Source organism: Balaenoptera physalus (assembly GCF_965194825.1).
Source record: "Balaenoptera physalus genome assembly, chromosome: 3".
Classification (NCBI taxonomy): Eukaryota; Metazoa; Chordata; class Mammalia; order Artiodactyla; family Balaenopteridae; genus Balaenoptera; species Balaenoptera physalus.
The window spans coordinates 2,873,232-3,986,178 of NC_138890.1; the positions used below are offsets into that span (position 1 = coordinate 2,873,232).

Sequence of the window (1,112,947 nt, forward strand, 5' to 3'; positions counted from 1 at the left end):
TCAAAAGTTTCAGTACACACACTGGGGAAAACCCAGAGACAGAGAAACACTACAGTCATCCATGCACTGAGATGCACAGACATCGGCGCTCCTGTCAGGACACAGGAACCACCACTCAAACACCTTAACCTTCCCAGACAAATGCATGTGGTGGCGTGACAAAATCACACAAACTTTGTCACTGAGACATACACGTGGACACACTCAGACACAGACACACAAATTCAGACACACTGGCAAAGATGACGTCTCCAGAGAAACTAATACACTCCCAGAGGTACACAGCCTACGGCCTCTGCGACTCCCCCACTCCCCAACAGCTCTCTTTACTTAGGACTAACCAACATCTGATACGTCATCTATTTCACTTGTTATCTCTCCTCCTGGTACAGGGACTACACGCTTCCTGAACCTGCACAGTACAAAACGCCTCTCTCCCTAAGAACCACAAGAACCCAACCTGTGGGAGAAGTGTCAGGGGCCCGATGTGGCTTGGGTTATGATGTTCCAGCCCCCCACACTGCTGAGGATTCTACCAGCAACACACTCATCACTACCTTTACCCTTTGTCGCTTTGCTTTCCAACTGGAAACTCAATGCGGGCAGCAATGGTGTCTATCTTGTCGACTGGCAGCCATGTGTCCTGCACTGTCGTCCCCTCGGCAGTGCTCTCTGCTGGTCTCATGTGCCCGAAGACTCCACTCTGTCCGCCCTGGGTGGCCCCAATGTCCTCCCGGAGACTCCGAGGATGGGCGCTTAGGGAGCGCGGACTACACATCTCCAGGCCACAGAGATAAGTCTTGCTGATGCGCAAGAGGTGGTGACCCGACTTCCATCTTTCCCTGGGCGGCCTCTCAGTTGCCCCACCCACGAGCACCTGCGCACTTCTGCGAAGTCTGCGATCCCGGGTGTCTCCAGCAGCGTTTAAGAGGCGGTCGCGTTGCATGCGGGGAGGAGTCTGGGAGTGGGGCTCTGGGCGTCTGCGGCGTCTTTTTCTGAGATCTCCATTTCCCACAGGCCACAGAGGCTGAGACTACGCTGAGCGCAGGCATTGGTAGAAGTGCGCATGCGACGCGGCGGGGCGCGACCCAGAGGGGAGGTGGGGGGAGGCGCGACCGGAAGTAAGAAGTTTGAGCGGGATTGGCGCACCTGCAACCTAAATCCTCCGGTGGTGGATGATCATGGGGCAGTGGGTGTATGCGCGTGCGCGCCGACGGGCAGGCCATGGCTGGAGGTCCCTTTGACGTCCCTGGAGGTTTTGAGATTGGTGTGCGCCTTGGAGCTTGTGGGCGCTGAGCTGATGCTCCTGAGGAAGCGGGGGTTGCTGTGGCCACAGGCCATCTGTCGCTTGTCGCAGGTTCTGCTACTGCTGTGTTTCTGTCATCTCCCAGCCCCATGCGGCTGCCGCAACGTTCCACGAGCGGGAGTGTAGAACCCTCATGATGTTTCCCAGTAAGAAGTCACAGGACCCGGCCTGATGCAACTTTAGAGCTGGATGGCCTCCAGACAGGCCCAGGAAAGACATGACGCTGATGCCCAAGGATTAAGAGGCCCCCAGGCGGGTCTGTTGGGGAGAACTGTAGGGGCACTTTTATGGTTCAGACCAGAGCATTCCCAGAGATCTCACTGGAGGAACCTGGCATAAACTCGGAGAAAGATTCCAGGAGCCCTTTCACTTCTCTCCTGTTGTGCAAGGCTAAGGACAGACGTGGTCCTTGCGGGTGTTTCCTAACTTTAGACCGAGTTCCAAGAATCTGTTTGGCCCCAAGTCCTTCTCCCCGCCCCTTCCAGGTCCTTCAGCATTTACTGAGGATTCCAAGATGGGGGTGAGGTGGGTGTCAAGGTTCAGGAGTTTTAAAATTCCCTTAGCAAATGAAGGCTTTTTTTTTTTCTATTATTTTTAATATACATGCAGTAAAATTCACTATTTTAAGTGAAGTGCCATGAGTTCTTATAAGTGCAGAGATACACCAACACAGTCAAAATGAACACGCCATCACCCTGAAAAGAACACAGGTGCCCATCTGTTTTCAAATGCCCCACCCATAATCACTAACCTGTTTGTTTCCTGTACTCTTGTCCTATCCACATCTCATAAAAGGAAAGCCTTCCTTTGTTAGGAGTCTTTTTGTAAAACTTGATGCCATTTTTCTAAAATTCAGAAATCACACTTGCCTTCCAGTGTTCTAAATGTCCAACACTTCCCAATAAAGATTAAGCAGAACTAAAACCTTCAAACCTGACATTCCATTTTGAAGAGCTACATGAGTTTGGGCAACTCTGTGCTCCCCGTGCTTGTCATCATCTGAATGATAGGAGGGAAGGAGGTACAGATGATTGTCAAATCACATCAAACTATGGAGTGCTATGAAAACCTAAGTTAGCATGGAAAAAAAATTAGAGGTTAGACATCAACTGCTCTTTAATAAAAATAACTGACTGCTTCTGTTCTACCAATTAGTTTTAGCCAACCTCAATTACTTACGCTTTCTACACTCACCAAACACCAGCCCAAATCGGAAAATATATTCTTTCAAACAACCTCTGACTGGTACATCCCACTGTCTATGCATTCATTCAAATTGCTTTAACTCAATACATTCAGTTTTCTTTGATCAAACCAATGTGGTCCTGGTGGCTTTTGGCTAGAGACCATTGACAAAACCATTATTTAAGCTTTTATTATTAACAATGAATAAGCAGTCCATTTAATGACAGATGTTGAAGTATGTAACAATAAAAATGTTTATATGACAAAACACCTTAACTTGTATATGCCAGCTAATACTGTCTGACTGTATAATGCTTAAATTAACAATATTAGTTGATTTAAAATCCATAATTGCAATGGAATACTTTAACATATTCTCAGTACATGAAAAATAATAACATTTGTTAGTATTACGGGTTGAACTGTGTTCCCCCCAAAATTCGTATGTTAAAAGTTCCAGTATCTCAGAACATGACCTTATTTGAAAATATGGTTGTTGCAGATATAATTAGTTAAGATGAGGTCATACTAGAATAGGATGGGCCCTAACCCAATATGTATGGTGTCCTTATAAAAAGAATGCCAGATGAAGAGACAGGCATGCACAAGTAGAATGCCATAAGAAGATTTTTTTTTGGGGGGGGTGCTGCATTGGGTCTTCGTTGCTGAGCGTGGGCTCTTTGTTGCAGTGTGCGGGCTTCTCTTGTTGCGGAGCACGGACTCTAGGCACGCAGGCTCCAGTAGCTCTGGCATGTGGGCTCAGTAGTTGTGGCACACAGGCTTAGTTGCTCCGCGGCATGGGGGATCTTCCTGGACCAGGGCTCGAACCCGTGTCCCCTCCATTAGCAGGCGGATTCTTAACCACTGCACCACCAGGGAAGCCCCCATGAGAAAACTTGTTACGTTTGTTGCAAGCCAATGAGCTAACAGAAGCTAGGAGAGTGCTGGAACACATCCTTCCTTAGCACTTTCAGAGGAAGCATGGTCCTCCCAACATCTTAACTTTGGACTTCTGCTTCCAGAACCGTGAGACAAAAATTTCTGTTGCCCTAGCCACCCAGCTGTGTGGTGCTTTGTTACAGAAGCCCTAGGAAACTAATACAGTTAGTATACAAATGATTTGGAAACATAGTAAACAAGATATTTCTAAGACATACCTACAAAAGATTTTTCTTGAAAATAAAAGTTTTTAGTGACTTAGAATCAAACATAATAATTAAACCCATATCAAGGAACTGCATTCAGCTCTAACAGACATCTCCCCAAACTTACGAGGAAGATGTTTGTTCTCACGTAGGACTGAGTCAGTGCATTTAAAAATACAGTAAGGCTTCCCTGGTGGTACAGTGGTTAAGACTCTGCACTTCCACTGCAGAGGGCACAGGTTTGATCCCTGGTCGGGGAAGTTCTGCGTGCCACATGGTGCAGCCGGGAAAAAAACAAAAACAAAAAAGAAAAAAATACAATATCTTAACAAAGTCCCATGCATTGTTTTGTTTTCCTGCAACACTGTAGCTTTTGTGGTAGAATCACGATCAGAGAGTCACTAAAAGTTTTGAGAACAAAGAGTTTGCTATACAAATTAGACCTTGTAAAATATGTTAACATCTAGAGAAGAGTGGAATCACAGCATCAGAGATCACTAAACATGAGTCTGAATTAGTGGTCTGCAGGACATGTTAGGGTTTGTAGGAAAATCCAAATTGTGAGTGCCTGACCACATGACTGAATCCCTGACACCAAGCTCTTGGAGGTATTTATGGAAGCCTATAACTCTGAGAAAAATAGAAATCAAGTACTTGGCATTTCTTTTGATGATACTCTTGATTGGTAAGGCCAACAATCAGGAAAACAGGCTGAAAGCTGGTTTCCAAGTAGCCCCTATGCATCTCTCTCTGATACTTTAATGTGGCTGCAAAAACTTAGTAATGGCTTCATTTCTGCCTTCCAAATCTCATGCCAATAGGCTACTGGTAAATTCGAACACAGAATCATAAAGGGAAGGGATTCTGGGAACTGTAGCTCCTAACATTACCCATGCTGACATAACACAATCCAGAACTCTGTAGCTCATGGTCACATCACAAGCGTCTCTTAAGTAAAAACCCACTGTTTAATTCGCTATCACAAGCAAGGACAAAGCAAAGGGCAAAAGCTGAAAGTAACAATTCACATGAGACTGTACACTTGGAAGAACTCTGCATAATTACAAATTTCTGCCAACTATTTAGAAGAAAAACAGAATAAGGCTCCACTGGCCTACATAAACAAAGATTCTCTCAATCCATGGTGGAAAACATATAATGGTTGACAATCCAGAATCTGCCACACTAAGCCAGTAGGAAAATCCAAACAAATACCACAGTGTCATGGTTCCAATAACCTCTTAAAAGACAATTTAAAGAACTAACATATTAAAACTACTTATATATTAAAAATACACTTCAAATCACCCATGAGTCCTACAAACTGTAAAGATAAATGTTTTATTTCCTAAAACATAAGAAAAAACACTTCCTGCAAAATTTACGTACTGTAGCCAAAAGAGTACTTCAACAGTTAATTTTCATCTAAATGTTTATTTGCAAAAGAACTGGAAATACACTCTCTATGGGTCCACTTTAGTGATGAAGGACTCATAAAGGCAATACCAGGTTTACAACTTTTGTAAGATTTCTCTCCTGATGTGAATTTTCTGAAGCACTGTGCATGAATTCATTTGCAGGAGGATTTCCCGAGTTACATACATAGTGTTTCTTGGTAGTATGTATCCTCACATGTCTTCTTAAGGATGAGGAACAACTGAAGGCCTTTCCACACTGCTTACATTCATATGGTTTCTCTCCAGTGTGCATTCTCATATGTACTGGTAAAGATGAGGGCCATTTGAAGACTTTACCACATTCCTTACATTCGTAAGGTTTCTCTGCAGTGTGTGTCCTCACGTGCTGTTGCAAAAGTTCAGGCCAGCTGAAGGCTTTCCCACATTGCTTGCATTCATAAAGCTTCTCGGCAGTGTGCCTTCTCATGTGTCTTTGTAAGGAGATGTGGCAACTGAAAGCTTTCCCACAGAGCTTGCATTCATATGATTTGTCTCCAGGATGCATTCTCACGTGCTCTCGACAGCAAGCAGACAAACTGAAGGCTTTCCCACATTGCTTACATTCGTAGGGTTTCTCTTTAGTGTGTGTTCTCGTATGTTTTCGCAAGGATATGGGCCAGTTGAAAGTTTTTCCACACTGCCTGCACTCGTAAGGTTTCTCTCCAGTGTGCACTCTCATGTGTCCTCGAAAGGATGAGGGGTGGCTGAATGCCTTACCACACTGGTTACATTCATAGGGTTTTTCTCCACCATGCGTCCTTTCATGCCTTCGAAATGACTGGGGATAAATGAAGGCTTTTCCACATTGCTTGCATTCATAGGGTTTCTCTCCAGTGTGAATCCTTTCATGCCTTCGAAAGGATTGGAGATAAATGAAGGTTTTCCCACACTGTTTACATTCATAGGGCTTCGCCCCCGTGTGTGTTATCATGTGCCTTCGAAAAGCCGAGGAATAACTGAAGGCTTCCCCACATTCCTTACATTTATGTGGTGTCTCCCCAGTGTGCGATATCATGTGTCTTCGAAAAGTTGAGGAATAACTGAAGGCTTCCCCACATTCCATACATTTATAGGGCTTCTCTCCAGTGTGTGTTATCATGTGTCTTCGAAAAGTTGAGGAATAACTGAAAGCTTTCCCACATTCCTTACATTTATATGGCTTCTCTCCAGTGTGAGTTCTCACATGACTAGTAAGACTTGAAAAATCAATGAAGGCTTTCCCACATTGCTGACATTCATAGCTTTTCTCCGCAGTATGAATCCTTATATGCCGGTTGAGGGAAGAAGTACGAGGAAAAGTTTTTCCACATAATTTACACACATAGGGTCTCTCTCCACTGTGGGTTCTCACATGCGTCCTTAGGTGTGAACGACAACTGTAGGCCTGCCCACATTCCTGACATTGATACGGTTTGTGTCCAGTGCAAACAACGATGTGACTCTTGAGGGATGAATGATGCGTGAAGACTTTTCCATCTGTACTGCATTCATACCTTTTTACTCCAGTAAGAGTTTTCTGGTACAGGTTAAGATTTGGAGTCTGACTGAAGCCTTCCCCACATTGATCATTACTTTCATGGAGTCTCTCCACCACATGATTTCTGTTAAAAATGAGAAGCGTGTTATCAATGATTTGATTAATAATGATTTATTAGTAAGTAAGAGAATTACGTTTTCACCAATTTCAGTGGATGTATAGATTTTCTCCCTGACTTCTTTTTTTAAAAATAAATTTATTTATTTATTTTTGGCTGGGTTGGGTCTTCATTGCTGCGCGAGGGCTTTTCTCTAGTTGCGGTGAGCGGGGGCTACTCTTCGTTGCGGTGCGCGGGCTTCTCATTGCGGTGGCTTCTCTTGCTGCAGAGCACAGGCTCTAGGCGCACGGGCTTCAGTAGTTGTGGCACACGGGCTCAGTAGTTGTGGCTCGCAGGCTCTAGAGCACAGGCTCAGTAGTTGTGGTGCACGGGCTTAGTTGCTCCACAGCATATGGGATCTTCCCCGACCAGGGCTCGAACCCATGTCCCCTGCACTGGCAGGCGGATTCCCAACCGCTGGGCCACCAGGGAAGCCCTATCTGAATTCTTTTAAAGTGGAATGAACTCAATGCCACAGAAGGGGGCTCAACCACAACTATTACAAAAACAATGTTTCTTAAACATGGGCTCTTCTGTTGATTGTTTCCAGCTGTTTCTATCATTCAACATCAATGTCGCATTTAAGAAAAAAAATCATCGTGAAAATCTCTATGAATAAACAAATTTGATCTAGGCTTACATGTGTTTTGTTTGTTTGCTTTTTAAACTTTATGACATACTAAGATTCCCTCCTGGAATACTGCTTTCTCTCATGAGTACGACTCACCTCAGATGTCTCCCTTGATCTGTGTGCTGATCTTCAAGGCTGAGTTCTTCCCAAATTTTTCCTAAGACGGAGGCCAAGGAATTATTTCCAGTGAACTTTGATATTTTATGCTCCTTGGATATTTTATTCCCATAAATATCCTGCTGAGAAACTGAACCATTGGCCTTAAATTGAGTCTCATCATCTGAAAGCAAAAAGGGAACAAATCTTACAAGAAAGGAGGTACCTGTTAGCCAAAAAGGACACTGAGGAGTTTAGCTATGTCAAGACTTCATCAATAACAAGTATGAGGGGTCAAAATGGTAAGCACTTTAATAAACACAGTAAAATTCTCATAAGGTTCAAAAACAGACCTCACTGGGCCCCCGAAGGCCCCATGAAATCTATATCCACCAGTGATGCTAAAGGAGCTTTCTTAACAGAAAGAAAAACTCAGTTTAATACATAGATTCTCAGTCTCATGGGGAGAAACTATTAGATTCTAGCTCTATGATGGTTATGACCATGTCTGTCTTATTAGTTAACGTATTCCCTTTCCACAGTCCAATTCTTGGAACAGTGATGTGCCAGAAATGCTTGTCTCTAAATGACTAAGTGAAGGAATGATGTCATTCTTACCCACTGAGGCCAGGTTTCTGAAGTTTTCCAGCATCACATCTCTGTAGAGCTCCCTCTGAGCAGAATCCAGCAAAGCCCACTCCTCCAGAGTGAAGTCCACGGCCACATCCTCAAAGACCACCGAGTTCTGAAACACCCAAGGTATGTGCAGGAGCATGGGTGAGACTCACAGCATTGAGCAACTGGACGCAAGTCACAGGAAGTTCAAACAAGATTCCATGGTCACCTAACATCTACTCTGTGATCCAGTCATCACACCTCCTACTTTATGTCCACACTCATAGATTATCCTCATAGATTTAACAGCACTAACACACTGAACTTATCTCTACACTTTTACTGTGACCATTCAAGTCTTATTCTTCTCTAACCAAAGGGTTTAGACCACATTGGAGAAACGAAAAAAATGCTATACAAATGAAATAATATTTGCATTTTAAGACCCATCAATCCCTTGTGACACAAGCGACTTTAGCTCCTTCTTACTGTACAACATCCATAAGCACGTGAAGCCCAAGGTCAACCTGCATGAGGTTTAAGGAATACAAACACAATGAAGGACTGGGAACTTTTCCTTCTCTTTCCACCACCAAATATGAGAGGCCCATGGGTCTGTGGGAACCCAACTTGCTGCAAGGGCCTGCTAGCCATATTGCCTTTTTTTTTTTTTTTTTAACATCTTTATTGGAGTATAATTGCTTTACAATGGTGTGTTAGTTTCTGCTGTATAACAAAGTGAATCGGCTATACGTATACATATATCCCCATATCTCCTCCCTCTTGCGTCTCCCTCTTACCCTCCCTAACCCACCCCTCTAGGTGGTCACAAAGCACCGAGCTGATCTCCCTGTGCTATGCAGCTGCTTCCCACTAGCTATCTATTTTACATTCAATAGTGTATATAAGTCCATGCTACTCTCTCACTTCGTCCCAGCTTACCATTCCCCCTCCCCGTATCCTCAAGTCCATTCTCTACATCTGTGTCTTTATTCCTGTCCTGCCCCTAGGTTCTTCAGAACCTTTTTTTTTTTCAGATTCCATATATATATGTGTCAGCGTATGGTATTTGTTTTTCTCTTTCTGACCTACTTCACTATGTATGACAGACTCTAGGTCCATCCAAGCCATACTGTCTTAAAGAACTCCAGGCCATCAGGACAATCCAACTGGCTGAATGAAATACTTCTTTTGAAGAAGTATTAATTTTAACATTTTTGTGTAATAGTTATCACCAGCTCAGTTTCTACTCTTTTCCTCTGTGTATTTTCATGAAAATAGGAAGTTAGAACTGCATACGTTCCCTACACTCCTGAGCCAGTGCTGCTGCCCACCAGTTCTGAGGACACACACACACACACACACACACACACACACACACACAGTTACATGATGCCAAAACAGCTCTTCTACCAGACCCATAAAAGAGTACTCTTGCTGACCTTGAGGATAAGATTAAGAGTCCTACTTTGCAAAGGACCTTAACATCAAAAACATCTGACAGTGGGCTTCCCTGGTGGCGCAGTGGTTGAGAATCTGCCTGCCAATGCAAGGGACACGGGTTCGAGCCCTGGTCCAGGAAGATCCCACATGCTGCAGAGCAACTAAGCCCATGCGCCACAACTACTGAGCCCATGCGCCTAGAGCCCGTAAGCCACAACTACTGAGGCGTGCGTGCCTAGAGCCCGTGCTCCACAACAAGAGAAGCCACTGCAATGAGAAGCCCGCGCACCGCAACAAACAGTAGCCCCCACTCGCCGCAGCCAGAGAAATCCCGTGCGCATCAACGAAGACCAAATGCAGACAAAAAGAAATTAATTAATTAATTTAAAAAAGAAAACATCTGACAGCAAATTAAGCCTTGAGTATAAAATACATAGAGCATTCAGCAGTGCTTTCCTACGAAGGAAACACTCCCTTGCCTCGAATTCCAGGAGACAGTGATTCCACACAAACCATCCTAGAGGCTGCACTCTCAATTTCTCTCACGTCCACGTCCCTCCCCTGGTGGGCACATAAGCGTGTCAGGCCAACCCCTAAGCACAGGGACCACTGAGCTGCATGCCTCCCTTAAGCCATGGTTTTTTAAAAAGTTCATCAACCCACTGACATCCATGAGCGGGGGAAAGAAAACACTCTCATGTAATAATCCTGATGCCAGTACTTAGTACATATTCAACAGAGTAGCAGCATAACAGGAATATCCCTACTGTACAAGGAACAACAGGAGCTTCTGGAGCTTCTGGAGGTGAGATGCTCTCCGTAGAGTTATCTGTAGTGTTTCCTCTACCTAGTGTGCAGGAAAGGAGTTGACATTGCAAACCTTAACTTTATCCTTGGCAATGACTGCTGGCAAGGTTGGCCTTGGCCAGTGTGTGGGAACTTTAATTTCTGAAGGTTTCACATCACCCTTATTATTACTCCCTGTCTCTGACTGTGCAGACAACACTGTTAGTGCTGAGCAACTGCTTTTTGCCTGGGAGTCTGGGCTTTGGGTCCATGTTGGGCAGAGGATGCTCACATGATCAGCTGTGAGCTGATAAAAACCCCCGGGGAACTGAGTCCCCAATAAGCCTCGGGTAGACGGTATTTCACATGCTGTCACAACTCATCGCTGGGGCTATCAGGTGTGTTATGTGTGACTCCACTGGGAAAGGACTCTTAAAAGCCTGCATCTGGTTTCCTTCAGATTTCTCCTCATGTGCCTTTTCCCTTTCCTGATTTTGCTGTGTTCTTTTGCTCTAACAAATCATAGTCATGACTCCAACTATATGCTGTCACATGAGTCTTATCTGCAGGACCTAGGGGTGGCCTTGGGGACACCAGACACATTAGAACTGGGATTTGCTAGAGCAACCCCGATTCACTAAAATATGACAAAAGCACTGTCTGGGAAGTGGGAGGGTGAAGGGGGAGGGGATGGCAAACCTTTGGGGCAGGGTGGCTATGGAGTCATCCGGGGTATGAAAGGGCAGCTGAACTGTCTGGTGTGAGGCTAAAAGTTGATTGAGGTATGGGAATTCCCTGGCTGTCCAGTGGTTAGGACTCGGCGCTTTCACTGCTGGGGCCTGGGTTCCATCCCTGGTCGGGGAACTAAAATACCACAAGCCGTGCCGGGGCCCCCCAAAAAAAAAAATGTTGACTGAGGTAAAAATAAGCAATCCAACTCCAGGAGGGCTGGCTCACTGGATATACCAGCTGCCTGTGGACATGCAGGCCAAGTGAGAAGAAAATCAAAGTTCAGCACAGGTAACACCTTTGATTTTTGCTCTCTCTTCCAGTCAGGAGGAGAAAGGGCCCCCAAGTTCCCAAAAGTGAGCTTTGGATAGGCAAGAAATGTTAAAAGATTGTACTGCATCAGGAGAAAAAAAGTTAAATCAGTTCCTAGAGCTGAAGCAAAATTTTAGACAAACCAAAGGGGAGGGGATAGCCAGCCTTTCTTCAGCCTAGCTGCTGGGCCTCCTGGCCCACCCACATGTGCCAGCCAGGATCTTCCCAGCTATAACGCTATCCCTGTAAACGCTAAATACGTTTATAGGGATAGGCTGAAATCCTAACCCCTGATACCTATAAATGTGACCTTACTTGGAAATAAGGTCTTTGCAGAGCAGATGTAATCAAACTAAGATGAGGTCATTAGGATGTGCCCTAATCCAATGACTGGTGTCCATAGGAGACGGGGAAAATGCCATGTGAAGACAGAGCCACACAGAGAAGGCAGCAGAGGAACAAGATGGACGCAGAGACTGGAATCATGCTGCCACAAGCAAAGGAACACCTGGGGATACAGAAGCTATAAGAGACAGGAAATGACCCCAGGACCCTAGAGAATTCTGAGGGAGCATGATCCCGCCAACACCTTCGTTTCGGACTTCAGCCTCCAGAAATGTGAGAGAACACCCACACTGTGGTAATTTGTTATGGCAGCCCTCGGAAATGAACACAAGGTTTGACTGCAATGAGGGAAAAAAAGGGGGGGAGGGATTTTTTTTTTTTCTTTACTTAAAATGGTTTTGTTTTGTGGCTACTGCACCTGCTTGGATGGTAAAAAATGGATACTAATGGTATCTGCTTGTAATTTTATAAATGCTAGAGAGATCAGCCTCATCAGTGCAAAGAAAAATAAGACACAGCTTCCTTGCTGTTTCCAACTGGTGCCTGGGTTGGAATTTGAACCCTAAGTATCAGAAACAAGATCAGGTCTCCATAAATGATTTTTTACTATGACTTACCCACTGGAGGTTCAAAAAGAGGTAAACAGGGACTTCCCCGGTGGCACAGCGGTTAAGAATCTGCCTGCCAATGCAGGGGATACGGGTTCAAGCCCTGATCCAGGAAAGTCCCACATGCCATGGAGCAAATAAGCCCATGCGCCACAACTACCAAGCCTGCACTCTAGAGCTCACGAGCCACAACTACTGAGCCCACATGCATAGAGCCTGTGCTCTGCAACAAGAGAAGCCACCGCAATGAGAAGCCCGCGCACCGCTACGAAGAGCAGCCCCTGCTCGCCGCAACTAGAGAAAACTCGCGCGAAGTGACGAAGACCCAACGCAGCCAAAAATAAATAGATAAATAAATAAATAAATAAATTTATTTTTTTAAAAAAGTGGTAAACAAAATGAAAAGACAGGCAATCTTTAAGTAAAGATACACTTTTGGAATTTTAGGTAGAAGTTTTCAGTTTGCTAAAAAGCTCTTTTGAAAACCTATTTCAGATGACCTTCAGAGGCTGATTGCCCAGCAGGGACTTAGCTGGGACTCTAAGGCAGACAAGACAAAAAGGGCTTAGGACAGTCTCAATGCAGGGAGAAAGGTACCCAGTCCTGTTGACTTTGCTTTATTCTTGCAGTCAGAAATCACAGCCATGAGCAGACTATACACCAAAGCCTGGGAGGCCTCCTAGTGTATCTCTGAACCTAGGGTGGTCATGGGGACTGCTACAGACTGAAGGTTTGTGTCCCCCCAAAATTCAGGTCAAAACCTAATCCCCAATGTGATGGTGTTTGGAGGTGGGCCTTTTGGAGGTGGCCAGAAATGGGATTCGCCCTTATAAAAAGGACCCCAGAGAGCTCCCTGGACCCTTCTGCCGTGTGAGGACACAGTGAGAAGACGGCCACCTACGGACCAGGAAGCACTCACCAGACACCGAATCTGCTGGTGCCTTGATCTTGGACTTCCAGCCTCCAGAACTGTGAGAAACAAAGGTCTGCTGTGTATAAGCCACCCAGCTTACAGGTGCCCCAGCTGACTAAGACAGGGACTCCCAACACACCTAGCTTGAAACCATCAAATATTTAACACTTTACAATATTAATTTTTTATCTTATTTTTTTGTTTTTGTGGGATTTTTTTCATTCCTTTTGTAAAAATTTTTTGTTATATTACAATATTAATTTTTTAAATGTGCCATTGAGCACACATTATATGAGAAAGACAAAGAGCTTTGCACACATTAGCTCATATATACTTATAATAACTCTGTAAAGCAGACATGATTAAAACGAGTTCACAGCAGAGGAAACGCAGAACAATGAATTAATAACATCGTGCCAGCTTGGCACACTTGTCCTTCTTTCACACACATCTCACAGTTGTTTTGCTAGTGTGACTGTTACTTCCCACTGTGATGAGGAGATAAGCTAGCTTCTGCCGGGCGCTGTGGAGAGCAGCCAACAGAAACATCCTATTCCATCCTTACATCTCACACTGCTTCTCCTGCCAAAGCCCCGTGCCCATGCAAAAACGCTTTGTTTGAAGACCTGACCTCTGGCTCTTTCATTTAGTAAAATTTATTTAGGTTACAGTACTTGCAGGCACTAGGGCTACAGCACTAACAAAACAAAAATTCTGAACCACGTGAATCTTAAATTCTTTTGGAGGAAAGCAGTAAATAAGCAAATCAAATATAATTACTAAGGAAAATGTGGCAGAGCAAGGGGATTTGGAGGGGTAGATAGATAGATAGATAGATAGATAGATAGATAGATAGATAGATATAGATATAGATATATATATATAGAGAGAGAAAGAGGGGGCAGAGATTTTCACGTGTGTGTATATACACGTTGATATCGATATACATATATATGAATGAATGGCTGTAGGGCAGAGTAAGGGAGAACAGTAAAATAACCATTTGAGATAAGACTGCAAACTGGCACCTAAAAATCAAAAACACAAATATATACATATACATACACACATAATTATATATAATTATATATATCTTCACGTAATTCAACATACTCAACATGTTGGTCATATTTGGAGAGTGGCAGAGGGGCCTGCCACTGGGGTTCATTTCAAGTCTTTTAAGAAAGCTTGTTCTATCTACATTTAGGGCTGAGTTTCATTTAACAAAGGATTACTTTTTTTTACATATTTCTGTCAACTGTACGTATGTCACATGCATTTTCCTGCACTGATGTTATATGATACAACAGAAAACTCTAAAATCAATTCACGGGATTTACCTGTAATCATCTTAGAGTTGCTGAAAGCCATTTGATAATATTCAACAGTCATACATAAAAAAACACTCTTACCAGTGGGGAATAGATGGTAATGCGGACGACTGGATAAAGGAAAATGGACAAAAGAATATTCAAACGAGACCAAAGAACATATAAATGGTATGAAGTTCACTGTTTTCTCCAAGACAATTAGGTACAAATGAAGTGTTGGCAGCTGACCTGACTCTTAGTCAACATTACATTAGCAATCCAATCTGGAAAATGCGCAAATGTGCAATGCCAGGAGACACTTGTCTTAATGCCTAACTCAACAGCTGCACATGTATGACACTAACAGAACACAAAGATAATCGTACAATAAGATTCTGAACAAGATCTCAGGATAAAAATTCAACATAAAAATAAATTTCATTACCTTTCTAATTAATAGCAACAGCAAGTTGGAAACTTCACTTTAAAAAGATAACACATACATAAACAAATGGGACGTAATGAAACTTAAAAGCTTTTGCACAGCAAAGGAACCCATAAACAAGATGAAAAGACAATCCTCAGAATGGGAGAAAATATTTGCAAATGAAGCAACGGACAAAAGATTAATCTCCAAAATATACAAACAGCTCATGCAGCTCAATATCAAAAAAACAAACATCGCAATCAAAAAACAAACATCGTAATCAAAAAATGGGCAGAAGACCTAAACAGACATTTCTCCAAAGAAGACATACAGATGGCCAACAAACACATGAAAAGATGCTCAACATCACTAATTATCAGAGAAATGCAAATCAAAACTACAATGAGGTATCACTTGACACCGGTCAGAATGGCCATCATCAAAAAATCTACAAACAGGGTTTCCCTGGTGGCGCAGGGGTTAAGAATCCGCCTGCCAATGCAGGGGACACAGATTTGAACCCTGGTCTGGGAAGATCCCACATGCCGCGGAGCAACTAAGCCCATGTGCCACAACTACTGAGCCTGTGCTCTAGGGCCCGCGAGCCACAACTACTGAGCCTGCAAGCCACAACTACTGAAGCCCATGCGCCTAGAGCCCGTGCTATGCAACAAGAGAAGCAACCACAATGAGAAGCCCGCACACCGCAACGAAGAGTAGCCCCCGCTCACCGCAACTAAAGAAAGTCTGTGCGCAGCAACGAAGATCCAGTGCAGCCAAAAATAAATTAATTAATTAAAAAAATAAATCTACAAACAGGACTTACCTGGTGGCGCAGTGGTTAAGAATCGCCTGCCAATGCAGGGGACACAGATTCGAACCCTGGTCTGTGAAGATCCCACATGCCGTGGACCAACTAAGCCCATGCGCCACAACTACTGAGCCTGCCCTCTAGAGCCTGCGAGCCACAACTACTGAAGCCCACATGCCTAGAGCCTGCGCTCTGCAACAAGAGAAGCCACCGCAATGAGAAGCATGCACCGCAACGAAGAGTAGCCCCTGCTCGCCACAACTAGAGAAAGCCCACGCACAGCAACGAAGACCCAACGCAGCCAAAAAAAAAATTAATTAATTAATTTTAAAAACACTTAACTTAAAAAAAATCTACAAACAATAAATGTGGAGAAAAGGGAACCCTCATGCACTGTTGGTGGGAATGTAAATTGATACAGCCACTATTCAGAACAGTATGGAGGTTCCTTAGAAAACTAAAAACAGAAGTACCATATGACCCAGCAATCCCATTACTGGGCATATACCCAGAGAAAATCATAATTCAAAAACACACATGCACCCCAATGTTCATTGCAGCACTATTTACAATAGCCGGGACATGGAAGCAACCTAAATGTAGAACATGTGGTACATATATACAATGGAATATTACTCAGCCACAAAAAGGAACAAAATTGGGTCATTTGTAGAGATGTGGATGGACCTAGAGACTGTCATACAAAGTGAAGTTAAGTCAGAAAGAGAAAAATAAATATTGTATATTAACGCATATATACTTGGAATCTAGAAAAATGGTATAGATGATCTTATTTGCAAAGCAGAAGTAGAGACACAGACAAAGAGAAAAAACATATGGATACCAAGGGAGAGGTGGGGGTAAGGAACTGGGAGAATGGGATTGACATATATACACTATTGATACTATGTATAAAATAGATAACTAATGAGAACCTACTGTATAGCACAGGGAACTCTACTCAGTGCTCTGTGGTGACCTAAATGGGAAGGAAATCCAAAAAAGAGGGGATATATGTATATGTATAACTGATTCACTTTGCTGTACAGTAGAAACTAACACAACATTGTAAAGCAACTATACTCCAATAAAAATTAATTTTAAAAAAAGGAAAAGATAACACATACAGCAGAAACTAACACAACATTGTTAATCAACTATACTCCAATAAAAATTATTACTCAAAAAAAAAAGATAACACATACCATGGTAAAAACCAAATTGAAGTAGTACAAAATCAGTTTAATGAAGGCTATAAAAAGAACCTAACAAAAATTTTAAAACATGAAGGATAATAACACAGCAAAATGAAATAAATGACAAGATGGCACATGTTCCTAAAAAGAAATCAGTGTTACCAAGATATCAACCCTCCCAAGACAGTCTTTATAAAATTCCATAAAATTGCCAAACCAGATGTTTTTTAGGATTTGACAAATACCAACTTTACACACAAATGCCCCCAAACAGGCAAAATACTCTGAAGAACCAGGCAGGAATCCGTCTATCACACTGCAAGGGTTATAAAGCAGCAGGAACTCCTGACAGGACGGAATTGGCAAAGGAATGGACGACTAAATCTACAGAAAGGAACAGAGCCCGAAGCAGGCCTGTGTCTACGGGGCGGAGGAGACCTGATTCACCACAGGGTACCCACGGGGAGCCAAGCAGAAATGATAGACACTTCCACACATGGGACAGGACAAACTGGTATCTAAGTAACATTCGTGTATTCCCACCTCTTCCATGGACAATACCCAATTTACTGCAGATTTAAGCAAAGTGTATCGCAGATAATAAAAAACAACAGTATCATCTACTGTCACAAATTAAATAACTGGTATTTTTGGTGAATCTTTAAAATTCACCAATTTCACCTACCATGCTATGTGGTACTGTATTCACTTCTCTGCAGCTGTACAGGAAGGGACAGGCCTGAGAAACTTACTACAGACTGGAGGAGATTTTAAAAGAATGTTTAACAAACGTAATGTATGACATTTTTTTTTTTCCCTGAAACTCACTCCTTTGAAAATACTTTATCTTATGTTTCCTGCTGTACTAATTCAATGTATTTTACACTTGCTGAAAATCTGAGGTTCCAGTAAGTGAATACATCTTTTCAAGGTGAAAAACCCAGGGAGGGGCTGTGTTGAACTGGTACCCAGACACAGATGACTCAGGGTCAAGTGCAGCCACGCTACCACGAGGGGCACCCCTCCCCCACTGCTCACTAACGTGCTCCCTGAACAAAGGACACTGGCTGTGTCCCCGCTGTGTCGCCAGTGCATTTGGCTTGGGGGGTGGGAGGGGGTGAGGGGTGCTGCCCCACCTCACGGTGGGCTTTCCTTGACCTTTGCGTTAGTTTTTCTCCCTTCACTTGTGAGAACCCAGGGAGCAGGAATCATTTCCGTCTTTTCCCCTCAGGCGTCCGGTCAGCTGACAAGTAGTGTCCCTCCAAGGAATGAGAACTGGGGCTGGGGTCATTTAGGACGGAGGACCTACCAGGAGACGCCCTCCCAGCCCCGGGCCCCCAAGCAGGTCTCCCCAGGCTCCCCGCCCGCCCCCGCAGGCTGTCGGCTGGGAGGAGACGACCAGGGGCTGATGTTCCCGGACCCCCGGGAGGAGGGCAGCTGTGCACATCTAGGTCACCCAGATAGTCCTGAGACACCGGTCCCACAAGCGGGGACCGGACAGGACGCCGGGACCCCACCCCGCGACCGCTTCCAGCCGGTTCCGGACGGTTCGTAAAAGCCCCTCCTGGTCTCGGGCCCCGGTCCCGCGGACTCACCATCTCCGCCGGGCTCCCGGCTCTCCCGGGCGTCCTTGCCGCGGCCCGCGCAGGTGAGAGGTACGGGGACCGGACACATGGGCCCGCGCGGCGCAGGTGCGCAGGAGTGCCACGACTGGCCAAGAACTACCCGCTCACGGGCTGGGAGCGTGCTCTGACTGGACGGTGCTCCTGGCACTCTCTTCCACCTGGCTCTTGATTGGGAGATGCTTCGCGCCTCACCGTTCTGATTGGGCAGTGCTTCGGGCATTGCTACTGCCCGGGCCCCTGAATGGACGGTTTCCCGAGACCCGCCCCTGGAGCCCCTGATTGGACAGTTCTCTGGGCCCCGCCTGTGAGCGCCTGATTGTTCCCCGGGCACCGCCCCGTCGCATCTGATTGGACATTCCTCCCAGGCCCGCCCTCTGGTTATTGAGTGACAGGCCTTCGTGACACATTGCGGACCGACCCGCCCCCGCGGGACGTGGGCTCCGAGCAGAACCCGCTCTCGGGCGGTCGAACCCGGCGTCCTCCCACAGTTCGGCGGCCCCTCCTTGTCCTCCTCCTGGACCGGGAAGTCCTGATTCAGTTTCCACGCCCCTTGTCCGGAGCCGGGACTGGACAGGATGGGACGGGGGAAGGAGCGGGTCTAGTGACCTCCAGGATCAGGAGTCGGCCCGGCAGCGAGGTCACCGTGGAAACATATATTTGTTTGAGAACGAAGACGCTCAGTGACGTCACATTCTGCCTGTCAGCGTTTGGCTTGATTTTAATGTGTGACCCTTGACACGGGGAGGCCCCGCCCTTCGTCCCCGCCCCCACCACTGGGGCTTGAGATCAGCAACCGAAGGCCCCAGGGACCTTTCCCCCGTGGGAAGTCAGACCCGGAGGCCACAGCCCCGCGCAGGACTGGTATCAGCACATCCACAGGTGTGAGATGCCACAGTTCTCAGGTGTACGTTTTACACTACAAGGAAGTTTATGTCTGATCAGGTTTTTAGTGCATCCCCAGGGAATTTTGAAAACGACAAGGGTCTGGTATTTCATAACGGTACGAAGGTACTTAATACCATTTTTTTTTTTTTTTAATAATTAGAAACACTTTAAATTCCTAGCCTCTTGGCGACCCTTAAGTATCAGAGCCATCCAAGCACGTTGGCCTTCGAATCTTCTCAGCAAGAGTGGATGATCACACAACTCTTAAGTAGTTCAAAATTAGATGAAGGTTATTTTTGGTGCAACTTTTTCTGTCGTGAGCTTCCTTTACACAGCAATGGTGTAAATAGCATCAAATTGAATGAAAAGTTTGTTAAATGCAGCCATAAATAATTATAATAAATATATATCAAGTAACTTTACAGCACACATTTTTTAGGGCCAAGGTTTGTATCTGTCTGGACCTCAGTGTGCTCTCTGGGAGAAGCAGTCCTGTTACAAGCTGTACATTTAAAAATGGGTAAGATGGGGGAATTACCTGGTGGTCCAGTGGTTAGGATTCAGGGCTTCCAAAGCAGGGGGCACCGGTTCTATCCCTGGTTGGGGAGCTAAGATCCCTAAAGCTGTGCGGTGCGGCCAAAATTAAAATAGTTAAGATGGTAAAAATATAAATAAATAAGTACGTGGTAAATTTCATGTTATGTGTATTTTGCCACAGTATTTTTTTTAAACGGTTTTGTTTGTTTTTTTAAGGCTGTGATATCCTTGAGACAACTGAATTCCTACTTTTTTTTTTTTTGGCTGCGTTGGGTCTTTGTTGCTGCGTGCAGGCTTTCTCTAGTTGCGGCGAGCAGGGGCTACTCTTCGTTGCGGTGCGTGGGCTTCTCATTGCAGTGGCTTCTCTTGTTGGGGAGCACGGGCTCTAGAGCACATGCTCAGTAGTTGTGGTGCGTGGGCTTAGTTGCTCCGCGGCCTGTGGGATCTCCCCCCTGCAGTGATGGAACCCGTGTCCCCTGCATTGGCAGGGGGATTCTCAACCACTGCGCCACCAGGAAAGTCCCTGAATTCCTACTTTAACTTATATAAAACAACAACAAAAAAAGCTTATATAAATTTAGGATGGACCTAAGAACTCTTAATACACTTACTAGATGGGGGCTAAACACCTACTGCATTTAATATGCCTGCTTCTTTTAGAAAACATTCTCTCATTTGACATTAAGTGGATGCCCAAACTCTGATATCGTTTGTCATTTTATTTACAGACAGAACTTTAAAAATTCCTTTTTTAGGAATTCCCTGGCAGTCCAGTGGTTAGGACTCTGAGCTCTCACTGCCGAGGGCCCGGGTTCAATCCCCGGTCGGAGAACAAAAATCCCACAAACCGTGGGGCATGGCCAAAAAAATAAATAAATAAAATAAAAATTTCTTTTTTACGGTTTTCAAAAAGGTTTTAGATGCTTTCATAAAAACGAGTGTTTAGAGAATTAACATATAAAAAAGCTTCAAGGCAAAAATTAGTTACTCATTGGATTTATAAACTATTAAAAATGAAATATATACTTTTAAAAATATGGGTTAATAATGCATACCGAGTTTCAATAAATCAGCATGGAATTTAGAAGTCTGCCTTAAGATCGGGTCCTGGCATGGCCCTCAAGCACTCCTGTCTGTTTGCCATAATGTGTTCAGAGATCTAGCCTGTGAGCCTCACACATAAAGAACACGTCATTTCATGTATTAAGGTGAAAAATGAGGCTGGTTTCTGAATTCTTCACCAAACACCCATTGCCACAAGAGAGCAGAGTAACACGTGTGGCCATCTGAGGGAAAGGAGGGGTGATGTAAGATATTTAGGCCACGCTGGGATATTATTCATGCACAGAGGTAACAAAGACATCCTAAACCACGCAAGCAATGAGGGGCCAATCCCTCTCCCTCCTCCAGATTCCATCCCCCCTCCAGTTGGCAGAAGCTTCTGGCAAAGCAGAAATGCGGTTTGCAGTGTTTTCACCCACATCACAAAGCAAAGGGTTTGTGGGTTGGTTCAGCCCATAGAATTAAAGGTCCCCAAAGATGTCCACATCCTAATCACTGGAACTTGTGACTGTCACCTTAGGTGGCAAAAGGGGCATTGCAGGTGGGATTAAGGCCCCCGAGACAGGGATGACCCTGGATTCCCTGGGGGGCCCAGTGCCATCACAGGGTTCTTATAAGAGGGAGGCGGGAGGGTCAGAGGCAGAGACGGGAGATGCTGCGCTGCTGGCTGTGAGGATGCAGGAGGGGCCGCGAGCCAGGGATGCAGCGCCTCTAGAAGCTGGAAAAGGCGGGAACCGCTGCTGCCCTGGAGCCTCCGGAAGGACCCGCCCTGCCCACACCTTGAATTTGGACTTCTGCCCTGCAGAGCTGTGATAAGAATAAACTGGCTACGGGCGTTCCCTGGTGGCGCAGTGGTTGGGACTCAGCGCTTTCACTGCCAAGGGCCTGGGTTCGATCCCTGGTCAGGGAACTGAGATCCCGCATGGCCAAAAGGAAAAAAAGGGGGGGTTGCCCAACCAACGTCCAGAGGAGGGAGTTCAGATGGAGCAGAACCCAGAAGTCAGACTCCACTAGTGCCTGGTGGGCACCTGTCTCTGGCTTACAGCCCAGGGACAGACAGACGCCGGGCCCGCAGTAAATGCAGCACGGACCACTAGCACGTGGGTCGGCCGGGAATGCTTTCCCCATTTCTTGTTGAACTAGTGATTCTAACTTCTGGATCCGTGAGTATGACCTTCCCACTTGAGAAGCTCCTGCTGCTTCTTCTTGATTGTGCTGCTCCAGGGTCATGCGATGGAGGGTCTATTACTGACTTTTCCTGGACAACCTCACAGGGTGGTCATGAGGGCTCATGAGTTCACGTGGGTCGTGGCCTCTGCTGCCCGCAGAGCCAGAGAGCCTAGAAGCCACACTGAGCAATCTGTCTGACCAGGGAGACCCTCATCCAAAACCTGAGGTCCGTAGATACTGGTTCTTTGGTGCCATGAGTTGGAGTTCCACGTCACAAAGCACAGAGGGGTAAGGAGTGGGGTTTGCTACCTGCCCCAGACTCACCTGCTCCCTGAAATACTCGGGGAGAGCCGAGTTTGGGGAAGGGAGGAGGATGAAGGGGTGGGGGATGACAGATGCATGGTACCTGGCTGGCTGGGCTGCTGGCTGTCCTGAGAAGGAAAAGCTACCTGTGGAATTTGACAGGGACAGACCCGACCTCAGGAAGGTGGGTGTGCTGGAGTGCTGGATCCCCTGGCAGGTTTGGGCCATTCGGGCTAAAATGAGGGGATTTAAAAAAAAAAAAAAAAAAGCAAGTACTGGTGATGCCTTTGGTCTTTCCCCTCTTCCAGGAGGAGCAAGGGCTCAGACATTCCCAAAGGGGGCGGCGTGGAAGTGGACAAAACATATTCAATGTCCCTGTTGCCTGTTCCTCCTATCAGAAAAAAACAGCCTTTTTCTCCCAGTGGCTGCAGCTGCTACAACCTCCCCAGGCCCCCTGCATTCCAGCTGGTGGCTTTAATGTTAACCCTGCAATTGCTGAATCACTGCAAGGGTTGAGTGAATTTGCAAGGAAAAAAATGTCAATGGCTCTGTATTGTATGGCTCTTAACATAGGATGCGTAATAAAAAATTAGTGTGAAATATTATTGGTTTGCATTTATTAAATACAATAATATATTTATATTATAATAATTATAAGCATTATAGTATTATTATAATACATTATTCTGATTATTATAATAAATGATATAAATATATTATTATAATTTCATAACAGAGAGATCATTCCAATCAGGGAAAGATGGGAAAAAAAGTCTTAGTGGGACACAACTTCTTTGCTTTTTGCAAAGCTCCGGGCTGAAACCTGACCGTGTCCATGTGGGCTGTTTCAGCCAGGCTGACCTGAGAGCGGGTCCAGGCGCAAAAACCAGGACTTCGACTCAAGGACCAGAGCAGATCCAGGACACCTGACCAAGGTTTCTAACTATGAGAATCTCACGGATGCTGCGGGGACCATCTGGGAGACTTGCAAACGTCCACGAGAAAGGGCTTGTTTCCCTAGGGGACCTGAAACCGAACTGTGGATCAGCCCTGTTTTTCTGATGTGGAGAATAATTATGCTCAGGGAAATAAGCCAGACACAGAAGGACAAATACTGTCTGATTCTACTCACAGGAGGTCCCTAGAGGAGTCACATCCACAGAGACAGGAAGTAGATGGTGGGTTCCAGGGGATGGAGAGGGGCTGGGAAGTCAGTGTTTCCTGGGGACAGAGTTTCAGTTTGGGAAGATGAGAAAGTTCTGGAGATGATGGTGGGGATGGCTGCACAACAGTGTGAATGTATTTAAAGCCACTGAGCTGTGCGCTTAAAAATGGTTAAAATGGTAAACTTTATACGTATTTAACCACAATAAAATTTTTTTTGAAAGAGGAAAAATGGTTAAGATGATAAATTTAATGTTATGTGTATTTCACCGAAATTTTAAAAAACATGAATGTTTTAAAGAGGATGGCACCTGGCGGGGGGCCCTCCCTGCCCTATGGGAGAAACTGCAGGGTCTTCAGGTGGTGCAGAGATGCTCCAGGCCCTGGGAAGGAAGCACAGCCCTCCTCTGGGGATACAGTGCACCTCTCCCTACACTTAGGAGGAGCCCGAGCGCCTGGACCCAGACACTCATGGTGAATTCTCCCGTCTTTCCCACAAAGCAAGGGCACTCCGCTTCTGACAGGTGTGTTCCCTCTGGACATACTGGGTGCCTTTCGGGGGAAGAGGAAGCCCCACTGGGGCCAGGGGAGCAGGCACCCTGCAGCCATCCTCTCCACCCTCCTGGGCAAAAGCAGCTTCCCGGGCAGGAAGGGCTGCGGGAGAGGAAAGGCAGAGTGAAGACCAGACCCAGCCTGTCCCCAGACCCCAGAATCCCTTCCACCACTTGAGATGACCCCCGCCACAGAGGATGGTCATGGAAGCCAGGACAGGCCAGGGGCCTTAATGGCTCCATTTTCTGGATGAAGATACAGAAGGTCTTGGAAGCACACAAGTTCTACTGTGAAGTGCCCTGTATTAGCGTCCCGGGGCGGCTGTAACAAATGACCACACACTGGGGGGCTTAAAACATCAGAAATTTATTTTCTCTCAGTTCTGGAGGCCGGAAGCCTGAGATTCAGGTGTGGCAGAACCACGCCCCCTCTGAAGGCTCCAGGGCAGGGTCCTTCCTGCCTCTTCCAGCTCCTGGGGGCTCCAGGCATCCTTGACTTGTGGCCCCATCACTCCAGTCTCTCCCTCCCCTTCTTCTGTTTCTGTGCGTCTCTCTCCTCTTCTTATAAGGACACCAGCCATTGGCTTAGGGAGCCCCCCCTCCACCCACCCCACTCCAGGATGACCTCATCTTAACTAATGACACCTACAAAGACTGTTTCCAAAAAAGGTCACATTCTGAGTTTCTGGGTGTACGTGAATTTGGGGGCGCGGGACACAATTCAACCCAGTGGGACTTCCCAGGCCCACGTTTTGGAAGGCTCAGTTCAGAACCCCCATCCCCAGGCTCTGCATCAATCAGATTCACCTCTCCCTCCCCACAGCCGAATCCCTCTCCGCCCTCCTCTCTCCTCTCCGATTCTTGGCCAAACTGCCCAAACTGCTCTGTGCTGTAGCAGGAAGGATCTAGATGGGCCTGCCCCACCTTATGAGAAGCAGGAGCACGGGGCCCTGAATGCCCGTGGGGAATTCTGAGCTCCCCACATACCCAGGGGACCCCCTGCCTTCCAGCGGGAGAGCTCCAGGTGGATCTGGGCTGTGCTGATTCTGGAATTCTGCACAGTGACAGGACTCCGTCCTTGACCAAACGTTAGGCCCCTCTGATCCCTCGTCCCAACTAGGCTTCGATCTTTGGGCTCCCGAGTTTGTCTCTGCATGGCACAGTTTTGGCAAAAACCCTGCTAAGTGACTTCAGCGAGAACCCCTGCCCTCTGTTTCTATAGTTATACGAGCTGCCACCGAGGGGGAGGCTGGACGGTGGCTACATGGGACTCTGCCCTGTCTTTGCAACTTCTTATGAGTCCGTAATTTGTTAAAAATTTAAAGTTTTAAAAAATAGTAGTCTCCCCCCCACCAAAAAAGAATTTCATGGGAAAGGTTGATTAGGGAAAAAATGCCTAAAAAGGGGGTGATAAATTTTTTAAAAGGCTAAGAACACTGCCCAAGGGGAAGCTGTGTGAAGGTACATGGGAACTCTCCGTACCACCCTGGCAATAGACACTTCCAAAAAAAAAAAGAAGGGAATTCCCTGGCGATCCAGTGGTTAGGACTCCACGCTCTCACTGCGAGGGCCTGAGTTTGATCCCTGGTCAGGGAACTAGGATCCCACAAGCCATAGGGCGAGGCCAAAAAAAAATAAATAAAAGAATTGACACTTCTCTAAAGACAACATACAGATGGCTAATAAGCACATGAAAAGATGCTCATGGTCACCAGTCATCAGGGAAATGCAAATCAAACCCACATTGAGATAGCATCTCATCTCCCCACCAGGATGGTTAGGATCAAAAAGACAGACAAGTAAAGCAACTAGACTCCAATAAAAATAAATAAATAAATAAATAAATAAATAAAAAGAGAGGTGTAATAAGAAAATGTAAAGAGCTCACCCACAAAGAAATAAAACTGCACTATAATAAAATTTTAATAGCACATTGCCCCTTTGTCTAAAACAACAACAACAAAAAAACCCCAAAAGACAGACAATAATGAGTGTTGCCAAGGATGGGGCACCCTCACCCATTGCTAGTGAGAATGTAAAATGGCGCAGCCACTGTGAAAAACAGTCTGGCAGTTCCTCAAATGGTTACAGTTGCCATAAGACCCAGCTCCACTCCCAGGTATCTACTCAAAAGAAAAGAAAAAAAACCACATCCACACAAAAACCTGTACACCCATGTTCACAGCAGCATAACCCACAACAGGTGAAAGGTGGAAACAACCCAAATGTCCATCAAGTGAGGAATGGATAATCGCCATAAGGCACATCCACACAATGAAAGATTATTCGGCCATAAGAAGGAGTGAAGCACTGACACTCGCTACAACGTGGATGGACCCTGAGAACACGATGCTCAGTGAGAGAAGCCAGACACAGAAGGACACACAGTGTGCGATTCCATTGATGGGAAACATGCAAAACAGGCCGATCCACAGACACAGAGAGTGGGTTCCTGGTTGTCAGGGGCTGGGGAGGGGGAGGGGAGTGACTGTTGATGGGGACGGGGTTTCTTTTTGGGGTGATGGAATGCTCCAGAGTTAGACATAATCTAACTATACAGACACACACACACACACACGTGTAAATATACAGCAAAAAGCCAGCAAGGATAGACACCAAACGATATCACGGTTACCTCCAGCAAAGACCTGGAATTATGAAAAGTATCAAGGAAAACTTGATGTGCAGTCAGCTTCTCGAAATACAATCGAGATAAAATAGAAAAGTTTAAAAATCTAAAAATGACGGCAGCTTTCGCTGAGCTTCCGAGATGAGGGACCAGAGGAGATTTGATGCAAATTCTCTTCCTGAGAGCTGGCTCTGACTCATTCCACGTGGGTGGTGGGAATTGTGGGTGCACAATGCTGTGCCGAGCCATGCCCCCAAACTGCATCAGATGCCCCTCGAGGACACACAATACTTTACCCAGGGGGAACATCTGCTGCTAAGACTGTCATGGGCTGAATCACGTCCCCTAAAAGATACGCTCCAGTCCTGACCCCCAGTAGCTGTGAATGGGAACTTATTTGCAAACAGGCTCTTTGCAGATGTAATTAGTTAAGATGAGGTCATACTGGGGCAGAGAGTGTCCTAATGCGATATGACTGGTGTCCTTAAAAGAGAGACAGACACACAGGGAGAAGGCCATGTGACTACAGAGGCAGAGATTGGAGTGATGCATGACGGCCACCACCAGAGGCTGGAAGAGGCAGGAAGGACCCTCCCCTGGAGCCTTCAGAGGGAGCAGAGCCCGGTGACACCCTGATCTCTCTGCTCTTGGGACTTTAAATTGCAGCTGATGCAATGGGTCCAGGACCCCCTGTCCTTTCCTAGGTCTTCCAGACCAATCCTCTCCCACCCTTGGGAGGTTCGCAGGACCCTCCCTCCCTCGTGGTTGATGTCAGTGATCCCGTTAGACCCTCATTCACCCAGGCCTGTGGCACCTGGTTCAGGGTCTTCCCTTTCAGTTTTCAAACCACTGAAACTCATCCTTTCTCCACAAGAAAGGGCTGATGAGGACTTCCTGGCAGGGAAAAGTGCAATGAACCCCAGGGAAGGGGAGAGGTCGGTGAGCTTGTTGCTGGGACACTGGCAGAATGGTCAGCTCATTCCTGAGCAGGTGTGTCAGGAATCAATGGAGTGGACTCTTGATACCTTATCGCTAGAATCACAATGCTAAGGTGTAAGACCCCTTGGCACGGGCGACACTGGGTCTGGATCGTTCTCTGAGGGTCCATCCTGGGCGCTGTAGGGTGTTGAGCAGCATCCCTGGCCCCCACCCACTCAATGTCAGGAGGCCCCCCAGTCATGATAACCACAGATGTCCCCAGACACCGCCCCGTGTCCGCCGGGGGGCAGAACCACCCCAGGTGAGAACCCCGCCCAAGTGCGCAATGAGTCTACACTCTGGATTCTGGGCGTTCGGTTTACCTCGTTTCCCTGTAACGTCCGGCCTCTGGAAACTCCATTTACTTCAAGACAGAGTTTGCCTCACGGACCTGTCATCCAGGGGCACTTTCACAGGGCAGGGCTCGGACTTTTCCATTCTGGGTGCTGGGCGGCCTCGGGCAAGCTGCTCGACCTCTCTGCCTCTCCTTTGCCGCCTGCAGAGCGACGGGTGGAGCAAACCCAAGGGGAACACCCCAGGCCACCCCTCCCTCCCGGGACCCCGCCCCAGACCCCGTCCCAACCCCCGCCCGCCTAACTACCCGCACAGGAGCGGGGACCAGGCTCGGGGTCTGCATCCCAGCGCGGCTGCGCGGCCCGGACAAGCGCTTCCCGGGTGCTGCGGCCCCAGGTGTGGGGCAGCGCTCCGGCGCCGCCGGGTCCTGCCCCGGTCCCGCCGTGGCGGAAGCGCTCGGTGCAGCGCGTCCCGGGGACCCGTCAGCACCCCGCCTGCCCACGCCCCCCGTTGGCGCCCCAGTTAACTCACGCCGCTGTCGCCGCCCCCGGACGCGCGCCCAGGACGGACCCGGCAGTGCGCCTGCGCGCCTGCGCGCCACGAGGCCCTGAACTACAAGTCCCAGAAGGTTCCGGGCGCGACCCAGGGTCCCCGTCCCTCCGGGGGCAGCGAGTTGAGTCACAGTGCTCTCTGCGGGCGGGCGGTGTCTCCGCAGGACTGAGATGCCTCCTGCAGCTGAGCACTTCCTCCGGCCCCAGGCGCACACGCGCGCTCCCTGAGAAGCTCGGGCGCATGAGCTGCCTTTTCTTAAATAAGGGAGGGAATGCGGTATATTCAGCGCCACGCCCAAGACGTAGCTTTGCCAATAAAACAATAATAATAACCAGTATTATTTATTAACACATTAATAAGTGTATAATCCATTATATACCTAGTAAAATTGTTTTAATGATAAAGTGTATTTATTAGTAATATTAATATATTGATGTATGTTAATAATATTCTGTTAAATAATAAAACTACCATAATTAATATAGTATAGGTTGGTAATATATTCTTAAAACAATATAATATATAATTAAATTATATATTATATAATATAGTAAATGTTATCCACTGATAAAACAATAGCTATTTATTAATAAATTATATAAATATTTTTATATATTTAAATGATTATTATTGTTACTATTGGACCAAGCCATAATGTGTTATCTCTCTTCCCTGATACTACTTCTCTCACTCTTTTTCTCTCTATATAACGCTGTCTCTGCAATATCCCAAGTCCTCTCCTCTACAGCATGTTTTTGTTGTTTTTTTTGGCTGCATCGATTCTTCGTTGCTGCACGCGGGCTTTCTCTAGTTGAGGTGAGCGGGGGCTACTCTTCGTTGCAGTCCGTGAGCTTCTCATTGCGGTGGCTTCTCTTGTTGCAGAGCACGGGCCCTAGAGCGCGCGGGCTTCAGTAGTTGTGGCTCGCGGGCTTTAGAGCGCAGGCTCAGTAGTTGTGGCACACGGGCTTAGTTGCTCCACAGCATGTGGGATCTTCCCAGACCAGGGCTCGAACCCGTGTGCCCTGCATTGGTAGGTGGATTCTTAACCACTGCGCCACCAGGGAAGTCCCTACAGCATGTTTTATGTTAGAGAAGAAATGAAGTCCCCAGATAATGGAGAGAAGTTGACAATGCTTCCTCCGCTACAACTGATGACCACTGGCACTTGATGGTGTTTATGTGCTATATAATTATAAATGTTCTGATTGTGACTTTGCCATATGATCAACAGGTTCTTGGGGAAAATGGATTAGGATCCTTTCTCTAAAGTTACATTTTACTTGTTTCAAGCCTAGACTGGAATCTAGTCTTCCAGTGGCTTTGGTTTAGATAGAATAAACATCAGGTTAGAAGACTCTGATGTTTGTATGAATTTGTGTGATATATGGCCCAAGCCAACTCAATAATAAACGTGATGTGTGTTATGGACTGAATGTTTGTGCTCCCACAAAATTTGTAAGTTGGAATCAAATCCCCAATGGGATAGGATTAGGAGGCAGGGCCTTTGGGAGGTGATTAGGTCATGAGGGTAGAGCCCTCATTAGTGAGAATAATACCTTTATAAAGGGACCCCAGAAAGCTCCCTCTCCCCTTCTACCACGTGAGGACACAGGAGAAGTCAGCTGTTTGAAACCTGGAGGAGGTTCCTCATCAGAACTTGACCATGGTGGCACCCTGACCTCAGACTTCCAGCCTCCAGAACTGTGAAAAGCAAATGGGTGGTTAAGCCACCCCGTCTATGGTAATTGTTCGAGCATCCCCAATGGTCTAAGACGATGTGTTGAACAATTTTCCAACCCAGCTTTTTCAGACTGACTTTCCCAGTCTTAGTCCATGACGCAGAAGATATGCTGCTCAGATCCCTCCTTCAGGACTGAAGGACCTGTTCCTCTTGCAGCTGGGAATGCTGCTGACCAATGGTCCTCAGCTCTCAGCCTTGCTTAATCAAAAATCATAGCAGTGTATTGAGGGGGTTATAACACACAGAAAAGTAAAATCATGACAAAAATAGCCTAAAGGTAGGAAGGGGAGAAATGGAAATGTATAACGCAATTGTGAGGTTCTTATACTACACATAAAGTCCTATAATATCAAGTGAAGATAGACTGTAACAAGTTAGACATGTACTCTAAGTCCTAAAGTAGCTAACAAACAAAATGTCAAAACACAGTTACAGGGACTTCCCTGGTGGCGCAGTGGTTAAGAATCCACCTGCCAAAAAAAAAAGAATCTGCCTGCCAATGCAGGGGACATGGGTTCAATCCCTGGTCAGGGAACTGACCCACATGCATGCTACTACTAAGAGTTCGCATGCCACAACTAAGGAGACAGCAAGCCACAACTAAGACCAGGCATAACCAAATAAATAAATAAATAAATAAAATACTCAATTACTCCAAAAGAAGGCAGGAAAAGAGAGAAAAGGGTAAGATGGAGTGAGTAGCATATAAATAGCAAGATGATAGACTCAAATATAACCATATTAAAAATAACATTAAATAAAAAATAAATAAAATAAAAATTTAGAAAGAAAAGAAAAGTAAAACTCACATTAAATGTTACTGGTATAAATACCTCAATTAAAAGTCAGAGATTGTTGGGATTCCTTGGCGGTCCAGTGGTTACGACTCTGTGCTCTCACTGCCAAGGACCTGGGTTTGATAACTGGTTGGTGGGAACTAAGATCCTGCTTACTGTGTGGTGGCACAGCCAAAAAAAAAAAAAAAAGCCACAGATTGTTAGAGAAAAAAGTTGACCCAAGAATATGCTGGCTTCAAGAAATGTGCTTTAAGTATGAAGACCAAATACAGGAAATGGAAAGATATAGCATGTCAATACTAGTCAAAAGAAGGTAGACTTGGGGACTTCCCTGGTGGTTCAGTGGTTAGGATTCCATGCTCTCACTGCTGAGGGTCCGGGTTCAATCCCCGGTCGGGGAACTAAGATTCCCACAAGCCAAGGGGTGTGGCCCCCCAAAAAAAATTGCAAAAAAAAAAAAGAAGGTAGAATTGGCTATATTATTATCAAAGGCAATTTAAGAGCAAGGAATGTTATGAGGGATAAAGGTCACTTCATAATGATAAAAGGTTCAAATTAATCAAGAAGACATAACAATCCAAAACATTTATGCACCTAATAACAGAGCTTCAAAATACATGAAGCAAAAATGGATAGAACTGCAAGGAGAAATTGATAAATCCACAATTACAGTTGGAGAATATTTCAGTACTCCTTGCAGCAGTCAAGGTTTCCAGAGATATAGAGAGGGATTGATTTTAAGGAATTGGCTCACGTGATTGTGGGAGCTGGCAAGTCTTCAGGGCAGGCAGGCAGCATGGAGACCCAGGGAAGAGTTGATGTTGCAGATGAAGACCCAAAGGCAGTCTGGAGGCAGAGTTCCTTCTTCCTTCAAGGACCTCAGCCTGTATTCTCCTCAAGTCCTTTAGCTGATTGGATGAGGCCCGCCCACATTATGGAGGACAATCAGCTTCACTCAAAGTCAACTTACTTAAATGTTAATCACATCGAAAAATGACCTCAGCAACATCTAGACTGATGTTTGACCTAGCAACTGGGTACCATAACCTAGCCAAGGAGACACAAAAAAGTAACCAGCACACCCTTCTCTCAATAATTAATAGGACAAGTAGGCAGAACATCAGCAAAGATATAGACTTGGAAAACACTACCAACAACTTTGGCCTGACTGATATTTATAGAACACTAGACCCAACAACAGAGGAATACACATTCTTCCTGATTGTGCACAGAACAGAGATAGACTATTCTGGACCATGAAACAAATCTCAATACCTTCAGAAGGATCCAAGTTATACAAGATGTTTTCTGATCACAAAGGAATTAAGTTTAAAATCAATAACAAAAAGATCTCTGGAAAACCCACAAATATTTGGAAACTAAATAACATACATCCAAATAAACCATGAGCCAAAGAAGACACAAAAACGGAAATTAGAAAGTACTTTGAACTCAATGAAATATCATTCTAGGTGCAAAGATTAAGAGCCACTATCATTATCTTTGTGATCCATGGATACTTCACTGGCTGCTAGTAAGACATTTTTATTGTCAGAACTTCTCTTGTTCTGATTCCCCACTCTGTGTGCAGCTAGGGCTGTGGTCCTGGGTTCATGAAAACCCCTCAGGAGGGGAAGCCTGTCTGCTGTTTTGATTGCACCACTCAGCCACATGGGAAGATTTCCAGTCAGACTGGCTTTGTAAGATTTGACCTTCTCCAAACATAGGAAGGTTAATCCCAAATTTATGCCCAGCCATCAATATAACGTATCCAATACACTTTCACTCACTGAGAATCTCCTCAGTCACGTGAGTTATTTTAAAGAAACTTTTGCTGTCTAGTCCTCACAACAGCCCCATGGGGTGAGTATCATCATGACCAGCATTTTACTCGAAGAATTGGAAGTACGTCTAAAAGCAAAGCCTTTGTAAGTGGCAGAGTGCAGAATTAATTCTGAGTCTATAGAATTCAAAACCTCCTCTTTCAACTACATCACACGGTCTTTGAAATTTTGTAGTCTAATGAATGGAGCATGGCAAATAAACAAACTCTTTCACCACCGTGCAAAAGGCTGGATGAGAAGAAGCTTGCACAAGAAACTTGAACTTGACAGTCTTGAAAGATCTGGGAATGATTCCCAAAGGAGATGTAGTTTGAGCTGAGTTTTTGAAGCCAAGTAGAAAACTTTTGCCCCGCCAGACCCACTGTACACATGTTTCTGCCCCACTCTCTACCCTGGGAAACTGACTTCTCTGGATCACACCAACCAAGGTCATTTGCCTCCTGACTTCCATCTGGCTTTGAACAACGGGGAGCCGCAGCACAAGATCAGCAGGGAGGGGAAATAATTAAGAGATATGTCTTCCCGTCTCCCTCCATGCTGGGTCATGGTTTGGCCATGGCTCTTGGTCTAGTGAAAGCTTCAGCTGCTGTCATGTTGAGCTCTTGCTGGGTTCCATGATTGAGTCCCTCTTTTTCCCCTTCAGGTCAAAGGTGGTAACCGCTCCCACTCTTGCCCACTGCAGAATGCGGCAGAATCCTTTGTTGGCTTTCTTTAAATGTATCCACGTATTTGCACATAGTCCTCTCAGGGAACGTTCGTTCTTCCATCACTCTCTTGAAGGGTGCCATCTGTTTTCTAGTGACACCCTTATGAACAGAGAGGGAGACTCGAGTCAGAGAAAAACATGTGCCAGGGCACAGGGGAGTGAATGAGCCGGGAGCATTTCAAGCTTGGAGGATTTCAAGTAGATAAAATGCATTTCCTGCTAGGCTAAAGAGTGTGAACTCTACCCAGAAGCACATAGGATCAATTTTAAACAATTGCATCATCAGATTTGCATGCTTAAGCAGTCATTTCATGAGTGGTGCACTTGTAGGAGGGAATTAGAACTGAAGACCGGAAATTCATTGCAAGTGAAGGGAAGGGATACAGTGACTATCCCTGTATATGCATTTTTGCACACTTGGGCTAATAGTGTAGAAACCACATTTTGGAAAGACAAATATATGATATCACTTATATGTGGAATCTTAAAAGAAGGGTACAAATGAACTTATCTACAAAACAGAAATAGAGTTACAGATGTAGAAAACAAACTTATGGTTACCAGGGGGTAAGGGGGGGGGATAAATTGAGAGATTGGGATTGACATATACACACTACTATGTATGAAATAGATAACTAATAAGGACCTACTGTATAGCACAGGGAAGTCTGCTCAGTATCTTGTAATAACCTATAAGGGAAAAGAATCTAAAAAAGAGTGGATATATGTATATGTAGAACTGATTCACTTTGCTGTACACCTGAAACTAACGCAATATTGTAAATCAACTATACGCCAATAAAAATTTTTTAAAAAACCACATTTTGATTTTCTGTAGGATAAATGCCTAGAAATGCAACTGCTGAGTCATTTGCATATGTACCTACTCATCATTTTAAGGCCTTATGATACATTTTACCAAATTGCTTTCTCAAATGCTTGTACCTGTTTACCAAAATCCTTATCCCTTTACCACTAGGGTTTGCAATTGTAAACAGCTTTTGCTAATAAAATGGTATGCCGTCATTTTATTGCACATTCCTGGATTATTAGTGAGGCTGAATATCTTTTCCTATATGTGTTAGCTAAATTCCCCAACCGATGCTTCATATTTTATCAGAGTATTGGCATCTTCTTGTTGATTTTAACAACTCTTTATAAATATCATCCTCCCTACTATATAAGCTGGAAATATTGTTTCATTTTGTTCTTTTACCTGTGTATGGTGACGTTTGCCAAATTAAAGTTTTGAATTTTTATGTAGTTGGCAATGAAAATTCAATTAACAATCAAGTTAAGAAGAAAAAAGAATTTAATTCGAGCCAAACTAAGGATTATAACCCAGGAGACAGACTCTCAGAAGCTCTGAGGATTGTTCCACCTGTTAAAGTTGAAGGCACGGTCACATACGTTTTCAAGACAAAAGATCGTACATCAAAATGACATACTGACATTTTATACAAAGTTCACCAAAGACACATAGTCTAGGTAAGCACATACAAAGCGAGTAGTAAGTCATCACGACCTTCTACAGAGTTGGGAAAGAACACTATTCTTTTAAGAAGTTACATTGATAGTGTCAGAAGCAAGAAAAAAATTGATCTTTAAGACTGAGCAGGCGTTTCCTTCTTTGAGGAGGTCTGGTTCATGTGTAATGCAGATGGAAGGGAGGGAGGAGGCCCAAATGGACACAGAGAGAATTTTATAAGTTTTCTCATCCTGCCTTAAAATATAAATTTTATTTCATCATACTTAAAGAACAAAGTTGTGATTCCAAATTTGGGCAAATGTAAAATTATGCAGTGATTCAAAGTTAAATGAATATGTTGAATTTTTAAATTAAAGTTGATGTGCAGAGATTCACTGAAGGAATCCAATGCCCTCTGCCTAAGAAACGTATTGTTTTGGTAATGACCATATCAATTGTCTTTTCATCCTTTCATTCAGCAGATAAATAGGGTTCTGAGCAGCTTTTATCAAACCTGATTTCTTCTAACCCTCCCTGGATGCATTATTCTGGGTCAATTCCTTTTGGTGACCGATAAAATATTCAATAGTGTTGGGTTGTAGTTTGCAGCTACGAGAAACACAATGCCCAACTCAAACTACCCTTTTAAGGAGGAAATTTGTTATATCCCTTAACAGGACATGGAGAGAGCCATGGTCCTGGGGTTAATTATTTCAAGCGCTCATTGGGACTTCCCTGGCTGTCCGGTGGTTAGGACTCTGCCCTTCCACTTCAGGGGGCAAGGGTTTGATCCCTGGTCTGGGAACTAAGATCCCATAGGACACGCAGCGCGGCCAAAAAAAAAAAAAAAATTAAGTGCTCATCAACATCATCCATGAGACAAGTTCACCCTATCGTCCATTTCAGTGACTTGGTGACTTGGTGAGGTCACCCATGGGGAACCCACCACCCACCAAAGTGGGTCATATCATCAGGCACCTCTTCAACACATTGGGTTTGAGACACAGGCATTACAGGCAGATCCACATTACAACACAGGGGAAGAAGGGCACAGGGAGAGACAAAGCAGCTTTCCCTCCGAGCCCTGGCTCGGCCCAGTACCTGCAGAGACAGCCTTCAAGCCTGAGGTTTCATCTGCCATCTTTTTTTCCAGTAATGCGCTGTCCACTACAGCCGGCGCTATTGAGTCTTGAAATGTGGCTATTCCAGGGACTTCCTTGGCAGTCTGGTGGTTAAGACTCTGCACTCCCAACGCAGGAGGTGTGGGTTCGACCTTGGTCAGGGAACTAAGATCCCCGCAATGACGCAAGGTGCAGCCAAAGAAAAACAATGTGGCTATTCCGTGCTGAGCTATGCTGTGAGTGTTATAAAATAGGTACCAGATTCTGAGGCCTTTGTTCAGGAACAAAAAAGAATACAAAATATCTCATTACCACAAGTAAGGAGCCCACCTGCTGCAAACTAAGACCCGGCACAACTAAATAACTAAGTAACTAAATAAATATTTTTAAAAATCTCATTAGTAGCTTTTTAATATGATTTTTATTTATTTATTTATTATTTATTTTTGGTTGCATTGGGTCTTTGTTGCTGGTACACAGGCTTTCTCTAGTTGCGGTGAGCAGGGGCTACTCTTTTTTTTTTTTTTTTTTATTTTTGGCTGCGTTGGGTCTTCGTTGCTGCGCATGGGCTTTCTGTAGTTGTGGTGAGCTGGGGCTACTCTTCATTGTGGAGCATGGGCTTCTCATTGCAGTGGCTTCTCTTGTTGTGGAGCACGGGCTCTAGGCGCGCGGGCTCAGTAGTTGTGGCTCTCGGGCTTAGTTGCTCCATGGCATGTGGGATCTTCCTGGACCAGGGCTCGAACCTGCGTCCCCTGCATTGGCAGGTGGATTCTTAACCACTGCGCCACCAGGGAAGCCTGGGGGCTACTCTTCATTGCGGTGAGCGGGCTTCTCATTGCGGTGGCTTCTCTTGTTGCGGAGCACGGGCTCTAGGCGCGTGGGCTTCAGTAGTTGTGGCACGTGGGCTCAGTAGTTGTGGCTCGTGGGCTCTAGAGTGCAGGCTCAGTAGTTGTGGTGCACGGGCTTAGCTGCTCCGCGGCATGTGGGATCTTCCCGGACCAGGGCTCGAACCCGTGTCCCCTGCATTGGCAGGTGGGTTCTTAACCACTGCACCACCCGGGAAGCCCCCAATAGCTTTTTATAGTGATGACACATTGAAATGATGTTTGGGATATGCTGGGTTCAATAAAATACATTGTTAACGTTGATGTCACCTGTTTCCATCCACTTGGCTACCAGATTTAAACTGACACATAGTTCATGTTGTATTTCTCTGGCACTGGTCCAGGAGATCAAGACACCTGTCCTACATCTTAGGATGGCTTTCATCCAGGTACCTTCTGGATGAGCCTAGAAGGGCGACCTGTGGTGAGGCCTTGCCACCTGCTGGACACATCCAGTACCACAGCCTGCCTCCTCAGTTCACTGATTTTGCAAATATTCATTGAGTAACCCCTACACATTGACAACAGACTCAGTGCCGGGGGGGATGTAGCACTGAACCCACTAAGACCACATATGAGGTGAGGCAGGTGGGGCTGGAGGTTCACAGAATACAGGTAAATGCATGAGTGAATATGTCATAGGCTCAGGGGTGATACGTGTGTGGAGGGATAGAAAGGAGAATACGGGACCTACAGAGACAAGAGCTGCACCTGTAGCCAGGGATGTCTGGGAAGATCTATCTGAGGATTTGACATCTGAACGGGGGCATGAACAAAGGGAGGGAGGGGGCCATGTACACGCATGTGCAAAGGAAAGCAGGTGCAAATGTTCCCTGGGGTATTTCCAAACGCTTTCCTCTTCACTTTCCTGCTGGGGCCAGACAGCTGCTGCAGCCGCATTTGACAGTTGAGGAAACTGAAGCCCAGGAAGGTGGCAGCCGAGGTTACTCATCCCTCATCCCCTCCCCTTCCTTGTCTTGAGCTAACCCTGCTTCCCACTGCAAACAGGCTTCCCTATGTCTGGGGACAACCCTGTCACTGAATCATCCTCATGGACACACCCCACAGCTGAGGAGCCAACGCTGAGTTAGCAGATGCCCCATGGGTGGTGCTTCTGGGAAAGCAATTGTTTTCCACATTAAAAAAAAAAAAGACAAAGCTGGCACATGCATTTTGCGCCTGTCCTTCCGTCTTTCCCCTCTCTGGAATACGGCTGCAATATCTGAATGAGCAGAAGGCACCTTGCAACCGTGAGGACAAATGCCACCAAGAACAGGGGCACCGGCACCCACAGCCCTGAATTGCCCATCTCGAGATTTCTTGTTGTTTGAGGGGGAAAATGCTTTCAGTTCTTTGGAGTGTATATTTGGATGTGGAGTTGCTAGGTCGTATGGGAATTCTACGTTTAGCTTTGTGAAGAGCCTACAGGTGAGGTCTTTGCCTGTTCTTGAATTTCACAGACGTCTAAGCTTACGGTACATCCTCTTTTTGTTCTGGTTTCACTCGCTTAGCAACGTTGGTGAGATTCGTCCCTGTTGGCAGCCCAGCTCTGTATATGGTCCTTGTCTGTCCTTGTCGTGTAGTCTTCTGTTGTACAAACAGAACAACATCTTGGGTGGATGCGGCCGAAGTTTTGTGAAGTGTAAATTGTTCCATTAGCACAAAATACTGTCTAATTTTAGACCTTCTGATGGGCATATAGGGCATATTCTGTTGTGGTTTTAATTTGCATTTCTCTAATGACAATTGACATTGAATACCATTTCATAAGGTTGTGACTATTTGGATTGACTCTTTACCGAAGTGTCTTTTGCCCATTAAACCAAAAAATGGTTGTCTTTTTCTTATTGGTGTGTCTGTCCTTTTTCTAATTGTCAAGGCTATGGGTCTTTTGCTGGTCAATATTTCAAATATCTTCTCTCCCTCTGTGGTTTGCCTATGCTCTCTCTTAATGGTATATTTTGATGTACATAAGTTCTTAACTTTTACAAAGTCCGGTCTTTCTGCTGATGTTTAATGTTCCTTACTTCCCATTTATAATATCTTTGCCAAGTGCCAAGGTCTTGAAGACATTCCCCTACAGTGTTTTTCTAAAAGCTTTAGTGTTCTGCCTTTCACACTTAAATTGATAATCCATTTAACGTTTGTGTATGGTGTGGGGCAGGGATCAAGGTTCAGTATTTTCCATATACAGGTCCCTTTGCTGGAGAGGTAATCCTTCTCCAATGTGCAGGGATGCCTTTGGTGTGAATCAAGCAACCGTTCACATGTGGGTCTGTTTCTTTGGTTCCATCAGTCAACTTGCCTGTCCATCCTTGGGCCAAAACCACACTTCCTTAATTACTGCGGCTTTCCAAAAGTCTCGCTATCTCATAGTGTAAGTCCTCCAAATGTATCGTTCTTCTTCTAGATTGCCTTGGCTATTCTAGGTTCTTTGTATTTTAATATACATTTTAGAATCATTTAGTCAGTTTCTACCAAAAAAAAAAAAAAAAAGATCTGTTGGGATTTTAATTGGGATTGCGTTGACTCTGTAGATCCATTTGGGGAAGATCTGACATCTTGTGAACCTTCCAACTCCATGGGTATATCATATCCCTTCATTCACTCACGTTTTCTTTTGTTTCCCTCAACAATATTTTGAGTTTCCGTGTCAAGCAGCTGTACGTCTTTTGTCCAACTTATTCCGAGGTGTTTGATGGTTTTGATACTATTTTAAAGGGTATCTTAAACATGTAAATATTTCCTTTTCCAAGTGCTTACTGTTAGTATATAGAAATGGATAAGAGATTCGGACATTTCACCAAAGATGCACAGATGGCAAATGAGCACATGGAAAGATGCTCAGCACCATGTGTCATGAGGGAAAAGCAAAGTAAACCCACAGCGAGATGCCGTGTCACACCTGAGAACGGCTAAAATCCATATACAAGTATTTACCCAAGAAAGATGAAGGTGTAGGTCATGTACACAAACGTCCACAGCGGTTTAATTCATAATCATCCCACACTGGAACCAACCCCAGAGCAAACCAGAGGAATGAATAAACAGACGTGTATCCCCTACTACGGAATAGGGCTCACCAAAAAAAGGGGGTCCGCCTGGACGCCTCTCAAAATAATTGTCCTCGGCGTAAGAAACCAGACGAAACCTAATAAAGAAGACATCCTGTGTGGTTTCATTTCTATAGAACCTTAGAAGACTCAAGTGAATGTCCAGTGACAGAAGCAGATGAATGGTCATGTGGGGAGGGGTGGGGGTGGGGGGTGGGAGAGGACTGAGGAGGCACGAGGCAGCTGAAGGGGTGTGCACGTCACGTGACCGTGGCGAGGCTTCCAGGAGTGTACACAGACGTCAAGGCTTACCAAGTGGTATGCTTTAAGCACGTGTAATTAACTTTATGGAAATCTTACCTCAGTAAAGCTGTTACTATATATACACACACACTGTAACCCCTTCCAGACGTGGTGGTTGTTCTGAGATTCTTCAACAGAGGCCTGGGTGAGGGATCAGGAGCCCGCTTCTCAGCCCAGTCCGGACCCGGACAGTCTTGGGTGGGTCCTGCCCTGTATCCCCTGGCTGAAGGGAGGTGAGGACCGCCACGTGGGAGACATGGGTTGGACAGAACAAATGCTGGCCTTGTCACCAGGGCCCCGACCGCCCCCCCACCACCCCAGTGGGCTGGGAGACATGATGGGGGCTGTGGCCAGTGGGGACATAAGCCACACCGTGGTAAGTGGGAGGAGCAGGGACAGACAGTATTCGCCCAGCCTCAGCAAAGAGTCCCCTGTTAGCGCCCAGCCTGGGTCCAGCATGGGGCCTGGGGTGATGGAGTCAGGCAATGAGTTTAAAAAGAGCTCCGCCCCCTACTGGCTGTGTGGCCTCAAGAAACTGGCTTCCCCTCTCTGGGCCTCAGTTTCCTCCCCTGAAAAATGGGGCTGGTGGCCATGCCCACCTTGTGGGGTAAAGCAATGGGCACACTGGGAGCACACGGTGAAAGGGGGCGGGTTGAACATGAGCTGCTACTGCTGTTACTTGTTATTTCTTAGAGAGAGGGCAGCAGGCGGAGGGATTTAGACTCATCAACTCAGAATTCACATCCCAGTGGTTCCTGATTGCAGTCCAAGAACCTCAGAATCCAGCCCACCCACGCCCACTTGACAGATGGGGAGACTGAGGCCCCACGAGGGCACAGACTCCCTTGATACCGGGCCAGGGACCCATTCCCCTGGCCAGGGATCCTCTGGCCACCTCCTTCTTGAAACTGGGTGCCAGTTACCCTGCAAGGCAGGGTAAGGAGGTGGTGGTCGGGTGGGGGACCCGGCGTGGGTGGCCACAGACAGGCTGAGGCGGGAGAGCTGGGCAGGCACCACGTTCAGGCCGATGGCCAGGCCCTGTCCAGAGCCTGCACGTGCTCCTTGGCCAGCAGTCGCAAGGACGCCTCCTCCAGGGTGAAACCGTCCGTGAAGGCTGGACCAAAGGCGTGGGGCCCAAAGGACCCCTGCAGCCCTGGACCTGGGCCCAGGAGGCGCGGGAGTCCTGGCACGGCTGGGGGCCCAGGGCCCAGCCAGGGCTCCAGGGGCAGTGGCATGGCGGGAGGGCGGGCAAAGGGCAGTGCTGGGGCCTCGGGGAGCCTCGGGGCTGCCACGGCCCCGGAGCCTGACTCCAGACGCTCCTGGCGGCGCCACTTAGCCCGGCGGTTCTGGAACCACACCTGGAAGCAGCAAGAGAGGTGCTCCTGGGTCAGGGCTGGTGGGGTGAGGCGAGGCCACTCTTTCCTGCTCTGGGCCTCCCAGCCTCTCGGGGTTCTGCCTGCTGTCTAACCTGACCCCCACCTGTTGCAGTGCCAACATATTGTGTTACCTGCCCCAAGGAGACGGCTGTTTTGAGAGCAGGATCTCTGCCTCTTGGCCCCCATCAAATCAGCCCCAAAGTCATCTGAATCCAGGCTCTCCTTGCCTTTCCCTTTGCCCAGGCCCCCTCAGGCTCCCTGGCCTCCCTCCTGGTCTCTCTTGGCCCTTGGCATGAAGTTCCGGCCACTGAGCTCGGCATTTGAGGCCCTTCCCAAGCTCCTTCTCTGCCTCTGCTTCCGCCTGCCTCAACACCCAGCTCTGTGGAAATGCCTCCTATTTCACCCCTCCACACCTTCGCACACATTGCTCTGGAGGGCTAGAAAAATGCCCTTTCTCCTTTCTAGCTGGCAAATTCCTAGTCAAACATCAAGGCCCCAGGCCCACGTCCCCTCCTCCGGGAAGCCTTCCCATGCACTGGGAGGGTTCATACCTGGCACCGGCTCCCTCCTCGGGTTGTCAGGGGGCCCCCTCACCTGCACGCGCACCTCGGGCAGGTGCACCTTGGCGGCCAGCTCCTCGCGGCTGTAAACGTCCGGGTAGTGGGAGGTCTCGAACGCCCGCTCCAGCTGGTGCAGCTGGTACGTGGTGAAGGTCGTGCGGTTCCTCCGGTGCTTCTTCTTGGGGGCCTCCTCGCCAGGCCCTGGCCGCCCACCCTCAGCCGCTGGCCCCTCGCCCGGGCTCAGGAACATGGCTCCTCCTCACCCCCACCTGGCGGGGCGGCGGCAGGACAGATGGCGGTGAGACACGGGAGGGACTGAGGCTGGGGAGGGCGGGGGAGCCCCCGGCCCCTGCTGGGTCTGGGGTAAGATATGGAGGGGCTTCTCCCTCCAGTGGGTCCTGCATTCCTTCTGCCTCCCCAGCCTCTCTGTCCATGTCCCATCATCTGACCCTGTCTCCACTTCCTTCTCTCTGATCATTTTTCTCTGCGTCTCTGTCTCCCCGCCTCTCTTTCTCTTTCCCTCTGGAGCTCTCCCTGACTGCCTCTGTCTCCCTTTATCTCTCTGTCTCTGTGTCTAGGACCCCCAGGAAGGCAGGAACTGGGACACTGCCCTAAGAACACTTCCTTACCCCCCAGTCTTCTGCCCTGGGGGGCTCTCTGTGCCCCCAACTCCCACCCAGGCCCACCTGTGCCCACCTGCCCAGTGCTCACCGCTCCCAGCAGGTCCTCTGACAGCCCCTGCCGGCCCAGCTCCGTCTGCTGCTGGCCTGGCCCAGCCAGACTCGAGGGGGTTGGGATCGGGTGGGAAGGAGGATTAACGAGGTGATTAATTGAGGGGGCCCCTCCCGCCCAGGTGCTGGTTGCTCTGAGCCACAGAGGGAGGGCCGGGCTCCAGGGGTTGAAGGGACACCATTAGCCTGGGTCTGCCACCCCTCGCTGTAGGATATAAACAAGAGCCTCCCCCTCTCTGGGCCTCAGTTTCCCTAGCTGTAAAACGGCGATAACAGGACTTACCCCATGGGGCTCTCACAGGGATTCAATGAACTGATGAAAGGAAAGAGCATCGTACAGTGACTGGCATACAGCGAGTGCTTAATGAATGTCCACTGTTAAGGCTCTTTTTTTTTTAATCATCTGGTGTGAGAAAAAGAACCTCTCAGATTCACAGATGTCAACGGGGGTTAGGGAAGCTGAGGTCCCCAGAGGTGAAGGCAATTCCAGTTGGCCCCCTGGGCACTGTGCAGGGCAAACAAGTATGGGGCATTTTAGCTGGGTTTTGAGGTATGAAGAGAAGTTCACTTTTCAGTCACTCAGTAAACACTCATTGAGCTTACTGTATACCAGGTACTGTTCACAGCAGTGAACAAAACAGACACAAATCTTGGAACTGGCATCCTAGTGGAGGAGACAGACAGACAGATAATCTGTAACTATATAAGTAAAATATAGCATGTCAGGTGGTCAGAAGCCTGGTGAGAAAACTCAAGCAGGGGAGGGAAGGTTGCTCTTTCAATGAAGGTGATCAGAGTGGGAGATGGAGTACAAGGCTGTAAATTCTGGACAAGACTGGGTGTGAAGGGGTGGGTACTGGGGAGCCATGGGAGGTTGTGGAGCATGGGAGGGGCACAGATGGCATTTTGCATGAGTAGCTACTGTGTGCAAGATGGGAGGCCAGGAGGATGCTAGAGGCCTGGTCAGAGCAAGGTCAGGGGAGAGGCAGGAGAGAGATCTGGAGGGAGAAAGTCTGAGGAGGAGGGAAGAGGACCGGTATACCCAGGTCCTGTTTTTGGGACAGGTGGATGATGGGACTGTCCCTCAGGCGGTGGCCTGAGAGCCGGAGCAGGATCTTGGGAAGCCCCTGAGACTGGTTTGCCAACCCCCCTCCCCAGTCCAAGGAGCCTGAGGGCTCAGGCGGGGGGGAGGGGTGCCCTGAAAACAGAGAGGAGGGGCACCGGGGTTGAGAGGGGGCAGGATGAGGCCCAGGAGGAGGACAGAGGGAGTTTGTCCCAGCGGCGGAGGAAGGCGGGAGACCCAGGCCCGTGGATGGACTAGGGAGTGAGTGCAGAGGAAGCAGAGATAAGTCCTTATGTCATCTCTGCTGGCTTTGTAGAGATAAGGGAATGTAGCGAATGTTGGCTTTGTAGGGGAAAGGCACACACGGAGAAAGAGATGGAGACAGGCACTCACACACGGCATGAGTGCACACGCTCAGACACACTCACATGCAGCAAAGGGGTGCAGGCCCTGGAGAAGTCGGGGGCAGGGGCGAGCGGCCTTGGACGAGGAGGGACGGCCCGGTGGGCAGGGGGCTTGATACCCAAGGGGTCGGCCAGGCAGGGAGGCCCCAGAAGCCCTGAGCCCAGGCCGGAGGGCCGGCGAGTGTTTCCAGAGGCTCCTTGGGCCTCTCCAGGCCTCAGCTGCCCCGCCTGTACGGTGGGCTGGGGCCCTGTGGAGTGGGGGCAGGTAATTCCCCTAACCGCTTCATCACTTGGAAACGCTAAAGAGCTGCTCTGTTCACAGGCCCCAATTAGCTAATTGGCCCCGGGTGGGTTAAGAGGCGCAGGAGGGATTTGGGTGTTAGGCGCAGGGGGCTTTGGCGATTTAGCAGGATGCGGCTGAAGGTCCAGACGCTGTGTCAGCTTAGAGCGCCGGATTAGGGGCAGGCCAGGGCGGTGCGGGGCCACGGTGACAGGCGGCCCCTTCCATCTGGATTAGGCGGGGGCCAGGCCACTCTCAGCCCCTCCGGCCTCCCACCCTTCATTTTCTCCCCCAGGAAGAATCGCTAAACCCCTTCGGGTGCTGGTGGGGAAACTGAGGCCAGAGGGTGGGCGGGGCTCAGGGGGGGAACTGCAGGAGGTCACTGTGACCTTGAGACATTTCTCAGGCTCTGCTCAGGCAGGGGTGGGGCAGTCAAGGTGGGAGGCCGTGCTGTGGCCTGGTGTCCCCTCACCCGCTCAGGGGGTCCTGGGGAGGGGCCCACACCGAGCTGGCCAGAGACCCCCTCTCCAGGCAGCCTAGAGGCTGGCTGTCTGGGAGCGTCATCAGAGAGCGGATGGCTGACAGCCACAGTAATAGCTGAGCACCAGCTGTGTGCTCTCAGTCCTTCACTGGTGTGAGCCCTCAGGGTCCTCACGTCTCCCCGGAAAAGACGCCTGATCATAGAGGAGGCTTTGGGGGCCCAGGGAGGGGGGCTGCCCCTCTAGTTTGCCCAGGACACCCCGAGTTTAGCACTAACATCCCCCATCCCAGACATGCCCTCAGTTTGACGCAGTGGCTCACGGCAAGCCCGGGCCACACAGCTACGGGTCGAGTCAGGATTCGAACCTGGGGGTGCAAGCCTGGAGCCCCCAGCCCCCGCTCGAGAGTGGACGGGAGGGGCAGGGCCTTGGGACAGGCCGTGTGGCTGGCTTTTTTCAGCGAGTGTTCCCTGGAGTCACCGGGTGAGGCTGTTGGGTCGTGACAGGTGGAGGACGTAGCCACACCGGAGTGCCCCAGGAGGGGACGAGGGTCAAGGCTGGGGAGGATGCCAGGACAGGGGACTTGGATGTCCGCAGCCGCTGGCACTCTCCCACTGTCCTTTGCACCTGGGACCCTGAGGGCTACGGTGGGGTCCTTGCCACCAAAGGAAGTGGCGGACCCGTGGGTGATGGCAAGTGGCTCCACGGGTGGCTATGATCCCTGGCCTGGGGGTCTCCTGGCCCCATCCCAGGGGAAATATATGCCCCTCTGGGCTGCAAGGTCCTAGCGGGTGAACCCCTCAGTGGGCAGACAACTGCGCAGGCAGATCACCCCCGGTGAGTGACGGGGCCCCCAGAGTGGTAGCAGAGAGAGACTCAGACACCCAGTCCTTGGAACCAGTCTTTATCCAGGCGCTAATCCTTCACTTCCCTGGGGCCGTGGTGCCCAAGGGCTGCCCAGAGACCACCCCAACGCAGCCTGACCCTGTGATGTGAGCCGGGCAGGCAGCTCGCTGGCCCTGCCCCTCCTCAGGCCTGGCCCGAGTCCCCACCCTGTGCCCCCCACTGTCTCAGTCCTCTGGGGCCCGAGGCCCCGCAGGCAGGGTCAGGGCTCCTGGCTGCGGGGCAAGGTGGGACCGTCTGCATCCTGCCCCCCGTTGGGGGCCGAGGCGCCCGCGCTGCGCAGCTCCCGGGCCAGCTTCTCAGCCAGTTTGCGGAAGGGCGGCCGGCGAGCGGGCTCAGCCTCCCAGCAGCTGCCCATGAGGGCGTGGATGGGACCCGGGCAGCCCTCGGGGGGCTCCATGCGGTACCCCTTCTCCACGGCCTCTGACACCTCCTTCAGCGACTACGGGCAGAGGGCACGCCGGTGCGGGCTGGGGGTCAGGATCACGACTCCTAGACCTGCGGGGGACCCAGCGCCGCCCCCCCGCCCCTGCTCACCATCTTGGGGTACGGAGCCCGGCCATATGAGAAGACCTCCCACAGCAGCACCCCGAAACTCCAGACGTCCGACTTGCTGGAGAACTTCTGTGGGGCCGGAGATCAGGGGGACAGGGACCCCTCAGGGCTTCTGCCCCAGCCCCTGCTTCCTCCAGGAAGTCCCCCTGGGTTGACCTTTAGTCCCAGGTCTCCTCCCAATAGGCTCCTGCCTCTGAATCCGCCCCACCCCCCAACCCAGACTCAGTGCAAGAACGAGGTTATTCTTGCTCTCACTTGCTGAGCCCAAGACTGTTTCAGAAATGAGGAGACCAAGGCCCAGACTGGGGCTGAAAGGAACAATTATGGGCCAAGGGCTTACCAGGGAGGCGGAGCCATTCCCTTGGAGGTTCAGAGAGGCAAGAGACAGGCCCAGGGTCGCACAGTGGAGCTAGGGCCCGGGGGGTAAGGGGGGCTCACCCCGTGTTTGAGAGCCTCGGGTGCCGTCCACTTGACTGGAAGCCGACTGGAGTCCAGCCCCTTCCGCTCGGCTTTGGCCAGGCCAAAGTCGCTGACCTTGGCCACCAGGTCCTCGGACACGAGGATGTTCCGGGCGGCCAGGTCTCGGTGCACCAGCTTCTTGCTCTCCAGGTATTCCATGCCCTCGGCCACGTGCCTGGAGTGGAGGGGTGGTGGGCACGGGGCTCGGGTGCCTGGACCACAGACTTCCAAGGCCAGGCTCCTCCCTGCTCCGTGCCTCGGTCTCCCTGCCCCCGGGAGCCCCACTCACAGGGAAAACTGCAGGAGCTGGGGGGTGTTCACAAGGGCCCGGCCCCGCGTCCGTAGAAAATTCACCAAGTTACCCTGTGTGGGAGACACGGGTGGGGTGAGGGCTGCTGGAGGCTGCTCGGCCGCCGCACCCCGCCCGACCCTCGGGCCCTGCCCCCACCTTGCTCACGTGCTCCATGACGATGTAGAGGCCCTGGTGCAGGATGACACCCAGCAGACGCACCAGGTTCTTATGCTGCATCTTCCTGGGGGCAGGCGGGCGTGGGGTGAAGGTGGCTTGGACCCCCGCCCCAGGGTGCCCTCCCCTCACCAGGACTCACGTCATGACCGCCGTCTCGTCCAGGAAGGCCTGGGCTGTCACGTCGCACTTGATGTTCTTCACGGCCACCTTCTGTCCCAGGTACTCACCCTGCAGGACGGCTGGGGGCCGGTGGGGGAGGAGATCAGGACCCCACAGAGACTGGACAGACACAGGGACATACCCACTCACACTGACCCCCAAGGATGCCGATGCAGCGGTGGGTCCCCAGGCCTGGAAACCCCTCCCCTACAAGCTCCAGATCCCTGAGCAAAGAGAATCACCTAAACCAGTCTGCAAACTCCAGCCCTCGGGCCCAATCCAGTCCCATCGTGGGTTTTTGCAAGGCCCGCAAGCTCAGAATGGGTTTTTACATTTTTAAATGGTTGAAAAAAGATCAAGAGAAGAATATTTTTTGACATGAAAATTACACAGAATTCAATTTCAGGGTCCATAAATAAAGTTTTATTGGCACACGGCCATGCCTGTTCATCTCCCTGTGGCCTGTGGCTGCTTTCCTGTTACAAGGACAGAGCTCAGCAGATGTGACAGATGGAAAATACACACTCCAGCCCTTCCCAGAGAAGGTCTGTGAGCTCTGATCTAGGCCCCGGGGCCTTCCAGGATAATAACTTCAGGCAACGGCATCAAAACAGAGGGACCAGGGACTTCCCTGGCAATCTGGTGGTTAAGAATCAGCGCCTCCACTGCAGGGGGCGGGGGTTCCATCCCGGTTGGGGACTAAGATCCCTCATGCCGTGCAGTCTGGTCCGGAAGAAAAAAACAACAACAAAACAAAAGAGGGACCAGAGGGACCAGCGTGCGCAAGAGCCCGGGGTTGTGAAGGACTCACACCCGCTGGGTGCCTGCCTGAACTGCCTTTCTCCTGGCCCCAGCTGTCGTGAACCTCCTTTCACAGAGAGGAGCCCTTGGGTCCTCAGCCGCACAGCAAGTAGGTATCAAATGAGGATGTGAATTCATCTCTGGGACCCCCCCCACCCTCCTTCAGCCCCTGCCAGGCCCCCCGCTCACCTCCAAACTCTCCTTCTCCGATCTGCGCTCCCAACGTCAAATGCTGCAGGTTCAGTAACCAGCCGGCTGTCGGGGGGAGACCCGGTCAGAGGGCTGCCAGGTGCCAGCCCCTCCCACGGCAGCTCCACCTGGCGGGAGACCAGGCCGTGTCTCCCACGGCACACGTCCCCAGCAGTGGCCCAAGGGCGTGTCTGAGGCTCTGCACTCCTGGTACCAGTTATCGGGCGGCCAAAAGCAACAGAGCACTTCTCTGTTCCATCTGGAGACTGTGTCCTTCCAAGGACCCTGTGGGCTCTTTCTTTACAATCCTTTATCCCCGACCACCCAGGGACACCCACACGGGCCAAAAAATACAACAGAGACTGGTAAAGCTTCCAGAACCTTCTGGTAAAGGTTCTGGAACCTTCCAGAATCTTCCAGCGCTCTAAGTCATCATCTGTGTTCCAGCTTCCCTGATCTTTCTCTCAAGCACCCCTGTGTTCTTCCCCCCCGCCCCCAGCTGGTTCTGTAGGTCTCCTCCTCTTCCTCCCCAAAGCCCCTCTCCAAATCACGAGCCCTTGAGTACAATCAGGCACGGTGACACCAGCCTCCACCCAGGTGCCATCCCCAAGACGCTTCCAAGGAGACAGCCACGATCACCAGGTTCAAAAGGGGTGGCCACGGTAGGGCACATTGGCTCTGAGCATGGAGGATTTCACTACTCAAGGGCTGGAAAAGCATTTCAGGTGAGGGGAATAGAAGGCACAACAGTACAGAGGCATGAGAGGAAACGAGGAGTCACACAACCCCAGGGGCTTGTGGAACAGAGGAAGGGCCTTGTAGATGAAGCAGGAAAGATAGCTCAGCCACAGGGGAAGGTTCTGGAAGGCAGTGGAGCTGCCTGAACTCCCTCCTTTAGGCAGGGGAGTGATACGGGTGATTTTCACGGTAGACAGCTGCCTCTGAGGCCACAGGGTTTGGGAGGAAGGGGGGGACTCCCCCCTCAGGAAAGAGGCGGTCCGACTGGACGGTCTGAGGCTGGGCTAGAGCAGGGGCAGCCGAGCAGGGAGGGGCCGGGTTTTTTTTTTTTTTGGCGGCGCCGGGCGTCTTGTGGGATCTTAGTTCCCGGAAGGACCAGGGAGTGAACCCTTGCCCCCTGCAGTGGAAGCGCAGAGTCCTAACCACTGGAAGTCCTGGGGAGGGGCCAGGTTTAACAGGTGTTAGAACTTGCCCATGGAGAGGATGTGGGAGGGTGGGGGGCGTCGAGGATCTGCCCAGGGTTTCTGGCTCAGGGATGATGGGAACAGGGGCAGGGGTCGGGGTGGGAGGAAGCAGCAGGTGTGAGAACCAGATCAATATTGTGCCCCGCCCGGCCCAAGGGCAGCCCAGGTCTTCTGCCTGCAGAGCCAGGCACAGCGACCTGCTCAGGTGATGTGGCCTTGGCCGTGTGCCCAGGCCCCAGGGCCCTGCCTCCCCAGGCCAGGCTAACACTGAGAGGAAGGGCGGGGCCCCCTACCCTTGGCCAGCTCCTCCTCCGCTGACTTGGTGCCCTGCTTTCTCTTGGGTTTCACCAGCTTCGTGCAGATGGCCCCCTTGTCCTTGCTGTAATGCTGCAGGGTGGGGCAGGGCAGAGGCAGGCATGAGCCCACCCCGTGGGTGAGGGAACCTCTGCATCCCATCCCCTTCCTAGGGAGGGATCTCTGGATGGGGTGGGTGGGAGCTGGGGAGGAGGAGAGGGGGTTCGTTCCCACAGGACTCTTTAGGCTGGTTTCCATGGGAACAGGAAAGGATGCAGACTAGCAGGAAACAGGAGGATGGGGAGTGTCTTGGCATTGGCGTCAAATTGGAGGTTCCTAGGTGTCCCCAGAGGAGTCACCCCAGTCTCTGGAGGTGGGACCTGGAGGACTCAGACCAACTGTATGGTTTGGTGGCCCATGGAGACCAGCCCCTCCTTCTCCCCATTGGGGAGCAGACACCTCTGGGGTCCCATGTCCAGCCAGCCGTTGGGGTAGGGCGGAGCCTGGCATCCCTCCATCTCCGCAATGGGGGGGCATGGGCTCTGGGGTCCCGGGCCTGTGGCGGCCACACCTCCACCATATCCATGAGGTTGCAGAAGCAGACCGCCTCGTCGATGGTGAGGTGGCCGTCGCGGTGCAGCACACGGTAGTGGATGACGTCACGGCCGAAGCTCACGCACAGCACGTAGTCGCCCGGGTGCCGCGCGGACTCTCGCACCAGGAACAGCCCGTCCTCTGGCGGCTGCAGTTGCTGCACAGCCTCCTGGCCTGAGATCTTCCCGTGGAACCACCTGCGGCCGGCGGGAAGGCGGGCTGGGCATGGCTGGCCGGGCCCCGCTGACCCCGCCCTGGTCCCGGTCTCTTCCCCACGACTCACGGCATGAGGCTGAGCTTGGGATCCGCCGAGAGGGCCTCGCGCTCCCGCAGTGCGCCCGCCGCCAGCAACCCCTCCTGCCCGCTGGCGTGGTGCTTGGCGCGGTACCAGCTCTTGTTCTGCGGGAAGGGAGCCAGGTGGGGTCGGTGGGGTGGTTTCCTGGCGGAGTCGCCTCTCCCCAAGCACACCTCCCCACCCCACTCACCTCGCAGGCCTCCAGGATGGTGACCACGTCACCCTTGCGGAAGGCCAGCTCCCCGGGCTTGGGGCGCGTGTGCTCACACTTGGTGATGCATTGGGTGCCTGGGGCCCAGCGCCTCTAGCGGGGGGGGGGTGCCGAGAGGGGGAAAGGGGTCATGAGAGAGATGCGGGGGTGAGGGGAGAGAGAGGTCCAGAGGAGAGAGAAAGACTGGATTCAGGCAGAGACCACAAACAGCACACAGTGAGAGAGGAGAGGAGAGAGGGTGAGGGAGCAGCAAGCAGAGGACATATCAGAGTGACAGAGCCGGGGCCCAGGGCAGGAGGGCAGGAGGAAAGGGTGAAAGAAGAGCAACACCAAGTGATAGAGGAAGATTGGCAGACACCGCCAAGGGGCCACGGGTCAGAGAGTAAACCTCCCACTCCCCATGGAGCAGAGCTCCTGTGGACTGAGCAGAGGAAGGCCCGGGGCACAGGCACCCAAGTTGGGGGTACTCACCGTTGGCATCCTGGCTGAGATGGGTGAGGGGTGCCAGGCGTGGAGGAAGCGAGGGCTCCCCTGGGGAGGGGGCAGAGACCAGCTGGAGAGCCCAGATTCAAGCGAGGCTGGGGACCCAGGGGCCATGACTACCACTTCCAGCCCAGGCCAGGTGGAGGTGACAGCCAGCCGGCCTCCCCAGGCTTGTAGGGGCTCCCCAAGCCCCTCTGGGGAGGTGGTCTTTCCCTGGGAGAATTCCTTAGCATGGAGCCTGGCCCCGCCATCATCCCCAAAGGGAAACTGAGGCACAAGGCAGGCACAGAGCAAGTGGCCAGGGGCTGACTCAGGCCCCAGCAGCCCACACAGTGCGTGGGGAGCTTGGAGCCACCTAATGGAGCCTGGTTCTTCCTCTTTTCTGGTAAGTAGGCAGGGACAGGACAAGGAAATACAGGATGATTCAAGGTCATTCCTAAGAATCTCTGACCCTGGAGGGGGTGGGGGCCAGAGCAGTGCAGCCCTGCTGGGCTCCTGTGGCCGCCAGCTGAGCCTCTCTCCTCTCCCACCCCACGCCGACCCAGGACGGACACACAAAGTCCCTCACTGCTGCTGGGGCCCGGGCATTTCCTCCCCCTGCTTCCCCCATGGACCCCACCAGGTGGCTGGGGAGTGGGACAGGTTGGGAGGAGTGAGTCTCTGCTCCTCGAATATATGCCCCCAGAAATCCCCAGCCCTACGTGTACTCACACGCATACTGATCCACGTACACACGAGAACACACAGAAACACACAGGTGGACACAGGTACCCACAGGCACGCGGGTATGCAAGCAAAAGCAGGTTCTCCTAGAGACAGTTATGCACACACGTCTACACGTGTGAACACACGCACAGACCCTCGGACATTCGGAAACGTGTGTACCGGCCCCCCCACCACCACCACACACAAACCCACACTTGAACACCTGGGCGCCAGACGCTGGGCCACTCGGGCACGCAGAGCTACACGCAGGGCCGCGCACACGCAGCTCGGAGACACGCGCACATCCCTCCACGTGGACCCGCGGATACACACACCCAGGGGCTTGCAGACGCGCACACCCGCACCCACAAAAATACCACCCCACCCCACCCCGCTCCTGGTCGCATCTAACCACCCCCACCCCAGCCGCGTACCGGCCGCGCGCCCCGGACGCGCACGCTCGCGCTCGCACACCGGCCCCTCCCGCGCTCGCCCGGCATAACCCCACCCGCGAGCCCTTGGGGTCCCTCCACTGTCCCACCGTCTCTCCCCACCATCCCCACCGGCGCGCTCACCTGTTCAGGGGTCGCCCCTGGGCCGCACCCCGCGCCCGCCCCCAGGAGGGCCCCCGCGCCCCGGCTGCGCACCCCGAGGCGGCCCCGGGTGCACAACTTGGAGCAAGTTGCTCCGCTTCCTCATTTTCGGGGGGAAGGCTGGGATTGAGGAGCGGGGGATCGGGAGGCGCGGCGGCCTGGGAGGCCCCCGCGGGTCCTAGCGCCGGTCTTACTGCGGTCTGCTTAGCGCGCCGCCGCCGCCGGCGGCCCCTCCCCGCCCCGCCTCCGAGGCCCCAGGCGCCTCCCGCACGGCCCGGGCGGGGGCCGGCGGCGTTCTCGGGCTGCACGCCGCTCCCCGGCCTGGCGCTGCGGGGCGCGCACCCCTGCCCATTCCGGGAACCCACACCTTGGAGCGTGGAGCTAGTGCCGCGCGGTCACAGGGAGGGGAAGGAGAGTGAGCTTCCCGTCCGGGGAGGTAAGCAAGCCACAGAGCCCAGACAACACTGTGGACCCTTCTGACTGGGATTCCAACGCCCTCAGTCAACTCCTCTAACAACAAGGATCTCATTTCAGTACCTGGCCCCTGGAGAGGGCTGCTGGTGCCTGGAGCAAAGAAAGCCCTCAAAATGTCAACCACTATGAATATCCTTATCATCATCAACGACATTAAGGGAAAATTGGGGCCACAGGAAAAAAATCATCTGGAATTGGAGGCCTCCTGGCAGAGCAGCCATCCTTGGACGGTAAGAGTGGGGCCTCCACAGCGCCAACCCAGCTGTGCCAGAGGCAGGTGCTGCCCCCTCCCAGCCTCAGTTTCCTCCTCTGTAGGGCCAGGCAGCACCAGCTTCCAGCTCAGAGGACAACTTGATGAGCATTTGGTGGCCTGGGGGCCTGGCTCTCAGCTGTCGCTCTGCGATCTCCCTTACAACTCTTTCTATGAGTGGAGGACTCCGCTTGGACAAGGATGAAGCTGATCTCAGCAGGGTGATGAAGCAAGATGCCCAGAATTTAATTTTCTGGTACCCCAGAAGGCTGTCTGTGCCTCTAAGATGTCATGTGACTTCTGGCAATAGACGCCCAGTTACAAGAATTACAGATATTCAATATCATGCAATATTATGCAACAAAAACTAGGAAACTATGTGTATTAAAATGCTAAAGTCTCTGGTTGTCAAAAACAACCACCACTTACCTGGAATGTGATACAATACAAACTGCACAATCCCATTCACGTTACACAGGAGACAGTAAGTCCAAGGGGAACATTCCAGAAGGGGACCCTCCAACCGGCAAAGGGTTATTCCCAGTGAAGGAAGCAGGTAGGAGGCGAGCAAGGGGGAGGACGTCTTTCTCTGTGGTGGTGTAATTTACTGATGCTGGCAGCGTTTGCAGGGAGCTTTCCTGCTCGTCAGGCTCCCTGTGCTCCATGGATCTGGCTGTGGGATCATCCCAGGGTGTGCCCCAGCCCCCCCTTCCCAGCCACGGGCGCTGCTTTGGACCAAGGGGCTGGGGACCCTGCAGCCAGCATTCAGCAGGGTCACTGGGGGCCAACCATATATGGCAAACCATCATCACTTGCCCAAAATAGAAATGCAGCGTCAAAGTAGCCACAGCGGAAACCCAGCAGCACCACTAGCGTCACACCAGCCACTTCAGCGGCCCCAGGCCCACGATGGAAGTCTGCCTGCTCTGCTCAGCAAGGCCATGAGCCTGTGCTTAAGACACCCCAACACCCCATGGAGACTTTCTCCTTGATGCAGCCAGAGAGATGGGAGGAGGTCGAAGGGGTCTGCTTTCTCTCTCTGCAACACCATGATACTTGGTGTCTGAGAAACATCGACATCCTCCCCCGGACCCCCAGGGGTCCTTGTCTCACACTCTGGGAGGCCCTTCCCTGGAATGAATAACCAGAGAAACCAGAGGTGTTGAGACTGGAGGACAGTCTTTTTTTTTTAATTTAGTTTTATTTATTTATTTTTGGCTGTGTTGGGTCTTCGTTGCTGTGCACGGGCTTTCTTTAGTTGCGGCGAGCGGGGGCTACTCTTCATTGTGGTACGCGGGCTTCTCACTGCAGTGGCTTCTCTTGCTGCGGAGCACAGGCTCTAGGCGCGCTGGCTTCAGTAGTTGTGGCATGCGGGCTCAGTAGTAGTGGCTTGCGGGCTCTAGAGCGCAGGCTCAGTAGTTGTGGCGCATGGGCTTAGTTGCTCCGTGGCACGTGGGATCTTCCCGGACCAGGGCTCGAACCCATGTCCCCTGCATTGGCAGGTGGATTCTTAACCACTGTGCCACCAGGGAAGCCCTGGACGACAGTCTTAAAAGGAGACAGCGTCAGGTGCCCAAAGCAACAAGGGCTGGCCTGGGTGAGGGAGGCCCCCATGGTGTGGGCATGGAGCATGGAGCTGTGCCTGACTCTAGGGGGATAGATTTGAGTCCAGGGTTTACTTGGGTTATAAGGGGTGAGCTCCCCATCTCTGGAGGCAACCAAGAATCAGCCACTTTGAATCACAAAGACGCTATGGCTCTTCCAGTCCCTGGAGGTGACAATACCAGTTTCTCCTGTCTCTTGCCTTCTACCAGCCTGAAGCCAGTTGGTAGCCACATCACGGATCGGTCTCCCAGACTTCCCCAGTGCCAGGCTCCTCACCCTCCACATTTCAGTCCTGTTGACTTGATTCCAGAACTTCTCTGACCCCACCCCGCCCCAGGCAAGCCATGTGGTGCAGGCTGGTGACACAGAAGCCCCCTCCCTGCTCTCCCGGTTGCCTCCAGTTTTCCGCCTTGCTATCATACACCTTCCACTGCACCAACAAGGGATGAAAACGTGGTCGTGCCTCCCCCCCACTCCACACTCTATACCCTTGCATAGCTCCCCACTGCCCAAGGACAGAGCCTCAAATGCTCAGTCCGGCACTCAGGGCTCTTTGTGTTCAGCCTCCAGCTGACCCCCCGGGCCTCTTCTCCTGCTCCTACCAAGTATCTCCCAGTCTGGCAGCGCTGAACTGCAGGAGCTTGCCTGGCTGTCCCCTCCGCCTGGGATGTCCTACCCCCTTGTCCAGCGGGCATCCCCAGCTCTCGCCATCTTTATCAAGCCTTCTCCCATGCCCCCACCCTTCTCAGAGTAAGACCTCACTTCTATGCCCTGAAAGGACACAACACTAGCCCTCTCATCTTGCTGTGTGACGGGCATGGACCTGGACTTGGTGACTAAGCCCATCAGCCTGCCTGAGAAGGAACCAGCCCAGAGGAAGCAGAGAGACTGAACCCCTCGGGGAGAATTCAAATGCTTGGATCCAGCCATGCCTGGAGTTCATGCTCTGCCTAGTGTTGGAAGCTGGTCTTTGCTTTTTGGTGGCTTCGGGAGGGGGTTTCTGCCACTTGCAACCAAAGGGATTCCTAATACTGAAAATGGGACCAGAAGTTGGGTGTTGAAATGAACGGAATCGGGGCTTCCCTGGCGGTCCAGTGGTTAAGACTCCGCGATTCCAATGCAGGAGGTGTGGGTTCGATTCCTGGTAGGGGAACTAAGATCCCACATGCCGAGTGGCCAAAAAAAAAAAAAAAGAAAAGAAAAGAAATGAACGGACTCTATGATGTGGAACTGGTGAGTCAGATTAGGTTGCCCTAAACCTAGCTAGGAAGAGGGAACTCCTGGGTGTCCCCTTCCACAAGCTGATAAATCCGCCGTCCACCCACCGGGTCAGGTGGCGCTGGCAACAGAGGAGCCCTGATGGACCTACCCCATCCCCCTCCCAAAGGCCTTTCTTTTGCTCGTCCAAATCTCACTGTTCCTCACCTTTCTCATCTTTCTCCTGTTTTCACTGTTGCAGTTTGCCCAACCCTCCCTTCTCCAAACTCCTGGAGATTATTGAGGCCAATCCTCTCTCTTTGGAATTGGAGCAGCTGAGACAGAGAGGCGAGGCTGCTTGCCCTTGGTCACACAGGTGGCTGGGGCTGAGAGTCAGGCCCGCGGACTCCCCCACTGGGGTTCTAAACTTCTCAAGGGCAGGGCACATTTCTTATTCTCCTTTACTAATACAGAGGAAAATCATAGTAGGCATGAACAAAGGGCATCATGTGACAGGCACTTTACGTAATGCATCAGTTGGAATTAGGATTGGTTACACGGGGTGGAAGACCCCCAGTGCTACAGGTTTGAATTAGATAGGAATTAATCCTCTGTGAGGGAGGCAATCCAGGGCTGTGACAGGGACCCAGGCTCCTGCCATCTTCTGGCTCTGCCTTTCTCAGCACTTGAATTTCCACCTCTTGATCCAAGATGACTGCTCAAGCTCCATCCATCCCATCTGCATTCCAGCCAACAGGAAGCAGGAAGTTTCAGAGGACAATGGTGCACCTCTTCCCTTTAAGGACTTTTCCTGCAAGATGCACATGACACTTTCCCTTCTTCCCATTGGGTAGAATTTAGCTACAAGGCCAAACCCAGGAGCAGGGGAAGCTGGGAAATATGGACTTTACACTAGGGGTCAAGGAAGAGGGGGAGGGGGGAGCATTGGCCTCCTCTTCCTCAAAGCTCCCAGGCTCACTCCCACCTCAGGGCCTTTGCATTCCTGTTCCTCCTGCCTGGGACACTTCCCCAGACATACTCAACATTCCAGAAACCCCACAGAATATTTCAACCCACTGACACTTCACACCCCCTTCCTTTGAAGCTCTGTAGAACTACCACGTTCAGACCGAACATATATTTTACTTTATCTTGTTTACTGGCTGCGTCTTCTCTAGAACGTCAGCTCCCTGAAGGCAGGGATTTTGGATGGTGTCATTCACTGCTGTGGCCTCAGTACCTGGCACACAGCAGGTGCTCAGAACATACTTTTTAAGCCAGTGAATGTTGGGGAGAGAAGAGGTAATGAGCAGTGCCTGTCACTTGTGAGGTGAGCGCTCTCATTGGACCCATTTTGCAGATGAGAAAGCTGAGGCTCAGAGGGTGCCATGCTCCGGGACATGGGAAGTGGTGGGCTGGGCTTTAAGCTCAGGCCCATCTGGCTCCAGGGCCCACATACCGGCTGCCCAGCAAGGTGTGGGGCACACGGTAGACCTCCCAAAGAAAATGAGCCAGTAACAGCTTTCTGGATGTGGAGGGGCAGGTGAGGCAGGGCAGCTGCTGCCAGGTGTGGGGACAGCTGAGCTGTGGGGACCCAGTGGATCCTCGGCTGGAGCACGCCGGATCAGACTGCCCCAGTTAACACACCTTTAAATTTAGCTTTCTCTCCCTGCCAGGGGACGCAGGGGATTCAGTGCAGGAATACTCCCCTCTTTCGAGGAAAAATGCTTTGCAACCAGAGTGCGGTCTGCTGGGCCATTCTTGACTTGTCCAAGGAAGGGCCTCTTGGACGACCCGCTTTGGGTGCCAAGGGTGAGCTTCAGGCAGATCTGCCTTTGATGGGAGAGGGTGCCTGCTCTTCCCCCATGTCCCTTGGTCCCGTCTTCCTTGTACCAAAGGTGGAGCTGGGCACCTCACTTCCCAGGCATGCTCAAGGGTTCAATATATGTAACCTGGGTCTGTGTCGCCTCCTGGCTTGGAACTTTCCCCTGGTGCCTGCTGTGCTCGTGAAACCCAGCTCCCCGCTGTGGCTTGGCAGGCCGCTGTCACCTCTCTGCTCCCAGGTCTCTCCTATTCCTCAAATGCTCCAGGCACCGTCCAGCCTCAGGACCTTTGCATGTGCTGTTTTTGCCTCCTAGTGTGTGCTCCTCTCAGCTCTTCACAAGGCAGGCTCCTTCTTATCATTTCCAACTCCTCCGAGAGACCGTGCCTGACCACTCAGAGGGGCCACCCACCATCAAAGCCCAAATCACTGCCAGTTACCCTGTCTTACTCGCTCCTGTTGATTGCCTTTGACTCGCCTTGCTCCCCTTGACAGAGTGTAGGCTCCATGAGCGAGGGCAGGGACTGGCTCTGGCCTGGGCAAGCATTTATCTCTGGAGCCTGGCACGCGGTAGGCCCTCCCAGAACAAATGAATGCAGAGTTGTGTGAGAGGGTAAAGTTAGAGGGACAGCAGGCGATCCACAAGGTACCGGAAGACTTGCCCCTGTGCCCCTGCTCCAGGATCCCACCTTGATCCTCCCCATCCTGTCCCCGACACCCTCATCCTCTAACGTAGGAGTCAGCAAACTCTGTCAAGGGCCACATGTCTTGACTACTCAGCTCTGCAGTTGTAGCTCGAAAGCCACCATAGAGAGAGAACACAAGGGAAAGAGAACAGGTATGGCTGCATTCCAATAAAACGTTACTTATGGATGCTGAAATTTCAACTTCATGTACTGTTCACATGTCATGCAATATTGTGACTCTTTTTTCCCCGCCGTTTAAAAATGTAAAGAACCGGGCTTCCCTGGTGGCGCAGTGGTTAAGAATCCGCCTGCCAATGCAGGGGACACAGGTTCGAGCCCTGTTCCGGGAAGATCTGACATGCCGCAGAGCAACTAAGCCCGTGCGCCACAACTACTAAGCCTGTGCTCTAGAGCCCTCGAGCCACAACTACTGAGCCCGAGTGCCACAACTACTGAAGCCCACAGGCCAAGAGCCCATGCTCCGTGACAAGAGAAGCCACCGCAATGAGAAGCCTGCGCACCTCAACAAAGAGTAGCCCCCGCTCACCGCAGCTACAGAAAGCCCACACACAGCAACGAAGACCCAACACAGCGAAAAATAAATAAATTAATTAATTAAATAAATTTTAAAAATATTTTTTAAAAAATGTAAAGAACCATTTTTAGCTCACTGGATGCACAAAATCAGATGGTGTGCGCTAGATGGTGGGTAAGTGGGCTGTAGTTTGCTGACCTCTGGTCTCTCTCTGTCTTTATTTTCTTATAAGTAGGCACATTTTCTAATCTATTTGATCCTGTAAGTGCACTTCTCATCTATTAAATTAAATGTGTCGCTATTCATGGCACATAGTAAGCTCTCAAGTGCTCTCCAAACTACATAAAGCTCCCCGACTCAGCAATGAGCCCCTCGAAGGTATGGATGTTTTCTTCTTGTCAAAATTAATAGTAGCAATACTTGTAGAGTGTTTGGCTGTGTGCTGAAGACTGTGCGAAGCTTAAAAAAAACTGTTTTAAACAAAGCGCTGTGTGTCTCACTCCCCAAGGGCTGCCACTGCAGTTTCTATTGGCTGTTTCTCTGGCATTTGCTTCCACCTTCCCAAATAATGGTTTACACATCTCTGGATTTACCAGTTGAACACTGTCCATTGATTTCCTACTCCTGAAAGTATAGATTTACCTCTATTAGGCATATTGCTCTCCCAAAAGTTATATCACAACTTTTGTTTAAATGAATATTCAGTGCTTATGTTATTAAATGAAAATATTGTTCACAGTGCAACAGTGTGCACTAAGGAACACTTTTATTTTCTAGGACTTGTTTTTTGATTTTCCTGGAGTTAGTGATTGCCTTTGTTTTTTGTGTGTCTGTGACTCTCTCCCCAAGCCCCTCAGGTGGAACTAACTTCTCCACACAGGGGCAGTTGTTGCCCGGCTGTGCTTCTGGCTCCTCTTCTTCAGCGCCTGGGATTCCTGGGATGTAGCTCCAGTTTCTTGGGGTAAGGTCTCCTGTTTCTTGGTTTGTGCCCTTGTTTGGGAAGGTATGCTCCCTGGGCATTTCCAGAGAAAGTGTTTTCCTTCAGCTCTCCTGTGTGATTGGTGTTTTGGCTGAGGACAAGTGTTCTGAGTAGTGGATATATTCCCTTGCCTTAGGTCTTCCAGCTTCCAGTCTTGGGCAGTTGAACAGTCTGAACTGTTCTGCTTCCTCATTTTCTGCTTGTCACTCCCTTTCTCTCTGGAAGCTTGTAGAATCTGCTCCATCTTCTCTTTATTCTCCACATCCTGCATTTTCACAGTGTGGGTTTGGTGTGGGTCTATTTTTCACCTGTGGTGCTGTACATTCAGTGGGCTCTATCATGTCTTCCATTCCTGGCAAACTTTCTTGGATGATGTCACTGGTGATTTTTCCATTTTTAATTTCTCTGGTCTCTCTCTGTGGAACTCTTCTTTGTCATATATTGGGCTTCCTGGATTGATCTATTTTTCTTGTCTACATTTTTTTCTTTTTATCTTCTCATTCTGTTTTTTTTTCTTCCAACGCTTCTGTTGCCATTTGAATTTTGATCCTCAGGTTTTTCATTTCCAAGAGCTTTTTCTGGTTCTTTGAATGTTCCTTTTCAAAAGGCAAATTTAAATTTGTTTCCTGGCTAGTGAACTTTCTATTCGCTCTCTGAGGATAATACATATGCATAAGGTTTTTTTCTAGAATTGCTTTCTTCTGTTCTCATTCTCTCTTTCCTCCAAGTTACTTTTCCCCCCTCTCTTTGGGTTTTGGCCACTTCGCTGGCTAACATGAGGGGAGGGCTACAGAGCTGACAGGAAGCCCCTCGCCATGGGAGTGGCTTCACTCTGGGGGTGATTGTGGAGGGACTGGCCACTGTTGGGGAGTCCCCGAACATCAGCAGCACCTTTAGGGCTTTTCTCACACATGGAACATGGCGTGACTTCCATTTTAATCACCGGTTTTCACTCTCACCCCTGCCCTCCATCATGCCCGTGTCCCTGAGACTAAACCTTTCTGGGCAGCAAGTGTTTAAAAAAATGCATTTTATTACTGAGTTCTCCCCACAGCTCTACAAGTTTGCTGCTATGAGTTTTAATCCGATTTTATAAGAGGCTCAGGAGGTGAAGTGAGCACCTGACACCCCATGGCTAATATGATAAAGGGCCACGGAGTCACCCTCACTGCAGGAAGTGACAACTCTGGTTCATCTTTGGGTTCTCCCAAGAAAGTGGTGTTTGCTGATTGAAACTGAATAAATTTCAACCTTCTCAATGGGAGACACAGGGAGGCCCTATGAGTGATGGCCCATGGCACATAATAGGTGTTCAATCAACATGTGTTGAATGAATGAGATAATGAAAGAACAGCATAATGAGGATGTAAGACGTGGCAGAATGAAACCTGTTAAACGTATGTGCAGAAAAGAATCTTGGAAAATAAGAGGGCACAGTCCTGACCTGGGGACGGTGAATGAGGCTCCTTTGTCTACAGTGTGGGGGGAGGTGTGCGGGGGAACTCGCAAACCTCTGGTGGAATGCGGTCTTCCACATGGAAGTTTCAAATGTCTTAAAATGTTCATGCCTTTCGATCTTGGGCATCTGTGGAAGGGAGAGAATCCCAAATGTTCAGGAACGTGTTTGCAGAGGTATAATTTATAATCTGAAAACAATCTAAATGTCCAACAGTAGGGGAACAGTTAAGCAAATTAGGGTATGTTCATTTGGTGGAATGTTAGGCAGCTATTAAAAATTACATCTCTTGGGCCTCCTTGGTGGTGCAGTGGTTAAGAATCTGCCTGCCAATGCAGGGGACACGGGTTCGAGCCCTGGTCTGGGAAGATCCCACATGCCGCGGAGCAACAAAGCCCGTGAGCCACAACTACTGAGCCTGTGCATCTGGAGCCTGTGCTCCGCAACGGGAGAGGCCGCGACAGTGAGAGGCCCGCGCACCGCGATGAAGAGTGGCCCCGACTCGCCGCAACTGGAGAAAGCCCTCGCACAGAAACGAAGACCCAACACAGCCAAAAATAAATAAATAAATTTTAAAAAATTTTTAAAAAAATTACATCTCTTCATAGTAGCCAAAAAGTGGAAATGACCCACATGTCCATCAACTGGTGAATGGATAAAATGTGGTCCACCCACACACTGGAATATTATCATCCATAAAAAAAGAGTGAAACACTGACATACACTGCAGCGTGGATGGACCTTGAGAACATGATGCTCAGTGAGAGAAGCCAGACACAGAAGGACACCCAGTGTATGATTCCATTGACGGGAAACGTCCAGAACAGGCAAATCCACAGAGACAGAAAGTGGATTCATGATTGCCAGGGGCTGGGGAGGGGGATTAGCAGGGAGTGACTGCTAATGGGGATGGGGCTTCTTTGGGGGATGATGGAATGTTCTGGAAATAAATATTGGTGATGGTTACACAACGCTGTGAAAATACCAAAAACCACTTAGTCATACACTTTGAAATAGAGTGGTGAATTTTATATTATGTGTATATTAGCACCATAATAATAATGAAAAAGATTTGTCTCCAAAGGTCTCCAGAAGAATTAAGTTAGAAAAGTATATCTAAGCACCTTGAAAACACAGTTGAGAAATCAAAGTTGTTATAATGTCAACTGAAGAAAAGGAGGAATCAAAGTCGTATAAACAGCCCATCTGTAACCAAGAGTGTAGAAAATGAGAAAACTGGAAGGAAACACAGAGTATTAACAGTAGTTGACTTTGTTTCCCTTCTTCCATTCTTCTGAAACTTCCAAGATTTTTGTAACTGGAAAAACCCAATGCATTAAAAAATTTTTTTATTGTGTTAAAATAGACATAAAATTCACCATTGTAACCATTTTTAAGTGCACAGTTCAGTGGCATTAAGTACCTTCGCATTGTTGGGCAACCATCCCCACCATCATCTCCAGAACTTTCCCATCTCCCCAAACTGAAACTCTGTCCCCATGAAACACTGACTCCCCCTCCCCCTCCCCCAGCCCCTGGCCCCCACCATCTACTTCCTGTCTCTGTGGATTTGACTCCTCTAGGGACCTGCTATGAGTGGAATCAGACAGTATTTGTCCTTTTGTGTCTGGTTTCTCTCACTGAGCATCATGTCCTCAAGGTTCATCTACGTTATTTGTAGCAGGTGTCAGAATCTCTTTCCTTTTTAAGGCTGAGTAATATTCCACTGTATGGATGGACTACATTTGTTTATCATCTGTTAATGGATACTTGGCTTTTGGCTTTTTCCCACATTTTGGCTGCTGTGAATCATGCTGCAGTGAACATGGGTGTGCAAATATGTTTCCCAGTACACTTATTTTTCAGAACTTGGGCAGATATAAACAGGGTGATACCCACCCACACACACCCCTTACCCCGGGCGGCCCTCTCCACCTTAAGGAGAAACATGGGTCCTCTGGCTTGTCCACTCAGCAGAGCCTTAATCCGCTTACCTGAAACATCTTCTCATTCCGGAAGCCAAACTAACGGGTGACCAGGGAGAAGATGGAGCCAACATTTCCCCAAACAAGCCTCGGACTGGCTGAGCCTTGGAGATGCTCCCTCTGCCACCGAGTGCAACTTATTTGGACCAGGAGACGCAGTGCATTTTCGTGGCTCTCTGTTTTATTGGTGACTTTGCAGGTGGGGTTGGCAGATCTGCACTTTCACGTGTGTCTCTCCTGGACTGCCTGCCAGGTCTGGCTCCAGCCCTGCCCACACGGCCCCGCGTCATCCCTCCTACACTCACCACTGTCTCCTAGCAACCAGGCTGGCCCACCGGCATCCCGAAGCCTGAGGTCCTGCGTCGCTGTCTTGGGCTGCTTGTCCCCGCTCAGCGGTCCGAATTCTCAAGTGCCTGGTCCCACGTCTCCCCGCCAGCTGCCAGCCTGCTCTGGGGTCCTCTGCCCGGTGGGGAGAGGGCTGGAAAGACGAGAAGCAACCGCTCTTCAGGCCTGCAGCGAGCACCATAGCCCAGGTGTCCCATCCATCTGGACCGAGTACATCGCTAACCAGCTGTCTTGATTTTGTGGCTGCATTGCCTAAACTCGGTGTTCTGGAGTTGCTGGTGGGTGGGGGGTGTGTGTGTGTGTGCAGATTTAACTCTCTGTCAACAGGATTGGTCTTACACCACCTGATGGAGAAGATCACATCCATCTTCCCTAGGAGGCAGGGATGGGATGGTGAGCAGTGGGTCGTGAGATTTCCCGGAGCTGCTACTGCCTCCGGGAATGTGAGGATGTGAGGAAGGCTCATGGTAGCGGGACAGGGGCTTTCCACAAAAGTGCAGCGGTGATGGCCACCCCTGAATGCCAATCCATTCTCCCTTCCCTTCATCCTCTCGCCGCCTTAGCCAAAGGCTCTCATCCTGATCGGTACAGTAATCTCCTGGGATGACACCGAAACAAATGGTGTCTTCTTATCTGTTCGGAGGTGAATCCCTCCAACACAGACACCCATCCTTGAGGGTCAGAGCATGGTTTCAAGCATTAACATATTTACTGAACTTGGTCTATTCTAGACCTGGGGTGCCATGGTGAGTTAGGCAGATACACTTGCTGCCCGCAGACAGTTCACAGCGTGGGAGCAAGGCAGATAACAAATGATTTTAATCAGTGGCGTGTGGCATAAGGAAATGAATAGGGTTATGTGACAGGTTGAGGTGGTCAAGGAGGCCTCTCTGAGACCCAAAGGAAGAGAGGAGCAGCTGGCCATACAGGCCAGGGAAAGAGCTTAACAGGCAGTGGGAAAAGCACGTGCAAAGTCCCTGGGGTAGGAAGAAGTTTGGCTGGTTCCCTGAGGACCAGCAGAGACTAGTAGGTCTGAAGTGGAGTTACTGAGGCAGAGGGTGGCAGTTGGGTTCTTTGGAGGGGCTTTGTCGGGATTTGGGGTTTTATCTTGAGTGTAATCCTGAGTTTTATCCTGAGGCCCCAGCTGCTGGAGGGTTGAAGCTGCAGAGTGCCAGAAGCTGTGAATGGAGAGCAACGGAAGTGGGACCAACAGGACTTCCAGATGGCTCGGCCCCAAGCACAAAGGAACCCAGAAGGACTCCTCGGTGGTGGTGGTGGTCAGCCTGGGCAGCTGGGTGAATAGCAGAGCTGTCAACAGAGATGCAGAGGGAGAGGGTGTCTGCGGGTGAAGCTCCCCGGCGTGAGGTGGAGAATGTCCCCCGTGCCCGGTCTGCGGCTGTAGCCGAAGGGCTGCTCTGCCTTCACTCGTGCTGTTGGGGTGCTGCTCCCTCAGGAGGGGCCCAGAAGCAGAGGAGAGCGGCCTGCCCTTCCGGGGAGGTCGGAGTGGTCAGGCACCAGCTGGCTGCTTCCTGTTTCCCGTAGATAATGTGTCTGGTAGAACCAGGCTAAGCTTTGCCTGCACGGCGGGCCGACACTCCCTTGGCCCAGCTCTGAGAAGGGGGTCCTGGCCATCTCCCTGCCCTGGTCTGTGCCCATGGGCATGTGCCACTTCTGCTACAGGCCACTGCAACCTCACCCGCCTCCTCCCCTCTCTGCCCTCCAACCTGCTCTCTCCCTGTCTGGACCCCCGCCGCCCCCTGAGGTTTGCAATGAGGATTTGGGGAAACTGCAGGGGAACTCTTGGTAAGGGGCCTGCAGGCAGAGAGCCACCCCTCCCAACTCAGCTTGGCTGCCCCCTCCTCCAGGAAGCCTTCCGGGTCCCCGACCCTCCCGCTGATGGTACCGCTGTGTATCTCCTGGACCAGGCCAGGGTGGGTTCCTTGAGTGGCTGTGGGATGTGTGTGAGATGAGTACTTCTTGGGCTGGATCCCCGGGATTGGGGGTGGGGTCTGCAGAGCCTGGCTCCTCTGCATTCCCAGGGGACCTCAGTGTGGAGATGGCCTGAGAGGCCCACACCTGGACAGCACCAGCCCCTTGGACCTCCTCCCCATCCACACTCCCAGCCTCAGAGCCTCGGGGAGAAGTTCTGGCTGGTCAGGGCCCCTGCCTGGGGCCCTGAGAGGCTGCGGGAGCCCAGCAGGGTACTGCACCCCGAGGAAGGACTGCGCGGTCCACACCAAGAGACAGGCATATCTCATTTATTCCCCACCCCCCAAACTTCCAGGTAGTTCTATGAAGACATTAGATGTGAACACAGGCTGTCCCTTAAACACAGAAATGAGCTGGAAACAATCAAGTGACCAGAAAAGATCGTGTCAGCCCAAAGATGGACTTATCTCCTTCAGCGCCACGGGGCAGCCAGGCAAGAGAGGTTGTCGCAAAGAGGGAAGTTTGGACGGATCGGGGAGGGAGCTGGGCAAGGGTGCCCTCATGTCCACCAGTGCCAGGAGGCGCCTGATTCTGTGCCCCGCACCAGGCAGAGCCCCCAGACTCCGCTTTCAAGGGGTGGGCCCTGGACCCACATTGGCTGCACCTATGCGAGGAGGACGGGAGAAAGACAAGGCAAACCCAGCCCCGAATGAGGCATACAGAGCTGCTCCTCGTAGTGCAGAAGGCACGGAGTGGCACGGGGTGCAGTGCCGTGGGGGTCACAGATGTTCCGGGGGTCAGGGGCGTGCCCAGCCTGCATCCTCACCACCCTTCGGCTCTGTGGCCCTCCCATGGCGGGCTGGGGGACAAGCCCAGCTCAGGCCCTGCAGACCTCTGGCCGCGGGGCCATCTCCAGGCTGGGGAGCTGGAGGGGGCAGCGTGTTTGGAGCAGACTGGGCTTGGGGACTGAGGACCCCAGCCTGGGCACACTCTCAGGCTTGGCCACCACCCCAGATCCTCCCGACCAGCCTTCCGGGGCCAGGCTTCCTGATGCGGGACCCCCAGTGGGCTTGCCCGTGAGATTTCAAATCCACGCACGGCTGGTGTCCTCACGAAGCCATTTAAAAACCCACACCCTTAGTAGGCTACAGGGTGAGTTTAAAGCTAGCAAGAAATGCCAGGGTTTAAAATTGTGCTGCACCTTCTCGCCCGGGTGAGGGCAGGCCTTGGGGCGCTGTGCCCCAACCACCGCAGCTCAAATCGCCAGATGAAGAGATTTTGCTAATGATTTAAGCACAAGTGTCTTTAAAGAAATCTACGGAACATTACTGCAAAGGAAAACAGGACTGCCCAGCGTCAGGGGTGAAGCAGCCATTTGGTGGGGCGTCAGGTCCCGTTGGGGAGGCGAGGCCGCTCACACGGGCCCCTCTCCGCCCCACCAGCCCGCTTCCTCTGGCCGGCGCCCTCCTCGGCCTCGGCCTCGCTCACCTCCCGTGGCCTTTTCCGGAAGCGCGCCCCAGGCCTGCTTTTGGGGGGCGGCAGAGGGTCGATGCCCAGGATCTTGTGGATCTGCCGGAATGCCAACATGCGCAGGGCGTGCTGGGGGCAGACGACCCATCAGGACCCTCCTGCCCGCAGCCTGCCGGCCCGCCTCTCATGGCCCCGTGCGGACTCGGGGGCTTGCTGGGCATCCTCAACACCCTTCTAGCAACTGCAGAGCTCACATCACCCTTGGGCGTGAAGAACTGTACTGGGAGTTGCTTGTGCCAGCTGGTGGTGAGTACTGTGCCAGAAAGCCCCTCAGAATTTCAGTTCTTTCTCTCCTCACTACAGGGACCTTAGATCCTGCCTCTCCGGGTTCGGCTCTGATCAAGAGCAATTTGACTCTTTCCACTGAAGGCCATTCATAAATGTCAGGCCCAGTGCAATTTCTGTACTGCTGGGAGACTTGTTTATAAATAAAAATTTGCAAACAAAAGGGAAGCCACAGACGGGGTCTCTGCTTTGGGGCCTGAAGCTGTTTAGGCCCAGCTGGAGGCCTTGGCTGGGTGTTTGCAGACCACAGGGCAGGGTTGGGGAGGACAGTACCGGCCAAGGAGGCCCCAAGTCTGCGCCTCATCACGGGAGTAGCTTTGGTTCTGGGCCAGGCTGGCCCTGCCCCCGGAAGCAGTCCTGTCACCCACAAGCCACCTGTCTCTGTAAGGGAGGGGGTGGGAAGGGGAGTCCCAGACCATTTCCTGGGATGCAGCGCAGATGTGAATGGGGGCTGGGAACTGGGCCGCCCGCAGCCAGGTCGAGCTGGCCCGAGTCGGGGAGCCCCGTGGGCTGGCCTCCTACCTGGGCACTGGCCGTGATGTCCTCCCGCTCCTGGAGAGTCATGGACCCGAGGGCGTCCATCTGGTCTCTCTCGCAGGGATCCTGGAGCCCTGGCCCATCTTTGAGAGGGGAGGTGGGAGTGGCAGAGAAGGAGAGGGCACCCTATGAAGGCTGCCACTGCGGCTCTGCAGTGCTGGGGGGTCTGCACCTGGCCCCCTCGTGCCCACGGGCCACACCGGGCCTCTCCCCTGCCAGTCCTCCCTCCAGCCCCACACGCGTTCAGCAGACCTCTGCACCGCCTGCGTGTGTGTGTGTGCACACGTGGGCGAGCGTGTAGTTACAGAAAAGGCTCACACCACGGGTCAGTGTATCATCCTCTTCTTCCACTTAAAACGCTATCGCCCCATGTCACTGAAATGACTGGAAAACACCGTTTTGCATCTAACATGTCACGCAGGCCGCACGCGTGCTCTCCTCCTTCTGCTACTGTGAAGGGCATCGTGGTGAACATCTTTGTACACAGCCCATCATGGAATCCCTGTTGTTTCCTTCGGAAATGTCCCCCGGGCTGTCCCTGGCTCCCCAGAGAGGGTGGGTGTGCCATCAGAGGAGCGTGAGAGAAGGCACGGACCCCTCCCCTCCAGCCTCCACCCCGCCTCTCCTTCCGGCTGGTCCACAGCTCCGCGCGGCTCCCTTGAGTGGTGACGTGTGTGTGCACGTCTGTGTCCGCTGTCCTGCCTGTGCTGGACGTGGTTCTCAAGTGTTCTTTAGAGGCTCCTCTGCGCTCCCCCGTCCCCCCACCCCCGCCATGGCCCTTGGTCTCTGCCACGTGCTCCAGGGTCTGGGCTCCCGGCTGACGGGGACTGACCTGTCAGGAGTGTCCCCGAGGCCACGCACTCCAGGACTCGTCTCACGGCGTCCCCGGGGCTCAGGGGCCCCTTCGTGCTGCTGAGAGCCTTCTCCACCAGCAGCTCCATGGCCTGGGCCGGGTGGGGGCAGAGAAGGAGACCCGGGCCTTTGAGGACGGCGCAGCTGTGCAGCCTCGGCCAGGTCTCCAGGGGCCCGGGGACGTGAGGCTCCCCTCCCAGCTCTTCCCCTCACGCCCACCCACCCCTGAACTTCTACAAGGAGGGGTTCACCGGGGCCTTGCCACCCTGGCGTGGCCATGGGCGGGTTTCTTCCCTCTCTCGCCTAGTTTCGACATCAGTAAAATCCCATAAACGGTAACATTGCAAACCAGTGTCATGAGGGTTAAAAGAAACTCATTCTCCATGACCCGAGGTTCAGACAGTGAGGGCCATGAGGGTCACAAGGACTTGGGGACTCACGCAGGCGTGTCCCCACCTCCAAGGAGCCACCTGCCCAGGTTCCAGGGCAGGGCCGGAGCTGTGACCATCATGGGGGTTGCGTCTATACTTACAGGGAAACGGGCTCCGGGGAATGCGGGGCCCTCCCAGCGTCTGAGTGAACCCCTCTCGTCACTCAGCACGGGGCCGCCGCTGTGCCATCCACCAGGGGTGGTGCCGAGAGTGGGCGTCTCCCCGGTCCACGGGCAGGAAGCCGAGGTCCGGGTGGGCACCAGAGCCCTCATGAGCAAGGCCAAGGGTAGCCTGGGCTCAGGTGGGAAGGGTCCAAGAACCCGCCTGTGGGCGTGGGAGCCGACAAACTGGCAGCAGAAGGCTGCACGTAAGATGCACGCGTCCCCCCAAGTTCAGGGCACTCGGCCGCCTTCCCAAGGATAATGTCGAAGGTGAAAGGCTTAAAAACCTACACATCTGCGCTCGCTGGGGGATCAGTGGGTGTGTGATGGGAGAGGGACACTCAGAGACAGACCTGCCGAGGGGCGCACAGACGAGATGAGATCCTGAAAGACGGGGCAGGGGGGCCCACGGAGGGCAGGAGCTAGGGGTCTCACAACATGGCAGCTTGGGGATTTGGGGGACAGGGGGCCTTCGCATCCTCTCCCCCAAGAAGGGCTCGGGGCCTGCTGACCGGGGGTGTCAGGGCCGCAGGGGACCTCCCCTTCAGAGGAGGTGGGTCTGCACCAGGCTGCCTGCCCTCACGGGGGCCTCTGCACTGACACCTGCAGGTCTAGGCAAACACCCCACCTCTTGCTGGGGCGCCCTTGTATTTGCATGCTTCCTGATTCTGCGCGCAAGGTTGTAGGTTTCAGATAATGCAGTCAAATGAGACTGTGTCTGTAGCAAGCCTCACCCTGGGGCCAAGGGACCCTGATATGCCCCACCGCGATCCACCTCTCCTGGCGCTCAGATGGACACCAGCCCTTTGTTGGGAAGCTGAGCGCTGAACCAGGAAATGAGGCTCGGCCTCCCAGGGCTGTGGTCTGTCAGGGGTTGGGGGCTTCCTAAAGCAGGGCCAGCCCCCTGGCACTGCCTTACCCAGTCTGGCAGGGCCCCCCAGGTGGGCACGCGCTGGCAGAGGTCCCGAAGGACCCTGATGACGATCACACAGGGCTGCAGGCCGCTGGCTCTCGCCTTCGGGGAAAGAAGCACATGGTTAGCTCCAGGGAGCTGTAAGCATGTGGCCAAGGGGGGGACGTGCACCAGGCCGAGGGAACAAGTGCTGATCCAGGGGCAGCGAGCCCAGCCAGGGGTCCTGTCCTGGCAGTGAGGGACTCCGGGAGGCATGGGCCAGCTGGCCTCATGGCTGGCGACCGGAAGCAGACTCCACTCCCAAACGGCCCAGGGCTGAGCCCTAGTGCCGGCTGTCACGGCCCCCCACCCCCAGAGTGGTGGTCACTCCTTTCAAGTTCCCGACCCAATCAGCCAGGATGTAACCTCCATCAGGTTAGCGCTGGGAGTGGACACATGGGTCGAGCAGCCGGCCAAGGAGCCGCCCCACCCACGTCTGTCCCTCATTTGTACTGGGAGCCCGCTCTGAGCCCGACCCCTGACCTGGAACCACTTGGCGTGGCGGAGAGCAGCCAGCGACTGGAGGCACTTCTCTGAGCTCAGGACATCTCCCGGGTCAGGCGGAGGCGCCTCTGTTCCTTCTAGAAGAGAAGGGCACATGGGCCAGGCACCCCTCTCCCTGCTCCCGCTGCCCGGGCCACGTGGCCGGGCCCTCAGGTCCCTAGGCCTCTTTGCATTTATCCAGAAGACATGGTTCCGCTCACTGGCCCATTCTCTGGGACGCTGCAAGGACCACAGACATCCTGTCCACGAAGATCCCATCTCCTCCGGGTTCTGCGCTCTCACGAGGAAAGAGCTCCACGCTTGTCACTCGGTGCCATCAGCGCTGACTCCCTTGGTTAGCAAATCACGGTTCAGATGGAAAACTATGAAGCTGGATTTCCAGAAACTTCCGCATGCATAATTAAGAGGGAGACAGCAGGTCAGGTTTGAGCACATGCCATCACAGGTGACCAGGGCTCTGTGTCTGGGGGAAATTCCAGCCTGTTTTTGATTCCTTCTTCTTCTTGCTTCAGGAAAATTCTTCTCCCCTTATTCTGCGAGGTTCTGGTGTTTTAGGTCACAGGAGGGAGCAGAGGTTTCTCTTTCGCCCATAAACCCCCCAACCCCCAGGCCTGGGTCTGCTCCTCTGGGGCTGAGAGCAAGCAACAGAGGAAGCTGAAAGCTCCCCTCCCCGCAGCAGCCAGCAGGGCGGGGATATCGCAGCTCTTGGGGGCCTGGGGCTCCCTCGGAGGAGTTTCCGGTTCTCTAGCCCCCTCCAGTCCACCTCTTTCCGAGGCCTCGGACCTTGAACCCTTTCCGACATTCCCAATCCCCACCTCGGAGCAAGCCCGAGCAGGGCCTCCACCTGGAACTGAAGGGCATCACTTTTTCTTCCCACTGTATTTATTTTCAGATGACACTCTTTATGACAACTGGTAACGGCTTTCCACTTACGGTTCAAAGGCTCTCCTCTTTAAAAATTTCAGAGTCAAAAAGGAATTGATTCAGAGGAAAGCATCAGTGGTTCGTGGCCCTCAGATCTGACAATAATGAAGGGGGTCCAAGAAAGACTGGAGTTTGGGAAACAGTCTCCAGGGCTGTTCCAGGAGGTTCCGTGGCTGGATGAGACTCGGGTGCATCCCCATCGGCTTGGCCTGCACCCTCCCTGTTGGCTGCCCTCTGGCCTCGCCCCGCACCCCCTCCCACTGGCTCAGGCAATGCGCATCTGTCTCAGGTCCCGGGGCCCCTGCCTTGCTGGGGGACGCAGCACAGCTGGTCTCCTCTGGGCGGGGAGCAGGTGCCCGCATGGCCAGGAGGGATGGGAGGAAGTGCTCCCCACGCACGTGCCCCACAGCTGGGTACTGAGCCACTTGACACTCCGCCCCAGCTCTCTACCTCCCTTCCTCTGCAGCCCCAAGGCCCAGCTCTTATCTCACCGGGACATCCGGGCTGACGGAAGTGCCGGAAACTGGCCGTGGCAACCCCCCCCCCCACCTCCCGCCCAGAGCAGAGGCGGATGCTGCCCTAGGCCACCGGGTGTGTGGAGAGGAGGGCTAGACGGAAGGGCCCTGCCACACCTCGGTCTGCAGAGGGGTCCTCCCGCATCAGGGGCGAGGTGATGGACACAGTGACCTGTATCCTGGGCTCCTCGCAGGAGGAGATGATGATGTTGGCTTCAGGGTCGGAGGAGACCTCGTACTTGTCCTCTGTCACCATCTACGAGGTGCAAATACAACACAAGGCCTCATTACTCCAGCTGACAGGCAGGATGTGGTCGTGTACCAGGCCCCATGCCGGGTGTTCTGGAACCTCCTAGGGACACAGACACAGCCCCAGCCTCCGGAAGTGCACACGTAGAAATGCATATAGACAGCAGACCCAGCATCAAGGTGCCTTCATATGTAAAAACACCCAAAGCTCAATAACAGCAAGATCAGCAACCCAACAGCAAAACCGGCAAGTGGGGACTTCCCTGGTGGTCCAGTGGTAAAGAATCTGCCTTCCAGTGCAGGGGACTCAGGTTCAATCCCTGGTCGGGGAACTAAGATCTCACATGCCGCGTGCCACAACTACTGAGCTTGTGCGCCTCAACTGGAGAGCGCACGTGCCCTGGAGCCTGCCTGCCACAACTAGTGAAGAGAAAACCCGCATGCCACAACTAGAGAGAAGCCCGCGTGCTGCAACAAAGATCCCACATGCCTCAATGAAGATACCGTGTGCTGCAACTAAGATGCAATGCAGCCAAAAAAAATAAATAATACAAATAAATAAATAAATAAATAATAAATCTTAAAAAAAAAAACTGGCAAGTGATAGATAGTTTGCAGAAAGAGAAACCAAAGTGACCCTTTCTACACAATGACAAAAAAAGACTCCCATGGCAAGAGAGAATCACATTAAAACTAGAATGGGGTGCCATCGTCAGCTGTAGGAAGGACAAAACTCAAAGAGTCTGAGGAGGCGCTGGGCTGGCAAATCCATGCGTCTCTAAACTGCTGCTGGAGGCTGACCTAGTCACACTCAGCAGAAGCCTCCAGGCTCATGCCTCTGACCCAGCGACTCTGTCCCGGGACGCGCTCCCACGTGTGTGGAGCAGTGTGTGTACAAGGTTCTTCATCTGCTGCAGCCTCACTGGTAACACAGAACACGGGACACAACCTAAACGTCCAACTACATGGAAGGACCCAGCTAGTTATGGACAAGTGGCAACAGGATACTCTTGGGCCACAAAAAAGAATGAAGCTCCCTAAATACGAATATGGAATGTGACCCAAGAGATGCTATTCAGTGAAAAATGCAAAATCCTTCAGTTGGTCCAGCAGGCTACTGTTTGGGTAATGAGGGCAGAACGACGGTTTCTCAGGACACTGGACAGGGGCTGCCTCCAGGCAAGATCTGAGGCCCCTCGGCTCCGTGACCCACCCCATGCCTGTCCAGGGTTCAGCCCTGCCCCAGCACACACGTCCTTAGGACCCCGCCTGCCCCGGCTGCATCACTGGGGAATACCCTGAGGGTCAGCCCCCCTGCAAGCAGAGCCTCCAGACAAGCCCCGCCCTCTCAGCGGATCTCCCTCCCCTCCATTTACACCCTCTCCGGCTCTCTCAGGGGCACAGGGAGAAGGGACCCCTTGCACACAGTCATCAGAACTCCAACTGCCGTCCCCGATTACCAGCCTCCCGGGGAGACTGCAAAACGAAGGCGGGCTTGGTGCAGTGACCCGGTGCCTGCATAGAAAAGCTTTACTGTGTCCCTCATCTTGCTTTGGGTTCCCCCGAGACACTCGGCCAGGTAACGGCTAGGAGGGTCTGTCTACATGGCTGGGAGTGGGGGGCACTGCCAGCTCTCCCGTGGCCTTCGCCATCTTCCCCATGGCCTCACCCATCTTCATGGGGCTTAGGGATTTGTCTTAGCCACTGGGCTGCAAGGTTCCAGAGGACAGGGCTTGCATCTGAGCCATCTTTGCAACCCCTATGGTATTGAGCAGAAAACTGTCATGTCATGGGTGTTCAGGAAACGAGTGATTAAATTGGTGAAGTCGGAGCATGTCACTCCCCTGCTTAAAACCCTCCAGTCTCCCCATTTCCCTGAGGAGGCAATCTTACCTCCCCACATGGCCTTCAGGTCCAGCTCGATCTAGGCCCCTGTCCATTCGGGTACACATCTCCCTGGGCCTCCTGCCTCTTGGCCTCTGCAGGTGCAGGTCCTTCTATGTGGAATACTGCCCACCCCCACATCTTTCAAGGCCTCTCCTCATCTCTCAGCTCTCACCTCACCTGTTCCATCTTCTGTCAGGACACACACCTCCCACGGTCCTGTCTGAAGTGGCCCCCGCTCTCCCCAGGTGCTCACTACTTGACATCAGGTTTTAATTTCTCTACAGAAGATAAACTGGAAGTTAGCTTGCTCTGTGTTTGTTTATTGTGTCTCCTGACCAGACTGGGAGCCCCAGAGGCGAGCCTGGGTCTACCCGGCCCCCAGTGCTCACGACACGAGTCGGAGGAATGATGCTGAATTGTCTCGGGAAGGGCAGCAGACACATCAGGAAGAAGAAACCGCCCTGGGAATTGAGTATTTTAATGGAAGATGATCAATTTAAATCATGACATGATTTCACTCTTCTCCCGGTTACCATCTTGCTTGAGAAAAGCTCTATGACAGGGATTTCCCTGGTGGCGCAGTGGTTAAGAATCTGCCTGCCACTGCAGGGGACATGGGTTCGAGCCCTGGTCGGGGAAGATCCCACATGCCGCAGAGCAACTAAGCCCGTGCGCCACAACTACTGAGCCTGCGCTCTAGAGCCCGTGAGCCACAACTACTGAAGCCCACGCGCCTAGAGCCCGTGCTCCGCAACAAGAGAAGCCACCGCAATGAGAAGCCCATGCACCGCAACGAAGAGTAGCCCCCGCTCGCCGCAACTAGAGAAAGCCCATGCGCAGCAACGAAGACCCAACTCAGCCAAAAATAAATAAATAAATAAATAGATTAATTAAAAAAAAAAAAAGCTCTATGACAACAACAGGAACTGCTCCGGAGGAGAAAGTCCAGCCGACCCCCAGCCCTGCGCCTCTCTAGTCTCATGAGCCTGAGTGTTTGCCCTGTGGATTTCGTCCCATCTGTGCTCCGTGCCAACTGGCTGGGCTCTGCTGTGGATGTGACGGAAGTAACCGTCCTCAGTGGCCGGACGTTTAGACTGTTTCCAAGCTCTACCCTGAACCCCCTTTGTAAAGGAACCCTCAAGTTCCACCACTCTCTCCTTGCGCCTGTTTCTAAAAACAAACCGGTTTGTGTCCAAGCCAAGTAGAAGCCACGCAATGCGCGGCCGGGCGCCTCACCGGGAGCTGGAGGGGCAGCTGCTCCGTGACTCTGCGCAGCAGGGCGCGGGTGGGCTTCTGGGAGCAGAGCAGGATCAGCTGCACGGCCCTGTCTCCCCGCAGGAGGAGGCCCTTCGCCAGGAGGCCGACCCGCATCACGCCTTTCAGGATCCGAGCAGAGGGGCCTGGGCGGCTGCCGAGACAAACCCGCAAACGTGTGGGCAGAGGGTGGGGAGGAAGGGTCCCCACTCCTGCATGCGGGGCCGCTTCCTCATCTGTAAAACGGGAGCACAGCCCTTGCCAGGGGGCACCTGATCAAAGAGCCACGAGGAGACAGATCTGGGAGAAGCGCTTGGAACCGCCGCTAGGAAGCTGTGCTGCTCAGCAGGGCTGGCGGCCGTCACCGTTTCCCAATAAACTGCATTCTGGAAGAGGCCACCCGCGGCCACCCCCAGCGGCGCCCTGGTCCTCAGCCAGCAGGGCCCCCTCGTCGGTCCTTGGCTTCGTGCTGCTGAGCCGCCTCTGCGGCCACTTCGCCCCCAGCTGGACTCCCCCGAGGCTGCCGGCCAGGTGCTCCCTGCCTCCCCCCGAGTCGTGTCCCCACCTGCACCGCACCGGCCTGGTCACTTTCCGCAGGTGACTGCCACCACCGCGTCCGCCCGGCAGCCACCCTCCCAGTGCCGCCCCTCTGCAGGCTGGGGACACCCGAGCTTCTTCCCGGGGCCTGAGGCCCCCAGCCTGACCCCTGGGTCGCCTCGCCACCGCCCTCTCCTTCCACTCCCTCCCCACGAGGCTCATCCCACCCGGACCGCTGCGTGGGGTGCCCTCACGTGGCGGCCCTCCCCACGGCTGTCACAACACAAATGTCCGCCCCTTGGCTCTCGAAGCTGCCGCCTGCTCCTGCCACTCCCTGATCCCCACTTTGTTGTTTTCTTTGTGACACTTCTCAGGATACGAGATAACCTAATTCTGTAATGCATTTGTGTTATTTCTCTGTGGTCTGTCTCGGGACCACAAGTGCTGGAGCCCGGGATGGTCCGAGGGGATCTGGCCGCACCTGGGATGTCTACAGGACCAGGACCAGATCCTTCAGGGGAAGACAAAGCAGAGAGGCGGGGAACCTGCAGATAAAGAGACTGACAGGTTGTCAATCAATTTGGACCCTGATTCAACAACAACTGCAAAACAAAAAAAACCCCTAAACAAAAAGACCACGTTATGCTATGCAAAAAGACAACTGGAAATTTCAGCACTGACTGGATATTTGATGGGGTTGAAGAATTATTGTTCATTTTTTTCAAGTATGATAATGGTGTGCCGGTTTTGTTAAATGAAAGAGTCTTGTTTAGAGACACGTACTCCACCCTCGGGCTGATGCCTGATGTCGTGTCTGATAGGGTTTCCTTTAACCGCAGTGGTCTGTCGAGGAGGGGGGTGGGTAGAAAGCAAGTGAGTCATCCCTGGTTTAGGGATGGTCACTTGGGCCTTGTCACCTTTTGTGTGTGTTAGAGAATTTCCATAATAAAATAGACAAAAAACCAAAACCCAAACACTAACACACTCTTTGTGATAGTTAAGTAAATAATGGAACATCCACAACTTCCCTGGAGGTCCAGTGGTTAAGACTTTGCGCTTCCACTGCAGGGGGCGCCGGTTCAATCTCTGGTCGGGGAACTAATATCCCACATGCCACAGGGCTACTGAGCCCACGCACCACAACTAGAGAGTCCTCGCGCCACAACTAATGAGCCTGCACACCATGACTAGAGAGAAGCCCGCGCACGGCAACGAACAGCCCACACGCCGCAACGAAAGATCCCGCATGCCGCAACTAAGACCCCGTATACCTCAACTAAGACCCGACGCAGCCATAAATAAATAAATAAATAAATAAATAAATAAATAAATAAAATATTTTCAAACAAACAACAACAAAAAAAACAAAACACGAGCACGGGGAGAAAACGGGAGTAAAACTGCAAAGCACTAAGTGACGGGCCTTTTCCTTCAGAAGACATCGGGGTGGAGGTTAAGGGAGGGCCCCCCTTTCTGCCCAAGGGGTCGCGCCTGCTTCCCCTTCCAGGCGGTGAGGAAGGCCCACTGTCCCGGGGAGGCAGCTGCGTTCACACTGAGGGGCGAGTGCATTTCGTTATGACACCTGGTGACCCACGAGTGGCTCTCATGTTCTTGTCGGGGAGCAAACACTGTGGCAGGAAGAAGCTACTGATTGGAATCAGCCAGACACAGAAGGACAGATGCTGCATGATTTCACTGGCGTGAAACTTCCAGAACAGGCCAAGCCGTGGAGACAGGGAGTGGAAAGGTGGGTGCCAGGGGCGGGGGTAGCGAGCAGCCTGGGGAATTTCACGGGACGGATTTCTGTTTTGGATCATGAAAAAGTTCTGGAAATGGACAGCGGTGATGGTTGCACAACGTTGTGAATGTACTTAGTGCTGCCATATTGTACACGTAAAAATGGTCACGATGGCAAATTTCGTGTTATGAGTATTTTACCACCACCAAAAAAAAGAAAACCTTAAAAAAGTAAATGATGGCGTTCCCTGGTGGTCCAGTGGTTAGGACTCCGTGCTGTCACTGCTGAGGGCCTGGGCTCAATCCCTGGTCGGGGGACTAAGATCCCACAAGCTGTGTGGTGCCCCCCCAAAAAAAAAAGTAAATGGAAAAGAAGCCCCACAGAGAGAAGGGACTTGGAAAAGCTAACTCCCTCTCATGATTCACTACAAGGCATCGGGACTTTCCATCTTGCGACACTCCCGGCAGCGGGAAAGATGATTCATGCGGACGCTCAGCGGCACCTCCTGCTCCAGGAGAATCACACTTACCTCCGCGTTACAGGTGAGGAAACAGAGGGGCTAATCCTCTGTGAACTACATTTCTACACGCACCTTCGACAGGAAAAGTAACTTCTGGTGTTAAAACAACGGTTCTCACCGGTTGGGACTACCACTCCCTTTGAGCCTCGGGGCTCCGGCTCTGAGCCTCTCTTGGGGAGTTTTCTGGAAAGCCCTGGGCGTCCAAGGGCTCGAAGCCACCCGGCAATGGAGCCGCCTCTGTCACCCCGGGCCCCCGGACAGGAGGGCGATGCCCATTACCTGCACTCCCCGCCCTCTGGCTCCGGGCGCGCGGAATCCTCCTCGGCCATTGTGTCGGACACCAGCTTGAGGGCGCGCTCCGAGTGGGAGACGGCCTTCTGGACGGCCAGGAGCTCCTCCTCTGTGGGGTAGATGGCGGCGTGCTTGCACATGACATGCCGGTCATCGCTGGACTCCGGCCGCCTCATGGGCTTCGGGGAAAGGCACACGTGTCACGTCACGGGCAGGCTGAGAGGCCACGGTGACCCGGGGGACGCGGGGGGCCCGGAGTCAGGCTGGCTTTGACAGGCAAGCGGTGGCTGGAGAGCCAGGCAGAGGAATGACAGGGTCCACAGGGGAGGTGGACCAGTGAGGACCCCAGGGCCCCGATGGCTGTGGGGAGCTTGGGCTGACTGGGGGTCCAGTGGGCTCCCTGGGCAACGTTCTCGAACTTCCGAGCCAGAGGCCCCGAGGCAGCTGGTGACCCCCTCTGTCCGCAGGGTGCAATCCACAGTTCCCATCCGACCCAGCCCGGCCCCCTCGGACGGACAGACACCCACAGGCTCCCGAGGGATATGACCACTGGGGCCTCAGGAAGCTTTAAGGGATCACTGTGGCTGGAGGTGAGGCCCTCAGCCCCCTCCAGTTCCCAGCCCCTGGGGCATTCGGACATCAGGACGAGACCACCACCCACCAGAGGCTTGGCCGTGGACAGCCCCGGCCTGCTCCCGAGGGGAGGTGGATGCTGGTCGGCCGGCGAGCGTCCCGAGCGCGCCTCCGGCGCCTGTGGCTCCTCTTCCAGCCGCCTCTTGCACAAGCCGTAGCGCCTGCTGGGGTGGCAGGCACGAGGAGCCGTAAGCAGCGGCGGGACCCTGGGCCGGTCACGCGGGAGACCGTGGGGAGCCCCAGAAGCGGCTCCTCGTGCCGCCTGGTCCAGCCCGGGCTGAGCGCGGCTGGCGGGCGGAGGGCCCTGAGGCCCCGCACCTCATCTCGTCGTGCCGGCGCCGCAGCTCCCCCAGACGCTGCTTGCTCAGCTGCCGCTGCTTCCTCAGCCTCTCCTCCAGGAGCTTCCGAACCCTCGTGCTGGGCTTGTCCGCAATCGGAAGATCGGGGTTCACTTTTTTCTGGGAAGATCGGGGACCTTCGGTCAGACGAGAATGCTGGGGGTGCCACCTCCTGACAGGTTTATTTTTTAATTTTGTTTATTGTTTGGCCACGCCCCACGGCATGCAGGATCTTAGTTCCCCGACCAGGGATCGAACCCGCGCCCCCTGCAGTGGAAGCACGGAGTCTTACCCGCTGGACCGCCAGGGAAGTCCCTCCTGCCAGGTTTAGACAACAGTGAGTTTCAATCCCCAAAGGGTCAACACTCCTCATCCCCAAAGGCCATGGCAGGAAAGGGAACCACAGCGGGGAACAAAACTATGACTGACTTGCAGAGCGGCAGACGTGACGTCCGCCACTGCGCAAGCCAACCATCCGCACATCTGCCAGAGGAGCCAGAGGGAGAAGGCGCCGCAACACGGAGGAGCAACCGCGGTCAGTGGTCACGCATGTTGACGGAGGACTGAACGGAAATGCTCGTCCCGATCAGAGTAACCCAGGGAAACCCCGTTTGTGTGGGATCCAGCTCTATATATTCTAAATAGCATTGCTAATTCGCTCACTGGGCTTTGTCCTTAGTACTTAATTTCATCACTCAAAGAGTGTAGTGTTGTCTAAGGACTGGTCACTGGTGGAAACAACACAAGTGTGCTTCAGCGGGTGAAACACACACAACGTGTCCCTCCACACACAGGAGCATCACTCAGCTGTGAAAAGGGGTGAAGCCCTGACACTCCTACAACGTGGACGGACCCTGAGAACGCGATGCTCAGTGAGAGAAGCCAGACACAGAAGGACACACAGAGTGTGATTCCATTGATGGGAAACGTCCAGAACAGGCCAGTCCACAGAGACGGAGAGTGGGTTCCTGGTTGTCAGGGCCTGGGGTAGGGGTAGGGGGTGGCTGCCAATGGGAACGGGGCTCCTGATGGACTGCTCTGGAACTAGATGGAGCTGCTGGTTGCACACTCTATGAATGTAGTAAAAGCCACTTTACATGGGTGAGCGTCGTGGTGTGTGAATGATATCTCAACAAGGCTGCTGAAAAGAGAGGAAATATCCAGAAGCCATTGTCTGTCACGAGGAGAGTCACAGTGCGTGCTGTGCACAAGTGTACACGGGGCCCGACAGTCAAGTGTGTCTAAACACACGTGTGCATGCATGCCCCCGGCAAACCCGTGACAAGGAGGCCTCGTGAAAGCAGCCGAGGGTCCCTCTGGCTGAGCCCGGGGTGCTGAAGGGCCCAGGGGCTCCGACTCATGGGGGCAAAAGGTGTGTTTTGAGACGTGAGCCAAGGTGTCAAGAGCACAGACGCTCACCCCCAGCCAGGCCCACCAGACGCCCCCTGCAGGCACACCTTATACTGCAGCCGGTGCCGCCGCCCCCTCACGTGCATGTCCCGGGCGTTGGGGTCATTGAAGCTGCACTCGCACAGCTTGCAGTGGAACCGGATCACTCTGCCCTCCTCGTTGCACACCTGAGACACAAGGCACGGCTGAGCGCCGCCCATGGCCCCCACGCGGCGGGTCTGGGCTCCAGCAGGGCGCCTCCATCCCCCAGGGCCGTCCAGGCCGGGCGCTGGCTTCCTGTCTGCCCAGCGGTTTATGCTTTCAGAGGAGTGGCTCTTCACCAGCGCGCCCTCCCAGGCCCGGCTCCCCTCTGCCACCACCGTCCCGTCCTCCCTTCCCCTGTCCCCCCATCCCGGGGCTGCTACCAGCCTGGCAGGAAGCCTGCCTGGTGTGCCTATTTTGCAGGGGACCAAACAGAAGGTGCTGAGTTGGGTGAAGAAAAGCACGAACTCGAGCACGGAAGAAATGCCCACATGCACAGCCCGGGAGGCTGGGACTGTGGGCCCGGGGTGAGGGGCTCAGAACCTGAGCTCCACAAAGCCCCGGGCGTGCAGGTGGTGCTGTGTGGGGCGCACGCTGGCTGCTGTGCCCGAGGATCACGTGCCCGTGGGTTTCCAGGACACAGATCCCTCCTGCCACCTTCCTTGCCGCAGGAAGAGGGGCTGCCCGGCGGCAGGAAACACCTCCGCCTGTCTCGGGCCTTCCTTCTAAGATCTGAAGCCCAGCATCCGGGCCTTCCAGTGAGATCCAAAGGATGCTGGCTCACTGAGGTCTGCCTGGGGTGGGTGTGCAAGTCTCAGGGGGAGAACTGGGACGAGGCCTCGAGGCCTGGCCCCACAAGGTCCTTCTCCACAGGAGCCCGGGGCGGAGCAGGGTGAGCCGATGTCCGGACGCCCAGCACTTACCTCCTCCACGTAGCCTGGGCCCACCGGCTGTGCGTCACAGCACCTTCCAGAAGCTTCCGCAGAGCCTCCTTGGGCGGGCGGTTCTCCGGGCCGCTCTGATCTGGGGTGTGCCGGTTTCCCCTGGGGGGGCCTGCTGTCTGCTGCTGGCAGCGCAGGAGGCCCTGGAAGGAAGAATCGCGTGACTTATAATCTGCTCCAGCCGGCAACCAGGGTCGGCTTCTGGTCTGCCAGCATGAAGTGTACAACTCGATGCCACCGGGTCTCCCGCTGCCCCCCTCCCCCTTCCGTGACGTCAGCCAGTGGGATCCACAGTCCCGCGAGACCCCTTCCCACCAGCCTGGGTCCCACGACTGGGAGAGCGAGACCCTCATGGCGTTTGGTGCCAAGGTGGACGGGTCCACAGGGAGGCCCAGGTCGTAGGCCCCTCTCTGAGGACAACCGCCACTGCTGCACAAAGTCTGCAGCCCTTAGTTAACCGACAGTGGAACATCAGGCAGACCAGGGTTTACCGAGCCTCAGAAGGGAGACATTTCTTTGTCACCAAAACCGCTTTACAATTTGATCTTCAACATCACGTGACGGTTCAAATCTCAGGCCTGCTGAGGCTCAAAATAAAATAGGCCCCGCCTCCCACACGAAGCGTGGTGGTGGAGAGCAGAGACTGGGTTGGAATCCCACCTCCACCGCTCACCGGGTGGTCCAGAGCCAGGTGCTTTTCCTCCCCTCCCCTCGGTTCTTCCATCTGTAAAGTGGGACTAATGACAAACCTAGAGCCGTGGAGGGTGAATCAGGCACCTGGAGTGAGTGCCTGACATGTAAGCCTATTTACCCTTGAAATGCATGTCCCTCGGCAGCCGTGACTGCCCAGGGGTCATAGCAGGTGCGGGTGACACACGCTCGAGGGAAGGCAGGGCTGGAGGTGGGGCTGCGAGGAACCTGCCTGGATTTCCCGGGGCCCACCTCACTTATCAGAGCGCCCGGTGTGAAGGGGGCTGCTTCCAGCACGGGGAAGGCGGCAGCCCAGGGGATTCTCCAGGCCTAGGGCCGGCTTCCCGAGTGTGGACAGCATGTGGCTCAGTCCCAAGCTCCACGGGAAGAAATGGAAGCTGCACTGGTTCTGCCCACGCTTCCCCAGGGTGGGCCAAAGGCGGCAGAAGGCACCCCGCCGGCAGGGATCTGGCAGAGAACCACCCCTTTCATAGGTCCTGCCTCCCCAGAAGTGATGGCTGCACGTACACCGTTGACCGGACCATCCCGTCTCTGAGGCTCGAGCTCGTTGAGGCAGGGCAGGGGCTGTGAAATGCAGAGACACGTACCCACGTGCGAGGCCTTCGAGGCGGCCAGTCTCCTGGCTGGCGCTGGCCTGCTTGGGGCACACATGCTGGGGCTGGCAGGGGCTGCGGGGGGGCTCTCTGCGGTGAGGGGGGTGGAGGCCGGCTGGCTGGTGCTGGTGGCCTGGGCCGAGTTCGCTGGTGCCGGGTCCGTGCTGGGAATGGGCTTCCCCAATTTGATGTGCAGCTTGAAGACCTGGAACAGACCCAGCCCCCTGTCAGGGCCGCTCAGGCCTGGCCAACCTTCCTCAGGGGTGGGAAGAGCACTTCACCGGGCATGGGGGAGCTGGCAGCCTGTGGAAGTGAGGGCGGTGGTCCATCCCGTCCCCGGGGACCCTGCCCCTTCCCCTGCTCCCACTTAAATGCCTTGGGAAGGGCCTTCCTAAGCTGTCTCCTGCTTCTAGGCCCCCACTACTCCTGCACATGGGGGACCTATAATACTTTGACACCCCTGCTGGCTTACACAGACCCCCTTCCTCCAAACTCCACCGCCTGCGCTAAGAAGCACGGCTGTTTTCTGCATGCCAAGCACCAGCCCGGTGCCAGCCCCAGGTAGAGACACAGTGTGTGTAGACCGCCTGCTAAGATGTACACGTGTACACGTCCACGACACAGATCCATGTTCGGTATACGTGGGTGTACACGTCCATAGACACACCTCCACATTCTGCAGGAACTCATATACACGTCCAGGGACACAGATCCACCTAGGATACAGTTACCCCCGTGTCCTCGGCATGCCCCCCCCGACAAAGGCACTTAATTGCAAAAGTTCCAGTTGGAAAGGACTGTTCCACCACCCCCCAGAGTCTGCACTGACGACCGTCTCAGACACATTCTCGGCTCTAAGTCTCTGACACTCACGACTCAAACCTGCCCCCCACCCCGGGGCTGGCTGCAGGTCCTCCTGACCCCAGAATGAGTCCCAGCCTGCGAGCTGTGACACCCGCAGCCCACCCCGCCTGGGCCCAGCTCTCCCGCCTGCACCCCTGCTACCACCAGGCCAGCGCGTCCCCTTCTCCACGCCTCACTGCTCCCTCCTTGGTGGGTTTTGTGGGTTCACGCAGGCATTCGAGAGCCTGTCCCAGCTGGGCTGGGGAACAAGGCCCTTGACGAGCAGGGGGAGAAGACAGATCCTCAGGCAGGCGCTCGGGGCGGCCCAGCCTGCAGCGGGGGCTGGAAGGGGGCTGCCAAGGGCAGGGTGTGAGCAAAGGCCCGGGGGCAGGAGGGAGCATGGCCGGTGAGCTGGGGCAGCTGGAGGGGTTCTGTGGACGGGGCAGAGAGAGGCAGCCATGGGACAGGGGCCTTCCTAACCCTCTCGCTCTAAACCGCGCGGTGCAGCTCAAAGCAGGCATCCAGCCAGGAATTCCCCCTCCTCCTGTCCTCAGCACACACCCGGAAGGTGAGCAGCACCTTGCAGGTTCGTGATGCCATTTGGGGAAGGTTTGCTGATTTCCAAAAAGCACCTCTGGACCATAGAAAGAGGGCACAGGGAGAGGGGCCCTACCTTCTCTCGGGTGAAGGAGCCCATTCATTTCCTCATAAGATGACATACTACAGGCATTTTTAAGCCCACAGGAAAACGTTGATATTAAAATAGTAATAAATATGACAAATGCTGAAATTAAATAATTTAGTATCAATGAAAACTTTGATATTAAAATATTAAACCTTACTACTTTGATTTTTAATAAATAAGGACCCCGAATGGAATATACCATTTGATCTCATCAACATACAAACTCTGGTTCATACATACATGCAGACACACCCAAGGCCAAGAACAGTTTCCTCTGGGGTCCGGGTATGAGCTGCCCTGCTCCATGCTTCTGTCCAGGGGCAGGTGGGACTTTTATAACCGGGAGAAGGGGTTTGGCTTCTGAGGAAGGAGGACGCGTGGGCCTGCAGGGAAAGCTACTTCTCGTGGGTGGCTGCCCACCCCCCGTGTCATCGGACGCCCCTCTGGGTCCCGAGTGGGCCGGGGCCTGTGAGGGGCTCCTACCTTCTGGTGCTTGGAGCCCCGGATGTGGGCAGCATATGCCTCCGCCCCGGTGCAGGACACGGCACACAGGTCGCAGCGCAGCTGCGCCTGCACCCCTCGTGGGCTGCCGTTGGGCTGGATGCCCATATTCTGAGCCGCCTCTTTCTTTTTGTGCTTCTGCCCTTCCAGGTGCTCGCGGTAGGTCTGCCGGCAGAGAGCGAGGGCGGCCTGAAGGGGCTGTGTGCCCACCTGGCACCGCGCCTTCCCCGTCGCCGCAGTTCATGGGAGGCCTGATGTCCCCACCCCTCTGTTCACGGGCCTCCTTTTAAAGCCCCGTCAACAGATAGAAGACTCAGAAGCTCGGACGGAAAGACATAAGGTTTCCTTCTCTTTTGTTTTTTCTAAAAATCAATGAGTTTCTTAAGCAAGCATCCTCAAAGGAGCACACATTTAGTTTCAGGGGCTGCTTGAAAGAATATTCTGGCTTTTCAGAATCTGACCTCAGAAGCCAAGCAAGGATGCGTGCTACCGGAACGACGCGGGACACACTTCACTGTTAGAACACTGCTCCCAGACCGCGGGGTCCACCTGGGGGAGGTGGCTGCGAGGCACAGACCCACGCTTCCCGCACCGCGTGCCCGAGATGTCTGACAGCGTCTGGCACACGACTGAGCTCCCACGGGGCAGCCCTGGCTTGTCTCTGGGAAGCCTTAAGATGAGGCAAAGTGGGCCTGCTAATCCAATGCCCTGTAACCACGCCAAGAGTCAACATCCGCGGAATAGAAATGCCTCTGGAAAACACCAAAGGCACTGGTGACGTCGGCTGGCTCCGGGGGCAGGGACAGGAGTGGGAAGGGTGTTCTCGGAATGTAGACATCTGTGGGGGTTTTTTTGGCTGTGCCTCGTGGCGTGTGGGATCTTAGTTCCCTGACCAGGGATTGAACCCGCGCCCTCTGCAGTGGAAGTGCAGAGTCTTAACCACTGGACCGCCAGGGAAGTCCCAGGAATCTGTGTTTTTACCTAAGCCACAGAACACACACACACACACACACACACACACACGCACACGGACATGACGTAAAAGCCCGTGGGACGGAGACAAGCCTGGAAGGATATACACCAAGGTGCCAACAGTAAACTACTTCAGAACACGCTTCGCAGAGTCTGAGCCCGTAGAAAGAACAAATGTTCGCAGTTTATGCCATCCGGATGCCTGACTCTCTATCACAGACACGGATCAGATGTGGAATGAGAAAAAACCCAGAGGAGCTTTAGAAAGAGGCCTGCCTGGCCCCTCGCTCGGCTGGGACGGAGACCGCACAGCCAACTGTGCTGTCCTGGACTCAGAGACAGGCGCCCGGAAAAGAGGCAGAAGTGCTGCCCCCGCTGCGGGGAGGCCACACCAACCAAGTCCTTCCGATGCACATGGAGGCCATGCGCGGCTGCTTCCACGTTAACCGTGTCTCAAGCGGCGCTGGGTGGGCGCGGGAGGGGCGAGCAGGAAAGGGCAGCACAGGGACTCTGCAGAAGCACCCGGCATCTCGGTGGTGGAGGCGGATGCGCGAGCCTGGGCAGGTGATGAGCTCGCACGGAGCAGACCACACGCATGCACGCGCACGTGCGCACAGGCATACACAGGTGCAAGTGAGACCGGTAAAACCTGGGACCTCTGACTCAGCGGACGGGTTCAAGGCCAACATCCCAGCTGTGACAGTGACTGTAGTTTGGCAAAACGTCAGCACTCGGGGCGCTGGGTGAGGGCACGTGGGCCTCTCCGCGGTGTTTCTTACAACCACCTATGAAACCACCACTATCTCAATGAAAAGTCCAACGAACAGGCACTGTTAACATTAACAAAAAGCTGGGAACAACTGGAGCTGACATGTCTGCGTGCCAGATGCTATGCCGAGTGGTGACGCGCTTGGGCAAACCCGGTCCCACGGGGAGACGAGGCTCAGAGAGGCCTCGACACCCACTCGGGGGATGCTCACGTGCCCATGCTCCGTCCCACCCCACGGCCGTGGGGAGCGTCACACCCTTGCTCAACGTGATGCCACGAAGGGTCTAGAATCACAGGAGCAGACCTTGTATTTGATTGGTGAGAGGAACCAAGAATCCTCACGATGCAGCCCTGAGTGCAGGCCGCCTGGCCCTCGTCCCTTTGCCAGGGAAGTCGGGGCGGGATGAGGGGTTCTGGGCTCCTCCCACACCTCTATAGCCTGCGATTTGGAGTCTCTGCATGCCTCCACGGTGCCAGCTTTCTCTCAGAGTACTAAGAACAAGACAAAATCCACACGGGGTGTTTTGTGAGGACCAGCCCTAGCGTCTGATGATCTTTGCAGGGAGCGAGGTGGGTCACCACCTGCGAGCGTGGTTGGGGAGGTCCTTTGCTTAGACAGCAGTGCACTCGCCCGCACACGCGCACGAACATGCTGCTTTTACCCACCTGCGGCCTTGCCTACACGGCTCTGCCTGCACGGCCCTGCCTGCACGGCCCTGTCTGCACGGCCCTGCCTGCACGGCCCTGTCTGCGCGGCCCTGCCTGCACGGCCCTGTCTGCGCGGCCCTGCCTGCACGGCCCTGCCTGCGCGGCCCTGCCTGCACGGCCCTGTCTGCACGGCCCTGCCTGCACGGCCCTGCAGCAAAGGCGCACTGTGACCAGCCGCGCCTGCCGGCCCTCGCGTCCAGGACGGTGCACTGAGGGCCTCCCTGCTGCAGATGGCCTCAGGGTGCAAGACCACGCTTCTGCGGCCAACGACCAGCGCTGGGCCCGCTCTCGTGTCTTTCACAAGAACACCAGGCAGTTTTAAGGTTATGCTGATGGGCACTTGGCGTTGCAAATTAATAACAGATCTCTTTTGAGCAGGCAACGACCCTGACCTCTGGCCGGTCGCAGGGGGCAAGGGAGGGCTCTCCCACCCGCGGGGGCAGGAAGGTCCAGGGCCTGCCTAGCGTGGGGTGGGGCGGGGCGGCTGACCTGGGGACCAGCACAGCTGATCTTGCAGATGTCACAATAGTGAAGTGGGAGCTGCTTGGGGCCACCCCTGGGTTTTGGCAGCTTGGTGGCAACTGGTAGCTTCTTGGCGAAGCTGTCGGCGCAACAGGCACTGGGATTGCTTCCCGAGCCGCCCCACAGGGACGAGTCCACGGGCTTTGGGAGTGGGGGCGGCCGCATCTGCGGGAGGAGCAGCGGGGGATAGTAAGGACTGACCGCTGAGTACGTGGATGCGTCATAGCTCGGGTAGCTTGGTCCTATGAAGCGGAGAGAAAAATGAGAGGGGGAGATGGGTTGGTTTTGAGGAAAGGACCACATTTATTTCGGCAGCAAATAAAAGAAACAGCCTGCACTTGCATGCCTGCGGGGGAAACCACCATCTTACCGGTGTACGGGGCGGAGGCTGGGCCGAACGAGGATGAGGAAGGCAGGGTGGAGAGGGAGGAGGCCGCGGGCTGAGCGCTGCTCGCCGGGGGGTAGGTGGAGGCGGAGGGCGAAGCGCTGGCCGGCTGCCCCGCCTCGGCGGTGGGCACCTGTGGCAGGGGCTGCACTTGGTTGTACCCAATGCCACCGTAGGCTCCTTGGGGCCCTGGAGAGCAAGCACAGCCTCTGCAGGACCACCCCTGTGACACCGGGCCCAGGGAGCAGAGAAAGTGTGACCAACACAACTGCCCCCCGGCTGCCAGGAGCTGGCATGGCCTGGGCACAACTGGCTGTGAAGGCTGGGTGTCTGAGCCGCGCTGGAGGCCGGAGCCCCGGGCTCTTCCATCTCGGATTCCAAGTCCTCAGCAGGACCCACCTCCTTGGAAAACACTTCCAGCCCCACCTTCGTCTCTCCCCTATCTCTCTGTCTGGGTTTCCCCACCCCTCTCTCTCGCACACACGGGCCCACTGACTAGTGCAGACTTTGGGGCGTATCTGAGGAGACAGCCCTGAGACCCACGCTACTGCTGCACTTCCTGTGAACCTGAAGCGCTTGAAACCTGACTTTCCTGGGGTCCCTCCCATGTAAGCGAGGCCCCCTTGCCCCCATCCTGACCCTGCAGAGACCCACCCACCTGGTGGGCAGAGCGTGGCCGTGGCCATGGCTGGGAGCTGAGGCAGGCCAGCAGCAGGTGGCGGGTCCCGTTTGTTCTCGTAGCCACCAGCGGCTGTCGATGGTCCATAGCTGTAACTGTCCTGCGAGAGGGTTTCCATGGGGAACACAGAGCAGGACAAAGGTGCTCAGGGTGGGGCAAGGCCCCCTCCTCGCCCCCTGCAAGGCCTGCATCCATGTGGTTCCCGAGCTCCTGCTCCGTACCAGCCTCTGTTCTGGGACCTGGGGACGCAGCGAGCAGGGAGAGGGGTGTGGCCTGCTCCCTCAGAACTGATGCTAATGTCTGAGAGCAAACGTGCTCTGAGGAACATGCAACGGGACAAGGGCTGCCGGGGACGGCTCGGAGGAGGAGGCAGGCGTGCGGAGACCGGGGACAGGGCTCCTGGCCAGGTTGGCAGGGAGCGGAGGCCCTGGTGGGGGTCAGCGGGTGGGCTGGCAGGAGACCCAGAAGCTGGTCAGAGCAGAGGACTGTGAGCGCCAGGAGAGGGGCTGGGTGGGCAGGCGGGGCCGGGGTGCCGGAAGGGCCTGGGGCAGCAGGAAGCACGGCTGGTTCACAGGGAGATAGGAGCTGTTGAGTGGAGCAGGGACTAACTGCATGGAGGTGAAGACGGATCCAAGAGGCCGGGAGGAGGCCCTGGGAGCAGGGCAGGAGCTCAGGATGGTAGGTTGGGAGAAGTCCCAGAGGTCCTGGGGAAGCAAAGGGGAGTAAAGGAGGGAGGGGACGTAGCCAAGTGGGTACGAGCTTGGCCAAGCAAATCAGGAACAAGCTGTGGGTGACAGAGGCTCAGGGGGCTGGGCCACATGGAGCGTGGGACGCCTTGGCGATTCCACGTGGAAACACAACTGCCAGATCTGCGGTCCTAGAGCTCGGGGTCAGGAAGGGGGCATCGTCAGCACCGGAAAGGCCCGGGAAGGACAAGCCCAGCCCCCATCCCCTCTAAGGGCAGGGATGGGAGCATCAGGAGGGTGATGGCCCGTCTGGATTGTGTTTTCAAGGAAGGACTGGTGCTGGGCAGAGAAAAGTCGGGCTGATACCTGGTAGGAGGGAGCCGTGGTGGCCGCCGGCACAGGCTCCTGGGGCTGGCCGCCGTAACCAAGGTCCTGGCTGGGGTGGGGCTGGTACCCGCCGTACCCCGCTGGAGTGATGGGCCTGGGTGGCTGGGCGGCCTTGGGAAACGGGATCAGGGCAGGGCCAAGTCCAGGAGCGGGCTGCATGGCCAAGCTGGTTCCAGCAGCTGGGAGGGGAAAAGCCATCGGAGGCTGGGCACTAGAACCACAGATAAACACAGAACCCGGCAGCGTTAGATCCCGGCATTCGAGAACCTGCATTGAGCACAAAAATGCCATCTGACACTAGACATCAGCCACTTGGATGCCTCCAGTCCAAGACCTTTCTTCTGTGAGCGCAGGCGCCATTGGAAGCGCTTTTCATGAATTAACACAATCTCACAGCAACCCTGAGTGCTCGGAGCCAGCCTCGTCCCCATTTTCACAGTTGAGAAAAATCATGGAAGGTCGATTAACGCTAAACTAAGAACTCTTTACCTATAAGAACCAGCTCTTGCTTGTGGTTCGTTCTGAAGGAAGCCCAGGGCTGAGGCCTTTTGTCTGCCTCACCTCATCCCTACCTTCCTGCCCTTAGAGAAGGCACTGCCAGCTGTCTGTAGGTCCATCTGTTGGTCTGTCCCCAGTGTCTGGAAGACGAAACTCTGAGGATAGGTGACAAGTGCCTGATTCAGACTCAGATCTTTCTGATCCCCACGCTCCTCACCATGCTGAATATCAGTCACCAGTAGACAGTCCTCAAATGTAAAAGCCCGTTTGTCGGGGAAGGGTATCGGCAAAGATTTTAGCCCAATACCAATAAGAATCATATAAGAAAGTTCCTACAACCCTCCTACACTGTTGGTGGGAATGTACATTGGTGTAGCCGCTATGGAAAACAGTGTGGAAGTTCCTTAAAAAATAAAAATAGATGGGAATTCCCTGGTGGTCCAGTGGTAGATGGGAATTCCCTGGTGGTCCAGTGGTTAGGACTCAGCACTTTCACTGCTGAGGGCCGGGGTTCAATCCCTGGTCGGGGAACTAAGATCTCACAAGCTGCATGGAACAGCCAAAAACTTCAAAAATTAAAATAAATAAATAAATAAATAAAAATAGAGCAACCGTATGATCCAGCAATCCCAATCCTGGATACATATCCAGAAAAGATGAAAACTCTAATTCAGAAAGACACATGCACCCCGATGTTCACTGCAACACTATTTACAATAGCCAAGACATGGAAGCAACCTAAGCGTCCATCGACAGAGGAATGGATAAAGAAGAGGTGGTACATATATACAATGGAATATTACTCAGCCATAAAAAAGAATGAAATATTGCCACTTGCAGCAACATGGATGGACCTAGAGATTCTCATACTAAGTGAAGTAAGTTAAAGACAAATATTATATGATATCACTTATATGTCAAATCTGAAAATAATACAAATGAACTTATTTACAAAACAGAAACAGACACACAGACATAGAAAACAATCTTACGGTTACCAAAGGGGAGGGGAGGGAGGAATAAATTAGGAATATGGGATTAACAGATACACACTACTATATGGAAAATAGATGAACAACAAGGACCTACTGTATAGCATAGGGAATTATATTTAGTATCTTATAATAACCTATAACAGAAAAGATCTTTAAAGAAAATACTGAATCACTTTGCTGTACACCTGAAACGAATACAATATTGTAAATCAACTCTACTTCAATTTTTAAAAGAAGGAAGTTCCCGCAAACCCTGTAGGGCAGGGGTCCCCAACCCCCGGGCCACAGCCCGGTACTGGTCCGTGGCCTGTTAGGAACTGGGCCGCATGGCAGGGGGTGCAGAGCGGGCAGGAGAGCGAGTGAAGCTTCATCTGCCGCTCCCCGTCGCTTGCATTATTGCCTGAACCATCCCCTTCCCCCTGGCCATGGAAAGTTTGTCTTCCACGAAACCGATCCCTGGTGCCAAAAAGGTTGGGGACCGCTGCCGTAGGGGATGAGGCAAGGCGTGTGCACAGCTCAGAGGCAGGCAGACCTGAGTATAGAGGGACGACGGCTGGCAGCACTTGTCCACTGGCACCTTCGCACACATTCTGGGCCAATGCTAGACTCACATGTGATGCTTGCAGTGTCACTCCTGCCCCCCAAAGTGGCTCACTGCCCAGTGGGGAGGGCCATGGAGAAATGGGGACAACATGGGGGGGGGGTGTTATCCAGGCCGTCCTGGGGGCTGAGGGACCTGCCAGGGAGAGGGAAGCGCGGTGCTGAAGGTCAAGCGGAGCCCGCTGCATCACCCCTGCCCATCTCCTAGCCAGCATCTCTTCGTCCTCCTGGCAGCCAGAGGGGTCCTCTCAAAGCACAGACCTGACCACGTCACCCTCCTGCTCAGAACCCTCCCAAGGCCCTCCGCTCCCATCCCCTCCCACACCTGCTCGCTCCCTTCCTCACCTCCTTCTCCAGCCCTTCCTGAGCCCCTGTTGGAGAGCAGCAGGGCCCTGTAACCCATCATCCTGCCCCCTCACCCTGCTTGATTTTCCCTCCCAGCACCGCCTGATGCAATCCTTCCACCAACATGAAGCCACAGGAACTGCGGTGGGTCCCAAGCTATTTGCCGGCAAGACAGTGGCGCTTGGCACATAGCAGGTGCTCAGGAAATATTAGTATGGCCTACAGTCAGGCGTTTGGGAAATGGTGGGTGGGAGCAGCCCAATCGCAGGTGGGGTCCTGGCCCGCCGGGGTCCCAGGGATCTTTTCCCCGCATCTTCACGTGGTCTCCCTCTATGTGTGTCTATGTCCTAATCTCTTCTTCTTATAAGGACACCAGTCATATTGAATCAGGGCCACCTAATACCTCATTTTACCTTAATTATCTCTTTAAAGACCCCATCTCCTACAGTCACATTCTTTAGTTAGCAATGAAGTCCTAACCCCCAATACCTAACACCCAAATATGAATTTTAGGAGGACACAAGTCAGCCCATGACAGGGTCATTATTGTAACAAAACTCAAATGACATGAAAATCTTGATTACACAAACATCATTCACGCTGAAATGAAAGCACCTAAAACACATTTTACAGAATATATAATCATTCATGAATTAGTATGTTTTTATTTTATTTAAGACACCCAAACATCATCAGCCCATCACCAGAATGCCCAGACACGCACAGTAATGATAACCTTTGATGTTTTGACAACTGTAAACCTAGCATCACTCTTTTTTTTTCTTCTTGGTCATTAGAAAGGTATATTTGTTAAGGTAGGTGGGACAGAACGTACTGTATTTAACTTTTGCCAGCTTGGTCTATAATGTTGAAATATTTAGACATGGCATGCTGGCTTCCATTTGTACTCTTGCCCTGGGCCTCTCAAACTGCGAAGGCTATTCATTTGTTTGACTATATTTCATTTGCCTATTTTACTATTGGTAAGTATTTATATTATGTATCAGTTTCTATTGCAGAGTTAAAAATTAACCCTAATAAATGTCAGTTGGTACAGCCACTATGGAAAACAGTATGAAGCTTCCTCAAAAAATTAAAAATAGAACTACCATATGATCCAGCAATTCCACTTCTGTGGATTTTTCTGAAGAAAACAAAAACACTAATTCAAAAAGATTATGCACCCCTATGTTCATTGCAGTATTATTTACAAGAGCCAAGATATGGAATCAACCTAAGTGTCCCTTGATAGATAGATGGATAAAGGAGATATATATATCTTTATCCATTCGTCTAACGACGGATACTTAGGTATACACACACATATGTGTGCACGCACGTGTACTCGTGCACGATAAAATATTACTCAGCTGTAAAAAAAGAATGATATCTTGCCATTTGTGACATGGATAGACCTACAGGGTATTATGCTGAGTGAAATAAGTCAGACAGAGAAAGACAAATACCACATGATCCCACTATGTGAAGAATCTAAAAAATAAAACAAATGAATAAACATAACAAAACAGAAACAGACTCATAGATACAGAGAATAAACTGGTGGTAGCCAGAAGGGAGGGGGTTGGGAGGATGAGTTAAATAGGTGAGGGAGATTAAGAGGTGCAAACTTCCAGTCCTTAAATAAGTAAGTCTGAGGAATGTGATATACAGCATGGGGAATATAGTCAATAATATTGCAATAAATTTGCATGGTAGCAGACGATAACTGGACTTATCGTGGTGATCATTTTGTAATGTATAAAAATATCAAGTCACTATGTTACATACCTGAAACTAATAGAATATTGTAAGTGATTATACAATTTAAAAAATTACCCCCAACGATGTGGCTGCAAACAATAATAAATATTTATTATCTTCACAGATTCTGTCGGTCAGAATTTGAGAGTGGTGCGGATGGGCTCTGACTCAGAGTCTTTAAGACGTTGCCAATAAGAAGTCGGCTGGGGGAATTCCCTGGCAGTCCAGTGGTTAAGACTCCGCACTCCCAATGCAGGGGCACAAATTCGGTCCCTGGTCGGGGAACTAAGATTCCCCATGCCGCACAGCACGGCCAAAAAAAAAAAAGAAGTCGGCTAGGACAGCATCATCTGAAGGCTCGACTGGGGTAGTGAGATCTGCTTCCAGGATGGCTCCTTAACATGGTTGGTGCTTTCCCAATGCTGCTTGAGTGTTCTTACAACATGGCGACCAGCTTCCCCCAGAATGAGAGATGACAGAGAGAGACAGGAAGGACCAGGTGGAAGCTATCCTTGTTATGAGCCACAGACATCACATGGCATAACTTCTGCCACATTCAGCATTAGAAGTGAACCACTAAATACACCCCACCCTCAAGGGGAGAGGATTAAGCGCCATCTTTTGAAGGGAGGAGTGAATTTATTTATGGGAATATGGAATATGAATTCTCTTAATGAATACTGAATATGAGAATTTATGGCAATATTTTTAAACCACCACATGCTATTTCCCATTTTCTACTGTTACACATGTTCTACGTATGTTCTGTGTATGCTTTCTTGTGCCAGCTTCCCCTCATGGCTTCTTTTCCAGCCTGGGTCCCACACGACCTGCTCCAAACAGGGCACAGCTAAGGAGAATGGGGCGAGGATGGCTGCCTCAGATCCATCAGGATTTAACCTGGAGCTGGGGCCACATTCTCCTGAGTCACATGGGAGAGGTGTGGACCAACCCAAACCGGCAAGGAAAACGGATGGGATGGGTTTTGGGAGGACGATTAAAAGCCATGCCGTTGAAGCCACTCAGAAGGCTTGACAAAGGCGTCTGAGCTGCCCAAGCTGCAAGGGCGGGAGTGCTGGAGTCCAAGTGTGAGCGCAGACCTGGAGCTCTCTGGACTGAGCCGTGCTGCCTCTGCTGGGTAAGAGGCCAGCAGCACTGCAGTGATGCTTTCCTTCTTGCCTGGCTTCCCAGCGTGCCAATGGCCTCCACCTCCAGAAGGGTCTCTGCCCCCAGTCCTGAAGACCCAGCACACCAAGTGGTACCAACTGAGGGTGCAGAGGCAAAGTGTCTCCCGCAGTGGAGGGCAAGTCTTGTCCTTTAGCCGAGGGCCCGAGGGAGTAGAGACAAGCTTGGGGCTTTCTTCCCCTGCTCCCGCAGCGACCCAGCTCAGGTCAAAAGCTGTGTCTCCATCTGGTGGGGGCCCCACCTAGGGAACCAGTGAGGCGGGCGGTTGTTGACCTTGTTCCAGGCCAGGAGATCAAACAGCCTGTTCTGTCTAGGGCAGGGTTTCGCGATCCAGGCAATGCTGACACTGCAGCCCCATCACTCTCTGTAGGGGGCCGCCCTGGGCACTCTGGGCTGTGGAGCAGCATCCCTGGTCTCCACCCGCTCAATGCCAGAGGTGCCCCCAGCTCGAACAACCACAGATGTCCCCAGACACTGTCCGGGTGAGAACCGCTGGTCTAGGACAAGCCCAATCCCAGGGCGCCAGCTTTGAGACCCCAGCTGCAGATGGGCAGCGGCATGCGTTGGTTTACGGCTGGTCCAGACCCTACTCCAGAAGGATCACCGGGACACTGCGGCCCGCCCTGTGACTCAGGATCAGGCTCAAGACAGCACGTTTGCGGGTGTAAACTAAGAATTCAGGACATGTTTTGGTTGTACACGACCCTGAGTAGTGATGCTTATGCACCCTGAGGTTTGAAGACCACTGAGCTAGACCAAAGTCAAGGACAAAAGGAGAGTCTGCCCACAGATGGCTGGGCGTCCAAGCCGTTTGGTCTTGACGTAACTCAGTGGTGGGAGGTCTCAGGTGTTCCCGTGCCCTGCAGGGTGACTCCTGTCAGTTTTATTACGAGGGCCTGCAAACGTCACAGCTGTGAGCAGACTGATTGGCTGTGAGGCGTACAGGGGCAGGGTAGATATCAGCTTTGAGTTTTATGTGGGATGGTGAAACGCCCTTGATCTCACCGGAGGTCACCCCCGCCCCCATCTCCTCAGATGACAGGATGAAGCACCTCTCCTGTGCAAACAGCTGAGACGCGGGCGGAGGGGCAGGGGAGACAGAGACACACCGTCTGGAGGAAGTATGGATGTGCTGACAGCCCAGCAGGCAGCAGGAGCCTCCCCCTCCAACCCAGAGCCTGAAAAGGCCTCACCTATGAAGAATACTGGGATTCCAGAGAGGGGCTCAGATGCAGCCCCCTGGGCTGAGAGAAGGGCCTGGCACGCACGTGGGAAAGGGAGAAGAGCACAGGGGCTGACAGGGAAACGGCCCTGTGTGCTGAAGGACAGAGGAGGGGTGGGTGACAGGAGGCTGGATGGTGGGCTCGGGGCTCCGGGATGCCAGGCAGAATCCGAGTTTTATCCAGAAAGCAATCCGGAGTCACCACGGTATCTCAGGACAAGATCTGTCCTGTTTTAGGATGCTACGGTGGTGCTGTGGACTGAGTTGTGCCCGCCCCCCCCTCAAATTCACATGAAGCCCTAACCCCAATATGACTGGGTTTGGAGACAGAGGCTTTAAAGAATTAAATGAGGCCATAAGGGTGGGGTCCTAATCCTATAGGACTGGTATCCTTATGAGAAGAGACACCAGGGACGCCCACACAGAGGGAAGACCACACAGGGACACAGGAAGAAGGCAGCCATCTGCAGGCCAAGGAGAGAGGCCTCAGGAGAAACCAACCCTGCCGGCACCTTGATCTTGAATGTCCAGCTTCCAGACTGTGACAAATACATGCATTGTTTAGGCCAGTCTGTGGTGTTTTGTTACGGCAGCTCAAGTAGACTAGACAGGTGGTGATGGCTGTAGAGGGGAGAAGCTGAGGGCAAAGCTGATAGGAGACACACAGAGGCCACTTCAGGTCACCTATGCAAATTTCGGCCGGGCCAGCTCCCGGTGGTCGAGGGCTTTGCAGACACCCAAAACGGGGCTTGCAAAGCAGTCAAGTAAACGTTTCGTGACTATGGTCAAAGTGGTAGCTGTGACCCCAAAGGGAACACTAGGCCCACCTGAGTAACGGCTCAGGGCAACACAAAGCTGTTTATGGTCTGGGTGGGAGGATGACGTGTTGCCTGGCTTTTACTTAGCTAAGCAAGCTCTGCGGAAGTGGTGCACGGATGCCCTCAAGCTGGGGAGGGTGCACGTGCCATGGGACTGTGCCCTTCTCACGAAAGGCCTCGGCATGGTAGAGCCCAGACGGAAGGGATAAAGGGAGAAATGGAAGGGATTTAAAAGAGGGCTAGGCCAAGTATGGCCACATCTGCCCACTGCCTGTTTTTTGCACAGCTCATGAGCAAAAAATGATTTCTGCATTTTTAAGTGGTTGGAGAAAGTTAGGAGAGTACTATTTCATGACACGTGATAATTATACAAAACTCACATTTCAGTGTCAAAATATAAAGTTTTGATGGCACATAGCCATGCCCACCTGTTTATGTACTGCTTTCAGCCACTTCTGCCCTATAGTGGCCGAGCTCTGTAGCTGCAACAGACCCGGTGTAGCCCGCTGTTGTGGACTGAATGTTTGTGTCTCCCCAAAATTGTTATATTGAACCCCTACCCCTCAATGTGATGGCGTTAGGAGGTGGGGCCTTTGGGAGGTAACTAGGATTAGATGAGGTCGTGAGGGTGGGGCCCCCGTGATGGGATGAGTACCCTTATAAAAGTCACAGGAGAGCTTGCCTCCCCCTCCGCTCTCCTGCAGGTGAGGACACAGTGAGAAGTCAGCATCTGCAACCCAAAGAGGGTCTCAGCAGAGCCCAACCCCGCCTGCACCCTGATCGCAGACCTCCAGCCTCCAGAACTCCGAGGAATAAACTCCTGTTGCTTACAAGCCACCCAGTCTGTGGTACTTTCTCACAGCAGCCTGAACTAAGACACCCATGGAGTGGAAAATATTTACTCTCTGAGCCTTTAGGAAAAGGCTTGCTGATCCCCAGCTTAAAACAGCCATCGTTTATTTTGTTCCTAACTGTGTAGGCTGGGCTGGGCTGCATCTGAGGTCAGCAGCAGGCAGCTCCACTTCTGGAGGGCAGCTGGCTGTCCAACGGGCACTGAAGCCCTCCTCCCTGTAGTATCTTCTCCTCCAGTGGTCCAGCCAGGGGCCCTTCATGTGGCAGGGTCCCCCAAGATGGACAGGACGTGGGCAAAGGCTCTGGAGGTCTAGGCTTAGAACAGGCATGAACAGGATTGGCAGCTCGAACAGATGCTACACCAGAATACCATAGATTGGGTGGCTTATAAACAACAGAAATTTCTCAGTTCTGGAGACTGGGAAGTCCAAGATGAAGGAACCAGCAGACAAGTATCTGGTGAGAGCCCACATCCCGGTTCATAGATAGCCATCTTCTCGCTGTGTCCTCAAATGGCACAAGGGGTGAGGGAGCTCTGAGGTCCCTTTAAAATCCAAAATCCCTCCAATCCAAAAATGGGCAGAAGACCTAAATAGACATTTCTCCAAAGAAGACATACAGATGGCCAAGAAGCACATGAAAAGATGTCAACATCACTAATTATTAGAGAAATGCAAATCAAAACTACAATGAGGTATCACCTCACACCAGTTAGAATGGGCATCATCAGAAAATCTACAAACAACAAATGCTGGAGAGGGTGTGGAGAAAAGGGAACCCTCTTGCACTGTTGGTGGGAATGCAAATTGATACAGCCACTACGGAGAACAATATGGAGGTTCCTTAAAAAACTAAAAACAGAATTACCATATGATCCAGCAATCCCACTACTGGGCATATACCCAGAGAAAACCATAATTCAAAAAGACCCATGCACCCCAATGTTCACTGCAGCACTAATTACAATAGCCAGGTCATGGAAGCAACCTAAATGCCCATCAAAAGACAAATGGATAAAGAAGTTGTGGTACATATATACAATGGAATACTACTCAGCCATAAAAAGGAACAAAATTGAGTCATTTGTTGAGACATGGATGGATCTAGAGACTGTCATACAGAGTGAAATAAGTCAGAAAGAGAAAAACAAATATCGTATATTAATGCATGTATGTGGAACCTAGAAAAATGGTACAGATGAACTGGTTTGCAGGGCAGAAGTTGAGACACAGATGTAGAGAACAAACGTATGGACACCAAGGAGAGAAAACCGCGGTGGGGTGGGGATGGTGGTGTGCTGAATTGGGCGATTGGGATTGACATGTATACACTGATGTGTATAAAATTGATGACTGATTAAAAAAAAAAAAAGAAAAAAAGAAACTAAGCAATAGGAATTCATGTCAATGGTAAAAAAAAAAAAAAAAAAAAAGGTTACTAATCCCATTCATGAGGGACCCCACCCTCATGACCTAATCACCTCTGAAGGGCCCCACCTCCTAATGCCATCAACTTGGGGGTTAGGTTTCAACATATGAATGGGGGGCGGGGGGTGTATAAACCTTCAGTCTGTGGCAGTATCACTTCTGCTGCAATCTACCGGCCAAGGAGGAGCACAAGGAAGCCCAGGCTCGAGGGCCAGGGAAATCGATGTATTGATAATTTCTAGATGGGAAGAGCTGCATGGTCACAGTGGAAAGGGCGTGGATATAAGAAGGAACAACATAAAGGACAGGGGTGTTTTGGCAACCAATCTACCACATCGAGGTTTTAGGAGTTGAGCTAGCCAAAAAACAGCTCATGGGAGAGACTCCTCGGGCATGGCCCATATGGTTGTCAAAACCTAGGTAATCTAGAGCAGGGGTTCCCACCTGGGGTGATCCTGCCCCCAGGGGAAACGGGGTGACACTGAGGACATCTGTGGTTGTCACTCTGGGGGGCTCCTGGCCTCGAGTAGGTGGGGGCCAGGGATGCTGCTCCACACCCCACAGCGCCCAGGACGGCCTCACAGAGAACAATCTGAGAAACTCAGACCTGCAAAGTCGGGGTGCCCAGGGCTGGGGATCGGGGATTAGAGCCTAACATGTGAAGGTCGGGGGCAGGAAGGTGAGGCAGCAGCGGAGGCTGTCACTCCCGCCCGGGCTCCCTGCCCCAAGTCTGAAGGCAGAGTCCCCACACCTCTTCTCCAGCTCCCTTTGGTGAGAGGTCAATTTCTAATAGCCTTTTTCTGGGTCCTTTTACGAATGAAATGAAAGCTATGACTTCCGGCCCTCTGTGATTCCCTGGAAATGGCACGGCTTTGCCGGTAATCACCTGGGGCTTCACAGGCCCCAGCTTAAGAATCTCTCCTTGAATGGGAGAGCAAAAAGCATTTGCTGAGATTAAAGGCAAAGTTTACGTGCCCCTGTGTGGCGTGGCGTGTTCCCTTCTCTCGGAAAATGTAATAAATCCTCATTCAATGGCAAGAGGGCCCCTGTCGTCAGTCACCTCCATGGATGAAAATCCTGCAGGCACAGATGAGACACTGCCTTAGAGCAAGGTGAAGAGAACAGGTTGAGGATGCGAGGGTTCTGCGTGAGGACCGAGGACCAAGATCAAGATCAAGGAAGAGCTCACAGGGGTTTCAAGCTTAGGAAAAGGGAGGAGAGCCACAGTCCAGCGGCTGGCATGGGAACGGGAGCCACACCACCTGGCTTCCAATCCTGGCTCTGCTCACCGCGGGGCCTTGAGCGAGTCACTTCTTCTTTCCTTGCCTCAGTTTACTCACCTGTAAAATGGGAACACCTACCTCTCAGGATGGCGTGACAAACAAGAACTCATGTGCTACAGTGCCTCGCACAGGAGCCCACAACGCAGCCCAGAGTGGCCAGATCTTCCCATTTTAAACAATACCAGAAATCTTTGGAAAGTCTCCCAATTTTAAAATACTGGCACCTAACTCAAATATAGCAAGTAAAAAACCCACTGTGCGGGCCGAAGAGAGCTGGTGTGAGAATCCAACATGGTCTGCAGGCTACCAATTCTCAACCCCGACCAAGAGCAAGGAGTTGGGAGTGGTTGTTGAAGAACAGAGAGTCACACATTTACTCTCGGTGAAGCCTCCCCTCAAGCAAGGGGCCTAAACTTGGGCTGCTGCTGTCTGAAGTCGCCTGCTGCTCACAGGGAGAGGGTGCCGCTGCACCACAAGGCCCAGGGCCCCTGTCCCCATGACAACAAGGGCACGGTGGGTGCCGCCTGCCTGGCAGGGAGAAGAGCTGAGGCGGGAAGCTGGGGAGAAAGCACCGGCACCTGTTGGCTCAGGAAGAGCGGGACTGAAGCACGTCTGTGTGACGCAGACTCACAAGTCCTGGCTGCCATCCTTGTCTTTGGGTCGCAGGCTTTTTGGTCTGAATTTTGTTTTGGGGAGTCAGGCTTCTTTGGGTGCATCGTCTAGATAAGATTTGAGAATGCAAGGCTGGCAAGACCCATGGATATGAGCTTGTTCAGTGAGTCACCTAACTGATGGGGACACGGAGGCCTGGAGATGGAAGGGACTCATCTGGGGAGGCCACGTTTCCCGACCCAGGGACTCTCTGGTACACGCTCTGCTTGCTCCTAAAAGGCCAATCGTAAGGACACACTGCACCTTGAGTGTAAACCTCACTTCAGAAGGGCGCATCTCAGGAATCTACAGGCAGGTGATGAAATGTCACAGGGATGGTCAGGAGGAAAGACAGGTCACTCTGGGTTTGCTGTAACAATGATCTCTGTCGCAGACTGCTTTCAAAGAATCATTCAGTGAGCAAACAAACAATCAAAACATTTAGAGTATGAGAAAAAAAAAATCAAGTGGAAGAAAGATTTTTGTGGAATCACAGTGCTGAGAAACCTTACATAGTGCTTTCTTTTTAAATCATGGACTCTTCCTTCCAGGGCATAGCTCTTCACCCACTTATCTATCATCCCTCCTCCTAAGGACCCCCACCCCCACCCCAATGGCAGAAACTAAACCAGAATGAGGGGTTAAACCTGAGTGTCTAGCACTTGGAAATCACAACCTCAACTATCACCTACTTCGCAGTGCTATGGGGAGAAAACCTCGGCTCTGGCATCCTGACCTAGCTCAGTTTCCCAGGTGCGTCTGCGACTACTCACAGGGTTGAGGAACATTCAGAGCTTAGACGGTGCACTGTGAAGGGCAATACCCAAGGCTAACATGCGCACTCAAGACATTCATCAGGGAGGATATTTTCAAACCTGTTTTATTGGCAATAAGATCACATTTGTTATTTTGTGTGTACACGCATACATATACACCCAGAGAGATGACTTCATTTGGCACTTCAGTTCACAAGGGTTTTACATTCAAAACATATAACATACCATACATTCATTCCCGTAACAATTCTGATTTTTCTAACAGAAGTTTTTTTTTTCCACGGAAGCCTTATATGCACTCTCCATGTTAAAGGCCCATTTCAGACCCAGGTACTCCCGGAAGACATCCTGGAAAGGGATCTGATGAACTAAATCCTTGGGCTCTTGGGAAGATGATGGAGAATTTCATTCCCCTACGCCCATCTTCAACCTTCTTTAAAATGTAGTCAGGCGTCTCCAGCTCCCAGTCAGGGCCAGCCTAGCTCCTCAAGACAGAGCCACTGGGCTGCTTGGTGTTCCCGAGGCAGGGATTCCAGAGACTGGTGACGGGAGTTTCCTGAGCGTTGAGGGTGAGCCATGTTCTGTTTGGCAGCGGAACTCCCGGAATTCTCTTCCGTCCTTCTGAAAAGGAACGTGGTGCTCACAGGGAAGGTGGCTGCATAGTTAGCCCTGCCGGTCAGATGCTTAAGAATGCCATCTTGCTGATACATGCTGCTTAAGCTAAAGAGAAAGCACTATGTACACCCGCCCTCCCCAGAAGCAGTGCAAGTGAGGGGACGCCCAACCAGGATCAGTACGGACGTGCCTTTTTGCTGCCATGAACGAAATAGATGAAATGCTGTTCTGGGCACAGCGAGGGCTCATCCGTGGTTCCAGCCCTCTCCTGCTGCTTTAAGGGGCAGAAAAACCTCCAGAGCAACATCTATGCTGGTCTAGCACATGGGCCTCTCGTGTCAACAGAGGGAGGTGGGACTGGACAGCCAATCTGAGTTTCTCATGAGCAAGTACAAGAGACATCGAACCACCAACCCTGATTCAACCAATGACATTCAAAATTTAAAAGAAGCCACTGGCTTTTTAAAAACATTCATTCCAAGAGTCTTAGGCATTACAGTTCATTCTGTTCCCAGAGAGCAAAACTCACAAGGAGTTAACCTCAGTCAACAAAACTGACTTTCCAAACTACAAAGTGCTACAGAACCAAAGTGAAGCAATTCTCAATTCTTAGTCAACAGTTAATTTAAATATGCAAGAGGACAGTGATGCGCCGCAAATGCAACTTACCTCTGGGGGGAAACAAAACTGCCCAAAGCAAAATACGTACCAAAAAAAGAAGTCCCGTTCCCCCAAATACTTACAAATGAAGTTTCTAGCTAAAAAAGTCTGGCAAGCTTAGAATTACCCTCTAACGCAAGTATAAGAGAAAAGGACAGGCAGAGAATGTCAGTTCCCAGCTGGTGGCGGATACCTCAGTACAAGGGACAGAACAAGGGAACAATTACCAACCAGTTAGACCTTGGGTGGTACCACAAGCTTTTCCTACCAAGATTCTAGAATACCCAATGAGTAAAGAGCACACTTCAGATTTAAGGTGTCACAGACATACAAAAAAACAAATGAAACAAGCAAAAAATCTCTGCGCTTTGTCAAAGCTTCCTAATTTTGTTTTGATTTAGACAGCATTTCTCACCTTAGATGAATAAGCTATCTGAACAGCTCAGAGCCGTGATGAAGACAAAAACTGGTATCATCTTAACATACATGCAAAACCCCACAACCTTCTTAATCGACTAAAACCAGTCGAAAAGGAGGGCTCCTCCTCCTAGCTGGAATACGTACTATTCCTTTTAATTATCAAATGTATCTATAATGTCTTCTACGTTATCCTTCTGTGATTAAACTTTTAAGAACAGAAAGCAAGGTCATAAAGTGGAAGCAGATGTCAATTGTCTCACACAGTCTGACTTTGGTTCTGGTATTTAAAACTTGGGGGATTTCACATAGGACAGGGAATTGTGGGTTCCCTGGGAAACGGGGAAGACTTGCCACTCTGGGTTCAGTGCCACGTGTCAATGACAGGTGGGAGGGTGGGGTGTGCAGGCTGTTTTGATCCTCCCCGACAGACCCTCTATCCTCTATCTTAGATGGTATTCACACATGTATGTGTCTGCCCCTTACAAGACCATCTGCAATCCCTGATCTGGAGGTTCACAAACTTTTGATCTACTAATATAAAATAAAGAATGAATACGAGGTTTATAAATACCCTTTCTACACGTTTCCCTTACTTTTTAGGACTGCTCAGTTATTCATCCAGATCAATGGTCTTTGTCTCCTTATCTCCATAACCACATAAGAGAACATCAATTACACTCACGTGAAAAAAGAATTTTAAAGGATCATTTGAAAATGCTTTTAAATTTGATGTATTTGTTCTGATCATTCTAAATACACACATTGGTAGATCTAGACAAAAGACAAAATATAAAATAAAACTAAAAAATTCAGAAACAGAATATGTTGAGGAAAAAAATCTCTATTAGGAATTAACTTATGCTCTGATGTTGGTGAGTTGACTTTTGGTTCTAAAATGGATAAAATGAAAATTCAAAATCCACACTTCAAAAATTTTAAATGTACCTAATGTACTTGTGGCAGGAACACAGATAGTATAGTTCTGTCATTTGAAAGATTTTCCTTAAAATATACTGAAATCAGGTCTCGCCTGCAGTTGTAAGCCTTTCTGAGATGGGTCTTTAGAAAACAACAGCAGGCACACTGAAAAAGGAGAACTCCTGTGCCTTGCTTTCCCAGGGTCCGCCTCCAGTCAATCCCATGGGGAGTACACGGGAAGCGCTGCTGAGGTGCAATCACTGTCAGGACTGCGTCAAACTCGACTGCAGTTTCCCACAAGCCCCACTCTCCTGCTTTTGGGTGTGGTGGCAGGTGCACCCCAGTCCCTGAGGCAATGACACCAGATTCTCTCTGGCAGCCTGTGTTTCTGGGCCCTAAGCTCAGGGGATAGACAGGCCTTGGAGGGTAAGGTTCACTCTGGAAGGGCCTGGAAACCAGGGGGGCAGAGATGGGGTGCAGGCAACAGAGGCTGGCCTGGGTATGACCAGGACCATTCTGAATCTGGTGGTAGCCGTACCTGACAGGGCAGGGGGCTCCTACCTGGGGGCTGTTAACGGGTGATTTTCCGTCTGGCAGCACTGGGGCTGCCTATGTTGCCCCCCATGGCTGACGTGGGCTCTGGTGCCTTTCCCAAGCTATCTGTTGCCTCTGGAAGAGATTATTGAGAGACATGGGTTGGGTTATCATTACCATCCCCATGACACTGGACCAGATACTTCCTCGGCTTCCCCACTCGAGGGCAAGTAATTTTGCAAGGTCTGAAGAATGTAGCCCTAAACCACAATCTGGCCAGGACCCAAACTAAAGGGGCAGGATCCAGGTGACAGCGTAAAGAATGGCGGAACCCAGTCTCCTCCAGCAGGCCCCACTGCTAAGCGGCTGCATCAGGCTAGGTCTGTCACCACGAGCACCTCCCCAGGCTCGGGCATGCCCTACCATGGGGCAAAGGCACAGCCTGGGAGCCAGGCAGCCCTCATTCCTAGCCAGACACCACCACTCACCACCCTGGGGATCCTACACCAGTTACTGCACCCCGAGCTTCGTTTCCTTATCAGCAAAATGGGTATGATTAATACCTAGCTCATAGGATTACTGGGAGGACTGGACGAGATATCAAGTGCTTGGGACTTATTCAATACAGAGGATCAGTAACCAGCACTTCGTATTGTTACCCATCACTAACAGAGTTCAATGGGGTTCCAATCAGGCTTCCAACTTCCTGACATTCTCCAGATGAAGGAATTCAGCTATTAACATTTATGCCAAAAGCTTATTAAAATAGAACTTCTCCTGATGGGAAATCAAGTATTACACCGAAATCCAGTAGCTGTCTTATTTAGGTTTAACAAGAACGCAAAGGTAGAGGTAGCCAGCTACACTAGATGGGTGGTATTTTGACAAAACTGCTAGAAAAGGGAAATATCACAGTAGATCTGGCCCGCCTGTCATGTTCCACCCCTGTGGACATCCACCGTACAGCTCTGAGCTCTCAATGCTTTCATTACCAACTCGACTTAACTCACACAGAATTCTGCTGGATTTCCTGAGCAGCTCTCAGCCTCACAACTGAAAACTGCATTCAGTGCTAATTAAACACACTGTAAGATTCAATTTTCCACATGGGATTAATCCTTAATTCTAAACACATGCAGCACTAACTCTAAGTCTAAAAAAGCTTTATGAGATTTAAAAGACCACCTAAAGTAAAATAAATGAAAATCATCATTATTTACAAGTAATTACAAACTTTTCTTATAACTTCAAGAATAAGTGTGCATCCGATTCTTACTGAACAACAATTTAAGAACAGTTCCGATTCCAACCCTATTTATGGATGACAATGTAAGGAATATTACTATCCAAGGCTATGGTTACCAATTTTAAAAGCCAAAAAAACCTATGCAAAATTCCTCTAAGAAATAAACTGTCGTCTTTGCTTTGGCAATCCATGAAATGGGCTTTGTAAATACTGTTGTCCAGTATTTGTCCATAAAGTTGGTACCCACAAAATCTGTTACCTGATCAGTTTTTCCATGGCACATTATGTAAGAAATATATACTTTAAAAGCAGCTGAAGGTTTCAAGCAAAAGTCGTTTCCCCCAAGAGAATGTCTAGTTAACTTAAAACTATTCAGACAACGCAGATTATCTTGTTTCAAGGTTTTCTGAGACTAAAATTGATTTTGCTATGATTCCTATTGTTTTTGATTTAGTTAAATCTACTCCTTTCTCAAGGAATAACACACATCCTTGGGGACAATGCTAAAGACACAGACTAATTTGACATTCAGTTCGTGGTAGTTTAACATCCTTAGTTACATGTGTGTTTACTGTATCACCTAAGTCATCAGGATCCAGACAAGAGCTGTGCCAAAGTGTTTAAATACCTTAATTCAGGTAAATGACAAAAACATCTGCTGAAGGCCCGCAATTACCTGTTTTACCAGTGTAAGTGCTCATACTTCTCCTCTGGAAGGTAATCTTAATAGAAAGCGTAACATTCAAGTGATTATCCGCGTCTCACTAAATAATGCACCGGAGGAAGAGAGAAAAAAAGAGAAACAGAAAGGAGAGAGAGAAAGGAAAGAAAGAAGTGGCAGCAAGCAGGCAGAGGGGCAGAACATTTCCAAAAGGGCGCGGTCTCTGGCAGCCTAGCCTACTCCTGCTGCTGTAACTAAGCACGGGCAATAAGAATGCTGTACCACCAAGGATGACGGAAACAGGGAAGGATAACATAAAAATGTAACACGCTGTATGTAACACTCTGTAGCCATTCTTTCCCTGACAGAAACCCCATGACCAGCCAACACTACACCTTTCAGACCACTCTGGATACAGAAAGCAGGAAGAGCGCTCCCAGTTTCCACAACCCCTGGTTCCAAGGCCTGACCTAATTCCTCCTGATCCCACAGGAGAGAACACAGCAGCATCACAACAACTGGGCTGAGGGAGGGATGGGCACTAACTTTCCACTAGCCTTACCTATTTTCAACGTGCTGAAAGAGAGCATGAAACAACCCTAACAGGCCCGTGGTGCAGCAGGCACCTGTCGCTCAGTTATCTAAGGGGCAGTTTGAATCCAGTCTGTGAGAAACTGGCCCAGGAGGTTCTGCCAGGCTACCAGCTGGCAAGTGACACCAGGGCGACAAAGGAAAGTGGGTAGGGGGGCACTTTCCCCCAGGGATGCCCGCTCTGCCTGCATCCCCGCCTGGGACCTGGTCTGGAGTGCCAGGCTGAAGGACTGAGACCGCAGACAGGCTCCAGGGAGAAGCCCTGGAGAATGATGTGCGTGTGTACATCTGGGGTACAGACACACCCCATGTGTCTCTACCCACAGAGCCCTCCTTCCCCTGGCTGCTTCCCATCCCTGCCCACCCCCACCCCCGGCTCTTCCCTCGGCCCCTGTCTGCCAGGAGGTCTTAAAATATCCAGTCACCTCCTCCACTGAGTTTCCAGGTCCCTCTACCCTTCCTTACTGTTCTCCCTCCCCCGGAAGCCCCAGGTGCCCACTCTCCTATTGGGCCTCAGGACTTCGCTCAGGTCAAGACCGCTACCCTCTCAAGTCTCTGCCCGCTCCCCCAGTCAGGACTCTATCCCCCTCCCTCATGCCTCTGCCTCTCCCCCCCCCGTCACCCTCCCAGGTCTCCGTGTTCTCTCACACCCCCTCCCCCCATCAGGGTTCATACCTCCAAACCCCACATCCCCCTGCCTGGCCAGGAACCCCTCCAGGGCTGTCTTCCCTCCCACCTCCACTCCGCTCTCCCTCGCCGAGGGCTCTGCTCCACCCTCTGCCCCGCCAGGTGCACTCCCAGATCTCCGTCTTCTCCCCACCTCCACCCCAAGTCCGGAGGCTTGACCTCCCCGCCCTCCGTCCTTGGCCCTTGCCCCTCCCCCAGTCCGGCCAGGTACACTCCCAGGCAGTCCCACCCCTCGTCAGATCTCGGCGCCCCCTCAGGTCCATCCCCGCGACAAGCCCAGAGCCCTCTCGCACGTCAGGAGCCCCTCTGCTCTCCCCGACAGTTACAACTCGGGGCCGCGGCCTCCCCGGGGCCGAGGCCGGGGCCGGGGCAGCGCGGGCGGCGCGGGGGCCATTACCTGTACTGCGAGCCGGCGCCCTGCGCGAAGCCGTAATAGTTACTCGCCGCCATCTTGGCTCCTCCACAGCGCGCCCGCTGACCCGGAGGCGCGAAGGGGCGGGGCCGTCGGCGCGTGACGTCATCCGGCCCGCGCCCAGGCCTCGTGCCGCTCGCGCCCCGCCACGCGCCCCAGGCCCCGCCCCCCGTGCGAAGCTCGCGCCTTCTCCCTTCCTAGTCTGCGCCTGGGGGCGTGTCTTTGCCTCGAGCCCGCCCTGCCGCAAGCCCCGCCCCTTGCTCGGAGCCCCCACCTTCCCTCTGAGCGCTCAGTATCCGGGGTCTTTGGCTCGACCCCCTCCTTCCTGCGGAGCCCCAGATCCGGCCCTCTCTGTTTCAGTTCAAGCTCCGCCCCTCGCCGCAAGCCCCGCCCCTTACCGGATTCCCCTCCTTCCCTTTAACCTCTCAGCTTGGGGGTTTTGAGGCTGGAAGTGATTTTCCTTTTCGTGCCCTTGGGTGGATTTGGTTGCCCCGCTGACCGTTTCTGGCTGGGTGAACGTGGTCCTACTGATACGGCCAAGTCCTGCTTGTCCCTTCAGCAGCCCCCTGGGTGCCAGTCTTTTCGAGGAGCTTTCTAAGGCTCCAGTACCTAAAATTCAGTGACTCTAAATTAGTGGTTCTCAACTGGAGTGTTTTGCCCCCAGAGGACTGTGGGCAGTGTCTGGGGACATCTGTGGTTGTCACGACTGGGGGTGCTCCTGGCATCACGTGGATGGGGACCAGGGATGCTGCTCAATGCCCCACAGTTCCCAGGAGGGCCCCCACGACAGAGAATGACCTGGCACCAACGTCAGCAGTGCCAAGGTGGAGAAACCCTATTCTAAGGGTAATTCATTTTGAGGGCTATTTCTTGACCCACTTACTATAGGCAGGGCCATCTTGGGGGGTGCAACAGTAAGCTGCATGGCACCAGTCCTCAAGAACTTAGATTCAGGGAAGCAGATCATAACCAAACTATTACAATTAAGGTAGTCTTTGGTTAAGAACAGATTTATTGAGATATGATTCACGTCCCATACAATTCGCCCAACTAAGATGTGCAATTCAATGGTTTTTAGTATATTCACAAAGTTGTGCAACCATCACGACTAATTCCAGAACACTTTCATCACCCAAGAATAAACCATGAACTCCTTAACAGTCACTTCCCCACCCCCACCCCAGCCCCTGGCCACCATTAGTTTGCTTTCTGTCTCTATGGATTTGCCAGTTCTGGGCATTTCCTATAAATGGAATATTACTCAGCAATAAAAAGGCATAAACTCTTGATACATACCACAACTTGGATAAAGCTCTAGAGAATTATGCTGAGTGGGAAAAGTTCCATTTACATAAAATTCTTGAAAGGTCAAAAATCATAGAAATGGAGAACATATTTGTGATTTCCAGGGGTTAAGGACATGGGGAGGGGGTAATGGGTAGTGGGAGTAGCTATAAAAGGGCAACATGAGAGATCCTGTGGTGATTGAAATGTTCCGTACCTTGACTGTATCAAAAGCAATAGTGCTATTGCATTATACTATAATTTTGCAAGATGTTACCATTGGGTAACATGGTGGAAAAGGGTACATGGGATCTCTCTGTGTGATTTTTTACAACCCCATGTGAATCTACAATTATTTCAATTTTTTAAATTAATTTTTTAAAGGCAAAAAAAAAAGAGTACATTTACCAACCGTGGTGGGGTGCTGTTCTTTTGCCACCCTTTTAAGCAGGCACAGGGCTAGTTAATTCTTGGATGGAAACCATGGCAAGCCCAGGGTGCCAAGGAAAGCCGTATGGGTGATTTAGTGGATGGCATTCTTCCATTTGTGTCTTAATGACCATGTGTGGCCACAAGGAACAATCTAGTGCGTCTGGCAAACACAGCTCTCCTGCCATGCCCTGGCTGAAGTCCAGCATGGTAATTACACATGGCCTCCCTCCAATTCCCTGAAGCTCTAACTAGATAACCCAGGCTGCATGCCTTTTACAAAAGCAGGTCTGTTTTGATGTTTTCTCTGGATTGCATAATATCTTTTTTTCCTGTTATTTGCTATAAGCATTGTGCTAAATGCTTCACATGCATAATCTTATCTAGTCCTCACAATAGCCCTCAGAAGTAGGTATAGTTGATTCTCGTTATTGGCAGCAGCTCTGTTCTGTAAAGTTGCTGCAAACACTGAAATAGCAAAATACTGACCCATTACTCCTAGGGGAAATACAGGGTTAGGTTCCTGCGAGCCTCTGGTCACAACATTTTCATCAACTGATCAATACATAACCTTGTGTTATGTGTGTTGTTTTGTTTAAAGGCTTCTTATTTAATATACATTGTAGATTCCTTAATATTGAGCTCACATTCCAGAGCACTATAACTCACACCTCAATGAAGATTATCTAACATGCTTATTTTCTCCATAAGGGCACAGCACAGCCTTCTTGTGCTAACAAACACTAGACAGCACTTCAGCACCATGTGTGGGGGCCATTGTAAATAGCCAAGTCACCAAAAAATGCACAAAAATGTTTAAAGCACGGCACTAAATAGACCCAAAAAAGGACAGTTGTTTACAGCCTAGGCTGGAATAAACATCATCTGGTTCAACCTCAGCTGACAGCACATGCACAACCAGCACTCAGATTTTTTCACTTCTCTGTGTTGTCTACAAATGACCCTGGAAGCACCATGAGTATTGATTTTGGGGGTTACAAATAAATTTCAGCCAGTAGGCAAATTTACAAATACCGTGAATAATGAGGATCAAATGTATTTGTATGAATCCCCTTTGCAAATCAGGAAAAGGAGATTCAAGGAGGTTTAGTAATTTCATTGCCTCAACAAACTTCACTGAGAACTAACTTCGTTTCAGGTATTCTTCTAGGGCAGGGTTTCTCAACGCCCGCACCGTTGATATTTCAGACCAGATAATTCTCTTGGGGAAGGGGCTGTCCTGTGCATTGTAGGGTTTTGAGCAGTATCTCTGGTCTTTACCCACTCAATGCCAGAATCACCTCCATCCCCCAAGTCATGATAACCAAAAATGTCCCCAGACATTACCAAATGTCCCATGGGGGGTAAAATCGCCCACAGGTGAGAACCACTGGTCTAGAGATTAAAGATATAGCAATGACAAAATGAATTGATCTCAAGAAACTTACATTCTGGGGGAATGGGGATGGGGAGTTAGTGTTTAATGGGGACAGTTTCGGTTTGGGAAGATGAGAAAGTTCTGGAGATGGATGGTGGGGATGGTTACACATTGTGAATGGAATTAATGCCACTGAACTTTACATTTAAAAATGATTAGAATGGCAAACTTTATGTTATGCATATATATTAATATATATAACCACCATTAACGATAAACCAGACGAGAGCCAATCTTGGTTCACGCAGCGGCTCGGTGGCGGGCTGCAGCACCACGGACAGCTCCCAGCGCGCTCTCAGGGAGGAAGAGCTGCTGCTTTACAAATGTCCTTCGGTTCCAAATGCTTTTCTCCCCCTTCTTCATCCATCCAACTCCTACTCACTCCTCAGCGCCCAACCCACACGGTCACCACCCCTGCCCCACTCTGAGAAATCTCCCCATGTGCCTCCCAAGCCACTCTGCTCCAAAGATGTCAGTGCAGACTCCCTTGCCCATATCTGCTTCTCCGAGTGGGAGTTCTACGAAAGCAAAGTCTTACTCACGTTTCGGACCCCAGTGCCCAGTACTAGAACGAACCTGGATTTCCCGCTCAGTGTCTCTTCCCAGAGCTCCACGTCCTCCAGCCAAGAGGTGCAAAGTCCAGATCTTGTGCTGGAGTCTCTGGGCTCTCTTTCCCTGCTGTGGGGAGGTTGCCTTTATGCCTTTGGCTTGGAGGGGCACCGACCCTGATGCAGTGAGTGGGGTAGCTACGTGAATAGATTGTTGTCTGAGACCCACATGGGGAGCCATCGTCTGTGCAATCTACCTGCATTTCCCGAACATCTCCTTTGTGCTGCGTGCTACTGCCCTGGCACATTACAGTGTACAAAACCAACCAAGTCTCTTTTGAAATTTCTATTCCAATAAGGGAGGGGGGGGGTCCTAGAATAAACAAAGAAACAAGTAAATAATCTCAAATAGTGGTAAGTGTTATGAAAAAAGACTCATCAGCCTCCTCAATACCATAAACATAGAATTAGTGTATGACCCAGCATCGCCACTCCCAGGTATATACCCCAAAGAACTGAAAACAGGGATTCAAGTAAATCCATGTACACCCATGTTCATAGCAGCACTATTCACAAAACAGCCAAAATGTAGAAACACTTTTTGTTTATCCACTGGTGAATGAATAAACAAAAAGTGGCACACGCATACAATGAAATATATGATTCAGCCATAAAAATGAACGAAGCACTGACACACACCACAATGTGGATGATGCTTGAAAAATGATGCTCAGTGAGAGAAGCCAGACACAAAAGATGGCATAGTAGATTATTCCATGTATATGAAATATCCAGAACAGGCAAATCCACAGAGACAGAAACTGGATTAGTGGTTGCCAGGGGGCTGGGAAGGGAGAAGTAAGAGACTGCTTAATTGGTCGGGGTTTCCATTTGGGGTGATGAAAAAGTTCAGGAACTAGACAGTGGTGATGGTGGCACAACACTGAATGTACTTAACGTCACTGAACGATACACTTTCAAATGGTTAAAATGGTAAATTTTACATTATGCATATTTTACCACAGTAAAAAAGAAAAAAAAATAACACTGAAAAACAAATCAGACTAGATAATGGGATGGAAGATGATGGAGTGAGAGGCAAGGTAGGTGGTGAGATTAGGAAAGGCCTCTCTGAGGAGATTACTTGTGAGCTGACACCTGAATCATGCAAACATCTGGGGGAAGAGCATACCTGGCAGAGGGAGCAGCTTGTGCAAAGGCCCTGTGGTGGGAATGAGCCTGATGTGTTCACGGAACAGATGAAAACCATCACAGTGATTAAGAGGGACAGGAGGTAACAACAGGCATCCGTTCCTACTTAGGATCATGTATTGATACTAGTTTCCTGTGGCTGCCATAACAAAGTACCACGGACTAGGTGGCTCAAAACGATAGCTTTTTTTTTCTCTCTCTCTTACAGTTCTGGAGGCCAGAAGTCTGAAATCAAGGTATTGGCAGGGTTGGCTCCTTCTGGGGGCTGTGAGGGAGAATCCATTTGGTGCCTCTCCAGCTTCCGGTGGTCACTGGCAACCTTCCATATTCCTTGGCTTGTCGATGCATCATCCTGATCTCACATGATGTGCCCCCCCCCCTTCTCTTCTCTTATGAAGTCACTTATCATGGGATTTAGGGCACATCTTAAATCCAGGATGATCTCATCTGGAGATCCTTAACTTAATTCCATCTGCAAAGACCCCTTTTTCCAAATAAGGTCACATTCACAAGTTCCAGGGGTTAGGACATGGACATATCTTGGGGTGGGGGGGGCACCATTCAACCTGCTACCAGTCTAAAAATAAAAATAGCAACAGCAAGAAACACGCATAGAACTTTTCTCATGCTGCGGCACTGTGCCAAGCACCCTCCCTGCATCACCTCATTAAATGCCGAAAGGCCAGTACCCTGATGTTTCCATTTCACAGATGAGGAAACTGAGGTCCAGGAAGTATGATCACTTACCCAACCAAGTCCCCAGCTAGTGGCTGAGCCAGTGTCCCAATCCACTTATGGTTTGATTTCAGAGGGTGCATTCTTAACTCTATACCATTCTATGGTCTTCCAGGGAGGGGTTAACGCACGCACACCTGCAGGGGGCGCCTTTCCCTCGGAGGCCCCGAGCGAATGTGTCTGAGAAGGTTCTGTCTCCCCAGCACCCAGCCCCGTCTTCGGCACATGGCTCATCGTAAGTGGTCGGCTGAGGGACCCATGAAACGGGTCCATGAGGATATTATTTCCTCCCTCTCTCTTAATCTAAGGAATGAGGCCATCGCTGCCACTTATTTATTTGATCCTTGTTTTGTTTTTAAATCTGTGATGCGCCATCAGGAAATCATTTCCGCTTCTGCCCCTGGTGAGGCTCTTGCAAATGCTCCCCTCTCAGCCAATGGAGAGCACCGATTCTGGCAGGGGGCTGTGCTTTTTGGTCAGCCCTGCCCCCATCCACCCACCCTGCACACAAAAGCAGCATAATTAACTGTCTTAAGGAAGCCGAGCCTCCGCCAGCTGCAAGCTGGCAAGAAGAAAATACCTCGGAGGCACGAGGACCAGGGACGCAGCCGCAGCCGAGCGAGGGGGAGCCGACCGCTGACTGCAAGCTGTTTCCCACCCGTGGACAAAAGCGCCCATCCGCGCCCGTCGCGTTGCCCTGGGTGACCTTCCTTGGATGCGGAGTCCGCGCCTGAGCGCATCTTCCTCGGACGCTCCGAAGGCGAGGGATGCCCGGCTGCATCCGCCCAAGGCTCTTCTTTGTTTGCGCGTAACCGGGAGAGGCCGCGGAGGTAGCCGGGACTCACGCGGAGGTGAATCCACTTTCTTTCTCCCCGCCCTGCCGAGGAAGACTGTCCGCAGGTATCTGCTGCTACAAACCCCCTTCTGGCAGATGGGGCGGGTGGGAGCAGAGAACCAGGGTCTTGTGATTCTTGGGATGCTACCACCTCCATTTTACCCCACGCTGAGAAAAGCATCCGCCCCACACACACACCCACAGTTCACCTCCCATGCCCACCGTTCACCTGGATGGCAGAGGATTGCACCATTTCCGGGACGTGCTTAGAGATTAGGCGGCTGAAACGCTCAGCCCCTCTCTGGGACGCTTCCTGAGAGACCGAAATGTACACGTCCCACCTCTGTGCATTTCCTATTTATAACACCGTGAGCGGATTTGGAATAGGATTTGATAGATGTGTATGTAAAAGCTTGCCTATGGGGTGGGGAGGAAGGGAAACGGTTGAAGACAGAGATTCCTCCTCCTCTGTCTGAACTTGTATGTGCTGATAATTCAGCACCATAGCGGGAAGGAACGCTTCTCAGCTTCCCGTCGCTGCCTTATTTGCCGTCCTCGAACGTGAAGTCGGGATCAGAGGGCGGGAGCGTCCAGGGCCCTGAGGTCACCCACACACACCCCTCATTTAGAGGATCGTTGGGCCAACATGTGTGGCCCCAGTCTCAGCTGTGGGTGGGGTGGAGGTGGGTGGTCCTTTCTGGGGGCTGAGGTCACACCCAGCTCAGGATAAGGAAAACAGACGCAAAGACCACTCCCTTCAGAAAGGAAATGAATTTCCATCGATGGGAACTTTCCCTTGCAGTAAGTTCCTGGGCAGTTGTTGCCCACAGCATCAGGAAGACATCTCTCTCTCTCTCTGTTTTCCGTACTGCGTCTTACTGTCCCTCCTCCATGAATGAATGACGACATTCAGGGCAGTGACAAGAATGGAGTGAGAAACTCTCACTGAAGTGGGGGAGGGTCGAATTTCAGACATCCCGTCCCCCCTGCCTAGCCCTCACCTGTCTCCGGCTCCCTCTGAGCCCCAATCCCAAATGCAGACCCTCCATCCACAGGGGCTTAGGTCCAGCGAGGGGCTCTGGAAGACACACCCAAACTGAGAGCCACCCACCAGCTCTAGAGGGGCAGCCGCATTGAGTGGGGAGGGGGGAGGGGCTGGAGGCGGGACCTGAGGTGCTGGCAAGTGAGGATGACAACTTCTCAATCTCGGATCTATGGACATTTGGGGCCGGATCATTCTTGGTCATGGGGTACCATCTGGGGCACTGGAAAGCACTGAGCAACATCCCTGGTCTCCACCCACTTGATGTCAGTAGCACACCGCCCCCTCCCCCCCACCCCCCCGCACTTGTGACAGCCAAAAATGCCTCCAAACATTGCCAAATATCTGGTGGGGGAAGGCAGAATCACCGCCAGTTGAGAACCACTGGCTTAAAAGCTCAGAACCTGTACTATTAGTTGAGTCATAAGATCCTGGGGTTTATGCCCAAAGGGATCATAGAGATCCTTTCTAGACCAATTCTTCCATTTACAGGCAGGGAAACTGAGACAGGGGAAGTCTGCCATGCCCCAGGGTAGACCCAAATTCAGTCCCACTCGGCAGTTCTCACCACACTCCCAGACAGCCCAGCACTTAAGCCCCACCTAGAGTGCTGCCTCCCACCCCATCCTTTCCCCCAGCTGGTTCCTCGAGACTATAAAAACAAAACTGGCATTTTGTGGTTGGTAAAAATGATGATCCTGATTTCCAGCCCCAGGCACTTTCCGCACTTCCTTTTTCAGTCCTAGGGTCAGGTTGTCAGGACTTGCTTCTTCATTGGGGGAGGGGAGGGGAGGGGACAGGACAGGTGGGCTGGAGCAGATAGAGGTGGGTTGGCGTTAACCAGGTCTTGTCTGAATGTCAGTCCCAGCAAGGAAGCTTAATTATATCAGTCACTTAGTGTAAATGACTTTAACTGGATTTATTGCTTCCTAGTTGAAGTCCAAGGTAAGGGAGGGATGGTGAACCATGCAGAGGATGGATTTCAGAGCTTCAAGGGGGGAGGGGTGCTTTTAGCTGGAGGCTCAGCCCCTCCTTTGGTTTCAAACTCCAGACCCACATGTGTTCAGCTTTCTATGCCTCCGTTTTCTCACTGGTGAAATGGAGAAGCCTCATGGGGCTGGAAAATGATTCGATAAGACAATGGACACAAGAGCTCTTTGCAGATCCATCTCTGAAGTTCTGTGTGTGAGTGGGGAGTTGTCGTTATGATGATTGTCCAGTAAAACCTCCATCCACTGCCCTCCTTCAGGATTCATCCTTGCTTCAAGTCGGTGCCTCTTCCCAGCTCCCATGGGGACCACTGAAGCCACGCTCCGGATGGAAAACGTGGATGTGAAGGAAGAATGGCAGGACGAGACTCTGCCCAGGTACAGCTCCCTAGGTGTGCGTGTCAGACGTGGAAGGGCTGGCCCAGACGCTGCTCCCAGGTGTGAGGCAGAGACACCCCAGCTGACCGGGCCAAGCGCATAATTGATATTTGCTGAATTATTTAAGACTGATTTCCCACCTCCCTCCCCCGCCCATCCCTGCCCAAAGTGCCTAAATAGCTCCCATTCCCACACTATCACAAGAATTCTAAACATTCTTCTAAAACCATCTCATGGGCTGTTACAATATTCTTACCTGGGTTCCCATGAATTCAGGTAACAGCGTGTTTTTACCTGCAGCAGCCAGAGGGACCCTGTCATACCCCTTAAAAGCCCTGGGGCAGGGACTTCTCTGGCGGTTCAGTGGTTAAGACTCTGTGCTCCTAATGCAGGGGGCCCGGGTTCGATCCCTGTTCAGGGAGCTAGATCCCTCATGCCACAGCTAAAGATCCCGCACGTGGCAATGAAGATCCCACGTGCCGCAACTAAGACCCGGCGCAGCCAAAACAAAACAAAACAAAACAAAACAAAACAAAACAAAAGGCACGGAAACAGATTCTCCCCCAGAGCCTCCAGGAGGAACCAGCCCTGCCAGTGAAACTGATTTCAGACTTACCTCTTTGTCTAGATTCGTAAGAAAATACATATGTGTCGTGTTGTTGTTGTTTTTATTTTTAATTAATTAATTTATTTTTGGCTGCATTGGGTCTTCATTGCTGCGCGCGGGCTTTCTCTAGTTGCGGCGAGCAGGGGTTACTCTTCATTGTGATGCGCGGGCTTCTCATTGCGGTGGCTTCTCTTGTTGCGGAGCAGGGGCTCTAGGCGCCCGGGCTTCATACGATCGAATATGCTGAGTATTTCACATACTTGTTTACAGTCTGTTCCCCGCCATGGAACCCACGAGAGCAGGGGCCTTTGGTTTGATCACAGGCATACAGTTGATGCTCAGTGGACATTGGGTGAATGGATGACGGTCATTGGTACGAATTCAAAATTGTAGGAAGCAAGCTGTGCGTGCCCACTGCTGAGATACTTGTCTCTCTGTATTCTCCTCTGGCGAGGCGTTGGGTAAGAGAAAATATAGTCAGCACAGGCTCCCCTTAATTCGTTGGCTGGATGCAACTGCTCATCTCCCTCCCACTTTTTTTTTGGCCAGTTTGCAGGATCTTAGGATCTTAGTTCCCCAACTGGGGATCGAATCCGTGCCCATGGCAGTGCAAGTGTGGAGTCCTAACCACTGGATCACCAGGGAATTCCCTCTCCCTCCCACTTTAATGCAAGGAGTTTAGCCACAGGAGATGATGTCCAAGAGTTAGTTGCATAACCATCTAGGAAGGAAGAGTCAAAGGGACTGGGCATATTCACCCTGGAAAAGAGAATTTGGAAAGGATCTCCAGCTCCAGATAATCTCAGTCGGTGAGGGTGCCCAGGGCAGAACAAGGATGATGGACAGGCATGAAAGGGATGCAGGTTTGAGTCTAAAGTAGACTCTTTGGACTCAAATGGTCCAATCTGTGCATGCTTTGTACGGCCAGCCGGCCCATTCAAAAACAAAATGGGCTGATGGGAGGAGATCTGGAGCTTCCTGCCGACCTGTCCCAGGAGAAGCTGTGATGTCAAGGGCATCACCCCCTCATTTGAGAATCTTTAGCCCTCTCTCCTGTCTAGTCATTTTCAGTGTCGATGTTTCACACACATCCTTATGATTCTTAAAGCGATAGATGGGGACTTCCCTGGTGGTGCAGTGGTTAAGAATTGCCTACCAATGCCAGGGACACAGGTTCAATGCCTGGTCCGGGAAGATCCCACATGCCATGGAGCAACTAAACCCATGCGCCACAACTACTGAGCCAGTGCTCTAGAGCCCACGAGCCCCAACTACTGAGCCTGTGCACCATAACTACTGAAGCCCACGTGCTCTAGGGCCTATGTGCCACAACTACTGAGCCCGCGTACTGCAACTACTGAAGCCCATGTGCCTAGAGCCCATGCTCCACAACAAGAGAAGCCACCTCAATGAGAAGCCCGTGCACCGCAACGAAGAGTAGCCCCCGCTCGCCACAACTAGAGAAAGCCCGCACACAGCAACGCAGCCAAAAATAAATAAAATTTAAAAAAATAAATAAAGCGATAGATGCCCCACCTCAGAATAGACGAGAATCTCTTGTCTGCACAGTACCGTTGTCTTCAGAAAGGCAAGTATTTCGGGAAAGAGACGGCGACTTCATTGGAGCCGACCTCCTGTTCTCTCACTGTTAAAATGTTCTTCGTTCTACACTCCCTCTTATAAGTCTTTCTCTTTAACTCAATACAAGGAGTGCTGATGCCTGGATTTGTAGAAAGGGGTCTCATGACACCCGGACCTGGCAGTTTGGGCAAATTAAGGACTGTTTTTGTCAGGGGCTCCTGATGTGGCTAGGAATGCTCCAGAATGGGCAAGAGCCGCCTTGGGGAGCTGTCCCTCGTTCCCGGCATGGGAGATATGTTTCCTCCCATGGAAAGGGTGGAAACAGATGGGATGATCTCTGTGGGTTCCTTCCAGCACCAAACACTCGGGGTTTGGGGGCGTCTCCAACCAGTGTCAGCATCACTTACCCTGTGGTCCCGTGAACTCTGGCCCCTGTCCGAGACCAAAGCGTCCCTCGGTCTGGACTTTGAGAACCTTCTGACACAACCCTGCCTGCCCGGGGGGCAAACCCCAACCCTTCCTGGATATAAAAAAATTCTCTGATGACAGCACAGGACTCACCTTGCTCACTCTAATTTTACTTCAAGCAACACAGCGGAACCAAGAGGGCACGAGCTGTGGAACCGGACAGCCGTGGGTTCAGATTCCAATTCTCCAGTGGGCTCGCTTGCCCACCTTGGGCAGCTCTTCGAGCATCTTTGTGCCTCAGTTTTCCTATCTGTAAAATAGGGACAGTCATTCCTGGCTCCCGAAGTTGTCACAAGAATTCGATGAGGGGGCTTCCCTGGTGGTGCAGTGGTTGAGAGTCTGCCTGCCGATGCAGGGGACATAGGTTCGAGCCCTGGTCTGGGAGGATCCCACATGCCGCGGAGCGACTGGGCCCGTGAGCCACGGCTGCTGAGCCTGCGCGTCTGGAGCCTGTGCTCTGCAACGAGAGAGGCCGCAATAGTGAGAGGCCCGCGCACCGCGATGAAGAGTGGCCCCCGCTTGCCGCAGCTGGAGAAAGCCCTCGCACAGAAACGAAGACCCGACACAACCAAAAATAAATAAATAAATAAATTTTAAAAAAAGAATTAAAAAAAAAAAAAAAAGAATTCGATGAGGTATGAGTTGCGAGGCAGCTGAGCCGGGCTGTCTAGATGCGGAGGGCTGCCCACGGGACTTGCTGCCCTCAGCATCATTCTTATCAGCTTGTACCTTGTTCACTCTGGTTCCTTTTTCCCATCCCCCCACAAAAGAGACCCTCCTCTCCCAAGCCTTGTTGAGACAAAGTGGAGCTGACTGCAGCTGCCAGTGTGAATTTCAAGTGAGTTTCCCCAGCTGCAGAGGGCTCTTCTCCCTTTTCAGTAGTTCAGTGTTTGCAGGATAGTGGCCTGGCTGTGCAGCCCTGGGGTCGGGAACATGCCTTCATCAAGGCTCTGTCCTCCTCGTTCTGGGAGAAATGAGTACAGCTCCTTATACAGCGTCCAGCTGCAGCTCAACATAAGCACCTCTGTCTGATGCCAGACAACCCCCAATTCCATCCTTCGAGCTCAGTGATCCCTTCCCGGGTGGGATCCTCGAGCTGCCCTGGGTGTGTCCGAGTGCTCCCCCTGTGCCCACAGCCCCTTCCTGCTGCCATTGCCTTGCGGCGTCTTCCTGCACCTCCTGCTCTTCTGCAGGTACCTGTGGACCCTAGCTGAGAAAGGGCAGCCTGGAGACACGATCCATCTACCTGCCTTGCTTCCACATTCATTCCTTCTAGTGATATGCACGGACTGTATGCCAGGCCCTGGGTGAGACGCTGGGGACACGTGGAGAACAGGAGAGCCGCCCTTGTGGGGTGTTTACAGTCTGGCGCAGAGACAGGCGGTCCCTTATAACCTCACAGACCAATGAAAAATTGCAGCTGGGTTCTTGGCACCTGGAGAGCACCAGGTGGGGTCTGACTGGGTTGGGGACATTGGGGGAGGCGCTGACCCTGAGCTCTGAAGGATGAAGAGGTATGAACAGGGGAAAGAGGCTGGGGGTAGGGGTCAAGCATTCCAAGCAGAGAGAGCAGCACGTGCAAAGGCCCTGAAGCCAGCGGAAGCAGATTGAGGGACTGAAGAAAGGTTGGGTGGGGAAACTGAGGACCAGGGTGGGAAAGGGCTTGGCCCGGGTCTCACAGCTAAGGAGAGGCAGGTACAGGGTTAGATGTCTGAATGGTGTCTCAGCCTGCTCTGCCTTCTATAACCGAGTGGTCGTGGGTTTTGCTTGTAACTTTTTTTTTCTTTCCTTTTTTTTTTTTAATTGGAGTGTAGGTGATTTAGAATGTTGTGTTTCTACTGTACAGCAAAGTGAGTCAGTTATATAGATACATATATCCACTCTTTTTTATTTATTTTATTTTTGGCTGCATTGGGTCTTTGTTGCGGTGCATGGGCTTCTCATTGCGGTGGCTTCTCTCGTTGCGGAGCACGGGCTCTAGGCGCACGGGCTTCAGTAGTTGCAGCACGCGGGCTCAGTAGTCGTGGCACATGGGCTTAATTGCTCCACGGCATGTGGGATCTTCTCGGACCAGGGATGGAACCCGTGTCCCCTGCATTGGCAGGAGGATTCTTAACCACTGTGCCACCAGGGAAATCCCTTCCACTCTTTTTTAGATTCTGTTCCCATATAGATCATTACAGAGTATTGAATAGAGTTCCCTATGCTATACAGTAGGTTCTTATTATTTCTCTATTTTATATATAGTAGTGTGTATGTGCCCATCCCAATCTCTCAATTTATCTCTCCCCCTGTAACTTTTTATTCTGACATGGTCCCAAGCTTAGAAAAAAAACTATAAGAATGGTATAAGGAATATCTGTAAACTCTTACCCAGATTTGCTGATTGTTAAGATTTTACTTCCTTTGCTTTATCATTCTCTCCCCCAACCCCTGTCTCTCTCTTCTGCCCCTGTCTCTCCCTGTGTCTGTCTGTCTGCTGTCTGTCTCTCTATCTACCTATGCTCAGTCTCTCTTTGTATCTGCCCGCCGCTGCACAGGGCAGGCCAGGCAACGTCCCTCCCCCAGCCCAACACACGCACAGAGGTGATTTCCTGTTGCCCAGCTCAGCAGTCCCTCATGCAGGAGCCGTGGGTTTGGGCCAGGAAGTGATGGCAGGCTCTGAGCAACCTCAGCATCTTCTGCCCTCCTCAACTGCGCCGTTCTCTTTCCTGTGCTCTAGCGATGCTGGGCTATCATAGCAGGATACCACACCCCAGGCAGCTTCAACAGCAGACATTTATTCTCTCACAGCTCCAGAGGCTGGATGTCTGAGATCAAGGTGCCAGCAGGGTTGGCTTCTGGTGAGGGCTCTCTTCCTGGCCTTCTCACTGCATCCTCACGTGGTCTTGCCTCTGCGCTTGCATGTGCAGGGGGAGCTTTCTCGTGGCTCTCCCTCTTCTTGTAAAGTCACAGTCCTAGGGGATCAGGGCCCCGCGCTTTTTTGTTGTTTTTTTTGGCCATGCCGCGCGTGTACACAAAACGGGCATGTAAGTTGTCTTCAGTCTCAATCTGAAAAAAAGATGCCTCTTTAAAACCTTCTGACTTAATCTGAAGCTTGCTTTTTTTCTTTTTTAAATGGAGGTGAAATTTACATAACAGAAAAATAACCATTTTATTTTATTTTATTCTGTGCCATGAGCATGTGGGATCTTAGTTCCCCAACCAAGAGGTGATGGAGCTGGGGGAGACCAGAGCAAGATGAATGGACAGAGGTGTTGGAAACTGCAGAGAAGGAAAAAGGGCAGATTTATCTGAGTATCTGAAACCACCAAAGTTGCCAATGGATAATTCTTGAATGCCTTTCAGCAGTTCCCTCTCTGGTTCTCCCAACGTAGCTCTGCAGGAGTCCTGTGATAAGCCCCAGTGTTGCTGGCCCATCATTGAGCCTTGGAAAAGCCTACTTATGCCCAGAAAGAGTTTTTGCTGTTACCCTGCACCAGAGGTGGCCGCCGTCAAACAGAAACAGAGGCTGGAAAACCCTGGAGGGGAGACCGAGGCAGCACAGCCGGTCTTAATGCCGTCAAAGCCCTGGGGCACCAGTTGGGAAGCAGGAGGCATGTTCAAAGGTCCTGAGGCCCACAGTTTATTCCCAATTCCCTTCTTTCACACTGTGAGTAACATTAAGCCAGAGGCTAGGATCTGAGGGTAGAACTCGGTCCAGGAGCCACCTCTGAAGCCAGAACTATTGCAATAACAGCTGATTCCGGGTGACAGGTGTTTCTAGATTTTGGCCTTTCCCCACCACTTACATAATGTGCCCTCACTCGCTCCTTCCTTCAAAACCCTTGCTGAGGGCTGCTTCTCCCAGGTCCAGGCCCGTGACTCACCAAAGCAAGAGAGGAAGAGGCACTTCCTCCCCTTCAAGGGCTCACAGTCTGCCCAGGAAACAAGCAATTAGCACACAGTACCACAGATTCTGTGCTAAAGAAGTCTTCTGAGGCAGAATGCAGGGGCGGGGTGGATGTCAGATTCAGATGGGGCCTCCTGGAGGACGCTGACCTAGCCTGAAAGGCTGAGCAAGTTCACCAGTCAAAGAAAGCAGGAAGTGGCTCTCTAGGCAGAGGGGGTGGGATGTGCAAACACACTGGGGCAGAGAGGACCTTGGCATGGTAGGGGATGCAGTAGGAGAGAAGTTTGGATTTCATGCTGAGAGGGCGTGTGAGTTTCCCAGAGCTGCCATAACAAAGTACCAGGAACTTGCTTAAAACAGAAGAAATGTTTTCTCTCACAGTTCTGGAGGCTAAAAATTCCAAAATCAAGGTGTCAGCAGGGCCATACGCCCTCTGAAGGCTCTAGGGAAGGATGCTTCCAGCCTCTTTCAGCTTCGGGTGGTGGCCGGCAATCCTCTGCCTGCCTTGGCTTGTAGATGCATCACTCCAATCTCTGCCTTCCCCCATCTTTTTTTTTTTTAAGCTTGTGTTTTATTTTTTATTTTTACTTTTTAAAATTTTTATTGGAGCACAGTTGATTTACAGTGTGTGTTAGTTTCAGGTGTACAGCAGAGTGAATCTGTTATACATATACATATATCCACTTTTTTTCTTTTTTTTTTTGGCTGCGTTGGGTCTTCATTGCTGTGCACAGGCTTTCTCTAGTTGCAGCAAGTGGGGGCTACTCTCCGTTGTGGTGTGCGGGCTTCTCATTGTGGTGGCTCCTCGTGTTGTGGAACACGGGCTCTAGGCACACGGGCTTCAGTAGTTGCAGCACGCAGTCTCAGTAGTTGCGGTGCATGAGCTCAGTAGTTGTGGCGCACGGGCTTAGTTGCTCCGTGGCATGTGGGCTTCCCAGACCAGAGCTCGAGCCCGTGTCCCCTGCATTGGCAGGCAGATTCTTAACCTCTGCGCCACCAGGGAGGTCCTGCATTCGTTTTTAGATTCTTTTCCCATATAGGCCATTAAAGGGTATTGAGTAGAGTTCCCTATGCTGTATAGTAGGTCCTTATTAGCTATCTCTTTTGTATATGGTAGTGTGTATATGTCAATCCCAATCTCCCAGTTTATCCCTCCCCCCGACCCCCTGGTAACCATAAGTTTACTTTCTACATCTGTAACTCTATTTCTGTTTTGTAGATAAGTTCATTTGTACACTTTTTGTGGATTCCACATATAAGCGATATCATGTGTTTGTCTTTCTCTGCCTGACTTACTTCCCTCAGTATGACAATCTCTAGGTCCATCCATGTTGCTGCTAATGGCATTATTTCGTTCTTTTTTATTGCTGAGTAGTATTCCATTATATATATGAGATATACATTTATTTATTTATTTATTTATTTATCCATTCCTCTGTTGATGGACATTTAGGTTGCTTCCATGTCCTGGCTATTGTAAATAGTGCTGCAGTGAACACTGGGGTGCATGTATCTTTTCGAATTATGGTTTTCTCTAGATATACACCCAGGAGTGGTATTGCTGGATCATATGGTAGCTCTATTTTTAGTTTTTTGAGGAACCTCCATTCTGTTCTCCATAGTGGCTGTACAAATTTACATTCCCACCAACAGTGTAGGAGGGTTCCCTTTTCTCCACACTCTCTCCAGCATTTATTGTTTGTAGATTTTTTGATGATGGCCATTCTGCCCGATATGAGGTGATACCTCATTGTAGTTTTTTTTTTTTAATAAATTTATTTATTTGTTTGTTTTTATTTTTGGCTGAGTTGGGTCTTCGTTGCTGTGTGCGGGCTTTCTCTAGTTGCAGTGAGCTGGGGCTACTCTTCGTTGCGGTGCACGGGCTTCTTATTGTGGTGGCTTCTCTTGTTGCAGAACACGGGCTCTAGGTGCGCGTGCTTCAGTAGTTGTGGCACGTGGTCTCAGTAGTTGTGGCACATGGGCTCTAGAGTGCAGGCTCAGTAGCTGTGGTACACGGGCTTGGTTGCTCCGCGGCATGTGGGATCTTCCCGGGCCAGGGCTCGAACCCGTGTGTCCTGCGTTGGCAGGCGGCTTCTTAACCACTGCGCCCCAGGGAAGCCCCTCATTGTAGTTTTGATCTGAATCTGCCTCCATCTTCACACAGCCTTCTCCTCTGTGTCTCTGTGTCCAAACTTGCCTCTTCTTACAAGCATACCACTGATTGGCTGTAGGGCCCACCTTGCTCCAGTATGATGTCATCTCAACTTAATGCTGTCTGCAACAACCCTATTTCCAAACAGGTCACATTCCCAGGTTCTGGGAGTTAAGACCTGAATTATGTTTTGGGAGGGATGCAAGTCAGCCCACACCAGAAGAATAAAGCCACACTGTACACCTGGTGGATTAGGGGGAACCCCACTTTTTACATGGGTTTCCCAGCACAGACTGAAAGCAAGTGCTGCAGGGAGCCCTCTGGATCCACTTTGAGTTCGTGAAGGGGCTTCAGCTCTGCATTAGCTGAGGTCTTCCTGGGGCTTGTGGAAATAACCAGGTCTCACCTGACCTTGAAAGCTGCAGCCCTGTGGACCTGTGGGGTTTGTTCACATGAGCAGACTGGACACAAGGGGACAGTAGAGGGCAATGACCGGATTCAGCTCTACCTCTGTGAGTGGTTCGTTCTGCCTTTGGGCATCTTCTGGTTTAGCCTCCGTTTCCTCCTCTGTGAAATGGGCTGCTACCTGCCTCACAGGGATACTGTGAGGAGCAAACAAGATGATGATGCCGTCAACATTCCGACAGAGTGAGTGCCCTGTCCGTGGGGGTAAATTACGGTTCTAGCTGATTCTAGAACAACAGGGATTACAGCCTCAGGCTGATGGAAACAGGGAAGGCAGAGTAAATGAGGGGAAGGAGCCGGAAGGAAATCCCGACACCCAGGTGAGCAGGGGTGACGGACAGTCAGCTCCTGGTGGCGGTTACCATGCACGGAGGGCAGATCTGATTCAAGAAAAGACTGCTATCTAGACTTTTTGTGTCGTATCTCTGATTTGACAGCAAATTTAAAATGTTGTGAAATGCTGTGTGGGCAGGATAAAACTAGGGGTGGTGCATCAGCTGTCAGCCTGCAATTTCAGAGCATGATTTTGGGTAACCTTGCAAGTAGGTGGTGTGCCTCCTGTACTTCCGGATCCCGGACTTATTGGTGAGTTACCAGCTGCCCTCCCCGTGTTGAGAGCAGGGGTGTCAGCTACAGACAGAGGGACCAGAGCAATGTGTACACGAAATGGGCGTGTGAGTTGTCTTCAGTCTCAATCTGAAAAAAAGATCCCTCTTTAAAACCTTCTGACTTAATCTGAAGCTTGCTTTTTTTCTTTTTTAAATGGAGGTGAAATTTACATAACATAAAAATAACCATTTTATTTTATTTTATTTTTGGCCGTGCGGTGGGCATGTGAGATCTTAGTTCCCCAACCAGAGATCGAACCTGCGCCCCCTGCATTGGAAGCGTGGAGTCTTAACCACTGGACTGCCAGGGAAGTCCCCAAAATAACCATTTTTGGGGTGGGCCCTAATTTTTAAAAATATTTACTTATTTATTTATTTGGCTGCACCGGGTCTTAGTTGTGGCATGTGGGATCTTTAGCTGCGGCATGTGGGATCTAGTTCCCTGACCAAGGATCGAACCCAGGCCCCCTGCATCGGGAACGTGGAGTCTTAGCCACTGGACCACCAGGGAAGTCCCAAAATAACCATTTTAAATGAACAACTCACATGTTGTACAGCCATCACCTCTATCTAGTAGTAAAACGTTCCATCACCCCAAAATGAAACCCCATCCCCCTGGCAACCACAAATGTACCACCTGTCTCTGTGGATTTGCCTGTTTTGGACGTTTCATATAAATGGAATCACACATGATGTGGCCTTTTGTGTCTGGCTTCTCTCACTGAGCATCGTGTTCTCGAGGTCCATCCACATGGTAGCAGGTGTCAGCGCTTCACTCCTTTTCATGGCTGCATAATATTCCACTGTATGGATGGACCATGTTTTGCTTATCCGTTCATCACTTGGTAGACATTTGGGTGGTTTCCAATGTGATCACGCTGCAGTGAGCATTCAGGTATGAGTTTTTGCGTGGATATGTGTCCTCATTTCCTTTGTCATTTTTTTTTAAAATAAATTTATTTATTTATTTATGTCTGCGTTGGGTCTTCGTTGCTACGTGCGGGCTTTTTCTAGTTGCGGCGAGCGGGGGCTACTCTTCGTTGTGGTGTGTGGGCTTCTCACTGTGGTGGCTTCTCTTGTTGCAGAGCATGGGCTCTAGGCGCCCGGGCTTCAGTAGTTGTGGCGCACGGGTTTAGTTGCTCCGCGGCATGTAGGATCTTCCCGGACCAGGGCTCGAACCCGTGTCCCCTACATTGGCAGGAGGATTCTTAACCACTGCACCACCAGGGAAGCCCTTCATTTCCTTTGGACCTCTGCTCTATTTTGACTTTTGACCCCTATGAGAGCAGGGCGACATCTGATTCATCCTTTACCTCCAAGACCCTCCAAGACCGCCAATGCACTTGGAAGGGTAGTGGTTACTCAAAGAACATTCAAAGCATGGTGAATGGGAGAAAGGTGGGCGGGGTGGCAGGTGCGGAGGAAGAAGCATGGATAGATCCCACCCGACAGAGGGTGCCAGCTCATGCCCTACAAGGAACAGAGGTGATGGAATAAATGGTTTTGTTAAAGGAAAAGAAAAAGCATTCTACTGTCCTTCCCCATCTAACCAGCTCCCATTCCAGCTGAGCTGGGACTGCTGAGTTGCAGAGATGAATTAACGCTGCAGTGCTTCCCTGAGCCAGCACACTCTGCAGCTAGAGCCTCTGACAGCCCCATGCACTCTGCAAAACCCTCTGCCTGGAACTATTTCCCTAGGGAGCAAAGGAGCCAGAGCACGTGGGTCAAAGTCAGGCGGCATGAGCTGTGGTCCAAAAAAAAAAAAAACAGTCTGGGCATTGCCAGAGAAACAGGTCTTATTTTGCAAATTCGTGCTCCACCAAGCATTAAAGGGGCACAAATGTATAGCTGGCTGCCTTTCTTTTTTAAAAAAAATTTACTTTTTAGAAGATTTAGGTTTACAGAAAAGTCGCAAGAATATTACAGAAAATTTCCATACCCTCCCCCACACACTCAGCTTCTCCTAAATTAACATCTTACATTAGGCTGATACATTTGTTACAATTAATAGACTGATATTGATACACTGTTATTAACTGAAGTCCAGAATTTATTCAGATTTCCATAGTCCTTTTCTCCTGATATCCTTTTTCTTTCCTAGGATCCCACCCAAGTTCCCACGTAACATTCAGGCATCATGTCTCCTCGGGCTCCTCTGGGCTGTGACAGTTTCTCAGACTTCCCTTGTTCTCGATGCCCTTGACGGGTTTGAGGACTGTGGCCAGAGATTTTGTAGACTCTCCCTCAGTGGGAACTTGTCGGGTGTTTTCCTCACGGTTACCCTGGGGCGCTGGGCGCTGGGAGGAGGACCACCTGTGAAGGGCCGTCTCACCCTTCATCTCGGGGTGCCTGCCGTCAACATGACTCATCACTGCTGGTGTCGGCCTCGGTCCCCTGGCTGAGGTCGTGCTGCTCAGGTGTCTCCACTGGAAGGTCACACCTCCCCCCTTCCCATACTGTCCTCTTTGGAAGGAAGTCACTGTGCACAGCCCACACTTACAGAGAAGGGGGTTACTTTCCATCTCCTTGAGGGCAGAATATCTACAGACATTATATGAAATTCTTCTCTGCAGGAAAAATTTGTCTCTTCTCCCTGTATTTATTTATTCAATCATTTATTTATATCTGTATGGACTCACGGACATTTTATTTTAAACACTGGCTCACAATCCAATACTTCATGATATATTTTGTTGGTCAGACCAGTCCAGCATTGGCCACAGAGAGCTCTTTCAGTTGTCTGCTATGTCCATCGGATAACTTCTGGCTGCGTTAATAGCAGCAATTCATCGGAGACCAAACCCTGCGGGATCAGCCCATGAAGAATGCTGCTTATATTCCAAATATAATATAGATGAGACTCTTCTTCTCACTGGGCCTCAGCTTTCCCCGTCCCCACCCCCCCAAAAAAAAGGCTTAATATTTATTAGATGATCCAATGGGAGCCCTCCAGCACTGATTGTTTATGATTTTCTGTGCTCGCGAGCAGATGTATTTTGTCCCAAAGATTTCTCAAAGCTAAACAGATTTTGTTGGTGTCATTTTGTCTGAACTCCACGCTCCTGTGGCTGGACTTGTGGGGCCTGGTGGCTGATGTCCGCTCCCGGCTGGGTCTGCAGGCCACTCTCGGAAGAGACGGGGATGGACTTGCTTGGCAGTGCCACAGAAGACACATCCTGTAAGTTTCCATGCATGCAGAAATGGGCACACGGTCTGGGCTGTGCCCAGCACTGTAACTGTAGAAATGTCAGAGGTCATGCCTCCTGGGTGGAATGTCAGGGAAGGGGGTTGCTCTGCTCCAAGTCCTGCAGGGAAAGCAGTGTGGTTGTGGGCCAGAGACGTGTGTGGGAGCCATCATGAAGTCAGTTGCTGTGTGTCCTTGAACTAGTTGCTTAGCCTCTCTGTGCCTCCAATGCCTCATCTACTAAATACAGGTAGTGAGCCTCCCACAGAAGGGGCATGCAAGGATTAAATGAGATGATTTGTGTAAAGTGCCCAGGGGATGCCAGGCACAAAGTCAGCCCTGGGAGGGCTTTGCTGCCCTGAGCACTCAGGAGGGCTCATAGCTCTAAGGATCCAAAGCCCCAGACTTTGAGGACAGGGGGTCTGGGGCAGCCAGAGAAGCTGCCTCAAACATGTGTTCTCTTCAATGACATCTCCTGGCAGAGTCCTGCTGAGGGTCCCCGCTCTGCCTGCATTTCCCCCATGCAGCCCATCACAGAGCCCACCCTACAGGGGAAAGACTGCCCAGAGAGGGACAGCCACATCCCTGAGGTCACACAGCAGTGAGAGCCAGCTCTGCCTACCCCTGTACCACACTATGCCCATGAGCCAGGTAGGGGGACCAATTTGTTCCAGGTTTCTGGGGCCGATCTGGATGGTTGGTCACCCTGGAGTACCAGCCCTTCTTCCTGCCTGAGCACACGGGCTCTGCCCGGTGTTGTCACATCCCCACAGGGTGACCTTGGGCAAATCCTTTCACCCCTCTGGGCCTCCATTTCCTACCTCTGTAAAACGAGGAGTGTGTAGTAACAGTACCCCACTTCCTAGGTGTGACTGACTGAACGATGACCCCCAAAGATATCCAGATTCTAATTCCAGGAACCCCTGAACGTTCCCTCACATGGCAAAAGGGATTTTGCAGATAGGATTAAGTTAAGGAACTTGAGATGGGGAGATGTGATCATTAATTTTATGTATTCACTTGCCTGGCCCATGGTACCCAGCTATGTGGTCAAACATAATTCTAGATGTTTCTGTTGAGGGTGTTTTTTTAGATGTGATTTACATTTAAATTCATGGACTTTGAGTAAGGCAGATTGCCTTCCATTGTGTGGGTGGGCCGTGTCTAATCAGTCGAAGGGCTCAAGAGGAGGGAGGAAAAAAAAAAACTCAGGTGTGATTCATCCCGGGGCAAAATTCCTCTCCAGCTGTGGACCTATGAAATCAGGCAATGTCTCTGCTTCCAAAACACGATGGCGGGATGGACATAGAATAGATATTCTCATTCCAAGTGGGAGAAATTGGAAGGAAGAAAGGGGTCACGGGACCCAGCAAGTCTGAAACTTGGCAGGGCAAATTCCATTAGGTTTTAGGCCTGGAGAATCATCTTGTTTGGCTCATTGCCCTATCCTCCAGGTCCATGTGGTGGCATACTGCCACCGTGCTTCCTTGCACCTTTAGTCTTACTGCCACCATGCTGTGACCCACAGCTTGACCCCATCAGGAAGAGTAACAGTATTTTAAATCAAGCACTCCTGATTCACTGCTCCTAACACACTTCCCGTGAAAAAGGCAGAGTGAGTTGAGAAGTCTGGGGTCTGATCCTTGGGCAAGTCCCCGCCTCAATGTTCGCATCTGTAAAATGGGTGACATTTCCCACCACACAAGGTCATGGTGAGAGCTGGAAATCATGCCAGTGCCCCACACACAGCAGGCACTTGATAAATGTGAATGCTGTGTTTTTATCATTTTCTGCCAAAGCGAATGTTTCTATCCCAGTGTCTCCTGAAGCAGTTACCTCTGACCTCCTGCTTAGGGACCGAGAGATTCAAAGTGAAAAAAAAAAGTGAGATTCAAAGTGAAAAAAAAAAATGTGGTCCATTTAATTACGGATCAGTGGGGGCTTCCCTGGTGGTGCAGTGGTTAAGAATCCGCCTGCCAGTGCAGGGGACACGGGTTCGAGCCCTGATTCGGGAAGATCCCACATGCCACGGAGCAACTAAGCCCGAGTGCCACAACTACTGAGCCTGCGCTCTAGAGCCCGCAAGCCACAACTACTGAGCCCACATGCCACAACTACTGAAGCCCGCGTGCCTACAGCCCATGCTCTGCAACAAAAGAAGCCACCGCAATGAGAAGCCCGCACACCACAACGAAGAGTAGCCCCCGCTCGCCGCAACTAGAGAAAGCCCGCGCGCAGCAACAAAGACCCAACGCAGCCAAAAATATAAATTAATTAATTAATTAATTTTAAAAAATTATGGATCAATGAATGTCTTCATCCAATAAAAGAGGGGTAGGAGTCTCCTACTAGTTTACTTATTTTGTCCTCAAAGGCTGTGTAATGAAACAGGGTAAACCTGAGGGGCTGGCTCTGCTCCGGGGGCTGTCAGATGGGAGGCAGCCCAGGAAGAGAAACCACCTTTTACAAGGAGACCAGAGTCCAGGCTAAGAGTCTTTAGGAGGAAGCGGTCCAAACCATGGGGAATATCCATCCTGACAGGCTTCAGAGTGAAATGGGAGGATCCTGCCCTTCTGTGCCTCAGTTTGCTCATCTGTTAAAGGGGGCAATAGCAAAGTTGGAACGTGAAAACGCAGGGGAGAGCTTTGCAGAGTGTCTGGCTTACGTTACACAATCGCTAAAAGTTAGTTGTTAGAGTTGAGCATCACAGAGAGGCCAAAAGCAGAACGTGAACATTCTCTGCCAGCCTTAGCCAGAAGGAACAAGACTCGCAGATATTGGTAGGTCCAGAGCACACCATCTGGAGCGCAGGCTGCCCGGGGTCTAATCCCCACATCATTGTTCAACCTTGACTCGACTCACCTGTGAGTCCCATTTTGCAGATGGTAAAAGTGAGTCAAGCTCAGAGCAACATGGCACTGCAGGGTCACGGAGCTGGTGAATAGCGAGGTCAGGCTCTGAACCCAGGTCTGCCCTACGTCCAAGTGTCCGCCCTTGACCTCCGCACTAGATGGTTACATTAACCGCTGCCATGAAAGGATGTCCTTTGACTTCTAACCACTCCCCTCAACGGGGCGGAGTGGATCTCCACCGGGTTGGGAACGGGAGAGGGGGAAGAAGAAAGAAAACAGCAAAAGTGACTGATCTTGTTTTGCTTTTGTTTTTTTCTGTTTTCCTGTTCCCCCACAGCCCCTCCCAACACTCTGAATTTCAACACGGCTCACCGTAAGCGGAAGACGCTGGTGGCCCCCGAGATCAACATTTCCCTGGACCAGAGCGAGGGCTCCCTGCTGTCCGATGACTTCCTGGACACCCCCGATGACCTGGATATCAACGTGGATGACATCGAGACCCCAGATGAGACCGACTCGCTGGAATTCCTGGGGAACGGCAATGAATTGGAGTGGGAAGGTGAGGTCGCTCATCGCACCTGCCCAGCCCCCAAATCGGACCCCAGCGCTCCCTTTGACTTGGGGACCAGCTGACCGGAGCCTCCCTCCTCCATCCCCATAGGCTCAAGGGGGACAGGTCTTCCAACCCGGGGCTCCCAGGACAGCTCCTGGGACTCCGTGCACATTTTCTCGTGGACTTGTGGACTTTGCTGGGAGATGTGTCTTTCACCCGATTCTCAAAGGGGACCGAGACCAGAGGAAGGGCCTCCCCCTGATTCCACAGGTGTTTGTGGAGCAGGTCTTGATTGCTGTGTAGGGGGCGGCAGGTAGATCAGACGGGGGCATGTCAGGAATAGACATCGCCTGCCTGCTCGCGTGGCCATCGGAAAGCCAGGCTCTGGGTAACGGTAAAAATGTACACAAGATAATTGCACCTGGTCGTCGGTGCTGTGAGGGAGATGAGGTGATGGGAGAGGGAAGGGGGGGGTCTCACTGTGGCAATTCAGCCCCCCGCCCCCAGGGGACACTGGGCCATGTTTGGGGACATCTGTGGTTGTCATGACTGGGGGAATCCTGGCATCAAGTAGGTGGGGTCAGGGAGGTGGCTCCACACCCCACAGTGCCTGGGATGGAGGAGGGGGCTCCACAGAGAATGACCGGCCCCCAAATGTCAAAAGCGCCCAGGCCGAGACTCCTTGAACCAGGCTACCTGGGGGTGGGGAGGACTCTTTGCAGGGTTGCTGGGACAGGCCTCCCTGGATGGGTGTTATTTGAGCTGACATGCCGAGGCAAGAGCACAGGTCAGAAAGGTGGCAATGGCGGTGGCCATGGGGACAGAAGCAGAGCCACAGCACTTGCTGGGTGGATGTGGAGTATGAAGGGGAAGAGGGGGTTGACGGTGACACCTGGGTGTGGGGTCTGAGTAGCTGAGAAAACGGCCAGGCTATTTTCTGAGGCGGGAAGATTGCAGGATGACAGGTGGGAAAGAGGCAGATATTTCAAGCGTGGTTAAGAATCCTGAGAAGCCCAGAGAGGGCAAGAATGTGTGCAAGGTCACACAGCAAGAAACGGGCTCTACCCAGGCCAACCGCCTGACTGAGCACTTTCCTGTGTTCCACGGCTTGGGGAAAGAAAAATTATTATTTAGGCGTGACTTCTGGACTCCCAGGTCCTCCATCTCACCCAGCAGCCCCAATCTAACACCACCTGTTAGCAAAGGGTAGGATGAGCGGTTTCGCCTCTGGCCTGGGGAGAGAGGAGAGGGCTCCGGGGCCACAGGCGGCGAAGGTAGCCCAGAGAGGGAAGCTGGGATGAGGTGTCCGGACTCGGGTGTCCCTTCCGCTCACCTTCCCCCCCCCGCCCCCCGCTTCCAGATGACACCCCCGTGGCCGCCGCCAAGAATATGCCTGGGGATAGTGCGGACCTGTTCGGGGATGGCTCGGCAGAGGACGGCAGTGCCGCCAACGGGCGTCTGTGGCGGACAGTTATCATTGGGGAGCAGGAACACCGGATTGACCTGCACATGATCCGGCCCTACATGAGGGTGGTGACCCACGGAGGTGAGGCCACGCCCCTCGGGCCCCCTCCCGGCTCCAGCGACTGGAGGCCCATCAGTGGCCCTCTCTGGACCTCAGTCTCTTCTTCTGAGCCAGGGGGATGTTAAATTAAGCCCTAGTGTCCGGGTGTGCAGGGGTGAAACCCGCAGCGGGGCAAGGCGTAGACGTGCCGGATGCACACCGGAGGTGTCTACGAGGGTGGCTGGCGTCCCCTGCCAAAGGCAGAGACAGGTCAAGCGTTGGCTGGCTTCTCCAGCCAGGCTGCTGTGACTCAGAGCTGTACCCTCTGGGTGTGCGCAGTGGGTGGGAAGGGGCTGGCCAGAAATGAGGCTGCTGCACGGGGCAGAGCAGGGGGTGGCTCAGAGCTGGGAGACGGCTCTACCCATCTCTGCCTGGGGCTGCTCACACACTGGCCGCCTCTCCCCAGGGTACTACGGGGAAGGTCTCAACGCCATCATCGTCTTTGCCGCCTGCTTCCTCCCAGACAGCAGCTCCCCCGACTACCACTACATCATGGAGAACCTCTTCCTGTAAGTGGCCCACCCCCTCTGTCCCAGCTGCCCGACCCTGCATCTGAGTCCCCTGCTCACCCGCTGGGCCTCATGGGTGCAACTGTCATCATCCCTAGCAATTACAGAGCATTTACTATGTGGCAGCCACGAAGTGAAGGGCTTGGTATGTGATGACGCATTCCACCCTTGACACGACTGTGGGTTAGTTACTGTTGCCTCCCATTCTGTGGCTGCAGAGCCTGAGGCACAGAGAGGTTAAGTCACTTGCCCAAGGACACACAGGTACAGTTTTATTATGATGGAGACAGATACTATGGATAAAGCGCCTGGCAGATGACAGTAGGAACTCAGCAAATCGTTATCGCTCCTATTATCATTATTATGAAGATTGCCTTCTTACACAGCGGGGCTTGGATGCCAGGTGGGCCAGAGGACAAGAAGGTAGCCATGGAAGGTCAGATCGGAAAGTGGCCTGAGATACCAGGGAGCCCAGTCTCCCCAATCTACAGATGGGGAATTAGAGGCTGAAAGAGAGGAAAGGATTCTTCTGGGACTTCCCTGGTGACGCAGCGGGTGAGACTCGCGCTCCCAATGCAGGGGGCCTGGGTTCGATCCCTGGTCAGGGAACTACATCCCACATGCATGCTGCAACTAAGAGTTTGCATGCCACAACTAAGGAGCCGGCGAGCTGCAACTAAGGAGCCCGCCTGCCACAACTAAGACCTGGTGCAACCAAATAAATAACTAAATATTAAAAAAAAAGAAAAAGGAACTTCCCTGGTGGCACAGGGTTAAGAATCCGCCTGCCAATTGAGGGGACACGGGTTCGAGCCCTGGTCCAAGAAGATCCCACGTGCCGCGGAGCAGCTAAGCCCGTGCGCCACAACTACTGAGCCTGCGCTCTAGAGCCCACGAGCCACAACTACTGAGCCCACGCACCACAACTACTGAAGCCCGCACACCTAGAGCCTGTGCTCTGCAACAAGAGAAATCACCACAACGAGAAGCCCGCGCACCGCAACGAAGAATAGCCCCGACTCGCCATAGCTAGAGAAAGCCCGTGCACAGCAACGAAGACCCAACGCAGCCAAAAATAAATAAATAAATAATTTTTTAAAAAAATGTTGTTTGAAAAAAAAAGAAAGAAAGGATTCTTCTGAAATCACTTAGGGGGAGACAGGGCTGGGACAGACCCCAGGTCCCTAATGTCCGGTGCAGTGGACTGTTGGCTGTGGGTGCCTGTTCCCCAGGTGTATCTGGGGCTGTTGAAGCCCACCTCCCAGGATTAATGGAGACCATGCATATAAATCACTTGGCATCTAGTAAGTGCTCAATAAAATAGTAACTACTACAATCACTGTGCCCACTGACACAAATTTGGGGTGGGCTGGGGTCATCCCCCGCCCCCCGCCCCGAGCCGAGTATGCCAGGACAGCCAACAACACCTGAACAGGTGTGGCTGGCAGAGCCAGGGCAGGCAGAGGCAGAAAGGGCAGGTGCCCCAGGGGTTCAGTCCCGGGAACTGGGCTTCCTGACTCTGAGCCCCTCCGTCGGGTCCCCTGTCGTCTGTGTCCCGTGACCAGGTACGTCATCAGCAGTCTGGAACTCCTTGTGGCCGAGGATTACATGATCGTGTACCTGAATGGTGCCACGCCTCGGCGAAGGATGCCCGGCATCGGCTGGCTGAAGAAGTGTTACCAGATGATTGATAGGAGGTGAGTGGGTGGGGCTGGGGGACCTCCTCGGGGTGCAAGGGGCCCTGAAGTCCCTCTGAAAGGTGTGTCGTGGTCAGCTGGGGCGGCCGTAACAAAGCACCAGACTGGGTGGCTTAAACAATAGATATATGTTGTCTCCTAGTTCTGGGGGCTAGAAGTCCGAGATCAAGGTGTCTGCAGGGTTGGTTCTTTCTGGGGCCATGAGGGAGAATCTCCCCTGTGGACACCTGTGTGCAAATGTCCCCTTTTTAGAAGGACACCAGTCATAGTGGATTAGGGGCCCACCCTACTCCTATATGACCTCACTTTAACTAATTTCTCCTACAATGACCCTCTTCCCAAATAAGGGGGCTGCAATTCAACATGCCCATAATAGGTGCTCAGAACCAGGGGGCCCCAGAAAATCTTTCAGAAATGGGAGACGCTGTGGCCACAAAGTCAAATGCTCAGACTCTAAATTAAGAGAGGTTGGAGACCAGACATCAGCTCTGCCACCTGCACACTCTGCGAGGGGGCTTAGCTTTACCGAGATTCCACCTCTTCCCTGCCAATGGAGATAATCATAGCACCTCTTGGGCACAGAGAGAAGGTAACACCGGTTAGCTGCTCCCTCCCCGGGGCTTTCCCAAGGAGCCCATCTTGCTTCCTCTGTCTCCCCACGCAGACTGCGCAAAAACCTGAAGTCCTTAATCATCGTCCATCCATCCTGGTTCATCCGCACCGTGTTGGCCATCTCCCGCCCTTTCATCAGGTAAGATCATGACCTGTGCCCAGATAGCCACCTGGGTTTTTGTGTGTCTTATTTTTTAATCTGCATTTTCCAGCTCCTCTCTGATGAATCTATATTGTTGCGTTAAACAGTTTAAAATCATATGTATTGTTATTTAGTGACGAACATCACATCACGGGGTGGGGGGGTGGGAATAGTAACAACCAGCTCTCCCATATTGAATGTTGGATACCTTTTAAAGTTTACAAGCCACAGCCCTGAAAGGTTGACTTGGTGGCGCCCATTTCATGGATGAGGAAACTGAGGCTCAGACTATTCCAGGGAATCACCCAGAGTCACACAGCAAGGTCACCAGCCCACCACACGCCCTCAGAAGGAAGGCCGGCTCCATCCACTCTGGAATCTGTGAGGGAGGGGCATTAGGATGCCAGGAGGGTCTGACCCACTCCTGGACAATGATGTGGTGAACTGATACATGTGTGTTTTGGGGGTGCCCGAGACTACCCTCAGGTTTGATGATTTACCAAGAGGACTCACAGAACCCAGAAAAGCTGTTGTGCTCAGGGTTACAGTTGATTACAGAGAAAGGACGAAGACGGAAATCAGCAAAGGAAAAAGGTATGTCTGGGATTCCAGGAGAAGCCAGAAGGGAGCTTCTGATTGCCCTGTCCCAGTGGAGTTGTACCCAAAGCCCTTCGTTCTCCCTGCAATGACGTGTGACCACGTGTAGGAAGTACTGCCAATGGAGAAGCTGATCTTGGTGTCCAGGGTTTCCACCAAGGCTTGGCCACACGGGGATGGAGTGCCCACGCAGCCCCCTTAGTTCCTCAGTAACTGATATGATGGCCCAAGACCCCACCAGGAAGCACATCTTTAGCACAGACTATGGGCCCCGGGTAAATGAAGACGCTTACCAGATGGGACATCCCTAGGGCTTACAGGTGACCTCCTGTGAGTCTCAGAAGCTGGTTCTTTCTTTGGAATGTGCACGAGATAGAAGCACCTGGACACACAGAGCAAGTGAAACAAAATTAGTCATGTTAAACGCCCTCGTCCATCACATAAAACTAAACGTACATTTAATGTAATATAATTCAAAACATCGAATTAAATGAAGACCCTTCATTTCCACGTTCCCAGTGAAGAATCTGTGATGAGTTTAATAGACGGGGTCAAACTTTGCCTTGAGAGCATCACAGCGCTGAGGCAAGGAGGCAACTTCAGACGCTCTGTTCAGTGACTCCCAAGCACCCTCAGACATTTGCACATTAGTGAAATCAGGCCTTTAATACACTAATTACGGGTCATTTGTGCTAATGATGACAATTACCGGGCAAAACGGTAGACACACACTTCAGCCTCACAGAATTGCCTTCTGTCCTCGACATCCCGTAATTCGGGAACCGAAATTTGCCTTGAATGCAGATAATTCTCTCACTTTGGGTTGCTTTTCCTACTTTTATTTTATTTTATTATTTTTTTGGCCATGCTGCACAGCTTGTGGGATCTTAGTTCCCCGAGCGGGGATCAAACCCGCGCCCTCGGCAGTGAAAGCGTGGAGTCCTAACCACAGGACCCTCTGGGAATTCCCTGGGTTGCTTTTCCTGTGGTGAATTTCAAAGGTCTCATTTTGAGCTTTCAGAGAAATAGGAGGGGACAGTGGGGTAAAGTAAGCTTCCCTGTTTAAAAGCCAAGGGAAGCGGAGACAGATTCTGAGCTGCCACCCGGCCCTAGCCCTGAGGGTCTGTGATTGTATCTCAAAAAGAACTCCTGTTTATTCCACGATGATCTAAACATGGGCACGTGCCTCGCCCTGGGCTGGAATTCTCCCTCCCGAGAGCCCTGCTTCCCAAGACAGAGCTCAGCTCACAGGCAGACAGCATCCCGGGTACCCGTTTCCAACAACAGACATGCCAGCTTTACCATGGCATCCTCACGTTGGGATCTCGCCTGTATTTATAACCCACTGCTCAGACCACAGGTGTCGCCTCTGTGCCCCCTAAAAACACCTTTGCAACCCATCAGCTCATCCACCCTCAGAGCCCCCCAGACCCGGGGTATTCAGGTAGAGTCGGTCTGAGACTCACTCCCTGTCCCTGGGCCCTTTACTTTTCTGTCACACCAACTGGAGGAAGAACTCATGTTCCAAGAATAATTTTTTTTAATTAAGGAAATAAATTTCAGGGGCTTCCCTGGCGGTCCAACGATTAGGACTCTGCGCTTTCACTGCTGAGGGCGCGGCTTCAATCCCTGGTGGGGGAAATAAGATCCTGCAAGCTTTGTAGCTCAGCGAAAGAAAGGAAGAAAGGAAGGAAGGAAGGAAGGAAGGAAGGAAGGAAGGAAGGAAGGAAGGAAGGAAGGAAGGAAGAAAGAAAGAAAGAAAGAAAGAAAGAAAGAAAGAAAGAAAGAAAGAAAGAAAGAAAGAAAGAAAGAAAGAAAGAGGAAAGAAAGAAAGAAAAGAAATTTCAACTGCACGAAAGCGGTGGGGTTTATTTATTCCAGTACACATGGCCGCTTTGTGACTTTCTGTGGGAAAACCGTCTATCATTCCCTGATCGGTTTCCAGTGGCCTCTGCTGATTAACCTGTGTATTTTTCTCTTATGGACACTGCAAACTGTAACATTCCTCATGGGTCTCCATTTTCTCCGGGTGCTGGAAAGTTTGAGCCGAATTCTTATCTAATCTCTAAAAATAGATGTAAAACTTCTTGACACAGTTTTGTAACTATGTGACTCTATCTTACTTTTTTTCTTTTCTTTATTGTTATTTGATTATTTTATGACTTAGTGTCCTGTTACGTTCTCTTGGCCTTATATTTCTCATCCTTAGAAAAACTGATGTGAGGGACTTCCCTGGTCGTGCAGAGGATAAGACTGCACTCCCAGCACAGGGGGCCCGGGTTCCATCCCTGGTCAGGGAACTAGATCCCACGTGCATGCCACAACTAAGAGTTTGCATGCCACAACTAAGGAGCTTGTGTGCTGCAACTAAGGGGCCCACCTGCCGCAACTAACAGCCGGCGCAACTAAATAAATAATTTTTAAAAAAAAAAAAAAAACTGATTTGACCTTGAAAAAAGTTTATTGGACATTTTACCAAAATTAGGTTTAAGGTAATTTTTTTAAAAAATAATCACGAGTTCAAAGCAACGCGCTGGTGACAAAGCACCTCAGTGGGTAGCAGACGGCCAGAGCTGGGGTTTGGACCGGAACAAACCATTCATCCGAAAGAATGTGGAATGAATCAGCAGTCCCCATGTGCACCTGTCTCGTGACCAAATGACTACTGGTGCCATCCGGGCAGTGGCGATTGTTCCAGAAAAGCATTCTTGGGAAGATTCACACAGAGGAGCAACCCCTGGGGAGGATGGAGCCTGGAGTCTAGCAGCGTCTCTTTCCTCTCTGCTTCCTTCAAGGAATTTCCTCAGCTCAGCAAGGACTGGTGTCCAACACGTGGTCCAGGACGCTTCTCTTCTTGCAAGGGGAGACCCCGGGTTCTGCTCTGTTCCCCCACTAGGGGCCGGGGTGGAGGCTGGCACGGGTGGGGAGGGAAGCTTGGGCGAAGGTGCTTGGGGCATCCCGGAATAGTGTTGCGTGTGCATCCCTGCCTGCCATCGCTCCTTCTGGCCCTGAGGAGCCACTCTGAGGGCTGGCTTTCAGATGTCTCCCTGCTTCTTCTCCCACCAGCGTCAAGTTCATCAACAAGATCCAGTATGTGCACAGCTTGGAAGATCTGGAGCAGCTCATCCCCATGGAGCACGTGCAGATCCCAGAATGCGTGCTACAGTGAGTGTCCCTGGGCCATGGGAACACCCCCGCCACCTCCATCCCCATTGCCCCCGGGCTGCTCGCCTCTCAGCCCCCTCTGCTCAGCCCAACCGAGCTGCCAGGGAACCAGACCTGTGTGGGAAAGCAGAAAAGAAGGAAATACAGTGAAACAAGCTCCTGTGAAATTACAGAACACAGCGGGCCTGGCTATCTAGTGCAGGCCGGGGGCCAGTGAGCCCTGGTCCCCTGGCTTGTCTTTATAAATAAAGTTTTATTGGCACACGGCTACACCCATCCATTTACAAACCATCCACGGCTGCTGTCGAGCTACAACAGAATTGAGAGGTTGCCACAGAGACTGGCCTGCAAAGCCAAAAATACTGATTCTCTGGCCCTTTACAGAAAAACTTTGCCCTGATGGAGGGGCCTGTAGACCAAACCCACGTCAATGAGGGGGTCGCTTTATACTGGCTGTGTTCGGGGCTGATGCAAAAAATGTCCGCTGAGCCGCATCTACTCCAGATGCTGGAATATACCAACCAAACAGATATCCCCTGCCCTGGGGTGGGGTGGGCGTGGGCAGGCTTGTAAAGCAACTGCAGGAAACATAAAAAAGACCAGTAGACCCATCAACTCCGGCTGTCCTTTCTGCTCTAAGACCTGGCGTGTATTCAGATGTGACAGTGAGATTGCTTCCCTGTTCCCAGAGGGAAGGGGAGTCCCAGGCTGCAACTCATGTGCTTTCCTTTCTCTCTCTTCCAGGTACGAAGAGGAAAGGCTCAAGGCCAGGAGAGAAAGGTCTGTGCGGAGTGGCCTGTGCCCGGGCCAGGTTAGGGCTGGCGCTGAGCCGGGCCCACAGCTGGGGGGAAATTGGTGGTTTCCGCTCAGTGGGGACCTATGTCATGCACACACGTAGCTCAAGGCCCTGTCCTTCTCTCAAGGGCTTGGAGTCAGGTCCAGGCTCAAATCCAGGCTCCCTCACTTAGTCACAGTGACATTAGGCAAGTGAAAAGTTCACAGCCACCCTGGGTTGGCTGTGAGGGTTACTGTGAGAAATCAGGACCAATGTAACCCACCGGACAAAAATAGTGGACTCCATAGAGAGTTCTCCTAGTAATCCTGATGACAGTGGGGGTAACACAACCTGCTCCATGCTCGCCCCTGCCAGACTTAGCCCAGAATCGCCCCTTCACTGACTTACTGGCTAATTTTCGAGAGTAGCAGTGCTCACAGAACTTCAGGACTATTTCGGTCCCACCCAGTTATGGAGCCCTTATACCATTCCTGTATCCTTTCTCATCCCCCCCCATCCCCACCCCTCTGCCCCAAGAGGAGGGCAGGGCCAGGATTCCTAAAAGCGTCTGATAGACCGGGAATCCGAGGCTCAGAGAGGGCAAGGCACCTGCTCAAGGCCACACAGCAAGTCTGAGAAAGAGTTGGGGCTTTCAGTGAGTTGAAAGCATGCCAGGCCCTGTGCCAGCCTGGGGGAGACTGAGGCCATTAAGACTGAGTCCTGGTCCAGAAGTTTCCTCGAAGGGCAAAGGGGAGGGTTGCCTCACCGAGTGAGGAAAGCAGATCCTGGGGCAGGACAGGTGATGTTGGCAGATGAGACACATAATGAGAAAAATTACGGCGGCTTCACACAGCGTCGTTTAATAGTGATGAGTGTAAGTGGAGTGGAAGGGGGCGTGGAGGGCAGCAGGACCCGCCATCCCACGCCTTCCAGGGAGTTTTCTTCCTTCCCCTCCTCTCTCTTCTCTACTCCCTCCCTCCCTCCCCTTCCTCTTTCCTTCCTGCCCGTCTTGTTTTTTTTTTTTTTTTTTTAATATGTTTAGTTGCGGTAAAATACACAGGACATAAAATTCACCATTTTAACCATTTTTAAGTGCACAGCCCGGTGGCATTAAGCACATTCACATTGTTGTACAACCATCCCCACCAGACACCTCCAGAACTTTCTCATCTTCCCAAACTGAAGCTCTGTCCCCGTGAAACACTGACTCCCCAGCCCCTGGCCCCCACCATCTACTTCCTGTCTCTGTGGATCTGACTCTCTAGGACCTCGTATACGTGCAATCAGACAGTATTTGTCCTTCTGCGTCTGGTTTATCTCACTGAGCATCATGTTCCCAAGGTTCATCCACATTGTAGCAGGTGTCAGAATCTCCTTCCTTTTTAAGGCTGAGTAATATTCCAGTGTGCAGATAGACCACATTTTGTTCATCCATCACCTCTCGATGGACACCGGGGTGGTTTCCACCTCTTGGCTGTTGTGAATTGTGCTGCTGTGAACACGGGTGTACAGTTGTCTATTCAAGTGCTTGCTTTCACTTCTTTGGGGTGTATATAGACCCAGGAGTGGAGTTGCTGGATCTTATGGTAACTCGATGTTTCATCTTTCGAGGAGCAGCTAGAATCTTTGCCACAGCGGCTGCCCCATTTGACATCCTCACCCCACCAGCCATGCGCAGTTCCAATTTCTCCACATCCTCGCCAACATAGTAACAAATGTTCTACGTTTAAGGTAGTGGCCATCCTGCGAACTTCCCTGGCGGTCCAGTGGTTAAGACTCTGTGCTTCCACTGCGGGGGCTGTGCGTTCGATCCCTGGTTGGGGAAAGGAGATCCCGCACACCACGTGGTGTGGCCAAAAAAAATTTTTTTTTTAATTTTAAAGGTAGTAGCCATCCTGATGGGCGTGAGGTAGTCACGTCTGTCGGTCTGGCTTCTTTCTTTTCCTCCCTTTCTCCCCACCCCCAGGTCCCCCTCTCCTCTGTCTCTCTGTCTGAGTTACACTCCTCCTGCCTCCTGAGGCTTAGCTATGGATGGGAGTAGAGAGATGACAGGACAAGCAGGGCGCCCACCTTCCAGAATCACAGCACACGGGCAGCAGCGTCCAGGGAGCAAGTGCATGAGGCCCCTGCGGCGGCGATAAGCTGAGATAAGCGCACCTAAGGAATGGCCCACAGCCCCTCCCCCCCCCCCCGCCAACCATCTGCGTCCACCTTCATGAACCCCTGCCCATCCCATCACGCAGTCCACCCTCTGGGCCCCTGCGTTTCCCCGGGGGCAGCCAAACCCTCTCCTGATCGCTGTCGGGACATGGTGGGTCCAGACAGAGGGGCCAGTGGGAGCCGAGAGCCCCTGGGCCCACTTGGCTAGCTGGTCATCCCTTGTCACCTCTTTCTGTCCCCAGCGCAAGGCCGCAGCCAGAGTGCGTCCTGCCCAGGTCTGAAGAGAAGGCAGAGGCGGGGCTGGCGGAGGACAGGTAAGTGTGTGCAGGTGGCCACAGGGCCAGGGCCCACACCCGCGGGGGGCTGCTGAGCCCAGGGAACCTCAGATGAAGGTGATCTGACATTACCATGGTGCTGAAGTAAGACCACCACTGTGAATCGGCCAGCATGAGGCCCATTCCATCGAGCCATTTTAATGTAAATTTAGTGCATCTGTAGTTTTGGGCAACCAGCACCTTCTCCAGTTCCAGAACATTCCACAGCACAGAGGGAGACCCTGTACCCTGTTAAGCAGTTGTTCCCATTCCTATCCTCCTTCTTTTTCTCCTTTTTTTTTTCCCGGCTGGGCCGCAGCATGCGAGATCTTAGTTCCCCAACCAGGGATAGAACCTGTACCCCCTGCAGTGGAAGCATGGAGCCCTAACAACTGGACCACCAGGGAATCCCTCCTTTCTTTTTAAATCCAGCAACTCTCTACTGACAGTCCTTTAGTGCCTCACCCTGGGATGTGTAGACAGACGGCACGACCCCCTCCCTGGCCTCTAGAGGCCTCTCACACCTTTCCTGTCTCTTTCTTCAGGTCTGCCTCCCTTGTCGTATCCTCCTTCTCCTGTCCTTGAGCTCCTTGAGGGCAGCGGTTGCATCTTGGGACCACTGCCCCCTCCTCCTCCCACCCTTCATCCAGCACAGGCCAAGCACGGGGACCAGGGGCAGCTGATGTGGCCGAGAGACCAAGATCTGCTCTCAGATGAAGGTTCCAGCTGGTGACCTTTGTGCAGGTCCCGGTGGATGGGTTCAGCCTTCCCAATGGGTGGACCTGGAGCAGCAATAGTGATTTCATTTTGTGGCAGCGAAGGAGCTCAGCCATTCTCACGACTGCCTGTCCTGGCTCATTTGTTACACAGCTGACACGTGCTGACACTTGCTTTGTGCCAGATCAGGGTGAAGCCATATTGGCCCTCATGGGTCTCATGGCCAAATGCCAAGGGTCCCCAAACAGGCAACTAATGCTGAGACTCCTTCCTTTTCCCACAGGTCTGCTCTGGCCACAGAAGATCAGGAAACAAGGTGGGTGGGAAGCGGGGCGATCTTGACACCTTTTTTGGAAACATTCTAAGTGGAACCTACCCTGGGATGAGTGCCTCATGACTTATTGTTGATGGAGGGAGGATGCTGCACCAGGGAGGCAGGGAGACCGTGGTTACCATGACAACGGGGCCTCCTCTGGGGCCAGGCAGCCGGTCCCTGCTCCACTCCAGCGGGGCGTCATTAACGGGAGGCCCCAGAGCTGAGCCACACGGCGGCCCTGACTGAGATGTCCACCCAGAGCCAGGCCCCCTGAAGCCCAGGATTTTACTCAGCCAGAGGGTGCACTGTCTGCCCACAACCTATCTCAGTGTGTCTGCCTGGCTCTGCATGCCAGGAAAAGCCTCCCTGTGTGTCACGGGTCCTGGAGACCACCCTCGGGGGCAGTGGTTTGCTAGAAGGACTCACAGGACTCAGCAAAGCTGATCTGCTCACAGTTATGGTTTATTAAAGTGGAAGTGTGGGTACAGCTCAAAGTCAGCAATAGGAAAAAGAGCGTGGGGTGGGGTGAGGGGAGACAGGTGCACGCTCCCAATTGTTGTCTCCCAGGGGAGTTGTTTTGGGACAGCCCTTAATTCTCCCAGCAGCCAGGTGTGGTGATGCACACCAAGTGTCACCAACCAGGTGTGCTCATTTGAGCCCTGGTGTCCAGGGTATTTACTGGGGGTCAGTCATATGCATGGTGGACCGCCCACGTGGCTGACCTTAGTCTCTCGCCCCTCCAGAGGTTGAGCTGATACCACATGGTCCATGGCTCCTGCCTTAAATCACATTGTCAGCATAGACTATCCAGGGTGACCCCAGGTCCCAGGCAAACAAAGATACTCTTTATCAGGAAGGACGTTCCAAGGGCTTAGAGGTGACCTCCCAGAAGCCAGGCAAGGGCCAAACCTTTCTTTGGAACCTGCAGGGTTAGTCCTTGACCACACACTCTGCTACCAATATGTTACATGGCCCGGCCACATGCCTTCATACTACCCATGTGACCCAAGAAGCCCCAAGCTGAGAAATAAACATCAAAAATCATCTTAGACCAGTACTGCCCTGGGGACACTGAATAGAAGCTAGTTCTCGATGCATTTCTGACAAGACCATCTCAGTCCTTCTGGAGCTGAGTTCCCATCCACAGACACAAAACACGCAAGGAAATCATTCACCATGAGAAAAAGTCGGCGGGTATGACAAATAGCAGCATTAGACCTCCTCCTGGGAATCCTCAGGTAGAGATGATAAAAACAAGCATGTTTAAAATGATTAAATACATAAAAGAAGGAATGGTTGGGAGCAATGGATGGATGGACAGATGGACAGACAGATGGACAGGTGGGTAGGTGGGAGGGTGGATAGATGGATGGATGGATGGATAGGTAGATGGACAGGTATATGGGTGGATGGGTGGATAAACGGATAGATAGATAGGTGGATGGGTGATGGATAAGTGAATGAATAATGGATGGATGGATAGGTGGATGGACGGATGGATGGATGGATGGGTGGATGGATGGATAGGTGGATGGGTGATGGATAAGTGAATGAATAATGGATGGATGGATAGGTGGATGGACGGATGGATGGATGGATGGATGGATGGGTGGGTGGGTGGATGGATGGATGGATGGATGGATGGATGGATGGATAGGTGGATGGGTGATGGATAAGTGAATGAATAATGGATGGATGGATAAGTGGATGGACGGATGGATGGATGGATGGGTGGATGGACGGATGGATGGATGGGTGGGTGGATGGATGGATGGATAGGTGGATGGGTGATGGATAAGTGAATGAATAATGGATGGATGGATAGGTGGATGGACAGATGGATGGATGGATGGGTGGATGGATGGATGGATGGGTGGGTGGATGGACGGATGGATGGATGGATGGATAGGTGGATGGACGGATGGATGGATGGATGGGTGGATGGACGGATGGATGGATGGATGGGTGGATGGATGGATGGATGGTGGATGGATGGGTGGATGGGTGGGTGGGTGGATGGATGGACAGATGGGCTGGTGAGTAGATGGTTGAGATGAAGCCTCCCTCCAGTCTGACTGAGGGCACCAGCCCTGGGGCCTTGTTCTTTGGCTGGGGCACCAAGAGAGAAGTCCCCTTCAGGACCACACCTAGAAGGTGGGTGACAGGTGGCGGACCTTGAAAGGCAGGTGCCACTCTTGCTGCTGAGGGCACACCGAAGCCGATCAGATCATTCTTTTGGATTCCCCACGCATGGAACATTTTCCACTTTCTTTAAATACAATAATAATCACTTGACTGTGTTTCTGCCTCTCCAGCATGTCCTGAGGTGACGTGAGCACAGAGGAGGACACGAAAGAAGATCCCAGATGCCAGGAAACCTCTGTCGGACGCCCTCTGACCCTGGATCTTGTCCCCACCTCATCCTGAGTCACAGTCTCCGGGGGGTGTCCATCTCCTCCATCCACGTCTGAAACCCAACATCCTTTCCAGCTGCTTGAAAACTTTTTTTTTTAATGATGCAGTATTAGTGAGTTTTGGAAAAGGACCCAGTTCTCCACCCTCTCACACTCATGAGCTCATGGCCAAGAAGAGCAAGAAGCGTTGAGCATGGCCTGTGCATCCTTGGTGGCCTCAGAGACCCCCCACCACCACCACCACACCACTGCACAGAATCCTGGTCAGGACCCTTCTCTTGCTTGTCACCTGGTTCAGGTTGGAGCCACAGATGCCCATCGACTCCCTGGCCGGGTCTGGATTCCTTCTTGTGCCTTTCCTGCCAGAACAGCCCCCGCAGCCCTGGGCATCTGGCCTGGAAACTCAGCCCCCACCCCCAGCAGCACCGTGCCCCCCGGGCACTGCCCAGCCTTTGAACTCACAGCTTTTCCTTTGACCAGCCCTCCCCTTGCCTCCTATAACTTCCACCTTCTTAGGGAGCATCAGAGCCCACAGCACCAGTGAGGGCCGCTGATAATCATCCTTGTTCTACAGTTGCGAAACCACATCCCCCTCAATCTAGAACATTCTCAAGCCCCTTGAACGCGGAGGCCACGCCACAGGGCAATCCCAATCAATACCTCCTACCGAGGGAATGAGCCTCCCCACTTCCCTAATCCCCCCGACAACACGGGGTTGGGATGCGCCCCTTGGGCTCCCACCAGGAACAGAGGCCGAGAAACCAGTGCTGAAATAAGCTCATCCCAGAAACGCAGATCGAGAAAAAGGAAGATACAGGGTACTGAACGTTCGAGTATTACAAAGGTCACTGGGGAGAATAAAAACCAGCGGCCTGGATGCTACGACCACCTGCATTCAAAGGAAGCAGATATCCTTAGGACAAAAAAAACGTTTTTCTAATGTGGTCGAAACGCCAGTCAGGTGGGCGCTAAAGGGAGTGAGTTCCCCATCTCTAGAGGCATTCAAGAAAAGGCTGGACGGTACTTGCACAAAGTGGTCCTCTGCGGTCCCCTCCAACCCTGAGAGTCTCTGTTTCTATGAATCTGAGCAAAACTCGAGCAGGTGCATCGTCCGGCCCCTCTTGGCTCTGTAGCTGGCTTCTTAGCGGGTGTCATCCAGGTTTGGTTGACCCTCCCTCCCCCAATAATTTCCCAGTAGGAGATTCTTGGCCTCAAAGGAGATGTTGAATGCTTCTCCACCTGGGACATCAAGGGGGTGTGTTTGGGGTTATCCCAATGGCAGGAGGGAGCCAGTGGCGTTCAGTGCTGAGCGAAAGGGACAGCAGTGCTTCCTGCATGTCAAGGAATTGTCCCACCCCAAATGCCAGTGGCTCCCGCCTTGGAAAATTCGGGGTTTCTAAGCAGCCTCGGGCCTGCATCTTCTGGAACCCAGCACTGCTCCTGTGAGGCCAGGGCATTTGGGCGTCTGGTGGGGTTTTTTAATTTGTGTTTCTGCTCTGTTTCCCAAATGTCAAGTAAAGGACAGGGACCTTGTTCCAGGCGCAGATGAGTTACATGGAGCCTGAGGCAGGAGAGGCTGGTGGATGGGCCTCTGCAGGCTGCCCTCCGAAAGGCCGCTCCATCCTGGGCCCGCTTGTCCCCCACCCCTGCCCAGAGCGCCTCCTTTTCTAAAAGGTGCCTGGGCACCTGCCAGGTCACCCCCAACTCCAGGTTCAGGTGGCTGGCTCTGCTCAGCTGAGAGGGACACGTGACCCGCGAGACCCGCAAGTCCACAGTAAATGCAATAACTCCTGGAAAGCCGGTGCTCCACTGGAAGAGAAGAAGGAGCCCGGGATAGGAACAGATGCATTCCACCTAACCCGACAATTACTGAGCGGCTGCAGAGGCGACAGAAGGACGAAAGAGGCAGACCCATCCCGCCCTCAAGGAGCCTGCAGCATAACAAGAAATTCCAGCACGGACCCCCTGGTTCACCGTGGCCCACCGACCACCCCTCCGGACCACCAGCAGCCATAGACAACGGGCAAGTGGAACCAAGGACCCCAACCCAACTTCACAGCCCCTGCAGAATAGAGAGAGACCCCCGGGGTAGCTGTCTCTAGGTCGGCCACCTGTCCACAAGTGTGTGAAGTTCTGAGGCACAGCTCCGTCCATACGGGGCCACTGTGTCCTCGGTAGCACCTAGGGCTGCTACCCACACCCTCTGAAATCGGCTTTGCGAAAGATTTGTATCTGCGGGGCAGTTTTTGGCTGAGATGCAACGGATGTCGAGCCCTCCTTGTAAAGGAACATTGCGTTTTCCTCTTGTGACACACGGGATGCATCATAAGTCCCTCCCCAAGTCGTAGTTCACACACCCATCCCTCCGACGGCGAGTTTTGTGGTTTTTAAAAACAAAAACAATTCATTCTGATTACTGTCGTGATATGAAGGCATCATTTCCATGAGCTTTGGGGGATTTTTATGTGAAATGAATAAACTATCACTGAGAAGGGAGGTTTGTGACTTTTGTCCACGTCCAAGGGATGTGGCACTGGTCTTGGTCGCGGTGCAGAGGGAGGAGCTTTCACGGGATGGGAGGGGGCACAGCTCAATGCCAAGCGACCTCAGGCAACCTTGGGTGACTTTGGGCCATGGCCTATATTTCCTCTCGCTTCTATCTCCCATCTGCAGAATGGGAGCCCCGGCTGGGTTCTTCCCGAGGCCCCTTTTGGCTCTGCCTGTCTGTGATTCAGGTTCCTTTCCTGTCCCCAGTCTTCTCTGGAATCAAACTTAGTCAACAGTTAATAATATTAATTACTAGTATTAGGCAATTCTCCAATCCCGGGCAGACACCAGCTGGATATCCTACAAATTTATCTCAATCCTGACACTACCGGTTCGGGCAGACCTTACAGGCTAAGGGTTCAGCCCCACAAGACGGCCCTGACTTCAGACACCAGTCAATCTCAGGTCCTAGAATAGGGTACAATTCAGCAATAGTCAGATGGAAGAGATGCAAAAGGTGATGTGTGGGGAAGGGGGCGGAGCTTCCATGCCCCCTCTGGGCACCACCCTCCCAGCACCTCCCTGTGTCCACCCACCGGAAGCTCTACAAAAATTGTTTGGGGATTTTCATAGAGGCATGATGGATTACACCACTGGCCGTTGACGAAAGTTCCGTCCCTCTAATCCCAGGGTCAGTGGGGTCCCCTGGCCACCAGCCCCGATCCTGTGGTTATAGGGCATTTCCAAAAGTCACCTCGTAGCATAAACTCAGGTGTGGTTGAAAGGGCTTGTTATGAAAGCAAAGGATGCTTCCTTCATCTTTATTATCTGGAGCCATTTCAGGCACAGAGGACATAAGACCAAATATTATCATAAAAGGGACTTCCCTGGTGGGCCAGTGGTTAGAACTCCACGCTTCCACGGCAGGGGACACGGGTTAGATCCCTGGTCGGGGAAGTTCCACATGCTGTGCGGTGTGACCAAGAAAAAAAAAATTTCCAAAAAAAAAAAAAAGTATATATCAAAAGATGTTCCCTCTTCTGACGTAGGAAATTACAAGGGTTTTAAGGGCTGTGTGCCGGGAACTGGGAACTAAGTCCAACTATGTTTCTTATTATAAATCATAATATCACAATAATAATAACAGTAGCAGTAATAATAATAGTCTGAGTGCAACCTAGCACAGGCCCCATGTTACTGAGAGGGGGGTCTGAGGCAGAGAGAGGGTATGTGGCTCACCTGGGGTCACCCGGACCCTGAGTGATTGGTCTGAGGTCTGATTCTGGGCCACCCCCGGCCACCCCATCGCTTGGCTGGAGACCCACGACCCTCTGCCAGCTGCAGGACGTAGGGGGCTGTGCCCCTCAAAGGGTCAGACTGGACCCTCCCATGTCAGGTACAAGAGGACTCCTCCCGTTGTCCCCGCCCAGGATTTTGGGACCTGCTGGTGGCAGGGATGCCAGGACAGGTGTGAGGTCCACACAAAGTCACCATCAGGTTGATGGCGGGAGCTGGCAGGTGCCAGCCCACCTGCCTCTGCCCTCCTGCTCCTCTGATGTCCAGTGAGGTGCCCTTCACCCAGCGAGATGGTCACTTCACGGGGGCTGGGAGGGGGCCTCAAGTGGAGGGGGCGAGCTGGCATGGAGGCGGCGAGGAAGAGGTGTTGAAGATGGCAGAGCTGGTGCTGGGATCAGGGGGTGCCCTCTTTGGAGGGGATGGACCCGCCCCTTTTTCCCACCCCACCGAGTCTCTGATTATCCTAAGGGGGTTCTTGCGAACCTCATTCATCCATTCGTTCATCCATTTGCTGAGCACTGGGGATCCCGCAGGGCCCAAGCACCCCTTATTATGTTGCTCCCAGTCCAGTGGGGGAGCTTGACACAGGGGACCAGGGCCTCACTGGGGACCAGGAGGAAAGTCCAGGAAGGGTCCCTAGAGGGAGGGTCCTCGGTGACTGGAGACCAGAGAGAGAAGTAGCAGTTAGCTAGGCCAACGGGCGGGCGGAGAGGTGTCCCCGGCGGAGGGCTCAGCAAGGGCAAAGTCCTGGAGGCCAGACAGAGCTGGGTGAACCAGGAGCAGGAAAATGAAGGGCGGCTGGAGTGCAGGGTGGGTGCTGGGGGGAGATTTTTACTATTAGCGGCATTCAGCACATTCACAATGTTGTGCAGCCATTACCTCCGGTCCAGAGCTTTTCCATCCCCCCAAAAGGAGACCCCGTCCCCATTAGCAATCACCCCCCACCACCCCTCCCCTAGCCCCTGACAACCAGGAATCCAGTCTCTGTGGATTTGCCTGTTCTGGACGTTTCACACTATGGGACAGGATGGTCACTTTTAATAACCTTGGACCAGTGGGCTGTTTGAGGATCGGCAGGTCTGCCCTGGGAGCCCATGTGCCAGGGTGAGCCGACCATGAGGCCTCCCAGCAGTGCCCTGCCAGGGCCTCTATCTGGGCATGTCACCATGTGGCTTGGGCCACATGCCCCACAAGGAGGCTCCCAGGAAATTCTTGCCACTGAAACTGAGCCAGAGGTCACACCCAGAGCTGGCTTTCCCCCTGCCTACGGGGCAGCTGATGGAGCTCAGTGTCACAGGTCCGGCCACGCTGAGCTGCCAAGAGAGGCAACTGAGACCCAGAAGGGGCTGGACGGGGGAGAAGGGGGTGGGAGCCAGTAGACAAGAACCCTGTCTTGGCCATTTGCTCACTCTGCCCCTGGTGGCCACCTTTGAAGTGAAGGTCACTGCTCCCAGTGACCTCTCCTGACCTCTGTGCCAGGCGAGTCCTGCCTGAGGCCACTAGGTGAGTCCATTAACCAGTTACCAACAAGATCCATCACTTTCTGTCTCCACCACTGGTTGGCCCTCAGCAGCTGTCTTGGCCACAGCGGGTCCTGCCGGTGGAATCGGTGGGGGTGAGGGAGGTCATGGGGGTCCAGACAGGGCAGGGCCTGGGCGTGAGGACAGTGGCCTTCTTTTCTTTTCTTTATTTATTTTTAGTTGTGGCATGCAGGATCTTTGTCTTTAGTTGAGGCATGCAGGATCTAGTTCCCTGACCAGGGATCGAACCCGGGCCCCCTGCATTGGGAGCGTGGAGTCTTAACCACTGGACCACCAGGGAAGTCCCTGTGCTTCTTTTAAATGCAAATAAGAATGGGGAGGCGTGTGGCAAAGGAGAGTTGAAACAGAGGAAAGACAGCCCCTGGTCTGGGTTTTTACAAAGCTCCTCCCTCTGGCCGTCATACAGAGGTAGCTGGTTTAAAGAAAAACCAGTGCCAGACAGTTCAAGCTGTAAAACCGGATTGTACTCAGGAGCCATTGCAATGGCTCCACTCCTAACGCAGCACAGGCAAGAAGGTTCACAGCCAAGGAGCCGGTGGGGTCAGTGGACAGAGAATCACTAGGAGGAGACGTGAGGGGTAAGGGGGGGATTCTGGCTACATTGACTTAGCAGATTCTTGCTGAAATCCCCTCGTGCCGGTGGCTGGATTCAAAGATCTCCTGCCCCTCCCTGTTTCATTCATTCCCTCTGCTACCATTTAGGGAGCCTCTGCCTTTTGTGGACCCACCCTTGTTAGGCACCCGGGACACATCAGAGAACAAGACACATCTGGCCCTGCCTGCCCAGGAGGGAATGGGGATCCAGAAAGGCTTCCTGGAGGAGGGGACGGACGTCCAAGCTGACACAGGATGGCTTAGTCAAAGTTAGCCCAGGGGAGGAGGATTGGGTAAGAGGAGAGGGGTTCCTGGAAGAGAGAACAGCATGTACGAAGGCCCTGTGGCAGCAGCTCTGGGTGCTGAGGGACAGGTAAGTGATGGGTAGGGCAGGGCATCCTCCCTTCATAAAGCCTCCTGGAGGTGGAAGCCCAAGGCCAAAGAGAGCCTCCCTCCCTTGGTTGGGGCCAGCAGCCTCCCTTTATAAAGATGAGAACAGGTGAGGCACAGAGAGGCAAGGGTGGGGCCTGAGCTCCCCCAGGTGGCAAGTGGCAGAACCAAGATTCAAATGCAGGATTCTTAACCAGGGGTTCTTAAAAGTGTGTCCAGTGTGGGTGAGGGTGGTGGTTGCTGAGACCCTTTCAGGGGGTCTTCAAGGTCAAAATCACACATGAGCAAAAGATCCATTCAAAGTGCAAAGACAGGGACTTCCCTGGCGGACCAGTGGTTAAGACTCTGTGCTCCCCTAAGATCCCACATGCCGCACAGTGTGGCCAAAAATAAAAATTAAAAATTAAAATAAAATGAAAAATAAAACAAAGTGCAAAGATAGACCAATGGCCTTTAATGGAGCAGAGAATGAAAGGGAACAGGTCACCTTCATAAACCTCTACCTGCCCAGTTCGGGTGTAGGACAAAGAAGACTACCCACGATGACCTAAAAAGGCGAAAAATCCTCCTCTCTCTGTGTGAAGCTGGGTTTTCTTCCTATACATCAACCGAGACAACTACGGAAATGGGCTGAACGACAAGCACATGTGAGAATCCTTCTAAACCAGATACTAAAGAGATTTGCAAAAATGTAGAATATCACTCTTTTACCTAAAAAAATTTTTTTAAATTTCAACAAGATGAATTTATTCTCTGACAGTTCTGGAGGTGAGGAGACTGACACGGGTCTCACGGGGCTAAGATCAAGATGTGGGCGGGGCTGGTTCCTTCCGGAGGCTGCACGGGAGCATCAGTTCCCGCCTTTTCCAGCTTCTAGAGGTGCCGCATCCTTGGCTCACAGCCCCGTCCTCCATCCTCACAGGCAGCAGCGGGGTATCTTTCTGAACCTTCTGCTGTAGCTACATGTCCCTTCCCTGTGATTGTAGCTGGAAAGGTTCTCAGTTTTTTTTGTTGTTAATTGAGGTGAAATTCACATAATATACAACTAGCCATTATTGTAAAGTATACGATTCAGTGACATTTAGTGCGTTCACAATGCTGTGCAACCATCACCTCTAATTCCAGAACATTCTCATCACCCTAGAAGAACACCATATAAGTAATCACTCCCTATTTTCCCTCTCCCAGCCCCTGACAACCAGGAACCCACTCTCTGTCTGTGGCTCTGCCTATTCTGAACATTTCCTGTCAATGGAACCACACACTGTGTGTCCTTCTGTGTCTGGCTTCTCTCTCTGAGCACTGTGTTCTCAAGGTCCATCCATGTTGTAGCAAGTGTCAGTGTTTCACCCCTTTTCATGGCCGAATAATATTCCATGTGTGGATGGAACACAGTTTGTGAATCCATCATCTGTGGATGGACACTTGAGTTGTTTCCACCTTTTGGCTCCTGTGAATTATGCTGCTATAAACATTCATGTACAAGCTTCTGTGGGGACATATGTTTTCATTTCTCTTGGGTAGACACTTTGAAGTGAAATTGGGTCATAAAACCGCCAACTGTTTTCCACAGTGACTGTCCCATTTTCCATCCCCACCAGCAACACACAGGGTCGCCGTTTCTCCCCATTCTCACCAACACTCTTTATCGTCCATCTCTTTGACTATGGCCATCCTAGTAGGCGTGAGTTGTGTCTCATTGTGGCTTTGATTTGCATTTCCCTGATAATCAGCGATGCTGAGCATCTTTTCATGTGTTTGTTGGCCATGAGTATATCTTCTTTGAAGAAACGTCGATTCAGATTCTTTGCCCATTTTTAAATTGGTCGTTTGTCTTTTGTTGTTGACTTGTAAGAGTTCTTTATATATTCTGGCTAGTAATCCCTTACCATATATCAATATATGACTTGTAAAAATTTTCTCCCACACCCTGCTTTGTCTTTTCACTTTCTTAATAATGTCGTTCAATGCACAAGAAATTTTTAATTTGATCAAACCCACTCCCTTAATTTTTTATTTTTAAAAAATGTTATTATTTTTCATTAAAAATATTATATTTGGGACTTCCCTGGTGGCGCAGTGGCTAAGAATCCGCCTGCCAATGCAGGGGACACAGGTTCGGTCCCTGGTCCGGGAAGATCCCACATGCCGTGGAGCAACTAAGCCCATGCACCACAACTACTGAGCCCTCATGCCACAACTACTGAAGTCTGTGCGCCTACAGCCCATGCTCTGCAACAAGAGAAGCCACCGCAATAAGAAGCACGCGCACCGCAACGAAGAGTAGCTCCCGCTACGCGCAACTAGAGAAAGCCTGTGTGCAGCAACAAAGACCCAACACAGCCGAACATAAATAAATTAAATAAATAAATTTAAAATATATGTATTATGTTTATGTGACCATGTAGTGATCAGTTGTCTTTTTTTTTTTTTTTTTTTTTTTAGTTGCAGCATGTGGACTCTTAGTTCCAGCATGCGGGATCTAGTTCCCCCACCAGGGATCGAACCCAGGCCCCCTGCATTGGGAATGTGGAGTCTTACCCACTGGACCACAAGGGAAGACCCTGGTTGCCATTTTTTAAAGTTAACAAACCTTTAATTTTTCTCAGTTTTAATGTATAACGTGGTAAATATTATCCATGATGATAATCCATTTAAACAAAAGCTCCCCGGGGCCTCAGTCCTTTTCAAGAGTGGAAAAGGGGTCGTGAAACCAAAAGGTCTCCTCTGGTGGGGAGGCGGGGTGGGGCATGTGGTCCCATCTGGTCAGTAAGGGGGCGGGGATCAGCAGGGCCCTGCCTACCCCACCCCCTAGCTGCTGAGAGGCCTGAGGCCAAACGCAGTGACGCCAGCCCTCACATGGGCGCCCGCTGAACAGCCCCTGGTGTCACGCTGAGATTTCCTGGCGGCCAGGGTCACCAGAACGAACTTAAGCTCATCTTGGCATCAGCCCCCTTGGAAAAGGAAGTCCCCTGCCGTGTGGAACCTCTGGGGCTGGCCCGCTGCTGTCGCTGGAGACGGGGGAGGGGGGTGAGTTCCTTTTCTCAGCCCCCAGAACCGGCCTTAATGTCAGGGTCAGGCGAGGGGACACACCGGGCTGGATATTTTTAGGGAGGGAAGAGGTGTGGCTGGTTATCTGCCCCGTGGGCAGTCTGGCTAGGAGGGGGCAGGCGGGGAGGAGGAGGAGGGGGGAAGAGGCAGCGGGGTGACTTCCACCCTCACCCCCCTGCCCGGCCGACCCGTGACTAATTTAGGCAAAAGACAGCGTGGAGCTATTTCCATCCAGTGGGAACAGGTGCGGCGCCCCCAGCGCTCTACCCCCCCACTTCACCGCGCCGCCTGCGCTCCCCATAGGCCATGGGCCGCCTCCCTGGAGGCGGCCTCCGGGCTGCCCCAACCTATAAAGTCGCAGGGTTTTCTCAATGAAGCCGGGACGCACTGCGGAGTCGGGCCCAGCCAGGTACCAGGGAGTCGGGAGTTGGCCTGCCAACCGCGGTCCCCGCCGTTCCTCCGCGCAGAGATGAAGTACATTGTGGGCATCGGAGGGTGAGCGTCCAGGGTCCCAGGCGGACCGCCCCGCGGGGGCAAAGGCGCGGAGCTCGCGGGAGAGGCCGGCCGGGCGCTCTCCTGTGCGGGCCGAGGTGGCCTGGGCAGGAGGCCGGGGAATGAATGGAGGGCTGCCTGGCGACTGGTGTCGCAGGGACCCGATGCCCAAGGTCGGAGTGCGGGGAGGGGTCTCTGCCCTCTGTTCGGCGCAGGGCCGGGCGCGGGGCCCAATTTAAAATTTCCAAATGGAAGTCACTTCCCCATGCCGCACCCCTGACTAGATTCAGGGGGGGAATAGAAGACTTTATAAAGCCCAGGCCGACCTTCCTTAAGGCGCGCGGGCGGGGAAGGTGGGTGGGAAACTCCGACCCCAGGGAGGCACGTGGGCAGGTGCTGCGGGGTCCCCAGAATGGCACTTCCCTGACTGTGTGGCACCTGCCTTTGCAGCCACTTCTGCTGACCCCAGGCAGGGGCCTTGCCTTCCCGGAGATTTATTACCAGTAACCAGGCCTTTTTAAGATGATGCCTTGGAAGCATTTCGCATAAGCAGGGCTGGCTTGGAGCTCCCACCTAGGAGGTCGCCCTGGATCCTACCCCTCTTGGTTTGATGCTCCATCACCCTCTTGAAATTCCTAATAGAGTGAGACCAGGGCCCTCCATTTCTGCACGTTCTGTAGCCGGCCCTGAGGGCACGGTGTATCTTTCAGCAACAAGTCAAATTAACATCAGGTATGTTCTAACCTGCTCTCCTTAATGTATGGGGGTCACCTTTCCCACTGGCCCTTTTAAATGGCTGCAGGTCCCCCCCTTCCACACCCAGCTTTCCACCCCTGATTCCTAGGCGAGGGACAACCAGGTCAAGGGGACACTTATTTCCAGAAAGGCCTGACAGTTAGCCTTCTCTGTCCTTCAGCGGCCCCAGTCCAGAGTCCTTAGGGTGACCATCTGTCCTGCTTTTCCTGGGACTGAAGGGTCCCCAGGATTTGGGACTTTGAGCACTAAAACCAGAGACGTCCCGGGCACACCAGGATGAGGTGGTCACCCGGCTTTGCCCATTCCTTTTTTTAATAATCCTTTCCCTTTGTCATAAGGTGATTATCTCTTCCCGGTTTTGCAGTGAACTGCCGGTTTTCCTATCACAAATATTTTTTTCTCCCCCAGTTTGCACTTGCTTTAACAATTTGGCTTTTCTTAAAGCCCTGCTGAGGCTAAGTCACACGTGGGCCTCAGTTTCCTCGAGCTCCGGGCACCACCTCCTGGGTTTGCAGTAACACTGGACGAGTCTGAACACAGAAAGCAGTGCTTCCATGACCCCAGCCAAGACTGTGTTCGCTTTTTTGTTTGTTTTCATACCCTCTGCCCCCTTTCTCTGTTTCATCAGGCAGGTGAGCACAGGCCCTTGCCTGGCCCTAGTGGGCAGTGGGCAGTAGTGGGCCAGGCAGCCCAGATCGGCTGATTAGAAAGCCTCCTCTGACCTAACATGAATAGAAATACCCTCTTAGCTCTACTGTTTTACAGGCCTGTGTTTGTTTTGCTTTGTTTTGTTTTTGGCCACGCAGCTTGGCTTGCGGGATCTTAGTTCCCAACCAGGGATCGAATCGCGCCCCCTGCAGTGGAAGCGCAGCGTCCTAACCACTGGACCACAAGGAAAGTCCCTACAGGCCTGTGTTTTAGATTTGAGTCTGATCCTGGGGGTCCCTCAGACCCGGACAGGTCCAGAGAGGGGACCCAGGCATCCTCACGTGTATGCTCTCCCCACAGCATGACCAACGGCGGCAAGACCACACTGACCAACAGCCTCCTTAAGTCACTGCCCAACTGCTGTGTGATCCACCAGGATGACTTCTTCAAGGTGGCTGCCCTGGCCGGGCCGGGGGCGGGGGGTGGCAGCCCCGAGAAGGAGACTCAGGGGAGCAGACCCCTCCCGGGGCACCCTGGGCTAACCCGAGTTGGGAGATCGAGGGACCGGCGATCTCGGTTACTGAGCACCTACTGCGTGCCTGGCACGTTCTCACAGCACACCGGTTCCCCATGGGACAGATGGGGAAACTGCGGTTCCCAGAGGGGGCGTGCCACCTGGATGGTACCCTTTATCCTCTGCAACTCCACTTTCCCATCTGCAAAATGGGCTCTGAGCCCGCCCTTGATGCTTTGTGGAGGGTGAGGGAGTAACTAGATCATAGATGCAAAATCCCCCCGCTCCTGGTCCCAACAGTCACAAAGTTGGGGAGGGGTTCTGAATGCCAGCCTGGAGCCCCCACCCCCCACCCCCGCCTGGGACCTCGGAGCCTATGACTATCAGCTGCAGGGGGCCGAGGCAGACAGGGGCACCCAGACCCTCACTGGGGGCTCTCCAGGTGCTGTCACCCCAGGGTGGGGTAAGGTGGGAAGGCGGGCACTGAGCCCGCGGCTTGGGCTCCTCTGTTTCAGCCCCAAGACCAAATAGCAGTTGGGGAGGACGGCTTCAAACAGTGGGACGGTAAGGACGGACGGCAGCCCCGCGCCCCCTGCCCTCGCTGCCCCATGGCCCCCACCCCACCAACACTCGCTTTCCCGCCCCCAGTGCTGGAGTCCCTGGACATGGAGGCCATGCTGAGCACCGTGCAGGCCTGGGTGAGCAGCCCCCGGAAGTTCGCCCGTGCCCACGGGGTCAGTGTCCAGCTGGACGCCTCAGACACCCACATCCTCATCCTGGAAGGCTTCCTTCTCTACAGCTACAAGTGAGCATCTCCAGGTCTGGGCCCCGGACAATCCGGGCCCTCCTAGGTCACCAAGTCTCTATTTTGACAGACAACCTTGCTGGGTGACCCTGGGCAGGACATCGTACCTCTCTGGGACCATCCAAATTGGGAGAGAGGGAGGATTCCATCCTCAGGGTGGGGGGCTAATGTGGGCATAGTAGGAGGCTGGCCGATGCTGGTCCCCTCACTCATCCCTAACCTAATCAGCCCAGACAAACCGCCACACCTCCCCCAACCAGCCCTCATCACCCAGGAATGTCCCTGGAGGCCAAGGCCATGGGGGGTTGTGTACTTTGACCCACGGGCGCTGACCGGGTCCCCTACCCCTGCCAGGCCCCTGGTGGACTTGTATAGCCGACGGTACTTCCTGACCGTCCCGTACGAAGAGTGCAAGTGGAGGAGAAGGTGAGCCTGGGGGCCCTGTCTGCATTCCCAGGTGGGACCAGGAAACTGGGTAATGCCTGCTGGACACACGGCCACCCTGAAGCTGCAGGCTGACGGGCAGCAGGCACCTGGGTGGCCAGTGCTGGGTTCCAGAGGCCCATAGCCTGGGGCCTGGAGAGTGTGGCCCACCCATGCCCTACCCTGGGCATCTCCCAGGCCCACCGGGGAAAATGCTGGAAGTTGGGGCACCCAGGCCCCACCACGGGGCCCCTGAATCAGTAGGGTCCCCGTTCTCAGTGGTGCCGCCCCGACCTAGTTCCCGCACCCCAGGCTCTGCTCATGGCACCACCCTTGGGTGACATGGGTGTTGCTCATTCTCGCCCATCTCCCTCCCCAGTACTCGACGCTACATGGTCCCCGACCCCCCCGGCCTCTTCGACGGCCACGTGTGGCCTATGTACCAGAAGTATAAGCGGGAGATGGAGGCCAATGGCGTGGAAGTGGGTAAGTCCCTGAGTAAGATGAGGCCAGCTCCTCCCCATTGGGACCATTTGGGAAACCTGAAAGTCCCTCCTCGAGTCTCACCACCAGTCTCTCTCGCTCTGGGCCCCAGAGGCTGGTCTGTTCCCACAGGCTGACTCTGCAGGCCAGCTTCCTCCTGACCAGCAGTCCTCCAGTCCTCTGTGCGCTGGCCGCCCGCCTCCTGGCGGCAGCCCCAGTAACCCGGGCCGCGGTTGGGCTCCCAGGGCCCCTGACTGTGGCCTTTCTGATTTCAGTGTACCTGGACGGCACGAAGTCCCGCGAGGAGCTCTTCCACCAAGTCCTGGAAGACATTCAGAACTCGCTTCTGAACCGCTCCTAGGTGTGGCTGGAGAGGAGGGGCCCAGCCCCCAATGCAGGGACCCAGACACAATTCCGGCCACAGTACGGCCAGGCTGGCGGCATCCCAGCCAGACACTGCGTGACCATTTCCCTTTGGGGAAGTCTGTACATATGAGAGTGGAGGCCCCACTCACAGCCCAGCATCTCAGGGCCCGGGCATTCTGTCCCGAGATGCTTCTGTAACCTCGATGGCGGCTTACATATTAAACCTGATCCTGTTTTTTAATCGTTGGGGTCCAGCCTGTTGTGTTCGAGGTGCTGAGAGGGACCCTCCTGCCCCGTCTCCTTGGTGCATTGGTGGCATCGGGGGGGCGACACCAAGGGCTCTGGGCAGTTACAGTCTCCACCTGTTGGACCCATGGCAATGTGACCCTGGGTGGCTGCTTGAGGGTCTTTGGGCCTAGCTTCCTCAAAAGGGAAATTTCCTGCCAGCTTTCAAAAAACAGCACAGCACGGCCCAGAGCAGGGGCTGGGAGGTCAGCCAAACCTGAGGGTGCCCCTGGCTCTTAGCTGAGCCCTGCTGTCACTGCACCCCGGCGCCTCCTCTGTGACTGGAGCTGACACCTACTTCTCATGACCCAGGATGCTCGTAAGGACACACTCTCTGTCCCAGGAACCACATCTCCCTGAACCTTCCCTAAAATGTTGGTGAGGCAGTTTATCGTATACACTCATTTCACAGATGGGAAGACTGAGGCTCAGAGATGGTCAGTGGCTTGGGAGCTGGGATTTGAACTCAGGTCTCCTCAGACCCTGTTCTTTTTGCCCAAGGGAGGTTGGAAGGCTCCCGTGGAGACTGAAGACAGGGTGGGGAGGGGGAGGGTGGACGGAGCAGGGGTAGACAGGAGGAGGACAGGGTACCCCTTGACCTGAGGGTGATACCCCAGGGCCAGCCGTGGAACTGTAGCAACTCACCCCACTCAGTCCAGAAGGGCAGGAAAAAGCTGAAGTGTAGACAGTTTTGGACAAAGCCATTGAACATTTGGAAATTATGGGGAAAAAAAAAAAACCAATTACCATATGACCTAGCAATTCCACTCCTAGAGAAGATTAACCAAAAGGATTGAAAACAGGTGTTCAAACAAAAACTTGTACATGAATGATTCAAAGTAGCACTATTCACAGTAGCCAAAAGGTGAGAGCAACCTAAAAAGTCCATCAAATGATGGATGGATAAACAAAACATGGTCCATCCACAAACAGCCTTAGGAAGAAGGAAAGTCTGACACTCAGTACAACATGGATGAACCTTGAGGACATGATGCTCAGTGAAATAAGCCAGACACACAAGGACAAACACTGTATGATTCCACGTATATGAAATGTCCAGAACCAGCAAATCCACAGAGATAGAAAGTAGACTCATGGTTGCCAGGGGCTGGGCTTGGGGGGGAAGGGGGGGTGCGGGAGTGACGGATGGTAGGGACAAGGTTTCTTTTTGGGATGATGGAATGTTCTGGAATTAGAGGTGATGGATGGTTGCACAACATTGTGAATGCACCAACTGTCACTGAATTGTTCACTTAAAACGATTAATTGTATGTTATGGAAATTTCACCTCAATAAAAAGAAAAGGAAGGGATGCAGGGAGGGAGGATCAGGGCACAGGGGCAGTGAGGGTTCCGTGTGCTTTCATGCTGTACTTGCAGTCGGTGGCAAGAAGGCTGTGGGGCGAGGAGTGTGGGTGTCCAGAGCCCTGCCCCTCACTTGCCACACAACACTCCCACTGTCCTATGAGCTTCCTGCAGTGGCATCCATGGAGTGGGGTCTCCATGTCCCCCAAGGCTCCCTGCCCTTCACCACAGAATGGGCTGGGCAGCAGGTCAGCCCTACAAGTCCTGTCCTGCCCTGGATTCAGGGTCCCAGGCTCCTGGGAAACCACTCACTTCCTGTGCCCCAGCTGGGGGGAGCCTCCCACTCAGCTGCTGCCCCTTCTAAACGCAGCCTTCCTGCCAACAGAAATCACCTAGCGGTGCAATCACCACTGCCCTTTGCCCCTGTGGCCTCACAACCCAGCACAGTGCAAAACACAAAGGAGAGAGTGGTAAGCAGATGGACAGATGGACGGCAGCAGAGCCGGGAGGCCCCGCTGGGCCTGGGGCTCATCCCTGGCACTAGCTTCAGCTAAGGCCTCATGCAGCCCTTTCCCCACCAACCTGAAGACCCAGTGCAGATCAGCAGTAGGGTGACCAACTGTGCCTATTTTCCAAATACTTTCCCTTTACTTTTTTTTTTTTTAAATATGTTGTGTGCCTTGCGGTATCTTAGTTCCCCGACCAGGAATTTGAACCTGCGCCCTCGGCAGGGGAAGCGCGGAGTTCTAACCACTGGACTGCCAGGGAGTTCCCATCCCTTTACTTTAGCATGGAAAGTCCTGCTTCCCCAGAAATCCCTCAGAACCAACCAACCGAGATGGTTGGTCACCGTATCTGCTGGTCTGCTGGGGGCTGCAGAAGAGAGGTGAAAGGGCCCACAGGCCGAGAGTCAGGAGGGGCTGGGTTCCCGTCCCTGCCAGGCCATTGACAAGCTGTGTACCTAATGGCTCAGAACACCATGTCCTGGTATGTTTGAGGAGGATTTGAATCTGTTAAGACTCTCCTTGCTTCAAACAAACAAAACCAAAAAAGCAAACGACACTATTATGGGCTGAACTGTGTACACTTAAATTCGTATGTTGAAGCCCCTGACCCTCAGGACCCCAGAGTATGACTGCATTTGGAGGTCACTAAGTTAAAATGGGGTCGTGAGGGGTGGGCCTCAATCCAGTATGACTGGTGTCCATATAAGAAGAAGTTGGGACACACCAAGGGGAAACCATGTGAGGACACAGGGAGAAGATGCCCATCTGTAAGCCAGGGGGAAAAGAGGCCTCGGGAGGACCAACCCTGCAAATCCAGAGACAGAAAGCAGACTCGTGGTTGCCAAGGGGCTGGGGAGGGGTGGGGAGTGGCTCCTAGTGGGGATAAAACTTTCTCAAGTTTTTTTTTCTTTTTTCGGCCGTGCCACGCAGCTTGTGGGATCTTAGTTCCCGGACCAGGGGTTGAACCTGCGCCCTCGGCAGTGAAAGTGCAGAGACCTAACCACTGGACCGCCAGGGAATTCCCAAAATATTCTCAAGCTGATCCTAGTTGATGGTTGTACAACCCTGTGAATATACCCCAAAAACTGAAGTTTACACATTAAATGGATAAATTGAATGGTATGTTAATTCTATGTCAATAAAGCTGTTTTTTAAAGTCCTCTGGGTCTTGATGAGAAAAAAAAAAAAAAGGGAATTCCCTGGTAGTCCAGAAGGACTCAGTGCTTTCACTGCCGAGGGCCTGGGTTCAATCCCTGGTTGGGGAACTAAGATCCCACAAGCCTCGCAGCCCAAAAAAAAAAAAAAAAAATCACCCAATGTGACTTTTATTTTATTCGGTAGCATTTCCAACACTTGTGACTTTAATCAAAAATGCACAAATGCCCATATACTCGCTAACAGCACGTAACTGTCACGCTAATAAATTAGTGCCTGCTTTAATGGGGCACTAAACATTATTCACTCAACAAATGTTTATTGGGTGTGTAGTACTTGGGGCAGCAAAGTATGGCCCATGGGCTAAACCCAGCCCACTGCATGTTTTTGTATAGCCCTCGAGCTAAGAATGGCTTCACATTTTTAAATGGTCATGGAAAAAAATAAGAATTAAATTTCATGACACATGCAAGTTACATGGAATTCAAATTTCAGCATCTATAAATAAAGTTGTCTTGGCTGGCAGCCACGCCTACTCGAGTATGTGTCAGCTGTGGCTGCTTTCAAGCTACACGGCTGAGGTGGGGGGCTGGGGTAGAGACCCTCAAGTCCGCACGGCCAAAATCACTCATTTCCTGCAGCATCTGCTGACGGCTGCAGTGTATGCAAGGTCTGGGGTGGAGGGTGGCGGGAAGAGCCCACTGTGTCCTGGAGGGCAGGTGGGAGCTGGTGCAGGGCGTGGAGGGAGCCTCGGAGAGCCTGCCAAGGCCTGCCCTTTGTCACAGTCACGGAGCACAGTGAGGCTATCCTCTGGTCACCAGGCCCGAAATAGTCCAGGATGGGACAGGGACACGGGAGAGGTGGCTCCGGGGCAGCCAGAGCCCTGCCTGGCCACCAGACACCTCGGTCACTATGAGAACAGTAGCGGGATGGGGGACCACCTCATCCTGATTGCACGGCACTTTCCCAGTTTCAGCACTGAAAGCTCCCCATCCTGGGAAAGGCCGGGCCCAGGCAAACTGAGACAGTTTGTCACCCTGATCGGGGCCGACCACCTTGAGTGGTCGGATTATTCTATGACCCGCCTCTCTAGGGCTCAGAGAGGAAAGGGACCTGCCCAAGGTCACTCAGCGGAGCTGAGATTTGAACACATCTGTCAAATGCTGACCCAGGACCGTCTCCAGCCAAGGAGGCATGCCAGGCGGCTCACCCTCGCCCCATCCGCCTTCCGTCTTCCTACCCGTATCTCGGGAAGATTCTCTCACTCCTCTCACAGCCACCTGATGGGCCCAGTGAATCCCACCCCACCTGCCCCTGGCTGGGCAGCTCTGGGCACAGTGTGGACTCCAGCTGGGCTAACCTGTGCCTTTCCTGCAGCCCCTGCCCTCCCCAGACAGAACCCCAAGACTAACCTGATGTGCCCCTGTCACGTCCACCAAGCACCCCCTAGGTCAGTGCCCGGCGGTCTCCCCAGGCCCCAGAATGGGACGCCCTAAGACCGGGCAGCCCAGAGCGTGAGAGGGTGGCTCCAGAACCCGGCCGCCTCAGCCCCTTCCTAGAGAGAGATCCCCGGGGCAGGTAACGTGCCACCTGCGCCTCAGCATCCTCCCCTGGGCTTCAGATGCCCGTTGCTGCTGGGGTTTTGTGGCAGGTGTTGCCACTCACTGGGACGAGGAGCCCAAGGCCTGCCCCCCCAGCCCCAGGCCGGCCCCCAACCCCGGGGAGGGCACTCACACCTGCTGGACCCCTGTCCGGTGTTCGGGGGTGGGGGGGGGCGCTGGGAATTGTCTCCCATGCTCCTGTGACCAGTAACCTACTCCTTTTCCGCAGATGAGGAAACTGAGGCTCCTGGAGGTGGAGTCCCTTAGCCACAGGCCACAGACAAAGGAAGGAGACAGGGTTCCAGGCCAGGCTGGTGCGCCTGGGACGCAGCTGTGCCCACTGTCCTGCCTGGGCTGGCGGCAAGACCAGTCACCGCCAGGCTCCCCTGCGACCCCGGGCCCGGAGGAGGCCCCCCAGCTCCCGATGCCCCCAGTGCCTCCCTCCGAGGTCCCTTCTGAGGCCGTTCGTTCTCCTCCCACCCTCGTGACAGGGCTGGGGCCGCAGACTCCCCTATAGTTACTATGGTATTTATTAGTTTTCTTTATGAGTCTCGCTCATTTTATTGATTTTAACTAAATTCGTTGGAAGAGGAAACTTCATGGCCTTGCTGTGGATGGGAAACCTTGAATTTCCTGAAAGCATGTCGCTACAAACACTAAGAAGGCCTGCCCCCGATCCCTCCCCTAAAATCATCCCGGGGAGGCCCAGGGATAAGCACTCCACCTTCCCGGAACGCTCAAGGCCAAGAACAACCTCAGGTCAGTGCTTCTCAACTGGGGGGGGGATTCTGCCCCCGATCCCTCCCCTAAAATCATCCCGGGGAGGCCCAGGGATAAGCACTCCACCTTCCCGGAACGCTCAAGGCCAAGAACAACCTCAGGTCAGTGCTTCTCAACTGGGGGGTGATTCTGCCCCCGATCCCTCCCCTAAAATCATCCCGGGGAGGCCCAGGGATAAGCACTCCACCTTCCCAGAACGCTCAAGGCCAAGAACAACCTCAGGTCAGTGCTTCTCAACTGGGGGGTGATTCTGCCCCCGATCCCTCCCCTAAAATCATCCCGGGGAGGCCCAGGGATAAGCACTCCACCTTCCCGGAACGCTCAAGGCCAAGAACAACCTCAGGTCAGTGCTTCTCAACTGGGGGGCGATTCTGCCCCCTGCCCAGGGGACACTGGGCAACGTCTGGGGACTTCTGTGGTTGTCACACTGGGGGACTCCTGGCACCGAGGGGGTGGGGGCCAGGGATGCTGCTCCACACCCCACAGCGCCCAGGACAGGCCCACAGCCAAGAACAATCCAGCCCGAAGGTCAGCGGTGCCGAGGGGAGACACCCTGGACTAAGGGCAGAGAATTGGCTCAAACCCCCATCCCCCCGGGACTCCCCTGGTGGCGCAGTGGTTAAGAATCTTGCAGGGGACACGGGTTCAAGCCCTGGTCTGGGAAGATCCCACATGCTGCAGAGCAACTAAGCCTGTGAGCCACAACTATTGAGCCCTCGTACCACAACTACTGAAGCCCGCGTGCCTAGAGCCCGTGCTCTGCAACAAGAGAAGTCACCGCAATCAGAAGCCCGTGCACCGCAACAAAGAGGAGCCCCCGCTCGCCGCAACTAGAGAAAGCCCGCGCGCAACAATGAGGACCCAAGGCAGACAAAAACAAATTAAAAAATAAATTAAAAAAAAAAAAACAAAAAACCACCCCCTGGAGGCGCCCCAAGTGGGACTCGATGTGCAGAGAAGGCTGAGAGCCCAGGATGGGACAGACCCTGACACACACACCCACGTGACACACACACACTCACGTGCCAGTCATCCCGCGGCTGACACCCTCCTGGGCCAAGTCATCCCCCACCCCCGGGAACTCGGCCTGGCCTGCCCGCAACCCTGATCTTCAATCGAGGCACCAGGGAGCGCACTCCGTGGGGGAGGAGGTGTGGCCTTGGGATTGCTGGGGGTCCAGGCCGGTGGGTGGGACCCCACGGGTCTCTCGCTGGAACCTGGCTCCTCTGAGGCCACCCCAATTCGGAAGCCCTGCCAGAGAGACCCTACCCCACCCCAGCTCACCACAGACATACAGACAGGCGACCTTCCATGTGAAGCGTCCTCACGCGGGCCCCTGGACAGTCCCCCGACCAGAGCTCTGCCCTGGGGCCCTTCCCCAAATGTCCTAACAGCCATCGGGGAAGAAAGATGGAGGGAGAGGCTCCAGGCGGTGGGGCAAGGCTGCAGAGCCAGCTCCCGGGCCCCTCCTTTCCTCATTCTATTTCAGGACCCCCCCCCCCAACCCCAAGCACTTGCCACTCACGTCAAGTAGCACTCAGCGGCCATCTTAATCAGCAGTTACTCTGCCTGCCCTACCCACGTCCCAACAGGGCCAGGGCGGTCACCTCCAAAGGCTGCCTCCACCTCAGGTGCCCTGTCTGCCAGGCCCCTGAGGGGGCATCCTTGGGGCAGACTAGGGGGCCAGCCAGTGCCTGGGGGAGGAGCAGGCTGACCGGCACAGACAGGGGCAGCCATATGCCCTCCGCTGCCGCTCAGGAGCGCCCCCAAGTCCTCCCAGCACATTCTGGAGGGAGCCTGGGTCGCCCAAGAAATGTCCTCATCACCTCCCCGTTCCCTTTAAGCTTCTCTTCAACAAGCCCCGGAGGGGAGGGGGCGGCAGGGGGGTGCAGAGGCAACTTTCAATCATGCAATCAGGGCTCACTTCCACAGGGGTCTGGAAGTCCTGCCATACAGGGACCCTCAAAAATGCAAAACCCCGGGGGGTGGGGTGGAGGACACCAGGGGAGTCGGGGTGGCAGGCGGTGGGAGGGAGGGAGGAAGCCGCGCACTCCCCGAGGGAAGCCGACACCACGGCCATCACTGCAAGACACACATGCATCCTGGGGTCACCTGGCCAGGGCAGGGGTCCCCGGCTCTCTCCCCTCCAGGACAAGGAGAATCAGGGAGGAGAAGCCCCAGCCCCATCCTCCTCCTCCTCCTCCCCCCTCACTGCCCTCTTCCCACCTGGGCCGGTTAATTGCCCCCAAGGCTGTGTTTCAGACGTCCTTTGCATGGGGTATGTCTTTCACCACTGTTCTGTGTCTCACTTTTCAGGCCACCGAGTGGGGCCGGGCAGAGGGACAAGGGGATGGTTTCGGTACTTACTTTTCTTTTTCTCTCTGTACAACAGGGGGGCTAAAGGTCTCGGGGGCTGAAGGAGCCTCTCAGGGCTGGTGGGTCTGGCTTTATAGACCACCCCGGGCCCTGGCGGCCCCGCTGGTTATTAATAGCGGCCGCCGCCTCTTGCCCAAATATGGTCAGGAGCACAGCAGCTGTGAGCGCGCAGCCCCTGGGCAGGACAGGTGGCACGAGGACAGCCCTCTGCCCTACGAGAGGCAGGCAGTGCTGCAGGGGACCCAGCATGGCCTGGTGACTCCTGCACCCAAGCCCCCGAATTTAACAAGACACGCTTAGTGAGGGGGCGCCCAGGGTGTGCTGGACCCTGACACACCCTTGCCTCTAACCCTCGCTGCCACCCTAGGAACCACTGTCCCTAAGGACAAAGCTGGCACACACACAGAGGTGCCGTGTCTGCCGAGAGCCAGGAGCCCAACTGGGCTGCATCAAACCCAGGCCTGTCTGACTCATTTTGCAGACGGCGCATGACTAACGCGAGCCGTGGTGAAGGCCTCGATTGAGGGCGAATCTCACGCGCTAGGAAAACACGGAGGGTCCCTCACAGCTGCCGCCGATGAGGTCGGATAGCCCAAGGCCCTCCTTCTCGAGGGACCGAGGGACCGGCTGGGCTCCTGCTGTCACGGCCCTGCCAGCCCACGGAATGATTCAAGCAAGTCAGTGACATCCTCCCACAGAACTGGAGGCCACCTCATCCTCTCGTCACTAAAGGCTGCCCGCACACTCTGCTCCTGACTGCGCCCCAAGTGCCCTGCAGGGCCTGCGGCGTCCTTCTCCCCGGGGCTGTCAGTCCTTGTGCCTAATGAAGAGCCGTCTACTCATCTGTCCGTGTCAGACGTCCTGCATCCAGCCACCCCTTACCATGCAGTGGGACTTGGTCGGGGAACTAAGATCCCGCATGCCATGCAGTATGGCCAAAAAAAAAAAAAAATACGGCCTTCCCTGGTGGTGCAAGTGGTTAATAATCTGCCTGCCAATGCAGGGGACACAGGTTTCGATCCCTGGTCTGGGAGGTTCCCACATGCCAAAGAGCAACTAAGCCCGTGTGCCACAACTACAGAGCCTGTGCTCTAGAGCCCGTGGGCCACAACTACTGAGCCTGGGTGCCACAACTACTGAAGCCCGTGCACCTAGAGCCTGTGCTCCGCAACAAGCCACCACAATGAAGCCCGCACACTGCAATGAAGAGTAGCCCCCACTTGCCACAACTAGAGAAAGCCCACGCGCAGTAACGAAGATCCAGCACAGTCAAAAATAAATAAATTAAAAAAAAAAAAAAATACAAGTCACTGACCCAAGAGCCTCTGGCTCAGCAGCCCAACCACGACCAGCAGGTCTGTCCCTGCCCAGCCCGGGAGGGCATTTTGCCACAGCCCCACGCTGCCTCACCAGTGACGCATCCTGGCCTGAGGGAGCTGATGTAAGCAGATACGGTAGGGGTCCCAGAGAACCAGAATCAGACACGGCTTTCTTGACATTAGAGAAGCCATTTTTTTGCCTAAGCCATTTTGGGATCTAAGCCTGGCCACAGTGTTTGTCCTTGAACAGGTCTCAATAATTAATGAGCTTAAGGAAACAAAAGAATGCAGGGATGAAAGACTGTTATCAGACAAGAGAAGTAACAATAGCAAAGATAATAAGTCAGTTGTAAAGACTCACTGGAAGCACTTGCTTGAGCTGTTCTGCCAAATTTATTTGTTTACTTACTGCCGGGCATGCGGGATCTTAGTTCCCTGACCAGGGATGGAACCCGTGCCCGCTGCATTGACAGCATGAAGTCTTAACCACTGGACCGCCAGGGAAGTCCCTGTTTTGCCAAATTTAAGCTCCCTTCAAGAGCTCAGCCACCAGATCAAGCTGGAACCTAAGCGATAATGATGTTGACCTTCTCTGACCCTCGTGACTTCAATCTAATAAAGCTTGGACTCTGTTGACCGCCCAAAATCTGAGCCCTCCCAGACCCTCTCCCCTCCCCAGTGGCGGGGGTGTAGGGCCGAGTGGCTCTAGAGGCACCATCATGACCCCTGTGCCTGCTGCCGTCTCTCTCTGCAGCTGGTGTCCTAAGCGATAATGATGTTGACCTTCTCTGACCCTCGTGACTTCAATCTAATAAAGCTTGGACTCTGTTGACCGCCCAAAATCTGAGCCCTCCCAGACCCTCTCCCCTCCCCAGTGGCGGGGGTGTAGGGCCGAGTGGCTCTAGAGGCACCATCATGACCCCTGTGCCTGCTGCCGTCTCTCTCTGCAGCTGGTGTCACGACGTCCACTTGGAGAACCTGACCTGCCCGGGGACACGAGCTCTGCTGGTCTGAGGTCTCATCCCTCTGACCTGATCAGCTTCCGCAGTGCTCTCCAGGTTCCCGGTGACTCCTCATAGCGTCTCGGGGTGGGGGTGGGGGGGCACCACCACTGTGCGGCAGGCAGGGAGGGGGATTGCTGCAGTTTCGGGGCGGAGCCGGCAGTGGAAGCCCAGCCTCCCTCACTCGCCATCTTCTGCGCAAGCTTTGCTCTGAGATAAACACGGGCTTTCAACGCCTTCCTTGCAACGAGCTTCACGCACATGGCAGCCAAACCCTAAGCGAACCTCAGGGCAGGTCCAGCCTGACTCTCGCCAGCTGGAGGGACAGGATTCACGGCTCCCACGGTTCATTCCCCCCCACCCCACCCCCCGTCTCAAGGAGCAGGCAAGAAGACACTCCCATTTTGCGTAAGAGCAAAACCAGATGCAGGGGGGACTTCCCTGGTGGTGCAGTGGATAGGACTCCGTCCTCCCAACCCAGGGGGCCCGGGTTCAACCCTGGTCAGGGAACTAGATCCCACGTGCATGCTGCAACTAAGAGTTCGCATGCCACAACTAAGGAGCCCACATGCTGCAACAAAGACCTGGTGCAACCAAATAAATATTTTTTTTAAAAACAGACGTGGGGAGTCCTCGCTCTGCAGACCTGCTGGGAGGCCCACTCTCCTCAGAGCAGAAGGTGCTAACACGCACCCCCCCCAATCACACCCCTGAAAGAAAAGGGGCTGAGGGCGTGGCAGAGGGACAGGGTGCCAAAAGAGGGGCAGCGAGAGTTGAATTACTCGGTGAACCTGTAAGTGGATGCAGCACACCTTCATCAGCGTGAGTCAGCTACTGCTGTGTAACAAACCTAGTGCCTTAAAGCAATACGCATCATCATCTCACAGTTGTGGGTCAGGAGTCTTGATTGGCTTACCTGGGTCCTGTGCTCAGGGTCCCTCAGGAAGCTGCAATCCAGATGTCAGTCCAGGCTGGGTTTTATCCGAAGGCTCGACTAGGGAGGGGCCCACTGTTAGGACCCCTCACGTGGTCAGTGGGCTTCGCTGCTTGCTGGCTGTTCCTTGCCACATGGGCCTGTCCAACATGACGGCTCACTGCATCAAAGCCAGCAAGGGAGTCAGCTGGCAAGACGGAAATCATAGGCTGCGCAGCCTAACCACGGAAGTGACTCCATCACCTTCCCAGTGTTCTGTTGGTCAGAACCTGCCACGAGGCCAGCCTGCTCTCCAGGGGGTGGGGAGCAGGAGGCGGGGCTACGTGGGGGCCACTCTGGGGCCTGTCTGTCACAGACAAGACTAATAACAGCACGTCAGTCCCAGGGGCTCTACAAAGGGACAGCACTATTTGTAAGTGCTTGCATGGGCCAGATACACTGGGAGGTGCTTTATGACCACAAAGTGGTTCCCTGTGCCCTTAACTGACAGATTGAGGACGCCGAGGCTGCACTGAGCAAGATAACCCGGGTCAGGGGGCAGAGGTCATCTCCAAAGCAAGGACACCTGCTCACGTTACCCACTGAAGACGCTGGGGAATTTGCCCTCAGCACAGAGGTACTTTGGATACGGAAAGGGCAGGTGTGAGTCCAAAGGGAATTGTGGTTTCTACCTGGAAGTCTCCATCAGAAAGGCTGGATGGGTGAGGGCCCCGCCCCTGCCCTTATCAAGACAGACCATTGCGTCCAACTCCTACCGCCATCTCCCAGGGCCTGACGTGGGGCCCACAGTGCGGCATGACTGGGGAAATGACGGCTGGATGAATGCTATTCACTGGTCCCCTGAGGCCTTCAGGGACCTCCGGCTCACCCCTCTCGGGGTCTGGAGACTCTCTAGCACTGCACGGAAGCTCCTCCCTTTCCGTGGGAGGCACCCAGACCACGGCCTCCTGATGTTATACAATTATCCACACTTGGTGCCCCTTTCCTGCCGCGGGCCGACCGCGCTTTGCAACGTACCATCGGGGGATCTGCTGCTCAGGGTCCTGCCTTGAAGGCCTAATAACCAGGCGACAGCTGTGGAGCAATCACACACCAACTGGAGAAACCTGAGTGGGTCCAACCATTCGACAAACTGAAATTTACTGAGACTTTAAAAGTGGAAGTTGTTGATCAAAAACAGACAAATGAAAAGGGATGAATTGTACAGTGAGCCTTATCTCAATTTTTCTAAAATTAGTTTTAAAAAACCGGTAGGGGGAGGGATGCATGGAACGAGGCAACAGAAGGCTGAGCAGGCCGCTGGGAAGGAGGAAGAGGGTCAGAAAGGCCTTCTTTGGAACCACGTTCCAGACCCAGAGGCTGAGGCGAGTGGGAGCAGGAGCAGCAAGGACATCTCCTCCCGGAGGGCCCAAAGCAGGGCCGGGGAGCCCACATGTGACCCGGCAGCATCTCAGGAGGAGCAAAGGGACAGGAAACCCCTCCAAGGCCACTCCAGCTGCCTGGACGCCACCACCTCCTAGCAACGACAAGAAGCCCAGTCCACCTGAGCCCCAAGATCGGAGCAGCCTCCAAGGCCCCCAGGGCTGTGGGAGCAGGCAGTGACAGAGACAGGGAGATACAAGAGGCCGGAGAGGCCGTGGCACCAGATGACTGCCAAGGCTGGCCGCCCCTGCTTGGGCCCAAGCAGAGACGAGCAGGACGCCAGGGAAGCCACGCTTCACTTCCTCTAGGCTGACACACACGCCTCCGAGCAGCACGCATACGCTTAGAGGCATGTGTGTCACGCAGTGGAGCTCGTGAGGGGCGTACAGCAGGCCGACCCCCACCCGTGCCAGCCCCACATCCAGGTCCCAAGGCCTCCTCGGCCCCGCAGGGTCCTGGGCCTGAGCCCCAGGCAGGGCCACAGGTGGAGTACCCGCCCACCTGCCCAGCTCCTCGCTGCACTCGGCCCGGGCTGGCCTCTGTCCCGAGGACTCCTCTCAGGCCAAGGGGGTGCTGCACAGGGGTCCCTCGATTAACACAACCAGCAGCAGAGAATTCCGAGCTCAGAGGGGCCACCAGCCGGGGACTCACGTTCCACTGAAGCCTGGCTCTCAGGGCACTCTCTCTGGGGCGCAAGACCCCACTCCAGGGCAGCACCTAGTGGCACACAGCGGCACTGCCCGCTGAAACCCTCTCAACCCTGTGGTTCAGGCCAGCACTCGCCAAGGCTCCACCTCCACCGGAGAGGGGGTCCCTGGAAACACCAGGCCAGCAAAGGCAGTCAAATGGGCGGCACAGAACATGGGGTGGGGCGTGTGTAAGGGGCCCTGCGGCTCTCCAGGAGGGGACGCTGGGAACACGGGCCTCCAGCAGCTACTCCGGGGGGCCCAGCCGAGAGGTGCTGTCCTGAAGGCAGCACTGGGGGAGGGAGAGGGACAGGGCAAGGCAGCAGGTGGGACCCGTGCCGATGGCTCTCAGAGTCAGCGCTGTGCGTTGACAGGGAGCTGGAGAGCAGGGGATGGTTCCACAGCCTGCCCGCGGGAGGCTCCATGCGGCCACAGCTCTTCACCCCCTTCCCCGCCCCCAGTGGGCCTGCCTCAGGGAGGGAGTGGAGACTCAGCTTTACAGATGTTTCCTTTACTGCATCCGGGCGCTGTGCCCTGCCACACACTGCCCCCAATACAACCCCCAGACCCACACCTCCTCGAGGGCTGCGTCATCTCCTCAGCTCTGGCCCTGGTGCCCAGCCCCAGGCTGGGGGCCCTGCGAGAGGCTGGGGGGTCTGAAGAGCTGGGCTCAGAGGCCACCTCCACCACAGACCCTGGAGGAGCAGCCATCCGTCTCCACAACAGGAGGAGCCGGGCTGTCGAGCAGAGGCCCCTCCAATTCTGAGCCCTGGGGCGAGCCCGGGGCACTCAAGACACCCCCGTCCCCACACCAAGGCTCCATGCACTCAGACCACATGGAGGGCCTGCAGCCGCTGACCCAGGCCCTGCACATGGAGGCTGCCACCCCTACACCCTGCCACGTGTGAGGCATCGGTGTCCACCATGGCCAGAGCTGTCTTGGCGGTGCCAACCCCTTGCAGAGTTCCTGAGGTGATGCTGCCCCGGAAGCCCCCAGAGTCGAGTTGCAGGAGGGAGGGGCTGAGCCGGGGCCCGGGGACGACGACTTGGGTTGCGCAGAGAAGGCCCAGGTCAGCCACGTCCTCCCGGCGCAGAGCCGGGCCAAAGCCCTCCCCTCAGCCGTGGACATCCAGGGCCACAGCAGGGCGACGGGGGGCTCCCCCGGGGTGCAGGACACCGCGCCCCGAGCGGCCCTAGCGGAGGCTGCACTCCCCGCCCTGCAGCTTCTCCTGCTCCATGGCACGCACCAGATCCTGCACGAACAGCATCTCGGAGGCCACCTGCTTGGCCAGCGCCTCGTAGCGGTTCTCGAGGCGGCTGAAGCGGCGCCTGAGCCCGCTGGCCCCCAGCAGGGCACCCTTGGCCTCCTCCTGGGCCTGCCGCTGGAGCGCCTCGGTCTTGTGCAGCTCCTGGCGCAGCCGCCGCAGGTCCTGGCCGATGCTCTCGTTCTCCTCGCGGTACCAGGCCTCTTTCTCCTCGTAGATTGCCGTCAGCGCCTCGATGTCCTCGTGGAACAGGCGCCGGCTGTGCTCGAGCCCACGCAGGCCCTCCTCGGCCGCCGCCACCTCCTCCAGCACCTTGGAGAAGCGCTCAAAGTTGACGTAGGTGTTGTTGGGGGGCATGCTCGAGTGCGACTTGATGGTGTACTCCTTGAGGCGGGCCGTCTTCAGGCGCCGCCGCTCCGGCTTGCGGCCACTGTCCTCTCGCCGCACGTTCCGCCGCCGGATCGCCTGCAGCAGGAGGGGAGGGCGCCTTGGACCAGGGGCCGGCAGGGAGAGCATTCCCCCCCGGCCCACACCCGGCCCTCCGCTCGCTTTTCATTGGCACGCAGCCCCGCCCATTCACGTACACGTGCTCCTGGAGCTTCCACACTCTGATGGCCGAGCCGAAAATAGATGGCAGACTACGTGGTCGTGCCACAGACCACAGACCCAAAGGCATTTACTCTCTGGCTCTTTACAGAGGTTGCCAACCCTAACCCGGCCCTGGAGGTGACCCCTTTCTGGGAAGTTCTGGGGAGGGAGCCCTGCTACGTGCAGAGGGGCCATGGACTCCAGCCGGCGTCTCCGTGAGATGGCTCTGACACCACGTCCACGCACACCCCGTGCCCCACACCGTCCGGGCCCGCTCCCCTGGGGACCCTCCCCCATGCCAGAGGCTGCTCACACCTGCCATGCCTACGTGGGGGCAGCCCCACTGCCTCACCTTGATCCAGGAATGCTCCAGGCTCTGGGCGATGGTCATTCTCCTCCTGGAAGAGCCCCCAACCCTAGTTAGTTGCACGTGGGCCACTTTACCATCCTCCCCGACGCAGAGAGCAGGAAGGGGTGAGCCATGCTCTCCCTGCTGCAACTCTGGCTCTCAGCCCCACCTGTGGCTGACTCAGGCACCCGCCCCTGGGGACCCCCCCCCCAAGTCCCTAAAGTCACCCTCCAGCCCAGCAGCAAGTCCCTGAAATGACCGTGAAAGTACAGGCACCATGAAGAGCTTCCACTCTGCTTGGCCAACCACAAGGAGCCCGTCAAGGGGCCTGGGGATGTGGACTCCAGGGTCTCCATGTTTTCTGAGGGGTTTCGTTCACAGTGTTGACACTTAACACTGGGGTCTCACAACTCAGGTGCCTAGAGGAGGAGGCTGGGGAGGACTGTGGCCCATGGGAGCACCTCTGTGTGAATACAGGCTCCATGCTGCCAGCACAGTTAGATTTTTTTCTAAGAAAAAACAAATAGTAATCTGGAATCTTATAGGAAACCTCCTATCTTAAACGTTGGCCACAAATTAAAAGCTTAAGAGACAGCTTCTTAAGAGGGCCGACTTAACTTCTCTGTGCTATCTCCAGCCCAAAGCAGAAGCCACGCCCGATTCCCAGTAACAGGAAGGTGGCGCCTCGGACGGACACGGACATGTTACTTGTCCTCGGCCACAGCGCCCATCCTGGGGGCCTCGCCAGGCCCTCCCTGCCCGGCCCAGCGCTCCTACTTGGGGTCTTTGACGAGCAGCCGGCGGATGAAGTCCTTGGCCAGCTCGCTGGTGTTGCTGAAGTACTCCTCGTCAAAGTCGTAGTTCACGGCCGAGATGTTGGTCAGGGTCTCCTGCTTGGTCTCTCCCAGGAATGGGGACGCGCCACTCAAACTGGAAGATGGACACCAGGCTCAGTGGGGCCGGACAGCCCAGCGGTCACCCCACAACCAGGCCGCTGTCCACGCCACCACCCGACTCCGCCATGCCCATGCAGGGGGCAGACGTGGAAGAAGGGCGATGCCAGGCCCATGGCCACCAACCACAACTGCGCCCAGCCTCCAACCAGAAGCAGTGAAAACCCACTGCCCAGCCAGTGAGGGGTGCTGAAATGGGTGGGCAAAATCTCTGCAGAATCTCAAAGTAGCTACGCAGACGCACAACCTTGAGGCACTTCCCTGAAGCGTGTAGTAGTTAGAGAGAAAACGGCTAACTTTGGGGGCAGGTCGGGGGGAGTCCTGGCCAACACCGTAGACATCGTGTGTCTTCCAGACATGCTGCACTGAGGCCACAGCACCATACTGTGGGGTTCTGGGTACGTGATGCTGTGACTTAGGGTGACAAATGTATATGTGGTCTTCACTCCAATCCTCAGGCACACACATCCGAAAACCCTCGTCATTTCCTAAAACCCAAGGTGGGAGCATCTTCTGTTATAATATTTGGTCTTTGTTCCCTTTCCTAAAACAGCTCAAGGTTCGAGATGAAAGGAGTGTTTTTGTTGTTCACAAGAAGCCCCCTCCAACCACACCTGAGTTGATGCCACTGAGGTGACTTTGGAAAGGCCCTAAGGAGGGGGCTGGTGGCCGGGGAACCAGCAAGTGGGGTTACAGGGATGGAACTTTCATCCTCACCCCTGACCTCCAGGAAGGGGAGGGGCTGGAGGCTGAGTTACTCTCCAACGGGCCCGTGTCTGAATCCACCACGCCTAGGAGCTGCCAGCCAGAGGACGAGGGGGACATGCCATCCCGGCCCAGGGCCTTGCACGGTTGTTTCACACGATCAGGCCCTGCCTTCTGAACTCTCCTGAACACACCTCTCTCTCCTGCACAAATTCATTCATTCACTCATGCATTCGTCCACCCATCCAGAGTTCCCGAGCGCCGCGACACATCAGAGCACTGAGGGTGCTGCCTTCCACTCTCCGTCCCCGCACAGAAGCCTCCCTACCCTCCTCTTGACCCAGCAGGGCCCCGGGAGGGAGCAGGAAGCGCCGAGCAGGTACTCACAGGATGTAGGTGATGACACCAATGCTCCTGGAAGAGAACATACAGAAGAGACAGGGGTCAGCTCAGCCGGGCACAGCACCCCAACCCCAGAGCCCGGTCGGCAGCAGGCCCGTCAGCCCCAGGGACCCTCTCCCTCCAGGGGCTGCATAGCCCCCACCAAGGCCCTCGCTCTGCTCAGAGGGTCTCAGGACTGGACGCTGAAGTGCCTCTGGCCACACCTGCCTGTCCAGGCTCAAACTGGCCAGGGTCGGGGCGGCGTGGACAGAGTCCAAAGGCACCACAGACATGCAGACGTGGGGCCCTCGACGGGGCTGCTGTGGCCAAGGGCAGGGCTGGCAAACTCCTTCTCTAAAGGGCGAGACGCTGAGCGGGGCTTTGGGGGACACAGATGGTCTCTGCCACACGTGCGTGTGTTTTTAACAACCCTCCAGAAACGTGAGAACCATTCCGAGCTCATGGGCCTGGGTCATTGGCCAACCCTGTTCTAAGGCAGCAGTCTGTCCTGCCCCTGCCCCACAGCTCCAAGACCAGGAGAAGAGGCTACACTCCGGCCTGCGGCTGTGACCGGCAGCTCCTGGGGACAGATGGGGGATGCCCTGAGGAGAAGCGATGAGGGCAGCCCCGGGCCCGCCGCCCCCCACTCACCACATGTCCGCCTCCAGACCCAGGGGCTCGTAGTTGACGATCTCGGGAGCTGCAGAGATAGGCAGACAGGGTCAGGTGCCGGGTGTGGCTAAGGGGGCACCAGCGGACAGAGCCCACTCAGACAAGGCCGGCTCTCGGCAGGGAAGGCCAGGACGGTGACAGCACCAACGCCAGGCCTTGAGTCCCCGTGTCCAGCGCCGGGGCCAGGAAGGGAAACCTGAGGCCAGTGGGCCTGCCTCACCCCATGCCAGCTGGAAGTCCTCCAGTACCCCCCAAGGCCCACACCGGGCCTTACCCACGAACTCCGGAGTGCCAAAGATGTTCTTGAACTCGTTCCCTGCTTCGATTTTGTGGGCGATGCCGAAGTCGATGAGCTTGATCCGCGGGTTGGGCACATTTTTGTCCAGGAGCATGATGTTCTCTGGCTGGGGGCGGGGTGGGAAGGCAGGGCGCTGGGCGGGAGGCAGTGCTGCTGCCGGCCCGGCACCTCAGGGAACAGCGCCAGGTTGTCCCTGAGCACCTCCCAATCCCAGCGTGCGGGGTTTGTGCGGGCTGACCCCCGCACAGGTCCAGGCCTGAGCCAGTCTGTCTCCCCAACGCCCCGGGCAAGGACATCCTGTGCCGAGGGGAGGTGGACCCTCTCGGCCCCCATCCTCACCCTCCCCAGTCAGGCTGGTCCCCAGCTTTGTCCTGAGGGCCCAGCGGGGCTACCTTGAGGTCGAAGTGGGCGATGCGTTTGGAGTGCAGGTAATGGACACCGTCCAGGATCTGCTTGAGGAACTGGGTGGCCTCGTCCTCTGTCAGCGACTCCTTCTCCGCCAGGAAGTCGAAGAGCTCCCCGCCCGAGACCAGTTCCAGGATGAGCACCACGTCAGTCTTGTTCTCAAAGATGTCGTGCAGCGTGATGATGTTGGGGTGCCGGATCTCCCGCAGGATGTTCACCTCCCGCTCGATCTCCTCCCGGCTGACCCCCCGGCGGCTGGACGACAAGCGGCGCTTCTTGATGAACTTGGCCGCGTACTCCTTCCCAGTGCCCTTCTGCCGGCATTTCCGCACAATCGCAAACTGGCCGCTGCAGGGACAGAGCGGGAGGGGAGAGTGGGGAGTGGGCGCCGAGAGGGTCACAGGACTCTTGGGACCGGGCCGCGCTCGGATGATGCAACCTCCTGGGACAGCTCGTCCCAGCTCCTGGCACCATGCTGAGGTGCACCCCACCAGCTGAAGAATGCACCCCACCTGGCAGGGGTACTCCCACGTGAGTGCAAATTGGTGAATACAGTGGCTACCTGGCGTTTCTGCAGCAGTGAAAGAACAGAAACGGCTCCACGTTTATCAAAAGGGAGCTGGACTCCCATCATGGTAAGTCAGGCAGAATTTTCACAGTCTTGGAAAAGAATGACTCTCCTTGTGCTGACTGGAAAGACACCCGTGGGCTTCCCGGGTGGTGCAGTGGTTAAGAATCTGCCTGCCAATGCAGGGGGCACGGGTTCAAGCCCTGGTCCGGGAAGATCCCACATGCCACACAGCAACTAAGCCCGTGCGCCACAACTACTAAGCCTGCGCTCTAGAGCCCGCGAGCCACAACTACTGAGCCCATGCACCACAACTACTGAAGCCCGCATGCCTAGAGCCCGTGCTCCGCAACAAGAAGAGCCACGGCAATGAGAAGCCCGCACACCGCAACGAAGAGTAGCCCCCTCTCGCTGCAACTAGAGAAAGCCCATGCGCAGCAACGAAGACCCAACGCAGCCAAAGATAAATAGTTAAAATAATAAAAAAATTAAAAAAAAAAAAAAGAAAAGACAGATACCCGTGAAGACCGGCTCAGTGAAGACAGCTGCAGGATAACACAAGGAACAAGATTTTTCTGGGTAAAAAAGGTACATGCTGTACCCACCTATGCAGGTATGTTTATGTGTGTAGATGCAGGAAAAGAGGTCTGAAGGACACACACCAAGCTGTGAGCAAGAGACATCTCTGAGGAGTGCGACTGAGGGCAGTGAAAAGGGGTTTTTACTTTTCATTTGATATGACTCTATACGATTCAACTTCTCACAGCGTATTTCATCATTGTTTAAAATCTAAGATAAAAAACCACTGAGTTCAAAAGAGCTTCTTATTCAGGGACTTCCCTGGAGTGGAAGTGTTTAAGACTCCATGCTCCCAGTGCAGGGGGCACGGGTTCAATCCCTAGTCGGGGAACTAAGATCCCACATGCCGTGTGGCTGAGCCAAAAAATAAATAAATAAAAGGATGTCTATCACCTTTAAAAAAAAAAAAGAGCTTGTTATTCAATAGGCAGAGTGAAAGAAGTACATACATTTTCACAACAAGAGAGAAGAGTGAGGATGTGGAGAAACCGGAACCCAGGCGCATGGCTGGTAGGAGTGTGAGACGGGGCAGCCGCGGTGGAAAATAGTCTGGCGGTTCCTCAAAAGGTGAAACATGGAGTTACCATCGGACCCAGGAATATCACTCCACAAAAATTTGCACACAAATGTGCACAGCACCATTATTCACAGTAGCCATAAGATGGAAATAACCCAAATGTCCCTCAACAGATGATGGATACACAAAATGTGGTCCCTCCACAGACGGGCACATCACTCAGCCATCAAAAGGAGAGAAGCATTGACACTCGCTACAACGTGCATGGACCCTGAGAATACGATGCTCAGAGAGAGAAGCCAGACACAGAAGGACACCCAGTGTGTGATTCCACTGATGGGAAACGTCCAGAACAGGCAGATCCACCGACACAGAGAGTGGGCTCCTGGTTGTTGGGCTGGGGGAGGGGATGGGGGTTTGCCTGCTCATGGGGATGAGGTTTCCTTTTGGAGTGATGGAAACGTTCTGAAAGTAGTTAATGGTGAAGGTTGTAAAACCCTGTGAATGTATGAAAGATCATTAAATTGTACACTTTAAATGAGTAAACTGTATGGTGTGTGACTTGTATCTCAAGACCCCTGGTATCTGAAGAGAAAGAGAGAGAAACTCTCTTTACTGCACTCCAGGGAGCTGTCCAATGTCCGTATTCTTTTGCTATCTAGGAACTTACGTTAACTTGCTTTCACTCAGGAGTTGAATGAAAAAGGCCAGAGGGTAAATATTTTAAGCTTTACGGGCCATGTGGTCTCTGTCACAATTCTTGTGTGTTTTTATAACCCTTTAAACAAGGAAAAAACCATCCTACGTTCGTAGGCGGGCCATACTGAACTAGGTGAGGGCCGGATGTGGCCCAAAGGCCATGGGTCGTGCACCCCAGCCTCCAGAGGATATATGAACACACACGTGAGCAGAGAAACTAATTCTAAGACAGAAGGCACACATTCCAGACAAGAAACTTCAACCAGGCACTACTGGGGGTCAAGGGAAAGGAGACTAGGTGACTATGTGACATCTCGTGGAAATGGGGGACGAGCACGCAGAGGAAGGAATTGTGCAGACGGGCCTTGGGGACAGGAGGGGTCTCTTAAGTTGGTGACAGCACAGGGAGGACAGGCCAGACAGAACGAGAAACGAGTGAGGGGCGCCTCTGCCAAGCCAGCAGGGCCCTCAGAAAAGCCGAGGGACCCAACTGGGTGTGTCCCAGTAAGTGGACCTCACTGGGACGCCCAGAACCACCTGCAGCCAGCAAACACCTGAAGCGCTGCCCTCGTGAGCACTGAGACACAAAGGCGCCCACGGCAGGCCACTGCAGACACGCTCCGAGCACACTCAGGCAGGTGAGGATCAAGGTGGGGAGTGCAAATTATTACCAACCAGGGTAGGCTAAATAAGGGTCCACATCCGAATCCCCAGAACCTGTGGACACGTCATCTCATGGGGCAGAGGGCCTTTGCAGACAGAATTAAGTTAAGGCCCCTGAGATGGGGATGACCCTGGATTCCCTGGGGGGCCCAGTGTCATCACAGGGTCCTTGTAAGACGGAGGTGGGAGGGTCAGAGGCAGAGCGAGATGGGAGATGCTGCGCTGCTGGCTGTGAGGATGGAGGAGGGGCCGCGAGCCAGGGATGCGGTGCCTCTAGAAGCTGGAAAAGGCGGGAACCGATGCTCCCCTGGAGTCTCCAGAAGGACCAACCCTGCAGATCCATTTTAGACTTCTGACTCCCAGACCTTTATGATAATAAATGGGTGTTGTTCTAAGCCACTAAATTCTGGTAATTTGTTACAGCAGCAACAGGACACTCATACACTAGTCTAAAAGCCAAGAGCACAGGTCAGACGAGAAATGTCAAGTGTCCCTGATCAGGCCTCGCCCCCCGCACGGAAATCCACGCTGTGCTCCTGCCCCCACCTCCACATCTTAGCTAACATTCCCCACACCTGAAAGGCCTTTCCCCCTCCCCTCTGCCGACATCAACCAAGCAAGTTCTTCCAGGTCCACCTTCCATCCCACAATGACGCCTAACGGTAATAACTTCGAGGGCCGAGTGTTCGCCGCGTGCCCGGAACACTGCTAAGCACTGGACATGTGGCCTAATTCTCAAATACAAGGATTTTTTTCCCCTCTAGCTTTATTCCAAGCTGAACTAACAAAAAAACTAACAAAGAAAGAGTTCATGGGAAGAGGGACAAAGACACTGTTGAATTGTGTCCCCCAAAATCCTAACCCCCAGAACCTCAAAATGTGAGGTAATTAAGTACAAGATGAGATCACTGATGTGGGTCCTAATCCAGTATGACTGGTGTCCTTATAAGGAGATTATAATAAGAACAGGAGTTTAGGACACAGATATGCACAGAGGGAGAAAACGTGAGGACATGGGGAGAAGGCAGCCATCTACACACCAAGGAGAGAGGCCTCAGAGGGAACCAAGCCTGCTGACACCTCGACCTTGGATGTCCAGCCTTCAGCACCGTGAGAGAATCAACCTCCACTGTTCATGCCCTCCAGTCTGAGGCACTTTACTACAGCAGCCCGAGCTGACGAATACAGACACACACAGCTCTCCGTGACGTGGAAGCCAGGCTGGAGGTCTACAATGACCAACCGCAGATTCATTTATTTCCCAAGACTGTCCAGGTGACTTGAATTAGGAGGAAAGAACCCTCCATACACATCTGCACAGGCGCACAAAGAAACTCACTCCCAGTTCATTTAGCCCGTGACTCTTGGGACAAGGAAACACGACCATGCTTTACTCGAGACAGGCAGAAGAAGCTGGATGCCCACCTCTGGTTCCAGCACTGGTTCCAGCATGCCTGGGCTTTGCAGCCGGCAGGGCGTGGCCTCAAGGTCTGAATCCTGCCTGGCCACTTTTAGTCTGTATAGCCTTGGGCAAGCCGCTTTCCTGCTCTCAGCCTCAGTTTCTTTATCTATAAAATGAGGATAATAACAGTATCTGCCTGGTAGGGCCTTTCACAGATGAATGGAAATGTAACAAAAAAACAGCCCAGGACTCAGATGTCCAAACAACATCTGCAATTTATACAAATTGCAGCACAGTATGCACAGTGTTCTGTGGCATTAATCCTTCACCTCATGTGTCTCCAAGAATGTTCTGGATCATTACATAGGGCAGCGCTGTCCAAGATGGCAGCTACTGGCCACATGGAAGCTGTCCAGCCCATTCGAATTAACACGTGCTGTGAGTGTACAAGACACACCAGATTTCAAAGGTGCACATCAATAAAAGGCAGTAAACTATTTCATTAGTAATTTCTATAATGATCACAAGCAAAATGATAACAGTTTGACATATTGGGTTAAGTAGAATACATTACTAAAATCATTAAAATTGGGACTTCCCTGGTGGTCCAGTGGCTAAGACTCCACGCTCCCAATGCAGGGGGCCTGGGTTCGATCTCCAGTCAGGGAACTAGATCCCTCATGCATGCCACAACTAAGAAGTCCGCAAGCCACAACTAAAGACCCCGCATGCCGCAACTAAAGACCACGCATGCGGCAACAAAGATCCTGAGTGCCGCAACCAAGACCTGGCGCAGCCAAATAAATAAATTTTTAAAAATCAATTAATTAAAAAAAAGGTTAATTATAAAAAAAATTATTAAAATTGACATAGCTACTAGAAAATTTCAATAAACTCTCTACGAGGCTTGCATTATACAAGTTGCCAGGCTCTTTTTTTTTATTTAACATTTTCATTGGAGTATAATTGCTTTACAATGGTGTGTTAGTTCCTACTGTATAACAAAGTGAATCAGCTATACATATACATATATCCCCATATCCCCTCCCTCTTGCGTCTCTCTCCCACCCTCCCTATCCCACCCCTCTAGGTGGTCACAAAGCACCGAGCTGATCTCCCTGTGCTATGCGGCTGCTTCCCACTAGCTATCTATTTTACATTCAGTAGTATACATAAGTCCATGCTACTCTCTCACTTCGTCCCAGCTTACCCTTCGCCCTCCCCGTGTCCTCAAGTCCATTCTCTATGTCTGCGACTTTATTCCTGTCCTGCCCCTAGGCTCTTCAGAACCATTTTTCTTTTTTTTTTTAGATTCCATATATCTGTGTTAGCAGACAGCATTTGTTTTTCTCTTTCTGACTTACTTCACTCTGTATGACAGACTCTCGGTCCATCCACCTCACTACAGATAACTCAATTTTGTTTCTTTTCAGGCTCTTTTTATGGCTGCGTAATAGTCCATCAACGAGGCTATGGTGCTGTGACGGGCACTGAAGAGGCTTCCCATCTTTTGCTCACAGAAAGTCCTTACAGCAACTCTCCCTGTCCCTAGATCCTTAGGTCCATGTATGTACTACTCCCACGGAATTAACTCCTAGCAGCAGAATCAGTGGGTTAAAGGGAACATACATGGTATTTTTGCTGACTTTTGCCAAACTACTCTCAGCAGCAGGTCCTAATACATTTTCAACAACAGAGTCTGAGACTTCTTTGGGGGTGGGGAGACGGCCTGCATTCTCTACCACTCTACCGGAGGAAATTCCTAAAGGAGGGACTTCAGAATCCCAAATGAGCCCCATACACTCTCTCAGCAAAGGCCTGATGAACAGCTCAGTTTATGGCTCAGTTATTTACATTCCATTCTGGTGACATCATGGGGCCGGCCAGCAACAAACTCACCAAATAAGGTCTGAGGCTCTGTGGGGGGGGAGGATGGTGCCTGGCAGGTCTGAGGGGAGGCGGGCGCTCCCAGGGGACGCTCCAAGGCCCAGCCCAGCAGGAAATCAGCTGCTGGCTGGATTGGGAAACCTCCGCTCTTTCCCACAAGGGTGTGTGCCCAGACAGGAGGCCTTCCCTGGAAACGTACGAGACCCGGGGAGACTCAACTGCCCTCCCACAAGAGAGGATTAAAGAGAGGGACAGACCCTCACCAACAAAACCTGCCAACATCTACTGCTCTCACGCCAATGCCAGGCACCGTATTAGGTGCCATTTGTGCTCAGTTATGTTTCTCCCCAAAGGAAATGCACAGAGGATGTCAGAGCAAGAATTCCAGGCCCAGACTGGCTGACTCCAAAGCCCAAACTCGTTCCACAGCACATGATACCGACTCATCCCTTCTTGGAGAGTAGGATAAAGGACAGGAGAGGAGATACACCCAGAAAACCCCACAGCGGGTCTCTCCCCTCCTTGGAGCCCCATCAGAGGGGAGAGCTCACCTGCCCAGCTCCTCCCCCATCTCATAGTGGTCTTCCACATCTTCCTGCCTGAATGTGGACATAGCGGCCGGTCTGCCTTCCAGCGCCTTCCACTCCAGTGCAAACGCAGTCACAGTGGCCCGGGGGACAGGACCTCAGGGAGTCCTCTTGCTGTGACCCTGTTGGAGGAGACAGGGAAATAAGAAAGGAGTGAGATGCCAGCCATTACTTCTAGGTCAATGGAGTGACCTGCTCCCCCAAAATAGGTTTCACATTACACCATGCTGAAATTCCACGGTCCTTGTAGAAAGCACTTGCACTTGGTGGGCGGGGCACTTCCATATGTCGGCTCATTTAGATACCACACCAACCCCCAAGGTCAGTGTTAGCCCCGCTGTGCCACCTCCACCCCCATAGCTCCCACCAGCCACAGACCTCTGCTTCCAGACACAGCACCCCTGTCTTCTTCCACCTCTCCCTCCTAGGCTTCTCCCAACCTGCTCGTCCAGAGCCCCACACACTCCTGCAAGTTCCCCACACTCTCCACACCCCCAAACCCTGGGGCTCCCTGATTCCCTGCCAGACCTCCAACACGCTTCCATCTCCCTACCCATCAGCGGCCTCAACCCCTCTTTCCCTTACCCACTAACCCCTCCCCCTCGGCTGGTCTCTTAAGACCCTCTGCAGCGCTGTGCTCACCCCATCTCTTGCTCCCCCCAATCCTGAATTCCCCAGTAACTGGACAATGGCTTCCAAGCTCCTCCAAAGGCCCGACCCGCTCTTGCTTCCCCTGACCTCCACCGTCCTAGCAAATATAACTTCTTCCTCCCCCCGTCCCCGAAGGCCCCCCCACCCCGGTCTCCACACTCCCAACAGGCCTCCTCAAAGGGCCACAGCTGAGAGTCTCCTCCATCGTCCTTCTCCCCCGACCGTCTCCCAAGCTCCAAGGCAGACCCCGACGGCTTCCTTCAGAGACGCCTCCAAGGTCTTCCCAGCCCCTGACGTCCCTGCTCCAGCGTCCCAGAGACCGCCACACCCCTCACAGGCCCCGGCCCAGCTTCTTCTCCCGCCCAGTCATCCCTTGGGTCCCCAAACGTGACCCCCGCTAAGTCCCCCAAGGGCCCCCCAACCCGCCAGCCTCGGACCGAGCCCGCTCCGCACCCTCCTCGGCCCCGCGCCGCGAACCGGACCCTCAGCCGCGCTGGCCGCCGCCGCGTCCTCAGGGCCCGCAGCCTTGGCGGCCTCGACGCGCTGACCCGTGCGACGTCACCGCGCCCCCAGGGCCCGCCCCCAAGAGGTGGAGCCCACCACCCATTGGCCAGTGCGCACGCCGCTCGTGAAGCCCGCCCACCGCCGCCTTCCAGGCTCAGGCCCTCGCGCTTCCCGCCCTCCTCACCAGAATGCTGCCTCGTCTTTGGCACAGGCTAGGCTTCCCGCAGGTGATTGGCTGCAAAGAACGCCGGTCAAGCTTACGGAAGTCGGCCTTCCGACTTCCGGCCCCTGGACCGCCCCGCCCATTCTCCTCTGACCGGGGTCCTGAAGCTGGGAGGCGGGATGCTGAAATTCTGCATCCCTATTCCTGCCTACCTTGGGCATGAGAGAGCGCGAATCCAAGGCCCAGCTCCGGCATGACAGACCCTGAGGTGAACCCTTGGGCTGCTTTAGTTCCTGAGTGGCAGTTTCCTTCTCTGTAAAATGCTAACCATATTCCAAATACATAAAGATGCAAATTAGGAGATTGTCAGATGGTATCTGAGCTAGTTCAGTGTGGGCTTTGGGTTAGGAGATTGGTCTGGTGTTGCCATTAATGCTTGAGGATTTTTTTTTTAATTTTATTTATGTACTTATCTTTGGCTGTGTTGGGTCTTCGTCGCTAAGTGCGGACTTTCTCTAGTTGTGGCAAGCAAGGGCTACTCTTCGTTGCAGTGCGCGGGCTTCTCATTGCATGACTTCTCCTGTGGAGCACGGGCTCTAAACGCGTGGGCTTCAATAGTTGTGGCACGCAAGCTCAGTAGTTGTGGCGCAAGGGCTTAGTTGCTCCACGGCATGAGATCTTCCCAGACCAGGGCTCGAACCCGTGTCCTCTGCACTGGCAGACGGATTCTTAACCACTGCGCCAACCACGGAAGCTCCTTGAGGATTGTTTTGTGACTCCTTTTAAGCTCAAGATACATGGTAACAGCTAGCATTGATTGAGCCTTAGTGCGTACCAATCAACAACCCGAAGAGGTAAAGTACATTAATATTTTACCCTTTCTATAGTTGGGGAAACAGACCCCAGAGAGATTAGGTAACCCACCCGGAGTCACACAGCCTGCAAAGGCATAACTGAGATTCGCTCCCAGAGAGGCCCAAACCCAAAGCCCATGCTGAACTAGCTCAGATACCATCTGACACAGACTTGTGTCTTTTGGTCCTTGCTGGCCACCCTAACCTCGTGCAATTCCCCCCCTTTTTCACTCCACCACCATTTGCCTTCTCGCCTCAAGCATCTCATTGAGATGGCATCAGCTCTTTCTTCCTCCTGCCTGGGGACCACGTTCCTCCACTCTTAACTCCTAAGCACACTTCAGTTCACAGCTAAAGCACTTTCTCCCATATCCAGTTTCCCCTATTACATCTTGCATTTGTCACCATTAATGAACCAAGAGTGATACATTTATTAACCAGTCCATACTTTATTCAGAGTTCTTGTTTTTCCCTAATGTCCTTTTCCTGTGCGAGGATCCCACGTCACATTTAGTTATGTCTCCTTAGGTTCCTCTGGGCTTTGAGCTTCTCTCACTTTCCAGTTTTTGATAACTTAGACAGTTTTGAGGATTGGTCTACTCCCTCAATTGGGATTTGTCTTCCTCATCGTTAAAGAGGGGTGACGGGTTTTAGAGAGGAAGCCCATACAGTGCCATTTTCATCACTCCTTACCAAGGGTCCATACTATCATCCTGACTTATCACTGATGTTGACCTTGGTCATCTGGCTCTAGGCAAAGTTCATCAGGTTTCTACAACTCCTTTCCTCCCCTTTCCATACCTTAACAAGACACATATTAGTGGAGGTATAGGCCTGGGCAGCCTGGGAGCACAATGGCCACCCTCCTGGCCTGGAACCCCACACCAGCACCTCAGTGTCCCCATCCGCCTTCCTGAGGACAGGCATGTAGAGTGATAACCCACGCATAATGGTACAAATCTTGGGTAAAGTTTGAATGGACAAATCCGGAGAATCCTACAAAGGAATCCTTGCTGTTTGTTCAAAGAGCTGCTCCTAGCATGAAAGTTAGACTGAGGCTCCTCCCACATCCCAGGCACAAATCAGCCCCCAGGGTGCTAGTCAGAACTGCAGTAACCACAGGGAAGTTTTGATTGGACAAAGCTGAGCACAAGGGCAATTTTCCCAGCCTGCACTGCTATGACAGCACCAGCGCCATCAGACTATGGAAATATATTTACAGCTAAAAGTAACGGTCCTGGGCTGCACTGCCCCCATTTCAAACGCTCAGCAGACACGAGGCCAGTGGCTGCCCCTGTGGACAGCACAGATGTAGGACAGTTCCACCGGCTGGCCCCACATGACAGATGGACAACTGGACTCGCCTGGATCACATGAAGTCTCATGGACCTCTGCCTCGGCCCTGGACGACATTTGGAGGTGATACTGAACACTGTGTATCGGAGCGTCACCAATGGCCTCGCTCACCGGCACAGGGAGTCCATTCTAGCCTGAGCGGATGGAGAAAGACCATGGACACGCATGCACGATCACCACCATATCAAATTTATTATTCCAATGGCACTAATACAGCTGGAGGTGCTCATGGTGACACTGCACAGGATTTCCTGCCTTCTAGCTTCTGTCCAAAGAGAACATCTACCCGCTTGTTCCTTCCCCCTTTCCGGAGAAGAATCCACTACGGGCCATTTACCCAAATAAACCTCTTAATGCGTTTATTTTTAACTTTTTTTGGACATGTGAATTTCCCTCTTAACAAAAAAGCTTTGGGTGTCCCATCTCCTCCCCCATCCCCACCGGCCAGATAAGTCCCTGCTGTGAGGGCATTTCTGTTGCCTCTGAAATCTAGAAATAAATATCGAAAGAAACGGCATCAAGTGTTCATGTTGAGCGATGGCACGGAGTGGGCCCCAGAAACTTGTCAGGCAGAGCGTTACTGGGTCTGGACAGCCTCAAGGTGTCGTGGATAATGTGGGGCTGTTGCTGTGGTCACCTGTCCCTGGGCGCAGGGGCTGCACCGAGTCCCACCAGGCAGCAGGCTGTGGGGAGGCCACCTACAACTTGTCCAGGAAGTTGTCCAGAGCCGGGATGCCTTCCTTCAGGCCTTTGCGCTTGCGCGTCTCTGCCACCACCTGGCTGGGGCGGCTGGTGCTGTCGAAGGGGTCACCGGGCAGGATCTGCCAGTGGTCGAACACACACTGGGGAAAGGCCTGGCCGCCCGTGTTGGACCTCAGGTCAGCGGTGAAGCCTGTAGAAGGCAAAGAGACGGCACTCACCGGGCAGCCCAGGTGTGGTGCCTCACGGCTCCCTGGCGGAGGCCAGGAGGGGAAGGTGGGAACACAGGCCCACACCAGAGGATCACTGAGTCTGGACTACCTGGCTCATGTCAGATGTCAGGCCCATTATCCTATCCCTCACCCAAAGGCTCCCTCAAAGGCTACTGATTAATAAGTGAGGCAGGGCTGGCCCTTCCTGGGCCTCTGGTCTCCACCTGCTCCTTCTCAGGATGAACCAGAGCTCCAGCACAGCTGCTCTGCAGGCTTTGCTCTTAGATTTACAGGCCCAAGGACCTTCCCCCTAATTCAACAGTCCAGAGGCCCATGTGAGAAACAGGGCACCTCCTCCTCCACAACTGCGATGCAGAAAGCAACAGCTCCCATCAGACCCACCCTGTGCCATCACTACGAGAAAGAACTGGGCCCCTGGGACTTCCCTGGTGGCACAGTGGTTAAGACTCCACGCTCCCAATGCAGGGGGCCCGGGTTCAATCCCTGGTCAGGGAACTACAGCCCACATGAATGCCGCAACTACGAGTTTGCATGCCGCAACTAAGGAGCAACCCTACCGCAACCAAGACCCAGCACGACCAAATAAATATTAAAAAAGATAAAAGAAAAGAACTGGGTCCCGTCCTAGACCAGATGGGCTGAATGTCTGCTGGGCTCCACCCCAAAGGCAGCGGGCATCTGAGGACCACACCAGACTGGCACTTACCAAAGGACTCATTGACAGGCAGGTAGGCCTTCACAACAAACATGGGGGTGCCGGCCACCTGGGTCTCCTCAAAGACGTGGCCCCGCTTCCTGTTTAGGACACCGTAGATACCACCAACCACTTGTTCCGGACACTGTCAGGCAAAGAAAGGCTATTAGCAGCTGTTGGGCAGGCTGGGACTGGGAGCAGCAGCTGACGCGGCCGGGCCTCCCCACCTGGATCTCCACAAGGTAGATGGGCTCCATGAGCCGGGGCTGGGCGGTCAGCACGCTGGCGTACAGGCAGCGCCGGGCCGTGGGGATGATCTGGCCGCCCCCGCGGTGAATGGCGTCCGCGTGCAGTGTCACGTCATGGACGTCAAAGCGCACGCCACGCATGTTCTCCTCACACAGTGCCCCCTATGGAGGAAGGGGAACACCATCAAGAAACCGCCTCTACTGCAGCTCCTGAGAACAGGTCAGCCAAAACTGTCTGTGCCAGCTCCTCCAGGTCTCACCGACAGGGACCATCTTGGCCTCCCTAGGGTCCCTTTCCCAGAAGACAGGACCACAGCCCCACCTTGCCAACAGGGAAACAAGGACAGGAGGACCCCCCAGTGACAAACCCACTAGAGTCGTGCCTGAGCGGCCCCTCACCTCCTTGGTGGCCCACTGAAAGCCGGCCACCACGCTGTCCTTGATCTCGTTGAGGTACTGCACGCCCTTGGTGATGTCAGTGAGGATGTTGGGGCCGGTGCCATCAGGGCCAAAGCACCAGATCTTGCGGGCCTCGGCCACGTCCCACTCGTACTTCTCGGCTAGGTAGCGGGCCCGCTGCTTGAGCTCCTGGCGGGAAGACACCTCGCCCTTGTCGATGTCCTCGGCCAGGCCGTCGGGGAAGGGCCGTGCCTTCATGTACAGCCTGTTGTGCTTGTTGGGGGACTTGGACAGGCAGAGCACGTTAGACTCCTCACTGACAGTCTCTCGGTACGAGACGACTGGGTCGGATTTCTGCAAAAGGAGCACGCAGGTCAGGTCAGGTCTGCCACAGGAACCAGACACCTGAGAGGCATCTTAACAGAAGGTCTTCCTAATAACGAGACCCACTTAACAGTGGCAGTGGCACAGAAAGCAGAGCGCATTTGATCTGACGGCACAGAGCCATGCACATCTTCTGTGTAAACATGAGGTGTGCAGCTACTCCCTTGTAGGAGGAAGCCCACTGCCAAGAGAGCCAGTGAAACTCCACATATGCGGTATTAACTGGGAAAAAAATCTCAAAAGATACAAGTGCTAGGCCTAACCCCACACCCCAGTATATTAGTTTTCTAACGTAGAAAACAATGGGGAAAAGCTGTCACCATACCTGAAAAAAAAAATTTCATTCCTATAGGTAGAGAGAAACGAAAAAACAGAAGCTTAACAAGGAGAACCACACGTAAAGAAACCCAAATCCAGGTCTGAGGACAGACACAGATCTGCACTCAGTTCTGTGGGGGAAAAAAAGGAGAGAATGGAAACCAGAACACACCAGCTGGGCATGGGGCCGGCTATGTAAGCCTCAGTGTCTGCACTTCCCAAGAGTTTTTTTAAAAATTTGTTAAGAAGCAGACCACTCACACTCCAGCCTTGCCAACGCATCTAGGCCGCTGGTGTCAGCACATATCAGCTGGCAGTAACGGATGGAAGGATGGAGAAGCGAGTGCCCCAGTCAATGGGCCCCTCAGAGCCCAGCCTGGACCCAGGTCCGTGCTCTCCACCAGCCCCTCCATCCTGGGGACAGTGGGCCTCCGGCCACCAGAGCAGTGCCAGGCCTCACCTTGATGGGAATGCAGGCGTGGTCCTCCTCCAGGTCCTTGAGGCAGATCTCCAGGTGCAGCTCCCCGGCACCCGCGATAATGTGCTCCCCGGACTCCTCAATGATGCACTGAAAAGGGCCACGTGTCAGCCTGAGCACAGACCCCGGGACAAATGCGTGAAACCCAAGGGATTCTAGGGACAGGTGGAAAGCGGGCTCCAAGCTTCCCTCCAGCTGGAAAAGGCAGACTCCCAAAATGGGGTTTTGGGGGGAAGGTAGCAGGGTCCTCTTTACTCGTTTTCAACATTAACCTTCTAAAAGGACCCTCTGTGCACAACCAGCCTGTAAAGACCCAAACAGCCTAAGAAAGAGATCGGGTTCCTGGGTGGAAAACCACCATTTAAATTAAGGGCAGCACCTCTGCCAGGACAGGTGTACCCAGCACAGCTGGTTTTCTCAACACGGAACCTCTACTCGTGTGAGAAGCCAGCGGAATCTTTCCGGCTCAGCCACACCACATAAGCCAACAAACCACCGCCACAGGTGTCGCCTCCGGCTGGGGCCCACCCACCTGCACCATGGGGTCCGACTTGGCCAGCCGCTTCAGGCCTTCCACCAGCTTGGGCAGGTCGGCCGGGTTCTTGGCCTCCACAGCCACCCTGACGACAGGGCTCACGCTGAACTTCATCACCCGCATGTTGTGGGCATGCTCGAAGGTGGTGATGGTGCCTGTCTTCACCAGGAACTGGTCCACGCCCACCAGGCCCACGATGTTGCCACAAGGCACGTCCTCAATGGGCTCGACGTAGCGGCCCATCATCAGGATTGTCCTGGGGGAGACACAAAAGGCCACAATGCATCGGCACTGGGGAGACAGATCCCCAAACGACCAAAGACAAGCCTCCTTTGTCTTGGAGCCTGCGGCTGTCTTCCTGTCTGGAGGGGCAGTGCCACCCCACCCTGGGCCAAGCCCTGAATGTATCTTGCGACCCAGGTCTCAGTGACAGTTCTGGCTCCTGCACACCAGGACAGAGCCACCTGCTCATTAACACGTGCCCTGTGCAGGACTCTGCACCCTGACCCAGGCCAGACATGCGTGCCACAGGGAAACCGGCGGCACTCTCAGGTCGCAGTACAGTCAGGGCCCTGAGGAACTAGCAGGAATGGAGGCTGTCTTCCCACTACCCACACCTGGAGCAGCGACTGGGTGGCCACCCGCCACATGACATCTCTGGGATCAGAGCCTGCCCTCTGGGTATTTTAAAAATGTATGCTGCCCCCATAATTTCTGCCCAACTGCTTCCCACTCCAGGCTGTGTCTCACTGTGAATCCCTAGCGGGGAGGAGGAGACACTATTTCCTGGTGGGCCTCCCCTGGCCAAGTCTCCTACATTCAGATAACCCTCCCCCTTCCCCCTTCACTGGCTTGAAGGGCGGAAGGGAGGCTGCTGGGCACCCTCTGCCTCATGGAGCACCTCACCTCTGGATTGGCTTCAGGTATAGGTCTTCCTTCTTCCCGGGCGTGTAGTTGGGCCCCATGATCCTGACCTTCAGGCCGGTGGACACCAGCCCTGAGAAGACCCGGCCGAAGGCATAGAACCGACCTTTGTCAGAGGTCGGCACCATTTTGGAAATGTACATCATAAGAGGGCCTTTGGGGTCACAGCTTTTAATGCCTGAGGAGAGAGAAAGGAACCCCCCACAGGGGAAACTGATTCCCTGGCAGCTCAGCTCTCCAGAATTCTGCAGCTCTGCCCAGCGTTCTAACCCCGGGTGCAGGCACGCCCCACGTACCCATGGCGGCCTCGTCGTCTGGGGGCCCCTCGTATAGGAGCTCACAGCGGTACTTCTGGGCCGTCACAGGAGAGGGCAGGTGGATGGTAATCATCTGCAGCAGGGCATCCCCAGCAGGTAGCCAGCGGCGCATCACTGCCTGAAGGAGTGGATTTGAGAGAGGAAGAAAAAATATGACTTGAGAAAGAATCTAGAAGAGCGGTGTAAAACACCTGATGTCTCATACCCACCCCTGCTGGTGACAGCGCTCCTGCTGGTGATACTTCTAATGTAAGCCTGGGCCCAGCGTGGAGCCCTGGGACCCTCACAGCCAGCTGTCTGATTACCTGAGAAAATGGCACTCAAGCTGGGATGGGGACTCACAGGATGGCCGCTCCACTCACCTTCAGAAGTGGTTTGCCTTCTTTGTCCTTATCTTCACTGTCCAACTTGATGTCTAGTTTTTCAATTAGTTTTGCCGTCTCCTCTTTCTTGAAATTCATGATTGCATCAAACACCTGACACCCAGGAGACATGACAAAGTGGGTTTGGGAACATGCTGGAAGCCTGAAGCTACCTGCTTCCTGCTCTGGAGCTTTAAAGGCCATCCTCACTTACTGCCAAAGGCCTGACCCGATTAAGCAAATCACGGGGACACTTCTCGACAGATTGTTAAAAGAAAAAAACCCGTTTCTATTTTCAGACATTGAGCATACACTAACTAAACTCACAGGCTTGCAAACCCCAGACCCTCCTACCTCATCTCACCTGCTGCCCGACCAGGGAGGCTGATGGTCCCCCTGATGATGAAGCCCAGGGGTCGGGGTGACTTCCTTGTCAGGGTGGAACCCTGAGGGCGTTCTGACCTCATGCTGCCTCATCCTGTCCCAGAAGCTGCCTCTGCAGCCTGGCCCTGTCTTGCCCCAGGGCATCTTGCTACTGGCTGCAGCAGGTTGGGTACCAGATTCTCAGGGAGCTCAAGGACAGCCCTGGGGACACCTACCTATCAAGCACATGCCAGCTCACCTTGAAGATGGGGTCCAGGATGAGCTGGCAGAATGTCCGCGGAAGCTTCTTGCCATCTGGGCTGTTGGCTGACTTGCTGAATTTGCCGTTGGCTGGATCAAAGTACCTGTCAGAGAAGGCTCAACCCAAGTTAGGGGAATCTGGGGGGACGCGGGTGTGAAGGACCCCACAGACACTTGAGCTGTGTCTCCAGCACTCACCGGTCTCCCCACAGCTTCTTCATCATGTCCTCCACCTTCTTGGCCCGCTCGGCAGGCCCCAGCTGGCCCTCGCCCTTGGCGGCAAACTTGGCCACATACATCTCCGCAAACTGCTTCAGAGTGAAGGCCCAGCCGTGGAGACCAGACCCGAAGCCAACAGTACCGAGAACAGGGTCGATCTGAGAGAGCAGGAGAAAGCTGTGAGTTGGGACAGTTGGACACAAGCCACATCTACGAAGTCCCCAAGCACCCCGGCCCTCAGACACTAGATTTCTTCAACAGCCGTCAGGTCAAAGTGAAGAAATTTTAGTCATCACGTACAGGGTGCCCAGCTCTGCCCCCATCACGAGGGGGTGCGCGATGATGCCACAAGCACTGCCCCATGCCCCTCTGTTAGCAGGCTGAGCCTCTACCCCCCAGCCTCCACCGAAGTCCAGCCTTCTTGCCATTCCAAGGTTCCTGGCAACCTCACCTTCCAACCTCCCAAGAATCCCCAGGAGGCCATGGCTTCACAACAGTGGTTTCCCAAGGGCAGCCCCCAAGGAGAAGACCACAACCCTTCCAGTCTGCATGAGGAACGCTGCCCACCCGGCGGGAGAAGCGGGAGGGGGTACTAGGAACGCAGCAGGAGACGGCGATCTGCCAAGGGACCCCGACTTCAGCAGTCAGGCAATCCTACCATGATGTTGCCCATGGGGCCGCTCTCGCCCTCCCCGTAGGTGGAGATGATGACGTTGACATTCTCCACGATGCGCTGGAAGGTCTGGTAGAGCTCCTCGGGCTCCAGCTGCAGCTCAAGCAGCGCCCGGTCCATCTTGTTCATCATCAGCACAGGCTTGATGCGCTCGGCAATGGCCTGGCGCAGCACCGTCTCTGTCTGCACGCATACGCCTGTGGGCCAGCACGGGATGAGGCGTCTCCGTCAGCCAAAGAGGGGACAGCCCCAGCGTCCCCGCCATCCGTGGGGAGGCCTGCTGCTTACCCGACACGCAGTCCACCACCACCAAGGCACCATCAGTGACACGGAGGGCAGCTGTCACCTCTGAGGAGAAGTCCACGTGCCCAGGGGAGTCAATGAGGTTGATGAGGAAGCCAGAGCCATCCTTGCTCTGCTTGATGAAGTTCAAGTCATTCTCTGAGAGCTCGTAGAAGAGGGAAATGGCCCTGAGAGATTGGGACATATCACCCAGATGAAGGCACACCTCAGCCTGGCTCCTAACCTGCTCCCACTAGCCCTGTGGTCCATCAGGTTCCTGCCCATGGGAGTCGGGGTGGATGCTCTTGATTCTGAAGTGAGGCTGTAATCCAGTAAAAAGCCAGACAGATGCTGCAACCTGTCTCCTCCCCCAGCATTACTCATCCCTAGAGATGAACTGCAGACTTCCCACGCAAGAGCTATCCTATCCAGGGACATTTACCTCTGCGGCACCCTCTGCCGGGAACCACCACCTCCCTGGTACAGGTGCAATGGTAGCAGTCCACCTGGTTCCTCTCAGGCTCAACACACCTGATTTCAAAGAGCAACTACACAATCAGGCAAGATCCAGAAACCCCAAAGACTACCTTTCACCCGTCCCTCCCCAGCTGAAACGAGTCTGAGAGCCAATGGCCAAGGAGATGTTACCAGATGACGACAACTGTTGTTACAGCCTCTTTTTTTTGTGGGGGAGGGGGGTTTTCTCACCCTCAACATCTGGGGCCAGAAAACTCACAGGGGGCCACCACAGGCAAGGCAATACCTTTAGCAGTATCCTTAGATGCCAGCAGCACCCACCCAGACTTCTCCAGACAATGCCAAGAGCGCCTCGGCCCCCCTCCTCTCCAAATCCCCTTAATACCACCCATCACTGTGCCTCCCCCACAGGAGACAAAGGTTCCCATCTCACTAGCTTAAGCCCCATTGCCCCTCACAGTCCAAAAGCCCAGCCCCAAGCTGCTCATCTCCCCAGAAACCTGTCAGGAAAGGGCTGGTTACTGTCTGCCTTCCCTACCCACCACCCAGGGACTCAAAAGCAAGCACCTCCCCCCCTTCCCTGTCCAGAGGGCACCAAGGCTTGCTCACGTCGACTTGATGGTGATGCAACGCTCCTGCTCGTCCTTCCGGGTGTCAGTGAAGCGGGTCTCCCCAGCCCGGGCGGAGGCGATGATACCCGCCTTGCACACCAGGGAGTCCGTCAGAGTGGACTTGCCATGGTCCACGTGGGCGATGACGGACATATTTCGGATGTTGGCCTTCTTGTCCATGATGGCCCGGATCTGGTCTACTGTGAAGTTCACCTGGGCGGGGGGCCGGGGGAGGATCAGGATGGCCCGGCACTCCAGGAATGAGGCTTGGCACTGAGACCTTGATCAATACAGAATACTAGGCCATGGCCAGAGGGAGCTGGTCCTGGCGCTGCCTCAATTCCCACCCAGATGCCCCTTTCTTTGTTGACACCCCTTTAAAAGTGCAATTCACCCCGTCCCTGAAAAGCCAGACGCTGGTTGTCACAACCCAGAATGAGTACTGGGGACTAAGTCTCAAAGAGTGACAACAGTTTCCCTTTATAGTATATTGGCGTATCTGGGGTCCAGCTTAAGTTCCCCCCACCGTGTTGCCACTGGTTATACCCCCAGCCTTCCCACAACCAAAGGGCCTCTTTAAAATCCAAGGTCACCTCTCGCTGTGCAGGGTGGGGGGGAGTCAATCACGCAGAGCCACGCACCCCGCCCCCGATTCTTAAATATGCCACCCCCGGTCGGGTGGGAGGTCTACGCAGCCCTAAAAGGCAGGGGCCTCCACCTCGTGGTTCTGGAATCAGATGTTCACAATTGGGAGGTACAGGAAGGACCACGATTACACAACGTCAGAAGACAGGACGCTTCTAAAGGTCTTACTCTTCTCTCCTTTTGCCATTTCCTTGCCGCCCCCGGCTCCCGACAGAAAATCGAACTCAAACTCCAAGCCCACGGGTTACATAAGGCGGCTCCCCTCTCCCCGCTCGCACCGCGGCGCCCGCCATTACAGCGTCTGCCACATCATCATACCCCCCGCCCCGCCTCCGCCCCAGCTTCAGCCGGGCCCGGGGTCCTGGAGGCGGCGGCGCCCCCCGGAAGCGGAGCTCGGCGAACAGTGCAGCGCGCAGACATGGCGGCAGTCGCTTCCCCAGCCCCGGGCCCGCCGGCCCCGCCGCCGCCATGTCTCCTCTCAGTCAGGGAGGCCACAGCTCTCCAGGCCTGGTACGGCCGGCCCTACGGAGGTCCCGCCGCCGATTCAGGCCACCCGCTGAACAGCGCTGCTCACCATGGTGGCGGATGGCGGTGGATTCTCCCAGGCAGATCCGAGTGTAGCTAGCCGCGCCGAGGATGGCGGCGACGACGGCGGAAGAGAACGCTGACGTCAACACTCAAGCTTTTATAGGCCGACGCCGGTTGGGCGGGTCATCTGACCCCGCTTCTGGGGCGGGGGCGAAGCGACGCCCCGCGCAGGCGCATGGACGGCCTCCCACAGGGTAACCCTTAGGCGTCGGCGCCGCTGCACTAATACAGAGGGTCTGCGTTCCACACTTGGATTTTCCCTGGGGCGTGGTCCGCCCGGTGCAGGGTGCACGCCTCCGGGATGCAACACTTAGGTGCAAAAAGCGAAGAGCCGTTTTAGCCGAGAATATTAACCATATCATAACAACTATATCAGTCTGCAAAGTGCCAAGCACTCCTATTAAAAGCAGATTACAATATTAATAGGGTCTGTGGATTGTACCAAGGTTAATTTCCTCGGTTTGATGTTATGTAAGATGACAGGACAGGGGTAAGAGTACTAGGGACCTCTCAGTACCGTTTTTGCAACTACCTGTCTATTTACAAGAAAAAGAAAGCCTTTTTAAAGGCAGGTATTAATCACTCATTTATTCCACAAAGAGAGATTGAGCGTCTACTATACCAGGCACTGCTATAGGTGTTGGGGATATAGCAGTGAACAAAACACGTTATTAGCTCCACCACTTTAAGTGTTCTTACAGTAGATACTCGTATTTTTCTATTCTTCAGTTTTCTTATCTGCGCAATGGGGTCATCAGTACGACCTCACTGGGGGAGAGTAAAATTCACTAAATATATGTACAGGGATTAGCGCCGTGCCTGACACAGTTCTCAATACACGTCAGCTATTTTTAATTAGCTATCATTACTATTAATAAAACACATTTCAGGTACTGGTTTGCCCTGTCGCAAGCACGGGGGCTAAGCGCTTTTCTACATGCGCAATCGCATTTTCTACTTCATTTTCTCTCCAGGGGGAGGCGCAGGAAGACTATTTTGCATTTGTGTCCTAATATGACCCTCAGAAACAGCTGTATTTCAGATCTTTGGCTCAAGAGAACGAATTGGCACTCAATTCAGTATTTTTATTCTTGGTAAAGAGCCCAGCTCAATGCCTGGTACACAGTAGGCGCTCCTAAGTATTTCTTGCATCAATTAATGATATTCTCATTAGCGTAAATAAACCCCTTTCAGTAAATCTTCCCCTAAATTCACTCTGTCAAAAAGAGGGGGACTGCAGTGCTTTCCCTGCGCTGGGAGAAGGGGAGATGTGCGTCTGTAAAAAGCCAAGCAAGTTCGGGTCTGGACTCTAAAATAAGCCTATGCACTCCTCTCTCCGCAAAGGCTTTGCGCGTTTTGCTTTGTAAAGCGCTATCACAGCCCTGATTTCGTTTAATCGAAGACTGCCATCACTATCCCGCGTTTAACCCAGGGGGAAACTGAGGCAGGAAGGAGCTGCTCCAGAAATATCTACCGAACGACCGAGGATCGGAGCCGCAGAGTGCCAGGCAGCAGACGTCAATGCCCGAGCTCAATCCCGTATCTTTAACACCTGCGCCTGTGTTCCTGACACGTTAATTTTACAAGGCAAGCGCATGCGCCGTTCGGGGGGCGCGATTTCAGCAGATGGATATCCAGTTTCCCATTCTTAATAAATGATTTATCTTAATTTTTAAAACATGTTTAAGTGAACTCAGCACTCACTGTGTGCTGGGCTCCGTCTTAGGCACTTCACAGCACTTCCTTGCAAATTGGAACATTTCAGAGATGAAAAGCAAAGGTTTTCTCGTTAAGAGGGTTGAATTTGCTCCCAAGTGAATAGATTGCTTATTGAGAAATTTTAACTTAATGTAAATTAAAGAAGCCGGGGAGAGTTTAAGGGGAATGGGGAAATGTGACATTCCCTCCCCTCTGTAACCCTCCATGCAGAGGTGTTCCACCCCACAGCTGCAGGGATGGAGCCAGATGTTGGCAGGGGACAACTCCCCACCGCCATCCCCAGACCCAGAAGCCTGGGGGAGGGGCAGGCCTTCAGCACAGAGCAAAAGCAGACAGGCAGGCTCAGGGTGTGCAGTAATAAATACAGGCGAGGGTAAAGGGCGGGGAAGAAGCACGAAAAAAAGCAACCGCTGCAGGAAGGCTCTGCTGCGCGTGCGCTTGCTCCGGCGCGGGGCGGACACGGAGGTCCCGGCAGCGGCTCCTGCTGACCAGAGGCCGCCACTGCACACCCCTTGCATCTGTCTTTTGATGCCGTTGAGCGCGTATTGGATACCCATCACCACCCTTTAAATCAATTAATTCACGGGACTTCCTTGCTGGCCCAGTGGGTTGGACTCCGTGCTCCCAATGCAGGGGGCCCAGGTTCGATCCCTGGTCGTGGAGCCGGATCCCGCATGCATGCCGCAACTAAGAGTCCACATGCTGCAACTAAAGATCCTGCATGTCGCAATGAAGATCCCATGGGCCGCAACTAAGACCCGGTGCAGCCTAAATATTAAAATATAATAATAATAAACCAATTAATTCACGTAATCCTCCCCACACCCTGGGCTTTCTGTGGGCTTATTTATGCAGGAGCAAACTGAGGCTCAGAGAAGTTAAGTGATTTCCCCAAGGTCACACAGCTAATAAGGGCAGAACCAAGTGACTTAAAAAGGCATGGTTTAGTGGTCCATTCATACGCTGGAATATTAGCCTTAAAAAGGAAGGAAATTCTTCTCTCTTTTTTTTGGCACTTTTATTATTTTTTTTTAATTTTATTTTTTTATACAGCAGGTTCTTATTAGTTATCCATTTTATACATATTAGTGTATATATGTCAATCCCAATCTCCCAATTCATCACACCACCACCACCCCCCCGCCACTTTCCCCCCTTGGTGTCCATATGTTTGTTCTCTACATCTGTGTCTCTATTTCTGCCCTGCAAACCGGTTCATCTGTACCATTTTTCTAGGTTCCACATATATGCGTTAATATACGATATTTGTTTTTCTCTTTCTGACTTACTTCACTCTGTATGACAGTCTCTAGATCCATCCACGTCTCTACAAATGACCCAATTTCGTTCCAAAAAGGAAGGAAATTCTGACACAGGCTACAACATGGATAAAATGGTATGCTCAGTGAAATAAGCTGGACACAGAAGCACAAATATTGGAGAATTCCCTTGCGGTCCAGTGGTTAGGACTCTGCGCTTTCACCACTGAGGGCCCAGGTTTCATCCCTGGTCAGGGAACTAAGATTCCACAAGCTGCATGGTGTGGCCAAAAGAAAAGGACAAATATTGTATAATTCTACCTATATAAGGTCCCTAAAGGAGTCAAATCCAAGGGACAGAAAGTAAAGTGGTGGAGGCCAGGGTCTGGGGGAGGGGGAGTCAGTGTTTAATGGGGACAGAGTTTCCATTTGGAAAAGTCCTGGAGATAGATGGTGGGGATGGCTGCACAACAATGTGAGTGTACTTAATACACTTAACTGTACACTCAAAAATGATTAAAAAGGGCAATTTTATGTTATGTATATTTTACCACAATTTAAAAAAAAAAACCAAAAACATGGTTTAGTCAGGGAGCAACTCTGCTCCACTACTACTTCCTAGATGGATTGCAGATTTGGTTGATCTGAAGCCAGAAATCATGAGTTTAGATTCTGCCCTCACTGCCTGTGTGAACTTGGGCAAGCTACATAATCTCTCTGAGCCTCAGGATTCTTCATGTAAAATGTTGAATAATAACAGAACCTATTCTATTATGGGGCTCTTGTGAGACTTAAAGAAGTTAATATAAAGTACCTAGCACAGTGCCTGGCATACATTAAGCCCCGTTGAAGAGTTTGCTCCTGTTATGGGCTAAATTGTGCCCCTCCCCCAAACATATATATTAAAGTCTTAACCCCCCAGTACCTCAGAATGTGACTTTATTTAGAGACAGGGTTTGAAAGAAGCAATTAAGTTAAAGGGAAGCCCAGTATCACTTTTTAAACTTCAAATAAATGCAAAAAAAGTCCATGATGAGCAAAGCATCCAAATTTTAAAGAAAGATAGGACCAAGGACTTCCCTGGTGGCGCAGCGGTTAAGAATCTGCCTGCCAATGCAGGGGACACAGGTTCGAGCCCTGGTCCGGGAAGATCCCACATGCCATGGAGCAACTAAGCCTGCGCGCTTAGAGCCCATGCACCGTAACAAGAGAAGCCACTGCAATGAGAAGCCCATGCACCACGTTCGCGGCAACTAGAGAAAGCCCGCGCGCAGCTATAAGGACCCAAAGCAGCCAAAAATAATTAATTAATTTAAAAAAGAAAGATAGGACCAGTATTATTGATTTCTCTTTTTCTCTCAGGGTCCAGGATAACTGCACACAGCTCAGGGTTAGGTAGTCCCACTACATGCCCTAGGGATGTTCTGTAGCATGGAATGTTCTGGAATAGCCTTAGGAAGGGGTGTACTGCTTCTCTGGATGGTTGAACAGCTGAGTTTAGGGAGGTCTGGTGGGGCTGCATGGTGGGAATGGGTGGTCCAGTGTTGGTTCCTAAGATCACTGAACTGTGCAGAGGTCTCACGGAGGAGACGGATTTGCTGGCCCTTTCAGAAGGTTCTCACTGTTCAGATCCAGTTTACAGAAGCTAAAACTGAGACTCTTAGACGGTAAGTGAAGGTGGGTCTGTTCCGGACTCCGCCTCCTGTGAGGGCTCCCAGCAGGTCCACAGGGACTCACTGAGAGCCCTAGGCAAATTGTTTTGCATTTCTTTGTAATCTGCCCCTGGGACCTCCAGGCTGAGGGACTTTCCACCCGCCCTGCCCTTCCCCGCCTGCAAACACACCCATCAGCTTTGCAGCCCAGCTCAACCTTTTTGCTTGGAATTCCTCACATCCCTCCAGTCTCGGCACTCATTGGTCTAGCAAATGTTTTCCTGGGAGCCTGTCAGAGGAAAAAAAGAATCCCTGCCTTCCAGGAGCCGACCCTCTGGTGAAGGAAATAGTCAATCAAATATCTGCACAAATGGAAGCTTTCAAATTGTGCCAGGAAGGAGAGAGAGAAGGAGCAAAGGAGAGGATAGAACAGGGAGGGCTATGATCTAGCCTGGGGATCCCAGAGGGCTGCCTGGAGGAGGTGATTCCTTAACTGTTACCTGAAAGATGACCAAAAGTGGAGATGGCATTCCAGGGAGAGGGAGCAGCAGATACAAAGACCCTGAGGTGGGAGGCACAGTGAAGAAACAGTGTGACTCTGAGTGTAAAAAGAGCAGAGGGGGTACTTCCCTGATGGTCCAGTGGTTAAGACTCCGTGCTTCCACTACAGGGGGTGCGGGTTCGATCCCTGATCAGGGAACTAAGATCCGGCTTGCCGCGCAGCACCGTCAGAAAAAAAAAAAAAAAAAAAAAAAGCAGAGCGGGCTGCTTTAGATGGACCAGTCAAGGCATGACTGAGACAAATGTTGGCTCATTTTTTCTAAAAGGGCCAAGTAGAAAACATTTTGGCTTTTCCGGCCACACGGTTTCGATCACAGCTACACAACTCTGCAGTAAGCAGCCACAGATGACACATACTCAAATGCGCATAGCTGTGCTCCAATAAAACTTTATTTATGGGCTCTAAAATTTGAATTTCATACAATTTTCACGTGACATGAACTATGATTCTTCTTTTGATTCCCCTCCGGGACTTCCCTGGTGGCGCAGTGGTTAAGAATCTGCCTGCCAATGCAGGGGAGAGGGGTTCGATCCCTGCTCCGGGAAGGTCCCACATGCCGCGGAGCAACTAAGCCCATGTGCCACAACTACTGAGCCTGCGCTCTAGAGCCCGCGAGCCACAACTACTGAAGCCTGCGCGCCTAGAGCCCGTGCTCCGCAACAAGAGAAGCCACTGCAATGAGAAGCCCGCGCACCGCCACGAAGAGTAACCCCTGCTCGCTGCAACTAGAGAAAGCCTGCGCGCAGCAATGAAGACCCAACGCAGCCAAAAAAATAAATAAAAAATAAATGAATAATTTTTTTTAAATGTAAAAACCATTCTCAGCTCACTGGGGCATACAAACAGGCAGTAGAGGGGGATACGGCCCCTGGGCCTTAGTTTGAGACCACCCCACCACCCTGCCCGGCTCTAGGAGAAGGGTGTCCCTATAATTTATCATCTAAATAAGAACACTTTGGGGCTTCCCTGGTGGCGCAGTGGTTGAGAATCAGCCTGCCAATGCAGGGGACACGGGTTCGAGCCCTGGTCTGGGAGGATCCCACATGCCGCGGAGCAACTGGGCCCGTGAGCCACAATTACTGAGCCTGCGCGTCTGGAGCCTGTGCTTCGCAACAAGAGAGGCCGCGATAGTGAGAGGCCCGCGCACCGCGATGAAGAGTGGCCCCCGCTTGCCGCAACTACAGAAAGCCCTCGCACAGAAACCAAGACCCAACACAGCCATAAATAAATAAATAAATAAAATTTAAAAAAAAAAAAAAAAAAAAGAACACTTTACATTTGCAAAGTTGCGATTGAATTTTTTCAATTGAAGTATAGTTAATTTACAATGTGTTTGTTTCAGGTGTACAGCAAAGTGATTCAGTTACACATATATGTGTGTGTGTGTATATATATATATATATATATATATATATATATATGTATGTATTCTTTTTCAGATTCTTTTCCACTACAGGTTATTATAAGATATTGCATACAGTTCCCTGTGCTCTACAATAGGTCCTTATTGTTCATCTCTTTCGTATATAGTACTGTGTAACTGTTAATCCCAAACTCCTAATTTATCCCTCCCCTCCCCCTTTCCCCTTTGGTAACCATAAGTTTGTTTTCTCAGTCTGAAGCTGTGACTGAAGTTTAACCAAAATAAGAAACGGCATAAATCAAACGTATAAAATCTGATGCCTTTCACAAAGTAAACACATGCCAGTAGCCAATATGAAAATCAAGATACAGAATGACCAGCTCTCAGAAACCCCAGAAATCGCCTGTGTCTCTTCCAGTCACTACCTCCCAAAGATACCCAGCATCCTGTCTTCCAACAACACAAACTGGGGGGGGGGGGGAGGGCTATTTTTGAATTTCATACACCTTGAATCATGCAGCATGGCCTTTTTTTGTTTTTAACTCTTATTCCTTATTTTTTTATTTTTATTTACTTTTTGGCTGCGTTGGGTCTTAGCTGCGGCATGCGGGATCTTTCACTGCAGCATGTGGGCTTCTCTCTAGTTGTGGTGTGTGGGCTCAGTAGTTACCGCGCACGGGCTTAGTTGCTCTGCGGCATGTGGGATCTTAGTCCCCCGACCAGGGATCGAACCCGTGTCCCCTGCATTGCAAGATGGATTCTTAACCACTGGACCACCAGGGAAGTCACAGCAGCATGGTCTCTTTTCAATCCAGCTTCTTGCACTCAACATTCATACGAAGGTTTACCCATGTTGGGGATGACTGAATTTCACCTGTTCTCACTGCTCCATTCTCTTTCTGAGACCCTGGCACAATTTACTTATCCGTTTCACTGTTGGTGGGCATTTGGGTTGTTTCCAGCTGGGGCCGGTTATGACTAATGCGGCTATGGAACATTCTAGCACGTGTCCTGGCAGCATTTCTATTGGGTACATACACAGGAGTGGGAATGCTGAGTCATACACTGTGCCTGATTCCAGCTTGAGTGGATGTAGGCATTCACCAAAGTGCAAATCAGGACGGGTCTGAAAGCAAAAGGGACACTAATTGATTTACACCAGAATGATGGTTGTAAACCAGGCTTATCCCAGGCCCCTGGGATGTGTGGTCCCCCAGGGTATAGGGGAGCATATGAGTGAAGAACCCCAATGAGCAGAACTCTGATACCTCCTGTGCCTGATGTAAGCCTCATTTGTAAAATGGAACGGGTAATCCTCACCCTCCAGCACAGGGTCACACCCAGGAGTGATTTTGCCCTCAGGGGACGCTGGGCCATGTCTGGGGACCTTGGTAATTATCACAGCTGGAGGGGGGGCTCCTGGCATCAAGTGGGTGGGGGCCAGGGAGGCTGCTTCATACCCCACAGTGCCCAGGACGGCCCCCCAGACAATGATCTGGCCACAATGTCCACAGTGCCAAGGTTGAGAAAAACCCTATATTTGATTATTTACAACATGGTCTAAATTTTTCGAGTGCAGATAGTATTCATTCATCCAACACATACTTAGTGAGCACCTCCTGTCTTCCCGACATTGAGTGAGGTTCTGGGGACACAGAACAAGCATCCCTGTCCTGGGGGGCTTATAGTTTAGTGAGAGATGGCAGGGAAGACAGTAAATAAATATGTGATATGTCAGATGGTGAGAAGTGCCATGGAAAGAAGTGAAATAGCATTAGGGAACGCCGTACTGGGGGCGGATGGTAGCAAACACTTAATATGTATAAGGAGATATCCGAGCAGAGCCCTGAAGAAGATCAGGGAGGGGGCAATTGTGGGTGTCTGGGGGAAGGGCATTCCAGGTGGGAGAAACAGCTTGGGCAAAGGCCCTGGGGCAGCACCATGCTTGGCATATTGAAGGAACAGCTAGGAGTTGACTGAAGCAGAGTGAGTGAAGAGGAGAGAGAGAGGAAGGAGGTGAAGATGGGGGGTGGGCGGGGCCTTATAGTTCACAGGGAAGATCTGGGCTTTTACCCTGAGGGAAGTAGGATCCCAGGAGGGCTGGAGGGCTGTGGGCAGAGGAGGGGCAGGACCTGACTCAGGTACTCAGGTACTGGGGACGGGATGCTCTCTAGTGGCTTCTGTGGGGAGGACAGACCATGGTGGGGGAGGGGCTGCAGGGGGGAGGCATGGCCTTGAGGATTGCGCTGGTCCAGGAGAAAGATGGTGGGGGCTGAGGAATGGAAAAATAAAATGTGGTCCATTCACACAGTGGAATATTATTAAGCCATAAAAAGGCGTGAAGCACTGACACATGCTACAACGTGGATGACCCCTGAATACACGACACTCAGTGAGAGAAGCCAGACACAAAAAGCCACATAGTGTGTGATTCCATTTATATGAAATGTCCAGAACAGGCCAATCCACAGAGACAGAAAGTGGGTTAGTGGTTGTCAGGGCCTAGGGGACAGAGGAGTGACTGCTAATGGGGACGGGATTTCTTTTTGGGGTGACAGAAACGCTTTACAATTAGAGCACAGTGATATTAAAACTCATTAAATTGTACATTTAAAACAAACCTGGTGGACTTCCCCGGTGGCGCAGTAGTTAAGAATCCGCCTGCCAATGCAGGAGACACGGGTTTGAGCCCTGGTCCAGGAAGATCCCACATGGTGCGGAGCAACTAAGCCCGTGCACCACAACTACTGAGCCTGTGCGCCACAACTACTGAAGCCCGCGCGCCCTAGAGCCCGTGCTCTGCAACAAGAGAAGCCACCGCAATGAGAAGCCTGCGCACCACAACAAAGAGTAGCCCTCACTCGCCACAACTAGAGAAAGCCTGCGCGCAGCAACGAAGACCCAACGCAGCCAAAAATAAATAAATAAATTTATTAAATAAATAAATTTTATTTATTTAAATAAATAAAATAAAACAAACCTGTTGACTCTGTCCATTTCACCCCATCCCCCCTGGCCCCCACCCTGGTCCAGGACCCCATCATCAGTTGCCTGGGTGACTGCACCAGCCTCCTCCCTGGCCTCCTGCCTCTGCTATTATTCCCCACCAGCCATTTTCCACTGCTGCCAGCGGGATCTTTGTAAATACAAATCCTATCCTACCCTGGGTTAATTAATTTTAATTGGGTTAATTTTAATTTTTTTTTTTTTTGGCCGTGTCGCATGGCATGTGGGATCTTAGTTCCCCAACCACGGATTTAACCTGTGCCCCCTGTGGTGGAAGCATGGAGTCTTAACCACTGGACCACCAGGGAAGTCCCGCTGGTTAATTTTATGTGTCCGCTTGGTTGAGCCACGGTGCCCAGTATTTGGTCAAACATTATTCTGGCTGTTTCTGTGAGGTGTTTTCAGATGACATTGATATTTTAAATCAGTGGACTATTAAGTAAAGCAGATTCCCCTCCCTAATGTGGGTAGGCCTTATCCAATCAGTTGAAGGCCTGACTAGCACAAAAAGACTGATCTTACTAAGCAGGAATTCTGCCAGGAGACAGCCTTCAGACTTGAGCTGTGACTTCAGCTCTTCCCTGGGTCTGAATATTCAAGGGCAATTTCAATGTACTTGTTTTCCTAGGTGACATTGGCAAGTCACGTAACCACTCAAGACCTCAGTTTTCTCATCTGTAAATTGGACCTAATAATGGTCCCTATTTCATGGGGTTGGTTACCTCAGTTTTCTCATCTGTAAATTGGACCTAATAATGGTACCCATTTCATGGGGTTTCAATGGTACCTATTTCATGAGGATGAAATGGTAGCACATGTTAAATGCTTAAAACAAGGCTTGGGATTCCTCTGGCAGTCCAGTGGTTAAGACCCATGCTTCCAATGCAAGGGATCAAACCCTGGTCGGGGAACTAAGATCCTACATGCCCTGCAGCGCGGCCAAGAAAACACAACAACAATAACAACAAAAAACACGAGGCTTGACAGTAAGTATTAGCTGGTATTGTTACCATCAGCAGATTACAGTGATTTCCGTGGAAAGTGGAATTGGTGGGTCAAAGGTTAATTGACCTCCTTTTTCTGAAAGGCAGTCAACCCAGCCATTTTCCACACTGGCTCTTTTAAATATTCTCAGCTTCTCTTTCTCCTCATTTTTTGAAAAATAAAATACTAATCACCTGGTAGAAAGGCCTCAGGTAAAGCAATCAAAAATATCAATTTGGGAAGCAGTGGGTTTGGGGAAGAGGGGATTGGGGCTTTGTAGCTAACATTTTGTCCCTGATAAGAAAAGGCTGCCAAAGACAATTTTTTTTCTATTTTTCTTTCTTTCTTTTTTTTGGCTGCGCGGCTTGTGGGATCTTAGTTCCCTGACCAACGATTGAACCCGCGCCCTCGGCAGTGAAAGCACAGAGTCCTAACCACTGGACCTCCAGACAATTCCCTCTTTTTTTATACTTAAAAAAAACTGTGGTTAACATACACATAAAATTTGCTCTCAAGTCTACTCCATTGGTCTATGCTTCTGTGTGGATGCCAGTATCACACTGTTTTATTTAGGTAGCTTTATGGTAAAATTTGAAATCAGGGAATGTGAGTCCTTAAGTTTATTCTTCTTTTTCAGGATGGTAATGGCGATGTGGGATCCCTTGAGATTCCATATGATTTTTTTTTTTTGTCTGCACTGCAGGGCATTCACGATCTTAGTTCCCCAACCAGGGATGGAACCGGCGCTCCCTGCAGTGGAAACACGGAGTCCTAACCGCTGGACCGCCACAAAAGCCCCGAGATTCCATATGAATTTTAATTTTTTTTCTTTAACTTTTTAAATTTTATTTATTTATTTTTGGTTGTGCCGAGTCTTAGTTGCAGCACACAGGTTCCTTAGTTGCGGCACGTGACCTCTTAGTTGTGGCATGCATGTGGGGATCTAGTTCCCTGACCAGGGACCAAACCCGAGTCCCCTGCATTGGAGGTGGATTCTTAACCACTGCGCCACCAGCAGTCCCCTCTATGAATTTTAGAAGGGACATTTCTATCTCTGAAAACGTTGTTGGGATTTTAACAGGAATTGCATTGAATCTGTAGATCAATTTGGGTAGTGTTGACATCTTAATAATATTGAGTCAGACAACCTAGGGAATAGAAGAAAATAGTTGCAAATCATATATCTGATGAGGGATTGATGTCCAGAATATAGAAGGAACTCTTACACCTCAGCAACACAAAAACAAACCCTGATTTTTAAAAGTAGGTAAAAGACTTGAATAAACATTTTTTCACAGAATATATACAAATGGGCAATAAGCACATGAAAAACTGAGAATCCTAATCACTAACCCTTAGGGAGTTAAAATCAAACCCCCATGAGATACCACCATACACCTATCAGGATGGCTATTATTAAAAACTAACAAACAAAAAGAAAGAAACAAAAACAAAGAAAACAAGTAACAAGTGATGTAGAGAACCTGGAACCCTTGTGCTCGATTGGTGGGAATGGTAAACGGTATGGAGGTTCCTCAAAAAATTAAAAGTAGAACTACCATATGATCCAGCAATTCCACTTCAGGGTATACACCCAGGAGAGTTGAAAGTGGGTCTCAAAGAGCTATTTGTAGGGTTTCCCTGGTGGTCCAGTGGTTAAAAATCCACCTGCCAATGCAGGGGACACAGGTTCAAGCCCTGGTCAGGGAAGATCCCACATGCTGCAGAGCAACTAAGCCCATGCACCACAACTACTGAGCCTGCGCTCTAGAGCCCGTGAGCCACAACTACTGAAGCCCGCACACCTAGAGCCCGTGCTCTGCAACAAGAGAAGCCACCGCAATGAGAAGCCTGCGCTTCAACAGTCTTCATTTGGCTACAACAAAGAGTAGCCCCCGCTCGTCACAACTAGAGAAAGCCCGCGCACAGCAACGAAGACCCAACGCAGCCAAAAATAAATTAAATAAATTAATTTTTTTTAAATCCTTAAAAAAAAGAATCTTTAAAAAAAAAAAGATCTATTTGTACACCCATATTCATAGCAGCACTGTTTACAATAGCCAAAAGATGGAAACAACCCATGTGTCCATCGACAGATGAATGGATAAACAAATTGTCCATCCACACAGTGGAACATTACCGAGCCTTAAAAAGGAAGGAGATTCTGACACCTGCTACAACATGGATGAACCTTGAGGACATGATGCTCAGTGAAATAAGCCAGACACAAAAGGACAAATTCTGTCTGATTCCACTCACAGGAGGTCCCTAGAGGAGTCACATCCACAGAGACAGGAAGTAGATGGTGGGGGCCAGGGACTGGGGGAGGGGCTGGGGAGTCAGTGTTTCCTGGGGACAGAGTTTCAGTTTGGGAAGATGAGAAAGTTCTGGAGGTGGATGGTGGGGATGATCACAAGACACTATGAATGTACTTAACGCCACTGAGCTGTGCACTTAAAAATGGTTAAAATGATAAATTTTATGTTATGTGTATTTTATCAGAATTAAATTTTTTTTTTTAAAAAGCAGGATGGAAGGAAAGAGGAAAGGGAGGGAGGAAGGAAGGAAGGGCCAAATCTAGCCAGACAACTGCTTCTGTACAGCCTTTGAGCTAAAAATGTTTCTTTTTCTCTTTTCAGTGTTTGAACCAAAGAATAATATTTCATAACATGTAAAAATTATATAAAACTCAAATTCAGTGTTTAGAAATGAAGTTTTACTGGCACACAGCCATGCCCATTGAGTTAAGCCGTTGCTACAGATGCTGTAGCCCGCAAAGCTGAAAATATTTATTATCTGGACCTTCACAGAAAATGTTTTCCCACCTCTAATTCAAAACAGTGTCTAGCATGTAATAAGTGTTTGATATTTGAAGAAATTATTACTGAATATCTGATGGAAAAATCTGATGCAGTTTACCACTTGACTCTGCTCTTTGGAGAGGGTCAGGCCTGGATTAAGATTCTGGCTCTGGGGGACTTCCCTGGTGGTCCAGGGGTAAAGAATCTGGCTTACAATGCAGGGGACGTGGGTTTGATCCCTGGTTAGGGAACTAAGATCCCACATGCCGCGGGGCAACTAAGCCAGTACGCCTCAACTAGAGCCCAACTCCTGCAATCTACAGAGCCCAAGCGCCCTGGAGCCTGCGCACCGCAACTAGAGAAGATAAAACCCGCATGCCACAACCAAGAGCCTGCGTGCCACAGCGAAAGATCCTGCATGCCTCAACAAAAGATCACCCATGCGGCATCTAAGACCCGATGCAGCCAAAAATAAATTAAATAAATAAATAAATAATAAAATAAATCTTAAAAAACAAAGATTCTGGCTCTGCCTATGTCTGGGCAGGTTGCTTCCCATGTCTGAGCCCGGGTAAAAAACAGGGGTCAACAAGAATGCTGATCACACAGAAAGAGCTTGATCTGGCAGTTCTGTGAGAGCTCAGCAGCCTTAGCTACTTGAATATCATGACTCCCTCATAAGTCCATATCCCTGGCCTCAACGATAAACAACTTACAGTCCATTTTGTTTCGTCCACCTTTCCCCATGCCCTCCTCATTCTTTTTTTTTTTTTTTTTTCCTGGCCAGGCCACACAGCTTGTGGCTTGTGGGATCTTAGTTCCCCGACCCGGGCCCTCAGCAGTGAAAGCAGAGTCCTAAACACTGGACTGCCAGGGAATTCCCTCCTCATTAGTTTAAAGCAAATCCTATATCATTTCTTCTATACATATGCCCTCATGTATTCTTCACAAAGACTCTTTTTATTTTTTTCTCTTGTATTTTATTTATTTATTTTATTTTGTACTGAAGTATAGTTGATTTAGTGTTGTGTTAATTTCTGGTGTACAGCAAAGTGACTCAGTTACAGATATATACATACATATATTCTTTTTCAGATTATTTTCCATTACGGTTTATTATAGGATATTGAATATAGTTCCCTGTGTTATACAGCAGGACCTTGTTCTGTATCTATTTTACATATGGTAGTGTGTACCCGTTCATCCCAAACTCCTAATTTATCCTCCCCACCCTCCCCACCAGTGCCTTTCCCCTTTGGTAACCATAAATTTGTTTCTATGTCTGTGAATCTATTTGTTTTGCAAATAAGTTCATTTGTATCATATTTTAGATTCCACATATAAGTGATATCATAGGTATTTCCCTTTCTCTTTGTGACTTACTTCACTTAGTGTGATAACCTCTAGATCCAACCATGTTGCTGCAAATGGCATTATTTCATTCTTTTTTTATAGCTGAGTAATACTCCATTGCATGTATAAACCACATCTTCTTTATCCATTCATCTGACAAATACTCTTTCCATAACATAGCCATAGCACCATTATCACACCTTCAGCTGTTCCAATCGTGATGATTGCAAGAATCTGTAAGTGATCAAAGTTCATAAAACTATACATCACCACCACCACCAGCAACAAAAGCATGCATGTAAAAACCGGTGAAATCAGGCTTCCCTGGTGGCGCAGTGGTTAAGAATCCGCCTGCCAATGCAGGGGACACAGGTTCGAGCCCTGGTCCAGGATGATCCCACATGCCGCGGAGCAACTAAGCCCGTGCGCCATAACTACTGAGCCTGCGCTCTAGAGCCCGTGAGATGCAACTACTGAAGACCGCGTGCCTAGAGCCCGTGCTCCGCTACAAGAGGAGCCACGGCAATGAGAAGCCCGCACACCGCAACGAAGAGTAGCCCCCTCTCGCTGCAACTAGAGAAAGCTCGCGTAAAGCAACGAAGACCCAACACAGCCAAAAAATAAATAAATAAAATAAAAATTAAAAAAAAAAACAAAAAAAATCCCCCAAAACCGGTGAAATCCAAATATCTGTACCTGAGTTGATTGTATGGTACCAACATCAATTTCCTGGTTTTGACAACACACTGTGGGAATGTGAGATATCATTGGGGGAAGCTGGGTGAAGGGTACATAAGGGTGAAGGGTGCTAGTTCTGCACCCTTTTCAAAATAAAAAAAGTGTAGGAAAAGTAAAACAAAACCCTGCAGAGTCAGAGTTTGGATGAGGTGAGGGAAGTCCCTGTACAATTGCAGAGCTGGATTCCTTCTTTACTTAAATTTTAGTATTTTCTTCATCATGGATTTTTTTGCATTAATTTTATTTTAAAAAATACCGCACAAACATACTTATCTTGATAACTGAGTCATTTGGGGCGCTGTTTTAAATTTCGCCTAATTCTTGCCCTGAGATTTATCATCTCAAGGGATGGGCCCTGGAATATGTTTTTGTCCTCTTGCTTCCAGGTTTTGGCACACGAAAGTTTGAGTACAGCGGCCCGCGGGCACTGGGGAGCCACGGAGAGCTCTTGAGCAGGGGAGTTTCCGGTTAGTGCAGATTCCGAAGGTTTACTGTGGGTGGGGAGGCGGAACTAGGGGGGCGGGGTGGGGAGGGACGGTTCGCCGGCATCCCGGGAATTGGGCAGGGGGTCCGGCATTTCTCCTCCGGGGGCCAACCAAGGAGGTGTAGCGCCCGCGCTCCTTCGGCCGCGCTGGGACCCGGATGTACAGCGCGCGGGTCGCCCGGCCAGCCGAGGCTGTCCCGCGCTGCGCTCCAAGGCGCCTCACTGCACGCACTGGCGGCCGCTGCGCGGGCCAACCGTCTCCTCCCCCCACGCCGCCGGGCGCCCAGTCACGCACCTGGAGGCCTCCTCGCGCCGGGGGCCGCGGCACCTGGCTGCATTGTTGTCGCCTCTGGTGTCTACTCCCTCCCCAGACAGGACTCAGCACCCACCCCCACCTGTGCCGGGCTCGTGCCACTTTAAGAAGCCAGACGCGGCCAGGGGTGGGCGTGGTCGCCGCGAGCGAAGGGGGGGCGGTGTCGGGCCGCCCTGATTGGCCCGAGGCCCGGGCGGTGGCCGCGCGCGCCTGCGCAGTGCGCAGTCGCGCGCGCCCCGAGGAGGAGGGCGCGCGGGTGCTAATTGGCCGCGGCGGCGGCCCCGCCCGCGAGTGGAGGGTGATCACGTGACGCGACGGCTGGGGGCTCCCGGCGCGGGGGACGCTGGTGGCCAAGATGGCGGCGGAGCTGGTGGAGGCCAAAGTGAGTGAGCGGCGGCAGCGCCGGCCAGGGCGGGCGGGGGGGCGGGGGCCGGGCGGCCGGCCGAGGTCTGCGCCTTCCGCTCGGGGCCCCACAGTGCGGCCCGCCCGCGGCTCGGCGTCCGGCTCCCTCGCCAGCCTCTGGCCCCGGGGCTCCGGTTGCGGGCGGGGCGCGGGGAGGCCGGGGGCGGGGCCCCCCAAACCTCACCCCAGTTTTCGCGCCAGGGGTTCGGCCCCCAGGTGGGAGGTTGGGTTCTCCTCCCTCCAGCTCAAGCGGTTGGGGTCTGGATCTCCCTAAGCATGGGCACAGGGCCGCGCCTCCCAGTTTGAGGCACGGTCCCCCCAGACAGCATGACTGGCTGGACTGCTCGTTCCCTCCTCGAGTTCGGCGCTCTTTGGCCTGGGGGAGTGTCTGCGCCTCCCCGCCCCCCATGGTACAGTAGGCTGGCAGCTGGGTCTCAGCCTCCTCGCCTAGCTGACCAGGCTGGGGTTGGCGACTCCTGCTCAGAAGGGTCCCCTGACTTTTCTGCCACCGTTTCCACCATCCGGGGTGATGAGCTGGGGTCCTGAACCGCCCCCAAACACAGTGTGTCTCTTGGGGTCTCTACCCTAGGCTGGGGTTTGGAGCCAATATTCAGCTCCCGCTCTGGTCCCAGAGCCCCGCCCCCCTCCCGACACCCTCTTCACCCCGGAGTGCGCGCGGCGATAACTGAGCTTGCCCTCCCCGATGGGATGGAGCCCTGGCCCCTGTGTCGGTGCCTTCCTAATAACTCTCTCCTCTCAGTCTTGGGTCTTGGGCTCTGCCTTCCTCCTCCCTCTCTACCCTCAGGACAGCGTCTGTGCTGCTTTGGACTCTGTTCCTGGGGTCTCTGGACCCCACACTCACAGGATCAGACTCCATTTCCAAACCTTGTCTGCTTCCCTTATACTCTACCCCATCGTGAGTCTACTGCTCAGATCACACTCCCTTCCCACACAGCCCCCAGAACCCCTGCTTTAGATCTGTTTATGCACCCCAGCTCTGGCATCTGAGGCACCCTTCTCTTTTTGCCGGTCTCTTACGTCGATCCTTGGAGAGTCCCTGGCTGGTTGCAGGGTAGGGTAGTTAGGAGGGCGATCACGTGACGGGACAGCTGGGGGCTCCCGGCGCTGGGGAACGCTGGTGGTTAGTTTCTAGTCTTTCTCCCCCGTATTCCTGTTTGGGATCCACATTCCACATCTCATAGATGCCACCTCTTCTCCAAGCTTGGGGCCCCTTTTAACCCTCTTGGGACTAAGCTGGGAGCATCCCTCTCCTGGGGATGTATCTTCCCCCAGATGCCTCCCCGAGGTGAGGCTCCAGAACCCTTGCCCCTGACTAGGCTAGGGTTCTTCCCGGAGAAGTTTACTCAAGGCCACTGATCCCAGGGAGGTGGGGGACCCGACCTTGCAGGACCGAGGCACCGCCCCCTCCCCCTGCTGCTCTCCCCTCCCCAGGGTCCTGACCTGTAAATATTTTCTTTCTCTTGCTCCTCCCTCTCCTTACATCTCCCTTCCCTTCCCACTGGGATCTGAAATGCAGCCCTCAAGGTTCTGTGATTATAGGGTATTAGTCTCCATTCACCCCTGAGTGCCCGCTCCGTATACCTGCATCACACACATGGCTGCCCCTCTCCGGAGTTTTGAGAAATTGAGACTTGCCCTAGAGATGCAGAGGTGTGAACTCTGCCAGCCCAAGGCAGCAACCTGCGGCCTGAAGTCCCCTGGAGCCCTGAAATTTAACCTCCTCGGGCTGCTGTGGGGCTGTGGCTCTGGGCGCCTGTCCCCACTCCAGCCAGAGAGTAGGATCTGAACTCTTATATCATCCAGGGCCTTGAAATATGATCTGATGAACTCTACTTGACCCTCCAGTGGCTGGGGCCCCCCTCCCCAATTAGATCAAGTTGACCCTTTTTCAAGTGCTCTAGAACACGAGCCTCGTGAGCCCAGCCTGCTCCCATCCTAGGGAGCCTTCCTTCTCCTTCAGTCCCTTGCTGTCACTGTGGAGTGCCTACATGTCATTGAAATGTCCCCCTCTTTTAGGCGCTTTCCCAGCCTTTTGTAGCGCGAGCCGGAGACTTTGTCTTTTGGGGTGCAGAATGGGCTGGTCTGAGGGGAGAGCGAGGGGCTTGTTGATAAGCTTGGAAATCTGAGACTCTTAACCTGAGGCCCCTGAGAGGGGCTTGGGGGTGTGGGGGGGGGAGTGGTCTGGGAACTCCCTGAGAGGGTGTGTAGCATTCTGCACAGAGCTCTTAGTTCCTGGAGAGAGGCGCCCCTGTTAAGTTCAGCGCAGCTGCTGTTTCTCCACACGGCTCCGAAGGAGCCCAGAGTTGAGGCTCTGGAAGCCGTTGGGGCCTGGCGCTGTTTATAAACACAGATCTGAGGGGCAGGCGGGTCAGGATGAAGCCACGGCAGGAAGTGGTCTGCGCAGCACTTGGGGCTTCTTCCTGAACGTTTGCACCCTGCTTGTGCGGCCCCCCCTCCCTCCCAGTGTCAAGGGCAGGCTCCTCGGTGGTGGCAGCTGCTGAGAAATCCGAGTCATGAACATATGGCAGCTCGAGGGGTGTGCCCCGGGATGCGCGTGCATGAGGCGGCTCCGGATGGCCCCAACCTGGTGGAAGGGGTAGGTAGGGGCAGGGGCTCCCAGGGGCAGGAAGATGTGCTGTGGTCAGACTCCAAAAGGCCAGGCCCACCTGCCTTTGGCTCCATGGTGGGCGGTCAGCTTCCATATGACATTGCCTCTCCCCTGGAGCGCCTTGGGGCTCTTCCAGAAGAAACATCTTGTCTGCAAGCCTTTCTTCTCCGTTCAAGGTAGGAAGTCAGGCCTAGGGAGGCAAAGCCTCTTTGTTTTCAAAAGTGTTCAGACTCTCGGAGGGCCAGCAGACTGCTAGGCCCCCAAGCAGTGGGTGTGCTGGGGAGTGAGGGGCTCCTAGGCAGCTGGGTGTGAGTGGAAGTAAGCAGCTTCAGGAGCCCGATGGCCCCGAGTCCAAATACCGCCCGCCCTGCCGCGGATCCACGGGGAGGCCTTGGGCCAGCTGCTTGCCTCTCAGAGCCTCAGTTTTCTCACCTGTGTAATGGGCACCAGTCCTTGTGAGATTAGTGACCATGAAGGCCCTTGTGCTTGGCATTGGTGGGCGCTCCCCGTCTGCAGTGCAGGAGTAGGAGAAAGACCCTGCAGCAGGAAAAGCCTCCCCCTCGAGGCTTTGCAGGCAGGATGGGGCCTCCCCGCACCTTTATCTGTGTCGTGTTGGGCCCAGCAGACCTCTCTGCCATCAACAGGAGCCTGGCGCCGTACAGCTGGAAAGAACGTTAGAGTTCCCACCTTGTCCGAAGTGCAGAGAAGCCTGACAGCAGACCCAGGGTCATCTGGGAACCTAGGGCAGGGTCTGGGCTTGAACCTCGGGCTCCTGAGTCCTGGAGCCACCATCAGATTCCACAGCTCACTCTTTGACAGCCCGAAAACAGCAGCGCCTTCTGGCACGTAACCAGCCTGGCAGGGGTCCCGCCCACCTCTGACCATCAGACTTTTTTTAGTTGAGTTTAAGTGATTTATTGGTTTCTTTGGGTGCTGTCCTGCCCCAGGCTCGCCAGCTTTCCATGTCCACTGTCATCGCTTGTAGTTTCTCTTTCTCCATCCCCCCCCGGAAGTGTCTTTTTCCCACCACGTTTCACTCATCACAGGTCAGCTTCAGGGCTTGGCATGGGTGGCCCCCATACCCCGCTGGCCCATCCCTCCAGGATACTTTGCTTATGTAGCTTATCGGGGAGCCCAGAGGGTCACGGAGGGCAGGCCACTGCCGGCCAGTCCCACAGAAAACACTGGGCTCCACTGCTCTCTTGTATTTGGTCTGATTTCGTTGGAGGGGCCCTGCCAGGTAATAATGGCCAGTCATCACTTTGCCACGGGTCAGTTCATAGCCTCTGTGGCTGCTGGATCTCCGCACTCCTCTGTTGGGGCTGATCCTACCCCCCAGGGGACATTTGGTGATGTCTGTGGGACATTTGTGGTTGTCACGACTGGGGTTTGGGGGAGCTCTGGCATCGAGTGCGCGGGGCTAGGGATGCTGCTTCACACCCCACCATGCCCGGAACGGCCCCAGTGTCCACAGTGCCAAGGGGAGGAAGCCTGCGGGGGGGGACCAGCAGACGCTTTGACGGCCTCGGCAGTGCTCAGCTGAAATAAGTCGGTGCTGGGGCAGCCTGGTAGAGAGGAGCCACCCTGGCTTCAGAGTCGGGTTTGGATCTTGTCTGTAACTGGAGCTCACCCCAACCTGGTAGGGGTGTTTGAAGGATCAGAGTTAAGTGCATAATCACACGCGCAGCTCAGTCCCCGGCAGGTGACTCAGTACTAAGCAAGCGGTGGCTACCGTGCTCCAGACCAAAGGGAGAATGTGTTTGTGGCCGACGCTGGTTGAGCGCTCACTCTGCTTTACGTGCATCGCCTCATCTGGTCCTTCCCACATCCCGATGAGGTGGACCCGCCATCCTCCCTTACGAAGAGGCCTAGGGTCAGAGAGGCCATCAGAGTTCTCGGCTGGAGAGCAGCTGAGGCTGTTTATGGAGAAGCAAGATTCCCAGTTCCTGCCCTGGGGATGCTTTCAGGCTTGAAGATGGGAAAAGAGGACCTAAAATAGAAGCAGTTGGTGGGGAGGGGTCAGTCAGAGGAGCTTTTGCTGCGTTGGTGATGCTGAGGAAGGTTGGAGGGGGAGGAGGGGAGCAGGGCTGAGCGGGGAGGGGGCCTCTCAGGGGAGGGGGAGGCGGCAGCCTGAGCACAGGCGTGGAGGTGGGACCGAGCCCGGGCCGGTGGGACTGGGGCAGAAGCTGCCGCCTCCTCCTCCTGGGGGCCCCGGGCCGGCCAGCTGCTAGCAGGGTATCACTTCACTTTCCCCCCAGCTGGCCCAGGCAGTCCCTCACCCTGGCAGCGTGTCCCTCTGAACCTGTGTGTTTGTGGTTGCTCTTCCCCAGAACATGGTGATGAGTTTCCGAGTCTCTGATCTTCAGATGCTCCTGGGTTTTGTCGGCCGGAGTAAGAGCGGACTTAAACACGAACTTGTCACCCGGGCCCTCCAGCTGGTCCAGTTTGACTGTAGCCCCGAGCTGTTCAAGAAGATCAAGGAGCTCTACGAGACACGCTACTCCAAGAAAAGCTCGGAGCCCGTGCCACAGCCCCACCGGCCCTTGGACCCCCTGACCATGCACTCCACCTACGAGCGGGCCAGCTCGGTGCCCAGGACTCCCCTCACGGGCCCCAACATTGACTACCCCGTGCTCTACGGGAAGTACTTAAACGGACTCGGACGGTTGCCTGCCAAGACCCTCAAGCCAGAAGTGCGCCTGGTGAAGTTGCCCTTCTTTAACATGTTGGATGAATTGCTGAAGCCCACCGAGCTGGGTGAGTCCCCGCCGCCCCTGGGGCGGCCCCACCTTCTGAGTTCTCCCAGCGCCCAAGGCCAGCCAAGCAGCCAACCCAGAGCATTTTCTGGGGAGCAGCAAGGGCCGAGGGGCTGAGGGGGGCTTGTCCCTCCCAGGAAGCACAGGGGCCACCTTGGGGTCCTTGAATTAGTGACTTGTTGCCATGTAACAAGTTGCCCCAAATTCCAGTGGCTTGAAACAGCCGACACTTCAGTTTCTGAAGGTCAGAACTTGGGAGCGGCCTGGCTGGGTGGTTCTGGCTTGGGGTCGCTCAGGGGGGTCACAGTCCACCTGTCAGCTGGGGGCTGCCTAATCAGTAGGCTCGACTGGGGCTAGGGGCAGGGCGCTTACTCACGTGGTTGCCAGCTGCTGGCTGGAAACCCCAGTTCTTGCCGCCTGGGCCTCTGGGGGCTGATTGAGCATCCTCCCAGCATGGTGTGGTGGCTCGCTTCCCCCGGAGCCATGATCGGGGCGGGGGTGCTGCGGTGGACAGAGGGAGAGAGAAAACGTGTGCACCTGTGTGAGTGCATGACCCCACTGGAAGCTGAGGGCTCTCTCACAGCCTCAGCTTGGAAGTGGCATATTTTCACTTTTGCCACATTCCACTGGTCAGAGGAACCAACTCTGGTGCACCGTGGGCGAGGGCTCCACCATGCTGGACCACCAGGAGGCGGGGGCACTGGGGGCCACCTGCAAGGCTGGCTTCTGTGGTCTTACTCCTGGTGGCGAAGGGGGCTGGAGGTTCGACCTTCCCTCCCGCCCCCCCGCGGAAGGCTGTTTCCTAGTAGGCAGCCTGCGGGAGTGACCTCGGTCAGCGGGTTCAGGCCTGTCAACAAGGGCCGACCCGTGAGGACATGGTCAGGTGTGCCTCTGAGCGGTGGGGTGCAGCGCGGGTAGAGAGATGATGCCGGGGAACCTCGTCCTCTTTTCTCTGTCCTTACGTTGACTGAGGGACAGGCCTGCTGTGTATCAGGCCTGTAGCAGCCCCCCCATCCCCGACTCCGGACAGCCTGATGACAGGGCTGGGAGTGGGTGTCAGCCTGGACTCAGCCTCAGGCGCTGCGCTGAGCTCTGGGACCCGGACACCGACCAGCCACAGCTTGCTGGGCCTCCAGGGCCCCCGAGAGCGGGTGGGACACGGTGGGGCTCCTGTCACCCCTCAGGTTTTACCAGGTGCCTGAGTGTTCCTGGAGACCCCTCCTGCCACTCGTCACCCACCCAGTCACCCAGCATATACCTGAGCACCTGCTGGGTGGGCACCCATCAGGGGGTGCAGCGGGGAGCAGACAGAGCCCCCCACCCTTGTGGAGGTTCCCTTCTAGCACCCCTTGTTCGGAGCCTCGGGGTGCCCCCAGCCTACCCACGCTGTGGGTCCTGCCGTCCGTCACAGTGGGCCCTGGTCGTGAGTCGGTCCCTGTGTGCTGTGGCCGAGGTCACAGTCCCTCCACGCCCCCACCCGCCGTGCCCTTGGCCATGCAGCTCAGTCCCTCCCAACCCTGCTGACCCAGCGGCCTGCCTTGCTTGGCCAGGGGGCCCTTGTCTGCACACAGGCTTTAGCTCCAGCCCCGCCTGCCAGCCCCCTCCGTCCTGCCCTGGGTGGGGGGAGGGGGAGGGACGGCGGCTCTCTCAGAGGGCCTGTGGCTCCAGGTGAGGCTGTAGGAGGTGGAGGAAAGTGCTTCAGGTGCTCCTGGCCCTGGGGTCTGAGGCCCCGAACTCTGGCCCGGGGCTCCTCCCTCCCCTGCCTTCTCTCTGGAGTCAGGAGGGGTTTCTCGCCAGCCCCCAGGTGGGGGGCAGGTTGGCTCACCAGCACCTATCGTGGGGGTGACATGGCAGCACTGGGGACCCAGGGCCCCTTCCTGAGTTTCTCCAGGATGACCTTCCCTGTCTCTGCTCCCCGCAACCTCTCTCTAGATGCCAGGACCCATCCCCCTCCCCCAACCCCACCCCCACCCCCAACCCGCAGGCTTTGGAGTCTCAGGCCTGGCTGGCTGGCTGGTTCTGGAGGTCGAGCTGAAGATTCAGATTCCTTCCTAAGGACTCGAGCACGATCTTTATATCAAGGAGGCTGGGTTTTTACAGGGAGGCTGCAAGGCGGGCTTGGGAGGCTGCAAGGCGGGCTTGGCGCTGGGCGGGGGCCTGGGACTGGAGGTGACTTTGAACTCAGGGCCGGCAGTCTCCCTCCCCTGCCCAGACCATGGGCTTCCTTCCTGCCCACGAACATGCAACCATTCCCGCCCCACAATGCATCACTTTTCCCTGAGCCCCCAGGGACCCCAGTCACCTGATCTCCGGGAGAGTCTGCTCCCCTGTCTACACCAGGAATCACTCTGCTCTCGGCTCAGAACAAAGAGGCCGACCCCACCCTGCCTTTGCTCCCACCCACTCCCCTGCCCCTCTCCCAAGATGTACCCTCTTCCCGAGACTCCCCTCTCCTCAGGGACTCCCCGGGGGCTGCTCGGGTTCCTGGGGGAGGCCTCATCGAGCACTGATGGTGGCCCTGAAGCCATCTGGTCCCTGCTGTTCCAGCACCAGCAGTTCTGTCCGCCTACCCCTCACCCTGGGCGCCTCCCCACGGGGAGTTCTGCAGCACTGGTATTGCCCAGGAGCCACCTCAGGAGGCTCTAGCCAGCTTCCCCTTCCCCCTCACCCCTGGTCATGACCTGCCAACCAAAACGAGGCCCAAACAGTCTGGTCCTATTTCCCCGGAAGAGCTGCCGGCAGGCTCCGGGATGGAGACCGCGCCAGGCAGACAGGAGACATAAATCACGTGGAGGGGAATGTTCTGGTTGGGGGAGGGAAGGGGAATAATAGAGCCACAGACTGGGAGCTGGAAGGACTTTAGGAGAAAGATGATCCACTCCAGCGGGGACTGGGGGTTGGCACCCAGAAAGGTCAGGAGACTAGCCCAAGGTCACACGGCATCCTGAGGGAAGGGACTCCGGGGCCGCGTGCTCAGCCATCTTCCCTCCTCTGACCCCCTCCCCGCGCCATTGGCACTGTGCTTCCCTGTGGGAAAGCCCTGGTTCTGAACCACACGAAGGTTCTGGACCTCAGACCTCTTCTCAGGACAGGGAGCCCAGCCATCTGGGCCAGGCACCCCGGGGGCAGAGGCGCTCGCTGCTCACCCACAGCAGAACTCAGAGGGACTGGGAATGCAGTCTCAGGTCCAACACTGCTGCTTGGGGCTCAACCCTCTTATGGCCGGAGGGTCCCCTAAGCCTGGCCACTTGGGGTGTCAGCAGGCAGAGGCTGAGTGTCCGCTCTGGGAGGCCCAGACCTCAGGGCCAGGGAGCGTGGGGGAGACGAGGTACCATCATGAGACTCGCCATGGGCAGAAGGAAGGAAACGCGACCTGGCCCACCGCTGCTCCTCGAGGCTCCCGGCATCCTGTGGCCAGCGCCTTGTGGGCTGGGACCACTCCCGTGGCCCAGCAGGGTGAGCAGGCTGCCCCCCAGTTCTCCTCATGCCCCAGGACGTGGTCGGCGCTGACTCTGGTGGAGAGCCACTGGTCTAGCCCTGTCCCCACTGGGCAGGGCCAATGTATCAATACGTCCCTCATTCAGGCTCCGAGCCCTTTGGCTGGTATTGCCCAAGCAAGGTAGTGGGGTCCCTGACCTGGCGAGTTTTGCCAGGAAGGTGCCCTAGAGGTGATTAAACGGTGACGGGCGAGGAATGCTCTGGTCAGGGAGTGCAGGGTTCTCCAGGGGCGGGGGTGGGGGGAGGGCACTGTCAGTACCAGGAGCCCCTTATTGTGCATTTGTGGGGAGGTGGCAGTCAGGAAGCCTTCCTGGAGGAGGTCACAATCCCATCCAGACCCAAGGGATAAGTAGCAATTAAGCCAGACAAAGGGGGTGGGTGGGTGAGCGTGTTCCAGGCAGAGGCCCGGTGGTGAGAGAGCTCATGAATGGAGGCCATTGTGACCAGAGTGTGGTGTGCCGCAGGCTGGGGGAGGGAGAGTGGCCTGGACGTGGGTGGCAGAGGCCAGAAAAACCAAGATCGGTGGGGCACGGGGAACGGTGGGGCACGGGGAACGGTGGGGACCAACTGGGCTGTCCTGAGGGCTTCCCAGGTCTTGTTCTTTCGCGTCCTTTCTGAGGTGGATAATACCCCTGCGGCAGGCCTGCCTGCCGCCCCACAGCCCAGCGTGGTACCCACCAGGCCCATGGGCTGTCTGTGGCGTCAGGGGCAGGTGGCCTGACCCACGGGGCTGGCTGGGCCTCCCCTGCCCGTGGTGGTGGGAGGGGCTCCGTCAGCTCTGCAGCAGGTGGGTGCCGTGGGGAGCACCCAGCATTACCTGTGAGGCCTCAGGTGGGCGTGCAGGTTGTCCCAGGCAAGGCCTCCAGCCCACCCCAAGTCCTGCCAGAGGTGGCTCACCTCCGCCTGCTGCGATCCCCCTGACTTTCTGCCCGCCCCTGGCTTTAATCTGCCCAACCTCCTTTCTGGTGTCTTCCCCACACACTCTACCCCCAGCAGCCAGAGGAAGCTTTTATTTTTCTTAATTTTTTAAATTTTTTATTATTTTTTTTTAAGATGATTACTTTTTTTTCAGTATTTAATTTTTTATTTGGCTGTGTTGGGTCTTAGTTGCGGCATGCGGGCTCTTAGTTGTGGCATGTGGGATCTAGTTCCCTGAACAGGGATCAAACTCGGACCCCCTGCGTTGCGAGCCTGGAGTCTTAGCCACTGGACCACCAGGGAAGTCCCCAGGGGAAGCTTTTAGAATAGCAGGCTGGTCACGTTCCTCCTCCCTCCCCTCACCTCCTCTCTCTCACCTGGCCTAACCCTAACCCTAACCCTCACCCTCACTCACTCTGCTCCAGCCTCCTCCAGCACTCCAGGCTTGGTCCTGCCCCAGGGCCTTTGCATGTGCTGTTCCTTCTGTCTGTCACACTCTTCCCCAGACACCCCCATGGCCCTCCCTGCCCCATCGCCTGATCTACAGCTCATCCCTCTCTCCTTACCACTCTCTCCTCCTCCGGGGCCTTGCTCCCAACCCTGGCATTGTTGATCGCCTGGGACTGGCTTGTTCCCCACTGCATCCAGAGGACAGAGTGAGGTGGGGGTAGGTGAGCAAAGGCTTGGAGATGAGGAGCAGCCTGAAGGCTGCAGTGAGAAAGACTTTGAGTCATTCCTTCAGTGCTTGTTCCTCCCGTAACCCCACGAGCAGGAAGTCCGGGTTCCTCGCCCCGTGAATGGAGGAGCTGGGATTCGAACCCAGAGCCCTTAGTTGGGGCTTGTACCCGCCCACCCCTTGCTGTTGTGAGGCCCCTGCGCCCAGCCTGGGGGACCTGTTTTCCCGCCTCCTCCAGGACGCCCCCGCCATCACCACTGGGGCCAGGCCTCAGCCTGGAGCAGGGGGCCTCGGGGGCCCAGGGGCAGGGGCTGCCCGCCGAAGGGCTTCAGGCCAGTGGAGGAAGTCCCAGCTGATCAAATTCTCTTATTTTTTTAAATTTTAAAAAAATTTTATTATTTATTTATTGATTTGGTTGCGCCGGGTCTCAGTTGCGGCAGGCAGGGGCTCCTGAGTTGCAGCATGCGCACTCTTAGTTGCAGCATGCATGTGGGATCTAATTCCCTGACCAGGGATTGAACCCAGGCCCCCTGCATTGGGAACACGGAATCTTAACCACTGCGCCACCAGAAGTCCCCCGATCAAATTCTTAAAATCTCCTTTTCTTTCTATTTAAACTTTTGTAAAAATACGTGTTCATCATAGAAAACACTGGTTAACAGCGAAGAAGTCACGCTCTTGTCCTTGCCGCTGCTGCCTTCTGTCTGCGTGTGCAACCTCGAATGTGTGGTGTGTCCTGACTGTTGGTTTGTCAAAACACCCCCCCCACCCCGCCCCAGTATGTGGTGAGCACCTGCTGAGGTCATTAAATACTCTTCCCTGGTGACAGTTTGCAAGGCTGCCTGGCAGCCGCCTGCGTGTGCCAGGCCCTCTGTCGGGGTCTTGGATTGAGCCCAGGGTCTGAGTCCCTGGTCCACTGGCTCCTCCTGGGATTGCAGCTCCCCGAGGACCTTGGGGCAGGGGTTCTCCCTTTAGTCCCGGAGAAGCATTGAGGCTGAGACCTTTGGGTGTGCTTGGGGCTCGGAGGGCGTGTACCTCATCCCAGCCCCCAAGCTGCCTGGCAGGGGGCCCCCATGGCCACCCTGCTGTGCAGCACGGGTGACAGTAGAGGTAGTTTTGGTTCTGTGTCCACGACAAACCAAAGACACGGGAAAATTGCGTTAATTCTTAGGAGGTGAGGGTTTGGGAGAAAAATGGAGCCTGGAAGGAGGTGGGGAGTGCCAGCGTCGCTGGTGGGTTGGGGTGGAGGGTGCAGTTTTTAGATACAAGCACTCGGGGAAGGCTTCATTCCAGTGGCATTTGCACAGGCTTAAAACACCAGGGCTGTGTAGATGGTTGGGGGAGGAATGTTCTGGAAGAGGGGATGGCGAGTGCAAAGGCCCCGAGGTATGTTCTTGGCAGGTGGGGAGCACAAGGAGGCGCCCAGGGTGGCTGCGGTGGAATCAAGGCTACCAGGGCTGGGGACAGAGTTTCCCCCGAAGCCCAGAGTCGGGGGGAGCCAGGAGACCGGCAAGGGGTCTTCATACTGATCAGATGAGCACTGGGGGTGAAGGGACCGCCCTGGGCGCGTTCGGAAGTCCTCAACAACAGGATTGGCCAAGGGAGCTGATAGTGGGGGTGAGGGTGAGGGTCACGGACGCCGCCAGAATCTCAGTCCTGAGAAGCTGGAAGGGTGAGGCTGCTCCTGGTGGTGGATGGCCCAGGTCCGGGTTTGGGGGACCCCTGCCCACTGTGTCCCAGCTGAGCTGGCAGCTGGCCTCCCACCGGCCACTTGGCTTCCTGGGGGAACAGTCGGCCACCCCAGGCTGATGGCACAGCAGAAGATCGGGATTCGGAATGCATCCCCTGCCTCCGCAGCAGGCTCACCTAGAAATAGGAGTCCTTCCGGGGAAGGGACTCCGGAGCTAGTTCTTCGGCAACGCTTCTCGCGGTTTCTGCAGGAAGAGCTCCTTGGCTGGCGGGTGGGTCGTCCCCTCCCCTGCCTCCCAGGGGACTCTGTGGGGTGGGGGAGTATTTTTGACACGCCCCCCCCCAGCCTTGGTGGCCCAGCTCAGATGTTGTGAGACCCCCTCCCCCCATAAATAATTGCCCGGGGCTCTTCGGGCAGGTCTGGGCGCATCTGCAGGTAGCCTATGTGCACCCCAGCCCTCCAATTAAGCGGCCCTTTTCACGGGCCCCAACCGGGACTCCGGAGGGACCAGCCCTCCCTCCACAACGAGCAGGAACTGGCGGCAGCAGCGTGGCGGTTTCAGCAGCCACCTCTTCCTGAGCACCAGCTCCGGCCCCGGCACTATGAACCCCGAGAAACTGGTCCCTTGCGTGGAGGGCGCACAGGCTTGGGTGGGGATGGGGGCGTGGCTGAGCAGAGCTGGGGTACGAACCCCAGCCCAGGAGCTCTGGCTTCTGAGCCCGAGCTGCTTTTAAATTCAAATTGTGTTTGCTTTTTAAATAGCCTACCCGAGGCGGCGCTTTGGAATTCAGAAGGTTCTGAAGCAGGGGTGGGCCGACCAGGGCCGCGTGCTCCCTATTGGCAGCCCCACACCCCGGCCGCACTGGGCGGGCGCTTGCTCGCCCTCATCGGCAGCTTTCATGGTACAAGGCAGAGTGGGGACGTAGAGGCAGAAACAGTGTGGCTTGCCGAGCTGAAAATACACTCCAGCCCTTTGTAGGGACAGTTTGCCCACCGCTGTCCTAAAGGGTTTGCAGTATAAAAAGAGCAGACGCCTTACCTCCCCTGGCTCCAGGGCTGCGGTAGTGGCCAGTTCTGGCACCCACCCTCCCCAGAGGCGGCTCTTGCACAGACCCCCTCCTTGGTTTTGGTTACACGAATAGCAGCCTGAGGTACACACTGCTCTGCACCTGCTCTTTCCACTTAAAACCATCTTAGGGATTAGTCTCTGTCGGAGCATAAAGAGCTGCTTGATTCGTGACTCCCTGTGTTCACGGGAGTGTAGTATTCCTCCACGTGGGGCCTGGAGCCCATCTTCCTTTTTTGGCTGCGCCGGGTCTTAGTTGCAGCACACGGGATCTTTGTTGTGTCATGTGGACTCTTTAGTTGCTGCATCCGGGGTCTAGTTCCCTGACCAGGGATCGAACCCGGGCCCCCTGCATTGGGAGCATGGAGTCTTAACCACTGGACTGCCAGGGAAGTCCCTTGTTTAGTTTTGGTAGGTTTTTTTTTTTGGTTTTGGTTTTTTTTTGGCTTCATCAAATTTATTTTTAAATTGAAGTATGATTGCTTACAATCCAATATTAATTCCGGGTGTACAACACAGTGACTTGATATTTTTATTCATTACAGAATGATCACTACTTCTCAGTGTAGTTTTAAAATTTTAAACATTGAGGTATAGTTTACATACAACGAAATCCACAGATATTTAGTGCGTAACTTGAGTTTTAGCGAATGCATGTGACTGAGTAACCCCAATGCCACCAAATACAGAACATTTCCATCACTGTTAAGTTCCCGAGGGACCCCCCTCCCAGGCAGTCCTTGCCTTCCCCCGACCCCCAGAGGCCGCCTCTGTTCTGAGTTCTATCACGATAGATTAGTTTTGCCTGTTCAGGAAGCTGACATAACGCACACGCAGCACGTACTTCTCTGCGTCTGCCTTCTTTGGCTCAGCTTTGGGGCTTCAGATTCGTCTGTGTCGATGCGTGGACTGCAAGTTTTACTGTATGAATGTACCACAGCTTGTCCATTTGTTCTTCCGTTGTGGGGCACTTGGGTTGTTTCCAGTTTAGAGCTGCCAGGAATAAATTAGCCAGGCGTTCTTGCACAGGTCTTTTTGTAGACGTACTTCCATTTATTTGGGAAATAGCTAACAGCAGATTGCTGGTTACAGGGTAAGCGTATGTTTAACTTTACTAGTCATTGCCCAACGGTTTTCCAAAGTGTCTGTAGCATGTTACAACCACCCCTACCCCCAGGAGAGAGTCCTGGTTGCTCCAGGTCCTTGTCAACACTTGGAATTGTTGGTCTTGTCATTTTAGCCACTTCAAGTGGATGTGTGGAGGTTTTCAACCAATCTTGCATTCCAGGGCCAGATCCCAGGGGCCCTGGCTGTTTGCTAATATTTTGTTAAGGATTTTTTACATCCACGTTCATGAGGGATATTCGGCTGTGTTTTTCCTTTCTTGATGCATTTTTGTCAGGTTTTGGAAGCAGGGTTATGCTGGCCTAGTTAAAATGAGTTGAGAAGTGTCCTTCCTCCTCTAGTTTCTGGAAGAGTTTATTTATTTATTTGTTTTTGGCCGTGCCGCACGTCTTGCAGGATCTCAGTTCCCTGACCGGGGATTGAACCTGGGCCCCAGCAGTGAAAGCCCAGGATCCTAACCACTAGGCCACCAGGGGACTCCCTGGAAGAGTTTATATAAAGTTTATATGGTTTATTCCTTAAACGTCTGATTGAATCCACCAACCTGGACCTGCAGTTTTCTTTGTGGAAAGGTTTTTAATTATGAGTTCAGTTTTTTTAACTGATAAAAAGCTTTTCAAACTTTCTATATGTTTTGGTGCCAGTTTTGATAGTTGGCATCTTTGGAAGAGTTTGTTCATTTCATCTAAATTGTCAAATTCATTGGCATGAAGTTACAGCCCCCTATTGAAGGCTATAGGATCTGTACTGATGTCCACCTTTCATTCATGATAGTTTGTGTTCTCACGATCTTATCGTTCAGTCTAGCTAGGTATGTATCAAAGAACTTTGGCTTTGTTGGTTTTCTCTGTTGTTGGCTTTTTGGTTTATTGACGTCCATCTTTATCTTTAATTTTCTCCCTTCTAATGGCTTTGGCTTTTAGTTTGGGCTTCTTTTTCTAGCTTCTTGTGGAGGAAGCATACATCATTCATTTCAAACCCTTTTCATTCTTTTTTAATAGAAGCATTTAAAGCTATAGCTTTCCCTCTCACAACTGCTTTAGCTGCCTCCCACAAGTTTTGGAGTATTGTATTTTCTCGTTCAGTTCAGAGTGCTTTCTGATCTCGCCTGGGGTTCTCAGTACAGTTATGACTGAGAGTGAAGAGCCGGCTCTTCACTACCAAGGTCTCCGTCCCCGGCAGACTCTCTCCCGACTTCTGCACCCAGTGCTCCATGATGGCGAGCAGGGCTCTGTGTGTGCTGTCCTTGCTGCCCTCCTCACACCTCCTGCTGTGAGCCAGGCCAGGCTGCTCTGTGACTCTTATTTTGTGCACTTGGAGGTTCACTGCCGGTTCACTTCCGTATCTCCTTGGCCATCCCGTGAGTGCCAGAGGCGGGACCTTGTTCAACTTGTCCCCATTCCCTCTGGCAGTGCCGTGCTGAGCCCGTGCGGGGCCTGGGCCGAGTGCTGCATGGTTGGGCACATGGCTCACCAGATGCCCAGAACAGCCCTGGGAGTTGGGGACAGAGTTGTTGCTGGCGTCTCACAGACCTGGAGAAAGTGGCTGGCCCGAGGGCACGCGGCCTGGTGTGCTGCATCCTGCCGGCCCAGCAAAGCTCTTCTGCCCCCGCCGAGCAGTTCTCGGTACTCTTGAGTAGATGCCTGAGCCCCGGGGGGCTGAAGAGGCTGCTGCTCCCTTAGTGGCCCTCAGTGGGGGACATGGGGGGGCGTGAGTGCTCCCTGAACCATGGGCTGTGGTTCTCCTTACCCAGGAAGGGGCAGGACCCCCCAAATCCATCCCACCTGGGTAGGGCTCAGCCTCCCGTTTCCTACTTCCCAGTCTGAAGAGGGCCAGGCCTGTGGGAATGACCGTGGTCGGCACCCTCGCCAGGGAACAGACGTGACCCTGACCCCAAATTTGTCTCCAGTTCCGCAGAATAACGAGAAGCTTCAGGAGAGCCCGTGCATCTTTGCCTTGACGCCCAGACAGGTGGAGCTGATCCGGAACTCCAGGTGCACTGTGCCCACCCCCTGCCCGCCGCTGTGGCAGCCCAGGGCAGCCTTCGCCAGGCCCGCAGCAGACCCTGGGCTTGGCGTGGCGGGGAAGGGTGGCCCCCACCCCGTGCTCAGGGCCCGCACGCTCTCACCACCTTTGACCCACAGCCCTGAGGTGGGCCAATCGTCCCCCTTTTACAGGGTCGCCCCCTCACTGGTCCGGACATCAGGGTCGGGGCGTTCTCTGTGGGGTGTGGAGCAGCATCCCCGCCCCCACCCCCTTGATGCCAGGAGCCCCCCAGTCGTGACCACCACAAATGTCCCCAGACATCCCCAGTGTCCCCTGGGGGCAGAGCCGCCCCGCTGAGCAGATGAGGGATGCAGGCTGGTCCCAGGGCTCTTGACTCTGCTCTCTGAGGCCTTCAATCTCCAGCTGAGACAGAAGTCACCGTTAGGGCCGCCGCTTCTCGGGCACAAGGCCCACACCCACCAACCCTCTTACTACCCGTACCAGCCCCGCATTTTCCAGAGAGAGGCGGTCATTTGCCCAAATCACCCGTGAGTAAATGGCAGGAGAGAACGCTCTAGGCAGTACCCTTGGCCTTCGGTCGCCTTGGGAAGTAGTGGGTTAGTCCGTCTGGCTGGTCCCCCCAGTGAAGGGTCAGAGGCGGCTGCTGGGCGCTCTCCTGCCATTGACCCTCCCCTCCTCCCCCCGCACAGAGAACTGCAGCCCGGGGTCAAGGCCGTGCAGGTCGTCCTAAGGTAAGCCCAGGTGTGCCCGGGCCCCGGGGTGGGTGGGGACATGACCCTTGCCCACCTTCCCCTCCCCCACTCTGGGAGGCCCCAGGACCCTCTCAGACACACACACACACCCCCCCACTATCTGGCCTTGTCCGTGGGTACGCCAGCATGCAGCCCCACTCAGGCCAGATACGGGTCCTGTCACCTCCACCCTCGCCCCCCATCTGTCCTCCCCGCCCCTCCCAGCGGGCCCTCCCCTGCCCGAGGTGCCCGTGGCCCTATGGTCCCCGGTGTCCTTGCAGAATCTGCTATTCAGACACCAGCAGCCCTCAGGAAGACCAGTACCCACCCAACATCGCCGTGAAGGTCAACCACAGCTACTGCTCGGTCCCGGTGAGTGGGCCACCCTGGCAGCCCTGGATCTGCTGCGGGGGGCGAGGCAGAGAGTACAGAGTGGGGCGGTGGGGGGGGGGCACATGGAACACCTTGTGATGGTCACAGCCGTGGTGTCTGCTTCCAGGGCTACTACCCCTCGAACAAGCCTGGAGTGGAGCCCAAGAGGCCGTGCCGCCCCATTAACCTCACCCACCTCATGTACCTGTCCTCGGCCACCAACCGCATCACCGTCACCTGGGGGAACTACGGCAAGGTGAGCAGGCCCCGGAACTCCCTCCCTCTGCCCTCCCTCCCCTGCCTACCCCGCCTCCATTGGCGCAGTCCTGACTCCCCTCCCCTCCCCCACCCCCAGAGTTACTCCGTGGCCTTGTACTTGGTGCGGCAACTGACCTCCTCAGAGCTGCTGCAGAGGTTGAAGACCATCGGGGTCAAGCACCCGGAGCTGTGCAAGGCACTGGGTGAGCCCCGGGGCTTTCTGCACTGCTGGGTGGGGCTCCCCACGGTCCCTGGGGGTGGCCATGGCTCCATCACTGCTGACCCAGTTTGCTGGGCACAAGGCACAGGCCTGGTCCTCAGGAGCTTGTTGCCTGTGGGGGACCTGGACCTCCCCAGTCTGGCCATCACCCTGGTGGTTGGGGAGCTCTGGGAGGTCTCTGGAGGATGCGGAAGGAGGAGGGGGAGCCAGGCAGCGAACCATCAGTGCAAAGGCCCTGAGGCAGGGACGAGCTGGGTGTGCCGAAAGCCCCCAGCGAGCTCCGTGAATGCGGCGAGGAGAGCCGGGGTTGGTGGGCGAGGAGCCTTGGAGGGCTTGCGGGGAGGGGAAGACCCCAGGTGATCAGTGTTCCAGGCGGGTGCTTCTGGCGGCTGTGCAGTACCGGGAGGGGGCGGGGGCCAGCGCTCAGCAGGAGCAGAGGATGGATTCCCAGTTGGAGGCACACGTGATGATGAGGGTCTGGCCGGGAATGCTGAGACCATTGTTTTTTTTTTCTTTTTTGTACTTTTAAGAACCAGAAAAAAGGGGGTGGGGATACACAGAGCATTAAAAAACCCCAGAAGAGCCACTCAGACGGGCAGATCAAACCTTCCTGTGTCCTGCCCTGGGGGGCTGCCCACCACACAGCGGGGGCTCAGGAGTTCCCTCTCTGGTCACCTGGAGGCCCTTGCAGGGTGCCTTCTGACTCCATCCTCACTGCAGATCCAGGCAGTGGGGCCTGGCCACGTCCCAGTCTGACCAGTGGGGACACTGAGGCCAGCGTGGCAGAGTTAGGGCTCTGTGACCCCAGGACCTCAGCCTAGGCACCCTGCCCTGCCGCCTGCCTGTTTCCTCAAATGGCCCTTTCTTCGATCCCCCCCCCCCACTTGCCCGCTTGGCAGGTTCAGGCATTGGCGCAGGGTTGGGCAGGGCTCATCCAGGCACCCGTGGGCCCCAGGGTGGGGACGGACATGGGGAGGCCTGGCTTAACTCCTCCGTGACCGGCCTGGAGCCAAGGCCTGGGGCAGTGCAGGGGCCACGGCAGCATATGTCGCGGCTCACGGGACAGCCTGGGCCCCTGCTGGGGCGGGCAGGGCCTCCCCTCTGAAGCAAGCCCCCAGCTTCCTTCCCACAGCCAGCTCAGGCTGGGCATCGTGCCTGCTGGGTTGCTGTCTGATTGCAGCCTGGAAGTCCTGTTCTCTGTCTCACTTGAACCCTTCCTGCTGCACGTACCCTCCCTCTATTAGGTAGAGGAGGACCGAGGCCTTGCTTTGAAGTATGATAACGCACTGCACCCATCCTCAGCTGCCCAGGGTCTTTTTGAGGGGCCAGGGTCTCTGGGTCTACCATTTATCTGCACCTGTTAGCCAGAGATGGGAGCCACAGGGTGGCTGAGGACAGTAGGGGTGATGAGGGGGTGGGAGGCCAAGCTGGCAGGTCACCCTCAACCCCTTGTGGGAGGGGGAGGAAGGCTCTCTGGAGGAGGGGGCGCAGGCGTTGTATCAAGGAGGGAAGGGCAGTCCCATTGTCCAAGCCGAGTGCCATCCACTCTGCAGGGCCCAGGCATGGTCCCGAGCCATCTGGGGATGGAGCTGAACCGCTGCCCCTCTCAGGTTGGTCGGCCAGCCTCCCTGCGCCCCCTGCAGGCCCATCCCCAGGGCTGCAGTGGGCCAGTTTCCTTCCAGGCTTTTTTCCTCCACCTCGTGGGCTCACCGTGCGGTGGCTTTATGGTGGGCGCCCGCTGTCTTCTGATCTGTTAGAGAAGCAGACTCAGACGGTGCAAGGGAGCTGTGCTCGTGGGCTCACTCCGCCCTCGGAGGGTCCCTGCCTGGTGGGGCTCTCCTGGCCTTGGGGCTTCCCAGCCCTTGGAGTGGTGCGGGAGGTCCTGGCGGTTTTCATCAGAGCTAACGGTCACAGCAGGTGGCCTACAGCAGCTCTTTGTTGCCTGGATCTTTCCAGAGAAGGGCGGTCTTGTTGGGGGGCTGGCCCCCCTCATTGTGCACCCAGGTTATCGTCAAAAATAAAATGGCTACCGCCGAGGGCTTTTTTTCTGTTTTTGGCTGCTTCGGATCTTCGTTGCTGCTCGCAGGCTTTCTCTAGTTGCGGCGAGCGGGGGCTACTCTTCGTTGCGGTGTGCGGGCTTCTCATTGCGGTGGCTTCTCTTGTTGCGGAGCAGGGGCTCTAGGCGCGCAGGCTTCAGTAGTTGTGGCACGCGGGCTTCAATACTTGTGGCTCACGGCTCTAGAGGGCAGGCTCAGTAGTTGTGGCGCGTGGGCTTAGTTGCTCCGCGGCATGTGGGATCTTCCCGGACCAGGGCTCGAACCCGTGTCCCCTGCACTGGCAGGCGGATTCTTAACCAGTGCGCCACCAGGGGAAGGCCCTGCCCAGGGCTTTTTTAACATAGATTCTCCTCGTAGTCCTGGGTCCCGGCGCTAAAGCGTGTGTCTCATCGTCCTGGGAGGTGAACGTGGGGCGCTCCCCGCGTTTGGCTGAGGCGAGGGGTGCTGAGGGTGTTCGCTGCTGCCCTCCCGAGCATCTCTGGCTGCTGGGAAAACCTGCCCCTCGGCCCCGCTGACACCGGCCGCCCCTTCCCCACAGTCAAAGAGAAGCTGCGCCTGGACCCCGACAGCGAGATTGCCACCACCGGCGTGCGGGTCTCCCTCATCTGCCCGGTGAGTCGGGGCGCGCGGCTTTGTGGGAGCGGCTGGGTGGACAGTGCTCGCCGGGCGGCCGCTCACACCCGTCACCTCCCACCCGCGCAGCTGGTGAAGATGCGGCTGTCAGTGCCCTGCCGCGCGGAGACCTGTGCACACCTGCAGTGCTTCGACGCCGTCTTCTACCTCCAGATGAACGAGAAGAAGCCCACCTGGATGTGCCCGGTGTGCGACAAGCCAGCCCCCTACGACCAGCTCATCATCGATGGGTGAGTCGCTGGGGTGCACGGGGGCCCCGCCACCTGCCAGGCTGTGCTGGGCTTGGCCCCTTGCCTGTCTGGGCCTCTGGAAGGAGGAGCGGGGCCATGCAGCTTCTGAGGCCTCCTGGGGCCTCCAGGCTGCCCAGCAGCACCCTGTGGCAGCTCTGCAAGCCCTGGGCTACAGAGAGAGGCGGGTGTCAGCCCTGCGGGACTTGTCAGGGCCTTTGCTGTGTGGGTGGCAATGGCGTAGCTTAGGGTTCAGAAGTGGGGCTCCAGATCCACGAGGTCCTCTGTTGCTCCCCACGTCACCTTGCGTTTTGTGAGTCTGTTCCTCCCCCGTGTAAAACGGGGACCCGAGAACCCCTAGCTTCCATCCCATTGCACGACTCGGGGAGCTGCTTCTCAAGTGGCGTTCAGCAAAGGCTTGGTCACATCCTCCACATAGGAAGGTGAAGGGGACGCACGTCTTCCCAAAACTCTGACCACCTTCTGTTGGGCCCTTTCCGAGGTGACACCAGCGTGCGGCCAGGCTGTCCCCTGAGCCTAACCAGCAGGCCCTCCCCATGCCGCAGGGGGGACAAGGGGAAGAAGGCCATTCTCCCTAAAAGGGAAACTTTGCTCTGGTCTTAAGTTTCCAGAAACTGAGCCCAGCACCTGACTGACTGGCTCCTGCCAGGCGCCAGCCACACCCACTTCTGTCCCCAGAGCCGGGGCTGGGGAAGGGAACCTGGTGGCCCAGGCAGGAGCGGACCATGGGGCAGCCCTGGACCGCCAACTGCATGGCCTCCGCCCGCACACGATGACTGAGGCACGGCTGGGGTGTGTGCCACGGGGAAGGGGGTAGCCCTGACCTGCAGTGGCCGCGTGTGAACTGTCCCCACGGTCGGGCACTCGTCTCCCTCTGGTCACTGCGCTCGAGGTCTCAGAAGCCCTCCCTCCCAGCCGTCCAGGGAGGTGGACCTTGATCATCCTCACCTTACAGATGAGGAGACAGATTCAGAAGGGGTGGCCACTAGCCCAGGCCCCCAGCTCACAGGTAGCCGGGCAAGGACTTCAAACCCAGTCTGACCAGCTCTGGGCCTGGGTGCCCTCCCCGGAGGAGCCGAGAAGCCACCCCAACGCTGTCCAGCCTCGGGGTGGAGTGAGGAGGCCCCTGGGGCCGGGCACAAGGGCTGGGCCTGAATGGCAGCTCTGTTCCCAGCCTGGCAGCTGTGCAGCCCGGGGCCCGCCTTCCCCCGCACAGGCCTAGAGCAGGTCACTCAGGCCCGGGTGGTGGTAACTGACAGCTCTAGGGACAGACGGGGCTGGGGCTGGGTAGTGTGACTGTGCTGCACACGGACTGCCATTCCATCAGCCCATGCGGCCTGGGTATAGCCAGGGAGGCTTCCTGGGGGAAGGGTCCTTGAGTCGTGCATTTATTCCACAAGGCTCTGCCACTTGGTTTCTGGCCCTTAGCTGGGTGATTTACGGGTCCCCAAAAGGACTCCATCCCAGACCCTGCCTTCAGGGAACTCCCAGCTGGACGTGTGGGATGGGAGGACCGAGCCAGAGACAGACATTCCTATTGCTTGTGCTCTGCTTGGAGAAGAGGAGCCGTAGAGTAGGGCTTTGGAGGGTGAGTAGGAGTTTTCCAAGTGCAAAGTATGTTTCAGGCAGAGCTGTAGTCATACTGTGGTGACCCTCTGCCGTACTATGGCAGAGCTGTATTCATACTATGGTGATGGGGCTGGGAGGGGCCCCATCTGCCACAGAGGGTGTCCTGGACAAGGCCTCCTTCCTGTGTGATCGTGACTGAGGCGGTCAGAGTCACCTGGAGGCAGGTGCAGTGTTGATGTTGAACGAACGCTGGGGGCTCTGGTGTGTCCCTGCTCCCGGCCTGGTATGGGCCCCCGCCCCGAACCTCAGGTCAGCAGGTGCGGCCAGTGCTGTCCTGAAGCCACTTTTGGAGAGCAGGAAGTGGCTCGGCGAGCATCCCACCCCCGGCCAGGGGAGCAGGGTGGGGCCCAGGAGTCAGCACACCCTCCTCCCGCCTCCAGGCTCCTCTCCAAGATCCTGAGCGAGTGCGAGGATGCCGACGAGATCGAGTATCTGGTGGACGGCTCGTGGTGCCCGATCCGCGCCGAGAAGGAGCGCAGCTGCAGCCCCCAGTGCCCCATCCTTGTGCTTGGTGAGGCCTCAGCCGGGCTTTGCCCGAGTTTCTGTTCCCGGAGTTTGCCGATTGCTGAGTTTGACTCTATCCCACCGCGTGGCCTTTTTATCTGAAACGCGACCGTCCTGGTGGAGTCGATCCCCCTGGAGCGGGGCGTCTGAGGCGGTTAGTGAGCGCCTGCTGTGTGCCGGGCCCCATCCAGAGCGCGGGGGAGCCGGTGGCCTCAGGTCACCTCGCCCCGTCCTCCGAGGTGTGCTGCTGCACAAGGCTGCCCCCGCCCCTCGCCGGCCTCGATTTCCTTGCTCTGCGGGTCACCTGCCATCCTGAACATCTGTCCCTGTCTCTCTTCCGCAGGCACCTCGGATGCTAATGGGCTCCCATCCACCCCCAACGTCAACGGCGGGGGTGGCGGCGCGCTCGGGGGCTCGGGCGGCGGGGGCGGCACGGCGGGAGGCGTAGAGAACGGGAAGCCGGGAGCTGACGTGGTGGACCTCACGCTGGACAGCTCGTCGTCCTCGGAGGAGGAGGAGGACGAGGACGAGGAGGACGAGGACGAGGACGAGGAGGGCCCCCGGCCCAAGCGCCGCTGCCCCTTCCAGAAGGGCCTGGTGTCGGCCTGCTGACCGCTGGCCACTGCCGCGACCAGCCGGACACTCGACTTTCCTGGTGCTCACCACGCAGAGGGGCGCAGGCGGGCCTCGGGCACAGCGGGAGGAGTGATTTTTTTTTTTATTTTTTCTTTTTATTGTTGTTCATTTTGTTTTTCCACCCCTTTCCCTGCCTGGCTCCTGGCACCTGTACCTCTGGACTCTCCTATTGGAGGATTAAAAAAAAAAAAAAGTAAAACGACAAAAAAAAGTCCAAAAAAAAAAAAGAAAAACAAAAATCAAACTTAAAAACAAGGCAAGCCACCCACACAGCCGCCTCCCCGGCCGGAGTCGGAGCCCGAAGTCAGAGCCAACCCTGGGAAGGGCGGGTGGGCCCAGGACGCTGCGCCCCCCGGACGACCATTCCAGCTGGTGCGAGGGACCGGGCGGTGGGGACGCGGGGAGGACAGCCTCTGCCCCGGCAGCAGCCCCCGACTCTGACGTTCGTCTGTTCCTTTGCTTTCTCTCTGCAAGCGTGTCCTCTCCTGAGAGCCGGGAGCAGGGAGCGTTTTTTTTTTTTTTTTTTTTTAGCCAAGAAGCCATGGAGTGGGGGGGGTGGGGGGGTGGCGGGGGGCGGGACCGGGCAGTGGGGGGCGGGGTGGGGCGGGGCGTGGGGGGCCGGGGAGGGTTTAGCCACAGATGTGTTGTATTTTTTGAAAGTGCAATAACTTGGTATTTTGAAGACCCGGCGTGTGGCCAGGACCCCCGGCGGAAGGCGGGGGCCCCAGAGCGCGGCACCGTGTGGCGTGGGGGGGGGGGTCTCAGTTTTCTAGCCAGCTACCTCGGTAACTCCAATTCAGGTTAACTTCCCTACGGAACAGCGCAGGTGTCCAAGGACGCCGCCGTCGCCAGCCCCCTCCTCAGTGGGGCAGGGGGGCGTGGCCACTTCCGAGGGGTCGGCCAGGACCTGCCCCGGCCTCTCCATTTGGGGCGGTTCCTTCCCCCTCTCCTTGCTCTTGGGTTTTCCGACGGGTACGAGGCCTGCCCGGCACCCGCTCCCCCGGGAGCCTCACTCTTGTCTTCCAACAGGACTGGGCCTCAGCTCCCTGCCCAGCCCCAGGTGGCTCCCGGCCGGGGGACGGGCATCCAGCGACCACGGGGGCCCACAGCGGCCCCAGACGCCTCCAGGGACCCGCAGCTGGGTGCCCGGACCCCCGCCCAGCACCCTTGTCCCCCGGAGGCCACACCTGGTTCTCCAGCTCTCCTGTGCCCGACATTCTTTTTGCTTTTTCTTTTCTTCCCCGCACCCCTCACCCCCAAGCCCCAGAATATTTTTTCTTTGTATAAACAGAACTCTCCTAGTCAGGAAGCAATATCATTTCAGGTCTAAAGAAGAAAGGGACATGAATCTGGTCGAGGGCAAATTCAGTTTTACTGTATAAACTCGGTTGTGCAGTTCAGCCCCCCCCTCCGTCTGCGCTGGCAGCCGAGGGCCGCTGTTTTCTAATATTTGTATTCTAATTTAATTGTTTTTTAAAAACGCAAATAAAAAAGTCAAGGTGAAGCTACCACAGCGTCCACTTCTCTGTGCGTCGGGGCCATGGCTGGGAGCAAAGGACAAAACCTGTGCCCTATCCCATGCTTCTCCTGGCCTTGTGCTGCATGGCCTTCCGGATTCAGAAGTCACAGCATTTGGTCAAATGAGAAAGATTCCACCTTGAACTGCCAGGTCCAGTGTGTGTCTGCTGGACCGGGCAAGGAATTCAGACAGAGCCATTGAATCCCAGGATGGCCCCTGCTCCCCTGGGTGGCCAAGTTACACAAATGGCCAATAAGCTCCTTAGAAGGATGCTCGACATCATCAGTCAACAGGGAAATGCACATCACAACTGCCACCTCACCCCTCACCCCGACTAGGACGGCTAGATGGCGAGGACGGGGATTAAGTGGGGACCTCGAGCTTGCCGGCGGGAATGTGAGATGGGGCAGCTGTGGTGGGAGAGTCCTGGGCTGGAGTTGCCGTCTGACCCAGCAACTCCACTCTTAGGTGTCTACCCCAAGGTCAATGAAAACAGGCTCACGTAAACACTCGTACACACCTGTTCACAGCAGCATGATTCACAACAGCGAAAGGGTTGTTGTGAAACAATAACCCTTTCATCTGGGAAAAACCCAGATGTCCACCGACAGGTGAATGGACACACCACGTGCTCCGTCCACCCAGTGGAATACGATTCAGCCTTAAAAAGGGGCGGAGCGCTGACGCTCGCTAGTGTGGATGAACCTTGAGGACATGATGGTCAGTGAGAGCAACCATACAGAAGACCACATAGCGTGTGATTCCATTGATATGAAATGTCCGTAACAGGCCAATCCACAGAGACAGGGGTTAGAGGTCACCAGGGGCTGGGAGAGGGGGATATGGAGTGACTGCTAGTGGGGGAGGGGTTTCTTTGCGGGGTGATGAGTGTTCTAGAACCAGGTGGAGGTGATGGTTGCACAGTTCTCCGAATATGCAAGAATTCTCTTAGCGGGGGAGGCATGGGAGCCTAACCGAAGATGCCCTCCTGGGCCAAGTGGCTGCAGAACCATCCTTCACCATCATCCGAGGCCTCCAGTCTCCCTGTCGGCTGGCTCAGGTCCCCTCGGGGTCTGGCTGTGGAAGCCCTGGTCCCCCACCCACCCTGGCCCGAGTTGGACACCTGGGTCCACGTGAGCACAGTGACCTTGCTGCTGATGGAGGACCCCCGGAGCCGCCACTCTGCATCCTCCCCAAGCTCCTGGCAAGGGCTGGCTGGCCCTCCTCTCCCAGGCCGCGGCGTGGCCATTGTGTCCCCTCGGGGCTCCTCCATCACCCCACCCCTACCCCAACCCGCTGGCTCCAGTCTGACTGGGAGACAGACGGGAGGAGGGCTCTTCCAGGGCCCTGGAAGTGGCTGTGTGTGGTGACCCCAAACCAGAGGTGGGGCTGCAGCCTACGACCCCTGTCCCCGGTGAGGGGGCCCCGGCCTGACTTCCCCCGGGAAACGTGGGTGGAAGAAGCCAGCTCGGATCCGGGGTCATGTCAGTGGGGCCCAGCGTGGGGTGGCACCTTGGGGCCCTCTGGCAGACTTGAGGTTCCCGGGCTGAGGCCACCCCAACCCAGGGCCTCCAGAAACCCTGCAGTCGGAGGTGACCGAGGAGGCCGCCCAGCCGGTTCTCCCTGCCCACCCCATCCTCGCCCTCACCGGCCCTCGGGCCCCTTCCTGGTGCCACCCGCCCATGCCCCGGGGTGTGGGTCACCTCCTCTGTAGGGGCCCCAGGCCTGGCACTGCTGGCGACACCCACCCCACCCTGGAAGCCCAGAGGCAGGGTCACTGCATCCAGGCCCCTGCCTCCCAGGCCTGGTAGGAAGGGTCAGACTGAGTTTGAAGTCCTCTCCCTGGAACCCGAGTAGGGGGGCCCGGAGTGGTGTGGACAAGGGGCCCAGCCCACAGGGAAGGGGCCCCCCAAACCCTCCATCCCCGCTCCCCAGCCACCCCCCGCCCCCGACAAAACACAAAGAACATCAAAATCAGGCAAATGAGGCAGCAGCGGTCGTAACAGGCTGCGTTTAGTGGTTTTTTTATGTACAAGAAAAATGATTTTTTTTTTGTCTGGTTTTTCATCATCTTTTGTCTTTTTGTTTTTGTTTTTTTTGCTTCTTTTATTACTTTTAAAGCTTCTCCCTCCCCACCCCCAAAAAGTGCATTTTTATCAATTTTTTTTTTTAATCTCCCACACTTTTATAAAGACTCTCAAATACAGTCTATGGAATGTCTGCTCTGTGCTCTGTGCCCCCGGTGGGCACCACCCCTGCCCCCCTCCACCAGGCCTGGCCCCCCAAAGTCCAAGGCACCTCATATCTGGGCCCGGGTGGGGCAGGGGGGACCCTGGGCATTGGGACCCCTGGCCACAGCCTTCAGGCAGCCCCAGCCAGGGGATGGAGGTCTCCCCAGCCCCCTCCATCTCCTGCCCTGCCCCCCACCCCCCGTGTAAATCTATATATTTAGTGCGAGCTAGTCTGACTCTGAGGTTATGGCTCCTGGGGTGCCCGAGCCCCAGGCCCTGACCCGTCCTGCGCCAGCCAACATCCCCACTCCAGGAAGGCTGCTTCCTCAGCTTAAATAACTTTTTTAAAATAAAACTGCAAATATAAATATCTTTCTTTCTCAAAAAATAGGATTTTTGCTTTTTTTTGTTGATTTTTACTTTTTTTCTCCTGCTTTTCCTTTCACTCTCTCGTTTCTCGCCGCCTACAATCCTGGCTGCCTGGACTGCCTTGGTCCTGGAGGAGCCCCTGCCTCTTCTGTCCCATCACATGCCACGAGGCCGTTCCCTCCACGGACAATGGGTCTCAGTAGTGCAAAGACTCCCCAGAAGACTCTTGAAGGGGCTGGGGGACCCCTCCCCCTACCCAAGACCCCCTCCCCCTTGGAAGGAAGCAAAGGGACAGCCACGTACAAACAGGGTGACAAGACAGGATAGCCATGAGGGGTCTCCTGGGCGAGCCGCCCATGGGGGGCAGACTTTGGTATGGCCCAGGGGAGCCCGGCTGGGCACAGGTCGAGACCCATACCCTTGTCAGGCTGGGCCTGGTCCGGCACTTTACATTCACTGGTTTTTAAGGTTTGTTTTTTTTTTTTTGCCTTTTTCTTTTTTTTTCTCCTAATCTCAAAAGGCGGGGTGGGGATCAAGGTGGGGGGCTAGCCAGGGGGCAGCAGCAAGGGTGCTAATCTCTCTCTCCCAGGTCCTGCAGGCTGGTGACCGCTCCAGGTGAGGGCTCCGGCCCCCACCATCCTGCTGGCCCACCGCCGCCGTCCCAGGATGCCCTCCCACCCCCCGCCGGAGCCCCCTCCTGGAGCTCCCCCCGCCTGGACCTCACTCACACACAAGCGCACACACACATTCACGCAGCTTCACCAAGATGATGGAAATAACAATTTCGCTATTTTTCTTTTTTTCTTTTTTTTTTTCTTTTGTACCAGGCAGTTAAAAAAAAAAAAAAAAACACCCCAAAAAAAGAAACCACAAAAAAAAAACCCAAACAACCAAACAAAAAAACTTTTTGCTGTGTCCTTTCTGACCAGTCAGCACGTTCCCCCTCAAATTTTTTTCTTTTTTTTTTTTTGTTTGTTTGTTTCCTGAAACGCGAGAATTCAGCAGTATCTTTGGCAACACTTTATCACGACCTTAATTTAAAGAATAAAAATAAAATTGATCCACGTCTATATACAGTATGTGATTGCGCGGAGTTGGGGGCAGGGGCTGGGCTGGGAGGGCGGGGGTCCCGGCTCTGGGCCCATGCAGATGCTGCGGCCCCCCGGGGATGGGCTGGTGGGCAGCAGGAGAGGGGTTAAGGCGGAGTGGGTGGGCAAGGCTGGCGGAAGCTGAGCGCAGAGCTAGGGGTAGGGGTTTAGTGCAATTCCCGAGGAGGTTTGTGTTAAAGTGTGCTCGGCGGGGGTTCAGCCCTTGCCCCCGCTGTAGTCCCAGAGGCCTTAATCCCCCAAGTCTGGTCTCCCCCCACCCGGCCAGGACGACAGCTGTGATTTTTCAGTTGGTTTTATTGCGAGGGGGTGTGTGGGTAGTGGGGGAGAGGGCTGTCCCCTCAGGGAACCTCTCTGGGAGCTGGGGTGGGGTAGGGGTGCAGGTCCCTAGCCTGGGCACTCGAGCTCCCTGTTCGGCTTCCACGGGTGGTTCTCCGAGAGAGCTCGCCCCACGATGCTGGGGTGTGGGCGGGGCCACCCGGCCCTGGGCTCCCCTGCCACCCCCCTCAGGAGGGGGGGTCCTGAGACATCTGGGGGGCTGACGGGCTCAGGGGTGGGGGGAGCAGGAGGAAACAAAAAACTGTCCTGTAGAAACAATGATGAAAGTTGCCTTCTTTAAAAGCTTCCCTTTAAAAACAAGAAAGAGATGGGGTCTGTCACAGAACCAAGGGGCACGGGGTGACGGGCCAGCAGCTAGAGGCGGGGAGTGGGGACACCCCCCGCACCTCCGGCTTTTGATGAGGAAGGGTCTCCGCTCAGCAGAGCGTCTATTTACAGGGCCCCACGCTAGGGTTGCATATGCGACAGGGGATGGGGGGGGGGGGAGGAGGGTGCCCCGGCCTCTGGCGACACGGCCTCCCCAGCCCTGGCCCCAGTCCGTGGCCTGTGGCTCGGTCAACGCCGGGCCTTTGGGGAGCCAGAGGCTGGGGGGAGGCAGGTGCCAGCCCCCAGGTTACAGTCAGTGCCTTTGAGTAAAAAGAAGGGTGCAGTGGGGGGTGGAGTAAGGCCCTGGAGGTGGGGCCCCCTGTCACCCACCTCAGTGGGGATGGCGAATCCAAGATGGCAGCTCCTCGGTGGCCACAAGGAAGGGCGGCCATGTTGGAGGGTGGGGGGACAGCAAGGGTTGGGGGACAAGGGCAGGGAGACAGGATTGCTCTGGCTGGTTGGAAGGCCAGCCCTCTCTCGGGCCCATCCCTGAGCTGGGGAGTCGGTAAGGAGGGTCCCCGCGGACACGGGTGGCCACTGTATGGCTAGCAGGTGACGAGACGTCTCCAAATCAGAACCCAAAAAAAGGACAGAATCGGGGGGGGGGGGGGACACGGCAGAAACACAAAAACCCCGCAGTCCTGCCTGCAAGGCGAGCCCCCGTGGTAAAGCACAAATACCTCAGAAGGCTTCGCCCTCACCCGTGACTTCCTGACCCCCTTCTCACCTCGGGGAACAGAAGTGGATTCTACGTCTGTGGTGGGTTTCTTTTTTTATTATTTTGTACAAAAATAAATCGACTTTTAGGAATTTCTGTTTGCTCTCTCTCGCTCTCTCTCTCGCTCTCTCTCTCGCTCTCTCTCTTATTTTTTTTTTTGTCTTTTTGACTTTTCATAGAAGTTGGTTGCAACTTGTAAACATGTTTTTAAATTAAGAATTAAGATAAAGTGTAGTACCCGTTCTGTTACAAAGTGCCAAGACTTCTATTTGTGGTTGGTTGTCTTGTTGTTGTTTTTTTCCTTTCTTTTTTGTAAAATCTTGTTTTTATTGCTTTTGTGACATTGGAACTTCTGGACACTCTCGCTCCCCACATCCCTGCCACCGTGAGACCCTGCGTTCCCTCTGCTCTTGGCTCTTTCACCCCACACTGTCGCCTGCTCCTCTGAGGAAAAGTATATTTTATATATATATATATCTATATATAAATTTTGTTTTTAAGGAGGAAAAGAGAAAAAAAAAATCTAAAAAGTGCTTTTAAAAATCGGGAGAGGGCTAGGGGAAGGGGAGAGGGTGAAGACAAAAAGTTTCGCTCCAAATGTCTCATGGGGTCTGGGGTGGGCCTGGGTCGGGGGACCAAGACGGGGGTGGCAGGGGCGCCCTGAGTGGCGGCCCGCGGGTCCCGCCGGGTTGTAAGTGCCGTGAAGGAAGGCGGCGGGGGCCCTTGGGGAGTCACCCTGGCGCCCTCCCTCCCCCCCTTCCCCGTCTTCTCCCCTTTCTCCACGCCTGGAAATAAATAGATTTGTGTCGCGGTGGCCAGGAGATCCGGGGGACCACAGGCAGGGACGGGAGGCGGGGAGGCAGTCGGGGAGACGGAGGGGGAAACCCCCACTTCGGAAGTGCCCTGAGGAAGGAGGGTGGGGGTGCGGATGGGGCCGTTTTAACGTCCGCTCACAGCGGACACAAATCATTTTTAAGGTCTTATCTCAAAAGACTCTAGAAACCAGCGGGGGCGGGGAAGGGCGAGGAAAAGAAAAGCCCCCCCCCGTCCCCGCCCCCTCCCCCCCCCCCCGTGACCACCCTCACCCCTGCCGGGACCTGGGGCCCTAATCGGGCCTCCGATGGGACCCCAGACCCCGAACCGCGGGGCGCCCGGGGAGCTCAGAATCCTCGTGTCCCACAAAAACCCCAAGCTGAGCCCCGAAAGCCATCGACGGGGTAGGGGGCAAGCGGGGCTGGGGGTGGGGTGGGGCGAGGGTCCCCATGGAGGGAGAGAACATCATGAAGGAGAAAAATCTGAGAAAAGCACTACCCTAGATTCTGTGACGCTTCATATATATATATCTGTATATATATATATATAGATATAGATATCTGTATATAGATAGATTTTCTTTTTTTGTGTTTTTGGGGGGTGGTGGGTGATTTGCTCTCTCTCTCTCTTTCTCGGGTTTCTGTTTTCTCTTTTTTGGTTTTCAAGCGAGTCCGGCCGCGAAGCTGCCATCGGCGGTGGCCCCGGCGCCCCCGTCGCCTCCCCCAGCGGCGCCCGCTACATTCAACCTGCCCAGGCCGTCGGGGCTGGCCTCGTCCTCATCCTCGTCCTCGTCCTTAAAGTGCTTCTCCTGGCCGTTGCGCCGCGCGTCTGGCGAGCCGGGCGGCGCAGGGGCACCGGGCGGCGCAGGGGCCCCTGGGGCGGGGGCGGGGTCGGGCCCCCCAAGCCCGCCACCCCGCACCCGGGGCTTGCGGCCGCGGCGCGAGGGCACGCCGTTGCAGCCGTCCTTCTTGAGGTGTCTGTGCAGGTGGTCGGAGCGCACGAACGTCTTGCAGCAGCTGTCGCACTGGTAGGGGCGCAGGCCAGTGTGGACGCGCATGTGGTTCTTCAGGTCGTAGTTGTGCGCGAACGCCGCACCGCACTGCTGGCACAGGTACGGCTTCTCGCCCGTGTGCTTCCTCATGTGCACCTTGAGCTTGTCCTGCCTGTGGACGGGCCGAGGGTCAGCCGGCGCCCGGCCGGGCCCCTGCCCGGGATGGAAGCCCCTCCGCCCCCGCCAGCCTCGTCGCGGGGAAACCGGGACCCTCGCGGAAAGGTGGGCTGCAGCAGGGGGCGCCCCCGTTTTGCGGGGAAAGGGGGTGCGGGTCCCCATTCTGAGAACAGCACCAAGGAACCCGCGAAGGTGTGAAAAGGGCCTTGGACCCCGCTCGCTGTGTGGCCACGGGGAAATGGCTGAACCTCTCTGAAACCCAATATTTTTGTTTTTTTGTTTTTTGGCCGCACTGCGGGATCTTAGTTCCCCCACCAGGGAATCAAATCCATGCCCTCTGCAGTGGAAGCGCAGAGTCTTAACCACTGGACCACCAGGGAAGTCCCACTGAAACCCTTTTCTTATGCATAGGAGGAGGAAGATAACAGGCCTCCCTCCCACCTGGGGCTCTGCCCAGTGGCAGGTGCATGGCTTCACACTACAGGCGTTTACTGAGCACCTGCTGCATACCAGACCCTGTTCCAGGTGCTGAAAATGCTACAGGGAACAAGGAGGAATGCTGGAGTATTTGGTAACAGAGAGGGTTAAGCTGTCCTGGTTTTAGCACTGAAAGTTCTGTGTCCTGGGAAACCCCTCAGTCACTGAAAATCCAGGGCAGCTGGTCACAGTAGTAACCAAGCCCCCACCCCAGGGACCCCACCCCCTACCCCCAGTTCCTGCCAGATCTCCCCTCACCTCTGCCTCACTCTGCTCTGGCCACACTGGCTTCCTGGCTGTCACCCCAACATGCTGATAACTATGAGCCTACCTCAGGGCCTTTACACATGCTGTTCTGGCTACCTGGAGCACTTTTTTCCCTCCCAGATCTTCACAGTTGAATTTCAGCCCAAACGTGATCTCCTCAGAGAGGCCCTCCCAGACTCCCTCACCCCCAGTCCCTCATGCCACTGCCTTTGTTTCTCATCTGTCTCCCTGACTGGACTGTGAGCCCTGAAAACAGGGACTGGGTGTGATTCCAGGGCCCCTCCATGCCCATCTCACCCCACAGGGAACTGTGTGGACCTGGCTCAGCCTGGGGCCTTTGGCCCACAAAGCTGGTCACCATTATCAGTTCTGGGGTGACTATGACCCAGGTGTTGCTCTGTCCCCTTGAGCCCTTGAAATGTGGCTGGTCCAAGGTGAGATGCGCAAGAAGTGCAAAAGGCACCCCAGATTCTGAAGACTTCATTTGCTCAATGTACTGTAAAAGATCTCATTTATAATTCTGCTTATTGATCACATATTGAAATGGAACTAATGGATTATGTAAAATATGATTAAAATTACTTTCACCTGTTTCTTTTACTTTTTAAAAATGTGGCTGCCAGAAAATGTAGAGTCACGGAGGTGGCTCACATGATATTTCTATTGTACTATGCTGGTCCATAGTGATGGGGGTGGATTCCTGCCTGGAATCCACAAGGCAGGGGCAGGGACCTCGGTCTCCAGAGCTCTGGCTAGACTCTGACCTGCTCCTTGCTGCAGACTCTTATGCTCCACTGAGTCACTCGGGGTCTCTCCCTTCTGATGCCCACCAGACTGAGAGCTTCTTCAGTGCCAGGACTAATAAACTCCTACTCATCCTTCAAAGCCCCACCTGAAATGCCCCTCCTCCTCCAGGAAGTCTTTCCCAACCCCAAGACAAAGGCCTGCACCCCCCTCCCCCGCGGCTTTCAGTCCCAAGTCCCTCCCTCTGGTACCGCCCACAGAGATGGTGTCCCTGCTTGGCCTAACTTTTCTATGGCTTCTTACTATTCTGAGGATCAAGACCTGGCCCTTTGCAACCAGACCCCCTGCCTATTCTCTGGCCTCGTTACACCCCCACGTGAGCCAGCAGAACCTGGGCCACAACAAACTCATCGCTCCCTGGATTAACTTGGGCTGTTACCAGAAAGGATGGCAATGGCCAGGTGCTTCCCGCCATCCCCAACCCTGCCTCCTCGGAGCCGGCTAACATGGTCTCCCAGTTGCCCCGCTCAGACCCTGGGGCCAGGTCACGGAGGGAACAGGAGGGACTCGGATTGTTCTAGCACTGTACAGAGATGTCCCTAGCTGAGGCTTGGAGGCTCAGAGAGGGGAAGTGACTTGCCCTGAGTTGCACAGAGGGTTGGGGGCTGTCCCAATGTGGGGTGGGGGTGGAGGAAGCCCCAGTTTCATCACCTCAAGCCCCGGCCTGGGTAATTATAGCCCCGGCCGCCACAGGCCCTGCTTACTCAACTCTTTAGTGTGACTCAGAGGGGCCCCTGGGCTCCCCAGCCTGGAGGGAGGGGCGGGGGCTGGGGCCCTGGGGGGCAGAGAGGAGCCAGGTGGGCGCCTGGGAGGAAGAGGCCTGGCCTGGTGGCCCTCTCTATGCCTCAGTTTCCCAGAACGGCAAACAGGATCAGCCCCGGGTTGAGGGTGGGGTGGCCAAGAGAGCTCCAGGCCAGAAGGTGAAACTGAGCCTGGCTGAGGGTGGGGGCGTGGGGGAAGGTGTCACCTCTCCAGGCTCTGGCTTGCTGGGCCTCCACCAGGCTGCTCCTCCCAGGCCCCAAGACCCCTGAGCACAGGGCCCACAGCCAGCCCAGTCCACCATCCCCACAACTGGAGCAAGAGGGAGGCCCCTAAGACCACCGGCACCCCGATCTCACCAAAGGGGGGGAGCCAGGCCACCTACCAGGCTGCCTGCCTCCCGGCCAGTGCCCTTTGCCCCTGCCTGGCACTCCTGGGCCCTGGAGTCCCAGCCACACCCTCCTCTCCTGGCTTGCTGGGGAGGGGGCCCAGGTGCTGGTCCGGGGGTCAGCTCCCAGATCCTGTCCCCACAGGGCAGGGCCGGGAAGCTGGGACAATGGCCTCTTTCTTCGGCCTGGGTGGGTGTGGCTGGGGGAACCCCGGGGCTGGTGAGGGTAGGGGGTGATGCTGAGTCACCCAGCCTGGCTAGGCCCCCGCACACCAGCCCCCTGCCCCCACCGGGCTGGCCCACAAGGCCCAGCCTGCCACCTCTGGACTCTTAAGACCAGATCGCAAAATCCCCCCAGCCTGGCCTCAAACTCCTCCTGTCCAGGGACCAAGCCCAACGGCTCCCGTGCCCTTTTCCCTCCACTGGCTGTGGCTATTCCCTAAGCTGAACTGGCCTCAGGGCCTTTGCACTGGCTCTTCCCTCTGCCTCTCCCTTTCCCTCTCCCCACGGCTCCCTCCTTCTCCTCCTTCAGCTCTCAGTCCTCGGGGAAGCCTCCCTGTTTAAGGCAGCACCTACAGCCGCACCCCGACCCTGTTCTCTGCTCTTTTCCTCCCTGGCACTTTCCACCAACTAGTGTTATCAGTTCTGCGGTTTTATCTCGCACATGCTCCGTCGCCCCCACGGGGATTTTGGCTTGTCCCTCCACTTCTAGAACAGGGCCTGGCACCCAGCAGGCACTCCATAAACGTTGGCTGAATGAAGCAAGTCCCCCGGGCTCACGGAAGACTTCAAAGTTACCTAACGACCAGAACTCCCTGCTCCAAGTGGGGCTGTCGCCCTCTCCCAAGGCCCACATGCTCCAGTCGGGATGAGAAGAACCACCCAGGGAAAAAGAAGAAAAGCGACTCCTTGGGCCCTTCCTTCCAGCCTCACGCAGGTTGGCACCGCCTGGCACGCTTTATGTTCTTGTGGTCACCTTGTTTAGGGCCTGTGCGGCACCACCCACCCAGGCTCTCTCGACAGGCGCATGGGGGTCGGGGGTGCCCCGATAGACAAGGCACCCTTGCAGGGCAGGGCGCGGTGTTGTTTTCACACGCGGAGGCAGGGTGTGAGCGTGCTCGCGCAGGGCGGGACAGGGGGTCCCCGTGTGGCTGCTTTTGGGGCAAAGGGCCCCCAGGAAGCACCCCCCACGCCCCCCCGACCCCCGCCCCACGCCACGGTGGCGCCGGCTCACCTGGTGAATCGGACCTTGCAGATGTTACACTCGTAGGGCTTCTCGCCCGTGTGGGTCCGGATGTGCCGCGGCAGCTTGCCGGCGCCCTGGATGACCTTCTCGCAGATGGGGCACTTCTGGAAGGCCTTAGCCCGGATCTTCTTCTCCACCTTCTGCGACCAGGCCGGGTAGACGTCGCCGTCGTGGGCGCCGCTGAAGTACTTCAGGTAGTAGTCCACGACGCCCTTGTCATCCGCCCGTGACTCCTCGTCGCTGTCCCCCGCCGTCGCCGCCCCCGCCCGGCCCACCGACGACATCATCTGCTGCAGAAGCGTGCTGGCCGCCAGCCCGTCCGCGTCGGCCCCGTCCCCGTCCTCGCCCTCGGCCGTGCCTGACAGGAAGCCCGGAGAGTCGCCCGGCTCCGGGGCCGCCTCTGACAGCGAGGCTGCCTCCTCCTCCCCGCCCCGGCCGTAGTGGCCGTTCTGTGTGGCGGTGGACGGCTGGGCCACGGGGGTCGGGAAGAGGCCCCCAGCAGCGGCGTCGTCATCCCGCTCCGGCCACAGACCTGGGTTGCTATCTCCCTCATCCCCGTCCCCGGCCGGGGGCCGCTCGGCTGGGGGGCCGGGCCCGTAGAAGTCCAAGCCATTGCAGTCGCCGGCGGCCACAGCGGCCACGGCAGCGGCCACGGCCTCCTTGGTGGCGTCCAGGTCATCGTCGGATGCGCCAAAGGCGGACCATGGAAATGAGGCGGCGGCGGCGGCGGGCAGGCTGTTCATGGGGTTGCTCTGGAAGAACTCGAGGTACTCCTTGGCGCGAAGGAGGTTTCGCTGATCAATTTGATCTACGAGGTCCAGCTGGCCGGCATCGGCACCCGCATCGGCCGCCAGGATCTGCCGGTCGAGGAGGTCGGCACAGACGTGGCTCACGGCGGGGATCTCGAGCAGGCGGGCGGCGCTGAGGATGTCACCCACGTTGGCTGTGCTGACGGTGAGCGTGGCCGTGTAGGCGAAATCCATGAGGGCCGTGAGCGCCTCGGCGCTGACGAAGTCGATCTCGTACACGTTCTGCTGGTCCACCACGGCGCCCGATGTGAACAGCTTCTTGAAGTACTGGCTGCAGGCAGCCAGCACCGAGCGGTGCGTGGGGAACTCGCGGCCCTCCACCAGGATCACCACGTCGCACAGCAGGCCCTGCGTCCGCTGCTCGTTGAGTCCGCTCAGAATGTCGCTGCTGTGGTCGGGGAACGGGATCCCGATGGGGCCGTCCACGCCGCCGGCCATCTTCCGCGCCGAGACCTGCAGCACCGGGGAGGAAGGGGTGGTCGTGAGGGACAGGGAGGGCCGGGCCAACTGGCCGGGCTGCGAGGCCCTCAGAAAGTAGTGCCCCCACATCCCCGCCCCACCTCCCCCGCCAGCCTCGGTTTCCCCAGCTCTGCACCAGGATGGTCCACGGCTGGTTCTGCATCATCAAAGTGAGAGGACGTTGGTGAAACCCAACTGGGTGCTTCAGAGATGAACACCGGCCCCCCTCCCTGCTTTACGAGAGAGGGGAGTGCCCGTCCAAAGGACAATTTGAAGTGGCGTGGGAGCACACAGAAGGTGCTCAATAAATGCCCGACACAAGTTGTTTCCTAATGAATCTGAGCACGGGATTCTGCCCATGCCCTCTCTAGGAGGCCACAGCGGTGACATAAGGCACCCACCGTGCGCTGCCCTGGCCGAGCGCCCAGCAGTCCCAGAGGCAGCACTGTCTCCACCGCAGAGGTGAGAAAACGAGGCTCAGGCTCAGGGAGTCCCAGGGCTCCATGGCTGCACCTCAACTCAAACCCAGGGCAACTGACCCAGGACCCAGTATCCAACCAGCATGGCCATCCATCCCTGCCTAGCCCCTCAGCCTCCCTAACCTTCTCTCCTGCCTCCTGGTCGGTCCCAGTTCTCCTGGGGGACTCTGAGTCAGCAGGAAGGGGTAAGGCCAAGACCCGGGGACCTGGCCAGGGTCATCAGGGCCGAGGGTGTGCCCTGGTGGGGTGGGGTGGTGACTCTGCAGGACAGACCCCTTCCTGCCCTGTGGAACCCCTAGGACATGGCTCGGCCCTCGCAGTGAGTAACTGGGGGAAACCAGGCCACTGCCTGACGCTCCTCCCTGCCCACTCAAGCTGACCCCCCTCCCTGCCCACTCAAGCTGACCCCGTCAAGGAGGAGTGGGGGGCCAGGGGCCTCCTGCCCACCTCCTGCCTGGCCAGCCCCTCTCCTTTTGGCCACCCTGTTTGCACTGTTCAGCCCGGGACAAGGCCCTGCCACTCTCCGGGCCTCAGTCTCCCCATCTGTCAAATGGGCAGAAGCCTTTGGAAAAGCAGGGCCATGGGGGGGACTCTGTCCCGCCCCTCTCCCCCCCCTCCTATTTTCCGCCTTCCCCTGGGCTGTGACTCATCCACCCACTCGGGCGCTTGTGCAACCCTCTGGCTCTGTCCCCACCCCTCCACCCTCTCCGGGGAGCCCCCGGCTGCCCCAAGCCACCCAACAAAACCCACATTCCTCTGGGCCCAGCCAGCCTGCTTTCAGGCCAGAGCCTCTGCGTGTCTCTGGGGAGAGGGCCTGAACCGGGCCTTCCTCAGCCTCCTAAAGACCCCAGGACCCCCAGCTGGGTGACCCAGCTCAGCTCTAACACAGATCCCTCCCACTGTGCCTCTAGTGGGATACAGGCGGCTGGCCCGGCAAGGGAGCTGGGCTTGGTCTGGTCAGCCCTAAGGCCAGGGTAGGCCTGTCCCGACCCAGGGCCGCCCTGCGAATGGGGTCCAGGCCTTGGGGCCGACACAGAGGCCTTTGTGTGGCGTGCAGGCGGCCAGTACACTTCCCGGGACGCCTCTCTCCGCCGCCCGCCCTCTTTCCCGCCGACCGCACCAGCTGCTTAGCTCCCGCCTCTGTTCCGCCAGCCCGCGGTGGGTGGCGGGGCAGGCTCAGATGTGGCTGCTGGGAGCAGGAGGATGGGGATGGGGGCGCGACGACCACCCCCCCCCCACGAGGCTCGGCCACGGGAAGCCTCGGCAGAGCCCCCTGTGGCGGCTTCCACCCCCTGCCACCATCTGCCGTCTGGCCCCGGGCCCCAGGGAGCAAGCGGGCAGATGGGACTCCGGATCAGACCGGCCTCGGCCCCTCCTCGCCCCTCCTCTGATCCGGGCCACCAACATGCCAAGATGGCCACCCTGGCCCTGCTTGCCAGTGTCCCCTCAGGGGTCCTCCTGGGGCCTCTAGGTCGAGACCTGAATTGGTCCGGGTGACTCACCCCTCGCCAAGGCCCCTCCACCCCCGCCTTCCCACCAGCACCGAGCCCACCGGGCCAGATGCTGGCACATCCTTACTTCAGGCGTGAAGCTGCCCAGGCTCCCCCACTTGCTGGAAGCCACCCGGCTGGGAAGGAGCAAGCTCTGGCCTTGAACCTGGCCTGGGGCAATGTACCCAGCCCTGGGCCTGGGTCTCCACCAGCTGGAGGAGCCGGGCCACATGCTAAGAGCCTGTTGCGTGGGGCAGCCCTTGGGTCTGGGCTGGGTCTGAGGGTCTGCGTCCCTGTCCTTTCCCAGCTGGGGCCTCTATTTCCCCCAGATGATCATCTGAGACCCTCCCCCAAAGGGCAGGGCCTGGGGCAATACCAACCAAGGAAAGCCCCAGGGAAGTAGCATGACCCCCATTTACAGATGAGAACACCAAGGCCCAGAGACAGCTAGAATCCAGGCCAAGGGCACCCAGCAAGGCTGATCCAGGAGCGGACAGAGGCGAGAGGCTGGGGGTCCCCCAACCCTCCCCCCGCCGACACCTCCCAGCCAGCCACAGCCCCTTCCCTGGCCCTGGAAACTAAACTGACCCAGCCCTCTCTCCAGGAACACACGCCACCTGCCTGCCACGCCCGGGGCCACTGCCCTCCCCACCCCCACCCGGGCCTCTCAGGGCCCTCCCTCTAAGAAAGCAGAGGAAGACCCTGCCAGGTGGGAGAAGGAAGTCACGTGGGGTCCAGGCAGCAAAAAGCACCTATCGCTGAGCACCCACCGTGCGCCACGGCACCATCTCACCAGGAGAGCCCCGTGGCTGCCTTCCTGGCTCCGAGAGGCCCTGCTGGCACCTGACACCTACTAGGTGCCCCGACACGTGACGGTTTCCTCGGTAATGATGAGCCAACGAAAAATTCTCTCCTCCAGGAAGCCTCACCCCCTCAACGGCCAGGGTCCCCTGAGCCCAGGCCCGCACCCACCCAGGGCCCCGTGTTTCATCACAGCTCCACCCCGACACTCGCCCCCATGGGATTTCCGGGGCCGTTCGATGCTGACTCGGCGGCCGGCTGAGGGGCAGGCCTCGGCAGGCTCTTCCTGGGCTGGAGGTGGGGCGCCCTCCTCCCTCTGGGCTGCTCCCAGGCCACCCTCCACCCCCCGCCCCCGGCCCAGGCCTCCCCTGGGCAGTGCACGTTAGGGGCGCAGCAAACGACAGGAGGAACCAAAGACCAAAGAGCTATGCGCTGGAGAGCCCACACCCAGCCCCGCCCACCTGGCTGGCAGGCACACCCAGTACCAGGGGACCGTGCCAGTCCCACCTCCAATCTAACCTAGGGTCACTTGCTGCAGCAGGCAGCAAGGACCCGGGCCTGCTTTTTGCCCTCCGAGGGGGCCTCCTCTGTGCCCTGGAACCTTCAAGAACTAACTGGACCCTGGGCTTTAGAGATGAGGACAGGCTCAGGGAGGTGATAAGACCAGGGCAAGGTCACACAACAGACCGGCAGCCAGGCTGGGACTCAGATGCTCTCACTTGAGCCGGCCTGAGCTGACACCTCTCAACTACTGGGGATGCAGGGAGAGCTCAGGAGCATCCTGACCTGGTCCCAGGAACAGCAGGTGTCACCCAGGAAGGACCCTAGGATTGTGGGAAAGGTGTCCCAAGCATGGGAAACAGCAGGGGCAAAGGCCCGGCGGTGGGCACCTGGGAGAGGGGCAGGAGAAGGAGGCTGGAGAGTCCCCAAGGTCAGGTGCAAGGTGAGGGTTGGGGCCGGGCCTCCTCCTCCCCCCCACACTCCTCAGGGGGTGGCCAGCAGTGGATAGGTAGGTAATTGCCACCTGACGCCTTCCTGGAGGAGTGTCCAGGGATGCGGGCAGCTTAACAGGGGGTTAAGGCCTCCCTCCCTACAACTCAGGGAGAGAATGAAAGGAAACTATATAAGGGACCTCTAACACCTACTACCTGCCACAGCAGCCCGCGTCCATATCCTGGCTCCTCCATTTCCAAGCTGGGTGAACCTGGGCCAAGAAAAGCACCTCTCTGTGCCTCATTTTCCTTGGGGGTTGTGACAGTGGCAAAGAGTTCCACTCCCATCCTCTTAGCAAACTTTGGCCTAGGACCTACTATGTGCCATGGACAATCCCCAAAGGCCCAATGAGGCTGTTTACCCCCTCCCTTGTGGATTGGGGGCTTTGAACTTCACCTCTGAACGTCATTCCAGGAATCCAGCCCCCTCCCCAACTACTGTGTACCAAGGAAGTGTGTGGTGAGCCCCAGGAGGAAGCTGAGCCATCATGTGTGTGTGGGGGAAACCAGGCCCAGAGAGGGTGGGCGGCCGGCCCAAGGTCACACAGCAAGTCTGGCGCCCAGGTGCGGCTGCCAGGCCAGTGCCCGGCCGCCCCCGCCCCCTCCCAGCCTGGCAGCCTGTGTTGCAAGGTTGGTCCTGACGGGTTACCCCGCCCCGACCTGGTGCCAATCCCCGCCTGGCCCAGTACCGAGGCCGGGGTTTAATGGGACAGGAATGCAGCATCCTGATCAGGAGGTGGGGGGCGCCAACAGCTCAGGGTGACTGCTGGCTGCCAGCTGTCAGCCTGCCCCCTGCCCGCCTGTCCTCGCAGGCCTCCCTCCAGGCCAGACACCAGCAAACAGGCCCTCGGCCATTTTATGTGTCCATTTATTGCCCTAAATGGGGAGGGGCTTCCTGCCCGGGCCTTAAAGGGCCAGAGGCAGGAAGGTTGCGGGCCCAGTGGGAAGTGTGTGTGTGGAGGCTGGTGGGGGTGGGGATTAGGAGGTCATGGGGATCCCATCTGAGCCCCAACTCATGGGTGGGGCTGAGGCCCACCCTGTTCCCACGCTCTGAGTGCTGTCGTGGGCCAGGAAGTACAGCCCCGACACCAAGACCAGCTTCCAAGAGGAAGCCCTGCGAAGACAGAGCCATTCTCAGTGGAGGTGGAAGGAATAAGCTTCCTGTCACCAGGGGTAACCAAAGCCAGGCCTCACAGAATCCCATCCGTGTCTACACTGCCCTCAACTCAGGCTGCACCTGCTTATCCAAGATGCCCAGGAGAGGCCTGGGTGACTTCCATCCAGACTGCTCCCTCCCTCCCCTGAGGCCGGCTTGTCACCTGGAGGTGCCTGTACCACCCCCAGCCCCACCCACAGCCTGAGCAGGCGGACAGCTCGGCCTGGAAACCCCAAAGGGGTGCTTGGCCCACTGGGGCCCCAGTGTCCTGTGCCTACAAATCCAGCCAGTTCCCTCCTATCAAACACATCCTGATGGGAGGTGGGACCGAGCCTTGTTTTCCAGTCAAACCAGAAAGGCGTGGGTGGGGACGCTTCCACCGAGTGGCCGTCCACAGCCTGCTGGGGGGACAGATGGAGGGGCTGGTCCTTTGGCCAGATTCTCCACAGGGCACCTTCCGCGCTTTGGTGCTCCAAAGACTCGGGACTCAGGCCGCAAGGGCAGGGGCTGTTCCTCAACGGGGCTGATGGGGGCCTGGTCTGGATCAACTCAGCATCAATCCTCATAGCTCTGGTAGGCAGGGTCTGTAACCACTGCCCCACTTCACAGGCCAGGAAACTGAGGCAACGTGCCCAGGGTCACACAGTAGAGCTGGATTTGAACACAGGTCATCTGTCTGGCTCCATCTGGCCAAACTAACTAGTCCTCCCAGGGCTCCACCCTCCTCCCCCACCACACACACTGCCCCCAGGTACCAGCAGGGGACTAAATCCCCCCACCCTGGGGGCCTGGGGGGGAGGACAGCTTATTCTCACACCCCCTCAGAGCTGCCTTGTGATAGCCCAGAAAAGGGAGAGGTTTGCCTGAGGTCACACAGGGAGCCTGGGGCAGGGCTGGAGTCCAGCTGACACCTGTGAACTCAGGGCATCAGAACAGAGATGCAGGAGAGGCTCCCCCAGGCCCTGACACCACACAGCAGTCACTCAACAAACATTCCTGGGGAATCACTGAGTAAATCCTCACTTCTGGCCTAAAGGTAATCACCCCATTGTACCAATGGCAAAACTGAGGCTGGCAGAAGGGAGGTGACCTCCCCAGGTGGACCTCAGCTGGAGCGGAGGGCCGGGCTGAGATTGGACCACAGTGGCCCCCACCCAAGCCTGTTCCTCTGGTCTCCACTGCCCAGGGCTGTTGCAGGGTGGTTTATGGTCTATCAGGTGCCTGGAGCACAAGATGACAGGTGGGGGGGTGTCTCAGACACACACACACACACACACACACACACACACACACACACTCTAGCAGAATCCCTGCTGTGTCCTGAGCTGACCCAGGTGCTTCCTCCATGAGGGAGGGAAGGAAAGGGAACACAGGTGGATCTGCAGGCAGTACCTGGGGGGAACCCACAACCACCTCATTTTACAGAGAAGGATGCTCAGGCTCCAAAAGGCCATGGGGCTTGTCCAAGGTCACAAAGCAAGTGGGCCAGCATTTGAAACCCCTGTGGACCCCCTCCTCAGGCCAGCTCTGCTTCAGAGGGGCTGGCCCTGACTCTTGGCTCTGGGAGGTGACCTGGGTCTCCTCGGAAATAATGGGTTGTAAAAACACAGAGCCCTGCCGGTCTCCAGGGGCCAAGGTGCCAAGGGGCGGGGCTGCAGCTCAGATGGGGTGGGAAGGGCCTGCCTCGGAAGGCTGGGACGCAGGGAGGCTAAGGCCCCTGCTGTGTGACCTTGGACACCTTGCTGCCCCTCTCTGAGCCTCACTGTCCTCTTGGGGCAAAGGCTCCATTTGGCAGACAGGTGCCTGCTGTCAACCTCCAGGCCCTCTGGAAGAAAGGTGGGCCGGCGCCCCTCGGCTGTGACACACAAAGGACTTTGGACGCGTCCTAAACTAGGAGGCAGGACCACAAGGGTCAGACCCAGCTCTGGCTGGGTGACCTTGGGCTGCTCTCTGCTTCCCCCAGGGCCTCAGTCTTCCCTGCCCCATAGGGCACCACTCTGAGCCTTGCTCTAAGCCCCTGAGGCCCCATGCTTGCGTCTGGCCTCCCCTCCTGGTCTCAGTTTCCTCGCATGGCATCGGGGACCTCCACCAGCCCAACCAGCTTATGGGTCAGAGGATTCCAAGGAAAAGAAGGGAAGGAAAAACGCCAACACAAGGGCTAGCTACTGCCTCGAGAACCTTCCCCACTGGACGAAGGCTGAGCACTGCCGGGCCTCAGTCTCCCACACGGAGAAAAGGGTGCATGGGCTCCCCGCAGCCACCCGCTGCCGAGGGCCTCTGCTGAGAGTTGCGTGGCTCCCCGCCCGGGCCAGGGTGCTGACTGGCCACCACGCAGCCAGTCAGCCAATCAGAACTGAATAATAAATACCCCCCCAAAGTGACCCACGAATTAAAATTTCAGTGTCCCCGTTGGCTCTTCTTTCCTTCATTAGGCATGCGGATCCCAGGGCTTCGCTCTTCCAGCCACTGGCTCCTGCCCCCCCTTCTCCCCCAGGCTCCCGTCTCCACAGCGATGGCTGGCGGTAAACAGAGCCCCGAGCCCAGCCGATAAGTGCCAGGCCCCACCCGGGGTGGCCCTCGGGGGAGAATGCCCCCCTACCTGGAGCCTCGGGGGCCTGGGCAGCAGCAGGGCCTAGCCTGGACTCCCCGGACCTCTCCCAAGACCAGCTCTGCCAGTAGGAAGTGATCGGCTGGTCCTGGGGAGGGCCCCCCAGTGTGGGAGCGGCACACTCAGGGTTACGCCCTGGCCCTGTTGGGGTGGGGGTGGGGGGCTGACATGGAATCCTGGACGCCCTCTCCGGCCGGGCCTGCTCCGGCCCTGGTCCGGGAGGCAGCTGGCAGGGAGGGGGGGGGGGTGGGGGAAGCCAAGCAAGCCCGCCACCCATGGGTGAGCCAGGTGGGCACACCCGGTGGAGGGGCACCAACACCTCTCTCACTTCCGCCGCCTGGCTAGGGGGAGAGAGGAGTTGCCTACCTCCCCCTGCCACCCCGCCAACTGCTGGCTACATTCCCCAAACATTTAGTGGGTGCCCACAGGGTGCCCGGGCCTGGTTGGACAGCAGTCTCTTGCCGCGGTCCACCGGACTCCCTCGCCGCCGGCCAGCCAGCGCGGACAGTGCCTCCCAGGACCCGCAAAGGCCTGGGCCCCGGGGGGTGCACCGGCCCCAGCTCAGGCCCCTGCCTGGTTCCCAGGCCCGGGGCTGGGGGAGGGGGCCGGTTCCTAGGCCGGGGAGGGAGGCAAAGCGAGGGAGGGGGCCGGATCCCACCAGCTCACCCCCTCCTCTGCCCGGGCTCAGGGTTCGCACGTGGTGGTGGCGTCAAGGGGAAGGAGGGGTGTCCGGGCCAGAGGAGACGGGGTCACGCGCTTTGGGGGCGCGGACGGGGGAGAGGGGTGCTCTCTGCTCCCTCCCCCGGGGCCGGGGCCGGACAGCCGCGCGGGCAGGGCGAGGGGCCAGGCCGGTCCCCCCGCCCAGGGCTGAGTCAGGCCCGGGCGGGGGCAGGAAGCGGCCCCCTCCCCCGCCCCGGCCGCAGCGCGCGGCCCCCGCCCCGGCCCGCGGGCCCCCACAGCGCCGCCCGCGCGGGGGGCTCCTACCTCCTTCCCGGGGCAGCGGCGAGGGGGCCCGGCCCCGGCGGCGGCGGTGGCGGCGGCTGCGGCTGGGCTGGCTCCCTCCGAGGGGCCGGGAGGCGGCAGTGAGCCTGGCCCCGCGCCACCCCCCGCCGCCGGCGGCCAATCCCCACCCGGGCTGGGGGGAGGGCGATGCAAATTACCCCGGATCTGGGTCCGCCCGCCCGCCTCCCCCACGCCCCGGCCCAGTCTGCACTAGGCCGCGCATCCCCGGGCTCGCCTGCGCTGCGCGGCCGCCCGGGCCGCCGCCCTCCCCGGGGAGCGCCGGGTGGGTGACCCCCCCCCCGGGGCGGGGGGCTGAGGGGAGGGGGGCTGGGGACGGTTACACAACCAGGCGGGGAGGGGCCCCGGGGCGGGGAGGGGGCCGGCCCGCGGGCCGCGCAGCCGGAAGCCGGGGACCGCCACCGGCCCCCGGCAAGGGGAGCCCGGCTCCAGGCCCCGCCCCCTGGCCGGCAGGGCCCGCCCCCAAGCCGCGCCGCGCGATCGGCCCGCTCCCATTGGCTCGCCAGCCCGCCGCTCACCGCCCCTCCTCCGCACCGCCCCTACCCGCGGGCCGCGGCGGGCCGCCGGCGCAGGGCACCCTGGGACTAGTAGTCCTAGCTGCCTGCCACCTGCCAGCCGCAAGCGCGGGGGAACTACGATACCCAGAGGCCCGAGCGGCCGCGCCCGCCCACCCGGACACCCCACCCCTTCCCCCTCCTTTGCAAAGCCCCCCTCCCTGTTTTTTCAGCCCCCTCCCCCCCATCCCCCATGGAGCTCAATCCTGGCCAACTCCAACGTATGCACGCAGCACCGAATAGGCCCCCGGGGGGCGAGAGCGCCCCCAGTACCCAGATGCAAACTTAGCACGCGACGCGCCCCCCTATCTCCCCACGCCGGCTCCCCCCACCCTCAATGCAGCCCCGCTTCCCCTCCCCCTCTCCCCGCGCGCCTGGGAGCCCCGAAAAACCATGCACGAAGGGGGGGGCTGGCGCACAAGCCCATGCACTTCGCCCCCAATACCCACTCCCGGGCGGCGCCCCCTCCCCGCCCTCGGGATCCAGGGCGCCTCCCGCCTCCGGGCAGCTGCCAACCACCCCCTCCTCTGAAACTTGCGGAACGTCCCCGGATCCCAGGATCGCCCCTTCCCGAGAGGGCAGGGGTGGGCGCAGCGCCCCCGGCCCGTCCCCGCCCTGCACCCCGCGCTGGGGGCTACGCCGGGCGCTGACTTACCTCGCGGGGCCGGGCCGGGGCCGGGCCGGGCCGGGGCGCGCGGGGCCGGGGCCCGGAGTTGGGACTGGGCTCCTCGGCCGCTCGCCTCTGGGGTCCGCGTCTCGCTCTCCCCTCGCTGGCTCTCCCCTCGTCGCTCCCTCGCTCCGGCGGCGGCGTCACTGCCCCTACAGTAACTGTACAGTACAGCCAAAGCCCCGTATGATGCTCGCGACTCCCTTCCTGGTTTCTCCGAGGGCAAGAGGGGTCCTCCCTTGTCTTAAAGGTGCCGCAGCCGCCGGCCCCCCCACGCCCAGCCCGCCCCCCCCACCCCGGCCTCAGAGGCCAGAACAGGCTCGGCAGGTCCCCTCTTGCCACGTCTCTGCCCTCCCGTGGGGCTTCGCCCGCTGCGCCGGGGAGACCGGGCTGTTATTAGGTTTTGTCAAGTTGTTGGGGGGGTCCAGCCCGCCCCCGGCGCGCCCCCCCCTCCTCTGACCTCTCCGCCCCGCTGTGCGGCGCCGTGCCAGCCTGCCAGCTTATCTGGCCCCAGAGCTCCCCGGGGCGCGGGGGGAGCGGGCCCCCCGGGGTGGAGGGGGTGGGGGCCTCCAGATAAACAGGCCCCCAGCCTCTGCGCAGAGGCGGGTGCGGGGGGGCGCGGGCTTTGCCCCCGACGCCTGGGGCGTGGCAGGATGGCAGCGGGGGCGGGGAGGGCTGTGCGCACTGCGAGGAGAGACGCGGGCGTGGGTCGCGGCTGCCCGGGCTGCTGGGGGTGGGGGGGGCGCGAGGGGGTGGGGGCCGCGGGCCTGGCGCCGGCCCTCCCCGGGCCTCAGTTTGCCCAGCCGCGGAAGGGACCCGGGGGCAGGCTTTCAGCTGACTGCTTGGGTCCGCTGGGCTCCCGGGTCCCTCAATGAAACAGCCAACCTGCCCGCCCGAGATTATATAAAGGAGTCGCCTCCGCCCGCTGCGCCAGGGGCGTAGCGGGGGAAGGGGTTGGCGAGGGGCGGGCTGGGCTGTTGTTTTCCCGGCTTTCCAAGTTCCCCCACCCATCTGCGGGCCACTGGGCGGGACGGGGTCCCGGCCCCGGACGCCTGGGTTCTGCGGTCCGCTCCCGCAAGGGTCTGCGTGGCTCGGGAGGGGCGGAGGTGGGGAGTGGGGAGGCGTTGGCTCAGCCCAACTTTTTTTGCCTGTCCATTTCTCCCACTTCCTCCCCGGTCGTGGGAGAGGTCCGGCGGGGGACGGGGGAGGGGGAGGAGGGGACGAGGGGTGAGAACAGCCTGACCCGGCCCGGCCGGCTGCCCGCTGCACACAGTAGGCGCCCGGAGAGGGCTGGCTGGTGCAATCAGCCGCCTGGGGAGCTCTGAGCCTCAGTTTCCCCTTCCTCATTCCCTTGGTCGGAGAGGGCTGGCACCTGCTTCGTAGCTGTCGTTTACTGAACGCTTCTCTGGTGGCTGTCTCTGTCCGGGGTCCTGTTTACCTTCATTCTAACATCTAATGCCATTATCATGATCATTATTTATTGTTATTATCATTTTTACCACCATTACCTTACAGGCAGGAAACTTCCACTGCCGTGGGTGAAATGCACCCCGTCTGTCCTTCTCCGACTTCAAAGCTTTCCTCCCCCCCCCCCCCAACCTCCTGCACTTTACTGCCTCTTCACACACGTATTAAAAGTGCCTTTCAACGCCCAAATGGGTTGAATTGGCTTTTGTAATAATAATTGGGCTTCAAGGGGAAACCCGGGAGGGCCCCAGAAGGGAAGCGACAGCCCCAGGACTTGCAGCCTGAAACCAGCCCCGGGGTAGGTGGAAAGGGACTGAGGGAGGGGCCGCATGCGTCCAGCGTGAGGGCGGAGCCCAGGGACTTTGTTCTAACGACCCTGCCTGGGATATAAGCCCTCTTCCTTCCAACGTGCAGGTCCCAGGGCAGTGCTTGGTCTCTGTAGATACCTGAAGCTCAAGGCTTAGTCCTCAATGGTCTCATTTGCCATCCCGCCTAAGCTCCACCCACTCAGCCAGAGCAGGGGTGACTCAGGGTCCCCTCTGTACCACCCAGCCTCAGATATCTGGCACCCTTCTCTGCAGTTAATAACCTGACTCAGAAGGGGCAGGGAACTCGTATGTAGGATTGGCGTTGAATCTAATCCTTATCAGGCCCTGGGAAAAAACAGGGATCATATGATTTCCATCTTACATTTGAGGAAATTGAGACCCAGAGAGGGACAGTGGCCAAGGATGTTGAACCCAGCTTCACCTGGCTCTGGACCCTGCCAGAAGGGCTGTGGGCAGGTCCTTCAGAAAATAAATGCTGGGATGGCGTACCCCTACCCTGTGCCCACTCCTGTCCCTGCAGTGAAAAGAGAGGGAAGGGAGCAAAGCTTTGTCCTGACCCCCACTCCTCAGTCCCACCCCCTCCCCTCTGACCCTCAGAGTCCTCTGTAAAGAATAATGGTAGAGGGACTTCCCTGACGGTCCAGTGGTTAAGACGCTGCGCTTCCACTGCAGGGGGCACGGGTTCCATCCCCGGTCCTGCAACTAAGATCCCCACATGCCGCAGCGTGGCCAAAAAATAAAAATTAAAAAAAAATTTTTTAATTAAAAAATTTAAAAAGAATTATGGTAGAGACTTCCTAGGGTTGTGACAAAGGAGAAACAAGATGGTACATGTAACATACTTAAACAGCACAGTGCCTGCTGGTGGGAAGTCCTCAACACAGGATAGATGTGACCATGCTGTTATTGCTGTCATTATTATTATTACTTGGGCCATACCCTTCCCCCCATCCTGTTCCTGGCCAGGGTAGAGTTGAAACCCACATCTCCAAAGGTGAAAAATTCACGCACACACTCAAGGCATTTTTTTTTACCTCATTGGCAGACCCCCCACCCCTGCCAATGTGCTTGGCTAAAGGGTTCTTGGAATGTATCAGAACCAACTCCATCATAGCCATAAAACAATACAAAAATTGATGAAACTTGCCTCAGAACAGATTTGTTCTAGGGTGAGTAGTAACACCAGCTCTCATTTTCTGAGTTCCACCTTTGTGTGTTATTTTAGTTTATCTGTGGAGCAGGGATTATCATCCTTGATGTACGTGATAAAGACACAGAGACCCAGAGAGGGTAAGAAATTTGCCAAAGTCACACAGCATTCGAGCAGGGTGACTTGAATTCGAGTTATATGGGCTAGGCTGCAAAGTTGTATAATATTTTGAACCGATAATTCTTGTCACCATAAACAGGTGTTGCTTCTGGGAGCAGAGAAAGAGAGAGCTTCTGTTCACTCTCTTTGATCTTTTGAATTTTGTATCATGCATTTATTACTTATAATAAAATAAAAAATACTTCTAAAGTAACACATTACTTAACCTATGTGCTTCAAAGAACACCATCAAGAAAGTGAAAGAAAAACCTACAGAATGGGAGAAAATATTTGCAAATCATAGATCTGATAAGGGTCTACTACCCAGGATATATAAAGAAATCTTTAACTGAACAATAAAAACACTACCAATTTTTTTTTAAGGGGCGAAGGATTTGAATAGACATTTCTCAAAAAAGATATATAAATAACCAATCAAGCTCATGAAAAGTTACCCAACATCATTAGTCATCAGGGAAATGCAAATCAAAACCACGAGGAAACACCACTTCACCCCTGCTAGGGTGGCTAGAATCAAAAAGACAGACTGTAACAAGTGTTGATGAGGATGGGGAGAAACTGGAATCCTCATACGTGGCTGGTGGGAATGCAAAATGTTATAGCTGCTGTGGAAAACAGTTTGGCACTTTCTCAAATGGTGAAACAGAAAGTAACCATATGATCCATCAATTCCACTCCTAGGTGTCTCTACCCAAGTGAAATGACAACACGAATATCCATAACAGTATTATTCCTAAGAGCCAAAAGTAGAAACAGTCCAGGTGTCCATCGACTGATTAATGGATAAATAAAATGTGGTCCATCCATACAATAGAATATTATTCAGCCTTAAAAAGGAGTGAAGCACATACACGCTACAATGTGAATGAACCTTGAAAACATGATGCTCAGTGAAACAAACCAGACACAAAAGGCCACATAGTGTATGATTCCATTTACATGGAATGTCCAGAACAGGCAAATCCAGAGACAGAAAGTGGGTTAGTGGATGCCTGGAGCTGGGAGGTGTTGGAGAGAATGGGGTGGGGGGAGTGCACCAATAGACGTGAAGTTTCTTTTTAGGGTGATGAAAATGTTCTGGGATTAGGTAGTGGCCATGGTTGCACAACTCTATTACTAGGCTAGAAACCACTGAATTACACACTTTAAAGGGTGAATTGTATAGCATGTGAATTATATCTCAATAGAAATTATATAGAGAGAGTTACTTTTTTTAAAAATAAATTTATTTATTTATTTATTTTTGGCTGCATTGGGTCTTCGTTGCTGCGCGCGGGCTTTCTCTAGTTGCGGCGAGCAGGGGCAACTCTTTGTTGCAGTGTGCAGGCTTCTCATTGCAGTGGCTTCTCTTTGTTGCAGAGCACGGGCTCTAGGCACACAGGCTTCAGTAGTTGTGGCACGCGGGCTCAGTAGTTGTGGCTCACGGGCTCTAGAGCGCAGGCTCAGTAGTTGTGGCGCACGGGCTTAGTCGCTCTGCGGCATGTAGGATCTTCCCGGACCAGGGCTCGAACCCGTGTCCCCTGCATTGGCAGGCGGATTCTTAACCACTGCGCCACTAGGGAAGTCCCTAGAGTTACTTTTTTATTGAAGTATAGTTGGTTTACAATAGCTTTACTTTTTGGTTGAGGAACATTTTGCAGCTGACAAAATTCTTACATCTTTGTTATCTCATTTAAGCTTCCAAATACCTGAGATATTTTAAAAGAGGGTATCTCAGTTACTACAGAAGGTCATACGGATGCTGAGCTTGGAAGGGGGACTGGAGTTCAGGTTTCCTGAGTCATAAAGGTTTTCAAGTGGGGATGTTAGCTGTCATCTAGGGAACTTCTTGGATGAGACAGGTTGAGTTCCTGAGAGCTCGCTCCCTCCTGGGCGAAGACGTGGAGGAGAATCTCAGGACCAAGTGAGCTCTGGGCAAGAGGGAGCCCGCCATCTCTCCATCCCAGACCCCAGCTCCTCCACAGCCTAGGGGGGTGGCTGTCTGAACCCCTAAGGCTCCCATGCATGAAGCTGGCGTTTCTTGAGACCAATCTTCTTGTTCTGATTCTGCGGCCCAAGTGACCCTCCCACTCTGGGCCTCAGCTTACCAATGGCAGCGAGTGCCATACTTCTTTCACAGGCTTACAAAGCAGCCACCAAACAAGGCAAGGTGCCTTTGGGAACTTGGATCAGATGTCTTTAGGTTTTGTTTGTTTGTTTGTTTTGTTTTTTTTTTAAATTTTATATTGGAGCACAGTTGATGAACAATGTTGGACTAGTTTCAGGTGTACAGCAAAGTGATTCCATTATACATATACATGTATCTATTCTTTTTCAAATTCTTTTCACATTTAGGTTATGTCTTTAGGTTTTTCAACAGGTATTGACTGTTCTCTCAACCACGACCCAAGAGGGAGTGGATGAGGGGCCTTCCCTGACTGCTGTGGGTGAATTAGGGGTTGTAGCTGGACCCAGGGGCCTCACAGCTCGAGGTGTTAAAACAGTTTCTGCCGCGGACCCGGGTTCGATCCCTGTTTGGGGAACTAAGATCCCACAAGCCGCGTGGTGCAGTCGAAACAAAACAAAACAAACAAAAACACAGTTTGCACATGGGCCTTGGGAATCCTAGCTGATATTCCTGGAGGAACTTCTGGGAAAGGGAGCTGCGGGGTAAGTGTTCCACTTTTGAAAAAGACAGGGACATAGGTAGGTTCTAAAACCTGGGGTGGGGAGGTGGGAGGAACTGGGAGACTGGGATTGACATATATACACTATTGATACTATGTATAAAATAGATAACTAACGAGAACCTACTGTATAGTACAGGGAACTCTACTCAGAGCTCTGTGGTGAACTAAATGGGAAGGAAATCCAAAAAAGAGGGGATATATGTGTACGTATACCTGATTCACTTTGCCATACAGCAGAAACTAATACAATATTGTAAAGAGCTACACTCCAATAAAAAATTTTTTAAAAATCTGCCTATAATTTGCATAATGTAGTTTATGAAATAGAGACACTGCAACCATCTTGAAAAAATTAATAAATAAAACCCAGGGGGTCACTGAGCTTGATGTTGACCCCATGACGATTTTATTATTTATTTTTGGCTGTGTTGGGTCTTCGTTTCTGTGCGAGGGCTTTTTCTCTAGTTGTGGCAAGCGGGGGCCACTCTTCATCGCGGTGCGCGGGCCTCTCACTATCGCGGCCTCTCTTGTTGCAGAGCACAGGCTCCAGATGCGCAGGCTCAGTAGTTGTGGCTCATGGGCCCAGTTGCTCTGCGGCATGTGGGATCCTCCCAGACCAGGGCTCGAACCTGTGCCCCCTGCATTGGCAGGCGGATTCTTAACCACTGCGCCACCAGGGAAGCCCCCCATGACGAATTTAGAACATGCTGCTCAGAGTTTGGTCTGCCTGGAAGCCCACTTAGCCAGTCCTTAGTGCCTCCCATGGACCAAGTCCCTGATCTCCAGCTTACATTTTAGTGGCAAATACTGACAATAAGCAAAGAGACAGATAAAATCATTTCAGACAATTAGCGGTGAGTAACTGAATAGACAGTGATGGGGGCCTGGGGGCTATTTTTTTTAAATGAACACATGTCAGAAGATTTTATTTCGTTCATTAATTAATGAGGGAACCAGCAAGATGTTACAACGGGTTCAAAGGAAAAATCCGAAGAACGTTCCTATAGAGACAGGTGAGCAATGCTGGAATGAATTACAGACAGAGGAAAACAGGACTGTGTATGATTCATTTGTATTTGTCTGGACAAGAATCATTGCCAGCGAGTTCCCTGGAGGTCCACTGGTTAGAACTCAGCGCTTTCACTGCCATGGTCCCAGGTTCAATACCTGGTCGGGGAGCTAAGATCCCGCAAGCAGCGCCGCATGGCCTAAATAAGTAAACAAATAAACAAAAGACAACAAAAAAAGGATCATTGCCATAAGTGTCCGTTTTCTACACGTACACAGTTGTAGAATAGCCCAAAGATGGCAAAAGGTGAGAGACCCCATAGAATCAGACCATGGCTAGGTTTGTCTAGGGGCTAGTTCTGTTATTGAAATGATCATCAGGGAGAATTCTTCAAAGGAAGTGATACTGAGCAGAGATCTGAATGAGGATATGGGGGCAGGTTCCCAGGCCTGAGGGTAAGGGGTACAGTGTGGGACTGCCCCTCATGATGCAGGCTCAGCCAGGAGACCAGTATGGCCAGAGCAGCAGATTCAGAGGGCAGTAAACGGGCACCTGCAGGCCAGGCAAGTGCTTTGGACTTTATTTAAAGTGTCATGGATTCAGTCATAAAAAGGAGTGAAGCACTGACACTCGCTACAACATGAATGCGTCTTGAGACCATGTTGCTCAATGAGAGAAGCCAGACACAGAAGGACACAGTGTGTAATTCCGTTTGTGTGAAATGTCCAGAACAGGCAAATCCACGGAAACAGAGACGGGGTTTGTGGTTGCCAGGGCCTGGGGGAGGGGGAGGGGAGTGACTGCTAAGGGGGATGGGGTAGTTTTTGGGGGTAATGGAAATGTTCAAAAATTAGATAGTAGTGATGGTTGCACAATTCTGTGAAAACCACTGAATTATCCACATTAAAGAGTGAATATTCTGGTAGTGAATAACATCTCAATTTTTAAAAAGCAAAGAAACACCCATGTTTAATAACAGCCGTATTCACAATAGCTAAAATATGGAAACAACCCAAATGTACATTGACCGATGAATGAAAAAGCAAAATGTAGTCCATCTACACAATGGAATATTACTCAGTCTTAAAAAGGAAGGAGATTCTGACACCTGCTACAACATGGATGAAACTTGAGGACATGATCCTCAGTGAAATTAGCCAGACACAAAAGACAAATACTGTCTGCTCCCACTCACAGGAGGTCCCTAGAGGAGTCACATCCACAGAGACAAGAAGTATATGGTGGGGGCCAGGGGCTGGGGGAGGGGCTGGGGAGTCAGTGTTTCCTGGAGACAGAGTTTCAGTTTGGGGAGATAGGAAAGTTCTGGAGATGGATAGTGGTAATTTTTGCACAACAATGTGAGTATACTTAAATGTCACTGAATTGTACATTTAAAAATGGTTAAATTGGTAAATTTTATGTCATATGTATGTTGCCAAAAAATTTTGTTTTAAGTTCAAAAGGAAAGTCAGCCTGGAACAGGATGTGAGGGTGGCCAGGCGCCATCTCATTACAAAGTCTGGGAACTCCTGCGGTGCCTAATGGATTCGCACATCCCATTAGTATGAAGCGTGGTCATTTTAAAATTAAATGTTATTTAATTTTAAATGTTAAAATTAAATGTTTTAATTTTTTAAAAAAGTAAAATTAAATGTTTTTCCTTTCCAAAAAATTAAAATTAAAAAATTGAAAGCTACCCCCCAAAAAGTATTGATGGAAAGACATCAGTAAGAATAGAATTACCGTATGACCCAGCATTCCCACTCCTGGGCATAAACCCAAAGAAAACCATAATTCAAAAAGACACATGCACCCCAATGTTCATTGCAGCTCTATTTACAATAGCCAGGACATGGAAGCAACCTAAATGTCCTTCGACAGACGAATGGATAAAGAAGATGTGGTACATATATACAATGGAATATTACTCAGCCATAAAAAGGAACGAAATTGGGTCATTTGTAGAGACGTGGATGGATCTAGAGACTGTCATACAGAGTGAAGTAAGTCAGAAAGAGAAAAACAAATACTGTATATTAACGCATATATGTGGAACCTAGAAAAATGGTACAGATGAACCAGTTTGCAGGGCAGAAATAGAGACACAGATGTAGAGAACAAACGTATGGACACCAAGGGGGGAAAGTGGCAGGGGAGTGGTGGTGGTGTGATGAATTGGGAGATTGGGATTGACATATATACACTAATATGTATAAAATGGATAATTAATAAGAACCTGCTGTATAAAAAAATAAACAAAATATAATTCAAAAATTCAAAAAAAAAAAAAAAAAGAAAGACATCAGCCTGGGTTTGAGCAGACACGTGCCCTGCTTTATGTTTTGTTAATCTTTCCAATAACTGTGTAAGAGCCCTGAGCGGGGCAAGACCAGTTCGGACGCTGGTGTGGGCAGCCCGGTCAGCATAGATGGAGACAATAGTGAAGGAAGGTGGACAGGGTCCTTTTTTTTTTTGGCTGCACAGCACCCGGGATCTTAGTTCCCCAACCAGGGATCGAACCTGTTACGGAAGCGCTCAGGCCCAAACACTGGACCGCCAGGGAAGTCCCTCCTTACACTTATTTTTATTTATTTATTTATTTTTTAAAGTCTTTATTGAATTTGTTACAATATTGCTTCTGTCTTATGTTTTGGTTTTTTGGTCCCCGAGGCATGTGGGAGCTTAGCTCCCTGACCAGGGATCGAACCCACACCCCCTGCATTGGAAGGCAAAGTCTTAACCACTGGACCGCCAGGGAAGTCCCTCCCTACATTTATTTTTAAAAGGCTCATGATCTGCTTTGCCATCTTCAAAACCTGCAGCTTGACATCCTCCCATTTCTCTCTAACTCTGACCCTCCTAACTCCCTCTTATAAGGACCCTATGATATATGTATATAAATTAGTTTCCTAGGGCCTCTGTAACAAAGTACCACAAAATGGGTGCCTGGGGACAGCAGAAATGTATTCCCTTTCAGTTCGGGAAGCCAGAAGTCCATAGTCAAGGTATTGGCAGGGCCATTCTCCTTCCAAAGGCTCTGGGGAAGGGTCTGTCCCAGGCCTTTCGCCTGGCTTCCTTCCAGTAGCTTCAGGCCTCCCTTGGCTTGCAGGTGGCCAGCTTCCCCAGGTCCCTTTAGGTCATCTTCCCTCTGTGCTCATCTGTCTCTGCGTCCAAATGTCCCCTTCTTATAAGGACAGCAGTCACATTGGATTAGGGGCCCACTCTGCTCCAGCATGACCTCGTTTTAACTAATTACATCTTCAACAACCCTATTCACAGATAAAGTCACCTTCTAGGGTACTGGAGGTTAGGACTTCAACAAGTCATACATACATATGTGTATATGTTTATCTATCTATCTATCTATCTATCTATCTATCTAATCTTTTTCACCAGTGACTTTGAATAAAAATGCCAAGATGCTGAAGGCTGGCTTATCAGTTCTGGGAGACAAATTTGGATTCAAGGCATATCACAACAAACACACAAAGAAACACTAACCTTCCTGGGAGAGCTGTAAAGTTCTATGCACACTCTCAAAAGCCAACTGAGGGGACTTCCCTGGCGGTCCAACAGTTAAGACCCTGTGCTTCCACTGCAGGGGGCAAGGTTTGGATCCCTAGTCGGGGCAACAAAGATCCCGAAAGCCACGTGGTGTGGCCAAAAAGAAAAAAAAAAAAAAAGCAAGCCACTGAGTAAAAGGTGACAGAGTTTCAGTTTGGGAAGATAAGACAGTTCTGGAGGTGGATGGTGGGGATGGCTACCCAACAGTGTGAATGTGCTTAATGCCACTGAACTGCACACTTAGAAAGGGTTAAAATGCTCAATGGGATGTAGGTATATTTTACTACAATTATTATTTTTTTTAAGGTGGGGAGTCAGTTGATTCAGCGCAGTATGGGCTCCAGGATGGGATCCTGAAACAGAAAAAGGGCATTTGTGGAAAAACTGGTGAAATGTAAAGACACTGTGGAGTTTTGTTCGTGGTGATTTACGGGTGTTCGTTCCTAAGTTGTGACAAAGATACCATGGTGATATGTGACAGCATTAGGGGAAGATGGGTGAAGGGTATATGGGAAGCCTTTCTGGAATCTTTGCAAGTTTTCTGTAAATCTAAAATATTTCTGAAATAAAACATTTAACAACAAAAAAAAAGCAAAAATTGAGTCTACATGGGTGTATATATTTGTCAGATTCATCCAACTCTATACGTAATATCTGTCCATTTTATTGTATATAGCCTATACCTTAATTTTATAAAAACACACAGAAATTAAAACACCCGTAAAAAAGTTGCTTGACCAAAAATGCCTAAAAATATGCAGAGCCTTTGGCCCAGAGATTCTGTATCTAGAAATTTATCCAAAGGAAATATTTTGAGATGGTCAAGCTATAGTAACTAGAAAAGTGGGTTACAAACCAGGACATTTAAAAGGCCCCATTATTCTGGGGTAGGGACTTCCCTGGCGGTCCAGTGGTTAGGACTCTGCACTTCCACTGTGGTTTTGATCCCTGTCTGGGGAACTAATATCCCACATGCTGTGCTGCATGGCCCCCCAAAAAGTTTTTTAAATAAATGAAAAGAAAAGGTCCCATTATTCTTAAAAATATACACATGTATACTCTTTGTACACACACTGAGGTATCAACAGTGCTTATCTCTAGGTGATGGGATAAGGGTGACTTTTTTGCTTCTCTGAATATTTGAGTTTTTCTTCAATTAATATATATTGCTTTTCTAAAATAAAAAAAAAAATTTTTTTAAAGAGGTAATTGCACCAGATAGAATATCCTGTGAGGGTTTTGTATGAGTTTCCTTGGGCAACTGTAACAGATTACCACAAATGTAGTGACTGAAAACAACACAGATGGGCTTCCCTGGTGGCGCAGTGGTTGAGAATCTGCCTGCCAATGCAGGGGACACGGGTTCGAGCCCTGGTCTGGGAGGATCCCACATGCCATGGAGCAACTAGGCCCGTGAGCCACAACTACTGAGCCTGTGCATCTGGAGCCTGTGCTCCGTGACAAGAGAGGCCACGATAGTGAGAGGCCGGCGCACCGCGATGAAGAGTGGCCCCCGCTTGCCGCAACTAGAGAAAGCCCTCGCACAGAAACGAAGACCCAACACAGCCATAAATAAAAATAAATAAATAAATAAAAACAAAAAAAACTGATGTCTTACATTTCTAGAGGTCAGAAGTCCAAAATGGGTCTTGGGCCGATCCTTCCGGAGGCTCCAGGGGAGCCTCGGTTCCCGCCTTTTCTAGCTTCTAGTGGCGCCGCATCCCTGGCTCGTGGCCCCGTCCTCCATCCTCACAGACAACAGTGCAGCATCTCCCATCTCTCTCTGTCTCTGACCCTCCCATCACAGGGTCTTATAAGGACCCTGTGATGATGCTGGGCCCCTAGAGAATCCAGGATAATCTCCTTTGTCAAGAGCCTCAACTTAATACCATCTGCAGAGTCCCTCTGACCACGTAAGGGAGCATCTTCGTAGGTTCCAGGGATTAGGACACAGACGTCTCTGGGAGACCATTATTCTGCCCATCACAGGTTTGTATGGACAAACCAGGCAATTAATAGTACAGCTGAGATTCTGAAAAAACTAATGTGATTTCAGGCCACATTAATAGAGGTCTAGCGCTCAGCTCGAGGGAGATGGTGTTCTTACCAAACCATTCTGGGGACGAGACCAGCATGCTGAAAGGAGACAAGGAGACATGTCCCGCGAAGAAAAGACAGACAGACAGACTGATAGCTGGGCCTGGCTCCCAGGAGTTCTCTGTAGGGCTTACGGGTGGAAGGTGGAAATGATTCTGGGATGTTCCCGAGGGAAGGAGGGATGTCAGACCTGGTCCCAGTCCTATCTGAGTCTCCTCTTACTGCCTGGCACCCAGCACTGGGCTCAGTCAATGGGTGGTCCACTCTACTCTTGGGGGGTGGACCAGCCTAATATCAGGAGAAACTCCTGGAAGCCTTGTCGGGGGCGGGGGGGGTCTTTCCACCAGACTCATTAGGTCAAAGTGCTGACAGGGCTGCCGAGGCCTAAGTCAGAGAATCCAGAGCAAAGTTCAATTCCTAAAACCGTGCAGGTGTTTGCACACCTGTATTCATAAGAGCATTATTCACAGAAGCCAAATCGACAGATGATGGATAAACAAATTGCGGTCCATCCACACAGTGGAATATTATTCATCTTTAAAAAGGAAGGAGATTCTGACACACACTACAACATGGATGGATCTTGGGGACATGATGCTCAGTGAGAGAAGCCAGACGCAGAAGGACAAATACTGTCGGATTCCGCTCACAGGAGGCCCCTAGAGGACTCAAATCCATAGAGACAAGAAGTAGATGGTTGGGGCCAGGGCCTGGGGGAGGGGCTGGGGAGTCAGTGTTTAATGCGGACAGAGTTTCAGTTTGGGAAGATGAGAAAGTTCTGGAGATGTTTGCACAACAATGTGAATGTACTTAAAACCGCTGAGCTATGCACTTAAAAATGATCAAGATGGTAACTTTTGTGTATATTTTACTACAGTAAAAAAAATCAGGGTCTGTTTTTAAAAAAAGGACTAAAGAAAAACCCAAAAGAAACTATTTTGGGGTCCAACTTAACAGAGCGCAGTCTTTTTATTTTCACAAGTGACGACATTGGAAAGAAAAGAACGTGAGAGCCACCAGCCGCAAGTACAGAGTCAAATGGCTCCCAGCTCGGCTTCTGGACGCTTCAAGCCCTGCCGTGACCACTCACAGGCACGTTGCTGGTTCTGTGGGCAGGGACTTTGTCTGCTCTGGGTGCCCCATAAACCCGGAACTGGTGCCCGGGTGCAAGGAAAGCCAGGTGAGGCGCCGGAAGCCCCTGGTTCCCCAGTGGGTGGATGTCTCCTCCCATCCATGCTCCTCCCAGGTCCCCAGAGCCCCACCCAGACGAGCTAACATTTAACCAGTACAACCCGGGGTGGCCAAACCAGGTGTGCAAGTATCGAAATACTTCAGCAGCTTCACGGAGGGCCCCCAGCATCACGGAGAAACATTTTCTAAGCAGCAGAGGGTGGGGCAATGGCTGGTCCATGGGTACCTGGGGGGCTAGGGAGCCTCACTTAAGAGGTGGCTTAGACTGCTCCAGAGGCGGAAAAGGCAGGACTGATCTGGTGCTGCCGTCCCTCCCTCCTTCCACCCACCCCCAGGATTGCCGTCTGTGCAATGGGCCCTGCCAGCCGGAAGCTCCCAGTCTCCGCCCGGCCCCGGCTCCTCTCTACCTGAGCGCCAGTTTCCTGGATGCCCCCTCACATTCAGGCTGGATGACAGCTCCCAGGGGCCTCTCAGAACCTCGAAGGAGTGCTCCAAAGCCGGGGGGGCCAGCCTGTCTGCCTTTGGGGTCCAGCCCAGAGTTCTGTCTTTGTCATTCTTTCTGCAGCCGGGTTCCCCCCCGACAGGAGTTAGCTTAGTGCAGGGGGTCACACTGGGGGGGGGGAAGGGGGGTGATTCCCCTACCTCCTGGGGACAACTATGGCTGTCATATTGGGGGAGCTCCAGACATGGAGCTGGTGGAGGCCAGGGATGCCGCTCAACACCCCACAGTGCCCAGGACAGCCCCACCCCAGGGAATGACCCGTCCCAAATGTCCACAGTGCCCAGGGGGAGAAACTCTGGCCTGGATCTAACGCGCCTGCTTGCTTCTTCCTCTCCGGGCTCTGCAGAGAAGGAAAACCACTACGCGGTGGCCTCTGCTTGACCGGTGGCCAGGTCCCAGCCCTTGAGCCATCCCGCTGCCCTTCCCCCCTCCCCCAGCAAAGCCTCCTCCCCACCCACACCCCTACACTGCCCCAGGCAGCCTGTCTCCATGCTGGGGGGGTCCTTGGCTTTTTATCTGTGTGAGGGGCCTGAGGCTGGTCCCTCAGTAGAAACAGCCTCCGTGGGTCAGCTTCACCTGAGGGACCCCGGGGGAACCAGGCCAGTCCTGTCCTCCCCCACCCCAGCCCCTGCCCACCCAGGGCCTTCTACAAGATGGCACCCCTGGGGGAGCCTGCAGAGCGGAGGGGACCACAGCCAGGGGAGGCAGTGGAGGAGCAGAAGAGGAGAACGTGGCAGCCTTTCGGGTCGGCCAGACCTCCCCTTCGGATCTTTCTTTTTTTAAAATCACCGCAATTTAAGGAGGGACTCCTCCCTCCATCCCGCCGCCTGCCACGTGGGCCAGCCAGGGGAGTGACCCGCTGGCCCTCTCGCTCCCTTGGCTGGTTTGGCTGCGAGGCAGTAGCTTCAGTTTCACTTTGGTGTCACCGGTTTCACTTTCCGGGAGAGAAAGAAGAGAGACAGAGAGAGACAGGGAAGAGAATAGGGACAGAGAGGGAGGGCAGCTGTGTCAGGTGCAAGGTCAGCCGCCGCCCCGTCCTGCGGGGCCACCGTCTGCCCACTGCTCCCTCTCCTGACCTTCCTCTGGCCTGTGGATTCTCAGAGTCAAGGTCAAGAGGTCAAAGGGCAAGTTCTCTCTGCATGACCTTGGGCAAGGCAAGCCATCTTCTTACCCTGGGCTCCTTCCCCACACCTCCCGACCTCCTGTAAAAGTGGGGCAGGGGATCAGGTCCACCCCATGGGGTGCTGGGAAGATCAAAGCTCTGCTGACCGCTGACTCGGGCCAACGAACGTCAAGAGCAGTCCCACAACATCCCCTTTGGGAGGGGGCGGAGCTAGGTCCAAGGCAGAACAGGATGTCGGCTGCCTTTACCCAGCAGGGACCCTTGGCCCAGAAACCACCAGATCCTACAGAAGGAGGATCTATGTGGCCTGAGTCGGGGCTGGGTGGGAAGTGGGGGGCGGGGGGGACAGTGTCCCCTGAGGCCACCTGCTGTGGCTTGGGGCTCATGGTCTGGCAGATGGGGCTGCAGGCCCAGGTGCCCCACTTGCTTACTGGCAGGCCTGCCTGTTGCCGGGCAATGGCGTGGCCTTGTCCCCCTCACCCCTGCTGTTCTTCCTGCAGGGTGTGGGTCCACAGCCTGGGGCATGGATTCACTGCCTTCTGGGCCTGGTTGAGAGTCACCTGATGTCAGGAGATGGGCCCATTCTCCAGGACTCCCCAGACTGGACGGGAAGCGGGGGGTGGGTGGGGAGAGTCACCTGGGGATGTCAAGAACATAGCTCAGGGAATTCCCTGGTGGTCCAGTGGTCAGGACGTGGGCTTTCACTGCCGTGGGCCCGGGTTCAATCCCCGGTCGGGGAACAGAAGCTGCGTGGCGTGGCCAAAAAACAAAAAAGCCTCACAGCTCAGCAAGATAGGAAGTGTGGGAGCCAATGGGAGAGGCTGGTTTGTTATTTATTTATGTATTTCTAATTTTAAAAAAAATTTTTTGAATTTTATTTATTTTTTATACAGCAGGTTCTTATTAGTTATTTTACATATATTACATTTTAGTGTGTATATGTCAATCCCAATCTCCCAATTCATCCCACCACCATCCCCCCACCCCGCCACTTTCCCCCCTTGGTGTCCATACGTTTGTTCTCTACATCTGTCGTTTTTTAGTATAACAGCTTCATTGAGATATAATTCACATACCATACAGTTCACACACTTAAAGTGTGCGATTCACTGGTTTTCAGGACATTCACAGTGTTGTGCAACCATCACCACTATCTAATCTTAGAACATTCCATCCCCCCAAAAGGAAACCCCGTACCCATTAGCATCACCCCCAGCCCCTGACAACCAGGAACCCACTCTCTGTGTCTGTGGATCTGCCTGTTCCGGACGTTTCCCATCAGTGGAATCACACACTGTGTGTCCTTCTGTGTCTGGCTTCTCTCACTGAGCGTCCTGTTCTCAGGGTCCGTCCACGGTGTAGCGAGTGTCGGGGCTTCACCCCTTTTCACGGCTGAGTGATGCTCCCGGGTGTGGATGTGCCTTATCCCGCTTATGCATTCCTCAGCCGATGGACGTTTGGGGCGTCTCCAGTTTGGGCTGCTGTGAATGAGGGCAGGTGTTAACCGAAGTAGGTGTTGATTGGTGCATGTCCACCCACCATAAGTGATGTCTGGGGACCCCACGTTTTCTGGGGGGTAAGAAGCACACCCTAAAAGGCACAGAGAGAAGGAGCACCCCCAGGGGCGGCCCAGTCTCCCTGGATCTTTGCCGGATGCTGGGGCAACACCTTCCCCATCCCCACCCCCACCCAGGTTGGCTCCAATTGTGAACCCAGAACTTCAAAAGGGAGAGTTTGAGAAGCTCCCAGAACCTCAGGGGCCAGCACGAAGCAGCAGGGCAGGCAGGCTGGGAGCAAGGCCCCGGAAGATGGCCCCTCCCTTTTAATGAGGAGTAGAGCCGGGCTGGGGGTGGGCCGGCCGAGGCGGGGGAGGGGAGAGCAGAGGAGAGGCAGGAAGGGGAGGAGGGCAGGGGCGGCGCTTCCTCAGAGGGCAGGTAGGCAGGCGGCTTCTTCGCACCTGTGCCGGGCTTTGCGCCGCCCCTTTGGCGGGGAGCCCCCGGGCAGGGGAGGAGGAGGAGGAGAGGGAGTCACACAGGATTCCGTTCCCGTCACTCCGGAGCCACTTCCTGCTCTTTAATGTGGGGTGAAAGCAGGAGACAGCGCACCTCCGGGTTCACGCATGCCGGGGAGACCCCACCCCTCTGCGTAGAAGCTGATCCCACTCGCCCCGCCCCCTCCTCCAGCCCAAGTCCAGGTGTGGAGAGACCCCGTCCAGCAGCTCCTCACGTGTACTGGGCACCTGTACAACGTCTCTGGGGAAATACCCGCCTTTTTAATTGGGGCGACTCTTTTGGTTTGCTAAGTTTTAAGGATTTTTTCTTTTTCTTTGTTGTAAGAATTCTTTATATCTTCTGGGTACTAGGCCCGTCTCCCCTACAGGATTTGCAAATACTTTCTTCCCACTCCGTGGGCTTTCTCTTCACTCTCCTGAGGGCGTCCTTTGATGCACCCAAATTTTCAATTTTGATCGAAGTCCAAGTTCATCTATATTTTCTTTTGCTGCTTGTGCCTGTGTGTCATGTTGAAGAATCCACTGCCAAGTTCAAGGCCATGAAGATGGATGATGGGAAAGTCAAAGGAGCAATTTTGCTGAGGGTTTTACATGGGTGGGGGTCTGGCGGCCCTCGGCGGGGGGGAAGGGAAAGGCTGCCTGAAGTTTGAGCAGGAGCTGAGGGTGGGGAATGGGGGGAATGGAAGAGGAATTCCAGAACAGGGAACAGCAGGTGCAAAGACAGGGAGCCAAGAGTGAGTGAAAGGCTTGCACTGCCCCCCCTCTCCCCCCTCCCCCTTCTCTTCCCCTCCCCCTCCCCTCCCTCTTCTCTCTCCCCTCCCCACTCCTCCTCCCTGACACTCTGACCCCTGGGCAGTCCCTACCGCTGTACACTGGGTTCCCCCACAGACATCAGGGGTTGGGGGGTGACGTGTCTGTGCTTAGAAACCTCACTGGTCCCCACCTCAAAATCCAAGGCCGTTATAGAAGAAAGGAGATGGGTGGCCCGGCAGGGGAGCTGGTGGCAGGCTGACCCTGTGTGTGAACTTGCAGGTGAGTGTAGTGGGGGGGGGCATCTCATCCACACGGGAAGGGGGAGGGTTATGGGGGCTCGGAGAGCCCTCCCCAAGAGACACCCACAAGTGAAGGAGCAGGAGCTAGGCAGGTGCAGACGGAAGGGAGTGAAAAGGCTCACAGGTGAGCAGAGTAGGAAGTGTGACAGAATAGACAGCAATGCCAGTGCTGGGGACAGGTGGGCTTGGTCTTCTGGGAGGAAGAGGGGACATGGGGGCAGGAGGTAAGGGGCCAGCCTTTACCTCCACCCAGGGCAGGCCAGCAGGATGAGGGTATTTGTGGAGCGATAGGTCTAAGGGCAAGGTATAGGGGGGTCTCCAGTCCAAGGCCTTGCCCTGCCCCACGGCCTGGCTCTCTCTGTGACTTTTTTCTTTTTATATTTATTATTATGATCATTATTATTTTATTTATTTTGGCTGCACCGGGTCTTAGTTGCGGCACATGGGATCTTCGTTGCGGCATGCGGGATCTTTGGTTGCAGCATGTGGACTTTTTTTTTTTTTAATAAATTTATCTATTTTTATTTATTTATTTTTGGCTGCGTTGGGTCTTTGTTGCTGCACGCGGGCTTTCTCTAGGTGCAGCGAGCGGGGGCTACTCTTCGTTGCGGTGCGCGGGATTGTCATTGCAGTGGCTTCTCTTGTTGTGGAGCGTGGGCTCTAGGTGTGCGGGCTTCAGGAGTTGTGTCATGCGGGCTCAGTAGTTGCGGCTCGTGGGCTCTGGAGTGCAGGCTCAGTAGTTGTGGCGCACGGGCTTAGTTGCTCCGCAGCATGTGGGATCTTCCTGGACCAGGGCTCGAACCCGTGTCCCCTGCATTGGCAGGCAAATTCCTAACCACTGCGCCACCAGGAGAGCCCAGCATGTGGACTTCTTAGTTGCAGCATGCATGCAGGATCTAGTTCCCCGACCAGGGATTGAACCCGGGCCCCCTGCATTGGGAGCGTGGAGTCTTACCCGCTGGACCACCAGGGAAGTCCCTCTCTGTGACTTTTTGCAGGAGAATCTGTAACCTGAGGCCAGCTTCCCTGGATGTCCATGCCCTCCTAGCTGGTGTGACCCCCAAGAGGACAGCCACAGTGGGGACTGGCCTGGACCCCTATGGTGGTATTTCCGAGCATCCTGTTCCTTTGCTAATTCATTTTCCCAAACCTGCTTGTCTGAGTTCACTGCCCAGCTTGCAGTCGGCCATCGTCCCGACCATAAAGTTCCGGTTTCTTAGCCAGACATCCAAGTGACCTGGCTCCCCACTCAGCCACCATGTTGTCCTGCACCCGAGGCCAGTGGGGGCTGAAATGTCGACAGGCTTCCGTTCGTTCACCTGGTAGGCACCCAACACCCCAGCCCCTATGTCCCCCCCACCCCCCCCAGAAATTAAACAGTCAACACGAGGTCCAGTAGAGGACCCCTTTCTGAGTCCAGGCACCCTCGCGGGCCCATCAGGAATGGGCACTGCTCTGCTGGATGGTTGTTAAAGATCTTGCACCCTGGCCCCGCTGCCACGCCCTTGCTCACGCGGGTTCCCCTGCCCCGGACGCCCTCTCCGGTCCAAGGGTTCTCAGCGTGGACACCCAGCCCACGGCCTTCTGCCTGGTGCTGCTGCTAGGGCTATGAACTCTCCAGCACACAGGGTGTGGAGATGGGGGGCGCCCGGCATCTGTCGGGGGAGCTCGGAGCCTCTGGACGGGTCCCGTGTCGCCAGGGCTCAGGGGGGGACGATGGGGTTAGCTGTTCTGGCCAATTCACGGGGTGTAGCCAGGGTGAAGGGAAAAGGGATTCAGGATGCTCAGGAGGAGAGGGTCTGCTCCTTCCTTGGGGGTCAGCAGTAGCCATCTCATTTAGTCCGGGATGACCCCCTTGCAGGGGGCGTGGCCTCCCCCAGGGGTGGGGGTCAGGCGAGGGATGGGGGTGAGGAGGAGACTCAGCTGCGGGCCTCGGTCCCTCCCTCACCTGAGGCTTCTCTCTGATTCTCCAGGTGCTTCTCTGCGGGCCTCCCTCGGTCCCCAGGGAAGCCTGGGCAGAAACCCGAGCCTCGGTTCAGGCTGCCATGGGGCCTGGCCTCCCCCTCCGCCCTTCTTCCTCCTCCAGAGCCTCCCTGCCGTTGCCACGGGGACTGCAGACCGGGCAGGTCCTCCAGCCACTGGCCTGAAGTTCAAGGTGTGGCCTCCAGCCTCGGGTGGGCGGCCTGGGGACCGCACACCTGGTCAACCGGGAGCCCCAGCCCCGGGAGGCGGGGCGAGACCCGCAGGGCCCCGGCTGGTTTCATTTTGAGGCCGTACCTTCCCCTTCCTCACTCCCACTCCGCCCGCCCGATCCCCACTTTCTGGGAAACGCTGTGGCAGCTTCTTCTGAACTGAACTCGGTTAACCCGGAGTCCACTGAGTTCCGCCTCCCGGACCTGAGGCTTCCTGCCCAGCACACACCTCCACCCCCGGGGCTGGCTGAGCGCCCTTCTCCAGACTCCCTGCCTTCCGGAAGGTTCTGGGCCGCCCCTGCCCACACGCCCCCTGCCACACCGTGTCCCAGGCTCTGGACACAGGAAACCTGGTGGCTTCAGGCAGGGCTGCCTTGGACATAGAAGACCCAGGGTCTGATTTCTGCTACTGGGGTACTGTGGCCTCCTACCCTGTCGGATCCCGGGAGGGGCGTGGGCTAAACCGGCTTCCTCCCTTCACTGCTGACAGGGGGCCGGGTTACTCTCTAGGGGGGCCACTGCGGGCTTGGTGGGCGGAGCAGCATCCCCGGCCCCACCCGCTGGATGCCAGGAGCCCCCCAGTCGTGATGACCACAGATGTCCCCAGACATCAGTGTCCCCTGGGTTGAAAGGGGCAAGACTGTCCCCACTGAGACCCAGTGGGCATGATGACAGCTGGGAGAGGACAGAGCAGCCTCTGGCCACGTGGGGCATCGAGCACTGGAGATGTGGGCCGTCCAAATTGAGATGCACCGTGAGGGCAAAACACACGGTATCACAACTCCGTACCAAAAGAAAAAAAAAGGAAAAGACCAGACTGATTCTCATATTGATTGCAAAGTGCAAGGGTAATATTTTGGCTACACTGGGTTAAATAAAACATACCATCCAATTACCTTCACCAGGGACTTCCCTGGCGGTTAAGACTCCGCGCTTCCACCGCAGGGGGCACAGGTTTGATCCCTGATTGGGGAACTAAAGATACCGCCTGTCGCGTGCCATGCGGTGAGGCCAAAACAAAAAATAAACAAAAACAAGAAACCAGAAGGGTTAACTCTTTTTCCTATTTTAAACGTGGCCACGAGGAAATTTAAGTTGCGCCTGCAGCTGAAAGATGCGCATGCGTCCCAGTGGCATCTGAGGGCGCAGGGGGCCGAGACCCGCCTGGAATCTGCCTGCCACTTCTGGGTTCTGTACACCTTCTTTCCTTCCATTTTCCCTCTGCCCCATCCCCGGAACGTCTGCTACACTCAGAGAAGGGAATGCGACGGTCCCGGGGCCGGGGCTGGTCCAACCTGAGAATTCCACTGGATCAGGCGGGCAGCATTTGCCCGCCCGTGACCCCGAGCTTTTAGATGGCTCTGGCCCATGGCCAGGGTTGGGGGTAAAAGCCTGTGGCACCCTGATTGAGCTGGGCCACCTTTCCCGGCTCATCACTTGTTCCAAGGTCACTTGTGAGCTGCTCAGAACAAGGCAGGGAGAGTCTGCTCTCTGCGGACACAGGGGTCAGCACACGTGGTGTTGTAAAGTGCTGTTTAATATGATGAAGACTTGGACCTGAGCAGAAACTTGCATCGACAAGACGCTGGATACCTTCTTCTTCCAAACCAGGCGCAAAAGAAACCAAAAAAACAAAAAAAACCCCAAAACCCCAGAAGCGAAGAAAACTCAAAACCCAAGTAAGAAAACACCCAACAGGCGAGATTCTGAAGCTCTTGGATTCATTTCCTGATTGATTTGTTTTTGGACAAAGAGGTTAGACAGAGGGGCGCTGGGGGTCCCAGGGGCCCCGAACAGGGCGGCTGCATCATCTCACGTACTTGGCCGTCTCGGGGTTTAAGGAAGAGCCACGGGGAACCTTGACACAGAACACAGTCTCTCACAAGAAGCTCGGGAGGGTCCAGCAGTCTGGCTGCCTGACCCCCCCTTCTGCGTGTAGGGACACGTCAGGAGACCCCAAAACCAACAGATGTTACATGTTTCAGGGAGAAGAGCCTGCCCCCTTGCAAGAGAGGACCTCGACAGGACAGGCAGCAGCGTCCCCAGGCCTGCCTGTGGTCACCTTTGGCCAGATCGCTGGGAGCAGCCAGGCCTGGACCACTGTGAACCGGGGAGAGACGGGGTGTCGGGGTGTGGGAGCAGAGGGGCCCAAGTCTAGGGACGTTTGCAGGGAGCGGGAGCGAGGAAGAGGGCGGGGGGGGGGGCGGGGGAGGGAGGGAGACCCCTGGCTGTTAAAGTCGGACACTTTCATCACGGTCTCCAAGGCTCTGGCGTGTTCCTGGCTGACTCGGAGTGGGAAGGGTAAGCGCCAAGTGTCTCTCTGGTCCTTTCCTGAGGCGCCTCGGGGTCCTGGCAAAGCAACACAGCAGACGGTGGGCGGCTGGAGCCGATGGGCTGGGGGAGGCGCCTGCTTTCGATCCGTGCTCCCCCAGCAACCCTGGAGGCCTTACCCCACCGACCCGATTCACCCGCACCCCTAGGAACCCCGTCAATGTGGTCTCACTCCTTGCAAACGGCAGTCGGCTCTGTTAACAGACGTTGGTCAGGCCCACAGCCTGACGTGTACAGGACTGGCCCGACGATGGGGCTGTGACTGCCAGCGCCGGGCGCCCACGGGCCAAGACGCTGAGTCACAGTCACCCGTTAGGCCCCCTTCCCCCTCTGAAGCTCTGGAGGGAGCTGGGGTACCCACAGAGCGACACCTCCATCACTTTTAGTTATCTTTTTTATTCTTTTCTAAATCAGGAAAGATTTTGGGGGCAACTACGAGGTGGCAGAAATCTGGAAAGCTGGTTGGAACAGCTACCAACTTGTCTTCTCTTTGGTGACCACAGGAAAAAACAGAGGAGACTTGAAGGGTCTCCCTAGTAAGAAAAGGACCCAGCAGTTCCCAGAGGGCCACAATCCCCCACCTTCAGCTGTACCTTCTCCAGAAACGCGGGGCCGGTGTGGCTTGCACCAGGACCGCTGCTCTACGAGAACCCTTCCTCTGCGATTTATCACAGATAAATATCGGCTCGTTTCAAGCCTTCAGGAAGTATTGGGGTTGTGGGGAGACTCACAGCTTCATCTTCAGAGAGCCTGCAGGAGGGGAAGCCTTAGAAGCAGCCCTGCCCTCCACCACTTCCTACTGCCCGATGGCCCAGAGGCGGCCTTCTCCGTTGGAGGTGGTACGGCCCTGAAGGCGGAAAGGCTGGGTCTCGGGCCTCAGACCTCATGCAGACCCCTGCAGGGGGCCTGGCGGGACACCTCAATGGCCACCAGGAGTAAGGACAGCCTCACCCCCACCATCTCATTTCCGATCCGCTGCGGTCGAACGGTTCAAGGCCCGAGACAGTGACGTGCCTTGGGTGGTCACTTCTGATTTGCTGGGTGAGCGGAGGTGACACAGAGCCACCCGCCCACATCTGTCGGCCTGCAGGCATAGGGGAGCGGGCCTTATCTGCAGGATCTGCTGGGGCTTCAACCACAGGACAGCTTGGAAACCCAAGGCTTCCTTTCTGCGGAGCGAGTGTCAGCTCAGGCTGCTGTGAGCTGTCAGAAGTCTCTGTTCCCCGAAGCACAGGAGAGGACCTGGAGGTCCCTCCCAGGGGGCAGGTCACGCACTGCTGAGGACAGGCTGCATGGCCCGAGGCTGGAGCCGCCGGGGCGGGGGGGCGGGGAGGGGACCCCACGAGAGCCACTGGGCCCGATGGCTCTTGCGGGCCGGGAGGGCCACCTCCAAGGGGCAGATGCCAGGCTGGGGGCACAGACGCACCCCAAGGCGGCAGCCCCCTTCTCTTCTGGTGAAAGTCACCCACGGCTGGGGGTCCCCCCGAGGCTTCAGCCCTGGGAAAGGAGCAAAGCCAGTGCCCGACGCCAGACCCGTCTCTCGGGGGTGGGGCCGCCCTCGCAGAGGTGCCCACCCCGGGCTGGACCAAGGCTGACACCCCAAGGACGAGGCACAAGAAGCACAACCGGCACGTTTGCGTTTTCTTTCCCTGTTTTGTTTCGGTTTTTTTCTTTAAACCTAAGGAAGCAGGTTCTGAGAAGACAGCACAGCGGCGTCGGCCTCCCCAGGCCCGAGGGCCACGCGCGCATCCCCGCGGAGGGTGCAGCGGGAGGGGCGGGGGGGGGGGAGCGGGTCTGTCGGTGGTGGTGGGACCGTCAGACGGCGGTGCGCGTGGGCGTGCTGGGCTGGTTCAGCCGCAGCGTTTTACACAACCAGCCGGCAAAATCCACTTCTTCCACCTCAGACCGCTTGATGAAGGCGTGGTTCTGAAAGGGAAGGAATGACGTGAGTGGCCCGGCCCTGGCCGGCCGGCCGGGTCCCCACCCCAGAGCAGGGAGGCCCGGGCCCGAGGCCACGCGGCCTGGGACGGGGTCTCAGGCGACAGGGGAGGCCACTCTATGCCCCCTGGAGCCCAGGGTGACGTGGGGTCGGCTCACCCTCTGTGGGGCGTCCCGGGCGCTGCGGGGTGTGAAGCAGCATCCCTGCCCCGACCCGCTCGACGCCAGGAGTCCCCCCAGGTGTGACAACCACAGACGTCCCCAGATGTGGCCCAGGGATCCATGGGGGCAGAGTCGCCTGGGTGAGAACATCTGATCTGGAAGCACGGAACTCTGTGAGGATAGCAAGTGCCCTACGTGTCCTGTCCCAGCGGCAGCCACCAGCCGCTTGAGGCTCCTGAGCCCTTGAAACAGGGCCCGTGTGGCTGCAGAGCAGGATCGCGCCTCATCCGGCAGTTTAAGTAACTTTAACAGTCACCCTGACAGCGGTTCCCGTTCGGAAGGGCGGGGGTCTAGGCCTCCCACGTGACATCTGCCTGTTATGCCAGCTGGGGAGGCGAGACCACCCCCACCTCCCTAAAGGTGGGCGCAGGCTTGGGTGAAACACCAAACCAAGGGAACAGGACTCGTGGTCGGGGAGACAGTCAGCCCCACACGGCCCGCGGTGTCACGCAGGCAGAGACCTGGACGTCGTCCCGCTCCGTGTGAACTGCGCGGAGCTGGGCGGGGTGGGGGGGGGGTGGGGAAGACGATGGCAGGTGTCAAAGTTCACTCCCCTGTTCCGTGGGTCTGCATGTTCCACAGTGAACACGTGCTTCTTATGTCATGCGTGCCCTGAACACACGTCACTGGACTCAGTAAGGAGCTTCTAGAAAGAAGCAGACGGACGCAGACCCCCTCCCACAAGGCGCTCCAGGCCAGCTCACTCTTGGGGCCACAGCAAACTGACTACAGCCGCGACACACAGGCTGTAGCCACAGCTAACAGAGGGGTGGGCTTAGACAGGGCGCCTTCCTGGAGGCGGTGCCGAAGCAGAGGCCCACAGCTGGGGAGAGAGCAACAGGACACGTCCCAGAAGGAGAAGGGCCATCCTGTGCAAAGGTCCTGAGGTGGAAAGCGGGAGGGAGGCTCGGTGGAGGACATGGTGGGGAGGGGGGAGCGTGGTCCTGCAGGCGGGGGCAGGGGCACAGGAGCCCACCGGAGGGCGTGGCTCGGTCATTCAAACTACCACATCGTGACCACCCTAAGAGGCTCCTTCTCTCCCGTGTGGACACCTGAGGTTGACAACCAACGTCTCACGCCTGTAGCTGGCAGTGTCTTCTCTCTTCGAGACACAAGACGCATAAACAAGGGGCTGACTCAGCATCGGGGGTGACTCAGGGGGTCAGGCCTGGTGATGGAGGAAGAAGGCCTAACGTCCACAGCGGACGTAGGTGGAAGGCACTGTGACGGTCACCCTGAGGCTGGCAGGCAGCCCTGCCGGAGGAAGGCCAATGCCGGAGACCACCTTGGTTTTCAAGGACGTTGGACAGTACGGGTTTAGAGGAAGGCAAACACCCCAGTGGTGCCCCCAACGCCTTGGAGGCTGGCCATTCTGAGACACAGCCCTAGCCCCGGGCACACGGGCCCTTCTGTCCCCCGGGGAGCTAAGAGGACCACAGCCGCTCTGCATGGCCCCCTCCAGCAAGCCAGGGAGACCCACAGGGGTTCTCCAGCTTGGCCGAGAGACATCGGAGCCAGCTCAGTGTTCACTCAGGGCGAGGAGGGCCTGCCAGGGACCTCCGGAAGTCCAAAATCTGTGGGTATCACTCACCATGAGCATCTTCAGATCTGCTCGCTCTGCTGGGTTCTTAATTAGGCTGTGGGTTCCAGGGGGTGGGAGAGAGAAGACAGGAGGGCAGTCAGTGGCCTTGGGGGAAGAGGCCTGCATCCTGCTGCCCTTTCCTGCCTGGCCCCCGTGGGTGAGGGGCTCCACCACCACCCTTGGGTGTGAGAGCAGGATGCCCCGGGAGGGCAGGGCAGGAATCTGAGACCAGGACAGGAGGGAAAGGGGAAGAGGGTGGGAAACCCCCCCACGCTGCTCCATCAGAGGCCCAGCAGCAACCGCAGCTAAGATTCTAATAAAAACCCCAAGTCTGGGAGTCCAAGGGTCAAAGTGGAAGTCTTCCCTTCACGAAAGCAGAACTGTCTAAAAGGCAGCTGCTCAAAGCAGTTCAGGGCTGAGTGGCAGTTCTTCAAACTGGCAACCTCACGGGGCACAGAGAGGTTTACGGGAGCACTGGACGCACAGTCAACAGGCTGGCTGCGAGGTACGCAACCCTGGGCCGCAGTGTCGCGTCCTGACATGCAGGGCGCTCGACGGGCCGGCCCTCCGGGTCCACAGCCCGCTCCCCCGAGGCCGCATCACCCAGACGCTTCAGAGGGTGGGAGGGCCACCCCCCGGAAACCAGCTCTGAAGGCCTGCCTAGGAGCCGCGGGTTAGGGGCTTGAGGGGTTAGGACACTGGGCTGCCTGCTGGCAGAAGGCAAGGCGGGAGTAGCGTTATTTCCAGAGAGCCTGCCATCCTGGCTCACGCGGGGTTTTGGGGACAAGCTAGGGGTGGCAGCTGGACGCCGTGACTCAGCAGCCTCGGTGGGGGGTTGGCGGGGGGATCTGGGTTCTCAGGTGAGCTCTGGTCCCGCCAGACGCCGCCACTGCCCGGCATCCCCGAGGCCCCGGTCGCCCCAGGAAGCAGACGGCCTGGCCCCTGCCCCACCCGACCCGAGCTGGCAGCCGTGGCATCTTACCATTTATTTACAAACTCCTGGAAGTCCTGGGTGAAGACGCCGTTGGGCAGCTTGGGAGGAGGCTGTGGGGCAGGACAGACAGGCGGGGGTGAGAGCTCAAGGATGCTTCTGGAATCAGGGAGAAAAGGCGCTTCCCAGCCTGTGCCTCTGAGGACAGCTCGGCACTTGTCAGGGACCCTCAGGACGCACCCTCCCTGGAGGCAGAGCGCGCCCACCCCCCCCTTCCAGCAGCTTCCCCAGGCAGCCCTGCCAACTGGGTCGGCCTTTTCCCAGAGTTTCCTCCAAAAGCTCTTCTTGTCTGGGGCCCACGACTGGCTCTGGAGTGAAGGAGAACAGGGCTCATCCTCATTTTATGGACGAGGGTGGTTACTCTTGACCACGTGCTACACGGTCTGGGCCACTACCCTCCGGAGGTGCTTGGAGAGAGCTGGGGGTCTGCCTGAAAAGAGGGGGAGCCCGAGGGGCCTGGCCGCGCACAGGTCCCGGGGTGGGGACAGCCGTGCGCAGGCTCTAGGCCCCGTCCAGGAGGGCGGTGGGCCTTCTTCCTGTGCAGGGGTGGGAGGTGCCGGTGGCCTCCCTGGAAGGACGTGCTCGCTGGGCCTGGGTGTCGCTGCCAGGTGCAGGGATAGCTGTGTCACCGGAACCACCCCGCCCTGTTCTGTCACCACTGACCCTGCTCTGAGCTGCTCACCTCAAGACCCAACCCTGGGCCAAGCTCGGCCACCCCAACTCCAAAGGGCCACTGGAAACACACTTGATCAGAGAAGGGCCAGGAGGGTGACCCGGCCACGCCGAAGGGGAGGGCTGTAGGGTCAGGTCCTGCTCGGTCCCGTCCCAGCTGCGGGCCTGAGGAGGCCACTCCCATCCTTATGCCTGGATTTACCCGTCTGTACAATGGGAGTATCCACGCTGCCCTCTCACGGGGCGGGGAGAAGGATTGGGTGGGCGCCCTGTGCCCCCTTCCCAGAGAGGAAGGTGATGCCTCAACTTTCCCTGAGGAAGTGGGATGATTTATGACGTCACCCACAGGGCCCCAGCGCTCGGCCATTGGGCTCAGAGTGAGAATTCTGGGTTCATCCCCGTGAAAAGATAAAAAAGAGTCCCCTGGGGAGGGGAGGTGTGCGCATCCTACTGGACTCAGTGGTCTCCACGGCTCCCTGCGGCCCCTCCCCGACACAACCCACAGTCTACACGTCGAACGCTCTTCTTTCTGGGGGACGCTTTCCAACGCGAACGGCTTGATGCCGCCGCTGTGGAGACCTGCCTGTCAGCAGGGCTCCGGGCACGCACCTCGTTCACGATGTAGTCCAGCAGCTCAAAGATTGCCATGGCCGGCCGGCTGTCCATCCCATGACCTGCCCGGGGCAGAAACAAAGACGGGTGAGACGGGCAGGTGGGCATCGTGCTTCCGTCGGGCGGCGGGGCCTGAGCGCGCTGCGTGCAGCCGAGTGCCCTCCTCCGCACCCGGCCCGACCCAGAGGGCAGGCTCCCGGGCCCAGCTGCCTTCCCGGGAGAGGAACGTCCCTCCTGAGCCTCTGGTGAATTAAAAAAACAAAACACCAGAACGAACAGGAACGTTTGTTGAGAAGGCACACATCTGGCAGGGGGCTGCGTCTGGGCTGTGCTAAAGCCGACCCCCTGCCCCCTGGCGTTGGGGGAGGGGGCACGGGGGGTCGAGCAGGCAAGGGCAGCAGTGTGACCTGGCACGGACCTGCGGGCTCAGGATGGTGGCTGGCTGGGATGGCTGACCCCTGTCCTAGACCCAGCTGGCCAGGCCCGCGTTTGGCAGCTGGACTTTTGCCTTCTGTCCCCTGTCCTGAAATGGGCACGTGGGCCGGGGCCGGGGCTGGGGGAGGTGCTGGCAGGCCGAGCGGCCTGGCACAGCGCCCCGCTCCTCCCCACCTGGAAGGCCTGGGCACCGTCTGGGAGTTGGGCTGGAAAGGGAGGGGCAGGGCCGGGGCCTGAGGACACAGATGCGGGCGGGGGGGTTCTCCCCTCGGAGGAAATCAAGACACCTCAGCAGTCTGGGTGCGGCACCAGGAAAGGGGACGGTCTGGGCTTGAGAATACTGTGAAAACCACCATCTGACAACCCAAGTGTCCGTCAGTGGTAAACAGATACCACACGGTGGAATATTATGTGACCATAAAAAAGGAGCGAGGCACCGATACTTGCCACGGTGTGGACAGATCTCAAGAACACAATGCTCAGTGAGAGAAGCCAGACACAGAAGGACACACAGTGTGTGATTCCATTGATGGGAAACGTCCAGGACAGGCAAATCCACAGACACAGGGAGTGGGTTCGTGGTTGTCAGGGGCTGGGGAGGGGACAGGGTTTCCTTTTGGGGTGATGAAATGTTCTGAAGTGAGATAAAGGTGATGGTTGGACAACCTTGTGAAGGTATAGAAATCCAGTGAGTTATAAGCCGGAATCGTGTGGACCATATGGTATGTGAATGCTATCTCAATAAAGCTGTTAGAAAGCAACCAACTGCAGTCCACTGCATGGTCCTTTGGGCTCTCACTCAATTCAACTCTCTTCCGGTCACTTGACTTTAAAAAAAAAAAAAAAAATCACAGAGCCCTACGCGCCGCTTCCTAATTACACCACCTGAGCCATGACCCTGACCCCTCGCCAGCCCCCAACGTGGTGGAAGCATCAGCCTGAACCTCGCAAGCGGCTGCTTGAGGTACCAGGAGGTTCCTGGGAGCCCCGCTGCCCTCCCGTACCCGTGCTGTGTGTTGGGGCTGAATCTAACCAGCCGCCCGAGACCCGAGTCGAGTTCCTTTCACTTTGGACACCCTGAAAGGTCTGGCCCAACACAGCAGGACGGCCACTGCAGAGTCCAGGTGGGGGGCAGAGGACTGCCTGCTGGGCAACCCTCTCGGCTTTTCTGTACACTTGAACGTTCTCGTGATGAAATGCTGGAGAAACCACCCGCCACCCCACGGCTTGGCTGAGGGGCGAGTGTCCTGACCCCGCCAGCTGGCAGCGACAGGTGCAGCTGCCCCAGATGGGACAGTTCGGGGCGTTGCTTGCCGCGTTGTCCCCAGAAGCCTCAGGACCATCTGAGGACTGCTGACCGCAGTGAGCGCGGCCCAGGGGGACAGGTGGCGCTAAGAGGGGCCAGAGGGGAGGCAGCTGCCGTCCCCAGGCGCCGTATGCCCCGTCCAAACCGGAAGTCCCAGCCTCGGGCCATACCGCTGATGGGGCGTCCGGGGGGTCTCGGCCGCGGCGAGATGCTGTGAGGCTCTCCTTCCGCGCCGTCGATCATGGGCCGGCCAAATATGGCCTCCAGCTCCTTGGCGTCCGGCGGGGGGATGGGGTACCTTCCAATGGACAGCTCCACCAGGGACAGGCCCATGCTCCAGATGTCTGACTGCACCGAGTAGTGAGTGCCTTGCAGCCGCTCCGGCTGGGGGGGAGATGGGCAGAGACGGCCTGAGGGAGATGGAGGGGCGCTGGCACCCTAGAGTGTCCCTGTGAGCCCCCTGCAGCCCCATCCCGCTTAGGGACCCAGCAGCAGAAAGAAAGCCATTCCGCCCCCTCCCTCCACCTGCTTCCAGCCGTGCTGACAGCAGCCCCTTAAAGCCCCGCAACCCAAAGTGCTTCTGGAGAGCGACCGGCCCAGGAAAGACGCCGGAACGTCTCCTTCTCCCAACAATCCCAACACGGACTTCTCAGAATCTGCTCTTAAAATCACCCAGATGGGGACTTCCCTGGCGGTCCAGTGGTTAAGACTCCACGCTGCCAATGCAGGGGGCGCGGGTTCGATCCTTGGTCGGGGAACTAAGATCCCGCATGCCACGCGGTGTGGCCAAAAAAAATTAAAGAGATAAAAATGAAAATAAAAAAATAAAATCACCCAGATAGTTCCTAAAATAACGGAGGGCTAGTCGACTGGCTCAGAAATTAACTGACTACTCTCCCCGAGCGGACAGACACCAGGCCGGTGTCTCCAGAGAGACAAAAACCCAGATGAGAAGATGATGGAAACTAGAAATTCGAAGGAGAGAAGAAAGCCCGCAAAAGAAACTATACTACAGGGAAGGGCAGGCTTTTGGAAAAGCTTCTGGAAAACGGGGAAGAGCTGATGAGGGTCGGGGTGGGGGGGGGGGTGGAGGACGCTGGAAGGACTCACAGACATGTAGGACCGCGTCCCCACGAAGGAGTTGGCCATGGAGTCGATGAGCTGCCCGCTCACCCCAAAGTCGCACAGCTTGATCTCCCCTCGGGAGTTGACGAGGATGTTGGATGGCTTCACATCTGGGAGCAGAGCCGGCAGTGTGGACGCTGCGGGTCGCCGCCAGCCCCTCCCGGCCCCGGGGCGCCCGTCCCCTTACCTCGGTGCATGATCTGGTGCTTCTCCCGGAGATACGCCAGGCCCCGCAGAACCTGCAGGGAAGCCGCAGGGCGGTGCCGTGAGGGGGCCTGTCCTCTGGACAGGCCCGAGGCCCAGGCCGAAGTGGCCATGTGACAGTGACGACATTCTTCGGGCGGGTACAGTCACCCACCTCCCCAACTCTCACACGGCCCCCCACCTTGAGGAGGACACCGCCCTCCCCTTGTCTGAGGAGGGCCCCAGGCCCTGTCAGCAGGGCTGTAAGCGTCCAGCCGACCGCCCCGCCTCAGGGGTCACCCCCGCCCGAGAGGCGCCCTCTGTTGAGCCCTTTGGTGCCGGGACTGTGCTCAGGGCCCCCAGGTCGACGGCGTGAAGGATACAGTGGCTGTTTCACCGAGTTAGACAGGCAACACTCGACGACGACAGCACCGTGGGACAGTGAGTGCCTGGCGCCACGCCACGGCTCCTCCTGCCACCCCCATGCCTGTATGGGGCAGGGAAGTATCACCCCCACGTCACAGGCAAAGGGACGCCACCCGCTCAGTCCCACAGCCGGTGGAGGCTGGCACTGGCACCTCTGCCTCTTTGCCCGGAGGCGGATGCCCACCACTGGCTTCCGGAGGCTCCTCGAGCCTGGCCGCGTGGAAGGGGGCAGAAGTAAGCAGAAACCCATGAGGACGCGGGGCCGGGAGGGCGCGCCCGCACGCACTTACCGCGATGCTGACCTTCCCCAGGATCTCTTCGGGGATTCTCTTGGCTTCTTTCAACACCTGGTCCAGGGAGCCACCATCCTAGGGGCAGCACAGGAGAGAGAGGCAGAGCTGCCCTGAGCCGTCGCCAAGCAGGGCTCCCCAGAGGGACGCCAGAGTGGCAGGGAGGAAAACGAAGCATCTCCCTGGTTCCCAGCGAGCTGGTGCTCAATTTCCTCCATGGAAAACAGAGGCCAGACCACAGCCAAAGGCAGCCCACTGGCTCAGAGCAGGGACTCCCGCGGCCCCGGCCACCTCTGGGGCCTCAGGAAACGGAAAGGGTGCCAGTGTGCTCGCCAGGCGGTCCATCCTTCCCGGAACTGAGGCCCGTGGCTGGACGGCGTGACTCAGCCTTCCTGAGGTTGCCACGGCAGCGGCAGGCGGCCAGTGCTCCACGAGGCCTGCGGCTGAGCCGCCCAGCTTGCAGCCGGAGCACCAGAGAGCATACCTGAGCCAGACCCACAGCTCTGGGCCTGCGTCCCCTCCCAGCAAGTCAGCCACGGCCTCGGGAAGGGGAGCGCGCGCACAGGGGCGCCGCCCGCAAGTGCCCAGCACAGACGGGAGGCCAAGCCAGCTCCGCCAGGAAGGCCTGATGGCCAAGGGGCATGGGGGAGGGGAAACGATGGCTCGGCCCCCCGTCCTGCCGGTGTAGCCACTGCTCGCCACCCTGAACCTGGGATGTCCAGCAAAGGACGTGACACAGGACACCCTAGTTGATCCCCTGACCAGGGCATGGCCCCAAATCCACACGATAACGAGGAAGTGACAGAAACCAAGTGTCTTGCGCAAGGTCACCCGGCAGCAAACCTGGAGACTAAAACCCCGGATGTCGCCGACCGGCCCAAGGCGCCTCTTCAGAGATGGGCTCCAAGGACACACCAAGGCCCCCCCAGGATGCTAGGCAGACCAGAGCTGAGGCTCGGGGCATGCAGTGGGAGGTGGTCAGCATCTGAACGCGCAGCCGGGGGGAGAGCCTGTTTTCTCTCCATGCTGCTCTAGGGCTCCTGTGGCCACCGGCTGTCCCAGGAGGCCTCTTATTCCGCTTGAGGGAGGGTGAGAAGCCTGCAGCCTCGGAGATGCCTGGTCCCCCCTCCCTGGCACTCTGCTCCAGCTGTGCTTGGGGAGAAGGGCCATGGTGGGAGTTGTGGAAAGCCCCAGGCCCTCCAACGCTTTGGGAACCCATGAGGGACTCTGTAGGCTAGCCCCAGCCTGAGGACGAGGGGGCTGTGCGTGCAGCGATGGCGGGTGTGGCCGCGGAGGAACCCACGGGACCAGGCGGTCCAGTGCACTTGGTCGGCAGGCTGCCCGGCCCAGCCCCGTTCTGCGTGCAGGGCGAGATAGGAATTCCACTTTTTTCTCATTTTTTGTTTCATCAACTTTAAAAGGATTTTTTTAAAAAAAGCGTTCGTGATCCCTGCTCCCTGACTTGGCTCCTTATACTCTTAACTTTCCGTAGGATTGCGGTATGTTTGCTGGATGACATTCAGGGAGGACGTCTCCGCAGCGACTACGGTGGGCCAGGCCCCAGACTGGGGTCTCAAGGCGACTCAGGACACAGCGCGGGTCTTCTCCACGCAGCCCCACTGCCACCCACCCACTGACGTCAGCATGCATCCTCTGCGGGGGGGCCGAGCTGATACGGAGTTTTAAGTATACCTATCTGTCTATCTATCTGCGGGCTCATATTATGCATACTTTCCTCTCGGGGGATTTTCTCATCCGGTGCATATATGCTGCTTTCACTTCTCCCCTGGAAAGAGGCCTGGTGTCATTCTTCACCTCCCCTTTGCTGACGGACGTGTCTGATTTTTCATTATTGTAGAACAAGGGAGTGCATTCTTCAGTAGATTTGACCAGGACCCAAGAAAATACCAAGAGGTGCCTCTGAGTGGTCAGTCGGCTGCTCCTTGGCCGCTCCGGCCCTGAGACACCCGCTGTCCGCTGGTCCAGGCCCCAAGTCTCCCCAGGAATAGGAATAGGTCTGGGCACCGGGGAGCCGCCAGCCCCGCTGTTTCCCGTGCCCACAGGTGAGTTTCTCCTTCTGTGCTGAATCGGGGCTGCTTGTCACAGCCAGCGGGCCTTTCTCACAAGCTGGAGCTGGAATCTACCCGGTGGGAGACGAGAGTCAATTCGTGCACGACCCTGCGTAGAGACGAATGTGCGCCCTCGACAGGGAGAGAAATGGAGGTGATGCGGGAATCTGGGGAAATGGTGGCGGCGGTGACAACGTCACAGCTGACGCTCCATCAACGTTCACGGACCAGCTCGCCCCGTCCTCACACCCTTGGCCTGACAGACAAGATGTGAGACTCGTCCAGTCCCGCGTGAGAGGTGGGGGGACTGCAAGCGTCCTCTCACCGCCATGTGCGAGACCCTGCAGGGGACCATCGGGCACGAGGACGCCGGGGTGGGTGGCACAGGCCCTCTCAGCGCTTCCTGTCGTCTTGTCCTCCTCACGCCCTCCCCGCCCAGCAGCCGCCCACCACTTAAGGCTCACCTCCACGGATGTAACCCGTCAGCAGAAAGAGGGGCACACGGGCCACACCCGGGCCCGTGTCTTTGCGTTTGTGTGCCATCTACCCGTTCCACTGTCGTCATACGCTCGCTATGAAAGCGAACAAGAAAAGCCCAACCGTGAAGCTCTGAAGGACAAACACGGCAAACAGAGAGAATCCAGCATCTCCCCTGCATCCCAGCGGTTCCGTCTGTGCGCTGCCGGGGTGCAGGCGTCTCACCTGGAACTGGTGCTTTACACCCACCAAGAACGGAGGGGGAGGGGGTGGGGCTGTGATGCTGCCTCTTTTCTTTTTTTGTTTTGTTTTGTTTTGTTTTAATTAATTAATTTATTTATGGCTGTGTTGGGTCTTCATTTCTGTGCGAGGGCTTTCTCTAGTTGTGGCAAGCGGGGGCCACTCTTCATCGCGGTGCGCGGGCCTCTCACTATCGCGGCCTCTCTTGTTGCGGAGCACAGGCTCCAGCCGCGCAGGCTCAGTAATTGTGGCTCACGGGCCTAGTTGCTCCGCGGCATGTGGGATCTTCCCAGGCCAGGGCTCAAACCCGTGTCCCCTGCACTGGCAGGCAGATTTTCAACCACTGCGCCACCAGGGAAGCCCTGCCTCTTTTCTTTTTTATTTTATTTTATTTTTTTAGACCGTGCTGTGTAGCACGTGGGTCTTAGTTCCCCAACCAGAGATGGAACCCGTGCCCCCTGCAGTGGGAGCACAGAGTCTTAACTACTGGACCGCCAGGGAAGTCCCATGCTGCCTCTTTTGTACAAGGCAAAGAGGGGCTTCCAAACTCTCAGGGCATTCAGGGAGCAGGGATGGGGGTAGCTGAATGGGGGGGCGAGCAGGGGAGGAGGGGGGAAGGGGAGAGGGAGGGAGGAGGTGGGGAGAGACAGCACACAAGAGGCTCCCCTCACACCACAGCGATGTCACATCCTTTTCTTGCCCTGATACTCGTCTGTGCAGTGTCGACCAGGTGGGTGGGCAGATACGACTGCCCTCTCCCAGGTGGGGAAGGGGCTCCCACGGGGCAGTGCCAGGCGGGAATCAGGCAGCCAGGTCGGCGCAAGGCAGCTGGGGGAGCCCTCCCTCCGGCCCACATGCATTCCTCGCGGGCTCTTGCTCAAATTCGTTTCCTGCCTCCGTTACAAAACCATCAGAGGGGACGGCACGCTGGAGGCGAGGCGTAATCGAAGCCACCCGCCCAAAGCCACGCGGCATCCTGGTTTTGCAAGGGCCCTGAGGGCCGGGGCCTGGACAGCCGGGCACGGGCAGGGCCCTACCTGACAAAGGAGGCACGGCAGAGGGCCGGCGGCATTTCCTCTGGGGGCCTTCGGCTCTGATCACTTCTGCTTTCGTTACACCTGATCCCACCCACTTCTGAGCCTCGAGACCAGAGTTCCTTAATGAGGGGGCACATCAGAATCAACCATGGTTTAAAAGAGATGGGCGGCCGCCCTCCATGGCAGAGGCCTGGTCCCATGGGTCTGAGCTGGGGTGCAGAGCCGGGTCCCCAGACCACGCACTCTGGTTAGAGGGCACTTGGGAAGGAGAGATCAAGTGTTTAGTCGCGTAGCCCACCGGCGGGCCTCAGCCCTCAGGCGTGCCTGCTTAGGTGCAAGGACTTTCAACGCTGCATTACTCAGAAGGCCGCGGGGACCGGAAACAACCTCAGTGTCCACCAAGAGCGTTTCATAAATTACCCAACAGGTCCATGTGGACGCCAGGGCGCTAGACGGAGGGGAAAAAGACGGAGCCGGCTCTGTGCCGACAGAGAGCAACGTCTACCATGGATCCGGGGAAAAAGCAACATCGGGAGGAGGGTGTCTGGTGCTTAAGAAACAAAGGAGCCTACGTGCACACACGGCTGCACCGCCTCGCCCACCTCCAAGAGGGCCCCCCGGGAACAGGACGGGGACTCCGGGGTGGGAGGGGAGGTGACCCGGGCCCCGCCGCGCTCACCATGTGCTCCATGCAGATGCTGATCTCGCCGTCGCTGTAGAAGGCCCCGTAGAAGCCCACGATGTACGGGGAGTTACACTCATGGAGCACCTGCAGCTCACGGATGATCTGGTTCCGGATGGCTGGCTTGATCTCCAGGTGGATCAGCTGCAAGGGAGAGGGAGGCGGGGTCAGGATCGGGCCACTGAGGGGGGCCGGGAAGGGGGGGTGTCTATGTACCTGAGAACGGGGAACACACACCCACACACAGACTGGAGCGGGAATGTTCGCAGCAACCGGCTTCACAGCAACTGAAAGGTGGAAGCAACCCAAATGCCCTGAATCAACGGAGGAAGGGACAGAAGAATCTCTCTACGCCCTGAACATCACTCAGCCGTGAAAAGGGGTGATGCGCGGACACTCGCTGCAATGTGGATGGACCTTGAGAACATCATGCTCACTGAGAAAAGCCAGACACAGAAGGACACACGGTGGGTGACTCCACTGATGGGAAAGGTCCAGAACAGGCAAATCCACAGAGAGTGCATTCCTGGCTGTCAGGGGCTGGGGGACAGGGGAGTGACTGCTAATGGGGATGGGGCATATTTTTGGGGTGATGAAAATGTTCTAAAATTGATGATGGTGATGGATGCACAGCTCTGTGAATATACTAAAAATCAGTGAATTAAATACTCTAAAAGGATCGTTTGTATGGTAGGTGAAGTACATCTCAATAACGCTGTTTAAACAAAATATATCATCAGAGGCAACATTATTCACTTGGTTACAGGGGGAAACTCTGTTAATCAAATCATACAAAGGGCCAGCCTTTCCCAGGAGCAGACCAGGTAATGCCCTGTCCGATGCGGCAATTACTTCACCTCTGCCCCCCTCCGCCCCTTGGGTTTTCTGAACCCCTTCCCACCCCCAGCCTAGAGAGAACAGATAGCCTTCCACTGCCACCCTAGGATCCTAGCTCCCCTTCCCCTTGAGTTTGTCAGCAGAGAGGACAGTCACCAAATTCATCGCAATATCTGGAAAGGTTAGAAAAGAAAGGATCATCCAGAGAGATGCAGAAAAGACAGCTGACAAACAGCCAAGAGCAACGCCAAGCTACAAACCCCAAATAAGCCAAGATCCCCCGTACAGCGGGGGAGAGTCAGGCTGCGGGTCCACGCCCTGGTTACTTCCGAGTCCTAGATGCTACAGCCATGGTGATAAGACAAGAAAAGGGTGTGATTTCCACCTGTCCATCAGAGAGGCGGAACCAGATCCCCGGTACCTGAAAATGACCACTATCAATTCAACAGACATTTCTGTAGAGTCAGTTACACTCGGGGCTGGTGACAGGGAGAGACAGCACAGATGGTCCCGCTTGGAGGAGACGCACCACCAGGAGGGGAAGAGACGCAGGCAAAACAACCCCGCTGTGGTGGAGATGCTGACGGAGGAATCACAGAGGGGGGTCCAGGGCTCAGGCGACACTCAGGCCGGGCCTTGAAGCACAGGCGGGACTCTGCCAGACGGACCAGGTGGGGTGGGCATGCCGGGCGGAAGGACAGAGAGCTGCCTGTTGGCGGGCTGTGTGCCGAGTTCAGGGGGGCACAGGGCGTGTGTGGGGCACCCACCAACGACCTTCAAAACCTTGAGAACTGCGGCAGCTCCCGGCGAAACGGTGCCTGGTGCCTACGCCGCCCCCAGGCAGAGCCTCACGCCTCCACGTGAAGGTTCCCCACCTGACCCAGCCTGCAGAGCAGAGCTCTGGCTGTGGGCCCTGGGACACCGCACCTGCCCCATGGCCACCACCAGCGGGACGGCGGAACACACCAGAACCCCAGGTGCTCTCTCCTCCATCGGCCGCCCCCGTGAGCACGTGCACACAGACCCGCTTGGAAAGGGCGAGATGAGGGTCTGAAAGCCAAGTGCTGCCGTCCGCGTGCAGCGCGGCAGGTTCATCCTGCAAGCCAGGCGGGAGGGCACGGCGAGGCTGACAGTGGGCAATGCCGGCGTCAGGACCATCAAGGCCCAAGAGAAATACAGCGCGGGCCACCAATTTAATTTTGAATCCTCTAGCTGCTGTGTTCAGAGTACAGAGAGACAGGTGACATGAATTTTTCATGTGTTTTGTTGAAACTCGGTGTAATGTATCAAAAATTGACTGTTTCGACGTGAGGGCGATGTAAAAATATTAATGAGTTTTTTCACACGGAGCCCTTGAAACCTGGTTTGTGTTTCTGCACATACGGTGAGCCCTGGCTGACATCGACCGTGTTTCACGGGCTTGGCCACCGTGTCTGACCAGGGGCAGCCATCGTGGACAGAGCTGCTCTCGACCAAGAACTTCAAAGGAGCCGCAGATGAATCACTGGGGGGGTGGGTAGAGAAGCAGAAGTGGGGGAGTTGGACAAAACTGGGCAGATCTGGACAAATCCCAGGGGTCCTGGAAGCCTGGAGTCAGGGCCTTAATGTGAACAAGGCCAAAAGAAGTCAGAGGCTTTCCAGAAAAATATGGTAAAGAGAGCATGCAGGGGCGGCTGCCATGTGAAGTGAGCCTCGTGGATCACCCAGGAACCACCGCTGAGGGGGTGTGGAGAAAAAGCAGGAATGGGACGAGGGCCACGTTCCTGAGCACTGGTGCTTGCGACTCGCCCTGACGATGCCCACCCATAGGGGTTGGAGAGTGGTGGTGAGAACCGCCCCCGCTGGGCTGGCCAGCAAGTTCAGGTTCAGAGACTTAAATGACACCCCCAGGGGCACACAGCTGGCGAGCAGTCAGGAAGGGTTGGGGCCTGGCTCATGGAATGCCAAACAAAACCCGTGCTCTTTCCACGGCAGCACCTGGGCCGTGCGAGCTCCAACAGCTGATTAAATAAGTATGGTGCTAGGAGTTCAAACCCCATCTAGGAGTCTAAGGCTGTTCCTACTGCAGAATGGGGGATTCGAGTTAGGGATGGGGGCAGGGGGCACAAACTATGTAAAGAGGGAAATGGATTGCGGAGGCGAGGCCTTGACAGCTTCCTCTGGGTCAGGGTCAACTGCAAAGGGAGGACCCGAGAGGGTTCAAGCCCAATTCAGACACCGACCCAGCTAAGCCTCAGTTTCTCAGTAAAACAGAGCTGTTGGTCCATGCAAATGAGAACGTGCGCACCGGCTTTGACCCAGGGCCATCACTAGAAAGAAGGCAGCTAGTGTTAGGACGTGGCCTTGGGCAGGTCTGTAACCTCCATTCTGGAAGCATGCAGATGCCGAGGGGAGACAGACAGACAGACAGACAGACAGACAGACAGACACACACACACACACACACACACACACACACACACACGCACGCACACACACCTGAAAACATCCCTCCGCTCGGAGCACAGGGAAGTTGGGAGAGCCCCACAGGTGCAACACGGTCACCGAATTCCTCTGCCGGTCCCAGTGACGCAGAGGTTGTGTGCCCAGGGCTCCCGCAAGGATGCAGGAGGAATCGTGACACCAGGCATGAGTTCAGAGAACATTTACGAACGGACGTAACAGTGGAAATGGAGACCGGTTCTCGCGGGTCTTAGGGAACTGGTGTCACTGGTGTCACTGCTCATGTCAGAGTGGTCAGGATAATCCCCTGCCCATCACAAGGGCTGGAGGGACGCCGGCCCACAGCAGGATCTGTGCAGGCCTTCCAGAATGCATGGAATTCCTACTCGGCTTCCCAGGAATTCGGAATTCCACCCAGGGTAGTGGAGCAAGGACGGAGGCCACTGTTCCTCAAAAACCACTTTGACACGTCAATTTTCCCACCTGTGTCCTCTGCTGAATACAGGCAAACAGAGCTCCTGGGAGAACTGTCACTCTGGGAGCCCTTGACCTCCGCAGACCGGCCGAGGGCTCCGGGGCCACCAGGAAGTGAATTCACGCCCTGAATTGCATGACTCTGGGTGCGGCCTGCACAGGCCACAGGCAACTGGAAGGGGTTACGACTGATGGGGAACAAAATCTGAGGTTCACCTCCCCCAGTTTTTAGAACTTTTTTTTTTTGGCCATACCACACGGCATACAGGATCTTAGTTCCCTGACCAGGGATCGAACCGGGGCCCTTGTCAGTGAAAGTGCTGAGTCCTAACCACTGGACCTCCAGGGAATTCCCTTTCTTAAAAAAATTTTTATTCTATTATTATTTTTTTTTTGGCCAAACCGCGCAGCATATGGGATCAGTTCCCCGACCAAGGATCGAACCTACGACCCCTGCAGTGGAAGCTCAGAGTCTTAACCGCTGGACCACCAGGGAAGTCCTCCCTTTTTTTTTTAAACCTTTTATTTTGAAAGGATTATGCAAGCACAGGAAAGCTGCAAAAACAGCAGAGAGAGTCCCGTGTGCCCTTCACCCAGCTTCCCCTGGCAGTGACGCTGTCTGTGACCGAGGCCGGTATCACAGCCGGAACACAGACATCGGGGCAGCACCACTAACTAGACTACACCTGGGCCCCCCAGCTTTAAACCCGGAAGCCTTACTTCGCAGGCTTTCAGAAAGCCGTAGACAAACTCTCGGATTTCATGGTTATACAAGGCACGTCGGCAGCCACCTGGAAGAGTCCTGGCTGGCGTGAGAACCCTCCGACCCTGACGAGCACTCTGACCCGTGCACTCTGTCCCCAAGTCCCCACCTTCCGTCACCGTCTGAATTTCACGTCTGCCCTTCCACTCCCTGTGCTTTGGGCGATGGCAGACCAGGGATTTCGGGGGCTGCTCTGGTTTTGAAAAGGCTGCCTGTGGTAAGCAGACAGAAATAGAAAGCATGTGGCTGTAGGTTTCAGGAGGGAGGGCGGGGCTCTGGAGGCAGGAGGAATAGCTGCTGCGCTAACCTCCCCCCCCCCCCCAGTGGAAACCGAGTGCATGGTTCCCAGGAAAGGCGGGCCCTGCGCAGATACCCCCGGGGAACGGGGTGGTCAGGTTTCCAAGAACGCAATTCGGAAACTACGGGACGATGGGCTTCCAGAAAGAGGGGGCTTTCTATGTCTGCAGGAACATGCCTGTGGTAAGCTGAATCATGTGTCAACTCAACGTATCCCAGTCACGGGTGCAGAAGCCACCATCCCCAGGTGGTGACCTCCTCCTCTTCCCCACTCCCGATGCCTCTCAGGGACCCTCCCCTACGTGTAGCAGGGAGGCTGCACTGTGGCACAGGAGCCCCGATGAGGGACTTCTCAGCACCAGGGTTTGCACTGAACAGGGAGGTGATGGTTGATTTTGTGTGTCCGCTTGGCTAGGCCACGGTACCCAGCTGTCGGGTCAGACGCCAATCTAGACGTCACCGTGAAGGTATTTTTTAGATGTGATCTAACATGGAAATCATCAGACTTTGAGGAAAGCAGGTGACCCTCCATAAGTGGGTGGGCCTTATCTAATCAGTTGAAGGCCTTAAGAGAAAAGACTGAGGTCATGCCCCCCTGCCCCCAAAAAGAGAGGATTCTGCCTCCGGACTCCCTCTCTCTCTTTTTTCTTCTTTTTAAATTTTTTGGCCACGCCGCGCAGCATGCGGGATCCTAGTTCCCTGACCAGGCATCGAACCAGCGTTCCCTGCAGTGGAAGCATGGAGTCTTAACCACTGGATCGCCAGGGAAGCCCCCAGACTCTCTTTGGACTCAAGCTGCACCAGCTCTTTCCTGGGTCTGCGCCCACCGGCCCGCCCTACAGATTTCAGACCTGCCAGCCACCACGATCACCTGAGCCAATGCCTTAAAGTACCTCTACCTACCCCACCCCCTACACACCCCTAGTGCTTCTGTTTCTCTGGAGAACCCTGGCTACTACAGGTGGCTCGGGAACCCCGTTGCCAAGGGACCGCCCTCCCCCACCCCACCGATGTGACCGTCGCTACCAGCAGCCAGTCCTGGTCGGCAGGGCCTTCTCCTGGTTGTGAAGTCAGGGGAAGGCCGGCTCTAAGGGGACTCGATGCTTCTCCCTTCCGTCTGCTACCCTTCTCAAGCCAGTCCGTTCCCGGCGACCTGAATTTCAGACATCCCGCAAGGCAGGGGGTGGCCTCCAAGGGAAGAGCTGCGTGGGACCAGGCTGCATCACCGCATTCTAACGAGAGCCCACGTTGGCAGGAGTGGCCTCTGAGCCTGGGAGCCTGTCAGAAGGCAGAGGCCGGCGCCCTTGAGGCCCCTCTCTCCCGCTGCCAGGGCGCCTGTCGCCACCGCTCGCACCCGCAGAGCACGGGGACAGAGCCGTCGCCCTGCCGTCAGCTGCCTCTCACCTTTCTTGCCATGATGAGGCCCGAGGGTCTGTGCTGGACCTTGGTGACCACCCCACCGTTCCCGGCTCCCAGCTCCGAGATCCTTTCAAAGTCATCGTCCTTGAGCTCCCCGACCTTGGCCTTCTGGGTGAGGAAGGCTTCCAGCCGCTTCTTCTGCTGCTCGTCAAGTTCTAGCTCCTCTAGCTTCTTCTGCAGGTCCACCAAGTTTGCTCTGCGGAGACCCCAAGGGCGAGGGTTAGCCAAGACTGCACGCGCTACCAAGAGATGACTCAGCCCGAGCCGAGGTCACCGCGTGGCCACTGCACACTCCAGGCCTGGGGTTTGTAGCTGGGAGGTGAATCAGACCTGATTCTGGTGCTTGAAGGGCCTACGATCTCATGGGAAAGAAAGACCACCCGCAGACACACAGCTGAGGTCCCTGAGAACTGGGGATGCCGTCCCTCCCCCCCGCTCATAAAGGTTAGGAGACCTCAGGACCTTGAGGACCAGCTCTAGCTCAGTGGCCCTAGTATCAGACCCGGGAGCCCTTCCTCCTGACACAAGAGCTCTGGACCACATGGGAAGGAGACAAGGGAACCGGAGAGACAAGCCTGGGGCTCGGGGAGTGAAGGCCCAGGTCAGGACACCTGTTTTTCACAGGGATGGAGGAGCAAACTCATTTTGAGTGGACTCAGAGCAAAGAACTAGAACCAAGAGGCAGATGACAGAAGCCGTAGCATCTGTGCCTCTAATTTACACGAATTACCCAGAGGTACGGGCAGGGGAAAGGAGAGGGGCATAATTTAAACAGTGCAGACAATTCCAGGGCATTCCGTTCCAGCAGCACGCTCTTATTATATCTTGAGCGTTACTGTAAACGTTAGGCATTTATACGTACACGCATTCCTAGAGCCGGTTATTAAAAACCAACCATGTGGGACTTCCCTGGTGGCGCAGTGGTTAAAAATCCACCTGCCAATGCAGGAGACAGATTCGAGCCCTGGTCCGGGAAGATCCCACATGCTGCGGAACAACTAAGCCCGTGCACCACAACTACTGAGCCTGCGCTCTAGAGCCCGCGAGCCACAACTACTGAGCCCGCATGCCACAACTACTGAAGCCCGTGCACCTAGAGCCTGTGCTCCACAACAAGAGAAGCCACCGCAATGAGAAGCCTGCGTACCTCAATGAAGAGTAGCCCCCACTCGCCGCAACTAGAGAAAGCCTGCGCGCAGTAACGAAGACCCAACACAGCCAAAAATAAGTAAACAAATAAATAAATAAATGTATATAAAAACCATGTATACTGCACTTTATTGGGTGATTCAATGAACTTTCAAAGGAAAGGTTGACAGTTAGCTATTTTCACTAGTGCCTTCACTTTGAACCAAATCCTGGAGTAAAAAGCAGCTCACTATAACAGGCAGGTAGACGCCAGCTCAATGCTCAATGCACACAAGGACTAACCCGAGGCTGCCCAAAAGAAAAAGAACATGAGCTATGTATGCAATTCTAAAAATTTCTAGCCACGTTAGAAAATGTTTATCTGGTGAAATTAGTTACTCTGGAATACGTATTATACTTACAGCTTCCCTGAATTTGGACAAGCCACATTTCAAGCGCTGGCTGTGGCCAAGGGCTCTACCCAAACAGTGAGTGCAGCTCTAAGAAAAGTCACCAGAGGAGAATGGGCCACCTCCAGAGGTCCCCACTCACCATTCTCCATGGCATTTAAGCCAAGGTTTACCGCCCACCTAGGGGAGACCCCCCCCCCGGGGGAATTCAAGCAGGAGATGAAGGGGGACACTGGAGTTCTGGCAGGAACCTTCCAAGCCCCAAGTTCAACCATGACTTGCCTACAACTTAAAGAGATGTGAGCAAAAGGGCACACAGGAGCAAGATGACCTGCCGCTGGGTGATGTCACCTGAGCTGGTACCTCGAAGAGGTCGCTGGGAGGTAGGGGGCTAGGTGCCCCTTCCTGAGCAGGTACAAGAGCTTTAACTCCCACAATCCTCCTGGGAGGCACCTCTCTTGTAGACCCAGCCCACCCAGGAGGGACAAGGCTCAGAGGTTCAGTAACCTGCCTGAGGGTCACAAGGCAAGGAAGTGGCAGAGGCTGGAGCGACACCTATGTCCTTCCAGCCTGCACAGCCTGTGCTCATGGTAGTGGTCCCCTGAGCCAGGACCTGGATAAAGGGGAACAAGAAGGACGCTGACAGACAGAGAAAGAAAGGCAAAGGGAAGGAGTGAATGTGCCACGACCCCTTCACCATAGGGCTGAAGAGGCAGCTTTTGCAGCCAGACCCTCAGAGCCTGGAATGTGTCCAGTCTGGCCTATGACATCTAAAACGCATCCTGGAGTCAGCTGATTAAGCCATTTTACATTTCATGGCAACTCCACCGTGGTTATTTAAAAAAAACCCTGGAATTCCAACGGCTGGCTTCTTCTACTGGGGGAATTCTTGAAGGGATGGAAATCACAAATCACATTAAAAAAAAAAAAAAAAAAAACGAGAAGAGAATATGATGAAGGAGCTGTCTTGTAAGAATAAGTGGAGTTTTTGAGAATCAGGAACACGTCCCCACACTGAGCTGCGCCCTCGGGGACAGAGAAAGATGTGAACTCACACACATATGCATCAAGGCGCTCCTCCTTCATCTGGTTGCAGGAGGCTAAGTCCCCCGAGAGGCACCAAACATGCCATTCGCCCATCACACCTGGTTCTCATGGGTCACACCACAGGCAAGGCACACGGCACACGGATCCCGGCCACGGACCTCTGAGACCAGCCCGGCCGCTCCAGCATGAAGAACGGGAGTAGGGAGGTCATAGGGACATGCTCTGGGGCCAAGTGGCGTGACCTCACACAATGCGACTCTACCATCGGGTAACCCCAATGCCCCGTGCTTCTTCTTCTGTCCCCTTCCTTCCTCTCAAGTCCTCCTGTCCCCCTCAGTTGCCTCAAACCCACCCACACTTCTCCAGCCCCTCAAGGCTTTGCTAATCCATTCGATCCAGAATCTCTGTTCATCTGCTTTCAGGGGTCCCAGCAGGCCCCCGACTTCTTTCCTGCTGGGTGCCCAGGTCCCCCCACCCCCGCCCCTTCAAATCCCCCTCGCTCCTTGCTCCCCCCCAGCCTCTGTGCCTCCTCCAGGCCTCCTCACCACTCTCCCCAGGTTCAGCTCCACCCCCCACCAGCAGGGTCTTCTCAGGCTCCCTTCCCCTCAATTCCCTGAGGACACCCCCACCCCTCAGGGATCCCTCCCCACCCTGAAATCTCTCAAGCACCCCCTTCCCCTTTTCCTGGACCTCCTTATCCCATGCTCACTCCCAGGAACCCCGCTTGCCCCATCCCCTCCTCTCAGGAACCCCACGCGCCACCGTTCTTGGAACGCAAGGACCCCCACCCCCCACCTTTCCCTCCACATCACTACTCAGGGACTCCTCCTCCTTCCTCCGATTTCACTATTGCGGACCCCTGACCCATCCTCTCCCCTCAGAAACCCTCCCATCATCATCCTGGCTTCACTATTTAGGGCGCCACATTCCGGTCTTCTCCCCGCAAGGACCGATTCACTATTCTGAGACCCTCCATCCCATCTTCTCCCAGCAAGAACCCTCCCCCAGCCCGATTTCACCATTCAGGGACCTCCCTCCCGCCGACAGCGATACTCTGAGCCCCTCACCTCTCCTCTCCTCTCAGGGCCCCCTCCCCGACCTTGCTACCCAGGGCCCCCTCCCCTCCTTTCAGGGACCCCCTTCCCCGATCTCGCAACTCAGGGACCCCTCCCCCCGTCCTTCCCACCCAGGGTCCACTCCCCCGTCCTCTCATCTCCTCGACCCCCTCCCCCGACCTCGGTACTCTGGGACCCCCATCCCGTCCTCTCCCCGGCGCTGGCCCGGCCCACTCACTCGGAGGCGCCCTCGCTGGTGGGGGACGGGCCCTCGGCGATGGCGGGGTTGATGGTGAGCGCCGGCAGCACCGGCTTCCTCCGGGCCAGCATCGGGGATCCGAGGGCCGGCGGCGGCGGCGCCTCTAGCCGGGGCCCATAGGGGGCGGGCCGGGAGCGGGCGGCGCCGACGCGAGCGCGGGGCTGAGGCCGCGGCCTAGGCCGGCGCCGGGGGGGCGAGGATTGGCGGCGCTGCGGATCGGGGCCGAGAGGCGCCAAGGGACGCAGGGGCTGAAGCCGAGGGATCGGGGCCGCGGCAGCCACAGAGGCCGGACCGAGGCTGACTCTGCAGCCGGAGCCCGGGAGGCAGAGGGAAGGGAGGGGGAGCTACGAGATCGCGGGCCTCTCGCGAGAACCAGCGCCGGTGAACCGAGCCGGGCCCCGCCCCTCACCCCGACGCGTGCGCACCAGCCTGAGGCCGCCTCCTCGAAGGGAAAAGGGGAGGATACCGACTCTAGGCTGCGCCTGGAGCATGCGCACTCGCTCGTCTCCCGCCAAGCGTGTGCGCATGTGCCTGGGGCGCCTGGAGGGGGTTCGGAGGATGCAGGGCGACAGGGAGGACGCGGTGACCAGGTGCGCGTGGGGAGACGTCAGACCCTTAGAGCCTGGCAGGTGCCGGACTGCGAATACATCACCCGGTAAAATCCTCAAAAGTTGTGGGCAACTTAAATTGACCTCAGAGTCAAAGGCTTTTTGCCAATTATGGACACACACACACACACACCCCCCACTCATAATATCAATTACCATCATTCTTTCACGAAAGAGAGGTAATTTAAAAACTTTTGTTGTTGTTGTAAGTATATGTAACATAAAATTTACCATTTTACCATTTGTAAGTGCACAGCTCAGTGGCATTAAGTATATTCACACGGTTTGGCAACCATCCCCACTATCCATCTCCAGAACTTTCTCATCCTCCCAAACTGAAACTCTGTCCCCATGAACCACTGACTCCCCATTCTACTCCCCCAGACTACCACTACTTTCTGCCTCTATGAATTGGAAATCATACAATAAATACATACATATGATTGTAATCATACAATCATACATATGATTCCATAAAGTGGAATCATACAATATTTGTCCTTTTGTGACTGTCTTATTTCACTCAACATAGTGTCCTCAAGGTTCATCCATGTTGTGGCGCGTGTCAGAATTTCCTTCCTTTTTAAGGCTGAATAATATTCCTCTGTATGGTTGGACCATGTTTTGTTTATCCCTTTACCCAGTGATGGACATTTGGGTGTTTCCACCTTTTGGCTGTGATGAATAGTGCTGCTATGAATATGGGTGTACCAATATCTGTTCATATCCCTGCTTGCAATTCTTTTGGATATCTACTTAGAAGCGGAATTGCTGGATCATATGGTGTTTCTATGTTTAATTTTGAGGGATCATACTGTTTTCTACAGCGGCTACACCATTTTATGAGAAAGGTCATTTTTAACACAAACTAAAAAAAAAAAAAAAAAAGGAGGCAGTATATGGCGCAGAATAAAGGCACAGCCATTTAAATGGGAAAATGTTGGCTTCATGAAAAACTCACCACATTGCTTTTTTTGGCTCACATCTATGAGCACCTGTGTGCATTTCATGGTAGGGTGCATCCTCACGTGGGAAGAAACAGAGAGAGGAAGGTTCAGTCCACCTCTTCTAGGTCCAGCCCAGGTCCCCTGGTCCCCCTGGCTCAGCCCTGCCCACTTCCTGTCCAGCAGCCCTGCAGTCATTCTTTTAACAGTTAATTTGCAAGCCTTTTAGGTGCTAGACCCGCGCTGGGCACTGAGAGATACAATGTTTTAAAAAATAGCTACATAATCTAAATATACATAATTGCAAAATGTGACAATGGTCTAAAAATGCAAAGATGTAACCATAGCTCCCCCCTGATGAAAACTGCTCTCAGACACTGCCTGTCCCTCCGCTTTTACAATCCGAGCCGTGTTTGTTTTGCCTCTCACCGCTCCCAGTCGGTCATCCAAAATTCAGAAGAATGCTCATCTAGCCTCAAATAATGCCATGACCTTTCCCAGATCTGGGCGTTTCCAATGTCCTTCTGTTCTGCAAAATGATTTCTCTATGATTTTATTTTATTTTAGGCTATATATACGTATAGTCTTTTTTATTGAGCTGTAACTTACATGTAATAAATGCACAGTTCTTGAATGTTCAGTTCCTTAATCTTTTATAACTGTATACACCCATGAAACCATTCCCGGAAACAAGATGCAGAACGTTTCCATCACTCCAGAAAGTTTTCTCGGTGTCCTATTCAGTTAATCCCCCTTGCCCCAAGCAGCAGTGGTGTGCTGGTAAATGTTTAACGATGGGCTTGTGAAACGAGAGACTGAGAGAGAGAGAGAGAGAGAGAGAGAGGCTGCTTTGTAATCTGTAGTACTTGTCCTTTTCTGTGGTGTATATATTCCCACCGAGACTTATCTCCATCTACCATGAAGTTGGAAAGGATGGTAACGATAGGCACCTATGAGCCAGGACAAGCTGGCTGCAGCCCCCTACTCCCCTACAGGCACCTTAGATTCTGATTTCTATCCCCAGAGATTAGTTTTGCATGTTCTAGAGCTTCGTGGAAATGGAATTGTACAGTATGTACTCTTGTGCCCAACTTCTTTTGCTCAGCAAAATATTTTGGCCGTTCATCCATGTGATTGCATCGTGTGTATTTGGGGGACTGCCCTTCATGTAGACCAATCAATTAGTTCTTTTTTTTTTTAATTGAAGTATAATCAATTTACAATGTTTCAGGTGTACAACAAAGTGATTCAGTTGTGTATATATTATAATATATATTTTTTCAGATTCTTTTCCATTATAGGTTATTAAACAATATTGAATATAGGTCCCTGTACTATACAATAGGTCCTTGTTGTTTATTTTATGTATAGTGGTGTGTATCTGTCAATCCCAAATTCCTAATTTATCTCCCCCCCCTTCCCCTTTGGTAACCATAAGTTTGTTTTCTATGTCTGTGAGCCTGTTTCTGTTTTGTAAAGAGGTTCATTTGTATCATTATTTTTAGATTTCACATATATGTGACATATGATATTTGTCTTTGTCTGACTTAGTATAATAATCTCTAGGTCCATCCATGTTGCTGTAAATGGCATTATTTCATTCTTTTTTTTTTTTTTTTTTTTTTAATGGCTGAGTTAAATTAGTTCTTGAGGAGGATCAAGGGATCAAATCTTTTCTAATGAGCAGAATTTTCTCCTCAGTTCCTAGTTGGGGGCTCAGCGTACATTAAATCTGATTCTCCCTGTTCCTTTCAGTTCCCTATTTCTTGGAATTCCCAATACACCCTGCTTGTTTCTGGCGTATGGCTCTCGCTGCATTCTGATTCCCTTCCCTGCTCTCTTATTCTATCTTCCCTTCTAGTTATGAACATTTTGAAGGCAAGGAAGATGTTGGATTTGTCTCTTCCTCTAACAGTCCAGCTCCTTGGATAGTGGAACCCTCCGAATATATGCTACTTGAATTAATGAAGTAGGTGCTCCTGTCCTTGGGAGGCGAACTTCCTGCTAATCACCTAATGCTCAGCCCTTGTTATAGAACATGAGCTTTTATTGTTGCGATTACAGCAGACTTGCCCTCCACCCCCTTCTCTATCTTGACCACGGAGTACATTTTGCTCTGTAACCTCACCCTGTTACCTATCTCTCTGCTTATCCTTGGTTCCAATCACATCTTTCTTGATACACCTGTTCCCTGGTCCCAGAGACTTGGATCTCTCTGAAATCTCCCCCTCCCCATGGAAATTAATTTCTAATAGCTTTGTTGATAGATTCAATCCAAAGTGACGTTTATCTCACTCAGGAACAATTTAGCATTAATATCACATGTGTACACTCTGCCTATCTCGGAATGCACCCTGAACTTTATCTCTCTCACCTGGGCAATGGATTAACTGAAGAACGGCTGACCTGACCCCTTTGCATACTGCAGTTGAGCTCTATCTAGACTACCTACAACCCAGCAATTCTACCCCTAGGCATATGCCCTTGTATAACCAGGAGACACATACACTAATGTTCTCTGTGGCAAAAATCTGGAAACAACACGAATATCCATTGATGGAAAAATGGAAAATTATGTTCCAGTATAGTCCCCAAAGAAATATTAGGGAGCAGTAAACTCACAAATGACAACAACAACGTAAAAAAGTCTTAGAAACAGAAAGTTACAGAAGACTTTTTACGACACCATTTTTTTTTTTTTTAAGATTTTATTTAATTTTGGCTGCATTGGGTCTTTGTTGCTGTGTGCGGGCTTTCTCTAGTTGTGGTGAGCGGGGGCTACTCTTCGTTGCAGTGCGCAGGCTTCTCATTGTGGTGGCTTCCCTTGTTGCAGAGCATGGGCTCTAGGCGCGCGGGCTTCAGTAGTTGTGGCTCATGGGCTCTAGAGCGCAGGCTCAGTAGTTGTGGTGCACGGGCTTAGTTGCTCCGCGGCATGTGGGATCTTCCCGGACCAGGGCTCAAACCTGTGTCCCCTGCATTGGCAGGCAGATTCTTAACCACTGCGCCACCAGGGAAGTCCCCATCACCTCAGTTTTTTTTAAAGGTAAAAAGTATTTATACTCAAAACATCACATCCTAATTATATTTTGCTATTACATACGCTTTTTAATTTGCTTTGATTTTCACCTATTTTCATTGTTTTTGTTATTGTATCTGTTTGGTGGAAATATGATGGGGAGGTACTTTCTGTATCTTTTTAACTTTGTGTCATTGACATCACATTGGTAGATTGAAATGGTCCCTAGTGAGAGTATTTACACCCTGGAATTGGCAAATGATACAAATGAGGGCTTGATTTATTGTGTTTTTGATTGCACAGAATGAGTCAGAAAATATTTTGGTAAAGGATCAGTCAATATTTTCTGCTTTGTGGGCCCTACATCTCTATTGCATGTCTGTACGGCGGAGAGAGCAGCCACAGACCACACTAACCAAGTGGGCATGGCCACGTGCCAATAAAACTTTATTTACATAAACAGGCAGAAGATCATAGCATGCCAACTCCTGGTTTAGGCTTTAAAAAGTGGTGGAGAAAAGTTAATAATGCAGATTAAATGTCAAAATGTGTGTGTCTACCATTGTTAGGTTGTGACTAGCACACACACACACACACAGAAATGGAAAGATATTTTCCAGTATTCAAAAACCGTTATATGATTCACCAAAGAAAACATTCACATTATTGATGAACAAGTGAAATTCCAACATACATCTTCACTTTCATGTTACTTATTAACATAAATGAAAAATATTGCCAACGTTCATGTCAGAACTACACTTGTTCCATTATTTGCCACCAGTGGGTGGCTATGGATACAAGAGTTTGGCAAAAATCAACCAAAACCTATTCTGAGATTCAAGTGGCTATAGAGAATTTATAATACGATATTGTATATGTGATTATTATCTGTAAATTGTGTCCTACACCTCCTTTATATCGTTAACATTTAAAAATATATATTAGGGACTTCCCTGGTGGTGCAGTGGTTGGGAATCCACCTGCCAATGCAGGGGACACGGGTTTGAGCCCTGGTCTGGGAAGCTCCCACATGCCGCGGAGCACCTAAGCCCGTGCACCACAACTACTGAGTCTGCACTCTAGAGCCCATGAGCCACAACTCCTGAGCCCACATGCCACAGCTACTGAAGCCCGCACGCCTAGAGCCCGTGCTCTGCAACAAGAGAAGCCACCACAATGAGAAGCCCATGCACCATAACAAAGAGTAGCCCCCGCTCGCCGCAACTAGAGAAAGCCCACGTGCAGCAACGAAGACCCAAGGCAGCCAAAAAATATAAAATTAATAATAATAATAATAAATATATATATTATATAATGCATGTATATTATACACATGTAATGTATATTTGACATATAGAGATGTCTGCAATGTATGTATATTATACACGTGTAATGTATATTCAACATATAGCGATGTCTGCAATGCATGTATGTTACACATGTATAATATATATTAGATATACAGAGATATTTAAATTCCCTTCCAAGAGAGACGGTTGTTAAACACAGACCAGCACACCACTACTTTTACACATTGGGGAGCTGAGATAGTCCTCCACCAAAACCGTGTGCATTCATTCAACTAACATTTATTGAGTGTCTACTCCCTGCCGGGCAGAAAGACCTACCCCAGGGGATATGGATATTCACTAATTACTTCAACAGAAATGTCTGTGATCGTTCCCTGCATCAGCTTCGATCCAGATACTTAGCTATTCAGAGAGAGAAAGGGATATGGGGTTGAGCAAAAACTCAGGAAGTAGCAAATAAGTGGACAAAATCACAGAGGGCCCATCTCTGTGATGCCATCCCTAGAGGGTTTTTTGTGTGTTTTTTGCTTGTTTTTTTGGTTTGTTTTTCATTTCGTTTTCTTGGTGGCCGCACCACCGTGGCTTGAGGGATCTTTGTTCCCCAGCCAGGGATGGAACCTCAGACCTGGGCAGTGAAAGTGCAGAGTCCTAACCACTGGACTGCCAGGGAATTCCCATCTATTTCTTTCTTTCTTTCCTTCTTTCTTTCTTCCTTCTTTTCTTCCTTTCTTTTCTTTCTTTCTCTTTTCTTTCCTTCCTTCCTTTCTTTCTTTCTACTTTCTTTCTTTCTCCCTTCCTTTCTTTTTTTCTTTTTTCTTTCCCTTCCTTTCTTTCTTTCTTTCTTTCTTTCTTTCTTTCTTTCTTTCTTTCTTTTCTTTCTTTCTTTCTTTCCCCTTCCTTCCCTCCTTCCTTCCTTTTTACCTCCTTTTATTATTTGATTATTTTTCTTGAGATATAATTGACATGTAACATTATATTAGTTTCAGGTGTACGACCTAATGATTTGGCTTATGTATATATTGAGAAACGATCACCACAACAAGACTAGTTAACATCCGTCACCACACATAGTTAACAAACACCTTTTTTTTTCTTGTGATGAGAACTTTTAAGACCTCCTCTCTTTGCAACCTTCAAATATACAACACGGTACTATTACCTATAGTCACCATGCTGTACATTATGTCCTCAGGACTCATTTTATAATTGGAAGTTTGTACCTTTTGACACCTTTCACCCATTTCTTGCCCCTCCTATCCCCGCCCCTAGAGTTGTTTTTCTTTTTTAATGATGTTGTATCATGTCCTGACCAATGGATGGGCAAGATGATATCTATTTTACAGCTGTGCAAAAAGGGTCCATGCAGATGAATAAGAATTAGGAGGAATGTGGAAAAGGAGTTTGACTTGAGGCAGGGGTGTTTAATAGGTGAAATTTACTTTTTGCCTTCCCTTTATTTATTTATTTCATAGCACTATTATTTAGTAAGAAACAGATAAGCATTGTCTTTTAAAATTTATTATTATTTTTTTAAATTGAGGCATCATGTATGTAATGCAAAATCCACCCTTTTAAAGTGTATGGGGACTTCCCTGGCGGTCCAGTGGTAAAGACTCCGTGCTTCCACTGCAGGGGACACGGGTTCGATCCCTGGCTGGGGAATTAAGATCCTGCATGCTGCGTGGCGAGGCCAAAAAATTATAAAAAAATAAAATACAGTGTACGAATCAGTGGTTTTTAGTATATTCACTGTGTTGTGCAACCCTCACCGCTATCTAGTTCCAGAACATTCCATCACCCCCAAAAGAAACCCTGTTCCCATTAGCCGTCGCTCCCCAGCCCCCGGAAACTTGCTTTTCTGCCTCCAGTTTGCCATCAGCTTCTGACTGTGCCCATAAATGTCTGTGGAAGGGATGAAGTCAAATGGAGTTTTGATGGGATGTTGTAATCACTCCGATCAAAGTCTCAAACTCAAGGTTTCTAGAGTGAGCGATGACTTTATTTTTTCTTTTTTTACAGGGGCAATTAAAAATCTCCGGGGCTTGGCAAGATCAGATGGTTGGGTGCAGATTTCTCTCTCAAGGTCGGTACCTCAGGTGACCTTCAGTTTATGAAGGTGTTTCTTCATCAGTCTGATTTCTTTCTTCCTTCCTTTTTTTTTTTTTTTTATAAATTTATTTATTTTTATTTTTGGCTGCGTTGGGTCTTTGTTGCTGCACGCAGGCTTTCTCTAGTTGCGCTGAGCGGGGGCTACACTTTGTTGTGGTGCGCGGGCTTCTCATAGCAGTGGCTTCTCTTGTTGCAGAGCACGGGCTTCAGGCGCGCGGGCTTCAGTAGTTGTGGCACGCGGGCTCAGTAGTTGTGGCTCGCAGCCTCTAGAGCACAGGCTCAGTAGTTGTGGCACACGGGCTTAGCTGCTCCACAGCATGGGGGATCCTCCCAGACCAGGGCTCGAACCCGTGTCTCCTGCGTTGGCAGGCGGATTCTTAACCACTGCACCACCAGGGAAGCCCCTTCCTTTCTTTTTTAATATTTGTTTATTTATTTAGGCTGCGCCGGATCTTAGTTGCAGCACGCCGGATCTTCATTGCAGAACGCAGGATCCTTTAGTTGTGGCATGCAGACTCTTAGGTGCAGCATACATGCGGGATCTAGTTCCCGACCAGGGATCAAACCTGGGACCCCTGCATTGGGAGCGCGGAGTCTTACCCGCTGGACCACCAGGGAAGTCCCCAGCAGTCTGACTTCTGTTTCCTGTAAAGCATCAGAAACATTGTTCAGATAATTCAGCAAAGGAGGAGTCCCTCAGAAACATGGGGCCTTGGAAAACTCATCTCACCCCTCTGGGTCTCAGTTTCCCCTTTGGCAACACCATTTCCTCCTTTGACACGAGAGCAGGGCTCTGCAAACTTTTTCTGTAAAGGACCAGATAATAAATATTTTCAGTTCTGAGGGCCAGTCTCTGTCGCAAAAATATAGAGACAAATGGGTGTGGCCAGGTGACACTGACATTTGCATTTCATATCATTTTCAGTAACAGAAAATATTCTTAAAACTTTTTCTCAACCGTTAAAGAGTGTAAAATGCATTCTTGAAGACAATACAGCAGCAGGTGGTGAGCTGGCTTTGGCCCGTGGGCTGTGGTTTGCCAACTCCTGATCTAGGGCATCAGGACATTGGTTACATTCGAGGCATTTGGGGTATAAGATGTGGCATGTTCCTCATAACTAAGTTAAGGCAAATCATTCATTCATTCAACAGCTATAGCAGTTCGTTCAAATTTTTATTGAACCCCTACTCTGTACCAAGCTCTCATGGAGCTCACAGTCTGATAGGGAGAAATAGGCCACAAACAAATAAAAAACAGTATGTCCCATTTCAGCAAGTGCCGCGGAAGAAAAATAGCGAATGCAAGAGAAGAGGAAACACAGAAGTTGGGAATAGGGCAAAAGTCACAGTTTTAAATAGGATGTCAGGGACTTCCCTGGGGGTGCAGTGGTTAAGAATCCACGCTCCCAATGCAGGGGGCCTGGGTTTGATCCCTGGTCAGGGAACTACGTCCCACATGCATGCCGCGACTAAGGAGCCCGTGAGCCTCAACTAAGACCCGGCACAACCAAATAAATAAATAGGATGCCAGGGAAGGTCTCATTGAGAAGGTGACAGTTGGCAAAAGCAGGAAAAGTTGGGAGTGTGCTCCATCGAGATCTGGAAGAAGAGTTTTGAGGCAGACGACACAGCCCGTGCAAAGGTCCTGGGGCAGGACTGCACCTGGCGTGTTGGAGGGACAGCCAGGAGGCCCGGGTGGCTGGAGCAGAGTGAGGCAGACTGGATAAGACTGCTGATGGATGGATGTGGGGTGTGAGGGAAAGAGGAAACTCAAGGACAACCCAACGTTTTGACCTTGAGCACTGGAAGGCTGGAGCTTCCGTTTAGTGAGACAGGAAGGGCAGCAGGAGGAGCAGGTTTGGGGGAATGGCAGGTGCTCAGTCAGCCACGTTGAATTTGGGAGGCTTGTGAGACGCCCTCATGGAGATGGCAAAAGGCAGTTGGATATGCAGGCCATTTGCCAACCTTCAGCAGTTAACCCTGTAAACAAGGTCAGACTTCTAGAAATGACAGGCGTAGCAGAAGCACTTGCTGCATTTGCGGTAGGGACTAAGCTAGTTTTTGTTTGTTTCCTTGTTTTGTTTTTGGCCATGCCCCACTGGCATGTTGTATCTTAGTTCCTGGAGGAGGGATCGAACCCGGACCCCCTGCAGTGGAAATGCGGAGTCTTAACCACTGGACCGCCAGGGAAGTCCCTAAGCTAGTTCATTTTGAATCTAATAACTCACATCTGATATCTTGGAGAGGTGGTACTGGACTTTATAAATAATCACAGCTTTTTGGGGGGAGAAAGGTCCAAGCATTATTCTAATATTTGAGAAGGAATGGGTAACATCTTATTACATCAGGTAAATATTTGATAAATATTTGATGGGGAAAATGAATGAATAAATGAGTGATGAAGGAAGGAAGGCTCTGAAAAAGAGTGATTTGTCTTCCCAAAAGTCCCTGGCACAGCTGGCATGTTTGCCCTCTCCCGGGAGGACTGTCTTCCTTGCTGACTGCCATGCTGGTGATGCTCTGCTCACATCCCAAAACGCAGTGGTTACACCCTCCCTCTCGTGAGCCACACAGAAAATCCCTAATTTGTAGCATCTGCCGATTTCTGAGGTGTAAATACCCCAACCTTGGCCAATTTCAATCTACCTGTGTGATGTCATTGAATCTCACCAGCCAGAGGAAGCCAGCTCCAGCTCACCACTGTACCTGAGTCTTTTCGGGCCTTGGCCCCAACATCATCTCTTAGCCTGAGTGTATATATTACCTATCTCCTCTGTCCTTCTATGTCTTCAGTGTGAAATACTAGCCAGTTCCTGCAGATGTTGGATGAAATGATGTGGATCAAAATACTTCGGGAGAGGGACTTCCCTGGTGGTCCAGCAGTTAAGACTCTGGCTCCCAATGCAGGGGGGCGAGGGTTCGATCCCTGGTCAGGGAACTAGATCCCTCATGCCACAACTAAAGATCCCTCATGCTGAAATTAAATATCCGGCACGCCACAACCAAGATCCTGCATGCCCCAACTAAGACCCGGCTTAGCCCAATAAATAAATAAATATTTTTAAACAACACTTTGGAGGGGCAAAGAATGGCATGCTACACAAATGCAAGGCGTACGTACAGATAAAAAACACAAATTAAGAGGTGGTGTGTATACACACCAAGGGGCTTTGGAAAGTAACGAAGCTATTCAAATTTGTCGACATCTTTGACACCGACTGAATGGGATTTAATTCATTGAGAGTCCTAGTATGTAAAATAGGGTGGGAGAGTAGGAGCATGGCCCCAGGAGGGGGGAGTCCTGGAGACCTTGGCAGGGGGCAGGGGGAGGAATCAGGACAAGGAGGAGGCACAAAAATAACCTCCCACTCCTCCCCACTTCCCAGGAGACCTGGGGGGGTGGGGAGCGGAGAGTGTGGGCGGGGCCGCCAGGGAAGGAGGTTGAGAAGGCAGTTGCTCGCGGGGTCCACTAGAGGGCGCCAGGGACTGAGAAGTTGACCGGTCTGCCCCAGCCTCAGACCTGGCCTGGGTGGGAAGGGGAGGGGTCCACTGGGTGACGCTGGGCAGCTGTCTATAGAAGAGGACCTGGGGGCCTAAGTCTCTGAACATGGACTTCCAGAGTTGGGGGTTTGGAGGAGAGGGGTTGAAAAATTAGAGCAGCAGTCTGCAAAATTTTAAAGGGCCGCGTAGCAAATAGCTTAAACACAGCCTGTCACAATTAGTCAACTCTGCCCTTCTAGTCCCAAAACAGCCACAGACCATACAGTCCCTAAATGGGCGTGCTGTGCGCCAACGAAATTTTATTTTTGGAGGCTGAAATTTGCATTTCATGTAATTTTCCTGTATCGCGAAATAATTTTTTCCTATATTTTTAAAACGAAATAATTATTCTACATTTTAAAATTATTTGAAAATGCAAAAGCTGGTCTTTGCTCTCAGTCTTTACAAAGACAGACGGGGTATAGTTTGTCAGTGGACTATGGATGATAATAAATATTTGTCTGACACTAGGAACCAGGTATTAAGTGCCTAAATGCAGTGGCTTACATAGCACGTTTAAAAGCTGGAGGAAATCTTGTTTTAACACTCACTCCTCTATAAGCCAGAAAGTTTCAGTAACAATTATGCAAAGCAACCAATAATTGTAATAGCCATAAGAGAAATATAAAGTGAAATATTTTTCTTTCATTGAACACCAGCTATATAATCACACCAGTAACATACGTAAAATAAATATCCCAGTCCAATATATACACTACCAAACGTTAGATAGCTAGCTAGTGGGAAGCAGCCGCATAGCACAGGGAGATCAGCTCGGTGCTTTGCATCCACCTAGAAGGGTGGGATAGGGAGGGTGGGAGGGAGATGCAAGAGGGAAGAGATATGGGGATATATGTATATGTATAGCTGCTTCACTTTGTTATACAGCAGAAACTAACACACCATTGTAAAGCAATTATACTCCAGTAAAGATGTTAAAAAATTAAATAAATAAATAAATATCCCAGTCCAATAAAGGGAAAAAGGTGATGAATGGATACATTTTAATTCCATTAATGAATTTTTTTTTAAAGAAAAACTTCTCTTTACATGTAGATACATATCTCTACTGATCTGTTGCAGCAATGAATAATAGCTTTACAGTTTAATAAGTTTAAATCATCAAACAAGAATAATAATTTAAAGGAGGAAATTATTGATATTTCCATTTTAAAGATACGGCTCAAATCCAGTAAAAATGAATTAAAATTTGAGCTTGCCAAACAAAAATATTATAATTTGCAATTGGTGCACTGTCTAAACTTTTAAACAGAAATAGAAGGTCCAAGTGGTCAGATAGGGAAAAAAAAAAAAAAAGTGAAGTAGCTCAAACTCTGTTTCTTTGCATTTAAAATCACTGGCCCATCACTGTTTATTTCAAATCTACTGTTTAAACACAAGATCGTGTAATACCACAAGGGTTGGAAATATGAACTGTGTCCAAAGAGAACCCAAAAGAATTAGAATCGTTAAGAACTAACTCTTCAAATGAATGTGTGTAGCTGAGTCTGTGTGTGTCTGGAGCCAAATGCATTGCATGAAGTTCTCCAAATTCACTTCCATGTACAATACAATGTTTATTAAAGGATAAGTAATAAAATGTGCTAATTCAAAACTTCCAGTGGTTAAACCACAGCAATTGTTCAGACCAAGAGTGGACAGACCATGACTTGCCAGCCAAATCCAGCTTATTTTTGTAGGAGCTAAAGAGGGTTTTTGTTTTTGTTTTTTTTAACTAGTTGGGAAAAAAATCAAAAGTAGAGGGACTTCCCTGGCGATCCAGTGGTTAAGACTTCGCCTTCCAATGCAGGGGGTGTGGGTTCGATCCCTGGTTGGGGAGCTAAGATCCCACATGCCTCATGGCCAAAAAAACCAAAGCATAAAACAGAAGCAGTATTATAACAAATTCAAGGAAGACTTTAAAAATGGTCCACATCAAAAAAAAAAATCTTAAAAAAAAAAATCAAAAAGAGAATAATATTTCACATGTGCAAAATATAGAGGATTTGAATATCAGTGTCCATAAAAAGAGCTTTCCTGGCACTGGGCCATATTCATTGATGAATTGTCTGCAGTGGTTTTCTTGCTGGGATCACAAGCTGAGTAGTTGCCATCTGGCCCAAGGAGCTGAAAATATTTACTATCTGGCCCTTTATGGAAAAACTTTGCTCACTCCCTGGTTTAGACCAATAAAAGATTTCTTAAGGGGAGATTATTTTGACACTGACATTGTTCAGAATTGTCTATGCACGTTGATTAAAAAATAATAATAAAATCAGGTGTATTATCAGTTTTTGAATTCTCTGCAGACAATGGACTCCCCTTTTTTTACTTCAGATTTTCTTTTTTATAAATTGAAGTGTAGTTGATTTACAATGTGTGTTAGTTTCTGGTGTACAGCAAAGTGTATCAGATAGATACACTTCTCAGATTCTTTTCAGATTCTTTTCCATTATGGTTTATTAAAAGATATTGAATATAGTTTCCTGTGCTATACAGTAGGACCTTGTTGTTTATCTATTTCATATATAGTAGTTTGTATCTGCTAATCCCAAACTCCTAATTTATCCCTCCCCCACTTCCTTACCCCTTTGGTAACCATACGTTTGTTTTCTGTTTTGTAAATAAGTTCATTTGTATCATATTTTAGATTCCACATATAAGTGAAATAATATGATATTTGTCTTTCTCTGCTTGACTTACTTCACTTAGTATGATAATCTCTAGGTCCATCCATGTTGCTGCAAATGGCATTATTTCATTCTTTTTTATGGCTGAGTAGTATTCCATTGCATATATACCACATCTTCTTTATCCATTCATCTGGTGATGGACATTTAGGTTGCTTCCATGTCTTGGCTATTGTAAATAGTGCTGCTGTGAACATTGGGGTGCACGCATATTTTAGAATTAGAGTTTTCTCTGGATATATGCCCAGGAGTGGGATTGCTGGATCATACGGCAACTCTAGTTTTAGTTTCTTAAGGAATCTCCATACTGTTCTCCGTAGTGGCTGCACCAGTTTACATTCCCACCAACAGTGTAGGAGGAGGGTTCTCTTTTCTCCACACCATCACCAGCATTTTTTAATCTGTGGACTTTTTGATGATGGCCGTTCTGAACAGTGTGAGGTGATGCCTCATAGTAGTTTTGATTTGCATTTCTCTAATAATTAGTGATGTTGAGCATCTTTCCATGTGCCTATTGGACATCTATATATGTCTTCTGTGGAGAAATGTTGATTTAGGTCTTCCGCTCATTTTTTGTTTGGGTTGTTTGGTTTTTTTTTTATTATTGAGTTATACGAGCTGTTTGTATATTTTGGAAATTAATGGGCCTCTTTTTTGATAGCACCTGGGGTGGGCTGCTCCCCTCGCCCCAGCCGTGGTATGCCACCGCTCACGTGTAAGAGCTCATTGGATCTTTACTATTATCCCCATTTTGGGAGGAGTAGAGGCACAGAGAGGCCAAATAACTTGCCCAGGGTCACGCGGCTTGCAAGAGGAGGGGCTGGAATTGAATCCAGAGAGCCGTAACCATGACATTCGCTCTGTGCTAGATGACATGACAAAGCCCCGGCCTGTTGTTGCCATGAGCACTGCTACCTGGGGTTGACTCTGGCTCACCCCGGGGGCAACTCTGACTTAGCGTTGCTGCCTTGAATTTCAGTGTCACTGCTTACAAGCTGCTTGGGCGAGAGCATCCCCTCCCCGAGCCTCAGTTTACTTATCTGCAAAATGGGTATTTACAAAGTTCCCAACTCATTTGGGGTTTTTGGAGGATCAAGTTTATTTGTGTACTTTGCACGGTGCCTGGCACAGTGAGTGATCAATAAATTTTAGCTGTGGTTTTGATGAGACTGGGCGCCCAGGCCCAGAAGCTGCGCCTAGGAGAAATGGCATTGTTTTTCGTGGAGGAGGGAAGTCCAAGAGACTCGGGGGGTGGTGGGGGCGGTTTGCGAGAATTCAATGCACAGAGTGAGTTCTCCATGCATGTTTGTTTGCTTGTTTGTTTGTTTCAGAGGCCCCGCTGGGATTCTCCATGCATGTTTGCATGCAAATTGCATATACAAAATAAACCTAATGAAAGGTAAGAGATGACTTCCTTTTCAATCCTTTTTTAAACTGTTTGATTCTATAAAGAAGCACTCAAATTGGGTGCTGTTGTGTCCTTAACACCTTTTTGCTGAGTTCTCAACAGAGTCACCTAATCCAGAACCTTCCACAGGCAACAGTAGCTGTCTAGAATATAATAACATTATTTATTTTCTTTTGCATCTGTTTTAGGCACCTGATACTTAAAAAAAAAAACAAAACCCTGGTGTTATAATGTTTCCTTTTTTTTTTTTTTTTTTTTAAATTTTATTTATTTATTTATTTATGGCTGTGTTGGGTCTTCGTTTCTGCGCTAGGGCTTTCTCCAGTTGCGGCAAGTGGGGGCCACTCTTCATCGCGGTGCGCGGGCCTCTCACTGTCGCGGCCTCTCTTGCTGCGGAGCACAGGCTCCAGATGCGCAGGCTCAGTAATTGTGGCTCACGGGCCCAGCTGCTCCGCGGCATGTGGGATCTTCCAGGACCAGGGCTCGAACCCGTGTCCCCTGCATTGGCAGGCAGATTCTCAACCACTGCGCCACCAGGGAAGCCCTATAATGTTTCCTTTTAAGATACATTTGTTGAAGAAAGTTTAGTACCGTCTTCAGCATTATTATGTATTTGGCTTTTTTTCTTCAATAAATTTATTTTTGAAAGACACTTAGTAACGCGCTGGTAAATCAGATGCCCCAATTGGAAGGTAATTGTAAAAGCAACGTAACATGAAAATAAATGTTACTAGGGACTTCCTTGGCGGTCCAGTGGTTAAGACTCAGCGCTTCCACTGCAGGGGGCACGGGTTCAATCCCTGGTCCTTCCGGGAACTAAGATCCCACATGCTACACTGTGCTGCCAAAAAAAAAAAAAAAAAAAGTTACTAAATTCTGTTGAGGGTTTTGGTGATCTCTTAAGTATACTCTAACCTGGAGATTCTATTGGTGATCTGAGATTTCTACAGTGTTCTTCCTGCAGCAGGGAGGACACTTGGGGATTAACCACGCTCCCAGCGAGAAGAATCAGGGCGCGGTTCTTTCTTAACACTTTCTCAGCCCGTTCCACCTCGCTCATGCGTGGGCGGGATTGTCCCCTACCTGGTGGGCTTCTCCATATATACGTACACAACGTGGCCCACGACTCTTATCAAACTCCACTCCTGGTCAGATTTTCCCTGGGATTAAACATTAACCCTAATGTTTAACCTGGCAGGGGCTTCATTTTATATAATCTTTAGATCCATCGTCCCATTTTGCAGATGGGGAACCAGAGTCTCAGAGGGGAGGAGTGACTCTGTGATGTCACAGCCAAGTCGATTGCTGAGCTGGGGCTAGGACTTCGACCTCCTGGCACCCAGTCCAGAAAGCAATTGCGCACAAAATGGGAAAGTTTTGAATTGATTAGAGATGACACAGATATCCCAGCTCGGCCGAGAGCAGGTGCATTTCTCTTGAGATCCGTGGCACACACTGAGTTGTGGGGTTCACTCCACAGATGGGTTTGGAGCCACTTCAGTGGTGGTGGGGGATTGATTTCGTGGCTGAAGGTATATCAGTGATCAAAATACACAGGTCCCTGCTCCCTGGTGTAAACAGATAACGTAGATAGATAAACAGAATTCCTTCCCATCAAAGGGGTTGTACTGGGTGTGACTGGGATGGCGGGGGTGACTTTGGCTGGGGTGGTCAGGGCAGCTACTTGGGGAGGTGACCACCAGGCTTCAGTTTCATCACAGCTCTGAGGGGTGTTAGGGGTTGAATTGTATCCCCCAGGCCCAAATTCATATGTTGGAATCCTAACCCCCAGGGCCTCAGAATGTGACTGTATTTGGAGTTGGGGGTTTTCAAAGAGGTAATCGAGTTAAATGAGGTCACTAGGGTGAGCTCTAATCCATAAGACTGAGATCCTTGTAAAAAGGGGACATTTGGACACAGAGATACAGGGACAAGATGGCATCTAAAAGGCAAGGAGAGGGGCTTCCCTGGTGGCGCAGTGGTTAAGAATCCGCCTGCCAATGCAGAGGACACGGGTTCGAGCCCTGGTCCGGGAAGATCCCACATGCCACGGAGCAACTAAGCCTGTGCGCCAAAACTACTGAGCCTGCGCTCTAGAGCCCATGAGCCACAACTACTGAACCTGCGTTCTAGAGCCCGCGAGCCACAACTACTGAGCCCGCGAGCCACAACTACTGAAGCCCGCATGCCTAGAGCCCGTGCTCCGCAACAAGAGAAGCCACTGCAATGAGAAGCCCGCGCACCGCAACAAAGAGTAGCCCCTGCTCGCCACAACTAGAGAAAGCCTGTGCGCAGCAACGAAGACCCAACGCAGCCGATAAATAAATAAATAGATAATAAATTCTTTAAAAAATAAAATAAAATAATACAAAAGGCAAGGAGAGAGGCCTCAGAAGGAACCAGCCCTGCTGACACCTTGATCTTGGACTACCAGCCTCCTGGGACTGGGAGAGAATACATTTCTGTTGTTCCAGCCCCCCAGTCTGTGGGACTTTGTTTCAGCAGCTAACACATTCAGAAGGTGAGGGATGGAGGGCCAGGACGAATTCAGGCTCTGGGGACCCCGACTTGCTTCCCCCACCTGCAGCTTAAGGGCTCCCTCCCAGAAGCCCCAGGGGTGGAGCCAGGGGAGACAAGGTCTCCTCGCCCACAGGGGGAAGGAAGCTGAGTTGACCACATCCACAGCCGTAGGAGGCCTCCTTTTCCTGGTGAGAGGGTCAGCTCTGACCCTTGGACCCACCAGCCATAAAACAATCACCGAGATGAGGTGAGATGAGATGGTGGTGAGACATGGTGGGGGGGGGACTGGGCAAAGGGGTGTGGATTGCGAGATGGCAGGGACGCTGACCCCGTTTGCTGGTCTAGACTCAGGACCCTCACGGGGTACTGTCCCAGAGGCCACCTGGTCTCCTGAAGCTGGGGGACCCCCTTCCTATGGTTGACTAAGGGCTAGACCCCGACACCAAGCTTGGAGAACCAGATCCCTGACCCAAGGGACCTCCCAGCTCTGTCCACAAACACATCCCATCCAGCCCCACACAGAAACTTCTAGAACCATCACAGGACTGACATCAGCCTTCTCATCCTGGAGCAAGGCACCACCCTGCCCTCAACTCCCCAGGATCTTTCTGCTGAGGCCTCCCTGACCCAACCCCTCCCATCTCTCTTTCCTGCTTTATTCTTCTATACCTGGTCTCTCCCAATTTATTTTTTAAATTTCTAATTGAAGTATAATTGATTTACAATGTTGTGTTTCTCTTCAATTTATTTATTTCCTTGCTTATGCACAACTGATTTTACTTAGCCTCTTCCCCACCTCAGAACATCAGCTCCACGGGAATAATTGGTTATGTTCTCTGCTGGGTCCCCAATGCCTGGCACACAGCAGGCACTCAAGAAGTAGTGGTCAAGGGCTTCCCTGGTGGCACAGTGGTTGAGAGTCTGCCTGCCAATGCAGGGGACATGGGTTCGAGCCCTGGTCTGGGAAGATCCCACATGCCGCGGAGCAACTGGGCCCGTGAGCCACAATTACTGAGCCTGCGCGTCTGGAGCCTGTGCTCCGCAACAAGAGAGGCCGCGACAGTGAGAGGCCCGCGCACCGCGATGAAGAGTGGCCCCTGCTTGCTGCAACTAGAGAAAGCCCTCGCACAGAAACGAAGACCCGACACAGCCAAAAATAAATAAATAAATAAATAAATAATAAAAATAAAGGAATTCCTTTAAAAAAAAAAAAAAAGATGTAATGGTCACAAGAATGAATGAATGAATTCCCGGACATAATATCCTTCATGCTTTAGGAAGGGCAGAGGGAGCCTCCCACCCCCTGACAAAGTCTCGCCTCTCATTGTCTTGGGAGACCCTGGTTCAAGCTTCCTGTCTTCACTCACCCCTGAGAGCCAGGAGCCCCTTGGACTGGGAAGCCTGGCGGATTCGGTGCTAATCAGTTGGCGTTGCCCAAGAGGCGGATCAGAGTCCCCCTGTCCCCAGCCCCTGGCCTGCCTCAGCCACACCCATGTCACAAGGGTTTTACTCACTGCCTGGCCTGGCCGTACCCCAGGGGAGAGTCCCGGAGAAGGAGGAGGAGAAAGAGGGGGAGGAGGGGGAAGGAAGGGGGGGGAGCACCTGCTCCCAGACCCCCTCACCTCTTTCCCCCAAAACTGACCTAAAGGGAGAAGTAGAAAGGACCCTCCGGCAAGCAGTCAAAAGAATGTGGAGGCGACATGGTGACGAGGGGCCTGTCCCCATCTGGGGCAGGGGACCTGGGCGTTGTCTCAATGGTGGCTGACTCATGGAGTGGCCATGGTGAATCATAACCCCTTATTAGCCCCTCTGTCCTCCTGTGCAGAATGGGGACTGTCATTAGGGCCAGACTTGTGCTGAGGCCAAAGGGCTGAGGCGGCCGGAAAATGACAAGCGGACGTCTGCCCTTCAAGCGCCTCGGAACCGGAGCCTGGCGTGTTTCTTACAGATTCATATACTAGTAATAATAGCAATAACCCTAAAAATGACCGGAGTTTGAGACCTGGCTGTGTGGGCGTCCCTTCTGAGCACTCCACATGTTATAATGGATCGAACCCCCAAGAACCCGGTGAAGCAGTGTCTTTATCCCCCATTTTACAGATAAAGAGAATGAGGCAAGAGGAGCACAGTTATTTGCCCACAGTTACAAGTGGCAGAGGCAGGATTCGAACCCAGGCCCTGCTCTACCCCAGCCGGTTCCATGGAAATATCATTCTCACTTTAAAGTTTTTAGCAGTTACATCAGAAAAGTACAAAGCAAAATGGAGTTTCGTATTAATAATAAATTTTTGTCAACCTAAATGATTGAATTCATAAACCCAAACTGTTATCATTTCAACGTGCAGTCAGTGTCACAGTTATGAACGCGGTATTTCACTTTTTTTCATGCTAAGTCTTGGATATCCAATGTGTATTTCACACGTACAACCCATCTCAATGTGGATGCTCAGTTTTCATCAGAAATCCTCGATCTGTATTTATAGAGTTCAGAAAATTTACAGTAAAAATGTAGATTCACATACGCAACTTGTTCCATATATACTCAGAAGTTGTCTGTTAACTGAATTAAGTATCAATTTTTAAAATTCAAATGAATAGAAATTAAAAGTTAAAATCCAGTTCCTCAGTCACACTTTTTATACTTCAAGTGCTCAGTAACCACATGCGAACTTAATCCTGCTATTGGGCTGAGCAAGTCTAATCCACAGAACCTGTGGATTACAGAAAACGTTTTCTGAAAAGGGCCAGACAGTAAATATTTTCAGCTTTGCGGGCCACAGTGTCTCTGTCAAGACTATGCAACTGTGTGACAGCAACTGTAAACAATATGTAAACTAGTGGGAGTGACCATGTGCCAACAAAGTTTTATTTATAAAAACAAGCCAGGGGCCAGAATTGGCCCACAGACTGTAGTTTGTCAGCCACGCACTAAACTGCATGATTATATTTATACATGTTCAGTTGTTCCTTCTATAAGTATTGATTGGGCAGCTACTGCGTACCAGGCACAGTTCCAGGCACTAGGGATACTGCACACGGTAGGTCTTGTCCTAATGATTGTCCCTATTTTGCAGGTGAATCCTAGCTAGAGACTTTATGGTACTCCCCCGCAACAACCTTTCCTCTCTCTGACTTGTTAAGCACCTGGATCAGTGTTGATGTACGGAAGGAGTAAAAGACACTTTCGTAGAGTGAAATAATGAATGAATATTGACATTCCCTAGGATGTGTCCCTCTGCCTGGCACAGAATAGACACTCCATAAATGTTTGTTGAATGAATGTACGCTGTGATAAATGAACAAAATATATAGTGTCGGGTGACAGTAAGTTTCTATGAAGAAACATAAATCGAGATGGGGATGGAGACTGGTTTTAAAGAAGGTGGTCATGGAGAGCTTCATGGAGGAGGTGAATTTGAGCAGCCATTTAAAGGTGAAAGGAGCCAGCCACAGGGAGATCTAGGAAAGGGGATAGGACAGCAAGTGCAGAGGCCCTGGGGGAGGGCCGTGCCTGGTGACGTGAGTCCAGTGTGGAGGGAGAGAGAGGAAAGGCAGTGGAAGACCTTGCAAAGGTAACGAGGGAGAGGGCTTTTTGAGTCCTAATAAGGAAAGCGGACTATGAGGGCGAGCATGGAAGCCAGGAGGAGGAGGAGAAGGGGGAGAGTGCACTGGTCCAGCTCAGTGAGGGCTGGACCAGGACAGTAGAAATGGAGCGGGCAAAGAATGAACGTATTTTGAAGGCAGAGCTGTCAAGACTTGCTGATGGATTGTAATAAACATGTGCAAGGCCCACTGGAAGATAAACAGAAGCACAAGAGTGTGGGAGCTGAGGGAAGGAGGAGGGTGACAGATACACAGGAAGTAGTGAGAGCCAAAAAAAATGCCACGGAATTCAGAACAGTGGTTACCTCCATGGGGGGAGGGGTAACTCCTGAAAAGGGATTTCTGGAGTTCTGGAATATTCTTTCTCCTTTTTTTTTTTTGGCCGTGCCATGCGGCATGTGGGATCTTAGTTCCCCGACCAGCGGTCGAACCTGTGCCCCCTGCAGTGGAAGCCCAGAGTCTTAACCACTGGACTGCCAGGGAAGTCCAAAAATTATATATATTTTTAATTTAAAAAATTTACACAGGATCTTGGTGCAAACCAATGCTAATAGCATGCCATCAGATTAGAGTATAAGAGATTCAGTTATGAGCATTTCACAGCCAAAAATTAAGGGGGAAGAAAAGCAATGATATGTGAATAGGGGAGGACCACTTTGGCAAATTCAGAACTGGCCAGACATTCTTGAGTATCCACCATGCCCTGAGTAGTGTCAAGGGAGATGAACAGACCTGCCTTCAACCTTCAAGGGACTCAGTCTAGTTTTGAAAAGACAATACAGACAGGCAGGACCAATCAACAAATACCTAAGGAGAGTGTGTTAAGTGCTAATCTCTATAATCTACATTCAAATGTGAAGTTTGGGGCAGGGGGAGAGGGCTCTGTGGACAGGATTAATCAAGGAAAGTAAATAGTTTTTTTGTTTGTTTGTTTTGTTGTTTGTTCAGTGCAAGGGTCAGAAACTCCAGCTCAAAAATTTTAAACCGAAAAGGGAAGTCACTGGCTCACATCACTGCCATGTTTCTGAAGCCAAGGAGTGGATTTCAGGTATGGCTGGGTCCAGGACTTCAGACCATGTTGTCAGGGATTGATTGCTCTCTGTCTGCTCTGCTGTATTCTGGGTGGGCTTCATTCTCAGATAGCTTCTCCCATCATGGGGTAATGATGGCCAACAGCCCCAAATCTACACTCCTACAGCTCAGCACCCCTAGAGTGCTATAGAGTGGAAAGGGGAGTTTTGGAGTGAAGTGACTTACCAGGGTCTAACGTAATATCTGTGAGGAGTGAAGGTAGAGTTCACACACACATCCATCTGTCTCCAAACCCTGAGTTATTCTTAACCACAGAATCATACTACCTCCTATAGAACTGTCCCCAAGCTGCAGAGGAAATGGTTAGCATTTTCTCAATTTTTAGTTTTCTCATTTGATTTTTTTTCAGTCTTTTCTGACCTTTAACTACCACTTGTCTGAGCTAGAATCTGGTACAGTATGCAATCTCCAGTCAGTAAAGATTCAGGAAGCAGTTCCTATGTGCCCTAAACTAAATGCTGGGATTTTATAGATAGGAAACTTGTATGTTTAAGGGTGTGAGACTGAATATCGTAATTTCATGGTGTTTCACATAGAACCCAGTGGCTTTTGAACATCTTACCACTTGAGTACATCTGAAACCCACAGAGGGAAGTTATTTGCCCTGGGCAAAAAGATAAGAGCTAATATAGATCTGGGCTACAGTTCCTTCAGGCTCCATGAAGAAATGTAAATGTTCCCAAGAAAAATAATATATTCACCTAAAATCAGTCATTCACATTTTACCTAGGTCTAGTTATATCTAAGTAACATCTGAGAGGGGTGATTTTTGCCCTGGGGAAAAATGCTAAGAACTAATCTTTGAGTTATAATGCCTTAAGGCTCCATAAGGAAATGTAAATGCTCCCAAGAAAAGGAATATATGTGCCTGTTATCAGCCATTCACACTTTAGTTGGAATTAGCTCAAAGTGCTTTGAGCACATTTTCCCTGAGGTAATTTTAGAGATGGAAAGGAAGAGGGATCTGTGAGAAAAGCATGGGTATAGGGAAACTGCCTCCTGGCAGGACTTGGCTGGCAATTATTGATATGGTAGTGTTCACATCAGAATAAAGCAATACTGATGAAAGGGAGGCATCACCTTATTTAAGGAATGTTACAGGCAAGGCAGTGGGAATGCTGGACTTTGGGGACCCAGGTGGATCAATTTACTTTTGTAGAGGGGGCAGCTCCTAAACACTAACTCTAATACAAGGTGAGCTTGTATTAGAAAACTTGGGAAACTATGGAAAAGGTATGCTTTGCATTTTATTTGTATTGTTTTATTTCCTTTTTAAAAAAGTTAAATTGTATTTCTTTGTTTGGAATATGTACATTGGGCACATGGCTGAAAATTCCCAAATAAATGATTATGCAGGGAAAAGCCCTCCTTCTTCTCTATCCCACCTCCCAGCTCCCAGCCCTGAAGGTTACCACCGTTACCAGATTCTTGTGTCTCATTCCAGAGATATTCTATAAATATATAAGAAACGTATATACACATTTCATTTTTCCTTTTGTCACACACAGACAGTATCTTGTGTTGTGCACCTTAATTTTTACTTAACCAGTGCATTTTCAATGGGAAAGATATTACCTTCAAGGGGGTTGTGAAAACTAGTTCTTAGGGGGTGAAAAAAAATCTTACTCTTTTACTGTATAAAGCACAGATATACATATGGTACACAAGCATGTATATAGAATACATGTGGATTTACAGTTTCATGGGAGAGCAGTTAGGAAAATGTCTTCAAAGACTCCTTGTGGGAGGGCCAGAATAAAAAAATGTTGAGAAACACTGAAATAACCATATATTTTCAATAAAGATAACCCTCATTCATTTTCACAGCTACATAATATTCCATTGTGTTAACACATCAGACTCTATTAATCAATCCCCTATTGACAGATATTTTGGTTGTTTCTAATGTTTTCCTAAACACATTATGTACGTGGTTGTTCATTATGTATTTAGTATGCTTTTTATTGAGGTAGAATTAATTTACAATAATGATGCACAGGTCTCAGGTGTGTTCAATTGGCTGAGTTTTGACAATTCTAGACAATTATGTAACCACCATTAAAAATAAGATATGGAATATTTTCTCCACCCTAGAAAGTTCCTTCATGCCCCTGTCCAATCAATTGCCCATTCTACTTCAGGCAACCACTTTCTTTCACCAAGAATTACTTTTGCCTCTTCTCTGGGTGTCATATAAATGGAATCCTACAGTATTATTTTATGTCTGGCTTCTTTTATCACAATGCATTTGAGATTCATCCATGTTGTTGAATGTATCAGTAATTTATTCCTTTTTATGGCTGAGTATTATTGTGTTGTATGGATATACCAGTTTGTTTATCCACTCCCCTATTGCTGGGTATTTGAGTTGTTTACAGTTCAGGACAATTATGAATCAGGCTGCTGTGAACATTCACGTACAAATCTTTCTGTGAACATATATTTACATTTCTCTTAGGTAAATACCCAGGAATAAAATTGCTAAGTCATATGGTGAATGCATGTTTAACTTTATAAGAGATTTCCCAATTGTCCAAAGTTTCCCCAAGTGGTTGGACCCTTTTGGTTCCCACAAACAATGGGTGAGAGTTCCAGTTGCCCCAGATTTTCCGCCAACACCTGATGTTGTCTTTTGTATTGCAGTCAGTCTAGTGGGTATCTTTTTTTTTTTTTTTTACTTTTTTTTTAACATTAATTAATTAATTTATTTATTTTTGGCTGTGTTGGGTCTTCGTTTCTGTGCCAGGGCTTTCTCTAGTTGCGGCGAGCGGGGGCCACTCTTCATCGCGGTGCGCGGGCCTCTCACTATCGCAGCCTCTCTTGTTGCGGAGCATAGGCTCCAGACGCGCAGGCTCAGTAATTGTGGTTCACGGGCCCAGTTGTTCCGCGGCATGTGGGATCTTCCCAGGACCAGGGCTCGAACCTGTGTCCCCTGCATTGGCAGGCAGATTCTCAACCACTGCACCACCAGGGAAGCCCCTAGTGGGTATCTTTAAACGTTTTCATATATCAGAAATGGTTCAGTATGAATCAAGTGCAACTTAAAAATAAAACTCACACCTACGCAATTATGTTTAAGAAATGCTACAAACTCTGTCCCTTCCAAGGGTGTTACAGGGTGTTGTAAAGGCTCTGACAAGTTCCGCAAAGCTGTTTATTAACACAGTATTCCTCAATCAACACGGCACCCTCTTGTGTTATGTTTCATACTTTTTAAATAATTAATTAATTAACTAATTAATTTTTGGCTGCATTGGGTCTTCATTGCTGCGCGTGGGCTTTCTCTAGTTGCGGCGAGCGGGGACTGCTCTTCGTTGCGGTGCGCGGGCTTCTCATTGCGGTGGCTTCTCTTCTTGCGTAGCACGGGCTCTAGGTGCGTGGGCTTTAGTAGGTGTGGTGCAGGCTCAGTAGTTGTGGTGCACGGGCTTAGTTGCTCCACGACATGTGGGATCTTCCCGGACCAGGGCTCGAACCCATGTCCCCTGCATTGGCAGGCGGATTCTTAACCACCGCGCCACCAGGGAAGTCCCATGTTTCGTGCTTAAACACATCGGTGGAATCTATTGTGGGACTTTTACTTTAGATTCCCACTTAGCATCGCTTTGAAGCGTGTGGTCATGTCCAGTAAATTAGGTCATATGATGCCAAGGGCATCAGAAAGTCCTCTTTTCCCTCAAATGCTTATCTTTATCCGACCTTTCAGACATCTCTTCATTAGGACATATAAAAGCCTTCCAAAGCCCATGATTATAAAATTACAAAAAAAGTACAAATATCCTGGGGAGGTGGACTATGGGGTCTAAATCTACAGGAAGGTGTAAATGAGTAATACCAGATCCATGATTCTGGCAGGTCTTGATAAGAAGAGGAGGAAGAGTTCTATGTCAAGGGCACCGGGGCTCCTGAGAGTCATAAATGGGAGTGAGGGGGAGGCAGAGACAAGCCCAGAAGTCAAACTTCACCTACTTTCTACACCTGCTGAGACTGCCCTGGAAAGGAGCCTCCATAGCAAAGGCTGAATAAATATTATGACTGGGATCACTAAAGCCAAACCAAACAAAACAAACCCCTCAAAAAATCCAACACACACACACACACATCCAACACAGAGTGGTTAAAAAGGAAATAAGAGATGCAGAAGTCAAGAGTGAGATCATGTCCCCCACCCATAGGGGGACACTTACCGTAATGCAGGGGTTCTCCCGCCAGGCACTGCTGACATCCGGGCCAGGCTCTCTCTGTGTGGGGCCATTCCAGGCATTGTGGGGTGTGGAGCAGCGTTCCTGACCCTCGCTCATTCCACGCTTGGAGCACCCCCAGTTGTGACAACCACAGATGTTATTGTCAGATAAGAGAACCACTCTGGCGCAGCACATAGTAGGTCGTCCTTAAATTTTTGATGCATGAATAAATAATGGCTGGTCCAGGGAGAAACGTACACCAGGATGTGAACTTCTTGAGAGCAAGGAGGGTGTCTGAGTTACTGTGTAAACCTAGCACCTACCATCGTGCCCGGCACACAGAAGGTTCGTCATCCATTCACTAATCTCCAACAGCTTCCTGCTGTATTTGGTATAAACCAAACTCCTTGCCACAGACTGCAAGGCCCTGCACGACCTGCCCCATTCCCTCCCTGCCCTCCCCTCCTCCCTCTCTCTCCCTCGCTCACTCTGCTCCATCCACACGGGCCTCCTGGCTGTTCCTCCAACACGCCAGGCCCCATCCTGCCCCAGGACCTTTGCACATGCTGTTCCTTGGCCTGAAACACCCTTCCACTAGATCTCCCAGTGGCTGGCTCTTTCTCATCACTCAGGACTGTACTTAAATGTCACCTTCTTTTTTTTTTTTATTTTTATTTTTTAAATTTTTTGGCCATGCCACATGGCATGTGGGATCTTAGTTCCCCGACCAGGAATTGAACCCGCATCCCCTGCATTGGAAGCGTGGAGTCTTAACCGCTGGACCACCAGCAAAGTCCCTAAATGTCACCTTCTAAAAAGAAGACTTTGCCAGCCCTCTGTTGCCCTTTACATGATGACATTTAGTTTCTTGGTAGCATTTGCCCATTTGTCAGTTTTCTGGTGTGTTTATGCATTTATGGTCTAGCTCATCCGCTGCCTTATCCCCAGGGCCTTAAATAGTGCTTGGCACACAGGAGGTGCCCAATGAATAAGAGTTGACTGATCACCTCCTGTGTGCCGGGCACTTCCTAGACACTGGGGACCCAGCTGAGAACAAAAGAGCCTCTATCTTAGCCCCGAAGTCACTCACATGAAGAGGCAGGGGAGGAATGAGGGAAGAATACAGGCAAGTAAACAAGAAAATTTCAAATAGTGAGGATTTCAGTGAAACCAGTGATGTGATAAAGAGGTACAGGGTGAGGGCTCCTCTCTGGTGAGGGGTCAGAGACGGCCTCTCACCTGTTTGGGCTGAGATCCACAGATAGAAAACATTCCCGAATATGTGAACGCAGTGATAGATTCGGGGTGGAGGGGATAGGAGTTCCAGGCAGAGGGAACAGCTAGTGCAAAGGCCCTGAGGAGGGAATAAGTTTGGCTCAATGAATATTTGTTGAGAATAAATGAATGATAGAAGATTCTAGAAGGAATCGATTGTTCTGGTTTGGCCATGGAGAGCTTGCTTGTGGGCAGGGGGTTGGGGGTTGCCAGCTCCAATGAGGGAAGGGGGCTCCTGGCAGAGGGAAGGGCTCTAGCGGAGGCCTGGGCAGTTCTTCTTGGTTCTGTTCTGAGAGTGGACAGGACCCGGCCAGGGGCCCTGGGCTCTCCTGGAGCCAACATCCAGGGATTATGATGAGAAACAGTCCCTGAAAGTAGGGGAGAGGTCATGCGAGAGCCGCGGCTCCCCAGACTTTGGCCTTTGCCCACTGCCGGCTGGAAAAGCACGAAACATCTGAGATAACGGTCTTCCCTCCCCTCCCCCTAGCCTGCCCCCGTGTCACTGGCCCTTAACCCTGTCTGTCTTGCCTGTTCCCCAATCAGCACCTGGGGGTGGGCTAGGAGCTCCCCAGGACTATTTCAGCATCTTTTAGGGGTGGTGACAGAGCCACAGAGAAGAGCCGGTGGAGCCTGGGAGCCCTGGTGGTGGGGTGAGCCCCCAGCCCGCAGCAGACGCAGAAGTGGCTGGAGAAAGAGCTGGCCTGGCTCATGAATGGGGATTCAGCAGTTGGAAAGGTGAGCCCTGCACGGGTCTCCAGGTGAGGGAGGGTTTATGCCAGGAACCTTCCCCAAGCTCCCAGGGTTGGCAGGAACCTCACATCCCATTTTACAGATGAGAAGACTGGGGCCCAGAGGGAGAATGCAACGACCAAAATTGTGTCTCCATTCCGGGGCTGCTCCTGGTCTTTCTTCCTGGTTCCCCCGCCTTCCAGAAGGGGGGAATTTGGGCAGCATGGGAGTGCCAGAGAGGGCTATCTCCATCGGCTGATCATCCCCACGGGGGCATCTGTCTACCACTTCTTAAAGAAATTGGCTGTCAGGCCCCGGGAGTCTCTGGGTTGGCCCCAAAACACAGATTTGGAGACAGAAGTCCAGCAAGCAGGAGCAACAGGCCCGACCTTGGGGCTGGAGCCGGGATAGAACTGGAGCAGGATGGACCTCAGGGTGGTGTGCAGATGGGTGGTGGGGAGGAGAAGGGCTGCGTGACCCTCACAAATGTCCCCTCCTTGCCCCAGATGGCTTCCTCCACCAGTCTCACGTGCCCTATCGACAGCCTGGAACTCTTGGATCTCCTGTTTGACCGGCAGGACGGCATCCTGAGACACGTAGAGCTGGGCGAGGACTGGGGCCACGTTGAGGACCAGGTGATAACCCACTGCATTTACCCCAGGGCCAGAGCCCGCACCCCACTCAGCTGTGTGCATTTACTGCTCATGTGTGAGATTTTAGCAAAGCACGTTATTGTATGGAACCTCTCAGCGACCCTAAGGGACAGATGACATCACCTCCTTCTTATAGGTGGGGAAAGCGAGGCCCAGAGAGGGGTGGTAACACACACAGCAGTTTGGAGTTGGGTCCAGACTTAAACTTGGGGCCTGTGCCTCGACACGGTTGGATGTTGTTCCCGTGCTACCTGACTGTGTTCAGGCTCCAACAACACTGGGGGCAAGGAGCGTTAGCTCTTTCCGTCTTACAGAAAGGACACGTGAGGCCCAGAGAGGGTCAGTGGCTTGCCCAGAGACACACAGCTATCCAAACCAAAACATAGGCCTCCTAATTCCCACCGTCCCTCTCCGTCCCAACAGGTCCTGCCAGGCCCGAACTCTGATGATTTCCTCAACTCCATCCTGCGTTCTGGAGAATCAGTGCCCAGCTCCCCGACCTGGTCTCCTGCGGCCAGTGACAGTGGCATCTCAGAAGATCTGCCCTCCGACCCCCAGGACACCCCTCCACACAGCGGGGTGGCTGCCACCCCGGCCAGCTGCCACAGCGCGGAGCCTGGCAAGGGGCCCTGCCCTTCCTACCATCCTGGCCCTGCCTGCCCCACCAGGAACCTTGGGCCAGTGGCCCAAGGGCTTGAGGCTTCCGTGGCCATAGACCTGGGTGAGCCCTATGTCTTTGCCAACTACCCTCCCCTTCTCCCAGGCACTGTACACGCAAACCCACCTTTTGAGATGGGTATTGGGATGCTGTCATGGGCCCGTTTTCCAGGTGGTTAAGAAATGAGTCAGAGCCGCAAAGGTGGGATGCGCCCCTGGCAGGCTGGTTCCTGCCCCAAGCATCATTCTGGCAACCTCATTTTTGTACCTGCTGTGCCTGAATCATAGTAGACGCTCAATGAAAGTGTGTGAGGTCGTGGGATCCCGGGCCTTGGGGTTCTCCCCCGGACCTGGAGGAAGGCCTGATGCAGAAGCCACCGCCAACAGGGTATCCTTTGTCTCTTGAGCATTGCGATGGTATGGGAACGCTTATTAGTCCCTTTGGAGACTTGACAAAACTAAGGCTCAGAGAGGTTTAGTCCCTTACTCAAGGTCACACAGCTCCCCCTAGTCGGGATTAGAACAAAGGGCTATTTGACTCTGAAGTCTGTGCTCTCCAGAGCAGCTCACCTACAGTGTGCCAGGTACCTGGTACCTGGAGGAAACCACAGGTGAATCAGACCTGGTCCTTTCCCCGAGGGAGAGATAAGGCCAGGCCAGCTGCAGATCTAGCCTATAATCCTGGGCAATAACAGCTGCTCCCTCCTGGGTTGACAGTGGGTCCCTGACAATGTCCTGATGAATCTGGGTTCCCATCTTATGGTGGAGGGGTGACTGAGGCACCAGATCTTGGGGCCCCAAGCTGTGCCACAATTCCCTAGCACATTGGGGTCAATGCTGGGAGCTTTGCTGGAGGAGGGAAGTAGAAGCTGGGAGCCCAGGGGACCCCTGCCTGACTCCCTCCCTGTCTCTGTCCCCATCTGCCCTGTCAGAAATGTGGAGCCCAGGCCTCTACGCCGGGGAGCAGGCTGAGCTGGCCAGCTCACCCCCGCACTGCAACCTCACAGTGAAAGACCTCCTCCTCTCTGGCAGTGGCGGGGACCTGGTGAGCAGTCCCCACCCGCCCCCTGGAGCATCAGAGGTGGGAGGGCGCTGGGGTTCATGGGGCCCCAATACCCCCATTTTGGAGATTGGAAGACAGTCACAGACAAGAGCTGATTGTTGTCCAAGGTAAGTCCAAGTCACTTACTCTGACTTACACCCAGAGTAAGTCAGTGGGTCCCAGTCCTGAGTTCTCTGTCTCCTGGGCTGGGATACTTTCTACTATAGTAGTAGTATTAAAAAAAAAAAAAAAAAGGCTAAAACTTACCAAGCATCTACTATAGGCCAGGCACTCTTCTAAATGCTCTTAATGTATCATCTTTTAATTCACAGCAACCCTGAAAACTGGGACTCTTATCTTAATTTTACGTTTGAGGAAATGGGCACAGAGAGGTCCAGTAATTTGACCTAAGTCACACAGCTGCTGCAGGCTCAATCCCTGGGCTGGCCCATTGGGCCTATTGTGCCCATTGCACGCTGACCAAGGGCTGTCTATCTTGCCCTGGGGTTCTACTACAGGTAAACCAGACCTGAGAACCCAATTAGTACCTCCATTTCGCAGATGAGAAAGCCAACGCCCAGAGAGGTTAAGCCACAAAGCCAAAGTCACACAGCAAGCAAGTGGCCGAGTCAGGATTTGAACTCTAGTTTGCCTGATGCCCAAAGTTGTCCTGACAACCTCTAAGAAAGAGCAGAACATCCCTCTTGACTTGAGAGATGCGCGGTGAGCACCAGCTGTGTGCTCAGCCTCTGGGGACCTCATGGTCAAAAGGGGACAACTGACTGCTCATGGAAGTGTACCCGTAAGGGAGAGAGGCTGGAGGGGCATTGCAGGTCCAGGAAGGCTTCCTGGAGGAGGCAGAACTTCAGCAGGTCTTGAAAGATAGGAAAGGCGAATGACTGCTCTGGAAATACTAACTGGCTTTTGTAAATGTGTCAGGTTTAATACTGTTGTTCTGTGTGTGAACAACGTTGAGAAGTGGAAGACCTTATCCCCATTTTGCAGATGAACATGCTGAGGCTGGGATCCTGGAGAGAAAATGGTTGGGCTGATCCATGGCCTGGAATTCTAGGGAGTGGAGTTTGATCCAACGAATGTCAGGCTGCCCCAATCTCCACCTTTATTCCTGAGCCTCCCATTCCATGGTGTGACATTCCTAAGACTTGGCTCTCTGAAGACACGATTCTTTCATTTTCAGTGTTTCTATTTCATAATTTAAATTTAATTAAAAATTTTTTTGAATAGGCAAATGCATTCACATAGTCCAAGTTCCAAAGGTACAAACAAGTAGACAGGGAGAAACACCCCTCACCCCCATTTCCCGTAGGCTCACTTAACCTGTGCCCTGTGTGTTGGATTTTCCCTTTGCTGTTGCAGACTGCACTGCAAGGAATGTTCAGAGCCCAGAGAAGTGTCTGGCATGTAGTAGGTGCTAAATACATAGCTGTCTAATGACTACTTGTGAAACAAATGAAAAACTTTTATCTAAAGAGCAATTCCTGGAAGTGGAATTGCTGGGTCAGAGGGCTGTGTGCTGGTTCTTTGGAGCCCTAGTGCCCGTGGGGACTCTACAGCAGATGGATCGATTGTTTCTCAGACCTGATGCCTCTTTCATTTCCCAGAGGCGGTCACTCTCCCTGCCCTCAAAGCAATTCTCCTGGTTTCCCCACAGCAACATCACCTGGCAGCCCCCAACCTGTTGCGCCTTGGGACCGGGCACAGCCAGGAGCTGGTGCTGACGGAGGACGAGAAGAAGCTGCTGGCCAAAGAAGGCATCACCCTGCCCACCCAGCTGCCCCTCACCAAGGTGAGTCAGTGGGACCCCTGGCTCTGGAGCTCGCCCCCTTCCCTGCAGCTACTTGCCCATGAGTCTCACCTTTGGGTCTCCCCCACTAAAATGTTAGGACGTGTCTGTCACCAGAGCCAGAAAAATCATCCTCAGAGCCAACGCAGTAGGGGCTCTCTAGCTGGCCGCAGTCCCCACCCAGCCTATTCACTCAATATCAGTATCTGAGTTTGCTTTTCCAACTGGAAGACCTCTCTTAGTCTTGATAACTGGCCCCGGGAAAGGCGCTGTTCCCACAGATGGCCAGAAGATGGCGGGATTGCACCAGTGCACAAAATCCAGTTGCCAATACGAGACTGGGTTTGGGAGCTGGGAAGACCTTCAGGACCCAGGACCCCCCCTAGAGATTCTGCAAGAATTTCGGGGCAGAAAATCTGGTCTTCAAGTCATCATGGGTCTGCCCTCAAGTCCCTGAGTCTGGGATGGCTCCCTTGGGAGGATAATGGGGTGAAGTTGTGGGGTCTGGACAAGAGAGCAGACCCTCCAGACCGCCTCAGTCTGCCCCCCTTGTCACTCTGCAGTATGAGGAGCGAGTGCTGAAAAAAATCCGCCGGAAAATTCGGAACAAACAGTCAGCCCAAGAAAGCCGGAAAAAGAAGAAGGAATATATTGATGGCCTGGAAACTCGGTAAGGCTGGGGTCCCAGGACACCACACTTAAGGGGGAAACTGAGGCCTGAGAGAGGGACGCAACGGAGCTAAGGTCACAGTTTTCAGGATCTGACAAAATTAGAGTTGTTTCCTTCTCTGGGAGAGACGATTTTTCACGTGAATTGCAAGGATGGAAAAAATGCCTAGTAAGGTGGTACAGGGCTCAGGTTTGAGGCCCCTTAATCCCCTAGAAGATGCTATGCCAAGAAGGGAGAAGGTATCATCCATCTTGTCCTGGCTCTTTGCCTGAAGATGGGACATTTACTTCCCTTGCTGAGCATCACTGGTCCTCAGAGCTGTCATGGCTTCCTTCGGTGGGGGAGAAGAAAGGCAGAATTTCCTCAGCTTAACTGTGCACCTGGGACTTCCCTGTTGGCGCAGTGGTTAAGAATCCACCTGCCAATGCAGGAGACACAGGTTCGAGCCTTGGTCCGGGAAGATCCCACATGCCGCAGAGCAACTAAGCCTGTGCGCCACAACTACTGAGCCTGCGCTCTAGAGCTCGTGAGCCACAACTATGGAGCCCGCGTGCCACAACTACTGAAGCCCGCACGCCTAGATCCCGTGCTCCGCAACAAAAGAAGCCACCACAATGAGAAGCCCGCACACCGCAACAAAGAGTAGCCCCCACTTGACACAACTCGAGAAAGCCCGTGTGCAGCAACAAAGACACAATGCAACCAAAAATAAATAAATAAATAATAATAAAAAAAAAGAACTCTGCACCCCAGGACTTCCCTGGTAGTCCAGTGGTTAAGACTCCACGTTCCCAATGCAGGGGCCCAGGTTCGATCCCTGGCCAGGGAACTAGATCCCACATGCCACAACTAAGATCCACGTGCTGCAACTAAGACCTGGTGCAGCCAAATAAATAAATACATAAATATTAAAAAAAAAGAAAAAGAAAAAGAACTGTGCACCCCAGTCTCATCCAATCACCTCTCTCAACTCATTTAGGCTACTGAGGGACATCCTCTTTATTCTTTAATAGAAACATAAAAACTTAGCTTGCTCACTTTTTAAACTAAAAGTGATTTAATTAAATGTTACCGATTTGGGTTTTCTATTTCTTTTCTAGTCAATTCTGAGATGCCATATTCTTCTGGAAAGTTGTCCATTTCAAATTTACTGACATAAAATTGTTCATAGTTCTCTCCTGCTATTTTTTTAAGTTCTGAATAATTTATAGTTGTGCCCTTTTTAATTACTCATGTTGTGTATTTGTGCCTTCTCTTGTTTTTTATCTTGGTCAATCTTGCCAGAAGTTTGTCTGTTTTATTATTCTTTTCAAAGAATGAATTTCTGGCTTTTCCTCCCACCCGGTTGTCTTTTTGTATTCTAGTTCCTTTATTTCTACTCTTAGCTTTCTTGTGTCTTAGTTGTGTTTTGTTTTGCTTTTGGTGGGGAAGATCTATTCTGTTGTTCTTTTGCTAATTGTTAAATGTGTATGTTCAGCTGGTTGAGCTGTAATAAGGTTATACATTTTGGGGGACTTCCCTGGCAGTCCAGTGGTTAAGACTCCATGCTTCCACTGCAGCAGGGCACAGGTTTGATCCCTGGTCAGAGAACTAAGATCCCGCATGCTGAGGGGCCAAAAAGAAAAAGAAAAAGAAAAAAGGTTATACATTTTCCTCTCAGCACTGCTTTAGCTGCATCTCACACATTTTGGTTTGCACCATTGTCCTTACCATTTGGTCCCTAGGTCTTTCTTAATTTACACAGTGGATTCTTCTTTATCCCATGATTTATTTAGAAGGAGGGCCTTTTAGTGGGAGAATTTATTCTCTTCCCTGGTTGTGATATGAGGACTAGCATATCCTCATGCCATGATTTGAGTGTTTTGGTTTTTTTAAAGATTTTTTGATGTAGACCATTTTTTAAGTTTTTATTGAAATTACTACAATATTGCTTCTATTTTATGTTTTGGTTGTTTTCTTGTTTGTTTGTTTGTTTTTTGGCCGCAAGGCATGTGGGATCCTAGCTCCCAACCAGGGATTGAACCCACATCCCCTGCACTGGAAGGTGAAGTCTTAACCACTGGACCACCAGGGAAGTCCCATGATTTGAGTGTTTTAATTCTACATCTGAGTTGTCTGGGCCAAGACAGCATTAACAGATGGATGCAGATGGGAAAGGTGGGGTTCCCGGCCCGGACTGGACCCCATAACCCTAGATGGAATGATCACATTGTCTTGTTCCTCAAATGTGCTCTGCTAAGCCCCTAATCAACTTTACTTCATGTCAGTCCCCAACTGCTCTATGAACTAGGTAACTGTATCTCCACTTTACAGATGAGGGGACTGAGGCCAGACAGCAGAGCGCCTCAAGGTCACAGGGAGGGTGAGGATTGTAACTCGGGTCTCCTTGGACTCAGTTGCCATGCTACTGCATCTTCTCAAAGCATCACTGCCTGAGTTTGGTGGTCCACTTCCAATCCTGGGGGCTGAGACCGGAATAAAGCCCCACACCAATGCGAAGATGGTACCTAGGAGCCAGGCAGAACTGGGTTCAAATTCTGGCCTTGCTACAGACTTGCCAGGGTGACTTTGGATGAATGACTTCCCCTCTCTGGGCTTCGGTTCCCTGCCTGTACAGTGGGGCCTCACAAAGAGATGTTAGTTTGACCTGTTGGTGACAGGCATATTCTGAATGTCACTGTGATGTTGCCCCTGCAGGATGTCAGCCTGCACTGCCCAGAACCAGGAACTTCAGAGGAAGGTCTTGCATCTTGAGAAGCAGAACCTGTGAGTATTGGTCAAACCGGGGCAGGGAACAGGGCGAGCTGACCCCAGAGTCCCTTGCAGGAGAGGTGGACATGGGCGGACAGGCTGTGTGACGGCAGGGCAGAGCAGGGGGTAAGGGCTCCACCTAGAAAGGGGGAAGGCTGCAGAGAGAAAGGGTTTTGGACTTGGGCCCTTGAAGGATGTGTAAGAGTTCACTAAAGGGAAGATGCTGCCGGTAGAGGAAATGGCATATGAATGTCTAAAGGCTAGGAGTATGGTGTGCTGGATAACTGCAGGTGATTCCATCTGTGGGTGCATTTACTTGGTCAATTTTTTGGGGGGTGTCATGGATGATGCCATTACAGGTGTTTGTGAAATAGCTTGTGATAACACTTTAGTTGTGATGGGAGGAGGTGGTATTTCCTCCCCCCGTCGTGGTCAACCTCCTGATTCACATTTTGAACTGTTGGATGTCTGCTCTGGTGGCAGAGAGGACTTTGTTGCATTCATTCAGCTTTGGGGAAGAAATGTATGCCTCTGTCAAGTTGTTGGGTGTTTTTTAAACCTTAAATCTTTTATCTCCCTGCATATATACATTCATCTTGTCACATGGTTGGTGTTGCCTCCATAATTGAGTTAATACAGGCTAAATTTCCATCTTCTGTGATGTCCTGTTTGAAGTTTAAACAGCTTGATCTATTTTTTAAAAGCCTATCAGCATATTCTTCTTGTGTGGACAGTGCTTGGTGCCTTATTCTTTCATAGAATCGTCTGTTTGCAAATAGTGAGGGATTGATTCTTTTTTTTTTTCCTAATAAATTTATTTATTTATTTGTTTATTTATTTATTTTTGGCTGAGCTGGGTCTTCGTTGCTGCGCATGGGCTTTCTCTAGTTGCGGTGAGCGGAGGCTACTCTTCGTTGCGGTGCACGGGCTTCTCATTGCAGTGGCTTCTCTTGTTGTGGAGCATGGGCTCTAGGTGCACGGGCTTCAGTAGTTGTGGCACGTGGGCTCAGTAGTTTTTGCTTGCGGGCTCTAGAGTGCAGGCTCAGTAGTTGTGGTGCACGGGCTTAGTTACTCCATGGCATGTGGGATCTTCCCGGACCAGGGCTCGAACTCGTGTCCCCTGCATTGGCAGGCGGATTCTTAACCACTGAGCCACCAGGGAATTGATTGATTCTTATGGTGGTATTTAGAAGGGAATTTTAGTTCTTTTTTTTCTGTGCTATAATGTAGCTATGTTTAAACTTTCCAACCAGGTGGTATATTTTCTACTAACCTGTTTTTAACCTGAGGAAAATTCTTGAGCCATTGTTTCCAAATAGCTTCCACTGAGTATTTGCTACATTGGCATACTTCTAGATCAAACTGTATGGCCCTACTTACTCAATTTTTATTTAGCATCTACTCTGTGCCAGGCATAGTTCTGGACACTGGGGCCCAAACAGTGAACAAAACAGACCCAGCCCCTCCACTTAAAGACTCACAGTCTACTGAGAAACAGACTCCAGACAAACAAAAATATATGAAAGATCATTCAAATAGTGATAGCCACTGGGAAGGAAAATAAACTAGAGGGAAGGGGCTAGGGAGTGAGGGGGGTGCCATTTTAGGCAGGGAGGTCAGATAAAGTGACATTTGAGATGAGACCCAACAGATAAGAAAGAAGCAGCTACAAAAAGACCTGTGGGGGGTGGAGTGGGGGAACAGTGTCCTTGGTACAGAGAGAACAGCCTGTGCAAAGGCCCTGGGGCAGGAATGCTTGTGTGTAGGAGGAACAGTGAGGGGCTGTGTGTCTGGAGCAGAGTGAGCGAGGGGGAGAGAGGGAGGAGGGGAGGGCAGGGAGGGGACGGGACTGGCTGTGCCAGGCCTTGTGGGCCTCGGGGAGGACTTGGGCTTTTACCTCCGAGGGAGATGGGAACTCTGGGAGGGTTGGGAGAAGTTGACTCACATTTGAAAAAGTGTGGAGCATGAACTCTAGAGGAAGCAGGAGAAGCTTAGGGGGACCAGAGGCTGGGACAGGTGTCCAGGCGAGCAGTAATGGCAACCTGGATGGAGAAGGTGGGGTGGCAGAGAAGTGGGTGAGATGTTCAGTGGAGGTTTATTGAGGGAGCTTCTGGGACTTTTAAGAGCAGTGGGGTCTTCAGGGATGGACGGGATTCAGACTTCAGCCAGGCTGGGGGACCCCAGGAATCACAGGGAGGCAGGTCAAGGCTATGTAGGGATCAACCAAGTCTTCCCGTTTCCACTAAGGTCCCTCTTGGAGCAGCTGAAGAAACTCCAGGCCATCGTGGTCCAGTCCACCAGCAAGTCGGCTCAGACGGGCACCTGCATAGCGGTGAGTCCTGACCCCCAGCTCCAAGGGGCTTGTCAGCCTTGGCAGAGGGTCCTGTGGGGGAGGTGAGTGTGAGTAGGAGCACGGACGGCCCTGAGCCCCAGCTCAGGCGCGCTCCAGTCTTCTGGGCCTCAGTTTCCCTGCCTATGAGACGAGTGTGCTCAGGGGAGGGGGAGGGATGGGGTGACCCTGCCCCCATCTCCACCAGGTCCTGCTCTTCTCCTTCGCCCTCATCATCCTCCCCTCCATCAGCCCTTTCGCCTCCAACAAAGCCGAGAGCCCCGGAGACTTCGTGCCTGTACGAGGTAGGTGGACGGGGGGTTGCTCCTCCCTCAAAACCCCTCTGGGCTGCCCCGTGGGCGCACTCCCCTTGGCTCCCCAGCCCCCATACTGGGCCACTGGGGGAGGGGGAGGAGGCCCCCTTGCAACTGCTTCCTGAGGCTGGGGGCTAAAAGAAAGAAGGGAACCAGGCCCCCAGGCCATCCCTCACGACCCCCCAACCCTTGCTCAGTTTTCTCCAGAACTTTGCACAACGATGCTGCATCCCGCGTGGCTCCCAAAACCGTGCCAGGCTCCGAAACCCCAGGACATGGGCCCAAGGCTGCCACACTTCAGGAAGGGTCTCCAAGCAGCCCTCAGGAGGAATGGGGATCCCGGGACCCGCCAGCTCCGGACAACTCGACGGAGGATCTGGACAACGGGACCCTGGTCCAGGGCAACTCCATGAAGGAGCTGGACCGGACCACCCTCCTAGACTGTGCCCAGCCTGAACAAGCACTCGGCCCAGGGCGCGTGGGGCTGGAGGCGGCAGGGGGTGAGCTGTGAGCACCACGGGTACATGTCCCCAGGCCCCTCTAGTCAGGGGTGCTGCAGTGGAGACAGGCACAGGGATCCGGGGTGAGGGAGAGACCCCGGCGACGGTGTCAGGATGGAGACGCACAGACTCACAGCTACAGACCCAGGGACCCAGGCCCATGCACAAACTGATTCTCAGACATAGACCATAAGGCCACAAAGCCTGAGAAATACACATACAGACCCAGGTGCAGAAGGAAACAGGAAGACACACACAGACTGATCCACAGACCCAGAGAGATAGGCATACACCAGGCCTCGGTAACTCCCCGCTCGGGGACTCCTTCCTGCCCCCTGGAACACAGGGAGGAGGAAGCGGCCAAGTCCGCTGGGACCCTGGCCCTGGAGCACGGGCTGAGCTCTGAACTTCGGGGCCGCCATGGCTCACAGCCATTCCCTTTTTCTAAGACTGCTATGGTCCTTAATAAAGTATTTTGAGAGAACACGGCTGGCATGGAGGTGGAGTGGGGTGGGGGCTGAATTAGAGTCTGGGGCTCCCCAACCCACAGAAGGAGGGACCGGGCCAGCCTAGGATAGAGGAGTGAGGCAGGGGGCCCCTTGACCCCCAGGCTGGAGCGGTGACCAGAGAGGTGCCGGGGCGTCTTCAGCACCTTGGAGAGCGGCGGCGGGCGGAGAACAGGGCGCACCAGGAGTGCGAGGTAGCTCTGGCCCGCCCCCCCACCCCCACCCCCACCCCGACCCCAACCCTTCCAGGGTATTCGCGGAAGGCCTGCGGCAGTTGCCTTCCTGGGGGGCCGGGATCCCCACCCTGCTCGTTTTATGGATGAGGAGACTGAGGCATCGGGAATGAAGGGACCTGCCCAAGGTCACAGCTGGGGAGGACTGACCCCAGCTGCACCTGCGCTCTTCCTTTAACGCGTCACCCTGGCCCTCCCCAAGCACAGGTGCCTGGGGGTTGCAACTGCGATCAAAAAACGCAGCCTCTCTTAAGGGGCTCACAGCCTAGTAGCAGAGGACACATAATAAAGAATCCCGCAAGTCAGAATTACAAACTCAGGACTCAGCAAATGTCAGCAGCTGGTAAGGCCCTCCTTCGCCTCCAGGCCTGGATTGCATGCCCAGGCACACATCCCAGGGGCTGAGGGGACCACACAGCCCTGCCCCCAGGGACTAGGACCCAGGGCAAGGTTGTGGATGGCAAACACAGACTCAGATGCAAGAAATTATTTTATTGCATTGAAGGCTTTTCTGGAAGCCTGGAGGAAGCCAGGTGGACCCACCCTTCTTCCTCCAGCCCCAAAGGCAGTGTGAGCTTCTATTGTCTGTCCTGCCATGAAGTTTGGCTCCTAAATGATGGCCCTGCCTCCCTTCCCTCCTGGAGGGACTGTGAAGGCTGTCCGGGGGTAAGCAGGGGCTGGAGAGTGTGAAGGCCCAGGGGTCAGAGGAAACCACAGAGGGCCTGGCCACACCTCCCAGGAACATCCTGAGTCAGAGGCTGGAGCCTGGGGTTGGAGCAGGTACGGGGTGGGGGGGTGTCAGCTCCAAGGTCAGGGTCCAGGGGGGATGCTCCTGCCCAGGCCCCCTCCAGAGGCCCCAAGCTAAAGGGAGGTGCAGTGGAGGGCAAGTCTGCCCCGGGGCCTGGAGCCCAGCTCTCGGCACCCTGAGGCCTCCCCGAAGGACAGAGACAAGTAACAAAGTGAAACCAGTAAGAAAAAAAAAAGAATCCATGGTTTCTACAAAGAGCCCCGCCCTCCCCAGGCCCCCTGGTCAGCTGGGAACCACCTCGGTCTTCACTCTTTTGGGGGGCCTGCAGGGAGCAGGACTGTCCAGCAGCTCCCTTTTGGGGCTGGCGGGCCCGGAGCCGTTGTGCTGGGCGCCAGGCTCAGCTGTGGGCTCCTGCTTGGGGCTGGCGGGCGCTGGGCTGTGGAGCTGGGCGGGGGCCTCCTCCTTGGGCTCCAGCTTGGGGGTGGGTGGGCGGGGCAGGGGTGGCAGCGCCCTCTCCAGCACGCGGGGGCCGTCCCAGGCCGGGATCTCCAGGCCCAGATGCTTCATGAGTCGGGTCATGACCTCATCTACATAGCCGTGGATACGCAGGTCTGCGTGGCGGTCCTGCGGGGGGCGGGGACCGGTCAGGCGGAGGGAGAAGGCTTGGGGGGCGTGGGGTGTCAGGGGTCAGGGGTGGGCTCCAGCACGTACGTGCTTGGTGGGCTGAAGGTTGACGATGACCAGCCGGCCTCCGCGGCGTTTGGTGGCGAGGGGCAGGTTCCCGCTGGGCCGGATTTGCAGGGAGGTGCCCAGCGTGATGGACAGGTCCGCGTTCCTGGGGCCAGGAGGCGGGATTAGCCTTAGCCCCTCGACAAGGGTCTCTGCAGCCCTCCTCCTGCCCCATGAGGCTGGGAGCGGGCGGTCTCCGACACACACACCACCCCACCCTTGCTCAAATGCCATGGCTTCACTGCTCTGCTGACACGCCGGGGCCAGCCCTGGGAGGCCGGCTCACACAGCGCCCATCTCTGCCTGGGGGCCGGCTTGCCCCAGCTTCCAAGCTGCCCTGAATCCTGCCCGCCGCTTCCCTTCCGCCGGAGCCACCCCACCCCGTCGGCAGAAGTGGAGTTGCTGATGTGGGTGGGACCTTCCCCACTTGGATTCCTGGGTTCCAGACCTGGCTCAGTCATTCCTGGCTGGGCAGTGTGGACGGAGGTGTCAGCTTGCTCCTGCCTCGGTATCCTCGTCTGTAAAATGGGCCCCGAGCAGCACCCACCCTGGGCTGTGGTGAGGATGGTGTGTGAGGCCTCTGGCCGGGGCCAGGGGTATGAGGGCTCAGTACACAGGAGCTGCCATTGTTACGGGGGAAGCGAAGCCCAGAGAGGGTGTGGGCCACCTCTTTCCTGATGTCTCCGGGGTTGCAGCTGGCTGTGTTTCTGCCCCTCCCCTGCCCACCCCACCCTGGGCTCGGCGGGGGTCAGACCTGCTGGCCTCATCGGCCAGAGTGAGGTCCCGGTCAGGCAGGGAGTCTTCCCAGTCCAGGATAGTGTCTCTCAGCTCCCCCCTGTATGGAGAGCGGGGAGTCAGCAGGGACACTGGCCACCTCCCCTGGGGACCAGGGCGTGGGGAGGGGCCGCTTACCTGCAGGCCCGCAGCCCCCTTGACTTGGCCACGGTGCAGAGCCGGCCGGTGGCCTTCAGGCCCATGCTGCCCACGACGGTGTCCCGGACGTACTGCCTGTGTCGGGAGGGGAAGGGGTCAGCTCCCTGCCCGCTCCCAGGTGCCTACCCTGCGGCCCCACCTGGGTGGCTCTTGCTTTTTGCAGGCAGCTGTTCTCCCAGGAAAGCGGGGGCCACATGACCAGAATCTAAGCATGAGGGGACATCTGGCAAACCCAGCACGGGGGGGCAGAGGGGGCCTCCCACAAAACAGCTGGCCTGGCTGCTTCAAAAGGTCCACAGCTCGGAAAACAGAGAAAGGTCGGGAACTGCTCCAGGTAAAGGAGACTAAAGAGATGGGACACTGGCATGCAGAGTGCCACCCTGGGTTGGACCCTGCACCAGGGGAAAAACAGCAACAACGGGAGGGAACACTGGGAACACAGATTGGGGATCGAACAGTCGCGTTTGTGGTTTTTACATTTCCTGACTTCAGAAACTGCACCGCGGCTGTGGAAGAGAATACCGTGGCTCGTGGGAGATGTCTAAAGGGTTTAAGGGGCAAAGGATAAGGAAATCTGCCCCTTGAACAGTAGAGCAAATCCGAACACAGAGAGAAGAGGAGAAACAAATTGTGGCGAAATGGTAACATTGATGAATCTAGGTCAGGGTCAGCAAACCATAGCCCTGAGGATCAAATCCGGCCCTCTGCTTCCCATTTTCATAAATAAAGTTTTATTGGCACATGGCCATGCCCATCCCTTTAAGTGCTGTCTATAGCAGCTTTCACGCTACAGAGCTGATAGTCACGACAGAGACAGTCTGGCCCACAAAGCTGAAGGTATTTACCATCTGGCCCTGTACAGGAAAAAGTTGGGGATCCCCGGTCTAGGTGAAGTATGAGTTCATTGTATGGTTCTTGTGAGTTTTCCACCAGACAGAAGTTTTTCGAAATAAATTTAGAGAGAAAAAAAATTTGTTTTTAAAGTTGGGGCCCCACCTGTGGTCTGGTCTCGAGATTCCACCCGCAGGGGAGCCACACGCACCCACCACACCTGAGTTATTCACACCCGTAAGGCTGCTTGCCCAGCAGAGGGAGACACGCCCAGAGCCCTCCTGTTCCAGGAAGGCTCAGCCTTCCCAGAGCCAGAAGAATGCCCAGTCACACCCTGTTATGGGCTGAGTGGTGCCTCCCAAGTATTTTGGAATAAGACCTTATTTGGAAGTAGGGTTGTTGCAGATGTCCTGGGTGGGTTCAGATGAGGTCACATTTGAGTAGGGTGGCCCCTCACCCATATGACTGGTGTCCTTATAAGAAGAGGGGACACAGGGACTTCCCTGGTGGTCCAGGGGGTAAGACTCTGTGCTCCCGATGCAGGGGGCCCGGGTTCGATCCCTGGTCGGGGAACTAGATCCTACACGCTGCAACTGCAACTAAGAGCTCGCATAAAAGATCCCGCATGCCACAACGAAGATCCTGCGTGCTGCAACTAAAGCCATAAATAAATATTAAAAAAAAAAAAAGAGTAGGGGACACAGACACACAGGGACACGGAAACGTGACAAAAGAGTCAGAGGTTGGAGTGATGAGTCTATAGCCAAGGATGGTTGGAAACCACGAGGAGCTGGAAGAGGCAGGAAGGATCCTCCGCAACAGGGTTCAGAGGGAGCACGGCCCTGCCAACACCTTGATTGTGGACTTCGAGCTTTCAGACCCATGAGACTATCAGTTTCTGTTGTTTTAAGTTACTCAGGTTGTGGCAGTTTGTTACAGCAGCTGCAGGAAATGAATACACCTCCTGGGAGGAAGATACGCCCCCAAGTCCCACCCTGGGAGGGTCACACCCTCGTCTCTGGAAACATCAGGTTCAACTCACAAGGCCCTCCTGCAGAGCCCGACCTGGGTCATCCATGCCTTGGGCCCCCGCCCCTACCCTCCGTGGCACTCACGTCTTACACTTGACACATTCTTCTACAAACATGTTTCCGTGAAGCTCTGCCAGCTTGTCCCTGTGGGAGGAGGAGGAAGAGGCTTAGTGGAGGAGATCCAGAGGGCTCAGGGCTGGAATCCCCCCCAGGACCAGGAAGAGGGGATCTCGATTCTCCAGACGTGCCCGCCTAGCAGACACTGACAGCGGCAGCTGAGCACCAAGCATTTCTCCTGGCTGAATCGCCACAGTGGCCTTGAGAGGGAGGGGCTGCCATCAACACCCGTCTTCCAGATGAGGAAACTGAGGCTCGGAGAGAGGGGCAGCCTGGCCAAGGCTGAACGGGGCTGGACGCGGGGTGCACCTGGGGAAGCCGGAGCGCACGTGCAGCCCGTCCACGTTCTGGCTGACCAGGAAGCGGAGGAGGCCCACGCGCTCCAGCTGCACCAGTGCCATGTGAGTCTTCGTGGGCCGCGCGTTCTCAAAGGTGGTGTCGAACTTGGGGGCCAGGCCCTGCTCCTCCATCGTCCAGACGCCATGGGGGCCCCTGAGGTGGCAGGCGGGAGAGACAGAGAGAGCTTAGGGATCAGGAAGAGAGGGGACAGAAAAGGAGACAGAGAAGAGGAGACAGAGAAACAGAGGCAGAGAAAGAGAATCAGAGAGAGACAGAGTGACACAGTCAAAGGAGGGGGTGGAGGAGGAAGGAGGGAGAACGTGGTACACAAGGGCAGAAATTAACTATTCAATTCCACCAACACTTACTGCTGCTGCACTGAGCCTGGCCCTGCGCTGGGTGATGCTGGGGCCCTAGGGGACCCAGGCCCTGCCCTCAAGGAGTCCTCCATCTTGTGGGGAGAGACATAGGTGGACACAGACCCTCCAGCTCTGTAGGGCTGGGGCAGAGGGAGGAACCCGGGGCTGGGCTGGCCCAGTAGAAGCGGTGAGGGCTCTTTGTGGAACTGTGGGAAGGCTTCCTGGAGGAGGCTGAGCTGTCTCTTGAACAGACAGGAAAGGGCCGGGCAGCTCAGACAGAAGAGGTAAGCAAAGGCCAGGGGGCTGGCAACAGCCTGTGAGTGGTCTGGGGGCTGCAGGGGCTGAGGTTGGAGAGCTGATCCAGGGCTAGGTTGGGAAGAGCTTTGATTTCCAGCCTGAAGTGCTTAGAACTCTCCTGTGTGGCAATGGGGATCCATGGCAGGTTATGGAAGGGGGGTGAGATTCACACCTTAAAATTCTAACATTCCTCCAAGAACAAGGAATCTGCTCTTCTGCTGTTAGGAGTCTGCTCCGGGGGCCTGAGAGGCCTTAGAAAGAGAGTACAATTGTGATAGGCCTGCCCTACGGGGTAGGGTTGCAAACTCAGCACCTACAGGGGCCACTCGGAGGCCATCAGTTAGAGACCCCTGCTTTTCAGCAATGAGACTCTTGTCTAACACAGCCTGCCTAAAGTTAGACATTATCTGTCCTCACACCCTCACTTACAGGTGAGGAAACTGAGGTCCAGGTGGTTAAGCCACTTGTCCCACCAGAGGTCTGACAGAAAAATATTTGCAAGTGAATATGGAGCTAATTGTCCTTGATATCAATTCTCCCCTTTTTCTCTGGTAATAACAGAACCCCACTACTTAGCCTTGCACAGTGAGCCTAGACGAAAGACTACATTTCCCAGCATCACTTGCAACTAGTTATAGTCAGGTGACCAAGTTCTGGCCGGTGGAATGGAATGCTGGGTGTGATATAAAGGGACATGCTCCAAAGGAAGGGTCTTTCCCATCCCCAACACCCCAGGGGACTGACAGATCACCCCAGACTCAGCGGGAGGGAAGGCGGCAGGAGGGGTTCCGATGGCCACACATCTGCGAGCTCACAGGGAAGCCCTGCCTTGACTTCCCTCCGTGCGCACGGACCTGAAGTCGGGGATGCCTGAGGCTGTGCTGATGCCCGCGCCCGTGTGGAACACCACGTTGGAGGACTGCCAGACCAGCTGTGCCAGCTCCCATACCTTCCGCTCCAACTCCTCAGGGGGGTCAAAGACCTGTTGGGTGGGAGAGAGTGGAAGGGAGTGAAACAGGAGGGAAGGGGGCAGGGCACAACCTTTAAAAGAGTGACACAGCCGTAGGACGTAACAAAAACTGGTTAAAGGTCCAAGATGGCGGAAGATTCGACTTCCAGTAGACCTGGAGCCTCATTATACACTCACTGTAATACCTCAGTATATGCTAAATGTATTAACACCCACAGGTGTCAGGACAGTTCAAAGGCTAACCATAAATGGCCAAAAAGTGGGCGGTGGCCCAATTCCTGGAACTCCCCACCCCTTCCCCGAAATAGTTGCAATAATTCTCCCACTCACTAACTAGCCTATGAAATGACCCAGCCCGTACAAACTAACCACGCCATATTTCGAGGCCTCTCACCTTCTGATGTGGCCCCAGGGCGGAGAAAGTGTCTGGTGCATGGTAAGTGCTTAATAAATGTTTGTGGAATAAAGTGGAAACCAGGCAGAAGAGGAGTGGGGCTTCAAACCACCTGGGAGCTCACTAATGCCTGACTCGGAAGGGACGCACTAGCCTTTGTGGGGCGGGGGCAATCTTCTCCCTCGTTTACAGAAGAGGAGAGAAGACACAAAAGGAAGTGACCCCGCCAAGGTCTCAGTGTATGGTGGGGACTTCCTCTCGGCGTGGCTGGAGGGGTCTTTCTGACTTACATCCTCCAGGTTCCTCCCCAGCTCAAAACCCTTCCTCATCACACCCTCAGGACGGTGTCAGCTCCCCAGCTTGGCACTTGAGGCCCATCCTGGCCTGGTTCTGGTAATCTGTTCTCCAAGTTTGTTTATTCCCACCTCCGCGCCATTGCCCCGGTAGTGCCTTCCGCCTGGAACTACAGCCCCTGGTCCCCCATCAGAACTTCAGGACTTCCCGACGTGGGTCCTAGCCTCAGTCCCAGCGTGACCGACCCGGAGCTGGGCGTGGTCGCGTCCCCAGGCGCGCTGGGGCGTCACTTCCCGCCCCCTCCTCACTGGGAAGTCCCTCCCATTGTCTAGCTTCAGTGTCTCCTGATACTCCCAGAATGCCGCTGCCAGGCGGCCCCGCCCAGCCCACGGCCCTGACGACGGCCGTCGGGATACCCAGCCGCGCTCACCTCGGGGAGGCCGCACTTGCCCTTGTCCGCGTATGGCGACAGCCCTGCCGCATAATTCACCGACATCCTCGAGACCCCAACGGGAACAATAAAGTTTCCCTTGTTGCGGCCGCTTCCGCCGGAAACGGGGTGGGACGAGGAAGAAGGAGGAGCCGCCTTCTCATCCTCCGTTGCCCGGCCTCTTCTCCCCAAGGCGCATGCGCCTCGTGCTGACGCCTCAGTCGCCATATTAACTGCTGGCAAAGAAAAGCCAGCTTCCTACTGTGCTGGGGATGTGGAGAGTGGCGGGAAAAGGGCTGTCCAGTGACCTGGGCTGGAAACTAGGGGACTGCCCACGTGAGAGTTCTCTAGTCACCTCTAAAATGAGGGGCGCAAGCGATCGGTTCCCTCTTTCCCCTTTTTACAAATGAGTAAACTGATACTCCCCTTCCCCGCACCCCACCCCTCACAGGACAGAGCCTGAGAGAAGGGACCCAGGACTTATGCTTCGAGTCCAAGGTTCTTTCCCCTGCACATTTCATAAGTTTCTAAATTTACAAATGCAGGGTACCTGTGCATGTGTGCGGGGGCCGCAGGGGGTGGCAATTTGGGGCCTCACTAGTGAGGGTCACGGACGCCACTCTAAGTTATCTGAACATTACCCAGGTGGATGATTATCAGTCAGCAGGACAGGTCCTGACTTCACCAAGAGGCTGGGGAAACTGCTCACACTCACTGGGGCTACTGCTCACACTCACTGGGGCTGGAGGCCTTGAGGACTCATTTAAGAAATGTATTGTTTACTGGGGAGACGCTGGAGAACACAGGCAGCACCCTGTGACGGGGCAATGGTGACTTAGTGTGAGTGGGTTGTAATGAGGGCACTGGGCAATGAAGGAGCTCAGAGGAGGCGCCTGACCCAGCCTGGGGGCAACCAGCAAGGCTTCCTGGAGGAGGGGATGTTGCAGCAAAGATCTGAACAGTGAGTACGATTGTGGTGGGGAGAATCAGCCAGTTGGGGGGTGACAGGAGGTACAGAAAGAGGGCTCCTGGCATAGGGACCGCAAGTACAAAGGCTGAGAAGAGAGGAAAAGGGTGGCTCATTCCAGAAACTGAAATCCGTCCAGCCATGGTCGGGAAGAACATCGGTGTCTTCCCACCAGAGCCCCTTGGCCAACAGACAGCCCTGCTGCCAGCCTGTCTCCTCCCTCTGCTCATCCCCGGCCCCCTGGGGCAGCTGCCCGCTCAGAGCTGATCAGGTGTCAGAGCTGAGAGCTGGGAGCTGCTGGTGCGAGCTGGTGGCCCAGCTGGGAGCAGGTAACCAGAGCTGGCAGTGGACACAGTGGCCTGGTGCTGGAGTCACTGGAGCTGCAGGAGGTAGGAGGGGACGGAGTTAAGGGAGGCCTGGGATGGAGGCTCCCCTTAGGGCCTCAGGCTCCTTGCCCCTGATCCCTGGCATGTGGGAGAAAGGAAAGGCTGGTGTGTGTCCCACCTATGCTGAGGCACGCTGACACCCACACACACACTCATTCATGCGTGCACCTCCCACTTCCCAGCCTTTGTGCTGTCTAGGGTACGTACCCTCTTTTTCTGCTGCTGCAGCTCAATATCCTGCCCAGCCATCAGGCCCTGTTCATATATCATCACCTCTTCCAGGAAGCAGCTCCCTAGATGAGGGTACTTCCCCCTCCCCCAGCCTGCGGATTACCTCCTGCCCAGGCAACCTGCGGACTCCTCTCTTGGGTGTCAGTTACACCCTGCTCTGGGTGTGATTGAGTCCGTTAGACAGGAGTAAAGAAAAAGGGTGGGGTGGGTGGTGAGTGAATGGGTACATTGATTGAATGGGGTAAATTGAAGGGGTGAATGAAAGGATGGGCAGTAGATGGATGGGCGGGTGGATGAACAAGTGGATGGATGGGTGGGTGGGTTTTGGATGGATGCGTGGTAAGTAGATGGGTCAGTGGATGGTGGATGAAGGATGGTTGGGTGGGTAGATGGTAGGTGGGTGTTGGCTGTATGCGTGTGTGCATAGGTGGATGGGTGGGTGGATAGTTGAGGGAGATAGGTGGTTGGATGAGTGGTTGGGTGGGTGGATGGGATGGTGGGTGGGATGGTGGGTGGGTGATGGATGAAGGATGGTTGAAGGGTGCGTGGAGAACCATGAGAAGATGAGTTGGGTGGATGAGTGGGTGGGTGGTGGCCAGTGGGTGACTGGATGGATGAGTGGATGGTGGGTGGATGGGCAGGTGGATGGTGGGTGGATGGTGGATAGAGCACTGTTGAAGGGTACGTGGAGGACCATGAGAACATAAGTTGGGCGGATGGTGGACAGTGGGTGGATGTAGAAGTGCTTGGGTCGGAGGATGGATGCACAGGTGAGTGGATGGGTGGAAAGATGATTTGGAGAATTCATGGGCAGGTGAGCAGGTGAAAGGACAGGTGAAGGATATGTCTTAACAGAAATCCCACTCAGACATAGGAAGGAATTCCTAGCCAGACACCTAGCAAAATGCCCCCTTGAGATCCCTGCCTTGAGATCCCTGCCTGACCTCTATACCTGCACGTGCACGAAACACAAAACAGGCTAAGCTGGACAGACATGCATGCACACACATACCTTGTGCTCACACGTGCACACACATGCATGCAGCCATCACCCCAGACCTCTGCCCACCTTGGGTGACTTGCCTCCATGCTCTCACTCACACAGGAGCCAGGCTGGTGTAAGGGGACTTAGCTGCAAGAATTTTCTCTCTGACTTTCCAAGAAACATGCCTCTGTGCTAAGACACCTCGGCTCTGGGCCTGGCCCCCCAGGAGCCCCTAACTATTCAAGAAAACAGAACCAGTCCAGACACTTCCAGCCTCTGGAGCCAGGGGTGGGGCAGAGGAAGAGCTGGAGGAACCCAATTTGAGGAGTTAGAGTTCTGCCTACTAGTAAGAGGCAAAGCTGATCAGAACACCATGGGATTTTGGAACTGGGCTGTGAAGGATGAATAGGAGTTCACCAGAGAAGGAAAAAAAAAAAAAAGGCATCCTAGGTAGAAGTAACTGCACAGATAAAAGCTTGAAACCAGAAAAAGCCTGATCTACTTGGGCAACAGGGAATACTGGTGGGATACATTTATTGAGCACCTACTGTTTGCCAGGCTCTATGCTAGGGACCTCACAGGAAACTGGCCACAAGTTGGTTAGGAGGGGATTATTTCCTGCATTTTATGGAAGAGGGATGTAAAACACAGAGAGGGCAAGTGACCTGCTGAAGGACACACAGCAGTTAGAAGATGGGATAGGTCCATGTCCTGCTCTAGGGGCTGGGATGGCCAGGGGGGGAGGAGGAAGTGGTACTTTTGAGGAGTGGGAGGCAGACGACTCTCCTGCCCACCAGGATTGATGTCCCTTACCCCCTGGCCTTCTGTAGGTGGCCTGGGGAGAGGAGAAACACCTGACACTGGCCATGAAGACCCTCCGGGCACGATTTAAGAAGACAGAGGTGAGTCTGAGGCCACTGAGATGCCCGATGTCCCCCAACTTCAGGCTCCTGTCCCCCAGGACCTGGCTGAAGATCCACTGGGCCCTTGGACTGCTGTCCTCCGTCTGTCATCAGATTCTTTTGGCAGCTTCCGTATGACCAAGCCCCTCCCTGTTCAAAACTCTTCTATGGTTCCCCACCATCCACAGGTTCAAGTTTACCCTTTTAGCTTCTGGCCACCTCCCCTCCCTTTCCTCTCTACTGCCCCCTGCTGCCCTGATCTCCACATTACTTCCTGTTCAAGCTTTTCAGCCACCATGCCTTTGTCCAGGCTGTTCCCTCCACCTGCAATGCTCTTCCCTGTACTACTGTGCATCAGATCCTCCCCATCCCTCACAATTTGGCTCCAAGAACATTTCTTCCGGAAGATCTCTATTCCCAGCTACAGTGACCACTTGTTTTTCTGGGGCCTCACTTTCTCGGGGACCCTGATTTCTTGCTTTTGATTATTTATTCAGCAAATATTTGTATTGGGTGCTGTTCTAGGCACAGAGGACACAGCAGTCAACAGGGCAGACCGAAATCCCTGCCCTTGTGGAGCTGACAGCTGTGTTGGGGAGATGGATGCTGAACAAGATAAATAAGTGAAAGGCATATTTTGTACCAGGGAGACAAAGAAAGCAAAGAAAGGGAATTTAAAGCATCTGGGGCAGGGGAGATGGTTGCAGTTTTAAAGCAGGTTGTCCGGAAAGGCCTCACCAAGAAGCTGATATTAGAGCAAAGATCAGAAGGGAAAGGAGGAGGAAATCATGTGTGTATTTGCAGGAATTGCATTCCAGGCAGAGGGAACAGCCAGTGCAAAGACCCTGAGGTGGGGTCTTGCTGGCTTCTCTTGCAGCTATATTTTGGGCTGTGAACTTCCAGAGACTGTGCTCCTTCCTCATTCATTACCCACTCCCTCCCGGCCCCGCTAGTCCCTGCCAGTGTGCAGGCTGGTCCAGGGCACAGAGTCACAGAAGCTAAGTGAGCATTCAGATGTAGTCTGGCAGCCAGCCTTCCTGAGCACTGGCCTCTGTCAGGCTAAACTTCCCAATTACAGCACAAAGAAACCAGGGTCCAGAGAGGTTTACTCACCTCTCCTGGTCACAGAGTAAAGTGGCAACAGGGAGATTCAAACCCACACGTGTCTGACTTTAGAGCCCTTGGTCTTTCTCCCATGACAGGGCCTTCCCATCCGGAAGGCTCAAGGCAATCAGGGAGGCTACCCGGAGGAGGTGGTGCTGGAGCGGAGCCTGGAAGGACAGGGAAGATTTAGACAAGTGAAGGCACACAGGGAGGGGGATGGGGACCAGTGTGAGCAAAGGTCTGGAGGCTGAGCAGAGCCTGGTTGATACAGGGACATAATGGGATGATGAAGAGGTTCTTTTGGCTGGAGCAGAGACTGTGAGGGGGAGCTGAGACCCGAGAGGGCCCAGCCTGAGGAGTCCTTGAATGTCAAAAACGGGGCAGAGGAACAAGCCTGGTTTTATTTTTTAATTTAAAAAAATTTTTTGGCCGTGCTGCACGGCATGCAGGATCTTAGTTCCCCAGCCAGGGATCGAACCCGTGGCCGCTGCTGTGGAAGAGCAGAGTCTTAACCACAGGACCGCCAGGGAAGTCCCAAGCCTGGTTTTAAAGTCAGGTGGCTCTAGGTTCGAATCCTTCCTCTGTCCCTGACTAGCTCAGTGACTTTGCGTATATCTCCGCCATTCTCTGGCCTTCCAAAGTTTTCCCAACTGATTTTTATTTTATTTTATTTTTATTTTATTTATTTATTTATTTATTTTGGCTGTGCTGCGCGGCTTGTGGGGTCTTAGTTCCCCGACCAGGGATCGAACCCATGCCCCCTGCAGTGGAAGCTCAGAGTCCTAACCACTGCACCGCCAGGGAATTCCCCCCTCAAAATGATTTTTAAATGTATTTTTATTATTTATCAATTTTAACATTCCTTTCATTTTGTTTATTTTAACGTTTAAAATTTAAATTTAATGTCGTTGAACTCATTTTTATTTCATCCCATTTTTGTTTTTATTTATTTGTTTTCAAACACTACAAGGAGATTTCCATGTGCTTTGCAGATGTCAGCTCCTTTAACCCTCATAACAATCATGTAGGGTAGGAGCTTTTATCTCCACTTTATAAATGAGTAAACGATGCCCAGAGAGGTTAAGGAACTTGCCCAACGTCACACAGCTAGGAAGTGAGATGCCTGCCTTTTCCCCGGGCTGTGTTACTAGGAACACCTGCGTTCCTAGGGCTGTGTTATTGGGTCTTGGTTGGGGGGAAAGTGCACTGATTGAAGTGAGAGGGAAGGAGAGGGAGAGGGGGAGGGAGAGAGAAATAAAGAGAGAGAGAGAGGGCACCAGAGCAAGGAATAAATTGTTTGTTAATCCCTACAAAACGTGGCATGGGGTTAGCTTCATTCACTGCAGAACGATCCTAAAATTTTCATCCCGTTTGAAGTCGATTCCTGGTTAGTGTTCACATTTCCTGCTAAAAATTCCCGAGAAGTTGTAGCCAGTGGTAAACCAAACCATACGATTGTTGAATTTCAAAAGCAGAGTCCTATTGAAATCCAATCCTTTGAAACGTTTGTGCCTCTAAAAAAAACAAAAACAAAAAAACACCTAATTTGGGACGTGGGTGTGTTTTGATAGGTGCCTGGCACAGAGTCAAGATGAGGAGGGCGGGAATAGAGGGGTGTTAAAACCTCAGCCAGGGTGTGAGGGTCTCTGGGTATGTCAGGGAGGGCGGGGGCAGCGAGCAGAGCCCGCCTGGGCTGGAGCGGGCGCGGCAGATGGGAGGCCTGGGGGAGGAAAGAGAGGAGAAGCTGGTCCTCCATTCCCCCCCCCAAAACCGCCCCCCACCCCCGTCAGTCCCTCTACCTGCCAGGCTCCAGTTTCTCTGCCAAATGCAGGAGTCAGGTTCAGCTTTTGTTCGGCTGCCCCGAGGGAAGAAAGCAAACACCCGCGACTGCAGTGGTCCGCCTCCACCTCCGTCTCCATCTCTCCGGACCTTCCGTTTCCCATTCTCAGCACACAACCTGCCCGGCGCGCCCTCCCCGCTCCTTTCTGCTTCTCTCATGATACAGCCTGCTCTGCCAGCTCCCAGCAGACCGCCCTACTTGCTCTGAGCCTTCTCGCCCCCTCTCTGGGCCTCAGTTTTTCCATCCATAAGATGGGAGGGACTTCCCTGGCTGTCCAGTGGTTAAGACTCTGTGCTTCCAATGCAGGGAGCACAGGTTTGGTCCCTTGTTCGGGGAACTAAGATGCCACATGCCATGCGATGCCGCCAAAAAAAAAAAAAAAAAAAAAAAAAAGATGGGAGTTAACTGGAGCCGGGAGCCTAGTTTTTGGATTCCCATCAACCTCCTGCCCTTATTTCAGGTTTTAGAAAAATCCTACAAGGAAGAAGATTGCGGATTTGTAGAAAATTTTAGAGATTCGTAGACTCCCGGTGCCTCAACACTTTTTGGAAAATCTATCTGTCTGTCTCTCCCTCACTTTTATTCCCAGAGTCACTCTTTCTTTTTCTTTCTTTTTTCAGTTTGAACAAAGTAGTTTATTGCTATTAGATCAACACAGGCACTAGGGGATTGACTGAATTTTGTAGCTTGTAGTTTATTATTAGGATGCCCTGAAAAGTACTCTTGAAATGAACAAATGTACATATAGATATATATTAGATATGTGACCTTATTTTAAATGAGTCACTATTTCTTTAATTCATTCAACAAACATTTATTCAGCACCTACTGTGGGCTGGAGATCAGGGCCTGCTTCACAGACACACACACACACACCCTGCCACTCAGAAGGGCCCCATGTTTGGTTTCATACTCATTTCTCCCCATCTTGAAATTTTTCATAATTTTTCAACAAGGGGCCCTGCATTTTCATTTCGCACCGGGTCCTTCAAAATCTATACCCGGTACCTGCTGGGGATCCAGCCGCAGTGACTAAGGCGGACAAAAATTCCTGCCTGTGCAGAGGTGACATTCTGTGAAGAAATCAAGAGGAAACAATATTTTCAGAAAGGTACACAGGATGACGTCAGGTAGTGATAAGAACGATGAAGGAAAAATAACCCCCCACTAAGGGGTCAGAGTGACAAGGGGTGATCAGAGAAGGGCTCTCTGAAGAGGTGTCTTCCAGTGCAAAAGACAGTAAAGGAATCAGCATTGTGGGCGGTGGAGGAAGGAGGGCATTCCGGGTGGAGGACACAGCAAGGGCAAAGGCCCGGAGGTGGGCAGAGCTGTCTGAGGACCAGAAAGGAGGCCACTGCGGCAGGATGTCACGGACCAGGGGAAAGGTAGAGGGAGGTGAGTTCAGAGAGTTGACAAGGAGGATTGTTTAGAGCAAAGCTAGGCACATTTTTCCTGTAAAGGGCCAGAAAGTAAATTTTTTTTTTTTTTTTTTTTTTTTTTTTTTTTTTTTTTTTTTTTTGCCACGCCGCACAGCTCGTGGGATCTTAGTTCCCTGAGCAGGGATTGAACCCCGGCCCTCGGCAGTGAAAGCATGGAGTCCTAACCATTGGACCACTGGGGAATTCCCATAGGCCATTTGAAAATGAATGGGCATAGCCCCATCCCAATAACACTTGTTTTATGGACACTGAAATGTGAATTTCATATAATTTTCATGTGTCAGGAAGTATTACTCTTCTTTTGTTTTTTTTTTTCCCCTGACTACTTATAAGTGTAAAAACCATTCTTAGCTCTTGAGCTGGACCAAACCAGGTGGAGGTGGGGTGGGCTGGGATTTGCCACCCCCCCCCAGCCCTGGGGACCTCAGTTGGCAGTTGGACCCCTTGCCATAGAACCTCCTGGGCTCTGTGAGCAGTTAGCATTTGATGCTGAGCAAAGTCGCTGGAGGCTTCTGAGCAGAAGAGAGAAATGCTCTGATGCAGGCTTTAGGAAGCTGGTGGACCAGGGAGGGGAACAGAAGCAGGGAGGCCTGGGAGGAGGTGACCTCCAGATAGAATTGTGATGGGGCTGGACCACGGGTAAGAAGGGGTCCCTGGACGTAGTTTACAGCTGGTGGGGTTGGCTGCTGGATTGGGTGTGGGGTGAGAGAGGAGTGAGATGACGCTAAGACTTGGCCTAAGCCCCTACCGGGACAGCGACGCCCTTGGCCCACTGCGGGGGGCTTCTGAGCTTGTCTAGCATCCAGAAGGACAGGCCGAGGGCAGTTGGAAATCCGAGGCCTGAGCTGGGAGATCCATTTCAGTCTCCTCTCTGGACAAGCCTGAGAGGGTCACACCACCCCCCCTCGGTGTAAGAGGAGAGAGGAGCCCTTAACACCCTCCTTCCAACTCCCCAATTGCTTATCAGCAGACTCTCCATTTACCTGCCCCCACCTCTCCCTCCATCTGCCTAAAGGTGTCTAAGAATAATCACGGACAACAGCAGTGATCCTGCCCCCAGGTACACTGGGTGATCCCTGGGACATTTACGGTTGTCACATGGTGGGGGGTGTGCTTCTGGACCAGGGGTGCCGCTCGACACCCCACAGAGTCCAGGATGGCCCCACCCCAGGGAATGACCAGGCTGAAGTGTCAGCAGTGCCTCTGGGTGGAGGAACCCGGCTCTGTAGTGTTCGTTCCATTATCTATCCCGTTGTTAAAGAATTGAGGCCCAGAGAGGGAGAATGGCTGGCCCTGGGTCACACAGCAACTATACAATGGCCAAGCTGGATTCAAAGCCCCAGTGCCTGTCAGCAGTCATTGCTCTTAAATTTGGGCTCCTGAAGGCCTGTCTCCTCATACATCCCTTCTCTCTCCTGTAATCCCAATCTTGTCCCTTCTCCTGGTCCCTTCTTGAATTTGCATCCACAACACAGTGGACTATCCTGACTTTTGGAACCGTTTGTGGCTCTCCTGACACCCCACACTCCCTGTTTCCCCCTCCTTCCCAGGACCCCCTCCTCCAGCTCCTATGCTAGCACCTCTCCTCCTCTGCCCCACCCTTAAGTATGCACACCCTCACCCCACCCCACCCCATGCCCCAGGTCCTGGACCAGGGCAGAGGCTACCACACTGGTCCAGGAGAGCAATTTATTTCATGATTTCTCCCAAACATGATCTTGTTCCTGCCACTCCCCAACTCCTGCCCATTCTTCAAGTTTCAGCTCAGATGTCCTTTCTTCCAGGAAGCCCTCCCTGACTCCCCAGATGATATCAAGAGTCCTCTCTGAGCTCCCAGCTCACCTGGGCTTCCCTCTTAATAGCCCTGATCACCTTGGTTCATAAATCCATGGGTGTGTCTGTCTCCCCAGGGACCTCAGTGATAGCAGGGACATCTGTCTTCGTCACCACTGAGTCCCAATGCCCAGTGCAGTGCCAGGCACCCTGTAGCACGAGTGGACTGAATGAATGAAATACACATGGCTCAGAGGGCTTGGCCTTGTGAGTCACACATTAACTGAGCAAACATTCACCAACTGCCCACCCCACCCTGGCCTCTGCCAGGGAGGCCTCAGTGGGACCCTGCTCTCAAGGGGCTCCCAGTCTGAGAAAACCAGCAGAACACAGACCCTCCCAGCCCCTTGGAGTTAGATCCAAAGGCTGTGTCCTCTCTGTCTTTCAGTGGTTTAACTGAGCACCTGCTATGTCCTGCGTCCCTAGGATTCAGTATTAGATATGCACACAGCCCAACCGCATCTTTCTTTGAATCCGTGTTTATGGCGCACTATGTTCCAGGCCCCATATATAGCATCTCGTTTAGTCCTCCCAGTAACCCTCTGCAGTAGGTACTGTTTAATATGAAACCCATTTCCCGGATGAGGAAAGTGAAGTCCAAAGCAGGTAAGTATCTGGGCCGATCTTATAGATGGTAAATGCGGGTTTGTGGAGGGCAGGGGGCGTGGCGGGGGGTGGATGCCCTGGATTCGAATTCAGGTTTGTCAGACTGCAGAGCCCCACTGGTGGATGATGAATGAATGAATGAGTGAGTGAATGAATGAGTGAGGGAGAGCCTGGATAGCCCAGCGGCAGTGCCAGACCGGGAGTCACCTGAGACCACCCCCCTATCCCACACTCCCCCTCTTCCCCCACCCCCTCCCCAGAGAGGCGGAGACGAACGCAGGCGGGTCCATGCAGATCCTGGGAGCCTGGCCCTCTTTGCCTCAGCCTCCCGGTGGCAAGAAGGTCAGGTCGGGCCACCGCGGTGCCCCTCCCCCAGAGCCCAGCCCCCTTCCCTGGCACTCCCCCCCACCCGTAGGGGAGGGGCCGGGAGGGGGGCAGCAGGCGGGGCGCGCGGGCGAGGGTTGGCGCGGGGCTTGGCGGGACTGCGCGGGCCGGGCGGCCGAGCCCCGGCATCGCGGGCCCTTCCCTCTGGTCACTTCCCGGAGCCCGGCCGCCCGGCCGCCCGGCGCCCTGGACACCATGAAGCAGCTGTGCCTTTGCGCCGCCGCCTCCTTTGCGGTAGGGCCGGGGGAAGGGGCGCGGGAGCGGGGCGGGCGCGGGCCCTTCCTCCCCTCCCCGCCCCGCCCCTCCCCACCCCCTGACCGCGCAGAGCCTAGACCCTCCACCCCGAGACCTGCGAGGGATGATCAGGGAGGAGGGAGGGGGCGGGACAGAGACTGGGGGGGATGCATGGGACATTTGGGGGGACAGTTTTGAGGACAGATGGGGACACAGGAGAATTTAGAGGGACAGTTTTGGGGAACAGTTTTGGATGGGATCATTTGTGGGGACAATTCGGGTGCTGTTTTGGGTGATGTTTTTTGGGAAAAGATATTGACATTTGGAGGACAATTTTGGAGGACATCTGAAAGATTTTAGGGGAGGACAGTTCGGGGACAGATGATGGATGGGGTCATTGGGGGGATGATTTTGGAGAACATGTCAGGAATTTGGGGAAGACATTTTGGAATGCATTTCAGATCTTGGGACATTTGGGAGACAATTGTGGCATCTCAGAGGCAGTCAAAGGATAGATGGCAGAGGGTGGTGCTGAGAGACATTGAAGCAACCTTTTTAGGGGTTCCTATGGGAAGACTTCAGAGGGTAGTTCAGAAAGGGATATGGTGAGGTGATATTGGAAAGGTGGCTTTCACTAAGGGATGAGCTGGGGACCTAGGTTTGGGGGACAACTTTTTGGAAAGATGCTGGGGGCTGATCTGGGGATGGTTTAATGGTACGATGGTGGAAGTGGTGTATGACAGCTGGGGCGATGGACCTGGGGGCAGATGCTGGGGACCCAGGCTTGTGGGATGCTGTCTCAGGCCCCCACCCAGGACCACTCCCCCCGGCAGCTGCGGCTCAGCCCCACTGACCTTGGCTCCTGCCCACCCTGCGGCCCCTGCCCCATCCCGAAGCCGGCAGCCAGAGGCAGGCGCCAGGCAAGTGCCCAGGCCGGGCGGTGAGAGCCCGGAGCCCCTGCTGGGGGAGCGGGGAGGGGCAGTGGCCGCCAGTCCCATGTTCCCCTGGGTGTGCCCCGCAGAGCCAGGACTGGGGCAAAAGTGATGAGCGGCTGCTGCAGGCCGTGGAGAACAATGATGCCGCGCGGGTGGCCTCCCTCATTGCCCGCAAGGGGCTGGTGCCCACGAAGCTGGACCCCGAGGGCAAGTCCGCGTGAGTGCCCACGTCCTGGGGGTGTGATGGCTGAGGGGTGGCCACCCTGCAGCTGACCCCTGACCTCTGGCCTCCAGATTCCACCTGGCGGCCATGAGGGGTGCAGCCAGCTGTCTAGAAGTGATGCTGACACATGGCGCCAACGTTATGAGCACGGATGGGGCAGGTACTACCCGCCGGGCCCTGGGGGAGGGAAGAGGAACTCAGACCAGGTGCCCAGCCTGAGGGTCCAGCCAGGCCCTGCTTCATGGCCTCCGTGTCCTGCTGAAAAAGGGGGGTTCTCTTCAGTGCCCCCAGGGAGGCACAGGGGCGAGTCAGGCTGTGGTACCCAAGGATGGAGACCATGGCCGGCAGCAAACAGAGTGAGTCAACTTGTGGATTGGGGAGAGCTGGGACTCAGGTAGTGGTTGAGTCAGAGGAAGTAATGGAAACAGAGGAGCATCTGAGCTTGAGGAACATCTGGGGGCGTGAGAATAACAAGTACAGTTTTTTGGAGGGGAGTATTTGAGATGCATGGAGTAGCTGGGCTTTAGAGTTAGCTGGAGCTCTGGGAGTAGCTGAGACAAAAGGAGAATCTAGGTGTGTGACCTAACTAGGGCCCTGAGGGATAACTGCGATAGAAGGCATGGCCAGAGGGAGTAGTTGGGACTCAGGGAATAGCTAGGCATGGGGCATAGCCACATCTGAAGCTTCAGGGCAACAAGTATAGGAGCCAGGATGTATGGGTACTGGGGATTTGTAGAGTATCAAAGAAAGCGGCATAGCTGGCACTTTGGTGTAGTTGAGCTTATAGAGTAGCTGGAGACCTGGGGAGTAGCTGGGGACCTGGGGAGTAGCTGAGGACCTAGGGAGTAGCTGGTGACTTGGGGAGTAGCTGGGGACCGGGAGAGTAGCTGAGGACCTGGGGAGTAGCTGGCGACCTGGGGAGTAGCTGGGGACCTGGGGAGTAGCTGGCAACCTGGGCAGTAGCTGAGCACCTGGGGAGTAGCTGAGCACCTGGGGAGTAGCTGGCGACCTGGGGAGTAGCTGGGGACAGTAGTGCTTGAGGAGTGGATGGATGTGGAGTGTAGCTGGGATGAGATTGTCTGGGACACCTACTAGCTGAGGCTTGGAGAGTCTCTGGCCCCAGGGAGTAGCACGGTTTTGAGAAGTACTTGGGTTTGGGGACTTGTTAGAGTCATCACAAGTAGTTGACACAGGTTTGGGGGGGCAACTGGAAGTTCCCTGAGTATCTGAAGCTCTAGTACATTCTCTCTCCCTTTCAGGTTACAGTGCCCTCCACCTGGCCGCCAAGTATGGGCACCCTCAGTGCTTGAAGCAACTACTGCAGGTCATGTCCTTTCCTGCCTCAGATACTTCCCAACCCCAGATACTCCCTTGCCCTGACTACTCCTGAGTTCCAGGAATTCACTGAACCCCCAGTTACCCCCTGAATCCTTCGTATTCCTTGGCCCCTTTTACTCCTGAGTCCCAGCTACTCCTTGGACAAGCAGATACTCCCTGAGTGTCCAGCTACTTCCCACACCCAAGTTATACTCCCAATACCAGCTATTTCCTGAGCCCAGCTTCTCCCCAAACCCCCGGCTGCCGCTGGGCTCCCAGCTAATCCCTCTTTCTCACCAATTTTCATAAAAGCCAAGAGAGTCATTTGGGGGCCTGTGAGAAGTGGGTTCCACAGAGCAGGTGGGTGGGAGGGGAGAAGGGGGGAGGCAAGGAGCCTGAAATACAGCAGAGCCCAAGGAGGGGCAGTTCCTAGAGAAATTAGGCAGCAGGGATGGCTCCTAAACAGGGATGGCTCCACCTCCAATGACACGCCCCTCCCCCCCAGGCATCCTGCGTGGTGGATACTGTGGACAGTAGTGGGTGGACGGCCCTGCATCACGCAGGTGGGTGCAGCCTGGCCTCGCCCTGGCCACCATGGCCCGGAGGGTGCTAGGCTTGGGAATTATTCTACCTAGGGCTCTGGGGACCTGCCTAGGACATTCCACCTCCTTCCTCACGGAGCCGCTACTGTGTGCCAGGCACTGGGCTCTGCATTATCCTCAGTGACCCTCTGAGCCGTGGACGATGACCTTGGGACAGACAAGGGAATTGAGGCTTATCAGCAAGAAAGTGGGGAGGATCCAGGCCGTCTGACCCCGAAGCACAGCCTACTGTATGCTGGGCCTGGGTGAGGACGATCAGAGGGTGACCAGAGTATAATTTGCTTCAAGGAGCTCCTAGGGAATCTCAGGAAGGCCAAAGGTCCAGGCAGCCTTCATAGTCATCAAATCCAAATTCCTTTCCCGAGGGAGGGAAGGGACCCACCCACCTGAGCCAGGGCCCAGCCCAACGTCTGTCCACCGTGCCCATGACATTCGGGAATGTCTTTCACTTGATGACTCAAGAAACGTCTATCCTCTTGGGAGCGTGAAATACATTTGCTTTGGAGTTTTATTCACTGTTGAAACATTCCCTGCAGTTGGAGTACGCTGCCACCTAGTGGTGGCAAAGCCTTTGATCACGTTATGGAAGCTCTATGGTTTTTTTCTTTCAATAAATATTTATTGAGTACCTACTGTGGGCCAGGCTGGGTTCTAAGCAATGGAATTACCACAGCAAACAAAACCCCATAAGTCCTTGGGCACACAGCAGGTAATCATATAGAGTTTGATGATTTTTTTTTAGCTTTTTTTCTTATTTTATCTTTTTGGCCATGCCGCACAGCACGTGGGATCTTAGTTCCCTCACCAGGGATCGAACCCGCGTCCCCTGCAGTGGAATTGCGGAGTCTTAACCACTGGACTGCCAGGGAAGTCCAAGAGTTTAGTGGTTTTCAAGCAACACTTCCTTGCACAAAGCCCTTCCTTCCCTCTTTGAGGTTCTGGACATAACACACCTTGTCCTACTTCCTTGATGACCAAGTCCTTCCAAGCTCCTCCCTGCCTCAGGGTCCATGCCCATGCAGTGACCTCTACCCTCCCCCTTTCACCATCAAAACTCGAGCTCAGATCAAACCCCAAGAAGCCTGCCCAACCTCAGCAGAGGTCTGATCTCTCTAGTAAATATTAACACTCTGTGTATGAGGGTTTGGTATATAGTCGGTACACAATAAATGCTGGTTGAATCAAAAGGGGTTAAATACATGAAAATCAGTGAAGCGTTCCACCCTAAGAGGGACCCACAGTGGAATGTGGAAAGAGCTTGGGACTGGGAATTAGAAGACCTGGGTCCTCATCCTGGCTCTTTCTCTGACCCCCCTGGGTGACCATGGGCCTGGCTGGGCCTCAGTTTCTTCATCTGTAAAATAGGAGTCATATCTTTGTCACTGATCTTCTGGGGGAGGTGGGAGTTTCTCATGAAATAAAGGATAAGAATCACACTCAGGCAGAAGGCCCCCAGAAAATATCAAAGCCATGCCCTTCCTACCCACCCTTCTCTCTTTTTTCCAGCGGCTGGCGGCTGCATCTCCTGCTCAGAAATGCTCTGCTCCTTCAAGGCACATCTGAATCCCCGAGATCGGGTGAGTCTTTGGGATCTTGTGGGGAAAGATACTGCATTTGAGGTATGCTGCCACCAGGTGGCAGCATCCCAGGCACCCTCTGAAAAGTATGAAGATTTGGAGGGAAGCCTGGGGGCCGTCATAGGCTTCCCCACCTCCCAGAGTCATCCTCTCATGCCTTGTCTCATCCCTCTCCCAACCCCCTCCCCCAGCTGGGTACAACACCCCTCATCATAGCAGCTCAGATGTGTCACACAGATCTGTGCCGCCTTCTCCTGCAGCAAGGGGCTGCTGCAAATGACCAGGACCTTCAGGGCAGGTGAGCATCTCCCCTCTCAGCCAGTCCATTGTGTGCTGTGTGACTTAGGCAAGTCTCTTAACCTCTCTGGGTGTGGGATCTAGTTGTCCTCCTCCCCCTCCCCAGCCTGGGCGTTGAGGAGGGTGTGGTGGTTTGAAAATGTCCTCACCCCCTCAGTAGCCTCCTCTTCTGGTAGGACGGCCCTGATGCTGGCCTGTGAGGGAGCCAGCCCCGAAACAGTGGAGGTGCTGCTGCAGGGTGGGGCCCAGCCGGGCATCACTGATGCGCTGGGCCAGGACGCTGCTCACTACGGCGCCCTGGCAGGGGACAAACTCATCCTACACCTCCTGCAGGAGGCCGCCCAGCGCCCCTCACCACCCAGCGGTATGCAAACCCCACCTCCTCCATCTTCTAGGTAATTTCTTGTCACCCCTTTCTCTCCCTCCCTACCGTGGATAGTTTCAAGGTACCCCTATTTGTATTATAGGAGGTTTCATTGCTCCCGTCACACTACTCAGGACAGTTTTGAGGAACCCCAGAGCTTTTAGAAACAGCCTAGGGGTCAACTCTGTTTTCCTGGGTCATCCGTATTCTTGGATCTTTACCTTTCCTAAGAATTGGCCCTTCCACTTGCCCCATCCTGGAGATGCCACTGTTCTCTCTTTTTGAGAGTTTCAAGGCCCCTCCTATTAGTATTCTGTCAAAATGGTTGATCCCTACCTTAAAAGTCCTGATTCTGGGGGGGGAATTGGGAGCCCCCTCAAGTGCCCTGGGCTCACTAACGCCCTTCCTAGGGCTAGGAATGGAATCCCTAGCGCAGTGCCTGACCCTGCTTCCCTCTCTCCCCTGCCCTCCCAGAGGATGGCTCAGGCGAGGCATCGTCTCAGGTATGGATCCCTAAGCAGCGAACAAGTCCCTCTCCCTGTGCACACACTACCTTCCCCCTTGCCCCAAGCTCCCTGGGAAGAGAAGGAAGAGATGGACCCTTGACTCAGGGTTAATACCTGGAAGGACCTGTTTGGGAAGAATGCTACCTTCAGGGTATACTGCCACCAAGTGGCAGCAGCACCCACAGCGTAACTCCCAAGACTCAGTGAGAACAATGGGGGGACGGGGCCAAATCCTGGGGCTAGGGTGGGATGGCAGAGGGAACTGAGACGGACGAGGGCGGGTGCAGTCAGTGAAGGAGTCAGGTCTGGCCTCTTTCTCTCTTCCGGCGCTACAGCGTCTCAGCTCCATAGGGAAAGAATTGTAAACAATTGGGTCTAGCTGGGGAAAGTACCAGGGCATGGAGAGGGGCAGAGGGTAAAACATAAGATTTAGAACTCTCAGGAGATGTGGTCTTGCCCCCTTTTAAGCTGGGATAAGTGAGGACCAGCGAGAGGCAGGGACTCACTCGAGATCACGCAGGAAGTGAGGGCAGAGTTGGGGCTGGTGACAGAGAGTGGGTTGGCTGTGTTGGTTTATTTGGGTGGGAGGCTGGCATGTCCCCCATGTACCCCCTCTCCCCCTCCCCCCAGAACTCTGTGTCCAGCCATGAAAAGCAAGGGGCCCCCAAGAAGCGGAAGGCACCTCAGCCCCCTGCCAATATCCCGATGCCGGTGAGGGATGCCCTGGCCTTCGGGGGAGGCGTGGAGGGCCTCCAGGCAGGATGGGGAGAAAGCTCTGGCTCAGGTATGGGAGGGTACAGTCCTTGGGCCTCATGTAAAGGTGGTGGGTTCCCGGGGTCGGGGGACAGGATGACCAAGACGCCTATGAGGAGATCGTGCGGCTGCGACAGGAGAGGGGCCGCCTGCTGCAGAAGATCCGGGGCCTGGAGCAGCACCAGGAACGGAGGAAGCAGGAGGTGAGGGGCCTTAGAGACACGGGCCTCGGGCTAAGCCTGCGGCAGGTACCATTTTGGGGGTACCCTACCTCTCCTCCCTCTCCAGACACACGGGCCTCCTCGGTGTTCCTCCAACACGCCAGGCAGGGTGCTGCCCCCGGGCCTTTGCACGTGCTGTGGCCTCTGCCAGAAACACCTTCTCCCAGATGTCCCTATGACTCCCTCCCTCCCCTCCTTCAGGTCTTTGCTCAAAGACACCTCCCCTACCCAAATTATTTAAAATTGTTACACCCCCACTCACTTCACAGTTCCCTTTATTTTTATTCAAAGCACTTACTGCTATTAGATGTACCATATATTTTATTCATATTCACCCATTCGACTGTAAGCCCACGAGGGCAGGCATGGTTGACGGTGCCTGGCTCACAGTAGATGCTTGATAAGTATTTATTGGATGGATGAATATTTGAGTGAGTGAGTGAATGAATAAATAAATGAATTAGTGGCCCTAAAGGGGGTCTGGCACAAAATAGGCTAGAGGACATCTGTGGTTGGGATGGAGGGCCACTGAGCAGGAGGTGGGCCAGGGAGGCCCCCCAGCCCAGATCCAAGCCCAGGCCCCTTTCTTCCGTCAGCTGCCAGAGGCGGAGGCCAGCTCCCTCCACAGCCTGGAGAGACAGGTAGGGTGGAAGGTGGGGGGAAGCTGGACTGCCAGCTGCCCAGTGTTTTCCCCCAGAGGCCCACTGAGCCCCCCACCCCCTCCCTGCAGGTGCAAGAGCTACAGCAGCTGCTGGCAGAGAAGCAGGAGGAGAAGGAGAGTCTAGGACGGGAGGTGGAAAGTTTGCAGAGCAGGCTGTCCCTGCTGGAGGTGGGCCCAGCGGGGAGCAGGGCAGGGGTGGGGCTTCTAGGGGCGGGGCCACCAGGGGCGGGGCCACCAGGGGGAAGGGCCTCTCTTCTGCTGCAGCTGCGTGATAATCACACTAATACACATAGTCTCACACACATGCAAACACAGAACAAACGTACAAACACAGGTACACAGACACTTTTAAAAACAGAATCACACATACTCACGTACATGCAGAGATGAACAACCACGCTTGTATATATGTGGTCTTACACATACAACAGGTAAACACACAACAAACACATCTGTGGGTGTATAATCACACATGCACAGCAAATACTTGGGCACACACAGCAGATATTTCTCATTCAATCACACACCTAGGCCACACACCCACAAATACATGTACACACACAAGTATTTCTCAAAATACATAATTACACAAACATAGATACACGTACACAACCATATTCACGCACATGCACACATACACAAACACAGAACGGTCACACACCACAGACTAAAATACAAGTGCAAAATCACACACAGTCACGGGGACTCACACAGGAGAGACCCGGGCCACTGTGCACGCCCACACGCGCACACACACGCTCACCGCAGACCCACAGACCCTGAACCACTGTTGCAGGTACTCGCACACAGGCAGACAGCCGTGGCCCCACACAGAATTGCAGACACACCCTTTCAAGGACTCACTCCCATCCCTCTCTTGGTCCCCTGTGCCCAGGTGGCACGTACACCCCTAGTTGTTGGGGTTATGGTCACAAACTTGGGGGAGACACGGGGACTGGAGGGAGGGCAGGACCCCGAGCCGGACCCTGGTCACCCCCCCACCAGAATGAGAGGGAGAACACCAGCTATGACGTGGCCACCCTGCAGGACGAGGAGGGTGAGCTGCCCGACTTCCCAGGTGAGCCCCACCTGCCCTCCCCCACCCGTCGCGTCTGGGGCCCCAGGAGTTGGAGCCTTGACCCATGGGCACAGAGAGAGGTTGCATCTGGGAGGGAGCTTGGCCCGCCCCATGAGTTATTCCACTCCCCAAAGCCTGCCTGCCCCAGGGGCCCTGACCCATGGCTCCAGACCCCCAGCTCCCACTCCTCGTGGCCAGGACCCTGGGGCCTGACTCTGTGTCCCCTGCCAGGGGCTGAGGCGCTGCTCTCCAAGCACCTAAGCCCATCGGCCCAGGAGCTCTTGGCCTCGCTGCAGGAGCAGGTGACCATGCTCACCAGACAGAACCAGGAGCTGATGGAGAAGGTCCAGGTGGGGAAACTGAGGCCCGGGAGGTTTGGGTGGGGACGGACCTGAGGGGCTGTTCCCCAGGGGGTTGGGCGGGCACGTGCCTGAGTCTGTGGACAGGGAAAGTGGCATGGCTGCCCTGTGCCCCCCAAGGCCACTTCAGCTCTTGCCCGGCTCCCCCGCCCCCGCCAGATCCTGGAGCACTTCGAGAAGGACGAGATGGAGGCTGGCAGTCTGGCCGAGGTCATCCCTCTGGCGCTGTACGACTCTCTCCGGGCTGAGTTTGACCAGCTCCGCAGGCAGCATGCCAAGGCCCTGCAGGCGCTGGAGCAACAGGAAGCGCAGGAGGCCCCTGGAGAAGAGGAGGCAGCCCCCAGGGAGGGCAAAGGCCCGGGAGCCAAGACCACCAGAAACGGACCGGTGCAAACAGAGCTTAATGGCACTGCAGCTCCGGAAACCAGAGTTAATGGAGCCGAGAGCACAGATGAGGAGGCTGCAGGAGTAGAAACCACGGAAGCCAGAGCTTTGGAAGCAGCATCCGTGGTGGCTGAGGCCACGGAAACAAGACCCACGGACGCTGAGGCCACGGAAACGGAGGGTGTGGGAGCCGAGCGCTTGGAAGCAAAGGCCACAGGGGCTGAGGTCACAGAAACGAAAACTCTAGAAGAAGGAGGAAACCCAGAAACAAAGGCCACGGGAGCAGAGTCCACAAATATGAAAACAGAGGAACCAGAAAGGAAGGCCAGTGGAACAGGTGCTGTGCCGGAAGAGCTCACAGGCACAGGGACCATGAAAACGGAGGCCGTGGGAGTGGAGGCCACGACCCCGAGGGTCACCCCAGGCCCCGCCCTGCACCCCAGTGCTGCCGGGCTGGAGGCGGCCCACGGCAAGGCTGAGCCCGCGGAGGCCGAGGGCGGTGGGGCTGGCGGGGTCGGCAGCGGTGACACAGGCCAGCTGCGGGCCGCCCTGGAGCAGGCCCGGGAGGACCTCCGAGACCGGGACTGCCGCCTCCGGGAGCTGGAAGCGGCCTCGGCCCGGCTGGACGAGGCCCAGGCCGGCCGGCTGTTGGCCGAGGAGGAGGCTCGGGGCCTGCGGGCAGAGCTGGCCCAGTGGGAGGAGTTGCGGCTGGAGCTGAGCCGGGAGCTGCAGGCCCTACGGGAGCAGCTGGCCACGGCCACAGCCGCCGGGGAGCAGCAGCGGGCCGCGGCTGTGAAGCTGGGCCAGGCGCGGGACGCGGCTGAGGCCCGGGCCGCCGAGCTGGCCGCGGCCTGCGAGGAGGCTCGGCGGGGCCTGGCGGAATTGCGTGAGGCGTCCGAGGGGCTCCGCCAGGCAGCGGTGCCGGCCTCGGAGCATCACCGGCTGCAGGAGGAGGCCCTGGAGTTGCGGGGCCGGGCGGCCAGCCTGGAGCAGGAGGTGGTGGCCACGGGCAAGGAGGCTGCCCGTCTGCGGGCAGAGCTGGAGCGCGAGCGTGTGGGCAGCGTGGCCCGCCTGGAGCACGAGCGCATCGTGGGTGCCCTGCAGGCCGACGTGGCCCGGCTGCAGGGGCAGCTGGAGGAGCTGGGGCGACGCCACGAGAAGACCAGTGCCGAGGTCTTCCAGGTGAGCGTGGCGGGATCCTCATCGGGCACAGCCGGTAGCCAGTTGGTGGTCTGTTCTGACCCCACAGCCATGCGATGTTTCGACCCCATCGGTTTCAATCCTGCAGAGACTTGACGCTGCGATATATCCAGGTGGACCTTTGACCCTGCAGCCATTCTGACCTCCTGGGTGTTTCAACTGGTATTTTCTTTTTAAAAACCTTTTGGCCATTTTGGTCCCATCATTTTTTCTAATGGTTAGCCCTTTTTGCCATCTTCCTTTTTATTATTTATTTATTTATTTATTTTTGGCTGTGTTGGGTCTTTGTTGCTGCGGGCGGGCTTTCTCTAGTTGCGGCGAGCGGGGGCTACTCTTCGTTGTGGTGCGTAGGCTTCTCATTGCGGTGCCTTCTCTTGTTGCGGAGCACGGGCTCTAGGCACGTGGGCTCAGTAGCTGTGGCTCGTGGGCTCTAGAGCGCAGGCTCAGTAGTTGTGGTGCACAGGCTTAGCTGCTCCGCGGCATGTGGGATCTTCCCAGACCAGGGCTCGAACCTGTGTCCCCTGCATTGGCAGGTGGATTCTTAACCACTGCGCCACCAGGGAAGTCCCCGGCATGTGGGATCTTCATTGCAGTGCACGGGCTCAGTAGTTGCGGCGCACGGGCTCTAGAGCATGCGGGCTTAGTTGCCCCGCAGCATGTGGGATCTTAGTTCCCTGACCAGGGATCGAACCCACACCCCTTGCAGTGGAGGAAGGAGGATTCTAAACCACTGGACAACCAGGAAAGTCCTGAAGGTGGATCTTTTGACCCCATCTCTTTTCTTAAATACACACACACACACACACACACACACACACACACATCCCGCAAAAAAACCTAGCAACTGTTTTTAACAAATATGTGAATAAAAAGCCACATTTGTTAATTGTCATCAGGAAAGCATTTTTCTCTCCATGCCTCTGTTTACTCACCTGTATAATGGAGCTAATAATAGTTCTTAGTCCTCACATGAAAATTAAATGGTTTAATTTCACTTAGGACAGTGATGGTACAAGTGATTAATAATTGCAGCCAGGATTATTGTTTTTCCAAGAACATGCTCTTCTAGTTTTGTTTTGTTTTTTTTTTGGCTGCACTGCTTGCAGGGATCTTAGTTCCCCGACCAGGGATCTAACCTGTGTCCCCTGCAGTGGAAGCATGGAGTCTTAACCACTGGACCACCAGGGAAGCCCTATTTTCTAAATTTTACCTTCCTTCATGATCACTTCTTTTGTGGGTAAATTTTGCAAGTCTGATTTGATTCAGACTTAGTTTGTTGTTTTTTTTTTAATTGTTAAGGTGTAGCCAGTCTGTACTAAGTGAACATCTAATTATTATCCATTTTCCCTGACCTATTATTTCTATAAAGGCCAATGATCCCCCCAGGATCAGTTTTTGCAAATCTAACACTGCTCTGATCTTGATATTTTTTGTGAAAATGCAGTCATCAATTTTGGGGCATTTGTTTGCTTTTCATCCAGACTCTTCTGTTTTTCCTTCATTTTGTAAGAAACCTACAAACCTTCACACCACTGGCAGAGGGAAGAACATTGGTTATATTGTAATAATAATAATAATAACGTTCATTATGTAATAATCATACTAACAACAACAACATCACAAACTTGAAGATAGCACTTACTGTGTGCCAAGCACCATTCTAAGTGTGTTCCATGTATTTTCTCATTTTATCCTCACAATCACCCTGTGACGTGGAGGCTCTTATTATCCTCGTTTTACGTATGAGCAAATTGAGACACAGAGAGCTTATGTCACTTGTCTAAGGACACACAGCTTGGCAGAGTCAGAATGTTCATAGTGCCCAAAGAAATCCAGAACTTCCCTGAATCAAATTCCTTGAGGTCAAATGGGCTTGAATAGCCTCAGACCAAAATAGAAGGGTCAGAATCTTTGGGGTCCAGGTATCTTTGGGGTCCAGACGTCCTCAGGGTCACACATGGGTTTGGGCCGCAGGTGCAGCGGGAGGCGCTATTCATGAAGAGTGAACGGCACGCGGCCGAGGCCCAGCTGGCCACCGCAGAGCAGCAGCTGCGGGGACTACGTACCGAGGCCGAGAGGGCACGCCAGGCCCAGAGCCGTGCCCAGGAGGCCCTGGAGAGGGCCAAGGAGAAGGACAAGAAGGTGGGTCCCCTTTTCTTGTGCTCAGTCAGGGGGCCCCCCACTCGACAGAGGTTGGAGGGAATCTAAGAATGTCCCAACTGAAAGTGTCTTGGGAAATCAGCCCATTTTCCAGATGAGCAAACAGAGGCTCCAAGAGGCAAACTGAGTGTCTCGAAGTCACACAGCACCTCACTAGACAGTGGATGTGACCCCCAGAGCCCCAGGTGCTTTAGCACACAGAGTCACCCAGCCCCGACCTGCTGTGTGACCCTGGGCAAGTCACTTGACCTCTCTGAGCCCCAGTTTCCACCTCTGTAAAATGAAGATAAAATTGTGGTAGGGATTATGGTTCATTTGTAGCAGGCTTCCTCCCCCTCAGCACTAGTGACATTTGGGGCTAGGTTATTCTTTGCGGGGGACCATCCCGGGCACTGTGGGGTGTGGAGCAGCATTCGTGGCCCCTACCCACTCGATATCAGGAGCACCCCCAGTGGTGACAAACACAGATGTCCCCAGATATTGCCTGGCATCCCCGGGAGGCAGGATCACCCCTGGTTGAGAACCTCTGATCTATAGAAATAACAATAAAGCCCAGCATTTATTGAGTGCCTGCTGTTTGCTGTGGCACAGTTTAAACTTAATCACAGCAGCCTACCAAGGTGAGAAGTGTGATTCTCTTTAAAGATGAGGAAACTGAGATTCAGAGGGGTTAAGTCATCTTCCCAAGATCTCCAGCAGGGAAAGGGTAGAGAAGGACCCAAACCCTGGCCTGTCTGACCCGGCCCCACCAGGCCAGGCTGCTTTCAGCCCTCCTGTTCTGTCTGTCTCCGCTTTCACTTTCCGGGACTCCAAGATCCACAGGCTTTTTCTGTAAAGGGCCAGACGGTCAATGTTTTTGGCCTTACTTGGTTGGCCACGGCACTCAGCTCTGCCGCTGATGCAGGAGCTGTAGACGCCGTGACAATGAATGGGCTTGGCCGTGCGCCAATAAAATTTTACGTTTGGCCATGGAAATGTGAATTTGGTTTAATTTGCACATGTCGTGAAATGTCATTCTTCTTCTGACTTCTTCCCCCTCAACCAGTTCACATGTGGAAACCATTCTTAGCCGATGGGCCGGACTCAGCCTGCAGGGCAGAGTTTGCTAACCTCTAGGATGAGACTTTCCCTCCAAGGCCTGTCCTTTGCCTGGAAAGGTCCCCCGCCCCCAGCCCCGGCCTCAGGGTGCTAGCTGACCCTCCCCTGATCCCACTTCAGATCACAGAGCTCTCCAAGGAAGTCTTCAGTCTTAAGGAGGCACTGAAGGACCAGCCGGGAGCCCCAGGCTCCTCGGAGGTGGAGGCCCTTCGCGGCCAGGTGAAGGCTCTACGGGAGCAGCTGGAGGTGAGAGCCTCGCCCACCCGCCGGGCACAGGGGTCCCAGGAGGGTGACGGGCAGGCAGGAGGTTGGGCACATGGGCCAGGCGTGGGAGGAAAACAGTTCAGTATTTTAGCAAGCAGCACTGTCACGCCGGCGCCTGCCATCAAATTAGGGGCTCGGGGTGCAAAGGGGGCTTTCTGGCATATCTTGGAGGGGGTTCTGCTTTTCTGAGCGCCCTCCCCACACCCACAGGAAGCTGCCAGGTACCACAGTGCAGTGGTGGCCTTGTACAGGAGCCACCTCCTCTACGCCATTCAGGTGAGTCACCCTGGCTTTGGGTGCGCCACTGCTGCTCTCTGGGCCTCAGTGTCCCCATCTGTACAATGGGACGCTGGTCGAGGGAAGAGGTTCATGACCTCCGGGGTGGGGGGTAGGGGAGGGGAATGGAGAAGCTGCGGGGGGGTGTGGGGAACGCCCAGGCTCTCTCCGCTTCTCTCCACCTCCCGCCCCAGGGTCAGATGGATGAAGATGTACAGCGGATTCTGAGTCAGATCCTGCAGATGCAAAGACTCCAGGCCCAGGGCCGCTGAGATCAGAGCACTGCCCTCCACCTTCCAGGCCCCGAGTCGGGGCTTCCAGACTCACGCACTGACCATCTGCACTTGGAGACCAGCCTGGGCTCCTTCCCAACGATCCCTCACTGCCTCCACGGCCCCACTGGTCCCTGCATGCGCTGGTCAGTCTAGACCCCGGCCCTGACCGTGTACCCTTCCCTGCGCCGGAGAATCTGTGAGTCCCCTCCCTCACGTCTGGTCTTATCATCAGACGCCACCCCAGGAATAAAAGCTCACGGAGCAGAGGATGAAAGCGTCGTGTGGCCTGATTGCTGGGCTCCCACTGCAAAGCGGGGAAGGGGCGGCCCAGAGCAGGGATTGGGGATTAGGGTGAGGAGAGCAAGGCAGGACTCAGTCCCCAAGATGTACACTATGTTACTATGTTACTGCAGTATCTTTTTTCTTTCTTTTTTTTGGCCACGCCACGCAGCATCTTAGTTCCCAGACCAGGGGATGAACCGCGCCTCCTGCCTTGGATGCGCGAAGTCCTGCCTTGGATGCGCGAAGTCGTAACCACTGGACTGCCAGGGAATTCCCCAGTTACTGCGATATTTCTAGAAGTCAGAATGGGTTCCCAAAAGTTCACGATGAACAAAACATGCAAATGTCAAATGAAGACAGAATCTGAGGCTGCACGACTTACCTCATTGTCCTCACCCTAAACCCGGCCCTGGTGGGAGTGTCCCACACCCTCCCACAGCCTCCTTGCCCCTGGGCCAACCCCCTGAAATCCCCTGGGGGTTCTTGGCTCTTTCCAGCTCGGGCAGGAAGGCAGCTCCGTGTCCAGCCTGTTCCCCAGGTTTCCTCAGCGTCCAGCAGAGGCTCTGCCTGTCCCCGGGCGTCCCAGGCCCTTGGAGAATGTCCACGGTTCGGGGCTGCCTTCCCAGAGCCTGGGTTTCTGCCTCTCTGTGGCCTGGAGCGTGGAATGTGGCTGGCGGTGGGGGGGGGGGTCCCCGTCTCTGTGGTTGATGAATGATCGGCATCTTCTGTCGGTGCCAGCTGCTCTCTGTTCCTCCCCGCCCTGGCCTCTCTCTGTCTTTCTCCCTGTCATCATCGCGCTCCCCGGGGTGCCCCCTCCTCGCTGCAGCCGGAAGGAAGGCTCTTCTGGGAAAGGCCACGGGGTCACCACTTCTCCCTTTCGTGGCCTCCTCCTTCTGCCCCCACCTTTGGGGCCTTCCGCACCCGAGACTGGGGGTGGCCGGTGAAGGGACTGGGGGCTCCTCCTCCGGAGCCCCGTGAACCAGGCAGTGAGTCAGAAGGGGAAGGGGAAGTAGGGGGCCTCGACTGGGGGCTGGGTTTTCCCCTGGGTGGGGCCTGAGTCCCTTGCCTGCCCGAGCGTGCTCCCTGCCCCAGCCCCTGAAAGCAGATCCCGCCTGAGCCATGGCCCCAAGGCTTGCTCTGGTCCTCGCCCTCACCTCCTGGGTGGGTTGCTCACTTTGCTGCGGGAGAGGAGGTATGTGGGGACCCGGGGGGGGTAGGGGGAGCCAGGGCAGAGGGACACTCTCTGAGGACTGGACTTTGTCTGCCGTGGAACATTCTGGGTGGGCTGGGAGCTCACACACCTTCTGTATGACCACTGATGGGAGGGGGTTACCATCCCATTGCATGGCTGGGGGAGACTGAGGCACAGAGAGGGCAAGAGCTACCCCAAAGGGACCGGGAAGTGGTAGCCACAGCCTGGAGGAAAGGAGGGTGGGAGAGAAAGAAATTTTAATTGTATCCATTCATTTCATGTGATTCAAAACAAAACCGTCACAAAGAGGGGGTCCGGTAAAGCATCTCCCTCCCACCAGAAATCCCCGCCAACGCTAGGTCCCCTCTGTGGCTCCTTCAACCTCAGTTTCCCCATCTGGAAAATGGGCTAATAGTTCCTGCCTTGGTGGGTTGTAGCGAGAGTGAGAGATGATGTAGGTGCCTTTCATTCATGTACTCATTCATTCCACAAACCTTTATTAGGCTTCTAATGTGTGCCCAGCACTGGCTGGCAGTGAGGTGGGGGCCAAGGCACGGTAGGGCTTTGACAGTCCCGGGTGAATCAGAAGCTCACGCTCTCCCTCTCTCTCCGGGCCCCCCAGCAGCTCCCACCCAGCCCAGGGTGCGGTGCCAGGCCTCTAGGTACCCGATCGCAGTGGATTGCTCCTGGACCCTGCCGCTCGCTCCAAACTCCTCCAGGCCCACGTCCTTCATTGCCACGTACAGGTCAGAGAGCCTGGAGGGCTTCCTGGGGATTCTACATCTGGGCTGACCCCCTAGGATCAGGGCAGCTGGGAACTTAGTGAGAGCCTGAATGCCTCAGAATTCTAGAGCCCCACCAACCCTTAGAAATATACTCCCTAAAATACGTACTGCGAGCCACATGTGGAGGGTAAAATTTTCTAGAAGCCACATTTAAAAAAGAAAAAGAAATGGGTGACATTGGCTTTAATATTTTATTTAAATAGTATCTAAATATTCCAAATGTTTATCATTTAATATGATCGAATGCAATGTACTTTAACATGCTTATACACGATTCATATATTTAAACTTATACTAGAAATTGATTTCATAGCATTTAATAGGATTATCTAAAGTATTATTTCAACATGTAATCAATACTTTAAAAATTAATGAGAAATTTTGCATTCGGTCTTGTTATACTAAGTCATGGAATTCCATGTGTGCTTTACACATGTGTCACACTTCAATTCAGATACTAAACATTCAATCAGAAATTCTTTTTTTAAAAAATAAATTTATTTATTTATTTTTGGCTGCTTTGGGTCTTCCTGTTGCTGCCCGCGGGGTTTCTCCAGTTGTGGTGAGCAGGGGCTACTCTTCATTGCAGTGCACAGGCTTCCCATTGCAGTGCCTTCTCTTGTGGAGCATGGGCTCTAGGCGCACAGTCTTCAGTGGTTGTGGCACTCAGGCTCAGTAGTTGTGGCACACGGGCTTAGTTGCTCCGCGGCATGTGGGATCTTCCCGGACCAGGGCTCGAACACGTGTCCCCTGCATTGGCAGATGGATTCTTAACCACTGCGCCACCAGGGAAGTCCCCCAGTCAGATATTCTTGATCTCTGATTAGATTTCATAACATTTGTGTTTGGAAAAGTAGATTCACACACCTGAGTTGTTCTGAGGAACTTTCCCACGCTTTCTGATAGGTGGAAACTTTTCATTCAGATTAGATGAAATAAATCAAAAAGTCCCACTCAGTTGCACTAGCCGCGCTTCATATCCACAGGGCAGAAGCAGAACGTTTGGATGCTGTGGAAGTTTCTGTGGACGGTGCTGAGCTCCAGGCTCTAGAGTCTGAAATCTTGGGGTGTCAGAACTCGAGAGAATTGGAATCTTATTATTTCAGATTCCGGAATCTGTGAATGTAGTCCTGGGAATGTTGGAATTCTAAGGCTGGAATGTTGACGTTCCAGAAAGCTTTATTTATTTATTTTAAAAACTGTATTATTATTATTACTTGGCTGTGCTGGGTCTTTGCTGTGGCATGCGGGTTCTTCTTCGCTGTGGTGCATGGGCTTCTCTCTAGTTGTGGCACATGGGCTCCAGAGCACGCGGGCTCAGGAGTTGTGGCGCATGGGCTTAGTTGCCCCGCGGCATGTGGGATCTTAGTTCCCCGACCAGGGATCGAACCCGCGTCCCCTGCATTGGAAGGCGGATTATTAACCACTGGACCGCCAGGGAAGTCCCCCCAGAAAGTGTTAGAATCCGGACCCTAGCATCTCCCTGTGGGGTTTTACCCCCGACCCTGGGTCCCCCGGGCTCTGTGATGTTGGAGTGAGGGGTCCCTAGGATCACACAGCAAGAGCAGGACTCCTCACCTGCTGTCCCTACTCGGGGTGCAGGGCACAGGGGGCCAGCAGGAAGTGCTGGGACCCTCACAGCGCACTCGGTGTCCAGGCTTGGCGTGGCAGCCCATGGGGAGAGCTGGCCCTGCCTCCAGCAGACACCAGAGGCCACCAGCTGTATCATCCCTGACATCCAGATGTTCTCCATGGTGCCCTATGTGCTCAACATCACGGCTGTCCACCCCCGGGGCGTCAGCAGCAGCTTCGTGCCGTTTGTCCCAGAGCACGTCAGTGAGTAGGGGCAGTGGTGGGGGTGTGGAGGGTCCCCTTTGCTCCTGCTCCTCCCCCCCCAACACGCCCACCTCCCACCTGTCAGGATGAGATCCTGTCCATCCCTCACGGATCCTGTGGGCTCCACCTTCACAATTCAGCAAGAATCCGCCCACTTCTCCCCTCTCCTGAGCCCCTACTTGGTCCAACCTCCATCACCGCCCACCTGGACCAGTGGCAGCCCCTCCATCCTGGTCCTGTATTCCTGCCCTCACCCCCATCTGTCCTCCTCACAGCAGCCACCAGAGGGCGCCTGTGAGCACTCAAGTCAAGTCCCATCTTGGGCTCCTGCCCTCTTCGTCACAGTCTGTCCTCCCCACAGCAGCCACCAGAGGGTGCCTGTGAGCACTCCAGTTGGGTCCCCCCTTGGGCTCTTGCCCTCTTCCCCACAGCAGCCACCAGAGGGCGCCTGTGAGCACCTGAGTCAGGTCCCATTGTTGCCCTGCCTACAGCCCTCCAGGGCTCCCACCATCTGTTCCTGCCCCCTCCCTGCCCTCCCCTCCTCCCTCTCTCCCCCTCGCTCACTCTGCTCCAGCCACATGGGCCTCCTCACTGTTCTTCCAACACACCAGGCACAGTCCTGCCCCAGGACCTTTACACGTGCTGTTCCCCCTGCCCGAAAGGCTCTTCCCCCAGGTCTCCACACTGTACACTCCCTCACCTCCTTTAGCTCTCAACTCAGATGTCATCTCCTCAGTGAGTCCTCCCTAAGCATTTTTTTTTTTAAATTGCAAACCATCATACATTGCTGGTGGTTATTAGAAAACAGACTGGCAGTCCCTCAAAGAGCTAAACATGTTAGCATGTAATCCAGCAATTCCAATTCTAAGTATATATCTAAGAGAAAATGGAAAGCACGTTTGCAGAAAAACTTGTGCATGAATGTTCATAGCAGCATTATCCATAATAGGTAGAAATTAGAAACGACACAAATGCTCATTAACTGATGAATGGATACACAAAACGTGTCCATCCCCACAATGGAATATTATTCAACCGTAAAAAGGAGAGAAGCACTGACACTCACTACAACCTGGATGGACCTTGAGAACACGATGCTCAGTGAGAGAAGCCAGACACAGAAGGACACACAGTGTGTGATTCCATTGATGGAAAATGTCCAGAACAGGCAGATCCACAGACACAGAGAGTGGGTTTGTGGTTGTCAGGGGCTGGGGAGGGAGGAATGGGGGGCTGACTGCTCACGGGGATGGGGCTTCTTTTGGGGCGATGGAATGTTCCGGATTAAATGGTGGTGATGGTTGCATGACACTGTGAATATACTAAAACCACTGAACTGTACACTTTCAAAGGGTGAATTCTCTGGTATGTGAGTTATGTCTCCAAAAACATTGCAACCAACTACCCTCCTTGCACTCCTGAGCTTTCTTCCCTCCTCTTTATGACCTTCGGATCTGCCTCTTGTGTCTTATCTTCTGCCCCGGGGGATTGAGCTCCAAGGTGACAGGACTACTCTGTCCCCAGTATCCAGAACATCCCTGGACACTCAGCAGACCCTCAATTAATATTTATTGGTTGGTTGGTTGAATGAATGAATGAATGTGCCCTCCACTGACCCTGCCTCCTGCTTGTCCATCAGTCAAACCGGACCCTCCAGAAGGTGTGCGCCTGAGCCCCCTCCCTGGGCAGCGGCTCTGGGTGCAATGGGAACCCCCCCGGTCCTGGCCCTTCCCAGAGATCTTCTCACTCAAGTACCGGATCCGCTACAAGCGTCACGGAGCTGCCCGCTTCCGCCAGGTGAGGAGGATGAGGTGACGGGGAGGGCGGTTCCCGGGTAGAGGGAAGAGCATGTGCAATGGTACAGTGGGGTGTGGGTCACAGCTTGGGGTGCTGGTGTGCGACATGAACGCAGCCCAGCAGTTCCATTCCTGGGCATCTACCCAAAAGAATTGAAAACAGGGCCTCGAACAATTACTTGTACACGTATGTTCACAGCAGCACCACTCACAATGGTCAAAAGGTGGAAATAACACAAGTGCCCATCAATGGGTGATGGATAAACACAATGTGGTCCCTCCACACACGGGAACATCACTCAGCCATGAAAAGGAGAGAAGTACTGACACTCGCTACAACGTGGATGGACCCTGAGAACACGATGCTCAGTGAGAGAAGCCAGACACAGGAGGACACACTGTGTGTGATTCTATTGATGGGAACCGTCCAGAACAGGCAGATCCACAGAGACAGAGAGTGGATTCCTGGTTGTCAGGGGCTGGGGGAGGGAGAGGAGGTGACTGCTAATGGGGATGGGGCTTCTTTTTGGGGGGATGGAATGTTCTGGAACTAGATAGTGGTGATGGTTGCCCAACGCTGTGAATGTACTAAATGCCACTAGATTATCCACCTTGGAATGGTTAATTTTACGTCATGTGAATTTCACCTCAGTTGAGAGCACCAATATATTGTTTTACATTCTTAAAAAATAAAGGCACGGTATCAGTCAGTGAGCATATGGGCAGGGCAGTTGTGTCCTGGGCAGCCTTGGACGCTGGGCTGAGGAGCTGAGTCTTTGCAGGGTTTAGGCTTTTGCATTCCTGTCCCTTAGAACCTTCTGCAACAGTAGAAATGTTCCACATCCACACCGTCCAAGACGGTAGCCTCGGGCCGCGTGAGGCTGCCAGGCGGTTGCAACCTGGTAAGGAGCCGAGGAATTGGCTTTTAAAGTTGATGTAGTATTCATTAATTTAATTTTGTAAACGCTTGCAACTTTAAAATTGAGACAGAATTTACATGCCACGAAGCTCTCTGTTTTAAAGTGCACAAGCCAGTAACTTTGGTGTATTCGCAAGATTGTGCAATGATTAATTAATCTAAATTTAAAACGTAAAGCGTCACATCCGGCTGCCATATGGGACAGCTTGTGCAGAGGAAGGAGGGACATAGTCACACCTGACCTTGGGAAGCTGCCGGTGGTGGCTGACATGCCAAGGATGAGGGGGACCCCGATGCTGGAGGGAGAGTGTGGAGTGGCGGGGACAGAGGGGGCAGGGCGGAGAACCGGAAAGGCAGAGCTGAGAGGGTGTCTCATTGGTGCCCAGGGATTTTAATCTGTGGAGGTGCCTGAGTGAGGACATGGAGAGGTCAAGGCCAAGGAAAGAAGAATTTATTACGTTTCCCCAGAAAAGGGGACACATCGCGCCACGCAGGGCCATGTGGGCAACTCTGGGACATCAGGAGGCTGAAGTGGGAGCCAGGGGAGAGCCCAGGACAGAGGTGGATTGGGGTTTCCTTGGGGAAGGCTAGGCGGGGCAGGTGAACAGCTTAGGGTAAGCGAGTTTGAATAATTCCAGTGGGCTCTGGGCTGCAGGGTGGTCTCTAGTTGCTTGGCATCTGGCCCTGGGGTGATTTAGGGCAGGGTGGGGATATGGGCTGGTGTGTGACCAGTAGAGAGAGGGGATGGATGGGGGTGTGGACTCGGGGTGGATTGGTTTTTATATGAAAGGCATGCTCCTGGTCGACCAAGAATTGGCTGGCCAGGGAGGGGCAGGCTCTCCCTGCTCAGCAAGATGTTTAAGATGTCTGAAGATGTACAGGGGGCCGCAGAGGGCATGCCGTTGAGGATTGACATTGGTGCCTGAGTCTTGGAGCAGCAGCCCGCACATGGGGACGGAAGGCTTGATCACATAGCTTCCTTGTTTCCACTGACCCAGACCTCCTTCTGCTTTCAGGTGGGACCAATTGAAGGCACATCCTTCACCCTCAAGGCTGTGAGGCCCCAAGCCAAGTACTGCATCCAGGTGGCTGCTCTGGACCTCACTGACTATGGGGAATCAAGTGCCTGGAGTCTCCCCGCCGTTGCCTCCATGACCCTGGGCAAGTAGTGGGGGTTCCCTGCACCCCCGAAGAGGGGCTGTGCCCTTGACATCCAACTAAGGGTGGATGGGACCTGACTGGCCTGGGTTCACTGCTGCCGAGTTGCTGGGCAACCTTGGACAAGTGACTTTGCCTCTCTGAGCCTCAGTTTCTCAGTCTGTGAAATGGGGATGTACTCCCTGCCTCCTTTGACACAGTGCAATGTTTTGTGAACTGTGAATATGAGATTTTTTTGTTTAATTAGAAAAGGATCATTGTCACTAGAATCAGGACTCTTCCTTCTTTTAACAGATCCACATGAGACCCTGGGAGGAGAGGACAGACCAGGACACACACACACAGTGAATCCCCACTGCCACACACGGGGTCAGGGCCAGACCAGAGGAAGAGACAGGGCTGGGGTGGTGGGTGTTCCGCCTGGGATGGAATGATGAATCCATTCAGTTCAGTTCAGTTTGGTTCACCTCAAAAGTTGCCCAGGGCTTCCCTGGTGGCGCAGTGGTTGAGAGTCTGCCTGCCAATGCAGGGGACACGAGTTTGAGCCCTGGTCTGGGAGGATCCCGCCTGCCGCAGAGCGGCTGGGCCCGTGAGCCACAATTGCTGAGTCTGCGCGTCTGGAGCCTGTGCTCCACAACAAGAGAGGCCGCGATGATGAGGGGCCCGCGCACCGCGATGATGAGGGGCCCGCGCACCGCGATGAGGGGTGGCCCCCACTTGCTGCAACTGGAGAAAGCCCTCGCACAGAGGCGAAGACCCAACACAGCCATAAATAAATAAAAATAAATAAATAAATAAATAAACCCAAAGTTAAAAAAAAAAAAAAAAGTTGCCCAGATGTGAGCCCCACTGTGAGTGGACACCAATGGGACATGAGTTTGTCTGGGAAGGTCTCTCTGAGGAGGGGGCAACACAGCCAGGCTCTGAAGGATTTTCTCAATCCAGGAGCTTCTCTGTACCTTTCACTCAGGTCTCAATTCCAAGGTCACCTCCTCCAAGAAGCCTTCCCTGACCACCTCATCTAGGGCAAGCAGAATAAAGACCCCCTCCAAAGATATCCATGTCCTAATCCCCAGAACCTGTGAATGTGATACCTTACACAGCACAAGGGACTTTGCAGATGTGATTAATTTAACAATCTTGAGGATCCTTAAAGATTGAGGACCTTTCATTAAGTTAATGAAAATGGGGACTTCCCTGGTGGTGCAGTGGTTAAGACTCCATGCTCCCAATGCAGGGGGCCCAGGTTCGATCCCTGGTCAGGGCATTAGATCCCACATGCCTGCTGCAACTAAGAGTTCGCCTGCCACAACTAAGGAGCCAGCAAGCCACAACTAAGGAGCCCGCCTGCCATAACTAAGACCTGGTGCAACCAAATAAATAAATATATTTTTTAAAGTTAATGAAAATGAAGTAGAGTTATATTGTATTATCCAGGTGGCCCCAAGGTAATCACAAGTGACCTTATAAAAGGGAAGCAGGAGGGTCAGAGGGAGACAGAGAAGGTGATGTGACCGTGGTAGCAGAGGTCAGAGTGATCCAGGACCACGAGCCATGGAACTCTGGCAGCCTCTAGAAGCTGGAAAAGACAAGGAAATGGATTCTCTCCTGAAGCCTCCGGAAGGAACCTGCCACCCATTTTAGACTTCTGACCTCCAAAACTCTAATAAATGTGTTGTTTAGAAATATTGAGCTTGTGGTAATTTGTTACAGCAGCCATAGGACACTCATACATCTCAAGTAGCCCCTTCTCATCACTTGCCATATGTCTCCCTGTTGTATTGTCTTCAGATCATTTACCAGGACCCGAAAGGGTTTTTGTGTGTGTTTATCGTCCCGTCAGTCCCACCAGACAGACTGTGATCTCCATGAGGGCAGAAATCTTACGTCTTTTTCTCTGATGTGTCCCCAGTGACTGAGCACGTCTTTGACACAGAACAAACATTTGTAAAAGGAAGAGAGGAGGCTAGGGAAGGAACGACCTCTTTAGAGGGACAACGCAGAGGCAAACAACGGGGGGGACATCTGGGAGCGAGTGTTTGTAGGGGGAAGTAGGTTTGGAGCCTGGTCTTTGAGTCTCTGCCTCTGACTCAAGATAAACTTGGGGTGGGGGGGGGCGGCGTCCAGGGTGCTTCTTTGTGGAGCTGTGTGGATCGTAAGAACTGCCCCAGTCCTCAGGTGAGCGCTAGGGACACGGGAACGATGTGTAGGTTCCCGGAGCCCAACACACAAGGAAAGCGCTCAACGCTGAGTTCTATATTTGCTGAATAAAAGAACAAACCACAGGGAATGTAGCGACCAGCAGCCACGTCGCGTGACGACGAAATTTTAACCAGTCGCTGCTCACCTCTAGAGGGCGCAGCGCCTCCTCCTCGGAACTTCAAATCTACACCGACGCCGGAACCCTTTGTTGCGCCCTTACCGAGGTTGCAACTGGGGAGGGAATACAGACGGACTCGAATGTTGACAGGCGGGGATCTGAACCAATAAAAAGGCAAGCTGTGTACACGGCAGCCAATAACAGCGGTCGAAGGAAGTGACGGAAGCGGAAATACAAGGGATAGATGGTCGGGGAAGTTCGACAAACACTCAGCCTAATCAGTACTCCCGTGGTCGTGAGAAGAGTAGGAGGTAAAGATGTCGGAGCGAAAAGTTTTAAACGTAAGTGTTGGGCAACTAGGGTTTTCGACCTGGGGCGGGACATCTCGGAGCTCGGGCCGCGGAGGGCTTATACTCTCCTATTAGGGCCTTTGCTTTCTTCCCCAACGGCCTTCTGCAGGGCGGGGCTCTCTAGACTCCTCCTAATCACCTCCTGCGGAGGGTGGGCCTTCACTAAGCCTTTCCCTCGAGGCTGGGGTGTACCCTGTCACCTGTGGGGGCGGGGCTTAGGCTATTTACCCAATCACTTCTGATTGGAGTTTCTGAAGGGAATTATCCAATCACTTCGCTTGGGGGCGGAGCTTCCTTAGGATATTGTTATTCCCGCTGTACATCCTCATCTCCAGGAGGCGTGGCTCTGTTAAGTCTCTCCCCGCTTGGGGTTCTAGCCAATCGTGTTCCTTGGAGGGATTAGGCTTTGCTAAGCTCTTCTGCTCCGCTGGCAGGGACCCTTCCAATTGCCTCAACTTCTCTCAGTTCTCTTGGGGAAAACTGGGACTCTGGGTGTGGAGCTGGTCTCTGGAAGGCAGGATTCAGCTTCTGGAGAAGAGCGCTCCGGAATTCTGAGTCCTTGTTCCCCGCCCTTTAGCAGGGTGTGTGCTCCCAGGAAGGGAGTGAGCTCCCCAGCCTGGGAGTGTGTAAGCCTAAGATGTCTGGACGGACTAGAGAGGAGACCTCCAGACTGGTGGCTTGGAGCCCAGGACGATGTCCGTTACAGTGACTCAGTGCTCTAATCTTTTAAACACCTATATTAGGAATTCAGCCCCAGCCAGCCCCAGTGCAGTGTGCCGGACTTCGAGTCCGTGAAAGTCCTTCCATCCCGAGGATCCAACTGGCAGCCCAGCTATTTCCATAACTTGCTGGTAGATACTTCTGTGTGCCAGGCACAGCTCTAAGTGCCTTGTTCATCAAGTCTTCTCAGGGGGACAGGTTATCCCTTCTTCAGATGAGGAAACTGAGGCCCAGAGAGGTTATGTAATAGCCAGAGAGCAGAGGAATCAGACCCAGACACCCCTCCCCGCCAGCTCTGTAACTGATGCTCCTAATCACTGTACCACAGTTTCCCCAGAGCTGTGTCCCTGGGTCTGAATCTTGGCTCTGCTGCTCACACTGTGTGACCCTGAGTAGCTGAAACCACCAGAACTCAGTTTCCTCCTCTGTGAAATGGGTACACCATTCTCTGTCTCATAGAGTCTTTGCAAGAATTCCATGAGGCAGGGGACATAAAGCTCTCTGTGTACTACGTGGAGCCTAGTAAGTGCTCAAAACACAAAGTGCTTTATTTTCTGATTATCGTATGTAGTTCTCTTTCATAATCCAAACTCTCCTTCCCCACATCTCCCATCTCAGGCTCCTGTGCAGAAAGAGTTAATGCAACAGGCTTGAGGCTGCTGCCTTAGAAAGGCTGGTTTGCAATGCTAGACTTTGGGTGGTATCCGGAAACCTGAATTTTGGGATGGTTCCCAATGTTCTCTGAAAAGAATGGCTCCCTGGGTTTAAATTGTTTGTACAAACAGTGTGGTTTATGCTGAGCACCTGCTCCCCTCCGGGAGTCTAGAGTCTGGAATCGTCATACGTGCCGGGCAGAGGTGCCTACACACCAGCCCCCAATGAAAACCCTGGGTGCTGGGTCTTCCTGAGCTTCCCTGGGGGACATTTCACACACGTTGTCACAATATATCACTGGGAGAATTGACTCCATCAGGAGAAGTCTCTGGAAGCTTGTGTCTGGTCTCCCTGGGCCCCTCCCCACACGCCTTTTCCCTTGGCTCGTTTTTCTCTGTATCCCTTTGTTGTAATGAATAATAACCATGAGGACAAGTGTATGCGAGTCCTAGGAGTCCTCTCACCAAATCCTCAAACGTGGGAGTGGTCTTGGGGACCCAGACACAGCTCCCCAGAGCCCCTTCCCTGTGCCCCCGGCCTGCCCCTGCGTCTGAAAGCAGCTCCCCTGACCCTTCCTTCCTCCCCACAGAAATACTACCCACCCGACTTCGACCCTTCAAAGATCCCCAAGCTCAAGCTGCCCAAAGACCGGCAGTACGTGGTGCGGCTGATGGCCCCCTTCAACATGAGGTGAGTGACACCGCGGGGCCCCTGCACTGGTTGTGGTGGACAGACCCAGTGCCCGGCACCCACAGAGAGCGTCCCGTCCCCAGTGCTCAGACCAGGTCGTCGGTCCTGGCTCAGACGTGGACCCAGTGAGCGAGTGACCGTGCCAGACCTCACCCTCCTGCCGTTCAGGACTAATATCCCTGATGTCTCAGAGGTCCCAGCTGGTACCTGTGTCGAGATCTCAGTCACTGGTATTAAGAGTGTGCACACAAGACAGGGTCCTGTACGTACATTCACTTCCTCCCACAGTCCTGTCCGTTCCTGCCCCAGGGCCTTTGCACAAGCTGTTGCCTCTGCCTGGGACACTTTTCTTTCTGCTCTCACATGGCTGGCTCTTTTTTTTTTTTCTTTTTTGGCTGAGTTGGGTCTTCATTGTGGTGCATGGGCTTCTCATTGTGGTGGCTTCTCTTGTTGCAGAGCACGGGCTCTAGGTGTGCGGGTTTCAGTAGTTGTGGCTCACGGGCTCTAGAGCGCAGGCTCAGTAGTTGTGGTGCACGGGCTTAGTTGCTCTGTGGCATGTGGGATCTTCCCAGACCAGGGCTCGAACCGGTGTCTCCTGCATTGGCAGACAGATTCTTAACCACTGCGCCACCAGGGAAGCCCTGGCTGGCTCTTTTTCACCCTTCAAGACTTGGCTTAGATCTCACCCCCTCAGAGAAGCCCTCCGGATCCCCCTCCCAACCCCCCTCCATCCTTCCCTCCCCATCACAGTCCCCAGGCCTCGTCCTTCATACCGCCTCGGAATTACTGTACCTCACCACAATTTTTCACATCTTAGCACATCTGAAACGAAGTGGTAATCGAAGCCACCTTTGTTAGTGAAATTCAGCCCGTGTTTATGTATTCTTTTCTCTCTCCTCTTTCTTCATTCGTTTTCCCTCAGCAGTCACTTACTGGGCACCTGCTGTGCACCAGGGCCTTGGCTGGGTGCCAGGGACACTGTGGGCATCAAGATTTGTCCCCCTCCCCCAGCCCCCGGGACTTCCCTGGTGGTGCAGTGGTTAAGAATCCACCTACCAATGCAGGGGACACGGGTTCGAGCCCTGGTCCGGGAAGATCCCACATGCCACAGAGCAACTAAGCCCGTGCGCCACAACTACTGAGCCCGTGTGCCACAACTACTGAAGCCCGCGCGCCTAGAGCCCGTGCTCCGCAACAGGAGAAGCCACCGCAATGAGAAGCCCGAGCACCGCAATGAAGAGTAGGCCCCACTCGCCACAGCTAGAGAAAGCCCGCGCGCAGCAACGAAGACCCGATGCAGCCAAAAATAAAAAAAATTAAATAAATAAATAAATAAAAAGGACTTGACCCCCTGGAGCCGTCTGGTGGGGAGTAGAGATAATACACAAGGGCTCAGGCATATTCACGAAAGGCACATGTAGGACACATAGATGGTCACAAGAGAGAGAGAGGAACTGGACAGTGGGCGGGGAGGGAGGGGGCTTCGCTGGGTGGTCAGGCAAACGTCGGAAGAAATGCCAGCAGAACCGGGATCTGAGGGATGGAAGGTGTCACGGGCTATGGGAATTGCAAGGGCGAAGGCCCGGAGGTGGGACCGATCTGGGGTGTTTGTAGGAACAGCCAGGAGGCCAGGGAGCACAGGATCTGAGCGGGAGGGGCCGCGGGAGGGCAGGGTGCGGGAGCTCTGCCTTGCCCCTTGTGGCATCCCTCCTGGTGGAATCCGCCCTTTGGAGGTCAGGATGCCCCATGAAGTCCAGGCTTGCTTCCGGGAATGGGTGACAGGCGAGTCTCCCCTAGTCCAGGTAGTCTGGGCGCTTCCCAAGAAGGCAACACTTCAGCCGAGACCCAGGCAGATATTAGTGAGAAGAGTATGCCGTCTAAGGGAATCAGTACACACAGTGGGGCAGTCTTCTTGGGGGGGTGGGAGGGAGCTTCCCGTCCCTGGAGGTATGCAAGCAGCCATCTGCCAGAATGCTAAAGCGTCCTACCAGTAAGAACCAGGGTACTGAGATGGCTTGAGTCCCTGTCCTGCCTCGCAGGTGTAAGACATGTGGAGAATATATCTACAAGGGCAAGAAGTTCAACGCCCGCAAAGAGACAGTGCAGAACGAGTCCTACCTGGGCCTGCCCATCTTCCGCTTCTACATCAAGTGCACGCGCTGCCTGGCAGAGATCACCTTCAAGGTAGGCGGCCAGCCAGGCTGGTCCTTCCTCCCCTGGGGGTCAGTGCTCCTGTCCTCTCCCTCCAGGGAAATCCCATTTCACCTTCTCCGCAGGAAACAGCAAAGGTTTGGGGAGAAGTTCTCAGAGTGTTGTTTATAAAGGCAAAAAACCAGAAGCAACCTAGATGTACGGTGACAGGGGATTGAAGGGACAAACTACTGTACAGTGGAATATTGCACAGCCAGTAGCAGTCACGTTTTCACTTTGTTAGTCTAAGGGTGGTATTAAAGATTTGGGGAAAGGATGAGGAGAAAGTGGTATTAAAGATTTGAGGAAAGGATGAAGAGAACTTATAGTTTTCTCTTCACATACTTCTGTACTGTTTGAGCATTTTTTTTGCTAGGGACTTTTTTCCTTTGGTTAAAATAAACAAAATACATTAAAAAATGATATATTTTAATTACTTTTTTAACAACAGTTTTCTGAGATATGATTTATATGCCATGGAATTATCCCTTTTAAATTGTATAATTCAGTGGCTTATATTCCTAACGTACCAAGCTGTCTTCTCTAATTCCAGGACGTTCTCTTCACCCCAAAATTAAGCCCCAGCCCTATCAGCAGTCACTCCCCATCCCTCTCCCCAGCCCCTGTCAACCAGGAATCCACTTTCTGTGTCTGTGGATTGCCTGTTACGGACATTTCATTATCAGTGGAATCACTCTGTAGCCTTTTGTGTCTGGCATCTCTCACTGAACATCATGTTTTCAAAGTCTGTCAATGTTGTAGCATGTATCAGTGCTTTTACTCCTTTTCAGGGCTGAATAATATTCCACTGTATGGATGGGCCACATTTTCTTTATCCATTTGCCAGCTGATGAATATATGGGTTGTCTCCAGAAAATGGTTTTTGTACCTGAATTATGAAATATGTGTATATTTAGATATTAATGAATACATATGAATTTTTTTAAAGACTAGAGAAACTACGGCAAAATGTTATAAATCAGCCTTTATAGTGAAGAATTTCGAATAACTAAGATTGCATATATGTATATATATATATATATATGTGTGTGTGTGTGTATGTGAGCGTATAGTAAAAACAGAATTCCCACAGTACTGCAGGATTAACACTGGAAAATTGGTTTACTGCTCCCCTCTGCCCAGCCAGCCCCCATGCATAGAGACATTTATAACAGTTTCTTGTATGGCTTTCAAAAAATGTGCTCTGCATACACATACACACACAGGGATCACTCTCTTCCTTGCTCTTTCTTTTTAAATAGTAAACTTCTTATTTTGGAATACTTTTAGATTTACAGAGAAGTTGCAAAGATAGCACAAAGAGTTCCCATCTGCCTCTCACCAACTTCCCCTCCTGTTAACGTCTTCCATTTCCACACTGCATCCGCCACAATAAGAAACCAACACTGGATCATTACTGTTAGCCAAATTCCAGGCATGACATGGATTTCAATCTTTCCACTAATGTCACCTTTCTGTTCCAGGGTCTCATCCAGGATACCATGTTATATTTTTGCTTCTCCGTTTTATAAACGCAAATAGGAGCATGCTCTGTACATACTTGATATGTAATTCATATTTAAGGGAAGAAGGTCAAGTGTGTGCACACACATGCGCACACACAGACACACACACACCAGAAAGGATATGTGCAGAGGCCCAGAGACTTTTATTTGCAAACATGTGGAAGGTGAAGGGCAGCAGGAAGGGAGTGGGCAGGTGGAGAAGGGTCTGCAGGTCTATGCTAGGGAGTTGAGCGATTCTGCAAAAGGGGACAGGAGCACTAGAAAGAAAGAACTGTACTCGCCAAAGCCGTAAGGCAAGAGAAAGAAATAATTGGTATTAAGAGGAGTGAAACACGGAGAGAAGGTGTCCCAGGCTGCTGGCTGCTGTTCAGCAGAAGCTTTTGACGCTCAGAGATGTAGGAGCTGATGTGTGCCCATCCTCCCTCCCAGACAGACCCCGAAAACACAGACTACACCATGGAGCATGGAGCCACACGGAACTTCCAGGCGGAGAAGCTCCTGGAGGAGGAGGAGAAGAGGGTGCAGAAGGAACGGGAGGACGAGGAGCTGAACAACCCCATGAAGGTGAGTGCACGCACGTGTGTGTGTGTGTGTGTGTGCGCACACGCACGTGTGCCTGTGCTTGGATGCTGGCGGAATCGGTGCCCCTTCCTGCCTCAGGCCTCCAGGCAGGGTGATGGGGTGGGAAGTGTGGTCAGCAGAGCTCTAAGATGTCCCCAGAGCCCTGACTCCTGGTCACACACGTCACCTAGTCCCAAGACTGTGCATACAAGGATCCTATTCCTGTGACTAAGTTATGTTAGGTTAAACTATGGCACAGTCGCCCTTGTAAGAGGGAGATTATCCGGATGGTCCCCTTAATACGGGTCTAGAGTCAGAGACAGAGGAAGTCAGAGACATGAAGGACTGACACTGTGGAAGTGGCCACGTGGCAGGGAACAGCAGGCAGCCCCTAGGAGCTGAGAACAGCCCCTAGTCAACAGCCAGTAAGAAGGCAGGGACCTCAGTCCCACAACCACAAGGAACTGAATTCTCCAGCAGCCTGAGTGAGCTCAGAAGAGGGCCCTGGGCCCTTGATCTCAGCCTAACAAGACTGCCAGGGAACCCAGCTGTGTCAGCCCAGAATCCCAACCCACAGAAACCAGGAGACAATGAATTCGTGTTGTTTTAAGCCACTGGGCTGGTGGCAAATTGTTGCACAGCAAGAGAAAACTAACACAGGGAGTCAGGAAGTTGGACTTCAGAACGCCAGGCGCTTCCTGCAGCCAGCTGCCCCACAGTTTTCTAAGGAGGTTCTCGTTAGGCTAGTTTGGATTAAGACTAGAAATAGAGAAGGAAACGTTCTCTTGACTATATCCTGGCTGTGTGACCTTGGCCAAGGCACTTGGCCTCTCTGTGTCTCAGTGTCCTCATCTGTAAAATGAGATGAGAATTGTGCCCCCCTCGTACACTTGTGGTGAGGGTTAAATGAGTTCATACACATAAAATTCTTAGAACACAGCTTGGCACATAGTAATTCATAAATGTTGATACACCTTTTGTTATCCCTTAAAGAAGTTATTTTCATCTCTAACTGGACATTTTTTTTCGTCTTTTTCATAAATAGTAGATAGTCCATGTTCTCCTCTGTCTCCTCCCACCCCCATAATTCCCATCTCTTCCTGGACCCTCACGCCTCTGCCAGCTGTGTTTTCTGATCAAGCCATGTCAGATCTGATCCGATGTTTTCAGCAGCCATGCGGAGCAGCAGGGAGGGAAATAGGCCTTAGAGGCAGTTTGCTGTATTCCTGGAGCTCCCTCAGTGCTGTCCATGTGCTGCTCTAGTTACTGCTACACTGGCCGGCACGGGGTTATTACCCTGGTACTGGTTAGCTGTCCCTGTGTAACAAGTCAACTCAAAACTTTGCAACTTCCAGCATTTATTATCCCACAGTTTCTGAGGGTCAGGAATCCAGGAGCAGCTTCGCTAGATGGTTCTATGGGTCCCTCCCAAGGTCACAGTCAAGCTGTCTGCCAGGGCTGCCTCATCTGATGGCTCAACTGGGGCTGGAGGAGCCACTTCCAGGGTGGCCCCCTCACGTGGCCATTCCCTGGAGGCTTCATGTCCTGTCCACGTGGGCCTCTCCACAGCGCTGCTTGAGCCTCCTCACAACATGGGGGCTTCTCCCCCTCCCCCAGCGAGAGTCCCAGAGAGAACAAGGAGGAGCCCCGGGCCTTTTATGACCTGTCTCGGAAAGGACACACCGTCATTGGTCCTGTTGTGTTCATCAGAAGCGAGTTACTGCACCAGCCCACCCTCACAGGGAGGGCAGTTAGGCTCCACCTCTGGAAGGGAGGAGCGTGAAAGAATTTGTGGACATGTTTTCAAACCACCACAACTGCCATTTCCCAGAGGGTTAGTTCAACAGGGTCACATAGCCAGGAAGCAGCCAAGGCAGGATTCATTCCCAGCCGCGCCTGGCTCCAAAGCCACCTCTCTGAGACCTGGCGGGGCCGACCTCACCTCTCTGAGCCTCAGTGTCTTTGTCTGTAAAGTGGGGGTTATTGCAAAGATTAAATGAGATTATGTCTGGAAACATCTTAGCCTGGAGCCTGGCACACACCAGTTGCTCAGATCGTCTTTTTTTAAAATCTTTATTACTTTTGCTTAGTGACGGAGCCAGGCTGGAAGTCCAGGCCACCTGGCTCCACCGTTGACCAGCCGCATGGTCTTGGGCAATCACTTCCCCTCCCCGAGCCTCAGTGTTCCGAGCCGTGAAATGGGTACAGCTGTGGGACCAGGTGCTGTGGACTGAGGCTCCAGGGTGGGGGGGTCTCCCCTTGCCCGTGGTGACCCCAGAGGCCAGGCAGGCCGCGTGGAGGGGTGGAATCCCAGCTCACACGGCCCTGCGTCTGCGCACCTGCCAGGTGCTGGAGAACAGAACCAAGGACTCCAAGCTGGAGATGGAGGTTCTGGAGAACCTGCAGGAGCTCAAGGACCTGAACCAGCGGCAGGCCCACGTGGACTTCGAGGCGATGCTGCGGCAGCACCGCCTGTCGGAGGAGGAGCGGCAGGAGCGGGAGCAGGAGGAGGACGAGCGGGAGGCGGCGTGAGTCGGGGCGGGCGGGGCCGGGGGTCCCAGGGCGCCCACCCCCCTCACGGCCTTCACAGGGCCCTTCCCTCTGCCTGGAATCCCCCCTTCCGGATCTTTCCACAGCTCCCTCGCGCGTCACCGTCTCAGGGAGGCCTTCCCCGCATCCCCAGCCCCATCTCACTTTGTGTCTCGTGGCGTCTGTGTCGGGGCCCCCAGGATCACCCTCAGGTTTGATGAGTTAAATACAGTGAAAAGTTACAGAGAAAAATCAGCAGAAGGAAAAGGCAGGTGGGGCAGAGTTGGAGGACCGGGTGCAGACTTTCAGAGTCCTCTCCCGGTGGAGTCCCACAGGACAGGCTTGATCCCCCCAAACGAGACGTGACAGCAGAGGGAGGGGCGGCCCCCGGGGAGGCTCACGAGACCCAGCCTGGGGTTCTCACTGGGGGCCGGTCACGCAGGCACCTCGGCCCGGCACGGCCAAGACCCCAGACCCAGGAGGAGAGCAGGTGCCCGTGTGGACCCCATGTCTGCACAGACAGTGTTGGGACAGGGAGCCCCCCATCAGTGAGGGTGGCAGGAGCCCCCAAGTCCAGATCCAGATGCCCCCCAAGGGCTGGCCTGGTGAGCTAACCTTTCTGAGGATCTGGCCTCAGGCCTGCTGTGTTCATGCTTCTGCCTGGCACCTCCCACTCTCTGGAAACTTCTTGCTGATTTGCCCCTTTCCTGATTTATTATCTATCTCCCCTCATCTGAAGTCTGAACAGGGACTTGGTTTGACCTCTGCATCCATGGCCTGGAACAGGGTCAGGCACATAGTAGCTGCTATTGGGTTGGCAGGTCAGTGATACCATAAATAACAGTGAGAGGAGTGTGCATTTATCGAGCCCCTTCTGGGTGCCAGGCACTGTTTTGAGTTTGGCTCTGTCGTTATGGTGGTCAAGAGAACTGAGGTTCAAGGAGCTCCCAGCACAGCCCTGACTGAGGCCCCCCAGCTGGGGTTCAAACCCAGACTGCTTCTGGCCTCCAGGCACTTAACCACCCCACTGGGCTCAGTGGACAAAGAACTTTTTTTTTTTTAATTTATTTTATTTATTTATTTTTGGCTGTGTTGGGTCGGGTCTTCGTTGCTGCACGCGGGCTTTCTCTAGTTGTGGCAAGCAGGGGCTACTCTTCGTTGCAGTGCCCGGGCTTCTCATTGCAGTGGCTTCTCTTGTTCCGGAGCACGGGCTCCAGGTGCGCGGGCTTCAGTAGTTGCAGCACACAGGCTCAGCAGTTGTGTCTCGCGAGCTCTGGAGCGCAGGCTCAGTAGTTGTGGCGCACGGGCTTAGTTGCTCCGTAGCATGTGGGATCTTCCTGGACCAGGGCTCGAACCTGCGTCCCCTGCATTGGCAGGTGGACTCCCAACCACTGCGCCACCAGGGAAGCCCCTGGACAAAGAATTTTTTGTCAAGTTATTTGTGCATCCCCATCCCCCACTCAGTGAGATCAGGACAGGGCAGCCAGGCGGTGCACCACAGTGGGGGGGGGTGTCCCAGCCATTGTCCCACAACAGAGCACGTTCCCAAGTCCCACGTTCCTTCCCGCAGGGCCTTAGTGGAAGAATCTAGAAAACGAAGACTCCTGGAAGACTCTGATTCAGAGGAGGATGCTGCTCCCACCCAGCCCCAGCAGGCCCTCCTGCCCAACCCCACCGCCATCCTGGACGAGGTGAGTGGGGCCTGCCCGCGTCTCCACATGCTCTCGGGTGAAGCAGGGACAGAGTAAGCCAGGGGTTGGCTTAACTTTGTCTTGAAAGGCCAGTCTGGGTCGTAAGTGGTCAACTCCACCGTCATAGCACTAAACAGCCGTAGATAGTACGTGAATAAGTGGGCGTGGCCGGGTGCCAATAAAACTTTATTTACAAAAACAGGTGGCAGGCCTCTGGGACTGTAGTTTTCCACCCGTGCTTCAGCTGCAGAAACAAGGAGACTCCCCACACTTAGAGACATCAGGCAGACATTTATTTCTCAGTCACTTCACAGTCCTGGGCTGGACTCCCAGGCAGCCCTGCTCCATGCAGTCATTCAGGGATCCAGGCTCCTCCCATCTCCTAGTTCTGCCCTGTCCTGGAACATGGATGCCAACTCCGCGGTCACAGCTGGCTCAGAGCACCCTGGGGTTCCAGCTGCAGGAAGGTGGAGCATGTGTGGAGGACCACCAGCCAGCACCTGGAGGCCCAGGTTCAGATGCAGCCCGCCTCCATTCCCCTCGAGTCCCAGTGGCCGGGCATAGTCAGATGGCCGCATCCCGCTGCAGGGGAGGCTGGGAGCTGCATCCTCTAGCTGCCCTTGCTGTCAGAAAGAAAGAAGAGGATTTGGGGAGGGAGCTAGCGTTTTCCGCCACAGGTGTCTTATCCAAGGTGGTCAAGGCCACTCTGGTTTGTTAATCGAAGGAGGGGGTGAAAGTGGGAAATCATAAATAGCACAGACACCCCCAGAAACTTATCATTTTAATTCAAAACATGTTCCTGGTCTGTATTAGTTAAATACAAGTCCAACCACTGGACAGGACCCAAGTGACAGCCATTTCAACTGCATGGAAGTTACTTTTCTCTCGAATAACGGTTGTGCGGGGCTGTGCAGAACAGAGAAGGTGGGCCCTGGTGTCCGGGTCCTCATTGTCCTGCCGTCCCAAGGATGATGCCCTCATTGCAAGGCAGCTCAGTGCCACGTCTGCATCCCAGCCAGTGGAAAGAGGTGGGGACAGGGGAGGAGGACATTGAGGGTAACTATACCCTTGATTGAGTACATTCTTCTCACACCCCATTGGTCAGAACTGAACCACCTGACCACATCCTGCTGCAAAGGGGGCTGGGAAACGTAGTCTTTCACTGAGGCAGCCATGTTCCAGCTGAGAATTCTGTAAGTGTCTGAAGAGAGCGGGTTTGGGGGTCGTGTACTCTCACTCTCACCCATTAACCTTTTGACATAGAACCAAGGTGTTTTCCTTGAGGCTGTACCCCCTGATCAGAGTTCTCACGCTGTCTCTCTTGCATAAACCAGCCTCAGAATTCATGGTCTAAAGTTTCCTCTTCTTTTTTTCTTTCAAGTGGAACAAGAGATTGAAGGTACTTTCAAAGTAGTCTGGCCTTGTATGATTTCCCCCCAGTCTTTTTTTTTTTTTTTTAATAAATTTATTTATTTAGTTAGTTAGTTTTGGCTGCGTTGGGTCTTCGCTGCTGCTGCGCTGACTTTCTCTAGTTGCAGCGAGCGGGGGCTACTCTTCGTCGTGTTGCCCAGGCTTCTCATTGCGGTGGCTTCTCTTGTTGCGGAGCACGGGCTCTAGGCGCGTGGGCTTCAGTAGTTGCAGCACGCAGGCTCAGTAGTTGTGGTTCGCAGGCTCAGTAGTTGCAGCACACGGGCTCAGTAGTTGTGGCTCGCGGGCTCTAGAGCACGGGCTCAGTAGTTGTGGCGCACAGGCTTAGCTGCTCTGCGGCATGTGGGATCTTCCCAGACCAGGGCTCGAACCCATGTCTCCTGCATTGGCAGGTGGATTCTTAACCACTGCGCCACCAGGGAAGCCCACCTGCCAGTCTCTTACAGTTACCTTGCTCGTAGCTAATTTGATGGTGGACTTCTTCTTGTATTTTGCTTTACACAAACTTCACCATAACTTTTACGGAAACATCTCTCTTTCACCCCTCTGTTCCCTGGATTTAGTTTAATGGGGACCTGTAATGGCGTTTGACGAAAGGTGAAGGATAGCAGCTAGCTCCGCCAGTCAGTTCAGTGGTGCCAGATAAGCAAGCTTCGGCTAGGACTGCCGGTCTCTCGCTGTGCCCCCAGTGGACAGCTTCTGTCTCGGTTACCACACACGGGGGATGCAGTGAGGCCGCTGTGTCCTCCTCCTGCCCCCACTCCCCGCCCCAACTGTGCCAGCCCCCTCGGAAGGGCCAGGCTCAGTCCTGCCTCCCATCTCTGCTTGCTGACCTCAGCACTGCATTCTGACCTCGGCACCACTGGCCCCTGATCAGCAGTAGCTGTCCCCCCATGCTGTCACACCACCCTGACTTCTTTCTTTCACATCACTGATCAAGACAGTGGTGTCTGGGGACTTCCCTGGCGGTCCAGTGGTTAAGACTTCCTATTCCCAATGCAGGGGGCACAGGTTTGATCCCTGGTCGGGGAGCTAAGATCCCTCATGCCGTGCAGCCAAAAAAAGAAAAAGACGATGGTGTCCTGAGCATCTACTTGCTCATCCACCCTCTTTCTCCCCAGATGGTGAGCTCTGTGCGGGCAGCCCCCTGCCGTCATGCTCCCCCTGCACCCTCAGCTCCCAGCTCCGACAGGACCTCCTGCATCTAGTGGTTTCCAGTTCCTCTATTTAAACATCAAACAGATAAAAGGGGTCCCTTCTGGTGCGACTGAAGAGCTGGAGGTGGGGCTGAGCCCCTCTCTGCCTCCCGCTAACTGGTCCCCAAAGTGGGTGCCCCCATCTTCTGTCATTCCCTCAAACATGTTGATTGAGCACCTACTACAGACCCAGCAGTGAACAAGGCAGGACCCCGCAGCTTGGTTGCAGAGGCAGTTAATAAGGCAGTGGAGGCCACTGCGGGCACAGACATGCAGCATGCACTTGAGCTTGAAATGTGAGGAAAGGCTTCCCAGGGGAGCAGATACTTGAGATGGGTATTGAAGGATGAGTAGGAGTTCACCAAGTGAACTAGAAGCAAAGGGGGCATTCCAGGTGGAGGGAATGGCATGGAGGTGAGCCGTCACGGTGTGATTTAGGAAGTGTAAGCGCAGGGTGTGGGGGCCCACAGAGGAGTTTCGAGCAGGAGAAAGAGAGTTGGTCAGCACAGCAGGGGGAGTGGGAATGGTAAAGATCCTGGCTCAGCTGGGGACTAGGAACCGGGCTGCCAGAGAAGGAGCAGGATCTGGGACAGACCACCCAGTCATGCCTGCCCCCTGCTACCCCCGCCACAAACTGCAGGCCCCAAAAGCCAAGAGGAAGGCGGAGCGCTGGGAGCGCAGTGTGGGCACCTTTGGCAGCAGTCCCCAGCTGTCTGGCCTGGTTGTGGTGAAGAAAACAGACCTGGGCCGCAGCATCCAGCGAGGAGGAGTCCTGCCCACCCCAGGTAGGTTCCTGCAGTCCCTTAGCTTCATGCAGCGCCAAGGGCGGCCACCAGGTGGCGACAGCACCCCCGGTGCTGTTCTGGTGCGGGGTGAGGTGTGCCCCCAAACAGGGGTAAGGTGAGAAGGGCTGCAGTTCCCTTTTTTCTTGTAATTACAAAAGGAGCAAGTGCTCGCTTTTACAACCCAAGTCAGATAGAGGCGTGTAGGACAAATTGTCCGATCCCACGGCCGCCCATATCCCAGTCTTCCGTTGTACATAGACACCGGCCCCAGCCTCCAGGTTGGTTCCTGGACGTCCGCACCTCGGTTGTTGTGTCGCCGGTGCTCTGTGTGTGTGGCTCCTCGGACCCTCGGGAGATGGAGAATTAGGGTGAGGTCAGCCCGACGAGGTGGAAAGAGCAGGCTTCCAGGGCAGGCAGCCTGGGTGCAGCTCCCTCCGCCTCCGCGTGCTCGTTCTGTGGCCTTGGTCGAGGGCCCTCAACCCCGGTCCTCAGCTTCCTGTCCTGGAAGATGCTCATGACAACAGGACCAACCTCATAGGGCCTCGTAGGGTTTGGGGGCTGATTCCATGAGCTGCTCCATGTCAGGCGCCTGCAGTAGATCCTGGCACCCAGCGAGTCTTGTGGATACACGAGCCATTGTTATCAGAACAGTTATGACCCCATTTATCGGATGAGGAGACCGAGGCCCAGAGAGGTGAAGCTGTTTGCCCAAAGCCACACAGCCGGGGTGGGTGGTGGAGCCAGGGTCTGCCCCTCTTTGTCACTTGGGACTTGGAGTGTTTCCGTTTTCTGTGTTGCACCCCCGGCACGGGCACCTGTGCCCACCTAGATCAGCTTTCAGAAGCGGAGCTGCTGGGTCAAGGGGTGTGCGGGTTTAAACCGTGATGGGTCTGCCAGGCACTTTCCACAAAGGCTGCAAACAAGCAGGAATGGCCGACCCCGCTCTCCCAGCCTCACCCAGGCCCAGCCCGCCTGGAACTGTCCCGAGGTGGGCTGCCGGGATGAGGAGGCACGGTGGGCTAGCTCTCGCCTCTCCCTCAGATGCAATGAAGAACGGGCAGGTGGCTGGCCCCGCGCTCCAGACGCCTGGCACCTCCTCGCTGAGCCAGCTGGGTGTGTATTCCGACAGCGAGGACAGCAGCGGCAGCAACTGAGCCCTGCCCCCAGGCCCTTCCCCAGGTCAAGATCCCACAGCCAGCTCCAGCCCATGGTCGGGGCAGGAGGCCCTGGGACCAACCAGAGTCACCACCGGACAAGCACACATGACCTCCAAGACCGGCGGGGTCAGCAAGGGCTTCAGCTGAGGGACTCAGTTTCTCTCCCGTCCCCCCACCTTCCCCCCTCCGGAGTTCGGCGTCCCCAGCTCACATGGCGACATCCCCGGAGCAGCTTCTGGCAGGCCTTCGAGGTCGTCGCGGCTGACATCCTGAGATGCTTTGGGCACATGGGTGAGCCCACCCACCAGTGGTTGGCTCCATCCCTTCCCGCCACAGAACCATCTGGAACCCATGAAAGGAACCTGCTGATCTGGCCTGGGGGTGCCTTCTCTCTGCCAGCATCTGAGGAGGGGGCTGCAGAAGCACGCAACCTAGCCAGTCCTGGACTCTTGACTCTCAGAAACTTCGAGATAATGTTCATTGTTTCATACGCTCAGTTTGGGGATAATTTGTGAAGCAGCAGTGGAAAGCTGATACAGTCATGTAACCAGCAAGTCTGATTCCAAAGCTCATGTTCTTTCAAGGTTGCCAGATTCCAGCTCGTGTGATCCCCTCCTGCTGCAGTATTTTCTAGTTGAAGGTCCTGTGCCCCCGCCAGACTGCTTCACAACCTGATCAGCCCCCATCTCTGGTCTCCCGCCCCTCCCGGGGTCACAGATGTTAGCCCTCCTCTCACACACAGACACACACACACAGACTGTCATCTGGCATTTGATAATGAGGCTTTGTGTTTTTCACTGTCAGAGTTTAGGGGATGAAACGCCCCCACTTTGGGGATTCGCTTTCCTACGGTGATTTCCTTGCTTAGGGACAGCACAACGAGGTGAACCGGGGTCCAGCCAGGGCTTCTGATGAGAGCTTGGGGTTCTTATATTACAGCTCCATGGCTGTGAAGACAGGACCTGGGTGGGTAAGACTCCGCGCTTCCACTGCAAGGGGTGCGGGTTCGATCCTTGGTCGGGAAACTAAGATCCCACGTGCCTCTCGGCGTGGCCAAAAAAAAAAAAGCCCTGACGGTGGGGACTGAAGCCAGCCCACACTGGCAGCTAGTGAGAACTGATGCCTCGTGCATCTCTTCCCAGTTTTGCACCCAGCAGCATCATATTTATGGCTTAAAATTGGCCACCACGGAGTGTTTACACCATGGAAATCGGCAGATGCTGCAAACCAGTTCCCCACGCCAGAGCCAGTTGTGAAGCCCGTAGCAGCGCACCACTGCCCGTTGTTCCCCCAACTCAGCATCCTGCAGACAGTGCCCTGGACGTGGGCCATTCAGAGACTCTGGGTTAAAATGTCATCCAAGGGGTTTCCCTGGTGGCGCAGTGGTTGAGAATCTGCCTGCCAATGCAGGGGACACGGGTTCGAGCCCTGGTCTGGGAAGATCCCACATGCCGCGGAGCAACTGGGCCCGTGAGCCACAACTGCTGAGCCTGCGCGTCTGGAGCCTGTGCTCCGCAACAAGAGAGGCCGCGATAGTGAGAGGCCCGCGCACCGCGATGAAGAGTGGCCCCCGCTTGCCTAAACTGGAGAAAGCCCTCGCACAGAAACGAAGACCCAACACAGCCAAAAATAAATAAATAAATAAATAAATAAATAATAAAGGAATTCCTTAAAAAAAAAAAAAAAAAAAAGTCATCCAAGGAATTCCCCAGCGGTCCAGTGGTTAGGACTCGGCGCTTTCACTGCCGAGGGCCTGTGTTCAATCCCTGGTGGGGGGACTAAGATCCCGAAAGCTGCTCGGCACAGCCTAAAAATAAAAAATAAAAACAAAAAATAAAAAGTAAAGAAGTCACCCAGCTTAAGTAGTTGTGAAAAGAAATTGGGGCTTCCCTGGTGGCGCAGTGGTTGAGAATCTGCCTGCCAATGCAGGGGACACGGGTTCGAGCCCTGGTTTGGGAAGATCCCACATGCTGCGGAGCAACTAGGCCCGTGCGCCACAATTACTGAGCCTGTGCGTCTGGAGCCTGTGCTCCGCAACAAGAGAGGCCGCAACAGTGAGAGGCCCGCGCACCGCGATGAAGATTGGCCCCCGCTTGCCACGACTAGAGAAAGCCCTCGCACAGAAACGAAGACCCAACACAGCCAAAAATAAATAACTTTATTTAAAAAAAAAAAGTAAAGAAGTCACCCAGCTTAAGTAGTTGTGAAAAGAAATTGGGGGGCTGGGGGTGCTCTGCTTCATTTCGATTCATTCTTTCCGACTGTTTCCTGAACTGCCATTGCTCTTAATCCACCACAATTTTTGCCATGTACGTGCACCATCCGTTGCTATTATTTACTTAACATTATTGTTAACCTGACTCCGTTCTAAAACATGGATTACCAAACTGTGATCCACAGGCCAAATGTGGCCTGTGGCCTGTTTTTGTAGATAAAGTTTTATTGGCACACCTACACACCCATTTGTGTGCATATCACCCACGGCTGCCTTTGCTCTCCAGTGGCAGAGGTGAGTGACTAAAACAGCGATTCTGTGACCTGCAAAGCCAAAATATTTACTCATATATCATAATAAGATGTAAAATGATACTAGAGGCGGCGCTAATGTTGCAATTAAAGCAGGGTAGGGTAGTTCTGATGGGAGTACCTTAGGAGGTGTGCATACTGCTTGTGGCTCCCTGTATTAGTTACCTAGTACTGTGTAACAAGTGATCCCCAAATCTAGCAGCTTAAAACAACAGGAATCTGGATGTGGTTTCACTGGGTTCTCGGCTTCAGGGTCCGTTACAGCTGCAGTTGAGATGTTGGCTGCGGCTGGGGTCTCACTGGAAGGCCCGACTGGGGTAGGATCCGCTTCAAGCTCACCCACGTAGTTGTTGGCAGAATTCACTTACTCACGGACCCTTAGCCAGAGGCCACACTCAGTTCCTTGCCTGCACGGACTGGCTTCCTGAGAGTCTGCTAGAAGTGACGGCCCATCACTGTTGCCGTGTTCCGCAGTTAGAAGCAAGCCACAAATCCCTCGCACGTTCCAGGGGAGGGGCTCACATGGGTGTGACAAACAGGAGGTTGGGCTCATGGGGGCCACCTGAGGGTTTACCTGCAGACCCCCCCGCACAGTGAGCTTTGCAAGGGTGCGTGTGTTGATGAGTGTGTCCCCAGCACCTAAGACCAGCCAGGCACTTAGTAGGTGCTCAGTTAATGTATGTAGCCTGAGTGGGTATCTCCCCATTCACGGATGAGGAAATTGAGGCCCAGGGAGCCCCACGCTTCTGCCCACTCTCTGCCACCCTCCCCTTTCCTCCACACTGCACTGGAATTGTTTCTTTAATTCTTATTTTCCCTGCAGGCTTTTGCGCTTTGTTCTCCCACCCGTGTCCTGGGAACAGTTTGGCTCCTGGCCCCCAATTTTCTTGCGGGGGTTCCCAGGGCCGAGCAGGCAGAAGGACAGCGCAGCAACACTTTGGGCAGGAGGTCTGTTGTGTGTGCTGACCCTCCAGGGCCTCAGCCTGCACGCCCCCTCGCTCCCTGCCCTGAGCCCCCCACCCCGAGATCCACACCCCCTTTTTGCTCTCTGGAGCCTGCCCTTCCCCGCTCGCTGCCGACAGTCCCCGTTCCCCACGAGTTCCATGTCTGTCATCTGGTCCTTGGGAGCTGTCAGGCCTCATCCGGAATCTCCTCCATCAACTCCCCTGGGGGCTGCCTGGCTGCCGGAGCACATCAGAGGGACTGGGGGGGTGGTCTCCCCTATGCCGGAGCCCCCTCCCTCCTGAGCCTGGGCTTCACAAAGGAGACAAGGGGCCACTCCTGCTTCCCAAGCTCTCACTGAGGGTCAAGCACTGCCCCAAGCTCCCTCCATGCCAGGGCTCTGCCACCCATGCCCTCGGGCACATGCTCCCTTACCCACCGCCCCATTTTACAGATGGCAGGAGTCTCCTTGGCCAAGGGCTCAGAGTGGGTGAGGGGCTGGACCTGGCTTTGAAACTGCGAGGCGCCAAGGCTACACCTTTGATCACTACGCGCTATAGACTGGGAGCTTCCAGGGAATGGTCTGTGCTTCCCCCATCAGGTTGGGGCCCTGGAAGGCCAGTGTTAGACTGGGAGCCCTTGAAAGCAAGCACATATTTCCTGTGTCAGACTGGGTACTTCGAAGGTCAGTCTTATGCCTCCTCCATCAGACTGGAAGCTCCTAAGGTCAGAGCCATGCCTCTCCCTTCAGACTGGGAGCCTATTAACGCTTACACACATCTCCTGCGTCAGACTGGGGGCTTCTGAGGGCAGGACCATGTCTCTCCCATCAAACTGTGAGCTGAAGGCAGGGCTGTGTCCGGGAGCTTCTGAGAGCAGAGGTCGTCTCTCCTATCAGACTAGGAGCTCCTAAATCAGGGCCACGTCTCCTCCATCAGATCAGGAGGTTATAGGCCCCACCATGGGTCACCCCCACTTGGTCCCCTCCTGTCCTGGTGCCTTGGCTCCCATCCCCCCTGCACACATGGGGATCCATGAGACTAGAGCAGGCACAGCCCCCAGCCAGGGACCTCCTCTGGCTTCTTCCTGAGGTCCCATCCACCCTAAGCATATATTGAGCATTTACTGTATGCCATACAAGAAAGTACTATTCAGGGGCTTCCCTGGTGGTGCAGTGGTTAAGGATCTGCCTGCCAATGCAGGGGACACGGGTTTGAGCCCTGGTCCGGGAAGATCCCACATGCCGTGGAGTAACTATGCCCGTGCGTCACAAGTACTGAGCCTGCGCTCTAGAGCCTGTGAGTCACAACTACTGAGCCTGAGTGCCGCAACTACTGAAGCCCGCGCGCCTAGAGCCTGTGCTGCGCAACAAGAGAAGCCACCGCAATGAGAAGTCCACGCACCTCAACGAAGAGTAGCCCCCGCTCGCCGCAACTAGAGAAAGCCCCGTGAGCAGCAACGAAGACACAATGCAGCCAAAAATAAATACATTTATTAAAAAAAAATTTTTTTTTTAAGGCACCCAAAACAGTGCCAGGCAGTAAGCGCTCAACAGAGGTTAGCTGTTGTTCCATTTCATAGACGGGAAAACAGGCCAGGTCACTTACTCAAGGTCAGGTGGGCTGGGATTCCAGAAACCCAGAGCTACCCGGGGGGAGACCTTGATGGAGGAGACTCTGATAAACCGTCTTGCAGACCCTAAATGCTGGGGGAAGAGAGGTCCCCTCAGCCCAGGACCCCCAGACCACTCATCTCCTTGCCTTTGTCCATGCAGTGCCCGCCTCCTGGCTTTGCTCTCTTGCTCCCTCCTCACCCAATCAGAAAGGCAAAACCCAAGAGGTTACATGGTTATTCAAGGTCATACCACTAAAGGGCCGCCGGACCTCCAGCCTGGCTCTAACCCTCGTCCACCATCTCCCGCCCCTCCTCAAGCCCCCTCCCTGCTCCTGCGGTAGGAGTGGGGGCAGCCCCAGGAGAAGCCAGCTCAAAAGCGCAGGAAAGTCAAACGCCGTTTGATTCTGCCTCCGGGGCCTCTAATTGCTATTCCTGACACACACCGGAATTAGAAGGCCCCTTTCAAATATTTATACCTTAGATGTCACGTATTTATCTGACAGGGAGAGGACTCGGATTTGATGAGATCTGTCAACAGCTCATCTCCGAGCCGGGTATTGCCTTGCGGCTGACAGAAAACAGGACAATTACCTTCCGTGCTCCCTGGGCAGTCCCCAGGGACGCTGCCTTGTCGCTGATCAGAGAGGGCGGGGTGGGGTGGGGGTCTGTGTGAGTGCTCTTCAGGAGGGAGGACCGAGTTCAACAGGTTCGTGTGGAGGCCAACTCAGCCAAAGCAGGAAAGAAGAGGGGAGGACATACGGACGCCCCTGCTGCCGTGAGGGGCCTTGCCTCATCGGCTCTGGACCTCAGTTTCCACATCTGGAAAATGGGGCTAACAGTGGAGGGGAGATGGAGAACTTCTGATTCCACGAAGAGACCTGATGGGGGTCGAATACCACCCCAAGCCAGGCCATATCACAGCATCCAGGCAGAAATGAGCTGCCAGGTGTGTCTCCCCTCTCTGTGCCTCAGTTTCCCCATCAGGAAAAAAATGTCACTTCCTCCTGGCGATCCTTCCTCCAGCTCTCTGAGTTTTTCCTATTAGAAACCCCATTTTTCAAATCAGGAAAGCAAAGCGTGGCCTGCATAGACATTGCCCAGGCCCCACTATTCTTTGGGGGGGGGGTGCGGAGTCGGGGAGAGCTCACAGCAGTGTCAGCTCTGACTTGTGTCTGGTCCTGCCTCCCCTCCAAGCCACACGCCCACCCTAGGGGGCTTGGAGAAGGGAATCTGAGGTTCCATCCTTCCTGACTACCCCTCTCTTACTCTTTCTATTAGGGGTCACTGAGCAAGCCCCCTTATGGGGAAAGAAAGAAAATGTGTTTGCTTTGGAACTGGCCAGCAGCTCCCTTTGCCTCTCTTACTCCCCCCAAATCCGTTAGTGTCCTCGCCCCCTGACAGCTGCAGCTGCCAACAGGCAGCCAGGCCAGGCGAGACACCTCTCATTTCTGTCCCCCTCCCGGCCTCCACCCCCAGAAACCACAAAGGGACAGATGCCGAAGGCACACTCCAGGCACAGATACCATCTCCTTTCCCCTGGCCAGCTGCCCCAAACCCCTTCCCCCATCCTGCAATTAGTCCCCTGGGGAGAGGGGACAGAGAAGAGCCCTCTTCGGGGAGGGGAAGCCAGAACCCCGTCCCTTCCGTTGCAAACCCCCCTTCCTTCGGCTGCATCAATATCCATTTTAGCCGGTGACCTCTGGAACAATTTCCACACCCCCAATCTCCTGGCCAGTTTCGCCGCCAGATCCTGGTTCAATTTCAACCCTCAATAGTGGTCACGCTCACCCCCTCTGCTGGTCAATTTCACCCCTGCTCGCGGTCAAGTCCAGCCCTCCATTTCCCGGCCAATTTCCACCTCCCCTCCCTCTCCCCCTTCCCCGTCTCAACACCTCTCGCTCTCCGGAGCAAGGTCAGCCCCTGTGGGTTTCCACGTCCCGTGCTCCTCGCTCGCTCCTGCCAGCCTCGGTCCTCCGGGTCACTGTCCAGCCGCCGCGGCCTCGGCCCCCGCGACTCCCGCCCCGCATCCCCCCTCCCTCCCCGGGCAGATGCTCCCCTCCCTCCCCAGAACAGCTGAAGATCTCAGTCACCTCCGAGGGGAGCGCAGGGGGAGGGGAGGGGAGGGGGCGGGGAAGCCTTGACGTCGCTGCCCGGGACCCGGCCCGGGGCTGGTAGGGGCTGGGGCGTCCGTCTGAGAGCCCCCTCCCCAGAGTCCCACCTCCCGGGCGCGCGCCGGCGGCTGCGGCTAAAGTCTCTCCGAAAGCGTGAAGGGGGATTGGAGATTTTATTTTCCTTTGTGCCCGCGACTGGGGCCGGATCGAGGCGGCCGGGCTGGGGGCCGCGGGATTGGGGCTCCCCCCGGAGCGGCGAGGAGCGCAACAAAGGATGCGCCGCACCGGGGTCACCGTCCCCGCGGCCCAACTTTGCGCGCGGCGCCCGAGTCCCCGGGGAGCCTGCCCGCTGCGCTGAGAACCCAGGCGTCCGGGCTGAGCCAGGGCTTGGGGCCGTCCGCAGGCGGCGCTTCCCCCCCACACCCCCGGCCCCCAGGAGGGGATCCCGGAGCTTCCCGGAGGCAACGGGTGGCCGAGCCGTGCAAGGAGAGCGCGCTGCCCGCGGAAACTCCGCGGATGCCCCTCGCTCTGGCTGGACGACCCCGCGCTCGGCGTTCAGGGCCCTACGGGGCGCCCGCTTCCCCCGCCGTCCTTCCAGAGCCGGGCTAAGGTGCGCTTTTGCTCCTCCTCCCCCTTCCTCCCTCCTCCGTCTCCTCCTTTTTCTCCCCTTTTCACCCTCCTCTGAGCCCAGCCAAGGGTCACACCTGATCTTTCTCCTCCTCCTTCCTCCCTTTCTCCCTTCCTTCTCCCCCTGCTCCTCCCTGGGGACTCTGCCGAGGAAGGGGGCCCAGAAGAGGGCATGTGGGTCCTCTTCTGACAGTGGCCGGGTTTGGGGTGACACGCGCTCAAATGGCCAAGTGGCTACGAGACTACCTGAGCTTTGGCGGTCGGAGGCCCCCTCCGCAGCCGCCCACCCCCGACTACACGGACAGCGACATCCTGCGGGCCTACCGGGAGCAGAAAGATTTGGACTTTGAAGACCCCTATGAGGGTGCAGATGGCCGCCTAGAGACCGACTCCGCGGGGCCCGGGGACTCCAAGGGCCCTGGAGACACCAAGCGCGACTCCCCAAAGCACCGGCTCATCAAGGTGGAGGCAGTCGACATGGCCAGAGCCAAGGTCTTGCCGGGCAGCCCCCGGGAAGAGGTGCGTGGCTAAGGCCCAGAGGCGGGGTGACCCCAGGAGACTGGGTGGGGCGGCCGGGCTAGGTTCCCCCAGGACTTTGGGGAGCGTGTTTCATGTGTTACCCCAGGGAAAGACCAGGGCACCAGCCGGACACTCCCCAATCCTCCATCCGCTTGGTGGAGTTTGATATCTGCCCCTTTTCACAGCGCAGCGCTGGTTGTCCTCCTCCCTCTCTGACTGGCTTTGTGCCCCTGTCCTCCCGCTTCCTGATTCCCCCCTTCTGGATCCCTCCGCACAGCTTCCCTTCCTCTTAGCAGCTGAAGGGATCTTCCTTAAACACATCTGAGTGAGTCAATTTCCTGCGGGCGCTTAAACATCCTCACCACTACTCTCCACCCTTCCTCTCTTATTACTCCCATTTTACAGAAGTGGAAACTGAGGCTCACAGAAGAGAAGCGACTGGCCCAAGGTCACATGGCTGTAGCTTGTTAGAACTTGAACCCAAACCTGCCTCCAGTGCCCATGCTTTTTTTTTTTTTTTTCAGTACTTTTCCTAGAGGATCAGGGGGTTCACCCCAAACCCTCAGTGGAGAGACAGAGAAGGCTTCAAAGAGGGTTATGGTAGGCTGTGTCAGGTAGTGGTTAATGGCACAGAGAAAGGTAGGAGGAAGCAGGGACTCGGGGAAGCAGACAACCTAGGACCAAACACTGCTTCTTACTTATCAGCTGTGTGACCCTGAGCAAGTCACTTGCCCTCTCTATGCCTTGGTTTTGTCATCTGTAAAATGGGGATAAGGTACTTACTGAGTGTTGGTACTACAAGTAAATATACGTGAAGCCTTTAGAACAGTACTGGCACCTAATCATTAAAATGATTGAAGGAGGGCGGTAGGGGTCTGTGTCGGGGAGAATCAGAACAGCACAGAGGAAGAGAGCAAGGGAAGCTCTATCTGCAAAGGCTCGCGGGTGGAAGAGAAAACTACTTGCTTGGAGGGGATGTATCAGATGGCCCAGAGACAGCAGGCAAGAGGTGTAGTATCGCCCAGCAGGGGTATTCAGAACTAGGCTTGGTCCCCCTGAGCCCTTGACTCCCTCCGCTTCCTTTCTGTCTCCAGTTGGAAGTCGACACCGAGTACTCGGACCCCTTTGATGCCCAGCCTCACCCGTCACCCCCGGATGATGGCTACATGGAGCCCTACGATGCCCAGCGAGTCATGAGCGGTGAGTGGGCAGAGCTTGGGGGAAGGTGACAGGGTCCCAGGTGGGAGTGGGAGCTGACCAGTGTCCTCGGCCTCCCAGAACTGCCATACAGGAGGGTGCAGCTGTATGACACTCCCTATGAGGAGCAGGACCAAGATCTGGGAGATGGGCCTCCTTCAGGGTGGAAACCTCGGCAGAGCCGGCTGCCCCAGGAGGATGAACGGCCAGCAGACGAGTATGACCAGCCCTGGGAGTGGAAGAAAGACCACATCTCCAAGGCGTTTGCAGGTGCTTCTCTGACCCTGACCTCTGAATGCCTGCGTCCCTCTATTTCCTGCTCTGGTCACATCCCCTGTTTCAACTTACAGAGTAAATTCCCATCACCTGTCACTTTGGTAGTTTGTTAATTCTCACTAAAGTGTGAATGACTAATAGTCATAATCTTCCCAGGAGAATCTGTAACTTCCTTGGAAGTTTCCTTGGAAACTGAAACCCTATTTATTTATTTATTTATTCATTCATTCATTCATTCATTCATTCATTCCGCACCGCGTGGCTTGCGGGATTTTAGTTCCCCGACCAGGGATTGAACCCAGGCCCTCGGCAGTGAAAGTGCAGAGTCCTAACCACTGGACTGCCAGGGAATTCCCTGAAACCCCTTTCAGAGTGCAATGGAACCTACTCATTCTGCTCAGTATAGTGCAGGAATAGGCTTTGATGTCAGACTAGATCTGGGTTTGTGTCACTTGGGCAAATCCCTTTATCTCCCTGAGTCTCAGTTCCCTTACCTGTAAAATGGGGATCATTCTAGTACCTATCGAATAGGGTACTTGTAAATTGAGTTCTAAAGTGCTCAATTACACAGGAGCCGTTGTGGAAGAAGGTAGCATTTCCTGGAGTCAATTCGTAACTGAGTTGGGTAAGCTTGGATAAGTCTCTGAACCTCAGTTTCCTCTTCTATAAAGAGGGAATAATAAGGTCAGCTTTAAGAAATAAAATAACCTGGACTTCCCTAGTGGTCCAGTGTTTAAGACTTCGTTCTTCCATTGCAGGGGGCACGGGTTTGATCCCTGGTCGGGGAACTAAGATCCCACATGCTGCATGGTGCGGCCAAAAAAAAAAAAAAAAGAAAAAAATAACTTGGACCAGGAAGGGTTGTGCGTACCCAAATCCGCCCCAGAAGTTGTATGACTGTGAGGGAAATTGGAGCTCAGTGTCTCCGTCTACCTGTCTGTATATTGGGGGTGGTTTTCTAGCTCTATGAGTTGGCCAAAATCAGGCAGAACTTCCCACCCACCCCTCTAGCCACACCCCCTGTTCTCTGATTTATCACTCAGGGAACTGCTCACCCTTCCATGCCACCAGATTCAAGAATGACCACACCCCTTTCTTCTGAAGGCTAATTTGTTGCTCGAGTACCAATCCCGCCCCAGCCTTAAGCCCAACCCCTCCTCTTCTGGGTTCTGATAGGTTGCCCTAAGCTGGCACCGCCTTCCTACTGAAATTCCACTGGCTTGCCCCCACCCCACCCTCTTGAGGTAGGCGGGACTTAACCATTTTCTCTTTAAACCTTCTCTAGTGCAGTTTGACGGTCCGGAGTGGGAAAGAACCTCAGGCTCAGCCAAGGAACTCCGGAGACTCCCGCCCAGAAGCCCCCAGCCTGCAGAGCGCGTGGACCCGGCCCTGCCTCTGGAAAAACAGCCGTGAGTGGGGAAGTTGAAGATGGAGTTGAATCCCTCCCTGCCCCACGCTAGCCACAGATTCCTTGGGCCAGAGGGGCTGGAGGAACTTTCACTTATTCACTTCATTTAGTTCTTCAACTAATCTTCGCTGGGTTACAGCGCCTGCTGTGGGCCAGACACCCAGCTCGGTGCAAAGCAGAATCAGATGGCGTCTCCATTCCCTCCGGCGTCAGATTCTGGGTTCAAATCCCTTCTCTATCTTTTGGCTGTGTGGCCTTGGGCAAGTCACTTAACCTCTCTAAACCTTGGGCTCAACACCTCCAAGACAGTGCCTGCCTCACACAGAATAAAAGGGGATTTCCTCCCTTCCCTCGAGTGGGGTTTATAAGCCTGAGAGCAAAGAGACAGACGTCTTTCTCACCCCCAGGAGATCTTGTGGTGAAAGTGGGAGGAGCAGGATTTTGAAGGGGTCCCAACTTTAGGCTGAGGTGAAGCTCGCAAGCTGGGAGAGTCTGAGTGCTCTCTGTGTCTCTCCAGTCTAAGAGCTTCTCAGGGAACTCCCCGAGCCCCCAGAGCCCAGCCCTGTGAGTACCAGGGTGTGTTTATCACAGTCATTCCCAAACCTCTTAGGTGGGCACTACAGAACTGCCTAATTAACACAAGCACAGGGTATTTTCTTTCAATACAAACAACTGTTTGGTGCTCATCTGTCTTTGACACTTTGCTCCCACTGCTAACTTCTCCTTGAGCACATTAAAGAAAAATACTATGTAACAAATGGTACAGGTGGGTTGGGGATACAGGATGTGGTGAATCTCATGAAAGTGATATGCAAGTGATTCGAGTTGGGAGATTAGGGAGGGGTTGAGGACACTTGGAGACCCAGCTGAGGGAGGCTGTAAAAATCAGGGTCGGGGTATGTGCTGAATCGGAAGGAGCAGCTCCAGGTTGACCTGGGTTCAGCTCCCTCCCAGGGAGAACCTTGTCTGCCTGAAAACCAACCAGGCTCCTCTTGAGAAATCCAAGGGAATTTGTCTCACTTGTTTGCCTGGACGTCACAAGTCCTTGAAAGAGCTGTGCCTGCATCCAGCCCCAGGACGTGTTGGAAAGCGGGATTGCCCTTCAGGAGACCTCTGTCCCCACCCCCTAGGTGGTTTCACGGCCCGCTGAGCCGGGCAGATGCCGAGAACCTCCTGTCGCTCTGCAAGGAAGGCAGCTACCTCGTGCGGCTCAGCGAGACCAGCCCCCAAGACTGCTCCCTATCCCTCAGGTGAGACCGCAGCCCCCTGGAGGGACAGAGGGTCACAGGACTGCATGCTTTCCGGAGCAGAGGGGTGTGTCTCCAGCAGCCAGTGGGCGGGACTTCCAGGGCTGATGGACAGAGCTTTCAGGCCAGGGGGTGGGGCTTATGGGACCCATGGGCGGGGCTTCTAGGCCAGAGGGTGGGGCTTCCAGAGAGGCCACCGGCTTGGTTCTGACTGAGAATGAACTCCCTGTCACTGGAGGTATGCAAGAAGATGGAGAGGAAGCCATACAGTAGATCTAGGGCTTGAGTGAGATGGGGAACCAGGGACCCTAGACTGAGGGTAACTAGTGAGGAGCCTGGGACAGGACGGGTAGCACAAGGTGTCAAGAGGTTTGGAGAGAAAGTGCCTTCTGTGTTCCTGGGGAGGGACCTCCAGCTGGTAGGAGCTCCAGCCTGTCTTGATAGGGGACAAGCTCGGAAGGCATCCCCGCAGTGTGGAACTAGCCAAGAGCTTGATGCCAAGAGGCTGTTAATCAGAAATATTAGGGGATGCCAGCGTCGGGCTCCTGGGGACCATGAGGGGGTGGCTTTAGGGTTGGAGAGTGTGGGCGGGTCTGGAGTGCTGGGTACCCCCTCTGACCCCTGTCTCCAGGAGCAGCCAGGGCTTCCTGCATCTGAAGTTTGCTCGGATCCGAGAGAACCAGTTCGTGCTGGGTCAGCACAGCGGCCCCTTCCCCAGCGTGCCGGAGCTGGTGCTCCATTATAGCTCCCGCCCACTGCCCGTGCAGGGCGCTGAGCATCTGGCCCTGCTGTACCCCGTGGTCTCACAGACCCCCTGACTGAGCCTCAGCCCCCCGCCCTGGGCTGTGAGGACCCAGATCAGCGGTTGCAAACGGTGGAGGTCTTTCCAGTCCTGGAGGAGGCTGGATGGAGAGACCCCCCTGCCCCTCCAGGCTCTGGGTCTTCAGCAGAGCCGCCCTGCTCAGCCTCCTTCTGGGTTCTACGGATCAGAATTTTGTCTCGAAGCCCTCCTCTGGCCTGGAAAATAAATAAGTTATTGTGTGCTTCAAGTGTCTTTTCTGGGAGGTAGGGATCTCAGCCCCTCAGAAGGGAGAGTGGAGGCAGACCCTTGGAGGGGGAAGAGCATCCCCAGCTCCTTGTTTTGGGGATGGAGCTGGGGTTGGAGCCTGAATGGCTCACAGGGAGGGACCAGAATTCAGAGAGCTGGAGACAGGCAGGGAGAGAGAGGCATGGAGGCAGATAAAAACCCAGAGACAGTGGATGGAGACCAGCAGATTAAAAAGATGGAGAAACCGAGGGGGCGAGGCTCTCAGGCCAACCCTGCCCCCACCCTGCCCCTCCTCCCTATCCCGGGCGGGCGGGCGGGCAAGGGCTGATGCTGCAGAAAGGACATCTGTCCCCATGGAAACAGCAGAAGTGGGGGAGGGGAGCCAGGCCCAGCTGATGTCACTTCAAGGTGACAGTCGGGCAGGAGACCCCGGGGGGCTGATAAATGCCAGGAAGCCCCGATCTCCCCCCGCACCCAACTCCAAGCCTGCCTGGGGGGGGAGATACCAGCTGGGGAGGGGGGTGCGTCCAGCTCCGGGCACTGTTTTGAAGCCAGGGGCATCACTTCTCTGCTAATTGGACATGTCTCTCCAAGGATAAGAGGCGGAAGGCTTGCGAGTCGTCAAAGAGCCCCCTCACCACAGTGGTCCTCTGAGACCCCCCTGCTGACTCCTCAGATCTCTTTAGCACTCCCAAATTGCCACAAATTCTCGCTTTGCTTTCTTCATGAGCCTTTATTGGGTGTTCTGTGGGCAAGGGAGAGGTCCAGCCTCATAGAAATGAGGAGGGGGCGTGTCTCAGGATGAACTGCTGGACTTGGTGATCCTCTTGGAATAAGTCACATCTTTACGTAGCTGCTGAGGGGTCCTCTCTGGGTCTCTGGGGGTTCTGATTCGTCTTCCATCTTCAAGGAATCCTCTTGGCCTTGGCTGCCCAGAGGAGCCTGGGCCAGGAGGGACTCCAGCTGCAGAGATGAGGTGACTGGGCCTGGGGCTGGAGGAAGATTTGGGAGCCAGAGGCCGCTTGGGGGTGGGGGGCCAGGGGAAAGAGATCGAATAGAAGCTTTGGCCCTTCTGATTCTTGCTGGAGATGTCCAGCACCTTCCCCTACACAGGCCATGCCTCACTCTTCCTTGGAGCCCTCCGGGGCTGGTATAGGGCATTGCTGTAGAGTGGATTCCCTGCATTGGAAGGAGGGGGGTATGACACCAAGAGGGGAGAATCACTTAAGAGAGCCTGGCCCTCTCCAGCCCACTTTCTGGAGGCTTTGTCTATGCCTCTGAAAAACATGGGTGTAGGGGCCAGCCTTCCCCATCTATTCCCCTTCTCTGCCTCCCAGCCTCACCCTCGCTCCTTCCAAAAGGGGCAGGTATCAAAGTCAGAAGGGTCTGCGTTCCATCCTTGTCAAGCAGCTGCAGTTCCCGCCTCCGCCACGCGGGGGCGGGGTCGCCAGTGGATGGCGGTGCTCGTGGGAAGCGTCCGCCCTCCGAGCGGCTACCTGCGCGGTTCCTTACCTGCGTCTCTGTTCCGGCAGCGGCGGCGGCCCCAGATCCAGGCGCCCAGAGCGAAAGCGGCCACGGCCCCAGTCACCAGCAGTGCGAAGGCGAGCCCTGGGGAGGCGGTGGTGGTTTGTGGGCGGTCTGACTGGGGGCGGGGCGGGACGGGGCTGGATGAGGGGCACGTGGGCGGAGCTCACCTGAGAAGCTCCAGTTCAGTAGCCAGCCATCTGCCGAGAAGAAACCTACGTCTCAGGGGAGCTCACGTTCGAGTCCAGCTTCCTGCACCCCTTCACGGTAAGAGCCCCTCTACCCCGTGTGGGACCTCAGGGTTCTTGCCCCTGCCATGCTGTGTGAGTTCAGGCAGGGATTTGCTCTGAACCTGTTTCCTCTTTTGAAAAAAGGATACTAATCATTCCTATCTTGCTGGGTTATTGTGAAATAACTGCCAACGGGATTTTCTCATCGTGAGCTCCATCATCCCCAGCATGAGCTGCACCACCCTTGTCATGAGCCCCATTGCTGCCATCATAGGCTCCACCGTTCCCATCACAAGCCTTATCATCCCCACCCTTAGTCCCATCACCCTGAACACGAGCTCCATCCTCCTCCTTTTGAGCTCCATCATCTTCACCAGGAACTTCACCAGCACCACCACGAGCTCCATCATCCTGATCATGGGATCTATCGTCCGCATGGCTCCTGTTTTTTGAGCGTCTACACTGTGTCAATCCCAAGAAAACTGAGCCTCAGAGAGCCTGAGTCACTTGCCTGGAGCCACACACCCAGGCAACAGCTGGGCCCTGCTTTGAACAAAGGCATTTCTCCCCTCAGCTTCCCTCTCCCTTCCCTGTTTCAGAAAGAAAGGAAAGGAAAAAAACCAAACCAAAACAAACAAACAAAAACTTACACGGGCCTGAATTTTTGAGTCTTGCTGAATCATCAGCATCATAGACACAATAATAACCACTTACGTTTACTGAGGACTTAACTATGTTCCAGACCCTGCAATAAACTCCTTAGATATAATCACTTTAAATTCACCTAATCTGATGAGGAAAGCACTATTAGCTGAATTTTGATGACTAAGGAAACAGGCACAGAAGGGTCAAGTCACTTGCCCAGGGTCACACACAGCAAGTGAATGGCAGAATGGGGATGTGCTTTCAGGTCTGTATAACTGACATGAACCCCAGCCAAAGGCGCCTTCTCCTGTGACTAAGACGAGACCCAGAGCCCCCAACCCCTTCATCTTGCAGGTTCTAAAGTTGGCAGTGGTCCCAGGGTTCCAAGCAGCTGTTCAGGGATGGGGAAGCCAGCTGTGGGGAGCTGGACCTGTGCCCGCTCACTCTCGCTCCCTTACAGCTGCCAACGACTCACAGCCTGGTGCCTCTGCTAATTGGTAATTGGCCCCCTCATCACTGGAGGGGTGGGGGGCAGGCAGGACAGCCATAACACACCGCCCCGGAGGCAGGCAGTGGGCGGGTCCTACCAGCTGGAGACAAATGGGCGTCTCTTGGGTCTGGGAGCCCGGGTGGTCCTTCATTCTGCCTGATACAGGCCAGGCACGTGCCCAAGGCCCTCGGGAACCGCCGAGAGAGAGCAGGACCCCATCGTGTCAACCTGGGTCTCCGGCCCCTATGGTTTGGCCTATAATGGGGTGTCATGCAGAGTGGGGAAAATGCATGAGGTGGGCTCTGGAGAAAGCTGGCTGCATCCCTGGCTTGTGTGTGTGGTTGGATGTGTCTTGGCCCTTGCTGGGCCTCAGCTTTATCCTCTGTAAAGCGAGGCAGCTGGCTTAGCTGATCGGGAAAGTTGCTTCCAGCCTTGAGAGTCCATGGCTTTCTTTTTCGTTTATTTGTTTGGCTGCGCCACACGGCTTGTGGGATCTTAGTTCCCCGACCCACGAGGGATCAAACCCGTGCCCCCTGCAGTGGAAATGCGGAATCCTAACCCCTGGACCCCCAGGGAATTCCCAAGAGTCAATGGTTTTCAATTCTGGATTCTGGAATTCTAGAATTTTCTGCTCCTACACACTTTGTGATTGCAAAATTCTAAGAGTCTCTCTGGGACTCCCCTGGTGGTCCAGTGGTTAAGAATCCATCCTGCAATGCAGGAGACACCAGTTCAATCCCTGGTCAGGGAGCTAGGACCCCACGGGCCACAGAGCAATTAAGCCCATGCACCACAACTAGAGAGCCTGAGTGCTGCAACTGGGACTTAACGCGGCCAAAATATAAATAAATAAATACTTAGAAAAAAAATTCTAAGAGTCTCTCTTTTTAAAGTATTTAAGACGGGTTTCCCTGGTGGTGCAGTGGTTAAGAATTCACCTGCCAGTGCAGGGGACACAGGTTCGAGCCCTGGTCCGGGAAGATCCCACATGCCGCAGAGCAACTAAGCCCGTGTGCCACAACTACTGAGCCTGCGCTCTAGAGCCTGCGAGCCACAACTACTGAGCCCGTGCGCCACAACTACTGAAGCCCGCACGCCTAGAGCCCCTGCTCCGCGACAAGAGAAGCCACCACAATGAGAAGACCATGCACCGCAAAGAAGAGTAGCCCCCGCTCAGGGCAACTAGAGAAAGCCTGTGCAAGCAGCAAAGACCCAACACAGCCAAAAATAAATAAATAAATAAATAAATATTAAAAATAAGTAAATAAATAAAGTATTTAAGACTACAACTCTAAGATTCTAGAATCTTCCATTCCTTTATTTCAGTGTTTCTCAACTTTCTTCATTATCACTCCCCTAAGTAGACTTTCTAAGAACCTTAATTTGTTCCCCGATGAAATGTTAATACCACAGACATTCTGTAACTCTGTTTATGGGCTGTCTGCGTATCGATGCTTTGTACATAAAAAGAGTAAGATTTTCTTTGCTCCCAAGAACAAATTTTTGCCTCCTTAGGAGTGACAGTCCCATGCAGAACCTATGCTGTAATTCTCAGAGCTTAGAATTTATGTCCCTAGGATTCTAGGACTGCAAGATTCTATCTTGTGGTTTGAGATTCTGGAATTGTCCTCGGTACCATAGAAATGTGTCCATATGTTGACCAAAAGACAAGTTCTAGATTGTTCACAGCAGCCTTATTCATAATAGCCAAAACCCAGAAGCTGCCCAAATGGTCATCAGTAGGAAATTGGAATGATTGGTGGCGACGGAGGCCGCTCTGCAGCAAGGATGAGCCACTGCTCCACGCGCCAACATGGAGGAAACTTCCAGACATCATGTTGAGTGAAAGATGTCGGAGACAGAATATACTCTGTGAGTCCATTTAAGTAAAATGTGAAACCAGTTAAAATAGATTTATGCTGTTAGAGGTCAGGATGGTGGGGTGGGCGTGAGGATGGCATCTATGAGGAAGCAGGTATGTGTGTTGAGCATGGTGGTGGGTACCCAAGTGTGTTCAGGTTGTGAGAATCCATTGCTGTGGTTTGTCTACATCCCTCCAAAATTCATATGTTGAGTCCTAACCCCCAATATGATGGTAACTGGAGGTCGGGGCCTTTGGGAGGTGATTAGATCATGAGGGTAGAGCCTTCATGAATGGGATCAGTGCTCTTATAAAAGGGACCCCAGGGGCTTCCCTGATGGTCCAGTGGTTAAGACTCCACGCTTCCAGTGCAGGGGGCGCAGGTTCGATCCCTGGTTGGAGAACTAAAATCCCACATGCCGTGCGGCATGCCCCCCCCCAAAAAAAAGGACCCCAGAGAGCCCCCCGGCTCCTTCTGCCACGTGAGGACATAGCTAGAAGGTGCAAGCTATGAAAACATGAAGAGGGTTCTCACCAGAACACAACCTTGCTGGTGCTTTGATCTTGGATTTCCAGCCTCCAGAATTCTGAGAAATAAATCTGTGGTTTATAAGCCACCCAGTCTGTAGTGTTTTGTTATAGCAGTGGCCAAACAGACTAAGACATCCATTGAGCTGGCCACTTACAGTGTGTGCATTTCTCTGTATGTAGGATGTACTTGAATAGCATGTTTTATGGGATTGTTTTGAATCAGAATCCAGAATTATATATATTCAAGGGTTATTATAATTGTAATATCTTGGAACAGGGCTCAGCAAATACGGCCCATTGCCTGTTTTTTTCAATAAAGTTTTATTGGCATCCAGGCCCTCCCATTCCTGTAGGTATGCCTCTGGTGACTTTCATGCTGCAACGGCAGAGTGGAGTCGTTGCAACAGAGGCTGTCTGGTCTACAAACTTCTTGCATCTGCAGACTTTCTGTTCCTAGGAATCTGATTTGGAGAATTTATGTTTCTAGGAGTTTGAGATTCTAGAGCTTTAAGATTTCTAGAAGTTCCAAGTCCCCGGCTTGCCCGCACACGCTCTCATACCTGTCTCCACCAGGAGCTGCGTCCCACTGCCCTGGGCCTCCTCCAAATCAGGGATCTCCACGGTCGCCCAGCACACGTAGAGCCCACTGTCGTTGAGGCTCACGTGGTCCAGCTTCAGGGTGAGATTGCCAGGCGGCTGCCAGGAGAGCCGGCCCCAAGGCCCGCAGACATCCACGGTGAGAATGCCGTTGATGATGTGTGTCTGGCACAAGATGTCACCATCCTTGGTCCATTCGACGTGGAGCCGCTCCCAGGACTGGGCCTGCACCACCTGGCAGGCCAAGGTCACCTGGCTGTCCTGCCTCACCTGCAGCAACTTGGGTGCCTGCTGCACACTCAGGCCTGTGGCTCCTCGCAGGGCTGGGGGACAGAAGAGGTGAGTGAGGCCTTTCTCAGTGTGTGTGAGTGTGCGTGACTTACTGCATTAGGCAGCCCACAGGGGTTAGGCAGTAAGAGTCTGAAAGCTTGCTGTCTGTGTGATCTTTGCAAGGTTCTTGCTGAGGCTCAATGGCCCCATCTGTGAAATGGGAATAAGTCTCTTGGCACTTGCGAGATTTCAAGGTGGACTGTATGACGTGTCTGGCTCTCAGCCACACAAATATTGCCTCGCGTGAGCCAGACCCTGTCCTGGCCACTGTGGACACAGACACAGAGGTGACTAAGACAAAAGTCCCTACCCTTGTGGAGCTGAGGGTCTGTGGGGAGAGAGAGACACTGGAAGTTGTGAAATGAGAATCCGGATGGAGGAGAGGAATGGGGAGTGGCAACAGGGGATAAGGATGAAGTGAGAGGATCTACTTATAGAGGGTGGTCAGGGAAGGCCTCTCGGAGGAGGTGACATTTGAACAGGGATCTGAATAGTAAGAAGTAGTCAGCCGTGGGAAGGAAGGAAGATATGCAGGAAGAGCACTCCAGACAGAGGGAACGGGCCGTGCGAAGGTCCTGAGGCTGGACCGTGCCTGGTAAGTTGCAGGAACAGTGAGGAGGCCCTGTGGCTGGAGAAGAGCTAGCCAGCGAGAGGAAGTGGGATCCAAGAAGTCAGCAGGGGATGGCTTTTTCAAGGCCTGCAGGCCCTGGGAGTGGGGTGTGGTGGAGGTACCGCGGTGGGGGTGGGGAAAGGGGAGCAGTTTAGTTTTTAACCTAAGTGTGATGGGAAACCAGGGGAGCAGGGAGGAAGTGTGGTCCAATTTAAGTTTTAAAAAGATCACCCTGACTGCCATGCTGAGAACAGACTATGCCACAGGGAGATCAGATGAGGCCAGGAAACGAGGGTCCAGGAGACCAGTGATGGGGGCCGGACCCTGGAAAGAAGTGGTCAGAGTCTGAATAGATTTTGAAAGCTGCCCCCAGAAGAACTACAAGAAGAACTGAATTGAGAGAGAGGGAAAGAGGGACAGTGGCAGATTTCCAAGGTTTTAGCCTGAGGGACTTTGTGAATGGTGGAGGCTTTGGGCCAAGATGGGGGACACTGTGGGAGAAGCAGGGCTGGAGGGGAAAGAGTTTGCTTTGGGCCATGAGAAGTCTGGGGTGTCTGTTAGACACCCCTTCAAGTTCCTGGTCTTTGGGGTGCAGTTGTAGCTGACGCTAGAGAGAGGAGATCCAGGGAAGAGTATTCCAGGCAGAGGGAACAGCAGGTGCAAAGGCCCGGAGGTGGGATCAAGCTTGATACGTTGGGATAAAAAAAAGAAAAAAGGAGAGAAGAGTCAGCAGGCTGGCCACGGGGGAGAGAGGGAATGCAGAGGAGAGAGGAGATGAGAGAGGCCAGCGGAGCCAGGTCACGCAAGGCTCGTACCCAGGTCACAGTGTGAATTTTATCCTGCGCGCCCCTCTGCGGATCCTTGCTAGAACCCTCCAACCCTTGTAAAGTTCTGAGTATCAGGGAGAGAGACGGGGCCTATTTAGCAGAGCAGAGAGACTGAGGTTTCGAGGGGCTCTGGATAGGAGGGGCAGGAAGCTGGGGTGATGGGTCACAACAGGATGGGGGTAGAGGGGAGGGAGGCCCAAGTACTCACCCCAGAACTGTGCCAGGAGGACCAGCACCGTGCCCAGGGAACCCATTCCTGGCCCATCAGGCTCCCCTCTCCCGGCTGGCATCCTGCCACCCCCTCTCCCCCTCCTACGTGACAGACTTCCTGTCACAGAGACATATGTGACACTCCACCCCCACCACAGAGGTATATGTGACACCCGGGCAGCCAGCAGACGTCCGGTGGCCACTGCTGCTTGGGGCTCCCCTTCCTGTCACCTCCTGCCTCAGTTTCCCAGAAGTTTTTTTTTTTTTAATCTGTAAAGCAGTCTGCGTATGTGATGGAGATCATGTGAGTGAAAATCCCTCTAAAAGACTATATAAACACACCTAGGCTGGGGGGGACACATTGAAGGGCAGGTGAGGCAAGGGGAGGGGAGGGGAGCAGGTGGCAGAGGCCTGAGCAGGGGACAGAATGGCAGAATCCCAGCCTCAGTTATTTTGCCCCCAAGATGTCTTCCTTTGGGGTTCAGAGGAAGGAATTTCTGCTAATGGCTTTGAGTCCCATGGCAGGTAGGGTGGCTCGCCTGTCCCCACAGCCTGGGGAGAAGTTTGGGGGCCCAGTCGAGGGGGTTCACAGACTCTGGACTTTCTCCCAGCCCTGCACCCATCGCCCCACAGCCGGCAGTACCCACCCCAGAGGAGGAGGCAGACTCCTAGGCCTCAATGTCTCACACCCAACCACAGTGTGACCTCCTTTTTTTCAACCAGAAAGAAGAGGGTCAGTGTTCTTGGCAGCATTGTTCCTGTCAACCACAGGGAGGCCCCTGCGGTGGCGCTCTGCCCACACTTCCCCAGGAAGTGCCTCCCAGCCTCCTCCTAGCCCTATGGATTCTGGGCAGGCAGAGAGGCTTCTGGAGGAGATGTGAGAGCCTGGGGCTTTGTGGGATGCATAGGAGTTCAATTGTGATTTAGGGAGGGAAAGGCAGCATTGGAAGCTGAACATCTGCTTGGGCAAAAGACTGGCTTTTCAGTAAATGTAAGGCGTGAGTAGTTGCGGGGGGCAGATCTCTGGGCCAGGTGGAGGTGGATTGCAGTGGAATTCCAGTTTGAGTGGCAGCTGAGAAGTTGTGTGGGTGAGAGAGTGGGGAGACTGAGGCACTAGGAGGACTAGGGGTAGGCTCAAGGCCACACGGCAGTCGAACCCAGGCATCCTGCCTCCCAGTTCCGGGCTCTCTCCAGCTCAGACATCATTAGCAATGTCGCCTGGTACGACCCAGGCTCTGGGGGTCTCGGCTCTCGGCGACCCTAGCGCAAGAAGAACTACATTTCCCAGCCTGCCGCGAGGGAAGCGCCTGCGTCCTGCGGCCAGTGATGGAGCGTTGACTGGGGGCGCGGCGGCGGCGGCGAGGGCTCGGCGGGCCATTGGCTACCGGCAGCGGCAAAGGCAGCTTGGGGACTAGAAGAGCGAGTGAGACCCGCGGGCCTGGCCGGGGACAACCTGGGCTGCGGCCATGGAGGACCAGAGGGTAAGACCGGGGCGGGGCGGGGCGGGGCGGGGCCCGCGGCGGGGGTAGACAAGAGGAGGGGACCAGGTGATGCCGCAGCTCCCTCCCCGCCCCCGCGCCCCAGCTGCTCTGCGGACGAAGCCCCACCCCCACCGCAACCGCGCCCGGATCTAGCCCCCATTCTAGACTCAGCCCCCCTACCCTCGCCACAACCCCACATCATCTTGGCCTGGGTTCAGGCACATCCCCTCCATGTCCCCCACGCCCTCCCAGTACCCCGGACCCAGCCTTGACTCCATCCCCCACGCCTTCCACCCGGACTGCGGACCAGGTGTCCCGGCCCCCGCCCCGCCCCGCCTCGGAGGACGCCCCGCCAGCTCAGCACTGGTGACCCCACCAATCCCGCGCCCCCAGGAAAAGCACCCGTCGGAGGCCTGGGTTAGGGATACAGGCCCCAGCAACATCCTCCCACGCGGCCTCCTTCCCTCCCTCATCCCCTCCTCCAGGCCTCCTTGCCTTTCTACACTTACCTGGCCTCTCTAACCCTTCCTCAGGTACCTCCTTTCTCCTTGCTAATCCCTTTTCCCAGCGGATCCCCTTCCCCAGATGAGCCCATGTTCTGCAGGCCTCCTTTTCCTCTGGGGCTTCTTTCCCCAAGCTAGCCCCTCACCCTGGATCATGCCCTGCCCTCAGGATATAGGTACCTGGTTGGAGGCTTTGTGCTCAGGCAGACCTAACTGGGGCCCAGGGTCTGTCCCTTCCTGAGAAGCTCTCTCAGAGCCTCAGTTTCCTCCCCTGTGAAATGGGCACACGCAGGGTGCCTAATGCCTGCCCGCTCCCTGAGGGATGTAGGGCCAGAGCTCCGCCCAGGGCCTGCTCTTGGTGGATGCCCAAGCTCATTGGCACAGTGGCCCCCGCATCCCCTCCCTGGATGCCTGGAGGACAGAATGGGGAGCCTCAAGTCGGGGAGCCCGGCCAGGCTGAGGGGCTTACCTGTGGGCACACTTCCCTGGGGGCAGGAGGCTCTGCGGAAGATCATCACGACACTGGCTGTGAAAAATGAAGAGATTCAGAGTTTCATTTACTCCCTCAAGCAGATGCTGTTGAACGTGGAGGTGAGGAAGTCACCCCCCAGGAGGGAGGGAGGGGCAGCCTTACAAGCTAATCTGCTGGTGTCCATGGGACTCGTGGGCCTGGCTGCCACGGCCAGGCCTGTTTCCCCATCTGACCACCGGCTTTGACAGTCCTGGCTGTTCTGACCCCACAATGTCTCTCCAAGGCGAACTCGGCCAAGGTGCAGGAGGACCTGGAAGCCGAGTTCCAGTCGCTCTTCTCCCTCCTGGAGGAGCTGAAGGAGGGCATGCTCATGAAGATAAAGCAGGACCGTGCCAGCCGCGCCTATGAGCTGCAGGTGTGTGTGTGGTGGGCGGGCGGGGGGGGGTGCTATCCCGGACCCCCGCCCAGACGCCATCCCCCATCTCACCCCTCCCACTCAGCAGAGACCAGCTGGCCTTAGCGTCTTCCTCCAAACCTGCTCCTCCTCCCGTGCCCCTTCCCAGAGATGTCCCCACGTGTCCCCGGTGTCCAGAGCCAGACCCTCTAGTGGTGTCGGCCACACCTCCTCTTTTTCCTGGGCTCTTCCCAGCCTCCTCCCTGGCCATGACCTATTAATGCCCCACCCACCTGCTCTCCTTCTTAATCCCCTCTCCCATGCACCCCTCCTCTCCACTGCTGCAGCCCCACCCGTACATCTGGCTATTCCTCCCCACCGGTCCTCACCCAGCGCTTCCAATTTCTCAGCCCTTCCCACTGGTGCCCCAGATCTGAGGGCATCACCCCTTGCCAAACACCCCCTGTGACTCTCCTGGGGTCCCAGATTCCAAGCTGGGGTCGCTGGAGCTGCACCAGAACCTCCTGGGCAACCTCCTAACACCCCAGATTCCCATCCCTGGGGGATGTGGAGCCCTGGGCTTAGGTGTGGCCTGGGCATGTGCGTTTCTAAAGAAGGGATCCCCAGGTGGTTCTGATGCCCTGCCCGCAGAGGGCCAGCCTCCCTCTCCCACCTGCAGTTGGAGAAGGGCATGGTACCCTGGATCCCGAAGGCGGTGGGGAGCCCTGGGAGGGCTTGAGGCAGTGGAGTAAGGTGTCTCTCCTCTCGGTGCCGTGGCACCTGCAGAACCAGCTGGCTGCCTGCACGAGAGCTCTGGAGAGCTCTGAGGAGCTTCTGGAGACGGCTAACCAGACCCTGCAGGCCACAGACCGCGAGGACTTTCCTCAGGTGGGTGCCTCGGAAGCCAGATTGGTAGGGCTGCCAGATAAAATACAGGACCCCCAGATACATTTGCGTTTCAGATCAACTACAAGTAATTTTTTAGTATAAGTATGGCCCATGCAATATTTAGTCTAAGTACATCCCAAAGATCACATGGGACATACGCTAAAAAAAACAATTCTTCGTGGGTGATCTGAAATTCAAATTTAAGAACAAATAAATTTTTTAGTATATCTCATGCAAATGTTTAGTATAAATATTTCCCAAGTGTTGCGTGGGACATATTTACACAAAAATACCTGTCCATTCTTTATCTGAAATTCAGATTTAACAACGAATAATTTTTTAGTCGTATGTCACGTGCGACATTTAGTATAAGTGTGTCTGAAATATTGGATGGGACCTACTTATACTAGAAAATCATTTCCTGTTTATCTGAAATGCAGACTTAACTGGGCATCCTATAAAATTTTTATTTGCTAAATCAGCCAACTGTATGTACTGGGTACTGGGCGGGAGGTGGGGGTGGGAGCCTGCCTTCGCCCCCTATCCCTTCGGGGCACAGCCAAGGTTTTCTGCCCCGCTGTTGGGGCACTTTGCCACATAGATGCCTGGCTGGGCCTCAGTCTTCCTATCTGTTTACTGGCTTTCTGACTCAGTCAACACACTTCTTTGGATTTTATTCTGTCCCTCTTTCTAGGCTGCCAAGCAAATCAAAGATGGGTAAGATGCTGGGACCTGGCTCCCACCCCATTGCCCCACCCCTGTTGTGAAGGTGGGAATGCCCAGGTGAGGGTCCCTTGGCCCAGAGCACTGGACAGGAACAAGGGGGAGGGGGTCCCCTACACACACCTCGGAGGACCAGGCCTAGGCGTCCACCTCCTTCCCTGCAGTGTGACAATGGCCCCCGCCTTCCGGCTGTCATTGAAAGCCAAGGTCAGCGACAACATGAGTCACCTCATGGTGGACTTTGCACAGGAGCGGAGGATGCTACAGGCACTCACGTTCCTGCCTGGTGAGAGGGGAACTTGCTGGAGGGCCAAGATTGCAGGGAAATGGCCCGGGAGTCTGGGGGGCCCTGAGACAAGGCCTAGAGTAGGGCTGACAGCCTTTTGTGGAAACCCCAGAAGGCCCCGCCCTGGGGTGGAGCCCTGAGAATTCCCACCCCCAGTGGGTGGAGCCATGAGGAAGCCCCACCCTGTGGCAGAGCCCGAAGAAGCCCCACCCACCAGGGGTGGAGTCCCATGGAGGCCACACCCCCAATTGGTAGTGTTCTGGAAATGTTCTACCTCTAAATGGTGGAGTCCAGAGAAGGCCCAGCCATTTGTTGGTTAAACCCTGAGAAAGCTCTTCCCTACCCTCCACCCTTTGAGGAGGTTCCACCCCCAGGCCCCACAACCCAGAGGGGCCCCGCCCCTAATCCTGGGATCTGGAGGACGCCCCGCCCCCAAGAAGGTCTATTATGTGGGCGGGGTTACAGCAAGGCCCGCCCCTGCAGGCGCAGCACCCTGACACCCATCTCTGCTCTGTCCTGGGCAGTGCCTAGCGCCCCTGTGATCGACCTGGCCGAGTCCCTGGTGGCCGACAACTGTGTAACCTTGGTGTGGCGCATGCCGGACGAGGACAACAAGATTGACCACTACGTGCTGGAGTATCGGCGGACCAACTTTGAGGGCCCACCCCGCCTCAAGGAGGACCAACCCTGGATGGTCATCGAGGGCATCCAGCAGACAGAATACACCCTGACCGGTAAGGGCAGCTCACCCTTCCCCATCAGTCAACCTGGGGCTCATGGACGGTCCTCAAGGCACGTGGGGTGTGAGAGCAGCCGGGCTGGACTGATGGGGAGTAGCAGAAATTACAATAACGGAAACGATACTGGTGACAGCCACTGTACCGAGTGTTGAGGGCTTACTATGCGCTACGCATTTTACCCACGTGTAATGGGCATGCTTATTATCACCATTTTACAGATGAAGGAACTGAGTGAGGTATGGGGAGAGAGGGCCTCCTCCATCCCTGTCTTATCTCTATGATCCAGCGTTCGTTCATTCATTCATTCATTTTGACTGAATGCCTGCAGGGTACCAAGCACCATCCTTGCAGTAGTGGGGGAGCAAAGTGGGTGAAAATCCCTCCTCTTGTGGACTGGTGTTTGGGGGGCTACCCTCCCAGGATTTGGGGATTTCCTTGGCAGTTATAAGAGAGCAGAAAGCCTGGGGGAATCCATCCAGCTGGTAGGGGAGGGTCTGAAGGAAGATAAAATTAGGGGTCCCTAATGAGTTAAGAAGCCGTCCTGAGCCAAGGGAAACCCTCAGGGGCGGGGAGAGTCTTGCTGACAAGATAACTATCACCAGGGCTCTTGGGCTGTAATCAGCCTGCTCCTTATCTGTAATCAGCATGCATGGTTAATAATGAGCATGCTAATTGCAGGAAAGAAAAGCCAGCAACCTGCAAGAGGGCCTGAGAAACTCTTGGCTTATCCTTTGCATGGGAATCAAAATAAACACATCCCATTTCTTTCCCCCAGTCTTTTTTTATTGTGGTAAAATACACATAAAATTCACCATCTTAACCATTCTTAAGTGTACAGATCAGCTATTCAGTGAGTTCATGATGTTGTGCTACCATCCTCCCCACCATCCATCTCCAGAACTTTTCATCTTGCAAAACTGAAACTCTGTCCCCATTAGCTTTGTTTGTTTGTTTGTTTGTTTGTTTTAACTTTTTGGCCGCACCACACGGCTTGCAGGATCCTAGTTCCCCGACCAGGGATCGAACCCGCACCCTCGGCAGTGAAAGCTCAGAGTCCTAACCACTGGACCACCAGGGAAGTCCCCCTGTCCCCATTAGACACTAACTCCCATTCCCCTCCCCGTAGCCCCTGGCACCCACCATTCTACTTCCAGTCCTCATGACTGTTACTACTCTAAGTACCTAATATAGGTGGAATCACACAGTATGTCTGGCTTATGTCACTGAGCATCATGTCCTCAAGGTTCATCCACGTGGTACCCTGTGTCAGAATGTCCTTCCTTTTTTAAGGCTGAATGATAGTCCCTTGTGTGGCTATACCCAGCTTTCTCTAGTGGTGGCAGCTTACGTAACTAGAATTCAATACCAGAACCAGAAAGCTGACACGGGTACATTCTGCAGTGTTGATTCACTTTTCACCAGTTTTACACGCACTCGTTTGTGTGTGCCTGTGTAATCCCATATGCAATTTTATCCCATGTGTAAATTTGTGTAATCACCACCACCATCAAGGTGTGGATCTTCTCTATCACAGGCTTCTGGATGCATCCTCTTTACCTCTCTGGCCTTTTCCAAAATCCATAGTGAGCGAATTCCTCAGGGCAGGAACTTGAATCCCTCAAAAGACCTGCGATATTCAAGATAATGATGAATTTGCTCACCTATGTAAATAACCTATGTGGTTATTTGCAGTCCACCTACTCTCTCATTGATTGTTTGGAAGACAGGAAGGTTTTGGTTAAGTGTTTATAACTTATATTCCTTGACCCGTCTCATCCTCATGTGAACCCTGCTCAGTGTTGGGGATATGATTGTTGGGTTGCAGAGTAGGAAACTGAGGCACGTACTGTCAAAAGTCAGATGGGTTCGTGATTCTGAAACCAAGCCTCCTGGGTGGTAGTCTTAGCTCTGGGGCAGTAGATGGCGCTGCTGAGCAAACCACCTTACTCTCAGAAAAGGGGCTTCAAGGAAGGGTGAGGCAGTCTGGGTGGGCACCTGGAGGAGGTTAACAGCCAGGCTGAGGCCCAAAAGAGAAGGGGGGGTGGGGAGAACAGACTTCCAGGCAGAAGAACAGCCTGATCAAGGGCTCAGAGGCCAGAACACTGAGCCTTTGTGCCTGGAACTAGTTAAGTTTGCAGAGGGAACAACAACTGTAGGAAGAGGGGAGAGGAAGAACGGGGACTTTACCCTGAGGGCAAGAGGATCTACGGGAGATTTCAGAGCAGGGGGTACTAAGTGTTTTTTGGGATGCCCAGAGAATGGGCACCCTGTGAGGAACGCCCAGGAGGCAGCTGGACATGTGGTCTGAGCTAAAGGTTGGGCTGTGAGTGCTGTGGATGGAGAGATGGTGTCTGAAGGGTGAGAAGGGGACAGTCAGCAGAGTGAGGTGAGCAGGGGTTCCAGACTGAGGCACCCATACATTTGAGGGTATGGAGGAGCCTGCAAAGAAGACCACGGGGGTCAGAGGGGGCAGCCAGGAGAGGGCAATGCCATGGCTGCCATGGCTGCCAAGGAAAGAGAATGTTCCATGAAGGGAGGAGTGGTCAGCCAGGAGATCCTGAAAGATGAGGATTAACAAGGCCAAAGGAAGGAGAGGGAGTGAGGCAGCCGAGAGGGGGGTTGTGGACAGCTCTCCAAAGAGGTTTTGCTTGAGGGAGAAGACAGCTTGATGGTTGCTTTTATTTTGTAAGATTAGAAGAAATTAATATTTTTTTTAAAATGATAGAAATGGAGGGTGGGATATATCTTAGTAGTATGGAAAGTCTTTAAGGAACCAGGCATGGCTAGATCCAGGGGTTCCAGCAAATGACTCGCTCAGCTCCGTTCCCGACACTCGTTGGCTCTAGGGGCTGCGTTCTCTAGGAGGCTTGCCGACATGCTGGCAAATTTTCTCAAAAGGAGCTTCCTCCTAACTGGCCAGCCCAGAGGACAGACAGAATCTGCTCGTTATAATACCAGAGTCCCAGGGCAGATTCTGATTGGCTAGTTTGGGTCATGTGCCTATCCCTGGACTAATTGGTGTGACTGAGCCATAAAGCATCCTGATTGGCCAGTCTGGGTTGTGGGCAGAGCCAAGTGATACCCCACAGGTGAATGAGGGCAAGGATGGTTTCTCAGGGATGTCATTTATAAGATACTCCTTAGAATGAAGGGTGGTGGGATTACTGTGGGACACAGGGGCCTCTAATCTATTGCTCAAAGTGTACACAATGTTGATTCCTCTGTTGTCTCGTAGGTCTCAAGTTTGACATGAAATACATGAATTTCCGTGTGAAGGCCTGTAATAAGGCAGTTTCAGGCGAGTTCTCTGAGCCAGTGACCCTGGAGACACCAGGTGACTGGCTCCCACCCCTGCCCTGGCTGAGACACCATAACCCCTTACTCCCAGGGCCCCAGGGACTGGTGTCTGAGAATCTTCTAAGCAGGATTCTATGACCCTTTTTGCCATGGTTGCCAGGAAGCTCAGTGCTCGGTCCACAGTAGCTTCCTTAGCCTGAGTGTCTGGTATAAACTTGGTATTGTTCTTTGCATTTGCAGTTGATCCCATTATACCTGGATGGTTTTTAGACACACACACTCACACACACACACACTCTCTCTCTCTCTCTTCCAAAAAATGGCTAAGCGCGCTATAGAATTGGGAATGGGATATCAGTACTGAAGACAGATTTGTTAGCCTCCCACAGTGACACCTTTGAATGTCCTGATAGGAAGTCTTTTTGCAATCTTGCTTAACTCTGTCATGCTGTAGCCCAGCCCCTTTCCTAGGATTAATCCCCAGTGGAAGCACTGGGCAGCACAGTGGTTTGAAAATGGCTTCAGACCTGGGATACCTTTAGGCAACAAGCCCTTGGTCTTCACTCCTCTGGCTATATGTTCTGCCCTCTCCACTCTTCCCCATCTTGTCTCTTGGTGTCTTTCTGCCTGTTGTCTCTGTATCTGTCTGTCTCTGAACCTTTGTCCGTTGGTCTCTTTTGCTCTCTCTCTGTCTTAGTCTCTGTTTCTTTGTGTTTTTCTGTTCTCTGTCCCTGTCATGGTCTGTCTTGGTCACTGTCTGTCTCTCTCTGTGCCTCCGGGTTTCCCCATCTCTGTGACTCCCACGTCTGCCCGGCCCCAGCGTTCATGTTCCGCCTGGATGCATCCACATCCCACCAGAACCTGCGGGTGGATGATCTCTCCGTGGAGTGGGACGCCATGGGCGGGAAGGTGCAGGATATCAAAGCTCGCGAGAAAGATGGCAAGGGGCGGACGGCGTCTCCCGTCAACTCCCCAGCCAGGTAGCCTGCCCTCTCCCCTCCCTGAGTCTCTGGTGGAGGAGATCAAGCTGGACATGGACACACAAAGCCCAGTGTGCTCAAGGCTGGGGTGGAGGGAGGGATGTGGAGCTGGGGGGACCCAAAGAGTTAATGAAGGGAGAGGAGACTTTGAAATGGGTTTTGACGGTTGAATAGGAGTTTTCCAGATGAGGAAGGGCACTGGTGTGTTCTGACACGAGAGGCCCTGTGTATGAAAAGAACCTTAGACAGTCAAGGAATGATGAAAAGTTCCTGGTGGCTGGGGTGGACCAGGGAAGCCCTCCGATGGGAGAGGTGAGTTCTGAATTGAGACTTCCCCTTCCCTGTCGCCCACAGAGGTACTCCATCTCCCAAGAGGATGCCCTCGGGTCGTGGGGGACGGGATCGCTTCACAGCTGAGTCCTACACGGTGCTGGGTAAGGAGGAGGGAAGATGGGAGGAGGGAGGAGGGAAGATGGGAGGAGAGAGGAAAACTCTGGGCAGGGCCCTGATGGGGGTTGGTGGGAGAGAATTCCTTTGGCTGGGGAAACTGAGGCAGCTATCAACAAAGCTTCTGTGGGAATGGTCCCAATAATGTGTTTTTGTGACACTGGAGGAATGGGAAGATTTGGGGCTGAGGGATTATTGGGGGGAATCAGAGCTTATAGATGCTTTGGACTGGGGAGTGGCTGGGCAGGAGGTTGAGAGGGGATTTCCTGGGGTCTGTGGAGTAGCTGAGACTCAGGGAGTAGCTGGAAAGGACAGTTGCCTGTGGAGCAGCCAGGTTTGTGGAGGAGCTGAAGCAAGACAGGGGCTCGGGGAAGTGGCTTAGGGTGAGTGGAGGAGCCAGAGAGAGTCGCTGGGTCTGAGAAGTGGAGAGAATGGCTAGGATGAGAGGAGCGGTTAGCACCACAGGATTGATAGGATCCTGTGAAGGAGAAGCTGGAGTCCAAGGAGGACCTGGAGTTCAGGGGAATCACCACTGTCCAGAAAAAAAAGCTTGAAAAAGAAGCCGGGGTAAATGAGGAAGCCAGTGTGGTCTGTACTTTGTGGCAGGTGGCGGCGGGAAGGGGACAAATTTAGGGAGTAGCTGGTTTCTGGGAATGAGTGAGGAGAAAAGCTACCATCTGGTGGGGCAGGAGTGTTGTGCGGAGAAGCTGCAGCTCAGGAGTAGCTGGATCGGGGAGTAGCTGAGGTGGCAAGAGTCTGGATCCGGGTCTGGGGAGGATGTGGACTCAGGGAGTAGCTGAAATCTAGGTGAGGCTTGGAGAAGATCCAGACTTAACGAATATCTAGGGACGCCTGGAGTATCTGGAAGGAACAGCTGAGGACCGAGCAGTCTCTGGAGGGGATAGCTGGGCTCTGGTTGCCCCTTTGTGAAAGGGCACCCGGGACCCGATTCTACCCAGTCCCCCCTGCCCGCTCCGCCCCACAGGGGACACGCTGATTGACGGCGGGGAGCATTACTGGGAGGTGCGCTACGAGCCGGACAGCAAGGCTTTTGGCTTGGGGGTGGCCTACCGCAGCCTGGGCCGCTTCGAGCAGCTGGGCAAGACAGCCGCGTCCTGGTGCCTGTACGTCAACAACTGGCTGCAGGTCAGCTTCACTGCCAAGCACGCCAACAAGGCCAAGGTGCTGGACACCCCTGTGCCCGACTGCCTGGGCGTGCACTGCGACTTCCACCAAGGTGACCCCGAGCCCCCGCTGACCTCTCCGGCCACCCCTGTCCGCCGTCTCTCTGCCCAAACCCCTCTTACTGGTCCCCCTGTCCCTCTTGCCCTCCACCCCAGGCCTCCTGTCCTTCTACAATGCCCGCACCAAACAGCTGCTGCACACCTTCAAGGCCAAGTTCACACAGCCACTGCTGCCGGCTTTCACGGTGAGGCCTCCTCCACGGCCCAGGGGTAAGAGCGGGGGTGGCGTGAGGGCTGGCTTCACTACGGAGCCTCTCTGTGTCCCCCCCGACGCCGTCCCCCAGGTGTGGTGTGGCAGCTTCCACGTGACGGCAGGCCTACAGGTCCCCAGCTCTGTGCGCTGCCTGCAGAAGCGGGGCAGTGCTACCAGCAGCTCCAATACCAGCCTCACCTAGGCCTCGGGACGGCCCCTCAGCCGGGCTGATTTCGGGGGGACGCCTCCAGGCCTCGGCAGTTTCGGCTGGGCACCCTCCTCTCACTTGCTGCTTGGAGCCTTAACTCCTGATGGGGGTCACCAATGGGGAGCGGGCATGGGGGCGGGCCCTCCTCCCCACCTCACCTCCTAATAAAGGTCAAACACTGGCCAGGCGGTGCTGCTGCTTTAATTTTCGGGGCTGGGTGGCACTGGGTGTGTCTGGCCCTCTCTGGACCTCAGCTTTCTTGGCTGTAAAGTGGGCTTTTCTTGGGAATTCCCTGGCAGTCCAGTGGTCAGGACTCGGAGCTGTCACTGCTGAGGCCCAGGTTCGATCCCTGGTCGGGGAACTCAGATCCCGTGAGCTGTGAGGCACAGACCCCAAAAAAAGGCTTTTCTTGAGGGTCAGGAGGCAGGTTTTGCTGAGCTGAGGACCACTGTGGGCAGTCATCTGAGGGACCCCGCACTGCCCCACCCAGCCAAGCCAAACACGCAGGTCCTGGGGTCACTTGAGCTTTAATTCTGGGAGGAGGGATCTGCCTTACTGATGTGCCACACTTGGAGATTGGCCCGCTGGTCCCCTGTGCACTCGGCTGCGTGCTCCAGCGCCAGTCTCCTCTGCAGTTTCCCTTTCAGCTCTGCTGTCACATCTGCCAACCCTGGGAGTGGGGAGGGGGGTGGTCCCTGAGGCTTCAGCGGCACCAGGGATTCCCCAGTCCAGGCTGTTCTGTCTTATATCCACCCAGGACTGCTGCAGAATTTTCGGGGCCCAGCATAAAATGAAAAATGTGTTCAGTGGACATGAGGAATTTCAAGATGGACATAGCAGAGCATTAAACCAAGCGTGGAGGTCACCCATGTGTGACTACACGGGTCCCCCGCTTGTGAAGCCCACCCTGCATTGACCCCTTACCTGTGGTCGGGGAGGAGAAAGCCTGCGCTGAGCTGACTGCCAGCTTCCTGGCCAGGCCACTGTTGAGGCCTTTTTTGGGCTCTGGTGGAGAAGGCAGATGAAGGCTGAGGCTGGCTCTTGGCTGGATGGGGAAGGGGCTGGGAAGAGGGACCCCTACCTGACTTGGGCACAATGGGTGACTTTGGAGGCTTTGCCTGAAACATGGCCAACTTCCTGGGCTTCAGGACAACTGGTCGACTAGGGGAAGGCACTGCGTGGACAGAGGTGTGGCATGTCACATCCAGTCGTTAGCCTGCTTCTCATCCCCAACTCTCACCCACCCCGGCCGCCACCCACCGTCCTGGTTCACGTAGTTGGCAGCTGGGGCATCTCCAGTGGGGATCACATAGTTCTCATCCTGGTTCAGTAGTGGGGGCAGCTTGTCCTGGCTGGACACGGGCGCGATGGACGAGGGAGGCAGCTGCTTAGGGCCACCCCTAGGGGGTGCAGGACCTGGTGGGAAACTGTGGTCACTGTCAGGGCCCACGTGGTGCAGAGACACCTCAGGGTGAGGATGTATGTGCACACCTGGTTGCATGCGTGTGTCCCTGTGCATGTGTGTCTGTGCATGTGCCCGTTTATGAGTCTGTGTGTGTGTCCCTGTGTAGCATATACATGGACACTGGGTGAATTTGCGGGAGTTGAATATATGCAAAGGGTTTATACACACGTGTGTGCATGACATCGCGTGGATGCTAAGGTATGTGCTTGGGCGCTTGTCTCTATTAGTGTGTGCACGCATGTATGTGTAAAAGTCTGAATTTGTGCTCTCGAGTGGGTATGTTTGCATTTGTGTGTACGTGCGTGATTGTTGACGTGAGGTATGTATACGTGTGCTACATGGGACTGGAACTGTGTGACACCCGTATTCATGCATGTGTGGAGCCACTATCTACATAGGACCTTCTGATTATGCAGGTGGACACATACAGGTTTGTGTTCATGAGTGTGGCATGTATGTATGTATGTATGTATACTTGGGCCCATCATGCACGTGGGGTCCGAAGCATCTGCCCAGCCCAGGGAGAACTATACTGCTCACTCCACAGACCTTTCCAGTCTCTTCTTGCTTTGTAATCGGGACTACCTCCCACCCTGATTTCCCATCTCTACCTACTGAAATCCTTTGAGACCTTCAGCAAACACCCCCTCCTCCAGGAAGACTCCCCTCTACTCTGCCCTGCCTCCTCTTCTCCCAGCTCTAGATGCCGCGCCTTCCCCAACACCCCCCGCCCCCAGCCCCAGGTTCGACTCCTCAGGGCTGGGAGTGTCTGTGCCCAGCCATGCCCGCCCCCTCCATAACCTGGAAGCCCCTAGAGAGCAAGGTCTGGGTAATTTCTCGGTCCCTGCAACTCTGGGTAGAAGATTGGGCACAGGTGACGCCATGAGGTTCCTAGGTCTTTCCCCACTCTGCCCCAGTGGCGACCGCGGGGACAGGGCATCACCTGGGTCGGGGGCCGAGGGGGCCGAGGGGGCCGAGGCCGTCACCCACACACTCTCGCCATTCTCTTTATCCGCCTCCACGTAGCCTGGAACAGAGAGGGCAGCCTGGAGGAGGCACGGCGGCTGGGGGCTGACCCAAGGGTGTCCGGGTCGGGGAGGGGGCGGGAGAGGCGTGGACTGGGCCCCCCGAGTTCCCTGAGGCTGTACCAACCTATCACTTTCTCGTAGTCATCGTCCAGCAGGAAGGGCATCAGCTTCTTATTGGAGTGCGACACGAAATAGTTGACCACTGCGTCGAGCGAGGTGCAGGAGAACTGGGGTCAGATAGGGGATGTTATCAGGGCTGGCGGGGAAGGGGAGCAGACCCAAGCCATTGCAATTCCCGGGAGCCGGGCCCAGCTCTCACCGGCTCCTCCACGTCGATCACGTACTTGGGGCCCTCGCGCCTCACTTTGTAGTGCCGGACCACCGGCGTCCTGCAAGGGCAGGGGCGAGTGAGTGGCCTGGGTGAGGACAAAAAATGGCCTGCCCCTCGTCCGGGCCCCGCCACCATGGAGGGCCTAACCCCGACTTGCTCCCCTGCACACTGACCACGCCACATCCTGGCGTGGGTCTCTGCAGGGGACCAGGCCCTCGAAAGACTCCACCTCCTAGAAAAACCCTGCGTCTGGTCCTGGCACTGCCCCCCAGGAGGACCGTCCTGTATGGATTCCATCCCAGGAGGCCCCGCCCCCGGCTCAACATTCTGCCTGGCCCCGCCCCTATATCTGACCACACCCCTGCACCCGACGCCCCTCCCACCCCGGCGCCGGGGCCACGCATGCGCACCCGTTGAGCGTCTGGAGCGTGCTGACCGACACTCCGCCCGCGCCGTCCCCGCTGGGCCGGAGCAGCAGGTTCCCGCACTCGGGGTGGCGCTCCAGGAGCAGCTGAGCCTCCAGCCGGCTCACTTTCAGGAAGCACCTAGGGCGGGCCGCGTCACTCAGCAGGACAGGCCCCGCCCCCAGAGACACAGCCACGCCCTCCCCACGTAACCCCGCCCCTGGGCACCCAGCCTTGCCCTCCCGTCCATGACCTGGTTCCTGGAGACCCTGCCTTGCCCGACCCCAGGCCCAGGCTCTGCCTCCGGAGGCTCAGGCTATCCTGCGGGCACACAGGCCAACACTCAGAGACCCATACCCGCCTCCCAGGCACCTATACCCTCTCCTGGAAAACTTGTCCCGCCCCCAGGCACCTAGGCCCGCCCATGGAGATCCAGGCCCGCCCCCAGGCAGCTAGACCCGCCCCAAACACCCAGTAGGGCTCCCAGCTGTGAGACCTAATCCCCGCCCCTGCCCGGATGCAGTCTTATGCTCAAGACCCAACGCCTGGAGACCCCACTCATTGCCCTCTCCGGCTTCATGCTGTCCAGCCCGCCACCATCCTGGAGACCCTCGGGCACTTACGAGGGCATCTCGAGCGCGCGTCGTGCCTCTTCTTTGGCCAGGGCCTCGGCCATCATGTACAGGTGTCCGGGCAGCAGGGTCAGGTTGGACGGGACACGGAGCTGAGGGGGGCATTGGGGCGTCAGGGAATGGGAGGCTGTGACTATGTCTCAGAGGGGCAAACTAAGGCCAGAGTGCGGATACAGCCAGGATGGGAACCCAGGTATGGGGGCTCCAGAGCCACCTGACACCTCAGGGGCAAAGAGGGCATAGAGAGGACTTCGGTGATGAGGACAGAGCAAATGCTAGCATGTAGGGTCTCAAACTCAGCGGCCTGCAGGGGGCAGACTGGGAACAAATGAGTAACCTAGAAATCAGGAATGTTTACTAACACTCCTGGTTTTTAAGTGATAGCAGCTGACTTTTAAATTTATAGCACTTTGTTGGCAAAACAAAAGACGTTTATGGGCTACATCTGGCTCATAGGCCGCCAGTTTGTGACCAGTTTGCTATACTCGAGAGGTTTGTTTGGGGAATGAAGGTTGGAAATTAAAAAGAGGATTTCTGAGCAGGCCTAGTGGGGAATGGGGGAGAGAGGGGCCGAGGACGACCACTCTTACTTCCACCACCGTCAGGATGAAGCCTTTCCACATCTCCCGAGACTCCAGGCTCTCTACCTAGGGAGGGAAAGAAAAAGATTTTGTGTCGATGAGCCTCGGTCTAGTCATCTGTGAAATGGGAGTGAGGAATAAGAGTCCCTGTGTCCAAGGGCTGTTTTGAAGACTAAATGAGCTTGAACAGGTTAATTTAGAATGATGTCTGAATATAAGTTCTTAGTAATGTGGGGTACTGTTATTCTTTAATGTTATTACATCAACATTTAAAAAGTCAGATCATGTATCTCCTATGCTTGAAACCCTCCCTTGACTCCTACCTCCCTCAGGGTAGAAGCCCAGGTCCTCCTTGTCACCCACAGGCCCTGTACAACCTACCCCTGTCCCCCCCACAACCCTCATTCCCTCCCTCTCTCCCCCTCTTTCACTCTGCTCCAGCCACAGGGGCTTTATATATATATATATATCACGTCTTCTTTATACATTCATCTGTCGATGGACATTTATGCTGCTTCCATGTCTTGGCTATTGTAAATAGTGCTGCAGTGAACATTGGGGTACATATATCTTTTCAGATTATTGTTTTCTCCCGATATATGCCCAGGAGTGGGATTGCAGGATCATATGGTAGCTCTATTTTTAGTTGTTTAAGGAACCTCCATACTGTTCTCCATAGTGACTGCACCAATTTACATTCCCACCAACAGTGTAGGAGGGTTCCCTTTTCTCCACACCCTCTCCAGCATTTATTATTTGTAGACTTTTTGTTGATGGCCATTCTTTCTGGTGTGAGGTGGGTACCTCACTGTAGTTTTGATTTCCTTTTCTCTAATAATTAGCGATGTTGAGCATCTTATCATGTGCCTCTTGGCCATCTGTATGTCTTCTTTGGAGGAATGTCTGTTTAGATCTTCTGCCATTTTTTGATTGGGTTGTTGTTTTTTTTTTTTGATATTGAGCTGTATGAGCTGTTTGTATATTTTGGAGATTAATCCCTTGTCAGCCACATCGTTTGCAAATATTTTCTCTTATTCTGTAGGTTGTCTTTTCATTTTGTTTATGGCTTCCTTTGCTGTGCAAAATCTTTTAAGTTTAATTAGGTCCCATTTGTTTATTTTTGTTTTTATTTCCATTACTCTAGGAGGTGGATCCAAAAAGATCTTACTGCGATTTATGTCAGAGTGTTCTGCCTATGTTTTCCTCTAGGAGTTTTACAGTATCCGGTCTTAAATTTAGGTCTTTAATCTATTTTGAGTTTATTTTTGGGTATGGTGTTAGAGAATGTTCTAAGCGCAGGGATTTTTAATTGTCTTAGTCACTGCCGTGACACTAGAAGAGTGTCTGGTACACAGCAGGTGCTCAATAATGTTAGCTGAAAGATTGGATGATGGCTGTGATGGTGCTTGTGGATCAGATCTTGTTCTGGGCACTTTACATATATTATCCCACTTTTCAGTTGAGGAAACTGAGGCCCAGAGAGGTTAAGTGACTTGCCCAGTGTCACCAGCCCAGTGGTAAACTTTGTGTGACTCCATGCTAGTATGTGTTAATGTTGGGTGCTACAAGAAGGAAGGGTCTCCTACCAGCCCCACCTTAAGAGACCTACCTTGAACTTGATCTCCTGGTTCCGCAGGACCAAGCAAAAGTGGGTGCCAGGGTCATGGGAGCTCCCCCAGGGAGCTTCATCTGTGAGCTTCACAAACACGCCTAGGTCTAGCTTCTCCATATACTGGGGGCACAGTAGACAGGGTCTGAGCACCATGCCTGTGGACCCTCAGGCCCCCTGTCTTAGACATACCATCCACGTCCTCTGCTTGGTCCCTGGGGTCAAGGTGGGCCAATTCTTGAGCTTTCATTTCCATCCTTACCTGGGAGTCCCGATAGCTATTGTAGAAATAGAGAGTCAGGCCCTGGAGGCCTGCCCAGAACTTCTTGTAATCCTGTGGACCAGAGTTGGAGAAAGAGAAGGAGGTGAGGTGGCGAGGCTGGGTACCTCCATCATAGTCTACCTCAGGACGTTTGCACTGGCTCTTCTCTCTGCCTGAACACTCTTCTCCCAGATCTTTACATAGTTTCCTTCATCACCTGCTTTGGGTCTTTGAACAAGTGTTGCCTTCTTGGGGAGGCCCTCCTCATCCATGGCCCATCTTCTGGGGATCTGTTACTCTCTGAGAAAGGACCAAAGGGAACCTACAGGGGTAGGAGCTTTAGGAGTAATTTGTGCTAACTCACTTTATGGTTTTCCATCCATCCACCCACTCATCCATCTGTTCCACCCTCCCATCCTTCCACCCTCCCATCCACCCATACATACATATAACCCCCTGTCCCCTTATCCACCCTGTAAATATTAACATCTCCTAGGTGCCAGGCACTGGGCTAGGTGCTCAGTCTACAGTCAGAATTTCACAAGGCTCTGGACACTAGAAGGTCTGCAGATTCAGGATTCCCCCCCTCAGGATTCTGAATTCCAAATGTCCTAGCTCTCTGGAGGCCGAAGGGGCTGATACAGATCAGATTATAAGATTCTAGAATCTTTTTCACCAAATATTCCCTGAGCACCTACTCTGCGCTCAGCTCTGTTGCAGGCAAAATAATAAATGGGGCATGGCTTCCTTTTCTAAATAGATGATGTTCTGGGAATTCCCTGGCGGTCCAGTGGTTAGGACTCTGTGCTTTCACTGCAGGGGGCACAGGTTCCATCCCTGGTGGTGAAGGGTTGGGGTGGGGGCTAAGATCCCGCAAGCTGCATGGTGCAGCCAAATAAAATAAAATAATGATGTTTTAGAAAGATAGAGAAAGCATAGATACTTAAATCCTCCAAAGAAGAGAAACTAGCACCCTCAGGGAGGGATAGATCCTGGACCAAGAGATCACAGAGGAGGAGAGAAGCCCTCCAACTGGGAAATCTGGGAAGACTTCCTGAAAGAGGAGGTACTTTAATTAGTCCATGATAATGAGGATAGCTCTTATATTGACAGTGATCATCCATCCATCAATCCACCTATCAATTCATCCATCTGCCTACCCATCCATTCATCCAGCCACACATCCATCCATTCATCCTTTTTTTTTTTTTTCCCACAAACTTTTATTTATTTATTTTTGTTTGCATCGGGTCCTAGTTGTGGCATGCGGGATCTTTCGTTGTGGCGTGTGTGCTTCTCTCTAGTTGTGGCGCGCGGGCCCAGCTGCCCCGCGGCATGTGGGATCCTAGTTCCCCGACCAGGGATCGAACCAGCGTCCCCCACACAGGAAGGCAGACTCCCAGCCACTGGACCACCAGGGAAGTCCCCATTCATCCTTTTTATCCACTTATGTACTCACCCATCCATCCACCTGTCTACAAGCATGCCTCATTTTATTGCACTTGACAGATATTCTGTTTTTGTTTTTTTTTTTACAAATTGAAGATTTGTGGCTACCCTGCTTTGAAGAAGTCTTTCGGCGCCATTTTTCCAACAGTGTTATTTTTAAATTAAGGTACGTACATTGTTTTTTAAAGATAGAATGCTATTTCACACTTAATAGAGTACAGTCGAGTGTAAACATAAATTTTATAGGCACTGGGAAGCCAAAAAATTCATATGACTCACTTGATTGCAATATTCGCTTTATTGTGGGACTTCCCTGGTGGTCTAGTGGTGGGACTCGGTGCTCCCATTGCAGGGGGCCTGGGTTCAATCCCTGGTTGGGGAACTAGATCCTGCATGCCACAACTAACAGTTTGCATGCTGCAACTGAGAAGCCCGCCTGCCACAGCTGAGGATCCCGCATGCTGCAACTAAGACCTGGCAACAGCCAAAATAAATAAATACATACATACATAAATACGCAAATACATACATAAATAAATAATATATATTTGCTTTACTGTGGTGGTCTGGAACCAAACCTGCAGTGTCTCCGAAGTATAGCTCTGTGTATCCATCCATTCACCTATGTGTCCCTCCACCCATTCACCCATCTGTCCATCCATAGGTACATACTACATACATACATTTAACATTTACTGAAGACCTACTATGTGCCAGGCACTGGGAATACAACAGTGATTAAACTCACATGGTCAGACCTACTTTGTCATGCACCAGCTATGTGCCATCAATTGCACATTAAGCTATCTGTGCCTCAGTTTCCCCACCTATAAAATGGCAATAATAATGGTGCCTGCCTGGGACTTCCCTGGCAGTCTAGTGGTTAAGACTCCGGGCTTCCACTGCAGCGGGCACAGATTCGATCCCTGGTCCAGGAACTAAGATCCCACATGCCTCTTGGCATGGCCAAAAAAAAAAAAAAAAAAAAAAGTACCTGCCTCAGAGACTGTTGTGAGAATTGGGTGAATTAATACATGCAAAGCGCTGAGTCAGATCCTTGGCATGCTAAGAGTTATCCCTCGGGACTTCCCTGGTGGTGCAGTGGTTAAGAATCTGCCTGCCAATGCAGGGAACACGGGTTCGAGCCCTGGTCCGGGAAGATCCCACATGCCATGGAGCAACTAAGCACGTGTGCCACAACTACTGAGCCTGCACTCTTAGCCCAGAAGCCACAACTACTGAGCCCACGTGCCACAACTACTGAAGCCCGCTGCGCATAGAGCCCCTGCTCCGCAACAAGAGAAGCCACCACAATGAGAAGCCCAAGCACCACAAGGAAGAGTAGCCCCGCTCGCTGCAACTAGAGAAAGCCCGCGAGCAGCAGCGAAGACCCAACGCAGCCAAAAATAAATTAAAAAAAAAAAAGAGAGATATCCCTCTTCTGTAACCATGCCTATGGCCTTTTCAACCCATTTTATTTTTTTAGTTTTAATTTTAATTTTATGTTTTTGGCCTCACGGTGTGGCCTGTGGGATCCTATTTCCCCGACCAGGGATAGAACCTGCGCCCCCTACAGCGGAAGTGTGGGGTCTTGACCATTGGACGACCAAGGGAGTCCTTTTTTTTTTTTCTCTCCATTTTATAATAGAGAAAACCGAGGCACAAAGATGCAGAGTCACTTGTACATGGCTTGGGAGTCAGGACCGCGCAGAGCAGGGATGTGAACTTGGGTCTCATCCTCTGGGGCCCTCGCGCTCTTTCTTAACCCCTGAGATCTCCTGCCTCTGGATGCTTTCTAGGCTGGGGAGGATTTGGATGCATGGAGGCGGAAGGACAGGAGGAGGAAACTGCCAGGGCAAAGGCAGAGAAAAGCCTGGTTGGTTTGCGTCCTGGTAGGAGATGAGTATGCGGGATGGGCCTTAGTGGGAACCAGGCTGGGCTTTATTCTGAGAAGGACACACAAACACACACACACAGACACACACAGACACACACACACACACACACACACACACATTGGGCCCCTGGCCAGTATCTGGTCCTGTGGGACGTAGCCCCCATTAATTCTCACTGCCCCTCCTCGCAATCTGTACTGACTTTGACCCCTGGGTCTGAAGTTCACAGAGTTAGCTCAGGGCGGTGGTGGGGGGGGGAGGTGTGGGAATCAGAAGGCTCCCCATTTCCTGGAGTAAATTCGCTGATCCTGTTTGTATCCGAGAGAGACATAAAGAGACCAAGACAGAGAGAGATGGAGCCAGGCAGGAAGAGACACAGAGAAAGAGAAAGAGCTCAGATCAGAATCAGAGACACAGAGAGAGACAGAGACAGACAGACAGAGGGACGTAAGCTTTCCCAGCCCCCAGTCCGTGCCCTGCCCCACCCAGCACCCACCGCATTCTCCTTGGCCGGCTGCGGAGGTCTAGGCTCAGAGAGGTGCTGCACCTGCCTAGGCTGCCCAGCAGCGCCAGCTGGGAGCGTCTTACCTGGTCTCGGGGTCCCTTCTTCTCCAGGAAGCTCTCGTGGTAGTGTGAGGGCAGGCTGCTCTTGGGCTTGGGAACCCGGGGTGGCCTCAGGGCCAAGGCCATGGCGGGCCCAGGTCTTTGGCCTGGCCTCTCCCTCCAGTGGGTGCCCCAGCTGAGCCAGGAAGCAGAGAAACAGGTTCCAGGGGAATTTCCTCTCTTCTGTCAGCTCCCGAGCTCCCTCCCCTGCCAGGGCTGGATGGGGGCTGGGCCTGGGCAGGTCCCGAGATCCTAGGGAAATCCCCTCCTCTCTGGTGCCCACAAGAGGTCAGGGAGGCCTGGCTGGAGTAAGGGAACAGAGGAGAGAGCTGCTGGGAGCTGTCAGTGCGGGGTCATCAGGAGGGGGACCTGCCTAAGCAAAGGCCTGGAAGGGAGAGAACGGAGTCTGGTGCCAGAGTGGTGAGGGGATGAGACCAGAAAGTGATACAATGTCCAGGAAGCCCGTTAGGCTGCCTGGACGTTAGAACAATCTTGTTTGTATCTATCAAAAATCTTGCAGGGATTTTGACAGGAATAGCACTAAACCTGTATATCAGTTGAGGTAGACTTGACATCTTTTATGTACTGGGTTGAGTCTTCCAACCCACAGACATGGTCCTTCTCTTCCTTCCTTCCTCCCTCCCTCCTTCTCTCTCTTTTTCTCTTTTTCTTTCTTTCTTTCTCTCTCTCTCTCTCCCTCTCCCTCTCTCCCTCCCTCCTTCCCTCTCTCTTTCTTTCTTTCTTTCTTTCTTTCTTAGTAATTATAAACACCATTGTATTTTTAGTTCCAGTTTTCACATTCATTGCTAGCATACAGACATGCCATTGATTTTTGGGTGCTGATCTCTTATCCTATAACCTTGCTGAACTAACCCACTTCTTAGTTCAAGGGGCGTTTTTGGTCGATTTCTTGTGATTTTGTACATACCCATCATGTCATCTGCATATAGGGTTAGTTTCATTTCTTCCACCTTTCCAATCTGTATGCCTTTTATTTCCTTTTCTTGTCTTGTTGTGCTGGCTAGCGCTTCCAGGACTCTGTTGAATAAGAGTGGTGAGGGTGGACATCTTTGCCTTGTTACCAGTCTTAAGGGGAAAAGTGTGATTTCCTTGGCAGTCCAGTGGTTCAGACTCCAGCTTCCACTGCAGAGGGCATGGGTTCAATCCCTGGTGGGGAAATAAGATCCCACATGCCACGTGGCATGGCCAAAAAGAAAAAAAGTGTTCCGTCTTTCACCATAAAGTACAGTGTTAACTGAAGTTTTGTAGATGTGCTTCACCAAGTTGAGGTAGTTTCCCTCTGTTCCTAGTTTGCTGAGAGTTTTTATTATGAGTGGGTGTTGAATTCTGTCAAATGCTTTTTCTGCATGAATTGATACGTTCTTATGATGTTTCTTCTTTAGCTTGTGTGTTAGTTTTCTGTGGTCGATATAATAAATTATCACAAATTTAAAGGCTTAAAACAACACAAATGTATTATCTTACAGCTCTGTAGGTTAGGAGTCCTATGTGGATCTCACAAAGCTAAAATCAGGGTGTGTTGGCAGGGCTGTTTTCCTTTCTGAAGGCTCAAAAAATGAATCTATTTCCTTGCCTCTTCAGCTTCTAGAAGCTTTCCTCATTCCTTCCTCCATCCACAAAGCCAGCAACTGTGGATAGGAACCTCACATCATATCACTCTGAATTTCTTCCATAGTTATCTCTTCCTGACTCTCTTCCACTTTTAAGGACCCCTGTTATTACATTGGGCTCAGCAGATAATCCAGGATCATCTCTTTATTTTATTTTAATTTTTAAAAAATTAATTAATTTATTTATTTAGGCTGTGCCAGGTCTCAGTTGTGGCACATGGGATCTTTTGTTGTGGCAGGCGGGCTTCTTAGTTGTGGCATGCATGCGGGATCCAGTTCCCCGACCAGGGATTGAACCCTGGGCCCCTGCATTGGGAGCGTGGAGCCCTACCCACTGGACCACCAGGGAAGTCCCAGGATCATCTCTTTATTTTAAAGTCAGCTGATTAGCAACTGTAATTCCATCTGCAACCGTAAATCCCCTTTGCCATGTAACCTAAATATTCACAGGCTCTGGGGATTCAGACATGGACACCTTTAGGGAACCATTATTCCACCCACCACAGTCTCTTAAATATGGTGGAAAACACTGATTGAATTTGGCATACTGAACCAGCCTTGCACCCGTGGAATAAACTTCACTTGGTCATGATGTGTATAATTCTTTTTATATATTGCTGAATTCTATTTATTAATATTTTGGTAAGGATTTTTGTGTTTGGATTCATGAGGTATATCCTGTAGTTTTCTTTCTTTGTACTCTCCTTATCTGGTTTTGGTGTCAGGGAGATGCTAGCTTCATAAAATGGCTTGGGGGGACTTCCCCGGTGGTCCAGTGGTTAAGACTTTGCCTTCTAATGCAGGGGATGCAGGTTCTATCCTTGGTCAGGGAGATAAGATCCCATATGCCTCATGGCCAAAATACCAAAACATAAAACAGAAGCAATATTGTAACAAATTCAATAAAGACTTTAAAAATAGTCCACATCAAAAAAAATCTTAAAAAAAAAATGAATTGGGAAATATCCCCTCTTCAACTTTCTGGAAGAGAATATGTAAAATGGTATTAATTCTTCTTTGAACCTTCATAGAATTCTCCATCTGGGCCTGGAGATTTCTTTTTTTGGGACTTTTTTTTTCCCCCAAGCAAATGAATACTTTTATTAGCATGGTAAAAAACATTTTTTTTAAACACATAGGGTTTTGACCTCAAATACTTGTCAGGTCTGCTACAGAAATGAACGTGTAGCTAAACAATTTAAGAATCTTGAAGATATCTAGTTCCTTTTTGGGGACTTTTAAAATTACAAATTCAATTTCCTTAGTAGTTATAGGGCTGCCTGGACTTTATACGCATAGCAAAGAATAGCCTTTGGAATCTGCTCAAGAACTGTGTAGTCTGGGCAACCTCTTCATCTCCTGAACTGTCTGGTAATGTTGATTATACTATCTGCCATATAGGGGTGCTGTAAATGGTTAATGGTTAATAAAGTCACAGCAGTTAGTTTTTTCTTTTTTAATAAATTTATTTATTTTATTTATTTATTTATTCTTGGCTGCGTTGGGCCTTTGTTGCTGCGCGTGGGCTTTCTCTAGTTGTGGCGAGCGGGGGCTACCCTTCCTTTCTGTGCCCGGGCTTCTCATTGAGGTGGCTTCTCTTGTTTCATAGCGCGGGCTCTAGGAGCGTAGGCTCAGTAGTTATGCCTCGTGGGCTCCAGAGCGCAGGCTCAGTAGTCGTGGCGCACGGGCCTAGTTGCTCCGCGGTATGTGAGATCTTCTAGGCTCAGGGCTCGGACCTGGGTCCCCTGCACTGGCAGGCGGATTCTTAATTAATTTATTTATTTATTTTATTTTTGGCTGTGTTGGGTCTTCGTTTCTGTGCGAGGGCTTTCTCCAGTTGTGGCGGGGGCCACTCTTCATCGCGGTGCGCGGGCCTCTCACTATCGCGGCCTCTCTTGTTGCGGAGCACAGGCTCCAGACGCACAGGCTCAGTAGTTGTGGCTCACGGGCCTAGTTGCTCCACGGCATGTGGGATCTTCCCAGACCAGGGCTCGAACCCGTGTCCCCTGCATTAGCAGGCAGATTCTCAACCACTGCGCCACCAGGGAAGCCCTGGCAGGCGATTCTTAACCGCTGCACCACCAGGGAAGCCCACACAGCAGTTAGTTTTAATTTTATTTATCAAAGGCAATGGGGAGGGAGGTGGTCATAGTTGTATTTCATAAAGATCCCTCTGGGGCCAGCAAGGGTGAGAGATGGACAGGGTGTAGGTGAGTATGGAGCCTGAGTCCCTAGGAAATGATCCAGATGGGAGAGGCTCGATATCCAGCCCTGGGTTTTGTAAGAGAGCCAAAGAGAAAGTAGGCAAGGGAATGGGGGAATAAACGGGCCAGTTTGAGCTCTGCTGAGTCTAAGGGGCTGGGGGATGCCTAGTTGATGGCTAGACCCTGGGTGGGTGGTGAGATGACTCCAAAAGGAGGTTTGGACTGGACACAAAGTGAGTGTCAATGAAATTTAACTATCAAGTTAAGAAGAAGAAAAAAGGGAATTTTATTTGAGCCAAACTGAGGATTATAACAGAGGAAGCAGATTCTCAGAAAGCACTGAGAGCTGTTCTGCCTGTTAGAAGCTGAAGGCACAGTCATATACATTTTATATATTTATTTATTTATTTACGCTGCACCACGGGGCACGCGGGATCTTTAGTTCCCCAACGGGAGCGAACGCGCGCTCCCTGCAGTGGAAGCATGGAGTCTTAACCACTGGACCGCCTTGAGACAAAGGATCATACATCAAAATGACATACTGATATTTTACATAAAGTTCACCAAGGATAGATAGTCCAGGTAAGCCCGTAAAAAGGGAGGAGCAAATCATCCTGATCCCCTACAGAGCTGGGAAAGAACACTATTCTTTTAAGAAGTTACATTTACTGTTGAGTAGGCATTCCCATCTTCCCATGTTTGAGGATGGCTGGTTAATGTGTAATGCAGATTAGGGAGAGAGGGAGGAAGGAGGTCCAAACAAACAGAGAATTTTGTTTACTTTTTCTTGTCCTGCCTTAAAATACAAATTTTATTTCATCATGAGTAATAATAATCATTCACATTCCCTAGCTCTTACGCTTTGTCAAGCCCTGGTCTTTAACAACTCTGAAGTAGGAATTATTATCCCCAGGAGGAAACAGGGAGGTGGAGACACTTGGCCAAAGTCACAGAGCTGGGAAGTGGTGGAGCAGGATTTGGAGCCAGGTCCAGTCTGATTCCAGATCACCTGGCTGGACACCCCCGCCCCTAACATACTGTCCCCTCTTCCAGACCGGGGTCGGGTACACCCATCTGCGGCTGAGCCCAGCCAAAAGTGCCCTGCAGCTTGACGGAGCCCCCACCCCTGGTTTTAAGCCCTGCGAGGGGCTGGTGAGTCCCAGCGCTGGGAGGTGGCCCTGCGCCTCGGAGCAGAGGTCCCGGGACAGTGGCCACCGACAAAAGAAAGGGCTGCAGCTGCGCGGCGCACTTCTAGCCGGGCTCCGCCCACATGCACGAAGCGCTAGGGTTGGGTGGGAGGCGGAGGCCGCGAGCCAGGTTTGACCCGCGAGCTGATTGGCTGGCTGAGGACAAGACCCTACAACTGATTGGATGCGTGAGGCCGGAGTCTCTTGCTGACTGCTAGAGGAGGAGCAGTTTAACACTGATTGGCTGGAAGGAATCCAGCCTCTACCGTCTATTGGCTGAAGATGAAATGACCCAGTTATAATTGGTTGGCTGGCTCTGCTGTGATCCAATCATAGAATCAGTCGAGGGCCGCCGGGGAGGGTGGGAGTTAACCCTTTAGAGACTGCCGCCCGGCGTGGGCGCTCTACAGTCGCGGCGCGGGGCTGTTTGCCCATTCTAGCCCGTAGCCCCAGGGCAGTGTGGCTCATTCTCCCGGGCCTCAGTGTCTCCCCGGTCCCAAGAGCCGAGGCCTGTGTGTCCCTCAATAGGAGTGGCCGCGGACCTCAATTTCCTCGCTCGTCGTAGTGGGCTGAGCCCCCCTTATCCCCCAGCCCCAGGCCTCAATCCTGTAGGCGATGGTGGAGTCATTGGTTCTCCGAAAGCGTAAGTCCCCGGCCTCAGTTTCCCCAGTGGTACCCTGAGCTCTCGGCTACCACCCCCCTCCCATGGAAGGTGGCCTCAGGCCTCAGTTTTCCGAATGGTCTCGCAGGGCTGAGCCGCCACCTCCCTCTCCAGCGTGTGCAGGCCGGAGGCCTGACTTTCCCCACTCGCTCCTGCTGACCCGCCCACCCGCGGCGGCCAATGGCTGGGGCGCTACCCCCTCGGGACGAAGCCGCGTCACGTGCAGGGAAGAAAGAACCAGAGGCGGGCTGGGCGTGGGGCTGAGCGGCCATGGCAGGTACGGCGGGCCTGGCGGGGGGCCGGCAAGGCGTTGGGCGGGGTGGCTGGAGCAGCTCGGGGTGCGCGGCCCCGCTGCAGCCTGTCGCTGTCCGCAGCTCCGGAGCCGCTGTCCCCCGCGGGCGGCGCGGGCGAGGAGGCGCCGGATGAGGACGAGGACGAGGCGGAGGCCGAGGACTCTGAGCGGCCGGGGGCATCGGGTGGCGCGCGCAGCGGCGGCGGAGGCGGCGGCGGTGGCGGCGGGGTCGGGCCAGGGAGCTGCGGCGGGCCGGGGGGCGCGCTCACCAGGCGCGCGGTCACGCTGCGGGTGCTCCTGAAAGACGCGCTGCTGGAGCCCGGCGCCGGGGTGCTGTCCATCTACTATCTGGTGAGCGCCCCCTAGCCGCATCCCATCCTAGCTGGTGCAAAAGGGGAAACCGGAGTCCAGTGTGCTTTCTTGCCTCAGGCCGAGCCCCGGTGTGGGGAGGGGAAACTGAGGTACGGAGCATCCTGAGCCAGCACGAGCCCTTCTGGGCGGGAGAGCATTGTTCACGAAACACTCCACTCCACAAAGGAGAAACTTAGGCTCAGAGAGGACACTAGTGCCTTCCTGACTGTGTGACCTCACTCAACCTCTCCGTTTCCCAGTTTTCCCATCTGTAGAATGGGATTTTCTTTCCTCCCATGGGGTTGCGTGAGGATTCAATGAATAAAGTGCTCAGCAGTACGCCTGCTACACAGTAAGTGCTTTATAAGTGTTTGCAATTATTACTATTATTGTTGTTGTTGTGCTCTTTGTGAGTGGGAGCAACTTGTGAATTGAACACCTGCTGTGTGCCAGGCTGTGTTGGGTGTTAGGGACACAGCAGAGATCAAGACAGACCCTGTTCCTGCCCTTTGGGGCTCACAGTCCGGTGAAGGGAGGGGGGACAGTCATATAACTGGACAGTTCCAATCCAGGCTGATCGGGATGGTACCTAAGCTGGAAGCCTTCCTGGAAGGAAGCAGGAAGTGGTTACCAAACCCTGGGAAGCAGCATGGGGTCAGGGAGGACTTCTCAGAGGAGGGGTCTTGATGGGTACCAGCTCCTGGGCCCAGCCAGCCCACTGTCATTGCAGGGGAAGAAGTTCGTGGGAGACCTGCAGCCCGATGGGAGGATTGTGTGGCAGGAAACGGGCCAGGTGTTCAACTCACCCAGCGCCTGGGCCACCCATTGCAAGAAGCTGGTGAACCCGGCCAAGAAGTCTGGCTGTGGCTGGGCCTCTGTCAAGTACAAGGGCCAGAAACTGGACAAGTACAAGGCTGCCTGGCTCCGGCGAAACCAGCTCCATATACCTGCAGCTGCCGCCGATGAGGTGCGTCCTTCAGCCTCCCTGACTCACTGTTGGATAAGGAGTACCCAGAGAGAGGATGTTGGAGCTGGGGCCTTGAATGATGAACAGGAGTTGGTCAGAGAAAGGTGAATGGAAGAGTTTTCCAGAGGAAGGAATGGCATATGCAAAGCCTTGTAGGCATGAAGCAACACATGCTGCTTAGGGAACCATTATTAGCTGATGCAGCTGGACATTCAGATGCCTTGGTAGCTGAAGGGGCGGGAGACATCGGCAGGGACCAGATCTGGGAGGGTCTTGAATGCCATGATAGTAATAGATATTCTTTGAATGTTCACCAGCTGGGTTGAACTTGGCCAAGGACCCTCTCTGGGTTCCTAGTCTTTTTCATATGTAAAATAGAGATGATAATGGTACCCAGCCCAGGTGTATTACACACACACACCTGGCTGGCAAATCTGATATCTTTAGGGCCACTGGCAGGCTGGAAACTCAGGCAAGAGTTGATGCTGCAGTCTTGAGGCAGAATTCCTTGTTTTCCAGGAAACCTTAGTTTTTGCTCTTAAGGCCTTTCAACTGATTGGATGAGGCCCACTGACATTATCAAGGGTAATCTTTATTGAAAGTCAACTTATTGTAGATGTGAACCACATCTACCCAATGCCTTCAAAGCAACACTTCGACTAGTGTTTGATTAAATAACTGGGTACTATATCCTAGCCAAGTTGACTTTTAAAACTAACTTTCACACCATGCCATAGGGCTATTCATTCAGCAAGTATTTAGTAAATGCCACCTGTGTGCCAGGCCCTCTTCTAGGTGCTGGGGATAAAACAGAGACCAAAATGAGAAAAAATCTCTGCCTTCATGGAGAGAGAAACAAATAAGTCCATCTTACTGTATGTTGGCGGAAGTAAGCAGGGGCAGGGAATGGGAGTGGTGGGAGGGTTAGGGTGGTCAGGGAAGGCCTCACTGAGAAGGTGACATTTGATCAGTGAACTGAAGGAGGGGAGTGAGGGAGCCATAACGCCTTCTGGAAAACAGCACATGCAAAGGCCCTGAGGCTGGACTGTGGCTGGTGTTTTTGAGGAGCAGTGAGGCTCCAGTGTGTCTGGAGCAGAGTGAGCAAGGGGTAGAGAGGGAGGAGGTGAGGACCAGGGCCGGGGGGAGGATAGGGGCAAGTCGTGCAGGACCTCATGGGCTGCGGGGTGGACTTGGGCTTTTACCCTGAGGGAGGTGGGAGCCCTGGAGGGCTGTGGGCAGAGGAGGGGACGGGACCTGACTCAGGTGCTCACGGCCACCCTCTGGTGGCTGCTGTAGGGTGTAGGGAGGACAGACCGGGGCCGGGGCGCGAGAGTAGGAGCCGGGGAATCGGGGTGCAGGTGATTGTACAGATCCAGGTGGCTGATGATGGAGTGGACCAGGCCAGCCATTGAGGGGGGAGGAAGTGGGCAAGTTCTGGTTAATTCTGAAAGTGGATCTGATGGGATGTGCTGATGGATCTGATGTTGGTGTTAGGAGATGTTTTGTTCTGAGCAAGCGGGTGGACAGGATTGCCCTCATCAGAGATGTGGGGAGGAGCAGGTTTGGGGGGATGGTCAGGGGCAGGGTGGCCATGTTGAGTGTGAACCCCCCGCGAGGAGATGTCAAGGAGCAGCTGGACCCCGAGTCAGGAGCTCAGGAGAGCCCCAGGCTGGAGTCAGGACTGTGGGCAGTTGTTCAGGGGGTAGATGGGGTTTGAGGCCACCCAGGAGGGATGTGGGTGGGGAAGGAAAGAGGCCCGAGGACCCAGCCCTGGGCCAGCGAGTGAGATGGGGGAGAATAAGGGGGTCCAGGAGAGGTGGGAGGGAAGCCAGGTGAGTGGGGGTGTCCCTGGGGAGTTTCCGGGAGGAGAGGAACTGACCCGGGCAGACGCTGCCGAGAGGGGGGCGGGGGACAGAGACTGAGATGTGACCGTTGGGTTTGGACACAGAGAGGTCACCTCGGCAAGGGGTCTTGAGGAGAGAGCAGGGGGAGAGGTTATTGAGAGAATCTGGTAAAATAATCCATTCAAAGTGCTGGCTTGCTTGCTGGATGAATGGAGCAACAGGGCATATGCTAAATGCTTTGCACGCATTCTCATTTCACACTTACGCCACCCCTGTGGGGCTGGAGGTCATTGTGCCGTTTTACAGATGAGGAGACTAGAGCCCAAAGTCTGTCTGTAATAGGCAGAGGCGGGATTCGAACCTGCGAGGCTAGTCCACAGCCTAGATTGTTTCTGCTCACTCCCTCCCTCTAGTGGGCACCTGGGGCAACGACAGGAACCGAAGGCTCAGGCCAGCCAGAGGTCTCTGTGGAACTTGCGGGGAGGGTAGGGAGCAGCCAGCTGAGAGTCCCGTCGCTGTTCCCCCAACCCCGACCCCGCCAGAGCCCGGCCAGCGAAGGAGAGGAGGAGGAGCTGATGATGGAGGAAGAGGAGGAGGAGGTTCTGACAGGAGCCTCAGCGGAGGACAAGAGTCGGAGACCACCGGTGAAGGGCCCCTCGGAGCCTGTCCATCCTGGTGAGAGGTGGGGGGAGGAGGGGAGGAGGAAGGGCAGGAGGCCGACAGAACTCAGGTGGGGGAGGAGGCTGGGGGCAAGTCTGGCCTTTCTTTTCCTTAGAGCCCCCAAGATGCCTGGCTGACTTCCCAGCCCCCGCTGCCTAATTTCACTCTCTCTGCCTGACTTCTCTAAGCTCTTAATACTACATTTCTTGGTCCCACTGCCCAATTTCTTTATCTGCTGCCGGATTTCTTCACCATGCCGCCTGATTTCCTTGCTCGCCCGTAGGATTTCTTTGCCCTGTTGCCTGATTTCTAGCCCTGCCGCCTGATTTCTTTGCCCCGCTGCCTGGTCCTCACGGGATTTCCTGAGCCCTTCATCTGATTTATTTTTTTCTTTTTAAAATTTATTTATTTATTTACTTATGGCTGTGTTGGGTCTTCGTTTCTGTGCGAGGGCTTTCTCTAATTGTGGCAAGGGGGGCCACTCTTCATCGCGGTGCGCGGGCCCCTCACTATCGCGGCCTCTCTTGCTGCGGAAGCGCAGGCTCCAGATGCGCAGGCTCAGTAATTGTGGCCCACGGGCCCAGTTGCTCCGCGGCATGTGGGATCCTCCCAGACCAGGGCTCGAACCCGTGTCCCCTGCACTGGTAGGCAGACTCTCAACCACTGCGCCACCAGGGAAGCCCCCATCTGATTTTTTAAATCTCTTCTGTCTTATTTGTTAACCTGCTGCCTGATTTCCCAGTCCACTTGCCTGATTTTTAAGGCTGCCCCTGGAGTGTGTTTTTTTTTTTTTTTTTTTTTTCTTTCTTGGGCTGCCTGGTCTTCATTTTCCAGTTCCTGGCTGGGGAAGGAACTGACGCTGCGTTTTTTTTTTTTCCACTTACCCCCCAACCCCGCAGAGGCCACGCCCCCAGGGAAAAGGGTGGAAAACAAGATCCGGGTGCCTGTGCGCTACTGCATGCTGGGTAGTCGAGACTCTGCCAGGTCAGATACACCCCGTGCCTGCCGGGACCTTCACCCCCATCGGTGTGAGCTCTTGCCGACGTGTGGGGAGCAAAGGCAGGGGTAGGGTGGAGACAAGGCCTCAGGTCCGAGCTGGCTGTGGGCGGCTGGGAAGCCAGCGTGGGGGTGAGGGAAGCGCCTGGGGGTTCCTGAGGCTGTGGAACCCTCCTGGCTCCTTCAGGAACCCGCACACCCTGGTGGAAGTAACATCCTTCGCAGCTATCAACAAGTTCCAGCCGTTCAACGTGGCCATCTCTAGCAATGTGCTGTTCCTGCTGGTGTGTGCCCAGCTCCTACCTTGCCCCTTAGGGGTCAGGGGCTCTCAGGCCTGGGCAGTGGGTGTCCGTCCCCACCCCCACCCCCACCCCGGCCAGAGGATCCCTGGAAGGTCGGCTCCATGAGAGCAGAGACCTTGTCTGCTCTGTTCACTACCGGTAAACAGTAGGAACTCAATGTCTGAATGAAGCAGGAGGTGGGTGGGCTGACCCCGTCACAACGCAAGGGCCCTGGCCCCCAGGACGGCCTTGGGGCGGCGGGGCGCAGTCTGAGCGGGTCTTCCAATGTCCCTCCCCTCCCCAGGACTTCCACAGCCACCTGACCCGCAGCCAGGTCGTGGGGTACCTGGGCGGCCGCTGGGACATCAACAGTCAGAGTGGGTATTTGGGGCCTGTGGGCAGGGGGGTGTTTGGGGCTGGGGTCGATGTCCACGCCTTCTCCCGCCTCCGCGCAGCGCTGACGGTGCTGAGAGCCTTCCCCTGTCGGAGCCGCCTGGGGGACGCGGATACCGCGGCCACCATGGAAGAGGAGGTGAGGGGGCGCAGGGCGACTCGGCGTTCTGGGGAGGGCTGGCGCGGACACAGCTGTCCTGGCTACCGCCTCTTGGCGCCTAGCACCGTGTCGCCGCTCAGCAAGGGTGCAAATGGGTGTGTGTGACCTCCGGTCCCCTCACCTGTGACCCCCACCGTCATACTTCCTTCTGTACAGACGCCGCTGCCGGCCCCTTCCCCTCTGAGCCTGTCTGGCACCTGGTAAAGGCCCGATAAGTATTAGCTGCCGTCCTTAATGTTTTCATAGGGTGCTTAGTACGCGCCTGTGCTCCACACTCAACCTTGTCACAGGGCACAGAATGGGTGTGGATTCGGAGCGCGCACGTTTCTCCGCCCATTTCTTCCTTTCTCTTTACCCTATCTCTTTATTTAACTATTGATTGAGCGCCTACTATGTGCCGGGAATTGTTCCTTGAGCTGGGGATACAGCAGTGAGCAAAATAACCTTTTAACTTAGATTTATGTGAGGAGCATCTTTTTTTTTTTTTTGCCACACCACTCCGCTTGCGGGATCTTAGTTCCCCGACCAGGGATTGAACACCAGGCCCTGGGCAGTGAAAGCGTGGAGTCCTAACCACTGGACCGCCAGGGACTATAGCAGCAACTTTTTTACGTTATTTGTTGACTGTCCCCCCCCACTGGACTCACTGAGGGCGGAGCAGGGTGTGTCTCCGTCACTGCTGTGTCCTCAGGCCTGGTACACAGCAGGCGCTCATTAAATGCTGGATGGGTGCCAGGCACGTGAGCGCACTAGGGCTGCTAGAACCCCCGGCCCCGCGCGTCTCTGTCCCCAGATTTACCAGAGCCTGCTCCTGCGGGGCCTGTCCCTGGTGGGCTGGTACCATAGCCACCCGTACAGCCCGGCGCTGCCGTCGCTGCAGGACATCGACGCGCAGATGGAGTACCAGCTGCGGCTGCAGGGCTCCAGCAACGGCTTCCAGCCCTGCCTCGCCCTGCTCTGCTGTGAGCCCCGGGAGGGGGCGGGCGTGGGGCCCCAGCGGGCCACCGAGCCTCCAGGCCCAGCCCCTTCTCTCTCTCTCCTCCCCCAGCCCCTTACTACTCTGGTAACCCGGGCCCGGAGTCCAAGATCTCGCCCTTCTGGGTGATGCCGCCCCCTGAGGTAGGCGGGGCTGCTGGGAGGCGTGGGCGGGGCCCTGTGTGGGTGTGGGCGTGGGAGGGGTCAGGAGGCCTTGTTAGCGGTAGGAAGCCAGTACTCTGGTTCCGGGCTCATCTGGGGGAGCTGGGGCCTGCTTCTCTCATCTGTGAAATGGGAGCATAATCATTGCCCTGAGGCAGTGGGCGTGAGGGGTGTTGAAAAGGTGGGTGCTCTACCTGTAGCGTGCTGCTTTTGCCACCAAGGTAGCCTCCTTCCTGAGCCCTGTCTGGTTTCATTCCCCAAGTCCATCTCGGGGTCAGAAATCAGCTTTAGAAAGGAATTCCGGAGCCATGGCCGCTCCTCTGTGTGTGGTGGGGAGGGTGCCACCCTGCCTCCCTAGTCGCATTGCTGGGTTCCTTTAAGGTCTCGCGCGGCTCTGGATCTGATCCGAGTGCGGAGCCAGACCTGCAGTATCAATTCTCTGACTCCCAGCCCTGGGCACTTCCTCCTGTGCTCTGCCATCTTGGAGGGGGGCCGGGTTGGGGGTAGCTAGGGGTGACTGGCCTGTATCTCTGCCAGCAAAGGCCCAGTGACTATGGCATCCCCATGGACGTGGAAATGGCCTACGTCCAGGATGGCTTCCTGACTAATGACGTCCTTCATGAGATGGTGAGTTCACTGCCGCGTGAGGTGGGTGGGGGTGGGGTGGGTGCCCTGGGAGGAGCGGGTGGGAGCCGAGGGCGCCCAGCTGGATGGACGTGACACTGTAGGACTTGGGAAGCGCTGGCTGAACGAGCCACCTCAGGGCCGAGTCAGGCTCCTCTTCCGCTCCTGAAAATCACGGGCTCTTAGGATCAAGTCCCACATCCTTGCCTCGGCCCCTCCTACCTCTCCCCCCTCGCCCTCCTGGCTGTTCTGGAACATGCTAGGGATGCTCCCGCCTTGGGCCTCCGCACCTGCCAGTGATTCTCCAAGTGGGGACACGTGAGAACCTCGGGTGTTACTCGGACGAATAGCAAGCAGGCATTTAAACAAATGGAGCTAGTTCGTCACACCTGTGACTTCACTGATGTTACTGCTCTGGCTGAGGCTAAACCATGGAGCCGTGTCAGGGCCGGGACGGGTATAAAGAATCACATTCAGTGTGCCTGCTGCTTCTACGGAAGTTGTCTCCCCCTCCAGGGGGCCTTCCTGCCAAGCTCCTTAATTTCTCCAGGACCTGGGTAACGTCCACATGCCGCGCTGCATTAGACTAGAGGCCCCCCGAGGAGTGGCAGCAGTGTCTGTCCCACTCGCTGCTGTATCGCGAGTGCCTGGCCCAGGAAGCGCGGTCGCTGGGGCTCACCTGTCCCCCGTTCCTTAGATGCTGCTGGTGGAGTTCTACAAGGGCGCCCCTGACCTCGTCAGGTTCCAGGAGCCTTGGAACCAGGAGCACACCTACCTCGACAAGCTCAAGGTGAGACTCATGCCGAGTCCCGTGCAAAACCCCTTCTTTTATAAAGATTTCCGGGAGCCCCAGGGACCCCCCGCCCCCTCTCCCTCCAGAATATATCCGTGGGCAGCCTGAAGAGAAGTGAGTTCTTACCTGGGCCTGGACAAAAATACTTCAGTCAGAAATGAATGCTGCCAGAGAAAAGTTGTGTTTTATCACATGGGGGTGGTGACGCTGGTGGACATCACCATCAAAACGCAGATGAAAATGCAAAAGCCCCGTAGACCTCATGACCCCTGGGACATCCTAGCTGGAGACGCTGCTCTGGGCCCTGTTTCTCCCGGGGCCGTCCACGGAGGTGCAGGAGGGGTTCTGAATCTTCAGCAGCAGCAAAGCTGAACCGAGCAGAGTGGCTGGTGCTGGGAGTGGGTTTGTCTAGCCCGCTGGCCCTACAGTTGGTTAACAGGACGTGTCATCAGGGGCTCCGCATATTTCCTGCCTGAGAGTCGTTCTCAGAAGACACTACCCACTCCGCTTTGCAGAGAAATAGCTTCACACGTTTGCTTGTTTTGTTCAGACTTAACAGTGACCAGGGCTTAAAGCTGCCACTGGTCACCTCCCAGCCCGGTGCTAGGTGCGTGGGGTGGGGTGGCCTCGGCACACGAGGGGGGCGCGTGTAAGAGCAGGATTTGGAGGGTGTGGAGGAACCTCACCCCCAAAGGACAACGTCCCCAGGCCTTGAGGTGTGGCTTTAGGGACATGGCTGCGTGCTTGGGTTAGGAGGGCCCCCTGGCAGGCTGCAGCCCTGAGGCACCAGGCCTCCTTGTTTCAGATCTCCCTGGCCAGCAGGACGCCCAAGGACCAGGGCCTGTGCCATGTGCTGGAGCAGGTTTACAGCGTCCTCAAGCAGGGGAGCTGAGAGCACCAGCCTCCAAGGACCGGGGAGGCCTTTGGTCAGATGTGGCTCCCCGAGGCTCTGGGTGAGGGGAATCGGCCCAGGGCCTTTGTGCTGCTTTGTTGCTGTGTGACTGAGGTGTGTGACGGCAGGGGCTCAGATAATAAAGGAGAAACAGCCTAGGCATGTGTCTCACGGATGCAGGAGGGGTTGCTGTTCCTGCAGCAGTGGCTATGGGGAGGGGCCGTGCTGGCGACTGGGCAGATGACAGCTGTCCGTCCCGGGCTCGCTGTGGGCTGGTGCTCATGTGGGCCCCACCCTGACTGGTGACCCCTTCGGGAGGGCCCGCCCTGCACCACAACCAGGCAAGAGGCTGTAGAAAGAGACATTTAATACTTTTTAAAAAAAATCAGGATTACATTTTGATCTGCCCTAGGCTGGGATGTCTGTGTCTCCTCCAGGTGCTGGTGACCGGGGGCCTCTCGGAGCAGCAGGGAGGGCCTGGTGTCCTTGGGGGCTTTACCGGGTCACCAGAGGAGGGGAATGTGAACCAGGCCCGGGGTCCCCTGTTTAGCCAAGTTTTGGATTAGGCAAGAGGAGAAGTGGGTGCAGGGCTGGGGCCCTGCTGGTCTGGGCAGCTGCCTACCTTGGTCTGGAGGAGATGGCCTGGGCCACTGTCCAAAGAGGGTATGGTGGCCGGCTCACCAGCGTGGTGCCCGTGACTCCCCAAGGGGTCCCAGCAGCCAGGGGTCTGGGAACATTCACTTAACAAAGCCTTTGTGCTTGACCTTCCACATAGTGGAGGCTGGGCTCCCGTGGTCGTGTGTGTGTGCGTGTGTGTGCGTACACACACGTGTGCGCTGGCAGCTTGTGCCAGAGAGATGCTCCATGTGCTTGGCTTGGGATGCAGTGGTGGGCACGGGTGTTTGGGGCTTAGTGCCCTGCAGGGGGGAGATGGCCTGCCTTTAGGGGCCCTGGCCCCTGAGAACCCCAGGCTCGTCTTTCCCCAAGTCCCCAGCCAGAAGAAAGGGGTGAAACCCTTCCAGGAAGGTGGCATCTGTAGGCACTCAGGGGCCTAGGGAGCTCTGGAGGGGGCTGGTAGTGTCCGGGGGGGGGGAATTTAAAAGTAGGGTGGCGAGTCTCAGCCAGGGGTCTCGCCCAGACCACCCCATCACACCGATGTTCAGTCCTATCCTGTTAAGGGCAGGTCTCCGGGCAGAGCTGGATGGAGGTGGGAGAGGATGCGTATGTGTGCGCACGTGTGTGTGTGTGTATGTGTGTGTGTGAGAGAGAGAGAGAGAGAGAGAGAGGAGAGGAGAGGAGAGAGAGAGAGAGGAGAGAGAGGAGACAGAGAGGAGAGAGAGAAAGGGGGCCCACCTGGAGTTACCGGTCCCCGGAGGGGCAGGAAGAGTTAGTGTTTCTAAGAGCACCTTAGTGTGAGCCTCCTGGGGCGGGGTGGGCGGAGCTGGGGGGGCAGAGTTGTGAGCAGCAGGAAGGAGGAACACTGCCCAGCCCCCAAGACGGCCACGTGGAGTGGGGAAGGGAGCCCCCACCACCGGGGGTGAGCGCTAGTGTAAACAGGGGCCCCGCTGCCCTGGGGCCGGGTCAGGCCCAGAGCGGGCCACCCCGCAGGCTGTGAGCACTGCCCGGCTGCAGGGCCCATGGAATGCAGAGATCTGGATGGAGGGGCGGCGGGCCGACACATCACTGAGACGCGGTCACTGGGGCAGCGGCACCAGCACCTCCACGTAGCTGAGGGGGAAGAAGCCGGACTGGCCGTGGAGCATGCCCTCGTACCAGTTCTCGTCGATCTGGTTGGTCAGCGTGATGATGTCGCCCTCGTGGAAGCCCAGCTCCCCGTCGTTCTCAGGCTCAAAGTCGTACAGGGCCTTGCAGCTCGGCTGGTCCAGGGGCGCTGGGGGCGGGGGAAGGTCCAGGCTGTCACCTGCCCCTGTGGGTGCACAGGGGGATGTCGCCTCCTCTCCCCTCCACTCCCCTCCCACCCCCTTGTCCTGCCCACTCACTGCTCCTTGCTTTCCCCCAAGGAGAGCCGCTCCCTCCTCTGCGGCCCTCACTGCTATCAGAAGGAACCAAGTGACAAGGGGAGGGACAAGGGCTCTGTGAGTGGTCACCAAAACGCTCCTGGGAGGAGCTGGGGACACCCAGTGGCATCAGGGTGACAGTGACCAGAAGCACACAGCTCTCAGGGTACCACTTGGAACAGAGGGAAGCCCAGCTCCACTTCTACCAGAGAAGGGGTGGAGGAGAAGGACCCTTGGGGCACAGATTAGAAGGCGGCATCGTAAACCGAGGCAGGGGCACGGGGCAGGGCCTGGGCCCCCTGGGGACACTCACGCATGCTCCTGCTGCTGGGGGTCCGGGTGGGCTTGTCGGAAGATCGAAAAGATGACGAAGCTGCTTGCAGACAATGCACAGAGGTGGGCTGAGAATGCTGGCGTGGGGCCTGGTGCCCATCCTTGGGGCTCCTCGTGCAGAGAACTGGCCCTGCGGTTGGATGGGTGGCGGGCTGGGGGCTCCCCCGAAGGGGCCTGGGGCAGAGTGGTGCCCTCTCCTCCATTACCTGTGATCTTGGGGGCCGTGGCGCAGGGGAAGCCCCCGTTGGACTGCTCAGGCTCTCCGAGGTCCAAGGGCTCCCGGGGCTTGGGCTTATACTCCCGCTTGGGGCGCGAAGAGGCTTCCCGCATCCTGCATGTGGAAGGACGCCTGTGAGCAGCTGCAGGGCCACCTCTTGAGCCCTCGCGTGTCAAGGTCAGGGAACAACGCCTCCACCCCCAGCTATTTATGCTGCTGCCCCGGGACTCGGGATGCACGTGGGAGGCGGCGAGAAGGGGGCCCCCAGGCATATCTCCAAGGCTGCCTACAGGCCTGGTCCTACTGCACCTAGAAGCCTCTTCGGCAGTAGCGGCTGGGGAGCTGGTGCCCAACAGACACCCACCCCTCACCAGGGAACCACCGCCCACCGGGGCTTCCCTTCTTAGGCCCTGGACACTGCCTGACTGCAAGATGGCCCTCGGAGACAGGGAAGGAGAGGAAGGGGCTCCCCAGGGGCAGGGCTGGGCAAACCCTCTCCCCACAGGACATCCCAAGCCTCTCCTCTGGGGACCAGGATGAGCGTGATGAGGTCCTGCTCCCTCCTGGGACCCCCACCCGGACTCATGAAGCCTGGGGATTCTTTCTGAAAAGGAAGTAACCCCGCTGCTCTGGAAGGAACATGTCACAGTGGGGCTGGGTTGTCTGGGGGCGGGGGCATTCCACGGGTCCCCCAGGGCTGGCCCCGGCAGCCACAGCACCCAGCCACCGGGCCTCCCAGCCAGCAGGGTGGGCCGGGGCTCCCGCGGGGAAGGCCGGGGGGCCAGGCCCACCTTCGCTTGAGCTTGTCAGCTAGCTCGTCCAGGATCTGCACGGCCTGCCGGTGGTAGTCCAGTTGGGCATCCACCAGGGCGGAGAGCTGGCTCACCTGCTCGATCTGCAAGGGACCAGCCAGGGCTGAAGAGCTGCCCTCCGTCTGGCCCCCATCTCTGGCTGCCTCCTGCAGGGAGCCTTCCCACATTGTTCCAGACGTGGGCCCAGCCCCTGCCTGACCCTTGAGCTGCGGCCAGAGGAGGGTGAAGGGCCTGAGGAGACCCCAGAGCCTCAGCGGGCCAGTGGCTTCCTCTGGGCTTCCTGTTCCCCCTTCCTTCCCTTCACACCCTGAACAGGCACAGGGCCTGCCCACTGGCCCTGGGAAGTGGGCACCGCCGCTGGGCTCCTGTCTCAGGGGCTCCCTCAGGGCGGTGCCTGGCAGGCCGGTGTGGTGGGTGCACGCGGGGAGGGGCTCAGGGCCCGCACACGTACGTCGGTCTCCAGGAGGTTGTGCATGCTGGTCTCGGCCACCTCCTTGGACTCCTCAAACTTCTCCATGGCCTGGCGCAGCTCCTCATCTGGGATCTTGCCCTGCCGCTTCTTCTTGTAATCAAAGTCCAGGCGGCGGCCCTCCAGCTTCTTCAGGTGGTGCTGGGGGCCAGGACGAGGGTCACACCGCGTGCCTGGGACCTCGGGGAGGGCCACCTGATGCCCTGCAGCCCTTCCCGCTGGGAAACCTGGCCCGAGCTGGGCTGTATGGTGGCGGGGTGGGGGGTGGGGGGCGGGTAGGAGCGAGGGTGGGCCTGGAGCGGCCCCGCGTACCTGGATCTCCTTCAGGTCCTTGTCGCACAGGTTCTGGAGGGGATCAATGAAGTTCTGCTTCACCTCTATGTCCAGGGAGTCCTTCACCTCAGCCAGGCGCTTCATGGACTCCCCAGCATCCAGCAGGGCGTCGCCTGGGGAGAGGATGGGGTGGCGGAGGAAGCCGTCACAGGAGGCCTTGGCCTGCGCGGCCGAGACACACCCCACGGCCGAGGACCTGGACGCCAGAACAGAGAACGAAACAAGGGACCCTTAAGTCTGACCCGGAGCCACGGGGGCCGGTGGTGACAGGTGTTCACGAGCTGCCCTCCCACCTCTTGGAAGGCACCCAGGTCCGCCATGGGCTGGGAGGGTGGCTTTCGCATGGCCGTGATGCTATAGGCAGCCCTCGTCCAGGGGACCAGCCAGCCCTGGAGAAGAAGATCCTCGAGCTACGGGGGAAGTGCCAGCCTGGTGGCAGCACAGAGACACTGGCCCCGAGCTCTCAGGCCCGCCCCCGCCTCCAGCCTCCCCACGGCCTCACCGAAGTTGGACTCGCCGCCCAGCTCCTTCCCGTGGCGGATCATGCACTCGCCCAGCAGGCCCTCCGACTGCGGGTAGCCAGGGTTCTTCACCTGCCCTCGGATCTTGGACACCGTGTTGAGCATCGTCAGCTTGGCCCGCGAGGCTAGAAGAGGGTGGGGCCGGGTGGGTGTGGTCTCTCAAGGAGCCACCAGACTGCCAGCTGCCCCCCTCTGCCTGGGTGCTTGTTTATTTCTGAAGTGCTCCCTCGGCCCGAGGAACCAGAGCGTGAGAAGAACCTCCCGAACGTGAGAAGTCCCCCCTCTGCTCTGGTCCTCGCGCAGGAGTACCGGCAGTGGGCAGGAGAGGGGGCCGGCTCCTCGAGACCCCCAGAGAAGCGGGGTAGAGGTGTGGACAATGTGGACAAGTACAGGCGCCCCCAATGCAGACCTCTACCGGGGGCGGGAGGTGAGGGGCGTGCCTGCACCTCTGCCAGCTCCAGTCTGTCCCCAGCGTAGGCCTCAGGTGGACACGGCTGCTTTTGCTGTCTGTCCTGCATCCTCTGCCTTTCACTACAGGAACCAACATTTGGATTTTCCTCCAGGAAAAGTCCCTGCCTCCCTCTCAGCCTCGGAGACCCCACCTCATACTCCAAAGCAGGCTTGTGGCTGGGGCCTGGCACCTGATTCAAATTGGTCCAAAGAGTTGATTGGGGGGAAAAGATGCTCTTTTCTGTTGGGACCATTAGCTTTAAGGATAATTTAAGGCTAGGGTTGCCATGAGAAGCGAGAGCTGACAGATAAAGCAGAAAGGAAACGCATGACCCTGAGGACATCCTTTGGCTGCCTGGATCCAGCCATGCCTGAACCCGCCTACCCCTGGGCATTTCAGTTCTGTGGGCCCACGCACTGCTTCTTCATGCTCCGGTAACCAGAAGATTCTGGACTGACAAGAGACCCGAGGAGCTGGGGGCAGACCCCTCGCAGCTGGCTGGTGCCCTACCTGGGTTGGGCTGCAGATACTCGATGGTTCTGGCCAACACTTCTGTCACAGCCTTGCTGGTAACGTCCACCTTCTGTAAAGAGAGTCCACGTGTGGGGTTTTGAAACCATCAGGGCGCCTGAGGCCAAACCAGGAGCACCTGGACAGCCCTTGCCCTGGTCCCAGTTCCCCAACCGCCTCAGAGCCCACCAAGAACTGCCCGCTGCTTCTGGGGGCCGCCTCGCCTCCCTGCCTCCTTGCTGTTGGGCTATGCTGTGCCCCCGCCGCTGCCTGCCCTGGGGTGGGGGGAGGCCTGCGACCCGCCTAGACCCTCCCGGTAAGCCTTGCCTCCCCCTAGATGCCAGGGCCGGGCCCTATGGGGGCTGGTAACACTGTCAGCGTCAGACAGGCTCCCCTCTCCCGTTACCTTCTCCATCTCTTTGAAGTCATCGTCCAGCTTGGTCCCTTCAGCCCCTCCAACCTTCTCACTGACCAGCTGGGGAATCAAAGTAGGGAAGAGAGTGTGAGCCTCAGGGGAGGAGGGCGAGGGCTCAGGCGTCCACGATGGCTTCTCAGGGATGCTGAATGTGGCAGCCAATGGCAAAACGGGGAGCCGAACGAGCTCCCGCTCCAAACCCACATGCTCCTGCAAACCCAGGGCCAGGGGCTCCTCCTGCCGGAAGCCTTCCCTGGCTGTGCCCACCTGGTCAGGCTGCGCTGGCGGCTCCGCAGCCCCTGAGAGGGTCCCCCACCCCCACGGGGTTGTGCAGACTGTCCGGGCCCCCCTCACAGGGCTGCGGGGCCCACGCCCAGACGGGGGTGCTGTGGTTCAGCGAGACGCCAAGGCTCACGGAAGCCCCTTCGCTCAGGGAACTGCGGCCTCCCTTTCCCACTGAACTCCTGCCCCTCCGTGAAGGACTCTCGGGGACCAAGGGTCTGCACGCCTCAGGGGCACCTCTGAAAGGCGAGCAGGTCCTGAGGCCAAATGAACATGAAGACTGCCATGGGACAAGTGCCGAGCAGGAGGGAAGACCTGCCCCACACGGGCCAACTGTGGTGCCCAGAAGTCACTTCTTGTGTGCGCGGGTGTGAACACACACAAACACACAATTTCCTGGTGGCCAGCAGCAGTCTTTGCCCACTTGTCAGGACCGCTCCCGGGGCTCCTGAAGGCACCCTAACCCTAACCCTAACCTGTGTGGTCTTGGGCTGTCAGCTTCACTGGGCCTCAGTTTTCACCTCTAAAATGGGGTGACAGGTGTGCACTCACCGAGCTGTGGCCAGGCTCCCGTGGGCTGCTGTGTGCAAGTGTGTGCTCAGGGGAACTCCTGCGACACCATGCTGCCCACACCGATGACTGCTGTTACTTTCCCCACGCATCTTGGGTCTCCAGGGGGACCACAGGACTGTAGGGCAGGCCTAGCCTATAGGCCTTCATCCCTGCCCCTCCCCGCCTGGGGTCAAGGGGCGTCTGGGGGGCGCTGCATACCCCTGCAAGTCAGTGTTCTCACGGCAGCTGCACCCCAGGAGCCCAGGAGGGGACGGGGCACAGAAAGGAAGCAGGGCTGGCTCAGGGCCCCTCCACCATGCACCAGTCTCTGGGGGACCTCCAAGGGCAGGCAGGGGCTGCCCTCCCGTTTTTGACTTTATAAGGAAAGACCCTGGTCTCTCCTAGGTGTTTCCGGGGTGTTCCACTTTATTTCATGGGGCAGTTTCACTTCTTTTGATTATGGTAAAACAGGACGTTCTCAAATTCAGTGGTTGCCAGAGGGAAATGAGTTACGTGTCTGACGTGAGACAAGACACTTCTGGTGAACTGAAAGGGTAGCTGAAGTGCTGGGGCTCAAAAACCACACTTTCCGGGCCGAGGGCCTGCTCAGTACAGGGGACACGGGCGCCCCCAGGGAGCAGCCCCTGCTGGCGGGGACTACGTCCTTCCTCTGAGGGGAGAGGGCACGGGCAGACCCCACAGCCTCTTCCAGGCCCTCCAGGAGTGTCACCTCCCCATCTCCCCTGGGAGCCCTCTGACAGCTCCCACGCGGGGCCTCCTTGCTCTGGCACCGGGGGGCTGTGCTGGGAACATCTGGGTCCCTACCAGTCTCCTCGCCCTACCCCCACCTGGGAGCTCCAAGCTCCAGTCCCTCAGGCTGACTGGCCCCAGGTCCCTTCTCTCCAAGGCCCACAGTCCGGAACCGGCACAAGTGGACGAAAGGATGACAAAAGGCCAAAAGGGAAAAGTGGGAAAAAGCAAGCCACATGCCAACCACAGCAAGAGCATCAGCAAAGGGAGGCTGTGCTCCAGAGGAGGGGCCTGGGGAGCCCCCAGGAGGAGGCCGGAGGGCGGGGAGTGCCCCGCCTGTGTGGGAGGCCAGGACCCTGCCACTCGGTCCTGCTTGGTGACCCCGCACACACCTTTTCGGGCCCGGCAAGAGCAGCACCGCCATGGAAGTAACACCTTCACGTGTAGCGTCTGCATCCAGCACTCCCCACAAGTGACGGTGTTCCCTGGCTGCGGGAGAGGAAACTGAGGTGCAGCCCTGGCAGGGGCCCTGAGGGCTGAAGCCCACTCTTCTCTCTGCAGCTACTGACGCTGCCCCACCCCCCCACTCCAGCCCGCAGTGCAGAGGGGCTGGCCCCGCCGCCAAGGCACCCCCTGGGGTGGGGGAGGCAGCAGAGGGGGTGGGTGAGCTCTGCCCACTCTCCGGCAGGGCCGTGACCGCGGCGGTGCGGAAATCATGGCCTCCTGGGCCCGCCCAGCTGGGTGGGAGCCTGAGTCACCAGCAGTGGGCCCACACTGGCTGCCACCGTGAAACCCACGTGGGTGCCTCCCTGGGGGAACGTGGGGCCCAGGCCAAGCCACGGCCCCAGCCCCGCCCCCCACCAGGTGACAGCCAGGGCTGAGGGGTCGCTGTGGAGAGGCTGCGCTCGGCCAGAGCTGGCAGCGGCCTTCGGAGATGAACTCGCTGTTGCCCGTCACACGGGCCTCTCAGATCTCAGCCTGGCTCCCCACCTGCACGCCTGGCTTCACTTCCACCCCGGCAGGGCGCTCAGGGACCGTGAGTCCCATGAAGGCCCAGAACGGGGTCTTTTCTGAGGAGGCCGGGCAGCTGTCTGGTAAAAAGGTCCACGGGTGGTTCTGAGACCAGCCACCAGGTGGGACTGCTGAGTGAGTGCTGCTCTGCGACCCTCCGAGCGCGCGCCTTCCTGTGTCTGTGCGTCCCCCGTGATGGCGGCTCTATCGAGGTACTGCTGGCCTGTGCACGACCCACCAGGGAGTGCACAACTCCGCCCCGCAGGAGGCTCCCTCTGCAGCCTGCCCCTCTGGCGGTACCTCTCCAGGAAACTGCATGAGCCAACCCCCCACCATTTGTTTGGTCTGACCTATGTTACTGCCCTTGTATTACTTCCAACCTCTGAGAGGAGCGTGCCCTGCCCACGATTCAGCCTGCAGGCACCTCCAGGGCTCCAGCTCCGGGTCCCCCTAAGTTCAAACTGCAGCTTAGACTGTAGAGGTGGTTACTACCAGCCAGAAAGTGGAAGGACCCCCAACCTGTTCGCTTCCCCGTGTGCCGACCCATTCGGGCTGCTCCGCCAGCGACGGCCCCAGCCCAGCTCCCACCTGGACTCTGAATGGTCAGATTTATGACGACACGACCCCCAAGTGACCGCAACAGGCAGAGGGCACCCACTTCAGGCTCCCACACAGAGAAGCAGCGGAGCCGCGTGGTCTGAGGACACTTGCCCCAGGCACCTGGGAAGTGAGCGAACTTGGAATGGAGATGGGGCTTCATCCCTGGGCACCTACACGACCTCCACCCATGCAAGCCGCCCGTGGCCACTCATAATAAAGACTACTCGGAGAGGGGGCTGTTCTCTCAAGGACTGGCGTTCTTCGGCCTTCTAGACTTTGGCCATGTTTGGAGAGGAGCGAGGAATCTGACACGCGGGAGAGAAAGAAGGCGCAGTGGAACAATCCGAAAACACAAGACATTGTGCGCCGAGAACCGGCAGGGCAGCCGCTCCAGGAGTCCAACAGAGAACAGGAAGGCAGGAGAACCTTCTTTCCCCCAGGGAGGGACGCGGGGACGGACGGCTGCCCCAGACCAGGCAGGCACGCTGCAGTGGCCCCTCAGGGGCAGCAGAAGCTCGAATCCTGCCGAGTGGGATGCACCAGCGGGAGGCCTTGTAATTGAATCATCTCAGCTGGGAAACCTGATCAATATGACATGGAAAATAAACAGCCAATCTGCAGGCTCGGTGACCGGGGCAGATGATCCGCTTTGATGAATTAAGAGTTTAAGTAAAAAGAGCAGCAGGAGGAGGCTGGCACAGAGGAGCCGGGAGAGAGAAAAGCAGGGCTGCTCAGGGCCTCACAATGCAGGAGGGATGCTCTGCACGGCCTGCTCAGCACCCTCGCGCCTCGTCCAGCCGATATGCTCTGTGGGGCCGCTTGCCGCGCTCCAGGTTAACAGCGGAGGTCCCCATCCTCTCCCGACCCCCCCAACTCCCCTCCTGCCCTCCGCCTGGCTAACGTCTCCCTGCCCCCACCCCGCGCTACAGAGCAGCCCCCGCCTCTCCCTCCCTCCTCAGCGGTGAGGAACCCAGCGCCAGGCGGAGGGGGCGCGCGTTGGGGGCAGCCGCTCTCGGGCACTGGCTGGAGAGTTGGACTAAAAGGCACGGAAGGACTTCCCTGGTGGCGCAGTGGTTAAGAATCCGCCTGCCAACACAGGGGACACGGATTCGAGCCCTGGTCCGGGAAGATCCCACATACCACAGAGCGACTAAGCCCGTGCACCACAACTACTGAGCCTGCGCTCTAGAGCCCGTGAGCCACAACTACTGAGCCCACGTGCCACAACTACTGAAGCCCGCGTGCCTAGAGCCCGTGCTCCACAACAAGAGAAGCCACCGCAATGAGAAGCCCACGCACCGCAACGAAGGGTAGCCCCTGCTCACCGCAACTAGAGAAAGCCCGCGCGCAGCAACGAAGACCCAACACAGCCAAAAATAAACAAATAAAATAAATAAATTTATAAAAATAAATAAATAAAATTAAAAAGAGAAAAAAAAAGAAAAGGCGATGGGGGTGAAAGAGCCTTGGGGTCCAGGCCCAGCCGCCCTGCTGTGTGGGCCCGTTCCGGCCATCCTCGGGTCTGGGCCAGTGAATGCCCGGTGGCTGAGGCGCTGTGACCCAAGGCTGTCAGGTGTGAGCACTTCCGGCTCCAGTTAGCAACCACTGACGGAAGGGGGGTGGGCAGGCCCGCTACTCTGCCGCCAGGGCAGAGGCTGTGCTGGCTTTGAGGAGCGCCCCTCTGGCGAGGGAGATAAGAACATCAGGCAGAACAGAGACACAGTGATAAGAGCTGCAAGGGAGGTTTAAACACGCCAAACATGCTCCTGGCTGGGTGAGCTGCAGGGGCCAGTGCTGTCCGAGCTGGACCTCAAAGGGCAGGGTTCCAGCAGGCAGAGCCTGGCCAGGCAGGCGTATGGTGTTCTGGGTGAGACCCAGGTTCGGGGGCACAGGGGCTGCCATTCCTGGTCCTCCACGTGCCAGGCACTGTGTGGGCGCTTTCCATACATCCTGCCATTGATTGTCACCCCTCTGCGATGACAATGCAGGGGCCTGCACACCCATTCTACAGATGAGGAAACCCCGGGGTGAGAGGTGGAAAAGCAAGGCTTCGAGCTGAAAGTGGAGAAGCTGGGAGCTGCGCCCAGAGCTGTCGGACTGGTCGGTCCGTCCCTCACCGCTCCCCGCAATGCAGGACCTGCCGGAAGGGAGGGCACGGGGCCTCCAAGGCTGTGGGGAGGAGGCGGAGTGCCTGTGCGCAGAATGCCCAGACGTGGGAGGTCCCGGGAGGCAACTGCAATGACTCCCGGGCAGGGCTAAGAAATTCCTGAACGGGGAGGACGGCACAGGGACCGGAGGGAGCGACACAGGGATAGACTCGTTCGCCTCTACATCCCTTCCAATTGCGACTCCCCTTCCTGCTGGCCTCCCAACACTTGGGAGCCGCTTGCCAAACACCTCAGAGCAGCCCCTTCTAGTTTCCTTTATGGTCTTCTGTCTCATGACTTGGAGAGCCCACGACACGGGCAGAGCCCAGGCTGGCCTGCTACCCGGCCGACACACGAAGCCGCTGGCCTTCTCGAGTCTCCTTTCACTGCTTGGGCCCTGGGCCCCTGACTCAGAGCTGCTGGCAGACACACCAGAGGGTGCACTCTTTGGCTAACTGACGCCCTTTCTGGAAAGGCGAGCCGAGGGTGCTTCTGGGGAGGTAACGTGCACGGTGCTCTGCCACGCTGAAGCCTCCTGTCCGTCCCTGCCCAGAAACCTCCAGTGGCCCCCGTGTCGGGATGATTTCCAGAGCCTGGGCCCTTTTGAGTACGAAATGCTTGCCGACGGGGGCAGCACTTGGACTCCAGGCAGCTTGGATCCCACGTGGCTCTGAGAGTAAAGGCCACGAGGCATGGGGCTGGGCCACCGCCCTAAGGGGTGAGGGAGAGGTGCCACTGAAGCAGAGGCCACAGAAACACTATTCATACCCAACTCCTCAGCCCAAGGAGGCGGGCCAGCAGGAAGCCTGAGGGCTCTGGCAGCAGGAGAGCCTATCTGTCACGGGTCTTTAGTAAATATCTGTGAGCTGATGGAGAATAAGTCACCACCCCCTTTGTCAAGCTCCACAGAGGGAAGTGTCCTGACAAGTCAGAACTTCCTTCAGCATACCGGGAATTCTGAAATTTCCCCGGTTTGCTGGTACCCTTCATGCCTCCGGGCACACACTTCCTCTCCTCCTAGGGATCAAAGCTACGCGGTTTTAAAAAAGCAGCTCTGTGAACGGGAGCAGTGGAAACGATCAAGCAGGAAAAGGCTTCTGAAGTTACTTCTCCCGTGGAAACCCCCAGTCGGGCACCACGACCACCAGGTCCGGCCCCAAGGGGCAGACACCGACCCACAGACGCCCCTCCACACAGCAGTGTGTCGCGGTGTATCTGGAACCTAGTTCTGGCAGCACAAAGACAGCGGCTTTGAAGCCCAAGGTGTTCTCTCAGCAGGAGGGACAGCACCTCTGGCCTGGGGCCGGCGGCTGAGATACTGGCTCAGAAGCAGAACCCCTCAGGTCCCCGAGGCTGCAGGGACAAGCCAGCTGCAGGGTCCCCCAGGTGGTGGCGGGGGAAGCGTTTGGCTGTCTCTGTGGAGAGGAGCCTGGCCGGGGGGCCTGGTCTGACCTAGCCTCTCGCAGTCTGAACCCCCCTGGTTCTCTGCCCCCGCTCCGTGGTGCCCCTCCCACCTCCCCGCCCAAACCTTCCCAGGGCTGGCTCGGTGGGCAGCAAGCTGAACGCCATATGAGTCCCAGTGGCTGCTCCCCTGCGTGGCACATGCTGCTAAGACGAGGGGGGAAACCGTTACGTGAGAAAAATCCCCTCAAAGTCACGTCTGGCTTAATCCGAGAGTCTGGTCTGGACACGGCACGGGCAGTGGGAGCAAAGCAGGAACCGGTCGTCGGAAAGAATGGACTAGGGAAGGCAGCAATGGCACATGGGGACAGTCGCTCAGTGACTGTCAAGGCAGTGACGAGCTGGGGGACGGAGCTCCCGAGATGGATCGGGGTGTAGCCTCAGCCTCGTCTCAAAGCCCCGACCTCTGCTTCTGCAGGCTTCGCGGGTCCCAGTACCAGCAGCCAGAGGCTCACCCAGGGTAGACACCCAGAGAGCTGCCCCTCCAGCCCCAGGCTGACGACCAAGTCGCCAGACCTCCCACTGCTGTGACACTGCTTTCCCGATGGGGCCTCATACTGGCTTTAAGAACCCCAGATCCGTCACGAGGGCCCCTGTGTGTAAACCGGGCCTGCCCTGCCATGGCTCAGACTCTCCTCACCTCTCCCCAGGACCCCTCCTGGCTGCTCTCCCCTCCTCGGCCTTGCTGGGCCTCCTGCCCACGGCAGCCCCCGAGGGCTGGGTCCAGAACCCTCTGTGTGTCAGGGTCTGCGCCCTCTCCAGGCTCCTGCGATCCCGTGACTGCTCCCCTCCTCCTGCAGGGGCTGGAGGCCGAGGCCTGGCCTGACCCCGCGTTAGTCTCCCACGCGCCCGTGCTTGTCCCCGAGCGCAGGGACCCCGTGTGTCTTGCTCCCTGCCATCACCGAGCCCAGTGCATCTGACCAAGCACCCAGGCCCCTTCCTTTTGGGGGGTCCTCTCCTGGCCTCGCAGAGGAGCGGCAGCTCAGAAGTACCCGAAGCTGGAGGAGGACTGAGGGGCTGGGCAGACACGGGTGGCTGTGCGGTGCCTTTCCTGTTGCCTCGGCCCTCTGTTTGAGGAAAATGCCTCCCTCACCCCGAGGTGACCCAGCAGTCCTTGGAGATGGGGTGACAAGGAACTCACTCCCTGCCTGGCCCGACCTCCACGTGGAGCTCAGCTGAGTGTCGGCCACAGGGGCCCAGGCTGGCCAGTGTTCCCCCTCGCAGCCTGTCTGGCCAGAAGCCACAGGCCCGAGTGCCTTCCCGGTGCACTGTGGAGGGGCGGGCACTTCCTCTGGGGACCAACCCCCCAGCCCAGAGCGTTAGCCAGGGCTTGACTCTAACGATGGTTGGTCCTGGGATTCCCATGAAGACACTGAGTTCCTCCACAAGAAAGCAGAAGCACTTAACAAGAAGTGTTCCCTGCTTCCATTCATGGTTAACCAGTTCCCCAGGTCATCTGGTAGAGTCTGGGGGAGGAAGTGGGCCCTGCTGGGTGCTGGGACAGGTGTGGAAAGCAGGCTTCAAATTGAAGCACTTCTGGCTTGTGGGGGGAGGCAGGACTGCTGGAGGGGAGAAGGGGCCACAGAACGTGCATCTTTTAATGTTTCTATGAAACGTAGCAGAGACTGCATTGTTCCTTGGACCCGCGGCCTTGCCAGCCCTTCTGTCAAACTTGAGGAAGGCATAGAGCCCCAAAAGGAAGAGATAAAGCCATCGGGGACCTCCAGCACCCATCTGGCCCAGCTGCAGCCTCTGGGCAGTTATCTCCACCTTATAAATGGAGCAACTAACACCCCAGGAGGTGACCCGCCTTTCCCAGGGCCAGGCAGTGTAGTGTAGTGTAGTGTAATGTAGTGTAGTGTAGTGTAGTGTAGTGTAGTGTGTGAGACCAAGCCAGACAGGAGGGGTAACTGGGTCCCCAAAGTCTTAAACCACCTTGCTCTGGAGGCTGCCCTGCATCTCCCTGGTTTGCTTCCTCATTTTCAAAGACTGGCCAGGGCAGTCAGGGTGCTGGGGAGACGAGGGCCAGCGCTCAGGATCCGCCCCTCCCGCTTGGCTGGGGAAGCGTCCCAGCAAGTGTGAGGCCACATCGCAGCCCCTGGGAGCAGGCGGTGAGGAGGACCACAGCTGTTCCTGGACAGTGACAGTGGTGGACGACCACCCAGGATGACGCCCTATGCCGCACTGAGTGCACGAGCCTCGAGGCGGAAGGCGTGCGTTGGAGGGCTGGCTCTGCCCTGAGCCTTCTGGAACTCCAGGCTCTCACACGATACCCACCACTCCAGGGTGGCATGAGGCCACAGCCCCTGGAATAGCACAGAGCTTTCTACGAACACCAGTGGCACCCCAGACCGGGAGCTGCTCGGGGAGGAGGACACCAGTCACACACAGACCCCTGCGCGGGACACGATGCAGCTCACGTGGGGGAGAATCAGACGGGCCCTGCCCCAAATGTTATCGGGGGCGGCGAGGGCCAAAGCCACAGGGCCTGGCTGAGGAAGCTGGGTGGCAGACTGGGGTGTGGGCTCAGGACTTTGCCTCCTCTGGGACACAGGGAGGGAACAAGGCCCGCTGAACAGGGGCTCTAAGGTGGGCCTGATCCCAGCCGGCGCCCAAGGGTTTTTACCCAACAACCGAGAGGCCAGCAATTGCTTGAGGCTCATCTCTTAGGAACAGACCTCATCTGGAACTCTTGCCAGAGCTGAAAAGCCTGGGTATAAACCGGCCTCATGCATTTTAATTTCTCATCTCGGGGACGAGGCAGGAGGGCTGCATGTCACACAACCGGGAAAATCAATTTCAGATGAAAACTCATAAAAAGAAACAGCCAACCCACAAACAAATGAGGTAATAAATTCCCGAGTCCTGCCGCGCCCGCTCCGCACCGCTGACCGCGTGCTGTGCTGGGGTGCGCTGTTGGGGAGCTACCGCCCACAGATCCCCGCTCAGGGCAGCACAGCAAACTTCTGTCCCCACAGGCGAGTAAATGAGGTGTTTTGCAAACTCACCTTTTGTCAATGGCAGAGCTGACGCAAGAGCAGCCCTTCAGGAAGAGACAGGAAATGGGGCTTGGAAACCCTGTGAGGCGCACAGCTGCTCGGCCTCCGGAAAGCACCGGAACAGACCCTGCATCCAACACCATCACCGCAGCCTACTACGTAAGAGGCTGTAGGCACCAGGTCACGAGTCTCACGGAGGGCCACGAGTACCCCAACAGCGACAAGCTAAGGCGACAGAACGATCTCAAAGCCCAGAGCCCCAGCCTCCTGGAACACAGATGCTGTCCCCCCATCTCTACGACCACTTCCATTCTGAGACACTTAACTAACGTGAAGCCACCTCTTCGAGGAAGCCCTCCTGATTCTCCATCGCCCGCCTCCTTACCCAGGTGGGAGTGACCTGGCCACTGGCCACCTCTCCCAGCACACTACTGGCACCTCCTCTCTCGAGGCCAGAACCCCCCGCCCCCTCTGGACCTCACCTTGGACCAGGCTCTGTTCCCCAAAGGCACCCACCTCACCCCACATCAGAGCCTCTGCCCTGCTGTCCCTTCTGCCCCAGACTTTCCCATGGCTGGGTCCTGTCCACCAGGTTCCCCCCTCCCCAGTGGGGCTGTCCCTGACCCACCCGTCACTCATCCTTCTCTCAAGCCTCCCTTGTTTGTTTACAGCCCTCCTCCCACTGCCCTGTGAACTCCAAGTGAGCAACCCCACACTGCTGTACCTGCACTCGGAACGGTGTCTGAGACTAGGAAGTGCTTAGTTGATACTTAGCGCCCCACGGGAGGAAGGAACGACCTCACAGGGGTCTGATCTCATGGCGCCATTCCACGGTGGCTAAGCACTGGGAGGGCTGCGGACCCGGGAGCCGGCCAGATGACAGCACCCCCTACCCCTGAACCCCCAACTTTCCTTTGCGTTGCTTATGGGAAGTTCAAGTTAGGCGGCACTCTGCCTGGGGGCTGCCAGTCTAATTCCCCACTCTCCAACCAAGGTCGGCCCACAGCTGACCCCCTCACCAGAGAGTAAAGGGAAAGTTTGCAAAGGAAAAAAATCTGAGCAAGCTGGGCCCAGGCTGGCCTGCACCCAGAGGACCCCGCAGCCAGAGGAGGAATCCCCCTGTGAAAGGCACGTGCCTGCAGTTTGGGAGGACAGGACACGTGAAGGGAAGGCTGACAGGCAAACAGGCTCTGAAGGCCAGAGGGAAATGGCCCCCAGATGGGCTGGGCTGGAGCCGTGGGGGCCGCACACCTAGGTTCTCCGAGGATCATCGAGGGCGACCTCTCGGGTAGGGCAGAGCTCGGCCTGGGCGCTCCTCCGAGAGAGCTCCAGGAAGAAGCTCTGAGTGGGCGCTGAGGAACATACCCTCACCTGGCTCCACAGCTCGCCTGTCACCCCAGGGCGGCGACACCTGGTGACTCAGGGCCACGGAGACCAGTTTCTTCAGGCGTGGCTACCAGAAGTACCCGGGCGGGTCATGATCCCAGGACAGCACACGGCAAGCCAGGGGAGGTGACGCCATCAGCAGCTCTCAGCACAGCGGACCAGCCCCTCTGAGGGTTAGTGACGGGCACTGCGACTCTCGGCCACGTATTAGATGCCGGCGCCCTGTCACCCTGCACGGCCGCTCCTCCTGCTGTCCCCCACCCTGTTTGTCCAGGGGCACCTGCCCTTCTAACCTGCAGAGTCAGTCCTGGCAATGCGGAGCTAGAAGGAATCTCAGCACACAGATGAGGAGATCAACAGGGGCCTGCTGGGGCCAGGTGGGCACCAGAGCTGCCGCTCCTGTCCCCGGCTGCCATCCACCCTGCAGTGGCAGAGGGGGTGGGCCTTCTCCTTCTCAGGACGCACATCAGGCCTGGCGCACACGCTCCCTGACGTTACTGCCTGTAACTGCCCCAGTGGTGGGTGCGCACCCGACTGAGGGGTTCCCAGGGACCCCGCCCTGGATCACAGACAGAGGAGAGCAGTTCTCAGGGGCCATCTCCTCCGCCACAGCTCACTTTCATTCCAGCAACAGCACCCGGGAGAGCCTCGCCTCCCCACCCAAACGCACCCTGTCCCCAAACACTGACTTCCCGTTGGCTGCCAGCTGCTGTGATGGGGCTAGGAGAGCAGCAGGGGGCCTGACGCCCAGTAGGTGATGGGCAATCAGTATTTGCTGAGATAACACAGACCTCGCCCTTAGGAGCCCAGGGGAGAACACCGCGACTCAGGTGTGTCAGTAACAGGCCAAAACAAGGGTGTGCCCAAGAGGTCCCGAGGCAGGGCTGGGGACGCCGGGGAGCAGTGGGGGTGTGGACCACAGCACGGGGACTGGATCCGGCTCTGTCACTGCACTGTCACTTAACAAGAATGTGGACCCCTGTGAGCCTCAGTTTCCTCAATGTAAAACGGGGTGCTGATGACGACCCGTGATGACCCGGGTGTGAACGTGCTTCAAGCACCACAAACTGCTCTACAAAGACGAGCCTGCCAGTCCCCGCATGATGCGTGTCCCAAGGAAAGAATGAGGCCAGGAGGGCAGCGTGCAGGGAGCTCGAGGCGGGGTCCCCGTGCAGGCCAGGTTCAGAGGCAGGATGTGCCGAGTAGCTTGGATGACGGGGGCATGAGAACGCCAGTGTCTGTGGAGCGAAGGTCCTCTGTGAGAGATCTGTGGTTCCGCACACAGAGGGACACGTGTAAAAACTGTGTAAACCGTGTCGCTAGCAGGCCGATGTGCTACCTCTTCCTTTGCACCAAAAGCTCCTAGAGATCATAGCCCAGACTCCAGAGGGCTCACGGCACTAAGTGTACTTGCTGACGGATGGCCGTGATACACGATTCTGAAGCTCTGCTTGGAAGCAGAGCAACAGGATTTGAAGGAAGATGGGCAGGAAACCCCTGCCAAGCCCTGGCCCAGGCTACTGCCAGCCTCTGGGGCACACCCCTCCTCCTGCTTCTGCCCAGCCAACCGATGCGGCCTGCTGGCCGACCCTCAGTACCCCGAGTGGCTTTCTGCCCTGATCCTGGCTAACACGCTTGTGCCCCTGGGATGTCCCACCCTCTCTACCTTGGTGTATCAAGTCTGCCTGTCCTTCAGGATGGTGCCAGTATGCACCCCCAAGATGCTACACTTATGCTCTGGGCGTGGGAGACCCTACCCCCTAAATCGGTGGTCTTGCCGCATTTGCCTAGATGGCTGGGTGATGCGGACTCAAGGCACTTCTCAGCAATGCCTCTTTTCTTTAATCTTTTTTTTTTTTTTTTTTAATATTTTGACTGCGCTGGGTCTCCGTTGTGTGCACAGGCTCTTCATTGCGGGGCTTTTCTCTAGTTGTGGCACGCGGGCTTCTCTAGTTGTGGCACGCAGGTTTAGTTGCCCTGCGGCCTGTGGGATCTTAGTTCCCTGGCCAAGGATGGAACCCGCGTCCCCTGCAGTGGAAGGCAGATTCTCAACCACTGGACCACCAGGGAAGTCCCTCAGCAGTGCCTTTTTACGTTGATTTTTGCAGGAGTAAAGCAGCCCTGCCCTCGTCCTTGCTTCTCCGCTGTCACCGTGTGACGTGTGTCTGGTGCTGCCACTTGCTGAGTTAGGAGCCGTAAGCATATTCAAATCTCTCTCCACCTGATGACGATGGTCTAGTAGCCAGGGCATCCCCCCCGCACCCAGGCCAGCCTCTGCTCCCCTGGAAGGACTGAGCCCACAGACAGGCGGTGTCTGGACTCCTGGACGAGGAACAAGAACACAGTAGGGCAGGCCAGTGACCCAGAGGCCCCAGCACTGGGGGCTTCGCTCTGCTGCCTGCTGGGGACAATCTGCATCCTCCTCTCCCTTCTCCTTCCCGTGTCCACATTCAAAGCCAGGGTCCAGGTCACCTCCTTGTGAGTCATCCCTGGTTTCTCCGTACAGGGCATGTGTCATAGGACCCTGTGTCACCGTATCTGCCCTATTTCAATCGCTAAGCCACTGTGCATGTCTGGGACACTCTCCTGCCCTGAGCTTACCTGCTCCATCAGAGCAGGATGGGGCTGAACGTCTGGGGTCAAAGTCAGCAGGCCAACTCCCCACTTGAGAAGGTTGCCCTTATTCATTCAACAGATATTTATATGTGCCAGGTATAGTAGAGGGAAAAAGAGATGGCTACTACGAGCTCACACAAAAACGGCACTACCTTAAGGACCTAAGATAAGGAGCCCCTTCCTCCTTGTGGGGAGGGAACCAGGTAGGAGTTACAAGATGTCCCTGGACTTAGCTTTGAAGGATGGGTTGAACTTGGGGGCAAGAAGGAGAAAAGGACATGACGTGAGGAAAGGCAGAGACGGAGGACGCAGGGTCTGCACCAATGCAGAGGACAGAGGCGCTAAGGGCCGGCTTGGAAACCAACTCCCAGGATGTGATTCTGAAGCGTCCCCTTTGAAGGTGTGGGAGTGGTTAGTGAAGGCTGCCTGGCACGAGCCTCTAGTGTCCGTGACGGGAAGAAAGGCACGCCATCAGGCTCGAGAACTGCTGACCTCTTTCTACAGTGGATGGGAAGTGATGCAGGTCGAAATCCCACTGTGGCATTTCCCGGAGGTTTAGACGGGCCACAGCATTCTTTGTGTAAAACCTGAACACAGAGCTGGTTTTCAAGTTGACGATGGAGGATTCCCTATCAGTCCACTAGCTGGTAAGTCACCAAGGTGGGATTCCACGAACCAGGGGACGACTTCCATGCAGCACTGAAACGAAGATGGCTCGGTGGGAGGCCCGCTCTTCGCACACCACCCGTCCATCAGCTTGGCAAAGCGAATCGCTCCTATTTCCTCTTTGACCTCAGCCGTTAAGTTGGAGGTGAGAGCTAAGGGAGGATGAAACACACGTGCTCGTGTGTACATGCACGTGCGCACACACACATACTCTTCAATGTTGAGCTGAAAACCTTTATCCAGACAAAGCTTTAAGACAGCGGGGACCTCTAAGAGTTTCCTACGGCTGCTGTAACAAATTACCACAAACTCAGTGACTCAAAACACGTTTCCTAAGCCGCACAAAAATCTGAAGGAGGTCAGAAGTCCGACATGGCTCTCCCCAGCGAGGACCAAGGTATTGGCAGGGCTGCGTCCCTTTCTGGGAGCTCTAGAGCTTTCCCGCCTTTTCGGCTCCTAGAGGCTGCCGCGCTTCTTGGCTTGTGGCCCCGTCCTCCGTCTTCACAGCCAGCGAGGTGGGTCTATTGTGCCGCCTGCCTTCTGGTTCTCTCCTCCACGGTCCTGTCTCCCTCCGACCAGGCAGGGAAAGGTTCCACTTTTAAGGGCCGTTATGATGAAATTGGGCCCACCTGGTCATTGGTTCCACCTCCGGGTCCATGCCCTTAATCCCACCAGCAAAGTCCCTTCTGCCAAGTGAGGTCACACATTCACAGGTTCCGGATAATGGCGGGGACACCTTGGTGGAGGGTAGTGGGGTGGTGTTCTGCCTGCCACGGGAATAGTCAGCTCTCGTTACTCACGGTGGTTCTGTGCTATAAAGTCGCCCAGACGCCAAACTAGTAAATACTGAGCCACTGCTCTGGGGACACGCAGGGGTTAGGCTCCTGTGAGCCTCTGGTCACAACTCATCACCTGTAACTTCATGTTACGTATGTTTCAGTTTAAAGAAACCTTATTTAGGGACTTCCCTGGTGGCACAGTGGTTAAGACTCCGAGCTCCCAATGCAGGGGGCCTGGGTTCGATCTCTGGTCAGGGAACTAGATTCCACATGCATGCCACAACTAAGAGCCCACAAGCCGCAACTGAAGATCCCGCGTGCCGCAAGTTAAGACCTGGTGCAGCCAAATAAATAAATAAATAAATTTTTTTTAAAAAAAGAAAGAAAACCGATTTAATATACACTGCTGATCCATTAGCACTGGACGCACGGCCAGCAGCACCTGATCTCGCCTGAGTGGAGCTCATCTCACACGTGCTCTGTGAGCACGTCACAGCCTTCCTGTGCCTGGGACACTAGCCAGCACTTCAGTTCCACGCTTGGGACCAAGAGCGAAAACACCCGCAAGAAGCACATAGGTACAAACACGCGTCACTAAACAAGCCGTGGAAAGGATGTTGGTTTACAGTCTTGTTCTGCCTCAGTGGGAATGAGCGTGTTGGGAGACTCAAAGATTTTTGTCACTCTGGGCATGTTCACAAATACCTGCGGAAGTGCCCCAAGTACTGATTGGGGGCGGTTACAAACACATTTCGTCAAGTAGGGTGAAACTGCAAACACAAACCTGCCAACAATGAGGATGGACCGATGGTGAGTTCAGGTGCTGCTGGCTGCGCATCCAATGCTAATGAATCAGTAACGTATATTAAATAAGGTTTCTTTAAACAGAGGCACGGACCAGGAGGTGGAAGCGCTCGCCCTGGATGACCAGGTGGGCCCAATTTCATCAGGTGGGCCTCCCTGGGTCTCCCCCTGGCTTGTGCCCCCACCAAGCCGACCCTGTGCCTGGGGAGCCCCTGCCCCACGCACCCAGCTTCCTGGCTCAGGCGGTACCATGGAGCCTAGCAGATAGGTCACCCCTGACAAGGCCCCCGACGCAGGACCCCCAGCAGCTTTGATCAAGACTTCGGGTCATGCGAACAGAAGAGGTGGTGGTGTTCTCCAGGCTGGTCCTGCTGAAAACCTTACACGGTCACATTAAATGGGCAGGAGTCTAGAGAAGCACTTGGACCTTGCCTGCGGGGACCTCCATGTGACTGCTCACTGCGACGCCGAGAGCAAAAACGCGGCAACGTCCTAAATGCCCACTGCCAGCGGAGGGAGGACAAGTTGCTGTCGGCACACAAAGGACAGCAGGGAGCTGTGGAAGCAAAAAACTCGAGCCACACGCTCAGTGTGGACGAAGCGCCCCAGCAGTGCTGAGCGAAAAGAGCAGGCCAAAAAAGCTGCCGTGTGACACCATTTTCAGGAGGTGTAAACTTGCAAAACAAAGCTGCAGACTTTTTAGCGGTAGATTCGTGCGCAGTGATGTATCAGGGAGGGGCCCTCGACTCTAACTGTGCCGCTCGTGTTTACTCAAGCTCCTGTGGGCGCCTGGCTATCGGCTGGCCATTCTTCACCTCTCTCTCTACAGCTGAGACATTTTAACACAAACTCAAGTGCCTGAAAAGGGACGTGCCCTTTACGACGCACTGGCACTGCCTGGTGCGGGGAACTAGCTGAGTGCAAACTCCCCTGGACGGCGGTGGACTCTCCTCCAGGCTCTGCTGAGAGCTGAGCGGATGCCTGGACTGAGACCGGGCAAAAGGTCCTCCTCCCCACTCCCCGGAACCAGCACACCCGGACTCCCGGGTCCCCAGTGAGCCCCCGTCTGCACAACTTCCCACAGAAGCCTCCCAAACCTGGCAGTCTGGAGGCGGCAGAGGGACTTGGCCGACTGGTGCCTCCTGCCCACCCTGGGCTGAGGCCAAGGGCATGGGGTGCTCTGAAGCAAAGCGGAGAGAGCGCTCAGCTACCCTTGAGTCCACTGGTGGGAAAGGAATGGTGATGCGGAACTTCCCAGAGAGCCCGGGAGAAACACCTAAGGCTTCTCAGCCGTGAAGTAAACGTATCAAGGCTGGGGGCAAAAGACGAACCTCAGAGCCAACTCTGAGGGCAGCACACACAACTGTATCGGGGCAATCAGTGGGGAGCTGCAGCAGCTCCAAGCCTCCTCAAGGGTGAAATGCTGACTTGGCGGGACAGCAAGGATTCTCAACCTTGGAGGAAACACTCCAGGGAGAGGAGATAAAGGACAACCCTAGGCCAGGAGGTTAGGGTTAGGGGACGGAGAAATCCCGCCCTTGTCCCCGTGCCCTCGCTGCCCTCTTCTGGACAAAGGCTGACCCTGAAGGGCCAGGGCTGCTCGCCTGACTTCAGACAATCACTCAGACAATCACGGCTCTGACAACCTGAGGCCATCAAGCTGATGGACACCTGCGTGCCTGCCTGCGTGCCTGCCCAGAGGCAGCCGAGGGGCCTCATCCTGGGGAGGCAGCTAGCAGGAGACGAGGAGGGGGCCTTGGGAGTGAGAAAGTTCCCAGTTTCCTTCCCGAGGGGCGTCCTAAGTCTCCGCTCACTCCTGGGGCCGAGACCCAAAATGACAGAGGAAAAACCATCAGTCAGCTGCTCCGCTTTAGACAAAGTGGGACTGGATTGAGGTGTGCTGGCCAAAGACATCTGAATTATCGGCCAAGGTGGTGTCGGGGGACTAAACACACAGACTGAACGGTGCCACTTACTGTCGGGCCTCTCCCCAGACACTTGGGAAATGCACCCTCACCCCAGAGCTCTCTCTTCTGAGCCTTAATTCAAGTCTGCAGGATTTCCTGGCTCCACGGGAAGACGATGAGGGGCAGGGAAAGGGGTGCCAAGAGAAGAGGTAACAGAGGGACAAGTGAGAAGGTTATTCCCACCGCGACGCTCTTTCAGTACCCCTCGTTCTGGCAAGGAAAAACTTTCTGGTGGGCACGTTTTTTCTTTTTAATATTTTTTTGGCTTTTTATTTTTATTTTTTGGCCGTGCCACGTGGCATGTGGGATCTTAGTTCCCCGAGCAGGGATCGAACCCATGCCCCCCTGCAGTGAAAGTGCAGAGTCCTAACCACTGGACCGCCAGGGAAGTCCTGGTGGGCACTTACTGTTTCAGCAACTTTTTAATAAGAGGGACCAGACCCCAGCCTCCGAGGTAAGGAATCCAGGAGGAATCAATTACATTGCTTTGTTTCTGGTGATCGAGTTACTATGATTTAGAGGAAGAAACAACATCAAGATCCCTTTTAAAATAAATTTAAAAAGTGAGTCTATTTGAAAGTCAAGTTAACTAATTGATTCAAGCCACAGGCTAGGTGGTTGGTTCCAGGTATTTACTGCAGGCCCAGGAGCTGGTGTGATGGACACAGCACCTCGGGGAAGGTGGCGGGGCTCCCTGGGCCTCAGGGCAAGGACAGGGAAGGTTAGGGCCCGCAGGTGAGGAGGCTGGCCTCAGGTGCACTGAGCCTACGAGCTTGTTGCATTTCCAGTACCAGCCAGACGGACAGGGACCACCATCTAGAGGGTGGTTGGGAGTGCCATGACTGGGGACGAAGATCTGGAGGACATGTGCACGAGCGGTGGTGGGTGCCAGGGAGGTCCCTCAGGTCCTGGAGGGAGAGGGCCCAGAGGCAGGGTGGCAAGTCCACAGGGGGAACCAACGGGGCAAAGCGGAGGAGGGGGTGAGAGAGCTGGCCAGCTGACTCAGGACACAGGAGAAGAGGCAGAAGGGCGGCCAGGTGTGGAAGCCAGGGAGGGGCTGCACACAGGACCTGGGCTAACGCCGGTCATGTCTAAGAGGTCAGAAGTCCAGGGGCAGAGAGCAGGCTTCTGAGGCCAGAGTGGTGGGGCCTGGGGAAAGTGGAGCCAGGGAACTCCTTTTCCCAGCAGGCTGGGCACCTCCAATTAAGTTCAGGCCTGGCTGTGGGGTTGAAATGACAGAGACTGCCCGTGACACAGGTCGGGCCCCTCTGGGCCAGTCATGCACCGGTCCCTCGGCCTGGAGCCCTCAAGACAGATCCTAAGCCAAAGGGAACAACCTCTGAGCTTTGATTTCTTATTCTTTAAACCAGTCGGACCTGTTCCTGACCGAGGCCTCCACGGCCCTGCCAGCCACCTGGCTTCGCATGGGCACCGTCACTGGCACCGGACAGCCCCATTCCTGCTCTGAGAAGGAGTCCACCATTTCTGACGACGTGGCCAGCAAGCCACAACCCGTGGGGACCTGGGCCTGTCACCAGCCGCCAGGCAGCCTGCTCCCTCAGGAGCTCACACCCAATGAGAAGAAAAGCGCACTGGGTGTGAGGATGTGCTGGGTGTGTGGCACGTGGGCAGGAGACCACCAGGGAGGGTGGAGAAATATTTTGGGGGGGGGGAACCCAGGAGATGGCAAGGATACAGGAAGATACATGCAGGGCTCTGAGGACAAACAGGAAGTGGACAGGGAGACCCGGGCTGGGGTGGGGAAGGAGGAGGGAAGGTATGAGCCCGAGCAGACCTGTTGGACTGGAGCGTGCTGGCTGCGAGGGGGAGGGTGGGATTGAAAGCCGGGACCGGGGCGGGGGCGGGGGCTCCGGAAGGTCCTGAATGCCAGGTTGGAGCTGGAACTGCACCCCAGGTCGGTGGGGGACGCTCCCCTCAGCAGACCCCAGCCCTGACTTCTCTAGTTGCACCCACACGGCTGCCCCACTTTTGCGCTCTCATGACCTACGATGCGGGGCAAACTCCGTCCAGCTGACCTTTACTGAGTTCCTGGGACAGCGACCCACTGTCCTCCTCACGGCCCACCCCCTCCTGGAGGGCGGGGTGGGGGGCAGCTCACGTCACTGGGCCGTGACAGCCCGGGCAGGCGTGGTACCGCTGGAGGGGTTTAATGCCCAGGTGTGGAAATCTGAGCATCCAGGCAGCAGCTCTTCCCAGGGCGGCCACGGCTGATGCTGAGTCAGGTCCTTCAGAGGAAATCGCACGTCTGTTTTCCTGCTGTGGTTGGGAGTCTCCGCGTGACCCCCCTCTCGGGCCCAGTCAGCAGGTTTTTCTAGGAGCTGAGTGGAAAAGGAAGACGAGGCCATCCTCTGGGAGCCTGAGTTTGTGGAGCCCTGGTTACTGCTTAACAGGAAATGAGCAGAATCGGACCCAAACTGCAGTGCTCGAGAGAAGTGGATGCAAATCCAGCCCTGGGGAGGGGGCGGGGAGAGAAAAAGTTTGGGTGGGGGGGGGAGGAGAAGAGAAAGAAGGACAAGAGGAGGAGGAAGGAGGGGGTTGCAGAGAGGAGGGGAGGAGAGAGGAACCGGCTGCTCCACAGTCTGATATATCCTTCCTCAGCTTTCCAGGGACAGCTTTAAAAAAGAACCAGAAAAAATCGCCCGACACTTCCCCGGGCACTTAAAAGCCAGGAGGGTTTGAGCACAGGGGGTAAAGATGCCTCAACGGGCCTGCTCACCCCTCCAGTGGCTGGAAGGCTCCAGCATCAAACCCTCCTTAAACCTCGGAAACCTCACCCCACCCCCCGCCGTGACCTCGAAAACCAGAAATAGAAGACAATCTGACTTTCCTCTGCCACTCCACGGCCAACGGCAGCCCTGCAGTGTCAAAATGTGCAGATGCCTCTGAAATCCTATGGAGGAAGTTGGCTGCACGCCCCAAATTAAAAACTAACTTTCCCCAGATTGGATCCGTTTCAAAATACTGGCAACAAAGAGGAGAGGGCTGAGACAGAGACCAGGGCAGAACTAACTGTGGCCCACACCCCAGGGTCAAAGGCCACGGGACACGCACACCAGAGGCAAATGGCAGGCCTGAGGGGCCCGGTCAAAGACTGTCAGTTTGTCCTCTGAGGAAAGAAGCAAAGAGATGCGCAGATGGACACCTGACGGGCGGGCGGAGAGCTCAGGCCCCCAAAGGCACTAAGTGCTTGCTTGGATGTTGGCTCCGGAGGGAGGCTGGGTGGATGGGTGGTGGGTGGTGGGTGGGTAAATAGCACCATTTCCTTAGTTCACTTGCTAAGTCAGTGACAGTTCTGGGGTCGCAAAACTGTGACAGCCTCCAATTTCTGAAAACAAACAGACAGACACTGTGGAACCCCCAACCTCACAGGCTGTTATTAAGTGGCACACGGAATAAAATTAAGTATCCTACAGCTTTGCCTCAAAACATACCCAGATAAGCAGGGCGATTAGCTCCCACGGGCCCTCTTTGATAAACTGCTCTTTACTACACACAGGACTCTGAGTCAGAGGTGAACTTTAGGTCTGATGTACCGCAGTCATGGGCAGCAGAAACAGAATATGATGACCCCTTGGTCCTGGTATGTTAATAACAAGAGTATGCAGGATGCTGCTTGGTTACAGGGCGCCTCCCTGATTGCGAACAGCGGGTCCTGCCCAGGAGGTCGGGTTAACCTGGTTTTACAGACGGGCCTGGGAAGTGGTGGAGTTTAAAGAGGCCCCTTGGCTCCTTTTGGGAAGGGCAGTCTCAAATCTCTTCTGTAGCTCCACAGCGCAGCCTAAAACACAGGGCTGGTTACTCCACCCAGCAAGCTGGGGACGGAATACTGATGCAGCAGGACAGGATCATCTCCGTCCAGGGTCCTGCAGGGACACTGCTAGGTCAAGGGTCTTCCTACAGAATGAGTCAGCAGAGTGGCTTCCTGTAAGAGTGGACTTAACCCAGTTCCCATCGCACGTGGACATGGCAATGGCCAAAGGCCCTTCCCAGGTCTGCTGTCCTGAGGCAGAAGGTCCTCCAGAGGTTAGCCTGCAGCTGCTCAGCTCAAGGGTCTGGGCCAGGGACCACCCCCACCCCCAGACCTCGCCTGACACCTGTCGCTCCCGGCTCACAGGTTCCACACTTTGATTCGTGCTGAGACTAAGGGGTTACAAATTCCAGATTTTTGTATCCTAAGATCACTCCATGTCCACTACTTAGCAGGCCAAGAACTTTGCTGGGAAATCAAAAGCATGATTCCATAAAATGAAGTTTAAAAAATAGGTCAGAGAGACTTCCCTGGTGGTCTAGTGGTAAAGAATCCGCCTTCCAATGCAGGGGACGCGGGTTCGATCCCTGGTCGGGGAACTAAGACATGCCGCGGGACAACCAAGCCTATGCGCCAGAACTACTGAGCCCACGTGCCACAACTACAGAGCCCACATGCCACAACTAGAGAGAGAAAACCTGCATGCCACAACTAGAGAGGAGCCCGTGCCACAGTGAAAGATCCTGCACGCCTCAACGAAGACCCCGTGTGCCGCAACTAAGACCTGATGCAGCCAAAAAAAAAAAAAAAAAAAAAAAAGTCAGAGCAGGCAGTGTCTGGGGACGTCAGACATTCCCCCAGCTACTGCTTACTCCAACACGTTGGGGTCCTGGGCCCCCCGTCATACCCCCACCCCATGCCTTTCCCAGGAAGCTCGATCTTTCCTCCTAGACACAAACCCGGAGCCTAGCGAGTATCCAACAAACGTCAAAGCTACGGGATATGACGGTCATGAATCTCCCTCCTAGCTCGGACGGAACCAATCTTTCAGTTTAAATTCTCTCCCTCCTTTCAGGCAAAAAAAAAAAAAAAAAAAAATCAGGCCAGCATTCCAGGCAGCTGCCAGCTCTATCCCTAGTTACACTCTCAAATCTCCACACAGCCCAGCCACAAGAATTATCAGGAAACCAGTTAGAAGGTTAGGCCTGGAAATTAATGTCACCCAAACACACCGCAATGACAAGTGAACTTTTGAGCCTAGATCTCGCTACTGGGTTCCTTTACCCACCTCAGTTCCCCAGAAAGACTCATAAAAGCATCTCCCCGGATTCTAGGTGTGCACGAGTACCAGAGGGCTATTGAGTGGCATTACACAGCGAGGCCAGAGGGGACCAAAACCACGGGCCCGAGACAGACGCCCGTTTCTTTGGCTGCTTCACTCCATACATTCAACTTTCCTCAGCTCAGGTGACCAGTTCCTATTAAGAAGTAAAAACTCACAAACTTCCCACTCAAGCTCAAACCGATTTTATTTGAGACCTGAAAGTTTTCACCAGAGATGAACTGGCGTGGAATTTGCCAGTATACTGCCAGACACCGGGACCTGATTTGTTACCAGGGTCACCAAGGAGGTAGAAACTTTTCATTAACATCACAGCCTCACCTTCGAGAAACCCAGCTTCTCTATTCCCAGCTCTCTCTCACACATCCACCTGGCTTCTATTTCTCAATTCAGAAATGACGCTCTTACAAGCCTTGGAAATCAAGAACCCGTTTCAAAGTAGGGTTTCTTGCTACAGAAACGTTGGCGCTTCTCTCAAGCGGGGCCAGATAATTCTTTGTTGTGTAGAAGGCTGTCCTGTATGTTGTAGGATGCTTAACAACCATCCCCAGCCATTACACCTACTCGGTGCCAGTAGCACCCTCTCCCCAAGGCGTGACACTGTCTCAGACGTTGCCAAATGTCCCTTGGGTGGTGCACAGGGCAGGAGACGGGAGAGGGGAGGGTTAGTCGCCCCTAATTGAGAGGCACCAATGCAAGCTTGTACCTTCTTAAAAATGCCAGATGCCAAAAGACACTCTGGGGTTCTCCTGAGGACTTGGGAGGGGGAGACTTGGTGTCTGGATGCTGAGTTTTACGCACGTGTCCATCTGCGTATATGTGGTTATCTGCATTTCGAGAATTAGGAAAAGCAGGCAGCTGCCAGAAGAATGCCCAGGAAGGATTTTTTGTTGTTCTTCTGTTTGGGTAAAATTATCCTCACTTTTCTCAAACCATAAAACAGTATTTCTCAACCTCAGCACCGTGACGTCGGAGCCGGGTGACTCTTGGTTGTGCTGGGCCGCCCAGTGAGCTGTAATATAATTAATTACCACCGAGTTGTGACAACCCAAAATGCCTCCAGACATTGCCAATGTCCTCTGGAGGGTAGAACTGGCCCTGGCTGAGAACTACTGTCCTACAGGAAGACAAATGCCCCCAAATCCTTTTGTGTAAAAAGGGGACAGCGTTTACCCTTAGGCCAGATAAATGAGACCAATTGAGACAGACTGGTTTAAAGCATATCACCTGTTCACGCAGTGAAAACTCAATATATATTATTATGACTTAACAAGAATATTACCTGACACAGACGACCCTACTTGAAAGAGGTGTTCCTAAGATCAAGAAAAGAAACACAGGGCTTCCCTGGTGGCAAAGCGGTTAAGAATCCGCCTGCCAATGCAGGGGACACGGGTTCAAGCCCTGGTCCGGGAAGATCCCACATGCCGCGGAGCAATTAAGCCCATGTGCCACAACTACTGAGGCTGTGCTCTAGAGCCTGTGAGCCTCAGCTACTGAGGCCCGCACGCCTAGAGCCCGTGCTCCGCAACAAGAGAAGCCACCGCAATGAGAAGCCTGTGCACTGCAACAAAGAGTAGCCCCTGCTCACCGCAACTAGAGAAAGCCCACGCACAGCAACGAAGACCCAACGCTGCCAAATAAATAAATTTATAAAAAAAAAAGAAAAGAAACACACAAAGAGGTGGACACATCCAGATGAACAGCGGAGGTCTATGGAAACTATTGCAGAAGGGAATGGAATACAGCCAGGGTGATTCTTGAGAGCACAACTCAACACAGAATCGGTCAGGAGGCCAAGACAACGGCTCTCAGAGGAGGACGTGTCGCAGCAATTCTCCGGGACTGGGTCTCAGAATATCAAGATGATAAATTGATCCGCACCACCAGCTTGCACTGCTCTGAGCTTTCCGGATTTCCAAGCACTCCCCACAGGTCTGAATGCAGGCCATCCTTCTTTCCCCAAGAAGAAAGGCTCTGGTGGATGGCCTAAGAGGCCCAGCTAGTTCCTCCGGCACAGCGTGTCTGTTGGGGACAGCATGGGCCACCAGCATGGGCCCTCATGGCTGGGGTCGGGGTGGGGCGGGCTTCCAGAGACCTGTCTATATGAAGGAACAAAGTGGCCCAGGAATTCTTCCGAGACCCATAGTTCCTGCGAGAGGGGCTACATCAGGGCCCAAGATAGTAAGCAGCACTCCAAGGTGCTCTGGTCAAGTGTGCAGGGGTGGGGTCTGAGGCCTGCTGGGCAAGGTCTAACCCAGGGCCAGGTCACTTAATTCCATCCTGCTGGGGCAAAGGGCTGTACTCTCAGCAACAATCCTAGAATCCCTCTGGATTAAACCTCTCTTCCTCCAGGTTTTAGCCTGGAGTCTAGAGATAGACCCCAAATATCTTTAGCCCGGACAACTACTAGGGTCATTAGTTTTCCCCCTCAAGGGGCAAAAGGTCCCAGCTGTGTATTACTGGGGACTCATCTCTCTTCCCTCCCACTGGACCTCTCCAAATTGTGGGCGGAGTCTGGTTTACCAGCACGAGCCAAACAACTCCTATGACTGTTGCTCGTTCCTTCCTGGAGTCTATCCACACAAACTCCAGACCCAAGGTTCTCATAGGATCAAGGGATCTGGGACTTCTTGGATCTGAAATTATAAACTGAATTTTGCATTCGCCCAGTTTTCTGAAGAGTGGATCCACTCAGCTTTCACCAGACTCGTGAGCAATGGGGCCTGGACTTTCCAAAACACCTATTCTATCTGTCAAAGTAGAACACTTATATTCTTGGATTCTGCATTCCACTTCTGGGAACTTATCCTGTAAATCCAATCCCACCTGTGAGCAGAGATATTCACTGGCTATTCACGATAGTATCGTTTGCAGCAGAAAACTACTGGAAACAACCTAAACGTCCATCGATGGACAACTAATTAAATAAATTATGACAGACTTCCATGAAATGGAATGCCACATACCCATTAAAAAGATCCAAGAGGCTCCAGGAGTAGCTCTGGGGGAGGGGGAGGGCGGGGGGGGTTCCCCTAAGGACATTAGCAGCATCCGAAGACATCCGTGGTCGGTGGGGGGAGCTCCTGGTATCGACTGGGTAGGGGCCAGGGATGCTGCTCAACGCCCCACAGTGCCCAGGAGGGCCACCACAACAGAGAATGACCCAAGGTGGAGAATTCTGGCTCTAGTGCGATCTCCGAGACACATTTAATGAAAAACATCAATTACACGGTTCTGTGTAAACGATGTTACTGCTACGTGTGTGTTTTTAAAGGAGAGGCATACCCTTCTCTTTGGTAATTGGTGACAGTCCCTGTCTCTGCGGAGAGGGACTGGAGGCCTGAGGGACTGAAGTGGGAAACTGACTTTTCACTCTACCCTTTCAACTTTGTACCTGGCCCACTGAAAAGATTTTTTCGTTTGCTGTCTTTAAAAAAAAAAAAAGAATTGTTCTAGACACAAAATTTCCCTGATCCTGGGCTCTCTAGCAAGAGTCCTGTGTCGACAAGCTCGGGACTGCTTCTTCCCCTTCTCTCCCTGCCCCCCCCAACCCCCTCCCGCCCGCCCTTTTAGAGGGAAGGACGGGAGGAGAGGGGTCCACGTCCGGGGCCAACCTCTGGGTGCACCTCCGCGCCTCTAAAGCGTCTGCCCACCCCTCTCGAGAAGACTGGAGCCCACATGGCGGGCAGGGTCCGGGCCACCTCGCACGCAGACCCCCGCCCCTCCTAGGCTGTCCCCACCCGGCGGGGGACGAGTGCCAACACCGCCCCCTCAGTACCCACGGCTCCCTCCCGAGCCAGGGCCTGGCCTGGCCCCCCTCCGAGCAGCCTGTGGCCCGGAGCTCGCCCCCCGCCTCGGCCTCCGCTCACCTGGCTCGCCTTGTAGAACTGCTTCTTCAGCCCCGCTACCGACATGCTGCCTCCCGCCGTCGGGCCTCCCGCGCGGACCCAGCGAACCGGAGGGACCGCACAAGCGACAGGCTTCCGGGCGCCGCCAACCCCCCGCGCGCCTCAGCGGGCCCCTACGGCACCGCCTCCGCCGCCCTCCAGCCAGCTCCGCGCCCGCCCCGGCGCCGCCTCAACCCCTCGCGCGCCCGCGCGGCCAGGATATTACATGGCAACCACACACTTCCGGTGCCGGCCTCCGCGCGCGCACGCGCGCCCCCGGCCCCGGCTGCGCACGCGCGCCCCCTGCCGGCCAGGCAGCGCACGCGCACTCCGCCTGCGGATGGAGCGGCCGCCTAGCCCAGTGAGTGGACTGGGGCGAGCCTAGAGGGGCTGTGGCGGCTGCAGCGACCCCTCGAGTCCCGGAGGTGGGCCTGACGTCTTAGGAAAGGCGCTTAACACCTTTTTGCAGAGGTTGGGTAGGCGAAGGGGCAGGTGGAACTCCAGAGGCTGGGTTTACAAATCTTCGGATACCTGTTCGGTAATCTCAGCTGTACCCAATTCTTCTGTGGTCTTCCACCACCATCCCGTCCGGCCCCGTGTTCATCCATTCAGTTGCCCAAGTCAGACATCAGGCTATCACTTATAACTCCTTTCCACTACCCCAACTGTCTTCTGCCCTGATCAGACCATTCCACCAGCCTCCTCTCTGGTGTGCCCACCTTCAGGTTCTCCCCTCCAATTCATCCTCTACAAGGCAGCCAGAATGATGCTTCTATAACACAATTCAGATCACATCAGTCCCCTGTTTAAAGTCCATCTACTGGCCTTAGCATACTCTCCCAATTTCTTAACATGGGCTACAAAGCTTGTATAATTTGGCCCCATCACCTTGTCTAACTTCGGCTCTCTTCATTTTCTGTAACCCATGGTCCCTGTTGCCTGTGGATTTTGCTAACGTTATTCCTCTCATGCACATTCTTCCCCAATCCTTCCCCCGTCCCTTGTGCATAAAAAAGAACTCTATTTGGAATGTCACCTCCTCCAGGAAGCCTTCTCAAATTGAAACATGTTTACTGATATTGTTTTTTCATCAATTGTTATTTTTATTGAATGAATTGGAAATTAATAATGAATCGAAATGAGTAAATGAGTCCAAAAAGAACAGGGTGGGGGCCAGTTGCACAATGGATAACGTGTCTGACTACGGATCAGAAAAAGAACAATAACGTGACTAGAGCTAAAGTGCTTGCAACTTCAGTGCTGAAATCTCTGACAGAGTTGAGTGATTTTGTAAAGCAGAGGATTGCTGGAAGTTTACAAGTGCCTCAACAGAAGGACTAGATCAGAGGATTGCTTTAGAATATGCATGCCCCAACCTCTTTCCCCAAGATCCTGATGCGGCTATTATGAATAGTTTGAAAAATCTCCCATGTGATTCTGATGGGCACCCTGAATGGTGATCCACTGGTCTAAATCAATTCAGATGCCAGAATGTCAGAGAAGGAAGGGAAAACATCCTAATGGTTCAGATGAGGAAACTGAGGCCTTGAGTAAGACATGACTTGCCCAAAGTGATGTCCTCAAATTTCCTATTTTTCCACATTATTTCCAACCAATTCTACTGATTTAATTATGCAATCTACAGGATAAATAGAATTCCAAAATTGGGCTAAATTTCACTCTTCTCTCCTCACTTCTGCTCTGCTTGAGAGGTTAAATTGGTGCTGAAGAAAACCTGTCCTAAGGCTTGCAGGCTGACTCTGAAGGTCTCTGTTCCGTGTGAGGCTCTTAACTTACATGATCACACAGTTCAATTAAATGATATTTATGTATACACTCAAATATTTATTGGGAACCTACTAATGTATGTCACCGGTAGGTTCTGGGGATACTGTGATAAACGATTCCTGCCCTCATGGAGCTAATGACAAAAACAGAAATGAATTCATTAACCAATAACACGCTAATAAATAAACACAAGCTGTAATTGCTCCAAGAAAAAGAACAGTGTTGTTGTAGGAACTTCATCTTGTTGGGGGTTGGGGAGGAAAGCTCCTCTGGGGTTTCAATCTAAGATCTGAAAGTTAGGTAGAAATCAACCAGGAAAAGAGCTGCGGAAAGAGTGTTCCAGGCGAGGAAACAGCATGTGCAAAACCCTGAGGATTAAACCAGAAATATCCATTTCATTCATTCCCTCTGAATATACTTACTGCCTCTCAAATGCTTCTGAAGCGATACCCAGAGTTTATTTAATTTTATTTTTATTGTTAATATAAAAATAATTTATAATTTTAAATTGCTGTGGCTGTATTCGGCCTATGTCCCATTAGGATAAAAAAAACTTTAGTCTTCAGCTCAATCGCAGCTTCAGGTTGCCACCGGCGCCCTACGTAAAGCATTTCGTCATGACGTAGAGCCTGACCCTCCCTCCTCCCAGAGACATAGCCCTTGAGCTCAGCCAATCACAGTGTGGGGCTCTCAACTTGACACCACCTACCACCAATCGCAGGGCCCCTGCTCCCTGCCAACGACAGGCGGCCGAGAAGAAGCCCCGCCCACCGCGGGAATATCAATAGGGGAGCCATGGGAGCAATGGAAGCCTCGGCTCTCGCGAGGATGCTCCCTGAGCTCCCCTCTTCCCGAGGAGGACCGTCACGTGACTCGGCATCACCCAATCCGCGCGTGGGCCGCGGGGGTCGCCGCGGTTCCCGCCAAATACGAGCGCGGCGGCCGCGGCAGCAGCGGCGCGGGCGGGAGGGCGAGCAGCAGCGGCCGCCTGAGCGGAGCCCGCGCCTCCGCCGCCTGAGGGTAGCTCGAGACGCCGCCGGGGCAATGCTGGAGGAGCCGGAGTGCGGGGCGCCGGGCGCCCGCGGAGCGGCCGCAGGTCGGTTCCGGCCCACGCCGAGGGGAAGGGGGGGGCGCGGCGCGCGGCCTGTGCGGGCTGAGGCAGCGGTTTGGGGGCCAACGGGCCTCCCGGCCCCGGGCCCGCTCCTCCCCGCCTGGCGTTCGGTCCGTGGAGCCGTTAACAATCCCGAGGAAGGGCCTTGCAATCCGAAGGGCACCCTCCTTGACGTTATTGTTGCAGCCGCAACCATTTTTTTTCCGGCACTTTTGCGTCAGTTTGTCCTTCCAGAGCGCTTTGCGGTGACGGGTGTGTGTGTGGCCAGGAGGGGAAGCTGAGGCCCAGGGAGGCGAAAGGGCCGGGTTTGCAGGTTACCGAGTGTGTTTGTGTCCCCTGGACAAGTTGGACCCTGCAGCGGTCCTGTGGCCGGGTGGGGACACTGAGGTCCGGGGTCACACGGGCTCGGGGACCAGAACAGCTGCGTCTGCGGGTCAGGGCCAGCCCAGGTAAGCGGCCCGGATGGTAAGGGTCTCGGGTTCTTGATGCTGCCGGATATGCATGGTGAAGACCTGTCTTTCTGCTTCCTGTGTCTTGGGAGGGGGCTTTCTGGCGCCTGGCAGGGCCCCAAAACGTGGGGTGGTGAACCAAGGAAGACCAGACGGGTTGTCTCCTCTGCTTGACTCCCACTTTACCCCCAGCACTTGGCACAATGCCTGGCACATAGTAGGTGCCCAATAAAGATGGGTTGGTTGAATGAATTAAGGGTTGGTAGGGACATCAGCTAGTTTAGTTCAGGGATTTTCAACCTCAGCACTACTGACATTTGGGGCCATCCTGTACGCTGTAGGGTGTCGAGCAGCATCCCTGACCTCCACCCATTAGGTCTCAGTAACAACCTCTTCTTCCCAGTTGCGACAACCAAAAATGTATCCGAGGCATTGTCAAGGGGCCCTCTAGCTGAGAACCACTGTGCTAATTGTTTCCAGACTTCAGGATTTCAAAGAGACATAGAATTCATATAAATAAAGTTGGGACTGATTGTCATTTGACCCATTAATCATGTTTAATTAAAAAATTTTAAAAGCACCATCTGTTTTGACCATGCACCATAAAAGGGAAGGATGTTTTAATGCCAACTAAAATTAGGAGGGATATAATCTCAGGATAAAGAGCAGTGGTAAGTTTATACAGAAGTGTTTGTTAATTTGTATGTGTACCTTTGAACAATCTGAATCCCTGGATGGGATCCCTTTTTATGTCGACCTGAGGTTGCTTCTGGGCCCCGGGTCACCTCTGTTCCACTTGCATCAAAGCTGGTGACTCAGGGCCATGCCAATAAATCCTTGTGGTTGTCCTAAAAATAAATTTAAGTGGCTAAAGATTATGTATCCTTCAGCTGACGGGAGGAAATCCATGTTTTTGGTAACTGAAAACTTGAGAATGATATTATCTTGAAATAGGTAGAAAGGAAATGTGAGCCTCTGGGTACTTTTCTTATATTCCAAGCTTGGAAGTGGGGAGAGCAGCTTCATCTAAGGGCAGCTGAGTTTTTTAAAAGGCCCTGATCTGCTTTTATTTATTTATTTATTTATTTATTTTTTATTTTTTTATTTACACTGTTTAAGTCTATATAACAGCTTGTCTCACAGAGAAGAGAACACCGGAATAGGTTAGACTTTCTTGCTATAGCAAGCTCAAATTGTGTCAGAGTTTTGATCATCTGCCACAGAGTGTTGCTTGCATCCTGATCTGCATTTAAAAAATACTCACTTGTATGTATCTTTTTTAAAAAAAAAAAATGTAGATTGGCCAAAATAACTAAACTAGACTTTTCCAAGCCAGATCTAGCGGGTGTCAGCTTCTAAACTTATTCTAGCCATTTGAAGATATTTATTGAAAGATTTGGTTCTATTTATAGTCATTTCTGCATCAGCTTTGATATTGTGATGCTTTTTTTGAGATTTTTTGTGTGTGCGTGCAGGAAAACATTCTCCCTTATCACTTCTTGACAGCACTTCAGCTCCAGCTTGGCAAGCTTGAAATGCTTTAAGATGTATTACCTTTTATAAACTCTGTTTTGAAAGAAAATAAGCCCTATTCTAATTTTACAGATTTGTTGGTGGGGAGGGCTTGGTTTGGAGGAGGATGATTTGGGTTCATATGAATGGTGAAATCAGTGATACAATGTTTTCTCTCATCTCTACTTTTACTCAGTCTTCTTTTCATTGTCCCTGTTACTGTGTTCATTGGTTTTCCACTATGTGCCAGGCCCTGAGCCCGTGCCACAGGTACAGTGTGGAACAAGTCTCCCTGCTGTCATAAAGCTGGCATTCTGATGGGGGAGGGGGGAGACATAAACACAGAAGTCTCAGAGTGATAAGTGCTCAAGGAAAATAAAACGAGATGTGACGGTGCCCAGGGCAGAATTTCTCAACTCATTATCATTTTTGGGCCAGATAATTCTCTGTCGTGGGGTGCAGTCTTGTGTGTTGCAGGATATTTAGCAGCATCCCTGTCCCCTACCCACTAGATGCTGGTAGCGCCCTCTCTCCAGTCATGACAGCCAGAAATGTCCTTAGACGTCACCAAATGTTCCTGGGGAGGTGGGATTGGGGGCGAAATCAGCCACACTGGACAACCACTTTGTACACAGTAGGTACTGCATGTGTGTTTGCTACTTCATTATTTCCAGCATTTAATAACTTATCCTTTGACACTTATTCACAGCCATGGATTGCAAAGACAGACCAGCTTTTCCAGTCAAGAAGTTAATACAAGGTAACTTTCTGGGAATGGGTTAAATATTTGTTCCTGGTTTATATCCTTCATTATCCTCTCAATTATATTTTCCATTCCCCTTGAGCAGAGGCCATCTCTTGGGGTCCCCAGCAGAAGTCTCCAAGGGGCTGAAGGGGAGAAAACAGTTGCATCTTACAACTGGAAGCTGGGAAACCCGTTTCATTACGCTGCTGTTGCCAGGAGCATATCCAGAGTTTGCTGCCCTTACAGTTGGATTTCTCTACTCCAGCACTATTGATATTTTGTAATGTTTTTGTCATGGGGGGCTGTCCTGTATACTGTGGAGAGTTTAGCAGCATTCCTAGCCTCGTCTCCCAAGTCGTGACAACCTTTAATGTCTTCAGACGTGGCAGGCACAGCTGCCCCTGGTTGAACAGCATTTTACAGGAAGTGTCCCCAAATCCTTTCGTGTAAAAAGGGGACTGCATTTACCCTTAGGCCAGGTTAGTGGCTGGACTGTATAAAAAAGGATGGTTTCTGGTTTTCAAAGCTTGGTTACCTGGTTCCCCTGTAGCAGTTTGCCTTCTCCTGTGTCAACTGATAGCAGGTTTGGTGTTGGTGGGAATCATATGAAGGGCAACCATCTTCTGAGGTTAAAGAATTAGGGGCAAACCGTAGAATCCAAGAGCATGATAATTTTATAAACTGACCAAAAACAGGCTTGTTTGTTGAGTCTATTACATTAGAAAATAGTTAATAAGATGTTTGGGCATTTGAGTACATGTGGACTCCATGGGAAGTCACTCACCTGAACTTCCTCACTCTCTTGAGGTGTTGCTGTGTATCTCTTGGGACCAGCCAGAAGGCTGGCATGCAGTGGGAGGGTACTTGTTTCATTGGCAAGAAAAGCTAACAGCTTGGGATGCTGGGAGAAGAATGAAATCTTTCCGCAGATGGATCTATATCTTTCGCTCTTCAGAGCCAGATGCACTTATCTTCAAATGAGATTTCCACCCATAATAAATAACTTTGGAATTTGAAGTGAATCTCAAACAGATCAGAAAGTGTCTTCTCCTTTGAAATTCTTGCAATGTCCCCGCTATGAAAGCTTGTCAGTTTTTTGTTTGTTTGTTTGTTGCTTTTGCTTTTAGTTAGGATGTTGGAAAAGTACATAATGAGAAGATAACCCCCTTTTAAACTTTAGAAATTCCCCCCACCCCCAAGCACAGCAAGGTCGATTACTCATTGCGCACGTGGAATATTAAAGCATTGATTGTCACTCTTCACACTCGCTCAACATACGGCCTCCTTCTCTTTTGGTTTCAGCTCGTCTGCCGTTCAAGCGCCTGAATCTTGTCCCAAAGGAGAAGACCGACGACGGGTTGGACGACATGAGGGGCGCTCAGGGTGCTCCTGTGCAGGGTCACGTCCCTGATTTAGAGACCTCTTTGGACCACTTGGAGGACAACTGTCACATGGGCTCCGACATAGATTTTAGGCCAAAACTTGTCAACGGGAAGGGCCCCTTAGATAACTTTTTAAGAAGTCAAGTCAAAACCAGTATTGGCCAGACTGTGGAAATAATCGATTTGACGGAGGACTCGAGTGACCCACCGGACGGCACCATGGGCCACGATAAGCTAAATTCTGCAGCCTCTCCCTCCCAGGAGAATGTAAACAGGGTCACAGACGAAGCTGGAGATGACAGGGGGCTGCCAACGGTCAGTCAGAAGGACGAGCTGGCGTTTCCCGAAGAGGCCCTTTCAGACCTCCCGTGCAAAACAGAGGCGGGGGGTGCTGACTCGGGGGGCGCGGAGAGGAGGGGACTCGCACAGAAGGGCTCGCCCCAAAGCTGCCCCGAGCTGACCGGTGGCCTGAGAACGTGCTCCGAGAAGGACCAGGACGGCTGGAGCGGGGCCAGGGGCATCCTGTTCAAGGGGAAGGTGCCCGTGGTCGTCCTGCAGGATATCCTGGCTGCCAGACCCCGAGCCAAGTCTCCTCCTGCCACACTTCCGGGCCAGGCTGTGGCCTCCGAGAGCGAGGCGCTGGAGTCCAGCCCCGAAGAGGACTCTGTCCTGAGCCATTCGTCCCTGAGCTCCTCCTCTCCCACCAGCTCACCCGAGGGGCAGTCTGCGCCCGCCAGGCAGCACAGCAGCCCTAGCCCCCTCCCCGCCTCCACACCCGTCCGCAGAGTGAGTATCTCCCCCGAATCAGTGCCGTCGGAATCCAGAGGCTTCTGGGTATGGCCCCTCAGTCTTCCTCCGGGGACGCTGTGTCCCCCAGATGGCTAGTGGCCGAGCAAGTGGTGCCGGAGACCAAGTCCTGTGACTTTCCGGCATCGAAAGCCATTGGGGTGTTTGGTTGTGTGTACGTTGCGATGTGCTGATGGTTCTGTGAGTCGCCGGTGTGTCGGTGCCATCCTGGTAGCCCTGTTCACACCTAATGAACGGTGCTGGTCACCTCAGCCACTTTAGTGACTAACGGGTGTAAGCGGGCGGTTGTGGCCCTTGACTCAGCCTTTAGCTTCAGCTCCCTGCACGCCTCCTGTTCCAACACAGACTCGTAGGGCCGTTGCTGTCAGTAAGCAGTCAGTAAGTGTTGGTGGAGAGACCCCAAGACGGCAGGAAGAATAAAACAGGGGCATTCTTTAGGGTCAGCTCTTGTCAGCATGGCCTGCCCATCTTAAAAACCTCACCCAGAATGGCGAGAACAGGAGAGTCCTGGCACCATGTTTAAGGACCTGGACAGGTGACTTTGGAAATGCCTGTTTCTCTTACTGGCTTCCGAGCGGCACAGAGGCCGATGTCTCTGTTCTCACCTGTCCTTGAGGTCCTGTGGGTAAAACTGATAGAATCAGTCAAGAATACCAAAGCATAGTGAACAGTGTTCTTTGGTTTTTTTTGGTTTGGTAGCACTTGTGTTTGTTCACATCAGGCTTTCACATAAGATTGGATCCTGGGGTGGGTTGTTCATTTGCTAACTGTACCTGCTTAATCTGACCATAAACCACCAACCTTGATTGCTTTCTAAAATTCGATCTCTAAGGGACTAGTTATTTTTCTAGATGGTTCCATTTCTTGTGTTTTACCTCCTTGAGGAGATTGGAGAACGGGAAAAATGGCTTCCTCTTTAGGTACACAAAATATCAATCAAGAGTGGGGTCGTCTTTTTTCCTTCTAAGTTTCTAAATGTGGCAGACTGACATACTCATTTTTTAAACTTTCATCTGAGCTTTTACCCAGACTCAAAATCCGAGTTTGAGTCCCTTGCTGTCAGCCATCTTGTTCTGTTCTGTCCATCCAGTTGCTCAGAATCCTTCCAGACTGCTGCTTCTGCTTTGCAGAGCTACTTTGTCACATGACTCATGACAGCCAGTGAACCTGGAGAACAGGACATGTACACATGTTTCTATTCTCCTTAATAGCTTCATTTTTTTTTAAGTTTGTTTTTATGCCCATAGCCAAGCCTGAGGACTGGGAAGCCATGCAATTGGGCCTTGTCACAGAAGAGTGTTACTTCTTGTCCGCTGGCCTGAGTGGCCATGCAACATCTGAGCACGTGAAACCAAGTGTGCTGCGTTTAGGAAATCCTGCCTCTGAGAGGCTCAATTTGGCTCTGAACACAGGCTTGGAGTTTTGAGATGTTCTAGAAGACAGTGTTACCACACAGCTTTGCAGATAATTCACACTGCAGGTAGCGAAGCCTTAAGGCCCCGCCCCGCCCCCACCACCACCGCCACCCAGCCTGTGGCAGGAAATCGCCCCAGTCACCCACAGGATGGGAGTAGAGCCCCGTGACTTTGGGTGACAAGACAGGTATGAGAGCGAAATGGAATGACCACCAGGAGGTGCCTGAGGGCCTGGTGGAGGCAGCCCACCTCCAGCCTCACACACTCAGCTTTCCAGTTTAGCTTCTCACCTTTCGGGAGTGCTGGATTTCCTGGTTGGTTGGTTGGTTGGTTTCATGGTTGGTACCTGACTTTCACACCTTTCCCTGCTGTGGGCCCAAGTTTTTCCTGACCCCTGTGACTGTGGGGAATACTATTGTTCTTCTGTTTTCCCTCTCTGTCTCCTCCTCCTCCTCTCCAGACTGTAGGCAGACACTTGTTGAAGGCTTACAGATTGTTTCCTATTACCATGTCATGTGTGTGGTTTTTATTGGGCTCCGTTAGTTCTGGGCTTGGAATTGTAAAATCTCTGCATTTGGAACCCCTAAGCATTTGCTGGTCCTCTGTTGTGTGTGTGTGTGTGTGTGTGTGTGTGTGTGTGTCCCCTGAGAGAGCTTTGTTTCGTTTTTGTTTTTTAATAAATTTATTTATTTATTTTTGGCTGCATTGGTTCTTCGTTGCTGCGCACGGGCTTTCTCTCGTTGCGGTGAGCGGGCGTCTCATCGCGGCGGTTTCTCTTGTTGCGGAGCACAGGCTCTAGGTGCGCGGGCTTCAGTAGTTGCAGCACGCAGGCTCAGTAGTTATGGCTCGTGGGCTCTGGAGTGCAGGCTCAGTAGTTGTGGCACACGGGCTTAGTTGCTCCGCGGCATGTGGAATCTTCCCAGACCAGGGATCGAACCTGTGTCCTCTGCATTGGCAGGCGGATTCTTAACCACTGCGCCACCAGGGAAGTCCCTGTTTTGTTTTGTTTTGTTTTGTTTTTTTAATTTTTTTTTTAATTTTTATTTATTTATGGCCGTGTTGGGTCTTCGTTTCTGTGCAAGGGCTTTCTCCAGTTGTGGCAAGCGGGGGCCACTCTTCATCGCGGTGCACGGGCCTCTCACTATAGCGGCCTCTCTCGTTGCAGAGCACAGGCTCCAGACGCGCAGGCTCAGTAGTTGTGGCTCACGGGCCTAGTTGCTCCGCAGCATGTGGGATCCTCCCAGACCAGGGCTCGAACCCGTGTCCCCTGCATTGGCAGACAGATTCTCAACCACTGCGCCACCAGGGAAGCCCCCCTGTTTTGTTTTTAAAAGTACTTCCAGGTATCTAGAGAGTCAGACTTTGAAAAACAATTTAGGAACACCTTTTTGAGATAATCCAGGGTCTCTTGATTAGCCAGAATGTGGCTATTTGTCATCAGAGCTTCTTACCACCTAGGATAGAACCATTTCTCCAGTTTGTTTGCAGTTAGATGTGTAATTCAGCCTACATTATTGATGACTCAAGATTATTGTTCCATAAAGGATTGTGTGGATACGGTGGTGTTACTGGAATCTATGGCTTGCCTCTGTACAGACGCTGGAACTGTTTCCCAGGTAATTTAAATTATACAAGTATTAAATTCTCCATGTTTAAAAAAGATCACTGAAACACTGCAGCCCCCTTTGGCTTTTTTCTGTCCCCCAGGTTGCCACTATCTTCATCTTATATTTCTCTGTGTGGTGTGTATGTGAGAGATCCCTAGGAATAAACAGTATCATTTTTGTTTCTTTACATGGGCCGTATATAGTGTAAATATGTTTCTTTTTCATTCCAGGGTGTCTTAGCAATTTTTTACATTGGGATGGGAAAATCTCTTTTTAACTGCTGTGTCATACGCTGATGGTCCCGTGATGGTGTGGATAAACTGCAGTTTGCATAGTCATTCTCCTTGATGGATATTTCTGTTGTCTCTCATTCTTGGCCTTGACAGACAGTAATTGTCATGAGCTTCCCTGAGTTGTTAAGTGGAACTGCAGGCTCACAGGAACGGGCGTGTCAGTGTTTGCCTGCTCTCAATCCCCACATGCCTGGACCAGTTAGGGTCGTGTCTCCCCTCCGCCTGCTGTCCCTCCCCTGCTGTCAGGTTTCTAGCTGCTGCGGGGCCTGTCCACAGCCACCTCTCCTCCCCTCACTTACTGCTGCTTACTTGCTCTGGGCCTAGAAATTAGACCTCCTTAGGTATCACATCAGAGTGAGTGGGCCCTAGGATTCTCCCAAATAAAGTGCAGGAATTTTACCTCACAGACATGGTTATATCTGCCTTGACTCTTTGGGGTAGTTGATGTGTGCGTTTCATCCTCATTGTGGAATCCTGGATCTTGGTTTTTGGTAGCTCAGTTCCAGGTTGGTAAAATGCGTGGCTTATATTTTGAGAGAGTTCTATAAATACTTGGGCCAGAGGTCAAGAAGATTAAAATTATATCTGTTCAGTAAGGTCTATCTGAGTGCCTGGTAAAGCAATAGAGATACTAGTTTTAAATAAAATCGTAACTGCTCTGGTTGTTGGGTATCGTTAAGCCAGCTCTTGGTAGTCACGTCAGCTCTCTCATTCCTGGACTCACAGCAAAGGGGAAGATTGTGAAAGGCACTGATTCTGCAGCTGAAATTCAACAACAGATGCGTCTTGCTCCCCAAACACCCTCATATAGCTGTCTGGCAGTCACGTTTGGTGCTACCATCTTTAAACACAAAGGACAACGATATAGACACAGCACCTTACAAGTCCTGCTGTTAAATCCTTTCTTGTGGGGCTCAAGTCCGCAGGCTTGGCAGGCCAAGTGGATGCTGGAGAGGCAGATGCTTTTTCTTAAGCCCTTGGTAAGACGGCTTTGGCGTTTCTGTGGGCGCCTGCACAGTGAGGTGGGATTGAGCGCTCTGCCAATCACATGGCTTTCACATGACGGTGCGCGGCCCTCTCCTGAGGGAAGGCTTAGTCCAGAAAGGACTCGGTGCATCCTGAGTAAGAAGGATGTCTTAATCTGTAGTTTTCTTTGGTAGGAAGTCTTAGGGCGAGGCTTTCCTAGATAGAGGAAGCACTGTTTTTACATAGTTTTGTTGGCATGTCAGACAATTTCAAGAGAAATGGGCTTTCGGTTTTTCAGCTCGTCTCATTTTCTGGCTGCCTCCTCAAGTCTAAAATGAGCCCGGGTGGGTATTTCTTTCCAGCCTGAATTCTCCCCATTGGTCTTCCATGCAATGAATGGTCTGTTCGCCAGGATTCCCTGCTCTGGAGGTAGCGTAGGCCAGTAGCCTGGACTCCTTGTGTGTATTCCTACCTGGGACCATTTAGCCAGCACGGCGAGGGAGTCCAGCCGTGCGTCTTGGTCAGTCCTTGTAGCCCATGCTCAATTTGAAGCAGGACGATAGAGAATGCTGTGCTCTAGAACACAGGGGTTCTAGACCAGATTGCCACCTCTGGCCAGCTGACCTTTCTTCCTGGGCGTTTACTCTGTGTTCTAAGAAGCAGGGCTGTGCTGGGCAGGGGGTACAAACATGGGAATCCAGCCCGTACACGTGTCTTACTTGACTCACGGGGTGTTGATTTGTAGACATTACAGGCAGACCTTGGAGATAATGCGGATTTGGTTCCAGACCCCCACAGTAAAGCGAGTTGAAATGTGAGAATTACCAAAATGTGACACAGAGACACAAAGGGAGCAAATGCTGTTGGGAAAATGGCATTGTGTTGGTGTGCCTGTACTCACACAGGAAATTTCCACTGGCAGCCTCTCCGGGGAGAAGCAGAAGGGGCAGTAGCAGTGCTGGGCTGCGTGCCTGTACGACTCCGTCCTCTGTGGCCAGGGCGCCTCCTCTCCAGGTGCCTACAGACCTACCACTCTGTGTCTCCCTGACACCAAGGCCCCTGGCTGTGGCTTCTTATTTCCAGCTTGGCCACCTACGTTTTTTGGTTATCTGCCTCCCGGTCTCCCCTTTTATCCCCACATGCGGTGGAGTTTATGACCCAACTAAGAAGTTTTGGTTCTGTTTGCTGGAACTGGTCACCCGGAAAGGTTTTCACTGTTGTTGTTTTACATTGTTTCCTCCTTGCCCTCCCCAAGGACTGTGCAGTATGTTAAACGTGTTAAAGTGATTGAAACAACCTGTGTTTACAGATCAATGTCTTTCCTTTCAGATAAGTAAGAAATTGGTCAAAGGCTCTGCAGAGAAGAACAAGATGAGACTGCAAAGAGTAAGACATGTCCCCTGAAATAGAAAGTTCCCCTGGTGCGCTTTTTGCAGTAAATAGGAAGCAAAGCCCTTTGCACTTCTCTGGGCCCGTTTTCACCCTCCCCTGCTTGTTCTGAGCATTATTTTGATTCTTGCTTCATTTTGCATAACTGGGCCTCGTGCTTATGGGTTGCATCATTTTTAGGTTGTTGAATCCTAAGGTTTTGCACGTAGGCTTTTCTAAGCTCTTATTATAATTAGTACTGACTGTCGTAATAGTTGGGCAGCCCCACTGTAGTTTAAAATTGCCTTAAAAATAACCCAGTGGCTCTCCCTGCGCCCCAGCCTCCTATGCGCATAGATTGAAGTTCCATCCCTTCCCAGGCGCTGTACCGTGGTGGCCCCTACATCAGATGGGTGATTACTGTTTAGTGGTTCCCTGCTGAGTCTTCCATTCTGTTATCTGGAGGTCACCACGTTTCACACCCAGCAGTGCAGGGACCTTCTTCCTTACTGGATGAATTGCAGAGAAGGCCATGGCCTTCTTCCCCGACCAGCTCACGGAAGGGGCGCCGATGACAGTTGGCTGTGCGCTCACCAGGCATTTCCTGTGCCGTCTGCCTTATGGCTGTGTTCGATTTTTGTGGGTCAGATTTTGATGGCTTTTTTAGAGTTTATCTCATTCTTCATTGTAGTTTCAGAGATGGGCACCTGCGGGGCGGGAGTGGGGAGGGCCTGATTCCAGAAGCCTCCTGTCCTCGTAGTTAGCAGGGGGAGACTCCTCCTCACCACCCGGCACTCGCGGCTGGTCTCGTTACTCAGTTACTCGATCCAGACCAGCCCCTTCTTCAGGTATCCCACGAGTCACGTGCGGAGGGTACCTGGCAAGGACGTTCTCAGATCTCTACCAGCATGCCTCCATGGCTCTTGTGAAGCGAGCAAAGGTTAATCAGGGCAGAGGGTAGGATATTCTCTAGGGACACGGGCATGATCATAGGCCTGTACCAAAAGCTGAGTTGTCGGGCTTCTGCCAAAGGTGAGAAGCTCACCTTTGGTGGTTCCTGTCCTTGAGAATTACCCTGCGCTATGTTAGAAGGTAATGCCCTTCAGTCTGGGAGGTGAAACTTGTTTAATACAAAATCAAAATTATATAATAACCCAGCGCCCCAGGCCACATATGAATTCTTTGGAATGAGGAGCTGATGTGATTAAAGGAGATGTTCCCACTTTAAAGAATATCCAAGAAACTAGCTGTTTCCTCCTGCTGGTGATGAAACGGCACTGCCGTAGTCATAGAGATCACTCTGGGTCCTTTCTTAACGTCTGACCTTTTCAGATCCCAAGAAATGTTTGTTCGTTTTGGGGTTTTTAATTAATTAATTAATTTATTTATTTATGGCTGTGTTGGGTCTTCATTTCTATGTGAGGGCTTTCTCTAGTTGCGGCAAGTGGGGGCCACTCTTCATCGCGGTGCGCGGGCCTCTCACTATCGCGGACTCACTTGTTGCGGAGCACAGGCTCCAGACGCGCAGGCTCAGTAGTTGTGGCTCACGGGCTTAGTTGCTCTGCGGCATGTGGGATCTTCCCAGACCAGGGCTCGAACCCGTGTCCCCTGCATTGGCAGGCAGACTCTCAACCACTGTGCCACCAGGGAAGTCCCCATTTTGGTTTTTTGAGAAATGGTTTTAAAGATAAAAAGAATGTTTTCTTTTGAGAAATGGCTGTAAAGATTTAAAAAAATTTTTTTTTGCTTTTATTTTTTAATGTGTTCTCATCTGCTCCTCACTGTCTTTTTTTTTTAATTAATTAATTAATTAATTAATTAATTTGGTTGCGCCGGGTCTTAGTTGCAGCAGGCAGGCTCCTTAGTTGTGGCATGCGAACTCTTAGTTGCGGCATGCATGTGGGATCTAGTTCCCTGACCAGGGATTGAACCCGGGTCCCCTGCATCGGGAGCGCGGAGTCTTACACGCTGCGCCACCAGGGAAGTCTCAGTTCCCCCCGTTTTTAAGACTTGCTCGTCAGGTTCCCCCTCCTTGTCTCATCCCACTCTCCCATTTCAAGAGAAAGAAAAGAAACCCTATTGTCTGGAATAGTTTTGGGGGGACGGGAAGGAAAATATTTTTGTTTTGAAGGTAGGGAAGCAAAACCTGTGGGTGTTTTTGTGTCTTTATTTCACCACAGCTTTCTGAGCAGATAAATGCGGTTCAGACCCAACAGCAGGTACCCGGTGTAGGCAGCCTAGAGGTGCTTAATCTTTTTTAATTAAGTAAAAATTAACCCTCATCCCACGTTTGAAGACGGTGTCTTAAACGTATCTTACTTTGAATTGCCCAGAAGGTCCTGTGGCAGCCGGCTAACCCTCATCGCCTTTCTCATGACAGAAGGAAATGTAATGGACTGAAAATTCCCTTCTTTGTAAGGACGCTGACCAGCAGGCTGCTCCCGGGGCTGGTTCCTTCGTGCCTCCCCTCCGCTTGCGCACGGCCGCCCCCGGACGCCGGCGCGGCCCTTCGTGGCATCCGCGGGGCTGAGCTGTGGACCGTCTCCCGTGCAGGATAAGGAGCGCCTGGGCAAGCAGCTGAAGCTCCGGGCCGAGAAGGAGGAGAAGGAGAAGCTGAGGGAGGAGGCCAAGCGGGCCAAGGAGGAGGCCAGAAAGAAGAGGGAGGAGGAGAAAGAGCTGAAGGAGAAGGAGCGGCGCGAGAAACGGGAGAAGGACGAGAAGGAGAAGGCAGAGAAGCAGCGGCGCAAGGAGGAGCGGCGCAAGGAGCGCCAGGAGGCCCTGGAGTGCGTGCCCCGCCCCCGCCCCTCCCCCCTCCCCGCCCCGCCCCTCCCCCCTCCCCGCCCCGCCCCTCCCCCTCCCCCGCCCCGCCCCTCCCGCCTCCCCCTCCCCCTCCCCTCCCGCCTCCCCCTCCCCATGCCGGCCGTCTCCCGGGGACGATTGCCGGGCATGGGCCGGGCCTGTGCTGGTTGGTGAAGCTGAGTTTTGATGTCTCTTAGGGCTAAGCTGGAGGAGAAGCGGAAAAAGGAAGAGGAGAAGCGGTTGAGAGAAGAGGAAAAGGTAGCATGTTCTCCCAGAACTTGCATCTTCCTGTGTGTTTGAGAAGCAGGGTCTTTTGCCTGATTACTGCTAGATTTCCGATGTCGTCCCAGAGGTAGTGGGAAGCGGGGCGGGGGGCCCAGGGACTGACACGTGCCTGCTGCCTCGACATCCCGGTCCTTCTGCAGCTCTGACCTTTTGAGACTGCCTGGTACCCACTTGTGGGTTTTGAGAGCTAACATCAAAATAATGCTTTCAACCTAAAAATGCTTGGGGTTCAGTTCTAGGGGCTTTTGCATGTTTTAAAACAGTTTCTCGGGACTTCCCTGGCGGTCCAGTGGTTAAGACTCCGTGCTTCCAATGCAGAGGATGCAGGTTTGATCCCTGGTGGGGGAACTAGGATCCCATGTGCTGTGCGGCATGGCCAAAAAATAAAATAAATTAAAAAATAAAAAAATAAACAGTTTCTCTTCATTTCTCCTCTTCTCTTACATTGCAGCGCATTAAAGCCGAGAAGGCGGAAATCACGAGGTTCTTTCAGAAACCAAAGACTCCACAGGCCCCCAAGGTGAGCAGCTGGCCTCCTTTGGCTTTACTTTTGGCCTTTGTCAGGCTGTTCCTTTTGAAAAACAAAAAGATGTCTTCTGACCCACTGGCTCTGCTTTCATCAAGAGGGGCCTCCGCTTGCCCAGGGAGCTTTGATCTCTGGTAGGGTCTGGAGGTTCGATATCTTGTCATTCACTATGTGCTCAAAAAGGCAAAAAGTGGCACGTTTGCTAAAACTGCCAAGCATTTAGAGGTTGCTTCGTCAACAGTTTTGTGCTGGGAGCCGTGTGGGAAGGTGTAAGGGAGGAAGACCCAGTTCTCACCCTCGGAGATTTTCTGTTCAACGTAGGAGACAAGGTTGAGCATAAAGCATGTGGGATTCAGCACAGGATTCTGCTTCCCCATCTGCCATCCGGTCACCTTCTAGACCATCCTTTGCCTGTGGAGACCCCAGACCTCCATCCCCCCCTCCCTCCATGCTCCAGAGGTGTGACCCACCTCCTCTGATGCAAGGGTGTCCTTCCAGATTATTCTCTGGGCGTGTGCATCCCTTCGTATATTTGTGTATTTATGTAGGTAACAACTTATGAATTTATTATGTTACCGCTTTGTTCGCTTAGCCCTATCTTGGATTCTTGCCATGTTGGCCTCTCTTCATTCTTTTCCGTTGCTGCATAAAGTGTCGTGATGTGGGTGGCATCATGGTTGATATCCCCCTCCCCTGTTGATCCCCCCAAACGGTGCATGGATGTCACCAGCACACCTCTCGGGACGCGGACTTGCCACTATGTCTGGAGGACACAACGTTGCGTTGACAGAGTTCTATTTGTCGTTGTCCAAGTGCCCTCCCAGCAGGAAATGCTGACGGACAGTCTCCCGTCCCCACAGTGTGTGAAAATACGTCCTCTCCGCCTACTTACTGCCAGCACTGGATGTGGTGAATTTTCTTATAACTGCCGACCCGACGGGTGAAAAATACGTATCTTTGTTTCACTTTGTTTTTCCTTGATTCTCAGTGCAGTTGAACATCTTTTCATCTTTGCTTGCCATTTTATTTCTTTTTCTGTGACTTGCCAGTTCCTGTTTCTTGCCCATGTTTCTGTAGGATAGGCTTTATCCCGTATCTCTGGCTCTTTATATAGTCTGGGTTTTCATTCTTGGTGGGGTACACTACACATACTTCCTTCAGTCCATTCCTTCCCCCTTGACTTGTTGATGGTATCTCGTACAGAAATTTTTCGTTTTAATGTGAACATTTTTATTCTTTTATTGTAATTGGCTTTTGCTTCAAAAGCCTTATGTATCCTGTGGTTATAGACATGTTCTAATTTTTTCCAGGTTTTTTTTTTTTTTAGCTTACGTTTTGTTTTTTTATGTTTAGTTCCTTAGCTTAGCTGGAATTCTTTGTGCCCGTGGATTCGGGCGTGGCCGTAATGTTTCCCTGTACGGATACCCGGTGTTCCCAGCAGCTGTTAGTGAGAACAGTCTACTGGTTCTTGGCCTCGGCTGTGTGTTGGACTCACCAGGGAGCTTTAAAAATCACTGGAGCCTGGATCCCATCCCAGAGAATCTGATGGGCCTGGCTTGGGCATCAGGATTTTCAACAGTTCCTGGGTGACCCTGTCATGCGACCCACAATGAGGGTGCTGGCCTCAGCTGTTGTTTTCTTGCTGGGGTGAAAGGCTGGCCTTCTTATACCCAACCTCAGAGACGTACACACTCCTCCTAACCCCCCATGTTGTCCTCACTTGCTGCCACCCTCGGGATCCGCTGACGCAGACGTTCACGATGCTGAAGGAGCTCCAAGAAGGGAACTCAAACCTACCAAGGTTGGGAATTTCTGGAGGTCCAGTGGTTAAGACTCTGTGCTCCCAATGCAGGGGACACAGGTTCCATCCCTGGTCAGGGAACTAAGATCCCACATGCTGCCCGACACCGCCAAAAAAAAAAAACCTACGAGGGTTTACTGAGGGAGGATTCTTAGGACACAGACACCCGTGTTTCAGGTTTACGTCACGCTTCAGCTCTGTTTCGAGTCATCTTGTAACAGTGTGGCGGGTCACTCTCCTAGGTCTCTGTTTGCTCATCAAGGTCTAATTATCTTTAAAAAAAAAAAGCCAGTGAGATCCGTCCTTTTCAGGAGTACTGATCAGCGAGTTCTGACAATGTACAGGGCCCTGCAGCCACCTCCGTCATCAAGATGTAGAGCATTTCCGTCCCCCCAGACGGCTCCCTCCTTCCACCACAGCCCTGGCAGCTGCTGACACGGTCTCTGGCCCTGTAGTTTCACCTTTTCCAGAAACCCATGCAAATGCCATCAAGCAGCATGTGGCCTGTGTACGCGTCTCCTCTGACCTCCCAACCTGAACAACTCGAGAGCACCGGGCCTCTCGTCCAGCGGCTCCTCCTCACCGCTGCTGTGTGCGGGTCTGTCACAGTAGGGGTGCCATCACGCCCCTTCTCCATTTCAGACCCTGGCCGGTTCCTGTGGGAAGTTTGCCCCTTTTGAAATCAAAGAGCACATGGTCCTCGCCCCTCGCTGTCGGACCGCCTTCGACCAAGACCTCTGTGACCAGTTAGACCAGCTCCTCCGGCAGCAGAGCGGCGAATTCTCCTTCCTGAAAGATCTGAAAAGCCGGCGGCCCCTCAGGTCCGGACCCACTGTGGTTTGTAACCAGAACACAGACCTTTTTAACAGGTTAGTGCTGGCGGAGACTGCCGTTTGCCCGTTGGTGATGTCAGAGAGCCCTGGGTGGCCCGGGCAGACCCCTGCGTTCTGGTCGCTCCTGAGTCCTGTGGCCTTGGCTGGTCCTCTCCCTCCCGGGCCTCAGGCCCCAGACTCGGCTGCTTCACCAGACCTCTCTCTTCCGGCTTCCCCTGAGCCTCCGGAGTCTCCCGGGTGCGGCGGCTTCGCAGAAAGCCCTGCTTTGGAGGGTGGGCTGTGTGTGCCGGCCTCCCGGCAGGGCAGGGACATTCCCCCACTGTTGCCAGCTTACCTGTCACACGCCGCCTTGGTGCACGCTGTGGGGCAGCTGCTGAACAGTCGGGCTTCTCCCTCTCCTCGCGCCAGGCCCCTGGAGTAAATGCTAGCCTGCCTCGGGGCAGGTGGTGCCGCCGCTTCAGGGCCGCCCGTCACGGCCCGCTGCCCTGGGGGGAGGGCCGCTGGTGGTGGGCGGGCGCGCCACAGAAGGGCCTCTGAGCGGGGGTCTCTCCCCTCAGCGACGTGGTGATCGTGGAGAGCAGCAAAGTGGACGACGTCCCCGAAAGGAGGAGGTTTGGCAGGATGAAGCTGCTGCAATTTTCCGAGAACCACCGGCCGGCCTACTGGGGGACGTGGAACAGGAAGACGACGGTCATCCATCCGAGGGACCCCTGGGCCCAGGACCGGGTGAGCGTGCGGGCAGCTGCTCCTGACCCTCTGCGCTTTCTTCCCAGTGTGCCCTTCTCACGGGGCTCCGGGAACTCCCTGAGTGTTCTAGCCTGCGTGCTCTGCCTTTCCCTTCCGCCCCTGAAGACGACAGTGACCACCGCGTGTTTGCCCCCTCAGGACCTCCTGGACTACGAGGTGGACAGCGACGACGAGTGGGAGGAGGAGGAGCCGGGGGAGTCCCTCTCCCACAGCGAAGGGGTGAGCGCGGCGGGGGGTGCTGCCGGCTTCCGGCCCGAGAGCCGCCGTGGCCTGGGCCGGGCTCCCTCACACTCAGCGTCCGGGTTTACGGCCGTGCTGGGAAAACCTCAATGAGTGGCAGTAACCTGCCTGGCGGTGGACGGGGCGGCGTCCACCCGCTTCTGGATGGGCCTGCCTGCTCGCTGCCTCACCGAGGGGCCCACCGCTCCCGCTGCTTTACGTCTGGGCCTTGCTCGTCTGTGTCCTGCCTGACCCCCACCCCCGCTGGAGCACGATGGGGCTGGGTCATGGGAGTGTGGCTGACCCTCAGGGTGTGCATAGGAGTGAGACTGGCAGCAGTAGGAGGCTTTTTCTTTCTTAGACGTTCACAGGTTAAGATTTTACGTGAAGCATGTGTTGTTTCCACACATCATGAACGTACTTTTTTCTCTTCTTGAGGATGACGATGATGAGGTGGGAGAGGATGAGGATGAGGATGATGGTTTCTTCGTGCCCCATGGGTACCTGTCTGAGGATGAAGGAGTAACCGAGGTGAGGGGTGAACGGGGAGGGGACAGGTCCGGAGCTTGGTGGCCACCGACCTGGGGGTGGTGACATAGGTCTCAGCCCACCCCCACGGCCGATTCCGCGTGGACCTCGCTCCCCACAGCCTCAGAGGCTCAGCGCTCCCGCCCCCCCAGCTTTCTCAGTTCTGCCAGATGGTGGGACTGTTGAGGGAGCCATTTCTAGGGCTCCGAAGGCCTGCCGGGTCGTGGTGTGTGGGTAGTGGGGAAGCTGACAGGGCTGATGCCACTGCGGGAGTGACTTGTCTCAGAGCCAGACTTGCAGGGCCTGTGTTCTTCGTACGTTTCCAGCCAACGAGGCAGACAGGTCTCGTTGGGCCCGCAGTGTATCTGCCTTAGACAGTGGCACCAGTCTGGGGTGGGAGAGGGCTGGGCATGGTGATTTCAGCTTCAGGATCACATGTTAACCAGAAAACCCACAGTGGCATTAAGAGGCTTACTGGCGAGGTAATAAAAAATACCTGTGACTACCCAGGGATGGCCAGAGGGGGCAGATGCACCTGAGGCACCAAATGGGGGAAAGTGCCAGATATCGTTCAATCCGAAAATGCCCTCTGCCCGTTTCATCACCCGTCGGGGGTTGGAAGCTGGGTGGACGCCGTTCCTCGCCGGCCCGCCCCTGCACGTGCTCTCACTGCCCCAGAGGCTGGGATCACGGGTGCCGGGGAGGGGGACCCTGAGCGAGCGTCTGCTCTCTAACCTGCAAGGAGTGTGCCGACCCAGAGAACCACAAGGTTCGCCAGAAACTGAAGGCCAAGGAGTGGGACGAGTTTCTGGCCAAGGGGAAGAGGTTCCACATCCTCCAGCCCGTGAAGATCGGCTGTGTCTGGGCGGCCGACAGGGACAGCGGAGCTGACCTGAAGGTGCTGCAGCAGTTCACGGCCTGCCTGCTGGAGACCGTGCCCCCCGAGGAGGAGCAGATGGCCAAGGCCTCCAAGAGAGAGAAGAGGGACCAGCAGAGTGAGTGCCGGGGACGGGTGGGGACGGAGGGCTCGGGCTCCCACCTCCTCCAGGCCCGGGGCAGGCAGGAGACTTCCTAGGCACGTGGCGTGGTAATTCAGAAGTTCTTCCAAAAAATAGCCAAAGCCAGCGCTTGTTGAGCACATGTGTCCTTTCTGTGACACTCACGAGAGCAGTACGGGGCAGCCACTTCAGTCAGCCCGTTTGCCCAACCAGCACACACATCCCTAGCTCTTCAAAGCCTGGGAGGGCCCGCCACTCAGAAGGAGAACGTGAGGACTGTTACTAAGGAAACAGGCGCATGAAGTGAGACATGACAGTTTATCGCAACGAGTCCTGCCTCCTGAGGCTTGGGCCTCAGAATCTCTTCTGGAGCAAGTTCATGTGTCTTAAGTCCACCCATAAAAAGCCACCCGCACTAAACCTATCGTGGTTGGTCATTTCGTGATATCAGTAAGCATTTTGCTGCTCACCTTAAACTTACACGGTGCTGTGTGTTGATTATATCTCAATAAAACCAGAAGGGAAAAAAAGTCCACCCGAAGCTGACCGTGTTTCTCGGCCTCGGTGACAGATTGGGGAACCCGGGTGCCACGTTTATTCCATCCCGCCCCCGAGTCTCATCCACCGTGTCCCCCTCTCCCTGCCAGTCTTGGCCCAGCTGCTCCCGCTGCTGCACGGGAACGTGAATGGCAGCAAAGTGATCATCCGGGAGTTCCAGGAGTGCTGCCGCCGAGGACTGCTCAGCAAGGACGCCGGCAGCCCTGAGCTCAGCGCCGCCAGCCCCCCGAGCCCTGGCCCTTCTCGCCCACAGACCCCCACCACCGGCGAGGACTCCGCCGTCCCCTCCAAGGCCAGGCTCAAGCGGATTATTTCTGAGAACTCGGTGTATGAGAAGAGACCCGACTACAGGATGTGCTGGTACGTCCACCCACAGGTGCTAAAGAGCTTTGCCCAGGAGCACCTGCCCGTGCCCTGCCAGTGGAGTTACGTCACCACAGTGCCCTCGGCCACCAGGGAGGACAGTGGCAGCGTCCCTGCCCCAGGGCCCAGCCAGGGGACGCCTGTCTCGCTCAAGAGGAAGTCGGCAGGCAGCATGTGCATCACCCAGTTCATGAAGAAGCGCCGGCATGACGGGCAGGTGAGACCCCGCAGCGGCTTTGTTATCTTTAACAAACTTTCTTTTTAGAGCAGTTTTCGATTTACAGCAAAATTGAGGTGACAAAACTGACCAAAATTGAGGGGAAGGTACAGAGGTTTCCCGTGTGCCCCCTGCCCCCGCCACGCACAGCCTCCCCCAGTATCAGCGTCCCCAGCCAGAGCTGTGTGGCAGTTGCAACTGATGAACCTACATGGACACGTCACTGTCACCCAGACTTCGTGGTTTACTAGCGTTCACTCTTGGTGCTGTGCGTCCTGTGGGTTTGGACAGATGTACGAGGACTTGTATCCAGCATTACAGTGTCATACAGAATAGCGTCACTACCCTAAAAACCCCCATGATCCGCCTGTTCATCCCTCCCTCCCTCCAACCCCTGGCAGCCACTGATCCGTTTACTGTTTCCATGGCCTTCTTTCACTTAGTCATGTGCCTTTAAACTTCTTCCCTGTGTTTTCATGGCTTGAGAGCTCATTTCTTTTTAGTGCTGAATAACGTTCCACGTCGTGGCTTTTATTTAGTTTTTGCACTCATTTAACACAGTTACTAAGCACTTGCTCTGCACTAGGTACCCTGCTAGGCCTTGTAGACAGTGGTGAGCAAGACACCATCTAATGGGAGACACAGACGGGGGTCGGTGGAGCAGACAGCCAGCCACGTGATTGCAGCCTGACAGCGCGTGGAGGAGGAAGCGCGTGGCCCCGTGGGGACACGTGTCACGAGGGGCTTGCCCTCGCCTGGTGGTGGGCGGGCTTCCTGAGAGACGCTGGTCCCCAGAGTGAAGTCTCCAGTGCTGCCTGGACACCCAGAGGCTGGGACCCGAGCCTCAGCCTGGGTCCACGTTTGATTGTTCTTTCTCTTACTGGAATGTGGGCGTGAATGAGTCTCATCTTGTAGCTACTCTTACTGGAAACCTTGTGGTGTGAGTACTGGGTCCTCACTTTTTTCTTTTCAAAAGATAGATTTTATTCCTTTTATTTTATTTACTTTTGGCTGCGTTGGGTCTTCGTTGCTGCACGCAGGCCTTCTCTAGTTGCGGCGAGCAGGGGCTACTCTTCGTTGCGGTGCGCAGGCTTCTCAGTGCGGTGGCTCCTCTTGTTGTGGAGCATGGGCTCTAGGCGCGCGGCCTCAGTAGTTGTGGCTTGCGGGCTCTAGAGCGCAGGCTCAGTAGTTGTGGCTCACGGGCTTAGTTGCTCCGTGGCATGTGGGATCTTCCTGGACCAGGGCTCAAACCTGTGTCCCCTGCATTGGCAGGCGGATTCCTAACCACTGCGCCACCAGGGAAGCCTCTGATTTTTTAAAAATCTTATTTATTTTTGGCTGTGTTTTGGGTCTTTGTTGCTGCACATGGGCTTTCTCTAGTCGCGGTGAGCGGGGGCTGCTCTTTGTTGCGGCGTGAGGGCTTCTCATTGCGGTGGCTTCTCTTGTTGCAGAGCACAGGCATGCAGGCTCAGTAGTTGTGGCTCACAGGCTCTAGAGCGCAGGCTCAGTAGTTGTGGTTCGCGGGCTCTAGAGGGCAGGCTCAGTAGTTGTGGTGCACGGGCTTAGTTGCTCCACGGCATGTGGGATCTTCCCGGACCAAGGCTCGAACCCGTGTCCCCTGCATTGGCAGGCGGATTCTTAAGCACTGCGCCACCAGGGAAGCCCACCGGGTCCTCACTTGAGGCAGGCGTCTCACAGACCTAGAGATGTGGGGAGACTTGATTTTACGAGGAGGAGCTGGGTCTTCCGCTCACATCCCGGGCTCTCCTCGGGGGCGCTGCCGCTCCAGGAGCTGCTGCTGAAGGCTGGGTGGTGACGGAGACAGAGGGGAGCCGGCATGCGCCCCAACCCCACCCCTGCCCCCCGCCCCCTGCTCCTCTGCTGTTAGTTAGTGTGTGGCCATTGGGGTGAGGAGGCCAGGGGGGTCGGGGTGGGGGGAACGGCTCTTGGAGTGACATTTAGCCTTCTCCCTGAGGCCAGCAGACTGGTGAGGTCTTGGGTGCAACGTAAACCTGCTTCCTAAACTGTCACAGCAAGAGGGACCGTCAGAACCATCCAGTGTGGTCATGCCGGCTGTTCCTGCCACTCCGCAGCCCCTGTCCCTGTGAGGCCTGTGGACACGGCTTGGTACTGGGGGAGCCCACCTGGTGAGGAGTTGGGGGCCCCAGCCCCACAAACACTTCCCTCCCTGGGCCTCGACCCAAAACAATCCGTTATGTGTTCAAGCTGTGTTCAAGCCGCAGAGCCTTTTTACGGTCGATGTCATTAGCCAGACAATCTTAGCAGGACCGCGAGTGTGGCTGCTCTGGTTGAAACTGGCCAGAGAGCCCGTTTGAAAGGGGCTGGGTCTGGAAGACCTCCTTAGTGTCCTTATCCAAGCAGTGTTCGTGGGCTCCTACCCCCATCAGCCCTCCCTTAGATTCTCGCGAGACACAGCTGTCTTCCTGAGCCCCTCTCTGCTCTTCCTCTCCTGGTGTGGCCATCCCCACGCGTGTTCATTGCCTGTGTTTCTCTACGTGGAAAACGACTGTTTAGCCCTTATTACTTTCCTCATGCCAGGCACTTGACATGGATTCTTACGTTTCATTGGTGCTTCGTTGTTTACTGAGCTACCAGGAACGAGAAAATGCTCCCACATAAACTCGGTGTCCCTCGCCAGGTGAGAGGGGTTGATTCATGAGAGTCAGTGACGCCTTTCATCCCACAAGACACACGTGAACAGCAGGCAGTGCGGCTTCTCCCCGTTCACAGGCCTTGAAGAGGCTCCGCGGTGTGGCGGGACTCACGGAAGGCTACACAGCCGGTGGCTCTGGGTGTGCTGGCCCCAGCGGTTCTGATTCAGTGGCTGTGGGGTAGGTGCTAAGGTCTGCAGTTTAAAAGCCCCTTCTCAGGGAATCCCGTGGGAAGGCCCCAAGGACCACAGCGTGGCCCAGCACAATGGGTGCATCTCGGGAAGGGAAGCTCAGAGCACCGGCTCTTCAGGGTGGTGGGGAGTCATCCCCGCTGCTCCTCTGAGTGCTCGAGGTGTGACACCCTGCTTGTGACAACACTTGGTCCCCTGGAACTGGGCAGGCCTCAGGTATAAAGCCCCCTGCGTCACCTTAAACTCATGGGAGTTTGTCTCCAGCAACAGGAAGCCAGGAGCTTGTGAACATTGTCGTCCGGGGCCAGGCACCTCCTGTCGCACTCCCTCCTGCTTTAGTTTGTGGCCTTGTCTTCATGGTGGCAGAATGACTGCTGCACCTCCAGCCAGCAAGACGAGGATGGCCAAGCCCACCCTGGGGAGGATTCCCGTTTGGCTGGAGGGGAGGCTGACTTCCACCTTATCTTTCTGGCTGGAATGCTCTGGCATAGCCACCCCAGCTGCAAGAGAGGCTGGTTCAATGAGACCTTGACTGACAAAATGCTGGTTGATTTGGAAGGGCGGGTGGGAGGATAGCTCTGGGTTTGCGTTGAGCAGGGCCTGTGCTGCACGGCGCCAGCATAAAGTGGGAGCCACGGGTGGTAGTTTCTGAGGTCAGGATTGGAGGAGGCCTGGGGGCACGCGGAATGCTTCCCCTTGCGTTTTCGTAAAGCCACTAACTGATCCTTCCACACGCTTGGGGGTAATTGTTGCTAAACTATAAACGCATATGAATAGTTTAGCTTGGGTTGGGCTTTTTCAATTTGTGGGAATTCGAAAATCTTTTCATTTAGAGTTCAAAGTAGCCATGCTACCTTACAGGTTTACAAGGTACCATGATCTAGTGAATCGAACAGGCTGAGGTCAGGTGCCAGTTCTGCCACCAAGTGTGTGTGTGTCCCCACGGCAGCTCAACCCTTCGGCCTTGGTCTTATTTTTACATGGGCAGGGGCTGCATTTGCCCTTTCCAGTCTCCATGCTTTGTGGTTCAGTGTCTTCCTACCCCGGAGGCTCACTTTCCGGCGCTGCACCCTCCCCTGCAGTAGTGACAGCAGCGTGGCGAGCTGTCCCGTGGCCCTCAGCTCAGCAGGACTCGGGGCGCCGTCCGGAACCCTCACTTCAGAGGCTTGAAACCTGTCGCGTGCCTGTGGGGCTGTGGGCGGTGGTTCCTCCGAGATTTCCTCATTCATCTGCTCTTGGCTTCCTGTCTGGAGGGCCCAGGGGTTGGGGAGAGGTCTAAAGAGACACATCTGTCCCATCCCTCACCCGACCGAAACCAGTACCTCCAGGGCAGCGCGGGGGAGAGTAGCGCTGTCTGTTCGTCTTGGCCAGTCAGCTCTCTTGAAACAGGTAGCTGGAAACTGCCCACAGTGTCCCCAGTGGTGCCTCTGCCTGCCTGGGGCCATTCCTGCCTCGGTGGCTCCCAGCCCGAGGAGCCCAGCGTGGAGCTTCTACACTAGCACTGAGGGGGCTGTGAGCTTGAGCCCTGTCTGCCGGCCAGGCTGGGGAACCGTGGGCAAGGCGGACAGCCCTGGTGTGCTGTCATCCCTTTTCCAGGCAAACGGAGACTTCTGTAGCAGAGGAACTCCAGGAGTGTTTTGAGAAATAGCCTCCCCGCGGAAGTAACCCCAACTCCACCGCCTCTGCTGGCTCTTTGTTCATGTACAGAGTGCGAGCCGCGTGTGGATGGGTGATGTATAAAATCGGTCCTGTTACTTTCCACAGTCTGTCTCTCTGTCCCCTCTGGTGGAAGCCAATGAAAACAGCCTGGGAATCTCACTGGAAATCCTACCCTCTGTAGAGCCTTCCCACCCCGCCCAACCCCTGTCCACAGGGTGCAGATGGTGTCCTCATGGGCAGAAGTGGTCGGAGCCTCAATCAGAGGGAGAGAGTTAACCAAGCGTCAGGCGGAGGGGATGAAGCTGTTGGGCAGAGAAGAAAACACTGACCAACTAACTTCTCAGCCACTTAATGCAAATAATAATTCAGAGAAAGTGTGTGCTTTATCCATCTCTCTTTCAAACCAAACCGGAAACCCAGAGTTCTCATTCAAAAACAATAAACAAATTATTTTTGTAATCAGGTAAATAACAATGGGGGTAGTTTTCAGAAATCTGAACATAATTAGTTCATTTGAGAGAACTCCCCCAAAGTTTCCTTGGATCATAACCCATCAGACAGACTCCTCAAGATGGGTGGGGGAGGTCAGGAGTAGGGAAGCGGGTGGCGGGAGGGGCCCCACCGTCCCTGTCCGCTGCTGCTGCCGCTGCTGACGGCCGTGCGCCTTGTCTGTTCAGGTCGGAGCTGGGGACCTGGACGGCTTCCAGGCGGACACAGAGGAGGAGGAGGAGGAGGAGGAAGGCGACTGTGTGATCATGGACATCTCGGATGTTGGGGGTGAGAAGGGTCCCAAGCCCTCCTCCTTTCCTTCAGGCTGGCAGGAAAGGGAAGAACGGTTACGGTCACTCTCCCGCTCGCCTCCTGTGACTAACGGGGACTGAGTGAGGAGGCCCTGGAAGGCGCTGGGCGGGCCGGTCTGATGGTGGTGTGGGCAGTAGGCTCCAGCCCAGGCCCTGGGCTGCCTGCCCTGGTCTGAAAGCTGCATTTAGGAAACCAGAGATCTGAAGGTTGGTGGTGATGAGCTGTGTCAGGGAGGGAGGGTCTGGGGTGGGGCGCCCGGCACTGGTGAGGGGCAGCCTCTGAACCGAGCTTCCCAGGGGCAGTGAGCCCCAGGCCGGCCATCCTCAGCAGCATGAGCTCCAGCAAGCCACTGGGCCTTGCCGCCCACTTTCCTCATCTTTGCCACGGGCTTCCCCTGCCCTGGAGGGTCAAGGGTAAAGCCGCTGGAAAGTGCCATGGAAGCACACGGGCTAGAGGTGGACGCGGCCGAAGCTCTAGTGAGGATCGGGCAGCCTGCCCGGCCCCACAGTGGACACGGCGGCTGAAGCCCCTCCCTCTCTTGCTTTGCAGACATCCAGGCCCCGTGTGGAACCACTCCTGGAGCTGGGGGGTCTGTGGGAGTGGACACCAGTGAGAGCCTCGTGGCCTCCAGCTCGCTCGGCCCCTCCTGAGCGCCCCGACTGGCCTGTGTATGTACGTAGAATGGTTAGGGTATTTTCAATGCCTCTCAGATACTTGAAAGTCCCGATTCCTGTGTAAAGAGCACTTTGTCCTGCTTCGCAGACCTCCCTGGAAGTTTGGAAAGTTTTATATAGGATGCTTGATTAGTTCTTTTTGATATTTGTAAAAATTTCCCCCCCAAAGCTGCATATTATTCTGTCCCTTAATAAAGCATTATTGTGATGTGATGACCTGCACGGGGAAAGCCTGGTTGTGCTCTCCGGACCCCTGGCAGGCACTGTGATGAGATGCTTGTAAATGAATTGAAGCCCCTCGGGTGCGGTGTGGCGCCCGGACCTGACATGGATGTGTATAAACTATTGTCTAGCCTCACCTGGCATGTCTGTCGTCTTTTCAAACACGTCACTTCTGTGATTGGTGCGTCCATTGCCCTGGGCCCGAGCCCGGTGCTCTGTGCCGTCGGGTGTCCGCTCCCCGCCCTGCTGCCCCCTCCCCGCCATGCGTGGACCTGTGGCATGTGTATAAAGCTTTACGCTTTGCAAAAGCGCTGTTCCACCTCTTTGTTGTGAAATCCTCAACCTCCCCACTGACCTAGTTCAAGGTGAGGGCTTCTCGGCAGGTGGCTTATGCCGGTTAATCCCTCCTGCCCCTCGGGTAGGCGAGCAGAGGTATTCCCAACCTCCAGGAGCTGAATCCTGGCTTCCAGAACCGACCTCTGGGTCAGGCCACCCCTCGGGAGTGTTGAAGCTGAGCAGCGTGGAGCCAGCCACGGCGCCTGCTGGAGCCCTGGCCTCCGAGGCCCCGGAGCAGCCCTCGGAGGGGGCTGTGATAGGCCCCGCAGAGGCGTCCGAGCATGCGCTGAGGGCCTGGGGCAGCTGAGATTTTGGCAGAATTCAGACTCCATCGGAACCGGGCTCCTGTCTGCCGGCCCCTCACATCATGCTGTCTTTGTTGCCGCTGTTCCCGAGATAGAAGAGTCGGCTGGCATCTCATTGTGAAGAATGGTTCAGTGTTGACTGTGGATGCACCCGAGACAGGGCGACACGACCCCAGCCCCAGGGAGCTCGCCATGTGGTGGCCAGGTCCCTGCCGGGCCTGCCTCTCCTGGCAGCACCCCAATCCTCCTGGAGGGGTCCCATTCCTCTCCAGCTCCACATGGGTGGGGCTGACAAGCACCCCAGTTGTGGGGTGAGGACCCTGGCCCAATCCAGGACGAGCTGCTGCAGGTGGGGTGCAGCTGAGTGCCGGCACAGGGACAGGACGCAGGTGTGACTCCACCTGTGATGTGACTACCTGCAGCGGTCACGTTGCCTTAAACCGTTTTAGTTGCCACCTGACAATTTGCAGTCGACTCCTAGTAGTTGAGAGCAGAACATGAGAGCAGGGTATCAAGCCGAGGCAGTGCTGGGTTCTGGAGATGAGGCGGCAAAGGAGGATGGGCCCAGGTCCTGCCCCCACGTGAGAACAGAGCTGCTGGCGGCCCAGGTGGGAGGCAAAGCGCGTGTGGCTGACGGGGTTACCAAGGAATTTTGTTTCAATCACATTTGGGGCCTGGATGCTTTAATCTCACAGTGGCCAGAGAACCAGCCACCACTGGCCTCCGTGAAGGCAAGGGTCCAGTAGGGGCCACAGCCCGGGGCCAGGCTGTGGGTGAGAGGGAGGGGACGATCCAGATGAGTGGTCAGGAGTGGGGGCTCAGGTGTCTCCCGGCAGAGGTGTGAGCAGAGGCGAGTGCCCGCACTCTCCAGGCCGTGGTCCCCCCGTCTGTGTTGGCTCCCCACGGCTGCTGCAACAAACCACCAGACTTGCTCTACCGGCAGTTCTGGGGGGCAGAAGTCCGACAAGGGCCTTACTGGCTCAGAATCAGGTGTCAGCAGGGCTGGTTCCCGCTGGAAGCTCTAGGGGGAATCTGTTTCTGTCCCTCTTCCAGCTGTTGGAGGCCAACCCGATTCCTTGGCACGCGGCCCCTTCCTCCACGTCTCCCCGTCCCTTCTGTTTTCCTCCACGCATTAGAACTCACCAGGTTAACTCAGGGCCACCTCCCATCTCATCCCCAATCACAGGCCAAGTCCCTGTGTCACATAAAGTAACGCATTCACAGGTTCCAGGGAGGAGGATGTGGACATCTGAGGGAGCTTGCCCTGCGGGGCCTGCAAGGCTCCGGGGCCCTGGGAAGCGCTCAGCAGGGCTGGCTCATCAGGCCGGTGGGGACAACAATTAGGAAGGTGCGGGAAGTGAAGAGCTCGCCTCGGACGTGAGGGGCCCCTAGGTGCCCAGGCAGCCGCGGGGTGTCCGCCTGGGCCCACTTCACCGGGAGCCACGGCCGGGCCTCGCCTGCTGGCGGCTCTGCAGAGCTGCCACCCTGCGCCGCCTCCCACGGCTTCAACTCACCACCGGGAAAGTAGTCAAACACCCTATTTATTCAGGTTTAGAATTTTACACACCGTGTCCTGACAGGCCCAGTGTCTCGTTCTTGTGCCAGTCACCTCAGGGCTAGCCGCAGCCACCAGGGCCACAGCACACGGGGACTGGGCCCAGGCTTCTCTAAGCAGGCTACTAGTGGCTGCTCCATCCAGGTGGCAGTCTCGGCACGCGTCCACGGCCAGCCAGCAGCCCTCCCCGTGCCTGCGGTGCCCGTGGGCAGGAGGAGGTTCCGGAGGAGGCTGGGAGGCCCCGGAGTGGTGGGGGGACCGGGGACGAGGGGAATGTGGAGGAAGCAGGGAGAGAGCATGAGACAGACCCACAGGGGCTGAAGCCAACCCTGCTTTTATTTCATTAGAGCTTCTTGATGGCCGACAGGAGCTCGGGTTTCAGGACAGATGAGTCTGGCTGGGTCCCCGCAGCCCTGATGTCCGCTAGCACGGCTGCATCCCACGAGAAGGTCAGGAGGGCCGAGGGCACCTGCAGTGGGGTAAGAAGCCTCAGCCTCGCTCTGGCCTTTATGTGACAGAGCTCCCGCTTCACGTTCAAATCTTCCTGCTGGAGCCGGGGCCACGCACGCCCGGGGCCGCTCCCCGCCGCTGACGGCACACCCATGCGCTCAGTCCGTTCTCATAACAGGGGCTCCTCTGATGATGACCCGGGCTCGGGGACGCCCCCTGGCCTGGCTGAAGCCAACCCAGCATCGGGCAGCAGTCAGGACTTCCTGTCCAGGCCTCCCTGAATCAGGGTCTGACCGCCCTCCAGCCCCCTCCTGCACCCTCCCAGTAATTGCTTGCGTTTTGAACGCCACCTTGGCTCTGCGCCGCAGAGGACTCTAACACACTGGGCACGTTCCCATTTTGTAGACACAGAGAAGTTACTCAAGATCACATGGCAAGAAGTGGAAAGGTGGGACTCACACCCAGGGAGCCTGGCCCCAGGACGCCTTCCCCTAATGCCATCCCCAACCGAAGAGCAACCCCCTCCTGGGGGGTTTGTGCCGATTCAACAAGAACCCAGAGAACCCGGATCCGCTGTGCGGGGAGCCCGTCACTCACCAGCCCGCACTCATTGAAGGCCAGGTTCTCGTCCTCCGACAACTTCTGCCCTCCCGAGGCCAGCAGCTCGAAAGGCAGCCAGTCGATCTGCAAGGCCTCCCGGACAAACGCGTACAGTGCTGCCACCCGCTCCCGGGCGTAGAAGGTCCCTGGCGGTGGGACAAGAGTGGCGCTGGAGCTCGTGGGATCCCCCCTGAGCCCACCCAGCCCCCTGAGCCCTCGGCCTCCTCCCCCGGGACGAGCTCAGAACAGAGCAGGCTGCTCCTGCCGGCGCACGGCGGACCCGAGGCAGCATCGCCAGCACGCAGCACGCAGCACGCACCCTGGAGGAGGCAGCCGTCGGGGAAGCGCACGCGCAGCAGCGTGTACGTGTACTTGCGCATCTCCCTCTGCTCCTCCCGCTCGCGCATGGCCTTGGTCCGCAGCACGCTCAGCCGCTCCACGGCCTCTGACCGCAGTCGCTGCTCTCGCTTGAGCTCCTCCGCCGTGAGGTTGAAGAAGTCCGCAGGCAGGTCAAACTGGGAGGCCAGGGGCGAGGGCCGGAAGACCCGGCGCTGGCGGGCCAGCGTGGCCCGCATGGGCTCGGCGCGCAGCAGCTGCTCCTTGTGCTGCTCCAGGCTCTGGGGCTGGGCCAGGGCGGCCTCGCTCAGCACGTAGAACTCCTCGGGGCCCTCTGGGACACGTGGGCATGTCACTCTGCGGTGGCAGGGAGACCCCCGAGCCGGCCCCTCCCACCCCTGCCCCTGGGCTCAGCCACGGCCCTTCTCTTTTTCTCTTACCCTGGTCGGGGATCGGAAGCAGCACCTTCTGGAAGCCAATGGCCTCAAAAAACTCGTGGGTCCCTTCCAGGCAGTTAATGCGCTCCTGAGAGCGGAGCCAGAGGTCATGCGGGACACTTGGGGCCTCCTCGTGCCCCACCGGCCTCACTGCCCACCCCGCCCTTCTGGCCCAGAGTCCCGTCTCAGAGCGGCCGCTGCCGCTGGACAGGATGAACCCCCAAAGCTGTCTGCAGGGGTGAGCTCACAGAGGGCCTGGGATCCCAAAAGGTCAACACCAGGGTGAAGGAGGCTGAAGAGCCAAAGGACAGCGGAGGCTGGGAGTCCCCAGAAGCGGGGGAGGCGGGCTCTGGGATGCTGGATGTGGGTGGGGACCCCCAGGAGAGAGCGGGGCCCCACCAGCTGCACGGGTACCACGGGCCAGAGTGCTAGGACCCCGCGATTTCTCCACAGAAACCAGAAGTCTGCGTTTGCGTGAAAAATCTCCCCAGTGCCAATGTATTCCCAGCTAATTCAAAGAAAAGTCGAGTCACGCCGTGGGTTGGTGGCGAGAGCAGACAGTGTACGCGTACTGTGCTCGTCCTGCGCTCACGAAGCCCTCCCTCCCTGCCTGGCACCTTCTGCCCACCTCAACTCCCAAGCCCTGCAGGGGCCCTTCTGCAGCCGGCTCTGGCCACCACCGGCTGGCTGCAGCCCAGCTGCTCCCACCGCCAGCCTGGGTCCTGGGTGGCCTCACAGGCCCGGCCACGCCAGCCACCCCAGGCTAAGTCACTCTGGTGGCAGCCCTCACCTGGAACACCTTGTTCTGAAGCTTGATCTTCCGGTACTTCTCCTCCTCGGGATGCAGGTGGATGTTGTCCAGGTACCTGGGGCGGACAGGGGAGAGCAGCTCAGAGCCACACCGGCTCGTGCTAAGAGTGACCCCCCGGGAAGGCTGCCGTCACACCCTGGACACCCCATAGAGCCCAACCCCTGGTGCCCCTGACACTGGGCCTCCTCCTCGGTCCTGCCTCCCCCTGAGGGCACCAAGGAGCCACCGTGGTGGGGGTGGAGCAGGCAGAGCCAGAGCTGATGGGTCCCCAGAGCCGGCTTGGGGGTTGCTGAGCAACACAGACTTCTGGCCCCACCCCCGACCTGCTCCCATCAGAGGAGTTGGCGGCGGCGGGGGAGACCCTGCCTGCTCCACATTCTTCTGATGATCCCAAAGGGAAGCCAGGGTTGGGAACCCCCGATTCAGTAAACCTCTTCGTTCTAAAGACTGGTAAACTGAGGCCCAGAGAGGCCAAGCCCCTTCCCCGAGGGCGAGGGGGAGTGAAGTGTGTGACCTGGCCTCACAGGGTGGGGCCTGGCCTCACTCCCATGGCCGTGCTCCCTCCGGGGCCCCTCAGCCGGTCGCGATGGAGGCCCAGGAGCTGGCACCCCGGTGGGAGGGGGCCACCCACTCACCTGGCGATGGTGTCCACGCCCAGCTTCACCCGGTCCCGGTCCTTGTTGAACGTGTGGATCTTCATGATGGAGGCGGCCACTGGGTCGGTGGAAAAGTGCTGGGAGGAGGGAGGAAAGCTGAGTCAGAAAGTGTCCACCTCAGGGCCTGGAGACCATGCCAGCCAAGCAGCCAGGTCTCAGCACTCAGGTGGCAGCAGTGACACCGGTGACAACAGTAAGAACTGTCTGACAGCAGGCCCTAGCATGGGATCAAAGCAAACTCAACAGCAGAAAAAGGAGGAGGAAAGCCCTTTTGATGACTGCAGCCTGGGGCCTCAGCCCTGCCCTCACATCTAGGGAAAAGGGGGCGATGGCAGCCCAGGTTACGCCACTCCTCAGGTCGGCGTGACACAGACCTTTGCCTACCGCTCTGGCTTTGGCGCCCAACGCCAGCACTGAGTGCGCCACCAAGGGCGCAGCAGCTGAGTGCCCGGGACCCGCCGGCCACCGCGGACCTGCCGTCCCTCCTCATCCCCCATCCCTACGAGGGACGTTCTAGAAACAGACGGAGGTGGCAGAGACAGGACGCAAAAGAGGCCTGTGACCTGCGGCTGCCTGGTCACTCCTGGGGGAGGCAAGATAGTGGAGACATCACTGACCGGTCCCCGTGCCTCGGGGGCTCCCCCTGCTTCCCTGGGGAGAGGAGGAGCTGCAGATGGAGAGGTCACAGGGCCCACAGTTGATCCCTCGACCGGCCAGCCTCTGGGCAGCCCTGGGGACCCTGCGAACAGCACCCCAGCGAGGAGAGGCTGAGAATGGATAAGTAAGGCGAGGGGCAAGACTGGGCAGCAGATCCGCTCACGCTCTGGACAGCCACTGCACACGGCCACACCGTGTGGTCTTGTTTCTCTGCAGCCCCAGAAAGTCACTAGTTACATGGCGAGTGGGGCTGGCACCCGCGTCAGCCCCAAAGTCATTTGCTCTGCCTGGATAATGGTGGGGGTGGGGCCTCCCTGGCGGTCCAGTGGTTAAGACTCCGCGCTTCCACTGCAGGGGCCACGGGTTCGATCCCTGGTCTGGGAAGTTCCGCATGCCGCAAGGTGTGGCCAAAAAGAAAAAAAAAAAAAATGGTGGGGGTGAACAGCTGGGTCACCAGAGGTGATGAATCAAGAGCACAGACGACCTGGCCCACTCAGATCTACCCCTGGGCAGCCCCACAGAAGCCCAGCCAAAGCTCCTGGAAGGCAGCTGTGGGGCTTCCACCCTGCCCCAGCTACCTTCCCTCAGCTACACTGGGGTGAGCCTTCAGCAGCCACAGCTGTGTCACTTAGTTGTCTGATCTGAACTGGGCCAGCTCTCCTGGGAGCTTCAAACTGGGACCCAGCCCAGTCTGCCAGTAAGTTGCCAGGGTAGGACAAAGAGACGTGGAAGGGCAGAGAAATCGGGTCTGCAGAGAAGCAGCAGTAAGATGGGGGGTGTCCTCAGGACACGGCTGAGCCAGGCTCACCGCCCCCTACTCTAGCCTCCTCAGGACAAGCACACCCACCCACCCAGGGAAGAGCTGCAGCTCCAAATGCTGTTCTCAGATGTTTCCAGGCAGCCTGCAGCCTTGTTTAAATTAGGACCAGGGTGCACGAACGGACAAGGGGACAAAGGAACAGACACATCCAGAAAGGAACCGAATCCACGTAGGGATTTACTTTGTGATAACGGCAGATTTCACAGTGGCCAAAAGACAGGTGTTTCAATAAATGAGGACTGGGGAAAACTGGATAACTATCTGGAAAAAAAAAAGAAATAACACTAGCTCCATGCGTCCTATTCTACACAGGTATAATTCTAGTGGGATCAAAGCTTTAAACATTAAACAAAGCAAACAACAAAAGACAAAACAGAAAAGCACTAGAAAAACCACGGAAGAGTTGTTTTAATTAATCCTGAAGTGGCGAAGGCCTTCCTAAGTAGGTCACAAAACCCAGAAGCCATAAAATAAGGCCGACACATTGAATTACATAGAGATTAAAAATTTCTACATGGCCATATGACCATAAGCCAACTCTAAAAGTAAACAACTGGAGAAAAATATTCACAACTCAGATCATAGGCAAAAGACTAGTTTTCCTAATATGTAAAGAGTGTCTACAAATCAATAAGAAAAAAAAAACACCACCCAACACAAAAATGGGCAAAGGATGCATTCTCATATGAAAACACAGCCAACCTAAGCCAAAAAGGAAATGCAAACTAAAACTATGCTGAGATATTATTTTTACCAATCAGTTTGGGTAAAGACAAAAAATGTTTGGTAACCCACAGTGACGATGGGGGACAGGGAAATTGGTATTTTCTCACACACTGCTGGGTGAGTGTGAATCAGGACAACCCACATGGAACTTCATCTGGTGACAACTATCCAAAGCCCTACATGCTGTCCTCTGTCCCAGCAACTCTGCTTCTGGAATGGAGCCTACAGTTCAAAGTGATGTACAGACAAGGTTTTCATCATAAATATTGTCCTCACTAGCAAAAGACTGGAAACTTCCTACACGCTTATCAACACGGGGTTGGTTAAAGAGTCAGGGAACAATTTGCCGTGAGTCATCACGCAGTCACTGTGGAGAATGCAGGCTTTCAAACCGCTCAGGAAAAAACAGAGGCATGACAGAGCCAATGGGGTAAAAATGTTAGCAACTGGCAAATGTGAGTAAGATGGGCAGAATGACATACATATTTGTGACCTGATCCCTGGAACCTGGGAGTATGTTAAGTTATGGGTCAGAGGGTGTGGAGGTGACAGATGGAGTTAAGGCTGCTGATCAGTGGACCTTAAAATAGGGAGATTAGCTTGGATTAGCCAGGTGCGCCCAATGGAATCACAAGGGCCCTTAAAAGGGGGAAGAGAGAGAGAAGCAGAGAGATGGCAGCTGGGAAAGACCTGGCCTGGCACCGCTGGCTGTGAAGACGGAGAAGGAGCCATGGAGTACAGACAGCCTGACTCCCCCTAGGGCTCCCAGAAGGCACACTGCCCTGTGGCCACCTTGACTGTGGCCCCGTGAGACCCAAGTCCCACTTCTAATTTCCAGAATTATAAGAGGCATGCTGTCTGGAGGCACCAAGCTCGTAGTAGTCTGTCAGAACAGTAATAGGACACTCCCACCCTGAGTAAAGGATGTTCACGTGTTCTTTTTGTTCTCCTTGCGATTTTTCTTTAGGTTTGAAATTATTTCCAAATACAGAATTTTAAGGGGGAAAAAAATGTGGAAGTTCTTTCTGTACTGATATAATACCTAGCAGTTTCCACGTCAGGCGTGAATGGTACATTACCTTTTACGTAAAACAAACACACAGCACGTGTGGCAGATACAGATGCATCGGTAGTTTGTACATATTTGGAGCATCTCTGAAAAGGGGCCTAGACTACTTACAGCTGCTGCCTCAGGGAGAATGGCCGCGAGGTGGGTGGGAGGCGGCTTTTCCCCGCCTACCCTTCTGTATCTTGAATTCTGTTCCTCAGGTAAGTATTCCCTCTTTAGAGAGGTTAGAGTAGAACCACAGCATATGCTCTGTGCCATCCGGGCTCCCGGGGGGCGGCTCCGGCACCGGGGCCGGCACTCACCGAGAGAATGGCCTCTCTGATGCAGGCGTCCCGCTGGTCCTTCCTCAGGATGGCCCCTGTGAGCGGGCAGGTGAAGTACACTCCGGGCACTGCCAGGTGTGTCGAGCCCTCCTCTTTGGGCTTGGGCACCTGGGAGGATGGGTGAGGGTGTCTGAGCCTAGACTGTGGACAGAGGCCACCCCGAGCCGCCCGAGTGCCACAGTCCTGAGAGCCTGGCCCTGGGAGCCAAACATCCTGGTCCCAATGCTGTCCCCTCTGCCTATTAGCCATGGAACACGGTGGCCCAGTGGCCAAGCCCCTCTGAGCCTGTCTCCTGGTCTGTAAGATGTCCTCGAGGGACCACCTCAGAATTCAACAAGGTAAGGAACGGAAAGCGTGGAGCAGCTCTGGACACGGTGTAAGTGCTGAATTGATTGTTCCTGCTCTTCCCGCCCCCCCCCTACCTGGTGAGGAAGGGGCTTTGGTGGGAGAGTGAGGAGTCATGGTGCCCTGGACGAGTCCCAGCCTTGCTCTGGGCCTCAATTCCTAGGTAATATCCAGGGTCCCTTCCATTCTGAAATTCAGTGAGGCCTCACAGGTGGTGCTGCTCAGAACACCCTTTCTGCCAAGTTCTCCTTTGAGGCCTGCCTCCTCCAGGAAGGCCTTCCTGACTACACCAGTCTCCGTGGTGCTCTCCTGTATCCGAGGAAGGCAGCAGAGGGCAGCGCTAAGGCTAAGGGCTTTGGACTCAGACAGCCTGGGGTTCCAGTCCTGCCCCTGCTGGTTTCGAGGTGCATGACCAAGGGCACCGGGCCTCACCTCTCTGAACCTCAGTTTTCTCTTCTGAAAAGTGGGAACTGTAACAGCACCTACCCTCATGGGGTTACAGGGGAGGGAGGGGACTTAACGGAGGTGCAGTCCCTCCCCCAGGGCCTGGGCCTGGTGTCATTAGGTGCCAAGCACGCAGGTCCCAGACGACACCACCCTCAACCACGGGGATCCCCAGCGTCCTGAGGCCAGAGATGACCTCGATCCACCCCGATGTCCCTTCTGCATCTCCCCACCCTCTCCAGCAACAGATGCTTACCACCCAGGGCTGGGCACCAATCAGACCAAATGCAGAAGAGAGCCCAAGCGGGCACTCCAAGGGCTCCCAGCTCCCCTGCCCGCCCCAGGCCACCCCTTGGGTGTCGTGCTGCCATCATGATGCTTTTACCGGGTTGGTCCCTGGGGCCTCCGGGCTCCCACTGACAGTCGCTTCAGCTTGAAGTTCCTTTCTCACTGGGGGGAGAGGCAGGGACGGGTCAGTGTGTGAGCCAGGCACACCATTCCCCGGCCTGGACCCTCGTGTGGGTCAAGTTCTAGTCCTTCCAGCTCGAGGTCCTCCCAGCCCGCCAACCTCTCCGTGCCCCCAGGCTGCGCCAGGCCACGTGCTCCTCCTCCTCTGAGTCCCAACCCTCCCCTCTGCAACCTCCCTGACTTCCGTGCCGCCCAGACCACAGCAGACCCCTTGGCCTTTCACCTGCATGGCCCCTTTGTGGACTGGCTCACAGCTGTGATTTAAACCCTCCTCCCACCCCGAATCGCTGGCTGTGAAATTATTTTCAGCCAGAGCCAAGCACAGGACCTGGAACGCCTGAAAAGTCAAGGATCAGCCTCGAGGACAGAGGGGCAGAGGCCCGCCCCACCGCCCCCCGTTCCCACCCCTGTGGCCCAAGGACGGCCGAGGCTCACCCTGGCTCCGGATGGACTCCTGCGACGTGGGGCCCCGCGCCCTGGGCTGCTTCTGCTCGAGCCGGGCCAGGGCCGCCGCGGCTGCCATCTGCGCCTCATCAGTGGGTCCCTGGCGGGGCTGCCGGAGCGCCGGCTTGCTGGGCTTTTCTTTGGGGGCCTTCTCCCTAAGGAGACGTGGAGGGACCGTGAGGTGACGTGGGGGCAGACAGAAGAGCGTTTGTCCCTCTCCCACTTCTGCTCCTGCCCCAGCAGACAGACATGGGCCTCTGCCCCAGGGGCCACCAGACGGGTCTAACGCAGACGGAGGAGCCTCGGGAGGCAGACAGTGACTCTGCTCCCCGCCCTGCCCGCCACTTTGGACAAACCCTGCACCAGCCTGGGCGTCGGAGTCATCCTCTGTCAGGCGAGGTAAGAGCACACCTACCGTCCGCAGGGGCTGACGCTCTTCGCCCCCTTCCCTGGGTGAGAGGCTCCACCCTTACTGTCTACGAGGCTGAGACATGGAGGCTTCGTCTACTGAGCGCCTACTGTGCGCCAGACAGCGCGCCAGGAGCTAGCTGTCGCGCGGCGCGTCTATTCCGCATGGCAACGTGCCTCCCAGCGAGCGCTCCAGACGCCCTTTCACAAGCCCCAGAGGGCCACGGAAGCTCGGGCAGCGGGCCAGGCAGCACGCAGGCCCTGCGTGGAGTGTGTTACAAGGATCTGGTTTAGGGACTTCCCTGGCAGTCCCGTGGTTAGGACTCGGTGCTCTCACTGCCGTGGGCTTGGGTTTGATCCCTGGGCAGGGAACTAAGATCCGGCATGCTGCGCAGCATGGCCAAAAAAAAAACCCAAACAAACAAAGATCTGGTTTAATCTCCCCTCCACCCTGGGAAGTAGGCAAGGTGATCATCCCACGGGATGGGCAGCTTCCTAACCCAACCTAGCTCGAGAATGACCTGGCCTTGACGTTCCAGCAGAGATGGCCTTCTTCCCACCAGGGTCTGACTCACCTGCCTCACCCTCCTCCTTTCCTCAGGACCCTCTCCCGATGCCAGTAGTTGGAATCATCTGTGCTATATCTCTAGAACCTTCTCAGCAGCCAAGGCTCTGAGTTCATGGCCCTCATGCTTCCCGCTCTGCTCAGACACCCGGGCAGCCCTCTTTTCTTGTCCCCAGGCCTCTGGGAGCTTCCTGCCCATCCTGGCCCCTCTCTCCAGCCCTCCCAACAGCTGAGAGTTTCAGGTCGAAGAAAAGACAAGTCACGTAGTGCCACCCTAGCCCCATCTTTCCATAAAAACGCCATTTTTCCAAGACCCCTCACTCACCCGCTTCATGGCTCCTCTGGGCAGCCAGAGGGATCCTTCTAAAACCCAGTCACTCCTCTGCACAAAGCGCTCTCATCCCATGCAGGACAGAATCCTGCAGCCTCCGCACCCTACAGGCCCTTCACGACCTGCCCCTTTCCCTTGTTCACTCCTATCTAAACTCCCTGCTGTTCTTCACACAGACCCAACCTCCTACCACAGGACCTTTGCACTTTCTGTGCCTTCTACCTGGAGTGTTCTGCCTGGGAGGGACAGGCACCGCTTCAACTGTGTGTGTGTGTGTGTGTGTGTGTGTTTGTGTGTGTGAGAGAGACAGAGACAGAGACAGAGAGACAGGGGTTGATTTCCACACAGCTGAGTCTCACCTCATCCAGCTCTCACTCAAAAGTCACCTTCTCAGAGAGGCATTCCCAGACCACCTAACAGTCACCCACATGGCTCACTCTCTGGACCCTGTTTATTTTTCTTCAGGGCCCGTCTTTCATCGTTTATGTGTTGTTCTACTTGTCCTTCTCTCCCCACTACAACGTGAGCCCTGAGAGGGCACGGATTTTCATGCCCTAACAGTGCTGGACACACACCCTCACACGCACCCTGAGTCTCCAGTCCGGCTCCAGGCACGTCATAGAAGCTTGGATCTCCACGTGACTCCCCTCTCCTGTCCTCCCAGGCCTCCAGTCTGACACAGCCATCAGCCCCCACCTCCTTCCTGTCACACACAGTCCCAGCTGCACCAGCCCCCCACCTCCACCCACTACTTGAGGAACAAATGAATGGACCCCCTTGTCTGGCCCACCGCTCTCCCTGGGCCCCTCTTAAGCTGCCCTCCTCTCCCTGTCACCGCCCCAGGCTCCCAGGACCTGCACTTCCCTCCCGTACTCATGGATCTGACCCTCATGGGCCTCCTCTGTCCCACTACTCCTTTGTCCCCTCCCAAGAACCCCAGGGGCCCCCAATCCTCGTGACAGATGCCCTGATGTCCTTGCCACGCACCCGATCTCCCTCACCCACCCCCACTGCCTCATGATACCCCACCACCCCTTCCTGCCAGCCTCCCTGCCTCTCCTCCGACCCCCTCCCAGCTCCGACCTCTTCACAATCCCTTCCATTATGCCTCACAGACCCCTCCCCAGGCTGACCTCTTTCTTCAGTCACTCCCCATCCTAAACCCCCTGGGGCCCCCCAGCCCCCTCTGTAGCTCCTGGTAGCAGCCCCAGCCCCTCCTGAACTCCCTCGTCTCATCCCATCCCCCCCAGTGGAGCCTCCTTCTCAGCCCACTGGCCCTCCTCAGTCTGGCATCCTCACCTGGTCCAGCTCTTCACTATCCTCTGCACAGCACTGGCCCCTCACGCCTCCAGTGTGGCCCCAGGCCCTTCTCTTCTCTAAGTCCTCCCCAGATAAGTCACAGAGGCCTGGAAATGCAGGCCACCTCCCCTCCCCTCCCAGGTCACCCTCAGGGCCTCCAGGCCACTCAGCCATCACCCACGAGGCCCCCCACCTCCTTCCAGTCGCAGACTCCCCCAGCTCCCCACCTCCACCCACCTGCCTCCCTTCTCCTCCCAGACCTTCCTCAGCCCCTTGCAGCACCCACCACCCACCCAGTGCACCCGCACCTCCCAAGTCCCTGACCACCCTTCCAGCAACGCCTCAGGCTCCCTGGGCTTCCAGATTCTCAACCCGTCTTCCCTCCTGCTCCAGAACCAAGGCCCAGACCCCTATCGCCACAGAGTCTAAGCCTCACGACTTTTTGCGACCCCAGCTCTACTTGTTTCTCCAGGCTCAGTCCCCAATCTCTGGTCACCTAGATTCCCCCAAGCCCTATGCGATGCCTCTTCAGGGCCCCTTCTCCGCATCCCCGGCCTCTCCCTTACCGCCCGCCCTAACCTCCTAGGGTCTCCAGGGACCCCCCCCCCCTCACTTTCTGCAGCCCCGCCCCCTCCAGCCTCTCCCCCTCCTGCCCCGCCCCCGGTGGCCTCCCCTCCCCCCTACTCCCACTCCCTCCCTCGTGCCCCGCCCCCCGAGGTTTCTCCCCACGCTCTGACTCTCTGCGCCCCTCCCCGCCTCTCGTCTTCCCTGGCCTCCCCGCCCCTCCCCCTCCGCTCATCTCCGCCCCCGGGCCTCAAGCCTCAGCGCCTGTCACGCACCCCACCGACTCCATGAGCTTCTGACCGGGCCCCGCACTCTTGAACTTGACGTCGGCCTTGATCTCTTGGAAGAATTTCTTCATGGTGGCGGCAGGCCCGGCGGCGGGGGGCCGCGGGGGGAGGGGGCCGCAGGGGCCAGTAAGGGAGGGGCCGGCAGGAGCCAACAACCGGAAAGAAAATACTGGGCCGCCGGAAGTCCCGCCTTCCCGAGGGCAGCCCACGTGACAATCGGTCAGGCGCCGCTTTCTAGATCTCCGCGCCTTGCTGGCCCGGAGTGAGCGCTCTGCACTGTCGGGCCGCGTCTCGGTGGTTCGCCTGGACTCTGTTGCCAGGGGCAACGAGGGCGCTTCCAGCGGGAGGCTGTGCTTGGGCGCCTTCCACCGCGTTCCCCAAGGAGTGACAGGAGAGGGAGGGACAGACCTACGACCCCGCGGAGAAAGCGCTGGCCTTGTCCGTTTCCCTCCTCAAGAACCATCTCTGGCTCCCCAGCGGTTACGTGATAAGGTTCCAACTCAATATGGGGGCATTCAAGGTTCCCACAAGGCAACCCGGTGGTCCGCCCTAGTAGTCCCCCACGCACACAGTGTGGGAGAGAATGAAGAGGATGCACAGAGCTGGGGCTTGGGGACCCACGATGGCGGACCCCAAGGGTTTAAATTAAGGAGATCGGGAGATTATCCTCAGAGCATTGACGGAGTTTAAGGAAGAATGGAAGAATCTGGTGCCGCCCAAACTTTAACCTTCCTGAATTTCAGTTTCCTATCTATGAAATGGGGATAAGAATTGTACCTGCTGGACTTCCCTGGCGGCGCAGTGGTTAAGAATCCGCCTGCCAATGCAGGGGATACAGGTTCGAGCCCTGGTCCGGGAAGATCCCACATGCCGCGGAGCAATTAAGCCCGTGTGCCACAACTACTGAGCCTGCGCTCTAGAGCCCATGAGCCACAACTGCTGAGCCCACGGGCCGCAACTACTAAAGCCTGCACGCCTAGAGCCCGTGCTCTGCAACAAGAGAAGCCACCGCAATGAGAAGCCCGCACACCGCAAGGATGAGTAGCCCCCGCTCGCCGCAACTAGAGAAAGCCCACACGCAGCAACGAAGACCCAACACAGCCAAAAAAAAAAAAAAGACAAGCCTCTAGGTCTAATTTATGGGAATTACAAGGGATGGACAAAGAATAAAACAGCCTCACAAGGGAATTCCCTGGCGGTCCAGTGGTTAGGACTTGGCACTTTCACTGCTGAGGGTCCGGGTTCAATCCCTGGTCGGGGAAATAAGATCCCACAAGCCGAGTGGCATGCCCCGTCCCCCGCCAAAAAAAAACAAAAAAAACAAAAACAGCCTCTCGAGGAGATAGACAAATCCAGACTGTGAGACATTCTCCAAGCCGACTGACCTGGTTGCTCCAGAACATCAACGTTGTGAAAAATAAACAAGATTCTAATTAAAAGGGATTAGAGGGATATAATCTTTACTTGTAGTGCAAGAACCTTGATTTGATCCCTGTTAAAAAAAAAAAGCTGCAAAAACTTCTTAGAACAATGAAGAAAATTAGAAGTGGACTGAATATTAAATATTTTGGCATAAATATGAATTTTCTTTGCTGTGATAAAAGTATCACACTTATGTAATAAAACGTCCCTATTCTTAGGAAATGCTTAAGTATTTAGGGGTGAAGGGTCATGATGGATGTATGAAACTTTCAAATGTTTAAAAACAAATACGTATATATTCACACACATATATACAGCACATATGGAAAAATGTTAACAATTGTTGAATATAGGTGTAAGGTTGTGGTGGTTTTAAAATATGTCCATAAAGTCTTTGATGCTCCTGCTTTCCAAAGGTGGAGCCTAATTCCCCTCCCCTTGAATGTGGGCTGGACTTGGTGACTCACATTTTTTTTTTTTTTTTATGTGAATGGCGAAGAGGGTTGCTCTTTATTTGACTTTCTCAAAGGCTCCAGTATGCTCAGTAAAGTTTCAACTCATTCTGGGATGGAAAGAAAGGAACAGTGCCGACTAAATGTAGCATAATGTGACAAATACGACATAATGCTTGTTCAGCGGTATCCTTTGTTTTCATGGTTTGAGATAGAGAAAACTAATTAAGTGACTGAATTTGGACAGGAATCCAGGTCTCTTAACTCTCCATCAAGCAAATAGTCTTTTTTTTTTCTCACTATACAATACTATTTGGACAACAGAGAAAAAAGTTTTTTCCTCAGCCACGGAGACTTAAGTTTGGCAATGCACCAAAATCATGATTTGATATTAGATCTCAAAGCTGGAAGTAAGTTTTTGTTTTTTGGCTCTTTAATTTTTGAAATGGCAAGTTACCTTTATAGGTTGGGACAGTATCCCACTTACCTTTTTTAACTTGTCTCTCCAAAAGCCGAGCTATTGCCACACGCTGCACTTTATAAGAATTAAGATCCCGTTTGTAGGTAATACCAAGATCAATCTCCCCCTGCTTTGGTTTATATTCTTCTGGTGCATGGCGAGGCTGTTTGGCTATTTCATAAGGACGATAATCCGACTTAAATGTTGTTATTCCTTCCATTTTACCACGATGTGCTCGAAATTCTTGCTTGGGCTTCAGACTCTGAGGTGGAAGAACATTGCCATACATAGGATATTTTTCCAAATATTCAGCCGCAGGTACAAATCTGACACAGACACCAGGTCCTCATGCTCCCGGCTCGCGGGGTCGGCTCCACAGCTCCTCCGCACCCGCAGCTTCTGCAACTCCACCGCGCCGGCCTCAGTCGAGGCAACCGCGGGGGCCCGGCTAATGGACGCGCCACCGGCGGGTCAAAGGTCGTGCGTTCCCAGGTGACTCGCTTTCAACAAATGAAATTGGGCGGAAGTGATAGCGTGCAACTTCTAGACTAGATCATAAAAGACACTGCATCTTCCTCCTTGCTCTTGCTTTTTTTTTTTTTAATTTATTTTTATTTTTGGCTGCGTTGGGTCTTCGTTGCGATGCGCGGGCTTCTCATTGCAGTGGCTTCTCTTATTGCGGAGCACGGCATGTGGGCTTCAGTAGTTGTGGCACACGGGCTTTAGTTGCTCCGCGGCATGTAGGATCTGCCCGGGCCAGGGCTCGAACCCGTGTCCCTTGCATTGGCAGGCGGATTCTTTACCACTGTGCCACCAGGGAAGCCCCCTTGCTCTTGCTTTTGAATGACTCAGTCTGGGGGAAGCCAGCTGCCATGTGGTGAGGATGCCCAAGCAGTGATGTGAAGAGGTCCATGCAATGAGGAGCTGAGGCCTGCAGCCCATAGCCATAGGAGGGAGCTGACACGGAAGTGGCTCCTCCAGCCCCAGCTGAGCTTTCAGATGATGTAGCCTTGGCTGATTTCTTGACTGCAGTCTCATAAAAGACCCTGAACCAGAACCCCCCCAGATCCCTGACCCTCTGAATCTGCATGACATAATAAATGTTTGTTTGTTTGTTTGTTTTGGCTGCACAGCGTGGCATGTGGGATCTTAGATCTGTGTTGGAAGCGCAGAGTCTTAACCACTGGACTGCCAGGGAAGTCCCAAAGGTTTGTTGTTTCAAGCAACTAAATTCTGAGGTAATTTGTTAGGCAGCAATAGCTAACTAATAGAAGGACGTACTGTGTTCATTGTGCTACCCTTTTCATCTATTCTAAATGTTTGAAATATTGAAAATTAAAGTTTAGTACTGTGAAATAAAGGATCATATCCCTCATATTCTCAAATGAAGATAACAGACTAATCCAAAATCACACAGCCAGACAATGGCAGAGACCCGCCACCCCTTTCCCTGCGAGTAAAGTGCTATCAGACTACTCTGTCTGGCATTCAACATCAGGAGGCTCCTGAGGGTCTAAAAAACCTCATCTCTTGTCACCACCCACTTTGCCCTCTCTGCCTTAGCTACCTGGCACTATTCATCGCTTATTACCTCCAGACCTTTGTCCAGGCAGTCACCTCTGCTGGAAGAGACCTGTCCCCAATCTGTCTAAAGTAGTCCTCTTCCTCCAGGTAGCCCTCCCTGACTACCTTCCTCATGCTGGGTGTAGTCTACTCTGAGCTCCCAAAGCACCTCCCTCTTATAAAAATCATTGGTAATATTTGCTGAGTGCTCTTTACGTGCCCATATTCTGTGTGTCATCTTCACAATCTTCACAGCAGCTCTGTTTATAAATCAAACAGTGTTAGGACTCCCATTTTACAGATGAGTAAACTAAGTTCTGGAGAAATCAAATGGCTTGCTCAAGGTCACCCAGCTTTTACATGGCTTTTGATTTTTGTGTTCCAAGATATCCCGCAGTTGCAGAAAAAGCTTCTCCTATGTTTTCTTCAAAAAGCTTTGTAGTGGAATTCCCTGGCGGTCCAGTGGTTAGGACTCCGCACTCTCACTGCCAAGGGCCGGGGTTCGATCCCTGGTCAGGGAACTAAAATTCCACTAGCCGTGTGGCTCGGCCAAAAAAATTTTTTAAATAATAATTTAAAAACGCTTTGCAGTTTAATTTTTACATATAGGTATGTGATTAACTTTAAGATTTCTTTCTGTGCGTGTGTATGATATAAGGTAGGGGTCACGGTTGTTTTTATGTATTCATGTGGCTGTTTAGTTGACCTAGAGAAATAGGACTTCAACTCTATAGGGTCCATATTTTTTTTAAGATTTTTTTTTTGATGTGGACCATTTTTAAAGTCTGTATTGAATTTGTTATAATATTGCTTCTGTTTTATGTTTTGACCAGGGATCGAACCTGCACCCCCTGCATTGGAAGGAGAAGTCTCAACATCTGGACCGCCAGGGAAGTCCCTATAGGGTCCATACTTTTAATCCCTGTGGTCAGCAGAATAGTGCTCCCTAAAAATGACCATGCCTTAATCCTGAGAACCTGTGAATATGGTGACATTTGTGGCAAAAGAGATGCTTCAGATGTCACTAAATCAAGGACCTTGAGATGCGGACATGATCCTGGTTTCTTTGGATGGGCCCCACGTAATCACAGGGTCCTTATAAGAAGGAGGCAGGGGGGTCAGAGAAGATGTGATGACCACAACAGTACGAGAAGGACCCGATTTGCTATTGCAGCTTTGAAGATGGAGGAAGAAGCCACAAGCCAAGGAACGCAGGCGGCTTCTAGGAACTGGAAAAGGCAAGGAAACTGATTCTCCCCTCAAGCCTCCAGAAGGAGTGCAATTCTGCCTATATTTGGATTTTAGCCCAGTGAGACCCATTTGGGTCTTCTGACCTCCAGAATGGTCAAAATAGATTTGCATTGTTTTGTTTGTTTGTTCGTTTTTATAAATTTATTTATTTTATTTATTTATTTTTTAGCTGTGTTGGGTCTTCGCTTCTGTGCGAGGGCTTTCTCCAGTTGCGGAGAGCGGGGGCCACTCCTCATCGCGGTGCGCGGGCCTCTCACTGTCGTGGCCTCTCTCGTTGAGGAGCACAGGCTCCAGACGCGCAGGCTCAGTAGTTGTGGCTCACAGGCTTAGTTGCTCCGCGGCATGTGGGATCTTCCCAGACCAGGGCTCGAACCCGTGTCCCCTGCATTAGCAGGCAGACTCCCAACCACTGCACCACCAGGGAAGCCCGATTTGCTTTGTTTTAAGCCACTAAGTTTGTAGTAATCTGTTACGAAAGCAATAGGAAATGAATACAACCCCTAGACTAAATAACCCTAGGAAACAAGTACTGATATTTCTCACCAATTTATAGGGGAGGTTGCAAAGTTCTGGATGGACTTGTTCATATCCCTGCAGCTTGCAGAGGGATGATTCAAACCCAGGACCATCGGACCCCAATCACCCTTCAGTGGGTGCTTCTTGAACCATAATGCAAACTCAAATCCCATGGGGAGCTTGTTTATGTATTTTTTAAAATATTTATTTATTTATTAACTTATTTTGGCTGCGCTGGGTCTTAGTTGCAGCACGTGGAATCTTTGTTGCGGCATGTGGGATCTTTAGTCGGAGCATACGGGCTTCTTAGTTGGGACATGCGGACTTCTTAGTTGCGGGATCGAACCCAGGCCCCCTGCCTTGGGAGCACGGAGTCTTACCCAGTGGGCCACCAGGCAAGTCCTGGGAGGTTGTTTAAAGGCAGATTTTGTTGCCTCTGGTCTTGAGGAGGCTGCGATTCTGCATTTCTGACAACACCCTCCTGGGGAGAATGAATGAGGCAGGAATGAATGAATGAATGTTACCCTCACAGCTCAGGTAAGGAGAAGCTCTGGGGCAAATGTCCAACACTCCCAGATTCCAATCCCCCGGTGCTGTCCCTCTTCCTCAGTTTCCTTATCTGGAAAGCAAGGGTGAAAAATAACAACTGACATGGGAATGAAATTAACCACGTTAAATGCTTATTATATGTGACTTGGAACATAGTAGCTGCTCAATAAATCTTAGTTATTATTCTACTTGGGTAAGTGGGCAGTAAATATTTGTTAATCAGGGGATTGAGGGACTTCCCTGGTGGTCCAGTGGTTAAGACTCTGCACTCCCAATGCAGGGGGCCCAGGTTCGATCCCTGGTCGGAGAACTAGATCCCGCATGCCACAACTAAGATGCGGCACAGCCTAAATAAATAAATATTTTTTTAAAAAATGATAGGATTGAAAGCTGATGGCCCAGGCTGTAAACTGGAGATCAAGCCTGCAGCACACAGTAGGTGCTAAGGTCACCTGCTGATTAGAAGGAGACGTTCCATGCAGTTCTTGGGGCAGGGCAGCACCTTCCCCACCTTGTCTCCTCCGGCCAGGTGCCAGGCACCATCTCTTAGGGAACAGGAAGCAAAGTCACCTCCCCAGGTGATGACTAATGGCCCAGCCGTTGGCTTCAGTGGCCTCTGATTTGGCGGGAAGGCATGGCTCCTCTCCCCGCTCAGCCTGCCACTTTGGGGGAGCCCTCCTAACCCTCTTGGGGGACTCTGCCCCCTGGCTTCCATCAGAGCCTGATCTTTTTTCAGCTGCTCGACATAGCTCAGTCTCTGGTTTTCTGCACTGGCTCAAGGTCTGGGGGAGAAGTTTGCACTGAATCAGGAGGGACCTGGAGGTGGGGACCCAGAGAAGTGGCATTCTTGCCCTCGGAAGGACTGAATGTATGACCTCAGGCAAGGCACGCCCCTCTCTGGGCCTCAGTATCCCCATCTGTACCCTGGCCTAGGCCAGACCCCTCTGCACCAAGTTCCTCATTTATTGTGCAATTTCTACCTCTATGTGAGGGTGCCCAGATTTAGCAAATAAAAATACGGAATGCCCAGTTAGATCTGAATTTCAGATACAAATATTTTGTTGTTTTATATATATAATTTAAATTTACAGGGAATTCCATGGCAGTCCAGTGGCTAGGACTTGGCGCTTTCACTGCTGGGGCCCGGGTTCAATCCCTGGTCAGGAAACTAAGATCCTGCGTGCCCAGTGGCTCGGCCAAAAAAAAAAAAAAAAATTACAATCTTAATCATTTGAAAAAGAACTATGTGTCAGATATTGTTATGTGTTATTTCATGATATATGCATTATTAATTATTTTTATTATAAAATATATATAACACATTAACCATTTTAATCATTTTTAAGTGTACAGCTCAGTAGCATTAAGTACATTCACACTGTTGTGCAACCATCCCCACCATCAATCTCCAGAACTTTCTCATCTTCCCAAACTGAAACTCTGTCCCAATGAAACACTGACTCTCCATCCCCTCCCCCAGCCCCTGGTCCCACCATTCTACTTCCTGTCTCTATGAATTTAACTCCTCTGGGGACCTCTTAGAAGTGGACTCATACAGAATTTTCCTTTTGTGACTAGTCTATTTCACTGAGCATAATGGCCTCAGGGTTCATCCATGTTGTAGAATGTGTAATAAGTACTTTTTTAGTATAGGTATGTCACAAATATTGCATGGAACATACTTACCCTAAAAAAGTATTTGTTGCATATCTACAGTTCAGATTTAACTGGTAATTCTGAATTTTATCTGGCAATGTTACCTACAGCCTTTCTTCACACAGCAGCCTAAGGAATCTTTTTTATTTTTATTTAATTTACTTTTTAAAATAAATTTATTTATTGTATTTATTTTATTTTTGGCTGCATTGGGTCTTTGTTGCTGCGTGCGGGCTTTCTCTAGTTGCCGCGAGTGAGGGCTACTCTTCGTTGTGGTGCGCGGGCTTCTCATTGTGGTGGCTTCTCTCGTTGTGGAGCATGGGCTCTAGGAGCGCAGGCTTTGGTAGTTGTGGCACGCGGGCTCAGTAGTTGTGGCTCGCGGGCTCTAGAGCACAGGCTCAGTAATTGTGGCGCACGGGCTTAGTTGCTCTGCAGCATGTGGGATCTTCCCGGACCAGGGCTCGAACCCATGTCCCCTTCATTGGCAGGCGGATTCTTTTTTTTTTTTTTTTTTAATGCTATTCTTGTCTGCTTACATTCTTTTTTTTTATGTATGTATGTATGTATGTATGTATGGCTGTGTTGGGTCTTCGTTTCTGTGCGAGGGCCTTCTCTAGTTGTGGCAAGCAGGGGCCACTCTTCATCGCGGTGCGCGGGCCTCTCACCATCACGGCCTCTCGTTGCCGAGCACAGGCTCCAGACGCGCAGGCTCAGCAATTATGGCTCACGGGCCGAGTTGCTCCACGGCATGTGGGATCTTCCCAGACCAGGGCTCGAACCCGCGTCCCCTGCATTGGCAGGCAGATTCTCAACCACTGCGCCACCAGGGAAGCCCGGCAGGCGGATTCTTAACCACTGCGCCACCAGGGAAGCCCCAGGAATCTTTTTTAAAACAGCTTTATTGATATATCATTTACATACCCTAAAATTCACCTTTTGTGAGTGTACAATTCAATGAATTTTATTGTATATTTACAGAGCTCTAGGACCATCACCACAATCTAGTTTTAGAACATAGGGTGATTTTCCATCACCTTAAAGAAACCTCATACTCCTTTGCAGTCACTCTAGATTCCTACCTTCAGCTCAAAGCAAATACTGATCTACTTTCTGTCTTGAAAATTTTGCCTTTTTTGGACATTCTATCAAATGTCATATGATGTTGGAATCATAGAGTATGTGATCTTACGTCTGGCTTTTTTCACCGAGTATGTTTTGGAAGTTAATCCCTGTTGTAGTGTGTATCGGTCCTTCGTTTCTTTCTCTTGCTGAAGAGTCAGCGGTAAAATTCATCATCAGGATATACCACATTTGGTTTATCCATTTATCCATAGATGGACATTTGGGTTATTTCCCCTTTTTGGTTTTTGTGAATAATGCTGTTATGACTATTAGCTGTATAAGTTTTGGTGTGGATGTTTGTTTTCATTTCTCTTGGGTAGATACATAGAGTTGGAATTGCTGGTTCATATGGTAAGTCTTTGTTTAACTTTGTAAAAAAACCCAAAAAACAAAAAAACCTGCCTTTTTGAGATGTATTTCACATGCATAAGGATGTTTCTTGAGATTAAAGTATTATCTCTGTACCCTGTGATCAAATCCCTCCAGGTTTTTTTTCCCCAAGAAGTTAAAATAAAACCCAAGCGTGTTACTGATATTCACAAGGCGTATGATAGGTCCTTAACGGACCCTTTTGCTATCCGCTCTGCCCTAAATGCCCTCCCAGTGCCCACCTCCCTACCTGGACCTATTTCTAGTCATCTTTGAACTCTCTGGTTAAACTACTATCTCCTCCAGAAAATACTTCTGTTCCCCCATGATAGACGAAGTTTCTGGCATTACTCAGCCTTTTTTTTTTTTCTTTTTCCTTTTTTTAAAAAATTGAAGTAAAGTTGATTGACAATGTTGTGTTAATTTCTGCTGTACAACAAAGTGATTCAGTTATACATATACATACATTCTTTTTTATGTTCTTTTCCGTTATGGTTTATCACAGGATGTTGAATATACTTCCCCGTGCTATAAAGTGGACCTTGTTGTTTTATTCAGCTCTTTTTAAAAAAATATATATATTTATTTATTTATTATTTTTGGCTGCGTTGGGTCTTCGTTGCTACTCTACGTTGCGCTGCATGGGCTTCTCACTGCAGTGCCTTCTCTTGTTGCGGAGCATGGGCTCTAGGCACTTGGGCTTCAGGAGTTGTGGCACGCTGGCTCAGTAGTTGTGGAGCCCAGGCTTAGTTGCTCCGCTGCATGTGGGATCTTCGCGGACCAAGGCTCGAACCCGTGTCCCCTGCATTGGCAGGCGGATGCTTAAACACTGCGCCACCAGGGAAGCCCAATTCAGCTCTTTCTTAAGCATCCTATTTTATTCAGAGTTCCCTCCCTGGGTCTTAATTACAAAGAAATTAACATTTCTTTGCCTTGCTAGACGTTGGATACTTCAGGAGCCGGAGTAACAGCACCTAAGTGCGTCCAGTATTTGCTGCTGCCAGGCACAGTTTCCAGAGCCTTAGGGGCGGTGATGTCATTTAATCCTTACTCCCCTATAAGATCTGTACCATTATGAGTCCCGTTTTACAGGTTGGGAGACTGAGGCACAGAGATTACATAACTTGGCCAGGCAGTGCTCAATACATTTTTCTCGACTGAATTAGTATGTATATTGGGTATTTTGTGGCTCTGGCATATGGTGCTCAATAAACTTGTCGTGAGTGAAGAAATAAGTGTTTTGTGAATTTTTTGGCTGTTTATCCTCAGACCGCCACATGACCCGTCCCTACCCCTAAGCCCCGCCCCCTCGAGCAGGCAACGGCGCGTCCCTATTTTGAGTTGAACCTCGTCTCTTGCGATATCCAATGGCGGACAGCCGCTTAAGCCTTTCCTCCTGTGATAGCTAATGCCGGTTCTCTACCTTGAGCCGCTCCTCTCGTGCTACCCAATGCCCTTCAGCTCTATATTATGCCCCTCCTCACAGGAGCGGGAGGCTATTAATGACGCGCCCCCTACAGTGATTGGGCCTTCTTTCCTGTGGTAATCCAATAGCATGTTTCCTACTTAAGGCCCCTCCTCCTGTGGCGTTCTATGGCCCGCCCCTCTACCCTAAGCCCAGCCCCGAAGGAGCCTGGCTGCCTGCCTCTACTCTCCCAGAGCGCCTGTTTCCCTCCTCCTACCTTTCCTCTTTCACCTCCCTTAACCTGCGTCCCCTCCCATTAGGCCTCTGGGTCACGCCCCCTTGGCTCTACCCGTTATCCAATCCCGTTAACATGCTCTGCTCCAACCCCTCTTCTGATTGGTCCCCCTGCTCCTCTATCCCCGCACGTGGTCCTGAGCGACGGCGTCGCCCGCCCGTGACGGCCGCAAGGCGGGACTTCCGGCGACGGGCAGGCCAATAAACACGCTCCGACCCGCTACCCAGGCCGTCGCCCCCGCCCCCTTGGCGCCCTGCTCCCGCCCCCGGCTTCGCCTCCCCTTGCCGCCGCTGCCGCCGCCGCCGCCGCTGCTGCTGCCCGTGCCGCTGCCGCTTCCCGCGGCCTGGGCCTCCCGCCGCCAGCATGCCGCACGCCTTCAAGCCCGGGGACTTGGTGTTCGCCAAGATGAAGGGCTACCCGCACTGGCCGGCCCGGGTGAGGCCGCGAGGGAGATGGGCCAGGCGACGGGGGGTTGGGGGTGGGGTGGGGCAGTAGGGGCCCCGGGCCTGAGGGACCCGCGCTCCCGGGGTCTGGGGGACTCCGGGCCTGAGGAACCCGCGCGCCGGGGTTCTGGGGGGACCCGGGCCTGGGGGACTCGCGTGCCTGGGGGTCTGGCGGTCCCCGTCCTGAGGAACCCTCGCGCGGGGATTGTGCGGGAACCTGGGCCAGGAGGTCTGGGGGTCCCGGGCCTGAGCGACCCGCGCGCCGGAGGGGCGGAGGGCCCCGAGCCTGGGGGACCCGCTCTGGGGGTTCCAGAGCCGAGGGACATGGGGTTGAGGGACCTGGGGCCTGAGGAGCCAGGCTTCAAATCTGAAGGAGTTTGGTGGGTGTGAGGGGAGCTGAGGAATCTGGGATTTGAGGAGAGGGTTCAAACTAATGGGAAGGAGGTGCTCCGGGCTGAAGGACCTCTTTATGGGGGGCAAAAAGAAGCCAAGTTCTGAGGGGCTGGGGGTCCTGAGCCATGTATGAAGGGGGCCTATGGATAAGGGTTCCAGTAAGGGAGAAGAGTTGAGGGTCAAGGTTGAGAGATGCTCAGCAGGACCAGGGCTGGAAATAGGGCTGGGTGCTGTGTTCACAAGGTCGCTGGAGCTGAGGGGACTGGATCTGAAAATGTGGGGCATCAGAGACCGGAGATTGGAATAAGACTTGTTTGGGGGACCCTGGGGACTGGTGCCCTGTGAGGACTCCCCCGCCAGACCCTGGTGGAGGAGGCTGGTGGGAGCACAGGGTGGAGGGAGGGCTTGGGGTGGGTGGAGGGATGCTTGAATCAGAGGCCAGCCACGGGGACTCAAGCTGGAAAGAGAGAGCCCCTGAGGGAGGGGGCTGGGCCCAGGGGACTTTAGGGATCCCCTCTGGAGAAAGCTGGGATCCAGAGGACCCAGATGGTTCGAGGGGTCCAGTTCTGAAGGGAGTCTTGAGTGCGAGTCTCAGAACTGCAGAGTGGAGTTTCAGGCACTGTCTGTGGGGCAGGCCAGTGTGGAGGAGGGGCCAGGAGGTTGTTGCCATCCCCAGGTCTAAGTCACCCCAGGACTGATGTTGGTGGAATATGCATGTTAGGACTGAAGGAATTTGGAGGGGGAGGCAGTAGAAGCATGAAGCTGAAGGTTCGGCTGGAACAGAAGGAGCTCAGGAGTTGCCTGGGCAGTACTGTGGGGTGCCTGGAGATTTCAGCCTCGTTCCCTGCCAGACCCTCCCTCCCTCTGGGTGGAAGTAAGCAGAAGGGCATCACACAGAGCTGGGCGTTTGGTTGCAGAGAGGCCGCCACAGGATGCCAGGAGTGGGCTCAGGGACTGCTAACCAGGCAGCCCTGAGAGTGGTCCATAACGGGTGCTGCCGCTGGGATGTCTGTGCCTCAGGCTCAGAGGCGGGTCCTCGGTGGGTCAGAGCAGAAGCGGGCCTGGAAGGCATGGCAGGCTGGTCCTCAGGGTGATGGAGTTTGGGGATGTGTCTGTGCAGGAGCGGGATGCTTGGGATGGGTGTTTGGGGCCCAGGGCCCAAGGACTTTGAAAAGTAGCCCAAAGAACTGAGGAAGGAAGCTGGGTGAGGGGGGCAGGGAAGGTTCCAGCAGCTCCCAGGCTTTGAAGAGGACGGGAAGGAATTAATGGGGACCAGAGAACCCACTCAACCTGATTTGCTCGGGCTTACTTTCTTGGAAGCACCAGAGTGATAAAACTTTACGGGCACTTCCCTTCCTCCCAGAGTACCAGCTTCTCCCTCTCCTCCGCGCCCCCCTCCAGCTGGCTCTCTAAGCCCAGAATGCTTCCAAGCACCTGATTGGAAGGGAAGGGGCTGCTAGCCTCCTGTGGGGAAATGACTGACAGCTGCTGGAGCCCATGGGCCTATAGGGAGAGGGTGGGACTTCCTGGATGCTCCGGGCCTGTCTCCTGCAGCCCACCCCCCACCCTCTGCATCCTTGGAGCTGCCAGCTGCAGCCTCTGGGAGACTGATCACCGATTGCCTCTTTGCAGGAGGGGGTCCTTTGGGGGGTCCTGGGAGTTCACAGAAGCTGGGCTTGGCCCCAGCCCCTGGCTGCTCAGAGGACCATATTTGGCTTTGCCCAGGTGAAACACCTACCTTGGGGGAAGAGAGAGCACCCTGGGGGGAGCGGACAGGTATGCAATTGGGGGGGGGCGCGTTGCACAGAAGAAGGCAGATGCCTAATTGGAAGGTGATGAGCCTTCCTCTGAAGGCTCCCCTCCTCCCAGCGTGCTTTCCCCCAAGTAACTTGGCTGTTTTCCTGGTCACTTCCTGGGTCAGTGGGTGAAGCTGTCCCCCACCCCCCAGCCACCCCCTGACTGGCCTCTCACTGCAGATCGATGACATCGCCGACGGTGCCGTGAAGCCCCCGCCCAACAAGTACCCCATCTTCTTCTTTGGTACCCACGAAACGTAAGTGTCCCCCGCTGGGGGTGGAGTTTTTCCAGCTGTTGCCTCCCGGGGTGGCCTGGCTCACCTGGGCTCGGCCGGTGGTTCTTTTCTCCAGAGCCTTCCTGGGACCCAAGGACCTGTTTCCCTACGACAAGTGTAAAGATAAGTACGGGAAACCCAACAAGAGGAAAGGCTTCAATGAGGGCCTGTGGGAGATCCAGAACAACCCCCATGCCAGCTACAGTGCTCCTCTGGTGAGTCCATGATGGGGGTAGGAGGCTGGCGGGGGTCTGCGGAGCCCAGGTCAGGCGGGCACTCGAGCGCGCTGGGGACCAGAGGTGGTCATAGCTTGTCCCACAGAGAAAGGAGAGGCCTCTGGGACAGGGCTCCTCCCGCTGGGCACCGCTGATGTTTGGGGCCTCATCGTTCTCCGTGAGGGTGGTCCTGGGCACTGTTGGGGTTGGAGCAGCATCCCTGGCCCCACCCATGCGATGCCAGGAGCTCCTTCTTTACCCAGTTGTGACAACCAAACACGTCTGCAGACATTGCCGAGTGTCGGGTGGAGGGGTGCAGGATCCCTCCTGGTGAGACCCACTGCTCTAGGGTTAGCCTGAATGTGAAACAGCATCGTTAGAGCTCCTAAAAAACCTTTTGTTTTCTAAGGAGAAAAATTTTTTTCCTTTCAGTAACACCCTTTCCTTCCCCCATTACTGCCAGATTTCAGACTCGGAAAAAGGCTGTAGTTAGTAGACGTGAGAGCTCTTGCTTAGGTGGGAAAGAAGTGCTAAGAGTCACAGAGATGACATTCTCAGTGGCAAATCAGTGTCTGGAAACATTCAGGGAAAAAAGGGAATTTAGAGAAGTTGAAGTTAAATTCGTACAGAAGCCGTGGAAAGCTGAGGAAGGGTGGCAGAGGGGTGCCTTGCTCTGGGTGTTTTGGGGCGAGATGCAGACGAGGGGAGTTGCGGGGAGGTGGAGTAGCCTGGCCTCAGCAGGGGTGGGCTCCAGGTGGGCCGGAAGACCCGGCGAATTGACCGCAGGGCTCGGACCTCTGCTGTTAGGGAAGAAATGGACTTCCCTCCTGGTCTGTGGGCGGGGAAGCGGGAGTCGGAGAGGGTCTGGTTTGTGTGAGAGAAGGACCGAGTAGTTTTGTAGCATCTGGTCCTGCTTGAGAACTCGGGGTCTCGAGATGGTCTGGGTGTGCCTCTCCTGTGCCTCCGTCTACCCACCGACCCGGCAAACACTCCTGTATAGACCCCGGCCGCACGCATGCCATGTGGCGCACTAGGGACCAGGAATCCTAGGTGAAGCAGACACGCCTCTTGCCTTCTGGGAGCTCACGATCTAGAACCTGGGGTCCGTTCGAGAGCTCTCTCCAGTGCTGAGGGTTTGGCAGCCCCTTCTCAAGGGGCCAGGCCCACGTTTCATGTGTGTGGTGTCTTTTACCTCCCGTGATGGGTTTGGGAGATGGACGTTCCCCCTGCTTTGGTCCCCGCCGTCTCTCCGGGCTTTGCACATTCCGCACTTGGGTAAACGGATCGGAAGTTCCTGAAGGTAGTTGAGTTTCATGAGACCGTATTCTGGCCCCAGCCCAAGTGCTCGTTAGTCTTGTCCTAAGCTTATTGCCTCCTGGTGAATCATCACACCATTTAATGTTTATTACGCACCCTCAGCCTGTGAAGTACCGCGTAGATGCCTGCCCTCAAGGAAATGAAATTCAAAAATGGTGTAACCTTGACATTAAACCCACCCCATACAGACTCCCCAGGTTGAGAAGTAGCTATAGGTGTGAGAGCATATTACTGCTGTTTGGTTCTCTGACCCATCTGTGCCTCCAAACAGAACATTGGGTTAAAAATGCAGATCCCTGGGCCCTACCCCAAGAGGTTTAGGTGTGGTAGTTTAGGGCTGAGGCCTGGGCACCTTGAGGTGGTTCTTCCCCCGAGTTATCTAGATGCTTCTGATGGAGCCAGTCCACAGCAGGCTTTTGGAAGCACCGCTTGGAGGGTGCCCGGGCAGTCTGTCTTTTCATCCTATAAAGTTTTCGTTTAGTTTTACGTTTCGAGTGGGAGTACAGACTCCTGGTACAAGACTGAAAAGTACAAAAGGGCGTACGGTGAGGGATCAGCCCTGCCTCTCGGCCGTTCTGTTTCAGTTTCCTCTCAAGGTAGCCCCAGCTACCAGTTCCTTGTGTGTCCTTCCAAGATTCTTTGTTCACGTAAAACCCTACATAGCTTGCTTTTTTGAAGCATGTAATGCTCCACTTGGCTTTATTCCCCCAATTGGTCTCTCTCGTCTGTGCAGAGAATGGCTTCATTCTTTCTGACAGCCTTAACTCGGCGTGCTCCCACCAGGAGCGTATGGCAGGGCCTGTTCCCGCACCCTCCTGCCAAGCCAGGAGGTGGAAAACGGTATCTCAGTGTGGTTCCAGCTATATCCAGTAATCCCAAGATGGGCTGGGTAGGTGGCATCTTTTCCATTTTATAGCTGAGCACGCTGAGGCCCGGAGCGTTCGCTTGATTGCCCAGAAGGACCCAGCTAGAACGTGAGGCCTCAGAAACCTAGACCAGGGTTTTTCAACTTCTCTCCCTCTCCATGGCGCGTCCTAGGCACTGTGGGCTGTTGAGCAGCATCCCTGGCCCCGCCCACTCGATGCCAAGACCCCCCCCCCCCGCATCTTGACAATTTGAATGTCTCTAGACATTGCCAAATGCCCCCTGGGGGAGAGAATCACCCCTTGTTGAGAAGGATTGACCTAGAAGGATCCCAGTTGATACATCCTCGTGACCTGATAGAGGAGGTAAAGGGACCTGTCCCAGTAGCTGGTTTGAGCTGAGCTGGAACTAAAACCCAGGCCTCCCGTCTCCCAGGCTGAAGTTCTTTTCTGGTTGGTACAAGCTGGGTGGGGTCCTGGAGGGGCAGGTGGGCCCAGAGAAGGACCTCTACACATGGATCCTGGAGTAAGAGCCCTGCTGTGTGGATGCGTGGACCTGGGTTCGAGGCCTGGCTCTTCCTCCTGTTCACCGTGTCCTTTGGGGATTGATTGATGTCACCTCTCGGAGCCTCAGTTTCCTCATCTAAAACAGAGGCTCAGGGTACGACAAGCTCTCATGGGGCTGTCGGGGGAACACAGTGAGCCAGTGCACATCAGGCACCTGGCACAGGGGTGCGAGGTGTTGGGGACCGAGGAGGCCAGGCTGGGCCTGACCTTCCCTTTCCATCTCTGTCACCCTCTCGACCCATTAAGACAGTGAGAGGGGGCTTCCCTGGTGGTCCAGGGGTTAAGACTCTGCGCTCCCGGGCTTCCCTGGTGGCGCAGTGGTTGAGAGTCTGCCTGCTAATGCAGGGGACACAGGTTTGAGCCCTGGTCTGGGAAGATCCCACATGCCGCGGAGCAACTGGGCCCGTGAGCCACAACTACTGAGCCTGCGCGTCTGGAGCCTGTGCTCCGCAACAGGAGAGGCCACGATAGTGAGAGGCCCGCGCACTGCAAGGAAGAGTGGCCCCCGCTTGCCGCAACTAAGGAAAGCCCTAGCACAGAAACGAAGACCCAACATAGCAATCAATCAATCAATCAATCAGTCAATCTAAAAAAAAAAAAAGACTCTGAGCTACCAATGCAGGGGGCACGGGTTCGATCCCTGGTCGGGGAACTAAGATCCCGCATGCCGTGCGGTGAGGCCAAAAAAAAAAAAAGACAATGAAAGAGACCAACACTCATCACTCATCTCACTCAACCAGTGGGTCTCGGGATGGTTGCAGGTCAGCTGGCTCTTGGCCTTTATTTCCTGGTTCCTCTCCGAGCCACCAGTGTTCCTGTCCTCCAGACGTCTCCATGGGGATCGGATTTCCCAAAACTTTTGCTGGCAGGTAGTTAGGTCCCGTGGGCCGAGCCCAGGAGATGCAGAGTTCCTGGCTTTATCCCCAAAGCACAGTGCAGGGCAAGTCACTTACCTTCCCGGAGACCTTGTTTCCCCACTTATGGAACATGCCCACTCATCCCAGTCACCTCCCCGGTTGTCGAGGCGCACATCCGGCCACAGCTGGTTGAGCGCTTAGCAGAAGCAAGCTGGGGTTTGTAACAGGCAGTAGCTGTGTCCAGTGGGCCAGGCTTCGGGGCCCGGCAGAGCTGGTTGCACCCCAGCTCTGTCGCTTAGTCGCCGTGTGATCTGGCTCCATCACGCCGCCTTTTGCCTTGTCTGCAGAGTGAGAATGACAGCTCCCCACATGCTACACGGAGAGAGGTGATCCCTCGTGTCTGCTAGCTCTCGCTGCCACGAGGCTGACTCCGTTCCTCCCGCAGACGATCAGGAGGGTCCTGGACCCTCCATTTAGTCACTCACACTCCAAGCTGCTGTTTCCTCCGTGAAGAACCGGGGACGTCCTTTCCCTTCTCCACTCACCAGGGGTGCCCCAGAGAAAAGTGACGCCCTGGAGGAGAGGTGTGAGGGAAATCCGTCTGAAAGCCTGATGGTTCTCTCCCAGTGTTTCAGGTTTGGGGCTTGACCTACTTCGTGTGGCACTTTTTACCCTTTTTTTTAAAAAAATTTTTGGCTGTGCCACACGGCATGCCAGATCTTAGTTCCCCGACCAGGGATTGAACCCATGCCCCCTGCAGTGGAAGCGCAGAGCCTTAACCACTGGACCAGCAGGGAATTCCCTGTGTCATATTTTAGATCCCACATATAAGTGGTATTGTATGGTATTTGTCTTTCTCTTTCTGACTTACTTTGCTTAGTATGGTCATTGCTAAGTCCATCCATGTTGCTGCAAATGGCATTATTTCATTCTGTTTTACAGCTGAGTAATATTCCAATGTGTATACGTACCACATCTTCTTTATCCATTCATCTGTTGATGGACATTCAGGTTGTTTCCGTGTCTTGGTTATGGTAAATAGTGCTACTGTGAACATAGAGGTGCGTAGATCTTTTCGAATTATAGTTTTCTCTGGATATATGCCCAGGAGTGGGATTGCTGGATCATGTGGTAGCTGTATTCTTAGTTTTTTGAGGAACCGCCATATTGTTTTCCGTGGTGGCTGCAACCACTTTACATTCCCCCCCCCCACAGTGTAGGAGGGTTCCTTTTCCTCCACACCCCCTGACTCTGGTCTGTTCACATGGCCGTGGTCGGTCTCCCACTAGACTGTAAGCTCCCCAGGGGCAGGGCCCGTGCCGTGTTCACGTCTGGGCGCTCCCATCTCCCTAGCACAGTGCCTGGTACCTGGCTGCTGCTCACAGACGACAACTGAGTGTGCAGACGAGCCCGGCACGCGGCTAGCACAGAAGAAGTGCCATCTACGTGTCTGCTATTTTTGCGGCTGTTACCGCCTGAGCAGGCATTTTGGCTAAAACAGAAATAGAAGTGCCTGGAAGTTCGCACCCAGAGGTCCTGTCCTAGGTCATTTTCTTCCTCATTAGTAATTGCGATAATAATAATTTTTACAAAAAGCAAACCTCGATGGACCTCCTGCCAGTCTGGGCACTGTCCTCAGTACGTGCCACTTCTGTCTCACCCTCGCCACAGCCCTGTGAGGCCGAAGTGCTGTCGGCCCCATTGCTCAGATGTGGGATGAGGCACACAGGGGCTTAAGTCACTGGCCCAGGGTTTGCCCTCAGATCCTGCAGTGCTTGAATCCTAGTGGCTAGCACACACGTGCCCATCTCGTCCTGCCGCATCAGTCCTCAGAGCTTTCTGCTTTGTTTTTTAATATTGTTTGGCCGCACCGCACGGCGTGTGGGATCTTAGTTCCCCGACCAGGGATTGAACCCACGCCCCCTGCGTTGGGAACACAGTGTCTTAACCACTGGACCGCCAGGGAAGTCCCCCTTGGAGCTCTCTGGGCCTCAGTTCCCGCATTTGGAGAGCGAGCAGGCCAGACCCTGACACTTGAGACCCGGCCAGTGGCTGCTGTCCTGTGGGCCACACCTGGTGGTGACCTGCTGTCTCTGTCCCCACCCCCAGCCGGTGAGTTCCTCCGACAGCGAGGCCCCTGAAGCCGACCCGGCAGGTGGCAGTGAGGACGACGAGGACCGGGGGGTCATGGCCGTCACAGCTGTGACCGCTGCAGCCGCCAGCGACAGGATGGAGAGTGACTCGGACTCGGACAAGAGCAGTGACAACAGCGGCCTCAAGCGGAAGGCGGTGGCCTTGAAGGTAGGGGCACAGGGGTGGGGCGGGCACAGCTGGCCTGTGAGGGGCTGGGGCCCTTCCTCCTCCCTCCACAGGTTCCGTCTGGCCGCCTGCTCTTCTCCCTTTCCTTCTTTCGGTTTTTAGTACATTCACAAAGTTGTGCCAGCATCCCCTCTGTCAGTTCCAGAACTTTCCATCACCCCAAAAAGAAACCCCGTCCCCACTGGCAGTCCCCCCACATCCCCACCCGCAGCCTCTAGTAACCAGGAATCCGCCTCTGTGGAACTTGCCTGTTCTGGACGTTTCCCATCAGTGGAATCACACACCGTGTGTCCTTCTGTGTCTGGCTTCTGTCACTGAGCATTGTGTCCTCAGGGTCCATCCATGTGGTAGCGAGTGTCAGGGCTTCTCTCCTTTTCGTGGCTGAGCGATATTCCCGGGTGTGGCTGGACCACACTTTGTTTATCTGTCATCCGTTTATGGACATTCGGGTTGTTTCCGCTTTGGGGCCATCACAAATAACGCTGCTGTGAACATTCGTGTACAAGTTTTTGTGTGGATGTGAGTTTTAAGTTCTCTTGGAGAGATTCTCTTTCCTGCCTTTTTTCCCCTCTTCTCTGCCTTTTGACTGCTTCCGAATATTTGGGTGCAGAATGAAAGGACCAGGACCTAGCAGCAAATTCTTTTGATAGAGTAAGGCATTGTTTTTATGATTTTTAAAAATAACCTTTGCTTTTGGTTCCAGTTATAACAATAAGCCATGCTCATCGTAGATAAGTTAGAAGATGTGAAAAGCATAAAGAAGCCGGTGAAAAATGCCTGAACTATCTGAGGGGGTTTCTGCGCCAAGGACTAGAAACATCCTGATGTGTTTCTCCGTGATCTTGTGTGTGCCTCACGGGCGGGGTGGGTATGTAAAGTATGGAATTGGCAATCACGCACGTAATGTGTCTTGCTGTTTTTCCATCTAATAGATGAGCATTTCCTTGTCCTTAAACGTTATGATTATTTTTTAATTATTTATTTATTTATTTATTTATTTATTTGGTTGTGTCAGGTCTTAGTTGTGTCGGGCTCTTCGTTGCGGCGTGTGGACTTCTCTAGTTGTGGTGCGTGGGTTCAGTAGTTGCAGCACGTGGGCTCTCTAGTTGTGGTGTGTGCCAGCTCTAGAGCGTGCAGGCTTAGTTGTCCCGCAGCATGTGGGATCTTACTTCCCCGACCAGGAGTCGAACCCCCGCCCCCTGCATTGGAAGGAGGATTCTTCTTTTTTTTCTTTTTCTTTTTTCCTTTAACATCTTTATTGGAGTATAATTGCTTTACAATGTTGTGTTAGTTTCTGCTGTATAACAAAGTGAATCAGCTATATGCACACGTATATCCCCATATCCCCTCCCTCTTGCGTCTCCCTCCCACCCTCCTTATCCCACCCCTCTAGGTGGTCACAAAGCCCCGAGCTGATCTCCCTGTGCTATGCGGGTGCTTCCCACTAGCTATCTGTTTTACATTTGGTAGTGTATATAAGTCCATGCTACTCCCTCACTTTGTCCCAGCTTACCCTTCCCACTTCCCGTGTCCTCAAGTCCATTCTCTACGTCTGTGTCTTTTATTCCTGTCCTGCCCCTAGGTTCTTCAGAACCTTTTTTTTTTTTTAGATTCCATATATATGTTAGCATACGGTATTTTTCTCTTTCTGACTTACTTCACTCTGTATGACGGACTCTAGGTCCATCCACCTCACTACAAATAACTCAGTTTTGTTTCTTTTTATGGCTGATATTCCATTGTATATATGTGCCACATCTTCTTTATCCATTCATCTGTCGATGGACACTTAGGTTGCTAGAAGGCGGATTCTTAACCACTGGACCACCAGGGAAGTCCCTGGCATCGTTTTTTAAAAGTCCCTGTTGTTTCTGTTTACAGTTATTGGAGGAGTTAGACAGAAATATGTTGAAAATAAATGGCCCCCCCCATCCTACCTCTTAGATATTAACCACTACTTGTAGGTTAGTATGTATTCAGGTTTTGTTTTTTGGGGTTTTTTGGCCAACTTTGCATTAAATGAATATGTCATTATTACAACACCTTTCCCCCACACTAGGGAGACATTTAGACGACCTCTTCCCTCGTAACCCAGCACCCTAGCTGGGAACACACCTATTGGTGTTCCTTTCTCCATTTTTGGGGGTGTGGCTATGGCTTTCCGCCGGGTCAGCTTTGTGCTCTCTCTAGTTAACGTTCTTTTGTCGCTGTTTTTCTGTGTGTCCACCATCTCTTCACGTGGTCTCCCTCTGTGCATGTCTGTGTCCTAATCTCCTCTTCTTATAAGGACCCCAGTCATATTGGGTCAGGGCCACCCTGATACCTCGTTTTACTTTAATTCTCTCTTCAAAGACCCATCTCCAAATAGTCACATTCTGGGGTCCTGGGGGTCAGGGCTTCATTGTATGCGTTTTGGGGGAACACAGTGCAGCCCATCGTACCCTGGCCTTGGTCAGGCCCCGGAGGAGGCAAGATGGTCTCAGTAAGTGCTTGTGACGAGAACCAGAGAGTCTGGGCTGTAATGGGACAGAGGCAGAGGTGTATCGCACCTAAACCCACGCCCTGACGGGGAGGACCAGGCGTCAGTGGGCTGAGATCTGTGTCCAAAGCTCAGTCCTCTTTGCCTCCTCAGTTCTTCCTTTATACAGTTTCTTAAATTGGCTTCTTTGAGTGGGCATCTGGGAGTCTGTGAACCCCTGAAACCTAATTCAGAATTGTATGTGTGTGTGTGTTTAAAAAATCTTTCTTATTGAGGTGAAATTCACATAAAATTAACCGTTCTAAAACGTACAACTCAGTGGCATTTAATACATTCACAGTGTGGTGCAACCACCACCTCTATGTAGTTGCAAAACATATGTGTATGTGTTTTTCTGGGGGAAGGATCCCTGGTTTGTATTCTTCATTTTCTTTAATTGTGGTAAATTACACACAACGTGAAATTCACCATCTTAACCATTTTTAAGCGCACAGTTCAGTAGCATTTTACATTCACACCGTTGGGCAACCATCCCCACCATCCATCTCCAGAACTTTCTCATCCTCCCAAACTGAAACTCTGTCCCCATGAAACCCTGACTCCCCCTCCCCCAGCCCCCACCATCTACTTCCTGTCTCTGTGGGTCTGACTCTCTAGGGACCTCCTGTGAGTGGGATCACACAGTATTTGTCCTTCTGTGTCTGGCTTCTTTCACTGAGCATCATGTCTTCTAGGATCAGTATCCCTGGTTTTTATCAGATTCTCAAAGGGGTCCCTGCCCTCCTCCCCCCAAAGTTTCCCGAGCACACGGGCTTTCTCAATTGCTGATGTGTCCGGGCTGCTCCCCTTCCAGATGTCGGTCTCAAAACGAGCTCGAAAGGCCTCCAGTGACCTGGATCAAGCCAGCATGTCTCCATCCGAGGAGGAGAACTCGGAAAGCTCCTCCGAGTCAGAGAAGACCAGTGACCAGGTGAGCAGCTGGCCGGATCCCGGGCAGGTGCCCAGGGGGAGGGATGCACCGGGGGGGCACCGAGGGGTAGCCGGCCGGTGGGCACCACGTCCAGCTCCCTTATCTCCGCCCAGGACTTCACCCCCGAGAAGAAAGCCGTGGTCCGGGCCCCACGGCGGGGCCCCCTTCCAGGACGGAAGAAAAAGGTACGGGTGTTTTATTTTGTTCCCACACACCGGCCGGTGGAAGCTCCTCAAGCATCTCCCCACGGTCACCAGCCACGGTCTGCGGTCAGGGTCAGTCCGTTTTGGAGGAGGGGAGGCTGTAGGCCCCAGGGAGACCCCGGGGCCCGCTGACATCCGCCTCCACCTTCACTCAGGGCTTTGGCCCATGGTTTCCGAGTGCCGTGTGCGCGGAGCACCTCCCCGGAGCAGGAGACCACCCAGCCGCTGCTGCCCCCGAGAGGGCCTTAGAAGCCAGTTTGGAAAACGGGATGCTGGGATGCTGGCATCGGAAGGGGGCAAAGCACTCTTAGGGGCCCCATGAGAGAGAGAATGCACGCGTGCGCGCGCCTGTGTGCAGGTGTGATGTATGTGCGTGTGTGTTGTGTGCAAGCAGGCATGTATGAGCGTGTACAAGTGTATTGTGTGTACACAAGTATGTGTGCATGAACGTGTGAGTGTGGTGTGTGCGTGTGTATGTCTGGGGTTCTGGGCCAGAATGAAGGGTTGTGGGTTTGGGCGGGGCGGGGCGCTGCAGGGACGCCTGGGGCCCCCACGCCCTGGCTGCTCTCACCTCCCCCGGCCTCCCCCAGAAGGCGCCGTCAGCCTCCGACTCGGACTCCAAAGCAGAATCGGACGGGGCGAAGGCTGAGCCTGTGGCCGTGGCGAGGTCGGCGTCCTCCTCCTCCTCCTGCTCCTCCTCCTCCGACTCGGACGTGTCCGTAAAGAAGCCTCCTCGGGGCAGGAAGCCAGGTAGGCAGGCGGGGGCGTGCTGCCCTGGGCCTGGGCCTGGGCCTGGCCTGGCGGTGGGGGAGGGGGGGGGGGACGCCCACCGAGAGACGCCTTCCGTAGCCGAGAAGCCTCCCCCCAAGCCCCGCGGACGGAAACCGAAGCCTGAGCGGCCACCGACCACCTCGAGCAGCGACAGGTGGGTACGGGGCCCTCGGGGCGGGGGCGCGGGCAGGCCGGGACGGGGGCCCTAACCGGCCCGCACCCCCAGCGACAGCGACGAGGTGGACCGCATCAGCGAGTGGAAGCGGCGGGACGAGGAGCGGCGGCGTGAGCTGGAGGCGCGGCGGCGCAGGGAGCAGGAGGAGGAGCTGCGGCGGCTGCGCGAGCGCGACAAGGAGGAGAAGGAGCGGCGGCGGGGGCGGGAGCGCGGGGAGGCGGCGCCTGCGGGCAGCGCGGGCAGCAGCGGCGACGAGCTCAAGGACGACGACGAGCCCGTCAAGAAGCGCGGCCGGAAGGGCCGCGGCCGGGGCCCCCAGTCCTCCTCCGACTCGGAGCCCGAGGCCGAGCTGGACAGAGAGGTGCGTGCGGCGGCGTCCGTGCAGCAGCCGCTGTGTGCTGGGCGCCAAGCGGTCAGGGAAACACAGAGAGCCCGCTCTTAAGGAGCTGACACGAGGGAGGGAGACGGGCAGCGGACCACCTGAGGATGGTGTGTGGTGCCAAGGAGATGGAAGCCAGGGCGGGGTGTGAGCTGCGGGGGCGAGAGGGTTTCCATCGCAAAGAGGGCAGACCTCAGAGGCTTCAGGCGAGCAGCCGACATTAAGTAAGGATCTGAATGAAGTGAGAAGATACCTGGGGGAGAGGCATTCCTGGCTGAGCGCACGGCCGTGCAAAGGCCCTGGGGCAGGACCATGCCGGGTGTGTTGGAGGAACAGCAAGGAGGCCCGTGTGTCTGGAGCAGAGTGAGCGAGGGGGGGAGAGGGAGGAGGGGAGGGGACGGGGCAGGTCGTGCAGGGCCTTGTGGAGGACTTGGGCTGTTACCCCGAGGGAGGTAGGTGGGACCCTGGAGGGCTGTGGGCAGAGGAGGGGCGGGTGCTCACAGGTGCCCTCTGGCTGCTGCGGGGGAACGGCTTGTGGGGTAAGCATGGGAGCAGTTCGGCCTCTGGTGCATGTTGGTGGTGACCGTTAGCACCATGCGTGACCACAGGGCGTCAGCTCCCTGTCCTCCTGGCTCTCACAGGCCAGCCTGAGTCCAGGAATCCAAGCTCCCCAGGCCCATCACCTTCTAGTCTGAGCCCAGGATCCCACTCGATAGGGGTGGCGGAGCCGAACAATGCCCTGTTCTCTCCCCACTGCTCTCCGTTTTGTCACAAAAGGGGGACCAAGTTCCCTGGCACGGGAGGTGTCTTGCTCGGCAAGGGGAATGCAGTGGGGCTGCCCCACTGTTGGGTGATCCTTTCAGGGCCTGAGAATCTGCTGCCCGGGGATGGACTGGACACGGAGTCCATCCTGCCCAGTCCATCAGCTCCCATCAGGCGAAGGTGACAGCAGGGAATGTCACACTGTGTTTCAAAGGGAACAGCTCAGGGGTCTGGGGCAGCCCCACGCCGCCTGCCACTCCAGCCCTTCCCTTTCTCTGGCTGCTACAGGTGAAGAAATCAGCGAAGAAGTTGCACCTGCAAAGCACAGAGCCTGCGCGGAGACCCAGCCAGAAGGAGAAGAGAGGGCGCCCCGAGGAGAAGCCCCGGGCCAGGTCCGTTCCCGCACTGCCACTCCTCCCATAGCCCCTTGGGGGTCCCCACATCTCAAGGGAGGGCCCCATCAGGTTATGCAGGAGTCACTGCCCAGGTCTGTGGTCCTTCCCCAGAGCAGGCCTCTCCCCCCGGGGTGACCCTGCTCCCAGGGGACACCGGGCAGTGTCCTGGGACATCTGTGGTGGTCACATGGGGGGCGGTTCCTGGGATCCAGTGGGTGGAGCCAGGGAGGCTGCCCCTCTCCCCACAGTGCCCAGGATGGAGCCCCACAGAGGATGACGTGGCCCCCGTGTCGCCAGTGCTCAGGGGGAGAGACTGTCCCCAGACCAGTGGCTCTCAGGCTTTTTAAAGTCCAAGGCCCACTGAGGTGGGAGCACAGAGCCCATCTCCCTGCCCACTTTCTGTGTGGAATCCCAGCCATCAGTAAACGAACCTGCCCCCTGGGAACGTGGCAGCCAGGCTGCCGAGCAGGATGTAGAATCGAAGGCTCGGTGACATGCCTGCTGCCGTTTCCCAGCATCATATCAGAGTAACTCATGCGCTGGGGTCTCCGTAACTAGCCACTCACCCTGAACCACTTGTTTAAAAAAAAAAAAAAAAAAAAAATTTCTGGGCTTTCACATTATTTACTTCCTAGAGGAAGGGCTATGTCTTGGGTCCTCTCAGGTGCTGCCGTAGACCAGGTCAGGCGGGCCTTGAGCCTCCTCCTCCCAGCCTCCTGGGCCTCCTGACGGTTTCCTTCTGCAGCGGCCATGGGTCCCCCCACAGGCCCCCGGCCCTCAGTGGGGACATTGGTCAGGGGCCTTCTAAGGGCACGACTCTCCACAGGCCCGTGAAGGTGGAACGGACCCGGAAGCGGTCAGAAGGGTTCCCACCAGACCGGAAGGTTGAGAAGAAGAAAGGTGAGGGGCCAGCTGCCCAGCCCTGGTTGCAGCCTGAGGTCGCCGAACGGGAGGAGGGACGGCCCTGGAGGAGCCGGTTCCCATCACCAGGGACCCCGCTCAGGCCTGGGCGCTGCCTTCTCTCTTGGCCACAGAACCTTCCGTGGAGGAGAAGCTTCAGAAGCTGCACAGCGAGATCAAGTTCGCCCTGAAGGTTGACAATCCGGTGAGACCTTCCTCAGGGTGCAGAGGTCATGTCTCAGTTCCCCTGCCCCCTCATCGCTCGAGCTCCCTGAGAAGTCTGGGGACGCTGAGGCAAAGTCAGGCCACATGCACAGGGCAGGGTCCTTGTTCACGTGGGCATCCACCAGATAAGGGCCCAGCTTGGCCTCCTGAGTGCAGTGCTCTGTGTTCCCACCAGGTGATGCCACACGAGGCCCCAAGACCCCTCGAGTTCTGGGTGCTTCACCACCGTCCCCGGGGCTCCCTGTTGCTCAGCCCAGGGTGTCCTTCTCTGCCCTCTTGGGCCCCCTAGAACCCCCGCAGCTAGGCGCTGACCCTCCTCGCTGCCCTCGCTGCCCTGCAGGATGTGAAGAGGTGTCTGAACGCGTTAGAGGAACTAGGGACCCTGCAGGTGACCTCACAGATCCTCCAGAAGAACACGGACGTGGTGGCCACGTTGAAGAAGGTGCGGTGGGAGCCCAGGGGTTGAAGGGGCTGGTGGTGGGGCTACGGGTCTGCTTGGGGCGCTGGGCTTCCGGCCACGGCCGCCTGTGGTCAGCGAGGAGGAAGCCGTGTGCACGGGAGGCGCTGCAGGGTGCGGTGATGGGGGAGGGTCTTGGGCGGGGGGTGAGGTGGCTGCGCCCCCTGAGCCAGGCCTCTTGGTGGGCCAGATCCGCCGCTACAAGGCCAACAAGGAGGTGATGGAGAAGGCTGCAGAGGTCTACGCCCGGCTGAAGTCTCGGGTCCTGGGACCAAAGATCGAGGCCATCCAGAAGGCGACCAGAACTGGGCCGGAGAAGGCCGAGGAGATACTTGCTGGAGAGGAGGCCCCTGCGGAGAGGGCGGAGGACGAGACGAGCGCTGGTGAGGAGCTGGCGGGCGGGGCGCTGAGCAGACCGCCCAGGTGGTGCCACCTGTCGGTACTCGCTGCACAGGCTGGCTGTGTCCCCAAGGCAGCTGGTGTCCGGGCCACACACCCCTGTGCTGCTCATAGGCTCCATCCAGACCCTCAGAGCCAGCTAGCAGGGGAGGCTGTGTGTGTGCGGCCAGGTGCGCGAGTGTTTCTGGGACGGGCGGTCGCAGAGGTCTGGGAGGGGAGGGCCACGGGTGGGCTGAGAGGAGAAAGGGCGTCTGCGGTGGGGACAGTGGCTGCGGGGACAGGAGAGCGTTCCTTCCTGCTGGGGTCATGCGGTCCTGGTGAGAGATGCTTGGAGCAGCCCATAAGGCCAGCACCGAGAGGGCTTAGTTGAAGCCGAGGCTGCCCGGGGGAGAGCACAGAGGGGGCGTTTCTCTTTACGTCTGTTTGGACACGGCCGTGGCAGGCTTTCCCCGGTGTTGCCCACGGCCATTTGTTTACCGGCCCCTCCCATCTTCAGGCTGCGTGGACGGGCCAGGGGCCGGCTGGAGGAAGAGCCCCACGCAGCCGGCCGCCCCCGTGTGTCCGGTGGCTCGGGGGTGCAGGTGAATTCAGGTGCACAGGCAGGTGCTCGCACGCTGCTCGCTCTCTGCAGGGGGGTTGCCCCACAGCGTCCCACGAGCCTCTCTCCCCGCAGATCTCGCAGCCCCTGTGAACGGCGAGGCCACGTCCCAGAAGGGGGAGAGCATGGAGGACAAGGAGCCGGATGAAGGACAGAACTCAGAGGAGGGGCCGGGGGGCGGCTCCTCTGAAGACCCGTTACACAACGAGTAAGTGTCGCCGGGGCCGCAGGGGCGACTTCCGGAGAAGGCAGCCCGGTGTCTGAGCTGCTCCCAGTGGGTAAGGGCCAGAGGGACAGCAGTCTCCCACACGCTGACTGACCCCCAGGCCCCTCGGAGGGAGCTCTGGGCTCGGGGCTGACTGGCCTAGGCCTGAGCTCTAGGAGGGTGGCTCCCTCCTGACACCCGCCACGGGAGCAGCCGGGGCCGCAGGCACGGCAGGGGGAGGTTGGGGGCGAGGGCTGTTGGTCTCTGTAGGTGGAAGGAAGGAGACAGACAGCAAGGGGCCTGCTCACCCCCGCCCGCCCGTGCTGTCCTCCACCAGCAGCGCGCGGGAGGGCCCCGACCTGGACGGGCCCGGGAAGGAGCGGCAGGAGCGAGAGAGGCTGCGGGTGGACTCGGAGTCCCTGGACGACGAGGACAGCTGAGCCGGGCAGCCTGCGGCTGGGCCCCACCGCCAGGCGCAGCTGCCCCGAGGCCTGCCTGGCTCCTTCCCGGCACCCAGGGAGCAGAGAACTGTTGGGGAGACGCTGTGTTGTTCGTTTGTATTTGTCCCCCTGGGTTTCTTTTTTTTTGCCTAATTTCTGTGATTTCCAACGGACATGAAATGACTATAAAAGGTTTTTTTAATGAAAAAAAAAAGTTGCTTTTATTGGCTCGGCTTTCTAGCGTGTCTGGTTTGCAGTTGTCAAGGAGCCGTCCAGGGACAGAGGGTTTTAAGCCATAGGGTCACCGTGAACAGTGAATATGAATTTGGTTCTGATGGTGCTCCAGGCCCTGCAGGGCTGACGGAGGCAGTGAGCAAGGCCTTTCCAAAAGTACCAGGAGGGATGCTGAGGGCTGTCTGTTGTCCTCGATGTTCACAGGGCGTGGGTGTTGGGGGCAGGCCTCGCTGTGTGACGTGGGCCGAGTGACACCCCACGCTCTGGGCTTCTCTGTGCTCACCTGTCGCTTGGATTCAGATGTGGGGGGATGTGTGTGCAGCACCCAGCCAGGCATCTGCACACGGCGGTTGCTGGTTAAACGGTGGCCTCTACCGTGTGTCCCCTGTCCTGCCGGTGGCCGAGCCCCTCTGTCCCGGCTGAGAGAGAGGTGTGGTGTGGTTTTGCTCCCTGGGCCTGGCGTACCGGCCCCGCCCCTGCCCCGTTTGGTTAGGTTTGGTTTGGTTTGGTTTGGTTGGATTTGGTTGTCGCTGAGCTCGGTTTCCGTGAACGACTGTTTCCAGTGTCAACCCCTCTGATGGCCGTCCGTGATGGGGAGTGAGGAAGGAAGGGCTCGGGGAAGTTCCCGGACTGGTCCCCGTGTCTTGCCTCGGTCAGCTCCTGTGGTGCAGGGCCCCTCGTGGCCCCTGGCAGCCGTGGTGACCCTCTGGGGAGAGCTGGCCCATCCGTCCCAGGGCTTGGAGCACCTGGTGATTTCTGAGAAGCGGGGCCTCTTTGCTTCCTCCGTCAAGGAGGTGGCCAGATAGGGGGGCTGCGGGCGTGGGAAGTGGGGGCTTGACAAGCCTCGGGCCGCTGGAATTCTGACGTAGCAGCTCCCTCAGCATCTCCCGGGGCCCCGGGGAGCAGGGGGAGTGGCCCTCTGTTATCCCACCTTCCCATGTGCAGCCCACCTCGCAGGGTGCCCCAAGGATCCAGGGAGAGCACGGCGGGAAGGAAGGGGCCCTTGTCCCGGGGCTGCTGGTCTCCGGCCTGGAGCACGTGACCTGAACGTGTGTCGAGCACGTTTTTCTGTTTTTGGTTTTTTTGGCCGCGCCTTGTGGTTTGTGGGATCTTAGTTCCCCGACCAGGGATCCAACCCACACCCTCAGCAGTAAAAGCACAGAGTCCTTACCGCTGGACCACCTGGGAAGTCCCCCGAGCACATTTTGTCACGGGCTCCCTAGGGCCCCATCCCTTGTGCGGGAGCCCCTTTATTCCTTCATTGGCAGCCTCTGGGCCCAGGGGCCGGAGAACGTCATCTGTGGGGTCCTTGTGATCACCCATGACCGGGGGCGCTGCCGGGCGAGCGGGCTGCAGCGGGAAGGGGTGTGTACTCACCCCACCCCCGCCCGGACAGTCCCGTCCTCAGCTGTCAGTGGCTGCTGCGGCTTTGCCTTCATGAAGCCCCTGGGCCGGGTCGGCAGAGGCGGTGGGGGCCTACCTGCCTCAGGATGATGGTGGCGTTCTGGTACCTTCTGGCATGCGCTGTTTGCTGAGGGGTGTAGGCTTTCAGAGCGAGGATGGAGCTGCCTGGAGCCCAGGATGGAGGAGCGGGGCCGCCTGCCAAGCTGGTATAGCTAGAGGGCCCAGGCTGGGGTGGAAGACACCCCCAGAGGTAAAAGATAAAAGGGCCCTACTGGGGGTGCTGAGTGGAGAACCTTCAAGACAGGCACGATTCCCCTTCTTGTTCCTAAATGAAGCGCTTGCTTGAGATCTTCAGGCGAAGCCCGGGCCCCCCCGCCGCCGTCGAGGGTCTTAGCCGCCCCGGGCTCCTCGGCCAAAGGGGCCAGCTGTGCTCTGGGAGAAAGGTGGGGCGCCAGCCGGCAGGGCCCGGAGCTTCCGGGGGTTGGGGCTGGTTTTGGGCGGGGGAGGGGCTCCTACAGCTGCTGCCCATCGGGGTGCAGGGTGAAGGGCCCCACCAGCCAGCTGAGTGGAGGGCTGTGCTGCATGCTCTCCAGCAGCTGCTCCAGCCCCTGCCACGCCTGGCGTACGCCCTGGCGGCTCTGGGCCAGGCGCTCGGCCGGCAGCTCCGCCACGGAGGCGGCACAGGAGACAACACTGTGGAGCTCGCAGAGGCTGTGCCGCGCCTGCCTGAGCTGCCACCGGAGCTCGGCGGGGAGGCCCTGGAGGCCGGAGGCCAGGCTGCTGTAGGCGACATGGAGCTGCTGGACAAGGCTGCAGACCCTGGACAGAGCCCCGGCGGCTGGCACCTGTGGGCGGAAGGAGGGAGGTGAGCGGGGCTGGAGGGAAGGGGCAGGAGCACCGGCCCCCTGGTACGTACCTCTCGGGTGCCGGCTTGGCTGCTCAGATCCTGGTCCGGCCACGGCTGCTGGTCTGGAGCCTGCTGGGCCTTCTCAATCTGGAAAGAGACAGCCCAGCAGAGACATGAGGCCTTCTTGTCAGGGGCCTTCCCGATACTCCCCTGGGGGCAGCATTCCCAGGCCTGGCCTGGAGCTTCGTGTCTACCTTTCCTGTGGCGTGGTGGAAAGGTTTAGGGCCAGCTGCACCAGGATGGTTCACGTAAAGAGGCAATAATCCAAATTCCTCATGAGGTTGTCAGGGAGCTCAGAGAGCAGAATGGCAGGGGGACCATGTCACACCCCAGCTCAGAATCCTCCCACGTCTCCCAGTGAGTGGCCTTTGGACCGAATCCAGTTCCTCACCATGGCCTGCGTGGCCTGCTCAGGACACCTGCAACCTCACCTCCTGCTGACATCCCGCTGTGCTCTCTGCTCAGGCCACGCTGGCCGTTTTTGTCCCTCGAGCACGTCCAGCATGTTGTTGCCTCAGGGCCTTTGCACGTGCTGCCCACTCAGCCTGAAACATGCTTCCTCTGGCCCAGTACGGTGGCCCCCCAGGCCCTCCCTGTCAGATCTCTGTTACTCTCCTCAGAGGCCTATCACTGTCGAGTTACCGTGAGTTTCTTTGTTGTTTATCTCCCCCCCTTGGGTGGGAGCTCTGTCAGGACCTTTTCCTCCTTGCTTTTTGGGTCCCTGGCACATAGGAGCCCCACACCCCCATTGACTAATCTTCCTTGTCCTCCTGAGAGCTCAGCAAGTGGACCAAATGTTGACTCCAACTTTCCATCACCCTCCCAGCTCTTACCCCAGCGACTCCATCGGGGGGCCTACTAGTCATCTCCAGGTTACCCTGTCCAAGACCAAGCCTTAATGTTCACCACCCACCCACCCAGGGCATTTCTAGGTGTCCCCTGCTAAAAGTCCCCGAGACCTTGTAGGGTCTTTTCTCTCTCCCACTTCTCACACCTAAGCTGGTAGGTCTGCTTTGGAAACACATCCAGAAACCCAACTGCCTCTTGCCACCACCGATGCTACTCCCAAGGCCCCCCTCAGCATTTGCCAGGATTTTTGCAGAAACCTCACTCATTTCCAAGGGCTCTGGCCCTTGACCCCGGTGGCCTGTCCTCCCCACAGTAGCCAGAGGGATCCCCTTAAATAAAACCTCTGTTGCATCAGGCCAACCCTCGGCCCCCAGTCCTGGGCGCTGCGGGGTGTGGAGCAGCCTCCTTGCTCCCACCCACTCAATGCCAGGAGCTCCACCCCCCGCCAGGTGACCACCACAGACATCCCCAGGCATGGCCCAGTGTCCCCCGGGGGCACGACTGCCCCGTTGAGACCCTCTGGGTTGGAGCAGTGGTCCTCAAGTTGCGGCTCACCACAGACCCCTGGGGCACTGACGGAAAACACAGGTGCCTGAGCGCACCCCAGGGATCCCCACTCAGGCAGCATGGCTGGGTTCCTCGCCACCTGTGTAGACGGGGCTGTTCGACATTTACGACCCATGGCCTTGAGAACCTGGAGATGCTCAGACCCGGGGGTCCATCACCGTCTGCATCAGCCACAGATGGGATGCCACTAAACTTCCTACCGCAGGCAGGTCAGCCCCAGCAGCACCCACAAGGAGCCAGCGTGGGTGTCAGTGGTGCTGCAGGGGGAGAAAGCCTGGGGTGGAGGGGTGAGTGGGGCTGGCGAGAGAGCATGACCCCGCTGGCTCGGTGCCTGTCCCCGCGGTGGCGTTCAAGTCACCTTCCTCTGGGCCCTTCCTTGCATCACTGAACCCCGCCCAGATCGCATGGCTTCCCCCTACCCTGTCAGCCCCTTCACTTTACCCTCCCCTGCCACCGGCCGCCCTTCTGCTCCTTGGAACACACCTAGCTTGTTCTCAGGCCACTGTCTGTCCTTGCGGTCCCCACTTTCCACACGACTTGGCTCAAACAGACACACTCCTGCCCTGCCCCTCTCTGCACGACTGTCTTGTTTCCCTCTCTGCAACCCCGTTGGTGGCAAGTATTGGGTCTTGTGTCCATCTTCTTCCCTGGAATACAAGCTCCTTGAGAGCAGACCCGTGACTGAGTGGCCGACGGCCGTTGTCTACTAGGTGCTCAGTAAGTGTCTGTCGAGTCCCCCACGTGTGGCTGAGGAAGGCACCGGCAGAAGGGAGGGCTCTTACCAGCCAGAAGGCGTCCTCGAGCTGGGCCAGCACGTCCAGGGCCTGGAACTGGCCTTGCTGCAGGTGGCTCAGGGCGTGCTCGAAAGCCCGCTGGCGGAAGCTGGGGTCCAAGTCGCCCAGACGCACGAAGTAGCTGCTTTGGTCGGCCGTGGACTCCCTCAGCCGGGGCTGGGAGGCAGCCAGCTGAGCTGAAAGGGAAGACAGGGTCGCTCAACCCGAGAGGCCCCTCGGGCGTCAGGGGCATGCGTTGTACAGACGACCGGGCCCCTGGGAGCTGGGACCAGCCTGTCCTGTTCTCACCTTGTTCCTCGGTGCTCATGGGCTGGAAGATCTCCCCCAGCTCCTCCAGCTCGTCCCGGAGTGTTGCAAAGCCCCGGGCTCCTTCCTGGCCGCAAGTGGAGGCCCCAGGCCCTACGTCATCCTCCTTGCCCAGGGCGGCCCCTTGGGTGAATGTCACCTCAGCTGACACGAGGCCCTTGGTATTGGTGGTGGCTTTCCCAGCAAGGTCCAGGTGTGCACACAGAGTGTCCGGGGGCCCGGAGACCCCGCAGGACTGAGCCTCATGAGGGTTCAGGATGGTTTGCTCTCCTTCATCTGGGGCTCCGGAAGTGGCGAGTCCACCTGAGGCAGCATCCTGGGAACCAGGTAACCAGTTCTGGATGGTTCCGAAATCACTCTGCACACCTCCTTGGGCCACGTTCCCTACCCTGGTGAGCCCAGTGGACACGGCGTCTTTGGTGCCTGTGAGGACAGCCTTCGAGGTGTCCAGACCCCACTGGGCAGCAGCATTGGCCACATTCATGGCACCAGCCATGCCACTGGAGACGGTGTTCCTTGTGACAGCTGAAACATTTTGGGTTGTATTCAGCCCAGTTTGCACAGCCCCTGTAGCCACATTCACTGCCCCAGTGAGCCCTGTGGACACTGCATCTTTGGTGCCTGTCAGGACGGTCTTGGTGGTGTCCATGCCAGTCTGGATGGCCCCCTTGGCCACACCCATTGCTCCAGTGAGCCCAGTGGACACTGCATCTTTGGTGCCAGTGAGGACGGTCTTGGTGGTGTCCATGCCAGTTTGGACAGTGCCCTTGGCCATGTTCACTGCCCCAGTGAGCCCAGTGGACACTGCATCTTTGGTGCCAGTCAGGACAGATTTGGTGGTGTCCATGCTGGTCTGGACGGCTCCCTTGGCCACACCCATTGCTCCAGTGAACCCAGTGGACACTGCATCTCTGGTTCCAGTCAGGACAGATTTGGTGGTGTCCACGCCGGTCTGGACGGCTCCCTTGGCCACACCCATTGCTCCAGTGAACCCAGTGGACACTGCATCTTTGGTGCCAGTCAGGACGGTCTTGGTGGTGTCCACGCCGGTCTGGACGGCTCCCTTGGCCACACCCATTGCTCCAGTGCACCCAGTGGACACTGCATCTTTGGTGCCAGTCAGGACAGCCGTGGTGGTGTCCACGCCAGTCTGGATGGCTCCCTTGGCCACACCCATTGCTCCAGTGAACCCAGTGGACACTGCATCTTTGGTGCCAGTCAGGACGGTCTTGGTGGTGTCCATGCCGGTCTGGACGGCTCCCTTGGCCACACCCATTGCTCCAGTGAACCCAGCGGACACTGCATCTTTGGTGCCAGTCAGGACGGTCTTGGTGGTGTCCATGCCGGTCTGGATGGCTCCCTTGGCCACACCCATTGCTCCAGTGTACACAGTGGACACTGCATCTTTGGTGCCAGTCAGGACAGATTTGCTGGTGTCCATGCCAGTCTGGACGGCTCCCTTGGCCACACCCATTGCTCCAGTGTACGCAGTGGACACTGCATCTTTGGTTCCAGTCAGGACAGATTTGCTGGTGTCCACGCCAGTCTGGACGGCTCCCTTGGCCACACCCATTGCTCCAGTGTACGCAGTGGACACTGCATCTTTGGTGCCAGTCAGGACAGATTTGCTGGTGTCCACGCCAGTCTGGACGGCTCCCTTGGCCACACCCATTGCTCCAGTGTATGCAGTGGACACTGCATCTTTGGTGCCAGTCAGGACAGATTTGCTGGTGTCCACGCCGGTCTGGACGGCTCCCTTGGCCACACCCATTGCTCCAGTGTACGCAGTGGACACTGCATCTTTGGTTCCAGTCAGGACAGATTTGCTGGTGTCCACGCCGGTCTGGACGGCTCCCTTGGCCACACCCATTGCTCCAGTGTACGCAGTGGACACTGCATCTTTGGTGCCAGTCAGGACAGATTTGCTGGTGTCCACGCCGGTCTGGACGGCTCCCTTGGCCACACCCATTGCTCCAGTGTATGCAGTGGACACTGCATCTTTGGTGCCAGTCAGGACAGATTTGCTGGTGTCCACGCCAGTCTGGACGGCTCCCTTGGCCACACCCATTGCTCCAGTGTACGCAGTGGACACTGCATCTTTGGTGCCAGTCAGGACAGATTTGCTGGTGTCCACGCCGGTCTGGACGGCTCCCTTGGCCACACCCATTGCTCCAGTGTACGCAGTGGACACTGCATCTTTGGTGCCAGTCAGGACAGATTTGCTGGTGTCCACGCCGGTCTGGACGGCTCCCTTGGCCACACCCATTGCTCCAGTGTACGCAGTGGACACTGCATCTTTGGTGCCAGTCAGGACAGATTTGCTGGTGTCCACACCTGTCTGGACGGCCCCCTTGGCCACACCCATTGCTCCAGTGAACCCAGTGGACACTGTATCTTTGGTGCCTGTTAGGACAGTCTTGGTGGTGTCCATGCCAGTCTGGACGGCCCCCTTGGCCACACCCATTGCTCCAGTGAGGCCAGTGGACACTGCATCTTTGGTGCCAGTCAGGACGGTCTTGGTGGTGTCCACGCCGGTCTGGATGGCTCCCTTGGCCACACCCATTGCTCCAGTGAGCCCAGTGGACACTGCATCTTTGGTGCCAGTCAGGACGGTCTTGGTGGTGTCCACGCCAGTCTGGACAGTGCCCTTGGCCATGTTCACAGCCCCAGTGAGCCCAGTGGACACTGCATCTTTGGTGCCTGTTAGGACGGTCTTGGTGGTGTCCACGCCAGTCTGGACGGTGCCCTTGGCCATGTTCACTGATCCAGTGAGCCCAGTGGATACTGCATCTTTGGTGGCTGTCAGGACAGTCTTGGTGGTGTCCATGCCCATCTGCACGGCTCCCCTGGCCACACCCATTGCTCCAGTGAGGCCAGTGGACACTGCATCTTTGGTGCCTGTTAGGACAGTCTTGGTGGTGTCCATGCCAGTCTGGACGGTGCCCTTGGCCATGTTCACTGCCCCAGTGAGCCCAATGGACACTGTATCTTTGGTGCCTGTGAGGACAGTCTTGGTGGTGTCCATGCCCGTCTGGACGGCCCCCTTGGCCACACCCATTGCTCCAGTGAGGCCAGTGGACACTGCATCTTTGGTGCCTGTTAGGACGGTCTTGGTGGTGTCCACGCTCATCTGGACGGCCCCTTTGGCCACACCCATTGCTCCAGTGAGCCCAGTGGACACTGCATCTTTGGTGCCTGTTAGGACGGTCTTGGTGGTGTCCATGCCAGTCTGGACAGTGCCCTTGGCCATGTTCACTGCCCCAGTAAGCCCAGTGGACACTGCATCTTTGGTGCCTCTCAGGACAGTCTTGGTGGTGTCCATGCCAGTCTGGATGGTGCCCTTGGCCATGTTCACTGCCCCAGTAACCCCAGTGGACACTGCATCTTTGGTGCCTGTGAGGACAGTCTTGGTGGTGTCCATGCCAGTCTGGACGGTGCTCTTGGCCGTGTTAACTGCCCCAGTGAGCCCAGTGGACACTGCATCTTTGGTGCCTGTTAGGACGGTCTTGGTGGTGTCCATACCAGTCTGGATGGTGCCCTTGGCCATGTTCACTGACCCAGTGAGCCCTGTGGACACTGCATCTTTGGTGCCTGTGAGGACAGTCTTGGTGGTGTCCATGCCAGTCTGGATGGTGCCCTTGGCCATGTTCACTGCCCCAGTGAGCCCAGTGGACACTGCATCTTTGGTGCCTGTGAGGACGGTCTTGGTGGTGTCCATGCCAGTCTGGATGGTGCCCTTGGCCATGTTCACTGCCCCAGTGAGGCCAGTGGACACTGCATCTTTGGTGCCTGTTAGGACGGTCTTGGTGGTGTCCATACCAGTCTGGATGGTGCCCTTGGCCATGTTCACTGACCCAGTGAGCCCTGTGGACACTGCATCTTTGGTGCCTGTCAGGACAGTCTTGGTGGTGTCCACACCCATCTGGACGGCCCCTTTGGCAACACCCATTGCTCCAGTGAGGCCAGTGGACACTGCATCTTTGGTGCCTGTTAGGACAGTCTTGGTGGTGTCCACGCCCGTCTGGACCGCCCCCTTGGCCACACCCATTGCTCCAGTGAACCCAGTGGAAACTGCATCTTTGGTGCCTGTCAGGACGGTCTTGGTGGTGTCCATGCCCATCTGGACAGTGCCCTTGGCCATGTTCACTGCCCCAGTGAGCCCAGTGGACACTGCATCCTTGGTGCCTGTGAGCGTGGACTGGGTCATGCCCAGGCCTCCTTGGACCACGCCTTTAGCTGTGTCCACGACGTTGGCCATCCCAGATGAGAAGGCATCCTTGGTCCTGGTCATCTTGGACCACACTAAGTCGTTTGTCCCGGAGATGACCTGATGAGGAAGGACATTCGTGATCAAGCAGAGAGTGCTAGACACCTCACTCCCCACCCTTCCCCAGTCTCCACCTCATCCCTAACATGCCTCGGGGAGTGGGACCTTCCTCCCAGAGGCCCAGCCTGCTCTTCTCCCACCCCGACATACCTCCCTCCCTGGCTTCCAGGATACAGCCTACTGAGCTCTGTCCCAGCGCCCCGTGGTTCCCCTGACACAATAGATCCCCCACTGCTGACAGCTATTCCCTAGCACCTCTGGGACCCTCCTTGCTCAATATCCCTTAGCCTTGTACTCAGCAAGCCATTGAATTACGTGTTTTCTTCATCTTGCCTAATCTCTATGGCAATTTTGAGACTGGTTTCCCCATCACGGGGAGAAATTTGAGGAGGCCAAATGCTTGTTAGCATGAATGTATTCAAGTAAGAGAAGGGGATCTGGGTATCTATGTTTAGAAAAGTAATAACTGGAAAAGTACAGGGCCAAGTATTGGGTTTGAGCCATAGGAAACTGTCGATAACTTGGTAGGTCAAAAATGAGGGCAGTTTCCTCTTGTTCATCCAAACTGCTGAAGGGCTGTGATGGCCTCAGGGTTGCCACCACCCAGGTTCAACCAGCAGTTTCCTATTTCCAATTCAGGGGTTCTTAACCCAGGGTTAGGGGTGACCCAGGGTGATCCTGCCCCCGCCCCCCTCCAGGGAACACTGGGCGATGTCTGGGGACATCTGTGACGATCACAACTTCAGGGAAGAGGGGGCTCCTGGCACTGAGTGGGTGGGTGGGGTCAGGGGTGCTGCTGAACACTCCCCAGTGCCCAGGATGGCCCCCCACAGAGGATGACCCGGCCCTGAATTGGCCAGACGACTGAAGTTGAGAAGCCCTGAAATGTTATTCTCACCACCTGCCTCCTGCCCAGCATCGTCTCAAGTGGGCACCTTGCCCACAGAGACCTGGGTTCAGCTCTTTCCCACACTTGCTGTGTTACCTCAGGCAAGCCACATCCCCTCTCTGAGCCTCATCTGAAGAGTAGCAATTAAAACAGCACCTCTTGGACTTCCCTGGTGGTGCAGTGGTTAAGAATCCGCCTGCCAATGCAGGGAACATGGGTTCGAGCCCTGGTGTGGGAAGATCCCATATGCCACGGAGCAACTAAGCCCGCGCGCCACAACTACTGAGCCTGTGCGCCACAACTACTGAGCCTGCACTCTAGAGCCTGCGAGCCACACCTACTGAAGCCCGCGCACCTAGAGCCCGTGCTCCACAACAAGAGAAGCCACCGCAATGAGAAGCCCGCGCACCGCCACAAAGAGTAGCCCCCGCTCACCGCAACTAGAGAAAGCCCATGCACAACAACGAAGACCCAATGCAGCCAAAAATAAATAAATAAATAAATAAATTTATTTTAAAAAATCCCCTCCCAGCCATTTAAACAAACAAACAAACAAACAAAAAACAATAAAAACAGCACCTCCTTCAAAGATTGGCAGAGAAAACTGAGTCAAGGTGCCTGAAGCACTTTGCAGGCAACAGATGCTCCATTAATGCAAGTGAAGAGGGGTGGAGGGGGAGGAGTGAAAAAGTGGGGAGGGGGGCCCTCAGCTGCCGGGGTCCATTTTAATTTGGGCCACAGGGTGAGCCCGGTGGGTCTTTGCCCTCCGAGATGCTCAGATCTGGCCGAGCTGAGGGCAGAGGGGAGTTGAGGAAGACGCCAGCGTGGGGTGTGTGCTGGGCGGAAGGGTTGTATCAGGGCTCTGTCACGCTGCTATGGCCCTCAGCAGTCTTACATCAGCCACTCCGCTTGCCCTGGCCCTGAGGACATGCTTATATGGGTGGTCCCCGGTCATCCAGGACCGAGGGTGGATGCATCGTTGGCCACTGCTCAGCCTCTGACTGCCCAAGGTTCAAATCCCATGCTACAGTGTCTTGCTGTGTGACCTTTGGCAGGTGGCTTGGCTTCTCTGTGCTTCAGCTTTTGTGTGGGGTACTATTGCTCCCTTCCTCGCAGGACGGTTGGGAGGGTTAACTATTAAGCAGCACATGTAAACACTGAGCCCAGAGCCTGACACAGGGTGAGTGAGTTACCACTGTTTGGGTCGTAATGTGCTAGGCACAGAACTGGAGTGGGGGTGGGGGGTGTCTGTAGACCGGATGGAGCCTCATGGTGCCGAGCAGTAAGGCAGTACTGCACCCATTTCACAGATGTAGAAACAGAGGCTCAGAGGGGAAGACTGGCCTGGAATCCCACAGGGGTGTCTGCCTGCTCCTTGGCCTATGACAACCCCCAAGTGGCAGGAACTGAAACATCCCAGGAGGAGGTACCCAGGGGGAGGCGGAGCCCATCAGACCAGACCAGGCTCTGCCAGCCCCTCTCACCCTGTCTGAAAGCGGCAGCGTCTTCTCAATGCCCCTGGTCGTCTGCTCCGGGTCGGTGGCCACTGTGGGGACAAGAGCCAATCAGGCAAGCCAGGGAGGGACACGCGCTGGCATCAACCACCCTGTAGCCCATTGCACAATCAGCGGGCACAGCCCCAAGGTCAGGAACGTCCCAGCTGCCCTGCCAGGGACGGCAGAAGGTGACATCCACGGCCGTGGGTCTGGCTCCCTCAACCCCCAGGGGCGGTCTCCTGGAGCAGGGGTTCTCTAGAGTTTTCTCTGCCTGGGTCCTGGATGCTGGACGCCCACCCGGGGTGATGCAGGGAGAGGACTCGGGGGGCCCCGCCCTGCCCCACTCCACCACAGCTGGCAGCCGCCTGCCAGGCCTGGGTATATGGAGCAGAAGTCAGCTGCCTGCGGCTCCAGGCCCAGAGCGGCCGCCCCAGCCTGGGCTCCCCTGCACCAGCCCCTCTTCAGGACTGGGGCTAGGGCTGCCCCGAGCGCCAGCCGAGCGACCGGAGGGTGGGGAGCACCCCAGGCTGTGTGACGCCAGGGAAGCTGCTGCCCCTCTCTGGAGCCAGGATCAAAATCCTTGATGAGCTTAGACGGGCAGAACGCCCAGCTCCTGGTCCACAGGGCGTCAGAAACGGGGTGATGGAAGGCGGAGGGGGGGTTGAGAATGTGGGGGGCATTGCTGGCTGTGCCCCCTTGGGCCACTCATATTTATGCCTCAGGTCCCCATCTGGCACTAAATGAGCATGCCAGCTGCGTGGGCTCTGTTGAGATGACGCAGGCACCTATGAAGCACCCCCAAGATGGGCACAAGTCCCTGCTGGGGTCCATCTCCAGAGCTCCCGCCTCCGTGGAGCTGTGCACTCACCCTGAGCCTGGGGCTGGGCAGTCTCGGCGGCTGGAGCACCTGCAGGATGGGCGACCGGCCGGGCCTCTCTCGCTGAGCTGTGGGCGTGGGCCGCCGGGTTCCGGGCAGAACTGAAGCCAGGCAGGGACCCAAAGAAGCTGCCCAGGGTCTACATGGGGTGGGGAGAAGCATGAGCAGAGCCAGGCCATGGTGGGGGTGGGGTGAGGGGAGCATCAGAGAGCCCTGGGTTCCCAAACCGCCTCAGGCCCTTGCTCCTGGATGACCTCAGCCACTCAGCCTCAGTCTCCTCGCCTGAGCAATGGGCAGGTTCAGCCTGCCTCCCATGGACAGAGAAAAAGTTCATTCTCTGGGTCTCTCCTTTTCCTTCCATGGCCCACATTTCTCAGATGGGGAAACTGAGGCTCAGAGAGGGGCCGAGGCTGGCCCAGGGTCACACAGCAAGGAAAGAACTGAGGTTTGAGTGCATCCTCCCACCCTCCACCCTCCAGCTTGGGACCAGAGGGAAGATAGGCACTGTGGCCTTCAGATCCCTCCCCCCCCCACCCCCCCGGGAAGCCCCTCCAGACCCCAGGACTGTGGAGGTCACCTTCCCAAGGTTCTGTGGTCTCTCCAGGCCCCAGTTGCGATCTTTCCCTCCCACTCCTGCCCTCACCTTGCCCTTGGGTTTGGGGGGATCCCGGCCTCCTTCATCTTGAGCAGACATGGTAATCCTCTAAGCAGCTGGAAGGGCAGAGAGGGGGCATGAATGGGGGCTCCCGGGCCTCCTGCCCCACACCCATAACCCTGAGCAGTCCCCCGATACCCGCCCGGAGGCCAGCCTCACCCTGGCATTGCTCACCAGGGTCCCCTGGAGTGACGGGAAGCACAGCTGGCATCTGGCTCTGCTCTCAGCTCCCAGGCCTTATAGGGTCTGGGGTGGCGCAGGCCTGGCCGGCAGAGGCAGGCGGCCAGTGGGCCAGGGGAGGGCCCTGGGTAGTCACGTGCCTGCCCGCTCCAGCGTGGGCCCCGGGCCCAGCACCTTTCCCCTGCTCTCAGCACTGGGCAGCCTCTGCCCATGGCACCCACCCCCACCAGACTGAGTGATTCATGGGCCGTCCTGTACCCTCAAGGCACAGCCTGCACACTCTGGGCCTCTGACTTCCATCTGTGTGACGGGCATGGTTCAAGTCGCTCTGCTGGGCTACCTTGGCCAGTTACCATCCTTGTGCCTCAGTTGCCCCCTCCAGACTCCTCACCGTGGCCCACAAGGTCTTACTTCCTCCCTGCCCTCATCTCCCTCCCTCTCTGCCCCCCTCACTCACCATGCTTCAGCCACACAGGCCTCCTCTCTGTTCCTCCAAATCTCCAGGCATGGCCCTGCCCCAGGACCTTTGCACCTGTTATTCCCTCTGCCTGGAGCATCTTCCCCAGACACCCACACAGCTTCTTCCCTCACCTCCACCAGGCCTGTCTTTTGTTCGTTGCTGTGTCCCCTGCAATAGAACAATACTTGGCACACAGTTGGCAACTTAATAAATGTTTGGCTAAACGGACCAACTCATAGGGTAGTTGTGAGCATGAAATGAGGTCATGCGTGTAACCTGTTTACCCCAGTACCTGGTACCTAGCAGGTGCTCAACAAACATCAGCTTAGCATTGTCCAGGCACAAAGAGATGAGCAGGGTCTGTCCTGAGCAGTGAGGGGACGTGTCACTCTCCAGAAGGGACTTCCCTTGAGAAAGGGCCTAAATACAGACCAAGACAGGACACCAACAGAACTGGAGGTGCCCTAGAAGTGAGATCCAGGCCTGGTGGGCTTGGGCCGACCGAGGGTGGATTCCTGGAAGAGGCATCCTGTACCTGAGGCCACAGAGCTGGGAGGTGGCAGAGACAGGATTTGAACCCAGACCCAGAGCCTATATGCCAGCAGGCTGTCTGTGGGTGGGTGTGCAGGCAGAAAAATGACTGCTACGCCCTCCCTGAATGCCCCCTGCCCGCCCCTGGGACAGGGGTCCCAGCTGTGTCCAGTTGATGGCTCTGGGTGCTAAGCTGGGAGGAGGGAAGGTCCAGCCACTGGGCCTGATGACCCCCAGGTCGTTTCCTTGGAGCCATCACTGTGTTTGCCAAACAGTTGGGGAACAAAACAGGGGTGTCTCCCAAACTCTCTCCTCAGCCAATGCTTCCCAAAGGTGGTGGAGAAGGGGGGTGGGAAACCCAGGGTGTGCCTCTCCCCTCCCCTCCCCTCTCCGCAGGGCTGCCACAGCATAGCAAAGGGGGAGAAACCCAGCAAAAATAACAAAAATGATCATAAACACCGAGTTAGGTCCCTTCCTTCCTCTGCCCACAGCCCTCCAGGGCTCCCACCTCCCTCAGGGTAAAAGCCCAAGTCCTCCCTGTGGCCCACAAGACCCACCCTGTTCCCTCCCTGCCCTCCCCTCCTCCCTCTCTCCCCCTCGCTCACTCTGCTCCAGACACATGGGCCTCCTCACTGTTCCTCCAACGCACCAGGCCCGGTCCTGCCCCCAGACCTTTGCACCAGCTGCCCTTTGTGAGGAATGCTCGTCCATCTTTGCACATATGTCACCTTTTCAGAAAGGTCTTCCTGGACCCCTCCTCTCCTATTTAAAAAAATATCGCCCTCCTTGTACCCCTGCACACTCCCCCATCCTCCAGCTTTTATTTCTCATCACCTACTAAGACAAATAATTTACGTATTTTTCTTGTTTATGGTCTGTCCCTCCTAGAGGGCAGAATTTTTCTGCATTTTGCTCACTGCCGTGCCCGCAGGGTACAAGACTGCCTGGCACACAGCAGGCGCTATTTAACAACTATTTGTTAAATGAACCAACGAATGAGTGAATGAACGATAGCTTCCACAGGTGAACGGCCTACTAGGATTGAGGGTTTACTTACTTAAGGTAGTAAGGGCTACCTTACTCCTACTTTCATACCCGTTTCACAGAGGAGAAAACTGAGGTTTGGAGAGGAGCAGTTGCTTACCCATCCGTTTGTAGGCAAGGCGGGGACTCAACCTCAGGGCCTTAACTACTGCTCCCTCCCCCCAAATTCCAGGACTTACCTCATGCTCTTTCCCTCCCCTCAGTGCTGGTCAAACTGATTCCCCACTGCCGTGCCTTTGCCTGAGCCTGAGCCGGTCCCTCTGTCACATGCCCCTTCTGTGTGTCATTCGGCTCATCCTCACCAAGCCTGGCCCTCCAGGAGCCCCCAGCCTTGTGAGGGAAGAGAAGGCAAGGCTGCCTGTGGTTTATATCCAGGTGGAAAGCACTTGGAGCCCCAAGAAGGTGGGCTGCAGAGGGTTGGAGCTATCCCACCAGGGGAGAGTCAGGGAAGGCTTCCTGGAGGAGGTGGCATTGGGGCTGGGCTTAAGGATGGATGAGATGTATCTGAGAGATGGTGGGGAGGGTGGGAGGCATTCCAGGCACAGCCTGAACAAAGGCCCTGAGGTGGGGGAATGTGCACAGTTCAGTGGGACTGCAGCAGTGTCTCTGTCAGCCCAAGGATGAAACCAGAAGTCCTCAAATGCCAGGGTGAGGAGCGTGGATGTTTGGTCTGAGGGCAAAGGGAGCCACGGACATTCCCGAGGAGGGGCAGGGAGGTGAATCTAACTGGTGGGAAGTGGTTGGGACTCCCAGAGCCACCCATGGACCAGATCCCAAGGAAGGCAGGGAACACCCTGACCTCACCACATCAGACCGTGCTTTCCCAACACCCTGCCTGGCCACAGGGGAGTTTGAGGGACAGCCAAGAACACGGTCAGAGGACGGGGGCCCCCCACGAGACTGGCCTGTGCCCCTTACCCTGCGTTTGTCTCCCCCATCCTGACCAGTGCAGCCAGAGAAACCACAGCAAGCTCAGCTCCTACAGGTCCAGTGAGGAGGGCATAGGAGGGGCTGCTCCCTCTGAGCCCCCTCCTCTCGATCCTGCTCCTTGCAGTTTCCAAGAAATTCATTAAAGTGTGAACAGCTTCCATTCCAGGAACCTACATCTGAATGCTTAACCCGGGTGGGTGGGGCACTAATGGGGAACTCCAGACAAGATGTCAAGCTGGTCAGGGAGGCGTCACTCCTTTCAAATTTCGAACCCTGGCTTGTGCCATACAGTCGCACACCTCTGAGGCCCCCAGCACCCCGACACTGAGACCCACCTCGGCTGGAACAGAGGCCACTGGCCTTTGGACAACACGAAGCACCTTTATTCTGGAGAGCAAAACCCCAAACAGCAAAGCAAGTGGGTGTGGCAGGTCCAGCTGTTGAAGCATCTTTGGGGACCCCTCAGTCCGGGATAGACAAGCTGGGGGAGGAAGGGGACACTCACTTTTCAAAACCCCAAACAGAAGCGTGTGCTTCTATCTGGGCAAAACATGCGACTCTCTGGGGAGTTTTGATCAGCTTCTTGGGGTGGGGCAATGCGGGACCACAGCCAGTGAACGCAGCTTGGGGCTAGTCAGGCCTGAGTTAGGTTCAAGTCCTCATATGTCCAAGGGAAAGACTGGGGATGGTCTAATATCAGTGAAGCTGGTCTAGGATTCAGAGTTAGGTCCCCAGCCCCCAACTCCGTGCCTGGGCCAAGGCCAAGGCATCGGCTAGTAATGCTGATGCATGGCCGCTAGGGGGCAGCAGGGATCTCGGGGTGCAGGACGGCCTCCAGCTGCTTTCGCGGTCCCACGGCCCCATCGGGTCAGAAGTCCAGTTCTGGCATCAGGGTGTGCTTGCGGCGGCTGGGGGACTTAGGCTCCTCCTCGGGAATGTCCCCGGGGAGGCCCATCCCGTCCCCGTACTGGGCCTGCCAGGCTCTCTGCTGGGCCGGCCAGTTCAGGTGCGCCCAGCGGGGGTCGGGCCCCCCCACGACCTCGTCCACCAGGGCCTCCAGGTCGGGCGGGGGCCCGGGCCGCTCCACGAGGATGGGCGCGAAGGGCCCGACCAGCCAGGGCAGGGGCACGGCCTGCACCACCAGCTCCAGCAGCTCTTCCACGCACATCTGGGCCCGGGCCACGCGGCCCCGGCCCTCGGCCAGCACAGCCGCCGGCACGTCCTCGAAGCAGCTGGCGTCGGCGAAGGCGGCCTGCAGGGCGTCCACACTGCGCCGCACCTCGGCCACCTTTTCCTGGGCGCTGGGGGGCAGGCCCCGCACGCTGGTCTCCAGCGCGTCCACGGTGCTCTGCAGCTCCCGCATCAGGCTTCGGGACAGCACCAGGGTCTCCAGCTCCGCCTGCGGGGGGGGGAGGGGAGGGGAGGGGAGGGGAGGGGAGGGGAGGGGCCTGGGTGTCCCGGATGGACCCCCGCCAGGACCCCCGCCCTGCCTCAGTTTCCCCATGGACTCTCGAACCAGCTGACCTCAGTACTTGGTTGGAGCCGGCTGGAGCCCCGCCCCTGGCAACCCCTGGCAGATCCAGAACCCCTCCCACGCCCCCCCAACCCCCCTCCTCCACGCCATCTTACCTGACTGCGGCAGCTGTTCTCTGGGGAGTGCTGGCTCCAGCCCTCCCACAGCTCATGCACCTTCCCAGGGCAGGCTGGGGTGATGGGCGTCACCCCGCACTGCATGTGGTCAATCTGTGGGGACAGGGACCACAGTAGTCAGAACTGGAGGATTTGGAATGTTGGGGGGACCAGGACCCCAGCCTGGATCTGGCCTCAATAGGCATTTCCGGAACATCCACTGTATGCAAACCTTCCGCGCCTACGGATCCAGCCTGGCCGATCTGCCCATTTTCTCCCCTGCCCGTGGTCAGACCTGAGACCTGTGGTTCCCCTGAAACTCAGACTCACTGCCAGGTTTTGCCCATGCTTGTGCCTCTGCTAGGAACACTCTTCTCTCCATCCCATCCCCCTGCCTGGTTCACTTCAGTTCAAGTCTCACTGTAGACATCACCCACTCCAAGAAGCCTCCCTTCCCCGGCTCCTGGCTGGGTGGATCCCTCCTCCGGGTCCCACAGAACCCAGCATGCTCTCCCATCATGACCCTAGTCCCCCTACTGGCCTGTGAGTGTCCTGAGGGGGCCACTGTGCCTTCAGTGCCCAGGACAGGGCAGGTATTAGAAGATTAATAGAAATAAACTGTGATCCACACAGTAGAACACAGTCTGCCCTCCGTATCCGCGGGTTCTGCATCTGCGGATTCAACCAAGATTCGCAGTTGGTTGAATCCGTGGATGCAGAACCGGTGGGTACAGAGGGCAAACTGTACTGCGCCATTTTACAGAAGTGACTTGAGCATCCTCGGATTTTGGTATCCGTGGGGGGTCCTGGAACCAATCCCTTGCAGATACTGAGCGATGACTGTTATTCAGCCTTAAAAAGGGAGGAAATTCTGAAACATGCTACAACATGGATGAACCTTGAGGACACTCTGCTCAGTGAAATTAGCCCACTCCGGTGCTCACAGGTGCCCTCTGGTGGCTGCTTCAGGAAGGACAGACTGTGGGGTCCAGGATGGGAAACCAGGACCAGGTTGAGTAATCACGGGGGCTGGACCCAGGTGGAGCAAGAGAAAGGAGGAGGTGTGGGCGGGTTCTGGGTAGACTTTGAAGGCAGAGCCAACAGTACTGGCTGATATGTCGGATGTGGGAGAGGAGGAGAAGAGGGAAGTTGAGGGTGACTCCCAGGTTTTGGCCTGAGGCCCTGGAAGGACAGGGCTGTCATCAGTTGAGTTGGGGAGAGGGATGCAGGAGGAGCAGGTTGGGGGCGTCTGAACTCATCAAACCCAGAAAACAGGAGCTGTTATGTTCCTTTGGAGCAGGGAGTGATGCACAACGGGGAAAGAAGCTGGGTTATCAGCTAGAACCTAAAGGCTGGGAAGATTGTGATTGGTGATGGGAGAGTCCGGGAAGAGGTACCTTCACTCTCTTCCCATCCATCTTAACCGCCTATAACTTCTCCTCCTCCACAAAACCTCTTCCTGCCTCCCCAGGCTGAGCCTTGACCCCCACTGAATGCCTCCAGCCCCGGGTCCCTCCTCTGCCCCAGCCCTGCACATACACGGTTCCACCTCCCCCTTTCAGACTAGCAGGGGACCAGGTAGTCCGCGGGCACTCAATCCACGCATGCTGGCCTGCATCACGGGGTGGGAAAGGGGGGCAGGCAGAGGGCTCTCACCAGCTCCAGAGTCTCCTGCAACTGGGCCAGTGTGTCCTGGGCGTGGTGTTTCCTCCGCCTCAGTTTCCCCAGAGAGTGCTCATATGCCAGGTGGCGGAGCCGCGCCGACAGGGAACCCAGGCGTACAAAGTAGCCCTGATGTCTCCGCTGCTCTTCCACAGAGCCCACTTCCGGGCCCTCAACCTCCGCTGCCAGCGCCGCTGGAGGACGGGATGGGGAGGGGAGTCAGCGTGCCCACGCCCTCTGCTTCTGGGTGGACACGCCCATGGGCTCTCCCACAGCTTGTATATTTCCCCTCTACAATATCAATTCATGCGACCATCCCCAAGCCCTCCGATGTAGGCACTATTATTAGCTCTACTTACAGATGAGGAAACCCAAGGTAAATAGAGGTGAAGTCCCACGGGGTGCAAGAGGCTGACCCGGGATTCGAACCCAGGCACTCGTAACCACTTTACTGACTGCCTCGGTTCGAATCCCGGGTCTCTTTACCTCGATTTTCCTCATCTGTGAATGGAGCTTATAATAATGAAAGAGTCGCTTACAAGTGTTTGGCCCACAGAAGGTGCTTCAAAAATGGCTCACAGCCTTTCTGCGAAGGAGGGGGCACGCCCCGTGTTCCTCTAGTGCCATAAAGCAGGGTTTGGAAGTCAGACTGTCTCCAGGGTCAACGGACCAGATGTAGAACACTGGAGAATGGTGGGGTTTAAGGGAACCACGTAAAGGGGAGGACGCCATTCAACCCAAATGTCTGATTTTCCAAGGCAAGTTAGAAATCAGGATTTGTAGGGCAAAACCTGATTTTTCAATGCATGTGATGAATTAAACCATTTTAAAGGCATTGCACAGGCCAAATACTACAGTATGGGGGGCCAGCAGCTGGAGGCCGTGGCCCTCAAGTCTATAAGCCCCATATACTCTTGGGGCTCTGGGTAGTCAGATTTCTAGTAGGATGCGGGTTGGGGGAGGTCAGGCCTGGGCTGGAGCTCCATGTTCCCTACTGATCTGCTATGTGGCCTTGGGTGAGGCCGGGACCTCTCTGATCCGTCACCGCCAGGGATGGGTAGGAGGATTCAGGGGCGAGCGGGGAGGGCTCTGGCCTTACCAAGCTCCTCCTCAGTCATGGGCAGGAAGTGGTCTACCAGCTCCTCTGACTTGCCCAGCACCACGTCCACGGCGTGGCTCATGGATCGTTTCAGCTCCACACTCCAGCGGCGGCCTTGCCGAGCCAGGCCCACCACGCCTGTCACGCCACTGGCCACTGCGTCCTTGGCCGAGTTCACCACCTGGCGGAAGGGGCCCAGCTCCAGTTGCTGTAGGTCTCCAGCTCCCTTCCCCTGCCCCCAGCTCCCTGGGGCCGCGGGGCAAGGACCCCTGGCCCCTGTTTGGCTCTGGGCCACAATTTCCCCTCTTACAAAGTGGAGGAAAATCAAATCTCTTCCTCGTGGGGTTGCTGAAGGGATTCCCAGCACCAGCTGGCACATATTATGTGCTCAGTAAACACGGGTGTCAATGACTTTCATCTGGCTGCTGTTTTGTTCCAGTTGACCAACGCCTGACTGGGTCCTGGAGTCCAGCTGGCCCAGGTGTTCAGGTTGTGTTTCTCGCTGCCACCTCCACCCCCTACAGCTTCCCCACAATCTGGTGGTGCTGGGTACCGTCTCTGAAGGTTGCTGGAGAAAGGGCAGCTTCTCCCCCAGCTTGTCCAGGCTCCTGCAGGCGAGATCGTTCACTGTGGCCACTGGAGACAGAGAGGCAGCGAGCGAGAATTGGGGAGATGTCGAGGGAGAGAGGGACACAGGGACATAGAGAGAGGGGATGCTGGAGGGAGAGGCAGAGAAAAAAGGAGACACACACACATACGGAGGGAAAGACAGAGGGGGCACCTGGCTGGCCCCCTGCAAGGGGCCGGGACCCTGAGTGTGTGGGTGAGCCACCGGGCTGGCCCTGCCTCTCTGCCCTTCCCGCCTCTGCCCTGCCACCGCTGCTGCCAGCACCAAGGTGACTCCTCACCCATGTCCAGCTCAGACGCCCCAGCGAGCAGGCTCAAGGCCACACAAGCCGGCTGAGAAGGAGGCGGGCGAGGCCCTGGCCTGGGACCCTCAGGTGATCCCCTTCCTTGGTCAGATGCGAGGCCAAGGGTCTCTCTGTCCCCCAACCCCACTGCCAGGTTGGACCCCCTGAGCTGGTCACAGGCTCAGGACGGGTGGAGGAAGGGGCAGACAGGGGAGGGAGATTGGACAGGCAAAGGGACCCAAGGCACATCAGGCTAGCCAAAGGGAGGAGGACAGTGAGACAAGATGGGGACAAAAGGAGGGGGGCCCCAAGGAAACAGCTAAGGGCAGACGGGCAGGTGATCAAACTACAGAGGGAAACATAAGCAGAGACAGAGGGCAGAAGGGATGCAGGTAGAATGGGGGATGGGACAGGCAGAGAATGGAGGGTGAGATGGCACAGGCAGAAGGACCAAGAGAGGGGATGACACAGGTGGATGGGGGACAGGCCGGTGGACAGAGTAAAGGCACGCAGCATAGGTGAGACTGCAGAGGGACACCCGTCTCAGGGGGTCCACTGCAGCACCTGTCATGCAGATGGAGCATGAGAGGGTGGGGCAGTGGGACAAACCACAGGACCCAGGACTCTGGCCAGGGGGACTCACGCTGGGGCTGCAGGTGGCTGAGCAGCGGCTGGGCGTGGTCCAGGGCACGCGTGGTCAGGCCGCACACGCAGTGCTCAGCCAGGCGGCAGGCGGAGCCCAGCAGCGGGTGCCTGTCCTTGGCGGCGCTGTAAGCATCGGAGACCACGGTGCACGTGGCCCTGACCAGGGGCAGGGCCGCCACACGCTGCACCACGTTCTGCAGGAAGGGGTGGCATCAGAGGGGTCCCAGGTGGAGGTGGGGGGCTCAGCCACATGCTAGAGAGCCCATTCACCCTCTCTGGGCCGGGACGAGGGGCAGGTGAGAGGGGTGGGGGGGGAAGTGTATTGAGCACAGCTGCATGCAGGCAATGGACACCCACGCCGAGGTGCGCCTAGAGCTCCTGTTCTCAACAGCATACACAGAGCGGGACCGGTTCTGAAAGACTCAAGTCTCCTTGAGGGAAGAGCCATTAGTGTCTGGTCATTAAGGGCACAGCCTCTGGAGCAAGACCACCTGCGTTCAGTTCTGGTTCTCCACTTTCAAGCTGTGTGAGTTTGGGCAAATGCGTGAACTGCTCTGTGCCTCAGTCTCCCTATCTGTAAAATGGGTTTCTAGGGCTGTGATGGGGATTCAAGGAGTACAATATGTGAAGCGCTTGGAACAGTGAATGATGCAGAGTATAGGCTGTGATTGCTGCTATTATTACTGTTGTTGTTGTTAAGAGTGCCATGATGGTGGACACAGAAACAGAGAGATACAGGTAGAGACCCAGAGATGGGAGTGGGAGAGAGTTGGGCAGAGACCAGGTAAGCTGGCTGGGAGTGTCTGGAGAGACACACCCCAGAGACACACCCTTCCCTGGGCCTCACTTTGCCCCTCTGGGAAATGGGTAGAATGTGCCTCCCCCAACCATGCTCCAAAATGCCCTCAGAGTAAGGTTCTCAAAGCAAGGGCAGGGGGACCCTGTCTGAAACTGTCCCAGGAGGGACTGCCCCCCCACCTCCCCCCGTGCCGAGCTCCACGGGAGGTGCAGCCCCTTACCTGCTGGTCCTGCTCCCACAAGCTGGGTCTGGGGGCCTGAGCCGCCTCGTCTTCTGACATGCCTACTGCAAACAGGGTCACCCTGGGGGCAACACAGAGTGACGGGCCCCTGCACACCGGCCCTCCCGGCTCCCACCCAGGCCCTGGGTTCTGTCTGACTGGGCTTGGTGACCCGGGCAAGTCTCCTTCCCTCTTGGGGCCTCAGTTTCCTCATCTGCAAAATGAGGTAATGATAATGCCTACCTCAGAGCGCCCTGGGCAGGGACAATGCGTGCACAGGGCTCTGTACACAGCAGGTGCATAGTAGAGAACCTCTGACAAAGTGGAGGCCCTGCAGTGATTCAAAGCATGGGCTCTGGGCAGAGAGACACCTGAGTTCGAGTCTGGCCATTACCTGCTGTGTGACTTTGGGCAAATGCCTTCACCTGTGTGGGCTGTTGCCTCCGCTGCAGTTAGGGAAGATCCCTGTTGCCCTGGCCCGGGATGGAACCGAGCAAGCCGCAGAACCCCAGTAAATCCACAGTCCAGTTTGACACACAGGGAAACTGAAGCACACAGCAGGTCCATGGTGGGCCCAAGGTCACTCAGCTAAGTAGACTCAGAGCGGGACTTCGACCTCAGACTCCCCGCCTGCAGTTCTTCCCCCGTCCGCACCCAGCGCCCTCAGAACCCTAGTCCTCTCCCAACTGGGTCCTGAGCTTTTGCCAACTGGGCCAAGGGTCTCAGCCACCTGCTCCGGCCTGTCACACCACTCCTCTCCCCAAGCCGCTGGACTCTCGCCCTCCCACCCACCCACCGCGCCCTCGGGCCTGCTGGGCACTCCTGGACGCCGCCTGCGAGGCACTCACCCGGGCACGTTCAGCCTCAGCCCCCAGGTACTGCGGCAGACCCCACACTTAAACTCCAACCTCCGACGCCAGCCTTCCCCGCCCGCCTTATAGTGATTTGGGGGCGGGACCTTCGGGGATCGACCAATAGGGAGAGGCCTGAGGGGGGCGTGCCCGGGGCGGGGCTCCGGGCCCCCTCGCCCTACCCAGGGGCTCCCAGAGCGCCCTGCGGTTGCTATAGCAACTTGGGGACGCTGTATGACAAGGATTGAGCTACTTTCCTTGGCTAAGTTTGGCCACCTGTCACCCTCACTGCTGTTGCCGCAGAGACGGTGGAGGGCGATCACAGCCCCCCCACCGCTTCGCCCAGTGACCTTGGGCAAGTCCTCAAGGTCTTTCTTTTTACTTTTTAAAACCTGCCGCTTAACTAAGCCGGAAGACAGGCCAGTCCATTCACTTGGATTCCCATTTTACAGATGAGCAAAATGAGGATCAGAATACTTAAACCACTTGCCCTGGGTCGCCTAGGATTGAGGAATCTGATTCAAACCCAGCTCTGCCAGATTGCAGAACCCTGGCTTTCATCACCACACCTGGAATGACCACCAAGGTGGGCATGACCCTCCTTACAGGGAGCTGCAAAAACCGAGCATGCCCCAAACATCCCAGGGTCCCCCCAGTCTGACCTCGACCCCCATCACGCCCAACATTGTGTTGGAAGGTGGCCCTGAGGTTCTGGAGCTGTGAAAACACAGCCCCCAGGGCCTCTGCCCAGCTGTTCAGCCCCATCCAGCCTGCCCATGCTCGTCCTGGGCAGCTGCTCCCCTGGTTATCACAGGCCAGCATTAAAAATTGTTTGGAGCCCTGAAGCAATCTGGTTTAATTTAAACCTTCCCCAGGACACAAGCTCTGGAAGGAATCCACTGGTAAAATGACACCTTGGGCAATGGTCAGGGTTTTATTTCCAGTTAAATCCAAGGATGGGGAAAGGGGGAGGAGCAGTCACAGCCATCAGATCCCAATTGCTATCCCTTTGGGATTTCATGGCATGCCTCTCCTTTCCTTCTGCTTCATTCTGGAGACCTAGGAATTCGCCTTGGGAGAATGCAAGGAACACAGCGAATACATCCAATTCTGTTCAACAGTTATTTATTAACCCCTTCCAGTCTGACCTCAAACCGAGTGATGCTGAGTAAGAGGGAACCCAGCCCCAGGCCCTGCACTCAGAGAACCCCTGAAACTGGGGGAAACAGAGCCAGATTGAGCCAACCCCAGTGTGGCCAGGACAGGTTGGAGGAGCCAGAGACCAAGAGACCTGGGAAAGAGGGGAAAGAGATTTCTGGAAGAGCATACAGCTTGAGCAGAGGCAAGGAAGCAGGAAGAGCCCGAGGTGTGTTTGGGGCAACATGGGCGAAACAGGTCCCAGCAACTATGGGAAGCCCAGCCTCACTCTTAGAAGGTGGGATTATTTGCTAAGTGGGGTGCGGCGTCCTGCCAAGCCTTGCCTCCCCACCCCGCCCCCAGCCCCAGGCTTCAAGGGGACCTGGCCACCGCTAGGAGCATTTGGCCCTTCAAGGCTTTAGGGCCAGCGCAGCGTGTGTCATTGCGGAAGAACATCTTGTCTTCGTTGGCCACCAGCCACTCATAGAGGTCGTCCAGTTTCTGGTCGCAGATCCAGGGATTACCTGAGAGGTCAAAGCCGTCCTTCATATTCCCAGCAGCTTTCCCCAAGGACATCCAGAGCCCCTTGGGCACGGTGGTCAGCAAGTTGTTGGAGAGGTCCAGCATGTCCAGCTTCTGCAGACCTCGGAAGGCGCCGGCTGCCACTGTGGCCAGCCTGTTGTCGTTCAGGAAGAGGTAGCGCAGTTTTGGCTGGCGCACCAGAAGGCCCTCTCCGAGCTCCTGCAACCTATTGCCCTCGAGGTGCAGCCGTTCCAACCTCAAGGGGCCGCTCAGAAGGTCAGGGGGCAAAGTCTGCAGCTGGTTATTGCCAAGGTCAAGGATGAGCAGGTCGGTGAAACTGGCCAGCAGCCCAGGGGGCAGCGTCTGGAGCTGGTTCCCGGATAGGTCCAGATGCCGCAGGGCTTTCAGGCTGTGCAGCCACGAGGCCTCCAGAACTTTCAGCTGGTTTTCCTTCAGCACCAGGGTGTGGAGGGCAGCTGAGACCTGGAAGAGGCCAGGAGGCAGCCGGGTCAGGGCGTTGCGGGTCAGATCGAGCACCTTTAGCTGAGGCACAGGCAGCAGGAACTTGGCGGAGAGGTCCTCCAGCTGGTTGCTGGAAAGGTGCAGTTCCTGGAGGTTAGGGATGCCCTGGAGGGTGTTGGCAGGCAGCTGAGTCAGGTTGAAGAACTCCACGGCCAGGTAGACGGTGTCAGCTGGGAAGTAGTGGGGGATTCTGGCAGGTGGTTGGCAGGAGACGGAGCTGCCGTTACCCGAGTGGGACACCAGGCAGGCGTCTGGATTTGGGGTGACCCCCTGGGCTGAGACCACAAATAACAGCAGCAGGAAGAGGATTCTAGAAAGATGGGAGTCCCAGCCTACTGGGCTGCAGGCAATGACAGAAAATGCTTAATAAATCAAAATAATGATATTATATACCCAGCAAAGTGAAAATATACCCAGAATCTGCCTGCTTCTTCCCACCTTCTTTCACCACCCTGGACCATGCCACCTCATTGCTGGCCTGGACTAGTGTAGTAGTCCCCTCCTCCTCCTCTCCTGGCTTCCACCCTCAACCCCCACCCCCCACAGCTGCCAGAAGTAGCTCCTGTTCCAGGAAGAATTCTATGAAACCTGAGTTTCTTAGTCTGACCCCTACATACTACCCTTCCCCATTGCCAGCCCAGCCCCAATGGACTATTAATTATTTGCAGTCCAACTTGCTAATTTCTTCTGCTCTCACTTGTTTTCTGGGTCATTTCTTGTCTCCCTGGCTCCATGTTTTGAAGGCAGAGCCTATGAACTCTTACTCATCCTGCAAAACCCCAGCTCCAATGGCCCCCTTTCCACAAAGCTTTCTCTGATCTTTCCAAGCAGAATTCTCAGTTTCCCCCTCTGGACTGCTCCTCTTTCTGTCTAGCCCTGTCTAGGTTATCTGTGCCCAGCCCCATCTTGCTCCAAAGTTCTGGGGTGCAACCCAGGACTCCAGATACAAACGAGACTCTGAGCATGAAAAGTGCATCCTGTCTTGTACAGGTCTGGAGGCAGGCATTTGGCTTTGGGATGGTGAGATTTACAGTTGGTACTGGAACCCTTCGAGGGCTGGGGCTTCTGCTCCTCCCGGTCCCTCCAGCAGTAATGCCCTAGCCCAGCAGCACTAGAGACCACCTGAACATCCTTGGTTACTACAGCCCGTGGACCACCTGGGCCTTCTGCAGTAAGTGTGTGTATGGGAATGAGTCTGTCCATAGATAGAGCCTGAGTGTCAGTCTGTTCCAGCCTGCAGGCCTACGTCTGGCCCTGTGACTTCAGTGGGTCAGACGGAATGTCCATGGATCTCTGCACTGCCTGGTGTCCGGGCCTGCCCAGGGTGGGCGGGGTGGGGACCTACCTCTGTTTTTGCTCTGGGCTCCAAGAGGACATGGCGGCCTCTCTCTTTTCCATCCAGGTTCCCTTGGTCTGGCAAGGTGGCCTTATACCTGCCTGGGCTGGGGACAGGGGCACCAGCCATGGGGAAGTCTCCACCCACATCCTGTTCCCGTTAGGGGCTGGACCTGAGCCAGCCAGGGGGAAGGGAGGGGTCAGGATTGCAAAATTGCTTCCTGGCAGGGGGAGGACAGAAGGTGGGCTGCCCACCGCCTTCTCGACCCTGTTTCTACCTAGTTTTTCTTTCCCTTGAGGCCTGCTTTTGGGGAGTGGGTACCCAAGAGTCTCTGAGGCTGAGTCCCCACTTCCCCCAATCTAGGAATCAAGGGTCAAGTTTGTAAGGCGCCAGTCTGTCCTGGGAGATGGGGACAACTGTTTGAGCAAGAGGTACTATTTATAATAAATTTGAGCAACCAGGAAGCTCAGTGAAGAGAACAAAAAAACACTTGTCTTATATTCATGACATAGTCTTATTTTTTTTTAATAAAATAATTTTAAAAAAAGAATTCAAAAGCAAGTGATGCCAAAAGTCTCCACAGTCTTTGAACAATGGTCTGGGAGGAACTAAACCTGGTTCTGAATCCCAGCTCTTCTGTGACTGTTCTGCTTTGTGAACTTGGGCAAGTGGCTTAACTTTTCTTGGCCGCAGTTTCCCCATCTGTGAAGCTGAACTCAGTCTCCGAGAGCCCCTTCCATTCTTTCTTTCTTCAGCTGAAGCTGATGTGCTATTTGTTTTGGACTTTTCTCATTTCCTAATAAGTACATCTGAAGGCTCACACTTCCCTCTAAGAACTGTTTGACTGCATCTCACAGGTTTGGCTATTCAGTGCTTAAATTCTTGTTGAGTTCTAAACATTCAGGTGTGATGTATTATCTTTATCTGCATGCCTGACTATGGCCTCTTTCTCCCAGCCCAATCTCTGAAGGGTTTTGTCCCTATTCAGCTGTGAGGATGACTAAGCATTCTCTTAGTGGACATACGGGCTGAGAGGGAAACACACAGGCTGGCATAGACCGGCACAGATAAAGAAAGACAGATAACCACCTGCGTGAAATACACAGACATACATAGTGACAAAGAGACAGGGAAAAATACATAGACAGACCCAGAGACACAGACAGAGCAGGACACACAGAAGAGAACAACATATCTGCAGAGATGGACACACAAAAACAGACACATACACAAACAGGCAAAGGACCTGAGTAGATGTTTTTCCAAAGACATACAAACGGCCAACAGGTACATGAAAAGGTGCTTGACATAACTAATCATCAGGAGAATGCAAATCAAAACCACAACGAGATGTCACCCACACCTGTTAGAATGGCTTCATCAAAAAGACAAGAGATAAGTGTTGGTGAGGATGTGGAGAAAGGGGAACCCTTGTGCACTGCTGGTGGGAATGTAAATTGGTGCAGCCGCTATGGAAAACAGTAGGGAGGTTCCTCAAAAAAAAAATTAAAAATAGAGCTACCATATGATCTGGCAATCTCACTTCTGGGTATGTATCCAGAGGAAATGAAACCAGTATCTTGAAGAGATATCTGCCCTCCCATGTTCATTACAGCACTATTCACAATAGCCAAGACATGGAAACAACCTAAGTGTCCATTCACAGATGCATGGATAAAGATGTGGTGTATACATGTATAATGGAATATAATTCAGCCATAACAAGGAAGCAAATCCTGCCCTTTGGGACAACATGGATGAAACTTGAGGGCATTATGGTAAGTGAAATAAGTCAGGCGGAGAAAGACAAATACTGAGTGATCTCAGTTATGTAAAATAACCAAATTCATAGAAACCAAGAGTAGAATGGTGGTTGTCAGGGACTCGGGGGTGAGGGAAAGGGAGGGATGTTGGTCAAAGGATATAGACTCCCAGCTCTAAGATGCATAAGTCCTGAGGATGTAATGTACAGCGTGGTGATTAGTTAACAAGACTGTACAGTATACTTGAAAGATGCTAAGAGAGTAGATCTTGAATGTTCTTACCACACACACACAAAGTAACTATGTGAAGTAATGGATGCGTCAACCTTATTGTGATAATCATCTTACAATATATATCAAATATATCAAATCATCAAGATATGCACCAGAAACCTACACAATGTTATATGTCAAATATATTTCAATCAAGCTGAAAAAACAAGACACACAGGTACAGGAGGAGCTGCTAGATGCCATAATGGTGTTTTGTGTTTCTTTGTTTAAATCAGTCTCCCCATGATAAGCGGGGGACAGGGGGTCTGTCCTGTTCATTGCTCTATCCCCAGAGCCCAGCCCACAGTAGGTGCTTAATCGACATGGGCCGGAAGAGTTGTGAATTGTAGTGACATAATGCTAAAGTGATCTCTTAAAATGAAATCAGATCATGTCTCCTGCTTAAAACTCTCTGATGGTTTCCTGTCCCACTTAAAATTCATAAGGCTGGAGGGAGCAGGGAGTGGGGAGTTAGTGTTTCATGGGGACAGAGTTTCAGTTTGGGAAGACGAGAAAGTTCTGGAGATGGATGGTGGGCATGGCTGCACAACAATGTGAATGTACTTAATGCCACTGAGCAGTACACTTAAAAATGGTTCAAGTGGTAAATTTGATTGTATATGTTATTTACAATTAAAAAAAAAAATTGTACTCCTCACTGGTGAGGCCCTGCCTGCCTGGGGCCCTGTGCTCCTCTCCCTCCTCATCTCCAGCTGCTCCCCTTTCACTCACCTAGTGTGGCAGCTCCAGGCATACTAATGGCCTGGGCCCTCCTCCAAGCTTGTTCCTACCGCAGGGCCTTTGCACTGGCTGTTCCCTCTGCTTAGAACACTCTGCACATCTCCCCACAGCTGCTCCTTTTAGCACATCTTATTTCAGCTTACATATCACCTCCTCTGGCAGGCTCTCCTCAACTCCCCCCCCCCCATACACAGTCACCCCCTACCTAACACATTATCTGGCTTTTTCTTCATTACACATATCGCTAATTCGAATCAAGTCCTAATTTGCTTGTATGTGGTTGGTCTTCCCCATTAGGCTGCGAACTCCATGAGGACAGGGGTCTTTGTCTCCACACAGTGGCTGGCACACAGTAGGTGCATAATAAATTTTTGCTGAAGGACCAGAGACTGGCCCCCATCCAGATGAAGACTGGGACCCCCGCAACTCCACATTTCCACACCCAGCTCCCCATCATTCTGTTTGCTGCAGTGACCCAGCCAGGACTCTCCCAGGTGCTCCCAACTGCCCCAGGCCAGGCCAGGCCACTGTCCAAGTCCCACCCCCAGGAGACAGAGCAAACCCAGAGCCTTGGGGGCCGGTGGTTGTAAACAGTTTTATTGACAGGGGGTTGGGGGAGGCAAACTCCAGAGAGGGTCCAGGACTCTCAGCTGGCCACTCAGCTGGCATGCATGGTCAGCTGGAGGTCAAGGGGGAGGTCACAGAGGACAGGTGGCATGGGACCCTCTGACCACCCTGGGGCCGTATTTACAGGGGGGCCCGCCCGCCTTCGCCATCCCCCAGACCGCCCGAGCCCTTAGACAGCCGCCAATACGACTTCTGGGCAGGCCGTCCCGACCCCCTGCCTGAAACCCCTTCCTCATCACCCCTCAAACTCCTAACCGGCACCTTGGAGGCCCCCGGCTTTCTGGAAGCCACGGCATCGGCTCAGCCAACGCCCAGGCCGCTGGGGCCTCCGCGCTCGCACACAGACACGCACACCGCACGTGGCCGCCCCCACGCACACGCCGCAGCAGCCCGCGGGCACACGCGCACGCCTCCCTCCCCTTCCCGGCCCCTTGCACACGGACACGGCATGCACACATACACACACACACACCCACACACGCCGGGGGCCGGGTCGAGGAGGAGTCTCTGGGTGGGGCGGGGGGGGGAGCTGGGGTCTGCAGATGTGCCCCCTCCCCTTCCCGCCGCCAAGCCCCCGGCCGCCACCCCGAGAACGGAGTTGTGCAATTGGTTAGAAAACTGCAAAAGAAACGCAAATTGGAAAACAAACCAAAAATCCACGCGCAGAAGGTCAACCTCAAATCCACAGCACATTCCGCCCGCCCGCCCGCCTGCCCCAGACCGCCTCAGGGTCTTGCGGCCCCGGGGCGTGGCGGGGCGGGGAGCCGAGCCCCTTGTGCTTCCGGGCGGCAGAGGGCGCCCCCCACCCCTCGCGGCTGGGCCGGGGGTCTGAGCACCCACTCGGAGCTGGCCCGGTCTCTCGCTCCTGGTTCCCGTGGCTGGCACCGCCGAGGCGCGCGGCCCCGGCCTAGGGCACGGGGGGCGCAGTCCTGTCCGGGCCCCCGTACGAGAGGAGGTGGGCCAAGTCCGTGCCGGGCCGGGCGTGGCGGCCGCGGGGTCGGGCCTCGCCGCTGTTGATCGTGTGCGTGCGGCGCAGCGCGGCGGCGGGCGGGGCGTGCGTGCCCGGCCTCCGGAGGCTGCCGGTGGGCGGTGGGCTCCAGGGCCGAGGGATGCCGTCGGCGGCGGAGCTCGGGTCCGAGGGGCCCGTGGGCGCCGACACCACCCGCCGGCGGTCCGGGCTGGCGTGAGGAGTGAGCGGGAAGTCGCCGTGGGAGGCGCGGCCGGGCCGCGCGACGAAGAGGCGGGCGTCGGGGGCCGGCTCGCCGGGCGCGGGGGGCGGCTCGGGGGCGCGGGCGGGGGCCAGCAGCAGGAGGGAGGATGAGACGGAGGCCGTGAGCAGCGTGTGGCCGTGCTCCCAGGCGCGGGGGCCCAGGGCGTGCGGGTGCGGGGTGGGCAGGCGCTTCTGGGGCAGCGGCGTCTGCTCGGGCGTGGGCAGCAGCCCCGAGTCCAGGTCGTGGGGGCCGCCCTGCAGCAGCGTGGCCTTGGCCCACCCGTTCTGCATCAGGGGCGCCAGCAGAGCCTCGGGGGGAACCCCGGGCCCGCCGCCGCCCCCGGCCCGGCCCCCGGGGCCGCCCGCCCGGCGCTCGCCCAGGCGGCTCACGCTCAGCACGGCCTCGCCGCCCCCGTGCGCCAGGATGGCCTCCTTGTCCTTGCGGCGGGCCAGCTCGCGCCGCTCGCGGAGCCCCACATACCAGCCCACGCTGAAGCCGGACACCACGGCGCCCACCACGAAGGCCGCCACCGACGACGTCACCAGCAGGTTCACCGACACCAACCCGGCGCGCTCCTCCGAGAGGCTGGCCCGCAGGAGTCCTGGCCGGGAGGGCGGCGTGTGAGGGGCCCGGCCGGGGACGGTCCCCTGCGCACCTCTCGCGGCCTCCGGATGGTCTACCCACTCAACGTCTGTCTGCTTCTCTGCTTCGTGGCGCCTCTCTGACCCTTTAAACGCCCGTCTGCCCATCTCTGTCCCCTGGCATCTGTCTTAAAGTTTGTCCATCTGTCTGTCTCCTGGTCTCTCTCTCTGCGGTCCGCAGCGCACCCTCGCCATCTGTCGGTCCTTTTCCCACCTCCCTACCTGGAAGTGGGGCCCCCTGCCCTTCCCAAGCCCTGACGGAAGCCAGTACCGCCCCCTCCCCCGTTGGGCATGGGCGGCAGAGGGTGTGAGAACCCTGGAGGACCAGGACTCCGAGTCCCCAGGCCTCCTCCCCTCTCCCCCATTTACCTGTGCAGTCCCCTAAGCCTGAGGTGCTGGCCCCGGACACGTCCTGCTCAAAGGTGGCTCTGATGAGGGCAGGGGGGCAGAGAGGCGCAGTCAGCAGAAACCCCTCGCACAGAGCTGTGGTTGGTGGGGGGGGGACTCCCGATCATCACGTGGGTCACATACCCGCCCCCCACCTCCCTTGTCCCCAGTACCTGGTGCCAGGGCTGAGGAAGATGCAGGAACCATCCGGGGCCCAGCCGCAGTAGGGGTCCTGACTGCCAATACAGTTCCTGGAGCAGACAAGGGACCCGGAGGGCAGATCAACCACAGCCCCTTCTGAGGCACCTCTTACTGTCAACTCTGGGAGTTCTCAAGGCACGTCTTAGTGGTGGGGGCTATTCCTTCCCCATTTTACAGATGAGAAAACTGAGGCTCAGGGAAGTTTACTTTTGCCCAAGGGACAGAGCCAGGGTTGGAGCTGAGGCAGGCTTGCCCCTGAGTCTGTGCTTTGGGTGTGTGCTATGGCATCATTATTGCCAAGTCGGCGGGCACAGGGTCGGGTGCTCCGTGTGAAGGGCACACTGTGAGTCCAGAGATGTGGCAGTGTTTTATCTGCATGTGATCTTCCCACCCATTTTATTTATTTTATTTTTTGGCTGTGCCACGTAGCATGTGGGATCTTAGTTCCCTGACCAGGGATTGAACCCGTGCCCCCTGCAGTGGAAACGCGGAGTCTTAACCACTGGACCGCCAGGGACATCCCTCCCACCCATTTTGTCTTTTTTTTTTTTAATTTAAAAAAATTTATTATTATTTTTTATTTTTGGCTGCGTGGACTCTCTAGTTGTGGCACGTGGGCTTAGTTGCCCTGCTGCATGTGGGATCTTAGTTCCCCGATCAGGGCCTGAACCCATGTCCCCTGCATTGGAAGGCGGATTCTTAACCGCTGGACCACCAGGGAAGTTCCTCCCACCCACTTTAGAGGCAGACAAACAGCTGTCTCCCTGGTCCCCAGCTTCTGCTCCTGCTGCTATTAGAAATGTCAATCACATCCCATCCTGCTCTGCCTATAGACCTCCAGGGCTCCCACCTCACTCCAGGGGTGGGGGAAGGAGCCCAAGTACTCCCCACAGCCCACAGACCCTGCACGACCTACCCCCCGCCCCGTCCCCTCCCTGATCTCCCCTCCTCCCTCTCTCCCCCTCGCTCATTTTGTTCCAGCTACACAGGCCCCCTCGCTGTTCCGCCAACACACCAGGCCCAGTCCTGCCCCAGGGCCTTTGAACATGTTCTGCCCTCTGCCCTGCTCATCGTTCAGTGAGTCAGGATGCTGTTGGGGCCTGGACTTGAACTTGACTCTCTCCCTCTCCCCGTGGTCACCTCCCCTCACTTCCCCTGCCCACAGCTGGCCCGGGAGTACTCACTTCATGCATCCTGAGTATTGCTGGCAGCGTGCCACGGGCACTCGGACCACACAGCGGGGGAAGGCCGCCAGCAGGCCACCCGAGGCTGCATCCAGCTCCAGGCTCAGCAGCCGCTGCCCTGCCTCGCCACCCCCAGAGCGTCCACACCTGGGGGTGAGCAGATTGGTAAGACTCAAGGGGCATGCCCTATCTCCCTGCCCACTGGCCCTGTCCCTTGACCTCTGCCTGGCCTCACCTGTCCGGCCGGTAGGTCTCAAACTCCTCCAGGAAGACACTGGGCCCGGTGGTGCCCGAGGCACTGGCGTTGGGCCAGACAAGGAACTTGAGGACAGTGCCCGCCTCAGAACCCAGGAAGACGACAGTCTGGTTGCCCCACGGGCCGGCGCCCACGTCCACGGCCACTCGCGTCAGCTGGTACCTGGGGCCAGGGTTGGGCAGAGGTCAGGCTGCCTCCCAGCCCCCTGGGGTCCTGGGCACCACCCACGCTGGGCAAGGTGGAAATGGGCGTGGCTCCAAGGGGGCACATCATGGAGAGAAACAGAGAAACAGACCCCCAAACCCGACTCCTACCTGGGCCTGCCTGTCTCTCTCCCTGTCTCCCTCCATCTCTCTGTGTCAGATGGTCTCTCTCTCCCTCTCTCTGTGTCTCCCTCTGTCTCCATCTTTCCGGGCAGCCCCGGAGCCACATGCCCAGCTGTCTTGAGTGTCTGGCTCCCCTCCTCGTGTCCAAAGTTGGCCCTGTGCTCCCTTCTTGCCCACCACCCTGGCCAGGGCTCTCCTTCCCACCCAGGCTCGGCCACCAGGACCCCGGCCCTGTGTAGGGACTGACCGCATCAGAGTCCGAACAATCCAGGGCGCGTGGCCCAGTGAGGGCACTGCCTCGTCCATCAGGGGGTGTGTCTTGACGAAGTTGAGGATCTCGTCCGGGAAGGCGCTGGAGGCATTGTACTGCATGCCGGGAGCCGCACAGCACCCGGGCCTGGGTGGGGACGAGGGGGTGGTCAGGGTGGACATGGAGGCCCCCACATAGGGGCTCTGATTCACCAGGGGACCTGCTGCCCTGCCCAAAGGGCCTCGGTTTTCCCCACCTGCATAATGGGTACAGCTGAACTCGGCAACAGCTATTGAAATAACTAACTGCCTGGAAGTCCCAGCCCTTGGTCCAGGGTCAGGATCCTACCCAGGCACCCGTCTCAGGGTCGAGGGGGCTCTCACCGGGGCCGTGGCACCTGGTCCTCCGGCACGGGTGTCCAGATGGACTCAGGGGACTTCTGCTCACGGAAGCGGCCCTCAAACACGGCAGCCACCTGTGTCATGTCAAAGGCGCAGACGGCCGAGCCGGGGATGCTGTGGGTGGGGGCAGATGAAAGGGAGCAGTGAGCCTGGTGGGGGTGGGGGTGGGGGACTGCCCTGGGCAAGCAGGTGGAGGAGTGTTTGTCCTCCGGAACTGTCACATGTTCAGTTACCTGGGCCAGAGGTTGCTGCCCCCCCCCGCCCCCCCACCCCGTCCAATCCAGTCACTCCACCTGCTGAACAGTTCTCAGACTGGATCATAGTTCAGCCCCTCCACAGCCACCCGTGTCCAGGCCCCCCCTTGTCACTTGCCTGGATATCCAGTCTCCCAGGTGCCACTCTTGCTCCCTTTCAACCTATTCCCCAGGGAGTTTTCCAAAAATGCAAACCTGACCTGGTCCCTCTTCTGCTCCTTACTCTCCCATGGCTCCCTACTGCTCTCAGGATAAAATCCAGGCTCCTCCCCACAGCCCGTCACCTCCCTGCCCTCATATCCTCCACTCTCCCCCTTGCTTCCCTCCACGCCAGCCACACGGGCCTCCTCCCTATGGTTTAAACATAGCAAGCTCATTGCAGCCTCAGGGCTTTTGCACAGGCTGTTCTTCCAACTTGGAATGCTCTTCCCGCTTCTTCCATCTCACAACCATTGATGCCTCCTCCAGGAAGCCCTCCCCGACCCCTCCTCCAAAGGCAGAGGATGAGGACGCCCCCCCCACCCCCATCTGCCAAGTTCTGGCCAAAGGGCCTCAGAGGGTCAGTGTCTGGCTTGGTGCCCCCTGGCCTGGGACCGAGGCCTTCCGGGAGTCAAATCTTGCCCAGTGCAGGACCCAGGGAATATGTGGTGAGGTAACATGGGAACTCTATGCCCGTGCCCACCCAGTGCTCCCAGTCTGCTCCCGACGGTGCCCGCTGACCTGTTGCTGGGCGTGGAGAAAACAGCAAGGACCACGGGCCGGCCCCCCAGGCTGACCACGCCCGTGACGGCCCGCAGCACGTTGAAGTAGAAGTGGGAGTCCCCCGGCACCGAGCAGTTGAGCCGTGCCTTCAGGAACGACGTCCACTGCTTCTCCAGCACGCGAGGGGAGCCGCCCACATCATTCTTGCACACCCGGGCCACACGGGACACCACCACCTGGCACATCAGCAGGCGGGGGGGGGGGCCTGAGCCCTGTGTTCCGCAAGGCCTGCCCGCAGGTCGCACTGCCCGCTACCCAGGATGGGATGCAGGAGCCTGGCCCCGGGTCACTGTGGGTGCCCCAGCCAGTCACCCTAGCCCCCTGAGCACCAGATTCCCCAGCGAAATGTGGGGATGACGATGATCACAGCCACCACGACAAGCGTAATCATCATCGCTTCCACTTACAGATCACTCACTAAGTACCAGGCACTTTATCCTCCTCATCTCTCACGTTCCTCCCAAAGCTCTACAGAGGAGGGCCTACTGATATCCCCGTGGTACGGAGGGGAAACTGAGGCACAGACAAAGGAAAGTGACCGAGGCCCAAGGTCACACTAGTAGTAAGTGGCAGTCTGTGCACTTAAATGTCTCCATGGACTGAGGGATGGGATGGATGTATGGATGGATTAGTGGATGGATGGATGAATTTGAAGGAGACAATGATGGACAGTGAAGATAAGGAAGAAGGAGATAATCAACTGATGGATGAATGGGTGTGTGGATGAATGGGTGGATGGATGGATGGTTGGATGAGTAAATGGGTGTGAGTCCGCATGAATGGATAGATGGGTAGATGAATGGGTGGGTGGATGGATGGATGAAAGGATGGATGGGTGGACAGATGGATAGATGGATGTGAGTGTGGCTGAGTGGAGAGATGGGTAGAGGAATGGATGAATGGATGGATGGAAAGGCAGATGAAGGAGGTAATGACAGATCAGTGGATGGGTGGATCCATGGGTGGATAGAAGGTTGAATGGAGTGGATGAGCAGGTGATGAGGAGGAGATGGGATAGATAATTGGATTATAGAGGGGTGGGCAGGTAGAGGGAGAGATGGATGGTAGATGGATGAGCTGATCAGTAGGAGGATAGATCAATGGATGGTTAGGTGTATGAATGGATGGACGGGTAGGTGTATGAATGGATGAAGAAGTCAATGAGTGGGAGGTGGGTGGATGGATATATAGGTGCATGGAAGGGTAGGTGAGTGGACGGATGGATGGAGGATGGCTGAGTCAGGGGGTGGGCGGATGGATAGATAAGTGGTTTGATTGGAAGCGTGGGTGGGCTGAAGAACAGATAGATGGGTAGGTGAGAGGGCGGCTGAGTGGGAGAGTGAGTGGGCAGACAGATGGGCCGTTGAGGAAGGATGGATAAATGATGGTAGATGGGTGGGTGGACGGGCGAACAGCAATGGCACTGGGACTGCATTCAGGGGTGTATCTGACTTCAGACCCGGGACCCTCACCCAGGGCTGCTCCAGAAATGTCTTCAAGCCCCAGGGGCCTGGACCCGGCTGGAGTGGAGGGCCCTGAGGACCAGATGGACCCTCTTGCCCCAGGTGGAGTTTCATGGACCCACCTCTGCTCCCCACTTCCCGAGACCAGAGCCTCTCAGCTGCATGCCCCACTGCCTGGGCCTCTTTGGGAGGGGAAATAGGGCCCTACCTTTTCCAGGTAGTTAAACTCCATTGCGATCTCCCGGAAGAAGAAGTAGATGTGGCTGCCCCACTCCACCACGTGGACGAAGTAGGGCTCTGCAGGAGAGGAGGGGTCAGAACTCAGCCCGTGACAGGAGAAAGGGAGTTTCTGGGGCTGGGAACACAGTAGCCTGGGTGGCTGGCTGCTTTTACAGTGAAGGGAATATCAGCTGATTACCCAGGCAAAATAAAAGAGACCAAAGTTTTGGGGGTTTTTTGGAGGGGGTAGGTGTCAGAATCCTAAAATCACCGTGTCTTCTTTCCACAGACAGCAACATCTATTATTTTGTCACCTTCCTCCCTCATGTGTTGAGCTGAGCTCCTACCATACCGCTCGTGCTGTTCCATTTCGGGTTACTAAGCCACCCATTTCCAGCAAGTTCTACTTTAGATCCAACTTAAATCTTTCCTCTAACTTTATCTTCAAAGAGGCTAGTAGGGGCTTCCCTGGTGGCTCAGTGGTTGAGAATCTGCCTGCCAAAGCAGGGGACACGGGTTCGAGCCCTGGTCTGGGAAGATCCCACATGCCGCGGAGCAACTAGGCCTGTGAACCACAACTACTGAGCCTGCGCGTCTGGAGCCTGTGCTCTGCAACAAGAGAGGCCGCGATAGTGAGAGGCCCGCGCGCCGCGATGAAGAGTGGCCCCCACTTGCCGCAACTGGAGAAAGCCCTCGCACAGAAACGAAGACCCAACACAGCCAAAAATAAAAATAATAAATAAATAATAAATAAAAAATTAAAAAAAAAAAAAAAAAAGAGGCTAGTAGGTTCCAAAGATGAGATGGGAGTTCCCTGCCTGTCTCCTCTGGGACTGTTATTCTGGTGGGGGAATTTGATGAATGTCAGCCCTACCAGGTCTGCCCCTATCGCCCCACCTTTGAACCACTTGGAGTCGTGTTTCACGGTGCGCAGAGTGGGCCGGTCCCCGAGGCTGCGGTAGATGACGGCGTCGATGGCTAGGAAGTCGGTAACGGTGGCTGTGAAGAGCATCCCTTCTGGATGGGGGTGAGTAAGGGGGAGGCAGGTGAGAGATTAGATCATAGAGGCCGGAGGCTCGGTAGGTCAAAACTTGACTTCAAGACTGAGCCCTGAGCCTAAGTGAGCCCTAAGCCCCAGGCTGAGCCCCAACCCTGCCGAGGCCCAGACTTCAGGCTGATCCCCAACTCCTCCGCTCATCCCCAACCTCGGCTGAGCCCTGCCCTTGAGATTCTGCCTGTTTCATAGCTGGAGAGATGGTTTCCCAGCCACCTTCTAAATGACCTGACTCCAAGCATGGAAAATGCCATGTCTTGCTGGGGACTGGGGCCCCATCAGATGGTCAGAGTTGGGGGCACTCACCAGAGAAGAGGGCAACATTGGCGTGTTTGGGGTCGTATGGGCAGCGGGCCATGCCGCTGATGTTGTCCCCAAGGGGCTGCAGTGTGTCCATCTGCAGGGGGGACAGGGACTGAGTGACAGAGCTCCTGTCTATACCTAGCAGCCCCTGGCTCCCCCAGCCACCCCCTCCAAGGGGAATCCTGGTGCCACCTTGGATGTTGTGTGACTTGGTCAGTCATTTAACCTCTCTGGGACTCAATTTACTGATCTGTAATAAATGGGTCTGAATCGATCCTAATTAACCCTATAACTGGTTTGTAGTTTAAGTTGCTGCAGCCTGTACAGGCCTCCTTTGGAAGCCTCCTCTGGAGCTCCGGGTGAGGGGCCTGGGAGGGCATATCCAGTAAGGCTTCCTGTAGGAGATGATGTGGCCTGGGGATAGGGCATGACCAGTGGAGGGCCGGTAAGCAAAGGCTTGGAGGTTGAACCTGGGGCAGTCAGGGCTTCGAAGAGCGGTGACTCACGCTGTAGTTGGCACACACGGGGTTGAAGGCATTGGAACCACACACGAAGAGGGTGGATTCGTCCCGAAGTAGAAGCACCTTTACAAAATTTCGACACTCGCCCTGGATTGGGGCGACGGGAAGAGAGAAGCCAGGGTGGGTGTGGTCACGGGTGTGGGCGGGGCCAGGGCAGAGGCGGGGCCTGCAAGGAGGGGCCAGGGATGTGGGCGTGGCAAAATCAGGGGGCTAAACTAGGACTAGGCTGGGGGCGAGGCCATGACTAAGGGAGGGGCCCAGACAGGGAAATAGGGCACTTGAAGGGGTGGAGCTATGGCAAGACGAGGGCTAAGGGCAAGGCCACGACTGAGGACCACCTTGGGGGCGTGGTCAGGCTGTGGGAGTAGCCATGGCAACACCAGGGCCCCGGCTTAGAATGAAAGCAGATTTGCCCTGGGGGGTGGCCAGGACGGATTGGGGCATGGTTGGAGGCATGGCCAGGGCTGATGGAGGCGTGGCCAGGGCCCACTTACCTCCTGCTTGCCCTTCATCCGACACACGTTGATGTCGCTGGGGTTGGAGCGCCAGGTCAGCTTCTGGGACACAGAGAGCTGGTGAGGTGAGCGGGGTCCTTGACAGCCCTAGGAACCCTGCTAAGCAGGCCCGAATCCACCTTGCTCCCCAGCTCAGTGTCCGGGCCCCCCTCCCGCCTGCACCCCCTCCTCACCCGCTGGTACCGCAGCTCCATGGACGTGGGGGGCTCCAGCTCCACCCGGTACAGGTTGTCCCTAGAGGAGGGGTGTAGTTAATGAGATCGGAGAGCCTCCCCCCCCTCCCCACTATTCTGGCAGCAGACGTGAGGTCCAACACGTGCCAAACAGGGGCGTGCCAGCGCCCCTGCCACGTGCAGCTCCGCATGTGCATGCCCTAACACGCCTCCTCGTGCCCTAAAGTGAGCCACGGGTTCTAGCACACCCCACATGCCTTACCACGCCACCTCACGCTTACACACCCCATGGCCTACACCCAACACAACGCACTGTCTGATGCCTTTACATCCGCTGTCCCCCCCTCAGCACCCCTCGGTCTCCCCCAGGCTCTCACCCCTCCCCCCATGCCGCAGAAACTGCCCTAATCAAGGTCACTGGCCCCTGTTAAGTCCAGCGGTCACTTCTCTGTCCTCCTCCCCCTCTCCACAGTGTCTCCCCTGGCCAGTGCACCCTCCTCCTGAGAACTCCATCCTCACTGGGTCCCTGGACCCTGCACTTGCCTGGCTTCCCTCCCACCTCTCCGGGCCCTCCTCTCTCGCTGGTGGGCCCACACCTGGGTCCTCTGGCCTCTTCCCTCCCCCATCCACACCCCTCCTGGGCCGCCTTGTCCACTCTCAGGGCTGGAACCACGTCTCTGCCCGGATGACACCCACAGTCCTGTCTCCAGCCAGGGCCTCCCCTGAGCTCCAGATTTGGGGTCCAGCTAATCCTCAAGGTCTCCACGAGGGGGCTCAAAGGTGTCTCATACTCTGTCTCACACTCAGCTTGGCCACACGGCACCCGACCATCCCCCAAATCTGCTCCCGCCCTGTCAGCCATCTCGGCTGAGGCAACTCTATCCCCACGACGTGGGAGTCACCTTCAACTCCCTTCTCCTTCCCTCCCAATATGTCACCTCTGCCTTCAGTATCTAGCGAGGGCTCACCCACTTCTCACATCCTCTATGACCACCACCCTAGTTCAGCCCCCATTACTGCCCACCTGGACCAGCATTGTCCCCTCTGCCCTAGTCTAGTGGCTCCTGCCCTCACCAGTACAGTCTGTCCTCCCCCAGCTGCCACCGGAGGGCACCTGTGAGCACCTGAGTCAGGTCCTGTCCCTCCTCTGCCCACAGTCCTCCAGGGTCCCACCTCCCTTGGGGGTAAAAGCTCAAGTCCTCCCCTGCAGCCCACAAGGCCCTGCCCTCCCTGCCCCGTCCCCTCCCTGCCCTCCCCTCCTCCTTCTCTCCCCCTCACTCACTCTGCTCCAGCCACACGGGCCTCCTTGCTATCCCTCCACCATGCCAGGCAGAGTTCGGCCCCAGGACCTTTGCACAGGCTGTGTCCTATGCCCTGACTTCTCCCTCTCCCCCAGATTTCCTTATAGCTGGCTCCTCATCATTCAGGTCTCAACTCAAATGTCACCTTCTCAGAAAAGCCTTTGGGGTGCCACTTCAGCACCCCCTCTAGCACCCAGTGAATTTTGACCAAACAGCTGTCCCTACCTGGTAACACATCATAGCAAGCTCTGGGCTCCAACCACACCCAGAGTTCAGCACCCTTAAAAATCCCACCCCAGGGACACACATTCACACTCCAGCCAAACAACAGGCCCCAGCATGCAAACCTCCCTAAAATGCTACCACCTACTCCCCCACACCTCACCCTGCCCGACAGTCCCTCGTACCTGTCCCCGATGAAGAGCGTCCTGTTGACCCGCAGAACCCGCTGGATGTTGAGGTCGTCGGTGCCCTCTGCGGGGGTCAGGTGTCCTGGCCCGCTGCCCACGAACACGGGATAGTGGTTCAGGTCTGGGGGGAGGGTGAGGAGGGGTGTGATCCAGGGCCAGGGTGAGCCTGGCCTGGTGAGCCCCCGGGGGAAGGGGCAGCAGATCCAGCTGGGGAGCAAGACCCTCCCTCGGGACTTCCCCTCTCCAGGCCCCCCACTCACAGTCCCTGGGGGCCACGCTGAGTGGCGGCGGCTCCTCGGGAAAGAGGCCGTGGGAGCCTCCCAGTAGCAGCAGCAGGAGCAGTAGGGCCGGGCGGGGAGGGGGCGCTCGCGGGGTCCGCATGGCGAGGTCAGGGCGACAGGAGGTGACACCTGCGAGCGAGGGGCCATGCGGTGAGCCGTGTGGCTTGCAGTCCCCATTGCTGCCAGCAGAGGGAGCGCGAGAGCCGCGGCGGCGGGGACCTTCAATTTCCAGAAAAATTTCCCATGGGGGGGGTAATCATTTAAAAATAACAACAATCATGGCAATAACAACACCAGCACTTATTAATTACCAGAACAACTTTCTGACCACATTTTAGTGAAAGCTCAGGAACCGGTTTCTAACAAAAAATGGATAATCATGAGAATATTTATTTTAAAAATTAAATGATTTTAAATTAAAAATTAATAATAATAATAGATAAACAGGGACTTCCCTGGTGGCGCAGTGGTTAAGAATCCGCCTCCCCAAGAGGGAAGAGATATGGGGACATATGTATATGTATAACTGATTCACTTTGTTATAAAGCAGAAACTAACACACCATTGTAAAGCAATTATACTCTAATAAAGATTTAAAAAAAAAAGAATCCGCCTCTCAATGCAGGGGACATGGGTTCGAGCCCTGGTCCGGGAAGATCCCACATGCCGCGGAGCAACTAAGCCCGAGCGCCACAACTCCTGAGCCTGGGCTCTAGAGCCCACGAGCCATAACTACTGAGCCCACGTGCTGCAACTACTGAAGCCCGCGCGCCTAGAGCCCGTGCTCCGCAACAAGAGAAGCCACCGCAATGAGAAGCCTGCGCGCCGCAACGAAGAGTAGCCCCTCCTCACTGCAACTAGAGAAAGCCCGTGTGCAGCAACGAAGACCCAACACAGCCAAAAATAAATAAATAAATTTATTTTTAAAAAACATTTCAAAACATATATTTATAAAAAATTCAACCTCAAAACATATGTTTTAAGAATTCTTAGAATTAAAACACAAAAACCTTAAAATGAAAGTCTCAAAAAACAAAAATTCAAAGGCTCTTGGAATGTTATAAACCACAATCTGGGAACTGCAGTACTTTAGAATGCAGAATATTCTAGCTGGCCAGGGACCTCAGAGGCCCCGGTAAGGTATCTGACTTCCTTCCCGATAACAGCCTTTCTGCCCTCTCCCGGAATACCTCTGTGACAGGAGCCTCACGACCTCTTCAGGGGGCCTGTTTCCCGCTCCCGCTCAAGGGAAGTTGAAGAAACTTCCAGGTGTGTAGAGTGGGGACCACCCCCCACCCGTCCCAAGTGATGATCTGGTGGGCGGTGTGAGCAGAACTCACCCTCTGGAACCCAGCCCTCCACGCCCCTTCCAGAAGGAGTGCAGTCCGGAGGCCCCAAGAAGACACCCGCAGCCTCCGGGCAAGCCCCGTGCCTCAGTTTCCCCGTCTGAGCAGCAGGTACATCTCTGAGCCCTGCCCCAGCCTCGGGGTGCGGGGATCCCGAACCCGTGGAGGTGGACGCGAGGCGGGAACTTTGGCCCTGGAACGCCTGCCTCTGAGGATTCAGGGCCAAAAAACAGGAAGGCCTTGCGTGCAACAGCGGAGTTTCCTCTCTGTGACCCTGAACTTCCAGGATTTGTGACTCAGCGGACGCCAGCATCTCACGTGTGCGCGGATCTGGCTCTACTTCCTTAAGAGTTTCCTTCCCCGGCTCCTCCCCTTCTTAGCAACGTCCCGTGGCTCCCAGCGACCCCCGAGCCAGGCCCCAGACACTGCATTCAAGACCCCCAACGGGATCACCAGCCCCGCTGCTGCCTACCCCACCCTACACGCTTCCTCCCTACAACACCTGCCGGGGCACCCCGACTCTGGTGTTCTGTCTGCTCTGTGCCTTCTTTTTCTTTTTTAAAGATTGATTGATTGATTGATTGATTGATGTATTTATTTACCTGCTGGGGAACCCCGCCTCTGGTGTTCTGTCTGCTCTGTTCCTTCTTTTTCTTTTTTAAAGATTGATTGATTGATTGATTGATTGATTGATGTATTTATTTACCTGCCGGGGCACCCCACCTCTGGTGTTCTGTCTGCTCCGTGCCTTCTTTTTTTTTTTAAGATTTATTTACTTACTTATTTGTTTGTTTATTTATTTATTTATGGCTGCGTAGGGTCTTCGTTGCTGGGCGTTGGGCTTTCTCTAGTTGCGGCGAGCGGGGGTTACTCTTCCTTGTGGTGCGCAGGCTACTAATTGCAGTGGCTTTTCTTGTTGTGGAGCACAGGCTCTAGCTGCGCGGGCTTCAGTAGTTGCGGTGCGTGTGCTCAGTAGTTGTGGCTCGTGGGCTCTAGAGCACAGGCTCAGTAGTTGTGGTGCACAGGCTTAGGTGTTCCGCAGCATGTGGGATCTTCCTGGACCAGGGCTTGAACCCGTGTCCCCTGCATTGGCAGGCGGATTCCTAATCACCGCACCACCAGGGAAGTCCCTAAACATTTTTTTTTAACATTGTGGTAAAATGTATAACAAAGTTTGCCATCTTAACCATTTTTTTTAAAAAAATTAATTAATTAATTAATTAATTTATTTTTGGCTGTGTTGGGTCTTCGTTTCTGTGCGAGGGCTTTCTCCAGTTGTGGCAAGCGGGGGCCACTCCTCATCGCAGTGCGCGGGCCTCTCACTGTCGCGGCCTCTCCCGTTGCGGAGCACAGGCTCCAGACGCACAGGCTCAGCAGTTGTGGCTCACTGGCTTAGTTGCTCCGCGGCATGTGGGATCTTCCCAGACCAGGGCTCGAACCCTTGTGCCCTGCATTGGCAGGCAGATTCCCAACCACTGTGCCACCAGGGAAGCCCCATCTTAACCATTTTTAAGTGGCACTAAATATATTCACATTCTTGTGCAACCATCCCCACCATCCATCTCCAGAACTTTCTCATCTTCCCAAACTGAAACTCTGTCCCCATTAACTGACTTCCCATCCCCTCCCCCAGCCCCTGGTCCCCACCATCTACTTTCTGTCTCTATGGCTGTGACTCCTCTAGGGACCTCAGATAAGTAGAATCAGACAGTATTTGTCCTTTTGTGTCTGGCTTATTTCACTGAGCATCATGTCCTCAAGGTTCACCCATGTTGTAATGAGTGTCAGAATACCTTGACTTTTTAAGGCTCCGTAATATTCCACTGTGTGGATGGACCACATTTTATTTATCCATTCACCTGCTGATGGACACTGGGGCTACTTCCACCTTTTGGCTGTTGTGAATGGCTATGAACGTGGGTGTGCAAACATTTCTTTGAGACCCTGCTTTCAATTCTTTTGGGTGTATATGCAGGAGTGGAATTGCTGGATCGTATGGTGATTCTATGTTTAACTTTTGGAGGAACTGCCATGCTCTTTTCCACAGCGGCTGCACCATTTTACATTCCCACCGGCATTGCCCATGCGTTCCAATTTCTCCTGCCAACACTATTTTCTGTTTTATGATAGTAGCCATCCTAATGGGTGTGAGGTGGTGCTCTGTGCCTTTTACCCCATGTCTTATCAGAATAATATTTAACTTCAGAAACTTCAGGACAGCAGCTTCCACTCGTGGGCCATGCAGCATTGTGGTGAGGGGAGGGGCTCCAAGGCCATAAGGGTTCAAATCCCAGCTCTGCTATGTACATGCTGTGTGACCCTGAAGAGGTCACTCTACCCCTCTGGGCCTCAGTTTTCTCATCTGTGAAATGGGTATGGTAACAGTATCGACCTCACAGGCCTGTGGTGTTAGCAAAGTGCCTGGCATGCTGCAGGTGCTCAGTAAATGCTAATTATTATTATTATTGTTGTTGCTGTTGGTATATTGAGTATCAGAGGCCGGGCTGGATGGTTTCCAGGAATTGCTTCATGGAGACCCCTGATGGCTCTAGTACGGTTGGTATAACGTTCAGCCCATTTTGCAGTTGGGGAAACTGAGGGGCTGATTGAGGGGCCACGACCCACCAGAGAGGATGTGGCAGCTGGACTGAACCCAGGGCTCTCTGCTACCAGGATTTTGCTCCTGGGGGTTGAGCGTACGAATGGTCATGGCAAGATTAATAACCACCCGTTCCGTCATCCCTCAACCCAGTGAGGCCAGCAGTTACTTAACACCCGGTTCACAGATGGGAAGACTGAGGCCCCAGGTCGGGATGGGACCTCACGGCTCATTTTTCCTCCTGGTTTTCATAACTTTGTGATGCAGCAACTCGGGGCTAGAAGGCTGTTCCTGTCCTCCCTCTGTCCACAGCTGCCCCCAGCCCCTCAGAACCACCCTGGGAACCCTGAAATCCAAATTGGGCTTTTCTTACCAGCCCCGTTGTTCCTGAGCCAAAGACAAGGGTGTCGGCCTCCCAGTCCCTCCCCTGCCCTGAAGGCCCCATAGCCCAGCTCCCATCCCCTACCTGGTCCCCTGGTTTCCAGTCCCGCCCCTTCAGTATCCTCCTCAAGGTAGCAAAGGAATCTTTCTAGAACCCAAATCTCACTTGTTTCTTCCCTGATCTAAACCAGGGTCTCGCCCCTTCGGCACTGCTGACATTCAGGGCCAGGTCATTCTTTGGGGTGGGGAGGCTCTGGGCACTGCCAGGTGTGGAGCAGCATTCCTGGCCCCCACCCACTCGATGCCAGGAGCCCCCCTCAATTGCGACAACCAAAAATGTCCCCAAACACCACCCAGTATCCCATGGGGGGCAAAACCACCCCCAGCTGAGAACGTCTGCTCTAAACCCTTCTATGGCTCCCCAGTGCCCTTGAAATGAAGTCCCTCCCCTCCCTTCCATCTCCAGCTCTGAGCATCTGCACATGCTGTTCCCTCTGCTTGGAACACCTTCCTCCTGCTCCCAGTAACCTGGTGAACACGCTTGCTTATCAGGTCTCAGACATCTCCTCCAGGAAGACTCCCCAGATCAGCCCGGATTGACTTCCTCTGGGCTCCTGCCTGCCTGTGCAGGAGGGTCCTGCTCACTCTATCTTCCAAATGCCTGGTTAACTGTTCATCTTCCCCACTGGACTCTGAGCTCCCCGAGAGGGCGGGACTGAGTCTGTCTTGGCCACCACTGTGTCCCCACTGCCCAGCATAAGGCCTGGCATACAGTAGAAGCTCAATAAAGAATAAAAGTAAGGCTTCCCTGGTGGCGCAGTGGTTGAGAATCTGCCTGCCAATGCAGGGGACACCGGTTCGAGCCCTGGTCTGGGAAGATCCCACATGCCGCGGAGCAACTAGGCCCGTGAGCCACAATTACTGAGCCTGCGCGTCTGGAGCCTGTGCTCCGCAACAAGAGAGGCCGCGATAATGAGAGGCCCGCGCACTGCGATGAAGAGTGGCCCCCACTTGCCACAACTAGAGAAAGCCCTCGCACAGAAACGAAGACCCAACACAGCCATAAATAAATAAATAAATAAATAAAAATGAACCCAAAGTTAAAAAAAAAAAAAAAGAATAAAAGTAGCAAACACCAAGCACTTGTGATGTGCCAGGCACTGTCCTAAGGACTTAAATGAACTCATTTGATCCGCACGACACATCGGAGAGGTGGGTGCTGTGCCCCTTACACAGACGGGGAAACTGAGGCGCAGAGAGGCGAAGTCACTTGCCCAAATGGAAACGGTGGAGCCAAGACTGAAACCCGCTCAATCGACATTTGTTAGTTTGACGATCATGCAGAGCTGAATCCCACATGCTCTTTGGGAGAGTCTGGGTCACGTCGGGGCCAACCCACTGCACCTGGCCTCAGTTTACTCCCCTGACCTGGGGTTATCGGAGAGGTGGCACCTCTCCCACCCCTGCAAGACCATCTGCTTCTCTCCATGAAACTCGAGGCGTCTCTGCCAGCAGCTGCCCAGCGCCCACTTGCCCAGAAGTGGCCCCACCGCCGGCCCTGGCACCTGGTCACTGGGAGCCGCACTACCTCCCAACCCCGGGGCCGGGTGTAGGGAGCTGTGTGGCCAGCGTGTGCACCCCTTGGCGTGCAGGGCACCCATGCACCCACGTGTCTGCCTGCCTGCAGCCCGGGAGACGTGCATCCATGCACACGGGGGTGGGAGGGACGGTCATAAAGAGATAGAGGTCCACCCCCAGCCGGGAGGGCTTGCGCTGTGGCACGGCCTCTCTGCCTGACCTCCCAACCGTCACTCCAAGCCTTGGTACAGTCCCACTATACAGATGAGGTAACTGAGGCAGGGATGGAAACTCCCCCCAGGCCACCCGGCTTCACCCTCCCATCGACCTTCCCAGGTACCATATGGCCTTAGCTACTCTAACTTCGTCAAAAGTTCAAATTTCCTTCTGGAACATTTTTTCCCACCTGGCCAGGGCTACCTGGGCTACCCCAGGGCTTTAGCATACATTTTAGGATCAGCTGGTAAGTTCCAAAACAAATAACATAAAACATAAAACCTGTTAGGATTTTCACCGGAATGGTGCTGAACGCATAGACCAAATTGATCTATTGACGGAGAGGCTCCCTGTCTCCGCTAATGGCTCAGGCCCCACCTGGGAGTCACCCCCCTCCCCGGAACTCCCTTCAGCACCGTCCCCTTCTTTTCTCACCCTCACATCCAATGCCAGCAAGTCCTGTGGGGTCTGCCAAATTCATCCAGAATTCTCACCCCTCACTAGTCTGTTCTAGGCAGCACCTCCTGCCTGGACCCCACAGTCCCCTCCACCGGTCCACAGCTTCCACCCTTCATCCCCACAGTCTGTCCTCCCCGCAGCCGCCAGCAGAGGGCGCGCGTGAGCACCCGAGTCAGGCCCCGCCCCTCCTCTGCCCCCAGCCCTCCAGGACTCCCACCTCCCTCCCAGTAAAAATCCAAGTCCTCCTGGGGCCCACAAGACCCTGCGCGACCTGCCCCGTCCCCTCCCTGCCCTCCCCTCCTCCCTCTCTCCCCCTCGCTCACTCTGCTCCAGACACGTGAGCCTCCTCGCTGTTCCTCCAACACACCAGGCCCGGTCCTGCCCCAGGGCCTTTGCACGGGCTGTTCCTCACTCCTGAAAGCCTTTTCTCTCAGATACCCACATGGCTCCCTCCTTATTTCAGGTCTCCACCCCCAACCGCTGGACTCTAGCAACCCCTTCCCTCCTCATGCACCCACCTCCCACCTGGGGTCCAGTGTCACACTCTCAAAGGGTCCTCTAGACACTCTGTTACTTCGAATATGGTCCTTGGACCACCAGCAGCAGCAGCCTCACTTGGGAGCAACCGTTAGAAATGCTGAGTCCTGGGACTTCCCTGGTGGTCCAGTGTTTAAGACTCCGTGCTTCCATGGCAGGGGCATAGGTTCGATCCCTGATCGGGGCAGTTCCACATGCCGTGAGGTGCAGCCCCCTCCCCCCCGGCAAAAAAAAGTCTACACGGGGATGCCCCCTCCTCCAGGAAGCCTTCTCTAACTGCCTTCCCTGGCAAGCTCCGTTTCCCCGGGCTCCCCCAGCCATGACCCTGCCCTCGGCTCCACCCAACCTCACCAACTTGGGCGCATCTATGACCAGCTCTGGCTCTTTGTACCCCAAATTGGAAACTATTCATTCACTCATTGGATGAGCAAGTACTGAGCACCAGTTGTGTGCCAGACACTGTTCCCAGCATGGGGACGCAGCGATGGCCAAGACAGTTGCAAAGCCCTGCCTTTGGGGGGTTCCCAGTCCAGTGGGGAGATAGGGGTACACGCATTACCAAAAAACAGAACTCAGCTTCTGACAATGATGTCGAAGCCCGAAGATGAAAATGCAGAGAATGATGGAGAGTGATGGCAAAGGGGCTGCTTTGGATGGTGGTCAGGGGACTTCCTGAAGAGGGAACTGAAAAGGCAAAGCCCTGGAGGCTGGAACCGTCAAAGGAACAGCAAGGAGATGCCGATGGGCGGGGAGGCTGCCATATCATAAGAGAGGAGCCCTGGGACTTTCCCCCTTTTCCAGACAAGACACAGAGCCTCAATTTTCTCATCTGTAAAATAAGGCACTAGAACAGGGCCTGGCACACGTGTTTACTCTCTGTGAAATGACCTTGCTGAGTGACCTTGGGCCAGCAGCTTGCCCTCTCTGGGCCTCTCCATACCACAGCAGGTGACTCAGTGACCCCAGGCCAGGCTCGGAGCCCCTGTTTCTCCATCTGCTGTGGCAAGGATGGGGGCGGGATGCCCGTCTCCAGTTCCATGGAAGGAGCTCCTGTCAGCCTGGCCGCCCCAGGATTCCAGCTCCGGGGCCCGGCGTCCCCGGGGGGATCAAGTAACCTGGCCAGGCAGCCGGGCCCCTGCGTCGTCCAGGTCTAGTTACCAGCTCTGCTTACAGCTGCCTCCTCCACCTGCCTCAGTTGCCCCCAGCGCAGCCCAGCTGGGCTCCGGGGCTGTCTAGGAACTTGGCAGAGTGGCCAGAGGGAGTCCCTTGGGGCCCAGGCCACGGGGGCGCTGAGGAGAGGGGCTCCCTCGCCCCGCAACGTTCGCACCACGCTGGTTAACTCGTCCCTCCCCAGCCTGGGAGGCGGCCAGCACATCCCCTTGGTCCTCAGCCTTACCTCCCTGTGTTCTCGGTTCCCGGAACCTCAGCTTCCCCATCAGTGACTTGAGCATGATAACCATCCCCAACGGGTTATCAGGATGGGTAAATGAGCTCCAGAGAGTAGGTGCTTAATAAACTATTGACTGCTGTGCAGCCTAGGGTTACATCCTTCCCCTCTCTGGGTTTGCTTCTGCCTCTGTAAATCAGGGATGAGAACATTGGCTCCACGGGGGCAAGGGGTCTGGTGCACAGTAGGCACTCAACAAATACCAGCTGAATGAATGTCCCAGAAAAAGATCCAATTTATGAAAGAGCTACAAGGATCTGTTTATTCCAGACTTCCTGAGCACCTACCGTGTGCCAACATGGCCGGGGATTCAGCCCTGACCAGGATCATGCACAGAGCCGGGCATGCAGTAAGCACCCAATTAATGCTGAGCATCTCGTTTAAAGAAGATGGTGCTCAGAGTACCCGAGCCGACTCCCCGGTGCACCCCACAGCAGCCCAGCAGGGCAGGGATTTAAGCTAAAATTTGATGAAGCCCCTACTGTGTGCCGGCTGCTGGACCAAGCCTTTCACATGTTTGAACTGGTTTCCTGCCCACGCCAACCCTATGAGGCAGCGACCAGCACCATTATCCCCATTTCACAGAGGGAAAAACTCAGGCTCAGAGAGGTTAAGACACTTGGCCAAGGTCTCACAGCACAGAAGGGTGTAGTTGGGATTCGAACCCAGGCCACGTGGCTCAACTGCCTCTTGCTGACATTTACCGGGTGCCCACAATGTGCCATCTGTCAACGAGGCTGCACAGCCTAATTGAACATTTTGCAGATAAGCAAGCAGAGACCCAGAGAGAGGCTGCCCCAGTGCCAGGCCACTCAGAGAGCCAGTGGGGAGACCAGGTGGCAGAAGCAGGACCTTGAGTGGGGGACATGGACAGGTCCCCGGGGCTCCCAGCCAGCCAGACAGGGGGTGCTCCTGGGTAATTAATTTTAATCACTGTTTGGAAATTGGGCTGCCAGGAGGCAAATCGGAAGCAGCAACTTGTAATTAGGAATAGGGAAGGGGGGCGCTGCTTTCTTGGTGATGCGGCGACCATTCCGAGGAAATTAAAGTGTCATTTATGCCCAGCGGGTAATTAGGGGGCCGGGGAGGGGGCCACTCGAGGGGGCTGGGGGCTCCTAGGGAATCCGGGATGGCGCTGGGGCTTGGGGGTCCGGAACCCACAGATTCCCAAGTGGGGGGCCCTGAGCCGGCCTGGGGGCAAACGTACCCCGGTCTCAACCACAATTTGGAGGAAACACAGAAGAGCAGGGTGCTGCTCTTGGGACCCAGCTTTGGGGGACAGAGGGGAGTAAGGCTCGGCTCTAGGGAGCTCCACTGTAGGGAGGGCAAACAGATCTGGTCCCCGCCCTTGTGGTCCTCGATCTGGAGGAAGCAGAAGATGGTGAGCCCGGCCCCTCTCACTTGGGGTTCTGGGAGCCCTCCTCTCCCCCAGGCTGATCCTCCCAACCAGAAGTCCCCCAGTCACTGTTCCTCCCTAGAGGCCCTGTCTGGGAGGCCACAGGGATCCCCAAGTGGGATGAGACCAGAAAGGCAGGTCTGGAGGGGGACACCGCTGAGCGACGCTGGGCGGGAGGCAGGAGGGGCCGTGCCAAGTGCTGCTGGGAAAGGAAGACCTGGCGATGAACTTGAAGAAGACAAAGGCGGGAAATGGGTCCTGGGGGATGGTCCTGGGGTCGTAGCGGACCACAAGTCCTGGTGAGTCAGGGCTCAGGAATGGTGGAGATGCTGGCAGAGTGACGTGGGTTCTGGGGGCTGGGACGTGAGAACTGTGCATCAGTGGAGCAAAACGGTGAGGGGACAGGGGCCCCCGTTTTGCTGGGTGACCTCGGGGAATTTGCCACCCCAATCTGTGCCTCATTTCTTCCCAGACCCTGGGACTTAGACATTCAAAGGGGAATAACAGCAAACATTTATACAGCACCTATTGTGTTCCAAGCCCTGTGCAAAGGGCTTTGCAGAAAGTACTGGTGGGGTAGGTAGGAGGGGTTTCCTCACCATTTTACAGGTGAGGAATTGTAGGCAGCTCAGAGTGGGCAAGTAATATGCCCACGGTTGCACAGCTAGGAAAAGGCCAGACTGGTTTTTGAACCCAGGCCATATGGTCCAGACACCACACTCTTAACCTTAACACTATGTGCCCCCAGAGAAAGGGGCTCTCAGTCCCCTATATCTAGCAAGTCCAAAATCTACCCTGATCCACCCACTTCTTTTCCCCTCTACTGCCTCACCCTGGCTGGCCCCCATCATGGTTCATCTGGACCAGCGCAGACCCCTCCACCCTGGTTCCCCAGCTCTGGCCCTTGCTGCCCACAGTCTGTGCTCCCTGCAGCAGCCAAAAGGCGCCTGTGAGCACTTGAGTCAGGCCCCGCCTCTCCTCTGCCCAGAGTCCTCCAGGGCTCCCACCTCACTGGGATAAAAGCCCAAGTCCTCCCTGTGGCCCACAGGGACCTGCATGACCTGCGCCGTCCCCTCCCTGCCCTCCTCTCCTCCCTCTCTCCCCCTCGCTCCCTCTGCTCCAGACACAGGGGCCTCCTCACTGTTCCTCCAACACACCATGCACGGTCCTGCCCCAGGGCCTTTGCACGGGCTGTGCCCTCTGCCTGGAAGGCTCTTCCAGTTCTCTGCATGACTGGCTCCTTTTCATTTTCCAGGTCTCAGCTCCAACACCACCTCCTCAGAGACACCCTCCCTGACATCATCAGCTAAAACAGCCCCGCCCTTCTCAGTGTCATTGTCCTCGGGGCACTTGTTATACTCGATTCACTTTCTTTCCTTAGTGTCCATGTTCCCATCTAGTGTGAGCTTGGCAAGGGCAGGGCCTGGTCTGCCTTGGTCATTGCTGGGTTCTCAGCACCTGGCACATAGTAGGCAGTCATTAAATATCTGTCAACTCATGAAATGAGAGCAAAGACCCCACAGCTCTCAATGAGATCAGGACCAGAGGCCACAAGCTTCTGCTTTTCAAAATTATTCCTTTTTCGGGCTTCCTTGGTGGCGCAGTGGTTAAGAATCCGCGTGCCAATGCAGGGGACACGGGTTCGAGCCCTGGTCCGGGAAGATCCCACATGCCGCGGAGCAACTGAGCCCGTGTGCTACAACTACTGAGCCTGCACTCTAGAGCCTGCGAGCCACAACTACTGAGCCCACATGCCACAACTGCTGAAGCCCGCGCGCCTAGAGCCCGTGCTCCACAACAAGAGTAGCCACCGCAATGAGAAGCCCGCGCACCGCAACGGAGAGTAGCCCCCACTCGCCGCAACTAGAGAACGCCCGTGTGCAACAACAAAGACCCAACACAGCCAAAAATAAATAAATAAATAAATAAAATTTATTAAAAAAAATAATTATTCCTTTTTCTAGAGTAAGAAAAGAACAGGTCCAGACCTGGCATTTTCCCTGCATCCTCTTGTTTAAATGTTCAACCCTAAGGGAGAGAGAATAGCATCCATGTTTCACAGATGGGGAAACTGAGGCTTAGAGAGGGGGCATGAGGGGGTGAGTGAATGAAGAGATGAATTCCAACCCAGGTAAGTCTGCTCCAACTGTTGTGGCAATCTCTAAAGACAAAAATTCAGAGGGGCTGTCTCAACTGTCCCAGGGGATTCTAACTGGGCCTTCAGGAAAGGGAGAAGGTTCTGAAACTATCAGAAAACATGTGGTTTCCCCCCTGGTGAACTCCTACACATCCGTCATGGTCTTAGCGGCAATGCCCCTCCTCGATGCATCTTCTCTGATCCACCGGGAAGAGCCAGCTTTCCTCAGCCCCATTTTGCCCCAACTCTGATCCCATATAGCCAAGAGGGCCAGGGTCTGCCTGTTTCCCCTCCCTGAGCCTGGAAGACCCTTGAGGGTCAACCAGGCACTAGAGCTAAATCTCCCTCTCTGCGATCCCAGCATCACCCAGCCCAGGGCCAGGCACACGGAGGCCACTGGGAGCATCTGTTTAGTGACTGACCTCCCCTACCGCTCTGGACCAGGTCTCCCCCTGGGCCCTCCTGAAAACCCATGTACCCACAATCCTCTCTGGGATCCTGCAGTTGGGAAGTTCTCTCCTAGGTCAGCTCTTGGAAGGCAGGCTCAGCCTGGGACAAAATGCATCCTGGGAAATGTAGTCCTCACTAGACTGGGCTTCCCTCCCAGCAGGCCCTAGGGCTACCACCTTTGGACCCTGGGGCCAGTGAAGGAGCTTCAAGGGTGGCTGGTAGGGGGCCACCCCTGTATCCCTGCCCAAAGAGATGGAAGAGGGGTCCTTGGCCTCCCAAGTCACCTCCTTAGCGCATTTTAATGCCTGCCACTTCATCTGGACATCCCTCAAGGGCAGGTGATGAACGACTGTGATAATAAGAGAGAATTATGTGGCTCAGGCCCAGACCTCTCAGGCCACACATCAAACCCTGGCTCTGGCAAGCCAAACCTACACCGATCACAATGGTGGGGGTATCTAGCGTGCGGGTCTGTCCCCTGAAGCCGAGTCCTAGATAATTTGACCACGGGATGTGGGGCAGGCGGCCGGGGCCCCCTCCCAGGCTGCCATGAGCCTCAGTGTCCCTGTTTCTGCTAAATGAGGCCCCACCCACGGTCAACCCCAATCACCGCTGGGTCTTGGATGAATCAGTCTGAGAATCTGCAGCCCCTTAAATGGCTAAGAATTTTGGAATCACTGTATCCTAAACATTTTTCCAGCATTCTGGAAAACCTGTCTCCTGGTAGTTATCCTTCCCCACGGCTGCTCAAGGTCTGAAACGTGGCCCATTCCCTCCCCTGCTCTAAGATCTTCGATGGCTCCCTATTGCCCTCGGGATAAAGCCCGCTCCCCAGCTTGGCATCCGCGGCCCCTGTCACCTCTCAGGCCTCATTGTTTATTGTCTCCCACCCTTAAAATAGCCCAGTCACTCAGGAGTCCCCCAACACACCCCTCCGTGGTTTTCCCCACTGCTTCCTCCACCTGGAATCCCTGTCCCCCTCGCCTCCTGGCAACCGCCTTCTCACCCCTCAAGGCCAGTGCCAGCATCCCCTCCTCCAGGCAGGGGATGCTGGCACTGGCATCCCTGCTTCCACCTGTCCTGACCCGGGCTGAGTCCTCTCTGGGTTCCCCATCATCACCTGGCAAAGGGCAGGGCACACAGGACAGGGCCACACCACAGGGTCAGTTAGGGACACCCTCCTTCCCGGGAGATGGGCAGCGACCGGCACATCCTTCAGCCCCGGGGGACCCAGCTTACCTGTCCCGCCAGCTGACGTCAGGGTCACCTTTGCAAGGACAGTTTGATTTCTATCTTCCTGGTCCAGCCCCCGGTAACCCCAGCAACTCTCGGCTCAAGCCCTGGGCGGCCACTGCAGATGCCAAACCCTCCTGCAGCTCACATCTCCAGCACCTTCTTTGACCAGAGGACAGAAGTGAATGGCCCCTCCCTGGTGACTCAATACCTCGGCTGGGAGTCGTGCTCTCACCTCAAAGCAGAGGAGGCGACAGGACCCTTAGGCCCCATGGGTGCTCAGCCCTGGCAGAAGGCAGGTGGGGACTGGAGGGAGAGGTTACAAATCCAGGGTATTCCTTGGGACCTCTCTCTGCCTTATCTCCCTCCACTCAGGTCCTAAAACCTTCTGGGGAGATCGCAGCCCAGAGAGGGCTAGAGACCTGTCTGAGGCCACACAGCAGCACCCCTCCTCTCAGGCCCCAGCCTTCTCTATGATGCTTTTTTTTTCTTTTTGGAGAGGGGTGGGGCGTTGGGAGCTCCAGGTCTAATTTCTGCCCTGCCCAGGTTGGCTGGGTGGGGGGCCGGGGTTTCCAAGGAAACCTTTGGGCTGGCATTTTGGGTTTCAGCAGATGTGGAGGCTCCTTTCCCCCTTGACCCCATCTAACAGCCCCAGCAGTGGAGAGGCCTGGTTTCCCTCTCCACCCATTCTGCCGCCTCCCTGGGCCTCTGTCACCCTGTCTGTTCTTGGGAATGGGCCAGTTCAGGGTGGACACGCTACAGTTTAATGAGTCTCCTGCCAGGCTGCCACCTACCCGATATCCAAGGTCCGCTGTGCCACAGGGACCCCCCAGCTACCTTCCCTAAGAGCTCTGGACCCCCTCCCAGGAGAATCCTGACCCCACCTATGACTCCCAGCCTGTCCCCACACCCTGTACTCTGTCTAAATAGAGTTTCAGCAATTGCTCAGATACATTCAAAAATTTCATCCTTGAAAGAAAACATATCTACTAGGATGTGGGAAAGGGACTGGCCAGTGTCTGTAGGGGAGGGGATGCCCCGGGGGTACTGAACTTTGATTTTGGAGAGTGCGCTGTACCCTTGAGAAGCCAAGGGAACCCAGAAAAATATGAAGCAATGCAATTTTGCAAACTGGGGGGGCCCTTCTGAAGCCCCAGCCATTAGTCCCCCCCTTCCTCCTTAAACCCAAAAGAGGCCCCCAAAACTTAAGGGCCCAATCCCCTAACCCCAAGCCCCAGTTCCCCTCCAGTCTGGGGGTCAAAGATGACAGCCTCACGGGGAGGATGCCAAAGACCTCAGCCAGAGAGGGCCAAACAGGGGTTGAGGGTCTGGGAATCGCCCCCAGCCCCAGGACGCTTGCAAAAACTCCCAGCTTCAGCGCCTACAAGTCCGGGCAGGGGCAGAGCAGGGCGGAGGTGCCCCAAGCTCGGAGGGCACCCCGAGGGGGAGAGCGGGACAGGGGGCACGTGACCCCCACCCTGGAGACCAATCAGCGCCCACGGGAGGGGGCCACACTCGGCGCCCCCCACCCCTCCCAGCGCTCTCTCGGAGAGAGACGCTTTCTTTGTCCCTTTGTCAGCTCTTGGGGGGCCCCGAACCCCTGGGCTCCCACTGCAGCGGGGGGGATCCGGACCGGCTGACTCTCTCCCCCCGCCGCGGCCCCTCCCCCGCGGCCCGGGCCCTGGACTCCTTCTGGGCCGGGCGTGAGACTGGAGAGGGCTCAGGGGCGCCCAAGGTGCGGCGGCTGGACCGCGGAGTGGGGCGGAGGGGCCTCACCTTGCCGGGACCACCGCACCAGCCCCGGGGGGCCCTCGACTTAGCGCCCAGGGCCCCGCCCCCCAGCACCACCTCCCACCCCCGGCCAGCAGGCCCCCTGCCTGCCCTGAACCCCCCACCTGGGCCCAAATCCAGCTCCCCAGCGGCGCAGCCGCGAGCCCCCATTATTGTGCCTCCTACGGTCCCCCCGGACAAAACCTCCACCCGTTGCGGTGCCGACAGAACCCCCATTATAGCTCCACATACAGGCCCCCAGTCAACAATCCAGGCCCCCCCAGCTGCGGTGCCATTAAACACCCCCATTATGGAGTCTCATTCAGCGCCCCAGGCCCAAATCCAGACCCTTCAAAGCGTTGTTACTGGACCCCCATTATATCGCTCCATACTGCGACCCCCCTAAAATCCAGCCCCCTCCCCAGTTGCGTTGCCGGCAGATCCTCCCGTTACAGAGCTCCACAAACCCCCTCTCCGGCCCCAATCCATCCCCCTCGCAGTGGCGGGGCCCCCAGGCCCCCCATTATAGCGCCTGACCCGGCCACCCCAGCCAACAATTCAGCCCCCAGCTGCGTGCCGACAGACACCCCCGGGATAGTGCCTCCCCAGCCCCCCCTCTTGCAGACGCCCCGGGGTGCTTACCTCGGAGCCGCGGCCGCCGCGAGTGCGCGGGAGGGAGCTCGAGGGCGGGAGGGCGCGGGTGGGGGGTGGGTGGGGGGGGTTCGTGCGCGCACCTGTCCCGGCCCGGCCGGCTCAGCCAGGCATCCCGGGGTGGGGAGGGGGGCTGGGGGCGCGCGCTCTCCCCGCCCCCGGGCCCGCTGCGCTGCGCTGGTGAAGGGGGTTCAGCCCCGGCCCCCGGCGCGCTGGCGTCGGCTCCGGGGGGGGCGCTGCGCGGCGGCCGGACCGGGGGCGCGCCGCGGCCGCATCTCCTCTGCCCGCCGCGGCCGCCGCTGCGACTCGCGACTCTGCCACCTCCGCCCCCCCTCCCCCCCACCCCGGCAACCCTCCCTTACCAAGCCGGGCCGGAGCCGCGCAAAACCCGGCCCGGAGCAAAGGCGGCGCGGAACGGAGGGCGGAGCCAGGTGGGCGGCCGGCGGCGCTGGGGGCGGGGGCGGGGGCGGGGGCGGGGGCGGGGGTGGGGGGTGGAGGAGTGACCCAAGAGAAGGCACCCTGCTTTTGTCCCGGTGGAGGGCCTGATCGCCGCTCCCCTCCCCAAATTACTACCCCGGTCCATTCTGGCCAGTCCCGCATACCCAGAATCCATCCTCTATCGGATCCGCGGGGAAGATGGGGATGCTGCGGCGGCAGGAACTCCGGGGGTCTACATGGCCCTCTTCATATATGGGGACATTTATTCAATGCACAAGCAGTATATTAAACAATACTCAGTAGACATGTAAGGAAACTGAGGCATGGGGGGCGTCTTGTCCAAGGTCACCCAGTTAGAAAGTGGCAGAACTGGGATTTGAACAGAGCAAGCTGGCTGCAGAGACCATGGCTATCTTCTGTCCCAGCGCCCATGGGGCCTGACGGGAAAAGAGGTTCCCAGGGGTCTACAGCATACCCTCAGCCGGTGGGGAGCACTTCGGCCCCCTGCCTTTGGGACTCCAAGACAAACTGGTCTTCCTGTTTCCGAGACCTCCCTGTAACCTCCCTGCCCCTTTGTGACCTTAGAAAGAGAGCGCCTCTCAGGACCTCAATGTCCCTCTCTGTCCAAAGCACCTCTCCACATGGGTGTGACTGTGTATGTCTCCCCCACTGCGCTGCACGCTGTCCCGGTCCCTGTGGCATCGCCAGTATACAGGAGGTGCTCCATAAAAGTTTTACTATTGTGTATTTATCTAAGTGACATTTCTTGCACACCTGCTGTGTGCTTATGTTTGATGCATAAATCGCATTGTTCAGTCCTCAGGGCAGCCACACGAGGCTCCCACAGATGGGAAACTGAGGCACAGAGAGGTCGACCAGCTTGCATAAATCCTCTTGCCTTTGGTTATTGAGCACCTTTGTTGCCTGCCTTGCCCGCTGAGTCCCACCCAGGGCTCCCAGCAGTCTGGGGGCTCAGGCAGGCTGTGTGGCTTCCCAGTGGCGCACACACGCAGTGGGACATTGGATCCTGGGCCACCTGCAGCCTCCCTGGCATGCGTGGAGACAACCCGGTTCTTCCAGGCCCCCAGCAGCTGCCCAGGGGCCGTCCTGGCGACCACAAACCTCTGCTAGCAGCCAGGCCTTCCTGCCACCAGTGGTTTTGCTCTGACCAGCTTTCCGGCTGAGCCAGAGTCCCAGGCAGATCAGCCAAGCACCTGCCTGCGTCTGTCTGGACTCTACCCCCTTGCCTCCTGCCCCCTGGGGAGACTGAGGCCAGCCCAGCAACGGGGGGCGCGCTAAGTCCCAGCACTTCAGCTTGGTGTCCAGGCTCTGCACTCCCCTCCCACCTCTATACCATTCCACGTGCTGTGCCCTCCCACTTGCAGCCTTGGCCCGACTGGGCTCCTCGGCAACCTATTCCATCAACAAACATTTATTGAGCATCTACTGTGTGCCAGGTCCTGGACTGAGCAGTCAGCAAGGCAAACTGGCTTCCTGCCTACAGTCTAGCAGGGGAGACAGAAGAATCAGTGGCTGCCGAACTCAAGGTACAGATAACTGCTGAGATAGACGGGGGGGGGGGGGGGGGGGGCATTGTGCGGCCCAGGAGGTCCACGAGGTGATGTGGGGGCCATAGAAGGACGACAGACAGATCTGGCGGAGTACATGGGGTGCAGGGGGTGGTGGGAAGGGTATACTAAGCAGAGGGACCCGCTGGGACAAAGGCCCTGAGGGAGGCCCCACCCCCGCGGGCCGGCTCAGCTGCCATCCAGGCTTCGGCAGTCATGAATGGGTCTTTCATGCCCCGGACCAGGGCAAGGTCAGACCGGGCTGCTCCCTCCCCCGCCCTGGGCTCCTGACTGTCTGAGCCTTGACCTGGAAGAGGGTGGCAGGAAGTTCACAGCTTGCCCGCCGGGTGAGCCAGGGAGGCCCCGGGAGGGGCAGGGCCTTGCCCGAGGTCACCAGCACCAGCAGAGCCCTCCAAGCTGTGTGACTCTGAGCAAAGCCCCACCCCTCTGGGCCTCAGTTTCTCAGGTCACGTTGGGCAGCTCTGCGCTCCCGTCCAGCTCCGACCCGCAGGAATCCAGGGCGGGTTTTGAGGGTGCCCGCGGCCACCAACACCTTCCTCCCTGCGTGTCCAGGCCGCGGCCCCGGGTCCGAGGGGTCCCGGGGAGACCTGGAGTGGGTCAAGCGGCCTTTGTGTCCCCCGGGATGGGCTGAGGCTAAGCCTGGCCTTGGTGCCTGGCGCCTGCGGGGAAGGAAAACCCCGCCCCGCTGCCTGCGCGCCCCCCATCAGGGCTCCCCGCCTCGCCGCCCTGCTGTGTGACTCCCGCCGGCCCCTGCCCCTCTCTGGGTCGCGCTGGAGCCAGGCGGATGGGCAGAGGCTCGGAGGGGTCAGCTGGGTCCCGCGCCCCCTTCCTGGAGGGTCCCAGCCTTGGTTTCCCCAGTCAGGTCCGGGCCCTCTTTTAAGCCCAGGTTGGGGGTCTTAGCTGCTCGGTCGCGCCCCTGGTCCCGGCTCCGGCCTGGGAATCTCGGGGGGGGGGGGGGCTCGGAAAGGGCAGCTCCGATTGGCTGAGGCCGCCTGTGACGTCAGGGCCTCCCCGAGCCCCCTCCCCCCAGAGGCACGTGGGGGCGACCGCGGCAGGGGAGGGGCCCGGGGTCCGGGCGGATTCGGGGTGTCCCCCCAGTCTGAGCCTGCAGCTGGTTAGCGCAGACGCGATTCTCCTCGGACAGATTTTTCCCTCGTCCCATATCCCCCTCCAGCCCCCCCAGAACGGCAGCTGTTCCGGCGGCAGATGCGCTGGCTAAATCCGCCCAGCTGGTCCCTCCGCAGAGCTAACCGCCTAGAGCCCATGGTGGGGTGTGTGTGCATGCGCGCGCGTGTGTGTGTGTGTGTGTGTGTGGGGGGGGCATGGCCTTGACCCATCCCTGCCTCTTGCCCTTTGACCCCAGGCTGCTCGCAGGGCAGGCTGAGGGGCTCCTCTCTGGGACTCTTCTCCAGATTCAAAAATAGTCCTGGGGCCTTTGGAGCATTTGAGGGACCTGGTGCCCAGAGAGGGTGTGGCCCTTTCCAGAGACCACACAGCACCCCTGGGCTGGGAAAATGACCCATTTTGTGCATATAGTAATAATGATAATGATGAGCTAACATTTATGGAGCACCTACTATATGTAGCCCCATGATTCCAGAGCATGACTACTGTTATTGCCCCATTTTCAGGTGTGGTAACTGAGGCCCAGAGAGAAATGGCTTGGCCACTCACATAGCCAGGAAATAAAACTGGAATTTGAACCCCATGCTTTTAATCGTTTCCAAGGGCTCAGGGACCTCCTAGCTTGGAAGGTTCTTCTTAAAATTTTTATAATTTATTCTTATTATTTGTTTATTTTTAGCTGCATTGGGTCTTCCTTGTTGCCCCCGGGCTTTCTCTTGTTGCGGAGCTCAGGCTCTAGGCGCGCAGGCTTCAGTAGTTGTGGCGCACGGGCTCAGTGGTTGTGGTGCATGGGCTTAGTTGCTCCACGGCATGTGGGATCTTCCTGGACCAGGGCTCGAACCCGTGTCGCCTGCATTGGCAGGCGGATTCTTAAACACTGCGCCACCAGGGAAACCCACCAGTGGTACTTCTTTTATCCATTTACTTGTTTCTCTTCCCATTCCTGCCCCCTCTTCTGCCCCACCCCTGCAATCAGCTCTGCCAGGGCAGGCCAGAGTCTGCCTTGGTCATGGCTGTGTCCCCAACGTCTAGAACAGGGCCTGGCACACAGTAAGCATTCAACAAATGTGCTGAACAAATGAATGAATGAATGGGGGCCTGAGAGCTCTGCCTTCATTGTACAGACGGGGAAACTGAGGCCCAGCCGGGCAGGAGCCCAGGGTCACTCAGTCCCCTCGGCAGCAAAATGGGGCAACATGAGGCCACCTCTTCAGGCTGGGGGAGAGGTATCCAGTGAAGTAATAACTTCAGGAGCACTTATTAAGTGCCCACTGTGTGCACTGCATAGCTCCAGGTACTGTACACATTTTGAGCCAGAGCAAGGATTTAAACCCAGGATGCTTGGCCCTAGAGTTTGCCCGAGTCCCCCTCCATTTCAGTGGAGAGGGTGAATGCCAGGCCTGGGCACACAGTAGGCCTTCAGCCAGGCAGCCAGCGGGGATGGCTGGGGGCTGTCCAGTCTGAGACCCTCTCTGCAGCCCCTTGGACCCAGGGCTGTGGCTTGAGCTGACTGTGTGTCTGGCTGGAGCTCCAAGCGCCAGACATACCCCCGGGAAACAGTAGAGAGAGAAGCAGCAGCATTCCCTGCCTGATTTGTGAGTGGAAATTAGACCAATTACAGTGCTTCCTCCCGGTCAGAACCAGTGACATCCCCAGAAAGGCATGGGTGTGTCCAGGGTCCTCCCAGAACCCCCAGCCCCAAGGCCTCATCTGAATATGCAAATGAGGCAAGGGGCACCCTGGTACTCAGAAGGGAGAAGTGGTGAGGGACCCAGGGACCTCTGAGCTCCCTGGGGTCTGTCCTGGGTGTGGATAGGAAACTGAGGCACAGAAAGGGCAGGAAGCCAGCATCACTTGGAGGGAGGTGGAAAAGTATCACATTCTCCCTGTTCAAAATCCACCCTCCCCTAAGCTTCCTGTTCCAGCCTAGCAAACACATAGAGCTCAGCCCCACCCCAGGATCTTTGCACTTGCTGTTCCCTCTCCTTGGGAAGATCCTCATGTGTTTGGCCAATATCCTTTCCTCCAAGAGGCCTTTTGTTAATTCATTTTTTAATCAGTGATGGAGTGGTAGAATGGGCGTGGCCACTGCAGGAAATTTGACACCTGCTACAACATGGACGAACCTTGAGAACGTGATCCTCAGTGAAAGAAGCCAGACACGAAAGGATAAATACTGTCTGATTCCACTCATAGGAAGTCCCTAGAGGCGTCAAATCCATAGAGACAGGAAGTAGATGGTGGGGGCCAGGGGCTGGGGGAGAGGATGGGGGGGTCAGTGTTTCATGGGGACAGAGTTTCAGTTTGGGAAGGTGGAAGAGTTTGGGTCTAGGTAGTGGTGATGGCTGAACAACAATGGGAATGTCTTTCATGCCACTGAATTGAACATTTACAAATGGTTAAAATAATATTACATTAGGTATATTTTCCCACAAAAAAAATCAAATCAAATCAAAACTGTTATGGGAAAAAGAAACCCAAAACAGCCAGTGGCCGTAGAGGGTGTGTGTGAATGACCTCATCTGGTGGCGATTCCATCATTGCCACCAAGGCTCTCGACTCAAGTGACGCTGATGTCAGTGTGTGGAGGTGCAGTTGGAGGGCCCTGAGCTCACCCTCCACGCCCAGGCTCCTTGTGCCCTTCGGGACCTGCCTGGGACAAACTCAGCTTTGGCTACAAACACTCTGATGCGTTCAGGAAGCAGAGCCAAGTCCGTAGGTCTTGACCCTCATTGGCCTATTTATTCAGCTGACTTTATTGAGCACCTACTGTGTACCAGGCTCTGCTGGGTAGTGCTGGCGACACAATGGTGACCAAGACAGAGCCAGCTTCTGTCCTGGCAATGCTCACAGCTCAGGGCAGGAGAAGATGAACTTATTTAACGAGTATGGATTGAGTACCTACTGGATGCCCCGCTTGTTTTAGTCACTGGGGACACAGCAGCAAACAGAATAGATAGAAGTCCTGGCCTCGTGGAGCTGACGTCCCAATGGGGTTGACAGACAAGAAGCAACATAAACGAGTGAGATCTATGCTGGGCCAGATGGTGCTAAGGACAAAAATTAAGCAAGGAAAGAAGATGGGAAGTGCCCGAGTTGGGGGAGATATTAGGCAGGTAGTCAGGGGACGTCTCATGGAGGAGGTGACATCTGAGCAGAGACCTGAAGGAGGTAAGGGAGAAAAGCATGCAGGTATGTGGGGGAAGGGAGCTCCAGATGGGGGGAACGGCCGTGCCAAGGCCCTGGGGAAGGACCATTCCTGACCTCCTAGAGGAGGAGCAGGGGCAGCATGATCTAGGGGGAGAGAGGGAAGAGGTGATAGGGTGTGTGTGTGGGGGGCAGGTCATGCAGGGCCTCGTGGGCCGTGGGGACCACTTCGGAATTCATTTGGTTCCTCAAAGACCCCAAGCTGTCTTGGTCAAGGCACTTGGTCTCGATCCCAGCACTGCCCAACACAGACCTGGCACACAGTAGGCACTCAGTAAAGACAATGGAGTATTGGCTAAGGTCCAGGCAAGTGTCAAGGAAGCCTCCTTACCTCCAGGGTCCCGTGGAGCGGTGGGCCAGTTCTCATCCCAGACCTGTCCTGGAATGGCCAGTGAGGCCAGCAGTTCCCCTTGTCCTGCCTCAGTTTCCCCTGCAAGAAGATTCCAATAGGTTATGATCAGAGTGAAGGTGGGAAGGTCACTCCACTGATCCAAGTGTGTGGTGGGGAGCAGGTCTGCCCCCAGCACGCCCTGAGGTGGGCAAGGGACCCCTGCCAGGCCCTCCTCCCTCATTCCTTCCAGTCTCCCTCTCTGCTTCCCTCCTATCCTCTCTGTGTTTCTCCATCTCCCCACCCTCTTCTTCATCTCTCCATCTTGCTCGTTTACTGTGTTGGTCTCAGTCTTCCCCCAGGTCTCCAGATTTCTATCCCCCACGCCCACCTCCTGCCCCTTTTCCTGCTTGCCCCCAAGACTGTCCCTCTACCCCCAAAGATCCCCAAGAGATGTGGGCTGAGACAGCTACCCACCCACCCTCCAGCTTCCAGGGTCCCTTAGGCCATTGGGGAATTTGTTGGGGGGAAGGGGGAGGAGAAACAAATACTTGTGTCATTTACATAAAATCTGCATCAATTAGCATATTGATTACAAAGAGTTTGTAAGGGAAATATCAATAGTAACTTGAACAACAAATGAGGCAGGCAGCCTCCCCAAGGGAGCAGCTTGTCACAAGCCCGCCTATTTTATAGACAAGGAAAGTGAAGCCCATGGTGGGTGAGGTCTCTGGCAGGGTCTCTGCCCTCTCGGGGCATTCATGGACAGACAATGAAGAACCGTGTGAATGACTAAAATAATTTCAGATCATTATAAAGGCCAGGAAGAAAAGACGACGAAGAGCAGTAGCTTGTCTGGAGGCATCAGGGAGGGTTTCTCAGATGAGGTGACTTTTGAGCTGAGACCTGAAGGAGAAGTAGGAACCAGTCTGGGGAAGAAGAAATAGGGGAAGGGCAGAGGGAGCAACATGTGCAAAGGCCCTGGGGAAGGACGATGTTGGAGGAACAGCCAGGAGGCCCGTGTGGCTGGAGCAGAAAGAATGAGGGGGAGAGAGGGAGGAGGGGAGGGCAGAGAAGTGTTGGGGACACGGGGAAAAGTTTGGATTTTATTTCAAGGGCACTAGGGAGCCATTGGAGAGTTTATAGTGAGCAAATGACATGATCTGATTTAACGTTTAAAAAGGTCCCTCTGGGCTTCCCTGGTGGCGCAGTGGTTGAGAATCTGCCTGCTAATGCAGGGGACACGGGTTCGAGCCCTGGTCTGGGAAGATCCCACATGCCGCGGAGCAACTGGGCCCGTGAGCCACAATTACTGAGCCTGCGCGTCTGGAGCCTGTGCTCCGCAACAAGAGAGGCCGCGACAGTGAGAGGCCCGCGCACCGCGATGAAGAGCGGCCCCCGCTTGCCACAACTAGAGAAAGCCCTCGCACAGAAAAAACGAAGACCCAACACAGCCAAAAATAAAATTAATTAATTAATTAATTAAAAAAAAAAAAAAAAAAGGTCCCTCTGGCTGCCTTGCCGAGACTGATGCACCCAGGGCAGGAATAGGCCCCAGGGGAGGAGGGACTAGTCTGGGGGAGCAACATGGGGGCCTAGACCGGGGCAGGGGATGAGGAGGTGGAGAGAAATAGGCAGATTTGAGAGGCCCTCTTTTTTTTTTTGGCTGCCCTGGGCAGCATGTGGGATCTCAGTTCCCTGACCAGGGATTGAACCCACGCTCCCTGAATTGGAAACACGGAGTCTTAACCACTGGGCCGCCAGGGAAGTCCCTTGAGAGTCATTTTGGATGCAAAGACTTGGGGAGCAAGGAAATGGGAATCATCCAGGAGGACTCTGAATTCCTTCCCCTGCAACCTCCTCCCCTGTTTCGCTCTTCCCTCCCCATCTGTCCCATCTTACATTGGGTTCAGCTCATGTCACTTCCTCCAGGAAGCCCTCCTGACTGCCCTGGCCAAGTCTAAACTGTCTGCCTTGGTCCTGCCAGCTTCCCAGCACCCAACACAGTGCAGAAGCCCTATGTGTTCCGTGAGAAAGAGGGAAGATTCCAGGGTTCTGGAATTCGAAGATTTCTACAAACCAGTAACCCTCACCTCTGGGCTTAGAACCTCATCTGCACCTCCCAGGGACAGGCCCAGTGATTCCCCTCTTTTCTCAGTCCCCTGGCAGGGGAAGGGGAGGGCAGAAGAGGTTGAGCTCATTGGGGGAAACCGAGGAACTGCCAGCAGCTTTCCCCACTGTTTTCCAGCAGGGGTCCTTGGGGTTGGGGGCTTCAGCCCAGCTACCACAGTGGGAGCCTAGCCAGGAAAGATCTGGAGAGGGAGAGAGGCAAGGCCGGGAGGGGCTAGAAAAGTGTCTATTTTTCCTCCTGCAGCTGTATTTATAGATTCCCTTTGATGTCCCAGCGGTTGGCTGACCTGGTTCTCTGCTGCTTAGGGAAGACAGGTTCTCGGTGCTGCTTCTGGGAGCTGGGCGGGGGCTGCCTGGATGTGGAGAGCCAGGTGTGCAATGACTGGGCCCCCAGGCTTGGGGCAGGGGAGGCAGGGAACTTGCCTCAGTTTCCCCATTTGCAAAATGGGGCTGTCAAGGTACAGTTCTCAGAAAGTTGAAAACATAAACTCTGGTCAATGATTAATTAACTCATTATTCAGGGAACCAGTTAAATGGTCATTCTCCGCGAGAGGGGGCTACTCTTCGTTGCGGTGTGTGTGCTTCTTATTGCGGCGGCTTCTCTTGTTGCGGAGCGCAGGCTCTAGGAGCGCGGGCTTCAGTAGTTGTGGCTCACAGGTTTAGTTGCTCCGTGGCATGTGGGATCTTCCAGGACCAGGGATTGAACCTGTGTCCCCTGCATTGGCAGGTGGATTCTTAACCACTGCGCCACTGGGGAAGTCCCCAAGCTGACTCTGAGAGCATTTAAGGGACTGGGTATTTATCAGGATTTTTTTTCTTAAGAATGTTAGAATAAGATTAGGCTGGGTACAAACTAGTGAATGTCCTACATGCAGCAAAACCATAATTGGAGTTTTTTTCTACCAGACAGAAACCTACAAGTTAACTGTAACTTACCAGGGCCTGGGCTCCTACCAGATGACAGCAAGCACTTTCTCATAGAGCAATGCTCATCAGTAGAACTTTCTATGATGATGTGTGCTCAAAGTTATACAGCTTTGTAGGTTTGAACAAATTGCTTATTCTCTCTGGGCCTCAGTTTCCACATCTGTAAAAAGGGACTTCTATTAGCAGTCTCCACCACCTCATTTGGTTTGGGGGAGAATTAAATGAGCTAATCCACGTAAAGCAGGCACCCAGTGAGGATGCAATAGGTGTTACTGTAGTTATTACTGATTGGGTTATTTCACCCTGTGAGTCATATAACCTTGCTCTGTGCCTCAGTTTTCACATCTATAAAATGGGGTCAACAATACTTGGGAACTCAGAATCCTGCTAGAAGATAGAGTTCATTCATAGAAAGGCTCTAAACATGGCCCCGGGCACATAATATGCACTGAGGATGTGTCAGCTGTTATCATTATTGGTGGTGGCGGTGACCAGAGAAGCTGACTAACTTTCCCAAGGCCACACAGCCAAGCAATGCCAGGGCCAGGAGTTGAAGTGGGGTCTTTCCAGCTAAGGTTGGTAGCGGTGCCAGGGCTCTTCACAGGGTCAAGAGGGATGCCGGTGGGTCTCTGAAGACCCAGCGCCCAGGCTCCAGGGTTAAGCCCCCGTGGCAGCTGAACTTCCGTGCATCTACCCCTCTGAAATCCCTGGGAAGCAAGGCATCAGGTGTTCCGGAACAGGCGCCTGCTCTTGACAGGCGGCCGCACACATGGAGGGACAGCTGGTGGAGGACGGGTGGGCCCGGGGGGAGGGGCCCAGGCGACAGGGGCACCTTGGCCAGAAAAAGAGGTCACGAGCTGCCCCAACCCACTCATCCCCAGGCAGGGGCCACAAAGCCTTCTCTTTCATGACAACCCTCTAAACCTCAATTCCCTCATCAACATTTGGCAAATATTTATGGAGTACCTCTTGTATACCAGGTGCCCTGCCAAGCCGTTCCGTCGAGCATTGGTAACTAAGGTTCAGAAAAAAACAAGTCACTTGTCTGGGTCACACAGCAAATAAACAGCAAAGCTGGGACTGCAAGCCAGGGGCTCTTCCTCCTGCCTCAGGACCTTTGTACTTGCTGTTCTCTCTGCCAGGAACACCCTCTCTTGGCCCCTAATATCTTTAGCCTTCAGTTTAGATGACACGTCCTGTGGGAAGCCTTCCTTCCCTGACCCACCAGCTCCCTGACCCCTATAGCTGCCTGTGTGCCCCAATCACAGCCTTCTGACCCCCATCACCCCACGGACTATCTCCCCCACTGGACCGTCGTGAGCTGTATCCGCAGCCTCTGGCACAGGCTTGCAGACAGTAGGTGCTCATTAAATGTTTGTTGAAGAATGTGAATGAAAAGATGAATGAATGAAGTCAGAATTTCTACCCATCCCCCATTTCAAAATCGGGTCCTAGATCTGGGAAGAATGAGAGGTCTAAGCGGGAATTTGAAGGGGGTATGCATGCCTGAAGGTCTTTCTCGCAGTTTCTGATGAGGAGCCTAGCCCGGGACTGGGTGTTGGAGGTAGGGGATCTCTGCAGGTATTTGCTGGATAACCGGGCCCGCGGGGCGCCCGGGGAGGGCGGAACCTCAAAAGCTCTGGTTGCTCCAGTCACAGAATATGAGGGTGATGCAGCAGATGAGGACGAGCCAGGGAAGCCCCCACCAGCCAAGGAGTCAAGTTTCTATCTGGACAGCCGGAAGGGGCCGTCCCAGGACACTCCCCACCCCGAGGAACTGAAAGATGGGCGGTGGTGCTTAGAAAGAGAGGGGCTGAGAGAGAGGAGGGGGCTGAGATAGAAGAGGAGGCTCAGCCAGGGGAGGGGGTTAAGGGAGAGGAGAGGGCGCTGAAAGGGGAGGGGCCGAGAGAGTGGAGCCGGCTCAGAACCGGGAGGGGCTTCAGGGAGGGGTGGGGCTCGGCGAGGGGCGGGGCTCAGAAAGGTTGTGGACCCGCCCGGTTCTGTCCTCCGCTGCGGCCCCAGGACGCCGGGGTCCGGAGTGTATCAAGTCACCGGGTTTCGCATCCACCCAGAAACTTGGCCGCGTCCCAAGAGCTCAGGGTCGCCTCCCATCCCGCTACCCTACCCGCCCTCTTCTCGGGTCCTTCAGGTTCCCTCCGATCCCCCCTCCCCCAAGTCAGCTGTGTCCGTATTTATAGCGGTGCGGGGCCCCGATGTCACTTCACTTCCGAAAGGGATTGTGTCCCTTAGTCCTGCCTTCAGAGCCCCCCACACCTGTTCCCGGCACGAGCCCCGGGGCCGGCCTCTCCTTCTGGAGCCGCCGTGGGAGAGGGGGCTAAGCTCCCTCGCCTCCGCGAGATCCCTCCTGGCTGGGTGGGTGCGCCTCCCGCCCCTCTCGGAGCCCCCGCCCCTCTTGGAGGCTCTGTCTGATCTCAGGACCCCCCTCCCCCTCCCTGCACACCAACCTCGAGCCGCTCTGTTCCCAGGCTCCCCGAGGCCCCAGCCCCGCCTGCCCGCCTCCTCCTCCGGCCTGCCCATTGTTCTGGATCCGGGGTCCTGGGGGCTGGGCGGGCAGGGGTCTGCGTGCAGGGGGCGGGGGCCCGCCGACTCCCTTCCCGTCTCTGGGCAACGCTGACAAACCTGGAGGGATGCTGGCCCCGCGCCTGACCCTGAGGCGGCGCTGTTCCCTGCTAGGGGCCGGAGGGCACTTAGGTGACCGCCAGGGAAGGGGATCTCCGGCGGGTGTGTGTGTGTGTGTGTGTGTGTGTGTGTGTGTGTGTGTGTGTGTGTGTGTGTGTGTGTGTGTGTGTGTGTGTGTGTGTGTGTGTGTGTGTGTGTGTGTGGCAGATCTAACTGCCCCAGGTTGGAGAGAGGTTGATGGACGGGGGCCATGGGAAAACTTTTCCCTGCGCCGTCCCCATTGTGTCCCCGACTCATGCAAATCAGACCCTGTTTGGCCAGACCCGACAAGGGGTGCTTTACAAGCCTGCGTGCACGTGGTCCTCATAACCTGGATTCAGCAATTAAACCCACCTTATGGATGCTGAAACAGAGGCCGGGAGAGCCTTTGGTGACTGGAGTGGTTAAGAGACCCGGTTCTGGGTGCATGGCCTCACGCTGGAGCCCCAGCTCTGCTATGTCCTCCCAGCACAGCCCAGCAGCTCCTCTGAGCCTCAGTTTCCTCATCTGTACAATGGGCAGATAACAGAACCCACCCGGCGCATGGCTCTGTAGATTCCACTGCTCCTGGGTGCGAAGTGATACTTAGCACAGGCTGCGCCTCTCAACTCAGAGAGACAAGGGTTCAGACTCGGGGTGCCACTTACTAGCTGTGTGACTGGCCAGGCCACGGCACCTCTCTGTGCCTCAGTTTCCCCAACAATAAAATGGGGACTATAGGGACTTCCCTGGTGGTCTAGTGGTTAAGATTCCGCGCTTCCACTGTTCCACTGCAGTGGGCACGGGTTCCATCCCTGGTCCGGGAACTAAGATCCTGCATGCTGCACGGTGCGGCCAAAAAAAAAAAAAAAAAAAAGGTGGGGCGGGCACTATAATAGTATCTAACTCATAAGGTTGCTTTTACAATTAAAGGAGTTACTACACATACCCACTAGCATGGAACACACCCTTCATAAATGTTAGCTTTCTCTCCCGTTTTCCCTCTGAGTCTGTATTCTTCATGAGAGAGGCTGGTTGTGTGACTGTGAAGGGGTGGTATTCCCAGGGCCTCCCAGGCCCCCAGGCTTAGAGTCAGGGATTGAGGTGGGTGTGTCTGGGACTGGTCCCCCTGCCTGGTGAGTGATTCCCCCATCCCAGAGCCGCTCCAGGCCAGCAGCCCCCAGCCCTCTCCTTCCAAGCAGTGGAGGTGGCAGCTTCCCCCTCCACCTGCCTGGCAGTCACCAAGGTGGGTGCCCCTGCCAGGAGCATCTTTCCCAGAGTACAATTTCCTGGTGTGGGGGTCGTGAGAGACCCACTGGAGCAGATTCTGGAGGCAACGGAAGAAAGGGTGAGTGTAAACAGCCGACTCTCGGAAACCGGGTGGTCAACAGAGAGGAATGTGGGATCAAGAAAAGGGTTTTAAAACATGCCTTGAGGGGATTCCCTGGTAGTCCAGTGGTTAGGACTCCACGCTTTCACTGCTGAGGGTGTAGGTTCAATCCCTGGTGGAGGAACTAAGATCCTGCAAGCGCGGCCGAAAGAAAAGTGCCTTGAACAGTGTAAAGGCTCACAAAATGGATGCAGCTAAATATACTTTTATTAGATAATAATTAAAATCATTATCCTAATGATGGTTATTACCAGCTCCCGATGCTCTGGGCTCCAAAGTCTGTCATCTCCTTCAGCTCACAAAGGAAGGGCTAAAAGTGACAGCACGCGGCCAGGGGCTCACAGCCCAAAGTCTAGGCCCCAGGGTGCCCAAGTGGTGGCACCGATTTCTATTTTAATATGTTGTTTTCAAAGCCCAGGAGGCTGCAGGTTCCTGTCTCTCGGGCTGGGAGCGGTAATGAGGCCTCTCCAGGGAGGATGAAAAGCTAGAAACAGGTTCTAGAAGCTGGTGGTGGTCGAGGCGGGGACAGCCGGGATCAAAGCTGGGAGGTGGGAGGCCCCCAACCTGGCCTCCCCCAGCTGCCAGTTTGCAAGTTCTGTCTGGGAGGGGCTGTGTCCCAGGGCCAGTGTGCATTTATTGAGCACCCACTGTGTGCCAGGCTCTGGGAACTCAGAGGCATCCGTGACAGATATTAATGACAGAAGTTCCCCAGTACAGAAGCAGCCACAGCCAAGAGAGCTTGAAGGAGGCAGGGAACTGCAGGGGAGTGAGGGGATGGAAGGGCTAGCCTGAGGAAGTGACACTTGAGCTGAGAACAGAAGGATGGGGGGGTGGTTTGCCTGGCAATGGAACAGCAGGGACAAAGGCCCTGGGGCCACATGAAGCATTGACTATTTCAGAAACTGGGTGGCCCCAAACAAACCCATTTTCCTTTTGTTTCAGAGCCTCATTTACTCCATCTGTGGAATGGGAATAATCACAGAAACTCAGAGAATGTACCTCTCCAGGGGTGTCTGAGCGTGTGTGTCCACCTGTGTCCTCCCAGCTCACCCCAACATTTACTCTTTTATTAGGCTTACTCTCCCCCTCCCCTTTCAGATGTCAGCTCCCCAGAACAGGAATTTGTGCATATCTTGTTCACTGCCATAACTGCTAGGCCTGCCATGCATTAAGTACTCAATCAATACCTGTCAAATGCATACATAATAAGCATTATAGAACACTGAGTATGCACCAGGCCCTGTGTTAAGTATTTTCTAACTATTAATTTATTTAATTCTCCTGGAAGCCCCATGGATGTGTGTGGGGAAGAGACTATTATAATCCCATTTTGCAGATGGGAAGATTGAGGCACAGAGGGGTTATGTGCCCACATGTCTCACCACCATGCTACACCACCTCTGTCTGGACCTGTGGGTTGTGGGCTTGTGTGTGTTTGAGTGTCTGTGTGCATCTTGGTGTGTTCTTTGTCCTTGGTGTCACCAAGTATATGAAGATCAAACATACCAGAGGCTTGCATGAACCTGGGAAGGGACTCTGAGCCTGCAGGTCGGTGGGTGCCCTAGGCCTGGAGGGAGGGCAGGCCCTCTCTGGTGAGGCAGAAGGTCCAGCCTTCAGGCCTTGTTCCCAATCCTGGAGCGGGGCTCCCTCCCACCTGCCGTGGCCTGGCCCTGGCCCAGCTGCCGACCTCAGGAACTCGAGTTCCCCCGGGGAGGCAGGCAATCAATTAGAACTGGCAGCGTCGGCCTAAGTAAAAGGCCTGCTTTAATGAGGAGGTCAGAAGGGCTGCTTGGAGCAGCAGGCACTGGGTTGGGCCAGGCCTAGCCAGGGCTACGGGGTCCCGTGGCCACCAGTGCCCACCTGCCTGCCAAGTCTGTGAGTCCCTGTGTATGCTCTTATTATGTTTATCATCACCAGGCCGGAGCTATTTATAGACCTGAGAGGAGCAGCATCCAACTCATGCAAGCTGCAAACATTTACTGGGTGCCGACTGTGTGTTAGGCTCTGTGCTAGGTGCGAGGACCCAGAAGGGGCAAGACACACCTCCTATTGGATCTAGTGGGAGTCACAGACATCACCAGGTAACCCACATAGGGTGGTAAGGGCTGTGATGATGACACACAGGTGGCAGTGGGGACCAAAGGAGGCATCAGGGAGGGCTTCCTGGAGGAGGTGATCCATAAGCTGAGATCTGAAGGATGAATACAAGCAAGTCCCAAAGGAGGGCAGGGAGGAGGAATATCGTGGCATGGTTAGGAATGATTCCACATGTTCTGGGTGTCTAAAGCTGTATAACCAACTGTGGTAGGCAAAATAATGCTCCCCAAAGTTGTACCCGTCTAAATCCCTAGAATCTGTGAATATTTAACCTGACAGGGCAAAGAGGAATTAAGGTTGCAGATGGAATTAAGGTTGCTAATCAGTGGACAGTTGAGTTAAAGAGATTATTTTAGATTATCCGAGTGAGCTCAGTGTAATCACAGGGAACCTTATAAAAGGGAAGCCAAAGAATGAGAGTGATGTAAAGGCAGAAAGACTCCACCAGCTATTGCTGGCTGTGAAGGTGGAGGAAGGGTTCCCCCCCACCCCTGATGCCCCTTTTCCTTGAGTTGAGGAATGTGGGAGGCCTCGAGAAGTTGGAAAAGGCAAGGAAACAATTCTTCCCTGGAGCCTCCAGAAGGATCAGCCCTGCCCACACCAGGATTTTAGCTACAGAACTTTAAAATAATAAATTTGTGTTGTTTCAAGCCAGTAAGTTTGAGGCAACCTTGGTGTTCCTTGACTGGTAGCCGCATCACCCCAATCTCTGCGTCCATCGTCACATGGCTGTCTTCCCTGTGTGTCCTAATCAGCCTGTCCTTTCTCATAAACACACTGGTCATTGGATTTAGGGCCCACCCTAAGTCCAGGATGATTTCATCTCGAGATCCTTAATTACATCTGCAAAGACCCCAGTTGCTGGTAAGGTCCCATTCCAAGGTCCCAGGTGGGCATGAATTTGTTTGGGGGCAGCGGGGGTGGGGTGCGGGGGAGTGTTTGACTTTGGTGTGTCTCCTGCTCTTGAAGGTCACCTCTTGGAGGGCAGGAATTCTGTCCATCTTGGACCCCCACAGCATCCCTATGCCTAGAATACGGCCTGGCACACAGTAGGTGCTCAATAAGTATCTATCCAGCGAATGATTATGAAGCAGCCGCTGTGTACCAGGCCTGCGCTCGAGGACCAGGTTACAGGGCCTTGGCCTCTCCACATGGAGAGGGAGTTTTTCATGCCTTGTCTGGAAAAGAGAGAAAACATTTGATTCTCCATTGTTCCAAGGGCCTGGGGCAAAGTGAGGGATGGGAGAGACCAGGGGACCAGACTGTGGTTCTTCACTGTGTAGCCCTGGGCAGCAGCAGCAGCAACAATGAGAGGTGTGGGAGCAGCGGGAGGGAAAGTGCTGGTGGAGATGGTGCTTCTGCAGGAGGGAACCCCCCTGGGAATCAAGATGGGGAAGCAGTGAGGGAGGGAAGGCGTTGGTCAGAGAGCTGGTCAGTCCAGCAGGACACTGGACCAGAGGGCAGCGTGCTCACCTGCCCCTCTCTGGAGTGAAGGCAGGGCCAAGGCGGGGAGGGGTCTCTGTGTGAACCAGAATGGGGGTGGGTAGAGAGAAGCAGAACCAGGGGGAGGGGTGATGGAGGAGGTGAGGAGAGACAGAGGGAAAGAACATTGAGAGACACACAGATAGTGAAAGAGACAGAGAGACAAAGATAGTCAGAGATAAAGGGAGGCACAGAGAGACAGAGAGACTGAGATTGAGCCCCAGAGAGAGAGAGGCACAGAGAGAGGGACCCAGGGAGAGACTGAGAGAGACAGAGAGGGACAGAGACAGAGACAGAAGGAGACAGAGGGACAGAGAGAAGTGTGTAAGAGGCTCCCAGCCCATCCTCTCACTTGTCCCCTCTGGGCCGAGGGCTCTGGTCCTGCCCCGCTTACCTGCCCCCCATTCCCCTAGCTGCTACTTGAGACCCCTCCTTGAGGGACCGCAGTCCCTAACATCAGGGCTCCCCACTGCAGAGGCCATGGGCTCAGCCGTGAAACCCTCCTGATCAGAATCAGGACCCTGATCCCCACTCAGCCAGAGCTGGGTCCCAGAGACAGGGACACATTTGCTCCTAAAATGGGGGCGGTCTCCACCACCCAGGCCTGAACTGAGCTGGGGAGGCCACACTCACGATGCTCCCCCCGGGTGTGACCCCCTGGGTGTTTTCCTTCCCTTCTCTGGCACACCCCACCCTAAGCCTGCGTGGGAGGGTTTCCCTCCATTTTACAGGAGAGGAAGCTCAGGCCTAAAGATAGGGAGGGGTAGTTGAGGGGTACAGGTTCATTCACCTAGAAAATACGTACCAAGCACCTACTGCGTGCCAGGCCCCATGCTGGGGGTCCTCGGTTCACTGTGGCGGCCAAGACTGATTGGGGCCCTGTCTTCATGGGGCTTACAGTCCCATGGGAGTGACAGGCTCGAAACCAAGCAATTACAACTTAGGGTGGTGAGGGTCCTGATGCGGGACATCCAGACATTTGGGGGGGTGCAGATGAGGCACCTGGCACAGTCTGGGGATCAGGGAAGGCTTCTTAGAGCAGGGGCTATTGAAGTTGAGACATGAAGGCTGAGTAAGAGTGGGAAGAAGAGAGAACATGGTCTAGGCAGGGGGTATAGCATGTGCAAAGGGCCTGGGGTCAGAACCAGAGAAAGGATTCTTTTTAAGAACTGATGAAGTGGGGGCTTCCCTGGTGGTGCAGTGGTTGAGAATCTGCCTGCCAATGCAGGGGACACGGGTTCAAGCCCTGGTCCGGGAAGATCCCACATGCCACGGAACAACTAAGCCCGTGCGCCACAACTACTGAGCCTGCGCTCCAGAACCCGCGAGCCACAACTACTTTAGCCTGCAGGCCTAGAGACCGTGCTCTGCAACAAGAGAAGCCACCGCAATGAGAAGCCTGCGCACTGCAACAAAGAGTAGCCCGGCTCGCCGCAACTAGAGAAAGCCCGCACACAGCAACGAAGATCCAATGCAGCCAAAAATAAATAAATAAATAAATTTAAAAAAAAAAAAAAAGAACTGATGAAGGGAATATGATGTTAGTAAGGGCCCACCCATGCAGAGGTGGAACTGGTTTATTATTCTGAGGGCTCTTTTGTGTGTGTGGGGGGTTTCATATTTTCCTGGTAAGTCTTTTTCTGTTCTTTGACATTTAAGCTTATCTGCATCATCCTTTTTTCTTTCTTTTAACACTATATTATGAGACATTTCAAACATGTATAAAAGTGGAGAGAATAATACAATGAAACCCCATGTACCCATCATCAATGTCAAAAAGTTATCAATTAATTATTGATCTTGTTTCATCTCTCTTGGTATTATTTTGAAGAAAATTCCAGAATCATATAATGTATACAGACATAGATCAGTTTGTGTCTCTAAAAGATAAGGACTCAGGGCTTCCCTGGTGGCGCAGTGGTTGAGAATCTGCCTGCCAAGGCAGGGGACACGGGTTCGAGCCCTGGTCTGGGAAGATCCCACATGCCGCGGAGCAACTAGGCCCGTGAGCCACAATTGCTGAGCCTGCGCATCTGGAGCCTGTGCTCCACAACAAGAGAGGCTGCAATAGTGAGAGGCCCGCGCACCGCGATTAAGAGTGGCCCCCGCTTGCCGCAACTGGAGAAAGCCTTCGCACAGAAATGAAGACCCAACACAGCCATAAGTAAATAAATAAATAAAATTAAAAACAAAACAAAAATAAATAAATAAAAGATAAGGACTCATTATCTTAATTAAAGATAATTGAATTATCTTAGTTAAAAAATTAATACTTCCATAATATCATCAAATATTCCACTGGTCTTTAAATTTCCAATTATATAAAAAGTGTCATAATTCTTTCCCTACAGTTTGAAGCAGGATCCAAATAAGGTCTACACACATAATTGGTTGATTTCTCTTTATGTCTTTTTCTTTTTTCCTTGCAATTTATTTGTCGATGATACAGCATTCTGTTTTAGGTGTGTCCTCCAAAGAATATAGAGATGGATTTTGTTTCTTTGTTTCTGTTTGTATGCATCTAACTTGAGAGTCTATGTCTTTCAAGTAGTGGGTTTAATCCATTTATATTTATTGCATTTACAGACGTATTTGGATATATTCCCATCACCTTCTTTTATTGTGTTTTCTGTTCAACATGATTTTTTTCTGTTGCTTCCTTTTTACCTTCTCTTCAACCTTCTGCTGAATTTGTGGATTTCCTTTATTTCCTTTTTTATTCCCTCTAGTGATTTGGAAATTATTCATTCTATTTTTATCCTCTCAGTAGTCATTCTTATAACACTTTTTTAAAAAAACATGCATACTTAGCTTATCATAGCAGAAAGTTAATCTGTGTCTCTTTGCCTCTCTCAACAAGACAAATTAGGGTTCATGCACACCACAGCCTTCCCCACCCTCTCCCCGACACACACACACACACACACACACAGCATGTCACTCTTGCTGGTATTTGAGTCCTGCCTTGGCACACCCAAGGAAGGAAGTGAGGGGGTTTGCCCATGTGGGTCATCAATGCTTGCAGGAATGGCCAAAGAGGTGGAGATGGATTCCAGAGGCCCTAACTCTCTGTGTCACAGGTCCTGCTTTGGGCCTCAGTTTCCCCATCTGTAGGAAAGTGTTGAGTCCCTCCTGTGCTAACACCTGAGGATTTTGAGCCCCACCCCCCATCTTTGTTCCCACCATTCAGGCAAAAGACCGTGCCGGGAACTAGAATGCAGGACTGAAGGGGGGCAGTGGGGGCTCCAGGAGTTCACAGGAGACGCTAATGTCATTATTTACTTCACTGAGCTAAATAATCTTGGGAATTGCTCATCAGGGCCTGATAATTCGATTGGATTTCACGCACAATTAGGCTTTTAGAGCTGAGGAATTCCGTCGTTGAGTTCAGGGAAGAAGCTAGGCTCCCTGCCAGAAAGGCTCAAGGTGAGGGGGCAGCAATGTGGGTGCCCAGCCCCAGGAAAGGGCCAAATGTGCAGGTCAGAGGGAGGCCTGGATGTCCCAGTCAGTGGGTCCAGTTGGGGCTGGAGTTGAAGACCACCAATCAAATTCAACTTATCATTGTTCATTTATTAGTTGATTTATATTTGGAGACTTTTTTTCTCTTTTTAAACATAAAGTCCAGAGAATACCATCACATAAGAACCAACCTCAGTTAATGAACACAGTTAATGTTTTGTCACTTTGGCCTGAGATTTTTGTTTTTCTTCTGTGAAAGAATTCAGAATGATCGATTTAAAATCTGAGTCAGATCCATCCTACTTCTATCCACAGCCCTCCAGAGCTCCCACCTCCTTTGAGGTAAAAAGCCCAAGTCTTCCCTGTGGCCCACAGGGTTCTGCATGACCTGCCCTGTCCCCTCCCTGCCCTCCCCTCCTCCCTCTCTCCGCCTTGCTCACTCTGCTCCAGACACAGGCCTCCTCACTGTTCCTCCAAAACACCAGGCAGGGTCCTGCCTCAGGGCCTTTGCACATGCTGTTCTGCCAGAAATACCTTTCCCCAAAGTATTTTCTTCTTAGTGATTGGTCACCTATTCACCCTTTAATGCCCCTGCTCCAAGCCCCTTTCAGTGCAGCCTTAATTCTCCCACCTAAACCAGAGCCTCCTATCCCTGTTCCCCTCTGGCCAACACCCACCCCCAGCTCCAGCTCCCCTCCACCCCAGCCTGACCGTGAGGCCTGGGGGTTGGTCTGTGGGAGACCACCTGGGCTCCAGTACCTGCGCAGGTACCCAAAGATAGCTGCTAAAAAAGACAAAACAGCTGTTGAAGCATTTATGATCTGAATATCCCTCTGAGTCTGAGGCTGGCCAGGTCTCTCTCCCTGATCTCTCTCCATCTCTCCTTATCCGTGTCTATCTCTGATCCCTAGTGTTTCTCTGTGTGTCTGTGTCTCTCTCCCTCTATCTGTCTGGGTCTCCTTTTGTCTCTGTCTGTCCCATGAGGCACCCGTTGCATTCACTGCCTCTCTCCCTCCCTCCCACAACTTCCCTCCTTCTCAGCCCCCTCCCTGCCCTCTCACTCCCTCCTTCATCCCCTACTCTTGTCCGCCTTTCCAGTTTCCCTCCCCACTGCACCTCCTTCACTCTCCTCTTCTCTGTTCTCCCCTCCCCACGCCACTGGGGACCCACACCCCTCTGTCACTGGTCACAGGTGGGGAGATGGTCTGGTCTCCCCCATCTCTTTGCCTCTCCTCTGACTTTTTTTTAAAGAAATTATTAACTTTTTAAAACTATTTATTTATTTTTGGCGGTGTTGGGTCTTCATTGCTGCACGCGGGCTTTCTCTAGTTGCGGTGAGCAGGGACTACTCTCTGTTGCGCTGCGTGCGCTTCTCATCGCGGTGGCTTCTCTTGTTGCTGAGCACAGGATCCAGGTGCGTGGGCTTTGGTAGTTGCAGCATGCAGGCTCACTAGTTGTGGCTCTAGAACACAGGCTCAGCAGTTGTGGCGCACGGGCTTAGTTGCTCCGTGGCATGTGGGATCTTCCCGGACCAGGGCGCGAACCCGTGTCCTTTGCATTGGCAGGTGGATTCTTAACCGCTGCGCCACCAGGGAAGTCCCTCCTCTGACATTCTATTTCAGTTTTTGTTAGCAGGGATCTCAGATGTGCTGGGCACCCTACCCCAGTGCTGCGTGTCTCTGAGCTCCACATTCCCCTTCTCTACCAGTCTGGGCCCCCTCCTCTATTTCTGGATCCCTCCATCTGCTCCCCACCTCCCCAGGTACTCAACTGAGAGCTGGGAGGCAAAATTGAAATGTATCCTGTGGCCTCACCTTCTCCCTGCCTGGCTGGGAGTGGGGGTGGGGGGACCAGAGGGGGAAAGGGGCCTCCCCAAGGTCACACAGCGCCTGGCCTGGGACCCCCTGTGGCTTCAGGTGCGAGTCACAGCACTTGCTGTGCCTCCCTTGACAGTTCAGCTTCCTCATCTGTATGGGGACCCAGTGGCACCTTGCTGGGTGATAATTAAGCAAACTGGCACAGAGAAAGTGCTTAGAACATGTGAAAGATGGAGTCGGGGGACTGGGGGACCGCTGTGGACTTGGATGATACCAAGAGGTGGAGGGGGATGAGGGAGGGGGCCGGCTTGCTTTGGGACCCTCATCCAGAGGCCAATTTGGTTCAGAAAATGTGGCCGGGGGTTCAGGGGCTGGGTGTGGGGAGGAGGCGGGCTGGTGGGACAAGCTAGTCTACTCTACCCCAAGAAATGAGTGTGGATTGGGGGGCTGGAGGAGAGAGTGAAGAGCATTGCGTTGCCTAGCAATAACGATGAAGCTGAGGGGGACTTCCCTGGTTGTCCAGTGGGTAAGACTCTGTGCTCCCAATGCAGGGGGCCCAGGTTCGATCCCGGATCAGGGCACTAGATCCTGCATGCATGCCACAACTGAGTCCGCATGCCGCAACTAAGGAGTCTGCATGCCACAACTAAAGAGCCCGTGTGCCACAACTAAGACCCGGAGCAGCCAAAATAAATAAATAAACTAAATATTAAAAAAAAAAAAAAGATGAAGCTGAGAGACAGGGTCAAGACCACTGATGTCCCAGGGTCTGGGGCGGGGGATGGGGGTGGCATTTAAGAAAACAAAGTTGATATTTAGGAGTTTCAGCGGGGTGCTGACATTAATCAAAGAATCTGTGGGGAGGGGGCACAAATTCGTTTGTTCAGTCTGTCTTTATTGAGCACCTACTGTGTGCCAGGTGATGGGAACACAGCAATGAAAAAACCAGACAGAGGTCCATGCCTTTGTGGAACTGATATTCCAGTGGGAAATGGAGGACTAACAAGATATATATACAAGGTCCAGTGGTGAGCTGAGCTATGGATGGAACAAAGTAGGGTTGGGGGGGTCAGGGAGGGGAACGGGGCTATTTTAGACAGAGGGTGGTCAGGGAGGGCCTCTCTCAGGAGGTGACTTTGTTATTTATTTATTTACTTATTTATTTACTTATTTATTTTTGGCTGTGTTGGGTCTTTGTTGGCGCGTGGGCTTTCTCTAGTTGTGGCGAGTGGGGGCTACTCTTCGTTGCAGTGCACGAGCTTCTCATTGCAGTGGCTTCTCTTGTTGCAGAGCACGGGCTCTAGAAGCACAAGCTTCAGTAGTTGTGGCACGTGGGCTCAGTAGTTGTGGCACATGAGCTTAGTTGCTCCACGGCATGTGGGATCTTCCCGGACCAGGGCTCGAACCTATGTCCTCTGCATTAGCAGGTGGATTCTTAACCACTGCGCCACTAGGGAAGTCCCTCAGGAGGTGATTTTGAACACAGACCTGAAGGAGATGAGGGAAGAAGCTACGTAGAAATATGAAGGAAGAGCATTACAGGAAGAGGGCACAGCACATGCAAAGGCCCTGAGGGAGGACCACTACTAGATTATGAGGGATGTTTATATATATATGTATATTATATATATATAATATATATTTTTTCAACATATATATAGACATTTTTCAACAGTAACAGGATAATAGTCTAAATTAAAACTCCATAACACTTTTTTTTTTTTAATTTTATTTATTTATTTATTTTTGGCTGTGTTGGGTCTTCGTTGCTGCGCGCGGGCTTTCTCTAGTTGCGGTGAGCCGGGGTTACTCTTCGTTGCGGTGCGTGGGCTTCTCATTGCGGTGGCTTCTCTTCTTGTGGAGCACGGGCTCCAGGCGCCTGGGCTTCAGTAGTTGTAGCTCATGGGCTCTAGAGCGCAGGCTCAGTAGTTGTGGCGCACAGGCTTAGTTGCTCCGCGGCATGTGGGATCTTCCCTGACCAGGGCTCGAACCCGTATCTCCTGCATTGGCAGGCGGATTCTTAACCACTGCGCCACCAGGGAAGCCCCATAACACTTTTAACAGCTGTGTAGTATTCCACAGCGTGAGCCTAAAGTGATATCCTTAATGAAGCCCCAGCTCTAGGATGGCCCTCCAAGGATCCCCACCTCCTGCTCTATCACACCTGTGTAATCCCTTCCAACTGGGTGTGATGGGGCCTCTGACTCACTTCTAAACAATAGAATATAGCAAAAGTGATGGGATGTTACTTCTGAGGTTAATTCATTTACATGAGATCGTAAATTCCTTTTTGCTGTTTCTCTCTCTCTCTCTCTCTCCACAAGCTCACCCTGATGGAGAAGGCCACCTGGCAAGAAACTGAACACCACCAACAGCACCTGACCAGACTGGACAGCCCAGCCTGCCCTAGTTGCACCTGCAGATGAGACCGCAACCCCAGATGTCTCCCTGAACGTGGTCTCGTGAGATTCCGAAGCAAGGCACACAGCTAAGCAGCGCTGGGTTCCTGACCCACAGGATCTATGGGTAGTGACGTGTGCTGCTGGCAGTTTTTACGTTTGGGGTCATTTCTTGTGCCGCCAGAGATGACTAAGCCAGCACACGTGACTTCTTCAGGCTGGAAGGCAGTTTTTCTGGGCGGGAGCACAGTGTGGGGCGGGGAGAGAGGAGTTTGCGTTTCGCTGACAGGGCGGTGGGGAACCATGGGCGTTTGGGGGCAGCGTGGGATGGGATGAATCTGGGTTTTAGCTTGGTCGTTCTGGTTATGGCTGTGCGGGGACAGCGCTGTCAGGGGGCAGGACTGGAGGAGGTGGGGGGCCCGGGATGGGACCCCCAGAAGTCTCCTATCACATCAGCTCAGGCTCTGTATCTGCCCTGGGAGTTTGACATCTTCCTCACCCTCCAAATCCCACCTCTCCATCTCTCCCTGCCCCGCTCCCTCTGCCGCTGCCCGTGATGAAAAATGGAATTATATTTTTATAACTTCTTGTTTTTCCCGAACTGAGCTCCATGCGCACTGGGCTAAATTTAAAATCAGATGGATGTAGGGTGATCGTGTTCACTCTCTCTCCCCTTGGGAAAAAAAAAATGTGTCTATTCAGGTGCTGTTCCTCTCAGGGATGGGGGGCAGGGGAGGGGGAGCGGAGGGAGAGGGGCGTTTTTGCTGAGGAGTGACAGGGCTGAATTGCCACCTCTGGAGCCCCCCATCACAGTCCTGGTCACCCTGTGCGGCAACCACCTGTTTCTATGTTTGTCACCTCCTCAGGGCCTCCACCCTTGCTGTTCCATCTGCCTGGCACACCTTTCCCACACATCTCTAGGGTCAGCTCACCCTTCAGGTGTCAACTTAAATGTCATCTCCTCCAAGAAGCTCTCCCTGACCAACTGGCTCCAAAAGCTGCTCAATTGCTTCCTGTCCCATCATCTTCTTGCATTTTCTTGACAGCACTTATCATCACCTGGAATTTTCTTAGGCTAATGATGGCAATTCTTTAGGTACAATTAAGGGAACTGGATCTTGGGTGCCCAACTGCTCCCAAGTCCAAACGACAGGCTGGCCAAGGCCTGCCCATCCCCCTCACCTTCTCTATGACTCTCCCCAAATAATTCATTTACCACTCAGCAAACATGTATTAAGTGGCTACTGCACTGGACTGTGTGTCTAATGGTTCCTGACACTGTGTGCCTATTTGAATCACCTGGGGAGCTATTAAATCCTGCCCCCACCTTCCACCCTGTCCTTGCCTGCCCTGAGATTCTGAGTTAATTGGTCTGAAGTGGGGGCTCGGTACATAATTCAAATGTGCCACCAGGGTGTAGTATGGTCATTCGTTCTAAGTTTCCTCATTTCCCGAAAAGACCAAGCTCACCCATGTTTCCAGGTCTTTGTGAAGCTGGTGCCTCTGCTGGAATGCCCTCCCACTTCCTCTGCACCTATTTAAGTCCTCCACGACTGACTTTCTCTCATCCTTATAATCATTTACTTTTAATTTTGAGAAAAGTGAAGAAGAGAGAGGGCTTCCCTAGTGGTGCGGTGGTTAAGAATCTGCCTGAGAGTGCAGGGGACACAGGTTCGAGCCCTGGTCCGGGAAGATCCCACATGCTGCGGAGCAACTAAGCCCGTGCGCCACAACTACTGAGCCTGCGCTTCTAGAGCCCGCAAGCCACAACTACTGAAGCCCTCGTGCCACAACTACTGAAGCCCGTGCGCCTAGAGCCCGTGCTCCGCAACAAGAGAAGCCACCGCAATGAGAAGCCCGCACACCGCAACAAAGAGTAGCCCCCGCTAACCGTAACTAGAGAAAGCCCGCACGCAGCAACGAAGACCCAAAGCAGCCCAAAATAAATAGATAAATAAATTAATTTATTTATTTAAAAAAGTGAAAAAGAGAGAAAAGTGCAAAGACGAATATAGCAAACACCTGTGTATCTTCCACCCAGGGCTGACAATAAATGGTTAACACTTGTCATATTTGCTTCAGGTCTTTTTCATCTTTTTAAGAAACAAACAAGGACTTCCCTGGTGGCACAGTGGTTAAGAATCCGCCTGCCAATGCAGGGAACTCGGGTTCGAGCCCTGGTCTGGGAAGATCCCACATACCGCAGAGCAACTAAGCCCATGCGCCACAACTACTGAGCCTGCACTCTAGAGCCCATGAGCCACAACTACTGAGCCTGTGTGCCACAACTACTGAAGCCCGTGCACCTAGAGCCCACGCTCCGCAACAAGAGAAGCCACTGCAATGAGAAGCCCATGCACCTCAACGAAAACCCAATGCCTCCAATAAATAAATAAATAAATTTATTTAAAAAAAAAAAAAAAGAAACAAACAAAATGTTAGAACGTTTATATATGTACATTCTCGCAAGCACATATATCCATGAACAGTGAATAGGATTATTTTGTGCATTAAAAAAAAAAATACAAGGAATTCCCTGGAGGTCCAGTGGTTAGGACTCCGCACTTTCACTGCTTTCATGGCCAGGGTTCAATCCCTGGTCGGGTAACTAAGATCAAGTCTCATGGTGTGGAAAAAAAAAAAAAAGACATTAATGTACTCATGGTATATATAATTCTGCAACTTATTTTTTTCACCCAGTGTTGTATGTTTGACTGTCTGGGTTCAAATTCAAGCTCTGCCATGTGAAGGCTATGTGACTTTGAGAAAGTCACTTAGCTTCTCTGTGCCTCAGTTTCCTCACTATTTCAGAACAACAAAATACTCTAAAACTTAACAGTTTGAAAAAACAAACACTTATTATCGGGACTTCTCTGGTGGTCCACTGGTTAAGACTCCATGCTCCCAATGCAGGGGGCCCGGATTCGATCCCTGGTCAGGGAACTAGATCCCACATGCCGCAACTAAAGATCCTGCATACTGCAACTAAAAAGATCTCACATGCCATAGGGAAGATCTCGCACGCAGCGACGAAGATCCTGCGTGCCAGAACTAAGACCGATCACAGCCAAATAAATAAATAAATTCAACAACAGCAACAAAAAGTTATTATCTCATTTCTAAGGGTCAGAAATCTGAGAGTGGTTTAGCTGGATGGTTCTGGCTTGGGGTCTCTCATGAAGTTGCAGTCAAGACATTGGTTGGGGGACTTCCCTTGTGGCACAGTGGTTAAGAATCTGCCTGCCAATGCAGGGGACACGGTTCGATCCCTGCTCCGGGAAGATCCCACATGCCACGGAGCAACTAAGCCCGTGTGCCACAACCACTGATCCTGCGCTCTAGAGCCCGTGAGCCACAACTACTGAGCCCGCATGCCACAACTACTGCAGCCCACATGCCTGTGCTCCGCAACAAGAGAAGCCACCGCAATGAGAAGACCGCGCTCCGCAACAAAGAATCGCCCCCGCTCGCCACAACTAGAGAAAGCCCTCACGCAGCAAAGCCGCAACGCAGCCCCAAAAAGTAAATAATTAAAAAAAAAAAAAAAAGCCAGTCACTAAGTCCAGCCCACCCTCAAGAAGAGGAGAATTAGTCTCCATCTCCTTGAAGAAATTGTCAAAGAATTCATGGACATATTTTAAAACTCCCACATTTGGAAAATACAGGTACTAATACTCTCTCCTTTTTAGCAGGTACTTTTTTTTAAAATTTTACTTATTTTTTAAAATTTATTTGTTTTTGGTTGTATTGGGTCTTTTCTTGCTGCGAGCTCTTCGTTGCGGTGTGCTGGCTTCTCATTGCGGTGGCTTCTCTTGTTGCGGAGCACAGGCACGCAGGCTTCAGTAGTTGTGGCTCAAGGGCTCTAGAGCGCAGGCTCAGTAATTACGGTGCACAGGCTTAGTTGCTCCGCTGCATGTGGGATCTTCCCAGACCAGGGCTCGAACCCATGTCCCCAGCATTGGCAGGCAGATTCTTAACCACTGCACCAACAGGGAAGTCCCTAACAGGTACTTTTTAGTAGTTGTTTTAGGGTCATTTTCTAAGGGATGCTATTTGTTATCACACACAGAGTGCTTAGCACAGTACCTGGTTCATTGTAGGTGCTCAATAAATGTTAGAAATTATTACCGTATAGATCTAACTACGTCCTTTTTGACTGTTCTACACTATTCCATTGTTTGAATATGCCTTAATTTACTTGCCTGTTCTCTCAATGGATTTTTAGGTCAATTCCTGGTTTTTAATTTTACAAACACTGCTGCTGTGAGCAGTCTTTACATATCTCTTTATGTACTAGGCAAAGTATTTCTCTAAGGACTATGATTAAAAATAGAATCGCTGGGTCACTGGATGGATGCACTCAGTCGCATCAATTCTTCTCCCATCGTATCCCATCTGTCCCCAAAACAACAGCTCACCAGAGTTAATGCCTCAGGGCCTTTGCACATGCTGTTGCCTCTGCCTGTACCACTCTTTCCGCAGGTATCCACACAGCTCCCTCCTCACTTCCTTTAGGTCTCTGCTCAAATGCCACCTCCTCAGAGAATCCTTCCATGAACACCCTGTCCCTCTAGCAACCTGCTTCATGTTTGGTGAGAGAACTTACCACTTGCCATTATATTAGGCATTTTATTGGATTGTTTATTGTACGTCTTCCCCACTGGAATGTCAGCTCCATGAGGGCAGGGATTTATGTGTTTCCTCCACTGCTGCATCCCCAGCATCCAGAACAGTGCCTGGCACACAATAGGCATCCAGTAAATACCAGCTGAGTGCTGATCTGATCTGGGTGGAGCGCTTAGGGGTCCTGACTTAGCCTCTCTCCCCCTTGGGTTCCATCCTGAACGCTCCTGAGCTGAAATTGAGGATTTCACTCCTTCTGGAGGCTCTAGGCAAGAACCCATTTCTTGCCTTTTCCAGCTTCTAGAGGCTGCCTGCATTCCTTGGTCCATGGCCTCTTTCTCCATCTTCAAAGCCAGCCAAGGCTGGTCAAGTCCTTCTCAAACTGTTACTACCTTTCTCACTTTGTCTTTTTGCTTCTGTTGTCACATCTTGTTCTCAGACTCTGGCGTTTCTGCCTCCCTCTTATAATTACCCTTGGGATGACATTGAGCCCACCCGGGTAATCCTGGATCACCTCCCCATCTCAAGATTCTTAACTTAATTGCATCTGCAAAGTCACTTTTGCCACGTAAGGTGACATACGCAGAGGTTCTGGGGATTAGGACACGGACATCTTTTTTGAGGGGGAATTATAATTCTGCCAACCACAAAGAGATGCCGACATGGATAAATTCGTTCATTCCACAAACACTTATTGAGTGCCTACTGTATGCCAAGCTGTCCTAGGTGTGGCAGGCAACAAGGCAGACAATCATTCTGGCCTTCATGAAACATAAGTTCTAGTGAGAGAGACAGAGAGGAAACACAGTCAATGAAGCAGACAGAATACCTGATGTTGGCTACCGGGGAGGGTCTGCCTGAGGGGGTGACATCTCGACACCTGGCCAGTGTTGCCCAAAGCTGCATGCCCCTTTTTCACAAATAACATGACTTCGGAGGGTGCTTGGCAGGGTGTGAAATAACCTTGAACTCCCGTTGCAAAGAGACTCTTCTTAAATGTCATTTCCATCTTCCCCAAGTCTCAGCTGGGTCCTGGGGGAGGGGGTCTCTGTAACGCCTTTTCTACCCGCTAATCCCATCACAGGCTCAGTGCCTCTGCAGGCGGCAGTAACCAGTGAGATTCAGATCAAATTGTTTTTTCAGTTACCTTCTATCTACGATGAGAAATGCTGATTTTTCTTTCACGTTTGTGATTAAGAGAAAAGGACTTCCCTGGTGGCGCAGTGGTTAAGAATCCGCCTGCCAGTGCAGGGGACACGGGTTCGAGCCCTGGTCCGGGAAGATCCCACATGCTGCAGAGCAACTAGGCCCGTGCGCCACAACTACTGAGCCTGCACTCTAGAGCCCATGAGACACAACTACTGAGCCCGCATGCCTAGAGCCCGTGCTCCACAACAAGAGAAGCCACCGCAATGAGAAGCCCGCGCACCGCAATGAAGAGTAGCCCCCGCTCACCGCAATTAGAGAAAAGCCCATGCGCAGCAACAAAGACCCAATGCAGCCAAAAATAAAATAAATAAATTCATTAAAAAAAAAAAAAAAACAGGAGAAAAGGACTTTCAAAAACCCCTATGGGTATCGATGTTCCAGATGTGAGCGGGTTTAAAGGAAAATATTAATTACAGGTGTGGGGAAAACGGAAAATGTAAAAAATCATTGGCACAAGTTTGTGAAATGTCACCTGTCCACTTTACAGAATGAGAAACAGAGGCCCGGGAAAAAGGAAGGACTTCCCATGACCACAACCCACTGGTGGGCTGAAGGCCTTTCCCCAGGAGGGGAGGGGTGAAGGCAGCAGGTGTTTCATCATTTCCATACCTTCACCCATTTGTGAGCAGGAGTCTCCCCAACCCTCCTTGCCCGCAGCTGTTGAGAAAAAGCCCTCTGAAGATATTCAGGAAACAGCATCCCAGGCAGAGGGAAAGGCCTGTGCAAAGACCCTGGGGCACAGGACTGTGCCTGGCATGTTGGAGGAACAGCAAGGAGGCCCGTGTGTCTGAAGCAGAGTGATCAAGGGGGAGAGAGGGAGGAGGGGAGGGCAGGGGGAAGACATGGGCTTTTATCCCCAGGGAGGTGGGAACCCTGGAGGGCTGTGGGCAGGGGAGAGGCCAGACTTGACTCAGGTGCTCACTGACGCCCTCTAGCTGCCACAGGGAGAATGCATTGAAGAGGGAGTGCAATGGCCGAGGGGGACCAGTCCCAGCTCTGTCTCTCACTCGCTGTGTGTCCCTAGGCAAGTGAATTCCCTCTCTGAGCTCAGCTTCCTTACCTGCTAAAGATGGACCTTAACAACTCCTTCTTCCTGGGGCTGCAGCAGGGACTCTGCGATAACACGCGGATGGTGCCTGTTGCCCCAGATTCTGGCTGGGTGTGCTGCTACTGAGTTATTATTTTAGGGTGTCAGGGTTCTGCTAACACACTCTCCCCAAGGTGGGAGGATGAGATCAGCAGCAGCCCCTGCTCAGGCCCCGATGAAGTCAGCAAGACAGACGGGTGGGTGTGAGGACAGCTGTGGAAATAGATTTCCCACCTGCACTTTGTGCCTCTGGGAGAGGTGAGGATGAGCAAACCAACGGGAACATCACACTTCACAGGCTGTGAGACGCAACACACCTCGCTGCCTGGGAGCTCCCTCCTGCAGGAAGCCCTCCCAGATTGCCTTGACTCTCTGGGGTCCTGCAGGAAGCTGTTGCGGGGAGGGGGAAGATCTCAGGGAAATAATAGGGACCCCAGAGAGGCTGGTCAGATGGAGGGAAGGATAGTCAGAGAGGACCGCGGAAGTGCCCAAAATGTGTGGGAAAGTGCTGAGCAGGATGGGAAGTCAGGCAGGTGTGGGTTAGAATCCTGGCTCAAACTCACTTGCTCTGTGACTCTCTCTAGATGACTCCTTTCTGCTTTCTCAGCCACCAAGTGGAGAGAAAAGTCTACTTTTTTTTTTTTTTTTTTACCAGGGATCCAAGCCGTGCCCCCTGCAGTGGAAGTGTGGAGTCCTAACCACTGGACCGCCAGGGAAGTCCCAAGAAAGGTCTCCTTAAGTTGCTTAGCAAATATTTAGTAAGCACCTACTGTGTGCCAAGCCCTGTTTTGGGCACCAGGGACACAGCAGTGAACAAGGAAGACCCAGCTCTGCCCTCCCAGGGCTCTCAGGCCTGCGGGGAAGGCATACGTTTAGCTGGGTTGCTAAAATACAGGGGGACCACAGGTGTGGTGGGGGGCACCTAGGGCTTTGTGAACCCCAGAGGAGGACCAGATTCAGCCTGGGGAGGGGGGTCAGGGAAAAGCTCCTTCTGAGATGACCCCTGGGGAGTGAATAGTTCTCCAGGCAAAGGGGTGAGGAAGAACGGTGCCTGGCAGCAGGCTCAGTATGGGCAAAAGTCTGGAGATGAGAGAAATTCTGGGTGATGTGGTGATGTGAATGCAGGGCCTGCCTGAAGGAGAACGTTGGATGTGATTGTGCCTGGTCATGGGGCAGATTAAACAAGAAAATCATCATAAAGTGCCCGGCTCACATCTGGGTCCACAGGTTTTAGAAGCTAGAAAGTCCAGGGGCTTCAGGCACAGTTTGATCAAGGGCCTCAGAACTCAGCCTCCTTCTCTGACTTGGCTCTACTGTCCTCCATTGACTTCTGTGTCAAGCAGACAGACCTCGCAGACTGACCCTTGGCAGATCCCAGCTGATGTCTCCCCAGTTTAGAGATGTCTTTCCTATAATTATCAATCATTTCCCAGGGCTGGTTCCCCTTGGCTCACACTGAGTTGTGTGCTGTAGCAGATGCTCTCAGAGCCCTGTATCTCTGCAGCACTCACAAACACGTAAAACACTCTGCTGTGGGGCTTTCTCTCTGCCCAGAGCCAATATTCCTGGGAGCAGCCCTCAGGCAATGCTGGCTGAAAGTTGGAGGATGGATACCCCAGCTCCCTCACTCTTGGGGAGGAACAACTGTGTGGTATAGTCTACACTGTTGTCTCCCAGAAGTCCTCAGCATGACTGAACCTCAACTGGCTCGTGACACACCCTATATCGGCTGCCTTCCCTTACTTATCTAATTTTCTGCTCTCTTACTGGTGCTAAGCAGACCCCAAGACAAGATTCTGGCTGCAGATAGTTTATCTGGGAGGTTGTGGTGATTTTAAAATATGCCCACAAATTCTTTGACACACTTACCTTCAAAAATTGAAGGCTAATTCCCCTCCTCTTGAGTGTAGGCTGTACTGAGTGACTCACTTCTAAAAAATAGAATACGGCAGAAGTGACAGTGTGACTTCTGAAATGAGGTCATACATACGAGGCATGTGGCTTTCTCTTTGCTCATTCTCTCTCTCTCTCTGATCATCCATTCTGGGGAAAGCCAGCTGCCATGTTGAGAGGACACTCAAGCAGCCCCTGGTGATGCCGAAGTGGTAAAGAACTGCGGTCTCCTGCCAACAGCCATGTGCTGGAGCCAGGCACAGTACAGACATGGGTACATACACACCAGCCATGTGGCATGCCCTCGTGTGTGCACACAGGCCACTTGCCGCCTCACATACACCCCACACCAGAGATGTGTCAGATACTTAACAACCAAAGTGGCCCCGGCATTGACTACCCAGATCAGAGGGTATGGGAAGGTCTGGAGGTCCCAGGGGAGCAGCTGGCATTGAAACTGAGGGTGTGCCAGGGACAGGAGTGGGGACAGAATAGTATCCTCTCCCTGAGCTTCAAGAGAGAGTTTTCTCTCCCACTCTGGTGCCACTTCTCTGGCCTTCCTCACACAGGCCACTGTCCCTCTGCAGGCCCCCACCCTCCGTGCCACGGGCTCCTGCCACTTCCTCCTTCCTTCCACTGGACCTTGGCACATGCCGTGGTTCTTTCTGCTTCCCCTCACCTCGCCCTAGCCCGCACATTTGATGAATCTCAGGGTCACACCTACCTCCCCACCACAGCTGTACCAGTGCTCCCTGCTAAAAGCACTCACAATCCCCTGCTTTTTGCCTTTCTTTTTCTCTTTTGGCGGTATTTTATTTTATTTATTTATTTAAAAAAATTTATTATTTATGTATTTATCGTGGCTACTCTGGGTCTTCGTTGGGGCACGCGGGCTCAGTAGTTGCGGTATGTGGGATCTTAGTTCCCTGACCAGGGATCGAACCCAGGCCCCCTGCACTGGGAGCTCGGAATCTTAACCGCTGGACCACCAGGGAAGTCCCCATAAGTTTAGATTTACTGAAAAGTTGCAAAGAGAGTACAGAGAGTTTCTACTCTTCACCCAGCTTCCCTTAATGTTAAAAAGTAGAACTACCATATGACCCAGCAATCCCACTACTGGGCATATATCCTGAGAAAACCATAATACAAAAAGAGACATGTACCACAATGTTCATTGTAGCACTATTTACAATAGCCAGGACATTGAAGCAACCTAAATGTCAATCGACAGATGAATGGATAAAGAAGATGTGGCACATATATACAGTGGAATATTACTCAGCCATAAAAAGAAACAAAATTGAGTTATTTGTAGTGAGGTGGATGGACCTAGAGTCTGTCATACAGAGTGAAGTAAGTCAGAAAGAGAAAAACAAATACCGTATGCTAACGCATATATATGGAATCTAAAAAAAAAAAAAAAAAAAAAAAAGTACTGGGCTTCCCTGGTGGCGCAGTGGTTGAGAATCTGCCTGCCAATTCAGGGAACACGGGTTCGAGCCCTGGTCTGGGAAGATCCCACATGCCGTGGAGCAACTAGGCCCGTGAGCCACAACTATTGAGCCTGCGCGTCTGGAGCCTGTGCTCCGCAACAAGAGAGGCCACGATGGTGAGAGGCCTGCGCACTGTGATGAAGAGTGGCCCCCGCTTGCCACAACTAGAGAAAGCCCTCGCACAGAAACAAAGACCCAACACAGCCATAAATAAATAAATAAATAAACCCAAAGTTAAAAAAAAAAAAAATGGTACTGATGAACCTAGTTGCAGGGCAGGAATAAAGGCATAGACATAGAGAGTGGACCTGAGGACACAGGGTGGGAGGGGGAAGCTGGGGCGAAGTGAGAGTAGCATCGACATATATACACTACTGAATGTAAATAGGTAGCTAGTGGGAAGCAGCTGCATAGCACAGGGAGATCCGCTCTGTGCTTTGTAACCACCTAGAGGGTGGGAGGGAGGGAGACGCAAGAGGGAAGAGATATGGGGATATATGTATATGTATAGCTGATTCACTTTGTTGTACAACAGAAACTAGCACAGCACTGTGAAGCAATTATACTCCAATAAAGATCTATTAAAAAAAAAAAAACCTTACACAACCTCAGCACATCTGTCCAAATGAACAAACCAGCGTGGGCACGTTAAGATGATCAGACGCAGGACTTCCCTGGTGGCGCAGTGGTTAAGAATCTGCTTGCCAATGCAGGGAACACGGGTTCGAGCCCTGGTCCCGGAAGATCCCATAACTAGTGAGCCCGAATGCCACAACTACTGAAGCCCCTGCGCCTAGAGCCCGGGCTCTGCAACAAGAGAAGTCACCGCAATGAGAAACCTGTGCACCGCAAGGAAGAGTCGCCCTCGCTGGCCGCAAGTGGACCCAACGCAGCTAAAAATAAATAAATAAAATAAATTTATTTAAAAAAAAAAGATGATGGGACACTCCAGACTTCCTTTGGATGTCTCCCGTTTTTCCACGAATGTGCCTTTTCTCTGTTCCACGGTCCAATCCAGGATCCCACATTGCACTGAGTGTCCGCTGCCTTTTAGAACTGCATGATTGCAATTTTAAAATTATTTGCATCATTCCTGTTTCACGCCTCTCTGGAAGTTAGCTCCGTGAAGGCGGCAGATAAAAGAATCTGAGGCTGGGGACTTCCCTGGTGGTCCAGTGGTTAGGGCTCCGCACTTCCACTGCAGGGAGCACGGGTTCGATCCCTGGTGAGGGAACTAAGATCCCACATGCCGCGTGCTGCAGCCAAAAAAAAAAAAAAAAAAAGGAAACTGAGGCTGATCCACCGATAGGAAGTTACTTGGGTCTGAGCCAGAAACAGCCGGGTCTGTGTGATAAAGGAGCTAGACCTACTCCCTTGTAGAGCTGTCTCACCGACTGAGTAGAGGGGTGCTAGGAGGGTTCTGATGGTGGAGGGAATAGTATGAGCACTGGTGTGGCAGTGCGTCCTCGAGAAACTAGGTGAACACTGTCAGGAGGGAGGGTGATGGGGGTGGCAGGTGGGGGGAGGGGGAGGTGATGCGCGGGGAGCTCCAGGATAAGGTCTGGCAGAGCCTGTTAGAGCCGCTGCAGGTTTTGGAGCAGGTGATGATCTGAGCAAGTGCGGGGGACCTTGGGAGTTTCTTAGCCTCTCACTGAGCAGGGCCAGTCTCTCTGGGCCTTGGGGAAAGGAAGGCAGCTGCTTCTTTTTTTTTTTTTTGGCCGCGCCGCAGGCATGCAGGATCTTAGTTCCCCGACCAGGGATGGAACCTGCGTCCATTGCATCCCTGCACTGGAAGCACAGAGTCCCAACCAGGGAAGTCCCAGAAGGCAGCTTGTTTGGATGTGGGGTTGACACAGCCTCAGAGGGAAGCAGGTGGCCCGCGGGGATCCAGGAGAGACCGGAGGCTGTGGGATCTGGGATCCACGGAGCCTGGGGCCAGGAGGGGGTGGGGATGTCACAGAGGAAACAGGCTCAGCACGAATCTCTGCCCTTGACTCTCCCTTTGCCTTTACCTTGTCCTCAACTCCAGTCACGTCCCCAAGCATCTGGATTCTGAATCTTGCCAATGACCCCCCCCAACTGCCCTCACCCCCACTATCTCCCCCAGGAAAGACAGTTCAGCCAGGTCCTCTGCACTCTGGCTCTGCCTGACCATCTACCCTCCTCAAGATCTCCAACAGCTTCTCCTCTGCCCCTTGGGGGTGCAACTGGGGCAGGGCATGGCAGGGCACCTCCTCTCCTTCCCCACAGCCTCCTCCTCCATGGCCTCCCAACTCCAGCCTCGCCCACTGCTGTCCACCCCACACTGGCCACTAGAGAGATATTCCAGTACATACTCTAATCTCGTCCAGGCTCTAACACCCTCTGACGCTCCCCATTGCCCTCAGGATAAATTCTGGATTTTTATATACAACGTTTGATGTCCTGAGGGTCCCTGTGGTCTGATCGGGGCACACACTGTCCCGTCGGCCCCCAGAACTTCCCAACGTCTGCACCCTTGCTCCCACCTGCTCACACATGCCTTTCCTTCATCAGCACTTCAACCCTTTTTAATGTCGTTATTCCTCCATAGCCTGGGAGCTCCTGGGGGCAGGGAACACAACCGCACAAATAATAATAATGCATCCTCGTACTGAAATAATAATAATGCATCCTCGTACTGGGTTAAGCACTTCCTGTATCCTCTCAGTCAGTCTTTGCAACTGCCCTGCAAGGCGGGTGCCATGAGTCTGATTAACAGGTGAGGAAACAGAGGCTCAGAGTGGACCTATGATTTGCCCAAGGTCAGTCAGTAAGCCAAGAATAAAAGGGACCCTCCTTCCTGCTTCTTCCCATGGCTGACTCCTGCTCTTTCTTTAAGTCTCAGCTCAGCTGTCATCTCACCCTGGGCTCCCGGGTGGGGTCAGGTGCCTAGTCTGGGCCCCCACAGCTGGAGGTGATTACTGCATGACTTACGTGCCAGGCCTCCGCTGAGCATCAGCACTGTGCCCCTGAAGTCTTAACAAATCTCTGCATCTGGTGCTGCGGCTGCCTGCACCCATCTTCCAGATGAAGCAACTGAGACTCCAAGAAGTGAAGTTTCCTCCTGCTGGGAATGCGTGTGTGTGTGTGTGTGTGTGTGTGTGTGTGTGTGTGTGCTCACTACCCTCAGAAGCAGCAGCAGATCCAGCCATCCCCTCCCCAGCCACACGCGCCCGCACATACACCCGCGCGCACAAAGGCCCACACCTGGCCGTTTATCCCCGCAGAGTCCCGCCTCCCACACGCGGGCGGCCGGCTGGCGTCTGCGCGGCTGGCGCTTGTAAATACATCCTCCCGCTGGGGCCGACTTGCTCCTCCGCTCCTTCGCTGCCACCGGGAGGGAGATGGGGGGGATGGGGGCGACGGAGGCACAGGACTGAAATTGTTCTGAGGACCTTCCGGCCCCACTTTCCTTCTGCCTCCCTGATGATGGGGGCGAGGAGGGTCGCCCGGGCCCTGGGTCCCCGCTCCAGGCTGAGCCCGTGACCCCGGGATGAAGACAGCCCCTCACGCTCAGAGTGCCTTTGGAAAAGTTCCACGGGACCTCGTGGCCTGGCCCGTGGTAGAGGCTCAAGCAAGGTTCGCCCCCTTCTCCCGTCCCCCGTCTGGGCCCGAACACCCACTCCCTTTCTTAAGTGGCCTTGGGAAGGGTCTTGCGGGGATAGACAGATGGGCTGGGGACAGACGGATCGCGGCACGTGGGAGTTACGCCTGGGCCTGGGGCGTGGGAGGGTGGTGCTCTGGCCACCGCCACCATCGGTCCCCAAAGAGCTCCGGCTGCGGGGAAGCCGCCAGGCGGGGGAGAAGGGGCTCCCGGAGGTTCCTGGAGAACAGGCTTTCCTACCATCTCCCCCGCCGCCTCCACCACTGTGGTCCCATTGCGCAGGCGCGAGGAAGACGCGCAGAGAAGGGGGTCGCTCGCTCTTAGTCACACAGCCCCGCCGGTGCAAGGTCTGATCTCGGGGTGCAGGTGACGCTGGATGGGTCTAGGGCCTGGGGTGACTTGGACTTGGGGGCCCTGTCCCGCACTACATCTCCCGCCCACCCGGGCGACCCATTCCCGGGAAAGCTAGGGCGCCGCGGGCCCCGGCTGTGGGCAGAGCACGCCCCCTGCCGGCCACGGCAGGAATCGACGCAGCTACGAAGCCCGGGACCTTGGATGGAGCCCCCACTCCGAATAGAGCACCCACCCAGCTCCCCGCTCCCCGGCTGAAACTGACCCGATAGAGCTCCCGACGCTGCGTTCAGCCCCAGCTCTGAGCTAAGCTCCAGACCCCGAGACCCTGGTCTCAGGCTAAGCACCCAATTCCAAGTTGAGCCTCCGACCCTGGATAGAGCCCCTGGTCTGTTTTTCAGACCCCTGCTCCCTAGCTAGACCCCCAAGGATGTCCGACCACCTAGAGGAGCTGTACACATTGCTCCCGACTCACAATGTTACAGGTTCTAATCCCATCTCTTCCACGACCTGGCTGAGCGGCCTCAGACAGGTCAGTTGCTTCCTCTGAGCCTCACTTTCGTCATCTGTGAAATGGGACGCTTGTACCCCATCGCAGGGTTGCTGTGAGAATTTGGTGAGTTAATGTACGTCAAGTGCTAACAGTCACTGGCACGTAGTAGGCGATCAGTAAATCTTAACTACAGTATTGTTATTATCATTACCAGATGTGCTGCTAGGCACTTTAAAAGAAAAACAGCTTTGGAACTTCCCTGGTGGTCCAGTGGTTAAGAATCCGCCTTCCAATGCAGGGGACTCGGACTTGATCCCTGATCGGGGAACTAAGATCCCACATGCCGCGGGGCAACTAAGCCCACTCGCCACAACTACTGAGCCCGTGCGCTCTAGAGCACACGCGCCACAACTAGAGAGAAGCCCGCAAGCCACAGCGAAAGATCCTGCATGCCGCAACTAAGACCCGACGCAGCCAAATAAATGAATAAATATTAGTTAAAAAATAAAAGAAGGGCTTCCCTGGTGGCGCAGTGGTTAAGAATCCGCCTGCCAGTGCAGGGGACACGGGTTTAAGCCCTGGTCTGGGAAGATCCCACATGCCGCAGAGCAACTAAGCCTGTGCGCCACAACTACTGAGCCTGCGCTCTAGAGCCCGCGAGCCACAACTACTGAAGCCCGCAGCCTAGAGCCTGTGGAACAAGAGAAGCCACCGCAATGAGAAGCCCGCGCACAGCAACAAAGAGTAGCTCCCGCTCGCTGCAAGTAGAGAAAGCCCGCGGGCAGCAACAAAGACCCAACGCAGCCAAAAATAAATAAATAAAATAAATTTATAAAAAAAAAGTTCTAAAAAAAAAAAAAAGTAAAACAGCTTCATCATGACATAATTTATATACCATACAATTCACCCACTTAAAGCATACAATTCAGTGGTTTGGTATGTTACATTATTCATTTTCTAAAATTATGGTAAATATATAATAAAATCTACCATTGTAACCATTTTTAAGTGTACAGTTCAGCGGCATTAAGTGCATTCACAATGTTGTGCAACCATCACCACCATCCGCCTCCAGAACTTTTCCATCAACCCCAACACAAACTCTGTGCCCATTAAACACTAACTCCCCATTCCTGTCTCCCCCTCCCCCAGCCTCTGGTCACCTCTATTGTACTTTCTGTCTGTGGATTCGCCCATTCGAGGTCCTTCATATAAGTAGATCATACAATATTTATCATCTTATGATTAGCATCTTAAACCTACATTTTCAAGGTTCATCCATGTTATAGCATGAATAACTTCCTTCCTTTTTATGGCTGAATTATATTCCACTGTATAGATGGATCACATTTTGTTTACCCATTCCTCTGTTGATGGACATTTGGATTGTTTCCATCTTTTGGCTATTGTGAATCATGCTGCTGTCAACATTGTTGTACAAATACCTGTCTGAGTCCCTGCTTTCAACTCTTTTGGGTATACATCTAGGAGTGGAATTGCTGGATCATATGGTAATTCTATGTTTAGTTTTTTTGAGGAACAACCAAGCTATTTTCCACAGAAGCGGCACCATTTTGCATTCCCACCAATAAAGTACGAAGGTTCTAATTTCTTCACATCCTCCTGGACACTTCTTATTCGTTCTTTTATTTTTCCCATTTTTATTTTTAGTTTTTCTGGCTTGTGGGATCTTAGTTCCCCAACCAGGGATTGAACCTGCGCCCTCGGCAGTGAAAGTGTGGAGTTCTAACCACTGGACCACCAGGGAACTCCCCTTATCCATTCTTATTTGTGGACCTGTAGGTTTTATTATTCCCATGTCACAGTGCATAGGAATTATCGACCCCAAATGCCAATACATAGTGCCCCGGATGAGAAACCCTGAACTCAGGAGAGGGTAGTACCTGGCTGTGGATGGTTGGAGGTGGGACAAACATTCCTGGGTTTGAATCCTGGCCCTGCCACTTGTGCCTGCATGTCCTCAGGCAAGTCACTTCCACTCTCTGGGCCTCAGTACCCTGTCCAAAAAGAAAAAGGGGGGGATGAGATAAAGAGACATTTCATTTATTTTTGCCTCATGAGGTCTGTGCCAGGGTTGTGTATCCCCCACGTGCAGGGCAGGACTCGACATACATTGGTTGTCCGGACTGCTCTGGCCCCCCTGGTCCTATAGCCGCAACTGGGACCCAGGGTTGGGGATGCAGGGAGGAAATGGAGCAGCAGGGGAGCTGAGAGCTGCTACTGGGCCCGGTTCCCAGGACTCACAGCTGCATCCTCCGGGGGCCCCAGCTGTCCCCACTGCCCCACCCGCTGGCGGCCTGGAGGCTCTTGCGTATCTCGCTGGCTTATTCCCACGGACACCGAGGCTGGATCTGGGAAGTCCCCTGGTGGGGTCTCCAGGGTCCGTCCACGTAGCAACTGCCACAAACCTCACCCGCAACCCAGAAAGATTTATCTTCAACCTTGGGTCAGATTCAGCCCGTCTGGGAGGTATAGCAATCTACATGTTTAAGGGGCTCCCACGTCCTTCTGCTGTAAAGTGTTCCCCGGGGCCGTACTTTAAACGGAGTCCCAGTGGTAGAAAGGGGCCTTCCCAGAGCCACGCGGTTGTTCTGTTTTTCTTTTTGGCTCTCTTTCTCTCCCCGGCCCCCATCTCTCTCTGTTTTTGACTCTAGGTCTCCTTCCTCTCATTTCTTGGACGGAGCCCGGGGTTGGCCTCTCCCCCTGCATCCGGCCCCTTTCGTGATTCCGGAGGAATTTCCCAGAGCTGCCTGACCCCGCCCCAGGTCCCACCCCTCCCACGCGGCGACCTGCTCCCATTGGACTCTTCGTACACCGCCCGCACTGCCATTGGCTGAGCCTACGTCCTCGCCCACCCCTACCCTCCCCCCCCACCGGTCCCTGAAGGTCCTATGCGCGCGGGCGGGGGCGGGGCCGCTCAGAGGGGCGGGGCAGTTGGAGGGCGGGGTCGAGCTTCCTGCCCCGCCCCGCCGGGTCCCAGTCCTCAGGCACGAGTCTCGCGGCCACAGCAAAGGCCCCTCGGAGGCGGCCGGACAGAGCCCTGACCGTCGGACCGACGACGGAGTCCCAGAGAGCAGGTGAGCGAGCGGTGCCGGGGCGCCCCCCAATCTCGGCTTAATCTTGGGGGCCACCTGGCCTCTCTGTTTCTCTCGCCCCCTATGTCCCTGACCCCCCTTCTGTTACCCTCTCCCTCTCACTCTGTCTTTCTGTCACTCTCTTGATGTGTGGGTTATAGGGAGGCATCCTGGGTCTGAACTGCCCACCCTGGCTTGGGGTGGTGCTCTGGGACCAGCACCCCCCTCCCCCCAACAAGAGGACTCTGATGGACTCTGCCCCCTTTCACAGTGCAGGGCACCAGGTGCCAGGGCCAGATTCCAGAGCTAGGAGGGCATTCCAGGTGGTGGGCAGCCAGGCCAAAGGCGTGGAGGTGGGAATGAGTGAGACTTCTGGCTGGTCCAGGCAGCCGAGACAGTCAGAGCCAGGCCCACCCAGACTGGCCACCTGGGAGCTCCCCAGTGGCCTGAAGCCTTGGCCTCAGTTTTGCCAGCTGTGAATTGGGACCTTCGTCGCTGAGGTAACTGGCAGTTGACCTGACCCAGATCTGCATGCATCACTACCTTCTCTCTCCTGGGGGGCTCTCCTGGAGGAGGAGCAGCCCCAGCTGTAAAAAGGCCGCTGAGGTTACTTCCTGAGCAGGTCTGAGCCCAGCTGGGGGAGGTGAACGCCCTGGGTGGGGGCCGTGCCATAGCAGGGTGAGGGCAGTTCAGCCCAGTGGTTGGGTTGGTTCAGCCCAAGCTCAGACCTTGGAATCAGATAAACCTGGGTTCCCGTTCTGCCACTCATCACTGATAGCTTGAACTGAGTGATTCAATTCTCCAAGCCTCAGTTTCCTGTCTGAGGGACATAACTCCCTGGGGGTGAGGGCAGCTTCCAGAATTAAATGCAGGAATGTGGGCCCTGCAAGTCTCTACCTGGCCTCCACCTCCTCCCTCTCTCCCCCTCACTCACTCTGCTCCAGCCACACAGCCTCCACATTCCACCAATGGCTCCAGGCACCATCCTGCCTCAGGGCCTTTGCACAGGCTGTTCCCTGTATCTCCATGACAGGTGCACAGGCGCCAACTTTAAAACATAACAAGTTGCCTAGATGGGCTGGGCCAAGGGACTGCCAGGCCAGGGCTGGGCGGCTGGGTGGCTGGGAAGGGCGGAGGAGGAGCCGGCCCAGGGACGCTGTACCTATGGAAACCTGAACAAAGAACTGTTGCCCCAGCCACGCGAACACCTGGGCTGAGCTTCTTCCACTTGGCAGGCTTGGTGGCCTGGGACGCAGGTGGTGGGTGAGTGCCCAGACCTCTTGGAGGGGGGCGAGTCAGGGACTCACACCCCACTCTGATGGGGGGCAGGGGTCCCTAAGTGAAGAAACCAGTCAGGCAGGTGCAGATTGGAGGCTCTGTAGTATCCCCTTCTGCTGTGTGGCCTTGGGCAGGTCAGGTGCCCCCTGAGCCTCAGTTTCCTCATCTGAGGCCTGGGTAGGGGAGGGGCCTTTTGGTTGCTTGGTGATCTGATGTGATGGGTTCAGGAGGCCTCAGTGTCCCTGTCTGTCAAAGGGGGCCACCAGAGGGTGCCTAGGACAAAACTCCATCTGTTGTCATGGAAACAGCCCCAGAGGCAGATGCTGAAGAAACGACACATGCTTGTGCAGGTTCAGCCCCAGGTGTTACAGACTGAGATGGGGACCTAGAGACAGGCAGGACTTGGCCCAGTTACAGAGAACTTGGGCTTTTACCCCAGAATCCCCCACATACACCCCTCCATGAGACAACTTCCCCTGGAATCCCACCACCTGAGGGAATCACAGAGGCACCTCTGGCCCAAGAGTCCTTGGGATCTTCTAAGGCCCCGTCTTCCAGGCCTCACTTTTCCCTTCTGTCCAATGGGGCAGTGGAGGTTGGGGAGTGTCCACTGGGGGGGGAGCCCCTTCCAGAAGGGTTCATGCTGTGCTGCTGTGTGACCCTGGGATGTCTGTTTTTCTCGGGGCCTCAGTTTTCCTGGCTGGACAATGGGGCCCTTGGACGAGATATCTGACTCTGTGCCCCTCTGGTGCTGGGAGGTCATCTATTCATTCAACAACTGGTTCTGAGCCCCTACTGTAAGCCAAGCCTGGTGCAGGGTGCCAAGGACCTGGCAATGACCAAGGCCCATCTGGTGTCCCCCACCGCCCACTCAGTTCACAGACTTGGGTTGGGAGAGATGGACATTCATCCAGAAAAGTCATTAGGGTTAGCTGTAATTGCATGAAGGAGTGGAGAGACAGATTGATGGGGAAATTAGTTTAGATGGGGGATCTGGGAGGGCCTCCTGAGGAGGTGACATTTGAGCTGAAGCTCAATGGCAAGAAAGAAATAGCCATGTGGAGACCTGGGGGGAAGAGCAATCCAGGCAGAGGGCACAGCTCGTGCAAAGGCCCTGGGGCAGCACCATGCCTGGTGTGTTGGAGGAACAGCCAGGAGACCCGTGTGTCTGGAGCAGAGTGAGCGAGGGGGAGAGAGGGAGGAGGGGAGGGCAGGGAGGGAATGGGGCAGGTCGTGCAGGGTCTTGTGAGCCATGGGGAGGACTTGGGCTTTTACCCCGAGGGAGGAGGGATCCCTGAAGGGCTGTGGGCAGAGAAGAGGGGGAGGACCTGACTCGGGTGCTCACTGGCGCCCTCTGGCGGCTGCTACGGAGAGGACAGACTGTAGGGTGCGAGGGCAGGAGCCAGGGGACCAAGATGGAGGCTGTGGGGCGGTGAGAAGTGGGTGGAGCCCGGACTCAAGTAGGGGCTGCATCCACATTCCTGCCAGGTGACCCTCCAGCCTCCTCCACTTGCTGTTAAAAATCTTTTACTTGGGAATTCCATGGCGGTCCAGTGGTTAGGATTCCATGCTTTCACTGCTGTGGGCCTGGGTTTGATCCCTGGTTGGGGAACTAAGATCCTGAAAGGCGCGCAGCGCGGCCAAAAAAAAAACAACTTTTACTCAGCTTGAGCCTCAGCCTGTCCTGTCTTTCTCTGTAGAGGGGTGGGATATGGTCTCCCAACATTCATTTTTGCCCACTGGTGTCCCCCCCCCACCCCATCCCAGCTCTTTCTTCAGTGGAGATCTGACCACAGTTGAAAGTGTCCCAACTCCCACCGCAGCCTGGCAGGCAGCTAGACCCTGCCCATCCTTGGGGTGGCCCCCGAGGGCTCTGGGGAAGCCGGTTTGAAAACCACTGGTATCTGCACCCCCACCTCAGAAAAGCAGGTCCCCCCTTTTGCCATATCAAAATGGGCACCGACTGTGAGGTCTGAGTGATGGTTGATAAAGGGCTGGAAGCAGTGGGTGCCCTCATGCTGGCAGAGGGTAATAGTGTGGGAACCAGGACCGTGGGGGCATTTGCCACGGTGGGCGGAGACCTGGAGCCCCTGAGGCCACCCTGGGCTGCTGCAGCAGGGGCTGAGGGAGGAGGCCCCGCTGAGGGGGCCCATCAATTATTGACGCCCTTTGTTGTGACATAAAGAATTCATGCGGAGGGCGGGCTGCTCTGTGGACCAGTGGCATGCTGAAGCCAGCATCCGCCCTCCCCACCCCCGCTCACGAGAGCCACTTGCTGTATTGTCAGGAATTTCGCGACCCCGTTGTTAACATCACCATTATTAAAAAGGACAGACCATCAATAAAACTGGAAGAAAAAATAAATTAAAAAAAAATGACATACTATGAACTTACAATCAAATACATTATATTTAAAACAAAGGTATGGATGGGAATTCCCTGGCAGTCCAGTGGTTAGGACTCGGCGCTTTCACTGCCGAGGGTGCAGGTTCAATCCCTGGGATCCCACAAGCCGCTTGGCAGGGCCAAAAAGAAAAAAGAAAAAACCCCCCAAAGATATGGAATATTATTCGGCCATAAAAAGGAGTGAAGCCCTGGGACTTCCCTGGTGGTGCAGTGGTTAAGAATCCGCCTGCTGATCCAGGGGACACGGGTTTAAGCCCTGGTCGGGGAAGATCCCACATGCTGCGGGGCAACCAAGTCCCGTGAGCCACAACTACTGAGCCCGTGTGCCTAAAGCCAGTGCTCCACAACAGAGAGAAGCCACCACAATGAGAAGCCCGCGCACCGCAACGAAGAGTAGCCCCCGCTTGCCGCAACTAGAGAAAGCCCGCGCGCAGCAACGAAGACCCAACGTAGCCAAAAATAAAATTAATTAATTAATTAAAAAAAAGAAAACCCCTTAAAAAAAAAAACGGAGTTAAGCCCTGAGCCTTGAAAACATGACACTCAGTGAGAGAAGCCAGACACATAAGACCACATAGTGGGTGATTCTTTTTATAAGAAAAATAGGCAAATCCATAGAGGCAGAAAGTAAATTAGTGGCTGCCAAAGGGCTGGGGGAGGAGGATGGGGAGTGACTGCTAATGGGGAGGGGGTTTCTTTTTGGAGTGGTGAGAATGTTCTGGAATTAAATAGTTGTGATGGTTACCCAGCTCTGTGAATATATAAAAACACTGAATTGTACACTTAAAAGGGTGAATTTTATGGTATGTGACATATACTTCAGCACAACTTATAAAAAAGCAAAGGTCAAAAATCCTAATTTCTAATTATTTTACTGCACTTTGCAAGGATCTATGCTCTTGAGGTTATTTTCATCTAGTGTATCTGTTTGGTGGAGATGGTGAGCAGTTCTGCCCAACTCCATTTTCAAGTTGGAAGCTTGAAATTGGCCGTGGTGACAGAACTTACACCATGGAAATTGGCAAATGCTACAAATCAGAGTTTGATATATTGTTCTGTCATCATCTAATCCGGAGGTTGGCCAACCTTTTTTAAAAATTTATTTATTAATTTATTTATTTTTGGCTGGGTTGGGTCTTCGTTGCAGTGTGCAGGCTTTCTCTAGTTGCGGTGAAGGGGGGTTACTCTTCCTTGCGGTGCGTGGGCTTCTCATTGCGGTGGCTTCTCTTGTTGTGGAGCACGGGCTCTAGGCGCGTGGGCTTCAGTAGTTGTGGCACGCAGGCATCAGTAGTTGTGGCTCGCGGGCTCTAGAGCACAGGCTCTGTAGTTGTGGCGCACAGGCTTAGTTGCTCCGTGGCATGTGGGTTCTTCCCGGACCAGGGCTCGAACCTGTGTCCCCTGCATTGGCAGGTGGATTCTTAACCACTGCGCCACCAGGGAAGTACCCAAGCTTTTTCTATAAAGGGTCAGATAGTAAATATTTTTGGCTTTGCCAGCTGTTCTGCCTCTGTTGCCTCTCTTCAAGGCTGCGTTCCAATAGGACATGAATGGGCGTGGCATGTGCCAATAAAACTTTATTTATTTACAAAAACAGGCAGCAGGCCAGAATTTGCCACCCCTGGTCTAACTTCAGGAAATGTCAATAATGAAAATTAAATTTTAAAGGGTGGCATGTCTCTAGCTGCTTCCTTGCGAATAGCACAAAAGCACTGGGAATATTCTCTCACTATTCGAAAATTGCCATCGGATTCGGCAAAGAAGTCGCTCACTTGGCTGATAAGTGAGTGAGTGAAATCCGAATTCTCCTTGTTCGTATGAAAGAGACCATCCAGCGACATCAGTGTCAGACTGCTCTCCTTTCTCCGTAGCAACTATAGTTTGGCTACTGGTACCAGTTTGGCAAAACTCACCAAGAACACATAGTGAGCCTCGGTTGGGTGTGAAATTCACCCGTGCAAAATCCTTTCTTATGTCTGTTAAGTTGCATGGGGCACATCCTTTATGTCAGGAACATTTATGGTAAACATATGTATGTACCTACATGCCTACATTTATTTTTCCTGGAAAGCTGGTGGCTAAGAATTTTCCAGCGCTTAGTGAATGGGGTGGGACGCAGCATTCACGGTGCACCCGGGGGGCACTGGGGACCCTGGGAAGCAGGATCTTCTGCCCTGTGGAATCCCCATCACCCCCACACCTAGCATCCAGGACTGGGAATGTGTGGGTTGAGGGGCCACCCCAGCGCACCTGTGACCTGGGTTGGATGGGGGGCCACGCCTAGCATGTTGCAGGGACAGCAAGAGGGGAGATGAAGGAGGGTAGGTCATTGATGTGGGGAGCGGGAAGGTTGGCCCTGCTCCAGAGTTTGGGGACAGAAGGGATTGGGAGGAACGAGGTCCACTGGGGCCAGTGCCGTCCACTGCCGTGTGCCCTTCCCCTCGGGGGAGGCTCACATTCAGTCCTGCTTCCACCCCACCCTCCCTCCAAGCCCACCTTTGCCTGTGCGGGGAAAGGACGCTGTCAAGTCTAGAGCAACCCGAGGCTCCACCGTCTGCGGCCAGTTTGGGAGCTGGAGTGTCCAAAATGGGGATGGGAACAAAGGTCAGAGTCGAAAAGACAAAGTGGGCTTGGCAGAGGGTGAAAGTCTGCGCGTGGACAGAGGGCTGAGGTTCCGGGAGGAACGTGGGGTGCAGGGCAGCAATCAGCAGAGCCAGGGGCTCAGTGACCAGACACCCATTTCACAGATGGGAAAGTGCCTGCAGGGGCTGGGGCTGGCCTGAGGTCATGGAGGGGAGACCTCAGAGCTGTGGGAGGGCCTGGACAGTGGCCTCCTCAGGGGCTGTGGACCAGCCTCCGGTCTCCTCCCTGGCACTGTCCTGCCCCAGGGCCTTTGCACCAGCCATTCCCTCTGCCTGGCTCGCCCTCCCCCAGACCCTGTCCTTCCAGTCCCAGCTCCAGGGGCTCCACCTCGGAGGGGCCCTCCTGACCACCCAGCCTAGGTCACCTGCCGTCCCTGGCTGTCACTGCCCCCCACCCCCGGGCCTTATCTGTCCCTGAAATTATCCTGTTTATTTCCACATTCGCTGCTTCCTGGTGCCTTCCCCTTCCAGCAGGGGCAACACCTCTTAGGGGGCCGTTTTGGAAATTCAGAGGGCTTTTTTTCCCCTCCCACTTATGATAATAACAGGATATGCTAGCATCTTGGGGGCAGGGACCAAGGCACTAGGCGTCTGGCCACGCTCAGGGCAGCCCCTGGCCCTCACAACGTCCTAATGTCCTGCCAGAAACGGAAACCGATGACTAGGGGTTTCAATATTCAGTGAATTTTCCTGAAATGCAACTCCTGGGTAAATCAAGGGAAGATGGAGCTCTTTTTTGATAGAAATTTGTAGCTACGTGTTCCCTGCAATGCCCTGTGTGGGGCAAACCTCTGACAGATGCACTCCATCGAGTGCAGTGGGCCTGAGCTTTTAAGGAGGAAAATTTTTTTTTTAATACTTCTTTGTGTATTTATTTGGCTGCACCAGGTCTTAGGTGAGGCCCACAGGATCTTCGTTGCTGCATGTGGGATCTTTAATTGCGGTATGTGGGATCTAGTTCCCTGACCAGGGATCGAACCTAGGCCCCCTGCATTGGGAGTGCAGAGTCCCAACCACTGGACCACTGGGGAAGTCCCAGGAAAATTATTTTTTAATCAAACATGTATTGAGCATGTACCTGGCCAGGTGGAAGTGATTTACTAATCTCCACTTGTGTAATCCTTTTCTTTTTTAAAAATTATTTATTTATTTATTTATTTATTTATTTTTGGCTGCATTGTGTCTTCGTTGCTGCATGTGGGCTTTCTCTAGTTTCGGCGAGTGGGGGCTTCTCTTGTTGCAGAGCACGGGCTCTAGGTCCATGGGCTTCAGTAGTTGTGGCACATGGGTTTAGTTGCTCTGCGGCATGTGGGATCTCCCTGGACCAGGGCTTGAACCCGTGTCCCCTGCATTGGCAGGTGGATTCGTAGCCGCTGCGCCACCAGGGAAGTCCCTGTAATCCTTTTATTTCTGTTTGTATTACTACTTGGGCCAAATCCTGATTTTTACATTTTTAAATTTATTTAACTTTTTTTTTTTGGCCGTGCTGCGCGCAGCATGTGGGATCTTAGTTCCCAAACCAGGGATCCAACCTGCACCCCCTGCAGTGGAAGTGGGGACTCTTAACCAGTGGACTGTCAGGGAAGTCCCAATTTATTTAACGTTTTTAAAATGAGGCATAAAATATAGAGAGAGTAGGGGCTTCCCTGGTGGCGTAGTGGTTGAGAATCTACCTGCCGATGCAGGGGACACGGGTTCGAGCCCTGGTCTGGGAAGATCCCACATGCCGCGGAGCAGCTGGGCCCATGAGCCACAATTACTGAGCCTGCGCGTCTGGAGCCTGTGCTCCGCAACAAGAGAGGCCGCGATAGTGAGAGGCCCGCGCACCGCGATGAAGAGTGGCCCTCGCTTGCCACAACTAGAGAAAGCCCTCGCACAGAAACGAAGACCCAACACAGCCATAAATAAATAAATAAACAAATACTTTAAAAAATATATATAGAGAGAGTAAGGGGCACAAAGGTATAAACTATATACACTTGATATATATACAGTAAGTGTTCAGCTTGATGACATAGAATTCACATACTGTAAAATTCACTATTTTAAAGTGCTCACATTCCAGAACATTCTGCCACCCCCAAAAGAAATCCCATCCCCATTAGCACTCTCCATTCTCTGCTCCCCAGCCCCTGGAAACCACTAATTCACTTTCTGTCTGTGTGAATTTGCCTGTTCTGGACATTTCCCATCAATGGGATCACACACAGTGGGTCCTTCTGTGTCTGGCTTCTCTCACTGAGCATCGTGTTCTCAAGGTCCATCCATGTTGTAGCGAGTGTCAGGGCTTCACTCATTTTTATGATTGAATAACATCCCAGTGTGTGGATGGACCACAATTTGTTTGTCCATTTATCTGCTGGTGGGCATTTGGGTTGTTTCCACTTTTTGGCTATTACAAATCATGCTGCTATGCCCATGTGTGTGTATGTTTTTATGTGTACGTATGTTTTCGTCTCTTTGGGGTAGATACTTAGGAGCATAACTGCTGGGTCATGTGGTAACTCTGTGTTTGTTTGAGGAACTGCCAAAAAACTGTTTTCCATGGCGGCTGCACCATTTTCTATTCCTACCAGCCGTGGATGAGGGGCTCCAGTTTCTCCCATCCTTGCCAGCCCTTTTGTCTGTCTTTTTGAAACGGCCATCCTAGTGGGGGTGAGGTGATGTATCATTATGATTTTGACTTCTGTTTTCCTAGTAGCCAGTGATGTTGAGCATCTTTTCACTTGCTTATTGGCCATTTATATATCTTCCTTGGAGAAATGTTAGATTTTTTAAAAATCAAGATATAACTCACATACCATAAAATTTACCCTTTGAAAGTTTACAGTTTTCTGGGTTTTAGTGTATTCACATTTGTAACCATCCAGCTCGATGACTTTTTACATTGTGTAGACCCAGATGGAGACACAGAACATGAAACATTCCAGGGACTTCCCTGGTGGTCCAGTGGTTAAGACTCTGCGCTTCCACTGACAGGGGGCGTGGGTTTGAAAAACAATTTTTTTTTTAGTTAAAAAATTAGGGACTTCCCTGGTGGTCCAGTGGTTAAGACTTCGCCTTCCAATGCAGGAGGTGCGGGTTTGATCCCTGGTCGGGGAGCTAAGATCCCACATGCCTTGCGGCCAAAAAACCAAAACAGAAGCAATACTGTAACAAATTCAATAAAGACTTTAAAAATGGTCCACATCGGGCTTCCCTGGTGGCGCAGTGGTTGAGAATCTGCCTGCCAATGCAGGGGACACGGGTTCGAGCCCTGGTCTGGGAAGATCCCACATGCCACGGAGCAACTAGGCCCGTGAGCCACAACTACTGAGCCTGTGCATCTGGAGCCTGTGCTCCGCAACAAGAGAGGCCGGCGACAGTGAGAGGCCCGCGCACCGCGATGAAGAGTGGCCCCCACCTGCCGCAACTACAGAAAGCCCTCGCACAGAAACGAAGACCCAACACAGCCAAAAATAAATAAATAAAGGAGTTCCTTTAAAAACAGAAAAAAAAAATGGTCCACATCAAAAAAAAAAAAATCTTAAAAAAAAAAATTTTTTAATTAAAAAAAAGAAAAAATTCCAGAGCTCCTCCCTGTACAATCCCCCTCACCTTTATCACCACATATTAATTTTATTTTTATACCAGCGGGTGGAGACAGACGGTACTGCCTGTGGATTCCATTTCAGGGAAATGGGGGCACCCAAATTCTTTTGTAACAAGGAGGTGGCATGGTGTCTAGAAGGCTGGGATCCCGTGGAAGGCAGGGATGGGATCTCTTTTGGTCACTGCTATGTCCCCAGTGCCTGGGACACAACTGGTGTTCCATAAATGCTCACTGAGCAACTGAATGAGTGTTCCAGCCGAGCCCTTGAAGCTTTATTGGGCTTTTCTGGCTTGTGACGATAGTGGGGTGATCTGGCATTTGGTGGGCAGGGGCCAGGGACACTGGCCGTCTGGCCGCTGGGCCCCTCCGCTGTCCCTGGGAAGGCCCTGCCCCAGAAGGGCTGCCGTGGTGCAGCCGGGCCCCTCCTGGCTTGTCTGCCCTTGGACTTGGCTGAGCGCAGCTGGCAGGAAGGAAGGCTGGGGTTTATTTTGGTCCCCAGCATGCTCCCCCGGGAGAGCAGTCATCTCCCTGTCTGGCTGCTTGGATGGAGGCGTTTCTGGTAGAACAATGGGTCAGCGGTGTGGGTGGGTGGGGGGGGAATCGCTCTGACCCATTGCAGCTGGGCTGGTCCAGGTGTCACAGGTCTGGGGACTGCCCCAAGGGGAGTAGGGACTAGGAGTGTGGAGGCCAGGAGGGAAGGCTGCAGCTGCCCCTGCCCCCCGCCCCTTTTCCTCTGTGCTTGGCAGGGTGGGTGCGGGGCAGTGCTGCTGCTGAGGGCCCAGGCTCTTCCTGAAGCTGGTAAACAGGACAGGCTTCCCCTCTGAACCAACATGCCCGACCTCAGGACTTGCAGAGGGGAAGGTCAAGGCCCAGAAAGAGGCAGAACCCTGCCTGGGGTCACACAGCAACCAAATAGGCAGAAAGACCTGGGCACCAGAGTCCTTGGGATCCAGGGAAAGGCCTTCTCCTCTCTGAGTCTCAGTTTGTCCATCTGTAAACTGGGGAGCTGGACCCAGGGAGTTGGGAGTTCCCCCCCGGGTTCCAACGTTTGCAGACATCCTTTCCCTCATACATTCAACAAACACTTACTGGGTGTCTGCTGGGTACCAGGCCCTGGGCTGGTCACCAGAGACATGGCGTGAACAAGAAAGATGCAGGGGAATTCCCCGGCAGTCCAGTGGTTAGCGCTCTGTGCTTCCACTGCAGGGGCCAGAGGTTTGATCCCTGGTTGGGGAACTAAGATCCCGCATGACCTGCGACGCAGCCAAAAAAAAAAAAAAAAGATGCAGCCCCTACCCACGCTGTCAGGCCAGGGAGATGGACACCGAAACCAAGGTACTCGGGGCCGTGATGGAGGATGCCCCGGGCACCATGGGAGCCAAGGGGGCACCTGGCCCAGCCTGGGGCATCCAGAAGTCTTCCAGGAGGAGGTGACAGTAACTCTGAGACTTGAATGAGTTTACGGGATGAGTGATGGGTGGGGGAGGGGTCTAGGTAGAGGGAATGGAATAGAACGTTCTAGAGAAACAGAGGTGAGAGGGCATCCTGGAAGCATAGTTATTCCTTGCTGCTGCTCTTTTTTCCAGAGAACATCACAGAGAAATAGGTCTCTACATTCAGGGAGCTGAATGGCATAGAGCTTGAAGGTCACAAGTCCAGGCAGTGGCGTCCAGCCTCTTGCCCGGGGAAAGCTCACAGCCCGGGGGACACTCAGGTTGGCCACAAGCTTCTGCCCTAGGATGGAGTTAGTTCTCCCTCCTTACAGTCACCATCCTCCACTTTACAGATGGGGAAACTGAGGCACGGGGCAGTTATGTTGCTTGACCAAGAGGTTAGAGCCAGGAGCAGGCCCTAAATATCGGGGCTGGTTTTGTCGTGAGGGACAGCTCCCAGCCCCCCAAGGCTCAGGGCCACTCGCAGGAGTCAGCTGGGGAAGGCAGAGGGCGTAGGGGTGCAGAGGTGGTGGGGGCAGGCAGTCCCTGTGTTGCTGTGTGGCCTTGGGGAAATGGCTCAGCCTCTCTGAGCCTGTGTAATTTCTTCTGCAACCGGGCAACCAGCTGAATACAATACCAGGCTGGCACACGCCGCTGCACCAGGGCCTGCCACGCGGTGCTGAGTCACCCGCACCCCTGCTCTGCCCCAGCCTGTGTACAGGGTCTGGGGCTGGTGTGGGAGCAGGGAAGACTGCGTCATTCATCTCCAGGCCCGTGCTGACCTCTGTGGGCAGGGAGAGGGCGGCCGAGGGTTGGGACTTCTCCCGGGGTCTGAGCTCACACACAGATGGGCTTTGTGGAGGTTCCTGTGGCTGAGTGGGCACTCACATGGCATTCCTGGTCTAGCTGGCCTGAGGCTGGGGTCGGGGTGGATTCCCACCAGAGCCTGGGGCAGCAGCGGGTCAGGGCTGGGGGTGGGTCTCAGGCTCCCTCATTCATTTGGCAGATGTTTCTGGAGCCTCGAAAAACACAGCGGTTAAGGAATCAGGCCCATTACCTCCCCCGTGGCCTGCGGTGAGGCAGACCACAGAAGAAGCAAAGCCAGCGGGGCAGAGCAGTGATGGGGGACGCCTGGGGTGCTGTGTGGCTCAGAGGAGGTGCCTCACTGTCAGTTTGGCTGTTCGGGGGTGGCTTCCTAGAGGAGGTGGTGTCCAGGCTGAGCTGAGGGATGAACCTGCGAGGGCGAGAGGCAGGGGCTTAGGGGCCAGGGCTTTTGGGGGATGTATATGAGTCCACCAGAGAAGAGGCAGGGGTTTGGGGGCCAAGGTGTTGGGGGATGTACAGGAGCTCACCAGGGAAGATGCAGGGGCCGGAATGAGGTGTGGGCTTTGGTCCTGAGAGCCATGAGGAGCTGCGAGCTGGTTCTTACAAGGAAAGGGCTAAGCCCAAATGTGCAATGTAGGAAGAATTCTGGCGCTGTTGGAAGGAGGTGGTTGGAAGGGGAGCCTCCAGAGCCTGGGGGATCTGGAAGACTGCCATGCAGGAAGGACAAAAGGAGACAGACATAAGGGACAGACAGAGGTCCAGGCTTCTGCGGTTGGAGGCCTGGTCACTGTTCCCAGAGAGCCAGCCTGCCATTCACCTTGGCCCCCTCCCTGGCCCTTTCCTGGGCGGAAGCTGATGCAAGTCAATATTTCTGTATCAGAGGAATCAGCAGAGTGATGCGTTTCCAGAAACCCCACAAATGGCCCTGGGGAACCCCCACCCAGGCCACTGCCCCCCTGACTCATTCAGGGCCTGACTAAGGCCTCAGGATGTCCGTTGTAAACTGAACGGGGTGAGGAGGCCAGGAGGATTGGTACCTGGGCTCCTCCACCCTGAACAGCCCAGGGGCTGGGCTGGGACCCTGTCTCATGGAGCTGCAGGATGAGGGGAATGATAAGCTGGACACCCCCCGTGATAACTCACCTTGAGCCCCTTCTCAACTCACAGCAAGGATACAGTGGGTTTGCAGGGCTGGTACCAGGGACCACAAGTAGTGGGATTCAGAAGGCCCTGCCCATTAATTTCCAAAACATACAAACAGCTCATACAACTCAATAACCAAAAAACAACCCAATCAAAATACGGGCAGAAGACTAAATAGACATTTCTCCAAAGAAAACATAGAAATGGCCAACAGGTAACATGAAAAGATGCTCATCATTGCTAATTATTAGAGAAACGCAAATCAAAACTACGATGAGGTATCTCCTTACACTGGTCAGAATGGCCATCATTAAAAAGTCTACAAATAACAAATGCTGGAGAGGGTGTGGAGAAAAGAGAACCCTCCTACACTATTAGTGGGAATGTAAGTCGTTGCAGCCACTATGGAGAACAGTATAGAGGTTCCTCAAAAACTAAAAATAGTGTTGCCATATGATCCAGCAATCCCACTCCTGGGCATATATCCAGACAAAACTCTAATTCGAAAAGGTACATGCACCCCAATGTTCACAGCAGCACTATTTACAATAGCCAAGATACAGAAACAATCTAAATGTCCATTGACAGATGAATGGATAAATAAGATGTGGTACACATACACAATGGAATATTACTCAACCATGAAAAAGAATGAAATAATGCCATTTGCAGCAACATGGATGGACCTAGAGATTCTCATAATAAGGGGAGTAAGTCAAAAAGAAAGACAAATACCATATGATAAAACCTATATGTGGAATCTAAAATAGGACACAAATGAAGTTATCTACCAAACAGAAACAGACTCACCGACATAGAGGACAGACTTGTGTTTGCCAAGGGGGAGGGTGGGTAGGGGAAGGAAAGATTGGGAGTTTGGGATTAGCAGATGCAGATGAGTATATACAGAATGGATAAACAACAAGGTCCTATGGTATAGCACAGGGAACTAGATTCAGTATCCTGTAATAAACCATAACAGAAGGCCCTGCCCAGATTTCACCATTACACATTAATTCCTTTGACTTTTTTTTAGAAACAAATTCCCTTAGGGTCCCTTGGGTCATCATAATGCTATTTTTTAAACGAGCTTTTCCTAAAAATAGCTTTTGCTATTTTTTTCACAAGTTTCTGCCGTTCTGTGCTCCAGCTACTTGGAATTTCCCTCCTCTAGGCCTTGGAGCATGGGGATCTTCCCGCCTGGGATGCCCTCCCCATTTTCTCACCTGTCCCTTCCTCCAGGAGGTCAGCCTGGGCTCTCTTGATCTGCTGGGGTGCCCGTGCTATGTGGGCTCTTGCAGCTTCCCGGATGGTAGCACTTGCTGTGTTCCCGGGGGCTCGCTGGTCGGCTCCGTACACCCAGTCCTGGCACACACAGTAGGTCTGTGGAATGGGCACGCAGGCTCCCCTGGAGATAGGCTGGTGGTGTGCGCCCATTTCCCGGATTGGGAAGACGGTGGTCGCCAACGTTAGCGGCCCGCCCAGGCAAGCCCCTGGCAGCCGGGCCGTGCAGGCTGACGGCGGGTCTGTGTCCTCACCCCCGTGCAGGGCGGATGGACACCTTCAGCACCAAGAGCCTGGTCCTCCAGGCCCAGAAGAAGCTCCTGAGCAAGATCGCATCCAGGACGGTGGCGGCCGCGTTCATCGACGACACCAGCAGCGAGGTGCTGGACGAGCTGTACCGCGCCACCAAGGAGTTCACCCGCAGCCGCAAGGAGGCCCAGAAGGTGGTCAAGAACCTGGTCAAGGTGGCTGTGAAGCTGGGCATCCTGCTGCGCAGCGGGCAGCTGGGCGGCGAGGAGCTGGCGCGGCTGCAGCGCTTCCGGCAGCAGGCGCGCCGCCTGGCCATGACCGCCGTCAGCTTCCACCAGGTGGACTTCACCTTCGACCGGCGCGTCCTGGCCGCCACCCTGCTAGAGTGCCGGGACCTGCTGCACCAGGCGGCGGGCGCGCACCTGACCGCCAAGTCCCACGGCCGCATCAACCACGTGTTCGGCCACTTGGCTGACTGCGACTTCCTCGCCGCGCTCTACGGCCCGGCTGAGCCCTACCGCTCCCACCTGCGCAGGATCTGCGAGGGTCTCAACCGGCTGCTGGACGAGGAGAGCATATGACCTCCGACCTGACCTCCGACCTCCTCGCTCCAGCTTCCCGCTGGGGGCGGGGCTTGCGGGGGTGTTTTTAACCTCTTCCAGTCTGACTCTGGCCAAACCCCCCACCCAACCTACGCACGCACGCACGCAGGCACGCGCGCGCGCGCGCCTCTGCAGCTCTAAGGACCCAGGTCACCTCTCCTCCTCCGGCCCAGTCTCCGTGGGGAGAGGAACTCAGCGCGGAGCCCGGCACGGCCTGCCTGCGCCAGCGGCCTCCCGGGACACCTGGAGACCACTGCCTGCTCCGGCGCACCGTCTGCACAATGACCCTTGAGCCACCGGTCTGAACCCCTCAAATCACTTGGTGTCTCTGACAGCTGGCGGCTTCCCACTTCATAATGTTGCCTGGGCTTTTGCATTCCCGCAGAGAGGGTCATGGGGAACCAGGAGAAAGGGAGTGTTACACAGTGAGCTGTTCCCCCGCCCCAAGTTCCTCGAAGTCCTAAGCCCCAGGGCCTCTGAATATGACCTTATTTAGAAATAGGGTGATTGCAGATGTAATTAGTTGAGGTCATACTGGAGCGGGGGTGGCTAATCCACTCTGAGTGGCGTGCTTATGAGAAGGGGACATTTGGACACAGACTCAGAGGACAATGCTATATGAAGGTGGCGGTAGAGACTGGGGGGAGGCGTCTGCACGACGAGGAACACCAAGGACTGCCAGCCACCACCAGAAGCTGGGAGAGAGCCTGGAACAGCCCTCAGAGGGAACCAGCCCCGCCGACCCCTTGATCTCAGGCCTCCAGAGGTGAGAGCGAACAAGCTTCTGTTGTTTCAGCCTCCCAGGCTGGGGTACTTCGTTCCGCAGACCAGGAAATGGGCCCTGGGAGCCACGCGAGGGCCGCGGTGGGTGCAGGTGTGTCAGTGAGGACGCCTCCTCCCTCTGGTTGGCATCGTGGCCCAGACTCCCACGTGGGAGAGGAACGGAGTGCGCCCCCGATGCAGGGCGTCAGGGGAAGCTGTCTGAGATGCGTGCATGTTTTTAAATGATGATTTCATATTTGGAAAACAAACACACAATTGTTTTTATAAGACAGGCCTCAGAAACAAAGCTCAACAACTCTTGGCTTTGGCGACGCTGGTGCGGCGATTCTTAACTTGGGGCGTGGATGGACACGTTGGGGTGTGGGAGCGTATTTGTGATCTGTCAGAAGTGGGCATGGGTTTTAAAAGACTGCGAAACCCGGCTGCAGGTCTGGCCATGTCAGGGCCGGGAAGGTTATTTTGGGCACTCAGGGGGGAGGGGGGGGGAACGATGTCTATTTTTGCAGAACCTGGTCTGTTTAGGGCAAAGACTGCAAACAGAGGAGGCCTGCAGGCCTTATTAGGCAAGAAGATGGGTTTGCTTAGCCCCATCCGGTATTTTGAGACATTTGGAATTAGTTGCCAACACTTAAAACCAAGGAAATTGCACATCCCGATCTTGATCTTGGTGTTTCTCTAGAAAACACGCCTGCACTGCCCAGTGGTGAAGCTGCATAGAGGTTGCCCGTCTTTGCTTTGCCACAGTCCCCACCACTCCCTTTTGCCTCTCCACGGCATGCGGGGCTGACTGATAGATTAGGACCCCAGATTCAGGGCAGCGTTTCTCTGTTTGGTTTCTGCTGCTCTGAAAAAGTCAAAGGCTTTCACTCAGGATCCAGCTGTTCCTACCTCTGCCCTCCACTTCCAAGGCAAACTTTCCCTTTTATCTTGGGTCAAAAGACATCTTCAAATGAACAATCGTGCATTTTGATTACGCCGAGAAGCCCCACATGAAATCCTTTGCCCTCTGCTCTGCTGGCATATATCCATGTGATAAGGCTTTGTACCTGTCTTGACTCTTTTCATACACTTGAGATTTAATTTAAACAAACCAAAGAGCACTACAAAACTATGTAAATAAAAGCATCTGACAGTTTGCTCTCACCCACCTAGGGTTTTTGCCTTTTGAATCAAGGTTGCACATAAACGTCACACACCCGCAGCCTGTTAGCAGGTTTGATTCCCGCTGCGTTGGATGACAGACTAGCAGATTAGCAGGGGTGGCAGAGCTTGGCTTCTGCAGCCCAAACAGGGCTCAGTCCAGCTCCTCATCATGACCAAAGGTCCTGGGGCCAGGGGGCTTCGCTCACCAGAAAGCTCCATAAAGGCACACGCACACGTCACATGGAGTAAAGGGGAAGCTTCTCTGTGTCCAGAGGTGCCCTGCTGTGTCCCAGCACATTGCACCTACCGCTCTGCATCCCTGCCGGCGGCCAGTACTTGGAAGTGGTAAGTGCCACCAGGCTGACCACAGAAGAATCAATATCCCTCTCAGCCAGGGTTTGGCCCTCACACACCTCAGGGCCCAGGGTGCGCCATCGTCTCCACCTGTGTCCAGCTGCCAGGTTTTTGCAGGAGGCCCTGGGCAATCATCTCCTGGGCCCTGTTGAGAACTGCAGGTCGCCGTGGTCGGTGGAGCGAGCCTCCCCGAGGACGTGTGTGCCTCCAGAGCTGCTCGCGAGGTGGTGCAGATCACGTGCGCTTGACCACTGAGGCTGCTGGTGCCCCGCCCCTGCCCTGAGTACCGTGGGCCCGAGGTCCCCCTCAGTGGTTACTGGTTCTGAGAACAGCTGTTCATCTTGCTTGCACCTCTCTCTGGAGCCATTCCTACACCAGCACCGCTGAGGCCCCGGGGCAGGAGGGGTCACAGCAGCACCGGGCTCCTGGGTGGCATGAGGGAGGGCCAGGTGAGTGACAGGAACAGAGAGGCCTCAGTCGACCCAACGTGGTGATTCTGATCATCAAGGACCCGCTTCATGGCCACATGGTTTCTTTCCTCACAGTCAGAGGTCAGGGTGACAGTCTAGTGGGGGTCAGACTCCCAGGCCCCGCTGTTGGGAGACCAGGCTCCCCTGAGTGGCTGAGGCCTTTGGGGATACCGTTTATTTATTTTGGTTTGCTTGCGGGTTTTTGTTTTTTTTTTAAAGTTACCGAGCTGCAATCCGGCCTCAAAAAAAATAAGCAGAGCCAACCACAGGATGCAGAAGAGCAGGTCTGCCCTGGAGCCCTCACCCTCTGCCGGGCGTGGCCCCATGGGCTCGGCGAGGTCCAGCTGCCTCGGGACCGGCACGTCTGCGCCTGCAGAAAAGTCCCTGTGCCCAGGGTGATGCAGCTAACCCGTCTCCAGCAGCAAAGGGAAGTGGGGGCCCCCAGCCCCACGTGCCCAGCCAGGCGGGCACCAGCGCCAGATGCCAAGACTGTGTGGTTACTTTTTAATTGTCTTATTTATTTAAATATGAAAGAACATTTCACTTCTGCCCAGTGAGTCTGAAAGTTGGTCCCCTGGGGGATGACAAGAAAGCAGCTGGCTGAGGGTCAGAGAGCGGCAGGGTGGCTCTCCCCAGGAGCGTCCCGGGGCCCGGCCTGATCCTAGGGGAGACGCTGCTGCCTTCAGAAAAGCTGTGAGCCCCGTGAGCGCCACCTTGTGCCCTGATGCCTCTTCTGATAAGAAGAGCAGTGGGTCTCAGAGCCACACTCCTCGTGGGGAGGGACAGGTGGGAGCCAGGAGAGTCCTGGCCCTCTGCACTCTGCTCCGGGGCCTCAGCTGCCCTGCGAAGCCCTCTGAACGGGGCAACGTCAGCCTGGGCAGAAAATTAACAGCCCCCACCCCCCACTGAAAACAAGTACTGGGCCCTCATGGGGCCCAGCTCCTTCAGCGGAGATGAGGAAAAGCCGCCCTCAAAGGGGCTCCTGGTCACAGCTCACTGCGTGTCGCCTTGGCCACGATCACCAGCTTGGACAGCTCAGCCTTGAAGGCCCCGGGCCTGTGGGACACTGCAAAAGAAGAAACCCTTGGTCAGCCCTTGCCTCAGCAAATCCTCCGTGTCCTGAGCCGGGTGCAGCCGATGATGGGAGCAGGGCAAGGCAGGGGAGCAGTCTCCCAGTGGACTCCACAGGGAAAGGCCCCTGGCCCTGGATGTCTTACGGGTGAGGGATAGGAGAAAGGCGGGGAGGCTGTGGGACTGTCCTGAGGGCAGTGGGAGGCCATGGGAGATGTCGACGTGGGAAGAGCCGTGGTCATTTTTGCCACACTGAGAATGGCTGGGGTTTGGAGGTTTGCACTGGCAAACTTGTCTGACGCTCTTCGGGCAGGGTCAGGGAACCTGGCCGCCCCCCGCTCTGCACACCCAGCCTGCCCCCCACTCCCTGTCCATCCTCACCGCCTATGCTCCCTGGGGCTCAGGGTCTGCAGCAACCCAATCCCCTCTGTCCTTGATCTCCACTCTGAACGGGCCCCTGCCCCCACCCGGAGGACCTGCGGGCAGGTCGGGCCTCCTTCCAGGCCCTCCTAAAGCCCCGCTTATGCTGCCCATTCCCCTCCCCTCCCCTCCCCTTGGTGCCTGGTGACGTCCACGGCCACATGGGTTCCTCATCTCTCCCCCATCCTTCAGGACCCTCGGGGCTCCCCGACTCGGCTCAGCCCCGTGTTCACCGTCTCACTCACTCGTCCCACCTTGCTCTCGCACCCTGAGCCCCAACTCGGGTGCCTAGCCCCCCTCTTTCTGCTCGGCATCTGGCCTGCATGGCTACAGCTGAATGGGGGTCAGAGGCCATGGGGGTCTCGGGGCCTCAGGAGGTGGCCCCCGCCTCCCGTGTCATGCATGCACAAGGTCCCGACCGCACTGCTTGAAGCTGTCATGGAGCCCAGGACGGCCAGGCTGTGTAGGCGTCAGACCCCGCGGCCCCCTGCTCCCCGGCCTCCTGTGGAGCTGAGTGTCCCAGGATGCAGCTCTCCAAGGACAGACTCTCATGCTCTCCGTTCTCTGCTAGGGATTGGGCAAGTGTGCCTGCCACCCGTGAGCGAAGGGTGGTTTCTACATTTTCAAATAGCTTTAAGAAAAATCAAAGGAAAAATGGCATCCTGTGATATGGGAAAGTGATATGACATCCACAGTTCAGTGTTCACGAAATAAAGTTTTATTAGAAGGCAGCCACCCCCATTCACTGACTAGTGGCTTATGGCTGACTTTGCCCTGCGGGGGCTGGGTCGAGTTGTTTCAAAGGGGGCCCCAAAGCCGAAAATATTTACTAGGTGGCCCTTTGCGGAAGCCGTTTAGGGATGGCAGGCTCCTCTCACCACAGGGCCCCTGGATCGCCCTCTAGTGGGGGTCTTGTCCCCTCTCTCACCCACTCCCTGCTTGAGAACCTGGATGCCAGCTCCACAAACCCCTCTACATACCTGCTGTTTTGGTCACTTCAAATTCCTCGTTTTTCAGGGGCACATCGCTCTCTCTTTCAAAAGCAGCTTTCGACTGAAAGGGAACAAGTGGAAACTTTTCTAATTGGGAAAGAACACGGCTCGCTTGGCTTTGCAGGGCAGCAGAGACTAAAGCTGCATGCTTCTGCTGAAGAGCCGCACGATGCTTTTTTAAGCACATAAAAGAGAATCCAGCAGAAGCAGTGGGTTAATCCACTTAAGAGATTGTCAACTAGCTTAAAACTTCATGCCTTCCCTGCAAATCGAAGGGAATTTTTTTTTTTAGTTAATTTATGGAAATGATACTAGCATGGCAGTCTCTTCCATGTAATTTTTAAACAGCAGAATTGTCTTTCAAATCAGTAAAAATAATAGTTTCAAAGTAAGAAGGGACCCCAGAGAGCGATTAGTTAATGGTCTGATGGACAGTCTGATGTGTCATTGGAGCGGCCACAGTCCCCGTTATACAATCAGACCCTTGCTGGGGTTGCTGGGAGGAAATTTTGTAGATGTGACGGAGGTTCATCCTGAGCTGACTTTAAGTAAAAGAGATTATCCTCGGGGACCTGGGTGGGCCTGATTCAATCAGGGGGAGGGCCTTCAGGGCAGAGCTGAGGCTTCCCTGGAGGAAACCCCCAAAGCCAGGCTCCCACAGTGGAAGCCGATTCCTGGCAGCGAATCTCTTAATGCCTGTCTCCTACTGGTTCTGCTTCTTGGACTGATAAGGTGGTTTTCAAACTGTTTCGGACCCAGATGGAGAAGCAGGGGTGGGCTCTGCAGAGTGGCTGGGCTCTGGAGTGGGGGCCGTGGGGGTCAGGAGCGCAGAAGGTGCTGGGTGGGCTGTGAACCACAGGTCACTGGAGCCAAGGGGCGTGGGGCCCTCCCGACACCAATGAGCCGCCCACCTGCCCCCTGGGCCAACTTCCGCCTTCACTGCCCCTGTCCCAGGGCTGAGCCTCCTGGCCCCCCGACTTCCTGTTGGCTTTGCCAGCAGGGGGCACTGGTGGGAGGCTGGCGGGCCTTACAGGAGGGAGGCCAGGTGTCCCTGGGGGTCAGCCAGGTTCCCCTCTGGGCACCGTAACCCCGGCCCCCCGCGCCTCCAGGCCTCCCTCTAAGGGCTTGGTGTCCATCTCCTCATTCCCCCTTCGCCCCCCCGGGGTCTCCAAGTTGCAGTCCCTGGTGGCCCAGCCAGGCGGCCACCCCATGTGCAGGTGACACTCACGTAGGCCATGCCGTACTCGATCTCAGCACCCCGCACCTCCGCCTTGAACTGCGTAAAGTACAGGTAGGACTTGCCCTGGGGCCTGCGAAGAAAGGTCGGGCGATAGGGTCAGTCCAGGGCTGCGTGCCACCCCCCCCCCCCCACTCTCCAAGATGGGATCTGCTGCCAGGCATTTCTGGGAAGGACAGATGGGGCGCCCTCAATGTGATCCACTGTTTCCTCTTTGCCAGGATGCTCTTCTGGCTCATTGATGGACAAGCCTCTTTCCCCTTCTGGGTAGGAGCTGTTCTAGAACGGGGCCTCTCGCATCCACTCACAGAACACTTCTCATCCAGTGGACAACATCCCAGCTGTGCGCTAGGGGTGAGGCCAGGCCACATCCCGGGGGTGAGAAGTACGGGGGTTAACTAGGAACAGGAGGGTGTCTGGGGCTGAGCGTGTCCCTGGGGGGCCGCTGGGTGGTCAGCTAAGAGGCTGCGGGCTGAGGACCCTGCTTTGGGCCAGTGCGGCCTGGGTCTGTGCCCAGGTGGAGGGCTGGTGCCCACGAGCCTGTGTGAGACGGTTGTCTACAGGCGGGGGGATGCAGCCCTGATTGCTAACCTGTAATTAGGGGGCCCCCCACCCCGGCTCGCTGCCTCTGGGATGCTTCTCTCTGAGGCCAGGAGGGGGCACAGACAGGGTCTCCCCTCTCAGCGGGGCTGGCGGTAGCGTGTTGAGGACGCAGGGCTTCCGCCCCCACGAGAAGCTCCCCAACAATACTTGGTACTAAAACGCCTGCGGTTTGTAACGCATCGAACAGGAGACGGGGATTCTGCGCCACGCCTGCAAGCGTGTTCTTTAACTAAATGTCGCTGTCGCTGCTCTCTAATGTGTCCCGTTTCTTGATCTGTCCCCTATGTTGACCCCGGTCCCCTGAGGGTGAGAGCGCGGCTGGGACTTCTATGTCAGGCGCGTGGCAAATGCTTGAGAAATCTGTTCTGCTCGGGCGACACATTCCAGGCCGTGAGGCCCAGGGGAGAAGGGCCAGGAACTGGTGACGCTCCATCACCCTCCTCCCCGTCAGAGGGCCGAGCGCCCCCTTCGTGGGCTCATGGAGCTGGGCTCCAGGAAGTGGGATTATGAGAAGGGTGGGCACAGCGGGAGATTAAGTTCTTGAGCAAGCAATGTGACTGAGGTGACCGTAAAGGGGGTGGCATCTGGGGAGCCCGGCCCCTCTCCCGGGGTTGCGGCCACTGCCTAGACCCCACCTCCCAGTCCCCCCGCCCCCTCTCGGCCTCAGTGTCAACGTGCTTCCCTGGGAAGCCCTCCTTGCCCTCAAGTCCCACACAGGACGGCACCCCCTCTCCCGCCTGCGACCCTCCAGGGGCGCAGGACGCCGTCAGTATGGGTACCACCCAGAGCGAAGGTGTCTCGTCCGGGAGGAGATCCCACCAATGGACCCCCGCTCACCTCCAGATGGTGCAGGTCAAGTGCTGGTGGTCTTCGCTGGTCCCCAGACTCATCTGCCACTTCTGGGGAGAGAGGACAGGCAGGTCAGTCCGGGACACACAGCCTCGCCATCATATGTCTGTCCAAGCCCACGGCACGCACCACACCAGGAGTGAACCCTGATGGCAACTCTGGACTTGGGGTGATGGCGTGTCCGTGTAGGTTCATCAACGACTGTCACAAACGTCCCACTCTGGTGGGCGATGGTTGGGGGGGCAGGGGTATACAGGAAATCTCTGTGCCTTCCGCTCCATTTTGCTGTAAAAAATAAAGGCTATTGGGAAAGATAAAAACAAAAATAAAAGAAGGAAAGACAATACACCACCCATGCTTGCTTGCATAAGCATAGAGCAGTCCTTGGAGAAGATGCAAGATTTTAATAACCCCGGTTACATGTAGGACGTGGGTGGGAACTGGGCCGACAGAAGGCACTGTAGAGCTTCTTATGTTTTTTTCTTTTTGAATGACGTGTGTTAGCTTTTTTATTTTTATTTTTTTGGCCGCACGGCATGCGGGATCTTAGTTCCCCAACCAGGGATCGAACCCATGCCCCCTGCAGTGGAAGCGTGGAGTCCTAACCACTGGACTGCCAGGGAAGTCCCTGTGTTAGCTTTTTAAAAAAATTAAATTAAAAAAAATTTTTTTAAATGGTTCCAAAACACAGCGCTACCAGTTTATTCTCATTTTCAGGGCCTCTGAAAACCCGGCCAAATGCAAGGTCTGGTGACCTGCGCGTTTTTGTGTTTTGCTAGGAAAATGAGAGTGTCCCATCCTCTCCTGAGAGTAAAGGTGGAATCCGATTGCTGATAATCTGGTTAAAGGCCAGAGCTTTTCCATTAATAGAAACAGGGCCATTTGTATGTTAATTATAATGCGAGTAAATGGTGACTTGGAAGTCTTTTGCCTGCAGCATGAAGGTAGAAGCCAATTACTCAGGTGGGGCAGGCATGGCAAGGGGACCTGCCCAACACATTTATTTTCTATTTAAAAACTCCTGCCCACGGCTCCAAGGCCTCTGAGCACCCGGAAACAGTTTTACGCTGTGAAATATATCTGGGATGGTTTTCCATAGCTCTTAAAAGATTCATGAAAATGAGGCTTCTTTTTTTAAAAAAAAATTTTATTTATTTATTTATTTGGCTGTGCCGGGTCTTAGTTGCGGCATGCATGCGGGATCTACTTCCCCGACCAGGGATCGGACCTGGGTCCCCCGGCATTGGGAGCTCGAAGTCTTAACCATTGGACCACCAGGGAAGTCCCAAGGCAAACATTTAAACATTTTTTTTTTAAATTATGAAAGCAAACAAAATTAAAACCAAGAGCTTCTTAGCAATAGGGTCAACATCCCTCTGAGTGGTCTTGTTATATGAACTTGACCTTGGTTTCGAGGCCACAGGCCGGGGTGGGCAGTAGGCGCCCTTGGTAAGGCTCAGGTTTTGGCCTCAGACACTCACACGAGGGTGTGTTTTGGGGCAGCCTGTTCAGCCCGAGCCTCTGTGACCTTCTCTGGGAGGCTAGGGGGCTCAGGATCTAAGTGGCCGGGTGTAATCGAGGACAGGTAATTGGTAGCCGCTATTATTTTTTATTAGGAGACAAGTAACAGATGGTGAAATGGACCCATTTCAGTGTCTGTTCTATGAGTTTTGACAAATGCACACACTGTGTATCCACTGCCCGATCAAGATACAGATCAGTTCCATCTTCCCAGTTATCTCTCCTCCATCCCTCTGGAGTCAACCCCTTCCTGCAAATTCCTGGTAACCACTGATCTGCTCTGTCCCCATAGTTGTGCCTTTGCAAAATGCCACCTGAGTGGAATCACACAGGACATGGTCTCCTGTGCCGGTTAGTCTCACTCAGCCTAACGCATATCAGATTCACCCATGTGGCTACATGTATATCAATAATTCACTTACCTTTAACAGCTTTATTGAGAAACAGTTTACATAACATACAATATGAGGTTTCCCTGGTGGTGCAGTGGTTAAGAATCCTCCTGCCAATGCAGGGGATCCGGGGTCGAGCCCTGGTCTGGGAAGATCCCACATGCCACAGAGCAACTAAGCCCGTGAGCCACAACTACTGAGCCCGCGAGCCACAACTACTGAGCCCGTGCACCTAGAGCCCGTGCTCCACAACAAAGAGAAGCCCGTGCACCGCAACGAAGAGTAGCCCCCGCTCGCTGCAACTAGAGAAAGCCCGCACGCAGCAACGAAGACCCAACGCAGCCAAAAATAAATAAATTTATATTAAAAAAAAATACATGTATAGATGATATGCTTTTAAAGTGCATGCTTCAATGCCTCCTAGTATATTCAGAGCTGTGCAACCATCACCTGTATCTAATTCTCATCACCCCCCAAAGAAGTCCCACCCCCATGAGCAGGCACACCCCCATCCCCGCCCCCAGCCCAACCAGCAGGAACCCACTCTCTGTGTCTGTGGATTTGCCTGTTCTGGACGTTTCCCATCAATGGAATCACACCCTGTGTGTCCTTCTGTGTCTGGCTTCTCTCACTAAGCATCGTGTTCTCAGGGTCCGTCCACGGTGTAGCGAGTGTCAGTGCTTCTCCCCTTTTCATGGCTGAGTGATGTTCCCATGTGTGAAGGGACCACACTGCGTTTATCCATCATGAGCTGGGGGACACTTGGGTTGTTTCCACTTGTTGGCTACTATGAATCAGGCTGCTATGAACATTCACGTACAAGCTTTGTGTGGACACAAGTTTTCATTTCTAACGGGTAGATACCGAGGAGTGGAAGCATGGGGTCGTATGTTTAACTTGATAAGAAAGGGCCAGTTTTCCCAAGTGGCCGCATTCCCGCCAACCTTGGACGAGCTCTCTGGCTGCTCAGGATCCTGGCCGGCGCTGAGGTGATGAATAACCCTGTGCCTGCTGTCACCCGGCACCAGCCGGCCTCTCAGGTGACCCTCTGGAGAAACGAACCACTGTCAGAGCAGCCTGGCCTCCCGCTCCCCCCAAGCCCAGCCTGCATCCCGGGCCCCCTGGGAGCCCACACCACAGACCCATTTCCCCTCTGTTGACGATGGCTCTAGAGAAGCGCCACTTGGGCCTCTGGGGCTTCCGTTCCAGCTGCTCCGAGGGGCATCTTGGCGGGGCCCCCAAGTGTGGCCAAGCGGATCCCGGAGAACATCTTGGACGGCCCCTGCACGTTTGCTGAGAATCCGGCCGGCTGTTTGCGCCTAAGCAGGCGGCAGGCCCGCAGCCAGAGAGCCCGTGGGTCACACCGTTGGGTTCACGCAGCTCTGCAGTCGGCCCGTGGTCTCTCATGATCACAGTTCTAGGCCGCTGCTGCCGGAACAAGTCGGTGCTGGACGTGTCTGCTCTGCTCTTAGGTGTTTCCTTTAGGATGAATCCCCTCATCCCAAACGGGAGAATCAAGCCCGATGCTGGTTTTAGAATTTGTGACTCAGCCGCCTTTCCAAGAGTGAGCCTAGGTCTCTCCCCCTACGCTGCAGTGGAATGTCCATCCCAAGGGTCCCGTTAGGGAGGCGCGGGCGCTCTTTTCCAAGTTGCTGGCGACGCGAGGCGTGTCCTGGCTCAGGGCGGCGGTCAGGGGCCTGCGCCTTGGGGACCTTGGTCACGTCCCAGCTGGGGGAGCCAGGGCAGTCTTCAGCCTCTGGGCCACCGTGTCCTCATGTGTGAGGCGGGGATAAGGACAGCCTCCTGGGGTTCTGAAGAGGAAACGAGACGTGTATCTCTCTCAGCACAGCACGGGCCGCCCGACAAACACCAAGGCAAACACCAAGGCGACGGTGCTATCACAATTTTATTGTATAATGAATTGATCATCTACACAACAAAGGAGGCATGGAAAGGGCTGACTGGGGGAGGAAGGTGCTTTGGGACTGATCTGGAGCTCGTGGCAGGGCACGGCTGGACCAAGGGGCCTGGATCAAGGGAGAATGTTCCACCACTTGTCACCATCCCACAATGGAGTGGACCACTTGGAGAAGCAGCGAGGCCTGGAGGTGGCCAAGGAAGGGGCGGACGATCGCAGGACGCCTGCTGTCCTGGAGGCAGTGGGAAGGGCGGCGATCCTCCCCAGCAGAGCTGCAACCCCCTGGTGACACCGCTGGGAAGGGTGTCACCAGGCGCTTGCTACATTTTGTTAAAATACTGTTGCTGGGGGACTTCCCTGGCGGTCCAGTGGTTAAGACTCCGTGCTTCCAATGCAGGGGGCGCTGGTTCAATCCCTGGTCGGGGAACTAAGGTCCCACATGCTACGCGGTGCGGCCAAAAAAATAAATAAAATACTGTTGCTAGGAATCATTTACTTTTATTTACAAACTGGAACTATCCAAAATAAGGAGTGCATTTCATGTCACTCTTGCCCAGTGGCTTTCACTTGGGGACCCTTTTGTTCCCCCAGTGGACACTGGGGGGGGGGTGGCTGCTGGCATCGAGTGGGTGGGGGCCAGGGAGGCTGCCCAGGACGGCCCCCCCACAGAGAGCGACCCCGCCTCTAAAGTCAGCAGTGCCCGGTGGAGCCGGGGAACTCGCTCTCACCGTTTTTTGTTTTTTTTTGTTTTTGGCCGCACTGCCCTGCTTGCAGGATCTTAGTTCCCTGACCAGGGATCGAACCTGGGGCCACGGCAGTGAGAGCGCCGAGTCCTAACCACTGGACCCAGGGAATTCCCGCTCTTGCCCATTTTAATGTGCTGCCCTGAGTCGGGGAGTGGGGGTGGAAGAGAGGGACTCAGAACCAGGATGCTGGGAGGGGTAGGCACGTGACAGGCAAACATGGAGCGGTCCCCAGGCAGCCTCCATCTCTGGGACTCTCCGTTGTTATGGGACACAGTGCCATAGACTCTTCTGGAAGGACAGTAGTGTTTCCTACAGTCTGAGGGTTGGGGAGGAAAGCACAATTTAGGGGTACAAAAGATGCTTTACACTGACTTTCGCAGTGACAATTAATTCTTTCTTTTCAATGATCTTTCATTCTTTCTAACAATCACGAGGAGAAAATCTATTTTGTGTCTCTTCTCAAACACGTGTGCTGCCCTCCCTTCAGACAGAACCAAGCGGCGGTGTCTACCCAGAATTTAACAACAGTATTTTATCCTCAGAGTATTTATCTGTAATGGTGCATTACTGGCTATAACAGTAGTCTATTGCTGTGTGTATTCGTTTCCTGGGGCTGCTGGAACAAATCACCACAAATTTGGTAGCTTACAGCTGAAATCTGTTCTCTCACAGTCTGGAGGCCAGCAGTCCAAAATCAAGGTGTGGGCAGGGCCGTGTTCCCTCTGGAGGACCCAGGGGAGAATCCTTCCTGCATCTTCCAGTTTCTGGAGGCTCCAGGTGTCCCTTGGCTTGTGGCCACATCACTCCACCTCTGCCTCCATCTTCACATGGCCTTTTCCTCTGTGTGTCTTCTTTTTGTCAAATCTCCCATGGGTGTCCCTTACAAGGATGTGTGCCACTGGATTTAGGGCTTACCCAGGTAATCCAGGATAATCTGTTCATCTCAAGATCTTTAACTTAATTACATTTACAAAGACTTTTTCTTAAAAGTCACAGGTTCAAGGCATTAGGATGTGGACATATCTTTACGGGGGGGGCCTCATTCAACTCACTACACTGTGTGACAAATTACCACAAATTTAGTAGCATTAAAAGCTGTGCTGAAAAAAAAAAAAAAAAAAAAAAAAAAAAAAAGCTGTGCTGGACTTCCCTGGTGGCGCAGTGGTTAAGAACCCGCCTGCCAATGCAGGGGACACAGGTTCGAGCCCTGGTCCGGGAAGATCCAACGTGCCGCGGAGCAACTAAGCCCGTGCGCCACAACTACTGAGCCTGCGCTCTAGAGCCCGCAAGCCACAACTACTGAGCCCACATGCCACAACTACTGAAGCCTGCGCGCCTAGAGCCCATGCTCCTCAACAAGAGAAGCCACCGCAATGAGAAACCCGCGCACCGCAATGAAGACTAGCCCCTGCCCGCCGCAACTAGAGAAAGCCTGTGTGTAGGAACAAAGACCCGATGCAGCCAAAAATAAATAAATTAATTAAAAAAAAAAAAAAGCAATGCCCATTCATTAGCTCACAATTCTGTAGGTCAGAAGTCCGGGCATGGTGGGGCTGGGTCCTTTGCTCAGTCTCATAAGCTGACATCAAAGTGTCAGCCAGATTGCGTTCCCACCTGGAGCGCTGGGTCCTCTTCCAACTCATGTGGTTGCAGCAGAATTCATTCCTTGTGGTTGGAGGACTGAAGCCCTCGTTTCCTTGCTGCCAGCCGGGGGCCGCTCTCAGCTCCTGGAGACCACGTCCTCCCTCCCGCGTGGTCCCTCAAAGCCAGCTGTGGTGCACTACGTCCTCCTCGTGCTTCGAATCTCTCTTACCTCCTCTTCTGCCTCCAGCTGGAGAAAACAGCCAGCAAGGAACTAGGGACCTCAGTTTCACACCGAAAGGGACCGAATTCTGCTAACAACTGGAATGTGTCTGGACGAGGTTTCTCCCCAGAGCCTGCAGGTGAACACCCAGCCCAGCTGACACCTTGGCTGTCGCTTTGTGAAGCATCCAGCTGAGCCAACCGGGACTTCTGACCTCCAGAACCGTGGGATAATAAATGGGTATTGTTTTAAGTTGCTCAGTCTGTGGTAATTTGTTACTCAGCACAGAAAGTGAACACAATACCCTTAATAGAGGCTCATGGGAATGGCAGAGTCACGTCTCACATCCTTCCTTCTATCCAGACGTTTGTTCACTCCGTGGAATTATGAATGGAATCCGCCATCACTATGTAACTTAAGCACTGTCTTTTATTGGTTAGGTAAGAATAGTCTGATGTCCAGTGTCCCCTAGAGAGCATCTCTGTATGACAATGGATATTGTCGTACTAAACCACGTAGAATTTTGAACAACTCACCTCATTGGTCCCTCCTTGAGATGCGTAGGTGAACACACAGGTATATTTGTCCTAGAGAATGGAAGGAAAAAAAAAGTCTCGGTAGGAGATAATCGTTAGTGCTTGAGGTACAGGGTCTCAGGATGTTCTTCTGAGATCCAGAATCAAGAAGATCCTGCTTTTGAGTATCTGCACTCAGAGAAAGGAGGTGGAGCCAGATCCCCCTGGAGGCCAGCCCTACAAGGCCTTCCAGCGTCTGCAGATCTGGAACTCCCGCACCTGTTTCCCTACTTGGGAGATCCTGGGTCAAGACAAACAACCCAGATGGCTTCTGGGGGATGAAGAACAGGAAGGGGGAGGTCACGCCCCCCTCCAGCACCCACCCGTCTAGGAACATGAACTTTGGAAGCAGGGGCACCTAGGGGCCCATCTCTGCTCCGCTGTGGACCTTGGACAAGTGCAAAGCTTTCTGAGCCTCTGTTTCTTCATCTGTAAAATGGGCCTCACATAAAGAATTTGGCACAGTATCCTTTGGTTATAAGGAAGTACTCAACAAATAGTGATGATTGATATCGTTGTTACAGGCAGGGAAAAGGAGACTGGGAGAGGAAGCGACTTCTCCAATAAGCTAGGGACGGGCTAGACTAGAGCCAGGCCTGCTACCTCCAGGTAAGGAGGGCCTGGCCCCACATTTCAATGAAAAAGACGGGGGGGACCTTGTGCAATGGAAGGAAAGAGCAACGCCTGTCCACTTCCTCCCTGGTCAGAGCTACAGCGGGACGACCTTCTGCAGGCCCTGGAGGCATATGCCCATCAGCCTCCAGCTCCCCTCTCCCCATCTCTGGGCCCTTCCTGCCCTCCAACAGCGAGGGAGTCTCCTGGGTCTGGGGGATAGGGCTGCTTGGGCACGCTGGGCATGAGACAGGAATTAGGCACGAGGCTAGTGACCCAGCCCTCCCAAAACCGCCAGCCCCCAGGAGCCCCGCCTCCCTTCTTAGTTCTGTCAGGCCTCGCTACCAAGTCCCGCCCTCCATCCTCAGGCCCTACCCACGCCGGTCCGCGACCCCTCAGGCCCCGCCCCCGCCGGTCCATTTCCCCCCTCCCCCAGATCCCGCCCCGCCGGTCCGCGCCCCCTCCCCCCCAGACCCCGCCCCGCCGGTCCGCGCCCCCCTCCCCAGGCCCTGCCCCCGCCTGCACCATTGCTCAAGCCCCCGGGGTGGCTGAGGCACATACCCCAGGGCCCACATTCTGGGAGAAGGAGTGCACCACGCCGCCGGGCCGCACGTCAAAGGCCACCGTCGTGGGCTCAGACACCGCCCGTGCCGGCCTCAGCGCCACGGCCACCAGGAGCAGGGCGGCCCACAAGCTCACGGCGCCGCCGCCGCCATTCCTTCTTCTGCTGGGCGCCGCCATCTTGGGATCAGGTTCGCTGGGCAGGGACCGCGGACGGAGCGCGGCGAGGGACAAGTGGGGCGTCCGCCGGAGGCCACGTCGGCGTCGACACGACCACGTGATCCGGAGCGCCCCGCCCGTCCGTCCGAGCCGCCATCTTGGGGCGGGGCTTGGAAGTACAGGGAGGGTCCTGGGGTGCGTGAAATTGGAACAGGTTCTTTGGTTTAGGGTCCATTCGTCTCTCACTAGGCAAGTGACTGACCCTTCAGCTCCTCCAGTTCGTACATGTACAAGGAGTGAAAGAAATAAAAGATCACCACTAATATTCAGATTAGTACATATAGGCAGAATGAGGGAAATGACAGATCACCGTTGAGCAAACACCTCATGATTGTTACAGCCAAGATCCGTGGATCGCTGCTAAAACCTGGTGGGGGAAACGTATGGTGAGAAACAGGATATTTGTGTTGTCTCAAAAGTATTTTCCCCCCAAGATACATATTAGTTACAAAGGGAAAGTAGTAATTTTACAGTGGTGACACCATCTTTAGCCTAGTGATCAAGTCAACGTCGCTGAAAATGAGACAGTGACACCATGGAGCCGCCAACGGGATGCAGAGAAGGACATTCTCAGTGCCACGTCCGTGGAATTCCTGTCCAAAATGGACGACCTCAGTTTAATCAAAGCAAATAACCAAATGAACCCAAGTTGAGAGACATTCTACCAGGATAACTGGCAGTACTCTTTAAAAGTGTCAGGAAAGACAAAGACTGAGGAACCATCACAGAGGGAGGAGACCAAGACATGGAAAGGAAATGTGGGATCCTGGATTGGCTCCTTGCCTTAGTCTGGGCTGTTATAACAAAGTCCCACAGACTGGCTGGCTTAAACAACACACATTTATTTCTCACAGATCTGGAGGCTGGAAATTCAAGATCAAGCCTCTGGCAGAATTGGTGTCTGGTGAGAGCCCATTTCCTGGTTCACAGACTCCATCTTGCTATGTCCTTACATTATGAAGGGAGAGAGGGAGCTCTCTGGGGTCCCTTTATGAGGACACTAATCCCATTCATGAGGGCTCCACCCTCATGACTTAATCATTTCCCAAAGACCCCCCCACCTCCTCATACCATCACACTGGGTGTTAGGGTTCAACATGAATTTGGGGGCAGGGGACACGAACAATCTGGGACCAGAAAAGTGACATTAGAGGGAGAAATGGTGAAATCCAAATAAGGTCTGTATATTAGATAATAGGATTGTATTGATGTTAATTTTCTGGCTTCAATAACCTGGCTTGTACCACAGTGACGTAAGATGTTCACATTAGGGGAAGCTGGGTGAAGGGCATTAGGGAACTCCACTATTTCTGCAGAAATAGCTCCCTCTTTGCAGCTGGCTGCTGTGGACCCGTTAGGAATTGACTCCATAAATGGGAAGCCAGCAGACCTATTCTGTGTTAAACACAGCAGGATTCCCTTATATCTCCATATCCTCAGCTCTGTGTTTGACCAGCCTGTCGCTATGAAAGATTCAATTAGTGGCCAAGCGCTTTTGCTAACAAGGTATTTCAGTTGTGAGTGGTCTTGAGTTTCCTACTCAAAGACGGGTAGGTGTGTGTGTGTGTTTTCAGAAAGACTGAGCCCCAAGCCTCTTGTTTCTCCATTTTCCTTTTTGCCTCCAAAAAACAACAAACAAAAAACTGAAGGGATTAAAAGAAAAAAATCCATCATTCCCAAGATCCTGCTTTTTGATCATGACATGAAATCTAGCAGTCATAAAGGAAGAAAAGATTTGATAACACAGGTATCACAACTTTTCTCTCCACGGTCAGGACACCATAAACAGGGTGGGTGAGGACATAATAAAGAGGATGCATGAAGGAGCTCCCTTGTGGTGAATAAACAGCTCTGTATTTTCTTTTTTTTTTTTCTTTTTGGCCGCAGAGCATGTGAGATTCTAGTTCCCTGACCAAGGATCAAACCTGGGCCCCCTGAAGCGGAAGCACGGAGTCTTAACCACATGACCCACCGGGGAAGCCCCCAACAGCTCTGTATTTTGACTGTGGTGGTGGTTCTAGGAATCTGTACAGGTGACAGTGTGGAATAGAACTACACACACACAAATGAGTGCATGTGAAAGCTGATAAAATCTGAATAAGGTCTAGAATCTAGTTAATTGCGTCGTATGTTGTATTCACATCAGTTTCCTGGTGTGACAGTGTGCTAGGGTTAGGTAAGATGTAAGCTGGGTGAATGAAGGGTACACGGGACTCTGCACTGTTTTTGCAACTTCTCATGTGTCTATAGTTGATTAAAAAAAAAACAAAAAAAAGAAACAGAGGCTTCCCTGTTGGTCCAGTGGTTGGGACTCCATGCTTCCGCTGAGGAGGACATGGGTTCGGTCCCTGGTTGGGGACCTAGGATCCAGCATGCCTCGAGGTGCGGCCAAAAAAACAAAACACCATACAGCATTATAAATCAACTATACTTCAATTAAAAAAAAATAGAGAATTTTAAAAATACCATAAACACGTTTGAAAGGCAAATGACAAACTGGGAAAGTATCTGCAAACGATATGAAACGGGTTTTTATGTCCATCGCTTATGGGTCCTTGCCAGTTAGGGAAGAGCTGAGTGCTTCCACCAAGAAAGGGCTCGAGCATGTACACGGGCAACCTGAAACAGAGCGGGAACCCTCCCTCAGGTGGAAATCCCACCAGTGGTGGAGAAAACAAGTGGCCCTGTATCAACCATGAAGAAAACAAAGGTCTCTTAACCTGCCACCTCCAAGACCAAGACCTTCTGCCAGCAGACACTTGTCCTTTTGTAGCTGCCCGTCACCCATTCCCCCCATGTCCCTCCCCAGGCCTTGTTGTCCGGGCAGGAATACAACTGACTGAAGTTTGGCCGATGGATGCTGAGTACCGACCTAGGGAGGTAGGGGTAGTAAGTTCCGATGAAGAGCTCCTGCTTGAGGGGCTTCCCTGGTGGTCCAGTGGTTAAGACTCCACACTTCCACTGCAGGGACTGTGGGTTCGATCCCTGGTTGGGGAACTAAGATCCCAAGTGCTGTGAGGCACGCCCTGCCCCACCCCACCCCCCAAAAAAAGTTCCTGCTTGAGACAATTGCAGGACGCCGGCTGCCAAGCCTCGGGGGGCAACCCCAGTGTCCCCTTTCTCACCAGCTTCTGTCATTCTGTGACTTGTGACTAGTTGCCTCTCCACTTTCTTTCACAGCGGATTAAGGGGGCAAGACATCTTCTTGTTCCTGAGATGATTTTAAACATTCACTGGCTGAGATTCCTACCCATAAAACATTTTGAGATCAGCAACACAGTTCAATTTGCAACATGTATGACCATGGACTGATTTCCTTCATATATAAAGAGTGTCTACAAATCAGTGAGGTCAATAGATCAAAAGAAAGGTGGGCAAATGATTACTCCTAAACAAGTGTCTTAAAGCATGAAAATATTCGTACACGTAAAAGAAATGTGGGGGGCTTCCCTGGTGGCGCAGTGGTTGGGGGTCTGCCTGCCAGTGCAGGGGACACGGGTTCAAGCCCTGGTCTGGGAGGATCCCACATGCCACGGAGCGACTGGGCCCGTGGGCCACGATTGCTGAGCCTGCGCGTCTGGAGCCTGTGCTCCGCAATAAGAGAGGCTGCGATGGTGAGAGGCCCGCGCACCGCGAAAGGGGGTGGTCCCGGCTTGCCACAGCTGGAGAGGGCCCTCGTGTGGGAACGAAGACCCAACACAGCCACGAATGGGGTAAATAAATAAATAAATAAATGAAGGAAAAAAAAAAAAGAAATGTGCATTTGAATTACAGTGAGATGCCATGTGTCACTCCTAAGATTGGCAAAAATAACACGTAATGAAGGAATGGAGGAGCAAGCACACTTCACCAAGAAGTGTGTACACTGAGGCATTCTTTAGAAGGTAATTTGCAATATCCTTTAAAATTAAAAATGAACATGCCTTTTTATAATGCTAGGAATTTACTCTATACACTCAGACATATGCCCCAACCACGTACAAGGCTGTTTGTTGTAGGATCCTTTATACCAGGGGTTGGTCAATTACAGCCTGTGGGCCAAATCTGGCCGGCTGTGTGGCTTTGTAAATAAAGTTTTATTGGCACACAGCCACGCCCACTCATTCACACATCACCCGTGGCTGCTTTTGAACTGCAAGGGCCAGAGTCTAGCGGTTGCAACAGAGACTGCCTGGCCTACAAAGCCTGAAATATTTACTATCTGGCTCTTGACAAAGTCTGTTGATTTATACGAAAAGCCCAGAATAATCTATGTTATCCCTTGATAGGTGCCTGGCAAAATAAATTATGGCACGTTCACAGGGCAGAATAGAAAGCAGGTATTAAAAAGAGAGACTGGGGAGGGGTTACCTCTCAGGAAGGAGGGCGTATTTTTCCTCTCTATATCCTTTCGTACTGGTTTGTTTTATTCTTTAAGCCATTAAAAATAAAACTGGACCTTCCGAAAGGATGGAGCGGGTGATGGCACAGGGAGAGGCTACCGTGCCATTAGAAACTCAAGTACCAAGAGTGCCCTCTGCGCAGGCATGGTCTCAGGTCTCGTAGTCTCTCAGCTGTAAGGACAGACATGAAGAGGGGCACGGCCTGCCCTCCCTTGCCGGTGTGTCCTGACCCCCAACCGCTGAGCCAAGTCTCCGGACAAGGAGAGGTGCAAAAGGAAGTAAGGGCCAGGCCATCCGTGACACCCTGGGCTGGGCACCTTGGAGGCACCCACGGGCTGCCTCAGGACCTCTGGGACTGTCCTTACTGGGCCAGTTGACTGAGGGGTGGGGCATCTTCCAGCCACGACATGGCACCCCACACCCCCACTTCGTGCCAGGGCAGCACCGCTGAGCAAGCAGCGCCCCCATCCTTCGACTGCAAGAACTGCCATGCCCTTGGCTCAGCCTCCTCCCAGGACCCCCGCCCACTCAAGGAGCCCCCATCACCAGCCCCAGGGGTTCAGAAGGAACCTCAGGCAGGTGGCGACGCTTCCATCTGGAATCGTTTAATGAGTCTACTTCTTACACGCATAATTATAAAAGAATAAGAATCGACAAAAATATTTTCTTTCCATAATGTGTAGAGGTGGTTCGTCTCTGGTGGGGGTTTTTTTTTGTATTTTTTTTTTCCTACCCGCCCCTGGCAGAACTCTTGGCGGGAAGGAAAGGAAGGAGTAAGGATAACCCTGAGGCAGGGAGGGTTCCACTCCCAGCCCTGGAACCCCGGTCTGGGTGGGCGGGCCAGGCAGAAACGTGTGCCCGGCGGGCTGGGCTGGGGAGGGGGCGGCAGCCGCTGAGCAGCAGAGAACGGGGCTGGGCGCGCTTCAGAGCCTGCCTGAAAGCCGGGCCCGACGGCTGCCCCGCTTCCCTGCGCACCGCTCACGGCCTGCCGGGCACGACTCCCGCTGTGGGCTTCGGGTGCTGGCTGGGGTGAATCCTGTGGCCCGGCGGCAGACCCCGATTCTAGACTTAGGCACCCCTTGCTTTCTGTCTTTTAAATAATTAAGAAAAATGCCCACCCCCCAAAAAGAAAAACAAAACGCAACACAAATATGAAGTGGGCGGGTGGGGAGGAAAGGCAACCGCATGCTTCTGTGCCGGTGGCCGGGCTGGGCCTGGGGGTCCCCGGGGCAAAGGCCCGGCCCCTCCGAGTCTCTTCTGGCCTCCAGTGCCCAGTGGAGTTGAGGCTCCTGCTCCTGGACGACAGGGAGAGGAAGGATGGCTTGAGGAAGTGCCTCGTGGACGTTGGCCTCATCTCTCCACCCTGGCCACGAAGAAGCAGCAGGCAGAAACCCCAGGAGCGTTAACGAAAACAGTAAGTAAAAGGCATTGGGGCGAAGGCTGCAGCTCCTGGGGCGGGCGGGGCGGGCGGTCTGGCGGGGCCGGTGGGAGGAGGCGCTGCGCAGGGCCTGCGGGGCCGCTCGGTCCCTCCTGCCTCGTCCCCCACCCCCATCCTGCAACGGTGGCGGCGGCGGCGAAGCCACTTGTGCTCTGACTGTGCAGGCCCCGCATGTGGCGGCCCGCGGGCTCAGAGGTATTCCTGTAGAAAGTGCAGCAGTGTGACTTCATAGTGCTCGCCGGACTCGGGGCAGCGGATACTGTGTCTCTCGTTGGGGTAGATCTGGGTGGACAGAGAAGGCAAGGCTGGTGGCACCGAGGCACCCCTGCACCCTGTGCTCCGCTATCCCCGAACCTCTCCACCCCCAGCTCAGAGCATCTCTCCTCAGGGCCTCGGTCCCGCCCCCGGCCCCCCGCCCCCCGGGGAGGGCACTGAGGGACCCAGGTTCGAATCCCCCCTCCACGGCCAGCTTGCTGTGTTAGCTCTGGGCAAGTGACAGCCTCCCTGACTGCAGCCCCCCATGAAAGCTGAGCGAAGAATTCAGACCCTGTAGGGTCTTTGTGGCCTGGGCAAGCTAAGGTCTCAAACACAGAGCACTTGCACATACGAAAGCCTTAAGAAACTGTGCTGCTTGCTGTATCCCCCAAACCCAGGGAGCTGCAAGGAACCCAGCTCCGCGGAGTGGCTGGGGCTTCATGTGTCACAGACGTTTGGTGCCTCCGCCTGAGCCACGTTCATTTCACCAACAGGCCCCGTTGGGGATTATACACGCTAAGGCCCCAGGACAGCCTCTCCACCCCAGGCTGTGCCAGGTGTTTTCCTGGGTCTGCTCACCACCTGAGGGGGGGGTCATCCCCAAAGAGAAGCAGCAGCACGCTGGTGCCAAGGGCCATGCCCAAGGAATCACCCAGTCCCTGAGACCTGGCTGAGCGCATGTCCAGGCTCTTGGGTAGATGGTGACAAGGATGCAGGTCTTGCCTCTGGCTATGAAATGAGGGCTCCTGCACCCCAACAGTTCTCGGAGGAGCCCTAAGGGCTCATGGGGTAGGTGTGAAACCTGCTCCATACTCTAGGAATGCATTACCCTAGGAATGCATCAAACTGCCCAGAGATCTCCCCTCCTCCACCCTTGCCTTGATGAATCCATCCTGGATGAATCACAAGTCTGATCATATGGTCCCCAGCTCAGAGGTCCGCAAGGACTGGCCAGCCTGAGATCAAGACCTGGACTCCTGGGTCCTGCTGCGCCTACAGCCTCACGGGCCCCACTCCTTCCGGGCCCGGGGCAGCGGCACTACCTGGGACAGACCCCGCTGCACCCACCCCTTCATGCCACCCTGGGTCCTGGGTGTCTGGTTACTTCCTCCTTCTGGGCAATGAGGGCAGGGAGAGGGTCCATCGGCTCCCCACCGTGCTCCCAGCCCCCAGTCCCAGGCCTGACATCCGACAGCAAACGTGATGCACCAACAAGCTGGGGCTGTCAGCCTCCAGGCCAACTGCTGCCCGGTGTCTGAAGAGGAAGGTGGGCGTGCTCCATCTCCCCCACGCGCAGCCCCCAAGGGAGCGTCTTGTCTCACCTTCAATTTCCCCTGGGGAGGCAGGGGCACAAGCCTCTGGGCCCCCCTTGTGTGCCAAATGCTTTTCCTGAGAGAACTCATTTCACCCTCACAACCTCTGGGAGGCAGGGGTTATCATGCCCATTTCACAGATGAGGAGACAAGGCCCAAGGTTAAAGGACCTGCCACCAATGGCCGCACGGGGAGGGAGTGGCTATCCCAGCCACGAGGCTCAGGGCTTCAGGCTCAGAAGGGACAGGTGAGGGTACATCCTGGACCCGCCTGACTCCTTTGCTCTGATGTGCAGCTGCCTCTGGCCTATGTTTGGAAAGCATGTGCAGCTGGGGGCGGGACTGCCAAGCGGCGCCCAACCCAGCTTCACCCACAGGGAGCCCCGCCTCCCTCCTGCCCTGTCTGGCAAGCGCATGCCCAGCCACAGGTCCCTGCGGCCTGTCCCTCCTGCCCGGTGACCCTCAGTTTCCCCATTTGTTGAATGGCAACGTGTCTTCCCCTGACAGGTCAGAGCGCATGGAGGCGTCCAGAAAGCGGAAAGACTGCGTGGCGGCAGCAGGTAATAAAATCTGTCCCTCTCGCCTCCAGCACACACCGCCCCCCCGCCTCCGAATCCACCAGGCCTCTTGCTCCCCACTCCCGCCCCCTTTCCTGCCGGGACAACTGACTGTGGCTCATGTCCCACTGGCCCCCATGGGCCTCTGTCTACAGGGCTGCCAGAGGGATGCCTGACACCTCGCCTCATTCTTCGGAACAAAACACAGCCCTCCCGAGGCCCACCCCTTACCTATGAAGCCCCGCCCTCTCACGAGGTTCCGCCCCTTACTCCCGAAGCCCCGCCCATCACCGGAGGCGTCAGGTGGCTTGCCATGCCGGTCACCGCACCCTGCTCCCTAGCTGTTCTCCTGCTGGCTCCAACCACCGTGGTCTCCCGTCCTGGAGCTGCTCCCTCCTACTAATTTCCTGTCTGGTGTCTTCCACAGCCGCCCCCCAGGCCTAGATGAGTCCCCACTTACTCCTTAGCACCCTTAAATGTCACCTCTTCGGGGAATTGTTTTCTGACCCCTGTCAAGGGGCACCTCCCCCCCCCCCCGCCCCGTCCCCAGATGCTTTCAGCATTCTGTACAGTTCCTTTAAAGCAAGGTTCCTGGCGCGCATGCGCAATTATTCCGGTAACATCAGCCTCCCTCCACCGGGCCCAGTTCCCAGGTGTCGCCAGCAGAGGGCGGCGCGGACCGGGAGCGATCAGCGCACGACTGCTGCACGGTGGTCGGGACTCAGGGAGCCGGCTAAGTGTGGAGCCAGGCAGTCAGGTGTGCGGACGGCGGCGGGGCCACAGGTGCCCCGACCCACTGCTGCCCACCCTGCGGGCTCCTGGGAGGAGCCACCCACCTGGAGCTGGTAAGGCTTTCCTGCTCGGATCAGCTGGGAGACGAGGAAGTTCGTGTGGAAAAAGTGCACGTTCTCATCCAGGAAGCCGTGCAGGATGAGCAGGCGGTTGGGCCTGGAAGACAAGGTGGGCGTGAGCAGCTGGGGCGAGACCCCCTTCTCCCGCCCGTAGGCAGTCGCACCACAGTCCTCGCTCAGCCAGGGCTGGGGGCCCAGGGTCCCGCCCCAGCCCCAGGACAGCGAGGGCGGAAGCAGCGGCTCAGCAGCAGAACGTGGCGGAACTCAAAGCCCGGGCACAACTGGCGGATCTGGGAGACCCCTCACTTCCTTCCAGGCGAGGAGGGCAGGGGTGTGCTCAGGGCTGGAATGTCCTGAGCTCGGGGAAGCTTCTGGAGCAGTGCTGCCCACGGGCACTCTGAGACGATGGAATGTTCTAGACCTGCGCCACCCATCGCCGCCAGGTGGCTACTGAGTGCCTGACATGTGGCAAGGGTGGTCGAGGAACCTTACTTTTTAAAATTTTGATTTATAAATAAAAATAACTTATTGAAGTGACACTCACACAACCTAAAATTTACTAATTTTAAAGGGATTTGGGGCATTTGGTGCATTCACAGTGTCGTGCAACCATCACGTCTATCCTGAGTTCCAGAGCACTTCCATCGCTCTGGAGCAAACCCCCATGCCCATGAGCAGTCACTCCCCACCCCGGGCAACGACTGGTCGTCTGTCTCCATGGTTTTACTGTTCTAGTGAATTGGGATGAATGTGAACGTAAATCGGAGTGGCCACGGAGCAGTGGGTTCTGAGCTTGGCTGCACGATGGCACGCCACCGTGGAGCCCAGGCCACCCTCCAGACTAGAGAGCAGCCTTGCGGGGAGAGGGGCCCTGGTGGGGTCAGCCTGTGACAAGAGCCCTGGCACTAAAGATGGGGCCCAGGTTCACCAGACAGAGCCACACCAGAAACTGGCCATGCCAGTTTCTTTTTGATAGGCGAATCAGAAGCCAATGCCCAAAGCGTGACATGGGACACCAGAGCTGGTCCAACACACCTATATGTTAGAACCACTGTGGACCTGTGTTCTGAACCATGGTGTCAAAACCCACAAGACAGAGGCCGTTCAGGTTCAAAACTAACTCAGGGGATCCATGGTGGGCCGCGTGTTTGGGGGGTGAGGGGAGCCAGCACGTGCAAGGTGCAACTCTAGACCTTCCCTTCTATCTTTCTGGGGGCAGGGCTGGGGGGCTTCCCTCCCTCCTCGCTCCAAGAGAACCCAGGCACCTGCTTTCAGTGAGGAGCGCTGAGGAGGGAGGGCTGCGGGAGCAGAGGGAACCAAGGGGCAGGCAGAGTGGGAGGTGCGGAAGCCACGCCCAGCCGGCCACAGGCGGGCCAGCTTCATGGACGGCCAGCCCTGGCGACCCTGAAGTCAGGGCGGGTGGGGGCCTTACTCATTGGGCAGCTTCTCCACGTGCAGGGCCACGGAACCCGCCTCGTAGCCAAGCTGGTTGTTTTCTGGGACATCCATGTAGCGCTCTGTGTACCCTGTGTCGTAGGCCATCCAGACTGTGACCGGAGCGCCTGCGATGGCCACCTGAGGGCCACAGTGGATGGAGCGGAGGAAGAGAGAGAGAGAAAGAAAGAGAGAGACATGTACACACAAAGGTCAGGTCCTGGGAGCCTGCGCTTGGCCGGCTGTCCCGGGGCCTCCCCCGGAGGACGTGAGGAGCGGGCATGCACACGGGGGCTGGCAGGGGAGGGGCCCTCAGATGTGTCTCCCCTGTGGACCGTGCATTGTCTCGGGAGGGTGGGTGAGCTGAACGAGCGCGCCGGGGCCGGGATCGGCCCCTCCCTGGGCCCACTGCCTTCCTGCCGCCTCCGCCTCCTCATCGCCGCCCCGCGGTGCCCTGACAGTGCCGCCGGCCTGGGGGCCCCTCCCCCGACGCTCTTCACACCATGCCCCACCTCTGCCCATCCGAGGCCGGGGTCCCGGGCTCAGCCTCCCACAGAGAGCTGCTGGCGGGGTTTTGTGCAGCCGGACGCCATCCTGGGGTCAGCAGTGGCGGGCAATGAGGAGGGGGGCTCGGCCCCATGGGGCTGCTGCGGGGAGAAACAGCCACGTGGCAAGGCCCCTGCCAAGATGCCTCCCCCGGGGGGGCGGGCTCCAAGGGGCACGGGTGGGCGCTGGCAGACAGGAGAGAGGAGGTGGGGGCAGGACCCACCTTGAACACCTGGGGCTTGTGGATCAGCCCCATGAGCGAGAGGAAGCCTCCGTAGGACCAGCCATGGATGGCAACCCGGCTCAGGTCAATGAAGCCGTACTTCTCGGCCACGAAGTGCAAGCCCTCCACCTGGTCCTCGATCTCCACCTGGCCCTGGGGGACGAGGCCAGGCACCTCTCAGTGGCCTCTTCCCAGGCACGTGCCCTGCTGTCCCACCTCTTCCCTCGCAGGGAGCCCTCTTCCTCTTGGATCAAAAGCAGCTCTCTGGAAGCTACCCCTCTCTCCAGGCCCCATGCAAATCTGCTGTCTGGGGTGGCGGTCAGACCGGCCTGGCACCAACCCTGCCCCGCCATCCCCTGGCTCACTCTGAGAAAGCCATGTCCCTTCTCTGGGCCTCAGTTTCCTCATCCCCAAAAGGAGGACGTTGACATGAATAGGACCGAGTCTACAGTGGGTGTGAGGATGAAACGAGATGCTGAGTGTCCTGTACTCTGAGGCCTGGCGTATGCTGAGGCTTGATGAACAGCTGGTGTCATCACCGTCATCACCAGCACCACCACCGCCAGCACCATCATCACCACCACCACCGCCGTCAATGTCCTCATCACCGTCATCACCACCACCGCCAGCATCACCATCACCACCACCATCAACGTCCTCATCACCGTCATCATCCTCATCACCGTCATCCTCCTCATCACCACCATCTCCATCTTCATCACCATCATCATCAGCATCACCACCGCCATCACTAACATTATCAGCCTCATCACCATCACCACCGTCAACATCCGCATCACGATCACTATCGTTATTCTCACCACCACCACCATCACCATCACCACCATCAGCACCGCCTCCACAGCCACCAGTGCCTGTCTTGCCCAACCCTTGGGACTTCCTGCTGATCAGGCCTATACTGACGTGTCTGGCTGCATCTGGGTTTTGGGCACCAGGTGGGGCGTGTGTCTACCTGTCTCCCCGCAGGCCCAGCTCAGAGCTGAGCAACACAGTGGATGTTCTCTCTGGTTCCAAAGGCCGCCCCACTTATGACTGACATCCTGGCCAGGACTGCCCTTGATGAAGGTGCCCCAGGGCCACCCCCAAGCCCCAGGTCCCCCTTCACCACACAGGAAGGGACTGAGGAGAGATGTTACCATTTGGTTTTTCAGGGCCCCTTCAAATCGGAGCCCTCGCTGACAGGAGCCCCTGCCGTCAATCACGACCACGGCGTAGCCCAGAGACGCCAGAGTGTTAAGCCGCAAATACTTGATTCCTTTGAAGGAGTTATTGACCAGCTGCACCTGTGGGGAAGGCGAGACGAGGCGAGTGTGAGAAATACAACACCAGAAGGATGGGCTAGATGGGCGAGACGCCAGCGGGACGGGACGGGGGCTTACAGCCTGAAGACGGGGCCTGTGCTCTATCGTGAAGGCTATGGATGGCCCCGGGCAGGTTGTGGACGTGGGGGGAGGGGAAGGTCAGATGGGGGCCCACTGTGCACCAGGCCTTGTGCTTGGGATGTGCTACAGAGAGGAAGGCCCCAGCCAGGCTCCCTTCTCGGCCAGGGCCTCTGCCCCAGGCCCTCTGTGGAATTACTCCCTTATTTCTTCAGCCTCTTTCTTTTCTACCCTCAGTTCTCTCTAAAAACAGACACAAAAACTGCCGGGGGTGGCGGGCAGTGTGTTCCCCAAGTAATGTCACTTACGCTAGTCCCTTACTTGGCACGATGAAGGTTCGGGGCCTTATTGTCCTCTGGGGGTGGGGGCATCCCGCTGGCTGCAGGGTGTTGACAGCATCCGAGGCCTCTACCCACTAGACGCCAGGAGCGTCGCCCACCCCAGCTGCGACAACTACAAATGTCCCCAGACATCGCCAAGTACCACCTGGGGGACAGACCACCTCCAGCAGAGAACCTCCCTCTTAGATGGACCTGCTTGCCAACCGGCCTGCCTGGCCTGTCCCCTTCTCAGAGAGCTGGGCCCAGGGCCCTTGGCCACCTCTGTCCCCAAGCTGGCGACCAGGGGTGAGAGTGGGTCACTGCTGGGCAGGTGGCCCAGACACACACGCCGGGTTTAGGGGGGCTTCCCAGAGGGACACGGGAGTATTAGCAGGTGAAAGGGTGGCTGTGCCGGAGGGTGGGGTGTGCAGAGAGCCAGGGGCCCCCAAGGACCCTGCGTGGTCAGTGGGGATGGGGAGGGGCACTGGTGGAGGGAGGAGGGTGTGGGGAGCAGGGCAGCGCCCACCTGCGGGCCTCCGTACACGAAGAGGACGGTGGGGTGCTTCTTCCCTGGCTGCACGGCGTGCGGCTTGTAGATCATGCCGTAGAGCTGCACATCCGAGCGCGTGTGGAAATGGAAGATTTCCGGGGGCACGTAATCCGGGGGGCAGCCTGCGGAGACAGAGCGGCTGTGGCTCTGAGGGCCGGGCTAGGCCAGGGCAGGCCCGGGAAGCCCACCTCGAAGCGGGGCCCACGTCTGGCCGACGCCCACACTCCCCCAGCCCCAGAGGGTGGACCGGAGGCACCCCATCTCCTGCGCTGCCCGACAGTTAAAATCAGAGGCTGAGGGCGGAAGTGACCCTGCACCCTGTGAGCCGGCTCGGGCCAGGCCACAGTCTGGCCGGAACCAACTCCAGAGCTCATCTAGTACGACACTGGCTCATCTAGTACGGAGGTGACGACAGCGCTGGGATTTGATTAACGGCCAGTTTTATGGCGGGGAGGGGGCTCTCTCTGATTTTCATGGTTACCTGTATCTTTGCAAAGCAACACTGGTTTTCCAATCCAGTGGTGAAGACAACTCTTCCTTTAAGTTCATTTAGGTTAAACAGGGTGTCGGTTTAAGAGGAAAATAAGTAAATAGTGATGTAGGTCAGGGGTCTGCAAATATTTACTGTAAAAGGCTAAGTAGTAAGTATTTTTGGCTTTACACGCAGAAGAACCATCGTGTGTCTCTGGGTTGTAACCACACTCGTCCCTCTGTGTCCTCGGGGGATTGGTTCTAGGGCGCTCCTCAGATACCAAAACCTGCCGATGCTCAAGCCCCTCGTATGAAATAGCATAGTATTTGCATATAACCTATGCACACCCTCCCGCGTGCTTTAAGCCACCTCTAGGTTACTTATAATACCTCATACCAAATGTTATGTAAATAGTTGTAAATACGATGCAAGTGCTATGTAAATAGTTGCCACGCACAACTCAAGTTTTTCTTTTTGGAACGCTCTGCGGTTGGCTGCATCCATGCATGCGGAACCTGTGGCTAGGGAGGGGCTGACGGTACTTGACTCTGCTGCTGCTGCAGCCCCAAAGCCGCCACAGGTGATGCCGAAATGACTAGACGTGGCCAGAGTTGGCCCACGGGCCAGCTTGCCAGCTTCTCACAGATGTGGCCCACAAATACGGCGAGAGTGGACTTTTGGGGCAGCGGTGCCCCCGTCCGCCTGCCTGCACGCCCGGGGCTGGGCATCGGGGCACCCGCGCCCCCATTGCTGCCCCACTGGCTGTGCTGGGTGCCTTGGCAGGCCCCTCCCTTCCCTCAGTTTCCTCTTCTGTGAACCAGGGCCAGAGTTCCCACGCTGTCACATCCATGGTGACATGGGGAGAGTCAGGGACTGAGCCGTCAGATGGAGGGGGCTGCCTACTTATTCAGCTTTCGGGGGCGGTGATGTGACAAACTGCTTTCCAGCCCATAAAACACACCCCAAACTCCAGGGATTCCTATTTCCTACAATGTTCTAGAAATCTGCAAGTGGCAGGGCTGGGTTCAGGGAAGGGCGTCCTCTTTAGTGAGCGCTTCCTATGAGCTGGGCGCTACGTGAGCGCTTGGTTTACATCCCACGGGCTGCCACTGGACCGTTCCGTAGATAAGGAAACATTTCAGAGAGATAAGCTGACTTGCCTTCGCTTCCGCAGCCAGAATTGGAACCCGGGGTCAGCCGGGCAGAGTCCTGGCCACCCTGGAGGCTCCTGGACAAACTGACAAGCTGCCTCGTGCTCCCCGAGGCCCCTCGTGACCGACCCCCGGCTCCTTCCACAAACGAAGGCTTTGGAGCGTCTGCTCTGCACAGGCGCCCTTGGAGATGGCCGCCCCTGAGGACGAGGGTGCCCCATGTAGGGACCCCATCCGTCTGGCAGAGTCGGCTCCTGCACTGAGTATGTGCTCCATGCATAACAGCAGCACAGAAACCAGAGACTGTGTCGGGGGGCCCACAGGACAGTTCGGGGCCTGTGGTCACACTCAACCCACTCTGGGGTCGCACCGCTCGATGCCTTGCGCTCGCCCAGATGGCCCCCTCTCACCTGCCTTATTTACCAGGCCCACGACGAGCAAGCTGGGGCTCCCAAGGGGAAGGACTTGCTCAAGGGCCCGGGGGCCTGGGGCTACTCACTGGCCGCCTCCATCATGCTGGCCCAGAACCGGGGCTGCTTGTGCAGGGGGTCGTCATCGGGGCCGCTCAGCTTGTAGACGTGCACGCAGGGCGGCGTGCCCACGCTGCTGTAGTGGCTGATGAACATGTCGAAGTTCTGCGGGCGGGACGGGGTGCTGAGACCGCGGGGCGCCTCCCCCTCCCCCTCCCTGCTCGCCCGCCACCTGCATCAACCACATGCCATCTTCACCCCATGTGGTGTGTTCCCCTAACTCTGCTGCTGCTACCACCAGCCCCGCCTTGCAGATAAGCAGACTGAGGCGAGAGAAGACTGTCCCCTGGCCAGGGGTCCCCAGGCGGAGGCCGCTGGACCCAGCGGGGGTGGGGGTCAGAGCCAGACCTGCCCGACGCCAGAGCGTGCCCATCTTGCTGGTTCTGCAGCCAGCAAACGGCCACCGGCTGCTTGCCCGGGATGGGGGTAGCCCTGTGCTCATGTTCCAGAATGCTGCCTGATGTTCTAGAATGTTCCAAGGGAGGGAGCATCAGGGAGGTGCCCACCTGGCTCATGGAGCAGCTGTGGGAGAAGCCGGGCATGGTGAGGCGCACGATCTCGCCGGCCGACTCGTAGCTGACCACGTAGAGGTGGTGCTCCAGGGGTGTGTCCTTCGTGCCTTGGAAGTACACCAGCTTCGTCTCCTCGTTGACCCAGATCTGCGGGGGCACGGGGGCTCTTGGTGACAGGGCCGCCCTCCCCACCCCCAGGGAGGGCCCAGCGTTCTGTGGACAGGGCACCCGTTCTCCCCGAGCTGGCTCGAGCCCGCCGGCTGGAGACCTGTCTGGGAGGCTTCACAGACCCCGTGGGGCAGGAGCAGACCCCACTAGGGCTGGGCTAACTGCGTGTTCTCCGGTGTGACTTGGAATCAGAACTCCAGGTCCGGACAGCTCCTTCCAGGCAGACCCAGAGCAGCCGCTGAGGGGGGCTGAGGCCCCAGCGCTGGGACAGAGGCTGAGGGAGGGCCTGTTGTGGGCCTGCGCGGCCCCGGCCCTGGCCCCCAGTGGGGACAGCCCCGGTGCTCAGGGTTAAGCAGTGGTAACCCCCTGCCCCACCGGTTTCCTGGGGGAGCGCCCACCAGGCCCCCGGCGTGGTTCTTAGGCAGTGTCCTCAGGAGGAGCAGGAAGGAAGCTTGCTCCGGGGCCGGGAAGAGGCACTGCCTTGCTGGGGCTGACCGCGCCGCACAGACGCTTAAAGAGGCACTGCAGAAAGGCACATCCTCTGAACCGGCGATTACACCCCTGGGAATTGCTCCTGAGGACTCCACCGGAGAGGTGAGTTCAAAACGAAGGCACAAAGATGCTCCAAGTGTTCTTCAGACTAAAGAGAGGTGACACCCTGAATGCCCAAGACGGACTGGTTCCATAGTTACGGCACGGTCCTCCGCGGCCACATAAAGCTGCACTGCCTAAAAAAGCCCTATACATCCTCTAACATTATGATACTCCTGTGGAGACGTGTGCAAATAGGAAAGATCTGCAGTGATCTCCCCCCGTGGTCACCTCTGAGGCGGAGTGGGGAGGTCACAGGGGTCTGGGGTGAGGATGGAAGGGGATTATTCAGAACGATTCAATTTTTACAACAAACACTGATGTGTTCACTGTCACTGTCCTTGAAAAATAAATGCAGGTTTTCTAGAAATGGAGGAGGTCGTGGGAAAACCCCACACCACACGTAGTTAAGTTGTGCGCTGGTGTTGTCACAAGGACCATGTGAGAAGATACGCAGGCGGGAAGGAGGATCTCCAGGCGGGGGACCCACCGAGGCCCGGGGCCATGGCACAGGCCACACGGAGCATGCGGCCGTGGTGGTCGTGGCAGCGGCAGAGGGCCCTCTTTCCCTTTTTAATTCTTAAAATGCTTTTTTTTTAAAGAAAATTTCTGGGTAAAAAGATAAGGTGTGCAGAGGGTAAAACTTTCACGTTAAAGAAAGGTTTTGGGTTTTGTTTTTTTTGGCCGCACTACACGGCTTGTGGGATCTTAGTTCCCTGAGCAGGGACTGAACCCAGGCCCTCGGCAGTGAAAGCGCCGAGTCCTAACCACTGGACCGCCAGGGCAGTCCCTAGAGAAAGGTTTTAATACTGTGTTGTGTGTCTGCCAGATGCTACGCTGAGGGCGTCAAAGTACTTTAAAGCAGGGTCCTCAGCCAGGGCTGTTCTGCCCCCCAGGGACGTTTGGCAGCCTCTGGACACATCTGTGGTTGCCACCCCCAGGGTGGGGGCCAGGGAGGCTGTTCCACACCCACAGTGCCCATCTCTGGCCCCGAGCGTCCACGGCGCCGAGGGAGAAACTGCTGTGGAGAGGACCAGCGCTATCTGATGGTCCCATCTCACAGGTGAGGAAACTGAGTCTCAGCACCCAGCTAGCGAGGGGCCTCCAGTGAGGTTCAACCACGGCAGAGCGGCTGAGTAGGGCCAGGTGTGGTCATACGGGAACGGACACGGTTACCTACAGAACCAGAACCCAGCAATGACACTTTTCTCTTGCTCGAGTGTTTTCTAACCACTACTTCCCACTGTATGAAGAGCACAGCAAAGTACACGTGCGCGTTAACCTCTCGAGTGTGCCCTGGGGCGGCCTCGTAAGGTCCACGCCTAGACCTGGGGCTGCCGGGTCGGATGAGACGTGGGTTGACGCTGTAACAGATGCCGCCTCTGCACCCCAGAAAGGCCGAGCCACGTCACCTGGCCGCGCTGCCCAGGGGTGCCTGGCCCCCTTCTCTTGGCAGCCCTGGGCAGCACACGGGCGGCCCACCTCTCAGCTTTTAAAGGGTTGGCCTACATCTCCTCCTGGTTATTTGTATGGTTTAGTTTTTTCCGTCTAAGTTTTTGGTCCAGGAGGCCTTTATGCTGGTGTGAGGTAGGGATCCAGGAGGTCTGATGAAGGGGTCTCTGTAAAATCTGGAATTCTGTAGGCCTGGGCCCCGGTGAAGATACTCTGGTCACCACGCTTTTATGATGGAGCATCTGGGTCGGGGAGTGGAAGGTACACCTCTCAGCCCTGCAGCTGCATCTTTTGTTCCCGAACCTCCCGGGGCAGGCATGGGGGTGGGCCCCCGTCGGAAGCTGCGGGACAGTTCTATGGTGGGCACGACCAGTGTCCCACAGACTCACAGACTGCTGTCCTGGGGACAGGTGGCTTCAAGGAGTGGACGGAGGCTAAGTGAATGCTCCAGGTGGCACTGAGAATGGGCTGGGCCTCACCCACCAGGATCCGACAAAGGATGCTCAGGACAGCCTGCTTCCTGGACCCAGGGTCTCCAGCTGGTGGGAAGCACAGCCCACGTGGCCCTTGGTGTGCAGAGCAGGAGGGAGTGGCCGGGGGTGGGGAGCGGAGAGAGAAGCCACAGGCCCGCGGGGTCTGGAGGTGGCGGGAGCGCGTGTGCATTGTGTCTGTGCACATATGCGTGTACAAGCATGCATGGAGACTCGGGTACCTTGGAGCCGTGCCTGGCCAAAACCTCCCATTCGCCGCTGGTCAGTGTGATCTCCTCCTTGATGGGGCATTTAAATTCATCTGGAAGAAAGGAAAAGAGGTGAAGGGGGCCCGGGAAGCTATGATGGGGACTCAAAGCACACAACAAATTCTCTGCGGAGCCCAGGCAGCCAGGTGATGGGCGGGTACACCGGCTGGGCCCCAGGGATGGTACAGGGACCCGCCACACCACGGCCCAGGGAGCGAGGTGCGGGGTTCCCACCATGTGGATGGGGCGCCAGCATTTCCCCAGAAAAACCAGGGATCTGCATTTTAATCAAAAGCACCCAATTTCCAGGACTTCCCTGGTAGTCCAGTGGTAAAGACTCTGTGCTTCCTCTGCAGGTGGCGCGGGTTCAATGGCTGGTTTGGGAACTAAGATCCCGTATGCCATGCAGCCAAAAAAAATAAGCACCCAATTTTAGAATCCTTCAGGTCAAACCGCCACCTTCCATGCCCTGGACCTGTGACCGCTTAGGCCACATAACCAGATCTTGATTAAACTCTAGGGCTGAGCAAAGGCTCAGTGGAGTTACAGGAGGTTTTTTGGTGGGTAGGTCTTCCATGCCCTGGACCTGTGACCGCTTAGGACATGTTGGGAACCAGATCCTGATTAACCTCTGGGGCTGAGCAAAGACTCAGTGGAGTTACAGGAGGTTTTCTGGTGGGTAGGGCTCGCTTTTGAATTTTTACCAGGTAAATAACAATACGGAATGTGTCTTGCCACGTATTAGAAATTATTAAGACAGTTTATGAGCGCTGGCTAAAATTGTTTTCTTTCCTTTTTTTAAAAAAATATTTATTTATTTATTTATTTATTGGCTATGTTGGGTCTTTGTTGCTGCACATGGGCTTTCTCTAGTTGCGGCGAGCAGGGGCTACTCTTCGTTGCAGTGCGCGGGCTTCTCACTGCGGTGGCTTCTCTTTGTTGCGGAGCATGTGCTGTAGGTGCGCGGGCTTCAGTAGTTGTGGTGCACAGGCTTAGCTGCTCCGCAGCATGTGGGATCTTCCCGGACCAGGGCTCGAACCCATGTCCCCTGCATTGGCAGGCAGATTCTTAACCACTGCGCCACCAGGGAAGCCCCTAAAATTGTTTTCTGTCCTCTTGGACCTGAAGCAAACTACTGCCAACGTCACCTAGGGAGGGACAGATGTCCCCGCACAGACCCACAGGGCTGCACAGTCAGGAACTTCCAGTGCAGAGACCTGGGCCGAGTGACTTGTCACAAGGAGACCCGGGAGGGAGGGCTGTTCCTCCGCCCTTCACCCACCGGGGGCCGGATGCGCCACTTCATGCCCACTCACGCCTTTGCTGACACCCACTCTGCTGGGCCCAGGCAGGGAGCCCAGCCGCACAGGCCTCCCCTGGGGCTGGCCCTGCCGACACGCCTGCCCCCAGTCCACAGTCTCTGTGCCCTCAATTCTCCTGCTGCCCCCAGGAGGCCCCCAGGAGGCCTGGGCGATGGCTCAGCCTGCGGGTCCCCCTGCCTTGCTCCCACTCGCTCTGACTGTCCTCAGTCGTCTTCCGGGCTCAAGCCCACGCTGCTCACGGCCCAGAGGGTCCCGCCGACCATGCCAGGCCCCTCCCTCCTCCCTTCCCGGCCCCCCGCTGGGGAGCCGCCTGTGTCACCTGGACACACTCCTCCTGACCGGGTCCCCCAGCCTCCTGACCGCCCTCCCACTCGGCCGGGACGCCCTTAAGGAACCCACCCCTTCGCCTCGCCTTCTGGACCGTTCAGTCGCCTGCAGCAGGCGGAGGCCTTGAGGCAGGGCGGTGGAGAGGATGCAGTCGGGGCGCCACAGGGCGGAGGGGAAACCAGCAGGGCCCACCTCAAAGGCAGGGGTCCCCTGGGGGCACCTGCCGTGCGCTCCACTCAACAGCCACCAGGCAGAACGAGAGCTCCTGGCTGCCCGTTTCAAGAGGGAGGATGAGGATTGCTCCAGTGAAGTCTCCAAGGCGAGGGCGTTTCCAGACAAACAGAAAAGCAAACGCTGACGAGCATCTCTGAGACGGCTCAGCTGGCCTGTGACGGCCGCGCTCAACCCTGAAGGACAACACGCCCAGACGGTGGTCACTCCTTGGTCCCCATCTCACCGGAGGCCTCGGCAGCTTGTGGCTTCATCTGTTCCTGACCCTCGGGCTCCTGCGGTGCCTGAGCCCCCCGGATACCCCCTCCCTCGGGTGACCGTCTCCACACTGTGGCGGCCTCAGGCTCCTCAGCGGGCACAGCCTCGAAGCCCTGCAGCTCATCCAGGACAGTCCCACACCTAGGGGACACTGGATGGTGTCTGGGGTCCTCTGTGGCTGTCACGATGGGGGCGCTCCTGGCATCGAGTGGGTGGCGGCAGGGAGGCTGCTCCACACCCCGCAGGGCCCGGGACACCCCCCAGAGAGTGACCTGGCCCTGATGTCCGCAGTGCCGGGGAGACCCTGCTCCAAGCTCGGAGAGCCCTGGCTTGGCACTCAGACCACACCCTCCCGACCCAGGCTCCGCCCTTGGTGCCCCAGCCTGTCCCCAGGCTGAGATGCCATCCGTGTGTGAGGACGCCCACGTTCCCACCGCGGATCCACCCTGGTCCCTGGAACCTGCACGGAGCTTCAACTTGAACACGTCCAAAACCCAACTCAATAGTTCTCTCCTGAACTGTCCCCTCAGAGTCTTTCCGTCTCAGACTGGAACTCCAAAACCCTTTCAGACGTCCACGCCATCCCTCTCTCTCTCTCTCAGACCCCAGTGCAATCCACCACGTCAGCTCAGCAGTCAAGTACATCCAGAATCGGGCCCACCTGGATCTACAGCAGAGTCAGCTCAGCCCCACTGCCTGACCCCAACTTTGTCACCTCCCCACTCCCTCAGGCTCTGCTCCATGAACAGCCACAAGAATCATTCTAAACCGGCCGAAGGTCAACGGTAAAAGCCCTAGTCCTCCCCGTGGCCCACGAGGCCCTGCAAGACCTGTCCGTCCCCTCCCTGCCCTCCCCTCCTCCCTCTCTCCTCATTGCTCACTCTGCTCCAGACACACAGGCCTCCTGGCTGTCCCTCCAACACGCCAGGCCCAGCCCTGCCCCAGGGCCTTTGCAAGGCGTGTCCCTCGGCCTGGAGCACTGTGTTGCGGCTGCCTCCGCCTCCACCCGGTCTCTGCTCTGTGGCACGTTATCCACTGCTGTGCCCCTGGCCTCCTGGCCTCTTTTCACTGTATTTGGATGATGCCTGCCTCCTCCACCAGAGCAGAGGTCTTCACTTTTCTCTTCCTACAGTGATACCCCCGCACCTAGGGTGGGGCAGCTTTTCCTGTAAAGAGCCAGACAGCACAGACTTGGTGTGCAAAGGGCCTGGCATGTAGTCGGTGCTCAATAAATACTGCCGCCTGAATACGCCGGGAGCTGGCTGTGATAACCCTGCCAGACCAGGAATGGCGCTGGGAAAGGCCGGCCTCTTAGTCATTGGCACCCGCTCCCTCTGGGGCGGGACCAGGGAACAAACCACAGGCTTGAACCACAGGCGATGAGCAAGGTGTTAGTCAGGGTTGCTCACCTTCCCCGGGGCTGAAGGGCTGGGTCCAGTCGTAGCCGCGGGGCTTCAAAACAGCGGTGACTTTGTACAAGTGGCAGAAGCCGGTCTTGCACTCGTTGGCGCGGATGAAGCAGAGTTCGTCCTCTCCCTCTGGTTGGGGGAAGGGATAGAAGATGTCGTGAACCTGTCCGGGCAGAGAGAGAGAGAGAGAGAGAGAGGACGCGTCAGAAGCGGGGGCTGGCGGCACACATCCCTTTGAGAAAGGGGAGGCTCCGACAGCCTGGCTAGAGGTCAGACCCCGCCGACTCTCCCTCCTGAGCTGGCTTCTCCACATCGCCAGCCCCTGCCCAGCTGGGGACCTGGGGGCGGGGACGCGGGGCACACGCCCCCGCCCTTACGTTGATCCACACGTCGGTGACCTCCTCGTACACCACGTGCGGCTGGACGTTCCTGGGCACGGCTCTAGCGAAGGCTGCCCGCTGCTCCTCGTTCTCGGTGGTGGGGATGAACAGGGCCGGGGGCAGGAGGACGAGCTGGAGCCGCTGCTGCGGCCGGTCCAGGAACATGGCCCAGGCACTGGGGGGCAAGACAAGAGAGGGCCGGCACCTCAGGGGCCAGCGGAGGCCAGCCAGGGCCCGACGGCCCCCTATCCACACTTGTGTTTGATCGGAATGGCGCCTCCTTTGCCGACCTCACCGACACCTGAGCAGGTGACCCTGCAGCACGCAAAGGGTCCCTGGCCGGCACGCCCGCTCAGGGAGCGACGGGGGTGCTGACAGAACTGCGCAATCCAGCTTGTTCTGAAAACACCTCACATCATTTGTAAACCTGGCCGACTTCTGCCAAGTCCTCGGCCTTTATTTATCCTTTGTTTCATATTTTACTCTAAGTGGACAGTTTCTTAACTTTTTTTCCCCCCCAGTCGTGCTGGGCGGCATGTGGGACCTTAGTTCCCCGACCAGGGATCGAACCCGCACCCCCTGCAGTGGAAGCACGGAGACCTCACCACTGCACCACCAGGGAAGTCCCCAAAATACTCTTCTTTGGATCTCCCCCTGCATCACTGAAAAACAGACAAGCCATTCTTGGTTTGTGGGCTGTACGGTAACGGGCAGCGGGCTGGATTTGGCCCCCGGGTGGTGGTTTGGGGCCCTGGTTTAGAGGTGTCTGTCCCAACTTGGGCAGAAGGGTTAGAAAATGACTGCGAAGGGACACCTTCTACCTTGTGAGGGAGACACTCACTATTTGCCGTCGCGCGTCCAGCCGGCCCTGGCGATGTACTCCACCTTCGGGAAGAGCGTGCTGAAGGGCTGCACCAGCTCCTTCTCCTGCGTCGACACAATCTAAAGGCAAAGCAGACCCGGGTCACAGTCCGGCCTGGCCATGTGCTGCCCAGGAGGAGACAGCCACTGTTGGGGGGCACTGTGTCCCCCCCAGCTCCACATGTTGGAGCCCTAACTCCTGGTACCTCAGAAGGGGGCCTTATTTGGAAACGGGGTGGTCGCAGTTGTAACTAGTTCAGATGAGGTCGTACTGGGGTGGGGGGGGGCCAAACTAACAGGACGGGTGTCCTTATAAAAAGGGACAGAGGCACCACACAGGCAGAGAACGTCTTGTGACGAGACACAGGGAGCAGGCAGCTGTCTCCAAGCCAAGGGGGGCTGCCTGGAACAGACCTTCCCTCAAGGCCTCAGAAGGAGCCAGCCCTGTCGACGCCTTGATTTTGGACCTTTAGCCTCCAGAACCTGGAGATGAAGAACTTCAGTGGCTTAAACCTCCCAGTGGTACTTTGCTATGACAGCCTGTTGCCTGGAAACCAAGGGCTCTGGCCTGGGGTGTCACTGAAGAGCCAGGTGGCCTTGGGTAAGACCCAGCCTCTGGCCGCTGCAGCTTCCTGGAGGTGACACGGGGCTGGCAGGGCGTCTCCCCGGGAGGGGCGAAAGGAGAGAGGCGGGCAGGGGCTCAGCACGGCCCACACCCAGGCTCGCCACCAACCCCCGCCTGCCCCAGCTGCCTGTTCAGTGGGCAAAACCCACGGCCGCCTCAGGACCCTGCCCATCCGACGGGGCCAGTAACCATTTGCAACAGCTGGGGGCTTGGCAAAGCCACTTAGGACAGATCCCTGTAGAATCTGCCAGAATGTTCTGGTCAAGAGTGCAGAAGGGGTTTGGTTAGGGCCTAATCATGCCCAAACCAAAAACCATCCCCCTCAATCATGAAAACAGGTGTATTTAATCTCACGCTTTTTTTATGAAACATTACACGAGAAGCCATTTCGGCAAACATACGCAGGGGCTTCCCGGCTCGTCTGCCTGCTCCAACCTCTGCTGCGAGGGGCGTCGCCCTCTGACATCCCCACGTGGGGCTGGGCATCCCTACCGCCCTTCTCCCCCTAGCCTCCTCTGCCCTCCTGGCTGTGGGGCCCTGAGGAACCTTGTCCGCGACGATGACCAGCTGACAGAGGGAAGGATGCAGAACACTGATGGGGCCGGTGAAGTGATATGTGAGGAGCTGCCCAGAGGCTGGGGTGGGGCACCCCTGGTCTGAGGTCGGGGTGCCCCAGGCAACTGCTCCCCACCCCTCTGAGCTCTCTGTTCTGGAAGCTCTGCGAGCCACCGCCCTCCTGCGCAGCCCAACCCCTGCGGGGCCTCTGCTCAAAGCTCACGCTCGCCTCGGGGCCACCTGGAGGCAGGTGGGGCCGGGCTCACCACTCCCCATCTCGGAGTCCAGGTTCAGAGTGACGGGCAGCAGGGCCCAGCCCGGAAGCCGGGGCTCCGGGCAGAGCCTCTTCGGGTTCAGTTGGCCAAGAGAAGCACCTGCCATGCAATGGGGGCGAGCGGCCTCCGGACCGTCTCCCAGCGCACACCCCGGCCCTCCTCTCCTCATCCAGAAGCTTCTCCCGGGCTCCCAGGCCCCTCTTACCTTGCCCTGACTGTCGGTCTGAAACTCGGCCAGTTTCAAGGCGATCTTGGGATTCTTGCTACCTGCAGAAACGAAAGCGAGGTGGATCTAGCAAGTGTCGCCAAGAGGGCTGAGAGCAGGTGTTAGGGGCGGCGGCTGGGGGGGTGACCCTCACAGGCAGTGACACAGCCGGCGTGGGGGGAGGGGAGGAAGGCGCCAGGTGGCCAAAGGTCTCTCTGTAGGTGCGTCACCCTCTCTGGCCCAGGCACAAAGTCCCCCAGGTAGGACTGTCTGACTTTGGGCCTGGACCTCAGTCCCGACAGTGACGTGGCAACAACTTTGCTGTCTAAGAACATAGGTCAGGCCTGGGCTGCTGGGAGGGCCGTGAGGGGGACACGAACACGGGGAAGATGCCTCCCTGCCACTGGAGAGCTTGAATGCCGGCTGCAAAGACAGCACACGCCCGTAACAAAAGCACCAATGATGCAGAAAGGTGGCCCGTGTCCCAGCAACACAGCCAGTCTTCAGCTGTCGGGAGGCAGGTAGCCTATAGGCTGGGGTGACCGAGACATGCCCTCCAGGGTGGGATTTGGTTCAGGCCCCTGTTATTCCTACGACGGATCTCAACTCTGGCCCCCGTGGCTCAGCAAGTAATGTCTCGGTGCCTCTGTTTCCTCGTCTCTCCAACAGGGGAAGGGAAGGACCGGCTTCCCCATTCATACCAGGGACTGCAAGTTTCCCTAGGAAGGCTCTGCCTAGCATGGCCCACAGTTACCGAGAACGAGTCTGTCGTAGGCTTCCACGGAGGTCCCGAAGATGCTGAACCTGGCCTGCACACGTATTTTGTGTGGCTAAGTCTTTTTTTTTTTTTTTTAATTGGCCGTGCCACGTGTGGCATGCGGGATCTTAGTTCCCCGACCAGAGATTGAACCCGTGCCCCCTGCAGTGGAAGCGTGGAGTCTTAACCACTGGACCGCCAGGGAAGTCCCGCTAAGTACTTTTAAATGATTCGAGCCACGTTTAAGAATTGGTAGGGCTTCCCTGGTGGCGCAGTGGTTGAGAATCTGCCTGCTAATGCAGGGCACACGGGTTCGAGCCCTGGTCTGGGAAGATCCCACATGCCGCGGAGCAACTGGGCCCGTGAGCCACAACTACTGAGCCTGCGCGTCTGGAGCCTGTGCTCCACAACAAGAGAGGCCGCGACAGTGAGAGGCCCGCGCACCGCGATGAAGAGCGGCCCCCACTTGCCGCAACTAGAGAAAGCCCTCGCACAGAAACGAAGACCCAACACAGCCAAAAATGAATAAATAAATAAATAAATAAAATTAAAAAAAAAAAAAAGAATTGGTAGATTTCTGGGACTTCCCTGTATTTCTGGGCAAACCCTGTATTCTCACAAGGCAGTGAGTGTGTGATGCGTCCCCGGAGGGGGCCCACACCTCCCACTGCCTCCGCAGGGCTCCTACTGTCTCCTGGGCCCCGAGGCAGGACACCAGTCACCGCTGACGGTGGCGCTGGCCTGGCTGTTGTTCCCGCGTGCAGCCTGCTTCTCCGGGTCCATCCCTGTCTGGGTCTTGTGGGCCCGTCCTGGTTGGTGCCTCACCGTGTTCTGTGAGGCTTCAGACCACCGCCGAGCCGCCCTCACGTGTCCTGGGCCCTCACCTGTCCTGGGGTACCGGTAGGAGTCCGTCTTCCTCTCCTCTAGCGCGGGAGAGGGCACGTGAATGACCTCCACCTCGGACTCGTCCACCTCCTCGTACAGGATCCGCAGCGTCTTGCAGCCTTCGGAACCTGGGAGGGGGCGGGGCAGCTGCTGAGGGTGCCGGGCGTCGCCTCTGCCGCCCCGCACCCCCCTGCCCACACGGGGACTCTGCTCTGCCATGGCAGGGCCCAGACAAGGATGGTCCCTGGGGCTGGAAACCCAGCTCTGCTGTGTACTAGGCCTGAAGCCAGTCACATGTCCTCCTGGGGCCTCGATTTCCTTCCCTGTAAAACCGGAGCAAGAACGGAGCTCTTCCCAGCACAGGAAGGCAAGGGAGATGGCCACGTGGGGACTTACGGGCTGAACCACACGCCCACCCAATTCCTACATTCAAGTCTCAACCCCTGGACCTCAGATCGGGACTGTATTTGGAGATGGGGGTCTTTAAAGAGGTGATTTGGTTAAAATGCGGCCCTGAGGGTGGCCCTGATACAGTATGACTGCTGTTCCTATAGAAAGAGGTTAGGACACAGACACACAGAGGGAAGACCACGTGTGGACAAGGGGAGACGGCAGCCGTCTGCAAGCTGAGGAGAGAGGCCTCGGAAGAAGCCAAACCTGCCGACACCTCCATCTCAGACGTCCAGCCTCCAGGCTGTGACGTCTGAGCTGCCCCATCTGTGGGACGTGGTCACGGCCGCCCGAGCAGACTAGCACTTGGGGCAGGGCTCAAGAAGGGGTACAGTGAAAGTTGTCATGAGAAGTAAGCGAATCACCGGGAGCTGACAGCCTAGCAAGGGGCGTGGGGACTGGCAATGCCAACATCAAGGGCACGGAGCCCACGGCTGCTCCTTCTTCGCCTGCCGAGAAGGGTCCCCATCTGCTTCCTGTACCCTCACCTGACTCACTAGGACGGACCAATGACACCCGCCGACCTCGGCCAAGCCCACCCTGCCTTCAGGTCTCCACACCTGCTCTATGGGGCGCTGGCGGCCACAGGGCTGAGGCAGCGGAAGTGCTGCAGCTCAGACTCAGCGCTACGGGCTTCTATTTCTATGTCTGTCCACTGGGCATGGGTCGTTCCGAGGCCCTGAGTTTTCTGGCCAGGAAAGACCCTCTTGGGTTGCCATGGTCGTGTAGCTCCACGGGCGCATGCCATGAGTGGCGCTACAGCAAGCGGGGTGAACGTCCCCTGGCCTCAGCATTCAGGGGCTCTATCTGAGGGGTTCTGAGCTGTTAAGAAGAGCAGAGTGAGTATCTTGATGTCATTGAGACCAGTGGATGGCAACCAGGGGCCATGTGGCAATGTCTGGGGACACGTGTGGCCATCACAACTCAGGTGACACACTGGGTCACCACGGCCCCCCACAGAGAATGAGCCAGCCTCCGTGTCCACAGGGCCGAGGGGGAGAGACTCCACTTTACAGGCCGGAAGTCGAAGGGTGGATGGTCTCCTGCTTCAGGCGCGCAGAGTCACAAGCTGAGTGACCTGACCCAGGACCCTGACTCCTGACCTGGAGCCCTCTTCCCCAGAGACACAGACCACAGGCACACACAGCGCTGCGGTGGTGAAAGACCCCGGCCCAGACGAAGGGGGAGCGCGTGCGGCGTCCTCCCCAGAAACGTGCCGATCCCGGCCCCGTCTCGGCAGTACCAGCAGCCCTTAGGCGCCTGACGCTGGCAAGTCACCCTTTTCCTGGGTGCCGGCTAGAATGTTTGGCGCTGGTTTCTCTCCGTTGCACAGTTTTCATGCCTAGCTTCTATTCATGGTAGGACCATGAAGTTTTCTTTTCAAATCGATTTTGACATAAAGGCAGGGGGGACTAACAGATGGGGTGGCACTCGGCCGCGGCGGTGGATGGCCAGTGCCTGGTCCCCGGGATCCTGGCTTGCGTGGCCACTCGCCCACTGGCGCACAGCGAGGCGCTAAGGCCAGGGAGGACCCTATGCGCAGCGGAGGCCTGGCCCCCCCGCTCGTGCAGCAGAGGGTGTGGTGGTACTCACGCACCCCGAGAAACGACTCTCCCCGCGCTCAGGAAACGGACTTTGGTCCACTGCACAGGGGAGATAAGACACCCTCGCCTCACGCACAGCACAGAAAAACAGATACAAAGGGGCCTGCTGATCTGGCTTCTTTCTAACTTGTTGGCAAAATCCGTCAAGCTTTAAGATGCATGTAGCTTCAATTCATCTCTCTTACAGCTGGGAATTTTCTCTAAGGCAGCATTTTCGATACTTGGTGCTGCGGACATTAGGGCCGGCTCATTCTCTGCGGGGGGGCCACCCTGGGGTGGGGTGTGGAGCAGCACCCCTGGCCCCCACCCCCTCGGTGCCGGGAACACCCCCAGTCGTGACAACCACAGATGTCCCCAGACGCTGCCCAGTGTCCCCTGGGCGTGGGGGGGTGGGGCAGAACCACCCCTGGCTGAGGACCATTAACATACTCCCAGGAGGTCACGAGGATAAATGTACGAAGATTTTGCTGCAGTATTGTTTACAACACCAAAGCAAAACCAAAACGGGAAACTGGCAACAACCAAAGTGCCCATCAGTGTGGGCTTCTTAAATAAACTGTGGTACGTCCATGCCCCCAGGACATCCACAGTTAAAGGATTCTCTGGGCGCTGACTGCAATGGACTGAATGTCTGTGTCTCCACAGAATTCAAATGTTAGACCCTACCCCCCAGTGTGATGTACTGGGAGGTGATTAGGTCACGAGGGTGGAGCCCTCGTGAAGGGGATCAGTGCCCTTATAAAAAGGAACCCCAGAGAGCTCCCTGCCCCTTTACCATGTGAGGACAGGGTGATACGACAGCATCCATGAACAAGGAAGAGGCCCTCACCAGACACCGAATCTGCCTTGGACTTGGACTCCCAGCCCTGGCAACAGTGAGAAATAAATGTCTGCTGTTTATAAGCCGCCCTGGCTGTGGTATTCTGTCACAGCAGCCTCAAAGGACTGAGACACGGATGTTGATGGGAAGGTTGCTGAGGTTTATCTTAAATGAAAAGAGCAAAGAGCAGACTAGCATGTACACTGTGCTTCTGCTAACAGAAGAAGTGTCTGCAGAAGTGTTTCTAAAAACAGAAAGGCGCTTACCCTCCCAGGAGGCTGTGGGACACCACCAGTAGCCAGTGAAGCGGTCAAATTCTTCCTGGATGACGAAGGTGGCTACACCCGCGGATCTGGGGTCGTCAAGGACACTGGACAAGCCTGGAGGGGGAGGGGGCCAGGCAAGAGGCGAGGAGTCTGGTTTAGAGCAGGGCTTCTCCGCTGGCACGGCTGACATCGGGGCCGGACCGTTCTCTGTGGGGGCATCCTGGGCGCTGTGGGGTGTGCAGCAGCCTCCCTGGCCGCACCCACTAGGTGCCAGGAGCCCCCTCACCTCACTGGGGCAGCTGAAAATGTCTCGGCACATGGCCAGTACCCCAGTCGCCCCTGGCTGAGAAGCTCAGTGAGGTTTAGTGAGAGGGCACCAGGGCCTTGGGGCAGGACAGGAGGCAGGGATCGGGGTCGGAGGCCACAACCCGTGCAGTCCTGCAGATACATCTGCACAGGGGTGATGATGTCACTGTCGGCACGCAGGGGCCTGAGGGGCAGGCCGGCTCTGGTGAGTTCTGGGCTGGAAGCATGGCGCGGGGACAGGACAGCGGAGGCAGGAGGGGCTGAGGGGAGCAGAGGCGCACCAGTGTCCGGCACAGAGGCCAGGCCCCAGTGGCCGGGGCGATTCACGCGGAGGAAGACCCTGAGCCAGGCAGCTGGACTCTCCGTGGGGCCAGAGGGGAAGCCACGGGAGGGGGGCCGTGAGATCACGGTCTGGGAAGGCGCCTGGTGGTCCGGCGGGGAGCACAGTGACGGGGGCGGGAGTCTTTCTAGAAGCTGGACTGGTGGCTGTGAGGACAGACCACACCAGGGGTGCGGTTCCCGTCCGCCCCGCCCTCCTCCCGGCGCCCTCCGCCCGGCCTCACCCTTGTGGCAGAAGGTCAGCCGCTGCTCCTCGCCCGTCTCGATGTTGGCCACCCACAGGTCGCTGTTGTTGATGAAGGAGAAGAAGGCGGGGTCGGCGGGGCAGATCTTGGGGTCCATCCGGGGCCCGGAACACTGGGTCTTGATTTCCAGGGGCTTCATGGGGGACACCTGGGGACACACAGAGACCCAGCTCAGGGGGTCAGGAGGCCGCCACCTGCCCCGTCCCCCCCACCAGTGAGCGGGGCTCACCATGAAGCCGTTCTTGCCGCCGTCCCGGCAGTGAAAGAGACTGTTGCTGGCCTGGAAGAGGAAGAGTCCGCTCTCGCCGTGGAAGTCATAGGAGGTGATGCCGAAAACGCCCAGGCGCTTCCGCTCCCGCAGGAGTTCCTCTTCCCGGGAGTAGACCCCATGGTGGGGCGTGGCCTGGGGACACATTGGGCGGGGCCGGGGGGGCGGGGCGGAACACCGGCATCAGCAGCTGGAGGCCCCAGCACCCTGGCCACAGAGCGGCACAGACTGGCAGGGCTGCGGGGCTCACCTGTAGTTCCAGCCTCCTCACCGCCCCCCACCAAATCGCTCTAAGACAGACGAGGCCCTCCTCCGCCCTCAGGGCCACCCTACACCCTACAGACCCCCGCCCTCCCTCCCGGGTCACAGCCCCTTCCTGCGAGAGCATTCGAGCTGAACCACCCACCACCAGCCGTTCCTGCTCTTGGCATGGGTAGGGGTGGGGCAGAGTCCACGCCTGACCACCCTAACGCCTGACCTTGGGCAGGGCGGGCAGGTAAACTATGGTGGACACCATATGCAGCTGCCCCAAGAAGAATTCTGAAGATGATGTGGAAATTCAGAGGAACGTTAAAGGGAAGAAATACATTTTTATTTTTATTTTTTTAATTTATTAATTTTTTTTTTTTTTTTTTTTGGCTGCGCTGCGTGGCATGCATGATCTTAGTTCTCCAACCAGGGATCGAACCTGCGCCCCCTGCAGTAGAAGCGCGGAGTCCTAACCACTGGACCGCCAGGGAATTCCCAGAAATGCATTTTTAAAGAGCAGAATCCAAAGCAAAATGAGCCCCACGCTGCGAGGAAAGCCATGTAAACAGGAGTTGGTCAGCTTGGGACAGGGGACAGGCAAAAGAGAGAGGGGCTGCACGGGTTCCCTCCCCTGCGTACTGTCACATTTTATTTTTGATCAAAAGTAAATTAACATACACCAGTGCACAAAGCACTCTCGCCGCTCACCGGCCATCTCCCCCTCTGGAAGCGAGGTGACTTTGGGCGACATCCATTATTAGCTAAACTTCTATAAAAGGGTCTCGGCCCAAGTCACTTGCAGCCGTTGGTGAGGCATTTAAGAGGAAGACGTGCTTCTGAAGGGAGCTGTCACCACAAGCTACACGCTGGGGCTTGGGTGTGCACCGAAGGGAGGAGGCGGGCGTGGCACAGGGGTCCAGGGCCAGGCGCTCCTCTCCGAGGGGCTACCGTTAAGCAGGGGACGGGCTGGGACCCCCCTCGGGGGGTGGGGTGGGTGCAGGGCCCAAGGAAGCTGAGTGAGGCCGAAGAAGGGGCTGCCGTGCGCCCGCCTGCCTTGCCCACCGGGAGGGCCCGACTCCCACGGCTCACCTGGAAGTGATCCAGCATCTGCTTCCAGGACAGGAGCAGCAGCGCTTCCTTCCGGACCTTCCTGGGGATCTCGGAGTAGAGGAGGGAGTTCTCTCGGCTGCCGTAGGGCATCCCTTGGGAGGAAGAGAGGAAAACCAGAATGGGCGCCCTTGCCAGGGTCGGGGCGAGGGACTCGGGCGGGACCGGCCTCGGGCCCTGACTCCCCGTGGCTCCCTGGGGCTGGGTCCGGCTGGTTCCTCCTGCTTCTACAGCACCCTGACGGCACACCCCTCCCCAGAGAAGCCACGGACCCTGGGTTACACCCGCCAGCAGAAGCAGCAGGCAATTCCACCTGAGATGTTAGTGCTGAATGTCTTAGCCTCAGTTACTGAAGAAATAGCGCACAATGGGACTTCCCTGGTGGTCCAGTGGGTAAGACTCCACGCTCCCAATGCAGGGGGCCCGGGTTGGATCCCTGCTTGGGGAACTAGATCCCATATACATGCCACAACTAAGAAGTCCGCATGCCGCAACTAAAGATCCCACGTGCCGCGACTAAGACCTGGCGCAGCCAAAATAAATAAATAAATAAATAAATAAAAAGAAATAGCACACAAGAGGATGGAAAAAGGGGGGTTGGTCAGTGATTCCCAACTCTCCACAGGTTGGGCTCCGGTCCAGGAATTAATCGAGGATCAGAGAACGGGCAAAGCTCCAGACGGACTGGGAAACGTGTATCCAATCCAGCCTCTCCCATTTGGTGCTGCTGACACCGGGACCGGTCATCCTCTGGGGGGCCGTCCCAGGCACTGGGGGGTGTGCAGCAGCCTCCCTGGCCCCGCCCACTGGATGCCAAGAGCCCTCCCAGTGTGACAGCCACAGATGTCCCCAGACACTGCTGAGCTTCATCCCCTGGGGCAGGAACAGCCCGACTGAGAACCGCTGAGCTAATCTAACCTTATCTGTAAAATACAGTAGCTGCCTAGTGAGACCTCTGTGTGGATTAAGTGAGGTAAGAGATAAAAAGCACTCAGCACAAACAGTGGCAAATAAAACAAGGCCGTTATCTTCTAACCAGGCTTTTTTTGGCCACGCCACACACCGTGTGTGGGATCCTAGTTCCCCGACCAGGGATCAAACCCATGCCCCCTGCAGTGGAAGCGCGAAGTCCTAACCACTGGACCGCCAGGGAAGTCCCAACTGGAAGTGCCTTTGCCTCGATGGATGACGGTACTACGGCTGTTAACGAAGTTAATGGCGGGAGCAGAATGGTTCTCTTGGGAAGCTTCGGGTTCCCCACGCTCTGGGCAACGAGGTGAGGGACTGGGGCAGAGCCCCCCGGCAGCAGGCGGGATGCTCTGCGAGGGCCCGGGAATGTGCTGTGGCCGACGGCGGGTCACAGAAAGCAGGCGCGCCGCTTTGACCCCGCTCAACCCCAAATTCCTCCAGGAGGAAGGCTCGGTTTGGTGCTGGCCTCTCTTCCTCGTAGGCGCTCTCACTTCTAAGAGTGGGAGAACAGGAGGGCCGCCCCCCAAGCTCGGCGCCTCCAGAGCTGGATAGAGCTTCATAAATAATACCTATTCCACCACAGTAACTCTTACGGGTAGCTTCTCAACATGGCAAGCGACTCGCATCTTCCACTCATGACAAAGTTTCCTCATGAAGTATAGTTAGCAAAAAGAGAGTGAAAACGCAAAGCTACAAGTGGGAAGCATTCACAATTCGACTTCTAAGGACTCTCTAAGCCGCCACAGCCGGACTCATTCCCAGCTAGAGGCACGGATGTGACGCCGCCCGTCCGAGTTGCCCACGGGGCCATCTTCCTAAGTTCACAAGACAAGTTGGGACGGGAATCGTGCGGTGCAGGATTCCATTTCTTTTTTTTTTTTTTTTTTTTGGCCACACGGCTTGTGGGATCTTAGTTCCCAGACCAGGGATGGAACCCGCGCCCCCTGCAGCAGAAGCGCGGAGGCTTAACCACTGGACCGCCAGGGAAGTCCCTGTGATTCCATTTCTGTGAAACGTCCAGAACAGGCAAATCCAGAGACAGGAAGCAAGTCAGTGGTTGCTACGGGCTGGGGGAGGGGGATAGGGAGTGACTGCTAATGGGCACAGCGCTGCTTTCTGGGGTGATGGAATGTTCTGGAATTTGACTGTGGTGACGGTTGCACAATGCTGTGACTGTACCCAAAGCCACCGAGCTCTCCACCTTTAAGAGAGAGAATTTTATGGGATGTGAATTACATCTCAATTTTTAAAAAAAGCAAACACCACCCAGCGTGGTGGCTGGGAGGGCACAGGTGGCCGCTCTCGGCCGAGCGCCGTGGGCTCTGCACAGCCCGCGTCCGCAGGCTCTCTGGGAGCCGGAGCCTCCCAAACAGGAAATCAACGGTGCGGCCTCGCCAAGGACATCAGCGCCGCCTCCCCCCGCCAACGATTCATAAGCAGTGACACGAAACGGCACATTCCCCGGAGGAGCTGCCCTCGGCACCTGCGACGGTGCGCACGGCGAGGGTCTGGGACTGCTGACCACGGCCGCGGACTTCTGCTGTCACGGTCCCTCCCGTGCCTCCTCTTACCAGCTCCACTCCACCTCTGGGGACAGCACCCCACCCCAAAGCCCACCAGCATGGCAGGTGGCCCAGGGGCCTGGGCAAACACCGCGTGGCCTGGATGAGGGGCCACGTGGGGCGTGTGACCCTGGACCTGGACACAGGACACGAGCGACCCCCTAAGGGACCCCCAGTGCTGTCTGGGGCCCCGTACCCTCCTCCACCGAATGCAGGACACCCGTCTGCAGGGGGGAGGAGCCGACCCACTAGGAGCAGTTGAGCCCTGGAACCGTCTTCCGGGGACGCGCCCGAGCGGCAGGCATGTTCCCTGTTCTGCTGCATCCCACGTGCACTGGGCTCCCAATGAGCCTTCCCAGGGGACGGTGACTGGCAAGCCTGGGGCCCGCCCAGGAGGCAGGTTCCCAGGGGAGCAGGGGGCGGGCTGGGCATCGCCCCTAGAGGTCCTTTCTGTTCAATCCATAAATGCTTCTGGCTGCCAGCATTCCCTCAGCACCAGGCTAGTGCAGACAGGTTATAAATACACGGGGGTTCTGGGGAGACCTGCCCCAGGAACTTGGACATGGAGTGAGGTCAAGGGTACCCCGAGGGTGTTGAGTGATGCAGACTGGATCAGCTCAAGGGTGAGCAACGTCACCCCAAGAGAAGCAGGATGGCTTTGGGCTGTTCTAGGCACTTTTTGGAGCCACAGTGGGTCCATACTCCTTGTCTGGAGCCGCCCCCTACAAGAGTGGGCCCTCAGCACCTGCTATAGACGGCAGGGACCGCCCGCCCCAGGCCAAGGATGACTGGCTGAGTGGATGTCTGAGCCAATCATACTCGCTCTCCCAGAAATTCAGAGAAAGCTGGTCCGTTTCTGCTGGTGGCCGGAACCAGAAGTGCAATCCCGGGAGTGTGGCAGTGGAAGGTAGGTGGGCAGTGAGGGTGGATCCACGGAGAGAAACATACGAGGGCAGATGCCTGGACTCCATGTGGTTGGGCTTCTCAGTGCTGCTCATGAGGCTGGGGGGCTCCCTGACACACCCGTGTCCTTACTATGAGGGGTCCTTGGTGGCTCAAAGTAGCTCGGAGCATTTCTGTCCCTTTCGGCAGCTCTGTGGTTGGCTTAACAATGGCTACGCTCATGTCCTAATCCCTGGAAACTGTATGTTACCTTCCTGGCAAAAGGGCCTTTGCAGATGGGATTACGTTAAAGACCTCTAGCTGGGGAGATTAGTCTGGATTATCTCGGGTGGGCCCTAAATGTACTCTCGTGCCTTATCAGAGGGAGACAGAGAGATTACAGACACACAGGAGAGGAGGAGGCGATGAGACCACGGATGCAAAGACTGCAGTGACGCGGCCACAAGCCAAGGAATGCCGGTGGCCACCAGAAGCCTCAAGAGGCAAAGAACGGATTCTCCCCTAGAGCCTCCGGAAGAAGACTGGCTCTGCGGACACCTTGACTGGCCCAGAGAAACTGATTTCAGACTTCTGGCTTCTGGAACTGAGAGAGAATACGCTTCTGTTGTTTTAAACCACTGAGTCGGTGGGCATTTGTTTCAGTAGCAGCCCCAGGAAACTCATATAAGTACCGTGACCAGGACGGCACCTTGAACTCGAGAGAGCCAGAGGCCCAAGAGAGACTGCGTTGGGAGAAAGGGATTGGGGGCCACGGAACCACAGCAAAAAAGAAGAGAGAGGCAGCAGCTCACCACTGTCCCAGAGCCTTGGCCACTTTTGGTCCTAACAGCCAACTCTCCCTTGGGTAAATGAAACTTGAAGCATGCCCTAATCTCTCCTAGGCTAGAGTTGGCAAGCATTTTTCTGCAAGGGGCCAGAGAGAGACAGTAAGTATTTTTGGCTTTGCGGACCACATGACCTCTGTTGCAATTATGCTCGAAAGCAGCCATAGACGGTCTGTAAACCAGTGGGCATGGCTGTGCACCGGCAAAACTAGATTGCTAAAAACAGACAGCCGTCGCTTGCTGACCCTTCTAGACCATTCCCCTCTCTGCCTCTGCTTGCCAAACCGCCATCTGGTTTCCACATGGGCCTCTAGGAGGAGAGACGGCATGGACTGTGGGAAAGGGAGAGCCATCTGGCGTCCATCTCAGTCACTCTCACGGTCCTTGGCGTGGGGTCAGCCTCAGGCAGGGGATGACCTTCACTCATTCGTTCACTCCATCACTCGCTTCCAGTACTGACTGAGGGCTGACTGGGGGCAGGCTGAGGATACACAGAGAAAGCGCTGGCCTCAAACGTCCAGTGCTGAGGTTAAAAACCTGCCCTGGATCAACAATAACGTGTCAGGCTACTTACAAAGGGACATGTTTGGCACTGTTCCTTCCTGCCTTGGAAGACCTTTAGGCGAAATTCATTTGCTCAACAGATATTTGCTGTCCCCCTACCAGGAGCCAGGCCCTGGCCCAGCTGCTGAGGCCACAGGTGTACATGAGGCCTCATCCGTGCCCCAAAGGCCGGCAGGGAACACAAACACATAAATAATTGCCAATGACGTAGAAAGTGCTGCTCGCAAGGCACATACCAGGAGGCAGACGTGATTAGCCATTAACGTGCTTAGCCGCCAGGGATCTCGGGCAGGGAGAGCAAACCCCAACTGTCAGCCCACGACGCACACGGTTATGCCACCGTGGCACCTTTCCTCGAGCCTCAGGTTCCTTCTTAACGCGTTGCTAGCCGGCAAGCATCTACTGGAGTTACTTTCAACTCCCACTGGGGGGAAGTCAAATTGTTCACTAGCCAGGCTCAGCCCAGCCCAGGTGGCGGGGAAGTGACTCAGGGGGCGGGCCCCGCTGACGAGGGCTGGAAACAATCTCAGGGCCTCAGACCCACAGGCCAGGCCCGAACCATGGTGCTGCTGTAACACAGATGGGGCAGGCCTGCCCTCTGCTCTGGTCACATACACATCTGAGCCCCGTGGGGGACGCCCGCCCCAGACTTTCACTGTAAACAGATGTCATCCACGGGTGGCATCACAACATGGGCAGCACTGCGTCATTCATGGGACAGTTTGCCCAGGGCCAGGCCCTCTATTGGGACCGTCTAACTAATTGGAGCAGCCAACATCTGAAGACTAGAGGACTTAGTAACAGCTGTCCCAGAAATGCTGCCCGGCTCGAGGGCAGCCTGGGGGGTCCGAGGGGAGCCCGGGGGCTTACCCAGGTAGTAGAGGCGGTGGGAGTGGGGGCCCGACTCGTCCGTCTTCTGCACAAACTGGAAGTCGTGTGGAGCTTTGTTGACGATGAGGCCCGAGTTCTTGCGGCTGCCGTGTATGATGCCCCGGAGCCCGTCCCACGAGTGCTTCTGCACCTGGAAGCGGGAGGCTGGGTCCTCCATCTCCACGGCGTCGCCCCGGTCGGATGTCGGCGCCCCGGTGGCCATCCTCTCCGCCCCCTCGGAATTCAGCGAGAAGCTACGAGGAGGGAGGGACAGGCGGGAAGACAATGAGAAGGGGGGGGTGGTACCCAGGTTCCACTTACAAGCTGCCTCCCATCAGACTCTCCGACTCCCCTGGCAGGGCCCCAGCCCCGTGCAACCTTCCCCGTCCCCCTAAGTATTTCTCAAATCGTTCATCTTCTCTCCATCCACGAATCCTGAGATCGAGGCCACCATCACCTCTCAGCTGAATGACTGCAACCGTCTCTCAGCTTGACTGCACATGCACTGCAAATCTGATCCCCTAACTTAAAACCCTTCCTTGGTTTTCCACACCCTCCAGGGTTAAAAACCAGCGCTCACCACGGCCTTCGATGGTTTCTGCCCTCTGACCTCTGCCAGGCCCTCACACCTCACCCCCCTTCATCACTAGGCCTCGGGCAAACTGGCCTTCTCTCAGCTCCCCAAACAGGCCAGACTGCTTCCTGCCCCAGGGCCTTTGCATGTGCTATCCTTTCTGCCTGGAACACTTTTTTCCCTCTTTCTACTGGACTAACTTCTAATCAGATCTCAGCTTAAGTATCCGTCGGGTCCTCAGATGAACATCTGTACCGAAACCTGTCTCTCCGTTCACCTTTCACCTGCCACCTGGTTGCCCTGCCCTCCGAGCATTCGTCACAGTGGCTGTTCACGGGTCCCCTTCCTGTCTCCCCCACGTCTGTCCCATTCACAGCAGCATCCCAGCACCTCACACGGCCCCGGCGCACAGGAGGCATTCCTCGGAGAGCCACAGAATCATGGTCTCCCCTACAGCCCGCTGGGAGACACGCTCACTCCTGCACCAAGAACCGAGCGTAAGCAATGGGTCTGCAAACCTCCTCACTGGTGCCGTCAGCTTGCTGGCCAGCGGGGGAACCTCTCGTGCCTCACCAGAGGTGCTCAGAGGCCCAGGCAGATATTCGCTGGACATCGGGGGAGCTCCACATGAGAGGATGGATGTGCAACCCTCCCCCAGAGGCCATCCCACTCTCTCCTCCCCCTCCAGGGGCAGCGGCTGCTGTGCAACGGCTCCCCCCCACCCCCACCCCCGCTGCTCAGCACACTTCTTGACTGAACAGGACTGGCCAGACAAATATTTGTTTTAGGGCAATCTAAACATGGCCACAGTGACCCGGTTCTGGAAGAGCCAGGGTCGTCTAGCGAGGCCAGCCAATGTGAGCGGGCCAGGCTCGATTTCCTGCGAGGGCACCGAATGGCTGAAGGCCTCGCCAGACGCTGGGATTCCTTATCCTCTGGGATTAGCGGCTCTGCGGGCACAAGTCGGTGTTCCCTTGTAGGAGGGGACGGCTTTAGAGAAGTCATGGACAGAGCTGGTGCTCCCCCTTCCAGTGGGAGCCTTAAGACTCCCAGAAGGCTTTGCGCCTTGCCAATACGAGACCCTGCAGTGACCACCACAGGACAAAGGACCCCTGCCCGCTCTGAGAGGCAAGGGGAGAAAGAGACACGAGGCGGTTCCCCTGGCTCCTGAGCACCCACTGCGGGCTGATTATCAGAGCGCCTTTCCAACCGCGCCCCCTGTTCAGTCCTCCCTGACCCAGCCGGGCTGGGGGAAGAGCGGTGGCGGGGCAACAAGCTGGCGTGTCCTGTCCCCCAGACACTTCAGCTCCTCCCATGGCGGCTTTGGAGACACGGACCACAGGCCATCAGAGCCTTCGGGGCCCTTGCGTCAAATAAAGCAAACTCTGGAAGGACGGAAGCCTTGCCAAGGGGCACGCATGGCCCGTCCTGGCCTGCCGCAGAGCTGCGGTTCACCTCGAGGGCGGCAGGGGCCACAGGGGCCGGGCCAGGACCCGCTGAGCGCTGCGGAGCCCACACGGCCCCAAGCGCTGCTGGCACCAAGCCCAGAAAACCAAGGCAGGGGATGTCCTCTAACCCGCCGAGCCCCCCCACCGACTCGGCTGCCACAATTCAAGCCCCGCTCACGGCACAAGAACAGACCGTGGCCTCCAGGGCTCCCACGGGGAACCCCAGAAGCGGAGGGGCTGGCGGAAGCACTCCCGGAATCTCATGGCTTCTTTCCACAGCAAAGAACGATAAAAATGATCTTGCCTCCGATCCGCGCAGAGAGCCCAGGAAGCAAAAACACGATCCAGGAGATGAGAAACGAGATGAAACATCGGGAGAAAGTTCTAGGAATCTTCTAGATGTGGCCAGGCAGCCTGAGCTCCCAGGCTAAGGCTTGCTGCTACACCCCGGCCCTCCGCTCGCCCCTCTCCTCCCCAGACGCAGAGGGAGCCTCGGAGGGGGAACAGGTGAATGCAATGCAGCCCATAGGAAGCAAGCCTGTGCCGGCCCCGTCTCATTCAGTGCCAGCTGGGGCTCGGCTTCTTGACTCAAGAGTTTACACAGCTGGGGAAATGAAAGTGGATTCTAAGCCACTTAGGCCAGGTCCACCTACGCTCTCCTTCTGCCAATCGGTAGAAGGCCTCACAGCCCGCGACACCGCCAGCGCACAGCTTGGGACCCGCTGGTGCGGTCACAGTCGAGGCCCGATGGCATTTTGTGATCTGTTTGAGCCAGTGCTTCACGGGCTGGGACCACCCGCCCACAGGGGCACCTGGTGGAGACCCAGGCGGGGCGGTGATGAGGAAAGCAGATTCTCATAAGGCACAAGGGGAGGGGAGGGGAAGGGAGGGGCGGGGCCCGCCACACTCCGGAAATGCCTCGGAGTGGCCCTCAGGGAACTCGCGCATGCCTGCGGGTGCGGGTTCCCTGGAAGCAGCAGGCCATCCTCTGCCCTATGAAGGCCATGCCCTGGCACTGCCCGGGCCTTCAGCTTCTTCAAGTCAGTGTGCAGCCCAGCCCGTGCCCACGTGGTACCTAGCGCACATGAGAGACGAGACTCGGGGTCCCATCACTAACCGACACCGCAATGCACGCACACCAGCCGTTTTCAGAGCCCACATCCGGGAAACGAGTGACTGCGCTTAACGTCAGCCCTGTCTTCCAGAACCGTCTCCCGTTCCCTTCCTGCCTCCCCGAGCCTTGCGCTCCCTAAAAGCAGATGAGCCTGAGGATCAGAAAACTGATAGTGAGAGAGGTCGGCTAGGTTGCGGAATTCCTGTGGTCCCTTCCCCCCGTGCCGGGCCCCACACGTGGAACTTACAAGCGCCTGGGCCTTGTGTGGATGGTTACGTTTAATCCTCACTGCAACCCCGGTTAGTGAGTTCTGGGCTCGTCCTCATTTGGACTGGAAAGTAGGCTCAGAGGTCATGTGGCTCGCCCAAAGAAACCCACGAGGAAGGGCAGGAGCCCAAGTCTGTTGGACCCCAAACCCACATCCTGACCGTCTGGCCAGCGGTTCTCACCTGGGGCTGATCCCGTCCCCAGGGGACACGGGGTGATGTCTGGGGACATCTGTGGCTGTTGTGACAGGTGGGTGATGCTCCACACCCTACAATGCCAGTGCGGGCACTGAATGACCCAGCCCCAGTGTCAAAAATGCCAAGGCTGAACAACCCCTCCCTAGCCCACACTGCCGCCCACGCAGAACAGCCAGACGCGCACCCCGGGGAAATGCAGAAACGTCGGGGTGGCCAAGGTGCCTTCCCAGACCTAAGACTCCGCTGGAAATTCGGGAACCTCTACCACGTCCCCACCGACCAGGGCTCCCATGGCACGCCCCTTACCTTCTCCAACGTCCTGTGTTTGTGTTGTCCAGCCGCACCTTCTTAACCTTCCGCATTAACCACTCGGCTGACCTCAGGGTGGGTGAGCCTGTGAGGGGGCAGACCGAGGGGCTGCAACTCTGGCAGTGTGGGGTTGTGGGCCCCCCTCCCCGCCCCCATTCCTCGAGGCCGCCCTCCTGTCTGCGGGGAACACCCAATGCCAAGGGCCTCCTCATGAGGCAGATGGTGCAGGCCCTGTCCTGAAATTCGAAATTCAAACACCTGTCCGGGCGTTTGCCAGAAACCGGGTGGTTCTCCCAAGATGAGAGTCCCTGAGAAGATGAGAGTTTCAAACGATTCGGGGGCCGCCACCCACGGCACTTGCTGGAAATCAAATAAACCCAAATTCCCCACTGTGGTTGCTCCCTGATGACCTTCCTGACCCCACCTCCTTGACCATGATCTCCAGACACGCTGGCCTTAATCTCCCCTAAACACGCTGACTCAGTCCTACCTCAGGGCCTTTGCACTTACCAGTCCCTCTGCCTACAACACCCTTGCCCTGCTTTTTGTATGACGTACTCCCTCTTATCCTTTGGGTCCCAGTATCACCTCTTCAGGGGTCTTTCCTGGCACGAAGTCCAAAGTTGCTACCTGGTTATCCCCATCTCAACACCTGGGCCTTTCTGTAAGCACTCATTCTAAAATGGTAGTTCTCATTGGGGGTGATTTTCCCCCTCTCACCGCCCCCCTGCCCAGGGGACCCTTGGTGATGTCTGTAGACATTTTTGGCTGTTACCCCTGATTGGGGGAGTGGTGCCACGGCATCCAGTGGGTGGGGCCAGGGATGCCGCTCATCACCCTACCGTGGCCATGATGGCCCACCCCAGAGAATGATCTGGTCCCAGTGTCCACAGTGCCCAAGGGGAGAAGCTCTGTATTCGTTGTTTGGGGGAAAGAAATGGAGTTAGATCCTTAGGCTCACACTAGACACCAAAATAAATCCCCAGTGGTTCAGACGGTATAAATCAGGGTGGCCCCCGGCGTCTGTGAGTCGCCTCCTGTCCCTCCCTCTTGGTTTGTGTGTTTAAATGGGTGCAGCATCCTAGGACCTCTGAGGGTCAGATGGTCATGGAGCGCAGAGTCTCTTGGGGGGATCAGTGAATCCCCTAAGCCGGGGGGTCTTGACGAGGGCTGGTGTTCCCAGGAGACGTTTTTGGTTGTCACGACTGGGAGGCATGCTGCTGGCATCCGGCTGGTGGAGACCAGGGATGCTGTTAAGTCCCCCACAATTAGCAGGATGCCCTTCCCCCGCCAGAAAGAATCATCTGGCCCCAGATATCGCTAGTGCTGAGGCTGGGAAGCCCTCTCTGGGTGGGTGAACACCCCGCACCAGGACGTCAGCTCCATGGAGGCAGGCCCCCATCTGTCCTGTTCCTGCTGTGGCCCCGGCACACAGGAAGCACTCAGTACAGCAAACACCTCAGGTTGAATGAACGAGTCCCTGTCCTCACTTGAACGCTGAACAAAGTCAAAGGGACCCCTGGTTTGGTGGGCACCCCACCCCCTTCTGGACGAGATAGGTGCCCTGATGGTTAAAGGAAAAGAAAGCAGCGCCTGGTCCCAGGACAGAGATCCCATGGAAGAAGTGAAGCAAAATGTCACCATAAAGAAGCACTGATTTCACCTCAGTCCAGTGGTGAAAACTGTGGGCTCTGGTGTCAGAGAGGTTTAGGTTCAAATCCTGACTCTGCCACTACTGGGTTATGTGACCTTGGAGAAGCCGCCTAACCTCTCTGTGCTTCAATTTCCCCAGCTACAAAATGGGACTGAAGGGCTTCCCTGGTGGCACAATGGTTAAGAATCCGCCTGTCAACGCAGGGAACACGGGTTCGAGTCCTGGTCCGGGAAGATCCCACATGCCGCAGAGCAACTAAGCCCGTGCGCCACAACTACTGAACCTGCGCTCTGGAGCCCGTGAGCCACAACTGCTGAGCCCGCGTGCCTAGAGCCCGTGCTCCGCAACAAGAGAAACCACTGCAACGAGAAGCAGCCCCTGCTCGCCGCAACTAGAGAAAGCCCACATGCAGCAACAAAGACCCAACTCAGCCAAAAATAAACAAATAAATAAATAAATTTATTAAAAAAAAAAAAAAGTGGGACTGCAGTGCCTACGCCTAGGACTACTGAGAGGATTAAATGAGATTGCACTGGTAAAGTAGCTGACGTAGCAGAAACTACGGGCCAGCTAGTACTGTCATCTAACCAAGTTACTTAAAATTACACCAAGGGGAGAACTGGACTCAAGTTCCTTTCAGAGCCAGAATCCACACCATTTACAGACTGAGCGCCAGGCACCGTATAAGGTGTGTGTGTGGCGGGGGAGGGGGAGATGCAGCCACACATCCACCGAATCCAGCTGGAATCAGTGCTCCCTCCTTTTTCTCCCCCAGTCTTTCCAGGGCGTCTGTCCATGGACATCTAGCATACGATGCTGGATAAAAAGAAAAGTCTCCAGCAAGAGCACACGAAGCTGCAGCCCCTGGCGTGGGGCCTGGCTAACTGTCCCCAAGACCAGTGACCCCAGGGCTGCAGAAAACCACTTCCTGCCAAATTCTGTATCCAGGAGTAGGCAAATGAATCCCACCAGCACACACCCAGCCTTCCCGGCCACCCCAGCCCAGCACCACTGACCTTCTAAAGGGTCCAGAGAGCCTCCATTCCAGCCGCGGACGTGGAACACAGACCTTGACAGAGTAAATGTCTTATTAACGCGGCGATTTAATGGAGGGAACGGCTAACTACTCATTTTCCTGCCACTCGGGGAGTCCCTGATGGTCGGGCCTGATTTTCTGTACCCAGTAGTTCCTAAGGATGCCTCACAGCCCTGAAGCGCTGTCTGAACCACACCAGGGAGGAAAGTCCTGCCACGGGGCCCAATTCGCCCAGGATCCAGCAAGGGACGACAGGGATTGGTGGCCACAGGGCACCCCTCCTGGGCTTTAGTCCCAGCTCCTGGAAAGGTTTGTTCTTGCCGCTGAGGCAAGTGACTTCCTCGCGGTGGGGGGGAGGGGGGCAGGGATGGGCTCAAAGGGAACGGGCCACTTCTGAAGGCTCAGCTGCCGCATGGATGGGGAAGTGTCAAGGCTGGTCGGAGCCTCTGTGCGAAGAAGGTGGGTGGCTGGACTGGCCTGGGAGAGAAGCTGAGGGAAGGGGCTGGACCTGTGGGGATGTGGGTGGCGGGGAAGCCGAGCGCTGGGGAGGGGTGAAGGGGTGGGAGCAGGTCAAGGAAGTGGGCTCTGGTCTCATATAGATAGCCTGTTTACATGGGGAGGAGGAGAAGGTAGGGACCTCCAGAGCCGACAAGGAAGGGAAGGCGTTACTGGGTGCGGCCACCCCCGGAAGGGGTCAGAGCCAGGTGGTCTGGGCAGCAACGGGATGGGAGAGGAGGTCGGGACAGACCGGGCGTTGGAGAGGCTGAGAGGTGGCCCTGCCGGCGGAGGGGAAGGGCGGGGAAGGAGTGAGGAGAGGCCGGGGCGGAGGGGAAACGGAGGCGGGGACTGGAAGAACCGCGAGTCTGGGCAATGGCGGGGCCGGGGTGCGCGGAGGCCGGGACGGAGGGCACCGGGGAGGCCGGTCAGTGGAGGATCCAGAGTCGGGACTGAGGTGGGGCCGGTCAATGGCGGGTTCAGGATCGCGGCCGAGGCCGGACGGGGCGCGCGGGCACTGCTCACCGGGGATCGGGGCCAGCGCGGGGCGAGGGCCGGGCTGGGCAGGGCGTCCCGGGGCCAGCGGCGCCTCAAGCTCGCGGCTCCATGCCCGGGACTGCGGCCCAGGAAGTGGCGGGCGCAGGGAACAGCGGCAGCAGCGGACACGGGATACCCGGCAGCTCAGGCCCCTTTGACCCGGAAGTCGAGGGGCCCAGGCGGCGGCCTGGGATTGGCCACCTCCCGGCCGGCACCAAGGAGTCCGGGGCGCTGGGGGGGCGGGACGCGCCAGCACGGCCCCCGCGGCAAGTGGGGTGAAACGTCCCAAACGTGGCGTCTTCCTGTGCGAGCAGGGACGTTGGGAGAGACACCCCCGGTAACTTGGTATCGCCCGGCCTAACCTATAATACTTCTACTAAAGGCTCCGAGAGAAAAATTTGCCTGCCCAAGCGTTGGTGGTATAGTGGTTAGCATAGCTGCCTTCCAAGCAGTTGACCCGGGTTCGATTCCCGGCCAACGCAGCTACCTTTTACGGCTTTCTCTTAGTTTTACCGTCCACTTAAAACTTTCTCGTCAAACATCGACCTAGAATTTGTATTATTTTGCAATAACATTTTAAATTCCATAATATCTAAAAAAGACCAGAGAAATAAGAAAAAAGAAAAAGGCACCGACGCTGAATTTCTATTGAAATTACTTTGAAGCAAGTTTTAAAATTCTACAGTAAAGATTTAGAAATGTTTCCGCTGGGGATTGAACCGGGGCCCTTTCACTTGTGAGGAGAACGTGATAACCGCAGCACTATGGAAACAGGTGAGGGTCGCCCTTCTTAAGCTTATCATAAACAATGTTACGGAGATTGTTACATTGTAGCTCCTGAAATGAACATTATTTCTTTCCTTCCTTCACGGTGGTTTCCGCTCTTCCTGAATATCCATCACTCTGCTTGATGCAATGGAAGCTGGAAGGAGGAAAATACAGAATAAAAAAAATCCAATAACCCCCTTCGCAACACGCACAAACACACTATTAAAACAATCCAAGAGAGAAACTGCTCTCAAACCCACCCTGAAGCCCAACAATGTTTCATTAGTTCGTCTCATAGATAGATTTTAAACTCTTGCCTGTCTACAAATGTTGACGTTGTTGCTTCAGCCCAAACCACTTTCTGCAAGAACTTTCTGTAAGACCTCTGAAGGACGTCAGGTGCAGCAAATTGCGAAGGGGGGGAAAAAAAAAAAAAAAAAAAAAAAAAAAAACCCAAAACAAGCCGGACATGGAAAGAAGATAATTTAAATGACTTCTCATCTTATAACCCAGAGTTAACTCATTTTGGACCAATCTTTTTTTCTTTTTTCTTTTTTTCTTTCTTTCTTTTTTTTTTAAAGAGAGATAGTAGAAGGAAGGGAGGTAATGGTAAGGAGTTAGGATCAGATTGCTGTAAAATCTGTTTTGTTTGTTTTCTCCCCTTGCAGGGCCAGGATTAGAAGGTGAGTGAGGCAATGACCTCAAGTGCAAAAATTAAGGTGGCTCTAAAAAATTCAATAATCAAGATAAATAATATTTTAATGCATTATTCTAAAATATCAAATTAATGGCAAAAAGCAACCCCATGGTGAACAAAATATCAAAATCTTAAAGCAAGACAGGTTCTGACAGTGTCTTACCAAGCCATATTGGAGTCTGAGGCAAGAGCAAAAACGTGTGCCCCTCTACGTCTGGTTCGTCTTGTTTTTTGTTTTTTTAATTTATTTACTTGGCTGCATCCGGTCTTAGTTGCGTTGAACTGGGCTTAGTTGCCCTGCAGCAACTAAGATCTGCTTTTTAATAGAGACCATGATTTAGGCGTAATTTCCCAAAGGAGAAAATGTCTGTGACAGTTTTCTGGAGAAGTTCTGATACAATAGTGAAACTTTTCTACAGTTAGATGTGAAATAACAATCGTAAACATTTTAAAGGAAACCTTAAAAGTCCACGACTATTTAAAGAAAGTAGGATCTTTTTGCAGGGAGGTGTCTGACCACAGAGCAGGAATCATTGCGGAAGGACAGACGTATAGACACAGGACAGGCCCCGCCCCACAGAAGGCAGCATCTTAATTCCCTAACCAGGTATCGAACCCATGTTCCTTCTATTGGCAGGCGGATTCTTAACCATTGCATCACCAGGGAAGGCCAGAAGGTGGGGTCTTAACCACTGGGCCACAAGGGAAGTCCCATATGTCTGTTTTTACGCATTTTTAATGGTCATTTTCCCCCAGGACATCATTGAAAATATTGAAACTTTAAAATAGGTATATTAGAATTCACAACATTAAGAACTTACAATTTTACTTTTCTTTTTTTTTATAATTTTACTTTTCTGTGTTTAATGGAAGCAAACATATCGATAACATTCTCAACATATGCTTTTGGGGGGAGGAATTAACTACTAAAAATCACAAAAAACATACCAAGAAGCACACAGTTTTCCTTTTGCCTCAGATCCCAATATGGCTCAGCAGGGCGCTGTGACACAGTAATATATCTTGAACATCTTCTGTTTTAGTTTTCTACTGCTGCTGCGACAAATTACCATAAACATTGGCTGAAAACAACACAAATTTATCATCTGACAGTTCTGGAAGTCAGAAGTCCAAAAAGTGGTCCAAAGGGGCTAAAATCAAGGTATCCACAGGGCTGCATTCCTTCTGGAGGCGCTGTTCCTTGAGAATCCAGGAGAATCCATTCCTTGCCTTTTCCAGCTTCTAGAGGCTGCCCACACTTCTGGGTTCATGGTCCCACATCACTCCAGCTTCTGGTTCTGTTGTCACATTTCCTTCTTTGATTTTGACTTTCTTGCCTCCTTCTTACAAAGACCCCTTTGTTACATCAGACCCACCCAGATAATGCAAAATAATCTCCCCATCTCAAGATCTTTAACTTAATCCCACCTGCAAAGACCCTTGTGCTATGGAAGGGAGCATCTTCACAGGTTCTGGGGAGTAGGATGTGGACATTGTGGGGGGCATTATTCTAGCGACCACACCTTCCCCCATCATTAAACATTCTTCTGTGACATCCTTTTTGACGGCTGCATAGTATTCCATGTAGTCATTCATTCATTCATTCATTCAACAAGTATTTACTGACACGTACTATGTGAACTGGGGAAAGTGGAGTGGGTAAGGCAGAAGTCAAGCTGACCCGGAGCTGGTGATGAGTGGGCTGATCTGATGGATTTTTTTTTTTTGGCTGCACCGCGGGGCATGCGGGATCTAGTTCCCTGACCAGGGATCAAACCCAGTCCCCTGCAGTGGAATTGTAGAGTCCTAACCACTGGACTGCCAGGGAATTCCCTTTTATTTTTTCCTGAGGGATATCTGGAACCTAATGTTGACCAGACTTACCAATTCACCCCTACTAAGAGGGCTGTAATCAAGAAAAACAATAACAGGGAATTCCATGGCGGTCCACTGATTAGGACTCTGAGCTTTCACTGCGAGGGCGCGGGTTCAATTCCCTGGCCAGAAATACATATGTACATACAGGAAGAAGAAAAACAATAACAAGTGTTGCTGAGGATGTGGAGAAACTGGACCCCTTGGACTTTGCTTGGTGGGAGTGAAAAATGGGGCAGCTGCTGTGGGAAATGGTCTGGCAGTTCCTCAAAAGGTTAAACAATTATCATCTGAGCCAGCAATCCCACTCCTAGGTATCTACCCAAGAGAAGTGAAAACACATCCATGTAAAAACCTGTACACACATGTTCATAGCAGCATGATTCACAATAGCCAAAATGTGGAAACAACCCAAGGGTCCATCAGTGGATGAATGGATACCCAAAATGTGGTCCATCACAAAATGGAATATTATTCAGCCATAAAAAGGGGAAATGTATTGGTGACTTCATGTTAAGTTCAGCATCTGATCCAACTGCCCCCTCCTCCTGGGAAATCCTCAGGGACCCTCCTCTCCTCAATGGCCCCATTGGTTTCCTTCTCTCTCCCTCGTTGGCCCAGGGCTGGGTCCTCAGGTCTTTCCCCTCCCCCCTGGCAGCCTTCTCCTCCTCCACTCCTAGGACGTTAACCCCATCTATACCCCGATGACACCGAGGCCTCCCCTGAGCTCCAGACTCGGGATCCGACTGCCCCTGGATGTCTGCCCTTGGAGGGCTCATGGGGGACTCACACTTACCGTGGCCCTAACTGAGCTCCTATCTTCCCCAACCTGCTTGCTAAGGACTTAAGGTTTGTGTCCCCCTAAAGTTCATACGTTAAACCTGACCCCCTATGTGATGTCTGAGGAGGTGGGGCCTTTGGGAGGTGATTTGCTCATGAGGGTGGAGTTCTCATGAATGGGATTAGTGCCCTTATAAAAGAGACCCCAGGGAGCTCCCTCACCCCTTCCTCCAATGAGGACACAGCAAGAAGATATCATGTGTGAACCAGGAAGAACACCCTCACCAGACACTGAATCTGCCGTCACCTTGATCCTGGACTTCCGGCAATCCAGAATTGTGAGAAATAAATGTCTCCCGTGTATAAGCCACCCAGCCTATGGTGGTTTGTAACAGTAGCCCAGACGAACTATGAAACTGCTTCTCCCTCCATCTCCTGCCGCAGTGGAGGACAGCTCCTTCCTTCCAGGCACTCAGCCAGAACCTGCTCTCCCACCCCCACCCAATCCCTTAGCAAATCCAACTGGTGCTGCTTTCAAAATATACCCAGAATCTGATCACTTCTTCCCTCTTTGATGGACATCTCCCTGGTCCTCCCCATCATGGCCCACCTGGACAAGTGTAGTCACCTGTTGTTTCCCGCCCACAGCCTGTTGTTTCCCGCAGCAGCCACTGCACCTGTGAGCACCGGACTCGGGTTCCCTCCCCTCCTCTGCCCACAGCCCTCCAGGGCTCCCACCTCCTTTGAGGTAAAAGCCCAAGTCCTCCCCAAAGCCCACAAGGCTCTGCACGACCCGCCCTCCCCTCCTCCCTCTCTCCCCCTCACTCACTCTGCTCCAGACACACAGGCCTCCTGGCTGTTCCTCCAACACACCAGGCATGGTCCTGCTCCAGGGCCTTTGCACATGCTGTGCCTGCTGTCTTCTCCCAGTTATTTCCAGGGCTCACTCCCTCTCCTCCAAGTCTTGGTTTGAATGTTACCTCCTCAGAGGTGACTTCCCTGAGCCCTGCTAACTTTAATCTTCTCCTCCAACCTTGGCACCCATAAATTCAGTGCCTATCAGTTCATTGTTCTTTCAATGACTTATCAGTCTCTGAAACAATCCCATTTGTAGATCTGTTTACTTGTTTCTCCTTTGCCTACCCCACTGGGCTGTGAGCTCCACCAGCTCAGGGTTTTTGTTGTTTGTTTGAATCTATTTTGTTCTCTATGTGTCACTACGGGCTCAGTAAACATTTATTGAAATTATGAACAAATGAACAGCTGGCCAGTGGAGAGAAAATGCCTGGGAGTGGGGATGGAGTAATACAGGTGGGCTTCCTGGTGGAGGGGGAGAACCTCCGAAAACATGTTCTCTCCCCCATGAGCCCCATCGAGGCCTGAGAGCTCACTTACCTGCAAAACAAAACAAAACAAAAACTTCCTTTAAAATTATCTCTTGTGTCCTTCAAACCCACTCAAGGCAGCCAGTGCACTGTGTGATGCCCAGAAAGTCGCTCCCCTTCTCTGAGCCTGTGTTTGCCTGTGTGAGGTCTGGTACATCTTCCTGGGGAGACTACAAACTCAGGTTCCTTGGATAAAAAAGGAAGATAATTCTGTCATTCCACTAGGTGGCAGCAGGAGCTCAGACCCCGGGCATCGCACAGTATCTCCGCCACCCACCCAACATTATCCCAACTGCCATCCACCCCATCTTCCCTTCCAGCGCCACTCTGAGCCCCAGACCTCAGCATCTCAGAGTCAGACACCCCTAATATTACCCCCCCCCCCCCCCAGTATTTGCAGAAGTGTCCTTGGCCCAAAGCAGGTGGCCTCAGCAAGCAGGGTTGCTGGCCTGTCCTACCAAAGTGTCTAGCTTTCCAGGAGCCTTCAGGAAGGTTGGGGGGAAGAAAAGGAAGAGGAAAGAAAGAAGGGAAGGGGGTAAAGGTTTAATGTTTCCAGTCTGGGAAACATTGCTTGCAAATGCTGGCTGCAACAGATCCCTTTGTATGTCTGGGAATAGCATGCATAGAATAATGGAAATGTGAGAAAATGTCACATTTTAAACTCATTTAGTCCTCCCAACAACCCCGTGATACTGGCGCTATCATCAGCAGCAGCCCCCTTTTAATGGGTGAAGAGACCCAGGCATGGAGAAGTTAGTAACACGCTCAAGGAGACACAGAGAGGTTAAATAACTTGCCCAAGGTCACACAGCTTATAAGTAGCAGACTAGAGATTCGAAGCCAGATGGTCTTGCTCCAAAGTCCATGGCACAAGACTAGATTGTGTACTACATAGTTGAAGTTCAAGGTAATCAAGATAACTAAAAATAAAATAAAAGTCATTGCATCAGAACCAGCCATCGGAACATTCAGTCTGGGCCGTACCAGGGTCATTCATGAGTATATTAAGACAGTGTAGCCCAAGACTTTCTGGGCAAAAGAACAGAAACAGCCCAATTGTCCACTCACAGCCATAAAATGAATTAAGAGGCCCTTTGTGTTCTGAGCTGGGACAGTTTGGGGAGGTGTATGTCCTACACCACCATTTATCAGAATAATCACGATCCAGAAAGGATACAAATGTATATGAACACAGTCGGGTGTATCCACGGAATATCCCTGGAAGGAATCCATGAAATGGGCAGCAGGGGTGGCTGGCCATGACCTTTGGGTGAGGCTCCTGGAGGCTGGGGGCTGGGAGCTTGGGCAAGACTGACTTTCTACTCCTCAACTTGTATACAAATTGAGATTCCGTTGTGGAAACCATTCCAAACATACAGAAGAGCTTGTGGGACAGGAGAATCACGGCTCTAATGCAAAAACCTATTCTCTTCAACAGCTCATTTAATGAATGGCACCACCCCACCCCGCCCCGGGGAATTCCCAGGCGGTCGTCCAGTGCTTGGGACTCCGTGCTTTCACTGCCCAGGGCGTGAGTTGGATCCCTGGTCGGGAACTAGGGTCCCGCAAGCTGCGCAGCGCGGCCAAATAAATAAATTAAATTAAATACAGAATGGTACCCCGCCCCACCCCCCCGCGCCCCCCGATTTCAGTGGAGTTAGGGAAGGAGCAGAGGGGATGTGCTGATGTAGAAAGACACCCCCCCTCCCCCAGCAACCTCGAGACATTTACAGTTAAAAAGAGCAAACAACAGATGGGTCTCCCCTTTGCATGGGCAGACGCGTGAAAATAGACGTGCTTTGGAAATTGCTAGAATCGAATAGGAGACACCAAGGAAAGTAATTTCTGGCAGTAACTAAACCAGACGGCCTTCTATATAGATAAAATTCAAGGTCATCAAGATAACGAAAAACAAAATAAAAGGCCATCGAATCTTTTTCACAAGGTGGGAGAGAGCCTCGTTTTTCATGGCACACCCTTATGCACTGTTGAATTTTGATGAGCCACGTGTCATAATCAAAACCCATTAAAATGGTAAGAATATAGGATATTTGCTCTGAGTCTTTTTGTTTTTTTTTTTTTTGGCTTGTGGCCTTTTTTCAAGTTTATTTATGTATTTATTTATTTTTGGCTGTGTCGGGTCTTCGTTTCTGTGCGAGGGCTTTCTCTAGTTGCGGCAAGCGGGGGCCACTCTTCATCGCGGTGCGCAGGCCTCTCACTATCGCGGCCTCTCTTGTTGCGGAGCACAGGCTCCAGACGCGCAGGCTCAGTAATTGTGGCTCACGGGCCCAGCTGCTCCGCGGCATGTGGGATCCTCCCAGACCAGGGCTTGAACCCGTGTCCCCTGCATTGGCAGGCAGATTCTCAACCACTGCGCCATCAGGCAAGCCCTGCTGTGAGTCTTTTAAAATCAATAAATAAGTCATTTCTGATACAGTTGATGTCCTCTGTGAGCTGGGATCACCTTTTTAATTAAATATTAATTAAGAAAATCATGATAGTTAACTCCTAGCTAATGAACTGGTTAACTAGTAGTTAAATAATGATAGTTAAGGTGCCAGGTCCTGAACTAGTTGTTTTAATCACTTCCTTATCAGAACCCACATTTATGGGGGTCGGGACTCTCATTATGCCCATTTTACAGGTGGGGAAACTGAGTCTTGGCAACTTAAGTTACACAAAAAGCAGTGTATGGGGGGAGGGGAGGAAGGGAGGGAGGGAGAAGGGGAGAGAGAGAGAGAGATTAATTTCATAAACAACCTCGCTCATTCCTTTTTTGCTGTTGAGAAATACTTTTAAACTATTTGTTCCCTGGGTGTTGGAACCACAATGATCATGTTTGAATGAATCAATTCTTTGACTGATTACCTGGGGAGGTTTGCAGTAGCTGGGAACTCCACTGCTCACCTTATCTTTGCAATTTTCATCGATTTATGAAATGATGCCTTTTCCTCCGCAGCCCATGTGGAGTCCCCCCGCCAACACACAATCCCTGGTGTTTGGGGGTCCCTAAATTCTATCTCACACACCACCATCACCACAACCATAACTGCAGATAACATTAATCAAAGACCTCGTGGGTGCCCTTCTAACGTATTTCATCCTCCAGCGACGCTGTGAAGTGTGATCATTAATACCATTTTATACATAGGGAAACTGAGGCTGAAAGAGATGAAGTCACCTGTCAGCCAGCCGGGGAGTGGCGATTCTAACCCTGGCATTCTGACTCCGGAACGCAAGTCTCGAAACCTGTCCGCAGCTAGCCCAGTACCTATAAATATAGAAAGGGCCCTCCTAATCAAGAGATGATGACAAAGTCGGCTTGTTATTTTTTTTTTATGGGGCTGCCGGAATGGTAGATAAGAGAAGAAGCAGCCCTGGGCTGTGGACAGAAGCTACAGAGCAGGGAGTCTGGGCGCGGGGGTGGGGGGAATGCGTGGATGAGACTTGCCTCCCTGCCTACTTCCTTCCCCTCATCTCTGCCTCTCACCTCCCTGCATCTCCAGGGCACTTTGCCGTTGAGGGTTATTCTTAGCTCCGCACAATCAAACCGTCACTGTCTGAAGGCTAAATGTGGGGGGAGATGGGATGTGGCGGGGGGGGGGAGGGGGGCGGTGATGGAGGGACGTGAGAAAGCTTTTCTCATCCCCCAAATCTGTCTCCCCCACCCCGACACACACTGGAATTTCCCCAGGACTGCGTTTCCGTCTCACTCACTCTTGGGTATCCTGGTGAACTCAGCCTCACTGTGTGATACTGGGCAGGTGGCTATCCCTCTCTGAGCCTCAACTTCTTCATCTGTGAAATGGGGGTGATAATAACGCTCTCTCATGGAGGGTGATGGGAGGATTAAATAAAATAAAGGCTAACTATGGGGTTGGCACAAAGTAGGTCCTTGATACATAGCATCCGTGGCGATTTTTATTTGGCCCAGGGCCCCTCCGGGTGGGGACACTGGTATGAAGACTGCTATTGGCTGGGAGTGTCATCACACGGACACTTGTCAGTGCCTCAGACCCAACATAGTGATCCTCATCCCTGACGCCGTCTGGAGCCCACAATGAGAAAGAATCCGCCACCCCATGCGTCGACCAGGCGGGACCATCATGTGACAACTCCCACCATGAATCTTCAGCTGAATTTTCCAGCTCCTTTACTGCCCTCTCTGTGTGCACCAGGCCTGCTCCTCACCCCCACCCCTGACACGGCTGGAGAGGCTAAAGCACGGATGTGCCAACGAGCGCAGCTGATGCTTGCTGGGCCCTGCCTGTGATGCTGGGCAAGGAGGGTCCTGTGACGACCTCAGTGTTCTCATCTGAAAAATGGGGGTGACCATAGCACCTGCCCCCTGGGGTTGTCGCAAGCACTGAATGGCTCACGGCAGTGACACGCAGGAAGGGTTTCCCATCGCAGGCCCCCGGTCCCCAGGGAGTCAGTGGTGCCCTTTCCCCTGTTGCTCAGCCCAGCCCCCTCCCCAGTTGTGCCCTGACCTGTCCCCACTCAGGCAGGGAAACACCGCGGTCTCCAGATTGTCCCTTCAGATGTCTCCTTGCCGTTTCTGCTTTTCCCCAAGCCATGCCCACCTGTCTTAGCCACTGCTCTGTCCACAGTACACAGCCTGTTGTGTTCAGGAAAGACATTAATTGTGTGAATGAATGAATGAATGTTTCCTGTCTTCCTTCTAGAAATCTCTTTCCTTTGTTTGAGGAAGTAAGGCCAACTTGCCCATGAGTCTACTACATTCAAAGTTCATCCCCGAAGTTAATTCATCCCCTAAGCTAAGTTCATCCCCTAAGCTACTATATCTTAGTGGTTAGGAACACAGGCACTGGACCCCTGAAGCCTTGGTTCAAATCTCAACCTTGCCCCAGCCTTTTTTTTTTTTTTTTTTTTTGGCCGTGCTGCACGGCTTGCAGGATCTTAACTCCCGACCAGGGATCGAATCCATGCCCCTTGCAGTGGGAGCGTGGAATCCTAACCACTGGACACTGGACCACCAGGGAATTCCCTCAACCTTGCCCCTTAATTGCTGTGTGACATCAGATATGCTACTGACCCTCTCGGTGCTTCAAGCCACCATCAAGAGTGGTTTTATGGGAATTCCCTGGTGGCGCAGTGGTTAAGAATCCACCTGCTAATGCAGGGGTCACAGGTTTGAGCCCTGGTCCGGGAAGATCCCACATGCCGCGGAGCAACTAAGCCTGTGTGCCACAACTACTGAGCCTGAGCTCTAGAGCCCGCGAGCCACAACTACTGAGCCCACGTGCCACAACTACTGAAGCCCGCATGCCTAGAGCCCATGCTCGGCAACAAGAGAAGCCACCGCAATGAGAAGCCCGCGCGAGGCAACGAAGAGTAGCCCCTGCTCACCACAACTAAAGAAAGCCCAAGCGCAGCAACGAAGATCCAACACAGCCAAAAAAAAAAAAAGAGTGGTTTTATGTCAGGGTTAATCTATGTTGTGAGGGGAGGTGTGCCCAGTCTGGTGGGCCCACAGCCCTTTGCTAGATTCACAAACCATGACCTTGAATTTGGGGGGTGGAGTAAGAGAGATTCCATTAAGGAATGGGGCCCACTGGTGCCTCCAGGACATGGGGGAGGGGCGCCGATCTGAGCCGGCTGCTGCCCCCGCCTCCAAGTTGCGGCGGAGACAGGTGGGCCCCAGTTCCTGGGGACCAACGCTATAACCATTTCCTAGATGGCAAAACTGAGGCTTGGAGGGCCTTTCTGTTTTCCGGCCCTCTCCTGGCTGGGGGAGGGGAGAGGAGCTGGGCCGCTGTGGGAGGATGGAAGTGGGCCGGGGGTGCGGGTGAGACAAAGCAGGGTTGGGGTCCATTTATTAGCTCTAATCGCTGTCTCCCCGGCTGAATTAGACCAAATTACAGCAGCCCGCCCTTAAGGACAGCGGGCTCCCAGCATTGTCTGCGGGAGCGAGCAGGCGGCGGTGGGGAGCGGGGGGGCGGGGCTGGGGGGGGCCTTCTCTCGACAATGAAGCCCCCCAATTAGCCAGGCAGGGAGGCGGGAGAGCTGCAGCCCGGCCCCACCTCACAGGGCTGTGCAGAGTCCCAATGAATTCAGCTCCACGAAAGCCAATTAAAGTCGGCAGGGGGCCCAGTGGGCTGAGGAAGGAGGAGGGAAGAAGGGGGGGGGGAAGGGAGGGGACCACGTGATCCAGGGTCGGGGCACCTAGGCTGTGGCTCCCAGGCCCATGGGGACCTGTACCAGTGGGGGCAGCTGAAACCCCCCAAAGCACAGAAGGGGTTGAGTTCTGTCCATCACCATGCCTGTTCCCCCCAGACCTCATTAGGAAGACGGAGATTCACACACACACACACACACACACACACACACACACACACACACACACGCCCGTGTGCCACTCAGAACCTGAACTGGCGGCCAGCTTTCTTTGGTAAACCAGGGTCAGCTGGTCAGTCCCTTTGGCCATCTACTCGTGGGGTCCAGGGTCCACTCCTCCAGGTTGGGAGGTGGCGGTGGGAAGGACTCTCCCAGGGGGAAGCAGGCCAGGCCTCCTGGAAGCCCTCCAGGATTGCTGCAGGCCCCCTCTGGGGAGTCATCAATCCCAGGTGCCCCACCCCTCTTGGAGCTTTCCCCCTCTTGGAGCCCACCTCTGAGACCCCCTCACCTTTGGAGCCCCCTCCCCTTCGCTGAGCCACTCTCTGACTTCACTCCCTCTCTGTGAGCCCCCTTACCCACTCTGAGCCCCCTCTCCTCCCTGAGCTCCTTCCCCCCCCTTCCTCCTCCTTTTGAGCCCCCACCACCACCAGCCTGCCTCCCTGGGGACCTGGGGATGGAAGTCCTCAGCTGGGCCTGGCTTGAGAGGCCCCATGATTCTTCCTTGGCCGGGTTTTTGGGGTTTGGGGGGAAGGGGGCTCCCATCCATTTCCCCTTCTCAGTGTCAGAGCAGGCTGCTTGTGGGTCTGCAGTCCACACTGGGTGGGTGAGACGGGGTGGAGGCTGCCATTTGGGACCACGAGGTGACTGTCAGCCGTGGGTGGGTCCACTTCAACGTGAATGATGGCGTGCAAGGCGTCAGCCGCTGCCATGGTGACCCCACCCCCAGGAGCTGCCTTCTGTACCGACACACGCCCCTTCACCCACAGCACTGGCTGCCAGGGAGACCCAGAGACAGAGACTCAATGACAAGAGACAGAGAGTCATGGGGAAAAGCTGGGAGACCCGGGATAGGGGAGAGAGACAAGGAGAGAGGAGAGAGGATGCTAGCCTGGCCATAAGGCCAAAGAGCTGCATCCACGCAGGCTCTCCCTCACGCTCATGTGCACACATGCTGGTGCATCGCAGCCCCCTCTCGCCGTGTTCCATGCCCAGGTGCCTGGGCTTGGGGTCTTGCCGCTTTCTCCCCTGCCCCCATTGGCATCGGTGCCTGTCGATCTCATCAGCGGCCCCCAGCCATGCACATATAGGAAACTCCTGCTAGGAGCATCAGCTCTTCTGTTTGTCTCCAATGATCGCTTCCCCTTTATGCTTATTTCTCTCTCTTTCTCTGCACTCTCTCTCCGTATCTGCTTCTTTTTGTCTCTCTCTCTGCCTTCGTTTGTTTGTTTTTGGCTGTGCACCACGCGGCATGCAGGATCTTAGTTCCCTGACCAGGGATCGAATCCCCTGGACCAGGGATTGAGCCCTCGCCCCCTGCAGTGAAAGCACAGAGTCCTAACCACTGGACCGCCAGGGAAGTCCCTCTTTCTCTCTGTCTTTTTACTCCTACCCTATCTCTGTCTCTCCCCATCTCTGGCCTGAGCCCCTAACCCCGGACTGCTAGGTGCTAGGGGTCAGAGGAGGTGACATTCAAGCACACACCTGTGTAACAAGGAGCAGCCGCGTGACCATCTGGAGGTGGGGATGGAGCCAGACGACGTGGCTTCAAATTTAGCCCAAATGAATTCAACACTCCATGCCTTACCTTCCCCATCTATAAAATGGGCATAGTAAGAGTACCTGCGTCTAAAGGATGTCAGGAGGGAAAGGTAGTCCGTGCAGACAAGCTCTATGGTGTAGACTGAGTGCCTGGTGTACACTGAGCACGCACCACACTGCTGTCATCATTATGATTATTGTGAGTTTGATTCTCACGGTGATGGGACTCATGGAAAGATTTTAGGTGAGGGAGAACAGGACCAGATTTACTGTTTGAAAGACTTCCTTGGAGCCCCCTCTGGGGAGCCCAGAGTGTTCCTTACAAGCAGCTGGATGGTGGTTCCACTGTCTACACACATGTACGCTCTCAGTGTGCTGAACACACAAGATTTGTCTGCTTCACGTGTGCAGGTGATGTCTCCATCAAAAGTAGAAGAAATACCATAAGAGGTCCCTCTGGCGACTTCATACAACGACAGGTGGGGGGCAGCAGGGAGGAGATGGGACAAGTGTCTCTAGAACCCCAATGTCCCTGCTTTGCTTGGCCACTTTTGTGTCCCCATCCTGAGCTTGGCTGGGGGTTGGAAGTGTCAGTAAACCCACAGTGCAGGGCCCTGGAAGCCTGGAGCCGCGAAGACTGGCTCCCTCCCTGGCTGTGTCACCGATGATTTGGGGCGATCGGTCCACACTCCCCATCTCGCTGCTGGCTCTGCACTCGGCCCCATCCCGGCCAGAGGACCCAGGCACAGAGCTCTTGGGGCACCAGGCTATGGAGAGTAGGTGAAGGGTCCTTCTTTCTGCCTTTTTGTGTCTAAAAAGCTAACCTTATGTACTGGCTTCAGTGTGTCCCCCCAGAATTCACAGCCACCTGGAACCTCCAAGTGTGACCTTATTTGGAAATAGGGTCTTTGCAGATGTAATTAGTTAAGATGAGGTCATGCTGGATTTGGGGTGGCCCCTAGATCCAATGAGTGGTGTCCTTATAAGAGGAGGGGGACCTCCAGGGAGACACAGAGGAGAAGATGATGGTAAGATGGAGACAGAGATTTGAGAGAGACATCTACACACCAAGGAACACCAAGGATTTCGGGCAACCACCAGAAGCTAGGAGGAAGGCATGGGACAGTTTCTCCCCGACACCCTCCAGAAGGAACCAACCCTGCCGACACCTTGATTTAGGACCTCTGGTCTCCGGAACTGTGACAGGAGAAATGTCTATTGTTGTAAAGCCACCGAGTTTGGGATAATTTGTTACAGAAGCCACAGGAGATGAATACACCCTGTTTTCCCCAAAGTTGTAGATATTTGTTGTAGAATCTTTAGAAAATATAGATTCGATGTAGAAATTATAGTTGGGCACACCTGGGCTTCCAGGCTGACCCCCCCCGTCTCTAACTAGCTGGGTACTCCCGAGGGCAAGTCATTCCACCTCTCTGAGCCTCAGTTTCCTCATCTGCAAAATGGAATAGCCAAGCCTGCTGCAGAGGGCAGCTGTCCAGATTAAATAAGATAAACCATGTTCTAAAGGACTTGGTGCTGAGGGCACAGCAAACGCTCAGACAGTAAAAGCTGAAAGTCCGCACGTGACAGACACTGAGGTAAGCACGTTTTTAAAATAAATTTTAACAATCATTATTACCGTCTACAACCAGAAGAAAATAGCAGCCACTCCTAATTCCTTTCCCCACTGGTAACTTTTTGGTGACTATTCTTTTAGATGAAAAAAAAAAAAAAAATGTACTCCAGCACCACATGTGGGCTATTTGAAGAAACCAATTGTGCAAAAAACGTTAGGCGTCCTGACAGGCTACTTACTACTCCATGATATTAAGCTTATTAAAGATTATTGCTAGTTTTTAAAAGAGTGGTGATGATATTGGGATGATACTTTTTAAAAAGAGTCCATATCTTTGAGAGACCATTAAAATATTTGTGAATGATACGTAATGTCTGGGAATGGCTACAAAATTGAGACAGGGGATGGGAACTCATTATTCTGTCTTCTTCCCTTTGTGTGTCTTTGAAAGTTCCCATAATCAAATGTTTTTAAGATGCCATGACCCACTCTTTCTACTCCTATGTATTTACCGAAGAGAAAAGGGAATTTATATTCATATGCAGACTTGTTGTACCTGCATGTTCACAGCAGCTTTATTTGTAATCAACTGTTGTATTGTAAAGAAAGTATCTGGTCTTTGTCCCAGGTTCCTGAAAGATAACTTCTAAATCCTTGGATTTTCCTTGAGCAATAGGAGTGTTGGTTGTTCGTGGTGGGGCGTGACCACACCTGAGTTTATGCAAATGAGATGACTCAGGATGGGGATTGGTCATGCAGGAAACACCGACCTTAAGATGTCAACCTGACCTTAAGGGATGGGGGGGAGGGTGGCTGCAGATTAAGTTCAATCTCATAGCCAGTGATTTGATGAATCATACCTATATAATGAAACTCCAGTAAAAACTCTGAGCACCAAGGCTCAGCAGAGCTTGTTGGTCAGTGAATGCATCTGAAGTGAAGACAATCTTGTTGGCGACTATGCCCTTAACTTGTGGGGTCTGCCTTAACTCCAGGTGGTTAGTGCCAGAATTGCATTGTATTGTATCACAAAAAGCCTGGAAAAGCCAGATGTCATTCCAGGTGAATGGAGAGACTGTGGTACATCCACACAGTGGAATACTACTCACCAAGGAAAAGGAACGAACTATACATCCACACAACAGCACGGATGAATCACATACAATTATGCTTAGAGAAATAAGCCAGACAAAAGAGTACATACGGTTAGATTCCATTTATAGAAGACTCCAGAAAGTGCTAACTCATCTATAGTGACAGATAACAGGTCAGTGCTTGCCTGGGGATGGGGAGGGGTAGGAGGGAGGGATGACAAAGGGACAGGAGGAAAGTTTTGGGAGTGACATATGTGTTCACTATCTTGATGGTGGTGACGGCTTCATGGATGTCAATACCTAGCAAATTGTACACTTTAAATGCAGCTCGTTCGATGTCAATTATACCACAAGATAGCTGTTTTTAAATGTATCTATCTGTTCTTTTTTGTCTATCAGTAAATATTTATCGCGCACCTACTGTGTGCCAGTCTCTCTTTTTGGTGCTAGGGGACACAGCTGTGAACAAGAGAGATCAAGACCCCTGCCCATGTGATAGTTTAGCAGGGGAATACAGACAACAATAATGAAATTTAAATACACATTCTTTTTTTTTTTTTTTTTTTTGGCTACGCCACATGGCACGCAGGATCCCAGTTCTCTGACCAGGGATCAAACTTGTGCCCCCTGCAGTGGAAGCATGGAGTCCCAACCACTGGACTGCCAGGGAATTCCCTAAATACACATTCTTTATATAGTCAGTCCTCATTATTTTCAGGTTTGGTATATGCAAAATCACCTCGTTGCTAAACATTTATTTGTAACTCCAAAATGAATACGTCTGACTTTCACAGTCATTCGTGGACATGTGCAGAATGGTGAAAAAAATGTGTCACCTACCACGCATTTTCCCTGCTGAGGTTGAACCAGGCAATGCCCGTCTTCTGATTTCAGCTCAGATTGTGGACAAGTGTCCTTTTCTGGGGGGTCAGAGTGTTGTGTTGTGTTTTTTGTGTTGGTGGCGGTGGTGATTTGGCTCTCTAAAGTGGCCCCAAGCGTCGTGCTGAAGTGCCGCCCAATGTCCTAAGCTTATGGGGAAAATACGTGTGTTAGATGAGCTTCATTCAGGCATGAATTATAGTGCTACTGGTTGGGAGTTCAATGCTAATGAATCAACAATATATATTAAATGAGGTGTCCCTAAACAGAAACACACATAAAACAAGGCTATGTATTGACTGGTTGATGAAAATCTTGTGACCCAGAGGCTCCCAGGAACCTAACCTCGTACTTCCCACAGGAGCAGTGGTCCAGCATTGGCTAGGTCCGTGTTTGTGGCAACTTTATAGAACAGAACCCCTGTGAATAAGTAGAATCAACTATAATATAACAGGAAGGAGTAAGTGAAGGAAGAAAAATTAAGTGGGGCAAGGGGGGAGATGCTTTTTAGAAGGTTTCAGGGAAGATACATTTGTGCAGAGACCTGAGTAGAGGGGATGAGTGAATCGTGTGGGTCTCTGAGGAAAGGCAAAGGCCCTGAGGGATGTATGTGTGTTTCAAACACACATCAAAAGACTCACCGTACACACTCTTTTGGAATCTGCTTCTTCCCTTAATGTAGGAGAAACATACTCTCATGTCAATACAGGGCCACTGAGATTTGTTTTCAAATTTAGCTATTTGTCAAAGGAAGATTTATCACACCAAACATCTCTCGTGCTAAGCCACTGTAGACAACAGTATGGCAGTTCCTCAAAAGATTAAACTGTATGATGCAGTAAGCCCACTCCTGAGTATGTACCCCCAAGGAATTGGAAAGAAGGGCTCAAACAGATATTTGCACACCCATATTCATAGCAGCATGATTCACAATAGCCAAGAGGTGGAATCAACCCAAGTGTCCATTGACAGATGAATGGATAAACAAAACACAGTATATACACAAGAATGGAATGTAATTCAGCTTAAAAAGGAAGGAAATTCTGACACCTGCTACAACATTGATGAACCTTGAGGACATGATGCTGAGTGAAATAAGCCAGACACAGGACAAATATCGTATGATTCCACTCACAGGAGGTTGGATGATAAAATGGTGGTTGTTGGTCTCATCTCAGCAGAGCTCCTGGTTCCCCTAATGGCCCCTGAACTTGGGCAGTCACATCAGTGGCTGGTTTTATTTTATTTTGTAAACTTTTTATTTTATATTGGAGTGTAGTTGATTAGAAATGTTGTGGTAGGGCTTCCCTGGTGGCGCAGTGGTTAAGAATCCGCCTGCCAATGCAGGGGACAAGGGTTCGAGCCCTGGTCCGGGAAGATCCCACATGCCACGGAGCAACTAAGCCCGTGCGTCACAACCACTGAGCCTGTGCTCTAGAGCCCGCGAGCCACAACTACTGAAGCCCACGCGCCTAGAGCCTGTGCTCTGCAACAAGAGAAGCCACCACAATGCAAAGCCTGCGCCCCGCAACAAAGAGTAGCCCCTGCTCACTGCAACTAGAGAAAGCCCGTGTGCAGCAACGAAGACCCAATGCAGCCAAAAATTAAATAAATAAATTAAAAAAAAAAAGAAATGTTGTGGTAGTTTCAGGTGTACAGCAAAGTGATTCAGTGATACATGTACCTGTATCTAATCTTTTTCAAGTTCTTTTCCCATTTAAGTTGTTACATAATATTGAGCGGAGTGGCTGGTTTTAAATTCCGGCCCAGAAAGAGTTAAGTTCTTAAAAAGAACCGTGTTTCCCAGGCCTTACCTGCCCCACCCACCCCCAGGGACTTTATTAGCACACAAGAGAGACCTGGAGTGGCCTAAAAGAACAGTGGCTTGGGAGGAAACCTGGAAACATTCTTCCCAATTGGAAAGCCATTCTCCCCAGGACCCAGACGTCCCCTCTAGGGACACTGTATTAACCATGCCTTTTTATTTCTGATGCTTTGACATCTGGTGCCTCACAGACCCTGGAAAATGGCTCCTCCCAGGGCTAGCTAATTCCTAGAGATAGTTAACAACTTGACCATGAGTGTGCTTTTCAAAAACCAACCAACCAATCCAGGGCCCACACCCTCAACCCCCTCCTCTATGGGGCTCTTATACTCTGGGTCACTATCTCCCGGCCCTAATGACCCCAGGGCCAGGAACCAGAAAACCAGGGACAGCCCCTATGCCCCAAAGCCCATTGAAATTATTCCAAGTAGCCCATCCTCAGCCTGCGTACCCTGCCTTGTCTGTTCATTCTCTAGTAAACCACAATAAAGGTTCTGGCCCGTACTCTCTCCCCCTCCCTCTGCTTCCTGACTGACACTGGTGCATCCCCATTTGGCCCTGATTGGCATGGAGTGACCCCTCCTCTTGGGAACTGTAACAAACTCTTTTTCAATGGCAGTTGTCTCCTGATCTGTTGGCCCTAATATGCCTCAAATTTTCTATTAATGCCATATATATATATATTTTTTTTTGGCCGCGCCAGGCATCTTGCAGGATCTCAGTTCCCCAACCAGGGATTGAACCCGGGCCACGGCAGTGAAAGTGCTGAATCCTAACCAGTAGACCACCAGGGAACTCCCCGATGCACTATATTTTTAAAAATTATTTATTTTTACAAAATTTTGGTCAAATACACATAAAATTTATTTCTCATTGTAACCATTTTTCAGTGTATGGCCCAGGGGCATTAAGTACATTCACAGTGTTGTGCAACCATCACTACCGTCATCCATCTCCACAACTCCCTCATCTTCCCAAACTGAAACTCTGGTCCCGTGAAACACTAATTCCCCATTCCCCCCTTTCTCCAGCTAATACGCTATATTTTAAAACAAACACACCTGCAGGAGTTGTCCCACTCACGTGGGAACCAGTGGTACCCAAGATGTAGTTACAGCAACATTCCAAAGCCACCAAAATTCCCCCTCATAGGGAACTGGCTAAATCAATTAGGATAGGTCTTATACGCTGGGATGTTGAAAAAAATGAAGGGGCTGTGACATAGGAAGCAGGATGCTTTCACTAAATAGATCTGGAAAAATCTCCAAGATGGATTGCTAAGTTAAAAAAAAAAGAAAAGCAGAGCACAGAATGTGTAGAGCGTGTTGGCTTTTATGTATTAAAAGGCTGGCAATACTGTATCAGATATTTGAAAGTTGCTATGAGAGACATATTAAAAGCTCTCATCACAGGGAAAATATTTGTTACTATGTGAGGTGACGGATGTCAGCTAAACTTATTGGTTGTGGTGATCATGTGGCAATATATTCAAGTGTCAAATCATATGTTGCATGCCTTACATTAATACAAGGTTCTATGTCAATTACATCATAATAAAACTGGGAGAAAACAGCAAAGGGAATTATACCGCCCGCCCCCCCCCCCAAAAAAAAGGATGGAAGGAGTAAGAATACGTTTTTCCAAAAGCTAAAAAAATTCCTTTCTGGGAACTGGGCAAATGCAGACAGAGCTGGGACCCTGGTCACGCATTATATCTCCCTCTCCATCTCTCTATGTATAGATGAACTATACATTTTATATAAAATTCTGTTATATTTTATATAATACATACATATATTCCATATGTATTTATATTCTATATGTATATATTATTTTATCTCTATATTACATAATATATAGGAATATACATTATATATTGAATAATACACAAGCCAAGAGTGAATATTTCTATGTATATTTGTCCCAATAAAACTAAAATCGCGGGCTTCCCTGGTGGCGCAGTGGTTGAGAGTCTGCCTGCCAATGCAGGGGACACGGGTTCGAGCCCTGGTCTGGGAGGATCCCACATGCCGCGGAGCAACTAGGCCCGTGAGCCACAACTACTGAGCGTGCGCGTCTGGAGCCTGTGCTCCGCAACAAGAGAGGCCGCGATAGTGAGAGGCCCGCGCACCGCGATGAAGAGTGGCCCCCGCTTGCCGCAACTAGAGAAAGCCCTCGCACAGAAACGAAGACCCAACACAGCAAAAAATAAATAAATAAATAATTAAAAAAAAAAAAAAAAAAAAAACTAAAATCACAGAAGACAAAATAAACCAGTATCAATGGTCCCTCTGGAAGAGGCATTTGGGTGACAGGGAAAGATTTGCCAACATACACTCTTTGGAATTTTGTCCCACGGTGCATGGATTGCTTATGCAAAAATAGATCCTATTTTTAAAAAGAGAGTGGTAGATCTATGTGTCCTGATTTGGTGTGATGTATGAGATAAGTTCAATTTAAAAATCAATGAGGGACTTCCCTGGTGGTCCAATGGTTAAGACTCCATGCTTTCAATGCAGGGAGCGAGGGTTCGATCCCTGGTTGGGGAACTAAGATCCCACATGCCGTGCGGTGCAGCCAAAAAATAAAAAAATAAAAATCAATGAAATGAGGCTTTGTAAAGCAAATCTGTGGGAGGGGAAGAGACTGGGGAGAGAGAGACAGAGACAGAGACAGGGAGAGAGACAGATCTGAGTTCCATCAGAAAATGCCCATGACACTCTTCATTCTTTCTGAAAAGTTACTGGTGGGGATGGAGCGAACTCCCGCTCCTTAATTTAAATGCTTTAAACAAATGAGAGAATATGTTAACCTTATGAGTAATTTTAACACCCTTTCCCCATGTGTTTCTATACCTTGGAAACCTTTGCTAATAAACATGCGCTGCTTCTGTAAGCCAGGTTGGTCGGGTTTGTAGGGTCCGTAGAGTCCCCTGCAAGTGTCACTGGGTCGCATGAATCATGCTGCTATGAACATACATGTACGGGTTTCTGTGTGGACATATGTTTTCATTTTTCCTGAGTAAATGACTAGGAGTTGAATTGCTGGGTCATATGGTGATTCTATGTCAACTTCTGGAAGAACCTCCAGACTGTTTTCCATCATTTTCTCTTCCCGCCAGCCACACGCGAGGGTCCCAATTTCTCCACAGCCTCGCAGACTTGTTATTGTCTGTTTTTGTCCTCGAGCCATCCTGGTGGAGGTGCTGCAGGTTTCAACTTGCGTTTCCTTCATGACTATCGATGTCCAGCATCTTTTCTCGTGCTCCTTGGCCATCTGTATCCATCTTCTTTGGAGACATGTCCATTCAAATCCCTTGCTTTTTAAATTCTTTATTCTTTTCATTGTTCTTTTTTTCATTCTTTTATTTATTTTTATTTTTTTAAATTTTTATCGGAGTATAGTTGATTTACACTGTTGTGTTAGTTTCTGCTGTACAGAAAAGTGAATCATATACATACATCCACATATACATATACATATATCCACTCTTTTTTAGATTCTTTTCCCATATAGGTCTTTACAGAGTATTGAGTAGAGTTCCCTGTGCTCTAGAGTAGGTCTCTATTAGTTTTCTATTTTATATATAGCAGTGTGTCTATGTCAATCCCAGTCTCCCAATTTATCCCCCCTGCCTGTTAGGGAACTCTTTTCCTCCCCACTTTACAGATGAGGAAACTGAGGCTCGGAGAGGGGCAGTGACTTGCCCAAAGTCACACAACAAGAACCAGTAGCAGCCAGAGACGGGAGCCGGGGTGGGGGTGGGGCTCCTGGGATGGGGACCCCACCCAAGGAAGAGGTATAGAGGGGCCTCCATTCAAGAAGACGAAATGAAGACCCAGTTTAGGCAGAGGTGGGTCTCAGAGCGGCCCCTCCCCACCGCCCATCGCTAACATGCATCCCGGGTGCACAGAACCACCCACCCACGTGTCAGCTCATGGCTCACGCTGGTATGCGGGCAAAGGTACACAGGCAAATGCAGGCACACCAGGCACCCACACACGAGCGTGCGCGTGCATGCACGCACGCACACACACACATATTCCTCTTCAGAGTCTTCAAAATGAAAGCCCCTCTGAGAACCTAACTCAGCCCAGTGGCCTCCCTGCCTCTTCCTGGCTGGGCTCCAGGCCACTCATGTGAATATGTGTGTGCATGTGACGGAAAGACGGAGAAGGGGTAAGACCCACCAGAGGAGCAGAGGCAGACAGACACGGGGAGATGAAGGGGGCAGGAGGCCCTCCCTCTGTCCCCTGGCTGACTTGGCATCATGCCGCGGTCCTCACAACAGGCCCTGGAGAGGAGGACCGTTATGATGGAATTTTCCAGAAGACAAGGTAGAGGCTCAGAGCGGCCTAGGGGTTGCCCAGCTATTCATGGTGCGACTAGGGGCCCTTTTGCAAAATGGAGGCTGAGGTCTAGACCATCAGTTCTCCTGGTTTGGGCTGCACACTCTTTATCTTCTTTTTAAGTGGTTTCACATAAAAATCCAGATCTCCAGCTTCTCTGAGGAAAAAAATGGGCGGATCAGGCCAGGATGGGCTTGCTTTTCTGCCTGGCGACACGTGGCCGCGAGCAGAGGCCGGGGTGGACCAACGTGGCTGGCTGTGGTGGTGTGTGTCCTTTGCCACCGATGCCGCTGTTTCTGCGTGTGCTCGTGTGCTTGCGAATCCGTGGATCTTTGTAGCACGGACCGCGCCTGACCACGGTGTGAGGGTGTGTGAAGGGGAATTCGTGGCCCATGCGTATTTGATGTGGTCGCCGTGCCCCATCTGTGCATCTGCAGCCCGTAAGCGTGTGCCTGGCTGTGTGCGGGACACTACTTGAGTGCGTGTCCCTTTCAGTTCTCCGTGCGTCTCAATGCTGTGTGTGAGCGTGAGTGCGTGAGTGTGCGCGTGATCTGTTCATTTGCGTCCATTGGTGAGGGTCTGTGCCTGTGTCCTGGTGCGTGTTTGTGCTGATGACATCGGTGATCATGGGGGTTGGGGAGAGGGGCCGTGGGGTGTCCCTGAGTGGAAACCCTTGCGTGGCGCTCTCTGGGGTGTGCAACTGTGTGTACAAGGGGGGCCCTGCTCCTGGGGCCCAGGGTCCAGCCTCCCTGCCCCTCCCAGCCAGCCCAGTGCATTTTCCCAGGACATCCCAGGCCTGAAACCGAGAGCCATCCTCCTCCCACCTTTCCTCCCTCCCCTCTCCTCCCTCCCCCCCTCACTTCCTTCCCCTTTCTTTCCCTCCCCTCCCCTTCCCTCTCCCCACCTCTCCCCCCTCACTCCCCTCTCCCAGCTCTGCTTGAAAGCAGCAGGGGAGAAGTGGCCGCAGGCTGCCATCAGCTCCAATAGGCTTAAGTGGCCCATTTCCTGGGCCAGCTGTGCGCCCACTGCAGATACCATTAGAGTAGTAATGAGCCCACAGCCCCTCCTCGGCCCCAGCACCCTGGCAACCAAGGAGGGAGTGTCCCCAGAGCCACGGGGCTGCTGTTCCCTGCCTTGTGCACTTAAAGGGGATGGGGGCAGGGAGGTGGGAGGGAGAACCCCAGAGAGGCAGACACAGCGGACAAAGATGCACACAGGGTCAGATGGAGCAGAAAGGCAGGGACAGAGGTGGGGAGGAAGCGAGAAGGGGAACCAGAGACACAGAAGGTCAGAGACAGAGAGACAGAAGGAGACAGAGGGGAAGAGATGGAGATAAAGACAGACCAAAACTCCGGCGGGCAGGGAGAGAGGGAAATGAGAAAAAGGGGGAAGAAACCGACAGACAAAGACAGACACACAGAGGCTCCAAGGGGGAGAGTCCCAGAAGACCAGGAGAGAAAGGGCAGACAGAGGGAGGGGGCGGGGGAGGAGAGAGATACGAGAAAAAGAGAGGGAAACAGAGAGAGTGACAGAGAGGAGAAAGATGCAAACGACCAGACATAAAAAGAGAAAGTGGTCCAGGCCCGTGAAGAGCCATCAGGAGGGAGATGGGGAGGACAAGAGAGAAAGCCTGGGGGATCCTCCCAGGAAAGGAGGCAGCAGTGGTGACTGGGGAGGAGACCAAAAACAGACTCAGGCAGGGACACAACTGACAGAACCGGCCTAGGACCCCCCACCCCGCCCCCAAGTTATGTTGGCAGTAAAACCAGTAGCTACAGGTACCCTGTGTTCACTGTGTGCCAGGCCCTGCGCTAAGCTCTGGATGGGACTCATTTTGATCTTTAACTTATTTACCCAGCACCTGCTACATGCCAGGCGTTGTGCTAGACCCTAGGGACACCTTGGCAGCGAAAAAACAGAGGGAAATCTCTGTCCTGGTGGTGCCGATCTTCCAGTGGAAGAGGCAAACCAATAATTCCATAAGAAACAGATAATCAGAGACAGCAGTTACAGTTGCCCAGCCTGGGGGCTTGGAGCGTCCCCTTCCTCAATAAGTTGCCACGTGATCTGGTAGTTCCACTCCTGTGTATACCCAAGACAAATGACAACATACATCTATGTGAAAATGTATACAGCAGGGTTCCTAACAGCATTATTCAGAATAGCCAAAAGTGCAAGCAATCCACACGTCCATCAATGGATGAATGGATACACAAAATGTGGTACACCCGTACAACAGAATATTATTCAGCCTTAAAAAGGAACGAGGCACTGATTCATGTGACACGCGGATGAACCTTGAAGAGATGACGTTCAGTGAAAGAAGCCAGACACAGAAGGCCACACAGACACAGAAGACCAGACACAGAAAGACACAGAATCACACACAAACAGAAGGTGTATGATTCCATTTATATGAAACATCCAGAACAGGCAAATCCGCAGGGACCAAAAGTGGATTAGTGGTTGCCAGGGGCTGGGGGAGGGGGAATGGGGAGGGTCTGCTGATGAGGACGGGTTTTTCTTCTAGGGGAGTGCAAGTGTCCTGAATTAGATTGTGGTGATGGTTGCACAACTCTGTGAATATACTAAAAACAGACAGAATAAAAACAGTATGAATTGTACACATTAAAGGGGAGAATTGTATGGTGTGTGAATTATATCTTAATAAAGCTGTTAAAAAAAAAAAAAAGCATCCTAGAATCCAAGCTGAAGCTCATGAGAATGGCTTGAACACAAGTTTTTCGCAGCCCCGGAGACAAGGTCTGGGGACTGACATTTCATGTAGGAGAAGAGGAAGCCCCAGGAAGTGGGGGGAGGGAGGTGAGACAGAGCAGGGAGGGGGCAACACAGAAGGTGTTCCTATAGGACATACCTAGGAATTGTCTCTCCCTTTATCCATCAATACCTGAGGGTCCCTCCTGGGGCAGTGGCTCCCCCACGTGCTGACCAAGTTCAGTGCCCACCCAGAGAACACCCACAACTTACAAGATTCAGGAACTGACAATAGGTGACGTCTGAGGTGGGCTGAGGGGATGTGGATGGGGCATCAACTGTGTCTAAGTTAGGAAATTGGGAACTGTCCTGTTGGTTTGATCTTCCACATCTATCCATACGCTAAAGTCAGTGGGCAAAAGTTTGAGGAGAAGCAGGGTATGTGCATCATCTCATTGAATCTCCCCCAAGATACTTGTGAATTACAAAGGGAAAAATGGTAACTTTCCAGTGGAGACTCCTGGCTGGCACCACTGTAACCAAGTGATCAAGGTTAATATCATCAATGATGACACACATTGACATCATGTACCTCCCTCTATCAGTTGCCCTGAGAACACATCATTTCTATGGCATCCTTCTCCCAAATGTCTAACTTCAATCTAATCATGAGCAAACATCAGACAAACCCGAACTGAGGGACATTCTACAAGAATATTTGACCAGTGCTCTTCAAAATTGTCAAGGTCATGGAAGACAAGACTGGAGGAGATGAAATGCCATGCGGGAGCCTGGACCAGCATCCTATTAATATTTAATAAGACTAAGTTAATAATTATAATAATAGGATGAATAATCCAATGATATTAATTCCATTAAGAGGAAAAAATCGTGAAATTCGAATAAGATCTATAGTTCAGTTAAATAGTATTCAATAGGACAATCAGGGAAACTTGAATAAGATCTTAAATTAGTTCATTGTGCTGCATCAATGTTCATTTCCTGCGGTTATCAACAATGTTAAATTAAAAGAAGATGGGTCAGGACTTCCCTGGTGGCGCAGTGGTTAAGAATCCGCCTGCCAATGCAGGAGACATGGGTTGGAGCCCTGGTCCGGGAAGGCCCCACATGCCGCAGAGCAACTAAGCCCGTGCGCCACAACTACTGAGCCTGCACTCTAGAACCCGCGAGCCACAACTGCTGAGCCCGTGTGCCACAACTACTGAAGGCCATGCGCCTAAAGCCCGTACTCCGCAACAAGAGAAGCCACTGCAATGAGAAGACTGCGCACCTCAACAATGAGTAGCCCCCATTCGCTGCAACTAGAGAAAACCCGCGTGCAGCAGTGAAGACTCAAAGCAGCCAAAATTTTAATAAATAAATAAATAAATAAAAGAAGATGGGTCAAAGGTAGATGGGACTTCTGTGTACTATTTTTGCAACATTTTGTAAGTCTAAAATTATTTCCAAGTAAAATAAACTAAAAGGAAACAAAATGAAACAAAATCTGACTAGAATCCAGCCTCCTGCCAACAGCTGTGTGAGTAATCTCAGAAGCAGCTCCTCTAGCCTTAGTCAAGCCTTCAGATGATGCAGCTCTGGTCAAGAATCTGACTGTAACATCACGAGGGACACTGAGCCAGAACCACCAAGCTAAGAGGCTCTGGATTCCTGGCCCACAGAAGCTGTGAGATAATACATGTTCATTGTTTTAAATGGCTACACTTTGGGGTAATTTGTTATGCAGCAATAGCTGACTGATACAGTAAGAAATGGACCACTACACAGGAAGTGTTTCAAAGGCAGCCTCTAAGAGTTTGGGGACACTTAAATATCCATTTGTTTGTGATGGTCCATCTAGAACATGCCTGTGGGCAGCTTCAGATCTCAGAGAGAGATCCACTCACTCATTTAACCAACATTTGTTGAGTGCCTACTGTGTCCCAGGCACCGTTATAGGAACAGGGACATAGCATGCACAAAGCAAGTAAAAAAAATCACTGCCCTGGTGGAGTTCACACTGTAGTGGGGGAGATAGTTAAGAAACAGTATCAGTGCATAAACTATATCATATTAGATGGTGTTAAATGCTAAGGAGAAAAATAAATCAGGGGAAAGGGATGGGGAATATAAGATGGGGTTGTGTGAAAAATCTTAGATAAGATGCCCAAAGAAGGCCTCACTGAGAAGCCACCATTTGAGCAGGCTTAAAGAAGTGAGGGAATGAGGCATTTTAAGCAGAGCAAATAGCCAGTGCAAAGACTCTAAACAGAAACATATTTCACACACATGCACATACACACGTGATCAATTGGTAACAAACCGTTATGCACTTTGCTTTATTCATTTAATAATAACATCCTGAGGTATTTCTCTCTGTAAATAAAGAGCTTTCTTGTTGCTTTTACTCACTGTATAATATTTCATTGCGTGGATTTCTCATAATTGATTTAACCAGCTCCCAGTTGATGGGCATTTATGTGGTTTTCACTCTTTTTTTCTATACACACACAGTGCTGGGAGAAAGGGTCTTCTACGTGTGTCATGTAGCACACATGTGGTTCCACCTGGAGTGTAAATTCTCAGCAGTGGTATTATACAGTCCAAGGGCATGCTTATTTGTAATTTTGGTAGATGTCATCAGATTGCCCTCAGGGGAAGTTGTCGTCATCTTTGAACGGCTTTCTTTCAACTGGCGATTACAAATAAAGCTGTTATAAACGTGTATGGACACATCTTCATATGGACATATGTTTTTATTTCTCTTGGGTAAATATCAAGGAGTGGAATGGCTCCCATGGGAGGTATATGTTTAACATTTCTAAAAGCTGCCAAATGGTTTTTCTGAGAGGTTGTACCATTTTCTGTTCTCACGGGAAGGTTTTATACAGGAGAGTGACTTGCTCAGGCTGATGTTTCCAAGAGCTCCCTGGGGACGTGGGAGGGGGGAGGTGGAAGTGTCCTAGGGAACCAAGAGGAGACAGGGGCATCATCCAAACGAGTGATGATGTCAGCCTGAACCACAGCCGTGGTGGGAGGATGGAGAAGCATTGGCAGGGGGAAGGGGAACCCTTGGCAACTGATGAGAAACGTGACTCAGGGTTCTGCTGAAGGTCTAGAGCAGAGATGTGGGGGACTCCTTGACCCCCTTGGGTACCCTGGAAGGAGCTAGATGAGAAGAGGGGAGCCAGGTCCTTCCCAGGCTCTTAGGGGCAGTTGGAGCAGCTGGGCTGGGTAGCCGAGCAGCGGGCCATCCCTTCAAGGACTATCCTATACGCAGCCACCATCATTTCAAGGTGGAACGTTCTGGATGGCACAGGCAGGTTTGACTGGCCTTACCTGAGATTCAAAGATGGTATCCCACAAGTCCAGCTCGACCTTCCTGACTCCCGTCTCCCCTGCACCAGCGAGACCTGACTCCCAGACTCACTTGCTAGTCCTGCAATTCAGCCCATGTGGAACCCATTCCCTTCCCCAGTATATCAGTTACCTATGGCTGTGTAACAAATTACCCCCCAAATGTAGAAGCTGCAAAAAAATATTTATGATCGTGTTGTTTCTGAGGGTCAGGCGTCCAGGACAGATTCATGGGATGATTCTGGCTAAGAGTTTCTCGTGAGGTCGCAGCCAGATTGTCAGAGAGGGCTAAAGGGTTGACTGGGGCTGGAGAACGGTTCCCTTGCATGGCTGTTGGTGGGATGCCTCAGGTCCTCACCACATGGGCCTCTCCAAGGGGCTGCCTGAGTGTCCTCATGACATGAAAGCTGGCTTTCCCCAGAATGCATGATCAGAGAGAGAGAGAGAGAGAGCTCTATTGGTCACACAGACCAACCTTGGTATAGTGAGGGAGAAGCCCGCCCAAAGGTGTAAATACCAAAAAGGTGGGGGTCACTGGGGATCATATTGTAGATTGGCTACCACACCTACCAAATTGGAGGGTTTGACTTCCCTCCTCTGAGGCATAGGCTCATCAGCATCTATGACATATTAGAGATACACTCATTTTCCAGGGTGCTAGGGTCTCCTCATTTTGAGTCAGTTTCCTGGGGGTCTGTAAGAGGATACCTGTCCTCTTTAGAAATCCTTTGGTTATAAGTAAAAGGAACTCAACTCAAACTGTCTTGAGGAAAAAAATACATAATAAAGGGAACTTGCTGGTTTGTGGAACTAGGAAGAACAAGATTAACTCATCTCAGACATGGATAGATCCAGGGGCTCAAACACCAACATCTCTGTCTTTGAACTCTCCATGCTGTCATCCACTCCCCAGACACACACTCTTCTCTCCTAGCAACTCCAGTGGACAAAGAGAATCTTAACATTAGATCTAGCATGAAAGTCTCAGGGAAGGATCTGATTGGCTCAGCTTGGATCATCTGCCCATCCCTGAACCAATCACTGCAGCCAAGTGGATAGGATATTGGCCAGACTGGGTCACATGTCCCACCCTGTGGTCCTGAGAGAGAGGAGCATCTCCAATGATGCCCCCCCAACCATGTGCCATTTAAAAAAAGAAAATATACCCCAGCCAAGCCTTGAACTGCTACTGATCATAAGGCATGCCCTACCTTCACAGATGTTAAAATATGCATGGCTTAGAATCAATGAAATGTGTTTTATTACCCCCATTTTACAGGTGAGAAAGCTGAGGCACAGAAAGGGTAAGTTGCTGACCCGAGGTCACACAGCTAGGAGACAGACAAGCCAGGTTTTGAGTCTAGGCTGCATGGTCCAGAGCCCCTGCATCTAACCACAGCCCCATATTCAAAGCTCTCTTAGTCCATGGCCTCTACACAAATATCTTCCACATATTAGGTGGACACAGACATCTTTTCACAGCCTTCCTGTGGCTGCACTGCTCAGAAATGCTTCAGTGTTCCCAAAGCTTGTTCTAACATTCTCAAGTGTGCTTCCCTTGTCATTGGAGTGGTTGTCACTTTGAGAGTCCTTAGGGGCTCCCATGTGGTCCAGCAGCCACTGACATTTCTTGGCCTCTTTTTTTTTTTCCTAAAAGCGTCTCTGGATTTGAGGCATTATAGTGTAGTGTTTAAAAGCACCAGCTTTAGAGTCACACTGCCCTGTTCAAATCCCTACCTCTGCTACTTCAGAGCTTGGGTTCTTGGAAAATATATCTAACCTCTCTGGGCTCAGTTTCCTTATCTGTCAAATGGAGTTGTGAGGATTAAATTAGTTAAGTCATATCAAATGCTTAGAATAGTGCCAGTATCCATTAGCATTACACATAGTTTGTCTTTGTTAGTATGCCATTATTTTCTTTTTTAAAAAATTGGTGGGTCTTCCCTGGTGGCGCAGTGGTTGAGAATCTGCCCGCCAATGCAGGGGACAAGGGTTGGAGCCCTGGTCCGGGAAGATCCCACATGCCGTGGAGCAACTAAGCCCGTGCTCCACAACTACTGAGCCTGTGCTCTAGAGCCCACGAGCTGCAACTACTGAAGACTGCGCGCCTAGAGCCCGTGCTCCGCAACAAGAGAAGCCACCGCAATGAGAAGCCCACGCACAGCAATGAAGAGTAGCCCCCGCTCGCCACAACTAGAGAAAGCCCGCACGCAGCAGCAAAGACACAATGCAGCCAAAAATTAATTAATTAATTAATTAATTTTTAAAAAAACTGGTATGAGTGTCTCATTTCTAGAGAACATTCCCCCTCCCTCATCTTCCAAGTTAGCCATTAATTCTGTCCTCCTAAAATGTCCAGTGTTCTCCCAGGCAGAATTGTACTCCCCTGCCCCCCATGAAGTCAGCTGAGAGCCATGAGATTTGCCTTGGACCAGTTAAATGTGAGCTTAAGTGACATGTGCCCTTTCTAGGTGGAAACTTTAATAGTCAGGGCACTACTCATCACTTTGTCTCTTTCCTTCAGCTACAGTGACCAGTAAAGCTTGAGATGGTTGTGACTCCATCAACCTGTATCCTGGAGGAGTACACATACAGCCCTCTGCCAAATCCCAGCAGAGGGGCTAGCACAAGCAAGAAATACATCTTGGGGTTTTGAACCACTGAGATTTGGGGGATGTTTGTTACTGCAGCATCAACTTAGTCTTCTCTAACTGGTACACCCTTGGTTTCTGAAATCTCATTGTTTCCACCACAGAGACAAGCAGAGATTTTGTAGTACCTGATTCAATATGCCATGCCGTAACTGTTGGTATGCCCACACCTAGGACAATAGAGGTAATTTTTGCACCCCAGGACCCTGGCAACATCAGCTACTGTGCACTTCTTCATCCAGAAATTGAGACCGAATTGAGGGCTTGAAAAAATTGTTAGCTATGCCACAGTCTCCCCTGATGTCTGTACATCTCTCCATCCTTTCTCAGAGCTGGCCCTTCCCAGACCAGTGACATTTTAAGGCTCTATCTCTCAACCATCTTGCTGATGACTCATTTTTTATTCCTGTTCTAGAAGCAATCCTGCACACAGAGAAATTTTCTCCCATTCCCTCCCACGCCTTTCCTCCACGCCCCCACCCCCACCCTGCCCAGCCACCAGCAGGAAAAGAGCTTCATTTGGCATCACTGTGTGATCCTGGGCAAGCCCTTCTGTCCCTGCTGGACTCAGTTTACCTTGCCACAGTTCAAGTAACATTTTTCTGAGGGCTATTCTGGCTCTGCTATTCCATCTGGCTCCAGCATTTCTGCTCTTTGCTTTGGTTGAGCTGGGAACATGACCTCATGGAAATCATTTTCCTTAAACTAAATCCTCTGCTTCCTTCTGGATAAAACATCCATCCATGAAGACTTCACCTTCCTGACCACATCAGTTAGGATTCTTTGGGTTGCAAGTTAACAGAAAACCCATCTCAAACACGTTGTTATTGGTCAACAACAACTGTCAATGAAAACAGCAACAGAAATTGATCCCCCATTCCCTGCCTTTCGATGCCCACAAAAAATGGTACATGGACCTTCACGCCTCTGTTCATATCACATCACCACCCTGCTTGCCAAGAAATACAGCACAGATGGGGCAGAAACATAGCCTCTGAATCAAACAATGCATGACTATATTCCCTTAACAGAATTTAATTGCACCCAAAGTTTAGCTTCAAGAGATTCTGAGAAATGTAGTTTCTAGGCTTCCAGCCCCAGCAGTACAGCGTATAGAAGGAGATAGAGCCTAGCTTTCCAGATCCCCCATGATACAGACATGTGGATGTGACCATATTAGACCTTCCAGCCCAGCTCAGTTGCCCTTTGAACCCAGTTACGTGAATGAGCCCAGGCGAGAACCACCCGGCCAGACCACAGAATCTTTAGAAATAATAAATTGTTGCTGTTTAAGCCTTTAAGTTTTTGAGTTGTTTGTTATGCAGCAATAGATAACTGATACATTACTGGCCTGTTGAGAGAATGCCATTAGTGGACCAATTAATTGATCCATCCTTTTAGGAAAGCAGACAAAGGCTCAACAGAGGCAGCAAAGGCTTAGTTTCTCTCTGTCTCTCTCTCCCTCTCTATCTCTAGGTGCCTGTGTCTGTCTCTTTCTCTTTCTCTGTCTCCATCTCTCTGTCTCTCTTTATGTCTCTGCCTCTCTGTCTGTCTGTCTCTCTGCTCTGTCTGGCCTCTGTCTCTCTCCCTCTCTTCCTCATTCTCTCTCCGCATCTCCATGTCTCTGCCTCCCTCCGTCCCTCCCCCCACACCCATTCAACCTGGGACCGTGGGGTCTCAGGAGGGACTCCACAGCAGCAGGTGGTCAGACAACCCGAAACCCAGGGATTAGTTGCTCTGCCCCTGCCTCCCCTGCCAACCCAAGAGATTTGATATCACTGACTTGTCCTCTCCACCTTGATTAAATTTCCTCCTCTTCACCTGTGAAGTCCCCCGCGTTAGCTGATGCGGCTGGATCCTGCCCTTCACTCTGCAGGCTCCCAGTCCCCTCCCGGGTCCTCCCGGGTCACCAGACGGCCACATGCATACTAACACCAACTGCACCTGCCTGAGCCTCCCCGCCTCCCCCTCCGCAGCCCCCAACACACATGCCTGGATCGTCATCTCCCACCCAGGAGACTTGGGAACATCAACCATGTTCTCAGATAGAAAGCTCGCTTAAAAGAAATCATTGGTTGGCTGCTTAGATTTTCTCTCCATTTTTCTCTTGCTTGTTTTGAGGAGACACGAAAATGTATGAAATTCGTATTTCTCATCCTCAGATTTTTTAAAAACTTTTTAATTTTTAAATAATTATAGGTTCTACAGGAAGTTGCAAAAATAGCACAGACGGTCTCTTGTACCCTCCTGCCAGCTTCCTCCCCAGTAGTATCATCTTACATAACTCTAGTACATTCTCAAAATCAGGAAATTGACATCAGAACCAACTGTTAGGTAGACTGTGGGTCTTCATTTCTCCGATTTTCACTTTAAGCTCCCCTCGGGTGCACACAGCTAAGCATGTGCAGACGCACTTCTGGAGTTGCACACACATGACATACACATGCACACGGAGACACACCTGCATCCATGGGCATGAGTTGCTCGCGCAGCGTTGCGTGCACACATATGTGCAAGCCAGTTCAGATGCCTTCACAGATGCACACATACACACAGCTGATCGATCACACAAGTGCATGGAAAGGGACACTTGAACACACATGGGACTCTGCACACCTATGTAAAAGTGCACCTCACACAGTCACACCCATGTGCAACACATGCACAGCCACACATCTGCAAGTCACTCACACACACACATTCAGGCACCTATGCAAAAGTGCACACTCACAGCCACACCCATGCATGCACACGCACACACACATACACACGCACACACAGACACATGCACACAGAGGCAAACACACTGCCTTGCCTACACAATAACCCATGCTGGAAAAATCCACACAGCAAATTATTATTAATATCCTCAGCAGCCCCCCTCCTAAGTCATTCTAGTCACCATGGTTTCAGGAGGACATTGTCTGCATTCGCCAGTTCCCTTCCCTCTCTCTCTCTCTCTCTCTCTCTCTCATTCTTCCTCCCCGCCCCTGTTTAAAGAAAACATTTGCTACCTTGGTATAAGTTTTACTGGCTTTGGATTTAACAGACATAGACATATATTCAAAGTTCTAGAAGGGGAGAAAGGAGGCTGTACCGAGACCTGCAACTTTAACCTTCACAGACCCCACCCCGTAATCTGTCCCCTGCAGACCTGGTCCTCATCAAGACTCACCACCATCCATCCTGCCAGGGTCTTGGGGGTCCCCTCGACACTTCCTGTGCTCCCTACCCAATTCCCACCTCCCCACACCCAGCGTAGTCTCAGCCATATTCAAAAGCAGGACCCTTCCAGCGACATCCCCAACGAGGGTCCCCCTCACTCACTCTGCTCCACACCGACCTGGCTGCAGTGCCTAGAACGGGTCATGTTCCCTCGCGCCTCAGGGCCTTTGCACATGCTGTGCCCACCTCCAGTAACATTCCTTCCTCTCTGGGTCTCTTAGCTGTGCCAGTGCACCTTTCTGTCTCAGCTCACACAACCCCTCCATAGAGAAGCCTGCCCTGGTCACCTGTTATTTGCTCACTCGTATCACTCTATACTTTTCTCCAATGCCCTGTGTTAGAATGCTTCCTCGTTTAGTGTCTGTCTCCCTTTCTGGGTTATAAACTCTGTGAGGGCACGGATATTTGTCTGTCTTGTTCATTGCTCATCTAGAACAATGTCGGGCACATGGCAGATGCTCAATAAATATGTGGTGAATAAACAAATGAGTGAGGAAATTTCCAACCCTCAGGTCACACCACCTGAGAAAAATGAGAATCAGATGGGTCTACGTGATCTTGAACTGATTAGGACAGGAGAAGGGGGTGGGTGGAGATGGTCTTGCTCATTTTAAAAGGAATTTTACATTTAGGAACAGAGCGGCTCACATTTTGTAGAAGTGCAATTCATGAACATAGGTTTGTGTCCACATAGAAAAAGCTCTGGCAGGGCGTGCTCCAAACTGTCAAGAGAGATGGTACTGAGTGGTGGGGCTAACTGAGACGTGTACTTTCCCTCTTCACATCCTTCTTCAACCTTTTTTACAAACTGCATTTTCAAATTGCACTGTAGTGAATAATGCAGTTATCAACTGCCTTGTAGTTGTAGGTAATAGATAAGTTGTCATTTAAAAAATACTTTAAAATGAGCGTGTTTGCTAATATGGCAGTTCTGCCTCCAACCACTTATCTTGAGGAAATAAATGTGAACCTGTACAAAGAATGAGTCCCAAAGAGCTCTGTCACAAACGTGCTTTAGCCCTAAACTGTGAGCAACCAGTAAGTATGTCCAATGATGAGGCTCTTACTTAAACGGTGGGGCAGCTGTATCAGAAAATATAATGGAGGAATTTCAAGATACAAAAAGATTTTCCTATCTGTTACGTGAAATAATGTGCTGAATTATCCCGTTTTTGTAAATATACGAATGAGAACACAGATATATCGGGGGGAGGATATTAAAAACTGCCAGCAGCAATTCCCTCTGCATGGGGTAGTCGTGGGTGACTTTTATTTTCTTTGTTGTTTTTCTCTAACCTTTATCTGCAGGTAATATGCACTCACGTAGTAAGAAAAAGACAACCAGTAAGACTATTTTTGAAAGGATGAAACGAGATGAAATGAACCCCTTTCCATCGACACAGATTTGGGTCCCTCCCCCTCAGTACTAATGACATGTGAGGCCACATCAGTCTTGCTTTCGGGGCTGGTCCTGCACATTGTAGGATGTTCGGCAGCGTCCCTGGCCGCTACCCATTATATGCCAGCAGCACCTCCATCTAAAAATGTCTCCAGACATTGCCGAATGTCCCCTGGGGGAGCAAACGCCCCAACCCAGATGACTGCCACCGACTGACTGTACGCTCGCCCACCCACACACACTGTCCCTGTTTCTCGGGCCCCTGAGCTGGCTCTCACAGGTGAGCTGGGACACTGCAAGGGACAAGAGTGACACAGGGATTATCGGGCTCCGTCCTCATCTGCGAGGCCTTGCTCCCAAGTCCCTCACCTGACCGGGGCCTCCCAGCAGCTGCCCCGAGCTGAAACCTGAGCCCCTCTTCTCACTGGCTGAGGCTGGCGACAGAGGCTGGGTGGGCCGGCGCACCCGGACCCATGGAGACACAGCTGATGAGCCAGGGGTGGAGCTCTGGGGGCCCAGCGGGCTGAGCAGCAAGCAGAGTGTCTGACCACAGCTCGGGGAAATCTTACCCTTGTGAAACCAGAGACCCTTAGATTCTTAGAACGTGACTTTATATTCCTCGGCATCGCTCAACCCTTGGCTGAGTAGACGTGGAGTGCTTGGTCTCTTCATCACGGATTGCTTCAATCATCATCATTCTTCAAAATCACTTATCACAGATCAGTGGTCCTCACTCCAGTGGGGCAGCGGGGTCCTTCCTTCCCAGAGGACACTGGGCAATGCCTGGAGACATCTGTGGTTGTCACGACTGGAGGGGCTCCTGGCATCAAGTGGGTGGGAGCCAGGGGTGCTGCTTAGCTCCCTACAATGCACAGGATGGACCCACCACAGAGAATGATCCGGCCCCAAATATCAGCAGTACGGAGGTTGGGAGACCCTGACCAAGATTCACACAATAATAAAAATCACAAGTTAACTTTGTTTATCGTGCACTCGGTATCTACCAGTCTCGCCACGTGTAGTCCCACTGAATTCTCCGAACCCCCATAAGTGGTAAAGACTAACATTGGTCACGTTTTCCACGTGAGGAAAGTGAAGCCCAGAGAGGGAAAGTGTCCATTGCAAGGGCACACAGCGAGTGAACGGTAGAGCCGGATGTTTGGCCGGGAAGGGCTGGAAATCTCAAAGCAACACTACAGCCCATCCACTTGATGGTTTCACTACACAACTAGGAAGTCCCATTTGCTGTATGATGTCAGCACCTGGCATGCAGTAGACACTCAATAAATGCTTGTTGGATGAATGAAATGAATTAGAGAGACCATCAGACAAATTCAAAGCAAAACCATCTACAGAACAACTTTTCTGCTCTCTTCAAATGTCATGGAAGGCAACGACAGCTTGTTGAGACAGGAACACCAAATGCAACATGTGATTCTGACTACATCCCAGATTGGAAAAGAAAAGAGCTCTAATGAACACCATGGTGACAGTTGGAGAAATTTGAATATGGATTATATATTGGATAATAACATCGACTCAATATTAAATTTCATGAATTCATTGTATGATTATGTAAGAGGACAGCCTTTTTCTTAGAGGTGCCAAACCCCTTAACGGGCTCGGTGACAATGACAGGATATATATATTAAAACGTGAATAACAAAATGTGAAGTGGAGTGATGGGTAGCCAAGAGGTCATGGTACTAGTCTTGTAAACTTTTTTTTTTTTTTTTTTTTTTTGGCTGCGTTGGGTCTTCTCTGCTGCGCGCGGGCTTCTCTCTGGTTGCGTCGAGTAGGGGCTACTCTTCGTTGCGGTGCATGGGCTTCTCATTGCGGTGGCTTCTCTTGTTGCGGAGCATGGGCTCTAGGCGTGCGGGCTTCAGTAGTTGTGGCACGCGGGCTCAGTAGTTGTGGCTCACGGGCTCTAGAGCGCAGGCTCAGTAGTTGTGGCGCACGGGTTAAGTTGCTCCGCAGCATGTGGGATCTTCCCGGACCAGGGTTCGAACCCGTGTCCCCTGCATTGGCAGGTGGATTCTCAACCACTGCGCCACCAGCGAAGTCCCTAGTCTTGTAAACTTTGATATTCATTTCAAAATAAAAAGTGAAAAACCAATATATGGAACTACTCAGCAGTTAAAAGAAACAAATTACTGATAACGCCAACAACTTGAATGAATCTTCAGAGAGTTATGTTGAATGAAAAAAGCCATTCCCAAAAGCTTACATGTTGGATGCATCCCTTTATAGGACCTTCTTGAAATGACAAAACTGGAGAAATGGAGGATGGATTAGTGGTTGCCTGGGGTTAAGAGGGTGGAGTAGGAGGAAATTGGGTGTGGCTTTAAAAGGTGAACAGGAGGGACCCCGCAGTGACAGAAATGTTCAGTGTCAATGTTCTGGACGTGCATCTACAGTTTTGCAAGATGTTATCATTGGGTAGAGGATACACTGGATCCTGTGTTCTTAGAAATGCATATGAATCTACAATTATCTCAAAAGTTTCATAAAAGATATATAATATTATCTAAAATTTTCTGGGCACTTACCATGTCCCCAGCACTGGTTAAGCATGTGACATGTGGGTTTAAAAAAAGATACTCACCACAACTTGTCAGGGGAATCCTGTCACTGCATCCATTTCACATAAGCAGAAACCATTTCTGAGGCATAATGAGAGTTTTCTGAGCAGAAGGAACGCATATCAGAACCTCTGGGGGCATGTGAGGGGAGATGTGAAGGCTTGCAAAAGCCGATGGAAGATGATAATCATCATAAAGATAATTATCATCATGGTCACTGTCATTTCTTGAGTGGTAACTATATGCCTGACACTGTTTACGTGCCCTCCCTGTGTTAACTCATTTTATTCTCTCTACATCCCAAGGGGGTTGATGCTATTAGCAGCTCTGTTTTGCAGATGAGCAAACCGAGGCATGGAATTTATCTTGAGGGCACTAGGGAGCCATGGAAGAGGTTAGAGCAGGGGAAGTACAAGGTCAAACTTGCTGCCAGGCTGCATGCGTTGGGTGACTCTTACCACAGAGACTTTTCTCCTGCACGTGAGGGTCAGCTCATTCCTCTTTGTCCCAATGCCTGGGTTCCTGAGGCACTGTTTATAGTGAACTGGTGGGGTTTGAGGGTTGGTAGCACCCCGATTTACTGCCGGGGAACACCTCCTTCCCTAGGTGTTGGGTCTTGGATGGGCTGTCAATTCACACATCCCACTCAGTCAGGGGACAGTTTCATGACTTTGAGACAATTGGTGGAACTTTCTCAGAATGTTCCACCTGAGTGGGAGGAGGTCAAGATGAATAATGTCTTTGCTACAGGCTCAACCGTGGTAACTGAAGCTCCCTCAAGGGGACATCCATTGGGTCTTGCTCTCCAGATCCCCGGAACTGCCCTGGGTCCTATATTCAGCTAATCCTGTGAACAACCCAATTCTTCTGTAAGGCTCATTGGTGTGGCTTCTGTTGCTGGCAACCAGAGTTCCTCCACTGAAACTCCAACTGGAAAAAAAAAACACTCCTGTGTTTCCTCTCTATGACTGCTCTTAATACTTCAATTCTGACACCAAAATGTGTAGGCTATTCCCCAACACAAAACAGTTCTCAGACACCAGCTGGGTACCCTGAATTCAACTCAATTCTGACACTACAAACCCTGAGATAGCATCAGATCCCACAGGTTAAGGACCCAGTCCCACAAGACTGCTCCCACTTCAGATGCCAATCACAAGTCCAGGCCATCACCTGTGCCTCTGACTGACCAGCTATAAATGGGAGGCTCCCTTGATACCTTCCTCAGGTTGGATAATTTGCTGGAATGGCTCACAGAACTCAGGAAAACAGTTTACTAGATTACCCATTTATTATAAAAGAATACAACTCAGCAACAGTCAGATGGGAGAGATGCACAGGGCAAGGTATGGGGAAAGGGGCGGAGATTCTATGCCCTCTCTGAGTGTGCCACCCTGCCAGCACCTCCACGTGGTCATCAACCTGGAAGTTCTCCAAACCCATACTTTAAGGGATTTTTACGGAGGTTTCATTATGTAGGCAAAACTGATTAAATCATTGGCTATTGGATAACAAATAACACACATTTCATCTTTATTGCTCTTGTCACTTAGGAAATTCGAAGGGTTTTAGGAGCTCTGTGCCAGGAACAGAGAAAAAGACCAAATATATCTATATCTGTATCTATATCTATCCTATTATAAATCACAATATCACACCACTCCAAGCTCTTCCAACCACTTTCCTCTCTGCTTTTCACTCCTATAATCCTCTTGGTATCCTGCCCCATGACCCCAAAGCTTTGGGGTAAACCTGTAACTCCCATTTCATAACCAACACATTGATTGATTGAGTCCCTCAGTCCTTAATCGCTCTTTGTCCTTCAAGCCTCTCAAACTCACCTGGCAAGACCTTGTTACAAAATGCACGCAACTGTCACACCCTGTTAGAATTTAGAAAAAAGAAAATCGCAAGTGATGTTGAGGATGTGGAGAAGTTGGACCCCTTGCAAACTCTTGGTGGGAATATAAAATGGTACAGCCACTGTGGAAAACTGTATGAACAGTATGTAGGTTCTCCAAAAAGCTAAACATATAATTACCATATGATTCAGCAATCCTACTTCTGGGTCTTTATCCGAAAGAATTGAAAGCGGAGTCTCAAAGAGATATTATCATACCCATGTTCATAGCAGCATTATTCACAGTAGTCAAGAGGTGACAGCAACCCAAATGTTCATTGACAGAAAAATGGATAAACAAAATGTGAGCCATCCGTAAAATGGAATATTATTCAGCCTTTTAAAAGGAAGGCGATTCTGACACACACTACAACATGGATGAACCTTGAAAATATTGTCCTAGAAAATAAACCAGACACAAAAGAATATTTTAAGATTCCACTTACATGAGGTACCTATAATAGTCAAATTCATAGAGACAAAGTAGATTAGAGGTTACCAGGGACTGAGGGGAAGGCAGAATGGGGAGCTTTTGCTTTAATGGACATGGAGTTTCTGTCTGGGGTGATGAAAAAGTTTTGGAAATAGTGGTGATGGCTGCACAGCATTTTGAACCTACTCAATGCCACTGAAATGTACACTTAAAGTGGTTAAAATGGCAGATTTTGTGTTATACATATTTTACCACAATAAGTAGGTGCACACACACTAAGTAATGGGATGTCATCTCCACGATTAGGTTATAAAAGACTGTGACCTCCATCTTGCTAGGAGACTGTTGTCTCCTGGGCTAATATGCTTTATTTTTAAATTATTATTATCATTATTATTATTTTGGCCACGCTGTGCAGCTTGCAGGATCTTAGTTCCCTGAGCAGGGATTGAACGTTCACCCTCGGCAGTGAAAGCGCGGAGTTCTAACCATTGGACCGCCAGGGAATTCCCTCCGTGGGCTAATATGCTTTAATGAAGCAATCCACCATGTTGGAGAGACCCTCCAGGCGAAGAACTGACGGCCACCTCCAGCAACAGCCCTGTAGGAACTGAGTCCTACCACGAACCACATGAGGTTGGAAGTGGATCCTTCCCCAGTCAGATCTCAGACGAGACCACAGCCCTGCCCAACACCTTGAATTCCGCCAGAAAGGCTCTAAGGCAGAGCACTCAGCTAAGTCACACCCAAATCTCTGACCCACAGACACTGTGAGATGATAAATACTGTTGTTCTCAGCCACTAAGTTTTGGGGTAATTTGTTACACAGCAATAGCTAACATACTATTATCATTATTGCTATTACTGTTATTATTGGCTTAAGTTTTATAAAGTGAATTAAGTATGTGGGCTTTAATAGACACATCCTTGAAGGGTGGAGTCCCTTCCTCCTGGCTAGGTGTTTGCCCCATTCTGAGCCTCAGTTTCTTCATCTGTAAAATGGGAATAACTTAGGAGTGTAATGAGGATGAAATGCAGGTACAGTGCTTAGCTGAGGCCCTCCACGTGGGAGCTGTCAGGTGCAGGGGCTCCTGTGATGAGGATGATGACTGGGGGCACAGGGACTGTCTCATCTCTGCCTTGTCTAGTGTTGCCCCATCTGAACACAGGCTCTGAGGTTGGTGGGCTTTCAGCAACTGTTTGTCAATGCAAGATCTGTGCCCCTCTGTCCTGCCTGTACACCCTGTCTGCGCATGGGGGAGTTCCTGGCAAGGGTTCTGCGTGTGCCCCCTGGCTCCATCTGCGACCCTGAATCTGCTGTGTCCACCTTCACAGATGACACGTCCACGGGGGACCAACGGCGATTGGGCTGCGGGGGATGGGCCTGGGAAGAGCTGGGGGAGGGAGGCAGCTCGCCTCGCTCACCGGATCCCCCCTCCTTGTCTCCTGCGAGTCTCGAGACCCTCAGCACAGCCACTTCTCTCCGGCACTTGGCAGAGAGGACACGCGGCAGGCGTTGCCCTGGCAACGCCGGGATGCCCAGCAACAAGTCCACGGCGCGTGTCACGTGCCCGGCGCAGACCAATCCGAGCGCCCGCCCGGAAGCAGGTCAGTCTGGGCCAAAGTCCGCCTCCCTCCCTCCTCCCTCCCTCCCCCGCCGCCAGCAGCTCGGAGCTAATTACCGTAATTGCTGTGGGAGAGCTCCCGGATGCGAGGGGGCTGGGGCTGGGGGCTGGGCAGGCCCCGAGGGGTTGAGCAGGGAGGGCACGGAAGCAGGACCCTCTTACTCCAGCAGCCTCGCCTTTGCCTCCATAACCGCCATCAAAGCGCTCATTAAGCGCCTACTGTGTACACCTACTGTAGGGGAGGAGAGTCGGCGCGCTTGCGGTGGGGTTGGAGATACTCGTGCTTGGGTATTTCTGGGTTTGGGGGCGCGAATCAGATCAATGGGTTTGATTCCTAAGATTCGTGGTCTCACAGGAACTGTTCAATCGCTGTTGGCTTTATCGAATCACACACACACATCTCCCCCCTGACCAGCCCTCCCAGTCCGCTGAGTCTCGATTTCCGCCTGTACGAAAAATACGGAAAATACGCTCTTGAAGGGAGTGTATAAAGGCTTAGCTCTGGATACAGGGGTTCGAATCCCATTTCGGCCTTTTACCGTAGTGTGACTCTGAGTCCCTTAACTTCTCTGAGCCTCAGATTCCTCATCAGTTAAAAAACAAATCGGGAGATCCCAATATCTATTCGTGGGAGTTGTATTTATTGAGAGAATGTATGTGAGGCACATAGTAGGCATTCAGTAAACAGAAGCTAATCATCATCATTGTCCGAGCTCTCAGTTATGGGCTGTGAGACCTCCCAAGTGTCATTTAATGGCTCCGAACTCAGTTTCTTCCATAGATAAAATGAAGGGATTAGATAAGGGGCCTCTTGCCAAGTTGGCTGCCACTGGGGTTTGTTTCCTTGAATAATTTTTTTTTTTTAAAGAGCCCAGATCGGGGGCTTTCATGTGAAACGCTCCTGTAGGCATTTGAGTTTTCCATCCTTCGACTGGCTGATCTCTTAAATTCCTTCCAGTTCTTTGCTCTGTTCATACTTTCATCAACAAACATTAATTGAGCACCTACTGTGTACTGAGCCACGCTGTGGGTCTGAATGCTCAGCCTCGTAACAGAGAACATAGGCTCCAAGGACTAGATATATCATTGACCACAGGATGTGGCCCAGGATCTGAGTGGACAGCAGTGCATATCTGGCCTGCTTTCAGTTTCTCCAGGGCTGGTTCCCACCTTGAGGCCTTCACACTTGCTGTTCCCTCTGCCTGGACAGCTCTTTCCGCTGACTGACTCTCACCTTTCCTGTCCCGGTACAAACAGCCCAGCCTCAAAGAGGCCTCCCTGATACACGCACATCTTTTCTCCGCCTCAGCTACGGATGTGCTGCCCTCCACCACTGTCACTGTCAGCAATACTGTTCCTGTCCCCTCCTCTGAATTCTGTTCCTGTCCCCTCCTCCACCACTAGGATAAGCAGTCAGAGGAAGGACAGTTGCAGGGGAGGGCTGAACCGGAAATTTTGTCAATACTGTTTCTGAAGCATGTCCGAAAGCTTAGAAGGGAGAACACGGCGTTCATTCAGGGTCCTTCCAGGACTCAGGGCTGAAGAGGAAACCAGGTCTATACAGACTGGCAGCTTGGCAGCCCAAGAACCACCCTCGACTTGGCAGCTCAAGAATCACCCGTCACAGACCGGGGGTTGGTCCCACACAGACACCAACCACGGAATGTGGCTACACATGGGAACTCTGGTTTCAAATGGCAGCCCTCTCCTCTTCCCTGCTCTGGTGTGGTTGGGCAAGTGTCTCAACCTCTCTGTGCCTGCTTCTGTCTCTGGGAAAGGGGGTTAATAGCAGGGAGCTTGGGATGTTAACGTGAGGATATGATGAGGTAGAGAGATCCCACACCTAGTAAGTGCTCAATAAATAGAAAATTGGTTTTGAAAACAGGTAGGTACTGAGAGAGGAGGCATTCAAGGGAGCGTCAGGATGGCATGGGAGGAGACATCCAGCCCCAGCCAAGCACCCTCTCTTGGTGTAACATTAAGCTAGCAATCTGGCCTCTCTGTGCTTCCCTTTCCCCTCGTCTTTCAAACAGGAACAAAACTCCAAGTTCTGGCCTCCTGGAGGGCAAGGGTGTAAGATCAGAGCAGATAACAACCTGAGAAGGGTTCTGGAAGGTTCTGGAAGGCCCCAACCTGGTACCCACAGCATCACTCACAAATATCTATTGGGGCCCAGTGTGTTCCAGACATTGCGTTTGGTGCTAGGACTGAAAGGAACTATGGGAGAGCCAAGGAAAAGAGCGTCCAAGAGAGGGGTGGGAAAGCGGATTCTTATCTTGGCCAGGTCCCTGACATGCTGTGTGAGCTTGAGAAAGTTGCTTTCCCTCTCTGGGCCTCATCAAAAGGGGGGGGCGGTCTTTGTAATAGGAAGACCTCCTTTCAGATCCCTCCTCTGCTCCCCACTTGCTGCGTGTCCTTGGGGGAAATCTCTCCACTTCTCTGGGCCTCAGTTTCCACATCTGAAAAGTGGGATTCAGTTATTCTGCAGTGTCTGTGAGGAGTAAATGAGATCATTTAGTCACTCAATGGCTATCAATTCCGAGCACTGGGAAATACAGTGGGGATTAAAATGGGCAAGATCCTTATCCTTTTAAAGCTCTAAGCGTACAGTTAATGACAGATAATTAAGCATTAGTATCATCATAATTATATTATACATAAAGTTGTCCAGTATGTACTTATTACATATAAAGTGGCAGTGTTTCGCACAAAATAGATGTTCAGGAAACACTAGGTCATATTACTGCAATGGTTCCAGGACACACACTGCAAGATGCTCCCCTCTGTCACAGGGTCTGAAGTGTTAAATTGCCTGACCTTTGGGGTGATTCTCCCTCAGGACTGAGACCTTCATTAGGGATTCCCTGGCGGCCTCAGGTGGGGAGGGCAACCTGTGTGTGGTCCTGTTTGCGCGCTCTGCCCCTTCTGGGTAAACGCCTCCATTAATCTCCGCCTGCCTGGGCTTGAGGGTCAGGTTTCAGGGCTCCAGGCAGATGTTGTCCAGAGTAGCCCTGTTTCCTTAATCCTTGGGGCTCCAGGAACTGTCCTTAGAAGAGAGAACAACAGGCCTGCTGAGGCCACCATCTGTGCATTCTCGATTTGTAAATGCTCATGAGGGTGGCAGGAAGGAGGTCTCTATAGTAACGGCTGAGGAAGGGGCTGCGTGTGTGTGTGTGTGTGTGTGTGTGTGTGTGTGTGTGTGTGTGTAAGGCAGGGGACAGGGAGGAAGAATCATCCCAGACCCTTAACCCTCACTCCTAAACCTTTATTTCTGCCGTGATGAGCTATTAATTAATACTCACTGCTGGCTTATTATCCCCAGAGATAATTAGCTACTATTCCTAACTGGAGTCTCCTGGCGAACATTTTCTAAAGAGATTCATTCATTTCTGCCCACCTGCACCTGCCTGGGATACAGGCAAATGTTGCAGATCCTGGGGACCCAGGGAGAGAAAACTGAACAAAGGGGACTCTCCGTGAAGCTGAGATTCCCAGCGAGATGACAAGGGCAGAGCTCGAATTAGCAAGGGCACAGTAAGTGACTTTTAAATGCCAGCTATGATGATTCTGGAAGGTGGAATGGAGCCTCCTAAGGTGCCAGTGTTTGCAAGAGAAAGTCACCCCATCTGATTAAATGGACCAGTCAGATCCAAAGGCAGGCACAATGGGGCAAGAGGAGGAAAGATTCTGCAACCAGTGGTCCTGACTCCAAATGTGCCAAGTCCAGATTCTTTCCTGGCCTTTGCACATGCTGTTCCTGCTGTCAAGAACACACTTCCTGCAACTTCACCCAGCTTGCTCCTCCTCAGCCTAAGGTCTCAGTTTAGACAGTGCTGCAACCTCCAGGAAGCCCTCCTTGATTTACCCCTCCTTCCTCGACCTGGATGGGGGCAGGTGACTCCCTTGGGTTCCCACAGTGCCCCAAGTCTCCTCCATCACAGCTTTGTTCGCTCGGAGCTGTAATAGCCTGGGACCGTCTATCTCTCTTACTATACATTTTGTCAAAGACTATGTCTTGTTCCTGGGCTTCCCTGGTGGCTCAGTGGTTAAGAATCCGCCTGCCAATGCAGGGGACACAGGTTCGAGCCCTGGTCTGGGAAGATCCCACATGCTGCGGAGCAACTAAGCCCGTGCGCCACAACTACTGAGCCTGCACTCTAGAGCCCACAAGCCACAACTACTGAGCCCGCGTGCCACAACTACTGAAGCCTGAGGACCTAGAGCCCATGCTCCGCAACAAGAGAAGCCACTGCAATGAGAAGCCCACGCACAGCAACGAAGAGTAGCCCCTGCTCGCCGCAACTAGAAAAAGCCCGCGTGCAGCAACGAAGACCCAACGCAGCCAAAAATAAATAAATAAATAAATAAATTTATATATATAAAAAAAGACCCAATGCAGCCAAAAATAATTAATTAATTAATTAATTTTAAAAAGACTACGTCTTGTTCTCCTACACGTACTATTAAGTGAAAAAGAGCATTTTGCAAGGTATGAATAGAATGCTTCCTTATGTATTAAAAAAAAAAAGGAAGAGAAGACAATGTATACTTATTAGGTGGCTGAAAAAGAAACTGACAACACCAAGTGCTGACGAAGATGTGGAGCAATTGGAACTTTCATCCACTGCTCACAGAAATGCCAAACAGTGTGGCCACTTTGGAAAAAAAAAATTGGCAATTTCTCTTTTTCTTAAATATTTATTTATGTGGTTGCATCGGGTCTTAGTTGCGGCATGCAGGATCTAGTTCCCTGACCAGGGATCAAACCTGGGCTCCCTGCATTGGGAGCACAGAGTCTTAGCCACTGGACCACCAGGGAAGTCCCTTGGCAATTTCTTATAAAGTCAAACTTACCAGGTGACCCAGCCATCCCACTCCTAGGTATTTACCCTACAGAAATGAAAACATATTGTCCACACAAACACCTGTACGTGAATGTTTAGAGCAGCTTTATTCATTATCTCCAAAACCTAGAGATGTCCCTGAACCCATCGCCCCCGCACTGGTGAATGGTTAAGGAAACTGTACTCCATCCACATAGTGGAATGCTACTCAGTAATAAAAAAGGAGCTGATTCCCAACATACACAACAACATGGGTGAATCTCCGACGTATTATGCTGGTGAAAGAAACCAGTCACAGAAAGTTGCACACCATGTTATTCCATTTTTTTTTTTTTGCAGCGTCCCCCCATCCCCCCTATGTGATTCCATTTAAATGACGTTCTGGAAAAGGCAAAATTGTGATGATGGATATCAGTTACCAGGAATTATGGGTGGGGGAGGGGATAGACTACACACCCCCATCCTAATTAGGGGGCAGTGGGAACCTTGGGGGATGATGGAACTGTTCTGTATCTTGATTATGGTGTTGGGTACATGACTATGTATTTGTCAAGATTTATAGAACTGGGGACTTCCCTGGTGGTCCAGTGGTTAAGACTCTGCACTCCCAATGGAGGGGGCCCGGGTTCCATCCCTGGTCAGGGAACTAGATCCCACATGCCTCAACTAAGAGCCCGCATGCCGCAACTAAAGAGCCCGCATGCTGCAACTTAAAAGATCCTGCATGTCTCAACGAAGATCTTATACGGGGCAACGAAGATCCTGCATGCTGCAACTAAGACCCAGTACAACCAAAAAAAAAAAAAAAAAAGAAAGAAAGAAAGAAAAAGATTTATAGAACTGTACACGTAAAATTTATAGAACTATATACCTAAAAATGTGAATGTTACTGTATATAAATTATACCTCAATATGTCTGCTTTATGATTCTTTAAAAGTTTAAAAACATAAAAGGTGTGTGTGTAGGATGATGTATAAATTCGAATATGCATACAGGACCTCTGGAAGGGAACAGGGAACAGAATGGACATTGACAAGAACTTAGATCTGGGAGTCAGCGGACCGGGGTCCCCATCCCAGCTCCAGCCCCCACTCACTGCAGTCTGTGGAGAAGGGGCTTGCCTCTGCCACATCTGTAAAATGGGGCATTTCATATCTGCTCTGCAGCTTGGAAGAATTGGCAGGAGAATCTCAAAATTCTAGGTGTAAAGACGTTCTCTGCTCTCCCGGAGGTATGAGGGGGAACCCCAAAAGAAGGCAATGTTGGGGTAAGTGGTGAGGTCCATGAGCTTTGGAACCAAGAGTCAGAGCTGTGTTCAAATCCCAGCTTTGTTGCTTGCTCACTTGCTTTCGGGGTGGCCTTGGGTTAGTTTCTTAGCCTCTCTGGACCTCAGTTTCCTCATCTGTAAATTGGGGGCAACAATGGTAGCTATCTTACGGGGTTGCCTTAGGAATACTTGGCATGTAGAGTGTTGGGCACAGAGCCCCGCACAGAGTAAAAGCTTGAGCAGGGAGAGAAAGAAAGGGGGAAAGGTTTTTCTGTGTTTGTGATCTGCTCCTGTCCTGAGTGACCAGACTCCTGGCCATTTCTCTCTGATTAAATCTATTGCCACCCTTGATCATCCTCCAACACATCCATCAGGGCCGTTAACCCTGCCCCCAGGGCTTTTACACCAACTGTTCCTTCAGCCCCATATTTGTCCTTTAAATTTTCCCACAGTCATCGCCTCCCCACCTTTCAGGTCTCAGCTCAGATGGCCCCACCCCAGAGAGACCTTCCCCAACCTCCAGCCTAAAGCAATGTCCCTCTCACCAGCCAATTCCAGTCTACCACAGGGGCCAGCAAACTGTGGGCTTTGGGCCAAATGAGCTGCAACTGTTTTTACAAATAAAGTTTTATTGGCACACAGTCACATTCATCCATTTATATATTCTCCAAGGTTGCTTTTGAGCTACAAGAGTAGAGGGGAGTAGCCACGAGAGAGACCGGCTGGCCTGCAAAGCTGAAAATATTTACTTTCTGGCCCTTTACAGAAAGTTTGCTGACTCCTGCACTATCACAATCCCCCAGTCTGTTTTTTTCATAGCAGTCATCGCTGTGTGAGGTTATCTTGTTCCTTTGTTTACTTGTTTATTATCTTCTGCACTAAATGGAGGCGAAAAATCACATCAGCTGGGTTCCCTGTTGTATTTCCCAGTGCCCGGCACATAGTAGATATTCAAAAAAAATTTTTTGTGGAGTAAATAAATACATAAAGTAGGCTTGGGTGGGGGGAACAGATCTGGCCAAATCTTTCCAGAATGTTGGAGGAGGAGGGGACTTAAGAATCCTGTAAACAAACTCTTGTTGTAAGTAAGGGGGGGTCAGACCCTGTGTACACTGTACAGCCTTGTAGAAGACAGTGACGAAGCCAAATCTCAGGGATGAAAGGAAGAGCCTGGGGTCTGAGTCTTCTTGTTACTACAAAGCCCACCCCTCTGCAAAAGAGATGGAAGACGGGACAATGAAATGCAATGTATAATTTTGAATTGGATCCTGGCTTGGGAAGAAATGCCATAAAGGACAGGACTGGGATGACTGGTGAAACTGAAATATGGACTCTGGATTAGACAGTGGTGTTGTAACAACTTTAACTTTTTGGTTGAGATCGTTGCATTAAGTTACATAGCAGACTTGATCTTGGGGAATGCATGCTGAAGTATTTAGGATGAAGGGGCAGTTGTGTTTGCAATTTACATGATTAGAACAGAGGCAAAGATCTCTACAGAGAAAAAGACAAAGAGAGAGCAAATGTGGCCAAATGTTAAGGATGGGTGGGTGAATCTAGGTAAAGATGATATGAGAGTTTATTGCCTGGTTCTTGCAACTTTCCTGTGGGTGTGAATTTCTTTTTAAAAAAATAGAAAGTTTTTTTTTTTTAAAGAGGGAAACAAATAAATGAGGCAGCCACCCCCATGCTGCATTCCTGTTTCTTCCTCTTCCTTTTGTAGCAGGCTCCCTGCTCCTCCTTCGGAGCTGGGAAGCCAGAACTGGCCTCCGCATGGGAGGCAGGATGGAAGAATTAAGCCAGAGTGTTTCAGATGAGCTCCCACAAGTCACATAGCTGACAGTGAATGTGTTGAGTACCTACTATGTGTTAGGATTCCCTACAGCTTCTGCACGTATCCTTATGGGTTTGATTGAACTTTCCTCTAGTGTGTAGATGGGGCTAATCTTTGGTTTGGCACTTTGCTGACAAACGCTAGGTGCCTTATCTGATGCTCCTGAATCCATGGGTGATCTACAGGCAGCTCACTTGTGAGCTCAAATTCCACAAAATGAGCAGCTCCTTCAGAGGACGTTCATACTAGGGAGAGCACAAGCTATGACACAAATCCCTCTATTGTCACACATACTACATTTAAGCATAGTTATAACTTCATGTCTTCACCCTCCCTAAAGGCAAGATTGGTTGCTGAATTCATGTATATGTCCCTGGTGTCTAATACAATAAAAGTCTGTTGAGTAAATAAATGAGTGGAATGTCTCAGAAAATAATAAATAGCTACATTATTGGGAAACTTATCATGTTCAGATTATTTCTAGTGCCATGCCAAGCTGCACTGGAGCCTGAGGCAAAAGGAAAAATTAGTAATGCCGATCCTGTCTTTACTTAAAGTTTGGTATTTTGTTCATTGTGGATTTTTTGCATTAATTCTGATTTCTTAAAACATTACATTGAAATATTATTTATCTTGATTACTGAGGGGTTTTTTGTAGCCCCTTAAATTTTGCACCTGAGGCCAGTGCCTCCCTCACCCTAGCCCCAGTCCTGACTATTTATTTCAACATCAATCCACACCATATCATTAATTCCTCATCACAATGCTCTGAGAAGTTACTATCATCGTTGCCATTTCACAACTGAGGAAACTGAAGCACAAAGAGGTTTGATTATACACAAATACCCACAGCAAGGAGGAGAAAAATCTGAGTTTGAACCCAAGTTTGTGTGTTTTTTGGCTCAGAGCCTGCTCCGTAAAGCAAAACAATACACTAAGTTATGAGTTGGGTTTTGAATCAAGGAATCAAAAGATCTAGGCTAGAGTCTCACCTCGGCCCCAGCCTCCTCTAAGCCCTCCAGTCCCACAGACCTCAGTTTCCCTATCTGGAAATGGACTTAAATATTCTGCACTGTGCCGTTTTTACCCCAACACAGTTTACCAGCTTTCTCTCTCCTGATCCAGCAATAGCACAAACTGGGGATGGGGAGAAGCAGGTACTGGCCAGCGTCCCTGAGCCAACACGGAGTTCAGAGACCTAGGAGGGGGTTGGACCCTGTGGGAAGACCCTGAGGAACACAATGAGCGTCCCCTCCCCCTCCAGAAAACCCCTAACCCAGGTTTTGGGCAGATGCCAGACTTTTATTCTGAAGCTGAGGCCACAACCTATGAGGTAATCTTTGGAGTTGCATTCGAGGCGGAGTCCCATTGGCAGGCTGGCGAAGCCCCTCCCTGGGTTCCCGGCGCCCCGCCTCCCCTGAAGCCCATAAAAGCGCAAGTCCGCGCCTAGGCAGCCAGTGGACACCTGCATCCGCCTGCAAGACTGGAAGCAGGTGAGGCACACAGGGGAAGGGCCGAAGCCGCGTGGGGGGAGGGGTGGTCTGAGGGATCCGGGTCCCTGTGAATGGGGCTGGTTTGCAGGTCAGCGCATGGACAGTTTCCCGGAAAGCGACAAAGACTGTGAAGTCTGACGGTCTGGAAAACGGAGACCAACCGCGCTGACTACCTGGGAGGTAAGTTCTGGAAACATGCCACTAGGTGAGGAGCAGGTATGAGTCCTAGTTATGACCTCTCCGTCTCTCCCCCGCCTTGTGCCGGGAGGCGCACCTGGAAGAGGATCGGAGGGGAAAGAATTGTAGTGGAGGGGAGTTCCCAAGAGGGAGAAGAACAGAGGGGACTAGGGTGAGCTGGGGAAGAGAGGGAAGCAAATCAAGTTTTCTTCAGCACCGAGGTTGAGGACAGCTCTCCGAGCGACAAGGAAGGAAACTGCTATTTATTTCAGCACCGAGACTCAGGACAGCGCCGCTCGGGGTCCAGGAAGGGAGCCACAATCTGCTTCAGCACCAGGGCTCCGGACAGCTCCTAGGGGTTCCCGGAGCCGACTTCATTTCAGAACCAGGACACTGGACAGCTTCCCTGGTACCGGGAAGCCCCTGTCCCCTGACGGGGGAACAGAGGGTGGTCTGAAGTGTCTGACGTTTCTGGAGACTTGACCCTCATTTAATGGATCTTTCAACGAATTGTTTTCCAGATAAGCAGGTGAGATGAAACCGCACACAAAAAAATCTGTAATTCCCAACAGGTGAAATGGCCAATCCGTAGGACGGAGGGGGGACAGGCGCCTGCCAAGTTGGCATTACTGTGCTCTTTCCAGACTTCTGTGAGAAGCATTGTGCCAAGCACGTTACATACATTATATCATGCCATCTTCAGCCCCAGGACATGGGTGTTATTACACTCAGGTGACAGGTGAGGAAACTGAGACCCAGAGAGGGGCAGGGATGTAACAAGCCCAAGGGCTCTCAGCCCAAGGGGGAAGCTGCAAGTCAACCCCACATCTGTCCAACTCCAAATTCCATGTTTCTGATATGGCTGGGTGGGAGTTGGGCCCTTGGAGATCGGACCCTGCCTCTCTCCAGGAGGACCAGGAACGGGAAACAGGGGGCAGTGGAGAACAGGTGTTATGGCTTAGCTCAGGTGAGGGGAGAGAGCTGGGTGGGGATCTCAGACATGGGGCAGGGGGTGGCGAAGACGACTGGAACGGTTGTGGTCTAGTGCTGTGTGGAAGACTAGTGATTTTGTTGTTCTGATGTACTATGACAACAAGTCACAGCTTCCTCATAGCGTGGACTCCCGTCGACCTCCGCCCAAGACGAACAAGCAAGTGTGAGGGCTGGGGGCTCAGGGGGGAATCACTTCCACCCAGGGGTTGGGCTGACTAATTCCACAGAACAAAGGCAGGGGAGGGAACAGAATAGGGGCATGCACCCCATGAATACAGCGATGTGTGGTGTTGGCCATGTCACTCCTATGCCCCCACGGGCCTGGAACTACAAAATATCAGACTCTGAACCCAGGACTCTTAACCATCTCACTACACTTTCCTGGAGGATCAATGAGGGAACGGCCTTTGAAGGCCTCCGTAGATCAGGATTCTAGGGAGACTTTTCAATAAAAGTTCTGGGGAATGATTTTTTTTCTCCCCCCACCCTACCATCAGTTCCATGGACCAATTACAGGACACGTGTAAACTTGTGTCTAGTAGGTGGGCTGTGGCATCATCGAGGCTCACCCCCAATTCTCTGTGACACCCTAATCAAGTCACAGACATGACATTCGGCTCAGCCCAGCCTCAGAACAGCCTTTGCCTCTGTTGCTCCCTCAACTTGGAATGGATGCCGCCACCCAGAGTGCCCCATGGCACATTCTGCCTCCTCATCCAAGCCTCATTTCATCAAAGGAAACTTTCTTTGTTGCCTCACCGTTCCCCATGTCAAGCCTATATTATACATTCTCATAGACCCGGGATATCTTCCACCTGGCACTTAGTCTAATTATTTTTGTGTTATCTATTTACAGAACTGTCTCCCCCATGATACTGTGAGCTCCATGAGGGCAGAGACGGTGTTTGTATCTTCACTGATGAGTCCCCGGCACCCAATCCAGGGCCTGGTACACAGCAGGTGCTCAATAAATATTTGTTGACTCAATAAAGGCATCAGGGAATAAACCAATACATCAATCAATACATGAATTGATGGTTTTGGCACACACATGAAGATCCTACTTCTCCTCGGTCTCCCCCCACAGAGATACCACAGGGTGATGGTTGCTGCAGGTGTTTATTGGGAAGTATAATTAAATTTGTGGACACTCAAGGGCCGGCCAACCAACTAATGCCCCAGGAGACAGCCAGGCTCGTTTAATTAGCAATTATGAGGCATTGATTCCTCATTAGCTCTGGCAACCCCTGTCTCCCTCCTCAGCCCCAGACAAACGAAATCTTTCTCTCTCCTGGGAGTACTGCCTCAGTGGGTCCATTAACAAGCAGAGAAAATATGATTACAAGACACCTAAATGCCAGAGGCTCCTCATGAATGAGGAGTGGAAAGAGAGTTCAATGTCTGGGTTAAGGCTAACTGTGAGAGACTTTCTGGTATATTTAGAATTGTTCTCTGGGAACGGGAGAGCTTTCAGATAGGAAAAGGCACCCAGATACTGCCCTTTAGGGACACCAATGAAAGAGGAGGTACTGCCCTGGTATTTCTATGAATCTCTCTCCCTAGGTGTCTCACCATCACTCCAAATTAATAATGTCAAGGTGAACGCCCAATCCACCCAACCCCCAGCTTGCCCCTTCCCTCCATGCCCCCATCATGTGGCAGGCTCTCCACATTCCAGAGACTCTCCCCCTCCCCCTCCCATATGCCCCAAAGCAAGTCATTCTCATCAAATCTGTCCTCGTCTCCAGCTCCCTACCTCCATCACTGCCTGGTCATCTCATAGTCTCTTCCCTCCTCCCCCAAAACACACACACACGGCCAATTCATTCGCCACATACAGTGAGGGGTCTTTCTAGAACACAAATCTGATCAAGTCCCACCCTTGCCTTCAACCCTTCCAAGACTCCCACTGCCTGCAAGATGAAATTCAAATATCCTCACACAACTTGCATGATCTGGCCCCTCCCTGCTGAGCGTAATTGCCTATCATTTCCCCCACCAGCAACACTCAATAACTAGCTCACTCACGACCATCTCTTGCTTGAATTCTCCAATATTTAAAAAAAAATTTTGGCCACGTCACACGGCATGTGGGATCTTAGCTCCCTGACCAGGGACCGAACCCACAACCCCTGCATTGGAAGCACAGAGTCTTAACCACTGGACTGCCAGGGAAGTCCCCGAATTCTCCAATTTTATTTATTTATTTTAAATTTTATTTATTTGTTATTTTTGGCTGTGTTGGGGCTTCATTGCTGCGTGCAGGCTTTCTCTAGTTGCGGCGAGTGGGGGCTACTCTTCTACTATTCACTGCGGTGGCCGGGCTTCTCTTGTTGCAGAGCACAGGCTCTAGAGTGCGTGGGCTTCAGCAGATGCGGCACGTGGGCTCAGTAGTTGTGGCTCGTGGGCTCTAGAGCACAGGCTCAGTAGTTGTGGTGCATGGGCTCAGTTGCTTCGCAGCATGCGGGATCTTCCCGGACCAGGTCTCGAACCCGTGTCCCCTGCATTAGCAGGTGGATTCTTAACCACTGCACCACCAGGGAAGTCCCTATTTTCTTCCCTTTGACTCAGCAGTTCTACGCCTAGATCTACACAGAAGGGAAAAGAGTATCTATTTCCACAGAGCAAATTTTACAAAAACAGTCACAACAGCTTTGTTGGGAATAGCCAAAAACTAACTGGCAAATGGATAAACAAACTGGTATATCCACACTATGGGCAAGAAAAAAAAAGAAAGGAACAAACTGATGATACAAGCAGCAGCCTAGATGACTGAAGGTCATGCTGAACAAAAGAAGTTGGACACAAAAGGCTACATACTGCATGATTCCATTTATACGGCATTTAAGAACCGGCAGGGAATTCCCTGGGAATTCCCTGGCGGTCCTGTAGTTAGGACTCCGCACTTGCACTGCAGGGGGGCACGGGTTGGATCCCCGGCCAGGGAACTAAGATCTCGTAAGCCATACGGTGTGGCGAACAAACAAACAAACAAAAACTGGCAAAACTAATCTATGTTGATAGAAATCAGAATTTTGGGTGCCCCTGGGGGAGGGTAGGAATCAATTGGAAAGGGGCCCGTGGGAACTGTCTAGGGTTCTGAAAACATTATCCATCTTGATTAGGGTAGCGACTATATGGGTGTCTACAACTGTCAAAAATCATTGATTTGTACACTTAAGGTCTATGCATTTTACTATATGAAACATCCACCTCAACTTCTCTTTTTTTTTTGATTGTGCCAGGTCTTAGCTGTGGCTCCCAGGCTCCTTAGTTGTGGCAGGTGGGCTCCTTAGTTGTGGCTCACGGGCTCCTTAGTTGTGGCATGTGAACTCTTAGTTGCAGCATGCATGTGGGATCTAGTTCCCTGACCAGGGATCAAACCCGGGCCCCCTGAATTGGCAGTGCAGAGTCTTAATTAACCACTGCACCACCAGGGAAGTCCCCCCAACTCAACTTCTTTAAGTAAAAAAAATGTAATACATTTATTTTATGTCACATAACTGAGTGTATGCAGTTCAGGGCTGGTATGGAGCTCCATGATGGCAGGACCTGGACTCCTTCTATACTGTTGCTCTGCTATCCTTAGTGTGTCACATTCCCCCCCATGGTGTGCTGCGCCATTTGTTAAAATACTGTCTATCTTTTACACCACCAGATATGCTCAGATAAAAACTGGGGGTTCTAGTGCCATGAGAAAGAAGGGAAGAACAGTTCTTGAGGACAGCTGGCAACCTCTGCTACAGATATCTCAAACAGTTGTGAATCCATCCAATGTTGTTCACATTTTCCAAGCCAGTTTCCACCTGAGACCTCCTATAAGCCTGTATATCCAGGCTCATATTTCAAAACAGCGTTGTAAGCTCCTGAAGAGGGAAGGCGTACGAATGGGCAACATGGCAGAGCTAGTGGGTAGAGCTACCTAAAACACACCCATGTCCTGGCGGCTGCTTCAAGACCCTGGAGAGACATACAAGGGCAGAACAAATAAAACAGACAATCCAGCCCACAGTGGCAGCAACACAGTTCCAAAAGCTAAAAGCACTTGTGAGAAGACAGGGGATTTGAAACATGGAGTTATCCACTACAGGAATGAAATGCCTCAGAGGCTCATGGGGAGCATATGAGATTGTGCCTTTGAGGCACTATATGGGTTGAAAGTTAAAATTAGCCAACTTTGTACTTCCCTGGTGGCGCAGTGATTAAGAATCCGCCTGCCAACGCAGGGGACAGGGGTTCGATCCTGGTCCGGGAAGATCCCACATGCTGCGGAGCAACTAAGCTCATGAGCCACAACTACTGAACCTGCGCTCTAGAGCCCGCGAGCCACAACTACTGAACCCACGCGCCACAACTACTGAAGCCTGCGTGCTCTAGAGCCTGCATGTCGCAACTACTGAGCCTGCGTGCTGCAACGACTGAAGCCTGTGCACCTAGAGCCCGTGCTCCACAACAAGAGAAGCCACCGCAATGAGAAGCCCGCACACTGCAATGAAGAGTAGCCCCTGCTCCTTGTAACTAGAGAGAGCCCACACGCAGCAATGAAGACCCAATGTAGCCAAAAATAAATAAATTCAAAAAAATAATAATGATAATTAGCCAACCTTGGTGCCTGTCTCTTGGCATTATAATAAGTCTTTGTAGGACGGTGAGGGCTGGAGACCCACATGCAATGTTTTGGGCACCAGGAAGGTGGGTGCTAGAATAATTTCTATTCTGTGATGGGCAGTGGGGCAGGGAGGTGAAGGATGCTGAGCAGGGACATTGGGCAAGTGCTTCTCCTCTCTCAGCCTCAGTTTCCCTGTCTGTAAAGTGGGGTGATTATGGCCTCTCTCTTCAGGCTGTTGTAAAGATCAAGGAGATAGTGTATGTACATGCATGGTACCACAGACAGTAAGTGCTCAGGAAATGATGATGACAAAAGTATAAAGGTGGATAAATAATGGGTTGATAGATAAATGAGAAGGAAGGAAGGAAGAAAGGAAGGGAGGGAGGGAGGGAAGATGGAAGGAAAGAAGGAAGGGAGGGAGGGACCCATTTCTGAGGACCTGGACAGAGGCTGACCAGTTCCTCTTGAGAAACTGCCTAAGTCCACACCTGGACCACTTCCCTTATCAGGTCTCATACTTAAGGGCCACCACACACCTGCTTTGATTGCCCCAGGGCCAGGAACCAGGCAACTAGGGACAGCCCCATGGTCTTGGAACCCAAGAAATTATTCAAATTAGCCAATCCCAGGAAGCCCAGGAAACCTAGCTAACCCCACTACAGCTCCAGCTTGCTGTTACCCTGTCCAGTGCAAGCCCTGTATCCTCTAGTTTGGAGCTCCAAGAAACATAAAGAATTTTGTCTTTCTTCGATATGAGTGTCACTGTATGTATCACACCATCAAAAAAATCTTGAAATTTTATAAAGCAAATACGCATAACATAAAATTTGTATTTCAACCATTTTAAAGAGACAATTCAGTGGCACTTAGTATATTCACAAAGGTCCAGAACCATCGCCACTACCTACTTCCAGAACATTCCATCACCCCAAAAGGAACCCCATTCCCATTAAGCAGTCACTCCCCATTTCCCTCTCCCCACAGTCCCCAGCAACCATCAGTCTGTTTTCCGTTTCTGTGGATTTGTCTATTCTGGAATTTTCATATAAATGGCATCATACACCACGCATCCCATTGTGTGTGGTTTCTTTCACTGAACTTAATGCTTTCAAGGTTCCTCCATGTTGTAGCCTATCAGTGCGTTGTTCCTTTTTCATGGCTGAATAATATTCCATTGCACGAATATACTACATTTTCTTTATCCAGACACTGTTTTGATAGCTTTAGCTACATGACCTGCCATAAGGTAGGTACCATCGTTATACCTCATTTTATAGGAGAGAAAACTGGGGTCCAGAGAGGTCAAGCAAGTTGCTCAAGGTTGCACAGCTAGTGGGCGGCAGAGTCAGGAGATGAATTTGGGCACTCTGTGGCCAGGATATGCATGTTGAACCACCACCTTACACCCCTATCATAGTTTGGTACGCAGAGACAACGTGGCGATTGTGACGTGTCCCTCTGTCATTTCCACAGGGGAGGATGCTGAAGTGCTGACAGGAGCAGAGACTTATGGTCACACAGCACATTGTCTCCAGCCAGTGCTGGAAACAGATGGTGAGGGCGGAACTCAGACGCTTCATCACCCAGGGGCTGCTGTTCAATGGTGGTCGCCTCCCACCAGTGAGCGTGGGGGTCTGCCAGAGACACCGTTGATTATATCCTGCACCTTAATGGGTCCTTCAAAAGAGAATGGCTTGGGTTTCCATGACAACAGGCAGGCAGCATCACAAGGAGATGGCTGAGTTTCCTCCCCCAACCCACATCTGGCTCTGGAATCTGTCCCCTTCCATCTCTGCCTTTCTGGATCCCGGGAACCCAGCCGGTGCCCAGCCCAGACCCAAGCGGACAGCCGTGTGGGTGTTCAGTGTTCACACCCCTGGGTACACGCAGAGCTCCCTCTCTTCGGCCCAGACCCAGCCCAGTGAGGGAGGGAGGGACAGACGGAAACAGCACACACCAGGCACACGTGCAAAGCAAAGCAGAAGGGACAGGGCATGGGGAGGAGGTGGTCCCAGGGGTCTCCACGTCACCCCAGGTTTCCCAGACATGTACCTAGCCAACCAAGGGGATGGAGAAAGCTCTGAGGTGGAAATGGTTAACAGGGCTCGACAAGGTGAGACTTATTAACTGACAGTGACCCGACAGGTTACACAGAATATGCTCCTCAGGGCAGAGAAGGGATATTTGACAGACGTCAGAGTAAAGGTTGCCAAGACTCCAACTTATTTCTTCAAATTGTCCAGGAAACATTATATATACATTGTATATATATTTTTTACTTTATATGTTATATGAATGTATAATATATTTATACATTATATATTATTTTATATATTATTATGTATAATATGTATACATAACATGTAACATAGTATTTATAACACATTATTATATTTTTTCATGTTATGTTATAAAATATTATGTATTATATAATATGAATATTATGGATAATATATTTATACACTTACAATATGTTACATGCAAAAATATATACTATATAGACAATAGTCTATATAATTAGACTATACATACATAGTGTATATACAGGGAGAGAGAAAGAGAGAGCATGATAAAGCAAATGTGACGAAATGCAAACAGTTGAGGAATCTGAGTAAAGAATATGCAAAAATACTTCACCTCTTCTTGCAACTTTTCTATATGTTTGAAATTATACCAAAATAAAAAGTTACAAAGAAGGCGAGGTTGGCTTAACATTTGAAAAACCAATCAAAGTAGGGACTTCCCTGGGTCCAGTGGTAAAGAATCCGCCTTGCAATGCAGGGGACGCAGGTTCGATCCCTGGTCAGTGAACTACGATCCCACACGCTGCGGGGCAACTAGGCCCGCGCGCCACAACTACTGAGCTCGCGAGCCTCAACTAGAGAGCCTGCAAGTTGCAAGCTACAGAGCCCTTGCGCCCTGGAGCCCGTGCGCCACAACTAGAGAAGAGCCCACGCGCCAGAACGAAAGATCCCTCATGCCTCCATGAGGATCCCACATGCCGCAACTAAGACCTGATGCAGCCATAAAGATAAATAAATAATAAATAAATCTTTTTTTTAAAAAAAGAAAACTAATCAAAGTAATTCATTATATGAACAACTAAGTGAAAAACTACATGATCATCTCAATAAGTGAAGAAAAAGCATTTGACAAAATCCAACATCTATTCTTGATTTTTTTTAAGTCTCAGGAAACTAGTAATAGAGGGGAATTTTCTCAACCCAATAAAGGATACCTATGAAAACCTACGGTGAACAGTATTTTCTTTGGAAGGAAGAAGCAAAACTGCCTTTATTTGTGGATGACAGGATTGTGTGCTTTAAATATATCTAGTTTCTTGTATGTGAATTTTACCTTAGTAAAGCTGTTTAAAAAAAAAAAATCACAGACACAGGAAAACAGTGTGGTGATGTCTCCAAAAGTTAAACATAGAATTACCATATGAGCCCACAATTTCACTCCTAGCTCTATACCCAAAGAACTGAAACCAGGGACTCAAATTCTCTTTTTTTTTTTTTTTTTTTTTTTTACTGGTTTACCAGTTGAGGTAAACTCAACTGTTTTTTGTTTTTTTTTAAATTTATTTATTTATTCATTTATGGCTGTGTTGGGTCTTCGTTTCTGTGCGAGGGCTTTCTCTAGTTGCGGCAAGCGGGGGCCACTCTTCATCACAGTGCGCAGGCCTCTCACTATCGTGGCCTCTCTTGTTGCGGAGCACAGGCTCCAGACGTGCAGGCTCAGTAGTTGTGGCTCACGGGCCCAGTTGCTCCGCGGCATGTGGGATCTTCCCAGACCAGGGCTTGAACCCGTGTCCCCTGCATTAGCAGGCAGACTCTCAACCACTGCGCCACCAGGGAAGCCCGGGACTCAAATTCTTATACACGAATATTTATTGCAGCACTAGTCACAATAGACAAAAGGTGGAAATGACCCAAGTGTCCATCAATGGATGATTGGATAAACACAATGCGGTCCATCTATATGGCAGAACGTTACTCAGCCATGAAAAGGAGAGAAGCACTGACACTCACTACAATGTGGATGAACTTTGAAAACATGATGCTCAATGAGAGAAGCCAGACACAAAAGGCCACACAGTGTGTGATTCCATTTACATGAAACGTCCAAAACAGGCAACTCCACAGAGACAGAGAGTGGATTTGTGGTTGTCAGGGCCTGGGGAAGGAGGGTGCGGAGTGACTGCTAATGGGGATGGGGTTGTCTTTGAGGCTGATGAAAATATTTTGAAACTAGATAAAGATGACAGTTGCAGAATACTGTGAATATACTAAATGCACGTAATGCACTTTAATATGCCAGGAGGTGGTCTTTACAGTTAAGACTTGCGCAATTATAAAAAAAAGACACTTCACCATAGACAGCTAGGAAAGTAGTGCGAATGACGTCTGTTTATTACTCAGCAATGTCTTGTCTTGAGGGAAAAATTAAGAGGACTTTGTTGAAACGTCCTTTGGATAGATGTGTTTAAGTCTGACTCTCTCATTCATTGTGTTACAAAAAGAACCAATTTTGTGATTAATTTGAGGGCTTTTAAGGAGAAGGGAGTGTCCCCTCATCTTTGGCGGAGAAATTACCTGAATTGCTGTCTTGTGGATGTGGGGTGATTCAATGAGGCACTGAATGCATAGCACCTACCCTGCGGTCTTATCTTTGCAACTGTGTGTGTGTGTGTGTGTGTGTGTGTGTGTGTGACTTTAAAACATATCAACAGGGACTTCCTTGGTGGCGCAGTGGTTAAGACTCCCCAATGCAGGGAGCCCGGGTTCAATCCCTGGTCAGGGAACTAGATCCCACATGCATGCCACAACTAAGAGTTCACATGCCACAACTAAAGAGCCAGCGAGCCGCAACTAAGGAGCCCGCCTGCCGCAACTAAGACCCAGCGCAACCAAAAAAAACAAACAAACAAACGCACAAAACATACCTACAAACTTATTGACATCCCTCCCACACCTAATTCCCTTCCATTGAGAGGGTGGTGTCTGCTTCTCTCCCCTTAGAGTGGGCAAGACTTGGCGACTTCCGTCCAGCAAAGAGAATGGGGAGGAAGTGACACTGAGTGACTTCCAAGGCTGTGTGGTTCCTGTACCTGCAAATACGGTCACATTGCGGGGATAGGGCTTCAACGTAAGAATTTGGGGAGGACCCAATTCCGTCCCCAGCAGTCACTAAGCTTGGGGTAGTTTGTTAAGCCAAAATGGACAACCAGAGTGATCTGGAACACTGCTTCATTCAAACACTCTACCTGAAAAACCCCTGTCCATGAATGAAGCCTCTCTCAACTTCCTCCTTCCCTCCCCAGCCAGGCACAATTTATGGGTCCCCCGGGCTCCCGCATCCCTGCCTACACACCCTGACTTAAGTTCTCTCCCTCCACCAGATTCCTGGCTCCTGAGAACGCTGTGTGTCTTGCTCACTGCTGCATCCCAGCTTCCAGCACATGGCGCAGCGCGTAGTAAGTGCTTAGAATATAAATCAGCATGGCTGCATGAATGAAATGAAGACATACACCAGTACCTCAGGCTGTGCTAAACAAAATCAATCTATCTGTCCCTTCGGGGAGGGGAGACATATCCAGGCTATTTCTTAGAAACTCAACTATGGCATATTCCCCGATGAACAGGCAGTGCCCCAGAGAGGGAGCAGACAGTAAACAAACTCTCAGGGGAACTGTGTGATTTGCTCGGTAATTATAGACACGCAAATTAAAGCCACAAGCTACATTTAACGCTGTTCTAGTTACTGCTGCTGCATCAATCTACTCCAAAATGTACAGGCTTAGAACAATCATTTGTGTATATCTCACGGATTTTTGTATGTCTCAGGTCAGGACTCTGGGCAGACTCAGCTTCTGTGGCCTGTGGGTGGGGTCAGGTGGATGGCTGGTCTGGAAGGTCCTAGATGGCCTCAGTCACCTAGGGGACACCATGGAGGGGAGGGCTGCAAGGTAGAGCTCAGCTGGGACAGTGGACCAGAGGGTCTACACGTGCCTACAGCATGATGGTCTTTGGGTAGTTGACTTCTTTCATGGTGCCTGACTTCCCAGATGGGGCACCTCAAGAGAACCAGGGGGAGCTGGTGCCCTTTTCTCTCCTAGCCTCAGAAATCCCAGCGTCACTTCTGCCTTACCGTAGAGATCGAAGCAGGCACGCACCCACCTACATTCAAGTGGAGCAGACACAGACCATGCCTCTCGATGAGAGAAGGGTCAGTGAACGTGGGGACCATGTTTCAAAAGTGCCACAAACACTTATTAAACTAGCAAGGAAGGAAGAGGAGGAGGAACAGGAAGGAGAGAGGCCTCAGGAGAAACCAAGCCTCCAACACCTTGACCTTGGACCTCCAGCCTCCGTAATGTGATACAATAAATACCTGCTGCTTAAACCACCCAGTAAGTCTTAGTCAGTTTGGGCTGCTATAACAAAATACCAGAGACCCAAGGGCTTACAAACAACAGAAATCTATTTTTCATAGTCCTGGAGGCTGCGAAGTCCAAAATCAGGGTGCCGGCACAGTCCAGTGAGGGTTCCCTTCCTGGTTCATAGGCAGCTGTCTTCTTGCTCTGTCCTCGTTGGGCAAAGGGGCAAGGGAGCTCTCTGGGGTCCCTTTATAAGGGCACTAATCCCATCAGGAAGGGCTCCACCCTCATGACCTCACCACCTCCCAGAGACCCCACCTCCTGATATCATCACCTTTGGGGGCTAGGATTTCACAAATAAATTTGGGGGGGGGCACAAAAATTAAGTCTGTAACACAGGCCTAGCAAATGAATACACTGATTTAATTTCTTACCAGCCTTCCCCTCCACCCCACCTTGAACCAGATTCCAGACTTAAGGGGGTTTGCTCTATTTTTCTCCCAGTTCTACCCCAGCTCCTAAAACAGTGCCAGACACACTGGTAACCTCATGAAATATTTATGGGATGAATGAGGACGCCTACTCTTTGGCATTGCTATCTTGGGGGTCTGTCATATTATTTTCCCTGTTTTCCTGAATGTTTAAAATATTTTCTCATTAAAAAGATTTTAAAGCACCCTACGATGAAATGCCCCCCCAGCTGGGGTTAGGCACGGCCCTAGAGGTCCCCGTGGCCTCCTTGGTTCTTGGTGCGCCCGGAGCGCGCAGGTGGCTGGGCCGTGGCCCCGCATCGGCTACCGCGTTTAGGCTGCCGCGTTTAGGCTGCTGCGCGGGAGGGGAAACGCCGCAGCTGCTGGCGCCCCGCGATGCGCACCTGGCGGGCGGCCCGGGATGTGCCGGCGCATGGGGGCCGGACGTTTGCAGCCTCCCGGGCCTGGCGCGGGGACAGGCATTGGGAGAACAGGCTCCCCAGATGCAGAGGGGCTGGGGAGGGGGCCGCCGCCTGGGTGGACCGCAGTCACGGCCCAAGTAGCGGCCCCCACCGTGTCTCCTCGTGGCTGCCTCCCTGGAAGCCTGCGGGGCGTCAGAAATAAATCAGAATGAAGGAGGAGAAGGTGGATAGTGCCCGGGCCACGGAACATTAGGCGGGGTGGAGCTGTGGTTAAAATGCGCTTCCTGGAGTGACCCCTTTATTCATACCCCCGTATTTATTGAGTGCCTACTGTGTGCCGGGCGCTGCTAGAAACTGGGACACAGCAGTGAACATGACAGATCAAAATCCCTGCCTTGTCCGAGCTGACATGATAAGCAAGCACACTGAGAATAAAGGTCGTAAACACGTCAGTGATATAGGAAGTTAGGTTGCAAACTGATACGTGCTGTGGGAAAAAAATAGAGCAAGGTCGGGGGGCCTTAGAGGAGAGTGTTGGTGAGGATGCAGATACCCCATCAAGGATGGTTTCTAGCTACCTGATGGCATCACAGAGTGGGAAATTGGGAGGAGATGGGCAGGTCCACACCATCATATGGTATTTCCACCATGTACCTTCATAGGCATAAGTTACCTCGAAAGCATAGATAACAGTAATACTTAGTGAATAATTAGGACGTGATGAGTATTTGCGTATCACCTTTGTTTTTTTATGATCTGTTAAGTGTTAACTCTCTATAATTTAATGTTCAGTACTGGCTGGGCTTAATCTCTGGTTTTCAGAAATCTTGAAAATTTGGCCCTTGTAAGCCAGGGCACACCGGCTTCAGCACAGCCTGGAGGGGAGAATTCTGAACAGGACTGAGGTCCTGATATGAAGTTGGGAGCCTGGACCGGTGAAATTAGAACTTGCTGTGAGCATGTGTCTTTACTCTGCCTGCAGTGGAACATAGCTGGGGACACTCCATGATGTGGGGGGATCCCCAAATCTCCCCATTTCCATCCCCACATCCTGTTCTCAGTCTTTTCTCTGGAAGGTAGATGAGTGCAAGGGGAGCTCCTCCCACTTTCTGGATGCCCCTCCCAAATTCCTCTGCTATCTTCCCCTATCAATTATCCCCAACCTCATTCCCATTCCGGCCTTCTTCTCCCCAGCTCTCCCTCCTAAGACTGGGCCGGTTAGGACACATTCCCATTGTGTGTCAGAAAATCCACAACGTTAGCGGCTTAAAGAGGATAGACGCTACAGCATGGATGAACCTTGAGGACATGATGTTCAGTGAAAGAAGCCAGACACAGAAGGTCATATACAGTCTGATCCCACTCACAGGAGGTCCCTAGAGGAGTCACATCCATAGAGACAGGAAGTAGATGGTGGGGGCCAGGGGCTGGGGGAGGGGCTGGGGAGTCAGTGTTTCCTGGGGACAGAGTTTCAGTCTGAGAAGATGAGAAAGTTCTGGAGATGATGGTGGGGATGGTTGCCCAACAATGTGAATGTACTTAATGCCATGGAACCGTACGCTTAATTTTATGTTATGTGTCTTTTACCCCAATCTAGAAGAATAAAGAAAACACAAAAATTTAGCTACCAGCATTTGCACTAGAGTGGAGGTTTTAATAGCTGGGGGTTATCTACATAAATCGTGGCACAGGTCCACACCATGGAATACTATGCAGCCATGAAAAATACTATCAGGGGAAACAATGTGATTAGAATGTCAGCTCTGCCATGGTTGGGAATTTTGTCTTTCTTGTTCATGATCGTAGCTTTAGTATCCAGAGCAGTACCTGGCACCTAGGGGGCACGCAATAAACATCTACTAACAGGAGACTGTCTACCTAAAACATGGTACCTGTTGAGTACCATGGGGGTACCATGGGAAATATTCAAGCTATACTGTCAAAAAGCAGGTAGTATAACACCTGTATTTCCTCGATACCCAAAATGATCACTTTTCCATGCTTTTGTGTTTCAGGAACCAGAAAAAAACTGAACTATATTTAACTAAAAGCCATGTGTATGTTTATCATGGTGTGGGTTTTTGTTTGTTCATTTGTTTTTTGTTTTTGCCCCTGAAAGAGCTGTTATTAATCAAAGGTGTTCTTTTCAACAGTCCGTGGCAGGTAAGAGTGGAAGAAATTCAGATTTGTGACCAGAAAGATGCAAAATGAAAGAAATGCTTGTAGATCATTGACGGTTTTGTCTCTGGCTAGAGGACGCTAGGAAGGGTTTTCATGATTTTTCTTTCTCGTTTGCTTGTCTGCATTTCCTGATGAGAGTACCTAACATTTATGCAATCAGAAATAGTCAAAACTAAGTGCACTCAATGGCATAAAGGATATAAGTTCATCAGGACCTACAGTGCTGTGGCTATGGGCACAGACAGCCTGGGTTCAAATCCTCAAAGCACCATTTATGAATCAAAGGGCATTCCCAGTTGCCCTTGCCTCTGGTCCCCACATTCAGGCATGCTCCCCTGCTTCCAAAAGAAACTTGCCCCACCAAGCCTGCGGGAGGAGGTCTGTCCTCACCCCCTGCTCCTTGGAGGTCCCTCAATTCTCCCTCTTTTATGTTCAACAATTCAGGAATTCCACTGACAAGCCCTGAATCTCAGGAAGTCATTTTGGAGTATGTTACGGATGGAATGTTTGTACCTCCCCACCAAAAAGAACCCGATATGTTGAAGCACTAAGCCTCAACGGGATGGTATTTGGAGTTGGGGCCTTTGGGAGACGATCAGGTTTAGATGAGGTCATGAGGGTTCTGCCCTCAGGATGCGACTGATGCCCTTATAAAGGGATGAAGGGAGCAAAGCTCTCTCTCTCTCTCTTTCCTTCTCTCTCCTCCACGTGAGGACGCAGTGAGAAGGCAGCTGTCTACAAGCCAGGAAGAGAGCCCTCATCACAACCTGATCATGCTGCCACCCTGATCTTGAACTTCCAGCCTCCAGAACTGTAAGAAATAAACGTTTGTTGTTTAAGCCACTGTGATGGTTAATTTTATGTGTCAGCTTGACTGGGCTAAGAGATGCCCAGGTAGCAGGTAAAACATTATTTCTGGGTGTGTCTATGAGGGTGTTTCTGGAAGAGGTTAGCATTTGATTCAGTAGATTAAGAAAAAGAAGATCGCCCCCACCAATGTGGGCGTCATCCAATCCACTGAAGGTCTGAATAAAACAAGAAGGTGGAGGAAGGGTGAATTCTCTTTTTTCTTGAGCTGGGACATCCATATTTCCTGCCCTCAGACATCAGAGCTCCTGGTTCTCAGGCCTTCAGACTTGGACTGAATGACACCACCAGCTTTGCTTGTTCTCCAGATTACAGATGGCAGACCATAGAACTTCTCAGACTCCATAATCACATGAGTTAATTCCTAATATATATATATATATATATATATATATATATATATATATATATATACACACATATATACATATAGATAGATAGATATGGAACTGAGCAGAATCCTGCAGGGCCCTCCCCAAATACAAAGGCCCATTTATGTCCCCTGCCTCTTGTCTGTGAAAAGGCTGAAGTCTCCCAGGCCTCCCTGAGTCACAAAAGAGCGGCTCAAGCAGTTAACGATTAGGACACTAGAGTCACAGACTCAGTGTCCGATGAAAGAATGGGATTATCATTATTGCTCATAATAATCTATATCTGTGTGGGCAGTAGAATAATTATAGCTTGCTCTGCCCCTATATGTAAGCAGGAGACTAAAATTGTCAGCAAAGAGATGCTACAGTCCCAGGTCGACATCTTCCACCTGAAAACACAGTGTCCTATGTCAGCATGAAGAAGTTATGGAAGACGGACCTTTGCCCTTAATCCCACAGAAATGGAATGATGTCTGACAAGTGGGAATTTGTAAGCAGCTCTTTGGCCCCTTTCCTGTTTGTCTGTTTCTGTTCCCCTTAAACCTTAATCATAAAAATGAGATCCCTAGGTAACATTTACTCTAACTCCTGATTTTTGCTTTACTGAATGTACACAACACCTTGCCCAACCTGTTGATTCCTTTCCTAGATTAAAAGGAGTAAGAATGAAGGATTAAAGAATGACTGACTAGGGCTTCCCTGGTGGCGCAGTGGTTAAGAATCCACCTGCCAATGCTGGGGACACGGGTTTGAGCCCTGGTCCGGGAAAATCCCACATGCCGCGGAGCAACTAAGCCCGTGCGCCACAACTACTGAGCCTGTGCTCTAGAGCCCGCAAGCCACAGCTACCAAGCCTGCGTGCCACAACTACTGAAGCCCACACGCCTAGAGCCCGTGATCCACAACAAGAGAAGCCACAGCAATGAGAAGCCCATGCACCGCAACAAAGAGTAGCCCCCCGCTCACCGCAACTAGAGAAAGCCCATGAGCAGCAGCAAAGACCCAACGTAGCCAAAAATAAACAAAATTTAAAAAATGAATAATATCTATCTTAAAAAAAAAAGAATGACTGACTCTCTAACCTCAGCTGCCCCATAGCAAATTTGCAGGTGGACCACGCGTGCAAGACAGCATGCAAAAGAAGATCAGGAGAAGTCAGCAGTCTGTACAGAATGGAAAAAGGACAAAGAATCTGACCTCCTACCGTAATGATTAACTGAGATTTCCCCCTTTTTCCCTCTAAAAATTGTCACGGCTGAGCAGAATCTCTGGAGTTGGTCTCCGGACATGAGTCCACCTTCTCCCCAAATTGCTGGCTTTTCTGAATAAAACATCTTTCCTTTCTACTGACACCTGCCACTAGAGTATTAGCTTCTGAGCGGCGAGCAGCTGAACCTGAGTTCAGTAACATATCTGTCTACCTATCTCCTATTGAGTTCTGTTTCTCTGGAGAATCCTGACTAATATAGCCACCCAGCCTGTGGTATTTGTTACAACACCCTGAACTGACTAAAACAGAGTATTTCTCTAAGATTCAGGAAGTAGAACGTCCATGGTGCCAGGGAGGGCACCCAGTAAGCGCCAGGTCAAGGAATCATCCAAGAAGACCTGAAGTCTCAGATGAAACCTGAAGAAGGCCCAAGATGTAGCCAAGTGAAGAAGGTATGGAACAGCATTCCAAGCAGAGAGAACAGCACACACAAAAGTCGGGGGGTAGAGAACACCATGCATTTCTCAAACATTCCTGGACACAGCAACCTCCTTCATCTTTCCAGTAATCCTCAATAACCCTGGAGCAGGCAGCAGCAAATTGGAGGCAAGACAGTGTTGGGAGTACAGGTCTGACTTTGGAGGTGGGGTTCAGGCTTCACGGGGGTGTCCACGTGTGCAGTCACCCAGGACCCCACGCTCAGAAGGGCCCCACGCTTGGTTTAATGCCCTGCTGTCCTTGTTGGGAAGTTCATCACTTTTAGACAAGGGGCTCTACATTTTCCTATTGCACCGGGCCCTGCAAATTACGTAGCCACTTCTGCCTGGGTTCAAATCCCGACCAGGCCATTTACTTGCCCTGTGCCCTTGAGCAAGTAACTGAGATTCTCAAAGCCCCCAACCCCAGAGGTTTACTCACAATGATACTGGAGAAGTTCCCCAGCCAAATGACCAAGGGCTGGGCAAATTAATTTAGATTTTGTATTGAGGATGTTGAGGGTTGAAGGAAGGAAAACTAAATTTTTAATAGGGTATTAATGAGTGAGCAAATAAACATAGGAGTGTGTGAATGAATGAACGAATGAATGAGAAGTGAACGAGCGCCGGACACTGACCCTTAGGGCCACCTGTACTCCCTGCTCTCCTAACGTCCCCACCCCGCCCCACTTTCCTGCCTCTCCCGAGCGCCCCCTTCCGGTGAGCGGCTCGGCCTCGCGAAGCCCAAATCGGACCACTCGCCTGGCTTCGCCTTTGCTCTCGCTCCTGGTTGGCTCCGAGTCGCTCTCCCTGCCTTTTGCGGAACGTACTCCTTTGGCCTGCGTCTGCGTTTCCTGTCGGTTCCGGTACGGTGACAGCCACAGGAAGTACGTAGCCACACTTTCCCAGGTCCTACAAGCCATCGCGATAGCATTGCATGACGGGAGTGGTAGTCCTCGAGGGGCGAGTTTTCGCCACAATTGGCTGTGATTGGAACTGCCGTTCCCGCCATGCATCGTGATACCACTTCGCCGCCGCTGGCCCTCGATCTTCTGGGAGTTGTAGTTTTAATACCTTACCGTTCCTTTTCTGTTTCATGGAGTGTGCCGGCTTAGAGAACTACATTTCCCTGCACCCTTCCAGTCGCCAACGGAACCAGGTCGCGGCAGCCATTTTGTTCCGCCCCAGAAGCCCCTAAGATGGCGGCGGGGGAGACGGTGAAGGTTGCACCGGGTTCCTCCGGGCGCTAGTCCGCCGTCCCCCCCGTCCCCCAGTACCCCGGCGGCCGGCCCATGGCCTGGCGGAGGCCCGCACCATGGACCTCCACACCGCCGTGTACAACGCCGCCCGCGACGGCAAGCTGCAGCTGCTTCAGAAGCTGCTCAGCGGGCGGAGCCGGGAGGAGCTGGAAGAGCTGACGGGCGAGGTGGCCAGCGGGGGGACGCCGCTGCTCATCGCCGCCCGTTACGGCCACTTGGACGTGGTCGAGTACCTGGTGGACCGGTGCGGCGCGAGCGTGGAGGCGGGCGGCTCGGTGCACTTCGATGGCGAGACCATCGAGGGTGCTCCGCCGCTGTGGGCCGCCTCGGCCGCCGGCCACCTGGACGTGGTGCGGAGCCTGCTGCGCCGCGGGGCCTCGGTGAACCGCACCACGCGCACCAACTCGACGCCCCTGCGCGCCGCCTGCTTCGACGGGCACCTGGAGGTGGTGCGCTACTTGGTGGGCGAGCACCAGGCCGACCTGGAGGTGGCCAACCGGCACGGGCACACGTGCCTCATGATCTCCTGTTACAAGGGTCACCGCGAGATCGCCCGCTACCTGCTGGAGCAGGGCGCCCAGGTGAACCGGCGCAGTGCCAAAGGCAACACGGCCCTGCACGACTGCGCCGAGTCCGGCAGCCTGGAGATCCTGCAGCTGCTGCTCGGGTGCAACGCCCGCATGGAACGAGACGGCTACGGCATGACCCCACTGCTGGCGGCCAGCGTGACGGGCCACACCAACATCGTGGAGTACCTCATCCAGGAGCAGCCCGCTGGGGAGGAGGCGAGGCCAGGGCTGGCCCGAGAAGGCCCCTCCTCCAGCCCGGCGTGCGCGCAGCCCCAGGGCGCCCGCTGCGGCAGCTCCTCCCCAGAGGAATCCCTGAGCGGGGAATCGTACGAGAGCTGCTGCCCCACCAGCCGGGAAGCCGCCGTGGAAGCCTTGGAGTTGCTGGGAGCCACCTACGTGGATAAGAAGCGAGATCTGCTCGGGGCCCTGAAACACTGGAGACGGGCCATGGAGCTTCGTCACCAGGGGGGCGCGTATCTGCCCAAACCCGAGCCCCCGCAGCTGGTCCTCGCCTATGACTATTCCAGGGAGGTGAACACCGCCGAGGAATTGGAGGCGCTCATCACCGACCCGGATGAGATGCGCATGCAGGCCCTGTTGATCCGAGAGCGCATCCTGGGTCCCTCCCACCCGGACACTTCCTACTATATTCGGTACCGGGGCGCGGTGTACGCCGACTCAGGCAACTTCGAGCGCTGCATCCGCTTGTGGAAGTACGCCCTAGACATGCAGCAGAACAACCTCGAGCCTCTGAGCCCCATGACCGCCAGCAGCTTCCTCTCCTTTGCCGAACTTTTCTCCTACGTGCTCCAGGACCGTTCGGCCAAGGGCAGCCTAGGCACGCCAGTTGGCTTTGCAGACCTCATGGGGGTGCTGTGCAAAGGAGTCCGGGAAGTGGAGCGGGCCCTGCAGCTGCCCAAGGAGCCCGGGGACTCGGCCCAGTTCACCAAGGCCCTGGCCATCATCCTCCACCTGCTCTACCTGCTGGAGAAAGTGGAGTGCACGCCTGACCAGGAGCACCTGAAGCACCAGAAGGTCTACCGGCTGCTCAAGTGCGCCCCCCGCGGCAAGAACGGCTTCACCCCTCTGCACATGGCCGTGGACGCGGAGACCACGAACGTGGGCCGCTACCCGGTGGGCAGGTTCCCCTCCCTCCAGGTGGTCAAGGTGCTGCTCGACTGCGGGGCCGACCCAGACAGCCGGGACTTTGACAACAACACCCCGCTGCACATCGCGGCGCAGAACAACTGCCCGGGGATCATGAACGCCCTGATCGAGGCGGGGGCCCACATGGACGCCACCAACGCCTTCAAGAAGACGGCCTACGAGCTGCTGGACGAGAAGCTGCTAGCCAAGAGCACCATTCAGCCTTTCAACTACGTGACCCTGCAGTGCCTTGCGGCCCGCGCCCTGGACAAGAACAAGATCCCCTACAAGGGCTTCATCCCCGAGGAGCTGGAGGCTTTCATCGAGCTGCACTGACAGGGCGCAGAGGAGAACCCGGGAGGGGCGGGGCCCGCACCTGTCCCCGCCCCCGCAGGGGAGCACTTCCGGTGGCTGGGATGGGGGAAGGGCTCTCCCGCCTCCACGGCCCCCTGCCCTCCGCAGGGAGAGGGGAAAGGAGTCAGCGAGCTGTCGGTGCTAGAAGCCTTCAGGATCACGCGCTAGGAGGACGGACTTTCTCGAGGAGCCCGCGCGCGCGCCCATCCTCAACAGGGAGAAGACGCTCAGCCTCCCGCACGTCCTGTCTGCCTGGGTTTCTGAGGGTCTGAGGGTCTGCCTTCTGACCCGGAGGCAGAGAGATTGAAGCCATCGCCATCCTCCCCTGCTAGAAACGCAAGAAGAAACGGAGAGTCGGGTCCGGCCTCTGCCCCTTACGTGGCTGGATAGACCCAGCCGCCCAGTGCAGTGTTAGGACTGGGGGTCCCCGGGCGGGGGGGAGTGGGAGACTTGCCCCCTACAGCACGTTTGCACCTGCTCCCTCCGCCCTGCTGTGGGCCGGGCTCTCTGCCTGGGCGGCCTGCCCTTTGCGTAGCTTTTGTGGTTTGGTGTTCCGTTTATTTACCAAGCGGGCAGGTTACAGGTGTGGCTTAGGAGTCCTGAGGTTTTGCTGCCATATACTTTTTTTTTTTTTTTTTTTTTTAAGATTTTGGTTTGTCGGGCTCGCTAAATTCACTTGACGCAGCGAGGGTTTTGTCGTGCCCGACACGGCCCGACACGGCCGGCAGGAGTGAGCTTCGTTGGGTGAAGAGTTGACGGAGGGAGGGGCCATCCCGGCCTCTCAGTCCCCAAAACGAGGGTGCCGGTACCTTTCTGAACACTTCACTCGTTTGCCTTTTACTTGGGCCGCCCGACTTCCCGTTCACACTAGAAGGAGAAGTAATTTTCCAAACGAGGAGCCGGCCAACACTGAAGGAGCCGGGCTTGCCGGCCGCTTCCCACCCAGCAAGAGCTCGCGTGGTTGGTTTGGGCTTTGGTTTTCACGATTTCCAAGTTAAAACTGCAGGTCACTTCTGCCTCACAAATCACACTGGAGGGCACAGGTGTGTGGCAAGCAAGCCAAGTGGCTGTAGCCATTTTTTAGCTGCTTGGGGAACTGGATCCAGGTGACCCTGAGACAACGCCAAGTACACTGTTAACCCACTAAGTCAGCTAGGTGAGACGGTGGATGTCGGGACTGGGTTGCCAACTAAGGTGGTACAAAGTCTTGGTCTCCCATCCCTCGGGGGATCCAGCGCTCCTGCCAGAGAACCCGCCCCAGCGAGATTCCCTCGGGGGCATCCTCCATCCGCCCCGCCGCCAGCAGGAGAGTGATCTTGTTACGCTGGGGGAGCAGAAGGGGACGGGAGCAGCCGCCCGCTGGCTCAGGAGAGAGGTCGTTCCCACCCCGCGCCTCTCCCGCAGCCTTGTCGAGGGGCAGCTGCACGGAAGCCTCCAGAAACCACATCGGATCCCTGGATGTCCCGCCCCACTGAGGGACCTAGGTCTCGTTTGGATTTGCAGTGTTAGTTAGGACATTCTTTCTTTGCAAGGAAAGACCAGGTTTCGCCTTCCGTCAAGGCGGGAAATGCTGTCACTGTCCCTCCCAAAGGCCGGAATAAAGAAACGAGGCAGTGTCCATTGCGAGTCTCTTGCTGATGTTGTTAAAAGGATGACACGGGGAGAGGGCCGCCTGGCAGTCCCGCACGGGCCAGATGGGGGAGAAGGCAGGGAGAGGGTGCCACCAGGTGTAGAAGGTCCACGTAAAGGCTAATGGCTCCCACCCGAGTTTCGGTTTGTGTCCTGGGGCTTTGTGTCAGAGTGCATTAGGGAGATGTATTACTGCAGGAAAAAAACAAAAAACAAAACCACTGACTTAGTGAAAAGCCCTGCTTTTCAGGAGGGTTGCCACAGAAAAGAGGATGGCTTGACCCTCAGGAAAGGCGAGGAAGGGCTCAGGAAACAGGAAGGCCCCTAGCTCAGCCCTGCTTCGCGGAGACCCCCGATGGAGCCCATGGACCCTCTGGCCCAGGAGGTCTGTGCATGAACTTGATGTGCCCCTACCCCTCCCTTTGTCCTGCCGTCTCGCTGGTTAAATTGTTTTTCTCCCACATTCACAGTGTCAACCCTCCCAACAGCAGTGCCCTGGTGGTGGGTCATTGAGTATTTCCTGAGGGCCCGCTGTGTGCCAGGCAGGGTTTGAGCCCCCTTGGAGGCAGGGGGGAGGATTGAGCCAGCTATACTTGAGGCCAGTCATCTCCCCCGCCTCCTCACCTCCTGGGACAGTGGGGAGACCATGCTGTGGTCTCTCCAACTCCTGGTTTCACTGGGGCCCAACCACACTTACCAGCTAACACCCACTCAGCTACGGTGTGAATATATGGTTGTCGCCCTGAAAGAGTGGATTTTGAGTTAGCAGATGCTCTCGGGAAACAGGTACACCGGCAGCATTTATCGAGCCCTGACTGGATGGCAGGCACCATTCTGTGTGCTTGGGTGGGCTGCCCACAGCAGCCCTGGAAAATAAGTACCATTATTCCTATCTTGCAAATGGGGGAAACTGAGGCTATTAAGAGATTGTATTCGTCAGGAGTCGCCAAAGAGGGAAACCGATCTGGGCCAAATGCTTTCTTTAAAAGCTCACACCTGAGAATTGTGACTTTTGCCTGAGACTTTCCAGAGAAAGCCATCTTAAAGTTCAGGCAGGTTTCCGGTGAGGGTTGATGCAGCAGCTCAGAATTAGGAATGATCTGCTTCCTCCTGGGTCCTGACGTGGCAGCCAGCAGAATGGCAGACGCCAGCCAAAGTCCTGATGTTCACTGGGATTGGACCAATCGTAGTAGCCCAGGAATGTGTTGTGCTGGCTGACTCAACCTGGGTCAGTGATTACCTGCAAGTTACCAGTGACAAGACAAGCTCAGAGAGGCCAGTTGCCTGCCCAAGGCCACACAGCCAGGATGGTGACCCACCTTGCTGACAGATGAGCAGACCAGGGCTCAGAGGGAGTGGGGTTTGCCCGAGCTCACCGGGGTCAAGGCTGAGGCCCAAGATTGAGGGTGTCAAAGTGTGCAGCCCACCCCAAGAGTGGGAGCCACTGCCCCTACTCACTGTCACTCCCCACCCCACTTCCTGCCTCTGCAGAACTGAAATCAGGGTCTGAAGTTCTTTCTACTCATTGGCTTGTCTACTTGGTTAATGCCTTTCTCAGAGCTTCTGGAGCCCCAGAAGGGTCTGTGTTGGTCCCCACTGAGTGACCCACGTGGTGAGTGAATGAACGAATGCCTCTTGCCTCTGGGGCTTCCAGTCTCCCTCTAACAACTTGGGAGCAGCCCCGATGGCTTTGCCACGCACGGAGCCTGTCGCCCCCATGGGATTCCAGGACTGTCATCTGAGCAGTGTTTACAGGGAGCAGAGCGTCCTGGCCCGAGGTTAAAGATAGCACTGCTCAGGGGCTCACATCACAGGCCCAAAAGGTGAGATGACCAGCCCCTGGGAAGGTGGCACTTGGCTGGCACTGCAGGGCACTAACTGTGTCCCTGGAGAAAGGGTGAGGGTGTGGATTCCTTCAGGAAATTCAGTCAGGACTGGACAAAGGGTGATTCCACCCAGTGGTTGCCACAACATGTGTTAGGCAAGACCCAGACCAGATGCAGGCAGCACCACCCCTCCTGCAAGGCGGGGGAGAAGTGCTCCCTCCCCTGACCCCAGCAACTGTGTTTCTAGTAGGTTGCAAAAGAGACAGTGACCCTCAACACTGGACGGGATATTTGAAATCCCCCAGTGCAACCCTCTCCCCCTGACCTGAGTCCTGATGTCTTCTATTAAAAGCCCATCAAGGAAAGGTCTCCATCAGATGTCACCTCCTCCGTGAAGCCCTCCCAGATCATCATTAAAAACTCAGGCCCAGACAGCCTCCACCACATCCTCCTGTGTACTTCCTTCTTAATCCTTAAAATCTTAACACCTGTCATCATCTTCTTCTTTTTTAAAAAAAAAAGTTCTATTTTATTTTATTATTTCTTGACTGCGGCACGCGAGATCTTAGTTCCCCGACCAGGGATCGACCCTGCACGCCCTGTATTGGAAGCGTGATGTCTTAACCACTGGACTGCCGAGGAAGTCCTCATCATCTTTTTCTTTGTTTCCTTCCTTGCTTTTTCATCATATCCCTTCCTTAGAATGTCAACTACTCAAGCTCATTCCATACTGTGTCCCCAGCACCTAGAAGAGGGCCTGATTCACAGTAGTTCATTAAGCATTTGTTGAATGAATAAATGAACTCACGTGACTTGTTCCAAGAAGAGCAAGGAACCCTGTGTGGCTGGATCAGAGTGAGTGAGGGGAGTGCGGGAGGAGCTGGCGGACACAGGCAGATGGTGCAGGGCCTTTAGGCCCTAAAGAGCAACTTGGGTTTTACCCTCAGGGCTATGGGCAGCAATGGCAGAGTTTCACACCAAGGAGAGACATGGCCTGATTTAAGCCTTGAGATCACTGGCTACAGCTGGAGGAACGGATTAGAGAGAGGCCGTGGGATGGAGAGAAGTGAACAGATTTCAGATCCACTTTGGAGTAAGGCTGGCAAGACTTGATGAATTGGTTTGGGGAAGGAGAGAAGTCTAAGATGACTCCTAGGTTTTTGGGCCGGAGCCAGTAAGTAGATGGATGGTGGGGCTGTTTAACAGGCTGTGGAGAAATGGAGCAGAGTTCCTGACTCGGGGTGACTCTAGGGCCTAGTGGGAGTCCTACTGTAGCTGCCTCATTCACCACTGTATAGCTGGTACTTAGGAAAATGCCTGGCACGTAGTAGGAGCTCAGTCAGTATGTGTTGACTAATAGAAGGCTTTCAGTCCCGGGGAAGGTAGGCCTTTGAGTTGCTGAAGTAGCTTAACATTGACTTCTAAAGAGCCTTAAACTCAGCCATCACTCAGGGCAGGCAGGTAACACAGGTGAGTGAGCTGGCAGGTAGGCAGCTGTGACCCAGCTTCAGTCGAAGAAGTCACACACAAAACTAGAAAGTACTTTGAATGGAGCATACAACACAACATATGAAAAATGTGTGCAGTGCAGCTAAAGCAGTGCTTAGATGACAATGTGTAGCTTTAAATGCACTAGAAGACAAGAAAAACAAAATCTGCAAACTATGGCCCATGGGCCAAATCCATCCACACTCCTGTGCTTACACCTTCCCTGTGGCTGCTTTCATGCTGCAATGGCAGAATCGCATTGCAACAGAGACCATCTGGCCCCCAAAGCCTAAAATATTTACTGTTTAGCCCTTTACAGCAAAAGCATGCCAATGCCTGATCTAAAGTTTCACCTTAGGAAGCTAGAAAAATCAGCACAAATTAAACCCAAAGAATGAAGAGTGGAAATCAATAAAATAGAAATGGGCAAACAATAGAGAAAAACCAATGAAACCAAAAGCTGGTTCTTTAATAAGTTTAATAGAATTGAATGAAACATGTGCTGGTGGAGATGAGGTGGGGCTCCAGATTCTGCCCCGGGGTCACCACCTTGCAGTCAATCCTCTGATTTAGTCCAGTTTCCTCACTCAGAATGAACATGCTCATTGGACAGTGTGGCGTGGTGCTTTAGGACACAGGCCACATGACCTTGGGAATGTCACTTCCCCTCTCTGAGCCTCAGTTTCCTCTCTGTAAAATGGTGTTGATGGTAGCAGCTTCCTACCAGCATTGTATGAAGAATTAAATGAGTTTACCCATGAAAACATCCTGGCACACAGTAAATGTTCAGTGTAGCTGTCATAATTATGGGCACCTACTGCCTGCACACTCATTTATACATATAATACACAGATGAGCCTTTTAAAAAATATTTATTTATTATTTATTTATTTTGGCTGTACCGGGTCTTAGTCGCGGCATACAGGGTCCTTACCTGCGGCATGCGGGATCTAGTTCCCCAACCAGGGATTGAACCCCGGCCCCCTGCATTGGGAGTGCAGAGTCTTACCCACTGGACCACCAGGGAAGTCCCATACACAGATGAACTTTAAAAAAATTTAAGTAGTTATGTATTTATTTGAATGTGTCTTGAGGAGCAAAGTGTCACTAGGCCCCCTGCTCCCAACATGTGAGTTCACAGATGTTAATCCTGAAAATGACCCAAATTTAAAAATAAAGACGAGTTCGTATTTTTTACAATCTTTTTCTGAGATAAAATTGATCATTTTAAAGTGTACAATTAGTGGCTTTAGTATAATCTCAAGGTTTTGCAACCATCACCAGTATCTAATTCCGGGGCGGGGGGGGTGGGGGTGGGGAAGAGCTGTTTTTTAAACCTGTTTAAAGAAAAATATTAAAGGACTCAAGGAGGGACTTCCCTGGTGGTCCAGTGGGTAAGACTCCGTGCTCCCAATGCAAGGAGCCCGGGTTTGATCCCTGGTCAGGGAACTAGATCCTGCATGCCGCAACTAAGAGCTGGTGCAGCCAAAATAAATAAATACATACATAAATATTTTAAAAATAAAAAAAGGACTCAATGAATAGGAAAGAAATTAAGTAAACAAGAGGGCAGATGGCCAGCAAAGATGCTGAAGACAGTTAGACAGTTAAGCAAAGTTTGGGAATCCTCCGGAGGCTGCCAGAGAGCATGATGGCCCCAAATGACGGAAGGGGACCCTTAAGACCCAGCAAGGGGTGAGAATGGGCATAGCACCTGGTGAGGGGTCTGAGGGACCCCGGGGAGCCTCAGGGAAAATAAGAGATTGGGCCAGGCCCCTCTGAGAGGTCAGGCAGTTCCTTTTCTTGGGAAGAGAACAATTTTTAAAAAAACTTCCTTTGGAAATTGGAAACCCTGGGCGCCTCCCAGGGCTATAAAAAGGCGGTGTCCACTGACCAGGTTAAAAATAAAGATCCCCACCCAGGGGCATTTGGGGTTGGGAGGAGACACTGTGTAGGCCAGGCAGGGGTAGGACTTGCTGTGTGACCTAAGGCAGGTGTCTGCCCTCTCTGGGCTCTGGTTCCCGACAGCATTCGACTGAAGGATTTCCAAACACCCAGTTAATGGGCATATTTATACGGCTGCGGTTGTTGTTATTTACGGAGGTTGTAATCAGGGAGAGCGGCCTTTGGCATGGCCTGGAACTTGGCACTCTCTGGGGGTCCTGCCCCTTTGGGCTCTCTTAGGAGGAAGGCCGTCGCCAGCCCGGGGTGGGGTAAGGAGGAGAGGCAGGAACTGTTGTCCGACGGCGCCCCCTGGTGGCACCAAATGCTCATCGCAGTATCTTCCGGGTCCCCACGAATAAAGGAAGCATCCTGTTCTGGGGGAGGTGGGGGAACAGGTCTTGCACGAGGGTGGGATCACACTGGCTCCTCCCAACCCTTGGTCTGTGCCTCCCCCTTCCCCACCTGGAGTACCCTTTTTCCCTGGAGTGATGCCTTCCAGGAAGCCTCCCACAGCCGCTCTCCCCTCCCCCTACCATCCCCCATCACACCCCGGACCACCTCGGTTGTTAACAGCCTAGTCTAATGTCTCCCCCACGGATCTGTGAGCCCCAAGAGGGTAGGAACAGGGTCTGCTTTAATCAACAGTGTCCCCTGATTTGAAACCGTCCCTGGCATACAGTAGGTGCCAATACACACTGTTCAGTAAATGAATGAATGGATGGCAGAATGAATGAACGGAACCATTCACCCACAGGCAAGAAGGGAACATGGATCAAGAGGTTGTTTTGCACAGCAAAGGAAACCATAAACAAAACGAAAAGACGACCTACGTACGGACTGCAAGAAAATATTTGCAAACCATGCGACTGACAAGGGTTTAATTTCCAAAATATGCAAACAGCTCATACAACTCAATAACAAAAAAACAAAGAGCCCAAGTGAAAAATGGGCAGAAGACCTAAATTAACATTTCTCCAAAGAAGATATACAGATGGCCAATAGGCACATGAAAAGATGCTCAACGTCACTAATTATTAGAGAAATGCAAATCAAAACTACGAGGTATCACCCCACACTGGTCAGAATGGCCATCATTAAAAAGTCTACAAATAACAAATGCTGGAGAGGGTGTGGAGAAAAGGGAACCCTCCTACACTGTTGGTGGGAATATAAATTGATGCAGCTACTGTAGACGAGTGTATGGAGGTTCCTTAAAAAAACTAAAAACAGGGCTTCCGTGGTGGCGCAGTGGTTAAGAATCCACCTGCCAATGCATGGTACACGGGTTCAAGCCCTGGTCCAGGAAGATACCACATGCCGCGGAGCAACTAAGCCTGTGCACCACAACTACTGAGCCTGCACTCTAGAGCCCGCGAGCCACAACTACTGAGCCCATGTGCCACAACTAAGGAAGCCTGCACACCTAGAGCCCGTGCTCTGCAACAAGAGAAGCCAGTGCAATGAGAAGCTCTCACACCGCAACGAAGAGTAGCCCCTGCTCGCCGCAACTAGAGAAAGCCCACACACAGCAATTAAGACCCAACGCAGCCAAAAATAAATAAATAAATAAATAAATTTTTAAAAACTAAAAACAGAACTACCATATGATCCTGCAATCCCACTCCTGGGCATATATATGGAGAAAACTCTAATTCAAAAAGATACACGCACCCCTATGTTCATAGCAGCACTATTTACAATTGTCAAGACATGGAAGCAACCTGAGTGTCCATCGACAGATGCATGGATAAAGAAGATGTCATATATAAATACATAAATAATAAATAAATATATGTACACACACAATGGAATATTACTCAGCCATAAAACAAGAATGAAATAGTGCCATTTGCAGCAACATGGTTGGACCTAGAGATTGTCATACTGAGTGAAGTAAGTCAAACAGAGAAAGACAGATATCATATGATACCGCTTATATGTGGAATCTAAAAAAAATGATACAAATGAACTTTTACAAAACAGAAACAGACTCACAGACATAGAAAACAAATTTATGATTACCAAAGGGGAAAGGGAGTGGGGGAGGAATAAATTAGGAGTTCGGGTTTAGCAGATACAAACTACTATATATAAAATAGATAAACAACAAGGACCTACTGTATAGCACAGGGAACCAGATTCAATATTCTGTAATAAACCATAATGGAAAAGAATGTGAAAATATATATATACATACGTATATATAACTGAATCACTTTGCTGTACACCAGAAAATAACACACTGTAAACCAACTATACTCCAATAAAAATAAGTAAATAATTTTAAAAAGAGGTTGTTTTAAAGATAAAAACAGACTTAAGCGACAATTCAGATTCAGGCAGACCTCAGAGATACAGTGGGTTCAGGTCCAGTCCATAGCAATAAAGTGAATATCGGAATAAAGCGAGTCACATGAATTTTGGGGTTTCCCAGTGCATATAAATTATGTTTACGCTACACTGTAGTCTAAGTGTGCCATAGCATTATGTCTTTTAAAAATATACGTACCGGGCTTCCTTGGTGGCGCGGTGGTTGAGAATCTGCCTGCCAATGCAGGGGACACGGGTTCAAGCCCTGGTCTGGGAAGATCCCACATGCCGCGGAGCAGCTGGGCCCGTGAGCCACAATTACTGAGCCTGCGCGTCTGGAGCCTGTGCTCCGCAACAAGAGAGGCCGCGATAGTGAGAGGCCTGCGCACCGCGATGAAGAGTGGCCCCCGCTCGCCGCAACTAGAGAAAGCCCTCGCACAGAAATGAAGACCCAACACAGCCAAAAATAAATAAATAAATAAATTTTAAAAAAATGTACGTACCTTCATTTAAAAATACGTTCTTGCTAAAAAATGCTAATCATCATCTGCGCCTTCAGCGAGCCGTAATCTTTTTGCTGGTGGAGGGTCTGGCCTCTATGGCTGCTGACTGATCAGGGTGACGGTTGCTGAAGGCTGGGGTGGCTGCCGCAATTTCTTAAAATAAGACAACAGTGAACTTCGCTGCATCAATTGACTCTTCCTTTTATGAACGATTTCTCTGTAGCGTGCTGTGCTATTTGACAGCATTTTACCCGCAGCAGAACTTCTTTCAAAACTGAAGTCAGTCCTCTCAAACCCTGCCGCTGCTTTATCAACTAAGTTTCTGTCATATCCTAAATCCCCTGTTGTCATTTCAACAGTCATCACAGTGTCTACACCAGGGGTAGCTTTCATCTCCAGAAACCACTCTCTTTGCTCATCCACGAGAAGCAATTCCTCACCTGTGAAAGTTTTATCCTGAGATTTCAGCAATTCAGTGCCATCTTCAGGGTCCACTTCCAATTCTAGTTCTCTTGCTATTTCCACAGCATCTGCAGTGACTTCCTCCACTGAAGTTTTGAACCCCTCAAAGTCATCCATGAGGGTTGGCATCAACTTCTCCCAAATTCCTGTTCATGTTGATACTCTAACCTCTTCCCATGAATCACGAATGGTCTTCATGGCATCTAGAATGGTCAATCCTTTCCAGAAGGTTTTCAGTTGATTTTGCCCAGATCCATCAGAGGAATCACCGTCCATGGCAGCTGTAGCCTTGCGAAATGTACTTCTTTTTTTTTTTTTTTTTTCCTTTTGTTTTGGCTGCACCGCCCATCTTGTGGGATCTTAGTTTCCTGACCAGGGATCAAACCCGCGGGCAATGAAAAGTGCAGAGTCCTAACCACTGGACTGCAGGGAATTCCCAAAAATGAATTTCTTAAAGAATAGGACATGAAAGTCTTAATGACTCCTTGCTCCATGGGCTGCAGCACGGATGTTGTTTTGTTACCGAATCCAAGCTTGTGCTGCTCGCTGCACGACAGGCGAATAAATCAAGAGATGAGGTGCTGGGGAAGGGAATAGCTTCTTTACTCGGAAAGCCAGCAGACGGAGAAGGTGGTTGACTAGTGTCCCAAAGAACCACCTTCCCCGAGTTAGAATTCTGGGTTCTTTTATACTAGAAGGGGCGGGGGTAAAGTTCTGGTTCTGGGTTGTGTTAATTTCTTCCTGCCTGCAGCCGCTCACAGGTGGGCCTGGTCAGGAGGTTTCCTGCGAGCTGAACTAAGGTGTTTTAGCTTAACGCTCATGGGAGGCCGGGTTCCCAGAGATGGGCCATTATGTATAATTTAAGTTTACAGGCAACATCCCTTTAGTGATTAACTTGTAATAGAATACAAAGTTTCTTCCCTATATTGTGTTAGCAAGCATGAAAACAACATGAATCTCATTGTCCATCACCGTCGGAGCTCTTGGGTGACCAGGTGCATTGTCAATGAGCAGTAATATTTTGAAAGGAACCCTTTTCTATGAGCCGTAGTGTAACCAAAAGTGGGGTCCGGCTGCTTGCAGCTCAAAAGCCAATAAAGAGGCAAGTTTGGTGGAAAGGCAAGTTTGCTTTATTTCGGATACTGGCAACCACGGTGCGGGGGGCGACTGTCCAAAGGCCAACTCGCCCCCCACTGACAATCAGTGGGCAAGAGCTTTTATAGATGGAGGGCGGGTGCTACACGCAGAAACAGCACAGGCAGCTCTGACAGTCATCTTGAAATTGATCATGCGGTGGTTTCATCTGCATCATCTTGATTACTTTAAGTACAGTTAATCATCTTCAGTTCCAGGGTCGTTTTTTTCCCATTTCCTTGAGGCCAATTCTTGGAATTGTGGCAGCTTATGTCATGGCCACAGTCTGGTCATCATGTAGTTAACTTCTTCCACCTGGTGGAGGTTTCAGTCTCTACAAGACAGCTCACGGGATAGGGCTCAAAATATTATCTATAGCCCTTGAGAAGGAACTAAAAGTCCTTAACTATGCTTAATGACTATTATTAGTTAGTCTTGTTGGACTGTTTTCCTTTGTTTCTGCATTTTCTCACTTCTCTGAATAAGCTTATTCTTTGGCTAACATTTTTCCACAGACAAAGGCAGGCTGAGGACATGGCGGGGAGTTGGGGGGAGGGACCACAGGGGCTTAAAACAGTGGGCTTAAAATACTCAGTAAACCGTGTTGTCAACAGATGTCCTGTCATCTGGCTTTGTTGTTCCATTTACAGAGCACAGGTAGAGTAGATTGAGCATAATTCCGAAGGGCCCTAGGATTTGGGGAATGGTAAATGAGCATTGGCTGCAACTGAAAGTCACCAGCTGCATTAGCCCCTAACAAGAGAGCCAGCCTGACCTTTGAAATTTGGAAGCCAGGCATTGACTTCTCCTCTCTGGCTATGAAAGTCCTAGATGTCATCTTCTTCCAATAATAGAAGGCTGTTTCATCTACACTGGACATCTGCTTAGTGTAGCCACCTTCCTGAATGGTCTTAACTAGATCTTCTGGAGAACTTGCTGCAGCTTCTACACCAGCACTTGCTGCTTCCCCTTGCACTTTGACGTCATGGCAACGGCTTCTTTCCTTAAACCTCATGAACCCACCTCGGCCGGCCTCACACGTTTTTCTGCAGCTTCCTCACCTCTCTCAGCTTTCATAGAATCGAAGAGAGTTAGGGCTTTGCCCTGGATGAGGCTTTGGCTTAAGGGAATGTTCTGGCTGGTTTGATCTTCTATCCAGACCACGAAAACTTCTCCCCTATCAGCAGGGAGGCTCTTTCACTCTGTTATCATTCATGTGTTCACTGGAGTAGCACTTTTAATTTCCTTCAAGAACTTTTCCTTTACATTCACAGCTTGGCTAATTATTCGTAGCAAGAGGCCCAGCTGTTGGCCTGTCTCAGCTTTTGACATGCCTTCCTCACTAAGATTAATCATTTCTAGCTCTTTTTAAAATTTTATTTATTTATTTATTTTGGGTCTTCATTGCTGCACGCGGGCTTTCTCTAGCTGCGGCGAGCGGGGGCTACTCTTCACTGCGGTGCGCGGGCCCTAGGCACGTGGGCTTCAGTAGTTGTAGTTCACGAGCTCAGTAGTTGTGGCGCACGGGCTTAGTTGCTCTGCGGCATGTGGGATCTTCCCGGACCAGGGATCAAACCCATGTCCCCTGCACTGGCAGGCAGATTCTTAACCACTGCATCACCAGGGAAGTCCCTCATTTCTAGCTTTTGATTTAAAGAGACGTGTGATTCTTCCTTTCACTGGAATACCTAGAGGCCATTGTAGGGTTACTAGCTGATCTAATTTCAGTATGGTTGTGTCTCAGGGGATAAGGAGGCCCAAGGAGAGGGGGAGAGATGGGGGAACACCCAGTGGGTGGGGCGGTCAGAACACACCACATTTATCAATTAAGTTCACCATCTGCCCCAAACAATTACAATAGTAATTGGTGCCCCAAAACAATTACAATAGTAATGTCAAAGATCACTGATCACAGATCATCATAACAAATATACTCACAATGACAATGTTTGAAATTTTGCAAGGATTACCAAAATGTGACACAGAGATATACGAAGGCAGCAAATGCTGTTGGAAAAATGGCGCCGATAGACTTGCTTGACGCAGAGTTGCCACAGACCTTCAATTTGGAAAAAACGCAATATCTGCAGAGGGCAATAAAGTGAAACACAATACAACAAGGTATGCCTGTTCATTTATTGAGCGCCTACTGTGTGCCAGTCCCAAGATCCAGCAGTGAAGTCAGACAAAATTCGTGTCCTCGCGAAGAAGGCCAATAACAAAGTGTGCAATGAATAAGTGACTTATATTTGTCCAAAAGTGCTAAGTGTTATGAAAAAATAGAGCAGGACTTTCCTGGTGGCACAGTGGATAAGACTCCGCAGTCCCAATGCAGGGAGCCTGGGTTCGATCCCTGGTCAGGGAACTAGATCCCACATGCATGCCACAACTAAGAGTTTGCATGCTGCAACTAAGGAGCCCACCTGCCACAACAAAGGAACCCACGTGCCGCAACTAAGACCCAGAGCAACCAACCAATGAAACAAATAAATAAATGAATCTTAAAAAAAAAACACATAGAGCAGAGTCAGGGGGATTGGTGGGTGCTACTGTAAATGAATTTTAAATGGGGGGCTCAAAGAAGCCTCCATTGAGAGAATGACATTTGAGCAAAGATCTGGAGGAAGTGAGAGAGGGAGCTATGGAGGAATCTGGAGGAAAGACACCATGCAGCAGGAACAGCACGTGCAAAGGCCCTGAGGCAGAACCACGCCTGGAGTGTTGGAAGAACAGCGAGGAGGCCCGTGTGTCTGGAGCAGAGTGAGCGAGGGGGAGAGAGGGAGGAGGGGAGGGCAGGGAGGGGACGGGACCGGTCGTGCAGGGCCTTGTGGGCCACAGAGATGACTTGGGCTTTTACCGCAAAAGAGGTGGGATCCCTGGAGGGCCGTGGGCAGAGGAGGGGTCGGAGCCTGACTCAGGTGCTCACGGGCGCCCTCTGGTGGCTGCTGCAGGTAGGACAGACTGTGGGGACGCGGATGGGAGTCCAGGGACCAGGGTGCAGCTGACCGCGCTGGTCCAGGTAGGGGCAGAGGAGGGGAGAGAAGTGGGTGGATTCTGCACAGTTTTTTGAAAGCAGAAGCAGGAGGACTGGCTGACAGGTCAGTCTAGGGTGACTCCCAGGTTCTCACTGAGCAACTGCCAGGACAGAGCTTCCGTCAGCAAAGATGAGACGTGGGAGGAGCAGGTTAGCGAGGATGGTCAGACACCACGTGGCGGTGTTGAGTGTGAGACCCCCGTGAGCCCCCCAAGTGGAGACATAGAGGGGCAGCTGCACCCTGAGTCTGGAGCTCAGAGGAGGTCCGAGCTGGAGACAGGGCTGAGGGCATAGACGAGGCCGCCAGGGAGGGGAGGGGTGGGGTGGGGGAGGGGAGAAGCCCGAGGGGGTTCAGGAGAGGTAGGTGGGTGGGTGGGTAAGTGGGTGGGAGGGAGAGCGGGGCGGGGGGGGAGGAGGAGTATGGGGCCCGGGGACCATGTGAGAATGCAGTTCTTAGAAGAAGGCCGACTGGCCCCGTCAGACGCCTCCGAGAGGGGGAGGAGGACAGAGAAGTGACCGCTGGACTTAACAACTCAAAGGTACCCATGACCTTGACCAGGGCAGTTTCTGCAGCCTTGGGAGGAAAGAGGGCTGATACTGGAGCAAACACTGCAGGAAAAATCCCACCCTGGCCCTTCTCAGGGGTGACCCTACCTTCCAGAAGGCCCTTTATTAGCATGGGCAGAGGAGTGGGGCATGGAGGTGGGTGTTGGCTGCAGAGCCTGCAGAAACTTCCTCCTTCTGGCTCCACTGGACTTTCAGTTTCCCGAGGCCCTGCCTGGCCGGGGTCTGGGTGAGGGTAACCTTGAGCTCCAGTGTCACAACGACCCCTGGCAAAGGCCCAGCACAAGCACCAGGCCCTGGCAGGAAGCAGATGCTTCTAGAAGAAAGAGAATAAACAGACGCTTACTGCCTCATCGCGGGCCATCTGCAAACCTCCACACCAGCACCCTGGCAAATAACTCTGCCCAGATGTGTGTTTGTTGATTGATAATCTCACTGACCCGAGAGCCTGGGCACACTGGGTATATATGGTACAACCAGAAAATAAAAATAAAAGTAGGATTTCTCATAGTTTTGTTCTGCTTTGCAGTGGATTGCCTAACTGACCCCTAGGCACCCCTCTGCTCTAGCAATGAAGGTTCCAAGGGTGTTTCTCATACTGGTTATGAAGGGGCTCTCTGGAGGTGGAATACTATGCAGCCATGAAAAAGAATGACATACAGAGTGGTGACCAGTGCTCCTGATAATGGGGGTGGCCTAGGAATGCAAATTTATGTTCTGCTGAATAAAAGAAGCCAGACGCCAAAGGCCACATAGTGTGTGATCCCATTTATATGAAACATCCAGAATAGGCAAATCCACAGAGACAGAAAGCAGATTTGTGATTGCCAGGGGCTGAGGAGGGGAATGCCCAGTGACTGCTAATGGGGACTTGGCTTCTTTTTGGAGTGACGAGAATGTTCTGGAATTACATAGTGGTGATGATTACACAATATAGTGAAATATACCAAAAACCACTGAAGTGTACACTTAAAAAATAACATAATTCTCATAACCAAAAAAAATTCATGTTATATTTTTCATTAGAATCTCTGTTCCTTATAGGCTGTGTGACCTTGGCCAGATTACTTAACCTCTCTGAGCCTGTTTCCTCATCTGTAAAATGGGAATAATGAAATCCACCTCTTAAGGGTATTGTAAGGATGTGGTAAGGATTACACTAAAGCTCTTAGAGCGATCCTTGGCCCATAGTAAGTTTTCTCGAAGTGTTTGTGCTTGTTATTATTATTATCTTATATAAAGTAAGTCAGAGCAGAGGAGAGGATTAGAGAAGTGCAATTTAAAACGGATTTTAGGGAATTCCTTGGTGGTCTAGTGGTAGGAACTCTGTGCTCCCATTGCCAAGGGCCCGGGTTCCATCCCTGTTCAGGGAATTAAGATCCCACGTGCCATGCAGCGTGGCCAAGAAAAAAAAAGTCACACATCTAAAATATACAAAGAAAAAAGGGGAAACTTTTCAAAACATTTTCCCCTATTTTTCTTTAAGGCTGTTTGGCCAAGAGGGGACATGAGACTTCTCCAGGAAATACCCCAGGCCCACGGGGCCATGTTGGGTAGGCTGGCCTCCGAGGCGGTGGCTGCCACCAGGGGGCGCTGGGGCAGCAGGAATTGTGGCCGTGTGTGAAGCCCTTCCCTACGTGGTCTCCCCTCCAGGCCTTTGCCCATGCTGTGCCCACCCCCAGGGACACTTTTCCCCACCAATGGCTCATTCCAACTTAGGCCTCGGGTGTCAGCTTACTTCCTCCTTGCAGAAGATTCTCTTAATTCCCCCCAGGCTGGTCAAGGGTCCACTTTGGGCCTCCACAACCCCCTACACTTCATCACAGGCCTGATCTCCCCGTAACTCTGTCTCTGGCACTGGCCAGTGAGCCCTGAGAGGACAGAATGGGGGTGTCTCAGGTCACCTGAGAGGGTGACTACTCAGTCATCCCTGTGCCCAAGGGCCTGCACACAGTAGAAGCTCAATAAATGTTGGTTGGCTAAATGGATGGAGGAATCCATGTCCTCTCCACTCACTGCTCAGTGAGCTCCATGGGGACAGGGACCAGGTCTGTGTCCAGGGCACTCAGCATGGTCTGCACACAGTAGGTGCTCACTAATTATTTGTCAGAAGGATTCACTTTACTGAACAGTTATTGTGTGCCACATCCTGTGCTGGGTTCTGAAAATACTGCAGCGACCAAGACACATGGGCCCCCAGCTCTCTCAGGGTGGGCAGGGTGTAGTGGAGAAGCCACAAATTAACAAGTAACAAAATGAACGGGAATATTTCAAAGAATTTTAAAAATCTAGGGACTTCCCTGGCAGTCCAGTGGTTAAGACTCTGCACTTCCAGTGCAGGGGGCACCAGTTCGATCCCTGGTTGGGGAACTAAGATCCCACATGCTGTGCAGCACAGCCAAAAAATAAAATAAAATAAAAATAAAAATAAAAAATGGAGGTCATAAATTAACAGGCTGCAGAGTCTCCGTAAGGGCTAGAATCCAGTAGAGAGATGCCTGGCTCCTTCTCCTGCCCCAGAAGGCTACTTATAAGCTGTGTGACCTTGGATAAATGATGTCACCCCTCCTGGCCTCAGTTTCCTCATCTGTAAATTGGGAACATTGTGTCTAGCTCCTGGGGCTGTTGAGAGGATTAAGTGTGTTCATCCAGCATGTAAAGCCCTCAGCCCAGGGCTTTCAAAATGATCATCCTTTAAATATACGGGGTTGGGGACTTCCCTGGTGGCGCAGTGGTTAAGAAAGAATACGCCTGCCAATGCAGGGGACACGGGTTCAAACCCTGGTCCAGGAAGTTCCCACATGCTGCAGAGCAACTAAGCCCGTGTGCCACAACTACTGAGCCTGTGCTCTAGAGCCCACGAGCCACAACTACTGAACGCCTAGAGCCTATGCTCTGCAACAAGAGAAGCCACCACAATGAGAAGCCTGTGCACCGCAACGAAGAGTAGCCCCCGCTCGCCGCAACTAGAGAAAGCCCACGCACAGCAACGAAGACCCAATGCAGCCAAAAATTAAAATTAAATAAATAAATAAATTTATAAAAATAAATAAATACACTGGGTTGACACAGGGACATGTAGGTACTGGAGTTCCAGACTGGAGGTCACTACGTCCATGGTACAGGTGAGAAAGATGAGGCCCAGAAAAGGGCTGTGACTTGCCACTCACAACATCTCAGGGATGAAATAGGGGTGCACATTCTAAATGGGCCCACTTCTCCCTCCTCTGCCTCCACCCGGTCCAGCCCCCATCCTCACTGGCCTGGACCAGTCCCCTCTGGGCCCCCAGCTTCCACCCTTGCTCCCCAGTCTGCCCTCCCTGCCCCAGCCAGAGGGCTCCCATGAACACCTGAGTCAGGCCCCGCCCCTGCTCTGCCCACAGTCCTTCAAGGTTCCACCTCCCTGGGGGTAAAAGCCCAAGTCCTCCCTGAGACCCAGAAGGTCCTGCACGAACTGCTCCATCCCCTCCCGGCCCTCACCTCCCTCTCTCCTCCTCACTCACTCTGCCCATCCTTGCTGCTGTTCATGCAACAATGCAGGCACGGTTCTGCCCCAGGGCCTTTGCACTGCCTGTTTCCTCTGCCCAGAAGATCTAACCCTTCCTTCCCAAGCTCTTCCTCCAGGTCTTGGCTCTAATGCCACCTCCTCAGAGAGGCCCTCCTGGCCACCTGGGCCAAAGTTCTTCCTCCTGAGGCACCCCCATCACTGTGCATGCCCAGTTTATTTCTTCTGAAGTCTCCTCAGTTTCTGAAATTATCTTGCTTCCTCATTTGATGATTCATTCACCGCTCCCGTCCCTCCGCCTCTACCTGCGATTGAAAAGAGAGCAGGGGACGGTTCACATCTGTCTTCGCCCCCACTGCACCCCAGTGTCTGGGACAATCCTGGCACACAGTAGGAGCTCAATAAATATTGGTCAACTGCAAAAATGGCCTGTTAACTGCAGCTGACTCTAGCCTTAGTGATCTGAAACTGTCTGTTTGGGAATTCCCTGGTGGTCCAATGGTTGAGACTGCCGTGGCCCAGGCTCGTTCCCTGGTCGGGGAAATAAGATCCTGCAAGCCACGCCAGAGTGGCCAAAAAGAAAAGAAACTGTTTCCACAACCCCACCCGGAGAATCCAATCTCCCCAAGCTTCATGTCATGGCAGGGAAGCCGGAAGCAGACCTTCGACAAAATCTGAGTCAGTGACTAAAATAGTAAGTGGTGCGTGACAGTCTGGGTGACTCACACCAGGCCCGCCCTTTGGGGTGGCTGGTGGAGGAGGAAAGGACATGTTAAGTCAGTGTTCAAATCATGCTGTTGGGCGAGAGGAGGCCTGCAGCTTCCCGGCTCACCTGGCCCACATACGCCCTTCCTGGGCTGGCCTTCATTCCCTCCCTTGGAAATCCGACTACTTCATTGCAATCTCCCCACTTCTAATCTGTGTGACTTTGGGGACCAGAATTCACCTCTCTCTGCCTCGGTTTTCCCCATCTGTAAAATGGGGACCAGCAACAGAAGCTTCTACCGTGGGGGGGTCATTTTTGAGGATTAAAATACGTTTAGATGGGACTTCCCTGGTGGTCCACTGGTTAAGACTGCGCTTCCACTGCAGGAGGCGCGGGTTCGATTCCCTGGTTGGGGAGATCCCTGGTCAGGGAGATTCCGCATACCGTGCAGTGAGTCCAAAAATTAAAAAAAAAAAAAAAAAAAAGGTTTAGATTTAAAGCCTCCAAGACGGATAAACGGTGAGTACTCAACAAATATTAATTCTATTCTTATTCTCAAAAGGTCTGAGACCCTGAAAAAGATTAATCCCCTTCACACCGGGCACAAAGTTAATGAGCACTTACACTGTCCCTGGTATTTCACTGTTATCGCACACGATCTGCTGATGACCTTGGAACAATGGCCTCATAAGCCCATTTCTCAGATAAGAAAGCAGAGGCTCAGAGAGGTGAAGGCATTTGCTGAAGATTACACAGTGTGATCAGAGCCCAGCCTTGGTGGGAGCATCAAGGCAGACCCCCGCTTCCCCCAAAAAGGGCTGCAACAGAAACAGCTAAATGTACTCACAATGTCTTTTCTCTCCACCTTCTCTGGCATTAGAACCAACACTTTTGGCAAAGCACGTGACCCATCAGAAGACTACATTTCCTAGCTTCCCTTGCAGCCGGAGATGGACCATGTGACTACATCCTGACCAATGAAATGAAAGCAAACGTGCACAAATTTTGGCTCCCGTCCCTTTTATGGCAATAGCAGCCACGTTTTTATCCTGACAAATGGCCAGGCAGAGGTCTCCCAGAGGACAATGGCGCTGTCAAAGCATTCAATAAATATTTATTACAATTAAAACACTATACCCATACCTCCAACCCATTCCCCACCACCACGGTCCAGAGAGAGGGAGGGATTGACTGAGAATTTGTAAACACATCCAATTCTGGCTACCTCGAGGGCCAGAAAGTCATGTGGTCAATTTTCCCGGCAGTGTCCTGAAAGTAGCAAACGACCCCATGTTCCACTGACCCCTGGAGATGGGGAATCAAGGCCGAGGTCATCAAGTCCAGTCACTTGGTCATTCCGTTTCTGGCGTCTTGTCCTCGGGCGCCTGCATCCCTCTCTGGTTCCACATGTGGTTGTTGAGTCCCAGTTGTACCATCTGCGCATGGTGTATGATGAGGGGCTGCAGCCCCTGAGAGGGCACGGGTGAAGTCTGTGGGAAGTCCGGGGGCTGCGGGAAGGCCTGGGGCTGCGGGAAAGCCACCGGGGGCTGCGGGAAGGCCGGTGGGGGCATGCCCGCCAGCCAAGGAGGCAGGAGCGGCGGCTGATGGCCCGGCCGCGTGGGAAAGGGTGGTGGTGGGGCTCCCAGGGTCCCCGGTCCCCCAAAGGGCACCTGAGGCACAGAAGGCAGCTGAGTCTCAAATGGCATGTAGTTCCCGAAAGCTACCTGGAGCTTCTCCATCTGCGTCTGGTACGACAGGTAGTTATGGAGGTAAGCCGAGTGCGCGGCACTCCACGCCGCTGCCTGCTGCCACTCACCCTCCAGGTGTTTGCTCTGCTCCTGCAGGGCCCGGATATCCTGTTCCTTCCTCCACTTGGCCTTGCGGGCCCGCAGCTTCTGGGACTTGAAGGTGTTGGCCACCCTCTTGGCGAAGATCGGGGAGTGCTCGTCCAGCCACACCAAGGCGTTGAGCAGGCTGGTCGTGCTGGGGCTGAGCTGGGTCAGGGAACTCTCCAGGGGCAGGAAGGGGATCACGCAATCCTGCCACCCGTGCCGCGTGAGGCTGCTCATCAGAGACTGGTTCGCCTGGTGCTGGCTCAGCCGGCAGTCGAAGTTGGAGGTGAGCAACAGGATGGTGAAGGCCGAGTGGTCTAAGGCGTCCTGCAGGCAGTGCAGCTCGCCGCGCCCTGGCACCTGGAAATCTTCGCAGAACGTGGCGCCGTCGCGCACGCCCAGGGCCTCCAGCCTCTCGCGCACGCGCAGCGCGATGTGCTCGTCAGCGCCAGCGTGTAGCACCACAAAGTTATAGAATTTCTGCTCTGGCGACTCCAGCTCAGGAGGAGGGGGCCCCGGCTTCGAGACGGTGGGGTGAGCCTTAGGAGGGGTCGATGGAGACGAAAAGGGAGGGGACGTTTTGGGGGCTGATGGAGTCGGTGGGCGTGGCTGAGCCGACGGGTAAGTGGTGTCTTCCTCTGAAAGTTGGATTGGCGACTGATCCGCGACAGGACAGGCGTTTCTGGAAGGCGAGGGGAGAGATTTGGGAGCTGCTGGCACATCCGTGCACTCCACCGGGTGGTGAGTGCTGGTTTTCGGAGCTTCCAGGCGGTCGTGCAGGCTGGCGGGGCATGCATCTGCGGCCACCTCGGGAAGCCTGGGGGCTGGGCTGTTTGGCCGCGCCGGGGGCCTGGCAGCCTCCACTGATGGGGGCCAGCTCATCTCCTCGGGCTCCTGGCAGCCCATAGGGGCAGGCTCGGGCACTGGGCTGGGCCGGGGCTTGTCACACAGCTTGCTGGGCCCGTGGGGGCTGTGGTGACTGCTGAGGAGGGCCACGGTGGGCGACTGGCTAATTTCCAAGTTGCTGGCCAGGGAGGCGGGGCTGCCGGTGGATCTCAGGGAATGCCCTCTGCTCCAGTCCGAAAGGTCCTCGATGGGCCGCGGATGGCTGCGGGTCCCGGAGGGTGATGCCGAGGACGGCAGGAGGCACCCCAGATCAGAGTGGAGAGTTTGAATGCCCTCCAGGTCCCTAAGGACCTCCCATCCGCACCGGTCTCGTGCCTCTTCCTGGAGCTCCCCCAGCTGGGGGTCGTCCCTGGACCTGAAAGCACGGATGGCTGCGCGGTAGGCCTCCTCCCGCATTGGCGCTGGACACAGCCTCTCCTCGGCAAGAAGGTGGTACACCCTGGCAACGGCCCGGGACACGTCTGGGGGCTCCTCTGGGGCCTCAGTGCTGTCCACACCAGCCCACTGGCGGGCCACCAGCTTCGCCACAGCGTCCGCCTTCAGCGCCTCCAGGGAGATCCTGGCCTCGGTCTCCTGGCCCAGCTTTAGGAGCACCATGGCATGCAGGAGGTCCGCCCCCCGGCAGCCTGGCCGCAGGGTCTTCAGTTTGTGCTTAAGATACAAGAGCTTATCCTGGCCCGCCGCGCCTAGAATGTCAAAGGCGCCAGAAAGGGACGGGCCTGTGCTGGCCATGGGCGCAGGTGGGTGTGGCCTCCGGCGGCGTGAGAAACACTGGGTGATGGAGTCATGTTCCACACGCCGCCCCCCCTGCGCTGCAGGCCCGGTGTCCCTACCTGCTCACGGGTACTAGGTCCCCTGGGGGCTGCAGAGCAGACCTGTGAAGCAGAAAGATATGGTTATCACCAAAAAGGGGACTCTGGGAGGCGGCCCAGACAACCCCCCACCCCATGCCTTCAAAACCCACCAGACCTATCACCAGACCTTGACCTTGGGCAAGACTTCTCACCTCCACCACCTTCCCTCTCCTCCTCTGCAAGAGGACAGCAGAGGCGCCTGCCTGGTGTCACCCAGCGGGTAGCTGCTACTATTTTCCCCATTCACAGAGGAAGAAGGTGAGCCAGAGAAGTGAAGTCATTTGCCCCAAGTCACACAGCCGGTGATAGATCTGGGATTTGTTTGTTTGTTTGTTTGCTTTGTCCAAAAGGCATGCGGGATCTTAGTTCCCCAACCAGGGATCAAACCTGCACCCCCTGCAGTGGAAGCATAGAGTCCTAACCACTGGACCACCAGGGAATTCCCAGAGCTGGGATTTGAGCCCAAGCTGTCTGGCTCTAGAGGCTGAGGCTATGTGCGTAACCACAAGACTATACTGCCTATAAGGATGATAATAAGCCCACTTATGGGATTGTTTCAGGGAGCTGAGTTGCGTTAACGTATGGAAAGCTCTGAGCCCAATGACTGGAAGTCACTCAGGAAGGGTCAGCCTCCTAGATGGCCCCCAGTGACCCCACATCCTGGTATTCAAGCCTTGGGTGGTCCTTCCAACGTTGTCCCAGAGTTCTGTGAGATCGATAGAATATGGCAGAAGTGATAGGGTGTCACCTGTGACATTAGGTTATAAAAGACACTGGCTTCCTTCTTAGTCACTCTCTCTGTCACTCTGTCGGGGGTAAACCATGATGTGAGTAGCCCTCTGGAAAGGCCCACAAGGGGAGGAACTGAGGCTTCCCACCTCCAGCCACATGGGGGCGCCAATCTCAGACTCCAGCCCCAGTTAAGCCTTCAGATGAGGCAGCCCCGGCAGACAGCCTAACTGCAGCCTCATCAGAGACCTAGAGCCAGAACCACCCAGCTCATCTGCCACCAGATTCCTGATGTTCAGAAACTATATGAGATAATAAATGTTTGTTGTTTTGAAGCCACGAAGTTCTGGGGTAATTTGTTCCGCAGCAATAGCTAACTGATACAGGTCGCGTTATTACTATGATGAGTTAACCATGACCAAGGGCCAGATCTATGCCTAACACTGCTGCTAAGCCCTTTGGAGGCTCTTTCCTCTTCTCTCCATTTCTTGAAAAATGCCAAGCTGGTTCCCACTTAAGGATCTTTGCATGCACTGTTCCCTCTGCTTGGAGCACCTTACCCTAGACCTTTGCCTGGGTGACCTGAAGCTCATCCTTAGCCCCCAGGTACAATGGTGCAACCTCAGGGAGCCCTCCATGCTCACCCCGGTTCTCTATCCCAGTCTATCTCTCCATGTACCCCCACAACAGAATTGGCCACTGGGTGACCTTTTCCTGTGTGTTAAACCTTCCACATCTGTCTGCCTCCCAGTCACCGGGGGCATCAAAGGGTGAGGGTTTGTGGAACCACACAGCAGGTACCTAACAAATACTTGTTGAATGAATGAATCAATGTATGAATAGGGCCAGCAATATTTCCTTCCAATACTGTCGATAAGAAAACAGGCACAGGGCTTCTCTGGTAGCACAGTGGTTAAGAATCCGCCTGCCAATGCAGGGGACACGGGTTTGAGCCCTGGTCTGGGAAGATCCCACATGCCGTGGAGCAACTAAGCCCGTGCGCCACAACTACTGAGCCTGACCTCTAGAGCCCACGAGCCACAACTACTGAGCCGTGTGCCACAATTACTGAAGCCCGCGTGCCTAGAGCCTGTGCTCCGCAACAAGAGAAGCCGCCACAATGAGAAGCCTGCGCACCACAATGAAGAGTAGCCCCCGCTCGCCACAACTAGAGAAAGCCTGCATGCAGCAACAAAGACCCAACACGGCCAAAAATAAATAAATTAAATAAATAAAAATTTTTAAAAATGCTTAAAAAAAAAAAGAAAACAGGAACAAGGATGTCCACTCTCGCCACTTTTATTCAACATAGTTTTGGAAGTCCTAGCCATGGTAATCAGAGAAGAAAAAGAAATAAAAGGAATCCAAATTGGAAAAGAAGAAGTAAAACTGTCACTGTTTGCAGCTGACATGATACTATACATAGAAAATCCTAAAGATGCTACCAGAAAACTACTAGAGCTCATCAATGAATTCAGTAAAGTTGCAGGATATGAAATTAATACACAGAAATGTTTCATTCCTATACACTAACAATGAAATATCAGAAAGAGAAATAAAGGAAACAATCCCTTTTACAATTGCATCAAAAAAATAAAATACCTAGGAATAAATCTACCTAACGAGACAAAAGACCTGTACTCAGAAAACTATAAGATACTGATGAAAGAAATCAAAGATGACACAAACAGATGGAGAGATATACACCATGTTCTTGGACTGGAAGAATCAATATTATCAAAATGACTATACTACTCAAAGCAGTCTACAGATTCAATGCAATCTCTGTCAAATTACCAATGGCATTTTTCACAGAATTAGAACAAAAAATTTTACAATTTGTATAGACACAAAAGACCCCAAATAGCCAAAGCAATCTTGAGGAAGAAAAATGGAGCTGGAGGAATCAGGCTCCCTGACTTCAGACTATACTACAAAGCTACAATCATCAAAACAGTATGGTACTAGCACAAAAACTGAAATAGATATCAATGGAACAGGATAGAAAGCCCAGAGATAAACCCACGCACCTATGGTCAACTAATCTATGACAAAGGAGGTAAGACTATACACTGGAGAAAAGACAGGCTCTTCAATAAGTGGTGCTGGGAAAACTGGACAGCTACATGTAAAAGAATGAAATTAGGGGACTTCCCTGGTGGCGCAGTGGTTAAGGATCCGCCTGCCAATGCAGGGGACATGGGTTCAAGCCCTGGTCCGGGAAGATCCCACATGCCATGGAGCAGCTAAGCCCGTGTGCCAAAACTATGGAGCCTGAGCTCTAGAGAGCCCATGAGCCACAACTACTGAGCCTGCGTGCCGCAACTACTGAAGCCCACATGCCTGGAGCCCATGCTCCACAACAAGAGAAGCCACTGCAATGAGAAGCCCGCCCACTGCAATGAAGAGTAGCCCCCGCTCACCGCAACTAGAGAAAGCCCACGCACAGCAACGATGATTCAACCCAGCCAAAAATAACTAACTAAATTAAAACAAACAAACAAAAAAACCCAATCCCTTAAAAAAATAAAATAAAATAAACTCAAAATGGATTAAAGACCTAAATGTAAGGTCGCACACTATAAAACTCTTAGAGGAAAACACAGGCAGAACACTCTTTGACATAAATCGCAGCAAGATCTTTTTTGATCCACTTCCTAGAGTAATGAAAATAAAAACAAAAATAAACAAAAGGGACCTAACTAAGCTCAAAAGCTTTTGCACAGCAAAGGAAACCATAAACAAAACGAAAAGACAACCCACAGAATGGGAGAAAATATTTGCAAACGAAGCAACCCACAAGGGATTAATCTCCAAAATATACAAACAGCTCATGCAGCTCAATAACAAAAAAAACAAACAATCCAATCCAAAAAATGGGCGGAAGAGCTAAATAGACATTTCTCCAAAGAAGACATACAGATGGCCAAAAAGCACATGAAAAGATGCTCAACATCACTAATTACTAGAGAAATGCAAATCAAAACTACAATGAAGTATCACCTCACACCAGTCAGAATGGCCATCATCAAAAAATCTACAAACAATAAATGCTGGAGAAGGTGTGGAGAAGAAGGGAACCCTCCTACACTGTTGGTGGGAATGTAAATTGGTACAGCCACTATGGAGAACAGTATGGACGTTCTTTAAAAACTAAAAAGAGAGCTACCATATGATCCAGTAATTCCACTCCTGAGCATATACCTGGAGAAAACCATAATTTGAAAAGACACATGCACCCCAATATTCATTGCAGCACTGCTTACAATAGCTAGGACATGGAAGCAACCTAAATGTCCATCAACAGAGGAATGGATAAAGATGTGGTACATATATATATAACGGACTATTACTCAGCCATAAAAAAAGAGTGAAATAATGCCATCTGCAGCAACATGGATGGACCCAGAGATTGTCATAGTGAGTGAAGTAAGTCAAACAGAGAAGGACAAATACCATATCATATCACTTATACGTGGAATCTAAAAAAATGGTACAAATGAACTTATTTACAAAACAGAAACAGAGTTACAGATGTAGAAAACAATCTTATGGTTATCGGGGGGAAAGGCGGGGAGGGATAAATTGGGATACTGGGATTGACATATACACACTACTATATATAAAATAGGTAACTAATCAGGACCTACTGCATAGCACAGGGAACTCTACTCAGTACTTTGTAATGACCTATATGGGGAAAGAATCTTAAAAAGAGTGAATATATGTATATGTATAACTGATTCACTTTGCTGTACAGCACAAACTAACACAATATTGTAAATCAACTCTACTCCAATAAAAATTTAAAAGAAAGAAAGAAAACACACACAGAGAAAAGGTCTTTCCCAAGGACACAGAACAAAGACACCATGGAGAGCGTCCCAAACCCCCGAATTTAAATCCCCAGGCGCTCAATTTATGTCACATTCAGACTTAGAAAAAGCATAGCCTCACGTCCAGTCCAAGGGGCCAAGAACACTTTCTCTGCCCCTCAGCTAGGCCTACTGCCTGTTCCCCGCTGGTGCCCACGTTGGGACCCGCCAAACCCCCAAGACAAGCACAATGCATCTGCACCAGGGACAACTCTATCCCCCCAGGGGACACATGGCGACATCTGGGGACACTTCTGTTGTCACGACTGCGTGGAAAAGTGCTCCTGGCATGGAGTGGGTGGGGTCCAGGATGCAGCTCAACGTCCCACAGTGCCCAGGACAGCCCTCCAAGAGAATGACCCAGCCCCAGATGTTGCTAAGCGCTGACGTTGAGGATCCCTGGTCTAGATGAAGAGCTGATTCATCCATCAACCCCCCTTGCTGATAAATCACAGACGTCACTGTACAAATGACTCAGCTTTTTTTTTTTTTTAATTTATTCTGAGCGGATGTCAGATGGCCCAGGACCAAGGTCAAAGGTTCCAGAGGTGTGACGGGGATGTGACCGAGCAGAGTGGGCAGAAGAGAAGTGGCCGAGAAGCGTCAGAGAGAGAGGTGGTGCCGGGCGGGTGGCGGGGGTGGGTGCAGAGTGGGGGGCGCGGAGGAAGGACGCAAGGAGATGAGCGGCTGTCAGGCTGTTTCGAAAATGGAAGCGGCCTGACATACTGAAATGCTGATAGGGACGGGGAAATAGCAGAGACCCCAGAATGGAGCTGACTTCCTAGTATGGGGGGACACATGATCGGCGGATACATGAGTGAAATTCATGGTATATCACAGTATAAATGCCGCGGAGAAACAAGGAGGGAAGGAGAGTCATGAACTCCAAGAATGGGGGGGGAGGGGTGCAGGTTTTTTTGGGTTTTTTTTGTTTTGTTTATTTATTTGGTTGTGCCGGGTCTTAGTTACGGCACGTGGGCTCCTCAGTTGTGGCACGCGAACTTCCAGTTGCGGCATGCATGTGGGATCTAGTTCCCTGACCAGGGATGGAACCCTGGGCCCCCCTGCACTGGGAATGTGGAGTCCCAGCCACTGTGCCACCAGGGAAGTCCCTGTGTGCAGTTTTAAACAACATAGTTTAGGAAGGTCTTGATGACAAGAGAGATTTCGACAGGACATAAACATGGGGAGAGAGCGGGGACATCTGAAGGAAGAGAGATCTAGGCAGAGGAAACAGCCCATGCAAAGGCCCTGGGGCAGGACCATGCCTGGTGTGTTGGAGGAACAGCGAGAAGGCCTGTGTGTCTGGAGCAGAGTGAGCGAGGGGGGAGAGAGGGAGGAGGGGAGGGCAGGGAGGGGACGGGGCAGGTCGTGCAGGAACTTGTGGGCCTGAGTAGGGGGAAAGGGGGGCACTTGGGCTTTTACCTGAAAACCTAGAACCACCTCGACCTGTCTAAATGCCGTGGTCTTGCCTCATGTGTGCTGCCAAGAAGGAAAATGGGCTCAGTGGGACCACATCTGCTAACTTTTCAAGAGAAGCCAGAAACGCAGATTTTCAGGAATCTGCTCAGTTGTGTCAAGTTAGCAATCGATTCAAATGTTTTAAAGAGACCTTGTGAGCTTAAAAAAAAAAATGGCCAATGTGCCATCCACCGAGTAAAAACTCTGAACATATTTGTTGCAAATAATAAATAAAGGAAGTGTGTGAAGAGGCGAAAGTTATACATACACAGCATTCATTCATTCATTCAAGAAGTAATTTTCCAGCATCTGCCATGTCTTGGACACTGAATGTATCAGGACAGAGAGGAGACTAAAACAGGAATACTCTTCCCTCTTGGAGCTGACAGTCCCGTGGGTGTATAAATTGTATACAGTATAATATTATTATATATAATATATGGCAAAAGCAAAGCAACAAAACAAATTCCATCCACTACAGTGAAGGTTGACATTTCCATGTTTCATTTGTAAAGAGTCAGTACTAAAGTCGTAACTATAAAAAGAAGGAAGATAATTATTGCTTAAGTGCTTCCTTAGTTCCTGAATTATTTTTCCACAAAGAAAGACTAAATATGAGCCATATATTACTGCAGAGAAGAGTTCCTTTTTTCTTTTCATAAACTTTTTTGCTTCTTTCAAAAACAAATATCAATATTTGTTACGGCAACAAAGTGGGTATACGTATATATAATATACAACCTAGTATATCATATCTCTTAATTGCCCCACTGGCCTTCCCGCTAACCTTCAAACTTGCCAGGCACAGTCCTGCCTCAGGGCGTTTGCACTGGCTGCTCCTTCTGCCTGGAACACTGTTTCCCCCATGTATCCCCACAGCTCACTCCCTACCTTCCTTCAGATTTTTGGTCAAGCCTGCCCCGATGACACTGTGCACAACTCCCTAGGAAGGGGTCACAAAGTATGGCCCATGGGCTGTTTTAGTAAGTAAAGTTTTCTTGGAACACAGATACGCTCACTCATTTACACAGGGTCCATGGCTGCTTTGAGGCTACAACGGCAGAGCTGAGTAGCTGCAACAGACACCACGTAGCCCATAAAGATGAAAATATTCACTCTCTGGTCCTTTCCAGAGAAAAGTTTGCCAACACCTGGGCTACGAAACAGGCATATGATTTTTTTTTTTTTTTTCCCCATTCCATAGAGGGGCAAACTTAGACTGCACAGCTAACGACGGGCAGAACAGCCCTATGGCACCAATGTTTGTAACCCTAAGACCAGATGCCTGTCTCTCCGGCCCATATAATTATTACGGGGCATAACTGGCTGTTATTGGTTCAACTGGGTTCCCCTCTCACCAAGTTCAGATGTTAAAACCCTAACCCCCAGGACCTCAGCATGTGACTACATTTGGAGATTCTTTACAGAGGTAATCAAGTTAAAATGAGGTCATAAGGGTGGGGTCCTAATCCAATAAGACTGGTGTCCTTATAAGAAGGGGAGACTAGGACACAGACACCCACAGAGGGAGGATCATGTGAGGACATGGGGAGAAGACAGCTGTCTGCAAGCCAAGGAGAGAGGCCTCCGAAAGGAACCAACCCTGCCGACACTTTGATCTTGGACTTCCAGCCTCCAGACCGTCAGGCAATAAATTTCTGGTTTTTAAGCCCCCCGGCCTGTGGGACTTTGTTATGGCAGCCCCAGCTCCGTGTGGCTACTGAGTACTGGAAATTTGGCTACAGCTACCGGGGAGAAAGTAAATATTAAATTTTATTCATATTTAATTCATTAAAATGGAAAAACTGGGGCAGTGTTAAAAAAAAAAAAAATGTTCCCCCATTAAACCCAACTTTGGGGACTTCCCTGGTGGCACAGTGGATAAGACTCCGTGCTCCCAATGCAGGAGGCCCAGGTTCGATCCCTGGTCAGGGTACTAGATCCCACATGCCGCAACTAAGAGTTCACATGCCGCAACTAAGGAGCCCGCCTTCCACAGCTAAGACCCGGTGCAACCGAATAAATAAATAGATATTTAAAAAAAAATAATTATCAAGGCTTTACCGTGTGTAAAGTACAATGCATTTATATAATTGTATGTATTAAAAAATAAATTCTGTAAGTACTATTATCTCCTCTTTAAAAAAAAAAACCAACTTTGTTTTGGTAGGATCAGATTTCACTTAAACTGTTAAAAATGTAGCATCTGAATTGAGATCTGAAAAAATACACACCAGATCTTGAAGAATTAGTACGAGAAAAGGTATGTAGGGCTTCCCTGGTGGCGCAGTGGTTGAGAGTCTGCCTGCCAGTGCAGGGGACACGGGTTCGAGCCCTGGTCTGGGAGGATCCCACATGCCGCGGAGCAACTGGGCCCGTGAGCCACAATTACTGAGCCTGCGCGTCTGGAGCCTGTGCTCCGCAACAAGAGAGGCCGCAATGGTGAGAGGCCCGCGCACCGCGATGAAGAGTGGCCCCCGCTTGCCGCAACTAGAGAAAGCCCTCGCACAGAAACGAAGACCCAACACAGCCATAAATAAATAAATAAAAGAGTTTTATCATTTCTTCTCTATCTGAATATTCTAGCCAGACAATATCTACTACACTACCAAAGGAAAAAATAACTCTCTAAAAAAAAAAAAAAAAAGAAGGAAAAGGTATGTAAAGGCCACAGCTGGATTGGAAGCCAGGCTGCCTGGCCCTAGAACCCACTGAGCCTGTGGTCTCCAAAGTGTATCGCCAGAGATTCCAGCTTACATTTAATTGAAACAGCCCCTGAAATAAGCTCATGGCCAGACTACTCCTGGAAGAAAGTGGAGGACAGACGTTGTTGCCATAATGCAGGCACAAGTGAGTAGTAAGAGAAAGGCAAAGTGGGGCTTCCCTGGTGGCGCAGCTGTTCAGAATCCGCCTGCCAATGCAGGGGACACAGGTTCAAGCCCTGGTCCGGGAAGATCCCACATGCCGTGGAGCAACTAAGCTCATGCACCACAACTACTGAGCCTGCGCTCTAGAGCCCATGAGCCTAGAGCCCGTGCTCCGCAACAAGAGAAGCCACCGCAGTGAGAAGCCCGTGCACTGCAACAAAGAGTAGCCCCCGCTCGCCGCAACTAGAGAAAGCCCTCGCACAGCAACGAAGACCCAACGCTGCCAAACAATAAATAATAAAAATAAAATAAATTAATTTAAAAAAAAATAAGAGAAAGGCAAAGTGTATAGTTTCTCCTATCTCTGATGTGAACTTGCTGTCGGCAACAAAATGGGATAAAAACGATGACGATCAGGTGGGACCACAAGTCAGCCAAAACTTACTGAAATATCAAAACTCCCTGAAGTATCAGATATCTCCCTCTACAGCAATGACCCTCAGATCAACTGTTCTTTCCACCTCTCAGTGGCTCCTGGGAACAGCTGCGTGTATAGTAACTTAAAAAGAAAAAAATCACTGGAAACTCTACTCAGTACTCTGTAATGACCTATATGGGAACAGAATCTGAAAAAAGAGTGGATATATGTATATGTATAACTGATTCACTTTGCTGTACAGCAGAAACTAACACAACATTGTAAATCAACTATACTCCAATAAAAATTAATTAAAAAAAAAAAGATGGATGAACCTAGAGACTGTCATACAGAGTGAGGTAAGTCAGAGAGACAAAGACACATGTATATTAACACATATATGTGGAATCTAGAAAAATGGTACAGATGAACCTATTTGCAAAGCAGAAATAGAGACACAGATGTAGAGAATAAACGTATAGACACCCGGGGGGCAGGGCAGGTGGGATAAATAGGGAGATTGGGACTGACATATATACACTACTATGTATAAAACAGATAACTAAGGGGACTTCCCTGGTGGTCCAGTGGTTAAGACTCCATGCTCCTACTGCAGGGGGCCCGGGTTCGATCCCTGGTCGGGGAACTAAGATCCCGCATGCCACATGTCACAGCCAAAAAAAATAAAGTTAAAAAAAATAGATAACTAATGAGAACCTACTGTATAGCACAGGGAACTCTACTCAATGCTCTGTGGTGACCTAAATGGGAAGGAAATCCAAAAAGGAAGGGATATATGTATACGGAGAGCTGATTCACTTTGCTGTACAGCAGAAACTAACACAACATTGTAAAGCAACTATACTCCAATAAAAAAGAGAGAGAAAATCAATCACATGGTGACATGCACCCTCCAATTTTTAACGAATAAAGGACACAGCTGATAAAGTGTGAAGGACGGGGCATGAACGGGGCCAGACATTAAGTTCTGCATCATGCACTGTTCACTCTGAAAATTCAAGTTCAGTACTTAGGATCTGTGTCCTATTCTGAATTCAGGTTCTAGGTCAATAAAATGTTAGAAGGAAGAAAAGTTCACCAACTCCCGCAACTACACCACGGGCAGCAGTGTGAGAAGAAAATTTGAATTAGCTGCCAACGCTGAACAGAGGAGGTGCTGTGTGAAAACTCTGGTGTTCTGGGTTCTCTTGGAATCCAGACGGTCAGCAAGAACAGAGTGGCAGCTGCCCTTGTCCTGCCCTTGGCCACAGCCTGCCCCCTTTATGGGGCACCCACCCGAAATGAGTCAGCTACAGGGCAAGAGAGAGCAGTGGGTGGGAGCATGCGCTTGGGGTTCAAATCTCAGGCGTATGCCTTCCAGGCTGTGATCTTGGATAGGCCACAAGCACATTGGTGCCTCAGTCTCCTCCTTTGTGGACTGGGTACAAGGATGAGCTCTTCCTGCGAGGACCGCCGTAGGTCGCATGAGTTAATCCGTGTAGAAATGGCACAGAGCAGTGCCTGGCACACCCTCGGTGCTCCATGAGCCTTAGGGTACCTGACGGCTGTCTGCCCCCAGCAGCACCCGAGCTGGAGGCCCCCGCAGCAGAGGCTCAGGGCTGGGCTTGTGGAAAATCTCACAGCCAGACTCAGAATCAGCCAAGCAGGGACTTCCCTGGTGGTCCAGTGGACTCCCGGGGACTTCCCGGGTGGCACAGTGGTTAAGAATCTGCCTGCCGACGCAGGGGACACGGGTTTGAGCCCTGGTCTGGGAAGAATCCACATACCGCAGAGCAACTAAGCCTGTGTACCTAGAGCCCGTGCTCCGCAACGAGAAGCCACCGCAATAAGAAGCCTGCGCACCGCGACAAAGAGTAGCCCCTGCTCACCGCAACTAGAGAAAGCCCGCGCGCAGCAACAAACACCCAACACAGCCAAAAATAAATAAATAAAATAAATAAATAAATAAAATTAAAAAAAAAATACGCTCCCAATGCAGGGGGCCCAGGTTCGATCCCTGGTCACGGAACTAGATCTGCGTGCTGCAACTAAAGATCCTGCGTGCCGCAGCTGAGACCCAGCGCAGCCACGTAAATAAATATTAAACGAATAAAAGAATCAGCCAGGCAGGCCCTCCCCTGCCTGCACTCCTGGCAAATTGCCTAAAGTCACACCGTGTTTCTGCTCCATCTCCCTGCCCGCCAGCCTGAGCCCCCGACGCAGCGCCCCCTCCCCAGACACTGTGCCCTGGCATGTCCCCCGTCCACTCCATCTGCCCTGCCCACCGGCCACCTCAACCTTCCGGAAACCTGGCTTTCATTCTGCCCACCTTCCACAGCCTCCAGGGCAAAGTCCACTCTGCACCTGACAGTGGGTGCCGGGGACGGCGGGGTGGGGGTGGGGGAAGCACCCACCGGGGTAAGGGACCCGGCTCTGCCACCTCTCAGCTGGTGGAGGCTGTCTTCTCAGCCTCAGTTTCCTCACGTGTAAAACCAGCAGGAGAGTGGCCCTCGTCCGGAGCGAGAGTTCAGAATAACAATATAAGAAACCGTACAAATCAGAACTAAATACTGGCAGAATTTCTTTTTTCTCTTCTTTTTTATTTGTTCACCAAATCTGGATTCTGCCTACCCCCTCCTCTCCTGTCTACACTCTTGGGCAATCTCTTCACGCACAGAGGGAATATTAATTGAGCACCTACTGTGTGCCAAGAGTTATTGTAGGTGCTGCTGCAGACCCCAGGCCCTCTTGGAGCTCACAGTCTAGTTGGGGGAGACCCGGGATGAATGAGAAAGTAGTTCATTGCAGAGAACGGAAAGAGCCATCAAGAAAATGAGCCGGGGCTTCCCTGGTGGCGCAGTGGTTGAGAGTCTGCCTGCCAATGCAGGGGACACGGGTTCGAGCCCTGGTCTGGGAAGATCCCACATGCCGCAGAGCAACTAGGCCCGTGAGCCACAACTACTGAGCCTGCGCGTCTGGAGCCTGTGCTCCGCAACAAGAGAGGCCGCGTTAGTGAGAGGCCCACACACTGCGATGAAGAGTGGCCCCCACTTGCCGCAACTAGAGAAAGCCCTCGCACAGAAACGAAGACCCAACACAGCCATAAATAAATAAATAAATAAATTTTAAAAAAAAAGAAAATGAGCCAGGGTTGGGGAGGAAGGCAAGGACTGGGGGAAAGGCTGCCAAGAACTGGAGATCAATGGAGACCTCTGGGAGGAAGTGACACACGGGAGCTGAGACCTGAAGGAGGTGAGGGAGCAACTCAGGTGCAGATCTGGGGGAAGAGAGTTTCAGGCCGTGGGCACAGCATGTCCAAAGGTCCTGGGGCGGGACTGGACCTGATGTGTTGGAGGAACAGCGAGGAGGCACGTGTCTGGAGCAGAGTGAGCGAGGGGGAGAGAGGGAGGAGGGGAGGGCAGGGAGGGGACGGGGCAGGTCGGGCAGGGCCTTGTGAGATGGAGGAGGGAGCCCTGGAGAGCTACATGCAGAGCTGGGAGGGGACCTAACTCAGGTGCTCACAGGTGCCCTCTGGCTACTTCAGCGAGGACAGATTCGGGGGTGGGGTGGTGAGGGCAGGAGAGAGGGTGGGGAGGGGACATGGGTGGAGGTGACCATTGGCTCAAGCAAGCAACGATGGAATCCAGACCAGGTGGTGATCTCCAGGAAGGATCTCCGGAGACCAGCACACAGTAGGTATACTTACATAAATAAATAAGTATACCTTATAAATAAATACTTATTGGCTGAATAAATCAGTGAGTGGACAGAGCAGTGCCTGGCACACAGTAGGCACCCAATAAATGTTTTCTGTTTGAATCCTCCCTCCCCAAGAAGACAGCCTAATCGGCTCCTACCAGGACTGGCACATAGTAGGGGCACACTTCACTCCTTTCGGTTAATTAAGAAATGTTGCAGGGGACTTCCCTGGTGGTCCAGTGGCTGAGACTCCACGCTCCCAACGCAGGGGGCCCAGGTTCCATCCCTAGTCAGGAAACTAGATCCCACATGCATGCCACAACTAACAGTTCTCATGCCACAACTAAAGATCCCGCACGCCACAACAAAGATCCCACATGCTGCAACTAAGACCCAGGGCAGCCAAATAAATATTTTTTAAAAAATAAGTGTTTACTGAGCACCTACTATGTGCCGGGCACTGTGCAAAGCAAAGGACAGCGCTGCGAGTTAAGACTATTTTGACTGCCTGTTTACCAGTAGAAAAGGGAGGCACAGAAAGGTAGAGTGATTTGCCCGGGATCACACAGGTAGAAAGTAAAGGGGCAGTAATTTAAACCAGGCAGCGTGGCTGCAGGGCCCCTGCCTTTATTCACTGAGCACCTACTATGTGCAGTACCCCTCCCATGCCTGGATCTGAGGAATCCTCAAGCCTGGCCAAGGTACCGGATAGCTGCCCTCTGCATTTGGCACACATTACTGTGACAGGTCACACTTTTGCTCCCTGTTGCTCCATGAGGACACTATTTGGCCCCTACTGTGTGCCCAGCATACTGAACAGTGTCTCCTGGCACACAGGAGGTGCTCCATAAATGTTTGTTGAAGAATGAATGAATGGCCCTTATTCGGAGGAGGACACAGAGGCCCAGGCAGGTTCTGGAGCCTGGGGCACCTACCAACCCTCCTCCAAACTCTGGAACCCAGACCTCAGCCTGCCTGGGTCACACTGTGGTGTCCCCTCCCCCAAACCCCTGCCTCAGCCGCAAGGAGAGGAAAGGAGCACAGGTACCCTGAAGAAGTCCTGGGCCCAGCCGAGTGGTGCCATCGGCCTGGGCAGACTTGGATCGGCTCCTGGGCAGGTACCAACCAACCCCGTTCCCCACGGGAAGGGGTGGGGAGCGGGGAGGGGGGGGGGTTGAAGATTCCCCGAGACCCATCTCAGCTGATGGATGGGACCCGCTGAGGGAAGAGCGCTCCCCCAGTGGGAGGGGGGTCACGGAAGCCCCTGGATAAAGTGGGGATTCGGGGCCCTGGAGGAGCTGGGGGAGCGGCAGTCGGGGGTGGCGATCACCGGGAAGGAAGAACAGGGGCTGGGGCAGAGAGAGCGCCCCGTTTGGGGAAGAAATCAGAAACGCGGAGGAGGAAAGCGGTATTGGAAGGTAGTACGTCATGTTGGGGAGGATTCGGGGTGTTGGGGAAGAGTTGGGGGGGTGGGGAGGACTTGGGCCAGGGAGGGGAGTTGGAGCATTGGGGGGCGGTGAGCACTGAACACGCGGCGCAAGGACGTCCAAAGCACCCAGTGCGGGGCAGCTGGCTTCGAACCCTGGCGAGGGGCGCGGGCAGCCGGGCCCCCTGCAGGCCTGCGGGGGTCCCCTGCCCCTCCCCAGCCGGCCCTCGCCCCTTCCTCACCTACCAGGGATCCGGGGGCGGCTGGCCGCGCCGCTCGTGTCCTCGGGGCTGGGGCTGGTGGCCGGACGGCCTAGTGGCGGTGCCAGGGGATGGCAGAGCGCGAAGGGCGCGCTGGTGGCTCCAGGCGCACGGCCTCCGACCGCCCCTTCCGCGTCCGGAGGGGAGGGAGGAAGGAGGTGAGATCACGCTTTCCGAGCGGGACCGGGAAAGTCCCTGAGACGCCCCGAGCGACGCCCTCTGTCCCTCCGCCGGCTACCACTTAGGGGACGTTTTGGCACCTCCGGGGTGCCCGGGCGCTGGGGACCACAACAGGGGTCAAGGGTGACAACAGCCCTCGGGAGCCCACCGTCTAGTGAGAAAGAACTACAGTGTTTAAATTAGTTAATCTCAATTAGTAATGAATGTTTTCCAGGACACCGAACAGAGGGGATGGGATAATTGGGTGGGACGGGGGTGGGAATCATGGCCACCCTGGAGGGATTTGGGGACGCCCATGTGGTTGGAAAAGGGACAGTAAGATGGCATACCTTTTTGGCCGCGCAGTGCAGCTTGCAGGATCTTAGTTCCCCCACCAGGGATTGAACCTGGGCCCTCCGCAATGAAAGCACGGAGTCCTAATCACTGGACCGCGAGGGAATTCCCAAGATGGCATATCTTGAAGCTGCAAACATGACGTTTTAAAATTCACAGGGAGCAGAACTAACTAAAGCCTGTAACTAAAAAATAAAAATATATATAAAATAAAATTCACAGGGGTCCTGAACCCAGGGCTTACATATCTATTGGGCATAGTTATATCACGGTGCTCAGAGCCCGTCATACTTCTGGGACCCACGAAAATGTTTTCATTTCTCTTAAAATCAGAAAGGAAAAAAAAAAAAAAGGAAAATGAATATAATCCAGCCTGAATTATGTGTGTCTTTATACCAACACAGTTGTAAAATGTAATTTAATTTTTTTTTTAGTTGAGGAAGAGGCCCACAAAAGCCATAAATAATATACCTTTGGTTGGGCCCCTTTGTCACCTGGAACCTCTTGTCAAAATACCATTTGCTATAGAAAACAAACTTCTGGTTACCAAAAGGGAAGGGGGTGGGGGGAGGGATAAATTAGGAGTCTGGGATTAACAGATACACACTACTATATATAAAATAGATGACCAGGTTTTCCCTGGTGGTCCAGTTGCTAAGACTCCGTGCTCCCAATGCAGGGGACCCCGGTTCGATCCCTGGTCTGGGAATTAGATCCCACATGCTGCAACGAAAGATCCCGCACGCGGTGATGAAGATCCCGTGTGCCACAACTAAGATCTGGAGCAGCAAAATAAATAAATATTTTTAAAAATAATAAAATAGATAACCAACAAAGTCCTACTGTATAGCACAGGGAACTATATTCAATATCCTGTAATAACCTATAATGGAAAAGAATCTGAAAAAATATATATATATATATAAAACTGAATCAGTTTGCTGTACACCTGAAACTAACATGACATTGTAAATCAACGATACTTCAATTAAAAAAAAATACCATTTGTTAGATGCATCAAGCCCAATATAGGAGGTTACAGGGAAGTCCATTATGTTGAAATATACTTATTAAAAATTTCTTTAACAACTTAGTGATCCATCCTTGGATGAATGGGGGGTCCACCCACACAATGGAATATTATTCAATGTTGAAAAGGAAGGAAATTCTGACACAGGCTACAATGTGAATAAACTTTGAACACATTGTGCTCAGTGAGATAAGCCAGAGAGGGAGGGACAAACAGTGTGATTCCACTCACAGGAGGTCCCTAGGGAGGTCAAATTCATAGAAACAGAAAGTAGGTGGTGGGTGCCACCAGCTCAGGGGAGGGAGACAGTGTTTCATGGGGACAGTTTCAGTTTGCGAAGATGAGAAAGTTCTGGAGACGGATGGTGGGGAGGGTTGCACAACAATGTGAACGTGTTTAGTGTCACTGAGCTGTGCACCTAAAAATGGTTAAAAGGTGGTACTTCCCTGGTGGTCCAGTGGTTAAGACTCCCACTTCCACCACAGGGGATGTGGGTTCAATTCCTGGTTGGGGAACTAAAATCCCATATGCCACACCGTGCAGTCGAAACCAAAAAAAAAAAAAAAAAAAAAGGTTAAAAGGTAAATTTCATGTTTAGTATATTTTACCACCACAAAAAATTGTTTTCAAATACTTGCAAGACAATCACTTCAAAAAGATTTTTGAAATAGAGCTATACCGAAACAAACAAACAGGGCTTAGGGTTCCACCTCTGTGTGTATTACCACATTAACAAAATCTAATCCCCACAGTGATTTTTCAGTAATAATGAGGGTCAGCTGTATTTTGAGTCACCTGCAGCAGTGTGCTCTGATATGGAAATGCCTGTGGTTTTCTACCAGAAACAAAGCCACAGGTCCTTCATTCATAATTGAGGAAATGGCAAATATCAGTTAGAGTCAGTGCAAATAAAGATGTGAGGGTTTTTTCCCGTCGGTTCATTGGACACCCTGAATTTCATCATTAGCTCTCCCAAGCAGTGCATGGATTCCAGGCCAAAGTTCACTGAAAGGTTCTTGGGAGGGAAATGCAAATGGTAGTTATCAGGGTGCTAAGTCCCCCACCCCCGCCCTGTCCCCCCACCTCAGTGCCTCTCTTAGTGCCTGCCGCCTGTGAGGGAGAAATTTTCTTGAACGGCTACTGTGTGCCAAGCATGTCTAGGCTCTGGGGATCCATCGGGGTGGGGGTGGGGGAAGAAGTGGTCCCTGCCTTTAGGGCCTCCTGAGCTGGAGGCAGAGAAGGCATGAAACCCATCTTCCCATGCCTCTCCACCCCACACCCATCACCAATTTTTGGAGCGTCCATTAGGTGCCTGTTCCCAGGCCAAACACATCTTGGTGGTCATCTGATCCATGTCTTTTATTAATTTATTTATTTTTTGGCTGCGCTCTGTGGCATGTGGGATCTTTAGTTCCCCGACCTGGGATTGAACCCGTGCCCCCTGCAGTGGAATCGTGGAGTCTTAACCACGGGACCGCCAGGGAAATCCTTATCCATGTCTTAAAACAACTGTTCCTGGTAGGTTTGACTGTGCCCATTTTATAGGTGAGAAAACTGAGGCTCAGAGACGGTAACACGGCTGGAACACCCGAGGTTTCCACGGGAAGCCATGGGCTGCAGATGGATAAATTTGACCACCTGCAGACAGGTGTGGTTGTGCACCTCCCTTCATTTAAAGAAAAAAGAAGGTCCTGGTTGAGGTCCACATTCCTACTCCCACTTGGGGGCCCATTCGTTCCGTTTTCCGCTTTTGCACACATGTTTACACACGTCCATGAATGTGATATTTAGTATCCTTTGGTCTGGCTTTGTTTTTTATTCAAATTGGACAGAAGTCAGCAAACTTTTTTCTGTAAAGGACCAGCTAGTAAAATATTGTCGGTCTTAGGCACCATAGTGTCTTTATTACAACTACCTATGCTGCCACTGTAGCCCCAAAGCAGTCACAGGTGATACCTCAGTAAATGGGTGTCAGCTGTGTGTCAATAAAACTTTACTTACAAAACCAGGTGGCAGGGACTTCCCTCGTGGCGCAGTGGTTAAGAATCCGCCCGCCAGTGCAGGTTTGATCCCTAGTCCGGGAAGATCCTACATGCTGTAGAACAACTACACTGGTGTGCCACACACAACTACTGAAACCCGCGCACCTAGAGCCCGTGCTCCGAAACAAGAGAAGCCACCGCAATGAGAAGCCTGCACACCTCAACGAAGAGTAGCCCCTGCTCTAGAGAAAGCTGGCGCACAGCAACAAAGACCTAAGGCAGCCAAAAAAAAAAAAACCAACCAGGCCACAGGCCAGACAGTGGCCGTGGTTTGCTGGTTTGCTGACCCTGGATATAGATGGTATCAATACTTAGCTTTATTCTGCTGAAGATGTCTCCAACATTTTTCTAAGCCAATATATGTAGCCCGACGTTGTTCTTTTTTTTCTTTCGGCTGTGCCCACGCGGCTTGCGGGATCCTAGTTCCCTGACCGGGGATCGAACCCGCGCCCCCTGCAGTGGAAGCACAGAGTCCTAACCACTGGACCTCCAGGGAAGTCCCCCAACCTTGTTCTTTTTAAGTGTATTATGGTCTCACTAAGCATTGCCATATCACGGTTTGTTGAGTCGCCTGTCATTGGACACGCTGGTGCCTGCCACTCTTCCCCCCAGGCAGGCATTAACACCTTATAAGTTGGTGGTTATGAACAGTGCGGGGGTGGGGTGGGGGGGAGGGTAGTCTGAGTGCTGGGTTCAAATCCTTATTCTGACACTTGCCGTGAGGTGGGGCCACAGGGGGGCCCGCTGAACCCTGCCTCAGTTTCCCTCTCTTGTTAACACAGCGATCATTACAGCACCTGCCTCTTGGGGTTGATAAAAAGGATTAGGTGATGGGACTTCCTTGGCGGTGCAGTGGTTAAGGCTCTGCGCTTCCACTGCAGGGGGCACGGGTTCCATCCCTAGTCAGGGAACTAAGATCCTGCATGCCTTGGGGCCAAAAAAAAAAAAAAAAAAAAAAAAGGGATTATGTGACTCCGTTGACAGGGTTTCTCTAGGGTGGCTGCAAAGAAAGGGAACTTCTAGGACTTTTCAGACGTGGAGTACGTTCTCACTCTTACTAAACACCGCCAGATTTTGTCCAAAACAGTGTCCCTGTTTGCACTCCCCCCGGAAGTGAGCAAAAGGGCAAAAGGGCTCATTTCCCCCACCGCCACCTCATGCTACTTTCTCTATCTTAATTTGTGTTGACGTGTAATTCATAGGCACCAAAGTCTATAAAGCTTAAAGGGACAGACTGCTCAGTGGTTTTTTTTTGGGTATGTACACACTCCCTGTAGCCAACTCCCTGATTGAGATATAGAGGTCATTTCCATCCCCTAGAAGTCCCCAAAGTCCCCTTCTCCATCCCTACCCACCGGGCAACCACCCTTCTGGTTTCTCATCATAGTTTAGGTTTTTATTTTTTTTATTAATTGAATTGTTTATTTATTTTTGCTGCATTGGGTCTTCGTTGCTGTACGCAGTCTTTCTCTAGTTGCGGCAAGCAGGGGCTACTCTCTGTTGCGTCATAGTGCAAGGGGTTCTTGTTGTGGTGGCTTCTCTTGTTGCGGAGCACGGGCTCTAGGCCAGGGGGATTCGGTAGTTGTGGCACACGGGCTTAGTTGCTCCGCGGCATGTGGGATCTTCCCGGACCAGGGCTTGAACCCATGTCCCCTGCATTGGCAGGCAGACTCTTAACCACTGCGCCACCAGGGAAGTCCCATAGTTTAGTTTTGATTTTGAAACTTCATCAAAAGCGAATCAGTGTGCGGATGCGTTTGTGTCTGCCTTCTCTCACTCAGCATCATGCGTGTGAGTTTCAGCCACATTGTCGTGAATATCAGTAATTCACCCTTGTTCACATCTTCTATGGACTGGGAGAAATATTTAAGTCTAAGCAGTAAGATGTAACAGGAAGAAGTCCAGTACGGTGGTCTCAAACAGGTTGGCAAGCTGTTCCTATAAAGGGTTAGATAGTAAATATTTTCAGCTTTGCGGGATACAGGAGGTCTCTGTTGTGTATCTTTGTTTGCTTTAAAACCCTCTTAGCTTGTGAGCCATGCCAACAAACAAACAAACAACTCTTTGGGTACTTTTGGCCCTCAGGCTATAGTTTGCAGACTTTTAGTCTAAATCATTTTACCACAGTGCCTGACATACAGCAAGTATCTATCATTAAGTGTGGACAGGCAGGTTTTCTGTGGCATCTAATTTTGAATTTGTCATTACATGTTCTTTTTCATACTATTTCCCCCAAATGTTTAACCTTTTGTTTGTTTTGAGATGTAACTGACATACAACATAGCATTAGTCTTAGGTGTACAACATAATGATTTGATATATGTATTCAATATATACTGTGAAATGACCACAATAACTAGTTAACATCCACCACCTCACATAGTTACAAATATTTCTTTTCTTGAAATGAGAGCTTTTAAGACCTACCCTCTTAGCAACTTTCAAATACACAATGCAGGGACTTCCCTGGTAGCACAGTGGTTAAGAATCCACCTGCCAATGCAGGGGACACGGGTTCGAGCCCTGGCCCGGGAAGATCCCACATGCCGCAGAGCAACTAAGCCCGTGCGCCACAACTACTGAGCCTGAGCTCTAGAGCCCGCGAGCCACAACTACTGAGCCCGCCTGCCCTGACTACTGAAGGCTGCACGCCTAGAGCCCCGTGCTCCGCAACAAGAGAAGCCACCACAATGAGAAGCCCGGGCACCGCAAGGAAGAGTAGCCCCCGCTCGCCACAACTAGAGAAAGCCCGCACGCATCAACGAAGACCCAACGTGGCCAAAAATAAATAATTTATTTAAAAAAAAAAGAATTAGCAAATACACAATGCAGTATTGTTAACTGCAGTCACCAAGCTGTACTTTATAACCCCAGACTCATTCATCTTTTTCTAAAAAAATTTATTTATTATTTATTTATTTTTGGCTGCACCGGGTCTCAGTCGCAGCACGCGAACTTCTTAGTTGTGGCATGTGAACTCTTAGTTGCGGTATGCATGTGGCATCTTAGTTCCCGACCAGGGATCGAACTTGCGCCCCCTGCATTGGAAGCACGGAGTCTTAACCACTGGACCGCCGGGGAAGTCCCCCAGCCTCCCTCTTAAAAGGACCCTTGTGATGATGTTTAGGACCATCTCCCTGTCTCCAGATGCTTAACTGAATCCCATCTGCAAAGTCTCCTTTGCCACGTGACGGAATGTAGTCACAGGACCCAGGGATCAGGTCATGGACATCTTTGGGGGGTCGACCTGCCACACGGTTCCCCAACATGGCCGGGGAGGCCCAGGACAGGAGAAGCAGCAGGCTTCTCGCTTCTGCTGGCTGAACAGAACACGACACAGGGGGTAAGACTCTGGCACGTGGGCGGGGAGAGATGAAAGACCCCCACAACCTGGTTCTCTCTAAGCCAAGCAAGCGTGGTGAGTGCATCTCTGACAACCCAGAGAGGCCTTGTCCGAGGCACTGGGCACAGACCTTCAGGTCCAGCCCCATCCTGTTCACGCCCTGGGGAGCAAAGCAAAGAAGGGGCCGAGAAGGTCACACAGACACCCCGGAGTTGTGTAGCTGCTGAAAAATAAACACACACACACACACACACACACACACACACACACACACGCAACCTGGACTTAGCTGCAGGTGAAATTTATTAAGGCAACACTGAAGCCCCACCAGGAAGGCCTCAGCCCCCTTCAGCTCTAGAATGAGTATCAGCTGCTCTGCCCCTACCCCATCCCCAGGAGGCCCACTTCACAGAAGTCCAAGTCCCTTAGCTCAAGGCTGATATCCAGGGGCCTTGATGTAGAAAAAGGAGTGGGATGTAAGAGCTATATTCCTGGTTTTTGAGGAAGAAAAAAAAAAGTTTTTCTGTAACCTTCTAGAAAAAAAAATTTTTTTTTTCTGGAAATCTCGTCCTAGTGACCACTGTGATGCCCAGGACATGCTTCCTCCAAGCTCAGACAGGGTGAGGTACTGGTTGGTTTTGAGGACCTCGGTTTCCCGAGGTGGCAGCTGAGGTGAGCCGGAAGGGGGAAGGGTTAGAGACGTGTGTTCCCGGTGAGGGGCCCCGAGCCCTACGAGCCTCCCTCCTGCTTCTCCTATTTCTTCTCTTCTGGGGCTTTCTCGGTGATTCCGGGGGCGAAGGGTCCCACCAGCCACGTGATGGGCGTGCTCTGGGCCACATACTCCACCATGTGGTCGAGGGCCTCTCGGGCCCTGGCCACCTGCCCGCGACTCTGCGTCAGGATGCTGCCGGACAGGTCCTTGAAGGAGTGGATGCCGGAGAAGGTGGCTTGGAGGTCCTCCACCTGGCGGCGAGCCTGCAGCGCCTGGTCCCTGACGTGGGCGGGCAGCCCCTGGAGGCTGGAGCCCAGCGAGGCGCAGGTGGTCTGCAGCTGCTGGGCGATGTCACGGAACATGGTGAGCGTCTGGGACTCAACCTGCTGAGAAGGGGTGGAGGGCGACCGTCAGGGCCCTTTGTGTTGGGGGTAACTGGACCCAGAGCCCGGGAAAGAGAAAATGGGGGTTCTACCGCCCACCTTGGGGAAAACCTTTCCCCAGGAGGGGATGTCGAGCACAGGTGGTTCAGAATACGGGCTCTCTGAGTTTCAAACTGTGCGAGATAATCACTGATCAAATTGAAAAACAGGTATAGACATTTTTCCAAAGAAATACGCAGATGGCCAAGAAGCACACGAAAAGATGTTCAACGTCGTTAATCATTAGGGAAGTGCAACTCAAACCCACAGGCAGATACCCCCTCACCCCCATGCTGGCGAGGATGGGGAGAAATTGGAACCCTCGTATCTTGCGGTGCAGTCACTTTGGAAGATGGTCTAGCAGTTCCTCAAAATGGTAAACTGTAGAGTTACCATATGACCCAGCAATTCCACCCCTAGGCATCCACCCAAGAGAAACGAAAATACACGTCCATGCAAAGACTTGTACACAAATGCTCAAAGGGGTGTTATTCACAGTAGCCAAAAGTGGAAACAACCCAAATGCCCATCAACTGGCAAATGGAGACACAAAATGTGGTCCATCCACACACGGAACAGTCTTCAGCCATAAAAAGGGGTGAAGCCCTGACACTCACTACAATGTGGGCAGACCTCGAGAACACGACGCTCAGTGAGAGAAGCCAGACACAGAAGGACACACAGGGTGTGATTCCGTTTACATGAAATGTCCACAGAGACAAAGTACATTTGTGGTTGCCAGGAATGGAGGAGGGTGTGGAAACGGGGCCTGACTGCTATTGGGGAGAAGATCTCCTTTTGGGGTGATAGAGATGCTCTGAATTACAGTGATAGTCACACAACCCATGAATTGTACAATTTAAATGGGTCAATTGTACAGTATGTGAATTATACCTCAAAACTTTTTTTTAAAGTATAAGATTCTGAATTTTGTATCTCCATAAAATTGTTTTTTTTAAAGTTTAAAAAAATGAGAAGGTCTGGAAGAACTTTCTAGGCAGAAGTTGTAAGCAGTGGGGGAGACTGCAGTTGAGATCGGGTCCTTGAAAATTCCCCAGGCCGGGGAGGAGATCAAAGCAGGCTGGGAGGCAAGACTTTGCCCTGAGCCTGGTCACCTGCATACTCTGGCTTTGAACCTGGCAGGGAGGTGCCGACAGAACCAATATCTATTTTCTGGCTGCTGCGTTCAGCAGTTGAGGGGGAAGGGAGACGGTTTTTCGCAGTTGGGGTCTGAATGCTGAACAGTTTTGCATTTATAGAGACATTCACCATACCTTATAAATATTATTTTTTAGCACTTACTATGTGCCTTACATGTCAACGTGTGTGTGTGTATATGTATGTATATAAAATAACTCACATACCAGAAAATTCACCCTTTTAAGTGTACATTTTTTTAGTACATTTACCAGGTTCTGCAACCAGCACCTCTAATTCCAGAACATTCCATCACCCCAAAAGAAACTCCCTCTCCATTCCCCCTCTCCCAGCTCCCAACAAACACTAACCCACTTTTTTTGTGTCTATGTATTTGCCTGTTCTGGACGTTTCCCATCAATGGAATCACACACTGTGTCCTTCTGTGTCTGGCTTCTCTCACTGAGCATCGTGTTCTCAGGGTCCATCCGTGTTGTAGCGAGTGTCAGTGCTTCTCTCCTTTTCACGGCTGAGTGATGTTCCCGTGTGTGGAGGGACACATTTGTTTGTCCATCACCTGTTAATGGACATTTGGGCCGTTTCCACTTTTTTGGCTGACGTGACTCATGCTGCTGTGAACATGCGTGTTCATTTCACCTTAACAACCTGGCAGACGGTCCTATATCCCATTCACAGATGGGGAAATCGAGGCCCAGAGAGGTAAAGCTGAGAAGCTACTGTGCTATGATATTATGAGTCCCTAAGAGAGAGGGACTATGGTTCAGAATGAGGCATGAGAATCGTCTAAGGCACTGATTCAGTGAAAGCTTAGATGAGTGACGGCACAGGTGGCAAAAGTCAGGGCTCGTTCAAGAGGCCAATGCCTGGGATAGATTGGAGGGGGCAGAGCACGTTAGTGAGAAGCTGACACTCAGAACCGGGCAGGTGAATTTGAAGGATGTGATGGGACACTGGGATGGGGTAGGGAAGGAGTCAGGACTCAAGTAAATGGGGCATGGCTTAGAATTCAGCAGGTTCAGACCCATCACTATCAGGCGTCCCATGGTTCAGAAGCAACGCCTGTACCCAAGAGTGGAAATCCAGGCAGGCTTCCTGGAGGAGGTGTCATCAGGTCCTGAAGGCAGTTAATGGGAGGCGAGGCTGGGGAAAGCGTTCCGGGCAGGTAGGTCCATCAAGCAGAGGTGGGGAGAGGGAAGTCAGGGCCCCAGGTATCCCATGCCGCCCCCCTGGTAGGTACCTCTGGCTTGGCTGCATCCTCCTCTGGGCCCTGGAGCTGCTTCTGGTTCCAGCTGAGCCACATCTGGTGTAGTTTCTCCTGACGCTCCACTAACTTCTGGTCGACACCCTGCTTGACGGTTTCCATCTGGAGCAGAGAGAGAGAGGGTGGCTGCCTTGGCGCTTGACCAAAACCAGCAGAGCGCATGGGAATCCACAGGAATCCTGGGAGATGCGGGATTCCAGAGGGATTGGGGGCGGTCCTTTCATCTGAGATGGGGAGAGAAGGGGGAGGGATGCTGCTTTTCTCACAGAGTGTTTCCACAGGCTGTTTCAGGGTTTCAGGGTCATCAACATGCTTGTGCCCCGTGTGGTACTTGCAAAGAAAGTGGCCACAGATTCTCTGCAGCTCCTCCCATCTTGCCTGTTTCTCCCCCACCCGCCCCACCCGCCCTGCAAGTGGGCCTGGCCACGTGACGGGCTTTGGCCAATGGGACACAAGCAGATGTGAGCGTAAGCAGAGGCTTAAAAAGCACTTGCAGTGGAATATTTTACTCAGCCTTAAAAAGGAACGAGATTCTGACACTCGCTACAACGTGGATGAACCTGGAGGACGTGATGCTCAGTGAGAGAAGCCAGACACAGAAGGACATATACACTCTGATCGCACTCACATGAGGTCCTAGAGGAGTCACATCCACAGAGACAGGAAGTAGATGGTGGGGACCAGGGGCTGGGGGAGGGGATGGGGAGCCAGGGTTTCACGGGGACAGAGTTTTAGTTTGGGAGGATGAGAAAGTTCTGGAGATGATGGTGGGGACTGTTGCACAACAGTGTGAAGGTACTGAATGCCACTGAACTATACACTTAAAATTGGTTAAAATGGTAAATTTTATGTGTATTTTACCACAATTAAAATTTTTTAAAAAAGAGAGAGGAGATAGTACTGAGTAGAAGCTAAGCAAACAGGGAAAGAAATTAGAAATTTCCCTCTTTAGAGAACAGAAAAATTAAAAACTTCAGGGGGCAGGATCTGACTGCAAAGCAGCAGGAGGGAACTTTTTGGGGTGATGAACATGTTCCACATCTTGATTGCAGTGGTGGTTACATGTCTGTTTATATTTGTAAAACTCCTCAAACTGTATACTTTAAAAGGGGTGATGTTCATTGTGTGTAAAATGTCAAGTTATACCTCAAATAAAACTGAATTTAAACAAACAAACAAAAAAAGTGCTCATCCCGAGTCCCACAACTAGAGAGAAGCCCGCGCACCGCAACGAAAGATCCCGCGTGCCACAAAGACCCAACACAGCCAAAAATAGATTTTTAAAAAAAGTGCTCACGTGTTCCCGCTGTACCTGGATCCCTCAGGCCACAGCCGGGGGAGAGCCTGAGGTACCCTGATGGAGGAGGAGACCACACTGAGACCCAGTCTTCAGCCAACCTGTCATGGGCTGAACTGTGTCCCCTCCAAATTCATAGGTTGGAGCCCTGATCCCCAGGACCTCAGGATGTGACTGTATTTGGAGATGGGTCTTTAAAGAGGTAATTACGTTAAAATGAGGTCATTAGGGTGGGCCCTAATCCTATATGACTGGTGTCCTTATAAAAAGGGGATATTAGGACACAGACATGCATGGAGGGATGACCAGGTGAGAACACAGAGAGAAGACAGTCGTCTACACACCAAGGAGAGAGGCCTCAAAAGGAACCACCCTGCCAACACCTTGATCTTGGACTCCCAGCCTCTAGAACTGTGAGGCAATAAACGTCTGTGTTTAAGCTGCCCAGTGTGTGGGACTTTGTTACAGCAGCCCCAGCAAACACATCCAGGACCGCGGCCCCGTGAGCAAGCCCAGGCGGATGTGCGGGGAGGAATAACCCACTAGGCTGGGGAGGGGTTCGTTGGCACACACGCTGCTGGCCAGCGCCCCCGTCACCGCGGGCCTCACCAGGCTGAGCGTCTGCGAGAGCTGTAGCAGGGCCTCCTGGGCCCTCTGCCTGGTGCTCTGCAGTTTGCCCAGAGAGTGTTCGTAGGCACGCTGGCGCAGCCTCTCTGACAGGGAGCCCAGACGCACGAAGTAGCTCTGTTCCTGCCGCTGCTGGGCCACTGAGGCGATGTCGAAGCCCTCCAGGGACGTGGCGAGGCGGGCTGCGGGGGGAAGGCAGGAGAAGCACTGTGAAGGCTGAGTTTGTGCCCCGGGTCTGCAAGTGTAAAAGGATTTCCCTGCCTTGGTTTTCCCCATCTGCGAAATGGGTATGATAGGGACTGAATATCCCAGGATTAAGAGGCCTTATACTAGGGACCTCCCTGGCAGTCCAATGGTTAAGACTCCACACTTCCAACGCAGGGGGCACGGGTTCGATCCCTGGTCCGGGAACTAAGATCCCACATGCTGTGAGGCATGGCAAAAAAAAAAAAAAAAAAGGAGGCCTTAGACTAGCACGAGAGTCTGAAAACTACGGCCCTCAGGACAACCCGACCCATGAATACAACTGTCTATGTTCATTATACATTGTCTATGGCTGCTCTCAAACAACAGAGGTGGAATATGTGGCCTCTTAGCCTGCAGAGATTAAAATATTCGTTATCTGGTCCTTTACAGAAAAAAGTTGGCCAATTCTGCCTGTATTAGCGCCTAACATATATTAATAGTGGCCAATCTTTCACAATGTTCTAGGTGCTTTGCGGGCATTCTTGTTAAATCATAACAGTTCTAAGAGGGAGACACCGTTATCCCATTTTTACAGATGGGGAAACATGGACTCAGAGAGGTTAAGCGACTTGCCGAAGGTCACACAGCTGGGACGTCACAAATCAGGATTTGAAGCTAGGCCCCACGTTCTTAACCATGATACTTGACGGGAGGAGAAGTCTAAGCCATGGGAGAACCATCTTCACAGCAGTTAAGGGAAAGTCCGGACTATCTAGTCCAGAAAATACTCATAAAGTTACAAGGCAACAGGATGGAAATCCACCTGTCTTGATAATTCGATCCTATCTTATCCTGCTCCCTTTAGACTTTACTACAGTAGTGATAAAAGTTTGAGCTTTGTAAGTAACCCGATCTGAGTTTAAATCCGGTCCTAATAAATCACTGGCTTTGTAAGGCCCTATGGCAGGGTCTGCAAACTACAGCCCCTGGGCCGAATGCCATCTGCCTTTATCAATAAAGTTTTAATGACACAAAATCACAACCATTCATTTACCTACTGTCTATGCTTTTGTGCTACAATGGCAGAATTGCATAGTTGCGACAGAGACCGTATGGCCCAAAAAAGCCAAAATTATTTATTACCTGGCCTGTCAAGAAAATGTTTGTGGCCCCCTGGATGCAGAAGTGATTTGGCCAATAAGCTTCAGTTTCCCTTCTGTAGGACCACCCGCGTTAGAAATGTCTAAAATGTGAAATCTGGGGAATTCCCTGGCAGTCCAGGGGTTAGGACTCCAGGATTTCACTGCCTTCAGAGAGGCACGCAAATGAACGAATGTTTAGCTATTCTTATTACCTATTTGTAGTTTATCTGTTTATAGTAAGTGATAAAGTTCCCTTTCTAAAAGAATCTGGCAAAGTTGACTGAAAGAATAGCAAATAAACAGAACAGGGAGTACACATCACCAAGATAACGCAAGAAATATGCTCTGGTCAGGCAGGAACAGCGGGGCTGGTCTGATGAGTGAGATCTCCACTTTAGCCACCTAAATACGCCTCTCGTTTGGATTGGGCACTGTTCCAGAAATGAAAGAAAGGGGAAAATCAAGCAACAAAATCCCACATGGTGCCATCGACCCCTTGCTCGATCAAGGTAAGACTTCAGTCAGGGGAATTCGGTTGTTTCTATTGATAAAAGAAATTTTCACATATTAAGATATAGATAGGGAAGTCATTCTGGCTTATACCTGAGTTAACTTGAATTTGATGCTACCTAAAATAGCCTTTTTGTGGCCTATCAAACCTACATTGTACATCTGCTTTAATTATTAAAGAAAAGGGCACATTGGCCAGAAGTAAAGAATGTCCATGTTCAAAATCAAGATTAAATGTCTCCCTTCCTGGGACACCAAAATGCTGGTCCTCCTTTGATGATAAGATTCCTTCCTAGGTGCCAAGGCCATACTGACTCATTGTGTACATGCTGGTCTGTTCCTTTTTTTGAAACCTTGAAGAAATGTAATCCTGACTTGTTTAATGTTTTTTGTTCTGACAAGATAAAAAACTGTGCTGAAAACTCTGCCTCTCAGGAGCAGTTTCTCAGAGTTATCTGGGAAGCAGGCTTCCGGGGTATAGTCCTCAGTTTGGCTCAAATAAAACTCTTTTCTCTTCTTCTTATTGGCTGTTTATTGATTTTCGTTGACAGTATAAACATTACAAAATTTTGGAAGAACATACTCTTATCCAGGGATTAATAAACTTTTTCTGTAAGAGGCCAGTTCAGTCAATATTTTCAGCTTTGCAGGCTCTACTGTGCAATTAATCAACTCTGCCATTGGTATTCAAAAGCCGCCATAGAGTAAATGTAAATGAATGGGCGTGGCTGTGTGCCAATAAAACTTTATTTACAAAAGCAGGCGGTGGGCCGGAGATGGCCTGGAGGTAGTCTAACATAGTCGGCTGGGGGACAAGGATGTCACAGAAGAGTCATTTCATGATGACATTTTAAACACTGAACAAAATAGATAACCAACAAGGACCTACGGTATAGCACAGGGAACTATATTCAATATCTTGTAGCAACCAATAACGGAAAAGAATCTAAAAAAGAATAGATACAACTGAATCACTTTGCTGTACACCTGAAACTAACACAACATTGTAAATCAACTAAATTTCAATTAAAAATTTTTTTTTAATTAAAAAAATAAAAATAAATTACAAAAAGATTAAAAAATAAATTAAAAACTGAACAAAAACCCCAAATACCTGGGACATTTAGAGGCAGCGAAAATAAAAGCTGGCATCTTGGGAAAAACAGACTCTGCCCCATTCTCCCACCAAAGGCAGGTTTGCAAAGACTAAACCCAAACCAGCAACAGTTTGAACCCATCCTAATGGCCAGAACTTCTCCACGGCCCTCTGGGAACCCGGGAGCTCTGCCCTTGGAAGTGAAAGCAGCTTTGTTATTTAGGCCAAGGATGTTTGGCAGAGCCTAGGCATGTCAGAGCAAGCTGGCAGGGCCCCTGGAGGGGGCGGTGCCCTTGGCAAAGGGGAGAACTGGGGGCGGGGGGGGCAGGGCTGTGCTCCTGCCCCGAGCCCACGAGTAATATCCTAGCTCTAACATGGCACCTTTACTCACAGACCTCCCCAGTACCTCAAGCACCACTGTGCACAGTGATTTCACCCTTAGTGGATGGACACAAAGGAAAGCGCAGAGAGTCAAAGCTGGTCAGACAGATCTGTTCTCTGAAGTGGCTCCCAGGCTTGCTTCACAACCTGCCTCCCAGCAACGCCTGCTTCTCCCCCTACTTCTGTGGGCCAAGACCCATAGCCAAGTCTTACTTGGTCTGAGCACTACAAGAGGCCAGCAGGCACTGAATTTGGGATACAGGACGGAGGACATCAGCCAGCTCCCTTCCTTCAAGAGGTTTGGAGTCAAGTTTTGAAAACACAAAGGACAAGCGACACGCTATGCTCAAGCCACATGCTGCAGGGCTTAAGATCATTTGCCTGGAACGTCGCCCCACCAGGAACATCACCCCACCTAGAACATCAAGTTTCTCCAGAAGGTGAGGGACCACGACTTTCTGCCGAGGATTCCCAGGGAGAATCACGGGGTCTCAGAGTCAGCTCAAGGAGGACGCCAAGCAATCGAAAATAACAGGACAAGTGAAGCGTCAATAAAATAAATACCTCGGATCGCAATACGTCGTGTTAATCTTCGTGTTCAAACCTATAATGTAAAAACCCACTACGCACTCTTGGAGGGTGCTGGTAAACCAGCCTGTGATACCACAATAAATAAAAAGGGGGAACGTTAACTACTTGCCCTGCTTTTCCTCTATAAACCGTACCTTGGGGTAATCAAGATTGCAACAGAGAACTTTGTCCATGGAAGTTTTCCAGCTAACAGCTAGAACAGTGACACGTTGCAATCCCAGTGGAAAAAGAGATTGGAGATAATGATTAGGAGCTGTTTACCCATCATGAGGGAATCACATGATTCCTTTTTTTTTTTTTTTTGGCTGTACCACGTGGCTTGTAGCATCCCTGACCAGGGATCGCACAGGCGCCCTTGGCAGTAAAAGCGTGGAGTCCTAACCACTGGACCGCCAGGGAATTCCCATATGATTCCCTTTATATGAAGCTCTAGAACAGGCAAAGCACTGGTTCTCACCTGGGGGTGATCCTGCCCCCCGGGTATACTGGGCGACGTCTGGGGACATCTGTGGTTGTCACAGTTGGGGGTACTCCTGGCATCGACTGGGTGGGGTCAGGGAGGCTGCTCCACACCCCACGGCGCCCAGGACAGCCCCCCACAGACGATGACCTGGCTCCAACGACAGCTGGGAAACCCTGATCTAGTCTGTCTTCAACTCTTTCCAGTCATCCCAAATATCTGGCATCTCATTCAAACAAACCAGCTCTGGCTAAAGTTGGCCGGAGCCAAGAGGCTGCTCCCTCTGGACGGAGCATGGTGTCTGGTTACACATGGCCCTCGTGGGCCCTTGCTGCTGTGGGCACTGGAGTCTGCAACTGCTGGCCCGGCTGGAAGTTCCTGGTACGTGTGCAAAGGAAGGCCGACTCTAGAAGGCGGGGTCAAGGCCAACCCCAAGAGCCATGGGTATGAGACCATGAGTAAGACTGGCTGCTTTGTCTCAACACTTTTATCCCCAGTTTGTCTATTTCTCTTTATTCCTACCACCACCTGGTCCAGCCCCATCACAGCTCACCTGAACCCAGATTCCCCTGGCTCCCACCCTCTCCTCACCAGAGTCTGTCCTCCCAAAAGCAGCCACCAGAGGGCGTGAGTGAGTACCAAGTCAGGCCCCGCCCCCTCCCCCGCCCCCTGCCCACAGCCCTCCAGGGTCCCACCTCCCTGTGGTAATAGCCCAAGTCCTCCCTGTGGTCCACAAGGCCCTGCATGACCTGCCCGGTCCCCTCCCTGCCCTCCCCTCCTCCCTCTCTTCCCCTCGCTCACTCTGCTCCAGACACACGGGCCTCCTTGCTGTCCCTCCAACAGACCAGGTACGGCCCTGCACCCGGGTCTGTGTTCCCTGCGCCTCTGCCCTGACATCTGCACAGCTCATTCCCTCCCTCCATGCACGACAGGGCAAAGTCACTTCCTCAGAAACATCTCCTTAAATCTGATTTCTGTACACGTTAGACTTTAGGTTCTACGAAGGCAGAACTTTGTTCACTGACATATCCCTAGGACCTAGAGAGGGCGTGGCATACAGCCAGCGCTCAAGGAACATTTGAACAAACAAATATATGCCTAGGGTGGGGTGGGGGAACGATAGAGAAGAGTTTGAGTGATTTTATTTGGGGATTTGAGCACCTGCTGAGTGCTAGGCCCCGTTCTAGACTCAGGAAGGGCATAGCTTCCGCTTTGTGGAATTGACGACCAGTGGTGAAGAGAAAAATCAGAGCCGGGCCTGGGGGGAGGTTTCAGGACACAACATGCATGAGGGATGGTGCAATTTTATAGGCCTTATTGGGAGGTGGCATTTGAGCACAGAGCTGGAGGTAGAAAGGAATGAGACATCTGGATGTCAGGGCAGAGTTCCTGGTAGAAGAAACAGCCAGTGCAAAGGCCCTGGGGTGGGAACACGGGCCAGGATGGGCAAGAAGGACAGTGTGCCTGGAGTAGAATGAATGAGGGCAGGCAGGTAAGTACAAGGGAGCTTCCAGGAGGATTTGGGCTTTTACCCACGGGAGGTGGGAGGCTTGGAGGGGCCTGACTTGAGTGCTCACAGGCGCCCTCTGGAGGCTGCTTCAGGGAGGACAGGCACCACAGACCAGGGCAGAGGGAACCGAGCCGGTCCAGGTGGGCTAAGGTAGATGGGGAGAGGGGGCAGGGATGAGATGACAGCATGTGATGGACAGACTCCTGGCGGCTGAGAGGGACCCCATGTCGGGTGGTCTGGGGAGGGGTCCCAGCCCTGTGGGCTGCACTCACCAAGCTCAGCGTCCGTCATGGGCAGGTGGTTGTCCACCCACTCCTCCGATTTGCCCAGCACCGTGTCCACCCCGCTCAGCACCATCTGGCCCACGCGGGAGCCCATGACCGAGTGGACGCCACTGGTCACCATGGACTTGGTCATGTCCACGCCACTCTGCACAGCACCCCGGGTCACATCCACCGCCTCAGTCACCCGGGAGGCCATGGTGTCCTTGGCGCTGGACACCGTGTTGGACACAGCTTCTCGGGCTCCCGACACTTTGGACGACACGAGCTCCTTGGTGTCTGCCAGGACCTACGAGAAAGGACAGCATCAGCATCTCCGTCCTCCCTTCGTACCTGGGTACCCCCACCCTGCACCCTGGGCCGAAGGGAGGAGTTCCAGCTCCAGGATGACCCTGAAGGGTGAAAGCAGTTAAGATCATGTGCTCTGGAGCCGGACAGCCTGGTTAGAGGCCTTGGCTTGATATATCCTAGCTGTGTGGCCTCAAGCTAGTCACTCGACCTCTCTGGGCCTCCACTTCTTCTCCCCATGGTGTTAGGGGCTGAACGGTGTTGAAGCGCTAACCCCCAGGACCTCAGAATGTGACTGTATTTGGAGATGAGACCTTTAAGTAGTAATTGAGGTAAAAGGAGGCCATTAGAGTGGATCCTAATCCAGTCTGACTGGTGTCCTGATACAAAGAGATTAGGACACAGACATGCACAGAGGGATGACCATATGAGGACCCAGGGAAAAGATGGCCATCTACAAGCCAAGGAGAGAAGCCTCGGAGAAACCAGCCCTGCCGACACCTTGTCTCGGAATTCCACCCTCCAGAACTGTGCAAGCATTAATGTCTGTTGTTAGGGGTACTTGTTACAGCAGCCCTAACCGGCTAAATCACAGGGTTAGAACAGTGCTTGGCTCAAGCACTGAATCAGTGTGACACCGGAAACTAGCGACATCCCTAGAAGGGACCACTCCAATCCTGTACTAAGAACTGCAATCCTGTTTCAACAGGTAATCAGTATGTTAAGTCCCTCAGGACAGCACTACTCATCCAGGGTGGTTCTGCCCCCAGGGAACATTGGGCGGTGTCTGGGGACATCTGTGGTCATCACGACTTGCAGGGGGAGGGGCTCCTGGCATTGAGTGGGTGGGGGCCAGGGATGCTGATCAACACCCCGCAGTGCCTGGGACGGCCCCCCACAGAGAATGACTGGCCCCAGTGTCAGTGGTGCTGAGGGAGAGGGACCCCGCTTTAGAATGAGACGCTCAGAGCTACACTAAAGCGACAGGAGGGGAATTGTCTGGTGGTCCAGTGGTTAGGACTCCGTGTTTCAGGGTTCAAGCCCTGGTCTGGGAGGATCCCACATGCCGCAGAGCAACTAGGCCCGTGAGCCACAGCTGCTGGGCCTGCGCTCTGGAGCCCGTGAACCACAACTACTGAGCCCGCACGCCTAGAGCCCGTGCTCCGCAACAAGAGAAGCCACCGCAATAAGAAGCCCGCTCACCACAACTAGACAGAGCCCGCGTGCAGCAACGAAGACCCAATGCAGCCAAAAAAACCCACAAAAAACAAAAACCCAAAAGCAAACAAAGATAAAGCAACAGGAGGGATTTTATGCACATGCCCAAATAACCAAACATTTTGTCTCCATTAACTGCCAATTTAACACGTTAACTACCTTAAACTCCCCATTGCGAACTGGTGACGTGCCCAAAACATCGGAGCATTTTGTGGATCCCCGAAGCTCGTATTAAGACGTTAAGAACCAACACTCAGTGGTGGGCGATAAATTGGGTGATTGGGATTGACATATACACACTACCATATATAAAATAGATAACTAGTAAGGACATACTGTATAGCACAGGGAACTCTACTCAATACTCTGTAATGGCCTATATGGGAAAAGAATCTAAAAAAGAGTGGATATATGTATATGCATAACTGATTCACTTTGCTGTACCCCTGAAACTAACACAACATTGTAAATCAACTATACTCCAATGAAAATCAATTAAAAAAAAAAAAAAAAAAGAACCAACACTTAGTATGTTCTCGGCCTTCAGGTGATGAACCCACTTCAGCAAATCTCCAAGACACAGGAGCGTACACATTCCCCAGAAGAGAAAGCAAGGCCAAGAGAGGCTGAGCAGCTTGTGTTGAGGGCTGTCCAGCTGCTAAGGAGCAGAACCTGAATTTTAACCTGGTATTTTGATTCTCCTGCCTGTAACCTTGACTGGTTAAAGGGGGTCAGCAACTTTCTCCAGGAAAGGCCAGATGGTAAATATTTTCAGCTTTGCAGGCCAGAGGGTCTCTGTCCCAACGACCCAAACCTGCCGGTGTTCAGGCAAAAGCAGCCATAGATGATGCATAAGCCACTGTTTGCGGCTGTGTGCCAATAAAACTTTATTTACAAAAACAGGCAGAAGGCCAGATCTGCCCACCTCTGGACTAGCTTTGCATTGCATCCTTGGAGAAGCCGCTTCAGCACACAGTGGGTACTGGTTGATCCATGCCTGGTGTTCTTGAATCTAAGTCTTTAAATAGATCCCTACCCAAAGAGCACTCTGGAAAGTTAAAAACCATGCCCCCTCCCATCCTACCCTTCTAAGCTGGCGCCCCTCTTAACACCTAAACCCTCCTATTCATGGGAATCAGTCTCTTTTTGGGGGGAGAGGGCACGGTTGTCAGATTTGAACACCAGCCCTAAGCTCACTGAGCACACAGCGGGGCTGTCACGTAGCTCACGCTGGCCCGGGTTCAAATCCCAGCTCTGACAACACCACTGTCCCACAGGACCAGGGAGAGCTACCTCGTTCTGAAGGGGAACCTCACAAGGCCCAGAATCAAGAGAGCCTCCCACGATGGGAATTCCCTGGCGGTCCAGTGGTTAGGACCTGGGGTGTTCACTGCCAAGGGCCTGGGTTCAATCCCTGGTTGAGAGCTTAGATCCTGCAAAACACAAGGCAGGGCCAAAAAAAAAAAAAGAAGAAGAAGAAGAGAGAGCCTCCCAGGAAGTCAGGAGCTCAGAGTGGCCGCTCTGTTGGACAACCTTTCCCAATGTCACCCTGAGCTCATCCCATCTATAAACAGAAGGAATGCTGGCCTGGTGACACCGGCAGGACAGGAGGAGAATGCAAACACTCAGCCCTAAGGAGGTGGCTCCTGGGCGATGATTCTCCATCCTTCTTTGGATGTGGCCGTTTTCACCTTCCACACGCCCAACTTGTTAACACCCTTTGTGGTAAGACGTGGGTTCAGGTTCTGTTCCAATGCTCCCCAGCCCACTCCGTTTCTGTGTAACGGGGCTGCCCTTGCGGGACATGACATATCGCGGTCCCTGGCCGACAGGAGGCGCTCGAGAGCTAGCGGGTGAATAAGCTGCCTGACGAAGTAGGTGGTCTCAGCAGAAAGCCTAAGGGAACGGGAGGAGTGGCTGGCTTGTTCCACTGCCCCTGACCAGGGAACACCTATTTCTGGTGGGAGGATTCTCAACATGAACAGATTTGCCTTAGTGCGGCACTTCCGTCCCACCAGGAAAAAGGCGCGATGAAGCACGTGAGTGTTTAACAAGCATCTCCTACGTGCCAGGCTGTGTGATGGGCACTTGGCACAGCAACAAAGCAGACAGTCTGTGCCCGCACCCCAGCTGGGGAGACAAATAAGCAGTTATGTAACACACTATCTGAAACGTTTTTTAAAAGTTAATGCATGGAATTCACTGGTGGTCCAGTGGTTAGGACTCCGCGTTTCCACTGCAGGGGGCAGGGGTTCGATCCCTGGTCCGGGAACTAAGATCTCGCAAGCTGCGCGGCACAGCCGAAAAAAAAAGTTAACGCAACGTGTGAATGCTGCTGCAATCAGCATGGGTATATAACAGCCCAAAGGTGAAAACAACCCAAGAGTTCACTGACGGAAGTACGGAGAAACAAAATGTGGTCCACCCAGAAATTCTGACACCTGCTACGACATGGATGAACCCTGAGGACGTGCTCCTTAGTGAAATAATCCAGACACAAAAGCACAAATACTGTCTGATTCTACTCACAGGAGGTCCCTAGAGGAGTCAAACCCACAGAGACAGAAAGTAGATGGTGGGAGCCAGGGGCTGGGGGTTGATGGGAAGGAGCTAAGGGATGTGGGATTTGTTTCTGGGGTGATGAAAACGTTCTAAAAGGGATGATGATGGCTGCACAATCTGAATGTACTAAAACCACTGGGTTGTACATTTTAAATGGGCGAGATGTATGGTACGTGAATTATATCTCAGTGAAAGCTGTTAAACCAAAAAGCTGGAGGGGGGTCGATGGGATGAACTGGGAGACTGGGACTGACATATATACACTACTATGTATAAGACAGATAACTAATGAGAATCTACTGTACGGCACAGGGAACTCCACTCAGTGCTCCGTGGTGACCTAAATAGGAAGGAAATCTAAAAAAGTGGGGATATACGTATAACTGATTCACTTTGCTGAACAGCAGAAACTAACACAACATTGTAGAGCAACTATATTCCAATAGACATTAAAAACAAACAAACAAACAAACAACAAGCTGATGTAGCGTGAATGATGCTAATACAGGAGCCACAAGCCACATGTGGCTATTTCAATTTAAAATAATTAAAATTAGCTATTTAAAATTTAAAAATAATTAAAATTAGGGACTTCCCTGGTGGCGCAGGGGTTAAGACTCCGCACTCCCAATTTGGGGGGCCTGGGTTCGATCCCTGGTCAGGGAACTAGATCCCACATGCATGCTGCAACTAAGAGTTTGCACGCCACAACTAAGGAGCCCTTGAGCCACAACTAAGGAGCCCACCTGCTGCAACTGAGGAGCCCGCCTGCTGCAACTAAGACCCGGTGCAACCAAATTTAAAAAAATAAATAAAAATAAATTTTAAAAAGAACAATCCCAATGTTAAAAATATAATAAAAATAACTAAAATTAGTATTCGAGTTCCTCAGTCACACTCGCCACATTCTAAGGGCCCAGCAGCCACATATGGTTGTTGGTTTCCATATTGGATGGTGCACAGAAAGAAGGTGTATAGAAAAAGTTCTACTGGGCAGAGCTGAACTGGAAGGACCTTCTTTAAGAGGGAAGGGAAGGCCTCCAAAGAGGTGAGATTAGAATAGAGACCCAGAAGCCTGGTCCACGAAGAAGGAACAGCGGGTGCAAAGATCCTGGGGTAGCACTGAGATGGGTGTGTTCACTGTATTTGCTTTCCCCGCCTCCCTGGAATGAAAGTTCCATGAGGGCAAGGACTCTGTTTCCATCACCGTGTCTGGTACCTATGGGCGCTGATGTGACTGAACAGGAGGATGGAGGCCAGCGCAGACGGAATGGAGCAAGTGAGGTGGGCGGGGAGGGCAGAGAGGCAGCGGGGCCAGATCTGGCAGGGCCATGAGTAAGGCTTTGGCTTTTGCTCTGGGCCAGGTGGGAGACACGAGGGGGTTTAGGGCCCATCTGGCTGGTGTTCAGAATGCTCCTGCAGCTGCCTGGTGGGGGTCTGGGGACAGACAGAGGAGGGGTCAGGGAGGAAGCTGTCCCACTCATCTGCTCTGGTTAAGGTGAGACCACAGACTCGATACCTAGGCAGGCTCCCCCGTCTCAGCTGAGCATCCCACCCCCCCTCGCCTCCCCCCACGGCATCGGTCAGTCACCTTCTCCGGTGGCTGCTGCAAGATGGGCAGATTCTCCTCCAGTTTGTCCAGCCCCTTGTGGGCGTATTCACTGGCCGATGTGACTGCGGAGCAGCGGGGGAGGGGAGACAGACAGCTGATGTTACCGCGCATGCGCGTCCCTCGGGCCGGGAAGGTCCTCAGGCCGCCGCCCCGCCTCCCCCCGCCGGGAAATAGCCAGGAGGGGCGGGTCCAGGCTCTCCCAGGCTTCACTCACGCTGGGGCTCCAGTTTGGACAGGATGGGCTGCGCCCCGCTGACAGCGACCGCCGTGAGGGTCTTCACGCCCTTCTCGGCCGCGTCGCACACAGTCTTGACGTGGGGGTGGCTCTCCTTGGTGGACATGTAGGCGGCGGACACCATGTGGCAGGTGGAGCTGATGAGCGGCATGCCGGCCACGCGGTCCACCACGCTGGGCTGCGGGCAGGGCAGCTCAGGCCAGGGAAACGGCTCGCCTCCCCTCCCTCTGCACCCACGCGGTTGCACAAGTCAGGGACTCTGGGGTTCCGCCGGGCGCTTCCTGTATCTTGGTCCCCATAGCCCACTTGTTTGAACATGACCTTGACACCCACTGCGCCAGGCAGTGACATGACACAAGAACCCCATTGTCCTGGAGCTCAGGGTCTACAGCTGAAGCCAGGAAACTACGGACCCCTGGGGACGAAGTCCCGTCCACCACCTGATTTTTTTCTTCTTGCCTGTTTTTTTTTTCCTAGCAGCACTATTGAGATCTAGTTCACACGTCATAAAATTTCACCATTTTGAAATGCACAAGTCAGAAGTTTTTAGTGTATTCACAAGGTTATGCAACATTCACTGTCTAATTCTAGAACTTTTTCATCACTCCAAAAAGAAACCCTGTCCCCACTGGCTGTCACGCCCCTGCCTCCCAGCCCCTGATAACCATGAATCCACTTTCTGTCTCTGTGGATTTGCCTGTTCTGGATATTTCACAACAATGGAATCACACATGTGGCCTTTTGTGTGTGGCCTCTTTCACCGAGTAACATTTTCAAGGTTCACCCGTGTAGTAGCGTGTCTCAGTGCTTCATTCCTTTTTAAAAAAAAGTGTGGCAAAATACACATAACTTAAAATTTACCATTCAAATAATTTTTAAGCGCACATCTCAGTGGCATTAAGTACATTCACACTGTTGTGCAACCATCCCCACCATCTGTCTGCAGAACTTTCTCATCTTCCCAAACTGAAACTCTGTCCCCATGATACACTGACTCCCAAGCCCCTCCCCCAGCCCCTGGCCCCCAACCATCTACTTCCTGTCTCTGTGGCCGTGACTCCTCTAGGGACCTCCTGTGAGTGGGATCACGCAAGATTTGTCCATTTGTGTCTGGCTTCTCTCACTGACCATATCTTCAAGGTTTATCCACATTGCATTGCGTGTCAGTACTTCATTCTGTTACATGGCTGAACAATATCCCACGCTACCTGGTTTTGTAAATAAAGTTATGCACATGGCCACACCCATTCATTTATATATTGAATATGGCCACTCTTACCCTACAAGAGCAGAACTGAGTACTCAGGACAGGCCTTCTGAGCCTCGGTTTCCCAATCCATAAAATGGGAAGTCATTTCTGTCCTGAAGGAGTTGCAAAGATGACCCGTGTGAAGACGTAGGCAGAAGACTTAACTCACAGGGGCTATTTGTCGAATTTGTGTTTTAGCTCACTTAATCGCCAGTCCTGGGAGATTGGGAGCATTATTCCAACTTTATGGAAGGGTAAACTGAGGCATGGAGAGGCTAAGGAAGTCACCCAAGATCACAAAACAAGCCAGTGGCAAAGCTGGACCTTGGACTCAGGCAGTCCTCCTCCAGGGTTTGCCCAGGAGGTCTCTTCAGGAATTAATGACAAACTTACCACACAATCCAGCAATTCTGCTCCTAAGTGTCTACCCTAGAGACGGGAAAACACACGTCCACATAAGACTTGTACACGAATGTTTGTAGCTGCCTTATTCACAATGGCCAAGAAGTGGAAACAACCCAAATGTCCATCAGTTGGTGAGTGGATAAAGAAAATGTGGTCTAAAGCATGTTTTTAAAAATACATAGTCTCCAAATGGCTAACAGAAAGAAGAAAAGATTCTCCACATCACAAATCATTAGGGAAATGCAAGTCAAAACTACAATGAGCTACAACCTCACACCCCGCACTCGCTGGGATGGCTACTGTCAAATGAACAGAAATTAAAAAGTAATGGTGAAGATGTGGAGAAATTGGAACCTTTGTATGATGTTGGTGGCATGCAAAATGGTGTGGCCATTATGAACAACATTATGGTGATTCCTCAAAAAACTAAAAGTAGGGACTTCCCTGGTGGCACAGTGGTTAAGAATCCGCCTGCCAATGCAGGCGACACAGGTTTGAGTCCTGGTCCGGGAAGATCCCACATGCTACGGAGCAACTAAGCCCGTGTGCCACAACTACTGAGCCTGTGCTCTAGAGACCGTGTGCCACAACTACTGAAGCCCGCGTGCCTACAGCCTGTGCTCCGCAACAAGAGAAGCCACCGCGATGAGAAGCCCGTGCACTGCAACGAAGAGTAGCCCCGGCTCGCCGCAACTAGAGAAAGCCCGTGGGCAGCAACGAAGGCCCAACACAGCCAAAAATAAATACATAAACAAATTTATTAAAAAAAGAGGAAATTCTGACAAGATCTACAACATGGAAGAACCTTGAGGACATTATACTCAGTGAACTAAGCCAGACACAAAAGGACAACTACTGTATGATTCCACTTATGTGGTACCTAACACAGAAGGTTCTACTTTTATAAAATGATTCCACTTATTCTACTTATATGAGATGTCCAGAAAAGGTAAATCCCTCAGCAGGAAGCAGATCAGTGGTTGCCAGGGGCTGGGGGAGAGGGGAATGGGCATGACTATTAATGGATATGGGGTTTTGATTTGGGGTAATGAGAAAGTTCTGGAATTAGATAGTGATGATGGTTGTACACTGTGAATATACTTAATGCCACTGACCTACACACTTCGAAACAGTTAAAATGGTATATTTTTATGTTATGTGTATTTCACCACAAGTTTAAAAAAGGAACACGATAATAAGAACCTAATGTATAGCACAGGGAACTCTACTGAATATTCTGTAATGACTTAAATGGGAATAGAATCTGAAAAAGAGTGGATATATGTATATGTATAACTGAATCACTTTGCTGTACACCTGAAACTAACATAACATTGTAAAAATAACTATACTCCAATAAAAAATTAATTTTAAAATAAAAATAAATAAAAAAGGAACAAAGCAGCGACAGATATTACAATGCAGATGAACCTCAAAAAGATTACGCTCAGTGAGAGAAGCCAGATACAAAAGGGTCTCGTAGTGTATGTTTTCATTTCTATGAAATGTCCAAAATAGGCAAATCCATAGAGACAGAACCCAGAAGAGGGGCTCCCAGGAGGAGGGAAAATGGGGAGCAACTGCTAATGGGTATGGGGTCTCTTTTGGGGGAGATGAAAAATTTCCGGTGTGGTGGTGACGGCTGCATAACTGGGTAGTTTACTAAAAATCACTGAGTAGTACTCTTCATAACGGTGAATTTTATGGTGTGTGAATGATACCTAATTCTTAAAAAGCTGTTTATTAAAAGGGGCTTTTATTTAAACTGGGGAAAGGAGGTGGAATAGAAACTGGCTTCCTAAAAGGAGGACCCTAAGAGGACCTGCAGAGACAGGGAAGGTCTGCCCGGGGGGAGCCAGGCAGCTTCAAACAGAGCTGTACCCCTGCTCTCCCAAGAGCCCTTGGAATCCCCAGCTCTCCCACCTCCACCTATTAGTGGGGCACCTGTTAGGGGCTAGTATAATGGCTCTGCCCAACCCACTCGGAAGGGTGTCTCTTGACCCCACCTTGTGCTGCCATCAGCTCCCTGCCAAGGCACCACCAGGTGGGAAGCCTCATCCCACACATCCCAGACCTTCCTCACCTGCTGTACCGGTTCTTCCGCTGACACCTGGGTGCTGGCAGTGGCTTCTGTCTCGTTGGTAGACATTTCTCAGAAGCAGGCACTGTGAACAGAAAGACTAGTCAGGGTACAGCCTGCTCCTCTCTTCCCTCCAGGGGGATGTCCGGGTTCACACCTGCCCTCTGACCACCCCCGCCCCCAATTTCCTAGAGCCCTAGCCTCTCAATTGTTGACACATACCTGTGAGCCTGTGCAAAACAGGTGCTGATCCAGCAGAGCAAAAGTCTAACAAGCTCCCAGGTGCTGCTCATGCAGCTGATCCCGGGGCCGCACCTTAAAGGGCAAGGTCTGTGCACAGCCCTCCAAGGGCTCACCTCTATCAATACTATGGTGCAAAACCCCTGTAGATGGCAATTTGTCCATTACTACTGGGTTTTAAGAGGCATCTTCCCTTTGACCCAGAAACCTCACTGCGGGGACAGTCCCACACTGGTACTGCCACGTGGAACAGAGATGTGTGTACCTGTGTTGGCCACAGACACTGGAAACAATCTGGTTGCCCAACAGAAGGGGACTAAAGGAAATCACAGTGGTAGCCCAGGCCAGTGGCTTAAGTGTGGAAGCTTACATGTAATTGACGGGGACCAAGATATTGTTAAGAGACAAAAGGTGTGAGTGGGGCTAAAGTGTTTGCTTGTATTTGACAGAATCTTTAAAGAGACACAGGAAACTGTTACAGTGGCCACCTTTCAGGGAGGAGGATCGGGTAGCTGGGGCAGGCCTCTGACTTTTGAGCCAGGTAGATAACATTACCTGTTCAAAAAAAAGTTGTTGTTGTTTTTTTTTTAAGTTAAATTAAAAAAAAAAAAAGAGAGACCGTTCCTGGTCCCTCTGCAGACAGTCAAGTCAGTCTCAGGGATGTGGGGAAGGCAAGGGAGGCTCCCTGGGTGATTCTAAGGCACACATTTGCAGGCAAGATGGCAGCCACAGGTGTGCTCCATTTTCCTGGCCAAATGAGATGAGACAGCTAGAGCATTGTCAGATTAGATTTCAGGAGTCCCAGCTCCACCCATGCTGTGCTATGTTGGGCAAGGAGCTTCCTCGCCCATAGCCTCAGTCTTCTTATCTGTAAAACGGGGCTAAACCTGCCTTAAGTCTGGTTCTCCAGGTCGTTCTTTTTTTTGGCTGCACCACGCAGCATGTGGGATCTTAGCTGACCAGGGATCGAACTCATGCCCCCTGCAGTGGAAGCACAGAGTCTTAACCACTGGACTGCCATGGAAGCCAGCCCACCCCAGGTCATTCTGGGATAAGCCTGTGGTGAACCCCTGACCTTGAGTTTGAGCATTTCCTTTCAGACACCGTGTTTTGCTATCCCCCAAGTGGAACCCAGCAAACTGATGCTTTGAGAGCACCAGTTCTACAGTCCAAACTGGGTTCTAATCCCAGCTTTGCAACTCCCTAGCTGTAGGAGATTGGGAAGGCAGCACCCCCTCTCGCAGCCTCACTTGCCATGTCTATGAAATGGGGATAACCGTTCCTAGCACAGAGTCCCTGTAGACTAGAGGAGAGTCTGGAACGTAGCTTGGTGCCTGGCACACAGTAGGTGCTCAATAAACAGATCCATTTCACACCACTCTGCCTGCCACAAAGAAACGGGTGAAACTAGCCAGGATTGAGCTTCTGCTTCGTACAAAGGTCCCCCAACTGGGAAGTGGGGCAAGGAGGCACACCTACCCCTAGTGATCATCACCTGACTCCTGTTCTTCCCCTCACCTTCCCTGCAGCCTGAGCTCACCTGGGCAGCTTAGAGGTCCTCCCTCCCATCCCTTTTGTTCATCAACTCCTTTGGAACTGGTTTAACCAAGGACACCCATTGCAGATGTCAGCACCCCCATTAAAGTCCTTGGGGTCAGCAACCTGCCTGCAGCTGGCCCCAGCAGCGAGAGCGAGAACTGGCTGAAACTGCCTGGAGTCACGCAGTCGTCCAGCTGCAGCCAGGGAATGTGACGCTCCAACTTCCAAAGTTCCCAGGGACGGACCCCAGGCCTAGGCTCTGGTTTTACAAAGGTCCCAAGGACTCAGATAAGGGGGTAGGCCTTCCCACCACCACTTTGTGCAATCCACTGGCCATACCCACCCAGGAAAAGGGGGCGGGATTTGCCCCAAGACCTCGCCAGGGTCAGCTGGGGGGGTCAGAAGATCAAGGGAGGGGCCGAGTCCCCAGGCGGCAAAACCATTTGGAGGGGAAGGGGCTTTGCTAGGCAGAGGGACTGCCCCCTGGTGGGGGGAGGGAGGGGGCCCACTCTGAAGACCCAGAGAGGGCGGAATTCCGTGCGGAATGGGCTGTGGCTTGCCTCCAAAGCGCGTTTGCAAAGCAAGAGGATGTGGTTGGGACTGGAGACTTAACCCTCCCCCACCGCTTGATACTGCCACTTCTAGGGGGCTCTTTCGCGCACCCGCCCCCGAAAGTCCTAGATATTAAGAGGAGAGAGTCTGAAAGTCTGAGCCTGTTCCAGAAGTTGGATATTTTTTAGGGGGGGAGGTGTGCTGAGCCCAGCCTGGAGACCCCTCCCCAGGCCGCAAAGACAAGCAGAGCCCCCAGGAAGACCCTTCCTGCCCCTTCCTCCCCTGGGGCACCCCAGGACTCGGCGGCCCCCGCCCCCACTTAATCGGGGGCCCTCGCCTCTCACCGCGGTCAACGGGACGTCCAGTGCGCGGTGACCACTACTTCAAGGCCAGCTCCAAAACCGTCCTGGGCCAGCCCAAGGCAGGCTTTTATGCTTGGGGGCGGGCGCCCGGGACTGACGGGCTGAAGGACCAATCTGGTTGGGGGGGGCTCGCCCGCCGCCAGGCCACGCCCCTCGCCCGGCTCCGGACGTTGGAGCAACAAGTGAAGTCCGGGAAGGGCTGGAATTTCGCGGGCGCGCGCCCTGCCAACTGTGCACCCCGTGGGCGACCCCTGTACGACGCTGGATCCAGCCAAGGGACGCCCCCTCCCTGCCAGGGACCCTAGGAATTCGGCCCTGTGAGGTGAGTGCGATCCTGGGGTCCCCCGCCCTTCTTTCTCCAGTGGCCAGATTGAGGCCGTGGGAACTCAGAGAGCATTGCGTGATGCCTCCCGCGTGTCAGGGGCCACCCCTCCCCCCTCCTCCCCCTCCGCCCCTCCTTACCCTCTCCCCACTCCGCGTGAGGGTGATGGAGCCAACTTGGACCCAGCATTATGAGCAACTTGCCCTGACCTGTGTCATGCCACTTTAACCTCCCAGCACTGTGTATCACTTTATCCTCCCAGCACTGTGTATCACTTTATCCTCCCAACACTGTGTATCCCTTTATCATACCCATTTTACAGATGAGAAAACCGAGGCCCAGAGACAGTCATCCAGGGACAGTGCAGGGGCCAACTCTTGGATCTCTGACTCCTGGATCAACCCCTTCCTGAAGGTGCTCACTTGGATTTTCACCACCCCCCACCAAAAAAAAAAAATCCTTTATTCTCTTTGTCTATAAACCAAGGTCTCAAACTCAGATGGTCCCAGGGGCCAGGCAGGAGGTAAATGCCTCTGCTAAAAAAGTGACAGCATGCCCTGCCTAGAGGGAGCAGAGCTTTACCTTGGGGGAGACCCACCCACGTATTCACAGATCCGTGGGGATTCCAGACTGTAGACAAAGTGTCCTGCCTCTTAAAAAAAAAACCTCTGGACCAAATAAAACCCAATGGAGCCATATCCAGTCCAGGGGCCACAAGTTTGCCACCTCTGCTAAATTATGTGTGTTGGGGTGGGAATTCTGGAACCTCCGGAAAGAACATGGAAATAATTGGGTGTCTGTGACTAGTGCATTTTTTTTCTTTTTTTTGAGAGGGTCTATACTAGCACTGTGTGATAGAGCTTTCTGAGATTAGAGGAATGTTCTAGAACTCTGTGCCACCCAATATAGTGGCCACTGGCACCATATGGCTGTTGCCCACCAAGAAACTGAATATACATATTTAAGTAACCACATGCAGCCTGTCCGATTCCTAAGTGGCTCTGAAACCCACAAATGATTAAAGCAGTTATATAAAATTATAGCAGATAAAAATTTCGCATTTGCGGCAGGCCTTTTTTCCCACTCATTCATTCATTTTTCCTACTCATTCATTCAACAATTCTTCCTGAGCTGCTGTGCTGGGGAGGGGAGCACAGAAGTGAGTAAAATAGATCCCAGCCTTGTGATGCTCACCACCCAGTGGGGAAATGGATGATAAACTAGATAAATGAGTGAAATGCATAACGGGTCAGGTGTTGGTAAATGCTACCAAGAAAAGCAAAGAACTGGGATTGAGAATGTGGGGGCTACACTTTTTAGTAGGGTGGTCAGGTGTGGCCTTTCAGAGTGCCATTTGAGCACAGAAATGAGGGAGGAGAGGAGGGAGCCCCATAGAGATCTGGAGAAGAGTATTCCTCATGACGGCAACAGCACGTGCAAAGGCCCTGAGGCTGAACCACGCCTGGTGGATTGGAGATGCAGCCAAAACCCTACGTGGCTGAGTCAGAGTGAGGGGAGGGAGAGCACTGGAGGAGAACGGGTCTGTGATGTGTAGAGCTCAGAGAGGTAAAGTGACTTGTCCAGGGTCACACAGCTGGAAACTAACCAGGAGATATGCCTGGTAGCCTTCAGCTTCCAAGTGGCCTTCAGTGCTGGGATGTGGTCAAAATATCCCTGGTCAAGGGGATGTAACTCAATTCTGATCTGGAAAATAAAGTCCTGATGATTTTGCCCCACATCTTCTGAACAAAAGGAGAGCAGCCTCGCTCACCTTCTTCCCTGGTGTGGAGATCAACCCCACCTCCAGTCCCTTGTGAGCCCAGTCAAGGGTGCACGTGTAGGTGGGGGAGGGGAAGGAAAGGTGGCCACACCATCAGCTCTTAGCACCACTGCCCCTTCCTCCTGGAAGCCTTCCTGCCTGCCTCCCCAGGCTCCCCCAGGCTAAGGTTGCCAGATAAAATACAGAATTCCCGATTAAATTTGAATTTCAGGTCAACAACAAATACCTTTTGGGGGTTTAAGTGTATTCCATGCAATATTTGGGATATACTTATACTAAAAAATTATTAATTGTTGATCTGAAATTCAAATTGAGCTGGGCATCCTATTTATTTTGTTGTTTTTACTAAACCTGACAACCCTACCCCCAAACCCATGTCCACTTCTCTGCCCCAGCCATGTCTTCATGAAAACTCTGTCACTTCCCAGCCTTGAGGGGCTCCTTGAGGACAGCACCTGTCCAGGAGTCCTAGGGTGGGAGGTAAGAAATAGCTGCTGTTTCTGAGCTATTTCATTACGTTATTCAGAGGCCAGATTTGGATTTCCCCCATTTTCTGGATGAGGAAGCTGAATAATCAAGAGGTGATGTAGTTTTCCCTGGGACACATAGCCACAAATGGGTGGCTGCGGGATTTGGACCCAAGGTCTTTGTTTCTAAGTTCACTGTCTGCTGCTTCCTCCTCCTCTTCCTCCTCCTCCTTTTCCTCCTCTCCATCCCCTTCCAGTGGAAAGGCTCTGAAAACTCCCCAGAACTTTTCCACTGAAACCTAGGCGAGGGAGAGGCAGGCAAGCAGTGTGCCACAAGGCGGCGCTGCTGGTCCCAGATTGGTGTCCTGGTCAATCTGCCTTCTGACCCTCCCTCCGTCCATCCATCCATCCATCCATCCGTCCATTCATCCATTTATCAAGCATCTCCTATGATGTGTGAGCCAGGCCTGGCTGTGAGGACCCAGCGATTCACTGGATATTCAGTTATTCAACACAACAATTATTAAGTGCCTGCTGTATGCCAGGCCACTGCCAGGTAGCTGTGGGGACCCAGTCTCGACCTCTGCCTTTGCAGCACTCATAGTCCAGTGGGGAGACCCACATGGGATCAACAGGGCCCCTTTAAGAACTTCACGGGGGAATTCCCTGGCGGTCCAGTGGTTAGGACTCCAGGTTTCCACTGCAGGGTTCAATCCCTGGTCAGGGAACTAGGATCCCACATGCCACGAGGCGTGACCAAAAAAAAAAAAAACCAAAAAAAACACACAAAACAACAACAGCAACAAAAAACCTTCACGGGCCTGAGGCACTTGACGCCTCCCTTCATGAAAAAATATTACAAATGATCTCTTACAATTGAATTGGTATTATTTTATTCATTGTTTCTTTTGATTTTAAGAGAAATTAAAATGAAGCCATTTTGTGGGTTCCTGAAAGTGCTGTGGACTCGGGGTCTCCTGTGTCTGATGACAAGTTGCCTCTGGCGACCAGGTGGATAAAATAGAAGTGGTCAGGGCTGTGATGGGGATGCTCAGGCATGGTGGAGCCCAGAGGAGGTGCTGGACTTAGGTGTGGGTGGTGGTCCTGGAAGGCTTCTAGGAGGAGGCGATGTCTAATCTGAGGCCTGAGAGATGAAGTCAGGTGAAGGTACTGGAGAAGCTGTTCCAGGCGGAGGGAACAGAGAGGGTGAAGGTGCAGAGTGAGGCTGGAGGGTAGACCGTGGCCAGGGGAGGGGGAGTATCGGTGGGGGAGAGATGGAGCTAGACAGGTTGGCAAGGGCCAGGCTAACAGAGTCCTGAGGGCACTGGGGAGCCACAGAAGGTTCTGGAGCAAGGTCAGCAGGGGCATGTTAGAGCATTCGAAAGCTATCTTGGGCCATTCTGTGGATAAAGGAAAACTGGGAGAGGAACACGAGCGCACCTGCTTCAGGTAAGTCTTGAAAGGTGGAAGGGGGGTGTGCAGGAGGCTGTTCCAGAAACAGTGATGATTATTCATTCCAGAATTATTTATTAAATACCTCTTGTGTACCCTGCTCAGGATATAGCAGTGAACCAGACAGAACATCCCTGTCCTCACGGAGCTGATGTCCTAGTTGGGGAGACAGACCACGTGCAACAGTCAATGCATAGTATATTAGAAGATGATAAGAGTTGTGGAGAAAAATAGAGCAGGAAAGGAAGATGGGGAGTCGGGGTGGTTTACAGTTTTAAATAAGGTAGACCAGGGACTTCCCTGGTGGGCCAGTGGGTAAGACTGTGCGCTCCCAATGCAGGGGGCCCGGGTTTGATCCCTGGTCAGGGAACTAGATCCTGCATGCATGCCACAACTAAGAGTATGCATGCCACAACTAAAGTTCCTGTGTGCTGCAACTAAGACCCGGCACACCCAAATTAAATAAATAATTTTTTTTTTTTTTTTTAAAGGTAGACCAGGGAGACCTCACCGAGGAGGTGACAGTTGAGCCGAGACCTGGAGGAGGGAAGGCTGTCGGACTGTGTAGCTTTTAGGAGGAGGTGTGCTCCAGGCAGCAGTAACAGCATGTGCAAAGGCCCTGGGGCAGGACTGCCTGGTGTGTTGGAGGAACAGCAAGGAACCTGTGTGTCTGGAGCAGAGAGCAAGGGGGAAGAGAGGGAGGAGGTAAGGGCAGGGAGGGGACAGGGGCAGGTCGTGCAGGACATTGTGGACCCCGTGGAGGACTTGGGTTTTTACTCTCAGGAAGGTGGGAGCAATGGAGGCCTGTGGGCAGAGGAAGGATGGGACCTGACTCAGGTTGGAGGTGACGGGCCATACCTGGGGACCTGAGAGAACAGGCAGCTTTTGGGAAACCACAGCTCATTTGAGGAGAGGGGGGCTGGGAGTTGGGTATAGGGGTTTGTTGGAGCCCTGCTGGGGAAGGGGCTTCCAATGTTCAGCGGAGGTTTTGGGCCTTTATTGTGGGAGCAGTGGGGAGCAACTGTCGGATTCAGAGCAGAGGAGGGGCCCCGTTCAGATCTCTGGGGATGGAGGCGTGGAACCTTTGAGATTCAGGGAAGGGGGGCCAGATATCTGGGGGACAGGCAGGAACTCATGGCCCCCTCTGCTGAGGATGAGGGGCAGATGGGAGAGAGACTGCAGCGGGAGAGTGACGGGCCAAGGATTGGAAGGTGAGGCTGACACGGGCCTCTGGCTGGGAATCCAGTGATGGGTGAGGGTGGAGGGACAGTGGGACCACCCCTGAGGCTGGGACCAGCAGAGGAGCAAGTCTGGGGGGATGTCGGTAAGCAGTTTTGCTTCTCCCAGAGCCCCTGGCCTCAGGTAGTAGATTTAGCAAATAAAAATACAGGACCCCCCCCAAGTTAAATGTGAATTTCAGATACACAGTGAAATTTTTTTAGCATAAGTATGTCCCAAGTATTGCAAGGGACATAACGCTGAGTAATTACTTGTTTACCTGCGAGACCTGTACTTTTTTCTGGCAACCCTACCCCAACCAGGACAGATCTGCCCACGATGTCCCCCCAAACCACAGCTCTGGCCAGTGGGTGGACAGCCTGACCGATTGTGGCCCCGATGGCCGGAAGACAAGGTTTTGTCTCCTTGGCCCGCTCGCCACAGGAAGCTGGGGGTCTTTTAACATGCAGGCCCTGGCCTGTCCCCGCCCCCCCGCCTTGGTGGCGCCAGCTGCCCGCTGCCCCCTGTGTGGCTTGGGGGAGGGGAGCTGCTCCCAGAACCACTGTCCCCTGGGCCGGCCCCTCCCGGGCCGGGGGGGTGGGGTGGGGTGTGGTGTCCCACTGGGTACCCTGGGCCCCGGGGTGCGGGCAGCAGCAAGGCCTCCACGTGGCCTTTGTCCCCCTCCATCCTGGTGGCTCATCCAGCTTGGAGCCCGACATCGGAGGCCCCCTGGCCTTTCTGTGAAGTTCTGCAGGCAGAGCCGGCAGACTTCCTTGTCAGAATGTACTGGAAGGATAGAGGCCTACGGGCAGCTGACCAGGAACCAGATCCCTCGGGACCGCAGCCACCCCATCCCAGTGCCCCCATACTGAGTGGCCTTGTGTGGGGTGGCCAGGCCCGGAGGCTCTGGCCCAGCCCTCCGAGTGCCAGCTGCCAGGATGTGCCAGTCACGTTGTCGGGGAAAGAACATGCAGTCCTTGGCTCTCCCGGCCTCCCCTTTGTTCCCGGGAAGAGGAGGGGGCTTCTGTCCTGGCAGCCAGCCCCTCCCCCCTCAAACGGTCCCTTGAGGTGAAGATCAGAGGCACCTCGGGTCTGGGGGTTCTGGCCGGAGAGGGTCCCTTGTCACCCAGAATGGCAGAGGAGTCCCCTCCCCCCCAGCCAGCCCTGCCTGCTCAGAGCTCCTGTGTCCGGACCTTGGGGGAGGCCAGGTCACCCCCTTGGGATTGGAATGCCGGAGGTGGCAGCAGCGGGGGGGTTGGGGGGGACATTCCCAGCGGGACAGGCGCCATGGTGGCAGCTGCTGGCCCCCGCCTGTCCTGCGTCCCCTAAGTTGGAGGCTGCAGCTGGCGTGGGTCGCTTTTGTTTGGGGGGGGGATGTTATTTTTGGGTGGCGGCAAAGGAGCGTGAGAGGCGCCTCCACCCAGGGCAGGAAGTGGGGCGGCCCCAGCTGCGTTCTCCCGTTGGTACACCTGGCCCAGCGGGCACTGGCGGCCACCGCACAGGAAGTGTTCCCAACGCCCTCCTGTGTGGTCCCCCAATCGGAGGCCCGGAGGGGAGGCGGCCAGCAGGGAGGGTTCAGGGGCCCGCTGTTGTGAGCCAGAATCTTCCAGAAGACCCCCCCACTGGGATAGCAACGGTGCCTCTGGAGTGAGTGCTTACTGTGGCTGATACCGGTTATAGACGTTAATCCAGAGACTTCGGGAGGGAGGGGCTATTGATGAATCTGAGTTCTACAGATGAGGAAACTGAGGCTCAGAAATGGAAGTGACTCCCCCAAGGTCACACAGCACAGAAACCGCAGAGCTGGGAATCTCAGTAGCATTTAGGATCAGATACACTAACTCAACATAGGCCTCCAACCTGATAGTGTGGACAGGGGGGTCCCAATCAGGGCGATCGTTGGGGTGTCTGGAGACATTTTTGGTTGTCTCGATTGGAGGTACACCTGGCATCCAGTGGGTGGGAGCCAGGGATACTGCTCCACACCCCACAGTGCCCACGACGCCCCCCACAGAAAATGGTCCAGCCCTAAATGTAGAGTCTTGCTGAGGTGAAAAGTAATAATAATATTATTAATTATTATTAAGTATAATCTTCATTTTATTTTATTTTTAAACAAGGTTTGTTTGGGGTTTTTTTTGGGCCACACCACACAGCTTGTGGGATGTCAGTTCCCTGACGACCAGACACTGAACATTTTGAGCCCTCGGCAGCGAAAGTCTAGAATCCTAACCACTAGGCAACCAGGGAACTCGCTAATCTTCATTTTATTTATTTATTATTTTAAGTCTTTATTGAATTTGTTACAATATTGCTTCTGTTTTATGTTTTGGTTTTTTGGCCGCGAGGCATGTGGGATCTTAGCTCCCTGACCAGGGATCGAACCTGCAGCTCCTGCACAGGAAGGCGAAGTCTTAACCGCTGGGCCGCCAGGGAGGTCCCCTTAGTCTTCATTTTAAAGATGAGGAAACTAAGGCCCAGAGAGCCTGTGTTTTGGACTCCTGGACCCCAGGTACCCATTTCCCTTGGCTGCTTCCTTACTGTCCTTTCAAGCTTTGAAGTAAGGGAAACTGAGGCCCAGAGGGGAGATATAAGTGAAGACTGGAACCCACAGCCCAGCGCAGGCCCCTCTGCTCCTTCTCACAGATCGAGCCTGCAGTGGCTGTGTGGGCTCAGACTCTCCAGGGTCCCCATCCCAGCTCAGCCACTCACTGACACCCAGGGACCCTAGCAGGCAATGTCAACGGCCTCAGCTCTGTGTCTTCCTTCTCAGCTGAAGCAGTAATGATAACCACCGTGGTTCACGGAGAAGCAGCACGTACAGGGGTTAGGGCATCTAATCCTGGCTACAAGCACTTGGGCAAATCACTGCTCCTCTCTGAGCCTCAGTTGCCTCAGCTGTAAAATGGGGTGATGATCATTGTCCTTAACTCACAGATGATGGAGGGGATCAAATGAGGTAACACGTAGCTTAGCGTGGTGCCTGGGACATGGGAAGCACCATATAAGGGTCGGATATTAAAAAAAAATTTTTTTTAACTGTGGTAAAATACACAGAACATAAAATATATCATTTAAACCATTTTAAAGAGCACAGCTCAGTGGCACTAAGCACATTCACATTGTTGTGCAACCATCCCCACCTTCCATCTCCAGAACTTTCTCATCTTCCCAAACTGAAACTCTGTCCCCAGGAAACACTGACTCCCCAGCCCCTCCCCCAGCCCCTGGCCCCCACCATGTACTTCCTGTCTCTGTGGATGTGACTCCTCTAGGGACCTCCTGTGAGTGGAATCAGACAGTATTCGCCCTTTTGTGTCTGGCTTCTTTCTCTGAGCATCATGTCCTCATGGTTCATCCATGCTGTAGCAGGTGTCAGAATCTCCTTCCTTTTTAAGGCTTGGTAATGTTCCACTGTGTGGATGGACAGCATTTATTTATTCATCCATTGATGGACACTCGGGTTGCTGAACCAGGGTGGTGATAAGGGAAAGGGTAATAGTCTAGAAGGAATTTGAAAGTGGATTCAGTAGAATTTGCCAAGGAATTGGTTGGGGAATGTGGTTTTTAAAAATATGTCCACACATTTTGGACACTGCTTTAAAAAGGTGGAGCCTAAGTCTATTCCCTGTGAGTATGGGCTGAATTTAGTGACTTGTTTCTCGCAAACAAAATATGGCAGAAGTGATTGTGTCCAATACCCGTGAGGCTTCTGAAACTAGGTCATAAAAGGCACCATAGCCTTCTTGCTCTCTCTTTTTCTCCCTCTCTCTCTCTCTCTCTCGTGTCAATCACTCCAGGGGAGGCCAGGTGCCATGTTGTGAGGATACCCCAGAAGCCCAGGTAGCAAAGAACTGAGGTCTCCCACTAACAGCCATGTGAGGGAGTCTTCTTGGAAGCAGCTTCCCCAGACCCAGCTGAGCCTATAATCACAACTGCATTTTGAAAAGCTGTCTCTCTGACTGCTGTGTGGAGAATGGACTGTAGGGGGCAGGAATGAAAGCAGGGCCACCTGGGAGGTGGCTACTGCAATAGTCCAGGCAAGCCTTGATGGTGACAGGGGAGATGGAGAGAATTAGATGGACGGATTTAATAGTTATTTGGGAAGTAAGACAAACAGGACTTGGGAGAATAAAAGGTCAGTGATGACCCTCAGGTGGGGTCTTCAATGAAACGGAAGGAGGAGCAGGTGGAGGCAGGGATGGAGGAAGATATGATGGCAGGTTTAGCTGTGGCCACGTTGAGTCCATGTCCCCAAAATGTGCAAGGGTGTCCATAAACGTAGCTACTTGCATGATAAGATTAGACTAGAGGCTCTCCACTGGGGGTGATTCTGCCCACCCAGGGGACATTTGACAACATCTGGGGAAATTTCTGTTGTCACAACTGTGGCTGGGTGGGGGTGGGGTGGGGTGGGTGGGGATGTTAGTGGCATCTATGGGGTAAAAGCTGGAGATGCTGCTTAACATCCTACAATGCACAGGGCTGTCCCCCATAAAAAGATTTATCTGACCCCAAATGTCAATTGTATGGAGGTGGAGAAATCCTATGGCTGGAATAAGAAAATCTACGATGTGGTATGTATATATATACAATGGAATACGACTCAGCCATAAAAAAAAGAACAAAATAATGCCATTTGCAGCAACATGGATGCAACTAGAGATTATCATACTAAGTGAAAGTTAAGTCAGAAAGACCAATACCATATGATATCACTTATATGTGGAATCTAAAATATGGCACAAACGAACCTATCTACAAAACTGAAACAGACTCACAGACATAGAGAACAGACTGGTGGTTGCCAAGGGGGAGGAGGGGTGAGGGAGGGATGGATTGGGAGTTTGGGATTAGCAGATACACACTATTACATATAGGATGGGTAAACAACAAGGTCCTACTGTATAGCACAGGGAACTGTATTCAACATCCTGGGATAAACCATGATGGAAAAGAATATATAAAAAAAAGAATGTATGTGTGTAACTGACTCACTTTGCTGTACAGTAGAGACTGGCACAACAAACTATAGTTCAATTAAAAAATAAATAAATAAATAAAGACAATCCCAACTTCAGTGGAGGTCGTTTATTCAGTAAAGTTTTATTTCTTGGATATGCAACAATCAAGTACAGATCAAGTTTCCTGGGCAGCTCGCCTCCAAACAATCCTCTCCGAGCAGCTGGCAAAAGGGGAAAGAGTGAACAAATCTCTCAGGGGAAGATTTTAAAGGATCAGGCCGGAAGTGACTTTTATCACTTCCTCTTACACCCATTGGCCAGATCAGTCCCATGGTCTTGCCTAAGTGCAAGGGGTGCTGGGAAATGTAGTCCAGCCACGTCCCCAGGAGGAAGAAGGAAACAATTTGAGGGAAAAGGAGCCAGTTTGTGCCACGGTATTATTATCATTGACCTCATTATTTCTGATGTTATTCCGACCTAGCGGCTTCCTGAATGTATTTCTACTCTTGTATTCCATCCACAGGGTCAGTGAAGTGATTTTTCAAATCTGCTTTCTCAAGTCCTCACTCTCTAGCCCGTCTCCAAAGAAAAGCGCTCCAAACATTTCCCCATAAGCCGTAGGATCAAGTCCAATGCCCTTGACCTAGCATTTCCAGAGTTCAAAATGTTGACCAAGCAGTGGGATATGGATGTCTGCAGAAATGAACCCTGAAGCTCATCTATGTTTCAGGACCTGGTAGAGGAGGGTGAGAGGCTCTGCTCGGCAGGACTGGAAGGCTTCCTGGAAGAGGAGGCCTGGGTGCTGTGACTTTGAAGAAAGCAGAAGCCCCTTATCCGAAATCTGAGGAGCGGGAGAAGAATGAGAAGGGTGTGGCATCAGTGAAATCAAGGGAAGTGGATGTTTGCCTAAAGAGGAAATGGTCGGGACTTCCCTGGTGGCACAGAGGTTAAGAAGCCGTCTTCCAATGCAGGGTACACAGGTTGGAGCCCTGCTCCGGGAAGATCCCACATGCCGCGGAGCAACTAAGCCCGTGCGCCACAACTACTGAGCCTGCGCTCTAGAGCCCGCGCTAACTACTAAGCCCGCGCTAACTAAGCCCGCCACAACTACTGAAGCCCACGCGCCACAACGAGAAGCCACCGCAATAAGAAGCCCACACACCGCAACGAAGAGTAGCCCCCGCTCGCCGCAACTAGAGAAAGCCCTCATGCAGCAATGAAGACCCAACACAGCCAAAAATAAATAAATAAAATATATATAAAAAAGAAAGAAAACAGTATACCAAGTCCTCAAAAAATTAAACATAGCATTGCCATATGATAAAGCAAGGCCACTTCTGCGTATATACACAAAATAATGGAAAGCAGGGTCTCAAAGAGATATTTACGTGTGTACCGTGTTCGTAGCAGCATTTTTCACAGTAGCCCAAAGATGGAAACAAATGTCCACCGATGGGTGAATGGGTAAACAAAATGTGACGTATACAGACAATGGAATATTATTCAGCCTTTTTAAAAAAAGGGGGCTGGTGGTGAGGGGAATGGGGAGTTAATGGTTAATGGAGACAGAGTTTCAGTTTGGGAAGCTAGGAAAGCTAGTTGTGGTTGCTCTACAGTGTGAATGTGCTTAATGCCACTGAGCTGTACATGTAAAAAATGGTGAAGATGGTAAATCTTATGCTGTGTGTATTTTACCACAATAAAAAAGATACATATTGGAAAAGTGAGGATATTGGAATATGGAGTATATATAGGTGAGAGGATGGAACTGCCCTGGGAGTGATCGTGTTACTGTGATTATCTAGACGCTTCTAATTCTCAGGGTACTGGAAGAAGTGCAAAGTACAGGGACCCAGCGCCGTGATGCTACAATTTATTGCAAAACAATCTGGGAGAGAGAAAAAGAGGAAAAGAGCAAATATGGCCAAAATCAACAACAGGAGGCTCGAGGTGGATGATCACCTGTCTATTGTATCATTCTTTCAAGCTTTTTCCATAGGAACTGGAATTTTTCCAAATAAAAAGTCTAAGAAGGACAAGAACAGTGAGGTGACCCTTGGCACAGTGACCTGGAGGTCACTGAGACCTGATTGGTGAGCTGTTGGAGTTGGAGAAGTCCATGGAAGGGAAATAAATCCTAAAACTCATAATTAGCATCTGGCCGGCACTTACTGTGTTCCAGAAGTTCTCCTAAAAGCGGTGCATGTACTAGCCCTTTTATTTTAATTTTTTGGCCGCACAGCAATATGGGATCTTAGTTCCCTGACTGGGATGGAACCCCCGCCCCCTGCAGTGGAAATGCAGAGTCTTAACCACTGGACCGCCAGGGAAGTCCCTAATCCTTTTAATCTTCTCCAAATTCTAGGGGTAACAACTTTTGTTTTTTCCATTTTACAGATGGGGAAACTGAGGCCCAGAGAGGAGAAATCCCTTGTCCCAAACAGAAGGAAGTAAGGATAGTATGGTGGGAAAGAATCGGAGTCCCCCCCCCAGGTTCACAGACGCCCCCTTCCGGCCTGATGACATCCCAGCTGCCTTATGATCCATCTCTGGGATTCTTGAAACGCTCTGTCCCACCATCCAAGAGGAGCAGAGTCCCGAACACTGTTGTTATACATTAACAATCGCTTGTTATATCTTTAACAACCACTTGGGGGCTGGAGTGGTGCCGGGGCCCTGAGGTGATATCCCCACCTTAATTTCCCCCGCACATGGAACAGAGCTGGACAAAGGCCTTTGTGGTGTATGAGGTCAGGACCAGATGGAGGAAGGGTCTGGGACTGGGGAGCCCTTTGGAGGGCAAGAGGCATGGCTGGAAGGCTTCCTGGAGGAGGCGACGTTGGCTCTGCAGCTTTGAAGAACACAGCCCTTCTGGATCTAGTTCTGGGGAGGTGGGGATGGCCCAGACCTGGTCTCCAGAGTCTCAAGGATGATCAGGCTGGGGCCAAGGACATTATGACAAGCAGGATCTTCACCTTCCTCCCTAAAATAAACCTTTTTGAATTTTCGGGAAGCAGGGCAGCGGAATGACACCGCCTCAGGGTTGGATCCTTTTGTCCACTGCAAAAGGAAGATTACATACGCAAATCAGCAGGGGTACATCCCCACCCAGGCCCAGCAGTGACCCCTTCCAGGGAGCCAGGACTGCCACAGAAGCTCTTTTGGAGACACCCTGCAACCGTGGCTGAAAGTGAGAGATTGCTCTCGTGAAAAATTTTTTTTTAAAGAGAGAAATAGCAAATTAAATCTGCATTCTATCTGCACCGCCTCCCCTCAAAAAAGTTTGATCTGAAACAGCATCTCAGAATGTTCCGGGATGCCTTGGGCCCGCCATTCAAGTGTATATGCCTCCCGTCTGCATGGTTTATGGAGGGCCCGAGGCAGGGGTGAGGCAGGTGCGGTATTTTGTCGCCTGCGGGTGCTTGGAGAAATATTTCAGAGTCATTAGCCCAGAAGAAGCACTCTGGCCCATTCCTTCATTCCTGACCACCCAGGACCTGGTGGGCGGCAGCGGGTGCTTTGGGGACCCGACAGAGGTTTAAAAGATTTTAAGCCGAGGAGTATGGTGGCCTGATTTGTGCGGAGAGTCTTTTAGTTGCTTGGGGAATCGGATGACCAGATAAAATACAGGATGTTCAGTTAAACTGGCATATCAGATAAACAACAAATGATTTTTTAAAGCGTAAGTAGATACCAACTGTGGTGAGGGACATACTTATGCTAAAAAATTCTTCTTCTGAAATTCAAGTCTAATTGGGGGTCCTGGATTTTTATTTGCAGGAAGGACAGAATGTGGGGATCCAGGTCAGGGGTCAGGAGACCCAGGTGCAGGTGACCGCCCTGGTCCAGGGGATGGATGGGAGGAAAGCTGGATGCAAAGGAGGGCAGAGAAATTGGAGGATTCTGGGGAGATTTTGGAGAGGGGCCCCTACGGCTTGCTGATGGATTGGACGTGGGTGGATGTGCTGGGAGGACTTGGGCTTTTACCCTGAATGAGGTGGGGGAGCCGGGGAGGGGGACTGTGAGGGAGGAGGGATACGACCTGGGTAAGAGGCTCCCAGACCCAGCCTGGGGACTCAACAACCATCTGTCCCCATAAATGGCCCCAGCCCGAGTCTCCCCACCTCGGCACTGCTGACATCTGGAGCTGCGCCATTCTCTGTGGGAGACCGTCCTGGGCACTGTGTGGCACGGAGCAGCAACCCTGGCCCCCACCCCCTGGATGCCAGGAGCGCACCCTGCTCCCCTCAATTGGGATAACCAATACACCCAGGATTTGCCAGTGTCCTCTGAAGGGCAGAGTCGCTCCCATTTGGGGATCCCTGGTCTTGGCACTGTAAGAGCCAGCAAGCAGATGGGTCTGGGGTGCTAATCGGGGTGCGGTCCTGGAAGGCTTTGTCAGTCTGGAAGGCTTTGTCCTCTACCGCTATTGAGTGATCTTTCTTGGGATGGGAGAAATGGATGACCGCATGGCTGGAGCTTGGCAAGTTTCAGACCACATGCTGCCCAAGCCTGGACTCATCTGAAGGCCATCTGCACAAGGCAAAGGAAGGACCTACCTTAGAGTCTGATAAAACTTTAAATATTTAGACATTTGGGCGTTTAATTCTGATGATCCAGGCTCACGGTAACACTGCTCCCATCCAGCAGCCCGCAGGCGTCTGAGTCCACGGGGGCTCTGGTGATAATGATGGGCACCTTGACCTTGACGCTGGTCAGGGACCAGGGCAGGTGGACGGTGCTGACCAGCTCGTAGTGGGTGTTCATGATCTCACTGTCCTGTGTGCCGCCGCTCACGGACAGCACGGGCGGGAGGTGGAAAGTGCTGACGATCTTGGTGGTGTTGAAGGGTGTGATTTGGGTGTTGGCCTCCTGCCGAAGCAGCTCGCTGCTGTCCACCCTTGAGCGTCGCTCTGCGTTGGGTGTGAAGCCCTCGTACTGCACGTGGGCGTAGAGGGCGAAGATGACCGTCTTGATGCACTTGCTGGTCTGGTTGTTGATTTCCGTGGTGAAAATGACCCTCTCCCCCGGCGTGAAGGTGTTCTTTTCCATCTGGATCTGCAGGCAGATGGTGCCCTGGCTGCAGCAATTGTAGGAGATCTTTTTCTCAGCCTCCACGAACAGAGGATTCTAGAAGGGGGCGGGGGGAATGGACAATTGTGAGGCATTGCAGCCACAAGATCCACTTGCTCACCTAACAGTCCACCAAAGCCTCGAGCCTTTGGGACTCTCCTAGTAAGAGGCACTGGGATGGAATCCGGAGTCTTGGGGATTTTGCAGCCCAAAGTCAATCCCAGCTTTGCCATTTAATCAAAACCCTTTGCCATTCTGATTGTCAATTTCCTTGTCTATAAAATAGACCTAAGAAATTCACAAGCCCCTGGCTTTATCCCCAGCTCCATAACTCACTTGCTGTGTGACCTTGAACCAGTGCCTTGACTTCTCTGAGTCTTAGTTTTCTGGAAGACAGGGAATGTCTTATGGTCTAAGCCCAGACCTAGGGCTTACCCAAGTAGTTCAGACTTAAGGAGAAAATATTATGGACTCTGAATCATGAAAACTGTAGAGTTGAAATTATGTAACGTGTTTAAAGAAAAGCTTCAAAAAGCAGCCTTTATATCAATTGGTTAGCTGCTGGATTGCAAATAAAGTCACATATACGTTATGTTTAATGTGTGGCTTGGGTAACATTTGGCTTTTTATTTGTGGGTACTACTGTAAAAGATTCGAGGGAATTCTCTGGCCGTCCAGGGGCTAGGACTTGGTGCTTTCACTGCCGGGGCCCAGGTTTGATCCCTGGTCAGGGAACTAAGATCCTGCAAGCCATGTAACCAAAAAATAAATAAATAAATGAAATTAAATAAAATAAAAGATTTGATGTGACGTGGGGCGTGCCTACAATGATTTGCTCTCCACTTCTGCTGACTTCCTGTATCTTCTTCCAGAGGAATTTGATACTTTTACAAGCGTGTGTGTGTGTGTGTGTGTGTGGCATTTGTCATGCTCATGCAAATGTTTGTATTGTTTAGGAATACATTTATTTATTTGTGGTAGCAGTACACAGTATTGTTTGACATATTTGAATGCTTTAAATATATCAAGCCTCATATCTTTTCCAGCAACCTGCTTTTCTAGCTTAACATTCTGTGTTTGAAAGGCATTCATGTTGGTGCCTGTCATTCTGATTCATTTGTTTCCACGATGGCAATGGAATGTGCTGCAAAATAGTTAATTTACCCTTCCCCCTCCATGAGAGACATATATATATATATATATATATATATATATATATATATATATATATATATAATATGTATATTTTACGTATATATATATATATATATATATATATATATATATATATTTTCTTTTTTTTTTTTTGCCGTGCTGTGCGGCATGCAGGATCCTAGTTCCCTGACCAGGGATTGAACCCACGCCCCCTGCAGTGGAAGCATGGAGTCCTAACCACTGGACCGCTAGGGAAGGATAGACATTTATATTGTTTCCATGTGTGTCTGACATCATAAAAGAGCTGGAAGGAGCATCTGAAGACACTTCTTGGGCTTACATACAAGAAAGAGTTGCTCTACCAAAGAAGATATACAGATGGCCAATAGGCACATGAAAAAAGGCTCAACATGGCTAATCATCAGAGAAATACAAACCAAAACCACAATGAGATAGCACCTCACACCTGTCAGAATGGGTATCATCAAAAATTCTACAAATGTCAAATGTCGGCCAGGATGTGGAGAAAAGGGAACCCTCGTACACTGTTGGTGGGAATGTAAATTGGTGCAGCCGCTGTGGAGAACAGTATGGAGGTTCCTCAAAAAACTAAAAGTAAAATTGCCGTATGATCCAGCAATCTCACTCCTGGGTATATATCCGAAGAAAACAAAAACACTAATTTGAAAAGATATATGCATCCCAAAGTTCGTAGCAGCATTATTTGCAATTGCCAAGCTCTGGAAGCAACTTAAGCGTCCATCAACAGATGAATGGATAAAGAAGATGTGTCGTATACATGGAATGGAATGGAGTACTACTCAGCCATAAAAAGAATGAAATTCTGCCATTTGCAACAACGTGGAGGAACCTAGAGGGTATCACACTTAGTGAAATAAGTCAGAAAGAGAAAGACAGACGCTCTATATTATCACTTATATAGGGAATCTTAAAAACTAGTGGTTGGGCTTCCTTGGTGGCACAGTGGTTAAGAATCCACCTGCCAATGCAGGGGACACGGGTTCAAACTCTGGTCTGGGAAGATCCCACATGCCGTGGAGCAACTGAGCCAGAGCACCGCAACTACTGGGCCTGTGCTCTAGAGCCCGTGTGCCACAACTACCGAGCCCACACGCCTAGAGCCTGTGCTCCGCAGCAAGAGAAGCCACCACAATGAGAAGCCCGCGCACTGTAACAAAGAGTAGCCCCCGCTCACCACAGCTAGAGAAAGCCCACAGGCAGCAACGAAGACCCAATGCAGCCAAAAGTAAATAAATTAAATAAATAAATAAACCCCAAAAAACCTAGTGGTTACCAGTAAGGAGAGGGAAGAGGGGAGGGGCAGGATAGGGGTATTGGATTAAGAGACACAAAAAAACCTACGGTCCCCTTATCTATGACAAAGGGGGCAAGAATATACAATGGAGAGGGACTTCCCTGGTGGCGCAGTGGTTAAGAATCTGCCTTCCAATGCAGGGGATGCAGGTTCGAGCCCTGGACCGGGAAGATCCCACATGCCACGGAGCAACTAAGCCCATGTGCCACAACTACTGAGCCTGCATGCTAGGGCCTGCAAGCCACAACTACTGAAGCCCACATGCCTAGAGCCCGTGCTCCGCAACAAAGAGAAGCCACCGCAATGAGAAGCCCGCGCACTGCAACAAAGAGTAGCCCCCGCTCGCCACAACTAGAGAAAGCCTGCGCGCAGCAACGAAGACCCAACGCAGCCAATAAATAAAAAAATTAATTAATTAAAAAAAAAAAAGAATATACAATGGAGGAGAGACAGCCTCTTCAATAAGTGGTGCTGGGAAAACTGGATAGCTACATGTAAAAGAATGAAATTAGAACACTCCGCAACACCATACACGAAAATAAACTCAAAATGGATTAAAGACCTAAATGTAAGGCCAGACGCTATAAAACTCTTAGAAGAAAACATAGGAAGAACACTCTTTGACATAAATCGCAGCAAGATCTTTTGTGACCCACCTCCTAGAGTAATGAAATAAAAACAAAAATAAACAAATGGGACCTAATGAAACTCAAAAGCTTTTGCACAACAAAGGAAACCATAAACAAAACGAAAAGACAACCCACATAATGGGAGAAAATATTTGCAAACAAAGCGATCACAAGGGATTAATCTCCAAAATATAAAAACAGCTCATGCATCTCAATATCAAAAAAACAAACAACCCAATCAAAAAATGGGCAGAAGACCTAAATAGACATTTCTCCAAAGAAGACATACAGATGGCCAACAAACACATGAAAAGATGCTCAACATCACTAATTACTAGAGAAATGCAAATCAAAACTACAATGAGGTATCACCTCACACCAGTCAGAATGGCTATCATTAAAAAGTCTACAAACAGTAAATGCTAGAGAGGGTGTGGAGAAAAGGGAGCCCTCTTACACTGTTGGTGGGAATATAAATTGATACAGTCACTATGGAGAACAGTATGGAGGTTCCTTAAAAAACCAAAAATAGAACTACCATTTGACCCAGCAATCCCACTCCTGGGCATATACCTGGCGAAAGCCATAATTCAAAAAGATACATGCACCCCAATGTTCATTGCAGCACTACTTACAATAGCCAGGTCATGGAAGCAACCTAAATGTCCATCAACAGATGAATGGGTAAAGAGGATGTGGTACATATATACAATGGAATATTACTCAGTCATAGAAAGGAACGAAACTGCACCTTTGCAGAGACATGAATGGACCTAGAGACTGTCATACAGAGTGAAGTAAGTCAGTAGGAGAAAAACAAATATCATATATTAACGCATATATGTGGAATCTAGAAAAATGGTATAGATGAACTTATTTGCAGAGCAGAAATGGAGACACGTAGAGAACAGACATATGGATGCCAAGGGGGGAAGGGGAGGGTGGGATGGATTGGGAGATTAGGGGTGATATATACACTACTAGGTATAAGATAGATAACTAATGAGAACCTACTGTATAGCACAGGGAACTCTACTCAGTGCTCTGTGGTGACCTAAATGGGAGGGAAATCCAAGGAAGAGGGGATATATGTATACGTGTGGCTGATTCACTTTGCTGTACAGCAGAAACTAACACAACATTGTAAAGCAACTATACTCCAATAAAAAAAAAAAGAGAGAGAGAGACACAACCTACTATATATAAAGTAAATGATGAACAAGGATATATTATACAGCACAGGGAAATATAGCCATTATTTTGTAATAACTTAAAATGGAGTATAGTCTGTAAAAACATTGAATCACTACGTTATACACCAGAAACTAATATAATATTGTAAATCGACTATACTACAATTTAAAAGAAGGAGTTGGTCTAGGACATAGAGTTGATGAATTTTTTTCTGTAAAGAGCCTGATGATAAATCTTTTAGACTCTGCAGGCCACATAGAGTATTTGTTACATATTATTCTTTTTATAAAAACCACAACTCATAGTTAAAAACGTAGATTTTAATATTGGGGCAAAAAACACAAATCTATATATCCATCGACATCTAAATCTATGAAAGAGAAATAAGTTTTATGAAATAATGCTTATCCTTGCTACGTGCCTGCTGAGAATTCCTCTTCTATCCTATTCTATTCTATTTAATCTATTCTTTTAAAAACTGTTGCTTGGACCCTCTGAATTGATTTTTCTGTTACTTCTAGTCTACTTACGCTATTCTAGTCTATCATTTTGTTTTATATAAAACGAAAAGGTTGTAACCCACCAAATTTATTTTTTCTAGTAAATTCTATCCACTTTTACTTATTCAATACTATTCTATTCAGTCCTACACATTGATTTTATAAAAACAAAGTCTGTTGCAACCCACCAAATTTATATTTTCTGACATATTTTATTATGTTTTCATTTAAAAAAATTAATGGCAACCCACCAAGTGGACTTTTTCTGATATTTTCTATTCTACTTATTTTAATCTCTGTTCTGTTTTCTTATTTTATATTAAGAACAACAACGTTTGCAACCCACAAAATTGATATTTTTTGATATTTTTCTATTTTGGTCCTGCCTATCCTTTCATTTTGTAGAAATATGCTTTGCAACTTGCTAAATGGATTTTGCACCCCACTAGCGGGTCATGGCCTGAGGTTTGAAAAACACTGTTCTAGGTCCAACGCCTTTCCTCTTGGAGACCTCAGGCTGACCCCCCGACCCCTTCAGCCTCACCTCCTACCCTCTGCCTCTGGCTCCTGCCTATCTTCAACCTTCCCACTCTTTCCCTCCTCTTGGAAGGCTAATTGCAGCCCATTTCATTCTAAACCCCTCCAGTCTTATTCGAAAATTCGTTGCATGCGTTAGGACCCTGCAGGCGTTAAAGGACTCACTGCCCTAACTCAAGACCAAGCCAGCAGTTCTGTCCTCGTCCTGAAGGAGGTGCGAGAGGCATCAGGTGTGGCCCATCAGAGAGACCCCCGCGCCAGGCCAGGTGGGGTGGCCACAGGGCTCTGAGTTCCAAGAATATTAGGGCACAAACTCAACACTGATTTTCTGTACCCAGGAGTTTTTTGGGACCCCATATTCCTTTGGCATATATGAAACTTTGGGGGGATTCATTCATTCAACCAGTATTCGTTTGTACCAACTTGGTGCGAAGTTCAAGGAAAACCCATAGCAGTGAAAACCAGTCCAGTCCCTGCTCTGGTCTGGAGATGGACATATAAACGGTACATTCCTTTTTTTTTTTTAAATGGTACATTTCTTTTGTTGTTGTTGTTGTTTATTTATTTATTTATTTATTTTTGGCTGCGTTGGGTCTTCGTTGCTGTGCACGGGATTTCTCTAGTTGCGCCGAGCAGGGCTACTCTTCGTTGCGGTGCGCGGGCTTCTCATTGTGGTGGCTTCTCTTGTTGCGGAGCAGGGGCTCTAGGCATGTGGGCTCCATAGTTGTGGCTCATGGGCTCTAGAGCTCAGGCTCAGTAGTTGTGGCGCACGGGCTTAGTTGCTCCGCGGCATGTGGGATCTTCCCGGACCAGGGCTCGAACGCGTGTCCCCTGCATTGGCAGGCGGATTCTTAACCACTGTGCCACCAGGGAAGCCCTAGTGGTACATTTCTGATAGGGATAAGCTATGAGGTTAGGCAAGGGGGTGAGGTAAGGGGAGTCAGGATGCGGACTCTTTCAGACTTCTTGGTTAGGAAAGGTCTTGGGGACATGTCCTCTACCCAATGGTACTGCTTGTTGGAAGAGGCAACGGGTCACGTCTTTCAAAATTCTAAAGGTACACAGAGAGGAGTGAATGTGGAAAAATTGGAACCCTCGTTCATGGCTGGTGGGAATGTAAAATGGGGCGGCCGCTGTGGAAAAGAGTCTGGCCGCTCCTTGAAAGGTAAAACATAGAGTTACCATCTTTCCCAGTTCCACTCCTAGGTGTCTACCCAAGAGAAATGAAAACTTGCGTCCATGTAAAAACTTGCACACATATGTTAGTAGCAGCATGGTTCCTAATAGCCAAAATGTGGAAACAATCCAAGGTCCATCAAGAGGTGAAGGGAGGGATGTCCAGACCAGGCAAATCCACAGAGACAGAGAATGCATTTAGTGGTGGCTGGGGGAGGAGACAGAGAGGTTTGGGGGTGACAGCTAAGGGATGCAAGACTTCTTTGGGGGATAATAAAAGTGTTCTAAAACTGACGGTGGTGAGGGCTGTACATCTGTGTGAATGCACTAAAAGCCATTGATTTGGACATTTTATTTTATTTTTATTTATTTATTTTTTATTTGGCCGCACCGCTTAGCACATGGGATCGTAGTTCCCCCACGAAGGATCAAACCCATGCCCCTTGAGTTGGAAGCATGGAACCTTAACCCCTGGACCGCCAGGGAAGTCCTGATTTGGACATTTTAAAGGGGTGAATTATAAGGTATGTGAGTTGTATCGCAATAAAGATGTTAAAAAAAAAAAGTGGAAGGGGAAAAGTTTTGCCCCTCCCCTGCTGCCTCCCAGGAGGCAGTGTCTGTTGCCGGTTTCTCTGGTCTCTGGAAAGAGACGTCTGTTTGTTACACCTGCAAGGAAGTTCTGTGCATTTTTTGTTTTTACCACCAACGGTGCAGGCTAGACACGCTGTTCTGAACTTTGCTTTATTCATTCAACCCAGTAACTTGGAGGTGCTGAGAGGGAGAGCTGCCTCATTCTCTGTCTCTGTCTGTGTCTTGGTCTCTCTCTCTCTTTCTCTCTTTGCTGTATCTGTAGAGTTGACCTTTGTGTACTGCTACTTTAATTGCCTTAGCAACAAACATTTAAGCTGTTGCCAGTTTATGGCCACCACAAACAGTGCAGTGAGAAGTCATGTCACACACGTGAAAGGATAGCGATGGGAGAATTTTCTAGAAGGGAAATGAATGGGACAAAGTGCATGTTCATTTTAATATGGATATTGCATTCTGTGGGGGTTGTGGCGGTTCATTGGGGCATCAGCAATGCCGGTGATTGAAGATCTGGCTTCCTAGCAAAGATCTGAAGGATGAGGGGGAGGGATAGGAAGATCCTATCACAGGGTTCCAGGCAGAGGGCACAGCTGTGCAAAGGCCCTGGGACAGCACCATGCCTGGCGTGTTGGAGGAACAGCGAGGAGGCCTGTGTGGCTGGAGCAGAGTGAGCGAGGGGGAGAGAGGGAGGAGGGGAGGGCAGGGAGGGGACGGGGCAGGTGGTGCAGGGCCTTGGGGGCCGCAGGGAGGCCTTGAGCTTTTACCCCGTGGGAGGTGGGAGCCCTGGAAGGCCAAGCAGGCTCATCACCTGAATCCTTTCAGCTGCTATGAGAAGGACAGATTGTAGGAGTCAAGACTCCGTGTCTACTTGGACCAGAGCAGTAGCTTCTGCCATGGTCCACCAGCTCCTGCCCTCACCCTGCCCCCTACAATCTGATTAAAACAGTACTGAGTAGCTGAAGAAAACACCATATTTTTGTACTCTCAAAACATATCTGTAGGGACTTCCCTGGTGGTGCAGTGGTTAAGAATCCGCCTGCCAATGCAGGGCACACAGGTTTGACCCCTGGTCCAGGAAGATGCCACATGCCACGGAGCAACTAAGCCCGTGTGCCACAACTACTGAGCCTGCTCTCAAGAGCCTGCGCTCTAGAGCCCGCAAGCCGCAACTATGGTGCCCGCGCGCCACACTACTGAAGCACTCACGCCTAAAGCCCGTGCTCCGCAACAAGAGAAGCCACCGCAGTAAGAAGCCCGCACACTGCACTGAAGAGTAGCCCCCCCACTCGCTGCAACTAGAGAAAGCCTGTGCGCAGCAACGAAGACCCAATGTAGCCAAAAATAAATAAATAAATAAAAAATAAAACATACCTGTAATAACTCCCTTTGCTGCTATCATAACGATTTGAGCTCTTCCCACTTACCAGGCATCCCCTATGTGTACACATCGTGCTGGATGCTTTGTGATCCCCACAATCGAGGAAGGATTAGTAGTAGTAGTAGCAGTAGTATTCCCATTGTACAGATCAGGACAATCGAGGGTCTGGGAGGTGCTGTTAATTGCCCAAGGCCATCGGCTAGTGAAGGATCTGGCGGCAGAGATCTCAAGCTAGGTCTGGTCCCATACCAGCATTTTGCCCCAATTCCTGCCTTGTGCCCCCTGCACCCTAGATTAACTCTTGAGGGAAGAGCCAGAGAAGGGCCAGAGCCCACTCAGGGTCACACAGGGAGCAGGTGGCCAAGTGGGCCTTGAGCTCAGGTCTGCTTCATCTGATCCACCCCTCCAAGCATCTACCCCCCTGAAGTAGGCCGGGCTAGAGATGATCCCTGTTACACAGATAAGACTACCTGGGACTTCCCTGGCGGTCCAGTGGTTAAGACTCCATGCTTCCAATTCAGGGGGCGTGCGTCTGATCCCTGGTCAGGGAATTAAGATCCCAAATGCCATGCGGTGCAGCCAAAAAAAAAAAAAGAAGGCTACCTGTGGCGGCAGCAGCAGTGACAAGATTTATGGGGCCTAAATATTCTGGGGCTCTCTCCTACCACCACTGCCAGCCACTGTGCAAGGTCTGGAACTTGCATGAAGTCCCCTCACTGCTCCTTCTGAGATCTAGGGGACAGGCACCATCTCTGTGCCCATTTGACAGATGAGGAAATGCAGGCACAGAGAGGCCACATCACTTGCAGAGGGTCACACAGCAGGTAGGTGGAGATGCTGGGATTTGTAACTTGGACCTTGAAAACTAAAATGCCAGCCCTCTCAGCCACAACACTCTGCTGACAAATGGGTCCCCAGGGAGGTGAAGTGACTTTGGCCGACGTAAGTCCACCCTCCCTTACTTCCACCTCTGCACCTGGCCTCCAGAAGCTGTCCAAAACCTTCCTCCACTCAGGTGACTGATGCCACAAGGCCCTTCCTTCCCCCTGGAGGGCATCCCCTTTCCGTGCTTCTTGGTGGGGGGGGACCACCTCCATCAGTTCCTGGAGAGTCACCGAGCGCCCAGGACCCTCAGTCAGAGGTCACAGCAGGGCCTCTGCTCACTCTTTTTTTTAAATACATTTATTTATTTATTTAATTTTGGCTGCATTTGGTCTTCGTTGCTGCATGCGGGCTTTCTCTAGTTGGGGCGAGTGGGGGCTACTCTTCGTCGTGGTGCACGGGTTTCTCATTGCGGTGGCTTCTCTTTGTTGCGGAGCACGGGCTCTAGGCGCAAGGGCTTCAGTAGTTGTGGCATGCGGGCTAGTAGTTGTGGCTCGTGGGCTCGGTAGTTGTGGCGCACGGGCTTAGCTGCTCCACGGTATGTGGGATCTTCCCGGAAGAGGGCTCGAACCTGTGTCCCCTGCATTGGCAGGCGGATTCTTAACCACTGCGCCACCAGGGAAGCCCCTCTGCTCACTCTTGATTCTCGAATGTCAAGGACATTCAGGGCCCATGTCATTCTCTGTCCGGGGCGCTGCGGGGTGTTGAGCACCATCCCTGGCCCACACTCTCTTGATCCCTCTCATCCCCCCTCCCCAGTTGAGACAACCAAAAATGTTCCCAGACATCTCCCAGTGTCCCCCGCAGGGGAAGAATCATCCCAGTTGAGAGCCGCTGGTTTAGTTCCTGCCCTGGTTTCTGATTCCCCGTTTGCGAAATCACTGGGCCGGAGGAGCGGCCAACACCTTCCCTTCTTCCGGGTCACCGCCTCCCCTGTCTCCTGGCTGCCCGCCTCCCCCTGCCTCCGGGGAGCTTTGAGGACATGCCCTACCCCTGCTCCTCCTACATCACTACCTGCAATGGGTTTTCTGCGTGGAAATCCGAAGAAGTCCCTTGAACCAACAAGTACCTTCTCTTCTTGGCTAGGATGTGCTCCCGACCCATGCAGGAGGCCTGCACGAAGTAAAAGATGTGGCCAATTTTGCTGGTGAAGGTAGAAGGGAGCCTGGGAGGTAAGTTGAAATGGAAGTCAAAGGTGCGGCTGCCTGCACTTAACCAATTATCTGAAAGCAAAACACACCAATGCCATCAGAAGGTTCTAGAGTCTTTTCTTCCCTCTTTTCTTTCTTTATTGCTCTGGCAGGGAGCTTGTTCTGGACCTGGCCTGTTTGTCCCTGAGCTAGGCTTAGCTCTGTGATTTTTAGGGATCGAAAAAGCCTAGGCCCATAAATATTAGGTCTCAGCTGGGCTGGAGACCGATGCCCTGGGTAAGTGATGATGCAACTGGGGTGGTCACCCCAAACCACCGACTAGGACTTGCTCAACCCTGCTCTGGGCCTGGGAAACTGGAGGTCCGGCTGCAGGATTCGATCACATATTCATTCAACAAACACGTCTTGGGTCCCAAGGCAGGCGAATCTCCCTGCCCTGGCAGAGCTTGGCCTTCAGTGCACAGCATACAGTAGGTACTTAATATTTGTTGACTGAGTGGTGACAGAAGACCGGGGAGGGACTCACACTGCACCCCCATCTCTGTGACCTCCCTGTTTTATTTTTTTTTGCACTTCTCCAAGACCCTCTTATTAGAGTGTTTTCCCTGCCTGATGGCAACCCCAGCGATGCCAGGGACCCTGTCTGTTTTCTTCGCTGTTCTATCCCCAGCATCTGGCATGGTTGCTGTGCACAGTAGGTGCTTAATACATGTTTGTGAAGTAAATGAGTGAACCCATCACAGGCTTGGGGCTGATGCTTCTGAGGGGAAAGGATGCTTCCCTTGGGAATGGAGAAGGGTGATAGCTGATAATGTGGGTGGTGAGGGGCGGGGGAGTGTTTTGGTTGAAAAAACGAACACCTAACAAGCACTTACTGTATACCCCTCCCCCCTCCCCTCTGCTATTCTGAGCCCTCCCCTCGACATGCCATTAAATCATTAAGTCCTCAAGACAGTCTTAGGAGGCAGGACTTTTTCCTATTCCCATTTTCCAGGTGGGTTAACTGGGACACAGAGAGGCGGCCTAGTTGCTGAGTATGAAGGCCCAGCAGGTTGCCGTTCCTCCCTTGGATATCTGGGCAGGTCCCCCTCCCATCACTGGATCTGAGCTTGGTAGTCACCTCTTTGGAGAGACCTTCCCAGGCTACCCTATCTAAAATTAAAAAAAAAAAAATCTACAATTGAACTTTGTTCAGCCAAGCATTGGCCAAGTGTTCTGCTTGACTGTGGACTACCCGGAAACACCCCCATGGACACATTTTGGAAAGGACATATAGTTTCCTGGCAGCTCAGGCTTCCTCATATCTGTCCAGACTTTAGATTTGAACCTGGCAGAGCTGGGGACTAGTCAGTCCTTCCCACAGAGAGCTTTCCTAGCCTTCTCCCTCCTATCTCTTTCCCCGTGACCACAGGAACCAGGCCTCTGCCCATTTCTGATATCCCCGGGGGTTTGTTGATTGACTAACAGATGTGTTTACCTTCCAGACCCCGGTTCCTATTCTGGCTAAGGTTGGCGGCCGGCCTTGTCCTTACCCTCCACTGGGAACGTCTTTGTCTTGTGCACATAGTCAGCCTTGTTGTTGCAAATAACATCTCGGCTATAATCGCGGGATGCCCCAATTTCTTCATTCCACTCTACATAACCTCTTCCCACGAGCTCTACCTTCACGATGGGGTCCACCAGGGTGCTGTTCAGAGTTAGAACCACCTGCCCTTTTATGCTGGAGCCGGCCAGGTAGACCGCATCCTTGGGCAGCACTAATTCAATGGACTTCACCACAGACATGGGGGGTTGGGGTGACAGAGAAACATCCTCCCCCCTCCCCTGTGTCACTGAGATCCCTGGTTCCTTGGCCGCAGTGACATCATCCGTCTGTGACATCATCCAGCCAGGGTTCCGGGAAGGGGTTCCCAATGGCCAGGATGAGAGGCAAGGCTGCTGGGAGTGGGCGGCCGCTTGGGAATCGCAAAGTCCTCACTTGTTGGTGAAATGGTAGCCTGACCTCTTTTTCCTAGGAAATAATGAACAAACGAACAAGAAAACCACAAGATCCCAACACTGCTGCCGACTAGGGAACAACTGTCATCCTGCCAGAGGTCTAGGGGCCTGGGTGGGAAGAATTCTTCCAGGCCCTGTGGTGAGGCAGGCATCATGAGCTCTATTTACAGATGGAGAGGCACAGGGCATGAGCCCAGGGGTATTTTCTGCCCCATCCGATGGCCCCCAAATGTGGATGTGTGCACCCCCTTCTCAGGGTTCACAGATTGATGCTGGGTCCTATGCAGATAATCGTTTTCACCTTTTGTTTGTTTGTTTGTTTTGGCCACACCATGAAGCTTGTGGGATCTTAGCTCCCAGACCAGGGATTGAACCCATGCCCTCAGCAATGAAATCTCGGAGTCTTAACCACTGGACTGCCAGGGAATTCCCAATCATTTCCACCTTAATGGCTCTATATTTATATCAGCGTGTGTTAGAAAGAAAATGATAGCCATGGCCAGGGCATGGAATCTGCTGTGTCTTGAAGATGTTCAGAGCACGGTGGGCTCCATGTGAACACGGATACCATCACGAAGCACTCTCTCTCTGCACAGCTGACACTTGTCTTTATGCCAGCGTCTCCTCCACTGGTTGGGAAGTCCCTCTAGGGCAGGACTTTGTTTGCCAAACCCAGAGCCTGGTTCAGGCAAGGGAGGACAATTAAAGTTTGTTGAATGACTTAATGACTGTCGAGAGCATATTGTTCTGCAAAAGGGAAACTGGGGCCCTTGGCACCCTAGCAGTTATTCGTGGTGCCCAATTTGCGCGTGGGCCGGTGCCTAAGCGCGAGGGTCTGAAGCAGAAGAGGCTCTACGAAGTGTCTGTTCTCCAGGCTCTGGCAGGCCTCATTTACTCTTTGTCGTATCTTGCTTTATTGGATGTGATGTCTTTTGCGGACATCGATGTCTTGTCTTCCTAACTGGTTACTAAGCCTCTTTTGGAGATGCTTGGCATAGTGTTTTGCTCATGGTTGTTAATTAACCCAAGCAACCCCTCTGACTTTCTCGAAATGACTAGAGAAATGGGGCCCTGCATCACCATCACTCTAGGTCTTTTCTTCAGGGAAAGCGAGACACCTCTTTCTGTGTCACTTAACCTCAGACATCCAAGGAGCCTGGGCTGTGCCCTGCACCAAATGTACATGAAGAATATACGGTCTATTTCTTCTTTCGGCCACGTTGAGCTTTAGCAACAGCAGGCACAAATGGATGCTATGCTCTCGCCAGTAGCAGGTTGGGTTCCTGTGGCAGGTGTTGTCAATGTGGAAGATTTCATCTGCCTCACAAGCTCCGGGAGGCCTGCCTACCTGTTCACACCTGTGACGTGGTCTCCACGTGGCTGATGGCTGAGCATCCAGAAATGCAATCAGTTGCATTGAGGAAGTCCTGAAGGTGGAGAAAATTAACAGGAGCACCTGGACTTCGTGTATTGGAGTGTATTAGTTTCCTCTGGCTGCTATAACAAATGTCCACAAATTCCGTGCTTTAAAACAACACAAATTAATTCTCTTACAGTTCTGGAGGTCAGAAGTCTGAAATGGAGCTAAAATCAAGGTGTTGGCAGGATTACGTTCTAGGGTTCTAGGAGGGAATCTGTCCCTTGCCTTTTCCAGCTTCTAGAGGGTTCTCACATTCCTTGCCTTTTGGTTTCATCACTCCATCCTCTCTTTCCATCGTTATGTCTCTGACTCGACCCTCCCGCCCTTCTTTGTCATTTATTAGGACCCTTGTGATGACATTGGGCCAGCCCAGATAATCTAGGTTAATCTCCCCATCTGACGATCTTTAATTTAATCCCCTCTGCAAAGTCCGTTTTGCCATGGGAGGTTCTATATTCACAGGCTCCAGGGATTAAGATGTGGACATCTTTGGGGGGCCATTAATCTGTCTACCGCCAGGGGAAACAAAAGCAGAAGTACCAGCGCCAAGACAGAAGGAACTCTACATGTGGCGAGAGAAACCTTGTAAAAACATAAATTGGAGCTCATTGCTTTTCTGCTCACAGCCCTCCCATGCTACCCACTGTTCTCAGGAGAAAGACCAAAGTCCTCCTGGTGGCCTGCAAGGTCTTATAGACACCCCTCCGACCGCCTCAGCTCCCGCCTGCCCTCCCCTTTGCTGTGTCTGCCCTGCTCTCCGTCCATCGCTAAGCCTTTTCCGGCCTCTGAGTTTGCTCTTCCCGCCTTGACCCATCTGTCCTTGGTTTCTCATCTCAGATCTCAGCTCAAATGTCATGTGCTCAGAGAGGCCCACCTCTCCACCTTAACCAGAGTACCCTCTCTCCCCACCCCCCCATACGGCCGCCGGTCACTCTCCAGCTCTTGTCCTGTCTTCATTGCATGTGCGGTATCTGAAATGATTTGCTTTATTTATTCATTTCTTGCTGGTCTCCCCAGATAAGAATGTAACGTCCCGGGAGACCACCAACAGGGTCGACCTTGCCCACTCTTGCGCTCCCAGCTCTCAGCACCCTGTTCAGGCACTTTGTAGGCGTCCAGCATGGGTCACCGTATGCCCGCCAAGACTGGCCAGAGCAGAGCAGGCAGGGCGGAGGGGGGAGGGCAGCTCTGCCCGCCTGGACAGCCCGGAGAAGGCGGGAAAACGAGGCGGGAAAAACCAGCAAACAAGCCCTGCGGGTGGGTAGGGTGGGGAGCGCTGGCGAGCCCTGACGCTAGGAAATCAGGCTGGGGCGATGAGGCCCGTCATCGGGTGCAGGCGGTCTCCTGGGGGGGTGATCCCCCCAAATTCTCCGGCAGAATTTAGACATTGATTCCCGCCTTCCTGCCCTACTGGTCAGTGCATGCCTGGGGAGAGGGGCTGAAGCAACGGACTTAGGAGGTCGGGGGTCTCTACGCTGGGGACCCCTGCCCCCGGGGGGATCCCTAGGGCTCCTGAAGGGCACCCATGGTGGGGGGGACTCAGGTCCCGCCACCCGACCCCATTACACTGCTGGGCGCGCCCAGCAGAGCGCGCAGGGCTGGGCGGGGCCGTGGCCCGCTGGGCGGAGGGGGGGGGGGTGGACAGAGGCGGGGGCGCCCCCCACCCCCTTTCTCGCTTCCCGCCACTGCGGCGGCCAATCACCAGGCAGGCGCCCGCCCCCGGCGCGGCCTCCTGTGGCCCCGCAACTCCCAAACGCCAAGTTTTCGCGGGAAAAAAATCAGAGCAGCTGGCAGCGCAGCGGGCAGTGGTGGCCGTCCGGGGGCTCGGGATCGCACGCACGTCCGCGCGGGGTCCCAGCCACACACGCGGTTCCTTTGCCATCCTCAGAAGGGCCGGCGCACAATCAGGCGAGTGGATCGTGAGCGGTCAGGCGGATTGAGGTGCCAGCCCGGGCCAGGGCGCGGGGAGGCGGGGGGGCGGGGGGGCGGGCAGGACTCTGCGCACCCGGCTCCTTGACTTTGCAAAACTTTCCGGGACTCTCGGCCAGCACAGGCGCACGCGTCCCCCGCGCCAGGGCTGCCCTACACGCGGTCTCGGGCTCTGCCCCCAGCCCTGCCGGCCCTTAGGAGTCGCCCCTGGCAGCCCGAGCTCGGGCAGGGGCGAGCGGAACATCCTTGGCGCCCCGCGGGGGTCGCGCCGGCTGGGTGGGGGAGGGCCCGGCGAGCCGCGGGGGAGGATGTCAGGCTCCGCGCCTGCGCGCGGGGTGCCCCGCGATTCAATTGTCGCGCCCGAGCCCGATTTCGCGCGCCCTTAGTTCCCCGGGCGCGTCTGGGCCAATGGGGAGCGAGCAGGGCGGGGCGGCCGGCCGCAGCGGGGCCAATGATCGAGGCGGCTCAAGTGAAGGGGGCGGGACTTGGCGCGCGGGCCCCTCGGCAGGTCCTGGCGGTGGGGGTGGGCGTGGGCTCGCCGGCTTGGCCCGCGCGGGCGGGCGGGAGAACAAGAGGGGCTCCGGGGCCGTGCGTCGGGGTCCGGGAAACGCAGGCTGGAGCTCGGGACAGCCGTGGGGCCGAGGTGAGTAGCGCTGCGCGCGCGGGGGCGACCGGGACGGGGCGGCCGGTTGCCATGGCCACCGCGGGGCGGGTGCGTCGCGCACGCGCGCGGGGGCGGCGGCGGGGGCCCGAGAGCACCGGGGGTCCCGAGCTCCCGGGTCTCTGGTGGGCTCCTTCTCCTTCGGTCACACTTAGTTGAGTTCCCTGGGACTTCTGAAGTTCCAACCCGAGCCGGACTTTTGGGTTCCTCTTGCGTCAGTATTCATCCAGGGAATGAATGAATGGATGAATGAACAAACTCGGCCCCTGACCGTTTGGCTGTGTCCCCCTTCCTCTGGTGGTTTTTTTTTTTTCCCTCTGTGAAAGGCAGGGTGGGTTGACTGAGTGGTCCAGGATGCTTTTTGCTCTCCGGTAATTTCCCCTCCCTCCTCAATCCTCCACCGGTGCTACTCATTAATGCATTAACTCCTTAATTCACTCAGCCAGGCCCTGAGCCAGCCGTGGCAGTCTAGGGGCATTACGGGGCTGGGAGGGCGTTCCAGGAGTTGCCTGGTGTCCACAGTCTGGACGATAATAGCAAGGATGACCTGAGTGTGGCACAGCCCGGTGGTGGTGGTGGTGACGGCAGAACTGACCGAGGGGTCCTGCTCTCTTGTCCTCCTAGCACCAGCAGGCACCATGTGGATCCAGGTTCGCACCATGGATGGGAAGGTGGCCCACACTGTGGACTCCTTGTCCAGGCTGACTAAAGTGGAAGAGCTGAGGAAGAAGATCCAGGAGCTGTTCCATGTGGAGCCAGGCCTGCAGAGGCTTTTCTACCGGGGCAAGCAGGTAAACCCGCCCTGCAGGCTGCCCGCCCGCTTGCCCGCCTGCCCGCCTGCCCGCCCAGCACCTTTGTTCTTGCCTCAATCCAGGCACCGCACACACACTCTTCCCCCCTCGTCCGGTCCGCTTCTCCACAGAAACCTCCAATGTCTGAGCGAGGAACAAAGGCTCTCGACTCCTAGACTGACACATCAGGCACTCGAATCTGTTGCGTCTGGGGGCTTTTAAACTCCCAGCCCCCCACCCCGGCCTTTTTTTTTGACCCTCCCCTCAAAATAATTTCTAGAAAAAATAAGTTGGAGGTGGCCGATGGAGGGCTGATGAATTTCGAGGGAGAGCCTAGAATCAATACTCAGACGCTAGGACGGAAGGGACCAGGTTTTTCTTTGAAACATACACACTGATGGCCCACGGTCTGCACCTATTTAGCTTCCGACCCCCACAGGGTTTTCTAGAAATTTGGATCGGCTTATTCAGAGTCGGAGATGGCGCTTGCTAATCAGGAATTTCCGCCACTTCTGGGCCTCCTCTCTGGCGGCAGCGGGGACGCCCCGATCAGGGGTTTGTGCTTTCCGCGGGCTCAGCTGGCCCTGCTCCTAGGTTTCCTTTCTTCGAGATTCCCCCTACCCCACCCCCAGCCCCTGTAGCAATTGAAAATGGCCACCCTTGGTTTATGGGCTGCCCACTTTGGGGACATTTTCTCTAGTGGCGCCCCTGAGGGTGTCCATTCTTGTTGGTGTCTTGGCAGGGGGGACGGCAGGCTAGGCTGTGAGTGGGATTTCCCTGAGTGGGAGATGGTCTGACAGAAAGTGTTGTTCCCATCTGCTGGGGCCACCCTGGAGTTGGGTGGCCTGTAGGGACCTCGGCGTAGACAGCGCACGGGATTAAAAGTGTTCAGTCGGGCTCTGACTTTGTTGTCGCGTTTTGAACTGGGTGCTGCCGCCATCTGGTGTCTAGATTGAAAAATAAATGCTCCCCGCCTGGCCAGGATTTTTTGGGGGCTGGGAGGATCCTGCCTGCCTCCTGGAAATGAGACTTGATGATTAATTTCTTGGGCTCAAGGCGCCCTCCGAGACCTTTAGCCTCCTTCCTGTGCGAGATACGAGGACTTGAATGTCTTACGCATCTGAGTTAACGCGCCCCGCCTGGGGAGGGAAAGCCGAGCTGGCGAACTCGGGGATTTGACTGCGGTCACGTGCGTGGCGCGGGTGGAGAAAAGGCAGGGCCGCGAGTGGAGCTCCCCTGGGACGCTGTTTCTCTCCCCTCTCCTCCAGCGGGGGCTCATTTTTGCAGCATCCAAACTGATTTCGATTTGCCTCTCAGTCTTTGTGTTCAGCAGAAGGTCCTTCCACCGAGTTTCTGAAGACCGCCTGCGGGCACCGGCTAAACAGTTCGTGGTATCATCCAAAGGCGGGTTGGATCGAGTCCTCTTAAGTTCAAGGCAGTGAATATTTCTGGGTGCCTGCTGTGGGCTGGGCACCGTGCATTTTAATCTTTACATTCAAAGACATGCAGAAAAGTTGAAAGAGCCATGAACACCTACACACCTACCCGTGGCTTTTAGCACTGACATTTCCCACGTTTGCTTTATCACTGCAGCTGTCTCCCTTGCCTCTATCCGTCCACCAGTCCATCTTATTTTGGATGCATTGCAGAGAAAGTTCCAGGCACTGGTTCACGTCACCCCCCTAAACCCTTCAGCATTGCCTGTCCTTAACTAGAGTACAATGTTTGTTTGTGGTTCTTGTTTCTTTAGATGAAATTTGCATATAGTGAGAGACACGTCTTAAGCAGACTTTTTGGAGTTTTGACAAATGTCTACACCCACGTAACCAAACCCCTATCTCCCTGCATTGGGAGCGTAATAGGTGATCCACACGAAGGCTTACGAAAGCCTTCGTAACATCTTTGTGAGTTAAAAAGCGTGATGATAAGCATTGTGCCTCTAATCATCAGGATATCGGCGCTGAGAGACAGCTCTGAACCCTGCCTTTCTTCTCGCAGCACAGCTTTTGAAGTTCTCAGAAGGTTCCACGTTCCCACGGGACCTCTAACTGCCGCTCACCCCCTTCCCTGCGCTCACTCTGCGTTCAGCCCGCTCAGCGGGCCGATGCGTAGCCAGTTCTGTCTTCCGGGTAAGGAGGCCAGGCCTCAGCTGTGATGCAATTTCCCCAAGGTTGCGCGACCAGGAAGTGGCCCAGCCTCGCAGGAGGTGTGGACAGTGCCAGGAGGGTGGGGAACAAAGGCACACAGCAACAGCACCTTGAAGCAAGTCAGGTCTACAAACAGACTGGGCTAATCACGATAGGAAACAGTGCAATTTCCAGCGGGTGCAAGAGAGCTGTTGTTTTTACGGAATGTTCTAGAGAGTGTTCGAGATCCTTTCCCTTCTTTTGTTTTTCCTTTATAAAGAAACGGCATCTCAGTCCAAGGTCTGCAGTGAGGTCGACGGAGCCAGTAAAGCAGAAGAGTTGAGTCTTTCTTCAGGATATGGGAGGGTTTCGTGGCTGGCTTGCTTAGGCTGAATAGGTTGGCGGTTATGTCACTTGATTGGCGGAAATGCAGGGAGCCGAATGGGGGAAGGGACGCCAGGCGGCTGGCCCAGCCTGGGCGAAGGCGAGAGGCATCTGGCGCCTCTTTTTTTTTTGGCTGCCCGGAAAAATAGCAGTAGCCAGTAGCCGTCGTTTGTGGTGCCTTTAACGCAGTCAGGTACAATGGTTGCGCTTAATCTTCCCAAGTGCCCTGGCCAAGTGTCTCTGGCCAGGGACAGTCTCTGTGCTTTCCCATCAGGTGGGGCTAATTGCGGACCCACCACATGTGCACGGTGAGAATTCAGTGAGGTCATGGATGCAGGGATGTGCGGGGAGGGGGCTGGTGTTTGAGCTCCGCGCCTGGTTCACGGTAAAGGAGCAATAAATCATTTGGCGCAGGGCCTTCCCCTGGGCACTGCTGACATCAGGGCCAGATCATCCTCCGTGGGGGGCCGTCCTGGGCGCTGTGGGGTGTGGAGCAGCCTCCCTGGTCTAACCCACTTGATGCCAGGAGCCCTCCCCCAGTCATAAAGATCACGAAGTCCCCAGATGTTGCCAAGTGCTCCCACGGGGCAAAATTGTCCCCAGTTGAGAACTGATTATTTAGTAGGTAATTTACTTAAGGAAAGCAGTCTGAAAGATCAGGTGAAATGGCATCCTAGGAATGGCCTTTGGAGGGTCACTCATGTCACAGTGCCTCACCAGATGTCCCTGCTGGATTGGCTTTTCCTGAACGTCAGCCCGTTTTCCCAAAGGACAGGGTTAGGCGGCAAATAAGACAGTCCCCTCCTGTCGTTTTTTATCCTATTAGAAATCGGGTCTCCTCCTGGAGACCCGTCCTTCCGGCTGGGCTGCATGAGGGAGGGTCCCTTCCTCCCCACCCCCAGAGCCCCTGGCTGGAGACATGCCCTCTAGGTCAGGGATTAGCAAAGCCTTTCTGTTAAGGACCCAGTGGTAACTGTTTGTGGGCTGTGCAGTCTGTCCGCTCACCTCTGCCATCGAAAGTCCTGAACTGAACACAAACAACTGAATGGGTGTGTCCCGATTCAGGTCGTAGTGGAACTTGATTTACAAAACAGGGACAGCTGGAACTGTCCCGCTGGCCAGGGCGTGGCAGTTACTTGCAAGCTTCCTCCTAGGGGGGTGGATCCAGGTTGTACGGCAGGAGCAGGCAGCCGTGGGAGGTGCTGGACCGCGTCTCTCTCCAGGGCAGGGGCACTCACGCTGTTTGGACTGAGGACCCCTTTCCACCCTCCAAAGCGATGGAGGACCCCCAAGAGTGTTGTGGATGTTCATCACGTCTTGTCGTTTTTTATCCTGTTAGAAATCGGAAGCTGAGAAAAGTTCACAGCTCGAGAAAACACGAGTGCACGTTCCCTTAGGCACAGGCTCTGGTACCCCTGCAGGATCACGAGGCCGAAGATGGCCAGTGACATCACGATGTCACCACGCGATAGATAGCCTAGGCCTTGCAGACCCCTGAAATGCCGCTCCAGGGCATAGCCTCGGCTGTGGCCCGGCGGGGTCAGAGAGCAGAGTTCACTTGTCAGGACCTATCCATGGATGGACTGGGACGTGAAGAGAGGGTCGTGCCTCTGTGTCGTGTCCCCTCCCCCCCCCCACCCTGGTGGGAAGTGTGCCCCTGTGCCACGGCCGGGATCCTGCTTCGTGCCTTTTCTTCCCTCCCCTCTCTGTCCGTCCATCAGTCTGTCTGGCCTGAACCCCAGGTTGCTGTGGAGGCCTGGAGGCCTAGATGGGAAGGTGTGGGCTGGGGCCACGGCCCCAGGAAGGGAGGCCGCGTGGTGTCTCACTTGCTTTCTCTCCCAGCCCGGCCATCGGGCGTTACAGATACCCCTGCCCTCCTCTGGCCGGAGGTCCGTCTTGGCCTGGAGCTCACGCACCCTCCTTGGGGGCCTGCGGTCTGGTTTACGCCCTCCACTGCTCCTGATGGCGGCCTCTTAGCCTACAGGAGAACCACCCCTTGCCAAGCCCAGATGTGTTTATAGCCTGTGCTCTTTGCCTCTGGGCAGCACTCAGCGCCTGAAAAGTATCCCCACAAAATGCCCCGAGGGGGCAGAAAGTGAGCAGGAAGTGTCGCTGTGGTGAGCTTTGAATCCAGGCTTCAGAGAGGAAGCTCTGTTGTCAAGCGGTCTCTGTGTTTTATTTCACTTTGTGCCATGCGTGTGCCCAGAATTCCCAATGTCCGGGAAGCTTCCCAATTAAAAGAGAGAGGGATGTGATCTAAATGCCCTGGCGGCTTTGCCTTTACACCTGAATCTGCCGAGCAGGGTCACCTGCCCCAAACCATGCGTATATGTTTTACTACAGGCAGTTTAAGGGATTTTCACCTGGAATTTTGGTCATGCAGGATTTTAACCGCACGTTTAATTTTAACGTGAGAACCTGCAACCTCAGGTACAGCTCGCCTGTCATTCACTCTGCACAGCTTTTATTAATGCCTGTAGCCTCAGTTGGAGTTTTAGGGTCTTAGAAGGAACCTAGACTCGACACATTTGGTCCCCTTGCCTGGGGCCAGCCCTCCCCCCGCGCTTCCTGACTGGCTGTGCACAGCTTCGGGCCAGCAGCGTTGGGGAGAGGGGCACCCGACACACACCCTCTCACCATGGCAAGCGGTTGTGCAAGCGCCTTCCTGCCCACTGCGGGGCCCTTCTGGAATGTTCCAGAGGCGGTCCCAGGAAGCAGTCGGACCAGCCCATGCATTCCGTCCTGTAGGCAGAGCCCCGGGCCAGCCTGGCCCAGCGCGTGGCCCCTTCCGTACCCAGCCCACCCTGCTTGTGCCTCTGTCCGCTGTGCCCTTGCACTGGGAGGGGGAGTGTGTGTGGGTGTGTGGGTGTGGGTGCCTCTTGTCTGTCCGGCTCTCAGACCCGTCACAGACGTGTGGGGCTGGCATCGTGGGTAGAAAATGCCGGGAGAGAGGAGACGAGTGGGTGTGCCACCCAGCTCCTCCACGGCTCCCTCAGGATTCCTCCCCCACCCCATCTTTAGCCGCGGGCCCTTGGCCTGGTCCTGACCACCCCTGCTCCCCGCTGCTCCCTGCACACCCCCACCCCCACCCCCCCCCGTCATTCTGGTGCATTCCACTTCCCCCCTTAGCTCTGCTGCCCCATCTCCCGCTTGACCTCCGTCCCAGTGCTCCTTGCAGAACAGAAGCCCGACCACGCGCTCCCTCCTGGCCCCGGCTCCCCCACCCCCCCCACCCCCCGCCCCCTCCGGGTGCTTCTGTTTATTTCCCATCCTCTGAAACCATCCTCCCTCCCTTGACGTGTGTGGCAGATGCATCTACTTTCCTGCGTTTAACTGTCACACGCAGCTGTGTAACATGCCTCGGTAGGAACGAGTCACGGTTTTGCTTGCAAACGATGCTGCCGTGAGCGTGGTGGGCGCTGGGCTGCCTGGCCCCCCCCCGGGGCACACCTGAGGGCCCCTAGCTCAGTGGTTCTCACCGGGGGGGACACTGGGCGGTGTCTGGGGACGTCTGTGGTGGTCACGACCGGGAGGCTGCTCCTGGCATCGAGTGGATGGGGCCAGGGAGGCTGCCCCACACCCCACGGTGCACGGGATGGCCCCGCACGGAGAGTGACCGGCCCCGGATGTCCGCAGTGCTGAGGCGTGTCTCCCTAGCTGCGGAGGCGCTGGGCACTGGGCGCCTGCGTCCTGTCAGCGTTCTTAATGACGTTTGGCTTACTCTCCGCTGGTTTCCTTATGGTAGTGGTGCTGGAGACACTTGTCTTTCTCCATCTATTTTTATTTTTTCCATCTTTTTTTTTTTTTTTAAGAAATTAACAAACTTTATATTTTTAGAGCAGGTTTAGGTTCACAGCAGAATTAAGAAGAAGGTACAGAGATTGCCCATATACCCCCTGCCCTGCCCCCCACCCACCCACTGTGCACACCTGTCTCCCACCAGATGGTGCATTTGGTACAACTGATAAACCTATGTTGACGTATTAACATCACCCAGAATCCATAGATTACATTTGGGTTCACTCTTGGTGTTGTACACTCTATGGGTTTGGACAAATGTGTAATGATGTGTAATCCACCGTTATGGTGTCATACAGAATAGTGTCACTGCCCTAAAAAGCCTCTGTGTTCCGCCTGTTCATCCCTCCCTCCCTCCCTTCCTCCCTTCCTCCCTTCCTCCTTTCCTCCCTTCCTCCCTCCCTCCCTTCCTCCCTCCCTTTACCTCCTGGCCGCCACTGATCCTTTTAATGTCTCCATAGTCGTGCCTTTTCCAGAACGTCTTATAGTTGGCATCATACAGTCTGTAGCCTTTTCAGATTCTTGTTTAAAAAGAAAAAAATCTTTATTGGGATATAATTTGCATACCATACAATGTACCCATTTAAAGTGTGCAATTCACTGGTTTTCAGTGTATTCACGGGGACTTGAACCATCACCACAGTCGATTTGGGGACATTTTCATCACCTTCAAAGGAAGTCCTGCACCGTTTATTGATCACTCCCTTACCCCCCTCCCCGGCCCGTGGCCACCGCGAATCCAATTTCTGTTTGATTCCTCTAGGGACGTCCTATCCGTGGATTCTGGCAGTGTTTGGCCTTTGGTGTCTGGCTTCTGTCTCTGAGCATCGTGTTCTCAAGGTCCATCCACAGTGTAGCAAGTGTCAGTGCTTCACCCCTTTTTAGGGAGGATGGCCACCCTGTGTTGATCCATTCATCCGTCAGTGGACCCTGGGTCGCTCCACCCTTGGGCTTCTGTGCGTCATGCTGCTGTGACCACACGTGTCGCCTCTCCCCGCTGTCACGGCTGTCCTGGGTCGGCCCCGTGTTGGAGGGCTGGCGCTATCTCACTCCCTGGCCCCCTCTGACATCTGGGCAGTGCTGGGCACGTTGGAGGCTCTTGCTGGGCTCTGGGTGAACAGGTAGCGTGGGCCCGGATGTCTAGGGTGGGCTTTGGAGGGACCCTGGTGGCCCCTGCAGCTGCAGGCAAGTGTTGGTGTGTTCAGATGTGCCTTTCTCTGGAAGAGGGGTCAGTCAGCCGTCTGAGTCTCAGGTTTGCAATGAATAAGAGTGTCCTGGAACTTGCCTTCCCTGTGACCCCAGGTGCTGTTTGCATATTAATGGCAATCAGCCCTTTGAACCACCAGCTTTGGGTTAAAAAGTGGGGAGGAGGGAAAGTCCATCTTTTGTGTGTTCTTCTTCCTTCCTTTAGGGCACCGGTTCTGAACCAGGTTGTTCTGCCTGGGGACACTGAGTGACGTCTGAGGCCATCAGTTGGTTGTCACGACCGGGGTGGGGGGGGTGGGGGTGCTCGCAGCATCTAGGGGGTGGGGCAGGGAAACTGCTCAGCCCTCACCCCCTGCGGTGTCCGTGATGGCCCCCCTCAACAGAGAGTGACCACCGGAGGTCAGCAGAGCCTGTCTTAGGGTCTTCTGGAGGCTGAGGGTCCTCTTTGGGTGTTGGTGGAGTGCCCTGGGGCAGTTTCTAATAAAAGCCCCAGTGCAAAGCCTTTTGTGCCCTAGGGGTGCCCTAGAGATGCAGCTCAGAAGACAAACTCCTTCACACACCTGATGAGTCACGCCTGATGCAGATTGTAGAGCCCTGCCGGCTCCCGGCTCCCCATCAGCCAGTGACTAGTGTGGGTGGAATTCATTAGCACAAAGGAGTTAATAGAGAGGCGGCCTGAGTGGATGAGGTTTGAGCTAGAGCCTTATAAGGCACCTGAGGGATGTCACGGGGCACCCACCCTTTGGTTCATGCAGGCCAGCTTCCCCCTCCTCGCCCTGCCCGGCACCGTGGACATCAGGGCAGGTCATTCTCTGTGGGGGCCGTCCTGGGGATCCTTAGCGCCCCCAACCCCGTCATGACAACCAAAAACGTCCCTAAGGCGTCGCCCAACGTCCCCTGGGGGCAGAATCACCCTCGATTGAGAGCCAGGGGTACAGGTGACGCGTGTTTACTGTAACAGAAGTTCCAAAGCACATAAAGTATTAACACCTCCCCTGATACCCGATGCGTAGCCACGGCACAGCGGGGTTAGGCCGTGTGCTCCCGGGGAACGTTCCCCAAGTGGCAGCAGCCGTCCTCACTTGAGAGGGCCTGGGGACCCTGAGGAAGGGGTCACTGGGCACCCCGGGGCGTGGGCAGGCTTCACTGGCCGGTGGTCTATTCCAGGGCAGGGCCTCCGCGAGGGCTGGTGCGGTCCTTCGCCCATGGCGAGCTCTCCGTGTCTGCTGACCTAGTCCCGTGTCCCTGCAGATGGAGGACGGCCACACACTGTTTGACTATGACGTCCGCCTGAACGACACCATCCAGCTGCTGGTCCGGCAGAGCCTCGTGCTGCCCGCCCCCAGCGGCGGTGGCACCGGCGGTGGCAGCAAGGAGAGGGACTCGGAGCTCTCCGACACGGACTCCGGCTGCTGCCTGGCCCAGAGCGAGTCTGACAAGTCCTCCAACAGTGGCGAGGCCGCCGCCGAGCCGGAAGGGAAGGCCGACGAGGATGAGTGGGATGAGACGGAGCTGGGCCTCTACAAGGTGGGGCTCCCGCGGAGGCCGGGGTCGGTGTGCTCCGCCCGGTTGGCGCCTGTACCCCGGGAGTGCCCCCCAGCCCTCCATCCCCGAGGATGGGCACCCCCGTCCTGTCGTGACCATCTCCCCAAGGTTCCTTGGCGGAAACATAGGTACTCAGGGATTCCTTCCTAACCCCTAAAGTAGAATCCCGTGTCCGGGCCTGTGGGTGTCTTCCCTGTGGTCCTTGCAACGGCTGTCAAAGTCCTGATCCGCTGCCATCCTCCCCCTAAGATCATGACATTTCACGGAAGGATCTGGATTCCCAGCTTCTATGGAAAAATGGGCAGTTCTGGCCTCCCTGGGCCACGCGGCAGGGGTGGTTCTGCCCTCAGGGACACTGGGCGGTGCCTGGGGACATCTGTGGTTGTCATGACTGGGGGTCGCCTGGCATCGAGTGGGTGGGGTCAGGGATGCTGCTCCGACCCCCCCCAGGGCCCGGGACCGCCTCCCTCTGGAGAAAGACCCAGGCCCCGTGTCCTCAGTGCCACAGCGAGAAGCATCCGGGCCCAGGAACCAAAGCAGGCTCTTGGCGGTTTTGCTCGTCAGGCATCCCTTCCCTGGGCCGAGTGAGAGCTCTCTGCCCCCGCAGGCTGGCGAGTACGTGGACGCGAGGGACACGAACATGGGCGCGTGGTTTGAGGCCAAGGTCATCAGGGTGACGAGGAAGGTGCCGGCCCAGGACGAGCCCTGCAGCTCCACCTCCAGCCCGAAGCCGGAGGACAACATCGTCTATCACGTGAAATACGACGAGTGAGTATCCGCGGGGCAGGCGGGCCTGGGGCGGCGGCTCCATGGACGTGGGACCTGGAGTTTGGAACTGCCTTGGGGGTGATGATCAGGATTCAAGACCCCACCCTCGTGCTCCCAAACCACACGGAGTCCCCCCCCACCCTGAGGACCAACGTCGTGGGGACCTCGTCTGAGAACCCTGCCCAGTCGTCCCCTCAGGGTTGCAGTCTCCCTGTTTCCTGTGCCATCTTCTTCATACCACATAGCACTGTGTGAAACCGTCTTAGGTGTCCTCTCTCTCCCTCACCGAATACACAGTACTTACGGAGCACTCACTGTGTGCCAGGCCCTGCGATAGGCATGGGGGATTCCTGTCTGTGAACACAGAGGGTGTCTGAGTGGGCTCTGGCAGCTGTAACAGCATACCACAGGCTGGGCGGCTTCAACCTCAGACGTTTATTTTCTCACAGTTCTGGAGGCTGAGAGTCCCAAGATCAGTGTGCTGTCAGGGTTAGTTCCCGGTGAGGGCTCTCTTCCTGGCTTGTAGACGGCTGTCTTCTCACTGCATCCTCACATGGCCTTTTCTCTGTGTGCACGGAAAGAGAGAGAGAGAGAGAGAGCTCTGGTGTCTTTTCCTCCTCTGATAAGGACACCAATCCCCTTAGATTAGGGCTCTGCCTTTTTGACCTCATTTAACTTTGATGACCCCCCCCTAAAGGCCCTATCTCCAAATACAGTCACATTGGGTGTTAGGGCTTCAGTGTATGAATTTGGGGGATACAGTTCAGTACCTAACAGAGGGCAAGCGTGCCTGCCTACAGGGAGCTCACATTCTGTGGTTCTCTGCTGGGTCCCTACTGCCTACATCGGTTTCTGGCACATCCTAAGCTTAGCTCTAAGAATTATGGGAGTAATTGGACGAGTGAATCGCAGTTTTTGCAACATTCCCATCCTCTTGGTCAGGGGCTGCAAACTCTAGTTCTCAGGCCAAATCTGGCCCACGGCCTGTTTTTGTAAATAAAGCTTTATCGAAACACACCAATACCCATTCGTTTACACCTTGTCTGTGACTGCTCTCATGGTAATAGCAGCCAAGTTGAGTGTTCACAACAGACACCTTCCAGATGACAAAGCTGAAAATATTGACTGTCTGGTCCTTCACAGGAAAAGCTGGGCAGCCCTTGTACTTGGTGGTTTATTAGCAAAAATAATGAGTACCAGGCTATAGAGCTAGTCTCAATAGATGTGGGGTTGTCCCCCTCACGGCTGAGGCTTAACTTTGTTGCTAATAGAATATGCTACTTTTAGCTCAATTATTTTATGCCTTTTTTGAGGCTGCTGGAATATTCCTGCATATCCAGAATAATGACTTCCTATCATTTTCTAATCTCTACTATGTTGTATTTACATAAACGAAATAATGTATATCCCTCTACAAAAATCACTTTCAACACATGTATGTGGAAGAAGTTAAGTTCTTCCCTCCCCGCATTTCCTGCTGTCTTAGTTTCCTATGGCTGCCCTAACAAAGTACCACTAGCATTGCTCCGACAGTTTATTCTCTCACAGTCCTGGAGGCCAGAAGTCCAAAACTAAGGTGGCGACAGGGCTGTGAACCTTCTGGAACCTGAAGGGGAGAATCCTTCCTGCCTCTTCCAGCTTCTGGTGGGACCGGCAGTCCTTGGCTTGTGGCCACATCCCTCCAGCCTCTGCCTCCTCTTCCTGTGTCGTTCTCCTCTGTCTGCGTCTCATCCTCTCTTCTTGTAAGGACATCAGTCACTAGGTTTAGGGCCGCTCTATTATGACATCATCTGAACTCCTTATATCTGCAACGACCCTATTTCCAAATTAGGTCCCACTCCAAGGTGCCAGGGGTTGGAATCATAGCATAGGTTTTTAGAGGATGTAGTTCAACCCACAACACCTTCTGTAATTGGAACGTGTCGCTATAGCTGCGTGTTTTTGACACCAGCAAGTGAGATCATGGGGAGGGGGCTTTCCAGGCTGCTGTGATGAGCAGAACCCAAACCCGTACACCAGGCGGCCCTCTCCGCCTGGCTTCTCTCTCTCGTCAAGGGACTGAGGTCCCCTGGCACCTGGGGTCTGAGCGTGGGGCTTTCCCCCCCTCCCCCAGCTACCCGGAGAACGGAGTGGTCCAGATGAACTCACGGAACGTCCGGGCTCGCGCCCGACACATCATCAAATGGCAGGACCTGGAGGTGGGCCAGATGGTCATGGTCAACTACAACCCTGACAACCCCAAGGATCGCGGCTTCTGGTACGACGCGGAGATCCTGCGGAAACGTGAGACCCGGACGGTGCGGGAGCTGCACGCCAACGTCAGGATCGGGTGAGTCAGTGCCTGCCGGCCTCCGCCTGGCCTCCACCCGGCCTCCGCCTGGTCTCTGCCTCCTCTCTGGGTCTCCACGCCCCACCTGCTTACCCCGCCTAGGGAACTGTCTCTGGGCCCCAGGCAGAGATTTCAAGCGTCCTTGCTCTCTTTTGTTTGTCGTTTTGAATTTGGCAAACAGATGAAAAGTCTAAAAGGGGCAAAACCCAGAAAGTACCGAAGGCCACACAGTTAATATTCTCCCTTCTCTTCTGTCCCCTGGTCACCTGGTTCTCGTCTTTCTGGAGACATGATGGTTCCCGGCACCTTCCAGGGCCACTCTGTGCACAAACAGGCGTGAACGTACACCGAACTACACACACCCACGTGGAGGTGCCCTTCACATCAGGGATCAGCGGGCCGCTGGCCCTGCCCCTGATTGGCAAATAAAGTTTTATTGGCACCAGGCCACGCCCATCTGTTCACTGATTCACTGTGGCTGCTCAGTGTTAGGAGGACACCAAGAGGACAGCTGGGTAACTGTGAAACAAACCGTGTGGCCCACAAAGCCAAAAATATTTACCATCTGGCCCTTTGCAGAAAACGTTTGCCGAGCCCTGTTCTTCCTTGCCTCTGTGTGTGTAGAAAACTTACCATCTTACCCATTTTTAAGTGCACAGCTTGGTGGCATTAAGTACATATGCATTGCTGGACAACCATCCCCACCATCCATCTCCAGAACTTTCTCATCTTCCCGAACCGAAACTCTGTCCCCAGGAAACACTCACTCCCCATCCCCCTTCCCCAGCCCCCGGCCCCACCATCTACTTCCTGTCTCTATGGATGTGATGACTCTAGGCACCTCCTATGAGTGGGACCACACAGGATTTGTCCTTTTGTGTCTGGCTTTTTTCACCGAGTATAACGTTCTCAAGGTTCATCCATGTTTCATGATGAACGTCTTTTTTGGTGGCTAAGTAATACTCCATTGTATGTATTGTATATAGACATGATCTTCGGGGCAACAGTGTCCTGAGCATAGGCACAGCAAGTGCAAAGGCCCTGGGGCAGGACCATTCCTGGTGCGTTTGTGACCTTGCAAGGAGGCCAGTGGGCTGGAGTGGAGGGAGAGAGGGAGGGAGGAAGGAAGCATTCAGGGCATGGCCGGGAGTGGTGCGGAGCTGGTGTGTATTCTCTGTTGCTGGCAGCCATCAGAGCTGAAAGCATGGGAGCCACAGGCTTCGACCTATAATTAGGACTCATCACTCGGGCAGCCGAGCTGGGAATGGACTGCAGGGGGCAGCATAGCCGCAGGGAGACCAGGGAGGAGGCCGATGGGGGCGTTGAGGGGCAAGGGCCCAGGGCTCGGCCCTGGTATAGTGATGTGATTGTTAAAAAGTAACCTGCTTCTTGTTTTGTTTCTTTTTTATGTTTTCTCGTTTTCCACTTCTTTAATTTCTGCTCTCATTTTATTTTTTTTTTTAATATTTTTATTTATGTAGCTAGTTATTTATGGCTGTGGCACGCGGGATCTTGGCTTCCTGACTGGGGATCGAACCCATGCCCCCTGCAGTGCAAGTGTGGAGTCCTAACCACTGGACTGGACCGGACTGCCAGGGAATTCCCTGGTCTCATCTTTGTAATTTTCTCCCTTCTCCTTTCTTTGGGTTGATTTTGCTTTTCTTTTTCTAGTGTTTTTTTTTTTTTTTTGAGGTAGTAACTTAGATTATTGTAGGTCTAATATAAGCATTTATTTATTTATTTTTAAACATTTATTTGTTTATTTTGGCTGCGCTGGGTCTTAGTTGTGGCATGCGAGAACTTTCAGTTGTGGCGTGCGGACTTCTTAGTTGCGGCGTGTGGACTCTTAGTTGTGGCATGCATGCAGGATCCAGTTCCCTGACCAGGGATCGAACCCGTGCCCCCTGCAGTGGAAGCCGGAGTCTTAACTACCGGACCACCAGGGAAGTCCCACTTGGCATACATTATTGACCCTTGAACCACTCGGGGGTTACAGATGCTGACCCCCGTGCAGTTAATAAGAATCTGAGCATTAACTTACAGTCTGCCTTCCATCTCTGCGGTTCCACTGTATCTGTGGTTCCGCATCTGAAGATTCAACCGACTGGGGATTGTGTGGTACTGCCATATTTACTATTGAAAAAAATCCGCCTATAACTGGATTCGTGCAGTTCAAATTCATGTTGGTCAGGGGTCAATTGTATTTAGACCATTTACATGTAAGGTAATTATTAGTATGTTAGGGCTTGAGCCTGCCATTTTGTTATTTGTTTTCTATTTGTTTTCTCTGTTTCTTTTTCCTGTTGCTCTTTTTCTGTCCTTGTGGGTTATGTAAGTATTTTTTAGGATTCTATCTTGATTTATTATTTATTTATTTATTTATTTAGCATATTATCAGTACATTTTAATTAATTATTTTTTGGGGGGCTGTGCTGGGTCTTCGTTTCTGTGCGAGGGCTTTCTCCAGTTGTGGCAAGTGGGGGCCACTCTTCATCGCGGTGCGCGGGCCTCTCACTGTCGCGGCCTCTCTTGTTGCGGAGCACAGGCTCCAGACGTTCAGGCTCAATAGTTGTGGCTCACGGGCCTAGTTGCTCCGCGGCATGTGGGATTTTCCCAGACCAGGGCTCGAACCCGTGTCCCCTGCATTGGCAGGCAGATTCTCAACCACTGCGCCACCAGGGAAGCCCTCTATCTTGATTTACTGATGGTCTTTTGGAGTGTATTGCTTTATACGGTTTTTTTAGTGGTTTCTCTGGATTTTATCATAGAAACGTGTGACATACTGGTATCTCTTTTCCCACTTTGAGGGAAGTGTGGAAATCTTTCTTCCATTTACATTCCTTTATAGTCACTGTCTTGAACATCAGATGGTGTTATGGTTTTTATTTCAATCATCATATATGATTTAGAAAACCCGTAAGGAGCATAATTTATTATGCATATTTTATTGTATGGACCCATATTTCTGCTCTTTCTCTTCTTTCTTCCTTCTTTTTCCTCCAAGATGCTTTCCTTTTTAATTTCCTATCTATTTGAAGAACTTCCTTCATTATTCTATAAAGGTGTGTTGGCTAGCAATGAATTCTTTTAATTTTCCTTCATCTGAGATTATGACCACCACTGTTATACTGAAGTAACTCCCAAGCATTGACTCATTGTATCTGTTAATGTTTTCAAGTATATTTCTTCAAAATGATTCTTTTAAAGAGACATGCTTTTAATGCTATTATTACAAAATAAAAATTAACTAATTTCTTAACATATAGCCAGTCATTGTTCAGTCTTCCAATTAGCTCACTCTTTTTTTTAATTATTTGTTTAAGATCTAAGTAACGTCCAAAGATTTCAGTTAGGTTGGCAGATCTCTCTCTCTTTTTTTAAAAAATTTATTTATTTTATTTATTTTATTTTTGGCTGCATTGGGTTTTCACTGCTGCGCACGGGCTTTTCTCTGGTTGCAGCGAGCGCGGGTTTCTCACCGTGGTGGCCTCTCTTGTTGCGGAGCATGGGCTCTAGGCACGCGGGCCTCAGTAGTTGGGGCTCGCGGGCTCCAGAGTGCAGGCTCAGTAGTTGTGGCTCGCGGGCTCTAGAACGCAGGCTCAGTAGTTGTGGTGTACGGGCTTAGTTGCTCCGCGGCATGTGGGATCCTCCCGGACCAGGGCTCAAACCCGTGTCCCCTGCACTGGCAGGCGGACTAATTTATTTGTTGGGGAAGCCTGGTTGTTTGTCCCACAGACTCTGCACAGTCTGGATTTCCCACCGGCATCCTCACGGTGTCATTTCCTCTGTTCCTCTGTCCCTGTGTTTCCTGTGAACTGGTGGGTAGATCTGGACCTTCCCATCTAGTTTCACAGCCACGAGCCACACGTGCTGCCTAGCCCTTGAAATGTGGCCAGGACACATTAAGATGCGTCGTGAGTGTAAAATGCACGATGGACTTCAAAGATTTAGCGCTGAAGAAGAATGCAAACTAGCTTGTTAATAATTCCTTAACGTTCATTACATGTTGAAATGATATTTTGTATACATTGGGTTACATAAAACATCCTCAAATTGATTCCATCTGCTTTTACTTTTTGAATGTGGTTCTCAGGCAGTGTGAAATTATACACCTGACTCGCATTTGCTTTCCCTAGATGGTTGCCGATGATGTAGGTGATGGGATGATCTGATGGAGGTGGTGAGATGATCCCTGGGGTCGTTTTAACTTAGAGGAGTTTTTGTATTTTGATCAGACCTTTATTGCTTTTGCCTGTTGGGCCTTGTTAAATGGGCCTTGTCTACACGCAGGTTAGAAATGATTCTCTCAAATGCATCACGTGATGAAACTCTGGTTTGTGTGTTGTTTTCACCTTGTTCCTGATTTGGTAGGACTTGAATTTGCAAGGGGAGTAGCTAATCGAGTTCACGGTGCCCTGCAAAAGCCTGTTCTCTGATGCAATTAGAGGCGGAGCTGTTCACAGGCTCTGAGAGCTGTGTTGACGTGGCGAAGTCTTCTCGGGCGCTTCGGCGGGGCCGGCCCCGTGGGATGTCCTAACGGCCCGTCTCTCGCAGGGATGATTCTCTCAACGACTGTCGGATCATCTTCGTGGACGAGGTTTTCAAGATTGAGCGCCCTGGCGAGGGGAACCCCATGGTGGAAAACCCGACAAGAAGTGAGTTCCGATCCCGCCCCTCTGCGGTGGGCGGGCAGGGCGCCCGGCGTGGCGGGGTCGTGCCCGAGCTGACCCCATCCTCCCGCGTCCAGGGAAGAGCGGGCCCTCCTGCAAGCACTGCAAGGACGACGAGCGGAGGCCGTGCCGCATGTGCGCCTGCCACCTGTGCGGGGGCAAGCAGGACCCCGACAGGCAGCTGCTGTGCGACGAGTGCGACATGGCCTTCCACACGTACTGCCTGTGCCCGCCGCTCAGCAGCGTCCCCGCCGAGGAGGAGTGGTGAGCGCCCGGGGGCTGCCGGTGACCCCGCGATGGCGGTGGGGGGGGCGGGCGCGAGGCCTGGGCCCCGGCTCACTGCAGGGAGGAGGCAGGGCGGGCAGGAGCGGAGCGGGTGTCCCCGGCGCTGGAGGGGACGGTTGTGACGCTGGGCTGTGGTCTGAGGACCCCGACCTGCTAACGGCAGTGGCTGTCGTTTGCACCGTCCCCTCCCCGCGGAGACGGGGAAGCCGAGTCCACGGCAGGGAGCAGGTGCCGTCGAGCTGCCCTGTGTGTTTGCCGCGTGCCGGCTGGACTTGGCCTCGATGTGGGAGGCACTGCCATTCCCAGCGGGACGGGGTCAGGGTCCGCCGTCCACCACGGGCGCCACTCGCCACACGCGGCTACTTCAGATGTGGCCCGTGCGACCGAGGAACTCGATTTCTTATGTCACGCTCATGGATTCAAGTTCACCCCCGCTGCCGCCCCCCCCCCCCCACCCGTCCTGGTCTCGGACACACAGGACGGCAGGGGGCCGGAAGGAGGCGGCCGTGCAGCCACAGGCAGAGGGTGACGTCCCTGTGGTCGCAGGTACTGCCCCGAGTGCCGGATCGACTCCAGCGAGGTGGTGCAGGCAGGCGAGAAGCTGAAGGAGAGTAAGAAGAAGGCGAAGATGGCGTCGGCCACGTCGTCCTCGCAGCGGGACTGGGGCAAGGTGAGGGGCCCCCGCGCCCCGTGCGCCCCTGCCGCCCCGCACCACCCCCTGCGGCCGTTCACGCTGCTCTCCCCTCTGTTTTGGCATGGACAGGGCATGGCGTGCGTGGGCCGCACCAAGGAGTGCACCATCGTGCCGTCCAACCACTTCGGCCCCATCCCGGGCGTCCCCGTGGGCACCATGTGGAGGTTCAGAGTCCAGGTACCTGCAGACGTCTGGCCCCGGGGCTCGGCCGACGGGCGCTGGCCTTCCAGGAGCCCCTCCTCTGGGGAGGGCTATCCCAAGGGCAGGAGGCCGGGGATTCACGCCAGGTCCTTCCCTGGTGTGGCTCGGACTCGGTCTCTCGGGGGCAGAGGTTCTCATAACAGGAGTGATGCTTTCAGTGGAAGAGTCAGGCGCTGGCTCCAAAGGCGGGAGCGAGGAGGGCCGTCGAGCAGCGGCTGGTCCAGGAGGTGCCACTTACTTCTCGGTGGTGTTCACAGGTCAGCGAGTCTGGGGTCCATCGACCTCATGTGGCAGGCATCCACGGCCGGAGCAACGATGGGGCGTACTCCCTGGTCCTGGCTGGAGGGTATGAGGATGACGTGGTGAGTGTGGGGAGCTGGTTTTGTTTTTATGTAATTGTGGCAGATACTCAATGTAAAACTTAATCATCTTAATTATTTTTAAGAGCACAGCTCAATGACATTAAGCACATTCACATTGTTGTGCAACCATTCCCACAGTCCATCTCCAGAACTTTCTCGTCTTCCCAAACTGAGACTCTGTCCCCAGGGAACGCTGACTCTCCATCCCCTTCCCCAGCCCCTGTCCTTACCATCTACTTCCTGTCTCTGTGGATCTGATTTCTCTAGGGACCTCCCGTGAGTGGAATCACAGTATTCGTCCTTTTGTCTGGCTTATCTCACTGAGCATCATGTCCTCAAGGTCCATCCACGGTGTAGCGTGTGTCAGAATCTCATTCTTCCTTTTTAAGGCTTAACAATATTCCAGTGTGTGGACGGACCACATTTTTATTTATCCAGTCATGCATCAGTGGATGCCTGGGTTGTTTCCACATTTTAGCTACTGTGAGTAATGGTATGAGCCTGGATCTGCAAAAATCTCTTCAAGCCCCTGTTTTCAGTTCTTCTGGGTATAAAGAAGTGCGAATGCCGGATCATGTGGTGATTCAGTTTTTAGTTTGTTGAGGAACCTCCATACCGTTTTCCACAGCAGCTGCACCATTTTCCATCCCCACCAGCTGTGCACAGGGTTCCAGTTTCTCCACGTTGTCACCGACACTTGTTATTATCTGTTTCTTTGGTAGTTGATCCTGACATCCTGGTTCTTTGACAGTTGACATCCTGACGGGTGTGTGTGGGTTTGTTTTGAGTGGGTCTCTCCTCTCCTCTGCGTGCGGGTTTCAGCCTGCACCCCGTATCTGTTTCAGGACCACGGGAACTCGTTCACGTACACAGGTAGCGGTGGACGAGACCTTTCCGGTAACAAGCGGACTGCAGAACAGTCTTGTGATCAGAAACTCACCAACACCAACAGGTTTGCAGAATCGAGTGTTCCTGTTTCTTCACCAGCACATGTCTGTCTGCCTTGTCCTCTGGTGGCTTCACAGGGGAGGGGATGGGTCCCGTTTGGGGCTTTGATGTGCAGGAAGTTAGATTCCCATTAAGAGTGTGATGGAACGTAAGGACCACGAATGTCCATCTCTTCCCTACTCTGTCCACCTGTGAGTCATTCAGATGCACTGAAGCAAACTTTTCCCCCAAAAGGCCAGATAATAAACGTATTTGGCTTTGCGGGCCGCACGGTCTCTGTGGCAACCACTCAACTCTGCCGTCATAGCACGTGAGCAGCCACAGAGCACGTGTAAAAGAGTGTGGACGGCTGTGATCCAGTAGAATTTTATCTGCAACACCACGAGGTGAGCAGGAGTTTGCTGAGCCTCGATTACAGGATGGGATAAAGCATAAACAGCATCACAGAGCCCAAAGGAAAAGACAGAGATTTGATGACCTAAGTATTATAAATTACACCAATAAAACCCATACGTACAATGAAAAGGCAGGTGACTCCTGGGGGAAAAGTCTGCCACAAACATGACACCTGATGATGGTTATGCCCTTATATGTAAAGAGCTGTGTTGCAAATCAATAAGAAAAACTAACAGAAAAAAGTAAAGGACATGCAAATCATTCTGCCAAGTAACACAGATCTACAGTGGCCATGAAAATTTGTTCACCTTTAGTGATCAAAGAAATACACATTGAAGTAATGTCGAGGTACTATTTATTTACCCTGTAAAGTTGGCCCCAAATTCTCCAGTGTTGAGAAATGCCAAGGCATAGACTAGCGTTCCACTGTTGGTAGAAATACAAATTGGTATTTCTTACTTTCCAGAAAGCTCTTTGCCTAAATATCTTTTTTAAAGAAAGAGGGAAGGGTTCATTTTCGTGCACGTATTAGTCTAGTAGAATATTTAAATTTCACTAGCCATTTAAAAAAATCTCATTTTGGGGACTTCCCTGGTGATCCAGTGGTTAAGACTCCGTGCTTCCACTGCAGGGGGCGCGGGTTCGATCCCTGGTTGGGGAACTAAGATCCCGCATGCCATGTGGTGCGGCCAAGAAAAAAAGAAAATCTCATTTTCGGAGGAGATTTAACAGTGTGAGGAACTGCTCATGAGCAGTGATAAAAGTCTGGACTTAAAACTCTAAGAAATCCGTTCTTTAACAACTGCCATCTGCACGGGAGAACAGCTGTGCGGTGGCAGCTCTCTTTCTTGCTCACCTGAGGAAGGTGGCGGCATTACATCAGATGTGGAGCTGACCTCCGGTCCACCGACCCCAGGCCTCTGTGCCCTTTGTCGGGACAGGCCTGCCGGCCCAGCCCGCGTTTGTGTGCCACCTGCTTTCTCCTGGTGACGTCTTCCCCCACATAGTGTTAGTGTCCTGTGGCTCGAGTAACAAAACACCACAAACTGGGTGGTTTAGAACAACAGGGATTTATTCTTGCCTCATTCTGGAGGCCCGGAGTCCAAAGTCAAGGTGTCCCGGGGCCGTCCTCCATCTGGAACCTCCAGGGGAGGGTCCTTCCTTGGTGTCCCTTGGCTTGTAGATGTGACACACTCCAGCCCCTGCCTCAGTCTTCATGGGGCCCTGTCCCCTGTGTGTCTGTTTTCTTTCTTCTTTTTTAATTTATTTTTTTTTAGTTTTAATTTTTATTTTATTTATTTATTATTTTTTAAAAAATAAATTTATTTTTGGCTGCGTTGGGTCTTCGTTGCTGCGCGTGGGCTTTCTCTAGTTGCGGCGAGCGGGGTCTACTCTTCGTTGTGGTGTGCGGGCTTCTCATTGCTGTGGCTTCCCTTGGTGCGGAGCACGGGCTCTAGGCGTGCGGGCTTCAGTATTTGTGGCTCGCGGGCTCAGTAGTTGTGGTGCACGGGCTTATTAGTTGCTCTGTGGCATGTGGGATCTTCCCGGACCAGGGCTCGAACCCGTGTCCCCTGAATTGGCAGGCAGATCCTTAACCACTGTGCCACCAGGGAAGTCCTAGTTTTTATTTTTAAAAAATTTTCTTCTTTTTTTTTGGGCCATGTCATGCTGCGGCTTGTGGGATGTGGGATCTTAGTTCCCTGACGTGTGATCGAACCCGGGCCCTCGACAATGAGAGCGCTGAGTCCTAACCACCAGGGAACTCCCTCAGTTTCCCTTTCCTTATATGGACACCGGTCACTGGGTTCAGGGCCCACCCTAATCCATTCTGACCGCCTCCGAACTTGACTTCATCTGCAAGCACCGTCTTTCCAAAGAAGGTCACATGTTCACGGGACGGGGGTCTTGGGATGCGACCGCCTCTCTCTGGGGGACGCAGTCCAGCATTTGGGCCCGGCTCTCCCCGCAGGGCGCTGGCTCTGAACTGCTTTGCCCCCATCAACGACCTCAAAGGGGCCGAGGCCAAGGACTGGCGGTCTGGGAAGCCGGTCCGGGTGGTGCGGAACGTCAAGGGCCGCAAGCACAGCAAGTACGCCCCCATCGAGGGCAACCGGTACGACGGCATCTACAAGGTGAGTGGGGGCCCCCGTGCCTGCCCCCTGCCCCTGGCCCCCAGGTCACTGACCCCGCGCTTCTTCCCACAGGTCGTGAGGTACTGGCCCGAGAAGGGCAAGTCCGGCTTCCTGGTGTGGCGCTTCCTTCTGCGCAGGGATGACGTCGAGCCGGGGCCCTGGACCAAGGAGGGGAAGGACCGGATCAAGAAGCTGGGGCTGACCATGCAGGTGCGTCCGGGCCTGCGCTCGCAGCTGGAGCTCGCGCCCGGGGCCTGGGGCGGGGAGCGTCTGAGCGGGGAGCCATGCTCTCGGGGGTTTTTCTCATCCCGGACGATTTCCAGGCTGTGAGCTGGTGACACCTCGCTGGCTGTACCATCCCTGTCCTTCAGCCGGTGGATGTAGGGGAGGGGTGGCTTGGGCAGGTTTGCGTCTTTGCTTTCGTGATGTTAGAGCTGAGAGCTGGGCTTCCTTGTCTGAGCTGTGTTCGAAGAGCTTATCCGAAATCAATCTGGAGTCCGGTCTCCTCTCTCTCGGCCAGTCCCCTCCCGTCCCCTCTTCTCCTCCCCCTCTTCCCTGTCTCTTTTTGTTTTCTTGTGTTTTTTTGACCGCACCTTGCAGCATGCAGGATCTCCCTGACCAGGGATTGAACCTGTGCCCCCTTCATTGAAAGGCGGAGTCTTAACCACTGGACCGCCAGGGAAGTCCCCCATCTCTCTTTCTCCTCTCTGTCCATCACCCCTCCCTACCCCAAAAGCAGACAAACCAATAAAACTGGTCTAAATATAGAATAGGGCAAGGTCTAAATGTAAGATAAGGTGGACTGATCCCCCGGAGCAATCACTCACCTCTTTATAGCAGCAGAATCTTCAAGAGTTCACCCTGTGCCTGCAGAATACGGCTTTTTTGCACTATAATTATGGTGTTTTCTGTTCCTCCTGGTGATCCGCTTTCCAGCTGATAAGTCTCAGTGGGACTATTTAAGGAATCTTAATTGCTGTTGAGAGTCTGATAGCACCTACCCCCCCCCAGGAGGCCACAAAGAGTTGCCTTTTGAACACACTGGTTGTTCCACAGGGGATTTTATTTTATTTTATTTAGTTATTTATTTTTTCATTTTTTTTTTAACATCTTTATTGGAGTATAACTGCTTTACAGTGGTGTGTTAGTTTTTGCTTTATAACAAAGTGAGTCAGCTATACATATACATATATCCCCATATCTCCTCCATCTTGCATCTCCCTCCCACCCTCCCTATCCCACCCCTCTAGGTGGACACAAACACAGGGACGTTTAGGAGGAACTGGGGAGAGACAGCCGTGGGTCAGGCACGTCACTGTTTGGTGGGAGGAGGATTTTTTATTTAGAACTTAAGCCTTCATTGCAAGTTTGTGTTGCTAGAAAAGCTTGAGGGTTTCTTGATGAAACATTGGAGAATCGGATGTGGTTGTAGGTGCCTTAGAACCGAACCCCATTTCTAATTAGATGATGCCTGATGGGGCTCAGAGGAGTCTAGGACCCATCAGAATCGGGTTGTGGAGCTAAGGCCCTAGGCCAGTGGTGGGTAAACGAAGTCTTCCCGGGGCCCAGCCACGCCCATTCAATCCCACAGGGGCTGGGCCGGCTTTCGTCGGCTTTCGTCCCCACAGAGCCCGAAACTTTTACTACCTGGCCCCTGGCTGGAAAAGTTTGCCTACTTCTCATCGAAATGGAAAGATACTAAGACTGTCTTGGGAATTCCCTGGCTGTCCAGTGTTTAGGACTCGGCGCTTTCACTGCTGAGGCCGAGGGTTCAATCCCAGGTCAGGGAACCAAGATCCTACAAGCCGTGTGGCACGGCCAAAAAAACTCAAAAAATAAAACAAAAGAAAAAAAGATTGTCTTCTTTGCTTGATCTGATGGCGGGCCTCTACCGTGCGTTATCTCACGTTATCTCGCTCACTGCCGCTGTGCCATTAATGGTTGTTCCTGTGAGTTTCTGTGCTTAGTTACTGCTCCAGAGTTAAGTTGGTGGAGGCCTCTGAGCTGAGGCCAAGGGAGCACAGAGTCTGTCTCTGGGGCCCGGCTGGGGACCGGGGAGGGGTGACCGTCCTGTCTTCTCCTCCTCACAGTACCCGGAAGGCTACCTGGAGGCCCTGGCCAGGAGGGAGAAGGAGAAGGAAAACAGCAAGAGGGCAGCCCTGGAGAAGGAGGAGGACGGGGAGGAGGGCTTCCCGTCCCCCAGGAAGGGCAAGCGGAAAAGCAAGTTGACTGGTGGGTGTCTCCGCGGCCGTCCTTGTACTCGGGACCCATCCTCGTGAGCGGGTGGTGGGGGGGCCTCCACCCTCACCCGCCCTCCGCCCTGCTCTGTCCCAGGAGGCGACGGGTCCTCGCGAGGGGCACCCAAGAAGACCAAGGTGGAGCCCTACAGCCTCACCACCCAGCAGAGCAACCTCATCAAGGAGGACAAGAGCAACACAAAGCTGTGGACGGAGATCCTGAAGTCGCTCAAGGACGGGCCGGTGAGCCCCCCTACCCTCGCCCGGGCCTGGCCGGGGCCTCTTTCTTTCCATTGTGATAAAATAGAGAAGACATGAAACTGACCATCTGAACTATTTAAAGTGCACAGCTCAGTGGCATTAAGCCTGTCGTGCAACCATCCCCACCATTGTCTCCAGCATTTTCTCATCTTCCCAAACTGAAACTCTGTCCCCGTGAAACGCTGACTCCCCAGCCCCTCCCCCACCATCTACCTTCTGTCTCAGTGGATCCGACTCCTCTAGGGACCTCACATGAGTGGAATCACACACCGTGTGTCCTGTGTCTGGTTTCTCTCACTGAGCATCATGTCCTCAGGGTCCATCCGTGTTGTGGCAGGTGTCAGACTCCTTCCTTTTTAAGGCTGCGTAATATTCCGCTGTAAGATGGAATTTGTTTATCCATCATCTCTCAGTGGGCACTTGGGTTGCTTCCAGCTTTTGGCTGTTGTGAACAGTGCTGCTGTGACCACAGGTGGGCACGTCTCTGCGGCCCTGTCTTCAGTTCTCTTGGGCGTAAACCCAGAAGTGGGATTGCCGGATCATAAAGTCATTCTGTGTTCAGATTTCTGAGGAACCGCCAAACCGGCGCTGTCTTTTCTTTGATCCTCCTGCCTTAGTGGGGTGAGTGACATTGATGGGTCACTGGAAGTGAGTGGCTCAGCGTCCTCTGGCTGCCCCTGCCTGGTGGGGATTGGCTCTCCATGGCTCACGGTCAGGATCAAACCCAGATCCTCTGAGCCCCGGGCGAGCAGCCCGTTGCTGCTGACGTCCTCTCCTTCTGGACTCTTCCTCCTGGTCATCCCATTGCACGGCCTCTGCCCTCGTGGGTTTCTCTTTGGGGAAGTACCTTCCACCCCAGCCCTCCTGGCTCAGTCTCCCTCCGGCATGAAATCACTGTGGCTGCCCTAACAAGTGAGCCTTTAGGGGTAAAATCCAAGTGTGGGCAGGGCTGGTCCTTCTGGAGGCTCCAGGGGAACATCGGTTCCCGCCTTCTCCAGCTTCTAGTGGCGCCGCATCCCTGGCTCGCGGCCCCTCCTCCATCCTCACAGCCAACAGTGCAGCATCTCCCATCTCTCTCTGCTTCTGACCCTCCCGCCTCCCTCTTATAAGGACCCTGTGATGACGCTGGGCTCCCCGGGGAATCCAAGGTCATCCCTGTCTCAAGGGCCTTAACCCCACCTGCGAAGTCCCCTCTGCCCCGTGAGGTGGCACGTCCACAGGTCCTGGGATTCGAACGTGGACATCTTAGGAGGCTGTGATTCAGCCGCCCCATGTCCTTCGGGTCTCTCTGCTGACAGGTCACCTTCTCCACGGGGGGACTCTGACCGCCCTCCTTCTGGGGCTCCCTGCTGTCCTTTCCCCAGCACTGCTGTGACCTTCTGTCTCTCACCTGCTTAATCTCTGGTCTTCCCCGCTGGGCCCCATGCTCCAAGAAGGCAGGCGTTTCTCTGTCTCATCCGCCGCTGGAGCCTGGGGTCTGAGCAGCGGGCGGCAGGCAGGCGGTGCCTTGTGTCGCAGGGCTGGGCTCTGTGCTGAGAGAAGCGCTGATGGACTGCAGTCTTGATCTCCAGCCTGCGTGTGCTCCGGTGCCAGAGGATGAGATTCGGGCCGGGGCGAGGGCTAAGCAGGGAATCTGGGGACCCGTCGTGCTCGTTCACTCTGGGGAACCGAGCCTTTGCCGGGCTCATGCACCCTCTCCTCTGCTTCCAGAAATTCCTGAGCAAAGTGGAGGAGGCGTTCCAGTGTATTTGTTGCCAGGAGCTGGTGTTCCGCCCGATCACGACCGTGTGCCAGCACACCGTGTGCAAGGTGAGTGGGCACTGAGGGCCCTGGATGGGAGGTCCTGGAGGGGCGATCGGACCCCTGCTGCCAACCTGGGCTTGCCAGTTTTGCTTCTGCACCTCCTGCCCCCGGCCCTTCGAGGGGCTTGAGGGTCTCTTTTCCGGGCGGCCTGGGTTACAGTAGCACCCCAGCCTTAATCACAGGCGCCCATCACTCGCTCCCTGCTCCCCACCCTCCTGGTGCCCCGGAATCCAACGCAAACTCCTCGCCCAGCCACTGCCCACCCTGCCATCGTCCCGAACCTCCAGCCACACCGGCCCTCTGCTGTGCCTTCAACAGGTTGGCGCCTGCTTTCCTTAGGGGCCACACACTGGTCTGGTCCTCTCCAGCCTCTTAGATGCCTGGAGGTCCGGTGTGGGAGAGGATGGGCTATTGTCCTGGCCTGGGATCTGGTCATACTAAATGATTAAGTGGGCCGGGCTGGAGAGGCATGAGGCGTTTATCCCCTAGAGGAGCAGGGGGGAAGGCTTCCTGGAGGAGGTGGCATTAACCTGCCACCTGAGGCGGGCCTTGGGGCAGCATCCCAGGTAGGCAGAGTGACCTGTGCAGAAGCTTAGACCCACAGGCATGTTGGAGTAGCCAAGGCCTGTTGGGGACAAGGGCAGGGGAGGGGGGCCCGGTGGCGGGGCTGGAGGGCTCCGGCCAGTGGTCAGTCTTAGGAGGGAAACAGTACCCGATCTGATGCTTTTGAAAAGAGATTGGGAGGGGCTGAGATTGGGCCAGACCAGGGTCTCTCCCCAAGCAGTGCTGACGTTTGGGGTCGGATCGTTCTCTGTCATGGGGTGAACGACACCAGAGTGAACACACCAGGGGATGTCCTGGGTGCTGGGGGGCTGAGCAGCATCCGAGGCCCCTCCCACTCGGTCCCAGGGGTCCCCCAACTTGGGAAGCGCTGGTCTGCATGTGTGGTGTCTTTGCAGTGCCTTCTGGCCAGAGTCGGTCAGTAGGAACTCATGGGCAGTGCAGGCACGTAATTTAGAAGGGACTGTCCCTGCCTCCCGGTCACCCTGGGTCTCTGAGCTGCTCTCTCGCCTCGGGGCCGTCTCGGTCCAGGGCGTCGGGTCACTTATCAGACCAGGGGAGGGACTCTGAGAACATGGGCACTTGGGCAGCACTCGTGCCACGTGGCCTGACTGAGGTCCTTCAGCTGTGTGGCCGGGACAGACGCCCCTGGGTGTCCGAGGCCGTGTGGAGCCCGAGGGGGCTCAGAGGCTTGGCGGAGCGGGGTGAGAACACATCGTCGGGGTCGGCAGTGTGGCTTTGACCCCCGGCTTTGCCCTTTCTGGCCGTGTGACCTTGGAAAGCCTGTAACCGTGCTGAGCCCCTTTGCCCCGTGGAAAGGGGCATCGCAGCACCCTTCTGGCTCTGAGGTGTACCCGGCCAGCGCGCAGCCGGACACTGAGACGCGGGGCGCGTGCGAGGTCAGGCCGAGCGGCTCAGGGAGTCACCACACCTGCGGCCGCCGTGCCGCCAGTGTGAAGGAGGTGGCCCTGGCGAGTGCGTGTCTGTCCTGGGCATCCTCACGACTGTCGTTCGTCTCCAGTGAGCTCAGCGTCTGAGGGGCTGTGGGGAAATGGCTTTGACCCTCCACCCTGACGTCCCAGCGTTTGATGTTGTTTTTACTCTATTAAAATATTTTTACTGTGGTGATATACAGATAACATAACCTTCACCGTTTTAACTATTTTTTAGGTGCACAGCTCAGTGGCATTAAGTACATTCACATTGTTGTGCAACCGTCCCCACCATCCACCTCCAGAACTTTCTCATCCTCCCAAACTGAAACTCTGTCCCCATGAAACACTCGCTCCCCAGCCCCTGGCCCCCAACCACCTACTTCCTGTCTCTGTGGATCTCACTCTCTAGGGACCTCGCATGAGTGGAATCAGACAGTACCTGTCCTCCTGTGTCTGGCTTCTCTCACTGAGCATCGTGTTCAGACTCATCCATGTTGTCACGTGTGTCAGAACCTCTTTCCTTTTGAAGGCTGAGTCACGTGGCAGCGTGTGGATGGACCACATTGTGTTTAGCCATCATCCGTGGATGGGCTCTTGGTGTTTCCACCTTTTGGCCATTGTGAGTCGTGCAGCGGTCCAGAACCTGATCTTAAACCCAAGTCTTAGTGTGTTGAGCAGAAAGCACTACCTCTGTGCCTGGGATCAGGCTATAGACTTTATATTGGAAAAGAACACAGGAGTTGTTTTTTTGTTTTTTGTTTTCGTCTTTGTTGTATTTTTTTGACTGCGTTGGGTCTTTGTTGCTGTGCTTGCACTTTCTCTAGGTGCGGCGAGCGGGGGCTACTCTTTGTTGTGGTGCGCGGGCTTCTCATTGCGGTGGCTTCTTTTGTTTCAGAGCACGGGCTCTAGGAGCGCGGGCTCAGTAGTTGTGGCACACAGGCTTAGTTGCTCCGCGGCATGTGGGATCTTCCCGGACCAGGACTCGAACCCGTGTCCCCTGCATTGACAGGTGGATTTTTAACCACTGGACCACCAGGGAAGTCCAGGAATTTTTAAAAATAGGCATCAAAAGCAGCCGCCTGCATCCAGCGGTAGCGTGCCGTGGCAGCAGCAGGTTTTCACCAGCTTGGTGTTGCCCCTCACCCAGCTGCCTGGTGCCATCCTTCAGGTGTGTGCGCCTGTGCGGGTGCCTGCTCCCCGTGGCATCTTCGGCCTGTTGCTCCGACGGGGAGGTAGGGCTCGTCAGCCTCACAGCTCGGGCTCCACCTGGCTCTTCCCCTGGCATCGCTGGGTTGACAAGTGGGTTTGAACCCAGAAGTCTGGCTCAGCGTCCAGACTCCCTCCTTCCTCCCTCTCCTCCCGTCTTCTCACCGACACATGTTCATTGAGCATCTCCTCTGGGTTGGGTCCTGTGCTTGGTGCCGGGAGATTCAGGGAGACACAGCCCCCATCTTGGGGAGTGTCTGGTGTGTTACACGCCAGCAGGTTAGTCGACAAGATGATTCCAGAAGGCGGAAGGTGCTGTTTTGAAAGCAGACAGGGTGAGGTGAGGCGGGGATGTTCCAGGGGCTTTGAGGAGGGGTCCTCTGAGGAGGGCACTTGAGCCGAGGCACGGGTGACGAGAGAGCCAGGGCATGGACCTGTCAGGTGGTGTGACCTGCAGGTACAGGGGCCTGGTGGCCGGGATGACCTTGGAGTCTTTTTTTTTTTTTTTGGCCACACCGCTCGGCTTGTGGGATTTTAGTTCCCTGACCAAGGATTGAACCTGCGCCCATAGCAGTGAAAGTGCGGAGTCCTAACCACTGGACCGCCAGGGAATTCCCTGGAGACCTTGGAGTCGTTGAGCCTGGGGCAGCCGGGCTGGTGATGGGCAGCCAGCAGTGGCAAGTGAGACTGAGGGTCAGGAGGGGCCTCTGGGCTCCCGACACCGCCCCGGGGGGACCGTGGGTGGCCAGGAGCACCTCTCACCACCCGCTCTCCCGCAGGATTGCCTGGACAGGTCCTTCAGGGCCCAGGTGTTCAGCTGCCCGGCCTGCCGCTATGACCTGGGCCGGAGCTACGCCATGCACGTGAACCAGCCGCTGCAGGCTGTGCTTAACCAGCTCTTCCCTGGCTACGGGAGCGGACGGTGATCCTCAAGCACTTCTCGCCGGGTGTTTTTTTAAAAAAACATTATCGGGGGGGGGGTCTGTGGCCCCCATTTTGTTTTTAGTGAGCTTAACTTAAACATGTAGTTTTTCCTCCACTCCCTAAAAAAAAAAAAAAGCCTCGTCTTCCCGGTTTGGTCTTTTTTTTTTTTTTTTTTTTTTTAATCTATAAATTTTTCAGGAATTTGTATTATGGCTCAAAGGAAGGAAGAAAGTCGGACTTCTCCGTGTTTTTATTTTGGTTTTAAAAATAAATAAATAAATAAAAAGCCTACAATTTATCAGCGGGAAAAAAAAAAACCCAAAAACCAAAAAAAAAAAAAAAAAAAAAAAAATTGTTTTTCTTCTGAGGATGGAATTAGAAACAACTTGGCGTGAAGGCCACTGAAATTCCCAGCATCAGGTTCTCAACCGTTCTGGCCGCCGACTCGCAAGACGGCGCCGGGCTGCCTAGAACAATCTTTTCAAGGTTGGTGGGTCAGGCCCCCAGAGGTGAAATCCTGCCTGGTGCCTGGCGGTGGCCCTGGGTGTGGTGTTGGCCCTGCGTCGCCTGCAGGAAAGTGTTCAAAGGAAAAGCGGAGAAGTCCCGTTGGGCACAGTTGAACCCCCCGCCTCCAAGCCATCCCCCACCGGGCTGTTTCCGCGTCCCCACCGGCCACCCAAGCAGAGAGCTGGGGCCACACCGAAGCTACCTCCGCTGGACTCTTTCTCTCCATGGGGGCTGATGGGCGGCCCAGCGATGTTGCGTCTGGATGCCACGGAAACAAACGCCTGGGGCCACGTTCAAGTGCCTTTGGTCCCTCCTTCCTTCTTCAACGGTGCTCTTTCTCAGCACTGAATTGTTGACAGTGCCAACCGGAATCTCAAACTGTGGTCCTCCAGCGCCTCCCTGGGGACCCCGGGTGAGCGAGTGGGGACGACGGGACTTTTGTCGATCCTCGAAGTTGAACTTTCAACTCGCCAATTGGGAATTACAAGAGGGAAACTTTAAAAAAAAAAAAAACAGAAAAAACACCTTTTCTAAATGAAATTTTTTTTGTAGTTACTGTATATGTACCGAGAAAGCTAATAACTTAGGGTTTGGTTGTGTTTTTTTGGGGGGGGGGGAGTTTTGTGTTTTTTGGAATGATTTGTTAATGTTTCTAACTTGACCAAAGTTTGCAGCTTATACCTCAACAGAACAGGGATATTTTAAATCACATAACTGCAGACAAACTGGAGCGATATCGTTTTAAAAGTTTCTCTTTTTTTCCTTATTATTAGGTGCTTAATGTATTAGGAATAAACGACGAAATCCTGTGTAGGCTTTTTCTATGAAGTTCAATATTCTCTGTCCAGGTTTTAGATTCTCAGAATAAATGCCTTTTACAGATGCATTTGGTTGTGTCTTCTATTTGCAAAGTGCTTTGTAGCCCACCAGGCACCTTTATAGCTAGTAACACATTTTCTCCTTACAAAAACCCCGGGAGTCAGACTAGGCAGGTGGCATCGTTCCCACTTTGCAGATGAGAAAACTGAGGCCCACAAGGTCCAAGTGACGTGCAGCGGTCCATAGGGGCCAAACCAGGCCTTCTGGCTTGGAGCCAGACGTCACTTAGTGTCACCAAGGTGGGTGGCACTGTCCCCATTTACATTAGAAGAAACAGAGGCTGTTGTGGTCCCCCACTAGGAGACTGGCTCTGCCTTGAGTGGGTGTCAGCAGCCTGAATCATCAACTAAGGAGCTCCTTGACCCCAGGGGGCCCTCTGCAGGCCTGGGGAGATGGGGGTACATGGGGGTGTGGAGGCTGGTGACCTGAAATGCTGTTTCCAGCAGGAGTCAGAGGCCAAGGATGAGGCAAGGTTTTTTTGTTTTTATTTTTTTAATTAATTTTTATTGGAGTATGGTTGTTTTACAATGGTGTGTTAGCCTCCGTTGCACAACAAAATGAATCAGCCACACATATACAGATGTCCCCTCCCTTTTGGATTTCCCTCCCATTTACCACAGTGCATTAGGCAGAGTTCCCTGTGCTATACAGCATGTTCCCATCATTTGTCTATTTTATACATAGTATCAATAGTGTATATGTGTCAATCCCAGTCTCCCAGTTTCTCCCACCCCACCCCTTTCCCCCTTGGTATCCATACATTTGTTCTCTACATCTGTGTCTCCATTTCTGCTTTGCAAATAAGATCATCTATACCATTTTTCTAGATTCCACATATGCGTGTTATTATACGATATTTGCTTTTCTCTTTCTGACTTACTTCACTCTGTATGACACTCTCTAGGTCCATCCACGTCTCTACAGATGACCCAATTTCATTCCTTTTTATGGCTGAGTAATATTCCATTGTATATATGTACCACATCTTCTTTATCCATTCGTCTGTCGATGGGCATTTAGGTTGATTCCATGTCCTGGCTATTGTAAATAGTGCTGCAATGAACATTGGGGTGCATGTGTCTTTTTGAATTATGGTTTTCTCAGGGTATATGCCCAGTAGTGGGATTGCTGGGTCATATGGTACTTCTATTTTTAGTTTTTTAAGGAACCTCCATACTGTTCTCCATAGTGGCTGTATCAATTTTCATTCCCACCAACAGTGCAAGAGGGTTCCCTTTTCTCCACACCCTCTCTAGCATTTATTGTCTGTAGATTTTTTGATGATGACCATTCTGACTGGTGTGAGGTGATACCTCATTGTAGTTTTGATTTGCATTTCTCTAGTAATTAGTGATGTTGAGCATCTTTTCATGTGCCTCTTGGCCATCTGTATGTCTTTGGAGAAATGTCTGTTTAGGTCTTCTGCCCATTTTTCGATTGGGTTGTTTGTTTTTTTGATATTGAGCTGTATGAGCTGCTTGTGTATTTTGGAGATTAATCCTTTGTCTGTTGCTTTGTTTGCAAATATTTTCTCCCATTCTGAGGGTTGTCTTTTTGTCTCGTTTATGGCTTTTTTTTTGTTTTTTGTTTGTTGTCTTGTTTCTTTCATTCTTTTTTTGGCCATGCTGCATGGTTTGGCTTGCAGGATCTTAGTTCCCTGACCAGGCATCAAACTCATGCCCCCTGCAATAGAAGTGTGAAGTCCTAACCACTGGACCACCAGGGAATTCCCCAAGGATGAGGCAAGTTTAACAATCAACTCCAGGGAAGGTGATAGTGCCGAGTTCTGCAGATGCCATTACTCACACCAACCTATCACTGGCACCTTGTACGGATGGTTAGACAATGACATGGGCAGATCTAATTTAAGAAACAGGGACTTCCCTGGCGGTCCGGTGGTTGGGACTTCGCCTTCCAATGCAGGGGACGCGGGTTTGATCCCTAGTCGGGGAACTAAGATCCCGCTTGCCTGGTGGCCAAAAAACCAAAACGTAAAACAGAAGCAGTATTGTCGTGGATTCAATAAAGGCTTTAAAAATGGTCCACGTCAAAAAAAAATCTTAAAAAAAACAAAAACAATAAAGCTCTGCCTCTTTTGGAGCTTCAAATATGTCAAGTGTGTCCTTGAAAACATTATGCTAAGTGAAAGAGGGCAATCACAAGATCGTATATGATATGATCTCATTCACATGAAATGCTCAACACAGGGATCTGTAGGGACAGAAAGCAGATTAGTGTAGCGATGCTTAGCCAGTAGGGAGGGAGAGGGGGTGAGAGCTAGAGGGTGCGGAGTTCTTTTTGGGGAGATGAAAATGTTCTAAATTTGGTGACGATTGCACATACCTGTGGATGTACTAAAATCCTTTGAACTGTACAGTATACGAGTTATATCTCAAAAAAAAAATATCAAAGTGTGAACATGAAATAAAAATAGGAAAGATGCCCAGCTATGAGGATCAGAGGAAACTCCATAAATGTCCCCAAGTGGGCCGCACACAGGGGCAGAACACCCTGAGGTGCGTTAATTGTGGAGATTGTGGAATTTTTTTGTTTCTCACATAAAAGTTAAGAACAATGTCATTGTTAAAAATGAGCAAACCCCAGAAAAGTGTACGTGCACTGCTATGCAGAAATAATCACAATGTAAGGTGTATTCATTTCCTGGTAGACTTTTGGTAGTTTTAATTTTTTTATAGCAGTTTTATTGAGATATATTGCATGCACATGCCATAACACCCGCTTAAAGTATACAGTTCAGTGGGTTTTAGTATATTTGCACAGTTGTGCAATCATCACCTCTGTCTAGTTCCAGAATTTCATCCCCCCTCAAAAGAAGTCTGATCCCCATTAGCAGTCACTTCCCACCCCTCCCCAGCCTCTGGCAACCATTAACCTACTTTCTGTCTGGATTTGCCTGTTCTGGATGCTTCATATAAATAAATTCATACAACACATAGTTTTTTTTGTGTCTGGCTTCTCTCACTGACCCTGGTGTTTTCAAGGTCCATCCAACGTTGTAGCAAGTGTCAGCACTTCACTCCTTTTTATGGCTGAGTAATATTCCAGGGTGTGGATGGACCACCTTTTAAAATCTACCTGGTTGGTTGTTTTTTTTTTTTTTCTTAATGTAAAACTCCCTTCTCTCCCTCCACCCCACGTTATAAAATTAATACATAATCCCTTCAGAACATTTGGAAACTGAATATATGAAGAAAAAGCTAAAGCACATAGTCCTGCCCCCGAGAGGGTTAATATTTTTAGGCTTTATTTATACATGTGTGTTGGTACTGCAGCATTCAACCTCAGAACAACTGAGGCATAGACAGGTTAATTGGCTTACTCGAGGACATGGCAAAGCCATGGTACATATTTGTTTACAGATGTTTCTCCATGTATTTATTACTTTTTAAATATTTATTTATTTGGTTGCGTGGGGTCTTAGTTGCAACAGGCGGGCTCCTTAGTTGTGGCATGCGAACTCTCAGCTGCAGCATGCATGTGGGATCTAGTTCCCTGACCAGGGATCGAACCCAGGCCCCCTGCATTGGGATCGAGGAGTCCTATCCACTGTGCTGCCGGGGAAGTCCCTCCAAGTATTTGTTTTATATACAAATTTAAAGAACGACATTAGGACAGTAGTGTATATACTATTTTGTGCCGGTTTTTCTTTTCTATTCAGTTCATTGATGGGGTAGCCCGCTTTGTCTAGCACCTAAACAAACACATGAGCCATGGTCTGGTGTTTACATTATGTGTCTGTGCTCATAAAAGTGAAACGTATACTACACATGTGTCTAGCAATATCTGCTTGGCGTGAAATGGAATGTTAGAATTCCTCCTCCAAATGTATTTGTTTTCTAAAAAATTTTTTTTATTAAAAAAATTAAAAAAAAATTTTTTTATGTTTATTTTGGCTGCACCACGTGTCTTGCAGGATCATAGTTCCCTGACCAGGGATTGAACCCCGGGCCACGGCGGCGAAAGTGCCGAGTCCTAACCATTGGACCACCAAGGATATACCCCCCAAATGTATTTCAAAAAATTTATTTTTTAGAGACATAGGAAGATCTAGGGACTTCCCTGGCAGTCCAGTGGTTAAGACTCTGCGCTTCCACTGCAGGGGGGCACGGGTTCGATCCCTGCTCAGGGAGCTAAGCCGCAAGCCATGTGGTGCAGCCAAAAGATAAAAGTAAAGACATAGGAGGATATATTTTTCTGTCCATCTCTATCTTTTATGCATCAGACTAGCCCATAAGCGGAAGCTGGAGGGGAGTTTTGGGAAAGCAGAGGAATGTGAAGAACAGTTAGAAACAAGCTGGCCTTGGGTCATCTGAAGGCCAGTGCCAGAGGTCCTCCTGACCTTACTTAGGGACAGATGCCTGTGATTCCCAGCCCCAGCCCTTTGTGAGATCTGCACCTGTCTGCAAAGACTGGAAGATGATTAGTGAGTTGTTCTCAAGTTAATTTGTCCATTTGAAAATTCTGAGACTGAGTCCTTCCTGCTTTGCATAGGACACCTTTTAATTAAATGACAGTGATTATAGTTTTCTTTCCTAACATTTTGTTATGAAAACTCTCAAACGTAGGAAAGTTGAAAGGACTGTATGGTGAACCGTCAAATATACTTCCTGTCTGGATTCTACAATTGTAAAGTTTCTTAACATATAGATGGCATTTTAAAAAGTCCCCCTAAGAACCCTCCTACGCTCTTGGTGGGAATGTAAATTGGTGAATTGGTGCACCACTGTGGTGAACAGTACGGAGGTTCCTTAAAAAGCTAAAAATAGAGTTACCATATGATCCAGCAATCCCACTCCTGGGCATATATCCAGAGAAAACTCTAATTGAAAATATACATGCACCCCAATGTTCACAGCAGCACTATTTACAATAGCCAAGACATGGAAGCAACCTAAATGTCCACTGACAGGTGAATGGATAAAGAAGATGTGGTACATATATACAATGGGATATTAGCCATAAAAAAGAATGAAATAATGCCATTTGCAGCAACATGGATGGACCTAGAGATTCTCATACTGAGTGAAGTAAGCCAGACAAAGACAAATAACATATGATATCACTTATATGTGAAATCTAAAATATGATACAAATGAACTTATTTACAAAACAGAAACAGACTCACAGATTTAGAAAACAAATTTATGGTTACCAAAGGGAAAGGGGGTGGGGGAGGGGTAAATTAGAAGTTTGGGATTAGCAGATACAAGCTATTATATATAAAATAAACAACAAGGTCCTACTGTATAGCACAGGAAACTATATTCAATATGCTGTAATAAACCATAATGGAAAAGAATATGGAAAAGAATATATATATATATTTATGTATGTATACACATTAAAACTGAATCATTTCGCTGTACACCAGAAACTAACATAACATTGTAAATCAACTGTACTGGAATTTAAAAAAAAAAAAGGAACTTGAGAAAAAAATTATAAAAAGTCCCCCTAAGCAAAATTGGGAAGCTGACAACCTATTTAGGTCCCCCAATTAAAAAAAAAAAAAAATTCCAGAGTCTGTGAAATCCAAACACCTGGAATTCACTGTCTAACGGGGTTAACTAGGAAGTAGAGAAAAAAAAAAGGCTTGGGGTAGGGGGATCCCCATACGATTGCACTTTTGAGCCTATATTACTGCTACCAGATTACATTTCTGTCTTTCCCACGGGTTAGGGAGTTCCTTGGGAGCAGTTACTGGTTCCTACTTTTTAAGTTAAATTTTAACTGCTTGAGGGAATATCTGAATATGGCCCCATGACGATGTAAATCACCCTAGAGCAGATTAAACTCCTCACCAACTACACTTTTTACCAAGGTGGATCCCTCCTCTCCACAAAGATTTAGTTTACTCAGTTTGGTGATGGCCTTGTTCTGCGCGTTGCCACAGGTATGGGCTCTTAGAAACCACAGGACAGTTGCTCTGCGTTCCTTTCCATAACGGTATTGTTCAGAATTCTGGACCATTCTGCAGCTCTCCACATGGCTTGTAGGGGAATCATTCCATGACAGTACATGTAGATCTACCCCCTTTTCAATTGCTACATAGTTAAAAGTATTCCAGAGTACCCTGTGCCACAAGCTATTTATATAATCTGGAAACAGTTGTGTACAGCGCTGCAGCCGCATACTTGAACCAGGCAAGCTCCACGCTCCGGACCCTTTCTCTGGGTACAGAACCTCCAGGAATAGAGCGTAGATGCACTCGCCACGTTATTAGGAAATATCGAATTGTCCGATTTACATTCCTGCCGACGAAATGGGGGCGTGCCCAGCCTACTGCCTGGTATGCAATTAATAATCATGATGATGACGATAATGGCAAACCTTAATTAAATGCTCACTTGGCGAAGTCACATGGTCAAAGACTTTACGTGCCTCCTCTCACCAATTCGCGCAAACTTCCCAGGAGAGGGGCCGACGGTGAGGGGTTGTATCGTCGTCATATCCATTTCACAGGGGAAACTGCGGCCCAGCGAGGTTACTTCTCTGGAGGCCAACCACAGTGAGGGATGTGAGCCCAGCTGAGCTTTGCACCTAAGTCAGGAGGCACCAAACTCCTTGCCTCCCTTACGTTTTAGGGAAGTCGGCGAAGGTCACCTAGCTTTATCCTGAAGGCCTGGCGCCTTTGCAAGGTTTTGTCGATTGCAACGGAAATGAACTTGGAATTTTTTTGGGGGGGGAGGGGGTAGGGGAGGCAGGAGCGCTTGCTGCTTGACTTTTATTTCACCAGTTCTCAGTTCTCCTCCTTTGTAAATTGAGTTACGTTGGAGCTATGTTTCCTAAATCGGGACTTTGCGAATTGGAGAACGCTGAACCCAATTTCCGGCTCTGGGTCTCGAACCCCCTCTCCGAGCCTGCCAGGCGCGGTGCTGATGTTGTGCTGGAGCTCACGTACTCAGCTGCAGCCTGATAACCAGGGCGGGGCCCGGGCCGTGATTGGCACCCGCCCCAGCCAGTCCGCGCCTGGGGCTGACCCCGTAAGCCAATATTCTCTTGCCCCCGTGCGGTCGTTGGGCGGTCCCCGAGGCGCCCTTGTCAATCTGAGGCCTAGCGCCGTCCTGTTGGTCGCGGCCTCTTGGCTGGCGTGCGCAGCCTGCAATGAGAACCAAGCCGGTCAGCGGGCACGTGGGTGGGCGCCGGCGTGTCCTAGTCGGCCGGCCAGTGGCGAGGCGAGACCGGCGCCTGCGCCCGCCCAATCGAGGCGCGCAGGGGGCGGGCCGTGCGGTGTTGGTGGGCCCCGAGGAGGGGAGGGGCGGAGCTGTCAGCGGCAGCCAATGGGTGCGCGGGCGTGGGCTCGGTGGCCAATGGCAGCCGGGGCGGAGCTGGCGCGCGGCCTTATAAGCCCCGCCCGGGGCGCTCGCGGAGGGCTCGGCCGCCAGCGACCGAGCGGGGCCCGGCCCGAGCAGGGCCTGGGGGTGCGACGCCGAGGGCGGGGGAGCGCGCGCCGCAGCTCCGGACCGGGCAGCGCGCGCCGCCTCAGGTGAGCCCGCGGGGAGGCGGCCGCCGCGTCCGAGCACGGGCCCCGTCGCCGCCGCCGCCCCCGCGCCGCGCCTGGGGCTGCGGGCGGGCGGGCGTCCGGGACTCGAGGCCCAGGCCTCGGGCGCGGCCTGCTCGGGCCGCGGCCGCAGTGCTTTGTCCCGGCCCGCGAGGCGGTTGGGGGCGTTAACCGCCCGGCCCCGGGCGCTCGCCGGGCCTCGGGCGGGGGCGGCGCGGCCGGACAATGGCGGGGCCGGGGGCGGGAGGCGGGGGCGCCCTGCCCGGGCCGGGGGCGCGCGGGGGCTGGGCCGGGGCGTCCCCGCCGGCCCCGCACAAAAGATGACAGCGTGGGTGGCCGGCCCGGCTGGCCCTGCCTGGCGGGGCCCTCCCCTTCCATTATTCACAACAAACCTAATAATTAAAAAAAAATAATAGTAAAGAGAAAGAGAGAGAGAGAGATATCCCAGGCCCTGGGTGAAAGCCGCCTCCATTTCCGGCCCTTTGGGCACTGGTGGGGTTAACGGGGCGCTTCCCAGCGGTGTCCCCCGAAATGTCCATCACTGCATCCCACCCCACTGCCCGAGTCAACCGCCGTGCCATCGCGACTCCAAACTCGCACCCCATTTCCCTGAGCCCCCCTAAAATAAGCATGCAATCAGAATTTCTTATAAAAAATGTATCCACTTGATATGCACATAGCAGTTTCCAGACGCGTGCCCCCACGGCCTTCCCCTCTCTGCCCGATCGCCATCTCGAAGGCCCCTTCTCTGTAGAAATAAATCCTGGTGTCGCTCCCGCGGGGACCCCTGGGGTTGTCCTCTCCAGCCCCGTGGGATCTGGGGGACGGATTCATTCTGAAAGCGACCTGTCCCAGATCTGCAAGGGCCTGGGTCTCCGCCCAGTGGGCGCAATGACACCAGGCAGAATGGGGTGCGCGTCTGCCGGGGCCAGGATGGAAGGGTTTATAGGGGATTTTTTTCCCTTGGGGGCTGGGGAGACGTGGACTGCTTCTTGGTGTGTCCCATCTGTTTGGTTGGGGGAGGATGCTTTTGTTTTAATGATTCAGGTGCACCTGGGAACTGTTTCCCGAGTTATGAAACTAGTGAGAAGGTTGTTCTGTGCAATGGAGCCCAACAATCCTGTGATATGTAAAGAGTGTGTCCTTTTCCATGTGTTTCTGTCCGTGGCATTTATTCAGCAAGCTCCTGTGGCTCCCACTGGCTGCCAGCGCTGTCTTAGGGTCTGAGGTTGCCTGCCTCACCCCTCTGCCTCAGCAGCCATTTATCCGGCTGTCCCCAGGCTGGAGAAAGCCCCTAAAAGGGGCTCACTACATGACTTCTTTGGGCTTTCCGCGCTGCCATGCAAGAGCCGGTGACTCCCCTAATTCTCCAATAATAGCTTCCTTATGAGGCGTCGGGAGGGTTTGTCAACTCCCCGGTCAGCTTTTCCTCACCACCCTCGCAAAAGCAGTGGGCAGCCTCTGTGGTCTTTGTAGTTTGCTTTTTGGAATCTCTAAGGACAGAGTGTAAAAGTCTGGAGTCAACTTGTGATCATCTGAGGGGAGGGTTTCTGAAACTCGCTGGCCCTCTTTCCGTGTTTCTGATTGGACGCTTGGCAAACGTTGGTGCTCCCCTTTTGTGCCGGGGGCACCTCCGCGGTCAGACCGCCCTGCCCTGGGGGAGGTCACCTCCGCGAGCAGAGGTGCAGTTGCATAAATGCTCCCAGGTTTTGCGGTGATTCAAGCAGATACTGTGTCACGCGCTGCATGTGCGTGTGTGCGTGTGTGTGTGTGTGTGCGCGCGCGCGCGTGAGTGTGTCGTTGTCGAGACAATTTCTATCCAGATTTTAGTAACAATTGTTTTTCTCGCATTTTCTAATCCTTGCCACTTTGGGGAGTGGGCTGCTAAGGAGGTGTTAAGAGCTTAAAGGTGTGGCTGATCAGTCATTTAGGACCCCGCCCTGCCTTTGTTGTACTTTGCTGTCTCCTAGTAAAGACCCTTCCCCAGTCCCTCTGGGGTGGTCGGGGGGCCCTGCATGCCCCTCTCTCCCTGCCTGGCAGCTCTGCTATACTTGACCCTGCATTTCCCCTCCTCCTCTGTGGTGTCTTGCCCCTGCTCTCCTGAGCCCCGCCCCTTCCCCTGGCCGGGCCCAGCCGGAGCCTCAGCCCTGGGGAGCCCATCTGTTCCTTGGTTCCATCTGACACTCACCTGGCCTGTGGACATTGGGTTTTGAGCACTGGGGCAGGTTGCAGGGAGTCCCTAACTTCAGGGGGCTTTGGGTCTAGTGGGGGAAAGGGAGAGATGGGTGTCCCGAGGTGTGGGCACAACTGTGCTGGCAGTGTGGTGCCCACTGCCCCGAGGGGCCCGGCTCAGGGAGTGGGCAGCACGGGGTGAGAGGGGTGAGGGCCGAGGTGTGGGCAAATGACCATTTCCGGCTGTCTCTCTTCCCGGGATCTGGAAGTGTGGGGGGCAGGTTCAGAGCTGTGAGGCCCTGCGCCAGTCACTTGCTCAAGAGCAAAGCTGGCCGGGGGTGTGGGGGGCGGGCGGGGGGGCAGTCACTAAACTTTCCCAAGCCCACTGGGCAGAGGCTGGGGGAAGAGCGTGGAAAGCAAAGGAACTGCGGGCAGACTGCACGACTGTGAGGTCACCCCCCCCCGCCCCCACCCCATGCCTCTCTGCCAGCCCCGGGGGGTTCCTGGCTGCGCTCCAGAGACCTGTCTCCCCCCCTCCCCCCTCGGGCTGCTCAGTGGGACCTCACCCCCACAGCTCTGACCTGCCCTGCCCCGGTCCCTCCGCTTCTGGCTGAGGACACCGGACGGAGGAGAGGGGCTGAACCTGGACTCCCTTCTGACCTGTGTTCTTGTTGGTGCCCCTGGATTCCTGTCCTTGACTCCATTCCCCAAACAGAGTCTGAAAGATCCAGGTTCACGTGCCTCCTCTGAGGCATGACTCTGGGCCTTGCTTTCCTCATCTGTAAAATGGGTATAATAAGAGCCCATGCTGGGTCATTGAGGGAGTCACAGGGGATGAGAGTCACTGTGGCTTCACACAGTGCCAGGCTGCTCTGAACCTGGCGCTGATTTCTTACTGCCGTCAGGTCCCTTCCTACTCTGCCCCGTTCACGTTCAGGGCTGGGTCGTTCTCTGGGGGGGTCTGTCCCGGGCACTGTGGGGTGTGGAGCAGCATCCCTGGCTCCCACCCCATTGATGCCAGGAGCACCTCTACCCCCACAGTTGTGACAACCACCGATGTCCCCAGACATCGCCCAGTGTCCCCTGAAGGGTGCAGTTGCCCCCAGGTGACCCTCTCTCGCTTAACCTTTAGCCCCACGGCAGCCTGATATTTGGCCATGACCCTGATCAACCTCAAGTTCCAGGTCCCTCTGTCCCTTTCCTCCCCTCCCCCGTCTAAAAGGGAGGGGCTCATATTTGCAAGCTATGTCCGGCGCACACTGCTCGGCCTGGCTGTCCAGGTCTTTCCTACTCTGTCCCCTGGAGGAGAGGTGCTCGCCTGCAGACACGCCCACCACGGGCCGTCCAGGCGTGGTGTGGGGGTCTCCCGAGCCCCTGCAGGGCCCCCCACAGGCTTCCACATGCTCCCGGGATCTGGAAGCGTGGTGGGCAGGTTTAGAGCTGTGTGACCCCTGCCTGTCCATTGGCTTTAACAGTTTGCTTCAAGTCGACTTTGAGGTGACTCACCTCTTTCATCTTCCCTCATCATGAGCAATGATGCCTGAGGTCACGGGACTGTTACTGTGCCAGGTGCAGGTACTTTTACACAATGAAATGAATTTAACTACGATACTTAAAAAAGCCTGTGCCACCTCAAGACTAAGGCCTGAGCGGATCCATGAACTGATGATTGTGGGGTTGGATGGATTTTTTTTTAAAGCGATCATGTATTTTATTTATTTACTTATATTTATTGATTGATTGAGTTTTGCCTGTATTGGGTCTTCATTGCTGCACGTGGGCTTTCTCTAGTTGCAGTGAGCGGGGGCTATTCTTCCTTGCAGTGCGCAGGCTTCTCATTGAGGTGGCTTGTCTTTGTTGGGGAGCACGGGCTCTAGGTGTGGGGGCTTCAGTAGTTGTGACACGCAGGCTCAGTAGTTGTGGCTCATGGGCTCTAGAGCGCAGGCTCAGTAGTTGTGGTGCATGGGCTTAGTTGCTCCGCAGCATGTGGGATCTTCCCAGACCAGGGCTTGAACCCGTGTCCCTGCATTGGCAGGTGGATTCTTAAGCACTGCGCCACCAGGGAAGTCCCATGGATTGGTTTTTGAGTTTACTCCCTGCTTTGATTTGTTCTGGGAGCATCTTGGCGGCTGGATAAGGCGTCCCGACTAATCTGTCAGTTCTCACTACTGCTCCCTCAAGGGGCTTTTAAAAACTTGAAAAACGGTCTTCCTTTGCTCGGGACCCTCCAGTGGCTTCCTGTTGTCCTTGAGAAAAGTTGCAGACCCTTCCCATGGCCTCCCTGTTCTGTCCTCTGAGGTGCTCTCCACACCACCCTCCCCCCCCCCCCCGCCCCATGCCTCCTCCCTTCAGTTGAAACCACTTTACTTGCCTGCTTTTCCCCAACTCAGGGCCTTTGCACTTGCTGTTCCCTCTGCCAGAGTGCTGTCCCCTCAGGTCTCTTTGTCATTCCGGTCTCGGCTCAGAGGGGCCATCCCTGACCTCACTGCCCAAATTCACCCTTCCATCCACTCTCTCTCCCCACCTGCCTTTTCTTCTTTGCATTCAGCACTACCAGAAATTTGTATGAATCTGTTTTTGTACTTACTGTCCGTCTCATCCACTAGGGCAGAAGCTTTTCCTGTAAACGGTTAGAAAGTAACTATCTTCCGCTTTGTAGGCCGGACTGTCTCCGTCCTGACCTCTCCACTCTGCTGTTGTAATACAAAAGTACAGAAACCAACGACTGTGCCTTTGTTCCGATAAAATTTTATTTACGGACACGGAAATGTGAATTTCACATGCTTTTCACATATGATGAACTATTTTCCTTCTTTTGATTTTTTTTTTTCCCCCCACCGAACCATTAAAAACCGTCAGAACCATTCTGGGCTTGTGGGCCATACAGAAACAGGCAGCGGGCTGGATTTGACCTGTGGGCCATAGTTTGGGAGCACGCGCAGTAGGGTGTGAGGTTCCCGCTGTGGGAGCGACGTCTGTCTTGGTCGCTGTGTGTATCCCCAGCACCTCGGGCAGTTCCTGTCCACAGTGGGCGTTCAGTAAGCATTCATGTGTTGGATGAATGAATTTCCATCTTTCCTACATCAGAGTATTTAGAATCATACTCTGTATGTTAAAAAACAGGTCCTGGGTTGTTTCGAGGAAATTTAAAGTGCAGGGAATATAAGAAAATGTTCTGATCCCATTCACCAGAACGATCTCAAAATTGAGAAAAGAGTAGATGTAGGGACTTCCCTGGTGGTCCAGTGGTTAGGACTCTGTGCTTCAGCTGCCGGGGGTGCAGGTTCGATCCCTGGTGGGGGAACTAAGATCCCTCGTGCCACGCGGTGTGGCCAAAAAAAAAAAAAAAAAAAGTAGATGTAAACGGGCAAATACTTCATTGCTGGCAATGCCCCACCTTTCCGTGATGCCCCCTTTGTATTGTACTTCCGCAGGCAGCAGAAGATTGAGAAGGAGTGTTCTGGGCCTAAGGAGTTTGTTTTGACCTCACAGAAACTGAGGGTTTAAAAGGAAGACACTGTTTCCCAATCCTCTTGTTTTGTAAGCATCTGGCCCATCCTCTTTACCAACACCAGCGCCCCTTCTGAAGGGGCAGCGGAGTCCCGGGAGGGGGTTGCTGCAGCCATCCGGCCGCGGGCCTGCCCGGGAACACTCGTGGAGAGGTGGCTCTCGTGTGTGTGACAGTTGAGCTTTGTGGGCCGAGTGGATGGGAGACGGCTGTGGGGCTGTGCGCCGGCCTGTGTCGGGAGCGGGATTGTGCCGGCCTCGTGCCCTTGGCCTTGCTCCCCACCGTGGAGACTGGCTGACGAGTGATTTCCCAGCCAGGCAGATTGTTAGCGTCTTAGATCTGGGTCTGTCCCAGGAGTGTTCTGACTTGTCAAGGAAGCATACCGTTAATTTACGGTCATGCCTTCTCTAGCTGATTGAAATAAACAACCTGGAGCGGATTACTCAGAACTTCTTGGCTTTCCAAAGTTGCTGTCCTTTTTTTTTTTTTTTTTTTGCTGGTCTCTGTCTTTCTTTGCTCCTCTGCCATCTCCCCCTTCCTCCTTCCTTCCCTCCCCTTTTTTCTTTTCTCCTCCCACCTCAGTGGCTCCCGTGGACCCGAGGGCATTGATGAAAAGTTTGCGTTGCTGTCTTTGCCCCACGGGAGGCCTGTGGCTCTGGTCAAGCGGGGTCGCTCTGGGCCTCGGGTGTGTTTTGTTCAGTGGACAAAGAATAAGAATCAGAAAGCAAGGCGCCAAGGGCTGCTGCACCCCGAATGGCTCTCTGGGTACAGAGCGGAACCAGAGCTAATGTGGGTTTCGCCCCGGCTGCCAGCACTAGCGATCACGGCTCCTATTCTCAGATGAGCCTGTACAGCGAGCTGTGAAGAGGTGATCTGCGGGTGGGGCGGCAGGATCTGTCCCAGGACCCACTTCCCTCCTGTGTTTGCAGTTGGACCCAAGTGACGGCACCTTCTGGGCAGGTAGGGGTGGAGGTGGGCCCACCTTCATGGTTTCGTGGCTGCTCGCTCCAGTCTCGGGAGAGAACGTGGAGAGAAGTGATTCGTGGAGGATGAGCTGGCAGGGGATCCGGAATTGTGCTTCGTGCAGAAGGAGAGCAGGGATCCTGGAGGCCTCCTTTGAGCAGGAGCCAGCCTGAAGCCACCAGCCGGCGCAGTGACGGCGACAGGGCTGTGCCGGGGGTACCCTGGACCACGCGTTGGGCGGAGAGGGGCCGCGTGCTGGGCGGCCCATTTGGGAAGGCGGCAGCCTGGGAGCTGCCTCCAGGATGCATGCAGGACCCTGGCCGGGCAGCTGGGCTGGGAGTTGCCACTGGCCCCTTCAGATCCCCGCTCTTTGCCCGGGGATCTCTTATTTTTTTGGCCACGCCGTTCGGCTTGTGGGATCTTAGTCTCCTGACTAGGGATTGAACCCGGGCCCCCGGTATGGAAGCGTGGAGTCCTAACCACTGGACCGCCAGGGAAGTCCTCCATTCTGTGCTTTAAAACCCCCTGCATCAGAAAGGCCAGCATCGGCGGGCTGGCTTCCTACCTCGGCTCGGGAGCTGCATGGATCTGATTATCTCCGCCACGGGTCGGGAGAGAGCCTTGCTGTTTCCAGCTTGCGTGTGAGTGAATGCCCTGGAGTTGAAACTCCGGATTCACTGCTTCGTTCCAGCTCCTTCCCCCAAGGAAGAGGAGGGAGCCGGTGAGGAGAGCGAGCTCTCTGACACCCTCTCGGGAAGGAAGGCGCTCTCTGACACCCTCTCGGGAAGGAAGGCGTCTGGTTTGCCCGCCTCCTCGTGTCCTGGCTGCTCCACGGGCAACCCGAGCCCCTTCTGACCTGGAGACTGAGGGGCAGCGTTGTCCTCGGAAATGGGCTTCTCTGCACGTCCAGCCCCCCGTGCCGGGCCCCGCAGTAGGAAGGGTGGTCAGCCGGCCGGTGGACAAGCTGCGGCTGGGGGGTGTGTGGCGTGGGTAGGTCCAGGCTGGCCGCGGCGGGGAGCAGGGGTGGAGCGGCCTCTGTAAATGCCCAGCCATGCCGTCCGACAGCCTCGAGGTGAAGATACGAAATTGGGAACCGCCAGCAGGCCTCCCATGTGGCTCTCGGCCGGGCGGTCAGCAGCTTGGTTGCGCGATCCACCAGGGCTGACTTTGCAGCAAACCCACCGCCGTCGGGCGTGCACCGAGCCTGGGCCCATCCGTGCGTCTGCTGTCACCCAGCGGAGAGCGCCAGTAGTCTGGCCCGCATGCACGAGGCCAGCGGATCAGTGTCTCTTGCCCGCAGCGGGTCCCAGCCCGTGATGAAAGCCTAGAGCCGGGCTCCCGAGAGCAGCGGGGACGGCAGGGCCTGGGGCAGCAGAACTGCCGAGACACATGCAAACCAAGCACAGGGCCAGGGCCGCGCTTGCTGGCTCGGGTGGTGGCCCGGGAGCGGCAGAAGAGTTGCCCGCTGGGCCGAGCCTTGTCGCCATGGGCGAGGTGAACAGCAGGCAGAGGAGCAAGGCCTTGGAGGGGACGCTCAGGGCCCTGCCTGGGATACCCTCCCGGAGGAAGCAGGCGAAGCCGGGGTAGCCCTCCAGTCTGTCTCTCGGACAGCTTTGGGGCCCCCCTGTGCCAGGCTCCAAGGGGCAAAGCGGAAGGGGGCAGCAGCTCTGCCCTCAAGGAGCGTAGCGTCTAGTCCGCAAGGCCAGTCCAGAGGTGTTCAAGTCACGTGGGAGTCACGGACGGCTGCCCAGAGATTGGCTCTGGTGTGCTGACGACTAGATCCCGAGTTTTCTAGGACAGCCCCTCTTCAAATGCTCCTGCCCTGCCTTTTTTAAAAATATATTTTTAATTGTATAATAATATTCATATACCATAAAATTCATCCTTTTAAAGGGGACAGTTCAGTGGTTTTTAGAACATTTACAGAGTTGTGCAACCATCACCTTTATCAAATTCCAGAACATTTCCCTCACCCCAAAAGGAAACCCCATACCTGTTTAACAGTCACTCCCCATTCCCCCGTCCTCCTTGGCAACCATGAACCCACTCTCTGTGTCTGTGGATCTGCCTGTTCTGGATGTTTCATGTGAATGGGATCACACACTGGGTGTCCTTCTGCGTCTGGCTTCTCTCTCTGAGCATCGTGTCCTCAAGGTCCATCCTCGTTGTAGCGAGTGTCGGTGCTTCTGTCCTCTTCATGGCGGAGTGATGTGCCTGTGTATGGGTGGACACGCTGTGTATCCACTACCTGCTGTGGGGATCTAGTAGTTTCTATGTTTTCCTGCCCCTTCTTTTCCCTCACTGTCTCAGAGTTCCAGAATTCCAGGGCTGTGGCGTGCAGAATGCTCACCCAGTCGGCCCCCAGCAGAGGCAGCACTAAAACCCGTTGTGGGGCTACAGCCTGAGGGCTGGGGTGGGGAGGGGTTGGAGAGGGAGGCCAGAGTCAGGAGGCCCGACCGTCGGATGTGCTGCCCCAGCTCGTCTGCAGGAGGTGCTCAGGCCGCCCTTTGGATGCGCAGGTTCTGGACTCCAGCGTTCAGTAGTGATCCTCACCTCTGTGCCCTCTGTTGCCTCCAGCTGGTGCTGGGCAGGGCCCCCAGGGAGTGGACTGTGCTGGCCCAGCCTTGCTTGGTGGCTCGGTCCCCTGTAGTACCTCTCTGTGCGTCCGCTCCGCGGAGCAGCGTGGCCCCGGCCCCTGCTGCCCTGGCTTGTCTGTTTCCTGTGTGTTCTCCCGGTGGGCAGTGCCGGGGCTCCCTGCCCCAGAGTCCACCAGGGCCAGAAAGGGGGTGTCCTGTTTGCTGCCTGCCCCCTGCTGGCCTGATTGGCTGAGTGTGGTCCAAGCCCTGAGCGGGCTCCCCGAGAGCTTCACGTGGCTTGGGATTAGACCACACGTGCCCTCCTTTCCAAGCCCCACCCCCCCGCAAGCCCCCACGTGTCTGGCCAGTAGGTTTGAACGCGAGCTGCTTCCTGGGCCACTTCCCTTCCCTGGTCTGCCCGGCCCTGGCCCTGACAGGGTTGTGGGTTGTACCTTAGAAGGCAGCCACCGGGTTGTGCATATCCCCACAGAGCCACCGAGCAGAGTTCTGCAGGTGGCCGTGGCTCCTGCCCAGACATCCAGCATCCTCAGTGGATAAAGAGGCAGCTGGGTGCCCCCTTGCCCTCCAGGGGAAGTGCTGTCACCACGCTGGGCCATTTGGAAATGCAGCTGGGCTCTCCGGGGACCGTGAGGGGACAGATGGGGTGTGGCATCATAGCAGGGCAGAGCCCAGCCAGCTCTGGTCCTCCCACTGGTGTTGAGGACAGTGACGTGTGTGAGAGACTTGCTGTCCCCTTAGCAGAGGATACGGGAGACCTGGGGGGGGTCCCGAGTGCCAGGGAGCTGCTCGTGGCACTGGGAGGACACCAGGGGAGACACACGTGGACGCTAACTGAATGTCACCTGGTGAAACGTCAGGCTCTGTACGGTGCCCCGCCCCCCCGCCAGGCACCAAAACAAACTCCAGTGGATCTAAGATCTGAATGTGAGAACTGAGACGACAAAACCCTCAGAAGAAAACAGGTGAAAGTGTAAACCGACAGCTTTTCTAAGGCAGCGCTGCCCAGTAAAGACGCAAAGCAAGCCCCATGTGTCCTTTAAAGTTTTCTAGAAGGTGAAAAGAAGCAGGGGAAATTAATTTGAGTAATGTATTTTATTGAACCCAGTATACCCAAAATGTTATCATTTCAACGTGTAATCATTATAAAAGCTGTTAATGAGTTATTTTCCACTCTTCTTTTTTTTTTTTTTTTTGTGGCGTTGCTTTTGACATTCTATGTTCATTTTACACCTAGCGCTGGTCCTGGGTGAGCTGAGTGCCGTGATGGGGCTGGGGATGCTGTAAAGGGGGTGCCTGGTGCTCAGTGGAGGCTGGCCCCTGCCATCCCCCCATCCCATTCCCGCCTGCCTGCCCAGCCCATCAGAAGTTCTGCATCTGTTAGCCTCTAGCTGGGGAGACGAGACAGACACAACATGAAGCAGCTAGGGCCACGTGAGGGGCGAGTGCACCAGCCTGGCCTGCAGGATGTCAACTGGAGGGCCAGCCCCAGTGGGCAGGGTGGCGTGGCCGTGGCCTCAATCCTTCCTGTGGAGCCTTGTATGCAGCCTCTCATCTTTAACGGGAGCTTGAAACCTTGGCCTGGCCATGAAGGCGGACGGTCCTGTGGCTGAGCTCGGGGCGGCGCATTTGTGGCATGGATGCTGGCCGTTCTGGGGGGCTCTGAATTTGGGACCCGAGATGTTTCTGTGAAGGGACTTGCAGGAACTTGGGATGCTTCTTTGGCCATAGGAAAGCTGAGACCCGTGTACAAGCATAGTTTGGAAATAACATCCCACAGCTGCAGACGGTCTTAAATGGCCTGGGGTCTCAAGGTAGGACGGCCAGTGGGATCGGCAGTTGGAGGCTGGTACCCACGTGCTTGGCCTGCCTGGGCTCAGAGCCCACCTCTGCTGGGTGTGTGTCCTTATCTCCAAAATGGGGATGACAGTGGAGATCTCTGCTTCAAGGGTGGATGAGATTAACTGAGTTAATCCGTGAAAATCCCTGAGTGAAGTAGTTCCCACCCCGGGGGTAATTCTGTCCCCAGGGGACACTGGGCAGTGTCTGGGGACATCTGTGGTTGTCACAACCTGGAGGGGGTGGCTCCTGGCATGGTGGGGGTGGTGCTGGGGTGGTTGCTCAGAACCCTACAGCGCCCAGGACGGCCCCACACGGAGTGACCTGGCTCTGATGTCCCAGTGTCTCCCTGGCCCAGGGAGAGCGTTCAGAGATTACAGGGGTGATTTTTCTCTGGGCCTCTGTCTTTCCTTGAATGTGAGTCAAGATGTTGCAAGAGAAGTTTCTGAAATCACTCCGGGTGGGGAGGAGGACTGGGTTAGGTGTCCTCCGTGCGGCCGCCGAGACAGGGGGACCCGGAGCTGCTGCCTTGGGTTCCAGCACCTGTGCTCCCGAGGCCCTGTGTTTGTTAATTTGGCCTTTAGCCAAAAGAAGGCCTGAAAACTTTGGCTCGACCAGGCTGCAGTGGCTGTTTTCCTAACAAGCCTCCTAGAGGGATATTCGTTGTAAAAATAATTTATCCTCCCGGTGTAAAAACCAGCAGTTACCGGAGGCAGAACCAAGACAGTGAAGGCTGCTTGTGGTCCCTGCTGAGCCCCTGACGTGTGTCCAAGTGGTGTGGAATTCGTGAGGATCTCTGTGTGCTCCTGGGGTCCAGCGGTCGGCTCGGGGGTGATAGGACCCCGAGAGGCTGATGCAGTAGTCGGGGACGCAAGGACCCCCGTGTGGGACCTGCCATGTGACCCTGTGACCGACAGGCAGGGGTCCTGTCACACAGGCTGGGAGCCCGGGAGGGCTGGGACCCCAGCATGGTCGGGATCGGTCAAGGGCGAGGGAGTGGGCGTTGTTAAGTGACCCGCCCCGCCCTGCACAGGGGAGAGAACCTGAACCCACGCTCCCCTTCGTCTGCCTGCAGCGTCGGCTGAGAACGTTGGTCCCCCAGACCCGTGGTTTCATCTGAGCCCCGCCGGGCTCGGGGCTCAGCCTGTGAACTTGGGTCGGGACTGTGGAGATGGGCCTGGCTAGAATGGGTGTCTCGGGCACCTGCCAGAACCCTCGGCTGTGTGCCTCCATGGATCTGCATTCGGGATGTCCCCGCTGGGTGTGGAGCGGCTCCACAGCCCTCCCCTGGGGTAGGGAGCGCCTCGCCCGGGTCCCCTAAGTGCCGGCGTCGCACCCTCAGGTGCTCACCCCCTTGCAGCTCTCCGGGGAGGCGGGCACGGGAGACATTGATGGCAAATAAAGGCTTCCCTGGAAAGCGGGGCTGCGCTGGGGTCCCCTATCGCTGCCTGTACAGGGACCCCCCCCAGCCGTCTGGGTGCTCAGGAAGGCCAGGGGACTTTGGGGGTGACCAGCCTCTCCACGGCCTCCAGGGCCCTCCCAGGCCTCTGCCCCAGGCAGCGCTTGGTTTGGAGTCTAGAGCCAGAGCTCAGAATGGGACCCGAGCTCCCAAACCCTGTCACTGCCACCGACTTGGGGCCTCGGTGTCCTCGCCTGCTCTCCTTGTTAGGTGCCAGCGAGCTGTAAACGGGGCACGTATGTTAATAAGCGCTCGGCTCTCACTCTGGCCGCCAGGGAGAAGCTTCGACTTTCAGTGGGCTGCAGCAGAGAAGACAGCAGGCTCGCCACAGCCCCCAAAGCCTGGGCTCTGTGCTGTCAGCCAGCTCCGTGTTTATCCTGCAGGCCAGGAGCCCAGGAGCCAGCAAGGAGCTGTGGCCCCTGTGTGATGGGGACCAGAGAGGGGTGTGACTGCAGAACTGGGGGAGCAGTGCTTCCTTCACGGGCGGACAGGGAAGGCCCCTCCCAGGGGACGTTTGGGCAGAGGTCTGAATGACTCGAAGGGACAAGAAGCTCCACATGCAAGCACAAGGAGCACGTGCAAAGGTCCTGAGGTGGAAATGCCGGAGGGGATCGCTGTGAGCGGAAGAGAGTGAGTACGTGTGAAGCGATGGGCTCAGCTCCCTTGAGTGGTCGTGTCGTGGTTCGGGTGCCTGGCCCAGCGTAGAAGGTCCGGGGGAAGCACCGGTTCTTGGACAGTATTAGCTCGTTCTGTTGGTTGTGTCAACTGGTTTTCTCTTTCTTTATTGTTCTGCCTTTTTAAGCTTCCCGTTTGGAAAGAGTCAAGACCTTGGTATTGGAGCAGATCATTTCCACCCGGAAACAAGGACTTTGAAATGGAGAAACCTCTTGTAGAACCCAGGGTGCCCCCCCACCCCGCCCCGCCCCATCTCAAATGCTTTTTGTAATGTTGTTATTCTTCAAGGTGGTGTTTGGACAGTCCCACGTCTTGTTATCATCTGTGTTGTGAAAACACTCAGGCGGCCCTGGTCTCCTCTCTGGCCATCGTTTTGGGGAGGGTATCAGACAAGATGGCATGCAGTCCTGACGATGGAACATTCTGAAGCATATTTGTAAACCTGGATGGGGAATGCACTTGTTAGTGGCCATCCTTGTGCTGGTTCCCTTTGTTTTATTTTTTGACCTTTTCATTACAGGGAATTTGAACACACGCAAAGGTAGACAAAATAGGGTAAAGAACCCACATACTCATCACCCAGCCCCAACCCATCAGCCCATATGGCAGAATGCCCTCCTGTCCATGATGAAATATCCCCCATATTGTTTTTTATATATTTTGGTTTTAGTTTTTTTATTTTTAAAGTTATTTAGGCCTCATGGCTTGTGGGAGGATTGAACCTGGGCCCCCTGCAGTGGAAGCACTGAGTTTTTTGGGGTTTTTTAAAAAAGATTTATTATTATTTATTTTATTTATTTTTGGCTGCGTCACGTCTTAGTTGTGGCACGCGGGCCTCTTTGTTGCGGTGTGCGGGCTTCTCTCTAGTTGTGGCGTGTGGGTTTTTTTCTCTTCTCTAGTTGTGGTGCGCGAGTTCCAGAGCACGTGGGCTCTGTAGTTAGCGTCACACGGGCTCTAGTTGAGGCGCGTGAGATCGGCACACAGGCTTAGTTGCCCCGCAGCATGTGGGATCTTAGTTCCCTGACCAGGAATCAAACCTGTGTCCCCTGCATTGTAAGGTGGATTCTTTACCACTGGACCACCACTTCCGGGTAAGTCCCGGAAGCACTGAGTCTTAACCACTGGACTGCCAGGGAATTCCCAAAACATTTTGTTTTTAAAGAATTGCAGACTCCCAAGAAGTTGCAAAAATAGTATGGAGATGTCCCACGTGCTCTTCCCGCGGTGGTGACATTTTACACGACCACAGTCCACTGTCAAAACTAGGAAGTTGATGTTGGCACAGTACACTACAGGCCTCACTCAGACTTAACTAGTTTTAGTATGCATTCATTTTTTGGTATGTCTGTGTGATCTTTTATCACCCATGTAGATTTGTGTAACCACCATCACAATAAAAATACAGAACTGTCAAAAAAAAAAAAAAGATACAGAGCTGTCTTGTCAACACAGACCAATTCCCTCGTGATCCCCCTTTAAAGTCACCCCCACCTCCCACCCTCAGCCCCCGGCAACCACTGATCTGTTTTCCAGCTCTATAATCTTGTCATTTTGACAGTGTTAGGGAATCATATGTAACATTATGGGATTGGTTTTTTCACATAAGATCCATCTGAACTGTTGTGTGTGTCAACAGTTTATTCCTTTTTATTGCTCGGTAGTAACTCTAATTATCCAATATTATTTTATCATCCTTTTTATTTCTATAAGGTGGGTAGTAGTAGTAATGTCCCATTTGACATTCCTGATTTTAGCACTTTGAGTCTTCTCTCTTGTTTTTCTTGATCATTCTACCTAAAGGTTTGTCCATTTTGTTGATCTTTTCAAAGAACCAGCTTTTGGTTTAGTTAATTTTTTTCTATTTTCTATTTCTATTTTGTTAATTTCTGCTCTGATCTTTATTATTTCTTTCCTTCTGCTTGCTTTAGGCTCAGTTTGCTCTTCTCTTTCCAGTGCCATAAGGTAGAAGTTGAGATTATTGATTTGAGAGCTTCATCTTTTTTTCATATAGGCAGCTATAAATTTACCTCTCAGTTCTGCTTTAGCTGCATTGTATAAGTTCTGGTTTGTTGTGTCTTCATTGTCATTCACCTCAAAGTATTTGATTTCTTCTGTGACCCATTGGTTATTTAGGAGTGTGTTGTTTAATTTTCACATATTTGTGACTCCCCACATTTCCTTCTGTTATTGACCTCTAATTTCCATTGAGGTCAGAGAACCTACTGTGTATGATTTGAATTCTTGTTAATTTGATGAGGCTTGTTTTGTAGCTTAATATTTGGTGTATCCTGGAAAATGTTCCATATGTCCTGCGAAGAAAGGATATTTTGCTGCTCTTGGGTGGGGATTTCTATAGATGTCTGTTGGTTTGTAGTGTTGTTCAAGTCTTCTGTTTCTTTGTTGATCTTCTTCCTTGTTTTATTCATTATTGAAAGTGAGATATTGCTGTCTCCAACTATTATTATTGAATAGTCTGTTTCCCCCTTCATTTCTGTCAGTTTTTGTTTCATTTATTTTGGGGCTCTGTTACCAGGTTCATATATGTTTATAATTGTTATATCTTCCTGATGGAGTGGCCCTTTTATCTTTATAAAATGGCCATCTTTTAGCTAGTGGGAAGCAGCCGCATAGCACAGGGAGATCAGCTCGGTGCTTTGTGACCACCTAGAGGGGTGGGAGGGAGGGAGATGCAAGAGGGAAGAGATATGGGAACATATGTATATGTATAACTGATTCACTTTGTTTTAAAGTAGAAACTAACACACCATTGTAAAGCAATTATACTTCAATAAAGATGTTAAAAATAAAAAATAAAAATAAAAAAAATAAAATGGCCATCTTTATCTCTAATGACACTTTTATTTTGAAGTCTATATTGTGTGATATTAGTATAACCATTCCTGCTTTCTTATGGTTGCTATTTGCATGTTATACCCCTTTCCGTCCTTTTATTTTCAGCCTATTTATGTTTTTGAATCTAAAGAGTAGAGACAACATATAGTAAGATCTTTTTCTTCTTCCAATCTGATAATCTCTGTCTTTTGATTGGATTGTTTAATCACATTTAAGTCATTATTGATACAGTTGGATTTACGTCTTCCCTTTTCTTTTTGCTTTCTGTCTAACGTCTTTTGTTTCTCTCTTCCTCCTTTACTGCTTTCTTTTGCATTAAGTGAATATTTTCTAGTGTAACATTTTAATTCCTTTAATGATTTTTTTCATTATATTTTTGGAAGTATATTCTTAGTGGTTGTTCTAGGTCTTATATACATCTTAACTTACCAGAATCTACTTCTGATTCCCAGTATTATTTGAAGCAAGTTTATACTGATTCCATCTGAACTGTGATTAATCAGGATTAAACTCATTTGATCAATGAGATGGCTTGGGTGACGGGTTTTTCAAGGATGCTGATGTGTCTGTTGGCCTCAGTGGTGCCCTTCTTTTGTTTATTCCTTTTCACATTTGGTGAAATGAACGTCTCAAAGGACCTGTAATGATCAGAAATATTTGTGAAGCCCTGCCTTCTCAGGATCAGGCTTGGGGAGGCCCCGACTCCTGTGTCATCACTCTCCTTGCAGTTTTGGCCTTCCTTTCTTCTCCCTTCCCCCATCTAACCTGACTGGTTTGTAGCCCTGATCCTGCCTCAGGATTCCAAATCTGGGTCAGTGTGTCATGCACACTTGGAGGCAGGTCTTTGGGGTTAAGGAGTGCCCGGTGCAAGGAGGCCCAGGTCAGCCTCGAGATAAGTCTGCGAAGGCCAGCAAGATGGTTGGGCTGTGACTTGGTTGTTAGCTGTCACTCTTTTTGTGAGAGCCCAGGTGGGCGGCCTGAGGGGTGGTGGTCAGGATGGCACCGGGCAGAGAACCAGGAGCAGACCGAGTGGGTGCCTCTGGTCACCAACAGCGTGAGCAGCCCCAGTGTTCTGGATACGTTTAGTTGGAGCTTCAAAACAGCATCAAAGTTTTGATCAAACGTTGGGGAGCTCTCGTGCTATTTTTTTTCTGGCTTGGTATTTTTTTTTAATAACAACTTTATTAAGTATAATTCACATGCCATACAATTCACCCTTTTAAAGTGTGCAATTCAGTGGTTGTCAGTATATTTACAGGGATGTGCAGCCATCACCACCATTGAATTCTAGAACATTTTCATCACTCCAGAACCCCATACCTATTAAATAGTCACTCTCCATTCTTCAGCTCAGACAACCAAATGTTGTAGTGTCTCTGTGGATTTGCCTGTTCTGGATGCTTTATATAAAGGGAGTCACACACTGTGTGGCCTTCAGTGTCTGGCTTCTCTCACTGACCATCGTGTTGTCAGAGGATGATCTGTGTTGTAGTGAGGGTCAGTGCTTCACTCCTTCCATGGCTGCATAATATCCCACTGCCTGAATGGACCACATTTTGTTTATCTGTTCATCCATAGATGGACATTTGGGCTGTTTCCACTTTTTTTGGCTGTTGTGAATAATGCCTACGATGCATAATATGGACATTCATGTACAAGTTTCTATGTGGACACGTTTCATTTCTCTTGGGTAGACACCTAGGAGTGGAATTGCTGGGCCAGATGGAAGGTCCGTGTTTGACGTTTTAGGAAACTGCCAAATTGTCTTTCACAGTGGCTACACCGTGATATAATCCCACCAGCAGTGTACGAGGGTTCCAGTGTGGCTTGGCAATTTTAAATTTGAATTAGGTTGGGGACCATAATCATTTTGGTGATGGTTTAATCCCAGGATGCGCTGCCTCTCTGCCCTGAGATCAGCTCCCGTCCACCCAGATGGACCAGCCAGGGAGCTGCTGGGAATGGGACCTCTGGGAATGGAGCTGAAGGGATGGGACCTCTGGGTCCTGGCACGGCTCTCGAGGCGGCTCTGCGTCCCCTTTGTTTTTATAAAAGTGGTACATAAGTGTTGTCAGCAGAGACAGAAGCCTGTGTGAATTACAGATTTCCCCAGATCCTGCCACCCGGATAGAACCATTCTTGACATCGTGGTGAAGGCTCTCTGGTCATCGCCGTGTGTCAGGTGGAGGTCTTTCTAGTTTGTTGACTCCACACTCCCCAGCGGACACCTTCTATTTTGAAGGGTGTTGTTCAGTTGTCCCCAGGAAGGTGGTCTGCTTGGATGCTCCTACGACAGCTGGGGGCTCTCATCATCCTGGCGACAGCCCCAGCTTTTGTGCCTCCTTCTAATCTGTCACCTCCTAGTCACTGCTTTTTTTTGAAATGCCAGTTCATAGCCCTCGCCCATGTGTTACACTGGGGTGTTTGTTTTTTTTTCTTGACTTAGAACGGGGTTTCTCACCCTCAGCACTATTGATATCTCTGAGCTGGATCCTTCTGGGGATGCCGCCCCGGGCGCGGGGACGTGTGGAGCAGCCTCCCTGACCCCCACCCCTCGATGCCAGGAGCCCCTGCCCTCCCCCAGTCGTGACAAGCACAGATGTCCCCAGATCTCACCAGGTGTCCGCTGGGGGACAGACTCGCCTCTGGTTGAGAACCAGTGTTTTATTATAACCCTTTCTATATTAGGGCTATTAGCATCTTTTGCATTATACGTTTTTTCTCAGTTTCTCACTTATCTCCCGGCTTTATTTTTGATGTGTTGTTACATGGAATATTTTAAAGCTTATTGCCAAATCTGTCATTTCCTTTAAAGCGCCTGGTCTTGTGACCTGCCCAGAGAGGTCTTCCCTTCCCTGAGATTACCAAAACACTGGCCCACTTTTTTTTCCTCCTGCGTTTTTATGGGTTTTAGAAGGACCCACAGTCTGGAGGCCCCAGGCGGGGACAGAGCTGCATGTTTTCCACGCGGCTCTCCTGTAGTCTGCACAGGCTGGTGAGGCTCGTGGTTAGGACACGGATCTCGAGCTGGGCTCCCTGTTGCTAGCTGTGTGATCACTGCCCCGTGCCTCAGCTTGCTCATCTGTGAAATGGGCTGTGAGAGCAGTGCCTGCTTCCTAGGGTTTTGGGGCTGATCAGACATGCCAGGTGCTTAGAGCCGGGCCTGCACGTGGTGACCTGTGCCCCCATCATCGGCCTTTTTATCTGTTCTGGTCATCCCTGACCCTCGCGCTAGCTCCAGGGGAAGCTCCAGGCAAGCTCTAGAAGGATGACGCTGTTTGGGGAGGTCAGGGAACCTGTCCAGGGTCCCCAAGGCCTTGGGTGAGGGGCAGGGTCCTCTCTGGGATCAGAACGTGTGCACATGTGCGTCGTCCGACCCCACAAAATTACGAGGTACCTTTGCAGAGAAATAGGAAGATTATTTTGTCAATGATTATGGTTTTAAATGGTTAGTCATGGAACATTGAAGACCTGTACACACGAGTAAAGAATGGGCTGGTGTCTTGAGCGTCTGCAGGGGTGGCCTTCTGGCCGTGTGGGGAGCTTGCTGGGGTGCCACACCCCCTCCCAGGGTGCCGGTGTCCGCCCCGCTCTCTGTGTGGCGCCAGCCCCTTGCCTGGGCTGTGGGCTGGGGGACAGGTGGTGGCCTTTGCCCAGGCTGCGTCCCTGACCCCCCGAGCCTAGTAAAGACGTAGGTGGGCTGGCAGGCCCTGTTCTTGTCCACGATGTTCCAAAAGCAGGTGCTGGCATCCTCCTTGGCTCCTTGGCCTTTCACCCACGTGCTTCCTTTTTTTTTTATTTTTTCAATCCAAGTGCTTCCTTTCTCTTTTTTTTTCTTTTTGAATAAAAAATATTGGAGATGTAATTTCAGATTTCCAGAAAAGTTGCAAGAATGGCACGAAGAATTCCCAGACACCTTTCACCTGGCTCGCTCGGAGTTAACCTTTCACTGCAGCTGCTCTTGTTCCTTTTCTCTCTCTCATCCTCTCTCTCTGCGCATTTCTTCCTGAACTGTTCCACATACATGCCTCTTTACCTCTAAATACCTTAGTGGGCATCTCTTCTGAACAAGGGATTCTCTTATCAAATTATCAAAACCAGGAAGTTAATTCTCAAAATTCTCAGAGAGTCCAGGCTCACACACCGCGTTGATACGTCACGTCGCTTTTGTTTCTGTGCATCTGGATCAGTTCCTGAGTCTGTCCTTCTGGCTCGTGGCTTGGACGTTGGGAGAGTAAAGACCCGTTATCCTGTGGGGCGTCGCTCGGAGTGGGTTTGTCTGATGGTCCTCTCACGTCTGGCAGGAACATCCCAGAAGCAGTCTGGTGTCCTTCTCGGAGCATTGTCTCTGGAGCCCACTTCTGGTGGCATCAACCTGGCCCACTTGGGTAAGGGGGTGTCTTCCAGATTTCTCCACCCTGAAGTTACAATTTTACCATTTGTAATTGGTAAGTTTCTTGCGGGAGGTCCTTCGGGACCATGTAAACACCCCATTGTTCCCCCAACATTCACTGTTTGTTTGGGCAGCCATTGTTGATTCTTGCCAAGTAGGGATTGTCTAATTCCACCATTCCTTCTGCATTTATTATTTGGCTTTCTACTGTGAAGAACAGCTGTCTCTTCTTCCCCATCTGTTTATTTATATCAGCGAGGACGCATGGGTCCTTAACTGATTCAGTAGATTGTAATCCATTGCTGTCATTGTTTTCGGTTGCTCTGGTGGTCCCAGATTTATCCAGAGGTAGAGCCGCCTCCCGCTGGCTTCTTGTGTCCTTCAGGCACGTGCCCACCAGTCTCTGGGCACTTCCCTACTTTCGGGCACAGTGAGGTGTTCCAGGCCCATGCTGCGCACTCGCACCTCAGCTCCAGGCTTGACTGCTTCTCCAAGGAGCCCTGGTTCTTCTTGTGGACAGTGCATTTAGAAACCAAGATCTGGGTGTTCAGTTGCTCATTGCCAAGGGGGTGTCTTTGCCTCTGGGCCCTTTTGCCCAGGAAATAGGTGTGTAAATAAATACACATGTGCATACATTAGTGTGTCTGTGTGTACATGTATCGCACAGACACCCACGTCCATTTCTGCTTCTGCCTGTACACACTAGCGCCCACGAGGTCACACCGACACCCCCACTTCCAGCCCTTTGTTCGTGCAGGCTGCTTGCCGGCCTCCCCTTCCCTCTTGTGTAACTCTGTCTCTGTCAGTGAGAGCCCTGCGTCACCCACAGTAAAGGAAGCCCCTGGAGTAAGTCAATGTTTGCTTTATCTTTATCTCAAAGGCACATAGTTCCAAAACCATGCTTAAAAGTGACATGGCTTAGTTCTTTCTTTTCCTCTTTATTGTGGTTGTATTATGTACTTGAAATACTGTTTGGTTTGCTTCTGTTTGTGTTTCATTGTAGGATTCTTCACCCCCCACCCCCAGTTCTTGTTGATTTCATTCATTCCCTCATTCATTTAGTATGTGGGACATTAGCATGGTTCAAGGGTCAGAAAGGTGTCTGGAGAGATGCGTCATCACCCTTCCTCGCCCTCGCCCTCGCTCCTGCAGGGAATGATCTCATTAGTTTATGTCTCAGAAATGCAGAATTGTGTGTGTGTGTGTATATATATATATATATATATTTTTTTTTTTTTTTTTGACCACGCCTTGCGGCTTGTGGATCTTAGTTCCCCAATCAGGGATTGAAACCGTGCCCCCGGCAGTGAAAGCGCGGAGTCCTAACCACCGGACTGCCAGGGAAGTCCCAAGTATATTTTCTTATACATGGAAGGTGGCACAGTGGGGATCACTCTTGCACTTTTCTCTTTTCACTGCGCAGCGCGTCCTGGAAACAGCTTCATCTGGCCGTGGAGACGTGCCCGCCCTCCTGCACAGCTGCGTGGTGTCCACTGGGGGCTGCAGCACAGTTAACCCAGCCTCTCCCCTGTACGTGCATTGGGCTTGTTTTCAGTATCTTGCTGGTACAAACGGTACAGCAGTGAATGCCCTGGTGTAGAGGTATCTTCATGTTCTTGGAAGAGTATCTTCAGGGTCGATTTCTAGAAGTGGGATTGCTGGCTCAAAAGATAAGTGCCAAGATGTGTGTTAGCTTCTGGCACGTTCCCTCCTGGGGGGGCGGATGGGTTTACTCTCACTAGCACCGAGAGGGTCTGGTCCCACAGCCTCACTAGCAGGGTGTGCTGTTCTAGTGTAAACATGCTGATCTGAGCCGTGAGAGATGGGATCTCAGTGTAGTTACTTCTCTTTTTTTTTTTTTTAATTTATTTTTGGCTGCGTTGGGTCTTCATTGCTGCGCGCAGGCTTTCTCTAGTTGCGGTGAGCGGGGGCTACTCTTCATTGCGGTGCACGGGCTTCTCATTGCGGTGGCTTCTCTTGTTGCGGAGCATGGGCTCTAGGCGCGCAGGCTTCAGTAGTTGTGGCTCGCGGGCTCTAGAGCGCAGGCTCAGTAGTTGTGGCACACGGGCTTAGTTGTTCGCGACGTGTGGGATCTTCCCGGACCAGGGCTTGAACCCACATTCCCCTGCATTGACAGGCGGATTCTTAACCACTGCGCCACCAGGGTGGTCCCGGGGTCTCAGTGTAGTTTCAATGAGCATTTCTGAAATTAGGGGTGAGGTCGAGCATCATTTCATGTGTTAAAAGCCAGTTTGATATCTTTTCTGTGAATAGTCTGTTTATGCTTTTCACCCACTTTTCAGTTGGATTTTTGACGTTTCCTCATTGATTCAATTCCACCCTTACCCAGTGCTTTGAGATGCCACCCTTGTCTCCCCCCACTCCCTGATCTGTGATCCCCCAGCCCCTGGAGGAGGTCAGGCTCTAGAAAGACACGTGCACACGCTTTCCTTTCCAGCGTGCTACGTGTGCCCCACAGGACATGGTTGATCCAAAGTGTGCCCTGCAGGACATGGTTGATCGCTTCCAGGCATCTCAGGTTCTCAAAATCCAGCTGGAACCTTTCCGTCCCGGTGCTCCCGACCCTGCAGAGGCAGGTCCTGCAGAGGAGTTGGGGTGGACGGGTGGGCTGTGTGTCCAGAGCATAAAGGCCTAAGAACAGCCGGTCGAAGAAGGCGGGTATTTTTTTAAACAGAGACATTGCCAGACTGCCCTTGGGAGCGGTCCTGGGTGGCCACTGGGGGCATGTCACCAGATCTGCCTTCCTTGCCCGAGTGAAGCTCTTAAATGACAAAGCCCATGACAGCTGCCATTTACGAGGGTTTACCGTGTGCCAGGGTTTCCTTCCGGTGCTTTTGTCTGTGGCCTTGTTTAACCTCCTGCAATCCCACAGTAGGGCACGGTGACCCCCACTTGACAGATGAGGAAACCGAGGTGCAGAGGTTAGGAACTTGCCCCAAGTCACACGGCCGGCTGGGACCCCTCGGGGGCATCTGTGCTGGTCTCTGCAGCCCCGCCATGGTCTCCAGAGAATGGAGTAGGGCGTACCATGGGAAATGTGATCACAGAACTGTGTGAGGCTCTGCCACTGGGGAGCGGGCTCGGGAGGCCCCCTCTCTGGGGTTTAGCCTCTTTTTGTCCCTCACTCCATTGCTGTAACGTCGAGCGTCTTCTCAGGTGCTGGCTGGCTGTATATCTCCTGCCGGGAGGTGTCCATTCAGTTCCTTTACCCACTTGTGAATTAGGTTGTTTTTGTTGTTGTTGGCCCATAAGAGTTCTTTATTCTGGATACAAGTCCCTTTTGAGATCTAAGGTTTGCAGATATCTTCACCTATCCTGTGGGTTGTCTTTACTTTCTTGATTATGTCCTTCGAAGCACAAAGTTAGTGTATTTTTTCTTTTGTCGCTTGTGCTTTTGGTGTTGTATCTAGAAACCGTTGCCTAATCCCAGGTCACAAAGATTAATTCATGTGTTTTCTTGTAGGAGTTTTAGAGGTTTAGCTCTAACGTTTAGATATGTGAGTTAATTTTGAGTTAATTTCTGTCTGGTGTGAGATAGGGGTCCAGCTTCATTCTTTTGCACGTGGACATCCAGTTGTGCCAGCACCATTGTGGTAAAGACTGCTCTTTACCCCTTGGACAGTCTTGGCAACCTCACTGAAAACCAACTAACTTTAAATGTGCAGGTTTATTTCTGGACTGTCCACTATCGTCCATTGAGCTCTCTGTACCTCCTGAGGCCAGGACCACATTGGCTTGATCACTGCAGCTTTGTCACCCCGAGTTATTTTATATCTAGTCTCTGGGGTGGACGTTAAAGAAAAATTGATATGGTTCTTACATTTCCAGGAGATGAGATCAGAGCCTTCCTGGGGTTGGGACCCAGACAGCCCAGGGGGCCCGCCACCTCCCTACCTGAGCCATTGCCACTTCCGCAGCTGGATTTTGTTGTCTGTGAGGATACAGAGGATTTGGTGAGATATTTGTAAACGAGAGGCTCTTTTCCCAGTCTGTAAAGACTGATGAAAATGTCAGCTCTTCAGGTCTCTCAAACAGGAAGCATCTGAAACTTGTGTTCAGCAGGTTGGATCTTTAATCAGTCCTGAAACTGGATTGCAGGCTGGCGTCAACTTGCTTTTTTTTCTTTTCTTATCGGTTTGGATCTTTTTACAGCCAGACTCTCCTCTTCCAGCTAAAACCTGCTGTGCAGTGAACTTCAGAGGACGGAGATAGAGGTGGTTGTGTTTTTTGTTTGTTTTGTTTTAGTTTTCTTTTGCTTTTGATATTTTATTTTGAAATAATCTAAGAGGCATTGAAATGTTGCCGAGACGGTACAGAGAGTTCCCATGTACCTTTCAGCCACGTTCCCCTGATACTAACGCCTAACGTAACTGTGGAAGGATGACCTGAAGTAATAACAACAGATTTTATTAGGATCCCACCGGTTGTCCCTCTCGGCCCCTTTTCTGCCCAGGACCCCACCCGGGACCACACGGTGCAGGGGTCAGGCTCCTTAGGCTCCTCCGGACTGGGGTCGTGTCTCAGTCTTTCCTTGTGTGTCGTGACCTTGACCCTTCCAGAGAGCACTGGTGGGGGATTTTATAGTGTCCCTCACCTTGGCTTTGTTTCTCATGGTGACACGAAGGTTATGTATTTGAGGGAGGCTGCCCCAGGGCGATGTGCTGATATGTCTCTTTGCCTGTGGGGTCAACCTTCACCCCTCTGTTAAGGTGGCACCTGCTTGGAGTCTCCACCGGAAGGTTGCAGGTTTTTCCTCTGGGACCTCGCGACAGCACACCTGCTTCTCATAAACACTTGCCTGTCAGTTTCAGCATCTGCGGTGGATCTTTCCCGCAGCGGTGATTACTGTACAGATCTCAGGGTGCATTTATGTTGCCTTCACTCCTTCTGCATTATGATCTGGAATGTTTCGTAGGAGAGAGCTATCCCTTCTCTGCCATTTACGTTACGTTTTGAATTTCATACCAGTAAGGACCGGCACGTGTTCATGGTACTCTGTGGGTTTACAGTCGGGACCGTCACTGTTCGTCTCGTCCTCGCTTGGGTCGTCCGGTGCCCCTTCACTGCGCTCGTGTCCTCCGGGCAGTCCCCATCTTCTGTGAGCGTCGAGGGGCTCCAGCTCACCTTGGGAGCCGCGGGGAGCAGGCCGAGTTGGGCTCTGAGCCCTCCTGGATCAGATAACACACACAGGCGAGGGCTCCCTGCCTTTGTGGGCGGAAGATGCCCGTCAGCTCTCTGCCTCTCGGACCCCGGGCCCAGCTCCCGGGCCACCGTGGGCAGTGTGGGTGGTGTGGGTGGACCCATCCCGAGGGCCAGCCCTAGGTGGCCCAGAGCTGATAGGACCAGGGGCCCAGCTACCCCTGCCCGGGGTGGGGAGGCCAGGCCTGTGGGGTCCTAGAGGTGCCAGCAGCCGGTGGCAGTTCCTGGTGCCTCAGCGTGTGGAGACAGCTGGCTCTTCCCCCGTTCCTGCTGCTGCTTCCCGGCCCACCTGCCTGCCCTTTGCAGAGGGTAGAGGAGGAGGTGGAGGAGCCATCAGCGTCTGCGGGGCGGGCACCTCGGGAGAGCGACAGCATCCGATTGTCAGACGGCGCCTTTTTGAAGGAGAAATGGTCAGGGTGTGCCTCTTTGGGGTGGTGGTGTCTGAGGCCTTGGGTCGCCGCTCAGCCTGTCCCCTCGCTGCAGCTGGACGCCCCCTGCCCACCCCGAGTTCTCTTCTCAGCGCCTGGCTTTCCCAGGAACCGCAACCAGGACAGCGGCCTAGCCCTGCCAGCCTGGGCAGCAGGAGGCATCAGGGCCTTTCTGTTTTGTTTTCCTTTTAAAAAGTACATAGACTTTATTGTTTAAACAGTTGTAGATTTGTAGAGAAATTGAGAGCGCTAGGAAGAGTTCCCTACACCCCTGACCCCGACACCCAGTCTCCCATTATTCCGTTTTACATGAGGCGGGTGCGTTTGTTGCGATCAGTGAACCTTATGGGTACGTTCTCGTTGGTTAGGGTCCTACTTCCTCCAGTTTGCCTGTGTGCCCCTGGTGTCCTCTTCTGTCCCAGGACCCCGTCCAGGACCCCCGTGACATTCAGGTGTCTCGTCTCCTCGGGCTCCTCTGGGCTGTGATGGTTCCTCAGACTTGCCTTGTTCTCGATGCCCTTGACGGGTTTGAGGACTGTGGCCAGAGATTTTGTAGACTCTCCCTCAGTGGGAACTTGTCGGGTGTTTTCCTCACGGTTACCCTGGGGCGCTGGGCGCTGGGAGGAGGACCACCTGTGAAGGGCCGTCTCACCCTTCATCTCGGGGTGCCTGCCGTCAACATGACTCATCACTGCTGGTGTCGGCCTCGGTCCCCTGGCTGAGGTCGTGCTGCTCAGGTGTCTCCACTGGAAGGTCTCACCTCCCCCCTTCCCATACTGTCCTCTTTGGAAGGAAGTCACTGTGCCCAGCCCACACTTAAGGGCCCCCTGATCCCTCAGCCCCGGCTGCCCTGTGCCGAGTGGGCTGTGGCCAGGAAGGAGGCCAGGCCCCTGGTGTCTCAGGGCCTGCAGGGTGGTGACAGGCTGGCTACGGGGGGCCCTCAGTCCTTGCGGGAGCAGGGGAGGCGGGTGAGCCTAGCCCCGCATGGACATAGGTCAGGGTGGACAGAGGCCTTGCCTTGGCTGTGGCCTGAGGGCTGAGCGTTAACCTCAGCCCCAGAGCTTCCAGCCTCCTATTTTGGGGTCAGTGCTATCATCCCCCAGAGCACGAGGGCAGGAGGACCCCGCAGCCATGGGCAGCAGCAGACTGGGGTCTGTCCAGCCGAGGACCACAGGCTCGGGTGGTCTTTGCCTTGCAGCCCATGTGCTGTGCGTGGGGTGGCCCATCGTCCGTCTGGGGAGACAGTGTGCAAAGAGGTAGTGACAAGTGACCAGGGAGACATGTGACCCCATCAGATGTGAGTGGAAGTCAGGCCGGCTATTCTCAGCAGGGAGGCCTGCGGGCAGTGGGGGTGAGAAGGTCCCTCTCCTCTGTCATCGGGGAGATGTACGTGGAAGCTGCCGGATCAGTCTCCCTTTGCTGCGGTAACAGATGACCACAGACTCAGTGACTTAAAACAATGCGCGTTTATTATCTCACCGCCCTGGCGGCCAGAGGTCCGACACGGGTCTCGCTGGGCTCAGATCAAGGTGTGGGCAGGGCTGATTGATCCTCCTGGAGGCGCCAGGGAAGAATCGGTTCTCCGCCATTTCCAGCTTCTAGAGGCACCGCATCCTCGGGGGGTGGCCCCTCCCCCGTCTTCAGAGCACATCGCTCTGACCTCTGCCTCTGTCATCAGTTCTTCTCTGACTCTCACCCTCTCGCCTCCCTCTTAGAAGGACTCTGGGGATGACACTGGGCCCCCTGATAACCCGGGATCGCCTTCCATCTCAAGATCCTTAACTTGGACTTCCCGGCGGTCCAGCAGATAAGACTCCGCACTTCCAATGCAGGGGGCCCGGGTTCGATCCCTGCTCGGGAAGCTAAGATCCCACGTGCGGCGTGACCAAAAAAAAGAAGAAAAAAGATGTAAAAAAAAAAAAAAAAGATCCTTAACTTCATCCCATCTGCAGTCTCTTGCCACCAAGGAGAGCATAGTCACAGCTCCCGGGGATTAGGATGGGGACATCCTTGGGGGCCGTTGTTCCAGCAGCCACAGCCATGTGGAGACATGCCAGAGTAATCGAACCCCCGGACTTCCGCTCTCGTCGCTGTCAGGGGCTGGCGGGGCTGCGGAGTGGGGCAGGTGGCAGTGACCGAGGAGCCCTTGGGACTACACGTGGCCCCGGGCGGCTTAGCTGATCCAGAGGAAGAGGCGAATGCCCGAGGGCCGGTCATTCCACAGCTCGGTGTGGCCTTTCAGCCCAGGGGCTGGCACCTGTTAGAAGACAGTGAAATCAGTGTAGTGGGTTGTGCCCAGTAATTTAAAAAACCTGATTTCAAAAAAAAGATAGAAAAGGTCAGCACACGTTGCCTGTTGAAAGGGTGTTTGTGGGACTTGTGCTATTTAAAGCTCCTGGTGAGTTAGGGAAGGTGTGCAGGACCGAGTTCCACACCCCCAGGGCACCCCGGCTGAGCTGCCCTGCAGCCAGGTCGGCCCCCAGCAGCTAGTTCAGCTTCAGGCAGCATGTGCAAAGGCACAGGGGCAGGGAGGGTCCTGCAGACGCCGAGCCGTTAGCTCAGGTGTCCGGGAGGTAGGGGCGGGGAGCCCAGTGAGTCGGGGCAGCTGGAGCCCAGATTGTCAGAGGCCCTGGGGCCACACCCCACGTTTAGAGTCTTGTCCTGTGTCCATTCAGCGAGTGACCCTGAGCCTGGCTGTGAATGCCGTGGTGGGGACCCTGCCCCCCGTGGGGTCTCAGCTGCACGGCGCCTGCCACGCTCTGCCCTGTGCTGTCTGCCCCCCGGGGGTGTAGACGGCGGTCACCACGCGGCAGTTCCTGTCCGACTGTCCTCCTTGGAGGGGCACCTTCCCTGCCTGTGGGGGTTCGGAAGAGGCAGAACTTCTTGTAAACCTCCCAGGAGTGCCTGTACCTTAAGGTTTCCAGAAGCATCATTGGTCTGATTTGATTGTTTTTGGAGGCTCTTGCTTTCTCAGCTACTGATGTTTAGGAGCTGGGCTTAAAATGGGCCGTCACTGGAAGGCTTTAGTGGGGCAGGTGCTCATGGTTGTGGATTTTCATGTTCTTGGAAAGTGGCGAGGATTTGGAAACATCTGAACAGAGGCAGGCATCCCTGGGCTGCACGCTGCTGCTAGGAGTGTAATTTGGAGTTAAGACTTAATCAGGCCATCGTTTTAGTTAATTGTGCTTTTGTTTTGCACATTTTAGGAACCATCGCCATTGCTGGAACCTGACAGAAACCCTAACAGAAGCCAGTTATTGGACCATCTCCCTGCAACCTCGCTCCCCACTGCGTACCAGGAACCTTGCAGTAAGTACGTGTGCGGGCCCCCGGCCCCAGGGCTGCTGGTGGAGAAGGCGGCCCTGTTTGGTTCTGAGTTCCTGGGGTGTCCAGGGGCCAGATGCCCCTAGAGGAGCCTGGACCCCTCAGTGTGGTTCTGCTGGATGTGCCTTCTCTCCGCGTCCGCACTCTGGCCCCTCAGCATCTGAACACCTATCCCTCACTTCTAGAAGCCCTGAGAACCATAGTGGGTTTGGGGGGGCTCCAGGATGGCCCAGGATGAGCTGCCCTATCTGTGTCGTGTCCCTGGGCAGGACACCACTTCTGGCTTCACCGAGGGGCATATTCACCCCACCTCACACCCTGTGGGAGATGATGACCAGTCACAGGGAGAGGGGAGGGTCTTCAAAAATGGAGGGTTATTATTATTTTAATTAATTAATTAATTAATTAATTTTGGTTACATTGGGTTTTTGTTGCTGTGTGCAGGCTTTCTCTAGTTGAGGCGAGCGGGGGCTACTCTTTGTTGCGGTGCGCGGGCTTCTCATTGCGGTGACTTCTCTTCTTGCGGAGCACGGGCTCTAGGCGCGCGGGCTTCAGTAGTTGTGGCTTGCGGGCTCCAGTAGTTGTGGCGCACGGGCTTAGTTGCTCCGTGGCATGTGAGATCTTCCCAGACCAGGGTTTGAACCCGTGTCCCCTGCATTGGCAGGTGGGTTCTTAACCACTGCGTCACGAGGGAAACCCTGGAGGATTATTTTTAAATGCTTTGAAAATAATCCCATGACCCAGCTGCTTCTGGGTTTCAGCTCCAGGGTGTCCCCCTTCTCCTGGACTTTTCTAATTAACCAGGGACAGAGGGTTCACAGAGGTGGCCTCTGGAGGTGGCCCAAGGGGGGTCACTGGTAAGAAAAGAGGGAGCAGCCTGAGCCCCTAGTGGCTGGCACCCACGGGCAGGGGCACCCGGGTGGAGGGGCGTTCAGCGTGGGACGAGCAGTTCCCGTGCTCCTGGCCACAGCGAGGAAAGCTGGCTGAGCGAGAAAGGCTCGTGTTCAGTGTTGACCTTGGACGAAGCCTCCTCCCAAGGCCACGTGGCTAATGAGGGCTCAGTGTGGACTAGAATGTGGCCTTGTCTGTTCTGCCACGATTTAGGAACCCAGGAATTGGGCCGTGGAGCTCAGGTTCCCCTTTACAAGCGGTGGAGTGCAGGTTTTGTTCTTTAAAGGGGAGATTTCAGGCATCTGGGGCTGGGGCCGGCAAACTGCGGCCCGAGGAACACTCGGCCCACTCGGCCCACTCGGCCCACTCGGCCCATTGTGTATTCTTGTAAATAAAGCCTTATCGGCGCACAGCTGCTTCTGTTCACTCGCGCCTTCCTCCTCACGGTGGTGGAATTGCGTGGTTGTGACAGAGGCCGCGTGCCTGCAAAGCTGCAAACGTTTACTGTGTGGTCCTGCACAGAGAAGGTGGGCCGTCCCCAGTCCCTGCCAGCTTGTCACTGTCTGGGGCTGGGTGGACCAGGCCCTCGTCGACTGGTTTAGAAATGGTCAGTTCTGACTGTGTGTCCCAGAGCGTTGCTTTACCCTTAAAGCTCACGCTTTCTTACAAGACAGTCAAGTCCCTGAAACTCGGTTATCCTCTTTGTATCCCCATCTGCACGACACATTCTGCGTACGTAGCTCGCCCTGTGCGGTTAACTTTTTAGTAATCCCTCACAAGGATGCTAATCATCTCCCTCTATCAACCCATTTTATAGCTGGAGAAACTGAGCGCCAGCCCTGGAAGGTGTGAGAATGTTCTGGGGTGGGGGAAGAGTGGGAGACAGAAATGAGTGAGGTCACGGGCACCTTCCCCAAAAGGCCTCGGGCGTTCGCGGAGATCAGAGTGCTCGTGACAAACGGGACAGGTTGACTGTGGTCTGGCAGGTCCCAAACAGGCTGCCTTGGACTTCAAAAAAATTAAGTTTTATAGAGATGTAATTACATGCCATAATGGTCACACCTCAAAGTATACAATTCAGGGAATTCCCTGGTGGTCCAGTGGTTAGGACTCCGCACTTTCAATGCCATGGGCACAGGTTCAATCCCTGGTCAGGGAACTAAGATCTCACAAGCCGCACAGTGGAGTGGACAAATTAATTAATTAAAATAAAGTATGCAATTTAGTGGTTTTGAGTACGTTCACAGAGCTGTGCCGCCACCCCACCATCTAACTCCATCTCACTCCAGAACATCGTTATCAACTCCCCAAAACCACTGTACATTAAGCAGGCACTCCCTCTCGCTCCCTCAGTCCCTGACAACCAGGAATCCACTCTCTGTGTCTGTGGATCGGCCTGTTCTGGACGTTTCCCATCATTGGAATCACACCCTGTGTGTCCTCCTCCGTCTGGCTTCTCTCACTGAGCATCGTGTCTCAGGCTCCATGCACGTTGCAGCGAGTGTCAGTGCTTCTCTCCTTTTCATGGCTGAGTGATGTGCCCGTGTGTGGAGGGACCACATTTGGTGTATCTGTCGTCCTTTGATGGGCGCTCGTGTTTTTTCTGCTTTTGGGGTTTTATGAATGATGCTGCTGTGAACGTTCAGGTGTCTTGGTGGACGTGTGTTTTTGTTTCCCTTGGGTCGACACCTAGGGGTGAGCTGGCTGGGTCAGATGGTGGCTCCATGCTTCTCCTTTCACGCTCCTGGCCGCCGTGGTTGGGTTCCTGTGAGTGTGAAGAAGCCTCTCCCAGCAGGTCCCGCTCCACCCTGTCTCGTTAGGAGCAGGATCTGAGCTGGAGACACGAGGCTTCAGTTCCAAGCAGAATAGCTCCACGCGGGAGGGAGAGTGCAGGCCGCCCCAGGCCGTGGGTGGGCTTCTCACCCAGCCTTCTTCCTGCCCCCCGCCCTCCCGGTTCTTTGCTTTTTCGCTCATTTACTTCATTGTAAGGATTTCTTCCTCCTCAACATATTGCTTGGCCTGTTTTTTCAGGTCTGGTAGCTTTTTCCTGCCTTTTTTTTTTTTTTTTTTTTGTGAAAAAAGCACCCAGTTTCGCATCTGTGGGCACAGACAGGTGACGTCTCCAGGCTAATAAAAGATGCCCCTGTCATGGGCTGTGGGCGGCCCCGCCGTGGGCACTTCCTCCGGGAGGGTTGTGACAGAGAGAGCTTTTTTTCTTTAAAGTTCAAAGGTATACGAAAGATCAAGAGAAGAAGGTGGCCTTAGCGCCGGTTTTTAGGAGGAGAGGCGTGATAAACGTTCTTCATTTGCCTCCGTCTGTTTTGAGCAAGGCCCCCGACCACGGGGGACATGTTGCTATTTATGCATTCGTTTTCTTTCTGCAGTTTGGGGGGTACCTAGGTGGAAGGATTGGGTGTTGAACCAGGACACTGTCATTTTAGAGTCACGCGAGGTTGTGACTCAGACCACGATATTCACGGGACTTTGCCCCGCGTGGCTTCTTGAGGCTTCCGTGGCCAGCGCTGTTGGCCCTGCAGCATCTTCCGAAAGCGTGGCCCCGATCGTCGCGTGGCCCTGATCGTCGCGGTCCCCAGGTGTCGCACGCTTGCTCTGGGATTAGCGAAGGGGCTCTGGCAATGTGGGGGGATGGGGCTGAGCCGGGCCCCTGGGGATTCCCAGGGCCTGCCCTTCCCACGCTCAGGCCTCCTGGGGATGGGGCTCCCGGCGGCTCCCCAGGCCATCATGCAACCCAGCTTGCGGTTCACGCCTCCTGGCTCCTCCCCACAGCTCGGCCGAGTGTCTTGGGGGCTGACGAGGTGTGAGCCTCTTAACCTGGGAGTCAGCCGTGGGAGCACTGGCACCAAGGTGAAGATGCAGGCCAAGGTCGTCTGGGGCGCGAGCGGCCGGAAGGGGCTCCCTCGGCATCACTGGGGCCTCTGGCTGTGCCCATGAGGCAGCTCTGCGGCCAGAGGGTGGCTCCAGGCTCCGTGCTCTGGGGCGCTGTGCACGTCTGAGTCGTGGGGAGGACGCGGGGGTCATGTTGCAGCCCACTGGGTATCGCTTGGTCCCCTTCGTCCTCTTCTCGAAACTGTGCTTTTGTCTGAGCGAGTAGGCAGATGTGCTTGTCTTTCCAGGACGCATCTCACAGCAGCGGTCCCCGGTGGGAGGGGCATGGTGACTGTTACTTATCTCTTTGTGTGATGGGTTTTTCACGTGGCTTTTGAGGCAGAGGGAATAGCGCTCCTCGAGGTGCCCACGCCCTAATTGTGGAACCTGTGCAGATGCTCCCTGGCACGAGAGGGACTCTGCAGCTGGGACGAAGCTAAAGATCTGGAGATGGGGGCTCACCCTGGATTAGCCAGGCGGTCCAGTGTCGTCACAGGGTCCTGAGAGGGAGGCAGGGAGGTCAGAGTCAGAGAAGGGGACGTGGTGATGGAAGCATGGTCAGAGAAGAGACGCAGAGACCGGAGATGCTGTGAGGATGCAGGAGGGGCCTCGAGCCAGGGATGCGGTGCCTCTAGAAGCTGGAAAAGGCAGGAAACCTCCAGAAAGAGCACAGCCCACTTGAGATCCGGGAGATGCTGTGAGTATGCAGAAAGGGGCCTCGAGCCAGGGATGCGGTGCCTCTAGAAACTGGAAAAGGCAGGAAACCTCCAGAAAGAGCACAGCCCAGTTGAGATCCGGGAGGGACTCCTGGCCTCCAGAACTCGAAGATAAAGTTGTGCTGTTTCAGCCACTAGGTTTGTGGAGATTCGTTCGGCAGCCGTAGGGAACGAACGTGCATGGCTGCGGGCGATTCTTCCTTTGTGCCTTTCGGAGTTGGCGTCGCTCAGATCAGTGTTAGGGTGGTCCTGGCCTTGTGCGCGGGGCTACCCATCCGCCGCCACTCCATGCCCACACAGCCCCGTCCGGCCAAGCTGCCTGCCTCACGTCTCTTGACCGCACATTTCTCAGTTGGCCCTTCTGACCTTGGCCTCCCGCCTTCCTGGCTCTGGGCTCTCTGCCTGCTTTGTCCCTCTCGTCACTGTGGCTGTTTGAGTCCAGCCAGTTCCGTGGGGTAGAGCCAGATCAAGGCTGGCATCCTTGTGACTTCGTGGGCTGCTCCTGGAGCCTGTGCTCTCCCCGGCCCGGGCTCTCCTGCTCCGTGGGGCCAGCACGAGGACCCCCCCCAACGCTGATCTGGCTCCACAGGCCAGGGGCCGGGGGGGGCAAGGGTTTCTCTGACACTGGGGCTGGCGGGTACGGTGGGGCAGCACCAGTTGCCCTGAGCGCCCCCTGGGCTTCAGGCTCTGTGTGATCAGGGAGCATGCCCAGCTTGCAGGGGACCTGGGACGTACGGGGCGCTCCCAGCAGAGAAGGATGACGTGGAGGACGTTCTACCGCCAGGCTTTTCCCTGTATGAGGGCACCTGGTGAGCTGCTCTCGGGACACGGTGATGGAGTGCCAGGCCCACACCCGGGGGCGGGGGCTTCCGTGCTGCCTTCACGGTGGGTTTCCTCTTGAGTCTTGGTGGAGGGGTGCTGGCTCCTCCTGGGGCCTGAGCCCACTCAGGGGCCCCTCAGTCATCGTCTCCTGTTGGGAACTGGGCTGTGGTGGCAGGAACTGGGCCGAGATGGGAGCAGGGCCTGGGGCTGGCTGGGAGTCACGGGGAGGCTTGGGGCTTCACCTGATGGCAGGTGGAGGGGAGGGCCCGGGAGGAGAGAGCTGGGGGAGAGACACCCCCCGGGGCTGGGGCACAGGCCCCGCCGAGAAGAACTGGGGGCACCTCGTGCTCAGAGAGCCCCCGAATCCTTTTCAAAAACAGTGCACCCCTCAGAGTGAAGCTTTTAGTAGGGTGACATTTTTTTCAGAGGACGTACCTTCCCGCATATTGAACACTGTATTCTTGTCAAAACCCCAGAGTTGCAGATTCCAGCCATCCAGTTTCTGGAAAACATCTGCCATTGGGCCTCAGAAACCCTTAGTCCCCAGAGCCCCCCAGTCAGGAAGATGAGGCTGCCTGTTGGGGAGATGGCGTCCCCTACTAGTCATCTTATTTCTGCATTCTGGCTCACCGACGGACAGACAGAGTGCACCTGGCTGTGGGAGACCCACGCCTTGGGGCGTCTCTCACCCGCCCTCTCCTGAGGCTCTCAGGCTCAGCGCACCCCGCTCTGTCGGGCTCCTGGCGGGGGGGCATCAGCCCCAGGCCGGAGTCCAGATCTGGAGAGACTTCTGCCCCCGAGAGGGGCAGCTGTCAGGGTGGGGCGGGAAAGACCCCCCACCTGGTCACCGTGCTGCAGCGCAGGTCAAGTGGTAGCCAGAGCGTCCCCCACGGCCCAGCCCGTGAGTCCCCCAGTTTGAAGGCCACTGGGGGAGGTGCTGGTGCAGCAGCCCAGGAGGGCTTCTCTGGGCTGGACTCACTCGTTGGGGCCCAGAGAGTGGGTGGACCCCTCCTGTCACCTGTCTCTGGGTGAGGAGGAGCCGTCCAGGACAGCTGGGGAACCGCCCCTCCACGCGTGATCGCGCTCATCGGGCCCAGGCGGCGGGCTGCAAGGGCTGGGCGAGCATCAGGCCAGGAAGGCCAAGGCGTGCAGCGTCTCCCCGAACACAGCACTTAAGAGAAATCACCGCTTTATTGAGAGGTAATTCACAAAGCAGACAGTTCCATCCATTTAGAATGTGTAATTCAGTGGTTGCAGCCTATAGGCATGCCTGCTCTCAGCCTCAGAATCAGGAGCGGGAAGAAAGGGACGCTAGCTTTCCTGATAGAGGCTTCAAGGGCTGGGCCGGGCGGGGCGGGGACAGGGACCCACCAAGTGTCTCTGGAGGCCGCACTTCCTGTTAGAGAAGGAAGGAACCCAGCAGACGCTTCCTCCGTGGCCGGGCTGCGGGGTGTCCTCCGTCTCTCGTGGGGTGGGGCTTGGCTCTGGGGCAGCCCTTCTGCGGGCTGAAGGCTCCAGGCGCCCACCCTGCCAGGCAGCCAGAGGTTTTGTTTATTTATTATTTTTTTTTGGCAAGTGCAGAACTTTCTTCTTTCCCTCTCCCCTACCCTAATCTCTGTTTCTTTTCTGGGGGTAGCAGCTGTATTGAGATAGAATCCACCCGCCAGCCAGTTCTCTCACTTACAGCACACGATTCCAAAGTTCTTAGCGAATTCAGAGTCCTGCAGCCTTCACCACAATCAACTTTGGAACATTTCCATCACTCCATAAAGGAACCCAGACCTCTTAGCCTACGGTGGCCTCCTGGGCCTGGCTTCTCTCGCTGAGCATCGTGTTCCCAGGGTCCATCCACGTTGTAGCGAGTGTCGGTGCTTCTCTCCCTTTCGTGGCTGAGTGATGTTCCCGTGTGTGGAGGGACCGGTTTGTGTACCATCGTCTGTTGATGGGCACTCGGGTTGTTTCCACCTTTTGGCTATTGTGAATCATGCTGCTGTGAACATTTGCATACAAGTTTTTGTGTGGACATAGGTTTTCATTTCTCTTGGGTGTATACCTAGGGGTGGGATTGCTGGCTTGTGTGGTCAGTTCCACGTTTAACTTTTTGGGGGGCTGCCCCATGTTACGTTCCCACCAGCTGGGAGTCAGGGTTCCAGTTTCTCAACAACACTTGCTGTTATCTGCTTTTTCACTCTAGCCGCCCCAGTTGGGGGAGGTGTGTGTCACTCTAGTTATATTTGCGTTCCTCTGATGGCTGATCACCTCAAGCATCTTTTCATGTGCTTACTGGCCGTTTGAGTCTCCTCTTCGGAGAAATGTCGATTCAAGTCGTTGGCCCACTTTTTAATTGTGCTGCTTGTCTTTTTACGATGAAGTTGTTAGAACCTCGCATTTTGGGCGTGGCACTGTCTGGTAAAGAGCACATTCCTTTTGTTATTTTTTAAGTATGTGCACGTCTGATTTTTATTTGCCCTCCTTCAAAAAACGTGTCAAGGGTTATGGACTGTTGGGATTATAAACCATTTTAATTTTCTTCTTTATATTTACCTACTAAAAACTTTACTGCAACCGGCACGAATAAGACAAAAAAAAAAAAAAAAAGAAAACCGCACATGATCCACTGCTGAGCTGAATCTGGATGACAGCGGTGGTTGGAGAAGCATATCTTGCCAGGTGCAGTGCAGGAAACTCTACCTGCTGTCATATCACCTGCTTGCTCCCCCTGCCCCCCATGGAAAAAGCGCTCCTGCGGTTATGTTTAATGGGCGAGAGAACTCGTGTGGGCAGGACCCCGGGGCTGCCCCCACTCTGCCCAGGACAGGCTGGTCTTGGGGGGAGACGGGTGTCCTGCCCCACCTCACTTCCCACCAACAGTGCCGTGTGGGAGGGCAGGCGGCAGCGTCCGTGGCAGGGTGGGCTCCTCTCGTGGTGACACAGCTGGCCTTGGGGGGAGCCTGTGTCCTCCTCCCCTGCTGGGACCGGCCTGGCCAAGGGGAGAGTTGCTGGTGCGGGGGGTCCTGGCGCCCGTCACCCACAGCGGGTGGCGGTGTGTTGGGAAACTGGGGTGGTCGCAGCAGAGCCGGGCTTCCAGGGACGCGACGCCCCTTCGTGAACTGTGCAGAGTGGGCACACCACCCACATAAAATGTGGAGAACAGGGCCGGGGCTGTTACGCACTGATGTGTCTGCCGCTTCCGAATCTGGGCACCATCCGTGGCGGGCTGCAGAGCAGGCCTCTGGCCCTTGGCCCGGCCGTCGGGGGCTTGGGACGAGGGGCTGAGACCTGGGTGACCGTGTTTCGGCTGCAGGCCTCAGAGGACGGATTTGATGGCCATGCAAGATGGGTGGGCGGCAGGGACCCCCTCTGCCGGGAGCCCGCTGCTCTGTGTGGGCAGGGGCGGTGGGTGCAGGGAATCTGGGCAGGTGGGGATGTGGGGTTGACAGGTGGGGCGGCTCGGGTGGCGGGCACACGAGGAAGGCCGGCGAGCGATGGCTGCGGCCGGTCGTCTGTCCTGTCCCGGGTCCCTGCCCTGGGAGGCCTCCCTCCCTACGCCCCTGTGCCTCCCTCCACAGCCCTTAGCCCGGCTCAGGTCCACACCCATGTTCCCAGATCATCGGGGTCGGGCCTGTCCCCCCGGGGCCTTGAGCTCCCTCAGGACAGCGGAGACCCCGGGTGAGCCCTGTGTGGCCGGGTCTGGGCTGGAGAGGAGAGGGCAGCTGGCTTCTGAGGGCTCAGGTGGGGAGTCAGGCGCCGGGCCCCGACTGTGGGGTGGGGAGCAGGCGGGGGACGGCATGGTGGTCCGTCCTGAGGGCTGGTCAGCCTGGCCGCGGCCTGGGCCCTCTGGTGCCTGCTGGTCTGCAGGGGGGTTTGTGATGACCCTTCCCCTTTATAAACCCGTGTGACCTCGGTGGTTCCCTGTGATCCCCCTCAGAGCTGTTGTCACACGGTCCCGGGCACCCGTGGCCTGCCTTGTGGACCGCAGCTTCGGCTGCCCTGCAAGGAGGAGCGACAGAGGCTCCTGTGCACACAGGGCGGAGGGGCCCAGGGGTCCCAGCCTGGATGCAGTGGTGACCCCGTGTGTGCCAGGACCTCCGGGGTCCTCAGCAGTCCAGCCGTGAGTGTGGCCTTCAGAGCGCAGCCTTAGCTGCCGACCCGCTGCCCTGTGCGCCCAGGCATGGGGTGGTTGAGGGCAGGACCTGGACCTGGTCTGGTATCCGCCTGGGCCTCCAGGTCTGTCCCAGGGAGCTGCCCGCCTCGGCTCCCGTTCCCGGGCTCGTGCTGCCCTCTAGCGCCCGCCAGGGGAGTGCCTTTGGGGAGCCAGTGGCCGCGTCTTGGGGACATGGACCCCCCCCCGCCCCACTCTCTACTTCCCAGACTGGCGGGCTTCCTGCCTTTCTCACTCCCCAGCTTACTTTGGGGTGGGGGGAGGTGGAATAGGTTAATTGTCCTCCAAGTTCTGGGTCTGCGTGCACTTGGGTTCTGACCTCTTTCCAGTCCCGGAGGGAGTCTGGTCTTCTCTTGTCCTAGCAGGGACCCTTCCCCAGAGTCTGTCCCCCAAGCCTCTTCCTCTTTGGGGTGGGTCAGCAGCCACCCCGCTGGGCTCCCCTAACTCTCGTAACTCTCGGGACAGGCAGGGGCCTCTCCAGCCTGCAGCCTTGTCCCCTAGAGGAGCCCAATCCCCGCCCCGCTCTGTGCCCCGCTCTGTGCTGGATCGGCCAGGCGTAGCTATAGCCCAGGGCGACGCGGCGGGAAACGGGCCTCCTGCTCTCCTGGTTCCAGGTCCTGGCCTCGGGCAGCCCGTGGGTCATTGGGGCCTGGGTTCGCTGACAGCAGCCAGGCCAGTGCTGGAGGGACCCACACACTGCTCCCCTGCTCGCGGCGGCCCGCCCGAGGAGGGGTTCCCTGCTAGTGAAACACACAGGGCCTCACTCACCTTCCCAGCCCCTCCCGTGCTGCTGCCTCTGGATTCCAGCTGTGAGGTCAATGCCAGTGAATCTGGATGAGGCCCTGATAAGAAAAGGTTTTATTTCCGAGGCCCCTTGTTTGAAATGGGTGCTCTGGCCTCCAGCATCGCATGGGCTCTTAGAACGGGCCACCTCTGTTGGTAATTCGTTGCAGTCATGTGGTCTTTTGTGCCAGAGTGAGTGATGAAGTGGCCCCCAGGCTCCCCTTGGCCCTGCTCAGCTGCGCGGCCTCTGTCCTCGGGCCGGGTGGTTTGGGTGCCTCCTGGGGAGAAGGGAACCGGCCCGTGGCGGTGATGGCGGTGCTGACGCTCTCTTGTCTCCCTTGCAGGTGTGGCCGTCTCTCCGCTGCAGCCATGGGGTCCGAGGATCACGGGGCCCAGAACCCGAGTTGTAAAATCATGACGTTTCGCCCAACCATGGAGGAGTTTAAGGACTTCAACAGATACGTGGCCTACATCGAGTCCCAGGGGGCCCACCGGGCGGGCCTGGCCAAGGTGGGTGATGCCCCAGGCCCCCGTGCAGCTCTCCCCGGCCCCTGCCCTGTGCCCACCCAGGGGCAAGCGGCCCGAGAGGCACCCATTAATCTGCTCATTGAGCCCATCTGACCTAATTTATCCATGAACGTATGTTCTTTCCCCAAGTCAGGCACAGTTCTGGGCACCGGGGTCCCCGAGGGTGCTGATGCTGGGTGGGACACAGAGCATCACGGTGGGACCAGCAGCCGTCTCACCCCATCAGGGGGGTCCCAGGAGAGTCGGTGCCGGGGAGGGCTTACTTTTTGCCTTTATATTCCTACTTAAACACATTTGTTTTGAGACTGTAACGCACGTGTGAAGCGAGTTCAAGCATTGCGACAGGGTAGGAGGGAGAATGAGTGCCCCCTCCACCCACCCTGACCCCGGCTCCTCTGCCTGGAGCGGCACGGCACTGATTCCTCGTGTCTCTTTGCACGGAGCATCAGACACGGACGTGCACGCGCGTGTGTGCGTGTGTGAACACCGGCAGATAGCATGCCTGCCCACGCCTCTTCCGTGCGGGGAACAGACCTTGGGGACGGGTGCCGAGTTTCTTCATGTGCACGTGAACCTGTGTGTGTGAGGGTCTGCTCACCACATAATCTGGGAGATTCGTCACCTGATTTGGGTTCTTCTAGTTGCTTCCTGTATGACCGGCACTTTATCTAATACCCAGCCCTCTATTATTTAAGCTGGGGGTCGCTAAGCCTTTTCTGCAAAGAGCCAGACAGTAAATAATTTCAGCTTCTTGGGCTGGACTGTCTGTGGCCACCACTCAGCTCTGCGGCCGGGGATGACCCACAGCCCCACAAGCATGGCTGTGCGCACATGAAGCCTGATTTATAGACACCGACATGTGCATTTCGTAGAATTTTCACCTGTCCTGAAACAGTCTTCATTTGTTATTTTCCCTCAACCATTTAAAAATTTTAAAAAAAGGGACCTCCCTGGCGGTCTAGTGGTTAGGACTCTGCGCTCTCACTGCCGAGGGCCTGGGTTCGATCCCTGGTCGGGGAACTAGGATCCCACACGCCGCGTGGGGTGGCCAATAAATAAATAGGTAAATAAGTAAAATTTTAAAAAGTAAAAAAGAATTTAAAAAAATTTTTTCAAAAAATGAAAAAAAATTAAAAACAGAAAGAATGCCGGCGTCAGCTCAGTGGCTGGACGGAAGCAGGTGGTGGGTGGTATTGGGCCGCGGGTCACGGTGTCTGCAGCGAGGGGACAGGTGTGCTGGCCTTCCTCTGCCCACCTCCCCTGCCGGGTTTGGCTGGCTGTGTGCCATCCATGCCTTTAATCTCAGCCGTGCGGATGAGGAGAGAGGTGGGCCTGCGACATCTTCCCTCCTCTCCCCTCCCCTTGGTTTTTGTTCCTGGGGCCCTATGACAGCACACACCCAGCAGAACCTTCTCATCGGGGTCTCTGGCTCTGGAAGCCCCGGGCCTGGGTTCTTGCAGGTTCGGAGCCTCCGTCTGGGCTGGACCGATTGGCTGGGGTCGGTTGTCAGGTGCCCCTTTCCCTCAGGTGCCCCAGCTGGGGGCAGTGGGGGGGACTCTGAGGCCTGGTGCCCGTGGGGCTGGGCATGGGGGGCCCCCCTTCATCTGGAATGTGTCCTGTCCCTCACCTCGTTCCGCGTTTGCCGGGATGCAGCGCCAGTTCTGTTTTTAGATCCAAGTTGTCCCCTGTGCCAGGAATCTTGGTAACCTCGTGGAGTGCTCCGTTGGCAGCACCTGGCACTTCCCCCGACCCCTCTCCTCTCCTTCCTCCTCTGTCATCTCCGGCTCCGGCTTCCGGGCTGTTTCCAGCACCTTCTGTCCCGGGGCTGCTTTGGGTGCAGCCTCGTGTGGCGTGACCGAGTCTCCCCTGCACATCCTCACCCCGGCTCTGCTCCTTCCCTTTTCTTCTCCTTTGCCGGCTCCTGCCTTTCCTTTGAGCCCCATGCCTCTGCTTAAGCCTTTAATTCCCGTGGACCAGTTTTCTGCTAACTTACTTGAATCGACAGGAAACCGTTTGGATTGGATGTTTTTGTGAGACAGATGTTTTCAGGGCTCATTTTCCCTCTGCCCTTTGTTTTTTTTTTTGGCTGCGTTGGGTCTTCATTGCTGCGCGCGGGCTTTCTCTAGTTGTGGTGAGTGGGGGCTACTCTTCGCTGAGGTGTGCGGGCTTCTCGTTGCGGTGGCTCCTCTTATTGCGGAGCACAGGCATGTGGGCTTCAGTAGTTGTGGTTCGTGGGCTCAGTAGTTGTGGCGCACGGGCTTAGTTGCTCCGCGGCATGTGGGATCTTCCTGGACCAGGGCTCGAACCCATGTCCCCTGCATTGGCAGGCGGATTCTTAACCACTGCACCACCAGGGAAGTCTCCCTCTGCCCTTTGTTTGCATGTTCCTTTCCACTCTTCTTAAGTGGTATTTTTTTTGCTGTTTTCTCTCTGGCAAGGGCAGTTCTCTCTGGAAGGGCACGGTGAGGGCGGGCACGGGCTGCTGGGAGCAGCTCCCCCGCTGTCGCTGAGAGATCCTGTGGGGACAGTCACGCCGACACACACGCGTGCACCCGCATCCCTGCTCCCGTCAGGCAGGGACGGCGTGCAGGTGCCTCTAGCCCCTTGGGGCCTCCCTGCAACTGAGGGGACAGACGGATCCAGGGAGGCACGTGCCACGGCCCTTGGTGCCCCCACTTCCTTCTGACACGGGCCGTCAGCCCTGAGGGCTGCCAGCCTCTTTGGAGAAGGGACACAGCGTCCTGCTGGCCTGAACGAGCTCTGTAGTCGCTGGGGTCCCCCTCACCCTGGTCTCATCAGCCTTGACTACCCTTCTGTGTGTGTGTGTGTGGTGTTGAGGTTTCTTTTTCCATCAAAGCTACATTTGATGGCCCCCCGACAAAAGCTCTGTCAGGCCCAGGGCAGCTAGGTCGGGGTGGGCACTCACCAGGCACAGCTGGGCCGAGGCCCGGAGCTCAGGGGGCTCTGGGTACAGGGACCCCCACCCTGGGGCCATCGGGGTGGCGGGTCACATTCCTCACCCACCCTGAGTGTGCTCTGGGACCAGTGTCCAGCTGGACTCCTTCCCCCTCGGGCTGCTTGGGAGGGGCTGCGGGGGGGGGAGGGAGCCAGGAAGGGGCATGGCTTGGGGTCCTGGGGGGCGGGGTCAAGGGGCATCAGTTCCCTCAGTGCCCTGCTGCCAGGCGGTGCCCTGGCTCTTCTTAGCCTCCAGGCCTGCTGCCAGCAGAATGGCTTTGGGTCCAGCTGGTTCTGGGGGGCAGAGGCTGGCCCCTCACTTCCTCCCCTCTCGAAGGGTCTCCCACACCTGCCCCAGCTGCCCAGCGCTCCCAGCTTGGCCACCTGCCTGGTGTCACGCCGTTCCCTTGGGTGTGTGGCCTCTCCGTCCTCCTGGCCTTGGCTGAGCCTTGCCCCCCAGGAGCTTCGAGTCAGGGTCCGTCCAGGGCCACGCAGTCGGGGTGCTCACGGGCCTGTAGGGGACGTCTTTCAGGTGGCCTCTGCTTGGAGAGCCTCCTTTCAAATCCTGCTCTGCAGAGACTTGAGGGTGTTAGGCCGTGGTGCTTTGCTGAGGGATTTTTCCAGAAGCTTCGGGTTCCAGACCAGTGACCTTCTGTTCATGCGCCTTTCCAGAACCCGCTTAGCATGTGCCTGCGAAAGTGCCGTTCACACGTGTGAGCCAGGTGTCGGGAGCGTCTGCCGGCTCCTCCCCAGTGTCCAGATGTCACACAGCAGAGCCCGTGGGGGCAGGGCTGAGCCCGAGGCTCTCCCCTGAGAGCGGAGGGCTGAGGAGTGGTCCGTTCACCCCGCAGCCTGGTTAGGGAGGCGATTCTCCAAGAGACTTGGGGCGGGGGAGCCGGTCCAGGGTCACTGCGCTTTCCCCCAGGAGGAAACTCAGGCTTTTCTGCAGCGAGGAGGCGTCAGCCACGTAGTTAAAGAGCAGCTCGGGGTCCCAGATCCCTCACCCCACAACCCGTTTCCCTGCAAGAACATCCCGTATCCTGGAGGCGTGGGCCCTCTTCTCCTTTTCTTTTTTTTTTTTTTTTTTAAATATTTATTTATTTATTTGGTTGTGCCGGGTCTTAGTTGCGGCAGGCGGGCTCCTTAGTTGTGGCGTGTGAACTCTTAGTTGCAGCATGCGTGTGGGCTCTTAGTTCCCCGATCAGGGATTGAACCCAGGCCCCCTATGTTGGGAGCGTGGAGTCTTAACCACTGTGCCACCAGGGAAGTCCCCCTCTCTTCTTTTTATTTTTTGCATTTCTAGCCTTGAGTGTTTTAGTTCATCACCTGACTCCTCAGATTTCTCACTGGGAATCTAACAAAACCGTCGACCGGCAGGCTGAGCCCAGCACCCTGTTGTCACGCCAGGCACCCGTGGCATTGTGACTGAAGAGCTGTGTCTTCCGGGAGGGGGCTCGTCCCCATTTAACTCTAAATAAGGGTCCTGCTGGCACTGCTGACATGGGGGCCGGGTCACCCTCTGGGGGCCCGTCCTGGGCGCTGTGGGGTGTGGAGCAGCCTCCCTGCCCCCACCCCCTCGATGCCAGGAGCCCCCCCAGTCCTGACAACCACAGATGTCCCCAGACATGGCCCAGTGTCCCCCGTGGGGCGGGACTGCCCGGGTGAGGAGCGCTGACTTCCTCATCGTCGCGGCTGTCGTTGTTACTGATTTATGTGGGTGGGCACCCCCATGCGTGCTAGTCGTGGGTGGGCACCCCCATGCGTGCTAGTCGTGGGTGGGCAGCACCCTTTTTAGCAGGCAACTGGAGAGTCAGTGTTTTCATCGCCAAGCAAAACATTTCTTTGCACCCATGTGACAGCGGGATCCTGGGGATGGTGAGTGGACTTAGCCGCTCCCGAGCTGTCGGCAAACTCGGGCCTCAGCGCCGTGTGCTTCCCTGGTGGCCCTGAGCCGGGAGAGGGTTCGGCTGCCCCAGGGTGTGTGGCTGATGCACCAAAAGCGGGTTGGTTTAGTTCCTTTTCCCAGAGCTGTTGGGTGAGAGGCCCACTGGATGCCCTGGAAGGAGGTTCGGGGCTTGCAGACACCCGCCCGGGCCCGTGGGGCTTGCGCAGAGGTCACCCCCAACCGGCGGAGAGGAAACGTGGAGGGGGAGGTCCATCCCCATCCGTGGCGCCCTCCGTGTCCCCTCCTGGGGTGGGGCGGGTGGGCCAGGGTGCTGCCACCTGCTGGGGGAGGGGCGTGGTGGCGCCTGCTGGGGCGGGGGCTGCAGTGTGACCTTAGGCCTCTTCCCACTTGGAATTGTCAGCCCCCCACTGCCCACCCCCCACCTCCTGCCTCTGGGCGGCTCACCCAGCCCCGCTTTACCCTTGTTACTGTCTTACAATTTCCTTTTTCTCGCTGGGATTTATCACCTGCGTCCTCCAGTCAGGACTCAGGCCCTCGCCTGAGTCCTTTGTGTCCCCATGTCTCCCCAGCACCTAGAGCTGCGATCGCCCCCAGTAGGTGTCACTGGAGCAGGGGTGCTGGAATGAGTGTGCACTGCAGCCCTGGGGCCTCTGCTCTGGGGCCTCGTCTGCGCGGAGTCCCGAGATGGGCACGTGGTGGCCAGAGGGCGCAGTAGCAGAGCCCCCGGGACACAGCGAGTGCATCCCAGGCCGAGGGGCACACACAGCGCAGCCCGCCCACGTCTGCTCACTCTGTGATCGCGCACGTCCTCTGGGGCCGCTCCCACCTCTCCAGGCCCTGACCCCGTGCAGAGGCAGGCACAGCCCCCCACCCTGCTGGGTGGTGCCCAGTTAGGCCTGGCCCCGGGTCTCCTGGGAGCTCGGTGACATGGACAGGGGGTGCTAGGTGCCCCCAGGCTCTCCCTGCCCCGCACCCAGTCCCGAATGGCCGAGCCCAGGGGAGGCGCCGCTGACCACCCTCCCGCTCCGTCTCGCAGATCATCCCCCCGAAGGAGTGGAAGCCGCGGCAGACGTACGATGACATTGACGACGTGGTCATCCCGGCGCCCATCCAGCAGGTGGTGACGGGCCAGTCGGGCCTCTTCACGCAGTATAACATCCAGAAGAAGGCCATGACGGTTGGGGAGTACCGGCGCCTGGCCAATAGCGAGAAGTACGCGGGCCTGGGCGGCGTGGCGGGTGAAACCCCAGCTCGGGGTGTGGAGGGCGGGGCGCACGCAGCCCCCACAAAGCCCGCTCTGTGTGCCCTGGGTGGGCCTCAGCACCCCCGGTTCACAGTCCCCCGGTTCTTAGGGGCAAAATCCAGACCCTCACCCGACCCAGGACCGCACCATCCACCTCACGCTGCCCTCAGCACTGGCTGCGGGGCCGGCCCTTCAGGGCCTGCCCGTGTGCCCTGTCCCCGGAGTGCCTCCCCCCTCCCCCAGGACGTCTCGGCTCTGACAGCACCTCCCCAGAGAGGGGCTCCCTGGCACGTCTCCCCAGGTGCCTGGTTTGCCATGGCACACTCGGGCATGCACACACACTCCCGGGAGCTCACGGGCGCGTCGTGGGCACTCATGGCACGCGGGCACGCTCCCTGGCACACAGCACCGCTGTTCACGCCCCCTTTCCTGCGTAGCTCCCAGCCCCCCTCAGTCGCTGAAATCGTCTGTGCGTCTCTGGCAGTCTCTTTGCTCTCAAACAAGCGTCCTGTGAGGGCAGGCGTTGTCTGTCCCCTCATGCGCTGTCCCTGGCCACCACGGTGCCTGTCGGTGTCTGCAGGGTGGTAGGAGGACAAGAACCGTCAAAACCCAGGTCCCTCCTCTGGCTCCTTCGGCCCTGGCGTGTGGTCTGACCTGGGGGCCCCGGGCCCCGAGAGCTGGCGAGATGGGACCCCTGGGCACCGTTCCATGCAGGGCTGCACCCCTCGCCGTCCATCCACCTCGCCACCTGGCAGTCACCACAGCTCATCCGTGGGCTCCGGGGCCGCGCCCTCGCCGGGAGGGCGGGCATCTGAGCAGAGCCCCTCCCTCGGTGTGTCCAGCAGGTGCCCTGAGCCCCACACGCTCGGTTTGTCCCCAGGTACTGCACCCCCCGGCACCAGGACTTCGATGACCTGGAGCGCAAGTACTGGAAGAACCTCACCTTCGTGTCGCCCATCTATGGGGCTGACATCAGTGGCTCCTTGTACGATGACGTAAGTACTGAGGCCCCTAGGCGTCCCGGTGGATGTGGAGGTGGAGGGGCGCGAGCGGGCTCCACCTGGCACCACAGAGGCTGGGATGACACGGAAAGCTCCACGGGGCCTTCTGTTTGGGCTCTGGTCGCAGGCACGTGCCAGCTTAGGATGAAAGGAAGAAGCCAGAGGTTTGCAGAATCTTCCCTGCCAGGTCATAGTGCTGCCCCTGGCCTGATCCCGCGCTTGGCCGCTGACCTAGCGGCCCGGCCACAAAGCGGTTCTAAAAAGATGACATCGAGCATTCCATCCCTTCTCCCAGGGGCTTCTCTAAATTCTCGGTTGTTGGAGTGCTTTTCTTTTCAAGTTTCTATCACTCCATCTTCCTGCAAACCTGGGAGCCCGAGTTCTCAGCCGTCTGGGCCACCCCTGGGTCCACTCATGTCCAGTGCCTGCGCTGGGCTGGGAGGGGCCTGCTCCTCGGCCTTTGGGCCTCTGCTGCCCGCGGCCTGTCCAAGGGCGAGACAGGCCCTGGTCGAGGCTTGATGCCGAGGCCCCCGAGGGTGCTGGTGTCAAGCAGAGGGAGGTTTGAGTGGGATCGTGTTTTGGGGGGGACAATTTATAAATATGGGACCTCGGATAACCCTGGGATGAACCCACCGGGGTTAATTTCAAAGCTCCGAAGCCTGACTCTCTCCCGCGTGTGTTCCGCACGGGGTACCCTGGGCTAGGATCTGGCCCTCTCCACTCCCCGGGGGCCCCCTCTGCCTCCCTGCATGCTCCCTTCCCCCCGGTCGTTCCTCTGAAGGTCATCTCGGGGGAAGACTCTTGTCCACTCAGCCCTTCTCCCCTGAGGGCAGCTGCCACCTGCTCTTGGGTAGCGGGGAGGTGGGGGCGGGAATAAAGTCCCCTCCTGGGAAGGGCTGGGACCCTCCTTGGCGCCCAGGGGAGGAGCCTGTTAGAACAGGCGGCTTGTGGTTCCCAAAAGGCGTGGGAAACACACGACTGCCGCTCAGGTCCCAGCACGAATCGCTGCCAGTGTTTCACTTCGCCGGCTTCACGGAGCCCAGCCGACCTGGGCCCGGACCTTCCACTAGTGGGTCCGCTTTGTGGTGCCGAGGGCGTTAGTTTGTTACCTGGAAGATGCAGGTCAAGCTCGAAGTGAGCTTACCCACTGCCCCCAGAACCACAGGCAGATGCCCTCGCCCCGGGGGTCCAGATGGAGTTTGCCCCTGTCCTGCTTCCTCCTTCCTGGGCCTCAGTTTCCCCATCAATACCATGGGGCCCGGCGGGCGCATGGCAGTCCTTCAGTGGGAGTGTCCCGGACCCTGAGCTCACACTCTTGGCCTTGATCCCAAAGGGTCAGATGACCTGCAAGGCCAGGCCTTCTCCCAGCGAGCACGCAGCCCCTGGGAGCAGGGCTGCACCTGCTCGGAGGACGTGGCCCCAGAGGCCCTGTCGCACGCGCTGCATCCCAGGCCCCTAACCGTCGACTTCCGCCGGCACCCGCACCCGGGCGCATCTCGCCCATCTCCGGGCCGCGCACCTTTGAATGCCAGGATTGGTCACCTTGTTCGTGGCGGGTTTTGTGGTTACACAGGTGTGTTTTAGCACCGTGGGCCAGCTCGCCCTTGGGCCAGTGCAGAAGTTCCTGGGTCGGATTGACGGGGGCCTGGCGGAGCTGTGGCCCCAGGGCTTCCTGGGGCCCGTTGGGGCCTGTCTACTGCTCCCCCTGCTTCTCTGCTTTCTTCGAGGGCCTCCAGGCCCGGGGAGAGGGGCCCAACCTCCAGGGCCCCCATTTCCCACGCCAGGCCGCCGAGGCCTGGACCACCCTCCCTGGCAGCCCAGGATTCGTGCTGGGCCTCCACCCCTCTCCGGTTTCATTGTGTTCGCGGCTCCTCCTGGAAGCTGCTCGGGCAGGAGGACCGCGGTGGGTGTCCCCGGGGCCACGTCTGGTCTCTGAACACAAGGAGGGCTGTTTCCCCTGGGCCTCTGCAGGCAGGGCCTGGGGCGGTCCCGGGCAGGAAGGTACCTCTGTTCTTTTTTCTTTTTTTTAATTTAATTTAATTTATTTATTTTTGGCTGCATTGGGTCTTCGTTGCTACGCGCGGGCTTTCTCTAGTTGCGGCGAGCGGGGGCTGCTCTTCGTTGCAGTGCGCGGGCTTCTCATTGTGGTGGCTTCTCTTGTTGCGGAGCACGGGCTCTAGGTGCGCAGCCTTCAGCAGTTGCAGCGTACGGGCTCAGTAGTTGTGGCTTGCAGGCGCAGTAGTTGCGGCTCGCGGGATCTGGAGCACAGGCTCAGTAGTTGTGGTACACTGGCTTAGTTGCCCCGAAGCTTGTGGGATCTTCCCAGACCAGGGCTCGAACCCATGTCCCCTGCATTTTCAGGCGGATTCTTAACTCCTGCGCCACCAGGGAAGTCCCGCACCTCTGTTCTTTAAACACCACATTTAGTCCTTAGAGCAACCGGGCGATTTCCCCCCAACTCCAAGTGGGGACGTCAAGGCTCCGTGGCTGGGAACCTTGGCGAGTCCCACTCTCTGTGTCCAGTCCCAAGCAGGTGTTAGAATCTAGGCTGTCTGACTGGTGGCCCCAGCTGGCTATGTCCTGTGACCTCGGCCAGCTGTCGACTTGGCCGCAGTGTGGACCTTGGTGCCTGGGGGTTGGTGTTGCCCAGCTCCTCCCGCCAGCCCAATCCCAGCTTGCGGCTCTGCTGCTCGGGTTATGGATTGTGACTTCTCGGAAGGGAATCTGACCCCAGCAGCCTGATGGGATGGAATAACTGAAGTTGATGTGCTCGTGTACAGGTGGGTGTGAAGTCAGACGCCTGATTGTCAAATGACCTGTCCTTTTCCATGTAGAGTTTTGGAAAGTTAGTGCTAGTTGGATTGGTTTATTTATTTGTTGATTATCAGACTTACTGTTTTTTTTTTTAAGCATTTTTGAGATATAATTCACACACCACACAATTTGCCCATTTAAAGCATGTAATTCAGTGTTTTTTTGTATATTCACAGAGTTGTGCAGCCATCACCACAGTCAATTTTAGGACATTCTTATCATCCCCAAAAGAAGCCCCATCCCCATTAGCAGTCACTCCCATCCCCCTCCTCAGTCCCTGACGATGACGAACCTACGTCTGTCCCTGTGGATCTGCCTGTTCTGGACGTTTCATATGAGTGGAATCACACACTGTGTGTCCTTCTGTGTCTGGCTTTCTTACTGAGCATCGTGTCCTCAGGGTCCACCGTCCACCACATTGTAGCGAGTATCAGTGCTTCTCTCCTTTTCATGGCTAAATAATATTCCACTGTATGGATGGACCATCTATTCTTTATCCATTCACCAGTTGATGGACATTTAGATCGTTTCCACTTTTTAGCTATTAGGAATCATGTTGCTCTGAATATTCACATACAAGTCTGTGTGTGGACATGTGTTTTCATTTCTCTTGGGCAGCTACCCAGGGGTGAATTGCAGGTCACATGGTAACTCCATGTTTAACTTTTTGAGGACCTGCCAGACTTTTTTCCAAAGCAGCTGCCCATTTCCCATTTCCACCAGGTGAGCATGAGGGTTCTGATTTCTCCATATCCTCACCCACGCTTGTTATCTTCTGTATTTTTTATTTTAGCCATCCTGGCGGGTGTGAAGTAGTATCTCATTGTAGCTTTGATTTGCATTTCCTGGTGGTAATGATGTCGAGGGTCTTTTTATGTGCTGATTGACCATTTGTATATCTTCTTTGGAGAAATGTCTATTCAGATCTTTTGCCCATATTTAATTGGGTTATTTGTCTTCTCATTATTGAGTTGTAAGAATTCTTCATGCATTCAGGATGCAAGTCCCTCACTTGATAAATGATTTGTGAGTATTTTCTCCCATTCTGTGGGTTGTCTTTTTACCTTCTTGGTTGTGTTCTTTGAAGCGCGGCAGTTTTTATTTTAATAAAGTCCAATTTTTCTGTTATTATTATTTTTTATTTCTTGTGCTTTGGGTGTCTTATTTAAGAATCCTTTGCCAATTCCAAGGTCGTGAAGATTTGCCCCTATGTTTTCTTTGAATAATTTTATAATTTTGGCTCTTACATTCAGGTCTGTGATCCATTTTGAGTTAGTTTTTATATATGGTATGAAGAGGGAGTCCAAATTCATTCTTTTTCATGTGGACAACCAGTTGTTCCAACACTATTTATTGAAAAGACTATTCTTTCCCCCACTGTGTAGTCTTGGTGCTAGGTGGGATCCTGAATAATAATAGTAATAATAATAATTGTTGTTATTGTTTTAAATAGGTATCTTTTTTAGGGCAGTTTCAGATTCACGGCGCAATCGAGAGGAGGGTACAGAGAGCTCCCACACGCGCTCTGCTCCCCTACGCCCTCAGCCTCGCGCTCTGTCAGCGTTCCCCACCAGAGCCATGCGTTTGCTACATTGATGCCTTGTCCGTGTGTTTGTTACATTGAGTCCCTTGTCTGGGACTCTGATCCCAGGGTCCGTAGTTGACATTCAGGTTCACTCTTGGTGTCATACATTCTACGGCTTTGGACACATGTATAACGGCAAGTATCCGCCATTATGGTGTCATACAGAATAGTGTCACTGCCCTAAAAATAGCCTCTGTGCTCCGGCTGTTCAGCACTCCACTTCCCCCAAGCCCTGGCAGCCACTGATCTTTTTACTGTCTCCATAGTTTTGCCTTTTTCCAGAATGTCCTATAATTGGAATCATACAGTATATAATCTTTTCAGATTGGCTTTTTCCACTTAGTCACGTGTAACATCTTACGGAAAAACCCGAACGAACTTTTTGGCCAACCCAGTATTTACGGGTCCTCCGTGTCTTGTCGTGGCTTGACAGCTCATGTCTTTTTAGATCTGAATAACATTCCATTGTCTGGATATATCATGGTTTATCTATCCATTCACCTACTGAAGGACATCTTGGTTGCTTCCAAGATTGGGCAATTACGAATAAGGCTGCTGTAAACAGCCGTTGCAGATTTTTGTGTGGAGATAAGTTTTCGTTCGACTCCTTTAGGTAAATACCAAGGAGCGTAATTGCTGCAGCGTATGGTAAGAGTATGTTTAGTTTTGTAACCTGCCTTCCGGAGTGGCTGGACCACTTTGCATTCCCACCAGCAGTGAATGAGAGTTCCTGTTACTCCACATCCTCGCCAGCATCTGGTGTTGTCAGCGTTCTGGATTTTGTCCGTTCTTATCTGTGTGCGGTGGTACCTCACTGTGGTTTCGATATGCATTTCCCTGATGATGTGGAGCACCTTTTCATGTGCTGATTTGCCGTCAGTGTATCGTCTTGGGTGAAGTGTCGGTTCAGGTCTTTGGCCCAGTTTTTATGTGGATTGTTTGCTTTCTCATTGTTGAGTTTTAAGAGTTCTTTGTATATTTTGGATAACAGTTGTTTATGTTTTACAAATATTTTCTCCAAGTCTGTGGCTTATATTCTCATTCTCTTGAGGACCCAAAATTTTGTTTTTAAATAAAAATTCAAGAATTGGAGGCTCATCCCTTGAGAACCTCTGGGTTTGCTCTTACGTGCTGCCGATGGTTGTAGTGACGGCCCCGCGAAGGGCTCCGAGGCCCGGTGCAGGCTCAGCGGGGCCGAGGCAGAGCTCAGTGGGTGAGCCTGCCCTGGGTTCTGGAAGAGGATTTGGGGCTTTGGCGCCATGTGTTTGCCGTGCCTGACCTAGTACAACAGTCTCCTTGTACTGAGGGGAAACTGAGGCCCAGAGCAGAGAATGACTTGGCCCATGATGAGTTATCACCCAGCTTAGTCTAGACCCCGGGTCCCCTGTCCAGGTGGGCTGGATGGGGGCGGGTGGCAAATGGACAGGGCTTTGGGGAGGCGACTGGTTGCTGGTGCCCCCAGTCTTGGGCATCTTCCACTTGAGGCGACCCTGGGCTTCTCATGCTCGCGGTGGGGGTCTGATCGTGGCCCTCCTCCGTGTCCTGGGCTCTGGCCACAGCTCACCTTGCAAAGACCGACCTGCCAAGTCGGGCCTAAAACGTGGACGCAGTGGGTGGCACTGGTGGATCTGGGGCATGAAGGAATGCTGCCGTGCACTCAGCATCTCAGCAGCCCCGAGGCTTCCCCGGGGACTGGACGTCAACGAAAGCATGTTTTACGAGCTCTCAGGACAAGACGGGGTTTGTTTGCCTGTGGCGTTAGGAATAGATGAGGCTGGTGGGTGGGGATCCCTCCCTCGTTTGCCTGGCTCTGAGTGCCGTCCCCGTCTCCGCTGTGGGAAGGTGCGGGGAGGCCTGTCTGGCACGTCGCTGGGAGCCCCGCTCCCGTTCTTCCTCTTTCTGTGTCACTGACTTCAAGGCACGTGAATTATTCACCACCAGCCGTGGCCGCAGCGTGGCCTTCCCCACCCATGATTCACGCACAGCTCAACGTGGGATCCAGGCGAAGCCTCGCCTGACCGCCTGGCCCGGGGCAGGGGGCCTGTGTCTGTGGGGTGTGCGCAGCCCAGGGTGGGTTTTGGACCCTGGGGTGGGCGAGGCTCAGAAGCCGGCAGGTGCGGGGCAGAGTGCTGTTTGGGCCCTGGGCAGGGGTTCCACCGCGGCCCGGGCTCGGAGGGAATGACGCAGGTGTCTCACTGCTGGCGTCTGGGGGCAAGTGACAGTGGGAGAGGCTGGGTGCCCGGGGTGGCCGGCAGGCTGACCGTGTGCTCGCCACCGTGCAGGACGTGGCCCAGTGGAACATCGGGAACCTGCGGACCATCCTGGACATGGTGGAGCGCGAGTGCGGCACCATCATCGAGGGAGTCAACACCCCCTACCTGTACTTTGGCATGTGGAAGACCACCTTCGCCTGGCACACGGAAGACATGGACCTGTACAGCATCAACTACCTGCACTTCGGGGAGCCCAAGTCCTGGTGAGGGGCGGCCGCAGCCCCGCCGGCTGCTGCTGAGGGAGGCGGGGCTGCCTGATGGGCGGGGGTAGGGGGGGAAGGCCTTGCACGTGGCTCCTGGGGCTGCACCTGGGGCTGTTGGGCGGGGCAGGCAGGGGTCGGGGTGGGGGCTCCGCCAGCCCAGCCCCCTCTAGATGAGGGCATGCACGCCCCCCAGAAACGTGCTTCCAGATCCCCGGAGCTTGCAGTTTGCGCTCAGAGCACCTTACACTGAACATGGCTGCTGCCAGGCTTCCGGTAGCGCCTCCCAGGGCCGCGCTGTGCTGTGGGCTTTGGGGCCGCGGGCCTGGGGAGCGGGCGGCCTTGTGCCTGAACCTCCCCTCGCCTCCCTCTTGGCCTCCAGATTGGGGGGTGGGGTTAGCTGTTTGCAGGGTGGGGGCGGGCATGCTGGGCCCTGCAGGGCGCTCTGTGAGCAACGGGCCCCCCAGGCTGGGTCAGATCGCCAGTGCGGTCATGTTCTGGAATCTCCCAGCTGAGCACTCCCCTGACACGCAGCTTCTGCCAGGGGGCCGGCAGGAGGCCGTCTTTGTTCGCTGTGTTTCCAGCAGAGACTTCTGAGCTGGGGGCTTCACATCGCCCTGCCTCTCCCCAGCTGTTAGAAGGTTCTGTTGTCACAATAATCATCGAGGCTCAGAGGGGAGCAGGAGGGGAGCAGGAGCTGGGGGGCAGAGAGAGGCGCTCAGGAGCTCAGCCAGTGAACCCCTCACCTTTGTATTGGGGGGGCACCCAGCAGGGACCCAGGCGGACCCTGGCCAAGGCGCCCCTACCTTGTCCCAACAGAGAGCTGAGCCCCACGTGGCTGAGCCTGTGCCTGCCGACCTGGGGGAGGGCCCCCTACCCCCTTAAGTCAACAGGGACATTCTGGGGCCCTTTGCTGAGGGGCGGGAGCAGGCCCTCTGAGCAGCGGACCTGGGTGGGAAACCAGGTCTCCCTGTTGGCCATCGGCCCTGTGACCACCCTCTCCTCGCCTCTGCCATGGACCGAGTGAAGCCCCTGCCCCGCTGTCTGGCAGCGGTTCCCACTCAGACGGGCAGGGAAGGCTGGGGACACGTGTGAGTTTCCCAGGGCTGCTGTAACAAAGGACTGCAGATCTGGTGGCTTTAACTCAGCTCACATTTGTTCTCTGACAGTTCTGGAGCCAGGAGGCTGACTCTGCCTCATGGGGCTAAATCCAGGTGTGGGCAGGGCTGGTCCTTCCGGAGGCTCCAGGGGAGCATCGGTTCCCGCCTCTTCCAGCTTCTAGAGGCGCCGCATCCCTGGCTCGTGGCCCCGTCTTCCATCCCCACGGCCAGCAGCGCAGCATCTCCCGTCTCTCTCTGCCTCTGACCCTCCCGCCTCCCTCTTATGGGGGACCCTGTGATGACACTGGGCCCCCCAGGGAATCCAGGGTCATCCCTGTCTCAGGGACCTTAACTTAATCGCTCCTGCAAAGTCCCCTTTGCCACGTGAGGTGATATGTCCATAGGTGTCGGGATTAGGCCGTGGCCATCTTTGGGGCCATTATTCTGCTGGCCACAGGCCCTGTGGCCTTCGTGTGGTGCTACTTTGTGTGTTTGCTGGGATCCTGTTACAATTCCACGGGCTTCCTGTTATCAATCCACTCCTCTCCTTTTGTGGCCTTCTGTGACTTTACGTGAGCCCTTGATCATTGGAACCTCCGGGTGGGGAGGAATTTTCCTTTTGGGAAAGATTTGGAGAGAGATTGATGTATTTGGTGATGGTGGCTGAACAAAGGCCTGAGCCTCACACCTGCAGTGTGGTCCTGCGCACCGAGCGGAGGGGTTTCCTGGTCAGGGTGCCGTCCCCGAGCTGCCCAGGAGGCCCCAGTGACTGCGTGGCCGCCCCGTGCCCCCCGACTCCCCACGGCAAGGCTAGGCCGGGATGCATGGAGGCCCCAGTCCAGGCCTGGCGGGAGGGGCCCTTGCTCTGCGCCAGGCCCGCACCTGTGGGGTGCAGTGGACCTGCCCCTTCCCTGGGGGCTCTGCCCACCGCTCCGCACAGCGGCGTCCTTCCCATGCGCCTGGCGGGCTGAGTGCAGATGAGCGGCCTTCGGGCTCCCCGTGCAGATAGATCCGCAGGCTGGGGCTGCATGCGTGCGTGTGAGTGTGTGTGTGTGTGTGTGTGTGTGTGTGTGTGTGTGTGTGTGTCCGTCCAAGGGGGTGTGTGAGTGTATGTTTCTGCGTATATGTATGTGTGTGTGTTTGTGTGTATATTTGTGTTTGTGTGTATATGTGTGTATACAAATGAGTGAGTGTATACGAGTGTATGTGTGAGTGTATACACATGGGTGTGTGTGTCAGTGTGAGTATGCATATGAGTGTATGTATGTGTGTGTTGTGTAAGTGTGTATATGTGTCTCAGGTACCTATGTGTGTGTTTGTTAAGTATCTGTGTGTTGTGTGTATGATGTATCTGTGTGGGTATGTTTGTCAGGTATCTCTATGTCTGTATTGTGTATATAAGTCTATGTATATGTGTGGATCAGGTACCAATGTGCAACGAGTGTCAGATATCTGTGTGTGTGTGTATTTGTCAGGTACCTGTGTGTGTGTGTGTGTGTGTGTGTGTGTGCGCGCGCACGCACACGCTCTGCTGGGCCCAGCTCACTGGCCTGGGCCGTGTCTCATGGGGTGGGGTGGTGGCGGGAGGGACATCTGCCCGGGTCTCTGAGTGGCCGTGTTCCAGTCCTGTCCCAGCGCGGCTCCCCCGCGGGCCGCTAGATGGCGCTCCCGCCCTTCCCTCTGGCTTGGCTCTGTGCGCTGCTGGAAATTTCCCAGGTTCTTTCATCCTTTTATAGACTCTTCAAACCGGCAGTGGCAGTGATATTCTGAAGGCCCCCTGGAGACAGCAGCAGGAGGAGAGGGAGCCTCTGCCCTTGGGCGGTGGGAACTCTTAGCCCTGGGTTTGGTCAGGGTCTCCCAGCCAGAGGGGTCCGAAGGGGAGAAAACCCACTTCTTCCTTTAAAAAAAAAAAAAAAAAAGAAAGAGTAAGCAAGCAGCCGCTGCTGGGTCACCGCACTTGCTGGGCAAGGAAGGTTGAGCTTTCAGACGCAGGCCTGCCTGGGGATGGGGAGGCCTCAGGAGACTGGGGCCCTAGTGTGTTCTCTGGGGACATGTGGCCTGGGGGGGCAGGGAGGAGTGAGCGGCTGGGGGCCTCTGAGAAGCGGCTGGGATCGAGGGCGGTTGGAAGACAGTGGGACTGGGTTTGAGGAATGTCCCCCAGAGAGAGGATGCTGGGAGCATGAGGGCCAGCGGCCCCCGGGTGACAGGGCCGACAGCTTGCTCCCCTCGCTTGCCTGTCCCCCAGGACAGCCCCCAGCACCCCTGCCCCCTGAGCTGCACCCCTGGTTTGCTCGGGTGGCCCCTGCTGGCCACCCACTGCCCGCCTCCCCCTACCCCACAGCCCGATTCCTGAGAGTGCTGGGGAAGCAGCCAGAGGGGTCACGTTGACCACAGTGGTGTTTCCTTATGGGAAGAACATTCCGGAAGGCACTTGACCTGGATCTCGGTTCCTGGTCCTGAAGGGGTGGGATTGCACGTGGGGGTCCCTCACGCTGCCCGAGTGTGGCCGCACGAGCTCCGCGCCACCTGCCCTGTTGTCCCACCCCCGGTGCCTGGCCAGCTCAGCTGAGCCACCATGCTGGAGCCCTTCATGCTCTCTCCCCGGGACTGGAGTGGGGACCCCAGATGTTGGCAGGACACCTCATGCTCGTCCTTCAGAGTGACCACATGCTGGCCGTGTCTGAAGTTGGTGTCAGTCTTTCCCTGCCAGACTCGGACCCCATGAGGGCAGGGCCCTCCGTGTCCCTCCCCCCCACCCAATGTCCCCATCCCCAGCAGTGGCCTGGCACGGGGCGGGGATGGACGCTGTCAGAAGACCTGGGTTCTGGGAGCACAGCGACCCCATAGCCCCTGGGAGCCCCCGTGCACGGAGGTTTACGTCATGTGGAGGCCGCACTCCCTCTTGGGTCAACGTGGACCTCTGCAGGGGTGGGGTGCGGGGGCTGGTGAGGTGTCCTCTTGTCCCTGGGCTGGGGGTTCAGGGAGCCACTCAGGATCCCCGGGAGGGTGGTGCCCCTGCTCCCTGCCTTCCCCTGGGCCCTGGGGGGCGGGGTTCTCCTGCAGATCTGTTCCCACGTCTGTCTCCCAAATCACACCGTGCTCTTGGCGTCTGCAGTAGCTTGATCGCAACCGTTCCGGGTTATTTCAGTAACACTTTGTTTTTTGAAAGTGTCGACTTAGGTTTACGGCGTCTTTTGGAGCCTTTCTGGGTCTGTTGCTACTTTGGTGGTGTGATTTGTGTGTCAGAGTGACGCGCACAGCCTGGTGTCGATAAAAGCACGGAATTTGCTCCGAAAGGCCGGCATTGTGCGGCGCTCTCTGGCAGCGAGGCTAAGAATATCCGCAGCACGTGAGGGCTTCAGATCCCTTTAGAGACGGGGGTTTAAAATAGACCCAGCCTTGCAGCGGCCCGGACGGTTGGCCATTGAGGCCAGGAGGTCGTGGGCCTGGGGAGGCCGGCAGAGCAGCTCCGCCTGGTTCAGGGTGCCTCGTCCCGCAGGGCTGGGCCTGGGTGCAGGGCACCGGGCTCAGCATCCAGAGCACCGCCTGGAGCCCGTGGGTGGTGCTGGGTCAGCCGTCCTGGGGCTGCTCCGTCTGCCGGTCCTCCCTCGATACCCACCCCTGGTACGGCCCCTTTGGGTCCCTGTGGGCAGCATGTCACCAGGAACTGTATCCATAGACGAGCGTGTGACACATCCACCTGGGGTCGTTTCACGCTGTTGCCCAGACGCAGGGCTCCGTAGCCACATGCAGCACCTGCCGTGTGCCCACGTGCGGGTGGGTGGAGGACGTGCCACCGGAGGGCCCCAGGACGGGACAGACAGTGTTCCCTGCGGGGGTTGTCTGGGCCGTGACCTTGGCCATCAGGCAGGTCCTGCGGTTGGTCTTCTCTCGGCCTCCGCAGCCCCTCCCGCCCCCTGGCTTCTGTTGGCCTGGGTGTCAGGCCCAAGGCGGGGGCAGGGGAGAGGCGCTTTTGGACTGTGCTCCCACAAAGCGCATGGAGCCCCCTGGCCCGTGGACAGTCCTGGGCTGTGATGGGCGGATCCCTGAGGCAGTCGGTGGAGGGGCTGCTGGTGAGGGGGCCGCGGAGCCTTTCCCAGAGCTTTGCTCCCTCCGTGACCTTTAAGAAGCCTAAGCGCTGCACCAGGGTGCGTTGAGAATTTCTCCTTTTGATTCCGTTGCACCTACAGTTGTTCTTCGGCATTTGCACTCAGGGACTTTCACAGGAGAGGGAACGGGCAGCCTTTCTTTTGCTGCCGGGAAACTTGACGCCCAGCAGGCAGTCATCTAGGCCTGCACTTGGTACTCCGGAGGTGTGCCTGCGCGTCTGTGAGTGTGTGTGCATGCGTGGGCGTCGGTGTGTGTGTGTGTGTGTGCACGTGCACGTTTGAGGGCATGTGCTCCCTGCCGTGGGGCACAGGAGGGACGTGAGCTGGTGTGCAGATGTGGCCCAGCTCCTGTGTTTCCTGCTCTCTCTCTGGCTGCAGCTTGGGAGAGAGGCTGGACGTGCTGGGCTCAGGATTCAGGGGTCTATTGCTCTTTCGGGGGCGGGGTGGGGCTGCTGGGCTGCTCCCTTCCCCCTTGACGGGCGCCCTCCCGGCCCCTCGGGACCTCCCTGCAGGCCCACCCCAGGCGGCTTCAGCCCACTGCCCAGACGCACCCCCTGTGGGTGTTGATTAATCACCCCAGTGAGCCCCAGGGGACAGGCGCCTCCCGCCCTCCTCCCGGCTGCAGGCTCCCTGGCTCTGGCTACAGGTGGCACTGCTGGACCACAATGCCGGGAGGCCGCCAGGGCCTCTGCTTTGTCCCCGGTGGCAGAATTGGGAATTCTGGTGATTGATGGAGCCGAGCAAAGCGACCGCAGGCAGCAGCTCCGAAAGCCCGTGGTGGAGGGCGCTGGTGACTCCCGGAGGAGGTCCCTGGGTGACCTCGTGGCTTCTGAGAGCCTGGCACGGCAGGGAGGGAGCAGGGGCCATTCCCTGACTCAGGAGCGGCCCCGCCTTGCCCCACGGTGGCGGGAGGGCTGGCTGGACACCCATCTGGAGTGGAGATTGGTAGGAGTGTGATGGCTGCACAGATTGGCTTTGGTAACTTAGCTTCCCAGCACTGCGCCCCGTCCCCGTACAGGATGCCAGACTGAGATAGAGGCACTGCCTCCTTTCCTCCTGGGTCTCTGGGGAGAGAGAGGTGCCGCAGCTCAGCCAAGCAGCTTCTCTCAGCAGCTCCACGTGGCCGCAGCACCTGGGGGGCCGGGGAAGAGACCCACCGCGACGATGCAGGGAGGCTCGGTGTGTACCTTGTAAACACACTGGGGAAACCAGCCGGCTCCTCCTTCCTCTGCCCTGCCTCCTGGGCTATGGTGACCAGAAATCCAGCAACAAAAAGAATGTTTTTGAGCAGAGAGCTTTTCCTGAGAGCAGAGTGCCAGAGAGCAGAGAGGTGTTAGGACCCCTGTTTATTAAAAGACAACAGATAAGGCAGGGTCGTGCTGTCCAAGGCCCCGAGCTTGCTTGAATCTGTTTGCGGAGACACCGGACCCTGCAGCCCTGGCGGAGTCTGCCCTCAGTCCACGCAGCCTTGCCTGAAGCTGCTCGTCGGTTTTATGATGGGGGTGGTCGCGTCTCTGCAGAAGGATCCTCCTTCTGAGAGAAGGCGGCTGTTGTCCTAAACAGCACAACCAACCGAGGCCCGTCTTCCCGGCTCGTGGGTCCTTGGTCCAAAGCTCGCTGTGCACTCACTGTTTGATGCAAAGGGCTGTGGGCCGCAGGGGGCGCCTTCTCCGTCATCTCTTTTGACGGCGGCTCTGGCCACAGCAGCAGTCCTGGTTGTCGTTTATTCCCTGTGTGCCTGACCCGTGTGCCCACTGCCTCCTTCCAAGGTGCACGGTGACCTTGGTGTTAGGGTGACCAGCGCGACTTTCCTGGCTTCGGAGCCGAAAGTCTCGCATCCTGGAAACCCTCTCAGACCTGGGGGGACCTCGGTGCTTGGGCACCCTGGAGTGTGCACGCGTGTGCACTCGGGTTGCGGGTGTGGCAGCACGCATGCATGCATCTAGTCAGGAAAGGACAGCGTGTCTCCTCACTCAGGCAGTTCGTGAGTCTGGCCTCCAGGGTCCCGCCTGCCACCCCCGGGGACCATGCCCAGAAGACTGGAGACCTGGCGTTCTGCGAGGTGACCGAGAGCCCCTGCTGGGAGCTGTCACTTCCAGCTGGGCTTTGCAGCCGCGCACACACCCTGGAGCTCAGCAGCACGGGGACGCTGGCGCGGCGCTGGGAGAAGTGGTTTAGCACGTGCCCAGGAGGGCCTGAGCACCCGGGGGCTTATGGGAAGCACAGCCGTGTTACTACCCCCCCACCCCGGAACCCCTCCCCGCCCTCCTCATAGAGCCCTCGGTCCGCTCTTGTCGGGACCACACTGTCGTCACCAATGCCAACAGCCCAGCCTTTCTGCTTGTCAGGATTGTGCCGGAAATCTGAAACCAGAAGCTGGCTTTGGCATTTGAAAATTAACTCCTGATGCTGGACTCTCAAATTGGGGCATCGTGTCATCAGGCTATGAGGATAGGATTGCATCATTAATTAACCTGGCGGGTACGACAACAGGCAACTTCAGAGGATTTTTGTGCAGCGTGACACAGCATGGTTTGAATCACAGATCAGCCCAAACATCTGACTGCTTCTTGCCAGCCTCGCCCGCACTAAACTCAGTAGCCTGGTGCTACCCCAGCAAAGCCAGACAGTTGCGTCAGGTGACAACCTGTGCTGCGTGCAGCTCGGGGCAGATCGGGGACCTGGGAATCCCAGTGCTCCCCCAGGGGCTCCCGCTCACCGGGCAGCAGGGTCCGTTCCCGCAGGCTGCCTCCTTGAATCTCGCAGTGCTGGCGGGGACAGGCACAGTTGGTGTTTGTTCAGGGAATGCAAAGTGATTTTAACATCACGCTCGGCAGAGGAAGGTCAGCCTCCTGCGAAGGAAAATCTCACCATATGCTCTTCTCCAGAGCCCATGAGGCTGAGTGGGGGGATCTGCTGATATTCCCGATGATCTGATGCCTTGCCGTGAGCCTGGGCAGCTGGGCAGCAGCGCAGCTGATGGATTTGGAAATTGGCTTCTTGGTGAGCAGGGGTGGGAGGGTTCATGACGGAGGGTGCCCGGTGCAAATGGTCCACTGTGTCCTTGTTCCTTCTGTGTTTGTCACAGGCTGGTCTGTTTATCCACTGTTTTGGTGGTGTACTCCCTCTCTCTCTTTTTGAAAGAGTTTATTTTTCAGAACTGTTTTAGATTTTACAGCAAAACTGAGAAGACAGTACAGAGAGTTCCCATGCACCCCACACCCAGCCTCCTTATTAGTTTACATGAGGCTGGGACATTTGTTGCAGTTAATGAACCTTATGGGTACATTCTTGTTGACTAGGATCCTGCTTCATTCAGTTTGCCTTGTTTGTCCCTGGTGTCCCTTCTGTCCCAGGACCCTATCCAGGACCCCTGTGACATTCAGGCATCCCATCTCCTCGGGCTCCTCTGGGCTGTGATGGTTCCTCAGACTTTCCTTGTTCTTTTAAATTTTTTAAAATTTATTTTATTGAAGTATGGTTGATTTACAATGTTGTGTTAATTTCTGCTGTACAGCAAAGTGATTCAGTTATACATATATATGTTCTTTTTCATATTCTTTTCCATTATGGTGTATCACAGGGTACTGAATATAGTTCCCTGTGCTATACAGTAGGACCTTGTTGTTTATCCATTCTATATGTAATAGTTTGCATCTGCTAACCCCAAACTCCCAATCTTTCCCTCCCCGCCCCACCCCCCCCACCCCGGCAGCTACCAGTCTGTTCTCTATGTCTGTGAGTCTGTTTTCGTTTCACAGATAAGTTCATTTGTGTCGTATTTTAGATTCCACATATAAGTGATAGCATATGATATGTCTTTCTCTTTCTGACTTACTTAACTTGGTATGATAATGTCTAGTTGCGTCCATGTTGCTGAAAATGGCATTATTTCATTCTTTTGTATGGCTGAGTAATATTCCATTGTGTATATGTACCACATCTTCTTTATCCATTCATCTGTCGATGGATATTCAGATTGTTTCCATGTCCTGGCTATTGTGAATAGTGCTGCTATGAACATAGGGGTGCATGTATCTTTTTGAAATTAGAGTTTCCTCTGGATATATGCCCAGGAGTGGGATTGCAGGATCATATGGTAGCTCTACTTTTAGTTTTCTGAGGAACCTCCATACTGTTTTCCATAGTGGCTGCACCAATTTACACTCCCACCAACTGTGTAGGAGGGTTCCCAGACTTGCCTTGTTCTCGATGCCCTTGACGGGTTTGAGGACTGTGGCCAGAGATTTTGTAGACTCTCCCTCAGTGGGAACTTGTCGGGTGTTTTCCTCACGGTTACCCTGGGGCGCTGGGCGCTGGGAGGAGGACCACCTGTGAAGGGCCGTCTCACCCTTCATCTCGGGGTGCCTGCCGTCAACATGACTCATCACTGCTGGTGTCGGCCTCGGTCCCCTGGCTGAGGTCGTGCTGCTCAGGTGTCTCCACTGGAAGGTCACACCTCCCCCCTTCCCATACTGTCCTCTTTGGAGTGTGCCCTTTCTTTCTTTTTTTTTTTAATACTTCAAACTTCGGAAAAGGAAAGAGAATAATTAACAGAACAGCCTCGTGCCCAGTACCCAAATTGGACAGATGTGGACGATCTGGCGTCCTTCTGTCAGATAGTTTTGATCTCTTTGCTCCTCCCTCCAGCTGGGCAGTCTTAGTTCGCCGCCGCTGCATAGCTGATCCCGTAGACGGACAGCTTGAGGTGACCGGCTCTCAGCGCCCAGCCATGGGCCTGCCGGGGCCTCGGTTTAGGGCCTCAGAGGCAGAGTCGAGTGTCGGCGGGCCGGACCCCTACCCGGAGCTCTGGGGAAGGTCCATTTGGTACCGAGGGTCCCCTCATACTTGGCCCCTCTGACTTAGGGACCGATGCCTTTCCAGGGCCCACCAGATTAGGTCAGGCCCACCCAGGGTAACCTCCCAATTATAGGATCTGCTGATTTGGAGCCTTAATTATAACAGCCAAATCCCCTCCCAGCAGCACCGAGAGGGGATGTTGGAATGACCGAGAGCGGGGATGTGAGCCTCAGGGGCACCTGAGAACTATGTCTGTCATGGTGTGTTCCCTTTTTGGTAAATGTTTTTATCCTAAGACTTTACATGGTACAGAAAAATACGTGAAATATTGTACTTGGCCGAAAGATGGATACATACATACAGTTTATCGAATGACTCCCCAGTCAACGCTGTTGGGAAATGAACCCCCTCGTTCTCTGTCCTGGGCCCCCTTCCTTTGCGGCCCCATTCCCCCCGCCCCACAGAGCTGGGACCGTCCTCCTGATTCTGATGGCCCGCGTGTCACTGCTTCTCTGGGCCGTTTTCTTTGTGTGTCTGTGTCCGTGGGAGACACGGTTGAGTGCTGGCTGGGTTTGAACCCCAGCCACACGGACTGATTTGTCTGTTGCATTTCTGCTCTGTCTGCGAGGAGGATTCGTCCCCGCCGTGTGTGGTGATACTTTATCCATTTTCACGCTGCAGCGTTTTCTGTTGTGTGACCGCGCCTCCACCTGTTTATCTGTTCCACTGTTGGTGGACATTTGGGCTGTCTCCAGTTTGGGACTGGGGCAAACGTCATGTCATCTTTTACCTGCTGCTTGTGTAAGAATCTGTCACTGTACGTGACAGTGTGACAATGTGAGAAGACATAGCGGTAGCAGCGGCCACGTTCCGATGCTTCTTGTGTGCCAGGCTGTGCTTGGACTGACTCCTGGTCTCGCCCACTGCCCCACGCCGTCCTCCTTCACACGTGGGACCGGATTGGCGAGACCGCAGCTTGAGACCGCAGAGCTCGGGAGTGGTAGGGCTGGGCCCAGGCTACCGGTGTGAGCCCGCATTCCTAAGCACTGCTCCGCCCTGCCCCTCGGAGTGTCCTCCTGCAAATCAGAAGGGGCGGGCGGGTTCTGGGAGTGCGTGCCCGGGCAGGCGCTCCCCCATGGGGACAGGGGGCGTCCCAGTTGGCAAAGGTGGCCTGAGCTTGCAGGCGTGGGAGAGGGTGGACCCTTTTCTTACAGAGTCCCCAAAACATCACTGAACGAAGCCCTGCTGAGCTGAAGTCAAAGCCGGCGGGTTCTTGTGGGAGATGGAGGAGATGCTGCAGAAACCCAGGGACCCAGGCCACCAGAGGCTCTGCCACCTTCAGCGCATGGCTTCCGAGGTCACCCTGGGCATAGGCGTCCAGGTGGGGCAGGGGGAGGCCGTGTTCCTGAAACTTTGATGGGCGGGCCAGGGAGGCAGGCCCGTGGCTTCTGCCCACATCTCATTGGCCAGCGCCAGGTCACGTGGCCACACCTTCCAGCACGGGAGCCTGGGAAACATAGTCTGACTGCGTGTACGGGGGTAGGGGGCTGGAAAGGGGCAGGTGAGCCGTAGCTTTGCTACCGTGGTGGTGCTGGATGAAGGTGGCTTCAAGGTTGTAGAAGGAGATGGGTCGGCTCAAATCCTGGCCAAGTGCCCACTCTGGACCCAGTGTGAACCACTCCAGGGCAGATACCGTGTGTCAGGGCAGGAGCTTATGGTGTGCCCCCCCCCACTCCCCCCCGAGTGGGCATGGAGGGCCAGGTGGGTGGCACGCGGCAGCGGGACCCCCAAGATGGAGGCAGGGAAGGCACTGGGCTGAGACCTGTGGGAGGGGAGGTAGCAGGGCAGCCCGTGGAGGGGCTCTGCTGGAGGGCAGGTGGCCAGGCCAGAAGCAGGGAGACGCGAGTTACTCCACCATTCCAGGGGGATGTTAGCTGCAGGAGGGAAGGTCCGGGGCATAGGTGTGGGAGCCCTGGGCAGGCAGGTCGGGGTAGCCCTTGCTGCCTGGGCAGGCCGGCCTGCCTCTGTGGGCGCAGCCATCTCCTGCCTGTGTGTCACTCGTGGCTGCAGGCGTGGCTGGCCTGTCACACAGCCTGCTGGCTTGGTCTGGCAGGAGCAGATGGCCCTTCATTTTGGAGTCTTTTGTTCAAAGTGGGCGCTTTGGGGTTGGAACGATATAGCGCTCTGCTGGCTCAGGCCGCTTGCGAGACCGCAGGACTTTTGCTTTAGGGCAGCAGGAGCCAAACCAGCCCGCCCGGTGTTCCTGGCTCCAGTCTGGAGCGCCAGGCCAGTCGCCAGAATCCTCCCCCATCCCACCACTCTAAGAAGCCATCAGTTCTTCTGAGAGAAGTGGCTTCGCCGGGCATTGTTCCCATCTTGAGATCCTCCCACTGGCTGTGTTTGGATGAGGGGTTGCTTGAATCGTCGGGGGTCTGTGGCCGAGGCGGTCCTGGCCTGGAGTCGCTCACCCTCCCCGTCCATTCTGTAGATTCCTGCTCTGTGTGCAGGGTCTGGTTTCCATGGCACATCTCTCCCGTATTGGAGAGGTTGCTGTCGGCAGATTTCAGCCCCCCAGAAGGGCGATTCCTGCAAATCTGTGAGTTGAGGGAGTCTTTGTTAGCTTTGCTTCAAACTCTGGCTAAGGGTGTGTTTTCCCCTCACGTGGGCACAGCAGCGGGAGCTGGGGAGCGGGGACCGGCAGGCTCACCTCTGGGGTGAGACATGCTGAAGGCCCTCTTTCAGCGGCTCCCCTCCGGCTGGGTCTGTTTGTTCTCTCCTACTTAACCCATGTGTGAGCTAAACCCTCCTCAAAGCACCAGGACCCAGAGCCACCCCGAGAGTGACCCCGAGGGCCCTGCGCCCTTCACCTTCGGGGCAGTCAGCTGAGACCCTGATGGTCTTACACGCGGAGACTGGAACTGCTGGTCACGGGACCTGCTTGTAAACACGCCGTCACCTGAATGCTCTCCAGAGCCAGTCCCGTAGCTAAGGGGCAAGTCACGGTCACCCAGGACCCCCTCTGGTGGGGCAGGGAGAGTTCCGGGCCTGTCCTCCCAGTCGCCGGGGGCCTCCACTGTCAGTGTGTGTCCGCACGAGGTTCAGCGGCCTCACGCATCTGTGGGTGTGCAGGCTGATGAGCACGAAAGCAGCAGGGACGCGGGAAGTGATGTAATAGGCCTGGGGCCTCCCCGCACTGAAGCTGCCCGGCTCTCCCAGCCCGAGGGCAGACCGGGACTCCCAGCCACCCTCCCCAGCTCCCCGCAGCTAGCCCCCATGTGCCGGCGTGGCCCGTGCACTCTCAGCGGACCACCCTCTGTCCTTTCCTGTTCCCGCCCTCCTGTGTGTTTCAGCAGAAATAAATCGGGGGCGGGGGGGTGGTGCATAAGCAGGCCCTGGGCGAAATGGGAGCTGCCTGCCCGTCAGTTTACAGGTGGAAATTGAGGCAGTTTGACGAGGGGGAGGTAGCGGTGGCTTTACCAGCAGCACCGGGCGCTCACCGGCACTGCATCCCCACAAATGGACCCCCTGCACGCACGCCCCCCCCACCCCCACCGCTGACAGCACAAGGCCCTTCCCCAGCTCATACTAGAGGCTGCGTTGACTGTGTTGATGGGCGCCTGCCTTTTAAAAAAAATTTATTCATTTATTTATTTTTGGGGGCATTGGGTCCTCGTTGCTGCGTGTGGGCTTTCTCTAGTTGTGGCAAGCGGGGGCTACTCTTCATTGTGGTGCGGTGGCTTCTCTTGTTGCGGAGCACGGGCTCTAGGCACGTGGGCTTCAGTAGTTGTGGCTCACGGGCTCTAGAGCGCAGGCTCAGTAGTTGTGGCACACGGGCTTAGTTGCTCCACGGCATGTGGGAACTTCCCGGACCAGGGCTTGAACCCATGTCCCCCGCATTGGCAGGCGGGTTCCCAACCTCTGTGCCACCAGGGAAGCCCCCGCCTGCCTTTTAAAACCTCACCTGAGAAGGGCCCCCCACAGCTTCAAAGCAGCGTCAAAACCCAGCCCGCAAGTGACTTGGCATTTTCGGTCCTGTCTATAACAAAAAGAATTCATGGGCCTGAAATAAACCCGGGCTGGGGATCAGGAACCTCCACTTCAGCATTTAATTGCAGCTCAACACCGCTCACCTTGTAAAGTCTGTTCCTTAATTAAAGTGGGCTTATGGGCTCCCGTGAACCGGGCCCTGGAGCTGGGGGGGCCTTCAGGATGCTGACCCTCTCCGTTTCCCTGGGAACCTCGGGGAGGTGGGGGCAGCCTGCGAGCGAGCGAGCGTGGAGCCCAGGGCGCGTCCCCCCTTCCCCAGCCCCCTGAGAAGCCTGGGCGACCCCTCTGGCTGCAGAGCACCTGGTCCTGCCAGCAGGCTGGTCCTTCGGCATCCCCGTCAGCCGGCATCCCCATCTGAGACGCCCCAGTTTCTCTGAGTGGATGCTCCCTGGACTCTGTTTATCTCTTGCACGTTTCAGTAAAAATGTCATTACTTGAAATCATTGACACTACTGGTGTGAGATACCAAATTCCATCACCTATTGTCCCGTAAAACGATCCATTAAAGATAAAACCACTGCAGCTCAATAAGGTTCTATCCTGGAGACAAGCCACCCTGGTCCTGGGCTGATCCTGTCTCCCCAGCAAGTGTTCGTATCTGTCACATAAAGGGCCCCAGCACTTGGACAAATGAGGGAGGCAGCCCCCCGCCGAACAGCCTCTTCGGAGGGTGAGATGGGATTTCCTGATGGAAACAGGGCAGGCGTCCTTTTGCTGTCAGGCAGTTTCAGTCGCTCTCAGGGAGGGAGCCATGCCACCCAGGTCGAGCTCCTTTGTGCAGTGGTGGCCAGATGGGGGTGCACGGGGTGGGGGGGACGCAGAGGGGACCCACCCCACCAGGCTGGATTGCTCTCCTGAGTATTTAGGAAGGGGCTCAGTCTCCCCTCCTTCCCCCGGGCCAGGTGCCCTGCAGCCTCCCCTCCCGGGCAAACTGGGCAGGTGACAGCTCTTCTTCCTCCCCTCCCAGTGGGGCAGGGGACTGCGGGGTATCTCGGTAGTCCCAGGGCTGTCCTGCCCGGCCTTCGGACCTGCTCCCTCGTGTTTCAAGGGCGAGCCTGTCTGCTTTTTCTAACATCTTTTATTTCTCCAGCCTGGTACCGGGTGGCCACTTGTCCCCCTTTAACGCTGCCGTCAGCGTGACTGTTAGTAGCCCGTCTTTCACGTTTGAACTGTCATGATGAGGCCTGCTCGTACCTGACAAACTAGTCCCGCCACGTGTGTACCTGGAGTCACCCGGTGATGTCACGGTCACACCTGTTACCTCCTTTACTGAAAGATGCGGGCAGGGGCAAGGGGGCTTTTTGCTGTACAGGCGCGCCTTGTTTTATTGCACTTCTTAGGTGCTTCATTTTTTACAAATTGAAGGTTTATGGCAACCCTGCATTGTCAGATGATGGTTAGCACTTTATAGCAGTAAAGCATTTTAAAATTAAGGTATATGCACTATTTTTTTAGACATAATGCTGTTACTGCACACTGTTAGACTATGGTATGGTACAGTACCGTGAATGTAACTTTTTTTATGCACTGGGAAACCAACAACTTCGTGTGGCTCGCTTTATTGTGATATTTGCTTTGTTGCGTGGTCTGGAACCGAGCCCGCCGCAGCTCCGAGGCCTGCCTGTGTGTTTGTTGCCCTGTCCTACTCCAGACAGAGGCACCGAGGGGCTGCATCTCCCGGCGGTGTCAGCCTCCCAGAGAGCACTTCGGTCTCCTGGACCAGACTCTGCGATTCTGTCAGTGGCCAGCACACGCCCAGGTTTATGTTTGCCTTCATTTGTGGTGAGGAATTCCTGCCTCTGGACCGCTGGACAAGGGATAGGGTTCACCTTAGTGGGTTTTATAGTCTTCTGTGAATGTCTTTCTGGTGCAGAGGAAGCCTGGCTATCTTTGATTTTGTCTTTTTTTTTTATTCTGCATCCTCGCTGGACTGTTTAGTTCTTAATTCACCAGCTCGTTCTCTTAGTTTTCCCTGGTAGAAGGTTATATTACTTGACAAGAAAAAGTTTGTCTCCTCCCTTTTGATTGTTACTCCCCTTATATCTTTTTCTTGACTTATTACACTGGCTAGTGTCTTCAGCGCGGTGCTGTGGATTTCCTTGCCCCCAACTTTCCAGAGTACCTCTCTTGCCTCACCTTGAACCGTGACCGTGGGAAGGTCCCTCCTAGTCCTGGATGGCTAAGAATTTTAAATTTTTTAATGTATTTCTTTTAAAAAAAAAAAATTTTTTTTTTTAATTTATTATTTTTGGCTGCTTTAGGTCTTCATTGCTGTGCGCGGGCTTTCTCTAGTTGCGGCGAGCAGGGGCTACTCTTCATTGTGGTGCGCGGGCTTCTCATTGTGGTGGTTTCTCTTGTTGTGGAGCATGGGCTCTAGGCGCACAGGCTTCAGTAGTTGCGGCACACGGGCTCAGTAGTTGTGGCTCGCAGGCTCAGTAGGTGTGGCGCACGGGCTTAGTTGCTCCATAGCATGTAGGATCTTCCTGGATCAGGGCTCGAACCCGTGTCCCTTGCATTGGCAGGTGGACTCCCAACCACCACGCCACCAGGGCAGTCCTAAGAATTTTTTATACAGAACGGTTTGGAATTTAATGTAAATGCTGCACGTAGAAGTCACCTGCAGTTCTTGGAGGTGTCGTGGCTCGTCTCCATGGTGATCACATTAGGGTAGACCGCCTGTGACTGTGCTTCTCTGGGCCCTTTCACTCCTCGCTGCGGGGGAGCAGAGCGAGAGGCCGCTCTGGCCCAGCTCATCTCTAACCAGCGCAGAGATGGCACCTGGGCAACTCGGGGGTGAGGGGAAGCCTGCTCTGTGACTAGCTCATTCCGCTTGGCCGCCCAGACCACGGGGCAGCGCGCCAGGACTGTCCCACTGATGCATGGCTAGAGAGGGCGTGTGTTTGAGGATTGCAGTAAAAACGGCCTTTCCCTATGCCCAGCACACGGGGCGCTGGGGGCTGCTGGCATTCGGAGCTGCCATGGCCTCCTGGGCCCGTGCAGGCGGCTCACTCGTGCCAGGTGGCCTCCAACGTGACATGTGGTCTCGGCACTTCCCGTGGACTCTGCCTTCTTGTTTCTGTTGCTGTCATAGCATGTTAAACGGCGAGGGGCCTGTCTGCCCCGGCCTTGTGCAGACACTGTGAAATTAACTTCCTCACCCTCCAACTCGCGTCGGGCTGAACTGACATTTCCAAAGGGCTCCTGGCTGGACCCCTGCTCTTGGCACGCTCTGCTCAGCAGAGAGGAGGGGCGGGGAGCCGAGCCTCGCGCCGGTGGAAGCTGTCAGGCTGGACGATGGAAGAAATCCTGAGTGCTCTTGTCACCCGGAGGAGAGTCACACGCATCTCAGAACAGATACAGTCCGTATTATAGCGCTTCATACCTGGCTCTGAGCAAAACGGTTCTGCAGGGCCCTGGCAGAGGCCAAGGGGGCCTCTCGGGGATGGGCAGCAGGGTTTGAGAGTCAGGACCCCATCAACTCTCATTACCCTTGCAGCTGACGGGAGCGTGTGGGAATTACCTCGTTACCGTGGCAACGCGCCCTCCTCACAGGGTAATCCGTCCACTCTGACGGGTCCTGTAGCCCAGGGTGGCCGGCCAGCCGAGCAAACGGGCCCCGTCGGGGGTGCGATGCCTTCCACTGGAGCGTCCCGTTCCTCGTCTTGACAACTTGCCCCGGGACCACAGGTTTTCTTGCTGGCCTGAGAGGCAGCGGCCCACCTGGCATTGTCTGTCCCTGGCCCGGGAGAGGAAGGGCAGCGGCCAGCCCCACCCACCTTGCCTCCCGAGGTCTCATGTGGCCGTCCCGGGGCAGCGGTACACGGGCTCCCTGGACCTCCTGGGGGTCAGCTGGGCACAAGGTACCGTGGTGCACACCCCTCACTCAGCACAGCCCTCCCCCCTGGGAGGTGGTCCCGGACACCCGTTCCCTGGGCCAGAGGGCACTGGGCGGTGGGAGTCCACACCCAGAGGCCCGGGCTCCTGCATGGCCTGAAGCCCCTTGCTTCTTCTGCAGAACCGATGGCCCCGAGCAGGTCCCTGCTCTCCACGATGGCCCATGTTCCTCTTCCTGACACACTCATTTAATTTTTAACTCACAAGGCATTTGCTTATTTATTTTCATTGTTCTTGATAATAATTCTAAGCCATTAGAGGGGAAAATTATATTCAAAAATGCTGTTTCACACTTTATTTGTTTGATGATTTAGAGCGATAGAAAATAGCACATTTGCTGGCTTTTATAGTCTGATAATTATTCACATCCATCAAGCCATTCCAGGGGAATAAACAAAACACCAAGAAAATGACACCATTAATAGCATACTCCACTGCAGACAGGAAGCCTTTCCCGGGCCAGCGTCTTGGGAGGATGGACGCGGCCTGTCCCCTGCCCAAGGCCTTGAGAGCCTGCCCGCAGAGGATGTGTTTCCTTTCAACTACCTGCTGCTTCTGGGCCCAAGAGCCGCCCTCCCGCTGGACTGAGGCCTCTGCCCAACCAGCACCCACGGCCCCCTGGCTTCTAGAGCTTCTTGACTGGACTCCGGCCTGACCTCAGCAGGGCCCACGGGACGCCCACCTCTGGCCAGGGGTGCACCCCTACAGCGTCCAGCCTCAGTCCGTCCTTGGCCCCCCGTAAGCACGTCCGACCCCTGCACACGTGTCAGGACGCAGGTCTGGGACGCAATCGCTGGCCGCTCTGGCCCCAGGCCTCCCTCTTGGCCTATGCCAGGTGTGTGGGTTTCCGCGTTGCCTTTTTGGGGGTGACCGTGATTGGAGGGGGTGCATCCCCTACTCTAGACGTCAAGTGTGAAAGAAGAAACCTGGAAAGGAGAGGCTGGGGGACGCCCACCTGGCAGGGCCAGCCCGCCCATCTCTCCCCCAGACCAGGGGGTCGCTTCCTTCTGGAACGTGGCCTCTGGACTCTGGTCACTGCCGGAAGCCTTCCCGTCAGCCGGTCGTTTGAACAGTGAAACTGCTGGACTGGGACGGTCTCTTCGCCATTGTGTGGCTTTGCATGTGCCTCGTGTCCTCTGCCGTTACCTCCTGGGCTATATAGCAGATCTAAAATTGCTTTATTTTCTCGCCGAAGCCCCTGGTATTTGCAGACGACTGCCTTTCTGAAAAAGGCGTCTGGCAGACGATGCCTGAATTCGTCTCTCTCGGCCTCCTCGGCGATTCCACAACATTAAACCCGGAGTTATGGGGCCTGTCCAGTCCTGCTGCAGCCTCCGCGGGGTCACCTGGAGCGGTTGCCAGGGACACCGAGCTGACAGCGCCGAGTTTTCCACGACTTTCTGGTTGAGTGTCATCCAGAAGTGCTTTGTGTAAAACGTTGACCGGAGGAGAGAAAGGGCGGGGGAGGGGCGCACAGGATGGGCTGATAAAATACATGGAGAAGGTCCGGAGGGGCCTGCCTGGCCGCTCTCAGGACCGGGGCTCGTGTGCTGTGGCCGGAGGGACCTGCGTGACCCCGCGTGGGCAGCCCGACCCTCTGCAGACTCCCCCAAGGGGTCTCCCCCATTTCTGACTCTGCCCCCTGAAGCCCCTGGTCTGTTGTCCCTCCCATCCCTCCCCGGATTCTGGGAGTGGCTCTGCCCGTTCCTGTATCCTGACACGTCCAGATTCTTCTGCCGTGACTTCTGTGCTGGCCTGGAGTGAGCTGACCACCAGGGGGCACCCAGCTGCAGCCCAGTCCCTGGGGAGGAGCATGGTGACGGGGGCGTCTGGGGGTGGGATGTGGTCAGCCCAGGGGAGGCGGGGGCTGGTGGACCAAGGAGACGGCCACTGTGTAGCAGGACACGTGGGAAACCAGTCTCGTGCTGGTGGAGAGCGGGATGGGGGAGCCCGGGGGGCTCTGTGTGGGCTTGGGCAGGGCTGACCGCCGGCTGGGAAACCTCGCACCGGCCCAGTCGTGAGATGGACATGGACCCGGGCAGGCCGTCTGTCCAAGGAAACATGCAAGCACCCTTTGCCGCCCAGGCGACCCGGGCTGCCACGTCCAGAGAGCAGCTGCCTGGGGTTGCAGGCAGGCAAAGCAGATTGATTTTGGCCGTGAGGTTTGACCTTGTGATGGGGACGGAGTTCCCAGGGAACCCCATATTGGCGACCAGAAAAACCGACTCTGTTGTACGGCCCCAGAACCTGCTCACTAATGGCCAGACAGATGCTTGCCTGCCTCGAGAGTCAGCGAGCAGCCCTGCTCAGCCCAAAGAGCTGCTTTGCCTTCTTTTTTTTTCCTCCCAGAGCCAAGCCTTAGAGTCAGGGATGCCCCGACCCAGTGGCGTGACACCAGGCGGGGCTGTAACAAGGTTAACGTGCCCCGGTCCCAGGCTGGAGACTATGCAAGGCTCTGCCATGGGGGACCCTCGGTCTGGGGACTTTCCTTCAGTGGTGAATGTCGGCCCTGCTGGGAGGCCAGCTCTGTAGCCGGCTCACCTGGGCCTCCATTGCTCTGGGCTTGCCTGGGACCCCGGAGGGGAGGGCCGTGGCAGGGAGGGGGCTCTGTGGGCACCTGCCGCCCGCATCGCTGGCAGGCCAGCGGAACTCGGGGAGCCATTACAACTGCACAGATGGAGCCTCTACCGCCCTCCCTGCCTCCTTTGAATGGACGGCCCACGCTCCGCGCTTGTTTCGTTAAGGACCAGGACCCCAGTTCTGCCCGCCTCCCCCTGAAGACTGAGGTTTTCAGCTTGCTGAAGCCCTGGGTGCGGGCTGGGGGAGCACAGGGGCTTCTCAGCACCTCCCAGGCTGTCGCCGGGTCGTTCCAAGCCGTGGGAGGCGCAGCGTGCTCTTGGCCGTCACAGTCCAGACGTCCCCCGTGGCTGCCGGCTTCCTGTCCACGAGTCCTTTCTAATCTCTCCAGGGGCTGCTCTTGTGAACACTCAGCCCAGCCTCCTGCAGTTTGTACTTTCCGATAACAGAGGAGCCACGTTCCGATGTGTTAAACTTTTAACATCCACCAGATTCAATTAATCTTATCTTTACAACTCCCAATTACAGGCGGTAATTAAGTGAAAGCAGCATTGTAGACTGGCAATATTGCATTAATCATCACAGCCTTGGAGCCATAAGTTAGTTCCTTCCCGTCCTCAGGCATCTTCCCAGAAGGGGCAGAATGTTTTATTTCCCTGTTTGGTGGGGGGACGTTAATCCCACAGAGGTGCTTTGGATTGGGATTAATTTTTATCATCTTTATGTAAGTGATAAAAGGCCATTTAAAAAAGAGTCACCTCCTCTTTGTCCAGATAATGGGCAATTCTCTGATGACAGCAGAGTTAAAGGTGCCACGGCCACCTCCAGGGCCCTGAAACATGCCCAGGAATTAATTATTTTTATCCTGTTAGATTAGAGACAGCACAATGTTCACCTTATCTCCTACCCTTGCCCCCTTTTATGTTATTAAAAGTAACGATAAACCTTCCAGCTGGAGTGGACTCAGCCAGCTACTGAGTCTGGGCGATCTTCCGCGTTCCGTGTCGCTCCCCATTTGGCTTCCTGCCCTGTGGGGGAGGAGGGAGCAGCCGCGGGGTACATCCTCCTGTGGACGCGTTCTAGAATTGCAGAGACTGCCGTTGTTATTCTGGAGCACGGTCCCCGCCCCCTGCAGCACTGCTGACATCGGGTGGGTCATTCTCTACTGGGGCGCATCCTGGGCGCTGTGGCGTGTGGAGCAGCGTCCCTCCCCCACCCCCTCGATGCCAGGACCACTCCCCCAGTCGTGACAACTAGAAATGTGTCAGACGTGGCCCAGTGTTCCCAGGGGGCAGGATTGCCGGATCCTGGAGTTTCTCCCGGATGGGACGGGACTCGGATGCTCTAGTAGCTCTACCGTTGGACACTTTATCACCCTCCCTCCTCCTCTGGACAGCGGCCCTACCACGGCCCGCCTTTGCTTGAAAATGGAGGTTTCCTGGACTTCCTTGGCGGTCCAGTGGTTAAGACTCTGTGCTTCCACTGCAGGGGGCGAGGGTTCGATCCCTGGTCGGGGAACTAAGATCCCCGCATACCTCGTGGTGCAGCCAAAATAAAAAAAAGAAAAGAAAAGAAAATGGAGGTTTCTATCTTGCCCAAGTGCCCTCGGGTGGGCTGGGGGAGGCACGTCGGTTGGGCTGGGGCTTCTGGACCCCTGGCCCCTGGCTGTCCCTCCTGGCACCGCCCTCTGCCAGGAAAGCGTCCCGGGTATCCCCACAGGCTGGCTCGCATCAGCGGGTGACACTCTCGCTTCATCTGTTTGCAGACTTTCACCTTACATCTTTTTTAATTTATGACAGAGCCGCAATTATCTTTCAAATGTAAAAACGTGTGAAAATACAACTTATGAAAGTGGGTGACGAATGAAGTCTTGCCCCTTCCTGAAGCTTCTTTCCCCTTGGCTCCTGGGGCTGGGGGGACAGCCCAGGATGCTTCCGTCCTCCTCCTTGGTTCCAATCCAGTGCTCTTTACTTTATGTTTTGCTTTCTAAGCCTCGTTGAGGTTTAGTGCTGCTTAACTGGGAATGTCTCCACTCCTGCAATTCCGAGGGTGTGTCACCGCCCCCCAAGTCCTGGGTCCTGGGCCTCCACCTCACCCCTCCTCCCATCCGTGTGGCATCCCCAGACCCCGACCGCCCCTCCCCTACGCTGACCGCAGCCGCCCGGCTCTGCCCTGTGCCGGCCCGCGTGTCTCCTGGGGCCCTCAGCCGTGCAGCGGCCACACACTCTCCCCTCTGACGTGCCTCCCTTCTCTCGTAGGTACGCCATCCCCCCAGAGCATGGCAAGCGCCTGGAGCGTCTGGCAATCGGTAGGTGCCTGGGGCCCACTGGGGCCAGGGTGGGCGGCGGGCTGGCAGCCTCTCCCTCCCCGGCTTCACGCTATTGTGTGGGGGTCGGTGTCCCGGAGGGTGATGTGCTCCAGGTGTCCTGGCTGTGTTCCACTCCCTTCCCTGGCGGTCAGGTCGTGGACCCCCGCTGTGGGTCTGTCGCTTCACGAAAGCCGCATGGATGCCGTCGCTTCAGCACTCTTGTTTTCTAGCCTCTTGGCCCGGAGTTCGGGACAGGACCGCAGGCTTTGCCGGCTGGGGGCAGCCCGTGCTCCCCCCGCCCCCCAGCACCTGGTGCTGCGTCCACACTTTTCTGTCTTTATGGAGTCTTTGCTCAGTCTAGAACACGAGAAGTCCAGTTTGGAGGTTCCGTGCGGCCACGTGGGGACTGCAGGGCCATCTGCTAATCCCGTGCAGGGTCGGGTCACCCGGGCTCCCTCCACCACCTGGATTGAGACCCTCGCTAGGGCCTCTTGGGCTGACAGGATTTGTCGGAGAGGGTCCCGGGCTGCTTCCGGGGCTCTGACCCCCCCGGTAAAGGCCGGCCCTCAGGGCATGGGATCCTTAGAGACAAGCCAGACACCCAGGCTGGGGGGCGCGGAGGCTTCTGTGTGCCCCGATGGGGGGGCCGGGCTATGGCCCCCCATCGCTCTCATCTCACACCTGTCCTGTCCCCACGGAGACCCGTGTCCTGAGGGCGGATGGTTGTCAGTGCCTGGACAGACGTTCACAGACCCCACCGGCCCAGCGGGCGGGCACTCGCTGTGCAGCCAAGAACAGCCCCTCCCTCTCAGGCAGCACCCGGGTGAGGGTGAGGTCTGCCGCGCAGACAGCACGGGGCCTCAGGCCACCCCGACCCCCGTGGCAGCAGTAGGCAGCCGGCACCCCAAGGTGGCCGCGGAACCTTCCGAAGCCATGGCCTGGCGTTGGTGAGGCTCCCTGCCTGCACTTGACCTGGGGGTGGGAACGGCCCATCTCTCTGCCCAGCAGATTCTCGCTGCGGGGTTGGCGGGGTCGACGGGGTCCCGGGTGGGAGGGAGGCCGTCAGGTGAGTTGGGCAGGTGCCCCCGGGCCCAGTTCCTATGCAGAGGCCATCGTCATGTCACCTTTTATGTTGGAAACTTGGACCTTGACCTCATGGACAGGGCTGGAGCCGCTCTGGGGAACATGCTTCTCTCGGGAGAAATTCCAGTGCAGGCGGGCATAGCAAAGGCCGATTTAACTTACTTACTGAGCTCGACAGTAAAATCGAAATTAATTTTTTTCCCATTATGTTTTTTAAAATGCAAATTTAAAATGTCTTTTCCTATTGTATTAGCTTCCTGTTGATGTAACAAGTTACCACAAACTCAGTGGCTTAAAACAACACAGATCCCCTCAATTTTGCTGTGAACCTTAAACTACTCAAAAAAACCTAATTAAAAAACCCCACAGATTTATTTTCTTACACTTCTGGAGGCCAGAAGTCCACAGTGAGCCTCTAGGGGCTAAAATCAAGGCATCAGCAGGGCTGGCTCCTTCAGGAAGCCCCGGAGGAGAACCCGATTCCTGGCTTCTATGGCTTTTGAAGGAGCTGCATCCTGGGCGTGGGGCCGCGTCGCTCTCATTTCTGTCTCCCTGGTCTGTGGTCTAGTCTCTCTCTGACCCCCTCTTATAAGGACCCTCCGGATGACACTGACCCCCTGGGTGATCCAGGCCCATCCCCGTCTCAGGGGCCTGAACTTCATCCCGTCTGCAGAGTTCCTCCTACCACTGAGGGAACCTTCCACCGGTTGCGGGGATCGGGACATGGACGTCTTGGGGGCCACTGTTCAGCCCCCCGCACCTGCAGAGCCACGGGGATCAGTGCGGGTGCTCTCTGGGGACCACGTCGCTGACACCCCCGGGCCTTGCCTGCAGCTTCTGTTCTTCCTGTTCAGAGGGGGTTGCACTTAGCCATGCCTGGCTGTTCTCCCTCAGTATGCCTTTTCCACTAGAAGAGTTTTGGGTGATCGGAGCGCCAACTAGAGAAGCCGGATGCAGGATCCTGTGGGGCCCCCCGCCGACCCCAGACAGTGCCACAGCCGCTCTCCCTGGAGCTCGCCCTGCGCTCTGTTCCCGCAGCCGGGGCTGCTGCCGGGTCCTTTCTGATGCCCGGACCTGGATGCTGGCTCGCTTGCTTCCTGGGCGTCTGAAGGAGGCTCAGTGGCCGGGGCTGGGAGAGGAAGAGTCGGCTAGCAGGGAGGCCGCCCCGTCCTTGCTTCTCGAAAAATCCAGACTCATTAAGTCAAGCAGCTCCTGGAATTCAGGAAAGGGGCTGTCAGCTCCGGAGGAGGGGCGGGAGCCTCGTGCTTCCTCTGCAGCCCCTCACTCAGGACTGCTCTCCCCTCCTCGGAGGAAGGATGGGGGAGGCTCCAGGGCAAGTGACTCACTGCCCTCCTAGGTGTCCCTTCCAAACTTTTTGGGGGCATGCGTCACAGGCTCCATTACTGAGATGGGTGGAATGGGTTTGCAATTAATATGGAAAATGAATAGCCGTGCTCTGAATGGGCTCGCTGGGAGAGTTGTGCGGCCCACGGGGAGAGCATTAATGTGTTGGCGCGTTATTGGTGCTAATCATTTAAAATGTGCTCCTTTATTAGAGCTTTAATGAGAGCCACTTAAACTGTGCATTAAAAAGAGGAACTGCAGAGAGGCCGGCGGGCCGGGCGGCAGGCAGCCGTAACTCTAATTGAAATGCTTTTAGTGCAGAGCATAGCTGCTGGATTCAGTCATCCCTGGCCCTTTCCAGAGCCTTGCCATTGTGTCCCTGCAGTGAGGGGCCTCCTGCAGCCTTGGCATGTGGGTGGGGCCACGCGGGTGCGCACGTGCGTACACGCACGCACGCGCACACACGCACGCGCACACACACACGTGCCCTCTTTAACCAGCAGCCTGTCGAGGGTGTGCGCTGGCCGGGAGGCTGGGCCCGGTCTGGGTCGGCTTCCAGAAGGGTCCTGGGGCTGCCTGCGTCTGGGGATCAGTCCCAGAGGGAGGTGGGCGCTCGGGAGCGCGTGCTGGCGCCGCTGCTGTGGGGACTCATCCCACACCTCGAGGAGCCGTGTGGCAGCCCTCCTGTGCCCACTCTCTGTGCGGGTTTGAGCTGAGGAGCCTGGCCGCCGTGGGCAGAACCTGGGACTGGCTTTTTCTTAACCACGAGACACACGTGTCATTGACTTGAGTTTCAGCCAACAGGTGATGTGGGAACGTCCCTGAACTGTGTTAGTGAAGCATGGTTTCTGGGCAGGTAGAGCTGGTGGTGGGCTTTCCGTAGGCTCGCGGAGCCTATCCCTGTTTTAAATTAGTTACTTGGCGCATCGTGGGGCAGAGGGCGCAGGGGCTGTGAGCGCAGACAGAGGGTTAGGGCCTGTGGGCGCGGCCTGCGTTGGCCCTGTGTGTCTGGGGCCGAGGGTGGGCGGGTTGTCGCCCGGGCCTCCGTGTCCTCACCTGCCTGGTGGCGGTGGGACCACGTGGGTGGAGAGCCTGCGCCACTCAGGCGGCCCCCCTCTTTGTTGTGGACTCGTCAGTGTTGGGGGGCGGCGGGAGACCCCACTCACTCCTTGTGGTCACCGTGTGTCTGGTCAAGACCGGCAGCTCCCCTGTCCTGTCTCCGGGCTGTGCTCTCACGTGGCCGAGTGACCGTGTGGAAGCAACGCAGTGGCTTTTGTCTGGGGGGAGGTCGGGGTGGGCGGCGGTCTCTGGGCAGCCGCACCCTGTCCGCGACCGTGGGTGTGTGCTGTGGGTGCGCGCCTCGTCACCCAGGACCCCGTCCCGCAGTCCCCTGTGTGTTGCGTTCCCTCGGGGCCTCGGAGGAAAGGGCTGCCCGGAGAGAGGCGTCCCGGCTGCCCCGCCGCCCCGTCCCGCCAGGCTGATGCTGGTCTTCTCTGCTCTAGGCTTCTTCCCCGGGAGCTCCCAGGGCTGCGACGCTTTCCTTCGGCACAAGATGACCCTCATCTCGCCCATCATCCTCAAGAAGTACGGGATCCCGTTCAGCCGGGTACGTAGGGGCTGGGCACGGACCACCTGCTCGTGGGGGGCTTCTGGGGCCCGTGCCCTGGTGACCACGAGTGCCCCAGGAAACTGGCGTCTTAACCCTGGAGAAGGTTCTAGGGCGATGGCAAGCCAGGGCAGGGCCGTCAGCCTCCAGCTCTTCCAGGGTGGGGAGTGAGGATGGAAGAGGGGCAGTCGGGAGGGGCCTTGACTCTCCTTCCCGCCCAAACCCAGATGTCGGCAGGTCCCGCGGGCCGGGCTGGGGAGTGGACGGTCGGGGCAGCTCCTGTGGACCCGGCAGGAAGCGCTGGGGAGCCGGGCGCTCCTCCTGGGAGTCCCTTCCCGCCCACCCGTGCCTGGGCAGACGCCTTTGAGAGAGCAAATACCTGTTCAGAAATGAAACAGCTGGCTCCCTCGCAGCGTGAAGGCTGTGAACTCATGCAGTTTCCTGCTCCAGAGGCTGCTCCTCTGGTCCGCGTGGGGCTGTGAGGAGTGAGGCCACGCTGGGAGCCGGGTTGGCAGGGACCCCACTGCCTGCGGAGGGCGGGCAGGGGCTGAGCCCCGGGGCCAGGCCGCCTCTGCCCCGGGAGTGGGCCCAGCTGTCGTCACTCCAGGCCAGTCCTTCCCTGCAGACAGCCCTCCTGGACGGGGGAGTCTACGCCCCGGTCCCTGCGTGGGTCCAGGCGAGAGGCCTGTGCCCAGAACTTACCGGACAGGCGCGTGGGCCGTGGCACCGAGAGCAGGGGGCAGAGGAGACTGTCCGGGGACCCGGCTTCTGCAGGTTTCCCCGAAGAGCGCTTCGTCAGGCGCAGGAGCGAGTTCTGGGAGCGGACCTTCGTGCCTCTCTCTGGCCAAGGGTGTCAGCAGGTCAGAAATTGTTCTGACGTTTCAGTCAAACCGCCTGCAGCATCAGCACGCAGATCGGGGATTCGCCTTTCTATCGGGGCCGCAGCTGCTGCTCATGCTTATTAGGTAGTGGGATATTTCGCTCTGAGAAACGCAGCTTTCCGTGCTTCCCTCTTCCCACCCACCCCACCCGCCCCCGTCTTCTGGTTGGAACATCATTCTTTGCCAGGAACCTCGCAGACAGATCACGGCATTGCTCACGGAAGTGAGAGGTACTTGCTCTCCCATCCCTTTGTCGCGGACGTTCTCCAGAGTGGTGCTTCCTGGAGAGGGATGCCGGTCGCAGGAGTCAGCTGGCGGGCAGCCTTGTTCTCCTGGGTCGGTGCCAGTGTGGCCCTGCAGCTTGTATGCGAAATGCCTGACCCAAAGGCGGCGGCGGCTTCCTGGCCCGGAGGGGCTGCTGGTGACTGGAGAGAGGCCGGGCTCTGCAGCCACAGTGGCTGCCCACGGGGCCCAGACAGAGCTTCGTCCCAAGGCCCTTGTCCAGCAGCAGGGAGCCCTCCGTGGGCCGCCGGCCTCAGGACCAGGCTCCAGGCCCTGCAGCGTCAGGCTCCGTGTGGAGCCCCTCATCTGAATTCCTGGTGGCCTTCAGAGTGACGCCCCACACTCCGCTTATAAATCTTTGTAATGGTATTTACTTCTAGAAGAAAAAGCAGATCGATAGCAGAGCTTTTTAATAATTAAAAGTGTGTATTTCTGTGATCTGCCACAGACTTCCTCATTTATTCTTGGAGAGCTCGCACAAGCAGCCGACCGCCGCGCTTCCTCTGTGACTGGCGTCTGGGGCTGGCGCTCCCTCCACTACTGATTGCTTTGCGTCACGGCCTATCTGTCATCCCAAGCGCCCTCTAATTTATTGTCGGGATAATGTTGACGGTGGTGACACGGAGGACAGACATCGTGGGTTTGAAATGGAGCCACCAGGATGTAGATTTTCTGACAGGAACATAATCTTCTTGTTGCTCTAAGTGAGCGCATCTTCTGTTCTGGGCCTTGATTTATGGGCGAGATCGGGCGGGGGACCAGGCCCTCAGTGTGCCTCTCCCCACCGGGGCTCCAGCTCGGTGACGGGGACCCTGCTGTGTCCCCGAGGCTCAAGCAGGCCAGTGCACGCACGGAGGCGTTCTGGAAAGCGAGATAGCGCTTTACAGAATCAGCTCCAGTAGGATAAGAACATCAGTAATTGCATTTAAAAGCACATCCCCAAACCCGAATTTTATTTATCTCACTTGACGAGGCTCTGAGTCCTGCAGCAGAAGCTGGCCCAGGGGACCCTTCCTGAGAACGAGGATGCTGGCTGCTGGGCCCTGGGGACACTACATGTCCCCTCCTCCCCCATCTTCTGCCGTCGCTTCATCCCCGCACGCGGCTGTCACTTGGACAGGAATTTAAAAATATAACTTAATGCACACTGACTTCCCTTGATGGGTACAATTCATTATTTGAAAAGAAAAATATCTCCGTGTTCTTAAGGACTGGCTTTTCTCCAGGCTACGTCAGTTTTGATTGATTTCTGACTCTGTGGTTGGCTTCTGGAAGTCTCCTCACCTCCACCCCCACCCCCCACCCCCGCCGTCGCCACCTCCCACCACCCACCCTCCCCTGCCAGGGTTTGACTCCTCGTTGGTTACTTGGATGAATCCAGCGATTTCTGCTGCTCTCTCTGGGGTTATTAGCAGGCCCCGAAAACTACAAATCAGCGACAGAATGGTGAAGAGCCTCTAAGTGGGGCAGAAGGCTTGAGCAGACACACTTTGCAGAAGGAGGCGTGCGCAGGCGCCGGCAGGACGCGGCGGGCGGCATCCGCAGACCTCAGGGAGGGGGCCGGAGCTCACACCCACCCCGCAGGGCCGCTGCCTGCGAATACCCCATACCCCATACGCCGCCGAGGGGGCAGGGGGAACTTGCCCTTCCCGCCACGTGGGTGCAAAACGGGCGGCCACTGCGAAGAGCCGCTGGGCAGTTTCCTGGGGCCCCATGGTGCCCCCTCCGGAGTCTGTTTACTCCAGAGAAATGCAAGCAACCGCCGGGAGAAGATGAATCCACAGGTGCCCCCAGCTCTGCTCACAGAGCCTCAGACCAGGAACAGCCACAGGCCTGTGAACAGGAGGCTAGATGAGCAAATAGCGACACATCCTCATAGCAGGAGACCCCTTTAGGAACGAAAAGGAGCAGACGACCAGCGTGCCCAGCGGGACGGATAAACCCCGAGGATGTGCCGAGCGGAAGAGGCCAGACGCAGAGCATAGGCGGCGCGGTCCGTGTCTGTGAAACCCTAGAGAGAAACGTCGTCAGGGGGTGGGGGGCGGGCGCGTTTGGGGCTCCGTCCTCAGAACTCCAGACAACCTGATGTGCGCTCCACCACGTGCTCAGTCTAGGAGAAGAGTGGCCCTCCTGACCCCAGAGGGTTACTCCCGCGTCACAGCCTCTATTCCAACAGCCCCGCCTCACGTCCCGGGACACAGCAAGTGGGGATGGTGGCCGCTGCCATTTGTCATCCGTCTTCCGGAACACTGGTCTGTTGGAGCGCTTGCTGATGGCCGGGGGTAGTCAGTGCAGAGTGGGGAGGGGCCCGGGGAGGAGGCTGCAGCCTCCTTCTCCTCCAGGCCTCGGGCTGGCACCTCTGGAAGCCTCTGTCTGGCGTCACTGTGGGTGCCCCACCCTGGTCCCTCACGCCCAACTTCTTGGTTTGGGGTCTCTGTCGCAGAGGCCGGACCAGAGTCTGGCCGTCCAGACCATTTTGAATAGGCCTGGAAACACACGCTCGTCCTGCAGTGTCGTGACCTTGACACGTGTCCTCCCAGCCCACTGACGTGTCGCTTCGGTCTCTTTGCCCTCACTTGGAAGGACCCATGTTTTGGGATGTAGCAGACAGATTCCCTGCTCACGGTGGCGGGGCCACTTAGGCCAGCTTCTGGGGACGTTTTGGGGGTGGGCCTGCTCCTTCCTCACACGAGGGCGGGGCGCCGTGCTGCTGGCTCGAACCCGCCCTGGGCTCCAAGGGCTCCGAGCTCCGCCGGTGCCGACCGGCCCTCCTCGCCAGCCCCGGCGCCGTGTGGGAACATCTCATGGTGGATGGAGGCTTGACAGGCCACCTACCCCCAAAGCAGGAGACCCCCCTGCCCCCCCAAACGAGAAGCACCTAGAATCCTACTAGCGTTGCTGCTCAGCCGTCTGGAGAGTGCAGACCGTCTGTCCCCTCGGGGCCCGGCGGGGTCTCAGTGAGCGGTGGGGCTGGGAGCCCAGCTGCCGCCCTGGCCACTCGCCTCACTGACTTTCCAAGCCATGTGAGCACCAGGCCACAGCCTGTCACTTGGCCGACTCCTTTGGCTCCTAAAGTCAGGCTCCCTGGCACTTGTTGGGACATCCTCGAGCCCACGTCCCCCTGCTGCGCTCCTCTGTGGCTTCCTGTGGCTTTGCCATGAGCCCGTGGTGCCCTGTGTCGGGCGTTGCTTCTGGTCGGGCCTCGCCCCTCACCTGTTGGCCTCTTGCTCCTCAGATCACGCAGGAGGCTGGGGAGTTCATGATCACGTTCCCCTACGGCTACCACGCCGGATTCAACCACGGGTTCAACTGCGCGGAATCTACCAACTTTGCCACCCTGCGGTGGATTGATTACGGCAAGGTGGCCACTCAGGTGAGTGCCCGCAGACCCTGGGGAAGGGCCTGAACGGGGCCGGCCCCCACCTGCTCACCCAGCCCAGGCCTGGGCGGCAGCCGTTCATATTCGACCGGAGGCTCGGACTCTCCATCAGGGTCTGTTTCTGGATCCTCAGCAAACTTGTCCCCAGAGCGTTCCTCACCTGGAGGCAGGGGAAGGGGGTCTGGGCAGGCCTGGGGTCGGGTCTCCCCTCCTCCTGGCGGACCCCAGGTGTATTCCCCATCGTCTGGGGATCAGGGAAGATTTGTTCCTTGTTAGTTGACCCCTTGGAGGCCACCTGGCCGTGCGTGGGGTCTGCTTGGGCCCCAGCGCCTTTGCCCCCCTCCAGCTTCCCCATCTGGTCTTTTCTGCTGCGGGGTGCAAGAAAGACAGGGAGAGAGAGAGAGAGAGAGAGAGAGAGAGAGAGAGGGGGCGCAGAACCCTGGCAGAGCAGACCTTGCGCTCGAGCCTGAGGGCTTCCTGCTGCCTCGCCATCCACATTCAGAGGTCACTGAAAGGCCGGAAGACTCCTTTGATTTTCCTCAGTAATTTGCCATGCTGGTCCCAGAGGGCTGACTATTGGCCAACAGATTTGACATCTGAGCCAAGCGCTTTTTCTCAATTCCTTTTCCCCTGCACTCACCTCTCTGTGGTTTTGACGGGCAGCTTTGGGGGCACGAGGCCCCGTAGTGGCGAGTCCAGGGAGCGGCTGCGCACTGGGCAGGGCCCTGGGAGGGAGAAGCTGCTAGGAGGGCTGTCGGGCGGGCAGCAGGCCCAGCCCTTCCTTGGCTGCCGGGACCAGGGCCCTTCCACCCAGGACTGGTACCGTGGGTGCCGCGGAGGAAGCCGGCGAGCTCTGCCCAGCTCTGAGCTGGGCTCAGACCAAGCGGCCCTGGCTTTCAGGTTTCAGCCCCTTTAACCTTCTCTCCACTGCAAAAGGGGGCCCGGCTGTTCACAAGCATCCACTCTGGTACCTGGGTCATGGGACAGGAGAGGCCTCTCCTGCTGGGCTTCCTCCCAGCCTCCCAAGCCGGAGCCCTGGCGTTCCTCCACGGAATTTCTCAGCCGTTATGAGTCAGGACCCAGGGTTGGGACAGATGGTGCGTTTCTCCCAGGCCCGGAAGTGGGGGCAGTGTGGACCCGGAGGACTTGGATCCCGGATCCTGATTCATTCAGCGTTTCCCAGACCTTGGACCCTTGCAAAAGAGGGTCTAGGCCGTGACGATCGGGCGTCACAGCCTGGAGATGTGGCCCGGTGGAGTGGAGGGGAGCCGGTGGCGTTCAACACCCCGAGTCCACGGCAGGGCACGTGGCAAAGAGCAGGAAACCCCGCACCAGGGGTGTTCAGGGGGGTTGCAGACTGATGCTTTTGAACAGGTGGGGTTAAACAAGATCCATCCTTAAAGGAAATGTCGCTTGCTTCTTTCCACGTTTGAATGGGGTGAAAAATTAAGGTGAAGAAAATTAAGCTTCACAGGTGGCTTTGCGTCACATCTCTGCTGGGCAGCGTGCTCTAGACGGGCTGGCTCGTCTCTGTCTTTCTAATGATCTGTTTCTCTAACTTCGCTGTGTCAGTGCAGTTGAGAAAAGGAAACGGGCTTTGTAGCCAGGAAGGCTGGAGAGGCGCCCCGGGATTTAAAGTGCTGGGTTTTTTATACTTAATTCAGGAGACTGTGGGGGGTATTGTCTTTGGCAGAGCCTCTGGCTTCACTGCAAGAGGAGAGACGGGGGCGTCAGGATTGTCCGTTTAGATCCACAGGGGTAATTACATCTCCCGGGGTATGTTTGCAGGGAGTTCTGTGTGTGCGGGGACCGCCCGGCCGCGGCGGGAGCTGCGATTGAGTTATCAGCCTGACCCGGGGCTGGTCCCGGAGGCGCTGCTGGAGCCGACCCTGCTGCGGGGCCGGCAGGGATTGCCTGGATATTAAAAGCAATTTTGGGTTCAGCCATGTGTTCACAAACAAGTGGCACTTGGGAAGCACAGCCTTAGATGGGGCTCCACGCTCACATCACCAGGCGGCAGAGCGTGAAATTACTGAACAAGTGACGAGCGTTGCTCTGAGCCGGCCCTGGTTCTGGGGTGCCCGGCGGCTTCTGCCAGGAGTGGCCACTGGCCACGGGGTACCCGTCCGTGGCCCCCTGATGTCAGCCTCCAGGCCTTTCGGTGGTGGAACGGGACAGCAGGTCCCGACCCGCCAAGCTCTGCTGCCCCCGTAACGAGTCCGGGCTGGAGAGTCCGCCCGGGCGCAAGCTGAGGGCATTGGTGGCAGGGGACTGTTCGGGTCCCGTGGTGCTGGGCCTGTGGACTTAAGGGAGGGGGGTGGGGTGGGGCACGGGGGGGACCCAGGGCCCCTTCCCGCTGAGCAGGGGCCTCTCCCTGCAGCCTGAGTGCCCCATCCCGTCTGCGTCCCCTTCCAGCACATTCCTCGGAATGCAGCCAAGGGGGAGAACGTACACTTCCCAGATTCTAGAGACTTCTGTACTTGTTGGTTCGTTACCTCTTCAGGCACCCAGCGAACCCCTCACTCCCCGCACCGTACGTTTCTGTCATTCTCCCTCTGCTGATGCATTAAAGGCTAAGCTCTCACGCTCGCCAGCCTGTGTGAATTTCAGGTGTTCCTGTTTTTTCTTCTAGAGCAGGGTCGGCAAACGGGGGCCCACAGGCCAAACCTGGCAGGTCGACTATTTTTGTATCGTCTGCAAACAGAATGATTTTTAGATTTTTAAAGAGCTGGAGGAGAAAAAAATCAAAGGAAGAGTGTGTGACAATTGAAAACTAGATGCAACTCACATTTCACGTTGATAAGTAAAGTTTTATTGGCACAGATGCGCCCGTTCATTGACGTGCCCTGCAGGGCTGCTTGCCTACAGCGGTGGAATAATTAGTTGTAACAGGACCGTCTGGCCTGCAAAGTGGAAAATATTTGCCGTTTGGTCCTTGCTAGGAAGTTTGCAGTCCCTGGTCTAGAGAATCGAGGGTGCAGGCGCCCTGGCTCCAGCCAGTCGGGGCTGAAGGTCGCCTCCTTTGCTCTTTTCTTTGCAGCCCCCAGAGTCTCCGGCATCAGAGGGGCTGTTTCCTCCAGCAGGTTGGCTCCCAGCCACTGCCTCTGGAGGTTCCGGAGGGTCCAGTGAGGGCACTGGTGGCCTTGGTGCCCGGCAGGCCGGGCCAAATGCCGATGTGCCACTGCCGGCCCCCTGCAGAGACCACCCGACTTCCCCACTGCGGCCAGGGTGCCCAGCCCTTGGGCCCAGGTCTGCCCTGCAGGCCACAGGGGCGCCCAGCATCCTCCTGGCTCGAAAACTCTGGAGAAAATAGGCTTGTGGCCTCTTGCCAGAGCCCCTGGAGGCAGCACCTCTGGTCCCCGTCTACCTGACAGAGGTTGCAGAGGGCTGCCCTCTCCCGCCCTCTCCGCTGAGCACAGCACCCTCGTCCCACTTGCAGTCTGCGCTCTGTGTTCACTGTCAAGTTGAGATAGAGTTTCTTCTCCGGGATGGTCTTCCTTCCCCGTCGCTGACGCTAACCCTCATCAGCCTTCTGTGCACGGGAGGAAAGCCTCGTGGCCACCTGCTCCCTGCCTGACGCGCCCCGCAGTGGGGGGCGCCCGCCGTGTCCCCACCCCGGCGCCGGGGGGACGGCCCTGCCTTCCTCGTGGCCAGCGACCATCCCCGCCCACAAAGGGGTGAAGTGGACAAGGACCCAGCAGAGCTCTGGGTGCAGGCGGCCCTGGTCCCTCGGGCTCTGGCCCAGCCCAATCCAGGGCCCCTCCCCACCCTCACCCCCACCCCCTGTGGCGCCGTGACACTTGGGGCCAGGTCACCCTCTGGGGGGCCGTCCCGGGCTCTGTGGGTGTGGAGCAGCCTCCCTGGCCCCACCCCCTCGATGCCACGAGCCCCCAGTGTGATAGCCACAGACATGCCCAGGCATTGCCATGTGTCTCCTGGGGACAGGATCAGCCCCAGCTGAGGGCCCTGGCTGACCTTTCTCTCTTCGGGGCAGAGGGTGGTTAGTATGGCTGTACTTTTTGGACTCTGGTAGTGCGGCTTCATCAGCTCAGTTTAGTTCCTCTCCCTCGGGCGTGTGTGCGAGACCTCGCATCTGCCCGCCACCTTTTCCTACTGAAAGGCAGTTTTCCTGGCCGTGGTCCACGGCCTTGGGGTTTGGAGTCCCTTAAGCACGACAGATGCTAGCTATTGCCAGAGCCATGAAACTGCGCTTAACAGGGAGCGAGGGATGGACCTCTGGGGCTGTGGGTACGTTATCTCCATGTGCCTCTCTTCTCCGGGGCAGGGGTTGGGGGCTGGGCCGACAGCAGGGTTGTGGGAACCAGGGCTCTGCAGGGCGTCGATGTATCTGCTCTGTAGGAACCGGTCCTCTTTCAGGAGCTAGATGTTGGAGAGGTGACTGCCCCCGAGGAATCTGAAGTGTTCTACCAAGCCCGTGGGCAGAGAGGCCCCGATCCTGGGGTCGCTCAGGGTATGAGGGAGCCGGGCCCTTGCCCCCACGGGTAGGAGGGGTGCCGCGTCCCGAGTGGACCCTGAGCATCCTCGGGGCGGGCGGCATCCACACTCACACCCAAACCAGCACCCAGCAGCTCCTGGGAAAGCGCACCCTGATGACAGGGCTGCCCGTCTCTTCCTCCTGGACTCCCGCCGGGGGTTCTGGACCACATGGCCCTAGCCCCGTGGCACGTGGATGAACCCCTTGCTTCCTGGGCTTCTGGACACATGGCGGAGCTGGTAGTGGAGCCGGGGCTGGGCCGCCATGCGGAGTGGAGGTCGGTGGAAGGAATTAGAACCCAAGCCCGTGGGGCCGGGGCAGGCGGAGACCAGCCGAGTCCCTGGGGGGAGGGCGAGGGGCGGGGCTGCAGGGCTGCTGTGGGCCCCAGAGGAGGAGGCGGTAGCTATAGGGACGGGATGGCAGATGGAGGCTTTTACAGCTTCTAGGAGGGGGCGGGGACTTCCTGCTGGCTTCATCCTTCAGTTTGGGAGGTGTGGGAAGAAGAACACACACGACTTGGCCTTCCATTCCCACCCCCTTGGTCTGGAACAGTGCTGCCCCGTGGATGGACCTCGAACACATGATGCTCAGTGAGAGAAGCAGACACAAAAGGCCACGTAGTGTGTGATTCCATTGACGGGAAACGTCCACAACAGGCAGATCCACAGAGACAGTGGGTTCGTGGTTGCCAGGCGCTGGGGAGAACTGCTAAGTGGTACAGGGTTTCTTTTTGGGGTGATGAAAAGGTTCGAAAATTGATTGTGGCGATGGATGCACAGCTCTGTGAGTGGAGGTGGATTGTAGGGCGTGCGAATTATATAGCTCAGTGAAGCTGTTAAAGAAATCCTACCGCCTGGATTACCAGATTCTCAGCGCACAGGGTGTGGGTGGGTCCACGGGGTGCACTGGGGATGCCGTTTTCACCAAGCAGACCTCCCTTCCTTGGTCCACAAACACTAGGGAGCCTGTGAAGCAGGAGACAGCGTTGGGAAAGGGGTTTTGGAACTGGGAGGCCCCTTTGTGGGCCATGGGGGGCCTGTGGGGGTAGCTCCCGGAGGGTGTCTGCCGTCAGTGGAATACGTGCGTTTCTCTCTCTGCCGGTCCTCAGGCCTTCCTCATACAGGGACAGTCATCGCATCGTTGATTTTCACCGTGGAAAATTTATACCCATGGCTGGGGTTCTGGGTGAACCGTGTCATATTACGCAGCAACAAAAATGGTTTCACTATTGGTGTGGAAAGATGGGCACGGCATTTTGGGTGGAAAAACTAGGTTTTCGATCATGAATGTATAATCCCATTGTGTGTGTGTGTGTGTGTGTGTGTGTGTGTGTGTGTGTGTGTGTGTGTGTGTGTGTGGTGGGGGATTTGCCCAAATGTTGGTCAATATTAGGTCTGCGGGGTGGAATTTGGGATACCTTAAAAACAAGGACTCTACAGGGCCTGAGATCAGAGCCAGCAGTGAGCAAGTCCCCGACCGACCATGTGCATCCTCACGCCTGCCTCTGGTCACATGCTGCTGCTTTTGTTTTGAGCGGTCCCTTCCCTCTATCTGCGCTCGCTGGGCTCCCCCCACCCCGCTCTGTCTCTCTCCAGCTTTACTGATGGCTCTTGCCTGCATCAAGCTCTGACTCTGGGCCTCGTGACCTTGCAAGGACCAGGGAGAGGTGAAGTGCATCCGCCGGGGGGTTCTGGGAGATGCCCTCTCTGTCCGCGCGTGTCCCGCAGGCTGGCGGCCTCCTCCAGGCGGGTGTCCGGGGCTCGGCTGTGGCTGCAGGGGCCACCTCCAGAGGCCTGTGCTCCGTTTCCAAGAACAGAATTCCGTGGGCACGTGCTCAGCCAGGCAGGCTTTGTAGCGGGATTACTAACCAGAGAGATCAGAGGGCTGCTCCGGCTTCACTGGAGAAAATGAAGTGTGCACACATCAGCGTTTTTAGGTCTGAGCTCGAATTAGTCCTGTAAGACTGCACGCCACGTTGGATTAGCTCACGAGGCCCTCCCAGCTCCCCCAGTGGGTGGCGCCAGGTGAAGCCTGACAAGGGCCTCTTTCCTCCACCGAGGGCGCACTGGCGTCCCGGCCACCCCGCAAGGTGCAGGAGATGATTTCGGATTAAACAGAGCGAGAGAGATTTAGAAGCCGGCTTGAATGGCTGGGAGCCCGGCGCACTTAGCTGGTTTTCTGCCAGCTGTCTGGGCCGCCGCCTGCCAGCCCTCAGCCTCCGGGAAAGTCTGCGCCCCCATGGCTTCTGCTGAACGTGGAAGGTGGGGAGGCCCGTCCCCAGATGCACCGCTTCCAGGGGCAGCCCCCACGTCCCCCCCACTCCCGCATCCAGGGTGGGAGGCCTCTCCTGAAACCCGCCTCCCCCCCCCCCCCCCCTCAGCCTGGACCACCTTGAACTTCACTGCTGTGAAATGTGAACCAAACTGTTTCCGCTGCTCCAGAACGCGTGCCTTCTGTTCGGTAACGCTGCCGCCTGCTCTGGGCGATTAACTTGGAGCCCGAGGGGAGGTGACAGAAGGTGGGGTGACGGTGGGGGCCGGGCGGAGGAGGGCAGGAACAGAGCTGCAGCCCGGACGCTCCTCAGGCCCACCCGCCTCCGCGGTGCTGGCCTGCGCGCTGCTGCGCCTTGCTGGCTCCCTGATTTATGGCGCTGGTGGTGGCCGGCGCGCGGGGTTCGCAGTCAATTGCTGTATAAAATGTGCTTCCCCTGGAGCCTCCCCCCAGAGCTTCCCGTCACTCTGTCCCTGGCAGCGGCTTCAAGCCCAGATGCGCACAGTAGCATAGCGGGGAGGGTCGGAGCAGAGAGCACGGTGCCATCGCTCTGACTTGCGGCTCAGTTTTGTGTTGGCTTAAACTCTGACCATCTAGAACAGGTGCCACCAGATCTGGAAGGACAGGTTTCAGGCAAGGTCTCCCCACGGCACAGCAGCCTCGTGCGGCCTGGGCATTGGCATCCCTGGGCCCCCCCCGCCCCCAGTGCCGGGAGCCCCTTCGCTTCCCCAGTCGCGGTCTGGTGCCCCCTGGGGCAGGTCCTGGATGAGAGCCTGGTCTAGAGGGCGGGTCGCGGGCCATTCTTCCGCCTTCTTTTTCACTGTCACTACCCGCCGCCCGCCAACAGAACACTTTTACACCTTCTTCCTCATTGCCCCTCTGTGAGATTCTAACACCGTGCATACACCACGTGTCTGTTCAAAGACAGTGAGGCTTTTCTGCCCCCAAGAAGGAGTTTTCACCCCCTTAGGGGCAGTGTCCCCCGAGCGAAAACACCCCAGAGGATGGGTCTAGGGGAGCAGCCTTGGGGGCAGAGAGAGGGGCCCCCGCCAGCTCAGACGTGGGCAGGACTTGAGTGCTTGGTGGGCCCCCTTGGGGAGGGACTTTGCCCGGCCCCGGGGTTCAGAGGCCACCCTGCTCCCCGCTGCTGTGGCTGGGAGGGCTGGTGGGAGTTGCCTGTGGCCCAAGCCCCTCGAATACAGCTTTGCAGCTGATGAGCCTCCCGTTTGTCTCTTTGGAAAACACTTGCAAAGAATCTCAAGCGTAGTTGCAGGCCTCCCTCTCCCCCCCAACTGAACACACCAGCCCATCGTGTCTTCCCTGCTCCCCTGGCTTCACGGGGTTCTGAGCGCATCTGCAGAGCGCTGGCGCCCGCTGTGGTTCTGGGAGATCCGGTGGCTCAGCTCGTGGCCGACGTCGGCTCTCCCCAGGTGGGCGATGGGCGGGCATCCCAGCCCCCTCGGCCCGGAGCCCCTGTCTCTTCCTTCCTACTTCCCCTCTTGTCCCCGCGCCTGGGGTTGTCTGCCTGGGTTGCAGGCAACTGTGTTCAGGCTTCGCGCTCAGAGGGTGGGCCCTGGAAATGCACACGAGGGCTCACACCTCAGTCTCTCTGGAGTGGGTGCTGCCTGCTCATCACGGTGCAGCTTCTGCCGGCCGCCTCCCTGGTGGGTTCCCAGCTCTGGGTGGTCCCCACTGGCAGACACGTGGCCACACAGCTCTGGGAGAAGGGTGCTGGCCGCTGCCGGGCTCACTCACACTGACGGGCCTGCTGCCCCTTGTTGCATGGCTTTGCCGCTTTTCCTGGTGGAACTGGGAGCTTGTGATTCAAATCCACAGATCAGAGTTTGTCCCCCTTGGCACTGTGGACCCTGGGGCTGAACCATCTCTGGGGGCCGTCCTGGGCACTGCGGGGTGTGGAGCAGCCTCCCTGCCCCCACCCACTCAATGCCAGGAGCTCCACCCCCAGCATGACAGCCACAGGTGTCCCCAGACATCACCCAGTGTCCCCTGGAACGGCTTCCCCCTGGGTGAGACCCCTGGGCTGGTGAGGTTCCTCTAGGGTCACTTTCACCCTGCCACAGTCTCTAGCACCTGTCGCCTGGGGATGCCACCTGCAGGTCCGCTCCAGAGGGCAGTGACCTGCTTTTTCCTTTTCGTTCTACTTTCCTTACACCACATGTGTTGAGTCCACAGTCTCAGTCTGGGGTTTTCTGCCGTCCTGCTGTGAATGGAGTTTGTTTCTTGGCCGTGGTAAACGCCTTGTGGCTTCGGATGACGAGGTTTTTAGAGAGGTCAGGCGGGCTGGCTCCCCTCGGAGCCTGGAGAACAGAGGGGGAGGGAGTCCATGGGTCCTGGTCAGCAGGAGGGGCTGTGGGTGAAAGGAGAGAGCTGAGGGGCTGACGGGGCCCTCGGGCAGAGCAGCCTTGGGAAGTGCCTGGCACCTAGGGCCTGGGTTTATCATCATCCGCGCAGAGGGGGAGGTGGGAGGGCCCTTCACAGCGGGCGGGAGAACTGTCTAGGCTGCCGGGCTGCAGCCACAGTGCCACACGGAAGAGGCTTCCTTTATGCCGAGAAAGAAAGAGAGTGACCTTGCGGGGGCGGGGGGGGGGGGCAGCATCCTGCAGATCAAAGGCCTGTGACCTTGCCCAGCCCCGCCAGCCAGGATGGGGGAGCCCCGGGAGCCCTGCGCCTAATGGTTTTGTTTATGAAGCGCTTCCGAGGGCTTCCAGTGGATTTCCTAATGAACTGGTTTGTTATCTCGTCCCCCCCGCTGCAGTGCGGGTAATTACATCAGAAACGGGGGGCCGGCTCTGGTCCTGACAGATGCAGGCTCCTGGGAGGCTGGTTTCTGCCCCGTCTCTGGGTGCTTAACACTGTGTGGGCTGAAGTGCCGCCTGGCCCCGGGATTGTTCCCTAGGAAGCATGTGTGTCGCTCCCACATCAGCATCTGCTCAGCGCCGGTCATCTGCAAGTTGCTGGGAGACGGGAACAAGTTGGCGAGGTGCAGAGGAGGACACAGATGAGGGACAGGACGCCCAGGAGCGCTCCGACCCAGGGAGACCGCGAAGGGCACAGCGGGGCGGGCAGGCAGCGTCAACCAGCAGGGGCTTCTTGGGGGGCAGGGCGGTTCTCGACCTTGGTGTATTCAGGTCACAAAATGCCATCAACAGGGGAGGAGTGCTGAAAGCAACAGGAAGGCGTCCCCGCCCTGCCCTGGAGGCCAGAAGTCTGAGATGGAGGTGTGGCACGGCTGGCTCCCTCCCAAGGCTCCAGAGGATGGTCCTTCCTGCCCCTCTGGCGTGGCCGGTAATCCTTGGTGTCCCTGGTTTGTAGACGCATCACTCCAGTCTCTGCCCATCTTCATGTGACCCTGTCCCCATGTCCAGGTCCAGCTTCCCCTCTTCTTATAAGGGCCTTGGTCATTGGATTTAGAACCCACCCTGCTCCAGCGTGACCTCACCTTGGCCAACTTGTCTGCAAAGACCCTCTTTCCAAATAAGGTCTCATTCTGAGGTCCCTGGCGGACGTGCACAGGGGACACTGTTGAGCCCTGTCCCCTGGGGAGCAGTGGGGGAGGAGCGTTATCCACACCGAGGAGAGGAGCACAGAGTGGGCTGGACGGGAGGGATAGTTTGGGTCTGGGTTGTAGGTGCGGTGCCCGCGGGGCTGGCAGCAGAACGGACGTGGGGCTGCCTGGCCACGCTGTCCAGCACGAAGCCACCGGCCCACGCGGCCCTTTAACCATGAATTGTTTAAAGTGAAGTCATTATGTGTCCTGTACCTCGGTCACATCAGCAAGTGCTAGTTCATAGCCATGTGGGCCGGTGGTGATCTCGGGGACAACGTAGACGTAGGACATTCCCACTGTGCGAGGAGGCCCCTCGTGGAGGTGCCTCGGGCAGCGAACATTCGGGGGTCTGCAGCTCGGGGCCCAGCCGCAGCGAGCCGTGGGCTGGAAGACAGGCCCGCACCTGGCGCGGCCTCCCCACGTCGGGTCTGCACTCCTGAGGCCTCCCGGGCCTGGCCGGCCTCAGCCCGGCCGGCCTCACCCGCACACTGCAGGGCAGGCAGGAGCCCCGAGAGCAGGGAGTCGGGGCTGCGGCCTCACCAACCACAAAGCTGTCGGGGATGATCTCAGTGAACCATGTTTAATAGTCTTTAGGCTGGTTGCTGGGCCTCCTGTCTCCCACTTTGTCATCTGACATGAGCAAACTCTAATGTCCGTTCAGCCTTTTAGGAAGAGGTGGTCTCCTAAAGCTTGGCTCTATTTAAATCAGGGGAAACATGGCAGATGAGCCCCCCAGGCTCCGGGTCCTCCCGGCCTTGTACTCTGTACCCAGCTGCCTGCGTGTGCCGAGTGGCCCCGGGCAGAACGCAGTTCCCAAGGGGGAGCGAGGGTGTTCCTGGCATTGTCGTTGGTCCGGCAGTGACGCTTCCACCTTTGCTGGGGTGACCAGCCGTCGGTGCCACATGCCTCAGCTCAGATCAGAGCACAAGGGACCCGATGGTCGTGGCAGAGCCCTGCTGGGAGGGAAGGGGGCCTGGGGATGGAGGGGTGGGGGAGTGGGCAGAGGAGCAGGGCTGTGACACGGGCACTCCAAGGAAGCTACCAGCCGTGCTCAGCCTGGAGCAGGCCTTCTCGACCTGGGGATCCTGGGGGGCTGTTGCCCCCGACAGATGTACTGTACAATGTGTGCATTCCCCTAGGAATCAGACTCCAGCAGGTTCCCCAGACCCCTAGCCACTGGCCCCTGGTGGAAGAGGGCAGGGCAGGTGCCTGCAGAGGCAGGCTTCCCTTCCAGGCTGCGTGGAGTGGTCCCCAGCGAGCTTTTTGTAGGGGCCAGTGAACATTTTATCGAAGCAGAGAATACCTCCTGGTTCGGCACAGTGAGTCTTCACAAAGTGCCCCCAGGGTCCTTCCTGCCCGGCTTCCGGCAGCACAGGGGGTCTTACCCTCAACAGAGGATCTTGGGGGACCTGGGGCTGCCGGCTTCCTGCTCCTGGTGCAGCCCCAGACCCCAGTTCTCCACCTCTGTGAGACGGGGCATTCCTGTACCTGGCGTCGGGGGTGACTTTGGTCGTCGGGGGTGACTTTGGTCGTCCGCGAGGCCGTCGAAGTTCCTCTCCCTTCCGTGATGGCTCCTGCAGCCGAGTGGCCGAGGGAACCCTGAGCCGAGTGCACAAAGCCTGTGGTGGGGAGGCCCATAAGGATGTTGAGAGGTTTTCTATCAGAATTGGTGTTTTGAAGACTGTGGACTCAACACGTGGTGTCAGGAAAGTAGAACGAAAAGGAAAAAGCAGGTCACGTCCATCAGGAAACGAGGGAAGCAAAGTTAACAGTCACTACAGCTAGGTTTGTATTAATATATGTGGGTGCTTAAACAGGTAGTAGGAGATTGGAAACAACCTAAATGCCCACGTGCGGGATGGGCCATCTGGGCACTGGAGCACCGTGCACCCCCGAGAGGGGTGCGAGGGCTGGTTACTAACGCCCTGCATCTCGGGGGAAGGCACCATGTAAACAGTGACTGGAGGGGCTCTTCTCTGGAGAGGAAAAGACATCTGCATTGTGTGTTGGGATGCAGAGTCTGCGGCCGGAAGGAGACTCCGGAAAGTGGGAACAGCGGGGGTGGGGGGGGAGGGGGGGTGTCTGCTGCCCTTTGTTCCCCAGACTCTGCGCGCTGCGGCCGTGAAGTCCGTCCTGAGCTCTGTCTCTGTGTGTGGCTCGGGGTGGGGGTGGGGTGAACAGCTGCCGGGGGATGGGAGCCCTCGCTCTCCTCTGTTGAGGGTCTGCCCAACTCCCGGGGCCTCCACGTTCTTTAGATCTCAGGCACTGGGGGGCCCAGATGTCAGTCTGGAGTTGTTAGGCTCTGTGGAAGGTTTTTGTGTGTTTGCTCCCCAAAGAGCCCCCCAGCCGTGCCTTCGGAGGATCTTGTCTGAAGCCCCGCCCAGGGAGACCCGCAGACGAGCCCTCAAAGCCACTGGGGACAGGCCAGGGTGGGGGGGGGAGGGTTGCACGGGGAGAGGGGGCGTGGTCACTGGAGTCTCCTTTCCCTACTGTTTGGGCTTGGAATTTGGGCGAGTTTTCCTTTTGAGCTGAGATGTTAAAGGAAGGTCTGGCTTTCAACGTGGTTTTCATTTTCTCTCATTACACTTTCCCAAAGCACACCGTTTTATGTGATTTCAGTTTTGCATGGGATTATTATGGTTTGTAAAGCATAATTCCTTAGGCACTGAGAATAGAGTAACACGCTGGGGAATCAGACACAGAGAACAGCCCCGCTGCCTTTCACTGTCCGGGTGAGTGGGAGGGGAAGGGGCCAGAGAAATAGGAGGGAGGGGTCTTGCTTTAGAATCGGGATGCCCCAGTACTGGGAGCTTTCGGGGCATTATCTCATTTCAAACCCTGATTGCATGAGGCTGGACCTCTTCCCCTAAAAGGGTCTGTTATGATGACTTTCTCACATCTTGCCCCAGCCCTGCTTCCGTAGGCAAGACTGCTCCAGCCTCCCAGGGAAGATGCAGGGCGCATATCTGAGCCCGTGGGTTGATACTTTCTTTACAGGTAGCAGAATGCTTGCAGAGGGGCCCCTGGATCCAGTGGGACCAACCCCAGCACCATCAGCAGCTGGGCGTGTCCTTGGAAGCGAAGAGGATGGTGGGGTGATAGAAAGAGCATTCGCTCCCTTTCTGTTTAAACGCCCTGCTCTGACCTTGTGTTGGGCGGACGCATCCTCTGGGCACTTCCAAGAAAAGAGCAGGGCGATGACATTTTCTGAGACTTTCCACGTCTGAAAATAGGGAACAAAAAAAGAGAAAAACACCTCAATGGAAAGGCTGACCATGGAATTTGAGGTGCTCTCCCAGAAATCTCTGCTGTGGACAGGGGCTGACAGTTTGGCTGGGTATTGACGTCTCCTCGGGTGATGGTTTTCCCTCAGAACTTCGAGGGCCTGGCCCGCCTGTGGTCTTCATTCCCTGCTGTGGCACAAAGCCAGCTGGTTTTCCGATTCCCGACCCTGGGCAGGTGATGTGCATTTCTCCCTTCAAGAAGCTTCTCAGATCCTCTCTTTGTGTTCTGAAGTTTCTTTATTATGTACTTGGCGTGAGCCTGATTTTAGCCACCTGACATTCCTTGGGCCCTTGCGGCCTGGAAACTAATGATTCCGGGAAATTTTCCTACATTACTTCATAGGTGTCTTTCTTTTCAGTCTCTCTTCTGTTTCAAACTCCTGTCATTTAGGTGGATTTTCAGATCTCATGATCCCCTTTCTTTATCTTTTCCTCCCTCTTTTCTACTTTGTCTTGTTTTTTTTTTGTTTTGTTTTGTTTTGCCACAGGATCTTAGTTCCCTGACCGGGGATTGAACCCAGGCCCCCGGCAGTGGAAGCGCCGAGTTCTAACCGCTGGACCACCAGGGAACTCCCTGTCTTGTCTTTTTTATCTGTTTCCTGAGGGAATTCCTTGACTTTCTCACTCAAACTTTCTATCAGTGCTTTTTTTTTTGTTGGTGTTTTTAATGTCTGCCCTTTTTTGTCTTCTGTATATTCCTTTTTGTAGGCTCTGTTCTTGTTTCATGAAGCCACGTCTTTTTTTTTTTTTAATTAATTTGTGCGGCATGTGGGATCTTAGTTCCTGAACAGGGATCAAATCCACACCCCCTGCAGTGGATGTGCAGAGTCTTAACCACTGGACCACCAGGGAAGTCCCGAGACCATGTCTTTTATTTCTGAGGATATCAGTGAGTATTTTAAACTCTTCTGGAAATTGTGGCTTCTCTGTCTTTTCCTTCGCATTATATTTTCCATTTGTTTCAGTCTCCACAGACCACAGTAGATGCTCGGCACTAATAATTATGAGTGGGGGCCGTGGGGCTTGGCAGTAATGGTTGCGAGCGGGGACTCTGACACTTGGCGGGGGTGACGGTGGGTTGGGACTCTGAGGCTCGTGGCATCTCTGGACACAGGGCAGGTCTTTTTCGCTTGAGGCTATGCCGTGGGGTGACCGGGGGGGCTGGGGTCTCCCAATATCAGCATCTTTGGGTCCCTCCCCTTGGACTGGCCAGGTTGTGCAGGGAAGGGCTTCCCGGCCTCCTGCCTCGGGGGAGGATGTGGAAGGGGGTGCAGAGGGCGGCCGGAGCCTGTGCCACCAGGTTCAGCATGGACGTGGTCCCTTCCCCCTGGTTCCGGGGGTGGCGCCCACATGCTCCCCCTGCCTGGTGCCCCCATGCGGGCAAGGTGGGCAGGGGAGCAGGGGTTAGCACCCTCCCATGGCCCTCACCCCGACCTCCGTAGTTTAGTGCCCCCCACCCCCCCATTTCCAGAGGACCCGGGTGTGCGTTGGCTGTGGTGGCCGGTTTCTCTGCTGGTCCAGCTCCCCTGCGCCTGCATCCCACCCCTCGCTGGCCGCTCGCCCTGTCCAGCCTGGGAGCATTTCTTAGTCTCCTTTCCCTCTCCCTGTGCTTGATGATGCGCCTTTCTTACAAGTCCCTGAGCTGTGGTTTCAGGAGAAGAGGAGATAGCAGCTGTGCACAGCCCCATTTAGACCCCGAACAGCTGGCCCATGGTGCTTGCCTGTCCCCACGGTGCCGTCCTCCCGCCCTGCAGCCATGGGTGCAGGGTGGCTCAAGGGTGAGCCTTCATGGGCCCCTGGAAGGGTCAGCAGGTGGAGGTGGATGTCACCAAGGATCAAGGCCGGGGATGAGTGGGAGTGGGTGAGGGGAACAGAGGAATGGGACCGGGGGCCCCCGCTGCCCTCTTCCACCTGAGGCCCGGCTCCCCTCGGGCCCAGGGGCTCAGAGGCTGCGAGGCTCCTTCCCCAGAGGATTCGGGAATCCCTGGGAGGTGCCACTGCCCCATACCCTTGGTGTGAGGCGCCCGGTGCCCGTCCACTGGTTGCCGTGGGCCCCCCAGCTCGAGCCGAGCGCTCCTGGGCCCAGGGGCCACCCGCCCTGAGCCCCACGACATTCTAATTTCTATTTTTTCATGCTTTGGTGAGAAAAAAAATCTATTTGTCTTTGCGTGGGGCCCCTGCTTTGATAACCAGAGACAAACCTCCGCCCTACCCTGTTTTCTCATTTTCCTCAAACTTAGAATCGGGTCCTGGGAGACCCGGGCATGAATGTCGCCGGTTTGTTGTGTCAGTCTTCCAACATGGGCGACAGCCTCCCGGCTCCCGGCCGGGTGCTCAGATTAGGCCCAGAGCCCCTGAGCTCCACGGTCATAACTCTCACCATTTGTCATTTGGAAGTGACAAGTGTGCGTCTTACTGAGCCTCTGGCGGGTGCTGTCAAGACCCTCAGCCTTCTGTATGGGGCTGTGATGGGATGAAGCCATGGGTGGGGCCTCCCATAGGCTGACATTTATGTCACAGGAGGCTCCCTGGGTAATGGCCCAGGCCCCAGCGGCCGGGGTGCTGCCCTGTGAGGCTCCTGCTGCCCCCGACCCCTCCCTGCCCCCTCCTTCCCACCCCCCTCTGTCTGTTCTCTCCCCCCCACCCCCCGTATTCTCCCCCCTTCCCTCTCTGCACCCCCTCCTCGTGCAGAACTGGAGTAGGATGGCCACGTGCACACCGGGGTCCTCGGGGACCCTGGCGAGTCCATGAGGGTCAGTTACTGGGGTGTGAGGAGGCAGGAGGAGGGCCCACCCGCCCAGGGCCTTAGCTGGGTAAAGAGCGCCCGGAACTGGAGGGGCAGGACCATAAGAGCACACAGTAGGTGCTTGTTCCTGGCAGCCGAGAGGAAGGCTCGGGCGGACCTCGGATGGACGTGGCCCTTCTCTGCCCCCGTGTTCCTGCCCCCTCGTGTGTGTTTATTTCTCCCCATCTCACTGTCAGCTGCTGCAGGGCCGGGCCCGGCGCTGGGCCATGAGGCCACAGCCCTTCAGCCTGATTAGTTCGGAGCATGTAATGGTTCAGACGTGGAAGACAGACTGTGTGAGCTAAAAGTGAGAAACCATTTTGCTCTGGGATTTTATGGCTTCAATTGCTGGATCTAATCTAAGATCAGTGCCTTTCTTTTTAAACAACCAAAACCTTGGGAAATTGAAGCCCTTAAAGTATGCTTCCACTGCGGGCCAGACTGTTAGGAAGCTCTAGGAAGTCTTATATCCATCCTGCCTGGAACTTGGGCCACATCTTAGACGTGTCTCTGAGCTGCATACAGAATGTGACTGCTGGTAGGTGTAACGTATTGGGACGGGTTCAGTAAGAAAAAGGGCCCACCTGCACACCTACCACCACGAAAAATAGAAGAGAAAGTCACCCCCAAGGCTGGCCCTTTTGCATCTCCTGCCATAGGCCCTGGCGAGGTGACCAAGGATCTGACCCCTTCATTCCTTAGGTGTCATTTCAGGGAACTTCATTACCGCGTTCCTCCATTTATGAGCGCCTGAGTTCATTAAAACGGAAAACTGGGACTTCCCTGGCAGTCCAGTGGTTAGGACTCCACGCTTCCACTGCAGGGGGCACGGGTTCGATCCCTGGTCAGGGAACTAAGATCTCACATGCTGCGGCGTGGCCAAAACAAAACAAAACAAACCAGAAAACCTATGTCCGTCCCTGGCACAACGTGTGAGATCCGTGGCTCGGGGTTAGGAGCTGGTGCCTCTGTAGGAAAGAGACTTGGCGACCCCGGACAGCATGGGGCTGGTCCCTTTGTTGGGCCCCCGGGTCCCCTTTGAAGTGGGGTCTGGGCCCGGCCCGGCTGGGGGTGTGCGTAGCTGGCCCAGGCCCACTGCTCAGGTCCCCAGGGGCTCTGGTGGAGGGCACGTTCCCCTGAGAGTGGTCGGCTCGGGCTGCAGGTGTGAAAGCAGGTGCAGCCTTGAGGAGGTGGAGCCCGAGGCCAGGCCTCCGTGTGCCAGGTTCTAGGTGCTTCCTGGCACCTGGTGAGAGTCGGATTCTGGCAACAGGTGGTGGGGATGTACAGCTTGCTGTGCTCAGTAAAAAGTGGGACTGCAATAAGTTTCCAGGCAGACACCTGTCTTCTGTCGGCTCAGGCTGCAGAAATATGGTACCGGGGACTGGGCGGCTTAAACAACAGGCATTTATTCCTCACACTTCTGGAGGCTGGGAGCCTGAGATCAGGGTGCCACTGGGGTCAGCTTCCCGTGACCGCCAGCTTCCTGCTGTGTCCTCACCTGGGGGCAGCAGGGGCAGGGGTCAGATCTGTCTCTGTTACTCTTCTGAAAAGGACACTAGTCCTATAGGATTAGGGCCCCACCCTTATGACCTCATTTAACCTTCATCACCTCCTAATTCCTTCTCTGCAGATACAGACACACTGCGGGGTCAGGGCTTCAAGATACCTTGTGAAAATGATTCTGTGACTTAATCAAGGTTTGGTAAACTCTGTAAAGGACAAGATAGTGGATATTTGTGGATTTGGGGGCCATCCAGTTGCTGTGTAACTGCTCAGCTCTGCTGTAGCAGCACCAGTGTGGCCGTGGGCAGGGCTGTGTGCCGGGCTGTGTGCCAATAAAACTTTATTTACAAAAACAGGTGGTGGGCCAGACTTCATAATCTGCCCACCCCCAACCAACTTAAATGATACACCTGCTCAGTAAAGAGATTTAGAAAAACAAATACCACAAAATTGTTTGACACCCCCCCTCCCCCCATTGAAAGAACCGTGGTTGGTTTTGATGAATGCCCTTGACTTTCCCTAAAGGTTTTTGGTCACGGTTGGGGCTTTAGTGTATTCTTGACTGTGAGTTTTGTATTTCTTCTGACAACAGATCCATCATAAGACCGTTTCTGTAGTTGAATCGGTGCTTAGGACCAAGGCTCACCAGGCCCACACAGGGCCGTCGGGTGGCTCTGTCACCTACCCAGGGGGTCCACAGAGGTTGACCTGTGTGGTTAGAGTGTTCCTGAGGCTTGTGCATGCGTGTGTGCATGCGCACGTTTTTCTCTCTGTGATGAAGCAGAGACGGTCTTTGTCTGGATTTTTCACATCCTTGGGAGGGGAGGAAAGGGCCTCGCTGGCTCGCCGGTGGTTTGTCAGGGCTGCGCCCTTGCCCTCCTTGCCAGCCTTTCGCTCGGCAGGCAGCTGGTGTCTGCTTCTGGGGGGGCATCCTGTCCCCCCTCCTCTTGGGGGGTGTGCGGGGGCGGAGCTCGTGTCTCCTCTCCACTGTCACTTTAAACAGCTCGTTCCTCCCGCGTTAATTAACTTGGCGCCAGCAGCTCCACCGGGGGCCCCGTCAGGGGCTCTTTGAGGTGCACTTTTCGGGGCTGTCAGGCCCCCCTTGATGAGAGGCTGCGTCAGAGAGACAGTTCTGCTCTGAGCGTCGGGCTGCCGCCTCCCTCTGCTCGCGTCACCCGGGGAGACCACCGTTCCAGGCCCAGAATCTGGGGGTGGGGCTGAGCCAGTGGGGGCCAAGAGCCCTGTGGGCGGGAGGCCGGCCCCCAGCCAGGCGGGCAGGCCCAGGGTGGGGACCCACAGAGGGCGCAGCCTGTCTCGCACCCATAGAGGCTGGTGCTGGGGCCCAGGCCATGCGCAGCGCGTGTCCCCCCCGAGCCCCCGCCTCTTCCTTTACGCCTTCTGTCCCCAGATGGCCCCTCGGCGCTAACGGGATCACCAGCCACCCCGCCTTGGCTGATTAGAGCAGGATGCTCAGCGTCCTCATTACCTAGCTGCTCGTGGAGCGGGAGCCCTGCCCCACGCGATTCTGGTGGCTGAGTCTTGAAGGTACGGAGGGCCCTGGGGTGCGCTCAGGCCTCCTCCCTCCCCTTCGAGCCCGGTTTCCCCATCAGAACTAATGGCCAGGCCGGGTCCCGGGGAGAGCACACTCCGGCTGGTCTCCGGCTGATGGGGCTGCTGAGCTCCGGAGCTAGAGAGCAAGCAGCAGACACTCAGCCTTAGTGACTCCAGCAGGTCCTCAGGAAGGTCTGGGAGCCCGCCGGGCTGGAGGGGAGGACGCAGTCCCTCCCCGGGCACTGCCCTGAGGGTTGTTCCCCAAGCCTCCGGCCTCCCGCCCTCCCCCCATCCCTCAGCCCCATTTCCAGGACGGCCCTGCAGCTCAGAGCCCCCGTGCTTACTCGCAGGCCCGAAGTGAAACAGCGGCGCGGGCAGTTCTGCTGGGCAGGGGCCACAAATCAGAAGGCACTGGTGCAGGGTCCGTGGGGGGGGGCGGTTCTGGCGCGCTCAGCCCCTGGAAGTTGCTTTTAGGTAGCCGGATCTTTTCGCTGGTCTTAGCAAATTCTTTTGCCAAACTGTGAGCTGAAACAAGGTGATGGGTCTGTGGTGCTCAGCTGCTTAGCCCACGGAGGTGACTGTTGCCGTGTCCTGAACCAGGGCTGTCCCTCCTGTCCCCCACGACCCAAGGGGCCTTGCCTTTTTCCCACCGTTTCCTCCCTGATGCCCATGCCCCCCCACACCTCGGTCCCCACCAGCGACAAACCCCACCGCAGCCAGAACCCCACGGAGACGTGAGGGTGGGTGTTCCCAGCCCTGCGCCCTGGCTGGGCGAGGGGCGCGGGCCGGGCTCCGAGACACAGACGATGTGCTCCGGGTCCCCTCCATCCCCTCCACGGCGCACACACGTGCTTTTTTTAATTGCTTAAGGAAAAGCAATTGCAAGGCCGCTTGATACAAATTCCTTAAGCTGCTGTTGGTGTTGACGCCAGGGAGGCCGTGGCCGGCCAGGAATCTGGAACCCAGGCACCATCTGTGCTCTCGCCACTCCACAGCCAAATTACACCGCCAGCCTTTCTCTGCTGCGCAATTTCTCATTAACTGAGTTGAGTTTGCGGGGAGTCGCTGGGTCATAAATATTCCCTCCCACTTGGTGTGGTCAGGCTATTGCTGTCCCCAAGCTGAGCTCCCGGATGCGGCCTGGGAGCGGGCAGGATGGGGGCGCTGGGGCTGCAGGAGACGCCACGGGACCCGCCCTCAGCAGCCTCAGACTCCAGGTCATAAATATCTCGATGTTTCTGAGCCAACTGAGGGAAGTCGGGAGGGGCTTGTCAGGGCAAGATACATAATCACTGCATTCGATTAAGTCTTTTCCTTCCGCTTCCTTCATTTCCTTTGAGAAAGTGGCAGTGATGGGTGGTTGTAAACAGAGGCGAGATGTGCATTTAAAACGGAGACACGTTCATAATGTCCTTTGAAATTGCATGGGATGAAAAATAAACGCATACGCAATTCTAAATACATACACGCACGCACGCGCGCGCACACACACACACACACACGCACACACGCAGCCCGGAAAAAAAAAATCCAGAGACACTTTTTAAGCTGTGGTTTGGGGAACAGCTTAAAAAGGGATAAGCCTGTTTATCTGACAGTGGGGCGTTTGGAGTCAGAGCTGCAGGGGCTGCAGTGCAGATGTCCCTGAGGGGTGACTGCCCCGCGGTCTCCTGTCGCGATGCTCAGGACAGGTGTGTCCCCCTAAGGAGGCAAGGACAGTGCCCCTTCAGAGGGAGGCGAGCTCGGACCCCCAGGGTCAGGCCCACCCCGAGGTCCCTTGTGGAGCCGTCCCTGGGGAAGCTCATCTCCCAGAAGGTGGCTGCCTGGTGCTGCTTTGTCCTCTAGAGTCTATACCAGGAGCCGGCAAACCTCGGCCTGTGCCACATCCGGTCCCCTGCCTGTTTTGTAAATAAAGTTTTATCTGCACTCGTCCACACTCATTTGTTTATGAGTCGGTCTTGCTGCTCCCAAGTGCTCACAGAGCTGAGAGATTGTTAACAGAGATCAGTGACCTGCACAGCTGGAAGCATCTATACTGCTTGGTCCTTTGTGGGCAGCTCGCCAGCCTTGCTCTAGACCAGTGGTCCCCTCGGTCCCTCCTTCCCTCTTGCTCTTGGCCTTAGCCCGCAGGTAACTAGGACACCAGGGCTGTCTGGTTTCCTCCCCTTGACCGAGGGCTCGCCGTCCCGAGCCCGGCTTCTGCAATCCTTGCCTGGCTTCTCTGGCCCCCAACTCCTCTGGGACGGCTGCAGCGCCTCCTGCACGAGGCCCAGTCCTGGGGGCCACTGTGACCCTGTGGCATGGAGGCTCCCGGAACGCGGGGTTTGCGTGTGGAGACGTCTTCAGGGTCTAGACAGCAGAGGAGGGGGAGGAAGGACCCCATCTCAGCCCGTCCTCGTTATGCTGTGTGTCCCGCGCTTGAAGCTCCCAGGCACAAGGAACTCTACTAGCCAGGCCAGCATTGGCTTGAGGCGAGTTCCGGCCGCCCTGGGGCCAGGTGCTGAGTCTCCTGGGTCCCCAGCCTCCTCTCCCGAAGCCCAAGGCAGGGACACGGGGGCAGGGGAGCACCTTCTCCAGATCACATTTGTTTCCTTGTTTGCTCTTTGGGGGCTGACAGCTTTTTCCCTCTTCCTAACTAACCTTTGGAATTGCCGCTGTTATAAGACATTCCACGTGCATTTTACCTGGTCGGGGGTGCGCGTGTCTGACAGGAGGGAGATTTTGGTTTGAACTGACTCGAGGCGGCTGAAGCTCAGGGCATGTGGCCTCGGCTCCTGAGCGGCTGGGGGCACCGTGGTGGACCACGTGCAGGTTGTGGGGTGCGACTCCGTGGGGAAGGCCAGAGGCTCCCACTGGGGGGATGCAGCAGCCTCACCTTCCCCCGCGTCGGGATGAGAAGACCCCCTTTCCTGTCTCGTGAGGGAATTTCTAGGGAGGATGGGGTAGGCTCGAGGTGCCCCGCGTGGTGTGGGGTGACTGGCCCACGGGCTCAGTGGTCTCTCTCCTGCCCGCACGCAGTGCACATGCCGGAAGGACATGGTCAAGATCTCCATGGACGTCTTTGTGCGCATCCTGCAGCCGGAGCGCTACGAGCTGTGGAAGCAGGGCAAGGACCTCACGGTGCTGGACCACACGCGGCCCACGGCCCTGAGCAGCCCCGAGCTGAGCACCTGGAGCGCCTCCCGGGCCTCGCTCAAGGCCAAGCTCCTCCGCAGGTGAGTCGCCCAGCGACCCCGGCCCACTGCTCCCCGCTGGCGGGGGCTGCAGGCTGTCCCCCCACCCCCTCTCCTCTCCTCTCCTCTCCTCTCTCCTCCTCCTCCCCCTCCCCCTCCTCTTCCTCCTTCCTTCTCCCCTTCCCTCTCCCCCTCTCCATTTCTCCCTCTTTCAGAGGCAGAGTGTTTCTCGGGCCTGACTTCCTCCGCGGGCTGTTGGGGACTCACCGCCGTTGCTGCCTGTGTTGTCAGGGGACTCAGGCTCCCACCCGCTCCTTGTCTGCCAGCTCCTGGGAGGTGGGCCCTTTTTGCCCTCTCGGGACCCCACACACTGTGCCTCTCAGGCTTCCGACTCACTATCCCGCTATCCCCGGTGCGAGAGCCCTGTTTCTGCGTCGGGGCCATGTGGCCCTTCTTGACTCTGAGCTGTGGCAGGAGCCGTGGGGCACAGGCCCCGAGCTCCCTCCATGAGAGCCACGCCCCTGCCCTTTTGCGTCTGTAGATGCTTGTTCTGGTGCCTCGGATAACGTGTTGCTTGAATCCGCGGACACGGAGGTGACTACAGAGACCTGTCCGCCGGACGCCCTCTGCCACCCCATTCCATCTCAGAGGCCCCCCTCCCGGCCCACCTTCCACCCAGCATGGTCCCTGCCCGGCCGCTGCCTGGTGTCCGGCAAGGAAGGAGAGGGCAGAGTGGCCGCCCCCTCTTGGCGTCTGCGCCGAGGCCACAGGGATGTGGGTGGCGGAGCTGGGGAGTGAGGGGCAGTGCCGTGCGGCCTCGGAAGCGTCCGACTCCATCGTGCTCTTTCTCTGGGAAACGTCCAGGCTCTCGGGGCCTGAGCTGTCTGTGGACAGGGTTCAGACAGATTCCTTCTTGGTGCCCAAGGAACGGTCGGCAGGTCCTCGCCGGGCCTGGGGTATGGCTGGAGCGGGCGGGGCGGCCCAGAGCATCCTCGTGTTGGTGTTAGGGCTTCAAGGGCTCAGCGGGCTCTCCCTTGACCACTTGGCTCCATGGCGGTCGCCCTGGACAGTAAGACATTCCGTAAACAATGAGCGAGGCGAGTCTCAATAAAACTTTATCTGTGGACACTGGAGTGGGAATTTCGTATCATTTTCACATGCCACAAAATGTTATTATTCTTTTAACTTTTGAACCGTCATGCTTAGCTTGTAAACATCATGCTTAGCTTGTGAACATCATGCTTAGCTTGTGGGCAGCACAAACAGGCTGCAGTCGGATCTGGGCCTCGGGTGAGGTTTCCATCTGTAGCCCTTGGTCACTGCTGGCGGGTCTTGTCCCCATTGGTCAAGGATGGCGCCTCCCCCAGGACCTGGTCCCTGAGGGGTGGGGCCTTGGCCAGTGTGTTCCTTGGGCAGTGCATCCTTGGTGGCACCCCAGCACTCTGCAGGAACTGGGAAAAATCATCCTGGCCAAGCGGTCACGCCCAGCCCAGAACCTTCTCCCCGCTGGGCCTGTTCTCCTTTCTACGCGCCCTCACCTGCGTGTTTTCCCCACCCGAGCCCCTCTCTGAGAATGTTCTCTCAGCTCCGGGATGCTTTCCCATCTGCTCCTGACATCCCACGTGAAGGTGTCTCTCTTTTCTGATTTCTTTTGTTGTGTCTCCCTTTGACTCTCCGCTCTCCTGTGTGTTCCTCACGAAAAACACCTTCTTGGTGAGGCTGATCTGCTGCAGCTCCCGCTCTTTCCCGGTCTTTCCCGAGGGAGGGAGCGGAGTGAGCTGGCTGGCTCCCAGGCCGGATCCGGCATTTGCATAATGGTTGATTGGTGATGGCTCAGACTAATTGGTCAACAGAGTGACTGCCAAGGACTGGGGCCTCATTCCAGGATGGAATGGGATTAGAGGCTGTCAGAGGAGCCTGCCCAGAGGAGGGACCCGGCCGCCGGGCCTTGGCCGGAACCTTCTGTGCACGAAGAGCCCCGTACCCCCTCCCTGTCCCCTCGTCATGTTGCACAGCACACGTCCTTTCTGGAACGTCCCTCTCTCCCACCTCCCCTCCCTGTGTGCCGACCTGGGACTGAATAACAAATTAAGTCGTGTTCCCAAGGATGCAATTTTCTTTAAAGCCTTTAGTATGTAAAATAAGGCTGATTCCCCCACCTTTTTAAAAAGTCACTGGTTGGGGGGGCTTTCTCTTAAGAGGCTGATTGGGGACTCACATTTGGAGGCCCAATGTCAAGCTGGAAGCCGCTGCCCCCACCCCACTCCCAGTGGCAGTGGCCCTCAGGAGTCCCTTGTGACTTTCTTTCCTGGCCACGTGGCCAGCTGTGCCTGGTCTCCAGGGCTGCCGGCTCCCCTGAGCCTCCCCTGTTGGAGAGTTGGTTTGTGGGCAGGGGCGGCACCACCCTAGCATCCTTGCCTCGGCCGGATAGGGGATGGGGGCAAATCTGGCTCTGTCCCTAGCCCAGGGTCTCCCCTCGGCACTGCTGACATCCTCCGTGGGCGGCTGTCCCAGGCACTGGGGGGGGGTTGAGCAGCAGCCCCACCCCCGCCCACTTGATGCCAGGAGCAGCCCCCCAGTGAGACGACCACAGATGTCCCCAGACATCCCCCAGTGTCCCTTCCCGAGGGCTTGGCATTGGGGTGGGCTCCTCGTCTGCCTGCTGTGGGCACCCTCCCGCGCCCCCATCCCTGTGCAGCCTTGCCTTCTCCTTTGGGATGCTGCATCCATTCCTTGGTCCTCACTCAGACGGGCTCAGCCAGGCCCCCGCCCCTCGAGGGCCCAGCCTTCCTGACGGCCCCCTGCACCCCGCCCCAGATGTCACCTCAGAGCAGAGGCAGGTGTTGGCTCCTTTGGGAGAAAATGACGCCCTCCCGTGGATTTACCTTCCACGCCTAAATCTTGTCAGGTGAACTGACCCCGCCCCGTGCCAAACAGGGCCCATAACCTGTAACCTTCTTGTCCGTGCCGTGTGGCCCCCTCGCCGTCGCCGCCAGGTGGGACCCCTGCCCAGCTGGCGTCTTCGCCTTGCTCCCCTCCCCCGCTCCTGCCTGCCTGAGCAGCCTTCCTCCATATGCAGACTGTGTTTTCTTCTCGGCTCCTGATTATTTCCAAGGAGAGCTTCAAGGAATGCTCCGTGTTGCCCACGTGTTCCAGCAGGTGTGTGCTCTGCTGGACACTCACACGCCCCCTGTGCAGAGCATCTGAGCAGCCGGGCTTGGAGGGAAGTGGGGGAGGGGAAGCGTGCTCCTCTCCGGACCCACGGGGCCCCGTCCCTCCCCAGCTTCTGCTTCTCCCCCTGGCGGGACCTCCAGCTGCCCACGCAGGAGGCTAGAGCCCGCTAGCCCTGCTCGCCCAGCCCAGCAGCTCCCGCCCACCACCTCTCCACCTCCCATCCTTGGTCACCATGGAAACAAGGAGCCAGGGAGCACATCCCTGCCCCCTCTGCTGCCCCGAGACCCGCGAGGAGCCAGTCTGGTCTCCCCTCTCCCCCTGTGCCTGATGCCCCGGCCAGGCTGTACACGACTGTGCCTCCGACCCACTCCTTCCAGCCACCCTGACCCTGCCGTGCTCCTGAGCCCTTTCCCCCAATGCAGCTCCTGGCCGCTCAGAAGGGGCCATGACTGTGGGGCCTGCCAGCCCCTGCGGCCCCAGGAGCTTGTGGTCCCTGTGACTTCACCAGAAAGCCCACTGAACGCCACACCTACTGGCTGTGGGGCAGGGAACGCTGGAGGAAGGGGCTGCGACTCCTGGCCAGGAAGCCCCAAGTCCCCCCCAGGGAGTCAAAAGTTCTGGGCAACAGCCCCGTCTTGGGATGCCCAAGGGGGCCGTGTGCCCTGGGCCCCTCAGTGAGCCCCCTCACTCTGCCTCTCCTGCCACCTGAGGTCCAAGGACACCTGCTCCCATCTTGGAAGTATCAGTGTAGGAATTTGGACTCTGTACCAATACTTGATTCTTATCATCTTCACCAAGTGACATCCCGTTAAGCCTGGCAGGTAAAGTGCACGTTTGTGTCCACCCTCCTCTGAAACGCCACGAGAACGACTGTAAAGCAGGGACAGGGAAGAGGAGAGGGGGCGAGCAGCCTCGGCAGACTCTGAAGGAAGGAAAAGATGGGCAAGTGACACCTGATTTTGCAGCACAGAGAAAACTCGAGTCCGTGGACCTGCAGATGGGGAGCGGGCTGGTTCACGCCACAAGGCCTGGGACTCAGGCACGGGCGCCTGCTGGGGCGGGGACCGCAGTGTGCTGGAGGCATCGCTGGGCTCAGGGCCTCCTCCTCCACCCCATCCCCCAGCAGAAGACGCTGGCCCTACTGCTGGTGAGCTCGGGCCTGCCAGCCTCACATATCCCCAACCGCGGGGCCGAGTCAGAGTGGCCCAACAGAACAAAGCCACACATGATATCGGGGGTCCCCCGTGAAGTGACAGGGCTCCCACCTGCCCACTCCCCTTCTAGGAGCCCTGCTCACACACAGCTACCAACGAACATCTTAGTCCTTTGTACATCACAGCCAGGGGTCCCTAAACCCTGAGGAAACTCAATGTGAAACAGTCTCAAACAAAAAAAAGAAAAGCAGGACCCCACAGGAGAGGCCATTCAGTGAGCAGAAGAAAACTAACTTCTCCTCCCAGAGGGCAGGTGACTTGGCATTTATGGAAGAATCTGCTGTATAAACAAAAAGGCTTTTAGGAAAGAGATGGCTCTTGGACATTTAAAAGAGAGCACAGGGGGCTTCCCTGGTGGCACAGTGGTTGGGAGTCTGCCTGCCAGTGCAGGGGACACGGGTTCGTTCCCTGGTCCGGGAGGATCCCACATGCCACGGAGCAGCTGAGCCACAACTGTTGAGGCTGTGCCTTGTGCGCCACCACTACTGAGCCTGTGCCCTGGAGCCTGCAAGCCACAACTGCTGAGGCCCACACGCCTGGACCCTGTGCTCCGCAACGACGGGGGGGCCGCCGAGGTGAGAGGCCCGCGCACCGTGGCAAGGAGTGGCCCCCGTTCGCTGCAACTAGAGGGAGCCCATGCACAGCAATGAAGACCCAACGTGACTAAAAAAAAAAAAAATTTAAAAGAGAGCAAAGGAATGTAAGAGGTGGGTTGGGAGCCAGCTTGAGGAAATCTAGAATGCAGACTTTTCACAACTCAGGTTAAACAGAAGATTGCAAAGCCTCTGGAACAAACAAACAGGTCAACGTAAAGAGTGAGGGGCCCAAACAGCACTGGACTTGGCGATCATGATGCTACACGCTAATAGACAAAGGAAAAGGGTCTTAAAGGTCAGGAGAGCAATCATTTCAGCCCAGAAATACCCAGCCAAATTACCAACTTCGTATGGGAAGGGAATAAAGATCTTTTTAGACAAGCAAAGTCCCAGGTTCCCCCTCTTTTCTGAGAAAGCTGCTGGAGGATGTGCTCCAGCTAAACAAGGGCATCAACCAAGGAAGACATGGGATCAAGGAAACCAGATCCAACTCAGGAGAGTCCAAGGCAGTCTCAAGATAAGAGGAGGGCCTCGGGGTGTCATTGAGGAGCATGTGACCCCTGCCTAGGAGGCCACACCAAGATCTTGGAGATAACCAAGAAAGCTAAGCGTCTAAGAGGGGACCAGTTACTGACTCCAGAAGGAGCGAGCAAAGAATGCAGTGCGAGCAGCTCTGTTGCTCACGGATGAACTATATTTACAGGATCAGAAAAATGTAATATAGAATCTCACCACAACCAAAATGGGAGAGAAGCCAGGAGGGGTTGAGGTGGGCAGGATGGCCACAGCGTAAGTGTCTGTGCTGGCAACTCAGCAGAGAAGCCAGAACCAAAGAACAGCAGCAGCGTGAGGAGACACGTGGAAGTCAATACAAGAAGAAATGGCTCAAAGAGGGGAAGGCATCGCATCTGCGGAGCGGGCCCAGGGGATGCTGTAACGGCCAGACTGCGATTAGGGTGTGCGCACAGCTCCCCACAGCTGTCAGCAAGTCAACCCCAGATTCCCCTGGTGTCATTTCCCAGCTTATGTTCTCACAAAACAGATTCTCCTTTGCATGCCGACGTTCACCTCGCTTTCCCCTCTGCAGTAGGGCCTGTCCCTTCACCTACGTCTCTGCACCTAGTTCCACCCGTTCGGGGTGGGGGTGTCCCTGCGTTAGTGCGGCCCGGTGGCTGCTGGGGGTTTGGTGCTGGGGGCAGAGCTCTGAGCCCACTGGTGTGTCGGGGGCCGAGGAAGACCTGGGCTCTCTGGGGACCCTGAGGCGGGCAGGGGCAGAAGTGGCCTCCGGGCCAGTTCCGGGTTGGTGGGGGTGGGGGGAGGGCCGGAGAGGGGGTGAGGAGCGGGGCAGCTGCAGGAAACCGAGGCCAGGTGAGTTGGCGGTAGGAGGGTGCCCCTCTGCTGGGTGCTGGGGCCAGCATGGGGGTTCGCTTGTGGGCACCCGGCCCTGCAGCGTTCCCAGACCCCGAGAGAAGCCTCCGGATGACAACTGGGGAAAAGCCCGGAGCTTCCCACCTGTCTCTGCTTCGGGGCTGCACCCGGCGTTTCCCCAAATCGCTCGGTGTGGAGGGTGTACCCGGGGAGGCCTGAGTCTTTCGTGCCCCCTCCCGCCCCCATCTGTTGCCGACTCCCCCGCCCCGTCCCCGCCCGCCTGTCCTCCTCCACCCCTCCCCCTCGCAGTGCGCCCTTGCACGCCATGCTGTGTGTGATGCCATGCCTCTGCCCATGACGCGCCCTCCCCGGAATGCTCCCTGCTTTCCACCTTTGGTCATCAGGGTGGTTCATGCTGCAGACATCAAGTAGGGCTTGTCGTGTGCCAGGCATTGCCTGGGCTCAGGGCACAGAGGCAGGGGCCCTCGAGTTAGGCAGCTGAGCAGCAAGGGACCGGCAGTGGTTAGCGGTTAGCGTCAGGGGACAGTTAGAAGGAGGCACCCCAGGGGCCAGCGGCGTCGGGCAGGGAGGCAGCAAGGAAGCCGTGAGGCCCCAGCGTCCTGCTGCAGACGCCCCTGGGAGGAGATGGGGGTCCTGGCATCTGGAGCCCTCGGGGCCTCCCTGCCCACCCGTCCCCAGTCAGACAGCCCTGCTTCCCCTTGGTGAGCGCTTGGTCCTTGGAGGTGTGGCTGCCAGGGACCCTGTAGGGTCTCCTATAAGGTCTTGGTGTCTGACCCCACTGGGGCCACATGGAGAGCTCCCTGGGGGAGGGAAGCCACGGCCAGCGCCAACAGCTCTCTCCAAAACACCCCCTCGGCTGTGAGACCCGGAGCCTGTGGCTGTCCTGGTGCCCCCTGCCCACGGCTGAGCCTCTCCACCGCCCTGGCGCCTGCATCAGCTCCCGGGCCAGTCACACACCTCCTGAGGTCTCAAAGCTGCACTGTCCCCTCCCGGGAAAGTTTCCAGGAACCGACAGGGACGTCCCCCCAGGACCCGGCAGGGGTGCCCTGGCCACTAACCTGCAGCCCCCCTCCCTTCGTCGCTTTCCTTTCTTCCTTTATTAACCCCAATTCCCCCTCGTTTTCACTAAGAAGCCACAGCTCAGCCTCAGCTGGGATTCTCACTTGGGGCCCGAGGACCGCCCTCTATCCCGTCCGGGGACTGTCGCAGCCCCTGAGCCCGGGGCCCCGCCCTGGAGGCCGGCGTGGGCAGGAGGTGAGGGGGGCCGGGGTGCAGCTTAGAGAAGGGGCCGCCGCGGGCTCTGGGCTCAGAGCTCCTGCAGGTGGAGAGGATGCAGGGAGAGCCCGGGGCCCCGCGAGGCCCTGCGGCGAAGCGTCTAGCGAGTTAACACGAGTCCTAGAGAAAAACCCCCTGACGTTTACGTTCTAGACAAATTAGTCTGAAAGAAAACAGACACTGGAAAAAGACTGAGGAGGAGAGGAAACCAAGTCTAGAGAGGAAGAGAGAGCAGACCAGGAGGCCGGGGCTGTCGTAAGTGCACCTTTTGTCTGTCGCGCAGGCATTTTCCACGAGCTGCTGTTTCCATCTGAGCCCACGCTCCCCGTGTCTCCCGCCCCACCACACAGAGGCTCCTGGAGCCCATCCGTCCCGCCATCCCATCTCCAGCTGCCATCGGCACGCGCTTGACACCCCCCTTGCCATCCCCTCCCCTCCCCCAGGCCTCTCTCCCTCCACCGCCCCTGCCCCCAGGAGCCAACCCCACCCAGGGCCCCCGCTTCCCCGGGCCTCCTGGGGGGCTCTGTCTGCTGGACAGGGCGCACAGACCAGGGCTTCTCCCCTCCGTTGTTTGGCCTCCCGTCTGATGAGCCTCCCTCTCCAGGTCTCACCGGAAGCGGAGCCAGCCCAAGAAGCCCAAGCCGGACGACCCCAAGTCTCCTGGCGAGGGGGCAGCTGGGACGGCCCTCCTGGAGGAGGCCGGTGGCGGCATGAAGGAGGAGGCCACACCAGAGGCCGACCCCGAGGAGGAGGAGGAGGAATCCCAGCCGCTGCCGCAGGGCCGGGAGGCCGAGGGCTCCGAAGGTCAGTCCTGCTTGGTGCCTGTGCTGGCCAGGCCCCGCGCTTTCAGAATCCGATCCATGTGCCTTGTGGGCAGGGAGGGCGTTTTCTAAAAACGTGCATTCTGGGGGTGCTGTGAAAAGTCCCTCTTCTCCCAGAAACTGAAGAGAGCCTGTCCCAGTCCATCCAGCTGCTGAAACAGAATCCACAGGTGGGGAGCTTGAAACAACAGGCTTTCTTCCTCGGCGCTGGAGGCTGGGCGATCAGGGTGCTGCTGTGGCCTGGTGCTGGCGAGGGCCCACCTCCCGGTTTGCATGTGACCCTCTGTCACTGTGTCCTCAGGGAGAAGAGAGAGCCAGTGAGCCCTCTGGCCTCTAAGGTCACTGATCCTTCGCCAGGGCCCCACCCTCGTGACCCAGTCACCTCCCAACCAGCCCGCTGAGGGGTGGGGCTCAGCATGAACTTGGGGGGACACAGACACTGAGTCCATAACAGAGGTGTTCTCTGCTCGGTTGGGAAAGGGGATGGCCTGCTGTTTGCAGCCAGATGCTGGACGTGCCTGCAGTGGGGATGCCCCACCTGCAGGCTGGCGTTGAACCAAAAAAAATGTATCTGGGCACGGTGGTGGGCGTGTCTCAGAACCGTACCCTTTACACTGCCTGGGGCCCATTAGTCGCAGAATATCACTCCGTGAGCGTTGGAACGTTCCCCACTCCCATGTTTTATGGTGCTCCTTTTTCTTTTCCACGGCTGGTTTCATTTTCCTAATTTGCAGCTTCAGCTGCTCACACGTTTGCACCTAGCAGCTGCCCCCCAGGTGTAAAGGAGGGGCCGGGCGGGGCTGGGGGGCTGGTGGCAGATGGCCAGGCAGCAGTGCCTCAGACCCCCATCACAGGCCATAGGTCGCTGGAGGGTTCCTCTTCGGGACCATGTCTTGGAGCAGGTGAGCCAGCACATCTCTGCCTGGCTTGGGGTCAGGCCCTCCCCGGGGTGCTCGTGGCTGGTGTCACAGATGATGTGGCATTCGAGGTGACTGTCCACCAGGCACCGAGAGGGGCAGGCGCATGCCCCCGATGTTCCCACGGGCTGGAAGGGGGAGTGTTCCTGCAGGGGGCCCCCAGGAGCTGGAGGCAGGGAAGACTGGAAAGTTTCCTGGGTAAATTGCATGCTGGCCTGTCCCAGACAGCCTGGCATGCCACTTGCCCGGTGGGCATCACGAAACAGCCCGCTCCACACGGGAGGGTCTGGACAGTCCGGGGAGGCAAGACACAGGCGGCCGGGGGCGGGGAGGGGGAGTGCGTCGGCACAGTCTGTGCGCAGGCACGATCACCCCGTGGAAATGGACCCAGAGGCTGAGGCCTGGTGACGCAGGGAGCTAGCGGAGTTGCCAGAAACGGGCTGGACACACAGAGCCGCACCACACTTGTCACATACGGGCGTTCACAGAACACATGGTTTTGAAGAAAATCCTACCTATAATGAAAGCATCCAGAGGGCGATGCAGGCTGGAACTGATCTAACAGAAAATAAAAGACCTTTATGGAGAAAATTAAGAGACGTTTTTGAAAGACAAGGGGAACTGTAACATAAACGGGGCTGCACGTGTTAGGGGGACTCCCTGCATAGGTGCTGGCCAGCGGCCTTGGGGGATGTTGATTTCGACGCAGCCGGAAGGAGCAAGGCCCGAGGAAGAGGGGTCAGGAGAGCTCAGGGCTACGTGACCGGCCAGCGGCTTGCAGGCAGGAGCAAGGACAGTGTCCTGGGCTTCAGTGAAGGCCACTGCTCTTCACCGGGGCGACCCTCACATGCAGCCCCGAATGTCACACGGGCACCCATGCCCCATGTCCCGTTTACTTAAAGTTCAGAAAACACGCCAGGCAGACAGACACTGGACTGTTTAGGGAAGCATCCGGGTCTGCTGGGGCTGCCGTGTGACAAAGTACCCGACACAGGGCTTCAGGAACCGAGGTTCGTTGTCTCTTGGTCTGGAGGCAGGAAGTCCTAGGTCAGGGTGTGGGCAAGGCTGGTTCCTTCTGAGACCGCGAAGGGGGGGTCTGTTCCAGGCTTCTCTCCTTGGCTCGTAGGCCACTTTCACGCTCATACGGCCTCTCCCTGTGTGCCAGTCTGTCTGCATTTCGCCTTTCAGAAGGACACTGGTCACATTGGATGAGGGCCCACCCTAATGACCTCATCTTATTAACTCATGACATTAGCAATGACTGTTTCCAAATGCGGCTGCATCCTGAGGCCCCGGGGTTAGGACTTCCACATAGGAATCTGGGGGACACAGTTTAGCCTGTAACAGAGTAAACGTGCCAAAACCAAAAGGGGCTCCCTCGGAGCGGGTGGTCTGCAGCTGGGAGGGGCACGTGGTCCTTCCGGCTCTGTGCCTGTGTCGTGAGTGCTCCGGGCCCCAGTTCCGTGGGGCGAGTCGGAGCATGGGCTGCGGTGGGTGAATGATGGACCCTCTGCCGTGGGTTCCGGGATCCAGGGCCCCGAGTTGCATCAGCAGGTGAAGCGTTTGCATCTGACTCCAGAGGCTGTGGAGCTGAGCTGTAGGGAGGTTAGGACAGTCGTTGACATGGCTAGGTAGGGGTTCTGGCCCAAGGAGTTGGGAGACTCGGCGGGTGTCCCTGATGTGACTGGCAAGGACTGGGGTGGTGACCGCCCTGCCCCCAGGGTGGGCTGCGTGGGGCGGGACAGGAGCAGGCTGGGCTCTGCACCCGGGCCGCCCCAGGTGGCACCTTGCAAAGTTGCCAGGGGGCATCGGTGCTCTCACGGGGGCGGGGTTAAGTGGGAGAAAAAGCAGGTGGAAATCAAGAGTCCAGGTTGAAATATGGGGACCCGGGCCCTGGACGCCGCCTCGGCAGGCCAGTGGGGATGTTGGAGGGTAAAAGGAGAGGACGCACACCCCACTCGGGGCCTGTGGGAGGACGCCCGTCCCAAGGGTCTTGGCTTCAGCCCGAAGCGGCTTTTTCCAGGAGTGGAGTCAGCCCGTCGGGGGCCAGCCAGGGCGGGGGCTCCTGGGCCGACCAGTTCAGACAGTCCCGAGAGACAAGGGTTTTAGCGGGACCCCTCCTGGGCAGGGTGGGAAGGATGCGTTGCGACCACGGGCATCTCTCCTCCCTCTCGAGCAGGCGCAAGGGGCCGGCCTGAGGCTGGATGCAGGGCAGCCGGCAAGGTAGACGCACTGTTTACCCAACTGCCTAGCAAAGGAATAATGGCTCTCTTTTCATTAATTGAATTAAGTTAAAATGAACCTTCGCCTAAACCCATCGACTATTTATAGAGACAGCTGCACCCCCCATGCCCCGTCACCTCCTGCTTGGACCCGGCCCCGTCACAGGGACACTGTGCCTTGGTGTCTCGGGATCCCAAGAGCTGGCCTCGGGCTCATGCACGGCGAAGGCCCGGTTCCTCTCCGGTTTTCCCTTTTCTAAGCAGATTGTTACCTAAACGGGGCGGGGTAGGGGTGGTTTCTGTGTCCATTGAGAGTAAAACATGCTGCTGTAGACCAAACCCTGCAGGATGTGTGCCCTCCTTCCTGGCATCTGCAGCCACTCTGTCCCCCTCCCAGGGCCTCAGCCCAGGACCCCCAGGGCTTCTCCAGAAGGGCTGCAGGCTCCACGCTCTGTGGTGGGCTCAGTGTCACGTGGCTGCCGACCCCAGGCAGAGCGGATACCCTCCCAGGGAGGCGTCTCTGCTCAGGGCTGGCCGCTTCCTTTTTCCAGACACCCCGTCCCTGTTCCACTCCAGAGCCTGGTTCCCAAGAAGGAGGAGTTGGGGTGTTGGGACATCTCCTGGAACACCAGCCCCTCTAGAGAGGAAGGCGTCCCTTCAGGGGACAGAAGGAGACTGCCACAGCTGGGGAGCCACGCGCCCCAGTCGGGGGCTGTCCCTCGAGCCCTTGGAGGAAGATCGCTCTGAATGCATCAGATAAATAAGTGCTCACAGTCGGGGGTGACAGCAAACACATCCGGGGAACAAGTGGAAGATGTTAAAGTGGTTTCTAGACTTCCTTTAACGCCAGCTTAATGTCCCTCAAAGCTGTGTGAGGAGCGTTCGGGTGTGAGGATGGGGCGTTTTGTTTTACGTTTGCGTCGGGAGGGCGTGTGCTTGCCGCCGCTGCTCACGTAGGAAGCTCCCTGACTGACTGGAGCAGGTGGAGGTGGGCAGGATGGAGGAGCCTGGACTCTACAGGGGCAGGAGGGGGCCGGGCTGGCTGCCGGGGCTCTGCAAGGGCAGCTGCCCCGTGGCCTGGCCCAGGATGGGACCAGCAGCTTCCGGCACAGCAAGCCCTGGTCCCGGCGGGAAGGCAGCCCGCGTCCACCTGGCTTGCTGGGACCGCAGGGGCTCCCTCCTCCTGCCTGGCCCTGGCCAGCTCTGGCCAAGCACGGCCACTGTCCCTTCTCGCAGCTCTGGAGCTGGGGGCGGCAGGGGCAGCGGCGGGGCCCCAGGAGGGCAGGTCCCAGAGCACGTGGTCCCCCCGCAGGGCAGAGCAGGCCGCCAGCAGGAACCCGCCCAAGGACCGGGGAGGGGTGTGCAGCCGTCCTGGGTCACTTCCGCTTCCCCCACGCGCCTTTTTTGACGGCTTTAGGACAAGACCCCGGGACGGCCGCACCCAGCAGTGAGGAACAGGCTGGGCGGGGCATTGACACTCATGCCACAGTCCCCTGGCCTGGGCTCGGCTCAGGAGGGACGCGGGCTGGCTGGGCCAGGCAGCGCAGGGTCCCTAAGCCAGGCAGCAGCCCTGCGCCCCCTGCTCTCCCCTGGGAGAACTTTGGTGGGAGAGGAGGCATGGGGGCTCCGGAAGCTGGCCCGGCTGTAACATCCATTGGCAGTGGGGGGATTCTTGGCTGTGCCTCTCCGCAAAAAACAAGTGCCAGACGGGCCTCAGCAACCCTGCTGGGGCAGAGGGGGTCCCTGCCATTCTGTGCCCCCTTGCACGCCGGGGCGGTGAGAGGCCCTGTGTGCTGGGGAGGGGCCCGGCTCGGGTCTGAGCCACCGTTCCAGCTCCATTTCGAGGCTCCTTCAGGCGGGCCAACCAAGGGGCTTTCCAAGTGCGGCCTGCCTGCCCTAGGCCTGCGGTGGTCCCCACGGCGTGAGGACAGACAGGGCCCAGGCCCCCCAGCGTCCCTAGTGCCCTTGGTTTGTCCCCTAACAGGGTCCTCTGGGTGCGCCGCCGTCAGCTTCCCAGGGCCTAGTGGCCGTGAGGAGGGAGCCGGGGACGTGTGCTTTCCCAGCAGCATCTGGAGCCGGGGCGGCTCGCAGGCTCTGCTGTCCTGAGGCCTGGGAGGCCGTCGCTGGACTTCCATTCAGGTGGCCGCGCTGTCAGGGAGGAGGGCAGAGTGGATTTCCTTAGAGAACAAAGCCGTTTCTCCGGAAGTCCCTGCTGCCGTGTCAGAACGGGGCTCTGGGCTGCCTCAGCACCATTTCTGTAAATCAGTAGAAGCGGCAGGAAAGAGCCTGATCTCCTGGGCCCTTGGTCACCTCCTGGGGCTGGGCTGCTGTCACCAAACCTTATGAGCAGTGTTTCCCACACACTTCTCCCCGCCCCCCATCTGCCCCCCACCTTTCAACGCCCCCCCCCATCTCCCCTCTCCCACGTCTCCTGGGACAGGGAGGTGACCTTTAGTGGCCAGGACCATCCAAGTCCAGCATCTGTAGGGGAGAAGCAGCTTTGTCTGCGGAATGCCCATTTCCTTTCCTTGGCCGGATAACTGTTCCTGGGGTGCTGGCAGTTGGGGGGTCCTGGGGAGCGTGCTGGGCTCCTCCAGGTGGGCAGAGGCATCCTGACTGCGCCCTTGCCCTCGGAAGGCTCAGGGCCAGAGGGCGTGCGGGGTGCTGGCAGGCGCTCCCTCCTCTGAGCCTCTCTTGAAAAGCTCGGCTGCCTGCTCAGGACCCTGCGGGCTGCAGGGAGCCGCGGCCAGAGGGGCACCTCCACGAAGGCCAGGCTGGCTCAAGCCTCTGCAGCTCACCCAGTGGGGGCCGCGGGTGGGAGTCGGCTCCCTCCTAGCGCTCAGGGCCGGGGGTCTGCCTGGAGGAAGGGAGGGAGGGCCCTTGCTTGACCCCTTCCTGGGTCAGGGCCGGTCAAGGACTAAGTGATGGCCTTGCCCTTGGGAGCATCATTCCCACCTGTGTCGTCACCTTTGGCTGAGGGACGGGGGTGAAACACGGACAGGTTTTTTTTTGTTTGTTTTGGTTTTTTTTAAATTTATTTATTTATTTTTGGCTGTGTTGGGTCTTCGTTTCTGTGCGAGGGCTTTCTCTAGTTGTGGCAAGCGGGGGCCACTCTTCATCGCGGTGCGCGGGCCTCTCACTATCGCGGCCTCTCTTGTTGCGGAGCACAGGCTCCAGACGCGCAGGCTCAGTAATTGTGGCTCACGGGCCCAGTTGCTCCGCGGCATGTGGGATGTTCCCAGACCAGGGCTCGAACCCATGTCCCCTGCATTGGCAGGCAGATTCTCAACCACCGCGCCACCAGGGAAGCCCACGGACAGGTTTTTATAGCAAGAGGTAAATGTGGATGCCGCGTGGCCCATCAGACCCTGTCATGTGTTACGTTGCAACAGGTTTAGCCGGGAGAGGGACCACTGCTGTTCCACGAGTTGTCCTTACTTTCCCGGCCCTCAGAGACCCAGACTGTGACGCATTGGAACCAATGGTTCACGGGTACCATCAGTAGGATGACCAGTTCGTCCCCGGGTATCAGCTGCTGTCACACCTCATGTGACGTCCTGAGCCTGTGGGGACCCGGGACAGGCAGTGAGGGCCTGAGCTCGTGTGCCCATTCTCCAGGTGGGCAGGCAAGGCCCGAAAACTGTGCTCTGGGCTGCTGGTCCTTGTGGGCGGGCATCCCTGAGGCCGTGCACACCTCGCCCTGAGCACAGCAGGCCTCATGGAGGCCCCCGCCCACATGCATCCCCAGTGGCTGTGTGATGTGACCACAGACCCAGTGGCTGAAAGCAACAGTCTTATTCTCCGACATTTCTAGGGGTCAGGAGTCCGACATGGGTCCCACTGGACTAAAATTCAGGCGTGGGCAGGGCTGGCTCCTCTGGAGGCTCCAGGGGAGAATCATTCCCCGCCTTTTGCAGCTTCGAGAGGCGCCGCATCCCTGGCTCGCGGCCCCTCCTGCATCCTCACAGCCAGCCGCGCAGCATCTCTCTGGCTTCTTCCGTAGTCACGGCTCCCCTGGCCCCAGCTGGACCCCCCTGCTTCTAAGGATCCCTGTTAGTACGTGAGGTCCGCCTCGGGATCCTCAGCTCAACCTCACCTGCAGGATCCCTGCTGCCATGTCAGGCTCCGCATGCACAGGTCCCGGGGCTGCAGTGTGGGCGCCTTTGGGGGCCGTGACCCCTCCAGCCACACCGCCCATCTCAGTTTATTTGATGAGCTGCACGCCCACTGTGGTCCTGAATTAAAATGCACCCTGTCCGCCTCCCTCCCCACCCCCGTCACCTGTCAGGAAACCCCCCAGCGCCGGCCCTCGCGTCTTCCGGGCCCTGCAGGCCCATCTGGCACTTCTGTTTCACACAAGTAGAACCACTTGTTCATGGTTTGTTGTTTAAGGTTTTGCTTTTTAAAAATTCCACAAACCGTGTGCGTTTACTGTAGAAATAAAGGAAACTCAGACCCATGAAAAGAAAATGCATCCCGCCTCCTCCCCCCTCCCCTCAAGAAGGATGTTCAGAGCCGGTCTCTTCCCAGCTGCTTTGCAACAGCTCGCCTCGGCGCTCCGTGCTCATTCCAGAAGGTGCTCTGAGCGTGTGCAGGACTCTGAGGCCAGGGTGCTGCTGCTTCAGGGCTCGGCCGCCTGGCAGGGGGACCTGGCAGCAGTGACAACTGCCCGAAGCCCGGGTTCCTTGGGGGAAGGCCTCTCTGGGCCAGAGGGGGCCCTCAACTAGTGCAGCCGGCTCCCGCTCGGGCTGGGGCGCTCGAAGGGGGTGCCTGGCCACTGGCCCCTGGGGTGCCCGGCCCCCGCCTCTGACTCATCTCTCTTCTGTCCCCACAGAGGATGGGAGGGGCAAGCTGCGGCCAGCCAAGGCCAAGAGCGACCGGAAGAAGAAGAGCTATGGCCCTCCGCACCTCCACCACCCGCTCATGCCCCAGCTGCCGCCGCCCCCGCCCACCCAGTTCCCCACCGAGGAGGTGCCCCTGCTGGAGATCCCGGCACCGGCCACCGGCCCTGAGGCCGCCGAGGAGAACCCCCCGCCGCCGCCCCTCAACGTGGTGCCCCCCGAAGCGCCCAGCGAGGAGCCAGAGGTGAAGCCGCGCCCCATCATCCCCATGCTGTTCGTGGTGCCGCGGCCCGGCCCGGCGGCAGGCGACAAGGGCCGCGTGTCCTGCCAGCAGGCCTCTGAGCACTTTGCCCAGAAGGGCCCCACCTGGAAGGAGCAGGCGGCCCCCATGGAGCTGACGGGGCCCGAGGAGGAGAGTGGAGTCGGCAAGGTGCAGGTAGGGGGCAGTGGGTGCCGGCGAGGGTCCCTGGGGCCGGGGGTCCCCCTGCCCCACGTGCTGGCCACGGCCCCGCCCGTCCCAAACGGCCCCTGTGGATCCTGTCCCGGAGGCCAGCGGCACGTACGTGGTTTAGAAACCACTGTGGGGGGACTTCCCTGGCGGTCCAGTGGTTAAGACTCTGCGCTCCCAATGCAGGGGACCCGGGTTTGATCCTGGGTCAGGGAACTAGATCCCACATGCCACAACGAGGACCCGGCACAGCCAAATAAACAAATGAATATTAAAAAAAAAAAAAAAGAAAAGAAACCACTGTGGGTCTTGGCTGCCCCCTTCCTGGGGTCTTTTGCCCCCGACTGAGGACACTGGGGTCCCTCTGAGCTGGGCTCCACTGCCTCTGCTTCCGGCCCCAGAGCTGCTCCCACAGAGGCCTCCTGTGCCGTTGTAGGCTCCGTCGACCTTTTCCAAGTTGAAGATGGAGATCAAGAAGAGCCGGCGCCACCCTCTGGGCCGGCCACCCACCCGGTCCCCTCTGTCTGTGGTCAAGCAGGAGGCCTCAAGTGACGAGGGTGAGCAAGGGTGCCCCTGGCTCTGCTGTGCCCCTGCCCTGTCTTCCTCTGCCACCCGCCCGGCCTGCTCACTCCCACCACCCCCAGCCAAGGTCGGGCCTGCAGACCCAGCCCCAGCACAGCCTCAGACCCTCTCCCCAAATGCTGTGGGGCCGAGGTGCCCCCTGCCCAGCCCACAGCTCCCGAGGTCAGGCCCGGCTGTCCCCAGGCCTCTGCCCTGTGCTTGTTTGCTCCATTTCCCCGGGGGCGCTTGCTCTACTGGGCCCAGGGCCTCAGATGTCCAGTGGGGCCTCTGAGGGGCAGGTGCAGCCACCTGGGCTCACACCCCAGCCCACTGCCCAGAGCCGGGGACCGTGGTGCTGTTTGCCTTTCTGTGACTTGGTTTTCCCATCTGTAAAATGGGGTCTTCTGGCCCCCTCAAGGGGTCCTGCCAGGGAGGTGCACGGGGCTGAGGCCTGTAAAGCGTGTGGCCTGGTGCCGGGCACACGGTGGGTGCTGGGAATGCCAGGAATGCCGAGGCCAGTTGTCACCCAGATCTCCTGGTGCGATGCTTTCACAGTCTCCGTGGTAACCTCTGCCCCCTCCTTATCCTGTGAGAACTGAGAAGATGCCGTCAGCAGAGGCTCCTGCCCACGACCCCCAGCACACTTGCCGTGGCCCTTGTGCGTTTGTGTTCCTTCCTGGCCCCCCAGGTGAGCGAGGACCACACCTCATCCTCTCACAGCTTCGGGATCTGTTCGGATGCCTGGCGCAGAGCGTTTCCAGAGGGCGGCCACGAACGATGGTAGAGGTGCTGGCCGCACCCCCCGGGAGAGACTTGAGAAATGGATTCAGGGTTAGAGGATCACGGAGCAGCATGGGGCCTGGAACTGGCCCATTTCCAAGTCCGTTTCCAGCAGACACGTCCTGGCCTTGCGGTCCCCGCACCCGTCCTTGCAGACAGGGCTGCGTGGCCCCGAAGCGGGAGAAGCTGCTTCGAGAACAGAGGAAACCTCCCCCTTGGCCGTCACCCCGCAGACACCTGTGACTCACGATGCTCGGGCTCCGATCTCTGACCTGCGGCCAAGCTGCCCTCAGGGAAAGTCAGCGCCGGGCTGGGGAGCGGCCAGTCCCAACAGAAGTGACCCTTCCTGCCTGAACCCAGCGTGCGCCTGGGAGAAGTTGGAATAAGAGGTGGTGGCACTGGAGCTAGAGGGGCAGAGACGGAGAAGCTTCTATTTAACACTCGGCTGAGAGTCGGAGTGACTGTCTTATGTGCAGAAATCCTGCTAAGCCCATTTATCATCTTCCGCTTCAGCCTTCCGTTTAAGACGCACGTGGAATGTGAAAAGCGCTTGGGTGGCTTCTTTGATTCTGAAACTAATTTGAGGGCGAGGACGCGGAGGGTTCTAGAAGCGGGTCTCGGGCTGGAGCTCTGGGAGCAGGAGGGGCCTCTCTGGAGATCAGATGCGGCCCCAGGGTCCCCGTGCATTGAGGCAGCCTCTGGCCTTACAGCTGGGGCCGCTGTGGTACCAGCCATGCTGGCCCAGCTGCTGGGAAGGTTGGGGCCCCAGGGATGAAGACCCCGCTCCTTGGGCAGGTTCCTGGGGACCGCTGACGCTGACGCCGGGGCAGATGGCACCCCTGTGTCCTCAGGAAGTGCAGGAATGGGATGTGGGGGATTGGGGACAGTGAGCTGGGAGTTGAGGCCGGCAGAGGCCCGCCCGGTGACAGGTGACGGGAGGGACATCTGTCAGTGGCCTCCATCTTACAGGACATTGGGGCAACAGTGCCCCCGCCCGACTCCCAGGGGAGTCTGTGCCTGACCTGCCAAGGCCTGACCATCCCGTCTCCTGTCCCCAGACGGGATCAGCCCTGAGCTGAGGGGCGGGGGCCAGGGCACCTCCCTGCGGAGGGGCTCGGGCCGAGAAGTGGGGACCCATCCCCTCGAGCGTGCACTGGGTGGGGCGGGGTCCCGGGTGCTGAAGCTCCGCCCCCTCCCGCTTTACTCCAGAAGCCTTCCCTTTCTCCGGGGACGAGGACGTGGGTGACCCCGAGGCCTTGAGGTCTTTGCTGTCCCTGCAGTGGAAGAACAAGGCGGCCAGCTTCCAGGCCGAGAGGAAGTTCAACGCGGCGGCCGCCCTGACGGAGCCCTACTGTGCCATCTGCACCCTCTTCTACCCGTACAGCCAGGTGAGCCGGTGCTGAGGGACCCCCGGGCCATGCCGGGCCGGGCAGCGTCCGCCTGCTCCCGATGGCGCCAGGGCTCGCTCTGCCTGAAGGGAATCCCTTCCCCCTGAAGGGAGGGTGATGGGGACCGAGAACCCATTTGCTGTTGGAGCCACACTGGGCTCGGTGGAGAGCCTGACGGAAGGCCCCTGTGAGGGCTGCGGGGAGAGAGCCCAGGGTCTGCGTTTCGTTGGTAGGTAATTTATCAACGTGCCTCAAAGAGGATGAGAGTGCAAGGAAACATCTCAGATGGCTGTCCTCTGAGAGGCCCTCAGCCCAGCTCAGGGGGCAGCGCAGGCAGGGGGCCCGGGGGTGGGTCCAGGTAGGCGCCTGCGTGGTGAACGGGGCCTGGCAGTGGGGGGCTGGGGCTGGGCAAAGACCCACGCATGGCCTGGCGCCACGCGGCCCCCAGCTCTGTCCTGAGTTTCCAAGCTGTGATCGTGGCCTTTCCCTGCACTCTGCCCTGTACCGTCCACCACCAGGTCCTCCCGGTTTCCTTCTTAACCTGTTTCCTGACGTGTCCCCCTCCTCCAGCCCTGACCACTGCCTGCCTCCTGCCCTTCTTGTTAGCACCTCACCACAGCCACGCACGGCCCAGCTGGAAAGCCCGCCAGGCTCACCACGGCCCCTGGCCTCTCCACATGCCCCACAGCCATCCTCTCCTGTGATATCTGCCCCCGCACGCACACATAGTACGCTCCGTGCTGTCCCCCAGCATCTCCCACACACCCACCCAGGCCTCTCCCTTGCCAGATGGATTTCTGTTCACTCTTTGATTCCACCCAGCTGCCACCTCTTCCAGGAAGCCTTCCTGGATCTGCTATCCCAAGCTGACTCTGGCATGCCCCCCAGCTTCCCCCGCCCGCCTCTGCTCTTGCTCCTGCCCTCTGTTTATCAGCCCTTGGAGGACAGGGCCGGGTCTCACTTGTTTTGGGGTCCCCGGCTTCCAGCCTAGTGCCTGGCATCTTCCACGTATTAGCTGAGCTAGCCAAGCTCTGTGCCCCGTGCTGAGGGCGGCACACCCATCTCGAGGGCCCCGCCACTCAGAGCTGCCAGGACCTGTGGTCCCTAAGTGAGCCAACATCTGGTCGTGGAAACAAATAAGACGAAACGTCCAGACGTCTTCTCCAGGCACGCCCCTCAGCGCCACTGGAAGTCAGCGCTGGGAACACTGGCTTAAGAGGCGAATCTCCTTAATCCAGGTTGCTAAGTGAAGCATTGTGATTCAGCTTAATCACGTCCACGGTATCAGCGGGCCTTGCGGGGCTGCCGCTTCCGCAGTCCGGAGCCCTCAGAGTCGGGGACCAGGCTTCGCTTGTCCCATATCATGGGAAGGGCTGTGGCTGGACATTTTGCCTGTTTGGAAACCAGCCGGTCCCCTAATCCAAGTTTCCAGGTGGGGCGCCCCAGGGCCCCACCACCACACACACACAGTGCATCAGGCCAGTGGTCTCTGGTGGCCTCTTTCCTTATGCCCTGAGCCGGTCAGAGTCCTTCCGTCACTCTGGGTGCTGGGGAGGCTCGTCTGGGAGCCCCACCACCCTGTGACAGGCCCAGGGTTGCTGGATCCCGGTGCCATGGGCAGGATGTTTTCATCACAGTCTCTTCATCTGATTGGATTTGGGGGGGCTGGGGTACAGCCGTCATGGGGCGTGTGCGAGTCACAGGTGGGGAGAACGCCCTACATAGATACACAGATAACACGGCATCAGGTGATGGTCAGGACCACGAGGACAGACAGAGCAAGTGAAGGCCTGGGGACCACTGATTATGTGAGCAGAGATCTGAGCGCCTCAGGCAGTGGGAACGGCACATGCAAAGGCCCCGGGGCAGGACCATGCCTGGCATTTGGGAGGAACAGTGAGGGGGCCCGCGTGGCCGGAGCAGAGCGAGCCAGGGGCAGTGGGATGAGGGCGAGAGGGATGAGGGCAGCAGCGCAGTGTCTGTGCTGTGTCTGCAAGTAACCTTAAGTGGGAGGGCTTGTGGGTGGGTGGGACAGGGTCTGACTGCCTTTGGGGAGGATCTCTCGGGGGCTTCTGAAGCAGGGTTGGGGGCTGGGAGGGTACGTCAGGGACACCCATGGTGGGGCAGTTGCAGGTGTCCTGGTAGGGGCGCTAGTGTGGCAAAGAGCAGCCCGGGGTGTGCTGCTTGGGGACGGAGGGGCGGAGGATAGAGTCAAGGATGTCAGGGGTCCCCGCCCGCCCCACGCTGGGCTCTCCACTGATGGCGGCCCCCCTCCTGCAGTCCCTACAGACCGAGAAGGAGACTCCCCAGGGCTCCCTTGGGGAGGGCCCCTCGGCCACACCACCTTCCAAAAGCGGTCAGAAGACACGGCCGCTGATCCCCGAGATGTGCTTCACCTCCAGCGGGGAGAACACAGAGCCACTCCCCGCCAATTCCTACATCGGCGACGACGGGACCAGCCTGCTGATCTCCTGTGCTAAGTGCTGCCTGCAGGTCCATGCCAGTGAGTGCTGGGCGGGGAGAGCCGAGGGGTCAGCCACACACAGCCCCGCTTCACCCTCCCGAGACGGCCACCCTCACGTCTGCGGGGCAGGGAAGCCCCTTCCTCTGGCTGCTGCTTTGGGCCTATAGCGGGACCTGGCGTCATGGGCTGGGGGTCTTGACCTTTGGGGGCAGGTGTCCTGCCCTTCCCCCTGGCCAAGGCAGGACTGCCTGGTCAGCCTCCTTCTGGGAGGTTCCACCAAGGCCTGCCCTCCCCGCCCAGGGCCTGGGAGGCAGCAGGAGATCAGGTACCCGTCAGGGGCTGTGACGCTTTTAAACTCCGCACTTTGGGGCCAGAGTTGGAACTGATGGTAGAGCTGAGATTCTAGAGCGGTCCAGGGGTCTGATTTATCTCTGCCATTGGTGACTACCCTCCCCCAAACCCTGAAGGCCCAACCGTAGCCTGAGACAGGAAGATGGATGTCTGTCCCCTTCCTGGGTGAGAGGGGGCAGCGAATGTGAGATTAAGCTCCCAGGACAGGGAGAAAGCTTCCTGGAGCCGCTTAATTTTGCGTGTGTACATCTCTGTCCGGCGCCCGCCCTGCAGAGGCCTGCCCGGAGCTCACTCTGTCACTTGGCTGGGAGCCCGTCTGCTCTGCCCGGCCGGGCCCAGCTGTGAGACGTGCTCCTGGGCAGACGGGCACCCTGGGGTCGGGGTTGCAGGGGAGGGGGTGGGCAGCAGCCGAGCCCACCGCCCTGCCGCTCTCGAGGGGCCTGAGGTCCAGCCCTGCAGGGGGAGAGGAGCCTCCCTTATTGCCCTTGGGAGGCAGAATCCTCAGCACGGGCATCTTCCTTGAGCCCTGGCACCAGACAGAGGGGGACGCCCCCAGGCCTGACCTTGGCTGAGGGCCCCAGGAGATGGAGCAGGGGGCCAGGTGCAGGCTCTCGGGTACCTTGCTGTCCCTCCAGGCGCCCCCTTCCTGCTGCCTTGCTTTCTCCTTGTCCTTCCCCCAGGGACCTCTCGGCAATTGCCAATGGCCCCTCTAGCCCGCAGAGCCCGTTTGGTGGGCAGCGAGCCCCAGCTGGCTGAGGGTCCCCACAGGACGGCTGGGCAGTGACCCCGGGCGAGGCAGGGTCCTGGGGCAGGCCGTGCCTTCTGCCATGGCTCTGGGGCATGGTCCTCTGCCCCTCCTCCACACCCCGTCCCCCCATCCCCCCTCCGCGACTGTAAACCCGGACCACATCCCAAAGCCAACACCTTGGTAACCCAGAGCCTCCGGCTGCCCTTTTGGAAACAGTGGACTCTGGGCCCAGCTCTGCTGCTCTGAACTCCGGGCTCCCCGAGGCCCACTTTGCATCTCACACCACTGCTCGGCCACCTTCCTCTCTCTCAGCTCAGAAGAGCCTGGGCGAGCCTCCCAGACTGGGGTGGGAGGCGAGGGCCAGGCTGAGTCTCCAGACCCGACAGGGCTCCCGCTTGGGGGCCAGCTCTCCTTCCCCGCGTCAGTTTCCAGACTTCCTCCGGCTCTGTGTGCAGTGGCCCGGATTGAGGTGGAGCGGTTGGTGAGCACAATTGTCCTCAATGCCGCAGCCGCCCTTCCCCCCACCAGGGGGGCCCCGTGCAGCCCGCGGGCAGCCTCGGTGACAGATGCGCTGGCCCCTGTCTTCCAGGTTGCTACGGCATCCGCCCAGAGCTGGTCAACGACGGCTGGACGTGTTCCCGGTGCGCGGCCCACGCCTGGACTGCGGTAACTCGCCCCTGCAGCTGGGGTGGTGCTCTGAAAGCCGGCGCGGCCCGTGGGGGAGCCGGTCCTGGGCCCCGGGCTCGCCCGATCCCGCAGGGTGACCTTGGGCTGGCGGCCTCACCTCCCTGGGTCTCGGGTGGAGCCCGAAGCACTCTCGGCCCATCGCTTCCTGTGGCCGCTAGTTTGAAATGTAAGGACCGCGGGCGGGGGACGGAGCAGGTCCCGGAGCAGCAGGCCGGCAGCCCCGCCCTGCACACCCCTCACCTAGCTGTTGTCTGGTCCCTGTAGGAGTGCTGCCTGTGCAACCTCCGGGGAGGCGCCCTGCAGATGACGACTGACAGGAGGTGGGTTAGAAGGGCCTCTCCTCCCGGGGGGTCCTGAGGGGCGATTCGGGGCGGGGGCAGGACCGGCAGGAGCAGAAGAGGTCCCGTCGGCCTGGCCAGCCTGTGCGCACAATTGTGAGATGACCCCAAGGGGACGGAGCGCGCCCGTGACCCCTGACCCCACTCGCTCCGCCCCCCCCCCCCAGGTGGATCCACGTGATCTGCGCCATCGCCGTCCCGGAAGTGCGGTTCCTGAACGTGATGGAGCGCCACCCCGTGGACATCAGCGCCATCCCCGAGCAGCGGTGGAAGCTGGTAGGGGCCCTGGAGTTCCTACGCCCTGGGGATGCAGGGTAGCTGCCAGGGAGCCAGAAGTCATGATTTCAGTTTGGTCAGCAGTTAACTCTTTGAATAGCCATGGGGGTACTCGGATAAAAGCAAGGCTCCCCTTCCCGTCTCTATTTCCAGCTTTTCACACAGAGGAAGCCACCTGCACTCTGCCCAGTTCTTTCTTGCCTAACCTGCGATATGCCGCCAAACAGAATTTTAAGTACCCAATCCAGTTACAGTGGTCATAGAGCAGGACTCTAGAATGTGTTCATCATGCCTAACTGAAACTTCACACATGTTAAATGGCAGCTCCCTATTTCCCCTCCCCCGCCCTTGCGACCATCACTCTGCTCTCTGCTTCTGTGAGTTTGTTTTCTATGCCTTGTGGAAGTGGAATCACGCAGCATGGGTCCTTCTGTGTCTGGCTTTTTTCACTGAGCATAACGTCCTCAGTGTCCATCCATATTGCTGCAAATGGCAGGATTTCCTTCTTTTTCATAGCTGAGTAATATTCCATTGTATTTCTACACCACATCTTCTTTATCCGTTTGGTCGAGGGACACTTATGTTGCTTCCAGGTCTTGGTTATTGTAAACGATGCTGCAGTGAACATGGGGGTGCAGGTGTCTTCTCAAGATAGTGATTTTGTTTCCTTCAGACAAAAACCCAGGAGTGAAATTGCCAGATGATATGGTAGTTCTATTTTTAATTTTTTGAGGAACCACCATACTGTTCTCCATGGCAGCTGCACCAATTTACATTCCCACCAACAGTGCATGTGGGTTCTGTTTTCTTTCTGTCCTCACCAGTATCTCTTGTCTTCTTAATGATAGACGGTTCTAACAGGTGGTTTTGATTTGCATTTCCCTGATGATTAGTGATGTTGACATCTGTTCATGTGTCTGTTGGCCATCTGTATGTTTTCTTTCTTTTTTAAAAAATTTATTTATTTATTTTTGGCTGCGTTGGGTCTTCGTTGCTGCGTGCGGGCTTTCTCTAGCTGCAGCGAGCAGGGGCTACTCTTCATTGTGGTGCGCGGGCTTCTCTTGTTGTGGAGCACGGGCTCTAGGTGCGTGGGCCTCAGTAGTTGTGGCATGCGAGCTCAGTAGTTGTGGCTCACGGGCTCTAGAGGGCAGGCTCAGTAGTTGTGGCGTATGGGCTTAGTTGCTCCGCGGCATGTGGAATCTTCCCGGACAGCGCTCGAACCTGTGTCCCCTGCATTGGCAGGCAGATTCTTAACCACTGCGCCACCAGGCAAGCCCCATCTGTATGTTTTCTTTAGGGAAATGTCTATTCAAGTCCTTTGCCCATTTTTGAACTGGGCTGGTGGCTTTTTTGCTCCTAAGTTGTAGGAGTACCGTCACTGGCCCCTCTAAGGAGCACGGCCATCCTTGGGCAGGTGTGGTCTTGCAAGGCTCACGCCTCCTGCTCTTGCTGATAACACACACACCCCTCCCTCATCTGGGGGAGCCTTTGGCTCAGTGGGCAGTAGGCAGACAGTGAGCAAACACTGGCTTCCCTTCCCATCTCGGCCACCAGCCAGCTGTGTGACTCTGGACAGATTCCTTGACTTCTCTGTGCCTCAGCCTTCCCCTCCATAAAATGGGGCTGCTAACAGTCCCCTGTGTGGGGAGCATCAACTGGGCCACGACAGAAAGCGCTAATCCTGCCATCTGAGCACCAGCATGTGCTCTCGGGTCATCATCGCCTGTGAGCTTGCAGGTGGCCGTGCGGGGGACACGTGGGTGATGGGATGAGTCTTGCGGCATCTGGGAGCGGGGTCCTTGGCCAGGGGTATGGACAGCATCTTGGCTGCTTTTCCTGCCTGGTTTATTTCCCAGCTGCCTGGGGCAGGCCTGGCTACAGACGCTCCTCCAGGCCTATAGTGGGCAGGAGGCAAAGAAATGGGGCCGCGGGCACTGAACCCAGCGGAGAGTCCCAGTGAGGGCACAGAGACACCCGCCGCGGAGCCAACAGGTGCGGGGCCCCCGGGCAGGGCTGAGTGGGCAGCCAGCTGGAGCCGTGTGGGAGGGGACGGACGGGGCTTGGTCAGGAAACAGGGGGCACTGGGGCCAGCGCCAGCCCCGCCCAGCGAGGACGGGCGATAGGAAGAGGCTGGCGCCTGCGGGTGATTCCTCCAGGAGCGCGGGCGGAAAAGGCCTCGTTATTCAGGTGGAGTGATGGTGCGGTGCGCGGTGCCGTGATAGGTGCTCCCTCCCAGGCGCTTCATGGATCATCTGACGTTTCCAGCTTACAGCCTCTTCATTACCAGCACTTGTAACGATGAATTAAAGATCCTTTTACACGAGGCTCGCTTGTATTGCCTAATGGAGCCTCGCAAGGAAGCCAGCGGTTAGTTAACTCCTGCGTGCCCGGCCGCCCGCCTGCCTTCCCGGGGCCATGTGCAGGCCGCAGGCTCGGGGATGGCCACACCTGGTCATCCGCCCAACTTTCTGTCCCCGTGACTCCCTGGCCACTGGTCCTGGTGGGCGGGGGCTGGCCCCAGCCGGCCGGCGGCCTCAGCCTTGCACTCACCCCCTCACCAGGCCAGGTCAGTTTGTGAGGGCCGGTGGAGGCGAGGCTGCCGGGGCAGGTGCCTTGAACCAGCTCTGCCTTCTCATCGGCCCTGCCTTGAGGTGTAGAGGCCTGTGTCACATCCTGATGGGAGGGAAGGTGAGCTGGCAGGGCCATTTTTTTGCCAAAGTGGGTTGGTTGGCAGGCAGGCGGTGAGGGATGACGGCAGGGGCCGGTGGCGAAGAGGGGAGGCTGGAGACATAGGACACGGTGCCTTGCGACCTTCACGGCTGATGGCACACCCAGCCGTGGCCCTTGGCCTCCATCTGGCCACTGTTCTCCACCGATGTCCACACCCCATCCTGTACCACCCCCCATCCCCACCCCCGCCTCGCTGCCTCCAATGAGGGAGTCCCAGACACAGGACTCACGCTTAAGGCAACCCTGAGCTCAGCCCTTGACAAATGGCCCGTTGGGGGCCTGGCCCGCATTCCTCATGACGTGGAAACTCGGAATAATGAGCTGCCACCAGAGGCTGGATTGAACGAGCTGCGTGTCAGGCCGGGCTGTCGGGTTTCTCCCGGCCTCGGCTGTGGGGTCGCGGCCGGGTCTCCAGGGCGGCTGTGCTCCACCTTCCGCCCCCCGCGGAGCCGCGCGGAGCCCCGTCCTCAAGGGCCGTGCTGTGCTGCTGCACCTGCCCCCGCGGGCCAGCCGGAGAATCAGGCATCGACGGCTTAATAATGAGATATCATTGCCATCGATCGGCGCCGGGCAGCACTCCTGCAGCGCCTTTGCTGTGGGGCTTCTCTGGCTTTTGAATGTGGTGTACAGAGCGGTAAAGGCCCGCTTATTAAATGCCCAGAGTGACGGGCTGCTGGTTGCTGGGTGGCGGCAGGGCGTGGGCGTGGGTGCAGCATCCGCTGCCTGGGAGCTGACGCCCAGCAGAGCAGGTCGCCCAGGCAGGGCGTTCCCACGGTGTGGGCCCTCTGCCCCTCCTTATGAAGGGCTACACTGCAGCGCCTCTCGTTCAAAATTAAGATAAAATCCCCCATTTTATTTATTTATTTATTTTCTTAAAAAAAAAATCCCCCATTTTAAAGGGAACATTTCCCTTTTACTACATTCACAGAGTTAGGTAACCATCGTCTCTGTCTAGTTCCAGAACATTCCATCACCCCAGAAAGAAACCCCCTCCCTATTGGGCGACTGCCATCTCCCTCCCTCAGCCCCTGACAACCACGAATCCACTCTCTGTCTTTGTGGATCTGTCTGCCTGTTCTGGACGATTCCCATCAATGGAATCACACCCTGGGTGTCCTTCTGTGTCTGGCTTCTCTCACTGAGCATCGTGTTCTCAGGGTCCGTCCACGTTGCAGCGAGTGTCAGTGCTTCTCTCCTTTTCATGGATGAATCACGTTTCACTGTGTGATTGTTGGTGCCTATTCCAGTCTTGGAAGTGCTTCTGGGGGGCAGCTGCAGGCCGGGTTGGTGGGCCTGGGGTGGTTTGGGGGGGCTCTACATCGCGGTCAAGACTCTCCCAGGATGCCTCCACTCAAGGCCGGCTGCCGGGCCTCCGCGCTCCAGCCCTAGGTCTCGGAGTCACTCCCAGGAGACGGACTTGGGGGCCCGGTAGGAGGCCTCCCAGCCGCAGGGGGCGGGGGCAGAGGCACCGGGCGGGCGGAGCCCCATTGCCACCGCTGTGTCCCCGCAGAGGTGTGTGTACTGCCGGAAGCGGATGAAGAGGGTGTCGGGCGCCTGCATCCAGTGCTCCTGCGAGCACTGCTCCACCTCCTTCCACGTGACCTGCGCCCACGCCGCCGGCGTCCTCATGGAGCCAGACGACTGGCCCTACGTTGTCTCCATCACCTGCTTCAAGCATAAGTCGGGGGGTCACACTGTGAGTGCCCGCCTGCCCTCCGCCCTATTCCCCTGCCCGCCCGCCCGCCCCCCGGTGTTCTGACAGCCCCTCCGCCTCCAGGTCCAGATCCTGAGGGCCGTGTCCTTAGGGCAGGTGGTCATCACCAAGAACCGCAACGGGCTTTACTACCGGTGCCGCGTCATCGGCACCACCACGCAGACGTTCTACGAAGTGAACTTTGACGACGGGTCCTACAGCGATAACCTGTACCCAGAGAGCATCACCGTGAGCAGCACAGGGCCGAAGGGGGCGGGCCCAGGGGCGGTGGGTGGGGCGAGGGGCGGGCACAGGCGCAGGGCAAGCGTTGCCCTTGGGAAGGGAGGTGGCCGGATCCCTCACAGGGGTCCCCTGCATCCAGGGTCACCATTGTCCCTGCTGGACAGACCCAGGCTGTAGGGCCCCCGTTGGAAAGCGCTACCTGTTTGTGTAGAAACAGCAGAGAGCCAGGCCAGTCTAGATACGCCTGCAGGCGGGCGATTCCCCAGGGCTGGGGTGGCCGCGGCACCCCCGGCCCGGGCACCTGCCCGCAGCTCACCTTGATAGTTCAAGCTGAGAGTTCAACTGCCTTTCTCCTGGTGGCAAAATCTACCAAATGGGAACTTTCTTAGCCCAGGCGAGCGCAGTGACCGAGGCGGAGGGCGCCCCTTACCCCCCACCCATCCTCTCTTCCACAGAGTAGAGACTGTGCCCGGCTGGGTCCCCCGTCCGAGGGCGAGTTTGTTGAGCTCCGGTGGACTGATGGCAACATTTACAGGGCCAAGTTCATTTCCTCTGTGACCAGTCACATCTACCAGGTGAGGGGGTCCTGGTTACCAGGTACAGGGATGGGCTGGGGCGGGGCCCTCGACGAGGTCCTGCCGGGGATGATGGCGTTTGCCCGCTAACTGAGAAGGTCAGCACAAGCTGGAAGGTTGTCCAACTGTCCAATATTATCCCCTTTGGAGGTGTCTTCCCGATGTGTGTGTGTGTGTGTGTGTGTGTGTGTGTGTGTGGTAGAACATACATAACATAAAATTTACTGTTTTAACCAATTTTTAAGCGTACAATTCAGTGCCCTTGTTTTTTTTAAAAACCAAGTCAGTTGTGAGTTTCTCACCATGATTGTGGAAAAGAAATTATTGAAAAGGGTGGAATCTTTGAAGAGAAACCACCCGTATCCCCGCGAGAAAGATGACAGCTGCTGACCCTGTGCTGTTTCCCATGGCTTGTCTGGCAAGCAGGCCGTGAGCGTGCGGGTGTCAGGCCTCAGCCAGGCCAGGCTGAGCAGCCAGCAAGCTGAACTGTGTCCCCTTGGCAGGTGGAGTTCGAGGATGGGTCCCAGCTGACGGTGAAGCGTGGTGACATCTTCACCCTGGACGAGGAGCTCCCCAAGAGGGTCCGGTCCCGGCTGGTAAGTGGCTGGGGGTGGCGATGAGTGCTGCTGTCTGGGAGAGTGACCCGTACAGGTGGCCTTGACCTCCTGCCTCGGCCTTTGCCTGTTCTGGGGTGGGAGGGTCAGGCCGGCCGGCGAGGAGGAGACAGAAGCGCCTGCACATGGATCTGAGCTGCAGGTCAGCGATGCATAAAGGAATGGGGGAGACTGGCCTCTTCTTACAGCCTTTCACTGTCTTCTTTCTTTTGTGTTTAATCCAAGGTTTTGAGGATTGGGGGCCGTGGCCATGGGTGGAAGAGCTGAGTCAGAGCTGGTGGGGGTCTCAGACGCCAGGTTCCCTTGGGGGACGGACAGGAGCTGCCAGGCAGACGAGCGGCCTGTGTGCAGCTGGCCTTGCCTCCTGCACTCTGTGGACGGCACGGTGCCCATCCTGCTAGGGAGCCAGTGACTGGGAGCTTAGGGCCCCTCCTCTGCCTGGTGGGGGGCTCACTCACAGGGTGGGGGTCCAGGCAGAGGCAGGAGGGGCCGTCCCCAGTGAGCGTTGTTTCTCAGAACATTGCCATTGGCTGAGGGTCAGCAGCCCAGGGCCTTTGACCCCCAGCAGGGCAGGCATTGCCTCCAGCCAGGCCCCCGAGCGGAGCCTGTATTTCAGTCTGTACCGGCTGCGATAACAAAATATCACAGACTGGAACTTAAACAACAGACTATCTCTCACAGTCCTGGAGGCTGGAAGTCCAAGATCAAGGTATCAGCAGGTTCGGCGCCTGGTGAGGGCCGGATCCTGGCTTACAGACACCTGCCTTCTGGTGTGCTCACACGGTGGAGAGAGGGAGCGAGAGAGAGCGCTCTGGGATCCCTTTATAAGGGCACTGATCCCATTCGCAAGGGCTGCAGCCTCATGACCTCATCACCTCCTGATACCATCACACTGTGGCAGGGTAGGGCTTCAACACAGGACTCTGGGGTGGGGGACACAGACCTTCAGGCTGCAGCACCCCATCCGCACTAACCCCGGTGCCGTCTGATCTCCTGCAGTCGGTCAGCACGGGTGCCCCGCAGGAAAATGTCTTCTCGGGAGAAGAGGTGAAGGCCGCCAAGCGCCCACGGGTGGGCACCCCTCGCGCCGCAGAGGACTCGGGGCGGAACCTGGACTACCCGGCCTTCATGGAGAGCCTCCTGCAGGCGCATTGCTGGCCCGGAGCCCCATTCTAGGACAGCCGGCCGCCCGGCGACCCCTTGGCCCAGCAAGGCAGGCGCGGCGGGCCCAGGCGTTTGCTTGCTGTGAATCCCTGTCCTCGCCTCCGTGGCCCGAGAGGCTGCCTCGGCGACAGGAGCAAGCAGGACGCCACACGCGCCCCCGGACTCAGGGAGCAGGGCCACGTGGGCTCTGGGGGGCCGGCGGGGGCACGCGCCACCCCCTCGACCCAGATTCGTAAACCACGTAAGCTCTTCTTCTCGAAAAGGTGCTACTGCATTGCCTGCCTCCTGAGCAGCCTTTGAGATTGTGACTTCT

At 54.3% G+C, this 1,112,947-nt stretch overlaps 38 protein-coding genes, 6 long non-coding RNA genes and 1 pseudogene across 130 annotated transcripts in view; 20 read left to right on the forward strand and 25 right to left on the reverse strand.

The window, feature by feature from the left end:
- Positions 1 to 451: 451 nt before the first annotated feature.
- Positions 452 to 28,632, reverse strand: LOC309656622 (zinc finger protein 555-like). Of its 3 annotated transcripts, none has more exons than XM_082453227.1 (4): positions 18,545 to 18,703; positions 8,073 to 8,199; positions 7,455 to 7,638; positions 452 to 2,375 (listed from the first exon to the last, which is right to left on the reverse strand). In XM_082453227.1, the coding sequence occupies exons 1-4, from the start codon at positions 18,545 to 18,547 to the stop codon at positions 2,366 to 2,368; spliced, it is 324 nt and encodes a 107-aa protein (XP_082309353.1). In that variant the 5' UTR covers positions 18,548 to 18,703; the 3' UTR covers positions 452 to 2,365. The 3 variants fall into 3 exon arrangements, with proteins under 3 accessions (XP_082309353.1, XP_082309352.1, XP_082309351.1); XM_082453226.1 differs by lacking the exons at positions 452 to 2,375; positions 18,545 to 18,703 and adding exons at positions 4,586 to 6,694; positions 28,177 to 28,632; XM_082453225.1 differs by lacking the exon at positions 452 to 2,375 and adding an exon at positions 4,586 to 6,694 and having other exon boundaries at positions 18,545 to 18,700.
- Positions 28,633 to 37,501: 8,869 nt separating this feature from the next.
- On the reverse strand, positions 37,502 to 44,880 carry RAX2 (retina and anterior neural fold homeobox 2). The gene is made up of 3 exons (XM_082454977.1): positions 43,567 to 44,880; positions 42,587 to 42,821; positions 37,502 to 41,974 (listed from the first exon to the last, which is right to left on the reverse strand). The coding sequence occupies exons 2-3, from the start codon at positions 42,800 to 42,802 to the stop codon at positions 41,636 to 41,638; spliced, it is 555 nt and encodes a 184-aa protein (XP_082311103.1). The 5' UTR covers positions 42,803 to 42,821; positions 43,567 to 44,880; the 3' UTR covers positions 37,502 to 41,635.
- Positions 44,881 to 46,397: 1,517 nt separating this feature from the next.
- MATK (megakaryocyte-associated tyrosine kinase) lies at positions 46,398 to 64,732 on the reverse strand. Of its 6 annotated transcripts, none has more exons than XM_082453242.1 (13): positions 64,716 to 64,732; positions 52,112 to 52,171; positions 51,620 to 51,733; positions 51,418 to 51,533; positions 51,112 to 51,331; positions 50,540 to 50,633; positions 49,045 to 49,110; positions 48,035 to 48,134; positions 47,875 to 47,959; positions 47,716 to 47,789; positions 47,406 to 47,601; positions 46,950 to 47,036; positions 46,398 to 46,854 (listed from the first exon to the last, which is right to left on the reverse strand). In XM_082453242.1, the coding sequence occupies exons 2-13, from the start codon at positions 52,118 to 52,120 to the stop codon at positions 46,615 to 46,617; spliced, it is 1,401 nt and encodes a 466-aa protein (XP_082309368.1). In that variant the 5' UTR covers positions 52,121 to 52,171; positions 64,716 to 64,732; the 3' UTR covers positions 46,398 to 46,614. The 6 variants fall into 6 exon arrangements, with proteins under 6 accessions (XP_082309368.1, XP_082309365.1, XP_082309364.1 ...); XM_082453239.1 differs by lacking the exon at positions 64,716 to 64,732 and adding an exon at positions 64,420 to 64,675; XM_082453238.1 differs by lacking the exon at positions 64,716 to 64,732 and adding an exon at positions 54,575 to 56,199.
- Positions 64,733 to 64,904: 172 nt separating this feature from the next.
- Positions 64,905 to 110,886, reverse strand: ZFR2 (zinc finger RNA binding protein 2). 6 transcript variants are annotated; one of them, XM_082453221.1, is made up of 19 exons: positions 110,778 to 110,886; positions 91,615 to 91,846; positions 90,542 to 90,662; positions 89,869 to 90,072; positions 89,466 to 89,740; positions 86,510 to 86,692; positions 84,493 to 84,703; positions 83,177 to 83,337; positions 82,280 to 82,399; positions 80,803 to 80,942; positions 80,513 to 80,648; positions 79,840 to 80,030; positions 76,694 to 76,919; positions 73,493 to 73,631; positions 71,916 to 72,013; positions 71,400 to 71,495; positions 69,869 to 69,980; positions 69,022 to 69,119; positions 64,905 to 66,063 (listed from the first exon to the last, which is right to left on the reverse strand). In XM_082453221.1, the coding sequence occupies exons 1-19, from the start codon at positions 110,828 to 110,830 to the stop codon at positions 66,034 to 66,036; spliced, it is 2,826 nt and encodes a 941-aa protein (XP_082309347.1). In that variant the 5' UTR covers positions 110,831 to 110,886; the 3' UTR covers positions 64,905 to 66,033. The 6 variants fall into 6 exon arrangements, with proteins under 6 accessions (XP_082309347.1, XP_082309346.1, XP_082309345.1 ...); XM_082453220.1 differs by lacking the exon at positions 64,905 to 66,063 and adding an exon at positions 66,998 to 68,283 and having other exon boundaries at positions 76,748 to 76,919; positions 80,513 to 80,645; XM_082453219.1 differs by lacking the exon at positions 64,905 to 66,063 and adding an exon at positions 66,998 to 68,283 and having other exon boundaries at positions 76,748 to 76,919.
- A 308-nt stretch (positions 110,887 to 111,194) lies between these two features.
- ATCAY (ATCAY kinesin light chain interacting caytaxin) lies at positions 111,195 to 153,522 on the forward strand. Of its 4 annotated transcripts, XM_082453273.1 has the most exons (12): positions 118,553 to 119,682; positions 132,575 to 132,633; positions 135,829 to 136,050; positions 137,405 to 137,590; positions 138,015 to 138,117; positions 139,683 to 139,814; positions 140,479 to 140,565; positions 144,232 to 144,330; positions 145,075 to 145,110; positions 147,508 to 147,579; positions 148,580 to 148,612; positions 150,928 to 153,522. In XM_082453273.1, the coding sequence occupies exons 1-12, from the start codon at positions 119,606 to 119,608 to the stop codon at positions 150,935 to 150,937; spliced, it is 1,116 nt and encodes a 371-aa protein (XP_082309399.1). In that variant the 5' UTR covers positions 118,553 to 119,605; the 3' UTR covers positions 150,938 to 153,522. The 4 variants fall into 4 exon arrangements, with proteins under 4 accessions (XP_082309398.1, XP_082309397.1, XP_082309399.1 ...); XM_082453274.1 differs by lacking the exon at positions 147,508 to 147,579; XM_082453272.1 differs by lacking the exons at positions 148,580 to 148,612; positions 150,928 to 153,522 and adding an exon at positions 111,195 to 117,338 and having other exon boundaries at positions 119,565 to 119,682; positions 145,075 to 147,589.
- Positions 120,227 to 174,933, reverse strand: LOC309656643. Of its 3 annotated transcripts, none has more exons than XR_014261465.1 (6): positions 172,871 to 174,933; positions 141,459 to 141,547; positions 135,502 to 135,724; positions 122,432 to 122,588; positions 121,826 to 122,045; positions 120,227 to 120,735 (listed from the first exon to the last, which is right to left on the reverse strand). It is a non-coding gene; the product is annotated as an uncharacterized lncRNA (long non-coding RNA). The 3 variants fall into 3 exon arrangements; XR_014261466.1 differs by having other exon boundaries at positions 120,229 to 120,735; positions 121,826 to 122,009; positions 172,871 to 174,932; XR_014261467.1 differs by having other exon boundaries at positions 120,230 to 120,735; positions 121,826 to 121,934; positions 172,871 to 174,930.
- NMRK2 (nicotinamide riboside kinase 2) lies at positions 160,724 to 165,113 on the forward strand. 4 transcript variants are annotated; one of them, XM_082453281.1, is made up of 8 exons: positions 160,726 to 160,880; positions 161,520 to 161,609; positions 162,642 to 162,732; positions 163,311 to 163,359; positions 163,444 to 163,600; positions 163,955 to 164,026; positions 164,403 to 164,509; positions 164,782 to 165,113. In XM_082453281.1, exons 1-8 carry the CDS (start codon positions 160,855 to 160,857, stop codon positions 164,865 to 164,867), a joined length of 678 nt encoding a protein of 225 aa, XP_082309407.1. In that variant the 5' UTR covers positions 160,726 to 160,854; the 3' UTR covers positions 164,868 to 165,113. The 4 variants fall into 4 exon arrangements, with proteins under 4 accessions (XP_082309408.1, XP_082309407.1, XP_082309409.1 ...); XM_082453282.1 differs by lacking the exon at positions 163,955 to 164,026 and having other exon boundaries at positions 160,724 to 160,880; XM_082453283.1 differs by lacking the exon at positions 161,520 to 161,609 and having other exon boundaries at positions 160,730 to 160,880.
- A 2,323-nt stretch (positions 174,934 to 177,256) lies between the features above and the next one.
- On the reverse strand, positions 177,257 to 192,001 carry DAPK3 (death associated protein kinase 3). 4 transcript variants are annotated; one of them, XM_082453246.1, is made up of 9 exons: positions 191,864 to 192,001; positions 190,724 to 190,881; positions 183,845 to 184,205; positions 183,429 to 183,558; positions 183,134 to 183,182; positions 182,489 to 182,515; positions 181,221 to 181,373; positions 180,447 to 180,492; positions 177,257 to 179,971 (listed from the first exon to the last, which is right to left on the reverse strand). In XM_082453246.1, exons 2-9 carry the CDS (start codon positions 190,783 to 190,785, stop codon positions 179,435 to 179,437), a joined length of 1,365 nt encoding a protein of 454 aa, XP_082309372.1. In that variant the 5' UTR covers positions 190,786 to 190,881; positions 191,864 to 192,001; the 3' UTR covers positions 177,257 to 179,434. The 4 variants fall into 4 exon arrangements, with proteins under 4 accessions (XP_082309372.1, XP_082309373.1, XP_082309375.1 ...); XM_082453247.1 differs by having other exon boundaries at positions 191,848 to 191,951; XM_082453249.1 differs by having other exon boundaries at positions 191,893 to 191,913.
- A 2,454-nt stretch (positions 192,002 to 194,455) lies between these two features.
- EEF2 (eukaryotic translation elongation factor 2) lies at positions 194,456 to 204,132 on the reverse strand. Its single transcript, XM_082453224.1, has 15 exons — positions 203,984 to 204,132; positions 202,763 to 202,977; positions 201,683 to 201,864; positions 201,380 to 201,591; positions 200,701 to 200,879; positions 200,501 to 200,606; positions 199,879 to 199,992; positions 199,496 to 199,634; positions 199,182 to 199,377; positions 198,273 to 198,531; positions 197,723 to 197,830; positions 196,561 to 196,914; positions 196,141 to 196,323; positions 195,926 to 196,058; positions 194,456 to 195,179 (listed from the first exon to the last, which is right to left on the reverse strand). The coding sequence occupies exons 1-15, from the start codon at positions 203,984 to 203,986 to the stop codon at positions 194,986 to 194,988; spliced, it is 2,577 nt and encodes an 858-aa protein (XP_082309350.1). The 5' UTR covers positions 203,987 to 204,132; the 3' UTR covers positions 194,456 to 194,985.
- A 10,863-nt stretch (positions 204,133 to 214,995) lies between these two features.
- Positions 214,996 to 220,365, reverse strand: LOC309656644. The gene is made up of 2 exons (XR_014261468.1): positions 220,214 to 220,365; positions 214,996 to 219,925 (listed from the first exon to the last, which is right to left on the reverse strand). It is a non-coding gene; the product is annotated as an uncharacterized lncRNA (long non-coding RNA).
- Positions 220,366 to 220,475: 110 nt separating this feature from the next.
- Positions 220,476 to 245,794, forward strand: PIAS4 (protein inhibitor of activated STAT 4). Of its 2 annotated transcripts, XM_082453230.1 has the most exons (12): positions 220,476 to 220,613; positions 225,593 to 226,019; positions 236,901 to 236,985; positions 237,688 to 237,729; positions 238,011 to 238,101; positions 238,229 to 238,357; positions 238,457 to 238,562; positions 240,133 to 240,189; positions 241,175 to 241,248; positions 241,339 to 241,499; positions 243,527 to 243,657; positions 243,994 to 245,794. In XM_082453230.1, exons 1-12 carry the CDS (start codon positions 220,587 to 220,589, stop codon positions 244,260 to 244,262), a joined length of 1,599 nt encoding a protein of 532 aa, XP_082309356.1. In that variant the 5' UTR covers positions 220,476 to 220,586; the 3' UTR covers positions 244,263 to 245,794. The 2 variants fall into 2 exon arrangements, with proteins under 2 accessions (XP_082309356.1, XP_082309357.1); XM_082453231.1 differs by lacking the exon at positions 240,133 to 240,189.
- Positions 245,795 to 248,874: 3,080 nt separating this feature from the next.
- On the reverse strand, positions 248,875 to 268,013 carry ZBTB7A (zinc finger and BTB domain containing 7A). 2 transcript variants are annotated; one of them, XM_082453229.1, is made up of 3 exons: positions 267,880 to 268,013; positions 256,845 to 258,118; positions 248,875 to 252,910 (listed from the first exon to the last, which is right to left on the reverse strand). In XM_082453229.1, the coding sequence occupies exons 2-3, from the start codon at positions 258,101 to 258,103 to the stop codon at positions 252,409 to 252,411; spliced, it is 1,761 nt and encodes a 586-aa protein (XP_082309355.1). In that variant the 5' UTR covers positions 258,104 to 258,118; positions 267,880 to 268,013; the 3' UTR covers positions 248,875 to 252,408. The 2 variants fall into 2 exon arrangements, with proteins under 2 accessions (XP_082309355.1, XP_082309354.1); XM_082453228.1 differs by lacking the exon at positions 267,880 to 268,013 and adding an exon at positions 266,635 to 266,863.
- Positions 268,014 to 292,387: 24,374 nt separating this feature from the next.
- MAP2K2 (mitogen-activated protein kinase kinase 2) lies at positions 292,388 to 315,536 on the reverse strand. Of its 2 annotated transcripts, XM_082455074.1 has the most exons (12): positions 315,156 to 315,536; positions 311,263 to 311,473; positions 305,043 to 305,189; positions 300,541 to 300,618; positions 299,829 to 299,880; positions 299,627 to 299,751; positions 298,687 to 298,900; positions 296,773 to 296,837; positions 295,483 to 295,544; positions 294,510 to 294,555; positions 292,856 to 293,029; positions 292,388 to 292,684 (listed from the first exon to the last, which is right to left on the reverse strand). In XM_082455074.1, the coding sequence occupies exons 1-12, from the start codon at positions 315,245 to 315,247 to the stop codon at positions 292,574 to 292,576; spliced, it is 1,377 nt and encodes a 458-aa protein (XP_082311200.1). In that variant the 5' UTR covers positions 315,248 to 315,536; the 3' UTR covers positions 292,388 to 292,573. The 2 variants fall into 2 exon arrangements, with proteins under 2 accessions (XP_082311200.1, XP_082311201.1); XM_082455075.1 differs by lacking the exon at positions 292,856 to 293,029 and having other exon boundaries at positions 315,156 to 315,532.
- Positions 315,537 to 315,682: 146 nt separating this feature from the next.
- On the forward strand, positions 315,683 to 355,408 carry CREB3L3 (cAMP responsive element binding protein 3 like 3; the record flags this gene model as incomplete). Of its 2 annotated transcripts, XM_082455073.1 has the most annotated exons (14): positions 315,683 to 315,831; positions 323,077 to 323,140; positions 330,728 to 330,795; positions 337,876 to 337,975; positions 344,069 to 344,210; positions 344,711 to 344,839; positions 345,281 to 345,578; positions 346,447 to 346,559; positions 348,229 to 348,363; positions 348,924 to 349,030; positions 351,728 to 351,796; positions 354,029 to 354,113; positions 354,319 to 354,415; positions 354,622 to 355,408. In XM_082455073.1, 10 exons carry the CDS (start codon positions 344,184 to 344,186, stop codon positions 354,933 to 354,935), a joined length of 1,374 nt encoding a protein of 457 aa, XP_082311199.1. In that variant the 3' UTR covers positions 354,936 to 355,408. The 2 variants fall into 2 exon arrangements, with proteins under 2 accessions (XP_082311199.1, XP_082311198.1); XM_082455072.1 differs by lacking the exons at positions 315,683 to 315,831; positions 323,077 to 323,140; positions 330,728 to 330,795; positions 337,876 to 337,975; positions 344,069 to 344,210 and having other exon boundaries at positions 344,651 to 344,839.
- Positions 355,409 to 356,140: 732 nt separating this feature from the next.
- SIRT6 (sirtuin 6) lies at positions 356,141 to 363,285 on the reverse strand. Of its 8 annotated transcripts, none has more exons than XM_082453263.1 (9): positions 363,136 to 363,284; positions 361,902 to 362,029; positions 361,220 to 361,298; positions 360,362 to 360,544; positions 360,020 to 360,079; positions 358,053 to 358,148; positions 357,895 to 357,975; positions 357,123 to 357,246; positions 356,141 to 357,035 (listed from the first exon to the last, which is right to left on the reverse strand). In XM_082453263.1, exons 1-9 carry the CDS (start codon positions 363,186 to 363,188, stop codon positions 356,694 to 356,696), a joined length of 1,146 nt encoding a protein of 381 aa, XP_082309389.1. In that variant the 5' UTR covers positions 363,189 to 363,284; the 3' UTR covers positions 356,141 to 356,693. The 8 variants fall into 8 exon arrangements, with proteins under 8 accessions (XP_082309389.1, XP_082309391.1, XP_082309390.1 ...); XM_082453265.1 differs by lacking the exon at positions 363,136 to 363,284 and adding an exon at positions 362,837 to 362,987; XM_082453264.1 differs by lacking the exon at positions 363,136 to 363,284 and adding an exon at positions 362,412 to 362,805.
- Positions 362,041 to 388,870, forward strand: ANKRD24 (ankyrin repeat domain 24). 14 transcript variants are annotated; one of them, XM_082453201.1, is made up of 23 exons: positions 363,856 to 364,096; positions 366,535 to 372,881; positions 373,689 to 374,046; positions 374,850 to 374,966; positions 375,068 to 375,198; positions 375,276 to 375,364; positions 376,464 to 376,528; positions 377,027 to 377,084; positions 378,630 to 378,700; positions 378,892 to 378,998; positions 379,174 to 379,361; positions 379,836 to 379,864; positions 380,498 to 380,578; positions 380,716 to 380,823; positions 381,438 to 381,482; positions 381,572 to 381,670; positions 382,508 to 382,580; positions 382,812 to 382,930; positions 383,099 to 384,505; positions 386,498 to 386,665; positions 387,902 to 388,027; positions 388,256 to 388,321; positions 388,516 to 388,870. In XM_082453201.1, the coding sequence occupies exons 3-23, from the start codon at positions 373,717 to 373,719 to the stop codon at positions 388,591 to 388,593; spliced, it is 3,555 nt and encodes a 1,184-aa protein (XP_082309327.1). In that variant the 5' UTR covers positions 363,856 to 364,096; positions 366,535 to 372,881; positions 373,689 to 373,716; the 3' UTR covers positions 388,594 to 388,870. The 14 variants fall into 14 exon arrangements, with proteins under 14 accessions (XP_082309339.1, XP_082309327.1, XP_082309335.1 ...); XM_082453209.1 differs by having other exon boundaries at positions 366,535 to 366,794; XM_082453213.1 differs by lacking the exons at positions 363,856 to 364,096; positions 373,689 to 374,046 and adding an exon at positions 362,041 to 362,453 and having other exon boundaries at positions 366,535 to 366,606; positions 374,880 to 374,966.
- A 1,006-nt stretch (positions 388,871 to 389,876) lies between these two features.
- EBI3 (Epstein-Barr virus induced 3) lies at positions 389,877 to 398,252 on the forward strand. 3 transcript variants are annotated; one of them, XM_082453280.1, is made up of 5 exons: positions 389,877 to 390,070; positions 390,693 to 390,816; positions 392,513 to 392,691; positions 394,331 to 394,488; positions 396,423 to 396,833. In XM_082453280.1, exons 1-5 carry the CDS (start codon positions 389,998 to 390,000, stop codon positions 396,573 to 396,575), a joined length of 687 nt encoding a protein of 228 aa, XP_082309406.1. In that variant the 5' UTR covers positions 389,877 to 389,997; the 3' UTR covers positions 396,576 to 396,833. The 3 variants fall into 3 exon arrangements, with proteins under 3 accessions (XP_082309406.1, XP_082309404.1, XP_082309405.1); XM_082453278.1 differs by lacking the exon at positions 389,877 to 390,070 and adding an exon at positions 396,859 to 398,252 and having other exon boundaries at positions 390,078 to 390,816; positions 396,423 to 396,567; XM_082453279.1 differs by lacking the exon at positions 389,877 to 390,070 and having other exon boundaries at positions 390,078 to 390,816.
- A 754-nt stretch (positions 398,253 to 399,006) lies between these two features.
- YJU2 (YJU2 splicing factor homolog) lies at positions 399,007 to 416,817 on the forward strand. 2 transcript variants are annotated; one of them, XM_082453257.1, is made up of 9 exons: positions 399,091 to 399,225; positions 401,198 to 401,298; positions 403,338 to 403,482; positions 405,444 to 405,578; positions 407,922 to 408,103; positions 409,675 to 409,795; positions 413,060 to 413,204; positions 414,246 to 415,735; positions 416,074 to 416,817. In XM_082453257.1, exons 1-8 carry the CDS (start codon positions 399,202 to 399,204, stop codon positions 414,356 to 414,358), a joined length of 966 nt encoding a protein of 321 aa, XP_082309383.1. In that variant the 5' UTR covers positions 399,091 to 399,201; the 3' UTR covers positions 414,359 to 415,735; positions 416,074 to 416,817. The 2 variants fall into 2 exon arrangements, with proteins under 2 accessions (XP_082309382.1, XP_082309383.1); XM_082453256.1 differs by lacking the exons at positions 413,060 to 413,204; positions 414,246 to 415,735; positions 416,074 to 416,817 and adding an exon at positions 409,998 to 411,169 and having other exon boundaries at positions 399,007 to 399,225.
- Positions 416,818 to 420,101: 3,284 nt separating this feature from the next.
- On the forward strand, positions 420,102 to 427,871 carry SHD (Src homology 2 domain containing transforming protein D). 2 transcript variants are annotated; one of them, XM_082453275.1, is made up of 6 exons: positions 420,102 to 422,700; positions 423,795 to 423,900; positions 423,979 to 424,167; positions 425,459 to 425,582; positions 426,712 to 426,831; positions 427,460 to 427,871. In XM_082453275.1, the coding sequence occupies exons 1-6, from the start codon at positions 422,404 to 422,406 to the stop codon at positions 427,644 to 427,646; spliced, it is 1,023 nt and encodes a 340-aa protein (XP_082309401.1). In that variant the 5' UTR covers positions 420,102 to 422,403; the 3' UTR covers positions 427,647 to 427,871. The 2 variants fall into 2 exon arrangements, with proteins under 2 accessions (XP_082309401.1, XP_082309402.1); XM_082453276.1 differs by having other exon boundaries at positions 420,102 to 422,673.
- A 718-nt stretch (positions 427,872 to 428,589) lies between these two features.
- On the reverse strand, positions 428,590 to 438,238 carry TMIGD2 (transmembrane and immunoglobulin domain containing 2). Its single transcript, XM_082453277.1, is given in 6 exon segments — positions 428,590 to 428,981; positions 428,985 to 429,055; positions 429,389 to 429,484; positions 429,571 to 429,600; positions 433,718 to 434,077; positions 438,185 to 438,238. Coding segments are annotated over 6 exon segments (912 nt in total). The 5' UTR covers positions 438,231 to 438,238; the 3' UTR covers positions 428,590 to 428,672.
- Positions 437,079 to 447,768, forward strand: FSD1 (fibronectin type III and SPRY domain containing 1; the record flags this gene model as incomplete). 3 transcript variants are annotated; one of them, XM_082453286.1, is made up of 13 exons in its annotated part: positions 437,079 to 437,212; positions 438,211 to 438,306; positions 438,471 to 438,602; positions 439,368 to 439,469; positions 440,164 to 440,186; positions 440,357 to 440,478; positions 441,003 to 441,212; positions 444,454 to 444,552; positions 445,336 to 445,495; positions 445,850 to 445,929; positions 446,928 to 447,179; positions 447,283 to 447,371; positions 447,471 to 447,768. In XM_082453286.1, the coding sequence occupies exons 1-13, from the start codon at positions 437,198 to 437,200 to the stop codon at positions 447,579 to 447,581; spliced, it is 1,491 nt and encodes a 496-aa protein (XP_082309412.1). In that variant the 5' UTR covers positions 437,079 to 437,197. The 3 variants fall into 3 exon arrangements, with proteins under 3 accessions (XP_082309412.1, XP_082309413.1, XP_082309414.1); XM_082453287.1 differs by lacking the exon at positions 447,283 to 447,371; XM_082453288.1 differs by lacking the exons at positions 437,079 to 437,212; positions 447,471 to 447,768 and having other exon boundaries at positions 437,594 to 438,306; positions 446,928 to 447,088; positions 447,283 to 447,375.
- Positions 447,769 to 447,770: 2 nt separating this feature from the next.
- Positions 447,771 to 458,057, reverse strand: STAP2 (signal transducing adaptor family member 2). 3 transcript variants are annotated; one of them, XM_082453253.1, is made up of 13 exons: positions 457,832 to 458,055; positions 453,900 to 453,971; positions 453,634 to 453,760; positions 452,038 to 452,090; positions 451,439 to 451,539; positions 450,822 to 450,956; positions 450,400 to 450,469; positions 450,205 to 450,307; positions 449,996 to 450,079; positions 448,848 to 449,003; positions 448,669 to 448,761; positions 448,512 to 448,592; positions 447,771 to 448,257 (listed from the first exon to the last, which is right to left on the reverse strand). In XM_082453253.1, the coding sequence occupies exons 1-13, from the start codon at positions 457,931 to 457,933 to the stop codon at positions 448,115 to 448,117; spliced, it is 1,320 nt and encodes a 439-aa protein (XP_082309379.1). In that variant the 5' UTR covers positions 457,934 to 458,055; the 3' UTR covers positions 447,771 to 448,114. The 3 variants fall into 3 exon arrangements, with proteins under 3 accessions (XP_082309379.1, XP_082309381.1, XP_082309380.1); XM_082453254.1 differs by having other exon boundaries at positions 448,099 to 448,349; positions 457,832 to 458,057; XM_082453255.1 differs by lacking the exon at positions 449,996 to 450,079 and having other exon boundaries at positions 457,832 to 458,056.
- A 5,195-nt stretch (positions 458,058 to 463,252) lies between these two features.
- On the forward strand, positions 463,253 to 473,077 carry MPND (MPN domain containing). Of its 5 annotated transcripts, XM_082453235.1 has the most exons (14): positions 463,256 to 463,511; positions 463,618 to 463,806; positions 463,904 to 464,172; positions 464,903 to 465,139; positions 467,526 to 467,658; positions 468,543 to 468,627; positions 468,827 to 468,923; positions 469,225 to 469,297; positions 469,376 to 469,452; positions 470,267 to 470,435; positions 470,522 to 470,592; positions 471,148 to 471,237; positions 471,932 to 472,024; positions 472,833 to 473,077. In XM_082453235.1, the coding sequence occupies exons 2-14, from the start codon at positions 463,800 to 463,802 to the stop codon at positions 472,917 to 472,919; spliced, it is 1,488 nt and encodes a 495-aa protein (XP_082309361.1). In that variant the 5' UTR covers positions 463,256 to 463,511; positions 463,618 to 463,799; the 3' UTR covers positions 472,920 to 473,077. The 5 variants fall into 5 exon arrangements, with proteins under 5 accessions (XP_082309358.1, XP_082309360.1, XP_082309362.1 ...); XM_082453232.1 differs by having other exon boundaries at positions 463,253 to 463,511; positions 469,225 to 469,452; XM_082453234.1 differs by having other exon boundaries at positions 463,253 to 463,511; positions 463,644 to 463,806; positions 469,225 to 469,452.
- Positions 473,078 to 473,269: 192 nt separating this feature from the next.
- SH3GL1 (SH3 domain containing GRB2 like 1, endophilin A2) lies at positions 473,270 to 506,265 on the reverse strand. Of its 5 annotated transcripts, XM_082453260.1 has the most exons (11): positions 506,002 to 506,265; positions 480,975 to 481,071; positions 478,990 to 479,058; positions 478,584 to 478,656; positions 477,604 to 477,747; positions 477,081 to 477,214; positions 476,751 to 476,909; positions 476,279 to 476,382; positions 475,477 to 475,601; positions 475,251 to 475,310; positions 473,270 to 474,846 (listed from the first exon to the last, which is right to left on the reverse strand). In XM_082453260.1, exons 3-11 carry the CDS (start codon positions 478,996 to 478,998, stop codon positions 474,614 to 474,616), a joined length of 1,041 nt encoding a protein of 346 aa, XP_082309386.1. In that variant the 5' UTR covers positions 478,999 to 479,058; positions 480,975 to 481,071; positions 506,002 to 506,265; the 3' UTR covers positions 473,270 to 474,613. The 5 variants fall into 5 exon arrangements, with proteins under 5 accessions (XP_082309386.1, XP_082309384.1, XP_082309385.1 ...); XM_082453258.1 differs by lacking the exon at positions 480,975 to 481,071; XM_082453259.1 differs by lacking the exon at positions 480,975 to 481,071 and having other exon boundaries at positions 473,270 to 474,810; positions 506,002 to 506,264.
- A 1,159-nt stretch (positions 506,266 to 507,424) lies between these two features.
- Positions 507,425 to 535,689, forward strand: CHAF1A (chromatin assembly factor 1 subunit A). Of its 3 annotated transcripts, none has more exons than XM_082453215.1 (15): positions 507,427 to 508,903; positions 511,589 to 511,639; positions 512,927 to 513,792; positions 519,424 to 519,480; positions 522,016 to 522,245; positions 522,459 to 522,519; positions 522,998 to 523,066; positions 525,516 to 525,742; positions 526,264 to 526,432; positions 526,592 to 526,672; positions 527,111 to 527,203; positions 527,943 to 528,195; positions 528,846 to 529,336; positions 534,536 to 534,635; positions 535,209 to 535,689. In XM_082453215.1, exons 1-15 carry the CDS (start codon positions 508,603 to 508,605, stop codon positions 535,307 to 535,309), a joined length of 3,150 nt encoding a protein of 1,049 aa, XP_082309341.1. In that variant the 5' UTR covers positions 507,427 to 508,602; the 3' UTR covers positions 535,310 to 535,689. The 3 variants fall into 3 exon arrangements, with proteins under 3 accessions (XP_082309342.1, XP_082309341.1, XP_082309343.1); XM_082453217.1 differs by lacking the exon at positions 507,427 to 508,903 and adding an exon at positions 508,962 to 509,367; XM_082453216.1 differs by lacking the exon at positions 519,424 to 519,480 and having other exon boundaries at positions 507,425 to 508,903.
- Positions 535,690 to 538,069: 2,380 nt separating this feature from the next.
- On the reverse strand, positions 538,070 to 549,976 carry UBXN6 (UBX domain protein 6). 3 transcript variants are annotated; one of them, XM_082453252.1, is made up of 10 exons: positions 549,780 to 549,976; positions 546,329 to 546,492; positions 545,811 to 545,875; positions 544,616 to 544,744; positions 541,021 to 541,118; positions 540,365 to 540,440; positions 539,578 to 539,662; positions 539,174 to 539,471; positions 538,799 to 538,947; positions 538,070 to 538,220 (listed from the first exon to the last, which is right to left on the reverse strand). In XM_082453252.1, the coding sequence occupies exons 1-9, from the start codon at positions 549,860 to 549,862 to the stop codon at positions 538,809 to 538,811; spliced, it is 1,137 nt and encodes a 378-aa protein (XP_082309378.1). In that variant the 5' UTR covers positions 549,863 to 549,976; the 3' UTR covers positions 538,070 to 538,220; positions 538,799 to 538,808. The 3 variants fall into 3 exon arrangements, with proteins under 3 accessions (XP_082309378.1, XP_082309376.1, XP_082309377.1); XM_082453250.1 differs by having other exon boundaries at positions 539,121 to 539,471; positions 549,780 to 549,974; XM_082453251.1 differs by lacking the exon at positions 549,780 to 549,976 and adding an exon at positions 546,753 to 546,771 and having other exon boundaries at positions 539,121 to 539,471.
- On the forward strand, positions 546,499 to 559,533 carry LOC309656645. Its single transcript, XR_014261469.1, has 2 exons — positions 546,499 to 546,736; positions 554,522 to 559,533. It is a non-coding gene; the product is annotated as an uncharacterized lncRNA (long non-coding RNA).
- Positions 559,534 to 561,108: 1,575 nt separating this feature from the next.
- HDGFL2 (HDGF like 2) lies at positions 561,109 to 579,447 on the forward strand. Of its 4 annotated transcripts, none has more exons than XM_082456923.1 (16): positions 561,116 to 561,286; positions 563,664 to 563,740; positions 563,835 to 563,973; positions 569,687 to 569,878; positions 573,229 to 573,345; positions 573,459 to 573,530; positions 574,139 to 574,298; positions 574,398 to 574,473; positions 574,546 to 574,855; positions 575,924 to 576,027; positions 576,857 to 576,930; positions 577,065 to 577,135; positions 577,496 to 577,597; positions 577,803 to 577,995; positions 578,685 to 578,817; positions 579,155 to 579,447. In XM_082456923.1, exons 1-16 carry the CDS (start codon positions 561,215 to 561,217, stop codon positions 579,252 to 579,254), a joined length of 1,992 nt encoding a protein of 663 aa, XP_082313049.1. In that variant the 5' UTR covers positions 561,116 to 561,214; the 3' UTR covers positions 579,255 to 579,447. The 4 variants fall into 4 exon arrangements, with proteins under 4 accessions (XP_082313050.1, XP_082313049.1, XP_082313048.1 ...); XM_082456922.1 differs by having other exon boundaries at positions 574,142 to 574,298; positions 579,152 to 579,446; XM_082456921.1 differs by having other exon boundaries at positions 561,117 to 561,286; positions 579,152 to 579,446.
- On the reverse strand, positions 579,435 to 592,738 carry PLIN4 (perilipin 4). The gene is made up of 7 exons (XM_082456899.1): positions 592,548 to 592,738; positions 591,896 to 592,043; positions 591,016 to 591,077; positions 584,298 to 588,642; positions 583,998 to 584,185; positions 581,809 to 581,886; positions 579,435 to 581,737 (listed from the first exon to the last, which is right to left on the reverse strand). The coding sequence occupies exons 1-7, from the start codon at positions 592,596 to 592,598 to the stop codon at positions 581,405 to 581,407; spliced, it is 5,205 nt and encodes a 1,734-aa protein (XP_082313025.1). The 5' UTR covers positions 592,599 to 592,738; the 3' UTR covers positions 579,435 to 581,404.
- A 3,327-nt stretch (positions 592,739 to 596,065) lies between these two features.
- PLIN5 (perilipin 5) lies at positions 596,066 to 603,602 on the reverse strand. Of its 4 annotated transcripts, none has more exons than XM_082456927.1 (8): positions 603,518 to 603,602; positions 602,670 to 602,734; positions 601,649 to 601,844; positions 600,648 to 600,730; positions 600,095 to 600,275; positions 598,990 to 599,189; positions 597,334 to 597,447; positions 596,066 to 597,103 (listed from the first exon to the last, which is right to left on the reverse strand). In XM_082456927.1, exons 2-8 carry the CDS (start codon positions 602,727 to 602,729, stop codon positions 596,573 to 596,575), a joined length of 1,365 nt encoding a protein of 454 aa, XP_082313053.1. In that variant the 5' UTR covers positions 602,730 to 602,734; positions 603,518 to 603,602; the 3' UTR covers positions 596,066 to 596,572. The 4 variants fall into 4 exon arrangements, with proteins under 4 accessions (XP_082313053.1, XP_082313052.1, XP_082313054.1 ...); XM_082456926.1 differs by having other exon boundaries at positions 602,670 to 602,751; positions 603,518 to 603,597; XM_082456928.1 differs by lacking the exon at positions 601,649 to 601,844 and having other exon boundaries at positions 602,670 to 602,883; positions 603,518 to 603,600.
- A 1,026-nt stretch (positions 603,603 to 604,628) lies between these two features.
- LRG1 (leucine rich alpha-2-glycoprotein 1) lies at positions 604,629 to 607,302 on the reverse strand. The gene is made up of 2 exons (XM_082456938.1): positions 607,047 to 607,302; positions 604,629 to 606,041 (listed from the first exon to the last, which is right to left on the reverse strand). Exons 1-2 carry the CDS (start codon positions 607,184 to 607,186, stop codon positions 605,030 to 605,032), a joined length of 1,152 nt encoding a protein of 383 aa, XP_082313064.1. The 5' UTR covers positions 607,187 to 607,302; the 3' UTR covers positions 604,629 to 605,029.
- A 3,088-nt stretch (positions 607,303 to 610,390) lies between these two features.
- Positions 610,391 to 681,304, reverse strand: SEMA6B (semaphorin 6B). Of its 5 annotated transcripts, XM_082456906.1 has the most exons (19): positions 681,133 to 681,304; positions 680,479 to 680,592; positions 645,445 to 645,543; positions 622,534 to 622,683; positions 622,271 to 622,394; positions 620,563 to 620,623; positions 620,369 to 620,431; positions 619,860 to 619,961; positions 619,357 to 619,447; positions 618,894 to 619,013; positions 617,986 to 618,074; positions 616,273 to 616,490; positions 615,281 to 615,412; positions 614,895 to 615,044; positions 614,301 to 614,483; positions 614,066 to 614,212; positions 612,854 to 612,931; positions 612,663 to 612,721; positions 610,391 to 612,253 (listed from the first exon to the last, which is right to left on the reverse strand). In XM_082456906.1, the coding sequence occupies exons 2-19, from the start codon at positions 680,549 to 680,551 to the stop codon at positions 611,349 to 611,351; spliced, it is 2,844 nt and encodes a 947-aa protein (XP_082313032.1). In that variant the 5' UTR covers positions 680,552 to 680,592; positions 681,133 to 681,304; the 3' UTR covers positions 610,391 to 611,348. The 5 variants fall into 5 exon arrangements, with proteins under 5 accessions (XP_082313032.1, XP_082313033.1, XP_082313034.1 ...); XM_082456907.1 differs by lacking the exon at positions 681,133 to 681,304 and having other exon boundaries at positions 680,479 to 680,790; XM_082456908.1 differs by lacking the exons at positions 645,445 to 645,543; positions 680,479 to 680,592; positions 681,133 to 681,304 and adding exons at positions 622,866 to 622,913; positions 639,117 to 639,135.
- LOC309658411 lies at positions 616,497 to 618,776 on the forward strand. Its single transcript, XR_014262225.1, has 2 exons — positions 616,497 to 617,879; positions 618,286 to 618,776. It is a non-coding gene; the product is annotated as an uncharacterized lncRNA (long non-coding RNA).
- Positions 681,305 to 681,538: 234 nt separating the features above from the next.
- Positions 681,539 to 699,046, forward strand: TNFAIP8L1 (TNF alpha induced protein 8 like 1). The gene is made up of 2 exons (XM_082456942.1): positions 681,539 to 681,672; positions 696,534 to 699,046. The coding sequence occupies exon 2, from the start codon at positions 696,539 to 696,541 to the stop codon at positions 697,097 to 697,099; it is 561 nt and encodes a 186-aa protein (XP_082313068.1). The 5' UTR covers positions 681,539 to 681,672; positions 696,534 to 696,538; the 3' UTR covers positions 697,100 to 699,046.
- A 1,325-nt stretch (positions 699,047 to 700,371) lies between these two features.
- MYDGF (myeloid derived growth factor) lies at positions 700,372 to 713,414 on the reverse strand. 2 transcript variants are annotated; one of them, XM_082456939.1, is made up of 7 exons: positions 713,172 to 713,414; positions 711,960 to 712,010; positions 711,433 to 711,450; positions 705,031 to 705,092; positions 703,582 to 703,663; positions 702,342 to 702,414; positions 700,372 to 700,936 (listed from the first exon to the last, which is right to left on the reverse strand). In XM_082456939.1, the coding sequence occupies exons 1-7, from the start codon at positions 713,349 to 713,351 to the stop codon at positions 700,857 to 700,859; spliced, it is 546 nt and encodes a 181-aa protein (XP_082313065.1). In that variant the 5' UTR covers positions 713,352 to 713,414; the 3' UTR covers positions 700,372 to 700,856. The 2 variants fall into 2 exon arrangements, with proteins under 2 accessions (XP_082313065.1, XP_082313066.1); XM_082456940.1 differs by lacking the exon at positions 711,433 to 711,450 and having other exon boundaries at positions 713,172 to 713,408.
- Positions 713,415 to 715,246: 1,832 nt separating this feature from the next.
- Positions 715,247 to 759,481, reverse strand: DPP9 (dipeptidyl peptidase 9). Of its 4 annotated transcripts, XM_082456915.1 has the most exons (22): positions 759,329 to 759,478; positions 758,289 to 758,341; positions 755,616 to 755,703; positions 751,710 to 751,963; positions 746,000 to 746,112; positions 744,623 to 744,796; positions 744,373 to 744,541; positions 743,504 to 743,617; positions 740,363 to 740,491; positions 738,722 to 738,783; positions 737,042 to 737,142; positions 736,198 to 736,375; positions 735,821 to 735,983; positions 732,247 to 732,326; positions 729,318 to 729,470; positions 728,781 to 728,916; positions 726,635 to 726,780; positions 725,546 to 725,692; positions 724,389 to 724,541; positions 723,618 to 723,760; positions 722,171 to 722,282; positions 715,247 to 719,492 (listed from the first exon to the last, which is right to left on the reverse strand). In XM_082456915.1, the coding sequence occupies exons 3-22, from the start codon at positions 755,669 to 755,671 to the stop codon at positions 719,400 to 719,402; spliced, it is 2,676 nt and encodes an 891-aa protein (XP_082313041.1). In that variant the 5' UTR covers positions 755,672 to 755,703; positions 758,289 to 758,341; positions 759,329 to 759,478; the 3' UTR covers positions 715,247 to 719,399. The 4 variants fall into 4 exon arrangements, with proteins under 4 accessions (XP_082313041.1, XP_082313043.1, XP_082313042.1 ...); XM_082456917.1 differs by lacking the exons at positions 715,247 to 719,492; positions 722,171 to 722,282 and adding an exon at positions 724,132 to 724,263 and having other exon boundaries at positions 723,623 to 723,760; positions 759,329 to 759,480; XM_082456916.1 differs by lacking the exons at positions 715,247 to 719,492; positions 722,171 to 722,282 and adding an exon at positions 724,132 to 724,266 and having other exon boundaries at positions 723,623 to 723,760; positions 759,329 to 759,480.
- LOC309657027 lies at positions 759,325 to 762,389 on the reverse strand (annotated as a pseudogene). The gene is made up of 2 exons: positions 762,329 to 762,389; positions 759,325 to 759,823 (listed from the first exon to the last, which is right to left on the reverse strand). The product of its transcript is annotated as an uncharacterized misc_RNA (transcript).
- A 49,348-nt stretch (positions 762,390 to 811,737) lies between these two features.
- Positions 811,738 to 827,805, forward strand: LOC309658412. The gene is made up of 6 exons (XR_014262226.1): positions 811,738 to 811,790; positions 811,879 to 811,970; positions 812,240 to 812,496; positions 819,043 to 819,283; positions 822,974 to 823,048; positions 827,738 to 827,805. It is a non-coding gene; the product is annotated as an uncharacterized lncRNA (long non-coding RNA).
- A 3,306-nt stretch (positions 827,806 to 831,111) lies between these two features.
- FEM1A (fem-1 homolog A) lies at positions 831,112 to 834,894 on the forward strand. The gene has a single exon (XM_082456925.1). The coding sequence runs from the start codon at positions 831,264 to 831,266 to the stop codon at positions 833,256 to 833,258; it is 1,995 nt and encodes a 664-aa protein (XP_082313051.1). The 5' UTR covers positions 831,112 to 831,263; the 3' UTR covers positions 833,259 to 834,894.
- An 18,584-nt stretch (positions 834,895 to 853,478) lies between these two features.
- Positions 853,479 to 870,859, reverse strand: TICAM1 (TIR domain containing adaptor molecule 1). Of its 2 annotated transcripts, none has more exons than XM_082456919.1 (2): positions 870,695 to 870,859; positions 853,479 to 855,994 (listed from the first exon to the last, which is right to left on the reverse strand). In XM_082456919.1, the coding sequence occupies exon 2, from the start codon at positions 855,849 to 855,851 to the stop codon at positions 853,734 to 853,736; it is 2,118 nt and encodes a 705-aa protein (XP_082313045.1). In that variant the 5' UTR covers positions 855,852 to 855,994; positions 870,695 to 870,859; the 3' UTR covers positions 853,479 to 853,733. The 2 variants fall into 2 exon arrangements, with proteins under 2 accessions (XP_082313045.1, XP_082313046.1); XM_082456920.1 differs by having other exon boundaries at positions 870,691 to 870,859.
- Positions 870,860 to 877,921: 7,062 nt separating this feature from the next.
- On the reverse strand, positions 877,922 to 901,709 carry PLIN3 (perilipin 3). 2 transcript variants are annotated; one of them, XM_082456937.1, is made up of 9 exons: positions 901,595 to 901,648; positions 899,779 to 899,906; positions 898,923 to 899,004; positions 895,165 to 895,363; positions 894,930 to 895,012; positions 889,262 to 889,559; positions 883,096 to 883,295; positions 881,166 to 881,291; positions 877,922 to 878,734 (listed from the first exon to the last, which is right to left on the reverse strand). In XM_082456937.1, exons 3-9 carry the CDS (start codon positions 898,986 to 898,988, stop codon positions 878,390 to 878,392), a joined length of 1,317 nt encoding a protein of 438 aa, XP_082313063.1. In that variant the 5' UTR covers positions 898,989 to 899,004; positions 899,779 to 899,906; positions 901,595 to 901,648; the 3' UTR covers positions 877,922 to 878,389. The 2 variants fall into 2 exon arrangements, with proteins under 2 accessions (XP_082313063.1, XP_082313062.1); XM_082456936.1 differs by lacking the exon at positions 899,779 to 899,906 and having other exon boundaries at positions 901,595 to 901,709.
- Positions 901,710 to 914,216: 12,507 nt separating this feature from the next.
- ARRDC5 (arrestin domain containing 5) lies at positions 914,217 to 929,434 on the reverse strand. Its single transcript, XM_082456944.1, has 3 exons — positions 928,947 to 929,434; positions 927,278 to 927,486; positions 914,217 to 916,945 (listed from the first exon to the last, which is right to left on the reverse strand). The coding sequence occupies exons 1-3, from the start codon at positions 929,296 to 929,298 to the stop codon at positions 916,418 to 916,420; spliced, it is 1,089 nt and encodes a 362-aa protein (XP_082313070.1). The 5' UTR covers positions 929,299 to 929,434; the 3' UTR covers positions 914,217 to 916,417.
- On the forward strand, positions 927,301 to 930,137 carry LOC309658413. The gene is made up of 2 exons (XR_014262227.1): positions 927,301 to 927,435; positions 929,430 to 930,137. It is a non-coding gene; the product is annotated as an uncharacterized lncRNA (long non-coding RNA).
- A 2,454-nt stretch (positions 930,138 to 932,591) lies between these two features.
- Positions 932,592 to 965,374, forward strand: UHRF1 (ubiquitin like with PHD and ring finger domains 1). 3 transcript variants are annotated; one of them, XM_082456914.1, is made up of 17 exons: positions 932,592 to 932,773; positions 934,047 to 934,213; positions 942,979 to 943,254; positions 943,880 to 944,040; positions 946,154 to 946,369; positions 950,924 to 951,024; positions 951,117 to 951,303; positions 951,871 to 951,994; positions 952,088 to 952,195; positions 952,477 to 952,581; positions 953,427 to 953,533; positions 955,895 to 956,057; positions 956,130 to 956,267; positions 958,148 to 958,289; positions 958,392 to 958,537; positions 960,266 to 960,364; positions 963,840 to 965,374. In XM_082456914.1, the coding sequence occupies exons 2-17, from the start codon at positions 934,061 to 934,063 to the stop codon at positions 963,984 to 963,986; spliced, it is 2,373 nt and encodes a 790-aa protein (XP_082313040.1). In that variant the 5' UTR covers positions 932,592 to 932,773; positions 934,047 to 934,060; the 3' UTR covers positions 963,987 to 965,374. The 3 variants fall into 3 exon arrangements, with proteins under 3 accessions (XP_082313040.1, XP_082313039.1, XP_082313038.1); XM_082456913.1 differs by lacking the exon at positions 932,592 to 932,773 and adding an exon at positions 933,250 to 933,404; XM_082456912.1 differs by lacking the exon at positions 932,592 to 932,773 and adding an exon at positions 933,250 to 933,404 and having other exon boundaries at positions 955,895 to 956,267.
- A 7,379-nt stretch (positions 965,375 to 972,753) lies between these two features.
- Positions 972,754 to 1,112,947, forward strand: part of KDM4B (lysine demethylase 4B) — a 140,656-nt gene continuing 462 nt past the window's right edge. The window contains 25 exon segments of the mRNA XM_082456900.1: positions 972,754 to 972,877; positions 1,002,203 to 1,002,309; positions 1,012,925 to 1,013,090; positions 1,019,006 to 1,019,181; positions 1,020,093 to 1,020,207; positions 1,026,895 to 1,027,088; positions 1,049,871 to 1,049,920; positions 1,053,850 to 1,053,953; positions 1,058,352 to 1,058,489; positions 1,080,971 to 1,081,167; positions 1,088,927 to 1,089,028; positions 1,089,378 to 1,089,577; positions 1,097,568 to 1,098,010; positions 1,098,459 to 1,098,579; positions 1,100,573 to 1,100,751; positions 1,103,032 to 1,103,254; positions 1,104,904 to 1,104,980; positions 1,105,266 to 1,105,321; positions 1,105,507 to 1,105,615; positions 1,109,856 to 1,110,047; positions 1,110,049 to 1,110,103; positions 1,110,106 to 1,110,287; positions 1,110,737 to 1,110,856; positions 1,111,360 to 1,111,452; positions 1,112,470 to 1,112,947. The exon segment at positions 1,112,470 to 1,112,947 is cut by the window's right edge and continues 462 nt beyond it. Coding sequence (XP_082313026.1) covers positions 1,012,950 to 1,013,090; positions 1,019,006 to 1,019,181; positions 1,020,093 to 1,020,207; positions 1,026,895 to 1,027,088; positions 1,049,871 to 1,049,920; positions 1,053,850 to 1,053,953; positions 1,058,352 to 1,058,489; positions 1,080,971 to 1,081,167; positions 1,088,927 to 1,089,028; positions 1,089,378 to 1,089,577; positions 1,097,568 to 1,098,010; positions 1,098,459 to 1,098,579; positions 1,100,573 to 1,100,751; positions 1,103,032 to 1,103,254; positions 1,104,904 to 1,104,980; positions 1,105,266 to 1,105,321; positions 1,105,507 to 1,105,615; positions 1,109,856 to 1,110,047; positions 1,110,049 to 1,110,103; positions 1,110,106 to 1,110,287; positions 1,110,737 to 1,110,856; positions 1,111,360 to 1,111,452; positions 1,112,470 to 1,112,646 — 3,444 coding nt within the window. The 5' untranslated portion in view covers positions 972,754 to 972,877; positions 1,002,203 to 1,002,309; positions 1,012,925 to 1,012,949 and the 3' untranslated portion in view covers positions 1,112,647 to 1,112,947.

Bases quoted from the DNA above. Each gene is read 5' to 3' on its own strand.
- MYDGF (XM_082456939.1), bottom strand. From the start codon at position 713,351: ATGGCGGCGCCCAGCAGAAGAAGGAATGGCGGCGGCGGCGCCGTGAGC. The intron at 703,664-705,030 runs GTGAGCGGGGGT...CTTTCTTCGCAG, and splicing joins TTGACCTGCACCATCTGGAG to GCCCCAGGGCAAGTCCTACC. The intron at 702,415-703,581 runs GTGAGTGTCACC...GTTCCCTTTCAG, and splicing joins TCGAGTACGGCATGGCCTAC to TCGAAAGCTGCTTTTGAAAG.
- MPND (XM_082453232.1), top strand. The intron at 468,924-469,224 runs GTGTGTGCCCAG...TCCCCTCCCCAG, and splicing joins GCAATGTGCTGTTCCTGCTG to GACTTCCACAGCCACCTGAC. The intron at 471,238-471,931 runs GTGAGTTCACTG...CCCGTTCCTTAG, and splicing joins ATGACGTCCTTCATGAGATG to ATGCTGCTGGTGGAGTTCTA.
- SH3GL1 (XM_082453258.1), bottom strand. From the start codon at position 506,046: ATGTCGGTAGCGGGGCTGAAGAAGCAGTTCTACAAGGCGAGCCAG. The intron at 478,657-478,989 runs GTAACGGGAGAG...CTCTCTTTACAG, and splicing joins ACTTCAAAGAGATGGAGAAG to AAGGTGGACGTTACCAGCAA. The intron at 476,910-477,080 runs GTACGCGGGGCC...CCTGGCCCCCAG, and splicing joins AGGACCTGAAGGAGATCCAG to CACCACCTGAAGAAGCTGGA.
- TNFAIP8L1 (XM_082456942.1), top strand. From the start codon at position 696,539: ATGGACACCTTCAGCACCAAGAGCCTGGTCCTCCAGGCCCAGAAGAAG.
- MATK (XM_082453237.1), bottom strand. From the start codon at position 52,237: ATGGCCCCTGGGTCCCCAGCCTCGCTTGAATCTGGGCTCTCCAGCTGG. The intron at 51,734-52,111 runs GTGAGTACCCCC...CCCCCCCGCTAG, and splicing joins TCTCAGCCAGGATGCCAACG to AGGCGCTGGGCCCCAGGCAC. The intron at 51,332-51,417 runs GTGAGTCGTGGG...CGCCGGCCGCAG, and splicing joins CCCAAGCTCAGCCTCATGCC to GTGGTTCCACGGGAAGATCT.
- PLIN3 (XM_082456936.1), bottom strand. From the start codon at position 898,988: ATGTCTACCAACGAGACAGAAGCCACTGCCAGCACCCAGGTGTCAGCG. The intron at 895,364-898,922 runs GTGAGGAAGGTC...CCCTGCCCGCAG, and splicing joins CGGAAGAACCGGTACAGCAG to CCCAGCGTGGTGGACCGCGT. The intron at 878,735-881,165 runs GTACCTACCAGG...ACCCCTTCTCAG, and splicing joins AGGATGCAGCCAAGCCAGAG to CAGGTTGAGTCCCAGACGCT.
- DAPK3 (XM_082453246.1), bottom strand. From the start codon at position 190,785: ATGTCCACATTCAGGCAGGAAGATGTGGAAGACCACTATGAGATGGGG. The intron at 182,516-183,133 runs GTGAGTGGGGGG...GTTCTCTTCCAG, and splicing joins GGTCTGGAGGCGGACATGTG to GAGCATTGGTGTCATCACCT. The intron at 181,374-182,488 runs GTGAGTACCTGC...TCCATCTTCCAG, and splicing joins GGTGTCATCACCTACATCCT to TTTGAGTGGCGCGTCCCCAT.
- LOC309656622 (XM_082453225.1), bottom strand. The intron at 7,639-8,072 runs GTAAGAATGACA...TTTTGCTTTCAG, and splicing joins CAGAAACCTGGCCTCAGTGG to ATGATGAGACTCAATTTAAG. The intron at 6,695-7,454 runs GTGAGTCGTACT...CATTTTTAACAG, and splicing joins GATCAAGGGAGACATCTGAG to AAATCATGTGGTGGAGAGAC.
- PLIN5 (XM_082456927.1), bottom strand. From the start codon at position 602,729: ATGTCAGAAGACGAGGCGGCTCAGGCCCCCAGACCCAGCTTGTGGGAG. The intron at 600,731-601,648 runs GTGAGTCCCCCT...CTCTGTCTCCAG, and splicing joins CAGCCACCTGCAGCCCCAGC to TGGCCACAGTGAACGATCTC. The intron at 597,104-597,333 runs GTAAGATGGCGT...CCCCCCCCGCAG, and splicing joins AGAACAGCTGCCGCAGTCAG to GCGGAGCTGGAGACCCTGGT.
- ATCAY (XM_082453272.1), top strand. From the start codon at position 119,606: ATGGGGACCACTGAAGCCACGCTCCGGATGGAAAACGTGGATGTGAAG. The intron at 136,051-137,404 runs GTGAGGTCGCTC...CCCCGCTTCCAG, and splicing joins CAATGAATTGGAGTGGGAAG to ATGACACCCCCGTGGCCGCC. The intron at 137,591-138,014 runs GTGAGGCCACGC...GCCTCTCCCCAG, and splicing joins GAGGGTGGTGACCCACGGAG to GGTACTACGGGGAAGGTCTC.
- DPP9 (XM_082456915.1), bottom strand. From the start codon at position 755,671: ATGCGGAAGGTTAAGAAGGTGCGGCTGGACAACACAAACACAGGACGT. The intron at 743,618-744,372 runs GTGAGGCCGGGC...CTCCCCCTCCAG, and splicing joins GCTGACCTTCTGCCACAAGG to GCTTGTCCAGTGTCCTTGAC. The intron at 722,283-723,617 runs GTAAGGCCCCCA...CTTGTCTTCCAG, and splicing joins GTGGAGAAGCTGCCCAATGA to GCCCAACCGCCTGCTCATCC.
- YJU2 (XM_082453256.1), top strand. From the start codon at position 399,202: ATGTCGGAGCGAAAAGTTTTAAAC. The intron at 401,299-403,337 runs GTGAGTGACACC...CCTGCCTCGCAG, and splicing joins ATGGCCCCCTTCAACATGAG to GTGTAAGACATGTGGAGAAT. The intron at 408,104-409,674 runs GTGAGTCGGGGC...TCCTTCCCGCAG, and splicing joins GAGGACGAGCGGGAGGCGGC to GGCCTTAGTGGAAGAATCTA.
- EEF2 (XM_082453224.1), bottom strand. The intron at 201,592-201,682 runs GTAAGCAGCAGG...GCTGGCCCACAG, and splicing joins GGTGGTGGACTGCGTGTCGG to GCGTATGCGTGCAGACAGAG. The intron at 197,831-198,272 runs GTGGGTGGGCCC...GGCCCTTTTCAG, and splicing joins AGTCGGACCCCATGGTGCAG to TGCATCATTGAGGAGTCCGG.
- PIAS4 (XM_082453230.1), top strand. From the start codon at position 220,587: ATGGCGGCGGAGCTGGTGGAGGCCAAA. The intron at 236,986-237,687 runs GTGCACTGTGCC...CCCCCCGCACAG, and splicing joins GAGCTGATCCGGAACTCCAG to AGAACTGCAGCCCGGGGTCA. The intron at 237,730-238,010 runs GTAAGCCCAGGT...GTGTCCTTGCAG, and splicing joins GCCGTGCAGGTCGTCCTAAG to AATCTGCTATTCAGACACCA.
- ZBTB7A (XM_082453229.1), bottom strand. From the start codon at position 258,103: ATGGCCGGCGGCGTGGACGGCCCCATCGGGATCCCGTTCCCCGACCAC. The intron at 252,911-256,844 runs GTGAGCCGGCGC...GCCCGTCCACAG, and splicing joins TGCAAGGTCCGATTCACCAG to GCAGGACAAGCTCAAGGTGC.
- LRG1 (XM_082456938.1), bottom strand. From the start codon at position 607,186: ATGTGGGTGGAGACTTCCCCATGGCTGGTGCCCCTGTCCCCAGCCCAG. The intron at 606,042-607,046 runs GTAGGTCCCCAC...CATTGCCTGCAG, and splicing joins AGCCCAGAGCAAAAACAGAG to CCCAGTAGGCTGGGACTCCC.
- ZFR2 (XM_082453218.1), bottom strand. From the start codon at position 110,830: ATGGCGGCGAGTAACTATTACGGCTTCGCGCAGGGCGCCGGCTCGCAG. The intron at 80,943-82,279 runs GTGTGCCTGCAG...CGATCTTCCCAG, and splicing joins GGCACCGGCTGCAGTATAAG to AAAAAAGTGAACCCCGATCT. The intron at 71,496-71,915 runs GTCAGGGGTCGG...CTTTCCCCGAAG, and splicing joins GCCACGCCAAGTGGTTCCAG to GCGAGAGCCAGCGGCCTGCA.
- SIRT6 (XM_082453263.1), bottom strand. From the start codon at position 363,188: ATGCGGCAGGGCTGTCGCCATACGCGGACAAGGGCAAGTGCGGCCTCC. The intron at 362,030-363,135 runs GTGAGCGCGGCT...CCCACCCAACAG, and splicing joins GCAAGTGCGGCCTCCCCGAG to GTCTTTGACCCCCCTGAGGA. The intron at 357,976-358,052 runs GTAAGCGGCCCC...CTCTCCATACAG, and splicing joins AGGGGGCTGCGGGCCTGCAG to GGGGGAGCTGAGAGACACTA.
- RAX2 (XM_082454977.1), bottom strand. From the start codon at position 42,802: ATGTTCCTGAGCCCGGGCGAGGGGCCAGCGGCTGAGGGTGGGCGGCCA. The intron at 41,975-42,586 runs GTGAGGGGGCCC...TGCTGCTTCCAG, and splicing joins TGCCCGAGGTGCGCGTGCAG to GTGTGGTTCCAGAACCGCCG.
- UBXN6 (XM_082453250.1), bottom strand. From the start codon at position 549,862: ATGAAGAAATTCTTCCAAGAGATCAAGGCCGACGTCAAGTTCAAGAGT. The intron at 545,876-546,328 runs GTGAGCCTCGGC...CTCTCCCCCCAG, and splicing joins GGAGTCCATCCGGAGCCAGG to TGAGAAAGGAACTTCAAGCT. The intron at 538,948-539,120 runs GTGCGTGCTGCG...TCCCACCGCCAG, and splicing joins CGACGGCTGCCTCCTCCAGG to GGACCTTCTACGCCCGGGAG.
- FEM1A (XM_082456925.1), top strand. From the start codon at position 831,264: ATGGACCTCCACACCGCCGTGTACAACGCCGCCCGCGACGGCAAGCTG.
- ARRDC5 (XM_082456944.1), bottom strand. From the start codon at position 929,298: ATGATGTCACAGACGGATGATGTCACTGCGGCCAAGGAACCAGGGATC. The intron at 927,487-928,946 runs GTAAGGACAAGG...TTTTGCTTTCAG, and splicing joins AAAGACGTTCCCAGTGGAGG to ATAATTGGTTAAGTGCAGGC. The intron at 916,946-927,277 runs GTAGTGATGTAG...GCCCCCTTCTAG, and splicing joins ACGCAGAAAACCCATTGCAG to AATCCTCTGTTCGTGGAGGC.
- CHAF1A (XM_082453215.1), top strand. From the start codon at position 508,603: ATGGGAGCAATGGAAGCCTCGGCTCTCGCGAGGATGCTCCCTGAGCTC. The intron at 511,640-512,926 runs GTAACTTTCTGG...TTTTGGTTTCAG, and splicing joins AGTCAAGAAGTTAATACAAG to CTCGTCTGCCGTTCAAGCGC. The intron at 529,337-534,535 runs GTGAGACCCCGC...TTGTCTGTTCAG, and splicing joins AGCGCCGGCATGACGGGCAG to GTCGGAGCTGGGGACCTGGA.
- SHD (XM_082453275.1), top strand. From the start codon at position 422,404: ATGGCCAAGTGGCTACGAGACTACCTGAGCTTTGGCGGTCGGAGGCCC. The intron at 424,168-425,458 runs GTGCTTCTCTGA...AACCTTCTCTAG, and splicing joins CATCTCCAAGGCGTTTGCAG to TGCAGTTTGACGGTCCGGAG. The intron at 425,583-426,711 runs GTGAGTGGGGAA...CCCACCCCCTAG, and splicing joins CTGCCTCTGGAAAAACAGCC to GTGGTTTCACGGCCCGCTGA.
- EBI3 (XM_082453278.1), top strand. From the start codon at position 390,542: ATGTACTCATTCATTCCACAAACCTTTATTAGGCTTCTAATGTGTGCC. The intron at 394,489-396,422 runs GTGAGGAGGATG...TTCTGCTTTCAG, and splicing joins GAGCTGCCCGCTTCCGCCAG to GTGGGACCAATTGAAGGCAC. The intron at 396,568-396,858 runs GCAAGTAGTGGG...TTCTTTTAACAG, and splicing joins CGTTGCCTCCATGACCCTGG to ATCCACATGAGACCCTGGGA.
- UHRF1 (XM_082456912.1), top strand. From the start codon at position 934,061: ATGTGGATCCAGGTTCGCACCATGGATGGGAAGGTGGCCCACACTGTG. The intron at 934,214-942,978 runs GTAAACCCGCCC...GTGTCCCTGCAG, and splicing joins TTTTCTACCGGGGCAAGCAG to ATGGAGGACGGCCACACACT. The intron at 943,255-943,879 runs GTGGGGCTCCCG...CTGCCCCCGCAG, and splicing joins CGGAGCTGGGCCTCTACAAG to GCTGGCGAGTACGTGGACGC.
- HDGFL2 (XM_082456921.1), top strand. From the start codon at position 561,215: ATGCCGCACGCCTTCAAGCCCGGGGACTTGGTGTTCGCCAAGATGAAG. The intron at 569,879-573,228 runs GTAGGGGCACAG...CTCCCCTTCCAG, and splicing joins GGAAGGCGGTGGCCTTGAAG to ATGTCGGTCTCAAAACGAGC. The intron at 573,531-574,138 runs GTACGGGTGTTT...GGCCTCCCCCAG, and splicing joins TTCCAGGACGGAAGAAAAAG to AAGGCGCCGTCAGCCTCCGA.
- STAP2 (XM_082453253.1), bottom strand. From the start codon at position 457,933: ATGGCCTTGGCCCTGAGGCCACCCCGGGTTCCCAAGCCCAAGAGCAGC. The intron at 450,470-450,821 runs GTGCGCATGCGT...CTGCCCTTGCAG, and splicing joins ACGCTCCAGACGCTCAACGG to GACGCCGGTGGTCCGGCACT. The intron at 448,762-448,847 runs GTGGGTGGCGGC...CTGTCCACGCAG, and splicing joins CAACTACGTGAACCAGGACG to TGCCTTCCCCTAGTCGACCA.
- NMRK2 (XM_082453281.1), top strand. From the start codon at position 160,855: ATGAAGTACATTGTGGGCATCGGAGG. The intron at 160,881-161,519 runs GTGAGCGTCCAG...AATTCCTAATAG, and splicing joins TACATTGTGGGCATCGGAGG to AGTGAGACCAGGGCCCTCCA. The intron at 164,027-164,402 runs GTGAGCCTGGGG...CTCCCTCCCCAG, and splicing joins GAGTGCAAGTGGAGGAGAAG to TACTCGACGCTACATGGTCC.
- MAP2K2 (XM_082455074.1), bottom strand. From the start codon at position 315,247: ATGCTGGCCCGGAGGAAGCCGGTGCTGCCGGCGCTCACCATCAACCCC. The intron at 311,474-315,155 runs GTGAGTGGGCCG...GGGTCTCCGCAG, and splicing joins ACCAGCGAGGGCGCCTCCGA to AGCAAACTTGGTGGACCTGC. The intron at 298,901-299,626 runs GTGAGTCCTTCC...TCTCCCCCCCAG, and splicing joins GGACGCGGTCCTACATGTCT to CCGGAGCGGCTGCAAGGCAC.
- TICAM1 (XM_082456919.1), bottom strand. From the start codon at position 855,851: ATGGCCAGCACAGGCCCGTCCCTTTCTGGCGCCTTTGACATTCTAGGC.
- PLIN4 (XM_082456899.1), bottom strand. From the start codon at position 592,598: ATGTCTGCTCAAGATGAAGGAGGCCGGGATCCCCCCAAACCCAAGGGC. The intron at 581,887-583,997 runs GTAAGAGCCCTC...GTCTCTTTCCAG, and splicing joins TCGAGGACGCCTTCTGGCTG to ATTGAGAAGGCCCAGCAGGC. The intron at 581,738-581,808 runs GTACGTACCAGG...TTCCGCCCACAG, and splicing joins GCCAAGCCGGCACCCGAGAG to GTGCCAGCCGCCGGGGCTCT.
- SEMA6B (XM_082456905.1), bottom strand. From the start codon at position 624,213: ATGCTGGCGTCCGCTGAGTCACAAATCCTGGAAGTTCAGGGTCACAGA. The intron at 615,413-616,272 runs GTCAGCGGGCAC...CCCCACCCACAG, and splicing joins TTCTCCACGCCCAGCAACAG to CATCCCCGGCTCGGCCGTCT. The intron at 612,932-614,065 runs GTGAGTACTCCC...TGTCTGCTCCAG, and splicing joins CAATACTCAGGATGCATGAA to GAACTGTATTGGCAGTCAGG.
- ANKRD24 (XM_082453201.1), top strand. From the start codon at position 373,717: ATGCAGATCCTGGGAGCCTGGCCCTCTTTGCCTCAGCCTCCCGGTGGC. The intron at 375,199-375,275 runs GTGAGTGCCCAC...TCTGGCCTCCAG, and splicing joins GACCCCGAGGGCAAGTCCGC to ATTCCACCTGGCGGCCATGA. The intron at 376,529-377,026 runs GTCATGTCCTTT...CCTCCCCCCCAG, and splicing joins GCTTGAAGCAACTACTGCAG to GCATCCTGCGTGGTGGATAC.